Below are 1,153,433 nucleotides of genomic sequence, written 5' to 3'. Positions count from 1 at the left end.
GTTTCAAATGACCTAAAGTTTATCCATTATAATATTATTATAATTACTGTAGCACTTAAGGTCCCTAGTGATAGGCCAGGACCACACTGTGCTGGGTGCTGTACAAACACAGAACAAAAAGATGCTATACAGTGAGGCTGTGTCTGCATTGGCCCCTATTCCGTAATAGGGATGCAAATGTAGCACTTTGGAATAGGCAAATCCGCGGGGGATTTAAATATCCCCCGCGGCATTTGCATTAACATGGCTGCCGCTTTTTTCCGGCTTGTAGATAAGCCGGAGAAAAGCGCCAGTCTGGACGCAATCCTCCGGAAAATAAGCTCTTTTCCGGAGGATCTCTTATTCCTACTTGAAGATCTCTTGAAAATAGGAATAAGAGATCCTCCGGAAAAGAGCTTATTTTCCGGAGGATCGCGTCCAGACTGGCGCTTTTCTCCGGCTTATCTACAAGCCGGAAAAAAGCGGCAGCCATGTTAATGCAAATGCCGCGGGGGATATTTAAATCCCCCGCGGATTTGCCTATTCCAAAGTGCTACGTTTGCATCCCTATTACGGAATAGGGGCCAATACAGACACAGCCTGAAAGCTTTGTTATCCATCACTCTGTTAACCAGAAAACTTTGTTAACTGGCTGTGACGGGGCAAAGGCGCCCCACACTCCAGTCCCGCCGGTGGCCGCTCTTCTGGTGGCTCTCAGAGCAGGGGGCAGAGTAGCGACGCCGGGCGCGCTGCAGTCCGTGGGCCGAGCGGGGCCGGAGCCGGCCTACCGGCAGTGCACCAGTTGTTCACAGGCGGCCGCCCCGGCAGGATGCCCGGGTACGGCTGGGAGTCCGGACACCGGCGCGAGGCGCCAACGCGGCGCCCTATAGACGCATTTACAGTGGCATTGCCTCCAGCCTCAATTCTACCACATCTTCAGGTGCACTTGCCTGGCTCCTGCTTGTCTAGGACGCCGTTCCAGGGTGATGTCATCAGCAAAGCACCTTCTTCGCCTTCAGCCTTTCTTGAGCTGCCTGAAGCCAGATTTGCCAGTAGGGTACAAAGGTAGAGAAATTTAAATTAACCAGCTACTAGTGTTGGGATAATAGTTTAGTATATGAAGAACTGGTGTGGGGTTTTCAAATTTTGTTATTAATATGGGTTTTTTTAAATGTGCTAATCAAATTCTCTAAGCAAATGTGCTTTTTTGTTTAAATTTCATACCAAGAGCTGAGAGAATAATGCAAAACTATTCATGAATATTCACTCAGTATTTAAATGAGTGTCCCTCAGCTATGATTGCATGGTCTTTTGTGTTCATCTTTCATGAATATTTTGAAAGACTGAGTTTTATTGGCACAGATGTCTGCATAAACTTAACAGATTTCAGCGGTTAAAAAATATCAACAATTTAACAATCCCATACCTTCCTCAGTTTAGCTCAGTTGTGTTTTGCATAAGCCGCGTGGCTCTTCAGAAAAGGTGCCTTTTCCAATAAGTTCTCAGTCTATGTCTTTTCCATCAATACTTTGTCTCATATTATGAAGTAGTACAGCCGTGGTCCCCAACCCGGTGCTCGCGGGTGCCATGGCACCCGCCGGGCTCTTTACATGCGCCCGCAAGCAATCTGGGCTGGCAGGTGCCAGCCCCGGGCGCATGGCCGGTCCCGGCGGCGCCGCGCGTACCCTTGCCAGCTCCGGTGCCGGCCTTGGCCCCGCCCCGGGAGCACCGCACGTGTCCTGGCCCTGGCCCTGGCCCTGGCCCCGGCCCTGGCCCCGGCCCCGGCCCCGCGGCGCTTACGGGGGGAGCGCCGGCCCCGGGCGCGCGGCACTTGCCAGGGGGCGCCTTCCCCGGGCGCGCGGCTATGGGGGGGGGGCCCGGCCCCGGCCCCGTGGCTATGGGGGGGCCCTGCCCCCAGGCATGCAGCTGGGGGGGGCCGCCCCCGGGCGGGCAAGTGTCCCCGCCCCCTGGCGCCCAGCGGGCGAACGGCCACGCCCCCTGGCGCCCGCCAACCTGAAAAGGTTGGGGACCACTGTAGTACAGACTGTAAAGATGTGTCAGCAAGGGTAGGTATTCCAACTGTTGTTTGCACAAATATCCACCAAAATGCATAGGAAGGAGCAATCTCCCCTGCAATTAGGGTCAGATTTTTAAAAAATGACATCAATGAGGGTTACAAGTTTAGACACTTTTTGTAAATCCCACTAGGCACCTATCTGCATATAAATACCCTTCAACATCTGTCCCTAAAGTGATTTACAAAAATCTAACTCTTGTTTAAGTCAGTAAGGGCATGTCTATACTTACCAGAAGATCAATGCTCTGAAGGTCAATCTTCTGGCATTTGATTTAACGTGTCTAGTATGGACCTGTATATAGAATGCTGAGGGCAGCTCCTACTGGGTCTGGTATGCCTCCTTTTGTGAGGAGTAAGGGAAGCTGAAGTGAGTGCTTGCTCCTGTCAGCCCCTTGTTATATGGACACTGCCAAGGCTCAGCTTATGGTAAGCCAACTCCAGCTACTCATTTTATGTAGCTGGAGATGCATACTGATCTTCCTGGCCTGTATAGCCCAGGCCTAAGACTTAGAATCCTAATAGTGAACTTACATTTGAACATGGAATTTAAGTATCTTAATCTCTTAGGGTACATCTACACTTCAGAGAAGATTGAAGCTGCTGTTGTCAATCTTCCAGGGTTTGAATTTGCGTGTCTAGTGAAGACACACTAATTAGAACTAAGAAGGGCACTTCAGTCAATGCCGCTAATCCTGCTTCCACGAGGAGTAAGGGAAGTTGAAGGGAGAATGTTCACCCTTCAATTTCCTGCAGTATAGACAGCATCATAAGTTGAGTAGCCAAAGTTGCATATCTTAATTCGACCTTATCCAGTAGTGTAGACATACCCGAAGGTTCAGCTTCTCCTTTAGAATAATCCATCTAAATATCTCTGATGATCTGGACCTGAAGCACTTTTGAAAATTTTAACTTTAGGTCCAAAATTTAGGTTTTGTATTTTTTTTAAAAAAGCAGTTTGTAAAATCTAGAGCAAATAGAAATTTTTATAACATTTTAAATATCAGCTAAAACAGCTGTTTAAATGTAAACATTCACCAAAATGAAAACAAATAGCAGCATCAGTCTAGTATATGAAAACCAGAAAATAAAACTGCCTGGAGACCCTGGTAAAATTAACATTTCTATTTTTATTGCCTAGCTGAATGCAAAAAGTAAACTCCCAGCATAAAAGAAGTGAAAAGCAAAGAAGATTAAAAAAAAACCATTCTGTTAGTAATCTCTGATGTTATTTCTACAAGAGATAAGGGACAGTTTACATTTTTTTCATCATGTCTGTGTTCCTTTCAGACATTGTGGGTATGAAATCTGAGATAAGGGCACTTTTAATATGTTTTTATCATGTTTGTGCTCCTTTCAGACTGTATAGCTATGAAATTAAAGGGTGTTGTGATTTTATTGGTTTCTTTCAATTCTAATGATTAATGCACTCTAATTGTTGTTTTTTTATTTTGTACAATAGTCTATTATTATTGTATACATCATCCAAAATATATTCTAGAGGAAGGATGACCTTGTGCTAATGCACTGGTCGAGCACTGAGGAGATCTGAGTTCATTTCCAAGCTGCCCCACACCTTCTATGAGTTACTGAACAAGTCATTTAATTTCATTGTGTTGCAAAATGGGCATAATAATGCTTCCATAACTGCTGTGAGAACAAATTCGCTAAAATGTTTCTGAGGCATGTAGATTTTATTGTGATGTGAATCTGTATCATTGATATTCTTTTGAAACCCTTTTTATATCACTGATTCACAAACGTTTTCATACCGTAGGCAATTTAAGGACAGACCATTTCACGACGAGCTCCATTTCTGATCCTGAACCTACAACTTCCTTGCTGTAACCTGATTTGCAGCTTGATTACATGAAAGTGACATAAATAAGGAGAAAAAAGAGAAATTGTATAACTTGTATGCAATGGATGCACTGACTTAGCAATGCAACATCCTTTCCCCCATTTTGTACCTGGGCTATTGATCTCTGTTTTCTGGAGTTTTGGGGACATATACACCCTGGCTGCTCTGCTTTTCCACTGCTCTAATTTCTCTAGTTCATTTTGCAGAGTGGGTCTCTGTGTGTGCTACCCTTACAATTGTATTGCCCTCCGCACATGTAATCACAGTTAGATTTACACCAATGAACTACCAGCTGAAAAAAGATGTAAAGCAGTTATACTGGGTGCAAAGAAAGTTTTTTTTTTTAAGTTACTCAACAAAGCACTTAGAAATCCTGGGTTACAACTTCCAAAGTGGATTCCTTGAATGAGGGAGCACTCCTCACCAAAGGGAAACAGGTTTGTGAAACACACAGAAGTACAGTAGACTTCCAATAATCCAGAACCTATGGGACGTAGGTGATGCCGGATTATCAAATATGCCGGACTATCAGGAGGTACTGTAAACTGGTTATATATATATATATACTGTATACATTATATACTGTATATAAAGTGTTCCTAACCCTTTTTATTGTACATACTGTATACAGTATACTGTAATGTTTTAGTTTTTTTAAGGCTTTTTTACCCTTTTTGCTCAGTTCAGCTGCTGCTGCTGTTACCTTGTGACTCATTTTTTGCCGAAGCTCACTCACTAGGCTCTTGCTATTTTGATGCCGGACTATCAGGAGTGCCGGACCATTGGAGTTTTACTGTACTGCACTAATCACCAGGGCTGTGTCTAGACTGGCCAGTTTTTCCAGAAAATCATCCGCTTTTCTGGAAAAACTTGCCAGCTGTCTACATTGGCCGCTTGAATTTCCGCAAAAGCACTGACTTCCTACTGTAAGAAATCAGTGCTTCTTGCGGAAATACTATGCTGCTCCCGTTCGGGCAAAAGCTTTTGCGTAAAAGAGCCAGTGTAGACAGCTCAGATTTGTTTTCCACAAAAAAGCCTCGATCGTGAAAATGGCGATTGGGGCTTTTTTGCGGAAAAGCGCGTCTAGATTGGCACGGACGCTTTTCTGCAAAAAGTGCTTTTGCGGAAAAGCGTTTGTGCCAATCTAGACACTCTGTTCCGAAAATGCTTTTAAGGGAAAACTTTTCCGTTAAAAGCATATCCGGAAAATCATGCCAGTCTAGACGCAGCCCAGGGGACCACAGACAATAGTTCTCAAACCACTGTTTCTGTCCACCCAATTTTAAATAATATAGGAGTCATCTATATAATATGTCCCAGCTTTTAGTATTTACTGGTTAACTCATAGGGTTGCCAGATGGTTTCAACAAAAATACTGGACACACTTGACATTACATCACAATCTAATTACATCTCATTTAGAAAATACTGGACATTTATATTTTCTCATTTATATTTTCTCAATTTGTTTCCTGAACAGAAAGCTCAAATACTAGACTGTCTGGTTCAAAACCGGACACCTGGCAACCCTATTAATTAATTATACCTTAGGTCCCAATGCCACAGTGAGAATTGTGGTTGCAGATTCCTGTGTTCAGCTGAAGACCTCTTCACTTTGGTTAGTGCACAAGAGAAATTTGTGGTTTTAATTCTGTATTCCTATCATATCAATACATTTCACGTGCAAGAAATTCCACAGGTGGTGTAAAACCTTCTCAAATTATTCAGGATGAACATCATAATACTGAAACTATACGACAGGATATTATCAGATAAAAATAAATGGTTTTGTACTTTCAAGTTTATCTACCTTTCTAGTGTAAATGTTACAGCTATTAAAATAGGTTGTTTATAGCTGTGCCTTTTCAAACTGTTACATAATACTGCTTTGGCCTTGTGCCTGTCAATGCAGATTATAGCTCACACTAATGAACCATTCATTGAATGAATGAGTGAATGAAAGTCTCACAAGAAAAGTGATTTCAAAAGACATATATTAACATAGGAATGAGTTTTTTTTCTCCCTTAAATCTACATAATGGAAGCTGATGAAAGCCTAGGAATTCCTTACACATTGACAGTAATTTACATTAAAATAGATTTACGTAAGTGGGCATATGAATTACACATTACAGCTAGTAGCATGTACACATTGGACATTTTTAATAGGCAAATCAGGTCTGGCAATCTTGAGTCTTTCATGTTTAACAGGATCTGGAACTGTTTTGTTCAATCATACTTCCTGACCACCTGTACTGCACAGGATACCATGCAAAATGATAGCTAATTACCCTTCCCTTCTGAATCTACTGAATTCTCCTGACTCCACATATTTTGGCACATCTTTACCTGTTTACCAAGTTCTTGTATGTCCGTCTCAGGAGTGTCAGACTTTAAAACTAATGTGCCTCCATAGATTAGTATTGTGTGTGGCCTAAAATTTCAAGTCTGAAATTATTTCTATGACTTGTTTTTTTAAATTCTAATAAAACATACATACAAAATACTGCATATTGTTCACAAATAATGGACTAAACACTATTGTCTTATTCACATAACTAATTGCACTATTTCCAAATTGCCTGACTAAAAATGGGACTATGAGTGCGAGTAAAGCAAATAGAATTTGGTAAGATATACAATATAGAGCAAAACATACAAAAAAGGCATGGTAGAGTAACGCTGAGTTCAGCTACTCAAGCATATGCTTATTATTAAGCACATGCTTAAGTACTTTGTTGGCTTGGGACCTAAGTCCCGGACAAATTTCAACTACAAAACCCTCATGCTCTAGATGTGGGAGGTGGAAGGGATGAGATTATGGCAAAACTGACTGTTTTCCCTTATACTCCAAAATGACAGCCATTTTTAATCAAGCTTGAAAAATAATTATCCCTCATGAAAGGACTAAGCCTGAAAAACTTCAGCTCAAAAAGTAAAACTCTAACCGAGCTATAATCTACTGAAAGCAGGGAGTTATAATAAAAAGTGTCGGACAAATGGAATATAGTTGGGAGAGCTCAAGTTATACAGGCAGTCCCCGGGTTACGTACAAGATAGGGACTGTAGGTTTGTTCTTAAGTTGAATCTGTATGTAAGTCGGAACTGGCATCCAGATTCAGCCGCTGCTGAAACTGATGCCAGTTCTGACTTACATACAGATTCAACTTAAGAACCCCAGGCATCCCCAAGTCAGCTGCTGCTGAAACTGACCGCCAGTTCTGACTTACATACAGAATCAACATAAGAACCCCAAGCGTCCCCAAGTCAGCTGCTGCTGAAACTGATCAGCAGCTGATTCCAGGAAGCCCGGGGCACAGCAACTCTGCCTCGGGCTTCCTGTAGTCAGCGCTGGTCAGTTTCAGCAGCAGCTGACTTGGGGACACCTGGGGCAGAGCAGCTGGGGTGCTGCTGGGTTGCTCCAGTAGCGCCGCTCCTCAGCGCTACTGGACCAACCCAGCAGCACCCCATCTGCTCTGCCACAGGCGTCCTAATTCAGCCGCTGCTGAAACTGACCAGCAGCGGCTGAATCAGGACGCCTGGGGCAGAGCAGCTGGGGTGCTGCCGGGTTGGTCCAGTAGCGCCCAGAGCGGCGCTACTGGACCAACTGGCAGCGCCCCAGCTGCTGTACCACAGGCATCCAGAGAAAAGCCTAGTCTGCTGGGGGGGGGGGCATACTAGCTGCACCCCCCCCCCCCCAGCAGACCAGGAAGACGCGGGCGGCGGACTGAGACGCACCGTGGTCCCGCCGCCTGGGTCCTCCGCGGCTTTGCTCCCCGTCTCCCTGGTCTGCTGGAGACCAGCAGACCAGGGAGACGGGGAGCAAAGCCTCTGAGGACGCCAGCAGCGGGACAGCCGCGGGGTGTCTGGGCTGTCCCGCTGCCGACTTCCCCGAGGCTTTGCAAAGCTGCGGAGGGGCTCGGGCAGCGAGGCAGCCCAGGTGTGCCTGGGCTGCTCCGCTGCCGGCTTCCCCGAGGCTTTGCAAAGCCGCGGAGGGGCTCGGGCAGCGGGGCAGACCAGGGAAACGCGGAGAAAGCCCCGGAGTACACGGGCGGCAGGACCGCGAGGTCCCGCAGTCCGTGTCCTCCGGGGCGAGCCCCACCCCAGCCAGGGCTTTGTCAAGCCCAGACTTAAAAACCTCTAGGGATGGAGATTCCACCCCCTCCCTAGGTAACCCATCCCAGTGCTTCACCTCCCTTCTAGTGAAATAGTTTTTCCTAATCTCCAACCTAGACCTCTCCCACTGTAACTTGATAACATTGCTCCTTGTTCTGCCATCTGTCACTACTGAGAACAGCCTTTCTCCATCCTCTTTGGAACCTCCCTTCAGGTAGTTGAAGGCTGCTCTCAAATCCCCCCTCACTTGATGATTACCTGTTCCGTTCATTCCCTTTGGGGCACCTGACACTCGTCACGGTCAGAAGACAGGACACTGGGCTAGATGGATCATTGGTGTGACCAGTATGGCCTTTCTTATACACAGACATTACCTGCTACACTGTTGCTCCTTATGTGCTGATTCAGAGAGATACACAACTGGCAAGTTATTTTGCCTTAAGGTTACCCTTATGATTTTGCACTAGAGTATACATTTGATGAAGCTGAGGTACATATTTGCTTTTGGATAACAACAGAAGCAAAAGCTTCCTGGAGTTCTTGCATAGAAGTGTCAAGAGTGTATGCAACATTAAGTTTGAGACTGAAGATCTTTCCCTTTATTTACATGCTTTTAAAGTTTTGGGTGGACATGGGGTGCCCTTTAGTCACGCTTAGCCGCGTGACTAAAGATAGAAATATGAAAAATAATCCTATATGTAATGTTTGGGCAGTAGGAACAGCATAAGGAATCAGGGCTTCTGGGATGCCTTTTTCAGAAAAATGTTTATCTAAATCAGTGTTTCCCAATTTTATTTGGCCATAGAACCCTTTTCAGCTTTTCAAGGAACCCCTAGGTTTGTCAAGCAAATAAAAGGAAAAAAGGGGAGGAGGGGGACCCACCAGTGCATGAAAATCACACCCCTTCCTTGAGGCCCCATCCTCTCTCTTCCCCTCCTCTCCATCACTTGCTGTCCCTAGCCCTTATACATTCTTACTGGGTTGAAACAGGAGGTGCAGGCTCTAGGGTGGGAATGAGGGATTTGGGTGTGGGAATTTGGATGCAGCAGAAGAGGATGCTGGCTTGGGGAGGGGGCTCCAGGCTGGGGAGTGTTGGGCTCAGGTGGAAGGTTGGGGTGCTGAGCAAGCCACAGGTTTGTGGACGAGAGGGTTCTGGAGTTTGGGTTGGATATGTGAGGGGCTCAGGGCAAGGAAGTTTTGAGTATGATGGGCTCAGGACACAGATTTGTGATGTGTGGATGGTGCAGGAGTGTTGTGGCAGAAGACTGAGGATGTGGGGGTGCAGGAGTTTGGGAACAAGGGGTTCCAGTGTATGATAGGCTCAGATTTGGGGTCAGGTGGTGCAGAAGTGTTATGATACTGCAGTAAGATGGGGGTTTGGCCCCAATTGGGGGCTTGTTGGCCAGGCTTCATTTTGAAATGAATTATTATGTCAAACTCAAAAGTTTTTAGCATTGTCTTTATTTATGAGAGGGGCAGGGAACCTGTTTTGAGTCACGGGTCACTGACCCACAGAAAAGTCAGTTGGAGCCACACACGTGAGATGCAAAAAAACCAAAAAAAAACCACCCCACCAAAACCCCAAGCCTCACTAATGTGGGCCCAACTATGCTGGTGGGGGTAGGGGACAGGGTACTCGTGGGGGGGTCTGGACAGGGGTAGGGGACAGAAGCAGCTGGGACCAGTACCTGGCAATCTTGCAACACCTCTGGGTTCTGGAAAGTGTGCGACCGCACTTCCCCTCCCCAAACAGCTCGTGTGCATGCTGCCTCAATAGCAGGGGCTGTTGCACCCCAGCAACTTACTTCTGCGATGCCGTCCTGTGGAGGGAGGGGGAAGAAGGGTGCAAGGAGTCCCAGACAGAGAGTGCTGCCTGCACAGTTGGAGCTGCGCAGCCCCAGGTCTCCTGACCTCCTGCCCGCCACCGTGCGGAAAGGCCACAGAACTAAGTTGCCGGGTGCCACAGCCCCAGCTGTTCAGGCAGCGCACGCCGGCTCCTTTGGGATGGGGAAGTGCTTCCTCCTTGCTGTGGGTCACATGGGGTCACCCCTGTCCGGCACCCCCCTAGCATGCCTGCCGGGAGCAACTGTTCCCTTTGCCCCTGCCTCGCTACGCCTCTGCGTCGCCAGGGTGGAATGGGAAACGAGAGTGTTAGTGTTAGCTACTTGGCTCTCTCTCTTTCAGAGGGGCGGGGGAGTGCCGGCTTCTCGCGGAACCCCTACTTTCACTTCGTGGAACCCTAGAGGTCCGTGGAACACCAATTGGGAAACACTGCTCTAAATTAATACAATAATCTAATGGCTCGTATCTGGGCAGTGATCATTCTTCTTTTTCCAGATTCAAGTGCAAAGGGTTTCCTAAAGGTGATCATGAGTGCCCAAGGACGAATTCTATTAAACTGAAATGTGAATCTACACGGATGTGCAGACTAACATTGTGATAGATATGGTTAAATGTGAATAAATTCCTATGTCATATCTACTGTCCCTAAGTTTGCTGTGCCCATTTGCAAATTCCGGTTATTGGGGAGAGGAATTCTAATATTGGGAAAATATACCAATTGAATGTTTTTGTCTCAGACATTATTTTCAGCTGGAATTTATAGGGAAAATGGCCTGAGAGTATTTTTAAAGTTGAGACACCATGGTGAAAAGTATAGTATAAACAACCAAGACAAATAGAATGCTCATTTATAGTTTGCATGTGTAGTGTAATACTACAAATTATTGCAGACTATATTCTGAAAAGGATTTAGTGAAAGGGCACCAGTGTCAGATGGAAGATGGGGCAGGAGAAATTGAACTGCTTAGATACTGAACTTCAGTATCTAAGAGCAGGTTAGATAGGTACCTGTCAGGGATGATCTAGACCAGTCTATGAGTCTACTCGACTTTGGAAGCCCCAGGGGCCACAGTGATACAGCACACGCCAAGGGCTGCAACTTAAGTGTGGTTGCATGTACATGCAAATATATATGCAAATATATGCAAATAGATTCTTTCACACTGACGGGCAAGACTACATAACACACAGGCCTAATTTAAGTCAGTTCTGCTGATATTAATAAAATGCAGTATTGACCCAATATCCACCCATATGACAGCACTTTCAGGGTGTGTTTACACTGCACCGTTATTCTGGAACAATGGCTGTTATTCCAGAAAAACAATACTAGAGTCCACACAGCAACTGCATTATTTCAAAAGAAAACTGAAATAAAGGAGAGCTTTTTCTGATGTTGGTAAACCTCATTCCACAAGCAATACCTCCTCTTTCAAAAAAGCTCTTTCAGAAAAGGGTGTATATGGATGCTCCACTGCTGCTATGGCGAAATAGCTCCTCACCAGGGCCATTTTAAGTGATTCCTTTCCAGTGCCTTCTGGGGCTCTAAATCGCGATAGGGGAGCTTGAATCAGACTACTTTGGAGGCTTCCCTGAAGTGTGGATGCTCTATTTCGAAATAAGCTATTTCAGAAGCTATTTTCTGGAACAGCTTTTTCTGAAATAAGCTTGCAGTGTAGACATACCCTTAATGCGCAAGGGCCGTCCAGCCATTGGACTACTAAAAGCAGATCAAGGGAAGACCATTACCGTGACTGGCGATTGCGGAGCTGTGTTCCCAGTGGGCGCCATGTTCACAGGATGCCACTTGTGGCGGGGCCGCGTGTTGCGTAGCCCTGATGCTGTGAGGGCAGCGGGCAGGATCGAATGGCTTGAGGTCCCTTCCAGTTCTTGGAGGCTCCGCGCACTGTGGCACAATCCCTAGTGACCTGAATGCCACCAGGAAACCCGGGCTCCTCCTGCTCTCAGAGCACGTCCCTTCGGCTGCTGCCCAGGGCGTCTGGGCACCCAGGTGCGCTCTCCAGGGGCCCGCCCCCAGGCCAGCAGCCTCCCCGGCTGGAGCGGCGCCAGCAGCAGCCCTTGAAAGCGAAACGAAAACCGCGCGCGGCCGCCCGCCCAGCGGGACTTGCTGCGGCTCCGCCCGCGTCCCCGTCCCCTCGACTAGCGGCGCGCGAGTCCCCATCGCTCCTGCAGCCCGCGGGCCGGGGGAATGGCCCCGCTCGCGGCCCGGGCGCTGCTGCTGCTGCTGCTCCTGCCCTGCTCGGCGGCCTCCAAGCTGAACATCCCCAAAGTGCTGCTGCCCTTCGCCCGCGGCGCCCGGATCAACTTCACCCTGGAGGCCAGCGAGGGCTGCTACCGCTGGTGAGTGCGCGCCGCGGGGGGCCGGGCCTCGTCCCTTTGTCTGCGGCCCCTGCAGCAGGGAGCGCGGCCAGGCCGCCGCCGGGAGCCCGGGCACACAGCCGGGGAGCTCGGGGCCCTGCCTCCGGCCGGGGCTAGGACGCGCGGGGGGAGCCCGGGGCGCGTGGGAAACCTCCGGCCCTTGCCGCCTCCTAGAGCCTCTGACACCCGCAAGGCAGCACGTGCGCTGGCGCCGGCCGCGCTGCTGAGAGGCCCCGGCGCAGGTGGGAGGGAGACCAGGGGCTGGCGGAGGCTGTGCTGGGGGTGAACTCCAGCGGTGTGACCGGCACTGGGTGCAGCAGCAAGTGAATGGGCGCCACAGCGGGGGGAGGGACGAATAGCTGAGAAAGGGAGTTGCTTGTCGGTATCCTCGGATGGGCCTCCTGGCATTCTCCCATGGAAAAGCCACAACGGTATACAGGCAAGGGCAAAGCAATCTCTAGCCATTTTCTAGTGTATTTGAAGGTGTTCAGCAGCCTTTGGCTGTGATGCAAAACGTAATTTATATTCATATTTTAATTTGGTACTTTATCACTTAATAATGGGAATTCAGTATATACCTTGTCTAGCTCATCCCAGGAGTGCACTTATGATAGGTATTGTGGGAACACCAGCCATTCTCCCTCCCTATGACACTGGACATTCACCTGTAAAGAAATCTGAGAGGGAAAATCCGTAGGGGCATGATGCTACATTGTCTTTTAAAAAGTGTCCATTTTCAGCCATCTGCATGGAAACAGTCTACTCCCGGTGCTGAATTCTTCCATCTCTGCACCAGAGCCTCATAGGAAGTTAGGAGTTTAAATAGAATTGTAGATCTAGATGCTAAATCCTGGGAAAGAAAAAAAAAACCAAAACACAAGAAAGCATTTTCATGTCTGGCTGGTGAGGATTTTTTTAAGTACAGAAACATATATGCTTACATCCTGCATGTGAGATGGCTTTGTACCTATCACCAATCCACATGTGGACATGGTAGTAAGGGAGGAAGGAGGCAAAATGCTTAATGTCAGCCCAAATACTGAGTCATACTGGTGGCGATTATAAGCAAATGCCAGAAGCAAACCATGAGCTGTAACAGCTAACCTCTTTCTCAATCCCTACATCCAAAAATGTAAAAATTAGTCAATATCCTACTGTCATGGCTGATTTAGACAATATGCTAAGTATGTAGTCTTAGGAGAGGCTGGATCGAAGAGGAACATTGGTTCAGATTGTTCTAAAAGGTAAAAGATGCTCAAGTGTGAATAATTGTACTGTTGTCAGCGTAAGGATGCAGAATATAATCAAACACTGCATCTTCTTGCTGACTCCACCCCAGTCAAATGTGGAGTAGAGCAACACAGAGGTTAGCTGATAGGTTAGGCATGTGGGACTGCTTGCTGGAGTAAAGGTACACATACATTCAAGAGTTTGCAAATTCAGAGCTATAATGCTTAGTAATGGTGCCAACATCTTCATGCTAAACAAACCTTTCCTGCATTTTAAGGAACACATCTGCGATTTGCAGTTGCATTGAATGTGAGGTGTCCAGATGAAGACATGTTGATGTCCATCTGTTCGTGATTATATCTGCACTGGTGCAACTTATATATTTGTAGCAGATTTTTGTTGTTAAGTTTGTGGTTGAAAATCATTAAAACTCATCCCAGCAGAATATATTTTGCTTTTGTATCAATTAACTTAAGTTGTCACTCAGGCTGTTGTCTATTTGCCTTGCTGTTAAATATTTCAGAGGCTGGTTATAAACTTCTAATATGGCGACTTGCAAGTGTGAGTTCCACCCCGCCTCTGGCCAGAACAGTAATCATAGTTGCATCAACATAAAAATCTAAGATTATTTTAATCTTAAACTGTGTGCATTGAAAAGAAACAGGAAGCAAATTATTAGGTACAACAGTTAAAAAAAAATTGTCACAGATGCATCACAGTGGTGTTGAGTTTGCATAAGGAACAAATCTTCATTACTCCTAGTAAATATGTGAAAAATAAAAGTAAACATTCTTTCTCACTCATATATTTGACTAATTTATTGGAAAAAATAATAATAAACTTTCTTTGCGTCATCCATCCACTCAAGAATGTCAGTTTCTCTGTTCTGCATGATTTAAAAGCTTGCTGTGGTAGTTACCATTAATAAGAGATGTGTGAGTCAGATATTGATCCTAGTGGAACCCTTATAAGGTATGGCCTAATGGGCTGGATGCTAGACTGGACTAAGTGAAACTTGGGTCCTGTTCCCAGCTCTGCCACTGGCATTTTGGATATTCTTGAGTAAGTCATGTCACCATTCTGTACTTCTGTTTCTCTAGCTAGAAAAGAGAGTTAATGTGATGCTGACCTCCATTTTATAAAGCACTTTGAGGTCTACTTTGAAGGAGAAAGGCCCAAGATTTGGCATCAGTTTAGACTTACTAAGGTGTGCCCTCATTTTTGTCCTCTGTTTGAGATAGAATTTAACATAGATTTATATTCTTCTTGCAAAGGGACAGGCAGGATGTGGGTGACAGTCTATGTGTATTCATAAAACCTTTTGGAGGAAATAGCAGCTCTCTGGGAGGGGCTTGAATGAATACGTTAAATTAGTTTAGTAAATCTGAAAATGCTTAGTACATTGCATTGATTAATCTTTCTTTCCTGTTTCCCAACCACTTGCCAAAAAGCCACTCTCTAACTAATGAGTTAGGAGATCTAGTGTGGGGGCAGACTGTTGCATAGCTGCTTATTACAGGATTGAGATTGTGTAACATGGAGCAGCGCTACCAGATGGCAGAGGTAACATAGGGCTTTACTAGCATTTTCATCATTTCTACCCTGCAAAGATGAAACAAGCTGATAAGGGTGGCATCTGACTGTCTCTTCTTTCTAGAAGAGAAGAAACTTGCGTCTGCAAGAAGTGCACTCTACATTGTCACTAGGTGATGGGAAATGGATCTCTTCGGGGGTGGTGAGGGGCTGTGAGATGTCTTGTCTAGTTACTATTTTCTCCTGCTTGTAAAGTTCCCTGGGATTTTTCTTTCTGAACTTTCAGATCTCCTGCATCAGGAGGACTTTGCTTCAGACATGTGAGTTCTGCACGTGGATTCCTCCAGAGCTCATTATAGTTTTTGGAAATGGAACATGGGGGAGAGGACATAATGCATTCTGCTTCCCTCCCTTGCTTATAATGATGACAAGCTTTACTTCTATAGCAGCAGTTCCCAACCTCTGGGCCATGGCTGTGGACCTCTGGCTGCCAGACTCTGGGGGCTGGGGCTGGGATACACTGCCCAGCACCTCCCCTCCCACAGCAGCTATTGTGAGAGGCATGTCCTGCCCTGCCTCTTAGCCAACCAGCCCCAGGCACTTCCCAGAAGTGGGAGAGTGCTTTGTTGTGTGGCGGAAGGGCTGCGTGGAGCCTGGCACAGCAGCCTTAGAACAGCCACAAACTGGGTAGCAGCACTCAGCTGCTGGCTAGGAGGCAGCGCAGGGCTAGGTGAGGGAGAGTGAGGCTAATGCTGGGGGGCTCGAAGAGGTGGGGGGTACCTGGGCGTCGGGGGTGGCGAGCTGGCCACTGGGGGGGGTTCTGGGAGCTAGGGCTTTTGATGGATTGATAATACTTTATTTGCATATTCGCTATTTGCATAATGAGCATGCAAATATGCAAATAAAATGTTAATGGTCCTCAAAAGTTTGTGAATGGGTTTGCCGGTCTCTGGTATAAAAAAGGTTGGGAACCACTGTTCTATAGCGCTTCCTGACTAATTGTACCTTCCTGAGTGGCGTACTTTGCATTTGTCCTTATTAAACTTCGTTCTATTTACCTCAGACCATTTCTCTAGTTTGTCAAGATCATTTTGAATTATGACCCTGTCCTCCAAAGCACCTCCAACCCCTCTCAGCTTGGTATCATCTACAAACTTAATAATCATACTCTCTATGCCATCATCTAAATCCTTGGTGAAGATATTGAACAGAACCGGCCCCAAAACAGACCCCTGCAGAACCACACTTGTTATGCCCTTCCGTTAATAACCACTCTCTGAGAACGGTCATCCAGCCAGTTATGTACCTACCTTGTAGCCCCATCTAGGTTGCATTTCCCCAGTTTATTGATAAGAAGGTCATGCAAGACTGTATCAAATGTCTTATAAAAATCTAGGTATATATCACGTCCACCGCTTATCCCTTATCCACAAGGCTTGATATTTTATCAAAGAAAGCTATCAGATTGGTTTGACATGATTTGTTCTTGACAAATCCATGCTGGCTGTTCCCTATCACCTTATTATCTTCCAGATGTTTGCAGATTAATTCCTTAATTTCTTGCTCCATTATCTTTCCTGGCACAGAAGTTAAACTGACTGGTCTGTAGATCCCTGGGTTGTTTTTATTTCCCTTTTTATAGATGGGCACTAGATCTGCCCTTTTCCAGTCTTCTGGAATCTCCCCTGACTTCCATGATTTTTCAAAGTTGATAGTTAAAGGCTCAGATACCTCCTCTTATCAACTCCTTGAGTATTCTAGGATGCATTTTGTCAAGGCCTGGTGACTTGAAGACATTTAAGTTCTCTAAGTAACTAAGAGTGATTTTTCTAGGTAGCTAAGAGTATGAAAACTACAAGTTCAGGTTGAACCCCCTGACCAGTCCTGAATGAGGGAATTTGCCAGACCATGAGAGGTTCCCTGCCACCTGCTCCTCAGCCTGCTGCCTTTCCTTGCTGCTGTTTGCGCTTGGCCTGCTTTCAGTCCTGGCCGGCCCATCCCCAATTCCCCTGGTGTGTGGCCCTCGCTCCGCTACTGGGGCTCCACTGCCAGGGCTTCAGCCCTAGCAGGGTTTATAGCTGCCACCCCTCCTGCCACTGGGGTGTTCCGCTGGGAGTCCCTGTTCCAGGAAGATTTCGTGTTCTCCTGGACTGTTGGGAGGTGGCCCTCCGTGACCCCTTCTTCCTACCCCGGGGCAGGAGAGGGCGGGGGGGCACGCTGGGCTGCACCGCCCTCTTGCTCTAGCCCGTGGGAGGGACGTCCGTGGGACGAGGGAAGCCAGTGCTTCTTGCCCGACATTCTTCTGCCCTGGGCGTACCTAATTCGGTCCTGACCCTTCTGGTCTCACACTCCACGTGCCATCTATAAACCCCAGGGATTACAGTTCGCCCTGAGCGTCCCTTAAGTGCTCCCCTTTCCAGTCTGACATCCTCCTGGGCGGCTGGGTGATCGGTAAGTTTTTTGCTGCTAAGAACTGCGCAGCTCGGTTCAGTTCGGGTTGGTACTCTGCCCAATGCTTGCTTAGGGTGGGGTAGGGGGACCCAGGCCCACCCTCTTCTCCGGGTCCCAGCCCAGGGCCCTGTGGGTCTAGAGGTCGAACCCTTTAAGGGGGAGGGGGAGGGGGAGCATTCCTTGCCGCAACCCACCAACCACTCGGGCTAACGTGTGCCCTGGGCCTCTTCCTACCACGCCTGCACTCACCCTTGTGCACTTGGGTCAAGGGTGTTGTTCTCGGGGACACCGACCACTTCGCCTGCCGAGGAGTCGTCGGACTGTCCGGCCACCGCTTGTTGCTCTTCCCCCTGCTGCGATGACCAGTCTCCTGCCCGGGGGGTGCGGCTCGCTCAGCTCTCTACCCCGTGGGGCGGGGGGAGCTTCCCCAAGCACCCGTGTGCTCCTGGGCTCCGGGTGGACTTCCGCCCCTTTTGCCTGCCACGCCACCGGTGTTGAAAACGCCCAGCGTCTGGCATGACCTTGCGCTGCAAGGGTGTGGGGGTGGAGTTAGACGGCCATGGCTCCCCGCCGCGGTGCCTGACCGGTGGCGAGGCATCTGCACTCTGTAACACGGACCATGGATGTTTCTGGACCAGAGAGTCCTGGTTTTGGGAGGTCCAACCTGGTCTGCAAAATGTAATATGGTGGTAATGTGACTATAATGGATATGGATTAATCAAAAAAGGAAGGGGCTATTTTTCCATTTAGACCCTTGCAACATTTAAGAAAATAAACATTTGGGCCGCAGTGCTGCTGTAAATTCTGTGTGGACCCAGGGGCAAGATCATGCAGAACTCACTACAGGATTGGGGTCTTACTTGTTGAAGAAACACAATTTTGAGCAAAAATGGAATTGGTCCATTGTATAATGGTTCAAACTGCTTCAAAGATTTAAATGGCACCAAATATTACACAGGCTTCTAAACCTGAACTGTATTGCATACACTAACTAGACACACTATCACATTTGAATTTCTTAATTAGAAAAATGTTATATAACACTTTTACTATTAATTGGCCTCGGCCATAGCAAATCTATAGATAGTTGTTACAGTTCTGTAACTGCAAAAAAACCCGAGTCATCATTCATACCTTTGCCATGGAAGATGCCAATTATGATTGCAAGTGATGAAAAGCATTTATTTTGTGACTGTAATTGATAGACTTAATCTTAGGTTGCACATCAATATTCTGTTTGCATTTTATCTTACTGACTCTGCTTCTAGCTAAGTTAATAAAGGTGAGGGCTTTTTTTGGCTTAGTAAATGCATAGGAATTTTTTTAAAGGAAAATGACTAGTGTAAGCTGGCATTCTTGTGTTGCAGTGAGGTGTGTAGGCGTGAATTGATAGAAGCAGTAGGCTTAGGACCTGTTCTCCCCTCTTTCTCCCCTCCCCCCAAATGCAGACAGTCCTCACCTTTGGTTGAAATCCATGGTAGATGAGGGTACTCTGCACTTGTAAAGGTCAATCCTGTAGTTTGTAATATGAAGCAAAGATTTTACTTACAGTAATGTTGGAGGTGGTTTAGAGAAAAAGGTTACTGTTGCTTTCAAATAAGAGTCTATACATTTTCCCTGATAGATGGCTTGCATTCTAGTAATTTAGAATGTTGTTCTTGTAGGTCTTCGACAAGGCCAGAGGTTGCCAGCATAGAACCTGCAGATCAAGATGAACGCCAGTGTTCACAAAAAGCTGTTGTCCAAGCACGTTCAACGCAGCCAACGCGTCTGACAAGTATCATTTTAGCTGAAGATATATGTAAGTTTTCAGCACTTCTTTAAAGTCACATTTCATTGTGTGGGCTACAAATTGTACAACTCTGCAGGATTATGAGCCCTAAGACATCTTTAAGGGACACACCATACACACACAAAATGTGTACAAAATGTGCACTTTATATATAAGCTAATAGCTAGAAAAGACCACACAAATCCTGTTCTGCAGGAGTCTCAAGTCAGTGTGGGCAACGCTTCTGAGTCCTTCACAGGTAGGTATGTTTGAAACCTTCCCAAATGTGGGGATTCCTAAAAGAGAATGTTTCAATTTGAATTTTACATAATTCAGTTTCAGATATTTGGGATTGGAAAATTGGAGTTTACTTCCATGCCTACATGAATGCACTATATTGTCTGCTTTTTAGAAAGAAAGATGCAAAGTAGATGAGTTAATAGATGAATTATTTGTAGTGTAATCATAGCATAATAAATTGGCTATATTGTTTTGCATCCTGGACGAATGTAGGATGTTTTTATGAAGGATACCTGTAAGGGGAGGAAGGTTTCCCACCTCTGTCAATTATGTTCAGGGGGTTGCCATTGTGAACCAGTAACATTATATAAAAATTGTCTTGGGGGAGAGAAAGCAAATTTTTTTCACTGACAGTTTGGTGGGCCCTGTAAATTTTATAAAAATACTTTTATTTTGAGCTTAAAATGAAGACCTACTTCTCATGTCTTCACGACCTTGTATTTTTCAGTAGCATTCAGGATTCCATCCCCTGACTGGCAGAGCTTTTTGCTGCTCCTAGTTTAGATCTGCTAGCTGGTTACAATGTGCTTCATCTTATTTGCTTAGTAGTTTTTATTGTGATCATGCAAAAATGTTTTCCATTGTTTCTTCAAGTGACTGGTCAAGTGCTTCGTTGTGATGCTATAATTGACATAATTCATGGTATCCAAATTGTGTCCACAACAAGAGAACTTTATCTTGAAGATTCACCGCTGAAGCTGAAAATTCAGGCCTTGGATTCGGAAGGTGAGAAACTTACTATTAAGATGGAAAAGTTTTAGTGAAGTCCTTTATTTGTGTAAGGTATTGTGCTCAGACTTTTCATAGGATAGGACAGGACCGGATGTTGTAGTCCAACCAAGATAGTGTGTAGGGGATAGGGATGTGATGTGATAGTGTAAATGGTTAACCAATGAGCTTCCGTTTAACTGTTAAACTTCACGATTACATGCAGACTCCTCCCCTCACCCCTGTGCTGCTGCCTCTGTGTTAGAGGCAGCAGCGTGGGGAGGGAGAGGACACAGGAGGAAGCCGGTGCTTGCAGGGAGCCAGCTTTTAAGCTGGCCCCTCGTGAACACTGGCTCCTGCAGAGCTGTCTGTCTCCTCCTCCTCTGATACAGAGGTAGCAGCACACAGTGGGGAGGGGGAATAGGCAGCTCCATGTGTAAACATGTTTACTAAAACTAATTCCTTTTAACCTTCCTAGTAGAGGTAATGTCTTGTTGGCGTACAGGTACTAATCTATTGTAAGATCTGTGGTTAAGTATAAGAGGAGCAACCAACAAATCCCAGACATCCAAATAGGTCTGTTAGACACTGTTTCTATCTGACAATTCCTGTTAAAGTTTTTCTAGGTTGCCCAGGAGTCACATTTAATTTTGATGGCATTTTCAGGTATCAGAATCCCAAATAAGAGTAAACGCTCCAACTTCAGAGCAAGGGGGTGAGAGAAACTAATATCAGGAAGTAATAATATTTGCACTGTTGAAATATCACATCAATATTAGTCTGGTCAGGGATGTTTGGAAGTTTGAAGCAGTAGTGATACACAGGGCTCGCCTCGCTGACTGGCGATCTGCGCATGCGCAGATCGTTCTGCGCGTGTGCAGATTGCCCGAATCTGGCTCTTCCGGGTTGCATTCTACTCGCCACACGCGAGTAGATGGCATTATATGTTGAGCCCTGGTGATACAAGTCTGTCAACTACACTATACATTCTATAGGATTTTGCTAACCTGAGACAGAGGACGCATTTTTAAGGCAAACCTGTAAAAAGATACTTTATTTAAGGCCAAACAAGTTTAACGGACCTTTTGTTCACACATCTGTCCCTGTTCAAGTCACCAACTGTTGGCTTTCATAGCCCTCAATTTAATATAATTTAAATGCTTATAATTGGTTCCACCCCCATAGAGTCTGACTCACAAGAGACAGTGGGAAACTTGTCAGTGACTTTAGTGGGCGATAGATTGGATCCATCATATCAAAGACGAAACCTCTGCTTACCATAGCATATGTAGTAATCTGACTGCCTTCAGGGACTTCAGAACTTGATTCAGCAGCTAAATTCTATATTCTATAAATTCTATATATTCTGTTTTTTAAACTACTCAGTGAATTAAAGAGGCCTTGTGACTTGTATCCGTAGAAGATTCATGTTTATAGTTTGGATAAACCACATATGTCTGTTTATAAGTAATAAAATTCAGGCTCTGTATTGTAAAATATCAATTGGTAGAACAGTGAAACTGACTGTATTTGTAATTCTGGAACCCTGGTGTGGTGTGTTTTTTTTTTTTTAGACTTTCAAACAATCAGCTGTCAAATTTTTATGGGAGTACTCCAAATTAAAATTTGAACAGAAGCTATGGTTTAAAACCCACAAAAATAGTATAATCTAAATTGCTGGAACAAGATGTTCACTAAGAGCTTAAGCTTAAACTTTTTCAAGCTTAAATTAATGGAAACAATGATTGCTCAGCAGTTTTGGCAATCACTTTTTTGTAAGCTACTGTCTTTAGAAACTCAACTTTAAGAATTTTGCTCTAGACTTTAAAACTGCTATGGTCTTCTCTTACAATACTTTCTAGACATTCATCTCCTTTTGTACACATTGTTCCTCTCCTAACAGGTGGTCAAGTGTTGGAACAAGAGCACAGTTATTTAAGACAGTTTCTTTATATTTCAGAGGTGCTCTTTTATCATTTAAGAAAACTGAATAAATGAGCGGAGACAGTAAATTATTCATTCTTCTGCATATAAGCAAAAATGAAGGAAAAAATAAGCTTGTAATCTGTGAACAGTTGAATACAGCAAAGGGCCTGTAGCTAACTTTTACTTTGGACTTCTACATTTGTACAGGACTATATATGGCAGATTTTGTAATAACTTTATTATTTTACACTCTAGGGGATTAACATATGTTGCAGTGGCATTGGAAAATTGCTTCTTGTAATGACTTATCTCCTACATATACTTTTCATCACTTTATCTGCAGGTGAAGTCCCTGACTTGCTGTGTGTTTATTCTTTATGGCAAACGTAACTACAAAAATTCAGGTCAGGAGTATTTTGAAAAGAGTAGAAGATTTGAAATTAAATTTTATTTAAAACACCTTGTTGTTTATCACCAAGCTGAGGAACATTGAGAAACTTCCTATTGCAGTTTCCTATTTCTGAAGGATCTCAGTACCATCTGACAAGATAATAGATGCATAGTCCATTGAAAAGATAATTCTTTTTTATGTTGAAGTTATATGTTGTTTTGTGGCATAATCTGGGAACAGGGAAAATCCAGCCATATCATAGTTAAGTATACTAAAGAAGTGGTACGAATGTGGGTGTAGAATCACTGTCATAGAACTGTTAGTAAGAGCAGGATGGTGATAATACCAATGTATCTAAAATGACTTTTTAAACTGCTGTGCAAGCTTGTTTGATCAGAATGTTCTTGAAGTAAACTTTGTATAAAGATTAACGGAGGCTAATCAAGTCATAGTAGGACTGATGTGCTTTGTATTCCTAACAGGAAGGATGAAATTTAATATATCATGCCAATTTTTTAAAATTAAAGTAGGTTAAATCCTGCTAACAACTCAAGTCCAAATGGAGTTTTGCCATTGACTCCAGAGAGTCTAGGATAGGACTTTCTTGCGTTTATTTACCTGAGATAACTCATGTGCTTCAGAGGACCTGCCCTTTTTCTTCCAACAGACAAGTCTTGTGCATCTACTTCCTGTTTGCTGTGGCACTGTTCAGACACAACCTCTTTGCACCTCTACAGTGTGCTTTTCTCTCCTTGCCTTGTTGGCATCTTTAGTTTGAGCAAGAATGAGAGGAGACTTGTCTTAGCTTTGCAAAGCTAAAACATCTGTTACAGGAAAAGCTAACTTAACTCTGTGTCTTAAATAATCCTCAAGCACTTTGGAATATGCAGGCCCTGTAACAGACTGAGTTAAAGCAAAGCATTTTAAAATGGGAAAAATAGAAGAGTGCTCTTTTAATTATCACAATCTTGTTCATGCAGGATACAAAGCTACTTGTATCTGTGTAGTATAGACATCTGTGTACTTGTATTACCACTGTTACCACATTCCTGTGGTTTAGATGATGACATACGTTTTTAGCCATAGGAAGCAGGCAGTGAAATTGCAGCAATCATTATAATTTGTCAATGATAGTATAATTAGGAAGGAAAAGAGAGAATATAAATGAAAATAAATGATTATTAATAATAAAAATACTAGCACAATATAAGGCTTCAGCCCTGTACCCATAAATGTTAATGGGCATTTAGTAATTGATTCTAGTGGGAGCAGTAGCTCCCCCAAAGACTGAGATCTTTCTAAAAGACCTTTCAGATTCAGCATGTGACAATTATCTGGCTTCAGTGTTGATTCCATTTATAATGCTGTAATATCTGTCGTTTCCAATGTTGCAGTGACTCAGAGTTAGGCAAGAAAAGGGTGAATAACTTCTTAGTGAAGAATATTGCCTGTATTATAGGTGAATGCATTTCAGGCTTTAAAAAGCCAAACTGAATATATATGGAAAATGTATTTCATTGAAGTACGGATCCCAGAGTCCCAAAAGGGTGCCTCTGAAACATGTGCATCTAAGTGCTGGATTATGCACTTGGATATCTAAGTTATTTGAAAGGTGTGTAAAATTGCATGTGGGCTGGTAATTCCTTATTGATGATATAGACTTTAAGGTCAGAAGGGGCCATTATGATCATCTAGTCTGACCCCCCTGCACAATGCAGGGCACAGAATCTCACCCACCCACTCCTGGAATAGTCCTCTCACCTATATCTCAGATCAAATGATCATTTAAAGACCCCAAGATGCAGAGAATCCTCCAGCAAGTGATCCATGCCCCATGCTACAGAGGAAGGAGAAAAACCTCCAGGGCCTCATAATATGTCTGAAGTGTCTCATGTATGTCGCTTGTTTCCAATAGAATGTGGAATATATGGTGCTTAGGAAATATACCTGTGACATACTCATGCTCTATAAGAGATTTGCCTTTGACTCGAAGGGCAGTAGATTCTAGCCTTCTGCAAATAGCCGAGGTGAAATACTTAACACTCTTCTTTTTTTGCCAAACCACAGGATTGTTCCAAAACTTGTATAACTGTCCTGATGTACCACTAGTGAGTAGGGATGTTAGGAAGTGAGTAAATAGCTAATCTTGAAGTCGATAAAATTTCTATCAACTACATGATTAGTTAATAAGGGGGAGAGCCTCCAGGAGTTACCCCCTGCTGCTGCTCTGTAGCTTAAATGTAGTAAGAGGCAGGCATGTGGGCAGTCCAGCTCCTACTACATTTAAACTGCAGAGCTGCAGCAGGGGTAGCTCCCAGACTTGTTCAAGCTGTGTCTGAGCTGGGCTTGCTCAGTCCTGGGACTGAGCCAGGTCCAGCAGCCACTGTCTGTGGGCGGAGGGTCCCAGTGGGGAGCTGGCACCCCCTGAGGTCAGGGGCTACTCCACGGGATGCAGAGCACCCTCGGCCCACAGTGATCCTGGGTGCACTGTGGGCAGAGGCTGCTTCATGGCAACCTCCCTTGGCGTCCCCGCCTCCCCCCCACCCCGGCTGCTGCCTCTGACAGAGACATTAGTGTGGGGTGAGGGAGGTGGCACCATGCAGACAGTGCTGGGGGGAACCGGCTTTTAACCTGGCTCCCTGCAGCACCAGCTCCTGCTCCCCTCCTCCTGCTGCCTCAGTGTGAGTAGTTGAGTAGTACGACTACTCGCATACATCCTTACTAGGGAGTCAGCAATACTTTGGCTTAGATTCTCTTAGCACCTGCGGTGCAAAGATGCTTATAATTTTAAGTGTCACACATGCACTTGGGGAGTGGAATCCATCCTACATGTGAAAGCGAGTTTGAGATAGACTGCTGAAAATATAACAATATAATTTAACAAAGGTACCTCATATCCACTTGCCCCAAAGATGGTAGGAATTTTGCTGCTTGTTTCAGTGGAATCAGTAATAGACTTGTTGCCACAACTAATTATTGTAATAACCTATACTGAAGATTGCATGTGTCCTATTGGTATCCACATAGTCATGGAATCGAATCGTAGTTTAGGTGGCTCTTGTTTTGAAGGACGAAGGACATGATGTGCTTATTGCAGCAGTATCTTCTTAAAAATTAAGCCAATTTAATTCTCTTTTCTCCAGAGCAGATAGGATGGTATACTTAATGTGACCAGAAAATGCAAATTTGTAGTTGAGCAGTGAGGGTCTGTGATAAATAAAGTGGAACAACTGCATTCATAGCGCAGCTGTTCATGGTCACTACAGTTTAGTGGGGCTGTTGTTTGCACATGGCATCTTACGCTATAGAGCATGTTCTGGCAACTTCCATTCTCCAGGTGGCTTGTAACATCCAGGATAAAATGTCACCAACTAATGAGTGGAAGCAGCCCCCGAATTAGATGGATGCATCAATCTATTCCAGTGTTGAACTTTTGGGTTGTCAAACCTTTGCGGCTGCACGGAAATGGTCCAAATGACAAATGATTGCCACAACCGACCATTTGGCTAAGCACTGAAGAAGATCCAAAGCTGCATATCAAACTATAAACAACTCTATTCTGTTCTGAGTCTCCAAACCTCCCAGTTATCTGGCTTAAAAAATCAACCTCCATTTTAACTTGATTGAAGAATTATCTTATTTGAATGATGTGTGCCCGTGTAAGATGCTCTTGCTTGATATTGTTCCAAACAGCAGAAAGACTTCATTGTCATTTTGAATTTTGTTACCTAATTATTCATTTGATTTGTAGGAAACACTTTTAGCACATTGGCAGGGTTAGCCTTTGACTGGACGATAGTAAAAGATACTGAGTCTGATGGCTTCTTGGATTCCCACAATGCCCTCCGGTAAGCCCTATTTACATTATTGTCATAGGTCCTGGGTTTAATCATTTTCTTAAAATGAGGCATGAACCATGTACTTTGCTGAATCTGGGTCAGTAAACTGAAGTGATAATATCTGAAGTATTGCATAGTCTCCTTGTTTTAGATTTCTAACTACAACAAATTCTGATCCACAGTTTGGAGCACTTCCACATCCATTTAAAATTCTCAGTAATAAAAATACAGTTAATGAAGTTCAGAAGCTGCCCATACAGCTCACAACCACCTATACAACTTAATGATAGCCTCAACTCTTCCAGAGCTGATCTCTCCCCCAAACAAATGGGGGAAAACAATGAGGTATTAGAACTAAGAACATAAGAACAGCCATAATGGGTCAGACCACAGCCCAGTATCCTGTCTGCCAACAGTGGCCAATGCCAGATTCCCCAGACAGAGTGAACACGATGGGTAATCACACACGATTCCTCTCCTGTCATCTGTTTCCAGACAAACAGAGACTAGGGACACACATCTTGGTTAATAGCCATCGATGGACCTAACCTCCATGAATCTGTCTAGCTCTTTTTTGAACCCTGTTAAAGTTCTAGCCTTCCCATCATTCTCTGGCAAGGAGTTCCACAGGTTGACTCTGTGCTGAGTGAAAGAAAAATTTCCTTTTATTTGTTTTAAACCTGCTAGCTATTAATTTTATGTTGTGACCCCTTAATACTTACATTATGGGGACAAGTAAATAATTTTTTTTCCTTTTTCACTTTTTCCACACCAGTCATGGTTTTATAGACCTCTATCATATCCCCTCTTAGTCTCCTCTTTTCTAAGCTGAAAAGTTTTTTCCAATGCCAATAAATCTTTGTGCTGTGATTCTTACGTAACCATGGTGGGGGGGCAGCTGTGGAGTTCAAAGGTTACCCTCTCATTTGGAAGGCAGGGCTACAGTCCATTCAGTACTTGGACTCTTGGCTGAAACTGCTAACAAGGTGACTGAAGTGTGGTTGTGGTGTTGTTGACTCTCGACGCTGTTTGCAAGGAGCTTGACTGAGAAACAAATTTTCGTTTTACAAAGGATTTAATGAGGTTTTTGAAGCTTTCCAAGCAGGACATTTACCATTCTAATGGAAGCTGTAGTAGATTTAGCCTTACGCCACTTAGAAAATCCCAAACTCTTTGTTGCTTGACATTTGCGATCTGTAGGAGCCCTGCACATCACACTGGGACCTATGGCCCCATCAAAGAGTAAGGAGGATCTGGCTCAAGAGTTGCACTCTAAAATAAACTGCCATTCAAAGGTCTTAGTGTTAATAAATTAAGCTTTGTAACACTTCTGGAAGGTAGGGAAATACTATTATCCCTGTTTAATAGACGGGGAAACTCAGACGCAGCTACGGTAAGTTCTTGCCAAACCTCGTACTGAGAATTCTCCTGGCTTAAAAATTCTCCTGGCTTCCTCTGTTTGTCCAGCAACAGTCTTCCCCTCACTTACAGCTTTCACCTCATCCCCATACTGTGCAGCCCAGTACAGCAGTCTGGGATCTGACCTTGTGTGTGAAGACCGATGCAAAAAAGCATTACATACTTTCAAATCCTCTGTCACTGGGCTGCATTCCCTATTCAGTAAAGCGATAGAGATGCAGCCGTGTTAGTCTGGTCTAGCTGACACAAAAGACAGGAGTATTCAGCAGTCCTAAAGACTAACAAGATGGTTTATTAGGTGATGTGTCTGGCCCACGAAAGCTCATCACCTAATAAACCATCTTGTTAGTCTTTAAAGTGCTGCGTAGTCCTGTCTTTTCTATTCAGTAAAGGTCTCATTCCTTCCCTGACCACCTTCTTGATGCTAACATACCAGTAGAGACCCTTCTTCTTATTCTTCACATCTCTAGCTAGTTGCAACTCAAGTTGTGCTTTTGGGCTTGCTGATTAGACCTTTGCATGCAATATTTCGAGCAATATTTTTATACTCCTCCCTAGTTATCTGCTCAAGTTTCCACTTCTTGTAAGCTTTCCTTTTTTGTGTTTAAATTCTAGAAGCAGACAATTCTATAGTTCTGGCTTGGGTTAGCATACATTATTCAGGACTCTTGTCTTATAAAGTTGTTCTATTCATTTTGCAGTATACTCAAATTTTTAGAATCTACTTATATACCACCTTCCTATATATCTGAGATGGAAAAAGTTGCCAAACAAGGGGACACTGTTCTGGTGTCTGGAATGAAAACAGGAAGTTCCAAATTAAAGGCAAGAATACAAGAATCTGTCTATAAGGTAAGACATTGACTTGGTTCATTTATTATTTATTTTTCATGGCAGAACCTCCCTGGAACTGCATTGGTTTTCTCTCCCATGTGACCATATACTACACTCCATCATCTCTTCCTGTATCAGCTATTGTAGCACTGCCCTTCTTTCCCAGTGGGTAGATTATATGGCTTTTCTTGAGGTGGTTGCCAATACTATTCCATTGATTTCTTTTGCCCAGCGCTCAGGGTGAGTAATGCAGTTATCCTCTTTAATGAGCACTCCAGATGATATGGGTCCCAAAGCTAGTTTCTAAATCTGACTCTGTGACATGATGGTGTAAATTTCTAGTTTGTACAGTATGTTGTTTTACAAAGGAGTGCACTTTAAGGTCATGATTTCTTTTCCTTCTCCTAGATTGTTAGCCCTGCAAGGCAGTCAAGACAGAGGCTGCCTTTCACTCTGTTAATATGGAGCCTAGTGGGACTCTACTTCTCATTGGAATCTCTAATCACTGTTATAATACAAATACTTAATAATAATATGAACTTATTGTGGTGATGTGCGAGCCAGAAATAGGACTGCTGACTATTGAAATCCCAGATTGTGCAAGTCTTCCAGTTATAAAAATAGTTTTTCACTTGTAAACTGTGACTTCTGCTGGCAGTTGAAAATGACTATTGAAAAAAATGGCATCTTGGGATTCCAAGTTTATTTGGTTTCAATCAGCACATAATGACTTTTGGATGTTTGCACAGTACTTTATCATCATCCATTTTAAAATAAATGCTGCTGTTATTAATGTTTGTTTATTCATGTTCTTGGACAACATTTGCCCAATTCTGGTCTCCATTTAATGCTGTAACTCAACAGGGCCCTGATCCAGCAAAATACCTTATCATGTGCATCTTTAAGCATTCAAGTTGTCAGCCTGACTTAAGTGGGACCTTGCATGCTTGAAGTGACACACATGCTTAGGTACCTTGCTGAATTGGAGCCTTGATAAATAGAAGCATTCCCATGTTTCAGAGGATAGCTGTGTTTATCTGTTTCAGCAAAACCAATGAGGGACCTGTGACACCTAAGACTAACAAATTTATTTAGGCATAAGCTTTTGTGGGCTGGAGCCCACAGACTTCATGCATCTGATAAAGTGGGCTCCAGCCCACGAAAGCTTGGGCTTCATAGGCCCAAGTAATTTGTTAGTCTTAGGTGCCACAGGGCTCTTCTTTGCCATTGCTCAGTGATTATCAGTAGGATTCTAACAAGTTCACAGCCATGAAAAACGCATCACGGCCCATGAGAGTCCCAGGTTATTGTTGGGGGGGGGGGGGGGGGAGTCACAGTATTGCTGCCCTTACTTCTGTGCTGTCTTCAGAGCTGGCTGGCCGGAGACTCGTGGCTGCTGGACACCCAGCTATGAAGGCAGTGCTGCCATCAGCCGAAGAGAAATTAACAATATTGCAACTGTCCTTGTGACTCTCTCAACTCCTCTTTTGGGCCAGGACCCCCTACAATTACAACACTGTGACATTTCAGATTTAAATAGCTGAAATCATGAACATTTATAGTTTTTAAAATCCCATAACTATGAAATTGATAAAAATGGGCCGTTGTTTGGAAGGGCCCTAATTACCAGCGTTTGTTGTGGGACAAGGTTTTAGCCCTTGTGCTCCTTCTCTCTTCTCCCCCCCCCCCCAAAAAAAACAAAAAAAACCAACCTGAATATTTATATTGATTTTTTTTTTTCCTGTGGTGCCCATTGTGTTGAATTGAGACTGCCTCCTCAACTTCCTCTATCATATGAATCCTTATTTTTTAATGAATTCTGCCTCATTAGATTCCAGTCTTGGAAAGCAGTGAGATCAAATGCCAATATATAAGTGTGTTTAACTATCGCATTGGCCTTTTTCCCAGCTGTCCTATAGATTTATGCTGTTCGTTTCTGTGTCACCTACAGTAACTGTGTTTTTCATTTTAACCCTAGTAATGAAATTGGCCTTTCTGTTAGTACAATCTATTTAACAGACATTTATCTGTTTTTAAATAGGTTATTTCCTACAGGAATGTTTTGCATTTCATTACTATTTTAAACTTTGCAGTATTTTAAGAAATAAATGTTCACTTACTGGATGGATTTAAAAAAAATATTGTATCTGTATGCAATTACATGATACATTTCCACTTTTTCTATTAAACAAAATACATTTACATTTACCAGGTATTGATTAAATAATCTGTGTCCTCTGAAAATATTATCTAGAAGTACAAAAATAATAGTGCATCTGAAGGACCATATTTTGGTTTCAGTGGTGCAATTGCAAAGTAATTCTGCCTCTCTTCTTGCAATTAATCCAGATTCACACTATTGTAGGTGATATCATTGTGGCTCTGTATTACTAATGTTTATTTTTGTGGTGGTTCTTAGACACTTGCAGTTGGTTTTGGGTTTTGTCTTCATATTTGTTTTTGTCTGCACTGGTTCTGGCATCAGTCTGTGAATTTTGATTGAAACAATAGTATCATATTCAAACTTGCTTTGTTACTTTTGTTGTTCTTAAATCTTTCACTGTTGCCAGACTGCACATGTTTTCAGTAGAATATCCCCCAAGAAAATTGTATAGGAAAAAAAATAGTTTTGTATAGCGTATTCCATATTCCTAATTTTTTCAAACAAAAGAGTTAGACACAGAAACCATGGCACAGCTTTGGAAGACAGGTCAAACAAAGGTATGTTGGACCACACTGTAGAAAATGCATTTCTAGACCTCAGCTTATCCACTGTGTGCCAGCCTCCAAAAGTTCTAGGATGGGAAGCATTCTCCACAAGATTAAATTGAACAAATGCTTTGTACGCCATCCATTTTGCAGCATTGCTCAGCAATGTATAATTTAGAATTGCTTCATTGTTCGAACTGCTGCAGGGACAGGCTTTTTGCATTTGCAGCTGTGGCAAAATGTGATAGGCAGTCAGCAAATTCCACAGGATCACAGAATTTGTGGGCTGTGCCAAAATATAAAACATCATTTATGGCTGAATTCTTGCACTGAAATCCTGACTCCACTGAAGTGAATGGCAAAACTTCTATTGATTTTGGTAGGCTGAGGATCAATGTTCCCTCTAATCTTTGCCATCCATCTGCAGAGTAAATTTTTTATACGCACTGAGGCATGTATATATGAACACCACCAAAATATTTAGCTGTAGATGCTCTGCTAATCAGCGGGGCAGCATTTGGCTCTCTCCTGTATGTCCGCACAAGTGTACAGCTTACAGGGAACACTGTCAGGATATCACTCAAGTTCTTGGTGCTTATCCCACTGTCCAGGCCCGTACACCTGAAAAGTTCAAGAAGGACAGAGCACTATTATTTTGCAACTTCATGTGTTCCCTGCTATCTGGCCACTTGGATTTTTATACTTTTTTGCCAAATCTTTAGGGTATAACAGCAAATATAAATGGCTTGTACAAAAAGGAAAGTATATAACAGATATCCATCTATACATAAGTAAATTAAATTCCCTGTTAATAACACTCCCCCCCCATCCTCCAAGAATGTCCTGTTACACAGTTACCTTATTTTTCACTATTGAGAATAAACTAAATAATGAAAAACTTCAATGCACTGAGCCTCCAACTTGTTCTACCTGGATATGTGTTGCCGGCAAGAGTAAGTCTCAGGTTCAACACTGGGTTCTCAAAGTACAGGCACGCTACACGGGTATCTGTCAAACAAAAGCAGTTTATTTTCTGATGGCTATCGGCTGCGCCCCTCAACTAAAAGAACAACATGATTGGAAAAGTGGCTTCTTACATCCCTTCTGCAAGCTGGGGACCCCGTTACAGCTGCGGATGAAGTGGGAGGTCATCTAAGCTTCCGAGGCACCGGTACCAAAGCCCATCAGTGAAGGCCAAATTGCTGTGTTCTGGTGTCTCTACCTTGTTTGGCAGTTTGGAAATTTCTGGGGGTTACTCATCCCTTGTTACAGTATGGCTCAGCTGTAATGCTTGTCCTTTGACTTTGTTTACATGATCAGTACATTTAGGTAAACTAGATAGTTATGTTCCCGCCCTTATCTACAATTTGTTCTTGCTACAATGGCGTATGTTCCTAGAGGCTTGCTTCTGGATCATCAGTAGCAGGGAGGGGAAAGGGGGGGAATGGGGAAGTGTAGGTGGGAATGCAGGCCTCACCACCCCTATACTTCACACGGACAGAGTTCTTCCACAATTAACCCCTACAATATGCAAAAGATCTAAGGAGAGAATATCTGATTCTAAAGAGAATCGTGATCTAGAGGCAGAAAGCATAGTCAATTCAAGAACTATTCATAATACACATTCCTGTTATTTGCTCATTGAGATGTTTATTCACTTCCTGGTATAGGTTGAACCTCTAATCCGGAACTCTCTGATCCGGAAACATCTGTCATCCGAAATGATTTTAGTTAGCTGGATGTCCACTTTTCATGGGTGTGGCCAAGTTTCCTGCAGTCCCATCAAGTTTTTTTTATAGCCACCAGTCCTGGCTTTCAGTGCTCTGTGCTGTTGTTTAGCTCTAATTTACCCCTAAATGTCTTCTAAAAGCCCAGTAAGCAATGGGAGTATTGATAATGCTTCTAGACAATATTGATCTCCCATGGTCCGGAATGTTCTCTGGTTCAAAACTGGTCAGGTTCTGAACTAGAGAGGCTCAATCTGCGTAACCACAATTTAGCAGTCTTTTCTACTTCGTCATGTCTCCAAGTGTATAAAGTCATTCCATGGCCAGTTGGATTGAATTGGAGCTCAGGGAAGGTGTTATTAAGCTAGAAACTTTTCTGCTGGTAATGCTGGCTATGCCAATGCGGGATGCAGCACTATAGGCGCCAGTTTGTGTAAGGGATAGTTGGCAAGTTACAGAACATGTGACAAGCCAGGGTGTGAATCTACATCACACCAGCTCTTCGTGAATCAAGCCCCGTTTGGACCCTGCTGTAGTGCACTGAAAGTTCTGGAATACAATTTAGCATCATATGCTTTCAAGTGTATCACTTTGAAGCCAAGTCACACACCAGAACTGTCAGTACACTGTAGCAGAGTCCACACAGGATGTTACTGCATCACAAGCTGATGTGCTGTAGCAGAGGTGGGCCTCATGCACCCTTTGGGGTTCGATATGTGGCCCACGTGACACATTGTTTACCATTTCCCTCTCATAGGATTGTCAGATTCTGCTGGTTTCTGTCTGCCTACGTTTTTTCCTACTAGTATTACTAAAATGACACACACGTAAAGCAATGGCATGTGAAGTGAGGTGCGTGCTGATTGTGTACAACGGTGACTCTGAAAACTGTGCACTCCCTCTGCAGCCAATCAAAGTGCAGCTAGAGTTCAGCCGGCACACCCCACAATCTTGCGGCCCATAGAGATGGAGAGCCACTCATGCAGGGTAGGTGGCCCATCGCTGTGCTGTACAGCCACACCTTGGCTTGCAGCACAGTAATTCACCATGTATCGTCTCACATGGCCATACGGAACTTTACTAGTAAGCGAAAATTGGCCTCCTTCAAGCTTCCTTGTCTATTTAACATCAGTTTCCTCTCAAAAGCCTCACTTTCTCTTCACCTCCGCACCCTAAGAAAAAGTAATTAGAACGGCAGGCCATATATTGCAATATAGGTGGCAGGTGGAGGGAGAAGAGGGGTTAATGTTCGATGAAGTCGGAAAAATTCGCAGTACTTGGAAAATGGAGAATCTACTCAAGTCTTTCTTCATAAAAGTATTCTACATCTAATACATCGAAATGTTTCCTCTTAAGCATTGGAAAACTGTCATACTGTTAGAGAATTTAAATGTTGGCTGCCCTGTAGTATAAAAAGAGAAACACTTGTGGCAAATACCTACTGAGCTTGTCCTGTTCTGGGAAAGCATATTAAAAAAAATCTGTAACAGTTTGGTATAATCCATTGTATAGACTTTTGGACTGCTGCTCCATTTAATCGGCTTAGAACCTTATATAATGTGCCCTGAAGAGCACAAAGAGCTAAAAATGTTGATAATGGACTGACTTTTTTTTTTCCAGTGCTGCAGATGTGTACATTCTTTCACTGAAAAGTCAGTCTGTGTAGTCATGTGATAGTCTTCACTATCAGTATTTATTAAATGGAACACTTTCTTACAAGCCAAAATCCATAAGTTTGCCAACACTCAGATTTTTCAAGTTGTTATGCAATTTTGAGAGTAATTGTGGAGGTCTTTTTAAAACCCTGGTTGACCTTAAATAAGAGTCACATAACAAGTACTATTGTAATAATTAGAGAGGAATGATTGTGACCAAAATATTTTGATTATCTTGTCTCTAATACCCTGGTTGGATTTATTTTTGTATTTATTTTTGTTTGTTTTGGCTGGTCTTCTTTCCTGGTAAAATACTCCTCATCTTTGTATATCTGAAACCTGAACTTTATAGTCATTTCTTGCTGTTCTACACATTATTCATTAAGTTAACTGTTCTTTGGTTTGATCCTGCTCCGATATATTCAAAAGTCTCATTTTGCTTATCTCCTTTAGCATCCGTTGCTGAGGCTGCAAAGTGAAGCCGTGTGTCTGTGTTTGGCTCTGAGCTCAGTGGGTGTAATGAAAGTGATGGTGTTAGGCCAGAAATAACTTTTTTACATAATTTTAATTAGTCAAGTATGAGGTTTTGTCTTTTTTTTTAAAAATAGGTCAGTTTGTTATGTTAAAATTAACTTGTTTCTTTCTTTTACCAATAGAATGTACATCCTGCAGAAGTCAGGTTACTTATTTTGGAAAATATCCTTCTAAATCCAGCTTACGATATCTACCTGCTGGTAGGAACATCAGTTCAATATAAAGTTCAGAAAATAAGACAAGGCAAGATTACAGGTTTGTCTTCCATTATTCTTAATATTCCATATTCAGTGTGAATTTTTCACCCATGAGTAGAAAATTAAAATATTCTGTGTAATGATAAGGAAATGGTCTTAACTCACCTTAGATTATTTAACTTTCATAATAAAATTATGATGAAACATCCTTTATCTTCCCCCTGCTCCTCATCATGCAAACACTTTTGCATAGAAGTAGTCCTATTAAGGATTGGTCATGTTCATGAATCTGAGCATTTGCGTAACAGTTTTCAAGTTTGGGACCCAGGTCTGTATTATTCAAACATGTACATCTGTGTTTCACAAAGGGAAAAAATTGAATGTTTATTACTTTTGTTTTCCACAGAAAGGCCTCACTCATTTTGTGATATGCCTTATTTAGATGTTACTTCATTTTAATTAAATTAATATGAAAACTGGAAAAAGTTTGAACTTTTTGAACTTGCGTATTAATTTCAGAGAATGAGGAGATTTGTTTATAACATACAGGTACAAGAAAGTTGAAGTATTGTTGATGGGAGTTATTTTAAGAAAACAGATTTAAAATAATGTATTCACTTAGACCTACATCAGCTTTTTAGCTGTCAATATGGGCAGCAGCATGGATTTCAACTGCTCATGTAAAAAGTTTCCCTTTTCCAAGTTCAGAACTTGGTGTGATGTCAGTCTCCTTTAAACAGAAAGGCAATTCTAGTAGAAGACTTTAGCAATAGGAAAAGAATTGTTTTACTCATCTAGCTTAGATGATGCTTCATGCCTTGGTGTAGAAAATGCATTTTCTAAAAAACCTATTAAAAGCACCAATTTAATGTGAGCTAGACATCAAATAAAAATTCATCTGTAATAATTAACAGGGTTCAAACAGTGACATATTAGCTTGTGTTGTTTCATGTGTCTTTTTGCTTCATGTACAGAATTAATGATGCCTTCAGATCAGTATGAACTGCAGCTTCAGAACAACATCCTTGGCCCCGAGGGAGATCCGGCTCGGCCTGTTGCCAAACTGGATCAGGCAACATCAGTGGTGACTGCATTGCAGCAGGGACAAATGAACCTAGTGCTGGGGCACAAAAATATCCTGTCTGCGGGTGCTTTTTAGGTCCATGCTTTATCCAGTGGTCTGAAAATCAGCGCTAGCTGGCGGATGTGTCAAAAGCAACACTGCTGGGAGTTCAGTCACACCACTGTCTCCAGATACCTTGACATGCTCGTAGAAATTAGGGCTGGAAAAGATCCATTAAATCATCTTGTCTATTCTCCTTGTGGGGTTGGAGGGGGAGCATGTGTGTGTGTTGTGTATATACTGGATATACTTACTCTCCTAAGAGAGGCAGCATGGTTTTTTTGGTCTTTATTTCAAGCAACATGGAATCATTTTTAAATAGCCATAAAGTGATTAATTTAGTATCCTTTTCTCAAAGCCTTTTGGTTCCTTGACTGAGATTTGCAGGTATTCGCATGCAAGGTGTTTCCAGATTACCAAATAGCACTATCTATGTTGTGGATCCTGGATATCTAGGTTAGTATTTGCTGGTAGACCTCAGAGTGCTTATTTCTTTCACAAATATTCACATTATGTCCCAATATCTTCCGTGTTGGTGCATATGGTATCTAAGCTCCTGTACATGCTCACAGATATACACTGTACATAGCAGAAATGTCTTTTTAATAAGAAAATGTTTGCTATTAAGCAGTGTTGGCTTTAATGATTGATTTCCTCTCCATTTTCACACCTCTAATCCTCAGCAATTAAAACACATCTTCAAATTCTATGAACCAAAATGTTTATGTGAATACACGGCATATAAATAATTCATCACATAAATAGCCTTTTGGACTGTGCTGTTGAATGTTTTTTCTGTTTACAGGGTTTACTATTCAGCCTGGTGACAGATGGGTCCTAGAAACAGGCAGACTCTATGAAATTACAATTGAAGCATATGACAAATCAAGCAATAAAGTCTATTTATCTGATGTAAGTGCAGTATTGTTGTATGTTTCTCTCTTCTGTGATGCTGGATCTTGTGTGTCTAGCACATCTGTATTTGTGCGTGTTCATTAGCTAAGTTGTCCTTTACTTGCACGGACTTGAAAAGTTGTAAATTTTTGTTGTTAAAAGGCATGCTGGGTAGCTGTGTCTAGGTATACATCTTAGTATATGTGACAGAAAAATTGAGAGAAGTTTGGAGGGTGTGCTGCATCTCAGCAAGTGTGTTGTAGAATGAAACTTTCCAGCCAGTGCAGCTGGAGGGAGGGGGCACAGAGTGCCAGATGTAGATAGCAGACATTTTTAAAGAATTCAATGTTATTGCACCTCTTGTCAAAGACCACAAGGAGACCTGTGGCATCTTAAAGACTAACACATTTAATTGGGCATAAGCTTTTGTGGGCTGGAACCCACTTCATCAGATGCAAGTAAATACATTTCTTAGTCTTTAAGGTGGCACAGGAGTCCTTGTTTTTGCTGGAACAGATTAATATGACTACCCCTCTGACTCTTGTAAAGGATAAGTGTTTCTTACCTTACTCTTTCTTACTCTGGAGCAAGTTTACGTAATTATACAGATATAATCCCACAATGTAGTTGCAAAATATATAGAATAATAGCACTGGAAGGAATATCAATTCCAGTCCCCTGCATTTATGGCAGCACCAAACACTATCTAGACTGTAGGTGGGGAACCTTTTTTGGGCTGCCAACCCACAGAAAAATCAGTTGAGCCACATAAGTAAGAAGCCAAAAACCAAACAAATAAACCCTCACTGACGTGGCCCCTGACTGAGAAGGAGAAAAGACACTCCTCTCATTCCCCATGCACACCAGAGCCTAGAGGGGGCCCAGGCTAATAAATGTTGTGTGCTCCAGCCCTCTGATAGTGCAGCAGTGGGGCCAGAGCACCATCACAGGCTCCCTAATGCTGTGGGGGGAGCCTTGATCTTCAGGGGCTGGATCCAGGCAAGCCTGGGACCGCCTCCAGTCCCCTGGGCCTGAGGTTCCCCACCCCTGATTTAGACCATCCCAGATAGGGTTTGTTTCCTTTGCTCTTAAAAATCTCCTATGATGGAGATTCCATAGCCTCTCTAGGCAATTTATTCTAGTGCTTAGCCAGCTTAAGAACATGGAGATATGCCTATCTCACAGAGCTGGAAGGGACCTTGGTAGGTCATCAAGTCCAGTCCCCTGCCCTCACAGCAGGACCAAGTACCATCCCTGACAGATTTGCCCCATCTTCCTAAAGGATTGAACATACAACCCTGGGTTTAGCAGGCTAATGCTCAAATCACTGAGCTATCCCTCCCCTGAAAGTTAGGAAGTTTTCCTAATGTCCAACCTAAACTTCCCTTGTTGCAATTTAAGCCCTTTGCTTCTTGCCCTGTCATCAGTGGCTAAGGGAAAACAATTTTCTTCCTCTCTTTGTAACACGCTTTTAGATACTTAAAAGCTGTTACCATGTGCCCATCTTCTCTTTTCCAAACTAAACAAACCCTGTTCTTTCAATATTTCCTCATAGGTCATGTTTTCTAGACCTTTAATTATGTTTGTTGCTCTTCTCTGGCCTTTTCCAAATTGTCTACATCTTTCCCAAATTGTGGCACCCAGAACTGGACACAGTACTCCAGTCAAGGCCTAATCAGCGTAGAGTAAAGCAGAAGAATTATTTCTCATGTCTTGCTTATAACACTCCTGTTAAAACATCCCACAGGGATGTTTGATTTTTTTTTTTCAGCAGTGTCACACTGACTCATTTTTAGCTTGTGGTCCATTATGACTCCCGGATCTTTCTGCAGGACTCCTTCCTAGGTAGTTATTTCCCATTTTCTGTGTGTGTCACATGGTTGTTTCTTCCTAAGTGGAGAACTTTCTATCTGTCCTTGTTGAATTTCATCCTATTTACCTCAGACCATTTCTCCAGTTTGTTGAGATCATTTTGAATTCTAACCCTATCCTCCAAAGCACTGGCAACCTCTCCCGTCTTGGTATTATCTGCAAATGTTAAGTGTAGTTTCTGTGCCATTATCTAAATCATTGGTGAAGATACTGAACAGGACCAGATCCAAAATTGATCCCTGCAGAACCCCAGTTGTTATGTCCTTCCAGCATGACTGTGAACCATTGATTACTACTCTCTGGGAATGGTTATCCAATCAGTTATGCATGGACTTTATAGTAGCTACATCTAGGTTGTATTCCCTAGTTTAGTAATAAGAAGGTCGCGCAAGACTGTATCATATACTTTACTTAAGTATCTACCTCTTTTAGTGCTTCTCCCTTATCCACAAAGTGTGATAGCGACAGCAGCTGTTTTTCTGTCAGTGTAGGAGACAGAAACACAAGCACTCTGGGGGCATGTCTACATGAGGAAATTATTTTCAGATCATTTATTTCGAAATAATAATTCCCCAAATAACTCTTTCTAAATGAGCTTATTCCCCAAGGAAAGCAAGAGTTGTTATTCTGAAATAACCAGCCCCTTATTTCGAAATAACGGGCTTGATAGTGTGGATGCTCTGCTTGTCATTTCGAAATAAGAGTGTAGACCGGGGTTGGAGTTTTTGTTGGCATAGCTATGGTGTTCAGGGGTGTGATGTTTTCCTATTCCGTACCACATAGCTTTACCAGTTTAAGTTTTACCCCAAATTATGAAGAAATTTGTTTTTAGGGAAATAAGTCATAAGTGTCTTTGGGTATTAAGGATGATAAAATAGAGAAACTGTACATCTGAGGTTGTAAAATCTGAATTGGTTAGTTTAATGGTAGAAGGAGTGAGAGAGAGCCTTTCCTACCACATTACGAGTTGCTTTTGGTGGAAATAAATTATTCATAAATTGTGATGACAGAAGTGTTTTTGCATGCTAGTACTGTGTTCCACAGGAACCAGTACAATGATCTTGCAGCACTGGATGGTGTATATGATGTATACGGTAAGGGGGAAAAACCTTTTATCCACCTGAGTTCTTGACAAGCTTGTTGGAACTGTGTATAGCTATATAATGTAAGTTTATAACATTTGTTTACATTATTTATTTGTCAGCATTTTCAAACTTTGGAACCTTACGTCAGTGTTTCTCAACCTTTTTTTTTATAAAGTACCCCTTAAAAAAATTATAAGTACCCCCAATACCTACATTTTTCAGACACGCAATTTGTTTCTACCATTGCAACACATTTGTTTAAACAACTTTAATTGTAGTTGGGCGAGTCATGAAATTTTGAGGCATAAAAAGTACTAAAATATTAAAAACACGGTAAAACTTAAAACAAAAATTCAGTTTTGTCCAAATTTCAGTTGTGTTGACGTACGCTCCAGACTTCTCAAGTACCCCTAAGGGTACTTGTGCCACTGGTTGAGAAACACTGCCTTAAGTTAGGCATCTGAATCCATGTTAATTCATCTATATGACAGGTCTGTTTTGGAAGCCGTCTGTGCTCAGCACACCTGAAAAAACTTGTTTAGGTTTTTATTGTCAGGCACATAAACTTGGAAATTTTATCTAAACCTTTTTTATTTATGTGAGAAGAAGGTTGGATATTTGAGGATTTATTTGTTTTTAAATTCATAATATTCATCTAGTATTACCTTTTTGTTCTGGTTGGATTATCTAGGGGTTTTTTAACAAAATATTTTTGGGGGGGCAGGGGAAGGGCTATCCTGAAATGTTTCTCAAAGTTTATTCCTGGCAACACTTAAGCAATATATTTTAATTTCAGAATATCAGAATTAATACAGTGTTATCTGAAGAATATTTTGAGATTCTGAAATCCTCTATGAATGGATCATATCACTATGTGAAAGCAATCAAGAAGGGTCAAACCATTATCGATGCTGCTTTAACATCTGTAGTCGATCAGGTATGTCTTACTGAGAAATGTTCTAGTTTGCTCAAATGCTTAGAAAAATTATCCTGTACAAACACCAGAATGTTTTATATTGGTGCCCTCCGGTGAAAAGGAATCACTAAGGTGACTAAGCCTCCTCCCCTCCACCCACACACAAATGAAATGGATGAGGGCAGAGCCTGAATTCCTTAGGTAAGCAAAATTCTTGGCAAAGTGTTCTGTTTGTACAGTGCCTAACACCTTGGAGTCCTTGGTGCCTGTGTGGGGTTCCTGAACACGACACTCATACAAGTTATGAATACTTGATGTTTTGCCTGTGTAAGGGTTGCAAGATTGATTCCCGGCTCTGTGCCATTTACCTGTAGTTTAGTGTGATTTAAAAGCAGTCCACTGAATTTCTTCTCTGGTACCTATCTGGAATACATGGGCATTGCTTGTATCAGGGTGCTGAGAAAGGGCCTAATCACATAGTTTGAGTAAATTTCAAGGCTTACTCCTGTGTGTAGGGAAATTCTGACTCATTGTGCTTTATCCTGCCCCAGCTCTGCATTACATTAGTGTTTGCGACGCTTTCTGTCATTTGGTAAGTGATCATTAAATGCTAGAAAGAAAATCTGCCGAATGTACCAGCCTACAAGCTTCTTAAAAACTAATATTGATTAACATTGTCTGCTACCTGGCCAATCATGGTCACCGCCAAGTGAGCAGCCACCCAGGCTCTTCAGTTTGGAAGGGTTCCTCTCCATTTGGCAGTTTGGATTTATGTCTGAAACTTGAAACCTTTTTTCTGAAATAGCTTGGTTGCCACTCCTTGAAAGTGATGAGCCAATTCCATTCTCTGCCTCAAGCAGTCGGCCTCTTCCTGATGTCCGCATCCCTGAAAAGGCTTCCCCAAGATCTCGGAGAGGTGCAGGCCTTCAGAGCACATTAGGAGTAACAGCAGGGGAATTATACTTCCATTGGGAATCATAGGGTACGTCTAGACTACCGGGTTTTGTCGACAGAAGTTTTGTCGACAGTATCTGTCGACAAAACTTCTGTCGACAAAGAGCGTCCAGACACATTGAGTTCTGTCGACAAAGCAAGCTGCTTTGTCGACAGAACTCCGTAGTCTGGACGCAATGTTATAGGCAATAACACCTTCTGTCGACAGAACTCTGTTGACAGAAGGTGTTATGCCTCGTAAAATGAGGTATACCAGCGTCGACAAAACTGCTGAGTTCTGTCGACGTTATGTCGACAGAACTCAGCGGTAGCGTAGACGCTGGTATAGTTTTGTCGACAAAAGTCGACTTTTGTCGACAAAACTCAGTAGTCTAGACACACCCATAGTCAGGCTCTTTGCCGCACTGCAACAGCCAGTTTCAGATGAAGGTATTAAGAATCCCTTCCTTAGTCATAGATGCATTATTTCCCACCCACAGTGTGCACCATTTCCCATTGAATAGGCTGTAGCAGGTAGGGGCTGAGCTGGGCGTGAAGAAGGGTTGCAAAAGTACAAGGAGTGGAGAAAGGGGCAAGAGAGCTCCATGTTATTTAACTTGCCTATAAATTGCCATGTGCATTGATGGTTCCACAGTAATGACAGTAGTAATATTTATCCAATACAGAATAGACATTGTTTCAATGAGTTGCTTGCTAATTTGCTCACAGGAAGTGCAGAGCGAATGATAACAAAAATGGTGCTAAATTTCTTTTTTTTCTTTGTATTTCTCAGCAACCTATTTATAAATAAAGATGGAATTTTCTTTTTAAAAAGTGCTATGAATGTCATTTATAATTGTACATACTGTTACTTTTTATAGGATGGAGGTGTTCATACATTGCCTGTTCCAGTACGAAACCAGCAGGAAGTTGAAATTTATGTTCCCATTGTCCTTTCACCGAGCATTTTGACATTTCCATGGCAGCCAAAGACAGGAGCCTATCAGTACACAATAAAGGTATGCTAAAGGTGCCATCTCAACGCAGTGTCAGATTCAGTGAGGCCAGTAGTTGTTTGGGGAATCTCCTGCTACAGATTAACTCTGGATGCTGCAGGCATAGTCTTGTTACAAATGTGTTTGGTGGAATTTCACTGGAGTTCAGTTGCACTGAGTGGTAATTGCTTTAAAAAGAGTTGCAACAATGTTATTTTTGTCTGAGTGTATTTGTAAAGCATAATTACAAAAAAGCCAAACTTAATAATTGAGAGTGACAGATTTCAGGCCATCAGAGAGACACTTAATGTATTGCAAATAGGTTCCCTGAATTAGCTGGCATAGTGACTGCCAAGAAGGCATCTTAAGATGAATGAACAACTCCCTAGAGCATAGATATTGGCATCTTTCCTTCCCTGCCTGTCTCCCTTGCTATAACAATAACATTGCTATTGGAAGGCCAAATGCTACTGCTTTCTTTACAGTAGATTCTTCACAGTGTGTTTTTTTTTAATCATCTTTCCTGTGCTCCTACTGTCCTCTCTTGATGCCACACTTGTCTAAACACAATATCAAACCAAATCATCGTGTAAATGTGTCCACTGACAGCAGAGTTTACAAAGCAAAGCAGTACAGAATGGACCTCCCTTGAGGCATGACCGGTCCCGAGCAAGGGGATTTGCCAAACCAGGGGAGGTCCTTTTCCTCATGACCTCTGCTGAATGACTGCCCCCCGGCTGGGGCTCCAGCCTAGCCACACCGTGGCGCCCTGGGCTGGAGCTCTGTAGTGCTGGAACTCCATGGCCGGGGCTGGAGCTTCCTGGCCACCACTGGGGCTGGGGCTCCCTGGCTACTGCCTGCCCCCAGCTACCACCTGGCCATTGGGGCCAGAACTCGGCTGCGCCACCCCCCGCCCCCGACAGAGCTCCTGACTGAGTTGTCGGCCCTCCCTGCCATGCTCCTGCCCAGCAGCCAGACTTCCCTATACCTGGGCTCTGTGGTCCAGGAAGATCTGTGGTCATGCCAGACTGCGGATGTTGCCAGACCAGAGTGTCCTGGTTAAGGGAGATACAACCTGTATTTGTTTTAAGTCTCTCCCCCCCCCCCAGTTCAGATTGTATTCTTAAATTAAGGACCTTTTTGTATCCTGTTTATAAAATCTAAATTGGAATCTGTGAGTTGGTCACTAAATGAAGATTCCTCAACAAATTTATCCTCAGAAATATTACATGTGCAGTTCCTGCCTATCCACTTGGCAGATGTGTTGCTGAATTATGAGTCCTTTCTCTGATGTAACTGTCTACGAAAAGATAGGAAGCATCCTAGATATGGTAAAACAAGAGATTTGAATGGCTTACTTTTGTGCTTTATACAGGGTCAAATCTGTTCTTCCATTGAATGGAATGACATCATTGGCTTCATCTTGAATTTCACCTTTAAGAGGACAAAATTCAGTTAATTCTCAGTTACCCCATGTATAACCCTGTAGAAACGCTCCGCTCTGTGGCTTATTTTTGTTACTTTGCTATAACTCAAGTTGGTTGTCCCTGATGGAGAGTTGAGCATTTGGAGTGTACACTTTCAAAATGTTCCTTTGTTCTTCCTTAAATGTTTTTGTGTATCATGGGGGTTGTTATCTCTATTAAATATCCAACTGATTACATTGATTTCTCCTAAAAATAAATCTTTATATGTCCTCCTTTGATTTCCTAAAATTACAATGTGGTTTTACTGAAAAGTTTTACTTAACCTACATTTACAGCAGTATTGTATTAATTTGGAGATCAAATAAAGCGGCCCAAAAAGTCAAAAGTGCTAAAATGGTCCTAGCAGTAAACAAAATGTGATCAACAGAGATTTTAGTTGACTTGGTCCCATGGCAAATACACAATTAAAAATCCTTCTTACATTGTGTTAAAGATACAGAAAAGGAAAAGCTGGAAAAGGTGAAAACATTTGAGATATAAAATATTGAGGCTTTAATTTTAAGCATACCGCATGTTCCTTTTCCTTTAGCCTGAGTAAGTATTTGGAACGGAAGGAAACACATGTTTGATAGTCTCTTAGATGGTATTAAGGATTGTGATAACTGCCATTTTGGGGGAAAGATGTTAGTTGAGATGGGCTGGAGATACTGATACTATAGTGCTAGGTAGAACATGCAGCTTCTGTGTCTGATGTTAACTCTCACTTTTGATCTCGCTGCTGGAAAAATACAAATATAGCACATAGTCTTATCAGCCACACCTGGCAAACCTGCACTAGCTTTGGACAGTTTAGGATGTTGCTTTTGAGCTGTCTCTTTCTGGTCACAGGCTTACAGCAGTGTTGCAGAATATACAGTCTTGGCTGGCTAAGCCAGATTCTTATTAGACAGAAGGGAAATGATGAAAGAAAGGTAAGGTAGAGAAGGAATAGGACACCTTTCAGGGGGAGGATACAAAGTCTGGCATGCCAGGTACTCCTCTCTCAGGATGAGTATGGTGAAGGTGCTGGGTCCCAGGAATTTGGGAACATAGTGAAGCTCAATTCAGGAACCTATTTTTCTCCCAAAGTCTCTTTCTTTAAGGACTTCAAAAGGAAGTGCTGGGTAGAATAGGCCAACCCTTCATTAGTCCATCAATTAGACCCAATTTCAGACACACGTATTCTGATTCATTGATTTTTTTTTTCAGTCATCTGCTCCTAATATTTACTAATCATAGTCCTTGTATTATACTAGGAGGCTTTTTGTTTGTTACCAATTCAGTCTTTCTTTCTGACTTTTTTTCAGCTTGTAATAGGCTGTTATGACATTTCATGACCTTTCACTTCTTATGTCTGCCCTCAGAATTAGGGCAAATTTGTAGGCCTAATTATCACAACAGCAGTTAATGAATAGTTATTCATTACGATATGACTGCCATTCTTCTTTGCAAATCAGTCTTCTCTTGCTCGCAGTGTGTTTTGGATCAAGCTCATTTAAGTCAAGGAATAAACTCCTAGAGATTTCACTGGACTTTGGACTAGTCCCAGTATTTTTGTTTAATTTCTGAAAAGTGTTTCTGCCCTCATGGCATTATGGGAAGTCCATGTTAATTTTATGCCACTGACTTATTGATTTTTTTTTTAACTGGCTTTGAATACATCTACAAAGAGAATTTAAGCTTCTTTTTTACTTACTTTAGAAAAGTCAGGTGTCAGCCTTGCAAAGCTAGGAGTCTGAAAATTAAGTAATCAGAAACACAAATCCTGCCGGTATCACTCAGTTAACAAGTCCATGGATGATTTGCAGGTCAGAAGAGAATCCAGTTTTGCTGTGTGCAGTACTAGGTAGAATAAAAAGTAGCAACACTTTTTTGTTTCTGGCTGCCTAGTAAGACGATGTTGACTCCGCATACACATTAAGACGATGCTATTTTTGCAGTCAGTCTTCTGGTTTTGACTGTTTATCCAGAGATAGCTGATATCTTTAAAGCATTTTGAGCAAATAGTTTTGTATTATCATAAGGAATCTGAGCTTTTCACCCTTTTCCTTTGGGCTTATCTTTCCAAATCCCACCCCAGGCTCTCTTTCACAAACTGTTCCCTGTTTCACCGTCTCAGTTTTTTCTTCTGATCATTTTCTATAAATGGGTCACGCAGAAACACATGAAAGAAAAGGAATTACCATATTAAGTCACCTCCCCTTTGATTTCTTTTGGAAGAGCCTACTTGATTGTGTCTCAACTGTTCCTCCTTTCAGACCTACAATCACTGCTGACAAAAGTCTTATTTTTCTTTGTGCTTTGTTTACATCAGGTAAATCATGAAACTGGTTATAGGAAATGTTTTTTATGCTACAGAAATTAATCCCTACATAATTTGAAGCTCCTTGTAGTAGAGCATTATTGTTTTGGAACATAGTCTCATAGGCTGACCATAGTATGTGGAGAATGGCACCTGGAGGATAAGGAAAAAAGTGGGGATTTTTTGTTTTGTTTTTGTTTTAAAGATACAGGCAGTCCCCGACTTACGCGGATCCAACTTATATCGGATCCGCACTTACGAACGGGGCTTTTCTCGCCCCGGAGCTCACGGGCGGCGGATCACCACACGTGTCCTCTGCGGCGAGAAAAGCTTCTCCTGGTCTCCCTGGTCTGCTGGGGGGGTCCAGCAAAGCCGCTGGACCCCCCCCCCCCCCCAGAAGACCAGGGACACCCGAGCAAAGCCGCCCAGGCAGCGGGACTCCCCCCGCCTGGGCGGCTTTGCTCCTGTCCCCCAGGTCTGCTGGGGGGAGGGGGGGTCCAGCAAAGCTGTTGGACCCCCTCCCCCCAGCAGACCAGGCGGCGGCTTTGCTCTGGTGTCCCTGGTCTGCTGGGGGGGTCCAGCGGCTTTGCTGGACCCCCCCAGCAGACCAGGGGGACAGGAGCAAAGCCGTGGAGCGTGCTTGGGCTGTCCCGCTGCGGGCGTGCTCCGCGGCTTTGCTCCTGTCCCCCTGGTCTGCTGGGGGTGGGGTGCAGCTAGTGCCCCCCCCCCCCAGCAGACCAGGCTTTTCTTGCCTACCCTGGGGTAGAGCAGCTGGGGGCTGCTGGGGTGGTCCCGCAGCGCCGCTCCGGACCAACCCAGCAGCACCCCAGCTGCTCTGCCCCAGGCGTCCCCAAGTCAGCCGCTGCTGAAACTGACCAGCGCTGACTACAGGAAGCCCGAGGCAGAGTTGCTCTGCCCCAGGCTTCCTGGAATCAGCCGCTGATCAGTTTCAGCAGCAGCTGACTTGGGGACGCCTGGGTTTCTTAAGTTGAATCTGTATGTAAGAACTGGCGTCCAGATTCAGCCGCGGTTGAAACTGATCAGTTTCAGCAGCGGCTGACGCCAGTTCCGACTTACATACAGATTCAACTTAAGAACAAACCTACAGTCCCTATCTTGTACGTAACCCGGGGACTGCCTGTACAGATTATTCTGAGGACCTTATGCAGTGCAGGCTGATATTGCCCCAGAATCATTGTTTTAACATATCCTAATACCATTTAAATACTATGAATTCTGTAGTAATGATATAGGAATGTTACAGGTTGAGAATGACCTTTTAGAAGTAATATTGTCAAACTCAGTGGTTCTTGACTCAGTATGACTGTGAAACTGCAGCAATTAGGAGCGAATTGCTTTGATATCAGTAAGCCATCGAGTCACCATACTACTCATTGGGCAAAGTAATTCATCTCTCTTTAGACATAGACCATGAGACTGAATAATTAGCTGTCCCCACCTTGCTTCACAAAAATAAAATAGTTAAAATCTTGACAATTTAACTTAAAATATTTAATGAACTGGAAAGTTCTGATTCTTGGGTATGGCCTCATTGGACCTGAACATCACGGTGTGGCAGTGACTGAATCCTTTGAGTGCCTGGCTGAAGATGTCACCTCACCAGTGTATTGCTCAAACGTGGGCAGTCTGTATCACTATCGCTCACTGCTGCCCGATACATTCCTGGAGCAATATGTATGCAGGATGTATACAGAAAGACCTGCTAACATACCCTTCAGGCTAAAAATAAAGATGTGATGACAGCAAAAAAATCAATTTTTCCCTTTTCTCTTCTCTCTTCTTTTGCTTTTTAGACTTCTCAACAATTCCCATTGGTAGAAGCCAGTTGCCATAGGTACAGCAGGTTAGCTGCACTGAGACCTAAAATTGTCCACTTGACTGTCTTTGGCTTTCAACAACAGAAAATTAATCAGAGTTCTGAAAAATACAGCAATCACACACGCCGGGACTGTGTTTGTGCTGACTTGTGAAATGATATGCTGACTGCAAGTGCTATTAATCACTGGGGTCTTCGAACATTAGAATTTTGCAGCAGTGTTAGAGAGAGACGTTTAGTTTAGCAGCACTGATGAACAAAATGTCCATGTGTGAAGGAATCTGAAATTAAAATGAATGGGGCAGTAATCTGCTAATCCTTGGCTTTGCTAATTTCAATTTTGGAGTCTCAGTTTAATTATATTTCCCTGCGGGCACTCTTAACTCTGCTCAGGGTGTCTGTATTTTTTCCTTCATGTTTTAGGCTCACGGTGGAAGTGGAAATTTCAGCTGGTCCTATTCTAACCAAGCTGTTGCTACAGTAACTGTCAAAGGAGTCATGACAACTGGGAGTGATATCGGTGTCAGTGTTATACAGGCAAATGATGTTCAGAACCCACTGCACTATGGAGAAATGAAGGTAAATAGCCTTTCCTCTGGTTGCTTCTGAGAGTTGGCTTTAGCAGCTGTGGAGAAGGCAGGGAGAACGGTCAGTCAAGGAGCAGAGAATCTCTTAAATCACATTGCCTGGTCACACCTCCCACAGGTTTCTGCATCCACGCCCTGCAGCAGGCAAGTAGTCGGAGCTCACGCTATTCGGGGCTCCTCTCAGACTATCTCTTCAATTATTATTTTAATGTCAGTCCCAGGGATGAAACTTAGCCCTTCTCTTTTACCTCCTCTCCATGGAATGGGTTTTCCCAGTTGAATTCTTTATAAAGTAACAATTACTCTTGAGCTACAAACCAAAAAGTCCACCTGATAACTCTGAGTAAAAATACTTTTGCCCTTCTCCCTCTCCCAGAAACAGTTTTCCCCCCTTATGTTAAACTGGAATATGAGTTGCTCGGATCCTTAACTCAATTAATGTTTTCTTCATTTAAATCACTGCTCTGGGGTGGGGCTGGAGATGAGGAGTTCAGTATTCAGGCTGGCAAGCCATGACCCAGAGCACCGGGTGGGGGCAGCAGCCATGCACTCAGGGATGCGGCTTGCTTTTGATTCCGTTCCCTAGATGCTAAGGGAGCGAGGGGAAAGTATTTATATCCTGTGAATGCATCTCACCTGCCAGCCAGTTGTGAGAGGAATGCATGGCATGGAAGCACTTCCCCCCCGCTCCCTTAGTGTCTGGGGAACAGGATCAAAAGGAAGCCACGTCCTGGTGCACACAGCTTTTGCCCCTTACGGGCCGCGGTGGGCCCGATCCTTACTTTTAAAAACTTTCTGCAGACCTCGGACCGCAGGCTGGGACCCATTGGTGTACAATACAGTCATAAATAGAAAACACCTCACCTGGGATATGCTTATATATGCCAAGCAAACAATGCCTAATGAAAGACATAATCTGGCAAGCAACCTCTCACCTTTACATCCAACTGAAATGATCATAAAGAAAATGCTGTTTAGTTCCTAGAGAAGGTGGCAATTGATTTATGAAGAGCATTTGCAGACTTGGAAGAATGTGCCCATTGAACAGATGCATGGATATAACTTAGAAGCTGCCATGGAGCAAACTGATTGGATTAAAATTGAAGACATTGGTGACCCAAAATACCTAATCACATTTAGGACTTCTCTTATCCAGCATAGCTAAAATCCTGCAGGTTCCACATCATGCCCTGGTTTGTGTGAGCTCCTTTTGGCAAGAGTGTATGTTCTTGTCAAATTCTCCACCACTGTCTCTTACTGAAAAGAGAGCTATTTAAGCAGCCAGACCTCTGTTAGTTAATATGAGTGTAATTGGGAAAAATCTTTAGAAACAAATCTTGCTGGGTAAAACTGCATCTGTCTTTACAGGCTGCACCAGCTTGCTTTTAATGTATTTTATGTTAAGTACATCAATTTTCCAAAATGTAGTTTAAATGGACATTAAACACAGTGTTTAAATGTGTAAACAGTGATGTTCTTCTGGCCATTAAACCAGTACTAAAGCAAGATGGAACTGACTTTACAATCTTTCTGTGACTCTGTATCCACATTATCTGTGCCCCAAAAACGTCACTTTTTTTAGCTCTGTGACAGTTGCCTGCAGGAGGTTCAGAAATTATGTTTTTAATTAAAACTTCTATTTCCAAATACAGAAGTTTATAGACAGTAATAACTTGAAACAATGCTTTTACCATGCAAGCTTTTAGAACAGTACATTTAAGCAAACAGAGCATCATCTGGAGGTACCAAATATCTGTGTTAACGCATTCCATGTTATGTGTGCAGTTTGGAGTAAGTTGAAGTGTTTGAGGCGGGAGCTTATCTGCTGACCTTGAGGAGCAAGTCATAAGAATAGTCATTTATGTTCCATAAGGGTTGCAGTTTTAACACCATGCCATATGGTCCAACAATTTACCCTGAAGCTTTTGGCAGATGGTTTGAAAAGTTAAAGATACTGCAAATGGAAAGCTTTGATCACAGCAATGTTACGAAATGCTACAAACCGTCTGTGATGGATTCTTTAACATTAGTGAGAACGTAACAAATCGGAGTAACAAATCCTAGCTGAGGGCCTGTTCATCAACACTTTGCATAACATCTTTAAATACTGTATTATTCACTAGGCTTCTAGGGTCAGGTGCTGCCTCTTACGTGTGTAACCCCTTTGATGTCAAATAAGGGTTACCTGCATATCTAAAGGTTGCAGGATCAAGCTGCAGATTCTTTTATTTTGTGAGATTCCTGCTGTCATACCAAAATAACCCCAAACTATACCAATCATTGAGTACCCTCGACAATCTCTTAGATACCATTAAAAAATACTCCCTTGGATAGATTCTATAAACATAGGTGTAGGAAAAAAATTAATAGAACCTCCCACCAGAATTTCCCTCATATGCTGCTGCTATCTCCTTTCTTGGCCCAAAGCCCATTGAAACCAGTGGAAAGATTTATATTGAGTTCAGTGTAAGGGCTCAAGCCCTTAAACCAGTGGAACTTTAACTCAGAAATGTCCTTTTGTCAGAATCTGTCTCCATGATTAACGGAGAGAAAAGGCACCACATCTTTAAAGTGAGCTGAAAATAAGAGGCAGCAGATTATAAGGTGCATAAAAGTAGGTGCGGGTTTCAGTGCACTCATGGAAAGAGCTATAGTCTGGCAGAGTATTAATATTTTAGGTAACTCTTCTAGTCACTTTTTGGCATCCCTTCCTGGCAGTTATAAGCATCGTCACTGGTGGGGTTATGGGGAGCATCTCTGGTGGGTCTCTGGAGGGTTGTTTCTAGCTCTCTTCTCTCAGAGGGAAGCTGGCTGTGGTGAGGTATCCTTGCGAGAGGATGTTTTTGGAGAAAACATAATTACGGAGTCTTAAATTTTCTCTCTAGTTCCTTATATAGTTATGTCTTACCTCATTGTTTTCTGTGTCTCAGGTGTATGTAACTGAACCTAGTGGCATGGAGTTCACACCGTGTCAAGTCGAAGCACGTGTGGGTCAGATACTGGAGTTGCCCTTGAGAATAAATGGCCTAATGAATATTGAAACCAGTGAGATGGTCACACTAAGTGACTGTTCACATTTCGACTTAGTTGTGGAGGTAGAAAACCGTGGTGTGTTCAAACCACTCCCAGGTGATTTTTTTTAAACTATTTATTCTGTTCAGATTACAAATAGTGGTGTTGCAAATGTAAATGATGTATCTACTTGTAATGACCTGTTTAATGTATTAATGGCAGATTACTAGACAGATGCCCAGCTGCAAATAGAGGCTATAAAATTGAAGATGTCTGTTTTTTATGGAATAGCATTTTATTTCTTTTTCTTTTAGTATTTAAGGATGCCAGAATCTCTGGCAACAAATAAGATTAGTACACTGAGGAATGTTCAGCTTCTCCAGCTGTTTCCTCCATTACAGCACTTGTCTGACCAGAGTAAGGAATGTGCAGTCTCTTCTAAGTTTGCCATTACTGAATCCTCTTGTACTATCAGGCTGAGCAACTTTGTCATCTGGTATCTGCTGGACCAGATTATGTTGCACCCACAATCTTAGTTAGTTCTTCCTTGTGTTGTACTGTTGATCCAGCCAAAGTAGTTATTTGTTAGATTTACAGCATCTGCTTGCTGAAGAGGCAGCTCTTTTAAATGTCATATTTTCCTAGATTGTTTATGTACGTTATTTGCCATTGTTCTGTTAAAAAATCTAGTCAAAGCAAGGAGGAAAAAAAGGAGGAAAAAGGAACTGCACAAAATGCTTGGGTCAGTAAATGGGCTCATGCAATAAAATTTCATTTCTCTTAATCATTAACTTGAATTTAGGTAATGTATCATGCTATAAAGATTGTTTTAGCCATGCATTTTATTTGGGCTTAATTACACGCCAGTTTCAATTTAGAACAGCAAGGAAAAAATACTCTGCTAAAAGAATCAAATTATATTGCTCTGTATCCTAAAGAGATGACTGGTGTCCTTTTAGAGCAGTTTGGAAGGAAAAGAATAATAAAATTTGTGTTTCATAAGGTGGCTGTTTTGAGGGTAAGGACAATACATTATTCAATAGAGTTATGGGTAAGCCCATACCAGGTTCATAGCCATGAAAAATGCATCCCAGACTGTGAAATCTGGTGTATGATGTGCTTTTTACTCTATACTATATAGATTTCACAGGGGAGACCAGCGTTTCTTAAATTGGGGGTCTGACCCAAAAGGGAGTTGGGACGGGGGAGAGGGGGAGGTGTCATGAAGTTTGTTTTAGAGTTGTCATAGTACTGCCACCCTTACATCCATGCTGCCATTAGCTCTGGATGACTTGAGAGCAGTGGCTGTTGGCTGGGATCCTAGCTCTGGAGGCAGTGCCCTACCAGCAGCAGCACAGTGGTCAGGGTGGCAATTCCATACCATTTGATCCTTACTTCTATGCAGCTGCCTTCAGAGCTGGGGGACTAGCGAATGGCAGCTGCTAACTGAGGACCCAGCTCTTCAGGCAGCAGCGTAGAAGGGGGAGTAATACCATACTATGCCATCCATACTTCTGCATTGCTGCTGGCAACAGCTTTGCCTTCAGAACTGGAGAGCTGGAGAGCCACAGCTGTAGGTCAGGAGCCCTACAGTGCTACAATCAGCAGCAGCACAGTAGTAAGGGTAGCAGTACCACAACCTCCCTCACAATAATCTTGCAACCACCCCACAACTTGTTTTCAGGTGAGAGTCCCTACAATACGGATTTAAATAGCTGAAATTATGAAATGTATGATTTTTAAAATCCTATGACTGTTAAAATGATCAAAACGGGGCATGGATTTGGTAGGGCCATGGCTATCGGTATTGCCTTTCCTCCATGGAGTCACAGAAATTATCTTTATGTATTCCCTGCATATTTCTAGCATAAATATAGTATTGCCAATGTTAAAATCTGTGTTAAAATGTCTCATTCTCCCCAATGTTTACTCTGTATTTGTCCGGGTTTCTTTGACAGGGAGACTTAAGCCAGGTTCTGATTTTTGCAGTGGCGTCAGGGTGAAAGCTGAGGCTCAAGGATACACAACACTTGTTGTTAGTTACACTCATGGGCATGTCCACCTACGTGCTAGCATCACCATTGCTGCCTATCTACCGCTAAAAGTAAGCCTGTAGTAAGATATTTTCTTTGATTGCTGCTTTTAAAACAGTCCACTCTTGAAAATTCATTTAATTCTACCTGAGACTTGATATTCTATAGCTAGTAATGAGACTGAGACAGTCCTTCGACTTGATGTCCCAGTTTAGGTAATTATGTTCCTTAAGTATTTGTGTAAGTCCCAGTGACTTAAGTGCTTTTTGGAATTAGGGTCTATACTTAACTGCAAGAAGTTTGTTTTCTGTACCACAGCTTATATCTTTGAAATGATTTTTGTCCAAATCAGTGCCCCCAAGGAATACAAAGGGCTTGCGAGAATTCTGTCGTGGGATAGTGCACTATATTTCTGTTTCTTCCTGAGTTCACAAATAAAAATGAGTTTGGTGCTATCTCAAAACAATCACAGGTAGCAGAAAAGAAAAGACTATGATTACAATAGCACGGAATACTGCCAGTTTGAGTGTGGATTTGGTGGCAGAGTGGTGCATATTTTATGTGAGAATAGAAGACCTGGGTGCACATGCTGTTCAGACTACTCCTGTTTCTAGCTAGTTTAGCTGTTCCTAAGGTTGTGTCTGCACTACAGCATTATTTCGAAATACCAGCAAGGCACCCTGGGAAGGGCTGGAGTCCTCCAATTTCAAAATAAGCATCTACACAGCGCTTATTTCTAAATAGCAGTTTCAAAATTGGCGCTATTTCTCGTGGAATGAGGTTTGCCAATTTTGAAATAAGCCCTCCGCTATTTCGAATTAATTTTGAAATAGCAGTTGGCTTGCATAGACACTAGGAAAGTTATTTTGAAATAACTTTGCTGTGTAGACATACCCTTACTTACATGAATACTAAATTTGCCCACAGTCATCTTACTTCAAACAGAAAGTATAAAAAGCACAGTAATGAAGCAAAAGCGGTGTATTGCATATCTCAGTAAGAATAATATAAAATCCTGGGAGATGAAGATGCAATTTGGTAAATTTAATGGAGAAAGTATGCTGCTAAATGATAACATACAGTACAAGGCTTATAAAAAGGTCTGGACTTGTCAGTCAGTTCACAAAATTGAATCTTTCTGAACTCAAGATATATTTTGCAAAAAAAAACAAAAACAAAAAAACCTCTTGAATTAATTACTCATCAGTAAACTTTGAAGTGGTGAGAGGTTCAAAGCATTCAGTCTATCTTTGCTTGTTTAAAATGATTGACAATCGGCCTAATAAGATAGTAACAAGAGCAGTCACAATTGCATGGCCACAGCAGCAAGTAGAAAGAAGCATAGCCTATGTAAACTGCAGTCAGAGCACACAACATATTATTTGGCAAAAAAAGGCAAAGTCTTGTAGTCTGTGTAATCTGTGAAATGGAGCATTTTTTCCCATATATTTCACCACTGGACAGATTACAAAGTAAAATAAGAACCTGATTTTAAAGGACAGTATTTGCAAGTCCCAGGAATGATTAAGAAGCATAGAACAGCATGTCAACTTCTTAACTAGACACTAACGACTGAATCCACAAAGGCTATTCCTTATACATGTGGGGATAATAGTGGTTCAGAATCTGAAATTAATTTGCATACAGCTAGTGATGATTTCACTTGAAAAAGATGCTATTCTGTCCAAGACTAGTTTCAGCAGCATTGATTAGAGTAAAATAAATCCTGTTATACCAGTTTGGAGTTGAAAAACATAACATTTGTGTTATCCCCAGAGCTCATTGTAGAGATTAATGGACCAGAATAAGTTCTGTCCAACAATCTGAAAGTGGATATCAATTTGGAAATACACAGTAGTCAGTCTTAACCCAGTGTACTTGGCTAACCTCGTTACAACAAAATAAATAAGGGCCCATTTGCTGTTGTCTCCCACTCCCTTCCCTTGATTTCTGCTTCTCCTCTGCCAATGATCATTCCATCTTTTTAAAATTGATGGCTATATTTATTGCAATTTTACTTTTACAATGTATTCTAAATTCTGCTCTTGAGTACAACATAAAAAACCGAATGCACAATACAGTTTTGTAGGTTAAAGAATTAGGCAAGCTGTTGGATGTCTGAAGATTGAACACAGCATAGACAGTACAGTCAAAGAATTAAATTGACATGGAAGAGTTTATACGATTGGATATCTATAATGTATTAAAAAGGAATGGGGATTGATTGTATGGGAAAAAAGTTGCACAAATTACATCAATTGAAAAATGAGTTTCATTTCTCAGTGTTAAAATGCACACAGAATGATTACAAACTGGAATATACCCATTTTTGGGAAGCAATACATGGATTCCATGTCGGATCAAATAAATCGTTTTTTTAAAAAGTCTAGATCCTTGTATGTCTTGTCAGACAGGAAAATATTGAGATTTACAGAACAGAATAAAAAATCCCATTGGTTTAAGATATTATCTATAAATATGCATAAAATAGAAGCCTTTGGGTCATTCATTAGAAGCATTACAGATATGACATCCGTGCTTCCCTTCTAGAGGCAATGAATAAAAGGAACATGAATTTATGGAAAGGGGAAGGATAATGTAATTTAGGGATTACTCAGAGTTAACTTTTCATTGTTGGCTGATGCTTAGGGTGCATCTACACAGCAGGGCTTAACTTAGTTCAATTTGCATAGCTTATTTCGAAACTGGGAGCATCTACACTGCACTTATTTCGAAATAGAGCACTCTTCCTCCGACATCTCCTCATACGATGAGGATTACAGGAGTTGGAGTAAGAAGTCCTCCAGCTTGACGATATTTCAACGTTGTTGTGAAATAACAGCCTGCTGTGTAAATGCGGACTAAGCTATTTCGAAATAATGTTCCTGTGTTCTCCTACCCCTAGATAGCACAGTGAGAGCTCCTTTAAAAATATTTTAGAATTGTGGTTTTCAAACTGTGATCCATAGTACCCTTCCTTATTGTTGTCATCGGAAGAAAGAAATATTTGGATGTGTTTAAAATGGGGTGAAGAGTCAGGCATTGGGAGGAATTGTTTTCCATCAAAACATCTCTTATTAAAGTGGAAGACAGTTTGGAGTCAATTAGGGGCAGGACAAAAAGCACATGAATGAATAAACTTTACAGTTTTGGCAACATGTGAATGTCTGTGAAATGAGAATAACCTATGGGCATACAGTGAAAATTAGCCTGTGCCTAGAATTTATAAACATATTCCTCCAACCAACATGCACAAGTTCTTACAGAAAGAATTGAACCGTCATTATGTGCAGACAGACTATCCGTAAGACTTGGTCTGTGTTACTAACATCAGGTGGTGGAACACTTGAAACAAATGTTTGTGTATTAAAAAATAGTACCAGTTTCTGTGTTGATTTCCATTGCAGGCAATGTTAGTGAAATGGGGTAGGATTTAAATCAGTGCAGAATTTGTCCTTAGTATTCTTGTAGGGTTTTGAAGTGAGACTTCAGCTTCATTTAGTAGGGTAAATAAAGCCAGGGTGTAAAATACAGGTACTAAAGAACAGCTGTACTTGGGCGATTAATCAAGCTGAATGGCTTCAAAGAGGACACAATCTTGGCCCTATTTAAGTCAATAAGAAGACTACCATTTACTTCAGTGGTACCAGTATTTCACCCAGAATCTTTTCCCTCTAGAGTAGTTTAGTTAGTGTAAAGGAGGGAGATCAGAGAATTATGATCAATAGACGAAAAACTCTGAGGCACTGTGGCCATAGCCCTAATGAACAAAGTTTACTTTTAACTGTTGCTGTTTATTTTAGTACTGCTGTGTTCTGAACTAACCATAATTATAAAAGTTTTGGGAGAACAGGTTCATTGCCAAAACGTAAATGTTAATGAAGTGACTCTTCTACTGAGAATGAGTAAAATGCCACAAAGTTTGGTCACTGATAGACATTCAGTGTAATGTCTGTCTCTCTAATCTAGCTATCTTATCTTTCTATCTAATGGCATATATGAATGGGTATAACTTTTGTTCATTTCCAGACTATAGATCCATCTTCAGTTGCCTTGGTAACTTTGGGTTCTTCTAAAGACATGTTGTTTGAAGGTGGACCTAGACCATGGATACAAGAACCTTCAAAATTCTTTAGGAACATCACTGCTGAAGATACAGAAAGTATTGGTTTATCTTTATTTGGGCCTCCTACCTCTCGGAATCATTTCCAGCACTGGGTTAGAGTATCTTGCAAAACCCTAGGAGAACAAGTAAGTGTCAGAAGGTATTTATATTATTCTCTGTCAAATCCTGGGCCAGGCTAATTGAGAATAGAAACCAGGTTGATTGATTTATGATAAAGTATAGCCTCCAAATGATTGATAGTTTCTGTAATAAGCCAGTATGAAACTTGAATAAGTACATAACTGCCAATTGCTTATGTACTTTGTTCAGTCTTAATATCCATGAGATTACGAAGACTTTATTGTAGTATGAAGCCGCTTCATAGTAACCTTATATCATGGAAGGTGTTCAAACAGATAATTCCTTATAACGGCTGTTGAATGTATTTACCGTGAATAGGATGATGGCAGAGGGTTTAAGAAGAGACTGAACTCTCTACTCTAACTTGCAATACTGGACAAAATAAATCTTTGGTGTAACTCCATTAATTTGAATAAATATTGATAAGTTCTGTCTATGGTATACCAATATGGCATGCCATTTGTCCAGTCACTTATGGGAAGGTGCCCAGATCTAATGCTCAGATTGGGTACACACAGCCAAGATCCATTAGCACTTGTTTCTCCAGTATATAGTAGCAGTTACTTCCCCTGCCTACAGACACTGTTCAGTTTGTATATTGTCTTGCTTTGGTCTAAGTTTTAACCAGTTATTTAATCATCTTCCAAGGACTGTTCACTATCCCAATGTACCTGGCACTCCAAAATGCATATTGCACAAACCCAATTGATTTTAGCAAGGTTAATCCAAAAGAAGCAGTTTTTTGCTGTCATCTCCCCAGTGAGAACTCGTGTAACAAAATATAATTTGGAACTTGATGATATAGAAATGGTCAAATTTGAATGATGTTGCAATAATTCAGACCAGTGGTTGATAGAGATTATTTGGAGGCAGCCAACAGGGAGAAAGCCCCAGGTGCCTGCACTTAATTCAGTCTAATAATAATGTGCGTATGAGAGAGAGCACGCTGTAGGGGAAAAGTGAAAGAAAAAAACAAATGCAGTTTTTAAAGCTGCTGAAATGGTTTCAGGACCTCGATCCCTGTATTGGCTTCCTTTCCTTCCCGTGAGAGATCCCCTCGGTGACTGTCTTTACGAGCTCTGAAAGCCTCCGTGTTGTTTTGCTTTACGATGGTGAGATAGTAATAACCATGAAAAGGTCCTGAGGATTTGTGCATTGATATTGGTCTGGAGCAGCTTTTAAAATAAAGATGTCCTCTTCACTTGCCTGTCTGTGGTACAGAATCTGAGTGAAACATGAATTCATGAACCCTTCATATTATTGCTTGTTTATTCCATCTCCACACCAGGAAATTACAAATGCCTCTAGTAGGATGGTTGTACCTGTAAAACATACTGACACTCAGTTGTTCTTTGCTTTTGTCTATCTTGTTGAATTTTCCAAACGTTATACAGGTGATTGACTTAACAGTTGGAAATAAGCCCACAGTTACCAACCCTTTTCCAGCCATCGAACCTGCGGTTGTGAAGTTTATCTGCGCAGCCCCTTCACGACTCACTTTGACTCCTGTCTATGCAAATCCTCAGCTTGACCTCTCCTGCCCTTTGCTGCAACAAAACAAGCAAGTGGTAAGTTTGCCCTGGAAGAAATAACACAGGAGTTTTAGAGGTTCTTTGCACCTCTGAAAGGAAAATTGTGCCTCCCTGTGGCTATCTCCCGAAACAGGCGTGCTCACAGGCTGCAAGAGCAGTGATAATGATCACCTGTGTTCTGGCCAGCACTCATTTCAACTCCACCCGTACTGGGAACAAAAATAACTAGAACACAGGAATATTAAAAGGATTGTTGGTGTGTATGTGTAGGGGTGTGTGGGATCTGTATGCAAAACCACATGGGTCATGTCTTCTGACCCCCAAGTTGCCTCTGTCAGAAGGCCTCTGGAGTGATGTCTCCCAGGAGTTTGTGGGTCATCTGGGATAAGGACGAAGGAACTCCTCCCTCTGTGCTGTGCATGGGTTTCTTGCAAAATTTGATTTCATTCTGTTCTTTTCCTTCTCTTGACCTCGTTGTTGGTGTGTACTTCATCCTCGTTTTGTATTTTTCTTTAAAAACAAAATGCAGGTCAGCTGCTCTGCTGTTCAGCCTTTAAATGCCTTTAACAGCTATTTCTGGGCAACACAGTTGTTCCTTATACCCTCTGATTCAAATCTGGATAGTCCAAGTTTTATTGTAAACATAGATCCAGATTTTAAAATGGTTGTGAATATACATATGTGCCTAAAATGTATGATCACGACTGCTGGTGTACAAATACCTATATATGTACACGAATTAGCATGGGAGTGTTGTGCATTGAATTTGGGCATATGTAAAAGTTCATGCATATTTGAAAATTTGGGCCAGAATATATAGGTAATCCTTGGTGGTTATGACAACATTAAGGACATATGACTCCATCATCCAAATGAGGAACACTTTTTGCTCCCCTGCTAGCATATGACATTCATGGCATCCTAGTATCAGTACTTCATAAGTAAGGCTGAAACAAAATACAGGACTATGTAGCACTTTAAAGACTAACAAGATGGTTCTGTATTTTGTTTCAGCTACCCTAGACTAACACGGCTCCATTTCTATCACATAAGTAAGGCTGTGAGTCTTTCATGGAAGCAGTCTCCCTCTCCCCTCCAAGCACCTAAGATTTAGTTAAGGGTATTGAAGTGTGCAGCAGCGGTTAAAAAAGCAAACAGAATGTTAGCAATAATTAAGAAAGGGGTAGAGAATAAGACCGAGACTATCTTAATGCCTCCTTACAAATCCATGGTATGCCCACACACATGTGGTCGTTTCACCTCAAAAAAGATAATCTTGGCATTTGAAAACTTCAGAAAAAGAGCAACAAAAATTATTAGAGGTATGGAACAGCTGCCATATAATCAAAATTAATAAGACTGGAACTTTTCAGCTTCGAAAAAAGACGATTAAGGGAGGATATGACAGAGGTCTATAAAATTATGGCTAGTGTAGAGCAAGTAGATAGGAAAAATTATTTATTAGCTCTCATAACAAAGGAACTAGAGGGCACCAAATGAAATTAATAGGTAGCAGATTTAAAACAAACAAAGGAAGTATTTCTTGACACAATGCACAGTCAACCTGTGGAACTCCTTGACAAAAGATGTGAAGTACAAGACAATAACAGGGTTCCAAAAAGCACTAGATAAACTTATGGAGCAGAGGTTCCCAAACTTTTTGAACATGGGGACCAGTAAATCCATTCACAAGCTTTTGGAGGACCTGTAACATTCATTTGCATATCCATTAAGCAAATTACGAATATACAAATACGGTGGTTTTGGTCCTCCCAAAGCCCCCAGAGCCAGCTTTAGCAAAGCCCTGAACTTTCCTGCTCACCGCTGGCCGATTCTCCCCCCGCCCCCCCCGGCCAGCCCATCTGTCCCTGCCAGCCGATTCTCTCCCGATCTCTCCTGGCAAGCCCTGCTGCCCCCGTGAGCTGGGCCCCGCACCCGCGATCTCCCCTGGCCCAGCCCCACTGCTCCCACCCCCCCGGCCAGCCCCGCGGTCTCCCCCAGCCAGGCTCACTGCCCCCGTGAGCCGGTTCCCACCCCCGCGATCTCCCCAGTCCAGCCCTGCTTCTGTCAGCCAGTCCCCCCCACCCTGCGATCTCCCCCAGCCAGCTTCACTGCCCCCACCAGCCGGTTCCCACCCCCGCGATCTCCCCTGGCCAGCCCTGCTTCTGCCAGCCGGTTCCTCTCCCTATCTCCCACGGGCACCTCCACGGCCCCAACCCTGCTTCCCTGTGGCCCATAACCAACCCCTCCTCCCCCGCAGCCAGCAATAAGAGCTCACCTGGTAACCCTCACTATGCTTCTGCCGGGAGCCTGAAACATACGGCTGCATCCGCCCAGCCCGGCTGAGGGCCTGGGGATCCCAGCGCTGCACGGACAATCCGGGAGCCCGGAACACCCTGGCAGCCACGCTGAGGCCCGGTATTTTTTTCCCGCAGCCCAGTCCGCGGCCCATATTTTGGGAAACGCTGTTATCGAGGATAGGACCACCAATGGCAGCTAGCCAGGATGGGTCGGAATGGTGTGCACCACTGTACTAGTAGGCCTTAGAAAGATTTATAACCCTGACATGCATCCTCTATGAAATAGCCGTTGAACATCTCCAGACCTAGTAGACTCATTTGGTGTACACCACTCTTTCCCCTTCTCCCCACCTCCCAAAAAAAAGTTGGAGTACAGTCTCATATGGCTTTTCTTCAGTGACTGGTTTAACATTAAGTTTTTATGAAATGTTCTAATGACAAAATTTTGCCTTAATCTCATAAAACTCAAGAAGATGATGTCTTTGTGAAAGTTGCCATTCTGCTCCATAGAACTGTTTTTTAAGGATCCAAAGGATCCTAGCATCTCTTCACTTTCCAGTCTAAATTATAATTGTGGCTTTTTGTTTTTGTTTTTTGTTTTTTAACTTTTCAGGTTCCTGTTTCAAACTATCGCAATCCAGTATTGGACTTGGCTGCTTATGACCAACAGGGACGTAAATTTGATAATTTCAGTTCCCTTGATATTATCTGGGAATCGACAAAAATTTCCTTAGCCAATATTGAGCGCAGTGTGCCGATGGAGCTGTCTCTGAAAGAGGATGGAAGTGGTCAGAAGAAAATGCATGGTACAGACCAGTGAAGTTTACATACTCTTTGTTTGGAGGAAGATTGGGTTAATTACAATTAATGATGTGTGCTCTAGAGCCAAGAAAATGGAGTTCCCTAATCTGACCTGCAAAACATTCTATCAGCTTTAATTTTTTTTAAAGCATGTTTTCTAAGTGGATGTGAAGGTTTTCTAAGAGAAATTTGCATGTAAAAATATCTTCAGCTGTTTAAAAATGTATAAAATGAAAATGGAAAAGCTGTTGAGCATTAATTTTAATGGCCATAAACCCCCCCCCCCCCATGCCCAAAAGCCTGATTAATATGATTTCAGTCGAGGTGCTTTAAGCTAAAAAGTAGTAAACGGCTCTTCTTGTTGTAAATCTGTGTCGCTTTGTTTTTTTTTTCAGGTTTGCAAACTGTTTTAGTTCATCGTGAGTCTGGAACAACTGCTGTCTCTGCTACTGCGACAGGATACCAGCAGTCTCATCTCAGTGCAGCTAAAGTGAATCTACCGGTACTTTGAAATATAATTTACTCTCTGTTTTTCCCAGAGTGCGCTTCCTTGTTGTATTATGCTTAATTAGTTTTAAAATAATAGCATAAGCCTTTATTAGCTTCTTCCCAAGACAGGACCCCATCAATCTATGTGTATTACATCCCCAGTTGTGTTTTTTTTTATTCTTAATTATTTACCTACTTTAAATATAGCTGTTTTTCTCTTCACAATCTGAATAAGAGGATTGTAAAGAATTTTCTTTACTTTATTTCACTTAATTTTCTTAGACACAGGATTTCTTTAATGTATTGGTCATTTGTTTGATACAGCTGCCATTGGGGAAATGAATGTATTTAGGATTTAGTTGCAAAATTAGAGTAGAAGTTTTCAGCATGTGCAACTTTGACACATGGATGATTGTCACACTGCATCTCTGTAGTTTGACTTGATATGTGTGTATTAAAACAGTGTAGTTATGATTTATATAGGACTATCCGTATCCTGGGATGGGATGTACATGCTACTTGATGAACATAGACACATAAAAAACAATAGTACCTGATTTGAAATGCTTAACTCGGTAGACATTTTATAAACACAGGAAAGGGTAGCAGCAAAAAGCATTCTCCATAGTTAGTGAAGTCTGACTTAAATATATGACTTAATTTTTGAAAAGTTGTGTATTTTTAAACTGAAGGAGGACAGGTGGGATGAAGTAAGATTTGTACACAGCAAGTTACTAACATACAAAAACCAAATCCAAACAAATGAAAAGAACCCTGCCTCATATATTGCTTCCCTTGGAGATGTAATTACTCGTGTAAAATAGATTAAATAGTGTTGGGGCTTTTGCTAACATTTTTCTAAGTGGTTCTTTAAAACCCTGCTAAGGGCATAGGTGTATGTATGATTCAAGCGAAGTGCAGAATTTATTGCCTGGGAGTCTGACGTTACCTTAGCTTATAACAGATACATTTGAACAGCAGTCATGTGAATTCCTCCCTGCTTTGTTAGTATGCTCCAGCTTAGCTCTGGAGGTGAGATCTTGGAGCAGTGGGAGGATAATCAGAATTGCCATTCAGTCCTTGGCTCTGCAGTGAGATTGCCAGCAAGGATTGCAATTAGTTCCAGTTTGGAAGTTGGTTTGCATCATGTGGGCATGTGTCCAACTAGAAATTAGACTGTAACCAACTCTTGAAAGCCTTCCGATGGTAATCATTCTTTTGTTCACTATTACAAAGAAAAAGGTGTAAATTTACAGAGGCTTGGTGTGTCTGTGTCCTCTTTTCTCCCTCCCCCTCCCCCCCGATCTATTCAGTCCCTCTTCTATAATTCCTTTAAGGCTGTGGTCACCAACCGGTAGATCGCGATCTACCGGTCGATCTCAGGGGCTCTAAGAGTCGCTCTTGAGCCCTCTCTGAACTGTGCGCCTTCGCAGTACATTTAAATTTGATTTCCTCATTTGAGGAGCAGCTACTCACCGAGCAACAACACAGGTGAGTAGCTGCATGGAATAGTGGGAGCTGGGAGGTCGGAAGGGCTGAAACACCCCGGCCAGCTGGCTGTGGCTTTCAGCTGAAAGAGGCTGCCTCACGCTCCAGCTGATCGGGCAGCTTCTCCTCTGTGCCTGCCCACGTGGAGTGTGGGGCACCCTGGCTAAGCACCATGGCCAGCTGGCCATAGTGCTCAGCCATGGTGTACCACGCTCCGTGGACAGGCACCGAGGAGAAGCCGCCCGGTCAGCTGGAACGCGGTTCAGCCTCCTCCGGGCTGAACGCCACAACCAGCTGGCCAGGCAGCTTCTCCTCTGCACCAGCCCCTGTGGAATATGGTGCACCCTGGCTGAGCTCCATGGCCAGCTGGCCGGGCAGCTGCTTCTCTTCGCTCCAGCCCGGCTGCCCTGCGCTCAGCCCAGGAAGGCTGTGCCTAGCTCCAGCTGTGCTGGAGCAAGCTTCCCGGGCTGCGCGCAGGGCAGCTGGGCTGGAGCGAAGAGAAGCTGCTTCTCTTCACTCCAGCCCAGCTGCCCTGCGGACAGCCCGGAGGGAGTGCGGGTCGGAGGCTTCCCTCCGTGCCTGGTGTAGGGAACTCTCTGCCCCCAACCTTGTTTCCTCTCCCCTGCCCCAAGCCTGTCCCCCGCCCTCCTGCCCTCCTGTTCCCTCTCGCTTGCCCCCCTGCCCTGCTGCAGAAACCTGCCCCCCAGCACCCTGCCCCCCCTGCAGAAACCAGTTCTCTCTGGCACTCTGTCCTCTACTGCAGAAACCTGTCCCCCTGCTCCCCTCTGCAGAAACCTGTCCCCCCTCCCCCAACACCCTGTCCCCTGCTGCAGAAACCTGTCCTGGCACCCTGCCCCCTCTCCCCTGCCCCCACTGGCACCCTGTTCCCTGCCCCAGAACCCACTAGCACCCCTCCCCAGTACTGTGTCCCCTGTTCCCAAATGACTTTTCTTGGGTCAGTGACCCCTGACTCAAGGCAGGTTCCCTGCCATTCTCATCAATAAAGACAACGCAGAAACTTTTTGTGCTTAACATAGTATTCTATTTAAAAATGAAGCCTGGCCAACAAACCCCCAATTGGGGCCAAGCCCCCATCTGGCCACAACCACTCCTGCACTCCCCCTTCCCCAGACCCTGGATCTGAGCCTATCAAACACTAGAACCCCCTGCCCTGAGACCCTCACATACCCCAACCCAAATTCCTGCACCCTCACATCCACAAGCCTGTCACTTGCTTAGTACCCCAACACTGCCCGGCCTGGAGCCCCCTCCCCAAGTCAGTGTCCCCTTCTCCATCTGCTCCTGCATCCAGATATCCTCCCAGAGCTTGCACCTCTCACCCCTTCCCACACCCAAATCCCTCATTCCCACCCCAGAGACTACACATCCTGTCTCAACCCAGTGAGGGTCCGGCTAGACTGCAGGAGTTTTTCAGGATTCTGGAGATATCCCAGAAGAACTCTTCTGCATCCAGGGTTGCGTTTGTTCTTCCGCTCTTTTAGTGGAATAGCAAACAGGCTCTTTCGGTCACCCCTATATTCCTCTTTCCACAAGGAATAAGGGGGCTTCCAAAAGAAGGTTTTTTTCTGACATTTGGTCCAGTCTAGACAGGCCAAAAGTTGGAAAAATCTCTTCCTACAGAAAAATTTAAAAAAAAAAAAAAAAAAAAAGCAGCAGTATAAGGATTGGGGATGGCAAGTGATGGAGAGGAGGAGAATAGAGAGGACGGGGCTTCAAGGAAGGTGTGGGGTGGTAAACCTTGGCTTGGTCTGTCATTTAAAAAGTGATCTTGGGTGTAAAAAGATTGGAGACTACTGCTTTAAGGAAAGTGGAATGTAATAGGAACATTCGGTACCCAGATATTGCTATAGAATCCTTCACATTCCACCTTATTAAGCCAAACAAATAACAATTACCCTATATGTCATCATTTCAATGCCAGACATTAGGTATGCAATCTCAGAGACTGACAGAGGCCTAAAAATAGTGAATTTGTAGAACTTTTCTTTATGAACTTAGAAAATTCTTGGTTTTTTCACTCAAAATGTGAAGGGCTGATTTCTTGGGCTATGTTTCCATAAAGCACCTGCACAAAGTGACTTCGCACAGCTCTGAGGTACCAGGTTTCAACTTTCATTCATTTTGAATTCCAGATCTGGCTGAAACTGTATTTTGCCAAGGCAAAATGGTTGCAAAGCCAGTTTCTGGTATTTACACACACACATATCAGTGATTTAAATGACATAAAATACTGGGGTGTGTGTGTGTGTGTATGTGTGTGTGTGTTTTCTCATTCTGGCAAAGAAAGTTGGCACTTCTTTTTCTTTATTAATAGCAAAAAAACCCAAACTGAATATCTGTTAATTGCTATGCTAATTAAGATGTCTTGACTGACTGTCCTCTCTTTAAGTAAAGCACCCAAGTGTTTCATTGTGTGTGACATCCCTCTCTAAATTGAGCAAAATAATTTAACTAATTAGGTTGAATGAGGATATAATATAACTTCCTCTGAAAAGACAGCTCTGCATTTTTCCTGCTTAACCTAATGTCCTTGGGATCAAATGATTAGTCCAAATTCTGTACTTCAATTTTGTACAGTGATTATGTACTTGCAAGTAATTGTGGGTTGATTTTATTTTATTTGTTGATTTTTGTGGACAATTTATATGTAATTCTGAAAAGGAAATGTCAAAGGACAAAAAATATTCGGAATATAGGCTTCCAGCTTAGCAAAAGTTGCAACCTCAGGCATCCAAAATGTGATCTAATAAGCCCTATGCCTTTATGTCGATCATCATAAATTAATCCTTGCAAGCCCATAATGCACAGGCCTGCGCTCTTTGTCTTGCTCTTTTGCACATAATGCAGAACATTGTAGCATGTATTGTACACCTCTGTACACAGTACAGGCAACTACTGGTTGGACTTCCCTACTCTGTCACTCTTGGGACCTAACCAGTCCTGAATGAGGGATATTGCCAGACCAGGCGAGGTCATTTCTGGCCCTCCTGCCACCAGCATCCCTTCCTGGCTTCCATCCTGGCTCAGTTCCTGTGCTTGCAGGCCTGCCATCATGAAATCCCAAAAGCTCGCTGCGATGGCTCCTGACCCCATCGCTGCGGCTTCTGGGCCCGCCACCTCCTGCCCCACTGCCAGGGCCCCCAGCTCCAATGCAGCAGCCTGCAGCCCCGCTGTATCAGACTACTGCCACACCAGAGTCCACTGGCACTCCAGCTGCAGTACCACTGGCCCAGCTGGACTCCTGAGGCAGGGCTCTTGTCTGCCGGCACCCATACAGCCAGCCTGGCTGGGCTCCTGCCTCTGGCCCTCCACCTGGTCTCTTTGGTCCAGGAACATCTGTGGTCCAGCTAGACCACGGATGTTGCCAAACCAGAGAGGTACTGGTTTAGAGAGGTTTAACCTGTATATCTATATCTTTTCATCCTTGCACTTGTTCTGTCATCTAATCTCCACTTCTGTTGTTCCATTTATGCGTCTGTGTAATCCGTTCTTCCTTATGTAGGGGAGTATTTTACTCTCTTCTGTCTTTTAATAGCATGTTACCACAGTTGATCTGCCTTATTCCTTTCAGTATGAACCTCTTATCCCTGTGTCTGCCACTATTGAGTTGATACTTGTAGAAGATGTGAAAGTGAGTCCTAATCATCTTACAATCTACAATCACCCTGATGTCAAGGTAAAAAAATCTTCTTGCTAATTATTTTACTTTCTATCTTGGAGAAGCTGGAGTATCACAAATACAAGTTTCACGAGGCATAAGGGAGCGGTCGACAAAGGCTTCCCTTGTTGACCGATCCGCGTCGTGACTCGCGCGCTGTGCTGACGATCAGCTGAGCCGGCACAGAGCGGTGGCCATTTTTATTTTAATGAAGCTGGGAATATTTAAGTCCCCGCTTCACTAGCTGTGTCGGGTAGCCTATTTTACATGCCTCTGTCGACAGAGGCATGTAATCTAGACGTACCCATAGTGTTTACAGTTTTGGCAATGTTCTAAGAAGATGTAAGCCTGCATGTTTTTCTTTTTTGCAGGCAGAGCTACACATCAGAGAGGGTTCTGGGTATTTTTTCATCAACACCAGTGTTATCAATGTTGTGAAAGTGGCATATCAAGAAGCTCAAGGCATTGCTTTCGTGAGTAGAATAATACTTTAATGTATTTATTTTAGTGATCTGAGTGTGTTAATTTAATCGTTCAGTGTACCTTTTTGGTAGGATGAGAGAGAACTTTGTGTTCCTAATAAATTGTACTGTTAAATTATAAGGAGGAGGGAAGCACTTACCAAGAGATTGTAAAAATCCTTTGATTTTTCTTCCTTTTTAATGCTCTTCTATTTTCTAGTCTAACACCACATTTGACAGCAATATCTATTGCACTCTTTACTGTCAAGATCTCTGAATGATGACTGTAGATTGCCCATCCTTTTGGTGAGGAAAAAGCAGGGTAGTTTACTTAGCTCTTCTTTGATTGAGTGCTCATGTGCATTTCAATATATGTGTGCTCACACCTCATGCACAATTGTTTGAAGACTTTTTCCTAGCAGTATCCATCAGGTCAGTTGTAGCACCCCCTGTGGTAACACCTCATGGTGGTGTGCGTGCGTGCGTGCGTGCGTGCGTGCGCGCGTGTGTGCGCGCGGGCGCGCTGACCAACCTAACTCCCGCTTTGGTTCCTTCTTTCTGCCAGTGATGGTTGTTGGACTTCTTGCTTAACAAGTCATTCTTTCCTAGTGTGTAGTTAAAGTTCTTTGTTGTGTGGATAGAGTAATCAGTTAGTTAGATAGTATCTTTGCGGGGGTTTCCCATCAAGCCCCCATTATCTGTGGGGCAGGCCACTGCCCCAAGGTTTAAACAATGCGTTAAGTGCAGGAAGAACAGTTTGCAGTGTTTTGGAGATGGCATAGAGCACCAGCCTCAGTGCGGGTCACTTTGGCCCTGAGACAGAGGAGTGCTGGGATTATTGGCACCGCGCTCTCACATGTAAGCCAAGCTCCTGGACACGGCACTGCTCCCATTCACCAGTGCCTAAGACCAGCCGAGGACGCTCTCTCTCCAGGAGGCCTCCCACACAGTGCCAAACCTGCGCAAGTCAGACACCTTGAATTCGGTGCCCAGAGCGGGGACGTCACGGCCAGTGTCAGTTGACTCTCCGGAGCTCATGGAGGGCGACCTCCACACCTGACACCTTTGAGGCTGTGCAGAACCGCACTGAGTTTACGATGTCGATGTTCACAGCACTCCAATGGCATTACCCATGACACCACCGCCAGTAGTGGCACTGGCTCTGGCACCGCCTCAGGGACTGGCGTCGGCACCACAGTTGGCTGCCGCTGCGTCAAGGACAGGAGCCCCTCAGAGCACCTTCCTGCCAGCATCAGTGATGGTTCCTACAGTTCCTTGCGTGGTCCCTGCTGTGGCTCTCTCAGCACCGGGCCCTTTCTCTGCATTGCCGATGCCAAGGCACTGAGGCAAGCTGGCTTCCATGAGCCAGCATGGGAGTTCATCGTGGCACTGCGCCCCAGTGCTGTCAGGCTCCGCCCCTTCCTGATCAGCATCGGATTACACATCGGGCTCGGAAGCTGAGTCCTTTGTAGCCCGCAGCTTTCGGTACCGCTCCAACTCCCGGCACCATTCTCAGCACCGAGATTCCTCATCAGCTCTGGTGCAGGCTTAGCCACCCCAGTGGCAGACGCCGGTGCAGTGGCCCTTGGATTCTGTGGGCATACCACCAAACCCCAGGGCAGGGCCTGTCTTCCATGGCTCCCTCAGTGGCACCATCAGCCTGTATGGCACTGTCAGTAGCAGCTTCTATGCCGGTGCCAGAGGTGCATGCCTGCACCAACCCAGCGTGACCTGCCAGATGAAGGGGAAGAGATGAATGGAGAACCAGGAGAGACCCCCCCCACACACACTTCTGGTAGCATCCTTGTTGTCGCATGAGGCGGTGGTGGGCACCTCATTGTCCTTACTCTCAGTGAATGCTTGTGCCCATCAGGATCTTCTGAGGTGAGTGGCCCAAAACCTTAGCCTTCAGGCGGAGGAGGTAATGGAAGAGGCAGACCCTATCGTAGATGTCCTCTCGTCAGAGCTTCCAACAAGGGTCACACTTTGTATTATTAAGAACACCCAGACAACATATGAATGACCATTCTGGGTCAGACCAAAAGTCTATCTAGCCCAGTATCCTGTCTTTTAACAGCGGCCAATGCCAGATGCCCCAGAGGGAGTGAACAGAACCGGTAACTATCAAGTGATCTCTCTTTTCATCCATTTCCAGCCCCTGACAAACAGAAGCTAGGGATACCATTCCTATACATCCTGGCTAATGGCCACTGATGGACCTATCCTTCATAAATTTATCTAGTTCTTTTTGAGCTCTGTTAAAGTCCTGGTCTTCACAACATCCTCTGGTAAGGAGTTGCACAGATTGACTATGCACTGTGTGAAGGAAAGCTGAGATGTTCAGATGTGCTTGGTACTAACCTAACTCAACTCTCTGGTAAGTCAGTTGCAATTTGACTTAAGTGGAAGCAAAGTCCGGCCAGTTCTGAGTGGTTTGGTGAATCCCAGCATAAATGCTTTCCAGATAAATGAGACCTTCACAGAGAGGTCCAGCACTGAAGTTTGAGAATTTTGTCTTTCTCCTTTCCATGGTACTTCAGTCTGTTTCATGCTACATTTTGCCCCCAGTCTAGAAATTTTTCAAGTATTACGAGAACCAGTATGGGTATGTCTACACTTGTACCCTAGTTCAAACTAGGGATGCAAATGTAGGCATTCAAAATAGTCAATGAAGTGGGGATTTAAATATCCCGCACTTCATTAGCATGATCTCGCCGGCGCATTACTCTGATCAACAGCTCTTTCAGAAGTGAAAGTGCGTGCCGGGATGCGTTCAACCCAAACCCCTTGGTTCAAACTAATGTTACTCAGTCATTTTTTGAGGATTATAAATGCATTTCAGCAACTTGCTTTTATTGTAATAATAAAACTAGCTACATGTCTGGCGTCCTATCTTTATTTCAACACATATTGCCATAACTCTAGCAATCTGCATCGTTTTCCACATGGTCAGTCCAACTTTCCTATCGTATGACTTTCATTGTATATGTCCTAATATGCCTTCAGAAAGAACAGAATTAGAAATGCAAATTAATCAGAGAGTGTGTGTGTGTGTGTGTGTGTGTGTGTGTGTGGTGGTGATAATTTCTCACAATTGCTGGCTGTTGCTTTTTTGAGTTGAACTGGATTTTTACAGCAGATGGTACGTTTGGCACTTTTCAAGGAAGAATTAACTGTCTTTTCTTCCTTAACTTCTTTCCCAGGGATGACGACAATACTCCCAGCAGTTCTATATTCAGGTTTTTTTACATCCTGTCTCAGCAAACAAATATTTAAAATATTTTCTCTGTGTTCAAGTCATCAACGTTTAGCATGTCCCCAAGGTTATTTTTGCACGTGTGTGTCTGTGAGGATTCCACTAGAGGTGTGTGTACACGTGGGATTGGATTTTGTTTTGATGGGGATGACACTGGAGCTATTCTTGTGCCATGTGAGTCTTCAATTCCATATAAGGGAGCATAAAGGGCATAAATTGAGGGAGGGCGCAGCTGCTACCCTCCCTCAATTTCATCTTGCTGCCCTTGGCAGCATGACCGAACCTTGATATGGTGGCTGGCTCTCGTGTTGAGCTCCTTATTTGACTGATGCGGCGGGTAATCCTCATCCCACTGTCCAGAAAGAATAGCTCTTGCTAGGCACGTACAGCAGGGTCCACACCAAAGTAAGGATTTAAAATCCCACTTTAAAAGTTAACAGTTAACCAGTGGACCAGGCCATGGGTAGGGGCTGTTCTGGTCCAGCCAGGCTGCTGGTTAACCAGTTACACCGGTAAGCATGCCAGGAAGGTGAATGCTTGCCAGGGAACTGGTTAACCTTTTACAACCCTATACTGAAGCACCCCCAAAGAAGAAAGAACCATTACTCATCCTGTAGTAAGGGTGGGTCTTCAAGATGTTGTCACCAGAGCATGACTCCCACCACTCTCCTTCCATCCCCATCTCAGCAGTGTGGGCTGCGAGTTGAGGGAACTGTGAGACGGGTCAATGTTGCTCTCCTTTTGTAACCTCGTACAGGATCATGAAAAGGCACAAGGTGGTCCTGAGGGACAGTGGTATTCCCAAGAATCCAGTTTTACACAGGGTGCTTCCCTGCGATGGGATCGACACTGACTGCAGCAACTCGGAGCACTCCAGTTACTGTAGGACAAGGAACTTCCCTCTGCACAGACTGTTGAAAGTCCGTGGTCCTTGGAACTAAATATTACATAAGGTGAAAGGGAATCATGAGGAAAGTCAGCACATGCCTCAGTAGGGGTGAGATTAGATGCTACAAATCATATTTAAGGCTGTGCAAATTTAAATTGTCACCATTGACAGAGCAAATAGGCAAATTGTGATACACTGTATAGGTCTGTTATTTGGGGGATGGATTGGGGGAGCTGGTATACAGATTACAAATACAAGTCTGATCAAGGCTTGTCAGTTTGCAGATAACAGACATTTCATCCCAAATACTTTTAAGTAATGAGTAATTTTGCAGAACTGTAGTTACAGATCCATGGAGACCTTGCAATCTAAAAGCTGCTGCATCCTAGTTAAGAAAGCATACTACAAAATATAAGCATCATTTGCATGCTAATATCCTAAGTGCCCTTACAGCTCAGAAAAACTATCCCTTCGAGAGGTTTGAATGAAAGCGACGGAAACTAGCTGAGTTGTTACCATACACGAAATCTTATTGCATCTAACACATTCGTTCTTGAATAAGCAGCACATAAGAATGGTGAAACAGATAAACAGGAAATAAATCTGATGGGATTAAAGTTTGTATCTTTGTACTAGACTTCAAGAAGTAGTAACAACAAAGGAGTCTTAGGTGCTATTATGAAAGTGTTATGAAAACATAAAATTGTTCAGAAATAACACACAAAACGTAAATTGATTACAGCTGTGACATTACAATATTTGTTTTAAGTCAAAGTCACTTGTAAAATCTTCAAATTCTTCTAATAATGCTAAGGGAGAAAGATGTAATATTTTCTAACTTTTTAAAAGGATAATAGTATTATAGCTCAAGATGTAAAAGGATGTTGTTGTTTTTTTAAGTATCAGTCCTAGCGGTTTGATACACTCCTCCAGAAGAAGATGCATTAAGTATTATTCAGCAGCTATGCTTGATTTCATCCAGCAATGATACATTTGAATTAGGAGTTATCTGCAATGAACAATAATATATATGTATCATTCTTTTATTGGGGTAGAGGAGAAATGTTATTGCCATGATTTAACATACAGAATTCTTTGTAAATGGCAACAAATTCAACAAAACTAATAGAATTGAGTATTAATAATGTCAGAGATGACTGTTCTTTGCTTGTAATGTGTATTGATAAAACACATCTCTGCAGAGCTGTAAAAAGAGGGAGTTTGCAGTATTTTCACAGGGAGACAGTGTCAGCTATAGGGGGAAAATTTGTTATTCTAAGAAGCTGAATTTATTTTTGAAGTTTCTGCAGTTGGTCTCAGTCTTTAAAATCTCTTCAGTCAGATCTCCCATGTGGCTACAGGAATATGCCTGATGTGTTCCTATGAATGTCATTCTGGAATGTTAGACTTTAAGGGTCTGTTCTTGAAGTAGTGGGTGCTCCACTTCATGTGCATGAGTGACTCTTGAGCCCTTGATTGGAGATTTTCCGCTAGCAACGTCCATTTGGCCTGCATCGGTGCTCTGTACAACCGTATGCTCTGTACAACCGTATGCCACATTCTGCAGACATATTGAGTTGTGTGGGCTAACTGCTTTCATTTCCTTCTCTACCACCTCAGCATGAGACCAAGCTCTAGCGTGTCCACCTCATGCATGCCTCCCCTATTTTATAGGTAGTTCAGTGTTTTTAGGTGTTTTTAGGTAACTGTTGTTAGTATAAAATGGGTAGTTGTGAGAGGTTTCAGTTGTTCCTCTCCCCATTTGTTTTCCATCCCCATTTCTTCTTGGAAGCTTACTGGAACTGGCCGGGTATACCTAGCTCACCAGATTTGAACGCTGTGTTTCTTGTTGGGAGGCTCTCTCGATGAGCAGCAGCCAGTGTAAGTGAATCCATTGCCTGGGAGAGTCACGTCTCCCAAAACCTTAAGCGTTGCCTGGCTCTACAGTATAGAGTTCAGAAGAATCAGAAAACCAAACTGAAGATTCTGATGAAGTAACACTCCCTTCAACCTGCTTCTGAGTCAGATCAGGAAACCATCTCTCTGGCCCACCCATCTCCAGGCAGATCCAGTATCCCTTCAACTTTGATAAGGCCTAGCCTAAAAAAGCAAAGGTCTCAGAGGTATCGGGGAAGGTTTCAAAGACGTGCCGCTCAGCCTTCTACCACCAGCTCCCTAGAAGTCCTGGTCTCTGTTGAGTTTATGATGTCAGAAGCCTTGACTTCTCAATTTGGTGCCATGAAGGTAGAAGACTATTCTCCAATACCGGCAGAAGAGAGAGCTCCTGGAGCACTTTGGAGAAACATGGTGCCAGCGGGGCTTTAGTGCCATCTGTCTCCAGATCGGCACCATCTGTTTCAGACTTACCCCCGTGGGGCCTTCCCATTCAGATACATCTGTACTGATAAAATCAAAGCACACGCCTTTGGCCTCAGTACCTGTGGACTCCAGTACAGTAGTACAGCCCAAGTCAATTGCTGAGTTGATACCAACTCACACACTAGTGCAGGAACTCCATTGCTCTAAGGACTTATCAGTTTTAGATGAGCTGGAATCTCGCCAGTTCTCTTGGTGCCATGACCCTGGTCTCCAAATTACCAGTGCTTCCCAGTACTGCAGGATTCTCCTTCTTTTTCTCCCAGGCACCCTAAGGATCTCGAGGAAAATGAAGGAGACATTCGGTCAGCCTCATCTTTATCAGGATGGGGTTCTCCTCCACATTATTACAGGACCTCATACTTTAATAAAGACCTTCGCCTACATCAGTCATGATGAAATCAATCCTGCATGCCAGCTCCTCTTCTGTGTGGGCCTGCCCAATTTGCCAGACTTCCAGCTCTATTGGTCCAGAAAACCGGAGTCACAAAGTCTCCTCAGACAAACCCCCAGCATGAAGAAACCTTTGAGGAATAGGAGACTAGGGTGAACAAAGAGGCTACATCTCAAACCCCTATTTCTTTTTTCATCTCTGGACAATGCCGTCATGCCTTCGCCATCATCGATGGCCCACAGATTTAATAAGTTACAGGACAGTGTGAAGAAGATGTCAGACACCTTTCAGATACTTCTGAAGGAAGTAAAGACTCTCATCATGAGCTCCTGGACATTTTGCAGTCAGCAGCACCCTCTGGAATTGCATTGCCTTTTAATGAAATGATCCTGGATCCATCAAAGACTGCATGGCAAATTCCTGCCATCACACCACCAACTTGTAAATAGGCAGATAAGAACTATTATGTTCCCCTCAAGGGCTCAGGATTTTTGTTTTTTCCTCCCTCCCCCATCTAATTCTCTGGTGGTGGATGCTGTAAATGAGCATAGCAGACAGCATTACTTCAGGTCTACCCCTCTTATGACAAGGACTGGAAAAGAGTAGACCTTGTTGAATGGAAGGCCTTCTCAGTCATGCCTTTCAATTATGGTTCACAATCAGACTGTAGGCCGGTAGGCATCCTGGAAGGGTTCCTCCGCCTCTGGCTCAGTGGGCGGCACGTCCGCCCCACTGCACAGCCTCTTAAAATAGTCCCCCAAATCTGTAGTCCTAAAGTTCAACTCCCGACCTTCTGTCAGGTCGGGGCGAGATGCAATTAGTCCAGGGTCCTGTCCTTTCTTCAGGCCGAGAGGGGAGGCAAATGTTCTGGCGCCCGGCCTTCCTTCCGGACCAAGTCACCGGTGCAGGGTTCACCACAGTCCCAAGGCCCGGGTAGAGCAGGCAGTAAACTCCCACAGTTTAGGATGCCCTAGCCCTCAGTCAGGGCGAGGCAGCAGCATTAGTCCTGCCACTTGAAGAGGTCCAAGCCTGCTTCCAGGCGGGGCAGTCCAAACACAGTATGTGCATTCCGAGGCCCCAGGCCTGTCACAGGCAGGGGCAGCAAACACAGTAACTGAGCTCTGGCCCTGGTGCAAGGTGGGGCAACAACCCAAACAGTAGTAGAGGCCCAGGCCTGGGTACATGCTGGGCTGCAAACAAACACCGTAGCCGCGGCGGGGGAGCAAGCGGCCCATTGTTTGTTTATTTTTTGGTCTGTCTTAAGGCATGAGAATACAGGACCGCAGGCTACCCCAGCATTAGGGTCCATTATTGAACTTGTTATCAAGAAGCGATGTACGCTCCCTGAGTGGTATGAGATCTCACACATAAGCGTTACAGCTTTACTCTTGTATTGGTGGGTAAAATATCTGTCTGCCTGATACTTTGAGATAAAGAAACTTGCTGATGACTAAGACTTCACGGTCCAAATTGATCTGTACTGTAAGGAAAATTTAGACCTCAAGAAAACACAAATTAAAATAAAACCATTAATAATTGCATCAACTAATAGTTTTTTTCTTTTGGCATTTTAGGTATATCCTTTATTTCCAGGAACATTAACGCTAATGGTTCACGACTTGTGTCTGACTTTCCCTGCTCCAGCTCAAGCTGAAATCTATGTATCTGACATACAGGAACTGTACGTCCGAGTTGTTGACAAGGTTCGTAATTTTTCAGTAGCCAGTATTGTTTGCTGTCTCCATGTCATCGGCTTTTGTGCTGATTATTAACTAAGGCAGAGGTACACGAGAGGTAGCATAGTGTGGTAGTTGAGTCACTGGGCTCTGACTGGGGTTCTGTCCCTCTTTCTTTCACTGATCCGGTGTATGACCTTGAACCGGGTCTCTTCATTTCTCTGTACCATTATTTCCCCTTCCAAGTTTACCTATTTTGTTTGTGAGCATTTCAGGGTATCTGCCCAGCCTGTAGCTCAATTGATCCATGATCAGTTCGTGTTTCTAGGCATTACCGTAAATACAAATGTTTATGAATAAAAATATATTAATACTTCTGAAAAAATATTCATTCACATTGTCCTAATTTTCTTCGTTTAGGAGAGCCATTGTTTTACTCATATATTTTTTTCAAGGTCATTTCCTATATGTTGTAAAGAAAACATTTTACTTGCAAGTTTCTTATACATCTTATACAAAATAAAGTTTTGATATTTCTGGATTTTTGAATTATGCCCATGCCAGTTGAAACACCTGAATTCATTCATTTAATTTGATACTAATGATGCCTGGCAGTGAAGGCTGCATAGTACTAGAACCTCAGGGCCCAGTCTTAAATTTTTATTAGAACATTAAAAGTTTATTCCTCATCACAATAAAAAGACATTTATGCCAATAAATAAGAATGATGATTAAAAATACCTTTTCAGGGGAAAAGTCAATGATTATGAATATATATTGCAGGTGGAGATTGGGAAAACCGTTAAAGCTTATGTTAGAGTATTGGATGACTCTAGGAAACCTTTTCTGGCTAAATATTTCAGCGTCATGGATTTAAAATTGAGAGCAGCATCGCAGATTGTGTCACTGGTGTGAGTTGGTTCATGGTATTTTTTCATTAATTTCTAAGCAATTCCCTGTTAAGGGGAAGAAGTAAAAGTTATTTTGTGAAAGTATTTTCTTACGACAGTATTTGAATGGTGATATATTTTTAAAAGGCCTCCCTCCATGTTTTTACTCCCAATGAGAAAAGGCAGAAAAGTAGACTTTTTGTCTAGAAAGAAGTGTTTCTCTTTGGGGCCTGGCTATGCTTAAGGTCCCAATTAAGCTAAGTGCTTGAGCATTTATTTAATTCCCATTCACTTTGCAGATCTGGGGCCTTAATCATGCACTGTAGCACTTCATTCCATTCTGAGCATCCCATGAAAAAAGAATGTGGAAATGATGTAAAGTGAATAAATGCCTGCCTGAAGATCAGTACAAGAGCATCAAACTCAGTGTATTGGGTTTTGTTACCGAGTGTCTAGAAATGGCAGAGCTGTATCGCCCGTATCATCTAGAACCCCTTGTATTTTCTAACTTGAAGATAGATGAAGGTTTCAGAACTGCTATCACTGGAAACAGAAGCCTTCTGTATATTCTGATTAGTTAGGGTTCAGGCATTGTTGATGTAGCCTATGCATGTGCTGTGCTATCAGTACTGCATCCTGGCTGTAAAGGCACCCCAACTTCATGCAGGTTAGAAGTTCATATTCCTGCTGCTCCATGTTGAACAGAGATCCCTTCATATTGCTCTGTTTAGGACTGAGTCGCTTAAAACTCCTTGAGATGATAGATGAACCCCTTGTGTGCTGTCGCTCTCTTACTAATGTGATTCATTCAGTGACCTCCCTAATTGATTGTATTGTCTTTGTTCCAGTCCTCTCAATGAAGCTCTTGATGACCATACCGCTGCTTTTCTAGTTCATGGTGTGGCCATAGGTCAAACCAGCCTCACAGCAACCGTCACTGATAAAAATGGACAAGAAGTCAACTCTGCTCCCCAACAGATTGAAGTAAATAACTTCACTTCTAATTGCATGTTACCTGAAATGCTTGTTGTGGTGGGGTGGGAGTAGTATGATGATAGTAATTTGGCAGCGTGTGCTTTTTTTCCCCCCAGTCAAATGCCTGGAAAAAATTAGTTTCAAAATATGTCAAAACACTGAACTCTAACGGCATTGGAGAGATGTAGTAGTCCTTCTCTGCAAACAGAGCTAAGGGCCTGGAGTTAACTGCACTTTCTAGAGGCTCCGCTTGCCCAGCTTAAGCAAATCTCTACACACAACTCTTTGGAGGCATACTTGGTCAGAATTGGATAATGGCAAGAGTACAAATGTTTGTACTTTCTTTTCCAGGTTTTTCCCCCATTTAGGCTACTGCCCAGAAGAGTGACTCTGATCATAGGAGCAGTGACTCAGGTGAGGCATTTTTAGATTTGGCCTGCTATAATTCCTGTTTGAGAAGCTGTTGTAATATATCCTGTTGGAGAAGTGCTAACTGCTTTGCCTACATGATACCATCTTAATTTGTTTTTTTGGCAGATGTTGATATTTAGCTTGGTAACACAGCTACATTCATACCAGAACTTCTCTTCAGCACAGAGGCCAAATAAATATCTTCACACTTGACCACCTCTCTGTTTTAGCAAGTAACCAGAACAATGCTTTGACATTTATTTCACTCAAACAAAAAGCCAACACTCCTAGGTTGTCAGTAAACCTGTCTCAGTATAAAACGGAGAGCTGTGGGCTGAGTACACAAAGCAAGAATTGCTCCCTAAGTTCCTGGAATGGGGATGCATCATGCCTGTAGGTAGCTGCTTGTCCCCATGTCTTGCTCCTCATGCACTGGTCCTGCTCCCTGTGCACGTGTGTGAGGAAGATAGAGGTCTGGGTGTCACTGTGGGGAGTAGAGATGCCCACCCAATTGATTGTCAATCAACAGTCTGTGCAAAGAAAGGAAGCTGTGAGCAATCTTGCCTGCTACTGTGCACCTGTGCTAATATTAGCTAGAGAAGAGCTATGATGGATGCAACCTACTGATGAGCATTGGTCTCTGTGTAACTACAGATTACTTCAGAAGGAGGCCCTCAACCTCAGTCCAACATAATTTTCTCCATGAGCGATGAGCGGATTGCATCAGTGAACAGCACTGGCCTCGTAAGAGGAGAAGCAGTTGGAAATGGGACAGTAACTGGGGTGGTTCAAGCTGTTGATGCAGAGACTGGGCAAATCGTGGTGGTGTCACAGGTAACACTTCATTCTCTAACATTCCACAGAAACAGTTTATATTAATCTTGGTTCAGTACATGGACTGAGTCCAAATTCAAACACAAAATCTTGGGCTGATAACCCTACTGGTTGTATTGGGATAAGTTATTTCTCTCTTCCCCAGGTCAAGGTCAAGTTTGTACTGGGGGGGAAGTCGAATAATGTACACAACTCCGGCTCTGTGAATAGCGTAGCTGGAGTCAACATACCTTAGGCTATGTCTAGACTGCAGAGCTTTTCCAGGATACCAAAAAAGAGGATATGTTCTTTTGGCATCTCTGTATTCCTTTCGGTGAGAGGAATAAAGGACGTTCCAAAAGAGGTTTTTTCCCAAAATTTGACCCTGTGTAGAGGGGCCAAATTTCAGAAAAGCCTCTTTTGGGGGAAAAAAAAAGCAGAAACAGATACACAAATTGCATATTGCATATCTTTTTCTGACTTTTCCCTGCAGTGTAGACGTGGACTTAGTTTGAATTGCTGCAGCATCCTCACTGTGGGAGATCAATGGGAGGAATTCTCCTGGTGACTTCCCTTACCAAGCCTGGATGCAGGTGCAAGCAGGCAGGTAAAGGCCTGCTCCTAAAGCCCCTCCCCCCCCCCAAAAAAACCTCCCCTTTTCCCCAAAAAAGCAGCACAGTGTTCTCTAGGGCTACATCTATACAGCGGAGCTATTTTGGGATCTCTCTGGTATCCCAAAATAGCTATTCCGCAACTTAAGAGCAAGCCTGTTTTATTGCTGTTCTGGCCTCCCTGTAAATTTCATTGCACGAGGGATGAGGGATGTTTCGGAATAGCCTTTTTTCGAAATAGCTACACAGTTTGCATCGCACAAATTGCGTAGTTTATTTCAAGGTAAGGATGCTGTGTAGACGCACCCTAGGATATTGCACTTGAGGCTTATGGGTCTTTGTCTTCGCCTGAGGGTGGGCTTAGGGCAGCTACTGCACAGTGAAGTGCTTTGGCCTTTGCCGAAGGTGGGGTGGGGGGAATGGGACAGGGAGATTCCCAGGGGAGACCAGCAGAGGAGACAGATCAGAATTTTATTAAAAGGGTTTCCTGTGACTGTAGCTCAGGGACAGCAGTGTCTGGCTGTGGCTTCTGCAAGGATGTAGATTGAACTGGGAAGCCAAATCTTCTGTCGTGTGACCACCAGGTCTGGCCCTGTCTCACAGCTGCACTGCAGAGATAGAACCCAGTAGGAAATGAGAGACGGTGCACGGAAGAGAAATCACCATTTTGCATCTATTTACCTCTCATTCTTACTCTCCTATTCTCTCTTGTTCTCCATTCCACCCTTCTCCCCCTCTTTCTCTCTCTCTTGCACTATTTCTCTCCCCGTCTGGACTCACTCACTTCTCTGCCTCCTGGAGATCCCATGTACAGCTTCGCAGTCATCAGCTTTGCAGTCTGGGGCAAAGACTTGATGATTTAAGTAGTGCTGATGATATGCCTGCCACCATACAGACATGCCTGAAAACGTGGCCTCTTCCCCTGGTAGTTTACAATCTGTGATGGGCTGTGACTCGACCATTGCAGCGCCTCTTGCTGGCTGTCCTGGAGATTAGCTCTGTAGGCCAGTGCGCCCTTTTCTGGTGATGTCTCTTCACCATCACCTCTGCCCTATGACCCACATCGTTCCCAGGACCACAGCTTCCTCTTCATCTGTGTCACACTCTTTTCCTCCTCCCGCTCCCCTTCCAGGGGACAGTATCGCAGTCCTTCTGTCCAGCCACTTCTCCAGTGGCACGTGGTCATAGAGGGGATCCAGGACCACCCACTACTTGGGGTCCCCGCTTAGGGACCCTGTAGATGGGCCACTACTTACTGTGTCCTTTCCAAATCCTCTGTACATCTTCCCAGGCCACTGCCCTGTGGTCGCAGCACCCACTTTTCCCTTGTCTCAGGGCCTCAGCTTGCAGATCCTTACAGCTGGCCAGGAACTGCCTTTAGCTCCCTGGGTCTCTGCCTGATGTATAGCTATGTCTTGGTTCCCCTTGCTGTCCCTCACCTGCAAGGCAGCCAGTCATCATTCCTCAAGCCCCAGGGAGTGTCTTCAGCTGCTCTGCAGCCCTTCTTATACGGGCCAGTCCAGCCCTGATTGGTTGCTCCTTGTAGCCCCTCTTCAATTGGCTGTTTTTTGCACAGCCTCCCAATGGCTTCTTTAACCCCTTATGGGATAGTGTGGGGCAGACACCCCATAACACAATCATCATGAAGTATGCCTGTGTGAGGCTTTTCACTTGGAGAACATAAATCCTCTCATGTTGCTAGAGCTCTACACAGCTGGATTTTGATGTGTCCTTTAATGGACAAGCATTCTGCACTGAGTTGACTTTGATTTGACATTGGATTTATAGCGTATTGATTTATATCAAATCTGTGGTTTCATCTGTTGTGCTAGAGGATTGCAGTTAAATTACAAGGATGTTTTTTCCTTCCAATTGTTTTTCTGCAAATTTGTTTGTTGATTTTTATAGGGGAGAATAAAAGAAAACAGCCAAGTCAGCAGTTCATTACAATATGTGGTGGGGGAGCACTTGGTGTATTTTCACACTTCCACTTTAATCAGGATCATAGAAATAAAAATATTATACAAAATGAATCATTTTGATTTCTTATTGCAAAGAGAGATTTCTGTCACACTTTTAAAAATATATATTCTTTTAAACTTTAGCACTTGGTATGAGAGAGGTTTTGAAAACACACATGACAGTGAGACCCATTTGTTATGGGGAAAAGCATAATGATTGTTTCCCTTGTCTCCCGTTTGTCACCTGTTGCATCATAAAATGAGGTGTTTGACGAGCTTGTGATCTCTGCTTGCAGTCAGTGGTACCAGTCTTTCAGTTCACCAGACAAAAGCTATGCCCATCAGTGCCTACTGCCTCCCATTTATTTATATCTTAAGCTGCTCCAACCCCAACCTTGTAATTTTGAGGCGGCAGTTCGGCGGTTCACCTGATTCTGCACTGAGCTCTGTGCAGACACAAGGATCTGCTGTGTGAACCTCAGAGGAGGGAGGTACGATCACGTTTAATTAGTTAACAGGTTAAACGTAAAGTCTAACTGGTAACAGATTAAAGCGGGGGGGGACGGGCCTGTTACAGCCTGATGAGCTGGAGCATTCCCTCCCAGCTGCCATGGCCAGGCTGGAGCGGGTTCGCAGGCTGCAAGTCAGCAGCAGCCTCCCATAGGCAGAGGTAAGCTGGCAGTGCTTCTCCTCCCCACTGAATACCCATTCTCTCCTCCCCACCCCCCTGGCGAGGCTGCCGACTCCCTACACTAATAAAGGGCCAGCCTGAAGTCCCTGCTTTGATATGTGTAGGATGAGAAGTTGGCATCTAGCTGATGCTAAAAATCTAGTTTACAAAGGTCTTTAAATGAAATGGTCTGTCACTTACAGAGCTTCTTTCCTTTGTAGGATAAAGTGGAAGTTGAAGTGGTACGGCTTGTGGCTGTTAGAATCCGTGCACCCATTACACGAATGAAAACCGGCACCCAGGTTAGCTGAAATACACGTAGCAATCTTTCTCTCCCACTCTTGTTGGTTTTGTTAATTTTGATATTTGATTTTCAAAGGGAATGTGTTAATGAGGACTACAAAGAAAAAGTCAATAGTTTACTTGCAAAGTATTTTCACACCAACCAACCAACCAACCAAAGTTCTAAGCTTGACCTAGTGGAATAAAACATTAATTCATGATTTTTTTTAATATTGATGAAATGGTGACACAAATCTTCAGTCACTTCTCTGTTGTTCTGGACATTTTCCTATTTAACCTCATCAGCCATTAATTGTGCTACAATAAAGTACGTGCTCTTACACCCATGCCTCTTAACTTTTATGGTAGCTGCTCCTTTAAGACAGTGTTTTTCCAGCCACAAGGAGACTCTGACCTCTTTCAAGAGAGGTTCAAGCAAATAATGTGCAAAGAAGAAGAAAAGGAACGTTATTTCTGTTCTTGCTGTTAGAGCCAGAACTCAGTGTAGAGCCAAAATCTGAGCAATCTGCCATATTGGCAGGATCACCAGGAAATCTTTTCAGGGGAGATGAATTGTCTGGACCATTTTCCTTTCAAGAAAACAGGTAGTAGGTCCACTCTATCCAGTGTGACTCTAATATTTCAAACTACGGGATCTCAACCAACTGCTTTGAGCGACTATTTCAGTCTTAGTCACGTCACTATTGGGAAGCTGTGGCGGATACTTAGATGAAGGAGGGGGTTGGCGTAATCAGTACAGAGGGGAGAATGCCTGCTAGGGGTGTGAAGCTTTTACTGGAGAAGTGGTAAACCCCACCCTTATTTCAGGGGGCTGCTCTAGTCAGGCTGGAGGAGCCCCAGCGGGGGAAGGTGCATTCCAGCGCAGCAGAGGGGTGGGAGCATTCCAGCCAGGCTGGCTCACCCTTGCCTCTCTAAGTGGTTAGCCAATTAAACAGGACTTTACATCCCTAATGCCTAGTCAAAACAGTAGAGAATGTGACCCCTCCATATGGCTAGCTGCTGAGGCTTCTGATTAAATGAATCCGCACTTGGTTGCCTCTTACAAAAGGGAATGGTCCAAAACTTTTTGATGCAAAGGAGTATTGTCATTATGAGAGTCCTATACATGGTATCACTTTAAAGGTGCGCTTGGTAACCCTATATTTAAAAAAAAAAAATCTTGAATATTCTTGTACATTTTTTAAGATTACTTTACTGTGTTTCTTCCTTACTTGTGTTGCAACTTTTACAAGCCAAGCTCTGTTTGCCTGCTTTCAGATGCCAGTTTATGTGATGGGCATCACCAGTAATCAGACTCCTTTTTCCTTCGGCAATGCATTGCCAGGATTAACGTTTCATTGGTCTGTCACCAAGAGGGATATTCTGGACATCAAGACCAGACACAACGAGGTGATTTTTTCTATAGGCTCAGAAATTGTTAGAGATCTGAGTGTCCCCCATCCCACCGCCACATCTTTTTTCTAAAGATGCTGAACTTCTCCAGGATGGAAGTTGAGAAAATCTGTTGCATGCATTTGTTCCAGGGGATGTTACCCATGTCAGGCTCAAAGATGATGTTCCTTTCTTGTCCATTCCCAGTATTTCCTTGAACACAGTTAATAGATATTTCCTATTTCAGGCATCTCTTCAACTTCCTGCAAAATATAACTTTGCTATGGATGTTTATGGCAGAGCGAAGGGAAGAACAGGACTGAAGGTTGTTGTGAAAGCCCTTGATCCTACTGCAGAACAGTTTCACAACCTGGCAGGGGAACTGTCAGATGAAATCCAAATTCAGGTAAAATGATCTGGCTCACTTGTCTCACTTTAAACACGAAACTATTAATCGTTATTACAGGTCTGAATTAAATACTTTAGAGCAAGGAATGCAGAGGTTCCAGTTCCAGTCTTAGTCCCCACTAGATATTGGTGCATAGGTGGCATCTCCCACTGTGATGAGAATAGATACCCACCTATTAATTTGGGGGTAAGCCTTGGGCATTCTGACCCGGATGGTGTCTGAGTGTAATTTTGTTGGGCAGTATTGGAAGTGATTTTGATTGGCTGTGGTATTAAGAAAAATTAACCTTTAACATGCTGTGGCAAGTGGCTCTTTCAAACTGCATGTTAGGTGGTCTCATTAAGATTTAGATTAATGTTGTGTGGTGGTGATGCACAATTACTGCAGGCCATATCACTCTGGACTTCAATGCCATTTTACCAGTGTGGTCTGCTCCAGGTAACACAAATATAGAAGGGTTTTCTTGGTAGTAACCCAGATCCATATTATGCCATCTAGATTCACTCAGAGAGAGAGAATTTCTCCTCCGCCACCCTGTGGTCCACAAAAGGTGGTGTTTGGGGGACAAAATATCTCTCTCAATGGGCCAATAGGGGAGAACATCTCCCCGCACTGGACTTTACCACAAATGGGAATGATCTGAGCAATACGTATTAAAAACAATGCACAGAGGTCTCACGTGTCTTTATAAACCAAAGGGACCTTCATTGTTGGCTTTTGAAACCATGAAGTACAGTCACGGTTGCTATGAGCCGAGAACAAATGTGGAGAGAATTCTGTGAAGACATGTTAGAAGAGTATACCGTTTTAGTCTTCTTCACAAGAAAAGTAAGCTGTGCCTGGCTTTTAATGAGAGGTACTGAATCTTCCCTCATTCTCAAAGTGCCCTTTGCACTTTCACCTTTGCTCCCAAGTCACTTTGTTTCAAATGTGCACAGTACAGCGTTACAGACAAGTTATAGACATCAACAATTTGCGAGGTTTTTTTCTTCTCAGTTTATTGGCCAGGAAAGGAACCACATAGAATTTACTGGTGGTCTCCTGAGAGCTGACTGGTGTCTTGGTGCTGGCTCTGTCTCCTTGCTTCAGTGTCTACATCACATGACAAAAACATTAAAAATGCAGCAGGGACTTCATGTTTCTAAGGAAGTTATCCCAGAGATGTTGTGTGATCACTGAGAGAGGAGTGGCCCATGTGATTTTTGGATGCAAGGGACAAGGTGTCCATAAGACCATCTCTATCAAAATGTTGCCCATGCTGTGAAAGAGCTTGTAAATCCCTGCATAATATTTTAGTCTGTAGCGTGAAAAATGCTTCATCTTTTGAAAAACCATCTCTACTTATATTTGCAAAGAAATTGTCATATATGAACTGCTTTGCCCGTGTTTAGAGATTGGAGGCCCGCTCCTATGGAAATTCATCATGTAAAACTCACACTGAAGTCAGTAGTAGTTCCATCCAGCCCTTCCTTACACCCTCCAAAAATAGTGTGGGTGCTTGTATACAATAAACTGATGAATGAATTGCTCCATTTAAGCAGACTACAGCATGATGGCATATCCTGGTAGTGAGAAACAATTAGGGCAATACAACTTCCATGTTTGTAGAAGTGTGACATAAGCCAGAACCTCCATATGTAATATTTAATCTCCTGTTTCTTTGATTTGTTTCCATTACATCATATTAGGGATGTGAAAGGTTAATCGGTAAGCATCATGCTTAATGAGTGATGCCTACTGGTTCCCGTTAACTGGTGGGGGCTGGAGCAGCTCCCCACCTGCTTCGGACAGGAGGCTGTTGGTCCTCTGGGGCCCGCTGTGCACGGGGGCTGCTCCAGCCCGGGTATGGCAGGCAGGAGGGCTGCTCTAACCCAGCTGTCCCCCCTTTAATCGGTTAATGGTTAAACATTGTGTTTAATCAGTTAACCAATTAAATGGGATTTTACATCCCTACTTCATTTAACAAGCCTATTTAAAAGCTGCTTTTAAATTTTTATTTTCAAAAGATTTTTAACACCTGATTGCAAATTCCTTCTAATGAATTAAATCCAAATCTACAAAGCTAACAAAAATCCAAAGGTAAACATGCAGCTTTCAGCTTTTCAGTGCTCTCTCTCTAGAGATCTAGTCCACCCAAAATAAATTGAGAAGCCATACTACCCTGATAACCTAAATCTCTGTATCTGCAAAATAAGCCAATTACTACTTGTCCCAACTATGGTGGACACAGAGAACATTTGATCACTATTCTCTTTGTAACAGCCCCAAATATACTTGACGATTGTTATAAGATCCACTCCTCTGTTGTCTTTTCTCGAGAGCATATACACCCAATTTGCTTTGAACCTTTTCTCAAAGGTCACATTTTCTAAACATTTTGTCATTTTTGTTGCTCTTCTAGGGACTCACATTTGTTCACAACATACCTGAAGTAATGCACAACTTGTTAATCCTATATATTAAAATATAGCTAAGGCATTAGCACTACAAAGGTCAAAACAATTATTCTTATATCCTTTGTGTTGTGTGGGTTTTGTTGTTGTTGTTGTTGTTCCTTTTGTTTTAGAACAGAAAGAATAAATAAATGTAAAAGCTCTGAGCAATAAATAAGGCTATTTTTTATTTTTCAGGTATTTGATAAACTTCTTCTGGTTACTCCACAAGTGAATGCAGAGCAGATCTTAATGTCACCTAACTCATTTATTAAACTTCAAACAAACAGGTAAGTGGTGATTTTTTTCACAGTGGGACCAGGTGTCAGCTTTTTATTGAAGCTAAACTTTATAATATTAGACATTTAAATTAATTTTTATTTTGCTGTTTCATTTTTTTAAAAGTCCTCCTGTGCATCCTTCTTATATTGAGGGATTTGTCTAATTAATAACCCTTTATCTTCATATTTATTTTCAGTCAAATCTTGTACAAGTCTTTCCTTGTTAGAAAGCTCTAGCTAGACAGACATAGAAGTCTTGGTTTTAAGAGGTGCTGGGAATGTGTAGCTGCCATTCACTAAAGTTTTGGGTACTCAGCACTTTTGAAAATGAGCTCCTTGATGTTCTTCTGACTGAGAGTCCGGGACTAGATTGTGAGACCAGAGAGTGTTTTACCTATAGATCACAACTTAAATCCACTGATTGTTGGTGGCACATCTTGTTTCTATTTAAGAAACTTTCAAGCCACCACGGTAAAGTCTGTATTATTTTTAAAAATAATAAATACTGTATTGATTTTTGTTTCTTGCGATTTTTTTTACATGTCCAAGCTACTTTAAGTATTTTGAGAAGTCATAGTGTAAAAATAGCAACTGTATTCTTTCTTAATGTGTTCCAGCTTCAGTTTCTACTATTTACAACTAAGAAAAAGGTTGGTTTTTATTGTCTGGCACAGCTGTGATCCCTGGTAACTCTGGTGGTAGTTACAGAGGTGTAATGGTGGGTATAGGTGCGGCCCCAGGGCAGGATTTTTGCCTTGCATTTGGAACTTAGTTAATAGCTCTCATGATGGCCTGTGAGTCAGAAAATAAACCTGCTGTCATGCCCACTTGCTAACACTACCTATGCAAAGCGCTAGGGACTGAAAAAAAGCAGATACATTTTTCCTACAAAAGTCCAGGAGCAGATCTGCGGCGTAAGGAGGTGCATTTTTTATAGTCTCTTTTCAAAGCATTGTTTTTTAAACTAATTTCAGGCTCGATATGGTTCTTAGTGGGTAAAAGTTTCAAGTGTGGTACTAGTAAGGACAGCTACTTTGCATGAGGAGGTTTACCCAGGAGATGAGGACAGCTGGTGTTTGCATCACTGCTTTCTACAGAGGAGATAAAATTCCAAGTTTTACCATGTCTCCTTGGCTGCATCATCATGACAGTGTATACATTAATAAATCAAACTCCAATCCTGGTCCTGTAAATACCATGAAATTAAGGATCCCCTCTCACTACCCCCCTCCCCAAATTAGCAGAATTAACAAGATGCTTTCATACATGACCATTCCTGTGAGTTTAATTGTAATCTTCCTTCTCCCTCCCCAGTTTCCCTCCTTCTCTTACTATCAGCCATGGTGTTATTTCTAACCCCTCCCATATTGTTTCTAACCCTCATATTATTGTTCATGCAGAATAGTACCTTACTCAATATATAACACTATTGGAGACCTGAAGCTGCTCTTGACATAAACTGAGTGAAAGCATCAGAATCTGCTCTTTAGTCTATAAGTTCTTAGGAGCAAGAACTATGTGCCTAGTTCCATCCATGGCCTAGAACACTTGGCATGGTCAGTAAATTAAGATAATCCGTTTGGCTCCTTGGACTTATCTGCTGAAGGCTTTTTGCAGTTTGCTATGAGCAGCTGAGGGCCCAACCAATGGAGAAGAATTTCTATTGCATATCTTCCACAATGGTCAAATCAGCTCTGCTGTCCGGTACTCTGCATCCTGGGATATGCCTGGCATAGTCCAGGGTAACTGCAAGTGCTGCTCATGCCCCTCGTGGTCCCCCAAGGGCATGGGCAGCATGTCGAATAGGCAGGGGGGAGCTGAGACTATTCAGTCAGCCCGAGTGGCCCCACCCAGGCCCGCTCCTGCTGCTCGTTGGCTGCAGCCCAGGCAAGATGCTTCTGTTTTGGAAAGAAGCTGTCTGGGGCTGGAGCTAGAGCAACTGGCACAGGATGTAGCTGCGGTTGCCCCATGCTGAGCTGTGCCAACCAGCACTCCAGGGTTGAGGAAGGGAAGGGACATGCACCATCCGCCACTCTGGGACTTGGAGAGGAGTCTGCAGGCGGCCCAGTGCTCTGTGGCTGGAGAAGACTGCTGAGTGCGGGGAAGAGGAAGAGGCAGGAGGGCCTCAGTGGAAGGGCAGGGCTAGGCTGGGAGGTAGCCTCCCTGAGCTAGTGGTTCACCCCACTTCTCAGGCCCAATCATTCTCTTGGCTCCCAGTTGCTCAGCTATCATCTCTGTAGGCAGACACCCACCTGTCTTACCCTCCTGTCTGGAAGTTTTCCTCACTCTCCTGTTCCTGCCTTACCCAAGCATACTACCTGCAAGCAAGGCTGCCTAACCAGGCCAGCATCTGTGCTTTGCTTTTTCTCCAAAGGCGATGAGCAGTATAATTGTCCATAATGCCAAGCTGCCATGCAGCTCTTTCTCAGCAAGCTCATTTATTCCTGAGATGCAAACGTTACAGAGAAAACACATAAAAGCCATTAAAAAAACCTACACGTGCTAAACGCTTACCATAGGTCACCTCTCAGTCTAATAGGTCAAGTCCTTCTGACTCTTTACTGGATCAGAAAAGACCCTGAGTCCGCTTAAACTCGGACTATCGATCCAAAAGTCCTTTGTCTGTCGGCCTCAGGAGAATCCAGTTTGAACTAGTGTATGTGGGTCTTTCCATGAGGTGATGTAGGGGGCAAAGGGGAAGGACTTCCGTGCTTCCTAGAGAAGCTATGGTAACCCTTCTGCATGAAGACTAATGTAATCATACATAAACCATTCATTTAAACCAGTGGACCCTAAAGATACTCCACTTCACATCATCCCCCAGAGAGGTTACATACCATCCCAGCCCACAATAACACATGAATGCAGACCTGTTGAGGAGAGAGAGCTGTGGGAAGTTTCGAGATCTGCCACAATGCCAGCAGAAACCGTTCATTCCATGGTATAAGCAAGCCTGGCACTTGTACTATTTGACTTGTCAAAGAAGGGCTATCAGGATACAGTTTTGATTTGGGGTTCTTCAGAAGGAAAGTGCTATATTCTCAGCTGAATGGGAAAACATATGGGGATGGGGAGAGGGAGGAGAGAAGTTGTTTATAAATACTGTAGAACATGTGTAAGTGGTTCTTAAAAACATCCAGTGAGTCAGAGTGTCTGCTAATTAGAGTTTGCATGTTTGCTCACTTTATTTATTAATATGCTAATACCGTGGAGAGTGCTGTTCCAAAAATTAACCTGGGTATACAAACAGTTTCCAGGAAACTCATCAGAACTACTTAGTCATGTTCTTGTCTTATCTCCACTACCACTGTTGACCCTGGCAGACTAATCTGCTGCTGAATACCTGTTGATAGAAAATGTCTGTGAGAGCCGCATGCTGTACCCTTATACATTAGTATTCTGAATCAAGTTCACATCAGTGAGTGCTGACACTGCAAGGTAGCGGACAGCAAGTGGATTTTAATATATGCCCAAGCACAGATAAGACTTTTTCCAGGAAGGCTTGAATCGGGATCTGAACACTTGATTCTTCGATTAGATTGCAGTGCTTTGTGGCTTTATAGCAAAAACATGATACATGCACACATCAGGTAGCACTAGTTTACACTTGGTTTAAATAAATCTTGTTGAAAATGTAGATTCATTTTTTTAAAGCTTTCTGTTTTTGCTTTGTCAAGGGACAGAGTAGCTTCCCTGAGTTACCGTGTCCTGGATGGCCCCAATAAAGTTCCTGTTGTACAGATTGATGAGAGAGGCTTTCTGAACTCGGGGTCCTTGATAGGATCATCAACAATCGAAGTAATTTCCCAAGAGCCGTTTGGAATCAACCAGACCCTTGTAGTTGCTGTTAAGGTAGTATTTTTCTCTTTCTCTTCACTAGAGTCAGAACACCATTAAGGCTAATGCAGTTTTGTCTGTTAAAAACATAGTCTCCTATGTCATCAACTGGATAAAGTCAGTTTCACCTTTAAATTCTGCAAAGCGTAAAACGCATAGATTAACGGTCAGTGCGATGTTGTTTTTAACAAGGTGTAGGAGTACCAATTCGGTGGTGGTCAGGAGTATTAAAATGTGCATCTCCTCACAACAGAGAATCCTAAGCCTCAGCACAGTTCACCAAAAAAAGTGCCTGTGAGTTGCACGCGCACTTCTGTGACAGAAAAATGTCCTAACAAATCCTCTTCAGAAATGTTTTCTTTTGAGAAGTGTTTGATACACTGTAGCTACTGACATCTATCATAGGCAGTTCGTTTCTCAAGGAGGGAAAAGGGATAAAGCCGGCTACAGTGATGAATACAGTGTCAGCTACAAGGTGACTAACAGTGGTGCTTGAATTTTCAGCAAGTGTCTGTGTTGTGCAGAAATCTCATTTTCTTTCTTCAGCTTCTGAGTCCTGAAGCTCTTAACAGACTTTTTCTATAGGGGATCAACACAGGAGAGTTTTAGCTTCAAATTTAGGTGCTATTTGATATACTTAGTAAGCTAGGCAAGAAGCATGTCCATTGTTGGCACAAATTGCTTGTAATGCTAAAGTTCTTCGACGTGAAGGCACAACAATTATAGTTCTAACTGGCAGCTTGATGAGTGTTCTTTCGTTATTAAATTGCATGGATTTCTGCTTGAGTATATTCATGCATCTTTTTATTTCTGTGGGTACAGATGGCTCTTGTATCTATCTTGCACTTTCTACACCAAAGTAATACTAAAGAGTAGATGAGCTTTGTTGTTTCCCACCTCCCGAATACTCTGCTGGGTCCTGATCCAGTGCTCGTTATAGCCACAGAAATAACTCCCTTCGATTTTCTTGGGAGCTGGATCAGATCCCCTGGCTGGCCTGTTGCGGTGGTGGAGCTGCACTCTCTCCATTAATTCTGTCCGTCCATGATGCCAGCAAACTGCAAGGCTGAAGATTTAAGACTATAAGCAATTTGGGGCAGGAGCTGTCTTTTCTTTTCACATCCATACAGCTTCTGCCATGACCTGTCTGCCTATCTTAGGTACTTACCTAGCCTTGTTACCATCTGAACTCCGTATATCTTTAATGGGATTTGTCCTCACAAGCTCCCGATGAGGTAGGAAAGTTCTATTAGGCCCATTTTACAGAAGGGCTATTGAGACACAGGGAAATCAGGTAACTTGGCCAAAGCCGCACAGGGAGGCAGAGCAGAAAATGAACCCAGGTCTCCTGAGTGACAGTAAGCTAGTCCTCTAATCACTGGGCTATTCTTCCTCCAGCTGGCTACACAAATTAGTCAACCTGCATGGGTATTTTGGCAGTCTGCTCAGGAGAGGCTGTATTACTGAAACAGACCGAGGCAATGAATGCAAGGAGCAATATATTGTGCCAGAGCTTTGTGGGGAGGTAAACTCCACACTCACTCACATGCTATCTGGCTCTAGTTGACCCAAACATCAAAACATTAATGCTAGAAATATTCAGAAAGCTGAGATGTTCTTAAAAATAAATAGCTGATTGCTTCAATATTAGATTTAGCAAGTGGTGTCTCTTGCAGACTTGATTTTGAGACTGATACGTAAAGCAGGCCTGAAAGTCTGTCATGGAAAATGGCATGTTTGTTATCTTGTTACATCAGTTAGTTGGGCAGATGGCCGTATGCACTAATATTTTAGCTTATTACATCAGCTAGTGGAGTCGACAGCTGTACATACTGATATTTTAGCCATAGTTTTCGGACTCACCAAAGATTCAGTTTCCTTGAGGCCAAAGCTGTCCTTTCCTTTTCGAGTTCTGACATGTACATTTTGTGATAAAATGTAAAACTCTGTTATCAGAGCCTCTTAGCTCAGAAGAAGAGACTTTCCTAGGAGGCATGCTTAAGGGGGGGTATTTTAAATACTGTTCTTTATACAGTTGAAGCTTGTTTTTTCTTCCTTTATCCTTCCATTATTTATTTTCCAAAAGCTGGATCAGAGCGAACCTACATTGTCTCTTGATTTTTGACAGCTAGCCTAGAAAAGTCAAGTGAGTTTTCCTTTTATTAATTAATAATGAAATATATTTCCACAACAAATCATGTGTGAATTCAGCATAGCAAGAATGATTCCCTGCAGGTAAGTGCTGATGCAGAAAGAGCCTTTGTTTTTGTATAAATGCTTGTTTCTTAAAAGAGCTTGAAGGGAGAAGCAATGGCAAACCCATTTTCTTGGGCAGGGAGACACTGAAGCAGCAAAATGCAGCCTGATGACCAGTCAGGGCTTAGCAGATGCAACATGGTCCATAACTGCCCACCCCAATGAGGCAGGTCATAGGAGAGTTGACTTAAGAGTACCCTGCAGCATCAGACATGGGTACACCCTGGGAACATCCTCGCTAAAATGCCTCTGGGTATGTCTACAGTACCACCCTAGTTCGAACCGGAATTGCAAATGAAGCCCGGGATTTGAATTTCCCGGGCTTCATTTGCATGTTGCCGGGCGCCGCCATTTTTAAATGTCCGCTAGTTCGGACTCCGTGCCCCGCGGCTACACGTGGCACAAACTAGGTAGTTCGGACTAGGCTTCCTATTCTGAACTACCGTTACTCTTCGTAGAACGGGAATAGGAAGCCTAGTCCGAACTACCTAGTTCGTGTCGCGTGTAGCCGCGGGGCACGGAGTCCGAACTAGCGGACATTTAAAAATGGCGGCGCCCGGCAACATGCAAATGAAGCCCGGGAAATTCAAATCCCGGGCTTCATTTGCAACTCCGGTTGACTACATTACCACCCTCGTTCGAGCTAGGGTGGTAGTGTAGACATACCCTCTGAGATGCAGCATAGAACTCCCAGCCAGCTTTGCTCAAGTGTAGCCAAAGCAACTTTGTAGCTAAAGTGGCTTGAAATCCACGTTGTGCCTTTCCAGTCCTGGGCAATTCAGCCCCAATGTAGTAGAGTCCGCTCAGGGGAGCTGCCTGAATTGCAAAGGCTTCTTTCTCCCTGGCTGCCCATAATCTCCACTGTACTGCAGCCACACCCCTCTAGGACAGGTCTTGAGAGGTGGTCATTTGAAAGAAGCCGTATAGCTATCTTGAACTGGAGGAGGTCTTCTTACTGCTAAAGCGGGGCCTTTTAAAGTCCCTTTATGCCACTCCAGCCCTTTTGCCTGGGGTAGAGGGACTGGAGCAGATGTTACAATCGTATCACTTGTTCATGTGTACCTCATGCAGCACTCTCCCAGGGGCTGACATTTTGGGGCTGCATAATCTTTGTATATCCACATTTGCTGGGGAGAAGTCTGCAGGTTACTAGCTGAGTTGTAGATCTGTTTAATGTTCGGTTTTGTTTTACTGGATAACCACATCATCTGTAATTGTGTTCATTTGTTACATGTCATTATTGCTTCTCAGCTCCCGGTGCTATACAAGCAAGAGATACTTTGCAAGGACTTGATGAAATACAAGTCCTATGTGAAATTAAAAGCTCCATCTCTCAATGCTGTTCTAATTTCTAGACTAAAAACAGCATGGTTCATAAAGAACTCTACATGTACATATGTCTGAAAATTATTTAAATGGCTTTATTATTGGTACCACCACAAGCAAGTGAGAAAAGCAACTTACAGAATGTTGTAATTTATAAATGTCTTACAGGTGTCTCCAGTTTCCTACTTAAGACTCTCCATTAGTCCTGTTCTGCACACTCAACACAAAGAGGCTCTGTTGGCTCTCCCACTAGGTGTGACATTGACCTTCACAGTCTATTTCCATGATAACTCTGGAGATACCTTCCATTCACACAATTCTGTGCTCAATCTTGCAACCAACAGGTAAGAGTTTACATCAGAGTGCTAATTATCGGGGCAGCAAATTTAAATGATATGATGTATTATACCAGTTGTGGTACCTGCTCCAGCAAAAGAAAGCTATGTCAACACAAGAGTGACTGTACTTCTGGTGTCAGGATTGGGACTGTTGATTGGTTCCTGAAAAGTGCACAGTCTTCAAAGATGGGACATCTATTGATCTCATAGAGCTGGAAGGGACCTTGAGAGGTCATTGAGTCCAGTCCCCTGCTCTCACAGCAGGACCAAGTACTGTCCCTGACAGATTTGCCACAGATTCCTAAATGGCCGCCGCAAGGCTTGAACTCACAACACTAGGTTTAGCAAGACAATGCTCAAACCACTGAGCTATCCCTCCCGCGAGGGTACCAGTTAGTCACAAGTATTGAACTGACAAAATGAAGTCATGCCTAAGGAAAGGGCTAGTGGGAGCTGTGGATGTTTGTGTTTATGCTTCCAATGATTACGAACCACTAGGTTGTATGCATTGTTGGCCTATGTAACTGGTTGATCTAATTAGTTTTGGCCTTACCCTTCCTCTCCTTCCTTCCTCCTGCCATTTGTCATACTCATTGCAACTTGTCTTAAATTAGGTGGTAGGATATTTGGAGAAAGGGCTGCGTCTTCAGATGTGTTCGTACCATCTTTAGCAGAATGGGGCTGTAATCCCAACGGGGGCTTTTGGGCACCACCAGGATACAGTTAAAAATCATATTTGAACAGTGGGATGTTCGTCAAATTTCCCCTCAATTACTGCCCAAAGTTTGCCATCCACAGGATTCCTCGTGTAAATGCTAGGATGAGAGTTGTGAGGAAAGGAAAGGAAAGCTATGGGTTTTTTTTGTCTTTCCTGCATTCATATAGAGGTCTCTTGACATTAAAATAGTCAGGAATGTGCAGTGGTGGTGCATGTGCATATCTCAGTAGTCGTTTGAAGACACTGACCTAGCAGAGTTAAGAAATTGTGGCTGACCTGCTGTATTCAATGTTAGACTCATTCATAGGGTTTTCATTTTATTGCTTCTTTCCTTTGTGAAAAAACGAAAGAGGCTTGTTGCATCTCTTAAAGAGCTTCTTGACATGCTAGAAAATGGTCTATTAGGTCATAATGACCTCATGAGTCCCTCTTCTGAACCCATATTTATAGACTTTACAATCAGAAGGGGCCACCATGATCACCTTGTCTGACCTCAACACACTGCAGGCTAGGGATGTTACGTTTAGATTAATTTACTAATCAACTAGTCGATGGGATTTCTATCGACTACTTGATTGGTCTATACGGTGCCTGCCGGGCTCTTGCCACAGTTCAGAAGTGGAAGCCACCCAGAGAGTGCAGGACCAGCGGGGAACTCCTGTTGGCCTCAAGCTCCCTGCGGCGCCTCAGCCTTTTAAACGTGCCTTTCAGAAGCCGCGCAAGCGGAGACTGTCTCAGTCCCCACTTGAGCAGTTTCCCGTTGTGCCTCTACCTCTCCTGCCCCCCATGGAGATAGTGCTGGGGGAGAACAGGCTTTTAAGCCAGCTCCCACCAGCTCCTGCCCCTCTGCTTGCTGCCTCTCTCTGTGAGAGGTAGCAAGGGAAGGAAATGACTAGTCATGTCACTGGTCGACTGTTCGATAAGCTTCTGCTTATCCAGTGGTCAGCTAGTCTCTTACATCCCTACTGCAGGCCACAGAACCTCTGCCCACTCCTGAAATAGACCTTTCGCCTCTGGCTGAATTACAGAAGCCCTCCAGTCATGGTTTACAGACTTCAAGCCACAGAGAAGTCACCATTTACCCTGCAGGTTGGACCTCCCTGGTCTGGCACCCTCAGGACGTGACTGGGCCTGAATAAGGGATTTTGGCAGACATGGGGAGGTCATTTCTGGCTCCCCACCGGTTCCTCTCCTGCCACCTACCTGGTGCTGCCCACTGCAATGCCAGGCAGGCTCCCTGCTCTGTCACAGCAGCCTGTGGTCCCACCACCAGGGCTCCCGGCCCCACCAGCTCTCCCACGCCTGACCTGAGGCTCCCAGCCCTGTCATGGCAACCCATGGTCCCACCACCAGGACTGCCTGCCCCCACCACAGCTGACTGCTGGCACTCTGCCGCCAGCTCAGCTGGATTCCTGCAGCAGGGAGCTACCCGTCTCCCTGTGGCCAGCTTAGCTGAGCTCCTGGTCCCCCGCAGGGCTCCTGCCTCTGGCCCTCACTGGGACTGCCTGGTCCAGCAACATCCATGGTCCTACAAAGAGTTTCAATGTGTAGTTGAAACCTGCAAGTGATCTGTGTCTCAGGCTGCAGAGGGCAGTGGTTAGGATTCAGACTCTCTTAAATGACAGCTAAATGCAGCATTTGGGTAGTTTGCTCCTTTTTGTTAATCTCAGTTAGTTACTCCCTTTTTGGAAGGGTTATTAAGGCAAAATGGGATTTAAAAATCAGCCAGGTGGAAAGTAAAAAGGACAGTAGAATTTTCTGGAGACAAAAGCTTTTTTTTTTCTTTTTCTTTTATCTACAGAGATGATTTTGTGCAGATTGGGAAAGGAACCATGAACAATACATTTGTAATTCGAACTGTAAATGTAGGCTTGACCTTGCTTATGGTTTGGGATACAGAGCACAGTGGAATTTCAGATTATGTCCCTGTTCCTGTGCAACACGCCATTTTCCCCGAGCTCAGAGATGTGGTAGTAGGTGATGTCATCTGTTTCAGCACCTCGCTGATAAATCAAGAAGGTAAGAAACACAAGTAGTTTACATGCATTTCAGTGCTGCCTCTGAATTACCATGGAGACTTTGTAGTGCTGTGCATTGTAAGAGTCCAGGGAAACCAAATACATGATTTATGATGACAATCAGAATCCAGTGTCACCCGCTATTCTTGAGAACACCACAAATAAGTTCGATGAACTGTAATTTTTTAATTGTATCTTTCAAAAAAAGTCACTTAGGAATCAAATTCATTTGTTCTTTCAAATATAAAACTTTCTGGAAGAGGCTTAGTTATATTTTTAACAGGGTTAATAAGACAGAGATACAGGCCGGAGCCCTTTACTCAGTTCTCTACTTAGTTCTAGCCTTAACAGGATTTTGCAAGAGTGGAACTTTTGTTGGTGTAGCTGGGAGCAGAAGGTGGCTGTGAGGCAAGGACCTCAGATTCTAGCTCCCCCACGTTAGATAGCACAGCTGATAATATGCACATGCGTGGGGAGAATGGGTGTCTATAAAGGCAGGTATCTGTGCATAAACACTCCAGTTGGAAAGCAGTTAATTTTCAGGCCTTTTCTTACAGGTTTGCCAGGAGTCTGGAGCTCTTCACTGAACAGTGTTCTTCAGGTTGACCCACGGACTGGTGCAGCTGTGGCGAGGGATTCAGGAATTGTCACAATTTATTATGAGATTCCTGGACTATTTAAAACATACAGGGAGGTGAGAGACTTTCAATTTCCACTAGTGCTATAGACGTTTGGTGGCTGTCTGTTAGTGACATATTTCTACCTCCGATCATTTTTTTTTAAGCAGCAAAATCTTAAACTTCTGTTGCTGTCACTTATTTCATTTTTCTCTTGAAAATGTATAAATTTGTTCCTATATCTGCACTGTTCATATTGAGCATAAGATGAATTGATGGAGAAAGTATTGGGCATACTTCCAAAGGCATCATGGCTATAGTTTGTGTTAAAGAAGGCAATTTAAATTTATAGTTTGTATTCTCAGCCTGTACTGTTCTTCTATGGCACATTTCATTTCTTTGCTTGGTTAAGTTGGTTCCAGATGCTAAACAATTTCGGATTAAGGCTGTGCTTTTCTGAATGAAGCTTCAGTGTTTGAACAAGATATCAACCAGAACATTTTTAATGTGGTACCATATGTACTGTGAATTGGCCAGTCAGTAGTACTGAATTTAAAGAGAATTAGCATTTATTTGATCGTCAGTGAAATTGTTCTATCTATACTGAATTCACTGTATCAGCAAACATAAGAGCACTAAATATTTTAATTAAATTAAGTATAACTTTTGTTGTGCCCATTAGGCAAACTGATTTATGAGGGCTTAATAGAAATAGTTAAATGTTTTTCTAACTTAAGTTTCCTAAAAATCAACTTCCATAATTAGAAAAATGCAGCATTTATTAAAAAATAAAAACGCATCTTTTTTTTTTCTGCTGTGTGATGGGGGGGAATCAGTTTTTGACTTACTAAAATCCATTCCTGCCTTAATTTATGTTCATTTAACAGTCTTCTCTAACAGGGTTCTTTGATGTCTTTTTATAGGTATCGATCAGTATTCCTCAAAGGACTATAGCAATGCATGTAAGTGGAGTGAAAACAAACTTACAAGGCGTTGCAGCTTCAAAAGTTATAGTTGCAACGGGGGACAGAAGCAAAAATTTGAAAGGTACTGCACCAAATCGTCTCCTGCTTGCCTGCTCATTGCTTAATGGCTCATACATCAGACATTGTCTCTTCTCTAATGCTGCAAGAAATAATCCTGCACTACTGTTTCACCACTGCCTCCCAAGCTGCCTGAGGGTCATCAGGATCATATTGCTAGTTTGTAGGGACTTGCTGTTTTTCCTTTCCCTGCTAAAATCTCAGAATGAGAGGTCCATGGACATGCTCCAGAGTCACCACACCCAGTGATGGGAAATAGACTGCCAGTGAGAGCTTTCACGAAGCTGGGCTAGTGTTAGGAGGGAGAGGAGAAAAAGCCCAATCTTCCCTTCCCAGTAGTCATGAAGGATGGGGAGGCGAGTGCTGAGGCTCCCTGTCTCTCAGCACCTGTGCAATGTGAGCGAGGTGTTGAGAACGCCGTGTGGTGAGTTCAGCCCAGAGAATGCAGCGCGTGAAGATACTGGATTGCACTGAGGCATCATTCTGTAGTGATACACTGTTGGGAGCCCAGTGTGGCCATGCACTATCAGGATGTCACAATGTGATTCTTCTGTGGCCAAGCAGCTGCCCAGCTGTTACTGTGGGAATGCTGCTGTCCTATGCCGTGAGCTCTTTTGTAATCCTCGTAAGGCCTTCGGGTACAGTTGCGCAGGTTGGACCTCTATGAATCACACTCCACTCGTCTGGCAACATCCCTGGTCTGGTATCCTGGGGTGCTCTGAGGCTGGAGCACCTGTAGGAAAAAGCTGGGGGCCCCATGCTCAGTAACTCTTTCTCCCGCACCCATAGCTCATTTGCAGCTTTCAGTCTCCGAAAGGGAGAGGGAGGATCCGGAGGCTGGCAGGGAAATTGGTGGTGGAAGAGGCAGGGCAGCTGTAGAGCCTCACAGCCAGGGGCTGGTAGCACAGCCTCTTAGCCAGCATGCAGCCCGGGAATGCAGCCTGGCAGTCATAGGGCTTTGTGGCCAGCCACAGGGCTGCACTTCTGGCCCTGCTCTGCCTCTTCCTTCCAAGCACCCTCACTGCCCCTGCTCTATCAATGCCAGCCTCTCGGAAATGGAGCCTCACAGCTAGCAGCAACAGAGGGGCCAGCATCGACACCCCTGCTCCCAGAAATTCCCTGGTTTGGGAGCACTCAAGTCTCAAGACCAAGGAGGTCCAACCTGTACTAAGAAACCCCGACCTGTGTGGCAGTGGGTTGCAGAACATGGGTGTACAGACATGTAGGTTCTTCCTGCTTGGGCTTCTGTTGCTGGGTTTCAGAGCCTGATCAGGAATGTCTACACAGCTGTTTTTACCTTTGTAGTGCAAGCCCCACCCGAAGACTTACTGCTGTGGTTTCTTTCTCAGTGGAGACGTATTCTTAGTGCTTATGAGTCTAAACACAGTGGCTACGTCTAGACTGCAAGCCTCTTCCAAAAAAGAGCATCTAGACAACAACCAGTACTTTTGAAAAAGCAAGCTGCTTTTTCGAAAGAGAGCACCCAGGCAGTCTGGATGCTCTCTTTCGAAAAAGCACAGTTTGTATTACATAGCGCCTTTTTTCGAAAGAGCGCTTTTGAAAAAAGGTGTTATTCCTCGTAAAACAATGTTTTCCACGGTCAAAAAAACTGCCATGTTCTTTCGATTTACTTTTGAAAGAACATGGCAGCAGTCTAGACGCAGGGGAAGTTTTTTTGGAAAAAAGGCCACTTTTTTCGAAAAAAAAACCAACCCTGTAGTCTAGAGGCACCCTAGTGACAGCTACAAGGGACTCAGAACAAGTGTCTGACCTTTTACACTGGAAAAAGAGCTGAACTAATATAAGCATCTCTACAATCTTTCATACAAATGACTGATTTGTAACGTGTACGGGAATCTGTTGTGGGGTTTTTTTTTTTGAGGTGATGGAGGAATTTGAAGCATTGTATAAGTATGGGCTTCAAAATATTTTCAGTTACCTAACTCAAAATAGCTCAGTGATTTTTTTTTTTCATCAACTTTCCCTAGAGACTTAAACTTTGCATTTCCAAAAAGGAAAAAAAGTTGAGAGAGTTAATCAGTAGAGCTGATTTTAAAAATGTTTACATTTTGATGATAAAAAATAGAAAGAATTTCAATGGTTTTAATCAAAAAGAGTAATAAAATAAATAATCCTTACTTTTCAACCAGCTATTAGAGAGCCGTTGAAAAAAATGCAATTTCCAACTTAAAACAAATTTATGGGAGAAGTTTCAGAAATAAAACTAGTGTACTTTTCCTCTTTGCTCCCAACACATGAAGGAAAATAGATGCACCAGGAAAGTGTACTGGGACCTGACTGTGCTCCTGACAGGCACCAGAGTCAGATCCCTGCAGGCTACCTTCCTCTTCCAGCAGGACGCAAGCAGAGTCTATTCAAACCTTCTCTGCGGTATCTCAACATAGCGAGGAGGAACCACTTCCAGAATGAGAGGACAGATTAGTCTCCAGGCCTATGCAGCTCTTGCTATCTCTGCTGAGATTGCCAGCAAAGCATCACTTCGTAACAAGGTTTTTTGTGATCTAGACACTTTTCTGCTAGCACAGGGAGTGATGCTTTCACTTCACTCACACAGGCCATGTCACAGTCCTTTCAGTCAGTGTTGACGGGCTGGATTTGAATGTGAAACATAGTGAAGAAAGGCTCTGTATCTCATTATCAGTTCTCCGAGCCATCCAGTATCTAAGCTTGCTCTTATGAAAACTCAGGCTTCTGCTTAAATACGGAAAAGTGCAGCTTCAGGTCAGATGCAAAGAAGATATTAAGACACTCTAGACAGATTTTTAACTGAGTGCCATTTTGTACAACTGCAAAAAAACAATTTTAATCTTTAATGAGTATGTTCTCATTTGAAAATTTGTCCTGTATGTACAGAGAGAGAACAGAAATACTGTGTCTTGATAACGGTCAAGTCTGATCCCAAACCATCATTTTTCTGCAGATTTTATCTGTAAGCAAAGCAAATATTTGTTTTCAGAAGTTGCAAGCTTCACATTTTTTAATTGGGCTTTTCTTTTTCTTTCAATGGACATGGAGTAATATGGAACCTCTGTTAACAGTTTTGTGTGGAGCTCTTTTGAAACTACTTGGATTCACTATTTTTGTGACTTATGGAAATTTTCATGACTTTTTAAACCAAAGAGATAATGAATGTTTTCTTATTGATGAAAAGGAGCTAGCCAATGGTGTGACTGATTTGCTTTTTAATGTAACTAACTTTTTAAAGTAATATATTTAACATAAAGCATGCTTACTGTGATTGGCAACGATTGCTTTTTAGAACCACTTCACTGGTGAAGTTAATCGTCGTATTTTCTTTTCTGATTAAGGAGCCATACTTAATTTAATCACAGTGCCTTTTTGTTAATCTTGAATAGTCTTAACATTCAGCACTTGTTGAAATGATATTTTTAGTACATTTTGATGTGAACTATTGGCCTGTTCAAATCAAGTTATAAATTACAATACATTTTCTTCCTGACAACTGCTGAAAAATACATTTTAGTGGGGCTTCAAGAGTCTGCCTAATGTAAGAGGTACAAGCTATGGGGGAAAAGGTAAAAAAGAGTTGAAATCTATCCTGCAATATGACTCACTGACTGGCAAAAATTTCTTTTTTATTTATCTGAATTACCATTATAAAACTTTCAGGTATACACTCTTGCATTAATTGCATTAACTTATTGTAAGACATTTTTATAGTATGTCTGAGATTGTAATCACGATGGCAGGTGATCTGAAATTTCTTCTTAGAGATGATGATGAACCATCCTTTTGTGTTATCAAAGTTCACTTTTATCTTATCAGCCTGTGTTTTTTCCTTTTGTTCCCTTTAGGGGACTGTTCACCTCTCCATATGGAAGCCATTGCAGAACTACAGCCAGAGTCCAATATCGGCTGCCACCTTCATTTTAATAACGATGCATTTGATTTCCCAGCACATGATATTTTCAGAGCAGAACCTGGATTTGATGTAGTTTCAGGTGAGATGGGAAAAGGAGCCGAGATGGGAAATGCAGAGCTATAGTGTGACTGCAATTTGTTCTAACATTTCCACAACTCCTGTTGAAACCAGTGGGGGTGTTGAATGCAGAAGGAATTAAGGAGTGGGTCCCGAGGATAAAGTTTTTAATGTCAGTTTGTTGCTGATGTGTCGTTGTCTGATATTTGCAACATCTCTCTTGCAGTTTGATCCATACAGCAGACAAGAGCTTAATATTTTCAAACAAGTCCTGACCCAGTGGGGGTTCATTAATTTCCACTTGGGTTCTCCTATCTCTATAGTGCTGTTTTGAAACATGTTCTATGCTACAACTCTGTGGAATTTAATTTAAAATAATGATGCACCTGGTGGAATTTTGGCCAGCCTCATTATTCCAGACTTTAATGCTAAGAAACCACTACGTAGACCACTTCCGAAAAGGTTGAGGATGCAAATTAAGGACCTGATTCTGCAAACACATGAGTAGCTGCAAACATAGGAGTCTTTCCATGGAACCTTGAAATGGACAGGAAGCAAGTGCCATCTGTGGGACAGAGGCATAATGTGCTCATGATGACCCACTCACAAAGCTAGTGAGGTGCCGTGTTTTGCTCTAGTTGAATTGTATGAAGGTAGCCCAACCTGGCTTGCATTGCAGGGATCCAGTCTGGGTGTGGGAAAGGCACAAATGACCACATCAGGGCCTGCTTCTGTGAGGAGATGCTCCAGTTTCTTGGCTAACTGTGGAGGGCAAAACAAAAACAAATAGTCCAAGCCACCACTGCTACCTGAGCATGCACGAGCACCCAGGTATCAGCAAACACTCGGACGTTGGGAAGCCCTTCAGCAAGGAAGGAACAGGGAGAACAATTACAATTCACACCAGTTCTTCTAGCTTCTTCTCCTGCTGGGCACCAAGGCCTTTGTCTTCTGTCTAGAGTCAGCCTCATATTCACAGAGTTTATGCTCAGATGGGACCATTACATCACCTAGTCTGACCTGTACAGCACATGCCACTAAATTTCACCCAGATATCCTAGATTGAGCCCAATAACTTGTGCTGGGCAAAAGCTGATCTTCTCTGTCCATTCACTGTCCCTGTCCTGTGAGGGTATTGCAGTGTCATCGACCCCAAGGATTCAGAAATTGTACATTTTTTAACCTAATGCGTTTTAAATTCTTTTTTATTTGTGTTGTGAACATTTAGGGGATTCACATTTTTAGGTTTTTCTCTTCAACTGAGAAGGCTAGAAACTTTTATTTAAAAGTCTTAGTTAAGAGTCTTTTCTGATCCCATGACATCAGGAGCAGAGGGCCTTAATGACCCACCGAGACTTGCTATTGAATCATGAGATTTGGAAACAGTGGGAAAGCAGGGGGAAGTATAGATGAGTCACAATATGATTTTAAAAAGCACCCATTACATGGAGAGAGCTTTCTTATAACAGTCCCTTAAACCTGCTGCTCTGAATAATGGAGGTTGCCTTTTTTGCACAGTGCTGCAGAAAGTATGCCAGTGGGGCTAAGATATGTTACCATTTTCTTATACAAAGCAAAGAGGGGGCATTTATTTACCCTGGCTTCAGATCAGTGCTCAGACAAATAGTCAGCCAAACCTTCCAAGATGTGAGCGTGTGGTTACTCTCCCCTCCCTCCCTTCCAATTCTTCTTGAGAACATCCTGTCTTCTGATGCGCAAAATGAGTGGTGGAGAAAGTGGCCAGGGAACTGAGGGGTTTGAGAAAATCAGCTTGTACTGCTCATATCAACTTGACTCACTTTTTTATTATTTATTTTCTTAATCCTTAGTAAACCGAAGGGATGGCTATTAAGGGTTTGGTGGCAACCACTGAATATCTAAGCGGCAATGGATCAGGGTGTAATCAGGCAGTATGCAGGATGGGTTTCTAAAAGAAAACTTATGCCACAGTTAATGATAATAGTTGCAGGCTAGAATTACAACACTGGATGAAGAGAAGACTGTATATTTTTATATTAAGATTGGAGTAAAATATTTGATTCAGTGTTCCCAGAAGTCATATGTTAAAATTTTGTTCCAACCAGCTGGGCATATGAAGAATTTCACATAGATTGAAAACTGGCTGATTGTTCTTCATTGCACTGGCTAGTGAAGGGGGGAGTCTTCTACTTCGGTTCCACAGGGAATTCTTGCCAGGGCTCCATCCATTTGTCCACTGCACCTGCATGACATTTCATCTCTTGGAGAGCCCTGCTCGTTGCAGTTTGTCAGGGCGCGACCTTCTACTTGTTCAGTTCCCCCCTAAAGTCGGGATGTTAAAAGTCGATTAAATAGGTAACCGCTGAAAATCTCAGCCATTACAGCATTCCACGCTGCAGCTCTGCAGTATAAAGCCTAAATAATCTTTATACTGCAGAGCCCTCAGCAAAGCCTCCCCAGGAGCGAGGCTGCCACCTCTGCTCTTGCAGAGGTGGGCCTGCCAGCTCCGGTCCCGCAGAGGAGGCTTCGCTGCTGCAGAGAAGCCATCTCCTTGGGAGTGGAGCAGGCAGCCTTTGCTCACCCAGCTTCCAGGAAGGAGGCTTCAGGAGCTGGCGGAGTGTAACCGACACCATTAACGGATAAGCATCAGCGTATCAGTTAAACGGTTAGTTGGTTAGGCTCTAACATCCCGACTCCAAAGCCTCCCCCCTTCCACAAGACACATTCTTGGGCGTGAAAAGAAGAACCATAAAGAAACACGTAATTTAACCAGGGTTGAATTGCTTTTGTCTTCATAGGACATTATACCTGTTCCATCACAATGCACAGACTTACTGACAAGCAGCTGAAGCACCTGAGCATGAGCAAAACTGTTCTCATAGTTACAGCTTCCCTCCAAGGCAGCCATTTCTCTGGAGAGCAGATCAGCGCTGAAGTACCGTTCAATCCAGGGTTTTATGCCGATCAGACTGAAATTCTCTTAAGTAACCTTTACACGAGTTCTGACGTGAAAATATTTGGAGCCACTGAAATTCTTGACAAACTGGAGGTGAGTGCGTCACAGGGAACGATCGTTATCGATTTAAGGCTGCATTGAGCTGCTGGGTGCAGCTCTAAGCAAGTGGGCAGTTGTGTAAACGTCACCCTCCTGGCAGGAGACAGTGTGCTTCTGACATCCCTCTGAGGCATACGGCCCTCACTGCTTTTCCTTTGCTCCAGGGGAGGAGCCATTTCTGGCTGGCTCGTACCTGGAGCAAATTACACTACATGCATACATCCCCGCTAGCTCAATGCTGGTGGCCAGCTTGTCATGGGACCAGGTGCCAAAGCTTTGCCTGCCGGGTCTGAGGAATCTTTGTCCGTCTGTGTGGCCAGGACCCAGGTGGCACGGAGTGGCTCTTGCTTTCCCATGTGTGGCGGTTGCCATCCAAGTCACTGACAAGCCCAGAGTGTAAGTGGCACTTTACAGACACATACCAGCAGGAGGTCAGGGCACATGGACAGCCGTAGCTCCAACAGGCAGGGTGGGGGATGAATTGATGAAGTGGCTCTGGAGAAATCAAGCAGCAGTAGTTGGCAGCATTTTTCAGCAGGGTTATAACCTATATCTGCATTGATTGGAACAAATAGTTCAGAGCAAAACATAAGAGCAAGATTTCCCGTCCTGGGGTTTAACCACCCGTCTCCCTGCCGCTTGGCAGCTGTGCTAGCATGGAGCCTTCCCAGAGCTATTCTCTCTTTTCAGCAGCTCTACTCATACATCTTCCCCTAGGCACCTGTGCAAGGGAAGGGGAGAGTGTAGCTGGTATTTAACCCACTGTGAACCGGGGGCAGTTAGTTCTCCTACACCTGATCAAAACCCGCTATAACCCATTGCTACCCGTTTGTGGATTTTTAGATCCATTCTTAGTAGCTATTGTGAGAGGCCCAAACAGACTTGGCTTATGGATGAAAATAAAGTGTCATGTTTGCTTGTTTAACATCTGTCCAGGGACCATGTGCTGCACTTTCTGCAGACTGACTCAATTCTTTCCATCTCTAGCTGCTGTGATTCTGTGGGTTTATGTACTGATACATGCATGACCTTTAAAATTCAAATATCTCTGCTGACTCTTCCTGCGATGGTGTGAACTATAGAAGTTTATAATGGCTACAAAAGGGAAAAATAATACACTAGTTTTTGTAATTGTACACATACAGTGGTATGGATTTTTCTCCAGCAAAGTAAACCATATTTAATATATTTAGGATGTCTAAACTGAGAAATGTATTTTCACTCCTGGCTCCCTACCTGTTATGTAACCTCAGTGGGTTAATTGACAGGAAAAACAATCAACTGCATTTCTCGGTTTTCACTTTGTTTCTAAATGGTACAGTTAGTTTAAGTATTTAGTTGATGGTTACTCATGCTTGTTTCATGCTCTGGCAGAATGAGAGTGCTTTCACACGCTGCTGTGTGGGGAGATCACATGGATGCTCTTCTCCTGGCTTGCAAGGGGGAGTTTATCAAAACTGACACCAGATGAATAGGCAACAGATAGTTTGTCTGAGTAAAGAGTGCGAATGAATCTGAGGATGTTTACTGATATAACTCTATGGTTACAATGCAGGGTCCTTTTTGTAGCAAATAAATACATTATTTTCCTTCTAAGAGAGTGGTAATTCTTATGCGTTTCCTTAGCATAGAAGCAGGAAAAGAGGATATGCACGGTGCTTGTTCGAACAGTATGTTTGTCTTACAGGTGAAAAGTGGGTCGTCAATGGTGAAAGCTTTTGAGAAGGAAAAATCCTATGGATTACCCAGTTACGTTACCTACACCGTTACTGTATCTGATCCAAGAGTTCCGAGCCAGGGGTCCTTATCAACTGTTCTTACCATATCGAGCCCAGTGACTGACCAGTCTATCACAGTTCCAGTTTCAGTGATTTACATAGCTGACAAAAGTGAGCCAATGAGACGTAAGTGTATCGTTATATTTCATATGTCAGAATAAATCCTCAGCATCCATTAGTGTTCAAGGTGGTGACGTAGACTTTAGTGCAGCTTTGATTTGAGCCAGCGTAACCGTCAGCTAAAAAGTTGTTGCTGATACGTAAAATAAATACTAATATCCTGACAGCAAGGTATGCATTCAGATGCTTCTTGTGGCTGAAGCTGGACACATTTCCTTTTCTGGGTCAGTCCAATTACTGTTTTTGGAATGTGCTCTCTAATGGCTGCTTGCCCACCCCAGCTGGCATACATAATGCTATAGTATCCAGCAGCTCTTCTTGCTTCATTTTTACATATTCTCAAACATGGCTTGGCATTTCCAAAACTGATTAGTGGGTTGGGGATGTGGGAACAATGTGCGTGACATTTCAATCTATTTTGAGCTATCACCAACAAGCACATTTTGAGCATTATATTGGAAATTGCCATTGTAATCTATGTCAATCGTGCTATTTGTACTAATAAAATGTATCATGCACAAATAAATATTCAAAATGACATAGGACAAAAAAAAGCATAGGAAAAGAGCCCAGTTGTTGTTAGAGGGGATTAGAAAGATACAAAGCTATTTATAACATCATATGGTATCTCTCTTTTTCAATTGGTTCCACAGACGGAGCCAGCTTATTCCAACACTTCCTTGATTCCTATCAAGTAATGTTCTTCACGCTTTTTGCACTGCTGGCAGGGACAGCTGTTGTGATCATAGGTAAGGGAGTAAAATAATAATAATAATAATATTTTCCTAACTTTTAAACACGTTAGTTGTGATTTGAATGAATAATTTCCACACTGAAATGGTTTTGATAATGTCTTTCAGCCTACCATGCAGTTTTCTCCCCAAAAGAACAGAACACTTATCCAGCATTTACCCAGAGGACAACGCCTCAATACAGCTATAACAGTAAGCAGCTGTTGCCATATTATAAATGAAATTAATTGGTCACCCTAGTATTGCATCTGAATTAGTGAGAGGAGGTTTCAATAAGAGAAGCCTATATTCTGAAATGAATTACAAGGCTGGCATCTTTGCCCTATGCAACTGTTGTGCTCTTGGTTGTGCTTCTACGCACACTTGCTCTACACTGGTGGGGAAATATGTGTGGTTTGCATTTTTGTGCTGGAGACTAGAATCAGGATCAAAGGGGGGTATTTTGGAAGAAACATTTGGAAAAAAAATATTTCACTGCAGTAGTGGGAAAACTAAATTCCAGAGCCTGCTTCTATGGAATCTAATGACAAACCCACCATGTCTCAATGTGTACCTTCTATGGATGTTACTTTGCCTTTTTTTGTAACATGCACTATAGAAATTCCAGTGTTATTTTGGGCACGTATTTGGATTTGGTCAGAAACATAAGGAAAAATCTGAGTTCTTTGACCTTCATATTTGTTGGGGTGTTTTAGTGGAACGAAGTTGAGTGCCCTGGGTGAAAGTGTTAATTAATGCTTCGGGCTACCTTATTGAAACACCCATTGTTGATTGTGGAAGATTCAGGCAATGTCAGGTCTCCCAGAACCTTTACCATCATCACCGCCAAGTCTATCAGGAAAGAAAATGCAAACATCCATTGTTGATCGTGGAAGATTCAGGCAATGTCAGGTCTCCCAGAACCTTTACCATCATCACCGCCAAGTCTATCAGGAAAGAAAATGCAATGTGAAAAGCAGTGACATGTTCTCTTCTTTAAAAAGGGAGACAGCGAACACAGAGGCTATTTAACTTTAAGTTGGAAATCGAGCCCAGCAGAATTGGGAAATGCTCAAAATTCTTACATTGTTATAATTAGTAAAATGTGCTTAGGTTTTCTTTCTTCCTCCTTGACATTACATTACCCTTTATTAAAGCCTGAGCAAAGGCCTGCAAGGAATCAAAATTAATTACCTGGGATTTCAGTTGTCTTAGTAATTGTCTCTACAGTACCTTTTACAGTGTTTCATTTATTAAAGGAATTTTGTGAGGTATCCAGCTTACTGCAGAGGAAAATTTCCAGCCTCTGCATAGTCCTATATAGAACCGAGAAGGAAACTTCTTTGCCTTCAATTAATGTTCAGGTTCCACTTGCTGCTAGCTCTCTGAGAACAGGCTGTAGAAGGGCTGGAAGCCTCCCTACAGGCTGAACCTCCCTCATCTGGTACCCTTAGGACCTGACCGGCCCCAAACAAGGGGATTTGCCAGACCAGAGAAGCCCGGTTAAGGAAGTACAACCTGTAGCTACCAAAAAAATTTAAAAATCTGATTGTGATGGATATAATAAAGCTAGGTGCAAAGAAAACCGGAGAAGCCTTTGACTTGCTTCTCCTTGTCTCCTGCTTTCCCATGCTACTAAAAATCTAAAGAAAAAAAGAATTGCTACAAGCCTAACCCTAAATTGCAAGGGTCAAAAACATACTGTAAGATACAGGGAATAAAATTACCAGACTTCCAAGGAAATTCTTACTCTCACCACACAGCACCTGCAAGATCTTGCATCTTGCTACTTTGTTCCTTTTTCCCCTTGGTCAGAGAAAGCAGTTATTTAAACCTGGGTATTAATGAATTCAGACTTGATAGACCAGCTTTGCTGTTGGTTCCCGCTACTGTACATCCAAAAACCCAGGCCTCAGGTCCAATGTGCTATTTATTCTTTTGGTATAAAACAGAAAGTAGCTGAAACAACTGTAGTCGGATGGAATTTTCGTACCAAAATCTTTTTTTCCACATGCGCCTGGTTTGAGGAGTGCAAGAGTTGATAAAATTTTGTTCAATGTTACTACATTTTGATATTAATTGGGGGAAAGAGATCTGTCAAGAGACTTGGCTTCTAATCCTGTCTTGGACACTGACTTGCTTTGTGACCTTAAATATAACTGTGCACCTGAAGTTCCCCTGGGGGTACAGAGATTAGGCCTGTATTGGAAGCAGGTCAAATTTGTTTGTAACTTATTAAGGTGAATTATTGGTTGGGGTGAAACGATAACTCAAATCCCTCATTCCCAATAAGCAGGATTGGTATTGTAAGCCCCACCAGTGACGACTCCTCTTCTTTTACTTCTTGCAATATCGTTCCGATTCTTTTTCCTCCTTGCTATGAATGTTTGTGTGAATTTGAGTTTCCATGTTCCTGCTCATGACAAATGTTCTGTATCTTGAACTGCCAAAGAAAATCAAAACATCAGGTGCTCAATAGCCACATAAAATTAATTGTTAAAAAAAATCACATTAACTTTCACACACCTACCTGATCAATCAATTTCAAAGACTTCTACAAATGAGTCATTGAATACCTGTTACAATGTGGGACCCTGAACCAGCAATGCACATAAGTAAACAAATATTCCAATTTACTTCAGATGGGACTAAATGCTTATAGTCAGGCACATGCTTGAGTCTTTTGCTAGACTAGAGGGAGCTTCGCTTCATAATAATTATGTTTGAGTAATCAGAGAGAGAGGTCAAACAAACCTAGATTTTTATTTATTCTTATTTACTGGAATGAAATATATGTTTGGGCCTCAGGATCTTTATTAATGCATTAATTAATGCTGCTTGCGAGAAGAAATGCAGAATTCTGTTGTTTTCTCATTTGATGAAAGTGTACTTGAAAACATAAAGGTAGAGCTTTATTTTCAGTGAATCCTTTGACTCCTTTTGCAGTGTTAATCCAATCTAAGATAAACTTGTTTTTTACTCCCTGCCTCCTTTCTTTAATATGATTGTTTCCTCTCTTTCTCACAACTTTAGGTTTACCTGTTTCACCAGCAACTTCTCTAAGTCCTTCATTCTCAGATAGAAAAAACAGCCCTCCCTCCAGGCTATGGAGTACTGGGTATGCTTCACATTAAAGAGAGACGACAGGATCATCTGCACAAGGATATATACTTGTGTTAAAACAAAATCATTTCAATCTGGAAAATTCTCAGCTGGGCTTAAAAACTCTCAGATGCTCAATATAATACAAAGCATCTTAAAAATGCAGTGCGGTATACTGTGCAACACCATCTTTAACGCATAACGCTTTTCAGTTTTTTAATGGGATGCTTTCAGTCCTATAAAATCTATTCTCACTTCTTGTATTTTATGGTCAATTGAGAAAGATGACTGGACAATTAGCTATTTTTGAGCTAAGCTAGCTTTCCTGTACGCTTAATGTAATTAGAAGTAGTTTTTTATTGTGTTTTTTTTATTTGCTTCATGTGGAAATTAACTTTCTTTTAACATGTTTTCAAAGAAGGGAAATAGTAAAACAGGTAAAATGTGAGCCAAAAATGTGAAGGAGTCTGTGTTTCAAAGGACTAAAGTTTTCTTTGGGCTCCAAATATTATTATCTTGAAACTCAGGAATGTACTGCGCTGACAAATGTTCTTACATTTTAGCCTTACAATGTGATTTAGCTTCATAATTTGCCAGTTTAAAAATAAGAAATACTGGAATAACTGTGAATAAATTAGTCTGTTTTCTTTATTTTTACACAAGGTTATAAACATGGCTCCCCACAAGTACAAATGCAGTATATTTATAGTTACTATACTCTCGTGCGCTAGTGAACGAAAATGCTAAAAAACGTGCCTTTCTAGAGTAACAGTGATGTATGAATGAAGATTTCTAGGATTGTTACAAAGGAGTATGCACATCTCTTCACTGAAGGCATTTATTTTTTATTTGTGTTTGGCTTTCTGTTTAATACAAATATAAAGGATAGCATATTTGTGTTGATTGTTTTAGAAATATAAGTACCTCTGCAGATACTGAGCCTCTATGCATCATCACTGCTCCAGTGACTGCATTGAGAACTAATGATAAAAAGTGAAGTATGAATTTCAGTGAGTTTAACCTGCTTGTCTCTGGTAATGTATGTGCACCCTAAAAATGTTGATTTTTACTACTAGATATTAATGGTGTGTACAAGCAGGACATTCTATTAGTATAATTAATATCTTATCTAATAGTAAATAAAATAGGTGTATGCAGCATATTGCATAGCTAGTAAACTATTGATTTGATTGGCTAGAGCAGGCCCATGTGACACAAACCGCATTATTGACAGTTACATCAGAAGGTATTTTACTAAACCAAGAGATAGATCACTGCACATGCTCAGACATGTTGAGTTTTGAAAAACTCAAGACTATCAACAAAGTACGTGCGACTGAGATTTTTACACATTTATTTTAAAACCTGAGAGGACCGTGATTTTCAAGCTATAGCTATACAATATTTTTCCTAGGGAGGGAAATTGCCTCAGTTGTGGTATATTAAATCCTCTTTTTGATTAGAATTGAAATCTTGGTCACTTTCTTTCATCATGTGAGGAATATTTTGCAGCTGTCATTCTCCACATCAACTTTTGTTTACATATATATGTAAGATTGTCAGAGTAGCAACTGTGAATAAATTCCTTATTTATGAATTGTCACAAAACAACGATAAAAGGTTCAGTGATGGTGGTCACAAGTGATCTGTTTATAAAGAACATAGCATTATGCCATTACAGTGTGAACAGATATAGCATGCAGTTCTTCTTGGGTCTAACGTAAAATATGCAAGATTATGCAGGCAAATATTTGAAAAATGTGAATGTACACACAAATTCTGTGGCATATAGTGTGTGTTTTTTTTAATTCAGTATTACTGGAAAATGCCACGATTTTTCGATAGTATTCCTTGATGGGGTTTTGTATTATTTATTTACTGGTACTTGAGAATTACAGATGTGCCTTACATACTGATATTCCTTAAAATTGACAGTTTGAATGTAAATATGTGCATTTATATTTGTTTTATTTAATAAAGCTTTATAAGATTCCTTTACATAGTATTGCTGGCCATTTTTATGTCTTGGCTGCTTAATAACTAAAAAAATACAGTACAGACTATGTCTCTTGTCACTAACATACAATTCTACACTGCAAGGTGACTGTAAACACGTCATGTTTATTGACTCTAATGATTAAAGAGCAAATCAGATTTGCTCAGGGTAAAAGTAAAATGTTGGGGTTTTTTTCCCTCATTGTTAGTCCTGAATACTTACCCTAGGATTTGACATACTCTCTTTTGACAGGCTTTTCTCTTCTGACCCAGCACCACAAAGAAAGATCCTGCACCCCAAGTTATTCTCTCTCTGACACCTGTACAGGCAGTCCCCGGGTTACGTACAAGATAGGGACTATAGGTTTGTTCTTAAGTTGAATTTGTATTTAAGTCGGAACTGGCTCCAGATTCAGCTGCTGCCACTGAAACTGACCAGGGGCTGACTACAGAAAGCCGGAGGCAGAGTTGCTCTGCCCCCAGCTTCCTGGAATCAGCCTGATCAGTTTCAACAGCTGCTGAATCTGGAGCCTGGGACAGAACAGCTGGGGCGCTGCCCGGTAGGTTCCCACAGGACCAACCCGGCAGCACCCCAGCTGCTCTACCTGAGGCGTCCCGCAACAAAAGCCTGGTCTGCTGGGGGGGGGGCGAACTAGCTGGGAGGGGGCGCACAAAGCCCAGGCGGCGGCTTTGCTCGGGTGTCCCTGGTCTGCTGGGGGGGTCCAGCGGCTTTGCTGGACCCCCCCCCCCCAGCAGACCAGGGAGACTGGGAGAAGCTTTTCTCGCCCCGGAGGACACGGGTGGCGACCCGCCGCCCGTGAGCTCCGGGGCGAGAAAAGCTCCGTTCGTAAGTGTGGATCCGACATAAGTCGGATCCGCGTAAGTCGGGGATTGCCTGTACAGTTCCATTGTCTCCAGACTATACCCCTCAATTACACTGGTGCAATTAATTTTCCTTTTCTTGTATGTGGTGCAATTCATAGCATAACTTGGAGACACTAGGGTTATGGCGATGCCACTGAAAGTGTAATTTGCCCTACAGGATTTTACAGATGATATTAGAAAAATAATCTATTTTGACTGTCAAAACCAAGAGTGAATTTGTACATTTATCAAGTGAGAGGTTTAAAAAACAAAAACCTTTTACTAGTAAACTGAGCATATTTGATGGAATCACTGAAATACAGGTAACCTGGAACCTCGGGGTACCATTTTTACTAAGGCACTTTGCATAGTTTTGAACTGATTTGTAAAGACGATACCTATAGAATGAAGCACAAGATTTGGGTACGCCCATAAACTGCAGTGTTAAATGCAAGGTAGTGGTTGTCACCTACACTTGCATCTTGCAGATCATTTTTTCATATATACCCAGATGAGATGTCCAGATTATCCTTTAAATCTGTTCTTTATTATGAAATTGACAAGGAGTGGCTGTGTGTGCTCATCTGAGCTTGGTGAGGAGTTCCATAAAACCTGCACATATTGAAAGAGTGGGGAGCATTCCGGATTTCTCAACATTAGAGTCGGTCAGGATTTTCCAAATTTTGAGGGGTTGTTTGTTAAATCTTTCCTCAAAATAGATTTTCCTATTGAAATATTTTTGTCATATTTTAATCTAACAGATGTAGGTCTTTTTTTCAGTCATCTCTGCTGCACATCTCAACTCACTTGTGTTCAGGGATGGTAAAGGGTACCTTAGTTCCATATGTCTAACGTGGGTTTTTTAAAAAAATGATTTTTTTTCCCCAGTTGAAAGAGAGAGCTAAAGAGATCTGAGAGATACCAAGTTGCTATGGTGATAAGTACGTTAGAAATGCTTACCGACAGGTTTATTCTCCCCAACATAAAAAATCCTCCTCTGTTCCAGTATTTACTCCCTTCCTAGTGTATGCCATCAGTCTTGTGTTCCATGTATTTAATGAAGTGAACGGCTCTAAATATTAAGTGACTTGGGTGGAATGATCTGTGAACAGATTGTTGTATATTACACCTTCTGAGACCCTGTTGGCATGCATCCAGCTGTCTGAATCGTGATTTATCTTTAACTGGTAGTGCTGGCTTGTGTGTGTGTGTGTATATATATAAAATGCTTTAAAAGCAAGATGGCTTGGTTCATGAAGTGACGTCACAAGAGGAAGCAAAAATTGCAAGTTACAGAGTGGGTTATTTTGGGAGGTAAGTACTTTTTGGCTATGTCTACACTACCAAGTTATTTCAAAATAACTCCCCAGTGTAGACATGTCCTTCATCTAATCAAATTGCTGCCACTATGAATTCAATCTGCAATTTGAACCTTTCTAGTCCAGCACTCTGGTCTGGAAACCATTATTTTAGTTAGCTGGATGTTTACTTATGGGTATGGCCAAGTTTCCCGCAGTCCCATAAAGTTTTGCAACCATCAGTCCTGGCTCTCAGTGTTCTGTGATGTTATTTAGCTTTAATTCACCCTCTAGATGTCTTCTAAGAGCCAAGTAAGCAGTAGAAGTGTTGGTAATGCTGCTAGACAATATTGACCTCCTGTGGTTCAGCAAATTCTCTGGTTCAGCACCAGTTAGGCCCGAGGTTCAACCTGTACCCGTAAATGAATAATTTGACTAAAGTAAGGTTCAGGCTTTCTGTACCTATTGGCTGAGTTTCTTATATATTTATTGTAAGCTGATGAATTAGCAGCTATTATGAGTAAAGCTATGTTTTAGTCATGGATGTATGACCTGTCACCTGTCCATACTAGAGACCCCTGATTAAAAAAACCCTGGGTTTTCTCGGGTAGGGGGTGGCCCATGGGCGTTTGGAAGGGGGAGGGAGGCCTGGGACACCTGATGGTGTTGGGGGGAGGGAGATATGTGGAGGCATGTGACCCAGGATCCCCGCTGTTGCTGGTAAGAGAGGGCAGGGCTGGCAGGCTTCCGGAATTGGCTGGCATGTCCAGGCGGCTCCTAGGTGGAAGCATGGCCAGCTAGGCTCTATGCACTGCCCCCACCCTGAGTGCCTGTTCCACCACTCCCATTGGCTGGGAAATGAGGCATTGCCCGGAAACCACACTCAGTGGGACCTGCAGGCAGAGGCAGTACGTGGCATCACCTGGATGCACCTGTGCCCAGGAGCTGAAGGAGGAACAGGTTGCCATTTCCAGAGTGTCTCCCTGAGGTAAGTGCCACTCAGAGACCTCAGCCCCTTCCGCACACAATCCTCGGTCTTGGCCCTGAGCTCCCTCCCAAACTCCTGCTGCTGCTGTGGGAAAAGGGCACAGTGGTCTGAGACTGCTGCGGAAGTCACGGTGGGCCAGAAAGCCAGGGAACCCGTAACTTTCATGTCAGAGACTCAGGCTTAATTCTAAGAACTTTCCAGTGGGGTCGTATAAACATCTCACGTGAGTGAAATTGGTTGTTATACTGTGACACTTGGACCAAATGTCAATGGAGCATTTAAAAGCCAAGTTCTGTGATGGTCCATTTCAGTTCTGTAGGAATTTACCAAGAAGTCCTTTGGTGAGAATAGGATTCAGTCTTTGTTGCAATGGCTTTTGGTTAATCAGTGCAATTATTTCGTAGTGTTTGTTCTTACAGTGACTAGAACCTTTTGTTGATTGACATAGAATTGATTGAATACTGAAGGAAAAGATCAAAACCCAAATCTGTGAATATTCAAATTTCTGAACAAATAACTTGGTCTCTTTTTAACCTTGAGTTTACTTCTCTGACTAGTCAAATGAATGAGCTCAGTGGCAGAAATGCTGGCTTGCAACAGTGAGAGTTAAGTGAATACTGCAGGAAATTGATAATTGCAAATATTTGTAATGGAAACCTGATTCCAAGAATTATTCTCATGTAGCAAAGGAACAGAAATGTACCCTGGAAAACTGCGGCCAGTCCCCGCAGTGATTAATTAGGGCTTCTCTGTACTTGAAAGTCAATTCAGATTAAAGTAGGATGAATTTAAATCACAATCCTGAAAAACTGGGGGCATTAAAGTGGTGAGTGGAACCGTTCCAGCTTAGCGTAATCCACTTTCATAACTTGTAGACCAAGCCTTTAGAATATCTAACAATTTTAATGTATTGCTTAGGTGTGAGCTACGGACCAGAAATTATTTAACAAACAAGAAAACTATATTCTGTTCGCAGATGACTTTCAAATAAAAAAATTGCTGTGGCAATGTGACAAACTCAGATTTGTTTTGAGTTTCTTGCAGTACCCAGCATGAGTACATCAGTTAGTTCCTCTTCTCATCCATCCAAAGTGTTTTGGAGACCACACATTTTTATATTACACTTCTGTTATTGGATAGCTCCTGGGCTAATGATTTTAGAAGTTTACAAGATGCTTTTGTTGTTTTGTGTATTTCAGAGCCTACCAAGAAAGGCTTACTATAGCCATTTCCTAATAAAATATGAGCGCCACACTAAGAACATTTGATTCTTTCAAAGGGAGAGGTAATTTTAGTTCATGTGTCAGTAATAGAAGCCAACATATTTTTTAAATGTTTTTTATTAGTTTTCTGAAGTCCTACTCAAGATATGGCTTCAGTTATTGATGGAACTATTTCCTCAAGGTGAAGGAAATGTCATGCTAACAAAGCAGATGTTTATTAATTATGGTTGTGTGATGGGGTATATCAACCCCACACTGGGGCTGAGGGAGTTAACATGCCTCACCTGGCTGAGGAGGCCCTGTCCCCATGACCCTGATGGGCATGCTGCAGCAGGAGACCAGCTATAAAGGCCTGTAGAGCTGCTCAGTCAGGGCTGACTGCTGCTGCGGATGGAGGTGCACCTGAAGAGGAACCTCTGACAGACCAAGCCACGGAGGCCAGTCAGCGAGAAGCTGCAGGCGAGGCCCCTGTTATGGAGGAAGAAGCTGGAGAGAACTACCAGGAAAAGACCAATAGGAAGTAACCCAAGGAGCTTGGCGCATTGCAATGGGATTCCCTGCTGAGCTAGTAATGGTCCACTATGCCACTGACAGGGCCCCGGGCTGACCCAGTGGAGAGGGTGAACCCCAGGCCTGCTACCCCACCCTCACCAGCCTCACAAGGGGACCTACTTCCACTGTTTGTGACTTTGGCTGCCAGGCCATACTATCCTGAGAGGGACATTGGCTAGAGGCCAGAATCCATAACACACTGCCATGGGAGAGGGGCATGGTTATATACTCTGGCTGCTAGGTCATACTGCTGAGAGAGAGAGGGAGGGGCATTGTTATAGACTTACTCTCCTTAACCTATGACAGGACAAGAAGCAATGGGCTTAAATTGCAGCAAGGGAGGTTTAGGATGGCCGTTAGGAAAAACCCTTCCCTCATACTTTCAGCTGCTCTGTTACTGGTTGTAACCATGGCCTCAGACTTGTGACTCCATTAATCAGCTGTCCCATCGCGGCATTGAAATTGCACTGGCGATGTCATTTGCTCAGTGTGCCGTGGACATCATGAGACAATGCGTTGTTTGAAAATCCATTGCTCTACTTTGAATAGGTGTTTTTTTTTTTCCTGGAGAGATATGTGGCTAGTGCATATTTTAATAACAACATAGCTGACATTTATAGTCACATGACCCTGTTAATTGTTTTATAAATCACCTACAAACATTCTTCCTGCTTCAGAGTCATAGATTCTAAGGCCACAAGGAACCACTGTGACTCTCTAGTTTGCCCTCTTGCACAGCCTGCAGCATTTCACCTAATAATCCTGGCATCAGGCCTGTCATGTCAGGCTAAGCAGGACTATATAATTTAGCGAGATTTGGCTGTTTGAATTAAAGATTTCACATGACGTGGAAACTTCCCTAGGGAATTTGCTTTAGTGGTTAATAAGCCTCATTTAAAACTGGGCGTAATTCCTCCCCCAATTTGCCTGTCTTCGATTTCCAGCTACTGACTTCAATGGAACCACGTGTGCTTAAAGTTTGGCCAAGACTTCTATAAGAATTTAGTTTCTCAGATTCTTCTCCTTCTCCTTTTTAGCTCAAAATTAATAGCAAGAGTTTTGAGCTGATTTTTCATTTTTCTTTTTATTCAGCATCATGGGGCATGTCTACACTACCACCCTAGTTCGATTAATGTAGTCATTCGAAGTTGCAAAAGAAGCCCGGGATTTAAATATCCCGGGCTTCATTTGCATCTTGCCGGGCGCCGCCATTTTTAAATCCCCGTTAGTGCGGACTCCGTGCCCGTGGCTACACGTGGCACGGAGTAGGTAGTTCGAATTAGAAAGTCTAATTTGAACTACCTACTCCGTGCCGCATGTAGCCGCAGGCACGGAGTCCGCACTAACGGGGATTTTAAAATGGCGGCGCCCGGCAAGATGCAAATGAAGCCCGGGATATTTAAATCCCGAGATTCATTTGCAACTTCGAATGCCTACATTAACCACCCTAGTTCGAACTAGGCTGGTAGTGTAGACATGCCCATGGTGAGTTGTTGTGAACTCACTTCCACTCCCAATACACTCAGTTATGGTTTCCATGCCTTCCCCAGTCCTGTGAGGCCTTTACATCTGCAAGGCTATTTTTATTGCAGGTGGCGATCAGTGCTGTTTACCACCGCCCCGGAGCTCTTTGTGTGTATCATCTGCTTCCTGCCATTTATAATGTCTCAGAACAATTCAAGGCAGTATCTTTTCTCTCTCCTGTGTGCTTAGCATGGCTGTCAATATTTCAGGGTCTGTGCAATTTGTAATTACTCGATGGTTTGCACAGCGTAGTTGGCTGTTTCCATTTAGCAGCAATTGCATCTGTTTATAATTCCCTCAATCATCCACTCTGCTTGTTTCTCTCTCCCTTTTTTTGATCCCGTTTCATCTTTTAAAGTGGTGTTTCTTCTCTGCTCTATCCAAAATGCCTGTCAGGTCACTCTGGCTCTTACATTTTATTGATGTCTTTAGCACTGATTATTATATTTCCAGGGAGCAGTAGTTGCGGTCATGTAAGTAGTGGAATTGTTAAGACTCTCTTAATTTTTCATGCTTCCTGATATGCTTTTGGCCTCCCATGGAACAGGTTTTTTGCTGAAGGCATTTCATAGGACAATGCGGGGTTGCAATCAACCTCATTGTTATGTGCTCTTTTGTAATGCTGCTTAGAAATAGCATCGTTAAAACACAACACTGCACCAGGGAGGTTCCAAACTCTCAGGATCCCACTGTGTGGTTAGAACGTGTCTAAGCACCAAAGTTGTACATCTTTGGCTGTAGCGAAAGCAGTCCAGCTCCCTTCGTCTGGCTGCAGCTATGTCAGCACAAAGGTGCTGTGACAGACTCAGACCAGTGGTTGATGCACACTAATGGAGGGAAGACATGGTGGGGCTTGGGTCAACAACTATCTCTTCCCTGAGTTTAAAAAAAAGAACAATCCTCAGTGTAGCATAATCAGGCAGGCATCTGGGGTCAATTAGAGCTTGCTAGAAGCTACAGGCTAATTAGACACCTGCAGCCAATTAAGGCCTGTGGAGTTGCTTTAAAAAGTCTCCCCCCAGGTAAGGCAGGAGGAGGGAAGAGAGGGAAGGACAGGAAGGAGGAAGTGAAGTGTAGAAGAGCTGTGTGGGTGTGAGCTGAGGACAGACAAGCAGGTACCAAAGGAAAGGTACTGGGAAGGGTAATTTTGGGAAGTGGCCCTGGGAAAAAGCTGACAGGTTGAGAGTGGCAGTAACCTTGCCTGTTGCTGTTGCCTCAAGGTCCCTGGGTCAGAATCCAGGGTAGTGGGTGGGTCCGGGTTTCCCCCAAATCTCCTCCCGACATCAGAAAAATCTGCCTCTGAGAGGGGACTCCAGTGGGGAGTTCACCCCAAACTTATGAACTAGCTTGTGACGAGTATGGCTCAGTAGGCTGGGGCTCCTGTCTCCAGTGAAGAGAAAGAGGCCGTGTGGAGGGCCACAGTGAGCCTCTGAGGCTAATGCCATCGGCCAGTAGCGTGAGACCCACGGGGAACGGCCAGAGCTTTGCCGCAGTGGGTTTTGTACTAGTACGACTCTACCAACGGAAAAACTTATGCCAGTATATAAGGCCTCTTTCCACAGTTCCAACTGCAACTGTGTGGGATGGGCTATGGGATATGCTGATGTGGGGTCTCTCTCGATCGCTCCTGTGGATAAATAATGCAAGCCTGAGCTCTGGGCTTTGGGTCTTCTGGGTGAGCACCCTTCCTGCCAGATGAGTCTCGCTCTTCGGCCCAGTGACTATTTTAATATTTATCCCAAGTGAAAAGGCTTCCATGCGAGAGACTGAAAGAAAACCTCATTAGAATGTCCCATAGCCTAGTGCCGTGGTCACCAACAGGTCGATCGCGAGCTACTGGTCGATCTCGAGGCCTCGACCAGTAGCTCGCGAGGCGTCCTGTCCGCCCCGCCCCCATTTCCCTCCCACCCCCCAGAAGCCCCACTACTTACCTCAAGAGGTAGTGTCGGCTTCAGAAGTCCCGCGGCTTAGCGCCACTTCCGGCAATGCCAGAAGTGCGCTAGCTGCTCTGCCGGCCCCCTGCACCGCACAGGAGGGTGAGTCAGCCCTGCAGGAGGCGCGCAGAGGGTTTCCAGCGGGCGCGGGGGGTTGGCCCCGGGGCAGGTGTTCGCGCGGGGCTTCCCGGCATGGGGGAGGGGGGTCGGCCCCATGGGCAGGCACGCACGTGGGGCTTTCCTGCACGGGGACGGTGGGGGTAGTTGGCTCTGAGGCAGGCACATGCACGCGGGTCTTCCCTGCATGGGGGGGGGGGCAGTGCTGGCCATGGGGCAGGCGCGTGCAGGGCTTCCCTGCACAGGGGGGGTCGGCCCCGGGGCAGGTGCGCGCGGGGCTTCCCTGTGCGGGGGGGAGGGAGGGGTTGGCCCCGGGGCAGGCACGTGCTGGTTTCCCGGGGGGGGGGGGGAGTATGCTGGGAGAAGGGAGATGCAGGGGACTCTCTGCGTCCACGGCACCCCATTCCCCTCTCCCGAGTCACAGAATGCTGTCCCCACTCCTGTCCCCAGCTACAGAACTCGGTCCCCAATCCGGTCCCCACTCCCCGAACTCTGTCCCCACTGGCACTCTGTCTCCTGCTGCAGAAACCTGGCCCCACTAGCACCCTGTCCTCTGCCCTCCCAGCACCCTGTTCCCTCTCCCCTGCCCCCAGCCACAGTACTCTGTCCCCACAAAATGTATAATTATAAATGCTTCATTTTAGATTTAAATAGCATGAATACAAAACAGACCATTTATTTCATAACTATAAACACGTGATTTTAATTGTATGTATCGCATAATTTAAAAATAAACTGTTGATCAGAGTGTGTAAGTGAGGGCTGGGGATAGCAAGTGATGGACAGCAGGAGAATAGAGAGGGCGGGGCTTCAAGGAAGGGGTGGAGCTTCAAGGAAGGGGCGGGGCGGTAGATCTTCGCCTGTTCTGAGATTTAAAAAGTGATCTTGGGTGTAAAAAGGTTGGAGACCACTGGCCTAGTGGTTAGGGCACTCTCCCAAAAGGGGGAGACTTGTGTTGAATTCTTTTCTCCCCGTCAGGCAGAGAAAGAATTGAATTCAGGTCTCCCACATCTCAGGTAGGTGCTCTAACCACTGTGTAAGAAGTAAGGCTGCTATTTAGTTGCCTGACTCCAGGAGAAGGTTCATGGCTATGGATTCCAAGCAAAAAGAAGCACCCTCCACCCAGCCCAGACTTGGCCATCTAAATTCATGAGAGGAGTGGGGTGTAGGACACATCCCTCTTGTGGTCTACCATTGGCTACGCTAGGCAACACTCGCCCTCCTCCACCTCCACCTTAGCATGCTGGGGTTGTTGATTTCATTCTTAGGTGCCTCCCTCCCCATTCACTGTATAGGGAATCTGTCCTCCTAGCTCAGGCTTTATGGATTCCAGTGGCTTTTCCAAAAGGCAGGTACTGCAATGCTATGCTCCACAAAGCCCCAGTCATGTTGCAGATCCAGGCCTGAGACTCTCTGGTGGATGGAATGTTGTTCCCTCCATCACAGAAACAACCCAAGAGCAAACTGCCTAAGCCATTAGCAAATAACTCACAGCGCACCCTGAGCTGAGGAGTGGTCCATCACCCCTGTTCCGGCAGCTGAGCTCCATCTAGGCAGCCATATTGACATTTGGTGAGTTTGTTCACTGAGGAAGTGGACTAGATTTCACTGTGAACAGATGCTCTAAGGGTTCGATGGTTTGGAAATAACAAAAGAATTTTCATGTTAATTCCAAACTTATAGACTCATAGACTTTAAGGTCAGAAGGGACCATTATGATCATCTAGTCTGACCCTCTGCACAGTGCAGGCCACAGAATCTCACCCACCCCCTCCTAGAATAATCCTCTCACCTATATCTCAGATATTGAAGCCTTCAAATACTTTGAAGACCCCAAGATGCAGAGAATCCTCCAGCTGTGATCTGTACCCCATGCTACAGAGGAAGGCGAAAAACCTCCAGGGCCTCTGCCAATCTACCCTGGAGGAAAATTCCTTCCCGACTCCAAATATGGCGATCAGCTAAACCCTGAGCATGTGGGCAAGACTCATCAGCCAGACACCCAGAAAGTTCTCTATAGTAACTCCTATCATCCCTCCATTGGCCTATTTCCCACTGATAATGAATGGTCAATTAGTTACCAAGATCATGTTATCTCATCAAACCATCCCCTTCATAAACCCATCTAGTTTAAACTTAACAATTATCAAGTTTTTAAAAGTCATCTGAGTTGGGTATATTAAATCCAATGACAGGAAAGAAATTTACTAATCACAAATGGTTAGGTCCTGGATTAGATTAAAATAATTCTTGTGTGCCAAATGTACGACTCTTGGTGGGGAAAGGGGAACCAGACAGAGGCGATACTTTCCATTTTTTTTAACAGAACAAGGGACTGGCAGATAATATTAGTCGAATGCTGAGAATCTGTGAAGTCCCAAGAAACTGCCCCTCAGAACAAACATTGTAAACTGTCTTCTTTTAGCTAAAGGAAGAAAAAAGCTTGTTTACTTTAGGAGAGAGTCACTCATAATTTGATAGCATGAGTCACTCCGAAATTGAGTTGTTCATAAATAGAAGAGGCACTAAAAATGTTATTTTAAAAACTTAATTGGGATAATGGGTAGCTCACAAAATGTCAGTGGGAGGGGAGTTAGCTCAGCCTCTTGGAAATCAATGGGAGCTTTTCCATTAACTTCAGTCACGATGGATCAAGCCCCAGATCTGATCGTGTAGTCTCTCTCAGTTGCTAGCCTTTACAAAACTTTAATAATGCTGGCAATTACTCAGACACAGGATGCTCACTTTTGTGAGTGATTTTACAATCTGAAGGTAATAATTGTAGTATAGCAAAAAAGGAACAAAGTGATCCTGACAGAAGTGGGGAAAGACAAATGGAATGGAAGAAAATAGTGAAAATTAAAGAGAAAAGAGGAAGTGTGGGGGGAAATAAAGAATTAATGTGTGAGAGAACAAAAATGTCAGTGTGACATTTATTTTGCTATGTCCTAAATATAGATCAAATATTGTGTTATAGAAACATTCTGGAATCATTCACTACTAGCGGAGTTAGAATTAGCCTGGCTACATGGTATTTCTACATAGATTTTGGAAAGTCTATTAAAATGGATTGCAATTGCTTTTAATTGTGTAAAGGGATTGTTTCTTGAAAGGTCAAAAAATGGGAAACTCTTGAAAAGATTGGTAAATTGATATGGCAAAATTTGCTCCATATGAACATCTTAAGATTAACCGAAAAACAGAAGACTTTCATGGGATATTAAAGGAATTTGTCTCTTCACTAAAGGAAAAGACATGTGAGAAATCTAAATTCTGCTTGGAAGTGAGTGAAGTGTAATTCAGATCTTTATTGTTTCCATGTTTAAATATTCAATTTTTATCCTGTACATATTTTAAAATCAAAAGACAGTTTAAAAAAAAGAAACACTTTTTTCAATTTTTTTCTACATATTCTAGCAAACGGACCTTGATTCTAATTCCATTATATTACATCAAAAGTCTCTGACTTAATGGAAATTAGACCAGACCCATAATCAAGAAAGTACTAAAATCACCTGGGTTTTCATATTGAAGGCCCTGGTCTTACAAATAGATGCACCAGAGCACATGCTTATATCCATCCGTGGAGTTTGATTAAAGTCAGTATCAGTAGCAGTCCCTATCTTCAAGGATTTGGATCTAACTTTGTAATCATAGGACCTTGAGAAGTCATGTAGCTCTTCCCCTCGTGCTGAGGCAGAATTAAATAGAAGTTGGAATGGAAGTTTGTCTAACCTGTTCTGAAAAACTTCTAATGACAGGAATTCCACTACCTCACTGGCTAGCCTGTTGCAGTACTAACTAGCCTTAAAAAGCTTTTTCTAATATCTAACCAGGCTCTTTTTTGCTGTAGATTCAGCATATTACTGTTTGTTCTACCCTTGGTGAATATGGTGAACAATTCATCACTGTCCTTTTTATAGCGACACTTTGCATATTTGAAGACAGTTATATTCCCATCCATCTTCTTATCTCTAGACGAAACGTGCTGTGTTCATTTTTTGTAGACATGGCAATAGTTTGAATTTGAGAGCAGTGGAAAGTTTCAGAATAGTAGCAAAATGTTTTAATTCCCATAATGAAGGAAGAAGGAAGGCTACAAATAAAATGATGGTATCACTTAATATCTGATTACACCCATAGAAGTTTTCCTAAGCACACTGAGATGTTTTGTACACACCATGAAGAGAATAGAAGAAAAATCTGTAAATCAGAATAAAAACACCAAGTAAGATGACTGTCATGCAACATTATACAGATGCATTTACAGAGAGAAAGCTGTGGATTTAATGAGGCAAACAAAATAGCAAAAAAGGTGCCAGTTAAACTGATCGAGTGGAAAGAAGACAACTAGTATCTACATCTTTTCATAGACTTCATTGTTTGCTTGGGTTGTTTGCACATGTTCTAAATTATAAATTGGTAACAATGTCAAGCACAAAATCAATAGTCCAATGACAAAGATTGAATTTTAACAAGCGTAATGCTATTATGAGAAGGAAAAAAATTGAAAGTAACTTGAGAGTGTGAAGAGCCAGGGCCTATGTTGATAGTCCACAGAAATAAACATTCATAGCATTCTTGCCACATACTACTGAATAATGGTATAGAGGTGCTAACACCTAATCCAGATTTCTGAACTCTTGAGTTCTGAAGCCTGCCTGCAGATTTTTTCTGTATGTCCATTTACTCTAAGCTTTCCTTTCCTTTATTAAGTTTCTGTTGGCATAGTAGTGTCTTCACTAAAGCATTACAGCAGTGTGGCTGGGCTGGTGTAGCACTCAACGTGAAGACAAGCTCTGAGTCTGGAAACCTGTGCACTCCATGGAATGCATGGAGGAAGTAAATCACACATGGGCTGTTTGGGTATGTCTACACTGCACACTTATTTCAAAATAAGATAGTCCAGAATAGTTATTCTAAAATAGCTTATTTCAAAATAGCATGTCTACACTGCAGAGGAGCCCCAAACTTAGTCCAAGGCAGGCTTCCCTAATGTAGACATGCCATCTCAATTTAGAGCTCCAAGAAGCACTGGGGAGGAATAACTTAGAATGGCTTTGGGTGAGGGGCTATTTCAAAACAGCAGCAGTGGAGCGTGTCGACACAGGCGTTATTCCTCGTAGAATGAGGTTTACAGATTTTGGAATAAACCGTCCATCGTTTTGAAGTTATTTTGAAATAACAGAATGGCTGTGTAGATGCTTGCATTATTTCAAAACAATGCTAGTTATCTTGAAATGAGTGCGGTGTAGATGCACCCATTTCCGTAATGGAAATAAATTGTTTTGTAGAGGCTGGTGTGTGGTCTGGTGAACAGGACCCTGGACTGAGTGTCAAGAGTCTGTTCCCAACTCTTCCACCTAACAGTTGTGTGACCTTGGGCGAGTCATTGCTCCATGTCTCCACCCACACTTTGTCTATCTTGGCTGTTTAGTTAGTTCCTGACTTGAAGAGCTTGTAGTTTCTTATTTGTAGGGGGCCTAACATAATCTCCACTGGTGTATGAAGCTACTGCCATTGTGCTACTATTAATCTTGGAACAGGGCCAAATTCTGCCTTTAAATGTGCACAAACACACGCGGCACTAACTTCCCTGGGAATTGTGAGCCTGTATCTGAATTCAGATTGGATGCTGTTTTGCATTTTAACTGTGCTCATATTACTGCTTTGGTAATGTCTTTAATTGCATTTCAAAGAGTTGCACAGCACCCAATGACTTGGCAAGAAAATGTAGTATCAAACATCATTACTTGATTATATAAGTGCAAAGGATCATAGTTCTTTGTTTGTCTCTTGCACGAGGTTTTCTGAAATGGTGAAATTGGATTAGTCTTGGGTTCCTCCCTTGTTAAATGAGCCTACACATTGTCTATTTGCATGATGTAATCCATTTACTGGTTGCTTTATCCAAAGATTTCTGGGAAATGGCACAAATCCGCATGCTTTCTCCGATTGCTAGATATGGTGTAAGGGTTTCTGACTGAGCTGAACACTAGTGTGACAGACCCAGACCAGACCCAGACTTGGCTACAGAAGTCTGATAGAAGATAGATTAATTTACTGGCCAGGGCCACGGCTGCTGCAGCACAATCAGGCAGGTCCCTGGAGCTAATTAAGAGCATGCTGGAAGCAAGAGAGAAACAGGCTACTCACAGCACCTGTGGCCCATTAAAGGTCTGCGTGGGAGGGGGAGATGACCCTAGGTTAGAAGGGTTCCCTTCAGAGAGGGCAGGAGAGCTAAGGACTGGGAGTGAAGAGGTGGGCTGTGGAGAAGCAGGAAGAACATGGTCAGGTACCAGGAAGAAGGTACTGGCAGAGGTCATTTGGGGAAATGGCCAAGGGAAAGGTAGCAAAGATGGTAGTGGGGGGAGGGGGGAGGACATTGCCTGTTGCTACTACCTTAAGATTCCTGGACAAGATCCCAGAGTAATGGGTGGGCCTGGGTTCCCCCCAACCCTTCTCACATCACTGCAGCATCTACCCTCGAGAGGGGAGACTCTGACTATGGAGGGGTTTCACCCTAAACCCATTGTCTGGCCTGTGATGAAGGTGGCTCAGTAGTCTGTGACGCTAGTCTCGAGTAAAGAGCAAGAGGCTACACTAGTGGCCACAGCGAACCTCCGAGGCAAACATTCATTGCCCACAAGCTCAGGACCCCCTGAGGCAAAACTGGAGCTCTACCATGCTAGATAAAAATGTGAACCACAGAGCTGTGTGTTAGCCACATTTCTCAGAGGCCTAGAGGAGTGTGTGCTATCCCAGTTAAGAGCAGCTGTGACATTCCAGAAACCAGCTCCAAGCTAGCCTATTGTAGACGGAAAGGATTGTATACTTTTTGCTAAATCTAGCTCCAAGCCATGCTTTTGGAGGAGAGCCACCGTCATGGATGAGGGAAAGAAATTTGGGGGGAATCTTAGCAATGCATGAGATGGTAGAAAACTTTGAAAATCTTGTCAGCTACTCTAGACATATGCTGTGTGGAAGTGATGGCAAAATTTAGTCTTCAAAATGGTGATATGAAATGCAACAGCACCAGAAAGGATACATTGGGTTTGGCAAATTGAAAGACAACAAAGGAAAGGAAACATAGTTTGGAGTTCACTGTATTTTTTTTTTTTACCCATGGACAAGGTGTAAACTACCCCGCACATTCTCCCAACAGGCCAGAGGACCTGTGTTCTATAATCTACTTATAGAGATATGGACCAAAAATATAATTTAGTGGGTGACTTGGTGCAGTTGTGTCCTCCCAATGCCTATTTCCCGTCCTTTTCCTCAAAAAACTATAACCTGACCCGTTAATGTCACCTTATGACTTGGAAGAATGAGATCCTCTGCTGGTGTGTTCCTGCAGATCAATGCAGATGAGCCCATTTACAGCAGGTTAAAGTTTGGCTCAAAGAGAATAAATAGCATAAAGTTTCAACACAGTGTCTCCTTGGGAAAGAAACAGAATCTCCATTATCTTCAAAGTGTGGCCCCTCCAGGAGCATTCTTACTGCCAGCAGTAGGGAAAAAGTGAGCAAATTCACTAAAAACTAGGGATCGTCTTCAGTGACTATCCAAATGTTCAGGGTTGAATTATCCCTTGGGAGCCACAGAGACTGATTGCAGATGAGCAGCTAAACTGAGGGATTATCTTGGCAGCAATGTGGACGTGTGAAGCCACTGAAAGGGTCCATATGTCTGAGAGGGACTTTCTGCATTTGGCACCACTTCCTTCTGCTTTTTGGATGAGGCATTTGGCCACAATGTACCAAATCCCCGGCTACTGGGATTCCGAACTGTATGTGACACAGATGGTTGCAGTTAGTGATATTTTACATACTCCTCTGCGAGGGAAAAAAAAAAGTGAAAATGCAACTACAGATTTGTGCCTTGGGGTACATCTCCACTGCGTGGCTATTTCGGGATACCGAGCTACCCCATGTCTACACAAGCCGCTTGTTGTTTGGAAATACTTTTCGAAATAACGGGTGCACATTTTGCCATCCTGGTAAACCTCGTTGCACAAGGGTTAAAGGATGGCTTGAAGTAGTGCATTATTTCAAAATTTGGCACTGTGTAGATGTGCCAGACTTCAAAAATAAGCAATTTTGAAATAGAATAGAGATAAGATGTGCAATTGGCGTAGAGCAATTTACATATATTATTTCGTGTTTGTCTCTGGTTCTGTAATAGTAAATTGAATTAAATCGTTTGAATTTACCCAGAGCCATCTTGAAAGTAAAACATCAGACAAAACTTCCTTTTTCTTCCAGCTTCTCTTTCACTTGCATCCCTTAAAGCCAACCAGATTATTTAAAAATGTTTGTGTGGTAACAGTGCTCCCAGCCTCTTAAAACACAAACCTATGAACAAGACTAGGAGCTGGATCTTGCAAGGTGCTGAGCCCACAAATCCTGATCCATCAAAGCACATAAGCACATCCTTCAGTTCAAGCTTATAACCAGAGTGCCCATCAACACCTTGTAAGACCAGTTCCGGCCTCAAAACATTTTTGGTCCATATTCTCCCGCTGAAAATGCTGTCATAACAAATGCCATTCAAGGGGGACATTACACCCCAGCATCCATTGCTTTCTGTAGGGCTCATCTCATAGTTCCACCTATTTTTGATAAGTTATGATAAGGCTCATGTAGTTCTAGATGTTTAAGATGTATTCTGTATTTTTTGCCCTATGTGTGGGCTAAAGGTTAGTGAAAGATGACAGTTTTCTACTGATTTGTATGAATAACTGCTTGGCATTTACATCAGTTTTAATTGTTATTTCCGGGGAAGACTGAGATGAAATTGATCTAACCTCTCTCTCACCCCTTTGGTTATATTTACCTCTTTCCGCTGCAAGTGAGTTTTTGTCATGAGCATTTCCTATATACACATAAGGGTTTTTTCCCTGCTCTGTTAAAATGGGAATTGTATTGTCAACTGTGGAATCATTTAGATCAAATTAAATTCAAGGATATTTTTGTTGGAGAGAAAGGAATGTAACCATATGGATTCTGCCAAGCCCTTAATCATACATAGCCACTTAACTCTCAAAGCAACAATGCAAGGCATATTTTATTTTTAGAGACCATCTAATGGCTTATAAATGTTTGTGTTCTCAACATGTGCACGGAGCCTTGAAGATTTCTAAGTTTGTCTGATGTTTAGTCATCTTGCATAGCCATGCAAAGGATTTCTGTGACAGCAGGTCACTGATCGTGCATTGCAACTTGCAGTATGGGAATGCTCTGAGTATCACAAAGTACGCTGCATCAGAAAAACGGTTTTCTATGCAACCCACTGGGCTAAAACCATTTTTTAAAAATTACATCTCAGAATGATAGCCATTTAACTCTGAATTTAAAAACTAGTAGTCCTGTAGTCTCTAAGATGCTAACATATATATATATATTGTGTGTACAGTATATAAAATTGTGAGTTTTCGTGGGCGAAACCCACTTCTTTGGGACTACTTGTTTTTGTTTTGCCCACAAAACCTCATGATACTATATATATTTAAGATGTGGGGTTTTGCCCAGGAAAGGTCATGATATTTTAATTAATTAATTAATATATATTAATCTCTAAGGATATGTCTGCATTACAGCGTTATTTCGAGATAAGCTATTTTGAAATAGTTAATTTGAAATAGCTTATTTTGAAATAACACATCTACACACAAAATACGTTTCGGAATAGCGCATCCACACTGAGTGGACGCTGAATCACATTTAAGGCCAGACGGAACCAGGTCCGGCAGGGCATCAGGTCAGGATTTACTTTGTGTGGCTGCTGCCTGAGGCTATCTGAGGCCTGTGCTTAAAGGGACCCCCTCCAGAACTGCTGGTTCTCAGGTTTCCCTGCTTGCTTGCCTACCTCGATGAGGGACAGCAAAGCATTTTGTCTCTGCATGCTCTGGTTGCCTCACTCAGGACACCACAGCGCTCTGCAACATGGAGCCAGAGCTGCCCCTGGGCACACTGGTGCTTCTCTTGGATGTGCTGCTGCGAGCCTAGCTGCACTTTCTGCAGGCTGCCATCCGGGAGGTTCATTGGGGGGCTGTTAGTATGCAGGAGGCCCTGCAGGAGAGCTTCCACCCTGAGGAGCACTAAGAGCCTCTCTGGTCTGCCCCACTGGGGGCTTGTGCCTCATTCCTCCCTCACGTCCTTTCGCTTACCTCCCCCCCCCCATCCCCTTTCCTGATGAAAAATAAAATACACATTTTTTCATAAACACAAACAGAAATAAATTGCCCAGGGAGGTTGTGGAATTCCCGTCTCTGGAGATATTGAAGAGTAGGTTAGATAAATGTCCATCAGGGATGGTCTAGACAGTATTTGGTCCTGCCATGGGGGCAGGAGACTGGACTCGATGACCTCGAGAGGTCCCTTCCAGTCCTAATATTCTATGATTCTATGATTCACTTCCAGGCAAATGGTCTATGTTGTGTGAAGTGGCTCAGGCTGAGAGATGGGGAGAATGTCTCTGGGAACTGTAGCCCCTGTTGACCAGAGAAGCGGCTTTATTTTTACATTTTTTCCTAGTTCTTGTTTAACTAATTTGTGGCCTGAGGCAAAGGCGTGAAATAAAAGAGACTATGCCATGGCATCGATCTCTCCTGAGAAGGGAAGTGCACCCACCAGCTTACAGTTATAATACACAAAGCATATGGAAAATGTTCAACTTGACTAAGCAAGGATCAGTCGGAAGATAACTGATTGTAAATACATGAAGGACTTTTTAAACTGCCTGCCATTTTGAAGTGCAATTGATGTACCATATGTGCAGCACACTCTGAAAGAAAAGTAATTTCATTTGGATCTGTGGAAGCCATCCTACTGTTTACTGTGATATTATAGTGATACTGAATGATTACTCACCAGGAAAAGCAAGTACGTGGTTCTCCTACGCAGCAGTTAAACTACATTTCATAGGATCATACTTGGTATTAATCACAGGTTAGACTGAGAAATAAGAAAATTTTCTGTATCAGAAGCTTCTTCTTATGTTGCCAGTTTTGAGCTGGAAGAAAAGAACAGCAACAGCTTCACCTCATCGACCTCTGCTGACTCATTGTGGCTTAGCTGATTGACCACCTGATGATATGCAAAGCTTTATCTTCTGGGCATCCCCAACCAATGATTTTTCCTTCATCTGTATTGAGGAACAGCCATCATCTTTGCCCGGCTCTCCTCTAAGCTCTGTGCGTGCGACTAATTGTTGTGTTTCAAAACAGCCTTGTATTGGTTTTGCATAACCTGTGTTGAGTCCTATGGCTCTTGGATAAAGATTGTGAGTATCTAGGATTCACAGTAAATGAATGGGCATAAGTCAAAGTATAATGGTCTCAGTTTATAATATCCGAAACATGTTACAACTTTTTTTTTTTTAAAGAGTTATCCTAGATTATAAAGTTGGGAGTAGATGGCTTGGTTCTGGGTCATCTAACCTGATGCCCCCATGCAGTATCTAACACCACTCTGCTCTTGCCATAAGCTTATTTTACCTTCTTATAAAATTATCTAACCTTATTGTAACTGTAAAGACATTATTGTGCTACATAATTTGTGATCAGTTCCTCTCCTGGGGGCATATGCCCAGGAGAAATTAATTCTCCTGTAATGCAGTCAGATGCTGCTAAACATGTGTCTTGCTGGTGGTAGAACTGCTAACATTTGTCATCTTAACTCCCTCAAATTTTTACACTTTGCTTTTGGCATTATTTAAAATAGCTGTAGTATCATTCCATCATTAACATCTTGCCTACTTCATTGGCTCAGTTGGATAGAAATTAGCCCAGGCAATCTACTTCTAGCATCTGGTGGCTATTGAGAACTACATGCCTTTCTGTTCCGGTGTAGGCATAGTTAAAATCATAATGAAAGTGAGGCCTGTACAAATCAATCACTGTCTCTGCAGAGCCAGCTAATTAATCCCTGTCAGTCTGAATTCCATCCACTTCACTCATCTAGAGCTGCTCTTGTGGGTACATCGGATCTCATCCACTCAGCTCCTATGGTCATTATTAATCACTATACCGGGTACTCCACAGTCTTTCATCATTTCACTCATGCTTCTGGCATAGTTTTCCCGTCCAACCTAGGATAATAGTATCTGCTCCTTCTGTGTGTCTGTTCTTCCCTTGCTGTTACTCTAAGGGATTTTACTCTGCAGGAAATAATTCTCTCTGAACTTTTTTCTATGTCTGAGTGACATTTCAAGTCTAGTTCTCAATCAGTGTTGTTAGTGGTGTAGTGTAGCCTAGTTGATGGATAGGTGTATGGATTATTGATTAATTTCTGAGACTGTAGTGATCAATAAAGATTCAGCCTCCTGAATGCCTACAGGAGATATTGGATAGAACTGGATCCAAAACAGACCCCTGCAGAACCTCACCTGTTATGTCCTTCCAGCATGACTGTGAACCGTTAATAACTACTCTCTGAGAACAGTTATCCAGCCAGTTATGCACCCACCTTATAGTAACCCTATCCATGTTGTGTTTGCCTAGTTTATTGATAATAATGTCATGTAAAACCATATTGAATGTTTTACTAAAGTCTAGTACTGCTTCTCCCTTATCCACAAGACATGTGTAACCCTTCTGCCGGGCAGGCCTGGCAGTAACCAGGGCTGGGTTCAATATCTTGGGGTCAATCTCACATAGAACCAGCTCGAGCCCCCACCCAGTAATCTGGGAAATTCACGCACCCCTGGGCGCCTCTGAGAGGCAATGCTTCCCTACTCACAAGCACTGAGTCTGAGTGTAGGAAAGAAACAGTTAATGAAACAGAGAGAAGTCATACGGCATTAACTTGGGGAAAACACCACAAACAGAGTTCATAACCCAAACATGAGCCAAGCCCCCACCCCAGCCAAGAATCGCCCGAAGTCCAAAGAGTCCAAAACGCCAAAAGTCTCTGTCTCTGGTCCGTGCCACCCAGAGTCCCAAAGTTCACCCGCAGGGTTTCACCTCCCAACCTGGGTAGAAATGGGGGTGGGAGGATAGATAGGAGGCACCTTATACGAAACTCCGCCACACTCCACCAGCTGTCTCGTTCCACGCCTCTGGACGCTCCACTGGGCACCTGCCGCCGCTCCTCGTCTGCTGCCGCCGCTGGTCGCCGCTCCTCGCCTGCCGCCACTCCATGCCACGCCACTGGTCGCCGCTCCTCCCCTGCCGCCGCTCCACACCACTGAAGGCCGCTCCTCCGCTCCTCACCTGCTGCCGCTCCACACCACTGATGGCCGCTCCTCGCTGCCGCCGCTCCACACCACACCGCTCCACACCACGCCGCTTCACTGGCTGCACTAGGTCTGGCTTTCAGCCAAACCAGTGATTTCAGCTCTCAGTGATTTCAACTCTTTAGCCACCACTGGACTAGCAAAAGAAAAGACTCCTCAGGGAGTCTGCTTTAGATCTGTCTTTAAAACAAAGGGGGGAAAAGGGCAGGCTGGGCCAGTCTTATAGCTCACACCTGGCAGGTGTGAAGCAGGCCTTTCCCCCAGCTCTGTTCACTCAACTCTGGAAGGGGGGAGGCTTGTTCTTCCGAGACCTCTTACCATGATGGTGGTGTCTCTCCTGCAAGCACTGGTGGCATGTTTTACAGTTCCCACAGTTAGGGGTAGCATGATTAGTTACCCCCCACAACAGTCCCGAATTATATACACTTCTCCACATTCCATTCCAACACTGACCCTCCATCAGCCCTGGATGAATGGGATTTCCATAGCCACACCTCAGATTCTCTCCTGAGCAGTATTTACATGTCAACAGTTAAGTACCTTGCAGAGCTAAACAACTGGAGTGGGCACACCCACCCCTCCTTTTAGCTGGCTGAGAGCAAGCAGCAGTTCAGCCCCTGCTTACACATGCTATCCTATCAAAGAAAGCCATCTGATTGTTTTGACATGATTTGTTCTTTACAAATCCATGCTGGCTGTTACCTATCATTTTATTATCTTCTAGTTGTTTACAGATGAATTCCTTAATTACTTACTCCATTATCTTCCTTAGCACAGGGGTTAAACTGCCTGATCTGTAGTATCCTGGGTTGTTCTTATTTCCCCTTTTATAGATGGGCACTATATTTGCCTTTTTCCAGTCTTCTGGAATCTCTCCCAACTTCCATGACTTTTGAAAGATGTTAGCTAAAGTCTCAGATACCTCTTCTATCAGCTCCTTGAGTATTCTAGGATCAGCTCCTTGAGTATTCTAGGATCAGCTCCTTGAGTATTCTAGGATGCATTTCATCAGGCACTGGTGACTTGAAGACATCCAACTTTTTTCTAAGTAATTTTTATCGTGTTCTTTTTTATTTTAACTTCTAAACTTACCCCATTTTCACTAGCATTCACTATGTTAGACATCCCGTCACCATCAAATTTCTTGGCAAAAATTGAAACAAAGAAGTCATTAAGTACCTCTGCCATTTTCAAGTTTCCTGTTATTGTTTCTCCCTCGTCACTGAGCAATGGGCCTACCCTCTCCTTGGTCTTACTCTTGCTTCTAATATATTTGTAGAATGTCTTCTTGTTACCCTTTATGTCTCTAGCTAGATTAAGCTCGTTTTGTGCCTTCACCTTTCTAATCTTGCCCCTGCATACTTGCGTTGTTTGCTTATATCCATCTTTTGTAATTTGACCTAGTTTCTACTTTTTAATGATTCCTTTTTGATTTTTAGTCCCTGATCCAGAACACTTAGGCTCTGTCTATGCTACATTGGCAGATGTAAAGCTCTGGAAGTTACAACACTGCTCACAGAGCACAGCAGTTAAACCACTGTTGTGTGTCCACAACGTCAGCTGCCAGTGCAGCAGTGTGACTACAATGTATACTAGGCAGCTGTGCCTCAAAGCACCTCTTCCTCTTCTGCTGCTGAGGTTTGTGGGAGGGCTTAAAGGGGGAGGGGCGAGTTGCGGGGCATCCTGGTTCCTGTCCCAGGGTCCCATGTTGCATCATTATGCACAACAGCAACCCCAGTACTTCCATCTGCATTCCGCACTGTCTTTCTTTCAATGGCTTTTGTGCTGTACACTCTGCCTCCTCGGTTTGCGGGAATGGATCCCGAGCTATTGAAGAAAATGCTTATAGGTCTCACTGCCACGTCACAAATGGCAGTCAAGTTATTCCTTAAGCTGCAAAGTGACAGTGAGGTTTTAGGCACTGATTTTGCTAAGCGTAGCAGCTATGACATGAGATTGGTTAGCACCTCCATGAATGCCACAGGCACAGGGCAGTGCTGCTTTTTGGTTTGGGAAACAAGCACTGATTGGCAGTATCACATCAGCATGCAAGCCTGGGATGATGAGCAGTAGCGGCAGAACTTTCAGATGAGGAAAAGCCCTTTTGTAGGACTATGATGAGCTCACCCCCACCCTATGGCTCATGGACTCAAGGCGGAGAGCTGCCCTGCTGTTGGCGAAGCGTGTGGTGATTGCACTGTAGAAGCTGGTTAGTCCAGACAGCTACAATCAGTCTCTAATCTGTTTGGAGTGGGAAAGTTGACCATTGGACTCAGGCTGATGGAAGTGTGCAGGGCCACCAATCGCAAGCTGCTCTGAAAGACCATCACTCTGGGCAATGTGCATGAAATTGTGGATAGCTTTGCACAAATGGGAGGGATGATAACTGCAGCACGTATCTTCCAATTCTGGCATCAGAGCTCTTAGCCTCCAAGCATATTAACCACAATGAGTATTTCTCCAGAGTCCTCCAGATGCTTTTGGCTCACGGTTGGTGTTCTATAGCTCCCATGCAGGCTGGTCTGGAAAGGTGCATGACACGCACATCTTTCAGAATACTGGCTGCTTCAGGAAGCTGCAAGCAGAGACTTACTTCCCAGACCAGAAAATCACCACAGAGGAAGTCAAAGTGTCCACTGTGATCATTGGAGACCCTGCCTAACTTTTAATGCTGTAGCTCATGAAGCCATATGCTGGGAGCCTTGGCCACAGCCAAGAGGAGTTCAATAACAGGGGGAGCAGGTGCAGAATGACTGTGGAGTGTGCTTTTGGCTATTTAAAGGCAATATTTATACAGGGAAATTGGATCCAGCCGATCTTAACATCCCTATGGTTGCAGCCATAATAATTGTGAAGAGAGGGGTAAAATGAAACTTTCACTCAGGATTGGACTGCTGGGGCACAGTGTGGCTGTCTCATTTGAGCAACCTGAGACCAGGGCTATTAGAGGAGCACAGACTAGTCCTGTGACAGTACCAGCACTAGACAAACCCAAGCCTGCTTTCTGCGACCCCTCCCACCCCCGATAACTCTCTTAAGCATTCTTCCAAAAATTAAAGCCACTTACCAGGTGCATCCTCTGCTGTTTGTCCTTCCCCCATCTCTGACTGCTGCGACTGGCTCGCTCCCTCCGGGGTGGAAAATAGCTCCTGACTGCATGCATCCATGGACACTAAGTCATCCTCTGGGCCTGAGTTCCCTCCCCTTGGGCATCCTCAGCCAGGATTTCCTCTTCCTAGCTCAGTCCACTCTGTGATGGCTCCTGAGCCCTCAAAGTATCCATGGCGGACTTCTGAGTGAAGGTAGAGTCACCTGCAAGTACTTCACCCAGCTCATTGTAGAACCATGATGTTGTGGGAGCAGTGCTTCGCTTCCTGCACCTTGTGGTAGGTGTGTCACAGCTTCTCTTCACTTTGACACTGTATTGTAGTGGGTCCTGGTGGTGGCTCCTTTCAATCATACTTCTCAATACCTGCCCGTAATTATATTCCTATGGCTGGCGCACAGCTGGGACTGAACAGCATTCTCTCCCCAAATGCTGATGAAGTCCAGCACCTTGGCATGATTACAAGTGGGGGGAATCACCTGGTACAGTCTTGGTCACCTGCAGAGATGTGCTGACAGCACACCATGAATTGTTGAGTAAACGGGAAGGGGACTTTCAAAATTCCAAAGGAATGTAGAGGGGGTGGTCTGAGGGTAGATTACCTGAGAGCAAGGCAGTAGCTTTCAGATGACTAGGGAGGCAAGAACAGGCATTGTGGGATAGGGTTTGGAGGCCAGTTACAATGCAGCAAACAACTGAAATGTCCACACTGGCATTCCATCCCTGTAACCCTTACGCAGCAAGCTCTATGCCTCTTGTCAACGTGGTTTTACCTAGAGTGAAGCTACTGTGCAGCTAGTGAGCACGAAGTGCCTTGCCAGTGTGGACACCTCAGGCGTTACAGTGCTGGGAGCTGATGTACTGCACTGTAACCTGCCCGTGCAGACTTGGCTTGACATTCTGAGAAGCTGTCTTGAAAGCATAAGGGGGACATAATCAAAGTATGTATAAATGTAATAGCTGTTAGTCTTGCATGATATGGTTGCTGTGGCCATATAGTGTAAGAATGGAGGCAGATCATAGGTGTGCGTGGCACATTTCATTAGGGTGTGCACCCAGGGAATTTTTCTTTTAAAGGTGAACATTTATCGAATACTCAATCATAAAGGACATTATTTTTATTCATCAAACAAACTAAAGAAACTAAAACTTAACTAAACTTAATTTTTTTTTAAATTAACTAAACTTTACTTAAAAAATACAAACGTAAGTATGGGACATTGTACTACTTAGTTTGTTTTTTATATGTGCAATTCGGCGCCTATTGCATACTACAGCAATCCATACTTTAAAACTAAAAGAGCGTATCATGCGATTAAATTAAAATTCAAAGCCACTTTTTTTTGGAGACATTATAGGGTAACCAGGTACTCTTCACAAAAAAAAAAAAATACCAGGCACACTTCATCGGGGTGGGGGTGGGGGGGGGGAAGGACTGGCCAGGAGGGGAGCAGGGCTGGCTGGGAGGTAGGGGGCGGAGGGCTGGGAAGCAGAGCTGGCAGGGAGGGGGGTCGGGGGCTAGCCGGGGGAGATGGGTGGGGGCGGCCAATGGGAAGCAGAGCTGGTCAGTGGGGGGAGGGGGTTGGGCTGAGCGGGGCTGGCCAGGGGAAATCGAGGGGGAGGGGAGCAGCCAGCAGGAGCAGAGCTGGCCGGGGGAGCTCAGGAGAAGGGGGGGAGAACTGGCCACCAGAATCAGCACTGGTGGGGGGTGCAGCAGGTCTGGCCAGTGAAGACTGGGAGGAAGAACCAGCCGGCGGGAGGTAGAGCTGGCGGCAGGGGCAGGGGTTGGGTACAGCGAGGCTGGCCTGGGGAGATTGGGAGAGGATGGGAGAACTGGCCGCTGGAAGCAGGGCTCATGGCGGGTGCAGCGGGGCTGGCTGAGGAAGATCAGGAGGAGAAGTGGGGGAGAACCAACCGGCCAGGCAGGAGGGGGTGGAGGACCATATCAGTTGGTGGGGAGTGGGACTGACCTGGATAGTGCAGATCCCAGGGTGCTCCCACCCACCGCACGGTCCAGGCGAAGCGCGAGTCAGTCCGGCTGCGGCTCCACCATGTGCTTGACCAGCGTGCAGGAGCACGGACCGGGCTGCTCCTCCTCCTCACACGCAACCAGGGCTCCCAGCGCCGATCACACCCCACCTCCCAGCCACTCCGCCTGCCAGGCTTCCGGGCACCCAGTCAAAAAACCAGGAAATATTTTCCGGACATCGCACATGACTGGTATTTTATGGATTTTTTTTTTACCAGACAGAGCCCCAAAAAACCGGATTGTCTGGTAGAAAACCAGACACCTGGCAACCCTAAGACATGAGGGTGTTCCTGGGCACACCCGGCACATCCCATACGCACGCCAGTGAGGCAGATGGCTTTTTAAAAATTAATATGTTACATCCAATATCCATTACAGCTGCTCACTCTTCAACCCCACCATTATGAGTTGTAGGCATCACAGAAAATGTGGATCCTGAAGGAAATGAGGGGCTGTACAGGTTGGTCCAGGGTACGGTAGAATGGAAAAAGATAGATGGGGTGGGCAGGTGAACTCAAGCAGTTAAAAACCAAACTAACCTGGTTACATAAAATCCCTTGCAGCCTCTGTGTTGCTGTAGAAAGTCTGTCTTTTCCCAATAATTTCTCAGTGACCATTCTTCGGATACCTCTGTGTCCCGTGGTTTAGGCTGCACCCTTAATATGAAACAAACCAGGGATCTATTTTTTCACAGGAACACTGAAGTATTTAGTTTCTTCTCACTTGGATTATTGTTTAGGTTTTTCTGTTACAGACTAACTCGGCTGCCCCTCTGGAGCGTTTGGATTACTGTAGAATTCCTAAACTGGAACTCCTTGTCTGGTTTGATAATAAAACTAAAAAAGCCATAAATCATGGCATAGCATCTAAAATATATAAACCACTTGATAATTGTGTTTAATCTGATAACAAATTAGTCTCATTTTCCTGTTGTATTCATTGGTAGCTGACAGCTTTTCATACAGTTAAAGCATTTTGGTTTCACTGATATTGAATTTATAATGAACGTAGTAATGACTTCGTTCATGTTCTCCTCCCACACTAAACTGTTTAATTTATTCATGTCAAAACTTATCAGGCAAATGTAAAATTACAGACAATCTTTCAGATTATATTGGTTATCCATAGAGTACCCAGAACATAGTATTGAGTATTAGAAGCGCAATTCATCCCTGGAAATATAATGTACAAACACACATGTTGGGACATGAAGTCTTCAAATCTTAGATGGTAAGCAGGGTTTTTTTCTGGACAGCATGTAGATAGGAGAGCCCAGATTCAGTAGGAATTAATGTTGATGACATAGTAGGACCCCTTGAAGATACACTTAATTACGGAGTCATGTGTTTAAATGTATTAACTAACAGGGTTGTAAAATCTGCTGTAGTCAGCACATGTTGGGGTGTTCACCTTGGATGTAGGAGATCCAGTCTGAACCCTCACTCCAGAGCCAACCCAATGCTGACTTTTTGATTGACCAAAAAGTTTCAGATTTGATTTGGTTTGGATTTTGATTTGGTTTGACTGAAACAATATGCCTTAATGTGTGGGAAGGACATGATTAATGTCACTACAAAATAGTAGAATGATTAATTGAAATGGGGAAAATAGTATATTTGTGTTTCATTGACTTCCGAAAAAAAATCTACAACTACAAATTTCTCACTATATTCAAGTGTGGCTTTCCAAGTCATGCAAATAATTAAAGGGTAAGTGTGGAAAGTGTCCTAACAGATGTATCTATTAGACTTAACTCTGCAGCACAAAGTAGGTGTCATTTAAGACTGCGTCCTGCAATCATATAATACAGCTGCTGAAATGCAGGTAACCGAGGAGTGACGGTTTAATTCCAGCATGTGGATTTTAACTATCCTGACTATGTGATCATTCCATTTGGTGACTAAAGTTCACTCTATGTCCTTTTGCATGTGCAAAGCCAAGGTGTGTCTAGGCATAAGGTTGTAGCTATCTGATTGGTATGTATGCTGGACCTTGAGTGTGCACCCTTGTGAAAATTTGGATGCATTTCTTTAATGTTTGCAAAGTGCTTATTTTATGGAAAGTATGATCCCACTCAACTCATTTAGAAAAAGTGTCCAAAGCAACAATCAAGTGCAACCCTTTGAAACAAAATACTTTATCCTCCTGTGCCATCTAATTGTTTGGATGTTCTTGCTTGGAATCATCTTTTACAATTGGTAGATAATGTGTGTGACATTCTTCCTACGATTTAGCTGTTGGTTTAAGCTTATGACTTCAAGAAAGTTACTAACTAGATTCATTTTGGATTAAGCACTGGAGTGTTGCCTAGTTACCCCTCTCTCAAATATGTTGTGTATTACCCTTCATGCTTCCTAATTTCACCTTGTCTTTCTGGCAATTGTCCTCCCCTAATTGAAGTGTTTTGTCTATTTTTCTAACCCTATCAGTGTGCTGGGTTTCTTTATGAAACAGTTAAACCTATGAAGCTTGTCTTTAATCAAGATCACTTCCTGTTTTTTTTCCTATTTGCTTTTCAAAGCTTACAGAGGAAGCTTGGTCAGTATTTTGCTTTTTTTAAAATGGTTTGGCACAATTGAACCTAGAATCTCAAAAGAAGCCACTTGATTCAGCCCTCAAATCTAGTTTGTGTCAATTTCCCCTGCTGCCCAATTCCTATTCCATGTGGGAAGTGGGGGAGTTAGTCTCATATGAGGGTGTGGGGCATCGACCCGGCCCACCCCGTCCGGGGGTGGCTCTGGTGTGAGCCGGTTTCCCTGCTAGCCCTGGGGCAGGGAGAGGATCGGGACTGCGGGGCCAATGGCCTTTTACCTGTGATCCCCGACTGTGGGCAACTTCCCCTCTTAATAGGTTTCGCTCGGAGGTTACAGGCGGACCCCCGGACCAATTCCCTGGTCCCTCCTTCTGTATATTCTGTAGTCCTAGTCCCCTAGCCACCTTTGGCCACCCTGGGTCCTCAGTTTGGCCTGATACACCCGTCGTGCATAATGACTTGTCCTGTGGATAACTAATCTACCTGTCTGCACAGGTGAGTTTAAACACAAAACGGAAGCTGACAAGAAGTGGAAACTTGGACTGATGACTAGGGAGGAGTATAAATATACCCTGCTCGAGAATGCCGGGGAGTTACCAGGAAGGCAAAAGTGCAATTGGAATTACAACTAGCAAGGGATGTGAAGGATAACAAGAAAGGTTTCTATAGGAATGTTAGCAATAAGAGGGTGATCAGATGTGGAGCCCTTACTGGATGAGGGAGGTAACTTAGTGGCAGATGATGTGAGAAAAGTTGAAGTACTCAATGCTTTCTTTGCCTCTGTCTTCACAGACTAGGACAGCTCCCAGACGAATGCAGTAGGCAATGCAATATGGGAAGGAGGTGGGCAGCCCATGGTGGGGAAAGAACAAGTTAGGAACTATTTAGAAAAGCAAAACATACACAAATCCATAGGTCCAGATTTAATGCATCCGAGGATACTGAGGGAGTTGGCAAATGTCATTGCGGAGCCTTTGGCCATTATCTTTGAAAACTTGTGGAGATCTCGGATGATTGGAAAAAGGCAAATATAGTGCCTATCTCCAAAAAAAAGGGAAGAAGGACAATCCAGGGAACTACAGACTAGTCAGACTTACCTCAGTCCCGGAAAAAGCATGGAGGAGAGCCTCAAGGAATCCATTTTGAAGCACTTGGAAAAGGGGAAAGTGATCAGGAATAGTCAACATGGATTCACGAAGGGCAAGTCATGCCTGACCAATCTGATTAGCTTCTATGATGAGGTAACTGGCTCTGTGGATATGGGAGTCAGTGGATGTGATATTTCTTGACTTTAGCAAACCCTTTGATACGGTCTCTCACAATATTCTTGCCAGCAAGTTAAGGGAGTATGGATTGGATAAATGGACTGTAAGATGAATAGAAAGCTGGCTTGACTGTCAGGCCCAATGGGTAGTGATCTACGGCTCGATGTCAGGTTGGCAGTCGGTTTCTAGCGGAGTGCCCCAAGGATCGGTTCTAGGGCCCGTTTTGTTCAACATCTTTATTAATGACCAGGATGAGGGGATAGATTGCACCTTCAGCAAGTTTGCAGATGACACTAAGCTAGGGGGAGAGGTAGATATGCTGGAGGGCAGGGATAGGCAAGGCCGCATTATGACTTTCATGGGCCCTAGGCACTTTTGCCTTCGTGGGCCCCGTCCTCCATAAAAAAAAAATATTAAAAATTATTTCTGATATAACTTTAAATACTTCAACATTTTATTTTTTTTCTGTTTTAGGCAAAATGTAATAGATTTTCATGGGCCCTAAAAGTTTCATTTTTTTCTGATGTGAGAAAAAAATTTAAACATTTCTTTGACCCTAAGGCTGTGTCTAGACTACATGGCTTCATCGATGGAGCCATGTAGATTAGACAGATAGGCAAAGGCAAATAAAGCCGCGATTTAAATAATCGCGGCTTCATTTAAATTTACATGGCTGCCGCGCTGAGCCGAAAAACAGTTGATCAGCTGTTTGTCCGTTCAGCGCGCTAGTCTGGACGCTCCCCTGCCGACATCAAAGCCCTTTGTCAGCAGCCCTGTTATTCCTCGTGGGATGAGGTTTACCGGGGCTGCCGACAAAGGGCTTTGATGTCGGCAGGGGAGCATCCAGACTAGCGCGCTGAACGGACAAACAGCTGATCAGCTGTTTGTCGGCTCAGCGCGGCAGCCATGTAAATTTAAATGAAGCCACGATCATTTAAATCGCGGCTTCATTTGCCTTTGCCAAAAAAACAAATCTACATGGCTCCGTCGACGGAGCCATGTAGTTTAGACGTACCCTAAAAGTCCTTTTTTTTCCTTCTGATTTTAAAAGAAATTAAAACATTTTTGTGGGCCACTAAAAGTATCGTGGGCCCTAGGCACTGTGCCAACTGTGCCTAATGGATAAGTCAGCCTGGGGATAGGGTCCAGAGTGACCTGGACAGAGTAGAGGATTGGGCCAAAAGAAATCTGATGAGGTTCAACAAGGACAAGTGCAGAGTCCTGCACTTGGGCTGGAGGAATCCCAAGCATTGTTACAGGCTGGGGACCGAATGGCTAAGTAGCAGCTCTGCAGAAAAGGACCTGGGGATTACAGTGGATGAGAAGCTGGATATGAGTCAACAGTGTGTCCTTGTAGCCAAGAAGGCTAATGGCATATTAGGTTGGATTAGGAGGAGCATTGCCAGCAGATCTAGAGAAGTGATTATTCCCCTTTATTCAGCTCTGGTGAGGCTACATCTGGAGTATTGTGTCTAGTTCTGGGCCCCCCACTATAAAAAGGATGTGGACGCATTGGAGAGGATCCAGCAGAGGGCAACCAAAATGATAAATTGGCTGGAGCACATGACCTATGAGGAGAGGCTGAGGAATTTGGGTTTGTTTATCTGCAGAAGAGACGAGTGAAGGGGGATTTGATAGCAGCCTTCAACTTCCTGAAGGGAGGTTCCAAAGAGGATGGAGAGAGGCTGTTCTCAGTAGTGACAGATGACAGAACAAGGAGCAATGGTCTCAAGTTACAGTGGGAGAGGTCTAGGTTGGATATTAGGAAAATCTATTTCACTAGGAGCGTGGTGAAGCACTGGAACGGGGTTACCTAGGGAGGTGGTGGAATCTCCATTTCTTGAGGTTTTTAATCATGGCTTGACAAAGCCTTGGGTGGGTTGATTTAGTTGGGATTGGTCCTGCCTTGGGCAGGGGGCTGGATTTGATGACCTCCTGAGGTCTCCATGATCTATGATTCTATTATTCTAATTTAGCAAGATCCAGAAAGAGACTGGGGAGTTATATGGCCAACCAATACATCTGAGTTACTAAAATTAATGCTAAGGAAAAAAGGAAGGTATATAAAACCTACTGCTTTAGCGTTTAAATCCATCTCTAAGTATTCGGTATCAGGAGGAGACCTTGCTACAGGGAAGATTATCCTACATCTGCCCACTGAGGAGATTTTGATTTTTCTTCTGTAACTTCCAGTGCTGAATACTGATATTGGAATAGATTGATGTCAGATCTGGTGCAGACTGTCTTGCATTACCAATGATTCTGTCTTCTCAGGCCATGAGACCTTCTGTGCCTGGGGACTCTGAACTCTGAGGAAGGAGGGGGTCCTTTCTCCATCTCTTAACTGTTTAATAGCTAAAATACATCAGCATTTTGTAACCTCTTGCTGAGAAGTGCCCAAAATTAAAGGTGATCTTCTTGGCCCTCAACCTCTCTCTGTGTGTCAACTTCCCTGTCTTTTAAAATGGAGACAGTAATACTGAAAATATAGATGTTATGGTGATGGACACTCTGTAGTTGTGAAATCTGGATAAAATGTGGCCCTTCTTCATGGGATTGTTGAGAACTATTAATTATTTGTGCAGAGCTTTGACTCTTCAAAGCACAGTATAACACTAGCTTATATACAGCACTTTTCATGAGCAGATTTCAATGTGCTTGACAAAAGAGGCCAGTATCTTGAGCCACTTTTAAAGTTGGGGAAACCGAGGCACACAACTACATGACTTGCTCAAGGTCACCTAGCAGAACCAGGCCAAAGCAGTGTAGTATAGTGGATGGAGCACTGACGAGAAACCAGAGCATGAATGGAAAGGATTATTACATATACACTTACGTAAACAGCAATATAGTCAAAGTGACATGCAAGTCCTTTTACATTTCTGAGGATAAAACCCGTTAACTATATAGAAAATGATTTGCTTGCTATGCTAAAAGGATAAAGCTGTTAAGTGGAGAAATTGCCAGTGAGCCTATTTCAGCAATAAGCAATGTTTCACCAAGCTCATTTTAAATAATACTGTACTTGATAAAGTAATAAGACTGCCTCTGTTTTTAGTGCATTACTCAAGATGATATTGTGTTTCTCAGAATCAATCAAATTTCTGCTTTCATGATTAGTCATGTGTGAAAAGGGTAACCTAAGGGCTCTGAAAGAGAAGAGATGTGCCATTGGTTGACTACCTGTATTGGCAGGCAGGCAAATATATCTCTGCTAGAAAACCTTGCAGCTGTGGAATTGTTTGGCTGCAGTACAGCTAAATACACTTAATAGCAGTAATGTCTGCAAGTTAAATGCTTTGTGTTCATTGCGATTGCTTGTACACAAAAGATTTGGGTGTTGGAGGCAGAAGTGCAAAACTAGTTCCTTTAATTTGCATCTTTATTTAGAAATCACATTTTTGCTTTTAATAAAATATAGCTGAATTTTATTGCTCATGCCGTTGACAATCTTATAGGGCTGCGTACAGCAGTGTATCACCCTGGCAGTATCTCATAAGTACAAATGCATTTCAGCCTTGCCCAGGAATTTGACAACCATACCCAGATGGGTAAAGGTGCTTTTTGTTGCACGATCAAATATCCACAAGGGACAAAGTTGAGACTATTAAACTAATATTCCTTGCAATCTAAGTGCTGAGTAAAATACGAATGGATTCATCACCTGATATTTGTAACTGCTTGCTCCTTCCTCAGTCTCCTTAGCTCTCTGAATGTGAAATGAATGTATTAGGCCCTGATTCATCACAGTACTTAACTATGAGCTCATAACTGTGCACATATGGCTAGCCCCATTCAAGTTTAGACTACTCACATGCTTAGTTACCCACTTGCTTAAGTAATTTGCGGAATATGAGCCTTTGAAAGAGAAAGGGAACAGAATCTTATGGAAATAAACCTACTAGATAGAATCCTTAGCAAAATAACAAAACAAATGCTGTTAAACATTTGGGCTTAAAGGACCTAACTTATCAAAGCACTAATTCCCATTTACTTCAGTGGAATTTGAACAAGTGCTTAAGTGCTTAGCCGAACTGGGGTAAATCTGGAGATTTTATATATTCTACTATGTCTCTGTTTATAAAAGTGGGCAGCAAAGTATTTTCAGGCATTTGGCATGATGGAATAAGGTAGAGAATCATGAGTGCTTTGTCACTATTGTTTATCATCATTATTTACAATGCTTGAAAATTAAGCAAGTATAAATTAAACGGAAGCATACAATTCCATGATATTTAGGAGGAAGTTACTTTCCCACATAAGAAACAAATTTTTTTAGTATATTGCAATTATAGTGGCATGATATTCTTTTAGAGAGAAAAAGTTACTCGCTTTAGATATTTATCTTAGTTTTTGCAACATTCCCTTTGTTTTCTTATTCTTACTACAGCATAGGAATGAATTACTGAGGTAATACGATTGACTTCTCTAAGATGATTGGCAAGTTCCTATGGATGGTAACTTCAAGCAGACTATGTGCTTTGTATTATAAGGGCACAGATACTGGATCCAGCTCGAAGTGGTTCTATCAGATACAGAGTTTGCAGTTTGGGTCAATGGCTGTCAGCTATACGGATTTGTTTCAGCACCACTGTACACCGTTTGTATGTGTGGGGGAGCTGGCTGTTTGTTTTCAATGGCATTAGCAGAGCATTAATCTAGAGCCTCTGCAGCAAATGTCCCTCAACAATTAAATATTTTTGTTTGTACCATGATGCTGTATATTTGCGTGACCGTGCACGCACTGGCCTCCAGATGGAGATAACTGCAGGCCACTCTGTGGCCCAGAAAATCATGACAAACACTGAAAGTTGCATAATGCTTCTTTGAACTAACATTGTTTTATTGCTGCAGTGATTTTGAAAGGGATGATGTGGGTTTTATTTTTTCCCCATTTGACTTAAGTTAGACAAAAGGACAACAGTAGAGCAGTGAAATTGTTCCAGAAGCCAGGACAATCTAATGGTTTAGAGCAGCTTTTTCAGATGTGCTGAATAAAGTGGCTCCACAGAAAAAGAACGAAAATTAAAATGAACCCGGAACGAGTACTGAGCTTGTTTAATAAACCTAAATCAGTATAATCTGAGAATTGATCACCACTTGTTGGTTATTTAAAAAAGCAAGTACAGGTATATTAGTTACAGCAATTTACATTTTAATAGGCGGGAACATGTTGTGTGCAAGCTTATGCTGTGAGTTTACACAAGCAGCAGAGAACGTGTGGAGGGTACAGTTAGCAGGATGTGTCAGAAGGGGGCTTTAAATGGTCTGGGGTTTTGTCTTTATTGCCCCCAAAACAGTGCATTGATTGGGGAATAACTATACTGCTGTACAATCCTAGTGGCACCTGTACTTTCACCATAGGTTGGCGTGTAGAGCTCACCTGGCCTACCGATCTTGTTGTAAACCCTAAGGGACCATGTGCCCATAAGGAGTCTATAACAGGGTTAGAAAATCCACATGCAAAACACGTATTTGCTCTGGAAATAGGCTGTCACAAGGCTTCTTTCATGTAGTTGCAGAGCTCTACTGAAGGTGGAGTCCTGGGCTCTGCCACTCCTATACTGGGTTGGTAGGCTTCAGCACCGTCTGTTTCTCACTCTGGCTCTGTTAGCAGGCCTGTTGGACTTGGCACCCTGCAGGAGTCCTCCCTTGGGAACTTTGCAGCCAGCTCAACCTTTTCAGAACAAAGTATTATTTATTAGTCACAGAAATGCAGTAAGATGGGAATAAAATCACAGAGGACCTCCGCACAGAAATCGTACCTCACCTTTATTTGTTCCTTGCTAGCTTTGGCTAAGTTCCACTCGGTGCTGGTTCCCTTGCTCAGGGGGTGAGAGAGACAGACGGTCCCTGCAGCATGCTCTGTCTCTCTGTCAGGCTCACTTTGGGTCACCAATCCTCCCTGTTTCACTCGGAGTCTTCCAGAATTGGGAACTGTGGCCAATGGGAGCTGCAGGGGTGGTGCCTGCAGGGATGGACATGCTGGCCATTTCCAGGAGCAGCGCACAGCCAGGGAGTCTGCCTTAGCCCCACTGCACTGCTGACCAGGACTTGGTACCTCTCAAAGCCTGCACCCTGACCTCCCTTCTCCACCAAACCCCTCGGCCCCAGCCCTGAACCCCCTTCCAGAGCCAGCACCCCACACATTCTCCTATACCCCAAACGCCTCCTGCACTGCAACCCCTTGCATCAGTCCTGAGCCGCCTCCTGCACCCAAACTCCCTGCCAGAGCCTGCATCCTCTTCTCACACGCCAAACCCATTGGCCCCCGCCCAGAGCCGGCACCTCCTATCCCACCTTGGTGAACATGGGGAAAAACGCGCAATGGAGGGAAGATGGATGGAGGGAGCAGAGGCGGGACAGGGACCCGGCAGGGGTGGGGCAGAGGCTGGTGCAAATGTGTTTGGGTTTGCGCAGTTAGACAGTAGGCAGCCCTGGGCTCATTTCCAGCTCCTGCTGCCCCAATGACTTATCTCTGTCCTTGTTTCATTTCCTGTTTGTTTCCCCCATCTACTTCCTTTGATTTATCTGCAGTCATACAGCATAGGACTAAGCAGGTAAACGGAGACACAAATAATCGTCACACGAACTTCCCATGTCCTCCTGCGCAGCCGCCAGGATGAACACGCAGCTCCAGCTTCCTGTTTAGCAAAGAATGGTGCCCACTGGGGATTTTGGAAAGGAGCCGGGTCACCACTGAGACAGTGCTATAGGGCAAGACAGGGGTTCCGAAAGACACAAGCCGGGATTAGCAGCTGATTGAGTTGCTGCTCCAACATTCATATGCCACCCACACCTGGAATAGGCAATCGGTGCCATGCTTGAGGAAAGATGGGCTTCTCAACTGGAGCCTGGCCCACTCAGCCTGGGAGAAAATGATTTACTTCCCCAAACATGCAAGTGCAGGAGCACTCATCAGCTGAAACATCTGCAAATCAAAGGGTGAGCTCCTGGCCCTTTTTAAATCAATGGCAACACACCCATTGACTACACTCAGGTCAGGATTTCACCCCCCGCCATTTGTGCTGACACGACAGTAATCGGGAAAATATTCCAAGCCCTGTTTCACTGATAGGCAGTAAATGGAGTAAGTGCTGCAAAGGGATGTTGTGTCATCAGGATGCTGAAATAGCCATGTGGGTTAAATGACCCTGGTTCCAGAGGACATTTGTAATGAGGCTGAAAAAAACGAGATCTGACGTGCATTGGAGTAGGCAGTCACCCTCAGATCTGAGGGGTATGAAACTACACCCAAGAGGGGCAGATTGCTTCATTAATGTATAGCAATGCTGCCTCAGGCCAAGATCAGTGAAGGATCTATTGACCCCTGCTGCTCTGTACGTGGTGCCACTCGTACAGCTCTGATCACAAGGGAAGATGTATTGTGGGTTAATCAGCTGCATTTGCAAGAGATGCAATTCTTGGACAGGGTGTAGGTTTTTGGCAGACTGGGAGAGGATTTGTTTTCCCTCTAGACCTTTAGGCTGGCAGGATAGGGGAGAGCAGGTTGGGACGTTTCTAACTAATACTAACTGCAGTGCTGTTGAATGATAATTTTGCTTTGTGCTTTTTGCTCTGCTGGCAAATATACAGGCCCTCTGGGGATGGTTTGTCTTGAAGCTTTTTGGTAGGTTATTTGTAATGAGGTCATTCCCCTGTATGCCATTTACATAGGCAACGACAATCACTCATGGAAGGAAGCATTCGTTATTGCTATAGTATGTCCTATGCCAATAAAATCTGCTGCCTCTGTTACTCACTCCTATATATCACAAGAAATTCCCCCTTCCTCTTTCTGTTCAGAATTCAAATCAGCCATATAAACATTAAAGGAGCAGGTCATTACATTGCGTTCAAAAGCTGGGGAGATGATTTGGAATTGGCTGTTCTTTGAACCTTAGAATTATTCTGCTGATCAATATAATCTTTGTTGCTTGATGGCCAGGAAAAAGAGCTCAGTCTTTTCAGCTGCATCATGAGTGCACATACTCAGCCACTTGAGTACCCCAACCACCTTTTAAAGTGCACAAGTCTCGCTGTTACAGGGAACACGCCGACGTGACTATGAGAAGTACGCTTATTATGCGAGAGCAGGGTATGACTGTTTATGAACCTGTCTGTCTATCTAGGAAACAACATTACCACTAAACAGCAAACACGACTTCTATAAGAGATGCTCCTTATATTGTGTGGAAAGTTCCGTGTCCTTGACAGAATATTAGAGTCACATTCTTTGCCAGGAAGAAACCCTTCCTCTATGCAGCACAGCCATGCCAAGCTCTTGACCATAGCAACATTCTCCCCTATCCTCTTCTGCTTCTCCAGTCTTCCTCATTATCTATTTATCTTCAGGTGGCAGATCGATAGCTGCATGATGGACTTATGGGAGGGTTGGGCAGCTGGTAAAGAGGCAGCTTTCAACCCCAGGATGGCAATAGAATTCCATTTGTTTATCATCCCTTCCTTACTCTTGCATACTCTGTCAGCCGGTTCACTGCAATCAGTCCCCCCTTCCCCAATCCCTGGGACAATGAGAGATGCAGCTCAATGTTTCAGCTAAAGTAATCAGCAGTGAAAAGACAAATACTGACCTATAACCTAGCCTCATTAGATGTCGGCGCCTACATCCCGTTTGCGATGAAAGGGTCAGGAAGCAGTGCACACTACTTTGAAAGCCGAGATTTCAGATTTGGAAGACTTGAGCAAATGCTGCTATATTGGTTGACAGTCATTTAGCAAGTTAACTTTGCAGCTATACGGATAAGAGGTATTTTCCTAGTATTTTGGAATAGAGTGGATTTTAAAAGGAAGGACACTTATACAGTCACAAAAACCACATGGGATGGGGTCCTAATCTTGAGGCACTGCAAACTAAAACAGATAAAGTCCAGCAGTTATTAATGTAAACCTACAGTTTACATGCTAAAATCTAAACAGTTTCACATCTCTCCTCTTTTTACTCTTTGAAGGCTTGCCTTTATGAATCTATGTTTTTATGCAAGACCATTAACAGTGGCCTTGTTATCACTGGCTAGCAGACATGGGACTTTTGGCTACCTAGAGAAAGCTCAGAATCATGTTCTCATGAGCAGTCAGAGTAAGGCTCCTGTTTCAGACTAGAAATCAGAAGACCGATAAGAGCCAGCTCAAAATTTGTCATTTTCCCAGCTTCTTTATTGCATTGGATTGGGCTGCAGGCCCTCTTGAGGAGACTCCAGTGTAATTTTCAACATAGTTTTTGGGCCAAGTGATGACTGTCTTTTGCGTATACGAACCCAGGAGACAGTCAGCATGGAGAGTCAGCCCTCTAAAAAAAATAAATCACTTTTGCGTCAAAGATTTACATCCAAACAGCATAAACTTTCAAGACATGCTCTTTAATTTCAAGACTGCAAAACCCCTCCAAGTAGATTGGTGTTCATATTTCATTGCACATGAGAGCAGGAAACCAGACAACTCTAGTGCTCATCTGCACATGCAAATTTAATAACTGGATTAAAATATTGTTTTCCTGGAAGGCAATCGCCTGTGCATGCTACAGGTATGCTTTGCAATTGGTTCAGTTAATATGGATTCTGGTTACAAAAGAGATAATAGATATTGAGGTCCCATTCTATTGACTTTTCACATACATGAACAGGATGCACGATCATGGAAAAATTTAAGCTATATTTTGTACAGACTGGAAGTCTCACCTTAAATTGAAAATTCTCATCATCTCCACTTCACTGCAGTTAGGTCAGTCAAACTATGGCTGGAAAACTCTTCATAATCCCATAAATAAATCTGAGCACTACTATCTTGCTTGACTTCCACCACTTTCTCCAGATAAAATCCTGGACCTCAGTTTACAAGAAGATTACAAGGAACAATGATTTAGCAGGCGATCTGAGACCTTAATTTAAACTATCCACACTCTTATTTATTACATATTGTAAAGAACCTAGCATGGTATGCCCTTACCTGGCCCCTAGACACAGCTTCACTGCAAGTCACTAATTTCTTGCTGTGTTCTTTAGAATTTATTAATGCTTGCATGTGGATACAGAATTACACTTAGAACAGATAACATCAGTAAGTCTTTTTGCTGTAAACTTATCCTTGGTTTAGTTTGATTTAAGGTATTTTAATGTTATGTACATTTCACTGTACATATTTTAATATGTGATTTATGCTTGCATGACATATAATTGTCTAAAACCACCTTATCTCTGAATATACACACACACACACACACACACACTCAGAAAAAAAAATCTTTTTGTAAAAAAATAAATCCTAACACTGTACAATAAAACTATTTTTGAGAAAAATGACAAAGATAAGAAATGAAGGATGAAAACACAGAAGATGAAAGTCTGTACGTGAGGAGAATACACTTACCAATTGCATAGCTGGGGGGCTGTTTGGACTTGTTCTGCATTTCAGAGATACTTTACAATGTTGTTTTAACCCACTTTCCCACACTTTGTTCCTTTCCATTGAGTGCCGATAACACCCAAAATGCAGTAGAATTTGTATTTTCTTTGAATGATCCACTTATTTTGCCTTACAACAAGAATATTTATGTCTATAAGGCTTGGCCTGTACATACAAATGCTTGGCTATCTTCTGGGATGTGCTGAGCACCTTGACTCCTATTGGCAGATTATGCTCACACCATCAACATGTACTGGGTTTTGAAATGTATTCTAAGTAGAATCATAGAACACTAGAACTGGAAGGAACCTTGAGAGGTCATCAAGTCCAGTCCCCTGCACTCAGGGCAGGACCAAATACCACCTGGACCATCCCTGACGGGTATTTGTCTAACTTGTTCTTAAAAACTCCATTGGTAGAGATTCCACAACCTCCTTAGACAATTTTGTCCAGTTTTTAACCACCCTGACAGGAATAGTGATAGAAATGTAGCCGTGTTAGTCTGGTGTAGCTGAAACAAAATACAGAACTACGTAGCACTTTAAAGACTAACAAGATGGTTTATTAGATGATGAGCTTTCGTGGGCTAGACCCACTTCCTCAGATCAAATAGTGGAAGAAAATAGTCACAACCATATATACCAAAGGATACAATTAAAAAAAGAACACATATGAAAAGGACAAATCAAATTTCAGAACAGAAGTGGGATGTGGGGGAAGGTAAATGTCTGTGAGCTAATGGTATTAAAGGTGATAATTGGGGAAGCTATCTTTGTAATGGGTAAGATAACTGGGGTCTTTGTTGAAACCCACGCGTAGAGTGTCGAATTTTAGCATGAATGACCGTTCAGAGGATTCCCTTTCAAGTGCAGATTTAAAAGGCTTCTGAAGCAGGATGCAGGTAATTAAGTCGTTGAGACAGTGTCCTTTCTGGTTGAAATGGCAAGAAACTATTTTTTCCTTGTGATCCTGTCTAATATCTGTTTTGTGGGCATTGATCCTTTGGCGAAGTGTCTGAGACGTTTGTCCAATGTACAAAGCAGACGGACACTTTTGGCACATGATAGCATAAATTATATTTCTGGATGCGCAGGAATATGTGTTCTTGATCTTATAACTCACTTGGTTAGGTCCAATAATGGTATCAGCAGAGTGAATATGTGGACAAAGCTGGCAACGGGGTTTGTTGCAAGGGAAGGTACCAGGGTTGGTATTAGTGTGGTATGTCCTGTGGTTGTTGGTAAGAATCATCTTGAGGTTAGGTGGTTGTCTATAGGAGACTATGGGTCTGTCTCCCAGAGCCTCTTGGAGTATGGTATCCTGTTCCAGTATAGGCTGTAATTTATTGATAATGTGTTGGACAGGTTTAAGTTGGAGGCTGTAGGTGCTGACAGGAAGTTTTTCTTAATGTGCAATCTAAACCTCCTTTGCTGCAATTTGAGCCCATTGCTTCTTGTCCTAACATCAGAGGTTATATATTTAAGTATTTACAGAACACACCACAGGGATATTTGGTAATCGACTAACACACAAACTTCTCACTTATACAGAGGTACATGGGAAGATGTCTTGAAACTTTTTAATACGAACATTAGATTTTACATGTGCACTGTTAGATACTTGGGTGCTCAGATAAGTTTAGTTATAACAGGAGTATGAGAAATGCTTGATTCTTGTAGTTCTTCCTTTTGCCTATGATGACAAACGATCTACTCTAGGAGGTTCCTTATTTCTTTGAATGTATTTTCATTGTCATATCATTTGTGGTTGATTTTCTTAATATGTATGAGCTCTATGGCTGATATCAGTCCTGTGTATATTAGGTTGCATTCCCATTTTTCTGCTTTGGACTATGTTTGGCTATTGAAGGAAAGTTTCTGAACCAGAAGGTACCCGCAACCTCCACTAAGTTTTGGGCACCTTCTGGTCATTGCATTGTACTGAATTGCCCAAGCAACCTCCTCTGGTGGGACTACTGCAGAGCTCCAGCCACCACACACAGCTCACCAGAGATCATAGAAATGTAGGGCTGGAAGGGACCTCAAAAGGTCTAGTCTGTCCCTTCATGCTTAGACAGGACCAAGTAGACCTAGGCCAGTGGTCTCCAAACTTTTTACACCCAAGATCACTTTTTAAATGACAGACCAAGCCAAGATCTACTGCCCCGCCCTTTCCTTGAAGCCCCGCCCACTCTATCCTCCTCCTCTCCATCACTTGCTATCCCCAATCCTTATACTGCTACTTTAAAAAACAATTCCCACCATTCCTCGCAGCTACTCACCTGTGCTGTTGCTCGTTGAGTAGCTGCTCCTCAAATGCGGAAGTCTAATGTAAATGTACTGCGCAGGCGCGCAGTTCAGAGAGGGCTCAAGAGCTACTCTTAGAGCCTCCGAGATCTACAGGTAGATCGCGATCTACTGGTTGGTGACCACGGACCTAGGCCATCCTGACAGGTGTTTAACTGTTCTTAACTTCCTCCAATAGTGGGAGAGTTCCACAACCTCTCTATATGCCTATTCCAGTGCTTCACTATCTTTATAGATGGAGAGTTTTTCCTAATATTTAACCTACATCATCGTTGCTGCAGATTAAGGTGATTTCTTGTCCAATTTTCAGTAGATAGGGAGAATAATTTATCACTATTCTATTTATAGGAGCCTTTGGTGTATTTGAAGACTGTTATCAAGTCCTGTTCAGTCTTCTTTAGTCAAGAGAAAACATACCCTTTCTACCCTTTCCGCATAAGTCAGGTTTTAAAGCTTTTTATCATTTTTGTTGCTCTCCTTTGGAATCTCTCCAGTTTCTCCATATCTTTCATAATTTGATGTCCAGAACTGGACTCTGAGACCTCATCAGATCTGAATATTGTGGGACAACTATTCCCCATGGCTTACATGTGACACAGCTATTAATATACCCCAACAGAGCAGTCTTTTTTTGTAACTCCTGCACATCGTTGGATTATATTTATTTTGTGACTATAATGCCCAAATCCTTTTCTACAGCACAACTGCCTACCAAGTTGTTTTCCATATTGCATTTGTGAATTTGATTTTTCCTTCCTAAAAGTAGAGCTTTACATTTATCCTTGTTGATTTCACACCAATTCTCCAACTGATTAGGGTCATTTTGAATTCTAATCCTAGCCACTAAAGTGCTTGAAATCCCTCTCAGTGTAGTGCCATTCACAAATTTTATAAGCATATTTTCCACTCCATTATCCAAGTAATTAATGACAACTGTTGAGTAATAAAACAAGGCTGGAGATTCCGGTCAGCCAGCTGGGCCTGGCAGCCAATCAGGAGGTCCTACCACTTACCGGGTCAACTCATTAATCTGTCTGGAGGCTGGACTGACTAGTCCTCAGGCTCATCTGATGGTGCTCAATCCCTAAAGGACTATCGAAGAAGTCCTAGTGCTCCCAAATGATACATAGATGAACCACCATATTCTGCAGCCTCATTACCTGTTTCCTGAAGTAATCCACCAACAGGCACCTCTCGTATCAGGTGGTTCCTCCTGCCTGTCTTTCTTCAGTGGGAACTTGCAGGCCACATTCCTAGCAAGTGAAGCCCATGACCTGGCTAGAACCTATTGGTGGAGAGGCTTGTCTGGGAAGGGCCCCCATAGATACAGGCAGAGGAAAAGCTAAAAGGTGGTGTGGGAGACACACTGTTTTCTTCCTTTTGTGGGGTTTTTTCTTACAGAGTTCTTATGAGTTGACAGAAAAAATTACCTACCTGCCTTCCTGTGTTGGTGAAGTCAACTCTCTTAGGCTACATCTGCTTTGATCTCACCAGTCCTTAATTCCCTTCCAGAAACCCTACAGTAGGGCAGATGGTGTCTACACAGGCACAGATTATATATATTTTGTGAAAAACAAATCCAAATCCCCATAGCTCTTTTTAGGCTCTCTGGCTCCCTCCCCAGCCTGCCTTAGGAAAAAGCGGCTGAGATCCATTAGAGAATGGCTCAGTCAGAGTACATAGCCTCAGGTAGCCCTAATGAGGCAGGTAAGGAGACTTTCAAAGAGTCTTCTCTCCTAGTGAGTGCGGAGAGAGTGGGGCAGAGGCAGACTGCGGGTGTCAGGATGCAGGTCTGTGCAACTGAGTCTGTGATTGGAATTGCATTATGCTCTCGGGCCTCAGATTGTCTCAGCAGGATGAGATTCAATATGGCTCCGAGGTATGATAAGGCTGGAGATTCCAGAGCGTGAGGATGATTTAAATGACCAGAGTCTGTAACTAGGCCCAGCTGGCAAGCAGCGGCTTGTCTTTGCCTTAGCCAAACTTGGTGTGCTCTTTACTCTCTTCAGTTGGAGGGATTGACTCCTTTTCACAGGCGTATTTTCCTTGCTTTTCACCACCATGGAGCTTTCCAAAATGGTTAATGGGGATCAAGTCGGGGGAAATAATTACTAAGACGTGTACCTACAGCCGGCAAGGTGAAATGGCTGGCAGTTAGCTTACTATGGAAGCTTTTGTCATTCATTAATAGCAGACATAGCAGACTTTATTCTCTTCTCCCTTACAATGCTTAGACACAAGCAGTTTCACTGACTTCAGTAGAGTGTCCCTGAGGGAAGGACCAGGGCAGAGCAGACATTTGGAAGGTACCCCCGTTGCAAAGGTTTGGGGCTATGATCTGTGACAAAGGCATCTTGGCCAAAGTGTTTTCAAATCTCTTCTCTTTATCCAAAGCTTGACATCAAATGAGTACGTGAGGAGCAGCTGCCCATCTAGAGCTTATTGAAGTACCCGTGGCCTCTCAAATGTCCATCTCCCACATACAAACAGAGATGTTTGAGAAGCTAAAAGACCCGAATGTACCAGCTCGTTCAGCCTCTCTCGTTTGGCAAGGAAACCTGCAACCGAGGCAGAGTTATGATGATGTTACTTTAAAGAACACTTGTTGGAATAACCCTGCCCCTGGAGCCAGCCTCAGCCTAGCAAATGAAATGGTGGTTGTGCATTGATGAATATTTCCCGTCGTGAAGTTTTAACTCCTGCAATTGTCAGTTGTTTTGTGGGGCAAGATAAAACCCGTCACCTATTCTGAAACAGAGCCAAACAGACTACGCCATTTGCGGAGGATGGGTCTGCAGAATGAACAAGAACATTGCTCTCTGTAGCTCTTCTGAGGCAAAGTACTGACTGAGCTGCCCAGCTCCAAACCACCTTTTTCCATGGCCACAGAGGCCGCTCTCAATACTCCGGAAATATCCTTTTTTCAGAAAGGAATTTAATGCTGACAAAAGATGCCTGTTTGATGCTGAAACCCTCGAGTCTCAAATCTGGCACAGCACAGAGAGAGGCGATGCAAGCCCAGTAAAGAAGCCTCCGGGTGACAGGCCAGCTTTGAATAGCTAATCAGAGTGGGTCAAATTCCTCCCCGGTGTGACACCAACTGCAGTCAGTGGGATTTCACCAGCGATTAATTCAATCCCTTCTGTTTCTTTTTCTCTGGTCAAAGTTTTACATCATTAAACCTTCAGACCATGCTGTGCTCACAAAATACAAGGAGTTATGAATTCTAAGTAGCAAACACCTCTACATCTAGAGGTGATAGTTTGAAGTTGATCCCTTGGAAGTTTTTGGGGTTTTTTTTGTGCTTTCTTTTTAAAGGCAAAGCTACAGCAAAATGTTAAAATACTATATTGGAAGGGAAATGGCTGCAGGAAGCTGTGTGCTTATTGAGTAGAAAAGTACCATGGTGATTTAACCAGGCATATCTTCCCTTTACTGCATTGAAGCAAAGATAGGGTCGATTTTTTTTTTTTACATTACTACAAATTTCCACCTCTTTACAGCCTTCTAGGGGGGTTCTCTGAGATCCTTCCTATTTCTCCTCAGTATGCCCTGGATGCTCAGAGGCCCATGGTTACTGCCTATCTGATGGAGGGATGGACTATCACTCCTGAGGGTGTGTCTAGACTACCTAGTTTTGTCGACAAAAGTGGACTTTTGTCGACAAAACTATACCAGCGTCTACACTACCGCTGAGTTCTGTCGACATAACGTCAACAGAACTCAGCAGTTTTGTCGACGCTGGTAAACCTCATTTTACGAGGCATAACACCTTCTGTCGACAGAACTCTGTCGACAGAAGGTGTTATTGCCTGTAACGTTGCGTCCAGACTACGGAGTTCTGTCGACAAAGCAGCTTGCTTTGTCGACAGAACTCAATGTGTCTGGACGCTCTTTGTCGACGGAACTTCCGTCAACAAAACACGGTAGTCTAGACGTACCCTGAGAGAGGTGAACTGCTGCCTCTTGGCTCATCCCTGCTTCTCATTGCTACCAGGTGCTAGCTAGCGAGAGCCATGGAGCTGTGTAGCCATGGAGTGAAGGGCTATTAAACTCCCAGGCCCTTGGAAGCTTTTTCAAAAGCTAGTCTCTGTGATTCATTTTGGAAAGCCTGGGGATGTATTGATTTAGCAAAATGTTTGCTCTCTTAGGGTGTGTCTAGACTACATGCCTCCTTCGACGGAGACATGTAGATTAGCCAGATCGGAAGAGGGAAATGAAGCCGCGATTAAAATAATCGTGGCTTCATTTAAATTTAAATGGCTGCCCCGATCTGCCGATCAGCTGTTTGTCGGCAGATCGGGGGAGTCTGGACGCGATGCCCCGACAAAGAAGCCTTTCTTCATCGACACAGGTAAGCCTCGTGAAACCAGGCTTACCTGTGTCGATGAAGAAAGGCTTCTTTGTCGGGGCATCGCGTCCAGACTCCCCCGATCTGCCGACAAACAGCTGATCGGCAGATCGGGGTAGCCATTTAAATTTAAATGAAGCCGCGATTATTTTAATCGCGGCTTCATTTCCCTCTTCCGATCTGGCTAATCTACATGCCTCCGTCGAAGGAGGCATGTAGTCTAGACACACCCATAGTGTCAGTTTGCTCAGTTTTGCCGTAACTATTTAATAAGGCAAGTTGGATGTGAAACTGGATTGATAGGCTAAATGGTGTGAAAGTGGCCTTGCGGTCCATGGGCCTCTTTAGGGAAATCCTCTGAGTGAGCCTAACTCGGCTACACCACCTCTAGCTATCTGTTGCTCTGTATCTCACTTGTCTGTTATCTTGGGTGCTGATCCAAAGCCCAGCAAAGCCAATGGACACCTTTGGATCAGCCCCTTTGAGTCCTTGCGCCTGAAGCTTTGTCGTTTATATCCTGCATGCTCTGCACAGCTCTAGGGTCACCATCAGCACTCATTGAATAAACAATACAAGAGCTGGTAGTGTGCAAGCTACATGCATGTAGAAAATGACTTTGGGCTTTCAGGAGCACTTAGCCAGGGAAAGCAACCCCTGGGGAAAAGGGCAAAGAAGAATGAACTGTGCAGACTTTCATAGGTGTTTCCTGTAAATCAAGGACGTATCAAGACAAAACCAACATTTTTATGTACGTGGGGAAATTCATTGAAAATGTTTACCTGCCCACCCTTTAACATTATTTGTATGCACCTGTAGCATCCATAGGCATCCACATGGAGCATGAACATACCACATACTTTGGTTTATGTTGTGACCCCTCTTACCCACAATTTGCTACTTAAATGGCAATGTGGGTAATAACCCAATAGAAATACCTGCTTTGATTAGAAAACAGAGCTGTGTTTTTGTCTGGGAGAGTGCGGTTCTTGTTACCAATATAACCCATGGAGTGTGGTTCTTGTTACCAATATAACCCATGGAGTGTAGTTCTTGTTACCAATATAACCCTTTCCAGAAGTTACAATTATTCTAGAATGGCTCTTGCCCCTTACAGGAAAAAAATAAAGGAAATGCATTGTTTTGCTTAGAAAGGAAAAGGTTACATGAGTCTGTCTTGCTAATAATCAATTTTCCTTTCCCTTTTCTGCCTCCCTTTGTTTCCTCCCCCCTAGCCATTTAAAGCTGGCTTATGATTGAAACAAATCTAACAAGTAAAAGCTGGAACGACTCCTTTTAGTTATATTCATAGGAGGCGGATTCAGCAGCAGCCCAAATCTCCAATGTGACCTGGAAACATGGGGCAATTTGCTTTCTTTATGGGACTATAACTCTGGAATTACAGCTCTGAGAAATAAGATCTAAACCAAATAGCTGTTTAGTGTTTTTTTGTATTTGGGGATATAGGCGAACCTAAATGAAGGGGAAAGACTTCCTGGCAGAAAGAGAACTCATCATCCAAGTAATCATGCACAGAGGTGGGGAAAGAAGGGACAGGGAACTTATGGGTGCATCTATAATGCAGAATTGGGTCCATCATTGCTTCTTAACCTTCAATTTTTTAGTGTCTAATAAAAGATTTATTTGCTTGAGCTGTCGTTTATGAATCTACATTTGTTTTGGAAAACATCCTATAATGTTTGCCAGCTGTTATCTCTCCTAGTAAGCAACTATGACTCTATTAACCCATATAAGTAGAGACTATGACAGTTTTATAAGGAGTTTTATTGAGGAGACCAAAGTTAAAATTCAAAGGAATTACAAATTCTTTATATAGTCTATTTCCATATACCCTTTTCTTTCTTAAAGAAACAGTTTTCCAGAGAGTTACTCCCATTAGTCAACAAATCAGAGCAATTCAGCAACGCTCGAGACCCTTCAACAATATTTTTTCAATCATGGAACAATTTCCACAAGCTAGTACAAGGTTACAACCAATATTTTTTTTTACTTTTAAAAATAGCTACAGCAGAGTGACCTTGTTTGGCTGTGTTTGAAGTCACCCATTCAAGGCTATTTGGTGACTTACATGGTTCCAATACTTTTGAAAAACAAAGTAAAAAATTCACTTATTTTGTAGAATAAATTAGTATTTTCAAATCTGTAAAATTTTAAACTAAGATCTGCCATCTGATTTTCCTGTTTACCTCTCCCTTTGTATACTTAAGGGAAGAAAGGAATTTGGTGCTTTTGTCAAGGAAAGGATCTGAGGGAAGGATTGGCTTGTGGGTAAAATATGGGGCTGGGAGTTAGCTCCGGGCTCTGCCACAATATTCTAATGTGATGCCAGATAAGATGCTTAATTTCTCTGTGGTGTAGTTTCCCCATCTTTAAAATGGGCTTCAAAACTGTCAGTCACAGATGATGGTTGTAATGGTCATCGACGGCCACATTCCTTTGTCTAGTGCAGAGATCATTGACGTTGGGGACATCCCCCCAAACCTGAGTATGGTCCACCCTGATCTCCGCCCTGGACTAGGAAGGTGCCCACCTTCTCTGGGCCCTGGCAGGCTCCTGGGAGCTGGCAGACTGCTCCCCGGGTGCAGTGGAGGGCTGGCTGCCAGTGGCTTGCTGGCTCATGTTTTGAGGCCACTGGGTCAAGGAAGTGACTGCTGGCTTTGGGCTGGCAGGCTTGGAGCTGGCACAGGCACTGTGGCCAGAGTCTGCCCCTTTAAGGGCTCCAGGGTTGGGGGGAGGGAGAAGAATTTTCCTGGTTTGGCCCAGAGTGGCTACCAGGGGAAACTGGGAAGGCCGGAGGCCCCCTATTTCAGAATAAGAATCTACACAGCACTTTTTCTGAATTAGCCAATTCAAGTTAGGCATTATTCCTTGTAGAATGAAGTTTAACTAACTCAGATGAAGCGCCCCATAGACGCTTGTGCATACGCTATGGAAGTTAATTTGGAATAATGGCTGTTATTCCGCATTAACTTTGATGTGTAGACGTACCCCCAGGCTGTATCTACACAGCACAGTTATTTTGAAATAACTAACGTTATTTCGAAATAACAACATAAGCATCTACACAGAAATTCCGTTATTTCGAAATTATTTCAAAATAAGAGATGGCTTTTTTAGAAATCTGTAAACCTCATTCCACGAGGAATAACGCTTACTCCAAAATAGCTATTTTGGAATAGCAGTAGTGTGGATTCTCCACTGCTGCTAATTTGAAATAGCTCCTCCCCAGAGCCATTCAAAGTAATTACTCCCCAGTGCCTCCTGGGGCTCTAATTTGAAGTAGCATATCCACATTAGGGGAGCCTGCCTTGGACTACTTTTGAGGCTTCACTGTAGTGTAGACGTGTTATTTCAGAAAAAAAATTCCGAAATGGCTCATTTAAAAATAAGCGTGCTGTGTAGACATACCCTCCAATGATGAATGTTCCTGGTTTCTCTGTTTTATTTCAGTAGGAGTTGTGTTGTATTCTTCTCTTGCTTTCATCTTTCAGATAATATATTGAGAAGTCCCTTCACGTTATAATTTTATTATAGTTAATAGCAAGTCATCAGTGATATTTTCTTAACAGTGAAGTCTTGACTTGTCACATGAAAAAGCAGTGACTCAGTTTGATGGAAATGCTGGATGCTCTGTTCTTTCAGGTACAAAAACGTATCCTGAGTAATGCACTGAGGCATCTCAAGTAAATTATTCACATGAGTTGGCTTTTACCTTTCTGTTTTCTGTATATGTTGCTTAAAGACAATACAGAGCAAATCAGTTATAATATGGTTTGGCTAATAACATAGGGTACATCTACACTACAGCATTATTTCAAAATATCTAATTTCGAAATAGTTATTTTGAAATATCTTATTTCAAAATAATGCATCTACACACAAAATGCATTTTGAAATAGCATATCTACACTGATTGGACGCTGAATCGCATTTAAGGCCAGCTGAAACTGGTTCCATCAGAGCATCAGTTCAGGAGTTACTTTGTGTGGCTACTGCCTGAGGCTATCTAAGGTCTGTGCTTAAAGGGACCCTCCTGGACAGCTGGTTCTCAGGTTTCCCTGCTTGCTTGCCTACCTCGCTGTGGGACAGCAAACCTTTTTTTTTTTTTTTTCTGTGTGCTGTGGTTGCCCTCACTCGGGACACCACAGCTCTCTGCACCATGGCGCCAGAGCTTCCCCTGGGCATTCTGGTGCTTCTTTTGGATGTGTTGCTGCAAGCCTGGCAGTACTTGCTGGAGGCTGCCTCGCAGCATCTGCTACAGCCCAACCTCCAGACCCTCCTGGGGTACGCAGAGGAGCAGCTGTGGATATGTGTGTGGGAAGGGAGATGTCCCCTGCCTCTGTGTAGAGGGGACTTGTGGAGGGAGGGTGTCCTGCTGTGTCCCACCCTGTGGCCAGGAGCATGTAATGTGCCTTCATACGTACACATGTGTGGGTAACAGGCCATGGCCCCTGTGTGGCAGCCAGCCGGGGCCACGTGCCCAGGGGTGGCACAGCACATGCACAGGTTGCTGTGTGAGTTGTGGCCAGCAAGGCCCAAGCAAGTGGTCCCTGGTCTCCTTCCCCTCCCACCCCTGCATAAGGGGGCAGTGATGGCACTCACTTGTTGTTACCTCCCCAGCCTCAGACAACACCGGCGACAGGTCCACTGAGATGGCTCAGGGGCCTTAGCTGCGTGGCATGCTCCCTCCAGGCTCCTGCAGCTCCTGGCCCTCCTCCTCTTCCTCCATGCCCTGGTCAGGGCCCTCTGCCCCAGGGTCAATGACCACCTGAGGGACATGGACTGTCCCGCCCCCCAGGATGCGGTCCAGGGCATCAAAATAGGGGCAGGTGTCTGTGTGTGCCCCTGTCTGGGAGCTGCCCCCTGTGGCCCTGGCATACACCTGCTGCAGCTCCTTGGTTTTCATCTGAACCTGCTCCTGGGCTCGGATGTGGCCTTTGGTGTCCAGGCTGGCAGCCATGCAGTGGTAGACGGCTGCGTTCCTCTGTCTAGTGCGGAGATCATGGACGTTGCAGGCCTCCCCCCATACCTCAATGCAGTCCCTGATCTCTGCACTGGACCAGGCAGACGCCTGCCTTTTCCAGCCCCTGGCAGGCTCCTGGGAGCTGGCGGACTGGTCCTGGGGAGTGGTGGAGGGCTGGCTGCCAGTGGCTTGCTGGCTCATGCTGTGGCTTGGCTCAGGGGCAGCAGCAGAGTGGCTCTGGGCTAGCAGACCTGGTGCTAGCCACAACAGACTGTAGCCAAACACTACCCCTTTAAGGGCTCCAGGAGGGGGAGGGAGGAGAGGAGTTTTCCTGTTTGTGCCCAGAGTGGCCACCAAGGCACCCTGGCAAGGGCTGGAGGCCCCCTATTTCAAAATAAGTGTCTACACAGCACTTACTTTGAAATAGAAGTTTTGAAATAGGCGCTATTCCTCATGGAATGAGGTTTACCAATTTTGAAATAAGCCCTCCTCTATTTTGAATTAATTTTGAAATAGTGGTTGGCCTGTGTAGTCGCTAATACAGTTATTTTGAAATAATGGCTGTTATTTTGAAATAACTTTGCTGTGTAGACATACCCGTACATATTTGAATTACACAGTGTGGTTTTGAAGTAGTATAGTAAAATAAGTTTTTATTCTTTAAATGGGGATCTCGATTTCTGATCACTGCATGGAGAAATCTACCTTGGAGGCTATTATTTATTTCTTAACCATGCTTAACTCACACTGCCCCCCTCCCCATATGTATCAGAGAGGCCTTTTTAGAACAGCTGCGTTAACTTGTTTAGCATGACAAATGAGAGGAAACATTTGCTCTGTTTTTTGTCTTTTTTTTCTTTTTCAATCACATTTGGAAATGCACTATATTAGCATTAGAAATACTCTGGTGAAACCAACCCCATTAAACATTAAGAGCTGCTTTCATAAATGAGAGAAATTAAACCTGCTTAACAATTCTGGCTAGAAAAAGGGGGAACAAACGCTCTGAATTCCTCAGCTCTGACTCTGCAATTGTCCTATCTTAGGCTGTGTCTACAGTACAGAAACTGGCATTGCTATAATGGCATAGCATAACCTCACAGTGTCATCACAGCTGCACCCATGTCTACTTTTAGCTGCCTCTCTCAGGAGCATGGATTTTTCAGATGCTTGAGGGTATGTCTAGACTACATGACTCTGCTGACAGAGGCATGTAAAATAGGCTACCTGACATAGTCAATGTAGACACAGCCTAAGATTGTCCCCTCTTACTCTTACCCTCGCTATACTAAACTTCCCCAGAGTTTTTCAACCTTTCCTCACGTCAGGTTTTCTAAAGCTCTGATCATATTTGTTGCATCTCCTGGACTCTCCAATTTGTTCACATCTTCCTGTAACTTCCCATCCCCCTACAGCAAATAATATGCTTCCATTGTCTACCAAAATACTTTACAAATGGAAAACAAGCTACTTCCTTGCAACATTAGTTTGCCTAAATGTTCAGGTTTGATAGTAATCTGTGAATCCTCTCCTCCATACTTCTATAGATGCCTCTCTCAAAGGTGTATGTATGGTTACCTCTGCTTAAAAGAGCACCTCTCTCCTATTCTAGGTACTGTTTGACAGTTCTTAATACCACTGTGAAATGGAGCAATTCAGAAGCTTCCCCTTCAGCCATGAATTAAGAAATTCTCAGCAGTCCACAATAACCCGGCAGCACAACACGTTTTAAATCTTTAGCAGAGCATCTTCAGGACTCTATTGTCCCATGATGCATGAGCATAAATCCGCTTAGTAGCAATGGCCATGTAGGCAATGGAAGATATTTCATAACAATACAGTCACTTTTAGAAAATTCACTATGTAGCTAAACACTGAAAATGAAACATTGAAAGTGAGAAGGGAGCTTTTCAGTTTTTTGAGGTAGAAGAGTAAAGGAGATTTGCCTTCCCACAGAAACACCTGTCACGTGGTCTATGTTGAATTGAACGGTGTCTAATGCGTCTTTTATATAAGGATAAAAAATACTATGTGAAAACTGAGGTTAACTATTTCTTGATGCCTGAGCCATAGAAGTCAAAGGCTAACAGTACAAGAACCAAATAGCTCTGATTTAAAACAAACCCTCTCCCAGCTTATCTCCTTGTTCTTAACGGGGCCACCGTCATCCTCTGGTCACGTGCCATGGTCCCCATCTCATTTTCATATTGCCTGCTGTGGTATTACTATGGCCCCAATCCTGTTCTACTCACACTCCTAATATATGTTGTATAAGCTTCTAACATATAAATAATTCCTGATCTGGTTCTTAGTGTTGGAAACCTCAGGCGGGGGGGTCAAAGACTAGGAAGGTAAGTGGCTGTTTAAGCTAACACTGGCATGAATGATCAATAGTAAAGACAGCATTATTATCAATTGGGGGAGAAGGGTTTGTGGAATTGCTCTTAATGATATACATCTGAAAATACTATTGGCTTTTCATATTTCTTAAAGAACAAATGCATTGCTGTTAGCTGCCCACGTAAGAAGGCATTATAAATGGTCAAAGTAGTAATATAGTTATAGAACTTCATAAATCACTAGCCCTGTAAATCGTTGCAAATGTGGCTTGCTGCTGCTGTTTTATCAAGACTTAATATGCGTTCCTTAGTCCAGTTATGAGTGGGACAAATATATCTCAAATCTTGCCATTTCCGTGCGTGCTGTGTGAACTGCTACGCTGTTGATGAGCCATAAGAACAGTGATCCATGAAATATTGCCCCATTGCAACCCCACTATTTGAACACATTGTTGTCCTTTGACTGTTGCATAATAACGAAGTCCTATTTTAGTCATTTCTTGTGTCCTTTTGTTGCACACTTAATAAATAGTTAATGCTTCCGAAATATCTAATGAAGCACTGCGTGTAGCTTGTTCAGATCATGAGCCATTGTGAATCATACATAATATAACAGTAGAACTGCTAACAGCAGGTTGAGCACACTAGAAAATTCAGTGGGTTTTTTTCTTGTCGTGATGAACAGATTTTGAAGCTGCCCCTGAGGAAGTTCTACTTGATCCTAAAAGAAGCCAGAAAGATTAGCTTAGGTGCAACTAAAGGACTTGTTTGTATTATACATGTGAATTTGCATTTTGCTGTTTTTAAATGAAAACTAGATAACTTAAGTAATCAATAGGAAAATAGACCCTTGTTCATCACCCGGTTTTTTTTCCCTTGTTTTGCAACAATTCATCTTATAAATCTGGAGACTATTCCTGCCTTATGCAGAAAAGATTTCTTGATATTTAGTGGGCGAGACCGTAGGCTACTGTGACAGGGCACCTGCCCTGCACTGGCCCTTTAAGACCAAGATGCAGGCCCTGAGCCGGGGCTGGGGACAGAGAGGCCAGCTGAAGCTGTTAGGCTAGTGAGAGCCCAGCTGGCAGCTATACAGAGAAGCCCAGTTGGCTTGGAGAGCCCAGCTGAAGCCGTTAGGGCGAGTGAGAGCCCAGCTGACAGCTATATATAGAGAAGAACTGTGCTTAGGATGGGAAAAGCCAGTGAGGGGCTGACTGCGGAGGAAGCAGGTGCTCCCAGGAGGGAGACCTGCTGGGGATAGCCAGCAAGTGCTGGGAGAAGGCCAGTTAAGGCTCCCCTGGCTAGGGGCCGGAGGCAAAGCCCAGGGTTTGGCGGCGGATCACAGCGCGGCTTAGGTAAGCAGGACCGTGGAGATAATCCCATTGCCAATGATGAGCAACCCACACAGACTGTAACGTGCCCTGAGAGGGGCTAGATGAGGACAGTCAGGGGGCACTGAGGCACGGTGGGGGGTTTGCACCCCTGACAGCTCCATTTATATCTCAGAGAATTCTTGCTCAGTCTTTGTATTAAAGGGTACATTTACAAATATAACAGATGTTATATAAGCACACATTCCTTTTGTCTGCGATGTATTAGAGATGGTGATAAGCACACCTGTTGAAGGTGTTATAAATGGCCTAGGTTATGAGTAACATTTTCACCTGTTGGACTTAACATGAGACTCATTTATTAAAACATCTATTCAAATGAGTAATTTAACCCTTAAATGTCCATAAATGTACCCTTAAAATAAAAAGTGTGGCCAAATTTTTACCATAATGATTATTGTACAATGTAGGTATTTTATATGGCTTGTAGAAACGGTGAGCCCTACTAAAGGAGGGTGTCTGTCCTGGGAAGGTCTTTCTAAATCAGCTGTGAACATGGACTACAGGCGTGAATGGGAAATGAGGGTGTGATATGGTGTCTCCAGGCTTTCCCATGTAAGAGATGGGCTGCTTCCTGCACTAGGTACCCATTGTACCCCCTGCTTCTTATGCATTGAACATGTAGAGCCAATTGTAGCACAAAGGCAGTAAGTGCTGAGTTGAGACCTTCTCTGAGAAGACTGGAAAGCGTTGCTTCCTTGCTGGAGCTTAATCTAGCAGCACTGCATTCAGCATAACCCCCAGACTCTTAACCAGCTAAGGCCAGCTGTCTTGCAGGGAGGGTGACGTAGTGCTGTCCCCTGCCAATCCCTGCTCTACACAGAATCGCCTCATTCCCCTTGGGTTGTTCTCAATCTACTCTTTGGGAGCAAGGGCCATAGTTTTGTTCAGTGTTTGTACTGCACTTAGCACAATGGGGTAATGGTCCCTGGCAAGGCCTCCTAGGCACTACAATAACACACATAAAAAAGTTAAGTGGGAGACAGGAATGAAAAGGGCACCTGTCATCACCCTGTGGCTAGTATCATAGCCTGTGCTGTCTAGGGCAGCACCTAAAGGCTGTAAATGTAATTCTACAGATTAGGGACAGGAGTTAGCAGTAAGGAGTGCTGCATGCCGGAGCTCTTGGGAAGAAGAACAGCTGACTCTTGAGGGATCTGTTGGGTAGGAATCCGCGTAGCTAGCTTAGCACGAGTTCTCTTTACAGGATATGTCCTCCCTATACTGCAAGAAAGCGCATAATGTGAAAACATGCACCAAAAATCCCTCTCAGGCGGAGCGATGTAAAAAGCACTGGAGCATTCCACCAGCTAACTCCCAGGTGACTTTGTGATGCTAGTCCCTGTCAGCGAATGTGGCTTCGTAAGCAGATAAGGTGCAAACGAGGAAAGGGCAGAACGCACGTCTGTATTGCTGGATCCTAGATAGCCAATACCTAGCAGATTGTACGTAACCCAGTTAGCAATCCCAGTCCTGCTCGGAAAAAGGCAATGCCAGGCAGCAGGGAGTCGCTCACTCAGGCACAAAGGTATAAGTGCATGCCATCAGGAAGGGTGTGTGAAATACTGTGCACGGCTTCTCAGAAAGGCAGGTGCATAGACTAGGATATATTGCAGTGTTGTAGGGGTCATGGATGCCTGGCACAAGTACAGATTGTGGCAGTACTGAAGGTTCAGCCAGTATAAATCAGCTGCTGCTACCACTCTGAACTCCTGCAAGGTGAGAGCACTGTCTGCCTCCCTTCTATTGCTCTGTTATCTCACGCAACGTATCGCTAGGTGCCGAGGGCAGAACAAGTCATACAGAAGCACCTTGGCTCCAGAATGTAAAAGATAGACTTGAACTTGTGTCATACCGCTGCTAACCGATACTAAACAAAGCTAAAGGAAACCTACATCCAGGGGGATGTAATTGGCCCTTTTTGAGGAGAATTGGTCACAATCCGGTGGCCTATTACATGTTAACTCAAAGCTCAACAGTGAACCGAGTGCATCCCAAGCCAAGTTCAGATAGATTCAGCGCCTTTGCTAGCCACTGGGGGCCCTAAGCAGGAATATTCTGGGAGACCCCACACAACACATCCTAATAATTAATAGGGGCCCCCTTGAGCTGCTTGGGCAATTTCACTTACCAGCATGACACTGCTTCGTTTCAAAGAAGTAGTGCTCTCTCGTAAGTGATTCATAGGCTGAACCTTGCCCAGGGCACAGGCTTAATTAACCCAGGGTACACAAGAGCCAAGCAACTGACTTCAATTCTACTTTTCATATAAATGTCTTCAGTGTGCTGTGCAACACAGCCCATATTTTATGTCCATGGAGTTATGTTTCTTCTGCACATTATGGAGAGAAGCAAAGGAGTGACAATTTCAGATGGATGTGGGGAGAAACACTTGGAAAGAGGGGAGCCAGGGTGATTTTGCTTGCACTTCCTCTTTCTGAATCAGAAGTTCCACTCTCCACTCCAATACTAATGTGTGTCTAGGGCTTCATGAGAAAGCAGATGATGTAGGTGGACAAAGAAGGGAAGCCAGCTGAGTTGTTCCACCACACAGCTTGATCCTGCTCCCTTAATTTCCTGTTACAGTTGACACAGAACTTGGTAGTAAATTAACGGTGCATAGTTACGGACTGAAAACAAGCAGCAACATGGCCACAGACCCAGCTCTAATGGAATCATAGGGTATGTCTAGACTACATGTCTCTGCTGACAGAGGCATGTCGATTAGGCTACCCGACATAGTCAATGAAGCAGGAATTTAAATAATCCCCACTTCATTAAAATATACATGGCCGCCGCGCTGTGCTGACAATCAGCTGATCCGGCACAGCGCAACAGTCTAGACGTGGATCTGTCGGCTGGGGAAGCCTTTGTTGACCGATCCCTTATGCCTCGTGAAACAAGGTTTACAGGCTCGGTCAGCAAAGGCTTCCCCAGCTGACAGATCTGCGTCTAGACTGCTGTGCTGTGCCAGCTCAGCTAATCGTCGGCACAGCGCGGTGACCATTTTTATTTTAATGAAGCAGAGATTATTTAAATCCCCACTTCATTGACTATGCTGGGTAGCCTAATCTACATGCCTCTGTCAGCAGAGACATGTAGTCTAGACATACCCATAGAGTGCTAGAACTGGAAGGAACCTCGGGAAGTTATCAAGTCCAGTTCCCTGCCCTGCACCATCTAGATCATCCCAGACAGATGCCTAGCTAATCTGCTCTTAAATATCTCCAGTGATGGAGATTCCACCACCTCCCTAGGTAATTTATTCCAATGTTTAACCACTCTAATAGCTAAGAAGTTTTTCCTAATGTCCAACCTAAATCTCCTGTGCTACAATATAAGCCCATTACTACTTGTCCTATTATGAGAGGTCAAGGAGAATAATTTTTCTCCCTTTTCTTTGTAATACCCTTTTAGATATTTGAAAACCACTATCATGTCCCCTCTCAGTCTTCTCTTTTCCAAAGTAAACAAGCCCAATTCTTTCAGTCTTCTCTCATTAGGTCATGTTTTCTAGACCTTTCATCATTTTTGTTGCTCCTCTTTGGACCTTCTCCAATTTCTCCACAGCTTTCTTGAAATGTGGTGCCCGGATCTGGACACAATACTCCAACTGAGGCCTAATCAGTGCAGAGTAGAGCAGAAGAATGACTTCTCGTTTCTTGCTCACAACACTGAGGCTAATGAGGAGCTCAGAGGGGTGTGCGAATGGGCAGGGCTTCTAGGTGGATGCCCTAAGATCAGCAAGGCTTAGGCCAAGATTCATCACTGATTCTTGTGTGTGGCTGGTAGGCTTTGCTTCTGTCTCTCTTGCACCCACAGGGGTGGGTTGAGCTCTGTGACCTTTCCCACTGAGATACGCTTTGTGACATTTTTTACTGAAACCTGGGGGACTCATTTCTACTTTTTTCCCTTTCTGTAAATCCTGATATTTGGGAAAGGTAGGAGATGTCCCCAGATATGACATCCACTTTATCCTTAGTGTTGCCTGGGTAAGGATAATCAGGGTCATTACTTTTCACAATGGAGTCTCTAGCTTCCATCTTGTTGTCTTTCTTCTTCCTTTACCCTTCATTTCCCGCCAAAACCTTAAGTGCACACTGCCCTATACCAGGTGCACTCCTCCCCATAGCTATGCACTCAGCTCAAAACTGTGCACTAGGCACGCAAATGAGCTGCACACCACCCCAAAACTGTGCACTAGGCACGCAAATTAGCTGCACACCACCCCAAAACTGTGCACTAGGCACGCAAATGAGTTGCACACCACCCTAAAACTGTGCATTCCTCCCTCTTAGAGCGTTTCACACAGCACCATTCTGTGCACTCAGCCCTTACCACCCTTTTCCCGCCTTGAAAGGTTTATAAGCCCTGACCAAAGAGAGGTTCGGGTTCGCCACTGTCCGTCTGTACTATGGTCCATCAGTCACTGTCCGCTGTTTAAAGTCCTGTCAGTGTTTGTCTGTCTCCCGTGGTGCTCCATTTTAGTTTGTGGGTACGGGTATAAGGGTTTTGTTCGAGTTGTGGAACAGAGCCTCGTGAGTGTGGGAGCGCCCCACTTAGGCTATGTCTAGACTGCAAGCCTCTTTCGAAAGAGGCTCTTTCGAAAGCATCTTTCGAAAGAGCCTCTTTCGAAAGAGAGCGTCTAGACTGCATGGAGAAATTTCGAAAAAGCGGCTTGCTTTTTCGAAAGAAAGCATCCAGTGAGTCTGGATGCTCTCTTTCGAAGAAGCCCTATTTACATTGAAGAACGCCTTCTTTCGAAAGAGGAACTTTCGAAAGAAGGCGTTCTTCCTTGTAAATTGAGGTTTACCACCATCGAAAGAAAAGCCGCGTTCTTTCGAATTAATTTCGAAAGAACGCGGCTTGAGTCTGGACGCAGGGGAAGTTTTTTCGGAAAAAGGCTACTTTTCCCGAAAAAACCCCTGAGTCTGGACACAGCCTTAAGGATTATTGGCTTCTGCCACATGGACTTGGACTTATTCACAACTATCCTTACTTGCTGGATTGGACTGGAAGTCGAAGGGCTACCGAGTACCGACCACAGAGGGAATCTACCTTATCCACCGGAGGCGAGGGCCTATCCACAGGAGGACCGTTCAACTGCACCCCTTCTCCTGTCAGTGAGGGATGCCCTGCCGTCCTCCCCTAAGGCTTCACATTAGCCACAGGGTAGAAGGTCGCAGGCCTCAATTGCCGCCTCTGACATTGTAAAGTATACCCCCTTTTGTGTATTCGGGACTTATCTATCTTCTTTCTCTTCTGGGATAGGGTGGGTTTATACTGTTGGTGTTGGTGTATGTTCTACTGTTCAAAATAAATGGTTTGGCCCTAAACATTGGTCTCGCCTGATTTGTGGTTACCCAATCCAACAGTGACTAGATACGTAACACCAGGCCGAATCTGGCTTCTGTGGCGGGGGGGGGAGGGGCACCCTGCCTTAGACCTTAGGCTTTGCCATAGGTTTGGCTTCCACAGTAATTGTTTACCTAAGTCCCCCAGGTAACATTAGAATAGTGCAGCATAATCAGAAACACCAGTGCAAATACCACAACATCACTTCAGCTCTACTTTGCAGTCATCTCGAGGGTTGCTTAGTCTTTTAGAATCTCCTCTGAGAGGGAGCCCAATAGTAGGTTTTAAGATGCAGTGGCCAAATCAGACACACTTCTAACGAGGCACTAAATATCCCGTAACAACTCAACGTTATAGCTCATCTTCACTGCATTTGAACTAGTTATCTAGGAGAGAAAAGTACAATAGACTAACTTGTTACCAACCCTCAGGCATCAAATTAAAATAAACCCTTTAATGTGCCCCCATCATTCCTCAGTTATCAAAGGATATCTGGTCTGCCTGACTATTTTGAGAATGTTATTAATTCCAACACTTTGTGGTATAGTTTGTATAATATTTTTTCATCGCCATGTTTGCACTAATGCCCTCATTTTATTTCTCTACTGACTCCTGAGATATAAAGCATTCTCTGGAAAGCAGAATGTCATTTTTATCTCTAGGCTTAAATTGTTTGCCTGTCTTTGGCCTACTCTAGAGCATTATCATTTTAAACTGACAATGCAAGCCTGTCCCATCCTGAACCTCCCACTGCTTCACACTAGCAACGAAAGTGAAGTTGTTGTTCTTGTCGCAAAAGATCATTACACAGGGCTCCCAACAGTTTACTTTAGGCAATAAGCTGCCAGCAGCCTCCCGACAAGTGCCGTGATTCACAGAGTAATATTGTTCAGCCTTTGATTTATCTAGAGGACCTTTCATGAGGAGTATCTCTCAAATGTCATTCTCTTAGCACAGGAAGCCAAGAACCTTTCACTTGTTTTTCATATTTTCTCGTGTCCCATTGGCTAATGATTGGACATATTTGCATTTAATAATGATATTTGGCACTTACTGAGCATTTGTCATCCAAGAATCTTTACTTTGTGAGTGGCCAAGCGCTTTGAGAACATCACTTGAAGGGCATGAGAGATGTCTCAAAGCACTTTACAAACATTAATTAATTACAAATATGGCACCCCCCTGGTTGGGTAGTTAAACATTTTGCCACACAGGGAACTGAGACATACTCTGCACTCCAGCTGTAGGTGTCATTCCCAGCTCAGGCAGACAAACGGGCCTTTGCTGTCATCGAGCTAACACACTAGAAATAGAAGTGTAGTTGTAGCGACATGAGTGGCAGGAGTGGCTAGTGCAAACCCAGCGGGGACCCTAGGTAAGTAATCAGATGACTAACCCACGCTCATGGCTACACTGCTATTTCTCACACACTAGCTTGATCATAGCTAGCATGAGTACCTCCACCTCAGCTGGCATGTAGATGCATCGTGAGGGATCTAAACGTCTTCATGAAGTTCATACAGAAATCCAACACAGGAGTCCTGACAACAGCTGGGCAGAAAAGGGATTGGTTGGTTTTTCACAGAAAATGTCATTTGGAGGTAGGGGGGGTGGAAAAATCATAAGCAAAATATTTGTATTCTGAAATGCTACTGTGGTGCCTCATGCTCCAGTTAGGCCTGGTTGGGATAAATATTCCAGGCTCTCCCCATCTGGTGAGGAGAGGCACTGCCTCGAGGCAATCTTATGCTCTAATCGCCGAACATGAGGGCTTACCTTAGAGTTTGCTCTTCCTCCTGAGAGCATCCCCTTTGAACCTGATCTTGTTGTGAAGTAAACATTCTGTGGCATTGCCACAGAATCAGGGTGGGTTTTAAACATGGATCTAGCACTTTCACGAGAAAAGCATGCAATTACATCACCAAACAATCTTCCTGATGTAATGTAGCCCCCTTTCCTGCACACAGATTCTGGTTTCTTGAATATATTCAACCATTCTGCTCTTGGCTGGTAGCAATTGTTCTAAATTTGAACTGCGTTGCTTAGTTGTGATTAAGATAAAGTCACATGGCTCCTTGATTGGATAAATGCACTTTTGGCATCAACAATGAACCATGAACAATCTGCTTTCTGGGAATATTTGTGCTACTAAATGAACCTGCTTGTTTAAGTTCTGATACTGCCTTCAGAGATGTCTGTGGGACATGACTACCTAAAAGGCTCCCTTGTCCCTGGGACTGCATCAAGAATATTGCATTCAATAGGTACCAATATCAACCAGAACTCGAAGTTACAGAGGAATAAAACTGCTTTCAAGAAGGCTCCAACTAACAGTATTTCATTAGAATCCAGAAACCTAACACACAAAAAGCAAAACTGGAGAGACATAGGCAAGTGGTTCCCTAAGGCAGAGAAGTGCAACTCCCTCCATCTGGCACTCGGCTGTTTCTTTCCAGAATTTCCCTCCATGCCTAGATCACACAGCTTCCCCCAGAGTTCACAAACCTTCACGTGGGGCCAGGAACCCCCTTACATTTTAAAATGGTAGTGTATAATTTTAAACACAGTTTTCAATTACACAAAGGACAGCATCCTGGACTTACTGAAGTGCATGGCAACACTCCCACTTATCTCAAGGGGACCAGGATTTCACCAGGATTATACTGTGAAGGACACTTGATTTTAAAAGCGACGAGGAGTCCTGTGGCACCTTATAGACTAACTGAAGTGTAGGAGCATAAGCTTTCGTGGGCAAAGACCCACTTCGTCAGATGCATGTACTGACGAAGTGGGTCTTTGCCCACGAAAGCTTATGCTCCTACACTTCAGTTAGTCTATAAGGTGCCACAGGACTCCTCGTCGCTTTTGCAGATTCAGACTAACACGGCTACCCCTCTGATACTTGATTTTAAAACTCTTTACTTTAAGACATCAGGATGAATTTTCCTATCATGTGACTCATTCATTTGAACTGCCACCACTAAGGAAAAACTTGTGGGTCGTGACTCTCTTTCCCGTTCACACAAAGACATGCCCTACCAAATGATGAGGCTACCTAGATCCCATGATGCTTGGTACAAGGAGTCAAAAGGGAGACAGATAGTGCAAGTGTTGTTGGAAAGGCAGGGAGTTAGGAAGAAAAGGAAACAGCAGAAAATAAAAAGAAATGATTGGAAAATAAGAAAATCCATGATCCAGGATGATGGAGACAAACTCGAGACTCACGAGTGATGGTGACAGAGGAGTGGATCATGCGCAGGGAGTGTATAAAGGGGAAGCAGGAGAGATGCAAGTATAAGATTCCCACAAAGAAGGTGAGGGGGGCATCGAAGTTCATTGTTTCTGAATGAAAGCCTGCCTTTGAAATAATAAGGACTGATAGCTTTAGGAAAATACCCATGCAATAGTATACATACTGCTTCAAATGACTAGTTAGATAAGTTATTAACCATTGCATGTGTAATTGTTATAAATGTAGTGCAGATATACATCCGTGCACCCAATTTTTGCTCAAGCTATTGTAGCCACATTTTATTTTAAATGTGGGTCTCGGTGCTCAGGATTATTCCCTGTCTATTACCTTTCTTTGTATTTGAAATAGGCAGTCTTGACAAATGTTAGTCTGTCTCTTGGAGAGAAAATGACAGAAAATAAATGTTTGCATGGTAGGCATGTGTGTGTATTTGCCCCAAACAGTATCTATTAGTTTCTTTTAGCTGGAGCTCATTAAAAAGAGAGAGAGAGCTGACACTAGAAATGTCCTTGTGGCTGAATGCAACCTGTTCTTCATCAGCACGAAAAATACAATTCTCAGAACACCATGCTCACTTGCCTGCCTGCCTCCTTGCACTCAGAAAAGGGACAGAACAAACTAAAACATAACCATTATGACATGCTCCAATGTATGCTGGGAATAACGTATTATATTGTAATTATGATAATATGTCCTTATTATTGTTTCATACCAGGAGCATGCTTTGGAAAATCCATCTATTACTTGTGTGTGCTGACTGAGAGAGGAGCTAATCACATTTTTATTGAAAATAAATGATACCCAGGGATTGAAAATTTTACTGCTATAAGGTTCAGAACTTTCTATGTTCAGTCTTCAAACACAGTCAAAATGGCTTTGCTGAGTTGTGACGGACCAATAAAAGTCTTTCAGTCTACCAGTGCTAGGAATAACTGCCTTAGCAGGAACATGGGGAAATCGGTGTGTCTAAAGGTACTGAGCTTTTGTTTACACCTGCCTTAGTACAAAGAAATAAAACCTTAAAATTGTGTCATTCTGATCGCTATCTTTCTTCCCTACTTACCCTAGCTGAGTTCTGACACAAGTTACTTGAATGTTATCTCTTCCTGCAAGTAGTAGGACCCAGTGCGATATGCTGTCTCAGAATACACTGGCATCCTAGATCTCAAATGTGTTACCAAGATTATCCCATGCCATTCAGAAGGGTTGAACACTACAGTCCAGTGGCAGGTAATGGGAGCTGCCGGTATTTATCACCTCTCCAAATCAAGCGGTTAATTTATAAGATCATCTGGTAAAACTCTGTCCAGGGTGCAGAGAGACAGAAGTGAGATGGCAGTCAGGATGAGAAGGTAGTTTTGAGACCCAATGTATCCTGACTGGCTGGAGATAGAAACTCCTCAAGATAAATACTTTCAGGGAGCAATATGATTTCTAAGCCTTGGGTCAGTGACCATAAAGGGAGCACCTAAGTTGCAGATGGCAAGCACTCACTTTTGTCACCTTGGTGAAGGTTGGCATTTTGGAGCCAAACCCTGGCTGACTGTGCAAAGTGACCAAGGCAGTTAGGGAAGGATAAACATGAAGGGCATGGGGCATCTGGGTAGTAGGTGCCGTTCCATCCGGTGGAAGTCATGAACCACTGCAGAGTTCAAATTCGTTGATAGCAGATCCAGTGAGTTTTCAGAAATACCATTGCCACGAATTTCACTGCAAGCGACTTTCCTTCAGTGAGGCTCTGCTGAGAGAACTACTAACCAGCTCCACAGGAACAGGAATGCAGGGAACTGCCTGAACTCTCCATTTCTGGCAATCTCTGCCTACCCCACACTGCCATCTCTACCACATAATGAAACACTGCAGCCCTATTGCATCTGAGGCCTTCAAGAGAGCAGGAAAAACTAGATGTTCCAGGCCTATCATTTCCAGGTGCCTCCTAATAAGCAGGGAAATATTAGCTCCATTTTGGCAGTCGTGGCCAGCGTCACACAGGAAATCTGTGGTAGAGAGAGGACTTGAACTCAGCTTCTCCAGATTCCTAGAGTGTCTTCATCAGGCACTAAGTTTAAATATTGTACCAAAGATCCAGGGAAGCATCATTTTCTTCATCAACAGATGGGAACAATGGGTTTCACTTAGCTGTTGAATTTTATATCTAGTTTGTGGTGTTACATAAATAAACACAAAAAGGCTAATTTATCTCTGCCTCCTCATTTTCTTAATGTAAAATCTTAGGCTGGCCTAAATACATACAGATCTAAGAGATGAAAAAGTTGGCTTTACTTTTAGCACATAAAGGTACTGTCAATATTTCAAGAGATTCTGATAGCCTGTGAAATGGAAATATGTGCCTTGACAATTTGGATATGATTTATCTTCATTTGGAGTCTGACATGAATTTCCAAAACATTGTAATCTGTGATTACAGGACCTGTTTTTTAACTTCCTCCCATTGTTTCAAAGAAAAGGCCATCTGGCTAGTGGCCACAGAACAACACTTTAAAGCTCTATAAATTAATTGAGTTATGCACAGGTGGAAATGAAAAAAGGAGATTACCGAATGTCCACCCTGTTCGTCAGATTATGCACAGTGGATAAATTATACACCAAATGTAGCCCTTTTTCTGACCAGGAATTGATAATGATGTGATCCTGAGTCCTAGAAATGAATTAATGATGTGCAAGTAATCCCCAAATAATTTGTAAATATATTGCGGCCTGTGCATTGTTCACAATTAGTTCATTATTTAAATTCTTCATGGTGCATAGTTGGTTACTTAAATGGCCAAGTGTGCTTTCTCCTCTTTGATTGGATAACTGGAAATTTTTAAACTTGAGAACAATGAATGCTGAAGAATGAATTCTACTGGTGATTGGATATTTTTGTACTAAAAACAACAACAACTAAAACCCCATATTTGACTCGACACATCAATTTAGTTACCACAGAGATAATTATGGTGTCATAGAATATTGTGCCTGCCAAGATTAAATAAACTATCAGAGCTGGTGTCTTTTTAAGAAGTAAATATCTAGTTTTCAGGTTTCAATAAGATCATTTGAATGAAAGAGAGAGAGAGAAATATTTCTTTTGGAAAACATTCTTGTTTCTATCTGGGAGGGACTACTAGCTTGACAGTGGGTGTCATGGAATTTTCAAATACTTCCTCATACTGAATCCTATGGTATAAAATAAAAAACTGTTTCTCATATTTGTAGCACTCCAACTTTCAAATGTATGTTTTCATTGTTGTTTTAGCCAGTCATTGAAGTGTAGGGACAACAAAAGAAAATAAAGTGGGTGAACAATCTGGAAGCCTGGCTTTCTGTGAGTTAATGTTTTTAGTGTTCAGGCTGAAAGAAGATTACTAATATCAGCACATGTCAATGAGGTAGGAAAGGAAGTTGTTCTTGGCAAAGACTCTTCAGCTGGGTGGAGGATAAAGATGATAGTCTACTGCTGAGTAGGAAAAAACATACAGCGCCAGTGGATCAAATTTCCAGGCTTCTGTTTTGTGGAAGGTTATAGCAAGATGCCTGCTACAGCATTTTCACTGGAAATCACTGTAAGAAGGAAAGAGAACAATGGCAGGGCAAGCATGTGATGAGAATAAATTAAAAATAAATACAAATTCAATCCTTTAGCTCTTTCTCAGGTGACATGCTCTTTGAAACTAGTGACAAGAGTAATGCGTGGTAATAATAATGTCCTGGCCAATAGTGTTTGTTATATTATCGCTCGTATTAAATGGCTGACAAATATTTAATGGGATTAAATCTGTCTTCTGCTCTAGATTTATATGCCACTGATATGGCATAAACCAGTAAAGTTCTAACAGATATTTGAATTTTGATGAGGAAATTTCATTTTAAAACATGTCACATCAGTTTTCTGTTCTCCATTTTCTTCCAATTCAATTTTTGCTTTCCACAACATATTCCCATCAATTGAATGTTCTCATTCTGTTCCTTTACCTTCAGCCACTGCTGAGCTAGACATTTCAATACTGGAATACTCACAGTCTGCGTACATACTTCCCATCTGGGGCTTATATGACATTTGGTCCCAGTCCTGTAACATGCACAATTCGAGAAGGGATCAGTATCTCACAGGATCAACCCAAATAATTCATAAATAAACTAGGACTGTGGGTGGGGGGATGAGGTAGGAGTTACCTCTTAGATGGCAATCAAATAATCAGAAATTCTATGGAACTGATTAATCAAAGCACTTATCCCTATGCTTAAGTTCATCCTTGTTTGACAAATAATGAAAGCTGAGTATACACATCAGTGCTTTGCTGAAACCGGACCTAAGCACTGATCTCTGTTCAGCTATAACTTAAAGGACTGAATGGCTATGTCTACACTTGCGGCTTCTTGCGTGATAAATATGCAAATGAGGCTAAGCGTGGAATATCGCCGAGCCTCATTTGCATACCTAATGAGCCGCCATTTTTGCAGAAGAGGCTCTCGCACCAGAAGGAGCTGTCTACACTGCCCCTTCTTGAGCAAGAAAACCCCCCTTGCGCAATGCTGTTATTCCTGAAAATAATCGACATAACGGCATTGCGCAAGAAGGTTTTTCTTGTGCAAGAAGGGGCAGTGTCGACAGCTCTTTCTGGCGCGAGAGCCTCTTCTGTAAAAATGGTGGCTCATTAGATATACAAATGAGGTTCAGCAATATTCCATACTTAGCCTCATTTGCATATTTCTCGCACCAGAAGCCATGAGTGTAGACATAGCCAATGTGTTTGTGTGTCTCACTTTAAATCAAATAGTAGTAGCAGGGCCATGGGTCATTCAGTGGCTCAGGTACTTGCCTTGAACCTGTACCACTAGGCTACGTCTAGACTAGCATGATTTTCCGCAAATGCTTTTAACGGAAAAGTTTTCCATTAAAAGCATTTGCGGAAAAGAGCATCTAGATTGGCACGGACGCTTTTCTGCAAAAGCACTTTTTGTGGAAAAGCGTCCGTGCCAATCTAGACGCGCTTTTCCACAAAAAAGCCCCGATGGCCATTTTCGCGATCGGGACTTTTTGCGGAAAACAAATCTGAGCTGTCTACACTGGGCCTTTTTCACAAAAGCTTTGCACAAAAGGACTTTTGCCTGAACGGGAGCAGCATAGTATTTCCGCAGGAAGCACTGATTTCAGACAGTAGGAAGTCAGTGTTCTTGCAGAAATTCAAGCGGCCAGTGTAGACAGCTGGCAAGATTTTCCGCAAAAGCAAGTGCTTTTGCAGAAAATCTTGCCAGTCTAGACACAGCCCACATGTTTAAATCTAGCTGGTACTAAGTGAAATGAGCTTGCTTATAACAGGTAGCCTTCTCCTTGGAAGGCCAAGTGTATCCAGTCCCAACTCCCATTTAGGGTGTGTCTAGACTACAGAGTTTTGTCGACAAAAGTGGACTTTTGTTGACAAAACTATACCTGTGTCCACACTACCACTGAGTTCTGTCGACATAACGTCGACAGAACTCAGCAGTTTTGTCGACGCTGGTAAACCTCATTTTACGAGGCATAACACCTTCTGTCAACAGAGTTTCTGTCGACAGAAGGTGTTATTGCATGTAAACTGTCCTTTGCGTCTACACTACCATGTCGACAAAGCAGCTTGCTTTGTCGACAGAACTCAATGTAGTCTAGACGCTCTTTGTCGACAGAAGTTTTGTCGACAGTATCTGTCGACAAAACTTCTGTCGACAGAAGCCTGTAGTCTAGACGTACCCTTAGTTAGCAACATTCTACCACAATGCTGTGCTGGGTGTAGGACTTAAAAGGGATGAAAACCAGCAGTGAGGGGTTAGTTGTGGCGAACAGGTTAGCTGGGTTGGGGCTGGAATGCTGAGTCATGGCAGCAGGGCTAACTCCCACAGAGAGCCCCTGGAATAAGGGACTAGGTTCTGGGGAGACAGTTCTGGGGCAAGTGCTCCCCACACAAACAGGGAAGTGAAGAGAAGCCTGGGACGGCTGGAAGACCATTGTGCAGTGTGTTGTACTTGGATTCCCAGGAGGGGAAAGCTGGTGGAGTCAGTGCTCTGATAAGAGAGAAAAATAGTGAGAGTTGAGCCCTGAAGGAGCGAGAGACCTTTTGTTTATTAACTTGGGACTGTCATCAAAGATGGTGTTTATTTTGGGACTGGAGTGCCCTAAGGGGACTTAACTTTTAATTAATCTGTCTGGGGGCGGGTGGCAGACTATAGAAGACCCAGGCTGAACTGACCAACAGGAGGAGGTAAACAAGGCAAAGGCCTGGCAACCCCATGCTAGTTAGTGAATGACTTCCATGCAGGTATGGCTCACTCTGTGGTCGGAGCCTATACCAATGGTTACAGCGATTGTATTTTATGTATAGATATAACTATATCCAGTGTATGGGAATCCACATTGTACAGTCAAGTCCTATAAACTCTTAACTCTATTTTCATTTGTGACTTAAAAAAACAAGGCGGGGGAAGAGGTTTAATCCACATTTTTAAAGGTATATTAGCTGTGTGTATAAATTCACTTTGTGCTCCTCTAATATCTATAATATCTCTACTCCTTATAGTTAATATGAACAGAGTAGACACTTCAGTGACTAAGCTGAAATATTGATCTTATTAGGAAACTATATCCGCCGTGTGGGAATCCAATATGACAAACTTCAGTGCACACTATGTCTTGCAACATCACTTTATTTATTTATTTTATTTTATTTCTTTTTCAGTTGTATACTATGATACAGATTTTTGGGGGCTTCAGTGCATTTAAAATAACACTACCTAATGCCAGTTTCTAACGAGACACATTTTTAAAGCTTATAACCCTTCAACTCAATTAAATACCCATACAGATCAAACTCTTGATAGGACAACAATATCACTGCCTAGTATAAAGGAACATTAATTAAGCATCCTTCTAAAGGATAGTACCTATATATAGTATGTGGCAGCTTTCCCATAAACAAGAGTTTATATTATATATTTGTAAGTGTATTTAATTAAAACAGGATTCTGTATCTTTAGAAATAAATATTTGCCATATATAGAAGTTTCTATTATAAGAAGTGTGAGACCAAATTACATTAAAACACAGAAAGATGGGCTACTTAGCTTCCCATGAATATTAGCATCTCATCCTTTACATTATTTAGGCTTTGAAAAGACTTAGGTTACAAATATGTAATAAAATGTTTAAAATCTAATACTTAATGTTCAAAGTTCAAAGAACAGCTGCTTCAGTAAAAAAAAACATTTCTGCATTCTTATTATAAGAAACTGCACATTGCGACGGATTCTTCTGCTGTCATTGCATATTCCATTCAGGTGCATTACTGAGATGGATCCAATTACTGTCATAGAAAAAAGATTTTAATGAATTGCAGAATCTTGCATTTTTTCCCCTCCATAAAGCACATTGGCCCCCTCCCCCTAAGATCCTTGCTGTACATAGCAGCTGAGAGAATTGTTCTGTGGTAGACAAAAGTTTACCACAAGACACTTATACATATAATTTTAAAATCAGAATTAAGGACTAATTTAAAATGTAGCTATTGTGGACACAGCAGTGCATCCCGATGGCATGAAATGGGGGAAGAAGGTCAAGATTTGATTTTAAATATTTATATGTGAGCTGGGAAATTATATTCTGAATTGTTTGTTTAGATAGTAATTCAAAGGATATGTCCATTTATAAGATCACCACAACCTCAGCTGGGGGGGGGGGGGGAAGAGGAGGAGAAGATGAGACAGAGGGTTGAAGTATTTATTGGCCTAAAGCTGATTTATATTCAAACCTCCAAACAAGTACCATGTGACAAGAGATGGCACCACTTGCAGTCTTCTTGGTTTCAGCGAGCACAAGATGGTGGGTCTGAAATGCAAAGATGGGTGCTAGAGAAGCTCCCAGTCAGGCTCTCTTCAGCGACACACAACGGGAATAGAATCTGTTTGACAGAAAGTTGTTTGGGTTCTGACAGCTCCAGGATGTTGGAGACCAAGGGTACGTCTAGACTACAGGCTTTTGTCGACAGAAGTTTTGTCGACAGTATCTGTCGACAAAACTTCTGTCGACATAGAGCGTCTAGACACATTCAGTTCTGTCGACAAAGCAAGCTGCTTTGTTGACAAAACCCTGTAGTCTAGACGCAACCCTACAGGCAATAACACCTTCTGTCAACAGGACTCTGTCGACAGAAGGTGTTATGCCTCGTAAAATGAGGTATACCAGCGTCGACAAAACTGCTGAGTTCTGTCGACGTTATGTTGACAGAACTCAGCGGTAGTGTAGACACTGGTATAGTTTTGTCGACAAAAGTCCACTTTTGTTGACAAAACTCGGTAGTCTAGACACACCCAAAGTGAGGCAGCAGAAGAAAGACTGGTCTGGATCCTTATGCAATGGGCTGTAAGGGATGGTTACAATATGGTCAGCTTTATGTGTGCTAATAAGATACCCAAGCAGAGGTGATTATGAAGTACTTTGTATCAGCAAATTTGCTCAACAGTAAAACTACTTCCCAAGGCAGTACAGTGTAGGACTGGGAAAGAAGAAAGAAACAAGACTTGTTTTCAGGGAATGTGAAGGAGCTTCTTTAGTCAGGGTGCTGGAAACATACAGACTAAGGATGTTAAGGACTAGTTGATTAGTCGACTATCTTATGGGATAGTCAAGTTACTAGTCATTCCCCCTCCCCCTTGCTGCTTCTATTAGATAGAGGCAGCAAAGGGGAAGGGGAGAAGACATGGTACTTCAAAGCGGCAGTGCCACATAAGCTCAGCACATGGGCTTCATGTGGCATTTCAAAGGGGCAGCGCCGCACTGAGCCCGGGATCAGCTGTGTGGTGCTGCCCCTTTGAAACACCACCATGGCGTTTTAAAGCAGCAGTGCTGCAGGAGCCCGGGGTCAGCTGTGGAGTCCATTGTACATTTCAAAGGAGGAATGCGGAAGTGCCTGTCGAGTAGTCGATGGAAATTAAATAATCACAGAATGAGGATGGCTCTGACTATTACATATGGAAGACATTTTCCATGTCCTTGGACTGAAATGACAGAGCCTCCCCTCTGCCCCCGAGAACTGTTATGTTGAAATATCTAACAGGTGTGATGTGACCTTCTCTGTCCAGTTGGGGTCATTTAGGAGGGGCCGTGTTTTGTGAGATACCGAGGGCTTAGGAATGCAAGCTGACGCCAGGCTGCTCCTCAGACAAACACTTGCGTGTAACACTTGCTTCTATGCATGCTCAGAGAAGATCTTTCCTACAACTCTTCCCATTTGCAATAGACTCAATCATTCTCCCAGATCCTTGTGAATGGCTCTCCCATGGACAGCATAGATCAACTGCTTCTGCTCACTCCCATAAGCCTACTAAGTCCTTTACCCAATATCCTTACAGGAAGAAGGTGCTGGTGGGGTCTTTCTACATTGTCTCCCATTCATACTATTTTCCCACCTATTGTAGTGTAAGTTTGTGTCTTTTGTGCTGCATTGCATACAAAAGCAGTGAAGACACTGCAATAAACATTGAGTTAGAAGGCAAATAATTTATTGAACACATTTTACTACTACTAAACAGGAATACCAAAATGCTGTTTGGGGAAGGAAGAAATGAATTATATATATATATACACACACACACACTAGAAGACTTATCCAGCATTGCTCAGGTCCTTCAGGGCAGGAGGCTGGCAGTGGGGGAGAGGGTGTGAAGGAGTCAGGACAGAGGCTTGTGGATGTGTGGGAGGTGCAGGAGTTGGTTGGGGATTGAGGAGGGGCTCTGGGCAAGGGGCTGAGGATGTGAGAGGGGCAGGGGCCAGGGTAGAGAGGTGAGGAGGGGCTCAGGGCAGGGGGTGAGGGTGCAGGAGTCAGAGCAGGGGATTGGGATGAGGGAAGGGATGGAAGGCTCAGAGCATGGGGTGAGGGTAAATGCCAGTTCTCCCTGGAGTGAGGGGAGGCTGCTCACCCCACCCTCCGGCTTCTCCCCATGTAGGCCCACAGGAGGGGAGGGGACTGCACCCCTCTCCCCCATTGTCAGCTTCTCCCCAAGTCAGCCTGGGATGGCAGCGGGGGAGCGGGGGGAAGGGAGCTGTGCACGCCAGCGGCCAGCTCCTGAAGCCAGGTCATGCAGCAGCTGGTGGCTGCTCCCTGGGGCAGGCTGGAGTGTGGGTGCTGCCAGCCAGCGGCTGCTTGCTTCAGTGCTTGCTGTTCCCCTGTGGTCATCCCTGTCCCTGTGCTTGTTGACCCCTCTGGTCATGTATGACTATAACTGTCCCTGCCATCACCTCTCCTTTTCCATTGGGGGGAGGGGAGGAGAAAAGGCCCCTGGTGGCCAGCAGTGGGTTGGGGGGGGGGAGAAAAGGCCCCATTGGATGGGACACCCCACGCTGAGTCCCTCCTCACCCCCCAACCCTCACTCTTGTACCCCACACCTCCAGCTTCCTGCACATCCCCAAATCCTGCCCTAACTTCTGCACCTCCCAGCCCCCTCTCAGCTGGTATGAGTATGGTGGGGGGAAGGGTTGGGGCAAGGGGGCTATGTACCCAGTCTGGTGGCAGGCAAGATGGCGGAACTGCAGCCCTGCTGGCCACTCTCTTGAGGGTGCGGCTGCCCCCAGTGGCCACTCTCAATATCGCGTCCCTCCGCTCTGCCCTACCTTTCCATGTTATGAAAAACAGTCCCATGCATGGCATGTCCCATTTTCTTGGCACCACCAAACTCTGACCTTGCATAAAGTTAGGATAAGAGGAAACTGCGTATCAGATTGGGTGGGCCTAGGTTTTACAACTGAAGAGGAGTTTTGAACAGACTCACAGATGGACAGACATCAATTTCTAAAATATGTGTATATATTGGTGGGCTGTGTCCCATGCTTGCTACACACCCCTTACCCTCCCACTCTGGCCACTTTTGCTTTCCAGGCCAGAGGGAGTGAGAGTGTGATGAGTGTCATTCTATTGTCCATCAGGAAAATCTTATAAATATAAATATATATACCTTCTCTCTTCTTTTTTCAGTCCCCATTTTTAACAGCAAAATGTTAGTGATTATATAAGCCAGGCTTCATGAACTGGGCTTGTTTAGTTTGGAAAAAAGAAGATTAAGGGGGGACATGATAGCGGTTTTCAAATATCTAAAAGGGTGTCACAAGGAGGAAGGAGAAAATTTGTTCCTCTTGGTTTCTGAGGACAGGACAAGGAGTAATGGGCTTAAAGTGCAGCAGGGGAGGTTTAGATTGGACATCAGGAAAAAATTCCTAACTGTCAGGGTGGTCAAATATTGGAATAAATTGCCAAGGGAGGTGGTGGAATCTCCCTCTCTGGAGATATTTAAGAACAGGTTAGATAGACATCTGTCAGGGATGGTGTAGACGGAGCTTGGTCCTGCCTTGAGGGCGGGGGGCTGGACTCGATGACCTCTCGAGGTCCCTTCCAGTCCTATAATTCTATGATTCCTAGATTCTATATTCTGACTTTGCTGATGTTCTGTTGAGGAGAGGAGGGCAGGAAGGGACTGATCTTTTCTTTTGATTGACTCAGGGAAACATTTTAACTATGCCTTTGGAAGTTCTCTCTTAGCTTCCTGTTTCTTAAGTCTGGCTTCCCTCTTGCAGCTCAGCAGACATTGTTCTCTTAAAACTATGCATGTAGTAGAAATGTGGCACGTAAATTGCACTGTGAGTTCAAAAAGCTTTCCATCACACTGCCTCGTCCTACTGGATTAATTGGTAAAGCAACAATTCCCCAACTTCTTTAATGCTACCTGTTGTCTCTCCTGCTTCACTCTGGATGGATTTCACTCTGCAGCCCAACAGCAAACGCTCCCTGCACCGAAGGTGGGCCATTGATGGTGCTCTGTGAACCACTGCAGTAGACAGATGCCTGGGGCAATGTTTGGATCTGAGTGTTCACCAGGCTTTTTTCCTGTTAGCCTTCAAACCACTGTGCGTTATTATCCATGGCCAAGAGGATGATTGGTTTGGCTACATCAGGGCATGAGGGTTTAAAGTTATCAAAAAGTGCTTGCCACAAATAAAGCTCTTCGCTGCTCAGATCTCCTCTGTGCTGGCACAAGCATGTGGCCTCTTAGCAGTCTCTTTGCCTGATTCTGCATCCTTTAATAAATGGTTTGGCCCATTTAGCAAAATGAGATGTGCCAAGTGACAGTGGGTTGTGGTGGGCAGCTTGCCTAGTGCAGCCAAGACCAGCTTTTCTATGCCAGTACTCTCATATCACTACCCCATGTCCCGTTTCCTTAGCATGACAAAACCTGTTGACAGTTATTTTCACAAATGATTCAGCTCAGTGCATTCTCCTGCATATGGCTATTACACAGCGTGTGAGCGTTGTTCAATAGGGTGATTCACATAACTGCATAAAAGGGGATTGTTGTTGGCATCTAGTGAAGAAGGAGGCATGACCTCATCCCTCACTGCTGTTTGACTGCACAGCAGCTTTAGTGAGGAGGGCTTTCTGAGACTGAGCGCTTGTTAAATCACTCATTTTTATACTTGTCCGTGATCAATATTCAGTAGGAAAAGGGCAGAAAGCAACCTGGCTCATCATGAGTAACAAGAAGTGTTTCTCTCAGACAAAAGGTCTAGAGGCCTTTGCAATCTCCATATTGTTATTGCTTGGCACCTACTGCTTTGATAGACCCTGTGGCTACGTCTACACTGGCCCCTTTTCCGGAAGGGGCATGTAAATTTCATGAGTCGTAGTAGGGAAATGCGCGGGGGATTTAAATATCCCCCGCGGCATTTAAATAAAAATGTCCGCCGCTTTTTTCCGGCTTTTAAAAAAGCCGGAAAAGAGTGTCTACACTGGCCCCGATCCTCCGGAAAAAGTGCCCTTTTCCGGAGGCTCTTATTCCTACTTTGTAGACTTTGTAGACGCTTTGTAGACTTTGTAGACGCTCTTTTCCGGCTTTTTTAAAAGCCGGAAAAAAGCGGCAGACATTTTTATTTAAATGCCGCGGGGGATATTTAAATCCCCCGCGCATTTCCCTACTACGACTCATGAAATTTACATGCCCCCTTCCGGAAAAGGGGCCAGTGTAGATGTAGCCTACAGGTATTTGCCTCAGATGCTGGCAGTGAGTTTGCCATGTTCCTCTGTTTGATTTCCATACATTGAACAGATCTGAGCATAGAAGCCATGCGGTTGGAAGTTTCTGGTTACCCCCTAGGGAATCAGAAGTCAGTATCACCTGGGGACGAGGTCAGCCACACGGCTGACAGAACCAAGACACAAGCTGTACGGTTGCTTTACGAAGCCAGCAACCAGAGAGAGGCAAATGACATTGACAAATTGATGCTAGGGCATATGATTCTCTCTATTGTGGAGCAATAGCCAAAGGGGGAAATTGCACAATGTTTGCTCAGCAATAGAAACACAGATGGTTGTAGTGGATGCCAGTGAGAACTAGCCAGTTAGTTTTCACCCATATTCAACACAGAGATAGAAATAATGTAGATGCACACAGCTTGGTGTAACCACCAGCAGGCAGTTAAATAGCTTATTTAGAGCCATGTACTTAGTGAGTTGTTCCAATCCAACTTTATTACAGAAATTTAACACATTGATTTACTGCACATGGATTATTAGTAGACTGGATTGTAACAGCACCGTTTGCTAAGGGATCAGGAGTCCTCTGATTAAAAATCTCTCCAACATGTATGTGACACAAATTACAGTTATTTTCTGTCAGGCAATAGCAGATATCTAGGGTGACCAGACATTCTGATATTTATTGGTAATGTCCTAATAATAGGGGCCTTGTTGTATGTGTGGATCTACAATCCCCTCCCCAGAAAAAGTGTCCCTATTTTTCATACCTTTTATCTGGTCACCCCACAGATGGCCAGGACCAGGCTGGCTTCCCAGTGGAGAGGAAATTAGTGATGCCAACTTCGAGTGTATTCTAACAGTAACTTGCTTAACTCCCTGTTTCATGAGGGATAAGGGATCTTTGGAAAAAGGCTTTATTTTTCAAAAGATCAGCGTCTAGACTGGCGCTTTTCTCCGACAAAGCTCCGTGCCGAAAAAAAGCAGCAGCCATTTTTATGCTAATGAAGCGCGGGAAATTTAAATCCCCGCTTCATTAGCAATTGCGATACGTCTAATTTACATCCCTTTTCCGAAAAAGGGATGCAGTCTAGACGTAGCCCAGTTGTGTAAGTGAAGTGCCCACAAGCCACATGCAGGCACATTTTTCTTTCAAGAATTTCAGCCCAGTACTAATGCCTGGTTCCCAGGAAGTCATTCTGCCCAAGAATTGACTCCAATCAGAGATAAATCACAAGACTGGCAAGGACTTCAAGAGGTCAGTAAATCTAGTCCCCTGCATTTGTGACAGAATTTAGGATTATCTGGTCCATCCCTGACAGGTATTTGTCTAACCTGCTCTTAACAATCTCCGATGGTACAGATTCCGCAACCTCCCCAAGCAATTTATTCCAGTGTTTAATGACCCTGACAATTAGGACATTTTTCCCAATGTCCAACCTAAACCTCCCCTGCTGCAGTTGGAGCCCATTGCTTCTTGTCCTGTCCTCAGAGGTTAAGAACAATTTTTCTCTCTCCTCCTTGTAACAACCTTTCATGTACTTGAAAACTGTTATCATGTCCCCCCTCAGTCTTAAAATCATAGAATCACAGAGCTGGAAGAAACCTCAGCCCAGCACCCTGCCCAAAACAGGACCAATCCCTACTAAATCATCCCAGCTAGGACTTGGTCAAGCCGAGACTTAAAAAACCTCTAGAGATGGAGATTCCACCACCTCCCTAGGTAACCCATTCCAGTGCCTCATCACCCACCTAATTAAATAGTTTTTCCTAATATCCAACCTAGACCTCCCCCACTGTAACTTGAGACCATTGCTCCTTGTTCTGCCATCCGTCACTACTGTGAACAGCCTCTCTCCATCCTCTCTGGAACCTCCCTTCAGGAAGTTGAAGGCTGCTCTCAAATCCCCCCTTATTCTTCTCTTCTGCAGACTAAATATGCCCAGTTTTTTTCTCATGTGGGTCATGTTTTCTAGATCCTTTAATCATTTTTGTTGCTTTTCTCTGGACTTTCTCCAACTTGTCCACATCCTTCCTGAGATTTGGCACCCAGAACTGGACATAACACTCCAGGTCAGGCCTAATTAGTGTGGACTGGAGCAGAAGAATGGTTACTTGTGCCTTGGCTACAACGCTCCTGCTAGCACATCCCAGAGTGATGTTTGTTTGGGTTTTTTGTAACAGTGTCACACTGTTAACTCATATTTTCCTTGTGATCCCTTCTGACCCGCAGATCCCTTTCTGTAGTACTCCTTCCTAGACAGCCGTTTCCCAATTTTGTACAGGAACTGGTTGTTCCTTCCGAAATGGGGGAGTTTGCATTTGTCTTTGAATTTCATCCTAGTTACTTTAGACCATTTCTCCAGATCATTTTGAATTTTAATCCTATCCTCCAATGCACTTGCAACCCCTAACAAGAGAGAGCAAACCCTGCTGCTCATGCAGCTCCCTCGGTCCAGAGCCATGCATTATAAGACTAATCTTAGCATACTGTATAAGTTTCTTCAAGAGTGAACTTTGGTTCTCATTCTAAGACAAAGAAGCTGCCAAGCTGAGCCCCTGGTAGCACCTGTTACAACACATATCACTTCATTAAAGAGTCCCCAAGTGGATATTTACCATATGGAAGAAACTGAAATACCTCTCGAGTTGTCATCTCCTCTTTAAGAGGGAGTTCCTAAGTATTCCTTCAGGCTATGTCTATACTGCACCCTTATTTTGAAATAAGCTATTCCGGAATAGTTATTTTGAAATAGCATGTCTACACCACAGGGAAGCCTCAAAATTAGGCCGAGGCAGGCTTCCCTAATGTAGACATGTTATCTCGATTTAGAGCCCCAGGAGGCACTGGGGAGGAATAACTTAGAATGGCCCTAGTGAGGGGCTATTTCAGAATAACAGCAGTGGCGCGTCTACACACACCTTATTTTGAAATGGCTATTTCGGAATAGGCATTACTCCTCGTAGAATGAGGTTTACAGATTTTGGAATCTGCATCTGTTATTTTGAAATTATTTTGAAATAACGAAATGGCTGTGTAGATGCTCACATTATTATTCGAAAATAACGCTAGTTATGTCGAAATAACGGTGCAGTGTAGATGCACCCTCAGACATGTCTCAAACATTTCTCATAAGAGCTTTCACCTGCTGGTAAATAGTATTGTAATGACAGTTCAGGCATTCAGGAATAAAAGCTGTTCAAATTCTGGGGTGAACACCAAAGATAAAATCTGTCCTTATCCTGACTCACTCCAGTATGCCAAAAGAGAGCGTGTGTATGAACAGCGCTTGGCTGTCATGGAGTTAAATGACTTCAAGTTAGGAGGGGAAAAGAGATTTTCCCAACAGAGAGGCAGTCTCCCGGTTCTTATCCGGTGAGATAGATTCTTCCTAGTGAGGTTGATTGAGGTAGACCGATAATAAGACTCATTTAATGAAGTGCTGCTATAGTAGCCAGGTGAGTTTCAGGGTATTAGAGACAAGGTGGGTGAAGTAATATATTTTATTGGACCAGGCACAGAAGCTCTCACTACAGAAGCTGGTCTAATAAAAGATATTACCTTACTCACCTTGTCTCTCTAATCGTTTAATGACACAGATAACGAGTGAAGCAGGTTTCTTCTTATTCCTTGCTAAGTTGTGCTGTTACATAACAAGTTCAACTCCATGTGGAGGAGGAGAACTTGTCCAATACTTTTTTTTATTGATACTCTAAAGCTGGTTATTTGATGGTCGGGCAATGTGACTTTAAATTTGAATTTTCTTGTGCCGATGAGTTACTAGCCACGTGCTGATTTCAGCCAGTCATTGGGTTATCTAGTCTTTGGTATTTACTACACTGAGGCAACATAGTGTTTCAAGAACAGAGCTTGTTTTAATTTCGAATGGTCTTGTTCTGGTGGGTACCAATCACAACTGGAGGCATACATTTTTTCCACATATTGCTGGAAAGATTTAGTTGCACAGCTCTGTTAATGTTAACGGGACTCGTGCTTAAATCACTATGCCAGTAATTTACCCCATAATGTTGCTGAACACACTTTTGGTGATTCTAATTTAGTTCTGCCACCTGGTGGTACTTGCACTGGATAGACGTTCAGATACATTATCTGCTACAGCATCAAAATCAGTGTAAGACAGAACACCATTTACAAATGTGGATTTCACATAAAGAAGAAACTGCTTTTCTTGGCACTTGGCTTTGGTAAGAACTGAGATGCAACCTGCTAATAACTAATGTCTTCCTGTGGAGCAGTATATTTATTTGCCTGATCTATTACATATGTTCTTGGATGTGGACTTCTAATGCTCCTGTCATCTGAAGAAGTGGGTTTTGCCCACGAAAGCTCATGATACCATCTACATGTTTTGTTAGTCTAGTAGCGCTTTAAAGACTATTTGTTGTTTTTTAAAATTTTTCCTATTACATATGTGTATTTTAGTCTGTGGATGGAAGTCTTTGTAATATGTGCTTTTTAAAATGAACAAAGGATATGTGCGTGTGTCTGGCTCCTGGTTTTGCTGACCCAGAGTTTGCAGAGATGATGCTGTAAAGGCTCTAAAAGTGGAATCTGGTCGATGGCTTCAGATAAAGTCATCAGCATCTTTTCCCATGTTAAAAAAAAAGTCCCTTGTCAGATTATAGCTGTGGTTACAGAAAGCAGAACAAGGGCAACGTCTGGCTCATGTAGCTTTAGCAGCAGGGTATTATTTACAGGGATAAATCCCTTTTGTGGCAGATCTTCTCTGAAATGATACTGCATAATAAAGCAAAGGCCTGTGCATCAATACGCTGCACTCTTGCTTTGAATGGGGAAATTCTCTTGTAGCTGGAACTCAACTTCAAAAGTGATCAAGAGAAGAAACAGGGCAAAGTTTAGGTTGTATCCCTGTGCTCAGCCTTCCGGTGCATATGGTTAGAGAGGTGGCAGGGGAAATGGTGAATTTTTCAAAGCTTTTTTTTTTTTTTAAATTAGGTGACCGACAAAGCACCAGTAATAAAACCAAAAGCACCCCAGATGGCACATAAGAGCATTGAAATTAGAGCCATTCACACACTTGTTGTTGCAGGGCCTACTTTTTTTTCTAAACACAAGCTTTATTGCTCTGTGGGTAATGAAATGTTAAGAAAAGTCTGTCGTGCATGAAAACAGATAGAAAAGAGGAAATAATAAGTGAGGAAATCTGCATGAAACTGGGTTATAGGATGCAAGTCTGATTATTGTTTGCTAATAGATAAAGACACATAGAAGGAAAACTCATTTGAGTAGATATAAGGTACAGCTGAAATAAACAGAACATTCTGAGAAGCTAAAACATATGGGTCAAAATTTTCTTTAGTAGTGCAATCCTAACACTAACTGAGGGCAGAATTTACCTCGGTCTATATAAAATTCCTGCAGCTCTATTTTACAGAGCAGTTTCCACCTAACATCAAATAGAGGTGTTATACATCAGGGCTGTGTCTAGACTGCATCCCTTTTTCGGAAAAGGGATGCAAATTAGACATATCGCAATTGCAAATGAAGCGGGGATTTAAATCCCCCCCGCTTCATTAGCATAAAAATGGCTGCCGCTTTTTTCCGGCTCGGAGCTTTGCCGGAAAAAAGCGCCAGTCTAGTCGCGGATCTTTCAGAAAATAAAGCCTTTTAATGAGCCTTAAAATGAGGGATAAGGGATCTTTCAGAAAAGGCTTTATTTTCCGAAAGATCCGCGTCTAGACTGACACTTTTTTCCAGCAAAACTCTGAGCCGGAAAAAAGCAGAAGCTATTTTTATGCTAATGAAGCGGGGGGGATTTAAATCCCCGCTTCATTTGCAATTGCGATATGTCTAATTTGCATCCCTTTTACGAAAAAGGGATGCAGTCTAGACACAGCCCTTGAGTCCAGAAAAGCATCTTCTGGTGATACAGGTGATCATATGAAATCTATCTTTGTTCTATATTACTTCAGCAACTAGGAGGGTAACTGCTATAAATCCTAGAGTCCCTGACAAAAAGCATAAAAGTTAAAAATACAATTCCAAAGTTAACTCACAAGGTTTTTTCAAAAATAATCAAAGGTACCAGTCCCTATTGAGAACAATGAAATAAATCGCATGGGGACTTTGGATTGAAAGTGACTTGTGATATGGCATACCCTCCCCTACAAAGGAAGCTGCTAAATCTGATACAGACCTTACTGGAGAACTCTGAGGTGTTTCAAAACAAAACTGTCTCTGACTGAAAAGCACATGTCATCCATTTTGGGCAACTTTGTTTAGTTTTTGCAGTCAGGTCAAAATCAGAATTATAAAGGGAAACTAGTTCTGATTTCCAACTATTCCAGTCATGAACTTAGTTACTCCATATAGGTTGGACCTCCCTGGTCCAGCACAGTCAGATCTGACTAGTCCCGAATGACAGAATTTGCCGAAACTTGAGGGCTGGACTCGATGACCTCCTGAGGTCTATTCCAGCCCTAGGATTCTATCATTCTAGGGGAGGTGACCCCTGCCACTGGCCCTGACCCAGCCAGCCCCCCTGCCTCTGGCCCCTTCTACTTTCTCTCCACTCTGCTGCCACCGGGCTTGGCCCTGGGCTGTCTTTGGTGGCCGGGATTCCCCAGGCCTGGCCTGCGCTGCTGCCTGCAGCCAGATTTCCCCAGACCTGCACTGCCGTGGGCGGCTGGGCTTCTCCAGTCCCTGACCCCACACAGACGCTGGCTGTCGGGGTTCTCCAGCTCCGCACCGCTGCGAGAAGCCTCAGATGGCCGGGCTTCTCTGGCCCCCGAGCTCACGCTACCACAGGAACCTGAGCTTCTGCAGCTCCCAGCCCTGTGGTGCCGCGGGTGTCTGGGGTTCCCTAACCCCCAACTTTGTGCTGCCACAGGCTGCCAAAGTTCTTCTGTCCCTGGCCCCAGCACTGCTGTGGGGTTCCTCCAGCCCCACTGCCCCCAGGCCTGGCTGGGCTGTTGCTGTTTGGCTCCAGGGCTCTCCAGTCCAGGAGCATCTGTAGTCCTGCCAAACCACGGATGTTGCCAGACCAGAGGGTACAAGTTTTCAGAGGTGCAACCTGTAATATATTTTCCAGAGAGGAAGCAAAATCTTTTTCGTGCATTCCCTTCACATAGACTTCTGAGTAGATGTAGAAAATGCCTGTATGTTGGCACTGGAATCAGCTTCAGAGCCCTTGTTCCTCAAGGGTGATAGTGAGAAGGCCAATTTTTGGAGTTCTGTTCCCCAAGGCAAACATCTATCTCTATCACTGGTCATGGAATATTTTGTGGTTACCAGATATTTTTGCCATCCTACATAACTGACTTTTCTGCCTGTGTGGTATAGCCAGCTCTGGACAAATGACTCAGAACTGGATGCAATCTAGCCATCAAGAGTGGTTGCTTCTCTTCATTGGGAGAGAAACTGGCATGAAGAGTTTTCTTATCTCCAGGGATGAACTTTGATGAACTTTCTCAAATTTCTCAACAGTGGAGGCCAAATCACTTAGTAACAACAATGCTAGAGAAGTTGCCTGTTCTGATGAGCCAGGAATCCTAATGAAAGCAAGTTTTGATTCCCACTGTTTTAGGATTCTTACTTGTGCTGCCCATCAGCAAGGAGATGGAGAATATACTGCATTTCCCTCTTAATGTACAGCATTTTAGCTGTAAAATTCACATTAGTAGAATCTAAGGCCAGATGGGACCATTATGTTAATCTACTCTTCCCTCCTGGATAGAACAGGCCAGGCCAGAGAACTTCCCCAAAATAATTGCTAGAGAATCGCTTGCTAAAAACCATCCAGTTTTGCTTGCTAAAACCATCTAGGCTCCAGGCTCCTGCATTTTCCCTCTGCTGGCAAGCAAGCAGCACATCCCCACCTTATCTTCTGCTCACCCACAGTGGACACTGATCTGCTGCCTCCATGAAAGCAGCTCCCCAGCCTTGCCTCAGATCAAAGCTCTGCAGGGCCAGCTATCTGTTCACGTTTACAGTACAATAAAATATGAGCTTATTGAACACAGCTTGTGATAATGACCCAAAACAGAGGCAGGGAAAAGGGTTGGAAACACCAGATTACAGATAAATGAAAAACATAAAATGCAACCTGGAGCCTTATTGGCCAGCTTATTGGCCAGCCCTTTCCAGTCTAATAAAGTGTTTGTCACCCAAGGGTCAGACCTTGCTGTGCTGGCCTAGCCCAGGTGGCTGGAAGCCATATTTCAGGAAACATTCTCGCTGGCCTGAAATACTCTCACCTTGTGCCCTCTCTTTTACTGGCCCAGACTTTTCACTGAGGCATTTCATTAACATCGGCTCAACCTTGGGGATCCCCTCTTGAAAGACCTTTCTTGAGGTATTTTTGTCTTTTTAAAGGCTCGGGTCTGCATCAGATCTAGATGGTAAACATATGGCTGGGCAAAAATATGCAGATTGTTCTTACTATTGGACTGATAGAGAGAGCTACAACTCCTTCTCCTCCCTCAAGTGACATGCTTCCTCTCCAACTGTTCGGGACCACATTTTTGTACATTGCACGTTTCTTAAAATATTTCCTTACAAACATCCCGTAATAACCATGACAGTCAGCTCGTTCTTAGCTTCCATCAGTGAGCATACACGACCCGCCTCGCACTTTGGTGGAGTATTCAGAAGTTGGTCAGACACAGGTGTAATATGCCTGGGCATACCTGTGTCACAGGACTTATGCATCTAAAGCCACAAGCACAAGGATGATGACATGCCTCTGCAAGTGAGGACAGGTGTTCTTCATGATTTTTCTGTTCCCTAGGCTGGGTTGCCACTGCAAGAGGGAAACGCCCATCTTCCTTTGCCTCTATGTGGCAATTAACAGCTACTGATTTTTTTTCATGTTAGTGTTAACAGATATAACTCCCATATCAGCAAGCCTGCCAGGAGAACTTAACCATGCTGCTGTAGGGCTTTTTGGTGTAGATGCAACAGAAATGCTCATATAACAGGAAGAGGGTGACAAATTACAAATACTCATGTAAAATACTCTACGGTTCCTAGATCCAAATTCAGTAGGTTGCACACTTGCTAAAATTATGATACACTGTATATCTATATCAACACTTCTACTCCTTCCTATACACCTTTCCACAATAAAATGGGAAGGGATGGAAAAAGTCATTGTCTGTTCTCAGCATTTACAGTCAAGTTTTTCGTTTTCTGTTTTTGAGTCTTCACCAAAGACGGCATGCTTCCTTGAGATTTAGCCCCATTTATTTGTACAGAGAGCAAATGAAATTGATTTATTTAGATTTTGATTTGGTTTTGCTTTTTTGTTTTGATGGGGCTATAATACTTCACAGTCTGAACTTCTGAGTTCACTTTTAAATCTCAGTAGTTACTGCAAATTTCATTACTGGGGAAAAAATTTGATTTTTCCTCAACTACCATCAGTTGCTATATTTTTTTTCCATTCCCCATTCATGAAATGTAAATGAAAAGCTGTCTTTCTTTTCCCTGCCATGCTTTGGATAGAGAAGTATGATCTCATCAAAAAATAATAAATGAAACAAAAATCATATCCACAATTGCAAATAAGTCAGCATGCAAACATGGTGATTCAGAAAACAGACCACCCTAACTAGACTAACGAATGGACCTAGACTCATGACACAATAATCATGATGGTGTGAATTTACCAAATGTCTCTCAGCACAATAGCAATCCGTAAGCAAGACAGAGGTTCTAACATTTGTTACAGCTCCTCTCTCTGCTGATCATTCAGGATGTGCCTACACTCGGAAGAAGGTGGCTTCAACCAACAAGATAGCTGTATCGCTGCAAAAACCAAAATCAGTGGTTCATCTCATGGTTCACCTCAGCCAGATGCCTCCAGGTAAAACTAATCCTTATGTTGCCTGCACTGGGTTTTCACAATGAGAGAGCTATCGCATGTGAGCTACATCTTCTGTTGTCTCCTCCAATCCACTAACAATTATCCACTAGACAGTCTGCCTCGCTGCTGTGATAGATTTGTGATCAAGAAGCAGGCCAGCCCACAACATTTTGGCAGCTGAGGCGGGGAGCTTAAATGATGCCCCCATGCCCACTCGCTTTGTAAGGTCTCAATTTGGCCTTCTTCCTGTTCTACTCTAGAGCAGAGAGAAGACATCTGCACCAGCAGCAGACACAATTTCTACACTCTGGATCCTAGTGGCACCCCTCCGCCCCACAGTCTGACACTTGAGGAAGCCACCTCGGTTTGCCTCATGGTAAGGCCAGCCCTATCAAGAAGCCAACCTATGTTGCTGTGTTAAACAGAACCAGGCTTATCATTGTGCCAATGGCACCATTGTGCCATGCCTACATTCGGAAAAGGTCCTGATGGTTGCCAGGGGTCCAGGTTTTTACCAGAAAGTCTGGCAGCATCACTCAGCATGGTTGTTCAGACACTAAAAATCTGCTTACAGGAGAAACAGCCATCAGCCTCCCTGCCAGAAGGGCGGGAGGAGCAGCTGCTGCTGCCTGGTGGAGCTGCAGCTCGTCTGGAGAGAGAAATGGCTCTGCCACACCCTGGGGGAATCCTCTGTGCTTCCTGCCACCCTGCTATGCTCTCGCTCCCTGCCTCCCTCGGGGTCCACTTCCCAGGCTTTTCCCTCTCTTTTTACAGTCTCTCCAACTTAGCTTTCAGCTTTTCTTTTGCAGTCCACTTCATCGCCTTGTCTGAGTCCCCCCCAACCTCTACAAGCTCCTTGTTCTATCACATGCCCCTCCTGGCTCGGCTCTTTACTCCCCTGCATTTCAAATGGGTAGCATCCTCCTCCTCCTTCCTGCCTGGTTGTCAGCAGGAGACCCATTAAGAGCACAGGAGTGACTTACTTCCTGTGCTGAGTGAAGCAGTGGACCTTGGCAGCCAGGTAAAGCAATTGTCAGAGAAGTCCTGCTCATTCCCTGCATTCCTGAGATGGTTCATGCTCAGTCGCTGTGGGGATGGCACATGTGCAGCCCAGATGCATATGAAGCTCTGAGGGGATGTCACATACTCAGTAAAGTAGCTGCCTAACTCTGACAAGTGTCTACTGAGAATGTGTGAACTGTGTTTTTGACAGAGGGCCATAGCTTTGCCAAAATAGGGCAGATTTTGATGGAGACACACAAAGGCATGTCCATGGTCCTAGGGCAGTGGTTCTCAAACTTTCTGGCCCTCCCTACTCAACTCAGACCTTTCCACAGACCACCAGCCAACCACATATGATGACAAAATGGGTGCAGCAGGAGGTGGGGGTGCAGGAGCAGGGTGAGTGTGCATGGTCTGGCCAGGAGGTTGGGTGCTGAAGGTGGAGGTCAGGCCAGGAGGGGCATGTGTGAGGGGGATGAGGTAGGTAATAGGCACCGCCCCCGCTGCTCTCATTGGCTGTGATTCTGGCCAATGGAAGCAGGGGGGGAGCCTCCAGTCAAGTGGTTTCATGTGCTGCTGTTCCCACAGCTTGGGGCAGGGTGAGTAGCAGCATGTAGAGATGCTTCTTTTCCCTGCAAAGTGGATCTGGCCTGTGAGGCTTGGAGCTCCACGCACCCCCCTCCCTCCCCGGCAGCGGAAAGCTGTCACTGTCACTTCAACCTTGCAGGAGGGCACTGCGGGGGGAGAGGGGACCCGGGGGGAAAGAGGGAGAGAGAAGGGCAGACAAGCCCCAAGTCCACTGTCCACCTGCAAGATGATCAGGACCACATGAACTACCGTCCTATGGCAACTCCTCTGCCAAATGTACAGTCTCTGCTCCAAAGCCTGGAGATGCTACTTCATCTTAAAAATTGTAAGAATTTCTGATTACATGGATAAAAATGTGTATTTTTTCCAATGTTGCTCTGAAAAATAGCTTAACAGTTTTTACTGAAATCAAATGTTCTAAAATAATTCCATCTGAGACAGCTATCTGAAAATGTCAGCTCACTTGGTCACAGTTTGCAGTTTTATAAACAACTGAAAATTCGTTCTTCTTATAAAAGAGTTGTATAAACTTAACTATAGGCAGTACAATTTGTGATACCCGTGATGTAAGGTATAAAATAAAATGTTGGCTCATAGTTATATCTTTAATGCAATTTGATATGACTGCGTTACCTCACAAATCATTACTTCTTAGTTTTTTACTGGAAAATAGACTTCCTAGAATGTTCTCTGTTCCCTTTCGCTATTTAAAAATGGAGTTTGCATGTATTTACTCTTTCACTGTAGACTATGTATTAATACTTGTCTAGGAAGGATGTCACAGTGAAATTGTGTCTGATCACTTTAAGGAACAATGGTGGAAAAAAATAGAGAAAATGAATAATTTAGTGCACAGGCTGTTGTTCCTTTCAGGGAATTGTAGCAAAGTTGTAATTTTAGCACGTTTTTATTTATTTGTCTTTTTTCATTAATTAGCTTCCCAATTTCTGTAATTTTGATTCCTACTTTTTCATAGCCTTCTGTTCATCTTTAAGCAATGCAAAGTATTATTTTCTGAGACTTAAACTCTGTTCTTCACATGAAATAATGGCTAGATCTATATTTTTCTGTCTCATTCATAACTTTTTTTTTTTAATTAAACTCTTACATTTAAAAAAGGTAGTCTCATTCAGTCCAACTTTTATTTGGCTTGAGTCAGATTAATCTGAAGAACTAAGAGAAATTATTTTCTGCTCTATTTAAAAATATAACTAGTTTAATTATAAGAGATAAGGTTGTATTCTAAATTTAATGGATCCTCTAACTAAATCTGAGTTACAGATTCTATTCTAATCCCACTTTAGTTGCTCATGACTTTCTCAAGCAAAGTTATTTACAGTTAAAACTGTCCGTGCTTGGTTTCAGTCCGAAAGGCTAATTTTGAGAAAAGCGGGAGGGATACTGTAGAAGAATGTATTTGGTGTGTTTTGCATTATGAAAACATGAGAAAAGAAAATCCCCTCCCCACAAAATATTCAGTCTTTATGCTCAGATAACTTGAAACAAAAAAACCCAAACTACCCAATGCCAGAATCTTCAAACTTGCCTTTTTGTTTCAAAAAACAGGATGAGTTTTAAGAATATTCCATTTAGTGATTTCAAAGTTATAAACATTTCAAATGAACAATTCCACATGCACAGAACACTTTTCCAGTTGCCTTATTTTGGGCATATGTTTTTGGTACTCAGCCTAATTCCTCTTCAGCTCCTTGTGTATAATATCTTCCAATATGAGATTGTTTTGAAACGTCTCCATTCTGCATATACTTGCTTAACAATATCCCAACCTTCATGTAATATGAGACAGTGTCCTCACATGAAAGCATTCAAGATCCAGGGTATCCTAGATTTTCGGCAGCTCTTAAATATGTTTGTAAACTAGGGAATAAACACAAGCTCCCCCCAAAGTAAGAGGGTTCAAAATTTTTCCTAAAACAGCTGTAATGGACAGAAGGAGTGCTGACCAGCACCCGGTGACTAAGGGGTTAAGCTCAGGTAGCTAGAAAGGTGTTGGCCAGGAGGCTGGGAGAACCAATCAGATAGAGGATTGAAATTCGAATTGGATATAGGTTCCTTGCCTGCTTTCTTTGGGTGGGAGAGAAAGACCAGGAGTTGAGAGAACAGAATGATTTAAACCCAAGCAGGACTACCATTCCGCCATGGAATTCAGGGCATAGGAGTGGACTGAACAAAGAGAAAATTAGAAATAAATAAAGGGAAAGGTGAACCCAGTTGCATTCAGGGTATTTTTCTTTATCTTGTAGTTTGGTTTGAACTGCTCTGTGTGACTCTGTGCCTCCCCTCCCCTTTTACCATCTAAGTATTGGTCTCAGATTTTTCTCTGTGTTTTAATTTGTTTTCCTTAGTTGCCCTGTAACATCTAGCAATCAAGTATACTTTATCAAGTTAATTTTTTGTTTTGTAATAAAAATTACTTTTTTTAAGGTGATGATTTGATTCTTGTGCCTTGGATGGTCTATCTGTGCGTGTCTGCATGCCTCTGACTGAGGGATCAGCTACTAGAATCTGAAGCTTGTTTTTCTCATTTCTCTTTTCAAGCTCTTTTGGGGCATCCCTGTGGGTTCACCCCTGGTTTTAGGGAAAAAGCACTTGATGGTAGCAGCAATTCCCCGAAATCTGTGTATTGTGATTCTGGGAGGAAGTTTTGGTAACCATTGTTCGTAGAGGAAAAGGTTCTTTTTTCCCTTTTCTTTTGAGCTCTTTACGGGCCCCCATTTTCTGCACTCCGAGTGCCAAAGTGGGGAACGATTCTGACAGCAGCTCATCCTGAATTTAAGATATTGAAAATGCAATCTTAAACAATCCTGTCCCAAACTGAGGTTATAAGAATGAGTGTTATGTATGTATCATGAGCTTTTGTAGGCAAAACCCACTTCTTCAGATGAGATGATCTAGCCCATCTCAAACCCAATGAGTCCTAACTTCAGGTAACTTGAGATGGCTCAAAGAGATGTATAGTTAATTTCTATTTAGAGCCCTGTATACACTCCAGAAACTTAACACTGTTAAACATAGTGATGTTTGTCCAATGACTACTCAGAAATACATTCATATACAAGCTCTCCTCTTACATCTCTATGGCCACTCAACTATGGCTGCACAAACATACAGTAGCATGCACACGTGCCCTCCCTCTGTATGTTCATGCATTAAACTGAGCACCTGCATATACATTTATTTCTAGCTGTGATCCTATGAATAGTGTTACCTCTGCTTTACAGATTCGTCGTCTTCTACCACAGACAGACAGAAATGTTCGGTCCCATTCTCTGCCATGTCCATTCCTGCACATATAGTCTCTAGGTGATTTTATTATTGATTAAACATTGACTGTGCTCAGTACTGAAAGGACTAAAGGAAGAAGTGGTCCTTGCCTGAGGAGCTTACATGTCAACTGTTCTTGTCCTGGACATGCTATTTCTCCTGTCATAGATAATTTTGAGCTCTGTGCTTCTAAACAGGGGGAGAAGGGGAGAACCCCAAGAGAATTAATAGAAACATCCGAAAATATGGAGGAAGACAGAACTTTATTACATATACCACAGAATTAAAGACTTGATTAAAGATGGTTGGGTTTATCAGATGTCCACACTCATTTGGGGGGAGGGATAGCTCAGTGGTTTGAGCATTGGCCTGCTAAACCCAGGATTGCAAATTCAGTCTTTGAGAGGACCATTTAGGGATCTGGAGCAAATCTGTCAGGGATGGTACTTGGTCTTGCTGTGAGGGCAGGGGACTGGACTCAATGACCTTTCAAGGTCCCTTGCAGTTCTATGAGATGGTATATCTCCATATTAAAAAAAAAATAGCATCAGATCAAATTCTACTGAGGAAGTCTGTAGAAAAGAGCAAATATTTATAATTTTATTTTCTTTTACAAATTAATATAATAGAAATGTCTTGCAAGTAGAAATAATTAATACATAAAATTTATTAAACTAAACACTCCAAGTCAGAATACAGAATTAAAACTGAACACACAACTCTGCCTCTTAGGTATATGCCTCTAAGTATGATCTGTTACATCTCCCTATGTCATGCTTTGCTTGCCATATCTTACCTAGCTTGTAAAGGCCTAAAGGGAAGAATGCTGTTTAATTCTGCTATGTGCAAGGTAGACCTGTAAAATATTATGTGGTAGTGTTGTGTGATGCCGATTGGGGGTCTAACTCTACCCTGTGAAGAAGACAAATCCAAACTGTACTCTTACTGGTCAATTCTCAAGAAAGGATGTGACAGCTCAGGAAATTCTGACATTAATCCTGTAGAATTCCCCTACTTTTCCCTTTGGTAGAAGGGTTAAAGGGCCCCTCCAAAGGAGAACATAAGAACGGCCATACTGGGTCAGACCAAAGGTCCATCTAGCCTGTATCCTGTCTGCCGACAGTGGCCAACACCAGATGCCCCAGAGGGAGGGAACACAACAGGTAACCATCACATGATCCCTCTCCTGTCACCCATTTAAGACAAACAAAGGCTAGGGACATCATTCCTGCCCATCCTGGCTAACAGTCATTGATAGACCTAACCTCAATGAATCTCTCTAGCTTTTTTTTAACCTTGTTAAAGTCCTAGTCTTCACCACAACCTCTGGCAAGGAGGCAGAAGCGAGCCTTCTCTGGAAAAGAACTCCCAGTCCCGCAGAAGGATCCACACAGGTGCACAGTAGCACATGTAGACCAGACCCAAAAAACCCACAGTCCTACTTCAAGTGGCATTCACTCCACATCAAGTTTTCAAGAAAAAATCCTTATGTTCAGGAGGGTATAAAACAGTGACAAATGATGAGATCCATTGCTCCTCACTCTTCCAAAGAGTGTCAAGTGGCAAGAACAGTGCTGTAATGTGAGCCCTTTCCACACACGCCAGCGGGATTTTCTGGCTCCCAATCACCTCTGCTCATAAGTGTGTCTGTGCCATAGTGAAATGGCTCAAGGTCTGGAGAATATGCTGTATGACCAAGAGAAGGCTACAAGTACCTACATAGGAGAAGAGATTTCTGACAGTAATCCAGCAGAAAAAAACCATAATGATCTCCAGTGATTATTTTGTCTTGAGCTTCCTGATAAGAACACAATAGAAATAAGGTGCCAATTTTTAACAGCAAGGGTAAGTAACCAGAGAACAACTTAATTAGAAACATATCAGATTCTCCATCATTTCAAGCAGACTTGGTCTCATTCTTGCATGTGATTTTTTTTTTTTGGGGGGGGGGAGGTATGCTATAGCTCAAACAGAAGTTATGGGCCTAAAGCAGAATTTATTGGATGAGGTTCTTTTCTGTGTGTCAGGAAGGTGATCAGATTAGATTGTCAGACAAGCTTTTCCGACCTTAAAATAAAAAAGCTATGAGTCTCTAAACATGATGAAACACATATAGACACACAATAAAAATGGCTTCCCTTCCACCTTTTTAAAACATAGTGACAGGGGCATGGTTAAGATTAAGAACAACTCTCTGCACTGCCTGACTTTTGGAAATTTGGTTACTCAACCTTAATATTACACTGAGTTAATTTTACATCATGGAAGGTGATATAGAGACTAGAGAAAGCTTTATTGCTTGCATGTAAAGCCTTGCCTTGAATTTCTCTTTCTTTAGTTTGGATAAGTAGCATATGTTCACTACGGGCAGTTTTCACTGGTATTTTCAGTAAAAATATAACAAGAAATGTTATTTTCTTTAAGGACTGAAAATTAATACAAACTGTATACAGTAATGGAACACAGGAGAAGGAGGGAGCCCATAAAACTCATAGCAACCTTATACAATGCTTTCATACAATGAACTAAGAGCAACAACCAATTGAAACTACAGGAGAATTGTAGGTACATAGAATGTAACTACCTGAGGAAGAGCTCTGTGTAAGCTTGAAATAAAAAAGCTTTTAACTCCAGAGTTGGTCAAATAAAAGAGATTGCTTTACTGCCTTGTCTTTCTAATGTCCTAGAGCAACATGGCTACAACTGTGCAGCCTACCTAAACTGACAATTTCAAAAAAGAACACGCAAAATGTTTGTGCACTTTTTATACATGACAGGCATAGATACAAGAATAACTGTGCGTTAACACATCCTGATTTTAAAAAGGCAAAGCTGAGTCTGCACGTGCATATGCAAATAATGGAGCTGTTTGGAAATTTTCTGATGCAACATTTTCTGATGCAACATTGGAAAGTGCCAATACATCAACATCAAAATATTCAACAGGGACCTATTTCAATACAATTCCAATGGAAATTCAGCAGCACTTTCTTCTTGTGGGTGGATGGAGAGCCAGGAAACTTAGGGCATCAGGACTTCCAGGATCCCAGCTCTGAAACAGCTCTTGGGCTGGCTGGGCAGCTTTGGAAATATTTCAAAAAAGTAAAACTGAAATGTTCTGATTTATTTTCTAAATGAAAGTTTGGAATTCCTCTTCTGTGGAAAAGGTCAACTTTTCAATTTTTTTTGTTCTGTATCAAAACAAATATTTTTGAAAATTTGAATTTCATGAAGTTTTCAACTGGCTTTAGTAAATTATTAATATTATAGTAGTATTTAGAGGGCCCCAGCCATGGTCAGAAAAAACATTACGCTAGAGGGCTTTACAAATATAAATAGAGATAATCCTTTCTCCAAAGAACTTATAGTCTAAGTGGACAGGAGAGAAGAAATATTGCTGTTCTACATATGAGGAAACTGAGGCACGTATTCTCCCCTCCCCCCAAGGTCTCATAGGAAGTTTATCTGTAATAGATTCAGTAATGGAACTCATCTCCTGAATCCAATTTGTTGCCGAAGTCATAACATCATCCTTTCCTCATAATCATACACTGAAGTTGCCTCTAGACTACATTCCTCTTTCGAAAGAGGAATGTAAATGAAGGAAATAAAAATGGAAATGAAGTGCAGATTTACAAATCGTGCGCTTCATTTGCATAATTGCATCTGATTGCTTTTTTGAAAAAGGTTATTAAGAAAAGCAGTCTAGACATGGTTCTTTCAGAAGAAAAACCCTTTTTCGAAAGAACCCTTATTCCTGAAAAAATTAGGTTTACAGGTTCTTTCGAAAAAAGAACTGCTTTTTTTTTAAATAACCTTTTTTGAAAAAGCAATCGGACATGATTATGCAAATGAAGCACGAAATTTGTAATTCTGTGCTTCATTTGCATTTTTTATTTCCTTCATTTACATTCCTCTTTCGAAAGAGGAATGTAGTCTAGATGCACCCTGAGAACCAGGTATAGGATAAACACTCAAGGCAAGAAAATGAGGAATTATATTAATAATGATGTTTTCCTGTTCTGGATCATTCCATCACTATTTAGCCAAGGTATGGGATTTAACACCTTTACTATTGCAAACAGTTTCAGAGGGATAGCCAAGTTAGTCTATAACAGGAAAAACTTAAAAAACAACAAATACTCTAGTAGCACCTTAAAGACTAACAAAACATGTAGATGGCATCTATAGCTTTCAGGAGCAAAACCCACTTCAGATGACTGGAGTATTGGAAGTCCAGATCCAAGAATAAATAAGGGACGGGGGTGGAGAGGAGGGAAAAAAGAGAGAAAAGGAGGGGGAAAAGAGACACAGAGAGAGAGACAGTGAGTAGATGGTTCAAGTAGTTACAAGAGGCTGATAAGAACAATTAGCACCTCCATTGTTTGGTTGGTGTTAAGTCATTAGGATGTGGAAGGTAGTGTGCTAGCCAGCAGATGTCCCTGTTCATTCCCTTTGCATAAGAATTAAACTTGTAAATAAAGTTAAGTTCCAATCCTTCCATGTATATTTGGCTTGTGGAATTGGCATGAAACAATACGGTGACTTGGAGATCCATTAATGCGTGTTCAGGCAGATTAAAGTGTTCTCCAGCAGGTTTCTGTGTACTGCCTTTTCGGATATCTGATTTGTGTCCATTAAGTCTTTCCCGTAGAGACTGTCCAGTTTGACCACTATACATGGCAGTGGGGGCATTACGGGCATTTGATGGCATAGATCACATTAGTGGATGTGCAGTTAAATAAGCCTCTGATTTGGTGGCTGATGTGGTTGGGTCTAGTGATGAATCTGCTAGTGTAGATGTGTCTTGCAAATATTGCCATTGGCTTGCTTGAGCGTAACAGGTCAAGCTGTTGGTATTACACAACTCAACTGAAAGCACAGTGACTCCTCACTCTGAGAGAGTATTTTTTCATTACTGGCTAGGAGGGAAAAGTCCACCTCCTAAAATGATCAACAATATTTCCTACAGGATGCAAGTTTTCCCTGCGCTTTCCCATGCAAGAACTGACCAGGCCCTGATTAGTTTATGAGACTGGACAGGGTTTTATCCCAAGATTATAAAGTTACAAATGCTATTTCACAATGCCATGTCTGGAGCTTCCATGTTTAAACAGGCTGGGCTTCACTTCCCTTTATTGTCCTACCAGGGCAAGTCTCAGTACAACAGGATCTTTTGGAACAAACCGCTTGCGCCTGCCTCACATTGGCATGGAACCTGAATGTGTTATCGATTCAATTCCTGTGCTTATTTTCTGAGTATGCAAGTTTCTTAAGGTATCCAACATGATGCAGGTATGCAGGCCCTTGGGAATCAAGGAAAGAATCAATTCCCTATAGAGACACTAAGCTATTCTTAATCAGAAGTGTATCAGGAGGACACTAGTGGGAGACTAGGAAAACAGCTTTTGTTCTTTGGGGGGCTCTGGGGATTGGATGCACTCTCTCCAGGACAGCTGGTGGGTCCCTGGGAGTAGAATTCCTGTTGGGTGGGTGTGAGTTCCTCCCTGCCTAGTGTGGGTGAGAAAAAGCAGCTGGACTTCTGACTGACAGGCAGACCTCATTAGCTTGTTAATGAACTCATGAGGCTAGATAAAGTACTGGTATCCTCTCAGAGAAGGGAGAGGCTCCTGACAGACAGCTGGGACCTTTCTGATTTAGCTTATTATTCCTCTGGCTTATCTTAAAGGGGGACTAGCCATGTAAACATAACCTAGCTCTGTAATTGAAGAAATGAGGGACTTGTGGGGGGGTTTTTTCCTGTGGAAGAAATGAAAATAGTAACTCCAGGAAGAGGAAAATGTTTCTTTCAATCATGTTTTGTGTCACTTATGCCAAAGCTGCCAGGGCCACATGAAACTCTACCTACCAGAAAAATCTTTTAAGCAGATACTAGTTGTACTAATGGCTGGTGTGGTTCCGCATGTGAAATACTTAATAAGCCTTTAATGTATACAGCTACACTAATGAATTTTGGGTGTCCTAGTTTGCATTTTATTATGCATATATGAATTTTCCCACTCCCTTAACTGCTCCATTTAACCCTGTGATAAATAAGCTGGCTGCATCAATTCATAGAATCACAGAGCTGCAAGAGATCTTAGGAGATCATCAAGTCCAGCCTCCTGCACAAGGCAGGACCAATCCCAACTATTAATATTATGTGTTGGGATCTTCTTCGTGTTTGACATCTCCTCAGCATTTTGTCTGAAAATTGTACACTTTTTCTCAATGTGATACAACTTTTTTGAACCCTTTTAAAAGTCCTAGCCTTCACCACATCCTCTGGCGAGGAGTTCCAGAGGTTGACTGTGCGCTGAGTGAAGAAACCTTCCTTTTGTTTGTTTTAAACCTGCTGCCTATTAATTTCATTCGGTGAGAAATCAAATTAAATGGAGACTTGATTATTCACATACCTTTGAAATAAAAGTTTGAATATGCTTATTCTAATTACAGGGAGGAATCTTTTCATTTCAGTATTTCCCCCCTTTATATGTTCAGAAGTCAGTTGTCCTTGGGAGATGGGAAAAGATATCTGAATGAGCCCAACACTGTAGGTGGATGAGGTATGTCCCTGTATTTAATATTTGATACTACCAAAATAAACTGCTAGAAAAAAAAATCAGCTATTGGGTGAGTAGATAAGGGGAGCCCTCCGATATCTCTGCCTAGGATAGTAGCCATAGCTGCCAGTAGCCCTCTGGTTTCCACTTTGCTGAATCAACCATGCTCCAGAGGCAAAGAAGAGGGAAAGCTGCCTCCAGAAGAGTGATAGAAATGTAGCCGTGTTAGTCTGGGGTAGTTGAAGCAAAATGCAGGACAATGTAGCACTTTAAAGACTAACAAGATGGTTTATTAGATGATGAGCTTCTGCAAAGAAGGGGATCAGCCACACGATTTAGAGATACTGAAAACTTAAAGTTGGAGGGGAGGGGAGAGGAAGGAGATGATGGAAGGGAAATAATAGGAGAGGAAGGAGTGCCAAAGGAAACAGTTTCCTCACATTTCAATCGTCTTTCTCCTTGCTCCATCCCACAGGCACTTTTTTAGGAGCCCTTCTTTTTTTCTGAGCACTCTGCATCCATTCTCCTGGCGTTAGCCATGAGACAGGGAGAAACCTGATTCCTAATAACTTTCTGCAGCCTGGTACAACCTTGACAGGCCCCTGTGTTTCCACCCCGAGAGGTTGGAAATGTCAAGCAGGCTGTCTCTTTGGTACACTGCAGAACCCCGAGCAAGTCTGACTTCAGGCAGGCTGGGAAAGAGCTCCCCTCTCTGAGCACGCTGGTGCTATGTGACTAGGAGTCCCTCCCGCGGCCCAGCAGGAAGCCGACTCCTTCGCCAGGTCTCCCATCAACCTGCATCGCGGATGCCTGGGCCGATGGTTCTAAAAATGCCGCGTGGCCTTAGGAAATCTCCGGGCCGCCTTTAAGCCAGGAGTGGCAGAGCAGAGTGATTAAAAGAGCAAGGCTCCCAGCTGCTCCCCGCCTGGGCAGGGTCAGCAGGGGTGAGTGCTGGGCAGGAGCGTGGGAAGGATCCCGCAAATACAAAGAAGACTCCTCCCCCTCCCCCACCCCAGTTTTAAACTCTTTGCTTCCCAGCTCGCTGGGGGTGGGGCGGGAGTGTCTGGTGAAAGGCACCCCCCAAATCGAGGTGTCCACCTGGGCTCCCCTCCCTACGTGCGTGGAGCGGACACTTCTCCTGAGCGCTCTCCCTCGGCCGCGGGGCGCCACCTGCTCCCCTCGCCCCCCTGGGCTGGGCGCAGCCTGTTCCCGAAAGGGGACGGCGCAGAGGAGGTGCCTGGCTGCCGCCCCTCGGGCCAGTAGCATCTTCCTCCCGGCCGTGCGCCCTGCGGCCCGGCTCCCCGCTGGGCCGCCCCTCGCCGGCTGACCCTCCTCCGCGCCCGGGCGCGCCCAGCGGAGGGAGGCGGCGGAGCCCGGCAGGGCAGCGCTGGGATGCGACCGGCCCCGCGGCCCCCGAGCCGCCACTTTGCAAACTCCGCGCGGCCGCCGGCGGAGGCAGCTGCTGCTACTTAAAGCGCATCAGGCGCAGAGCGGCTCGGGCTGCGCGCAGAGCGGCCAGCGGGCGCACCCGGCGCCTGCTCTCGGGAGGCGGCTGCCCGGGGCCCGCCGGCCACAGGCTGAGCCCGCTCCCGGTGGCGGGGGCCGCGGCGCGGCGGCTCCTGCTGCAGCCCCGGCCGGCTCCGTCCCCTCGCTCCGGACCCGGCGGAGGAAGCCGAGCTCCAGCAATGGCGGCCCGGAGCCGGAGCCGCTGCGCGCCGCTTTCGCGCTCTCCTGGGCATCCCTAGCTGCGGGCTGCCGGCGAGGAGTGGCCCTGCCGGGGGGCTGTGCGCCTCCCCCTCCCAGGCTCAAGTTCTCGGCGGAGCCGCCCGGCCAGCGCCTCCCGCCCCTTCCCGAAGCCGCTCGGGGCTGGGCAGGGCGGGTCGGGTCGGCGGCCAGCCAGGCCATGGAGAGCCCGGCGGAGAACCCCAGCAAGGCGGCGGAGTACCTCAAGGAGCTGAACAAGATCATCGAGACGCAGCAGGAGCTGCTGGAGAAGCAGAAGCGGAGGATCGACGAGCTGGAGCAGCAAGTGGCCAAGTTGTACCGCGAAAACGCCTTCCTGCAGGACGAGCATCACCGCCACCTGGCCACATGCCGGCTGCAACAGGGCATCCTCCCGGCGGGGCCGGGCCCGCTGATCCTGGGCGCCATCGAGGAAAACGCAAAGCACGAAAAGTAAGAGCTGCCGGGGGGGTCTCTTTGGGTCTCCTCTCCCACGGTCTGTCAGTGCATTGGCCGTAGGGTGCTCCCGGAAAAGCAGCTGCGCTCTTAGCCTGCGCCCCAGACCTAGTGCCGTGCCGCTGCCTGGCGGGGGCCAGTGGTGTGCGGAGGCACTGTCCTTCCCAGGGCTCTCTAGCGGGACACAGACAGTGCCGGGACGGGGAATGTAGCCGGGACAAGTGCGGGTGGGCACAGGAGCCAGGTCCCGCTCTGGACTCCTTGTGCCTAAAGCTTTGCGCCCAGCCAGAAGCGCTCCGGAGCCCCGGGCAGCCCCCTGTGACTGGGGCTGCTTGGGGCACGCCATGACGCGGGGCAGCGCCTGCACTGGGTTCAGCAAACGGAAGGAGATGCTGCTTTTTCCCCCTGACCCACCCTCCAAAACTGCACCCTCCAACTCTCTGGAGAGCTGAGTGTGTCCGGGGAGTGCACGCCGTGGGTACCGGCCCATCGCGGAGCGCGGCTTGGTACTTCGAGGGGAGCCCATTGGAATCTGTCTCGCCTGCGCTCCGATACTGGCCGGTGTGTGCGGTGTCTAAGGCGTGCAGTGAAGTGGGTACAGCCAGGGAAGCTGGAGCAGCTTTCGGGGGCCCCGGTGTCAGTGTGCAAAGCTCCCTCTCCCTCAGCTAAGCAAAATGGTTCTCAGAGGGTCAGTAAACATTGGCAGGTGGCCACCTTCCCAGCTGTGGTTAGTTGCGGTACAAACGGGCTGATCTAGGAGATTTGTTCTTCCTTTCCGCGGCTTTTGACTGACGATAAACGGTAATTAATCCTGCGCTGCTTACCGCGCAGGGAAAGCGGTTTAATTGCGCGAGATTTTTAGGTAACACAAGCATTGAGGACTAGCAAGAGCTGAGACGATGCGCTGGCGCGACTTTTGGAAATAGTAGTTGAGTGTGTTGCGCGGAGTGGGCAAAGCATGCATCACTTAGGAGCCCACTTGCGCTGCCCGTGCAACACAATGGGCTGCTTGTAGTCGGACACATTTTTGGTTCTTTATATTTATACACTTGAGCCTTGGCATAGTGGGCTTTTCTCTCTCCGCCCACACAACTTAGTCTTTAACTGACATCTCTAATTGCTTACTGATTCATACACCAACCAGGGCACGTTCACGGACACTTTATTGCATGACCAGGACGCCAGCAGCAGGCTATGTCTAAACTACACTCCTCTTTCGAAAGAGGAATATAGTTTAAACGTGCCCTTGGGTGTTTCGTAGTTGCTCTGAAACCGGCTATGTCTAGACTGCAAGCCTGTTTCGAAAGAGGCTTTTTCGAAAGATACTTTTGAAAAAGAGCATCTAGACTGCAAGCGGAACTTTCAAAAATGCAAGCCGCTTTTTCGAAAGGCAGTCTGGATGCTCTCTTTTGAAAAACCCGTTTGCATTCAAGAACGCCTTTTTCTGAAAGAGCACTTTCAAAAGAAGGCGTTCTTCCTCGTAAAATGAGGTTTACCACCGTCGAAAGAAAAGCCGTGTTCTTTCGATTTAATTTCGAAAGAATGCGGCTGCAGTCTAGACACAGGTGAAGTTTTTTTGGAAAAAGGCTACTTTTTTGGAAAAAACCCCTGAGTCTGGACACAGCTGGGGAGACGTGAAATAGCGCTTGGTCCGCTCTCGGTTGCGGGGTGTGAATCTATCCGCTCCCCCGCCCCCTCCCCAGAGAACTAGAGGGGCAGGGGATGCTGTTGGAGATGAGCCAGCCTAGCACTAAATCCTGAGCAGTTCTGACCTCCCGGGCTTCATGGGTTTTCCAGTGAATTAAATATCCCTGGCCTTAATTAGCGCGCTCCCTGCCGGCGGGGCAGGCTCCAGAGAGCGTAGCCTGCTGCCCAGGCAAAGCTGTTTAAATTCCACATTGTACCCTGGCCGGGAAGCGATGGGGAGTCGCTTCCCCTTGGCGCGTGTGATTTCAGAGAGCGCCCCAGGGGGGTGGCTGCTGTAGAAGCAGGGGCACAAAGCCGAGCGTGGCCGCTTGCCGGTGGGAACAAACTCTTGTCCCCGCTGCACGTGGCGGCTGCTCCCCGCGGGAGCCTTTGGCAAGTCGGTGACGGGAGGAGGCGGCGCTGCTGCTTCCCACTCGAGTCAGGGCAAAGCCGGGGTTGGGGGAGCGACGCAAAGGCCCCTGACCTCCCGCTGCCGGGGTGGGCTAGTGCGAGCCCAGCCCCATCGCCCTCGGGCAGGCCACGGGACTCGGGCGCAGCTACCGCCCTGGACTAAGCCCCCAGGCGCGTCCTCCGCTCCTCGAGCTGCTCAGGGCGGCTTGTTGTCCACGGGGGAGGCGGGTTGCGCCAGGCTACGCGCGGCTGCTCTTGAGCCTCCCTCCCCTGCGCTGTCCCAGCTCCGGAACGATCCCTATTCCCAGAGCGGCCTCTCCTTCCTGGCTGAGGCCCCCGCGCTTTGATCCCCTTGCGGAGGGGCGTGCTCGGCCTCGCAGCGCCCCCCCGGGGGCTGGGCTGCAGCTGCCCCGCTCCCCCTGCCAGCCACGCCTGGAGGCCAGCCGAGAAACAGCAGCTCTTGGGGCCGGGCGAGCAATCCACCGGCCGCAGGCTGCAGCTGGGCAGGCCTCGCACCCCTGCCTTGCAGCCCGCGCGGCTCCTCTGCTGCAGCCCGCAGGGCTCCGGGCTCAGTCTGCTAAGTGGATTGAGGCGGGCTCGCCATTAAGCCGGGATATTTCTGGCGCAGGGCTCAGCGGGGCGGGGCTCGGGGAGAAAGTTGCTGCTGAGCCGCGCGCTCCCAAGCCCGGGTCCTGCCTGTCTCGTGGGCAGCCCGCCCTGGGGCCGGGCACGGCTCGCGAGGCTGCCCTGCTATGGCAGCGGCTCCCCCGGGATGGGCTCTTAAAGGAGCCGCCTCATCTTCCACCCGGGCCTGCTGCCGTTGTTCGCGCTGCTGTGTCTGTCCCTAGAGCCCAGAGCGCAAGCGCCAGGCGGGCAGGGCTAAGCTAAGGCTGTAACCCACCACCTCATGCAGATGAAGAGCTGGGCGACCCTTGACCGTGGAGGACTGTGCAGGCTCCTGTGTGCAGAACCTTGCCTCGTTCCAGCCTTACAGCAGCACTTCCCTTCCCTTTTGTTGCCAAGCCCTGCCTGTTACCTGCCATTTGGGGGGGGGGGGAAACTGAGGCACAGCCCAGCCTCAAGTGTAGTGCGTGAACGTTGCCTCCTTTGGGCAGGAAGCAGTGATGGAGAAGCAGGGCAGTAGTGGAGGCTGGTCAGACTGTCTCAGGGACTAGCTGTCTGAGAGGGGTCTGTAGAATGAAATGTCTTTCTCCTCCTCCAGCCACACCGTGCCTGCGGCATGGAGTAGCGAGTATGCTGCACCAGGGGTGCAAGAACAATTTAGAGCAGGGGTGCTGACGATAAAACTGTGTATTTTGTGTTTGCACCCCTGACTTAAAGTAGTGATAACAGCCTTTCCTTGGGTGCACCGTGGGCTCTGCACTAACTTGCTGTCAGACCATGGGCAATTTATATCTCTTCTTGATTCTTCTGTTTCCACTCCCATCCTCCCTGTCACTTGGTTCAGACTATCAGTTGCTGTGCCAGAGACTCTGACTACACCTGGGGCCTAATCTTGGTTGGGACTTGGTAGTTCAGTAGTGCTAAAACTAGTAATTGTCCTATGGCCAAGACAGGAACAGAACTTCTGGTTCTCAATGCTCAGTCCACGGCTTTGTCCACAAGATCTTGCCTCACCGCCCCCCATAATAGTAAAGCAGGGGTAGTGGCCAGGGATACCACTCGTAAGGAAGAGACCTTCCCATTACTCCAGGAGTTAAAAGCCCTCATGCACCCTCCTGCTTCCAGCAAGATGGTGAGCATGGGGAAAATTGGCTTGATATGAGTAGGTTTCACAGAGGTGATGAGTGGGGAATATCAGGGAATGTTTACCTAGGAGGGCTGCGATTACTGCATTCTTCTCTTGCCACTCTTTGAGCTGTCTGCTGGGATGATATCACAGATACACACAGTACTGCATTTTGGAGTTAAGACCACATTTGGATGAATGGGGCAAATTCCATGACTTGGAGCTATTGGTTCAGGCAGATTGAGGAGGCATTACTTAATCACTTTCACTTGTTTCACGTTATGAAGACCAGCTTGAAAACTGTGAGGACTAGAAACTAAAAATAAAAAAAAAGGGGGAAACTGAGATTGTTTGTATTCTAATGACTTTAGGAGCTATGGCTTTACGCGCTGGTCTGTAGTGCCCATGTCTTCTCCTGGAGAGGTTTGTATATACGGCTCTGACAACTTGAAGGAGGGAAGTTTTCATATTGTGATAAGAGATTTTAAAGGTTTGTCTAGGGAAAGATATCGCCGTTGGTGCCAGCCTGTAATGCACACAATTCTGCCCCAGTGCAAAAGGAGGCTTGCTTTAGTTTGACTCACCTTGGTAAATTACTGTGAGAAAATTCATTGGGCTAATACAGTTTTGCCTCCAGCAACTTCATTTTTTTTCTTTGAGCTTCTTGAGTCTGAATACTCTTGCCAGTTCAGCCACTTAATATAGGTGTACATAGTCCCAGATGTAGCAGAGCATTCTCTCTATACAGTAGAAGTGGGGGAGAGGAAGATACTTTTTCATAAGGTAAGCACGTCTGAACCGCTTTAACTTAACATGGAGTCATTCAGATTTGGCCTGCCTGTGTCTCTGTCATGATGGAAAAACTGCTGGGCCAAATTTGGGTGAGTAGTGTTGCATGGGTACTCATCTCAGTGTGCCAGGTCACAACACCCACTTGACTTGGGAGCCCCTTGAATGGGCAAACTGCCCCTGGCCTTGCCTACGGTACACACAGTGTACAACTGGCATGTGACTGTGAGTGCAGAATTTCTGCACAGTAGCAGCCACAGTTTTCTTAACTCAGGGGGGTTCCAAATTAAATTTTTATTTGGACATTGCTGTTTTCAGTAGGGAGTTATGTATGATAAATGCATGCTATTTAAAGTTCTAAGATCTTTCTCTCTTTTTCCTCTGGAAGGGAAATTCTGAATGCTTGTCTTGAGATACATGCCAGGCAGTGGAACAGGGAAAAAGCTGTTTAATTTTTGGAACAAAAGGTAGAAATTTTCCATCAAAAATAATTTTTGTGAAATAATTAGAACACTTCAAACATTTTAAATGAAATTCCATCTGGGAGACCAATGGCAAATGAATTAGAAAAACACTCACTTAGAAATTTCTGTTCGGTTGTTATATCTAGCTATATTAACAGGTTGCTTGTTGCACTTCCTGGGTGGACGCCAATGATTGATATGCATATATAACATTTTAACACCTTAGCCTTTTCTACTCATTACCAAAATGGAGAAGATGGCCTGACCTTCTAAACAGTGAATGGCTTCTAAACAGGCATGGTTGAAGAACCTCTTATTGTTTGATATCTCTGGCAAACACTATTGATAATCCAAATAATTTTAGTGGAAAATAATCTCTCCCAAAAGAGTGAAAGTACTCTAGAGTGGGTCCTTATTAGCACACATGATCTAAATTGAGAGGGTCTAATGGAAAATAGCAGTTCCGTTGTTGGTGTAAGGGGTGTGGTTTTTGTTGGGGAGGTAGTGAGAGTCTCAGTGGAAACACACTATGCCAGACAACTTGCTTTCAGTGCTGCATCACTTGGTCCAGAAGCAGCAAATAACTATAAAATTAACCTTCGTATAAACCAGTGGGACTACTGATAGACTAGCTGATTATAAGACTTAATATTGAGGGGTAATGGACCAGTATATTAACAGTAACCATGAGTACTCATCTCAACAAAGTGCACAAGTCTCATTTTCAGTTGATCCATTTCACTTAACAGAGAGATGGGAAGACAGGAAAGCCTTCCAAAAATTACAGAGCCAACTCACTTTTCCATCTGTAGATGAAAAAAAAATACTATTTGCTTAAGTGATCAGATATAATAGTCCTACCTTGTCTGCTATGTGAATGTTGTAAAGTGCTTTTTTGGATCTCTTCTGATGCCATAGAACGGTGCATACAGGAGTTATTTTAGGATTGCAGAATGGTTTAAAATTTATCATCTCAGGTGCAACATTTAGTCATATTTTTAAAACCCAGGATGGATGATGAAGAGGATGAGGGAAGGAGAACTGATGTTTTCCACATACAGGTTGAACCTTTCTAGTCCGGCAACCTTGGGACCTGACTGGTGCTGAACCAGAGAATATGCTAGACCATGGAAGGTCAATATTATCTAGCAGCATTACCAACACTTCCACTGCCTACAGGGATGTTAGAAGTCATTTGGGGGCAAATTAGAGCTAAATAACAGCGCAGAACACTGAGGCTGGTGACTGTAAACAAACTTTATAAGACTACGGGAAACTTGGCCATACCCATAAATGAAATCATGCTGGACCACAGATGTGGTCAGATTAGAGAGGTTCAACCGGTCTTTGAAAAACAAATGGCAAATAATTTCTCTTCCCCCTCTTCTCTTTCTGCATGCTATGAGGGTGGAGGGACTGTCAGGGCTGTTTATAATGTACTGTAAACAATGGAAAACTAAAGAAAACAAACAGACAAACCCCCCAAACAAGTACTACTTAAATTCTTAGGTTGACATTAAATTCTGATTTGTCTATAAATTCATGGCGGTGAAACACCTCTACTTTATTAGAAAATACTGTCAGTCTAATCAGGTGCCTATATACAGTGAACTAATACCTTGAAATTAGACTGGGAAACATGGTTATCAGATCACAGCAACTTTGTTGCTTATATAAAATAAGTTTGTGGTTTCACATATCACTATTAGCCAGCAAGGATAGCAGGATGTAGTCAGTATTGTCATTTTATATTTTGGTTGTTTCAATGTATTTATTTCTTATCTAAAACTTTTAAATCTTCCCATTATGCATATCATAGAATTTAAACTGGAAACTGATAACTACTGAGTTACCAGATAAGAACATAATGCTCACTCATGGGAATGTGCATATCAAAAAGAACATGCAAATTTCATTAACTTAATGCAACTTATACTTGTGAATCAGAAGACTGTGTATCCCTTAAAATATAGAGGAATTTTGTTCTGGCAGACAGGTGCAGGTAAGTAAGTAGTATGAAGATGTTAAGATGTCTAGTCGTCTTGTACTAGAATATTTGGGGGGGGGGGAATCTTGTTCTTTCACCAAAATTACTTATTAAATCTTCATGTTCGTAACCTATCTCCTAAAATGAAGTGAAGTGACACACAGACCAGTTAATTTTAGAAATGATGGATACCAGAGGGTTTTATTTCATTATGGTGGCAGCCTCTTGGATACAAACAAGACTAGCATAAGCAGCAAATGGCATGCTGGTGTCATTAAGTAGCCCTGAACACCCGAGGGAAAAGCTGAATGTGCTCCGTCAAAGGAAATTGTTAATCAAAAGACTGTGTGGAGGTTTAATAAACAAACCTGGCAAAAAGTGTGAAATACTGTAGCATAAAGTCCTGTCTAAAACCAGTTTCAAAATATTAGATGGTGTTCCACTTTCAGTATGGCATCAGCTGACCTCAGAGGGAGCAGCAGGTATGCAGCAGATCTGAAAATTAGGCTTTTAAGTGAGACTTTTCATTCTACCAATGCTGGGAACATAGTTATCAGCTTGTTCATGTTTGTTTTAATCACAAACAGTGCTGAGCACCACAATTTTAAAAACTGCTTAACAGTGACTCTTTAAAGGGATGGAGGGAGCACAGCACATAAAAGGCATCATGAAAAAGCTATGTTTTTGAAGTAATTCATCTTTTGTGATTCATCTTATGGAAACTATTCAGCTAATTATTGTGGTGTTCTGGGTTGTGACTGTAGCATTTAGACTCTACTACAATAAAATAACAAATATTCATTAACTAACCAAAAGTATTATCTAATATATGGAGGCATGAATGAGGAGAACACTGAATGACAAGGACAAATGGAAACTAAGAGCTTGTCTACGTGCAGTACTCTACTAGTTTATTTTCTGTGATTTTTAAATTTAATTAAGCTGATGCAAAGGTTGTGTAGACACTCATTCTGCTTCAGGCTTATTTCAATTTATCTTAAGTCAGTGAGAAGCAATTTAACCTAAACCGAAACAAGTGTGTCTCCACAGGAATTTGCAGAAGTCTAATTAACCAGAGCACATTTGTATAGCTTTGCCTCCACAAGGCCAAAACAGCTGTTAAAACAGGAGCTCAAAGAGAGCGGTAGAGACAGTTTCTGCCAAAGGAAGAAAAACTGTAAATGTTAGTAAGTTCTGTCTCTTTGGCTCTACCCTCAGCCTTTTGTAAACACTGTTGTACCATGGTGGGCTGTGGACTTGTGAATTTGCCACCATTGGGTTTGTTGGGTACTCTGATGAGGGAGATCGTAAAGAAAACCTGCCTGACATTAGCAATCTTCTTTCTCTGTGTAGTACCAGCACCTCAAGTTGGTGTCTTGTTGACTTTTGGACAAGGCCTAAAACAAAAGGCCTGATCCTGACAACTAAAGATACTACTCCTAAGGTACTAAACCAGCACTCTTGAGTGCCACATGTGATGTGGATACATTTAAATCTGGGCCAGCTGCATTCTATCTTGCAATATCAATAGAATTAAATAAGAGTTGTGCAATATTTCTGTACTTACACTGCTGAGTTCGATTGTAGCTGTTCCCATGTGTCAGCAAAGTACTTTTAGATCCTTTTAGAGGAAAGGTTCTACCTCAATTTAAGACATAAGTCAACAAAAATGTGCAAAAATGGGGAATAAAAAGTGTACTTAGTGATACTACTTTTGCAGAAAACATACATTGTCTCAGATCCTAAAATCTGTAACCCCTGCTCTTTTTTTTTTTAAGAGTCTGCCACATAACTAATTTCTCTGAGACAAGTAAAATGCAAGCATAAAAGCCACAGACACTTATTTGCAGGCTTGATCCTTTTTTAGTAGAAGGATATTCTTGGAGTTTGGAGGCGGCAGCGGGGAGGGAGAGACAGACTTCTATCATCCACTGGGGAAGATATTTTCTAGCTAGAAACAAATAGCAACTTGTTTTTGAAAACTTGAAGTGGATGAAGAAAACACATCAGACTCAAAGGAATCTATCAGGAAAGCCTTGTTTTAATGGCAGATGGTGGAAGAACGTAGTATTTGAGAGATTTCCTATGGCACACTGACAAAGAAGTAAATTATTAAATTTAAACTTGATACATTATTAAAATCTCTTTGCAAACCAGTATCCTGGAAAATTTAGTTTTACTGGCTGTAAAATGAAATTAGGAGGCCTTTATTCACCTAAAGGCCAGAGATTTTTAAATTGGAGCTATTGTGCCAGATTCATTGCTCTAGGTCAGACCACAGGCCCCTAGAGGCAGAAAATCGACTTAGGCTGGTTGCAGCAGTGCAAGCTGCCAGCAGTAGTGAACCTCCCTGCATGAACCTGAAGTTGGTCACAGCACAGGCAGCCTATGTGGGAAATGTGTACCCCTAGAGCCCTGTGCAGCACTTGTTCAATCCTGCTCATTTATTAAGGTAGCAGATCCTGCAGGACTCACGGGATCCTGGTCCCACTGGAGGGCTTTACAGAAGGCCCACATGGGCTGTAGAGCCCAGGAAATATGGGGAGTCAGCATGTTTCTGGAGCATGTGCAACCTGAAACCCTCTTCTGGCAGAAAGTGTTGGCACCATTCCCTGCCCAGCCCCCTGTGGAAGACTCTCTGTACAGATTATTCCATTGACTAATGAAGCTCATAAACAGGAAAAACTTTCCTGCCATCCTGTCCAAATTTTCCCATTTTGATGCTGCTGTTTCCATTCACACTCCCCTCTGTTATAATCATCTCTGTCCATGGTGTCTACACTCTTCAAATATCTATAAGCCATTTATTATTACCGTCACTCAAGTCTCTAGCCCATGGTCAGACTCATTGCTTATCCAAGTTATAAACAAAGGGCTGTCAAATTTCATTCTTCCTAGTTCTCTAGTTCCATTTGATGCTGTTTCCTTTCTCTCTCCCCATTCCCCCAGAAGGACCCATTTCTGGGACCAGGCCTTGGTGGAAGATTGAGGAACACAAGTCAGAGGTGTTAAATGAGTTGTGCACTCAATGACCCTTGCCTTTAGATGTCAGTGGTTGTGGGGGAGGGTTGTGCTTTCCACAAGACCTCACACGGGTGATTCCCACTTCCTAACATTTCGCAGAAATGTAGGCCAAAGTATAGCTCAGTGAAGATAAGAGAGCTATTCTGACTTACACCAGCTGAGGATCTGGCCTAGTATGTCGCTTTGCTGTGACTGAATATTTAATAGCATGGTTTTACAGATGAATGGAGTGCAGAAAAGGAGTTGGAGGAATGGGTTCTGTTCCCAGCTCTGTCAATGAATTGTTTGACCCTGGAAAAACTAAAGCACAAGGGGAAGAGGGGTGATTGGTCAACTCAACGGTCATTCTTAAACATTAGCATTGCCATTTTACTCACATTTTATATTTCCTTGCTCTGACTCATTTTTAAATGACCCTTTTAAAGTGGTTAGTGTGACTAAAATATGTCTCCTTGACGTTCTGAAGTTCGGAGGGTGAATTGGTCTTGTCTTAGGTTATTATATTTGAGACAGTTCTTCAGTACTTCACTTTTTTTTTTCTTTCAAAAAGCACCATATACTTCTGGATGAAGTTCTACAGAAGTAAAATAGTGACTATTGTGACTCATAAAATAATGATTTGTGCTCCCTCTGCTGGTTTTGTAGCAGTAGTTCACTGTTCCCAAGATACTAGATTAGTCTCAAACTGGCATACAAACCAAGCCTCTTTCGATGAGCTCTAATATAAATTAGAATGTTCCTTTGATTTATTACAATGAAAAGACACTATGCCCATTTCAGTAACACTTGAAACACTGGACAAAAAAGAAACATGAGCTCATTAAAGATAGATTAAACTCAGTATGATGGGGCTAGGCTAACTATAAAATTGTAGAGAAATGTAGGGCTGGCAGGGATTTAGAGAGATTATCTAGTAAGTCCCATCATGCTGAGGCAGGACCAAGTAGACCAGGACCATTCCTAATAGTAGTTTTTCTAACCTGTTTTTAACATCCTCCAACGACAGGAACACTGCAGCCTCGGTATGCAACCTGTTTCAGTCTTTTTATGGCTGGAAAGTTTTCACTAATATCTAACCTAAACCTTGATTGCTGGAAATTAGGCTGATTTACTTCTTGTCCTACTTTCATTGGTTATGGAGAGCAATTGGTTAAATCCTCTTTATAACAGCTCTTAACATATGTGAAGACAGTTGCCAATTCTTCCCCCAGCAGCCTTTTTGCAAGACATATTCTTGGATCTGGACTTCCAATGCTCATGTCATCTGAAGAATTGGGTTGTGCCCACGAAAGCTCATGATAACATCTATATGTTTGGTTAGTCTTTAAGGTGCTACTAGACTATTTATTGTTTTTTAAGTTTTTCCTATTACAGACTAACTCTGCTACCCATCTGAAGCTTTTAAACATATCCAGTTTTTTTAACCTTTCTACATAGGTCAGGTTTCTAAATCTTGTACTGCATATTTTTGTTGCTGTCCCCTGGACCCTTGTCAATTTGTCCACATCTTTCCTAAAGTGTGAAGACCAAAACTACACACAGTACTTGAGCTGAGACCTCACCAGTACTGAGTGGAAGAATTACCTCCTGTGTCCTGCGCATGGCACTCCTGTTAATAGACCTCAGAAGGATATTCGCCTTTTTCCCCACCAGTTTGTTGACTCCTATTGAATATGCAATCCACTTGAACCAGCAGATACTTTTCTTCAGTACTGCTGCCTAAACAGTCATTCCCTATTTTGTAGTTGCACATGTGAGCTTTTTCTTTGTGTAGTACTTTACACTTTTCTTTTACTGAATTTCATTTTGATTTCATAAAAGCTCCTTAATTTGTAAAGCTTATTTTGAATTCTAATCCTGTTCTTCAAAGTGCTAGCATGCCATTCTAGCTTGGTGTCATCTGCATATTTTATAAGCATAATCTCTACTTTATTATCCAAGTTATTAATGAAAACGATGAATAGTACCGGACCATTGTATAGCCCCTAATATCAGGATGTCTAATCATCCTACACCTATGGAACCTCATTAAATATGTTTCCTGCTGCTTGAAAGCAAGGGATTGATAACTACTTTATAGTTATAAAAATATAGCTTTTCAACTAGTTTTCACCCATTTTCAAGTAATTTTATCTACACTGTATTTCTCTAGTTTTCTCACGAGAATATCATGTGGGAGTACATCAAAAGTCTTAGTAAATCAAGATCTATCACATTTTCAGTTTGCCCCTATTCATTAGGCCAGTAGCCATGTTAAAGAAAGAAATTAGGTTGGCCTGGAATGATTTGTTCTTGACAAACACAGGTTTGCAATTCCTCATTATCCTCTAGATGGTTACAAATTGTTCAATAATTTGTTCCAGTATTTTCTCAGGTATCGAAGTTGGATTGACAAGTTACTTTGTTAATACAAAAGTTGTTTGACTGTAGTAGTAAAAACTGATCCATTCAAGATGATCTAGAGAAGAGTACCGTATTTTCCGGCGTATAAGGCTACTGGGCGTATAAGATGACCCCCTAATTTTTTAGTTAAAACATAGGGTTTCGTCTTGCGCCCCTCCGCCTCCCCGGCTTTGCTCCCGGTGTCCCTGGTCTGCTGGAGACGATCCCCAGCAGACCAGGGACACCGGGAGCAAAGCCTCTGAGGACGCTCCGGCGGCGGGGCAGCCCAGGCGCGCCTGGGATGCCCTGCCGCTGGCTTCCCCCGAGGCTTTGCAAAGCCACAAAGCTGTATACCCGGCGTATAAGACGACCCCCGATTTTTGGGGGATGTTTTTTAACATCAAAAGTCGTCTTATACGCCGGAAAATACAGTAGTATGACACTTCTGAAACTCAAATCTGTTTGAACATGAGCCTTCCTTTTTTTTTTTTTTTACGATCAGATGTATCATGCCATGGTATCAGTCCTTACGTCCTTACACTGAAGGTCTTCAGTAATTACCATTGACTAGTATGTGCACCCACTCTTTCAGTCAGAATGGGGTTTAAGCTTTTAGTAATCTTTCTTTTAAAACATCCATTGAAACAGGTGATCACACTGTATAAACTGCACTGTTCTTGTCACTGATTTTTGCAAAAATAACCTAGTTGGTAGATCAAAACTGGAATTGGAATGCGGGTGATTTTTGCTGCAAAGTTAGAGTAACTGTTAGAGAGCCCAACTTGAAAAAGGACCTTGGTTATATGAGATTATCAGTCTTTTCTCAAGACTAAATATATACAGTTTTTTTTTAACCTTTCCACATAGGTCAGGTTTCTACATCTTGTTGTGCATCATTTTTTGTTGCTCTTCTCTGTACCCTTTTTAATATGTTCAAATCTTTCCTAATGTATGGAGGCCAAAACTAGACATGATTTCACTCAACTCATTGTCTGTTATTTGGCAACAATGAGTATTATTTCATTCAGGATAATTTTTTTTTTTTTTTTACCTCTTGCTTACCTTTACCTTCCCTTAAACAACCAACCCTTCGTTGCTACAACATTACTCTAATACATATACAAAGGAAAAAAGAGGACTGAAGACATCTGAGTGGATTGAATGGGATATTATTTACAAGTAAGACAGCCATGAGAATTCTTCTATTAGAGTAATTTTCTATAGCAGTTGATCAAAAATTGCTTAGGTTATTTGCATTTCAGTGGGAGAGTTGTAACCAAACTTTCCTGATGAATGAGGTTAGAGACACAAACATTCATATTGCACATTGGTAAAGCTGAAGAGCTATTTTGGTATTAAGATATTCTCTTTGGAAAAATCGGAAAAGCTGTGGGGGGAGGTAAGAGTAATTTTTTTAAAATTACTATATTTTCAGTGAATTTCTAATCACTGGAAATATTTGTAGGTTCTGTGGAAAATTCATGAATGGGTAATTTTAAATGACTCTTCCCTGTGCTCGCTGGTGGTGTAGTCATGGAGACTGGGGACTTGTCCAGCCATGGTGGCATGGTGAGACTGTGCCTGGAGGAATGTTCAGTACTGCACAAATAGCTTAATGAGAGAAGCAGCTTTGGGCCTAATCATTGTGGGGCTGATATGAGCATGACGTGCATTTTATTTCTTCCCCTGCATGTCCAATGCAGTCCTCTTTTACCACACTGATTTCCACATCTGAAGATAGCCCTGACTTTGAGCAGTGGGGGAGGCAGGTGCTATGGTAATGGATAATCTCCTTCTTCCCACACGGGAAGGGTGAGATCCATGTGAAGTGCCCACTCTGCATGTGGATTTAGGACTCTGTGTGGCCCAAAGTAGGTCCTTGAGACTTGTCCTGTTTGTATCTAACCGTTTAAAAATGTCTGTGATCAGTGCTCTGGACCATGTGGTAAAGGTAGGGTTGCCGACTTTCTGATCCCACAAAACCAAACACTCCTCCAGGGCCCTCCCCACTGCTCATTTCATGCACCCCCCCCCCCATTTCTTTCCCCCTACTTCCTTCACTCCCTTTAACCTGCGGAGACAGGGGGGGGTGAGTTTTGGCTGAGGCTAGGGCAGAGGAGTTAGTGTGGGAGGAAGTGAGGGCTCTGGTTGAAGGTGCAGGCTCTGAGGTGGGGCCAAGGCTAAGGAGCTTGAGGTGCAAGAGGGATCAGAGCTGGGGCAGAAGAGGGTTCAAGATGTGAGGTCCTGGCAGCGCTTACAATGACTTCTAAATGAACCAGATATTTAAAGTATGAAAGAAGAGTCTGACAAAAGTTGAATGGGAAAAAATGGGCTAACTATGAAAGTAAGGAATATCTCAAAGTACATGAGTAACTTCTTCTCAGGATGGCAGTGTTTGGCTTCTCAAACATTTTCTGGAGCACTGAGAATTGAAAATGGGGATTCCCTGCTGTAGGCTGAATCTACACAACAGTGCTTTGTAAACGTGCGGAGGAAATGTTTTCCTGTTGCCCTGCGTAATTGTTCAGTTTCTCTGTTTTGTGTGTCTTTCCCAACAGTGTCAAGGACAGAGGCACACAGGAAAATGCCGATTGTATTGCTTTTGGGAGGGAGACTTAGTGACAGGTATAGTGCCTGAAAATGTCTGAACCTTGCTATTTGAAACTGACGGTGTTGCAGATTTGGTGTCCTTTCCGCTAGAAAAGAAACTCATATTTTTTAGAATATATTATTTGTCCGGTGTCCTCCAGCCAAACTCCACACGAATCGTAAAAATTCAAGTAAGAGCCATATCATTGATGCCAGCCGGTAATTTTTTCCTTGAATTGCACCTTTTTAAAAAAGATCAAAATAGTTTTAATACACAGCTTTAATAGTTTTAAAAAAGATGATTTTTTTCCTCCATAAAATTCTAAATTATAACATTTTTCAGTATAGGCAGATAGTTCTGCATTTCATAATAGAGAATTTAAATAGCATACATACTAGAAAAAACACAAGCTTTTCATATTAAATGCCTTTATTTTACTAATTCATAATATTAAGGGTTTTAAGTATTAACTTATTTTAAAAGAGCCAAAAGAGACAACCATACTCAACCCTCCCCTCAAACAAACTCTATAGAGTAAAAAAATATAGACCTCGTTTAGAAGTTGGAAGGAAAATAAGATAAAGCTAGGAAGAAAACCAGTGTTTAAACCCCATAAAGTACTTTTTTAGAAAGGCTTTGCATGTTAGAATAATCTGACATTTAATCTAGAAAGATTAAAGTATATTTTTTAATTTCTCAAGGCTTTCAAATGGCAGCTCTGTATTTACTCTCCTACTCCTGCTTGAAATCTAAGGTGAAATTGTTTTGCTTCTATCTCAAATGTAAATTTGGCAAACAGAGACAAAAAGTAGGTGAGATAATCTTTTACTGGACCAACTTCTGTTGTGGAGAGACAAACTCTCAAGTCATCCAGAGCTCTTCATACAACTCTATTCTTTCTGTGCTTATGCATTTGGACTGTATCCTGTACCCTTAGCTTAATATACTGAGTTCTATATTGTATTGTGTGAAAACAAATAGTTGATGACAAATATAAACAGACACTATAATGGACATTTTTATTAAGATATTTGAAATATAAGGTTGATTGCTTCTGCATCCTCTTACTCCATGCTTTTGTCTCACGAAAAAAGGAGTGAAGAAATGTCAAGGTTTGTAACTTGATGTTACATTTGTTTTATGTCTTCTAGTATGTCAACAAAAGAGTCAAATGTTAAATCTGAAGATATGTTTAATCTGAAACACTCCACTGCCAAATGCCATTATATAAGTATATGGTTCTCACATCCCTGCCCTCAATCCCAAGTAAAATATGATACATTGAAGCTGTATTGGTCAGCTAATGTTTTACCTTCAGCAATCACTTCTAGTGGATAAGTTGTGTGGGTTTAAAAAATATTTTTGTGAAATTGTTACTGATTTTTTTTTTTTTTTTTTTTTTTTAACTGGAGTATTTAGACTGACTTGTCATCTAGGATTTTGTTCTTCACAAGGTTGATCAAATCTAAAAATTTAACTGCCTCATATTATCATACACAATTAAAACCAGACTGAAATTATGTTCAGCTAAATCTCATAATTTGTTCATAATTTTTGTTGTGTAAAACTAACTAAAATATGCCTTTTTAGCAACAGGTCATTTTGAAGCATGTGTTTGAACTTGTGCTGCCTTTTTGAAAGGAAATGTACAGAAATCTCAGAAAGGCAATCTCTAAAGGCACTAAAGGAAGCAGAATTGTTTTTCAACTATACTTTCAGATTTTTATACATACATATGTGGGCTTCTCAGATATGCACCTCTACCAAATGTAGCTATCCCCCCCCATATTGTTGAAACACTGTCATTTTTCTTTGAACAAATATTTGCACCTCTACAAACAATTCTGAACAAATAGTTTCTAAAAAAAACCTGCATAGTTCAGTCCTGAATCTTTTTACCTGAGGTATTTCTAGAAGAAACTTTGTCATGACCAATATTGAACAGTTCTAAACTAGGTATAAACTTTATCTCTCTATCAAGATCCTGTCCAGATGCTTTTAATCCTTTTCATTCATTCCCTTACCTACGTAAGTTTCCTTGTAGAAGGCTCCTTCTGTTTCCCAACCTGTCACATTCCAATTTCAAAATGTTCTGCCAATCAGTGTACTTTCCCTGCTTGGTACTTTTTTATTCCCAGCTGTAGAGCAAGTAACTGCTATGGTTTCCTAATACTGGTGTGTGATTGACTGGCTGCTAATGTGTTACTGTTGTATAGTAGAGCTGAGATACTGATCCTGTTCTTACAGTGTCCTCATGTTAATGTGGGTTTCTTTGTATTTATAGTTAAGTTCCCCCACTGTTTTTGTATTGCTACGCAGCTGAGAATCTTTTTCCTTCGGTTTACACTGTGTTTCGATGCTACACCCTAAAGGAGGCCCTGCAGATGTATTTTGTTTAGTTAATATTTGGAAGCCTGTCACTTTTTTCAGAAACTCCTAGGGTGTGGATTATAGTTCATTCTTAGGATGCTGAGCTTGCAATTAAGTTGCACAATGAAACTACTACTTATGGAAAGCTTTACTTCAGTTACAAAGCCATGCTTACTAGAGATGTAAAAGGTTAATTGGCTAACCTGTAAACTTCACCCTTAATGGATGATGCTTAGTGGTCAACAGGTCCCCGCCATGGCAGGCCTGGACCACCCTCGTCTCCTTCCCTCCCCCCCTCCACTGCTGAAGGTTATGTGCTGTGCCTCTGGGACCATGGTCGACAGGGGCTGTGGCAAAGAACCCTCCTCCCCAGGAGCAGGCAGGCAGGGGCTGGAGGCCCTACTCCCAGGGAAGATTGGCTGTGGGCTCTGCAGAATAAAGCTTAGCCAGACCCAGAGAGTCTCAGACCAGAGAGGTTGAACCTGGATGTGGCATTGGCCAAACTTTGATTCTGTTAATTCAGTGGGGAGAGTTACATCAGGGGAGCTTAAAAAAGTAATTGGTTTGATTCTGTTCAGTGCGCTCATTTGAGCTTTCAATTTTGGTACTTTGAAGTGGAATAATTTGTTTGATTTAACATTTCAGACTGGATTCTCTTTAGATGAACTGGTGATGATGGGAATTCTGAGTGTCTACTTGTGTACTGAATATATGCACCTTCAGAGCAACATGTTAGGAAAAAGTTTTTATTTAAGAGTAGTCTCAAATGACTAGTACACGCTTTCATCTTGTATTAATGTATGTCATTACAGATTAAATGTCGTACTAATAGAGCATAATCCACCATCTCTAATTGAATGGGAGGCTGCAATTCTAACAAGAGGTTCTGAAATAACCCTTTTCCACAAAAGAGCACTAATACAGAGAGGAATTTTATACAATAGTCATGGATAGAATTAGGGAAGTGATTTGCAAATCCTATTGAAAATTTTGTTTCCCTTGTATTTATGGCAATTTATTGGTGTTTACGCCCATATCAATTTTGGGCTTTGATAATTTGACCAAACAAATCACTGATAGATCTAAGACAAACACTGAAGATAATAGGTTAAAATCTAAAATGATTTTTTTCAACATGAAATCGCAAAACTACTAATGGTATGGTGTGCAATATGTCATTAAATCCACCTCTGTACCAGCAGACTGGTGAATAGTTAATGTGATACTGGATTTTGAAAGGCTCCATAAGTGTAGTAATAATAAGAGGCCAGTAAGCCTAACTTATAATGCTAAGGAAATCAGATGAAAGTCTAGCAAAGAACAGAATTATCAGAAACCTAGATTAAGGTTATTTGCTGGGGAAGATTCAACCTAGTTTTTGAAAAGGGAAATTCTGCCTCGCCACTCTATTATAATTCTTAGAGCAGTTTAACACACATGTGGACATGGTGATACAATGATTATAGTGCACCTGAACTATAGGGGTGTGTCTAGACTACAGAGTTTTGTCGACAAAACTATACCTGCGTCCACACTACCGCTAAGTTCTGTCGACATAACGTCGACAGAACTCAGCAGTTTTGTCGACGCTGGTAAACCTCATTTTACGAGGCATAACGCCTTCTGTCGACAGAAGGTGTTATTGCATGTAAACTGTCCTTTGCGTCTACACTACCATGTCGACAAAGCAGCTTGCTTTGTCGACAGAACTGAATGTAGTGTAGACGCTCTTTGTCGACAGAAGTTTTGTCGACAGTATTTGTCGACAAAACTTCTGTCGACAAAAGCCTGTAGTCTAGACGTACCCTATGAGAGGTCCCTCACCAAAACCTCTTAAGCAAAGTAAAGAGTAACATTTACTTTCTCTTGGCTTAGTAACTGGTAACAGACAGGAAGTGAAGGTTAGGAATAAATAGTTAATTTTTAGAATGGAGGGAGAGAAATAGCAGTGTACCACAGTGATCCGTTCTGGGACCAGTGCTGTTAGACATATTAATAAATGATCTGGAAAAAAGGGTAAAAAGTGAGATGGCAGAGTTTTCAGACAATACAAAATTGCTCAGCTTAGATAATCACACTGTAAAACGTTACAATAGTATCTCATGCAACTGGGTAACTAGGTAACAAAATGATAGATGAATTTTTTTGTTGATAAATGCAAAGTAATGAACACCGTAAAACATCCCAAGTATGCATGCACATTAAGGGGGTCTAAATTAGCTGTCGAGCAACAGAAGTAAAAAAAGCGAACATTTTTAAGCACCTTTAGCAAAGGGATGGATAAAAAGGCAGAAAATATAATGCCGCTCAATCTCTGGTACACCCACACCTTGAATACCCAATGCAGTTCTGGATGCTCTATCTAAAAACCAAACAAACAAAAACAGCAACAGCGCCCCCCCCACTAGAATTGGAAAAGCTACAGACCAGGGTAATAAAAACATTTAGGGGTATGGAACTGCTTGCGTATGAGGAGACATTTTAAAAAAAATGGCCTGTTCAGCTTAGAAAGAAAGATGACTGAGGGCAGGATGCGATAGAGATCTACACAGTCATGAACAGTGTGGAGAAAGTGAGTAAGGAAGTGTTACTGTACTTAACCATTCACAAACCAGGGGTCACTCAGTGAAATGAATAGGCAGCAGATTTAAAACAGACATGCTTCCTATAGTCAATTTGTGGAGCTTGTTGCCAGGGGATGTTGCAAAGGCCAAACGTATAACTGGGTTCTAAACAGAATTGGATAAGTATGTGGAGGATCTGTCCATGGGTGTGTCTAGACTACATGCCTCCTTCGACGGAGGCATGTAGATTAGCCAGATCGGAAGAGGGAAATGAAGCCGCGATTAAAATAATCGCGGCTTCATTTAAATTTAAATGGCTGCCCCGATCTGCCGATCAGCTGTTTGTCGGCAGATCGGGAGAGTCTGGACGCGATGCCCCGACAAAGAAGCCTTTCTTCATCGACACAGGTAAGCCTCGTGAAACCAGGCTTACCTGTGTCGATGAAGAAAGGCTTCTTTGTCGGGGCATCGCGTCCAGACTCCCCCGATCTGCCGACAAACAGCTGATCGGCAGATCGGGGCAGCCATTTAAATTTAAATGAAGCCGCGATTATTTTAATCGCGGCTTCATTTCCCTCTTCCGATCTGGCTAATCTACATGCCTCCGTCGAAGGAGGCATGTAGTCTAGACACACCCCATCAGTGCCTGTTAGACAAGATGGTCAGGAATGCAACCCCATGCTTTGGTTGTTCCTAAAGCTCAGAAAACCAGAAGCTATAACTAGATGGATCACTTGAATAATTGCCTTGTTCTCTTCACTCCCTCTGAAGCCTCTGGCCTTGGCCACTTTATGATGCAGTATGGCTATTCATATGTAACATTAAAGACAATAGCTTTTCTTTCACAACTTCATTTGTTCCTGCTTTCTTTACTCAAAGTGGACTGTATTACACCACCCTGTCAAGAAAGTGTTGAGTTATTGAGCTAACTTTACTTGCCTTTCCCCATAACTAATGTTGTGACTTAGATTCTCTCAGCATTCAGCTCACAAAGGCAGTTTCTTACTTTTTCAGCACATTTTGGTGGTTTTTCCTTTGTCCCTTCAGGCAGTGGTCTAGCACCATCTAAAACAATCCTGCTGCTTTCCTGCCCTCTCCCTGAAGTATTTGCTATGAACTTAAATACCAGCTGGCAGGCTGTAGGTGGTGGCTTTCTATTCCCTGGAAAGCAAAAAGGCATCCAGGAAATCCTCAAGAAATGAAAGTTACAACATTTTGTGTCAAAAAGAAGCGTTTCAGTACTGAGCTTCTTTTGTTTAATAACCCAGTCAATCAGGAGAATTAGCTGACTTCAATAAACATCAATCTTTATCTCCAAATGTTCTATTTGGATCATGTTATTTCTTTTTGACCAACTTACTTACATACAGACACAGCCTTACAAGTATGTACATTGGTGATAGCTTCCTAAAAAATATTCTCTTCAAGACAACGAAAAAGGTGTCAGGCTTTCGGAGCAGAATTCCAGCTGTCCTGTCTGTCTTCAGATTTCTGATGGAATTACTTGTAACTTTTGAGATTTGGATGACCTTCATTTAGCTCCCTGGACCCTTTCCTCTTTCCCATTTTACTTCAGCAGTTTTGCTGTCATGAATTTACTCACAGGAAACTGCTTTACCATTCCCTAGTTCTTACAAAGTTCATTCCTCGTCACAAATTGGACATGCTGTACTACTGAAAACTTGTTTAAACTCCTTTTTTGAGTCATATTGGCTGTGAGCTGACCATTGGAAGAAGAGTCACTTTGAGACCATGCTATTTAATTGCAATTATATTTTGATAGGGATAACTTTTCCAATGATCCTTGATGCTCCAATATCAATGTAAAGCTAATTAAATGTGTCAATAATGACAATAGATTTACCAAGGTCTTTGGCACTTTACCTCTGTGCATTTGTATAGTTGACATACATCCTCTTATATTGTGGTTTAATGAATAAAATGATAGGGAATTAAACGAATAAATATTAGTCATCATATATATAGTAGCCCAGTGTCTGTGACTCTGTAACGCTGAAATGCTGGCTGTTCCCTCTGGGCGGCGCAGGTGCCTCCCTGGCTGTTCCCTCTTGGCGGTGCTGTTGCCTGAGTCACGTCCTTCGCCTCCTGCCGTGGCACTCGGCTGACATCTGCGCCACTCAGCCGGGCCGCCGCAAGGGAGCAAGTGGCGCAAGCAGCTGTTTGGGCCCTGCACTCTCCATGCAGCACCCACTGCATGCGTAGCGCGGGGCCCAAACGGCCGCTTGCTCCCCTGCAGCGGCCCAGCTGAGCGGCGCAGAAGTCAGCCAAGTGCCACGGCAGGAGGCGAAGAGGGGCGGGGTGATGATATACATGGCCAGGGGGCATGGCCTGGCCGTGTACGTCACCGCCCCCTCTTCACCTCCCGCCGTGGTGCTCGGCAGACTGCTGTGCTGCTGAGCCGGGCCACCATGGGGGAGCCTAAACGGCCGCTTGTGCCACTTGCTCCCCCGCGGTGGCCCGGCTGAGTGGCGCAGAAGTCAGCCGAGCGCCATGGCAGGAAGCAAAGGGGGGCAGGGTGGTGACACGTGGTGTGACAGCGGCTCCAGGCCCCACCCCCTGGCCTTGAACGTCACTGCCCCGCCCCCCTTCGCCTCCCACCGTGGCGCGTGGCTGACTTCTGTGCCACTCAGCTGGGCCTCCACGTGGGAGCAAGTGGCTCAAGCGGCAATTTGGGCTCCGTGCTCCCCAGGAAACACGGGGAGCGCGGAGCCCAAATGGCCGTTGGGGCTCTGTGGTCCCGTGAGTGAGAGGCAGGAGGGGGAGGGGAGAGAGAGAGAGAGACAGACAGACAGCTCAGGAGAGAAGACCAACGTGGAGGAGAGACCTGAAAATCCCATCTTATGAAGGGCTAATTGGCTAGTTCTAATATATTGTAGTAGTAGTACTACTAAAAGGCAGTGTGTAAACCTGCCCACCTAACATTTGCATTTCTGTAAGGATTGAAATAAAACTAGTACAAAAGAGGCTGAGTAGAGAACAACCAAAATTAAGGTGGGCAGGAAGCTGTTTTGCTGTCCCACCAAAATTTTTGAGACTTCAAAAAAATCTTCCTGTCTTAGATTGGACCAAAGTCTCAGACTTGAAAATGTTTCTGGTTCGTATCAATTGAAACACTTCAATTTTGACCACTTTATTCCTCCCTCCCTTTTTACAATTAGCTGGCCTTTTGACATCATGATTTTGAACCAGAAAACAAGACATTTTTAAATTTTGATGCCAGAATAAAACTTTGCAACAATTTCAATTTGTTTTCTTTGGAAAAAATTGTCAAAACTATCCCCTTCCCACAGACTATTCTGGATTAAATAAATTGGCATTTTCTAATTAAAACTGTTGGGGAAATTACCAACCAGCTTTATCCAGAACTATACAAAAAGACCAACCGCAAAGAGTAGTTTCAATTTAAAACATACAAAATCAGCAACTGATAAGGCCATGTAAAGAGGAAAACCCCATTTTAAGCAGATTTATGTCTCTTGCTAAAATGAAGCACCTGCTACGTATTTCAAATCTGGCATGTCACCTCTTGAGCTAAATGCAGTATTTCTCCCTCCAGTATTCAGCTGAACAGAAGTTTCTACTGGTGGAGAGTATGAATGATATTCTACCAGTAATCCTTATTCATCCAGAACTGATCACAAGTTGATATTTCTTACCCATTATAGATCTTTCCCCTTTTCAGATAAAGGGATTCTTTCAAGAAGTCAGTCTTAATAATTGATGGCCATCGTATCCCATTATCTTCACCAATTAAAATGAATTGTGTTACCTTATTCTGGAAAGGGAAAGTAATAGAAACTAAATTAGAATGTGCTGCTTCAGGCTTTCCATCAATTTATCAGCTAGCAATTTTAGTTGGATTGTGTTTGTCAGGGAGGGACAAAAGATTCATGACGCAAGCTGATCCCTTCCATTTCCAAAAATAATGAAAGTGCAGGGTAAATCGATGCTCTCTGCTTGGGCTGCTTCTCTTGGTACAAAGTATTGGGGGAGGGATGGGGACAGAGGGTATTTGACCTCCAGTGATAGAAAGCCAACTCAAAAACCAGAATAAGTCCTAGCTGGTAGTAATGCTTGCACATGGTTACAGTACCTTCAATAAATGGTAATGTCTTGAGGACTTAGTCTTTGCTTTACTACCAAAGCAGATGGCTTGGCCCTTTCCTTTATTTGCTGATGTATTCCATATTATTTTGATTTTAAAAGTATATGGAGGGAAACTGTCATTTTCCCTTAGTATGGTGACCTCACGTCACAAAAAAGAATGGCTGTCTACATTAGCTCAGATTTTGTGCTTTATAATAACGGGTGCTTTTGCATAGTTCTCACAACTTTTTACAAGTGTGACTAACCTCAACTATCCATACCCATTCTATAGATGGGAAATTGCAGCACAAAGTTGCTAAATGACTTTTTTTCAACAGATGTAGCAAGTCGGAGCTCCTGACTCCTAGTCTGCTAACCGTATCCATTGGAGTACTTGGTTTCCCTCTATAGTAATTGCTTTGTGTATACATTTACATGTATTTCTCCAAGGCACCATAAAAATACCTTGAATTAGAAAATGTCACTGGTGAATTGCATGCTGTTCTTCCAGCCTGACGTTAGTCATAATTAATTCACAAACCATATGTGATAGAAAGGGGAATTCAAAATGTTTAGCTGGAACATTAATGGAATGAAATGAAATAAAGCATTTTTGAAAGAAAGTAATGAAACATTATAGTCAACGTATATCTTGGTTAGACATTAATTCTTGCCTGCCATTCTAGCAGGATAGCCTTGAAAACAAAATGCATTATCTGTAGGATTTATTCCAGGCTAAAGACAGAAATGAATAAATAGCTCTTGTTGACTTGTTTGCACACACAAATTACATGGACCAACATTGGGCTGGTTTTAAATAAACCCTTATTCGGGCTCCTTTATGGTCATTGTTGTGTGCTAGCAAAGTGAAACTAATATATAGCTAAAGAAAGATGACATTATCTAGAAAGCCTTTACATTTCCTCCTGTTTAAACTGAATTAATTTTAGTTGCTTGTAGTAAAGGTTTGCTTACTCTGGCACCAGAAAAACAAGTGCATGAGTAAGAAGAGCTCTCTCCGTCTAAGAAGGCAGTAACTTAGGCCCCCAGACACTTTCTCCCTGCTGTTATTACTTGGTGTCTTTCTCCCCGTCCTGCTGCACATCTCTTCCTGTTCTCTTCTTTTCATGCTCAAGAAGCACATGCATCTCCACTCACACTGAGGCACTTCTGTTGCACACAACACTTCTGCCCACACACAGACAACCTCCCAATGCTTCTAGCACCCCAGAGTTTGAACTCTGTGGTGTGGAGTGCTTCTTGGTTATAGTTAGCCACCAGTAATCTCTGAAGGAAGCTCTGTCCCCCTCTTCCCCTCTATTGATATGTCCATGTGTCATGCCTTGTCAAGTTTGCAGTTTCCTACCCCTTCTTTTAGGAATCTCTATCATAATTTTTACTTTTTTCTTGATTTTTGCACTATTTTATGCCACTTACTCTCCTGCTTGAGCCAGTCTTAACCCTCCACCAAGGTCCATCTGTCATGGCTCCTTCCCCACTTTGGCATGATAAATGCAGAAGTGGGGGCCAGCAAGTGTACCCCAAAGCCTTATCTACCAGGCTTTGGTATAAAACTTCCCCCCAAGATCTTAAAAACCTAGATCTTGGGAATAAAACTTCCGCTGCCACCACCCAAATGTTGATAAAGAAATCAGGGGAAAGATCATTTGGGAAATCTTACCCCTAAAATAAAAATCAAGGCACACAATTAACCACTACCAGGTTAATAAAAAGAAAAGAAAGAACTTTTATTATTACAACAATATTCCTGTTGCAACCATAATGACTAGATAGGGAGGTAACAAAATATACTCATGGAGAAACTCCATGGGCCTAGAACTTAGTTACCAAGAAAAGCCAAAACATCTTTTAAACAGTGCCAGATCTCAGATCCCATACCCAATCCTTAAAACAATAAAACCTAACGAAACTGCCTAAACTTTACCCTACTTACAGAAAATGAAGAATGGTGTCTTGGAGAGAGAGAGACGTGCTTGTCCCTCTCTGTAGTTGCAGAGAACTCTCTCAGCGAGACAAAAGGGAGAAAAAAAAAAACCCAAATTCCTTTGTCCCAGTTTGAAAAGTCCCACCTACATTCCTATTGGTCACTCCACCTGGCTAGGTGTAGTTAACCCCTTAATCCCCAGGCTGCTGGATAACCCTCATAATCATGACACCATCTATTCTCCTCTTCCTCTTCCTACCTCTCCCCCATCCCATGTGCCACCATTTGTGTCTGACAGTAGACGGGATGTAGAAAGGGGTTTGAGCAGCACCCCCCCCCCCATGGAAGGGAAGCAAATAAAGAGCTGGTGAATGTGTGATACATGAAGGCTCTGTGTTTGTTGGTGGGGAGTACAGAGGTTTTAATAGTATAGCTCGTCCATCAGTGGTTTTCAGATGCTTGTCTGAATCCTTTGATTAGATTTTATTTTAGTAACCAATCTTTGTTTTATAACAAATATTTATGAAACTTCTCTTACAGTTTAAACAAAGGTAATATCTTGCATAAATATAAATTGATCTATGTAAGGCCCTCAAGCTGTATGGATAAGGTTTGCTCTCAAGCCACTTTCTTCATCAGCTCCATTTGTATTTTTACCGTTTTTGATGTTGGTTTACTGCATGTATTCTGTGCATTATTCAGAGGCTAGCCTGGTGTGGGCTGTTCTGTGTATTTTTGCTGATACTAAGGGGCTTGTGTGTTCAAGGTTTAGATGCAGTTTGCTTTTATCTTCAGAAAGAGGACAAAAACTTCTATAGTGGATTCACAAGTAAAGAAGGGAAACTTGGTATGTGTTAAATATTCTGTTTTAAAGGCTTTGAACCCCAAACCAAATCGATCACTTGCTCAGTTTTTTATTAGCTGAACAGCTATCTCATTATTGTGTTTCTTTGCCTGGTAAAATCCTCTGAACATGGGCTTTAGAGCATTGACTCCAGGAACCTCTTGGTTCCTCTGACTTTCTTTTATGTATTACTCATTGGGCGCAGAATTTATCTCACTGTTATACATGTCCAGCCCCACTGAAGTCAAGTGAATTGCATGGATGTAACCAAGTCTTACCCATTGCATGTTTCTGAGATGCTGTTTTGTCAAATACTTAAGCTGGTGAAAAGGCCGTTTATCTGCTGCTGCTCCAATTTGATATAATTCTATTAAGATTCCATTTGCTGTTCTTCAGTCTTATGAGTCTATGTGCAGTGCATAGTAATGATATAGCTACACTCTTAGCAGCAAAAAGAGATCTTGGCAAAGGATATGTCTACCCTGGGAAGGTTTCAACATGCAAAAGTCGCCAAAAGTGAAAACCAGTCAAACCACTTTTTCTGCCTCACATTGTTGACATTTCATTCTTTGAAATGCCATATTACTAGCATCCTGTTGACAGAGCAAAACAATGTGAGTAAGTATCCCACAGTGCAGTGTTGTGGGAAGACAGAGTTGATCCTGTACTTCTTGGGGTTCCCTCATAGCTCTGTGAGTTCACCGAACTAAGGAATGTCAAAGCAGCACAGAAAATCTCTCCAGCCTTTCCTCTGCAGTAGCAGTCTGCCTGCTGCTATATTCCTAGCAGGGCAGAACAGGAGCATTCAAGTTATTTATTCTTCGTTTGTGCCCCAAACAGAACTGCTCACTCAGCTGTCAGATACTTTCTGGAGCTTTGAAAGACAAGGGGCGCATGCCTACAGGGCAGCAGAGATCACAAAACACTGAGCATAGCCATCAGGGTAGTCATTATAGAATACTGGCAGAAGCCCGTCATCGCAACAAAAAACAGTCCACACTGGCTCTTTATTGACAAGGAAGAGAGGGGAAATGACAAGTCTCTTGCAGGGCTGCAAGTTTTTTGTCTCCAAACTAGTGTGTTTTTCCTGACAAAAGTTAAATTGCATTGAAACGCTCAGTGTTTTGCTGCCAAAAGGCAGTTCTGGTGACACAAAGGGCCAGTGTAGACAAAGGCCTAAGGAACATCTTAACTTCCTACTGATATTGGTACATGTACCTCCTGGTATGTACACTGGTGGGTCTTCATTACCCTTGGAAGATGAAGCTATGGAGCATGCAAGCCCAGGGCACATTTCTCTGTGGGTACTCTGTAGCTTTGAACTATGGTGCTGTAGTCTAACATGTCACTTACATCCATAACTAACTTTCTTCCCACATTCTGTGCACTTGCCACATAATCACAGGATGAGGGGTAGGAGGAGAACACTGTCTATTTGCAGTCCCCTTTCTATATCTTTTTAGTTCTGACTCTGTGTGTACATGTGTTTGAGAGAGTCAGAAATGTAGTAATTCTATTTATAACAGATCTTCTCCTTCACAGAAGCCTTCTAAAACCCACTAAGCTGCACTCCAAACACTGAACATTAAAACCACCCTCTTAAATATAAGATAAACTTCCATCTCTCCTTGCAAAATGAAGTCAAAAGTGACAGCTATTCTACTACCATTTCTGTTCAGGATTTTGCAGACTTGCTGTTTGTTTGCCATTATTATTGCCCAGTTCCCAACAAAAAGAAAGAACTTGCCTGATAAACTCTGGTGTGTCAGTCCACTTTGTCTCCTTGCCTATTACAGCAGAGAGAACTTCAGATCTTTCCAGCTGAGTTGGAGTCTCATGAAGGCAGCTCTTTTAGGAGACTTGTTACGGGGGTGGGGAGGTGTACTCTGGTCAGACAGGTTATAAGTTCTGCAACAATCTCCTCCTGGATTTAGTTTTTTGTGTTTCTTTCCTATTTTGAGCCATTTAAAAGTGGGGTCCTGCAGTCTTTTTCTGAAAACCAAGATAATTTAATACGGGCTTTCTTCCCTGACATGTAGCCCCCAATACAGATCTGTTTTCCTTTTTGAGTTTCTTTTTTAAAATTAACATAAACATATGCAGCTTTTTGAATCTTGTACTATTCAGAAAACAGTGGAAATTTTCATTTGGATGGGACCATTAATCTAAGACATCAAAGTCAATTGCTAGGAGACAGAGAATGTTAAATACAGGATTATAAGCTTCAAAAGGTGATTACGTAGCAAAAACTGATCAACAATTAATTATGTTGTTTCCATATAGTTGTCTTTGGGCCTGTTTCTTTAGTGGCTCTGTGCAGGAGACTCTCATTGCAGTCGATGGGAGATTCAGTAATGGACTGGCTGCTGAATTTTCTATTTTACATTAAATCGTTTTGATTACAAAAAGGAAAACATAGGATTGCTGTGATTCCTGAATTAGAGCGGATGAATTTGGCTTGCTTGGGCTGCCATACAGAGTCAGTTAGGAGGGGGGAGGAGGGAAATCTCATGGCATAGCTTCAGTCAGTGTTGACAACCTTATTTTAGACTCTGAAATCTGATCACAGTTGTGAGATTAAGGACAGTGAGACTAACTGGAGAATGGCTGGTTAGTGTTGCAGAAAAAGATATGGTGTCTCTGATGGGTCACAAAATGTGAATGAGTCAATAGCATAGTGCTCTCACAAAAAAGGCTAATGTCGTATGGGATCTATTAAGAGGAGTGTTGTATGTTAAGCAACTATTCCGCTCTATTCAGCACTGATGAGGCCTCATCTAGAGTATGGTGTCCAGTTTTGAGCACCACTCTTTAAGAAAGATGTGGATGCGTTGGAGAGAGTTAAAAGGGAAGCACAAGAATGATGGAAGATTTAGAAAACATGACAAGAAAGGCAGATGTGGTCATCTTATTTCAAAAATCGTTATTTTGGCATTGGAAAAAGTTCAGAAAAGAGCAATAGAAAAGATGAGAAGCGTATGGAATAGCTGCCATTTGAGAAAACGTTGGGACTTTTCAGTTTAGAAAAGAGGCGATGAAGGGGGGACATAATAGGGGTTTATAAAATCATGGCTGGTGTGGCAAAAGTACCGTAATTAACTTTTCCTTATTTACTTGATCCCATCACACTAGAACTAGGATGTCAACAAATTAAATGAATAGGCAGCAGGTTTAAAATACAGAAAAGGACATTTTTCTTCACACAAAGCACAGTCAACCTGTGGAAATCCTTGCAGAAGGATATTGTGAAGTCCAAAACTGTAACAGTGTTTTAAAAAAAAAAAGCTAGATAAATTAATGGAGGATAGGTCCATCAATGCTTATTAGCCAGGATTGGCAGTGTAAGCCAACTGGCTTAGTCCTGGGGCTCAGTCTATGTAAGCCCAGTCACTGGGCTGGGCCAGGTACCTAAAACAAATACCTCATGGTCTCCTTTAAGCCCAGGCCCTAGCGCAGGGCAGGGCAAACAAACAAACCTAGTCAAGAGTTGCTAGGTGAGCTCAGGCCTTAGTACAGGGCAGGGCAGGGCAAACAAACAGTTTGTAGTGCAAGGAGGAGACTGCCATCCAGGGACTGTGGTGCCAGGGTGGACACAGGCCCTCCCTACTCCACTATGTCCCGGCCTAAGGCCCTAGCAGTAGCAGGGCTGACTGGCACTGGGGTCAGTGGGGATCCATCTTGTAACATGCTGACTCACTAGAACACACATCAGCCTGCTCTCGCTGGCTACCCTTAGGCCACTCCCAGACTTCTCCTTGGGGTATACCTGGCTCTGTAGCGGGTCCTCTGCATCATCTGTGTCTGAACCCTCAGGTAAGGTCAGCAGGGTTTCCTTGTTAGGTTGAGGGCCCGGCGGTCCAGGGCATCCTCAGTGTCTGCCAGGTTCTCAGCAGCTTCCCAGCTTGGGAGTTCTGCTTCCTCCGGTAGCTGGGGCCTGACTGAGCTCCTGGCCTGGGCTTTTACACAGGCAGTCCCATCCCCTGACTTCCAGTCAACTAAAGGGGCGGGGCTAGGCTTGGCCCACCATGGCTCGGAGAACGGTTCTTCCCCTTTTCAGTCTGTGAGCGGCCACCCCTGCTCACTACAGGCAGGAATGGTGTCCCTAATCTCTGTCAGAAGCTGGGGATGGGCAACAGGATGTTCTGTTTATACCCTGTGGGGCACTTGGAATTGGCCACAGTTGGAAGACGGGATACTGGGCTAGACCTTTGGTCGGATCCTGTATGGCTGCTCTTACATTTAAAAAGCATGTCTGGTATCCTGTAGATATACTTGTTCTTGTCTCAGTATAGGGAGCTAGACTGGGTGTATTCTCAAGGACACTTCTAGCTCTACTTTTCTATTAGTCTATGAAAATCATTTCTAAGAGTCTGGAATCTTCCAGGAAATAAAGCACCTCTTTAATTTTTAAATAAATTTCACATGTATTCATTTTAAGAAATGCATCTCACCTTTCAAGCAGTCAGCCAACCATTCTGAGCAAAGTGGATCCAGATTTTCTTTAAGGAAATCTCCTTTGACTTTATCTTCTATATTTTTGTCATATGCATAAATAATTACTTGTTAGACATGAGAAAATTTGGGGCATTCAGAGACCATGGGTTTTTTTCCCCCTCAAGATATCAATTTATTACAGATATATGGTACACTTATCCTCAACATATTCATTCAATTTCTCAGCAAAAGTGTGTGTTTAATTTTTAATGAAAATCCTGTGTGAGATGGCAAAAGGCCAGGAAAATAAGCATATGTAACGAAACAAAAATATTAATTCTTTGTCTTATGTGTCTTACTGCATTTTGGAATGAATTTAAAATGCATCATATTATTCTAGCTCTTGCTGTTTTTACCCTGCGTGAAAGCTAATAAATCTCATTCCTCTTCTTGTCTCAGTGAATTTTTCAGCAGTGGTTTCTAAATAAAGCTGCTGGAAAAAGAAGAAAGGAACTGATTTGAAATAGCAGTAATATTTTGGCTTATTTTCTAAAATAACTTTCTCTTTTTAAGCTTTCAAATAGAAATTTGACACTAGAGAACAGAGAGAGTACTCAAAGTGCAACACTTAACTGATTAAGCTTTATTTTAACTTTTTCAGATTTTACTATGCTTAAGATCTCTTGGGTTTTTTTTTTTTTTACTAATTCAGTGTCCATATTACAATTAAATAAGTTCTGATTTCTCTTGTAATCATGTTTCTTACTCAGTTTTCCCACCAATTCAAGGATGAAATTTGTCCAAATGAAACTGACCTATAAATATTATTTTAGCCCCCTGACCTGGTGGTATATTTTTAACCTTTTGAATCCATAAAACACTGTAGAGGAACACTCCAAGTAGAATGGGGAGGGGGGGGTCTGACTCTGAAATCTTTATTTCTTGTGTGCGTGGCCCATGGATTTCAAGTAAATCAGATCTATTGCTACGTGTCAGCAGTGTAGGATCAATTATAGTATTTGCACTAATACTTATTTTTGTACCTTTATTTAAATGTGTGGGGTGTTTTTTCGCTACTGACCAAAGACCAAATAGAGGTTACAACAAGGTATTATAAGAACCTAGAGGTTGTGGACACTTTTCCCACCATATAGCTCTTATGTAAAGAGTGAATTATTAGCCAAGTTCTACTGTGAAATCAAATCATTGGGATGACTCGTGAGTAGGTCTGCATTTGGCTCTGCCACATTGTGCTCAGTGTAGCACCCAATTCTGCCCCTTCACCAGAAAAAGAATGGAGCTGAAACCTAGATAATTAAAATCCTTTGCACTTCTGCTGCACTACTCGTTTTGAGACTCATAGCACGTGACAAATAGTTAAGCTTCACAACACATCTGGGAGACAGCGAAGTCTTCTCTCAGTTTTGCAGATGTGGACACTGAGGCCATAGTCACTACAGCAGTACGGTAAGTTGATCTAACTAACATCTGCATGCAGCCACGACTGTGCTTCTTGTGATAGTGGTGTATATCTTCACCAAGGGTGTGTCTAGACTACATGCCTCCGTCGACGGAGGCATGTAGATTAGCCAGATCGGCAGAGGGAAATGAAGCCGCGATTAAAATAATCGCGGCTTCATTTAAATGTAAATGGCTGCCCCGCTCTGCCGATCAGCTGTTTGTCGGCAGATCGGGGCAGTCTGGACGCGACGCGCCGACAAAGAAGCCTTTCTTGATCGGCACAGGTAAACCTGGTTTCACGAGGCATACCTGTGCCGATCAAGAAAGGCTTCTTTGTCGACGCGGCGCGTCCAGACTGCCCCGATCTGCCGACAAACAGCTGATCGGCAGAGCGGGGCAGCCATTTAAATTTAAATGAAGCCGCGATTATTTTAATCGCGGCTTCATTTCCCTCTGCTGATCTGTCTAATCTACATGCCTCCGTCGACGGAGGCATGTAGTTTAGACGTACCCTTAGATGGGGTCAGTATTACTCTGACAGTTGCCTTTAAAAGAAGACTATAGTTGCCATATACTCTTTTAATGTTCATAATACGTCTTTCTCTTTATTGAACCAGATGACACAATGTGCTTACAAAATAGCAAAGCAAATCTGCCATGATTTAAAAGAACGTTATACTTCAACACAGATAAATTGGAATACTACAAAGGTACTATTAGTAGTACTAATAGCCTTCATGAAGTACAGTATAATGAGGGGAGCCTGCCATTATTTAAGTTAGACATGTGAAGAGTTAACTGATGAGGCTAACTGGTTAAGGTTAACCAGTGGGGATGGAGTACCTTGCTTCATTTGTATTGTGACAGCAGTTGCTACTCTATTTGGTTCTTCCTTAAATAAAATTCCCATTCATTTGAAAAGCCACTTTGCTTGAGCCTACAATAAAGTTAGACATAAACTACAATGGAGGAATTAAACTATCTTCATTGGTGGTAGCAGTATCGCTAAATAGAAAAATGACAACATGGAATGCCAGCCAATGAGGATTGCAAAGTTTCTAAAACATTACCCTATTTATTTTCCACTAAGTAAATCTCAAGTCTGGTGTACTGCATAACTAAAGAGGATGGTAATGAATACTTTATGAATGCAATAGAAAAGCATTTTAGTACAAGCCATGAATTTAAACACTGGCTTTGCATAAATAAGATAATGTTGGAAGTACTTTCTAAATGAGTAACAAGTTAATTAAAATACTTTAATACTGGGGAAAAGTGCAGGTCAGAGGGGCTTGCTTATTTCTTTGGAATTGAACAGAGCTATTCTTCAGTCTTCTCCATAGCTGGCTGGCTGATTTCTGGGCTGAAATTACAGGCAATATCAATATAGTTCTACCACGTGCTACACTGACATTAGTCCTTGCAGGGTAAAACAAGCCTGTCCTCTTTCTGTTTTAGGTGCCTTATTACTAGGGTGGGATGAACTCTGTTTAAAATAATCACCCTCTGATCTTTTGTCCTTCACTTCAACCAGAAGAAGCGGGTTGTGCCCACAAAAGCTCAGGATACCATTTACATGTTTTGTTACTCTTTAAGGTGCTACTAGGCTATTCATTGTTTAAGTTTTTCTAGTTACAGACTAACTCTACTACCCCTCTGAAACAGATATATTGTTTGTGTAAAGCCGCTTGGTGAATGTCCATCATCATTACTACTTTCCTGTGGGCATGTCTATGCTAGGAAGTTATTTCAAAATAACGCCTGAAATAACTACTTAAAATTAGTGTGCCCACATTACAGGAAAGTCTCAAAATTAATACGAGGCAAGCTCCCTTAATGTGGATGTGCTACCTTGACTTAAAGTCCCAGAACGCATTGGGGAATAATTATTTTGAATGATTCTGGAGAGTAGTTACTTCAAAAGAGCGGCAGTGGAGTGTCCACACTACCGTTATTTTGAACTAAGCATTATTCCTCATGGAAAGCAGGAGTTATTATTTTGAAATACCCAGCCCATTATTTCGAAATAATAGGCTTGATAGTGTGGATGCTCCACTTGTTATTTCAAAATAACTCCCTAGTGTAGACCAGGGCTATAGAATCATAGAATACTAGGACTGGAAGGGACCTCGAGAGGTCATCAAGTCCAGTCCCCTGCCCTCATGGCAGGACCAAATACTGTCTAGATCATTTCTGAAAGACATTTATCTAACCTACTCTTAAATATCTCCAGAGCTGAAGATTCTGCGACCTTCCCTGGGCAATTTATTCCAGTGTTTGACTACCCTGACAGGAACTTTTTCCTAATGTCCAACCTAAACCTCCCTTGCTGCAGTTTAAGCCCCTTGCTTCTTGCTCTATCCTCAGAGGCCAAGATGAACAAGTTTTCTCTCTCCTCCTTGTGACACCCTTTTAGATATCTGAAAACTGCTATCATGTCCCCCCTCAATCTTCTCTTTTCTAAACTAAACAAACCCAGTTTTTTCAGCCTTCCTTCATAGGTCATGTTCTCTAGACCTTTAATCATTCTTGTTGCTCTTCTCTGGACTCTCTCCAATTTCTCCAGGGTTCTCAAAGGTTGGGAGGGTGAGCTTCCAATCCACCTACCCTAATCAAGTAAGATATTCTATCCAGGGTATGATCTGGTGGCTTAGTGGGGCTCAGTTTTCCTCACCCCTACAGAGTGGGTGATGCAATGGAGTTAAACTCTGTAGGTTTCCTGAGGCTTGCCAGTAACTTACATACCAGAATATATTGCAGGCTCCAGACACTGAGAATATCCTCTTACTGCTGTCTTGTCCAATGATCCAGGCTGTTTACAAGAATGTAATCAGCATTGTTGTTAAGCCTTTCACTAGATAACTCCTCATTGTTTTGACCACTATATAGAGAATGGTTAATTGGCAGGACAAAAGATGGCCCTCCAGTGTTACCATTAGTATTTCTTAATTGGCTCCTCAGATTTACAGACAATTTGAATAGGACATTTTTTATATCAGAGAATACTAAACTAGCAACAGCAGACACCAAGGGCAACAAGTTCTTCTCACTCAGATTTGGCTGGTGAGCTAGAAAAATTTGCAAGAATAATCAAAATAAGAATGTGGGAGTTACTGGGATCAGTTTTCTCATTTTGTTTATTTTGCTTACCTCTGTGTCTCCTTTTTAGCAGACTTCATCATTACAAGACAGCTTCTAAGAGCTGTTGCAATGCTTTATGCAGCCATCCTCAATTCATAAATATAAAGCTGTTCAGGTCACAGTGGAAGCATCTTGAAACCTCCGTATGTACTGTTTAAACACAGTGGCTGTGTCTACACTGGCCGCCTATTACGAAATAGGCATGCTAATGTAGAACTTTGGAAAAGGCAAATGCGCGGGGGATTTAAATATCCCCCGCGGCATTTTCATTTTCATGGCCCCCGCTTTTTTCCGGCTTGGAGATAAGCCGGAGAAAAGCGTCCAGACTGGCGCGATCCTCCGGAATAAAGCCCTATTCCGGAGGATCTCTTATTCCTAATTGCAAGGGAAGATAAAAAAGTAGGAATAAGAGATCCTCCGGAATAGGGCTTTATTCCGGAGGATCGCGCCAGTCTGGACGCTTTTCTCCGGCTTATCTCCAAGCCGGAAAAAAGCGGCAGCCATGAAAATGCAAATGCCGCGGGGGATATTTAAATCCCCTGCGGATTTGCCTCTTCCAAAGTGCTACATTTGCATCCCTATTCCGTAATAGGGGCCAATGTAGATGTAGCCAGTGTGATTTAGTGGATAAATTAGCTAGGCTGCTTATTCTCTTTTAAGACTCCCTTTTTTTTTATCTTCCCTTAAAACAAAACAGTAAATAGACAGAAAGCTAGGATTAAACAAAAGATTTATTTATATACAGTAGTGCTAAAATCTATGGAAGAAGGTTCTTAAAAACAAGGAACAAGCAAAATGTATTCTTGAAGCTATCTATAGGAAATTAAACTGTCTTCCACCAGATAAAGCAGTATAAAGCATGCCTTAAAGTTATTTTGTTCACCCACTTACCATTTTCACAGATCTCTTATTCTGGTCTCCCTGTGGTTCATCAATTTATTCTGTATGATACATGGAGCTCCACTCTTCCACTGAGGAGGAGGCAGTCTCTCTCGGAGTTTGAAATCTCTCAATCCCATTGTGATCCCTCTTCTGCTTGTAGGCCAACAGAAATTCTCTCAGCTTTGACGTCTCTTCACCTAACTGTTAATCCTTTCTACTTTAAATCCCACCAAAAAATGCTGCAGCCTGCTTTATGCTTTTATTGTGGTAGCCCTCTAATGTCTACTAGAATGCCCCAGGGATACAGGTTAACTTTATCTGCTCATGTTTATAAATTCCTGGCAGTCGGATGGGAAAATGACATTTCAACAGAATGCACAAACAAGGCTAAAAGTGCTGATTTGTACAAATGGCATAATCTTTATGTAGTCAGATGAAATTGATTTCCTGATGTGTGTCTACATTACAAAAATTAAAATCACTACAACTTCTGTTCTAGTTGACTTTTAAAAATCGATAGATGAATAACTTTATGGTTAGTTTGGTGCCAACTGGCATTCAGTATACTTAGAGACTGCAGATATTTTTTTTTCTTGTCTTAACTGTTTTGATGTTGACACAATTAAAACCCGAAGAAGATAGCCATGCCCAATCGTAAGACTGGTTGGCTTTTTACAGTAGAAGCCACTTTAAAAAACAAAACCATTAAAGCCAGTGTTGTATCACTACAGATACAGTTAGCTGTCTGTGAGTGTGTCTATACAGCTCTATTATTTTGCGATAACTAGCGTTATTTCTAAATAACAATGCGAGCGTCTACACAGCCATACCGTTATTTTGAAATAATTTCAAAATAACAGATGGCTTATTCTGAAATCTGTGAACCTCATTCTACAAGGAATAACGTTTATTTCAAAATAGCTATTTAGAAATAAGGTGTGTGCAGACGCTCCACTGCTGCTATTTCAGAATAGCCCCTCACCAGGAACATTCTAAATTATTCCTCCCCAGTGCCTAAATCGAGGCTCTAAATTGAGATAGCACCTCTACATTAGGGAAGCCTGCCTCTGACTAATTTTGAGGCTTCCCTGCAGGGTAGATGTGCTATTTCAGAATAACTATTCCAGAATAGCTTTTTTTGAAGTAAGCATGCAGTGTAGACATAGCCTAGCCATCCTTACAAATAGAGTGCTATCATGAAGAGTGCCAGGTTGACAACCCAGAATGCTAAAATCCAATTTGTGGCCCCAGAATGGGTAGAACATATGCAAATTCCTTCATTTCTTTAGTTCCTCCCCTAGTTGCTCCAATTCCTAGCTCTGGTTTGGTTTATCTTAATTATTAACAACTCTAACATGCCTATCTGGCATCTTCAGGCACCTAGTGCTACTTCACCATGTAGAAATTCCAAATGTAAAGATGCTATGCAGCCTTGAATCAACCCCAACGAGCTCCCACTCCATTAAATCAAAATATCAAATTGATACTCCATTCCACTCCCAGCCCATTCCTGCTTCCCCATCCAAATACTAAAGACAAAAACAACAACAAAAGCTTTCTAATTAGTGCCAGTTGTTGCGATATAGAACCTTCCTATTGGAAACTGAACTACTAACATAGACCACTTAATTGCCATTACATAGAAATATTAAGCCAAATTTTGCTTGCCTGACCCCAGTAAGACCACTGTCACCACTGATCTGTGCTGGATTTAAACTGGTAGGCTAGAGCTGAAAATCTCAATATCCTAATACCAATCTTTCGGGCTATCTAATCTCTAATCTTGTGGCTCGTTAGGTTTTTTTCAAACTTTGTTATGATCTTAGAAATCAATTACAGGACACAAGTGGTAAATAGACAATTATCGCCCTGTTTAGTTCTCAAACTGTAGATAATCCCAACTTTAAAATATCTACTAATCTTTTAAATTATCCATTTAGCAAGCTCTGAGCTTTGTACTGTAGACCCCATGATGTATCTGCTAGTGTAGCTTTATTATACTAACATTGTAAAGCCTTTTCATTTTAATAACAATCATGAAATTAAAAACCATATGATAGTCTCTATGTAGCTATTCTTTCAGGCACTCGATATCACTTTTATTTTAGTATAACATCTCACGTCAAATAAAAACTGAACTAACTTTCAGTACGTCACAAATGAGCTTGAAATACTATTATGTGTTACTTTTTGTCAAATGATATTTTTTTTTCTTGCAGGATGTCCTGGTACACAGTTCCAATTCAGGTCTCCACTGAGAATTACTCTGTGTTAAAGTTTTTGTTCAGTTCAATCCATTTCAGTCCGTATAACAGTAGACTGTCTTATGCTGGCCATAATGACTACTCAGACTAATAATGGTAAATGACAGGAAAATGCTAGCAAGCTTCTAGTACCAGCAGTGGCATATGGTTATAAGCACGCATAAGAGTGACACTTTAGATGAGTATGTATATTACAGAGTAACACCATTATTTGATTTCTCTATATAGATAAACATATTGAATGTTATCAACATAAAAATAGTAATTTTAAAAGCTCTTGAGCACAAGAACCACCTCCCAATACTGCAGTAATATGTTTTTATACGATTTATTGCTGGTTTATATTTGCTGGGGGGAAAGTTTAGAGTAATGTCTTGATTTACTATGAGCAATAAAACATTCTTCTTTTGGCAAGAGCTGCAGATGGGGAATTGAAGTGAATTGTTTATTCAAAGCTGAAGGCATGTCTTATTATTAATAATGCAGTACTGATAGTTATACTGGAATATCATTCTCCTGGATACACCTGAATTCATACTTCAGTAATAAAATACTTTCTATATAAGAACCAATGTTTAGCCTTTGGGAAGTGGAAATGCTGTATATATTAACTTTCTATCAAACTAAATTGATTTAAATCCAGATTAAAATATTAAACCTGCACTAAGTCATCCACAGTATCTTCTAGATGATTCTGAGGCCCATTTCCTTGTGTGTAGATGTCTTTATTTAAGAAACAAGACACAAGAGCCTGTTTGAGATATTGTAGATGTCATCCTTTCATAGGTACTGCACAGATCAACTAATTTTAATGGCCTTGGATTACGCATTTTATGAAAAGATTCCTGTTGATTTTCAGTTGGTTTTGGATTAGCCCTCATGTGCTTCTCCAATGGTGTAGGTAACAGTAGCTCTTAAAGGTATTAGTAAAGTAGGTCAGCTTAACCTGTGGTTGCCACTTGCACATTGTTAAAATAAAGTTACCTCTTTTATATCCACAGGACTGAGAACTTTCTTCCAGAGGGGAAAGAGACCCTGACAAATGTGTAGCAAATTGACTTTTATATGCCTTACAAAAAGGCTTAGCACTTCTACATGTAGAGAACCTGTGATTTGCCATTCTTAAACTTTTTTTCCTTCCATTAACTTTAAAACTATGAATGACCTTCTAGCTGCTTGGAAATCAATGGTAAAACTTGTATTGGCTTCCATGAGGCCAAACTTTCACCCTCTGTTTTTAATAGTTTCTTATGTGTCAATAGTTTGTTCATACTCACCTACTACTTAAAGTAATTTAAAGGGCATGATCCTTGCAGGCACTGAGCTCTTTCTAGTCTTATTGATGTTCCCTGGCGTGGAGGCTGCTCAGTATCTTGCAGGACTAGGCCCCCAGTTTAGCAAAGTTTGTGCATGTTAGTTTGTGCATGTTAGTTCTTTTAGAAGACAGCAGGGCTGTGTCTAGACTACATGCCTCTGTCGTCAGAGGCATGTAGATTAGACACATAAGCAAAGGCAAATGAAGCCGCGATTTAAATGATCGCGGCTTCATTTAAATTTACATGGCTGCCGCGCTGAGCCAACAAACAGCTGATCAGCTGTTTGTCCGCTCAGCGCGCTAGTCTGGACGCTCCCCTGCCGACATCAAAGCCCTTTGTCGGCAGCCCCGTTATTCCTCGTGGGATGAGGTTTACCGGGGCTGCCGACAAAGGGCTTTGATGTCGGCAGGGGAGCGTCCAGACTAGCGCGCTGAGCGGACAAACAGCTGATCAGCTGTTTGTCGGCTCAGCGCGGCAGCCATGTAAATTTAAATGAAGCCGCGATCATTTAAATCGTGGCTTTATTTGCCTTTGCCAAAACAACAAATCTACATGGCTCCGTCGACGGAGCCATGTAGTTTAGACATACCCCAGGGGACTACTCACCTACTTAGTTAAGCATGTGCTTAAGTATTCTAGTGAATCAGGGCCTCTGTGAATAGTTTAGGACTTTGGGATAGTAATACTCTGGGTATTCCATAGCTATCATTATCTTCGCATGTGTGGAATTATTTGCAGGCCATGTTACTGCAGCATTGTTTCCTTTCTGGTACAAACTATTCAGTGTGTACAAAACACATGGCTACTAACAGACTTGTGCTCTCCAGGAGTCAAAAATAGTAAAAAAAACCCTTCAAACATCTCCCCTCTGCTTCAAACAATTCTCCTTCCAGCTTCTGGCTGAAACTTTGTCACTGTGGAGAGAAACTAGGAGGGGATCCAGAGCTAGTGCCAGCTGGAGAAGGCAACTAAATAATCATAAACAAAACATTCAGTAAAGTTCCCATTGATCTCGCTCACCAGGAATATACTTTGTGAATATCACATGTTCCAACCAAAAGCCTGTTTGAATATGGTGAAGCCAGAGAATTCAATGTTGTTTAGTAAGGAAACAGAGTGAGGAATGGGGTTATGTATCTGGTTTGTGGACAAGGAAAAAATGTAGGATTTAATTCTCTTTAAACAAGAAAGAGATAGAGAATACAAGGCTTTGGAAGGATAAGGAATACCTGAAAAAGCCTGTGCCATAGTCTGGCGTGTATACTTTCATTAGTGCCACAGTGCGCACACCAAAGCCATGTTGCTAATGTGAAAATTAACTTTAAGAATAAGTTGCCAGGAAGGTGCTCATTATCATGAGTTCTGGGAGAGCCTGCTGAATTCTTTTCTCCAATTTTGCAGCCTACGTGGGTTTTTAAGATTTTTCTAATTTTAGACACAACAGAATTATCCTGCAGAGGCTGTGGTTTGTTGATTGTCTTTTAAATCAGTAAATCCATTGGAGTAGCACATAAGAGCAACAGTGGGATTACATTTGAAATGTGAACAATTCCATAATAAGACGGCTCTGAGCTTTTATGTGGTAGCTGTGATGCAGGAGAGATTTGTTGAACTGTATCATATATTGTATCCTATTTTATGGGACTAGAATAATTTGTGTTCTACAGTGAAATAAGAAACCAAAGTTGGTCTTGATATCAAGCCCATTGTAGTCTATGCCAGTCCCTGCAGTGACTCCAGTGCGCTTTGGATCAAGCCTTTCATTCAAGAATCTCAAAGTATTTTACAAAGCCTTCCCCCCCCCCACCCCTCCCACACACTGAGAACTATCACAGTGGCTTGTATTGCACTCATAGTAATTTCTTGGTGCTTTATGTAACTATTGTGTCATCAAATAATATCAATTCGTTTTAGGTCACAGGAAAATGCAGCACTTGTCTTAACACAGAAGTTGTACCTGTTGAGCTTTAAATGTGTGTGTAACAGGTTCCACCCTTTGTGCGAGTTGCTGAGGGAGGTCTCACAGTATTTACTTGCCTATCTGCGGGTGAGGCAATGTCCAGTCAGTGGTCAGAGATCAGGCCTCTTCTTTTACCATCCGGGTGAGGTTTGCAGGGGTATTGGGGGGAAACCCAGGCCCACCCACTCCTCTGGGTTCCGGCCCAGGGACCCTGTAAGTAGCAGTTACCAGCTGAGCTTCAACTTAGTTGCTGTCACGTCCCTGGGCCACTTACCTGGGATACTGTTCCATGAGCCCTTCTCTAGTGCCTTGTGGCTGACCTCCCCTTGTATGGGGTTCTGTAGTGTTACCTTTGGCTTTTTTTTTTGGCTAGCCTTTAGCCACAAGATCTGGCTCCAAATAGGTATAATGCCCAGCTCCCACTCAGAGCGGTCCAGAGTGCTGGTGTTCCCCAGTCAGCCCCGAAATCTGCCTGGGTTGACCTCCAGGAAGGAACTGACAGTCTTTACCTCGCAGCTCTTTTTATAGCAGCCTGCTGCACCCTGATTGGGTGCAGTGAAGTCTGCCACTCTACTCTGCCCAGAGGACCTCTCTACTGCTCCTGTTGCTGGCCAGGGTGCTGAAAGGCCTCTGGCAGGGATGTCAGGCTTTGTCCACCCCATCACAGTGTGGGTTTAAAAAAAAAAGCACCCTGATTTTAATTAAATCTGTTGACATCTCTGTATGAACACTTATTAGTGGAAAACTGATCATATTGATTTGCTTTCATTTGTGATGTTATCAACACAGGCTAAAATGATGTAAGTCAGGTTTATATTCACTTATGAGTGTTAACACACGGAGTTTCAGTTTAATTAAAATGGTTTAAAGTCAGATCTTTTATTTAAACCCATGCAAATTTATATGTAGACCAGGTCATGCTGGCTTCAGTGGTGCAGGACTCTGCCTAAAATCTGGAGTGCTCTTGAAGGGTTGGTCAGTTTGCTGCAAACTCAGGTGTGACTTCTACCTTGCATTAGCCTGCTGTTCTCTAAGGGGATCCCAATGATGTAAACCAGCCGTTCTCTTGTGTGTTTTCATCTACCTGCTTTAAAGCAAGAATAGATCAAGGAGAACTAAGGAATGATTGGTGTCTGTCAGCAGGATCAACTTGGGCATTTAGCACATGGCAGGCTAGTAGAGAGAGATTTACAACCTTGCTTGTTGCAAAATAACACTTACGTAGACAGTCCCTTGGCCCTTACTCAGGCATAGCTTCCACTGACATTCACATAAGTCTGAACACGCACATGAGTACAAGGCAATGTTTTGGGTAAAGTCAAGTCTTGCATAACGACCGGGTAAAGCACTTAAGCACATGCTTAACTGTCTCTTTGTTTAACCTTAGTCCCTCCTGTGCTTTGCTGCACATTGAGCTATGCACATTTACCATCTTTGCCTGTCAACAGCCTTTCTCTTCAAATCTTCCTATGTCATGTTGAGGTGCTTGATGTCATTCAGAACTGTTGGTTCCATGTTATTCATGGTGCTCCTCTCTTCTTGTGTTTTCTGGCTTCCATTCAAGAGTGGTATTTGGTAAGCACTCTTTTTAAACACCATATTCCATTCTAAGCACGTGCCCCAGCCACTGATGTCATCTTTAATAGATTATTTGTGAGAGGGTGTCTTGTCCGGTAATTTTTTCTAACTTTATTCATTTTCCTATCTCTATATGTTATTCCCAATATTCTTTTAATAACAAATGTATCCTGCTTTTGCACATTTCTTTTGAGAAGTTGTCATGTCTTGCTTTGTACATGCTTAGTTTTGTTTTGAAGGAGATATTTTTGAGTTGCCAGATATTTGAGTCTTAAAGCACGAGATAATTATTGGTCCTTTGGCCAACTGACTCAGAAGAGATGGGGGTATCAATTTAAAACAAAATGGCTCCTGCTTAAAACTGAGTGACAGTCCATCCTAAGCAACTGTCATAATGCACTAGATCTTTTTGCCGAATTCTTGATGATGGATCAATGATTAATCTTCAAGGACAATTTGAAAGCACATGTTTTATTTTTGTTGTTTTTTTCTTTTGAGGGAAAGTAATAAGTCTTAATATAAAGAGAAATATTGATGAAATCTTTAGAAGTGAAAAGCTTTGTTTATTAATATCTGTTACAAATTTATGGATGGATTGAACAACTTTTTAGAGATGTCCTTATGAGAACTGTAGGCTTGGGTATATTTGTAATCTGCCTGAAATCAAGTAATGATATAATAATAATGAGTCTCTTGTAGCAGATGATATTGAAATGCCATGGACTTAATGCCATGGATTATGAATTCTGAACAAATTTGTGCACTCACTGTAAAATATCTTAATGATTGTACTTATTGGAAAAAATACCACATTTGCTACCATTTGAGTATGCATTGGGTTATATTATTTAAATTATATATTTGTAATTCAACATGGATTTATAGGACAATGTTTGCTGAATCACACTGGATTTTTGAAAATGTAGTCAACTTTTTACAAGTTAGCCTTGCCAATATTTAGTTATTAGTGTCTCAGACCTTAGTTCCACTTATATTTTGGAAAAGAGTAAAATTGTGATAACTGGCATGGTATTTGTTAGCATATATGGGGCTAGGGTGTATGACTTATGAGGGGAGAGGCTAAAAACTGGGCTTAGAAGAGAGAAGAGTGGAAGAGGGGGTATTTGATAGCAGCCTTCCCCTACCTGAAGAGGGGTTCCAAAGTGGATGGAGAGCATCTATTCTCAGTGGTGACAGACCAAGATGTAGTGGTTTTAAGTTGCAGTGGGGGAGGTCCAGGTTGGGTATTAGGAAAAACTATTTCACTAGGAGGGCGGTGAAGCACTGGAATGGGTTACCTAGTGAGGTGGCGGAATCGCCATCCTTAGAAGATTTTAAGTCCAGACTTAACCTTTAGTGGGGCTTGGTCCTGCATTGAGTAGCGGACTGGACTAGATGACCTCCTGAGGTCTCTTACAACCCTAATATCTCTGATTCTGTGATCTTCTATGAAATATTAGCTTTTTAATGTTAAAATTTGTATTTATTATTCCAAAATATAGGTGTTAAATCATGAAAAAATGAACATCCTCTTACTTCCCTGTTGATGAGTGACTTTTTATATCCAATGCATAATTTTACTCTAACAAATTGTGCTTCTTAATGTATAAATCAGGCAATGTTTGATTAAATCAAAAGCTTAAACATGCTCTTTAGGGTCAGCATTAATTTTTATCTGTGTTCACCCAAATTGTATTAATTCTTGCAAGGGTTTGTTTCTCAATTTAGAGGAGATAAAGTACAGATACATTTCTGAATTTGGTATTGAAACACCAGAGATTACATTTCTGACTCTACACCTAGGACAGCTTTTAAAAAGAGAGGGTTTGAATCAAGAATACTTTGGGATTTTCTCTTTTGATCTGATTTTTTTTGGTACTCTTCTCATGCACTGCACAGTGGCACAGAAAGACAGATGTTCTAAGTACTTACCTGAGCACTGTCATAATATTCTGGGTATTTAAAAATAGAGATTACAACACTCTGTTTTTCTATCACAGCCTGTGGGGAAATTAGCTTCACTGGCTCATTAGATTCTTATTTCCTTGTTTGTTTTTCAGTCTAGTTGAGTAACAGGGTGTTTGAGGGAAGACTAAGTTGAAGACTTGAGTACCTGTGTGTGGATCTTTAGTTCATTGTTACGTTTTACAGGAGTGAGTTCCACAGTTTAGGTCCAGCCTGTGTGAGGATTCTATTACACTCATGAGCCTCACCTGGTTGACAGTTGAATTGTTCTGTTGAAATGTAGAGGGAGAGATGCAATCTTTCCTAGCAAAGGTTAATTGCCCCATGGAGGGCTTTGACTGCTATGATAGACACCTTGTACATCAATATGTGTTCAGTGGAAGCTAGCAGAGCCTTCAGAGCACTGGGTGGTGTTCATGGCAATCTGTATAGCTAAGTAAATGGGCTGCTACTCTTTGCACCCTAGGGAGTACAAAAGAATGGGGCATAATCTTTTAGTCAATCACAGGAAAAAAGAAATGGTGATTTTTAAAAAAAACCCAGCACCATAGCTGTTTGAGCTTCTGGTAACTCTCAGGAGTCCAAGGAGATCTCTCCTTCCTCTCAGGCTGTGGGCCATCTTAAGTCTGAGGCAAACCTGAAAAATGTTAGGAGTGTAAAGAGCTCCACCCTTCTAGTGAGCACCCCTCAGTGGCTGAGGGGAGGCTTGTAGTCTCTCTGCCTGGCTGTCTGCAGGAGAAAAAGTGTCCGGTATGTGGCCTGGGACCAGGCTTCTTACCACCTGTTTTAGCTGCTGGAGAGTGTGGGAGACCCAGACCTGCCCACTCCTCTGGGTCCCGGCCCAGGGACCTTATAAATAGCAGTTACCTGCTGAGTCTCAAAGAGGTTAGTTTGCTGTCACATTCCCTAAGCCACTTTTCCAGGGAAGCTGCTCTATCTAGCCTTTTCTCTTGGGCCTTATGGTCAAGTCCTCCCTGTCCAGGGTTCTGCAAAGGGTTGCCATTGGCTTACCAGCTAGTCGTTAGCTGCTGGACTTGGGTCTTACCAGGTCTGAAGTCCAACTCCCACTCGGAGCTGTCCAGAGTGCTGCTGTTCTCCCAGTCAGCCCTTAGGTCTGCCTGGGTCAAGCTCTCGCAAGGAACTGACAGATCTTGGCCCAGCAGCTTCTTTTATATCGGCCTGCTGCACCTTCATTGGCTGCAAGAGAGGCTCTGTTCTGGTTGGAGGACCTTTATGCTTGCAGGACTCTGCAGAGGGGATATGATAGCACCCTTCAACTTCCTGAAGGGAGGTTTAAAGAGAACAAAGAGAGGCTGTTCTCAGTAGTGACGGAACAAGGAGCAATGGTCTCAAGTTACAGCGGGGGAGGTCTAGGTTAGATATTAGGAAAAAACTATTTCACGAGGAGGGTGGTGAAGCACTGGAATGGGTTACCTAGGGAGGTGGTGGAATCTCCATCCCTAGAGGTTTTTAAGTCTCGGCTTGACAAAGCCCTGGCTGGGATGATTTAGTTGGGATTGGTCCTGCTTTGGGCAGGGGGCTGGACTCGGTGACCTCCTGAGGTCTCTTCCAGCTCTATGATTCTAGGACCTCTCTTCTGTGGCTGGGCAGGATGCGGAAAGGCCTCCAGCAGGGACGTTGGGGCCTAGTCCACCCCATCACAGGAAGCAAGTTCTTCAAAACACTTTTCCTCTTCCTACCAATATGACTTTAGTCTTCGCTAGGTAAAGCTGAACCCAGCTGCTTTTCATCAAGCATGCCACGCACACAACGCCAGGCGCTTGGCTCATAGGGGGGCAGGAGGCCACAGCCACATATGCTGCACACTGACCTGGCCCGTCCCTTTTTCAGACACTTGGAGAGGTGGGAGGATGGTGCTGTTTGGTGTATATGCATAGAGCTAAGTGTTGGGTGTGCTGCTGGTGGTTAAACCTGTGATGTCTCACCAGCTTGCCCAACAGCTTCAAGAAGACCCTGAATAATCTGGCAGAGAAGATTGAGCCTATCGTGACTCTACAGCAGAGAATGGAAGAAGAGTTGCCCATAAAGAGGAACAAGTAGTTCTTATGTCAGGATGAGACGCAATATTGAGGTAGATTCAGCCTTCTGGCAGTTAACAGGAGTTTGAAGCTGTTTTATTGGCATTTCAGTTAGTTTCCTTAGAAAAAGGTTAGACAACTTTTCCACAGCCCTATAAGATTTACATATTATTTGTTGCCTCTTCTCTGTGGAGAGCAACTCTGAGGTCTCTCTTGAACTTATTTTTCCAGCATGGCGATCAGCATGTTCCTCACAGAGCCACTGGGCTGTCTCCTGTTAATTTAACTTAAATGTTGCACAGCCTTTATTTGTCTACATTCTAGAATATTGGGTGTCTTTCAGTGGCCCTGGCAATGCAACTGGCTCTCTCGACTGGCCACCATGGAAACTAACTGTGACTCATAAATCAGAATAATTTTTCCCCTTAAAGTTGGAATTCCTACCATTCACCATAACACTGGAGGTACAGTATTCCTACCTCCATTATCCACATCAACCAGCATGCTGGAGGCCAGGGCTCAACAGAATAGTGATATTCTTTCAAAGTATTGTTCAACTGACAGACATGGCTGTGGTCAGTTGCTCCTAATAGCAGACAGACAAAGATCTGCTCCAGTCTATTGCTGGATTGGAAATGGGATCAAAGTGACTTATCTGTGCCTTGCACTATCTAGACCTAGGGTAAAAGCTGATGCAGAGTGAGTCACTTCTTCTGCTTGTTATGAAAAATCTTTGTATACCCACTCAGAAAAAGTATGAATTGTCTTCAGCTGTTGCGATTCCCCAGAATTAAAATCTCATCTGATTTCTTGGTACTGGAATTGGGGCCAATCTGCTATTGACTGTGGTACCAGTTCATTCTACAAATCTTTGGATATTGCACAAACCTTCCATTTCCTGTATTATTAACCTAAAAGGATTACATGTTTCCTGTGCAATATACACTATCTTTCTGGCCTCAGTAAGGAACCATGTACCATGGCCACTTCCGATGTCCATTGTCCAATTAGTCTGGTTTAAAGCATAAATATTAATCCATTTCTTTAAGTGGAAAGAGATTTGTGGCTCCAAAAGCGTGGGGTTTTTTCCATTAGGGATAGAAAACTTTCTTCTGGATAGATGGTAACTGTAATATTATGTATGTTGCCAATCCTAGACTGGCATCTATTTCTTAGCTAGACAAAGCAAAATAATTTGTGTAATTCGATACCATGCCATACTAACACACGGATAGGCATGCAACCAGTCCAGCAGTCATATTTGTTGTTAAGGATATTTGTGTGGTTATAAATATCTAGATACAATTTCTGCTACAGCAGTCTGGCTAAAATGTCTGTGCTTAGGTTATTAGGGGATATATCATTGCTACTGCAGCTCAGAGCTGGATTAACTTCAAACGTCTAAAAATAGCTTGCACAGCCCTGAAAAGCAAGAATGTTTTTTTCCTCTAGTGAATCAAGTGTTCTGAGGGAGGGGATATAAAAATTAAATTTTCATACAAAATCTGATATAGAACTGGCTAAACAATAGGACACACTGTTGTATAAATTGAAAAGGCAAAGAACCTTCCACCGATCTGATAGAATAATACATGATATGTGATGGTTTTAAATGGATTGTGTTAAATTTAAATGAATTTAGTCACAGAGACTCTTCATATGTTCCTGAATTGGTTCCTTTCCATCCTTGGAGTTTTCACCTTTCAAATACTGGAATCCATAAACAGTTGTCATGTCCCCCAACTCTGTCCCGGAGCCAAGCTATTCTTAGTTAGCTCTTCCATTATTTCTTCATAATTCAGTCCTCCTGGAACATTAATCATTTATAACAACACTAACACAGATAATTTTGTGTCGCTCTTTCTACTCCTTCCAATTGATTGCTATCCTTCTGGTGCTGTGATACCACAATAGAACTGACTATTTAATATATGATCTCAGAAGAGATGTAGAAAAAGGGACTATTGCTTCTTTTCTGAGAGAGGCCCATGTCCTGCATATAAAGCCAGTGGCATTGACTTCTTTTATACCAATATCACCCTGGAAACACATTTGCTTTTTCACTATTGCTCCAGTTTCTCTCTTAGAATGATTGTTTCCCTGCCTCCAATGATCTGTTTCATTTGTTGTCAAGTTTTTCCCTAGACACATTAACTTGCATTTTGCCAAGTTTCATTGTGTCTTTCACACCAATATTTCCAGTCTTTCCAGTCCTTTTTGTGACTCCCAATTCAAAAGTAGCATTTGCAATTCTTTATTTCGATATATCCTCTATAATTTCTTTGTCAAAGTTACACATTCAATTCCTCTTTGTTAAAAGGCCACATTATAAAGTGAGATGGGCAACTCAACTGAATTAATTATAAAGTAATTCAACCAATGGAAGTTTAGAAGTTCAGCTGAAACTTGAACAATATTAAGTTCAGACTTGCCTTCTGAGGGTCAGGCTTGGGGGCTGAGTGGAAGATTGAGAAGGATGGGAAAGGAAAATCTCTAATGAAGTAGGAAAATACAGGTGCTATCTACAAGCTGCCCTGTTGTGTTGTCCTAGGAGGAATGGATTCTATCTCTTCTGCATTCCACAGGCTTGCAGGATCAAATCCTTAGGCAGCAAAGACTTAAGCACCCCTTAACTTCACCCACCATGAGCAATCACATGCATTCAACATTGTGCAAGTCTTCACAGGATAGAGATCTAAAGCTGGAAGGTCCTCCTGTCGGTAAAGCATCATTCACGCCTATGATGGCATTAAATAATAAATGAGGTGAAGTCATGAAGTTACACACATTCATCTGCAGGTATGATTTAGTGGAGTATTTATGTATTTAAAGTAGATGTTGTCACTTAATCCTTTTTTCTGTTATCCTGACTTGTAGACATATAGTACACAACAGTTCAGACAGAGTAGTTACCAGCACTGGCATTTCAACAGAGTATGACTCCACGCCCCTGTTCAGCAAAGTAAACACCTCTCAGACTTGGCAAGGTGGGCCATTGCTCTAGTTGTATGGCTTCAGAACCTATTCCTCTTGAGTAGAGTAGTTCTTTCAGCAGTTGATAATGAGAGAACAAGAATAATGTAATAAAAAAGGAATTACTTATCCTAAACATATATTTTCAGTTAATGAGATTTGGAATAGCTACTGGCTGTTGGGACAGATGCTGTTAAGTGTCAGCTGTCTACTGGGAAGCCTGGTGACCTCAGGTCACTGGTAATTTCAGCTGTTTTCAGAATCATGTATTCAAAGGATTTCAGCATGTAAATGACAGTTTTAGAAGACTTTTATGACCAGAGGGAGTTTCAAAAGTAAAATTTAACTTCAGGAAGTTAAGAGTTCATCTTGTGGTGATACTTGCTGATTAAAATCAAGACAAAAGCAGTGGAAAACTGAAACTTGGTTTTGAAGAATTTTTGCAGAACCCTTCAAGTTTTAGTTTAAGGCTGAAGCTGTACATTATCCATTCATCTTTGACTGTATTTAGAAATTGATCTAATCTAATCGGATTAATTATAAGAATGGCACCCAAAATGTTAAATGCATGTTATGCAAAGATTAAAAACATCATGATTTTTCCATCAAGAGTTCATCGGGGTTGCACACAAATATCTGTTCCCACTGTAGATAAATTGAAATAACAAAGTTGCCAACAAAATGGTTTTCAATGCATCTGTCGCAAAGGGACAGTGTCCTCAAGAAAGGCCTTCTCATAAACATGAGGACAAAGTCAAAGGACTAAACATTAACTAACAGTAAGGACAATGAAATTTAAAGAGAAATGATCGAGGCAGGAAGTATGAAGGAGAAGGGGGAAATCTGTTGGATCTTCCCACAGATCTCAATATATGGATGCATCAAGCCAGATTTATTCCCTAATTATAATTGGATTGACATGTAAATAATGTTCTGTTGCACAATTGTAAAGTTCTTTTAACATTGTTTGTGTTTTATACATTTGGCTCCCCATTTTCCCCCAGGTTCCCTCTGTATCCTTGAACCTTTTAACTTGGAAGTGACACTGCTACAAAAGAGGCTGCTGTCTTGGTACTTCTAATCTTTCTAAGTCAGAAATTCTCATGAGATTTCCAGCCAGATCAGGTTTAAGGAAGCAACACTTATGCTGCTCCAGCTACTCAGTCCGATGAGGTCCATCCAGTCCTATTTTGAAAGGCAAAACGGAAATTGATTTTTAAAATAAATAAATACAGTCTTAGTGGAAGAGGCACATTTTAATGGTACACTATAGAGGCCAGGAAGAGGAATTATTGTACTGTTTTACCAACCTTTCTTAGAGGATCTTTAAATTACAGAACAAATTGCAGAGTGAGTGAGTGAGTGAGTGTGTGTGTGTGTTTCATATTTACTTCAGGCGCCTGTTATGGACATTAAATAGTATGGAAGATTTAAGTTTTGCTTTTTGGAGTCGGGCTGTTTAAAGCTGCGGCCTCGAACAAAACGGGTTATATTGTAGTACTTGGATATTGAAGTGGTAGTGTAGGGTGGATGATACATATAACTACATAAATAAAACTGGATGTGCAACCAGAACTTAAAACAACAGTGGAACTGAACGTACAGCAATAGGTCTCTTGCCCTCTTCATGAGGGACTATAATTCTATGGGTATTGAATCCTGGATCTGTCTGGACAGGATGTTGAAAGGGATTTTATGAACTAATTTCCATTTTGGCTTTTTATGTTACGTAATCTTCTTTTCTGTGCATTTTCAATGCTTGAATTGTATTCAACATTTAGAGAATGGATTCAGATTTCCCTCTTTTTAGCATAGTTTTTTATATTTAAACAAAATGTTTTATTTTTTAATATAAAATCCTTATTAAATTACTGTTTGGACCTGGAAGAAAATTTGTTTGCAAGCTGACACAGTATTCCATATGCTGACACTGTATTCCATATGTTACTTGCTACTAAAACAGCCACCATGAAGAATTGCTCCATTTGTAGTGACGTGCTTGATTTTATAGTAAACTCCACAGTTTATTCTCGGCAGCTTTTTCTCTATCTGAATAAAAGCAGTACGACTTTTGAAAAACAAACATTCTTTCTTTTTCTAGCCTAAACCGTCCTTGGCCCATCCATGCATGGTGTCTTCCTCGTGAGCCTGTAAACAATCAGGAAGAGGTGCTTGGGAAGGACAAAATCCGCCCATGACCACACAGACACACTCATTACTGCTACTAACAGTGAGCCGAGTTTTAAAGCAAAAAGAACTGTTCAGTAAGTGGCAAAATCAGTATGCAGTTTACTGACCAAATAAAAAAATCATGAGGCGGAATGTTGAAAATGTTTTCATTTGACTAGAAATGTTTCATTTTGGTTGATTTTGTATTTAAATAAAAGTTACTTTGAATAGGAAAATTCCAAATTGTTTTGAAGATGCCAAAATGTTTTGTCCTTTTTTGGAAGTTTTGGGGAAATGTGTGACACTTTTTTAAACCAAATATGCATTTCTGGGACACACCTTTCCCTGTAAAATTCAGTCTAAAAATTTTCACCTAGAAAATGAGTTGACAGGAAGCTAGGAGAACCAATGAAAACAGAGTATGGTTTTTTGAATTAGAAGCAGTGACCTTCCTGTTACAGTCTTTGTGTGATCAGAACAGAACTGGAAGACACAAACTAAGCCAAGGAGCAAGGCATGGAATATCCAGTAATATCCATGGCTAGGGAAGGATTTAAGTTTGGAATAACATAAATGTGAGTAGATGAGGATATTTTATTTATTTTGGGGTTTGTTGCACCTCTCTATACTGAACACATATACTCCCTTCCCTTTAGGATACATCTACATGGCAGGGATAAAGTCAAAGTAAGCTATGCAACTTCAGCAACGCTAATTACATACCTTAAGTCGAATTATCTTATTTTGAATTTGGGTACATCTACACACCACTTATTTCAACATAGAGCATTTTTCCTCTGACTTCCCTTACTCCTCATAAAGTGACATTTACAGAAGTCAGAGTAAAATGTCCCTTATTTCAAATTCATTCCGAAATAATGAGGTTGGTGTATAGATGAGCAATACGTTATTTTTGAATAATATCTGTTATTCTGAAATAACACTGCTGTGTAGACGTACCCATACACTGTAACTTTAAAAACAGATTTGCTTCCCTCGGATTCAGGTAAAATCTTTTTTTCCCCTGTTGCTTTGTAACACATCATAACCAAATAATATTTACCATATATGTTTTCTTTCTTTTGTTAATAAAAATTACCTTTTTAAGACCATAATCTGCCTTCTAGTACATAGGAAATAGGAGGTTCTGTGTGCATGTGCCCAAGACTCCCAGGTCAGCTATTAAGAAAATTACAGATTTTTTTTTTAAGGTCTCTTCAGGGGGAGGGTTAAAAGCTTGAGGGTGTCCTATGGGAGGGAATTTCCAAATGTGTCTTCCTTGGTTGTCAAAGGGGTTTTTACATTTGGGTGGTAGTCAATCCAAGGCCAGGGAATCTGTGACCTTGAAGAGATTTAAACAGATGCTTTTAGTGGCCAGGTATTTTAACATCTCTTGTGGGACCCCACCTTCTGCACTCTAAGGTTATGTCTACACTACAGCGTTAATTCAAGTTAACTTAATTCGAATTAACGCATCTACACACAAAACCAATTTCAAAATAGCGTTTGGCTATCCTGCCATAGACAGACGCATTCCTCCGTCTAGTGCGGAGATCATGGATGTTGGGGGCATTCCCCCCAAACCTGAATAAGGTCCATGATCTTCACCCTGGACCAGGAAGGCACCCACCTTCTCCAGCCCCTGGCAGGCTCCTGGGAGCTGGCAGACTGCTCCCGCGGTGCAGTGGAGGGCTGGCTGCCGGTGGCTTGCTGGCTCATGTTTTGGGGCCACTGGGTCAGGGGTCCCGGTGGCCACTGCTGGCTCTGGGCTGGCAGGCTTGGTGCTGGCACAGGCACTGTGGCCAGAGTCTACCCCATTAATGGCTCCGGGGCTGGAGGAGAGGAGAGTAAGTTTTCCTGGTTGTGCCCAGAGTGACCACCAGGGCTCCCTGGGAAGGGCTGGAGGCCCCCTATTTCGAAGTAAGTGTCTACACAGCACTTAATTCGAAATAGCTATTTAGAATTCGGTGTTACTCCTCCTAGAATGAGGTTTACCAAATTTGAATTAAGCGCTCCGCTATTTCAAATTAATCTCAAAATAGAGGTTTGCATGTATAGACGCTATTCAAGTTAATTTGAAATAACGGCTTTTATTTCGAATTAACTTTGCAGTGTAGACATACCCAAAGTGCCAGAGTGGGGAAGAATCTTGACACCTCGAATGAATTAAGCAGCATTATCCTTAATGTGAAGATGAGTAAACAGAAGTGAGAAGGACAATGAATTGCCCACAGTCCACAGTGTCACTGGCAGAATCCGAAACTGATTGAGGAATCCCAACTCTGTCTTCTGTTCTTACCACTTGGCCCCTCCCTCTTTGACATCACTGATTTAAATGAAAAGGAATTGTTTGAATTCTCAGGGGCCATAATTTACTGCAGCTATTATTGCAACACCTATATTCAGCTGGCTAGGGAGCAGTAGGGAGGCAGATAAAGAAGTGATCAGGTCAGCACAGACATAATGCAGAAAAATTTGTTCTATTCATTTGGCTTAGACCTATGCATACGATCAGTATGACAGAGCTTTGGGGTGGTTTTGTTGAACTATTTTAGAATTAAAGCTAAATGTACTACATAATAAGCCAAAAGGGAAAATGTTTCTTACTAACTAATTGCTCGAAAAGTCTGATATGAAATATTTATTTTACAGTTAAATATACTACAGAAGATTCTCTTGTTCCTCATTAGAAAGCTAGAAAACTACTAAGAATACATTGTCTTCCCATATCATTGGGAAATTAAAAGTTCAGAAAGTCCAATAAATATTGCCTTTTGATTTCTTGTAAGATACATTTTTTTCCCCTAAATTCATTTGATGAAAATCTTGTAAAGCTAATTTGCTGCATACTAAACAGAAAACAGCAGCAACAGTGCTCTCCTGTGTAATTAAATTAACACAAGATAAGGATTCCTAAATGTGGTTGCTGAGCTTGTAGCTGGTTCAGGTCTGTCCATACAAAAAGGCAATGTGGGAGAGGCAGGGCCGGCCTTAGACTGATTCGGTGGAATCGGGCCCCGCGCCTAAGGGGGCCTCATGCCCCTGAACCCGGAAGTGCCAGCGTTACAATTCAGAGCTGGGACCCTGCTCCACCAATATGTGGAGCTGGGTCTCTCCCCTGGCTCTGCCTGGAGTGGGCCCTGAACCCCTCGTGTCTCCTCTCACCCCACCCCCAGAGCATCTCCCTCGGCCTCTGACTGTCCCTGCCATGTGCGGCTCCCCCTCGCCACCTGCTGCTGCCATGCACAGTGTTGCAGGTGGGCGGGGCCCAGGCATGACGTCACGTCACACCCGGGATTTTTAAACTCCTCGGAGGCACGTTGTGTGGCTGCCTCCGAGTTCGGACTCTGGGACCTGAGCGCAGACTCCGGCCCCACAACGTGGAAGGCAGAAGGTAGGGAAGGGGTTTGTGGGGAGGAGAAGGGGAAGGGGCTTGTGGGGAGGGGAAGGGGAAGAAAGGGGAAGTCACCAAGAGACAAATGGCGGGGGGCCAAGTGCAGACAATGAGGGAAAGGGCAGGAGGGGAGGTGTCAGTGGGAGGGGCAGACAGAGTGATGCTGGGAGAGGGGAAGGGCATTGGGGGCTAGAGAGGGAGGGGGAGGTGCTGGGAGAAGGCTTGAAAGAAGGGGTGGGCATGAGAGAGGTGGGGATGGAGCAAGTCGTGTGAGGGCACAGACAGGAGGGGAATGGGGCAGCGAGTGGTGAGAGGGTGGTCATCAGGGAAAAAGAGGGAAAAGGGGGCAGAGGCAATAAGGGAAGGGGGAGGGGGCAGGGCTAAGGGTGCAGGTGTCAGGGGATTCTGGGGTGAAGCAGAAGGGCAGACACCTGCAGGGGAGGGACCAGCACCAGAGGCCCTCAGCATGTTCTGTAAGTATCAGTGTGGTCCCTTGGGGCTTCCAAAGTTGAGTTGCCCTAGCTCATCCCTGACAGGTGTCTGTCTAACCTGCTCTTAAATATCTCCAGTGATGGAGATTCCGCAATCTCCCTAGGCAATTTATTCCAGTGTTTGACCACCCTGACAGGCAGGAAGTTTTTCCTAATGTCCAACCTAAACCTCTCTATCTGCAATTTAAGCCCATTGCTTTTCATCCTAACCTCAGAGGCCAAGGAGAACAATTTTTCTTCCTCCTCATGATATTCTTTTAGGGTATGTCTACACTAGCCACCTCGGTTGAACTAGGGTGGCTAATGTAGGCATTCAAACTTCCAAATAAAGCCTGGGATTTAAATATCCCGGGCTTCATTTGCATGTTCCTGGGCGGGCGCCATTTTTAAATCCCCTTAGTTCGAACTGACTGCCCATGGCTACATGCGGCAGTCAGAAGTTAATCCAAACTAAGTCCTTAGTTTGGATTAACTGTTACAGCTCATTGCAGGTTCGAACTAAGGGGATTTAAAAATGGCGCCCACCAGGGAACATGCAAATGAAGCCCAGGCCATCCCAATAGCACTGAACAGAGCAGAAAAATGCCCTCCTTGGCCTTATTTATAAGACTCCCATTTATACCCCCCCGAATTATTAGTCTTTTTCTCAACTTTCACATTAATTCACATTTGATTTGTGATCCACTATTATACGCAGATCATATTCTGCAGCACTACTGCCAAGCCAGTTATTTCCCGTTTTGCAGTTGAGAATTTAAGTTTTTTTTCCCTTTCTGTGTGAAATACTTTGTACTTAGGTTTATGGAATTTAATTCTGTTGAATTCAGATCTGTTCTGAAATGGACCAAAGCAGTTTTGAATTTCTAATACCATTCTCCCGAATACTATTAACTCTTCCCAGCTTGTTGTCACCCACAAATTTTATAAGCATATTCTTTCCTCCGTTATCCAAGTCATTAATGAAAACATGGAGTAGTTCCAGACCCAGGAGCCCACTACCTGAGCCCACCCAGTGTGCAATCTGTTGTGCACTCACCACATAGTAACTCCATCTAGATTGCATTTCCCTAGTTTGCTTATGAGACTGTCCTGGGGGATTGTATCAAGCCTTGCTAAAATCGACATGCATCAAATCTACTGCTTCCCTACCATTCCTTGACCAGTAGCCCTGTTAAAGGAGGAAATTAGGTTGGTCGGGCATGATATATTCTTGTCAAGTCCATGCTGGCTATTCCTTGTAATCCTATTATCCTCTAGGTGCTTACAAATTGATTAATAATTTGTTCCAGTATCTTTCCAGGAATCAAAATTAGGCTGATAAGCTATAACTCTTTGTCCTCTTTTCTAGAGATTGGTACTGTTTGCCCTTCTCCAGTCCTCTGTGACCTCCCTCATCTTCCATGAGATCTCAAAGATGATTGCTAACTGTTCTGAGAGTGCTTTGGCTGCTTTCTTAAATTCCCTAGGATGAAATTCATTAGGCCTGCCAACTTCAGTGAATTTAGTTTATCTAAATGTTGTTTAACCTGTTCTATCCCTACTTTGTCTTCCCTTCCTTCCCACTGATTTTTAATATCATGGCGATGGTCACCATTCATCTTTTTACTGAAGACTAAAGCCAAATAGCCATTGAACACCTCAGTCTTTTTGATGTCCTCAATTATTAGACCTCCTACCATGCAATGAAGGACCTACGCTTTCCTTCATCTTTCTCTTGTTCCTCGTGCAGGTTGATCTCTCTGGTCTGGGACCTAACTGGCCCTAAACTAGGGAATTTGCTAGATCAAGGGAGGTCAATGATGGCCTGTTTGCTGCGACTTCCTGCAGGGCTCTGCTCCTGTGGCAGCAGAGGGGCCAGCACTGATGTAGCGGGAATGGGGGAGGGAAAGGGGTGCACATGGGGGGAAAAGGGGAGGCTGTACCCCTTGCTGTGGGGCTATGTACCCCTGAGCCACTTCCCCCAAACACGCCTTGTCTCCACCTCGCCTCCCTCCCTCCATAAGCTTGAGTGCCTCAAATTAGCTATTTGCAGTGCTCCGGGAGCTCTGGAAAGGCCGGGGAGGAGATGGTGAGCATGGGGCCCTCAGCTTTTCCCTGTAAGTGCTCCAGCTATAGAGTGTCCAGGGATGCCAGCCCAAGGATGTTGCAAGACAAGAGAAGTCCAGATTACAGAGGTTCAATGGAAACTCTCTTCTTATTGCCTGTTTTGTCCCTTGCAGGTGTAACTCACTTTGTACAATAGCTTTTCTGATTTTTGTCCCCATCTGCTTGAGTTATTCTTTTATATTCCTCCTTAGCAATTGTTTCCACTTTTCAGTAGGCTTCCTTTTTGATTTCCTGGTCATTAAAGAGTTCCTGATGGAACCATATTGGCCTTTTATTCTTTCTGTCTTTCCTTCACCTGGATACAGTTTACAGCCATGCCTGTAATATTGTCTCCTTGGGATGCTGCCAACTCTCCTGAACTCCTTTTAAATTTCCTTCCCATCCAGAGGTGTGTGCAGGGATTTAAACGCGACTACTCTGGGTGAGGGCACTTGAAACACCAGCCTCCCCTCATCAACCCCAGCATCCTATTGCCCCAAGTGCCAAACAGTTTCTGATGGCTGCAGGCAAGGAAGGGATGGGGCTCAGCAGGTTTCCTGAGCTGCCTCTTGAAGTCTGCTGCTAACCCAGCTTCCCTGCTCATGGCGTCATCTAGCGGGGCTCCTCGGGGGTTCCAGGTGCAGGGCCTTTCTGAGACTGTCTCTCTAATGGCACTCAGTCCAGCTCCCACCCTGGAAGAAATGGGTTGGCAGAAGGATGGTCTCAGAAGATGGAATCTGCAAGTGGTGGTAGAGATGATCGAGGGGGCCCTTGTGCGTGCTTCTGTTCCCCTGGGACCTTACTTACCAGTTCTCTGAATTTGTTAGGTGCTCCTTGACAGCAGCACCTGGGCTGGGAAGGGGAGAGACCCCTCCTCTGGCCAGGTCTGCATTGGGGCTGGGGGAGGTCTGCCTCTTCCCCTGGTCAAGGCAGGTCTGGGCTGGGCAGGTTCCCAGAGCACCTGTATGGAATTTAATAGGTTGCTGTGTGGTTGCATGGCCTTGCAGCTTACAGGGAACTTAGCTTTCAGGCCTTTCTTTCCTTAGAATCACGACATCTATCATTGCATAATGACTTTCACCCAAACTGCTTTCAATCTTCAGATTCTTTACCAGTTCTCCTTTGTGGGTCAGAATTAAGCCCAAAATAGCTCTCCCCCTGGTTATTTCCTCCACTTTCTGTAACAAAAATCTGACCCCAATATGTTCAAAGAACTTTCTGAAAAATGTGTGTGTTGCCATATGGGTAGTTAGCCTGCCATTACTACCAGGTCATGTGTCTGTCTATTTCTTTTTATTTTTCTAAAATGCCTCATCCACTGCTTCATTCTGATTTGGGGGTCTATAGATCCCTACCATGATGTCACTTCTATTTTTTTATCCCTTTTCTTTTTAACCAGAGACTTTCAGCTGTTCTGCCTCTCATCTCCTTCTAGATCTCTGAGCAAGAGCATGTATAGTCTTCATACATAATGCAACATTTCCTTTTCTCTCTTTCCTGCTTGACATTCCTGAACAAGCTCTACCCTCTACCAATATTACAATCATGAGACCTACCACTTGTAATGTCAATTGTCAGAATTTAGCCTATGGATTAATTCTTCAAGTTCTTCCTGTTTACTCCCTATCCTCCTCGTGTTCATGTATGGGCATCTGAGATGCTGAGCAAATTCTCCCACTGTTTTTCCTCTTGTTGTTTCTGTGACTCTATTTTAAATGTACGTGGGACATGGCTAGAGGATTACACCCATTTTTGTCAACACTAATACATTCCTTTCAAGGTTGTGTCAATTTATGGCACAGATGCATATGCTACACAGTACAGTATGCAAACAAGTTACGGTCGCCTTTGGATATGGGTCGCTTTTCCTGTTTAACGGAGATAAAGGAAATGTGTCCTTACTTCTCTTCCTCCTTCCCATATCACTTGGGGGCAGGGGAAATAGAGAAAGGGAAAATGGGCCTCCTAGCATTTTCCATTTGTGTGTTTCCTTACGCTGATTTATATTCTATAACCAATTTATAATGTATCTCCCTTTACGAAATGGTGGCTGTCTTTATTTCCCATGTTTCTATCTTTTAAACGTGTGTTCAAAAATTAGGTGCCACTGTGCAATATGATTTCTGCTCCAACAATCCTATTTAGTTGCCATTTGTACATAGCGGCATTAATAAAAAACCAACGAAACTTGAAAATACATGTCACTCCAGGCTGCATTAACTATTGCAGAAGCCTTTGATTCCCAGCTGAGGAGTAGTTAGTTCTATTTTTAGAACCTATCATATTGTCTGTAAACCAGAGCCGCCTTCTATGTAAATGAATAATATATATATATATTTAGAAGGCTTTCTTGTTCAGAGAGGCCTTCGTTGTGCCTGTGTGGTTCCTCAGTACTAAAATAAAGAAAATTACAACCTTTACTTGTAAAAAAAAAAACCCCATTTATAACTGCTATGACTTTGTTGAATAGAGGAGCTGCCAGTTAGATAAGATGCAGACAGAATTTTCAATGCATATATTACTGTAACTGGGATGGAGAATCTGATGTTGTGAATTTAAAGAAAATCAATGAAAATATTATTTCCATTGCCAACCTACCAATCAAAAGGAGGACAACTGAAATTGGAAGGCACAATTTGCTGTAAGGGCTTGTTCTGTTGTTTAAACACAAAAAGGTGCAAAAGGGGAAAAAACTGGCCAAAGAAAGAAATCTAATCCTCCAGTATGCCAAGAAAAATTAATGCAATGCAATTTTAAAAAATCACTGCTTCATTTACATCAAAATGGCTGCCACGCTGTGCCGATCAGCTGTTTGTTGGCACAGCGCAGTAGTCTGGACGCTTGGCGATCAACATCAAAAGCCTTTGTCGACCGCCCCGTTATGCCTCATCCCATGAGGCATAACGGGGCGGTCGACAAAGGCTTTTGATGTCGACGGCCAGTCGTCCAGACTACTGCGCTGTGCCGACAAACAGCTGATTGGCACAGCGTGGCAGCCATTTTGATGTAAATGAAGCGGCAATTATTTAAATCACTGCTTCATTCTGATATGTCTACAAAGCTCATCTACATGGCTCCGTCAACGGAGCCATGTAGTGTAGACATACCCTAAGGGGCATAACGTCGACAGAACTCCGCGGTTTTGTCGACGCTGGTATACCTCATTATACGAGGCATAACACTTTCTGTCGACAGAACTCTGTCGACAGAAGGTGTTATTGCCTGTAACACTGCGTCCAGACTACGGAGTTCTGTCGACAAAGCGGCTTGCTTTGTCGACAGAACTCCATGTGTCTGGACGCAAATTGTCGACGGAAGTTTTGTCGACAGTATCTGTCGACAAAACTTCCGTCGACAAAACGCGGTAGTCTAGACGTACCCTAAGTGTCACCTTTTGGAATGTAGTGGTAGGCAGAAGTAAGCCTTCTGTTGATGCTGTGCATTAGTTACTGTATGCAAAATCAGAAACTCTATTCCATGAATAAAGTGCAGGTTCACAAAGCTTTTCTTCTACTTCTATATTTATTAATAAGTCTCACAGTTCAATGTATTCAAATTGATGTCTCATGCGCAGGACAGAAATGTTGAGTATTCATGTAATTCTCTCATAGGGAAATATTAATATCTACAGTATACTGTTAATTCCATTGTCTCTCTGAAGTTTAGTTAATATCCCATTCAATGCTTTTCAAAGAATATGGATGAAGAGAAATTGCTTAAAACGTAGTACTTTCAGTAATCCTTCTTTTTAAAAGTAGGGATGTATTGGTGTTTTGTTCTACTGACTATGAGGGAGGGATGGGGAAACAGTGTAACCTGCGGTTTGAATTTTATTTTTTAACTTTTGCTAGAACTCACAGTGCTCTGGATAGGTAGAAATTTAAAAATTCCCAAACAAATAGAAATACATGAGGTAGTATTTGGACTAAACCTGTAAGCATCAATAGGTGTGAACCATTAGAGGAGTGACGTTCTGGAACGGTCTTCCAAGGGAAGTAGTAGGGGCAAAAGATCTATCTGGTTTCAAGATTAAACTAGATGGCTGTGTCTGCATTGGCCCCTATTCCGTAATAGGGATGCAAATGTAGCACTTTGGAATAGGCAAATCCACGGGGGATTTAAATATCCCCCGCGGCATTTGCATTAACATGGCTGCCGCTTTTTTCCGGCTTGTAGATAAGCCGGAGAAAAGCGCCAGTCTGGACGCGATCCTCCGGAAAATAAGCTCTTTTCCGGAGGATCTCTTATTCCTACTTTCAGGCAGAGACCCTGGAGGTTTTTCGCCTTCCTCTGTAGCATGGGGTACAGATCACAGCTGGAGGATTCTCTGCATCTTGTGGTCTTCATAGTATTTGAAGGCTTCAATATCTGAGAGATAGGTGAGAGGATTATTCAAGGAGAGGTGGGTGAGATTCTGTGGCCTGCACTGTGCAGATGATCATAATGGTCCCTTCTGACCTTAAAGTCTATGAGTCTATGAGGTGTAACAAACTGCAATAGGTGTAGGGAAGTTTATACTTCGGTTCTCTTGGAATAACTAGGGAAGAGAGGGCAGAATTTTGTAAAGTTACCTAGACAGATGCTATGTAATCTTTAATTTGGTCTAAAACCTGGACCGATTAGGTTAGCAGATGGACCCCAATTACCTCCTGCAGCCTACATATAACTTTCTGAAGAATAATTCAAAACCAGGTGGCTGAGATAAGTACAGACTCTTGCCTAAAAGCATGGAGCGATGTTGGTCCAAAATATCAGAAGACCATCTGTCAAAAGGAAGAAAACACTTCACAGGTGTTGGATTTTGATGACTAATATAATTTTTCTTTTATTAGCAACATTTATTTTTGGTCTTAATTCTTTTCCCACATTGACTCTTACCATAGTGAGATTAAATCACGTCTCTAAATGTATTAGGTCATATTCCATCTATTTCCTTGTGGACACAAGATCATTCCCTATAGTGTTTTGTCCAATTTGTTTTTCAATATTGCACAGGATGGGGCTACTGTAAGGTGGATGCATAATTGGCTGGATAACCATTCCCAGAGAGTAGTTATCAATGGTTCACAGTCATGCTGGAAGGGCTTAAGAAGTGGGGTCCCATAGGGATCACTTTTGGAACCAATTCTATTTAGATTTAATATTTGGTTTGATTTAAATGATGGCATATAGAGAGTATGCTTATAAAGTTTGCAGATGATACCGAGCTGGGAGAGGTTGCAAGTGCTTTGGAGGATATGATTACAATTCAAAATGATCTAGACAAACTGGAGAAATGGTCTGAGGTAAATAGAGTGAAATTCAATGAGGACAAATGCAAACTACTACACTTAGGAAGGAACAATCAATTTCACACTTACAAAATGGGAAGTGATTGTTTAGGAAGAAGTACAGCCGCTCTTCAAGTTACGAACAAGTTACGGACCAATACTTGGTCCAGAACTCGAAGTGTTCGTAACTCGGATCCCATAGAGTTACATGGTGACTGCACTGTTCATAAGCGTGGATCACCGTTCGTAACTCAGATCTGCATTTACGACCACTTTGGTCGTAAGTGCGGATAGGCGTAAGTGGAGGTGGTTGTAACTCGGGGAGCGGCTGTACTGCAGAAAGAGATCTAGAGGTTATAATGGACCACAAGTTAAATAATGAGTCAACAGTGTCACACTGTTGCAAAAAAAAGCAAACACCATTCTTGGATGCATTAACAGGAGGGTTGTGAGAAAGACATGAGAAGTCATACTTCCCCTCTACTCTGCACTGATTAGGCCTCAGTTGGAGTACTGTGTCCAGTTCTGGGTACCACATTTCAGGAAAGATGTTGAGAAATTGGAGATGGTCCGGAAAAGAGCAACAAGAATGATTAAATTCTATAAAACACGACCCATGAGGGAAGACTGAAAGAATTGGGCTTGTTTAGTTTGGAAAAAAAGACTGAGAAGAAACATGATAGCAGCTTTCAGGTAACCAAAAGAATGTTTAAGAGCAGTTTGGATAGAAATATATCAGGGATGATCTAGATGGTGGTTGGTCCTGCTATGGGAGCAGGAGACTGGACTTGATGACTTTTCGAGGTCCCTTACAGTGTTAAGAATAGTGATAGAAATGTAGCCGTGTTAATCTGGTGTAGCTGAAGCAAGATACAGGACTATGTAGCACTTTAAAGACTAACAAATGGTTTATTAGATGATGATGGTTTGGCCCACGAAAGCTTATCATCTAATAAACCATCTTGTTAGTCTTTAAAGTGCTACATAGTCCTGTATTTTCCTTACAGTTTTAGTATTCTACGAATCTATAAGGTGCTACAGGACTCCTTGTTGCTTTCGCAGATCCAGACTAACCCGGCTACCTCTCTGATATGATTCTATGGCGTGTCAACCTCTGGTAACCTACTAGCAAACTTAGTTGGGAGATAATTGATGTACAAACGCATATCTGGAATCTGCTGAAGTCTGAAATACTTTTATTATTACAGCACCCTTCAAAAAGCTCTGAAAACACTTCAGAAACATAAATGAAATAAACCTCCTAACAACCCTGCAGGTTGTTACAGTGTGATACAAGGTACAGTGTGATTTTTATTTGGCTGGATTTTATTATCCTAATTTTATAAAGAGAGTAGCTGTGCCACCCACAGCTCTACAGATGTAAGGCACAGTGCATCTCACTGGTATGGGAAGAGCTCTGGCGAGCAGTGAGATTGGTTCAATTGGGCATACCATTAGAAATTTCTGGGGGCACCCCTCTACCGAGAGGAGGTGAAGTGACTTGACCAAGTCATGCAGCAAGCTAGTGACAGATCTTCTCATTGCTAGTATAGAGCCCTCTCCACTTGACTGAGCTCCCTCCCATGTGGTGCTGTATTGCAGCCATTTAATTAATGGGTTCTATCTGATTTTTGTGAAGAGACTTGCTCCCTTAGGGTGGATTGGTTGTGTGTGCTGGAACTAGCTTGCCAGGCTCTTTTTAAATTAATGTTATTAATCAATAGCTACTTACAACTGTGCTCTATCTTAATTACATTTTTTTTGGTTTGAGAATTAGATCAACCATTAAAAGCCTGATGGGGCTGTGGAATTCTATTCCTGTTATTAAAAGTTATAATTTAGCACCATTCAGTATGCCTGGTGCTTGACAAACATGGATGAAGGCCCCACTGCTGAATAAAATGCAACCTAAAAATGCCTTAAATTTTCAAACCTAGATGGTGGGCATTCTAATTTATGGTAAGCAGTCTAATTTAAAATCCTGCCAAAGCAATGCTTTACAAAGAGCCAAATGGTGCATTGTCATAACTTCGAAATTGGACACTGCTCCTGCTTTTTGTGGCTAACTTATAAGTCATTAGAACAATTATTCTAGTTAAAAATGCAGCAAACCAATTGGCTTTGGAGCTTTTGGAAAGACTTCTTCGTGCATCTGAGGGTGTGTCTAGACTACATCCCTCTTTCGACAGAGGGATGTAAATTAGGCATTTCGAAATTGCAAATGAAGCCGGGATTTGACTTTCCCACACTTCATTTGCATAATCACGTCATGGTGCTCTTTCGAAAAGGCGCTATTTTAAAAATAAAACCGCAGTCTAGATGCAGTTCTTTCGAAAAGGGAAGGCTTTTTCAAAAGATCCTGTAACCCTCAAAAAATGACATTTACAGGAGCTTTCATAAAAGGCTTCTATTTTCGAAAGAACCACGTCTAAACTGCGGTTTGACTTTCAAAATAGCACTTTTTCAAAAGAGCGCCATGATGCGATTATGCAAATGAAGTGAGGGAAATTCAAATTCCGGCTTCATTTGCAATTTCGAGGTGCCTAATTTACATCCCTCTGTCAAAAAAGGGATGTAGTCTAGACATACCGTGAATGCCTAATAAAACAGGGGCTCTGCAGCATAAGGAACGTATGTATTTGTGGAAATAGCATGTGTGTGTTTGTGTTGCTATATACATTGTGTGTGTGTTGGTGTACTAAGTGAGAATAATCAAACATCAGTGCTACACAATATAGTTCAACTGGTTTATGTATGAAAAGAAAACATACTTTTAATATCAGAGGGGTAGCCGTGTTAGTCTGGATCTGCAAAAGCGACAAGGAGTCCTGTTACACCTTATAGACTAACCGAAGTGTTGGAGCATAAGCTTTCGTGGGCAAAGACCCGCTTCGTCAAATGCATGTAGTGGAAATTTCCAGAGGCAGGTATAAATATGCAGGTCAGAATAAGGCTGGAGATAATGAGGTTAATTCAGTCAAGGAGGGTGAGGCCCACTTCTAGCAGCTGATGTGGAGGTGTGAACACCAAGAGAGGAGAAACTGCTTTTGTACTTAGCTAACCGTTCACAGTCTGTTTAATCCTAAACTGATGGTGTCAAATTTGCAGATGAACCGTAGTTCAGCAGTTTCTCTTTGACGTCTGGTCTTGAAGTTTTCTTTGTTTGTTTTTTGGTGCAGGATCTGCTACCGTGTGTCCAGGGAGATTGAAGTGTTCTACAGGTTTTTGTATATTGCCATTCCTAATATCTGATTTGTGTCCGTTTAATACATATTGACATTATTTTAATCTTCTCTTGATCCTTTATTTGCCTGTTTGAGTAGAGAGTGGAGAATTAAAAGGGTTTCTCTTTCTCACTCCCTCACTTTTTCAAACAGATGTGATATTAAGTCTTGTCTTCCTCTCTGGGGAGATACTTATGCAGTAGGTAGTATCGGGGATTTCTAGTGAAGATACTGCCATTTTCTACACAAAAAGCATCCTTGGTAACCAAGCTGAAAATGAAGAAGCGTGGTAATAAGTTTGTGTTCTATTGACTGGTTCTTACACTTTACTGGAGACCCTCACCAAAGCAGACCTGTTCGGAGTGAAGTGGAAAATGTACTTTGTTTCTCCTGTGGTTTTCTTCCTCTCTCAGTTGCGGAAACACTGAGACGATCCATCACCGAGACTGTTGGCTAAGGTGTTACGTTAACAAATATTTTAAATTGTATAACTTATGGAAATGTAGGAGTGTTCATACTGTTCTGTTTAACTTTTACTGACCAGTATTCGTTGCTTGTAATAACTAGAGGGCACAATAAAGCGAGTTGAGGCAGGAGTGTCTGGACATGGAGGGGGATTCAGGTAGGTAGTTGTGCGAAGATTTATGGTTTCTGCAACACAGGCTTTACCATGCTGGATGTTCAGTCCAATGGTCCCTATAGACTGGTATCCTGTCTCCAACAGGAATCTTTACCAGATTGGTGCAGCAATCCACAAGATAATGTTTTTCATAACCCTATGCAGTTAGCAGTTGGCTTAAGCTTTGCAGCATGAGTGCTGTTTATAATTTTTATTCTACCTGGGGTAATTGTTTATTTCCTTTTCCATGTGCATGTTTAATCCTGTGTTGAGTTGTAAGCTCTTGCCCGCTGTGATACCTGGTAGCAATGAGTTACACAGGTTAAAGATTTCTTTTCAGCTACAATGAACGTTTACTTGGTTTTGGAAATATATGTGGGTAAAGGGAATATCTAACTTTCCATCTTCATATTATTCATTATTTACCATTTCTATTGTGTCCTTCATTGCTCATCATTTTTACAAACAAAACAGGACTAGTCTTTGTCCTTTAATATGCCTCTTCTACCCATTTTCATCACTTGTCTCTGAAGACCTTCTGTACCCACTATGTCTTTTTTGGGATAAGGTGACAGAAGCACAAGAAGGGAGATTGTGGAGACTGTCAAAACTTAACACAAGGGAGAAGACCCAGAACTTCACAAATTCAAGAAAAACCAATAATGCCAACCTTGCTAAGCCTACACTGTAGGCACAGCAAAAAGAAACTTCATTCCAATTCACTTAGTCTCCTGTTGACTTGAGTGGGCAGTATTTTAGGCTGATGCTTATTTCAGAATCTGATTCGTGAAAATTTAGTAAGTCAAATTGGAAACGTTACATTTCAGATCTGAAAATATAGGAAGCCTATGTCTGCTGCAACAGAGACTGAAGGACAGAGAATATTCCAAATACTTTGATTCAATTCCTTCCTGATATTTGGCCCATTTGGGACCCTGCTCAATCCATAATAGATGTGCAGATTGTCCCTCTTTTCTCTTGAAGTGTTTGCAATGTCAAAAGAATCCTAATTCTAATTTTTTTTTTTTTTTTTTTTTGGTGCTCTACGATTCTATAATGATGCTGATTGGTATGAGGGGAGGACAGTAGTATTGGGCGAAGCACTTGTTTTATGGCTGCAACTAACCATGTCCATCATGCTCTATAAATAACAATTTCCCTAACTTTTGATGGGCAGATGCTTCAGACGATCAATATGATATATCGTCTAGCCATGGCTTCTGAGCTGCTGCTGACTTTTATTAAATCAGATTTTCCCACTATGCTGTGCATAGGACTACCTATCAAATAGATCTGCCCAGTGGAAAAAAATCATTATTTTCTGATTTAATATTCTGTTCTCTTGGGTTAGCATTGTATTGTACTAGCGGGAATTTGTTGACAGTACTAGTAGACATGCAACTAAATGGCACATCAAACTTGAAGCATGAGATCATTTACTTTTTTGGTGCATGGCATACAGAGAATATAAAGAAACTATCTCCAATGATATTTCTCTTCTGAATCCAGTGGTAGGGACACATTTAGTATTTGTTCAGTAAAACGATCTAAATTCTGTCTTCACAGATGATTCTCTCAGAAATCACTGTCTTCATAACATTAATGTTACAGTATTTGCTTATTGTCTGTAAGATACCTGGATTCTCTAGGAAGTCTAGCTTCAGTGTTGAAGTGATATTGACCTTTCTTTGATAGAAAGATTGAAGACGTTTGAATCCACACAAATAGTGAGAGAGCAAGTATCACTTATGATTTTCCCAGTCATGCTGCTAGTTAGATTATTCCTGATTATTCCAATATTATTAGTTGTTGGGTGAGGTGAGGGTTTGAGACTGAATTCCAATTATTTATTATGTTGAGTGATTTTTTTTTTAAATATATGTATTTAATGAGAATGAGCAACAGATTTGTGAATTTATATCAAATAAAAATGCTTGCTATATTTCTAAATTTGGCAAATGAATAAGATCAGTACTATGATTATTAACTTTCTGGCAGTAGAAAATCTTTAGATCTGTGCATCTCAATCATTTTATGCATATTTCCAAGTAGTAAATGATAAAACATCAAGAATGCTTCAGAACGCTATTTGAAATTCAGAAAGCACTGGCTTGTCTTCCATAAATAGCACTATCTAACAGTGGGCATTATAAAACCGAAACCAAAGTAATTTAAAAATATATTTGCTAGAGAACGCAGAAACCTTCCTAATAAAGAGAGCTCTCACAATTACCTATAAGATAATGCCTGATTTATGTAGTCAGCAATTGTGTTTCAGAGACAATGTGGATATAAAACTGAATGACCTTTGAAACTCACACAATTGGAGAAGAACTAAAGAACAGGGTGTGATAATGAGCATAAAGATGGATACATGGGGGCTTTGCCTGGCAAAATATGGCTGGGACACTCAAAGGAACTAGGCTAGTTTCTATTGTCAATCCTAGCCCAAGCAGAGCTATGAGAGAATAGAAAAGCAAAATATAGGTAATACTTCAGACTTAACAACTTTTAAGAACTACTTCATCTGAATGTCAAGTTGCTGAAGGAGATTGGCTTGTATAATAAAAACATTAATTTTCTGCTGTGGATAGTGTTGCCAACTTTCTAATCGCCCATGCCCCATCCCTTCTGCAAAACCCTGCCCCCCCATTTCATCCCTTGTCCCTCTGTCACTTGCTGTCCCCCACCTTCACTCACTCATTTTCATGGGACTGGGGCAGGGATTGGGGTGCAGGAGCAATGAGTGCTCTGGATGAGGGTGTGGGCTCTAGGTTCGGGCCAGGGATGAGGAGTGTGGGAGAGGCTCTGGACTGAGGCAGAGGGTTGGGGTGGTGGAGGGGATACAGGCTCTGGGCCTGGACTGGGGGTAAGAGGCTCTGGGAGTGGGTTTGATGTCTGGGCTAGGACTGTGGGCTCCAGAGTAGGACCAGAAATGAAGATTTCAGCGTGCAGAAGGGGGCTCTGGGCTGGGTGCTGGTGTGTTGGGGGAAGGGCTCCAGCTGGGGGTGTGGTCTCTGAGGTAGAGCAGTGGAAGAGGAGTTGGGGTGCAGGAGGGAACTCTGGGCAGGGAGCTGGGATTTCGGAGGGACAGTGGACTCCAAGAGGGAAGTTTAGGTGTAGAAAGGGGCATAGGCCTGGCCCTTAAGGTCTGGGATCCAGGATGCCATTTCAAATTTTGTTGGGGGGGAGGATGACCTGAGCATATTGCTATAGTGGGGGGGGGGCAGACTGAGGGTACGGGGGAGAAACTGAGGTCAGCAGCTTCAGCTGTATTATGCTCAGTACAAGCCACGCAGCAAATTGGGGGGAGAAACTGATTCTGTCCACCCTCCCCCACCATTCATACATCACCTCTTTCAAGCAACTACTAAGGTGCTTGAAAACTCTAATTTTTGGCAGAGAACTTAGCTGACAGGAGCACTGTATCTAATTCCTATCTAAAAGAAAGAAAATGAACTAAATTGACCCACTCATCTCTAACATTAACCTATTCTGACATCTCGCTTAAGGGACACTGGTTAGGTTTAAAATTGTACTGCATATTCTCACTTTGTTCCTAACTCTGCCAAGAAAGAGAGAGACAGACCCCATCAGGACTCCTGGGCTCTATCTCAGCTCTGGGAGGGGATTGGGGTCTAGTGGGGTACAGCCAGAGACAGATACATCTGGGTTCTATAAAAGAACATCAGAATGGCCAAACTAGATCAGACCAATAGTCCGTCTAGCCCAGTATCCTGCCTTTCAACAATGGCCAATGCCAAGTGCTTCACAAGGAATAAAGAGAAGAGGCGAACATCAAGTGATCCCTCTCCTGTCACCCATTCCCAGCTTCTGGCAAACAGAGACTAGGGACACCATTCCTGCCCATCCTGACTCATAGCCATTGGTGGACCTATCCTCCTAGAACTTATTTTGTTCTTATTGGAACCCTGTTATAGTTTGAGCCTTTCCACCATCTCCTGGCAAAGAATTCCACAGGTTGACGGTGAAGAAATAATTTTTGTTTTAAATCTGCTGCCTATAAATTAAATTGGGTCAGCTTCTTGTGATATTAATCCCTGAAATATATTAGCATTACATTGTTCACTTAGGTGATCTGTGTAACCACGCCTTCCTATTTTCCTCATTCTCCCTTCCTCTTTCCTTTCTATTGTTACATGATCTTGTCTTTAACCTAGATTGTAAATTCCCGAGGGCAGAGATTGACTTCCCATATGCATGTATAGCATCTACTTCAATAAGACCCTGAATCTGATTTGGAACCTCTGGGTGCTACTGTAATAAAAATAAGGAACAATTTTGTTGTGATTGAAGTGGAAACCTGAAGTGGCATCAATTCTCTTGAGCCAGACTGTGACAGGGCGCTCTCCCTGCACTGGCCCTTTAAGGGCAAACCCCGGCCTGAGCCAGGGCCGGGGAGTTTAGCCCAGCTGAGGCTGTACTAGTCCATTAGGGCCCAGCTGGGAGCTATAATAGGGGATGGGCTGCTGCTGCGAGGGAGAGCAGTGAGAGCCTGGCTGCTGAGAGCCTGGAGCTAGGGCAGGGCTGGGGGAGGCCAGGCAGGGCTAGGGGAGCTCTGGCCAGCAAATCCTCAGACTGCAGGGCTTGAAAGAAGGCCCGATGAAGGAACATCGACCCCTGGAAGGGGGGCTCAGAGACAGACTTGGGCACTGCCGGAAGGCAATGTGGCGCAGAGGATGCCGCAGCCGGGAGTAAAGAGGGGAGACACCACCCCACAGAAGGCACCCTACCCGCCGAGGGAGCCAACTCCTGAGGACAGACGGCAGGGGGGTCACGGTGGTGAGTGCAACCCCCTCACACAGACCCATGGACTGCATAGATTTGCCCTTTCAGAGCATGCAGCTGCATATGAAACCAACTGAGCACTATTCCCCTTTTGCTGGTAGAAGGGCTCTAAAGCTCTAACGTGAGAGCTGTATGGTGTGCAGTGTTTAAAAAATAAGTATATGCAGCACGAGGCTAGTTTTAGAGCCTGGCTTGCTGTTGATGTAGAACAATGTGATTTTTCTATTTGAGAAGACATTTTTGACCTAAGGCCCGCTGCATGCATTTGGCTCTGGAAAGGACTGCAGAAATGATGTGTGCTGTGAAGAGAATGTGCCCACGTTGGGCCCAGTTCAAAATTCCATTGCTGTCAGTGGGATTTTGATCAGGCCTTGTCTTGCCTACCTCTAAAAGTTTCATGTTAGACAATGTAACAGCAGCAAGATAGAAGCTGCTACTGCAGCCCGGTGATTTATTGGTGGGAGGGCAGTGACTAAGGTGTGGGAAGCAGCATATTATTTATAGCTATTTTTGTTTAATCCAGCATTTGCGCAGCACACATGGCGTTGACTCCAGGTTTCCTGCTTGTGTGTCATGATTGATACTCCTTCTCATTAACTCTGCCCTCTCATTCTCTGCTTCCTGAGGAAGCCTGCCAGCTGTGGGTATCCATCTGGATTGGGCACCTGCTTCTCTCTCTCTTTTTCCATTCCAAGCACCTAAAAATGTAGTAGAATGTCAGTGGCTCAGAAACACTTAGGAGTTCTTCATTTCAGCTGTTATCAAACTTGACAGAATATGGGGGAGGAGGGAAGAGACTCCTAAATAAAACTGCTGATTGACTTTGTCTAAATCTTCAGAACAAAGTTGGCATATTGTTTATATTTCAGGCTCTTAATCAGTTGTCTTTTCAGGGATACAAAGTCAGACCTATTGGAAAGAATATACAAGTTATTCTCCTAAACTATGTCTACACAGTAGCGTTATTTCAGCATAATGTGAAAATAACGTTGAGCTGGAGGAATGCTTACTCTGACTCTTGTAACCCTCGTTGTACGAGGAGTAAGGGAAGTCGGGGGAAGAGTGCTCTCTCTCTCAAAATAACTGCTGTGTAGACAGCACCAGAAGTCGAAATAAGCTATTTTGACTTAAGCTACACAATTAGCATAGCTCAAATCGTGTAGTTTATTTAGAGTATCGCCTGTTGTTTAGATGTGCCCGTACTGTGGAAACAGACCATTAGAGGCTTATAAAGGGAACCCTCTGGAGTTAGAATTGCTATGCTCTGGGTTTGTCTAAATCTGGAAGATGGAAAAAGGGAAAAGCTGTTTCCGAGACCTTGGAAATGTCAGTGGAGAGAGCCCATCCAGCTGACCAGGACTTTGCCTATAGGTTCTGAAGCAGAGCTGTAAAGTGGCTTGGAACTTCTTTTGCTCCTGGTGGTAAGTGGCTGGTTCCTGTTAGCTTCCATAGTTGTCGGTTAAGCCAGCTGGGAAATAGAAGACTTGAATAAACAGCAACTTCCTCCCGTATCAGGTAGAGACTTAGGGTATGTCTAGACTGCATCCCTCTGTCAGCAGAGGAATGCAAATTAGGCAGGTCAACATTGCAAATGAGGCAGGGATTTTAAATTTCCCGTGCCTAATTTGCATAAAAATGGCTGCCACGTTTTGCTGACTCAGTACTTTGTCAGCAAAAAGCGGCAGTCTAGAAGGGGAACTGTCGAGATAGAAAGCCTTTTCTGACAGATCCCTTACGCCTCCTGCAAGGAGGTATACAGGATCTGTTGAAAAAAGCTTTCTTTCTCGATAGATCCCCCCACTAGACTGCTGCTTCTTGCCAACAAAGTGCTGAGTCGGCAAAACATGGCAGCCATTTTTATGCAAATTAGGCACAGGATATTTAAATCCCTGCCTCATTTGCAATGTCGACCTGCCTAATCTGCATTCCTCTGCTGACAGAGGGATGCAGTCTAGACATCCCTTAGAGAAAGTGAGCCTGCCTGAGTGGCCTGCTCTTGAAAGAGATGGGTAGGTTCTCTTTTATGCTTAGATGCTACAACCCTTTGTTATGGATTTTCTCTGGGCAGACACCTCCTGAAGAGAGTCTGGAACAATCCCTCCTTTTAAGCAGCTCTTGTTCTGTTTTGGGCAAGCTAAAATGAAGTTACCGAAACAAAGGGGATACTTTTGTTAGCATGTTCCAGTGTAGGCTTTACTTCTTCGGTAAGACAGCCTCTCCTGAAATTTTGCTCAGACATTTTAGTCTTATGTCTGAGGTGCTGAGTGCCTTATCTGGGCTGTGGAGTTGCTTCAGATCACATTCCTGTTGGCTTTAATGGGAATTCAGGCTGCTGAGTAGCTTCTAGGATTAGACCCTAACCGCACACTGGGATTACTGTCCCAGTTTTATTTTAATACATAGAATATTTAACACTGCTGTGTTTGATAGAGCCTGTGAGCCTTTCAGGGTCTCCTTTGCTCTGTGTTCTTGGGGGTAATTCTCCCACAACATGGCAAATTAATTATTCCCTCCTTGCTCCTTCTTACCATGTGTGCTTTGTGGGAGATCTCAGTCAGGCAGTGACGAACATATAGGGGCTTTTGCCCTGACTGTCAGTGTTGGAAACTGTGGCTCCTACAGCCTTACTGCCTTCCTTCCTTCCCAGTGCCACGCCACCTTTTTTCCTGTGCTTTGTTGGCTGAGCTCTAGAATACAGCCGCAGGATGGAGGAGAGCCCAGGGTCCTCAAGTTCTAACCTCTTTCACTTGCCAACACTTCAAGTAACCCTTTTGACTTTTAAAAATGGCCTAGAAAATGGAGTCAAGTATCAGAGGGGTAGCCGTGTTACTCTGAATCCGCAAAAGCGGCGAGGAGTCCTGTGGTACCTTATAGACTAACTGAAGTGTAGGAGCATAAGCTTTTGTGGGCAAAGATCCACTTGCATCTGACAAAGTGGGTCTTTGCCCACTAAAGCTTATGCTCCTACACTTCAGTTAGGGTGTGTCTAGACTACTGTGTTTTGTCGACAAAAATGGACTTTTGTCGACAAAACTATACCAGCGTCTACACTACCGCTGAGTTCTGTCAACATAACGTCGACAGAACTCAGCAGTTTTGTCGACGCTGGTATACCTCATTTTACGAGGCATAATGCCTTCTGTCGACAGAGTTCTGTCGACAAAAGGTGTTATTGCCTGTAGGGTTGCGTCTAGACTACAGGGTTCTGTCGACAAAGCAGCTTGCTTTGTCGACTGAACTCAATGTGTCTGGACGCTCTTTGTCGACAGAAGTTTTGTCGACAGATACTGTCGACAAAACTTCTGTCGACAAAACCCGGTAGTCTAGACGTACCCTTAGTCTATAAGGTGCCTCAGGACTCCTCGCCGCTTTTCTAGAAAATGGAGCCACTCCATTGAACTTCTGTGTCTGAGCAGAAAAAATACTCTTGAATAAAGGCAAGATCATTTCCTCTTAGGTCACATCTGACGTAGCAGAAGCATTGTTGATGCAGAATGAGTAAAGCAATTACGTGACTGAAGAGGAGGCCTGGGGTTGCTCTTTTGCCTCCTCTTGAGTAATTTCTGCTCATTTGGATGCTGTTGTATCATTCTTGCCAGAGGTGACCGTCCCTTCACGGGCGCTCTGTGCACTTCGCCGTTGGATTTATGACATAGTTGGCTCCTGAGAATTGTGCCGTAAGTCAAAATGTTGTAACATGAAACTGCAATCCACTCCGCTGCAGGACCAAGCATTGTAAAGTCCAACTCACTGTCGTAAGTCAAATCATCGTGTCAGTTCAGAAATGTCACAAGTGCCATTCATCTGAAGTTGAACATTGTAAATTGAGGACTGCCTGTACAAATATTTCTGAAGAATTTGTTTTGTAGCCACTTGCACCAACTGTTGGGGACTTGGGCAGGTGCGGGGGGAGAGGGGGGGCGAGAACAACTCCTGAAATACCTTCAGGGATGCCCATACATCCTCCTTTTGCATTGCATGAGCTGAATAGTGTGCTGTATCGTCTCAGTGCTGGGGAGATTTACTGGGAATAAATGATGCAACTTTCCATCTGGAATATATGCATGGAAGTTTATTTGCCAAATACTATTGGGCCTGTCCTTGGCTATATTGACAATAGAGAGCATTTTCATTTAGATGGGAATAAGAGTGGACTTCCCAGTGTCCCATCCTTCCTTTGTGCAAGAACACTGTGCCCCTGATACATGACGAATCATCATAGGCTTGAGGGGGCAGGCTTTATTGCATAATATTGGCAGCACACCAGTGGCTTTCCTCTTGTGCACATGAGCTTTTTGGCTCTTGAATGGCTTTCGGCCTTGAAGCAGATGTGTAATGGTGCCAAGAGAGGAAGAGTAGCTTTTTGTTTAGGGCTTTTGTGACAAGGTGACCTTCCGCCATGCTTAGCCAAACAGTCGGCCATAGTGATTGTTCTCCCTTTATTCCATTTCTCTATGGATTCAATGGGCTGAGAGTCCAACATCAGAAGACTTGAGGCACCCATGGAATAGGGGTCTCTCTCTGGGCCCACTTCTGCTCCCTTGGTTGGTGGAATATTTTCCTTCCAGTTACAAGCCACCCAGAGAATGGCATTTACTGGAGGACCTGATGAGTATGGAACCCAGATAACAAACTAGAGACTGCTTTGACAATTTCAAAGGGTTTGGTGTCACAGCTGGACCTGATCCTAGATTTTTCACCATTGTCTTTGACCCCAGTGCATAGAAGGTAAGTTTAGCAAACTCCACCTCAATTTGCTGGAGTGCCTTGCAAACCCGGCTGGGGGAACAATGTCATTTGGATAGTCAAGATCTGAGAGCAAGGATCACCAATCTTAATGCCCAGGGACCTGACAAAATGCTGCATTAGGAAATCTGTTGCCCAGCAAAAGAGTGCAGAGGCCAACACACGCTCTCCCCAAATTCAGATACTGATTGAAAAGGTGCTGCCATCCAATTTTCAATGTATCCACAAGAAGTGGTTTCCTTATGTGGCTTGCTAATCAAGGCCAGTAGACACTTATGCCTTTAAGGCCTTCCATAGCACGACTCAGTCAACTGAATCAAACACAGCCTTGAGATCTGACACGTGCTCTTTAGAGGGGCCTCTTGATCTCACAAATCTCTGACAAGTGGAGGGCTAAAATGGTATCTAATGTGGACCAGTTCTTCATAAAGCCTAACTGCTGGGTGGGACACTTCTGTTTGGTACCTCTGATGCATCTGGGTAGCAGAACATGCAAACAACTTCCCTGGCCTGGACAACAAGGTGACTGGCTGGTAGCTCTTCCATTCACTGCACAATCGCTTGCCCTGGTAAAATCACAGCACAATTCTGTCCTTCCAGAGGGTTGGGAAGGTTCCAGTTCTCCACAGCAGGCAAAAGATGTCCGGCAGAGATTCTGCTATGAAGTCAATAGTGCATTTTAGTCACTCGGGGAATGAAATCAGCATCAGCTGTGTGTCCATTTAATTTGCAGATGACACACTTCCTCCTATGTTGGTGCCGCCGCACAAGTGTCTGGATCTGAATCCACAATGGCTGTCAAAATCATCCAGCTCTGAGCAAGTGGCAGTGGGAGGGTGGGTCAGGGCACTGTGACGATGTACCCGTCAGCATGAGAGGATAATGTTCTCTGACAAACATGGATGGCCTTGGTGGCTGTTCATGATCTCATTCATAGTGACTACCTCTTGGCCACTGAGATTGCAGATCATGCAGAATGCTGGCTTTAGGTCTCCTCTGGCTAAGCTGAGCTCAGTATCATTGGCCAACAAGTTATGATACGCTTCACGCTCGCAAAGTGCCAGGTTTCTGAACTTTCATGTTGGCTGATTGAGTGCATTTATCACTGCATTGGTGGGCTGTGGCCTTCAATGTGTCTGGAAGGCCTCCTGGGATCCATGGTCAATTGTGCTGGAATCATCTGCTCAGCAGATTGACGGAAGATGGAGATGAATAGAGAGAAGTGACCTCAGCATTGTCTGGCAGGTTGGCTAGGCCCAGGAATTTGTTGCTGATGTTGATACAAAACCTGTTGACTAAACCTGGCATGCAGAGAAGTGCATTGAGCTCAGGGATCATCTTCCCTCTGAATAAGTAGTTCTCTCACAGATCCAGGACCAACAGCCTTCCAGGGACAGATAAGGCTTTGAAATTGCGGATTTTGTCAGTGGAATGTGGCCTTCTGTGTCTTGCAACCAAGCCATTTTAATAGTAAATGGAATGCTTTCCTCATAAAGCAGTGCTGGGCAACCAAGAATAGCGAGTGGGTTGCAGCAGCCTGCACTCCACTTGCACCCCCTTGACTCCATCTGTCCCATTCCCCCAAATGCTTCTCACGCACTGGGACACTGGAGCCCTGCACTTCTTACTTTGTCCCCCACCCCCAGTATGTTCAGAGTGCTATGAATTGCCTGATTTTCACTCCCTCCCTTCTTCCCTCTCTCTTTCTCAGTGCTTGAATGGCCACGAACAGCTGATTCATGGCATTCCAGCTCTGGGAGGGAGGGGGATGAGTCAGTGGATTCATGATGTTCCAAACATACTGGAAGGGAGGGACAGGAGTAGGTAGTGTGGGCTCCAATGTGTGAGAGGCACATCGGGGAGGGGAGCAGACAGGGGGTTAGCAGACCACCGTTGGAACTCCAGTAGGTGCCCCAGCACTATCATAGTTCGAACCAGGGTGGCTAATGTAGGCATTCGAACTTGCAAATGAAGCCCGAAATTTAAATATCCTGGGCTTCATTTGCATGTTCCCGGGCGGGCACCATTTTTAAATGCCTATAGTTCGAACTACCTGCCCACAGCTACCCGCGGCATGGACTAGGTAGTTCGAATTAAAGCTCCTAATTCAAACTACCATTATTCCTCCTGTAAGGAGTTTTTAGGAGCTTTAATTCAAACTACCTAGTCTATGCCGCATGTAGCAGGGTAGTTCAAACAACAGGCATTTAAAAATAGCGCCCGCCCGGGAACATGCAAATGAAGCCCGGGATATTTAAATCCCGGGCTTCATTTGGAAGTTCAAATGCCTACATTAGCCACCCTAGTTCGAACTAGGGTGGCAGTGCAGACAGACCCATAGAGACTTACAGTGAAGTCCACATCTTGTCCTAATGCTGTGAGACATGTTTTGCCATCTGTGCAGGTTAATGTTAATTTGAAGGTTCTGTGTATTTCCTACATCTTTAAGAAAGGCTGGGACTTAGGTTTCCACCCTGGAATGCACTAAACAGATGGACAACTGAAAGCCAAGCACAAGTTGGTGTTTGTTTTTTTTAACAGCTACTATACACTGAGCACACCTATACCAACAGGTGCATATAGGGTATTCTCTGTAGCATTTTACATTAAGCAGCTACTAAAAGAAAGGTTCAGGGATAACCCAATAGGAATGCACAATTACTATGAAATCAGAGTACGATTGTGTAGGACTGAAAGCCGTAATCTTGTAAATAAAGTAGCCTGGTAGCTGTATTTTGCTAATCCTACATGAATGAAAACTAATGTTGTTGTTTGTTTTTTAAAGTGAAGAGACTGTGTGATAAACTGATCACTTTTGATTGTTGGGGCTTGTCCAGTTTTGGCCATGAAAACAAAACAAAACGACTGAGAACCTAATTAATAGGACTCTAAAAGTAACTCTCGTGTGCAATAATCTTTGCCTGCAATAACCAATAATGAACTGTGCTGAAGCAATGACAAACGTTCGCATTGCTGACACTAATGTATGGAGGACTTGCATGTTTAATTGAGTAGAAGTGTTGATTACATTAATACTGTTGGGCAAATCAGACCGATTTTAATTTTATGCATATAATTTTTCACTTAGAGTACTGTACAGGTATTTTTAGAAATGCAAGAACTCTGATTCATGTATTGATGAAGTCCACTTTAGTGTTAAATCGGAATAGACTTATGTATATTATGCACATATAGACGCAATATTAAAAAACACTTCAGAACATCTTGAAGGCAAAAAAAAAAAAAAAAGAATGTTTGGATCTACAATTGGTGCTGGAAAATGAGCAAGGGGGAGAGGCAAAGAGACAAAGGCTCTGGAGTATCTCCCTGTTCCCAGTCCCTGAAAGAAACTAGAGCAATCTGATATCTGCTCTGATTTATACACTGGTACCCGCAACTCCTAGGGGCCTTCTGCCTCACTAGCACAGCTGGAATGCAGCATGCTTTGCCCGCGCACACTCATTCTCTCTCCATAGCTGTACATCAGGGGAGTCCAAACTTTTTTCAAAGAGGGCCAGATTTGATGAAGTGAACATGCGTGAGGGCCGACCATTTTGCCTGACATTCTTTGAACCATTAAAATTAAATGTAAATTAACTATTTTATGCAAAGTTTATTGCAAACGGCACACTTTTCATTTCGTCACATGGATGACAAATCTAAACAGGTGTTAAATCACTCTGCCTTTCATATCTGAAGGCCAGATGAAAAAAAATCCAGGAAGCTGAAATATATGTCAGGAACATTGTAAAGTACATTACATATTATTGGTAATAAAGGTTGTCTGTCAACTTTTAAGTTCAAAAAATATGAACAGGAACATAACACCAAGTATGCATGTTGTGTCCAAATATATTTATAACTGATTTAGACCAACTGACATTAACTGAGATTTTACAATGTATTCGTCTCAATACATATGGATTCGTTGGGGGCCATAAAAGATAGATATTACCAAATTACCTGTGGGGCCGTATTAAACTGGAACACGGGCCGCAATTGGCCCGCGGGCCGGACTTTGGACATGCCTGCTGTACATACTGGGGAAACTCCCTTTTACTGATGTTTCATGCTGAGGGAATCTACTTGATTTACAGCTGCTTCATGACACCAGAGTAGCATGAAAGGCTGATAATGCAACCCAGATTTCAGCCTACAACTATTTTCCCCCATAGGCTTTTAAAATTAAAACCATTTTTAAACTTGAGCATAAATTAACGATGACATTTTAGAAGGGCTGGAGATTGTTAGAAATAACATCTATAAACTAACTATTGTAATCCTATTGCAAACTGTAACCTCATGTTATACACATTTTAAAATATTAAGTTCATAATTATAATACTTTTTAAAAACAAGTAAATAAAACTTCAACCAAATCAGTATGTGGCTTTGATTTTAACATTCCCAGGTGTGTAAAGTTAGGTTAGGAGTGAATCTCATAACCACAACATATGTAGATTTCAGAAGAGTTATGCACAAGCTGCAAAAGCCATAAAAAAGGGCTATGCACCTGGCCAGCTAATTCAATACGAAATTAGTCCTTGGGAGCTGTTCTTAACTTATATCAAGACAGGAAAGGATTAAAAAGCAGACACAGCAGTGCAAGCCTGCTTCTGTGGATTGGCTTGCCCACCTACTGTTTCAGGTTCGGGATTGCTGTTATAGATGCAGGGGTTGGATAACAGAAGTTTGCTTCACTCTTGCAAGTGAAGACCATATCTTTCTAGAATCCCCATTATACTCTCCACTCCAATTCACAGAAAAATGCCATCTTTGAAGTCAGATGATCCGGACATGGGTATCTCCAACACTCCACACTAATAGGAGTTTCCTTTCTGTGGCCTCCATTCTTGCATCTGTCTTAGGATGCATTCTTGCATCTGCTACTCAGTTAAGCTCGGGAAAGAATGCCCACCCTGCATAACTGCTTATCTCAGCATGGAGAAATTACAGGGTTTTCATAGTCTTTTATCCAGTTGTGAGAAATGGTTCCTGGGGTTAGTAGTCAAACATTGCAGTCAATAAGAAAATGTGTGTACATTTGTCTTAACAGCTCGGGAAACTAAATTAACCCTTTATCTTTCATGAAGCATCTGCCAAAGATGTTACTGACTGTAGTTTACAGCAGAAATATTAGCTGATTTACAAGACACTGTCACAAATGCATGCAAATGCTCTAGGGACTGGGTTACAGACTTTGTCCATGAAAAAATGCCAAAGCAACAAAGAGCTTCCTGGAATTGCTGCAAGATGTGTGCTGTCTGAATATCTGGGACTGCCTTCAGCAGGTTTCACAGTTGAGCGTTTCTTTTGCTGGTTTTCATGTGTGGGACCCCTTCATTGCAGTCCTGCTGGTGTTGTGGAAACATGGCTAAAGCAGACGAGTTGCAGTCACTTTGGGAGATGTCAGCCACCTAAGAGATGGGCCAAAGCAACTGTGTGATAGCAGTGGTGAATGCCTGGTGGTCTTTTATTGACTGAAATAGTTGATGCTTCCCTGAAGGGGGGGAAGCCATTAATTACTGTTAAACCTGGTGTGGCCTGGGCCTTGCTCAAAGAAATTCTGTAGGGAAGGAAATATCCTGAAACCGAACAAAATTTAGAGCAGATACTTCTGATGGCTAAATAGTTGAGGTGCCTGACAGCATTTGGAGACCAAGGTACTGGACATCTGAGGTTAAAAACAGATAGATATTCAAGTCTGGATATTCATAGAATGCAGTGATGATGTGAGACAAATTAGATGCCTTAGTTTTGCTGGAGTAGACCTACTTGGTGCACTAGTACCCTGAAAACAAGTTGGTTCTCCTAAGCAGCTTGTACAATCTTTCTAATGTGTGTAGAAGAACTTCTTTTCTTTTCATGCACTCTGATTTAAACCTAGATTTTATTTTTTCCTTCACTGTATCTGACCTTGCCTTTTTGTGGACTCTGAGCTTTAAACAGTCTTTTCAACTAACCTCAGCTGGAAACTGAATGCACAGATAGTCATGCTGTGTTTTTTTTTTTTTTTTTTTTTTTTTTTTTTTTCTTTTTTCTTTCTTTCTTTCTGAGTCTATATCCTCAGCATCAAGAGCTGGAGCATTGTATGTTGCAGGAAAGTTTTCCGAAGATGGTTTTAAACAGCACATTCTCAAAGACAATGTAATTATGCACGATGCTTTAACGTTTGAATAGCTACACCATATCAATATCCAAAATTTCCAACACAACACTTCCATTTAAAAAAGGAAAAAAGTAGGAAAAATTAGGCTTGATGGGATTTATTTTTAAAAAATCCACTCCATTGTAAGGATTGAGTTCCTTGTTGTGAGTTTGTATTCTGGGCAAACATCTCACTGATTTTTTTTTTTTTTTTTAATAAAACATTTTGGAATAATGCTTGAAAAGTACACTAGAGGGTAAGCACTGCAATTGTTTGTACCATTTAAAAACCTTCTTGTGAGCTGAAAAAAATTACTACTTAGGCTTGGCCAACAGTGCGAAGTTATTCTGTGGCCAGACTATGTGGACTCAGAACTATGGCACTAGGCTGAGATAGCGAAGACTTGGATTCTGTTCCATATTCTGCCATGGCCTGCTTGGCCGCCTTGGACAAGACCCTTCACTACTATGTCCCTCTGCGTCCCCATCTGTAAAAGGGAGAGGATACTGATCTCCAGTGTAAAACACTTTGGGGACGTCTACACTTGCTCTCTAGTTTGAACTAGGGATGCAAACGTAGCCGACCGAAATTGCTAATGAAGTGGGGATTTAAATATCCCATGCTTCATTAACATAATCTGGCCCGTACTCTATTCCGCTCACCAGCTGATTCGAACCAAGAAGTGTGCTCCTGGATGCATTAGTTCGAATTAAACCCCTTGGTTCGAACTAACGTTACTCCTCATTTTTAGGGCGTTCCAGTTATCTAAAAATTCTGGTTATCTGAGGGTCCCATCAACCTAGGAAAAACCAACGGACAATAATAGTAAAACTCAAGTTTTTAATATTGGTAGTTTTGGAGTGTGAGGCAGTTGGTCTCACATTTCTATTTTGAGTTAAAGAGGATTAATACTTCTTAAATAAAAAATTGTTAAGCCAATCATGGTAAACCAAGCCAGGCCTAACTGCCTGAAGATGTGACAGTTGTGGCTGGGGGGCAGTGCCAGTTAACAAAGTTTTCTGGTTAACAGAGTGCCGGATAACAGAGGTTTCACTGTAAATGGAAATGTTTTCTGATCCGATGTAGAAAGCACAAAGAATTGGTTAATTCCCCCTTCTGGTAGCTTTTCCCCTAGCTGCTGGAGCACAAAGTATCTGGCTTAGGGAGAAAGTTACACTTTTTCGTCCAACATGTTTCATCAAAGTATGGGAAGCACTAGTCATGGAAAATATCTCCCCTAAAGGTGGAACTAAATAACAGACACACACTTATCTGTGGTTACATTCAGTGTTTCTGGTAAGCTGAATGCTAGGGCAGCCACCCAGGAGAGATTCAGGTGCCGTCCAGCTCATTAGCAGAGCACTCTCAGCCAGCAACATGTGTTTCTCTTGGTGGTGTACATCTGCACATAGAAAAATTTATTCTGCCCATAGATGGAAAACCATTAGAGGGAACATTGGTCACATTCTCCATCAAATCATTGTGTCCTTGTGCTGTATTCTGTGCAACCCACCATGTCTATAGCTACCTTAAAGTCTCTGCTTAAAAACACACACAGTCTTCCATGTGGCTTATAACTCCTAGTCTAAGAATGTTTATAGAAACTTTTTTTTAAAAGAACAATCCAAACACTTAGCCATGTGCCTGCCAACTAGAACAACTGGTTGATTTTCCTTTTGTGTGAGAGGCATAGCCTTAGATTCTCAGCTTGTTTCTTGTCTCATCTGGTAACTGGATCAGAGATAGCTAGGGCCTGAGGCTACGTCTAGACTACGGTATCCCAGAAAAACTCTGCCATGTCCAGAGAATGCAAATGCCCTTCCACTTTTTTTTTGCAGAAGAGCACACACGCTCTTTTGGAAGCCCTGTGTTCCTCCTTCCATGAGGAAGAAAGACTCTTCCGAAAGAGGAGGTTTTTCTGAAATTTGGCCCAGTGTAGATGGGCCACATTTTGGAAAAGCATCTTCCGTCTTAACTATTTGAAACAGGTATGCAAATTACGGAGCGCAATTTAGGTACCTTTTTCCAATAAAACATTTTAGTCTAGACGTAGCCAGAGTAAGCAAAAGATGGGTTTTAAATTTAAGCATGTTAACAGACTTCAATGGGACTAACCTTAAGCGTGTATTGAGATCTGTGTGCCGTATTTGAAGTCATGCCCCCCTTCAGACAAGAGGAATTGACATGTAAGACATTTTTTCCTTAGTGACTTAAATGATGTAAATCAGTGGAAAAGACATGAGTAGATATTACACTGGGGTAATGCATAGACTTTTGTAATTGTTTCATTTTTCTGGCCAGTACATGTCTAACTCCCTCTGTCTTTCACATGTGTGAAAAGCTGTAGTTAAATATCATTCACTTACATTATTTTAAAATGTAGCCATTTATAAGGAAATAGATAATTGTTACATTATTTTATTGAAATGTCATGAACATACTAAAATGTTCCTGATATAATTATTGCATCAAGCTCTAGACATGTTGTCACTTAATCACTGTTTAAACATTCTTCCCTTCAAGTACTGAAGGGTTAAGAGATAAGACTTTCTCTTTACTTATCTGATCTGTTGAATCTTACTCTATAACTTAAGTGGCACAACGTGCATATCAGGGAAGCATATGAATCTGAAACAAGAAATATGCCATTTTGTGAATATAACTTCTGAGAAATTGTTTTATAATAAGTAATTCATTGGAAAGACTCTGCATTGTACTTTCATGAGAGGAATGTCTAGGATATATTGAGTAGGTGGATTTTACCACAATATAATCAGTCTTTTTTTTCTTTTTCTTCTTTGGCAGGCTAATATGTGAATCACTTGATAATCTAAACTGTTGTGTCTTCCCAGTTCACCAGAAATAATTGCACTCATCTTCCTTTATTACTCTAACTTTCCGTGAAGACAATAACTACCTGATTTTATACAATAAAATAAGACCTATGTTAAACCGGCTACAGAAATGTAATAACAGGATTTAGCTTGTGATTTCAGTGTTTGATATGAAGCATTGTGGTGTAGACTAGGTATGGCAACACATAGGTGACTACAAGATTAACCGATAACGTATTGATTAATCCTGTCGACTACAAGAATTTTCTCCCCCTCCCCCGTTTCCTCTGTATCAGAGGCTGCATGGGGGGAAGGTGGGAGCTAGTGCCTGTGGGGAGCTGCCTGCTCCCCCTCACCTATGTGCTGCTGCCTCTGCTAGAGAGGCAGCAACCCTGAGGGTGAATGGGGCAGGCAGAAGTTGATACGCACAAGGAGCTGGCTTTTAATCTGACTCTTATCACAGGCCGGGTATGCAGCCCTGAATCCCCCCGCATACTGCCTCCTTCAGTGGTCAGAAGCTGCTCCATGCCGGGAACATGGATCCCCCAGGGACAGGAGCTGCTGCTGTGAAGCTTCCAGGGAGTAGGGCCAGAAGCACACTGGCTGCAGACCTCAGCCCCGGGGACTATTGAACAATCATGTAACCGCTAAGTGTTTGATGTGGTTACACGACTATTCAATTACACACTATCAACATCCTAATGTAGGTTACATGACGTTTGTCTGGAAGCGGTTGCACTCTTCATAAATGTTGCCACTTGGGGCTCCAATCCTGCAAACACTTTAGCACATGCTTGATGGAACCTCTCAGGCCCACAGATGGGGGGAGGAGGCAAAGGGGACAACTGCCCCAGGGCCCGGTGATTCAAAAGGGTCCAGGGCTCCTAGCTAGGGTTGCCAGGTGTCTGGTATTGAACTGGACAGTTCGGTATTTTTGCCTCCTGGCCGATAAAAAAATTCAGAAAATACCTAAAATGTCTGGTACTTTCTGATTTTTTTTTTTTCCTGGCCAGGAGGCAAAAATCCTGGGCTGTCCAGCTCAGTACGGAGGCAGCCCTGTAACCCTAGTGCTTACTGGGTTCCACAGGGGAGCTGTCTGGCCAAAAAGCCTCACACACCCTTCTTAAAGGGGCCATGCTTTTTTTTTTTTTTGGCTTGTTTTTTTCTTAACAACTCTCAGGGTTAAGAAGTTTTGGGGTCTTTTTTTTTTTTTGCTTAAAAACTCTCGGGGTCCCCCGCCTTTTTTTTGTTTGGTAGTTTTTCAGAAACCAGCTGGCAACCCTACTCCTAGCGGTGGCTGCTGCTGCTGTGGCAGTGGACAGAGCCCTGGGCTCTTTAAAATGCTGCTGGAGCACAGAGCAACAGGATGAGGGTTGGGTTGAGGGTAGCAGCATGCTCTGGTGCTGACAGCTGGCTGCCCCGCCTCTTCTGATCAAGGCCCCACCCCTTCTGGGACCACCGAGCTAGCTCCCCCTCCCACACACACTTCACCCAAAGCCCTGGCAAGTCTGTTGGCTCCCCTGGAGCCACTTAGGGTAATAAAACTGAGCACCAGCATGTGTGTTAGCAGAACTGTGGCTTTGGATGTGTACTAGGCTCCTGAGCCATAAATCGTCCTCTGTCCTACAAGGGATTTCCAGCCCTGTAGAATAAATTCCATCAACGCTTTTTATTTAATAAAACCAAAGCCAAGCACTACCTTCCTGCATGATCTGATAGGCTTTTCAAGGCTCCAGGACAGTACTAGAAACCTAAACAAAATCTCATTCCTACTTGGTTTCCAAAAGCAACTTCCTTCAGGAAATACATCTGAAATATTTCAAAGGAGTTATTAGACTTGTGTTTTGGATTCACAGCTCGGCAGCATCTTCCCTACATCCTCACTTTCTACTAGTCCGCAGCAGAAGTTGTACTTGTGAGAATTTTAGAAGTTCTGTGCCTTTTGAAACCCCTCAATCAAGGGGCTTTGCATACTAGGTGATCACCTTTTTCTGTCCCCTCTAGCACTCCAGGAGTGAGGGGGAAAATAATGGAGAAAACAATTAAGCATTTGCAAACATCTAGAAGAAGATAATGTGATAAGTAGCAGTCAGCCTAGATTTGTCAAGAACAAATAATGTCATATTACCCTGATAATTTTGACCAGGTAACAAGCCTTGTGGATGGAGGTGGGAAGTACTAGACTTGGTACATCTTGACTTTAGTGACGTTTTTTTTATGCTGTATTATATCACTTACTCATTAACCAGGGGAATGGAATTATTTATAAGGTAAGTGCAAAACTCTTTGGAAAACCATTCCCAGAGAATAGTTATTGGTGGTTCACAGTCATGCTGGAAAGTCATAAGTGGGGTCCTACAGGGATCAGTTCTGGCTCCAGCTCTGTTCAATAGCTTTGTCAGTGATTTAGATAATGGCATAGAGAGTAGGCTAATGAATTTTGCGGATGACATCAAGCTGGGAGGGGTTGCAAGTGCTTTGGGGCAGCGCTTCCCAACCTTTTTTGTACCGTGGACTGGCAAACCCATTCACCAACTTTTGGTGGATTGGTAACATTTTATTTGCATATTTATTTACATAATTTGTTATGAAAATAATGAATATGCAAATAAAATGTTGCTGATTTGCCAAAAGCCCTGGCCCCCAGCCGGTTTCAGCTCTGACAGTTGCCATCTGGTATATCCCAGCCTCCTGAGCTCCTCATTGCCAGCCCTAACCCCTAGAGCTCCCATCCCTGCACGACCCCCCCAGTGCCAGCCACTGACCCCAGAGTACCCTGTACCCAACCCCCCCAGTGCTAGCCTCCTGCCCTCAGAGCCCTCCAGTGCTAGCCCCCCCACCAGACGCCTCCAGTCCCAGCCTCCTGTTTCCAGAGCGCCATTGCACCGAACCCCCTAGAAACCCTCCCAGTGCCAGTCCCCAATACTAGCTCCATTCCCGCTGCCCCCAAATGCCAGCCCTGACCCCATAGCCCCCCTACTCCAGAGCCCCCAAGTGCAAGCCCTTGAGGTTCTTCCAGTCCTATGAATCTGGGAAATGGAAAAATTTGCACTGATCCCATCTGAGAAACTGACTTTGCAATCTGTGACCATTAGTAAATATTTGAAATAGTTATTGCCATTGTTCTATAATTTTGTACATTTCATTTGTTTTCAGTGACCTTCGATTTTTGTCTAAAATGCTGCTGAAACCCATATTAATCATGACTGATTCAGGAGACTGGAAGACAGCTTCTTTACACTTAAAAAAATTCCATCACAGCAGTAACCTAGCAACCAATAGAAATCCTGTATTAATAAAACCATTAGAAAGAAGCTACCGATGGCCATTGCAAAAAAGTGAGTCTTCATTCTCTTCCGCCCTCCAACATGCAAACAAATAGCCTGGAACAGCTGCGTGCTAGTGTGTTGTCCTACCTATAGTGGCACATGTGCCATCTTAATAGCTTACTTTCTAGTTCAGTGGGGTTTTTTTAAGCTTTTTTTCATTTGCAGACCCCTAAACAATTTCAAACGAAAATCTTGAACCTTAGTCTGCGGAGCCCAGGTTGAAAACCACTGTCCTAGTTTGTCTGTGACTGGCTGCTCCATGTGTTGCTCCTGGCTGTACAAGAGAAAAGGTGCAAAGACCTGCCCTCTCCCCCACTCCCAGATTCCTACACAGAATGGTCACAATAAGTCCTTGTGCTCTTCAGTATCACTAGCCCTTCCTTAAGGACCAGTTGACGATGGGAGCACGTACTGCGCAACTACCCTTCCTGGTCACTGCTTGGGGGTTTTTCTTAGTGCTTGCCAAAGCTCTCTCGTGGCACACCACCCCCAAGGCTGGCCAATGCCTTCCAGACAGAGTAGAGTTCTCAGCAGCAAGTGCACTCCATTAGATTGGTAATAGCAGTGCCGGTTTTGTATCCGTGTCCAATGGGAGAGACGCAGTGGTGTTTGTTTTGCATTGTGCCAACCACACCGTCTGCACTGAACTAATAATAAAAAACCCAGTGGGATGTTGGAGACAAAGCCTGGGAGGCTTTCCTAATGGTTGCTAGGAAAAGGCCGGTTCTGTCAACAGAACATTGTATCCATGGCAACTTGCAGTTAATCATTTGATTTTTTTTTTTTCCAGCATGTCCAAAGATAATTGCTTTTTATTTTCCTGTTCTTATATGTTCATGGTTTATTACAGCAGAAATTAATGTCAGGTTGGACATTTCCTGGGTGGTAATTACTTGTTGGCTACAGGATACATGGCTGTGGTTCAGGTCCTCAACTTCTCCAGCTATTATTAATAGGCAGAAAAGGCTTATCCAGAGGTCATCATTGCCAATTAGAGTGTTTTCAATTAATTCTGGTAATTGTTCACAGATATTTGCTAAAGCAATATGCTGTTGGAGGAATGGCAGAATGTTTTCTTTAGTAAGACACAAATGTTGTGCCTAAAATATCATCCTGGCTAGAGACCATCATTTGAACATATGTTCCATTTGCTACAGAAAACAATAGCCATGCATAGACCTTCCGGGAAATGTTTATCTTCCTATATGCTAATGCACCCAGTGTTGTAAACTGAGCAGTCCTGTGCAGCAGAACTGTTGGTGCAAAATGGTATCTTGAGTCAGCTGTTTTGCAGCCTTACTTTATGTTTGTCTGTGTTTAGTGTCTCTTACCCAGCCATGGAGGTTTATCACAAAGGATGCAGATGTCCATTAACTCTTCCCCAAACTAGCAGTTATAGTTTGTGGATCTAGTCCCTGCTGTGACAAAAACATTTTTGGCAGCTTGAGTAAAAGGGAAGTTGAAGAGGAAAGCTGTCAAGAGCTGCTGTCTGCACTTTGGGGAAAAACAAAATGACAGGAACAAAAAAGTGGGGAAAGATAAGACTCTGTGACAGGAAGCGTCTGGAGTGTTCTTGATTTCTCTTGTTGGCAGGGGGATTTTAACAGAGTTATTGTCTGACAGGGACAGTGATTGGCTAGTTGGAGAAACCTGTTCACATGGAATGACTTTGCCAGTGAGGCTTTTATTGTGGAATGTTTATTATGACTGACTTTTCGTTTGTGCAATGTGTGAGTTTCAGACGGGCCTTTATATTACATATAAAAAATGAATGGTATCAAAATGTTTTGTGTTATACTTTAGCCTTCTCACATTGCAAAGCACAAATGGGAATTCTCAGATTGTGTTTAGCATTGTGGGCAGTGAACTCTGTCATAACCTACTTGCAGAATACCGTAGTGCTGACTTTCATTATTGCACCTTTGTTACACATTCTAAAATAACTTTTATACAGTGCTGTGTAATCACTTGGTGTATGAGCCTTTGGTATCAAAGTACATACATTAGGCTCTAATCAATACTTCTGCTTACAAAGCTTCAGCAATAAGGCAGTGCAAATGTACAACATTTTGGTTCAACTGAGGATTCAGGGCAATAGATGTAGGTTATTCATGTGATGATATAGATATGGAAGGGCTATCCCTTTTTCTAGATAAGGATATCCGATTCTTCTTTGGGTAGAAGCTGTCTTGATTGGTCAGCTTTAGTAAAATGATTTTGCTTGAAGGAATTCTGTCCATTGGAAGTTTGAAAGGCATACAGCCACATTCTTTTCTCAAACACCTTTTCATAGGCTTTGATACATATTCTTACAGGTAACAAAAAATAGATTGCATAAAATGTTACCATCTTTCAGCTTAGAGTCTTTATATTGCAAGACCATAAGTAAGGCAGCATCAGAATTTTCTGCTTTGCATAGATTTTTGTTTTTGTTCTGAGTCCTATTTTGTTAAAAAAATCCATGGGTGAATTCGAACCAAATTTCATCCACTAATTAGCATGTGTGTGTAATGAACGCCAATGTATATTTTACATTTTTATCTCTTTGGGCTTTTGGAGAAGCTTGGGAAACCTGATCCCCCCTCACTGACTCCACACTGTGCACATTTGCTGCACAGATAATTGGCTCCTCATCACCCATTCATTCCAGTTTATTTGCATAGGGTATGTCAACATTTCAGTGTTAATTTGAAATAGTTATTTCAAAATATCTTATTTGAAATAAGATATTTCAAAATAACGCGTCTACACACAAAATGCATTTCCACACTGAGTGGACTCTGAATCGCATTTAAGGCCCGCCGGAACCAGTTCCGGCAGGGCACCAGGTCAGGACTTACTGTGTGGAGCTGCTGCCTGAGGCTATCTGAGGTCTGTGCTTAGAGGGACCCCTCCCCCCAGGACAGCCGGTTCTCAGGTTTCCCTGCTTGCTTGTCTACTTCGATGAGGGACAGCAAAGAATTTTGTCTCTGTGTGCTCTGGTTGCCTCACTCAGGACACCACAGCACTCGGCAACATGGAGCCAGAGCTGTCCCTGGGCACTCTGGTTCTTCTCTTGGATGCGTTGCTGTGAGCCTGGCTGCACTTTCTGCAGGCTGCCATCCGGGAGGTCCATAGGGGGGCTGTCAGTATCCAGGGGGCCCTGCGGGAGAGCTTCTACTGAGGAGCACTAAGAGCCTCACTGGTCTGCCCCACTGGGGGCTTGTGCCTCATTCCTCCCTCACGTCCTTCCATGTATCCCTCCCTAATCCCCCTTCATGATGTCAAAGAAAATACACGTATTTTCATGAACACAAACTCTCTTTATTTAACAAAACTGTGGGAGGAAAGAAACTCTGGTGAGACTGGGGAAAGGAGGTAGGAGAGGGGAGAAGAGAGGGTGGGAGAGGGGAGGGGGAAACCTGGGAGGAGGGAGCTGGAAGGGGGAACCAAGGAGAAGAAGAAGGGGGGGGAAGCTCAGGGTTGGGGTCTCATTGGACCACCTTGATTTTCATGCAAACCTGCTCCTGGGTTCACATGTAGCCTTTGGTAGCCAGGCTGGCAGCTATCCTGCCATAGACAGCCGCATTCCTTCGTCTAGTGCGGAGATCATGGATGTTCACAACTGTGAAACCTGAATATTTCACATATTATTTGTGCAAGGCATTAAGTATAGAGAGATGTCTTGAGTTCATGTTGACATATTTACATGATATGTTGATTTTCTGTGAATAATACAGCTGCAGTTTATAAACGCTATATAAAACATTGCACTACAGGTAAGAACTCCCTAGTCTGCTGACCTGAGTGGTCTTGAACCACGAAGTTTGCCATGCCAAGGAAGGACAAGTCTCCTCTCCCAGCTGTCAGCCCTTCTCCCCCCACTGGCCCTGCTGCCCCCCAGCCTGCCAGGGCTTCACTCCCCATGGGGCACCAGTCCCCCAGTCTCCAGCCCAGCCAGAGCTGCACCGTGCTACACTCTCCACCAGCAGCCCAGTCCCTGAACCTGGCCAACAGGGGCTCTCTGATCCAGCAATATCCATGGTCCGGCAGGAGCACAGAATGTTGCCTGACCAAAGAGTCCTGGATTTTAGAAATTTTAACCTGAACATAATTTGTACACCGTACATCATAATTTTAAAACACTCAGTTTTTATTTTTATAAGAATATTCACAAATAAAATACTAATATTCATAAACAAAATCTTTCTTTTAATATTAAGGTTTGCTATCCTAAATAAACTAAGCCATGCAAATTAGGGAATTCAAAAATTAAGGATTACAAGGTTGCAAAGTCAAGTACTCAGAAGTTGAGAAATGCCAGAATTAATGTTGCCTATACTGTTCGGCCTCCCTATGTGGATATGTCATGATGCAGTTTTCAGTTCCCAACACCCTGGAGACTGGATTCTATCTCTACTTCTGCCACCAAGTTCCTGTGTGATGCCTTGAAGGTCACTTACACTAAACTTTCCACAGCTAATCACTTCTGAATGTAATTAAAGACTGTATCATATGCACACAAGGAACAAATTCAAGTTGCATGGACAGCATTCATTCTGGCATTTCTTAACTTGAGTGCTTTACTTTACAAACATTTAATCCTTTCTAATCCTTAATTTTGTGTTTCCTAATTTCTGTTGTTTTGTTGATGAGAGGAAGCTTAACTAATGGTAAACAAAGGTTTTTTTTAATAAATAAGCAATAGTGAAAAAAACACAGATTATTGACTTTAAAATTAGAGGGTCTTGTGACATTGGAAATTGAAAAGTGAATTTGCACAGTTTAAAACAAACTACAGTTTTCTGTAGACTTGTGGTTCTGTGCAAACTAATCCAGTTCCACAGTTGTCCTCATCAAAAAGAAATCCATTTGGCACAAGTGGAAAACCTGTTTGGGGTAACAGATCTACTCTATTTTAGAGACCACGTTGCACAAAGTAAAATCTTTTATAAAGGCTTGCCATTCTTGGAAGGCTAATTCTAATTGTCTGTGCTTTAGAAAATGGGCTGCATTTGTCCTGCTTTCCTCTTTGGAGTGCCTAAAGGAGCTCCTCTAAGTCCCAGTCCCAATCCTACAGATAGTTTTCTAAGGTTTAAGTCATTTAGTCTGACCTGTATATGCAGACTGCTGAAGTTCATCCAGATACCCCTATATTAATCCAAAACCCAAAGCATTTTCATCATTGGGGGTATGTCTAGACTGCAGCCCTCTGTTGGCAGAGGGATGCAGATTAGGCAGGTCGACATTGCAAATGAGGCAGGGATTTAAATATCCCGTGCCTAATTTGCATAAAAATAGCCGCCATTTTTGCCGACTCAGCACTTTGTTGGCAAAAAGCAGCCTCTAGAGGGGGATCTGTCGAGAAGGAAAGCCTTTTTCGACAGATCCCTTATGTCTCCTGCAAGGAGGTTTATAGGATCTGTTGAAAAAGGCTTTCTTTCTCAACAGATCCCCCTTTAGACTGCCGCTTCTTGCGGACAAAGCGCTGAGTCGGCAAAACAGCAACCATTTTTATGCAAATGAAGCACGGGATATTTAAATCCCCGCTTCACTTGCAATGTCGACCTGCCTAATCTGCATCCCTCTGCCGACAGAGGGATGCAGTCTAGACATAGCCTGGGAGACTAAACTGTGTGCTACAGGCAGAGAACAGAAAACCAACGCCATGTTATTTCCCCCATGGTAAAGAATCTTTGACACAGGGTCCCTTTTGAAGCCTGACATCTCTCTACCTTCTATTACACTCCCTAATTTTGCATGGTGGTGTTAATTTTAATCTCAGTCCAGGGATTAGAAGCATATACTTGTTTACATCATAGCTTTCCTGTTCTCCTCACTCTTTGCTTCCACCTAGGAATAACTACTACTGTTTTCTCCACTAGCCTATCCTTTCACTATGGCTATGTCTAGACTACATGGCTCCATCGACGGAGCCTCAGCACAGCTGATCCTCAGCACAGCGTGGCGGCCATGTTTATTTTAATGACGTGGGGATTAGTTAAATCCCCGCTTCTTTGCCTATGCAGAATAAACTATTTTAGATGGATCCATGGACGGAGCCATGTAGTGTAGACATAGCCTATGATTGGAATAGCTTTCCTCTACTGCGTTAAATCCCACTTTTTATAAAATTTCTGTCAACCGTGAATCATGGCAGGGATTTGTTTGTTTGGATCACAAGATTCTTCACTCTTTCAGAGTTTCATCTTGTTTCCCACCTCGCTTGTGTCCATAAAGTTTAATGTACAGTAGAACCTCAGTATTATGAACTGACCCAGTCAACCCACACACCTCATTTGGAACTGGAAGTACACAATAAGAGAGGTGCAGAGACACCCCCCCACACACACAAAAGCAAATAAAATATTGTGTTAAACATAAACTAATAAAATAAAAAGAGAGCAGTAAAGCTTCAAGGCTGTATTAAATCAATGTCCAGTTGTAAACTTTTGAACGGACATCCATAACACTTTTTTCAGAGTTACAAAGGACCTCCCTCCTTAAGGTGTTCATAACTCTGAGTTTCTACTGTAGTTAGATCAAACACAAAAATGCCATTTCTGAAAAATCGGAAGCATATATACCATGCAGTTTCCCCTGCGCCAATCTAACATCCTTGAAACATCCAGAGGTTAAAGAATCCTCCCGCCCCCAAATGTGTGAATTTTAAAACTTAAACATACCACTTCAGTACTTTAAATCCATTCTAATTATCTTAGCCACGACAACAATTCTTTATCCTATTTAAACTGCCAGTCTCCCAAGCGTGATCTGGAATATATGCAGTATACATTATTCATTAAAGTGTTATCTTGGGAAGACTTGTTGGGCAGTGATTGAAGCAGTGAGATTGTTGGACGCTTGCACTACTCTCCATTTCTTTTAGGACTCAAATTGCTGTGGTAGATATTTATTTGAATGTTTGGAGGAAATAAGGTAAAGAATGATAATGATGGTGTCCTAGCTGGAACAGGAGGGCTTGTTTCAGTTTTTATTGCAAACTGGCCTTTTCTGAGCTTCTCGGCGGAATAGATTAATTTATTTTCTCATTCATTCAAGTCATGTAGACTGAGGATTTAAATATTTAGAGGGTGGAAACTTTTAACGCACAGAGGCTTTGTCTAGAGTAGACTATATTGGCATTGCAATCCCCCAGCATGTCTGTAACACACTCCCCAGTATACAGTAGTGCCCAGATAGTCATATCCATTGTGTCAGGATTGTGGGTACACTTGCACAAAAGCAAAGCTAAGATCTGTTGTGTTATGCGCTGCATCACACTAACCTTTGGAGTGTTGGTCAGAATACCAAGCAGATGCAGTAGCACAACTGGTCATCCCTAATGCCCCTGACTATTCCCAGTCCTAACTGAGAGCTAATATTCTCTGTACCATCAAAGCTATGTCCTTGTTCAAATCACTCCCCTCCTAGCTATGTGAAGACCTTTGACCAATTGAGAAAACACTTTCCTTTTCCACTTAGATGCTTGGAACTATGTACATAACTTGCAATGCTAATGGACAGACATATGGCTTCTTTCAAAGAATGGAAAAGGGATCTCTTCAACACTTAACTAGCCTTTGATGAATGTGTCTTAGGGCAGGGGAAGGCTGGATCTGGCCCACTGGGACTCCAGGCGGGCTCGCTGCCTGCTGCAGCCCCTGGCTACTCCACGCGGCCAGCTGCTGGGGACATGTGCCTCTAGGTGCCATGTGCCCTTTAAGGTGGCGGGAGCGAAGGGGAGGGGGAGAAGACTTTGCATGCTGCCCTCACTCCAGCACAATCATCACAGCTCTCTCTGGCTGTAAACCACATCATCACCCAAACCCTTTGCATCCCCCCACCCAGGTCACAACTCCCAACCTGACCCTGTACCCCCCTCGTACACTCCTCCAGTAGGCCAGAGTCCTCTCCTGCAACCATACTCCCTCCCAAGCCCTGCACCCCTATCCCCTGCCCCAAGCTCCCTTATGCACCCAACCTCCATCCCAGACCTCCACCCTCTTCTTAAAATGTTGCCACCCTTAATCACTTACCAAAATCTTGGAATGAACCTCCCATCAAAAATTATTGGTCTCTTATGCTTCCTCAAGAGTTGAAGCCCTGGAGAAATCAAGTTTTGATGCAGTTATAGAGATGTAAGCACCCAGAGCAATCGATTTTAGCCAGGCTATTCTAGAAATCCATCAAACCCTAATCTGAGTCACTAAAATCATTCTGACAGTGTACCCAAGAATCCTCTTGGATTTGTCATTCTAGTTAGCATGCCTACAAAACAGAGTGATTCAGGACCCATACATAGGTTTCTTCCTTTCAGGGTAGCTCTCCTTGGATTATAAAAAATTCAGAAAGAAGAAACTAGTCTAATTCTTCCCTTGATTCATCTCCTTGGGAAAAGAATGTTCCTCTTGAGTTCTCAGAGGATTTCTTGGGACTATCATGTAGACAGTGAGCAAATCTTTACAATCTGGTATGACCTAATTCTCCTGATGAGAATGAGAGAGTTCCATTAGATCACTTATAATCTCTAGGGAGTTTGCTGGTGGGGGGCCTTTCCCTTTTACATTTTATTTGGCAGAGGGACCTTTCAGGAATTTTGGGTCATTCTGGCTTTTGAACTTTTCTCAAAGTTCAACACAAAATACTCTCTAGATTATATAAATCAGACTTGAAGAATGGATATGTTTTCCATAAAATGATACCATGGTGTGCAGATATCTAACAAGAAATCTTCCATCTTTGAAAAATCTTCCATCGGATGCCTGGTCCACACGTAGACGCCCCCACACAATGCCACCCACTCCAGCTAAGGCAGCAATTAGATCTCCCTCACTTCAGACCCATGACACTGTGTCAAAGATAGCAGATGAGAAACATCCTTAGGAAGAGGACATAGATCCCACAGTTGTTGAGGATAGGTCACCTTTAAACAACTGCTCCTCTTCACGTGACAAGCTGGTTATTCCTCAGACACCCACATCAATGGATGACATGAAACAATTTCAGGACCTCTTCTAATGAGTGGCCACAGCACAGGAAATTGATCTGTAAGAGGTGCAGGAAAAACAGCACAAACTTTGACTGAATCTGCAGTCCTCAGTCACCAGAAAGATATCCTTTCAATGGATAAGGCCATTCTGAAACCGGTAGTCACAATATGCCAGACACCAATATTGGCTCCCCCCACTAATAAAGAGCTGATAGGAAATATTTTGTTCCTGCCAAAGACGTGGTCTTTTTATTATCTCACCCTTCACCAAATTCTTTGGTGGGTGATGCTATATGTCACTGGACAAAGCTAACACAGTTTTATTCCACCCCACAAGACAAGGACCACAAGCGCCTTGATCTCCTTGGCCGGAAAATCTTCTCATGAGCCAATCTGCAGCTTCGAGTCCCTGATTACTCTGCTCTCTTGGCTAATTATGACCATGCCAATTTCACCAAACAACAGGAGCTTATCGAGCACCCACAGTTCCAGGTCATTATACAGGAGGGCCAAACAATATCACGCTGCAAAGAGTGACTCAGACACGGCAGCCCACACCACGGCAACAGCAGCAGTTATGTGCAGAGCCTCCTGGCTGCAGGCCTCAGGCATTCCAAAACATCTGCAGATGAAAGAGGAGGCCTTCTCTTTTGATAAAGCTCACCTCTTTGCCTCCAAAACCGATGAAGTCCTTCAGGCTCTGAAGGACTCATAAGCTACACTTAGAACACCCCGCCAAATAAGCACAGACCATATGCTCCATTCAAAAGACCAGAAGAATCTCACAACAGACAACAGCCCGGGTCTTTGACTTCCATTTGATGCAACAGCCACAAAGACATAGGCCGCAGCACGCTCAGGGCAGGATGAGCCCACTCTCCACTGTGAAGAAGCAGTTTTGAAACATTGATTGAGGGTCTGAAAAATCTTTTCCCCAGAGCCAAGAATACAGCCATCTTTTCGGCCATCGCTTTTGGCCTTTTTTCCACTCATGGGCCAACATCACATTGGACCATTGGGAATACTCATTCAGTCCATATATTTGATCCTATTTACACCCATCCCACCCACCTTATCCCTCCCTCTTCAGAGACCTCTCCCACGAGTGTCTACTGCATCTAGAGATGAAACACCTACTTCAAATTAGAGCAGTGGAACAAGTACCAGCTGCCTACCAGGGTTTCTTTTGGAAATGCCATCTAACCCTAAGTGTATGGAAAAGTCATGCTCATTAAAAATGGTCAATTTTCATTATTCATCCATATAACAGATTGGACATTATAAAAATATATATACCCAAGCATTTATTTACCTGCAGTAATTGGTGTGTTGTATGGAGTGTGATTACCTTTAAATCCAGAAAGATTTTTTTGTGTGAAGAAACTGTGCAGACTGTGCTATCAGTGTTGATATATAATATTGAAACAGAGTAACAATGGAAACTTCAGTGATGTCCAAAAAAATCTTTTGATAGGACTTGGATGCTAATAAGGCTGACTGTCTCATTGATAATTTGGGAACATCTGTGGTGTTTCCATGCCAGGAATATGGGGTCCATTAGAAAGATGGAGAGGCACTGACTCTTCTAGAAATAAAAGCCATTTACGAGGCTATTTTAGCCCATTGGCATTTCATAGGCCAGTGGTGATTAATTATGGATAGAAAGGTAAAGTGCAGTAATGAATTAGGAGCTGTTTAAGAGACAGAAAACACAGCATAAAATAAATGAATAACTCTTAAAATGGCAAAAATAACATTACAGTGACTAAGCATCTGTATTGGGAATCATGCTATTTCATGTTTTTATTAAGGATCTAGTAGAGACAGTGAGGAGTAAAGTGGAAACACTTTCTGGTGACATAAAAGATTAGTCAGGATTAGAGAAAGGATTGAAGAATTTCAGATCGAGCTAATAAAGCTGGCTGAATGGGCACCAGGGTGGCATTTACTTGTGAACAATTCATTTCAGCATCAAGAAGCGCATTGGAAAGAATACCCTGGAACAATTAATCCTTATTTCTGGGGTTTAAATTAACTAACAAATAACCTAGGCAACATTTTTTATCAGATCAATGTGCTCTGCTGAGGCCACAGTAATGGACAAGCAAACAAACCACTAGGCTGTGTAAAGAATAGGATAAAAAATAATGCTGGCACTGTTTAAAGGTTGTTATAAAAACCCATGATATCCCTCACCTTGAATACAGGAGGCTCCCAACCTGTGATGCGATCAGTTTGGAGGAAGTGTCGCAAGTTGGGGGCGTTGTAACTTGAACCCGCATTTACGGTAGGTGCCGTGCATAAGGACGTGAGTTGTGGGTTTCCGGTTCCTTCTGCACTTACAACCTTTTTTGTAAGTGTGGGGGTCAGAAGTTGGGTGGTCACATCTCGGGGGCTGCCTGTACTGTGTTCCCTCTGATCTTTCCCATCCACATGCAGAATACATTTTTATGCGTGCCGAGGCAAGTGCAAATATACACCACCAGTAGAAACAAAAAAACCTAGCTGCAGGGCATTTGAATCTCTCCTGAGTGACTGCGCATAGTGTACAGGGAACACTGCTGGTCACCTTGGAAAAAAATAGAAAGAAAAGGGATTCAGAGACTAACAAAGAAAATTAGTGGTGTAAAATGTTTCCTGCAGGACAGGACATTAGAAAGAGGAGGAATGCTGAGAGAGATGAAATAACTAAATAATATAGAGAAGGAAATGAAAGCAATCCTATTTACTGCGCATAATGCAAGCATGCTGAATTTGGGGGTTCTGTCTATACTACTTTGGAATTTTGGATGGTTTTTGAAATTGTATCATAGAAAGCCTTGAAGCATGTGACTCTGCCATGAGTTACCAGGCCTGTGTCACGTCCCAGCCACGCCAGACACAATGCTGAATGATCTGCACACAATGATCATCTCTTCAAAGTAAAACACCTTAGAACGAGAGGTTTGCTCTACCTACGAGGACGCTTTCCCCTCTTGTATATAACAGGGATTTACCGGGAGAACTGGGGGAGAGAGCCATTCTGAAATAGATTGTGAGGAAAGTTGTAGGGCCAGGAGTATACAAAAGGGTAGAGGATGCTACCTTGCCTGATGGAACACAGATGATCCCACAAGGATCCCCAAGGGAAAGGTGAGTGAGTGAGGGATTGCGTATTTAGGATATTTTATTGTTTTGTTTGATTTTTTTTTTCTTTCTAGTGCTTCATGTGTTAAGTAAAGAGCATAATGCTAATAGGTTAAATAAAATGTGTTTTCATATTGTGTTTCATAACTACTGTGTGCTCCTGCTGGAGTTAACCTGTAATCTAGAAACTCACACCTTTTGAGGGGGCAGATCTGACAGAGGAGATGTCTAATACGAGGGGGGAGTCTGAAGGGTCAGTGCTGTGCCCATGGGGCTTGGGGCTGGACATCAGTTTTACACACTTGGGTCTGTCAGACAGTCAACCCCAGAGAGTTTGCATAAGGTTAGAGCCCTGCAAATCTATGGACATCCGCTTTATAGCCACAGGGATCTAGGGTTTGTTTTTTGAGGATACGGTTGTGAATGCGGATACAAATTTGTATCTACTGAGGGTCCGTGAAAGTGGGGCAGAAGTGGAACTCTGTTCAGGCTCCAGCAGCTTAATATATTCCTGAATGCAGGCCCTTGGATTCTCCTCAGCGATCCTGGTGAGTGGCTGGGATGGAGCACTCACCAGGACTCAACACGGAGGAGGCCACAGTAATTGAAATGGAAAGGCAACTGATTTCAAGCTGGTGAAAGGAAATTCTCTTCTATAATTATCATTTTACTATGTGAAATTCATATTTCACAAGATAACACTGAGGCAGACAGATTAGTAGGTATCTGAGACATGGTACTGAGCTAGACAAACCACTGTGGTGATCTGGCATAGCAATTACAATGTCAGTACTATTTATGTAGCTCTTCACGTATATCTACGAAACAATTTGCAAATTATCTTGAAAGAATCTCTCAAGCTCTCATATTCACCAACATGCCATCTTTTGGCCCCAGCGAGCTGCCATAAAGCAAGAAAAATAGAGACGGCTGGAATCTGAGCAGTTAACTCATGCTCCCTGCTGACTTCAGGGAACTGGTGTTCAGCCAAAGCTGCCCAAGCTGGGTCTTGCCACTCCAAAACTAATGCCAAAGGCAGCAAGTGTTACAGCCATTACAAAAAGGCAGATATATTTTTGTAAAATGCTTCACAAATTTTACCGTTGTATTGTCTGCTTGCGCTGAGATGTGCTATGCTATTGGAAAATTATCTGCTTTCCCAAGTAGAGTAGATTGGATGGGAACAACAGATATGGCACTTAGGGTGTGTCTAGACTACCTAGTTTTGTCGACAAATCATAGAATCATAGAATAATAGGACTGGAAGGGACCTCGAGAGGTCATCGAGTCCAGCCCCCTGCCCTCAAGGCAGGACCAAGCTCCGTCTACACCATCCCTGACAGATGTCTATCTAACCTGTTCTTAAATATCTCCAGAGAGGGAGATTCCACCACCTCCCTTGGCAATTTATTCCAATATTTGACCACCCTGACAGTTAGGAATTTTTTCCTAATGTCCAATCTAAACCTCCCCTGCTGCACTTTAAGCCCGTTACTCCTTGTCCTGTCCTCAGAAACCAAGAGGAACAAATTTTCTCCTTCCTCCTTGTGACAAGTGGAGTTTTGTCGACAAAACTATACCAGCGTCTACACTACTGCTGAGTTCTGTCGACATAACGTCGACAGAACTCAGCAGTTTTGTCGACGCTGGTATACCTCATTTTACGAGGCATAACACCTTCTGTCGACAGAAGGTGTTATTGCCTGTAACATTGCGTCCAGACTACGGAGTTCTGTCGACAAAGCAGCTTGCTTTGTCGACAGAATTCAATGTGTCTGGACGCTCTTTGTCGACGGAAGTCTTGTCGACAGTATCTGTCGACAAAACTTCCATCGACAAAACGCGGTAGTCTAAACGTAGTTGGAAAGCTTTCTGGCAGTGAATGCCCTGGTACTATTAGATATGTACTTGCATGCCTCCCCAACGAGATCTCTTGAGATGATAGTGTGATTCACCCCAGATCCAGATCTTCAGAAGGTGTAAACTAGCAAAGCTCAGTTGAATTAAATGGAGCTGTGCCATTTTATACTTTCCACCAGCGCAGGATCTGCCCCAACTGTTGGGATTAATGTTCTCATTAGTAAGAAAAGGAAATTTTGTCCTTATCTGTATATTTAGTTTCTGCTAATTAGATATTCCAATCCGGAGCTTCTCCATATGTTGTTTATCTTGATTAGCCCTATTTGTGCATTCTTTGGGCAATGTGCATATTTGACTGTTCTTTGGTGGCAGTAGCAACTGCAAAAGAAGGCAGATTACAGCAAAAAGTTGTGCCAAAATTTCGGTCTAGCAACTGGTCCATCTGCTTTTGAGCAGAGTGTGGAAAATTCTCCTGTCTGGATGGGCATATCAAATTAGCAAAAGTATTTATTGACTACACTGTAGTGGTCCAGCAGTATTCTGCAGCTTCGCTCATGCTTTTTTCCCTAAACTGCAGCTATTAACTGTAAAGTATGTTTTTTAGAATGAATTTATCAAGATGGGTTCAGTTATGGGGATGAGAGTGCAATTGTGAGTCTCTGACTGGCAGTAATCTGTGGAAACACTTCATGTAGCTTCAGGAACTTTTATGGAGTCAGAGTCCTTTACCGTTTTAAGAACATTGATCCTCAAAATGACAAGCTTAACTTTTAAGAGAAATTCATACACAAAGCTGGCATGAAGGTAACTGTTCATGTAGTGACACAAACCGATAAAAGAAATATATTCGACATACCACTCAATTTGAAATCGTGTGCTATCTCAGGCACTGAGAACCCCCTTGGCAATCCGGCTATAGCAGTGATGGGCAACAGAGGATAGTGAGTGGGTCACATGAGTGGCTCTTCATCTCAGTGGGCCGCAGCAGTCTGCAGCCAACTAGGGTTCCACCTGTGGCCTGTGGACTCCCTGCCTGTCCTCCCTCCCCCAAGCACGTCTCATGCACTGGAACACTGGGCCCCACACTTCCTACTTATCCCCCTCCCTCCAGCACTTTTAGAGCGCCACAAATCTCCTGATTCACGTTCTGTCCCCGCTCTTCCTCTTCTAGAGCTTGAAGAGCCAGGAACAGGTTCCCCCAATAACTGTGCATAATGTATAAAATATAAACACCACCTTAATACTTGTTTCTACGTGTGTGTTCCTAGATAGACAAATAGATATTGCTTGTGTTTTGAACTGACTTCCCATACGGCAGTTCTTAAGCTTTGTCCTCACCTTAAGGGGAGTTAAAGGCAGAGAGTGACTACAGCCACATCCAACCACTTTGTCATCACTATAGTAGTGTAAGTACGGTGTGAGTCTCAGGCCAGGATGTTATGGGAAGTGATTCCGACTCTTGAAATTAATAATAATTGATGTCTTCATTCGTGGAACAGTGGTTTCCAACCAGAGGTAAGTGCATCTAGATAATTCATCTAGATATTTGCCTAGTTTTTCAATATACTAGATTAAAAAGCACTAGCGAAGGCACTACAAACTGACATTTCCTACAGTGATTTGTTTATACTGCTCTATATATTGCACAGTGAAATGCAAGTGTAATATTTATGTTCCAATTAATTTACTTTATACCTATACTAGAGGATTCGCTCAGCATTGCTCAGGTGCTTAACTCAATTAATTTTTGTTTTTCTTTATTTAAATCATTGCTCTGGGGTGAGGCTGGGAATTAGGGGTTCAGATGCAGGCTTCTGCCAGGAGAGGAGGACTATCCCAGCCCTCTCTCTGCAGCAGCTTGGGGCCAGGTAAGAAGAGCTTCTCCCTGGCCACTGTGGCTTCAGTGGGCACACTCAGGGGAAGGCTGCATGTCCTCCTGCTGGGGGAAGACCAGGTGTGTCAGCTCCCTGCGCGCTCTAGCCAGAGTGAGGAATGCAGCAAACTGTGCACTTTCCCTTGCTCCCAACAGCCAGCAAGCTGCAGCCCTCTCTCACTCCCTCTCACAAAGGGTGCATGGGGGCTAGGAGGCTTGGGGATAGGGCAGTCCCCAATATGCGTGTGTGCGCACACCCCCTAACAGCCCCTGTCTGGTTTTATGCATCCCCCATATATATGGTGGTGGGGGGAAGCTTCAGCCTTCCACCCTGCTCCCCTCTTCGCCCTCCCCTTATGATAATAAGAGTAAAATACTTGTGTATACAACTTTTTCATATGCCCATTGCCATAACAGGGATGCTTTGTATCATTGCAAAAAAGAATTGTAAAAACAAAACAGTTCAGCGGGTACATTCAAGTAAATGTTCCTGAATAAACTGTTCCTTTCATACTATCCAACAGGCTAGAGATGTGGTTGAACAGATCATTTATTTTGCTGCTCTCTCTTCTGGGGTCTGCAAATTCCCAGAAAAGAGCTCATGGAGAATTGTGTGCTGCCATTCTTATGGACTGGAAAGCAGATACACATCACATACCATTCCATAGTGACCTTTTTGTTGCTGCAATAAACAGTGTAAATTATTTTTTATCTTAAAAGTCATTGATTATAAGATTCAGAGGTCATCATGACCAGTAATATTACACCTGTTACTGATCATTTTGTAGTGATATAGCAAATCATTTATTGTTTACTAACATGAATTAAAGTATTTTTGATTATCAGTAGAAATGAAAACACTGAGAGGAAAGGGAAGGGGACAGAAATATGCATTATAAGATAACTAACTATAAGGGAGGCCAGAAGAGCATAGATTTTTTTTCATTTGGGTCCCATCAGAAATAATATTCCTACTAATAGTTCTGAAAATACAGGGGAGTATATATGTGTACCAGTGTGAGTATTTATTAGTGTGTAAAGATGGAGGGGATATGTTTTATATGCAGACCTATGTGCTAAACTAATCCATCATTCAGATTTATTCTAACTTTACAAATCATTCAGCTTCCTGAAATCACCACCATTCTATAATATATAAATGAACCTGCAACAGAAATGTGTTCTCTTTTTCTGCCAAAAATGGCATTTTCTTTTAAAAATTATATTTCCTTGAAGGTCAGGATGGGGGAGATATTATTCCTGGGTCAGTGACAGCTCTTCTCTACATAAACATGTCCTGATTTTGAAGTCAGTCCCCTTGCATTTCTTGCCAAACTAACAATGTGAGGTTTTGGCCATTTTTGAAAATTTCCTACTTCCCGGTGTGACAGCACCTACTTTCTAGTTTTGTGAAGAAGTGAGATAGCAAGCTTTAAAGTTGTAACATCTTTATGTGTAGAGAAGCTATTTTAACATACTCTGAGAGGTTTTTATGGCTCCCTCTGAACCTGGTACAGCTGGACAATGGCAAATGCAGGGCTATGAAAGTCTCAAATGTATTTCAAATTCTCATATATGACTAAAATACTGTTTCGGAGCATACACAGAACATATAAGGCTGTGGTAAGAAGTGGTTATCTTGTTTGGGATAATCTGCATAATTCCATTCAAAGCTTCACCACTCATTAGTTAATGTGGCCATCCCTAACTCTTGGTCATAAAATTGTGTTTGAAGTCCTAGCTCTACTGAACTCAATTACAAAATGTCATTGATACCAGTCGGACCAGGAGTTCATCCTATGTACCCATACCACTATCACAAGTTTAAATCCTTATAATTCCGTTGTATGGCTCTTTTTGAGGAGTAATTTAAAACAGGGTTTCAGAGGTTCTCCATAATATTGTGGTGAGATATTATGAATAGAATGGTTGTACACACTTACATACAGGTGATACAAGTGTACTTTATACCTATAGGAATGACATGACATATAGGAATGACTTATGACATATAGGAAATACATTATAGTGAGGTATGTGGGTTTTACCGAGATGAGTCAAATGTGTAGCACCTGTTGGCAACTTCTGTGGATCACTTAAAATATCTGTTTTTGAACAAATAGTTTGTAGCTCTTTTTAAAAAAATTGAAAAAAAATTAAGTCTAGCCAGCCAAATACTAGATTTTTTTTGTGTGCTGGTAAATGAGCTAGATAACTACCTAGTTATTTGTGCATATAATTACTATCGGTGCTTATATAAATTATTCTCCAATCTTTTTTGTGCAAATCACTGCTAAACATGTATTTTTAAACTTAGATACAAATGTATAGATATAAGCAATCCACAAAATAAAAGTATAGCATAGTATTTTGCTGTTTAGCAAATCAATGCTTTCATATAGAGCCTATGTAATAAATTGACTAATGTAGACCATTATGCCTTCTTACTGTTCCTCCTTTAAGGTAAATGCAATTAAGGGCTATTAGAAATGTTCGGATTTAACATCACTTTTAGAATTCATTGCAATTCGTTTATTCATATTTAATCAAATGCAGAACGATCAGCAGGCATCAGAATGTAATGAACCCTTGTTATGGTCAACTAATGAAATTATGCCTGTCACTGCTCATAACTCAATAAATATAACACATACAGCTAATCCCATTTGTAAGCCTCTTTTACAGTACCATGCATTCCTCTTTAGGAGCTGTTATTCATCTGTTCAGTGGATGGGCCTCTTTATCTGAGCTAATTTTCTGAAAATAAAAATGAAAAAGTTTTCAGTATTTTAGGAGAAGTTTAAATGTCAAGGGTAAAATCATCAAATTTAATGGCCCGGCAAATGTACAATATCACCGTACTGTTTTATAAAAGAAACAGTCCAGGAGGTAGGCAGATGAAATCATAACCTTCCATTTCATTGGGAGAATGCCAAACATATTTGTTATATTCCTTTCTCTTGCACTGCCTGTCTGTTTACAGATTCTATTGCGTCCTGTGTTCTGCAATAGTCTTCTCTATGCTTGTAGTAAGAATGGAGGCTGCTGAACAAATTATATGATAAACTAGTGCACATGGTGCACTTTGAGTCGCTCTCCAGATTGCTATAGATAAAGTGAAAACATCTACAAATGACCAATACTCAAGGGAAAATAAAGAAAATCCTGATGTTTTAATTGTATTTCTTAACAATTGATTAAAATTAGGGAACACCTGTCAGACCTACATGAAAGGTATTAGCCCACTTTTGTAAACATCTGCTGCAGAATATCCTCATCTAGACTCTAGAAGAATTGTCAAGTACTTCTAGTTAGAGTAACTCTGCTTAATAATCACTCTATAATGGTCCTGTTCATTTATTGTTGACGAGAGACCTAACTTTCAGAAAATACTCTCTAAACACATCTTTCCTGCTGTAGCTTCTAGCTTCCTGAGGTTTGTTCTCCCCCGGGGCAACCTCTTTTTTTTCAGGCCTCAATCTGCAAAAATGACATTCCTAAAGTAGTGTAGAATTGTAGCAAACCCTCCCTATGTCTACTGTTGGGGCTATCAGTTCTACCAATCACCCCTCCTAAAACCTTCTATGATGAGGGGCAAGGAGAAGGATGGAGCATGAATGTGCTGACCCTGTCCTGAGGCATTCCCTTCTCCCATCCGATACTCATCTTTGAAAATCAAGATCAAAACTCCATCCTAGTGTGGTTTGTTTTTACTTTTCTTAGCCGGAGGATGCCATTTATTTAATTTCCACAAATAATTATGTAAGATTGATTTTTGCATCTTGTGGGGCATACGTATGACTATTTTGTTTTGTAATTTGCTCCGATAGGCACATTCGCAGCCCTGACCACTGTGTGTTGCTGCATTGCACTGTAGTCAGCTGTTTTTAGCATGGAATGCATGCTTCGGACTCTGGGTCGGCATTAATAACTCACCTGACAGTTTTCAAATATTTTGTATTGATCCATTGAACAGTCAAGCTTCTTTCAATATTAATCATAAACGTTTCCCATTTCTCTTCCCAGTATATCTAATTTGCTGCTAGGGACAGAATCAGCATAGTAGGATGTAAGGCTTTACTATGCCTGATCCTTCATCTCAGCCCATGTACATTTCTCTGTATATCACCTCTCTTAATGTGCCTTGCTCACAAGCATGCTTAATTGTCTCTTGAACTCACTTAGATTATTGCCCTATATGGTCTCATTTGGCACATTGCTCCATATGGTCGCCCCTTAATGTATATAGTAGATCAAACTAATCAACTATTTACACTGGTCAGACTCTGACTTCCCTTTGTGAGATCACAAACCTGAATGGATTGTAAATCTTATATAAGATGGGGCATATTCATCATAACCTTTCGATCTTTCCCCAGGTCATTCTTGTGCCCAATCATTTGCTCATTATTTTAAAGCCAGATGCACCTTGATCTATCTTCAAAGCTTTGGAGCAAGGATTAAAATGGTCAATTTTATCATCTGCCAGTGATCCATTATCTATGAGTTACTGATATGAGATTGTAATGGTAATACATCTTGTGAGATGTATAAATTTTAAAGTAGCTTACTCTTTCTCTAAATTTGCATACCTGGAATTGTTCATACAATTGGGAATACAAGTAAGAGTATACAAAGTTGTTTTCTCTACAAAGAGTTGGCTAAAACAATACATTCCTAAAAATGTACATGTAAATTTAGAGAACCCTTGTGTACCAGTCTGGGTCAGCAAGAGGCCATGCTCACACACTACAGTGACGAGGCAACACAGGACTTCCCAGTTCCTGGGTCAGGCTGGGGCAACAAACAGGCCAGCAATTATAAAGTCCAATAGCCGCAGCCCTGGCTCAGAGCAGGGCTGCATCCCAATCAGCAGTTCTGAGTCCCAGCCCTTACTCAGGGTGGGGCAGCAAGCAAACCAACAGTTCAAGGCCCAAGCCCTGGTTCAGTGTGGGGCGGCAGGCAACCAAAACAGTCAAAGGCCTGGCTACAGGCTGAGCTGAGGTCTGTGAGGCAGTGCCTGGCTACAGGCTGAGTGGTAGTTGGACCTCCTTGCTCTGGCGGAGAGCCAACAAGCAGAGGGGTTTTTTCTCCCTAAAGGGGGAACCTGCCACCCTGGGTGGTGGGGTGGCAGCGGGGGATGCAGGCCCACCTGCTCCACTGCATCCCGGCCCAGGGCCCTAACAGTGTCAGCATGGACTGCCGCTGGGTCAGCAGGGATCCTGCCCGCAACGTGCTGACCAGGTCAGGGAGGGATCAGTGGGGTCCAGGCTGCAACACCCTGCCCCACCTGACCTCCATTTCATCAGCCAGCACTAGATCCGCTATCTCTGGGCCGTTCCCTAGTTCCTCCTGGGAGTCTACCTGGCATGCCTGCTGGTTCTCGGAGTCTTCTGCAGTTGAAGTGCTAGCAGGGTGTCCATAGGTTCAGGGTCTGGGTCACTCACTGGCCCCAGCGACACAACCCAGTCTCCAGGGCCTGGCATGGCCTCTGGTCGTCTCTGCCCAGTCTTGGATCCTGGTGGTGGTCGGAGTAGCCAGGGTGCATCCCCGGGGGCCGGGCAGCAGTCCCGGGGGCCCAATCCAGTCATCGCTCGAATGGCAGGGCTGCCATGCCTCCCTCTCGGGGAGGCCAGGGAGAGCCTCTGGCCTGCTTGCCCACTGGGCTCTAAGTGAGCTCTCTGCCCCCGCCCTTATAGTCCCAGTCTCACCCTTCCACTTCCTGGGGGTGGGACTGGATGGCTCTGGCCCTGCCCACCAACGGGCCTTATGGAGGGCTTCCCCTTTTAGGTCAGCAAGAGGCCACACTGACCCACTACACATTGTAAAAAATGGTCCTCATAAACATGTGAATGTTATTCTGCACTAAAACTGCATATTAAAATGTATACAGAACATTTTGTTGACCAAAGCCTGGGTGTAAAGGGATTAGACCATAGGATTGATGAGAGCTGTTATTAATACTTGGAAGAAAACTAAAAACCTATGACAGAAGAGGGTTATGCATTTCATTTCAATTTCACAAAAAGGGACAAATATAGTGAAATCATCAGGGGTTTTATTTTCTGAAAAATTAAAAAAGGGGGTTAAATATCAAAGCAGTCCTATTTTCAAGCAAAATATTCACATTCCTAAGACTTTCTTCTGAAAAGATAATTTTTTACTCTTTATTTTAGTTTTCTTATTTAAACACATGAAAAAAATATAAATACATGCCCAAGATGGAAATACTAAAATCAAAATTTAGTGTTTGTTTATTTGTAAGCCTGGGAGGGGGGGAACACCTGAACCCATAGAGATCACTCAGGGCATTAGTTGTTAAAGTGACTAAATAGGTAAATAAATGAGAGCCTAAATACGGACTAATATATAGTAACCAGAAAAGGCGTGCAATAGTTTCACGTGTAACCAGACATCCCCATATTTTTTCCAGGCATTTCTGTTCATCATTTCCTCATTAATGCAGTAGTAGAGAGTTCACTTAGGGCATGTGTACACTAGGAAATTATTTTGAAATAATAACTCCTGAAATAATAACTTTGAAATAGCACGTCCACACTACAAGGCAGCATCAAAATAGCACAGAATTATTTCAAAATAGTGCGTCCACACGGATAGGAGCCTACTTCTGGAAGCACTCCAGGGCGGGCACCAGGAAGATGGACACCACCTGTGGCTGCTTCCTGAGGCAAACTGAGACGTGCTTACAGGGGAGCCTCTCAACAGCCAAGTCTCTCACACCACTCCTCCACTGCGTATCCCCTCGCGGCAAAGGCAGGAGGGCAGCAGCTGTGCACTCCAGGGTGCGGCTTGCTTTTCATCCTGTTCCCCAGACACTGAAGGGGGCAAGGGGAACGTGCTTGTATTCTGTGCATGCTTCTCAAACCTGGCTGGTGAAAGGAGCTCATGCACGGGAGTCCCATAATACGTTTAATATCTTCTTCTGGAAAAATTGCACAGATGAGGAATTTGAAGTATTTTTCACATTAAGTTGGGTACTCTCCCAGGTTCCTGTGGTGATAGTAAGGCTAAGTTCTTTTCTCTTTGAGGTTGGGAGGATAATACAGAGCAGTAAGCCGCCTACAAGGATTTCTTACAAAATAACTTTTGTTTCCATAGGGTATATCTACACTTGCACCCTCTTTCGAGAGAGGGATACAAATGAAGACATTCAAAATTGCAAATGAAGCCGGGATTTAAATATCCTGTGCTTCATTTGCATATTCACATTATGGCGCTATTTCGAAATAACAGATGCTGTTAAGATGCGGTTATTTCAAGAGAAAACCCTTCTCTCAAAATAACTGGCAAACCTCATTGTATGAGGAATAAGGGTTATTTCGAGAGAAGGGTTTTCTCTTGAAATAACCGCATCTTAACAGCGTCTATTTCAAGAGAAAACCCTTCTCTCGAAATAACCCTTATTCCTCATACAATGAGGTTTGCCAGTTATTTTGAGAGAAGGGTTTTCTCTCGAAATAACCGCTTCTTAACAGCGTCTGTTATTTCGAAATAGCACTATTTTGAAATAGTGCCATAACGTGAATATGCAAATGAAGCATGGGATATTTAAATCCCTTCTTCATTTGCAATTTTGAATGTCTTCATTTGCATTCCTCTCTTGAAAGAGGGTGCAATGTAGACATATGCATAGTTCTTAACATATTCTTTTAGTGGTGAGAAAGTTTAAACAGACCATTTTGCCCGATCCTTACCTGAATCCTTGAGCATAACCACTGAAAGAAGGAACTGGGAGACAGTGGTAGCTGATGTTTATTGTATATGCAATCAAAGGAGGCAACTCTAATGATTTAACACTAGACAAGATTTGTTGATCCTTCTTCTATCCAAATTGTCTTGAATGTAGAGTTGGCCTTGATCCTGGCACAAAGGTTATCCCATAGAGGTAGAAAAAGAGGATTAGTGAGACTGGATGCAATAATCCTCAGAATGCATTGCAGGATGCCCCATGTAGATGAAAAGATTGGATTTTTCTGTAAGGATATGGTAGCCTCCTAAGGTATAGAAAAGAAAAGAGGAAACCAAACAGCATAGCTAATGTGTGTGGTTTTTTTTTTTTTTTTTAAACTACCTGGTGTATATGCAGAGCTGCTATACAGGAAACAACTTACAACAGCACACAGCTGGAATTCTAGATAATATAGATACAAATCTAGCATCCCTCAAATTGCCAAGGATTTTTAATGGTCTTGTGTGCCAAACAAGGCTGTGTTTTATCCCATATAAATTGCACAATAAGTCTATTTATTTGAGCAAAGGAGAGACCTTGAAAAGTAAGAGTCATTCATGGGCAGATATTCATTTTTTCTATTTCTGTTCTCGGTAAAAATAGAGAGAGGAGACACCACCTCTCTGCATCCTTTGAAAATTCATTTAATATATAGTCTATATTTATGTAATCTTGGGAAGATTAAGACAAATGTTAATGCCTAAATAAGTTATTTCTTTGCATGTTTCAAACTGAAAATGATGAAACTGAGAAGATTCTGGTCTTTTGGATATATCCATTGCTTGTGATTTTTATTCCAGTTAGTGCATAAACCAGAGTTCTCCTGCGAGAGATGTCCCTGTGGGTGCTCCACTTCTGCTGACTGTGAAGCAATCAATGTCTCTTAGCATTGTTGGGACTTCAGATCAAGTAAAAAGGCTGTTCACAAAGGCCATAAGAATGATGCTGGTTGCTTCCGGGAGTGGCATGGAGTAAGGGCAGGCAGAAAGCCTGCCTTACCCCTGCTGTGCTGCCAGCAGTGTTGTGAACCAAAGTACTTACTTATGATTCAGATCCAGAAAGTGCTGCTATTTTGGTAGCTAATTCAGAAAACTGGCCCACAATTTTATCTCCACCCAGGTCCACCTGGTGTGGCTATTTCCTAATGACTATTGGCTCATTTCTGTAAGACAGTGTTAATTTTGCCATTGTCTTCAATGGGAGCAGAATTGGGTCTTGTATGTTGGCCATCTGGTGGGTGTTGATTTCATATATTTTATACCTCCATAGTTTACATTTTGGATTTCTTGGTATAGTCTCTGCTTTACAGCTTCCATTTACTAATATCAAATCTGCTCATAACACTCTGAGTACAATGATCTCCTTCAACTTTTCTTTTTAAAAAGACTTCACCTTCATACCTAGCAACAGGCCTGATTTTTTTTTCTTCTTCTTTTGCATTGATGTAAAGTGTTTGTTTTCAGAGCAGACCATTGATTTCGGTGGAATCACTGTATGTACTTAATAGAGGATTGCCTTGACTCCCTTTGTAGGTATCCTTCAACCATATGGAAGCAAAACTTGAAATTATTTAAGTGGACATTATATATGAGTAAAGTTTGCAGGATGAAACTCGTATGTTGAGAATAGGTGACCAGCTCCTTTGAGAACAGGGACCTTTATAATAACATGCACAAGATGCCTGGGATTGTGACATTTAAAAAGGTGTGCTGGTGTGTTTGGGTCACACTATCACTCTAGGGTTTATGAAGCCAGCCTGTTTCAGGAACAATGGATATTTGACTTTTTTCCTGAGATAGCTGTAGTTTTATTGTCTTTAGGCTGGGCTTTGGTTGTGTATTATTTAGTTGGAGAATCTCTGAAATAGTGAATCCTGGTTTTGTAAGAATCCCAAAGGTTTTATTTTTCATGTTAGATAGATGCACAAAACTTGCATCCATCATCCTTGATGTTTTAAGAAATAAGAAGTCAGTCATCTGATTCCTTCTGCTCAAGGTTTCCCTCTGAAAGTCTTTTCCTTTCAGTAGTGGTTCAAATGAACCCTTGATCTTTGTGAGGGGGATTCTTAATCCTGTTTATCCGTTGTGTGAAATCTTAGATTAAAAGAATTACAAGACATCAAATATTAACATTTCCTGGTTTAATCTGCACTGCCTTGGATAATTCTCTGTGTGTACCATATGTCTGAAGGTTATTAATATCAAAATCATGGTTAACTGTCAAGTGACTAGATAGTTAGGTAGTTGCAAAATAACTAATCACTGTAATATTATTTTAGCAGAGTACAAGGATCTAACACATGAGCCAGCACTCTGATCACCCTGCCATTCATTAGTTCTCCAGAGAAGGTTAATAAGGGAATGAAATGTAATTAGCTAATCAGATAGCAGGCTGGGTGAGCATACAAGATAATTAGCCTATCAGCTGAAGCCTGCTTAGAAATGCTGAGGAAGGAAAAGGAGAGTGGCTACCAGAGCCCCAAGCCAGATCTCCAGAAAGGAAGACTTCTTCTTTTGGACCCTGGAAGAAGGGCGGAGGATATAAGGGATGCTGTAAATAGTATTGTTGCACAAAACTCCAAAGGTGCTGGAGGAGGGAGCATAAATAAGTTATATGGAGTGGAGCCCTAAACAGTGAAGTCCGAGCAGATTTGTATAAGTGCAAGAAGGAGCAGACCTCATCCTGCTGCAATCACCCTCCATTGAAAATTGCCTTTTATCAGGTCAATACCTTTTTCTAGCATTTCTTTATATTAATTCTCAATGGCAACCAATACAAGTAAATAAGCTTCATTGCAATATAATTCTGTTTTACTCGGCTATGGACTCTTTCAGCATTTTCTTTTGTCTTAATGTTCCAAGGGGTCAGTGACATATTTCCATGAATTGGTGGTTTCCCTTCAAGGACAATTTTTTTGTAACTGCTGGGTCAAAACTGGGTTCCAAAATGCTATCTAGTCTGCATGGGCAGATATTTATGTAGAGAGGAAGTGTAAAGCCCACTCTAACCCTGAGTTTTATTGCTTGTGCACCTGCTTTAAATATTAGGGTACGTCTAGACTACCGCGTTTTGTCGACGGAAGTTTTGTCGACAGTATCTGTCGACAAAACTTCCGTCGACAAAGAGCGTCCAGACACATTGAGTTCTGTCGACAAAGCAAGCTGCTTTGTCGACAGAACCCCGTAGTCTGGATGCAACTCTACAGGCAATAACACCTTCTGTCGACAGAACTCTGTCGACAGAAGGTGTTATGCCTCGTAAAATGAGGTATGCCAGCGTTGAGAAAACTGCTGAGTTCTGTCGACGTTATGTCGACAGAACTCAGCGGTAGTGTAGACACTGGTATAGTTTTGTCGACAAAAGTCCACTTTTGTCGACAAAACTCAGTACTCTAGACACACCCTTACTGTTACCCCAGTTGTCAGTGTGGTGCTTATAGGATGACTTGTAAACAGATTAATAGTCCTTGATCACTGCTCATATTGATAATCATCTAGTTATTTTTCTCTCTCTTTTCTGTCTTACTCATGTTGGTATTCTGACACTAAAGAAATAGTGCACTACACTGACCTCTTAAAAACCTGCTATTATTGCCCAATATACAATGTCAAATTAAACTCTGACTCTTGGGTGCCCTACATTTCTAACCATTTCTATATGGAAAGGCCAAGCCTATGGTAGGTTTATAGGATGTTTTCCTTCCTTTTATGAGAAGAGGGGAATTGCATTTCATTTTTTCAGGCATTTTAGAGCTTATTTTTTATCCACTGCTGTTTCATTAAGTAAGGCCAAATATCGGTGATATTTGCTGAGACTGAAATGCTGACAAGAGCATATGGACTTGTTCGATGAAAATGTGCTTAGCTATCAGAATGAGAGGCACTTCTACAAATTCTTAAGATAAAAGCACCTCACAAAGTATAATGTACTGGTTGGTAATTGCCAGGTGTCGTAAGAGACGATCTGCTGTTGTCATTGAAGGGCCTTGCTGTTTTTCTGTTGCCCCCTGGAGTGTTCCTGTCCTCAGAATCTATTAAAAATATTTGTCAAACATAAATGGAGTGGTAAGAGGATCAGCAAAGCTGACATCGAAACTTGTCCAAAATTCCAGTTTGATTATGGATTTAATCCTGATCAAAGCTGTAAGTGTGTGCAATTAAAAACAAGATGAAGAGCACAGAGGATATGTTAGACAATTTATCTTGAAGAATGTATTGTTGAAGCCCAATGAAAATTGTTCCATCAGATTTAGTTGCTAAACAGTCTGAGAAATACAAGTGTTTATGGGTTGTTGGCTAGGATAGCTGACAACCGAATCATCCATTTTTGTTGAATTCTTGGAAGACCTCCAGAGATCTCTGCACAGTTTTAACACAGCACAGGAGTTCACGTTGTATGTATTGGTAGCGTATAGTCCTTGAAATGTAAAATTCGTCATCTTTATGAAGGAATGTCACTGTTATAGAAATACAGTGTTTAGTCAATGGAATTTCCCTGACAGTAAAAGACTGTCTTTTACAGGGCAGCTGAAAATGTAAGTTCTTATCAGATTGTCCATTTCAGTTGGTATGGCCAATAAAATCCATTCTCAATTCTATTTGCAGGAAAGAGAAAGGAACACTTTTGTGCATATGCTGAGTGTCCAAAAATGCCAGTGTAGGGAAGATTATATGCCAGAAGATTTTCAATTTTCTTGACAGTCTCATTTAAAATATGCAAAAATATTTTCCTTAAAATATGTGTGGGTATTTGAACCAGGAAAGGTTCATAATTTCAGTGTCATCAGTTATTGGTCACTTTAGGATTATTTATTAGTGGAAGAGGAGTAGAAGGGCAAAATAATAAAGAGACACAACAAATAAGTCAAGTAAAATGTAACTTATCTGGTTATTCGTTTTTCACCTGGTAACACCTTGTCTGTGTGTTACACAAAAAAACTGAAAATATGATCATTCTGATTTGGTAGCTTGATCACCCATTTTGCACTCACTTTACACAGTTGAGATGGATAGTAGAGGAGACTTGGACCTGTTACTGTTAATGAAAAGTAGCCAGAATGGAAATAGGAGCCATGATAAAAAAATTATTTGGAGACATCAGTATTCTTGTCTGATCATCAATTTAGAGCCAAATCAGGCTTGATGAATGCATTCTGTGAGAGAATAAGGGGATAGTGGCAAAATTCCTTATGTCCCAAAACCATAGGGGTACCATTGTACAATGTTGCTTGCTTTCTGCTGGAGTTCACCTCACACTGGAGTTTTGACCAGTGTGCCTATGTCAGCTCACTTTACAACTGTCACCGTTTCCAAGTGCTGTGTAATATTGTCAAAGGAGCTGTCATGAAACTAGGTCCAATGTATTATAAGACTTTTGAAGTGGATCTTCTCATGTCTCCGTATTTGCCCTGATATGTGGTGTTAATATAAGAGTTCTTTGTCACGTGGCTGGAACTGCTGCATGACTTTTGAGACCTCCTGTCTGAGGCTCAGCACCCTACACCATCAAGCATTTTGTTTTCTATATAATAATTTAAATGTTCTAGGCTGAGATTTTCAAAGGACCGTAGAATAGCCTGGCAAGAAGATCCCACTGAAAGTTGATGGGACTTGAACTTGATACTGAATCCCTTTGCCACCGCCCCCCTTTTCCTTTACAGTTCTTTGGCAGTATTAGGTACACTGAGCTGATGTAGCATCTGGTCACTGATGTACTAACTATTTCTCCCTGGAGAGGACTTAACTGGGTGTAAGGTGCTAAATAGTTTCACTGGGCAAGAGGTTCTTGGATTAATGAGGACAACGAACTCATGGAAAGTTAGAGGAAAGGAAGGAAATGCAAGGTAAGAAAGCTGGCAGGCACTAGGGGATAAAAGGTCTCAGGACAGTGAGACCTTCTCCTCTCCCTCCCTGGAGAGAGCTGTGCGGCAAGTTTTCTTCCAATTCTATGTTGCAGCACAAGGCTGAACTAGTGTTTATAAACTGAGATGTGTCCAGACCATGTGTGGGGGCTCATAAGTATAGAAGGGAGTCTGCTGCAGGTACTGTGTTGTGGCCTTCAGTCTCTAGGTCAAGGGTGAATTCTTTATTCTAGGACAAAATAATGGGTCTAAAGAAACCTTATTTAAGAGACGGTGAAGACAAGTCTGTTATCCACGTGTGCGTATTTATATATTGATAGGGATTTTCAAAAGCGCTCCGCGTTGGCTCAGTTGTGCTCCCATTGAAATCTATGGTAAAACTCTCATTAGCTGCAAAGGGAAGTGCTGGAGTTAGGCCAACACTGAGCACTGTTTTGAAACACCCGCCACTGGTGCTGGCAACTAGGTGCTACTGTATAATTGTAATTAGGGTGTCGTACAAAATATAATTGTAGCTTTTTATTACTTTCTGAAGCAGTCAATTCACATGACATTTTGTCAGTGAACTCAAGGCATCTGCCTTATTATCCCACCAGTGCTTTGAAATATTTTATGGCTCATTTTAATGTTAATTATTTAACCACAAAACCTGTTGAGATGTTATTTTCAGCAGTATCCTATTGAAAAGCATATGACATGCCTTTATGCAGAAAGTTATTTTCCATATATGCATTATTTGTTTGAATATAAACATTTGGGTTTCAAACCTAAATAGCAGCTGTCTGCTAAATGATGAATTATTTTAATAATTAAAATATGTGCAAAAAAATTCTTTAATGCATTAAAATATTTTATGAGTTTGAATCTGAGTCCACATATGTACACACGTTTTAACAGTTGCTCAGTTACAGCATATTTCTATAACTTTCTTTTTTAATCCAAGAGCATGGAGTCCTACTGTCTTGCCATCTTTGCAACCCTTGGAAATTCTCAGTTTCAAATTCATTCCTGATTTCCCCCCTTTTTTTGTACTTATTCTGAGGTGCTGATCCCACAATGCCACATTTATCTTGAGCTCTGTTAACATTGCATTAAGCAAATGCACAATGGTGCTACAAGATGCTTCATTTTGAACATTTTTGATAGCCTTCGCCATTTGAGGAGGAAAATATAAGAGCAATCTCTGAGTGCTATAGGAGAATCATAGAATCTTAAGGTTGGAAAACAGCTCAAGAGGGTATCGAGTCCCACCCCCTGCCCAAAGCAGGATCAACCTCTTGGAGATAACAGTTTTACAAGCAAGGAAAATTCTTTTTCCCAGTAATCTCTTGAACAAAATTTGTCATGATCATACTTCTATGGGTGCCTGTGCCTTTACAAAAGCAGATCGTGTTTATAGATGGACTTTTTCAGTCCAAAATTTCAGGAAAAACAATATCATATTCCATATTGTTGCTACTGCTAGCAATTCCTGCCTCGGGATCAGGAAATGCCTTGCATTATCTTTCATAAAATGTCTGTCCTATTGTTCTTTTCTAAGGAAGTGGTTTGTGACATTTACCTGCATGCATAAAGTATGAAAAAACAAAACTCACTTAATCCATAATGTTGTGAGATCCAAACCATTTTTGCAAAATAATTTAGGTTCACGTTGGCATTTTCAAAATAAAACTGTTTAGTCAGAAAATTTCTAGCCAGCTGCAGCTGGCAGAAGGTAACATATTGCGCTCTGTCAATATTCTCGACAGAGTGTTAACTCCTAAGTTATAATGTGATTCCTTTTATGGATTTGATCAGGTTTCTATATACAGCACTGTAATGGTAAGTGATTTATAGACATTACCAGAATTCCAGTTCAACAATGAATGCCAATGTGATTTCTCACTCCTTTGCTGCAGCTCTTTTAAGGTGTTTATACTACTAGCAGGCTTTATTCTTGCAGTTGCTCACTGACCTAGACTTTTTTTGGCATGGAGTCTGCAAAATCATCTTTCTCCAGTTAACACAAGTCCAGGAAGGTGAAAACCTTTAAACTAAAGAATTTTATATATTGAACGAATATTGCAAACTGAGCTCTGCTCAGAATAAAAATTCAGGTCAAGATTCATGCTGGGAATTTAATTCCATCCATTCAAATCTTTCTTACATTTTCAAAGTTAAAATTACATCATGATCTAAGTTTGTACTGTGTCTCGGCTTACATCCCCTTGCTGTGAATTTTTGTATACAACGAAGTTTTAAGAAGAGACAGGAGAATCTCACTGGATTTAGCTTCTGTTATCAGGATTATCTGAGTTCTCCAAACCATCTGGGTCTGCAAAATTTAGGCTGGAAATCTCCTGCAAGGAAGTGTGTACTTGTGTGAGTGCTAATACTTGCTAAAAAAGTGAGGAGTCCTGTGGCACCTTAAAGACTAACAGATTTAGTTGGGCATAAGATTATGCACTAATAAATTTGCCTTTAAAGTGCCATTGGACTTCTTTTCAGTCTTGCTGAAACAGACTAACACTGCTACCCCTCTGAAACGAGTACTTATTGTTTCTGGTCAGGATGTAAGTACTAGAAGAATAGCATCTTTTGCAATATTTCAGAATATCTTCTGGATGCATTGTGAGCATAGTGGCATAAACGTAAGTATGAAGGTGCAATACAATGGGTGGGGAAGCTGCATGCACTTTGGAGTACTAAACTAGGTTTATGTACTGGAAGTTGGGCTCAGTTTTAACAATACGAAGATGCTGATTCTCAGAATCCTTGTAATTGTACAGTTCTGTTTAAGGCCTAGGTGTCCAACACACTTGCCACTAGCCATGTGTGGTTATTTGTCCAGTTGAATGAACCTAGTTTACTGTAACAGTAGCCACTGCTTCAAAACTGGTTGGATCCCATGGCTTTAAGGGATTATACAGCTAGCTCCAGTAAGCCCTTGGGGACTAGGTTCTTCTGCCCTCACTCACCTGGAGAAGTATGTTCTGCTGAGTCCTTCTAATAGTATGTCTGAAAGAATGCTGACACACCATATGCTGTACAATTTACACCACCACATCCAAAATCTATGTGCCTCAAATGACACGGGATGTGGTGATCTGATGCTGTAAGCCAGTGAGCTCAGTCTCGCTAGGGTACGTTGGGTCCATTAAATTTACTAGACCTAAATAAAGATCCATGACATGTGATAGCAGAGCTCCTGTACCCCTTCAACAAAAAGCAATATTATTTAATGTAACTTTCCCTATTGAATTTTAAAAAATGAAAAATATTACAGCTGTAATATTTGAAAATAAAATTAATTAATACAAGCTGAACATCTTAAGTCCTGCACCCTGAGGACCTGACCAGTACTGAACTAGAGAATTTGCCGAATCACAGGAGGTCAATATTGTCTAGCCGCATTACCAACACTTCCACTGCTTACTAGGCTCTTAGAAGACATTTAAGGGTAACTTAGAGCTAAATAACAGCACAGAACACTAAGAGACAGGACTGGGGCTGTAAAACAAACTTTATGGGACCACAGGAAGCTTAGTTGGATGTCCACTTATGTGTATGGCCAACAGATGTTGTCAGATCAGAGCATGCCAGACTAGAACGGTTCAGACTAGGGACGTAATAGTGTAGTCAATTAACTGATTAACCGATAAGCAAAAGCTTATAGGTTAATGCTATAGACTACACACATTTCCCTCCCCTTCCCCTACCAGTACATTTTTTAGCAGGCTGGCCAACAGCCCGTCTCATGCTGGGTGCGGGACCTACTCCTGCTGTGACTCTGTATTTAAAGTGTATTAGGAGCTGGGCGGGCTGGCAGGCTGATTCAGTTCTGTTTCGTGCCGGGTCTGGGAGCTCAGACCCCATCCCCCTGCAGAACAGGGGCTGCTGCCACCTCGCACTGCTGCCTCTTCATCAGAGGCAGCAGCACAGGGCAATAAACAGCTGGTCCGCAAGAGGAGCTGGTTTTTAAACTGGCTCCCCTCTCAGACTAGCTCCCACCTGGCACCCCATGCTGCTGCTGGCCCCACCCCTAGGGACAATAGAGTAGTCCACTAGCCGATAAGGTTACTCAATTATTCAGTTAACCAATATTTAACATACCTAGTTCAGACTGTCTTTCCTTTATCCTTACTAATAAAACCTATTGCCTCTGCATCCCAGTGATGAGGCATAACTCCCAAACAAGAAGGAATATTCATCATAATAAATGAATCCTGAATCTTCTAGTTAACTAACATTAATGCAATCCCTATGCAAGCTTGACAGTGCATAGTTGCATTAATGACCTAGCACACCCCTGAGGATACTGGAGCCAATAAGTGCAGGGCACTTTTAAATTTAAAAAGAAAACCAGAGGACGAAAAAAATCAATTTAACTTAATAGTCAAATAAGCATGGAACATAAGTCATTCAACCCTATCCAGAATGTGGTGCCAGTGACTGAAACAAAAATAGCCCAATGACAGACTGTATAGATTTCTTACTTTCCCAGGCAGGATGATTTGATTGTAGTTTCAAAGCAGCTCAGCAGCACGGTTTCCTCTTCAAAGGAAACACCAGATAGTTTTTTTCATTCCAACACCTTTTTATATCTGTTTTTTACCTTCCCAGACATGATGTCTTGACTCTTTCCCAGGGGAAGTTTGCACAAATACAGAGCTAAGTCTCCAATTCAAGGCACATCCACAGACACAGTGGACTGAAACTTTGATGCAGCAGGCGTAACAAAGTCCAAGTCAAAGTTGACAAACATCCACTTCTGGAAAAAGGACTTGCGAGTACAACCTCCCCACCTCAGAATTCTCAGTTTTATAGTAGCTTTAAAAGAAAAAAAGAAAGCCGTTTAATACAACGGCTTTCACTACAGATCTCTGAACAGGAGACAAGTGCATCAGGTGTCATCAAAATATTTTGAAATATACTTTTTTTCTATTCTTGGCTCTGCAGAAGCCAGTCAGCCAACCAAATATCTTCTAATAACCTGCTCAGTTTAAAATAAGCTTTCTGCGACTTTTACCTTTTCAATTTTATTACCAATTTTGGAGGAAAGAAAATACTTTTAAAACACTTAAATATGGATCAGTTTAAAGACATGTTCACTATTTGTACACTCAGCTGGTGCCAACTTGTTTCTCAAGCCAACAGGATATGTAATATTATTCTCAATTGATTCTTTATTTTAGTGTAACCAATGACAAAATATGAAATTTGGATGTTTTACTTGGATGACAGTAACCATTGATTTATTCCCGTGCTTTGTACCAAGTTCATTCAGCATGCTTCCTGTTATGAGAAGATCTTAAGTGAAGTTTCATAGAGATATATACCAAATTTCAAATCAAGATGAATTACAGGCTAAGAGATGAAGAGGATTCTAGATTATGTATAATTCCTGTTACTCCTTTTGACCAAAGAAGTTAGTCAAATTGTGGGTGTTAAGAGTTGTTGCAGGCAGCAGATATTGAAGAATCAGGTATTTTTTCTTTGGTGCAGACTTGTTTATTAACAAAGAATGTAAAAGTTCAGTTTCCTTGGACATAAGAAGATCTAAACTGGAGTTAGTTTCTTTGCTTATAGCACCATCTCTTAGCCAACACCATACCCAAAAGCTCCCTTTCAAAGCTACTCCCAGTGTCAAGGTTACATGTGTGCTTATGTTTTATGTGTGCTTAAATAAGCCCTCCACTGAGGTCATTTGCATTTCTGAGTAGTCTTGTATTTGCCTTTCTTTTGGGTGGAGACATTTGCGTGTCTTTAGAGACTGTTATTTTCAGTCACTTTACATTCATATGGCAACTTACACTGACAAGAACAACAAAGAGGGGGGGAAAGGATACAGAGATGGGAATGTGACATTAGTACTAATTAAATCAGATGTTCCATTCCCATCTTTGTATCCTTTTTTCCCCTCTTTGCTTTTCTCTTCATCATCTAAGGAAGTAAGTGTAGTACAGGAAAGCTTATGCTCTGATACCTTAATCAATCTGTTAGCTTTTAAAGTGCCAACGGACTCCTTGTCGTTTTTTGCTGAAACAGACTAACATGGTTACCTCGCTGAAACCTCTCATATGGAGAAGGTTTAATTCAACCTATCTACAACACTCTCCAGTATGCTTGCCTCTCCTTCATTTCAGGCTGCTTTTCTGCTGTTGCACATGCTAGAGCTCAGTCTTTTTTTCCAGGCTTTTAAAGCCCCAAATTTAGGCTGCCCATGTTACAGATATATTACGTGTTATTCCTTAGCCATCTGTAACATGGGCAGCCTGCATTTGAGGTTTGAAAGCCCGGAAAAGACTGAGCTTTGGAACGCAGCTCTCATGACAGACACATCTCACTCCTGCTTTGTTGAGCTGGGCTCAGACAGTGGAGAGTGGACCCTCCTAAACTGCTTGCCCTTGAATAGAAATCCTCTGGACAACCCCAAAGTTGCCTATGGACTTTCAAAGAGCCCTTGGATGCTTGATTTCTATGCATGAGCAGAAAGACAGAAGAGACAAAGATTCAGGTCCCCTTCTCACTGCTTCTCTCTCCATCTTAGACTTTAAAAAAAAATCAATTGTTGCCATACAAGAATGTAAGTTACAAGAGGTTTAACCTTGAAATATTTGATAATTGCCATTAGTAAAGTAATATCTGGAGAAAGGATTGTGCTGCCAAGTATAATGTTCTTGCGGTATTTAGGGTAAATTTTCTGAGCTGATCTGGGATTTTACCTGCATGGCCAAAATAACCATTTGTGCAGCTATCTCAGCTGAAATGTTTATGTACTGTCTGGCAATCTAGCCATTTAGAGTTGGAAAAGTCATTTTGGTTTAGGCACATTTTCAAAATTAACAAAGACGACACCCGTTCTTCAACAACCTCCTTGCCACTGAAGTCCTGATCTATGTTTAGTCAAGACTGACCGTTCTGATCTTGAATAATGCTTCTGCAATAGTTACAAAGAGAGACTAGTCTGGAGCAAAGGAAATCATTATCTTATTCATCAAAATTCAGGAGCTGAACCCATCTGAAGGGTTAGTGCAGGTATTCACTGTGCTGCCTAGAGCCTTTTCCAGTATCTTCCTTGATACTTTGATTTTAAAAGCACTTTTTTTTTTTAAACAGCAAGGAGTCCTGTGCTACCTAAAAGACTAACAGATTTATTTTGGCCTAATCTATGGTTTTACCCACGAAAGTTTATGCCCAAATAAATCTGTTAGTCTTTAAGGTGCCAAAGGACTCTGTCGTTTTTGCAGACACAGACTAACACAGCTGCCCCTTTTACTTGTTTTTTCTGTAATTTAATAGAAAAATGAAAAGAGAGAAACTTGCATATGAAGAATCCTCTGGAGAATAAAACTATTTTAAATGTGGAATACTGATTAAGTTTGATCAGCTCAGCTGTTTCCATATGAGTGGAATATAATTGCTTCGTAATGTTTGAGTATTCTGAGACTGGTATATCGTTGGACTAATGCTTGAAGAGAAGCCACATCTTCATACCTCCCTATCTACCCCAATACAGCTACTGGACATATACTGCAAGTAATGCATCTGACGGTATTATATATCCTCCAAATATATGCATGTATGACCCTGTAAAGGGCAAAGCTTGGTTAAGCAATCCATATATTGAGTAGCAAACAAATGTTATCATAGCTATTCGCTTGAGGCAGTGCCATTCATGGGCACTATTTAAATCATGATGTTGGCTCAAAGCATTGCTAAAAATAAAATTATCTGTTTCAAAAGGAGTTTTGACAACAGCAAAATTAAAACCGTTTTCTTTGCTGAAGGGAAGGCACAACGCCAAGTAAGTGCAGTAGCTGAGCGTGGTGGCGAATATTTGGCGCAGTTTTGCTGAAGTATGCTCTATTATGTGCTTGGTTTTTTTCTGCTCTTTTTCTTGTTTCTTTCACCATAAGTTTCCTTAGAGCAATAATCTGTTATCTAATTTATAGTAGAGTAGGTAACGTTCAGTGTAACCGTATTAGTATAACTGGATCATCTGTTCTTGTTCATTCCCTCTGGGGAATCTGGCATTGCCCACTGTCGGAAGACAGAATACTGGGCTAGATGTATCTGTGGTCCCAGCATGGCTGTACTTCTGGTCTTCTATATGTGTTCAGAGTAGCCATCGGGAGGCTCCATTTTGGCTAATTTAAGCATGTGTGCTCATTCCAGAAGCAAACACAGCCAGAGCAGGAAATGGGCAGAAAGGAGTTGCTGGAAGGATATTCCAGGGCAGGGCCTAGAAAGGCACATAGCTTAGCACACATTCTGATTCTAAATAGCCTGAAATAAGGCTGTGTACGGCGCCATTATTAGGCAATATGCAGGCACATAGTAGCTTTTGTTGGATTAATTTCTGTGCTTAAGCAGCAGAAATCCTCCAACTGGCAGTAGGTGTTTGGGTTATAATTCAGCTGTTTCCATCGAAAATTCATTGTAAGGATAGCCTTAGCTGTAGTATAAGCAGAGCCTCTAGATTTTTGATGTGCTGGGGGAGAAATGGAAAGTAAAATTAGATCAGAAGCTTGAGGCAGACATAACTCATGCAAAGCGTAGTTTGCTATGTCCATTGCATGAATTCAGCATAAATATATTGTGAAATATTGAGTAAGATTAATTTCCAGCAAGCCTAATGCCACCATAAATGGCCACTTTAAATGGAAGTTTATAGTATGGAATAACTACTGTGTAAAAATGGCATTGTAGGATTCTGTGTTGCTGTGTCAACAGCTTCCAGAGCAAATGTGCTGAGTTCCCATAGAAAATATTTTCCCCAACTTTGACTCTAAAACCCCTACTCTGTGACACCATTATCATGAAGGAATCACTAATAATAAGGATCCTGCTGGAGCCAGCTGTATTATCCCTCTGTCTTTCATTTAGCAGACTTGACCTTTGTAAAAAAAAAAAATTAGTGGTAATGATGCACTTGAAAAAATATGCTTCCTCTCTGGCTCTTAGCTCTGTTGTCTTTGAAGTGGTAAAAGGAGTTAATTATCTGAATGCTGTTCATATAGTTAAGAGCTGTGGAACAGATCCTCAGCTGGTAAAAATTGACATAGATCTATGGTGGTTTATCTCAGCTGCAGATTTGTCTGTGGATGTGTCTAGACTACTGAGTTTTGTCGACAAAAGTGGGCTTTTGTCGACAAAACTATACCAGCGTCTACACTACCGCTGAGTTCTGTCGACATAACGTCGACAGAACTCAGCAGTTTTGTCGATGCTGGTAAACCTCATTTTACGAGGCATAACCCCTTCTGTCGACAGAGTTCTGTCGACAGAAGGTGTTATTGCCTGCAGGGTTGCGTCTAGACTACAGGGTTCTGTCGACAAAGCAGCTTGCTTTGTCGACAGAACTCAATGTGTCTGGATGCTCTTTGTCGACAGAAGTTTTGTCGACAGATACTGTTAGTCCAAATCCTTAACACTGAGTTCTTATTTAAAAAAAAAAAAGAGAGAGAGAGAGAGTACAATCAAATAGGAGAGGTGGAACTTGGTCTCCAGAAATACCCTTCACTCTTTAAAGAAAAACTTGAAAAACAACTAATAGTCTAGTAGCACCTTAAAGACTAAAAAAATATGTAGATGGTACCATGAGCTTTCGTGGGTACAACCCACTTCTTCAGATGACTGGAGTATCAGAAGTCCAGATCCAAGAATAAATAAGGGAAGGGGGGGGAAGGAGGAAGGAAAGAAGGGAAAAGAAGGACAGCAAAGACATTGGCATGTTGTGGGGCTATGTGGGTGCCCATGGCTGTGTTGCTGACTTGAAGATACAAATTGTTTCCAATCCTACAGACAGAGACAAACATCTACAGAATCTATATAGAGCATTCTTAAAACTGAAATACCTATTTGTAGAAGTGAAAAAAACAGGCTGACAGCCCTAGAAGAGTACCCAGACATGAACTACTTCAAGACAGGCCGAAAAGAGAAAACAACAGAATTCCACTTGTCATCACCTACAGCCCACAACTTAAACCCCTCCAATGCATTATCAACAATCTACAACCTAGCCTGGAAAATGACCCTTCACTCTCATAGGCCTTGGGGGAAAGGCCAGTCCTCGCCTACAGACAACCCCCTAACCTCAAACAAATTCTTTCCAGTAACCATGCAACACACCTCCGTCATAATCATCCAGGAACCCACCCCTGCAATCAGTACTGGTGCCAACTCTGCCCACACGTCTACGCAAGTGATTTCATCACTGGACCCAACAACATCAGCCACTACATCAGGGGCTAATTTACCTGCACATCCAGTAATATGATCTATGCCCGTGGTCCCCAACCCGGTGCCCGCGGGCGCCATGGCGCCCGCCGGGCCCTTTACGTGCGCCTGCGGAGCAATCTGGGCTGGGCCCGCCCCCGGACGTGCGGTAGGTGCCAGCGTCGACCCTGACCCCCGCCCCCGGGTGCACTGTGCGTGCCCTTGCCGGCCCTGGCGCTGGCCTTGGTCCCGCCCCCAGGGGCGCCATGTGTGCCCTTGCCTGCCCTGGCGCTGGCCTTGGCCCCGCCCCCGGGGGCGCCGTGTGTGCCCTTGCCGGCCCTGGCCTTGGTCCCGGTCCCGGCCCCTGGGGCGCCACGCGGAACCTGGGCAGCCGGTGCCGACCTCGGGTGTGCGGCGCATGCTTGGCCCCGCCCCCAGTCACGTGGCCTGTGAGCGGCCCCGCCCCCGTACGCGCAGCACATGAGCGGCCCCACCCCCAGGTGCCTGGCAGCCCCAAAACGTTGGGGACCACTGATCTATGCCATCAAATGCCAGCAGTGCCCCACTGACAGGTATATTGGCCAGACTGAACAGTCTCTAGCGGAAAGAACCGATGGACACAAATCAGATATCTGAAAAGGCAACACACAGAAACCTGTTGGAGAACATTTTAACTTGCCCCAGCACTCATTAATGGATCTCCAAATAACTGTGTTACTTCAGGCCAATTCTACAAGCCAAATCCACAGGGAATGGTTGGAACTTAACTTCATTTACAAGTTTGATTTTTATCAGCAGGGCTTGACAAATTATGGAAAACCCTACTTGCCAGACAAAAAAGGGACTCGCCACCCTCCTCCCCCCCCCAAAAAATGTTTTGTTTATGGCATAAATTCCTAATAAGAATAAGAACAGTAATTACTAATACATTCTTAATAAATATCACCCAAGTTGTTGTTAAATATCTTACAAACTCCTACCTTTTCCCTCTGCTGCCATGTCTCCTCCCCTTGCTCCGTCAGCTCTCCTGGTGCCTGCTGCCCCCCAACCCCTCATCTACCCCTGCTGTCCTGACTCCTTCCCTTCTCGCTGCCCTCAGCCCTCCTGAGACCTGCCCCCCTCCACCAGCCCTTCTCTCCCCCCTGTGCCCACTCCTCCAGTAGCCCCACTCTGATCATGTGAGCTACGCCTCCTCATCCCCTCTCCTAACACCTCCCTCTACACACCTGCCTGCCTCTCTCCTCTGGTGCTGGTCCCTCCTCTGCAGGTGTCTGCCCTTCTGCTTCACCCCCAGAATCTCCTGGCACCTGCACCCTCCTGGTTCCTCCCCCTTCCCTCACTGCCCCTGCCCCCTTTGCCCTCTTTTTCCCTGATACCCACCCCCTCAGCACCCTCTGCCCCCATTCCCCTCATGCCCCTGTGTCCTCTCACATGCCTTGTTCCATCCCCACCTTCCTCATGCCCACCCCTTCTTTCAAGCCTTCTCCCAGCACCTCCCCCTCCTCCCTCTAGCCCCCAGTTACCTTACCCTCTCCTCTCCCAGCATCACCCTGTTCCCCCCCTCCCACTGACACCTCCCCTTCTGACCTTTCCTCATTGTCTGCACTTGGCCCCCTGGGATTTGTCTCTCCTGCACCTTTGTCCCTTGGTGCCTTCCCCTTTCTTCTTCTTCTCCTGACCTCCTCCTCTCCCCTCCCCAGCACAAGTCCCTTCCCCATATTTTTCCCCTCCCCACAGCCCAGCCCAGCTGCTTCCCCTCCCCCAGGGCCAAGCAAAACATTCCCCCCGTTTTGTTGTCTTTTACATGTTTGCATTTTGCAATGGTTTTTTTTGTTTGTTTTCATTTTTGTCCCGCATTTTAGCCCTAGAAATAGCAAATGGCATTTTCATTCATTTTTTTCCCTAAAAGGCAAAGGCGCTTCAAGTGAACTCCCCCTTTCACTCGCTGCTGGGTGGCAGCAGCCTTTTCCCTGCCCTGTCCAGTCCCTCCCTGTGGACAAGCACCCTCATTCCCAACCCACAGGGGAAACAGGGTGCAGGGACAGCACAGAGCCAGAGGGGTGCAGGGAACAGTGTGGGGGGAGGCAGGGGTGGCACAGAGAACAGGAGGCACAGAGGCAGAGGGATGCAGGGATCGGGGGGAGCAGTGTGCGGGGTTCGGTGGAGGTACAGGGAATGGGATGTGGGGAACGGGAGGGGCAGAGGGATCGAGGTCTAGGGGCAGTGCAGGGAACGGGCAGCACAGAGCTGGGGGGGGAGCAGGGTGCAAGGGTGGTGCAGAGCCATAGGGAGAGCAGGGGATCCAGGGTGCAGAGGCGGCGTGGGGAATGGGCGGCGGGAGCCAGATGGGGCGTGGGGCGGGTGCAGCGAGCCAGGCGGTCGGCAGGGAGCGGTCTCTCGCTGGCGAAGGGCTGAGGCCGTGGCAGGCCTGGAGCCGGCGGGGCAGGGCCTGGCTCCACCATGTGCCGCAGCCAGCTGCCAGGGACACGCAGCCAGAGCCGAGCTGCCGCGGCCCTTTAAAATTGGCAGAGCCACGCAAGCCAGCATCTTGGCGTCTGCCAGCTCTCCGCCTCCTCGCGCCGCAGCTGCACGCAGGCAGCCCGGCGCTGAGACTCGCCGCAGTTCCCCCTCCCCGGCAGCGTCTGCTCCTTCGCTGGCTGGCGGATTGGATGGGGCCGCGCCGCCCGTAGTGCAGGCTTCGGCCATCCTGTTACAACGGCCTACTGGGCCAGTCCGCCCCTCCACTCGCCAGCTGGCAAAATATATTCGCCATAGTCGAGTGTATTTGTCGAGCCCTGTTTATCAGAATGGAATGAACAGGGATATCAGCTGGCTCACACACTTCCTTCCATATCCTAATGTCTTAACTAATCAACCAAACAATAGAGGTGCTAATTGTTCTTATCAGCCTCTTGTAACTTGAACAATCTTTCACTGTCTTTTCTCTTCTTTTTCTTCTTCTTTTCTTCCTCTTCCCCCCACTTCCCTTGTTAGTCTTTAAGGTGCTACTAGACTATTTGTTGTTTTTTAAGTTTTTCTAGTTACAGACTAACTTGGCTACCCCCTGAAGCTTACTAAAGAAAGTAGATCCTAGTATGAATACAAACTCAACAGATGTTTTTTCTTGTAGGATAGTGCTGTTATCACACAGAAGCAGAGGCCCAAGACTTCCAAGTTCAATCAGCCTTTGAGTTTTCGTCTAGATAACTGGTTAAAGAGCACAACTGTGTATTTTGAAAAGCATCACAGAGATGAAAAGGACATTAACGTAACTGAATTGTTACGATTTTCTGGTAATTGCCCATGAAACAGTCCAGCCTAAATCCACAAAGGTATTTAGGGTTTTTTAAACAGAAGAAAAACAGTATTACTATCCCTAAAGAGACCACAATATAATTCATTGTGGGGGACATGATAGCGGTTTTCAAATATCTAAAAGGGTGTCACAAGGAGGAAGGAGAAAATTTGTTCCTCTTGGTTTCTGAGGACAGGACAAGGAGTAACGGGCTTAAAGTGCAGCAGGGGAGGTTTAGATTGGACATTAGGAAAAAATTCCTAACTGTCAGGGTGGTCAAATATTGGAATAAATTGCCAAGGGAGGTGGTGGAATCTCCCTCTCTGGAGATATTTAATAACAGGTTAGATAGACATCTGTCAGGGATGGTGTAGGTGGAGCTTGGTCCTGCCTTGAGGGCGGGGGGCTGGACTCGATGACCTCTCGAGGTCCCTTCCAGTCCTATTATTCTATGATTCTAGGATTAACATAAAGGCAAGAAAACAGATGGAGAGAGGGGAAGGCTTACAACATACATCTAATGGTCAAGATGTTGGTTAGTCTTGCGGGGGCGGGAAGGCTATGTTCACACAAATATGTGCATGTTAGAGTGAATTCCCATATATTCTCACACATGTCATTGTCAGACAGCTTCCCCATAGGTATCACAGCAAGAGTCTTCCTTTAAGAAGGTATTGGAATGCAATAAAGTCAGTGCCTTCCAGATCACCTCAGAAAGGGTATTTTTATGTCTGGAGGTGGTACTGAACAGAGAACAGCCATTTATATAAGAAGTTGATGAATAGAAGATAGAGAAGGCTGGTATCACTGGAAGACTACGGGCGGGGGCAGGATTAACCAAAATAACACACGTTGAGAAGCAGACAGTAGCAGGGATTGGAAAGCTATGACAAGAAGTTTGTCCTTGATACAGTGATGGAGCAGCTGGTGGAGCGATTCAAAGACTGAGCTGATATGGTAAAAATGATGGCCAAGGAAGATGATCTTGGTGTTAATATTTTATATGGACTTCAGAGGAGATAATGTCGGCATCAGAGAAGCCAAAGAGGAGATGAAATTCTGAACAAGAATTTTTACAGTGGGAATAGAGGAAGGCAAAGACAGGTCTCAAATATTGAAGAGGAAAGAGTGGCCATATTTTGACATGTTTTTGCAGTGAAGAGAAAAGAGGGAAGAGAGAAAACAATGATATGAAGAAAACGGAGAGATTTTTATAAGTCGCACATTAATAGAGTGCAAACTCGGAAAATAGGTGAGAATGAGCATTTAGACCTACAAAAGGGAAAATGTGAGCAGCCATGGTCAGGAATGAGGGAGAGAATGACCAATGAAATGGGAAAATGAGGGATTGAAGTGCTATGATCAAAGGGTTTGGGAGGGTGAGAGAGAGAGAGAGAGATGTTTTGATCCTACACATGGAGGAAAATTGTTACAGTATATTACTTATATTTGTAGTTGTTCTGATTAGCCATTAAACCACTTGCAGAATTCTGTAATACCTATTAAAAAGAGTTTGCAACTTGGAGGACTGAAAAAGGAGGAGCGTGTAAGTCTCAGTTCAAAAGATAAGAATTTAGGTGTGCAACTACAAAAATCATTTTGAGAAACTTTAAGAATAGGACGTAATTGGGAAGGTCACTGGAGTTCAAAAGATGTGTCTCACTCAGTAACCACTGTGATTTTTAGTATCCGGACTAATCGCAAGAAAACTTTTAGCCACAGAAAATAAGGTCTCCAGACATGTAAAAAGAAGCCAAGGAGCCTGACTGCAGGTTGTTTTAAGCTAGGCCAGCACATTTTCTTTTACATGAAACTTTAAAAGCAGACACATTCTTTATAAATAAGATATAGGTTCTATAAACATGACATTAAAGTCTTCAACTCAATTCACTGACTGTACTTTGGCTCTCATTTATTATATTCAAATATGATTTTGTTTGGTCTTTGGATTCAGTTTTCAATTAGGCTAGTGCATCATGACCAAATCAGGGTAGTGCTTTATATTTTGATGACACCAGAATCTTTCAGGCTGTAATCAATAAGGTCTCTGATCTGGAAGCTCGCCCATGCAGAAAAACCTACGTGAGCAGTCACACTCCATTGACTTCAAGGATGCCATGGTTTGCCTGCACTCGGCTGGGATTGGGTTTAAGATTTCAATTAAAAAATTATGGGGCAAGAATGTTCCCATCTCACCAAATCATCTAGGCATGAGATTTGGGGCTGCATCTGATCCAGAAAACTTACCCGTTCTGGGCTTGGATCCAACTGAGAATTAAAACGATAGGGGCAAGTTCTACAGCTATTTGAGGATCTAAATCCAAAAATGCCCTGAAATATTAATGTTTTGGTATTCAAAGTTAATCTGTTGGTAGTTTTAAATCTGAATCCCATTGATACCTCTTTTGGGGGGAAAAAATCTGGTTAAAGCCAAATAGGTAAAATTTTCAAAAGTGCCAAAGCCCCATTTTCAAAAGTTATTTAGACACTTAGAGTGTGTCTAGACTACATCCCTCTTTCGACAGAGGGATGTAAATTAGGCACTTTGAAATTGCAAATGAAGCTGGGATTTGAATTTCCCTCTCTTCATTTGCATAATCATGTCCTGGCGTGCTTTTGAAAAAGTGCTATTTCGAAACTGAAACCGCAGTCTAGAAGTGGTTCTTTCAAAAATAGAAGCCTTTTTTCGAAAGACCCTGTAAAACTCAAAAAATGAGGTTTACAGGATCTTTCGTAAAAGCGCCCCCTTTTCAAAAGAACCACTTCTAGATGGCGGTTTCAATTTTGAAATAGTGCTTTTTCGAAAAAGCGCCATGATGCGATTATGCAAACGAAGCATGGGAAATTCATATCCCAGCTTCATTTGCAATTTCGAAGTGCCTAATTTACATCCCTCTGTTAAAAGAGGGATGTAGTCTAGACACACCCTTAGGGTGCACCTACAGAGCATGGCTTAACTTGGAATAAGCTATGCAAACTGAGCTACATCAATTGCATAGCTTATTTAGAAATGAAGAACGTCTACATAGCATTTATTTCAAAGTAGAGCACTCTTCCTTGGACTTCCCTTACTCCTTGTTCACTGAGGGTTACAGGAGTCACAGTAAGAAGTCCTCCATCTTGACAGTATTTTGACATTATTTCAAAATACCATAATTTAGGGAATATTCCCCATCCCCAAATATAACCCGCACCCGTATATACCCTGCGGTTTTTTCTATTTCAGTAAAAAAAATCTTGTATACTCCGCACACGAGTATAACCTGTGGGGTATACAAGACTTTTCTGTGCGGGGGGTATATTTGCCGGGGTAATATTTGCTAATTTACGGTGCGGGGGTGTTGGAGGGGACGAGGGAATTAGCCAGCCACTTATTGCTCCGGTTCCTGCGCAGCCTCCAGCCTCCGGGAGGGGGCGCACTTATCCCCCTGGTTCCTCCGCAGCCGCAGGAAGGGGCGGGGAAGCAGGAACCACCATCTTCAGGGCAGGGGAGCGCTCACCCCCACACTACCCCCCTGTTCCTGTGCAGCCGCAGGAACCACCAGCCTCCGGTGAGTAAAAAAACCCCTATATACCCTGCACCCGAATATACCCCGCGGGGGGGGATTTGTAAAAACAAATATAACCCGTGAGTTATATTTGCTAAATTACGGTAACTGATTGCTATGTAGACATGGACTAAGTTATTTCAAAATAATATTGCAGTATAGACATGCCCTCAGATTCTTAAGCGCCTAAGCCACTGGAAATGGAACTTCAGTGGTTTTTAAATTTCAACCCATATACTAATGTATGTTATGTAACTTTTGTAGTCGCATAAATTTTACAGAAAAGTTTTCACTGGTGGACTTTGACTTGTAGCTGCTAGATCAATTACATAAAATGAATGAGCTCGCAAGATAAAACGTCAAGTTAGCCATGACTTAGTAGCTTTTATGTTTTCTTCCCACTTTCTGTAGTGTTGTGCTGTAGAAAAGATAAATCTGTATATTCATTGGCATCTTATGCTTGAGGATCAAAGAAATGAAATTCTGTAGAAAAATCACGGATTTGGGGTTATGAAGTCTTTTGGATTGCTCATTTTTACTCTTATTTCCTTTTGAAAAAGACTCTCTCTAGATACTTTATAAGATTTATTAAACACACAAAATAAATTTTTAGGAATTAAAGGTGAAGATTGACTTAATCTCTTTTAAAGGTACAAAAGTGTTGATTACCACATATATTTTAAGTTTACATTGACACAGTGATAGCCTCTTCTGTTTGAAGAGAAAAAGTATGGACTAAGCACTTAGCTGCTATTAGAGGATGAGATCTTGTTGGCGAGAGAACATTTTAATTAATTGGAGGCACCACCTTTAGAAAGACACTCGGCATTTTAGCTTTTCATTCAAGTACGATATTTAAAGAGAAATGGAGTGGGTTAAAATTGAAAAGAGCAAAATGTACATATTTATGTTGGAACTAACACCTTAATCAATGGTTTCTAAAACGTTCTGTACTGTATTACCACAGCAAAGTTTCAGGACCCTACTCCTATCTGCTGTAAAGAAAGCGAAGATGGGTCATAATCTGATGACACCTTTTCAAGAACAAGATGAGAATTCAGGAATTAATTATTAAAACTATGTAAAAGAGTTCTTAAAATCTCATCTGTGATTCAGTATTTATTTTCATTTTTATCAGCTGAGAAAGTAAAAATAATAGTTTTGCTTTTGCCTTTGCAAATAACTTTTGATAGGATTATACTAAAAGTACATAGGAATGTTTCTGTTTAAGATTTCTTTTTTTCCTCTGTGTGCAGGTGAAGTTTCTGGAAGTTCCTAAAAATTAAATTTGTTTACTTGTCCTAGCTTTTCTAAAAGAGTCTTAATTTTACAAAATCTGAATTAAGAACCAAATTTGACATAATAGTCCCTTTAGATACTTCTGTGAAACTTATTTCTATTGCTTAAGAAACATGGTCTTGTCTAAGATTTAATTAGTATAGATTTTCTTTTATAGGGAAGAAATGAGATCATTTCCTTTTAATACTTTGGAATTGTATTGCTGCTTAGTCTTTGTAAGTGATACCACATTTATGGATGTATAACTTCATTATTTTAAGCTGGGCTATAATTTAGGATGTACCATCGGGTCATTTAGGGCATTTTACCAAAGCTAATGGACTGTTGCTGATAATTGTAGTAGTCCTATGTAATTATCTGAGTAATTCTGATCTTCCAGTCCAGTAGGTGTCAGCACTGTACACACGGTAACCAGCATCTGAGCTCTTTGATGCAGGGATGATCTCTTTGTACAGTGGCTAGCACAATGGAATCCCTGACTGGGACTCCCAGGCATTACAGTACTGGAGAATCAGTGACTGCCTGATTTGACCGTGTGATGCCTGCTGCAAGGATGGAGGAGCTGGAAACAGATCCGGATATCTAGCTAGTAGATAAGAAAAAAGTAAGCAATATTTGCAGATTTCTTTGTCCATCATGGTGCCAGAAGTGAATGTTTGACCACTGTGAGCAATAAACGTAATAGTTTAAATAGTTAATTACATGCCAGTTACCACCTTTCAGTTTTGTAAAATCAGATCTGTTCACTACTTTTGAGACACCAGTTGACCAGTCCATCCTTATTCCATGTTCTTAAGTCCCTTTGAAGCTAGTATCATGACAACATGTTCTTTGCTGAATAGAGATTGGCCAAATACATGCTTAAATGCTTTGCTGAACTTTGATATTTGCACGAGGAGAAATTTGAATTACATTAACCATTTACTAGTAAGCCATGGCCCCACACATCAAAATCAAAAGCTAGAAAATGAGGCCATGTTTTTGTTTCCCAGAAGATCGATGCTGTGGAGGCCAATCTTACGGAGTTCAATTTAGCAGATCTAGTAAAGACTTGCTAAATAGAATAACAGAAGAAAATAACAGATCTAGAAGAGACCTCGAGAGGTCATCAAGTCCAGTCCTTTGCCCTCACAGCAGGACTAAACACCATCTAGATCATCGCTGACACACACCGAGAGTGAACCTGTGGATGTCGGAACTCCTACTCCTCCTGAGTAGGCATTTGCTCCCACTGTGGAAGTCGTGCCAAAGTTCAAATTAATGTACATCGACTCCAGCTACGCAATTCACGTAGATGGAGTTGCATATCGTAATTCAAACTTCTGTGTAAGTATAGATGTGGCCTAAGAGACATGGCTTTTGGACGGGGCTTTGAACAGATACAAATTTCAATTTTGCTAATATCAGTGGGTAGCGTAGTAGAAGGGACTTGAGACCTATACACAATTAGGGTATGTCTACACTGCAAAGTTAATTCGAAATAACAGCAGTTATTTCGAATTAACTTTAATAGCAACTACACAGGCAAACCGATATTCAAAATAAATTCAAAATAGTGGAGCCCTTATTTCGAATTTGGTAAATTCTATGAGGAGTAACACTGAATTCGAAATAGCTATTTCAAATTAAGTGCTGTGTAGACACTTAATTCGAAATAGGGGGCCTCCAGCCCTTCCCAGGGAGCCCTGGTGGCCACTCTGGGCACAACCATGAAAACTTACTCTCCTCTCCTCCAGCCCCGGAGCCATTAAAGGGGTAGACCCTGGCCACATTGCCTGTGCCAGCTCCAAGCCTGCCAGCCCAGAGCCAGCAGTGGCAGGAGCAGTCTGCCAGCTCCCAGGAGCCTGCCAGGGGCTGGAGAACGCAGGCACTTTCCTGGTGCAGGGTGGAGATCATGGACCTTATTCAGGTTGGGGGGCGGGGGGATGCCCCCAATGTCCATGATCTCAGCCCTAGATGGAGGAACACAGCCGTCTATGGTAGAATAGCTGTCAGCCTGGCCACCAAAGCCAACATGCAAACCCAGGAGCAGGTTTGCATGAAAGTCAGATTGGTCCAGTGAGACCCCCCAACCCTGAGCCCTGAGATTCCCCTCCCCCTTCTTCCCCTTGCTTCCCCCTTCCAGCTCCTTCCTCCCAAGTTTCCCCCACTCCTCTCCAACCTCACCCCAGAGGTTCATCTCCCTCCCCCAGTTTTGTTCAATAAACCCAGTTTCTATTTTTGAACATACGTGTCTTTTATTTGACATCAGGAAGGAGGGCTAGGGAGGAGTAAGTGGAAGGACGTGAGGGAGGAATGGGGCATGAGCCCCCGGTGGGGAGGACTCGGGAGGCTCTGAGGGCTCCTCAGGGTGGATGCTCTCCCTCAGGGCCTCCTGGATCCTGACAGCCCCCCAATGGACCCCGTGGATGGCAGCCTGCAGCAAGTGCAGCTAGGCTGATGACAATGACCCCACAAGATGCACCGGCATGCCCAGGGGCAGCTCTTGCTCCATGTTGCAGAGTGCTGTGGTGTCCCGAGTGTGGGCACTCAGGGCACTCCAAGACAGGACTGCTTTACTGTCCCTCATCGAGGTAGACAAGCAAGTGGGGAACCCTGGGAACTGTCTTTCTGGGGTGGGGGTAGGATCCCTTTAAGCACAGAGCTCAGTTAGCCTCAGGCAGCACCTCCACACACTAAGTCCTAACCTGATGCCCTGCCGGCACTGGTTCTGGCCAGCCTTAACTTCGGTTCAGGGTCCACTCAGTGTGGATGCGCTATTTCAAAATAGCAAAATGCTATTTCGAAATAGTTTTTGTGTATAGATGCGTTTCGAATGAGCTTAATTCGAATTAACTATTTTGAATTAAGTTAATTCAAAATAGCACTGTAGTGTAGACATACCCTTTGTGATTTAACAAATCAGAAATACATGCAAGACGTTTTAGTGTATTCATATGCAAATACATTCAGATATTGTTAGGTTTTCAAAATAGTTTCATATTAATCTGATATATTGAGATGCAAGGTGCTCCTGAAAAAAGTCAGATATCTATTTTCTCAGTCATTACTCCTATCTTTAGCAGTTCACTCTTTTTCCTTAATTTTACAGCCTTAAGGCTCTGATTGCACAGCTGGTTGTGCACACACCTCTAACTGTTTTCACAGTAGGTCCTGCCTCCAGAAGAGCTATAAAATATCTGATTCCCTGAGGCCTTAAATAGCAGAGCGCTTCCCACAAAGTGGTCAGTGAGAGAACCTTCAAGTCAAGGTTGGCATTTTGGAGGATCAGACTTAGTCATCTTGTTGCAGTGTATTGTTCAAGAGCATGATGCAAAGAAGTATTGTCAATTGAAGGCAGAACCTGACGTTGCAACTGGGAATGACCCCAGCAGTGGAGAAGCAGCAAGAGACTATCCTGCTAAAACCAGCAGCATTGACGGATGCACTCTTTGGGCATTTAGAAAGCCAGTGTAGGGTACGTACTTTGGAGGTTCCGGTGTGTAGGTCACTTATTCTACGCTATTTGCCTAAGCTGTGCCTTACTGTACTACACTGCTATGCCGATGTTAGCTGGGCATGCAGAGTCTGTACTTAGGGCTGCCAACCCCAGGATTGGCCTGACGTTGCCAGGAATTAAAGATTAATTTTTAATCAAAGATTGTATCATGTGTTGAAATCTCCAGGAATACATCCAACCAAAATTGGCAGCCCTGTCTGTACATGACATGCCAATGTAAATGTAGATGTTCCTTCAGAACTAAAGGAAACAAAGTGTTTTTGTTATGTTCCTGGCATACTCAGAGTTAGAAACAAGATATAGGCTTCCTGAAGGGTTGTAAGGTAACCTGTTTCTGGAGTCTAAGAAATGACGTGGTAACACACGACCACCAAATCCGGTGTCGGGACCCATTTGTGGGCAAGCTGACGTAACAGCTGAAACCCAGGGTAGGGATGGGGTTGTAGTCAGCAGTCTTGCCAAGGGTCAAGGCTAGACTCAATACCTGGGGGAGGTCCTGCTGAGGCAGCAGGAAGGAAGAATGGGGACCAGGCAAGGAAACAGGAGTTTTCCTGAGAGGTCTGGTCAGCAGCAAGCCTAGCAACTAGTTGCACAGACCAGGGGCATGGCAGGTTGAGGAAGTGTTATGCTAGGAGGTGATCAAGCACCAGTGGGCTGTGAGCCAGCTCATGTGCCTGAGTAAGCAGATATAGCCTGTCTGTGGGGTATCCTATGCTGCTGGCCTGACCCAGTATTGTTGTTCTTATGCTCAGTTTCCTTGTCTGCCCATGCACCGCGGGGGTACAGCACAGGCTTCTGCTCAGCAACCCTCTGGGTGTGGGTTCAAGACAATCGGTGCCTGATAGCAAGGGACATGAAACAGGCTGCTACTTAACTCACCCCATGCTGCTCTAGACTGGCTCTTACCCAGACTGACTGCTGAGGACTCAGAGAGCGCTTCCTTCATAGTCTGCAAACAGAGCCAGGGAGCCCCATAGAGAGTTTGTAATGTTGACCATTTTCAATATCCCGCAGCTTTTCTTTGGGGAAAGCGGCTTGACTAGGCGGTGCTGGGTCCTTCAAGTCAGCAGCATCAGCAGCAACATTCAGAACTATTCCCCGTGTGCTGCATATGCAAAGTCTGAGCAGTTGGATCCTGTGTGGTTGAGTCGATGGTGTAAGTTATGGAACGTAGAAGCAAGTTGTCTGACTAACTTATTGGCTTTGCTTTCTTTTAGATATATGGCATGTGGCAGAAGTTCCAGAGCTCTGTCATACTAAAAACAAATATAAACAGTGTGTCTTCTTTCCAAAAGTGAGACTAAGGCTAGGATTTTGATACAGTCTCATTAAGAAAAATCTGTGGTGACACTAGTTGCTCAGAACGTGCATGTTCCCTCCTACAAGCAGTGCTCAAAGAAAAATGGTCTTAGCTACCACCAAATAAAGCAAGCAGGAGCTAGTGATCCGGTGAAATCTCACCTTGCATATAGCTGGACAACTCTACGAACAGAGTTCTTCAAATATTTCCCATATGCCTCAAGATAGATATCAATGTGCTCCTGCTTCCTGCAGAGTGGCTCTGTTAACTGATATAATAGCTTTTGTCACATCTTTAGCCATCCAGGTGGTAGGATGAAGTGATCCCTCTTGGTTTTCATGCTGGAGAGAGAACTGCTTTTGTGCTCTTGCAGTAAGCAGGCAGATGGTATCCATAACCTCTTATATAAATATAATATAAGCATGCAGCAGAAACTGCAGAGGAATTTGTGTCTCAGGAAGACACATGGAATTCTGCATCCTGGCTGTTGGTTCACACACAGAAGTGTTTGGTTTCTTTTCTCTCCCCAGGCAAAGAGAAAAAAAGAAAATTGGGTTATTGCGAACATGTCCTGGATAAGCAAAGTGACTGTGCAAATAGAATATCATCATTCCCAGTCCATTTATGTGGAAGCAGAGCAGCAGATGTATCTGGGGAGGAGGAGTGGTAGCAGAAACAAGGGTCGAGCTCTACTCTTGATCTGAATTAGTCTTCAGTGATCAGAAGAATCTCTGGGCACATCTACACAGCAGGGCTAAAGCCAAAATAAGCTACACAACTGGGGCTACGTCAATTGCATAGCTTAAGTCGAAATAGTTTATTTCAGCTTTTGGCACTGTCTACACAGAAGGACGTTCGAGAGAGCACTCTTCCTCCGACTTGTCTTATTCCTCGTGCAATGAGGGTTACAGGAGTCGGAGTAAGAAGTCCTCCAGCTTGACATTATTTCAACATTATGTTGAAATAACTGCTTGTAGCATAGACACGGACTTTGTTATTTTGGAATAACATCAGTTATTCTGAAATAACGCTGCTGTGTAGACATAGTCTCTGAGAGTGAGCTTGAGATATCCATTACTGCTACAGGAATAGTGGTTGTAGTCTCTCCAGAAGCTAAAGTATCTAACTCTTGGGGTGGGGACTATGTTTTAAATTTGGTTTATGTAAATCCAGTAGGTTATATTTGTATAGTCAGAATTGATGACTCGGGACAGTGCATTAAAATAAATTATCTGTTAATATTGTCCTCTGTTCGCAGGACAGTTGCATCTGTATTTACAAACAGCAAACTATTAGAATATTGGAAAAGGAAGTGGTGTCTACTCTTCAACCAAGCAGCTGTTGAATTTTTAAGATGTTCATATTCAGCTATTTGCAACTTCTCTTCAGTAGAACAGGGACTATTGAAATTCCCTCTTCACAAGGATCATTTAGACTATGGTGGTCATAGAGAGGAGGACTTGGGTAGCAACGAGGGTGACTAGATATCCCAGTTTGATGGGAACAGTCCCAATATTCAGGGCTTGGTCTTTATATGGGCACCTGTTACCCCCCCCCATCCTGATTTTTCATCTTTCTCTCTGGCCACCCTGGCAACAGCGTTGAAACGGTTGATAGTAAGAGCCACAGTAAGGATGAGGGGTGAATGGAAGGCATCCTTGTGGCCGCATCTGCAATTATCATAGCTGTATACAAGCAAATGCCCTGATATTGCACCCTTGGGAGTTTGTACACTTTGGGCTCGTCTACACTGGCCCCTTTTCCGGAAGGGGCATGTTAATTTCAGCTATCGTAGTAGGGACTATTTTTATTCTTTCAGATTTCAAGCTGATGAGCCAACCCTAGTGAAATGTAGCCTCTTCATAGGAGTGAGGGGGAATTAACAATATTTCGTATTGTGGTGTCCCATAGGCCTTCCTGTTGGGTTCACCATCTCAGGACAAATATTTTTTTGCAATCATGAAACAAAAATGTACATATTGCCTCATAGCATGTGATAAAGCTGTAAGTGAGATTATTGCATGCAGCAGTTCACAAGCATTCCACAAAGCCTAAACACATTGTTAAAAGTTCAATACCCATCTTCAGCTTAGTAACACTTGCGTGAAACAGCTTTCCAGCCATAAATGTGTCCCTGATCAGCTGAGGCCTAAAGCCTTGACAAGAAGTTGAAGCTGGCCTGCCAGCATCATAGTGATCACATATGAAAGCCTTCTAGTACAGCATGTGTGGTCCCTTAGATTTTGTCTGTCTTGTTCTTCACCAGGGGCTAAACTGCATATGCCTTTTTCTGATAAGGCAGTCCCCGGGTTACGTACAAGATAGGGACTGTAGGTTTGTTCTTAAGTTGAATCTGTATGTAAGTTGGAACTGGCGTCCAGATTCAGCCGCTGCTGAAACTGACCGCCAGTTCTGACTTACATACAGATTCAACTTAAGAACCCCAAGCTCCCCAAGTCAGCTGCTGCTGAAACTGATCAGCGGCTGATTCCAGGAAGCCTGGGGCAGAGCAACTCTGCCTGGGCTTCCTGTAGTCAGCGCTGGTCAGTTTCAGCAGCGGCTGACTTGAGGACGCCTGGGGCAGAGCAGCTGGGGTGCTGCTGGGTTGCTCCAGTAGCACCGCTCCTCGGGAAATTCAAATCCCAGGCTTCATTTGCAACTCCATATGTCTACATTACCCCCCCTAGTTCGAACTAGGAGGGTAGTGTAGACATACCCTTGGTGTGTCGACAGTGAGGGAAAAAAGGGACACGTTGAGCGTTGCTGCAAACAAAAGAAAAAAAGGCCTGCGATCTAGCGGACCAAAAAGTATGCATACCATTGAACAGACTCCGGATAATCCAGATGACACCCTATCTGAAGAAGTACTCTGATACGTTTTGTTTTTGGCAGCGGGTTCACATGAATATTAGGTAACCCCAGTGCTTTTTTTGTGATGGTACTGCAATCAGAGCTTACCTGGAAAGAAGGGAGTGTACCGGCACCTCTGTAAGAAATACGGCTGTCAGCCATTTTCATTAAAGGGGCTGCATCTCTTAAAAGGGCAATGCTGGCCCCACCGCTTTTTTTTTTTTTTTTTTTTTTTTGGCTCAACAACTTTTACCCTAGAGTACCAGCACCTTTTTTTTTATCATATTAATCATGCCTAGAGCTCACCGTGCTAATAGGAATGCAGTACTAAAGATACAACTATACTGCTCCATTTACCTTTCATCTGTACGTACTATACATCTGATTTATGTGGCATCAAACTTTCTGGAGTAATTCGTTTTATTTTGTGGAAATATATTAGTATTTTGAATCTGTCCAATGGGATCCTAAATTAATGGAAATGCCACATAGAGGCCAGTCTTACTGCCACCTTCTAAGTCCCATGTGGCTGGAAAGAACAAAAGAAAAGCAGTTGGATACTTTAATTGCTCTGTTTTCCCATGGCACACTAGAAATGGATGTTTTCATACTGTGTGAGAGATGTAATTTGTGTAAGTGCGGAAATCTAAGGCTGTGTTGCTAGTGATTCATGGCACATTTTTTTTGTTCATTTGTCCTTGATTATTGTTGTTAGTGCCATGATAGTGACTCTCCAAAGCATGTTTTTAACGTGAAGGCTCTGCCGTTGGTTCCATTCAAATGATGACAATAGCGTGTTGTTGAAATTAGGGTTGCCAGGTGTCCAGTTTTGAACCAGGCAGTCCAGTATTTGAGCTTTCTGTTTGGGAAACAAACTGAGAAAATATCAATGTCTGGTATTTTCTAAATAAGATGTCATGTAGATTGTGATGTAATGTCAAATGTGTCCGGTATTTTTGTTGAAACCATCTGGCAACCCTAATTGAAAAGGTTATATTAGCACTAGCTTGAAACATACAGATTTTCAGGTAATTACACATTCTCAGTGATCTTGGAACTTTTTAGGCACATTTTATGTTACATTTACAAAAAAAAAAACAATTTAAATCTGCCCAGAGCTAAAATATTGTAAGTATCTTTAAAAATCAAGATGTTTCATTTTTCAAAAACAACTTGACTGTGTCAATAGTTGTTTTTCTAACTTTGTCTAACATGCATGGCATTATTTCGGACAAAGCTGATTTTCCTCTGGAAATATAGTAGCTGTTTTTGCATAATTCCGGGTACATAAGAATATAAGAACAGCCATACTGGGTCAGACTAAAAGATCCATCTAGCTCATTATCCTGTCTTCTGATGGTGGCCAATGCCAGGTGCTCCAGAGGGAATGAACAGAACAGGTAGTCATCAAGTGATCCATGCTCTGTCACCCATTCCCAGCCTTTGACAAACAGAGGCTAGGTACACCATTCCTTCCTGTCCTGGCTACTTGCCATTGATGGTCCTAACCTTCATGAATTTCTTGCTCTTTTTTGAACCCTGCTAAAATCCTGGCCTTAACAATACCCTCTGGCAAGTAGCTCCACAGGTTGACTGTGTGTTGTATGAAGAAATACTTCCTGCTGTTTGTGTTAAACCTGCTACCTATTAATTTCATTTGGTGACCCCTAATTCTTGTTTTATGGGAAGGAGTGAATAACTTTTCCTTGTTTACTTTCTCTTTACTAGTCATGATCTGTAAGCCTCTATCATCACACCTCCTTATAGTCTCCTCTTTTCTAAATTGAAAAGTCCCCATTTTATTAATCTCTCCTCAAATCTCCTGACAGTGACCAAAGGACTGCATAATAGTTTAAACCAGTAAGTGATGAATAAGAACCTAATCCTGCAAATTCTGAAGCCAAAAATTAATAACCTGCGTGAGTGTCTGTAGGTTTAGATTCCTACTCATCCCTTCCCAGTGTAAGTTATTCTGTAGCATTGTGTGCCCTGTTAAGTAAATTAGGGTATGTCTACACTACCACCCTAGTTCGAACTAGGGTGGTTAATGTAGGCATTCGAAGTTGCAAATGAAGCCCGGGATTTAAATATCCCGGGCTTCATTTGCATCTTGCTGGGCACCGCCATTTTTAAATCGCCGTTAGTGTGGACTCCGTGCCCACAGCTACACGCGGCACGGAGTAGGTAGTTCGAATTAGGCTTACGAGGTGTAATGTGGAATGAGGTGTGATGGTAGTTCGAATTAGCCTAATTCGAACTACCTACTCTGTGCCGTGTGTAGCTGCGGGCACGGAGTCCGCACTAACGGGGATTTAAAAATGGTGGCGCCCAGCAAAATGCAAATGAAGCCCGGAATATTTAAATCCCGGACTTCATTTGCAACTTCGAATGCCTACATTAACCACCCTAGTTCGAACTAGGGTGGTAGTGAAGACATACCTTATATATTTCACCTGAAAAGTGCCCTTTTAATCTGAACATGGCATCTCAGTGGCAAGCACTTTTTTTGCAAGTCACATTGAATACCTTATATGTATTATTTTTAACGAACACCACACAGTAGCCACAATAAAGCATCTGACAAACACAATCTAGTACAATAAAGTGCTAAGTTAGGAGTTGATGCAGTGGCATTTGTGTATGAAAACATCAATATATAATTTGTTTGAACAGTTATAAAATAGTTTTCAAAACGAAATATAGTGCGTTAATGCAGTGGTCCCCAACCTTTAGAGGCTCCCGGGCTCCCGGGAGGTGGGGGCCACTCACGCGCCGGGCGCCCAGGGGCAGAGCCACGGCCACGCGTGCAGGGGCACGCCAGGGGACTGGGATGCCCTTGCACCCGGCACCAGCGTGTGCCCTAGGGCCGGGACTGGGGCCACCCGAGTGCCTTGTGCCGTGGGCCCGGGGCGGGCGCTGCCACCCGAGCCACCTGCCTGGGGCCGGCACCGGCGCCACTCGAGCACCGCGTGCCCAAGCGTCCGCATGTGCCCCAGGGCTGGGGCCGCCCGAGCGCCGCGCACCCAGCGCCGGTGTGTGTCGCGCACCTGGGGCCGGCGCCTCCCGTGCACCGGGGGCGGGGCTGGCCCAGGTTGTCGGCGGGCGCACACAAATGCCCTGGCGGGCGCCATGGCACCCGCGTTCACCGCGTTGGGGACCACTGCTTTAATGTGTCTTCCATTTGAAAACCTGTCCTAAGGACACCTGTAACATTAAAGGATATTTATATCATGGTCGGATTACCAAAAACGTCAGATGATAGGGACTCTACTGTAGCCGGCGCCGCTTGGTCCCCATCCCTGCCTGGCCCTGGCCCCTTCCCTCCCTGCAGCTCCTGGGTGCGGGCCAGGAGAATGGCCCCTCTCGCTGCCCCGTCGCTCTCTTGGAGCCGCTGATGCCGCTCTTGCCGGTGCCGCTTCGTCCCCGGGAGCTGCAGGCATCAGTGGCTCCAGGAGAGCAACAGGGCAGCAAGTGGGGCCATTCTCCTGGCCCGCGCCCTGGAGCCGCTGATGCCACTCCTGCCGGTGCCGCTTTGTCCCCAAGAGCTGCGGGGTCGGATAAAGCAGAATGTCGGATTTCCGAAGGTCAGATAATCCGGACTCTACTGTAGTTGTTCTATACGCCATACTTCTACCGTAACCTCCCTAGCAAACGGGCACTGAGAGTTTCTGCATTAGGTTTTCAGTTCCACATGCCGCTGGAGAGGTCTGAGCTGCCCAGTAGATATGAAGGCGTTCTAATGATGGTTAGATATATGGAAAACAACCAAGTGTCACTGCTGGCTGGCTTTAAAGCATGTGAAGGCAGCAGTTTATCTCAATACACATGGCTGGCTGCCTTTTTATCACAATGTGGATATGTAGGGTTGAAGCTCCCCCGCCCCACCCCAGTGATTTGTACAAGGAGTTTGCTGGCTGTTCCTCTTTGTCAGGGAGTGAGGGGAAAGTGCACATTTGTTGCATTCCTCACTCTGGCTGGTGAGTGCAGGGGGGAAGACAAACCTGGACTTGCACCTGCCAGGAGACATGCACCACTCCCCTGGCTGTGCCTGCTGGAGCTGCAGCGGCCATGGAGAGACGCGTCTCACCTGGCCCCAAGCTGCTGTGGTGAGATATTCCTGCATAGTGAACCCCACCTCTTCCCCACTGCAGAGCAAGGACTTAAAAGAAGCATGTACATTTTAAGTTTTTATTTTGCAAAAAATAAGGACCAGGGCAACACCAGGTAAATCTTCTAAAAAGATAATTTTCCCACTTTGTTTTTAAGGGGTATGAGGATATGTATCCCATAATTCTACAAACAGACAATAATATTGTAGATCACTCCTGTGAGATAAAAAGTGAATTTTTTACAGTGTCAAAAACTGTGAATTCTCTTTGAGTGAGGGGTGGGAGAAATTCAAAGCATGAATAGGATTGCTTGCATCTCTAGTGTAGGCTTTTTTCCTTCCAACTGCTTTCTTCCTGTGAGAGACTTGTGAGCATTGATTTTAGTTTCAAGGCTGGCTGCATCACAGCTGGCCATGATAGCATTTGTTCTTCATGGCCTCTACTTAAAGTGGCCTGAGATTAAATCCTGCTAGGAGAAAAATGATAGTTTTGTCTCTGGCTGTTCTAATCTTAAGGATGTTTTGGTTGCCAATTTAGGCACATTTCCCAAATGGATAACAATGATCTGACATTAAAAAAATAATAACAAAAAAGGAAACCCAACACTTCAGTGGCGTGTTAGTATGAATCCAATACCATTCACCCAGATCAAGAAAAAAATCAAATTTCTGCAATTGAACAATGTTGTAAGCCAGTAATAGCTGTCTAAAATCTACTGTTCCTCATTTCCTTTATTACAGTTCATTAAAATAAAAGGCAGGGGAAGAGATAGCAAACTGAGATTTCTTCACAAGTAAAATTTTGATTGTTTTGTAACTAATAGAAAAGTTGCATATGATGCTCTAGGAAACCTTTTACTATGAGAATCTCCCTTTTAAATTAACTGTTGAAGTTAATTATGCAGAGCTGTGCTCATCTGTAATTTTCTGCAGTGTTCTGCGCTACAAATCTTTGCTCGGAGGCAAAATAGAGAAAACAGGTGATACACAAAGGCATTTTATTTCAGGGATGCAGTGGGCGTTTTCTTTCAGATGCCATAATTTCCTCCCTCCTTTTACACTCTCCTCCTCTATAGTTTATAGCTTCCCCAATTATCACCTCTAATACCATTAACTCACAAACATCCCACTCTCCCCACCTCTAATATCATCAATTCACAGACACTTACCTTCCTTCCTCCCCCCCCACCCCCCCCGCATCTCCCTCCTGTTCTGCAATGTGATTTGTCCTTTTCATATGTGTTCATTTTTTTAATTGTATCTTTTGGTATATATGGTTGTGACTATTTTCTTCCACTATTTGATCTGAGGAAGTGGGTCTGGCCCACGAAAGCTCATCACCTAATAAACCATCTTGTTAGTCTTTAAAGTGCTACATTGTCCTGCATTTTGCTTCAGCTACCCCAGACTAACACGGCTACATTTCTATCACTCCTCTATAGTGATCCTCTTGAGTATTTCAGAGATGCGCTGGATGTGGTTTCTTCTGGAGACTGCTGACTTACTTGAGGATGATGAGAGGATCAGATGATGTATCCTACTTCTTCCCAGCTGTTGCTGTAGTTTGGAGAGTGCAGGACCAAATTCTGATATGATCTCATATGTTCTCAGAGAACACTACTCTGCATTTTAGGCCAGTAACCCTTAAAGTCTAAACTGTGATACAGTGAGCTGAAGTTCAGTGCACTTTATATGCAAGTTCTGCAACAGAGTCCTTGAGTCGCCTATATTTCTTATTTCAGTGCTTTAGATACCCAACTGCCTGATAGATTTCTAGCTGGATATTTAGCATATTGATTTATTCATAGGGGAATTGGTCATAATATTTTCTGTCTGAAACATGTTCCTGTTTGAAAATTGCAGTTTTATGAAAAGCAAAATATTTTACAGGAAAATGGTTTTTTTCTAAATATTTCAAATGTTTTTAACAGTAACTTAAAAAGTTAACAAACATGTTCTTAATATTTAATATTTGTTTTAAATATCTTTTACCACTTCGTAACATTTGCAAGATTGTACAAATCTTGAAAAGTTACAGAAGGAAAAAGGAAATATGAAAGAAGCTGGAAATGTTGAGGGGAGGGTCTAATCTTTCGTTCAATTGTGCAGAATTTGAAAAAACTGGTTTTTGGGAAAAAAATAAAATTTGATTTTGAAACCAATAGAAAAGTTATATTCCAATGAAATTGTCCATATAAAAAAGAAATTTTGAATGAAACATTCTTTGGACAACTCTAATTGGTAGTAGTGAGTCATGAACTGTGATAAATCTCAAAATCTGTTGAGGTTACCTGTTCATTCATCCTCTGACAATCACAGTACATATGCATGGTAAGCACATTTAGATGTGTCAAAGGAATTCCTTCATATATGTTGGTAATTTTAAACCATATATAGACATGGAACATGAAATAGTTTTTCCTCTTTAAACATCTATTTTCTATGTGTTTTGATACAAACTTTGTTGACATTGTAATATCTGGTTTGGGATCAATGAAAAAAAGTCTCTACAACACCTGACTGTAGTTATTTCATAGCCATTTGGACATAGGAACACAAAATTATTTCAGAATGTGCCTTTAAGGGAATGTTTTATTTAACGAGTTTGTAACAAGCTAAGAACATTGCCCCAGCAAATTAGTTTGAAATGTTTCTGTGACATTCTTACTTTGCAGCCTCATTTGTAAGCTTGTGTTCTTCTCACCAAGCAATTTGTTTGTTCATAAGGCTGATTGGACACTTCATGGGGAAAATACAAACCAGCTGTAAATAGCCTAGCTGGAATTCTCTTAAATAAATTGCAGCATTACAGGTCTGAGTGCAAATTGTGACCAACCCCATGTGAATGCTGACGTTTCACTGCCTCTCAGGAAAGTGTGTATGCTGGTAGCCTGTTCCAGAAGAAGGGGGAGTTGTTTATCCTCCTTGGCTGCCTCCAGTTCAGCCCCAGAGAACAGTTCATACAGGACAGTGTGCAGTTGTTTGGCACAGCATGACCAATATTGTATAGAAGCAAGCGTGCCTGTGAAGATGAAGAGGTTTGATTTCATCACATGTGTAATTAGATAAGATAGTGTGGAGCTTAATTGTTTAGGTAACAAATTGTTGTTCCTCTAGTCTAGAGAGTTTCTGAATCTCAAAAGCAAGACAAAGGAGTGGGTTTCTTGTGAGCCAGTAGAAGGATAAATTGAGGATGGCCATTAAGACCTGAGAACACTTTCACAACATTTGTAAGACTCTGAGGTCAAGAAGAGGTGTGTAATGTAGACCTATCCTGTCAGTGATGTTGCTATAGTTACCCTATCCATCTCAGTTGAGTTTGAATACTGTGTGGTACAAATAGATGCATATAATCTATACTTGTTCGGTGTGTGTCTGTATATACAGCCTTCCAAAACTTTATTCACCTCAGATGGCCAGGTGAGTTTTCTCTCTGTGTGTTATTTTAAACAGATAAATAAAATAGCACTGATTTTTCATGGTAAGGTGTCAGTGAGTAGAGTTTTTGGCTTTGCTAGTCAATTTTCAGGCTAATGTATCAATGGAAAGTTAAGGTGGTTAATCTTTTTGCATGTGTGTGTGCACATTCACATATGCACACAATAAAACAAAAAACCCTCTGGCTGCACATAAAAACATTTTGGAAAGATTCTACTGAAATACAAACTGATACCACAAATTACATTTTTCAAAATAGAATGCAATTTTAAAGGTCCATCAATGCTTTTTAGCCAGGATGTGTAGCAGCGGTGTCCCTAGCCTAGAATGGGTGACGGGAGGGATCCCTTGATGATTGGCTAGATGGTACATTTACAGTACAGTTCAGTTACAGATAATATATGCTAAGACAGATACCATCTTCACTATTGTAAAGTGCTCTGAAAGGGTTATTTCAGTATTTATGTAATTGATTGACATTGACTTGTAGACATGAGAGTTGTCCCATCATCCATGTCCCGTCAGTGAAAAAAAATTAATTGATCTTTGTATACAATAGGATTAACATTCTATACCATACATGAGAGTACCTAATATCACTGACACTTTAGAACTTGGGCATTTACAAAAGTCAGGGTTGTTCTTCACTGATGACCTTTTACGGGCGATGAAGTTAGGCTTGTGACTGGTACCGAATTCTACAGGAAGCTGAAACTGCTGAAAGACACCCCTCAACATAACAACTGCTTCTTTGACCATTGGAGAATGAGGATACCTAGTAATATTTTCAGTAATTTATAGAGTAAAAAGAGATGATTCCAATGAAATTTTATCCAGGCTTTTGAAAAGGTAATTATCCCCCTTTACAAGTTTTGTGTGTTTACATCTCTTTGGAATAGTTTAAAGATAGTACATGTTTTGGATTTTACTATGATTTTTTTTTCTGGCAGAAGCATTCCTGACTTTGCTTAAGGCAGCAGTATTCCCCAGCATATTAAGTTCTGTCATTTTGCACTGAAATTATTGTGGTGGTGCCTGTCAATAAACTCAGCCATCTTTGCTCTTTTTACCGCTATTCCATATTAGAAGAAGTCCTTTCTTGGTCTGCATTCAGGGCATTAACCACTGCCCTCTCGGTCACCTATATGCAGTTTCTGGCAAATCCTTTTTGTACGAAGGGACTATGTAAAGACAGCAATAATGTTCTCCTTCTAAGTCCCAGTCCCTGCCTTCCACAAAAAAGCATCTATCTGGTTTAGCTCACATAAAACCGAAGTCACGTTTATTGGAAGTTTATAATAGAGAAAACAGAAAGCAAAAAAGACATCTGAAAAGATCTAAGGAAGAACCTGACAATACGGTGCAAAACTTTAGTTACAGAATTTTGAAAGCTCCTTGTTTCCCAAAAAAAGAAAACGGAACTAGCAATTCTATGATTTTGAACTTGATTGACAACCTGCTCCCCATACCTTCCAATCCCAAATTTGGATCATCAGAGTTTTGATATTTTGACCTATTGCACAGGTCTCTACCACGGGAGCTAATGGTGTAACTAGTAGCAGTACAATGCTGTAGATGGGTATGATATGCACCATTTACAAGCGAGGCTCACAACTCTTTGCTGACAGCAGAAAAATTTAGCCATGCAGGACTCGTGGATTCATTTCCAGATTCTGCAGGGGGGAGTGTGTTATACTTTCTGCAGACTGTTCTGCCCCTGTGCCCTCAGCCTGCCCCCACCCTCTTCCACTTCCTTGTCATTGCACCCCCACACCTTGTCTCCTGCTTTAGTCTTTAGTCCCTAAACATCCCATTTTCTGTACCCTTCCTCTCTGCCTCACCTGCAGCAAGCAGCATGAAGCATGCTGAGGGCAGTTCTACAGAGAATGTAGCTGCCAAAGTCTAGCGTATCTCGACTGACAGTGTGCCGACTGGAAATGTTTTAAAGCCTTGTAACTTGTCCAAATTTGGGCATAATTTCATAGTCCGTCCCACCGACAGGGAGTGGAGGAATTGAAGGGGCAGTTTTCCCCAGGGCACAGGTGATTTAAAAGGGCCCTGAAGTCTCCAGCTTCTGCTGCTGAGGCAGCCGGCACATCCCTGCAGCTTATGTGTGGGGTGAGTGCCTATGGGCAGTGGTGCACAGAAACCACCTGTCTGCCTGCCCCCATCGCTTATTAACCACTGTTAGAGGGGTGTTTTGGTCATTTTTGGAAGCCATCTGAGGTAAGCATTGACCCTCTACCCCCTTCCTGCACTCCATCCCCCTGTTCCAGCCTAGAGCCTGCACCCCACACCCAGGCTCCCTCCTAGACCCCTCACGGCCTCCTGCCACCCAACCCCCTGCTCAGCCTGGTGAAAGTGAGTGAGGGTGGGGGACAGCGAGTGATGGAGGGAGGGGCCATGGAGTGAGTGATGGCAGGGCCTCAGAGAAGAAACAGAAGCAGGCCAGGACAAGGACTGACCTGCCCTGGGACCTGGAATTGTGGTCAATGGGCCCGGGATGGCCCAAAGGATATGCCTGACAGCACAGCAACCTTTAGGACAAATGTAAAGCCCCTGTTCTAACTTCCTGGGGTCACTAGAACTTCTTGACTATAAATGGCTGTATGAATGTTTTTCAGAAACAACTGAACCATAATTGATAAAACTTTCCAAAAGCAATTCAGCAACAGGCAGAAGTCAAACATGGAAACCTTTGGTATGAATAGTTAATGTTGGATAAAATAATAAACACTTAAAAACAGGTGGACTGTGTCATATAAACTGGACTATCTGGCTGTGTCTAGACTGGCAAGTTTTTCCGCAAAAGCAATTGCTTTTGCGGAAAAACTTGCCAGCTGTCTACACTGGCCGCTTGAATTTCCGCATGAACACTGACTTCCTACCGTCTGAAATCAGTGCTTCTTGCGGAAATACTATGCTGCTCCCGTTCGGGCAAAAGTCCTTTTGAAAAGGGCCAGTGTAGACAGCTCAGATTTGTTTTGTGCAAAAAAGCCCTGATCGCAAAAATGGCGATCGGGGCTTTTTTGCGGAAAAGAGCGTCTAAATTGACACGGACGCTTTTGCGGAAAAGCATCCATGCCAATCTAGATGCTCTTTTCCGAAAATGCTTTTAACGGAAAGCTTTTCCATTAAAAGCATTTGCGGAAAATCATGCCAGTCTAGACGCAGCCAATGTGTCTCATAAACTGGACTCCACTACCTCCTCTGCCTATAATCAAGTATTATTTGGGATATATGCTCTTTTGATCTAGAATTCAGTGATGACATTGCTATATTTACTTGCAGTAGCCAAAAATCATTCTGTATTCTCTAGTTAACATCTCCATTTTGTGCAGAATTGCACAATATGCTCATGGGAAGTTGGCACAATGATAGTTAATTTGTGCAATTAACAGCACAGCTCTTACCATATGTAACTGAAAGTGCTAAATGAAGATTCCAAAACAATTGAGCTGTAGAGGTTGGTTATACCTGTCATAGTTTCCTTTCATGAATTTGGGTTCTTACAAAGGATGTGACACATTATTTTTGTTTCTCCCTTATAGAAATAGAAAAAAGAATTGGTTCCAAATTAATTAATCAAAATGTACGTTTGTCATCCTTACCTCACAAGGATACAGAGGCAAATATTGTAGGTCTGCTGTAGAGCTGAGACCAGATGTAGTTTTTTGACAGAATCAGACAAATGATTTTATATATTCTGCTCTGGATTCTCTACTCATTCATGAAATATTAAAACTGTATCAAGTTTCTATTTTTCTTCAGGGAAGGGAAGTGTGTCAGTTTGAATGATATCATATTCAGTGTCCATATATAAAAATAGCAAACATGAGAGGGAAAGTAGGTTTTGCATCATTGTGGATTCATAAATTTATTCTCCATTTGGAAGAGAAAATATGATGGTAGCCCTTAAATAACCGCAGAGGAGTTTATTTTTCTTCGCTTTCTCACAATTTGAGAAACATACACATTTTTCAAAGAATCATATTTTAGGTTGATTATATTTGCAATCCATAACTCTTTGGAAGCTAAGCAATATTTGAGAAGCCTGGGGATTAGATTCCTAAATGTATTTGTCCGTGACCTTTCAATACCGAAGACTAAAGAAAGACTAAAGACTGCTGCTGGTATGGGATGTCACAGGCTGACATTTTTAGTTTACAAATGTGGAACATAGTGCGCAAAAGACTTTTACAGAAGGTCTTAATGAAAGTCCAAGAGTGTGACAGGTTATGTCGAAGTGTAATTTATTGATTTTTAATTATCATCTTTTTAATTTCTCCTAACTAGCTTCTTGTTGCTTTAAGTTGAAAAAGTTTTTGTATTTGCTAATTGGTAATGGAAGTATAAAAATAAACTCAGATCATTAAGAATGAGTGAGTATTTCTGGTGCTGACAAAATGTAGATGGGGCTGTTGATTTTATAAATGCAAAGAGCTAAAGTGGTAGTGTTCTAAATACGACTTCTTGTTGTTTTGCAGGTCTGAAGGTGAAAGCTCAAGAAGCATCAGGTATGTGTTTACATTGTCATTTCTTCCTTCTGTCACCCAGTCTCTACAGAGCTGGTTATTTGAATGAAACTGTGCTCTGATTTCTGTCTGAATAGGGAAGAATCACGGCTTTAAGTAAACTGTATTTTCAATTAAAAAAAGGTTTTATTTAAAAGCACAATATAAGAATGTTTTACGGTCTTTGAAAATTTGTTTTAATTAGTCCTGTTTTACACACACATAAAAAAGTATGCTCAAATCATTGTGTTTCAATTAGGACTAACAAATAGACAAGCACAATGTTTGCTGACCTTGCTGTCTAGCTGCAGCAGACTGCAAGGTTTAATTCGTATTTTGTATGAGGATTTAGAAAAAATCAAGACTGGGACAGCCAGGGAATATAATTTCATTGTTGTTTCTACAATTCCTTCATAATTCTTACCATATTGCATGCTGGCCACTACCTGGCAAAGGCGTGCACCAACTCTTGGTTCTAGGACTTAAGAGCTGTCAAATGCCATATCAATACAAAATGTCCTTCTGCTCTCATGTTCAGTTTTCTTTGTGTAATCCTGTTTCTTTTCTGTAACAGAGGAGAGAAACAGCTTTAAACTGGATTTCTATCATGGAGATCCTGATGCTCTTGGATAATTTGTGGCTAGGGCATCAGACCTGCAATTGTTTAGTTACTGTCTTGGATTTCTCTCACACATTGAAAATATTTCTCCGCTTTGTCATAGCCGTGAACTGTGGCATTCTTAATGGGCATTTTAAATCAGATAGGACTTTAAAATCGCATGCTTATAGTTTGTTTCTGCTTTTCACTTGCATTCATACTCCTTTTAGCTAAAGTGGGTGTCTTGATGCCCAAGGAATGCAGGTTTGCATTCATGGTTGCTAGAAACAGAATGATGGCCATACAGTCTCTGCCAAAGTTCTGCAGTTTGCTATTTTCATGGTTACCATGTTTCCCCCGCTGCGGGCACTGTAAACTATTCCCATCAGAAAACCACCACCACCACCAAAAAATCCACTCCAGGCTGCTTCTGTCCAGAATATCTGCTAAAACTCACTGTTTTGCAGATTAATCACTTTGATATTTGTGTATCAGACATCAAGGGATTTTCCAAAAAATGAGTGAAAGTTCTGCTTTGAATCACGTACCAGCTTTCTTTGCTTTTCAGCTGATTGCTTAATTAGGACACATTTCAATAAATATTAAATCAATGTGGAATAGTGTGGGAGAAGCAGAAAACCTGTTCTGTGCATACAATAGGAGAATTAGAATAATTGGCCAGTAGTTAGGATGGTAGTGAAGGAGAGATAAGCAGGTACACTCCTCCCTTAATTAGTAATTAGCATGGCCCGATATTTCTGGCATTGAAGAAGAAAATATTCTTAGTGCGGTATATTCAGATTATTCACAAAAGAAGGAATATATAGTTACTGTTTGTGAAGCATTTGAAAACACAGCATGGTGTAAATGTGCTAACTACGGTGTTTTGTTCCTTCGGATAAATTCCGAAGGCTATTTTACATTTGCCTGAAATATAAGGACTGAGTGAAACTGAAAAGGGAACACCGAATTTGGTCTATTTATTATGCTGGGAAGCATCAGAATAAAGGCCCCCACAACATTTAATCTTGCCTAGAGTTCCCTTAATTGTTAAAGATATTATAAGTTGTATATATTGGTCAGACACTTTCTTATGGCCAAGCATGTAGTTTGACCACTTTGATAAAAAACAATAATATGCAAGTTTATTAACCCATAATCTCTTCCTCGTCTTTGCAATATTGAGGTATTTAGGGAGCAAGTGTATAAAGAAAATCCCACACCAGCGAAAATCACATTGGTTTATATTCTGATCTCATTTCTCTGTTAAAATTTGAGACTCAATAGAGCTACTCCAGACTTCCAGTGATGTAACTGAGTTTAGATTCTTGGCCCTAAAGGTCTACAGGACTCCTAGTTGTTTTCCTTATTGGGCTTGTTGATTTTCCCTTCTTTGAATTAACTGCTGGCAGCCATGTCATGTAGCTCTTAGTGATCGGAAAAGGATCATTATCTATTTTCATGTGAAATCACTACCAAGACCCTATACTGCCTTCAAGCATGTGTTTTCTAACAGGGCAATTCACCCTTAGGGGGCCTGCTGAGGAGCCTGCAAGCTATGGAAGTCCCACGATGCCCCTCTGCAGCCTAGGAGGTGAAGATAAAGCAGATATTCCTCTGTAGCGGGGAGATCTGTCTCCATGCTCCCTTGAAATACACATGCATAAAAGTATATGTAACCCACACACCTAGTGTGGCTTACTGGCCTATGAGGTGGCACCTAGACCACAGGAACAGCTAAGCTCAAGAGATCTCTCTAGCACAGGCTCTGAGCCAACTGGCCTTTAACTTGAAGGATAGAACCTCCTATACTAAGTTCCAGAGGTCCCAGGTTCAGATCCACCTGGTGGTGGTTACATATTCACCAGCATTTATAATGAGGATAATAGAAAAAACTCCAACTCTCAGCACTTCTTTTCCCCTCATGCTTGGGAAGATAAATGGGATCTATACCACATGTAGAACACTAATAAATCCAGGCTGGGTGGACAGCAGCAAGAGAGAGAGTTTCAAAGTTGGGGAAGGCCCTGTCAACAATATCCTGCTGCATGTGGCAAGGGGTTTTTTAGACTGAGCATCTCCACAGAGTGAAGCAGTGACTGTGAAAAGAGAGGCACCATACCGATCTAAAATAGGCCAGTATTGAAGGGTAGGCCAGCTCTAATGTGAATCTAGTGGCCCAGAATCCCAGCATATGGGGCAGCATTTGCTGTTTTGGCCATTGGTGTTTGTTCTATACTCTACACTGTCCACTTATGCTGAGATTTGCAGAGTTTGAATCCAAAATGGCTTTATATAGCTTTGCCTGTCTGTGTTCATGCTTTGTTCCTTCCTTTGTTCCCTCCTTTTGCTTTGCTTTGTTTTCAACAATGGCCCACTTTTCTAAGTAACTTTTTGATCTTGCGGTCAAGCTACCTGAATTGTTTTGTTTCTTTATTGCTTCTTTCATAATGTATAGCTCATGGTGCAAGTTAATCATCGCTGACGAGGTGATGAAGGCTGTGCAGGGAGCACCGCTAGAGTCCTGTGACTAGAAGAAATAATCATAGTTTCTCAACACACAAATGAATACATCAATGAATGTGAAAATGCTGGAGAGGTCAATGTGCTAACCCCTCCACGTGTCGGTTTACTCTATCAAACTGTTCTCAATAGAATCTATGGAGAAGAAAAGCGACATGCTGCAGTCTGGTGGCAATCCATGAATAAAATGCTATGTGTGTTCATTGGACAGATAAAAGACACTGCTGAGGGATTTTATTCAGGATTCCTTTCGTACACTTAAGGATAATAAGCAACAAAGAGGACGGTGGCTGGAATTCACATACGTCAGGCTATTACACAAGGAAAAGGGCAGTTTGTTCTCATAAATGTACCATTTCATGAGCACTGTTTTTTGCAAAGAAGGCAAAACAAACAAACAAAAAAGATGTTTGTAGGCTTGGATAACGAATGGGATAGATAATAAGACATGGAGTCAGTTATCACAGGTCAACAAAAGGCATTAGCATCCCATGTTGTTTAGTGGCCTAATGCATGCAAAAGGAGTTCTAATTGACTTAATATTGGGATAGTGTTCAAGTTATAGCAATTAGTACCATGATTAGCTCTCATGTTTTCAGTCTTCAGCAGACAGGCATGGGAATGCTGAATGGCAGGGGAGCCGGCCTCCTCTCCCACCTGAAAATGTGTTCAGCATAGGTCAGAGCTGAAGCATAGTGGAGAATGGGTTAGTTAACTTCAGTGACTCTTCTTTATATTAACAGAAGGATGGATAACGTTAGAGGCAGGGTTTTATACATCAGTACCAGCCTTATTAATCTACCTATAAGATTTAATACTAGCGTGTTCTTTCTTGTTTACTAGCATGGAATTTTCCCTCCCCTTCTGTGTAAGTGGGCTAAGAAAGGATCCTGGACAGTTACAACAAAGCTACAAATGGCTGGCATTTTGCAATAGTATCAGGAACTGTTTCCATTATGGTAACAAACAAAATAATAGTAATCATGGAGTAGTAGATTTAAATGTAGTGTTATGAAATTCAAATGCTTGGTATGACATGGTTTAAACAATAGACTCTTTCCTTTTAGGGAAGAAAATGAATGCATAGAATACAGTATTTCTGCTAATTTATAATGTATTCATTATTTGTATTATGCTTCCTGGAGGCCCAACCTAAGATGAGGGCCCATTTTGCGAGTCATCATACGAACAGCTAGTGAGAGCTGGTCCGTGTCCCAAGCTGCTTACAATCAAAATAGGACAGAATAAATAGAGTGTGGAAAGGGAAAAGTCTCATGATATTTGGTGTTTTTTCTTAAAGCCCCAGTTCCTGGAGTCATGGGACTACATCAGAATTTCACCTTTAAAAGTAATGTTACTAGGTGCCATGATTGCAGAGAAAAGCTTGAAAGAGTGAATCCTGTAACCTCAAAAAACAAAATAAAACAAAACAAAATATAAAAACTTGAGGACAAAAAGAAGATTCTAATTTATTTTCTAAAATTCTCCCCACCACCAGTGGAGCTGTACTGGAAGCTCCTGGCATTTAACTATTATTTTCCAACCTAGATGAGGCCCTTAACCACCTTAAAACTATTGGCTGCCAGTGTCTTGTCTATACTAGAGTTCAATGTAAGTCTGACTTAGTTTACATCTAGATCTAGTCATGCTGTCATGTGCTCTCGGAATGCAGATAATGTAAAGTGAGTTTAAGTCACTGTAGGAACTGAGCAAATACACTGGCTCTAAACATGGCTGTAAACACACTTCTATGTTAAATACTACAAAAACAGAACTTAAATAACTAGGTAACCTATTTAATTGCATGATGTTAGCAAGAAATTCCTTGCAGCAATTTCATGACTTCCCACCAAATCAGTGCTGAAAAATGGAGTGCATCAGTGTTATTCTTTGCAAATTGTCCATTTTCCAGAAGAATTTTGATTAACTTTGTGAAATGAGTGCTGCTGCTAACAATACGCTTTGAATGCGCCGACAGCGCTTTTTGTCTTCAAACTACCTCTAGGTGGGAAATTACTATAGGTAACTTCTGATCTTTAATAAGAGTCTGTTTATCTTCCAAGGAAAGTATAACTTGCTGGCTTCTTCCCTGAATATATAACAGTATTTTATAAACAATACTGTGTAGAATGTTAAATATAAAACCTACTGGAAGATTGACCTGGTGTTGCTTGAGTCCTTAACTAAAATAAGTTTTGTTTTTCTTCAGATAAATCAATGTTCTGGGATAGGGCTGGAGATGAGGGGGTCACTATGCAGGCTGCTCTGGGGAGAGTGGGCTACTCTCTCACTGCAGCAGCTTGTGGTAAGGTGAGACACTCCCATCTATGGCTACTGCAAGAGGCACAGTTGGGGGAGGGGTACATGTCCCCTGGCTGGGGGACAGACTGTCAGACAGACATAAAAAGACAAACTCTCTGAAATATATAGTAGATAGCTGGACTGGTCCCTGTCTCTGTTCCCTTGCTACCTCCTGTGGTCATTCTGCTACATAACTTTTTCTCTTGCCAGACCTCTCCCTTTCCATTTTATGAGAAACAGTTGAATTCCAGGTACACCCCCATTGTCCTGGCACAACCAAACCCTGACCTTGCTTTAAGTTATAATAAGAGGAAGCTGCATACCAAATTTGGTGGTCCTAGCTCTTGCTGTTTAGGAGTACTTGAACAAAACGGCTCACAAACAGACCGATGCACATTTCTAAATATAGAGTAAGATTTAACTTGCTATTTAAATGTGCTTTGTTTGCTGTCTTAATAAGATTTAAAGAGCATATTTGGTTTAGAATCCCAGGGCTATAGAAAATAGAATTTCTTCTTTTCCTTATTGTAGGAACTGCTCCTCCCTCCCCTATTCCCTCCAAGAAATTTTTAAATGTAGACAATGTATTTTATATAAGTGACTTTACTTGTAGGCTCCATGTTTCTTCTGATTCTTGTTAGAAAACAAACCCGTTTATAAAAGGCTGATGGATCATCTTAAGACAGACGAACCCCACACAACTAATCTTAGCCCACATTCAGATGACATCAGAGCATTTTTGCCAGTCTTTGTGTATGGGTATATTAAGTTTCAGTGTAACTATTAAAGAGTTTCCCCTTGATAGATGCTCTTCATTAGCTATTTGGTTTTGAAGTGCTGTGTGATGCTCAGATGGAATGGTATGTCGCATAAGATTATTTCACTGGAATAGGGTTCTCTTGTTGCATTACTTGAATGCAATGGAGAACTCCACAGCTAGTTAGGGGAATTCCAGGGCCTCTATGAAGACACTCGAACTTCACGCCCCAACAGGAATTTTGAAATAAAATCAAAATAAATGTTTTTTTCATTGAAAATGTGCCTCGGCTGATCACGTGATGGTGCATAAGAGAGATTGAGTGGAACAAGTCATCAGGCCCACTTCAGGGCTTTGTTTCATTAGTAACATTTACTCTGATTTTATTTCAAAATGACTCAAAAGACAATATAAGTCAGACTGTGCTCTTACAGATCTCATTCATATTACTAGGATGTAATAGTCCCTTCACTTCACTTGTCTGCGTGTCCCCCCATGTAAATAAAGGTTGCTCTGCCCATAACTTGAAAGAACACGCCTGGAACCTGAGCTCTGTTACATTTTAACATCACAAGAATTTATGTTAACTATATTATAATATGTCAGTTTGAGGTTATTGGGTGCCACACAGTTTCCGGCATTTATTGCATGTTATCTAGACTAAATTTACTGTAATTTAATATTTAAATTAACTAGTGCCATTAAACTAGTTTGAAGTAATAGTTGAAGTAATATAGATAGATCTATATATCCATGAAACATGTAGGTCCATTTAATTAGCTATGCCTTTTTCACATAGGTGTGCATAGAAAATACAATTTATTTTATGATCAATTTTAATACATATTAGCTCAATGTGACAGAGCCAAGAATATTTACTGTGGAAAAAAATAGAACCGAATGCTACTTCAAAGCTTAGAGAGACAAGGTGGGAGAAGTAATATATTTTATTGGATCGACTTCTGTTAGGGAGAGAGACAAACTTTTGAGCCAAACAGAGCTCTTCCTCAGGTTTAGGTAGGTGTACTCAGTGTTGTAGCTTAATACAAGTGTATGCTAAAGTATCTCTTTAATCAAATAAGTGTCACACATAACAAGATGTCAAGGTCATGGTCCCTGACAATATGTTCTAACTACTGAGGCTTAATTATCTTATCTTGTATTTAGCTGTGACACTCTGTATACCTGAAAAAGACCTCTAGGCTTGAAAACTTTTCTCTCTCACTTTTCTCATCTGAAGAAGTGGGTTGTACCCACGAAAGCTCATGATACCATCTACATGTTTTGTTAGTCTTTAAGATGCTGCTAGACTAGTCATTGTTTATAAAGTTTTTCCTTTATTGCCTCTGACAGACAGCAAAAAGACGAAGATCTCAAGAATGTTTATGGTGTGGGGATTTCAAAAGAAGAGACTTGTGTACTTATCTTCATGAGTGAGAATATTTCTGTCAAGCAAGGCTATAAAAATGTTCACTAGCAACGATACCAGTATCTGCGCTGTTACCTTCCTTAAAGTTCATTTTGAGTTATATGGACTCCCTTCCCCACCCACCCCAAATATGTGTCTACACTGCAGTGACAGAGTGTGATAACATGATTTGTGTAACCATACCAGAGCTAGCTTTCATCTAGCTAGACTAGGAACTAGTAGCAATGAAGCTATGGCAGCATGGTTTTAGTCTGAGCTAGCCACTTGGGTAGATTTAGGCAGGCTAATGCAGACTGAATTGAAGTTCATGCTAGTGCAGTTTCAGCACTGTAGTATATGAGGTAATTAGTTTAAAGCTGTCTTGGGTATGTCTATGCCATCTGCAATCACACCTCGTCACTGCAGCGTAAAGATATAGTATAAAACGTAAGGCCGAAGCTTCATCCTCTCCACGCATTGCAGCAGCACAGGGGGGCTGTAAAGAGGACATAATACTTTCTCTCACCCATAGGGAACCACCAGGTGTACTCACTCAAAGCCATTCTCTCCACGCAGCCACTGATGTCATAACCAGTGTTCCTCTAACATTTTCTATCCTTGGCCTGCTTGAATTTTCTTATGTGCAACACCAATATTGATGCAGTGTGTGGACATGCACCACCAATACAAAGAAAACACGCCCACATATTTTACGCAGTCCATATATGTGGAATAAAATATATTAAAACAAGACACCTGTGGCTAGTTGCTGTGAGGTACCCTTTGTGACTTCAGAGGTGCTGTACAAAGGTAGGGAATTAGCCTTCTTCCATTCAAGGAAGAGGAGGAGCCCCAGAACAAATTAACGCATGGCTTCAGGGTTTGTAGACAGATGCATGTTTCAAAGAGCTTGCAAATAAGGTTTTATCCTACAAAACTAGCATCCCGCCAACTACTTGCTACTTCTGATCTTTACCACTTATCAAAGATCTAGCCTTAATGCTATACAATATGCCATGTATTAATTAGTAACACATGATTTTTTAAAAAAAATCATGAAGATCAGAGTTTTAGATATCTGCAACACTCCAAAACAGGTCTGTTAAAATAATCTTTCTTTCTTACCATAAGCCATTAATACCTATGTAAACTTTGTTTGTGATGTAATCATGCAAATATCCTGCTATCGCACAAAACCCCCGTGCAGCCTGCTTTCCTTCCCTCCCTCCAACCCAGACAGACGCAGAGCACTGTAGCAAGTGAGTCAGGACACCCCAAACAAACTGCCCCTGCCTCCACCTCATTGCATGGACATCAGCACCCACCCACCCACCCTATCTTTCCCCCACCTACCTCATGCAGTGAGCCCCTCACCTCCCCCTTCCCTGCCCAAGAGGGTTGAAGAGACTGCTGGGTTTCTGTCTTACTCTCCCTCTTCACTCCTCCTGCAGATGGGACTCTCTAAACTCCCCACCCCTCCCCAAACCAATGAATTACTCGCTCCCTCCTTCCTGCCACTTAGTCCCTGCTTGTCTCGGCTGATTATCTGCTTTGAGAGCTTGTGACAGGGTGTATCAACCTCTCACTGAAGCTAATGAAGTTACCTTGGCTCAGCAGGCTGAGAGCCCCTCCCCCGCAGTCCTTCTAGGAATGCTCCATAATCTGGAGCCCGATTATAAAAGCCTCTGGAGCCATTCAGTCAGAGTTGACTGCTGAAGGGGAAGGAGGCACTGAGGAGGCTCCAGGGGAGGAAGCGCAGGCAGACAAAGCACTGGCAGCTGGGCCAAGAGGTGCGATACAAGAAACCGCAGAGACAGAGTGAGACTATGGAGGAAAGATCTGCCGGGTCCCAGTAGGAAGTAGCCCAGGATGGGGAATTGATCCCTGAGTGCTCAGCGTGTTGCGGTAGAGTACCCCGCTGAGCAAGCAGTGGACTTTGCCACTGCCAACTGGACGGTAGGCTGAGACCTGGTGGAATTGGAGGGGCCTGGGTCCTCCAACCCTCTCTGTATATACCCTGTGTGGGGGAGTTCCCCATACCTATGGATTTAGGCTGCTGGGCTGTATTACTCTGAATAGCAGGGACTGGCATATGGACTTGGCCCACTGGGCCGTAATACCCTGAGTAAAGGGACTTGCACATGGGCTTATTGGGCTGTAGTACCCTGAGTATCAGGGACATGTATATGGACTTAAGCCACTGGGCTGTATTACCCTGTGTAGCAGGGACTAACATAGGGACTCAGGCCACGGAGGCAAAATACCCTGAGTCAAGGGTCGGGGGTACAAACTGAGGGTATGGAGCCATCCTGTAAATTGACCTGGTGACATGCGAGTCACTCAGTCGAAGTAGGTTAGGCTCGAGGGGCCTCGAAGGATAGATCGCCCCTTGAGAGAGTTCTTCAATTCAAGCAGCACTGCTCTGTTTAGCTGTTGTTTACAGTTGCGCCGACCTCCCACCAGTCAGTTATGCTCCCTGCCTGCACAGGAGCTTTGAACCTCTGAGCAGGGCTCAGAAAATAGCTGCACAGTTGAGCAGCCATGCAACTTAGAAGGAATTTAGGTTGTGACAGAACCTGTTTTGGTCAAAAATTTTCAGTGAAATATTTTTGAGAACCCAGGTTCATTTCAGCCTCTTTCTCTCTGTCCCAATAAATATTTCATAATGGAACTGCTTCAATAGGAGAGACCAACACGGACTGACTCTGCAGCCCTATTGTTTGGGCACTCGCCTTCCAATTGTTCCCATCTGTATCCTTGAGAGCATCCCCTAGCAGCCTAACAGGGTCCTGACTGTGTTGGTCAGCATGAAGGGGGAAGAGGTTTGTGACCTTACTTCCCAGCCCTTTTGTCCTCTTTCAGGTATCGGACACCATTGGCTTCTAGGAAGGAGTAGGGATTACAGGCTCCATTGAGAGTCAGGCCTGTGCAGGAGGGCAAAGGTAGTGGGAAGAGACAAGTGAGAATTAGGCATTGAAGGAGATACAGATCGGAGACGACAGATACATCTCACAAGAAACAAAGCTGTTTGGTACAGTTACTTTATTTTTATTGATATATTTGTTTAGAAAGTTTATTAAAATTCAGAGTCTGCTTGCAAATCAACCATAGAGAAAATAAAGGTGTGCAGAACTACAACATAAATGTCATAGTTTAGGGGTTTAACTACTATGTTGTTTCTATGATTCACTGACTGCACGTGACGGGGACCTTTGCTGGCTACTTTAATTGTGACATACAGAGTTTTTGCATGGTATTTATGGGAACCCTAAAATTTTAAAAAAAATCATAGTATTAATCAAAGACTCTTAATTTTCTAAGCAGCAGCATTGCAAAGGTCCAGTTGACCTTTCAGCATAACAGTAGACAGTCTTCATCTTAATATATTTGATACTTTTATGATTAATGGAGATAAAATGGGCAGAATAAATACCTAATTGGGTTACCTCGCTTATACCTTTTTTTAAGGCTACAGGTTGAACCTCTCTAGTCCAGAACACTCTGGTCCGGAAACATCCGGAATGATTTTAGTTAGCCAACGGTTCACTTTTAATGGGTGTGGCCAAGTTTCCCATGGTCCCATAATGTTTGTTTACAGCCTCCAGTCCTGGCTCTGTGCTGTTATTTAGCTCTAATTTACCCCTAAATGTTCTCTAACAGCCCCGTAAGCAGTGGAAGTGTTGGTAATGCTGCTAGACAATATTGACCTCCTATGGTCTGGAAAATTCTCTAGTTCAGAATCAGTCAGGTCCTGAGGGTGCTGGACTAGATAGATTCAAGCTGTACTGTACATATTAGGGGTCAGGAACTTACTTATTATACAGGACCTTTTGTAGTGGAAAGTGGTAATTGTGATAGGTTGGTTAGGGTTTATTATAGGAGGAACCCTTCATGGAATGTTTCCTTGTTTCTAAGGGTTGTGTAGGTAAATGTTCCCCTTGATATTTCTCTGTGTTGGTACAGTAGCACTCTGGGGCCACAAATGATGTCAGGCCCCAATTATGCTAGGTACTGTACAGACATTAGTAAGAGACTAGCCAATGACCCAAAGAGCTTAGTTAAAAGAAGCACAACGAATACAGAAAAGAAGGAATAGGGGGAAGAGAGCTGAAAGTCTCTCTCAAAATAACTGAGAAGGTCGATGTCAGACACAAGCATAGAAATCTTATCTACTCTTTACCCCATCCCCAGTGCCCTATTGACTAGAATCACACTGTCCCTTGGTTTTTAATGAAGTTTTTACTCTGTGGGAAAATATATACATGTACGGACAATATATGATACATGTATCTTTAATCACATTATATTCGGAGTTAGATAATTAGATGTAATGGTGTGTGTGTATATATTAGCTTTAAGTATATGTAATTACTTAAAGAAGAGCTGGAGTATGAAGATGCCAACGTATTAGCTAATAAGCATTCATAAAAAGTGAGTGATGTTTTCCCTGTGAATCTCCTAATTAGAAACACACATCTTTTCCCATTAACATTTTAAAATTAGATTAAGCTCCTATTAATACATAACTGTAACTAAATGTTTTCTACAGTTCCTGGAGCCTATCACAACAAATTAGCTATTTATTTATTAGCTCAGTCTTCGGCTGGTGTTGTATTTATATGCAGGGGAGATAAGCTAAAACTGGATTTCTAAAGATGTAGCTGCTATTTTAGCTTAACCTTTGTGAGCTCTAAGTACAGCTATTAACCTTTCATATTTTCTATTGTCCTTGTTCAGTGTGCATCTGCTAAGGACCTTTCAGCAAGGGTGGATCAATACATATAACCACTCATGATTCCCCATTTTTTCATAACACAAATTCACAAGATCAGCCCAAATTCATGCACTGCACAGACATAACCCTGTTTCCTTGACAATACCAGAGCTACTCTAGTCTTACATTAGTGGTATAGAGAGCAGAATTTCATGGATTTTGTGGAATGGAAGTCAGGACTTGAGCTGTATAAATGTGATGGATTTAGAATAATAGAATCAGAGTTGGAAGAGCCTCAGGGAGTCATCAAGTCCAGCCCCCTGCCCAAGGCAGGACCAATCCCAACTAAATCAACCCAGCCAGGGCTTCGTCACGCCGAGACTTAAAAACCTCTAGGCATGGATATTCCACCACCTCCCTAGGTAACCCATTCCAGTACTTCAACACCCTAATAGTGAAATAGTTTTTCCTAATATCCAACCTAGACCTCCCCCACTGTAACTTGAGACCATTGCTCCTTGTTCTGCCATCCGTCACTACTGTGAACAGCCTCTCTCCATGCTCTTTGGAACCTCCCTTCAGGAAGTTGAAGGCTGCTATCAAATCCCCCCTCAATCTTCGCTTCTGCAGACTGAACAAACCCAAATCCCTCAGTCTTTCCTCATAGGCTCCAGCCCCCTAATCATTTTGGTCACCCTCCACTGGACCTTCTCCAATGCGTCCAAATCCTTTCTATAGTGGGGGGGGCCAGAACTGGACACACTACTCCAGGTGTGGACTCACCAGAGCCGAATAAAGGGGAATAATCACTTTGCTAGATATGCTGGCAATGCTCCTCCTAATGCACCCTAATATACTATTAGCCTTCTTGGCTACAAGGGCACACGGTTGACTCATATCCAGCTTCTCATCCACTGTAACCCCAGGTCCTTTTCTGCAGAACTGCTACTTAGTCATTCAGTCCCCAGCCTGTACCAATGCTTCGGATTCTTCCGTCCCAAGTGCAGGACTCTACACTTGTCCTTGTCCTTGTTGAATCTCATCCGATTTCTTTTGGCCCAATCCTCTAATCTGTCTAGGTCACTCTGAACACTATCCCTGCCCTCCAGCATATCTACCTCTCCCCCTAGCTTAGTGTCATCTGCAAACTTGCTGATGGTGCAATCCATCCCCTCATCCAGGTCATTAATAAAAATGTTGAACAAAACTGGTCCTAGAACAGATCCTTGGGGTACTCCACTAGAAACCAACCGCCAACCTGACATCGAGCCATTGATCACTACGAGTTGGGCCCAACAGTCTAGCCAGCTTTCTGTCCATTTTACAGATTATTTATCCAGTCCATACTCCCTTAACTTGCTGGCAAGAATATTGTGGGAGACTGTATCAAAAGCTTTGCTAAAGTCAAGATATATCACATCCACTGACTTTTCAATATCCACAGAGCCAGTTACCTCATCATAGAAGCTAATCAGTTTAGTCAGGCATGATTTGCCCTTTTTGTGAATCCATGTTGACTATTCCTGATCACTTTCCCCTCTTCCAAGTGCCTCAAAATGGATTCTGTGAGGATCCCTTCCATGATTTTTCCAGGGACTGAGGTAAAGCTGACTGGTCTGTAATTCCCTGGATCGTCCTTCTTTCCTTTTTTTAAAGATGGGCACTACATTTGCCTTTTTCCAATCATCCGGGATCTCTCCCGGTCTCCATGAGTTTTCAAAGATAATGGCCAAAGGCTCCTCAATGACATGTGCCAACTCCCTCAGTATCCTCTGATGCTTAAATTCGGATCCATGGATTTGTGTATGTCTAGCTTTTCTAAATAATTCCTAACTTGTTCTTTCCCCACCAAGAGCTGTCCACTTCCTTCTCCTACTGTGTTGTCTAGTGCATTAGTCTGGGATCTGATCTTGTCCGTGAAGACAGAGGCAAAGAAAGCATTGAGTACTTCAGCTTTTCCCACATCATCTGTTACTAGGTTACTTCTCTCATCCAGTAGGGGGCCCACACCGTCTCTGATCACCCTCTTATTGCTAACATGCCTGTAGAAACGTTTCTTGTTACCCTTCACATCCCTTGCTAGCTGCAATTCCAATTGTACTTTCACCTTCCTGATAACTCCCCTGTATTCTCGAGCAATATTTTTATACTCCTCCCTAGCCATCTGTCCAAGTTTCCACTTTTTGTATGCTTCCTTTTTGTGTTTAAGCTCACCAAGGATGTCCCCACTAAGCCAATCTGGTCATCTACCATATTTTCTTTTCTTGCTGCGCATCTGGATGGTTTCTTCCTGTGCCTTCATACTCTGAGCAATCATACTGCTCTCTTACATGCAGTGCAACTCCTCTTCCTTTTCTCCCCCGCTTGTTCTTCCTCAACAGTTTATACCCTTCCATGACAGTGCTCCAGTCATGCAAGTCATCCCACAAAGTCTCCGTTATTCCAATCAAATCAATGCCTGAGATGATGGGATGTCCGGGATTTTAAGGTTTATGGATCTTGGGTAGCCCCTGGTCCAAGTTCTGGGGTGTATTTGTATATATTTAGTCCCAAGTTGTAGCAGAGAGTTTCTTGAGCAGATGGGGTAGTTCTGGATATTGAATTCTTCATAATTGGCATAAAGATCAGATACTATAAATGCTCCTAAAATAATCACAGCCATAGCATACACTATGTTTTGGTGACAAAACATTTATACCTTAGCTAAGCTACCTCTCATTATTTTCCTTGTTCTTATTGCCACATTAGATCCAATTTGTAATGAAATGCAACAATAGGAAATGGTTGATATGTACATCTAGGGAAAATTTATTCCAAATTGGCATGAGAAAATATTTGATATGGCAGTAGCTCTGAAAGAGCTATAAGCACATAATCATTTTAATGAAATTGTAGGATCATGTAATGCACATTATCAAAATGTAATGTACAAAAACATTTATATTTGTTCTGAAAAATAAAACTGCAAATCCTGTTAATATTCAGCATCATCCAGGTGGATAGACTAGCATTTTTAGACTTTCTGCAATTCTCTTTCTACAAGAAAGACAGCTGTAATTTATTAGACCTTATAAGGCCTCAAAAATATTTGTTTAATTTGCACGGAATCAATTGAGGATCTGTGCCCATGTGCTGATCCTGCTCATTGAATTATCTTGACTGCTCAATGGTTGGCCAATATATAGTCTTAAAGAGGGGGGGGGGGGGAAAGCTCATCTCTGTAAGGGTGCATCTACACTGTACCACTATTTCAAGATAAGTAGCGTTATTTCAAAATAGCAATTCGAATGTCTAGACAGCCATTCCGTTATTTCAAAATAATTTTGAAATAATGGACGGCTTATTCCGAAATCTGTAAAAATCATTCTATGAGGAATAACACTTATTACGAAAAAGCTATTTCAAAATAAGGTGTCTGTAAATGCCCCACTGCTGATATTTTTAAGTGGCCCCTCACCAGGGCCAATCTAAGTTATTCCTCCCTACTGCCTCAGGGGTAGTCTAAACAGAGATAACACGTCTACATTAGGGAAGCCTACCTCGGACTAATTTTGAGGCTTCCCTGTAGTGTAGACGTGCTATTTTGAAATAAGCTATTTCAGAATAATTTGGGAATAACTATTCTGGAATAGCTTATTTTGAAATAAATGTGCAGTGTAGATGTATCCATATGTGTTCAATGTAAATATTTTAGTCTTGTAGTCTTTATAGGAGCTGTCCTTATTCCTGAGTAGTTGCGTTGATAATAATGTAGGCAAAAGCCCTTTACTTGTGTGCACAGTTTGCCCAGTAGCTAAGTTCTGTATCTTTAAGTATGCTCAGTTTAGTAATTTTTAAGTGATTATAATTTCCTTCACATGACTTCATTTATTCCAGGGCAGACAGCACTCTGAAATTCATTCATTCATCCTATTCTGAAAGCTATACGAAGCATTTGGCTGAAGCTGAAGTGACAGAATGCAAGTGTAGAAACAGAAGATTTGTAGTCCAAGAGTATTTTTCAAGGAATAAGATCTGGTGCACTTCCTAATGTTCCTTAGTGGTCTCTGCTGAAGAAACCTTTACAGCCTCTGTAGAAGTGGTGATACAATGAGCAAAATCCTGTCCTGGCCCATACAGCTTTGGATGTGCCATACTGCTGAGCAGGAGCACCGTGCTCCCTTGAGTCACCCTTATTGCTGTTTAGAACTTAGGCTGTGTCTAGACTGCAGGCTTCTTTTGGAAGAAGCTTTTCAGGAAGAGATCTTCCAAAAAAACTTCTTCTGAAAGAGAGTGTCCACACTGCCAAAGTGCATCAAAAAGCCATCTGCTTTTTCGAAAGAGAGCGTCCACACTGAATGGATGCTATCTTGCATTTAAGCTGTGATTACTATGGACAGAGTGGCCACCAGAGCACCTGTGCTTTTTCCTCTTTCCTTTTTCGAAAACTCCCTCGTCCCTATCCACACATGCCTTTTCCCAAAAGAGCTCTTTCAGAAAAAGACTTCTTCCTCGTAGCAAGAGGTTTACCAATGTCAGAAAACCCCCTCGGTTCTTTTCATTTTCTTTTGAAAGAACGCAATTGCAGTGTGGACATAAGTGAAGTTTTTTCGGAAAAACAGCTGTTTTTCTGAAAAAACTCTGTAGTGTAAACAAAGCCTTAGCTGTTGGCTGCTGTGGAGCTGGGTATACCGTGTAAACGACTGATTATCTCCTCTTAGGGACATTATGCACTAGTCTTTTGTCTTCCTTGAGTGCTATAGGATATAAAGCGCCTGCCCTGCTACATATACTTACAGAGAATAGGAGCACCTTCCTTATGTTTTTGACTTCCAGAAGAGCACGGGGCATGATGTGCCCTTGGAATATAGTGCTATTTGTGTTAGGCCAGACTCTGTGCTGAAAGGTATATGCAACTCCTTTGATGGGGGGGAGGGGCGAAGGGGGGCGGGAATATGGTCACTGACTGCATAATGGTCTCATTGTATTTAGAAAGCAATTGAGAGAACCTAATACGATGACACACATACGAGAGGAATAAAACTGATTTTATGGACAAGGTTAGGCAGTTGATTTTATTCATACACTGAGCTCATGACTGTCAAAACACATCTTCGCCATCTGCATATATGCAATTGCCATGATTGTGCAGTTAAACAGGGCAGTTGTGTGCTGCACACACAACTAAGTATTTGTACTCGGATTAGTGGCATAAATTGTGTGCACACTATTGTACATATATTTTCTCACGAGCAATTTAGAAAAACAGCTAGAAGCAAGAAATATCTCTGATAGAATTCTATAGAGTGCTTCTTGTTTCCTTACTAATCCAAGGACATACTTTACATTTTACTTTTATCATTGTTAGATGACCTTTTTTATCTGAAGAAGTAAAGGGCAGGAAAAATTACTGACTCTGCAGGACTATTTAGCCTTTTTCTGGGTTTATTAATTTCTTTTTTGCCTTTTTATTATATATGAATTTGTATTCTAGGCACCTCAGTGGCTAACAGTTTAATTCAAGAATGATCCTGGGATTAATGTTTAAACATGACTTAGATATTTTCTTCATCTTCTGAGCTGTTCTAATGACACCATTGGAAGGAGTCCAATAAAAGTGTAATTGAAGGCAAATTGAAATTGAGTGTGGTAAACTACATTTTGTAAGAGCAGCGAACAATGTAACATTTTAATACAAGCATTTTCCCCTGTCTTTCTAGGTCTCCATTGGAAAAAAAAACCCATCTTGCATTCTGGTCATGTCTTACTCCGTACAATTAATGTATAGTTGTGTTTAATTTGCCTTTTATAACCAGGTCCACTGACAGGCGGACCTACAGGGGCAATTACCCGGGGAGTGCCACATAGCATGCTGGACAGCCTCACACCACGTGCTCTGGGCCAGCTCTGAGGACCAGTGGGAGGGGTGCCACGCTGTCCAGGTGGCACTGGGGGCTGGTTGGCCCAGCTGCCTCCTTCCGTCTGCCCCTCCCTTCTGGGAGCACCAAGACCCCCCTCTCCACACTCATACACATTACCCAGAGGCCCAGCAATTCTGTTGGCTCCCATGTTTATAACCAAGTTTCTGTAGCTACTATCCACACGCTAACCCGAAAAAGCAGCGAGGAGTCCTGTGGCACCTTATAGACTAACAGATGTGTTGGAGCATAAGCTTTCGTGGTCAAAGACCCACTTCGTCAGATGCATGTAGTGGAAATTTCCAGAGGCAGGTATAAATATGCAGGCCAGAATCAGGCTAGAGATAATGAGGAGATAACGAGGCTAGTGGTCTTTGCCCACGATAGCTTATGCTCCAACACTTCAGTTAGTCTATAAGGTGCCACAGGACTCCTCGCCGCTTTTGCAGATTCAGACTAACATGGCTACCCCTCTGATACTAACCTGAACAACTCATGCTTTTACTAAAAATGTCAAATATCATGATCATCAGCCTTGTCTAGTAAATTGGGATGGCAGGCAATGAATGGTCTACTCTCTTTTTGCTTCCCATATTCTCTGAGCTGAAGATAGGGGACTTCCGTTCTTGCACATACTCTTTCCTTTCACCCTTAGAAAATGGTTCCTAAGAACTAATTCTCTCTTTCTGCAATGAATTCTCAATGCCTCTTAGCCATGGGAGGTTCTAGTCTGCTTTTAAAGCAGGGAACTGAGGTTCTGAGAACACTTAGTAAGCAACAAACCCCCTTTTCTTCCCCTCAGGTCTTCTTGAACTAGACATTTAGATACTAGTCTCAGAGGGTAGCCATGTTACTCTGTAACTTTAAAAACAAGGAACAGTGCTGTGGCAGCGTGGAGGCTAACATATATATATATGCAGTATCATGAGCTTTTGTGCATAAAACACATTTCTTCAGATGGAGTGGATTGGGGGGGAACGGGAACTCAGAATTTATAACAGAAAAAGAAGGGAGAAAGATTTTAAAAAGTACCTGTCAATTATAGTGCTGGCACTAATGAGGCTAAGTCAGCCCACTCAATTAGCCTCATTAGCATCGCCACAACAATTGACAGGCACTTTTTTAAATCTCTCCCCTTTGTTTTTCTGTTACAAAAAGTAGGAATCCAGGATTTATTTTTGTGGGTTTTTTTTTTCCAATCTAGCTCATCCAAAAAAGTGGATTTTGTCTATGAAGTTCATGATACTATATATTTTTTATTAATCTCTAAGATGCCACAAAACTACTTGTTGTATCAAGATACTAGAGCAGATACATATTAGAAAAAAGTATGGCAGGGATAGATTTGCCCACTCTTGAAAGATTACACTTGAGCGGTTTCCCAGGCTAGGTCATATCTATTTATTTATTTGAAGAATGACTACAATAACAGCACTCCTAGCTATCTTCGAGACACCACCGACTTCCTGAGGAAACTACAAAACATATGTTAACGTTAGTTCATTAATTGTCTTCATCTTGGTAATTACGGTTTAGCAGACTTTGTACCTGGTCTGGTAAATTATGGCAATTGAGCAAAATTGACTAGGGTGATGACAGGCCTGTATGCAGGGGGGAGGGTTGTACATGCTGATTCTCCCCCCCCCCCCCACCAGTCAGCATGAGGGGGCTCCGTGGCCACTTTCCTGGTGGTCCTTGGCTTGAGCTCAGCTCCCCTCCTTTACCCCACAGCAGGGAGCCTGTGCTGGGGCTGCAGCCTCACCTTCCTGCCTCTCCCTCCCTTCCCCCCTGCATTTTTGGAACACCTGTGCTGGCTTCCCAGTAGAGGTGGGGGGCCTCCAGCCTGCACCTGCAGTCTCCCCCCCAGGCCAGACACCGTACCCCACCCTGCTTCTGCACCTTTCCTTGCTCCTGCACCCTCCCCTTTGGCCAAACACCCTACCCCCCAGCTTGCTTCTGCACCCTTCCTCCAATCTAGAGCTTATACCTTCACCCCCTCCTGCCTGGATCCTGCTCCCCCATTCCACCCCCTGACATCCCTGTCCTGCACACTGAATCACCCATTTTTGTCCTAACCCCAGAGCCTATGGGGGTCCGCAAAATCTACTAACCTTGGAGCCCCAGAAGAGTAAATCTGGCCTATTGGAAGCCCTGAATCTCAGTCCTCCCTCCCTCTCCCCTAGTGGGGTTGGAGCGCCAGAGTAGTGAAGTGTCTCAATTGGGGGCCAGATCAGTGAAGGTTGGGGGGCTTTGGAGGTGTTTTGCTTCTCACTTGTGTGGTCCCCAACTGATTTTTTGTGGGTCAGTAGCCCCCTGACCCAAAAAAGATTTCCCACCCCTGCCATTAATAAAGAAAACACTGAAACCTTTTGTGTTGGACAGAAATTAATATTTTACTTTGTTTAAAATGAAGCTTGATAAACTAACATGAGACAGTTAAAACGCTTGGTCTGTTTGAATCATTTAATTTAAATATTTCATTTCTTACGGGGTAAAGGAACCCGTTCTCCTAGCTGCAGCACTAGCAAAATGGCTCAGTCGTAATTATGCAATTAACAGCAAGTTTCCATGAGCAGCTAGTGGTCCATAGAAAGGTTTGCATTCAGCCAGGTGGGCCACAGGCCAAAAAGTCTGAGACCACTATGTTAGGGGGATGGGAGAGCACTGTGTTGTGGGGGGATGGGCAGATAGGGCTGGTATCAGCGTAGCAGGGCCAGGGGAACAGGACCCTCCCCCATCCTCAAGGAGCAACCCAGGCCTAACCCCACTGGTCAGCAGCCTGCCCACACTCACCTGGTGTTGGCCTCACCTAGCAGGTAGAGCAGCAGCAGGCAGAGGTGGTTTGAGGGAGCAGGGGGCCAAGGCAGCCCCGCTGCCCACCATGATCCCTGAAGATAATTTCTATAAATCCTTCATTATTGTAGAATTTTTTAGTATAACAAAATCATTTTACCAATCTCTGTTTCCACTCACCATTTTCATTAACCTCTCTCCTGTACATTCATTGCATGACTAATTTGAACTCCTTTATATTTAAAAAAACTCAGTCCACATTTACCAAAAAAGCGCACCCCTCAGAAAAATCCCTGTGCACAGGCCTGGATTGTATTAAAATCTATACTATAGCCCAATGGGTCTCAAACTTTTTTCCCTTTTGAAATCCCACAATGGGCAGTAGTTGCTGCACCAGCTGGGAGAGGCTAGCCCCTCACTCACCTCATAATTCCCCATTTTAACCCTGCATTCACGGGCGAAAAGTAACAAACAGACACCATATTCCACAGTTGGTATGATTATCCCGGGATATACGGTTGGGGAATATTGAGTGAATTTTCTTTGGAAATAGAGCAACTTCCAAAGAGGAAAAATAAATGTAATTAAAAGTATATAATTTGTTAAAAGAATTCTATTCATATCTAGTATTAATAGGCATTAAGTTTCTTATAGGCAAATTGAGCTGCCTTTTTAAAAAAAAACTTGGTTCACCTTTAAATTGTTCTGGATTATGGTATTTTAACACATTGTGTATTCTACTTTACTTGAAGTCAGACTCATAAGGCTGTATATGCAGGTTAATTGAATTATAACTAGAACAGTGTTAGAACATTGGCATTGAACAAACAAGATGTAAAATTATCTTAACACTTGAGTTCTCATTTTCTCCTTCCCTCTTGAAAAATGTTGGTAGATTTCAGGTTGTTTTAATCATAGGCCTCAGTCCTGAGCAGAAGAAGCAATATACTAAGAAAGGGTCATTCCATTCCTGAATGTTTGCTTTACAAATGACCGTCTAAACAGCTGTAAGTGCACAACACATAATTGATGTTCTGATATCCCAAATGCACCCTTAGCTATAAGTTAACAAAGGAGTCCCGCCCCCCCCCATTTATAATAACTTTTCCCTCCTTGCTATTTGCCTCTGAAAATGTTTTCTAGGGTCATCAAAGACATTTCATCAGATATTCAGACCACATTTTTAACTTTATTCAGTGTTAGCCCTATACCAACAGCAATTTGATTAATTATTGCTATAAAGGAATTATTATTATAAAGGAAATAATACATACCAGTCTTGCTAGGTATACAGATCTTACGGAAGGAAAACAGGTAAATAATGTATTAAAGGTCCTGAAAGAAGTGTTCTGGGACTGTATTTTTTAGAGTCCCATACAATGCAAAAACTGATTCACATGATTGTAATTAATATAGTAAATTAGCTTGCTTGAGCATTTCTCCCACACACATGTTCCTCCTTTTATGGCAATTCATGCTACTTATATTGGAAGAGGAAAAAAAGCATTTAAAAAGGTGAGGTACATTGACCTGACAGTGAGTTACCATGTGTATGCTTAAGATTTACCATGCCAGCGAGGACAGGTTTTACAGTGGAGGTATGAAATCTGGTTGTAGTTCAGGTGTAATTTCACTGGCCAAATATAAGCCCCAATCACCAGTATTGTAAACAGAACTGTAGTATAAGGAACTACCAACAATTTTGGGGATTATCTAATTTCAGAGGGGTACTCATGTCAGTCTGCTTCAGCAAAAACAATGAGGAGTTCTGTGGCACCTTAAAGACTAACACATTTGTTTCTGCATAATCTTTTGTGGTCTGACAAAGAGGGTTCTAATCCATTAAAGCTTAGGCCCAAACAAATGTTTCCAGGGGACCCCTCATTGTATTTGGGATTATCTAAACATTTACAAATAAATTCCAAATATTGAGGTTTGCATTTCATAGTGAAGGGCACAGAGTGTGAACTTATTCCTGCCTAAGGCCAGGTCTATATAACAATCAAAGGTTGGCTTAAGGTATGCAATTCCAGCTATGTAAAAAATGTTGCTGGAGTCAATGTACCTTAAGCCGAGCTTCGGCGCCGTCCTCGCAACGGGAAGTCAATAGGAGAAATGCTCCCGTTGACTTCCCTTACTCCTCGTGAGGAGTAGCAGCTCTGACTTTGATGAGGGTGCCCTCAGCATTCGATTCAGTGGGTCTTCCCTAGACCCGGTAAATTCAAACTCTGGAAGATTGACTGCCACAGCGTTGATCACCCAGGAAGTGAAGATGTGGCCTAAGCTGTAAAAATATAGGTGCAAGCCATTACTTTCATAGAATCACAGGTCTGGAAGGGATCTCAAGAGGTGTGTTCCAGTCCCCTGCACTCATGGCAGGACTAAATATTATCTAGACCATCCCTGACAGGTGTTTGTCTAGTTTTTAAAATATCCAATGATGGGGATTGCACCACCTTCCTAAGCAATTTATTCCAGTGTTTAACCATCCTGACAGTTAAGATATTTTTCCTAATGTCCAACCTAAACTTCCCTAGCTGCAGTTTAGGTAACAAAGATAAAAGACCATAGAGTAATTTAAACAAGTAATACTCTTTTTCCCCATTCAGAACATGCTAAATATATTACACACCAGTGGAATTTAAATAAACAGAATTGCATCAGCTATCCAAGTTACAGACTGCCGATGAAATAATATCCTTGCTTTAATTATCTTGAAATAATGAGCCTTTCCTGGGCAGAAGGACAGGAAAAATAGGGAAGAACAGGGGAAAGCACTGTAATGCATTGGCTCTCTGTTCCTTCTTTATAATTGTTTCTTGATTGAATGTGTGGTGAGCATTGAGAATAGACTTGAAAACTGATCAGCCAAGAGTTAGCTTGCACTTGAGGCACTTGTGAGGATAATACATTGAGGATGGAATATGGACTTGGGAGACCTAGGACCTGATTCCCTCACTGCAGGGTTGAAATCCCATTGAAATTAATGGGCACTGCTGAGATCGTTTGGTTGGTGTGTAGGTCTGTTGCTGAGATCTTGTCGCTGACTGGGAAGAGGGCAGTCTAGCATAGTGGTTGGTGCAGGCATCAGTCTTAGTGGTTGGAGTGAGCATCAGTAAACAGAAGCTGGAGCTGAGGATCAACCTGGACGTTAGGAACTAGATTCCAGAACTGAGGGTCAACTCACTGTCCATAATGAATTCCCCAAACCACAGATCAGGCTGGAGGTGAGGAACTGGAGCAAGCAGAGTAGCAGGCATGAAGGGGTTTACACAGGATTGCCAAGTGTCTGGTTTTCAACCAGAGGGCTCATCTAGACTACGCTAGAGTGTCATTTTTTTAAGGAAGAGCAGCTTTTCCTTAAAAGGGGGGTATCACTGAAAAAAGCCGCATATCCTCTTTCGACACTAGCGTAGTCTAGATGAGCTCAGAATGTCCAGCTGAAAAGCGACATTGATGGCGTTATTCAGCACCACTGACCAGTCAGGATAGCGGGTGCTGGCTGGCTGGCTCCCTGCCTGGCTCCACAAGACTCCTGGAAATGCCAACAGATCCCTCTGGCTCTGATACACAGGGGTGGCCAAGGGGAATCCTCCTGCTGCCTCTGATCCACATGCTGGCTCTGCAGCTCCCATTGTTCAGGAAATGCAGCCAGTGGGAGCTATGGGGGCAATGCCTGCACATGGGGGCAATATGAATCAACAGAGCCCCTTGGCCACCCCATGCCCAGGAGCCAAGGGACATGTTGCTGCTATTGGAGAGCCCCCTCCCTAAGGTAAGTGCCAAACAGGGCTGCATCCTCTCTGACGCCCCAACCCCCTCCCAGAGCCCACAACCTGCATCCCTCCCATACCTCTGCTATAGCCCAGAGCCCCCCTCCCACACTCCATACCCCTCATCTCTGGCTCCACCCCAGAGTCTGTACTTGAACCTCCTGCCCCAGCCCAAAGTCCATGCCCCCACCTGTACCCCAAGTCCCTGCCCTAACCCAGTAAACACAACCAAGTGAGTGAGGGTGTGGTAGAGCGAGTGATGGGAGTGGGGCCTTGGAGAAGAGGCAGGGCCAGGATGGGGCCTCAGAGGGGGAGGGCAGTGGCAAGGGAAAGGGTGTTTGGTTTTGTGCCATTAGAAATTTGGCAACCCTAGTTCAAGGCAGGGCAGGATGGAGGCAGGCCAGGAGCAGCAAGAACAATGGAGTGCTGGAGCTGGCACAGCGGTGGGCATATAAACGATGAGCTGCTGCCGCTGGCTTAAGAGCTGGCCTCTGTGTTACATTGTTCCTGCTGCTCCTGCCTGTCAGGTGGCAGGGTCAATCAGGCAGCTTGCTGCGGGCCAGATGAACTGATGAGGCTGCCTGGAGTTACATCTGCTGCAGGCCCTGATTGCTGACAGATCTGCCTCCAAACCGATACATCTGTCATTGCCGTCCCTGGGCAGTCGCATCTGAACGGGATGTTTCCGGTTACAGATGTCTGCATCCTAGAGCAGTGAATAATTTTATTTCAAGTGAATTCTCATAATGTTCTCATCTTGTGTTTCTCTTGTTATGCAAATGAGGTTGCTGATTTTACTTTCCTCTTCTATGGAATGGACTAATTGGAGGAAATGGAGAGGTCAGAATGCTTTCATGCATGTCGTTGTAATTTGAAAGGAAGACTGTTTAGGTTTTGGTGACTTTTTTCCCCTCTTCATTTAGTAAAGATGATTAATTGTAAGTGATAAGCTTCTGTACCAGCCCACAATGCTTTGCTCTTCTCAGTTATCATTAGTTGTCCTGCGTTGGGGTTAGAAAATAGAATGTTGGTTACTTTTCCCCATAATGAATGTCCTCATATGCTGAAATTCATATCGATCTGCACAATCTTATCTGTAAATAACTGTCAGCTAGTCTTGACTAATTCATGCCGTCAATTTGGCATCATTAACTTCTGGTTAATTAAATAAAATAAATTTCTTATGCTCCTATAATTTATAATAGCCAACAATTTTATCAGTGGAAGAAAATAAAGTCTTCCACTAGATTGACTTCAGTTACAAGAAGCCAATACTCTCTGAATATATACAATGAGGGTCTGGGTCCAAATTTATTTTGATTTCACTAAACACTTGGTATGTTTACCATCACACAAGCGGAAAATACTTTAAATCAGATATAATTAAATTATATTGTTTAGTTTCCTCTCATTTTAGTACAGTCCAGTGCAGCTCTCTGTATGTAGAGTGTATGACTCATCACCTGTGCTTCATGCTGTAGAATTTGGTAATGAAGTGATTTAAACTAAACAGAGAAGGAAGACCATCATCCCCTGGATATATTTAAAAATGAGTAGTCCTGTGGCACCTTAGAGACTAATCAAATATATAGAGAATCATGAGCTTTAGTGGGTAAAACCTACCTCATCAGATGAATTAGAGTGAACATAACAGAAACCAAGATAGATAGATAGATAACAGCAGAAGAAATAACTGTCAATTGTAGGTCCCCTGTTGATTAGGCTAATTACGTGGGCTGGATATGTCCCATAAATAGCTGTTGATGTGGAAATGAGATGTTAAAGGTAGGAGAAATTGTCTTTGTAATGTGCCAATCAGTTAATGTCTTTGTTAAGCCCAGGGAAATGGTGTCATATGTGTATATGAATTACAGTTCTGCACTGAATCCCTCTCTCTGTAATTGGTTCTAGAAGAATGACTCCTTTTAAATCCATGATTGATTGACCAGGCAGATTAAAATATTCCCCTACAGGTTTGTGTGTACTGCCATTTCTGATGTCTGATTTATGTCCTTTTATCCTTTGTTATGGAGACTGTCCGGTTTGGCCAGTATACATGGCAGAGGGGCATTGTTGGCACTTGATGGCATAGATCACATTAGAGAATGTACAGTTGTATGAGATCCTGATGTTGTGGCTAATGTGGTTAGGTCCTGTGATATATTTAATTTTTGAGAAGGTTCTCTTTGGGATTTTTCTTAAAAAGGTAAATTCAGTTTGACTGTGCTTTAGAAACAGTACTGATTAATCATGTCACCCTCATTAAAACAAGCCTTGAACTTGCATTAAAGTGTTTTGCTTCAAATAAATAAATAGTGTGCAAGATAGCTCTCGTAGCAATGAAATATTCGGGTTGAGAAAAATTATCTACCCATGTAGGTTTTGATTTAAAAATTAGCCTCCACAAAACCCTCAAATCTACATACTTCTGACTTTGGGAAATGTGAAGCTTGGAGTGATCTCTGCTTTCAGTATGTGCTCAGATGAGATATTTATTAAGCTAACCTTTGCTAACGATACTTTTTTTTAACTCGGCTTCTCCTCCTTCCCTTTTTAATTGAAATGAACAGGTGACAATCTCCTCATGTCTAGCTTCACTAGTGTTCCCCTCTTTGGACACTGAGTATTTTGGCCAAAGTGACAACAGTGCTTTCAAATATGTAAGCCCTACAGGAGAACTACCTGCATCACAGCTAGCATTGTTTTGACTTTCTGGCTGAGACTTATAAATCAGAAAAGATCAATTGACTGAAAAGATCTGGCCCTATGAGGCTTTTATTTCAAATTATTATTTTATTTGTGTATTTATATTTTGATACCCCAAATCTGCTACCACAGGATTGTGTTGATTGGCATTGTTGCTCAACATGCAGCAAACCCCAATATACTTCCTTGGAAAACCCACCCCAAATGGGCAGGGGGGGGGGGAAGACAGGAGTCAATGGCTGTGGCACTAGTGAATATTAAATGAAATTGATAGGTAGCAGGATTAAAACAAACAAAAGAAAACATTTCTTCAACCAATGCATAGTCACACCGTGAAACTCTTTTCCTGCAAATGCTGTGAAGAGCAAAACTATAATAGGGTTTAAAAAAAAACCTAGAAAAGTTCATGGAGCATAGGTTCATTGGTAGCTATTAGCCAGGATGGGCAGAGTTGCAAAAATTATTTTGTGTGTATTTATATTTTTATACCTTAGCCTCTGTTTGCCAGATGCTGGGAATGGGCAACATGGGGTGGATCTCTTGGGGTATGTCTACACTACCACCCTAGTTCGAACTAGGGTGGTTAATGTAGGCAACCGGAGTTGCAAATGAAGCCTGGGATTTGAATTTCCCGGGCTTCATTTGTATAAACTGGGCGCCGCCATTTTTAAATGTCCGCTAGTTCGGACTCCGTGCCCGCGGCTACGCGCGGCACGAACTAGGTAGTTCAGACTAGGCTTCCTATTCCGAACTACCGGTACACCTCGTTCCACGAGGAGTAACGGTAGTTCGGACTAGGAAGCCTAGTCCGAACTACCTAGTTCGTGCCGCGTATAGCCGCGCGGCACGGGGTTCGAACGAGCAGGGATTTAAAAATGGCGGCGCCCAGTCTATGCAAATGAAGCCCGGGAAATTCAAATCCCGGGCTTCATTTGCAAGTGCGGTATGCCTACATTACCCTCCTAGTTTGAACTAGGAGGGTAGTGTAGACATACCCTTGATGATTACTTGTTCTGTTCATTACCTCCCTTCTCACTGGATCAGATATAGGCACTCTAAACCTCTTCTTCCGAACCTTTTTTAAGCTGCCTTTTATTTGTAAACATTGCACATATGAGAGAGTCCCTGCCTGGTCATAGAAGAATATCATAGACTTATAGGACTGGAGGGAACTTGATTGTGTCATCTAGTCCAGTCCCCTGCACTGAGGTGGGACTAAGTATTATCTAGGCTCTCTTTGACTAGTGTTTGTCTAAGATACTCTTAGAAACCTCCAATGGCAGATTCTAGAACCTCTCTAGGTACTTTGTTCCAGTGTTTAACTGGAAGGGATGTTTTTTCTTATGTCCAACCTAAATATTCCTTGTTGCAATGTAAGCTCTGTCCTCAGTGGTTAAGGAAAATGATCTATAATCGTCCTCTTCATAACAATCGTTTACATGCTTGGAGACTCTTTATCATGTTCCCCTTCAGTCTTGTCTTTACCAGCTTAAACAAGCCCATTTTTTTCAATCTTTCCTCGTTGGCCATAGTTTCTAGACTTTTAATCATCTTTTTTACTCTTCTCTTGACTTTCTCCAGTTTGCCCATATCTTTCACAAAGTGGAGTGCCCATAATTGTATACAATACTGCAGTTGAGGCTTTATCTGTGCAAAATAGAGTAGAAGAATTATTCTGTGCCTTGCTTACAACACTCCTGCTAATGCATCCCATTGTTTTTTTGAGGAATGTATATTTTCAGAACCATGTCATTTAGGCTGTGATCCATTATGACTCCCAGATCCTTTTCTGTGCTAGTCCTTCCTAGCCCATTTTGTATTTGAATATTTTTTCCTTAGTGTAGTAGTTTGCATTTGTCCTCATTGAGTTTAAGCCTATTTATTTCAGACCATTTCTCCAGTTTGTCAAGCTCATTTTTAATTGTGATCCTGTCCTCCATAGCCATTGCAAACCCATCTAGTGGTGAAGGGAAGGAGATGTACCATATAAGGTGTTGGGGCATTAATGTGCATTTGACCAATTCTTATTTATCTTTGTACCCGACAGCAGAGTTTTTCCTGTTCTTGGAGCACGCTTTTATTCCCAGTGTTAAAGTTTATCTGAGGACTTTCCAAGTTCTCTAAAAATCAAAGCAAACAGTTCTATTCCAAAGTCAGGCAATTATGAAATATAGAAGTAGTATTCTTGCTGCTTATTATTTGCAGTAGCACCTACACATTTGAGTCAGGGACTACAGCTCTATTGGACTAAGAATTTGTGTAAGACCGTGCCCACCACAAAGAATTTGCAATTTAAATATAAAACAAACATATTCAATAAAAATGGATACAAAGTGATTAAGTGGTGATCAGAGCACACCAGCTTCCTAACCATTCCTGAAATTCTTGGTAATGAATAAGCATTTACCCTGACATGAACCATGTAAAGAACAGATTTCTCTTATTATACTTACTTACCATCTAAAGAAAACAGGATGTGGCATATTCTATATGTGAGAGACATACTCATATTTCAGAAAGAAGTACAAGGGTATATTCTGCTTTTGGAAGGGGGCAATTGTGAAGTGGGGGGTATGTGTTTAATAGCTCCTAACTAAGTTTCAGGATTGGGTTCTGCCACAGACTTGAGCAAATCATTTGACCTCTGTGTACCTCTCTTCCTCTTTTGTAAACAGACATTATTAACTACATGGGGGTGTTGTGAGGATAAATTAACTGGGGTCCTCTCAGACCCAAGGGAAAATTGTACCATTGCTCCTTTGAGACACTTGACCCTCCCACCAAATTTGCGCTGGCAAATGGATCACCACACAGACCTAGTCCCAGGAGCGGTGAGCCCATGTGGATACCACTGCTCAGATGAGTTCTGAGGTTAGCACTGAGCCATCCAGAGTGATGGCTGCAATTTGCCTTGCCACTGGAACTCTGTTGAAGGAGCTGTCAGATGACAGCTTCACTCGTTCCTCTAGACATGACCCCATGGCTGCCAGTTTATTAGCGAGGACTTTGTCTGTGGAATTGAGCGTTCCCATTCCCACCCCTGCCCACCCAAGATAGTTTCTCCTAACTCTGGTTTATATCGGGAAAACGGGGATTTCCAGTTTTGTAGATTTTTAACAGATTGCGCGCAATTGGGGTAGAATAAGGATGTGTTCAGAGCCTCCGCACCAACCACAGTGGTGAGTGGTATCATGTTGGGAGACGGTGTGACCTGCTCTGGAAATCCAGGATTGACTTGGTGCAGTGGCGGGGAGAATATTAAGGGTGCTTCTGGGGTCTCCTAATGATCCCCTCTGATCCACTTGAGAAAGTGATCCCAAAATGTGCCCCATCCCTGTGCCTGGGGCGGGGGGAGCTAAGGTTCTCCAGTATCTGCAGGAATGGGCAAGTGGTGTTTCCCATTGTTGCCCTTGCATGCGCTTAAGAATGGGGATTCCCCCCCCCCTTTAGTTCATGTGTTCTTTGTTCCATACCACTTGGGTAGTTATCCAGTCCTTCAAAGTATTACTTTTACTAGCTTACACCATTACCATACCAGCCTATTACCATTCACAGGAATCTAAATTTCCTGTGCCTGCTCTTCCTCTTTTACCCTTCCCACTAAGCCGTCTCTCAGAGCTGCCACTTGTTTGGGCCTAATCCTTTTTTTTTTCTTGCAGACCTGTTCCTTTTATACTTACCCACTCCAACTCCTGCTTTCCTTGCAATATCCCTCTTTTTCCAAAAGCGATACGCAATAATGCTACATTGAGACAAACACCACTAGACAAACGTAAAACAGAATCTTTGTTGCGACTGCAGCTGCTCAGCTGGTTGCTCTTCAGCTGGTACCAGTGATTTTCATGTTCTGAAAAACAAAACCTTTTTCTACCCCCTTGCGGGTGGCACATTTTATCTTGTAATACTCTTTTTTTAACAGATATTCTTGCTGATTTCTTTATTTGCCTGTTCTTACCCCAATACTTACCTATACTTGTGTTCTATAAATGGGCAGGTTTCAATAACTTCATCCCTTTATGGGTTTAGGGTGAATTATACCACTGTTGAATTATTAAGGAGGTGGTGTACCTCAGTTTCCTTTTTATACTTCAGACAAGATGTGTTTCCAAATACCACTCCCAGTTTCAGTAATATTTCCAGAACTTCCCCAATTTCTCATTTGGCCTCGGGAGGATAGTAATACTGCTTTTGGGGTAGGACTGGAGGACGCTTGATTTGAATAGGGTCCCCCAGGTAACTGCTGTAGTCATATTTGTTTGCAGCCCAAACCTCAGATATTGGGCTTTTCCATGTCTGTTGGTCCTCCAGTGACACCAAGCCTGCTACAGAAGCCACGCTGCCACAGCTGTCTGTCCCTTATTATCGGGTACTGTTAGAGTTCTAACCCTGTGTTGCCCACATTCTCCACCAATAAGTGGTACCTCTCCTTGGAACCTGCCAAGGAATAAGCCCAGAGAAAGGGAGGACTAGAGAACTTACCCCAACACTTACCTATACTTTTGTTCTATAAATGGGCCAGGTTTCAATAACTTCTTCCCTTTATGGGTTTAGAGTGAATTATGCCACTGTTGAATTATTAAGGAGGAGGACTGAGGTTTGTTTATTGGTAAAAATTTCAGTAGTACGGCAATATTCACATACACATCACATTTATGCTGGCAGTTGGAGGCAGGCTGCAAGTGCAGCGAGAGTTAGTTTTGATTTTGCAGGTGGCTGAGGCTAGCCAGGTACAGCTACGAGAAGATCGGCTACAAGGCAATGAGAGTCCCTGGAGTACCTTCAGATCTGCAGAAGGGCTGTACTGCGTCCAGTCCAGTCCCAAGTTTGGCATGCTGTTATATCTTTTCCAAGGAGAGCCACACATGGCTGCCCATTACATCAATTTATACACTTTGCAGGATTTTTCCTTGTAGCTATAAAAGGTAATCTATGCTGTACTGCCTTATGATTGGCAGTTTTCTCACTCACACTTCTTCATGCGCTTCATACATTGATAGGTCACATATTCATAAGCATGAATACAATTGATTCTACAGAGCAAGCAAGCATCCAATAACATTGAGGATTTTCCGCTACTCGGCATAATAAGAAACTGTTCAGACCACACCTGAAAGAGCAAATGTGTGGACGGGGTGGCATGTGGCTGCAGCCTCTGCTTCCTTACTCTCTGTTTGTTGCTCTTTTGCTTTGTCACTTGGCCTTGTTTGAGGGAGAATAAATCTGGCAAGAAACACCCATGCACGGAATGTAGAAAATTGTAAACTTGCTGCTTTAATGCTATATGTCTCTGGATTGCCAATCTATGACTAGTAGCAACACTATTCGTGACAGGAAGAGGCTTGTGGAATCCCATCCTGTGCCGACATCTAATTATCAGTATTTTCTGAGGGATTCATTAAAGCTGAATCTGACTTCAAAATTGTACTTAGGAGATTGGGGTCTATGAGATTTTTCTTATGGCGTAGTTCAGACTTCAATGTTGCTTTAATCCTTTTCCAGGGGAATTTAACTCCTCCAATAAAAACACACTTTAGGCTAAAAATTGGCAGAGTACAAAGTCTAAGTCCAAGAGCAATTACCGTATTGCATTGGAAATCCATTTATTTCACCATTTTTAAGTAATGAAGTGAGAGAAACATAACTTTCTCTTTTCCAGAATGCTTTTTCTACTATTACAATTCAAACATGGATTTAAATTTTGCTCATTGTCAGTTTTTCAATATGAATCCACTATTTTGGGTTATGAGGAAAACTTACATTCACAATGACCATGTAGGACAGTGGCGGGCAATCAGTCCACAGACTGGATGTGGTTCGCCAGGGTTAGCCCCTGGCAGGCTGTCACCACTGTCTATACTTGCAACTCCACGGATTCAGGTGCTTGCAGCCCCCATTGGAAGTCCTGGGAATCTGTGTCCTTCTCCAGCTCCCATTGGCTGGGAATGGTGATCTGAGCCCATACCTGCAGAGGTGCAATTAAATACAGTGGTGGTGGCTTGTCAGGAGCTAACACTGGTGAACTGGCATAGTCTTATTGTCCATTCCAATGCAGAAACTAGCTCAGCAGTCTTCGAGCAGTATGGCATCATGACATACAAATGGGCGAGAGCCAAAACCCCTACAGCAGGGGGGGTCAAGATTATTTCAGAAGACAACTAAAGAAGAACATAATGGATGTGGGTCTAGAAAGAACCACATTTAGCCTTTCTTTGAAGGAGGCATGCCTAAGTTCAGGAGAATCACAGTAGACTCCCCTCACATTTGTTTTAAACAAATGATTATTTTAGAAAAATTATTTTAATTTTCTGCTCATCTGTACAATTAATTTTCCTCCGAAGACGGATGTAGTGAAAGTGTGTGGTACTTCCTTTGAAATGGCTGATAGTAATGCTGCCAGAGTGGTATGTGCACACAGTCATTCACTTCATCCAGGAATTAAGTCCTTGATCTTGTTAACACTTATGCCTGTGCTTCACTTTAAACGTGTGAGTCTCAGTGAAGTCACTTTGAAAACACTAAGGGTATGTGTAGAGTACAGGGTTTTGTCGACATAAGTTTTGTTGACAGAATCTGTCGACAAAACTTATGTCAACATAGAGCATCTAAACTACATCCAGTTCTGTCGACAAAGCCAAGCCGCTTTGTCGACATAACAGTGTGGACGCAAAGGACAGTGTAGATGCAATAATGCCTTCTATCGACAGAACTCTGTCAACAAAAGGCGTTATTCCTCGTAGAATGAGGTTTACATACGTCGACAAAACTGCTGAGTTTTGTCGGCGTTATGTCGACAACTCAAAGGCAGTGTGGACGCAGGTATAGTTTTGTCGACAAAAGTCCACTTTTGTCGACAAAACCCTGTAGTCTAGACACAGCCTTAATGATGTGTGTTAAATGATTTAGATACAGAAGCATCTTCTCTACAGTGGAATCTTAAATTCACAAAATTGTGTTGTTAAACTCTAGGACCAAAGTTTGATAACATTTAAGCATTACAGTTTTCCTCAGCATTCTTATTGGACTATTTACATGCTAAAATTAAACATATGTGAAAGTGTATACTAGTTCAGGGCTTAACGGCTTAGCTCCTAAACTCTCATAAGAAACTCGTTAATGATACCTTTGTAATTTGCCCATATGAATGCCAAAGCAAACAATGATAATGTAAAGTTTGTTTTTATGTAGAGCAGATGGGCTACCATGTCTACAATATATACAGAAGAGTCCCCAAATGTTTTTAAAAGAACCTAAACTCCTATTGTATTTAATAGCTTAGAAGTACCTAGGTACTTACAGTCCATTATGTAAATCCAGGTATAATAAATTATGTGCTCCAAGTAGTTATGAAAGATTCTGAACTACATGCTTATTTACATAATGAACCAAGAGGGCTTGTGGGAGAACACTATAGTCAATGGCAATATGGACGTACATAATAATGAATCAAATATTTGTGTTTTTAAAGGGCCCTCAAAAATCTTTGTCTAAAAGAGCAATATTTTATGAATATTTCAACTGAGTTATTTTAGTCTAGTGTATAAATGACACTTACCAAAGTATCTGTAAAAATGTTTATTAAAGTCCCTATGTACATACTACCTCTTAAATCTTAATGACTCTGGAAAATATAGTGTATAGATCTTCTGTGTTGATTATATAAATGCCACCATCAGGACATTACTTTACTGTAGCAAAGCAGGCAAGACTTATTAAATAGCTAATATTAAATAGCTATTATCATCTTTGTCTTTTCCTTCATTCTTTCTTTTCTGTCTATTATTGGAATAAAAGAAAGCTATTGCCACAAACGTATCAAAGAATACAGGATTGACTTTCATATATTAAAGCCATGTAGTCATTATCTTTACGTGTTAAGAGGATTTGAATATTGCATTCTCAAAACACACTAAATTAATAAGAGTTGTTTGAATTATATCTTACTGCAAGTGATCTATGTCCCAGTTATAAGTATGATTAGATAATTTAAAGCATAGTACCAAACACTTGACATTATGTAAATATGGAAAGGTACACATTTTATTAGGTCCAAAATGCAGACATTTTTCCATTTTTATCAGCCATTGGCTTTTGGCTTTTGCTTTTCTGTTAGATAGTTAATGCCTCTTTTACTCACTGTTTGTGTCTAACCAAAGCTATTATCAGTCTGAGTTTTTACGAAGGGCCTTTAATAGAAATGCAGTTCGGTAATGAGCAACTTAATTAACATGTCAAGGGCAAAGATCCTGCTGCTGTTTCTGAGTCAAGGCAAAAAGGCATGATTATAAGAAACCAACCCAGGCTGGGTCTTTGGGGGGGAAGAGGGGGAGGCTAAATTGATATGTACTCCACTAAAGGAAGTAGAAAACTAATGGGCTTTGACCAATGAAGAATTCAGAATAGGAGAGAGATAAAAAGTGCAATCAGATTTTCTTATGAACAAGGGAATTGGTAGAATTTATTTAGAATTGAGGATGGTAAACTTACTACTCTAGTGTGTATTTTTCTGCTGCTGTCTCAGGTGAAAGTTACTAATAAAAAAAATCCCAAGTGAAATAACTAACAAACAGCCCCTGGAAGTGTGCTCACTGTGCAATGTAAACCCAGGTTCAAACTCACATTGAAGCCTATTCCAAATCCAATCTACACACAACTCGTGCTAACCCAGAGCTCTGAGGTCCAAAACATCACAGGTGTGGCAGGTCCAAGACTCAGTCAGGGTAGGACTCAGGGTTCTAGCCCAATTGTTTTACAGTGTAGATACAGCCCCACTTGACCACTGCTCAGGGAGTCCTCTAGAAATATCCCATCATGCCATCAGCCAACTTTCTTTGTCCTCTGAACAGCAAAGTTTTGCATACAGTCAAGTTTCCCACACTGCATCATGAACAAAGATGCCACAAATAAACCATGTAGATTATGGAGCCCCATATAGGGACCCAGGGTTCAACTCTTCCTAACATGGGGCTGCAAATAAGTGTAAATGCTCAAGACCTAGGTTAACAAATTAGCAGGGTCTGCTAATTTCAGTTCTACCAAACCTAGGATTGCAATGCAATGTAGATATACCCCGAGAAGACCTCTAGTGAAGATTTACTAACTTCAGTTGTGATATTTACCGTATTTTCTGGCGTATAAGACGACTTTTTATACTAAAAAACATCCCCCAAAAATCGGGGGTCGTCTTATACGCCAGGTATAAACATACTGTAGCTTCGGCTACATACAGAATGTCCCTGTGCTGATACTGTATGTACCGCGCTGAGCCAATCACGGCAAGCAGTGTCATCTATTAATGCATACAAAGCCTGCTCGGATTGGCTGAGTCAGAGAGGCGGGCTATTACAACCTTTGCCAATCCGAGCAGGCTTTGTATGCATTAATAGAATACACGGCTTGCCGGGATTGGCTCAGCGCGGTACATACAGTATCAGCACAGGGATGTTCTGTATGTAGCCAAAGCTACAGTACTGTATTAGGGCACATCCAGCGGGCTGGTGTTTTTAAATGGTGTTGCCTCAGAAGGGGGGGGTAGTCTTATATGGCAAGAATAGGCCAAAACCTATGTTTTAACTGGAAAATTAGGGGGTCATCTTATACGCCCAGTCGCCTTATACGCCGGAAAATACGGTATAGGTAAACCACAGGATTTCATTGTTTCCAAGCCCAGAAGGCACCACCTAATCAAATCTGACCTCCTGTATCCACAGGCTTTTGAACCTCCCGAAAATAATTTCTAGAGCAGATCTATTAGGAAAACATCCAATCCTGATTTAAAATTTATCGTTGATGGAGATTCTACCACAACCCTTGGTAAACTGTTCCAGTGCTTAATTACCCGGATGGTTAAAAAGTTATGCGTTAATTCCACTCTGAACTTCCTTAGTTTTTCCATTTGAGATTATATTATATGGTTCATATTTTAATTTTTTAAGGCTGCCTGCACTTCTCATCTCAACCAGATTGGATTTTTAACCATTATGATCATCTTTCTCAATTTTGGCTTTTTTGGCATTTAGTAAAGTATTTTAAAATAATTCTCAATCTTCACTCGGATTCATCTTATTAAATTGTTCCTCACAGCTGATGTGACTCATAATTGTTTTCAGTTTTGTGAAACAGGCTCTTTTAAAGTGTGTGTGTTCAATTATAATTACTGGCTCGTCCTTTATTCTGGCTTGATATTGCTAATAAAGAGCACAAGTGTTTGAAGAAAAGATACCATATGAATATGAAATACTCCTGCACCATTAGGGATAAACAAATAAGATCCTTGTAATATGGAGTAAGATTTTCAAAGTCAGACAAACATGGTTACATTCATATCTATATGTATGCACAATTACTAGATGAGGTTGCATAGTTCAAGTGTCTCTGTGTGCGTGTGGCCTTTAGGCACTAACTTGGCCAAGATAATTACAGTGTTGCAAGGATTCAGGAACATAAAATTTCCCTTGTTTCATCTTATGACCAGCTTCCCAAACACTGCCTTTCCCAAACGCAATAGATAAGCCTTTCCCAAACACACTACATAACTGGCAGCCTTTCCCAAAGACTGTCCCATCAGTTATTAAGTCTGGAAAAAATCCATCCTGATGGGAGACTAAATTTTCTACCTCTGCCGCTGGGGCTGGGTAAGTGGACTCTACAGTAAGAAAACAGCATGCATGGACACTGAAAGGCATCAATATGTTCCCCAGTGCTTCCCTTCCAACGATCTCTTCTGTGTGTTCAGAGGATCTGTACAAATCTGGAAGCTCAAAGCCACTTGCCCAGAAAGCTTAAATACAGCAGCTAGTCCTTATAGTCCTTACCAACTAATCTGAGTGGGTGAATTGTGGCAGAGACACAATTGCATTATAACTATCACCTGCAATGGTTAAGACTGGACATGGGTGATTTTGTATCTAAAGCCCATCATCCTCTATCCCTGTCGTTCAGGGAATATCCCTCTTCCCCTTTTGGGGAAAGCTTGGACAAATCCTTGAATGATGTGAATGATCTCAAAATATTTCCTTCAAACAAGTTAAAAAAACCACAGATGACGTCAGACACATCCTCTAGGGCTAACTGTCCTTTCAAGGGTCCATAGGCCTTCCAGGTTCCAGCTGTTCAAAGACGCCATAGTCAACTCGTGCACTTAGTGAGTCTACAGACCTGATAATTAACTGGTCAGGGTGCACAGGCTTTTTAGGGATGGCTTCTAAACCAGCTGCTCTCCTCCTCCCAGAAATTAAGCTCATGGTAACCGAGAGTATGAAGAAATCACTTCAGATTGGTATCTTCTATCAATTATTGTTTCCCCACTTTCCTTCAGCTCTTCTGTGGGCCTCTTTTCCACTTCCTCCTTTTCCAGAAAAAGACACCATACCTGAAACTTTGTTGACTGCACATCCATCCATTTGCTCTCTTCTTTAGGAGAAGAAGATTCTGTCTGTTCTTCTACTTATGAAAAGATCAGGAGGAATCTGTCTCATTCCAAACCCTCAAGTAATTGAATGAGTTCATCCAGTTCAATCCACTTTTATCTGTTTCACTGAGCTGAGTGAATTTCTTACAACCATTGAGCTAAAAGATCTAGAGAACTTGTCAGATCTAGAATCCCAGCATAGGCTTTACCCTCAGAAACTTTGACCTCCCCTTCTGTCTGGCTGTAGCAGTAGATGTTTACAAAGATCATAGTAGTGACAAAAAGCCAAATTAATCTCTACGTATGAAAGAAACATTACTACAAAATATTTTTGAAATCTTTCCTCTTTTATGGAGAGTCAGTGGTTGGTTACTCTACTGAGCAAATTCAGACATACAAGGGTAAACCTTGGTCTGCTTGTCAGTTGCTTCACTCTAGAAACCTGACTTACAAGCAGTGGACACCTCCCTTTTCTCTTGGCATTTTTGAAGGGCAGTAATATTTAATGCAGAATTCACTGCTGGTTTGGGATGTTTGTAGAAGTATCAGTGCTAGCCTGGTTAGTTATCCTAACTAATATAAGATGCTTGTGTACAAATATTTATAGTAAAGCCATGTGAAGTTAATGTAGTTGTAAATAAGTCCCATTTGAAAATGTGCCCTTGTCATTTATGTTAATAGAATTTTAATACATTCATTTTCAAACTTGAAAATTGTGACTTGAAGCTATTACCTTTCAATTGATTTGCAACAGATGGACCTTTTCTTGGTACATCTAAAATTCTCATACCATATAAAACTCAAGGTATGTTAATTAATCCTTACATGGACTTTGAGCATTGAGCCAATTTGGAATTGAGGTTTTGATAGACATAAGTTAAGATGAAGATTCACTTTCACCAGTATCAGATAAAAACCACAGGAGTATTTGCAGGGTTAAGCACAGACAGAATTTGAGTTTAAACCTGCTCCCAACTATGGAGTACTTCAAGCTACATCGCAAAAACTTTTATATTCAGTCCCAAGCTCCAATATATGTATGTCAGTCGCTGAGGCATGGCCTTTTGTTTGGCGTAACCTTATTCTGTACAATTCTCTTCTCACCAGCTTCATTGCATACAGACATCGAAGAGTTCTACTGAGCATGTTAATTTTTTATTGAGGCTGGGGTCAAGAAATGAAGTAACTGCTTGCTATTTTAGGATCCAAACCTAAAGTGGCATTCTATGAGAGAGCATATCACAAAAAACATAGCATATTAGTAGATATTTCAGAATATTTGAATGCTTTCAACATCTTGGCAAAGACAGGGCCAGGCTATTGTCCCTTTTTTAACCCAAGGAGCTAGTCATACCCTGGGGATGTTCCAATTGGGGGACAGAAGTTGATGATGGACTCTGGTATTTTCTTTGGTGCGGTTTTGTCTGTTTACAAGGAATGCACAAACTCTTGTGCAAGGAGCTCTTTATTGGGTCACAGCCCTCCCCCCGTTCTTTACCCAAAAACAATACTGCGCAAACTAACCAATACTGCACCCAACCAAACTAAAACTCCAGGGTAGGATCACACAACCTTTTTCTTAGCATAAAAAATTCATTTACAGTTAATGCTGTTTAAAGAGTGTGAGCCAATATATGGACCTCCCTGAGATTTTTAACTCCACCTATATTGAGGTTTTCCCCATTTCAGAACCTATTCCAAGCTGAGCCTCTCTAGTGCAACACTCATTTAAATGCCCACTTTGTTGAATAGGGATGGGTTTAAAAGTGCACATACATGCTGGTTGGGATCTCATTAAGAAGGACTCTTATCACCCTAAGCAGCAATCTTCAGGAACTGTGAGCACAAAAGGTTATTGTTCTTTTTGTGTTGAATGTACACACAATCTGAGTGTACAAATAAGTTATTTTACTGTGCTGATATTTGAAGGGAAGACCAGATTAATCTCAGTAATTAACAGCCAATTAGCTTGACATCTAAAGTAATAGCTAGCTTGTGTTTAAAAGGGGAAAGAAAGAAATAGCATGTGAAATAACAGAAATTGTCCTCAGTGACAAGTTAGAAGAGTACATAGGAGCAATCTAATAGAAAGTGACAAGTGTGACACTGAGAGATTTAGATCTTGGTCAACAAGACTTTTGAGTACATTGTGAACAAGCTTGATGATCACAACAGTGATCACAAAAATGTAATTTATTTGACAGTTCATAAGGCTTTCCAGAAGAGAGAGCTTTCGGGAGTCCATCTTTAAAGATCATCCTTGTGGAATGAAGGGTTGGTCTTTTCTCCCTTGACATAGTGATGACTAATAGTGTCAGATAATTTTCAGTGTCGTTCCTTGCTCTCTCATCCTTTATTCCCAGCATCCATTTCCTAGTCTCTGCTTCAATTCAGTTTTGATAACACTTCCTCTGATTTAGAAATTAGTACATTGTATACACGTAAAGAAGAAAAAGAAACCTGGAAGAGTCCTACTTCTCAATGGCCTTTATAGCTATGTATTACAGGCTTCACTAGAATCTGCTGTTCCATGCAAACTGGATTATAAGGTCATGTTTATTACTGTGTTTATTATTTTACAGTGTCCCAAACGTACTGTGTGCTCTGTGTATAGGAAAGAGCCTCTAGTCTCAGTGAGTAGCAACCGTTTTTCCTATACTTTCAGAGAAGATGAGAAGTATAATTCTTGGTTCTACAGTCTTGCCTGTTTGGTGGATTCCACTATAATTACTGGGGAAAGATGATTCCTTCCTTCATTAACGTAAAAGTGGATCAGACCAAAGGCCCATCTAGCCCAGTATCCTGTCTTCTCACAGTGGCCAATGCCAGGTGCTGCAGAGGGAATGAACACGACAGGGCAATTACTCATCGATCCAATCCCAGCATCTGGCAGGCAATACTCAGGGTGTTCCTGAACCTCTGGTTTGCATCCCTGACCATGTGGGCTAGCAGCAACTGAGGGACCCTATCCTCCACTTCAAGATGAACTCTTCTTTAAAGGCTTTGCTGAATACAAAAAGGTCAGTTTCTCTGGAAACAACCACACAAATATTGAATATTTGCTTTGAAAATACCGCCAGATCCCATGGCATTTGTGAACAAGTACGGGAACAGAGGGACACAGAGATAGGCATTTGTGTTCAGCACATACACTCCATTCCACAGGAGCACAGATTCTCATGAAAAACGTAGGGGGATTCATTGCAATCTGTTCACATCTTGGCACATCTTTCTGCTCTCTGGCCCTGGTTCACATCGGTCTTAAATACTCAAATATAAATCTACAAAGAGCAAAGATTTCTTGAAATTATTTGTGCATCTCAATTTGGATGTGCACAAATATATAGAGTAACTTGTTTTTTCTTCATTCTCTTCTAGACTAAATAGCATAGGGGTGAAATAATCTGGTCCTGAGAGTTAATTCAGGCATGAAATGAATTTTGGTTCAGGTGTGTTCATGACCCTTCTACTACTTAGCATAACTGGGAAAGAATGTTAAGTTTCATTGTTTGGGGAAAGTTAGTTAAATTAAAGTTTCACTCTGTGTACATTAGTTATGAATGTTATCCAATCAGGAAACAGAACCACGGTGATGTGATTTGTGTGAATAACCAATACATTGACAACTAAAGTATTGGTAGGAGGAACCAGAAATGACACATCAAAACATTAAAAATAATCGAGATACAATTTTTAAGATCATTAGGGTTATAAATAGGTATCTAGATGTCTGAGGTGATGGGTCCATATATAAACACTCGGATAAATCTATTTAAAACAACATTATTAAAATGATTGTAGTTATAAAAACCTAAATGTCAAGATTGGGAGATAGTGAACTAAAATTCCAATATCACCCTTACCATGGCCCCTGTACCTCAGCAACAACCTCTCATCTAACTCCCTAATACAGGAGTTAGCCAACCAATGGGTACTTAAGAACAATTTGCACCTTCTCTATCTTCTTGTAACATGAACATCCTATTCACTATTTCCCCCCCTCCCTTCTCTCCTGCCCCCAATCTGCTATTTATTTTGGAACGGAACTTTTAATACTCCATTCATCTGAAGAAGTTGGTTGTACCCACGAAAGCTCATGACACTATCAATATGTTTTCTTAGTCTTTAAGGTGCTGCTAGACTATTTGTTGTTTTTTAAGTTTTTCTGTAATACAGAACCTCATGCTCTTAGAGAAATCCTACACACTAGTCCATAAACTACAAGCAGCCTCATATTAGTTGCTGGAGTATAAACTTGAGTCCCTTAATACAGACCATAACATGATTTGCATTGGAGATAATTGTTTATTTCAGAAGGTTGAGAAAGCTACTAGTGGGGAAGCTGTTCTAGATTTGATTTTAACAAATAGGGAGGAACTGATTGAAAATTTGAATGTGGAAGGCAGCTTGGATGAAAGAGATCATAAAATCATAGAGTTCATGATTCTAAGGAACGGTAGAAGGGAGAACAGCAAAAACGAGACAATCGATTTCAGGAAGGCAGATTTTAGTAAACTCACAGATCTGGTTGGTAAGGGCCCAGGGGAAGCAAGACTAAGAGGAAAAACAACTGAGGACAGTTTGCAGTTTTTTAAAGAGACATTATTAAGGGCCCAAAAGCAAACTATACCACTGTGTAGGAAAGATAGAAAGTATAGCAGAAGACCACCTTGGATCAACCAAGAGATCTTACGTGGTCTAAAAATATAAAAGAAATCATATAAAAAGTGGAAACTAGGTTAAATTACAAAGGATTAATATAAGCAAACAATGCAAGCATTTGGGGCAAGATTAGAAAGGCAAAGGCACAAAATGAGCTCAATCTAGCTAGAGACATAAAGGGTAACAAGAAGACATTCTACAAATATATTAGAAGCAAGAGGAAGACCAAGGACAGGGTAGGTCCATTGCTTAGTGAAGAGGGAGAAACAATAACAGGAAACTTGGAAATGGCAGAGGTGCTTAACAACTTATTTGTTTCGGTTTTTATCAAGAAGATTGATGGTGATGAGATGCCTAACATAGCGAATGCTAGTGGGAAAGGCGTAGATTTAGAAGTTAAAATAAAAAAAAACAGGTTAAAAATTACTTGGAAAAGGTAGATGTCTTCAAGTCACCAGTGCCTGATGTAATTCATCCTAGAATATTTAAGGAGCTGATAGAGGAGGTATCTGAGCCTTTAGCTATCATCTTTGAAAAGTCATGGAAGTTGGGAGAGATGCCAGAAGACTGGAAAAGAGCAAATATAGTTCTCATCTGTAAAAAGGGAAATAAGAACAACCCAGGAAAGTACAGACCAGTCAGTTTAACCTCTGTGCCAAGGAAGATAATGGAGCAAGTAATTAAGGAATTCATCTGCAAACATTTGGAAGAAAATAAGGTGATAGGTAACAGCCAGCATGGATTTGTAAAGAACAAATCATGTCAAACCAATCTGATAGCTTTCCTGATTGTCGTAGCCAAATTAGCCCCCATCATACTGTACGTATAGTTGGGGTTATTTTTTCCAATGTGCATTACTTTACACTATTCCACATTAAATTTCATTTGCCATTTTGTTGCCCAATCACTCAGTTTGGTGAGATCTTTTTGAAGTTCTTCACAGTCTGCTTCTGTCTTGACTATCTTAAACAGTTTGGTATCATCCACAAACTTTACCACCTCACTGCTTACCCCTTTCTCCAGATCATTTATGAATAAGTTGAACAGGATTGGCCCCAAGACTGACCCTTGGGGGACAGCACTAGTTACCCCTCTCCATTCTGAAAATGTACAATTTTCCTACCCTTTGTTTCCTGTCTGTTAACCAGTTATCAATCCATGAAAGGACCTTCCTTCTTATCCCATGACAATGTAATTTACACAAGAGCCTTTGGTGAGGGACCTTGTCAAAGGCTTTTTGAAAATCTAAGTAGATTATATCTACTGGATCCCCCTTGTCCGCATGTCTGTTAACCCCTTCAAAGAACTCTAATCGATTAGTAAGACAGGATTTCCCTTTACAGAAACCATGTTGACTTTTGCCCAATAAATTATGTTCTTCTATGTGCCTGACAATTTTATTCTTTACTATTGTTTTGACTAATTTGTCCGGTACTGAAGTTAGACTTACTGGTCTGTAATTGCCAGGATTGCCTCTAGAGCCCTTTTTAAATATTGGTGTCACGTTGGCTACTTTCCAGTCATTAGGTACGGAAGCCGATTTAACAGATAGGTTACAAACCACAGATAATAGTTCAGCAATTTCCCAGTTGAATTCTTTTATAACCCTTGGATGAATGCCATCCGGTCCCAGTGATTTGTTAACATTAAGTTTTTCTATTATGTTCCAAAACCTCCTCTAATGACACTTCAATCCAGGACAGCTCCTCAGATTCCTCACCCACAAGGGATGGTGCAGATTTGGGAATCTCCCTAACATCCTCAGCCGTGAAAACCGAAGCAAAGAAATCTTTTAGTTTCTCTGCAATGGCTTTATTGTCCTTGATTGCTCCTTTTATATCTCGATCTTCTAGGGGACCCTGCTTCCTACTTCTAATGTACTTAAAAAACATTTTGCTATTTTTTTTTTGAATTTTTGGCTCGCTAGTCCTTGTGCTAATTGTTAGAACACTGCTGGTAAATAGTACACATGTAAGATCTAGGACTTGTATATTTATGGAGGCCATACTGTTGGATTTGATGCTTTTGGTAAGTTTCACAGAAGCACACTGGCCTCAGTTTTCCATTGTTTACCATTACCTTTTCTGTGCTAAGTGACTGAAAAGTGGGATAGTGTTTTATGCTCCCCTTTTGCACAGGTGTCTACAGAAAGGCCAAAGCAGTGGAGTATTAGATCCATTGCACTTAGTTCTGATTATTGCTTAGTGATGTCGCTTTATAAGACTGCGGGAATTTCAGTGTGATTGATCTCGATTCTGAGATTATAAACTGAGAAGTGAATGCCAGTCCATTTAGCTTATAGTGGAAGTGGTAAAGAATGGGTCTCTTTGAAGCAATTACAGAATCTGAAGCATTAGAAAGTATCATGCATTTTTAAAACATCCCATGTTATCTGTTATACTACCATGAACTAATATGTTCAGTCTAGGAAGAAGAATAAAACAAAGGGACAAATGCACATGGTCATGCACAGAATATTAAATATGTGTTGGGGAAACATCCAGGCAAGGTTATTAAATAACACATTGAAATTATACAAAATACTCAATGATGGGGGGGGAGGGAGGAATTACTAAAATGGCTATAAATCTTGATGAATCATAAGGCAAGATTAGAAATCTGCTTTGTTTGTAAAACCAGACTGAATCCTGGATAAGGTTGTGTCTTTAAACCTAAGTATAACATATGCATGCTTCCAATTGTATTATTTTATATGCCTGCATAAATGCAAGGTGTGGAGGGTGCTTACTCCTGCTGTGACGGTGTAGGGCATGTAGTAGTTAATTTCAGTTGTTCCATGTATGTGAGGGCAGAATTTGTTTTTCTGGTCATTGCTCTATTTTTTATTGAACCTTGAGCAATGTTGTAAACATATTGTGGCGGAGCTTGGACTGAGCTCCCTGGGTCCTGCGCTTCCTGGCAGGTTTTTGTGTGCCTCAGAGGTGAGGGTACCGTGCCTCATGAGCCATTTTCCTCATTGGCCAGACACTAGTTTGGAGTACAACCTCTCCAACAGTCCAAAGACCTTTTCCCCCATTGGCAGCCCACCTGCCAGGGAGAGGGCTGGGGGGAACCCAGTCCCACCCATTTTCTCTGGGTTCCAGCCCACGACCATGTGGTAGCCAATAGTGGGTCTCTTGCCCTTGTCCCCACTGTATAGTGGCCCCTCCCTGGGCCATTTCCCCAACCACTCCCTCAGTACCTCCTCCCTGGCATTTTGGACAAAAGCCTTTCCAGCCTGCAGTGTTTGCCTTGGCTCTCATTCCTCTCCTCCAGTCCATCCCTCTTCTCCTTCCCCTGCCTTACCTGAGGGGAAGGCTTTTATGGTGTGCCCACAGGTCTTAACTGACGGCGGGTGTTTTATTAGGCTGCACTCCAGGCTGACTGCTAATGAGTTTCATGTGCCCATCTGACCTGATGGCTGAGCAGCAATCTCTGGCAGCCTTTTCAGGGAACATAAATCTACATAACCAACTTCCTATATTCCTGCCTTCCACCAGGCCCACTGCCTTCAGTCTGCCACAATATGAAATGTATACCTTTTATGTGAATATCTGGACCAATAGTCTCTGCAGCTTTTAGAAGACAACAGCATCAGACACACATGAACAAGCTTTATGGTGCTCATCTAGACTACACGGAACAGTCGAAAGAGGATATGCAAATTCCTGCGGAATTTGCATATCTTCTGATCACACTTTCAAAAGCAGAGTTTTCGAAAGTGAAAGTAGTTTGGGTTCTGAGATAAAGTGGTTTGAAGGAGGGGGGAGACTAGGCTATCAGAAGAGGCAGGTGGGTGGGAAGACTTATGTAAAGGAAACAGTGGGTAGCTAGAGGAGAAAAACTGTTCCAAAGAGCCTTGAAGGAGGGGGGGGAAGGGAACTGAGGATTGGTAGGTAACAGTTGCACCTTTTAATTCCTGTGTACATATTGTGAGAGAGAGAGACCCTGCAGTTGTGAATCAGCTGGATCTGTGCTATAAAGAATTAAGCATGGTTCTGCTACTCAGTGGGTTTCCCTTCAGACAGCACTCCATGCTTATGGAGAAGGGAAACTGGTTTTGTTCCATTGGCCTAAAAATTACAAAACCTTAAAAGAAAAATGGCAAAGCTTGACAGGCCCAGCAGGGCCAAATAGGGCCACATTTTAATTCATTTATTTCCAAAGAGCAAAGCTCAGAAAATCATTACCAAGCTGCAATGCCTTTAGGAATGCAACAAGAAATACAATTCAAACTACAGAAAAAGGGAACCTGATTCTTCTCTCATGCGGATGTACATGAGGAGTAACTCCATTGAGATCAGGGGGTTCGCTCCCGATTTTTCTACCGGATTTGTGGCAGCAGAATTGAGATCAATGGAGTTGCAGCTGTATAAAGGAGAGGCGTCCTGGGCTCAAGGAATCTAAGGAACCCTTGACAAAAAGCAATTTTTTTATAACAAACTCTTCTAAATCAGCTGTTTTCTGTTTAATCCAGTGAGGCATGCTGCAGTTGCCTGAGAGAACCACAGTCTCCCTCTTCCAGTCATCTGGCAGAAGGAAGTGATAAGAACATATTAACATATATGGATAAAAGAGTCATAGCAGGGAACTTCTCCAAAGCGAACAGGACCAACATCCCATGAAATTCACTTTGCAGGAGGAAGCGGAATGGAACTCATGTGCTTCATTAAACACATTTGATGACTTGGAGTAAGCTGTGAGAGATACGATGCGAATTCAACAAATAGATGTATGTGTTCTAGAAACTTCCGCTCTGTATAGCAGCATCTAAGAAATGTGGTTTGTCAGGAATAGTCAAATGTTTGACTCCCATCCGATATTTAGGTTTAGATATAGGGCATCCCAAATGTGAGCAACAGCCAAGCTCCACTCAGGAGTAGAAGGAAAGGTAGCAGATGAGGAAGAGCTCTGTGCCGAGATGGCTTTAAGCCGCCATTTTACTCTCCAAGTTTGAGATCTTAGGTTAAAGGAGAGAAGCCTGATGTATTTCATTTATGCTGGACTGACAACTACCACCAAGGGGAAAATCAGGCAGCTTGGGATTGCTAGTGTGCAGGGGCATAACCCATTAGGGGAACTTTCAACTGGTTTGATCAACCAGGTTTATGGCCGCTGGAACAACACAACGTGGCTGCAGTGCATCCAAGAACTGGGGCCATTATGTATAAAAGGAGCAATCAATTTAAAGCATTTATTACCAAGAGTTGACAGTGATTTTAAATAGCTTTCTAAATTTATTTTCTCTTAGAAAATAATATGTCAATGGCCTTGAGGTAAGGGAGGGTTTAGAGCACTTTAATATCTTTATAATGAATAAGTAATCTTCTTTGTAATGTTAACACAATGCTAATGTGTGAAAGATGAAAATATATTGCTGCAATTTAGTAGCACTGTTCTTAAGAAGATCCCTCTTGAGTTTAGACAAAACACAGGCTGCTCAGGGAATAATAATAGGTTGTGGCATGGATTTATACTGTTGAGTGATTGCAGCATCCAGGAATCTTGCAATGTATTGAAACTAGCCTCTCTCTAATATTTACTAAATCAACTGCCTCTTTAGTCAGTTTCACATATCTGGCACTCTCCTTAACCAGTTTATAGTTCAACAGATGCGGTGGAAAAACCCATGTAATTAGTAATCCTTCCTACTGACGGGACTTCATTGAAATAATGACAAGGAAACCAAATAAGATGTGGTAATGCTTGCAGAATTCTGTCTTTGCTGACATTTTTTTGCCTGAACGAGTGACACTAATTGTGTATTTTGATATGCCAAGTGACATGATAAACATAGCACCTATTGCCAGTGTCTTTTGAAAATAGTTTCATAGTTGACATTCTACATTTTTTTATAATGTCCATTTTGTATAGAAGTCATTAGGTATTTGCATTGTCTTTCAACATCCTGTTCACAATGACTCATTCCTCACATTTAAAACGGCTTACAGATATAAGATAAAATATGGCCAAGGTGGTTCAACCCGTTCATAGTCATCTGATAAATTTTAGATTTAAAACAAATCTAAACTTGTCTGTGTGGAATTTGATCAAATATTTCACACTGTAATATAGACCTAGTTTCTGCATGGCAGCTTTCTTCTTCACACAGGTAGTATGGCTGCAGCCCGCTACTGATGTTGGCCTGACCGAAAAAGAGAGGGTGGGAACGCTGTGCAGTAAGGAAGGGGGAGGAGTGGATTAGTTTAGCCTCCAAACACCTAGAATCAGTATGAAAATATGTGTTAAAAATTGACCATTTACTCACCAAGACCACAATTTTTGTAGTATCTGTATTGAGAGAGGCATGTGCATCATGTACAATACATATACATTTTTGTGTGTGTGGCTAAATATAGCAGATATTTGAAACAGTATTGTTTTTATAAAAATGCAATTATATTTCTTGTCTGATTTAATTTTATCATATGCTAACAGGAAAAACACTATGTGGGATCATATGAAAGAGTGGTTGGTTCTTGTCATTTTTCCCAGCCAGTTTGTTTCTTGCTGATGAATTACAAGATATAATCTGGGCATGTATGTGTAGAAATACTATCGCAATCAAGCTGACCCATTCCCTCCACTTAGCGTTCTTTGGTTATCTTCTAGCGGTAGCACTTTCGGGTTCAGCTAGTAAAATACGTAATTGCTGGGGTGATCAACTTCAGTGAGCTGTTTCCTGTTGCATTGACTTCTATTACAAAGTGTTTTCTGTTATATTTGTTCTTTTTAAGGCTCTTCCAACCCCATTAAACATACTTTCAAACAAAAATTCCTCACTTCACTATTGTTGTCATTGAATATGCATAATCAATGTTTCATTTGGATTTGTATTACAGTATAAAGATATTATATTCTTGAGTTTTAGAGATGAATATTTCCAACGTGTCATAGAATAATTTACAATAAAATATATTGTACGAGAGTATTCTGAATTAAAAAAACAAACCCAAAAAACCATACCTAAACATGTTTCCCTTTGCCATTTGATTTCTTAAATGAAGGTGTTAACCAATTTTAGATAAACTCATTTTTCCCCAACTTGAACATTTTATAAACAGTAATTCAGCTCTGAGAAGTATTAACCAATTGTTAAGCTATAAATCTGCTGCACAACTTCAGGACCATCACTGGATATTATAAAGATGACATGGTCTGAAACAAGAAGCACTTGGTGCAAGTATTTAGTGAATCTAACAGTCTCTATGAAAAAGTGAATGTGTATGATTATAATGAGGTTTAACATGAAGCTAAGTACTCTTTCATAGTTCAAGTACAGTCAGCCAGATATGAACCTGGTATGTACATAAGTACAGGGCAGAGAAATCACGATTGACTTACAGTAGTTGGTTAATTTTCAAAAATAATATACCAGTTTAATCTAACTTTGGCAGAGCAGTTTTTGTAACTACAGTAAAACTCCATTGGTCCGGCATCCAATGCTCCGGCACTCCTGATGGACCGGCACCATCAGGAACCCGGAAGTGCTCCGGGCAGCCGGACAATTGGAGCTGCTCTGCGCCTCACTTCCCCGATTCAGCCGCTGCTGAAACTGACCAGCAGCTAAATCGGGGAAGCCGGGGGCAGAGCAGCTGGGGTGCTGCTGGGTTGGTCCCGTAGCGCTGCCCCTCGGGGCTGCGGGACCATCCCGGCAGCACCCCAGCTGCTCTGCCCCAGGCATCCCCGATTCAGCCGCTGCTGAAACTGACCAGCAGCTGATTCCAGGAAGCCCGGGGCAGAGCAGCTGGGGTGCTGCTGAGTTGGTCCTGCAGTGCCAAGGAGCAGCGCTACGGGAGCAATCCGGCAGAACCCCAGCTGTTCTGCCCCAGGCATTCCGATTCAGCTACTGCTGAAACTGACCAGCGGCTGATTCCGGGAAGCCTGGGGCAGAACAGCTCTTCCCTGGGTTTCCTGGAGTCAACCGCTGATCAGTTTCAGTTTACTTAAGCTAAATATGTATTTAGCTTAAGTACGTCAATCTGGGTTTTCTGCATCCTAGATGAATAAAGGTGAGGTTGCTATATATGTTGTTGACATGTTTATGATGCGGTCTGATTGTATTGTGACTTTCATTACAATTGGTTTATGAAAAGAAATGAAATCAAGATTCCAATAAATGGAATTTGAAATATTTTTAGAACACCTACTACTGAGAGAACACGATCAAATAACTTAAAACATGTTCTGACAACTTTTTTCAACTAATGATGAAACAAAACAGGCTCTCATTATTTTGACAAGAAGGGTTTATTCTGATTCTATATTGATTTCTGCATAAATATTATATTTTGTATAATGGTATGGAAATTTTAATAGCATTCTCTATAAATTACAAAGCTAAAGGATTTCCGGGAGCTGCAGTCAGTGTTAACCCTTTAAAGTTTAGAAATTTCAAAATTTGCATTATGTTTCAATAATCAATTTCCAAAAGCACAGAACTACATTTAAAATGTTTTCTTCTTAATTTAAAGCTTGATAAATAACAGACCCTTATATGGAAGTAAGGGTATGTCTACATTACAGCACTATTTCAAATTAACTTATTTCAAATTAGTTAATTCAAAATAAGCTAGTTCAAAATAACCCCTCTAGACACAAAAACTAATTCAAAATAGCGCGTCCACATTGAGTGGACCCTGAATCGAAGGTAAGGCTGGCCGGAACCAGTGCCAGCAGGGCATCAGTGTCGGACTTAGGGTGTAGGTATGCTGCCTCAGGCTATCCGAAGTCTGTGCTTAAAGGGACCCGACCCCCCATCCTGGACACACAGTTCTCAGGTTTCTCTGCTTACTTGTCTATCTCGCTGAGGGACAGCAAAGCATTTGTGTCCCGGAGTGCTCTGCTTGCCCTCACTCGGGACACCACAGCACTCTGCAACATGGAACAAGACCTGCCCCCGGGGACTCTGCTATGTCTCGTGGACACTTTGCCAGCAGCCAGGCTACACTGTCTGCAGGCTGCCATCTGGTAGCACCATTGAGGGGTTGTCAGGATCCAGGAAGCCCTGCGGGAGAGCTTCCACCCTGAGGAGTGCTAACAGTCTCCCCAGTCTGCCCCACTGGGGGCTTATGCCCCATTCCTCCCTCTTGTCCTTCCACTTACCCTTCCCTAGCCCCTCCTTCCTGATGTCAAATAAAATAACATATTTTCAAAAATAGAAACTGTCTTTATTTAACACAACTGGTGAGGGGGAATGAAACTCTGGGGAGATGGGGGAAAGGAGGCGGGAGAGGGGAGGAGAGAGGATGGGAGAAAGGAGGGGGAAACCTGGGAGGAGGGAGCTGGAAGGGGGAAGCGAGGGGAACAAGGGGGAGGGGAAGCTCAGGAGTGGGGGTCTCGTCGGGTCACGTCTCCCAGCACGGCAGGTGTGGGTGCCTCGGTGTCCCCAGGGGATGGGGAGGAGGGTGCGGAGGTTGAGGTGGGGGGGGCAAGAGTGGGAGGAGGAACAGTAGCTAGGGGAGCAGCAGGCGCAGGACCGGCACAGGCCGGCATGCTCTGCAGCAGGGCCTGCAGGTTTGAGCACATGGCACGGTCCTGAGCAAGCTGCTCCCAGCGGAGCTGCAGGCCCTCCTGCATCCAGGCCTGGATGGTGCGGTGCAGGGCTCGCAGGGCCCCCAGGTGCTGGTCCCAGTACCCCTGCTGCGTGGTGGTGGTCCTGCTGAGGCTGCGGGTATGGGAGCTTGTCCCAGGTGGGGTGGTGCGCCCCGCACGAGCAGCAGGTGCAGCTGTAGAGAAAAAAGAAAAGTGGTGCATGATGCCCAGCCCCCCCGCGACATGAGGGCAACCTTGCCCTGCACCGTCAGAGCCAATGTGCTTCCACAGAGGCCATGGTCAGGATCTCTGGCTCTCCCCGGGACTGCACCCATGCCCCTGTGCCGTGTACAGTGCGGCCAGGGTGGAGGGAGGGAGATGTCCCCTGACTCTGTGTAGAGGGGACGTATGAAGGGAGGGCGTCCTGCTGGGTCCCGCCCCGGGGTCGGGAGTGTGTCAGGTCTCTTCACACACGCATGTGCCTATTGGGCCACGGCCCCTGGGTGTCACGCAGCTGGAGCCACCTGCCCAAGGGTGGCATGGCACGTGCTTGCACGTACACAGGTGGCTGCATGATCCGTGGGAGTCATGGCCCCTGCGCGCCGTCCCTGGTCTCTCTCCCCCCGGGTAGGGGACAGTGCTGGCATTTACCTGGACGCCTCCCCGGACGACCCTGCCAACTCTGGTGCTGGGACAGCTGGTGGTGGCCCCTCTGCTGCACTCGGGTCAGGGCCCTCAGCTCCCAGCTCGCTGCCCCCTGGGCTGGCACGGACCACCCCGCCCCCGAGGATTCAGTTGAGGGCGAGGAAGTAGGGGCAAGTGTCTTCCCCTGCTGCGGCGCCGCCCTTGGTGGCCCTGGCGTACGCCTGCTGCAGCTCCTTCACCTTCAGGCACACCTGCTCCTAGGTGCACCTGTGGCCTTTCCTGGCCATGCTGGCCGCAATGCGGCGTAGACGGCCGCGTTCCTCCATCTAGTGCGGAAATCATGGACGTTGGGGGCCTCCTCCCAAACCTCAATGAGGTCCATGATCTCCGCACTAGTCCACGAGGGCGCGTGCCATCTATGGCCCTGGCTGGGCCCTGGTTGCTGGGGAACTGGGCGGGGAACAGCTGGCTGCCATTGCGTGGCCACTGGCTGAGGGCCTGTGGCTGCTGGCAGACCTGGCTCTTGCACGTGCCCAGTGGCCAGAGTCTACCCCTTTAAGGGCCCTGGAGCTGGGGGAGGGGAGAAGAGTTTTCCTGGTTTGGCCCAGAGTGGCCACCATGGGAAACTGGGAAAGGCTGGAGGCCCCCAATCCAAAATAAGTGTCTACACACCACTTATTTTGAATGAGCTATTTTGAATTTGGTGTTATTCCTGATAGAATGAGGTTTACCAAAATCGAAATAAGGGCTCCACTATTTCAAATTTATTTCGAAATAGCGGTTTGAAAGTGTAGATGCTAGTAAAGTTAATTCGAAATAATGGCTGTTATTTCGAATTAGCTTTGTAGTATAGACATACCCTAAGGATTTCTCATGAATATTTCTGTTGGGAAAGATTATTAATTTACCAAATATGGACTAGATTAGCTCTACCAAATCATTTCTCCACACTGAAGAGTCCTGGATCTATCCGTTTGGGACAAATGCTCAGTCTGAGTCTTTTCATACTGTTGGTTTGGAGAGAGAAAAATCTATTTGTATCCCTTGCTAATTACGCTATAGTGCATCATGAAATGTAGTGTGTGTGCAAGCTGTTGCCAGAGAAAATGCCTAAATGTGCTTAAGCATGGTAAAAAAAAGTGTTTTTATGATCATCAAAACAATTTTTTTCTTGCCATAAAGTGCTGAGTGGGTTGATTTATTTTAACCGTAATCTCTTAGCAAAATGGTGAAAAAGCACTAATATTTGTATAGAAATTTATTACTTCTTAAGGTGTCTTGTTATGTCTATGTGTGATAATGGCAGTTGCCTGTTACATTATATGTGTTCCATTTTCTCAAAACTCAAGTAAATTACCCTGGTAGGAGAGAGAGAAAAGAGCTATATAAAACTACACCGCACAGTAATAAGATGTCAGCACAGATGATACAGCGGTGACAACATTTAGAAATAACCATAGCTTTCCTTTCCTGTTCCAAAAGAATGAGGAAAACCTGGTGGTTACTGAGTGATTGAGACAGGTGTTAAACTACTAATGGATAAACAAGTGGAGCTGTAATATCCAAGTATGAGGGTATTATTTTTAGTTCTCAGTAAAGAAGAGGAGAAAATGTGAGGCAAAACCACAGTGACTTTTAAGTGTTCCTTGAAAATGAATGAAATTTTAATCATCGTGTTGGTGACAATCTAAATTCTATTTATTGCCAGAGTATAAATTGAAGAAATTCTGCTAGTGGTACTGATGTTGAATAATACTTGTGAGGTGCAGCAATCCACTATATTTTTATTCCCAAGAAAAATAAATAATAAATCAACTAGTTTAGAATGAAAATAAGCTAAATGGCACAAACGGAATGGAGATTAGCTCTTGTTAAAACTTTGAAGACAGTTTAAAAAACGAAATCTAATAAAAGCTCTTTTATTTGCAGCTTTCACGTGTTTAAGGATTTTGTGCTTATTTTTGAAAATATAAAAAAGTAGCAGTATTGGTTATGACTTCTCACTAAAGGCTGTATTTTGACATGAACTCAAAATAGGGAATTCATTCTTATTTTCTCTGAGTTTCCTTGTGTGAAATTTCATGGCTTTGGTCGCCAAGCCCTTCCAGTATAGACTTAGTCTAAAAGTGTTTTCAACATGCAAAAGTCGCCAACCGAAAAGTCACCAAATCTATTGTTCTTTCTCTCTTTGTTGGCATCATGGCTACATTATTAGCTCCCCTCTTAACAGAAAGAGCAAAGCAACGTGAGTAAGCATCCTACAGTGCCTGGCATCACCTTCAGTCCTTAAGCACTGTGGGAATGCAGAACATAGCATTAGGCATTTTAGGAACATGAAAAATGTCCCATCAGCCACCTCTTCGCTTCCCAGTCCTCCTGGGGCTTCCTGCTTACCTTTACGTCACTCGAAAGACAGTCCATTTGCTGTGAGAAATTATGGTTCCCAGATTTCTCTTCCGTATTGTGTTCAATGGGTTTAGGACATCACACATTGCAGCAGACCTACTATGCATCTGAGGCTAGGTCTACACCAGGGGTGAGCAAAAGGGTCTCCATAGGCCAGATCCAGCCCACCAAGCGAGCTGATCCGGCCTACAGAGGCCCTGCAACTCCCCTGCCCCCAGACCAATTGGGCCCTGGGGGCAGGGAGAGTGTGTGAAACTTCCTCCCACCCTGCAAGGAACATGCTGCACTTCAAAGTGCTATGTGCTTTTTGCAGGGCGGGAGGAGCATGTGAAGTTTCCTCCGCCCTCCCTCCCCCGCCCTGCGAAGAGCGCACTGCGCTTCAAAGTGCCGTATGCTTGCAGAGAGCGGGGGCAGGGTGAAGAAAGTTTCATGCAGCTCCCCTGCCCTCAGGCCCTGATTGGTCTGGGAGCAGGGGGAGTGCGCAAAGCCTCCTCCCGCCCTGCGAGGAGCGTGTAGCACTTTGAAGTGCCGTGTGCCAATCAGGGCCTGCGGGCGGGGGAGCTGCGTGATACTTCCTTCACCCTATCCCGACCCTGCGAGGAGCGCATGTCACTTCAAAGTTGACAAAGTAAGTCTGCAGGGGAACGTGCATGACTGTTCAAGGTCTGGTTTGGAAAAGTAACTTTTAACGATAGAGTTACTGTACTTTTCCTGATAAAGACTAGCTTTTCACTAACTTGCACATCTCTGAACAAAACTGGCCATTTGTTACCCACAAGGCAAACACAGATCATGGTGAGTTTTAAAGTTTGGGGGAAAGGTGGGAAGAAGGGTTGGACGTGTGTCCCTAAGAAAGTAACTTGCGTAACAGGTATACCTGGGAACAATCTGTAATAATCCTACACTTGTCTACAGGCTGCCATTACTCCGGCTGACATATCCTTGCTGGAGGTTAACAGGCAAACCCGCATCTCCATGCAAGCAGGGGGTGCCCCACTCCTTATGTAGCCAAACTTTGTGCCACCTTGGATCTGGCAGCACAGTATGAGGAATGGTTTGGGAGAATGTCGTACCGCAACAGTGGAGAAATGGCAGCCCTGCCAGGGAATCTCCATGAGAAAATCGATAAGTACGTCAGGCAAAGCTTCAACACCACCTCCCAGCAAGATTCTATTGATATCCATGTGTACGCTGGTGCTATGTTTGGACATAATGCAGACCCAGGCAGAGTTTAGCCAGCTCACAGAAATATAGCCGTTAGTCACCCGGTGCTGCTGCCACCAACCCCCAGCTGCATGAGCAACTTCCTGCACCACCAGTGTTCCCCCTCTTCAGTTGCACTAGAGCGACTTACTGCCCCACAAGGCTGCTGGCCACACCACCACCTCGCAACTTCCACTGCGTCTCTTCCCTTGCTTCATGCTCCATGTCCAGTTGCTGAGAGTCCTCACAAACATCAGGACGTGAGAACAATTCCTCACTGGTGCACTGGCAGTCACCAAATTGAGCCCTGCCTCTTCATCCATTTCCATCGCCATCAATAATTTCTGTCTCTGGGCTAACTCCTGATTCTGTGCTATGGGAAGTATCTGCATTCTGTCTGGGAGTGGAAGTAGGGTCCTCACCCAGGATCGTGCAGTCACAGCTGTGAGAGACCCATAGGAACTGGGACACATACTACAGATGTTAAATTGCATTTAATCAGCTAATCGAATTGTTGATGGAAACTTGATTAGCTGATTAAACGCGATTTAACATCCCTACTTTTTACAGCCTGCGGTATGGACTTCTGCGGATAAAATGCTGCTACTGCAGCACTGTAAAGAAAGTTAAGATCATATATTAGTGAGCTCAGTTATGGTGACCTGTCTGGAAATCCTTTTGAATAAGTGATGAAATAGCAGATGCAAAACATGAATGTAGAATTGTTCATTAAGGAATGGATATGAGAAGGGTTTAAGCTCCCCTTGATAGTCTTTTCTGTAAGGATTGCCTATATTCTCCTCCACGGATACAGTTCTAGATCTGTAATAATTCCTAGTAAATGGCATTATCAGAATGCCAGTGAACAAGAAGCTTTTTTTTATTACAGGCCTCTAAGCAGTGATGATTAAAATTTATACCACTATTATGTCCTTACTATAAAATGTCTACAAAAATAGAAGTTGATCAGTGGTTAGGTTATGCATTTCCTGTATTTCTCTCAACTGTATCTCCACTAGCTTCAGGGAGTAGCCAAGTTAGTCTATACAGAATAAACATATTATTTCACCCTGCATGATGTAATGAAGATTTTTAAAAATTATAGACTCTTTATATCTAATGCTAAACTAGGCTTAATGTGCACTTAATAAGTATTTAGCAATAGCAAATGAAATTTGCATTAAAACCTGAATACTTATTCTGAGCATTTCTCTTACGGCATGTTGTTTTGCTTGGGGAAATGTAATTTTAATATCTTTCAGAGTTCTAATGAGAGAGATATTTTATAACTAAGTATTTGATGGGTTTTTCCCCCTTTTTCATGTTCATCAGTCCCCAGAAAAGAACAGAAGCCAATCTTACAGAACTGTGCATTTGAAATTTAATTTCAGGGAAACTTTGCATCGTAAGCATTAGAAATTTTGAAATTCATTTTTTCCTTAACAGTTTTGTTTCAAGACTCATAAAGACATTAAAATATGATGATTAGTAATTGCTAAGTTTTGTTAAACTTAAGATAATTTAACAAGAATCATCACCTGTAACAAGACTGTACATGAAAGTAAAGTAAAATTAAGTGAAGGTTTAATTTCAGTGAAATTCACTTTTGGGCAGAGGATAATGAAACACCAAAATCCTGCTTATACTTTATTTTGAGGGTTTGTGTGATGTGGTAGGCCTTGTGCTTGGCCTTGTGCGCAGGGAATTTTACATTCAGAGAATTGATAATGGATGGTTTAAATAACTATATGAAATGGATACTGTCAAAAGGACTTCATCACCCAGTGAAGAGGATATCATCTGCTTCCTGCTTTTGACTATTTGTGACCAATTAAGACCTCATATTATTTTTCAAAGACAAAACATGAAAATCCCACTGTTCCAGGCAAATTCCAGTTGAGAGGGACTCTTGAAATTCTCCCTCCAATTTCCACTGACTATGGTACAGTTCTCTTCTTCTTAGCATAAACTGTTCAGTGGTGCTACTGTGTTAAACAGCTGCTGCATCTCACCAGTTGGTGACTTACTGTGTTGAAATTAATGGACCTCATCCCAAAAGGACCTGAGCACTACAAATCCCATGGACTAAAGAAACAATGTTCCAATAAGAGCTGCTGTGCTCGGCACTCTTCAGGATCAAACCCAATGATTGTAAAGTGCTTTGAGAACCTCTGATGCTGTAAGTGCAGACTCTTTGAACTCTTCATAGTTTTTTAGAAAGAAGTATAATTCTCAGGAACATACGTTAATTTTTCTCACTTATTCTTTCTATCGAGTAAAACATAGTTAAAGGTAGAGGTACCCAGGCACAAAGTGCTGCTCGCTTCCTTGGCTTTTAAAGAAACTGATTTTTTAATAGCAATTAATGCTTTTAGATTTGCTTCACTTGTGGCAAAGCCATTTTATTGTTCCTTTTTAACAAAAAAGACCTGCTCTGCTTTTGTTGAAATCCATATAAAAAGAATCATTGGCTGCAAAAAGAACAGGATCAGGCCCTAACTTAGGAACAACACCTCATCTCACAGAGAGCAGACAAAAGCTGTGCATAGATTATCCAGTGGAGCAAAATTTACTATGGTGTATGTCGCTATTATTATTGTTATTGTCTTGATGCATGGCTCTGCCTGCAGAATGTTAGATGGAACTCAAGAGGGGGCTTTGCATACACAAAGATAACTTTAAGCCACTCTCACTTCCTTCTGACCTTAGGGATGAATACCCTCATGCCAATTAAAGTTAAGACGACCATGATGGCAGCGACTACTATGCTAGGGCCCGGGGATGCCCTGGCAGTGTCCCCTTTTCTCCCACCCACTGCCCCATGGTTGTATGTGGTTGTATGTGACATGGTGATTGGTGGCTGTATGTGACATGAAGATTACCCATCTGGTCAACTAAGCTGTCTTTAGTAGTTATGCTTTTTATAGCAAATAACATTAGTAAATACAAAAAATAAGTCAGAACTGAGTTTTGAGGGATCAAAGAGGAAGCTTATTTGGACTATTGGTTTGTAAAATGTTTTGAGATTTTGACTTTTCCTTCCTGCTCAGGATGGGACAATATCTGCTCTCAAAAACTCTCTGTTTGGAAGAATGATTTCCCAGCCAGCTCCACAGTGGATCAATAGGTTATGATTTCACTGAACTGTCCCCTGTGAAACCTACAGCTTGTTATTGAGTAGTAACAGTTAGAGCTTAGCAATGAAATAGCAATGGTCCTCAAACAAATTTTGCTTTGTCTCCATTTCCTTGAGTAAAGATGTCTGTGAATTTTTGTGTTCAAGCTTTGTTAAAATATACATGAGAAATGTTTCTGGGTGTCTTTGTTAGTGACAAGCTTAATGGCAAAGGGGTGTCCTACAGTATCATCTGGAATATAGGTTTGGGCTAAGCAAGATCTTTTGTAGCAAGTAGTTCCTGCTTGTGTTGCTCTTTCTGACAAAGAGTTCCTCATCTTTTACTCTCCTCAAATGCACTCTGAATCATCCTGCCAATAGCCCGGCTCAATTGTGTGTCATGTTAATGACGTTGTTTTGTTTGTGTTTCTCCTGATCACTATGAAGCTAATTTTTAGGAGAAGGCACCACTGTGTTAGTAAATTCTTTCCCCTTCTCTCCTTGTCTGGATTTCTTCAGGGTTGTGAAGATTAAATGTTTTGTTAGAGACCCTGTCTGCTGATGCATTGTTTGTTGATAGGGCTTTTTCTTTTGTTCTTCCCGTGAAAGATTATTGCTTCTGTGTGACTCTGATATCCTAGAATGACTACGTTGGTAAGATGGATGGCATTCGTTTATTCTTTTATGATGTAGTCTGTGAACAACTGTATATTACTTTTATTAAAAATAGAACTTTTTCAAATATATGGTGTGAGGCCAGCTTCTGCCCTGCTTCTCAATCTAATAATTCCATAGCTTTCAGCAGAGTTGTACTGAATATACACCAGTATTACATAGAGGAGAATCCAGCCTGTTTTGTGTAATTAAGTCTATGAAAGCAAGCACTAAAATTCCCTCTCTTTGTCTTGCTAAGAGCAAGTGTGGAATGTTTTAGTACTTATTGTACTGAAAAATAAATATACAAGTAATGCATACTGCTTTGGACTAAGTCCCCGATTTCACAAAGCACATAAGCACAGTTAACTTCAGGCATGTACGTTATCTCCTCTATTCAGCAAAAGCCTATGTTCAAGCAATGTGCTAAACTGGGTTCTAAAATCCCTGCAGACTGTCTGATTCCATATCCTGCCCACCTTTTCCCCACGATAGGGTATCCAGCCCAATAAATAGCCCATCCATAGACTGGTGACCAATAGTATTCTAATGGTATATTATTTTATTGGGGATTTCCTTCATATACGGATACACAGGGTGTAATGGTCTTGGGGTTCATTAAATAATGAACCAAAAAAAATACGAAAGGAATAAAACGAACTGGAGCGTTCTAGTGAACTGCTGCAAACAGTCAGGTGGGGCTCCCATCCCCCTCTTCCGGGCCATCTCTCCAAATTCCTATGTTCACCACCCTATTCCTTATGAGGGAGCATCTCCAAGTTATAATCTACAAACGTATCACTACAAGAACAATCTGACGCGGGATATAATGTGGGAGAAACTGCACAGCACTTTAGCCTCAGGTCTAACATCAAACACTGCAAGCTTGTTGTAAAAACAAAACAAAAATTAGTAAAATTAAAAATGTATGAATTCAACTGCATAATTTTTAACAACTAAAACTTCCTTAGCTACGTCTTATTGCAGGAGTCATTTTATCAACAGCCTGTCTCATAGAGGCATTCTCTTGATGTCTTTGTAAACTCTTGAGAGAATTTTCTAGTATTTACCCTCAATTTATTGTTTTCTCAGGAGGAAGAGCTTTAGAATCAGATTCCACTCTCTAGTCAGGATTTTTTTAGCTTTTCTCTGTTTGCTTTTGTCCAATTCCTAGTCTCAGAGACTCTCAGATAATTTCCTCCTGCAGTAGTATAGGTGCAGTTAAAACCTTTGGGGTTTGTTCGAGTGAGGCAGTGGCTGGAGTTTTAATTTTGTTCCAGATAGGTTTACAAAGTGTCCCTCGATAAAATGAATGAGAGCACATAACATCATTGCTAATTTGCATAAATATATTAATCTTCTGCTTGTCGCCTAGATGAAGGGATATTAAGAAGAAATGACCTAATTATTCTGTAAAAGCAATGAGTCATCCTGTGGCATCTTAAAGACTACCAGATTTATTTGGGCATAAGCTTTTGTGGGTCAAAACCACTTCATCAGATGCATCTGACAAAGTGGTTTTGACCCATAAAAGGTTATGCCCATATCAGTTCGTCTTTAAGGTGCCACAGGACTCCTTGTTTTTACAGATACAGGTTACTCCTCCGAGACTAATTTATTTTCTCATAAAATCAAGTTACACCTCTGTCTAAATATGAGACATGAGGGAGTTTCAAATAGCCACATATTATTCATTTACTTGCTAAAATATAAACCCGCATAACAATAAAATCTGGTCCCATCCTCAACACTAACATAGCATTCAGAGTTATACATTTATCTTCACCCCAGGGCAGCAGTACAAGCAGGCAGTGAGGCAAACAGCCTCACTGGGCCTCTGGATGAGGCAGGGGGAGGCGGGAGGGAGCCTGCTCTGTACCCCTGGAAGAGGCAGGGCCTGAGGCTGAGGGTGCAGGGCTGGGGGCTTGGCAGCCCTCAGTGCCTCCTGGATAGCCCCACACCTCCCGCAGGCAGCCCTTAGTGCTGCCTGGAGCACCACCGTGATTTAAAGAGCGCAGGCTGTGATCGGGATCAGTGGTGGGACTCTGGAGAAAACCGCGCCACCCGCTCCCAGTGAGAAAGAGAAGACTTCCCATGAACAGGGTTTTCCTTCTGGAATCTTTTTAAAGAGCAGTCTTTTACATTTTGCATTACAATTTTAAAAAATGTAATGAGACTGTTTCATTTCATTTTCATAATTTTTCTTTTATAAGAATACATTTAGTTAATTTTAAAGGTGTTCACATTCATGACACAGAGGAATTGTAGGTCTCTTCTGTAAATTGTAAGTAAGAATGAAATAAACTTCAGGAAGCACAACAATAATCACCTATGGAATCCCTCCTGAATGTATTGCCTTGATGTTACTTAGTAATATTTCACCTGTACTGTAAATCTTTGTCGGTGCTTCATTTTTACGTACAGGGCTCGACAAATCCACTCACCCACTCACCTGTGGCGAGTAGATTTTGGCAGCTGGCGAGCTGTGACGGGGCGGCGAGGGCGACCCTCCCCGCACTTCAATGGTGCTGACCCCCATGCTGTACGGGCAGTATGGCGTGCTGATAGCGGTCTGCGCCGCTTACTCCCATGTGGCCGCCCAGCTGAGTGGCGTGCAGGGAGGCTGAGTCCTGGGATGGGAGGCAGAAACGGGAGCGGGGCCGCACACGGGCGTAGGGCGGGGCCAGAGTGTGTGTGCGTCCCTGACGTCAGGAGCAGAGGCACCGGCACAAGAGAGCGCTGCATTCAAAAGGGGAGCAGAGGAGAGCGGAAAAGAGGAGGGAGGAGACGGAGGAGAGTAACAGAGGGAGAAGGGAGAACAGAGGAGTGAGCTAGAAGATGGCGGTGGGCAGAGGAGTGAAGGGTGAGAGCGGAGGAGAGCAGAGGGGGACAGGAGTCGGAGGAGGTCAGAGAAGGCAGGAGAGAGATGGGGAGTAGAGCAGAGAGCAGAGCGTGCGGGCAGAGGTAGGAAGCAGCCCAGAGCAGAGACACTAAGGAGCCCCGTCCTGGGCTGCTTCTCCTTTCACGTCCTCTGCCCCCGTGCTCTGCTCTCTGCTCCACTCCCCGTCTCCCTCCTGCCTTCTCTGACCTCCGTCTCCTGTCCCCCTCTGCTCTCACGCTTCACTCCTCCGCTCACCGCCGCCTTCTAGCTCACTCCTCTGTTCTCCCCTCTCCCTCCGTTACTCTCCTCCGTCTCCTCTCCCCTCTCCTCTGCTCTCCTTTTGAATGCAGCGCTCTCTTGCACTGGCGCCTCTCCCCCTGACATCGGGGACGCACACACACGTTGGCCCTGCCCTACACTCGTGTGTGGCCCCGCCCCCACTTCCAGCTCCTGTCCCAGGACTCAGCCCCCCTGCACGCTGCTCAACTGGGTGGCCGCACACAGAAGCAAACATGCCATCCTAGTCATCCCATTCTCCGGGTGGCATGCACCTGCACGGTGGGGGTCACACGATGGGGCTGGCGAGTCCCTTTTTTGTCTGGCGAGTGGGGTTTTCTATAATTTGTTGAGCCCTGTCTATGTAGATGTTCTAAGATGTGCTTGTCATTGGCATTGGGCTTGTGCACGGCTGTGTCTACAAGATAAATTAAGAGCACTTTGATATTTGTTGCTGGGAATAACATTAAATTCCGGGTTAATTATAAAATGTTGACTCCTCAGTACAGTAGGATTTAGAAAGTAGATCAGATATATAGCGCTGCACTCAGCGTGAGGGGTAGAAAGGATATTGAGAATCAAGTAATTTTACTTCCAAGATTACTGAAATATAGAGGCAGGGGAAATGCGAGGCCAAATATCGATTTCTCTTAATACCGTTTCAGGGATTTGGCACCCATTCTTTCAGTCATACAGGTTTCTTTCCAAGCTCTATGGGAAATCATAATTAAAGATAAGTAAAATAATTACAGATTTTTACTATGAATATTTTAACATTAAAGAAAGAGGGAAAAGAAGAACAGAACACAAACCAATGAACTGCTACATTCTTTCCTGTATATGTCTCCGTGGAGAACGTTTAACAGACTTCACTTTTTGAGGCAGTCTATCTAGGTAAACTGCAATCAAAGTACATTATTTCCCCAGTCAGCAGTGAGTTCTGTCTCAGGCTGCTTCTACACTGCAAAGTTTTGGCAATGAAACTAATGTCAACACTCAGAACCCCCCAAAAAGTCACCAAAACATGTTTACACTGGATCCCTCTGACAGGTCGTGTCCACATTTTTAGCTCCTTCACTGACGGAGTGGGTATGTCTCCCACAGTGCCTGGCAACACCATCTTTCACTAAGCATTGTGAGAATTACAGAATGGAGTGCAGCACATCTTGGGAACATGCAACACATCCTGTCAGGCCTTGCTCTATTTTTCAGTCCTTCAGGGGCATCTAGCTTCCTTTTGCACCATTTTTACAGACACCATATTTTTGTTGTGCACTTCAGCACAGATCCCACACACCTCTCTCCGCTGCGTTCAGTATTCTGAGGACAGATCCCACACCCCTCTCTCGGCTGCGTTCAGTATTCTGAGGACAGATCCCACACCCCTCTCTCGGCTGCGTTCAGTATTCTGAGGACAGATCCCACACCCCTCTCTCCGCTGCGTTCAGTATTCTGAGGATAGATCCCACACACCTCTCTCCGCTGCGTTCAGTATTCTGAGGATAGATCCCACACCCCTCTCTCCGCTGCGTTCAGTATTCTGAGGACAGATCCCACACCCCTCTCTCCGCTGCGTTCAGTATTCTGAGGACAGATCCCACACCCCTCTCTCCGCTGCGTTCAGTATTCTGAGGACAGATCCCACACCCCTCTCTCGGCTGCGTTCAGTATTCTGAGGACAGATCCCACACCCCTCTCTCGGCTGCGTTCAGTATTCTGAGGACAGATCCCACACCCCTCTCTCGGCTGCGTTCAGTATTCTGAGGACAGATCCCACACCCCTCTCTCGGCTGCGTTCAGTATTCTGAGGACAGATCCCACACCCCTCTCTCGGCTGCGTTCAGTATTCTGAGGACAGATCCCACACCCCTCTCTCCGCTGCGTTCAGTATTCTGAGGATAGATCCCACACCCCTCTCTCCGCTGCGTTCAGTATTCTGAGGATAGATCCCACACACCTCTCTCCGCTGCGTTCAGTGTTCTGAGGACAGATCCCACACCCCTCTCTCCGCTGCGTTCAGTATTCTGAGGACAGATCCCACACCCCTCTCTCCGCTGCGTTCAGTATTCTGAGGACATCATACATTCAGCAGAATTTCTCTTGAAGTTACTGACAAGAAAGAAGAGTCTCAGGCAGATGATGCTCTGTGAAATGGGCAGCGGCGGCCTGGCATTGCATTTGGTACTCACAGAGCAGCTGTACCGGTGTAGATTGTCGCTTTGGGGTTAGGGAATCCAGCACTGAGCGCTAGGAGCACATTGTCATGCAGGTTGTGGGATTAAGACCAGTGGCTACAGAACTTCAGGATGTGTACAGCAACTTCCCTGGTGCTGAGCAAGGACACCAGAATGAGAGCTGCCTTCTCAGTAGAGAAGCATGTGGGAATTGCTCGGTGGAAGCTGGCAACTCCCACTTGCTACCAGTCTGTTACAAATCAGTTTGGAGTGGGGAAGTCTACAGTTAGAGCTGTACTACAAGTGTGCAAGCCAATAAATCACATTCTGCTGTGGAAGAGCATGATACTGGCAAATGTGCATGACATAATGGCTAGCTTTGCAGGGATGGACTTTCCTAACTGTGGGAGGGCAATAGATATTCCAGTTTTAGCACCAAACCACCTTCCCATCAAATACATCATCAGGAAGGGATACTTCTTGATGGTTCTGCGGGCACTTGTGGATCACCATGGAAGTTGTACAGACATCAAGGGGGGGTGGTCTGCACACATCTTCAGGAATATTAGCAAGTACAGAAAGCTGCAGGTGGAGACTTTCTTTCCAGGCCATAAGATTACAATAGGGGATGTGGAAATGTCCATTGTGATCCTGGGAGACCTGGCCTATCCCTGACAGCCCTGGCTCATGAAACTGTACATGGGGCACCTGGATAGCATTAAGGGAATGCTATAACAACAGGCTGACGTGATGCTACATGGCAGTAGAATGCGCCTTTGGTGGATTGAAAGGGAGATGAAGGTGTCTCTATGGCAGGCGAGGCTCTTATGGAGGATCATATTCCCATGATTATCACAGCGTGTTGTACTTTGCATAATGTATGTGACTATAAGGGTGAAATGTTTGCTCACGGGTAGAGCACTGAAGCACAATGCTTGACTGCAGAGTTTGAGCATCCAGACAGTAGGGCTGTCAGAGGAGACTATAGGGATGCTGTTAACATCAGGGAGACTTTGAGGAACCATTCAACATCCCATGTAACACATTTCCTCGAAAGAAAGTGCTTGAACAGCCTGTACCTGGGGCTGAATGATTACTATGGGTTGTGCAACAGAAGATAAAGTAATTGTACCATTAAAAATTCCCTCTGTTGGTCAAGACAAATCACAGTGAAACACACTAAGGATCCATGTTTGCTGGGAAGGGAAAGTCTTAGTTTAGGATCAAGTCTCACAACTGTGAGTGGGTTCAGCTGCCCTAGTCAAAGTTGTGAGAAGGAATGTGGTGGAAACTGGGGATTCCCAGAGAGTGAAGAGGACTGTGTGGGCACAGAGAGGGGGCTACTGGACAAAGAATTGCGTATGTGCTGCAGGGAAGGTCCAAAGCGCCTCTGCTCAATCTGCAACTCGATTAAACTCTTGAGTATCTTGGTTTGTGCCTCCATGACTTTGACCATTATCCAGCCATTATCCATTGCACCTCCCTTTTCTTGGGCCTCCATTGAGGAGTGCTTTATAACCTCCTTTGTGAGACCCTCCCGAATCCTAACCCTGGAGTACTTGGGTCTCCTACTTATCTGATGCAGCCTGTCAGTGGAAGTCTTCTGAGTTCTCATTCTATCTGCAACATAGAATGTTAAATTCCAGCTCAGCATCTAACCGTTTCACGTACTGGTGCCTTGTTCAAGATCTGTGCAGGCACTGGAAACATGATGAGTCTGGAGCACAAGAAAATACAGTTGGGGCTTGCGCAGCTGGTTTGCAGGAAATCCTTCTCATTAGGCCATGCGTCTCCACAAGTGGGTATCGCTCTTTTAGACATCTCACTGCTGAAGGTAAGCAGGGAAACTAGGGCTTGCCTTCTGGATGCTCAGTATGCAGCTCCATGTGTGCTTCTCTGGTCCCTGCATCACTGGGCAGTCTTGGAACCTGTGAGAGGAAAATCAATAAATACTCCAGGACAAAGTTTCCAAAGCATCTCTCTGCTGAATTCCATTGACATCATCACACTCTGCTTGGATGTAATGTCTAGCTATGCAGGGCTATGCACAGCCCCTAGCTATACAACCCCCTTCCCACTTTTCTGTGCCCTACACCCACCTCTGCACTCCCCAAACCAGAGCCTCTTTCCTTGTGTCTCATCCCTTGCTTCCTGCTCCCTGTTGAGCTTCTACTCACACTGGCTTTTTGCCTTCAGACTGGAGAGCAGTTTCTGGCTGCCTGCTCCACCAGGTGACCTCCCCCCTGTGAGCTTCACGTTCTTATCCAGGCCTACCTTCGCATCTGTGACTTTTCCAGGCGAAGTGCTCTTTCTGCTGACTCTATGCCCTCCAAGGCATCCATGGAGCTCTTGGAGGTGGAGTTGGGCTCACCTCCCAGGATTGCATCCTGATCCTTATAAAACAGACACATCTGGGGTGCAGCACCAGAGTAATGTTTTGTTTCCCTCACCATATGGTATGACTGCCTAAGCTCCTTCATCTTCACTCTGCATTGCAGTGTGTCCCGTTTGGAGCCCTGAGCACACAAGCGTCGCAAAATATCTCTGTAGTTGTCCTCATTCCTACAGATCACTCACAGCTGGGGCAATACAGACTTCTCCACACATGCAGATAAGATCCAAAAGATGTAGGGCCCAAGCAGGAGAGTGTTAGGAGCAATAACCAGCCATGATCACCTGGGAAGATACCACGAGAACACCCCATGCTGGGCCAGCCAACAAGAAATGGAATTTGAAGTTTCCAGGGCGTGCAAAGAGAAAGGATGGATTGTTGGGTACCTGGCTGCAAGACAGCAGAGTTCAAAGCACTGGCCAGAGTGGCTACTTGGGGTATTGTGGGAAACATCCTGGAGGCAATAAAGGTCAAAGAAAAAAACCTCTTGTTGTTCACCCTGCGTGACTGACGACAGGAAAGGGAAGGGGAAAGAAAAAAGTCCCCCGTGGAAGTGGATGTTTTTTGTCACCAAAACTGGGCATATTTCATGACTTCTGTCATGTGGCAGTTTGTATTCTATCACAGTTTTGTCGCCAAAAAGCAGCTTTTGGTGATAAATCTTGATAGTGTAGACATGCCCTCGGTGTATCAGTGGTAACTGAAACAGTTGATAAATGGGCAAAGGAGTTTCATATACGGGGAGATGAGTCCTGTTTGTTTTCTCATGGGTAATGTAAACCGTTCCTAAACAGGAAAGGTAAGCAATGTGACTGATATTGACTATAAAACCAGAGATGTTATTTAAACTGTTTTTTTAAATGAAGCCACCTATAAGGAGATTGGAAAGGCAATAGGATGACTATTAGCAATCTTAAATTCTAAATTAAATCTCAGTATTTCTCTTCTTTACCAAGATTAATCTAAGTCTCGTGTCTAGGAATCTGTGATCTAACCAGTCTGGGTTATCTTACAGGAGAAGCTGCTATTCTCTGAGATTACAATAGCATTTCAATATCCTATTAAAAATGTTACAAGAACAGCTTAAATCTTCCCCTGGGCAGTGTTTTGGCAAACCTCATTTTATCTGTGGCGCTGCAGAAACAGTGCTGAACTGTCAGGTTGCTGCTCTTTAATGCTGCATTGTAGCTTCTTTCTTCCCCTTAGCTGCCTGTTGCTGCTGCAGCTTTCTTTTATAGTGAGGTGAGTTTAGATGAGGATTTTGTGATTGAGCAGGGGAGCAATGTGGTTCTGGTTTGCTGAATTCACAGAGATTTTATATTCTCAGAATGTTCAGAATGACTGGAGGAAGAAGGCATACCTCTCTGAGGCTTTGGCTGGATTCAAAATATTGCCCGCAGGTACCTTTTCACGGACTCGTCGCTTTCATGGGATTGTCTTGTTAACAGCTTGAGATCATCAGAAGCAGTACTGCACAGCCTTCTAGGTGGGGAATTCTCAGATGTGGGAGAATCTCAGAGCATCTTTAAAGTGCAAAGTTTTGATTTCCCTTTGTTTAGTCCATTTTTCTGAGAGAGCCTTTCAGTTTCATTAGGGTTTAGTTGGAGTTGAAATTCTGTTCAGAATGAATCTAAATATGCATATTTTCTATTTAAAGGTCTTTCGGTTCCCAAGATAATCTTTCAAAACTTGAACAATTACAGAGCGTCATTAAATATAAATAGTCGTGTGAGGGCATGTCTACACTGCCATACAGCCCAGGCTAAAGAAGAGTGAATAGCAGTGTGCACTAACGTGCTGTGTTGCAACACCCCCATGTGGACTCTGCAGGCTCAAACTTCAAGGTCTCACATTTGCACTAATGTAGGCCTCTGCAAAGAGTCCTCAGAAGTTGAACCTTCACATTCACAGGGTCTGCAAAGGGGGGTTATAGTGCATGACTTTGGTGTGCATTGCTGTTCATCCTGCATCCAAACTGATAGCCCTTGTGGACATGCCCTGAGAAGCCATTTATCTCTTGACAAGCTTGGAGAGGTTCTTTGAAATTCTGTGAGTTCCTTAAGAACTACTAGATTATTAATTAATTCCCTAATTGATGTAAATATTCAATACTCAAATCACTTCTTAAATTACTAACCAGCTTTCAAATAGGCATTGGATTACATATTGATGCATAAAATATCTCAGCATTTACATAGCAATGATATTAGAAAGTTATTACATTGGAAGATTTGCATTGTTACAAAATATTTGCAGATACGAGTCTCAAAAGAAACTCAAGCCATTTGTAAGCATTAGGGAATTAAAAGGATTTCACTATTAAGAGGAAACCTGAGTTAGAAATAAATAACCAATATCTTCAGTAAAATATTTTTCAACAGTCGGTGTTCTCCTAAACAATTAAAGAACGAAACCCATAGAGTACTTATCAAAGCAACTAATTTAAACAGTCATTTTCCTAGAATCCTCTGTTGGAGGGTTGAGGTTTGTCTTGCCAATGGAGGGGTACAGAGAAAGCCCACTGTTATGATGCACTTTATGGCTCTGAAAAACACATCCCGAAACATCATTTTTTCTTTGAAGTATCCAGACTCCTTACATATTTACAAAGTCTGTTGCTTGAGATAAAATTCCTCAATAGCAAACTGATCTCTTATGTACCAGAGGAATGGTTATTTTTTAGTCTTTGATAACACAATCTTGCTTGTCTGCTTGCCCTTTGATAAAAAGGTTTTTAGAATTTAAAATCTATCATTTTATAGCATTTACAACTTGCAATCAAAAACTTCTATCAAATGTTCTATACAGATGGATGTCATACTATTTATTCACTGCTCTCAAACCATTGTATAGAAGAAAATAGTACATATTATGATAGTGAAATAGCAGTTATAGGGCATATTTCAGAGCCCATATGAACACATTTGTGTGTTCTATGGCCAAGGTGTTTTTTCTCTTTGACATGAGACCTGTCACATTGATGGAAAATTCAGTTCCTCCTGGAATTACCATAGCTGGCTTAAATCTTTCAGGTAATTAAATAAGCAACCAGACCACAGGCATGCAAGATATAGTATTTGCCAAGTGTTGTGTATGTGGAAAATAATTGCAAGTATTTCTTAAAATTGAGTAAAGGTTCAGACATGTCTACACTAACCTAACAGTACTAGGTACAGATATTATTCATTTTTGCATCAATGTTGCATACATATTCCATCACCTATCTCTGGCCACGTCTTGGGAAAAGAGAACATAAATACTCAGGGATATTTCTATTTGCTGTAAAATAATACAAAATTCTTGGTTTCTGATGCCTTTATTTGGCTGGTAAGGTGTTAAGTTTTAAAGATAAAACTACCATCTCCTTTTTTTCTGTGGCCACTACACAAGAAATTCTGTTAGAGACCAAAATATATAAAGGCAGTGTTGTTAAGGACAGCTCTGAAACTGTCCTAGAAGAATCAGGCTGTTTGTTTCTGTTGTAAGGAACGCCTCGTGTTAATTACATAGAATTATAGGGTTAGTCATCTCACTTTTGAAGCTTTCACATTGTTAAGTGCATTTTAGGGGGCAACCTTTTTGGCAAGAGCAGGAAGAAAAGAGAGTTTGACCCACCCATAGGCTTTATTTAAAAATAATTAAAAGCATAGTGTAGTACATGGGAGGAGGGGAAAGAGCTGAACTGACTTTGGTGGCATCTGAATGCTATCACAGTTAGAATTCAGAACCTTGCAAAAACAGAAGCCCCCCAAGAGTTTCTGAGATTTTAACCCCTGTAAGCAATATTAGCAGCTCGCACAGATTATTCAAGTTCCTGGTAGGTGTTCTCTAGAAGAAGTTAAAAAGAAATCGCATGTTAACTAACACATTTTAAATCCCTGCTGTAGACATAGCTAGTTGTATTTTAATGTAAAAACTTAAAAACCGATGAATAACCTAGCAGCACCTTAAAGGCTAACAAAACATGTAGATGGTATCATGAGCTTTTGTGGCTTAGCTTGTCAAGGTAAACTTGGGTATGTCTACACTACCACCCTAGTTCGAACTAGGGTGGTAATGTAGGCAACCAGAGTTGCAAATGAAGCCCGGGATTTGAATTTCCCGGGCTTCATTTGCATAAAGCTGGGCGCCGCCATTTTTAAATGTCCACTAGTGCGGACTCCGTGCCGCGCGGCTACACGTGGCACGTTTCACGAGGAGTAATGGTAGTTCGGACTAGGAACTAGGTAATGTAGGCAACCGGAGTTGTAGGCTGCTACACGCGGCACGGAGTCCGCACTAGCGGACATTTAAAAATGGCGGTGCCCGGCTTTATGCAAATGAAGCCCGGGAAATTCAAATCCCGGGCTTCATTTGCAACTCCGGTTGCCTACATTACCACCCTAGTTCGAACTAGGGTGGTAGTGTAGACATACCCCTCTAGACTTCCTGCTAGGGTTGATCTGGATCACTAGGGTGGTAAAATGCGTTATCAAGCAAGGTTTTAAATCACTTTTTAAACCTAGTTTAGACCATGGACAACAATTTAAAAAGTAACTGGGAGTATGTCTACACAGCAGAGTTATTTTGGAATAATGTTCGGTATTTGGAAATAATGTTATGCACTGTCTACACAAGAAGCCTGTTATTTCAAAATAACGGGCGTCTTACTCCGACTTCCTGTAAACCTCATTGTATGAAGATTAAGGAAGTCAGTGGAAAAGCAATTTATTTTAAAATAAATGCTGTGTAGACAGCACCAAATTTCAAAATAAGCTATTCAATTTGCGTAGCTCAAATTGTGTATCTTATTTCAAGGCATGAGCTACTGTGTACGTAGACATACCCTAAGTGACTCCGGAACCTGAGTGCTGTTTTCAAAAGGAACTTACATGAATGGGATTTAAGCTCCTAAGTGTCAAAGTATCTTTTGAAAGAAAGATGTAGGATGTATCTTGTTTACAGATAGAAATTAATTTAGAATAACATAGGGTATACATTCAAAGCATATTAAGTATTCTTGATAACTGCATGTGTGGATGCTCTTATTTCTGAATACACACCTCATTCCAAATTAGTTTGCTCAACTGTTCTGGATTAACTCTCCTAGCAGCCTTAGGGCTTGGCTGCACAAACATGTCAGTGCTTCTGAAAATGCTGCCTTTCACATAAATGAATGGGCGAGGTGCTGAATGGTATAACTCTAACCAAAAGGTGCTTCTGTTGTTGGTGAGTAGCCCCCAGCTCAAGATTGTCACTTTCTTCATGGAACTGGAGTGTTTTAAAATGAGTCCTTGTAAATTTTGTAATTATTAGTTGTTTTTATTTATGTGTATTACATCACTGCCCCGTGGCCCCACTCAGTGATCAGGGCCACATTGAATTAAGTGAACAAACACACATAACAAGAAGTCAGTCCCTGCCCCAAGGAGTTCACAGCTTATGAATAAATCAATGTTAATATGGTTTTGCGCTCTACCCTTTTTCCAATTACTGCGCCTCAAAAATAAATAGGCCTGATTGCTGCAGTGAGACTGCTTTCCATAGGCGGGAATGATTTCCTTTCCTTTCCTTTCCTTTCCTTTCCTTTCCTTTCCTTTCCTTTCCTTTCCAAGAGGAGACAAGTTAAATATTAATGAAATGGGAACAAGAACTCATAGTGAAATTCTTAATGGGGGATGGCCAACTTCACCTCCATTTCATACACAGCCTAGCTGCTTTGATGGAGAGAATGTCTACACTACAGAGGGGTTGTTTTTTTTTAATCAGAAAAACGGCTGATTTTTCCGAAAAAACTTCAATGACATCCACATGGCAATCACGTTCTTTCGAAAGAAAATCAAAAGAACAGAAGGGTTTTTCCGACATGGGTAAACCTCTTTCTACGAGGAAAGAAGAGCTCTTTTGGGAAAAGGGGTGTGTGAACGGGGAAAAGGGTTTTCTTTTGAAAGAAGAGGCCTCCAGGAAATAACACAGGTGCCCTGGTGGCCACTCCTTCCAAAGTAATCACAACACTATAGTTCCTGTCTGCTGGCCCCTCTTAAAGCTGCAGGCACCCTGGACAAGTCTTATGGCAGGAAGCTGGCCTGGCAGCAGCACCCTGACTGTGCGGCTCTCCCTGGCACAGGCATTGCCAACATGTCCCAGCCTCAAGCCCCCCAAGATCCCTCTGGCCCTCATAGGGAGCAGCCCCAGGGCTCCCAGGACCCACCCAGGGGGATCAAGAGGCCAGCACTCTCCTGCTCTGGAGCAGAGATCCTGTCCCTCCTCAAGCTGTGGGGCAAGGAGGAGACACTGCAGGATCCCGCTCCAAGCGGCGGAATGCCAACATCTTTTGGCACATGGCCAAGTCCCTGGTGGAGCATGGACACCCACCCCGGACTTTGGAACAGGTCCGGAGTAAGGCCTTACACAGTAGTTTCTAGGTTGTACATAGCAGTAAATTCTTTGTTGGGTAGGGTGAATCATTTGGGCAATAGTTATTGATCAACTTCTTATCTTATGCAGTTTGGCTGCTCTCGCTTGAGCTAACCTGTTTCAAGTGAAAAACCCGAGTGTAAGTAACTTAACTCAATTCTCCGGAGAAGACATTTCATCAGTCTGTTCTCAGCCAGCAGAATTCAGATACCATCGAACATCAGAGTTTTTAACGCCTTAGGAGTGGATGTTGTCCGTAACTCTGAAATATTTGTAACACTAAACAAAACATTATGGTTATTCCTTTCAAAGTGTATAACTGAACACTGAATACAGCTTTGAAACTTTACTCTGCAGAAGTAAAATGCTGCTTTCCTTTTAACTTTTTAGTGGTTTATGTTTAACACAGTACTGTATTTTTTTTCTTTGTTGCTGCCTACTTGTGTACTTCTGGTTCCTGGATGCGGCATCGGTTAGTAACTCTGGTGTTAGTAACTCTGCTGTTCATAACTCTGAGGTTCTTCATTAGTTGCCTTTGTAACAAATAAGTTGTCCACTACTACTGCCTAAACAATGGCCTGAAATAGCTAGTTCCCCATAATATAATACACTGGGCTCAAATTACCCTATCTTTGATAGGTGCAGATGAGGGAAGAACGTCAGAAGATAGCCTTTGGAAAAAAGAGCTTTTCAGATGTCTGTTATATTTCAGTATAATAACAGTGCAGCATGGAGAATAGTCCATAATTAGCTTTTAACCAGTTTTTAAATCCTGGATGCATATTAAATACCTCTCTGCTGAATTTTTTCAAGGACAACCTGTCAATGTGGCTAGTTTCAGGAAACTGGAAAATATCCCTTCAGTGAGTTGCATATGCTGGCAAATAAAGATGTCCGCAGCATACAGATTGAAGTGGCTAACTGAAGCATCAAAATAATCACGGGATCAAAATAAGATACAGTCCTATGGAAAAAATAGACTTTAAAATTTCTTCCCAGTTGCATACTCTGCATGAGAGAGAGAGAGAAGTAATTCATTCTGTTGGTCAAATAAATCTGTATAACATGGATTTTGCATGTTTTCTCATGGTGCATGTCATACTGCTACTTACCTCTCACAGTGTTGCATACTGGAATGCAAGGGTAACAGGTCTGTTAGAATGCTAACTAATTTAGTGCTGGGTGTAAGGGGACAGTTAGCCCCTTACTAAAAACTCAGTGGGAGTTTTTGATTGGCCAGCTCCCAGTACCAAAAAGGGAAGGGTCCATGAGAAATCAGGGCCCTGATACGGAGAGACCCCAGAGACAATGGAAAGCAGCCAACACTCCAGCTCAGCCTGATTGACAGGTTGGACAGGCCAGTGGGGAAATTAAGAGGCCAGGTCCCGTCTTCCCTGTGAGCTGGGATTTTCTGGGTCTCTCTGAGAAAAAGCAGAGAGAGCTAAGAAGAGCAAGCTGTGTGGAGAGACAGACCTGCAGTGCCAGCGCCAAGAAGCCCAGACCCTGTGCTAAGGGGCAGTCCTGCAGCAACAGAGCCAGGCACACACAGCCCAAGGAGCGCAGACCTTGTGTTGAGCAGCAGACTTGCAGTGATCAGAGAGCCAAAGGGAACAGAGAAGCAAGGAGCTGGAGACTGGCAAAGCAGCACAGTCTGCAGCTGGGTATGGTGAGCAGCTGGGACCAGCAAAGTGGGGGGAGAGGCTCTGGGCAGGGAGACACCATCAGTCAAGAGGCCCTTGCAGGCCAAACTGGGAGAGGGGTCCTGCCATCTAGAGCCTGAGGCCGTGTGGTCACTGCCAGAGCAAGCGCTTCCAGCCTGCAGCCCCCCTGCAGAACATCCAGGGCCTGAGAGAGCCCTGGGACCTATAAGGAACAGACTGTGAACTATCCTTACACTCTGCAGACTGCTGTTTGTGATGTCCCTGTGCTACAGAGCGGGGCTGTGTGTTCTCATTTAACCACTCTCATTTTTTCTTATTCTTTTCTCTCTAATCAGTTGATGCTTAATAAATTGTATTTGCTTTGAACTGTATGAAATGATCTCTGGGCCAAGACAGCACGCAGTGTGAAGAGAGCACCCCGGAGTGAGGACACCGTAGCCCCTGCCCCAAGTGACTACAAGATCGGGGATTAAGCCCCGGGAAACCTGGGCTCAGCCTTGTTGGGATTTCGAGGACTCTGCTACTCAGGAGAGTGGAGGGGGAGCCCTCAGGGTCAGGGAAGCCGTGGGGTAAAGGAAGTGGGAGCGGGGACTCAGATCCTTTCGCTGGTCCATTTCACCGGGGTAGTATAGAAGCCAGGAAAGTTTCCCACAATAGCAGGACCATTCCTCCACTTACACTGTGGGAAAAAGAGAGCAAAGTTCAACAATCATATGTGCAGAAAAATGACTAATGTGATCAGTGTTTGTGATTAAAGCTCCTGTAATAATCTGCCTAAACTGCTGTACTTCGGCACTAGCGAGTTGAACCCATTCTCTGGCATGAACTTTAGTGAGTTTGCAATTGCAAACTTTTAGTTTTTATGCCTCTCTAAAGAATATAAGTTCTTCATGAATTCCGTAAATATGGAGAAATTCAGTAAATATGGAGAAATATTGTAACTAGATCACTTTTCTACTTGTCTGATGCATCTTAATCTATAGCGTGTATCCAGAGGTCATTTCTAGTGTGGCTTTTGCTCCTCTCTAAACAAATGAGATCTTTATTGAAAGGGGCATGATCTGATCCAGCTCTGACACTGTGCTCACCACAGTTTTATGTGGCTAATCTTTGTCCAGCTGGCTGGAAGAACAGGGGTTGTTGCCACTTGAAGGGCTGCCCCTGAAGCTGGTAACAGAATGGGAGGAAGGGAGAAAGATTCCATGTATAGAGCACAGACCTTGGGGGCTGGTAAGGAATGTTTTCTTCACTGCCACATTGCAGGTTTGAGACACAGCAGAGTGGGCAAGGAGGGGTAGGTTGCAATGCTGAACTCTACAAACTTGTGGCAGGTGCACATTATGAAAGGGATATGGGGCTCAGACAAAACAGACTGGAAAAGGATGTAAAGCAAAGCATCCCTTGAGGGAGTTGAGGCAAGCAGTTCGGGGCTCCTCCATCTGGTCCAGCAGAGAGACACCCCACTTCCTTTCTATCCCCCAGTCCTCCATTGGAGGGGGTAGGCTGTGGGGGTCCCAGCCACAGGACAATTAGGATCAGGTTGGAGACTCTGTAGAGATAATTAAAAGAATGGTGATGACACCTGCACTCAACAATGTTTTTTCTGGGCACTGTACTTCCAAATATTTTAAATGAATAATGTTGCAGTTTAATTAAACCACATGCATTGCCTTTTGTCTGTCTTCAGGCATGGCCAGACAAAGACTCTGGGGAACGGAGGCAATCGCTGGATAATGCTTACCTACCTCACAGGCTACTGCGAGGATTAATTCCTTAATATTTGTAAAGTGCTTTGAAGATGAAAAGCACTACTTACATGCTCAGCCTTAGTACATTGTCTAACTCAGACATTGACCAATGCATGAAGGCTCAGTATTCTCTGTGCACAGAGTTATCATTAAGAATGTCTGATCTCTAAAGATAAATCCTCCCTTGCCTGTCAAATTAAAAAATCTACCTCTTCCAGTTTCATGTTGCCACAAGGCATGGGTACATGGCTGTTGTTGTTTTTATGACTGGAAGGATTAGAAAAAAAAAAAAAACTTCATCTGATAATAAAATCCCCTTCTGGAACCTCACTTCTTTCATGAGTCTTCCAAATGCCAATCTATATTTGAAGAGAGTGGAAGCTAGTCTTAAAGTTAGCACCATTACCTAGATCTTACACAATGTTCCTCCACTGTCTATTTGGATTTCAGACTTTAACTCTTCTGCTGTGCCCTCATTGACCATACTGTTGGCTTTTAACAAATTACCCCAATTTTTTTACAATAATTATTGTTTCACTCATATGAAGAATAGTTTTACTTCAATGCTTACAGGTGTCTTGTCATAAACTTGTTAGAGGAACAGAGCCAGAGAGGTGCAAAAACTGTGAGAAGCTAGTGATATAGCAACCTGTTCTATATATCATTTTAAAATGTGTTGTTAGAGACTTAGTTTATGTCTAGACAACTCTGATCTATCAGAAAAAGGTACGCAAATTGCCGCTCTGTAGTTTACGTACCTTTTTCTCATTGTTTTTTCAGAAAAGGCTCCTCTTTTGGAAGAGCCCTACTTCCTTGTGGAAGGAGAAAGTCGGCTTCTGAAAGACCACATCTGTTCTTCTGCCAAAAAAAAAAAAGTGGAAGAGCAGACACGTTCCCTGGATGCGGCAGAGTTTTTCCGGAATACCAGAGGTATCCTGGAAAAACCCCATAGTGTAGACATAGCCTTAGTGTGCCTGGAATTCAGTGTTATATGTTGCTGGGAGGGTGGCAGACATAACTAATCTTTAATTTCTGACCATAGTAATGAAGGAAACAAGATCTAGGAAAGTCGCTACTCATGTATCCACAAGATATTTAATGGATTGACTAAGCACAGAAAGAACAGATGTATTCAATATATTGAATGCAAAAAAAGACCTTACTAAAGGTATAACTTTCCTCTGTGGTTTGGTCTTGAGCCACCATTATCTAGCTATTTATGAAAGATTCCCTTCCAATTGTTCCAAAGGTCTCTGTAGTGCTTCATATTTAGACATGGCAAAGTATCTTTCTGCTTTGTTCATACTCATACTTAATTTCAAAGCTTAATGTAAATAGAGATTTTTAAAGACTTTTGCTTAAAAATTCCACTATTGGCAATTCTGTATTGTATGCCATGTAAATTCATCAGTTAATTTCCTAACTCTATTGTGAGAATAAAATGGCATATAAAGATTTATTTGCTTTCAAGTGAATTTAGCAGCCCCTGTGTTATGCCCCTCACTCCTAATACAATATTCTATTATCATCCTCTTTAGACAGCTAGTCATCTAGTTGCTGCCAGTTTGTCATTAGGTTAAGAAGATTGTTTTGCTTTGCATAATATGGATGGTCTTGGCTCCAAAGCACAGGATTGAATTTCAGGAGAAGCGAGTTCCCTTCCTATTTCTGCCATGGGCTTTGGCAAATCATTTAACTTCTTCACACTTCGATTTTCCATTTGTAAAACATCTGACTTCCTTGCTCCAAGCTGTGTTATGAGGCCTAATCCAAAGTAAATAGCAGTAGTACCCTAGAATCTCAGAGTTACAACACCGGAGTTATGAACTGATCAGTCAGCCACACACCTCCTTTGAGAACAGATGTATTCAATCAGGCAGCAGCAGAAATAAACAAAAAAAGGATTAAATGTAAATTGCTAAAAAAAAGGAGGGAGGGGAGAGAGACATCAATTCTCTTCTGCATAGTAAAGTTTCAAAGATGTACTAAGTCAATATTCAGTTGTAAACTTTTGATAGGATAGTCCTGATATTTTGTTTAGAATTACAAACATTTCATTGTTACAAACAACATCTATTCCCGAGTGGTTTGTAACACTGAGTCTCTATTATTATGTTACAACTCTGGGGAGATTCCTATGTGCTCTTTCTCAGTGTGTGTGAGGCATCACACTTATCTAGATCTTGTCCTTTAAAAAAATTGTTCGGAATATGTCCCTACCTCGTCAAGCTATGCTCAGTTAATCAAGGAATCTTTCACTCATCTAATCTGAGGTGAATTAAAGAAGTCATAGCTGAAAGAGAGGTCATGAAAAAACAGGAGTAATATACTTTTTTGAGAAGCTTAATGGTTAGATCTTCACCTAGTGTAAATCAGAGCAAGTCTATACCACAGCACTAGGATGGTGCATCTGCGCCAGTGCAGCTGTGCCAACGTAGCGTGTCTGATGAAGATACTAAGCTGAAGGGAAAGCGCTCTTCCATTGGCATAATTGCTTCACCTGGGTGAGAAACATGAATGATGTAAGTGGAAGAGAGTCTCCTGCCAAAATAGCATCAGTGTGGACAGTATGAAGTTTGCATTGCTTTGGGTATGGGGGAGACTTTTTCACATGCTTTTTCACTCTTCTCCTATGCCCTCATTAACCGTACTGTTGGCTTTTAACAAATTACCCCAATTTTTTTTACAATAATTCTTGTTTCCTCATATGAAGAACAGTTTTACTTCAATGCTTACAGGTGTCTTGTCATAAACTTGTTAGAGGAACAGAGCCAGAGAGGTGCAAAAACTGTGAGAAGCTAGTGATATAGCAACCTGTTCTATATATCATTTTAAAATGTGTTGTTAGAGACTTAGTTTATGTCTAGACGACTCTGATCTATCGGAAAAAGGTACGCAAATTGCCGCTCCGTAGTTTGCGTACCTTTTCTGATTTTTTTTTTCCGGAAAAGCCTCCTCTTTTGGAAGAGCCCTACTTCCTTGTGGAAGGAGAAAGACGGCTTCTGAAAGATCACACCTGTTCTTCTGCAAAAATAAAGTGGAAGAGCCGACACGTTCCCTGGATGAGGCAGAGTTTTAGAGGTATCCTGGAAAAAAACCCATAGTGTAGACACAGCCTTAGTGTGCCTGGAATTCAGTGTTATATGTTGCTGGGAGGGTGGCAGACATAACTAATCTTTAATTTCTGACCATAGTAATGAAGGAAACAAGATCTAGGGAAGTCACTACTCATGTATCCACAAAATATTTAATGGATTGACTAAGCACAGAAAGAACAGATGTATTCAATATATTGAATGCAAACAAAGACCTACATAAAGGTAACTTTCCTCTGGGGGAGACTATTTCACATGCCTGTGGAGCTATAAATTAGATTTATTTAAACAGAGGAGTAGACCTGCATGAGTGTAGCTCTGGTGACTTCAGAGATGTTATGCTGAGGACCCATTTTTTCTCCCCCCCACATAAACTGGCTTGACCTAGAAACTGCAAATGTGTTTAATTAAAAAAGCCTTCGAAGTGATCTAGTGCACAAGATTGCTTTTGTGAACGATCAGCTGGGTTTGTCTGTTTTTAGAGTAACTTGCCTAGGAAAGAAGAATATATTAGTTCTCAGTCTGGGACTGTATTTATTTTGGTGGACTGGGCAGCACTGCACACATTGTTGGGAAAACCAAATGGATAATACTTTGAACTGCCTTAACACTGATACTGAATCAGGACTCTTCCTTCCTGTGCTACCAACATCTCCTCCTTGTACCTAGCTACCGTTCTGTCACTACACTGCCTTTCTTAGCTTGTCATCCTTGACCGCAAACTCTCGGCCCCCAAATGGCGTATCTCTTCCTTCGATATTGCCACTTTGCCAAGCGGTAGCAGGTTTAGGGGTTTATGAGTGGATCAGTTTACAGTTGGAAGAGATTGTTTATGTGAACAATCCCTTGAACAGAGGTGAACAAAAGAGCAGCAAAGCTGCACGTCCAGGCAGGTCAACCAACAGGGTGGCCAAAGGAGGCAATTGTCCTCAGACCTGGCAATTTAAAAAGGCCTGAGGCTCTGGGCTGCTTCTGCAGTAGTGAGTGGAGCCCTGGGCTCTTTAAATCACTGCAGGAGCCCCCGGCACGACGATCCAAGTGGTGCTGAGGACTGGCTTTCCTAGTCCCACCCCTTACACCATAGGCCCCACCTCTTCCTTCGGGGCCCACAGCCTGGCAAATTCTGTTGCCAGCCTGGCATCCAGAGTAATTCAGTTTGAAGAAACTGCATCTTGTGCCTCACTATATGCAGCCCAAACAGCTAGAAGTTCTTTTCTGACCCTACATCTCCCTAGCCTCCTTATATAAGAACATAAGAATGGCCATACTGGGTCAGACCAAAGGTCCATCTAGCCCAGTATCCTGTCTGCCGACAGTGGCCAGCACCAGGTGCCCCAGAGAGGGTGGACCAAAGACAATGATCAAGCGATTTGTCTCCTGCCATCCCTCTCCAGCCTCTGACAAACAGAGGCCAAAGACACCATTTTATCCCCTGGCTAATAGCCTTTTATGGACCTAACCTCCATGAAATTATCTAGCTTCTCTTTAAACTCTATTCTAATCCTAGCCTTCACAGCCTCCTCTGGCAAGGAGTTCCACAGGTTGACTACACGCTGTGTGAAGAAGAACTTCCTTTTATTAGTTTTAAACCTGCTCCCCATTAATTTCATTTGGTGTCCTCTAGTTCTTCTATTTAGGGAACTAATAAATAACTTTTCTTTATCAGCCCTCTCCACACCACTCATGATTTTATAGACCTCTACCATATCCCCCCTTAGTCTCCTCTTTTCTAAACTGAAAAGTCCCAGTCGCTTTAACCTTTCCTCATATGGGACCCGTTCCAAACCCCTAATCATTTTAGTTGCCCTTTTCTGAACCCTTTCCATATCATACCATGATCACTGCTTCCCAGGTTGTTACCCACCTCTACTTCCCCTATTAGTTCCTCCCTGTTTGTGAGCACAAGGTCAAGCTGCCCACTGCCCCTGGTTGGATCCTTCAGCACTTGTCCCAAGAAGATATCCCCAACATTCTCCAAAAATTTACTGGATTGCCTGTGTACTGCCGTATTGGTTTCCCAACAGATTTCAGGGTGATTAAAGTCCCCTACAAGAACCAGAGCCTGTGATCTGGAAGCTTCTCTCAGTTGTCCGAAGAAAGCCTCATTTACCTCATCCACCTGATTTGGTGGCCTGTAGTAGACACCAACCACAACATCACTGCTGTTGTTTGCACCTCTAAACTTAACCCATAGACTCTCAACGGGTTTTTCTCTCTATATATACTGGAGTTCAGAGCAATCATAGTGCTCTCTTATGTATAGTGCAACTCCTCCTCCTTTTCTCCCCTGCCTGTTCTTCCTGAACATTCTACCCCCTTCCATGACAGCGCTCCAGTCAAGCGAGTCATCCCACCAAGTCTCTGTTATCCCAATTAAATCATATTTCTTGGATTGGGCCAGGACCTCCAGTTCTTCCTGTTTGTTGCCCAGGCTTCTCGCATTAGTGTACAAATACCTCAGATAACCAGTTGATCGCCCTATCTTCTCCATTTGAATCAGAGGTCCTCCTTTCTTGCTCGTTCCTCTTTGCATTTCTTCCCGATATCCAATTAATTGTTTCTGGAATATGATTGATCACTTGAGGACACTTGCTGAGAGGTCCATCTCAAAGACTTCTGCTGTTTCACAAATGTGTGAATGTGGACCATTCTGAACTAGTTGTTTGGTGGTGGTCGTGTTTGTTCGTTTCTTGGTTTGTTTACAGAAGAGTTTTTCAGAAGTGTTTTGCCTTTAGTTTAGCGTATATTGTCTTTACACATTAAACTTTGTTTTTCATTGGACTTATGTAAATTGTATTCCTTTTTCTCTGAAGAATATCAAATTCATTAAAAATGTAAAATGAAGTCCTGTTTAATGCTACAAGCAGCTCAACACTTTTAAGAGCGATTATACACCTCTTAATTAAAGCTGCTGTTAAATTACAGATGTTTCAGTTCTGATTGCACTTTGGCTGCCGAAAAATATTCTCTCAATTTCGTATTTTGAAACAGTGTCTACAAGAATTAACATATTTGAATAATATTTCCTTGTGCTGAAACAGTGATACAGCATATGTGCATGGCCATGTCCAACTCTATATGAAAAAAAGTTAGCTAGGAAGTCCTGAGGTAGGATTCAGATGAGATTGCATTCTTACAAAAAATACATTAAAGGGAAAACAATTATCAGGGAAAGCAGATTTATATACGATGGTTTGCCCTGTATGCTTGTTCAGGTTGAATCTCTCTAGTCTAGCACCCTTGGAACCTGAGTGGTGCTGGAAATGGGAGATCAATATTGTCTAGCAGCATTACCAACACCTTTACTACTTGTGGGGCTCTTAGAAGCCACTTAGGCGTAAATTAGAGCTACATAACACCATAGAGCTCTGAGAACCAGAACTGGTGGCAGTAAACAACCTTTATGGGACTGCTGGAAACTTGGCCACATGCATTGCAAGTGGACATCTGGCTAACTAAAATCATGCCGGACCATGGATGTTGCTTGACCATAGTGGATGGCATGGCCAGTGTGTGCAGTGAGGGTGGCTATTGAATCTGCCATGCGGACACACTGTGCCTGGAAGGAGCCCCAGGCCTCCTGGCGCCACTGCAGGTCCATCTCCACATGCCGAGTGATGGCTGCTTCGACGCACTTGATGGCCTGCACGTGGCGCCGAAGGAGCTGGTTCCGGTGGCGGACCCGCCGCCTTGGTGGTTGGGTGGCTCTGGGTGCTGCCGCTGCCACAGGGCTGGAGGGTCCCCTGGCTTGTGCTTGGTCCCGCTGCAGGGAAGAGAAGAAAGGATGGGTCAGTCAGGCAGCCCAGCCACTGTCCCCGCACCTCATGCCTTCCACCCCTGAGCCCAGGTGACACCACAGTAGTGTGGCTTGGGCCTACTCGGTTACCCCCCTCCCCCTCGTGTTGTATGTTTGCATACAGGACCACCTATGGAGTAGGGTCCTCCTCCATGTATTGTAACCACTGGTCTATGTCCTGGCCCATTGGAGGGTGGGAGGGTGCGTGTGTTGTGTTAACCTGTGGAACTCCCTGCCGGTGGAGGTTGTGAGGCTTTGGGCTAATCAATGGTGTTTGACAGGGAGCGAGATGAATCCCCACACAGTGCCTGGGGGCACATCTGGCAGACGTGGTCTGGGCTCTCAGATCCCCATTGTGTGGGATGTCTCCTGGACAGAACCAGGAGAGTGACTGGGGAGTGTCCCATCCTTGCAGCAAAACTCAGGCGGCCCTAGGGCCGGCCCGAGCGTTTCCCCCCTCCCCCTCCCCCTCCCGTTAGCCCTCACACACGTAGCCCAGGGACATGTGTGACCACAGTGGGGACTTCCCTCGGGGGGCCAGCCAAGGCACCGGTAGCCGGCGAGGGGCTCGGTGGGGGCCACGCTCACGGGCTGTGACGCTGCGGTTTTCCCAGGAGCAGCTGGCTGGACCGCACAGCCCAGGCATGGGGCAGTGTTGCCGTTCTGTGTGCTGCACCCTTGCGGAGGTGCGGGCTCTGGGCTGAGCCCCTGGGGCCCTGGCTGGTTCCAGCCGGCATCCACCCTTCCCCCCGGTCCCGCTGGATGTGTGTGAGCAGCACGGTCCCAGGCCTGCCCTGAAGCTGCCTGCCGCGGCCCCGTGCTGCTCGGTCCTGTGGTTGCATGTGCTGCATACTGCCTAATGCTACACAGCCTCGTCCTCTGACCCGCTGCTGGTGTCTCCTTCCCCCTCCTCGGTGGTCCTGGTGACGGGGGGGCGCATGCTGGTGTCTACAGGGACGGCCGGTCCCTGCGGTGCTGGCTGGCCCAGGATGCGGTGGAGCCGTCGGTAGTGGGGGCAGGTGTCGGCTCCTGCCCCCTGGCCCTCGCTGGCCCGCACATAGGCCAGGCGCAGCTCTTTGACTTTTGCCTGGACTTGCTCCAGGGTCCGGGCCGGGTGACCCTGGTGGGCAAGCGCGTGGGCCATGCCAGCAAAAATGTCTGCATTGCAGCGCCGGGAGCGGGTGTCTCCTCCTCCTCCTGCCGCAGGTCCAGCAGTGCCTCCATGTCCCCAGGACCAGGATGGGGCCCTTCTTTTTCAGCCCCTTGGGGGCCTCCTGTGCTGGGGGTGCGGGTGGTTGCTCCCCCCCGGAGCTGCCATCCTGCTCTGGGTGGCGTTGGGGACAGCAGGGGCCGTGTAGCACAGCTCTGGCCAGAGGTCCCAGAAGGGCTTCTGCCTCGTGGCCTTAGCAGGCTGCGTCTGCCTTTAAGGGGTCTCAGGTTACCAGGAAGTCCGGGAGCTGCCTGCAGCTACGGAGCCTCCAAACGGCCACTAGGGCTTTTTTCCGTTTAGCCTGCTTTTGCGCAAAACGACTTCGCTGCCTGTCTACACTGGGCCTCTTGTGCAAAAACATTTCCGCAAGAGGGCTTTTTCCTCCACGGAGCGTCAGAGTATTTGCGCAAGAAGCACTGATTTCGGACAGTAGAACGTCAGTGTTCTTGCGCAAATACTCGCAGCCAGTGTAGACAGGCGGCAAGTTTTTGTGCAAAAGCACTTGCTTTTGCGCAAAATCTTGCCAGTCTAGATGCACCCCAGGAGACACTCGGGAGGAATAACTTTAGAATGGCTCTGGAGAGGAGCTATTCAACATGGGAGCACTGGAGAGTCTATACCATGGGTTCCCAAACTGGGAGGCGTGCTCCCCTGGGGGGGCATGAAGAAATTCCAGGGGGGGCGCGAGGCAACCCAGCCTCCCCCATCAATTCCCCTTCTCCCCCCCCCCCAAGTTGTGCTGCTATTTTTGTTTTTTGGCCCCTGTCAGTTCCTTTTTTTTTTTTTTTTTGCTCAACAAGCTTTGCTGCTATGGGGGGAGGGGGATGAGGGTTTCTCAAAAATCAAAAAGGGGGCGTGATGCCGAAAAGTTTGGGAACCACTGGTCTATACATACCCTCTTCTGAAAAAGCTTTTTCAGAAAAGGGCTTATTCCTCGTGGAATGAAGTTTACCGCTGTCAGAAAAAGCCGTCCATTATTTCAACTTTGTCAAAATAACGCAATTGCAATGTGGACACTAGTATTGATTTTCCAGAATAACGTCCATTATTCCAGGGAAAATGGTGCAGACGCACCCTTAGACAGAATAAAGAAAGACTTTCAGTAATTAGATGATTCTCCATTTCTGAATGCAATGTATTATTCCCTTTCAGCTCCCCCCACTGAACAAAATCACGTGGTTAGCTGGCTAGATAGAAAATGTAAAACTTGAACCTTTTTATGCCATGCTTGCATGCCGTGCTCAGTATCTGTCGACAAAACTTCCGTCGACAAAACGCGGTAGTCTAGACGTACCCTAAATCTCTGACTGCTAGAAGTTGGGACTAAACAGGCGATGGGTCACCCAGTTAATTGCCCTCCTCTTTTCACTGCTTCTGAAGCATCTAGCACTAGCCACTGTCAGAAGATACTGGGCTAGATAGGCCATTGCCACGTACACCCAGTGTGAGTATTATGTTCATTATACTCCGATATTAATTAAAAGGAAGATCTTATAATGGTCCTCTAGCAAAGAGATTATTGTAAGGACCTGATATTTCTCAGTGCTAAAATCGGAGAAGAGTTTAGTAAAGGCCACCTGCTGTTTAATTAGATCTAAGCAAATATTATGAAAAAACAAATGTCTGGATATTTACTCAAAATAGATTCTCTCCAGCCACACATGTGCCCCTTTTGTGTTTGATTTCTGAAGATATGCTGACAACCATCTGAATTGTAATTTAATTTGTAATTTACATGTATTCTATCAGTATTCATTCTAGGAATAATTTGTCCACATCTTAAAACCGGGGGGGGGGGGGAGGGGAGCTACATCATGTGACCTTTATGACCAATCTCAAATAATCAATTAATAGCTACCGTTGAATGCTTTCAGGGAGCTGTTTTTATTAAGTCATTTAATAAAAACATAATTCTTTTGAATAATTATTAAATAGGGGAAAAAAATCTAGCCATGGAGATTCCTTGAGTGGACTGATTCGGATTTTGTGAAATATTTGCTTAGTTCATAAAGTAGCAAAGTCAAAAATGTCCTTTCTTTCCTCTCTTCACTTCTTCTTACTCAGTCTTCTTTGTGGATTGATAAAGGGAAGGAAATACTGTTCTTATTATACAACTTTCATGTTGTTGTTTTCACCATCGTAAGCTGCAGAGGTTTTGTTTACCGGGCTCTGTGGCAGTGCTTCATCACGTTTACGTAAAATGTACTCACAGAGTATATGGGACAGTACCAGAGAGGTAAGATTTCCTGAAAACCTATGAATGTTCTCACATGTGTTACTAAAAATATTTCAACTCACTGCATTCTTAAACAAAAAATTCTGCATCTTCATTTCTTCTGGGTAGGGCTGGTCAAAACATTATGGCTATGTCTAGACTGGCATGATTTTCCGCAAATGCTTTTAACGGAAAAGTTTTCCGTTAAAAGCATTTGCGGAAAAGAGCATCTAGATTGGCACGGACGCTTTTCCGCAAAAGCACTTTTTGCAGAAAAGCGTCCGTGCCAATCTAGACGCGCTTTTGTGCAAAAAAGCCCCGATAGCCAAAAGCTTTGCGCAAAAGGACTTTTGCCCGAACGGGAGCAGCATAGTATTTCCACAAGAAGCACTGATTGCAGACAGTAGGAAGTCAGTGTTCTTGTGGAAATTCAAGCTGCCAATGTAGACAGCTGGCAAGTTTTTCCGCAAAAGCCCTCGCTTTTGCGGAAAAACTTGCCAGTCTAGACGCAGCCTATGAACAAACTATTATCCCCTTGGACAATAGGGTTTAGTCAAAATCAATATTTTCCATATTTGTCAGAAAAATCAAACCAAAACGGCTCCCATGAGGAACAGCTTAACCACAGAGACCTCGATGCATGAGAGTCCTCAATGCATCATGAAAGTTACAGTCAAGCCAAGGAGGTAATGATAGGAGGAGGGGGAGGGACCGGGAACTGTAACGCCTATGAGATACCACAGTGGCTTAGGCAGTGCAGAAGTTACTGTCATCTTGAAACAAATTCAGAGTTTGAAAACTGACATTTCTCAACACTTTTTCATTCTGCAAAATTTCAGTTCTTCAGCATTTTCATCCCAGTTCAGGATAGAAACAAATGTCAAAACATCAGAATTTGCTGTGGAACACACATTCATTCTACGTTTCTATAATTCCTTGCTTTTTAAAAATCATATCCACTTCCAGGAGAGTCTCAAATTGAAAGGTTTCTTGTTTTGTGTTAGCAAATTGACACAAGGACTTACAGGAATACTTCTCCCAAAAGCCTCTGGTTTTGGTGTGGGTGGAATGTTCTGATGTATAGTAATTACATAGAAAAATATCTATTTAGTACATCTCTTTAGATTGGAGCCCCTGTCGTTGCAAAAACAAATTACTATGAAAATGTGGTGGGCAAAAAAATAGGAAAACAAAGAACAGTGGAATGGCTACTCCTGGTTTACATTAATAATGTAACTAGTGGGGAAAAGATGGATGAAACATAGTGAAATATTTGATTAAACACAAATCATTGTTAGGAGAAAGAGAGCTGAGCTGGGTATAACTTTTGTAATAACTCTATGTATACTGATTATAACTGATGACATAGCCTTCCTCAGATCAGCTCTGTTCTCATATCAGATATCTTCCTTCCTGTTATTTAGGTAAAAAAATTGTGTATATATTTTCTTTGGACCAGATTTTCATTTATACTCATGGCCATAGCATGAAAAAGAATCAGGGCCTTTATCTTTAATATCAAAGAATGAATTTTATCCAAGGTGTCTAAAATTCCACTTAAGTGTAAAGATCAGCTAGACAGATCAGATCATTTTCAGAATAGCTATGCTTCAATTAAGAAAGCTGGTCTTGCTTAAAAAAATGTGTTTACTTAAGTACCAAAGAGCTAAGAGCATAGTTTGTTTCACTCTCTGACTCTGGGGGGGAAAAAAAGAGAAAGATGTATAATGCAATTTTTATTTTTTCATAACTGGGCTCTTAATGTGCTCCAAAGATGGAAAATAGGTGTGGTTTGGCCTTGTAGTTGAATTGGCTTCTATCATTTGATTAGGCTGCTGTGAGGTTTACTAGTAAGTCTCTGGATCTTTTTGTGTTCACTTCCATCAGTGAAATAATGTCTACTGTATGTAGACATATGTGGATGCTTATTTTATAAATAGAATGGAGTGGCTGATCGTATACTTACATGTTTTAGCACAGCAATTTTCAAGCCGGGGTACATGTATCCCTGGGAGTATGCAGAGGTTTTCCAGAGGGTGCATTAAGTCATCTAAATATTTGCCAAGTTTTACACCGGCCACATGTAAAGCATTAGCAAAGTCAGTGCAAACTAAAATTTCATACTGTCTTGTTTATACTGCTCTGTGTAGTGTACTGTGAAATGCAAATGCATTATATTCCAATTGTTTTATAATTATATGATAAAAATGAGAAAGTAAGCACATTTTCAGTGGCGCTGTGGCACTTTTGTATATTTATATCTGATTTTGTAATAAAATAGTTTTTAAGTGAGGTAAAACTTGGGGATATGCAAGACTAATTGGACTCCTGAAAGAGGTAGAATCATACAATCACAGAATCCCAGGGCTGGAAGAGACCTCAGGAAGCTGTTGAGTCCAACCCCCTGCCCAAGGCAGGACCAACCCCAACTCAATCATCCCAGCCAGAGCTTTGTCAAGGTGGGACTTAAAAACCTGTAGGTACAATAGTATGAAAAAGTTGGGAGTCATTGCACTAGTAAATGTAGATTTTTAACATATCCAAACTTTAAAATGGTTTACGGAATTGAATTCTGAAGCAAGAAGAAGTAACATTCTGAACTCCATGTTTCAATCATCTTTGGAGGCAATAGGTAATCTGTGGTTGTCTGAAAATAAGGGGGGGAATTAAGATTAATTCAAACGGGAGATGGTCAGGAGCTCCTATATTCAAATTATCTAATAGTTGACATGACAAAAGTGTCTTGCAACTTTTTCACTGAGAAGCTCTTCCACTTCTGTTATTTGCGCAGGAGACCTTTGGTGCTCAGTAGAAGGAACAACCTCAGGCTAGGGAAATACCTTGTCTTCATCCTATGAAATTCCAGTCAGCTTTTGCTGAGGAATAAAAGATGAAAAATCATCTTTTCCCTTCTGTTACTCATGTTCCTCATGGAAATGCTTGTAGCCCTCCCCACCAAAATAATCACAAAATACACAAATGTTCTAAGACCAGACCCTCTCCCCTGGACCTGACTTTTGGCTCCAGTAGCCCCTGTCTAGGGATACCACATGGGGCACAGATCAGGACAGGCTGTCTTCCATTCTAAAAACCATACCTTGCACTCATCACTTGGTCCCAATGGCTTATTTCTTCCTGCCTCCTATAGTAGCACCAGCTGAGGCTGGAGCTCCTTCACTCCCATAGGTAGAAGGGAAAGAGAACACACGCTATGGAGAGAGTTTGGACAAACTGTTGTAGTCTCTGTAAAGTTAAGTGCTTTTGTTACTATGCATCCAACTGTAAATGTTTTGGAAGGAAGGAACTATAACTGAATAGATTTTTAAAAACCCTATTTTTAGAAAATATCACTGCAGGTAATACAACTTTTCTGTGCATTAATATATGCTGATTTTTTTAAAAAGGTTTGTTGTCCAAGGATCATGAAGACTGCATGCAGTTCTAGTCACCCTGTCTCCAAAAAGCTATGTTACAATTGGAAAGGATATACAGAAGAGAAAGAAAAATGATTAAGGGGTATGGAACAGCTTCCATCTGAGGAGAAGTTAGAGTGGGACTTTTCAGCTTGGAAAAGAGGGAAAAAAAGAGACCTATGAGAGGGCTATAAAATTACGACTGGTGTGGAGAAAGTGAATAAGGAAGTGTTATTCACATAACACAAGAACCAGGAGACACCCAATGAAATTAATAGGCAAGAGGTTAAAAACTAACAAGAGGAAGTATTTCTTCACATGATTCACAGTCAACCTATGGAATTCATTGCTCAGGGTGTTATGAAGTCCAAAGCTATTATGGGACTCAAAAAAGTATTAGGTAAGTTCAAGGAGGATGAGGTTCATTAATAGCTACCAATCAAAGATGTAGCTTTGATGAGTAGCTATTAATGGAAAAAGAGGAGACTGAGGGGAGATATTATAGAGGTCTATAAGTTCATGACTAGCATGGGGAAAGTGAATAAGGAAAAATTATTTACTTATTCCCACAATATAAGACCTACGGGTCACCAAAGAAAATTAATAGGCAGCAGGTTTAAAAAAAACAAAAGGACGTTTTTCTTCACTCAATGCACAGTCAACCTGTGGAACTCCTTGCCAGAGGATGTGGTAAAGACTAGGACTTTAATAGAGTTAAAGAAAGAGCTAGATAGATTCATGGAAGTTAGGTCCATCAATGATATTAGGCAGGATGGGTAGGAATGGTGTCCCTAGCCTCCGTTTGTCTGGAAATGGATAAGAGGAGAGGGATCATGTGATGATTACCTGATGTGTTCCTTCCATATGGGGCATCTGGCATTGGCCACTGTCGGCAGACAGGATACTAGGCTAGATGGATTTTTGGTCTGACCCAGTATGGCTGTTCTTACGTTCTTATGTTATTAACTGCATGCTCTGGGTATCTCTACCCTCTGTCTCCAGAAGCTGGGAGTGACCAAAGGGGGTGGAACTTGTGATTGTTTTGCTTATTCCCTCTGTGGCCACTGACATTGGCCACTTCTGGAATACAGAGATCTGTATTTGGATGGATCCCATTGGTCTGACCCCATTATGGCTGATCCTATATTCATGTGTTAAGAAAGAAACATTGCTGTGGCCAGTTGTGTTTTATTTAAAACTAGCCAATTAACCCGTCATAAGATGGGATTTTCAGATCTCTCCTCCACGTCGGTCTTCTCTCCTGAGCCTCCGGTCTCTTATTCCAGCTCCGTCTCTCCCTCCCTCTCTCTCTCTCTCTCTCCTCCTCCTACTGCCTTCCCCCCTCCCCAGCTCTCCTTCCCCCCTCTTGCCTCTCACTCGGGGGACTGCAGAGTCCAAATGGCCTTTTGGGCTCCACACTCCCCGTGCTGCATGGGGAGCGCTTGTGCCACTTGCTCCCACGCGGTGGCCCGGCTGAGCAGTGCAGAAGTCGGCCGAGCGCTATGGCGGGAGGCAAAGGGGGGCGGGGCGGTGACATTCATGGCCAGGGGGCAGGGCCTGGAGCCACTGTCACGCCGCACGTCACTGCCCCGCCCTCCGTCCCCTCCTGCCGTGGCGCTGGGCTGACTTCAGTCAGACCGCCACGTGGGAGAAAGCAGCCGTTTGGGCCCCGCACTCCCCATGCAGCATGGGCCGCTCAGAGGGAACAGCCAGCATTTCAGAAACAGCACCGCCCAGAGGGAACAGCCAGCATTTCAGAAACAGCACCGCCCAGAGGGAACAGCCAACATTTCAGGCAACAGCACCGCCTAGAGGGAACAGCCAACATTTCAGCAACAGCGCCTCCCAGAGGGAACAGCCGGCATTTCAGGCAACAGCTCCTCCCAGAGGGAACAGCCGGCATTTCAGGCAACAGCGCCCCCCCCCCGAGGGAACAGCCAGCATTTCAGGCAACAGCGCCCCCCCAGAGGGAACAGCCGGCATTTCAGGCAACAGCGCCCCCCCAGAGGGAACAGCCAGCATTTCGGAGTTACAGACTCTCAGACACTGGGCTACTATATATAGGATGTGGTGGTTGTGCTTTGGAATGTTTTAAGTAGTTGTGACAGAGTTGGATTAGTGGACAAAATGTAGCTGAGGCTAAGGATGTCAGCAGTTAACATGTTAACCAGCGGCCCACCCAGGCCTGCCTATAAATGTAACATTTAACCAGTTAACCAATTAAACAGGATTTTACATCCCTAGCAATGGCTGTCTAAGGGTGTGTCTAGACTACAGTAAATCGACAGAACGTGGCAGTTTTTTCGATCACGGTAAACCGCATTCTATGAGAAATAATGCCTTTTTTCTAAAGTACTCTTTTGAGAAAAAGGCACTACTGAATGCAAACTGTGCTTTTTTGAAAGCGAGTGTCTAGACTCTCTCGAAAAAACAGCTTGCTTTTTTGAAAAATCTGCGTGTAGTCTAGATGCTCTCTTTCAAAAGAGACTTTTTCAAAAGATTCTTTCAAAAAAGCCTCTTTTGAAAGAGGCTTTAGTCTAGATGTAGCCTAAGATGCATTATAAATACTATTTTCCCACCATCATGCATGTTTCATGTAGCCATCTCTGCTAACTAGTTCTCTGAACAGTTTTCCTCCCGCAAGCACCCGGAGCCAAATGGCAAGTTTAAGGTATGGTCTTTTTCGGAAAAGACTCTCATTTTGTGAGGAAGAGCGTTTTTTTCGAAAAAGGGTTTTTTTTCCTGAAAAAACCACGTCCAGACTACTTTCACTTTCAAAAGATCTGTTTTCAAAAGTGAGATGGGAAGAAGATATGTAAATTCCCACAGAATTTGCATATCTTCTTGCGAAAATAGAACATAGTCTGGACATAGCCCAAGTGCTGCTCTGCTCTGTACTGAGAGAGTCTCATCTCTTCTTTTTCTCAAATAAGTGCTACTAGCTCTACAGCTGAGGCCAGGGCGAGGAATTGATGTTAATGAAAACAGGGCCAATGCAGTTTGCACAGCCTAGGGCTGGATTTGTGTTATGCATGTGCTGTTGTAAAAGATAGCATATGGTTCAATAAATGAAGAACAAGTGACAGTATGACTTACTCCAAGCAGTTATTACTTCTAGTCAGTATTGTTTCTTAGGACAACTACCAACTGCATTTACCTGGAATGGAAAATCCAAAATCACATTATGTTTGGCCATTTAAATGTGCATGCTTGACATATTTTGATGCTTCCTGTGAAGTCCCTGAGAGAGCAAATACTCGTTATGCTTTTATATGCCTGAATTCCTTCTGTCGTGAATTTCAGTTGCTTGTTGATATTTTCTTCCTCTAAGACTCTTGCCTGATTCATTCAATGTACTTTACTGAAACAATTTGTATAAAATGTTCTTGTTGATCTTTTCCTTTTCTTCCTCTATTTGAATACAGCCATTTGTCTCCTGCAGGCTTTCTGCTTTTTTGTAAACAGCAATCTGTTTTGCATTGTATAGTGACCTTGGTGTAATCAGTATGAATATTATGGGATGAAAATTTATAGAACAAGAAAAGTTTGCATAGTCACATGGGCAACATAATCACAGGACATAAAGAAATTATGATTCCCTATTGTTTTTTGTTTATATCATTATTTACCCAGGACTGGAGTATTGACAATACCACTGTTTTCAATGATTGGGTAAGATAGGACTGGAACACAGCTGCATTCTGCTATTGTCCATTCTTTAGATAAGTAGCTTGTGCTATTTTTAGGCAAGTGGAACACTTCAAATTCTGACCCCAGCTTCACAGACTGAAACTAAAACCTCTTGCTGCTAGCAAAGAATCAGTATCAAAATTCATTCCTTTTTCTGCTTGCTTAAGCTAGCTTCTTCAATTGTTTCTGGAAAGTCAGTGGGCAAAACAGAGGTTACTCGTGCAGGCAAATAAACAGGATTAATCTCTGTTCAGGGATTCTACCGAAACAGCAGCCTTGCTCAATAGCCGCCATCTGTAGGGAACCAGCCAGAGAAGCAGGCATGTGGTTGCAGGGGGAAAAAAGATTTAGATGCACAGGATTTCAAGACAGTGTTGTGGCACCAGCAGTTCCCCTTTGCCCTGCCCTGGGCCCTGCAATACAAAAGGGCCCAGAGCTCCCAGCTGTCACTACTGCAGCAGAGGCTTGAGCTCCCGGCCCTTTAAATCACTGCGAGAGCATCCCGGGGTGTGCTCCAGGCTGCCTGGGGAAGGCATGGTGCTCTCTGGGCAGTGCTTAGTAGGGTTGCCGGATGGCTTTGACAAAAATACTGGACACACCTGATCTCATATGGGGTGGGGGGGAGCGGGGCTGGTCGGGAGTGGGTTGGGGGAAACGGGGCTGGCGGGGGAGATCGAGGGAAACTGGCCGGTGGGGAGCAGGTCTGGTTGGGAAGGGATCTGGGAGAGCGGGGCTGGCGAGGGAAATCGGGGGGAACTGGCCAGCAAGGAGCAGGGCTGGCCGGGAGGAGGTCGGGGGGAGCAGGGCTGACCGGAGGGGAAGAGTGGGGGAGAACCGGCTGGCGGGAAGAGGGGCTGGCCCGGGCGCACACAGATCCCGAGGCGCTGCCCATCCCAGCAGAGGGCACGGGTGAGTCGGGCCCCGGGGATTCCATCCCGCCCCGGCCCCCCCCTTCTACTGCATAGTTGTGTATGGCCTGGCTGGTAGACATGCTCACGCAGCATGAGCACGTCTACCAGCCAGGCAGTACGCAACTACGTACTGATACTCATGGTAACAATAACATTAATTTAATTAAAAAACACCAGACATTTATATTTCCAGTATTTTCTCAATTTGTTTCCCGGACAGAAAGCTCAAAAACTGGACTGTCCAGTTCAAAACCGGACACCTGGCAATCCTAGTGCTTAGCGCTGCCTAACGCCAGCCCCACCCCTTCTACCTGAGGGCCTACCCCTCTCCGGAGCATAGAGCAGGTCTCCTGTGTTGCCTAAGGATCTAGAGAGGCTGTTGACCCCACTGATCATGTCAAAATGGCCAGATATCAGCAGTAGCCTTGTCCTTCCTGCATCCAAAGTCCAGCCTATTTATTGCCTACAATGGTAACAGAGGAAAACAACTATTATCACAACAGGATCCAGCTAATAGACCCAGTTTAAATTAACAGAACTTGAAATAATCCTTGAATTAGAAACAGAATTTTAAAACTGTCTGTTGGTACCTTTTAGAAACATATAAATCTTCATTTAGGTCATGTAATGTCTCGGGTCAAGGCATAACCAACAGCAGGCATGAGGCTAGTACAAAAGGCTCTCAGAGATATAATCAATGGCTTTTTTATTGGTAATCATTAGGGTTTGGTCAGAAGGAATAGCAAGAGTTCAGGAAAATGAGAGGTATCTTTAATTTTCAAGGTCTAGCATGGAATGAAGAGTTTCCTGATTTAAGTAGTTTAAATAAAATGTCAACTCATTACTATGAAGACCACTATTCTGTATTAAATTAAAGGCCTCGTTTAATTGCATTCACGTCTCTTTGGAGTATGTTTTTAATCCCTGTAATGCAGAGAAGTATCAGCAACTTTTTGGTGTTCTGCTCTGTCTGTCTTGTAGGACGTTACAAAGCAGAATGAACATTAATTTTTCCACCACTTTTACCACTAAATTAAATAATTAACATGGACATAGTTGAGTACTGAATGGAGGGGAAATCATGAGCACCAAAACAGTACGATTACTTAGAGAGAAATGCCAGGACATAAACTGGATGTATACCTCTTTAGACCATAAAATTAATCCAGCAGTGAAAGCTTCATGTCTAAAACCATTGAAGGTTACCAAGTGAGGACAATCGATTCGCTTGTCATATCATTTGCAAAAGCAAGCACTTCACAAGCATGTAAAGGAATAATTGAGGAATGTTATACTGGCCACATGGTAGTCAGTAGGAACTATGGGTGGTCAGCACTTTAGGAAAAATCAGGCCACTTTTATTTTAGGAGGTGAGAGCCTTATTTTAGGCAGCCAGAGCTGTCTCCCTTTCAGGCCACCTTCTATCCTAGGAATTTGTCTCCTGAATGAGAACAAGTTTGTATCATTCTATATTTGGTCTCCCCTGCAGTTTGTGGTCATCTGTGCTTTACCCCACTTACGGGGCTTTGGTTGTGTGGTCAGCATGATGCACCTTTCTCCTCCTGTTCTGTGAAGACCAGGAGCAGTTCAGAGTTGTGTTCTCCTGAAGAGGAAAATCCCAATCAAAACTCTCTCTCCCTGTTGTAGTCACTGACTGGAGGTTCCTTCCTCTCGCTAGAAAGAGCTTTGACAAGGAGCAGAAAATTTACGTATAGTCTTCATTTTGTGTCCCTAGTTTGAACATTATTCTCAAAAGGAAGTGTCTGTGTACTGTATTCTGTTCCATGAGGTTTTGCCTGTGGAAAAAAAATACATGAATACATAGGGTACATCGACACTTCACACTTATTTCAAAATAAGCTATTCTGGAATAGTTATTCCAAAATAGCTTATTTCAAAATAGTATGTCTACACTGCAGGGAAGCCTCAAAATTAGTCCGAGGCAGGCTTCCCTAATGTAGACATGCCATTTCAGTATAAAGTTCTGAGGGGCACTTGCGAGGAATAACTTAGAATGCTCTTGGTGAGGGGCTATTTTGAAATAGCAGCAGTGGAGCGTCTACACATGCCTTATTTTGAAATAGCTATTTTGGAGTAGGCGTTTTTCCTTGTAGAATGAGGTTTACAGATTCGGAATAAGCCATCCGTTATTTTGAAATTATTTTGAAATAACTGAATGGCTGTGTAGATGCTCTCATTATTTCAAAATAACACTAATTATTTCGGAAAAAGTGGTGCAGTGTAGACGCACCCATAGTGTACCTCGTAGAATCTCTTCGCATACAGTGCCATGAGTATGTTGGAGTGACTTTGAAAAGAGGTACATATTACTTTGCTTTTACCTCATGTACACATTCTGATAGGTTGAACCTCTCTAGTCTGGCACCCTTGGGACCTCACTAATGCTGAACCATGGGCAGTCAATATTGCCTAGCTGCACTGCCAACATCTCTAACATCTCAGTAAATAGTGGAAGAGATTAGGTGTAAATTAGATCTAAATAACAGCACAGAACAGTGAGAGCCTGCGATGGAGACTGCAAACTTTATGGAACCATGGGACATTTGACCATACCTATGATAAGTGGACATCTGACTAACAAAATCATGCCGGGCCACAGATGTTGCCAAATCAGAGTGTGCCAGATTAGAGAGGTTCAACATGTTAGCATCTGAAAACTCAGGGTTTTCCTAAACTCAGTTGATTGGTGAGCTAGCATTTGCAGCTTATTCTGTGGGATATGGGGGAGGGTGAAAAGTCTGAAATCTGTACAAATAATAGAAATCACAATAAGTGCACATTGCCATTTGTACTATCAAGAATCACAATCAAGCCAGTGGAGTGCGGGAGTGAAGTACTGTAGAATCAGGTATCAGTTTTGATCTTTATGTGTTTTCCTCATATCGTTTTCTGTAATTTCTTATTTATTCTGGTTTTATTTTTCCTGCCATTAAAGGGTGCACTGAAAACTAGCACTTGTATGTATAGGTGACTCAGACTCAGGATTTCTGGTTTGCAAGAAATTGCAGCATTTGGAAATGTATTTTTCCAAGTTCTTATGAACTATAAACACCAAAATATCATTTTTCTATATAGAAATTTGCACACAGGCGCTGAGTGAAAGTGCAGTGGTGAAACGGTGACAATGAGCCTGGAAATTTTGAAAGCCCCGGCAAATCAGGGTTCTTAGGACTTCTAGTCATGCCATAGAATCATAGAATACTAGGACTGGAAAGGACTTTGAGAGGTCATCGAGTCCAGTCCCCTGCCCTCATGGCAGGACCAAATACTGTCTAGACCCGTGGTCCCCAACACGGTGCCGCGGGCGCCATGGCGCATGGGCGCTTGCGGGGGGGGAGCGCCGGCCCCGGGCACGTGGCGCTTACGGGGGGAGCGCCGGCCCCGGGCACGTGGCACTTACGGGGGGAGCGCCGGCCCAGGGCGCGCGGCGCTCAGCGGGGGTGGGGGCGCTGGCCCCGGGCGCGCGGCGCTTGAGGGTGGGGGCCCTGCCCCCGGGCGCGTGGCTATGGGGGGGCCCTGCCCCCGGGCATGTAGCTGGGGGGGGGGCTGCCCCCGGGCGCGCATGTGTCCCCGCCCCCTGGTGCCCGGCGGGCAAACGGCCATGCCACCTGGCGCCCGACAACCTGAAAAGGTTGGGGACCACTGGTCTAGACCATCCCTGATAGACATTTATCTAACCTACTCTTAAATATCTCCAGAGATGGGGATTCCACAACCTCCCTGGGCAATTTATTCCAGTGTTTGACCACTCTGACAGTTAGGAACTTTTTCCTAATGTCCAACCTAAACCTCCTTTGCTGCAGTTTAAGAAGCTTGCTGCTTCTTGTTCTATCCTCAGAGGCCAAGATGAACAAGTTTTCTCCCTCCTCCTTATGACACCCTTTTAGATACCTGAAAACTGCTATCACGTCCCCCCTCAATCTTCGCTTTTCTAAACTAAACAAACCCAATTCTTTCAGCCTTCCTTCATAGGTCATGTTCTCCAGACCTTTAATCATTCTTGTTGCTCTTCTCTGGACCCTCTCCAATTTCTCCACATCTCTCTTGAAATGCTGTGCCCAGAATTGGAAACAATACTCCAACTGAGGCCTAACCAGCGCAGAGTAGAGCGGAAGAATGACTTCTCGTGTCTTGCTCACAACACACCTGTTAATGCATCCCAGAAGCATGTTTGCTTTTTTTGCAACAGCATCACACTGCTGACTCATATTCAGCTTGTGGTCCACTATAACCCCTAGATCCCTTTCTGCCGTATTCCTTCCTAGACAGTCGCTTCCCATTCTGTGTGTATGAAACTGATTGTTCCTTCCTAAGTGGAGCACTTTGCATTTGTCTTTAATAAACTTCATCCTGTTTACCTCACACCATTTCTCCAATTTGTCCAGATCATTTTGAATTATGACCCTATCCTCCAGAGCAGTTGCAACCCCTTCCAGCTTGGTATCACCTGGAAACTTAATAAGCGTACTTTCTATACCAATATCTAATCGTTGATGAAGATATTGAACAGAGCCGGTCCCAAAACAGACCCCTGCGCAACTCCACTTGTTATACCTTTCCAGCAGGATTGTGAACCATTAATAACTACTCTCTGAGTACGGTTATCCAACCAGTTATGCACTCACCCTATAGTAGCCCCATCTAAGTTGCATTTGCCTAGTTTATTGATAAGCATATCATGCGAGACCATATCAAACGCTTTACTAAATTCTAGGTATAACACATCCACCGCTTCTCCCTTATCCACAAGACTCATTATCCTATCAAAGAAAGCTATCAGATTGGTTTGACATGATTTGTTCTTTACAAATCCATGCTGGCTGTTACCTATCACCTTGCCACCTTCCAAGTGTTTACAGAAAGTGTTTACATGGCAATCACCTTTTTCTTTTTTTTTTTTTTGGCCTCCATTCTTCACCAGGCTGTTCTTTCTAAGACTGATACCAATGCTGGTACATTAATTAGTTATCCAGGGACACTGTTATTGGCCCCTCCCAGTCTGGCCCTAGACCAAGTGGTGCTCCAGGCAAGAACTATCTTTTGAGTGCACCCCTCCATTTGTTAAATTTTTGAAGACCCATGCATTTATATTCCATTTCCTTACTTTGATTTTTCCCTGTCAGGTAAGATGATTAATATGCAAGCTAGGATCTATAAATCGGTGTTTATTCATGCCACATTTAAGAAATGAAAAATATTCATTTCTTCTACACTGATAGAACCTTTTTAAAAATACCTGAAATGTATTAATATCCAGAAAGTGAACTGTGCCCCAACGTTGAGCAGACCTGTATTATGGTACAGTGGGTTACAGAGTTAGAACTTAACTCTAGGCCATCAGCTCAAAAGATGTTTGCCTTGCATTTGCGAACTGAATCACACCGTCAGATCCAAAGGCTTAAACATTTTATTTCAAACATTCCATTTTCCTTTCCTTGCTAATAACAAAAACAACACTCTGAGATCTGTGTCCCCCAAGCCCAGCACCCAAGGTAATTGCCTGCTCCTAAATCTGGCCTTGGACCCCTCCAGACTGCATTGCAGAGATCCTAAGCTAAGCACTATTGGTACAGCTACACTACAGGACAAAGTCAAATTAAGATACACAATTTGGCTATGTTAATTGCATAGCTGAAGTCAAAGTCGAAGTAGCTTAACTTGGCTTTTGGCGCTCTCTATACTGCAGGAAGTTAAAGGAAGAACACTCTTCCTTCAACTTCTCTTCCTTCTTGTGAAAGCAGGGTTATCAGCATGGACAGGGGTTATCAGCCCCTGTCACTTTGAATTACTTATCTTAACTAGACCGCCAGTTCGAACCCTGGAAGATTGACAGTGGCAGCTTCAATCTTCCTCTGCAGTGTAGATGTACCCTAAGGCTACATCTACACTCAGGGTTCTTGCACAAGAACTTTTTGAGGTAATTTCACAATAGGTTATTTCAAATTTGGCGCCGTCTACATAGCACCAAATTTCAAAATAAGGCACAATTCCAAAACATCCCTTAACCTTCATGGAATGAGGGTTACAAGGACGCCAGAATAGTGCACCCACTATTTCGAAATCTATTTCAAAATAACAAGCTGCTTTAAAGATGGGGTGTGGCGGGGTGCAGGAACCCCGCACGCAAAGGGGGTAAGAGGTTCCCAGGAGAAGGGACTCCCGGGCGGGAGGGTCCACGGTAGGGGGACACCCAAACCCGACTAGACTCCGGCACTGAGAATGCCGGGCGGGCGTGCCGGGTGGCACGCGCGGATGACGTCAGCACCGTGCGATTGATCCTGGGGTGCCGGGTGAGGATGGCCCGACAGCGTTGGGCGATGACGCCACATGTTAGGATGGTGGGGCATTGAAACGTAGGCCCAGGGACACTGGAGAGGGGGAAGGACCTCGCAGTAGCCAGGACAGGAACCCGAGGGAGGAGAGGCCCGATGCCGAGTGAGGTAACTCGGATCCCGGGACCGCTGAGGGGACGAAGGGGCTGAGGTGGCAGAGTAGGAAGTGGCTCAGGGCGGGGCTGTGGAACCTGAGAGCAGGTGAGTTTAGGGGGTTACTACCCCACCAGCTGGACAGGAAGCAGTCTCCCTGCCTTAGGGCCCTGCGTCAGGATTCAGGAGAGTGGGCGGGCCCAAGTCCCCCTACCCCGTACCTCTTAGTGTCCCAGGCATGACCAGCCAGTGCGAGGAAGACAGGAGCTAATTTGAGATGGGCTACACTGTGGTGACTCAATGGAATTCGGGTGAGAAGGGGGGGTACACAATAAAGACATCTCTAGAGAATCCGACGCGGTGTTCTCAACTTTGTACATGGGGAATAGCTATTTTGGGATACCTCTGGTATCCCGAAGTAGCTCTGCAGTGTAGACATAGCCTAAGACACCTTAGTTATTGCTTAAGACTTGTTTTCTTATACCACTCAACGTTATTGTGTAATTTTCAAATAGCAATACTACTAATGAAAGTGATCTTCGAACAGGCCTCTGACCTTAAGAGGAGAGAAGGAATAGCTTGTTTAAAAAGAAAAACAGGTATGCACGGTAGATAGTCCATAAAGGGGAAGGATTTAAGGAGCAGTACTTAGTAATTAAGCAAGCTGCGGTAGTTGAGGACTCCTATGATTGGTACCGCATGGAGCCAACCCCATCATTATAATCCACCTTGCCCCGCCTACAAGGGGAGGTGATTGGTAAGGTCTCAGCAGTGTATTTGCTGGAGGGATCTGGATGGAAGGGGTGGGGGAAGTTGGTTGAAGCCCCCCATCCCAGGGATTGTAAGATCCCAGCAATGGATCTGCTGGAGGGGCATGGGTGGAAAAGGTGAGTGAACTAGTAAAGGCCCTCCCTTCCACCCCCAATTAATTATGGATGAAAACAAGGGAGGGTTACCTGCCCTGTATACATTATCTGCCAAGTAGTCCCAGTCATCTCATAATAAAGTTGTGGCCTGATTAAACCCATATTAAAGTTTTCTTCTCCTTCTTTTGGCGTAGGCAGACAATGAGCCACTCCATGCTCATACTACTGCAGGGTTTTGAAAGTGAATCACTCCTGGAAAAGGCCATTTTAAAAATAACAGTAAGATACAGTGATACATAAATATCAAAGTTTTTTATTTTAACTAGAAAGTTACCTTCTTTATTTAAAGACACATTTTTTTGCCAGGGATTTTTATTGTTTTTTAAGGCCGCTCTAGTCAGTGATTTTGGTATAGCGCGTAGTTTATCTCCAAGAAAAGTGCAATAATATAGATTGACATTTGGAATAATGTCTGAAGTCTTGCAGTGCCTTTGACAGATACTTAGAAATTGAAAAGGCTAGATGAGTCATATAACTTGTTGTTGTAGCATTGTTTCTGTACCCACATGCCCTTCTCTTAAGTTATTTGAATTTTTTCCTCAGTGCTATGATGAGGTTACAATTATCAGAGTGGCTTTGCTGCCTGAAACTGAGCATGAACAATACAAAATGCTGATCACGAGTTGTATTCCTGGTACACAGTACAAAGTTGCATACTGCTCAGGCATTAACCAGGGATTAATTGCACTTAGCCCACCACCCACTTGAAGAGGATATTGACATTAGGGCAAGTGTTTTGATTACTGAAGATTTGTTCTGCACCTGAGCACAGAGCTGCAAATTAAACCCAACTTCCTCAGTGTGAAGCACTAATTCTATACTAGCTAGCATTAGCCTGGACCCCTTGTGGAAGGAAAGTTCCCATATGATTATAAATATCTGAAGGCTCCAATATAGGTTTTTACACCTGGGAAGGAAAAGAGTAGAGGCTCTCCACAAGATAGTGTTAGCTTCCTTATATTAAATAAACTGTTGCCACAGATGCATGGTTTTTATAAACTTTTTCAATGGGTTGAAATTTTCAATACATATTGTCTTAGGTTATGTCTTCATTCCTAAAATAGGTGTGTTCTTACACTGGGATAGCTGTCTTGGTGTAAACTCCTGGTGGAGAAAGGCACAGTTAGTTTTCATCTTGATTCAGCTGAGTTCAACACTATACCCCTGTAGCCGGTTTGGCTTCCCAGGGGGGTTCCTCCTCCTCTGGGTCAGTGGGTGCCCACCCCGCGCCCCACTCCAGAGAGGGAGCTGCAGAGTACAGCTGCTGCCCCTTCTCTTCTGCCTCTCTCCCCTGTTCCTGCTGCCCTGCACCAGCGGGACCTCTCCCTGCCCTACCCAGCCACCACACACCTGCTGAGGCCGCAGCTGCTGGACCTGCTCCCCCTGGACCATGTTGCTGCTGCTGCTGCTCCTGTTCACCACCACCAGCTGCTGCTGCTGCCTGAGGAGAGGGGGGGGGGGGTTTGCCAGCCTGGCCCTTCTCCCTACCCCCCACTCAAGAGAACAAGGACCCCATCAGCACTCACCATCCAGAGGTCTTCCCCAGCTGGCTGCCACCTGCCCGCTGCTGCTGCTCCTGTACCACCTGCACCCCACTGAGGGAGACACAAAGAGGACCACCGTGTGCACTGTGGAGGGGGTTTGTTTCGTGGAACTGAGCTTTTTCACTTGCTCTTGGGGTGGTGGTGGACTGAGTTGCTAAGAGGGAGGCTGGGGGAGAGGCGCAGAGCCCTGGAGAAAAAGAGGGGGGCTAAAAAGCACATCTCCTACCTTTTGGCAGAGGATGGCACCCCCCTCACAGATCCGCAGGAAGGGCCAGGGCCTTCTACACCAGTTTGTTCTTCCCGGATCCGACTGAAGCCGACACCTGCAGGGTACTCTGGACCGAGCTCCCAACGGTCAGCACGAGTGACCGGGACTGGCTAGAGCTGCCTCTCACTCTGGCTGGGTTCTTGGAAGCCCTCCGTCTCGCCGAGCCTCATTTGCATAACTAATGAGCCGCCATTTTTGCGGAAAAGTCTCTTGCGCAAGACGGAGCTGTCTACACTGCCCCTTCTTGCACAAGAAAAACCCTCTTGCGCAAAGCCGTTATGCCTGAAAATAATCATGTCCCCTTTAAGAGTGAGCGCAGGGGTCATTGCTTCCCCTTGGTCTTTTGCCGGCAGCCATTTTGTGCTGGCAGCCTTGCGGAACCAGGTAAGCATGGGGTCTGGGGTCGAGGGGCTGGGGGTGTTGGGAGGCCAGGCCCTGAGTGCTTATAGGGTTGCCAGGTGCCTGGCATTTTTGCCTCCTGGCTGGAGAAAACAATCAGAAAATACCAGACATCTTAGGTGTCTGGTATTTTCTGAATTTTTTTATGAGACAGGAGGCCAAAATACCGAACTGTGTGGATGAATACCGGACACCTGGCAACCCTACTTTATCTCCCCTCTTTGTTTGCTCTCTCTGCACTTATCTTTTTGCAGGTCGCCTCCTTCTTTTTACTGTGTGTCTTCCCTCCCCTCCACCCCCAAGGTGATAAGACCATGCAGTATGGCTCCATTCTCCTCTGTATTATTTTCTATTTCCCTTCACTGTGCTGACCCATGCCCCATGCCATCTCACTGACGTTACTGGGATGGTATAAGATGTTAGATAAAGGATACTTCAGCTCTGTTCAAATCTGGAGGTGGCTGTGGTTATGTGACACGTATGGTTTGACTGAAAACTAACAAATAAGCAAAGCTATGCAAAGTGATTGTTACTGTATGTCCCTCTATCTCACTTCTCAAGAGGGGAGGGAATGTTTGGCAAGTTCTGTTCATTTTTGCACTTCCGAGTGCTATTGAAGGATGAGCTCTTTGAGTTGTTTATGATTTTGTATATGGATAAATGTGGTAGAATTTTGTGTACTTCCCTGTGAGTGACGATCAGGTTTTGCAAAACCTTATCAGTCTGTTTACTTTGCAAAACACAATGGATGGGAACTTGCTAATCTAGCTGATCTAATTGTTTTCTGAATCACCAACATTAACCAGGGAAAAACTAGATAAATAGTGTCTATTTGGGACCATTTCTAATTTTAAATGACATTTTTACATTATTTAGCTATCTCTGTAAATTATGTAAAAAAAATCTGACGTGGCTCGTTTCTATAATAAGGCATACAACCCCCACTGTTAGTTCATGTGAATTACCACCAAAAATGACTTGGGTGGAAACTGCCAATACATTACGGCTACGTCTACACTGGCATGAATTTCCGAAAATGCTTTTAACCGAAAAGTTTTCCGTTAACAGCATTTTCGGAAAAGTGCGTCTAGATTGGCAGGATGCTTTTCCACAAAAAGCACTTTTTGCGGAAAAGCGTCCGTGGCCAATCTAGACGCAGTTTTCCGCAAAAAAGCCCCAATCGCCATTTTCGCGATTGGGGCTTTTTTGCGGAACACAGTACTGTGCTGTCTACACTGGCCCTTTTGCACAAAAGTATTTCGGAAAAAGACTTTTGCCCAAATAGGAGCAGCATAGTTTTTCCGGAAAAGCACTGATGATTTTACATGAGATCGTCAGTGCTTTTCCGGAAATTCAAGCGGCCAGTGTAGACAGCTGGCAATTTTTTCTGGAAAAGCAGATGATTTTCCGGAAAAACTTGCCAATCTAGACACAGCCTATTAGTATATTTTTAACCTGGAGACTTTAAAAATGCGCAATGTTGCAAGGTTTCCTTGTGGTAACTATCACTGAAAAACATTAAGGGCCAAATAGTGTGCTGATACACATACACAATTGCCGTTTAAACCACAAGTATCTGAAAGCAGAGTTTAGCATTAAGATACAGATTTACAAAAATGAGACCTTGCTCTGGTAGGGTTCAGCTCTCATTATTTCGTGCATGATCTTTGTCAGTATCAAAGACAGGGGCGGATATAGGGCAGGGTGAACGGGGCAGCCGCCCCGGGCCCCGCGCTTCAGAAAGCCCCGCGCATGCGCCGCTGCGCATGCGCATGGCGTCGCTGCGCATGCGTAGTGGCAAAGGGGGGCGCCCACGGAATTATGCTGCCCGGGGCCCTGCAAAACGGTCATCTGCCCCTGTTCAAAGATATGTAGACTCATCATTTTATCCAAGGCAGATTAAGAGCCTGATATCTGTTTTCCACCATGGTTTCTTACCTCTAGCTTTCCTGCTGCATATTCTGTAACTCTTGCAGTTTGTAATGCGGAATATATAATATATATCTAAGCTCTTCCATCACGTTCCTCTTATGCATGCATGTGAAGATCATGTACACTATTCTTTCTTTTTCCCCAAAACATTGAAAATCCTGTTAGAAGATCAATTTAGGGAAACAAAAAATGTTGGAAACAAACAAAAAAAATTGGTGAACAGTGGAAGCTATTGATCTCCTTAATTGGAAGCCGATGGTATCATTGAAAGCAGACAGCTTGGGCATTATGGTGGTAGCAAAAATAAATGTAGACTTTCTTCTCAAGTATGAATAGAAAAAGATTTATGTGCAGAAAAAGCATTTTGCTATAATGGTGCTGGGTAGTTCATTAAATTTAACCAGGATGAAATTTCAACTGTTTGAGAGAGTTGGTTGAATAAACTGTATTCTTGATCACAAAATCCTTATTGCATCTAATTTATAAGGCACTGAAGCTGTAACTGAGATGCCATGTGGTAGAAGACACTGACTGATATTTTAGTGTGCCATTGATTCAGAATATTATATACATTTTAAAATCTTCTGTTTATTTGAAATGCGTGCACATGAGTTGTATTAATTCTTTGCTAAAGCTGGGCCACGCTGCAAAATATGGATTTAATTCCAAACTTATCTTTGGTTTAGATGTGGTTGTTAATTAGGAGTTTAGTTTAAGCTCTCATCACGGTCATGTCCATAAATTCTTATTAGGAACCATAAACTTATATGTACAGATAAAAAATGCTATATAAGAGCTATATATATATTTATATATATGACTTCACAATATATTTTATTTTTTGCAAAGGTATATGGAGCTTAGTTCCTGTTTCTAAATAGTTTTCTTCAATTCTCTGTATTTATAGAGCATGTCACTGAAATGCACCTTCTCTGTTAAATGATTACATAAAAGTAATTTGTCGTAAATGTTCACAGTTAAATAAAACAAAATTTTAAATGGCTTAAATAGATTTATACAGAATGGCTGTGTCTAGACTGTGTCTAGACTGACAGCTGGAAAAACTTGCCAGCTGTCTACACTGGCCGCTTGAATTTCTGCAAAAGCACTGACAATCTCATGTAAGATCGTCAGTGCTTTTCCGGAAATACTATGCTGCTCCCGTTCGGGCAAAAGTCTTTTTCCGAAAGACTTTTGCGCAAAAGGGCCAGTGTAAACATCACGGTACTGTTTTCTGCAAAAAAGCCCCGATTGCGAAAATGGCGATCGGGGCTTTTTTGCGGAAAACCGCATCTAGATTGGCCACGGATGCTTTTCCACAAAAAGTGTTTTTGCGGAAAAGCATCCTGCCAATCTAGACGTGCTCTTCTGAAAATGCTTTTAACGGAAAACTTTTCCGTTAAAAGCATTTTTGGAAAATCATGCCAGTCTAGACGTAGCCAATGTGACTTCCATTTCCGATAGACCAATGTGAATATAGTTTTGGGTTAGATAAGAGGGGCATCAGCACATGCTCCCAGATCTGAATACCTTAAAACGGGTTGTTTGTTAGGTGAGTCAGTGATTTGAAGTTACTCCAAGTATCCAGATTAATATCTAAATTTTGTGATGAGCTGTTCATTTTGTGTCCGTTCAGAATAATGTGTATTTTCCATCCTGACCTATAAATATGTTTTGGTTTGGTTCATTCTGGTTTGAGTATTCACATACACTTTGAACAAATCAAAATCTCAAAGAAGAACAAGGTCAGGTCTCATCTATTTTTGTATAAGATTTGCATGGGTATGATGCAAAACCCACAAAATCACCCAAGTTGTTTCGAGAGTTTCAACAAAAAGACACACAATCCTCATGATCAGAGTTTGGAATGAACCTCCAAAGCACTATCAGGCTATGTCTACACAGCAGAGATATTTCAGGATAGCTATTCTGCGTCTTAAGAGCAAGCTGGTTATCATATATATAGTAGCCCAGTGTCTGTGCGTCTGTAATGCTGATGTACACGGCCACGCCCCTGGCTGTGTATGTCAGCGCCCTGCCCCCCTTCCTCTTCTGCTGTGGTGCTCTGTGCTGCTCAGCTGGGCCTTGGTGGGGGAGCATGCGGCAGCATGCGGCCATTTGGAGTCCGCACACTCCCCATGGATGTCCATAACAGCCGCTTGCCTCCGCTTGCTCCCCTGCTGGGGCCCAGCTGAGTGGCGCTCGTGCTGCATGGCTCAGCTGGGCCCCGGCCGGAGGGGAAGGGGGGTGGGGCGCTGACGTACATGGCCAGGGGGTGTGGCCGTGTATGTCACCGCCCCACCCCTTTCCCTTGCAGCAGCCCGCCTGAGCAGGAAGCACTCAGCCAAGCGCCATGGTGGGAGGGAAGGGGAAGGGGGAGAGGGAGAGACAGAGGGGAGAGAGAGGTGGGAGGAGGAGGAGAAAAGAAAGGGAGAGTGGGGGTATGTCTACACTACCCCGCTAGTTCGAAGTAGGGTGGTAATGTAGTCATCCGCAATTGTAAATGAAGCCCGAGATTTGAATTTCCCGGGCTTCATTTGCATGAAGCCGGCCAGCGCCATTTTTAAATGCCGGCTAGTTCGAACCCCGTGCCGCGCGGCTACACGCGGCACAGAGTAGCTAGTTCGGATTAGGCTTCTGGAATGAGGAGTACAGCTAGTTCGGATTAGGAAGCCTAATCCGAACTAGCTACTCCGTGCCGCGTGTAGCCGCGCGGCACGGGGTTCGAACTAGCCGGCATTTAAAAATGGCGCTGGCCGGCTTCATGCAAATGAAGCCCGGGAAATTCAAATCCCGGGCTTCATTTGCAATTGCGGATGACTACATTACCCCCACTAGTTCGAACTAGCGGGGTAGTGTAGACATACCCTGAGAGGCAGGAGGGTGAGAAGAGAAAGAAAGAGACGGAGAGAGTGGCAGGAGGTGGAGGAGAGCTGAGAGAGGGGGGAAGGCAGTAGGAGGAGAGAGAGAGAGAGAGAGAGAGAGAGAGCTAGCTCAGGAGAGAAGGGCTGAAAATCCCATCTTATGATGGGCTAATTGGCTAGTATCGCTATTCCGACGTCCTTGTAAATCTCATTGCATGAGGGATAAGTGATATTTTGAAATAGTGTCTTATTTTGAAATTTGGCACTGTATAGATAGCACCAAATTTTAAAATAAGCTATTTCATAATAACATCAAAATAAACTGCAATTTGCATTATCAATTTTTCTCTTATAAAGGATTGTTAAAAATCTAACTTCAAGCAAGGAGATTTCAGAGAGTGTATATTCTCCCTCTTTCTAAAAGTATTTTCTTCCTGCCATCTCTTTTACAAATCATCCGAGCTCCTTTCTCATCTCTCTGATACAAACATTCAACCCGAACTGATCTATACAGATCTGTCTCCATTCACCCTCTTCCATACTTCAGTACTTAACCTAGCATTTACATTAAAGAACCCTAGATTATTCAGAGTTGTAGGAGATAAAGATGTGAAATTCCATTAAGTCATCTATTCCCTTCCATGGTGGTATTCCTTGTGACTATTTCTGTTTAATGCCTTCAACTCAGAGTCCCTTTATATAACCTCTCTTGTATGCTAAATGTTCAATCTTCCAACTTAAGAGGAGGAGGAGGACCTTCCCTGATGTTTTCCAAAAATATGAATTATCTCATGAATTTGTATATGAAGAATTTATCTGGGTGATGAAGAACACATTTCCCAATCTGTGATTCTTAGAATTCATAGGCAAGGGATCCTGAGCTGCAGTTTGAGAGCCGCTGGGTAAGAGAGAGTGGTGAGGAGGAAAATGTTTAGCACCCTTTTGTATGGATAGGACTGTGATGTCAGGAGGCCAGAGAGAAGGCTGTTACACTAATCAGTGTAGAAAGCAAGGACCTGAACAAGACTGTAGCAGTTTGGAAAGAAAGAGAAGGCTGAGCAAGAAGGAATGGCAGGACATGGACACAGTTCAGTTATGTGTAATAAGGGAGAGAGAGGAATCAAAGACGACCGATGGATTGTGAACCTGAGTTGCACTGATGATGATATTGTCAACAACCTCATTTTGGAAGGGATCTTTCTTCTAAATATCAAGTCCAAGCCTTTTCCAGTGAAGGCACGTCTGTCCCATTCAGCTTTCCAAACATGCGTGAGGTCCCGGCCCTAAAAGACCTGTCCTATTCTGGTGGCTACATAGACCATCTAGACCTGTGATCCAGGAGTGGTTACATATGCACAATGGGCTCAGAAATTAAGGAGATGAAGGATCTATGATTGTAGCAGATGAGCAGCTCTGAATCGTCTTCCGGTTTGCTCACTGTATTTATTTCCACATAAAACATATACAACTAGACCCTTGGATCAGGGATATGTAACTTAGAGGGATATGACAGATCTCTGCCATCTATAGCAACATGCATATGGCTAGAAACAGTGCATGGAAGGAATAAAGCCAGGAGTTCAGTTTGAAACATTAAGATGATGTCAAGATCCCTTGATATCCAGTATAAGGTGCTGCACTTTTTTCCATTATGCTCATGCAGGATTATTCTTTCTCAGTTGAAAGAATTAGGAAGTTCACAGTTAACTAATTAAACTCGGTTTTGATGCTTTAGCAATACTGATTGTAAAAAGCAGAGACGAGCATGTGTGCAGATTATTGTAAATTATAACAACCTCAAAGAGCAGCAGCATTATATTTCTTGACTGTTTCTTGACTATGATATATTTCTTGACTATTTGTGTCTTCTCAAATGAGAGTAGCACAGCTGGAACAGCTGTGCTGGAACATATGTAATCCCCTGGTGACTAAGCAGAATGCATGCTTTTAGATATAGATCAATAAATTATCATCATTCCTAAAACAATGTTAAATGTATTAATGTGTTTCACCATTTATTGCACCACATTTACAGTCTCTGGCAAAAGACCTTACCACTGGGGGATATTATGAGAAGTGAAAATTGATTGCAGCACAATAGTGGCTCTGCCAAATAGCTATGGTCTGATCCTGTGGGACGCTGGATGGCTTCAACTTCCACTTATTTCAGTAAGAGTTGAGGGAGCTCAGTACCACAGAGAAACCACTCAATACCTTGCTAAAGACTAATCCTGGGATGTGCTGGGTACATGTCATCCACCAATCCAATGCAGCACCTTTCGGAATCAGGCTTTCAAATGTAGTCAGATGAGCAACAGCCATGGGAGGGTCTGGACTTTGTAATCAAGGCAGCAGTGTTGGTTTTATTTTATTTCAGCCGTAAAAATTCATATAAAATCTTGAGCATTAACTGAACATATCAGTGATTTTAGGACTTCCTTAATCCAGGAATAATAGCCCCTATACAGGGAACATAAAATAGTTTCAGAAGCTGTCTCTGTTTCAGAAGGGGAAAAAAGTATATTCTATAAAAGTGTAAATACCCATCAAATAGTATATGGAGGAAATTAAGGTAAAAACTAAACATAATATATGTTCGTGTACTTACTGCAAATAGTCTACATTCTTCCTGTGCTGAGTAAACCTGAATGACTTTCTCTTTACACGCCAGCCTATGTTCCTTTTAAATAGGAGTATCCATTTTCTCCTAATAGGGGTATAAAATCCAAGTTTTAAGAGTGAACTAGATCCTTCAGGTGGCCTACTCAACAGGGACGTGTTCTCATGGATATCGGGCTAATTTATCCTTTGTGCCTATAGATGGCATACTCTATCTGCTGCCTATGGAGCATATTAAAAATATGTAATTGTAGTACAAGATTTATAAAAACCCCTGGGTAAGTCATCTAGTCCACTATATATTTGAGAGTTTGTCCATCTGTGGCTCCCCTTGGCTGGAAACAGCAAGCTGCAGCCAATGAGAGCTGTGAGGCTCTTGGCCACCGACATTTAGATAAAATGTCGCAGGCCCACCGGCGGCTTATCTAGGCAGGCCCATGACCCACACTGACTTAAAGCAAGGTAAGGGTTTAGTTATGTAAGGGAAGGGCATACAACCATACAGAAAAGAGACAGAATTATCAGGCAGAAGAAGAGTTGGCTGGGGGCACACCCACACTGCTGGGGAGCACAGGGGGCAGACGAACCTGGACCTACCCCAGCCAGGAACATGCACCCCTCCGCTGACTGTGCCCACTGGAGCTGCAGCGGCTAGGGAGAGCTGCTTCTCGCCTGATCCCAAGCTGCTGCAGTGAGAAAGAGGGCTGGGGTAGTCTCCTCTCCCTGGTCAGACTGCTTCCTGAACCCCTCATCACCAGCCCCAGCTAAGCCTCCCATCCCCCGCACAGCCTTTAGGGATGGAGGGCGGGAGGGGTGAAGCTCCTCCCCTCCCTCTGATTCACACAGGAACATTGCTGATCCAAGCAAGGCCGGGTAAATCTTCTAGTAATAAATAATTTAAAAGTAATTTTTTCCCCTGTATTGCAAGATTCAAACCCAGCAAGTCTTCATGGCCAAGTTCACAATAAACAATGGCTTATTTTTTGTGCCAATTTAACTCTGTTTACAAACAATCTATACTGATAGAGGATACTTTTATATCAATACAGCTATGATTACACCTCATGTTACTCCAATTTATATTGGTTTCTAGATCATTACAGCTAAATCATTGCAAATGCAGTGTCTAGACCAGCCCTAAGTCTCCAGATGGGAGAGTTATCATGAAAATGCTGTCAGAACATTATTTTTAGCATTGCTGCTGGAATTGCATGCCATTACAACTATGTACTTTTGAATAAAAGGTTCATTGTGTTAGTCTCTCATAATCCAGCTATTGTGCGATATTGTTGGATTACTCAGTGCTGCCTCTGACCTTCCATACAAGAGTCTCTAAATGACAGTATCAAATAAATCAGTACTTCATTTATCTTTTTCTATTTAATTAGTGTAAATATTGACTTTTGCTTCAGTTGGCTTTATTGAAAATGTCACTTGCAACAAACTACACAATATGAGGTACAGAAACATAAGGACATGGCTTTGACTAGGGGGATTGGGGTTTTTTTCTATTAATGAGGTGGATTTCTCTTCTGTGTTTGAGTTCCTGTGTACAGAATTATCAATGGTTTCATGTGCATTGTTCCATAGCAACAGTTACTACAAGCTTGACACCTGGAATAAATGTCTGATAGTGTCATTCCAAGATTCCATTGGTTCTTCAGAGTCAAATTAATCCCTCAGTGAATATAAGTGTCAGGAATTGTTTCCTGTGTAGAAGCTGTAGATTTATCACACAATATCCTCATTAAAATGGACAAAGTGTAGTTTCAGAATTTCGTGTTAGTCTGTATCACCAAAAACAAGGAGTCCTATGGCACTTTAAAGAATAACAGATTTATCTGGGCATACGCTTTCATGGGCAAAACCCCCATATCATCAGATGCAAGATATGGTTTGTCTACCAAACCAAAAATAAAAACAGACTACAGCCGGTCCCCGAGTTGCGAACTGTCAACTTACGACCATTCGCAGTTACGACCAAAGCTATCACAAATGGCGGACCCTGAGTTACGAACACGATCCGTGCTTACGAACAGCGCGGTCACATGTAACTGTATGGGGTCCGACTTATGAACGAACTGAGTTACGACCAATTGCTCGGTCTGTAACTGGTTCGTAAGTCGGGAAGAGGCTGTAGTTTTAGATTTCCAGTTAAATTCTAGATAACAAACCTTGCAATTTTAATCAGGAATAGCTTGTGAAGACAAGAAGAATTTTCCCTTACATAAGGTGAAAGATTTGGGCTTAGAGGCTTTTTCCATTGTGATAGAGAAAATAATAATCCTAGTCCTGCCACGTGAACACTTGAAAAATCCAGAACTGTAATTTTTTAAATCTGAATTTTGGATGATTATTAAAAATAGACTACAAATAAAGTTTCCATTTTACAATTTGTGAGGAGAAAAATGCTAGCATTACCCATGAAAGGTATTAAATCAAGTTAGTGATTAGTACTTAGCCAGAAGTTCTTCCAGAATAAAAGTATGTAATGCTTGAAGCACTGACTCATTAATCCTCATCAGTTTTAACTTATTTTTATATTTGCATAATATGAAAAACTACAGGCAGTCCCCGGGTTACATGGATCCGACTTACATCGGATCCCTACTTACAAACGGGGTGAGGCAACCCTGCACTAGCTGCTTCCCCCCAGCCGACCAGGGAGACGCGAAGCTAGCGCGTCCTCCCCTCCCCCCCAGCAGACCAGGGAGATGCGGAGCGGCTTTTCTCAGCAGACACCTCAGCTTGAGAATAAAGGACTGAGGGAAGAGAGGTGTGGGAGAATAAAACTGAGCTCTGGAGAAATGTTTGGCTAGAGTTTCCCCTACAATATGTACCAGTTCCGACTTACATACAAATTCAACTTAAGAACAAACCTACAGTCCCTATCTTGTACATAACCCGGGGACTGTCTGTATAATGGTGGTTAAAACTGTTCAGCAGTGGAATTGTTCCTTTCTGTAGCAGTGGAACTCTTCATACAGTAGAGCTCTTCATAGTGAAGCAGTGGAACTCTTCACTATAGAACCAGGCCGATGCTTCTATAATTTTGTTATTGTGTTAGGCTCCAAGAGAGAAGCGATGTTGATTGCTTCTTCCATATTTCCAAGACTCTGCGCCATCACTTGTCAGAAATCCAGACCTGTAATTGATTTAGGGTTTTGTACTGTTAATTGTTTTTTGTCATTTAAACAATCTCTCTAAATAATCTAAAGAATTTTCCCTTACATGAGGTGAAAGATTTGGGCTTAATTTCATCCCTTAATTCTTGTAGTAACTTCTTGGAAAATCCTTTTAATTCTTGGACTATAGATTGTTGGTAGACATTTCACTGCAAGTATTTGATATTTTGAAGTAGATATTTGAACCATGGTGATTGGTCCCATACATGTATGTCACTGTAAAAGACTAATTTGTGTTCTTCCTCACTTGGTCTCAAACAAAACCATATTTGTAGAGTGAAAAAAACAAGATGAAACAAACACTTTCTTCCCCTCTTGCTGCAGAGACAGATACCTTGTCTTCTGGGCCACTGGAGGAGCCCCATGACCTCCCTGCATTCTGGGCCCCCTCTTACCTGTCCTATATACCAAGGATGCCAAGTCCATCCATTGCCAGGCTTGGGGGGGGGGGGGGAGGAAGAGGAAGAGAGAAAGGGGGCTTGAACCCTTGACCTCTTGCATTGGGGAGGAGCACTGGGCCACTGGAGGATCTCCCAAGCCCTTCATCATTCTGGGCCCCCCTTATCCGTCCTATGTCTCAAGAGTGCCAGGTCCATCCATTGCCAAGCTTGGGTTGGTTGACCCCATGTTGGGTGGGGGGAGGGGGGTGGTGGGTCTTCAACCCTCAGCCTCTTGCTGTGGAGCGGTTAAAAACTGTGTTAGAATTATAGGCTGAAACTTTATTTTTAAGGGGTTTGTGATTCTACTTGCTGTATAAAAGTCTCTGTAGGAAAGCGTACAACTAGAGTCAGTCTAGAAAAAACAAGACTGAAGGTGGTTGAGTTGTGCCTCTCTGTCTTCTTGGAGAGGTGCCTACTTTGTGTATGTCTGTCTTTTTTTGTTTGTTTTGTTTTGTTTTGGGGGTTTGTTGTTGTTACTGTGTGTAGTCATTCTGGATTCTAAATTTAAAACTAATGTTTCTTTCTAAGCTTCCAGCAAAAGTATTTGATGTTTTTATCTAACTTCTCTGTATGATCATAATACTCCCAGGGCTGATCTATTAATAGAAAGGTAGTTCTGAAATAGTTTTACATTAGTCTTGAGTCTAAGCCTTTTCCTCAAGCTTGGCTGCCACTCTGGTTGCTTTATGCAAGGCTCGGTTACTTCTATAGTTCTAGGGTTGATTCCCTTCAAACCCAGGTCTGTGATGGTTAGTTCCATCTCCGTTATATGTGGATTATGAGCCAGCAAAACCCACATAACCATCACCTACCAATGAGATGAAGTGTTTCAGGTACACAGTATCAGCTTGTCACAAAACTGCCTAGGGAAAATTGTCTGTCTCATGTTTAAAAGTCTTAGAGGGGTAGCCATGTTAGTCTGTAACTTTAAAAACAAGTAGTCCTGTAGTACCTTAAAGTATAGGTCTACACTCCACAGCTATTTTGAAATAAGATATTCTGGAATAGTTATTCTGAAATAGCTTATTTCGAAATAGCATATCTACACTGCAGGGAAGCCTCAAAATTAGTCTGAGGCAGGCTTCCCTGATGTAGACGTGATATCTCGATTTAGAACCCCAGGAGACACTGGAGAGGAATAACTTAGAATGGCCCTATTTCAAAATAGTCACAGTGTAGAGTCTACACATGCCTTATTACTGTGCATGATATGAAGGCTGAGAGAAGAAACTTCAAAAATAATTGTAACTATGATGTGCAACTCACATGCTAGTTACAAATATTACCTTTTCTGCAGTGTCTTCAGATTATCTGGCTTCAACTTCTCAGCACAATGAACAAATTGAGACTGGCACGTGTACGTTTCAATAATTTAATCATTTGGACCTGATTCTCCATTGCCTGGGCACCCTGTGTAGTCATTTATACCCGGACAAAGTCTGTAAGCATCTATCATTCTATTCTGATAGACTTTTACATCCACTTTCCATGAGTTTGATTACAGAGAATTGGGCCCATTTAAGTTGTATCCCCATCAGGGAAGCTGCTGCATAACAATATACCATATGCTTAAATTTGCAACAAAACTGTTTTCAATGGTGTTAAACACAAAAAATACAGTGCTTTACAACAATTATAGAACTCGGAATATCAAAGCTCAAAATGTGTGTAAATGAACAGTCAAGGAATCTAGTCACTTTCCTCACTATCAATTTCTTCACCACTCACACTTATCTTAAGTGAACATTAAAAATTTGCAAGAAATATACATGAACACTAAATTATGAACACTGTGTGTCGTTATTTATTAGAGGACTTTCTTCCAGTGATGGCCTAGTAGCATTTCATTTTCTAGATACTTTTCTGTGAACAGTCCTGTGGAATCATAGAAATGTAAAACTGGAAGGGATCTGGATAAGTCATCTAGTCTAGTCCCCTGCACCAAGGCAGGACTCAGTTGTATCTAGACCACTCCTAACAAGTGCTTGTCTAACCTGATCTTAAGATCTCCAATGATAGAGATTCCACAACCTCCCTATATAATTTGTTCCAGTGCTTAGCCACTTGGATGGTTAGGAAGTTTTTCCTAATGTCCAAGCTAATTCTTCTTTGCTGCAATTTGAGCCCCTTACTTTTTTTTGTCTTTTCCACAGTAGATAGAACAGTGGTCCCCAACACGGTGCCGGGGATTTCCTGGTCAGGCTGCCTGGCCATCCCAGTCGTGCTGCTGCTGGGGGGTTCTCCAACTGTCACTGGGGCTCTCCAACCACCTGACCCCAATGACACCCCACCAGCGGAGGGGAGGCTCCTTGCTACTGCCTGGCCTCATTGACACCAGGGCTCCCCTGTCTAGCCGCTGCTGGCCCAGGCGGGACTTCTCAAACCCTGCGTTCTCTCAGCTGGTTCCTGGCGCCCAGGAACATGCAAATAAAGCCCGGGATATTTAAATCCCAGGCTTCATTTGCAAGTTCGAATGCCTACATTAGCCACCCTAGTTCGAACTAGGGTGGCAGAGTAGACATACCCTAAGATATTAGAAGGTCTGTGTATCAACAACAGCCAATCAAGGCTCTAGGCCAAACTAAAAGGTGCTACCTGCTGCTAGCAAGGCAGTTCCTGGCTGACATCTAGTGTGAGGCGGGAGATTCCCTATGCAATAGCCAAAGACACCATGATGGCCTAGGGCCTGTTTCAGGCCTCAAACACTGGCAGGAGCTCTGGAAGAACTCTAATGATTTGTTTTCTGCCGTGGAATTAAGCTCAGGTGGTGACTTTTATTTTTCCCCCAAAAGGTCATCCATCCCTGTTGTGCTACAAGGCTCACCCTTACTACACCACTTCCTCTGAGGCCACGCCTTCACTCTGCTTCTTCCTGCCCCTGCTCTTCCCTGCTCCAAGTTTCTGCCTCTTCCCAACCCCACTTCAATCCCACCCCAATTCTAACCCCTTCCCAAGGCTTCCACCCATTTACTGCTCTCTGCCCACCCCCAGTACTTCCCCACCTGCCAAACAACTTAGCTAGGGCTGCTAAGTACAGAGCACCCACAATTTTCTTCCATGAGTACTTGGAGCATCCAAAGAGTTGATGCCTTGGTAGCTAAGCCCTAGAAGGGTAAGAAACCATTTTATTTATCATTAAACTTAAGCACAAGAAATATTTCTAGTGGAATTTGTTGTGCCCTGGAAGGAATTTGAAATGTGTGACCAGCTGGAGGGCTGAGTCATGCAAAACTTGCAGAAGTAGGCTGCCAGTCTGCTGCACACTCTGGCTATGTCTACACTACAGAGTTTTTGCAGGAAAACGGCTGTTTTCCACAAAAACAAGCAGAGCATCCACACCTCAAGCGTGTTTTCACACAAGTAAATAGAAAGATCGGAGGGGTTTTTGCGCAATTGGTAATCCTCATTCTACAAGGAAGAATGCCTTTTTGCGCAAGAGCTCTTGTGCAAAAAGGAGTGTGTGGACGGGGAAGAGGGTTTTTTGAACAAGAAGAGGGAAGAGGTCAAAGCGCAGGTGCCCTGGTGGCCATTCTGTCCATGACAATCACTGCTTACTTGCAAGAGGCAATCTGGATGCTCCCTTTCGCAAAAGCGCATCACTTTTTCAATGCGCTTTTGTAGTGTGGACGCTTTCTTGCAGACGAAGATTTTGCTGAAGATCTCTTCCGACAAAAGCTTCTTGTGCAAAAAGCCTGCAGTCTAGACGTAGCCTCTGAAAGCTGAAGGGTTTCATGCTGAGGCACCAGAAGATGCTCACAGAGCTAAATGTGACTAGGAATATAATATGTGTACCTTGTATTGAAAGTTAAACTGGGAATGCACTAAAACTTTTCAGCATAATTCAATTTGCTGCACTGAGTTTTAATTCTTTAATTGAATCTTCAGACTGCCATTCCCAATAAATATTGTGCCCCAGAAAAAGTTCTAGGAACCTTGCCATGCAACATAAATCTACACACTGATGAAGAACACTTCTAAAATCTTTTTAAAGCAACGCTTTCTTTTTTCTGCCTTTTTAAAGGGATCTAACTTCTTCTGATAGCAGTCCTGCACACACATTTCTTCTGGTTTTGCTTGTTCAGCTATTTTATTTTTATTTGTAAAGCCAAATGTCCCTGCCTTGTTTTGTGAAATTTTCTTTATGCATCTTTAGACATTGTGCTCTGGCAAACATGGCAGCTGATTGCACATTTTCCTGTGTAATCAACTGTTTATTGTACTTCCACATCAGTAATTTTTATGCAAATTGCCGATATAAAAAGACACCATCTAGACTTTTAGTCATAAAAGTTACAGATTCAAAACACAGTTGATTCCTATAAGGCATGTGATTGCTTTAGCTATTATAGTTTCCACTGGGAAACTATTCTTGAAGTTGCAAAAATAGCACATGTGAAATGATAGTGTAACGCATAATTATAATTTAATGTAAAGTATGATTAGTTCTGTGTTTCTAGTTAGGGTACACTTGTTATGTGCTTTAACCCCAAAAAATAACTACAGTTTGGTTATTCATAAATGTTTATGTTTAATATGGAAGCATTTTTGGGTAGTATATGAAGGACTATGAGTATATCAAGAAATGCAATATATCTGTAAGTACCAGCTATTAGTAATTAACCAGAGAAACTGTGTATGCTTATTACGCATGGAAGCTTATGCTGCAGACAGTGTTAATTATACATATTTTAGTTAAATTAAGACAAAAGTGGTACCTTTGAGGAAACTGGTTCAGAATGTTTCTGGTTGAGGGAATTGGATGGGGCTACTACTGAACAGAAAAAAGTAGATTTATGATCTAGAGGACTATATTAGGGAAAGATGGAATAAAACAACTTTTCTTCTATATTTTCATTCATTAGGGGGCTTTTTAAATGTATGTAAAATAGTTTGGTATAAGCCTAGAGTAGAGAAGAAAAAACAATTTTCCTTCTAGACTTCACTAGAAATTGAGCACTTCAGTTTGCTAAACTCCCTAGAATTCTTATTCATACTGTGAAACTACCCATAGGACTAAATTTATTCCTAGCGTAAGGGAAGCCAATCTGAAGTCACCCAATTACACCAGGGCTGTAAGTGGCCCTAAGGCTCTGAAAAGCCAATTAGAATATTCTGCATATATGGAACATATACTGAAATAAGGTAAAAAGTAAAACTTAATACACTTAATTTCTATGTGTTCTTTCATTTCATCTTACATTTCCCATAGAGAAATAACTTGTAACTGCAACCTTTATCTGCAAAGCAGAATTCAAAAGTAGAGCATTAACCAAAGTAATTTCTTATGATTTAGAAGATGTTCTTCATAAGCAATATTTGAGAACATTTTGGGTAGCACAAGATTTATATCATTAGGGGTATAAATCTCGTTTAGAGGCCCTGATCACCACCAGTATTCTACTGTATGCAGAGTTACCTATACAAGAATGAGACCCCTTTTATCCTTCTTTCAGAATGCGTAGTCTTGGACTTCAGCACAAGCAAGGCAAGTGACTGCTCAAGACCTCATCTATTTTGTGGTAGCCTCAGCAATTCACTGCAAGTGAAACTCATCTATGCGCAGAGAACCAGCCCAAGGCCTATGAACCGGTCAATTCTTGTGTCAGCCATTTGAGAGACTAATGGGCTTTAAGTGGCATACTGGAGCATTGCACGGGGCAGATTTTACATACTCGTTCTGTCCCATGAGAATTATATACAATGGGAAGACATGCAACAGTTGCTTTCTTCCCATCCATCTGCACTTGGCAACATCTTCCAGCTTAGTTCTTCGTGGTTGGGTGCTATGAATCATGAGGCTGCCATTGATACTATAAGATTAAACTTTAGTGCTACATATTCATCTTGCTATACATGACCTTCTTTACTGTTGTCAGGAGTTTAGTAACTAAATCCATGAACACCCTGCTGGAAGTGTAGTCAGGTATTTTTCGTACCATCAAGGTTTGTTGAAAGTATTGTGGTTTTCATTAGAGACAGGCAGAATCTTACAGAAGGTCATAAGCTTTAAATTCTATAGTTCTTAGGCTATGGTATCCTTGATTTTTTTTCAAGCTTTGCTTTGCATATTATTGCGTTGCAATAGAAAATAATGAAGAGCACATGTCTTAGGCAATTGCTTGGCAGATTCAGAATGGAAAATATTTTTATCACACCTCTTCTTTAAAAAAAAAAAAAGCATCATCACCACCATTTCTGTTGTTCTGCTTGCCCCATTAGACAACACTTCAGATTTCAGGTGGACATAGTCCATAGTGAGGAATACATGATTTTCTAGATAAGAGAGAATTTGTGGTTGAGAAATGGAGACATTTTGAATGAGTGAAAATAGCATGCTTCATATATGTAACAGCTTTGTTTTCCTAAACAATGTAAGGGTATGTCTACACTACCACCCTAGTTCGAACTAGGGTGGTAATGTAGGCAACCGGAGTTGCAAATGAAGCCCGGGATTTGAATTTCCCGGGCTTCATTTGCATCTCGCCGGGCACCGCCATTTTTAAATGTCCGCTAGTGCGGACTCCGTGCCGCGCGGCTACACGCGGCACAGACTAGGTAGTTCGGACTAGGCTTCCTATTCCGAACTACCGTTACTTCACGAGGAGTAACGGTAGTTCGGAATAGGAAGCCTAGTCTGAACTAGTTTCAAAGGGATAGTCTGTTTCAGCAAAAACAACAAGGAGTCTTTTGGCACCTTAAAGACTAACAAATTTATTTGGGCATAAGCTATTGTGGGATGGAGCTCACGTCGCTTGACAAAGATGTCCTTAAGAGCCACTGAAATCAACTGAAAAAACTAATATATGGTATTAGAGGACCTAAGATCACAAAATGTTAGGAAACACAAAATTTCATGCAATAGTATATTTTGTACATAACTTCACATATAAGCAGAAAAATAGAACGAAAAAATAACTCTGCCTGTATTGAATATGAGTAGCATAACAGTTGTGATTCTTGATTTTCTGTGATTTTTAGTTGTGATCCTTAATTTCACATTACTGGGGGTTTTCCATTTAATGTCCTAATGGAGTCTATCCCCCCCAAAAAATTAGTAAACATTGTAATAAGGTTGGCATTTAAATAATTGCAATTTGACTCAAATTTTGTGTCTTATTGTGGTGACTAGGACACGAGTTCCAATATCCCAAATTGGATGAACAGTTGTTGGACTGGAATGAGTTTTCTGCAAGTCGAGCCTAAAAGGGCTAGATAAATACACAACAAATACATAAATAAAATTACTACAATATTGCAGAATGCAAGTTATGCCCCTGAAATTGTTGTTTATGATCTATTATTTTGGTCATGTTGTCAATTATCTCTTTTCCAAAGATGTTAATGTGGCCTATCTCAGGGTTCATATATATGTATCATTGCTGTAGCATCTTGTAGAGTAGATCATTAAGTAAAACGATCTGTGATGTGGGGACTTGTGTTACACTTAAAATGCCTGGTGATTATGGCTTTCCGGGGAATTAGCAGCTGCTTTCCTTGGACTTGAATTAAATATCCTGTTAACATTTTCCTTCCCTGTCCTCCATTTCCTCATCCCTTTCCATTTTCTCTTCCCTTTTTAATTGTTCCTGTTTACTTTTTTCTCTTAGGAAACCCTTCTTGTCATGTAATTTTACCATGGTCAACTCCAAGCTATTTAGCGAGACACAGTATGTTAGTCTATCATGGATAAGCTTTCTCAAGCAACTTTTTGGCAGTCAAATTCAGTCTCTGCCTTTCGTTTCCCACCTATTTTTAATTATCTAATTTAACACCCAGCAAAATTCACATCATTTCTAAACTTTGAACTTAAATATTCATTTTACAAGGAAGGAGAAAGTAGCATCTGTTGTTTGAAAAGTCAGCTCTTTTACTTGTAGCAAAGTAGTTAGCAGAATTTCTTGATTAATGCAGGAAAAAAATGCTTTCTGCCATTTTATTTTGATTTTGTATTTGCATTCTTCTCTGTATGGGATTGTTAACAGCCAAAGATAAAATCAGATTTAGCTCTGTTTGAACACGAGCATAATCCATAATACATATTAGATTTGCAGACAACTGGTGGCATTAGCTATGTGTTTGCAGAATATTGTGATCCAGCAACTGGATTAGTGGAGATGGCAGTATTTTTTAGACGTTGTTAAAGCTCAGGGCTGGAAGTTGTAGAGATCTGTGCTCTATTTTTAGCTCTGCCACCAATTTTCTTTGAGCAAGTCATTTAATCTCTTTTTGCTTCTGTTTCCGTCACTAAAAGGAAATGACAATACCTTCCTACCTCTAAAGGGATGATGAGAAGTTTAATTCAGTAGTGTTTGTAAGCACTTTCGGATCTTTGGATGGAAAGGCCTGGAGAAGATAATTCATAAACTAATTTTAAGCATTGAAAGAACTCCGAGTAGGTTCTTTCTGATTCCTCAATATAAAATTATTTATCCTTGGCTGACATTTGCATGATAATTCTTGTTAGAGCAATTGAAGGAAATCATTACTGTAAAGATCAGTTTCTTATTTCAAAAGAACAGCAAGTGTAACGTCAGCTGTCTGAAAAACAAGGAAAATGTGTTTTCTTAATAATTAATCCCTATGTAGCACGATTGTATATTAATTTTTAAAGGTCCTATCTGAGCAGTTACATATAATGCAGTTCTGTAACATTTGTGGTGTGCTCTTATCTATTGTCCCTCTCCCTGATTGTGACTGTTTTAAAGTCATGTTTGTAAAAATGGATAAATGACCTCATCTAACTGTTTCTTTTGCTGCTAGGGACAAGAGCTCCTCGGCTGCATCTAGACTAGCAAGTTTTTCTGCAAAAGCAGTTGCTTTTGTGGAAAAACTTGCCAGCTGTCTACACTGGCTGCTTAAATTTGCACAAGAACACTGACGATCTAATGTAAGATTGTCAGTGTTCTTGCGCAGATACTATGCTGCTCCCGTTTGGGAAAAAGCCCTCTTACGCAAATGTATTTGCGCAAGAGGGCCAGTGTAGACAGCTAAAAACCGTTTTGCACAAAAAAGCCCCGATGGCGAAAATGGCAATCGGGGCTTTCTTGCGCAAAACCGCGTCTAGATTGGCACGGACGCTTTCCCGCAAAAAGTGCTTTTGCGCAAAAGCATCCGTGCCAATCTAGACGCTCTTTTCCGCAAATGCTTTTAACGGAAAAACTTTTCAGTTAAAAGCATTTGCGGAAAATCATGCCAGTCTAGACGCAGCCTCATGTTTAAGATCCTAAATGAAGGAAATAAACAATTGCTAAAAGATAGTTTAGTTGTGAACGGGCAAAGCTAAAAAGGGATGGGCTAGAAAATTGGTAATGAGTCCAGAACCTTTACAATGCTCTACATCACCAGTAAAAACTGATTTAGAATGATAGTAATTGAGCTTAACTTGTTCCTGATCTTTTGTGAAATGAGCCGGGCATCTTGGTCCATTTCCTTACAAATGCCCACATCAAAAATACTACTATCATTTAGCTGAAAATCTCATTGGAAGCAAAGGATTGAATAGGTTTGGAGGATCTGATTTACTTTTAGAGGCCCTCCTGGCTTTTTGAAGTATTGGATACTAACATGATTAGGCTGGGGGATTTTGCATGCATGTATCTACTTTAAAGCTGAACCAGATTCAACTTATGAAAAATTAATATGACATTTATTAGATTCCAGTCTCAAAGGGCTAATATTCTCTCTAACCTGTCTCTCAACCTGTCTTTCAACAAGGGTCCCTCAGCTGTGGCTACTGTTGCTTTCTGGGGTTGTGCCAGAACATCCTACCGTGGACAACTGTTGAGCCAGCTTGTCTCATGTTGCAAAGGTGCGGTCGCAAGTGCATCACTCATCTGGCACAAAAGTGAGGCTTCTGCAGAATCCGCCTTTGTGTTTGGGTGAAGCTCAACTTTTTCTGGCTCTCACCTTGCAACACACCGGGGAAGCTTAGGAATAGGTAATAAGACAGAAAATATGTTGGCTCTGTAAAAATCCATGGTATATCCACACCTTGATTACTGCATGCAGATGTGGTCTCCTGATCGATCAATAGATCGATAGATATGCAAAACTGATTAGGGCTTCAGTGTGAGGAGACATTAATAAAACTGGGACTTCTTGGAAAAGAGATGACTAAAGGGGATTTAATAGAGGACTTTAAAATCATGACTGGTGTGGAGAAAGTAAATAAGTGCTATTTATTCCTTATAATACAAGAATTATGGGTCACCAAATAAAATTCATAGGCAGCAGGTATGGATCAGACGTCACCGGTGGGATGTCCTTATAGAAATATTCTACTGCCGTCAGTGATGTTGATCATTCGACTGCATACCTCTGCTCCCCCCATATGATCTGCTGGCTCTGCACAGGTAGCAAGGACGGCAGACTCCGGGAGAACCCCAAAGACCACAAAATCAGATAAGGATCAAAGGCACCAGGCTGGATTTATTATAAACCAAGCGCAGTCCTAGCTTGCCTGGACCAGATGCCTACAGTTAGGCTAACAGATGTACGCTCATTTCAATGGACTCAGCTCAATCAGTGGGAGGTCCCACTGCCCACTAGACTGGACAAAGGCACCCCCTCTAAGGGTACGTCTAGACTACCGCGTTTTGTCGACGGAAGTTTTGTTGACAGATACTGTCGACAAAACTTCCGTCGACAAAGAGCGTCCAGACACATTGAGTTCTGTCGACAAAGCAAGCTGCTTTGTCGACAGAACTCCGTAGTCTGGACACAACGTTACAGGCAATAACACCTTCTGTCGACAGAGTTCTGTCGACAGAAGGCGTTATGCCTCGTAAAATGAGGTTTACCAGCGTCGACAAAACTGCTGAGTTCTGTCGACGTTATATCGACAGAACTCAGAGGTAGTGTAGACGCTGGTATAGTTTTGTCGACAAAAGTCCACTTTTGTCGACAAAATAGGTAGTCTAGACACACCCTAAGACACATCTTTATACACAGGTACAAGTTACACATCGTTTCTGATAAGGTTGCCATTCTCTAACACTACCTAGGTACCACTCATTGCCTTGCATATGGTGGTTCGTTCAAAACATTTCTGTCCATCATGCTGTTCTGAACCTGGGTTTGTATGTCCCTCTTATCTCTGGGGAGTGTGTTGGTACAAAGATGTTTCTTAATGAGGTGTTCTGTAACCATCCCTCTGGAACATGTTTATGGCCGGTGCTTATTACCTTTAAGTACAAGTGTTTCAGTAATATCAGCCCTGTTCTTGGCCATTGTTGCCTTGGCCTCAGAACATGAGCTTATGTTTCAGACCCTCATCTTGCTACATCAGGCTTAAAACTGACAGTATTCGTCACACAACACACATTCAGCCTGTGGAACTCCCTGCCAGAGGATGTTGTGAAGGCCAAAACTATAACTGTGTTCAAAAAAGAACTTGATACATTCATGGAGGGTAGGTGTCCCTAGCCTCTGTCAGTGTTGGGTCTGGGCAATGGGATAGATCACTTGATGATTACCTGTTCTGTTCTTTCCCTCTGGAGGCAACTGGAATTGGCCACTGCTGGAAGACAGGATATTGGTCTTGGTGGAGCTCTGCTCTGACCCTCTATGGCCATTCTTATGTTATGTTCTTGTATTTAGGTACAGAACGGCAGCCTCCAAGGCTGCCGATAAAATATTTTTAGTTGGACTGAATTTCCCTCCTTAGCAGATGTGTCTAACACATTTTTATTAAGGTAAAAAGAGTAGAAAAGAATGATCACTTACTCGCCAGCAGAAAGCTCATCAGGCCAACACCTCCAGTCACTTCCAGCACCACATAATTCACAGCTTCAGCTTCACTTCGTTTAGGCTGACCGATTTATATCTTGTTATCTTTTCTTATGCATATGTATTAGTCTCTCATTTCCATGTTAACTTTACCCTTTCAATAGAGGTATTGTTAGTTCAAATCAATGTCTTCTAGCTTTGTGGCTACTTTATCTTTTCTTTTCCTCTCAAACACAATTATGTGGCATCTTTTGTACACATATGCAACACCAGATATGATTATTGTGCTATTTCTTACACACACTCAGATCTAATTAAGCTTGGGATATTCAATATTATCAGAAGAGATCCTTAAAAATTATAATAAGCTTCGGTAAGGCAATACACCTTTACTCTCAACATTTTTCATAGGTGTTAAAGTCACACTAGTGACTGCTACTAGACAAAATAAGGAGCAAATCAGATATTTGAAAACATCAGTAAGTTGTATGATTCCAGCACTCTGTAAATCCCCCTGGCTTAATAACTTTTTAATTTTTATAAGTATTGTAAATTCTCCATCCAAGTTATCAGTAATCTTGTTCTCTCCTATTATTGCACCTGCCATTCTCCACATTTTTCCAAATAACTTACATAGTGTTAAACCGATCTTGCTTTTTTCATAAGTTAGCTGTGTTATCGCCCAGCTTTTCTGCATCATATGTTTATCTCCCCACTCTGTGTTTTCAAGTTTTAACAGAGAAACTATGCACACTTCACTGAAGCCAGAATCTCTGAGATATGATCAGATTTCCCCTGGGCTCAAAATCACTGTAGTCAGTGGAGCAATTACAAGTGGATTCTATGGCCGAGAAGCTTCAGCTTCTTAACAAGGTGAGGAAGTTTCAAAGGGGCTAGCAGAGGCTGTAGTGAAGGAAAATCCATCATTTTGGTTTTTTCTCATATATTGGAACACACTGGTCACTGACATATGAAATCTAATTATAAGACCATGTTTCCAGGGAGATAGGCATGTATTATGATATACTTGCTGGAAATTTCCTTATAAATGAATGCCACATTTAAGAACTCTGAATATTGCTATAAGTATCAGTGTGTCATGAGGTCTTAGCATACTCAAGGCTCCCCCAAACTTAGATGAGCAGCAAATTTTAATACGATTTGTAATACATTTTCTTACTCGGTTTAGTTTTTAGTCCTGAATCATTGGAGTTTGTGGATCTCTTAACACAGCTGCATTTTTTAGCACTTCTGGGTTTTAAAAATTAAAAAGTACCTCTCTCAAACAGATTTTGTGTCTCAGCTGAACTAAGCTTCCCTGAGTAAACAAGTTGGCTGTGTCTACACTGGGCCACTTATTCCGGAAAATCAGCCGCTTTTCCGGAATAAGCTGCGAGCTGTCTACACTGGCCTTTGAATTTCCGGAAAAGCAACGATGCTCTACTGTACAAAATCAGCCGCTATGCCGGAAAAACTATTCTGCTCCCGCTCGGGCATAAGTCCTTATTACAGAACATTGTGCCGGAAAAGGGCCAGTGTAGACAGCCCAGTAGTCTTTTCCGGAAAAAAGCCCCGATCACGAAAATGGCGATCGGGGCTCTTTTCCGGAAAAGCGCGTCTACATTGGCCACAGACGCTTTTCTGGAAAAAGGGCTTTTCTGGAAAAGCAGCCTGCCAATGTAGACGCTCCTTTTCCGGAAAAACTGAAAACAGAATAGTATTCCATTGTAAGCATTTCCGGAAATTCATGCCAGTGTAGACACAGCCGTTATGTTTAAGAACAAAAACAAAATACTGCATTAAAAGCAATAGAAATCATGGGGGTTTTAAGATACTTTCCTATGGTCTGAGTTGTACATTTGTACATAGAATAATTTCTGTGCTTTTAGATGCTTGTGCTTCTTTTAGGGCTTCATCCAGCAAAATACTGTTCACTCTCAAGTATTATTGAGTTCAATGGGAGATTAAGGCAGTCAGCACTATGCAGGATGGAACAGCAACGCTTCCCCTATGAACTAAGGTGAAAACATCAGTATGGAAGACACTGTTCATCAAGTGTGACGAAAAGCACCAAGCTTACAGAAAGTTTCTTACACACTAACTTTATCACACTAAGAAACACAAGGATTTTGCATTGTTTCAGGGGCCAAAACAATTATGACCCTGGCTAACATAATAAGGCACTTCCCCAGTGGAAATACTAAATTGAGCATAGAAAAATAGAATGAATAATTGATCTCTCTCTTGCTTAGGTTTTCTTGCTGAATCTGATCTAAAACCACTCCAGTCAACAGAGGTTATTCCACTAGCTTGAGTGGACAAGGAATCAGGCTGATTAAAAAGGTCATTTTCACCCTACCTGGCTTGCCGACAGGGGGCAATTACCCGGGGCCCAGAGATTCACTGATTCACATCTCCCAGCCACAACTGCCATTACTGCATCAGTAGCAGTAGCCAGAACCCAGGCCCATTTGAATTGCCGCAGGAGCAATGGAGCACTGCTCTGTGTGGCTATGAGGGTTGGGGGGAGGCTGTGCTGCTGTCTGGGCAGTGCTTTGGACTGACTGCCCTTGGCCATGCCCCTTCTGCCTCCAGCCCCACGCTTCGTGGGCATGGAGCCAGACACCCCATACACCTTGCCCTGGGGCCCACAGTGGCTGTCAGGCCTGATGAACTCCAGTCTGATATCACCTGGATTGTCCTGGTTGCCCTGGAACAGTGTCTGGGATATGTTTTATGAAGAGCAGCTAATATTTGGATTTGAAGGTCATAATGTCATATGACTAGCTGAACCACTAAATACAGTATCATCTGGATGAGAACATAGGAGCCTTTGCATCCTTATTGTATATATTTTCTAAAATCTTCCCTCCATTTTAGTAGGAAGTTAAAAAGATTTACTGTGGATATCTACAGTACTGATTGAAAACCACAACTGAATAGACAAAGCTGTGTTCTGCTAGCATCTCTTCATTCAGAATACTTGCTGCATAATTTTGACAATAGCAGTAGACTTATGCTTGCCTGCATACAGCTTCTTTTCCCTTGGAGAAGCTGTTGTGTTTTCTACAGCTAAGCATTGCCCTCTGCTGGATAATATATTCACTGCATACCAAAACAACAAAAACATGAAGTAAAGATGTTGTACCTGTTACTGAATACAATAAAGTCAACCCTCTCAGAATCTAATTCTGATTCCATGACCTGAAATGATTTAATCATTTCAGTCTTTACCTTTTATAAAGATTAAGTGGAGCAGATACGGCCATGGAATGATAATTTGGATGACTTCAGCGCTTTATTCCATTCTGACTTATCAAAACCTTTATGCATTCAGTGCACTTGCAGGTTATTGATTCATGAAAAGAGTTCTTTATACTGGAATACATTTGCGCTTCACAGAATGTTACATGTTTTAGCTAAGGCTAGCTTATTGGTTTGCATCCGTTTAATGGATACTGACGTTTGTTGAAAGATACTCAGTTTGTTGAAATTCATCTAGTTCTTAATCTTTTAAATTGGAAATGTACATATTTATAAAATTCGGCCTATTTTTCAACTACCATATTTTCTACCCTTCATCCAAAGAATAGTTTCCATTCAATATCTACTTTTCTTTCAATTACCTTTGTTACTAGAAGAATATGAATGTTTGAAGTTACAGAAATGGTGAAGAAAAGCATGACTTATGAAGAGATTCAGAATCTGTTCTATTTTTTAAAAACAGTTTCAAAGGCAACAGGAATGTTCTTCTAATTATCGAAGAGTCATGTTTTGAGTGATATCCTAGTGATTTAAATTTTGAAGTATGCTGGATTGGCTGTAAATCTGAGTGGCCCTCGATATACAATTCAAGAAGTTACTGCATATCTTATGTAATAATTCCACAGCATCTCTTGTTGTTAAGGAGAGAACCAAAATCGTGAAGAAGAAGGGAAGGCTTCTCTTATTAGCCAGTGCTCTCAGAATTTCTTGACAAAGCAACAATTGTATGCCTTACATTCTCCATTGCCAATTCCACAAGCTACTTATGTTATCCCTTGATTAGTTAATTTGTTCTGTTTTGATAGAAAATAGATATCACTTTTCACTGTCATGGTTTATTGGTTTTATTTCCCAAGTGTACTGATTTTAATAAGAACAAGTGCATCAGTTTTAATAAAAGAAAGTGTTCCCAAACTCTTCACCTCATCTCACATTAAGCTTTTTTTGTGAGCATAGAAGGATGGCAGAATGGAAGAAAGAGAAGTCAAGGTGTAAAATTTATTTCCATCCCATTATTTTAATTTTTTGCTCTGTTTTGAACTTGCTGGTTCTGCTCAGGGCCAAAACTGGATATGCTGAAATGCCACAAAGCAAGTGCTGTGCCGTTATTGCCAACCATATTCTACAGAAAGCAGAGCGCCCTGGAAATATCATGAGGGCCTGTTTCTGCAAGGCTTCTCTGTGCAGTTTTACAAACTGAGATGGTTTGGCTAAGCCTCTGAACTGAGACACTCTGTTGAGATGAACGTATTGATCTTTCGAGGTGGATCTACTAGTGCTCTGTAAGGTGCTTCACTAATAATGATCCATTGTCTGGATGTTGAAGCTAGACAAATTCAGACTGTTTTTTAAAGTGAAAGGAATTAACCATTGGAACAATTTGCCAAGGATTGTGGAGGATTCTCTATCACTAACAATTTTTTAAATCAAGATATGAAGTTTTTCTGAAAAAAGACTCTTTAGGAATTATTTGTTTTTGTGACGTGTTATGCTGGAGATCAAGACTAGCTGATCACAATGGACCCTTCTGGAGTCTGAATTGGTGATTATGCCTGAAAATTATTTTGGTGAGGAAATGTGCAATCACCTCTATAATCGCTGACAAACATAATTGCTGTCATATTAGCATGTAAGTGCTAAAGGTATCCCGCATACCCGGGAACTGGTATCCCGCAAAAATCCCGCCACGTCCAAGGAACACATTTGCTCTTCCGCTTTTTTTCACGGAAGAGTATATGTGCTCTTTTGGGGAGCCCTGTATACCTCGTTTCACGAGGCATAAGGGCTCTGCTGAAAGAGGAGGCTTTTCTGCCATTTGGCCCCGTCTAGATGGGGCCAAATGGTGGAAAAGCCTCTTCCGGGGAAAAAAAAAGCGGAAAAAGCTACAAAAAAGGCAGAGCACATTTTCCATAGCTTTTTCCACAAAAATGTTGCAGTCTAGACCTGGCCTATAAAAGAAAAACTGTATGCCTTCCCTCTCAAATTCCTATTCTCATACAGATTTCCAAAACCGCATTCACTCAGAATAAGAACCAACGAGGCAGAGACCACTTTTGGGAACGACCAACATGTCTGAATTTGCTGTATAAATTGTAGCACTGTATTATGCAAACCCATATAAACCTAATATTATGTTGATCTGCAGTAAGCTCTAAGTTATGCCTTATTGAAATGTTTTCATATTTGTATAAATACCATTGTAGATTTAAACAGGTTTTTATAAAAATGTTAATCATGACTGACATATTATAGACTGGGAGCAGTATTTTCAAACATACCAATAGCCATTGACTTTCCAAACTCACTCTTTCCCCCTCCCCCCCGTTGTTGAAATTCATATGAAATACTAAGCATGTAACTGTAGTCTTCTTGCCCAACATGGTCAATTAGTTGCATCACTCCTCATTTGAGACTCTTTTTTTTTTAAAGTTGCTCCAGGTAACTGAATCTGTGGTTTTGTCAATGTATTCACTAATTCAGCATTGTTCTACTCCAAAAAGTGACTCTGTAAAGTAGTGCCCCAGTTTCCATCTATATTTTCTCTTGATGATACACAACGTAAAGTTGTTCAAATAGAAAAATAAGTTATTTTTAAAGTGTCTCTGCATATTCCTATTTATGGATAATGTATTGACTGGTGGAGTCAATGATGGGACCTTCTTCAAGCAAGGCCTGCTGGCTCCTGCCCCTTCAGTGTTTGCACTCATTCTGAGGAGACTGGTAGAGAACAGGGCACTGTACCCTCCACCTCTCCATTCCTCCCAATTGCAGTTCCAGACAAAAATGGGGGAAAACTGGATGCCCGTGGAAAGAAAGTTTTCTCCTTTCATCACTTGGTATTAGCATAGCTAATTATCCGGTGGCAACATCCAGCTGCCAGTTTCATCTGTGCAGAAAAGATGGTTATATTTATTCTGGATTAATCAGACAGTCAAAGAAAATTTGCAGGTGACAGAGGGTCAGAATGTGGCAAAAATATGCTCTCAGGGCCTCTTTTGATGTATGTTTGTGCACCTAGGGCATTAGCCTTTGCTGTTACATTAAGATCTTCTCTGGCTAAGAAGAACACTTTTAAACCTGCAGATCTCCCTTGTGAGAGTGATGGCCTTTTTAAAGTGTTCGTTGATTTTATACATCTGATGAAGTGGGTCTTTGCTCACGAAAGCTTATGCTCCAATACATTTTGTTAGTCTATAAGGTGCTACAGGACTCCTTGTCGCTTTTGCAGATCCAGACTAACACAGCTACCCCTCTGATACTTGACTACCACTTCTGTTGATACAACTTATGTCGCTCAGGGGTATGAATAAGCTAGGGTGCTGCTGCCACTCGCTAGAAGTGAATTTGTTTAGTCAACAGGCGAGCTCTCTTGACGGGGTTGGAGTGGCTCTACTCGAGATTTTACAGAGTGGTGCAGCTGCACCATTGTAAGCGCCTCTTGCATAGCCAGCCTCAATTAATATCCTTGGCAAGAGAACTCTTTCTAAGCTTGAAAGCTTGGCTTTCTCCTCAACATAAGTTGTTAAAATGAGAGATTATGTCACCCACCTTGTCTGTTCATTTTATTGTCAGCCTTGTAAATTCATTCTTCAAGCTAAACGACGAGCTGCGTACTTTCTAGCTCAAGCATCGTTGCCACTAAAAATGATACTGTAGGTCAGATTCCGTCCTCGTTTACATCCAGGCTGCCTACCTCAGAGTCCTCAAATTCTGCCCCTGGTCACCTCTTAGGCACTTTTCTTGCTTTCAGTCAGGTTGCATAGATAGGAGTGAGGGCAGAATTTGATCCTGGAACTAGGCGTCAGTTAGCAAACTTTTGAAAATATATAAATCAGAATCCAGCCCCATAGCTATTATGGCTTAGCAGTGCTAAGAAGAGTAAAAAACAATCAAAACAGAACTTTTTCCCGTGTCGGCCAATATGATTGTGAATACACAACAGCAGTATATTTATTCAGAAAGGAGGTGCCATATTGACGTAAATGCTTTTCATAAGAGAACTGCCTTATAAAAATGAAGAGAAAAACCTCTGAATGAGTGACTCATTAGGCATTCAAATGTATTTAGCAATGCTCTGCACAGTGTGCCTCGCACAGCAGAAAATACATTTCAGCTCAGAGACTAGAATGATTTGTGTGCTGATTTTCAGCTAAATTTTTCACTTCAGAAATGAAGCATTATGAGTCAGTGACTCAGCCTTCCTATAAATATGCCCTAAGTAAAGGCAGACTATTGCTGTATTACATCAGTGTCTGAATGAAGACACCACGTGAGAATCACTGAGTCACAGGAATGACTCAGCTCATGTTAGAAAAAGTGCCCCACTGTTATCTACAGTACAAAAGCAAACTTGATAGAGAATCTGCCTAGAACTGAATTCCCTCAAACACCTGTGCTAATCTGTCACACAGTTTTAGTTTTCAGTGAAGATCCATTTGAAAGCTTCTTCTTTCCTTAGCAGGTGAATAGCCTACGTTTCACAACCATTTGACTTTTCTCGGGGGAAATAAGTTACTTTCTTCACCTGTTAAGGGGGAAAATTAACTTTAAAATTGATCTTTATTACATGAAAGTCAAACCTATTCACTTTTTCTGGGCTCTGCTGAGTGCATAGAACTGCATGTCTAATAGCTTACTGCCAGGAGCTTACTGTAGTCCCAAATCTCCACCACAGCACTCTGTCAGGACCTGTGTCCCTCCCAGACCACTGGCAGCCCTTTTGTCTGGGTACTGCCCCACTGCAGCACCCTGTGCTGATGTCCTCCCCTCCCGGAAAACCCAGTTACTCCTAAGGGCACCACATGCCTTAGTGACCAACTGCCATCCTTCCTCTAGCCTCTTCCCTCAGGGCAAAATGCAGCCAAACTTGGCCACGCTCATCATTGACAAAGAGGGTAGACCTGTTGCTTGTCCCTACCCCAGCTGCCTCTCTGCAGCTGCAGTACTTCCCACAGGCCTGTACAACAAGGCCTCAGCCTGGGAGTTCACCAGGCAGGCACTTTTCAGCTCCTCCTATCCTTCCTCAGCACTGCTCACTCCAAGGTACCCCATTTATATAGGCAGCAAGTCCTTTCGCCTCCCAGGCTGAAGGAAGACTGACTTCCCACCACTCTGCAGCCCTTTATATTGGGCCCAGCCGGGCCTTGATTGGCTGCCTCATACCTGCTACCGATTGGCTCCTGGAACAGCTCTCTCCCAGGACTGATTTTAATTCTATATGCTCCAGTACAGGGTATCTGCCCTGTCACAAAATGAATTATATGAAATTTTACATAAATGGAGATTCTAGTATGATTTGGCGGGATCTACAATAATAATTTGTCTGTTTTCCTTTTAACTTTTTAAAAAATTCGGAGGTATGCATCCATACAGTGGTTAATGATAAGCATCATAATCTCTCTTAGCTACTAATCTTTGAAGGTTATCTGCGATGTATTGACAGATTATGATGGGTTCCTATTCTGTGACAGCTGATAGATAACATTTCTCGCTATAGTATAATTCTCATTAGTGTTGGGAGCAGAATTAAGAGTGACACTGGTCCTTCAACTGAGGATTTCATAATATTTGAGCATTTCTCTTTCTAACTGTAGTATTTCCTTTAATATTTGTTTGTTTTGAAGAGCAATATGTGCCATGTGTTCTCCATCTTAGGTTTCAATTAACTAAATTCTATCTGGTAGGGGGAGGGGCAATTAAGTCCTATTTATAAGCCCGGTAGTGATATGGACTCTTAGTTAAGCCATCACCACCACTGAAATAATTAAGTGTATTGTTCTATATAATAGTACCAGTATTTCTATCCAGAATAGAAGAAAATCCCAAAAGTTTGGAAGGGATATAACCCCCCCCCCCCAACTTAAGGGCATAAGCCAACTTCTTACTGAGGGGCTATGTCTAGACTGCAAGCCTCTTTCGAAAGAGAGCGTCTAGACTGCACGCGGAACTTTCAAAAGAGCAAGCCGCTTTTTCGAAAGAAAGCACCCAGTGAGTCTGGATGCTCTCTTTCGAAGAAGCCCTATTTACATTCAAGAATGCCTTCTTTCGAAAGAAGCACTTTCGAAAGAAGGCTTTCTTCCTCGTGAAATGAGGTTTACCGCCGTCGAAAGAAAAGCCGCGTTCTTTCGATTTAATTTCGAAAGAACGCGGCTGCAGTCTAGACGTAGGTGAAGTTTTTTCGGAAAAAGGCTACTTTTCCCGAAAAAAACCCTGAGTCTGGACACAGCCAGGGTGTTTGGAAGAACCCTTTGCTGTGTGGAGGGTATTAGTAGCTGAAGGCCTGTGTTGTGACATGAGAGTAATTTGTAAGGTCATGCATAAAAATGCCAAAGAATCATCTAGGCTTTAAACCAGTGTTTGTCAAAGTGGTCTGTGAAACCATTTTGAGGAACCTGTTAACTGACTGTGCTGATTTGTTTATTTACTAGCATAGCAGCCATGGAGCCTTGTGGCTCCTATTGACTCCGTTTCACCATTGCAGCCAAGGGAGCCGTGGAAAGTGGTGGTCCGGCCCACACAACTTCACAGTGGTTTCACAGACCACTTTGAGAAACACTGGTTTTAACTGATGTTTGATGATGATGGTGTATGTATGTGTGTGCCCCTGATGAGATGGCTCTGAGGGTTTGGGTGTGTTACATTGTGCTGGGGGAATTGTGTGGGTTTGTTGAGGTGGTAAATCTGGGGAGGCAAATGAAGGGCTACTTTGTGTGGTTATTTTGTGTGTGTTGGTTGTATTTGTATTGTAGTGATAGAGATGCAGCCATGTTAGTCTGGTCCAGCTGAAACAAAAACAGGACTATGCAGCACTTTAAAGACTTACGAGATGGTTTATTAGGTGATGAGCTTTCGTGGGCCAGACCCACTTCCTCAGATCAATATGTGGAAGAAAATTGGCACAACCATATATACCAAAGTAATGCAATCAAAAAAAGTGAACACATATAAAATTGATTAATCAGATTTAGGAACAGAGGAGACATGAGGGGGGAAGGTTAGTGTCTGTGAGGTAATGACACTAGGGGTGATAATTGGGGAAGCTTTTAGAAGTTTTAGAAGTTGTGCTGAAAATGTTGTGTGGATTTGTACAGGCAGCAAAAAAGAGAAGTGAAGACCTGTGTGATTTTGGGGGGTTATTGTGTGGGTTTGGATGTAAGGAATGTGGCACTTGGTCCAAGTAATCCATCTCTTCAGTCTCCCTCATGTACTCATTAACATTTTTGCATGCAAATTAGCTGTAGTGTAAGACTGGTTGACATACCTCTGACATCACAATTGCTGATAGGTGCTGGAACTAGGGATATGAGGGATGCAGCAACTGTAATTAGTAAAGTCAAAGTGTCTGAGATCTTCAAAATTGGTTGGTAACAGACTTCAAAATCAAGTGATTAAAATCGGTTGGTATTCTGAAGGAAAAAAAAGCTCTCAACCATGTTTGCAGCTTTTTCCATTGCTTCACACTGACTGTCCCATTATAATAGGCTTCAGAGTGATGCATAGAGCGACATTCCTTGAATTTTAACATACAGCTTGTGCATTTTGAGATTTTTTCTGCTTTCCTCAGAGCTAGGAACTGTTATTATTGATTATAGGATACAGGACTCCATGGACCACTGGTCTCATTCAGCATGATCATTTCTATAAGCCTATCTCTTCATCAATGGTTAGCAAAACGTGGTGTCTTTTGAGGATTTTAAAAAAAAGCAGTGCATGCAAACAATAATGTAGTATGTGAACAACTTAATTGTCTGCGAGTTTAACAAGTTTTTTTTCATGACCAATGAAAGGTTCAGTTTGTTCTAAAATTGATCCAAAGATTTCAAGTGCCAACACAAAAATAAAAATATTTTCTGTTCACAAATTGAATTTTCTTTCCCCATAGCTGTCAACGATAAAGAAATGAAAATACTTTCTATGCTTGAGACAGAATAAAATGAGGACAATACAAACAAACAAAACCCCAAATCAAAATCTGATTATTCAATGCAGTGAATCTAAGGAGAAAATAGTACTTTCCAGTTTTATTTCAGTGAAATAAGGGGAGAAGGAAGATGTACACAGGACAAAACACAGTGCACATGTTGGCACCATACATTAAAGATATTTAGCAAACATAGAATGATGTAAGCTCTTCTCTTGACATTATTCATTCAGAGAAACTTGTTACAGTGATTTTTAATGTTACATCAATTCTAGTTAATACATTTAACAGAAATATCAATGGCTCTGTTGTAGTAATCTTATATGTTATCCATAAGATGTCCTTTTTCAAATACTCATGAAAGAGGGGCCAACAGAATTGCCAGGTCACTGGGCCAGGGGATAGAGGAGGGGCAGCTCCGTGCATTGGGTTGGAGCTAGCCTCCCCCCATACACACAGCAACTCTTCAGCACTGCCAGGGCTCTGGAACATGACGTGCAGGGCTCTCGCAGTGATTTGTACATGTGACAAATAAGAGAAAGGAGGGCCTGTGTGGTTTTGTGGTTATTGCGTGGGATGGCTGTGTTGATTTGTGTAAGGGGATATGGCGTTTGGGTCAAGTAATCCATAATCTGTGCAGTCTCCTTCACATACTCAATACAATTGTTGTATGCAAATTAGCTGTAGTGTAAGGATGGTGACTGGCTGAGTTACCTCTGACATCAAAAGGGTCAGGCCCTTTTGAATCGCAGCGCCCCAGGACATTTATCCCGCTTAGCCCCCTGGGGTCCCCACCCACCCTGTCAGCAAGCCTGAAAACAGATAAATTATCTATCACATTTCCAGTCATGAATATCTGCTTTCATGGCTGGTGTATGGCCCAATTCAGTAAAGCATTTAAACTCATGCTGAATTAAGGGACAAGTTTGAATGCCTTCCTGAATCAATGTCTAAGATCCCTTGAAGAATTTCACAGGGATTCCACCCCACCATCAACCTCATCCTGGATCAGTCCACACGAGAAATCTACTTCCTTGACGCTACAGTACTATTAAATGATGAACAAATTTCCACCACCCTATATCAGAAACCTACCGACCACTACACTTACCTTCATGCCTGTAGCTTCCATCCCAGACACATTTCCCAATCTAGTGTATACAGACAGGCCCTAAGATACAGCCATATTTGCTCCAATCCCACAGACAGAGACAAATACCTATAGGATCTATATAGAGGATTCTTAAAACTGAAATACCCACCTGGTGAAGTGAAAAAACTGATCGACAGAGCCAAAAAAGTACCCAGACATGAACTACTTCAAGACAGGCCAAAAAGAGAAAACAACAGAATGCCACTTATCACCTACAGTCCACAACTTGAACCTCTCTGTGACAGGGCAGACAGCTCAGCCATTCTGCCCCGCACTAGGACAGACATCAGGCGGGGGGCAGAGCGGACAGAGGTAGTGCCGGGCGGCAGCGGATCAGCATCGGAGAACCATAATGCTGGCAAAATGGACCATTCACCTAGCTTTCCATAAGAATTCATGACATCCCATTCTGATTTCCTTTTTAATAGTAGAGGTACAGATTGATCCTCTCTAACCTGGCACTCTCTGGTCCAGCAAAATCCGGCATGATTTTAGTCAGCCAGATGTTCACTTATCATGGGTGTGGCCAAATTTCCCACAATCCCATAAAGTTTGTTTATAGCCTCCAGTCTTGGCTCTCAGTGTTCTGTTCTGCTATTTAGCTCCAGTTTACCCCCAAATGTCTTCTAAGAGCCCAGTAAGTAGTGGAAGTGTAACACTTTTAGGTAATATTGATCTCCCGTGGTTTAGCAAATTTTCTGGTTTGGCACTGGTCATAGCACGAGAGTGCTAGACTAGAGAGGTTCAACCTGTAGTAAGTTATATTTAACACCTATATAAGGCAAAGCAAAAGATGCTTAATTTATATGATAAGATTGGAGAGGGAAATCCTCTCAAATTCCTTATTATTTGCTCAGAATGATCTGGCCTTCATTCTGTCCTTTTTAGGATTTAACACGCTAAATGAGATTTTTTTGTAGGCTTTTCCAAGGCTGCCAAGTTGCATCATAAGCCTGACTGCTTTCTTCTACTTTTCATGGAATCCTCTTTTTTAATGGTTTTAGCAAGCATTCATTGTCCTCCCTCTAAGCAGTTCCCTTATGATCTTTGAAATCTCTCCTAAAACCTAATGGTTTAGTGGCTGCGTGTCAGAAGTCTCAGGTTCTTTGAGTCAAGCTCTTGTAGATAAAATTGTAGCATCTTCAGATTTTACCTTCAGGGGTCCAATAGAATAAGTTTCATAAAGAAATAATGTACTGTGTTCAAGCACAGCATTACATTATACTGCAATCAGGACATTGGTTCTAAGAACATCTTATGTCTCGTACTAGTTTTTAAACCGTCCTTCGTCTTGTAGAAGAATGTGCCAGCCAACCAATTCTGTAGGTTTTAGGTCGGGATGGTTTCTGCCCAGCTGCTTAAATTTCTATAGTAAATTGACTCGATATTGCAGCAATGCCCAGAGATAATCCCTTCAGAAAAGTAGAGCACCAAGTTGTAAACTATCTTTCTGAGAATAAAAAGAGATCAAGTGATGTAATGTGTACTTCAAAATGTATTTTGTGCTTCTGTCTGAAATCTTCAGATCTCTAATTGGTGTCATCACAGTCATAGCAAGAGGAAATGTTTCGTGGATAGATTAGCATTATAAAGGTGTTAATTAACTTCAGTTAATTGGGAATCATCTCAGTCTTAAGAGAAAAACTGTATCCTAGTCATATCCTACAGGTCTGAATAGCTCAAAAAAGGACCCAAGTGTTCTTTGCTATTGGTATTTATCCAGTCTGGATTGTACATAGAAACTTTTTGAAGTTAATTTCCTATTGCTTTGGAACATTAATATAGCCTCCATGGGTATGAGAAATTCCAACTCTCCTTACCACTACTTGAATCCATTCCTTCATGACTAGTTAGACAAGATGCAGTCCTTGGTCAGCAGTGTTATTTCTTAGTTTCCCTTGTGAGGAAGGAAGATGTTCAGGTTAAGGAGAAGATGGGTAATACATTTTATCAGTTCTGACCCTTATACCAGTCTAGATGACAAATTGAGAATGTTTTGTATGGCAGCAAGTGACTGCCAACTATTTAACAAATAAATACATTTATAATAATTGTCTAATCTTGGCATTTAAAATATGGAAGTCCTATGTGTGTAGAAACTTTTCCTGCCGGGCCAACTTGAATTGATACAAGTTCATGACAGAGTTCTGTGTTTGAATATTAATATAATGTGATTCTCACATTTAGAGTTTTTCACTTGAGAACTTTGATGTGCTTTACAAAAATGTATCAGTTCATCTGCTGAGAGGAAAATGAGATTTAGGCCATAATCTTACATCACTTAAGTCAATGGAAATTTTACTTTTGATTTCAGTTGCAGCAGGAACAACTTATGAGACCTAGAAAGTTACACAGGAAGTATATGACAGAACTTTGAAAAGAACCCAAGATTCCTAACTCCTTGAGCTGGGTGATGTCTACAAAGTAGATAAATGACAACTATACTGATGAATATTACTATAAACATATAAACAATTTTGAAATGTTTTCACTCTGCCTTCTCCATTCAGTCTCAATACGTATTCCAGCACAAGAGATTAGTGAAAGGAACTTCAATGGAACAATAAACTTTAAGCCAATATGCAAGGAAGGCTAGTTTTGAATTTGAAAAGGTAGGAATTCATGCTGTAAATCCTATACTTACAATTATACTTATCCATTCAGAGAGCAGAAATATGCTATGTGACATTTGTACCTATAGAAACCCCATGTTATGGGAATAGGAATACTATGCCATTCATGTTGGTTTTGCTAATTGTAACTACTGTCATCAGTTTAAACATTTTAAAAACCCAGCCAATCACATGACCCAGAGACATGTTTTAGACTTTACACAAAGTCAATAATATTTGACATGTTGCTAAATTAATTTAATAGAAACTAATTTCTGTACGAGGAAGTCCACATTGATGCCAGAGTCAAAAATAGCAAGGCTTTATTTATCAATGGGACTAGTCACGCTTAAATGTTTGGCTGGATAAGGACCAGGAGTTTTGCATTTTATAGAATCAAACCCATATACTGTGTCTCTGGAACAGATTTTTTAATTTTGTGGTGCAGAATATACAACATCCTGTTTTTCAGATTTTTTTTTAAAGGAAATTAAATGGAGTTGAAAGAACAAATGTTATGTTCAAGGACATTAAAATGAGAGAAAATATTTTTGTGATTTGCACTCATACAATTATTAATTTGTCCACGTCCATGAAAATGTATATTATAAATGAGACTTTATTATGAGGAGTATTCATGTTTGGCACTTTGATAAACAGTTGAATAAACAACTTCATATTAATATAATGTGGTGGTGACAAAATATTTTGAATATCAGCCAATCAAATTTGAATGTAATTAATTAAATACCTACCTTTTATCAAAGTGCTTTTCCTCAGTAGATATCAGATTAATGGGAGTTGAGCACATAAGCACTTTGAAAATACCATTAGGTTTCTATCTGCATCTTAAGGGACCTAAATAACTAAAATGTAGTTAAATCCTCATCTCAAAAAGATATATTGGCATTGGAAAATATTCAGAAGAGGGCAACAAAAATGATTAGGGGTTTGGAACGCGTGCCATATGTAGAGAGATGAAAAAGAATGGGGCTTTTTTACCTTAGAAAAGCAGCGACTAAGGAAGGCTATGATAGACGTCTATAAAATTATGACAGGTATGGAGAAAGTGAATAAGAAAAAGTTATTTACTTGTTCCCATAAAAACTAGGGGGTCAACAAATGAAATTAATAGGTAGCAAGTTTAAAACAAACCAAATAAAGTTTTTCTTCATGTAGCACACAGTCAACTTGTGGAACTCCTTGCTGAAGGATGTTGTGAAGACCAGGATTTAAACAGGGCGCGAAAAAAAACTAGATAAGTTCATGGAGGTTAGGCCCATCAATACTTATTAGCCAGAATGGGTAGGAATGGTGCCCGTAGCCTCTGTCAGGGTCTGGAAATGGATGGCAGAAGAGGGATCGCTTGATGATTACCTGTTTCTGTTCACTCCCTCTGGGGCATCTGGCATTGGCCTCTATCAGAAATCAGGATATTGGGCTAGATAGACCTTTGGTCTGACCTAGCATGCCTGCTCTTACGTTATTATGTACAAATCAAAGACAGCTTTGAAAACGGTGCTCTATATTTTGTATAAATGTGCCATAGAATTTTCCTACCAGACAGGAAGTTAAATCTGATTGTGGAGAAAGAGGGAGCATGCTCACTCGCTCTCTCCCTTGTATTTTACAAATATTGTGTGTCCATGTAATCAGTGTGATGAGATCCTGTCTGCAGCCTTAACAATAAACCAAAGGAAGGGAAACACTCAGGCTTTGAAAACATGGCAAAAAGAAGGCCTCTGAGGTAAACAGTTTCAAAGGAGTTAAGGTACCAGTAGGCCATCATTTGGGAAGAGGGTGCCTTTCTAATTCCATCCAGGCTTGAATGGTTCACTCTTCAGAAGGCTAAGCCTTGGATGAAAGGAGGGTGCTAAACTGTTACAGGACCTGCGGCCTAGAAAAGGTACGTGGCCAGCAGCTGCCCAGTTAGGGTCAGATCTCACAGGCTGACAAGGAGACAGAGTGAGAGACAGAAACTGCAAGCCAGTTGCCTGCTTCTCTCAACTCAGGCACACATTAGACCTAACTCTTGAGACTATTTTATTCAAGAACAGGAATTGCAAAGCAATTACTGTACCAAGTTTCTTACTGTGATTTGTTGAGACCGACACAGCTAGGGAACGCTGCTGCTTTTCCAGATGAATACTGACAAGCTTAGCTTCTCCCTCAGTTAAATATCCAAAATAATTTTTGGAAGCTGCTGAATTGTTTTGAGAGACACTATGAATTTCCCTCATTCACTAATACAGTATATTCTGAGACCTTTTCCTTGGAAAGCAAATTATTTCACTTTTTTCACATATGAAACTACCATTTCTTTCTTTGAGACTACCATTTGCCAGTGAAATTGCACAGTCAGTCTCAGAACAAAATACTTCCAGAATGAAGACTTGATTTTTCCTAACACAATAACTAAAATAAGATTAGAGATAATGCTGTATTCAGTTCCAAAACTATAGGACAGTGGCTAGGTGAAACTTCATTATGTTTATAAACCGCTTGATCCAAACTGACTTTTAGGGGATACATTTAAAAGTGTATGGAGATTCTCCCATTATTGTCAATGGGGATCTCAGGGCTATAACTCCTTGTGTCACCTAAAAGCTTTACTCTTCAGGTGAGAAGCTTTCTGTGCATATAACACTCTCTGCAAGATAACAATGCAAATAAAATTCTTAACTCTTCCAGTTCATCACAAAAATATAATCATGCAGATTTCACATTCAATATGAAAATAACACCTTGACCAGGAAGCTTGAAATCTCCTAGAAATTTAGCATAATTTAATAAGTCTCTTACCAATATTGTATAACTTAAGTGTAAATGAGGAAAATCCTGGACTTACTGAAAAGTTAATGGGAGTTTTGCTATTGACTTCAGTGGGGGCAAGTCGTCACCTATAATGAAAAAGCACAATAAAAGGAGTAAACTATGGGACAGCTATTAAATATTCATGTTCATCCTCATTCTGCCTTTAGCTCACGTCTCATACACTGCACACTCTGAAACCCCTGAGCTAACATCCTTTTTATAGATGTATTCTCCAAATGGCTCAAGACTTTTCCTTCAGGCTTTCAGAAATGTTGAACCCAGCCTGAAATTCCATGTACCAAATTTCAACGTGAAATGTAAAAGGCTGGCAAAGCTATTATCCCATGCACTCATTGGTGCATCTGGAAATGTCGGTATTGCTAGGAGTTCAGACTACAATTCACTAGTGCGCATAGTGTCAGACAATAAATATTTGCTTTTAATATTTATAGCTGTAATGTAAAGAGTGTCATCACTTAGCAGGAAAGAGGGCAATAGACTGAAGACTGAGGAATGTTTTTATGTTATTATCCTATTTGAGCTCCCAAACCTCTGATGTAGATATCCTCAAGCTGGCCAAATTAGATGGTGTGTGACTTCCCTAAGTCTCGCACAAGAGGAGCCAGCCAGCTCCCCCAGCTGCCGCTTGCTCAGGAAAGCAGCTGTCTGAACAGCCTGATGTCTTCCTGCATGATACAGTATTGGCCAATTTCGCAACCTCTCTTTCCAACAAAGGGCACTGGCAAGTGGCTCTCCTCAGAAGTCTCTTTGTATGCACTGAAGTCCTCTTGAGAAAACAACTTGACTGCATCCAAGTTTCTACACTGAAATCTCTATGCTCTGAAGTCTCTGTTTGTTGAAGCATTGAGCTCATTAAGATTTTTGGAAAAGAGGCTTCATGCATTGGAGATTTCAATATATCAATAGATATATTTATACAGACACACACACACACACACACACACACAAATAGTGATTCTTTGAGGTGGGGGCAGTAGAACAAAACAAAAATGGAATGCGTTTGAGATGGCTGGATTACTCACATGTGTTCGACTGGGATTCATAAACCTCCTAAGCTCTAGGTAAGCTCCAAGATTTGTCAGTGAAAATCAGCGGTGACAACTTGGGACTTCTTTATATCAGCTTTATATTAGAGAAAGTGAATGTCAGCACAAATAACAGTCATTCTCAAGCTGAAGTTTCAGAAAAGAGGTCAGTGCCTGGGAAGGGGAGACAGTAGGAGGTTAAGAGCACTAAGGAGGAAGTACACTGCAGAGCCATGTAGGAGACGTCATAAATGGGGAAAATCATATTACTTTAGTATTGCAATAATAATCTTGAGCCTACAGTTTTGCACATGTGGGGCCTACCCATGTGTAAAGAGGAATCAATTTTCGTACTAGGGAGAATGGACAAGTGATACCTTTTGATTTCAGAGGTCATCTATAAAATGCTAAGAAACAGGATAAAGCCACAAGCAATGGAGAAACAAAACCATCCAAAGCGCAGGCACAAAGACTGTGTGTATTGAAAGCTGAATAGAGAAGACAAGCACGCTGGAAAAAGGATCATGTGCTGTGTCGGGGATACTCCAACAGTGGATTGGGACGCTAAAGTGGATCATAACCCCATTTTAATGGTATTGGGCCCTGTGCTCCAGCAAGTCTCAAGCCCGATCCCTACTACCCAGGAGCAAGGTTACATGTGCCCTGCCCAGGTCAGAAGTCTTTGGGTTTCAGCTTTGCTCGCACCCATCTGCAATGTATGGTCTTCGGTGGTGGGGCTTGGATGGGCTTTATGTTCAGGGAGGATGGGCTCCCTCCTGGGGTCATGTAGTCATTTTTGTTGTCAGAAGGGGGTTATGACACAATGAAGTCTGAGTTCCACTGTGCTATGTAATTGCATGATGTGGTGCCAGCTACTTGAGGGAACAGATGTCCCTTGAAAAGAACCCTAGCCCTAATGTATCATACATGATGTATCTTTTGGGGAACCGGAGAACCTCAGAAAAGTTTTTTGGATAAATTAAACAAGGAAGGAGCAGCAGGTTTTGAGTAAATCGTAGATGTTTTATTTGAGAAACTAATATATGGAAATCTAAAGTTGTACAAGACATCAGGAATCTTAAATAGGACATTCTTGGTAACAAAATTGAGTACCTGATGCTGCATGGTTTGAAATATATTAATTGCACCCTGTGTTGGTAACATCGGAGAGCTGAGTCATGATTTAAGCTCCAGAAGGGCTTAATGAGAATGTAAAATTTAAATTTTGCTGGATTTCTTAAAATGTGCTTCCCAAATTGATTTTCGAATTCTTGTTCTAAACACCTCAAAATGGTGGATGTCCTGTAGTTGCCCTGCCTGTGCAGGCACATGTATGATGTCGAGTATGTGCAAGAATTTGCAAGATTGATTTTTTTATTTATTCTTAGGTATGATTATTCAGTAGATCAGTGATGACTAGTCTTCTCAGAGGATATTATGGATGCCTCGTCATTTGTGTTAAGCGGGTGATCCCATATTGCATGCTATTTGTTTGATATACAATGGTTTATTCTGTATATTGATTTTTCATGCTGCAGTATTTGGATAATAATTTGATCTATCAGTCAGTGCCTGACAATTAATTGCAGTTTTTAGTTATCCCATTTGGTTTACATCAAGCCAATACATAAATATTTCCTATTCCTCTTGTTAATCCTTTTGTGGCAAAATTTTTAGGGTTAAGGTCCTTTGAAAGGGACATCTTTTCCGTCAAGTAGTTGGCACCACATCTTCTGGTGTCAGCCCCAGCTCTCCTTTGTCTCCCTTCCTGGGCAGGAGTTGTTATGTCCTGTGTCTGGCCCTCAGGTATCTGGGACCAATACACTTCTGCAGTGAGTCATCCTCCAGGCAGGGTTGCAGCTCCAAGGACAGTAGGAATCACACAGAACACACAAAGCAGCTCAGCATTACAATCCCCACTACATCACATCCCCCCTGCCCGCCACCTTCCAGACTGAACCGAGCAGGGTCACTCAGTGGGCTGGGGAAGTTCAGATCCTCCCATTGAAGTCACTGGCAAAAATTGTATTGTCTTAAATTAGAGCATGCATGGATTGTAAATACATGATAAGCTCTGCATTGATGAACAGCCTTTTTGAAAATTATTTTAATGATTCTGAGCGTATGTCTACACTACCCTCCTAGTTCGAACTAGCGGGGTAATGTAGGCATACTGCACTTGCAAATGAAGCCCGGGATTTGAATTTCCCGGACTTCATTTGCATAAGCGGGGAGCCGCCATTTTTAAATCCCGCTGGTTCGAACCCCGTGCAGCGCGGCTACACGGGGCTCGAACTAGGTAGTTCGAACTAGGATTCCTATTCCGAACGAGGTGGAACGTGGAACGAGGTGTACCAGTAGTTCGGAATAGGAATCCTAGTGTAGCCGCGCTGCACGGGGTTCGAACCAACGGGGATTTAAAAATGGCGGCTCCCCGCTTATGCAAATGAAGCCCAGGAAATTCAAATCCCGGGCTTCATTTGCAAGTGCGGTATGCCTACATTACCCCGCTAGTTCGAACTAGCGGGGTAGTGTAGACATACCCTAAAATCCCCAAACATATGCATGTAATTTCTAGTGCATCATGGTCATCTCATAGGTTGTTGCCAGCTTTCCTTAAAGATGAGCTAAAATGGTTTAAAAATATATAAATGCAAACCCAGGTTAAAATTTTCAAACACTGAGTTTAAGAGTTTTCCTGCCTATGATAGTCCAAGCACTTGCTCTCTGTTGATTGATCCTGGGACCTGGAGAGGTGAAATTGACCTTCCCAGCTTTGGGCCAGGCCTCAGCCCTTTAGCAGTTAATGGGATAGCAGCCGGTTGTATGGGTCACTGGGTCCACATAAATGCACATTCCTGAGCCACGCCCTGAGGACCACATCAAAGTGACCATCTTCAGGAGCCTTAGAAATTTTGTCCTGAAGACCAGTTCAGTGGCAGGCAGGTGATTTTCAGGTACCTCTGAGCTACAGGTCACCTGGCCAGTACCCCTCCATGCTGGTCTTTAGTGGGACTTTGGGCTGGCTCTTCACACTAGGAGTGAGTTTGCCCTAAGAAACCATATGGACAGGCTTAAAATTACAAATAAATATAAGGAACACCACACTCCCCCCTACTCTGCATGCACTAAGTCCCCAAATGCCTACTCTCACAGCTACAAAAGAACCCCCAAATACCCACCACTCACTGATATGCAAAGAACCCATCATAACCGGGCTACCTGTTGTGCAAGAGTGTAGATCTACAGAGCTCTACTTTCCCTCCTCCCCCACCAAATCCTGCTACTGCCATCCCCATACACAACCGAACCTTACCAGGCCAGCTGCAATAAGGCGAGGGCAGTTTTTGCCATGAATTGGAATCTCAAACTATATTTAAAATCACTTAGACACCATTTCAGTTTCCTTTTCTGTCTAGTGATCATAGTCATGTTGTCGATGTCTATTATAACAGGCATTTAAGATTGTTATTTAAATGTCTTGTTTGTACCCTTGACTACAGTATAGCTATTCCTTTACTCTATTTACTTTTCTCTATTTTATGCCCGGGGAGGAGAGAGAGAGTATATGGCATTTGCATGCGTACACACTTATCTGCACAAATGCTGGCAGCTGAAGCTTGAACAATACAGACTGAAAATAAGGAGTACATTTTTGACAGGGAAATTAACCATTGGAACAGTTGATCAAGTATCATGGTGGAGTCTCCACCACTGACAAACAACCAAGATGGAATGTTTTTCTAGAAGATGTGCTCTAGAAATTATTTTGGGGGAGTTCTATAGTTAATGTTGTCCAGTGTGTCTGGATATATGAGCAAAATAAATCTCTTCTGGCCTTGGAATCATTGACTATTAAATTTCCCGACTTAAGTGGTCTTTGATTATATTTATTTATATGAATATAATTCAGTGACTTCCTGGAGCATCTTGATAATCTCCACGGTATGAATGTTCTATCCGGAGCATTCAGTAAAATGAAGTCTAATAAACTATCATTCCAAGATTTATCATTAATCTGGTTGCTGGAATAATTATAGAGAAAATCTGCAATTTTAAATAGCTCAAAAATGTTTATATCTTGCTGAATTTTTACTTAATCAGTTAAGGACAAAATATTGGAAAATACTTTATTAAATTAATAACAATATATCCCAATTATGATTAGTTTATATACATTTTGATAGTGGGAAGAAGATATATAATACTTTATAAGAAGATCCAATGGCTGGAAGTTGAAATCGGTCACATTTAAACAGAAAAGAAGAGGCAAATTGTTAACAATGAGGATAATTAACCAAAGGTGCAGTACATAAGAACATAAGAATGGCCATACTGGGTCAGACCAAAGGTCCATCCAGCCAAGTACCCTGTCTGCTGACAGCGGCCAATGCCAGGTGTCCCAGAGGGAGTGAATCGAACAGGTAATGATCAAGCGATCTCTCTCCTGCCATCCATCTCCACCCTCCGACAAACAGAGGCTGGGGACACCATTCCTTACCCATAGTGGCTAATAGCCATTAATGGACTTAGCCTCCATGAATTTATCTAGTTCTCTTTTAAACCCTGTTATAGGCCTAGACTTCACAACCTCCTCAGGCAAGGAGTTCCACAGATTGACTATGCGCTGTGTGAAGAAGAACTTCCTTTCATTTGTTTTAAACCTGCTGCCCATTAGTTTCATTTGGTGGCCCCTAGCTCTTATATTATGGGAACAAGTAAATAACTTTTCCTTATTCACTTAATTTACACCACTCATGATTTTATAGACCTCTATCATATCTCCCCTTAGTCTCCTCTTTTCTGAGTTGAAAAGTCCCAGTCTCTTTAATCTCTCCTCATATGGGACCCGTTCCAAACTCCTAATCATTTTAGTTGCCCTTCTCTGAATCTTTTCTAATGCCAGTATATCTTTTTTGAGATGAGGAGACCACATCTGTACACAGTATTCCAGATGTGGGCGTACCATGGATTTATATAAGGGCAATAAGATATTCTCCGTCTTATTCTCTATCCCTTTTTTAATGATTCCTAACATCCTGTTTGCTTTTTTGACTGCCGCTGCACACTGCGTGGACGTCTTCAGAAAATTATCCACAATGACTCCAAGATCTTTTTCCTGATTAGTTGTAGCTAAATTAGCCCCTATCATATTATATGTATAGTGGGGTTATTTTTCCCAATGTGCATTACTTTACATTTATCCACATTAAATTTCATTTGCCATTTTGTTGCCCAGTCATTTAGTTTGGTGAGATCTTTTTGAAGTTCTTCACAGTCTGCTTTGGTCTTAACTACCTTGAGCAGTTTAGTATCATCTGCAAACTTTGCCACCTCACTGTTTACCCCTTTCTCTAGATCATTTATTAATATGTTGAATAGGAAATGTGCCATGATTGGACATCTTTAAATCAGGATTGAGTATCCTTTTTAAAAGGAGTGCTCTGGATCATCCACAAGATACAGTCATTCCTGGGTGCATGACCTAAGACCTGCGTCATGTCAGAGGACAAATTAGTTGATTATAGTGTTCACTTTGGCCTATAAAGTCTATGAAAATAGAAAGTGATCATATAGACCATTTCCAAATATTAATGACCACATAGCACTCTAATGCACAGTGCAATATAACAACCTCTGTGGTTATAAAAAGGTGTTGTGTCTTTCGGGATTTTTTTTTGGATCTGTAAAATAGTATGTCATGTTGCCCATTAGTTTGAGTTTGTGTAGTAAAATGCTTTATGGTAACAGTTATGCTGCTTGTCGAGCCCAAGAGATCTGCAGCCTTTGACTATGCATTAGCCACAAATTCTCAACCTCCATCTGTGCTTCATAGCTATTCTACCCCCTTTGCATGCTGCTGATCACTACAGCAGAAACCCTGCGCAGTGGAGTATGCAGATATTAAATTCCTCCCTTCCATTCAGAGGATGAGGGAGTATATCCGCTTCAGGAAGTAACTCGTTTGTGTTTATTCTGCATAATTAACAAGATAATAAATGTATTTCCATTCAAAACAACCAGCAATTAAAACCAAATCCTAATTCGGAAGAAATGTCATCACTTTTCAAAATGCCTGTTACAGTCTAATTCATTAGACATATATTATTGTGTTAGTGAGGACAGCAGCTGTGCCCTGATGTCATGAGGCACAAACCAGCAGCTTAGGCCAAAATACTGAACTGAGTGCTTTTCAATAACTGTTTCCAGGCTGTATTCCAAATATTCCTTCTGCTGCAGCTTATCGTTTGCTTATCTGAAATGTTTCAGTCTCAGCATGTCGCAGCCTGTTTCAATCTCCAGTCCTTTTCAGATCTGTTCTGTTCAGGGCTACCTCATCTCCATGGCGTACTCCTTTTGTAGGCTTCCAACTCTATTGGTTCTCTCATTCAAGCATCGTTTTGGGGCTTCCAAAGTGATATGTGGCTAGAGTGTGTCATTTGCAAGCTGGCGTAAAGAGCTGCACTTTAGAAAGGGGTAATTCAGTCATAGTGCAGCCTCTTGAACAATTAGAATTCTTTTCAGTCTAGGAAATACAAACAGGATGATTAAAATAGGAAACATGCACCATGAGCCACATTGTCAGTACAACACCTTGAGACCTCCACTTCTTCCAAGAACGGCATGAGATGTGTCTGCCTACAGCCTCATCTTCAAAGGCACCGTAAGAGTGAGATCTAAGGCTACAAGGACAGCCCATCATTTCTGGATGTCTAGTACATGTTTTAAAGCAGTTGTTCTCAATCTGGGGATTTATGACTCTCCAGGAAGATCTCATCGGCAATTTGTGGGGGACTCAAGGGTCGGCTCTCATTGTCAGTCTCTGGTCTTTGGAAGCTGGTTTGCTGAACTGCCCCAGGAATAAGAAAATCTGGAAAAACGTGAGTTGCTGTTGTACCGTCTATAAAAAAAATCTTAAGGACTGGCATGGCACGTGCTGAGATGATTCTGAGGGTGAGTCATTGCAGGGTGTTTGTTTGGAGAGTTATTGTGCCAGATTTTCTGTAGACAGGTTTTCAAAGTTCCCTACCCACAACTGGGTCCAGATTTGCAGAAGTGCTCAGCACCCAGCAGTTCCCCTTTGGACATTTATGGTCTGATTTTCACAATAGCTCAGCTCCCAACTTGCTCTTTTGACACTCAAGGCACCTATTGTGCTGCTTTGACAACCTGGCCTAACGCATGTAGCAACCTAGGGCTCCTTTTCTGCAGCATTCAAATAATTTTGAATTATTCTAGGAGGGGGTGGGTGAGATTCTGTGACCTGCATTGTGCAGGGAGTCAGACTAGATGATCATAATGGTCCCTTCTGACCTTAAAGTCTATGAGTCTATAATTTTGCCGAGAATTCCAGTCATCTGGAAATTTAACAGTTTGGTCTTAGCAAAATTCCTGGTAGATGGACTGTTTTAATAAATCTCTGGATCCTGAGAGGTGTGGAACACCTCCAGCTCCCACTAACCTCATGGGGAGATGCAGGTGCTTTCAGGATCATATAGACCATTTCCAAATATTAATGACCACATAGCATAGTATACAGTGCTATAGAAGGTAGCAAATTAATTATGAAAATTAACCTTTTTTAAAATTATATAATCACAGAAGCTAACTTTCTAATTTTTGGACTATTGCTGGGGGATCAAGAGCCTCCTGGACTAACCTATGTAAATGGTGCTTGTTGATACTGCATTTTTCTTTAAAACATATTTGTTACTGGAATCATCAGTTTCTCTGCCACAGAACATGGAAGTTCTGTCAATCGTGTATGAATTGATTTTCAGTTGATGGTCTGGGATAGGGGACATAGAGCATGACAGTGCTGTTTACTGTTTTCAATGTGTATTACTAGAGGATTTACCTGGTGTTGCTTAGATCCTTAACTCCATCAGTTGGTTTGTTTTGGAAAATAAATTTAAAATGTTAAACATGCTTCATTTAAATCATTGCTCTGGAGTGGGGGTGAGGATGGGCCTGAGGTGTTCGGTATGCTACCCCAGGCCTTTCTCACTGCATCAGCTTGGGGCCAGTTGAGTAGCATGTCTCCATGGCTGCTACTGTGGGCACAGTGGATGGAAGGGTGCATGTCCCCCAGCTGAGGCAGGTCCAGGTTTGTCTGGAGAAATACAGCAAACTGTGCACTTTCCTCTCATTCCCTGATGAAGGGAAACAGCTGCCAATGTTTCCATAGGAATGGGGGGGGGGAGAGCTTCAGCTTCCCCCCCCCACACACACACACACTCAAAATGCACCTGAGTAAAAGGTGCCAGTATACATCCCATTTTCCTGGCACAACCAAACCCTTACCTTGCTTTAAGTTATGATAGTGGAAGCTGTATACTGAATTTATCCTAGCTCTTAGCGTTTAGGAGGAGTTCTTGAACAGACAGACAGACAAATATATAGAAGATGATGATGATGATGATGAAATGATGAATAGCTAGACTAGATGATTGCTAACGTTTTCTTCTTTGCAAAGCATTCTTTCATTCTGTTTCATTGTATTTCTGAATATGTAGAATTGAACCTTTATCAATGGAGAACTTTCTGCCATTAATTTAAAATATCAACATTGCCGTAGTAAAAGGACTTTAATAAAAGGTGACTTTAGAACAGCTCATAAGAAATCTGGTGGAGTTTATTCTGAATATAATCATACATAGGGTATAATTAGCTTGCATATGGCTACAAAAATAACAGCAGGCAATGCATTTGAACGCAACATGTGTAACACCATACCCTTCATCAACGTAAATTGCTGCCTCTAAAGCTGCATTTAATTAGAGGGTAGAAGCCAACTTTCTAATTGTTAGACTATAACTGGTAGATTACAATAGTACAGTATTGGAATCTCTACGAATTTCAACTTTTGTAATGGTTCTATTAAATCCCTTTTAGACTATGGGTAAGTACTGGAAACAATAGCTCCTTTTAAAATACACATGTTGCTTTTCAGTTAGGGTCTCATTAAATTATGGGACAAGGAGGCAGCAACAAGATACCGTATTTTCCGGCGCATAAAGCGACTGGGCGTATAAGACGACCCCCTAGTTTTCCAGTTAAAACATAGGTTTTGGCCTATACTCGCCGTATAAGACTACCCCCCCTTCTGAGGCAACACCATTTAATAACATCAGATTTGATTTAAATAATTTTAATTAAAATGGTTTTGACTTACCGGTACTTAAAATCCTTCAAAATCCTCATCATGTTCATACAAAGCCTGCTCGGATTGGCAAAGGTTGTAATAGCCCGCCTCTCTGACTCAGCCAATCCGAGCAGGCTTTGTATGCATTAATAGATGACACCGCTTGCCGCGCTTGGCTCAGCGCGGTACATACAGTATCAGCACAGGGACGTTCTGTATGTAGCCGAAGCTACAGTACTGTATTAGGGCACATCCAGCGGGCTAAAAGGTAATAATAGGGACATTCTGTATGTAGCCGAAGCTACAGTATGTTTATACCCGGCGTATAAGATGACCCCCGATTTTTGGGGGATGTTTTTTAGTATAAAAAGTCGTCTTTTACGCCAGAAAATACGGTAGATTCTGTTAATAGCAGTGAGAGGTTTCCTGCAAACTGATCCTTTACAAATGCCATGCCTCTTCTTAACTTTTATCAGTCTAGATCACAAACAAACAATATTGGACTAGAAATACCTAGCACACTCCATAAACTTGAGCAGGCATGACGTGTAAAACTCCTGCCTTTCCCAAGATGGGGTGGGGTGTGAAAATACTGCCTGTATTGCAGGAATCCTGATAGCCAGGATAGCACACTCTTCTGGGACAAACTCCTGAAGCACATATTCACATAAAGTTGGTGTTTGGGGCAAGGATCTCAGGTCCCAGAGCAGAAAAAAAAAGTCTCCCTCCCATCTTGCAGCCTGTGCAGGGGACAGCAGCTTACAGTACATGCTAGCTGCCAGGGACCAGACCCCCTGAGCATGGAATCTATATTATGCTGGCAGCGTGGTGTGCAGGCTGGCATGTCAGTTGGCTGCTATTCTTGGCATGCTCAAGTGACACAGAGGAATAAATATAAAACAATACAAAAATAGGAAATACAGTACCTCAAGAAATAAAACATTTTAAAGGCAGTGGCTCAACAGTGAGGGTTTCAAGAGGAAAACAATAATTCTGCCAAAAGTCATTATGATGAGAGAAAGCTCATACAGTAGTTTACACATGGAGGCTACGTCTACACTGGCCCCTTTTTCGAAAGGGGCATGCTAATTTTAAACTTCGGAATAGGGAAATCCGCGGGGGATTTAAATATCCCCCACGGGATTTAAATAAAGATGTCCGCCGCTTTTTTCCGGCTTGGGGAAAAGCCGGAAAAAAGCGTCTAGACTGGCCCCATCCTCCGGAATAAAGCCCTATTCCTTTGAAGTAGGAATAAGAGATCCTCCGGAATAGGGCTTTATTCCGGAGGATCGGGCCAGTCTAGACGCTTTTTTCCGGCTTTTCCCCAAGCCGGAAAAAAGCGGCGGACATCTTTATTTAAATCCCGCGGGGGATATTTAAATCCCCCGCGGATTTCCCTATTCCGAAGTTTAAAATTAGCATGCCCCTTTCGAAAAAGGGGCCAGTGTAGACGTAGCCGGAGAGGTACAGAATAACACAGTGACAGAATAGAGATGCCAAACTGGGGGAGGAGGAAGGGTGACTGAGTGTTTGTGTGTGTGTTCAAATAAATAACACAACATAATGAAGGGCTTTGATTGCCAGGCAGGAGGCTTTAAGTTGATTTATTTAAAAAATATTCCATGAAAGCACCTACACAGGGTGCTTGTGAGAAACAAAACTGCAAAGTTCCAGGGGAGCTAGAAGATTGTTAGGAGACGGTGGCTTGGAAAGGCTAGTTCCCAGTAGGCTGCGTCTGTCCAAGCAAGGCTTGGTGCATGGGCTTGTGTTTTGGTTGAACCACTCGGTAAGCAAATGTATAGTTGTTTGACTCCCAGATTCAGAACCATACCTTAGTACATGCTTAAACTTAAGCTTGTGCTTAAGTGATTTACTGGATTAAGGCCTGAGTTATTTGAAAAATAACAACATATATTTTATAGCAGAATTACTATTTATAGCAGAATCACTATATTTATCATATATTTTATAGCAGAATCACTATAGCAGAATCACAACATATATTTTATAGCAGAATCACAGAATGATGAGTCACTGTGAACAATAATGCCCAGATGCTGTACAACAGCAGGTGTGATATGATCATCATACTTCGCCACAGTGCAGGAGTCATAATCCTCTCTCACGGCAGTAGTAACAAATTAATATTTTGCGGAGGAGTTGCATTCATTCGGAGGAAGACATTAAAGTAGTGCTATGTAGTATTTTATCCTTTTCAGGCAAACCAAAGAACCACAATACTCTCCATTGCAAGCATGATTTTTTGTATGGCCACTGGAAGAAGAGAGTAGATGTAGTATTGTTATACATATTGTCATACATTTAGTAATGGTCTGTGAAATGGAACATTTTGTGTCATCAAATTTTAGGCCAAAAAAATAAAAAAAATGACTAGTATTATTGGCTGCCTCAGTTTGTAGATGACCAGTTTGGGATCTCCTTCTAATATTTGATCTTCAGGTCACATTGAGTATCTTCCCTATGAACTTCAGGCCTTTTTAAGATCTCTTGAGTTGGACACCTAAAATCAGTAGCTATTTTTTAAAAAGTAGGCTCTAGTGTGTGGTTAGTGTAAGATTTTTTATACAATTATGAAATCAGTGTTCTGTCCTCTTAGGGTATGTCTAGACTACATGGCTCCGTCGACGGAGCTATGTAAAATAGTTTACTCAACATAGTCAAAGAAGCGGGGATTTAAATAATCCCCACTTCATTAAAATAAAAATGGCAGCCGCGTTGTGCCGACAATCAGCTGATCCGGCACAGTGCGGCAGTCTAGACACGGCGCGGTTGACAAGGGAAGCCTTTGTCAACCGCTCCGGTATGCGTCGTTTAATCTAGCCCACGAAAGCTCATCACCTAATAAACCATCTTGTTTGTCTTTAAAGTGCTACACAGTCCTGTTTTTTGTTTCACCTATTAATTAAAATACTTAGGACAGGGAAATGAATTGCTTACCTTTCTAAGTTCACAGCACTGGACCTGAAATTGTTAACTGTTGTTATTTCTCCTCTGATGTGTTTATAACAGGTGGATTAAACCTGAAGGAATTTCCAGTAGCAATAAAACAAAACAAATAGTGCAGGAAAATTGTTTAATGAAAATAATAATTTATGGGATTTCACCTGCCAATGTAAACAGTCAGAATATAATGCTGTTAATAATTTTCAAATGTGTAATAGGTCCCAGTACTCACTTCATGTGAGTAAAATGGTCAGTTATTTGTTTTATAATATAGTAATGGCATTCTGTGAATCAGGGGGAATAGAGTAATTTATCAAACTGACATGCTGTGGTTATGAACCACTCCTCCGCTGGGGTATTCCACCCTTTATTTTATTATTTATAAGAATGTTGACATTTACAAAATATGTTTAGACAGAACAAGAAGGCAGGACATTGTCTTGAACAAATTGTGCTTGTAGTCCATAATTATTTCTCTGATGTAGCGGAAATATTTATCTCCAGAGCACAGTGCTTGGAGAACATGCTCCATGTCCACAAGTATTAATTTGCACTTGAAATTGTAAACTAATCTTTTCGGCAATGAAAATGATAACAGGTAGTAACTATGTTTTTAGCTTTCAAACGGTAAAATTTTAAAATCATGGAAACAAATGAGCAGATTCTGATCTCTGTCACTATCATAAACCTTTCTTAGAGGTTTGTACAGACACCTATCACTATAGCATCTGTGTAACTTTATTGAAGTCAATAGAATTTCTCCTTTTTTACACCAGCATAAATGAAATCAGAATCTGGTGGCCAATGGGGACAGTTATTCTCTTTCAATCTCTAGCTGACAGATACTGTATTTGGATGTATTTATTGGTAGGTTTCCCAGAAGTGTACCCTTCATTTCAGGTTATATATTTTGTGTTTTCTTACCAAGTCCACTGTTTGCAATTTCTATTAATTTTTGCTAATGGAAGTCACTGAGAATGGATATGTACATAAGCATCTTAATCACATGGGGTATGTCTACACTACCACCCTAGTTCGAACTAGGGTGGTAATGTAGGCAACCGGAGTTGTAGGCGGCTACACGCGGCACGGAGTCTGCACTAGCGGACATTTTAAAATGGCGGTGCCTGGCTTTATGCAAATGAAGCCCGGGAAATTCAAATCCCGGGCTTCATTTGCAACTCCGGTTGCCTACATTACCACCCTAGTTCGAACTAGGGTGGTAGTGTAGACATACCCATGAAGAGTAAGTGTTACTGTGCCTGAATGAATCACCATTGGGGTTGCTAAATTCAGCACATACTGCTGAGAAGTAAGGAAGACCTACCCCAAACTGATGGGTTTTCTGCCATTAGATTATACCACACAAGTAACAAAAGTAAACTTCTGTATCACCACACTCGTTAACAAAAAGTGAAAGATGTAGTCTCTTGAGGCATTCTAGCCCTTGTCTGACCACCCAGACACTGAACTCTGATGAATGGTTAATGAAAACCAATTTAATCCAAAATAGGCTTCCTTTTAGAGATCAGCCACAGAGGCAGGTCAATGTATTACTTAGATCTTACCCAATAATCACACCGATGCCAACCCTTTCGTAACTAAAACTTAAGATGTAATATTAAAAGGAATCCAGAAGGGTATGTCTACACTACCCCGCTAGTTCGAACTAGCGGGGTAATGTATGCATACCGAACTTGCTAATGAAGCCCGGGATTTGAATTTCCCGGGCTTCATTAGCATAAAGCCGGCTCCGCCATTTTTAAAAGCCGGCTAGTGCGAACCCCGTGCCGCGCGGCTACACGCGGCACGGGCTAGCTAGTTCGAACTACGTAGTTATTCCGAACTATCTGTACGCCTCGTGGAACGAGGTGTACAGATAGATCGGAATGGCTACGTAGTTCGAACTAGCTAGCCCGTGCCGCGTGTAGCCGCGCGGCACAGGGTTCGCACTAGCCGGCTTTTAAAAATGGCGGAGCCGGCTTTATGCTAATGAAGCCCGGGAAATTCAAATCCCGGGCTTCATTAGCAAGTTCGGTATGCATACATTACCCCGCTAGTTCGAACTAGCGGGGTAGTGTAGACATACCCGAAGAGAGTTAATAATGATTAAAAGATCATATACATACAAATAATTGCAATGGCCTTATAACAGGTTTGTAACAGTGATGGAATAGATTGCTGACTTGTAAAAGTTCCCTCAGTCTATAGTTCAAAATGCTGCTATTTGTGGTAAATCCACAGTTCACAGGCCAGGAAAGAGGCAATATGGAGATATCTCAGGGGCCTCTTGTATCCTTTACCATGCACCTGGAAATTCACTCATCTTTATATATGGAAAGTTACTGGCCTAAGTTGGATTCAAGGGTCACATGAGTAAATCACATGTCCTTGATGACTTTCATGGTATAGCTATTGCCCATATTCTTCCAGAGGCATCCACAGAGAGAGGTATTTGGGCAAATGAGTTTCTTTATGGCTCATTGTCTAAGTGTTTTTTGAAGGGCCTTCATACCTGTCTGGCCTGGTGGGCATTACCTAGGAATGCAACCCGTAGATATGATGGCAGTACATATCCAGTATTCATGTCAGAAACAGAAATGATACATACATACATATAAACAGGATAATTATATTTAGCAAATCATAACTTTTCTATTGGCACCATAGGTGACATACTTTTTAGGATAGTTGTAATAACCATGGCAGTTTTAATTATGTAAATGGGCGTATTCAACCATTTAGCATCACACCAAGCCATTGTAAATAATAAATGATGCACCACAAACAATAATTTACATTGTAAGAAGACTGTAGAACTAGACCTATTGTGTGAAATGTCCCCATTGAAATCAGTGGGAGCTTTTCCATATGCTTCAGTGGAAGTAGGATTTCACTCATATTGTTACTTTTAGATTGTACACTTATTAGGACAGTGTCTTTGTCATCTTTTATGCCTGTCTAACCCATGCCTGATTGGAGAGGCTCTCTGTCCCCTGCTAGTGGCTGTTAGATCAGCTAGGGATAGATGAGCCTGTGATGGGCCATGGCTAAGTAACATGCATCTTTTAGCTCCTGCAGTAGAGGCTCATGTGTTATGCTCCATGTGTTATGTCGGCTTTAACCTGTATCTTTCTCAGGACATTTTAGTCAATGGTGCCATATAAATAATAATAGTATGGCCTGTGTTATGCATGAAATCAAACAGTTGAAATGCAAAGAGGAAACTACCAAGAAACTTCTCCAAATTCTGTCAGCTTTGTTATATTTTGAATCTGTCCCACTGTGTACAAATAATTAAATGTAGGAGAGTGAGAATGACTTTGTAGCCCACTGGATAGGTAGTGTGCTCATTTGAGAGGTGTGAAACTCAAGGGATCAGGCTCTGCAGACAAGATATGTAGGACAAAACTAGAGGATCCCTCTGAGATTGAGGAGTGAGAGAGCCGCTGGGCCTCTAAACCAATGTTTCTCAACCAGTGGTACAAGTACCCTTAGGGGTACTCAAAAGAAGTCAGGGGGGTACATCAACACACCTGAAATTGGGAGAAAACGGAATTTTTGTTTTAAGTTTTACAGCACTTGATTGTTTTTGTACTTTTTACACCCAAAAATTGCGTCGCCCTCCCAGCTACGATTAAGTTTGTTTAAACAAATGTGTTGCAATGATAGAAAAAAACCGTGTGTGTCTGAAAACTGTAGGCACTGGGGGTACTTATAATTTATTTTTAAAAGGGGGTACTTTATAAAAAAAGGTTGAGAAACAGTGCTCTAGACTGAGGCAGTTGTGCATGTTCTCACTAGGAGAAATGTAGGTACCCGGGGGTATGTCTACACTACAGCACTAATTCGAACTAACTTAATTCAAATTAGTTAATTCAAACTAAGCTAATTCAAACTAGTGCATCTAGACCTAAAAACTAGTTCGAATTAGCATTTTGCTAATTCGAACTAGCATGTCCACATTGAGTGGACCCTGAACTGAGGTTAAGGATGGCCGGAAGCAGTGCCAGCAGGGCATCAGATTAGGACTTAGAGTGTGGAGCTGCAGTCTCAGGCTAGCCAAGGGCTGTGCTTAAAGGGACCTGACCCCCACCCCGGACAGACAGTTCTCAGGGGTTCCCCGCTTGCAAAGCAGTCCTGGCTTGGAGTGCCCTGAATGCCCACACTCTGCACATCACAGCACTTGGCCATCAGACCGGCTGCACTTGCCACAGGCTGCCATCCGGGGGGAGGGTCAATCAGGGGGCTGCAGGAGAGCTTCCACCCCGAGGAGCCCGCAGAGCCACCCGAGTCCTCCCCATCGGGGGCTCGTGCCCCATTCCTCCCTCACCTCCTTCCACTTACCCCTCCCTAGCCCCCCTTCCTGATGTACAAAATAAAGGACACGTGTGTTCAAAAATAGAAACTCTCTTTATTGAACAAAACTGGGGGAGACTGGGAAAAGGAGGTGGGAGAGCGGAAGAGAGAGGGTTCGAGAGGGGAGGGCAACTAAAATGATCAGGGGTTTGGAACAGGTCCCATATGAAGAGAGGCTAAAGAGACTGGGACTTTTCAGCTTAGAAAAGAGGAGACTGAGGGGGGATATGATAGAGGTCTCTAAAAGCATGAGTAGTGTGGAGAGGGTGCATAAAGAAAAGTTCTTCATTAGTTCCCATAATAGAAGGACTAGAGGGCACCAAATGAAATGAATGGGTAGCAGGCTTCAAACTAATAACAGAAAGTTTTTCTTCACAAAGCAAATAGTCAACCTGTGGAACTCCTTGCTGCAGGAAGCTGTGAAGGCTAGAACTATAACAGAGTTTAAAGAGAAGTTAGATCAATTCATGGAGGTTGGGTCCATGGAGTGGTATTAGCCAGGGGGTAGAAATGGTGTCCCTGGCCTCTGTTTGTGGAAGGCTGGAGATGGATGGCACGAGACAAATGGCTTGGTCATTGTCTTCAGTCCATCCCCTCCAGGGTACCTAGAGTGGGCCGCTGTCGGCAGACAGGCTACTGGGCTAGATGGACCTTTGGTCTGACCCAGTATGACCATTCTTATGTTTTTATGTTGTAAGCTCAGGGCTCAGGGTCGAGGGTCTCACTGGACCACCTTGATTTTCATGCAAACCTGCTCCTGGGTGACCAGGCCAGCAGCTATCCTGCCATAGACGGCCACTTTCCTGTGCCTAGTGCGGAGGTCGTGGATGTTGGAGGCTTCCCCCCAAACCTGGATGAGGTCCACGATCTCCGCACTAGACCAGGTGGGCGCCCGCCTCTTGCGGCCCCGGGCAGGCTCCCGGGAGCCGCCAGCCTGGTCGTGGGAAGAGGTGGAGGGCTGGGTGGCAGCAGGTGGCTGGCTCGTGCCGTGCCAGGTGCAGGGTCTGCTGGCTGGGTGCTGGCAGGCTTGCACCTGGCACGGGCACCGTAGCCAGACCGTTCCCCTTTAAGGGCTCCGGGGCCGGGAGGGGGACAGAAGACCAACCCGGACCAACCCGGCAGCACCCCAGCTGCTCTGCCCCAGGCGTCCTGATTCAGCCGCTGCTGGTCAGTTTCAGCAGCAGCTGAATCAGGACGCCTGAGGCAGAGCAGCTGGGGTGCTGCTGGGTTGCTCCAGGAGCGCCGAGGAGCCGCGCTACTGGAGCAACCCAGCAGCACCCCAGCTGCTCTGCCCCAGGCGTACCCAAGTCAGCCGCTGCTGAAACTGACCAGCACTGACTACAGGAAGCCCGAGGCAGAGTTGCTCTGCCCCAGGCTTCCTGGAATCAGCCGCTGATCAGTTTCAGTAGCAGCTGACTTGGGGACGCCTGGGTTTCTTAAGTTGAATCTGTATGTAAGTCAGAACTGGCGTCCAGATTCAGCCGCGGTTGAAACTGATCGGTTTCTGCAGCGGCTGACGCCAGTTCTGACTTACATACAGATTCAACTTAAGAACAAACCTACAGTCCCTATCTTGTACGTAACCCGGGGACTGCCTGTACTTATATGCCACCTTCAATGGAATATGCAAAACTTGTACAACCATTTTCTCTCTATTTTAGTCAGTAGTACAGCATCTGAACATCATGCAACTTGTATGACTTGCAGAACTGAAGTCAATCAGACTGCTTGCAGGCTCCGACTCCTGAATCCTGGCAATCTATAAGCAGGGATCGCAATGCAGGATCAGAGTCTGTGGTTGACCCTATGTTTGATGTGGGAGGTAGTATCACTTCAAAGGCATATCTCTGCACACGTGTCTCCTAAAGTCAGTTTTGTAAAGCACCTATCACTGTAATATCCAAACATAAAAACAAAGTTTTAAAGTAGCAATAAAATGTTTATTGTCTTAATGTTAATACCAAGTAAAAATATGAAGCATGCGCTGTATCTGCACAAGATCTTAACCTCAACTTACTGACACACAGTACCTAGGGGTATGTCTACACTTGCTCCCTAGTCCGAATTAGGGATGTAAATGAAGCATACCAAAGTTGCTAATGATTAGCAACTTGATTAGCATATTCGCTTGATATTTGCATTCGGTCGCCATTTTAAAAATCCACTAGTCCGAATTAACTCACCGCATGTAGACCCGATATTCCGAAAGAAAGCCCTTCCTTCCGATTAACTGTTACTCTGAGGGAAGGGGTTTCTTTCAGAATACCGCGTCTACATGTGGCGAGTTAATTCGGGCTAGTGGATTTTTTAAATGGCGACTGGACACAAATATGCTAATCAAGCGCAGGATATTTAAATCCTGTGCTTCATTAGCAACTTCAGTATGCTACATTTGCATCCCTAGTTCAGACTAGGGAGCAAGTGTAGACATACCCTAGCTGATAGTATTTCCACGTGGACTATCCCACAACTCATAATGCTCTGCTCTGTGTTAATCAGAAACTGATCTAGAACATCCTGGGTTGAGAGAGATTCCCACTTCAACAGTTTTTCATTTCCAAAAATTGTAACATTTAGCAGCAGCTACCTGGCCTCAAGTATCTCTGTTGCCTGAGGAGGCTAACAGGTATTGTTGTAATAAAGAGAATTTTGCAAACGCCCTTCTCACTCTTTTATCCAGGGGGGTTATATTTCCAGTCTGTGGAGCAGCCTTGAACCAATCACTGGATGACAGCTTATAAGCTGCCCTCATCAGACTGTCCTCATATATATTTAATTTAATAATATGAACAGATGGCTATTATAGTGATTCATCAACAGAAGGAGACAGCGTGGCTATTGTCATTATGTGAGCACTGAGCATCTAGCTCTGAAACTGGGGTGAGGGCTGTCATTCGGAGCCAGGGTAGACACTGAACAAATTGTAAGAAGGTTGATTGACTCATCAGGTCTCTAAATTCAGGTCATTGCCCTTGGGAGTAGGCAGTGTAGATCCTGTTTCTACGGAGAAAACACAACGTCAAGTTTGTGCACAATCTGCACTGGTGCAATTGAAAAAAAGAGTTCAGAAGCAGCAGTGTTTCTCATTCTGGGCCACTATTAATTCAAATGAAAGCAAGCCACTGGGAAGAACATCAGAGAGGAAAAGACCATGTTTAATTAATAGCTCAACTGTAATTTTCTATATAAAAGAACTTTATTTGTCATCTTCCATAAAAATATTTTAACAGCACACGTCTGCCTGAAGAGCAAACAAGATGCCTATTTACATAGTGTACCTGTATTAACGTATGCTGTCAGCTGAATGGTGGAGTTCATATATTAACAAACCATGCTGGGTCAAAGGACATGCATTTATTCTTCATTTTGGGATAATAAATACTCAATCTGGAAGTATAGACTTTTGTTGAAGCAAGAGCCTAAAACTAATACTGTTTTGCTGGGCATGTCTCTCCTAGTTGTTGGTTAGCTTTGCTGTCTTACCAGTTGATATCATAGTATGTGACTATAAATTGACTTTTCAGTGAAGAGGGAATACGGTTTGCCTCCACAGATGCTGCTGTTACCATGGAGACAAAAGGACCAATGGCCTTTTTCTGCTTTGGACCGTACTACAGTGTTCATAGAGAGATGGTGTAATCTAAAACTACATCATTTGCTCCTGAAATAGCAAGCTGAATATCACATAAGGAAGCTTTTTTTTAATGTTGTAGACGAATAAAATATGGAGGTTTTCACTGAAAGCAGAAAGCAAAGATTGTGAAAACAGCACTGGTGGTTTATAGATTGGCTAATCCTTTTCCTTGGGAAAAACCTTTTGGCTTTGCAAAATATAACCCCTTACAGCCTGTGGGTTCATCTGATGCAGCGTTTGATGCTAGTTACATCACAGGCTCACTTTGCTGTGTTATTCTTCCGTGGTCAAGCTTGAATGAGCACGCAAAGGCAGTGAATGTAATTTTTTTTTACTTGTTACAAGAGTGACCTATTCTACCTCCAATTGCTTGAAACAAGAGGGGGGAAACAAACCCACAACACATTTAAGGATGGCTTGCAGAAGGTGTTATTTGTGAGTACCGTTTTCTTTTTCATCTGTCCTCTGGTCTCTGACATCTGCATTAAGGATTCCTGACCTCATATTTGAGGCAGAAATATGAGCAGTGATCAATTTCTTGCCATGAACCATTTTTTTGGGTGCTACCTCTTTGGCAATTTACCGATGTGCATTTTAGAATAGTACAGACAAGGGATGTTTTTAAAGCAACAGAAATAAAAGTAAAAAGTATTTTTTTAATGAAACACCTATTCTACAGATAGCAGCATAAGGAAAAATTAAATATATTGAACAGAAAAAAGGAGCGCAGAATTTTCATAATTGTCTGTCACAGGAATCGAAATATATCTTCCATCTTGTTTTAATGCTTTGTTCTATTAAAACATACACTGTCATTTAAATACACTACTTGTTCTAGGAAATGGTAAATCATCTTAGATAATGTGACCTCGATGATATACAAAATTCTCTCATTCTGTATATCATGAGTAATATATTTATATGTATATATGTGTGTGTATGTGTGTGTGTGTGTGTGTGTGTGTGTGTATATATATATATATATATATATAATGTTATTTTTGCATGCCCTAATGATGCAGTAAATGCTTGGGAATCGGTTCATATGATTTATGTAATATTAGAAAGAGCATTGCAGGCAACACAGCAGACATTTAATATTTCATTTGTTTAATGCAGTACAGCAGATCGTTGTGTGAGTTGTCACCTGTGGTTGAAGAGCTGGGTGCTTGTATACTTGTAGCCAAGAGTGAAGGATGTTAAAGTTTCCATAGTGCTTGTGACATCACACAATCTAAGTATGCATGGAAACTGCATCAGGCTATTTTATTCATGTGTGTTTTGAAGGATCGAATGGGCTTTGACTTTGACACTTGCTGTAAAACACATTGTAGTACCAATATATTATCTCACCTCAGCCCAAAATCAAAACAAAAAAATTACCCAGTTTTATTTGGTCTTTTACTTCTAACTCATAACAATTCACAAGGGCTGTGCCCACTACTTGCATTCATCATTTCCATTTAAAGATCTTCTCCTCTCAGGACTACATTTAATTTGATCAAAGCACCCTAATGTGAATTCCAGGACAGCTATTCCTCGCCTCGGTCTCAGCAATTTCAATAACATCCACTTCAAACCATCCACATTCTAGTATCTTTATTCATGATCAGTAAAATAAGCTATTCATGAATAAGGTGCTACTCAACATTTAATAAAGAATCTGACCTTAAATTTTCCTTCTCTGCGTGTGAGTGGCACATATGGTCGGTGAGAGAATCCATCTGAATATTCTAAAATTAAGCTGAGCTTGGATATGATGTGTTTGTTACACACAAGGAGGTTCAGATAAGAAAAATGAATTCACATAACTGGTTTTAGCTATTAATATAGATTTGCTTCTAAATGTTGGTGCGTATAACAAGTTAAAAAGGAAGAAATACTCTGCGCACCAGATTCCATTTGTGTATGGTTTGGGGTTTCTGGTTTTCAGTACTGTCTGTAATGGGATCGTGTTTGTTTTAGTGCATAACTTGTCTCAACTAGAAAGTCAGTGTGTGTGTAGATAATTTGTCCCTCCGTATGTAATGCAGATTTCTGTGGTAATTTATTCTTTACTTTGTCAGTTATTATAATAGTCAATTGCCCCACTATATAAGTAACTTTATATTGGTATATATTAAGAATGCAGATTTTGTAAGTTTTTGATGACTGCTTTGTTACTAATCTCATCGTGATTACTATTGCAACTGAGTTGGAGTTCATTTTTTTCCTCCATAAAAATATTGGAGGTCGTTCAGGATAAGTGAAGAGCATTTGTCTTGAACAATGGCATTGCTGTCTTGTTTTTAGAACCAAACGTCCATTTGTCTCCTTCCATTACTGCTTGTTTTTCTAATATTTCTCCCATGCATATGACAGCATTTACTGTAGGAAGGAAGGCCTGACCTGTCACTTCTTCTGCAACTGCAGTTTTAACTTGGTTAAGAGAAATTAGCCGCATGAAGAAATATCGTAAACCTAGGTATTTCTGAAATATTTTTCTGTGGTGTTATGTATTCATGATCTGTACACTTGTCTTTTTAATGGATAAGCTATTTCTTGTGGTAATATAGCAAATATCCATCACTGGTAAATTCAAACTAGGGGATATAAAAAATGTTAATTGACATGCAGTAGATATTATGGTTTCAAATAACACTCTAAATAAACATGTTCCATTTCCAAGATAGGTAACACAGCCATTCATAAAGTCTGGTTTCCCCTTTCAGAATACTACATTTGTAAATATCAAATGTAGGTGGACCCATTCCTTCTGCTCGGTCTTTTCAGATAAAAATCTATCTGAAATGTATGATTTAGTAAAATCTACTAGATTACTGTAGATAATGGAACATATGTCTTTCCACAGTGGTATTAGGAAGTAAGCTTTGCTGTGCTTGCAACAGTCTCTCCACATTATTGTGTTTTCTTCCTTTTTGAATAGTAGACTAGAATTTATCAGCCTTGTTGCTGGCATGTTTGGTTTCTATGTTGTTAGTATAGACTGAAACAATGTAAAAATACAAATGGAATGTATACAATATTTGCATGCAATAAAATCCCTAGTATTTTAGGAAATTCTGGTAGTATATTAATGAACATACTAAGATGTAGAACATATTAATTCTTGCTCCGTCATTTTCTCCTCTAACAGCATTTATTCTCCTTTTCCTATGCTACATTTATTTCTCTCTTGCTAGGGTCCTATATATAATTTTAGCTTTGAAACCACATCATTTAATTCTGGGATACAGTTTTGTATGAAAAAATCAATAGAAAATAATGTAATTTGTTCTGTAAATTGATTACTATAGAGCGACCTTTAAGAATAGATCTTCTTAATCAAACTTGTGAAGGGAATTAAATGCTCCAAAGTTGTAGGTAGCTACACATTGCTATTCTTAATTAAATTTGGTCTAATTAATTTCTTACAAACTGTGCTGTGGGTTGATATTTAAAGGCAACATCTCTCTCTCTATATATATATATTACAAGGTATTTTTATGTGTTTACTTGAAATAAATATTGTTTAGAAGAGCAGAGCTGCTTTTTATAATCATAATGTATAATTCAAGTGCTATACATCCTAGGGTGCTGTGAAATAGAATTCAAACTTCATGCTTACTGTGCTGGTAGAAATTTAAATGTTTTAATAAAGGCAATGGTCTTAGTCTCCCAGGAAAGCAAAGGATTTATTTTAGGACCATTTTGGTTAGAGTGTAGGAGCACTAAAAGCCTACTTACCGGTCCTTTTAAAAAGGCAATGATTTCTAGCTACTAACATTTGGGGAGGGAAAAAGAGGAGGAAGGGGGGAACTGATGTTAAAAAACCCCAAGCCTGTATTTGTTTTATATACTGTAACACTCTCACACAATATGGGTGTTTGACAATAGGGCAAAAATCATGTAGCCCTTAGCCCTTTCGTAGGCAAAATTACCACTGAATTCAATCGGGGGGTTGACTGCAAAGGACACAGTAAATACCACACGATTTAGCCCATATTCATGGAATTCGGTGGAATTATTTTTCTCTCTTCACTTTTTTTTTGTTATCCTCAAATGCTTTTAATTCTGCTTTAGGTTATAGGGCCACCATGCTCTTTTATACCAAAGAATTGAGCCACAACGTATGGCCGTGCTGCTTTTTTTTCTTTGAAGTCAAAATATCAAATTATAATATTTGTGTATCGTAGCCCTGCATCATTAAAGTGAGATCACAGGGGACGGTTTCTGATTCATTGCTCAAGGTAAACAGAAAGGAAGGCATGGAGTTACTTGCATTGACACTTACTTGCCACCAGATGTCTCATTCTCTTCCCACAAGTATAGGTCTGGACAGCTGTGTACTGAAAAGCTGCTTGTTAAACTAAAGAAATTAGAAGACTAAAACGCTATTGAGATATGACTGAGAAAATTATTGCTGGACAGAAAACAGAGCAACAAAAAGCTAAGTTAATAAAAAGGTTTTTGGGGGTAGATACAACATCCAAAGCTGAGTCAAACTGCAAAATATATTCTGGAAAAAGAGATCACACAGTGAAGGGGAGATCTGACTCCTTGCAGCCAAAACAATTACAGTTTGTCCTAGTAACCTTGAACAGCACACTGGGTGAAATTTGCCTCTGTGCAGAAGGCCAGCACAAAATTCGGAGTTAAATTGTGCTGGCCTTTTGCAGGCCTTTGCATTGAGTTGCAGGGATTTTCTGAGTATAGAGCAGTCCATTAATATATTGCCTACAGAAATATTGACATGTAAAAGATGTCCAAAAGCAGCTGATGGACTCAAATTCGGAAAAGTGGGGCACTCTTCCAGAACGAGTATCTTTGAAAGAATAACTTTCCCAGCCAGCTTTGGACTTTATGCTAAGTGTTAATGCTGTAGTACAGTACCAAGTACCTGAGTCACTCCCAGAGCATGTCTACACCACGCGGAAAATCAATGCTGCCGCGGTCATCCTCTAGGGTTCGATTTAGTAGGCATAGTATAGACCCACTAGCTCGAACTGAAAGAGTGTCCCTGTCAGTGCTTTATTCCTGCTCCTTACAAGGAGTAAGGGAAACCACCGGGAGTTTTTGATCCCGTTGGTCTCTCACGGTGTGGATGGTGCAGAAACATGACGTAAGATACAATGACTCAGCTATGTAATTTATGTAGCTGACGTTGCATATCTTACATCAACCTTCTGATGTAGCATAGACCAGGCCCCATGGTTTACTAGGCTTTTCATGGAATGAGACATTAAGCCAATGGTCTCTTTTACCCATATGTGATGGTTGATAATTTTGCTGGGGAAAAAATTGCATGCTATCATAATGATAATGATATAATTGTATTGGTTTTCTTATAGCACTTACAGCAGTAGTCATAATAATTACAAATAAAACATGCTTTCTAAGTGCAAGAAAAGGTAAAGAAGCAGCTGGATTTCTCACCCTGCTCTGAACATGTGCTTTTTATGTTTATATCCCTTCTGGAATTTGTCTGTCTTGATATTTGAATTAACCACTAAACAATCTCTGGAAAATGTATCCTAAACTTTTTCTCAAGTCCGAGCCATTCCTAGAGTTTTCTTACAGAGAACATGTTCTTTTTCACACTTTAATTAATGCTAACCAAAAAGCCACTCTCACTTGCCTCGTATCTCTGGTGGAGTAAACAGGCCAGACTTGCTGCAGTCTGTCGGCAAGAATCAGTTAGCATCTTCTTGCAGGGAACCAAACATGCTAGTAGAGCTCTTTGGCAAAAAGTACCTGTTACAAGAGGTAAGAAGAGGTTCAGTATTTTGCAGAGGAGGTTTACTATGAAAGTAAAGAGACATAGCTCATCGAAACATAAGCAATTTGTTGTATCCCAACATTTCAGAGACTACTAAACAAAGGAGCTTTCACACCAAACACTTTGGGATCTGAAGAGAGGGCATCGTATCATCTGCCTCTTGTTAAAGTTATGATGTTCTGTGAATCTGTTTCAGTTGTCCGTAGTTTGAAGTGAAGATTCTAGTACCAATATAAAAAGCAATGGTGAGAGTAGGCATCTCTGGTTAATGTCACAGTGAAATATGAAGGTATCCTACATGAGAATTCCTTTACAGTCAACATACTGGGAATTTATAGAGATGGGTTTGAACCAAGCCCCCAGATTTAAACCTTCTGCAAGCTCTGGCTAAGTCTCTAATTGTATCCATGCATTATGACATAGGCTCATCTCTTTTATAATTGATACTATTCTGAGAGGAAATATTTTTGCTACTTGGGAAGTCTGTTTGAAGGAGGGATCTGTAAAAGAATATAAATATTGTAGGTGACAAGCAAAGCTTTCTGTTCAAAGGAACCTTGGAAATGTGTGGAGACATGAAAGAAATTGATTAGAATGAAAAAGAATTGCATAGCACCCATCTTTTGGAATGTTACAGAAACATTTTAGAAAATGAAATTGGCAGGATAAGCATCTGCCAATCTTCAGGAATTATCCTGGGTCAGTGTTCTTCCTTGATGTCATTTTAGGCCTTACTTTTTAGAAACTGTTTCGCAGATTTATTTCTTCAAACATAAATTTATTTCAAAAGTCTATGGAAAGGATTGAATTACTGTAAAGTTTACATTTTTTCTGACTTACTTTTAAGTATTCAGGTGACTGTTACTCAGACTGCCATAAATGGAAATATACGGAGGGAAAAATAAATGCTACAGCAACTGGTCAAAGGCGTACAGGATCTGATTCTGATCTCACTTGTACCAAAGAAAATGGAGTTCCTTTGGATGACACTGAGGTCAGGGGCTCAGACTTATGCTCATGGTATCTGATCTCAGAATGAATTGGAATGGCCTCAGTCCTTCAGAACTAGAGATGGGTTTAAACCAAATGTTGGATCCAACAGGCCAGAACTTTGGGTGTGACTCAGAACTTCATGATAGCCTCTGTGGGTGTAAATGAATTTGAAACAAAAACATGGATCTAAACTGCCTGAGGCTTTGGAAAGTGAACATCTAAATGTGAACCTGAACACGGCAACTTGATTTCATCTGTAATTAAGATCCAGGATGTCTGAATTTAAACTCTTCAATTTGTTACTGTTTCATCTCAGTGCCGCTGATGGGAACTACCATAGTATCCTACGTCCAATTCAGCTGTTAAGTACCTCTTAACTCATATTTTATGTGGTTATTACCTGATGAACAGACAGCACCTATATGTTGTAGAGAATAACTGTATTTTGCCTTTTCAATGAACCTTTCATATGAGACTCTCAAAGCACTTAACAAATGTTATTCTGCCTCCAAAACCCCTTGAAATAGATGATTAATATTAATCCCATGTGCAGATGGGGAAACTGAAGCACAGTGAGAATAAGGAACAAACCTTGTCCATGCAGCATGGAGCAGGGGAAAGCCAAAGCAGAGACAAGTTCTTTTTTTAGGAGGTGAGGGAGTTAGGGTTTGTTTTTCTTTTCTACCAGAGTGTCAGCAAAAGCTGTTTATGGGTGAGCAGTGTGCAAAATCTGCACTAAGCAGAACAAAGTCCATATTCCTGCTCCCTTATTCCCAAGAGTAAGCTATTGGCAGGGTGGAGAATGCATATGTCAGAGATGACATTGTTCTAATGAGCACAAACTTCATGTGACGGGGACACTTGGCACACATGCCCTGCTTTTGTGTCCCTTTTTGGCCATGCCTTTGCTTCTAGATCAGAGGCATTTGATAGCCTTGTAGCAGTGCTCTCATCAATATGGGATCAGGCTCATACCTATATTGGGCATTACCTTTTACCTTTCAATTCTCTCTTCTCTCTGGGTACATCTACACTGCACTCTTATTTCAAAATAAGCTATTCCGGAGTAGTTATTCTGAAATAGCTTATTTCGAAATAGCACGTCTACGCTGCACGGAAGCCTCAAAGTTAGTCCGAGGCAGGCTTCCTTAATGTAGACGTGCTATCTCGATGTAGAGCCCCAGCAAGCACTGGGGAGGGATAATTTAGAATTGCCCTGGTAAGGGGCTATTTTGAAATAGCAGCAGTGGAGTGTCTACACAAGCTTTATTTCAAAATAGCTATTTCGGAATAGGCATTATTCCTCGTAGAATGACATTTTGGAATAGGCCGTCCATTATTTTGAAATTATTTTGAAATAATGGAATGGCTGTGTAGACGCTCACATTGTTATTTCAAAATAATGCTAGTTATCTCGAAGTAACGACGCAGTGTACACGGCACCCTCTCTCTCTCATATGCATCACAAATCAATATGTAGATTGTTCAGCCACTTAACTGCTGTGTCATTTAGGGCTTCAAGGTGTAGCAGTCCACCCTCCGATCTTTTAATTTTGCACTCCACCATGCATATGGCCATCTGTGTTGCTGCCCAACAGTCCAACTATAAAGATTGGACTTGCAAATGATATGTGCAAGACTTCCACTAATAAACCTGTAATTTACTTATAAAAATAGTATTTTGTGGTATGTTATTCCTTCTTTTTTATGTATCCCTTTTAATAACTATTTCCCCTAGGAATGTTACTCCCTGCCCCCATCACCACTTTGAAGCTCTCCACCCTCTTTTTCAATGTAAGTTGTTTGTGGAATACCTGCCAATGAACACCTGTATCATGATTGAAAGACATCCTCCCACAGCACTTGATTATTCTTCAGATACGTTCATGGTGCTTATTTGATGGATGTTTTTATTTCTTTCCCAAGGGTCAAGTTCTTTTAGGAGGGACCATCAATTGCCATCCTTAATCATGAAAAACTCACTCACCTTGGCCTTGCAGTTGCTGACACAACTGTTGGCAGCAGGGTTCAGAACGCTTTGACCTTCATCTTTAAAGGATTAGTGCCTGATTCCTTTCTTTCTGAAGAAAGACTGTGTGGCATTTTTCTGCTTAACTACTCCTTTTGATCTTATAAGAGGATGACCTCATAGGACTCTCTTTAAACACAGGAAGCTTTTTTTTTTTTTTTTTTTTTTTTTAAAGGCAATCATTTTGTGACACTCAGGAGAATGCTGTGAACAAAAGAAACGAAGGCCAGAAATTACTTGTATTAAACAAATCATAAGTAGTCTTTGTTTTCATTTTTTAAATAAATTGGAAGAAGAAAATCTCTTTAGCAGGCACATTTTCTTCACATAGATGCTGCAGGAGATATAAAATACTGGTTTGACTTTTTCATTATTTCTATCCAGTTTCCACAGAATGCTGTTTTCAGGAAATTTGGTTTGTTTGTTTTGTCACGCTATACTTAACTGCACTAAACCTTGTTTAATGCTTCCCTAGACAAATGCTAACTATTGAGGAGCACTGCTGTGCATCACTTGTAATTTGTTCATATTTTTTCGGCTGTGGCATTTGTATTGCCTTGTATCTTTCACTGTACTCATCCATAGTAGTAATAGTGGCAATAATAATTAATAAAAAGTTATGAAATGCAAAATGTTTGTTTTTATTATGAAACAAGGACTTAATTTGAACATGTGTCCATAATTAGTTTATATGTCTGATTTCAGGGACTTTTTCTTTGAACTCAAATGTCAACTCACATGCAGTAAGTTAAGTTATCAGACTTAAAGCAGTTTGGTGCAATTTATTTCTAGCAGCTGGGCCGTGAGCGTTTAAAGATATTATGTTTCTTTATTTACATATACATCTCATTCTCCTCCTCACGTTTGTAAGTATTGCTCTCATACAAATAGCAAGAAAACAGCTTGACTGGTGCAGAGTAATTCAGACATTTGAAATTTTGTATTTCTGCAGGAATTTTAACCCTTAACCTCCATTATCTTTGCTTCTGTCGTGTCACATGACAAGGCGAAGACATAAAGTCATAAATTAGCAGCTTTTTCTTGTTTTGTTCTTTGCAACAAAATTTTACTCGTTGCAATAATTCATTATAATCATTCTTGATGTTTACATAAGTTTGGGAGTATTTCCCTTTATTTTCTGGGAATCCGAGTTGATAGTTGTACTTCAAATTTCATTCAAACTTATGGAAAGTTTCAAGCATCCCTATTAGTACCTACCTTTCCCTTAAAAGCCCCTTTCTAGACACTTGGTGTTTTGACTTTGTGTTTTTCCTTGTGTCGTAGGTCTATAAATACTCTGCACCAGTTTTGCTGTCCAGCTCCATTGTACCATACCCAGCTAACTGTCCCTGCCACACACTCAGAGTACAGGTAAGAGTAGATATGGTCCACCCACCTGCTATTGTTAAAGAGAGATCTGGTTTTATAATCTTATCTGATAAAATGAGTCTCAATCTGATGTAAAGCATCACATAGCATTAGATAAAATCAAAATAGATGTTTTATTGAATACATTTTAAATCCTGTAGAATACTCCTTCATCTGTTGATTTCTCTCAAGCACTGCTGAATGAGAGAGAGAGTAAAGTTATCTTTATAAATTACAGAGGGCAAACCTCCCTAGATTCCCTGTGAGAAAGTAAAATAAATATTTCTAGAAATTGTGCTCACGAGACAAACGTATTAAGCCACTGAATTTTCCCCTTAACATCTAAGTTACAGTAATCAGCATGGTGTAGGAAAATGTGAACCTTTTTACCTCAGAATACTTTATTACTGGGTGTAAAATAAGTCACAGATCCGGCTCTCCTGCAAGATCCTGAGCACTCTCCATTCTTTTTTAATTCAGTTGAACTAGAGGGCATTCAGAACATCATAGGAGGCATGTGCAGGATCAGGCCCTGCATGGACTGAGCAGTGCACTACAGTACAGCTAGCCATTCCAGTTAGAGGTAGCACATGTGGATTTTCAAATTCTTTTAAAATCTAGGCAGCAAATATTATACACTCCCAACAGAAAATGTGTAGCAGCAGTGAGGGTGAGTCTACACTAGCCCCCTAGATCGATCTAGGGAGGTTAATGAGAGTGACTGGAATTGCAATTCAAACCAGGGATTTAAATATCCTGCGCTTGATTTGCATGTTCCCGGCCGGTCGCCATTTTAGAAATTGACTAGCCCAAAGTAACTGCCCGCATCTACACGCGGCAGTGAAACGGGATTCCGGAATAATGCCCTAAATTGAATTAGGTGGTATTCCTTGTGAAATGAGGTTTACCACTTAATTCGATTTAGGGCTTTATCCCATTTCACTGCTGCGTGTAGATGCGGGCAGTTATTTCGGGCAAGTCAATTTCTAAAATGGTGATTGGCCAGGAACATGCAAATCAAGCATGGGATATTTAAATCCCGGGATTGATTTTCAATTCCGGTCGCCCTCATTAGCCTCCCTAGATCGATCTGGGGGCTAGTGTAGACGTACCCTGAGTTACTGAAACACAATGGGACAAGTCATCCAAGGTGTTTAAACATATGGAAATTAAGATATTGTGCATGCTGTGAACAACTTGTCTTTTATTTAACTTCTCTTGTCAAATTAGCTAGTAATAATTGCCAGCTCATGAATAATACTTGTACCAAAATATTGGAAGTATGGTGCCGAAAAACCCTCTACATGGTAATAAGGAAAGTAAAAAACCAGCAATGAATCCTAAATCTGTAAATGCACAACAAGTTTAGTTATTTTTTCTATTTCCCGTGTTAGTTATCCTTGATCATTCATGCGTTGAATGCTTTCCATCTTTTACATTTTCAGTCTTCATCTATCTGTCCTCCTGTTGGCTTCCTTTCATCAGCAGTGTTTTCACTCCACATTTGGTAGTGGTAAATCTGCAATCTAGTTGTAAATGACAACTGTGTATCTCATCCTGTGCTGACAAGTGTCGTAACAATGAGTAGGTTTCCAAGCCTCATTTCTTCATGACTTTTTAATTTTCTTTTGTGTTAAATATAATTGCTCCAGAGAGGGAGCCCTGCCATCAGTCACTAGATAATACGACCACAAATGTTTTAGTTTCTTGACTATGTTTGAATAACTTTCTACATTCTAATATGGAGGCAGGGTTGCCTAGCAGATAGAGCACTGCACTGGGATTCTATTGGGTCATCTTACTTCCTCTCCTATTGATATGATTAGAATAATTTTTATATTGCAATCTTTTTAAATAATGTAAATCTATATCAAAAGAATGGTTAGTTTATTGATATTATATAGGAAGATACAGAATGCAGATTACTTGCTAGTGCTCAAAAATAATAAGAACATAAGAACGGCCGTAATAGGTCAGAACAAAGGTCGATCTAGCCCAGTATGCTGTCTGCCAACAGTGGCCAATGCCAGATGCCCCAGAGGGAGTGAACAGAACAGGTAATAATCAAGTGATCCCTGTCCTGTTACTCATTTCCAGCCTCTGACAAACAAAGGCTAGGAATATCCACCCTTCCCATCCTGCCTAATAGCCACTGATGGACCTAACCTCCATGAATTTATCTAGTTCTTTTTTGAACCCTGTTAAAAAAAACAGAGAGGTCTTCACAACATCCTCTGGCAAGGATGGCAGGTTGATTGTGCACTGCATGAAGAAAAACTTTCTATTGTTTGTTTTAAACCTGCTACCTATTAATTTCATTTGGTGACCCCTAGTTCTTATGCTATGGGAACAAGTAAATAACTTTTCTTTATTTACTTTCTCCATACCACTCAGGATTTTATAGACCGCTATCGTATCCCCCGTTACTCTCTTCTTTTCTAAGGCTACGTCTAGACTGCAGGCCTCTTTTGAAAGAGGCTTTTTCAAAAGATACTTTCAAGAAAGCCTCTTTCAAAAAAGAGTGTCTAGACTACAACCAGTACTTTTGAAAAAGGCAGTCTGGAAGCTCTCTTTCGAAAAAGCACAGTTTGCACTACATAGCGCCTGTTTTGAAAGAGCATTTTTTAATCACTCTTCATATGTCACTCGTTCCAATCCCCTAATCATTTTGTTGTCCTTTTCTGAACTTTTTCCAATACCATTATATCTTTTTTGAGATGAGGTGACCACATCTGTCCGTAGTATTCAAGATGTGGGCGTACCATGGATTTATATAGCGGCAAGAAGATATTCTCCATCTTATTCTCCATCCCTTTTTCTTATAACATGTACATTTTAGAATTGTGGGGGATGGGATATTCAAAACCACTCACTGTTAACATAAGTCTGTTCCCACCGAAAACATGGGGGCTGTGTCTACATTGGCACCCTTTTCCAGAAAAGGGATGCTAATGAGACACTTCGGAATTGCAAATGCCACGGGGATTTAAATTTTCCCTGCAGCATTTGCATGAACATGGCTGCCGCTTTTTTCCGGCTCGGGGCTTTGCCGGAAAAAAGCGCCAGTCTAGACAGGGATCTTACGGAAAATAAAGCCTTTTCCGGAAGATCTCTTATTCCTCTTAAAATCAGGAATAAGGGATCTTCCGGAAAAGGCTTTATTTTCCGAAAGATCCCTGTCTAGACTGGCGCTTTTTCCCGGCAAAGCCCCGAGCCGGAAAAAAGCGGCAGCCATGTTCATGCAAATGCCGCAGGGAAAATTTAAATCCCCGCAGCATTTGCAATTCCGAAGTGTCTCATTAGCATCCCTTTTCCGGAAAAGGGTGCTAATGTAGACACAGCCGGGGTCAGACTCTCAGACTCTATGTAAATTATCATAGTTCAGCGGAAGTCAAGTTTTGACAATTTTTACTAGCTGATGATGTGACTCATAGACTCATAGACTTTAAGGTCAGAAGGGACCATTATGATCATCTAGTCTGACCCCCTGCACAGTGCAGGCCACAAAATCTCACCCACCCCTCTTAGAATAATCCTAATCCTTGTGGCCCAAGGATTTTACAGAATTAGAGTTGTGACAAACTCTGAGTACTTGTTACAGCACTAAAAGCCAGGTTGACTCTTTGTGTGCAGAGGAGTTACTTCGTGGCACAGGAAGAAAGCAATTTCTCCATTCTGTCCTGATCCTGCCATGAAAAATAAATCAATGTGGAGGTTAGAGTGAATGGAGCTTTGCCTACCCTCTCAACATGCTGCCCAGGGTTCTTCCTTGGCATGTGGAACTCTGTACCACCCTCCACACAGGCCTAGTAGCAGCATTTCAATTGATTCCAAGTAGAACTGGACAAAAATGTTCGGTCAAACAGCTTTTTTGCAGAAAAGTGCAGTTTTGGGTTGACCAAAATGCAAATTCAGCTTGAATTCAATGAATACTTTCAAATGAAAAAAGGGAGAAGGCAAAAAGCTGAAAAAAGAATTTCAGCGTGTCAATTCAACATTATTAAAACAAACTGTTGTGTCTTTCCATTTCGAAGGACTTATCATTTTGAAATGTAGATAGATTTTTTTTTAAGTTTTAAAAAACACTCAAACACAAAATGAATGAAAGAGAAAAGAATTGTTTTGGGTCAAATGAAACATTTTGTTTCATCTAAATTTCCTCCCCACCCGCCCATATAATTCAGCAAGAAAAAACATGGGAGTCTCTCTATTGACTTTAAAATGCAGGACAATGTAGCACTTTAAAGACTAACAAGATGGTTTATTAGATGATGAGCTTTCGTGGGCCAGACCCACTTCCTCAGATCAAAAGGAAGTGGGTCTGGCCCACGAAAGCTCATCATCTAATAAACCATCTTGTTAGTCTTTAAAGTGCTACATTGTCCTGCATTTTGCTTCAACTACCCCAGACTAACACGGCTACATTTCTATCACTATTCTATTGACTTTGATTTCTATCTGCTTCAGTTTAACTATCCAATCCTCAGATACTTACTTACTGATGCTCTGTCTCCCACCCACCCCCTTTTTCTTCCCTCCCCTCTCCCCTTCCCCTCTCCTGTTTATTTTGGGTGTACATATCCCAAATTCATAACTCCAGTCATCTGAAGAAGTGGGCTATGCCGACGAAAGCTCATGATACCATCTACATGCTTTGTTAGTCTATAAAGTGCTACCAGACCATTTGATGTTTTTTCTGTAACAGACTAACTCGGCTACCCCCTGAAGCTTCTGAAAATTTTCTGTTTCTGATCAACATGAAACAATTTTTTTTCAGATTTTTCAATTCAAGCCCTGAATTGAAAAATCACCTAGTAGTTTATTGCTAAATCCAAAGTTATCTGAGACTTGAATTAAGGGCTGAATTTGGTATCCTTTCATTGTGAGTAAGGATATCAGAGTCTGGCCCTAAATAATTAGTTGTCGTTGTAGATGTTGCTTCCGGATATATGAAATTATAATTTAATATCCATATAAATACAGTTGATTCAATGAATAACATGCAAACTGCAGCTCTGATCTTGTAAATGCTCTTTGTGTGGTACTCCCATTGATGATAGCGAAAGCTCAGCCTGTAGAACAGTTACAAATTGGGCCCTACATTTGCATATATTTTAATAACATTTAGTGTAAACTTAAATCTTTCCATTTTTGTTAATAATACAAACCATTGGAAAGAAAATAAAATTTAAGAATGGATGCTTCATTCTAATTTTATGTTTTCAGCTTTATTTAGAAAATACTCAAAGGGATTAATTATAGCCCAGAAGTAAAAGTTAATTTTCTTAGTGAAAGCGAAACAAGTAATGAGTGCACTGCAGTGAAATCTGGAGCATCTCTGATTTGCCGTTAGCTAATTGCTGGATATTTTATTCATTCCAGCAGTTTTATTTCTAGCCAAAATTATCCTTGGCAACACTTTTGAATTGTTAATAAGAAAATAATGCATTTTTAATAACTGTAACTAGTACAGTCATTCCTTTCTTGCACATTTTTACATTATTCAATGTATAATTCAATATGTTTCTTAAATTTTTGTAATATGGAGAAAGCACAGTAAGCTAATACATGATGCCAACTTCAACCCATTGCTTGTCCCATTGTGTTCAGATTTGCCTCTATACCTTGCATCTTTGTCCTTTTTTTAATGCATTCTAAGAAACAGATTGTAAGCGGAATACAGTTTTAATAGTTAGCTTAAGCAATCTGGTATTCACTAGTAGCAGCAATCATTTTAGTCAGAGGATGGGGGAGAGGTTTAAACCAGATACCCCCTACAGTTAAGAGAATACACTTTCCATAGAAACCAGCCCCAGGTCCATCAGTGATTATGTAAATTTGAGTGTAAATGGCAAAGTACTACATTCTCCTAGATCCTTATTTAGCTAAGAAGCATTAGAATTTACTCACTATGCCCTGGTCTACACTACACATTTATTTTGATATGACTTCATCACTCCAGGTTCTGGAAAATCTAGACCCTTGAGTGACTGAGTTACACCAACCTAACTCTTGGTATGCTGTGCCAATAAGAAGGCTTCTTTCGTTGATATAGCTACCGCTTCATGGGGAGGCAAAATACCTATGTTGAAAGGAGAACCTCTCCCCTTGGTATAAGTAGCGCTTTCACTAATCAAACAGTGTGAATGGCAGGGAAATCAAATAACAGAGGGTTTTAAATAATGCAGTCTACCCCTTTATTGAAAGAGAACACGCTTTTCCCAACATTACAAGAGATATTTCAAATTCAGCCCTGCAGTAAGCAGGTTTCAATTGGGAACTGAGCACACTACACCCGTGCAAACTGTGGTCTCCAGTTGTAAGTTGCATTCATTTTGTACACCTGCTGGCTGTAAAATTGCTGCATGTTCATTTGCCATTCAACTTATATAACTATTTGCACCATCACTGAATTTGCTCCAAGTCTGTTGATGCAATTACTTACTGCACATGTATTGCTCAGGGTTCTCAGGCTTCTGTACATATGATCAGTACTGAAGTGGTGATGGTTGACTGCAAATAGAAGGCTAAATGGGAGGAAGAGAGAGTGTGTTTGGAAAATATACATGTATACACATATTGTGCACGTGTGTATATAAGCATGTATGTATTAGAACAGCTGGACAGATTTGTTTAACATTTGTGCTTGAAAGACATTAAAATAATTTTGAAAGGCTGAATTCCGTTGGATCAAATCTGTTTCTTCATATGAATATGATTTCTTTGTTTTGTTGTGCATGAAATAACAGCTCCGAACCATACTTCTCCATCTGCTCTTCTCCACTGTCATTACTGACATTTTCAAGCTAGATGTTTTATCATGTCCAAAGATGATTTAAAAAATCTTGAAACTGGAGATTTTTTCTTTTCTTTTTCTTCCCCAGTGGTGCCTGTGAAAACAAAAAGATATTGCAAAGGATGTTATAGTACCAAAGAAATCCCATCATTTTCTTGCACTCTCTGCCTGCTTAATGTTTAATCAGCACCTCTGTGAGGTAAAATTATTCTTCTGACAATTCTGAACTTATTTTGAAATTCAGTACAGAATTTTTCAGTTTTAACCAGCATTGTTGGCTAAGGTAATAAACTGCTGCATCAAAAATAGCAGAAGGATTGATCGTGTCATCCTTTTTGCCTGTGCCAGTGGTAATCAGTGTAGCCAAATATTATAGTAATAGATAGTAAACATGGAAATCCACCTCCCCCCTGCCCCATAATAAACCAAATGCCTAGCTGCTAGACGTTGATGTAGCAGGTTTCTCTTTCATGATCAGTTTTCCCAAGAGTTCTCTGAAATATTTGCATAGACAGCACAGTCAGGGAAATACTCATTTTTGTTAGGTTCCCGCAAGTGAACAATTATTTTTTGCCATTTAAAATGACTTTTTCTACCCTTAGATTCATCTACCCTTAGGGTACGTCTAGACTACAGGCTTTTGTCGACAGAAGTTTTGTCGACAGTATCTGTCGACAAAACTTCTGTCAACATAGAGCGTCTAGACACATTCAGTTCTGTCGACAAAGCAAGCTGCTTTGTCGACAGAACTCCGTAGTCTGGACGCAGTGTTACAGGCAATAACACCTTCTGTCGACAGAACTCTGTCGACAGAAGGTGTTATGCCTCGTAAAATGAGGTATACCAGCGTCGACAAAACTGCTGAGTTCTGTCGACGTTATGTTGACAGAACTCAGCGGTAGTGTAGACGCTGGTATAGTTTTGTCGACAAAAGTCCACTTTTGTCGACAAAACTCAGTAGTCTAGACACACCCTATGATTCAGAAGCACAGTATATCCTGGTCTCAGAGAAAATACCCCAAACTCCTCTGTAAAATCTCACATAGAAATGTCTTTTGTCCCTAAAATGGACTTTCTTTCTGGGAATGCCCCAACTCCATAGTCCACCATTGTCCTAAGATGGTTTTCCAACCAAAAGGCCATCATGAGTACAGATATAATTCAGGAAACTGTATTGCACAAAATGCAGTGAATGACTAAAAATGACAACTTAATGAGGTTTCACAAAACATCAAAAGTTGTTCTGAAGGTATCCCAACAGAACAGCAATTTTTTCTATGACTATTTAAATGTTGTGATTTTTCTTGTTTAAAATTCCATGTAAATGTCAGACCATATTATTTCAAACTGATCGGAATGATAACAATGACATGACTGGAGCAAACTGGAGCAGACATTCATAACTTTGATGGCTCCCAAGAGAAATATAGCAATTCCAGACGGAGAACTGAAGGATCAATCAAACAACATATTCTGTAGTAAGAGATTTTAATGCCAGTAAAGTACAATTTTCATTCTGTTTGAATTCCTAAGTTGCACAGGAAAGCTGGTGTAAAAAAAGAATAATACTTGTAATTTCTCCACCTTCTGACCTACACGATCTAGATATGGAAAAACTCTATCTGCACATTCATAGCTTATATACTATTAAAAGCTAATGATAGGTTGTCATAAGAGCTGCTCTCTGTCTTTAGATTTCCTTGTTTTCCTTCCTTCATTGTATTCCTTTCCATCCTTCTTTAGCCTGCTATATAGTTAAAGAAAATGGTCACTGATGGTGGTGTTACTGATAAAGAAGTGACATCGTGCAAGCTTCCTGATAAACCGGCATCCCTTCCTCTACTTCCTCCCACCATAGAGTACAATATAGCATTACAGATGTAGGTATTCCAAGTTGCTTTTGTAATTTAACACCTATGTAACTTCTGATTTGTAGCACTATTCATGATGCTGGCAACTCTGAAGACAGAGTTCTACCTAGCTTAAAACACACAAAAAGGAGTACAGCCTATCTGTAAGAAATACTTCTACATGTAAATCCCCATGTGAAAAAAATTATGCTTCCTCTCCTATATTTTAAATTAAATGTGTTTGGAAGTTGTCATGGAGTCTTTCTCTTTGATCAGTTAAAAACAAGGATCTTTCTCCCTATAGCAAAGGGGTGAGTCTGATGAGCCCAGTGAATTGTACACTGTGAATATTTGAAATCATTTTTTTCTAGTGGAAATAATAGAAATAACCCAACTTCCAAAAAATAGTGAGGCACTTGGATACTTCAAACAGTATTTGCTACCCTAAACATTAACCTGGGTTTGTATTTTGAGTATTGCATGAAATCTACTATCATTGAGGCCCATAACTTAGCACCATGTATGTTCTCATAAAGAGTCTTATAAGCAGTATACGTAGGCTACTTTTCATTGCTTACAGATGGGCTGTACAGTTGTTAAATATTGTAGCTGAATTCTCCTAATGTTGTTCCCTTGTGATTCTGTTCCCCTCTCTCTCTCTTTCTCTCTCTCTCTCTCCTCCTTTTTGCCCGCCTTGGCAGGGAAGATAATATTCTCCACCAGTTCTGTTGTCCACCTTCTGGTTCTAGTAGTCCATCCTCAAGATAACAGAGAAGCTCTGGGTCACTAAGCGGGCAGTCAGAGTGCCACATCTGTATATTCCATCTCCCTCCTCTTCTTCCTCTTGCTGGTGTGTATGGGACCAATACTAACATGCATGGCGACACTAAAGATTCTGGTTCATATCGAATTTAAATTTACTCAGAATGCCTGATAACTTCCTCTCTGCGCTTTCTTCTCCAAGCTTCCACTGCTCATTTTTCCTGTGTCAAGTGCTTAAAATGCATATGGAGTGTAAACAAAAATGTAAAATGCACAATATATTTTGAACCAAAATAAACAGTGCCATAAATCTCCCAGAGTACTGCGCATTTTGTTTTCGCATGCAATCATAATGATTTCTTATAGGCAGTAGATGTGCTATCTAATGTGATTTATTTTCTTTCAAATAGATATTTGTTTTTGTCTAATGTGTATTGCATTGAGCCTTTTGGAAGAGTTCTCAATGCATATTTCATAGTTCAGATCCAAATCTGAATATGATCACTGTTTAGGGATGTTTGAATCTAGGGTATAGGTTCAACAGCTTTTCTGTTACTATAGGTGTTGTCTGACTATTCCAGTAATTTGGCCAGATGGATACTATAACTGCCGAACCATTCACCTAGGCTTTAACAGCTGAACTTCTCAGTGTTTTGTAACTGTCTGTAAATCTACCAGTTGTGTATTTAAATATGTTTATGAAACAGTCATATTTTCTATTAGGCATTAATAAACACACCTAACTCAATAGCATTCTCTCTAAGCTATATACAGTCAAATCTGCAGATATCCACTTTATATCCCTAGGTATCCGCAACTGCAGATGTCAGTGGAGATATCTGTGGCTCATGGGAAGGCCCGTAGATGGTTATGTAGCTCCCACTAAAGTGAATGTGAACTGCCCATTCAGGAGCCCATAATGCCTGCAGCCTACCAGGTGCTTGGTAAGCAGAAAAGAGGGAAACAACTAGAACATACCATTTGCAGAATGACCATTCGAGGACTGCAGCTGTTTGGCAGTGCTGAATTTAAAGCACCAGACTTAGAAGGGCATTCTGGGAAATTAAGGTCCTGTAATAGAGCAACTCCGCATCTGGGGATTGAGTGCATCTCAATTGCATGTGGTTCCCAGTTATTAGAGAGCAGAAAATCACTGAAGAAATTGATCCTAGGAGAGAGACTACTTCTGGTGCTGGGTCTATCACACCCCAAGATACAATTCTAAAGGATATGAATGATTTGGGGGTTTATTTATTGTATTTTATTTATTTAAATATTTTTATCCTGCCTTTTCTATTTAAAATATTCAATATGGAATTAAAGGTGAGATGGTGGGAAAGGCTTGCAAAAGAATGGATCTCCTTTAGAGATAGCTATAACACAGGATGAAAATGATCAGGGAGAGAAGCAGACTAAGATAAGGCCAGGTAAAAGTAGTCATATTCTTCTCTTGTTCGACACTATGAACAATTCAAGGTGCAGTAATGGCCCAAAACGTGCCTGTGTGGCATGTGAATCTGTGCATTTGGAGGACAGAAAATAAGGAGCTTGCTCTTTGGAGTACTTGTTGACTGTTCCTCAATTTTTCTTCCAGTTACCCCATATAGCACTGCACGTTAGATTATTCTTTTACTTACCTGGGCCATGGTCACAAAGTTAAGTGTATCACATACCTGGGGAAGAATTTGGTCCTTGAAGAATGCAAACCCTGATACTGTTTGTGCATTTATAAGAGGTTCTACGCTACCCTCAATCTCTCTGTGCAGATTGAAAGCACTATATGGTTTGAGCCTACATTCTGAAGATTGACTATATCTGTTCCTTGTAATTCCCAATCATACGGAATTGCAGTGGAATTAATGAGCATTCCTTCTCTATGAGGAATTTGCAGGTCATACGTGGAGAAATTGTTGTTTTAAAGGATTTCATCTTTTTGTCACAGACATCTCGGTGTTCTCATGTTTACCGTGTAGGCAGAGTAGAACATTAAAATGTCTGGATGTGTCTGACATTTTCTTAGCCTTTTATCTCGTCCTTAATTAGGCAGGAATTTCTCACAGCCTTGTTACACTTGGCTAGAAACAGTAGGGATTTGTGTTATTTTGACTTGTTTATCTCCGTCACTAACGTAAACAATAATTACTTCTCTCCATTCAGTGTACTGATCTGAAGCACAGTAATTATACTCTTCCCCAGGAAGGGATTTGTGGGATTTTTCAACTGCGATTTATTTATTTATTTATTTATTTAGAGAATAGAGGAATGATTTATATACATGAGGCCCAAAGCTTTCATTATGGGTTCCAGTCCTTTTGCAATGAAGAGAAAGCATCTTCCTCAATGTAGTTAGAGTTAATACTACCTCTCGCGAGAAAAGGCAGAACAAGACAGATCTATGCTGGAACATGATCCTTTGGTGGTGTTTACATTTTGCCCTTTCCAGTTTCAGGCAACAATTGTGCCCTTGAAAATTGTGTGGCATACAAAATACTCAAGTCGGTTAACTATGCTGTCTTCAAATCATGCATTGTTCTGCACCAGAAAGCTGACTGCCCCTGATGAGGTGAAAGATATGAAGAAGTAGACATTTTGCTTTTTAAATAAATTATGGGTAGCTAAATAAAATATGCTGTATATCTCAGGCTTCAGCACAGGAACTGGGTCGAAATCTTTTCTAGTTAACCCATGCAAGTTTTAAGCAGATGCCCTATGTCATACAACGAAAGGGAAGGGCTGTGCTGAAAACTGTCTTTCCCTTCCGTTTTCTATATACTTTCTGCAAATTTTAATAGTTGGGAGTGTGGAGAATGTCTCTCCATGTGCATGAATGAATTGTTCAACAAATGATCATAACACATACACCTTTGATATGGAAGGCTGGGGGGAAACCGTTTAGCTGCTGTTCTTATACTCTATTCACTCCCTTTGTGTGAATGCATTCCAAAGTGCCCCTGCATTAAGGATTGAAGAGGACTGCTGCTTGGGTGGTTTCACATAGAAAATGTTTGATACCAATTTGCGAGTACAAATTGCAGATCTTTTAATTTAAGATCTGGCTCATTTTTATTTTCCCACTTTGAATACAGGGGCTTCTTTTGTGATCACATTAAGCTTTTAACCATGCTTCTTTTTTGCATGGGCTTGGCTGCAGTGAACATACATCAGAGAGCCTTTCGTATTTTGTATGCATTGCAACTGCTGCTTGCTTTCAGTTTCTCTGATTGTAACTGAAAACAATTTCCATACTTGTATTGCATGTTTGAACAGCATGGACTTTATATGTCACTAGATGGAGCATATAGCAGTACAAGCCATGACAAACTGAAAAACCTATGTACCAAAAATAGACTGTAACTTAAAATAACAGTCATTATTTGGGAAAATCTAAATGTTGTATAACTAAACACTATATGACAATAAGAATTAAGTCACTGCAAATTTTATTAAAATGGAAACATTGTTGGCAGAAGCAGTTCCATATATACCTCGACAGAGATTCAGTTCGTTTTAAAATTTTCCAAGATTTTATCTAATCAAGGTTCACAAAAGATAAGTGGTTCAATTTCATCATGATGAGACAATTCCTTACTTGAAATAGATATGTGGAAATGACCTGTAATTCCAACACATGGCACTTAAAATGTAAGTTATGATCACTATCTGTATTTAAGTATCAGAGGGGTAGCCGTGTCTGCAAAAACAATAACGAGTCCTGTGGCACCTTAAAGGCGAACAGATTTATTTGGGCATAAGGTTCCGTGTGTAAAAGCCAGTTCATCAGATGCATTTTAAGTAGATCATAGAAACCCCAATTAGGGAGTGGGGTCTGATTTGTTCTGAGCACTATCTATGCATGTTACAGACAATGTCCCTGTCCTAAAGAACTTTCAGTCTATGTAAATCAGGTTGATTAAAGCTGTGGAGTGTATTGCTGACATGACATTGTCACTCCAGTGTATACACAGATTAAACAGTTGCACGTCTGATTCAATTGTTCAGTGTTTTGAAAATTGTTATTTAATGCTTCATACCCTCATATTACGTTCAAATGCTCATTTTGGGGAGCGTGCTTTTAATCTTTTTAATGTTAACCTTTGCTTTTAATCTTTTCATTACAAATGCTGAAATTGTTTAGGAAATATGTTTGCAGAGTAGAGAAGCACTTGGGCATGATAAATTACTATAAATCACTGTAATAAAAATACAAAATGCACTTTTTATTTGCTATCAGATTTGTAAATATGCATATTCTAATCAAGAATAATTTTATGACCCTAAAATTTCTGCAAATGGTTGCTAGAGGGAGCTCTGGGACAGTGTATTTCAGAGCTTTCGCAGTATTTACTCATTATGCGCTACTCTCTTTTGAAAGCACGAATCACAGATTCACATAGGAGTGGCATGTTGACAAAATGTGCACTAAGCCCCATAAACTTTTCTTTGCTGAATATTAACACTCTGTGTTAGTTTTTTAATATTACTGACTGTAAACATTTCGCAGTCATGACAGCTGTCATTGTTAGCCAGCTATGTATGGCTCTCTTCCCTATTAAGATAATATCGAATTTATCCTTAGGAAAGTGATAATACAAATACTTAGATGGAATCTGCTTGACAATTGTACTAGGCATATTCTTCTGGGTAGATATAGTGGCAAGATATGAAACAAATATTTTGGACCCCCAGCATAACTCCATTTACACCAATGAAGTTATTTCTCATGCACATAGCCATAAATCAAAGGGGAATCGGGCCCTCCATTTAAAGCCCATATTAACTTTGTCCATATTAACTTTTTCTCCCTTGCAAGCAGCTTTAAGAATGTCTATGAGATTCGGTCACTCTGTGGATACTCAAAATATGCAAAATGCGCATTGCAACCAATACAGTAAATACTGTCGTTTGGGTGGGGAAATCTGTAAACAGACGCAGCTGCAAAGAAAGTCTGAATCATCTAACACAGTAACAACTCTGTTGAGCTGAGTCATATTTGAAGTTTGTTTTTTCTGGTGCCTGAGAAAGATACAGACTCATCCTCTGCTCTGCAATGAAGTTCCTAGCTCTGATGGACAGGATCATCCGAAAGTTCCAGACGGAACTTTAATTTTAATCAGCTGTTGGAGGGTGGCCAGGAATATCCTTCGCAGATATCAGAAGGAGGCAGCATGCTGTAACGAGTACAGCCATGGACTGAGAAGCAGGAGATCTGTGATCAAATGCAGTAGAGACATAAGTAGGCACAACTGCTAATTCAATGGGAGTTGTGGCTGTTTACGCCTGGGCTAAATTTATCCTCCCCATTCCACCGGTGAGTAAGCCTTTGTATGAGTCACTTAATCACTCCACTCTTCAGTTTTCTCATCTGTAACACAGGGAATGATAACATTTTCCAATCCTTGAAATAGCTTTGAGATTCTTAAATGAAAATCTCTGAAGGAGATTATCCTTCATGTTCTTGCCTGGGGCAGGAGGGAAGGTTAACAACAGAAGGAAAACGGGGCATCTAATTATTTTATTTTCCTCCAGCGTGGATATAAAGGTTCATGACAAAAAGTGTGGGGGCTATTCACTGAATGATGTCTCTGTTAAACACCACATGGTAAAAACGATTCTGCAATACAAAACCATTCATGATCACAGGAAACTTCTAGCAGCTTTAGTCAGCTCCCATTGAAGTCTCTCTGGGTACGTCTACACTACCACCCTAGTTCGAACTAGGGTGGTAATGTAGGCAACCGGAGTTGCAAATGAAGCCCGGGATTTGAATTTCCCGGGCTTCATTTGCATAAAGCTGGGCGCCGCAATTTTTAAATGTCCGTTAGTGCGGACTCCGTGCCATGCGGCTACACGCGGCACGGACTAGGTAGTTTGGACTAGGCTTCCTAGTCTGAACTACCGTTACTCCTCGTTTCACTAGGAAGCCTTGTCCGAACTACCTAGTCCGTGCCACGTGTAGCCGCGCGGCACGGAGTCCGCACTAGCGGACATTTAAAAATGGCGGCGCCCGGCTTTATGCAAATGAAGCCCGGGAAATTCAAATCCCGGGCTTCATTTGCAACTCCGGTTGCCTACATTACCACCCTAGTTCGAACTAGGGTGGTAGTGTAGACATACCCTCAGTCGTTGGTATTTATATCAACTGCTGATGGAGTTTAGGCTTCTCAGCTCCTAAATCCCTTTTGAGCTTGAAGTTTTAGGCTGCTAAACCAGTTGGGTGTTATGACACTGAGCATGGCAACTCCTAAATAACTTTGAAAATCTGGACCTAAATGGTCCCATAACTAGAGCCCTGCAAATCTGCAGGTATCCATATACACAGCTCGTTTTTGCATCTACAGATGTGGATCCAGATACAAACATATCCGTGATAGGAAGTCTGTGGCTTAGGAACTGAGTAGTTTAGGTCTCACAAGTCCCGAAGTAGCACTCTGGAACTGGTCCATTCCTCCTCTCCAGGAATCCAGTGGGAATCCTTCCATAAATATAAATGGATATTGAAGCTCCTAAATGATGACACATAGTACATGTCAAAAAAATGATGGCCCCTTGCATGTCTTCCCTATCACTGATGCTTTTATTAATACCTCATGTAAATTTTCTTTGAAAATCTCAAATACATCTGCAACACCAGCAGATGCCATGGTGGGGACAGAGATTAAAAACAGAAAAGACAACATCTGAGTAGAGCAAGACATAAAATACTGGAGCATTTATTTGATTTTATGAGCTCAGCCTTAAGATACAAGGCCAAATGGCCAAAACCACACTGTAAATTGGCCCTTATTCCTGTGCACACAATCATTTGTGTTCACCAACGGCAGAGACTGGCTGTGCAAATGGTATTTACAAGGACAGGTTGGGTAGTTGCCCAACACACATGTGCAAATGCCATTTGCTTAGATAGATTAATGCACAAAATGAATGCTTGTATTGAGACCTTTAAGGGATGAACATGGCTGTATTTTAATTCTATCTTTTCTGATTTCTTTGTGTACTGTATTTTGGGTGGTTTCCAACCAGTTTATGGTTATTCCTTGGCATTTCATTCATTTTTTTGTCCATGTGTATTTTGCACAATGTCTTCAACATTTTTTAGCTGATGCCCTTTATACAGTGAAACAGATAAAATCAGCTCAGCCTATGATCTGGGAGTAGAGAGCCCAGTCTTTTCAAAGAAATTCACTCTTCTCAAGGCCCCTCAACGAAAGTGAGGGGAGAGTAAATGGGGCAACTGCTCAGGGACCCAGCAATTCAAAAGGGCTCAGGATTCCTGGCTGCTGCTGCTCTGAAGGCTAGTTAGGAATGGGGCCATGGTGCATCACGCTTTAGGTTGTGCTGAGGGCTGGCTGTCCACAGCTTCCTACCTTCCACTTGAGACCCCACCCCCTCCAGGAGCACAGAGCCTGCTCCCGCCTGTGCCTTGCCTAGGGGCCCGGGAAGTCTGTTGGTCCCCCAAGCAGTCACTCAATCACCCTTTCCTTGAGCAGCTGTAGACCTGAAAACTGAGCTTATTTTGTGACATTGGATGAAAAAATGTCCCAGAAAAAAGCGTGACAGACACAGTAACTGACCGTTCATCATTAGATCATAGTAAGTGCTGCGGAAACACGGAAAATTATGTGTGGGCCAGAAAGGTCACCTTAAAATAATTTCATCCATTTAAATCGCACAGGCTCTGTTTAATCAGGTGACGTGTCTATAGCATTGGAGAGAATGGGTGACTAGTCCATTGTGTATTCTCTTGCATGCAGCAGATGTTGCTGACAAATAAGTTTGCTTGCTTGCCGGCCACGAAGTGCCTGATTAAAGCAATTTTCCTCTGCTTTGTTCTTTGTTAATCTGTGAGCTGTCAGCTGAGGCCTGTCGATATCATCTGGCCATGAAATTGACAGGACCACTACTGAGGTAAACAAATCTTTTCCTCGTATGTGTTTGGCTGTTCTTAGGTCCACCTATACACATGTTCTATTTTTAATCATATCTTTCACACACACAAAATATTATAACAAGCCATTGGATATCAGTGAAACTGTATTGAATCTGCTGTTGCAAATAAATTGCTGTGTTTCTGATGAAACGTGACAGCTGCAGTGGCCTTTTTCTTCTCTGTAAATTGGTGAATTAAATTAGTATCAGTTTAATGCTTCAAATCAGCCTGTTTTAAAAGCAATACAGTGTCATGTACTGTACGTTATGCAAATCATTTAACTTTTTCATCGGAGGATCCAGAACAACTAAAAAAATCAGAGGTTTAGTTACCCCAGTAAGGCAGTAGGGACCTGTCAGTGTATTTCGAACCAGCCTACCTGCTCTTGTGCTCTCTCATTTCATTAGGAGCTTGTCTTTCACAACTGCTACATGTATTCCATCTTACAGACGTGTTACATTAATTTTGACATTGAGAACCTTGGCTAGGCTGTTGTGGTGGCAAAAGAAATACTTGTATTTTAAATAGAGTCTCCATGTAAACAAGGGGTCTTCTACCAAGTTTTATGTTGGAAAATATCTTGTTCTGTAGAAACAGTTCAGAGTTGTGGCTCGATGTGGCTGTTCCAGCGAAAGATTGTATTGTGAGGTTTGACTGATCATGTGTCTCATCGTTGTTGTGATCATTGTTAGCCTGAGTATCCAACGTGAAACTGAGAGTGACAGCCATGCTGAACCCTTTGGGTATGTCTACGTAGCAAGGCTAAAGTTGAATTTAGCTACGCAATTTCAGCTACGTCAATTGCGTAGCTTAAGTCTAAATAACTTAATTTGACTTTTGGTGCTTTCTACACAGAAGGAAGTCAAAGGAAGAACACTCTTCATTCGACTTCCCTTACTCCTCGTGAAATGAGGGTTACAGAAGTCTGGGTGTGTCTAGACTACATAGCTCTTTCAACAGAGGGGTGTAAATTAGACACTTTGAAATTGCAAATGAAGCTGGGATTTGAATTTCCTGCACTTCATTTGATATTCGCATCATGGTGCTCTTTTGAAAGTGAATCCGCAGTGTGGAAGCAGTTCTTTCGAAAATAGAAGCCTTTTTCGAAAGATCTTGTGAAATGAGGCTTACAGGATCTTTTGAAAAAGGTTTCTATTTTCAAAAGAACCATGTCTAGACTGCGGTCTCACTTTCGAAATAGCGCTTTTTCGAAAGAGCGCCATGACGTGAATATGCAAATTAATCACGGGAAATTCAAATCCCGGCTTCATTTGCAATTTCGAAGTGTCTAATTTATATCCCACTGTCAAAAGAGGGATGTACTCTAGACACATCCTTAGAGTAAGAAGTTCTCCAGCTCAACGATTTTGAAATAAAGGCTTATAGTGCAGACAAGCACTATGTTTTTCAGGAATAACATCAGTTACTCCAAAATAATCCTGCTGTGTAGACATACCCTTTGTGGGATAGGAAGTTTGGAAAATAAAGAACAATTTTTCTATGCAATTTCACAGCTTCACTATAATTATCTGTTTTCCTTGCTTTGAGCTTAAAAATAATGGGAAGAAAATATATTCCTGATGCAGACATGCTCTAAACTCTGTGTGTGGTCTCTGGCTGGTAGCAAGCAAGGAAGCATTGTCCATGTCTGGTGCATAATGCAGTGGTTACCATCTCTGAGTATCTGCACGGGGAACAAATATTTAATAATTGAAGAGTGGGCTCTTCAATCTAATAGAAGAAAGGTGTAATACAATCCAATGTTTGGAAGTTGAAGCTAGACAAATTCAGACTTGAAATAAGGCATCAACTTTTGACAGTACAGATAATTAACCATTGGAACAATGTGCCAAGGGTTGTGGTGTTTTCTCCATCACGGACAATTTTTATATCAAGATTGAATGTTTTTTCAAAAAGATGGACGCTCTAGGAATAATTGTGGAGACGATTTGTGGCCTGTGTTACACAGGAGGTCAGATTAGATGTTCACAATGGTCCCTTCTGGTCTTGGAATCTATTAATCTGTATGAATCTATTTTGCTGCAGACATGCTGCTGTAGCACCCATTGTGTTTGGTTTCATGTTCTATAAAAGTTTGCTGGTTGAACGTTGTTTGATTTACCATTTGTTAATCCTGTTCTTTCAGCAACAAACAAAACAAAAAAAAAAACCTGTTTTCAGAATTCTAACCCCCTTGTCTGTCCAGGGGATTTGTAGTGAAATACAAGGGGAAGCTAAGAAAATGTTTACCGTGCGTGTGCTCATCACAAGTTTCTGTATCCGGAATTTAAGGGAAGTTTCATTTTATGACTGACTGATAAAGCAGCATATAGAGAGGAATTTCATTCAATAAGTCTAACTGTCAGGATATTTTCTTGTCATAGTTTTTTAAATTGACATTATTGTTCAAATATAATAGGCTAAAGCTTGTTTGAATCTTATTAGTGTGCCATAATAAGAAACAGCAAATTAATGGCAATAGTCAAGTACTGTGTATGTAGTTCTTTAAACCCACTTAGCAGTTTATAAGTCTCAGGGTACATCTACACTTGCTCCCTAGTTCGAATTATGGATGCAAATATAGCCGACCAAAATTACTAATGAAGCGGGGATTTAAATATCCTGCACTTCATTAGCATAATCTCGCCTGCGCACTATTCTACTCGCCAGCTGATTCAAACCAGGAAGTGCTCTCTGGGACGCGTTAGTTTGAATCGAACCCCCTTGTTCAAAATAACATTATTTTTGAGGAGGATATTTAAATCCCTGCGTCATTAACAATTTTGGTCGGCTACATTTGCATCCCTAGTTCAAACTAGGGAACAAGTGTAGACGTACCCTCAGAGAGTAGCTGTGTTAGTCTGTAACTTTAAAAAAAGAGTAGTCCTATAGCATCACGGGGTAGGTGGTTCGAATTAGACTTTCTAATTCGAACTACCGTTACTCCTCATGGAGTAACGGTAGTGGAACGAGGCGTAACGGTAGTTCGAATTAGAAAGTCTAATTCGAACTACCTACTGCATGCCACGTGTAGCCAAGGGCACGGAGTCTGCACTAACGGGGATTTAAAAAGGGCGGCGCCCAGCAAGATGCAAATGAAGCCCGGGATATTTAAATCCCGGGCTTCATTTGCAACTTCGAATGCCTACATTAACCACCCTAGTTCGAACATACCCTTAGATAGATAGTATCATGAGCTTTCATGAACAAAACCCACATCTTCAGTCTTCCTTGGGAAATAAAGGGTTTGTTCACATTGGTCTATAGTAAACATTTTTAGTAGCCTGACCCTTCATCTCAAATGATGATCGAGTTAGACTGATTTTGTTGTTTGTTGGGATGCAAATAAACAGTTGACAGGTTTAACAGTAACTACTGAAACTATAGGAACGGCTTGTGAATTTGTGAATTACAGCTGCTCCTACAAATCCAAAACAGTGTTGTGATGGTCTGTGAACAATTAGATTGCAAGGCCCAGACTGTGGCTCCGTGCTGTCTGTTTGCACGCCTGCCTAGGAGTCTAAAGGGGAATAAAATCCCCTCTATGCCCCTGCACAGTCTCTAAAGAGCTTAGGCCCAGGCACGTGGGAGTGAGCAGGTGCAGCGTGCTAATGTCTCTCTACACAGTGCCTTAAAGAGAACGGCAGCGAGTGGATGGAGGAGGATGGTAAATAGGGAGAGCCTTGGTTTCATGCATCCAAATTGCTGACAATAGAGTTCAGCTGGGAGATGAGTCCAGTACCTGATTATTGCCTGCTAGAATGAGGTGAGAAAAGGAAAGAAGTCTTCCTCTGTAGTCCCTCTATGAGTGTGCAATTGTGCAACACCCAAAAGCAGGGTTAATTCTAGCCATAAATGTAATACGTCTGTCCCAGGGAAGATAATGGAGCAGGTAATTAAGGAAATCCTGTGCAAACACTTGGAAGGTAATAAAGTGATAGGGAATAGCCAGCATGGGTTTGTGAAGAACAAGTCATGCCAAACTAATCTGATAGCTTTCTTTGATAGGATAACGAGCCTTGTGGATAAGGGAGAAGCGGTGGATGTCATATACCTAGACTTTAGTAAGGCATTTGATACGGTCTCGCATGATATTCTTATTGATAAACTAGGCAAATATAACTTGGATAGGGCCACGATAAGGTGGGTGCATAATTGGCTTGATAACCGTAGTCAGAGAGTTGTTGTTAACGGTGCTATATCCTGCTGGAAAGGGATAACAAGTGGAGTTCCGCAAGGGTCTGTTTTGGGACCCGTACTGTTCAATATCTTCATCAATGATGTAGATATTGGGATAGAGAGTACGCTTATTAAGTTTGCAGATGATACCAAACTGGGTGGGGTTGCAACTTCTTTGGAGGATAGGGACATAATTCAAAATGACCTTAGCAAGTTAGAGAAATGGTCAGAGGTAAACAGGATGAAGTTTAATAAAGAGAAATGCAAAGTGCTCCACTTAGGAAGGAACAATCAGTTCCATATATACAAGATGGGAAGCAACTGTCTAGGAAGGAGCATGGCAGAAAGGGATCTAGGGGTCATAGTGGACCACAAGTTGAATATGAGTCAACAGTGTGATGCTGTTGCAAAAAAAGCAAATATGATTCTAGGTTGTATCAACAGGTGTGTTGTAAGCAAAACTCGTGAAGTCATTCTGCCGCTCTACTCTGCGCTAGTTAGGCCTCAGCTGGAGTACTGTGTCCAGTTCTGGGCGCCACATTTCAAGAAAGATGTGGAGAAATTGGAAAGGGTACAGAGAAGAGCGACAAGAATGATTAAAGGTTTAGAGAACATGACCTATGAAGCCAGGCTTCATGAACTGGGCTTGTTTAGTTTGGAAAAAAGAAGATTAAGGGGGGACATGATAGCGGTTTTCAAATATCTAAAAGGGTGTCACCAGGAGGAAGGAGAAAATTTGTTCCTCTTGCTTTCTGAGGACAGGACAAGGAGTAATGGGCTTAAAGTGCAGCAAGGGAGGTTTAGATTGGACATTAGGAAAAAATTCCTGTCAGGGTGGTCAAATATTGGAATAAATTGCCAAGGGAGGTGGTGGAATCTCCCTCTCTGGAGATATTTAAGAACAGGTTAGATAGACATCTGTCAGGGATGGTGTAGACGGAGCTTGGTCCTGCCTTGAGGGCGGGGGGCTGGACATGACCTCTTGAGGTCCCTTCCAGTCCTATTATTCTATGATTCTATGATTCTATGATTTGGCATTTGTGCTAACTTTAGTTCCTTCTGCTAGTGGCAGCTATAGTGTTTCTGAATATCAATCTGTGGGAGATACTCCTGCAGAAATCTCCATGCCCTGATGACTTTTTTTAAAACGATTCAGTCAGGAGAAAATGGTGCCATGTTCCACGAGATAATGTAACAAGGCTCTGTAATACAGTCTGAGCTGCTGTCTCAAAGACTTCTCTTCCTCCTCTTATCTACAGTTCAATGAAACTCACATATTTGTCTGTTTGTGGAGCTGCATGTAGGAGGAACATGTAGCTGGAGCTGGGAATACACCGCAAGAAAGTGTTAAATGTTTGTTTGAATAAAACCACAAATCCACTTCACCTTCACTCATTTCTCCTTTTATATCCATTTTCTATGATCATTCGTATAAGTGGCTTTGAGTGTGTACGTTGAGTGTAAGCATATTTGTAAAAAAACATACTTATGCAGAAGTTCGTGCGAGGTTTTTTACTGAAAGTGGTTATTTGGTCCATTCAGAATCTTTCTTGTTGTCCTCTACAGTTCAGCAAAAGTAATGTTATATGACTTACATGATCAGTCACATACAAGGAATAGTGCCTAGTCAAAGACATCTTCTTCTCAAAGTATGTTCTTCACCCAAATATCACATAAAGTATTTAAAGTGCTTTCAAATAATGAACAAATTAAAATATCAAAGTCTGTTCACAGACGATTTATAACAGAAAAAAGGATAAAATGCTCCAATCCAATATTTCTGTAAATAGTTTGTTCTGTAGTAAACCTCCTTATGTATTTGTAATAGAAAAGTGACCATCTTAAACTTAGTACATGCACAATGGGAAAGTCGGGTACAAATTCCTAAACTTCTGCACTTATAAGATCCCGGTCACGCACTTCTTTATTCATCTAAATCATTGTTTTAGCTCATTTCTGTGGGTGCAACAGTAATGCTTTCTATGGTTAAAAATATGGGCTTTGACAAAATCAGACCTTTTTTTGCATTCTGATAAACATCTGTGAATTCCTGTTATTACTCATGTGACCATATAATTATATAGTCAAATAATTGTAAAATTTAGCAAAATCTTTCAATTTAGCAAAATTATATCCAAACTGCACATCTGCCCCTTTTCCTACTTCTAGTAATTATCTAAACCACCACAACATTGAGAAATATCCAGCCATGTTGTTAGACAAGGCATTTTCAAACATTTCAGTTCTTAGATTATATTAGCATCTTTATGAAAGATGAAACAGTAATTCTGGAAACTTTTAATGTCTGCAAATTAAATTATATACCATTGGATGCCATATATCAGCAGTGCATTCTCTCTTCCTTTTTTGGAAATATACATAAATTCCCTTGGTATGCTATGTGGGTAAGTTCTCTTCCATGGTTCCTAAATTGGTAGAGAAATCAGCAGAGCTTGGACTGGTAATAGGAGTTGGCAACAAGCAGCAGATGTGTATGCTGTTTTCCTGGAGTAATGAAAATGCATCAAAGAACAGGCAGTCCCCGACTTACGTGGATCCGACTTATGTCGGATCCCTACATACGAATGGAGCTTTTCTCGACGCAGAGGACACGGGCGGCAAGACTTCCCAGACGCGCCATGGTCCCGCCGTCCGCGTCCTCCGCGGTGAGAAAATCCGCTCCGCGTCTCCCTGGTCTGCTGGTCAGTTTCAGCAGCGGCTGACTTGGGGACGCCTGGGGCAGAGCAGCTGGGGTGCTGCTGGGTTGGTCCAGTAGACCCGAGGAGCGGCGCTGCGGGACCAACCCGGCAGCGCCCCAGCTGCTTTGTCCCAGGTGTCCAGATTCAGCCGCTGGCTCAGACTGTAAATCTGAAATCGAATCACAGTACCATGGTAGTAACTCACAGCCTGGAAGGTGTGACAGAGGATGAATGTTTTGGTGCACTCATATAATCGCATTGCAACGTTTCCAGTACTCGTGAGCTGATGGAATCCTAGAACCTTGTGACATGTAGCGCTCCTCCCTATGGCAAAGGAACAGAAAGGAAAGGAAATATTTAGTTTGCACACAGCCCAGCATAAATTACACAGATTCCTGGCATATCAGATAGAAAACACATTCAAAGACTTCCTAGACCTTTGTTTTTCCTTCATTTGTTCTTTCCTCTGAGGCAAAACCCCTTCAGGGCACTTAGTAATTTCTTACATGGTAGATAGAGAGCCAGCAAAATGTACTAATACATCAACATTTCCCCCTGACAACCAGGTAGCTGTGATAGGCTCATCTAATCCAGCCTTTGAGACATCAGTGAGTTTGAAAAGCAAGCCAGGTTCTAAGAATTGCAAAGCATGACGTGATTTACCACTGGGAACACAACGGTCTTTCGAGGGAGTCTCCTGCTCTTGTACATTCACGTGCCTGGCAGAATTCTATGGAATCCTCCTATCTCTGCTAGGTCAAGTTCAGGAACATTTCCCCATTGTCGACAGCTATTAAGCATGTGCTTATGGCCTTTCCTGGACCACAGCCTGAGTCACTGCAGTATGTAGTGCAGATTAGAAAATAGAAAAATAGAGAATTTTTAAGGGAAGCATTTAAAGTTCAGTAATATCTTCATTTTAAAGCCATTTGATTCTAATTAGTAGACAGCATTAGTGTGACAGAAAAGCAATTTAAAAGTAGATGGGCTGTATCTACAACTGTAAATGTTTTTAATTCTGTTGCCTTCAGCATAAGTGATGCCAGTTCTATGCTAGCTATGAATCCAGCCAATATTTTTAAAAATCTTCCCCAGTTCTCTCCTCCTTACACCTGTGCAGCCCTAATGAAGTCCATGCAGCCAAGTTTTCCAGTTGCTTCAGTTACGACCATCTCTTCCTGGTGATGGATGAAGATTACACATCCATGCTTATTTTTAAATGTATCATCTGCCTTCAGTACCACTGTTAATGAGATTGTGATGACATATCTGTGATTGGATAGAAGAGTTCTGCTCCTTTGTTTCTCAGAGATCCCTGAGGGCAGCATGTAATTTCTGCTTTCCCATGTGGGTATTACCTTCTTCTCTCCTGTTTAATATATATGAGTCCTTCACAGGGTTATTGAGCAACTCTGGGATCTGTACCATCTGTAGAGTAACATCCTGTTCTCTCTAATCTGGACTGGCTGGTTATTTAGATTAAGCATGGACAATAAGTCATTGGCTGAGACTCAACCCTGACAAGACTGAGGTGATTTTGGTAGACTGAGAGACGCAATTAAAAGAAATGACAGGAGATTATATCTGCCCTTAACTAAAGAAGCATGGCTACTGCCTAGTATTCAAGTTTATAATTTAGGGATCATGCTAGTGTCTTAATAGCTTCTGCCTTTAACATACCTTGGTTTAAAACTACTGCATTGCATTCTCCTTGAAATTAGACCACATGCATTATATAAGGGGGTATACACTATAAGCATTTTAGGAAACTTTTACGGATACTGCTCAAATTGGTGCAGGATGCAGCTGCTTACCGGTTAAATGGAGCTTCATCCAGAACAGATATCACACCACCGCACATACCCACATTTGCAGAGATTCCCATTACCGTTTGGGTTTGATTTTAAATTGGTGTGCACTAAATAGTTTGGTGCCTGACTTACTGATAGACTGCCTCTATTCTCATCGGGCACTTGTGCAGTTGTGGCACTCTAATGAACAGCATCCTCATTTAAAATTGGAATTGACTGGTGGCAGAGTAATTTTGGGGAGAAGATCTTGACTCTCAAAGGAAAAATAAGGACCACTGCATTAGTTGAGGGGATGGGTTGTGGTAGTCAAATGTGGAGGGTGATATTTTGGGGCAAGCTCATCCCTGGTTATGTATATTAAGTAATTCTTAAAATGCCTTCAGGACAGAGGTTCCTATAAATAATTGAGAAAATAAATATGGATGTACTGAGGACAGAACATAGCCCATTATGTCTTATGGAAAAGCAAAATTATAAAAACAGACACATCACTGTTAAGGACTGAAGGATTTTATGTATTGCATTTTTCTCTGTGGTTAGGTATGGATTGGAAAACACATAGATATTTCTTATTTTGTGAGTGAGAAATGAGACATGCTGGAACATTATTAATGCTAATGGAAGTTTCTCAGAGAAATTTCATGATCTGTTTCTGCATGTTTAGTATAATGAGCTAAAATGGTCCTTACTATGTCTCCACTGAAGTTGCATGGAGTTATAATAGGCAAGAATTTGGCTATTATGTTTGTAAATAGGAGCCTTATATTGTAGTAATGTTGTAAAATGTTCTTATTATGGCCCGACTCTGTGACTGTCAATAGTACTTGAAAGCATTACCGGTACTCATATAAGGATGATTTTGTGCTCAGACCACAATACTGGGAGTCAGCAGAGCTACACCACTAAGTGGCATTAAGTGTGTGTGAGAGAGACAGAGAGACCAGCATGTGCATGATTTTTCTGTTACTGAAAATTTTGCCATTGAGTTAGAAAATCAAGCCTTCTAATCTTTACCTGTACCATGGGAATAGTAATACCTGGCCCATTTTGAGGCTGAATTCTTTGCTGTGGGCACATGCTTATGCTTAGAGATGACCAGCAAGATGCTGTTGAAGTTGAAATTGTTATCTCTAGCTGTGAGTTGCAAAGGGCAGTAAAATAATCTGAGATTTTTTATCTGTTTAATAAGTCGCTCAATGGAATATCACAATATCAAAGCTCACTGTGAGTTCCATTTCTTCCACAGTACATTATATCCTGACTATTTGATAGGAATTCCTATCTGCACTGAAGAGATTGTGTGACAACAGTTATTCACTGGCAATATCCTGTGCAGTGTTCTAAACATTTAATATCTAAGGCTACTGTTTCTTTCCTTTGCATTAAACTGATGGTATACAGTTCTACTTCAAGATATAAGGGCTGTGTCTAGACTGCATCCCTTTTTCGTAAAAGGGATGCAAATTAGACATATCGCAATTGCAAATGAAGCAGGGATTTAAATCTCCCCCGCTTCATTAGCATTAAAATGGCTGCCGCTTTTTTCCGGCTCGCAGCTTTGCCAAAAAAAAGCGCCAGTCTAGACGTGGATCTTTCAGAAAATAAAGCATTTTCCAAAAGATCCCTTAAGGCTTTATTTTCCAAAAGATCCCTTAAGGCTTTATTTTCCAAAAGATCCACGTCTAGAGTGGCGCTTTTTTCCGGCAAAGCTCCGAGCCGGAAAAAAGTGGCAGCCATTTTTATACTAATGAAGCGGGGGAGATTTAAATCCCCGCTTCATTTGCAATAGTGATATGTCTAATTTGTATCCCTTTTACGAAAAAGGGATGCAGTCTAGACACAGCCAAGGAGTATTGCATATCAAAGATTTTGTGGAGGCTGTCAGCTCTTTTCTCCAAGCTATTACTATTTTGAAGACAACATAACTTTGTATCTTATTTACTGTTTCAAATATGTTTCATTTTCTACATAAGAAGTAACATCTTTAAAGATCTTTATTTTTAAGCAGGATCCAGATGTCAGTTTGTGGCAGCTAAAATGAATTAATCTTGAACCTTATTATGCATTTTAACTGCTAGCTGAAGAATGTTGGTTTTCTTTTGACACCGAAAATCTTTCTATCCTGCCATTGAGTGTCTGGTCATGATATGTAGCTTAATCAAAGGATTATGCAGCCTATCCCAACATCAAGGGCTACATCTAGACTGGCACGATTTTCCACAAATGCTTTTAACGGAAAAGTTTTCCGTTAAAAGGATTTGCAGAAAAGAGCGTCTAGATTGGCACGGACACTTTTCTGCAAAAGCACTTTTTGCGGAAAAGCGTCCGTGCCAATCTAGACGTGCTTTTGTGCAAAAAAGCCCCAATCGCCATTTTCGCAATCGGGACTTTTTCGTGCAAAAAAAATCTGAGCTGTCTACACTGGCCCTTTTGCACAAAAGCTTTGTGCAAAAGGACTTTTGCCCGAATGGGAGCAGCATAGTATTTCCGCAAGAAGCACTGATTTCAGACAGTAGGAATTCAGTGTTCTTGCGGAAATTCAAGCAGCCAGTGTAGACAGCTGGCAAGTTTTTCCACAAAAGCAGCTGCTTTTGCGGAAAAACTTGCCAGTCTAGACACAGCCAAGGTGTATAATGCTGTAGCCATTCACTTAAAGAAATCAAAATTCTGCAGCCATCTGTTCAGAAAGAAAGGGAGTGTTTTCCTCTAGGAATCTGATGTCACTAAGTGGAGTTGATGCTGTAAAATAGGAAATCACCTGTATGACAATGTATTGCAGCTGAGTGTGGCTTGTCTCTCCATTCCAATGCATTGATTCTCATTGAGCAGCTAATGTGGACATGACAACATTTTGGAAATCCAGTGAAAACCCAAGCCTCCCCTCGTGTTCATCATAGATCACCAAAGAAATTCTCTTCACGGTACATCACATAGGGTATGTCTAAACTACATGCCTCTGTCGGCAGAGGCATGTAGATTTGTTTGTTCAGCAAAGGCAAATGAAGCCGCGATTTAAATGATCGCAGCTTCATTTACATTTACATGGCTGCCGCGCTGAGCTGACAAACAGCTGATCAGCTGTTTGTCGGCTCGCGTGCTAGTCTGGACGTTCCCCCTGTTGACATCAAAGCCCTTTGTCGGCAGCCCCAGTAAACCTCATTCCACGAGGAATAACGGGGCTGCCGACAAAGGACTTTGATGTCGACAGGGGGAACGTCCAGACTAGCACGCGAGCCGACAAAGAAGCCTTTCTTGATCAGCACAGGTATGCCTCGTGAAACCAGGTTTACCTGTGCCGATCAAGAAAGGCTTCTTTGTCGGCGCGGCGCGTCCAGACTGCCCCGATCTGCCGACAAACAGCTGATCGGCAGAGTGGGGCAGCCATTTAAATTTAAATGAAGCCGCGATTATTTTAATCGCGGCTTCATTTCCCTCTGCCGATCTGTCTAATCTACATGCCTCCGTCGACGGAGGCATGTAGTCTAGACACACCCCAAGTGAACAGGTGTTAGCAGCAGTGGGGAATTTTTAGGACATTTTACCCTTACAAACCAATCCTTCCCAGTCCCAGAAACAGTTCTTGACTCTTTGAAAACACTATGCCATAGAAATCTTACATAGAGAAGTGGAGTAGGGGAATGGAAACAATTTATCCCACATTAAAACCTTTCTCTTGAGTCTATATTTCTAATTATTTGGGGAGTCTGTCTTTCTCTGTGTCTCAATTTAGAAAGAAAATACGCTATTTGTAATTAATCTGTACTCCCACAACTTGTGACTGGGTGGCAAGTCCCTTAGCTCACAACGCTCTCAATGTCATTCTACACGAGCAAGGTTCTATTGGGGCCGGAGGCTAATCAGTGTGGCTTAGTGTCTCATTACCATCTCTTCACTATGCACAACATATTGTCCCTGCACAAAGGCGCTGAGAGTCTGTTCAATATTTATTTATAGTAACAAGGGCCCAAACCCATTAATACAGATTTTAAAATAGTCAGCTGAAAGTAACATAAAGTCATGGTCACCGAGCAGGCTGACACTTCCATGTGAAGACTGTGTTAAGCAATAAACTAAATTACTAGTAAATTAAGTTCACCCCTTTCAATTGTCACACTAACAAAGAGCCACAAGGCAGACATATGTAAACCACCCTCTCAAAATTCATTACTATTCATAAATCTTGAACTGTGCCGAAAGCAAACAAATTATGGGGCGGAAGAAGCACTTAAAAGGCATTTTAAAGCCATGTGTATTACACAGTTAAAAGCTATTTGGACAACATGGTTTTCTTTTCTCTTGAAGAGCTGCATTTTGCAGACATCGTGCTTATACCCTTCCAGCTATCGCTCCCTAATAAAGCCCAAGTTACTTTTGTAAACATATTAATCTCAGCACTGAAATTGAGAAGGCTCAGCCAAGTTAAAGCACTACCATCTAGGTAACTGATTTTCATTTTTCTTTCATAAGTCTCCTTAGACCACATGCTCATTGCTTGGCTATCAAAAGTTAATTTGGAGCAATTTAGCTGTGTCAATTACTTGCATATAAGCAGGTTAAGAATAAAAAAAACATTTTCAAATTTATGTTTGCTTATGAAGGATCAGCTACTATGGTATTTGGGATAAATATATCTGTAAAAAATTGATGTCCTTTCTGCTTCTGCCCCCTCCCCTCTGCCTCTCCTCATCAAACTGTGCATTAGAATGGATTGCAGGCAGTCCCTGGGTTACATGGATCCAACTTACATCGGATCCCTACTTACAAACGGGGTGAGGCAACCCCACACTAGCTGCGCGCTCCCCCCCCCCCCCCAGCAGACCGCCGAGACCCGCCGCGGTCCTGCCGCTCGCGTCCTCCGCAGCGAGAAAAGCTGCTCCGCGTCTCCCTGGTCTGCAGGACTGAGGGAAGTAAGGTGTGGGAGAATAAAATTGAGCTCTGGAGAAATGTTTGGCTAGAGTTTCCCCTACAATATGTACCAGTTCCGACTTACATACAAATTCAACTTAAGAACAAACCTACAGTCCCTATCTTGTACGTAACCCGGGGACTGCCTGTATATGTGTGTCATGATGTCTATAGCCCAGGTAAATAGTTTATATATACTGGTGTCACCAGGGGTGATGGAACAGTTTTAAAGTGGGGGTACTGAGAACCGTTGAACCCAACTGTATACCCTTATAGAATGGAAACCACTTCAAGCCAGGTAGCGCTACAACACCTCCCACACCGTTAGTTCCAGCACCTCTTGGAAACATACTAATTTAACATAATTAGCTATGGTTACCTTCTTACTTGAAGGAGAATAACCCTAAACTTCCCTGTATCTATTGTGTAGGGAAGACTTAGATAATATTGCAAAGACTGAGGTAAAACAATTTAGTTATCTAAAACAATTGACAAGTGTTTTAAAGAATGACCATTCCAACTATAATTGATGGTAAAAGCGTGACCAAACATGAGAGAAGCCAGCAAATACATAATCAGCAATGCCTTCTGGGAAAAAAATTCTCCCCTCTCATCTGTCCAGGCAAAGCAGAGTATAAGAGTTAAGTTTAATGAGGCTCTCATAGAAGAATTTAGCCTGTCTCCTTATTGTATGCAGACATCTGTTCTCTTGTGCATGGTTGGGTATTTTGGGGATGAAAGGAACTACTCCCCTCTCAGTGCATCTGTAAACCACACAGGTTCAACTCTGCTCTTCTAGTAAAAAGATCAATTAACGACATCATGCTCCATTCTGTAGCTCCTTTCGGCACAGAATTCTCTTTGAAGTCAATGGGCTTTCCACATGGAGCAGCCATAGAACTGTGACAATGAATGATAATGGGGGAGAATTAATGTCAGCATTAATTTCTCAGGTTGAAGGAAGGAAATTAAGGTCAGGAACAAGTAGCACATCCAAGTATATGATTTGACTGGTTAATTCAGATTATTTTATGATGGGAAGAAGTCGAGAAATCGAAAGGGAGCATACAGTATGATTGTCTGTGGTTTATTTGTATATTTTTTAAAGTTGACAAAGGTTTTGCCCGTTTCCAGCATATACATCTATACATATCGATGTCTTCTCTTCCAGTATTCTTAGACTGATTTCAAAGATGCCTAGATGCTAGGCTGAATAACACAGGGCAGTGTTCTGAAATGCTTAGTGAAGCAAAATATATTGACAGCTTTAGTACATAAAATAAAAACTGGAGCTGTAACAATAACTGTATACCGAAGCTTCCTCCTTCTTCACCTATAATGCCAATGGGAATAGAGCTAGTTAGAATGTTTTCATCAAAAAGTACTTTCAGGGAAAATGGCTTTTCGTTGCAATTAAATATATTCACAATTATATTTTGATAATATATTCCACATATTCATCTATTTATTGATATATTTACTTGAGAAAAGCTGGGGAAATGTTTTGGTTAAAATATTTTATTTCTGTTTTTTTTTTAAATAGAATTTTATAAAATCAGTTTTTGAAACCGCTTTGGTTTTCAGAATCCTAATATTTTGTTTTGGTTTCCATGTCAGTTTTTAGCCTAAATATTGATGCATTTCCATAAGAGATTTTGACCAAAAGAAAAAAGGCCACAATAGGGTATTTTTTCATCCAGTTTTAGTCAGAAGAGTTAAGTTTGTGTTAATGTAGGTTTGTATGAATTGCAAGCGAGTTTTGGCCATATATTTCAATGATTTTAAAACATTGAGACCTGATCATAAATATGCCTAGTAAAACACAAATGCAGAACTATGTTTAATGCAGTGTTGCTGTAATCTTGTTGGTCCCAAGATATTAGAAAGACAAGGCAAGTGAGGTAATATCTTTTATTGGACAAACTTCTGTCAGTGAGAGACACAAGCTTTTGAACTCACACAGAACCGTTCCAGTAAAAGATATTATCTCACTTACCTTGTGTCTCTAACCATGTTTAAAACACTTCTTCAGTATATACCACTGTAAACATGAGAATCAATCAATGTATTTGTCCTAAATACATTGATAATTTTTAAAAGCACATGATTATTGATATTATAAAAATATGAATTAAAAATTAGTAATAATACTAGCAAGAAAAACCTAACACTTTTAAACTTTTGATGATGTTTATGTTTTAATACTTTGTCAAATCATAGTTTTAATATTTTGTAACTTTATTCTTTTGCTACTATCTCAGGACTTCGTTGGAAACAAGAAGCAGTATCTCCACTGATCCACTAAGGTACTGTATAATAATATATACATTAGAGAACACAAATAGCCATTTCAACGTCTATTCTATTAAACAACATCAAGCACATAGCATATAATTTTAATTTATAATGCAAAGATGGGAAAGGCATTAACTAATGATTTGATTGTTTACCAAACCTCACATATAGTATCAGACAAAATAAAGGACAGTTTTCCACTCCCTGCAAACATGAGTTACTTGAAAGCTTCTAACATTAAACACCTTACATTCTCACACTGTGGCTGTGTCTACATTGGCATCCCTTTCCAGAAAAGGGATGCTAATGAGACACATCGCAATTGCAAATCCACGGGGGATTTAAATATCCCCCGCGGCATTTACATTTACATGGCTGCCGCTTTTTTCCGGCTTGGGGATAAGCCGGAGAAAAGCGCCAGTCTAGATGCGATTCTCCGGAAAATAAGCCCTTTTCCGGAGGATTTCTTATTCCTACTTGAATGTAGGAATATTTAAATCCCCCGCGGATTTGCAATTGCGACGTGTCTCATTAGCATCCCTTTTCTGGAAAGGGATGCCAATGTAGACACAGCGCGCGCACGTGTGTGTGTGTGTGTGTGTGTGTGTGTGTACATGTGTGCATGCACACATGGCTGTGTGCGCACATGTGGAAAAAAACCATTTATTCCTGTAAAACCCCAACCTATGCTGAAGGGAGGGGATTGGCCTTTTATGCTGGTTATGTACCACTGTTTAATGAGTGTTGCTGATGGTTGCATCTGGATTCCTGTGGCTTTCCCCTTGTTCACTATTCCACAAAGAGCACGTGTGTAAACATCAGTAGGTGCTTTCATGTGAATCTTTTTAGTACCTTCCATTTTACTTTGATCATTGCATTTAATCTGGAAAAATGTTGGCTCCATTAACATTAGATATTAAAGGGGCACTGTGCTCCCTTGTCATACATTGAACATTAAAGAACGCATCAAAGCTGCACATTTCCTTGCGTTAATCTGTAGCAGAATCACTTTCTCTTAAAAGAAAAAGCTGGTGATTGTTGTTTTCAAGAAAGCCTGCCTTTCAGATGGGTCTGTGTTGAGAAGACATGTGTTTTGCAGCTGGTGCGGTGACTAACCTTATTTGAACCAGAAAGTCATTGAAAGCTGCCCTTTCCGTTTGAAATAACTAACGGGCCCCAGGGCTATTTAATCACCTCTTGTTTTCAAAGCACGTGAATTACTGTAAGTAAAGTGAATGAGTAAAGGTTCCAAAAAATACAGTAAAGTCCCTCTAAAACATCCCAATCACTTTCCTCTTCAGTGGCACAACAGCACTGGCTGATCCTAACTGCAGTGCTGTTCAAATAATCCTGAACTGGCTTGGACACAGTTTCCCAGTCCATCTTATCACTCGGCTACAGTTTCTGGTTTTGCCTTTTCCCTACTGCTCTGCAACTTCATTTTAGCACAGGCATCATGTGGCTGGCGTGTGATGGGGCATTCACTGGGAGGAGGTTACCAGCAACAGACATTGTTCCGGATAAAATAAATCTTTGTGCGAGAAGCAGGTTCAATGTAATACTTTGTGTCTTCTGGGGTTACTTCCCCAGGGCAGATGACAATGAGGAGGATTTAGGGAGTTGTAAATGGAGGAAGAAAGGGAGGAAAAAATCTTAACAGCTGAGAAAAGAATTCCCCATTATGATGGGGTGCAATCACAGAAGACCTGTTGTGGGGGCTTCCTGTGGTGCTGGCAAGGCCTCTGCCACTCACCTTCTCCTCTGGGGCTTCTCACTGCTCTGTCCTGCTGGGCCAGCTCCCTGGTCTCCCCCAGCAAAGGACCAGAGCTGAGATCACTGCCCCCCCCCAAGGAGCAATGCAGACACTGAACGTCTTCAGGTCCAAGGAAAATGCAGTTTAGGGCCCAGTTTTCTGGGATACCATTCCCCAAATGGGATCAGAACCCCAAATGAATTATTTAGGTAGCCCCCTTTTAATAATGAAAGGGGGAATGTATACACTGGTTGCTCACCCATGTAACAATTATTTGCACTGGCCTTGATAGTAAATAAAAATTGATTTTAGGATTTAAGTGGTAATAAGTGAGAACAGGCAGTGCAAAGTAGATTACAAACTTAAAATAACAGAAAATGCCTAGCTAATTCTACCACTGAAACCTCAGTACAAACTTATTACAAGCTCTCCCTAAAACTGTTTGTTTTCCAGCTAAACCTTCCAACCACGGACATTCCTTTCCCCCAGGGATCTTCAGTTCATTCCCTTGGGTGTGCCATACCAGCCAGACAAAGACAAAGACCTGCTAGTTTCCCATTGTTTAAAAGATTCACACTTTTGCATGGGAACTTACCTGGCCAGTCCCTACCAGTTAGGGAGGTCATGTGACTTTCTAAGACTAAGCACTGCTAAGACTTAAGGACAAACGGTTATTTATATATGATTGCCCAGACACTAAAGCATCTCAGCATTGGAAACACCCTTGCTGACTTTCCTTTGCACATTTAAAACCATAAAGCATTCTATACTCTACGGCTACATCTAGACTGGCAAGATTTAGCGCAAATACTCTAAATGCAAGAGTTTTTGCGTTAGAGTATTTGAGTAAGAGAGCGTCTATATTGGCATGTGCCTTTGCGCAAAAGATTTGCTTTTGCGCAAAAGCATCTGTGCCAGTGTAGACGCTGTCTTGCGCAAAAAAGCTCCGATGGACATTTTAGCCATCGGGCTTTCTTGCACAAGAAATTGATGTTACCTGTCTACACTGGCCTCTTGCGCAAGAACACTTGTGCAAGAGGACTTATCCCTGAGCGGGAGCATCAGAGTATTTGCGCAATAAGCACTGATTTCATACAGTAGAATGTCAGTGTTCTTGCGCAAATACTCGCAGCCAATGTAGATGTAGCCTACGGGTGTGTCTAGACTACAGAGTTTTGTCGACAAAAGTGGACTATACCTGCATCTACACTACCGCTGAGTTCTGTCGACATAACGTCGACAGAACTCAGCAGTTTTGTCGACGCTGGTAAACCAGAGTTCTGTTAACAGAAGGTGTTATTGCCTGTAGGGTTGTGTCTAGACTACAGGGTTTTGTCGACAAAGCGGCTTGCTTTGTGGACAGAACTGAATGTAGTCTAGACGCTCTTTGTCGACAGAAGCTTTGTCGACACTATCTGTCGACAAAACTTCTGTCAACAAAACCCTGTAGTCTAGACGTACCCTCGATGTCTAATTTTACACACAAGAATAATACATACACCAAAATAAGATAAACAGATCCAGCAGATTATGACATGAAGACTGTTACATGAGGCAATTAGTCCCAAGCATCTTTGAGTTATGCATATTTGTGTTCGTAAATCCATTTCATAAAGCATGGAGTGGGAGGGTCTGTCAAACCCATTCCTCTTAATAAAAATAACGCTCTTAATAAAATGTCTGTCCTCTAGATAATACAGTTTTGGGTTCACTTGGAAATGCACAGGGGAGACAGATACATTTATGTCTTTGTATAATTGGTTTAATAAAAGTGTTTCCCCAAATTTTTAAAAATTAGACCTGGTGATTACTATTCAGTATGTCCATTATCTTTATCTCATGCAAGCATGAAAAATGGTAAATCCATAATACATGAACCAAATAATATACAATGCTAACATACTATTCTTATTACATTGTCTTTTGTGACTTATACCTTCAATTCCCAGTGTTATTTAGCTGAACCTGCCAATAGAGAACATAAGAACTGTCACAATGGGTCAGACTAAAGGTCCATCTAGTCCAGTATCCTGTCTTCCAACAGTGGCCAATGCCAGATGCCCCAGAGGGAGTGAACAGAACAGGTAATCATGATCCCTTCCCTGTCACTCATTTTCTCATTCTGACAAACAGGCTAGGGACATCACTCCTGTCCATCTGGCTAATAACCATTGATGGACCTATCCCCCATGAATTTATCTAGTTATTTTTTGAATCCTGTTAAAGTCCTGATCTTCACAACATCCTCTAGCAAGGAGTTCCACAGGTTGACTGTGTGTTGTGTGAAGAAATACTTCCTTTTCTTTGTTTTAAACCTGCTACATATTAATTTTATTTGGTGACCCCTAGTTTGTGTTATGGAACCAAGTAAATAAACATTTCTTTGTTCACTTTCTCCACACCAATCATGATTTTGTAGACCTCTATCATACCCACCCTTAGTCTCTTCTTTTCTAAGATGAAAAGTCTCAGTCTTTTAATCTCTCCTTACACGGCAGCAGTTCCAAACACTTAATCATATTTGTTGCCCTTTTCTGAACATTTTCCAATGTCAAGATATCTTTTTTGAGATGAGTTGACCACATCTACATGTAGTTTTTAAGATGTGGGTGTACCATGGATTTATACAGAGGCAATACAATATTCTCTGTCTTATTCGTTATCCCTTTTTAATGATTCGTAACATTCTGTTTGCTTTTTTGACTACTGCTGCACACTGAGTGGATGTTTTCTGAGAACTATCCACAATGACTCCAAGATCTCTCTTTGGAGTGGTAATAGTTAATGTAGTCCCATAATTTTGTACATATAGGTGGGATTATGTTTTCCAATATGCATTCCTTTGCATTTATCAAATTAAAATTCATTTGCTATTTTGTGGCCTAGTCACTGAATTTTGTAAGAATCTTTTGAATCTCTTCACAGTCTGGTTGGACTACCTATCTTGAGCAAGTATCAGAGGGGTAGCCATGTTAGTCTGAATCTGCAAAAGTGGCGAGGAGTCCTGTGGCACCTAGGAGTGGCATCTAGGAGTTATAGACTAACTGAAGTGTTGGAGCATAAGCTTTCGTGGGCAAATACCCACTTCGTCAGATGCATGAAGTGGAAATTTCCAGAGGCAGGTATAAATATTGTCATCTCCAGCCTGATTCTGGCCTGCATGTTTATACCTGCCTCTGGAAATTTCCACTACATGCATCTGACAAAGTGGGCCTTTGCCCACGAAAGCTTATGCTCCAATACTTCAGTTAGTCTATTAGGTGCCACAGGACTCTTCACCGCTTCTATCTTGAGCAGTTTAGTTTCATCTGCAAATTTTGCCACCTCCCTGTTTACCTCATTCTCCAGATTATTTATGAATATGTTCAATATAATTGGTCCCAGTACGGACCCTTGCAGGACACCAATAGTTACCTCTCTCTATTCAGAGAACTGACCATTTATTCCTACACTTTGTTTCCTGTCTTTTAACAAGTTATCAGTCCATGGAAGGATGTTCCCTTTCATCCCATGACAGCTTTTACTTCACTTAAGAGCCTTTGGTGGGGGCCTTGTCAAAGGCTTTCTGGAAACCTCAGTACACTATATCCACTGGATCCCCCTTGTGCCCATACTTGTTTACCCCCTCAAAGAATTCAAGATGATTCAGGCATGATGTCTCTGTACAAAAATCATGTTAACTTTCCCCCCAACAAATTATGTTAATCTGTGTGTCTGACAATTTTGTTCTTTACTATAGTTTCAGCCAATTTGCCCGGTACTGATGTTAGACTTAAGGGTCTATTATTACCAGAATCACCTCTATAGCCCTTTGTAAAAATGGGCATTGCATTAGCTATCTTCCACTTATTTGGTAGATGTTATTTGGTGTGAATTCCCTGATGTATGTCCTTCTCTCTGCAGTCAATAGTTTTATTACAGCTGGTACTATTATAGTATCTTTATTGTTGGGCACTTTAAAAAGGAAGTAGTTACTATTGGAGATCCTAGGACTTTTCCCTTTTCTGCCCATCTGTCTTTACCCATACTCTGTGTAAACTCACTCACTGGCCTATTATAGATACATTTTCATAAGAATATTTGTCATTTTGTCCCAAAAGTGTCAGTGGTTCCAGGTATGCTTTGCAAAGGATATCTATGCAGATGGAAAGTTATATAAAACCTTTCAAACTGAGCCAAAGACCAGTTCACTAAGAATTTGCAAACCTCTCTCTCCTCTGCCTCCATAGCATAATCTGGCAGCACATAAGGCATCTTTCCAAAAAATGTACCCCTTCAGTGCATGGTATAATGGATGGAAAACAAATGGGGATAATGCATTGTTTTCTTGTATGCTTTTTTCAAAGCTAAGCCAAGTGTACATAATTTTTTCTAGATGACAATTTTTTTTAAATTGCTGCTTTTGAACTACTGGTAAATGCATTTTGTGCAGTTCCAGAGTTCCAACTGAACAAAGCAATCGGGAAAAGATGTGTTAGTTCTACAGCTCGTCTAGGAGTTCCTCTAAGATAGTTATTTTATATACGGGCTAATTGATATTGGAGAAATAATTTTTGCAAGTGTATATTAATAAGGTCCCTAGGCCTGGTTTGGAAATGCCAATAAAATAAACCACGAGGCTGATTCTTTATATTCTACTGCCACAAAAATGGGAAGAAGCAGAAGAGAGATCTGTGTTACTGAACATGATATAGATATCATCTCATCAGTTTGCCCCCAAAAAATCGACCATTGGTAGACCATAAAAGAAAGTACATTATTTCTTTTAACATGCTGAATTTCCCAACAGACAGATACTATAATTCCAGGGAAGCTGTGCTATCTGCATGTCCATGTGCTATGCCTTTCTGATCTCTTTGGTCCCACTGCAAAACAGATGTGCCATCTAAGATGTGACTAGCTCTGTGTGCCAGGCATAGTGTGCTTTAGAGAACATCTAATACCATTTGTAGTTTGTACGTATCTGATACATAACAGGGGGCAGGTGCTGATCTCAGTTACACAGGAATATCAGAGGTCCAGACTATTCATTTGATTAAATTTAGTCTTATACAAATTCCATGTCAAAGGGCGCCCTGTAACTACATTGGATTAACTCCTTCGACTACATTAGTAGTCGCCTAGATTTACACAACAGTACCTGAGATTAGATTTGGGTCTATAATAATTAAAATATCACTACTACTATTATCATTCTGCTCATGTTCTACATGAAGTAGTCTTCATGCAAGTTGTTAAGCTGTCTCGCAGGTAGTATTATATTTTGCATAAGTTGTTCCTTGCTACATATTGCATCAGAATTACTGACCTATGCATGCAGATATTTTGAAGTTGGGCCTTGCCATTTTTCACAAGTATCGGATGTGATATGGCTTCCTCAGAATTGGGTCTTAGCATTAGACTCTGACCCTGTTGATCAGTTGAAATTCTGAATTCCTGACTTACTCAGAAATTAAACATTCAAATCTTGAGTTTGTCTTTGACCTCAGGGTTTCCTTTTATCAGAAGCAATCTGCAGTGGTTTGTAGGTGATTGAAGAATAGGGATTATGGAGAAGGAGTGAAGATAATCTCAATGAATTTCCTACTATTTCAGCTCAGGCTGTTTTGGTGCCTCCGAGTCCCAATAATTGAAGATGAAGGATAATGTCAAATTACATTACATGTCTGTGGCATCACGTACTCCTATGTCAGAATTGTTTGAAAGTCAAAAAGTCTATTTTGGGGTATTATACCATTTCAAAAGGCAATTTTACTCTTGAAATTCTGAACAGAAAGGAGAACTTGAGGTTTCTTCGTTCATCTATGTTTATTCTACGGCACACATAACTACAGGCAGTCCCCGGGTTACATACAAGTTAGGGACTGTAGGTTTGTTCTTAAGTTGAATTTGTATGCAAGTCGGAACTGGTACATATTGTAGGGGAAACTCTAGCCAAACATTTCTCCAGAGCTCAGTTTTATTCTCCCACACCTCACTTCCCTCACTCCTTTATTCTCAAGCTGAGGTGTCTGCTGAGAAAAGCTGCTCCGCGTCTCCCTGGTCTGCTGGGAGGGGCAGTAGCTTCACGTCTCCCTGGTCTGCTGGGGGGAAGCAGCTAGTGTGGGGTTGCCTCACCCCGTTTGTAAGTAGGGATCCGATGTAAGTCGGATCCGTGTAACCCGGGGACTGCCTGTACATCAATGGCTTTATCCTCTAGACATCCCATGTGATAGGGAAGTATTATTTATGTTCTATATTCCATTATGCCACTAGGGAAGTAAGGCTCTGACTGATTTCAGTGACTTATCCGCCAGTCACACCAGAAGTCTGGTAGCACAGAACCAACAATAGTAACCTGACCTCTATAATCCTTCTCCCGTGCCTTAAACACAAAAACATCCTCCATACGCATTTTGTTCAAGGAGCCTGGGAAATTCTTCCTACAGCTTGTCTGAGGAGACTACATGAATTCTAACACTGAGCCTCTCATTTCCTTTACACAATACATATAAATTCTGTGGGCTCTCTGAGTCTGGAGCTGTGGTGGCTTTAGGCCTATAATAAGTCGAAACAGGCCCTTTGTAAAAACATAGGACCTTGCACATCCAGCAGTCAAAATGCATCCACCCAGCCTTCCACATAGAATGCTGTTCACATTTCCCCAGCCACAGTCTCTTTCAAGGCTGACGCACACAGTCTGTGAAGCAAAGTGAATGGTACAATGGCCCATTCTTATTCCCCAGCCCAGCCACACTTTGGCTCCACTACATTAAACCAGGGCTAATGGCATTTTTAAAGCTGTTCAGGGTAGATATTGCTTCTTGGAATTGTACAGGGTTTAAGCAAATTAATCTTCTATTGCAGGCTTACAAATTGAATTTGCCCACTTGCCTGGGTGAGTAATTACTTCTGCCAGGCCAATAAAATATCATTAAGGTTTAAGACACTCAGATGGCTAAATATGCGTCAGTATTGTAACATATTTTCTTTATATAAAGTGTGGTTCCATGATTGTTTCAGGATCATTTTCAAGGCTGTCCTATCATCAGGTAGCAAGTGCAGCTAGCTATAAGTTTATGCTGTATGTATTTTGGAGTGCAGTCTCTCTCACGAACAGTATGTCTGAGAGCAGCCTCACTACTTCATGGACTGTCAAGACAGCCATCTTTAAAGGATTTTGTACTGTATGTTTTCAACTTTATCAATTCTTTTAATGGCCAGTTTAGAATAATCAGTTTAGAAGCATGCTGGTGTCAGACCTGCCTCTGCACACTGAAATCATAAATGTTGAATATGGAGCTGCTACACAGTGCTTCCTTGGGGTTACAATACTGAAGCTGCACCACATACAAAAACTGGTACATGACTGGGCCTATGCATTCTAAGACAAAGAAGGTGGCAGTAAAACCCCTCTTTCAAAAGAATGAGTTTTATATCTAGGCTGAGCGTGAGATGAAGCTTAATGTTTTTCGTTATTTGTTTTCCAGGGGAAAAAAATGAAGAGCATGTGGAGAACATAGTGGTTTTCCTTACAAAAGTCCTAATTAGCATTTTCTGTGCATGCAGTACAGGATAATCCGTTTTAGTCGCTGTCAGAAAATTCATAGACAAGTAGCTTTTACTCACTGAAAGTTCAAGATTTAAAAATATGTAATTAAGGGGAGAAACACAGTAATTTCTTCTGAAAAGGTTATCACTGGCAGAGAAAGAAATTGCAATACAGCGTGAGCTGGGGGAAAAAAGTGTTTTCTGAAAGCTGTGTCATTTCAGGAGCAAATGTTTTGATGGTATCCTACTGGCGCAATAGTTTCAACAGTCCATTTTTCTTTGCTCCTGGTGAATATTTTTTATTTATGTTGACGAGTGAGTTAACTGCATTTTGTGAGCTTTCCAAGCAAGAGATTAAATGGTACTGTTTTTGGAAAAAGCTAATAGTAAATTTTAATAGTTTCTGTCCAAAACGCAGAGCTATTTCTTCTAGTTTCTGTTAGCAACTTAAGGCCATATGCCCCAATCTTAACAATCCCCAATCCTTGCAGTGATTTAACTCAGCACCAGTTAAACTGAGGGGAGAGTTTAGTTATTACCATCAGGTGTCAAACCAAATGGTGCTGAAATCCAGTCCTTACTCAAGTAAAACTATTATGTAACATAGTGATAGAAATGTAGCCGTGTTAGTCTGATGTAGCTGAAACAAAAAACAGGACTTTAAAGTGCTACATAGTCCTGTTTTTTATTATGTAACATGGGAGCTGTTCTTGTTAATTCACATTCAAAAGCTGGAATGGAAAAATTTAATATAAGTGTTTCCCCCTAACATGTATGCGTAATTTCCTTGCTTGAAAGTATATAGATTAATAAAATCAGTGGGAGCATGGTTTGAGTATGGACCACAAGATTTGACTTTCGCATTATGTGGGATTGTTATGAGGGGTCATCTTTTCCAAGGTAATTGGTATAAATCCAGCTGTACTTTCTCAAAGATCATTTCTACAGCGTCAATCACACTGTCAGTGGGAAACAACTAATAGGTGCTAAACACTGCAGGAAGAGAAAATGATAATAGGCCTTTAAAAGAGGTTCATCCTGTTTGTATTGTTTGGTGCAAGTTACACCAAGGCTTGTGGTCTGTTTTATTAATTTAGATAGAATAAAGGGCCCAAAGACATTAACACAACCCTATAATTATCCAGCTTTAAACTGTTATAAACAAGGTTTGGGCTTGGTATACAGAGACCTTGGGTTTGCTAGCTTCATGGCAAACATGCTAAGGAATGTTTACAAAGTTTATAAATAGATTAGCTAACAGGCATAAAACAGAAAGCGTTATAATGCTGTTCAAAACTGAAAATGAATGACCACGCAAAATGATCTTGAGCAAAACCTGTCAACGTCCCTTTTTAAGAGATGATATTCCTTAGACTGCCCTACTTAGTTGGGCAACCCTCCTTGACTGAAAGGGCAAGGGTTGTTTTGTTTCTCAGTTCTGAGATGTGAACAATGATCACTTTTTCTGCTTTTAACAGATCAACAGACAGCCGTGAGGGGGAGAGAGGATAGTAAAAGCAGAGGAAAGATGACTTTTGTTGTTACTTATGGGATTCCAGAACAGGGGTGAAAGTAACTTCAATTTCTTACAGGTACTATCGTATTGTACCTCAGGGCAAGAGGTGGGGGGGGGGGGGGGGGGTTGTGATATGACAATACCTGAAAGAAATTTTAAATGTGGGGTGCACTGCAAGGGGCTCAAAGCAAAAGGTTGTAGAATGTTGGGGTGTGGAGGGACTCAGGGATGTCGGTGGCAAGGAGGGGCTCTGGGCAGGGCGGTGCAGTTGTTGTGGGGGTTGTGAGGTATATATAGGGGGTGTGTAAGGAGGGCAGTAGGGACTGAAGCCTCCCCCCACCCAAGATTCATACCAGGCCTATTTGCTCTCCCTCCCCCCCATCACTGTCAGGGAACGAAAGGGAAGTGTACAGCTCACCTGCCCCCTGCCCTCCCCAGCCAGAGGGAGAGGCATGCAGCAAACTGTGCACTTTCCCCTCGCTCCCTGAATGTGACGGACGGGGAGGAGAACAACAGCGAGGCAGTATGAGCGCAGTGGGGGCAGCGCCTGCGGATAGGCTAACACAAAGAAGTGCCTGGCCGTGTCTGTTCATAGAAGCTGGAGGAGGGACGCGGTCCTAACTCAAGCCTAGGGTTATATCTGTAAAGCCCTTTTGTTCAGATTCATTCCATCTTGCTGTTTTTCATTTATTAATTTATACAAACGTATGAAACAGGTTGGACTGCTGTTATTTTTTCCAGTACCCTTTGTTATTATGGGTGAGAGAACTAGGGTTGTCAGATGGTTTCAGCAAAAATACCGGAGACAGTTGACATGACATCACAATCTACATTACATCTTATTTAGAAAATACCGGACATTTATATTTTCTTATTTTCTCAATTTGCTTCCCAAACAGAAAGCTCAAATACTGGAATGTCCGGTTCAAAACCGGACACTTGGCACCCCTAGAGAGAACTAACTTATAAAGTCCCATCCTTTTCCCAACAATTAGGCTCACAACTTGAGGCGGTCTTCTTAGGTCCCAGTTTTTACAACATATTTCTTTTTGATTTCTGCAGCTCATTTCTGGAAATGTAGAATGCCATCAATGGCATGAAACTCCTTGAAAGATTCCTGTATCAGACATATTGTTAATGTTTGTGTTTATTATATTGTTAATGAAACAGATGCTTCTTCCTGAAATACACGCAATCACATTTTGAATACATCTATATGAAACAATTTTCTATGAGCTGCAGGGCACAAAAGCAAGCATGCAGAGAGTGTGATTGAGTAATACCAGAAGCCAAAACACAGAATTCCTAAATATAGTGCATTATCCAGGCACTTGGGGAATTAGATATGCTGTAATGCAGGACCCTTCATTTTAGAACTTCAGACCACGTACAGCATTGTCATATTTTAAAATATGATTGATGACCTTTCAAGGTCCCTTCCGGTTCTAGTATTCTTTGATTCAAAAGCTCCACTTTCAAAAGTGACTTAGGATCTTGTCTTGTTGATTTTCAATGTGATGACAGCTCCCAAGTCACTTAGGCATTTTTAAAAAATGTGTCCTAGATCTTCCGTTTTGAAGTATTGTCAAACATTTCTACAAAACGAGAAGTCTGCATATACCTATTTTCACTCCCAAAATCAATACTAGTAAAAGTATAAATGTCACAGTGGTTTGAAATCAAAAAACAAGATAACACTGACTTTCCAACAAGGCATTTGTTTTCATTTGCAATGACTATCATTTGCTACATATATTCTGCAAGCTTAGATCTTCCTTCCCCAGAAAACACAGGGCAAAATTGTGTTATCCTTGCTTCCGGTAGCGTTTGAAATCAGTAGAACTGCTTTCAAAGTAAGCTACTACTCAAAGTGTAAAAGGATGGCAGAGCTGTGTCTCTTAAAAGATAAGATTCTAAATGGCTTGACATCCTTAAAAAAAAGAAAGTTGCTTTTATTATGCCTGTTTTAGCCAAAGAATTTTAATAGAAAATGCCACTCATTTTGAAATTGCTTTTCTTAAAGCAGCTTACTGCTAATTACTTCCGTGCTCCCTTCAGAATAAAAATGGGTTTGGATTTCCACTGTAACTAAACAACTAGCTGTTATTTTGCATTTCAGCTCATTAGTCCAGCTCTAGATTCGCTCTCAGCTGATGAGGTTGCTATGAGTGTCTGAACACTGCTTGTTACAGAGACATTATTTCCCTGCAAGCCAATGAAAAGCTGTCATCAAGGTTCCATTTTAGATTTTATCAATGTGTTTCTGTTGCCCTAGCAACAGGAATCAGCCTATCTCAGGGAGGCTTTATCTTGCTGGCTTTTATAGCTGGGAGCTTGCCCCACTGTGCACCATGTGGTTCAGATGATTAGTTTTTCTTCACACAGACCTAACTGGCTAAGTGTGTTGGGAATAAGATAAGCATAATTTATTTTGTGAGTGGGGAGGGTCCACACTTTTGCTTGTCATTTTTTCCCCTGTCATAAGGAAACCCACATTTTTCATAGGTGCTGGCAGACAATGGAACAGATGTGATTCACACCAGAGGAGCTGACTAAAACAGTTGTGTGCTGCTAGAAAACTGAGGACTTTCCATAGGATGGGATATTAACACTGCTGTGATTATAGGGCAGTTATTCTGAGACCTGATTGAGATAATTGCTTGCATTTTCCTAAGGGCTGTGAGCTGCAAGGATGCTTTCCAGGGGGCCGTCAAGAATCCTAACTGGAATATGTACTAATTGTTTGTCCAAAGAGCTTGCAGAATGGCCTAAAATAGCAAAAAGGAGAAGTGGGATTTCTGTGTAATAACAGCTACATTGGCTGTGTTTGGAGGCACTTGGAAAGATAGGCTGAAATCAGGATCAAAGAACAGTGTAAATGAATTTCTAGCCTTTGTCCTACTGTCTCTTTGTATTAAAGTAGCGTACTGTAACTGTGCAGGTGCTGTGCCATGTGGATGGGTTGCTTCATAGGTTGATAGCAATTAGAAACACTTTGCTGCAGCAATAAGGCAAGGAGGGGATATTGGATTTGAGTCAGTCAAGTCAAAATTTTAAAAAGTACTCTTATTAAAAAAAACTAGCTGCAGACTACAATTGCTGCAGTGGAACTATTTGAAAATGCTGAAATTGAAGGCCTTCTGCTTGGATTACTGGCAGTTTTTGTGTCTCCAGCCTCTACATGGCTTCTATAAAAGGTAAGGAAACATTAACTTTGAAATGCTTTTCAGAACTGGCTGGCTGCAAATCATGCCACTGGTGCATTTACTTGCTCTTCTGTTTGAGTGTTGAAAGGCAAGCATGCATGCAGGAGAAAAAGGGAGTGGTGCACAAATTAATGGGAACTTGTGGCAAATAGTGTAAAGCTGCTTATTATTGCATTAGCAATTGCCACTTTTGTGCCTGCAAATGCCGAAGGTGATAATGTTTGGTGTGGGACTGTTAGTCAAATTAAGTCAAAATTAATACATGAGTTTTACTTCTATCTGATTATTTTATTGTCAGGTGTAGCAGCTGCTGCTGTTTAGATTGAGAAACATAAAGAGCATGCCGAAATTGCCTGGGATGTCATGGAATTTTCTGTCATGGAGAAAAGACTTTTTCTTGCAGGAATATTTGATAATGCTTCATTTCATGTTTCTCTTTCTGATACAGAAGCCATGCATAGCAGTCATTGAAAGCAATGGCACTTCTAGGCAGGTCTGATAGAAAGCTTAAATGATTGATGGTGAATTGTGATCATAAAGAACAGAGTAGTGATATCAAATGAGTTGAGCTTGCCTATTCACGGAAGAGCAAAATAAGCAATTCTATTTAATGTGTACACTGAACATATACCCTAGTGGGGTTTTTAACTGAACTTATTTCTCACTCTTTAGAATGTTATTAAATGGGGGAAATTTTATGCAACTAAACTTTCTTTTAGGAGATCTACAATCAAATCAAAATGGTGTTTGTCTGACTGTTGACAAAATTGGTGTGATTCTTTAAAATATCATTCTGTCTTTCTTCTGTACACTTTGTATTGTCAGCTTCTATTATCAGCCCACAGAAAATGCTTTGTACTAAATGCTAATTGCACCTGAATGTATCCTGCTGTGAAGGGAACTATCTTGATCATTTTCAAGGAATTAGGTCTCCCTTTACCCCATGGTTCTGTCAGACAGGGGCCTCAGCTGTGATCGTTTGCCTGAGGAAGATCTGTTTATGCTCCTGTTTTTTGGTTTGGGGGTTCTGTTTTTTGTTTTGTTTTTTCCATGAGCTTCATTTTAAATAGAAAGATTTCAAAGTTAGCCATATGCTTCAGGGGATGTAATGTCCCTACAAATGAAGTAGAGCGGGTTGTATTCTCCAGAATGTGACAACTTGACCTGATAGTTTTCCCTAGCCTATTGTGATGTCTTCCGTTTATGTTAAGAAACATAATGTGGTAGAGATACTGACAGACTGCTTTGAGGTGGACAATCAAAAACAGCCCAACTATGTAACTTTACAGCGTGGTTGCCTGGTCAAGTCTCAGGTGTGATGCCTACCCTATAGCTGCCTTATTTCTTTCAGTAGAGGGATGAACTGTAGCCAAAGGGCCTATGTTTGTTTCCATCGAGACCATTTATTTATTTGTCACCAAAACCAAAGTGAATTTAGGCCCTTTTGCACAATTGCACTGTGCAGGTGGATACAGAGAGCCATTGAGGCAGACATGGCTGTAGAGATCAAACAGAGGAGTGATGGCAAACAATCAATGAACCTGACCACTTTCTTGCACTTTGTAGAAATAAAAGGTTAAACATAAAGCACAAAAAAACCAACAACCACCCCACCTTAATTTCTCACTAAAAGAGAGGGGACAAAACAACGTGTGAAAAACAAATGATCCAAACTGAATAATGAAGCGAAATGCAAAGTGCTAATTAAGAATATATGCCTCACTTTTATGAGACTTTTAATTATTCTTCATTAGTGATTTTAAATTAGCCTAAAATGTTCTTGGAACAGAGCCAAATGCTGGCTATAAAAAAGCGAATAGATGTGTAATTTAAATTAAAATGGCAACTTGATTAACACTTGCATTACAGAGTGCTCAGCACATGAGCTTTTGGCTGTAGCCTTATTTGTTGTGTGTTGGGCCGGGCCTTGGGGAAGGGAGGAGGGAACAGCAGCAGGAGGGTGATGCTCCTTTGAGCTGTAGGTGTGGGGCCTGGCTTACCTGCCCAGTGACAGTCTGTAGTCTCAGGAAAGTGACATATTGGAGAAGCAGGGTCCAATCCTCAGCCCACCATGCAACCTTAGTGCCATTGGCAGCAAATGCTTTTCAAAGTAACACCAAAAAGCACTGCAGAGCACGTTGTCTCTCTTGTCCATTAGCCATGCTACTGAGCTTAGACGGGATGTCTCTGCTCAGCACTCACATCTCACTTTCGTAAGTGTAGCTGAGCATGTGATTTGTAACAAGTAATATGACTAGTATCTTCTTTGTTTGAGGAGAGTTTAAACACTGAGTGTAAACACAACAAGGAGTCCTGTGACTCTGGTGAGGCCACATCTAGAATATTGTGTCCAGTTCTGGGCCCGCCACTATAGAAAGGATGTGGATGCACTGGAGAGGGTCCAGCGGAGGGCAACCAAAATGATTAGGGGGCTGGAGCACATGACTTATGAGGAGAGGGTGAGGGACTTCGGTCTGTTTAGTCTGCAGAAGCGAAGAATGAAAGGGGATTTGATAACAGCCTTCAACTTCCTGAAGGGAGGTTCCAAAGAGGCTGGAGAGAGGCTGTTCACAGTCGTGACAGAAGGCAGAACAAGGAGCAATGGTCTCAAGTTGTGGTGGGAGAGGTCCAGGTTGGATATTAGGAAAAACTCTTTTACTAGGAGGGTGGTGAAGCACTAGAATAGGTTACCTAGGGAGGTGGTAGAATCTCCATCCCTAGAGGTTTTTAAGTCTCGGCTTGACAAAGCCCTGGCTGGGTTGATTTAGTTGGGATTGGTCCTGCCTTGGGCAGGGGCTGGACTTGATGACCTCCTGAGGTCTCTTCCAGCTCTATGATTCTATGTGATGTCTTAAAGACTAACAAATTTATTTGGGCATAAGCTTTCGTGGGTAAAAAACACTTTGTCAGGTGCAAACACAGGCTAGGTCTACACTACGAGAGAAAGATGACCTACGATATGCAACTCCAGTTATGAGATAGTGTGGCTGGAGTTGATGTACATGAGGTCAAACTTCTGTGGCATCCCTATTGCGGGAGGTCAACGAGAGAAACTCTCCTGACAATTTCCCTGCATCCTTGTCACCCTGTGGAGAACCAGAGTCAACGGGGACACCATCAATGTTCGATTGAGCTGGTCCTTACTAGACCCACTAAATCGAACCCCGGAAGATCAATATGCAGAGCATTGATCTCGGGGTAAGTGAAGACAAGCCCACAGACTAACACAGATACCTTTCTGAAACTTGTGAGCCTAGTGTGAATTTTGTGCTCAGATTTACTCATTATTCAAAAATGATTAAGCAATATTGATGTCAGCTTAATAGCACCCTGGCCGACTCCTCCCAATTCAGTGATGAAACTGTGTTACTTAGTTGTCACTGATCACTAAAGTAAAATGCTATTATCTCTGATTCCTGATTGAATGAGTAAAAGTGGGTCTGGCGCTGCAACAGGATTAATTAGCATTGACTCTTCCACTGATGTGGCAGTCTCATTAACCTCAAAGGAACTCCATGAAGGGCCAGTTACAGGATGGGGATACCATGTATTACTACAAGGCTACCATGGTGATGGGTGAGTGTCTGTGCACAGAACACAGAATAAAATAATCAAGTGTCTGGTGCGAGTGCTCCTGAAAATGTCTTGGCCAGTGTTTCAGCTGCAACCTTCAGATTCACTTGGTCCTCCTGGAATCTTGGCACAATTCTCCCAGTGTTAAGTCAGTCTGGGTACGTCTGTGCTGCATGCTTATTTAGAAATAAGCGATTCCAAAAGAAATACTCTGAAATAGCACGTCTATACTACAGGGAAGCCTCAAAATGAATCTGAGGAAGCTTCCCTAATGTGGATGTGCTACCTCGATGTAGAGCCCCATGAGGCACTGGGGAGTAATTATTTTGAATGGCCCTGCAGAGGAGCTGTTTTGAAATAGCAGCAGTGGAGCATCCACACTACTGCTATTCAGAAATAGCTATTTCAGAAGAAGTGTTATTCCTCATAGAATGAGGTTTACAGAAGTCGGAATAAGCTGTCTACTATTTCAATTTTATTTTGAAATAACGGAATTGCTGTTTAGACACTCACATTGTTATTTTGGAATAATGGCCGTTATTCCGGAATAACGCTGCTGTGTAGACGCACCCTCTGTGCGCAGAGTCTCAGCCCAATTCTCAAGCCCTGTTTGTGGGTTTATGTGGGTTAATGCATAATGTTGGCCTGCTGATGGATATATTTCACCCAAATAACATACGTGGGTCCTTTTTTCTTTGTATCTTTTTTCATATTTGGCATACTATATCCAGAGGGGCACTACACATTAAATCAATATAGGTGGAGGCAAATCCTTTGGCTACGTCTAGACTGGCATGATTTTCCGCAAACGCTTTTAACGGAAAAGTTTTCCGTTAAAAGCATTTGCGGAAAAGAGCGTCTAGATTGGCACGGATGCTTTTCCACAAAAGCACCTTTTGCGGAAACGTGTCCGTGCCAATCTAGACGCACTTTTCCACAAAAAAGCCCCGATCGCCATTTTCGTGATCGGGGCTTTTTTGCACAAAACAAATCTGAGCTGTCTACGCTGGCTCTTTTGCGCAAAAGCTTTGCACAAAAGGACTTTTGCCTGAACGGGAGCAGCATAGTATTTCCGCAAGAAGCACTGATTGCAGACAGTAGGAAGTCAGTGTTCTTGTGGAAATTCAAGCGGCCAGTGTAGACAGCTGGCAAGTTTTTCCACAAAAGCAGCTGCTTTTGCAGAAAAACTTGCCAGTCTAGACGCAGCCTTTTAGTTTACCTCTGCCCAAAGATACAGTGACTTTTGCCATTGACCTCAGTGAGGCCAGGATTTCACCCACAGTCTTTCATGGCATAAAACTTTGTCTTCCATTTAAAAAAAAAAAAAAAAACAGTTAAAATGATTCTGTCAGGTTCTCTTCTGTGTTCCTGCACTAACAATTTGTCTGAGTCGTAGTAAGTGGCTTGCTATTCACAAGTTGCAAGTTTACAGAAAAACTTCCTATATAAATGCTTAATACATATAGGCTACGTCTACACTGGCATGATTTTCTGAAAATGCTTTTAACGGAAAAGTTTTCCGTTAAAAGCATTTTCGGAAAAGCACGTCTAGATTGGCAGGATGCTTTTTCGCAAAAGCACTTTTTGTGGAAAAGTGTCCGTGGCCAATCTAGACGCGGTTTTCCGCAAAAAAGCCCCCATCGCCATTTTCGCGATCGGGGCGTTTTTCCGCAAAACACTACTGTGCTGTTTACACTGGCCCTTTTGTGCAAAAGTCTTTCGGAAAAAGACTTTTGCCCAAACGGGAGCAGCATAGTATTTCCGGAAAATCACTGACGATCTTACATGAGATTGTCGGTGCTTTTCCAGAAATTCGAGCGGCCAGTATAGACAGCTGGCAAGTTTTTCCACAAAATCAGATGATTTTGCGGAAAAACTTGCCAGTCTAGACACAGCCTAACTGATGATTGTTTCTGTAAAACTCCTGTCTTTTATTGATGACAAAGTACTGGCTAATTTAAGATCGATGCCATAGCCCTTAGTTGTATAGTTAATTGGAGAGATTTCAACACTCTCTGAATTTAAAGGGCATCGACATGGTAAATATCCATCCATGATGGATTATAGCCCAAAATGAATAAATCACTTCTGATTTTTTTTATGGGCAGTTGAAGATGAAAGTGTCCTGTTTAATCACAGGATTATGATGATAAATTGCAGACCCACGTGACTTTACTTCAGGTTTACAGTGTGAAAGTGAAGATTCCCTTCAGTCAATTTTCTAGTGCATCATAATGTGCATCTTCCAGGTGGTGTGTAATAGCCCAAGTGAGAAATGTTACCATTAGCACTGTATTAAAGATAAAGCATAAGGTGAGAAAATCTGTCACTGCACTGACAAGAGTGGGGTCTGTAACTTCTTCTGTTCAGGATCAGTTCTCCTCAGTAGCAGATAATTAGATATAAAAAAAATTAAGAAGTCACACTTTCTTTAGTATACTGTGCTTCAATCCAGTTTCTTGATTCTGTACAGGTAGAACCTCTCTACTCTGGCATCCTCAGGGCATGACTGGTGCCGAACCAGGGAATTTGCTAAACCACAGGAGGTCAATATTGTCTACCAGCATTACCACCACTTCCACTGCTTACTGGGTTCTTAAGAAGACATTTAAGGGTAAATTAAGCTACATAAGAACACAGAATACTGAAAGCCAGGACTGGCGGCTATAAACAAACTTTATGGGATAAAGGGAAACTTGGCCAGACCCATAAGTAGACACCCAGTTAACTAAAATCATGCCGGACCATGGATGTTGCCAGACCAGAGAGTGCCAGACTATACAGGTTCAACCCATAGTTTATTTTATAGACAGTGAAATGACTGAACAAGATACTGAAATATACCATTACATGGACTATATCTGAGCCTACTTCTTGAACAAGCATAAATCCCTATTATAGAACAGCCAAGGGCCTTTTTAACAAGCTTCATTTTCCAGACATTCCAGTGGATGAATATGACAAATACAGTAGTATGCTGAGTGAGATGTGAGAGAGACATTTAGTCTTTGCATAGGTTCAGCATAGGGATTAACTAGAATTATAGTTGTCATTAACTAGAATTATATTTGTCTCCAGACAGGAATTATAACAACATTCTTTCAGGCCCTGCATCAAAATAGACATGAGCACGTGCTTAAGTTCATCTATGTTCAGGTCAGCCCTGAAAAGTGTTCACATATAAGTATGTGCGTAAATCCCAGTAAGGTGTTTCAGGTCTTAATTATAGGCCACATAGACAGCATGTAACTAAGTTTAAAAAAGTTAAACAACAAATATAATTCAGGCAAAGAATCTACTAAAAAAAAAACCACTCCCAATATCTTTTATTGCACTTTCAGTTTTGCATTATTTCTCCATCCTACTCTATTGTCTAGTACTTGTAGCAGTTGAGGCCATTAGAGAAATCATTAGCCTTAGGTTAGTTTGGAAGAAAGGTACAGATGCGCTAGATCAGTGTTTCCTCAAAGTGGGCTGTAGGAAACAGCAAGCCAGAGCCAATAGGAGCCACGAGGCTCCACGCCTATGGAGCCTGTAGCTAAAGAGTATTTGAGCTTTCTGTTCGGGAAACAAACTGAGAAAATATAAATGTCCGGTATTTTCTAAATAAGATGCAATGTAGATTGTGATGTAATGTCAACTGTGGCCAATATTTTTGTTGAAACCATCTGGCAACCCTACAGGTGTACAATATTAACTGATTTTTGTTCAACAGAAAGTAAGCAGTTGCTATTATACAGTTACAAAATGAATGATTTTTTAAATGGTAAGGTTAAAGGAAAAAATATCTAGATGAGTTATCTGCAATATCAAAAGAACCATCCAGGAAACAATAATCATAAACTAAGAAGAGAAAGTACAATCACAATTGCTGTGAGGAGAGAGAGAGACTACTCTGGCTACCTATTTTCTACTATATTTGTATACGTGTGTGTGTGTGTGTGTGTGTGCGCGCGCGCGCATGCACACTTAATATTCCACAAAACTAGTGAATTTCTTTTCCTTTGTTTTAGAGATTAGAGAGTTGGGTTATTATCTTTCTGTTCTCTGAAATAATGAGTTTCTTTCTTTAAGATCACTATCTGTCCTGAGCAAAGTGGTGGCAAAGATAGTGGCAAAGTAACTGAAATTTTGTCTTGAACTTGCATCTAGAGCTTGTTTATATATGTAACTAGGAACAGTTTCCTTTCACTTGACAGTGACTTCATCCAGAACAAGGCTGAGTCATAATGCCTGCAGTGCAGCTCTCTAGGGAGATTATTGTTTAGCAAATGTGCTGTAAAGTAGAGAACAGCTGAGAGTATGAAATCTTTCTTCTCCCCCATAAAATCTGCCCTCTCTGAATAGGGTTATTACAGTGCATACTGTACATGTTACAGAACTTACTTCATTTCAGCGTACAAAAGGACAGGATGAAATCCACCAAAAATAAGTGTCATACATAGCAAAGTTCTGTGTATTTTTTAATGATCTTAAGATGTTGCTAGGATCCTCACACTACTAACTGGTTTGTATGTGTTGTCCTTCTTGCACGCTGTGGCTTTATGCTTAAGGCTCTCTGAGTATAAAAATTGTCACAGCACAGTCCTTTGTGCTTAATAAAATGTATCTAGAGTGGTGGTAAAATATGTAGGTAACAGTGCAAACCCTGTAATATATAATTGTCTTATATAATCTTGGAAATATTGTAATAAGTGTTAAAGGAATCTTGTACAACTCTGGTTGAGTATTCCTGATGAGGGAAGGTGATAGGTATATCTAATTTGGTGAGAGCAGGAAACAGGCTTCTCCTTCATTACATAGTTAATTCAAGTGATCTACTATTGAATTACTTCCCACTTCTTAACCTATCACAAAGAGAGCAGCCACACTGCAGAATAACAGCTGTGTGGTTACTAACAGCCTGAATTCATAATTAAAAGTCTCAGGGTATGTCTACACTTGCAGCCTAATTCGAACTAGGGCTGCAAATGTAGGCATTCGGAATTGCAAATCAAGCCCGGGATTTAAATATCCCACGCTTGATTTGCATGTTCCTGGCCAGGCGCCATTTTTGAAATTTACAAGCCCATCCTAACTGCCCGCATCTACACGCGGCAGGGAAACGGGCATTCGAAATAAAGCCCTATTTCGAACTACCTGTTCCTCCTGTAATGAAGTTTAATAGGTAGTTCGAAATAGGGCTTTTTTTTCGAATGCCCGTTTCCTTGCTGTGTGTAGACGTGGGCAGTTAGCCCCAGGGGAGGCGGAGTGCGGGGATTCTCTGTGCTGCGGGGGAGGGGGCAGGATCGACCCTGAAGGAAGCGGCGCATGGGGGGGTTCTCTGTGCCGCGGGGGGGGTCAGCCCTGGGGGAGGCGGCGTGCAGGGTGGGTTCCCTGCACCACGGGAGGGGGGGTTGCCCCTGGAGAGGCATGTGCTGGCTTCCCTCTGGGGAGGGGGAGGGAATCCTGGGAGGAGGTGGGTGCAGGAGGTGGGGTATCTCCCCCCACTGGCACCCTGTTCCCTCTTCCCACTCTCCTCTCCCCAGCCACAGAACTCTATCCCCAGCCTCCCTGTCTCCAGCCACAGAACCCCAGCCCCCTCTCCCCAGCGATGTGGTGGTAATGGCAGTGCAAGCAGGATAGCGTAATGGACTAGTTTGGATTTGTAATAATTATAATTTTTATTAACATTTGTAATGCTTTTTTATTTGAAATCGTAGTGAAATATTGTCTAGCTGTCGTGTACAAATCTATTCTGAAAATTTCCTGTCTCTATTTTAATCTGATCTCAGAAACATTGGTTGGATGGACGGACAAACCGAATAATTATGCCTGTTTAAATAAATTTGCTTAAAAAACATTAAATGAAAAATGGGGGCAAAATGTTTCCCTTTTTGCTAAAAGCCTCAGCCTATATCTGCCCTTGGGGTTGGGGCGACAGTTGCTGGCAGCTAGTCTAGGGCCGCCCCTGATTCTGAGACCCTTGAATGCAACACTCAGTGAAAGTGATTCATTATAGTGCAATTCATCCTCACTTGTGATAAAGAAAAGTGATGGTGTCTCTAATGTGAAATAAACAACCAGAACTCTGAATTCTTATTCACGCATTTCTTCTCCATCCCATCCTCGTTGTTTTATTTTACTGCCTCTGATACCCAACAGGGGAACCAACCGGTCTTCCCGCTGAACTGTCCTTCTTCCCCCTTCCTCTCAGGAATGAAAAGACTGTTTTGTTTCTCTTCCAATAGACACCCCTCCCCCCTTTCAATTTCTCTATAACCTGCTTTAACACAGCTTTGAAGGGTTTATCTCGGGACTTTGTAGAACTCCATTGTCTGTGCTGGGCCCCGTGCAAACGTTTTCAGTTCAAACGATTTGTCTATTAGATATGTTCTCAGAGTTGCTTTCCAAGTTTTTTTTATATCTATCTGGTGTGTACCACAGTAATTGATACAGCTGATAGACAGACCTCAGTTTTAACTGCATTTGGCTGTAGGCCCAACAGAAGGACTTGGGGGGCCTTCTGGATTCCCTCTGATAGTCTTCCAACCATGAAGACTCATGAACAGAAATACTGTCAAAGTTGAAGGAGGAAGAGCGCTGGAGTAGCTACTTGTAAACAGTACAGGTTGACTGATTTATCAACAAGTTTTTTTGGAGGATGAGGTGGGATGCTCCTTACCCAAACCTTTCTGAACCTTAAAAATATTTTTGTTTCATTCCATACTAGAACTGGGGTTAGGACTAGTTCTTAGTGTTTAGCCTTCCCTGTTAGAAAAAAAATGCAGGCTAAATGTCTCACAAAGATTACTTAAAAATAGAATTGTTAAATATTCTGCAAACTCTAATTTTCTATTGTCTAGTATATGCCTAAAAGGGTTAAATCAGGGAAGGAAAGTAATATAGAAAAATACAGAGCACAGATTAAATGAGGGAGAAATATAAGGTAAAAGGGACAGAAGAATGAGTTTATATACCATGTACTAAAAATGGTGACTTATTACAAATGAAAGGTCTGAAGATATTGTAAATTGCCTAAATAGTCAGAGAGCCTTTTGATCTACAATTTTAAGCCATTCCATTTGCAAGGCTTCTGTCCATCCTTAATTGGTAGTAAATTCCCTTTAGGGAGCCACTTACCTTGCTAAAAATAGACCCAGAACGGCCCTGACATCCAGATATGCAATAGTTGCTAGCTTCAACACTTACCCCTCTCAACTGAGGACCCTGCAAATATCATCTGCCAATTTCACTTCCTAGTAAAATTGCTTTGAAAACCCTGTTGCTTGATCACTTCCTACAAGAAGAAAATAGTTTATTCTTAAATAACTTACTTGTCAGATACAGTATATCTGTGGCACCTTTTGAATGTGAGTATGTTGTGCTTTTCCTGAGTTGTCATAAAAGAAAGAACAGCAGCACAATGTAATGAACAAGATTACCTTCGTTTAAAATAACATGAGGCTTATGTGCAGAACACATGATTTCATCAAAAAGCAGGTCAGATAAGATGTCCTGGATGTTTTTCACGAGTGAAGCACTTCAAAGTGACTTCCATGACAAGGATGTGACACTGTCAGGCGAGCCCCTCAGCTTTACTAGGAGAACACGTTACTTATTGAGTTAGCTTTTATGTAAAATGTGAGTGATGCTCAGGAGGTGCAAGAGACTAGAAGTTGATCCTATGACTTACGTGTTCCCTTCCTGCTAATATCGCATAGAAGTAGCAAACCACCGACAATGTCTGTTAGAACAGTGGCTCTAGCATTTAAAAGCACTTATAAATAATGTATGTCCATGTAATGAGTTATGATCTGAAGCAAACTTGCATTCCAATATAAGGAATACTAGATAACGTAAAATGTGATTAACATTCTGTGGCTTTTGTAGCTCTCAAATAATTCCCAAATAACAGGTCCCTTTTAAAATGTAGTACATTGCTCACCCCACTCTTTAGGATACTGTTTCGAGGCACTTACGGTACCAGTCAGGCATTCAGTGAGAGAGACTACGGAAGGATTTAAAAGAGGCAAGCTGAGTTCATGTCCTTCCTCCCAGGAATATATATTAAAGGGAGATCTTTGTGCACTGAACAGATATAATTTTTGATGCAGATATTTATGTGATCTGTGCTTTTGGCGTGAGTCTGAGAATGGGGGGAGAACATTTTATCTTAGTTATTAGGATGCACTCCCTAATTCACACACAAATACTTGAGTGTTTCACCAAGGTGGGCAATAGTATCCTTATTTGACTCGAGGAAGCTGAGCCACAGAGAGATAAAATGACCTGACCACGTGGTACAGGAAGCTAGTGGCAGTCGGGAGGAGGAAGGCGAAATTCTGAAGTGCCCTGTTGGTGTAAAGTATTATTAGCTATATTAACATTTCCTCTCAAAACTCATGATGGGAATTGCTGTAGGGTAATTTGAAATTATGAAGGTGCTTGTACTTGGGGAAGGCAATAGCTTTATAACAGTCAGTTATTTGGCAGAACCTTGGAAGGAGACTGTGGTGTATTATGTACGTGCCATCAAGTTGGCATCGTTATAGGGCTGGTCATTGCTACTGAGAATAATCACTGCATGGTGTCCACTGCAGCACCAAATCCAACTGGTGATGCTGTGCCTGAGAACTGAGGACATCATACAGAGGGACATTCAAACAGTGGGAAGAGAAAGGACTAGCCAGTTGGTGACATTGACACATTGGCTTCGCCCTTCATTCCCCATCACTAATACCCACTGAAGTTTTTCCACAAAAATAAGACTTCCTTACTACTCCATTATAACCAATAGTACTGCCCTTATAGTACTCACCCACGATGCAGGAGTCATTGGAGAACCAGGTTCGAGTCCATGCTCTGCCTGATTCAGAGTAGGAAACTGAATCCAGGTCTCTGACACTCCAGGTTAATGACCTAGTCACTGGATTATGAAGTCAGTTTCTGTGTCCCTTTCTTTTGATCTGCGGAAGTGGGTCTGGCCCATGAAAGCTCATCATCTAATAAACCATCTTGTTAGTCTTTAAAGTGCTACATTGTCCTGCATTTTGCTTAATCTCTCCTGTTGGGGTAGTTCCCCTGTATATGAGTAAATAAATATTTGCTGGGTCGGAGAGCTTGACAAAACTTAGGTCACTTAACTAGTATGTGGAAGGCATGCTACACTTTGTATAAATAATTATTCATTGGAACAGCTCCAACAGGGTCCGCCCTAGAATAGTAAATTGCCTCGTTATTAGGGGCACTCTTTACAAAGTAGCTGAGAGTGTCTCTCAGGGTGCATCTGCACAGCACCCTTAGCTCAAAATAAGCTACACAATTTATGCTGTTGTGAAATAACACACTGTTCCAAAATGTCCCTTAACCCTTGTGAAATAAGGGTTACTGGAACATTGGAATAATCCGCTCATTATTTCGAAATCGATTTAGAAATAACAGGCTGCTCCAATATAGGAAGTATCCCGAAATAGCTATTCTGCCTCTATCCTGAAATAGCTCCACAGTACAGATGTACCCTCACAGAAAACTCTACTTGGGACCCAAGAAACCTTCCCAATAAAAGTTTTATCGAAACCACCTCTATAGCAGGAAAGGGGTTACAGGAGGTGGAGTGGAATCAGCATTGTCTGGCAAAACACAGTTTTGTTTAAAAAATCCTGATCAACTCCATTCCCAAAGGCAGTGTGAGGGACTGATACACATGGGGCCTGGAGTTTCTGGTCCTTAGCACCTCTCTGGATCAGGCTCTTGATCTCTAGGCACAGAGCAGCAACAGAAACACTCTTACTGTCAGACCCACAGAAGAGCAATACACTTTCCCAGATAACAGTTTTCTAAAAACAATCCCCTTACCCTGAGCCTCCCAGCCCCTCCTAGTTGCTGTATTGATTTGCTCAATGTGACAGAGCACAGAAAATTGTTACTTGTTGCAGGTGTAGGTTATGATAGTATGAAATGGAAAATCCATGTCTAATGTTCATAAGATAGACATGGTACTGGGAGGCGCCTGCTGTGCTCTGACACATCGTGACTGGTGGCATGTGGTGAAAAAGAATAAGTCTTCAAAAAATTAGATCATTTGATATGCTCATCTCCATTGTGTTTCAGGCTCATGAACATCAGGAGGAACTAAAGGAAAGGAAACTAAACAACCAAGACAAAAGGCCAAAATCTTTCCTCTCTCTGCCCGACTAAGATTTTATAAATGAGATTGAAGACCAAAGGAAAATGTGTGGGTTAGGTGGGTCAGCTGAGAGAAAGGGTGTGTCTAGACTACCTAGTTTTGTCGACAAAAGTGGACTTTTGTCGACAAAACTATACCAGCGTCTACACTACCGCTGAGTTCTGTCGACATAACGTCGACAGAACTCAGCAGTTTTGTCGACGCTGGTATACCTCATTTTACGAGGCATAACACCTTCTGTTGACAGAACTCTGTCGACAGGTGTTATTGCCTGTAACATTGCGTCCAGACTACGGAGTTCTGTCGACAAAGCAGACTCAATGTGTCTGGACGCTCTTTGTCGACGGAAGTTTTGTCGACAGTATCTGTCGACAAAACTTCCGTCGACAAAACGCGGTAGTCTAGACGTACCCAAAGATTAGACATAAGGGAGGTGGTTTAGTTAGGCCACAACCTTTATTCACTTAACTGATGTGGGAACAACCAGCAATAAATGGTACCATGCAGGTAGGTCTTCATAATTTCCTCGATCATTTATACATATTTATACATGTTACCTACTGAGTTGCAGCATTATCGATCTAACCACTATCCCTGTCTCGGACCAGCTGTGGGGAAACCCACCCTACCTGGTCAGTGTGACAGCGCAGGAAAAATTCCATCCAGCCTAAAAGAAGCAAGGTGTCTAGCACAGAGCACACAGCCAGTCGTAGAAATCTAGTTCTGTCTGATCCTGTGGATGGATGTTGCTGGCTCAAGGTGGAGAGGGAGAGAGCAAAGAACCCAGCCCTACATACTCCTCTGCTCAGGCATGCATTGCTTCCCCAAACATGATCCTCTCTGCCTTTGTTCTGGAAAGTTCCCCTTCTGAAAGTTCCCCTTCCTCCCTCCTCACACTTTATTTGACTGCAACTTCTTAAAAAGCTTCTTTCTTTCTGTAGTGAGCACGTGGTCTCTTTGCTGTCATTTCTGTCTCTTGACCCTTTATTAAGGGTACAATTTACCAAGGAGCAAACTACAAAACAAAGTGAACACATGGTCTTCTTCGAGTCTGGGTCATAGGCCTCCATTGCCAGATAACCAGGATTCATCACCAAATTTGGCCCGCTGGTTGGTTTGTTAAATTTGCTAGGCCAAGTACTTTTGCGAATTATTGGGGGGGAAAGGGGCAGGTATCATTGACGATCAGCCTCAGGTTGTGTTAATTGCCCGTTCACAATAAGAGAATGTGGTAGGTACAGAGACCGGTGTGCAGCTCACTGATTGATTTACATTCGCTTGGGGCAATGGTTGAACGTTCCCCTCAGGGAAGGCTTGCCCAGCAGATGCCAGCAGGTTTTAAGGATCTCTCTCAAATGTCCCTCATTCAGAGGGACATCCCCCACATCCTCCTGAAGTTACCTACATTCCACACACAATTGGTGGCCTCTCAAATCTCTTGTAGAAAATTATTTACATCAGAAAAAAATAAATAATGGAACCATAGCAAGAGTTATTAACCCAGAGGAACAAATCCACCACATTCTAACTTTCCTCCGTGTATGTCTCCTTCATTTGATGTCTTTGTCACAAACCTGTGTCCCAAATTAGGGCATTAGCAGACTGAGGACAATGAGAATTCTGCTCAGTGCAAAATGCATGTACCTGAGCCATTTACTTCATCTGCCTGAGTCAATTAGTGACTGTCAGTTAGTGACATAGCTGGTAACAGAGCCCACTCCAGGGAACTATAGCCTTTCCCTTCTGTGGGATACGCCAAACTCACAAAGTGCAGCAAAGACAGGAGTTAATATCTAAGATGTATCTGTTTATGTGAGATGATGTAGTGATACGTTATGCTTTGTTCTCATATGACATCAGCTGGAACAGAATTATCTGCACAATCAAAAACTGGCAACATTTAAAACAACTAAATGGAAAAAAGCCTCTTTTCTCGTGATGGATCTCTGTCTGGTGTCTTTCTAAATCTGGGTTTGTGGATAGTATTTCTAATGCACTTATCACTGCAGCGTCTAGATCTTCTTCCTTCTCTACTTTCATAGATTCCCCATTGATGTAACCAGGTCAGCTTATGTAAGGATATTACAAATTGCCATTTAAATCCAAGAAAATGTAGCCTAATTTTGTGTCTTCTGAGCATGTAAATTATAGATAAACAGAACAAGTAGATGCGTACAGAGATACCAAGGGACACGGAGAGCTAAGAATTCTCCCCAGCTGTACAATAGCCTGAAGAGAATACAAGAACAAGGCATGGGTATCTTTCTTGTATACTGTATGCCAGTGGTTCTCAAACTTCAGCAACCCAAGGACCTCCATGTTGATTTAAAATTTTTCAGGGACTCCCAAATCCCCTCCTAATTAGCCCTTTCCCTGCCCCCTTCCCTGGAGCCCTTTCCCTGTCCCAGTACTTTCTTCATCCCCTTCCCTCCATCACTCACTTTTTCCTCACTCTCACTCACTTTCACCAGTCTGGGGCAAGGAGTTGGCATGCCGAAGAGGGTGGGGGCTCTAGGGCTGTGTCCAGACTCCATGCCTCCTTCGACGGAGGCATGTAGATTAGCCACATCGGAAGAGGGAAATGAAGCCGCGATTAAAATAATCGCGGCTTCATTTAAATTTAAATGGCTGCCCCGATCTGCCGATCAGCTGTTTGTCGGCAGATCGGGAGAGTCTGGACGCGATGCCCCGACAAAGAAGCCTTTCTTCATCGACACAGGTAAGCCTCGTGAAACCAGGTTTACCTGTGTCGATGAAGAAAGGCTTCTTTGTCGGGGCATCGCGTCCAGACTCTCCCGATCTGCTGACAAACAGCTGATCGGCAGATCGGGGCAGCCATTTAAATTTAAATGAAGCCGCGATTATTTTAATCGCGGCTTCATTTCCCTCTTCCGATGTGGCTAATCTACATGCCTCCGTCGAAGGAGGCATGGAGTCTGGACACAGCCTAGGAGGGAGTTTGGGTGAGGGCTCTGGGCTGGGCAGGGGGTTGGGGTGTGGAGTGTGGGCTTCGGAAGAGTGTCACTTACCTCAGACAGCTCCACACAGTGACTGGCACATCCCTCTGGCAGCAGTCCCTGGGGAGCTCAGGGTAGTGGGTTCAAGTCCCGCCCACCCTTGGAGCAGTGGGACAGCCAACACAGGCTGCCCAGCGATGAATCTGGCTTCTGCATTAGGAAAGCACGATAAGGGACCCGCTGAAGGTAGGGAGGTGGGGTGGTGTTCTGTAGTGGCATAGGAGATACAGCATTTGCCTGGGGAGCACAGGGTTGGGGTGAGGGGGCAGAAAGCCTCTGCATTCTGGCCCTGCACACAATTCCCAGCCAGTGGGAGCTGTGGAGTCACAGCACTTGGGGCAGGGGCAGAGGCAGCACATGCAGACTCCCTGTGGCTATCCCCGGGGCAGAAGGCACTTTCAAGCTGCTTCCAGGAGCTCAGACACTGGACTTTTAGCATGCAGGAGCTGCTGGGAGGGAGAGGGAGCAGTTGTTCATGGGGGGAGCAGCAGACTCCCATGGATCCCCTCGGAGACTCCCAGGGGTCCTTGGACCCCAGCTTGAGGAATGCTGATGTATATCATACATTTATGTCCGATGAGTTATTCCAAATCCAAACACGCAATTCCATTTTGCAGGCATGACATGTTCACTTTGTAAATTAAGCCAGTGGGCTGGACCCCATTGTCTATATGAAGTCGCAGAGTGTCCTTCCAATGCAGAACGATTATTTGAAGTGGTTATGGTACTAGCAGGTCTCCAAGAGTTTTCTGTAGTAAATAAATCCATTCTCTCTTAGGGTACGTCTAGACTACCGCGTTTTGTCGACGGAAGTTTTGTCAATAGATACTGTCGACAAAACTTCTGTCGACAAAGAGCATCCAGACACATTGAGTTCTGTCGACAAAGCAAGCTTCTTTGTCGACAGAACTCCGTAGTCTGGACGCAATGTTACAGGCAATAACACCTTCTGTCGACAGAGTTCTGTCGACAAAGACGTTATGCCTCGTAAAATGAGGTTTACCAGCGTCGACAAAACTGCTGAGTTCTGTCGACGTTATGTCGACAGAACTCAGCGGCTAGTATAGTTTTGTCGACAAAAGTCCACTTTTGTCGACAAAACTAGGTAGTCTAGACACACCCTTAAAGCTGCTGGTTTAAAATGTGTTACATGCCTAGAATTCATTTTAGGGTTTTTTTTTGGGGGGGGGGAGAAATCACTAATTTGGTCCCAGAATAACTGTCAAGGGACAGTGAAACAAGATAGAATTCAAGATATTAGACCTGTTTTGTGCATTGACTGGGTAGCTATAGTGCTTTATGCAGCAAGAAACAAAAACTAGGATTGGAGCATAAAAGCATGTTTGTTCCAAGAAAAAACATCCTGAACTTAGTTCTTTCTCTCTTTTATTATAATACAAATGTTTGTTTAATGTCTTTCATCCAGAAGGATCCAAAGCATTTTATTCTTGACCTCTAAATGGAGGGACAATGTGATCTGATCAGACTAATCATGAGGCTAAGAGACAGGAACTTTTGAGCCCTAATTCCCACGTTGGATAGTCTTAGGAAAATAAAAACAAAGAGCTGCCAGGATTTTCCCACTAGTGAAAGTAAGATAATACTTACATATAGTGTGATTTTTACAGAGATATATCTAGGTTTAATCGAAGTCTGTATAAAGTGCTATATAAATGTTAAAAATAATACCTAGCATTTTTGTCAGTAAAGTACAAAATGCTTTACAAAGGATAGAGGCTTTATCCCCATTTTACAGATGGGAAAACTGAGGCATAGAGCGATGAAGTAACTTACCCAAGGCTGCTCAGGAGGCATACAGCAGAGTCAGAAATAGAAACCCTATCTCCTGAATCATAGTCCAGTAGTCTGTCGACTGAACCATACTGTATCCTTAGAATACTGTGAGCAAAACCCGTGCACTTGCTATTAAAAAGATAACAGTGGAAATGGTTAATTTTGTTGCTATCTCAGGAATTGTAGGTTAACCTTCTGTGGTTGTAGCTTTGGAAGGGGTGTCTGTAGCCACGCAAAATAAATTTAATTGGCCTTTTCCAGTTCAAGAGTTCATAGAGCAATAAGTGAATCCCATGTGCACAAAGGGTGGCTTTTCCCCCTTTTTATTCAATCACTGCCAATCTCCATTTTGAAATTGTAACTTACAAGCGAAGTCTCATAGTTGACACAGTCTCCACTGAAAGTTCATGTTTGCTGTGTGTGTTCATGGACAGTTTTGGAAAATGACTCATTACTTCTTTTGGCACTAAAAATTTTGACAGACAAGTATGATATTTTGCAGACAGTTGGGCGTTTATGCAGTCTCAACGGTATGATTTAGGGTGTATTTGGTAAGCACTTGAAGGTTTATTAAATTGTATTCTAGGGCTTTGCAGTCAAACTACTTTTTAGAGTGGAAGAACTAGGCAATTTTTTCCCTAGAGTGCTACATAGGTTTTCCCTTACTTGACCATTGGGGACAATGGCCTGTTCCTTTCCAAACAGCCTTTAATAATGTTCTCTGGTTTGTGAGTGATATAAACAACAATTCTTGTAAATCATGCAGGCAGTAACTTGAGACCTCAGATGAGAAAGCTGGCTTCGCTCTGCAAGTTAGTTTGTTTAAGTGAGTGGAGGTCTGAGGAATCATTTAGAGATGATGATTCACTGCCTGGCTGCTGCATGAACCTTGGACTAACTTTGTCTTATGCCTGCTGAACTTATTTGTTCCTTGGAATCTCTCTGATTTCACAAACACTTCAAAGCACGTCATGAAGGGAGATGGCAGTGCGATGTGGAATCTGATGTGGAAGTACTGCATTTCTGTCCGGACAATCAGGTACAGTAAAACTTCTTTAAAACTTCAGTCCATGCTTGGGCTCTTAAAGTTGCATGTGTTTACAAACGGATCTCTTCCGATAGGATAAAATAGGACTGCAATCTCGTTATCTCTGCGCTATAGGATATTATCATTTAGGGTTGATTCCTCTCTTTGGTCCTCCCACCTCCTCCCAAAAACCTTTGAACGTATAGTACAGCATTACAGTAACAGATCTGGAAGGAAAAGTGGCTTTGCCCTGCTTTTTGTATCTTGGGAATCTCCCCATGTAGCTGCCCATTCTCAATGTTGTTGAATGTTGGAAAATGAAAGAAAATCTTGGGTGCATACATATTTGCCAGTTTTCTATTTTTATTTTGCTCTCTTTTATCCCGATTCCTGCATGTGCCCTTTGCATGCCACAAACAGTGTTTGCTTCAGAAAAGGGACAAGTTAAGACTCCAGAATGAGAAGCTGGAGTTGTAAATAGGCAGCGCTGTCGTGCGCCGAGCTGTCTTACCTGTCTGTGTTATGTGAAAAGGCAGCTTGTTTTAGTCCAGTAACAGGCTGTGGGTGCTGTGCATCACTGCTCATGTTCTTTGAGCGGCTCATACTTGGCATTCTGCGTGGTCCTGGCCAAACTCAGTTGCTGTTGATTTCCAGCAACTTTTATGCTGGGAATTAAACCATTAAAGTGAGAAGCTCAGTGGCTGTGTGTTCTCGCAGTGACAAAGAATATATATATATTTAAATACAGTGAGTCACTTTACTCCTTCTATGCTACAATTTCTTTATGCAGCAGGGTTGTATGTTTTGAATGGTGTGTTTTGTGGTGCCAACCTCCCGCAAGGAATCGCATAATCTAAATAATTACTACGTTTCACATTGTAATTATTCACAGAGCCATAGAAACAGTCTAGAGCCTAGATTACTACATGAATTTTCACAACAATTGAAAGAGGTCTCTGCAACCTCTTTGCCTTGGGGACCCTGGTCCCCTGATCCACAACAGTTACAGAAATTGGAGTGGATTAGCAAAGACCATCTTAATAGAGGATTCAAAGGAAACAAAATCATTCTTAAAGATTCTCTGAGGTGAGGATTGAAGGCAGTGGGATAGTAGCTGTCTGAAATGAATCCGGCTTGTGCTTACGTACAAGAACTGCACTCTTCATGGCACAAACATTCGCCCTGACCCAATAACATTAGGCATGCTCAAGAAAAGTCCTATGCAAAATTCATAAGAAAAATACCAGTTTATGCTCTTAATAATGCAGAAATTATTATAAATAATAATGCAGAAACTATGAAAAATAATCAGAAGGGCTTAATTGATCTCTGTGGCATTTTGAGTGTAGTGATAACACTATTTAAAATACAGCCTTCAAGTCATGCTTATCAGTAAATAGCCACTTTTATTTCTTGCTTCAGGACATTTAGTGTTGTTTATGTAGAATATGTAGGCTGAATATCAAGTTAATTACTTTTGGAAATGCTTCTATGTACATCAGTTTACATTGGCACAACTAGTGCCGTGCAAAGCAAAGTTCTTTGCGTAGCTCTGTGAGCATTATTTATGAGGTTTCTGGCTGTTTTAATAGTTAACTAGAACCTCTTTTCGTTGGAGGTGCTGCCTGTGATTATCAGAGAGCCCAAAGAAAAAAAGAATATTCTCTTTCAGAAATCAGCTCTCACACCCTCTCTTTAGAAAGCTGACAGGTACCATCCTGTTTTTCTCTTATTTATCCCCACCAAGGAGCAGTCTCTCCTTCTCTTTCTCTCTCTCTCTTTTTTTTCCTCCTTCTGTTCAGAGGACAGCTGTTGCAGGAAATGTGGTAGGCTCAGATTTGGAAAATGTGAGGTCCCATCTCAGTTTAACCCCAGGTTGAATCGTGTTATGTCCCAGCACAGCAGGATTCGCTTGCAGCAGTGTATCATGATGGAATAAGGGTGTGTCTAGTAGTGTCCTGAGTATCTACAATTGGGAGAAAGCCCTAGCTTTCTTGCTACACTGCCAGGTATCTACACACCATGTTTGGACCGATTTCACTGTTTCGGTTAGAATGTGAGGCTTTGTTTGATTGGTGTGTTTTGCTTTTGTTTTTAACTGAGAGAGCTAAATTTGTTCAGCTCCTAGACCAGATGCACTTATACCAATATAAATGTGTATTGTAACATATACCGTATTCCTCTTCTGCTACAGGATTACATTATACTGGCATAAGCATCTACAACTGTGACCATGTTAAGGAGCTTAAGCCATATTAAGTACACGGGGATAAGTAAAGCAGTACAGTGTTTGTGGGTAGGCAAGCCCTAAGTGAGAAATCATAAAAATAAATACTGGTGTTCTACACAATAATTTGGGGTCCTGCCCAGCGCTCATTCAAGTCAATGGAAAGACTCCCATTGGCTTCAGTGAAGGCTAGATTGGGTCCTTGTTGGAACTTCCTTAATCAGAGTGTGAGTATGTCAGGACAGAGATCATGTCTGCCTACCGCCCCTAGCCTGTAAGCGCTAATGCACGTGTGTAACTTTCCTACCACAAGAAGTCCCACTGAAATCAATGGTAGCAAAGTTGAGCACATGCACAAGCATTACAGAATCAGCACCTTTGTGTGGTTATACACACCTCCACTGAGCTTACTGGGGCTCAGTCCTTTCTGGACTCTTTGCACAGTACTTCATACAAAGCAATAATAAACCCAGCAGTATAGCAGTACCTCAAAATATGCTCAGCTGCCTAACTCCTCCTCACCTTTCAGCTACGGCAGAACCCTCTTAGGCTATGTCTACATAGCAGGTAGACTCCTGTGGCTGGCTCCCACCCCCTGATGCTAGCTCTCAGGGCTGTTCAAATGCAATATAGACTGCTGGGCTCTACGATCCTGTGAGGTGGGAGGTTCTGAGAGCTTGGGCTCCAGTCCCAGTCGGATGCCGTGTAGCCTGAGACCAAGGCAGCTGGTGCAGACCAGCCAGGGATATTAAATTGTAGTGTAGGCCTATCCTTGTTGTCCTTTCCGGGTTGCATTTGATTGCCCCACACAAGGGACAGCAGAAGGGGAAAAATTCAGACTAAATGTATAGGTCTGTCCATCTGCAGTTGGCACTTCAGGCAACAGAGAGGGAGGTTGTTGCTGTTCCTCCACATCCCTTCTAGAGGGGTTCCTGGCTATGGGTCCTGTGTCAGTGATGATCTAGATACCCTGGGTCAGCCCAGCCCCAATGCTCCCATCCTGCCAGATGTGACCATGCCAGCGTGGGGCCCACCTCTATGCACAAGGAATGCCGAGGTCTCCAAGTGTGACTGCTCCCCAGCAAAAGGCCATGACAGGAAGTACATGGCAAGTCCATGAGAGGAATTTTCATTGTGAAGTTTCAGGCCATTAAAATCTGGTTCTATTGAAGAAATTCCGACAGGACGCACCAATAGTTATCTGTTAAGTAGGTTTCAAATGCTTCAGCCCAAAAAGATTCTAAATTGCCTCTCCTCTGGTCTGTTGCCACTGCCCATGGGTTCCCAAACTGCGGCACATGTACTATGGGTGGTATGTGACCTTGATGTTCCCTCCGCTCCCTTCAGAATAATTTGCAAGAAGGCGGGATGTGACCCAGTACTTTGGGAACTGCTGCACCCTGCTACTGACTGAGGAGCAAAGAAGGATTTCTCTGCCTGTCTTACTGCAGCAGCTTCCATCAAAGAGTGAGAAAGGGCTGGTCCTGCTACAGATATTTCCCACTCCCCAGTGAACATGTTGACTTCCAGAGTGCCTTGTGGAGAGGGCGGAGGACGCACCTCTTGCCACTCTTGGGTGGAACAGGAAGGAATCTTTTACTAAATAAAGAATCTTTTCCTCTTCTAGCGAATCTCCACTTGCAGAGATGGAAAAAAAACCCTGCTGTAAGAGGGCTCCATTGTATACACTTGCCTTAAGAAACATAAAAGTGGCCTTTGTGGCTAATGCAGAACACAGCACTATTCATTTAACTTAGTGTTACCTTTTAAGAACCTTTACACAGTTTGGCTGCATAATATAAGCAAATATCTAATTAGTATCCAGTTAACCTTTTTATTATGCTCCCAGTTGTTATGACCACTGTATTTTCACACAATCAGACAGGTATGAAAATAGTGACATGTACTGTATCAGGACTGGGTTAAAATCATTTACCTATTAAATTGCTAGAGCTCTTAATAATGTGCCATATGCTAGCTTACTCAGAAGGATGGGGTTAGTGGTTAGAGGAGCAGACTGGAACTATTTGAGTCAGCAAATCCACAAGCCACAGAGAATCAAATGAAGGGTTTATAGTAAAATAACACATAGTTTTCAGATTGCATCTTAAAGTTCCAGTTACAAGTAATGGAGCAAAGTAGTCAATAGTTTGTTTTCGATGTTCCACACATCTGGAAAAAGTAAAAATGTGTTCTTTCAGTCGGTGAGTTGTCATGGTACATCCTCAACCACCCAGACCCACATTTTCCATCTTTCCATCCTGATTTCAGTCATCTTACTTTATTTTCAGTTGTTCCAGATACCTTTGTCAAAGTAGTGACACAAGAACAGTTTGACTTTTTTTTTCATTTCATCACAAAAGAACGCTTCTCAGCAATAGTTACTTAATATTTTTCTCTTGGGCTTAGATACGCCCAAGATGCATGTGGATTGCAGTAAGTCTATCCACAAGAGTAGGGCTAGAATAGAAGGGAGGAGGACTGGGAGTGTGAGGTCTTTGTCCTTACAACTGAATAAAGTGTGAGCCTGTTCCTAGGGGTGCTGAGTCTCCACAACTCACAATAAAGTAGAAAATGCTGAGCACATTTCATGGTGGGACTACCCTAAACAAATATTATTTGGTGTGTGCATAGTCCTCTAGCCAAGCCACGGCATCGTCAGGGTGTGATGCAGTTCTTCTGAACCACTGCTGAACCTAGTCAGAAGGCATTCATTGATAATATGTGTCATCTTCACTGCACCGCATCTGTGACACAAAGGGCTATCACGAAGGCCCAAGTGGTATTGGTTGGCTTCACAGAAACGTTGCCCAGTCTAGAACCTTTTCAACAGGGGCCATTGGCAATGGAGAAGGTCAAAACCAGGCAGGCAGATTATGAGATCAGCAGCAAGGGACTGGTTGTAAATTGTAACAGATATCCATTCCTCTTGCCAGAGAGTCTCTGCCCTAACATCTGGCCATGTTGGATGAGACCTTAATGGGCAATGTGATGGCAAGCATGTGACTGGTATTTTAAAATGGAGATTGTGCGGCGGCAAGCTTGAGTTGACCTTTACTTTCTCCAGTAATTTGCCAGTGGCAACCTCTCGCCTGATATGAGGAGGAGAAATATTGCTCAGAACTGGGAGCCAACAGGAGTCGGATGCAGAGTGCCAGGGATGATGTACATACTGGTGCATGCTACTCTGTCAGCAAATACGAGGTGGTAAGAGCTGAAGTCCACAGGTTTGGAGCATGAGCACTCCATGATGAACCTGCCAGTTTTCTAAAAAGATTGTCGCACCCCTTAACTTTAGCTGCTGTCTTCCTTAGGTGGGCATGGTCTAAGGTCAACCCTAGATAGACCGGTTCTACTTCATGCTTGACCGTCTGACCATTCAGGCCACGTCGCCACTTGCCACACTAGAGATCAGTCTTCTTGCATTCTTCGTGAATCTGGTTAAGACCTGCTAAATTGAATGCTGAGGGTGGCTTGGATCAGCACTGGTACTCTGCAGTCGTGAGAAGCTGATGACAGCTTTTGCTTCCATCCGCCTCCCTCGGTGAACACAGCACCAAGCTCAGCTTAAGGTAAGCAAACTCCAGCTATGTATTTAACATAGCTGGAGTTGCATACCTTAGTCTGACCTTCCAGGTCTAGTGTAGACCTGGCCTCAGATAAACATTCACTTCTCAGGTTGCGCTAGCATGATGCAGATGGAACAAACTGGAGACTGTTTTCATGATGTTCGACAGGAGGTGCCAAATCCGACAGTAGTCCGCTAACTTCACCATGTCCTAGTTTAAGGTAGAGCCCCTACGCCCCCACTTTGCCCAGGGGCCAGCAATGTCAGCCCCCCCACTACTAGTGTCTGTTCCAGTTCTGTTTCAGTGAATGGTTCTGGGTAGCTTCTGATATGACATACACATTTAAACATGCGCCATTCATTCTTCACTTTGTCTTCACACCTCTTTCGCCAAAGGTGCTCTGATGCCTTTAAATAATCATCTGAATACGTGGTCGGGTGTGACTGAAGGTCCCAGTGGCTGCTGCACTGCTCCAAGGCAGCAAAACAATACAATAATAAAAATAATGGAAAATAGAAAGCTTCATGGTGAAGAAAAATACACAGACTTTGTCAAAACGTAATATTAGATCAAAGGTGGAGACCTAGTTGAAGCATGGGACCGAAAGCCAAGAACTCATGAGTTATAATTTAGACTCTGACACCGGTTCTCTCTCTGGCTCTGCACAATTTACACAAAGCGTAATCTTGTGACTCATATTTAACTTTTGCATGCAGTCAGTGTGTATAGGTTACCTGATCAGAATCTTAATTTGTGTGCCTTAATTTCCATTTGACAATAGATATAACAGTATCTATAGTGGTTGTTGAACACGGCTACATTTCTATCACTATTCTATAGTGGTTGTGACCTAGTTCATGTTATATATATGCAGCACTTTCCATCTTCAAAGTGCTATTATTGTCGGTAGCACGAATAGCAATGCCTATAATTAAGATTGCCCGATATTATATTAAAGGTTTGCCACTAGTTATCTCCTGGCTTTAGGCTAAACACCAGTAGGTATTCCTGGAAATGTAAATGTATTAGGATGTACAATATCACTAGATCAAACAAGTATTTCATGTAGGTTACCAGACTTCTAGAATCTATATTACTGTATTTGTACTAGTCCGTTTTTTCACGAACTTGTACCTTTGATGATGTTTTTAAATTAGTGTCGGATTCTGAAAGCAAAGATGGTTGAGCCATTCAGAGCTCTGAACCCTCTCATCTTTGTAACTTCATGCTCAGCACATAGCTCTTCTAAAAGTATTCTTCTTTCAGTGTAGTGAAGCCATAATTATCTTAGCACAAACCATCCTTTGAGCTGGAAAACCTGATTAGCCTGACAATGCCAATAGCTACACAACACGTATGCAATCTTTAAAAAGTCATTGAGGGTGTATAACAAATAAATTATACCGTGAGGTAAGCATAAAGCAAGTTTTTGTCTTTAGAATTCTGTTATATATTAGGCATGTCGGTGGATACAACCCCTGTATTAAGTATGATTCAGAATGCTAATGTAATTGGATAAAATGTACTGGTTTTTGATAATGTCTCTATATATAGGGGTCTAGAGAAGAAATTTTAATGTAGTGACTGATCTTTGCAAACAGCAGCACCCTCTACTGTAGACTTGTTTCAGTATGAATCATCATATTGGCTCTTCTGCTTTAACTACTCTTAGCTCTTAATTTCTTCCACTCCATTAGGGACCCAGGTGTTTTGAGAGCAGGCTGACCCGAATTCTACCTTCACTTGTGGAAAAATAAACTGTGGGCACCTCTGGTGAGCTTTACTATGGAAATAATAATCTGGCTGGCCACAGATTTGTAGAAGCATTTTGGGTACGTCTACACAGCAGTGTGATTTCAGAATAATTAACATTATTCCGAAATAACATAGTGCGCATCTACACGACAAGCTTTTATTTTGAAATAATGTTGAGATGGAGGACTTCTTGCTCCAACTCAGGGTAACCCTCATTTCACAAGGAGTAAGGGAAGTCGAAGGAAGAGTGTTCTTCCTTCGACTTCCTGCTGTGTAGACAGTGCCAAAAGCTGAGTTAAGCTCTTTCAATTTAAGCTATGCAATTGACGTAGCTGAAGTTGCGTAGCTTAATTCAGCTTTAGCCCTGCTGTGTAGGCACCCATAGTGGTTAAAGCAGGAGATAGCAACTGGCACAGCTGGCTACTGTTTTGACCTCTAACTTCAGCAAAACCATTAACACCTTGTAAAAGTTACTTACCTCTTTGTGCCCTGTTTTACCCCTGTGTGGGATGGATATAATTAACACACATACTGAGGATTCCTTAATATTTGTAAAGCACTTCAAGATCTTCTGATTAGAGTGGTGGTGCTAATGATCATTGCACAGTTCCACCTTGATAGACTTCATTTCTCGTTGGAATCCAAAGCTCCATGCATAGGAAGGGGAGCAAGTCAAATAAATTGGATAATACTCACTGGTCTTTAATCCATGTTGCAACAGCATTACCCTTGGCATATTTGTACACAATTAACAGTCTGTTCAAGGCTAAAGATTTGCAGATCAGGGGTGAGTGCCATGTGTATGGAAATAAACACAGAGCTTAGCTCAATCAACGTTAACTACTTTTATTCTCAGTAAAGAATATTTGCACACTTCCACCAAAATAATTGCTCTGATTTTAATAGACACATTTTATTATTTGATACAAGTTTGTGGGTAGACAGCCCAAGGTCCTAGCCTAAATTATGCTGAAATGTTGTCTTTTCATGGAACAGAACACTAATGTTATGCAATGAAACCCTAGACATCAGAAAGCTGATCCAAGCTGCCTGGAGAAGTTAACAGGAACTGTTTTATTATTTATTTACACAGAGCCTTTCAGAAGAGCTTGTTGATGCAGAGACACAGTATACTAGCCTGGTAAAACTGCTTACTTTGGGATAGGGGAATTAAATTATATTTCAGGTACTTAATGGTTTTATGCGCTCATGCAACTGATGCATACATTAAAAAGATTTTATTTCCTTTTTTCCTGAGATAGGATTGGGACACCTGCATGTGGCAGTACTGGGATGTTTAGTGTTTAACACATTGTCTTTGCTGTTTGTTGATTTGCTTCACTGCTCTTCAAGTCACCTAAAATTATCCTTTCGGAGTAATATTGGCATGTCCTTGTAACTCTCTGCCTTTGCTATTAATATTAAATTGCACAATCATTTAGTTCCTGGACTTCTTATTTTTAACATGTTTTAGGAAATCCTGAAGATAAATGTTCCTTTTACTAATCTTGTAATTTGAATCAGCATTTCAGTGCATTGTGTAGGATCCCTTCCCAGCACTAAATGCCAGTAGAGACATTTACATTTAAAACTTTTTTTGTTTAAATGGGATTATTTTCGGAGTGACTAAAGAATAAACTAGGTGAGTGTGGGGAGTGTGCGCTTCCATAGCTGTCTTTCACATTCTCCTGGAGGAATTTGGATTGCTTTTATGTAATTGGTGAGTACAGATCTATGTAATAGTTATTGGTAGTTTTATTGGTATAGAATAGATGTACATTGTAATGACAGGACCTACTTTATTAAATAGGAGGTAAGCAATAAAATGTTCTCTTTATAAGTTTGCAATGTTTAAATTTGTACCTTTTTCAATACATCAGCTAATATCTGGAAAAGGTTTTTTTATTCATCATCTTAGTTTTTTAATAGAGATTTTTGCTTCTCTGTTTAATCTCTTGTTTTTGATGTCTGAGTTTTTGCATACCATAATGAAAGATGCATATAAGGAGCTTTTGGGAGGGGTATGCATATGATATCTACTTACCAATCATTTTCCCTTGTATCTATAATAAAGCAACAAGAATTTGTGTAGTAAGTAGAGTCTTGATCTCAGTTTTCAGTTAGGAATGAATTTATTTTCTCTTGCTATAAACAGGTGTTTGAGAATTAAAGAATAACTGAAATGTTTGAAATGTAGTTCTTTACCACTAGGCAGCTTAAAGGAAAAAAGTAAAGGATGAGATTTATTTTACTGGTTTATTAAATGAGTAGCGGTTCTGGGGCTGTTTATATTCCACAAACGCAGTTTAAAAGCAAAAGCTAGACATTTATTTAGTTACTTTACAACTACAAGTTTGCTTAGTTAAATAATTCTGTGCAGAATTTGAAATAGCGAATACTATTTGCTTTATTAGACTTGCTTGTATGAAACATTTCCATGATGGTGTACTGACATCTGTAAATATGAATGCCAGAAACTGATCAATTAAAATTAAATATGGTCTCGATTTAGGCACACATTTCTTTTAGAGAAATCTTAGCAGCAGACATGGTGTTTTGCCTTTAATAAGTTCTTATTATTGTTACATCATGGTAATGAAAAGTATTCTTTCATATCATTTGGGGGCCACTTTGATGATCTAATGGGGCTTGATTGCATTGGGAGCAATAACATGTTTGTAAATTATATGAGAAGAATTGCTACCCTGACATGAAGCAGTGATATTCAGCTTTCCTGAAACCCATTATTTACATGCAGCTTGTTTTAATAATTCTGATGCGTATCTTGGTGGTGTGTTCTGTTTGTTGTGTCACATTGTGGGGCAGCCTGCATTTTCATGGATTAGAAACAGCCACAGCTAGGTCACTCATTTGCTTCCCTAATTTTCACCAAATGCTACAACCCTCTGTTTGGTAATCGTGCATTTAGATGCACTGTTTCAGAGGAAATCAATGGTTTGTAAAAGAGTGTGAAGATTTATGCCTGTTGTTTGTAATGGAGTGTGCCACCATAGGCCTATGCTCAGTGCTCTGCCTAGACTGCCAGAGGGCTGGTAATATCTGTTAGAAAATGATGTGAGGAGCAGTTACTTGAGAAACTCCCTCTCCTTCCAGGCTCCATCACTGCAGTTAAGATCAGCTGCGAATTCCTATTGCCAGTTGCTTGGACAGAACTCTTGAAGGCATTTGCACTAGAGAAGGGTGAGAAAAGTCTGTCATAATGTGGGAGGTGGCTGTTTGTTTTTAACTTCAACAGAAGAAAATTCCCCTTCTCCTCAAATGTCCTGTGTTTTGACCAGCTTTAACCCTTGGCCTAGCTCTGACAGATGGTGTCTTCAGGATATGTTGTTAGGCATATGGATAGTGTATTATTCCAGTACAGAGGATGCTAAATATAAATGACTTAGTTTGCTAACTGTGGATACCGGTAAACTCTGTCTTCCACTAGCCCTAGATCCCCATCTTTGGCCTTTAATATTAGTCATCCATCTTATATTGAAAGAGCCAATGTTTTCAGGTAAGTCTGGAACAGTGACCCGCACAAAATGCATGCAGGCCCATTTTACCACTAACCCCACGTTTTGCTTGGACAGGCCAAGATAGCGCTATTGTCAAATCCCATTGTTTGAACCTCATTACCAATCAGCTTCATATCAGAGAAGTATGAGTTATTACCCCTAAGAAATGGGCCAGCTTGAGGTTTTTTTGAATGGCCTCTGGTTAAGTGATTTTTTGTTGACTCTGTGGAAAGTACATGCTTTCATTTTTTAAAAATCCGGCATTTTGGTACAACTGACAAGCAATCTCCTGTCAGAATAATTGCTCCACCTCAGTGAAACTTATGTCACTCCGGGGGTGGCTTTTTCACACCGTTGAGTGACATGATATTGACCTAGGCTGTAGTGTAAACCTTCCATAAATGGCAGAGGGTCATTGAGAAGACCTATAGGATTTTTCACTAAGTAATTTCAGTATTTTAAAAAAAATCTTACAGCAGGATATTTCTTCTTTTTTTCAATAACCTTCTTCTCCTTTCAGTCCCTGAAACCAGATCCTCCTATATTTTAGCCCATAGGCTTAACCTGAGTACTTACTAGGACCTGCATTATTCAAAGGCCAGTCGACTGAGCTGCACACTAGAGATCAGATCTGCTCATGCATCCATCCCATCTCTGCACTGAAATTGAGCTGGTGCCAAACTTACAGGGAAGGACAAAGTCTTAATCTCTATAGGGATAAGGAGACACAATGCTGCTGAAGGGAGTCTAAACCCCATGCTGCCAAAGCCTACCAGCTACTCCAATCCTGTGAAAAAAACACCTTTTATAGAAACCTTGCTAGGCCGCACTTTGCCAGCAAAACCATAAAATCTAGACATACCATGTTGCACAACTCTGCAACCTGCTTCAAAGTAAAAATGACCCATGGTCAGATTTGATTGTAACTGCAAAGTCCAAAGCATATACACGTACTGACAAACCCACAAAAAATTGTTACTAAAAGCATTGGCATTGTTAAGAAAGGACATCAGGAGCAGGGGTGGGGCCATTATGACAGCTCTCGTTAGCTCCACCACTCCTGATAATACATGGATCTACCTGAACAAAGGAGAGACAGTCAATTGAAAGCCCCTAAATGTCCACAATTTAATCAATTTTAAAACAAAAATCCCCAGAAACTAAGAATGGTCATTTCTGCACCTACCCTTCATCTTTAGCAGGAGTTTAGCCATGCTATAAATTCTTGCTTCCTTAGTTTTGCGAGAAATCTTGGAGGTTTTAGTATCTGGCTTTGTTCTGCTTTGTTTAAAGTTTGGATTTTAAATGGATGGAATGTTCCTTTACTGCACACAGTAAAAAATATTACTAATGTAAACCCAATATTTCCCCCCTCTTTGGGTCATCTGTAAGGGAAGTAATTATTTAGTGTCTAGCTATATATCCAGGATTGAAAAATTACTGTTTGGTGGGTTTATAATATTAAGAAATTAAGGAATACCAAGTCTTTGTTCTTCTGTTTGCTCAGCCCTGAGAAAAGCCTTCAATACACTTTAAGTAAAGAGCTTCACTCCCGTTTCCCCAGAAATTTGAATTCAGCTGTTGCTGAATGTACCAATGTAAGTACAGTGGGGTTCTACTGGCTTGATATCTGTGATGTCTTAACTCTTGTAGTTCTCCAACTGTCCATAGAATATTACAAATAAACAGTTAAGTAAAGTATGAATTTCATAATGTGAACAAGAAGGAGAGAGAAATTCTGAGACCTCTTTTGTACATAGTAAAAAGATGAAAAAGGTTGAAATTACATGTTTCTATTAGAAGGTGGCTTGACATCTCTCAGTACCGGTTCAAAACATCATCATGCTGGGCAATTTTTTCTTCCATTAACATCTGGTTGTGTCAGTCTGGGGCCTTTACCATTACTATTCAATTGATCATGATGTTATTAATAAGCAGAATTGTTCACCTAAACCTCCATTTGGGCATTGAAAAATACATGCCTTTTTGTCCTCAGGGTGCAAATGAACTGTACATATCCAAGATAGATGAGAGGGTGATGATAAACAAAAAAGACGTAGGACATCAATCTAACTCATTTCCATAGCAGCTCCTAATTTTTCATGTCCCCAAAAGCACAAAAGATGGATTTCAGTGTGTCAAAATCTTCTGGGAGATGGAAAGGGGTAAGGAAGTGTTCTGTTAAGTTGTCCAAATTCAGCTAATGGGATCACAACTTCCACAAAGCTTCAAAACACATGGGAGCTCTGGATGTCAGTCAGGTAATCTATTCATTGTTGCTGGCTTGTGATTTTTTTTTAAAGAGAAGTAAATAATATAAAAGCAGAAAAAGTGCATTTAGGGTTGCTAAAAAAACCCACAACCTTTGGATACCTTGAACTTTATCTTCTGCCTATAGTAATTTTAAGTCTTCTCAGCTCATGTGTCAACAAACTTGTTTACTGTGTTACCATTCCCCTGTGGGCTTTTAAAAATATTAATCTACAGAAAATCTATAGTCCATATGGATACTTTGTCTGAATATTTTTTATTAAATTCAAATGTAACATTTTTAAAGGTAAAGCCTGTTCATCAGCGGAAAGTCATTGTTCTCTGATGAAATGACATGCCAATTTTATGTGACATTGACTAGTGGTTCCTGGATCTCAACTGTAATGACATTTTTCCTAACAGAGTAACAAATTATGTCGAATTTTTCTCTTCACATTAAAATACACAAACATTTAATAAAGTCATTGCTCTTCTATTGAATGAGTTTCAGTGTCAGGGGAATTTGGTAGAGATGAGGATTTTCCGAACCCATGTCTCATACAACATTTGCTGTTAAAGAGTGAAAGAAGCTAAATTTAATCAAGCTATAGCTCCAAATTAATATAAATATTGCAAGTTGCTTATTTAGCACTCAAAAAAAGAAGAAAAGCATATGGCGGATAATGCAGGTCTCAAGCTAGAGTATCTTGTTTTTTGGCACACATTTGCACATGTTTCCTCCTCTTCCAAACATAGATCTTTCTAATTAAACAACTATAACAACAGACACTGTCCGGCTATGGGTCAGGAAGAAAGTTCAAATCCCAGATGGTCGCTATCTATACATGACCCGTTTACCAGATGCGTCCCCATCATGTTCCACTGATTTTTTTTTCCCCCTCCAGTGTTAAGGCAATTTGTTATAGTCCTAATCAAATATTTATGGATTTTTGCTACGATTTCCTAGGAAGAATTAAGCTAGTGCTTGATTTTACTGTAGCACGTAAGTGTTGAATTTGACTGATAGAAAATAATGGAAAAGAAATAGTGGAGGCAAAAGCAACAATGAATATGATCTTTACTAAAATGAAAGAAGTAAAATAAATGCAAGATGACAAAGCAATTTAGTATAGTTCAGTTTTACTCTCACTGTGGGGAAAGAAAATGATCATCTGAAGTCTTTATGTATATTACTGTATTATCCATCTTGACAAAAATATTTGACATTTTTAGTAATTAATACCACCAGTAAGTTGAGGTTGGCTGTAAAAGGCTATTGCCAATGACAGCTAGAGAAATAAAGGACACTTCTTATTATGACTCATTTTAATTGCTATGGAATGATATTATTGAACAGCATACCGTAATGAAGATGTCAGGCTGTTGACTTAAAGTGTGCTTCTTAACTGAATTTAGAATATTTTAGAGACAGTTTTCTTTTGGAAATGAAAATTTGCATCTCAAAGTCCTTGTGTTTCTAGATCTTTTTGTAATATTGTACAGTATTCTTTTAGCGCCAGTCTAAACAACAGATGGATTTGGTAGTTTGACTCTCATAATACGCAACTGTTTAAATAAAGCTGGGTCAAATCTTGCTGTCTAACTCCCACCTTTAGGCCTGTTGAAATCAAATAAATAAGTTGAGGAGGGCCTAACAAGTTATTTTGAATAGTTATAATTGTGTTTGGTTGTTTTAAATTAGATTGATGTTGGTTTCCAGCAAACTGGTGACATTCCCAAGCTATGGTTAACGTTCATAAATGCCTCAAAACTTCAGACTTTCAGCATATACGGGATGAGGAACAGAATGGTGCTATCATTTTGAGTCCTATGTATATGATATACATGATTAGAAAACAGTGTGTGTAATTTCTTGATGTTAAACCCACATTTCCCAGGGGCTTTCTATCAGTATGTAAGCACATATTTTTGCAAGTGCCTAGTTGGCACGTTTGCACAAAAACAGGCTAATCTGTACAATTTACCAGCACATTTTTGGAGATTCCTTGAAGATTGGTCATCGTATCTGTTCTGTGGTGCTGCTGCCATTTTGGAGCTAAGGATTCACTTTCATTCCAAGAGGCCCTCTTGCCATCTTTTCTGATGTTTAATCTGAGCAAAATAGTCTGGTCTAAGTCCCTCTTTGATAGGGACATGAATGTGAGTACAGGTTAGACCTCCCTGGTTTGGCACACTTGGGATCTGGCTGGTACCAAATGAGGGATTTTCCCAGAGCAGGGGAGGTCATTTCTGGACCTCCTGCAACTTCCCCTTCCCCAGCCCTGGCCTGACCTGCCATCCTCCCAGCCAGCTCCCCCCTTGCTGGGCCTGCTGCCCTACCGAACCCACTGGGCAGTCTCATGCCAGGGTTCCCAACCCCACTGCTCTGCCCATCCCAGAGGGCTCCCTGCTGCTGGCCCTCCACCAGGACACTCTAATCCTGAAACATCCATGCTGGACCACGGATGTTGCCGGAACAAAGAGTCCCAGTTTAGAGTTTCCACCTATCCTGAATTATGTAGGGAGAAATTCGGACTCCTCTGGAGCCATGCTGAAACTCCAGGGGCTCAGGATTTCATCTGGACTCTGAGTACCACGAAAATAATTGAAAGTGCACTTAACTAGCACCTTTAGAAGGTCCAGTATGGAAAAACGTGGTGATTTCCCTAATGAAAAACTTGCTAGTTTTTTCATCCATTTATATCCCTTCCATAATGGCCACCAATTTCCCTCATTTTAGAGCACTGCTCTTCAGGCAACCTTGCAGCCCCTAGCCTGTCCTTTCCCTTGTTTGTCGGTGTTAAGTGTAAACATTACTTTTATTTATATTTTTACAGAAGTTTTACATATTTCAAGGGGCACAGGTACAGATTTTTGAGTAATCTGTGCGTTCTGTTTCAAACCCTCCAGTAAAGCAGAATGAAATGAACCAACATCTGAAGTCCAAACAGAGCAACTTAATAATGCAGCCGTAGGGAGGCTGGAGTAACCCAGAGTACCCTTTCTCTGCTGGAGTACACTCTTCATACTCACATCTGGCCAAGTTCCTTATGTGTTTTATTCTCAGTCTGACTGTGGCCTTCTTAAACTGCTCTCTAAAGAAAAAGATGTACATACGTGCCCAGAGATAATGATTCAACTCACGTGCTCTAGTGTTTTGATCATACTGTGACATGACCCAAAAGAGTACCCCCGCCAGAAAACTGGTATTTACAAGGGAAGAAAAAGGGTGGCTGTTTCCCCATCACATCTTCTCCTGAAAAACCACTGTGAACATGTTTTGACTGCCAGCTCGATTGCACAGAAATTGTGTTGCAACAAACAAGTTTGTCAGGCAAAGCCTCTTTTGCCACAACTAAACCCTACCATGACATCCCAAAGCTTAAAAAACATTCAAGTGTGCACACAAGAACTTCATTTCATGTAATATTACTTAGTAACTTCTGAATTAAAACAGGAAATAAAAACAGATCATGTTACTCAAGGTAGTTAGAAGTGGAGCCACCAAAGTCATGCTATTAATACACACACACACCCCAAACTACAGTATAGGTGTGTAGTTTAATATTGCTTCTTTGCAAAGGCCCTAGCATACCTCAAAGTGAGTGAGGTTAAAGGCATTCAAAGTTAAAGTAAAAATACACTATCCAGTCAAGACAGCACAAAAGAGTCTGTCCTAATTAACCCAAACAAATATGAAAGGTAAATCTGCCTATGTGGGTATTTATTCTCTACCATGGGGTCAGAGTGTGGTATGCGTGCAAACAATACTACAGCTGTCCTCTCTATATAGACGGGAACATTCTCCACTGTTCTGTAGAATGTTCCGGTCCAGACAGGGATGATAACTGTAATGTCACTACTATTCTGGTTTGAGTGAGGTGATTTCTTTGACACACAAATGTTGTGCCTATGCAATAAGCACATTAACTCAACCATGTCTAGTCTAATGTAACTTGTGCCATGGCCAAATGCCCTGATAAAGCAACAAACACTGAAGTGATCATCCGCTTTCAATTCAGTTAATGTGTTTCATTTTAAATGCAAGGTGAGAGCTGCACAGGTGCTGCAGAGAAATTCCCAAGTCGGTATCCCAGCTTCTGTCCGAGTATACAACCTTTAGGTCAAAAGCTCTCGACAGTTGACCCATTCGTAGGCTGAGAAGGAAGAATTAGTAACAGCAACAAAAAGCCCTGTGCTTTGCTGAGCCACTGAACCCTGAGAAGAAGCGGAGTGAGGAGGCTGAATTCTCACCAGGGCACTGCTAAGTCACCATTAATTTTTAATAAACTCTCTTGAGCAGGGTAAATTTGACAGAGGTTTTGGTTTTTATATATAAAATTCTCTCACGACTCTATTCATTTTTCATGTTGCTGTGACTTAATTACTTATTTTTACAGGGGACAACCCCTGTTAGCAGGTGAAGAGATCTCAGTGTGTTTGCTCAGTTAATAACATTCCCAAATTACTGTCATTCTAGAATTTGATCAGCTGGCTGTTTTTGCAGATGAGGCCTCCTCTGTTTTTTAGCGTGGCTGTAAAAACAAAGGCAGCCATGCATGTATTTAACTTTCTGATTGCTTGCAGTGGTACCAGAGGGGACTGTCAAGCTGACTGGGCAGCTGGTAGACCCACTTCTTTTAATGCAGGCTAAACCCGACTCCCAGTCAGTGGTCCCCATCCAGCAATCTGTTTTCTAGGACTAAATTAAAAGCAGTTTTATCTTATGATTAGCTGTATAATCAGACTGTACTTGGGGTTTGGAGAACAAAGAGTGTAGGAAGGGAGAGGGATATACATCCTATCATTTTGTGTTCCATGAATCAGAACTGAACAGTACTTTATAAAAATAGCACTAAATACAATAGAAGAATATTTTGAACAGATTGATCATTTCTGAGCCACAAAAGATGCTGCAGATGCATTTAAAAACAATTTTTTGTGTGTGTTCCTGTGACACATTCGATAGCTTAAAGGTTCCACAGTGTGGTTTCTCTGTCCAGTGCTATATATGAACATGCTAAATGTATGCTGTAAATATTATTAGGGTTGTGTACACAGTCTTAGCAAGCATATCTTCTAATTCCTAGTGCTCTGTTTAACCATATGTTTCTTGTGAGTACTTCAATGGTGAAGCAAGCCATGCATGTGTGAATGGAGAATTTAGAATAAGAAGCCATGGAATTTCTTGGTGAACATGAAATAGTCTGCACTTAAACCTCTCTTTTCAATTAAACCCATTGAACAGGGCCGATTAAGTCATAAACAACATTAATCCAAACCAGGATCTCTGCCTTCTGGGGTCATATGATTACATTATGATTTAAAATAGTGATAGAAATGTAGCCGTGTTAGTCTGGGGTAGTTGAAGCAAAATGCAGGACAATGTAGCACTTTAAAGACTAACAAGATGGTTTATTAGATGATGAGCTTTCGTGGGCCAGACCCACTTCCTCAGATCAAATAGTGGAAGAAAATAGTCACAACCATATATACCAAAGGATACAATTAAAAAAAATGAACACATATGAAAAGGACAAATCACATTTCAGAACAGGAGGGGGATGCGGGGGGGGGGGGGAGGAAGGAAGGTAAGTGTCTGTGAATTGATGATATTAGAGGTGGGGAGAGTGGGTCTGGCCCACGAAAGCTCATCATCTAATAAACCATCTTGTTAGTCTTTAAAGTGCTTCATTATGATTTAAGATTCTTTCACTCCCTTCCCCTGTAAACAGTAAGTTTTTAACCTACCTGAAATCAAATAAACCTGAAAATCTGTTCTATGTGTGATCAATAGAGAGATGTCTGAGTTTGGAGAATGCATAAAATGAAGCTCAGAGAAGAGTGAACTCGCCCTGTGCATCTCAATGAGGTGTTAACTGTGAGACCCACTGCTCAGGGGGCTGCTGCCAACACCATCTAGCGGAGGATTCATTATTAACACTAAGATTTTGTCACTGATATTTTTAGTAAAAGTCACAAACGGGCCATGGGCAGTAAAGGAAAACTCATGGAAGAGTGACCTGTCAATGATTTTCACTACAAATATGTGACACAATGGGGATCTGCAGGTCCCCAAACTACCTGCCGCGAGGTGGTTGCTCAGGGCCTAGGTGCTCCAGGGGCTCTCAGAGTTTTCTCCAGCCCATGGTTGGGAGCTGTGGGGGCTGTGGGGGCTGTTGGGTGCTCCTGCTGCTGCAGCTCCAGGGGCCAGGAGCTGTGGGGTGCCCCCGTCACCTGGAGGAAGGGGGAGGTGCGAAGTGTTTCTGCTGCCAACAGCTCCAAGATCGTGGAAGTCATGGATTCCTGCACAGCTGAACAGATACATTCTGGCTGCTGAGGTAAATATCACAGGCCTCCCTTCTTCTGCCAACGGGAGAAGGAAGGCCAGTATCCTGCTTGCGTTCTTTGGGAGAAAATTTCCGCTGAGGGCACAAGGTAAGACTGCTGGACAGAGCCGTGCGGGCAGGGGCCCAGGCTGTGTGTCTTCCCAATCCAATACTATCTATTGACAATTGAATTAAACCAGCTTTGAGAAACTTTAACGGAATGGGAGACACTTCCTGATCCGCACATGAGAGGATCTTCCTCTTCCTCTTCAATGAGGTGCAATGTTCAGGTGAAAGAAACGTGGGCCAATGGTTTGGGTGAAGCCCATGGAAACCAGTTTGACCGAGCTTCTCTGCTGGGGGATGAGGAAATAGTCAATGGCAAATTCAGGGCTGTGCAACTGGGTTGCTAGGTCTCAGCTCTCAGAAGGGAGCACTACAAAGACGAGCTGCACTCCTAAGGGCACCTAGAAACCACAATTTGGGGCAGCACCTGGGCTTTGTTGGTACCACAGTTTCATAACAACTGCACAACATTCGCCAGAATTCTGTGTGTAGGTAGATTCCCCAAAATGTAGCAATATTAATTGCATAGAAGAATGACCTAATTTGTTTGAAAGAGATGCCTGCATTAGGGACAGAGGATATTGCTTTGAGAGTTTCTCGGTTAAATCCCCAGATATGCCTAAGTATCAGCAGCATGGGGGTATGTGACTTTCTGCCACCTTTCCAACCACTGGGAGCACCTGGGAAGGAAGGTTGCTCCATGTTATTCTGGGCTGTAATGGTCTTAAATGAACTATGACACCCGTAGGCATTGCTAAAGAAGCGTACACTCTGGCCATGTCCCTTCCAGTGCTCTCATGCTGCTAGAAGTCCTGAGGGGAATCCTTATTTGTCCCCATAGGGCAGCTGTATGACCCTTTAACCACTGCCTAAGAAGCACAAAAGGCATGTAGCACGGGCCAGGATCCAGTGGGGTGTCTTCCTTCTTTTTCTAAACAAATATTTTTTTTAAAAGGAAAATACCAATTAGAGATGGGCCAGAATCAAACCCAGAGCTGGAACATCCCCTTTTGGGTAGGATGCTGTGGCTTATAGCTGTGTTCAGTCCTGAACAAATCAAAACAAAATTAACAAGGGCTGACATTTTGGGGAGTTAACACAAGTTGCAAACAGCAAGAGAACAAGAATCAGTCCTAGAAGGATGCTTGGAAGAATTCACTTCTTGTGAGGAGCAAAGACAATACACTACAAGAGGCTCTGTCAATCCCATCGCCTGAGATCTCCCCCGCAGCACAGCTGTAGCTTCAAAAATATTGAGAAGAACTTTCTCTGTCCCAGGAACTGACCCTTTCTCTCTGCTGCAATGTGCTGCAACTCAAATGAGCGCAGATGATCTCTGTGCAGTTTGGACACTTTCATACTGGTGACATGAAGTTACAACAGTCTGCTCTGAAATGTGAAGCTCAGAAGTATTAAAATAGTTCAGAGAGGTGGGATGTCAAATGTAATTCTAGGCATTTCATAAAGTGTATAACTGCACAAATGGATTCATTGTGGAGCCACAAACATGTCTAAAGGCCTGAATGATGTTTATAGAATAACATTCCATAAAGGTGAGCAGGGCCATCCCAAGAGGGCACGGGGCCTGGGGAAACCCTCCTACTCCCATCCCAGGCTTGAGGCCCAGGGTAACCCCCATGCTGCAAGCCCCACTCTACCCACATTCTGCTCCTTCCTTAAGCCCTGCCTCTGCTGTACTCCTGCTCCACCTCCTTGCCCCCTCCCCCTGAGGGATGTGCCCCAGGAGATTACAGGAGCCTGCTGCAGCAGTAGCAGAAATATCCCTCCTCACCACACGGGTGGTGGGGAGCCAGAGCAACCAAGCAGTCTGCTTTGTCCCTCTATGATGCCTTTCCCAGCCCACTGCGCCCTGCTTCTCCACAGAGTCGCCAAGCACAACATGCCAGGGGGGTGGCACAGTGGGGCGGAGCAGGATGCCAGGCCACTCCAGCTGCCACAGCCCGTGTGGTGAGTGTGGGAGAGCAACCCCTGCGCCAGGTCCCCTTAATCCACTGGTTCCCCCCATCCTTAGGACTGTTGAAGTGGTCATCATAGGGCTCCAAAAGTGCAGGGCTGGGGACAGCTGCCCCAATTCCTCCTGTTTCTCCTATAGCTCCAAGGGTGATATTACCAGCTATGTAACTCTTCTGATTAAAGGGGGGACACAGAGTTTCAAAAATCAGGCCTCAAATATGAGGCCTCGTCATTTAAAGGGGAGATAAAAGTATGGAGTTTAATTAACTTGATCACTAGCAGGCTAATGAAATGCAGAGCTGGGTGCACACATGGTTAGATATCTAGTTTAACCACGTAGATGACAAAGGCTTGATACATATCTTTTAAAAGGAATTAGAAATGAACCCATGCCAAGAAGTTGGCACGTGCATCTGAACTTTCCATAAGCTTGGGGCTGTGGTTTAAGTCAGAGCCCACCTTTAATATATAATGTAATGTAAGCGGGGCAGCTTAGAAATCCATAAGGAAGAAGGAGAAGGCGGAGCTGAATTAAATTCTTCAGCTGAAATTCTCTTCTGGTGAAAATGGTTGGTGAATTCTTGTTGAATTCACTATATAGTTTCAGTCGAGACCCATATTCCCAAATGAAAATATTGCAAAACAATCAAAATATTTGGCTTGAGCATTTTCAGAATGAAATATTTTGATTTTTTGGGGGGGGAAAGGGGGTTTCAAAATCACTTTTTATTTTGAATTTTCCTCCTGTTTTATTTAAAACATTTTTAAAAATGAAGTGCTTGAAATAAAAATTAAATGTCACACTTCAGATTGACGGAAACATTTTGCTCAATCCAAACAGAATGTTTTAAAATTTCTGATTCTTCAGAAATTAAAAAAAAACCGTTGATATCAGATCAACCTGAAATGATTTTTTTTTAATTGGTAGCAAACTGAAAAATCCCACGTTCTCATTGCTCCTGCCTAAGGTCCAAGACCCAGTTCAGCAAAGCCATCAAGCACATGAGTGCCCACTGATTGCCAAGTAAGACTGCTTCTGTCTTGCCACTAGTGTTTTACTTAGGTGAGGACATCAGGATTTATACCTACAAAACTGGTTTGATCCTAAAATAACATATATTTTCTGAAAATACTGATTTACACTTTTTTTTAATAGAAATTTAAATAGATTATCAGTCTCAAGAGTAACACCAAGGGGTATTACATATGTGTAAAGATAAATGTAAGATTATGTATGTAGCCTGGAATTTGTCTACAAAATTTGGGTTTAAGTTTTTCATCGTATATTTAAAAAAAGCAAAAATGAATATTTTGTTCTACTATTAATGATGTATTAGGGTGCTTTACATACCTGTCTTTTTATTATTTTAAATACATTAAAATGTAATTATTTTTAAAATTAATAATATTTTTAAATTAATGTTTAAAATAGTATTTATTTACAAAAAACTGCCTCTAGTAGCTAAGATGACTTTAGGTCAAAACACTTTACGTGGCATTGAAGAAATAGAACAAAAACAATATACACAATCAGTCTCCATTACACAGTAGTGTAACAATAGTCCCATGGCTCCAGGAAGACTGAAGGTGGTGCCATTTACCCAGGAACCTGCTTGAAATTCTCTGCTTACAAAGCAACATCTGAACAGTCAATCAATTAATTCTTAATAGATGACACTTTAGTGGAACAGTTGTGCAAATGAAGTTTATTTTTCTGCATGCACTGTATTTGCATTGGCAAAGATTATTTTTCCAATTTTTCAAAATTGGGTTCACAAAGTATATACATAAGTTCCTTTTTTATTTAACCTAAATAGGTGGCCTGATTTTTCCCACGTGCTGAGCATTTGCAGCTCTAGCTGAAATCAATAGGAGTTGATGCGTGCACAGCACCACTAAAAATCAAACATATGGCCCCAATTCAGCAAATTACTTGTGAATAATTTTAAGTACATGACTTGTTAAAATCATATGTTTAAAGTTACACTCATGCTTCAGAATTTAAATTGGAAAATGTGAATGATCACTGGGGGTTGTTTCAGAACATTTACTAGATGTGCAGAAAGCCATTCTCTTGCAAACAAGGAGGACAGCTACACTGGTTTAAAAAAAATCTAATTTACGGTGGGGAGTGTGAAAGCAGATATAAACATTAAAACTGTATCTATGACAAAAAAGAGGAAGTTGATAGCAATGAATATAAATCAGAAGCTAGGGATGGTGGAAAATTAATAAGGGAAGTAAAAGGACAAAAATAAAAATCTGTGCTCAGCGAAGTTAAAGAAAAAAAGGAGGAGTTTTAAGTGTATTAGGAATAAAAGGGTTCCTGACAATGGTCTTGGTCTGTTACTGTGTAGAAATGGTAGAACAAGCAATAATAATGCAGAAAAGACAGGTGTGTGCAATGAATATTTCTCTTCTGCATTTCAGCAAACAAAAGATGATTTATTCATAGTACCCAGTGATGTTGAAATACTCTTCATTCCAACAGTTATTGAGGAGGATGTTAAACAGCAGCTCCCGATAGCTTCCAGCTAATAGATTCAAAGGACTGGATGAAGCACTCACTCTGCTATAAACTTCAGAGGTATAGCCGAGTTAGTTGGTAAGAGAAAAAACTTAAAAAACAACAAATAGTCTAGTAGCATCTTAAAGACTAACAAAACATGTTGACGGTATCATGAGCACAACCCACTTCTTCAGATGTCTGTCATTCTCACAAACATACACTGTCCTTCCCTCTCATCTCCTGATCCAACACGTACACTGTCCTGCTGCTGTTGGCTGTCCTGCTGCTCCTAAGGTGGGGATGACACACGAGCCCACAATCCTGTGCTCCCCAGGCAAATGCCCTATCCCCTTGTCCACTCAAAAACCCATCTCACCTCCCTACCTTCAGCAGGTCCCTTATCCTGCCTTCCTAATATGGGAGCCAGCTCCATCTCTCAGGCAGCCTGTGTTGGCTGACCAGCTGCTCCTGGGATGGGTGAGACTTTAACCCACCACCCTGTGCTCCCCCGGCAAATGCCCTATCCCATAAGCCAGTCCAGAACCCACCTCACCTGGCTATCTTCTGGCATCTTCTCCCTCACTCCAAACTCCTTGGCCCAAACCAGAGCCTGCACCCCAACCCTGTACCCCAACCTGGGGGAGGATGAGGGAGGAATGGAGGGAACAAAGGTGGGATCTCAGAGAAGGGGTGGGGCAAGGGTATTTGGGTTTGAGGTAGATCTTGGATTGCACTTAAATTAAAAAAGTGATATCATGCTTAAAAAGGTTAGAGACCACTGATCTAACCCAATATCCTGTTTTGTGAGGGTGGCCAATGTCTGGTACTCCAGAGGGAATAAACAGAACAGGTAGTTATCAAGTGACCCACCCCTGTCGCCCATTCCCAGTTTCTAAAAAACAGAGGGTAGGAACACCATTCCTGCCCATCCTGGCTAATAGCCATTGATGGACCTATTCTCCATGAATTTATCTGGTTCTTCTTTGAACCCTCTTAAAGTTTTGGTCTTCACAACTTCCTCTGGTGAGGAGTTCCACAGGTTGACTGTGCATTATGTGAAGAAATACTTCCTTTTGTTTGTTTTAAACATACTACCTATTCTTTTCATATTGTGATACCCTCGTAACTAGTTTTTGTTTTATGGGAACAAGTAAAAACCTTTTTCTTATTTACTTTCTCCACACCAGTCATGATTCTATCATATGCCCCCCCCCCATTATTTGTCTCTTTTCCAAGCTAAAAAGTCCCAGTCTTATTAATATCTCCTCATATGACAGCTGTTCAAACCCCTATTCATTTTTGTTACCCTTTTTTGAACTTTTTCCAGTGCCAAGAAATCATTGTTTTAGATAAAAGTACGCAGTATTCAGTATGTGGCCATGCCATGAATTTATACGGATGCATTAAGATATCGTTTCTCTTGTTCTCTATTCCTTTTTTAAAAATTCCGAACATTCTGTTTGCTTTTTTTACTGCTGCTGCACATTGAGTCAATGTTTTCAGAGAACTATCCACAATGACTCCAAGATCTCACTCTCTTAAGTGGTAACAAGTAATGTAGTCCCATCATTTTATATGTATAGTTGGGATTATGTTATTACTTTAAATATTAAAATTCATCTGCTATTTTGTTGTCCAGTCTAGTTTTGTGAGATCCTTTTGAAGTCTTCACAGTCTGCTTTGGACTTAACTATCTTGAGCAGTCTTGTATCATCAGTTCATTTATGAATATATTGAATACGACTGATCCCATGATAGGCCACTGAGGCACACCGCTAGTTACCTCTCTCCATTCTGAAAACTGACCATTTATTCCTACACTTTGTTTCTGATGGTTTAACCAGTTATCAGTCCATGAAAGGACTTTCCCTTTTCTCCCATGAAAGTAACTGCCCCGGAGTCCAGTGATTCAAAAAGGCATAGGGCTTCCGGCCACTGTGTCCTGGGCTCTTTCAATCGCTGCTAGCATACCACACAGTGTGCTCCAGGCAGTGCATAGGGCTAGAGAGAATGAACTTTGGTCCCAGGCAGCACTGAACGCTGGCTGCACCCTGTCCCGCGCCTTGTGCCCAAGGCCCCACCCCTTCCAGGAGTGCAGATTTAGGCCTCCCAAATACACCTTGTCCAGGGACCCAGTAGGGCTGTCAGCTCCACTGGTAATTCTGAAATATTTTCAGAGTTATAGTTGTTCTTTCAAAAGCTTACAACTGAACATGACTTAGTACAGCTTTGGAAAAGATCTATCTGGTTTCAAGATTAAACTAGATGGGTTTATGAAGGGGATGGTTTGATGAGATAACAGGATCTTGGTATCTAGTTGACCATTCATTATCAGTGGGAAATAGGTCAATGGAGGGATGATAGGAGTTACTATAGAGAACTTTCTGGGTGTCTGGCTGATGAGTCTTGCCCACATGCTCAGGGTTTAGCTGATCGCCATATTTGGGGTCGGGAAGGAATTTTCCTCCAGGGTAGATTGGCAGAGGCCCTGGAGGTTTTTCGCTTTCCTCTGTAGCATGGGGTACAGATCACAACTGGAGGATTCTCTGCATCTTGGGGTCTTCAAAGTATTTGAAGACTTCAATATCTGAGATATAGGTGAGAGGATTATTCTAGGAAGGGTGGGTGAGATTTTGTGGCCTGCACTGTGCAGGGGGTCAGACTAGATGATCATAATGGTCCCTTCTGATCTTGGAGTCTGAGTCTATGAGTCTAACTTTACTATGCAGGAGAAAAATGCTACTGTAATCATCTTAAATTAAATAAACACAAAGTTTCCTTACCTTTTCAAATCTTTTTTTAAACTTTCCCTTTATCTTTTTAGTAATTTACATTTAACACAGTACAGGTTGGACCTTCCAAGTCTGCGTTCCCCACTGCCAGCCCCAACCAGGGTTTGTAACTCTATGATTCTGCTGTAATCATGAGTCAATTTGCCCTGAGATTCTGGGCAAAATAATGCAACAGCTGATACTGGGTTTGATTAATAAAGAACTAAAGAAAGATGATACAATTAATGCTAATAACCATGAATTTATGGGGAAAAGTCTTATCAAACTAACTTGATATCATTTTTTCTACAAATGTGGCTGACAAAGGTAATGGGGTTGATGTGATATATGTAGACATCTGTAAGATGTTTCACTTGATACTTCAGAACATTTTGATTAAGAAACTGGAATGATACAAGCTTAACATGACACACAAGAAATGGATTAAAAATTGGCTAATTGGTAGGTCTCAAAATGTAATTGTGAACTGAGAAGCATTATTGAGAGTGTTTCTAGTGAGGTTCTGCAGGGCTCTGTTCTTGATTATATGCTATTTAACATTTTTAATCAATGTCCTGGAAGAAAACATTAAAATCATTATTGATAAACAATAAATAGTCCTGTAGCACATTACAGAATCTCTCTCACACACACGCAGAGTATCATGAGCTTTCATGGGCAAAACCCATTTTCTCAGATGAGCCGAGTGGAGAGAGAAAAGATTGATAGTTTGTCGTTAACATGAAGAGTTGACGGTGGCAAATAGTGAAGAGGACTGGTCACTGATACAAAACAATCTGGATCGCAAGGTAAACTGGGCACAAGCAAACAATATGTGTTTCAGTATTACCAAATGTAAGATCATACATCAAGGAACAGGGTGTAAGCCATGACTCTGGTAAGTGTGACTCTGAAAGGGTACGTCTACACTAGCTCGTTAGTTCGAGCTAGGTAGGGTAATGAGGGCAAGCGGAGTTGGATATTTAAATCCCAGGCTTCATTTGCAGCTCTGTTTGTCCTCATTACCCTACCTAGCTCGAACTAACGAGCTAGTGTAGACATACCCAAATAGACTTAATCAGCTGAACGTGGGGTTCCAGTGTGGTACTGAGGCCAAAATAGCTAATGTGATCCTTGGATATAAAAACAGGAGATGCAGCTTCTACTGAAATACTATGTCCACAACTGAAGAAGAATTTTGAAAAACTGGAGACAGTTCAAAGAAGAGCCACAAAAGCGATTTTAAAAGGCTTAGAAAATATGGCTCAGGGACCTCAATATTTAATTTAACAAAGGGAAGGTTAAGGAGTGACTCGACCGTAGAAGTACCTATGTAGGGAGCAGAAATTTAATACTAGAGGGCCCTCTAATCTAGCAGAAGAAAAATATAATAAGATCCGGTGGCTGAGGTTGAAGGTAGACCAATTCAGACTTAAAATCCATGTGTGTGTGTTTTTTCTTTTAACTGCGAGGATAATTAATAATTGGAACAACTAACTAAGGGTATGTCTACACTGCCATCCTAGTTCGAACTAGGGTGGCTAATGTAGGCATTCAAACTTGCAAATGAAGCCCGGGATTTAAATATATCGGGCTTTATTTGCATGTTCCCGGGCGCCGCCATTTTTAAATGCCCCGTAGTTCAAACTCCCTGCCCACGGCTACATGCTGCACAGACTAGGTAGTTCAAATTAAAGCTCCTAATTCAAACTACCGTTACTTCTCCTGCAATGATATTTAAATCCCGGGCTTCATTTGCAAGTTCGAATGCCTACATTAGCCACCCTAGTTCGAACTAGGGTGGCAGTGTAGACATACCCTAAGAGTTGTCATATTTTCTATCAATTTTAAAATCAAAATAGGATGTTTTTCTAATTGGATTTTTTTTCTGGATGATTTTTTACTGGGATTAATTCAAGGAAGTCCTGCATTCTGTTATACTGGATGTCAGATTATATGATCACAAGTGTTCCTTCCGGCTTTGTAATGTATGAATCTATGTTGCTGAGCCAGGGTACCTAAACTTAGTTATGGCCTTTGGAAACTGTTGGCCCCAGTATTTTCAACTTAAAATCTTTACCCCTTTTGTTGAAAAGGGCACATTTTTTTAGCAAGTTCCAAAGATACTGATTTATAAAACATTGTATGCATATTCATAATTTTGTAAGCAGTAAGTATGTGTATGGAGTCAAAGCATTAGTGAATATTGCATTTTTCTTAGTTTGGTGTGTTTAGAGCATATTCTTATTTGATCTTTCATCGAGCGATTAAATATACTTTTAGCAATGCAACTACATTGGAACAATGCTGCACAGATTATTTTTAATGTTTCACTCCAAAATCTCTTGCCTTACAAAGCTCCGTTAGGGAAGATGCTGTTTTCTTTATACAGGTTTTCCATTTGGCTCCATTAGGTGGAATTTGGTGGCAACAGTCTGAACTGATTTGCTGTGGATGTTTTCAGAGCTTTGGAATGACTGGAATAACTGTGGTAATGTCTGACTTGTAACTCCATTAAGCAGAGTGTCTTTTCAGACATCAGGAGAAACTGTCTTTGACCTTCCCTTTTATTTGTCTCTGGACAGTTTTACTAGTAACTTTTTGAGCATATGGAGCAGACATGACATACTGTACATATGGTTTTATAGGACCCTATCATTAGTAACTACTGAATGCAAATGATATCACCACCATGTTGCTCTCTCGGGATTGAAACCTTAGACTCAAAACTCAGCACAGACACTGAGAGTTTGGAAACAAGGTATAGTGTTTCGTATTCCTTCTTCAGATGAGCTTTTACCAGCCTGTAAGTTAAAATAGTTCTGCCTTAATAATAGGACTAAATATAGCACAGAGAACTGCAATGGTGATGTATGAGCATCTCCAGCTAATCATTACAGGCTGCACTAGAGGTTCCCAAACTTTTCTTATTCTTTTCCTCCTTCCAGATCTACCCACTGCCCACTTAACCCCTACCCATCTCTCCTCACTGATACTTGGAAAGTATTTCTTAACACTGCCTGGTTTTAGCCATCTGTCCCTATATCACTGTTACATACAGACATAATTGTAGTGTGGCATGTACAACCAAAGAAAACCCCAAACCCTAATTAAATGTTGATCTTGGTTAGACTGTACAGTTTCTGAGCAACTGAGTCTGCGTTGTTTAGTGATTGGAGGTGAAAACTCCATACATCAGTATCTCTGTGTATCTGTGTTCTCATTGTAAATGTTGAAGTAAATTACCTACTGTATTTTATATAACAAATTCTCACAAAATGCTGAAGCTTCATCAGACTAGCCTAGTATGAAAATGTAATGAATAACATAATTAATAAATAAAACCCACCAATATCACCCAGAGAAGTCTCATATCCCTAGACAACTAATTTACTATAGATCTTTGATGGCTTTGTAAACTTATTTCAGTTTTATTTATTAAAACACCCAAATTTGTGACAACTGTAAAAACTTACTGTGCAATGAATTGGTATTATTATTATTATTATTATTTATTATATAAATAATAATCACTTAAGTAGCACTTTTGTCAGTAGATCACTAAGTATTTTACAAAGGAAGTAAATATCAGAATGCCCATATTGCAGATGGGTAAACTAAGACCTGGAGCAGTGAAGTGACTTGTCCAAGGTTACCCTGCATGCCAGGAATGTAACCCAGGTTGTTATGTATGCCTTTATTACAGTAGATAAATCAAAAAGCATCATCCACCATAGATTATTGAATGGTATAATATCAAAACACTAGCTTAAGAAATCAGCTACATATAAAGATGAGATTCTCTTTTACAAAATAGCGTGTGATAACTTTACATCTTCCTCCAATGTTCATATAACCAATTTGAGGTTGCCTGTCAACAGGAGACAATAGCGCTTCCCACATTGGGCTGTTGAGAGGATTCATTAGCCATTAATCATGAAACATTATAAATTCTAAGCATGATTACTATTAGTTCTGTCAAAACATCCAGATGTCAAAATTACTCCCCCTTGGGCTGTATCCTGTGATGTTACTTTTATCCTCTGCTTCTATAAAGATGATAGGAAGGGAGAATCTAAAAATTGTTTATCATCTGTCAAATGTCTTTATGAAATAGAAAACTATTGAACTATGAAGCTGTTAGCAAAATGTGTTGGTATTCTGGATTCATAAGCCAGCGAAAATGCACTCAGGATTCAGGTATCTGAAGAATATAAAGAGAAAATGAATGCTGCACTCTTTCCCAAGGTTCAGAGAAAGCTGGAGGTTTTTGCAACTTGTCCTGGCACCTTTTACAGGACTTTTTTTCCCTTGGGAAGTTGGTATTTCATTTCTTCTCTAAAAGTTTGTTATTTAGATCCCCTGGTTCGGCTACCCACCCACCTCATGCCTTCTACAGCAGTGCTGCAAAAATGTATAGGTTAGAGATCACATTCAGACAGCCAGAGGACTAACCAAGGATGATGACTAATTGCCTTCTGCTAGATGATGAAGCATAAGGATCACGTTTTATCTTTTAAGTAGGAAAGATGCCCTGCATTATCAGGCACTATTTTCATTATATTCCTGACTCCACTGGGCAGCCTTTTCTCTGTCCTTTAAAGGCATCAAAAGTGTTACCATATGTGACGGTGTGTACTTACCCCACACTGAATCAGGTGGGGTTAAAACCCTTTGTGCGGAGGAAGTCCCACTCCTTCAGCCAGAACCCAACTTATTGACTTTGGCCATGTGGCCATGCTGCCTGGAGTTAAAGGGCCATCCAATATTAACTGTGGTTGCTAGATGGTGCTTATGGTTACTCCTTATGGACTCTGGCTGCCAGGCTGTATCGTTGGGACCTAACAGCTACCTATTAACTTTAGCCATTGGGCTGCACTACCCTACAGTGAGGGTTGATTTTTATGGACTAGGGGAGATCACCGATGATGTAACAGCCGACAGGGCGACGTCCATATCCTGGAATAGCCCCTCCGCACTCAGCTCCGGGGTGTACATACCACACGACACCATATCAAGCCTAAGGATGACTCTTCCTAGCCCTTGTGCGCTTTTATTAAACACAGCTGTGGCTGTGTAGAGTGACATCAATTGAGGATGTAGTAAATGGTCAATCCTTAGCTTTCCTTTAGTGGAAAAAGGAAGAGAATTCTATCTTACAAGCCTATCGGAACTGAAGCTGACACTGTTCTCCCACTGGTCCTTTGGAGTGGAAATTCGATTTAACACTGTCCACAAAGAGTTCATTCCTCTGTGGAAGTTGGGAGTCTATTTTCAGTAGACACTGGATCTGAGTCCCAAACATCCTGATTCAGCAACACTTCCTTATTCTCAAAGCACCAAGTATCATGCTGTCTTTGATGGGACTTAAGCATATGCTTAAAACAGAGCATGTGCTTACGTGCTTTGTTGGACAAGGACAGGCTGTTTTGAATTAAGGCACAAAATCTAGTAAACACAATTCCAGGAGCAGTGCCTAGTAAATTAGAGCACCAGACATATCGTGGCCGACTCTCCCATGTTAACGTTGTGTATTTGTGTGTGTTGTGTGGGAGGGGTTCTAAAACAACACTATCTGGGGAGCATCCAGAGGGAAATAGGAAAACACGATAGCCATTTATCTTGGTTCCTGTCCTTATGGTAGCTGCTGATATTTATTTTCATTAGTCGTAAGCATAAGTCTGAGAGCCATTGATGTCTAAAAATGGTTTTAGGAAGTCTGAAATATGTCAAGTAGCAGCTTTCTCCCTCTCTCCCACCAGAACGCCGTGCTATCTCTTCCAGTTTGCAGATATATTTAATGAGATCCCCTGAGGCAGGCAAAGCGTGACGTTGTGATACCGCATTTGTTGTGTTAATTAAAAACATAATGAGACACTAACAGCAATTGCCTCAAAGTCCAGACACGGTGCTGTTTATAGTCATTCCTCTTTGGATGAATAATTGTTTAGTGTGTGTAGGTGTCTCTCTGGAAGACAAGGTAGCAGTGCCATTATATAAGCAAAATATAGGATTTAGTTAGAGTCAGTATGAAACTCAAGCATGTGTTTGGTAAAACTGTGTTTCTGAAAACAAAAGAAGTGCAAAAATACAGGTGTAGTATTAATACTCTATATTATTTCCTCTTTGCACTGCTACATTTTGGACACCCTGAACTAAATGCTACGTGGCTGCCATAGTGCAAATCCTCTGCCATATGAATTCTGACAGACAGGGCACCAAAGAGTAAGAATGTATTATTAATATTCTGCAGAGAACCTACATAGGCACCTACCAGTCATTGTATGATTACATCAGTGTTAGATCTGCCCGATCTGGCATATTAGTTAGTCCACATCCTAACAAACTTCTAAGTACTTTAGAGAAGTTTGGCTTGTGGGGTACCTTTCACACCTTCTTTCCCCACCTTGCACATCAAACTGTGTTTGGGGTTTGACCAGACATGGAGGGTTTGAAATAATGCTCTCTTTTTAATCACCATCTTAAGTGCTGTTTTAAAATTCATCTGAGGATTTGCAAGAAATGCTTATATGGTGCCAATTAGTCATCAAGGCAGCCAGTAAGTACAGTCATTATTTATAACAAGAAAAGAGAGTTGATTAAGCAACTCCTACACAGAGTTAGCTAAAAGCAAATAATAGTATTTATTGTTAGTAGCTCCAGGAAGTTTTAGATATTGAACATCCACAGATGAGTGATTATTTTTATTACCAGTGACTTGATGGAATTATTTTTAAAGTGCTTCAGGATAGTGAATTTGAGAAGTAAATATTTGTACAGTGTAGTCCAGAAAAAGATAGGGCAGCCCACTCAAACACTGGATACGCAAGAACATAAGAATGGCCATAGTGGGTCACATAGGGGTGAAACTAAACTTAGATTTCTTACAGATACGGTAGCATTACGAACACGTCCCCCCCTGCTCCTGAAGGTTCACGGGCTGGGAGTTGGTGGAGTGTGGGTGTGGGAGAGCTCAGGGCAGAAGGTCGGGATGTGGAGGATGCAGGAGTCAGGTGGAGGAGCGTGGGGATGCTCAGGGCAGGGGCATAGGGGGTGCAGGAGTCAGGGCAGAGGTTTGTGGGGGGGGGTACTCAAGGCAGGGGATTGGGCGTGTCTGGGGAATCTCAGTGCTGGGACTGCGGTGCCCAGCTTCCAGCTCCCCTGGGACTGGCCGGAACCCCACTGCCTGGCCACTGGTTACTCCATGCACTGTGGTCCCTGCTGCCAACTGCCCCACATGCTGGAGTCCTGGCTGCTGGCCCTGCATGCCATGCCGCCTCCTGCAGCAGTGCACCCCAGTGCCATTCTGCTCCTTTTTACCAGAGTGGCACACTGGGGCACACCACCTTTCACCTCTGCCAAATGTCCATCCAGCCCAGTATCCTGTCTTCTGACAGTGGCCAGTGCTCTCTTTTCCGAGCTGAAAAGTTCCAATCTCATTAATCTCTCCTCATATGGAAGCTAATCCAGACCCCTAATCATTTTTGTTGCCCTGAACCTTTTTGTTTCTGAACTTTTGCCCATTCCAATATATCTGTCTTGAGATGGGACAACCACATCTGCATGCAGTATTCAAGATGTGGGCGTACCATGGATTTATACAAAGGCGATATGAGAGCTTATTTCTTCTTGTGTATTCCTTTCTTAATGATTCCCAACATTGAGTGGGCTGCTGCTGCCCACTGAGAACTATCTACAATGATGCCAAGATCTCTCTCAATGGTAACTGCTAACTTAGACCTCATCATTTTATATCGTTGGGATTATGTTTTCCAATGTGCATTACTTTGCATTTATGAACATTGACTTTCATCTGCCATTTTGTTGCTCAGTCACCCAGTTTCATCTGCCTGTGACTTAACAATCTTGAGTAGTTTTGTATCACCTGCAAATTTAGCCACCTTTTTCCAGATACTTCAGCCATATATTGAATAGCAGTGGTCCCAGTACAGACATCTAGGAAACACCACACTTATCTCTCTCCATTCTGAAAACTAACCATTTATATCTAGCCTTTGTTTCCTATCTTTTAACCAGTTACCAATTCATGAGAAGACCTTCCATTATAACCCAAGGCAGCTTACTGCTTATGAGCCTTTGGTGAGGAACTTTGTCAAAGGCTTCCTGGAAATCTAAGTACACTGGATCCATTGGATCCCCCTTGTCCACATGCTTGTTGACCCCCCCCCCCTCGACGAATTCAGGAGATTCGTGAGGCATGGTTTCTCTTTACAAAAACTATATTGACTTTTCCCTAACAAATTTTGTTCATCTCTTTCTGACAATATTGTTCTTCACTATGGTTTCAACCATTTTGCCTGGTACTGGAGTCAGGCTTACCAGCCTGTAATTGCTGGGATCACTTCTGGAACCCTTTTTAAAAATTGGCACCATATTAGCTATTAGTCATTTGATACAGAAGCTGATTTAAATGATAGGTTACAGACTTCAGTTAGTAGTTCTGCAATTTCATATTTGAGTTCCTTCAGAACTCATGGATGAATAGTAGGGATGTTAAAATGTGTTTAATTAGGTAATCATGTAATCACTGAAAATTTCAGAGGTTACCCGGTTACACGTGGGGTGACAGTTGGCTCCCAAGGTGCAAGCAATGTCCAATCCACCCCCAAATACTGACCCAATGGGACTGAAGTGGTACCCAATCATTTTGTAGAGCAGGGAAGAACACACAAGGTCACACAAGTTAATTTTTAAGAAGTAACAAGTAATCAAAGTGCCACTAGTTATTTAATGAAATAACTGAAGAAGCAAGTAGTCAGGGTGGCTCAAAAATTGTTTAACCACAGTATCTGGTGTACAGTAGTATAAACAGCAATATCAAAATAGCACCCAGAATAACTAGCATCCCTCAGTTGGGAGTGTCAGCAAAGAACAAGTCTCTTTCCTCCCCCTTCCCCCCGCCCCCCACACACACCTTTTGCCTCCTTTCAGCTGGTATCTTGCTGGTGACTGACTGAGACTGTCTCTTATCAAGTTGCCTACTGGCAATCCAGAATGAATCTTTAATTTTTTATTATTTGAAAACTATCCTCTTTGTCCCTAGTCTTGGTCTGGAATTCAGGGGACATTACCTGCCTTGTGGGACCTAATTTTTCCTATGATCTGTCCAGTGCAATCAGTACAAAGTACTAAGACTTAAATGCTGAGTGTAACATTATTGTGCTATCCTGCTTTCCCTCCAACATTTTAGAGCTGTGGGGGTATGTCTACACTACCCTCCTATTTCGAAATAGGAGGGTAATGTAGGCATACCGCAATTGCAAATGAAGCCCGGGATTTGAATTTCCCGGGCTTCATTTGCATAAGCGGGGCGCCGCCATTTTTAAATCCCTGCTCGTTCGAACCCTCGTTCTTAGAAGCCTAGTCCGAACTACCTAGTTGGTGCCGCGTGTAGCCACGCGGCACGGGGTTCAAACGAGCGGGGATTTAAAAATGGCGGTGCCCCGCTTATGCAAATGAAGCCCGGGAAATTCAAATCCCGGGCTTCATTTGCAATTGCGGTATGCCTACATTACCCCGCTAGTTCGAACTAGCGGGGTAATGTAGACATACCCTGGGTTATCTGCCAATGGAGCACGGTAAAAATTAGAAACAGGGATCATTATATATACTGAATTTACTGACACATAAGTTTTGCCTTCTGACTTATGGATCCATTTTTGTGATGTACCAAAGAACTGTGAGTTCATAAAAATGAAACTTGAGTCAAGAGAATGGAACAAGGAACCTGCAAAGGGATGAGGAATTTTCCTTGGTTTGCTTTTTGTCTGACAGCAAAAGAAGGCTCAGAAAGGCAAGGTCTGGCCATCTAGTCTCCACTAACTTCTGCCATGAGGTCAGGAGACTGGACTCGATGACTTGTCAAAGTCCCTTCCAGTCCTAGTATTCTATGAACTTGGAGAGATGACAGTAATTCTAGGGACATTGGTACAAAGGGCCTGTGGATATCACCAAAAAGCTAAATGCTATGCTATAGAATGATGAACCATTTTACTTTAGCCATTTAACTGAGGGCATCTCCTACTTTGGATTGGGTGTGCAGGGAGGTGTATTGGCTGATTAGAGCCAGTTAGGATGTACAGTGACTGCATGTCCTTCCGGGAGAGAGATAATAGGAGGAGGTGATAGAGAATGATCTACTGTAGCAATTAGCTGATGAATATATAAATAACTTAAAGCAGCGTGTGACTTCTGGGGAGCACAATGACCTAGCAGCACATTGCCGCTGGAGATGTTGAGTCCACCATGGTTTAAGCCACATGTATATGAATGAGCAATCTCTGCTTAGCTGAAGGTGAATCTCTTCATCAGAAACTTCATTAAAGCAAAGTAGACTTAGATTTGTACTCTAAGAATGGAACAGGACTGGAATATTTATAGATTTATAATGCACTGATCACATTTTCTCAGGCTTTAACAGATCGTAATTGAGCTGAACCTAAAAAAAAAATCCTATTTCCCAGAGTGAAATTGTTAAATTTGCCAAGGAAGCCAGAGTAGGCTTTGTAGTAAAATAAACTACAATTTGCTTGCTTGCTTCTGCAAAGCACAATTTGATTGCATTTTCGGGAGCAATGGCTTTGTCACATTTTTCTGCATCCTCTTGCAATTACAAACTTAGATTGTACTGCAAGAGCTAGACAGCTGAATTTACAAATCATTCCTTGATTTTTTCCATTCACTATTTTAACAGGCTTGGTTGATTTTGTATATATAAAATGTATATATACCATGTGAATATGCTTTTAAGTATATATGTTTATATATGTGTGTATATATGTATAAAACTAGAAGATTTACCCAGCATTGCTCATGTCCTTAAATAAGTTTTGTTTTTCTTCATTTAATTCATTGTTCTGGGGTGAGATGGGGGATGAGGGGTTCAGCATGCAGGCTGTCCCAAGGAGAGAGGACAGTCCCAGCCCTTACTCACTGCAGCAGCTTGTGGTCAGGTGAGAAACACCTGTCCATGGCTGCTGCAGTGGGCACAGCCAGGGAAGGAGTGCATGTCTGTGAGCTGGGGGACAGATAGACACATGGACAAGCAGCCATGCAAACAGACAAATTCTCTGAAATATATAGTATATAGCTATCACTTTCCCCATCCCTGCCCTCTGCTGGCCCAATGGGATGATAGCTGTCCTAGTCCCCAACTTTGGCCCCTTGCTGCCCCTCTGTGGTCATTCTACAGTATAACACCCTTCTACCAGACTCCTTTCTTTCCCTTTTATGAGAAACAATTGAATTCCAGGCACATCCCATTCTCCTGGGTCAACCAAACCCTGACCTTGCTTTAAGTTATGATAGGAGGAAACTGCATACCATATTTGGTGGTCCTAGCTTTCACCATTTAGAAGGAGTTCTTGAACAAATAAGACTCACAGATGGATGGACGGACAGACAGGTGAATGTTTCTAAAATATATAATAATAATAAGATGAAATCAAGCCACTCTATTGTATTTTTAGGGATTAAAAAAACACCAAAAGCCAGAAGTGAAGAGTAATAATGTAGCCCCTGAAGTCATCTGAAGTAAAGTAGCACGACGCATTTTCAAGAATTAATGATAAGCGAAAAGCATCTACCTCATTTCAAATTATGCACTACTTGTAATTCTCAGAAAGCATGAGAAACTATTGGATAAGGTCAGTCCTTGTATAAATGGTTTGTAATAACTTTAGAATTCATTCCCTATATGTACATGGTTCCTCTAATGCTTGTGAAATGTGTGGAAGTAGAAAATGTTGCTTTATTACAGCAAGATCTGGTTCTAAGATTGGTCCATAAAATGCAAGGTGAGAAGATCTAGATGTTTCCCAACATGTTTTATGCTGTCCATATAGTAACTAAAAATTATTCTGTTTTAGGGATTCTAAAATAAGCTATGATTCACAGATCAAAAATGCTTTAATTTTAGATCAAAATATTTATGTTAATGCTGACCCAAAATTAAAGACTTCAGAGGATTAAAATTCTCAGAGGGGTAGCTGTGTTAGTTTGTAAATGAAAAAAATTAAAAAACAACCAATAGTTCTGCAGCACCTAGAGACAAAAATGTAGATGGTATCATGAGCTTTCATGGACCCCTTTTACTCCATTCATCTGAAGAAGTAGTTTGTGCCCACAAAAGCTCATGATACCGTCCACATTTTTTGTTGGTCTCTAAGGCGCTGCAGAACTATTTGTTATTTTTTAAATGACTTCAGAGGAGTGACTATAGAATCTATGAGGAAAAAGTCTCAGAACTGCATACAAAAAGACTGCTTTTCTAGTGTGCTTGCTGGTTATTTCTACTGACAAGACTGCAAAATCATGGTGCATCAGCTTAGTAATCAGTTCACGATGGGATCATGTATTAATGTAGTAGACTTGGATTCTGGGTCATCTAGTGGTTTCAAAACTAGTGAGAGTAAAAATAGTGTTAATTTTGGATACCAAGGCAGAAGAGTACACATAAAAACTGGTTGGTTGGAGTTTAGTTGGGGAACCAGTGAAGACGGGCTTTTCAAACAGTGTGCAGATCAAGTTTAGAAAAGGTATTCTTGTTCTTGTAACTGTGCGCTATAGCAGCCATAGATTTTTGAGTTACCCATTGTGTGTTCTGGCAAAACCACTGAAGATACGATCAGCATTAATCACCTGGTTGTCATTTCTTTTTGGAACAGAAATTCTGTGGTATAGTGAGTCTGGGGATGATATGCCCTGAGATAGGCGTGTCCTTAAGATGATTAAATCAGGCATATTTGTGGGCATATTGTATTTGATGATAGACTTACTCATCATAGTGATTGAAATCTCTCCCCCTTTTTTTGAGATGAGGAAAGCTCTTGTTTGAGGCATTGTGAATGCTAGAAAGTGCTGTGCTGAAACGCTCAGTAATGGAAGCCAATCCTGATCCTTCAGTCTAGCAATTCTTAGAAATGGAAGAATTACATAGGACTAAAAATTTTGGATCTCTTAAGGCAAAGATGCAGAAACTTCAGTTCTGTCTGCTAGAGATTGTCACTGAGTATCAGAAGGGCTGAAACACTTTTTATAGTGGGGCTGCTGATTATGGAAACCATGGGAATGATGTATTTGGTTGCTACTACTGCAGGCTGCGGGGTATGGTAGCACACTAAACAACCCTAGTTCCAGCAGCCCTGCTGAATATATGGATTTACTGAGCTACAGCAGCCACCTGTCACATGATTTCAAGGCTTGAACACTATCCAGTGAGGTAATGGTTAAAGGAATTGGCCCATTATGGTAACCTACAAACTGAGAATCTGTTAAACCACTTTACATGTGAGAAGAAAATGGAGCGCGTCCTACATGAGTGGCTTAATCTCTAATTACACTTGGACATCATAAGAGCCACACAAAACAATGCACTTGCATGTTAAATAAGGCTTTTAACTACCTACCCATTAGGTTATTAGGACCATGGTGGAAATACTGTTCTCATTATATTATTACGATGCACTGAGCGAATGGGGATGTTGCCAAAACGACACACTTACCTTAATTTGATGGTGCCTGTTTTCACCCAAAGGTGAATCTGTCTGGTCTCTCCTCACTCCCAGTAGCTATGCCGGAGGTAGAGAAGTCCTGTCCCTCCACTGCCCAGTCAGAGCTTTGGTGGGGGTGCTCTTAGGGAAAAGAAGACATCAGATTTCATGGGGAAGGGATTATTTCATGGTCTGTGATGCATTTTGCAGAGCTGTGAAATTGGGCCCTAGATATAAATATATAAAAAGGAGGGATTTGTTATTATGGTTTGTTCTAGGTAAAAGGAATTAATCACCTTTTTTTTGGCATTTAGGTCTTATGTATGATAAGTCTAGTTGTGGGCCTCATTCATCATAATATGTTTATCTTGTACAGTCACAGTTGGCTTTTCACATCTTAAATCAACCATGACTTTAATTCACTGGGTATGGGTTCTGCAGATTTTCTTTGCATAGGCTTTCATGCTGGTCTTAGGGAGATAAAAGTGAACAGTGCTGGCTAGAAACCTTTGAAAGCAGCAGTTACACAGGCTGGGATACGTAAAATCGATCTAGTTATAATTGTTATAGTGGTTGAGGTGCAAAAGAAATTAGCAAAGAGTGAGATAAGAGGCAAGTGCAAATAGAGACCAAATCTTGTTTGCTTTGTTCGGATGAGCAGACCCATTGATTTCCAGTAGGATTTGGCCCAGGAATAGCACTGCACTGAAAGACCCAAAGGTAGCAAAGGACAAGAGTGTAAGGCAAATTGCTCCCCTGGTTCTTTACTTAACTAAACAAAGAAAACTACAGAATAACTGATCACTCTGGATCAAACATAGCTGGAGAGACACTCAAAAATAAAAAGAGGAATCAAGGAAAAATGGTTCTAGCAGGAATGGAGACCTTAATTTTTTTTTAGAAAAGCTTAAGGAAAAACCAGAGCTGTTGAAAATTGTAGGCGAGAACCATACCCCTAGAGAAAGATGTGAACAACCTAGAAGTGAATGAAATGTGACAGAGGCATTCTGCAAAGAGAAAGGAGCAGCAAAAATGGGAAAAGCAAGGCTACAAAGTGACAGAAGTTTACTGAGATTTAGTGTAAGGGTTTGTCTACACTGCACGCTTATTTTGAAATAAGATATTCCAGAAGAAATAATCTGAAATAGAGTATTTCAAAATAGCACGTCTACACTACAGGGAAGGTTCAAAATTAGTCCAAATAAGGCTTCCCTAATGTGGACGTGCTACCTCGATATAAAACCCCAGGAAGCACAGGGGAGTAATTACTCTGAATGGCCCTGAGGAGGAGCTATTTCAAAATAGCAGCAGTAGAGTGTCCACACTACTGCTATTCCGAAATAGCCCTTTTAGAATAGGTGTTGTTTCTCGTGGAATGAGGTTTACAAAAGTTGGCATAAGCTGTCTGTTATTTCAAATAACAGAATTGCTCTGTGGACACTCTTGTCGTTATTTTGGAATAACGGCTGTTATTCTGAAATAATGCTGCTGTGTAGATGCACCCTAAAGGAATTCTACGGGTGAAGGATGGATGTGCAGGATCAGCAAATGCTTAGGATAGTATCAGATGATATGATGCTGGAAGCAAATATTAGGGAAAGAAGAGATCTAGCATATAGTATGCTGACCTGACCATGACTGTGATCATGACAAGAAAGAGATTACTAGAACACTAGCTGAACTTCAGATGGAAGCAGCTCTTCATTAAGGAAGATGCAAAATAGGAAAATGTTGGGTATTTGAAAAATTTCTGTTTAAGTCCTGGGAAACCTGGATGGTATTCATAAAGAATGAAATTGATTGCCAAGTTGTGCATTAGAAGGTAGATAAACAAGGAGTAAGGACCAGATCCTGTTAAGAGTTACTCTTGCAGGGCTGGATCCTGCAAGATGGTGAACACCACGTTAGCAAAGCATTTAAGGATGCAAGTAGGTCTTTTGAAGTCAGTGGATCTGGTCGCATATGCTTATGCATTCATTGGATTAGGATCTGAAAATTCAACAACTTGCAGAATCAAGCCCATAATTATGCCTGGGCATCCCATTGAAAAATGGATTAGATCATGCTTGGATATTAAGATCATTTTATATGAGCGAGGTCTACTATAGAATAATGGCCCGTGGCAGTGTAAACAGCATGACTTGAGGCATTTACAAATAGCTCCAGTAATGCACCAAAGCATATATGGTTGAATAAAATACTGTGCTGGCTTGGGACAGACTAGTTTATCTCATTAAATTACTCCATCTCTAAATGTCATCATAACATGATGGTACTTGTATGGTCCATGATATGCTAGAGAAGCAAAACATTCAAAAACTTATGTTTTAATAAATGACAGCAGACTGTTGTTTACATATAACACCGTTGTAGTGTTAACCTCAGATCTAGTGCCAAGTGATGAATTAACAATCGCACCAATGCTTCTTCCCAGGTCCAGTTTTGTTTTTCATTTAAAATTTCTTGGTACAAATTAGTCCTTTTGTGACCACTCTATTGCAGAATCTTTCCAGGAAAGATATTGTTGTAAGTTTGATAAAATAGTTTACACAAAATCATAGTACATTTAATTTTGAATAGGTAAGTCTACTTCTTCATGCCCATGCACATGCAAGTTGATTTCAAATATAGTATATTTATGTATATACATTTGTTTATACCATAAACAATTTCTTCTTAAGTATTCTTCCATAGTAAGGTATAAACAGATTCACAAAATATACATGTTTGGGGTGGGGTGTCTTTTTTTGTACTTCAGTCTGGTTGGACAATGAAAATAGACTAGTTATTTTAATGTTGGTTTATAATCAGTTTATAATCATTTTCACTGTCTGGTTCTTGTGTACTATCATATTGATGCAATGTGAGTGCTTAGATTTTGACACTGGGCAAAATTTTCAGAAGCATCTAAAGGGTGTGTCTACATGGGACATTACTGAATACAAAGTCAGACTCTCAATCTACAGTGCAACCGTTTCTTGTGCAAAAGCTTTCATGTAGACACCACTAGAGCACACTGAATATCCCAGTGTGCACTTTGACTTACTACACTTCACAGGTTGTAGTAGCTAAAGGGCATTCTGGGAATTTCAGTGTGCTTTAGCTGTGTCTACATGGATGTTACTGCACAGCAAGCCATTTTCAAGCCAGTTCACAGATCCTTCCCTTCAACCTACATCCCATCAATAATTAAACATCCAAATGGGGGGAAAGTGGCTTCTCACTCAATACTGATCAGTATGATAGGTTTACATAAATCAAAGGATAACACTTCACACGCATCTGCAGCTATGTCTAGAGCAGGCATGTCCAAAGTCCGGCCCGCGGGCCAATTGCGGCCTGTGTTCCAGTTTAATACGGCCCCACAGGTAATTTGGCAATATCTATCTTTTAAGGCCCCCAACGAATCCATATGTATTGAGATGAATACATTGTAAAATCTCAGTTAATGTCAGTTGGTCTAAATCAGTTATAAATATATTTGGACACAACATGTATACTTGGTGTTATGTTCCTGTTCATATTTTTTTAACTTAAAAGTTGACAGACAACCTTTATTACCAATAATATGTAATGTACTTTACAATGTTCCTGACATATATTTCAGCTTCCTGGAAAGGCAGAGTGATTTAACACCTGTTTAGATTTGTATTCCATGTGACGAAATGAAAAGTATGCCGTTTGCAATAAACTTTGCATAAAATAGTTAATTTGCATTTAATTTTAATGGTTCAAAGAATGTCAGGCAAAATGGTCGGCCCTCACGCATGTTCACTTCATCAAATCTGGCCCTCTTTGAAAAAAGTTTGGACACCCCTGGTCTAGAGTATCTTCCAAAAAAAACTTCTTCTGAAAGAGAGCATCGAAAATGTGATCTCCTTTTTCGAAAGAGAGTGTCCAGACTGAATGGACACTCTCTCGCATATAAGCTGTGATTGCTATAGATGGAATGGCTTTTTCCTCTTTCCTCTTCTTCTGAAAGAACTCCCTCTTCCCCGTCCACACACGCCTCTTTGTGGAAAAGCTCTTTCGCAAAAAGGCTTTTTTCTCATAGAATGAGGATTACCAATGCTGGAATAAATCCCTCTGTTCTTTCAATTTTCTTGCGGAAGAATGCAATTGCAGTGTGGACGTTCCTCAAGTTTTGTCAGAAAATGGCCATTTTTCTGATAAAACTCTGTAGTGTAGACCTACCCTGCTGATGCTGATGTCCGACTACGAGCCATGACTAAATCAGATATAATGCCGTTGTCAGCTGGCAAAGACTTTTGAGAAAGTGTTGTCTGTTGGTTTGGATACACGACTGTGGACTCAGAATTCCTGATTTCTAAGTCTGGTTCAATGCTGACATTGTTTTTTATCACTTTGAGCAAGTCACTGTGTTTCACTTTTCCCTTTTGTGAAATGGAGATGCAGGTATATTCCCATCTCATGTGGCTGTGATAATAAACCGTTAATGTTTGTATATCCTTTGAAGAAGTGAAATGCTATATAATTCAAAGTATTATTATTATAATGCAACAATATTCCCAACATACAGTACAGATTTCTGTTCAAGCAGTAACCTTTTGACCGACCATTGTGATGGAGTGTGCAAAGATGCTTTCAGTAGAGTGGCAGGGTTTATTGGACTCTGTCAGTCTCTTCTCTAAATTGCCCTTAGCTGACTATTATTCTGCCACAGCTTATTTTTAGGTCTTGCCTAGTCATTTTAACATCTCTCCTGTGACTGCTACTAGCCAGGCAGTTCAAAAACTCAGATAGGATCTGGGGACTACTTATGTTTAAGTCTTTTCCTTTTGTCTTTTAGCGTTGAAGAAGATGGTATGCACTTCCATAATGTTGTAATTTATAGATCATTCAATAGCAGTCAATTCTTTGTTTCTTTTTCTGAAAATGTTCGTTTCTTTCTATCCCATGTGTGACAGAGCGGTTGCGCCCCGCACTCTGGCTGCCTCGGTGCCAGCACTGTGCGGGCAGCCGCGGCTGCAGGAGAAGTGGCGGAGGTGTGGCGCCTGTTCAGCACTGGCACAGGTGGATGATGTCACCAGCCGGCCTGGCGGCCGCAGAACAACTACTCCACAAGAACCCTGCCGCCGGGGAAAGCCAGAGGGCGGGGAGTTTAAAAGGTGGAGGGCAGAAGAGCAAAAGGGGGAGGCAAAGCAGGATCCTGAGAGGATATTGCCGGTGCGAGATAGCCAGAGTGGTCCGGAGACAAAGAGGACGGAGGTACAGGGACCGTAGGAGGCAGGTAGGAAGTGGCCTAGGGCGGGGTCGTGGAGCCTGAAGGCTGGCGTGTTTAGGAGTGACACCCCCGTCAGCCAGGTGGGGAGATTTGATCCCCACCTTAGGGCCTGGGCTGGGACCTGGGAGTGAGGGTGGGCCGGGGTCCCTCTACCTGTCCAGGCAGTGTTGGATGGAAACCAGAGCCGCGGCCCATATGACGTGGGAAGCTAACGGTATTCCTGTGGACAAGTAAAAGGGACTAACGGCGGATCCGTTCGGACTGGGGCAGATGCCGGCTTATTCAGGTAGAGGGTATATTGGGCTCATCAGAGGGGAGAAGGGCAATAAACTCAATGAATTGCATACCCTGCTAGTGCGTCATGTAACAGGGAGAAGGGCAATAAACCTGGTGAATCGCATACCCTGCGAGTGCATCATGTAACACCATGGAGACTGGCAAAGAGTTTACAGAATTCTTTGTCACTTTCATATAGGTCAGAGGCGGAATGATCTGTATAGTAGTCTTGTTCATCTTCTCTGCCAAGTGCCACATTGGTCCCTGGAAAATATCTACAAGTGCTTGGTTTGTTTGGTTCTCTGCTAATTCCAGACATTCTACTCCATTAATTACAGGTTTGTGATGTACGTGGCATTATTTTAAAGCTAACTGGAAATATATTGTATATGCCATTGCTCAGGCCTACGTTGCCAGTCAGAATTACAAATGAGGAAGTCCAGTTTAATTATCATAGAGATAATTAAATAATGTGATACAATATTAATATCATGTTGAAATCATCAAAATAAATTACATATGGAACAAGAATTCAAGTTTCTAGACTCGCAAGCCTGCCCAGACATGTAGATAGAGAGGAGAATCCCTCAACATAGCTCTGAGGTAACTGTGAGCTGGAGAAACGTGCTGATTATTAGCTTGTAAAGGAACAAGAATTAACCTCAGAATTCTTGAATTCATCTCTGTCATAATCATAGCTTAGTGCTAGGTCAGATGCTGAAGCCCGTTTTGGTAGATTAGGTTGACTGCTATTGTGTAAACTCAGACACATGCTGGCCTTGAAGAGCCTTTAACACCACTGTTTGTTGGACTTCTCCTGGTGTAAGTGAAACTGGTCATAAGACTTCACACTCAATGGAGGCTTTCGTGGAATTTAAAAATGAGGAAATCTTTCCACATTTAAAAACCACATAGGGATTGACACACTGCACCAGCTTAACTGTGGGTGCTTAAACTAAACTAGAGACATCTTTAACAAAGCTACTAGCATTGGCCGTTGTCTGAATTCACTTGTAGGACACAATGGTTTGTTAGTGCTACTGGGATCTGATGCTAGGAAACCATCAAAAAGGTTTGACCGTGGTTTCAAGTGCATGCTGAGGGACAAATCTTCCTAAGAATCCTAAGTAAATTGAGGTGCACTTTTGGGATCAGAAACCTTCCCCCATTTGCCTGCTCTGGGACACCAGCAGAGCCACTTCAGGGCACACAGGCTATCATAGCCACCATCGTTGCTGACTTAGCAGGGTGTGTTAATTGTGTTTTAATATGTGTTTACTAACGCAGGTATAAAACTTGATTGAAACTGGACATGAATGTTAGTTCCCAGCCATGTTTATCATGAGTCATTATACTGGAATTTGCAACTGCATTAGCTAAAAATCTCAGTGCTGCAAAATCTGTGTGTTTGTGTGCATGTGCATAGGTGTATGGGGGATGCAGTAGGGAGGAATGTTTCTGTGCTGTCCTCATTCGCATCCCAAAAGTGTCTTTCTGGCCCTTTTCGCAGACCATGATGTGAAGCATGCAAAGCAAAAGATAAATAAACTAAAGTGGGCAACCTAAAAGAGGAAGTGAGTCAACTTAAAAACACATCTAAATGCATGTTTTTGTGGCAAACAGCACTGAGTGAAGGCAAAACCTATGCTACCTGGAGGAATTCCACCTTTTACTACTAGAGTTGGAAGAGTTACGGGGTCTGTTCTGGTTCATGTCCATTTTCCCTGGGGAAAACTCTAGAGATAACAGTGGAATTTTTCCTGATTTACACCTATGTAAATGAGAGTAGAATCAGAGACATGTTATCTGTTGGCTTCTCTCATTCACACTTTGGAGATATACCAGAGATGCTCTACATCACAGTTCATATAAAACAGGTTATTGGTTTTAAAAAATTCTCTTATCATTGCTCATGCAAGAGTAATCAAGATTGTATCAGTATTCCCATTAAAAACTCCTTTCCCAAAATCAGTAAGTCCTTTGGCTTCCCTATGCCCAGGCTGATTTTCTTATGTATGTGACTGTGCTTAATCTTCCCTGGTGTGTCTGTGCCACAGTGAGACAAGCGACAGGAAAATTCTTTTACGTGGAGGTTAAAATGCTCTTTGTGACATCACAACTGACTGCTATAGAACTGATTAATATCCCTGTGAGAGGATTAAGAGGCTTCAGGTGGGGAATAAGCAGCAGGAGCCAACGATCTCTTATGAAACAAGGATCTTGTTTTCATATAAATAACCCCAGATAAACAAAGGAGGGAAAAGTCCAGGAAAAGAAGAATACAGAATCAGAGCTGTTGCCAGAATGTCAGACTTGTCACATTAACAGACACCAACAATCTATCTTGTCTGATCTCCTGCTTGCGAAAGTGATTGATGTGGAACATTTCAGAAGAAAGCAAGCTCCCCTACCAATCCACTACCAGTCTCCTAATTGGACAATATTATACCACGGGAAGACATTTCTTCACAACTCCTGCAGGTGATCTGAAGGAAGAGTTACAGCCCTTGTAAATTTCTTGTAGCTAATGTAACTGCTGCAGTTATTTTTCATGCAAATGTATATCATACTAATCCATTGCACTTGCACAACATCTTTCATTTGATAATCTGAAATGTGCTTTATAAAATGGTGAGGATTTTAATCCCCATTTCCACATGAGAAAATTGAGGCACAACGCGCAACATGTCTAGCCTATCCCATCTAGTCAGTGATGGAGCTGGAAAACTAATCCAGTTTTGCTGACTCTGACTCCTGCTATAATTGTTAGGCAATGCTTCCTCCTGAAGTAGTATTTAATCCTTTCTTCTGTATGTGCAGTAAGCATCAGGAACCAGTAGACCTGGTTTCTGTATCCAGCTCTGCCACTGACTTGCTATATGACTTTGGCAGGTAATTTATTCTCTATATGGTTCTGTTTCCTCTCATCCTGCCCCTTCCTGTCTTGTGGCCTTTGTTTAGATTCAGGGCTGTTTGGCTAAGTGTTTGTACAGTGACTAGCACCAAGGGGCCCCATTGCTGTAATACAAATATTAATAATCACTTCTAAAACACTGACCACCCTATTCCGTTCCCCCGCTCCAGTGATAGCCTGTTTTACTGCCTTAGGATAACTGCATATTGCATAAAAAATATGTCTTGGTATCTGTTTTTCAAATGTTTTGCCTATGAGTGACATCTGATTCTTTTTTATTAGAGGAGCAAGGAAATTGGAATACCTATCTCTCTTTCTGTGTAATGTTTTTGCCTGTGTCCTTTCTCTTAGGTGTACGTTCCAAACGAAATGATTCTCACTCTTAAAATAGAATTTAATATAGGAGCTGTCCCTCATAACTATCCATGCCTCCAATCATATTTTTACCTTTCTCTATTCATATGTTGCTGTTATTTCTAAGTATAATGTGTTCCAAAGTTTTTCATTATGTGCCACTGACCCAGGAAGCTAAGCAAGCTGAATGGAGCAGTGTAGTTTTATGATAGTAGAACACTGATAATAACTAAAAGGGAGAGCAAAGGAGAGAAAATGGCTAGAATGCTAGCCTGGGACTTGGGAAACCAAAGGTCTCTTCCTTTCTCTGCTGAAGAGTCCCTGTGTGACATTTGGCAACTCATTTAGGGTCAGATATATAATGGAATTTAGGCACTGAACTCCCTTTGAAATTCATATCTTTAAAAACCTGGCCTTTAGTGTCCCTGTGCCTCAGTTCCCCATCTGTAAAATGGGGATAATATCACTTCCAATGTATAAAACATAGCAAGGCACTCAGCTATAACGCTAATGGCCCATATAAATACCTTGCACAGAGAGAAGGAAGCCTGTATTCCATGACTTATTTATTTGTTATTTCTATTAATTATTTTTATTAATATAAAGTTTGTATTCTAACATTGATTTAAGAGTTCAAGTCTTTAGAAAATTAGATAAGAATTTTGGCTCAGGCAAGCATCCCTTTTCAAAAGCCATCGAAGCCAGATTACACAGTCTGGAACTAAGAAAGAATCACCTTGATTAGTCTTCTTATTGCTGCTCTGCGATGAGCAGCAGTATGAAACTTAGCAACCTGTAACCATTTTGGTGTGGCGAGTGGGGTTGTTTTGGATGTATTTACAGATCTGTTTTGAAGTTCAATTGAGCTCCAAATCCAGAGTGAAAGTGAGCACATCCCAAATTCCATCTGCTTTTAGATAGAGCCAGTGTAAACACTGCAGAGTTGTGCATGGGTTTTCATTTGAAACCCTAAATCAGTGGCGCTCTGTGTTTTCAGACTACTGTACCCCAAGCGGGAATCTGATCTGTTTTACATGCCCATTTAAAAATGACTTTTAAAATTAGACCTCAAAATACAAGAGTGCCACAACACACTAAGGCTATGTCTAGACTGCAGGCTTCTTTCGAAAGAGGCTCTTTCGAAAGCATCTTTTGAAAGAGCCTCTTTCAAAAGATCGCGTCTAGACTGCAGGCAGATCTTTCGAAAGAGAAATCCGCTTTTTCGAAAGAGAGCACCCAGCGAGTCTGGATGCTCTCTTTCGAAGACGGCCTCTTTACATTGAAGAACGCCTTCTTTCGAAAGAGGAACTTTCGAAAGAAGGCGTTCTTCCTCGTGAAATGAGGTTTACCGCCATCGAAAGAAAAGCCGCGTTCTTTCGAAATAATTTCGAAAGAACGCGGCTTGAGTCTGGACGCAGGGGAAGTTTTTTCGGGAAAAGGCTACTTTTCCCGAAAAAACCCCTGAGTCTGGACACGGCCTAAGACTGAAAATTTGTTTTCTTTCTCATTCTTACCATATGATTATCAAATATATTGTACTTACATTTCAATATGTAATATATAAAGGCAGCATAAAGAAGTCACTGGATGCATGAAATTGTAGCGTCTACTGACTTTGCTAGTGCTTTTTCTGTAGGCTATAGTTAAACTAAGCAAATATCTAGATGAGTTGATGTACCCCAAGAAGGCCTTTGTGTCACTCCTGGAGTACAATTACCCTAGGTGGCTACAAAGCCTAGCCACGGAGCATCTGTGAATCAGGCCCAAGCTTGGGGCTTTGTTACAGGACCCATGGGAATGCTGAAGATATAACAAACAAAATACAGTGCAGCTATCGCCCTTATAGGGGGTGCTTGTATAGGAGAAGAGGATGGGACAACGTCTCTTGTTCTTGTAAGAGAGAACATGCTTGAGAGAGCTTAACTGCAAGAGGGGCTGAGCACCTCCAGTTCCCACTGAAGGCAGCAAGTGCTCAGCTCTATCCAAGTACAGGCAGTCCCCGGGTTACATACAAGATAGGGACTGTAGGTTTGTTCTTAAGTTGAATTTGTATGTAAGTCGGAACTGGTACATATTGTAGGGGAAACTCTAGCCAAACATTTCTCCAGAGCTCAGTTTTATTCTCCCACACCTCACTTCCCTCAGTCCTTTATTCTCAAGCTGAGGTGTCTGCTGAGAAAAGCCGCTCCGCGTCTCCCTGGTCTGCTGGGGGGGAGCAGCTAGTGTGGGGTTGCCTCACCCCGTTTGTAAGTAGGGATCCGATGTAAGTCGGATCCATGTAACCCGGGGACTGCCTGTACTTAAGAGAGTTTGATTGACAAGTTGCATGTTGCTGCCCCATTGGATTAGGTGACAGTCAATAAGGGAGTCCGGAAAAACATATTTCAAAACTAAAGTCAAAATTCTATATTAATTATTTGTCCCTGTGCTTGGGCACGGATTTAGCATTATGCCATTTTCATACATTGCAACTAGGATGTTTCTCCAAATTTAAAGTGTCTGCCCATGTCAAGCATTCAGCTGGTGACCATAACAATTAAATATAACCTGAGAAATGTTTTTAAGCCAGGAATTGGCTTAGTTCTGAGGAAGCATGTATAGCCCCATCTTTTTTACATATACAGTTCAACATCTGCCATTTAAGCCCTCTGATAGGTCTTGTAAGGCTGAAAAGGACACTGACCTTGCAATAACATTGCTTAATAGCCAGAATCACCATAAATATTGGGGATTAGTTGGGTTATGCTAGCTATGAAAGCAGCTGAACGGAGAAGCCATCAGGTCCGGCCCATCAGAACGACGTTAGGTAAATTTGCTGATCAGTACAGTATATCTGTCAGCTAAGAGCCCTGCACTCTGCTTCATAACGAGGCATTGACCCAGCTTTATCCTCCGGTAGAACCAGCTAGCTTTAAAAAAAAAAAAAAAAAAAAAAAAAATTACTGCACATCCACTGCAAAGGGAAACTGTGACAGCTCCACCTGGATGTTTGATTTTATTTATTCATGGCCTGTGGAACAATGAAGTCAGAGGTAGGTGAATGATGCAGTGCAGGAAGTTACTGCAGCAATAGCTTTTGCTGGGGAGATGATGAATTAACGTACCAGTCTAGCGGCAAAGGAAAATGTTAATGAAATCTGTTTATGCAGGAGTCGAGTAATACTTACAAGACAGAGCTTTCTTTGTAGCTGCAGTATGTACTGTACATTTTTTGGTATTGTTATTATTGAGTCTCCCGTTTTGCTTAAAATAGTGCTGTAGGGAGTGGGTGTTGCTTTCCTTAAAATCATTCCTAGGAACCATTTTTTCACAGGAAAGTATACATTCTAACTAATTAATGGAATGTTAGTTTGTTTCTATAAACTGTAATGAGTGCCTAGCAAGAAATAAACATGCCTATCATTGGAACTGATGCACGGTTATGCAGATTGTTATAATTGATTCTAGGCTGACAGTTCAGGTTTTTTATTTGCATTTAGTCAATTAAGCGCATGCCCACCCTGAATCACTTCTGATGAGTTTCTATAGATTTATTACATTATTCAAGATTATTTATTCTCCTCAGTTTGTCTGTTTTTAAACAAACCTTCAGCACAAGAGGACATCTCTTTTTGCCTATCAGCAGAAGCAGCAGCAGCAACAGCAAATTGAAAATTGTGAGGAAGCAAAATAATTGTATTTTGTAAAACCACAACACACAATCTGCCCAGTTTTTAAAAAGAGCTTTTTAATCTAAACAGAGAACATGTTGCTAACAAAGGCATTCTCTTTAATTGTACACGTTAGTCAGGTGGGTTCTGGAGACAGAACTGTAAATAGACTTTTAACATAGTTTCTAAACCACATTTCAGATGCTGGTGTACACCAATAGGTACTTTGTTGGTATATAACGGATAACAAGACCATGTAGGTCAAGTGGCTGAAAGTTAGCTCTCTTAGTATACTAATGCATTTTTAAAGTCCTGATTATTGTATTTCATGTTTGGATTTTAATGTGCCTCTAGAAGAAATGTCCTGCTTCTTTCTACCTGTGTCATTGGGTGTGATAGTTTTGAAAACAACAATGTAAGATTTAATTATTAACTTAATTACATACATGCAGCTGTTCCTTTAAATTCTTTTCACTTTGGTTTGACTGCACGTTGTCAGAGTTGAAATATGGTTGGAACAAATAAACTAGAAATCTGACACTCTTGTCAGCCAATGTTGGAAAACATACTGAAGTGGAGGCAGGAACCTGCTATACTCATATGTAAACTAAAAAATAAAAATAAATATATGTGACTTGCCAAGCAGACACTGTCCTTAATCTTTGTATGTTGGTTTGGTGTCTAGCTAGCCTTTTAATTATTATTTTAATGTATACAGCTAGAAGTGCAAAAATGAAAAATCTCTTCAAGTCAAATGTCTGGCAGTTTTAGTTAAAATTCATAGCCAGATGAATATTTTATGAGCAATTGTGTAAACAGAAAGAAAAATGCCCTGAACTGTCATATGTTCACTAACATAAATGTCAGAAATATTCATCTGTTACATAATGAATAGAGATGAGTTCAAGCCACAAAATTTAGGTCCAGATTTTGAACACTCTTAAAGTTCAGGGGTATTCAGATTTGGGATTTTCAATGAGGTCCACATTTTTATATGGCATTTCCTTATGCAGACAAATGCCAGCAGCATAGTATCAGGTGATGAAGAGGTAATTGGAGGGTGAAAGTTCATGTCATTTTGGGAAGGTCATGCCTAAAAACTTGGTCTTTTTCCAGGGTCTGTACAAACTCTATAGTCCTTATACTTTGCCATTTTGTGGCCTTCGGTGCAGTTTTAGCACAAAGACAAATGTTTGCAGTCATTTCTGCTTTCAACATTTAGTTCAGTGTTTTGGACGGTGCCTGTCAATGTGCAAGTTGTACTTGTGAATAGTTTAGCAGTAATCTCTCAAATCAGTGTTCTGGGGCATAGCTGCAAATTAGAAACTGTACTAAAAATTTGCTTTACAAAATACTAGGAACTATCCTTTACCAAATTAGCCATCATATTTAAACTTAAATACTGTAAAAATGTATTAGGGGAATTTATGCCTTCAGCTTGTTTATATGATTAATTTTTATTTAAAAAAAAAATATTATTCTATAGCACTCTCATTATATTATTGTTACATTTTCCTTTTTTCTTGCTTAAGTGCTAATTTAGGCCTCAATCCTGAAAACATGCATATTGACTTCAGAGGTACATCTCATACTTAGTTTTTTTATATATATATATATATGTATGTATGTATATATATTATTTGCTGGGAAAACTGAGACCATTAATAAGCAGGGATAGTCTTTGCTAGAGGACTCCAAGTGAACCTAAGAGTTATAACTTATTCTTCTCCAGTCATTACACTGAGAGGGCACCTGGGAAATCTCAGTTCTACTTGATAAAATCTTTTTTTTAACAGGGTAGAAAAGATTGAGGCACTCTGACCATCAGATCATTTTCTTCATCCAGTAAGTAGCAAGAAATGCTAAGAAAAAAACAAAACAAAAACTTCCAAACTGGAGTATTAGAGCTAGAGTACCTTGTTTTTCAACAGTCATCAGCCACAATAATCTCAATAGTATTCAGCAGCTTTCCATCACACATAGATGTGTTTATATATTATCTCAAAAGAAACATGTAAATGCAAGTCTCTCAGAGATTCTCTAGGGCAGTGGTCCCCAACCTTTTCAGGTTGTCGGGCGCCAGGGGGCGTGGCCATTCGCCCGCCAGGCGCCAGGGGGCGGGGACACTTGCCCGCCCGGGGGCGGCCCCCCCAGCCGCATACCTGGGGCCGGGGGGCCCCCCCATAGCCACGCGCCCGGGGCCGGCGCTCCCCCCGTAAGCGCCGCGCACCCGGGGGCGGGGCCAAGGCCGGCGCCGGAGCCGGCAAGGGCACGCGCAGTGCCCCCGGGGGCGGGGCCAAGGCCGGAGCTGGGGCCAGGGCACGCGCGGTGCACCCGGGTTGGGGACCACGGCTCCGCGGGCGCATGTAAAGAGCCCGGCGGGCGCCATGGCGCCCGCGGGCACCGGGTTGGGGACCACGGCTCTAGGGCATTTCCAAATTTCAAGAGCTGACCTGTTTCTTAGGTGAAACATAATGAAAATACACCTATTGTGCATGCCTCCAGCAGCAGAATTCAAAGAGAAGTTGACGCTCCCATCACTAGAGCTATTTCCAGTCTGCCCAGATCAGAGATTGCTGGGTTGGTTGCAGAGCTGACTCATTTATTTTTTTTAGAGAGGAGGCAACTGCCCTGAGCTTGGGGACACTTTGCAAGCTGGCTGTGGAGAAAGGGTGGTGATGTCAGCTGGAATTACCTAGCATACTGGCTAGGAAACAAGGCGCAGGAAACCACTGAAGCATAAGAAAAGAGATGAGGGACAGTAAAGGTTTGTTTGCTTAAATAGCTGCATCCAAACATGCCTAAGTTATAAATGTGTAATACCCATGCCTCACATTTGTGACACCATTAATGATTGCTTTTTTTCCCACTATTTGATGAAACCAAAAGATGATCAATTGAAAGGTTTATCGAAAGGGCCAAGCACCCAAATCTCATTGAAGTTCAGTTGTTTTCAGGATCCTGCCTCCTTCTAGGCTCTGAATGTCCCAGCCCTATATGCAAAGAATCCATAGCACGGACTGTGTATTAATCAGATATTTTTTGAAAAATCAAAACAAGCGTTAAACCAAGACACAAAAATTATAGTGATGGGAATTGTGTTCTAAAGTGCTAGTTGTAACGAGGCCTATAGGCTGCTTGTATGTCACTTGTAGCTTGAAATAAGCTACACAATGTGAGCTACACAAATTGTGGAGCTTATTTCACGTCAATTTTGAAATAGCTTATTTCGAAATTTGGCACTGTTTACACAGCACTTATTTTGAAATAAATTGGTATTCCAAAACCTCCCTTACTCCCCATGGAATGAGGTTTACAGGGACATCAGAATAGCAAACCTGTTACATTTCAACATAATGGGCGCGCTCAAAAGACGCAGAATAGCTTTCGGGATACCTGCAGTGTAGACGTAGCCTAGTAGCTGAGCTGTCGTAGTTTTCCAGTTACAGATAGTTTTAATCTGGGAATTTATAGAATTAATATAATAGGTCTGATTAAGGCATTGGCTGGAGAAAGAAAAAGGTTAGTTTATTTTATTCTCCTCAGTTTAGCTGGTGGATGTTTACCTATTTGTGAAAGGGAGATGAACCTTTCATGTATATGGCATGGGCAGCTAGAGCCAATCAAAAGGCCACTGAAATTGAGTTGAATGGCTTTGTATTAGGCCCTGTCAGGAATGTTTTAATATATAAATCTAAAACAATAAATGTGCCAAATCATCCGTATAAAGCTTTTCATCTTCAAAACAGATAGACATCTGTCAGGGACGGTGTAGACGGAGCTTGGTCCTGCCTTGAGGGCGGGGGGCTGGACTCGATGACCTCTCGAGGTCCCTTCCAGTCCTAGGATTCTATGATTCTATGAAAACATCTTACAGACATTGCTGATTTATATTTACAACACCCTTCTGAGGTCAGGAAGCAAACGTTTCCCAGTTCTGTTGAGGGAAAGGCAGAGAGATTAATGGTTTTTGAAGCTGCACAACAAAGTTGTTGTCCCAGCCAGGACTAGGACGTAGGAGTTCCTGGCTCCCTGTCCTGCACTCAGACAGGCAGTTCTGAACATTATGGAGGAAATTAATTAAATATTCAAAAATTGGGAGGAAATATAATATTGTATAATGGTGATAGACAGTGAAACTTAGAATGTTCTGTGTATATGGAAAGAACAAACTGAGATGGCTGGCAAACATTAATTTTTCATAGGTTATTACTGCAAAAAGTGAAACCAGTTGAGGTGCCTATGCTAAAATAATAAATCTGTCAGGCTGTGGGGAAATGACTTGCTTGTATCTGTGCATTCAATCTCTAATGCTGCATATTAGGGTACATCTTATATACTGCATTCCAGTTTTAACTAGTGTATTTTGTAAAAAACAAAAACAAAAAAACCCAGAACATTATTGGGTTTCAGGATTTTTCAGGACGTTTGATTTTCAGGAGTGAACATAGAAATCAAGACAGCATGAATCAATGAGAATTACAGTAAATTAGACACGAGAGGCTTTTATGTTTAAACTTTTTGCGGGGGATAGAGGACTTAAAGGCATTTTGTATTTTAAGCTCTTCCCATCTGATTTCTTCTTGGAGTAGCAAAGCTAAAACACGCTGTGCAGTTTGAAAGGCATTAGCTAAACAATGCCTAAGTTGTACAAGCAAAATGCAGGACAATGTAGCACTTTAAAGACTAACAAGATGGTTTATTAGAAGTTGTACAGTGATGGTTGTAAAACAAAACCTAATTTTTCTGGGCAAAAACGGGGTAGATGGTGACCTCTTCAGGCTCTGAGTTGAAAGTTTAATGTTGATGTTCTGCATTCCAACTGTATTTTGCTAAGAGTTAAGCCTTGCATAGAATCAATTGAGACAGTCCTCAGGGCAGCAATCAACAGAAAAGACTACAGAGATCAAAGAAAGCTGTTTGAGAAATGGCCTATCATGCTAGTGAACATTTATTTGGTTACTCAGAGTGTGGAATAGAGGGTGTTGGTTCAGCTGCATGCCCCCTCCATGTTCTGTTTCATCTAGAGACTATTACAGGACTCTGTTACAAAGAGGAAAAAATAACACGGCTTTTTAGACACTGCTCCCTTTCTCCCTGTTTGATAGCTGCTGCCAAAGTGTGCTGGGTGGAGATATGTTCCTTTCCAGCGCAAGGGAGTAGGAAAACATTTCCTGTTAGCAATGGATGGCAGTAACGTGTATTGGAGGCACTAGTGTAACTGGGATGTTTTGCAAGGTCGTTCTTGTAACTTCTGATTAGCATAATGAATGGGCTAATGGGAAAGTGAAATTCCACTTGTTTATCAGTAACAAAACTGATGAGATAGAAAATGAGAGGTGGGGGAAATCCCACCCTGTTTCAATATGTATTCAACATAATGCAATTGTATTCCATGTCACAGCTTAGCTGTGCCTATACACTGTTAAATCAATAGCACACTGTGATTTTCAAAGGCATTGTTTGGGGGTTGGAATGATACAGACACTGGATTTCTGAAAGCGTAAGAGGTTGGGTTGAAGGAAACAGGCCAGGAAAATATACGGCTGAATTTTTACTCAGCCTCCATTTCCCTCCTTCCTTTCCTCCCTATTTGTGTGTTACTTCGAGCTCTGTTGTCATGGCACTCATCTATAGTACCATTTGTTTTGTCACTTCATCTCACCCCAGCCCTTACTCAGCTGAGCTTTATAGCTTTCCAGTATCGCTTGCTCGCTTGCTCCGTTAATCTCTCCACGCTGTGCCACACTTGAGAAATTCCTATTCCTTCCCCTCAGCAAAACATAGAGCTACAATTTGATATGCAAGTCTGCCTCTCCAAATAATGAAATTCCTTGTCTCAGTCCCGTCCCAAGAGTCTGCATCACACAAACCTTATCACCCACAGGCAGCCTTCATGGCAATCTCAGCAGAAGGACCAAGAACTGAATGCATCATGGAGACAGAGCTACTCCCTAAACCCCCCAAGACTGAGCATGAGTTGTAGGGTAGTGGGGAGAATATTCCATTGCCCATGCTACACTCAGCTCCAGCAACCTTCCACTCTTCCATTTCCCCATGCTACACCCTTTTTGAACACCAAATTCACATTTAAGATATTTTTCACGGTAACAGAAAACAAGTTTGAAAACCGGGGTCACTCTGTCTTGCCAAGACGCTGAGTGGAATTAAATTTCAGGTTTGGCCGGATCTTAATGTTTTTCTAAAAGTGTTATTCTGCGTACCTGCTACTAGATACGTGTTCTGAAGCACTCTGTGTTCCACCTGCTTCAGCTCTGCCTCCAATGCCTGGACAATGATAGCTATCACCCCCTAGCAGAGGAGAATGCGATGGATTCCCTTTGGTGCCTGTAAGCACTGCTCATAAATCCCTGCTCTATGGTGGGTCCTTACCCTGAAATAATGCACTCCACATTCGAATTTCTAAGTGGAGGGTCCATACCTCCAAGCCAAAACAACGGGCCATGGAATTCGAATTCTCTATTCCTGCTTTTCACGAGGGGTAATGCTAATTCTGAAATAGTAATTTCGAAAAAACTTTGGTGTGGATGCTCCAGTGCCACTAATTCAAACTTATTGGCCTCTGGGAGGCCTCCTGCAGCTCCCCAGAGGGCGTCCTGAGGTTCTAAGACCAAGGTAGTGCATCTACATTAACGGAGCGTCCCTTGGACTAATTTCGATGCTTCCCTGTAATGAGGACACGCTAGTTTGAATTTGTTAAATCGGGAGTTAAGTCACATTTAGTAAGTTTGTAATAGTTTCCTAATGTAGACAGGGCCTAATTGTATCCAGCAGTCCGTGGAGAGCAAACACAACTCCCTGCTCTTAGTAACGAGTATGCTGCCTTGAGAGCACTCCAGCACTGTAGAGGCTAGGTGTAAGTGAGTAGAACCCCCATCTTTGGGTGGACTATCTCCACTAATTTAGAGTTTAGGATTTCAGCTTGTTCCTCCACATTAGAAGTTGTCAGTGGAGAACTGCATGAAACATTACAGCTTGGTGGAGGTAGGCTTGCCAAATGATTTTGTGTGGTTCTTTCTAGGTAGGGCAGGGGTGGGGAACCTAAGGCCAGGGGCCAGATGTGGCCCCCAGCTTGCCTAGATCTGGCCCCTGAAATTTGGAGCTCCTCCCCAGGATTGAGGAGCTCGTGCTGGTGCTCCAGCCCCCCAGTATCCATGGGTGTGGACACAAAATTTACTAGTGTGGGCCCCCCCCCCCCCCCCCGGGCTCTGGTGTTTGAGGGAAATGTGGGGAGTATTTTTCTCTTCTCAGTTGTGTGTGGCCCCCAATGGATTTTTCTGAGAGTGAGATAGGGTGACAATGTGTCCCATTTTGACTGGGATGGTCCCTTTTTTAAGCCCTGTCCCAGCCGTCCTGACTTTTTGGGCAACACTGGGCATTTGTCCAACAACAGGACCCAGGCCCAGTTTGGTCAAAAAGTGGGGTGTGGAGGAAAGTGAAGGAGGGAGCAGCGATAGCAGCCCCATGTGGGGAGGGAGGTTTAGGCAGGGGACAGGCAGGACTCTACTGAGCAGTGATGCCAGCATGGAAACAGGGTTCAGGAAAGTAGTGATGCCACTGGAGCTTGGACAAGCCCCATGCATAGGGCAGAGGGGTGGCCTCAGGCTGACCCTCACAGGCAAGAAGGAGGGAGGGCTCAGGCCAGCCCCATGCATGGGGGAAGGAGATGAAGGGGGTTGGGCCTGTCGTGTTCAGTGTTTCTCTTTTCCCTGTTCTTCAAGGATAATAATGAACTCCACAGAACAGAGCTGAATGCACCCAATGTACCTTCTGTTTCATTCCCAGAGCTGTGAAGCCGGCAGCGGCTACGGAATAGCTGTCAGCTAGGAACCGGGTCTGGGGATTAGTATGCAGAGACGCATGCGGCAAGCAGCCCACTTTGTTTTGAGGTTCCTACATCCAGTACAAGCTGTTTGCTGTGCCTGTGTCAGAGCTAGGAATTCTAAAGCAAAGTGAGCTGCCTGCTGCGTGTGTTTGCATATCAATACCAGACTGGTTTTCTCTTTGCACAGATGATTCATAGCAAGACTGGCTGGAGCTTGGGAAATAACATCAAGTGTCTGGATATGTGTGAATACAGTGAGAGTTTTGTGTTTGTTTTTCCAAGGCCAGCTGAGAGAGGCTTTCCTCAGTCTGAGCCCCCTTCATTCATTAGTCTGTGTTGTAACCGATTTCTAAACCTGCACTTAATGATGAGGCAGAGCCATCCCATCCACAGGACGAATTGGGGTGGCAGCCCCAAGCCCAGCAATTTTAGGGGCTTCACAACAGCTGCCCAACTGCCTTATGGAGAGGAGGGACCAGGGAATTATGGGGGTCTGGCGTGGCAGTTGCAAAGGTCACCACGCCCTCCCCCTCACCACAAGGGCGGTGAGAGCTGGCTTGGCACGGCAGCCTGCTCCACCCCACCATCCACCTGGTCTGCGGCGCTTCGCTTCTCCGTGGCGATGGGAAGCAGAGTGCATTGGCTCCAGGGTGCTCCGGTTCCTACTGCCCACGTGGTGAGTGGGAGGGAGGGAGAAGGACCCTGCTGCCACCACGCCAGATCTCTGTAATCCCCCAGACTGCATAACCTGCGGAAGGGAAGGAGTGGGGGCAAAGCAGGGATGGGGAGTTGCAGGGCCTGTGGTGGGCTGTTGCCCCATGCCCTACACCCCCTTCGGAACAGCCTTGTGCTGATGGATCCTGACAAGGAATTATATACAGGCAGTCCCCGGGTTACATGGATCCGACTTACATCGGATCCCTACTTACAAACAGGGTGAGGCAACCCCGCACTAGCTGCTTCCCGCCAGCAGACCAGGGAGACACGAAGCTAGTGCCCCCCCCCCCCCCCCAGCAGACCAGGGAGACGCGGAGCGGCTTTTCTCAGCAGACACCTCAGCTTGAGAATAAAGGACTGAGGGAAGTGAGGTGTGGGAGAATAAAACTGAGCTCTGGAGAAATGTTTGGCTAGAGTTTCCCCTACAATATGTACCAGTTCCGACTTACATACAGATTCAACTTAAGAACAAACCTACAGTCCCTATCTTGTATGTAACCCGGGGACTGCCTGTATGTCTACATCTGAATCTCTAGAGTGTATAAACACTGTCCACGTCATAAGCTTACCTGGGGTTTCAGTCAGAATCCTGCAGATTTACTCTGATGCTTACCTATAAGCAGAAGAGAAGCACCCGTGAACTCAAAAAGCAGATAGAAGAAAAGTTAAAATTGGGAACTTCATAACTCAGTGTATGGAGTTTTATTGCTACATTATCAGTTTGAGCCAGATTGGTAGCCACCGATTTCAGCCTCCTTCTTCATGTATTGCATTCATTTTCAGTTATCTATGTGTAAATAGGTGGTGGTCTCAGTCTAGTTATTAGTGGGCTAATTTCAACTGAATGCAAATTCCAAGTTTCAACCAGCTCTACTGATGAATATAGTTGAGGTGTATGGATGGGACAGTGTAAGGAATCCCGACAGTTGATTTAATTCCTTCCTGAAAACAGAGATTATAGGAAGGAAAAAATGACCACTTATTAAGGGTTGTTAGGGTATAAAAGAGGTTAATGGATTTTTGAACTAGGACTGGCAAAAAAACCCTAAATATATGAATATTTAAGGCCCTCAAAAATAGCACACAATGCAAGATCTGAGTTAGATATTTGTTGAAGTATAAACCACATAGAACATGTCTACACTGGGGAGTTATTTCAAAGTAACTCACTTATTTTGAAATAACAACGCGAGTATCTACATTACCAAGCCTGTTATTTTGAAATAATGGGCTTGTTATTTTGAAATAACTCCTGCTTGTGAAGAGGAATAAACTTATTTTGAAATAGTTATTTCGGGAGTTATTTTGAAATACCCTGGAAGTGTAGACATAGCCATGCTAAATAACAGACTGAAACAATGCTGGAAAAAATGCTACCATTTAAATTCTGTAATTTTCCCTCTGTCCTCCTGTTTGTGCTGCTACAGTTCTATTAAAGACTTTTCCACACCTTTGAGGCCTCAGCTGACCCTGTGGCAACATTTACCTAAAGTCTGCAGGTTAGGTGGGTAATGTGAGATAATGCATCTACAGACCTGCAAGGGGCTGAATAGTGTGTTGAATGAATAGTATTGTCGTGAACATAAGAATGGCCATACTAAGTCAGAACAAAGGTCTGTCTAAGTCAATATCCTGTCTTCTGACAGTGAACAGTACCAGATGCCCCAGAGGGAATGAACAGAACAGGTAACCATCAAGTGATCCAGTCCCTGTCACTTATATCCACTTTCTGGCAAACAGAGGCCAGGGATACCATCTCTGCGCATCCTGGCTAATAGCCATTGATGGACCTAGCTTAGACAAATTGGAGGATTGGGCCAAAAGAAATCTGATGAGGTTCAACAAGGACAAGTGCAGAGTCCTGCATTTGGGACAGAAGAATCCCAAGCATTGGTACAGTCTGGGGACAACAGTTTATGTACTAATGCTGTTTTCCTGAAGTTGGCCTGGCAAGTGTTAATTAGAATGGTTTGTTCGCTGATGTAGCGGGAAGAAGGAAATTGTATCCATTCACTTGCATGTAGTTGGGCAGGAGAACTCTGTTATTGCATAGACTTTCCTTTCATGCCGTTCATAAAAAGTCCAGTGTGGATATTTGAAAAATCAGACACGGTGCTCTGGATATCACCAGTAGGCTGCCCTCTTAGAATATATTTATACAGTCTTTCAAAATGTTTCTCTGACATTTTTATTTATCTTGGCACAAAACTACCAGTCAGGCTGCTTCTCCTTTATTAAGCCTATTGTCTGCACATCAGCTTCCTTTAAAAACACTTGCTAGAGATTTAAACCATTGGCTAGGAAAAATGCAGAGAAAAAATAATGACCCTCTCTTACAAGAACTGTCTTCTAGCTCTCTATGGTTCTCATACTGAAACTAAAAACTTTATCTACACTGGACAGTCTTGGGCAAGAACATATGCAAATGAGGCACGGTGATGAATATCGCCCTGCCTCAGTGCATGCTTAATGAGCCACCATTTTTGCGCAAGAAGGAGCAGTCTACACTGCTCCTTCTTGTGCAAAATCCCCCTCTTGCGCAAGAGCCACTCTGCTGCTTATTTTCAGGCAGAACGGCTCTTATGTAAGGGGGGAGGTTTGGTGCAAGAAGGAGCAGTCTAGACTGCTCCTTCTTGCACAAAAGCCCCTTGTGCAAAATGGCGGCTCATGCAAATGAGGTGCAGCAATATTCATCACTGTGCCTCATTTGCATATGTTCTTGCACAAGACTGGCCAGTGTAGACGTAGCCTTAATGTTTTGTAACTCTCATGCTTGAATGACTGTATTACTGTGACAATAGAAGTGGTTTCCAAGTTAGCCTGTGTGCTGTAAATATATAATCCTATTGCTGCATTTTATTTTACTAAACCTGTCCAGACTGGATGAAAGAACCTAACTCTAAGGTCTTCACAAGGCCTGTTATTACACTGGATGCCACTTAGTAGCTTTAAAAATATGTCAGTGCCTCCGAATTAGAATTATTGTAAAATGGTTAAGATGAAATTCCATCTTCCTTTGGCCATTTCCAGACCCTACTCATATTTGTGCACAAGAGAAATTAAAATCAAGAAATGCCCTGTCCTTCAAATTCATAAAGTGTACGTTTATTAATTACCTGGTGAATTTTGCTTCCAAAAAACACCTTGCTGTATGATAGAACCCAGGTGCTTGAGACACCTAGCAAATAGAAGAAAGCAAAATAATAAATCAAACATAGAAAATAAAATTTGCCAACAGCATTATTTTGATCTGGTAGGGAAGGAGTTAATTAAATATGCCCATCTAATTTCACAGTAGCTGTAAGAGAGCTGCCTATTTCCTAATGTAGTAGAAGAGAAGGTGGTGGTTTTTTTCATTAAACAGAGTTCATTATTTGGATGAAAATATATTTGGCATGCAAAACAATTACAGAATGCTTGTCATCACAGAAGATTCCCCAATCCCTTACAAATATGTATAAACCACTGAAATGTGGCCACTTTCAGTGTAGGTGACTGCAGCCAATTGGCACTAAGTGCACACACAGCGCTGTAGGGAGCAGAAATATGGCCAAGGTCAGTGGGCAGATCCCTATTCTTACAAGTGTCATGGGAACATTAGGGTGGGATTTCCAAAAGCAATCAACATTGGCCTTGCTTTGTCCTCATTGACGTCAGTGGGAGTTTTACCGTTGGCTGCAGTGAGAACAGTTATGCAAGAAAAGAGCAATTCTGAAAATCCCACCCTGATGGTTCACACTGAGCACACAAGAACAAGGCTTATAAGATTTCATTCCACAGGTCCCATGTGCCCTCCTCGGAGCTGCAGTACTAAACAGGGTTGTCCGCCTGTCTAGAAGGTTTCTCAGGACCAACCTTTTTTGAGGTCCCAGTCGCGGGAAATCCCTGCAGACGCTGCCAGCTGTCCAGTTTTATGGGCTCAGGATCATCCCCAAGATCCCAGTATTTTGCACTTCAGAGGTGGGAACCCAACAGGCCACCATGCTCACTGAGTTTGATCTCTACCAAGTATTTGTTACCAAAATAGCCTCAGAATGCAGCACTCGGCACCCGCCTCTCAGTGTTACTACTCTGCTGCTGATCCCTTAAAATTGGCTCATACAACACTAGTATCTTTATTCCGAAGATGGCTGCATATCAGCCAGCTCCTCTGTCAGCATGGAGAGATCCCTCTGTTCATAGAGGAGGGGACACACCGTCACTGGTTCATCCCCACTCCAGCCAGGTCTGCTCCTACTATGATTCCCCCCCCCTTTCCTGGTTTATCCCACCAGAGCGGCTCATGCAGCAAGAGAAAGCAATGGTGGCAGAGGGAGGAGACCAAAGGGTCATAAGGAGGAGGTGGTGGGGATTTCCGTTACCGCTTCAGAGAAACAGGAAAGACTCTGCTTAAAAAAAATCGTTTAGAAATAGAAACTTGCTGGAAATGGAGCACCTGTTGATGGCACGTGTGGCTGCACCCAGTGAGTTGCACTGTACCAGTCTTAATTGTTTCTCTCTGCTAAGCTAATGGAAGGGCAGGAACAGAAAGACAAATGAACATATATGCGAGGCACCCTCCTGTTTCTGTTTTTGAGCAGAAGCATCGCCCTGTAATGTGTGTAGAGTGCCTCAGCCAGCACCCACTGAAGTCAGGGAAGTATTTGCACCCACTTCAGTAGGCTTTGGATTAGGCCTATTAAGTCAACCGTAGATTAATTCCATTTGTGTCTCACACTAGATGTGAAACTGAAGCCCCCAAAAGTGAGCCTGATGCATTCACCATGCCCCGTGTGTGTCCAACAAGCACCAGTACTATGTAAAACAAGAAAGATAAGTAAAATGGTAATGTTCAGATGTTTCGGTACCTGGTGCAGGATTTCCTTTCCTGACTTTTTGGTAAATAATCAGTCTAAAACCTGGACTCCACACTTTGGACAAACCTCTGTACAAAACAAACTCCAGTCTAACAGGTTTTCACTATAGTTCACTGTAAGAACATGTATACCAGAAAATTCAAAATGAGGAAAATAAATAGGGGCAATGAATGGAGTGCCTTGTAGCAATCTCCTTCTGAGGCCTTTCTACCATATTTTCAGTGGCAGAAGTGGGTTTACAGCAAAGAAGATAATACATGGTATTTTCAGTTGTAAAGCAGTCGCTGTAATTGAAAGAAAGGTTTCAATAAAAAAGGAAATTCCACCAGTGTGTTTTATGGTATCTATTTTACAACATTCTTGGAAATAATAATATATCATTATTACATTCCGGTTCTGTTCAATATCTTTATCTATGATGGAGATAATGGCATAGAGAGCACACTTATAAAGTTTGCTGATGATACCAAGCTGGGAGAAGCTATAAGTGCTTTGGGGGATAGAATTATAATTCAGAATGATCTGGACAAAAAACTGGAAATATGGGCTGAGGTAAATAGGATGAAATTCAACAAAGACAAATGCAAAGTGCTCCACTTAAGAAGAAACAATCAGTTTCACACATACAAACTAGAAAATGCTTACCTAGGAAGGAGTACTGCAGAAAGGGATGTGGGGGTCATAGCAGACCACAAACTAAATATGAATCAACAGTATAATACAAAAAAAGCAAACCATCATTCTGGGATGCATTAGCAGGAGTGTTATAAATAAGGTACAAGAAGAAATTCTTCCGCTCTATTCCATGCTGTGTAGCCTCAACTAGAGTATTGTATCCAGTTTCATGCACCACATTTCAGGAAAGATGTGGACAAACTGGAGAAAATCCAGAGAAGAGCAACAAACATGATTTGTTGAGAAGAGAGGACATGATAACAGTTTTCAAATATCTCATGTGTTACAAGGAAAAGGGGAAAAAAATTATTCTGCTTAACCTCTGATGATAGGACAAGAAGCAATGGAATAGAATTGCAGCAAGGGAGGTTTAGGTTGGACATTAGGAAAAACTTCCTGTCGGGGTGATTATACACCAGAATAAATTGCCTATGGAGGGTATGGAATCTCCACCACTGGAGATTAAGAGGATGTTAGACAAACATTTGTCAGGGATGGTCTAGATCAGGGGTCTCCAAACTTTTCAGCCCGAGGGCCGCATTAACTATCAAACAGCAGTTCGGGGGCCGACTACACACTTGAGGTCCAAATAAAAAACAATCAAAACATGGATGTTGTTTTTAATTATTTATTTAATATTATTTTATTCAGTTATTATTTAATAACACATTGATACACTACACATGAACACCTGTATTAGTGTGAATGGTGAAATTGTTTCCTGGATGCCAAAATAGCAGACATTTCTGGCTTTAGATTTGTTGTCCCTAACATCAACAGTGACCTGAGATTATCATCGGACAAGTTTGTTCTCAAATTGTTCTTCACATATTTCATTCTTGAAAATGTTTGTTCACACAGGTATGTTGTTCCAAAGATTGAAAGGTACCTTGATGCAAAAGTTTTGACATTAGGAAAGTCTTCCTTGGGCAAAAACTGGTAAAAACCCACCAGTCCTATTTTGAACTTGTCCCTAAGGAGGTCATTTGCTTGCAACTCAGTGACTTCCAGCTGCAGTTCATCTGGGCAACTGGCCACATCTGCTTCAAATGGGTTTTGAAACAATCTCACTTCTTCTGCCTTTGAATCCAAGTCAGAAAACCGCTGCTGAAACTGCAGCTGGAGGTCTTTGATGATCTCACATGCAAATGACATGGGGAACTCAGCTGTTGCTTCAGCCATGAATACCTTGCATTGCTGAAAGTGCGTCAAGTTGTTGGCCTGTACTTGTTCCAAAAACAAGACAAGTTTGGATCTGAAGGCCTTTAGGTGGGTGTATAGATCAGAAACTAGATTTTGCTCTCCTTGTAGTTTTAGGTTCAGAAAATTTAAATGACTAGTTATGTCTGCAGCAAAAGCCAATTTCCATACCCACTCTTCATCAGACAGTAATGGCTGTGGCTTGCCTTTACTTTCCAGGAAGTCACCTATTTCCTTTCTTAACTTAAATACTCTGCTCAGAACTTTCTCACAACTTAGCCATCTTACTGCTGTGTAATATGGTAAATCTTGTGATTCTGTGTCTGTATCTTTCAACATGTCTCTGAACTGTCTATGGTTGAGCCCATGTGACCTTATTAAATTCACCATCTTCACCACAGGATTCAGTACACTGCTAATGTCCACATATTTAGCACACAAAGCTTGCTGGTGAATAATACAGTGCAGGAACATTGGTTGTATAATGTTTTTCTCATTACACATCTGCTTCACTTGTCCAACCAAGCCTTTCTTTATGCCACTCATGTTCTTTCCTCCATCAACAGTCAGGCAACTGAGGTTAGTCCAGTCCAAGTTATAATCAGCAAATGTTTTTTTCAACTCATTGAATATATCCTCTCCGGTAACAGTGCCATACATGCTATGTAGGGAAGCCAGCTCTTGTGTTATGTTCATGTCTTCATCCACACCTCTAATGAACACAAGCAGTTGAGAGGTGGAGCAGCTGTCCAGCGATTCATCCATTGCAATTGAAAAATGGCAAAACTTGCTTGCATTTTTCGCTATTTGAGTCACAATGTTTTCACCCATGTCTGCAACACGGCGGGCAATGGTATTCGCACCCAAAGCTACATTTTCAAATTGTTTTGACTTTTCTGGGCAAAGTTCCTCAGCCACTTCCAACAAACATTCCTTCACTACTTCACCATCTGTAAAGGGTTTGCCACTTTTAGCCAGGACGTAGGCAACTTTATAACTGGCCTTAGTTAAGGATTCATTTTCATTTGAGGATTTACTGAACAATGTCCTCTGAGATGTGAGTTGATTTTGTAATTTAGAAAATTTTTCGGCACGGACTTTACCCTTCAACTGTACATATTTCTCCTGATGTTTGCTTTGATGATGACGGCGCAGGTTGTATTCTTTCATCACAGCCACGGTTTCGTTGCAAATCACACACAATGCTTTCTCGCCGGATTTGATGAAGAAGTATTTCAAACTCCATTCTTCTTGAAATTGCCGACACTCATCGTCTATTTTTCTTTTCCTCTTCTCGGCCATCGCTGGGCACTAAAATAAAGTGAATTCAACATGAATAAATAATGAAACTGAAAGTATCTTGCACACAATATCGCTCAAAAAACCTGATTATGCGAACTAATTTTGTCGCAATAATAGCTGCAAATGACCCGAAACAATTTTTAAAAATTCTTATGATTTCTTAAGTTAAACTTACCTGAATATAGTGTGCAAATATATCCACTTATGGTAGAGAGATTGTTGCTTTTAATGTTTCCTCTTCAGAATATTCGCCTGCGAATCCGTTTCTCCCGGAAGGGGGGGGGGGCTTTTCCCCCTGCTCTCCCCTTCCTCTGCACGCTGTCCTCCCCTTCTGCTTGCCACCGCTCACTCCTTCCCCCCCCCCGGGCGGAAGGGGTCACCTTTTTAAAGTTCCCGCCGGGGTTCACGTTCCCCCGCACGTCGCCGGGCGGGCGTTACCACCACCGCCCAACCTGCCCCCTGATTGGCCGGCTGCCCTGTCAGTCTGGGCGGGGGAACGCCGCCCGTGCTAACCCCCGCCCCCTGCGCCGTTTGCCGCCGCGCGGCCGCTTGTCAGAGGAGCGACCCGCTTCTCCTGCCCCCTGATTGGCCGGCTGCCCTGTCAGTCTGGGCGGGGGAACGCCGCCCGTGCTAACCCCCGCCCCCTGCGCCGTTTGCCGCCGCGCGGCCGCTTGTCAGAGGAGCGGCCCGCTTCTCCTGCCCCCTGATTGGCCGGCTGCCCTGTCAGTCTGGGCGGGGGAACGCCGCCCGTGCTAACCCCCGCCCCCTGCGCCGTTTGCCGCCGCGCGGCCGCTTGTCAGAGGAGCGGCCCGCTTCTCCTGCCCCCTGATTGGCCGGCTGCCCTGTCAGTCTGGGCGGGGGAACGCCGCCCGTGCTAACCCCCGCCCCCTGCGCCGTTTGCCGCCGCGCGGCCGCTTGTCAGAGGAGCGGCCCGCTTCTCCTGCCCCCTGATTGGCCGGCTGCCCTGTCAGTCTGGGCGGGGGAACGCCGCCCGTGCTAACCCCCGCCCCCTGCGCCGTTTGCCGCCGCGTGGCCGCTTGTCAGCGGAGCGGCCCGCTTCTCCTGCCCCGGCGTGGCGTGAGTACACGCCGCACACCCCTGACAGGGCCCCCCCCCGCGGCAAGAAGGGCCCGTTCGGCGGCACCCCAGGGACGGTCTCCACGGGCCGGATGAGAGGGCCTCGCGGGCCGCATCCGGCCCGCGGGCCGTAGTTTGGAGACCCCTGGTCTAGATGGTGCTTAGTCCTGCCATGAGTGTAGCAGACTGGACTTGATGACCTCTCCAGATCCCTTGCAGTCCTTTGATTCTATGATTTTATGATTAAGCTATACAGGCAGTCCCCGGGTTACATGGATCCGACTTACATCTGATCCCTACTTACAAACGGGGTGAGGCAACCCCACACTAGCTGCTTCCCCCCAGCAGACCAGGAAGACGCGGAACGGCTTTTCTCAGTAGACACCTCAGCTTGAGAATAAAGGACTGAGGGAAGTGAGGTGTGGGAGAACAAAACTGAGCTCTGGAGAAATGTTTGGCTAGAGTTTCCCCTACAATATGTACCAGTTCCAACTTACATACAAATTCAACTTAAGAACAAACCTACAGTCCCTATCTTGTACGTAACCCGGGGACTGCCTGTATATATATCTATATGTAAACTAGAAAAAAAACTGAAAATATTCCATGGAAACAATGCTGAGTTAATTTTTATTGTTGGACCCTTAGGGTCTGTCTACACTTACAGCTAAATTGGCACTGCTGCTATGGATTCAGCAGTGAGATTGTTGTAGAATGCCCTCTCTTCTCAAAAAGCCATACTATGAGCTGAGGAATGATGGAGCAGCTCTTCAGGAAGCTTCTGCTGCATATCAAAGATGCCTTTGTACTACTTAATTCCTTACTATGAATGTCTTCTCTTTGCCTACTGATTTCTTACCGCCTTAAACTTGAGTAAGCCACAGCTCTGAAAAAAGCCAAGTGCAGCTAGCTTAGGAATGAGTAAGAAAACATCCAGTATTTATCTGCTGATGGGTGGATGGCCTCTCTGACGCCGGAATACTGGGTAAAGGCCTTCTGTACCCAAATACTAGAGAGGGGTTGGACAGACAACCTTGTGTAGCAGCTAGAGAGGAGAAAACACAACTTTTAAACAGGGATCTATTTCCATAGCTTCATATCCAGAGAAACCTGCAAACTGTTCATGGGCCAGTAACCACAAAATCTGCTTTCTGTTGAATAGGGGCTTTACTTCTGAGAATATGTTTGCATTTCAAATTTAAATACGGGCGTAGTGTTTTTCACTAGTAAGATAATGCAGTACTAGTAACAGTACACTAGTACTTGCATTAAACCACACAAACATTCAAATAATCTGAGGGAAATAGAATGGGAAGTGAGAATTAAACAAACCAGAGAGGAGGCCACAAGGGAGATGGAATTGCTAACAGTGAGACAGTAAAAGGAAGATACGGTGTTTTATATCTGAGCAAATTGCAAATCTGATTTCATTTTAGAGCAGACTTCTATGCTAAGCAATTAATTTTAAATAAAGGCTTCCTGAAAATAGAATGAGGCAGTTTTGCTACCAACCATGGAAGCATAGACTAGTCAGGTTTTTCCTTACATAGAATGTAATGTATATTTCAGCTTCTGGCATTTGCTTTGTTAGGGACAGTTGTGTCCTTCATTTCAATAAAGCCAGTAAGGGATGTTTTAATGGAAGAATCCTTATGGACATGGGATAAGAGGAAAGATCCTCTAATGGATCATTAGCTTCTGGTTAAAAGATAGGAAACAAAGGGTAGGAATAAACGGTCACTTTTTTTCAGAATAGAATAAGGTAAATAGTGGTGTGTTCCCCAGTGCTCTTCAACATATTCATAAACAAGGCCTAAAGTGAGGTGGCAAAAATTTGCAGATGATACAAAACTACTCAATACAGTTATGTCCAAAGCAGATGGTGAAGAACTCTTCAAGGGGATCTCAGAAAACTAGGCAATAAAATGGTAAATCAAATCATAATCCCAATTATACATATAGAATGATGGAATCTAAACCAGCTGTTTCCACTCAAAAAGAGAGCTCTGAGAGTCATTGTGAATAGTTCTCTGAAAACAACTGTTCTCAATGTGCTGAGGCATTAAAAAAACCTAACAAGGATGTTAAGGAATCATTAGGAAAGGCATAGACAACAAGACAGAAAATACCATAATGCCTCTATATAAACCCAAGTTATGCCCACATCTTGAATATTGTGTGTGATCTGGTCTCCCATCTCAAAAAAGATATTTTGGAATAGGGAAAGCTATACAGCAAGGCCACAAGAATGGTTGGGGGTTGTTTTTATGAATTCCTCCAGGAGTATAAGTCTCGGCTTGACAAAGCCCTGGCTGGGTTGATTTAATAGGGATTGGTCCTGTCTTGAGCAGGGGACTGGACTTGATGGCCTTCTAAGGTCTCTTCCAGCTCTATGATTCTATACAAAGATGTCAAAGTTTCAAAGCTCCTTTGCATTGCCAGTATGTTGTAAAGCAGTGACTCTCAAACTTTTCATACTAATGTATCCCTTTCAGGAATCCGATTTGCCTTGAAAATCAAACATAAAAATACAAAAGTTTCACAGCACTCTATTACAGATAAAATGCTTACTTTCTCATCGTTTAATTATAAAATAAATCAATTGGAATATAAATGTTGTACTTACATTTCATCATATAGAATATGAAATTATAGTTTGTATTGACTTTGCCAATGCATTTTATGTAGTCTGTTGTATAATTAGGTGAATATCTACATGAGTTGGTGTACCTACTGAAGGGCCTCTGCATATCCCCAGGGGTACATATACCGCTAATTGAGAACCATTGGTGTAAAGGACAGTCTGGCTTTATAAATGCTCATGGTGCTTTAGTGATTAGAACTGGTCTACATTTTTTAACTGAAAAAATGTGTTCCATGAATGTTTGCTTCTGACCTTTCAGGTGATTAGTAGCCAATATAAATTATAAATTTGATTCCTCAGCTCTCACTTGTTCTTCAGCTGCCTATGATGTAACACTGAATAGAGTAACCGAATTTGGTTTGCCTATGTGGTATTTTAGTGATGGAAGGATTGAATGCTTGTAAACGGAAAGAATTTACACTTTTTGTTCTTACTTACAATGAATGTTGTAATGTGTTGTACCATCCTGCCCTTGAATGCAGGGGACTGAACTAGATGACCTCTCAAGGTCCCTTCCAGTCCTATACTTCTATGATTCTATGATCTGTTTCCATATGAGGAGAGATTTAAAAAGACTGAGAGTTTTCAGGTTTGAAAAGAAATGCCTACGGTGGAATATGATGGAGGTCTATCAAATCTTGATTGGTATGGAGAAAGTGAATAACGAAATGTTATTTATTCTTTCACGTAATCCAAGAACTAGGACGGGTGGGGAACCTATGGCTTGGGGGTTGGTCAGGGCCCCTCGCTTGCCTGGATCTGGCCCCCGATGCTCAGGGCATCCCTAGCATTGGAGAGCCTGCACCGGCTGGGACTCACAAATCTACTAGGCTGGGCACCCTAGGCACAGGGGAATATGGGAAGTGTCTTTCTCCTTTCAGCCTTTTTTTTTTCCTTACTTGTGTGCAGCCGCCAATTGATTTTTTTCTCTGAGTCAGCGGCCCCTCACCCAAAAAAAGTTTCCCCATCCCTGAACTGGGGGGGGGGGGGGGTCACCAAATTCAATTCATAGGCAGCAGGTTTAAAATAAAAGGAAATACTGCTTCACCCAAAGCACAGTCAGCCTGTGGAATTTGTTGCCCAGGGATCTTGTGAAGGCTGTCACAAGGTTTAAAAAAGAACTAGAGACGTTCAAAGAGGATAGGTCCATCAGTGGTTATTAGCCATGCTAGGAAGGGGTGCAACACCATGTTCTGGGTATCCCTAGCCCCTTGTGACAAAAGCTGGGAGTAGATGACTGGATGGCTCAGCCAAAGATTGCTTGTTCTGTTCGTTGCCTCTGAAGCACCTGGCATTGGCTGCTGTCAGAAGACAGGATACTGAGTTTGATGAACCATAGGTCTGACCCAGAAAAGCCATTCTGATGTTCTTAAGTTCCCTGTAGGGGTTCCCCTCCAGCATGTCTTCAGGAAGGCAGGATTAAATCTTCTGTATAAGGCCCCCAAACCTAGCAGCTCCAACTAATCTACAGCCATCCCAGAATATAATATTGTGAAACATGCTGTTCTCATTCTCTAATTTCTGTTTTTAATTTTGTATAAAGGTGTTGGGGTTGGGGGGGAGGGAAGAATCCATCAACAGAGTAAGAAATAAAGATTGTAAATATCTGTGTCTTTAGGCAGAGGAAGTTAGATTCCCTGTAGAAGGATCCAGTCAGATGCTTAGAGCTACACTTTAGAAAACAGGGTGGAGTTGTGAGTTTTAAATGCAGTAGTTTCAATCATTGTCATCCACCCTCCTAATGGTAACCTCTTTACATGCAGTGTTCTCCAGCTGTTACATACTTATGATCTCATGTCCATTTTTTTGAATCTACAAACTGTGGACACAAGTCTCAAGATTATTTTTCCTAGTGCTCCCTACCCATGAGATTTTCCTCATTAACTTGTACAAAGCATCTACACTTCATAAATTCATATTCCCATCAGGTCTTTAATATATTTTGGCTAACTGAATCCTTACACTTCTGAACTTTTTCCAGTACATTGTCATAGTTCTGGCACGGAATACAAATGACTTCATTTAATTTTTTGCTGTGTATCATTTCACAAGAAAGAAACAAACAAGAATGGGCCACTTTTTTAAAGAGGTTCTAAACCATTCTCCATTTGGGGGTTGCAATAATTATAGGTTCAAATATGCAGGCACCGTCAAATACTTAAGTCTTAAATGTCATTATTACCTTCTCAAATAAGTGTGGGAACAAAAATTGGAATCTCAGGCTAAGGAAAATTGCCACTAGCTATATGTGGTGGAACATTCTGTATCCGCCACTCCACAAAATTCTCCAGGGCATAGTTTACACTGGCATTGGAATTTGGCCCCAACTGTCCTTTGTACCACCCTCCAAATGCTGTGAGGGTACCTAAGTACCACCCTGCATATCCTGTTTTCCCATTAATACAGCTGGTCTTTCATGACAACTGAAGGCACAATATTCTGCTGATGCAGTTACCAACTGCAAAGCTGAGCAGCAGATGAGAAAATACCGTGTTCTGAAACTTTACATATTTGGTTCACTTTTGGCAGCGGAGTTTTCCTGTCAGCACATCTGAGGAATGCCTTTACTGCATGCTGCAGCATGGCCTGGATTAAGCACCAAGTGTCCAACTGACCAAGACTAATCCTCAGGACCAAACGGAATGAACTGCTTGTAGGCCTGTTGCATAACAAGTATCAGGAGGACGGGCCTGCTCTGAGGACTCCTTTTAAACCATTTCCCAAAAGCTGCTTTTCCACTAGGCTGCCTGGGATGCTGAGACCTTGAGTCAAGTTAAATAAAGAGATTCAGACACAGTCATGGGGTCAATCTGAACGTGCCCCAGAGGCTTTAGCCTGCACTTACTTCTATCTTAGATGCCATCTCGTTAAAGCTCAGTGGCTTCCAATTCCTATTAACCTAATTATTTAGATCCTTCTTTATTACTTCAAGGCAAAGGGGTCCCACATTTTTGTTCGTGATTTTTAAAATCACCGCAAACTCTATGTAACAGAAAAAAGCATCTGCAGCTGCTCTTGCCACAGAGTATCCACGAGCCTCTTTGGCTGTGTATCCTGTTCTATATAGTCAGAGAGCATTCCCCTCCGCCCCCCCTATTAGCAGCCACATAATGCCAAGTGGAGGATCATGCATATCGGCTCCCGTCTCACAAGTAAATACAGCAGTTCTTGACACAGCGGGGACCTCGTTCTTCCCCTTTGCTTTGAGCTGTGGGTTTGTGCAGGACAGGGAGGAAAGAGATGGTCAAGGAGGAATGTCAGACCCTGGGTTCCACAACCCCTTGGAACACAGTAAATTTCCTTTTTGGTGTGCAGAGGAGAGAGGAATGGGAGGAGGGGTAAAAGATTGCAGCATGTAAAAAGCCACCTTCTTTCTTAAATAGATCAGCATGGTACAGAGCCAGCATCCGAGTGCTTCAGGGCCTTTGGTTGAGTGAGGGCTCCAGCTGCAGTGTGGTGGGGATAAGCCCATTCTGTTCAGAAAGCAATCGAATAAGCAAGGAACGGCTCCCCTCTTGGTTTTCGTTACAAAGTACGTTTCCATTGGGCATAGGTAAGAAAGCTTTTAAGTGTAATTGTATAGTGAGTCATAACTTGGAAGACTTTGAATGTGCATTATAAGAGACTTCTGTAGATATGGATACGGTGCAGTTGCTGCTGATATGCTGATTTCATGATGAGACTAACTTGAAAATAATCTAGCCTGTTAAAAGTGTTGATGCAGTTTAATGGCAGCATGCTGTTGTAATGGGTGTTTAAATTTAGAGGATCAGTAAACTGATTTCAGACCTATACACATGCAGAGCAGAGTACGTTAGGATAGATGCAATCAATAGACCGTTCCAGAATATGACTTGACAGGGAAGATACATAGCACAAAATGAAAGCATCATGGGTTGGTTATTAAAAAAATTGTTGTTTCCCTCTAATATTATCAATAGTACATAACAAGCCATTACCTACACTTGAGTGTTAGGATATCTACCGAAATGAAAATTCAGGGCTACATACATTTCTCCCTTGTATAGGATTCAGACATCTGACAGGAAGGCTCAAAGGAAAAGTTCTTCATTCCTTTGCAGGGAACTGAAATTTGCCAGCCTTTTACACAGTGTTTCTATAGTGTTTGGGCTCAGCAAACATAACTCTAGTTGGAGCAAACGAGAGCTGAGAGTGCAAAGCAACTCTGAAAATCAGACCCATGTTCCCATACAGACTGGATTGTTAAGATCCCAAGTATTTCAGGACTAGCTCCTGTCTCCCATCCCCTTCCATTTCCCCTCAACCCTTTCTCTTCTATTTATTTTGGGTCTGCACATCCTAAACTCAAAATTCTGGTCATCTGAAGAAGTGGGTTTTGCCCACGAATGCTCATGATACCATCTACATGTTTTGTTAGTCTATAAAGTGCTACCAAACCATTTGTTGTTTTTTCTGTATAGACTAACTCGGCTACCCCCTGAAGCTTTCATACAAGTAAATTACTGCTAGTGGAAGGATGGGGGAGGGGATTAGAGGTGGAGAAAAAGAGAGAAAACCCTTGCACAGATGCTGTCTGACCCCAAGGATAATCTAAGTTTCTAATATGATTGCTATATTAAAGGTGAGTTATACAGATCATTCCAAACAAAGGATAAATCCCCTGTAACACATCATCACATATTGTGTGTTTGTCATTTGTTACAGTCAACATAATTTAGTTTTAGAGCATTACAAAAAATAGTCCTAATAATTTTTAATCCTTGCACCTTTAAAGCTAAGTACAGCAGTTGTTATGAGTTTCTGAGGGAGAGAAAAATTAAAGCCATAAATAAACTGTTGTGACTTTACATTTGGCTCTATCTCATGCTCTGTCAGTGGTAGAAGTAGAATTTGGGCATCTCCCCTTTTCTATGAGCGAAGAGCTACCATTTTCTATCTGTTGGGGCCATGAGATACTGGACCATAGAACCTCTCCATTGTTTCATTGCTACTGAACCCCGTCTGAGCCTTTATTGTCCTGAACCTCAAGTAACTCGGAGAGGAGGAGGAGAAAAGATTTCTCTGGATGGCAGGTCCAATTTTTGTGTGGGGAAAAAAAAGAGCTGCTATTTGAAGATTCTTAAGATGGTGGAAAGTGAAGTTAAATCCTGGTAAAACAGATTAATGGGTAGGTGATATGGGCATGGGTATGGGCATGGAGAGATATATGTATCATATGTATGTTATCTCAGCCTATATGGTGTGTATTTGTCGGTGAAATCCCGGCTCTTGCAAAACTCCCATTGGCTTCAATAGGGCCATAAATTCATCCTATATGTGTGTGTATAAAGATACAGATATGCAGATATATTTGTGTGTATCACAAGGTCCTTAACCTGGCAACAAAATTATTAGATTACCCCGTCCTGCTAGGGTTTACTGCTATCCAAAGCTTTAAGCTTAATGCCACAGATAATCCAGGGTCAGCAAGACTGAGCATGACCCTCAAGCATCTGCAGTTTCCCAATGTCTTGCAAAACCCAGGGTCAACATTGTGGCATTTTGTGTTATGACAAAAGTAGCTAATGTAAACTACCAATGGAATAGAGGAGCATGAATAATCTATCATGAATTAAATATCCCCAGAATGCATAGTGTAAAATATCCCTCCGAAGTGATGACGGTATAAACTCTGCATTTTTTTCAGGAAAAGTTCTTCCATTTCAAAAATAAGACCATGCAAATGTGCTCTTTCTAAAATGAAAGAGAACTGCAAGGCCTCATTCACATTATTTTGTAATTTTGGTGGCATGTTACCCCTTAATGAGAAACAGAAGGCACAAACTTTCCTTCGTTGTAATTCTTGCCCTGGAGCGAAGATAAATAGTGAATTTGGTACATTTCAGGTGAGCTTCCATTATTGCTCTAGTTCTGGTTACAGTTGCTGTCAGATTCTAATTTGGAGGAAGAAAAATAGCCAATTAAGTTTTGTTTATGTTTCATTTTGTTTTTTCTCAATCTGGAAAGTAATAAACTCTGAATTGTCCTTAAGAATTTATTAGCAAAATACACACTTCAGCTTTCATTTGCATGTATATGTGTCCTTGAAAATCAGCAATATCCTAAATCATTCTTCATTTCTTAGGTTACCAGGTTAGAAAACCTGTGAACTAATAACAGTCATAAACACAATATGATTTTATAATCATATCTGTTGATTATGCAGCCTTTTGATGCTGATGATGTGCCAAAAAGTCTATCCAATTAAAGAATGAGTTTACATGAAGAGGAAGATTGTTTGTGTGGGGGGAGAATCTTTTCATATCAAATGCTTAATTCTCCTCTGGCTGCTGGTTTGTGTCACAGCAGGTTTTACCTCTTGTGTGGCCTGATGTCAGTGATCTTATCTCTTAGCTTATTTAATACATAGTGGATCCAAGAAAAAGATTATCACATTAACTGAAGGGAAGAAATAAATAACCCCCTTAAAGACACTTCAGATTATTTTGGTTATCTCTATGCCATTGGGAAGCATTTTTTTACATTAATAAGCTGCATATTTTAATACTTTTCATGCAGTATGAGAGAGCTGCTAACTGGCTGCTCTGGTGTGCTTATTTACCAGTGCTGCGGCTCCCATTAGCTCTGGTTTGGCGTTTGCAGCCAAGAGGAGCTGCTGGAAGCAGCGGCCTGGCTCATGCCACTTTCCGCAGCTCCCCTTGGCTGCAAATGGTGAACCGAAGCCAATCGGAGCCGCGAGGCTTCACGGCCGCCACTCTGATAAATAAACACACCAGAGCGGCCATTTAGCAGCTTTCTCAAAGTGGTTTCACAGACCACTTTGAAAAACACCGTTATAGTGGCATATGGGCAGCGTGACCAGCGGGGTCTCGTAGTCAGTATGGCTGTGTCTACATTAGCACCCTTTTCCGGAGATGAGATGAGGGAGACTGGGCCCCTAAATACCAGCCCATTTCTTAGGCTGGTTCCTCCATGATACCAGACAGAAAACTAAAAAAACTCTCTTCCATCCCTGCCCCCCAGCCAGGTGCTGGTCTCCGCCCTCCTTCCTTTGTCTCCCTCCCTGGGAGGCTGAGCCTGGGTGTCTGGGTTAATACACATTTGGGAGAGTTAGTGAGAATCTCCCATCACAGCGCAGGGGACCCCGGGTCACAGACAGCACCCCCACTACGTGTCACACATAGGGTGTGTCTAGACTACATGCCTCCGTCGACGGAGGCATGTAGATTAGACAGATCGGCAGAGGGAAATGAAGCCGCGATTAAAATAATCGCGGCTTCATTTAAATTTAAATGGCTGCCCCGCTCTGCCGATCAGCTGTTTGTCGGCAGATCGGGGCAGTCTGGACGCACCGCGTCGACAAAGAAGCCTTTCTTGATCGGCACAGGTATTAAATTTAAATGAAGCCGCGATCTGTCTAATCGGAGGCATGTAGTTTAGACGTACCCATATAGTGCTACTTCCCCACCCGCACGACCTGTTCTGTCCTTCCAATACATTTTGTACACTGGAATGATTGTGTCCCATTGATTGTCCTCACTCCACCAGGTTTCTGTGATTATATCAGTATCCTCCTTTAACACAAGGCACTCTAGTTCACCCATCTTATTTTTTAGACTTCTAGCATTTGTGTACAAGCACTTTAAAACTTGTCACTGTTTATTTGTATGCCCTTTTCTGATGTGTCAGATTCTTTTTTATGTGAATGTTTTTTGTCTGATCTGGCCCATACTTTATCCTCTTCCATCCTCTCCTCCTGACTAAAACCTATCAATAGAGATCCTGGAAATTCTGTAGAGCATGGGTGTTGCCAGATCAGGGAATCCTGGTTAACAGAGGTTCAATCTGTATTTGGATTTGTAACAGGCCCAAAGGAAAAACATTCATAGTTATTTCTGAAACAGTGAGAGACCTGATCCTCTTTACTGTGGATAGAAAAATAGACATATGCAATTCAAGTAACTAAGTGCAAAAAGGGTCATTTTTTAGCCTAATTACCCAAGGCTCTTGCATGTCCAGTTATCTGAGTTGGGTGCATAATTACAGAAATCATATGCAGAAGACAAGAGCACCCTGTGTTTTTGCTTATGTAGTGTTTAAAATATAAAACCCAGTTCTTATACTGTCTGAGCACCAGTCCTATGCACTGATTGTACAGAGCGATGAAACTACTAAATACCTTTCAAATCCAGACTCCCAGAGCAGATAATGCACAATATAATCTTTCCCATCCAGCTCAGATAAAATCATTCAGTCCTGCTTTGCTACATACCCTGTCCTTCTCACTGCCAGATTTTCACATATCACCTGCTACTGCAGACATGGAAGTCTGCTGACCGGGGAGGTAGCAAGTGTGTGCGAGGCGGTTGTTTGTTTTTAATAAGGAAAGTTCTACTTTGGGATATTTGTTCTAATGGAAGTACAATCAAGTGTATTCCCTGTGGCCACTATTTTAAAAAACAGGAGCCTAAATTTAAGTTTAAGGGGGAGATTTTCAAAGGCGTGAGTGGGAGATTGTCCATTGCCATCCAGTGATACTTGTCACCCCTCTGATTTCTCCGCCGTTTTGAAAATCTCCTCACGTGCACCTGGTTAAGCATCTGTGTGTGGTTTTCATAAATGGTGAGCATTGGTCCATCCAATTGAAGTCACTGAGAGCTATTGGATGCTTATGGGTTTTGCAAATCAGACAGAAACCTAAATAGTCTTTAAAGTGCTACATTGTCCTGCATTTTGCTTCAGCTACCCCAGACTAACACGGCTACATCTCTACCACAAACCTAAATATGGTATTTGAAACCTTAACTTTAAGATTCTGTTTTTGAAAACTGTGATTTATTCTTCACGCAATGGATGGTCCTGACTGGTTACAATGAAGTCCTGCCTTAGGGTTTCAGATCAGGAATGACAGAAAGCAGACTCCAGTGCAAAGATTTTTGGTCTCCCTTTCCACATTCTCACCCTGATTTTTAGGTAGTTTCCTTAGGAACACCGACAGAGTCTACAGAAACCAAACAAAGATTTTTACTTGGAACCTAAATCAGGATTATTAAAAATGTATTTGAAACTAGAATGGAAAACAGCAAAGAATTTCAGCCAGCTTAGCCCTGGTGTGTGTACTTCATCTTCACATTTCATTTGTTTCTATGTTTAAACTAATTTCAGTGACTGTGGACATCCAAATGACTGCCCACTCCCACAAAATCAAGAACTTCTAGCTGGGAAAGATTGCTTTTGTGTTATAAAGTCTCCTCTCTTACCAGTGGTGATGGTCTTTTCGACCGAATTTGCCTGCTTTTGTAAATCAGCAGATGTAGATTTGCAGTGTGGACGCTGTCTTTCTGAAGAAGTTTTTCCGGAAGAAGCCTACAGTCTAGACATAGCCTAACTGGCATGAGTCAGCGTGGCTCTTTTGACTTCAGCTTTGGACCTGACTCAGTATCTTGATTGTAGCCCTCTTTGTGCCAGTATTTCTCCATTTTATTTCTTTGATCAATCTAACATTTTGTTTCCTGTTCACTCAGTCACACAGGGTCTAAATCTGTTTAATTATACAGATGTCAACTGGAAGTGACTCCATGAAAGCAAATGGATTTTGACTAGTGTAAATGCACGTAAAGGAAATCTCCATAATGTTTAGCTCTCTTAAATTTCCGCATATTCATATCAGATGGATGTAATGGTGTAATATTGTAATGTCCACATTTATATGTATCCAGACTCCGGTGTGCTATTTTACACTAGAACAGGGGAGCAATACTTTTTTATGGGGGCCACACCAAGTTATTGGACAGTTATCAAGGGCCATACTTCTCTATGGAGAGGGTGTGGGGTTTGGGACAGAGGTTGGGCGCAGAAGGGAGCTCAGGATAAGGGGGACTGGAGTGCACTAGAGGGTGTGGGACCTGAGGGGGCGTTTAGGTGAAATAGGGGGTTGTGACTTGGGGCAGGGTATTGGGGTGCAGGTTTTGAGAGGGAGTAATGGTTCAGGAGTGAAATTTGACCTGGGGGAGGAGTGTAACAGGGGGTACCAGGTCTGAGAAGGAATTGTGACCTGGAGTAGGATGTGTGTGCAGAGGATTTGGGTGGTGACCTGCAGCACGGAATTAAGAACTGGAGGGGGCTGGAGTGCAAGAAACTTTGCACTCTGTCCTACTCCCAAGCCAGTCATCACAGCAGGGAGCAGGGCCTGAGGGTGGGGAAGCATGCGAAGTCTCCCCTCCTTCCCATCAGGGTCGCACGGCACCTGGAGGGAACTGCTAGCCCTTTTGAACAGCTGGCGTATCCCTCTATGCGTGGTGCGCCCCTTGCTCGGGAGAAGGGGTAGAGGAGACTTTGCACACTCCCCCATCCCAGGCCACTTGGGAGCCACCAGCTGTTCTGAACAGCCTTGGGGTGTAGGCAGAGCGACCTGTGGGTCGGATCAAAAGGCTTGCCAGGCCAGATCTAGCCTGTGGGCCATATCTTGCCCGCCTCTGCACTAGAAGTTACAGTTCAAAAAAAATATTTCGAGCCAAGAGCTACTGCACTAGTTCCCCATATTTTAACAGGCAGATTTTTATATAAATTCTTCCTAAAAAGGAGATTTGGCTTTAACTTGCTCTTTGTTATTCTGATGCTCATGGAATGGCATTAAACTACCATAGCTTTCTCTGTAGCTGGGGACCAAATAGTATAATTACAGGTACCTTATCTTTACTTAAGAGGGTAAAAAAAACCCACCTTTTCCAGAATCACATTTTTGTCTGCTGCAGACTTCCCCCCACTTCTACATTAAATTAAATGCAGAATATTTCACTTCATCTTACATTCTCTCAGATGTGAAAAATTACAGCTTACTCAAATGGAGAAAGTGGTAGACATATGAAGTGCCAATATGCTGACACCTGGAAAGCTCTGAACATTCTTCCTCTGCCTCTATGAAAACTGACCTATGTGCTCCTGAACAGTGTCAGATAAAATAATATTTAGTCTATTTGATTTAGGAATTCTGATCTTTACATAAAATGTCAGATGTATATGAAGGGAGAGAAGCAAAGACAAATGTTTCCTAAAGCCAAATTTGCTTATGCTTTTATCAAACAAAACTTGTTTAACAGCAGCATTATCACTAGTGCAATGATTTGATAAGAACTGAATAGAAACATTGAATTTTTTCAGAAGAGATTTTTATTTTAATGTCATCTCCTGCTCTCCAAGACTGTTCAAGTAATTGCATCAGTTTTATTATACAACCATTCTATGCCCAGAAAGAAAAACAATGCATTCTTTGTTTTTGATCCTACAGAAAAAAACAGTGATAGTACCTGCCACGTATTTCAGAGTAATTTTTATTATCTGCTTACCAATGTTAAGAAAATTGAGCCTGTAGGGACTGAGTATTAGGACAAAGATATTGACTCTTTCAGATTCTAATTTGAGACGTGCTTTATGAATTAACAGCTTTTAAATGGAACTGGTCGAATAGTCCTAACAGACTTCAGCTTTTGTTTCTGAGATAGTTGCCTCTTATTTTTTTAAAAGCTGTAAATCTGAAGCTGTGTGAGAGGTCAATGAGATTCTCTGATGAAACCCAGGATTTTATATGGACTGATCCTGCCACTGTTATACATAAAGGCTTTGTCTACACTGCAGGGTTTTTGTGCAAGAAGTCTTTTGCAGAAGAGATCTTCTGCAAAAACGTCTTGCGCAAAAGCGCATCCACATCTCAAAAGTGCAACGCAAAAGTGATGTGCTTTTGCACAAGAGAGTGTCCACACTGCATAGACGCTCTTGAGCAAGAAAGCTCTGATGGCCATTCACAGAATGGCCATCAGAGCACCTGTGCTTTTTCTGATAGGCTCTTTTTGCACAAGAAACCCCTGCGGAGCGTCCACACATGCCTTTTTGCACAAGAGCTGTAGCGCAAAAAGGAGTTATTCCTTGTGCGGAGAGGAATAACTCTACTGGCAAAAGCCCTCTGCCCTGTCAATTTACTATATATTTTTTGTGAGTACAAAAACATGCTTGAGGTGTGGATACTTTTTACGCAAAAACCTTGTAGTGTAGACCTAGCCAAACACTTTCAAAAGCCTCAGCAGTAACAGTGGCCCAACAAAGGGAGCATTGGACTCTTGTGCTATGTCTACACTGGCGGCTTCTTGTGCAAGAACATCTTGCACAAGGGTTCTTATGCAAGAACTCTTGCGCAAGAAAATGTCCACACTGCCATGTGCGAGCTGTGCCTTTGCGCAAGAGCATCCATGGAGGAGTGGACGCTGTCTTGTGCGAAAGTTCTGATGGCCATTTTAGCCATAGGGCTTTCTTGCGCAAGAGATCCCTGTCGAGCGTCTTGCAAGAGCTCCTGCGCAAGAGGGCTTACACCTGTTAAAAAAGAGCATAGCTCTTGTGCAAGAAGCCTTCTCTTACCATGCTGTACTGTAAATCTTGTGGAAGAGCGGGAGGGCAGTGTGGACGCTTTCCGGAAGAACGGCTGTTCTTACGCAATAACCTGCCAACGCAGACATAGCCTCAGAGTATCATTGTTGTTCTAACATGGTAACTGGAATAACGAGCTCTGTCCTGCTGACTGCTTCCTGGATTCTTTGCCCTACATTTAAATGGCCAAAGTCATATCCTTTAGGATGGATTTGGCCTGGTTTTCTAACATACAAACACTGTTAAGTCACCAAGATAAGGGCTGAGTCTGGGTCAGTTAATTTGCATAGTCACATTGGGGTGAGGCAAGCTGGAGTGGAGAGAGGAGCATGGAAGCCGTTCATCAGTGCAGCACAGACGTGGTCAGATCCGGGCTGTGCAGATGAGGAAGCAAGTGGGATCTGAAGTAAAAATCCCACCTATGAAGGCTTTTGGGGGCACTTAATGTGTAGTCATGCTGGGGAAGAAACAGCAAAAAGCACTTCTGCTCCATCATCAGTCTTTGCGAAGTTCCTTCTGAAGGTAGGAGTTGGCTCATTCCTTACAGAATATAGCCAGAATTAGATGGGACTGTACCTCTGCTGTTCCCATGGGCTAAGGGGGACATTCTGCTGCAGCAGTGAATTTATTGGATGAGGCAGTCTTTGTGCTCCCTGATGCATCCTGCAGCAGAGGCTAAGCTGGTTCAGATATTGATCTTCCTATTGGGATTTATCCCAGTTCCCTCATTCGGCCAGTGCCATTTCAAGTAGCTCTGGCTGCCTCATTCCTAGAACATGCAGCCTGTAGCTTAATTTGCAATGCTAAAGTTAACCCTAATTTGCCACGCTGTGGTCTGAGGGGTTGGCTTTCAGATCATGTACGCTCGCGAGGTTGTTTTGAAGACCCCAAGACACTCGGGGAAAGCAATGTCATACTCTTTCTCCCTATTAGCAATTTAGTGACAAGTCAAGGAAGATCACACACTCTCCAGTGTAACAAAGGTGAAAGAGCAAATACAGAACGTCCAGCATTTCCATTATTTACATCATTCTTTGTGAGGAGTCCTCAAGTGTGCCTGGAGATCCCTAAGGAGTCAATAACTGGTCATAATATTGGTGTAGCCCAATGTATTATGCTGGGAGGCATTTTTGGTACTGAGTAACACTGAAGACTGTTGCATATCGTGCATATTCATGAGGGCTTCAGCACCTTCTCCTAATCTAAACTTCCACACCCCACTTACAGTGTAGTCCTTAGTTCCTATAGGTTAATTAACCATCACATCACTCTGTTTGGGATTCATGTCTTATTTGCCATGGTGCTTCTATCTAATTCCTGCGCATACTATGTGTAAGTTTCAGTCAGACTTATTCCTTAAACTTACCTTTGAATACCAATTGCTTTTATTTGTTGTTTCATACTTCCTACCAGTCAGCTTTTGTTTGGTCTTAATATTGTGACTTGTTGTCAATTGTCTGTTAGCTCCTTATATGAAGCTACTCCTGTCAAGATAAGGCTTAGTTATACGAAGCAACTTATCATGCAGGCTTCACTTTTACTTGTAGTCTTCTATATAAATAGTTATTTTACAATAACAGTATGCTCCAGAAGTGATCTTCTTTAGATCATGCTGTATGTGTGTGAAAGCCCACATCTGCACACATACCAGTATACAATAGTCACTGTGTTTCTAAAAGTACAAATACCAAAAAGTATTCTACAGGGCAGAATTGTGTGTGTGTGTGTGTGTGTGTGTGTGTGTGTGTGTGTGTGTGTGTGTGTGTGTGTGTGTGTGTGTGTGTGTGTGTGTGTGTTCACATACCCCTCCCCACATGCACACATCACATACTAAGTTGTTTATTCTAAGGGGGGGGAAAGGGGGAAACTGTTCAGATTAAAAAATTCTGACATGTTTGAATTGGCCTGAGCAAGGAATGCAACAGTGAGTATTTTAAGCAGTGATTTATAGACTGGTAATAAGAAATTCCTTAAACAACTGGAATGTTATTTTTAATTGGAAACTTTATAGTGTTTCTGGATTTTTTTTATTTTTTTTTTTTACTAATACAGTTAAAGAATTTTTCTTCGTATTTCTAAAAAATAAATTTGTATTCAAAAACGTATAAAACAGTTGTGTGTGCCATGGTAGCTCTGATGAAGGACCCTCCACAGGATTTTTCTAGTGCTGTGTGTAACACAGGATACATGGAGTAATCTTTACTAGATGTTGCATGAATGTATATTTCCCCCGTACATGTAATCAGATGGCAAAGGATTCAATATGTATTCTCTGATTATGTAGAGTGAATGTATGCATGTGTGAGAGACACACCAACAATATGCAAACTAACTCAGGTAAAATGTTCCCCATCCCCTAAATGTTGCCCTTGCACTCCAATATTGAACCAAGTTCTGAAACAAAGTGAAAATGATTTATCTCTCACGAATCCTCATTTTTGTGTACTGCCACTGCTCTCAAGGGCTGCGACCAGGACTGAAAGCCACAGTGCCAAATTACAATTTCAGTGGAGACTATTGTAATATTTCTTACCCAGAGACACTTGCCAATTGTATTAAATCTTGGCTTCTATAGGATTGCAGGCATGTCAATCAAGGCAGAATCTGCCACTGTGTTGTTAAATGGCATGAAGATCTGAGCTAGGCAGTTATTTTAAAGGTATATTCCTATTATGTACTTTTTGGACTTTAATAGAAATGTAGTCATGTTAGTCTGGTCTAGCAGAAACAAAAAACAGGACAATGTAGCACTTTAAAGACTAACAAGATGGTTTATTAGGTGATGAGCTTCCGTGGGCCAGACCCACTTCCTCAGATCAAATAGTGGAAGAAAATTGGCATGACCATGTAGTGGAAGAAAATAGTGGAAAAAAAATAGTGGGAAAAAATTGATATATATGGCCATGCCAATTTTCTTCCACTATTTGATCTGAGGAAGTGGGTCTGGCCCACGAAAGCTCATCACCTAATAAACCATCTTGTTAGTCTTTAAAGTGCTACATAGTCCTGTTTTTTGGTCTTTGTTATTCATTAGGGCAGCCAATTCTGGTAGGACGTATTCCTGGAGGTTTCGTCATGACATAATATTTAATTCAAGATTAATCTTGAATTCTTGAAGACTCCAAGACAATCCTGGAGAGTTTGCAACCGTACTTTTCATGCTAGCGGTGTACATCTGGAGATGAAGCATTGAAGCACAGGGCTGAAAGTCAAGCAGTATTTACTGGCAGTTTTTGCTCTTGGTCTTTGGGTAAGTCCTAGTATGTTATCTTAGCAGTGTGGGACTTCTTGTGCTGTCAGTGTGTTCTGTTACTACACAGAAGACTTTGCTCTTGTATGCTACCTGTTCTGCTCATTTTCATTAGAGCTAAATCCATTAAACTATGAATCATATATACAGATAAGAATATTCACTCTGGCTCCACTCCATTTTGACAGTCTGCAGTCCCTGCATACAGGGTGGCAAAAAACCACCACCTTTTCATAGAACTTCTCATGAAAAGATTAAGTTTAGAGACGAGTGTCCCCAGGGATTACTCACATTTCTGTAAAATTTCCAGCTGAAAGTGCTAAGAATGGAATTTTATCTATTTATTTGTCTGTAGCCCTCCGCTCCTCCTTCTATCTATTTACATCCTTCCATGCTGGAAAGACAGATTATGTACTGGATGCCTCCATCAGAGGAAAAGATCCAGCTGTCAGTGCCTGCATACAAGAGCCCCACAAAGGTGTTTCTGTAGTGTGTTCAGGTTTCTCATCTTTACTTTCAAGGTCCATTTTCCTTTCCTTTCATTCTGTTCCCCACCCAATCTCACACCCCGGCTGTTGCTTTTAGACATCTACCCAGCCTCCTTTTTGCACTTGAAGAAAAAACATCTCTCTGACTGAACATCAGGTGGTTCAGGAGCTTTGCTGATTCCATAATCTAGGTCAGAGCAGGGTGAATTACTTCTTTGGTATTCAACCCAGGTCAATGCATTGTTGTTTATAATACATAGGAGATTAACAATGTGAGCAAAGAAATTACTTTTCAGTGAAAGATCTGCCATATATGGGAGAAGAATTACTATATAAACACTATGTAATCAATAGTGGGGGAAAAAATCCTCTGTATGTAATGGAGAAGACTTACTGAGGGTGTCATTGCAAGAGGGAAAATCCAGAAAGACTAAATAAAGTACAGGCAGTCCCCGGGTTACATGGATCTGACTTACATCAGATCCCTACTTACAAACGGGGTGAGGCAACCCCGCACTAGCTGCTTCCCCACAGCAGACCAGGGAGACGCGAAGCTAGCGCCCCCCCCACACCAGACCAAGGAGACACGGAGCGACTTTTCTCAGCAGAAACCTCAGCTTGAGAATAAAGGACTGAGGGAAGTGAGGTGTGGGAGAATAAAACTGAGCTCTGGAGAAATGTTTGGCTAGAGTTTCCCCTACATTATGTACCAGTTCCGACTTACATACAAATTCAACTTAAGAACAAACCTACAGTCCCTATCTTGTACGTAATCCGGGGACTGCCTGTATTTTGCTAAGAATTATGTGTATGCACTACATGATCATCTGAAAGATCGCTGGCAGTGGGAGGGGAATTGCTGTGAAATCAATAGAGAATCATAGAATCAGGTTATCCTAATTTTATCTCTCTGGCAGAAAGAAAGAGTAAACCGAGTAAGGATGTTTTTTCTACAATGAAATCTGGCCAAATTTGTGATATTAATTTTAAACAAGTTGTCCTTGTTTTATAAATTACTTGTAGTTCACAGTTTAAACAATAGATGGTGGAATATCCATGCTGGTGATAAAATCAAACAATATTCAAGGGTTACTGGGGATAGAAGGTGCTCAAATCTACATTTCAAGTTTGGGAAGCCTTTCCTGCAGAATCTTTTCTATATTCTCTATCCATTAGATGTCCAGCCTATGAAATAGCCAACCTAAATCTGATATTTAGGCAGCCATTACGCTCATTCAGTCACAAAGCCGTTGTCGGCCTCTTTAACTTCCATTTGGACTTTCCCCCAAGTTTGCTTAGGATAGCACTATTTGTAACCTCAGGATTACGCCCACATGATCCATGTCAACAGCAAGTGGTGCCAGATTACACATAATTGGCCACATTCTGTCCACCATTACCACTATGCAATCCCATTGACTAAATAAAAGGTCCTTGCAATGAAGTTAATTAAGTTTTCTGGATTGTAGACAAACAGAGCTTTGGGCAGGTCTAATGAGATAAATTCAACCCTAGAGGGTGGGGAAGCATCTTTACTGTGTCAACATTAAAGGATATAAATGGATAAAATTACAAGGTCTCTTAGGGTTTTTAAAGTAGCAATTGTAGAGGCTCTTTAAATCCACAATGTCTGTCCTCAATATTAATGAGGATAGATCGTGCTGAAACAGCAAGTTCATCTGGTAAGATTATAGTGAGTACCTAATCTATTGCTATTTAAGGATCATCCAATTATAACAAATTCTCCCTCATCTATTTTATTGGTGCTCATTCTTTTTTACTTGCCAGGATGCAACAATTTGTATTGGATTAGGAAAAAAAACCCAAACCACTGCAAGAAGGGGAAAATGTACTTGCTGCCTTGTAGTAACCTACACAGCTTCATTTTATTTTGCTGGTTACTTCATGTTTTATTCCACAAGCTGTTCACAACCAGATCCTTGGAGAGTTGAGGATTCTTTATAATGGAAGGTAACTTTCTGCATTTGAAAGGCCTCTTGGGAGCTCAGCATTAACTATTCCATGTTGTTAATTAGCATAATGGATTTGCATTTTCTTTTTATCTCAGGTTTGCATGGGACATGGTTTAATGAATGAGTTCAGGTATAGGACAAGAAGTTAACCAAATGTTAAGTTTTCTTCCCCACAATAGATAAATTGTCAATGGAATCTCTTGGCTTTATATGTCTGATACAACAATATGGGATTATCTGTATTGCGTTGTCCACTGACTAAAAAAAGTGATTTAAAATGTACAAATGCATGTAATGTAATTCTTTCATCTCCCTCCAAATACTTGTGAACAAAATGGAGCTGTTGCAAGGAACAGTCTCTTTTGAATTAGCAGGAGCGTCATCAACGGGAATATTTATTATAAGCAAACTCTTCTATCCTGTACAGTGCTATGGAAGCAATAACGTTATGTGGTTGAAAGCCATTGGTTTATTTTGTGTACAATGGTGATTTGTTCTTATTGCATGCCCTTTTAGCTACAGAATAAAAGTAAATATAGGGTAATAAAGTCTACAGTTTGATTGCTTAGTAATATTTTAGAATTATGCAATTATTCTGGTTAGTGCGCAGTTTTGGCCAAGCATTACCTAGGTTAAACATTACCAGTTATGCCTGGCAACTATCAAGTAAAGGTTTTAAATGCCTTTTGTTTGTCATAATTATTAGAGGCAGAAATTTTACATGCCTAATGTGCAATATGTGGGTATCAAAACAAGACATTTCATGTCTTAGTATGTACATATGATTCTGTCACATTTGTAAGGTGTTTCTACTACTCAGCATCCTCCTAGGGATGTCTTAGGTCTGTCAGGCAGGTCTGGCATAAACCTGTTTAAACAGAGAGTTACGTTCTGCTAACATGTAGAGAGTGTGCGAGAGCAGGACTGTTTCTGAGACCTTGTCCACACTAGCATGTTTTGTCATCAAAACCTACTTTTTGGAGACAAAATAGTGAGGATGTTTACATTACAATGTAACTTTTTTCAGGAAAAACACCCAGTTTTGGCAACAAAAAACTTCCACCCCCATGAGAGACTTCTTTTGTCTTTTCCCCTCCCTTTATTCTTCACAAAGAGCCATTGTGGACTCTGCTGTTTGTTTTGTCAAATGATCTGTCTTCTGTCAGTATCGCACAATGCCTGCCCTGACAGCTGTGCTCAGTGTTTTGGGATCTCTCTCGTCCTGCAGGCATGCACCCCTCCCCTTTCAAAGCCCCCCAGAAGTATCTAACAGCTGAGTGAGATGCTCTGTTTGGGACACAAACAAAAAACAAACCATGGGAATGCTCCTGTTGTGCCCTGTTAGGAACACAGCAGAAGGTAGACTGCTGCTGCCGGGGGGAGGGGGGGCCGGGCCGGGCGCGCCTGGAGGGACTGCTGTGCTGTTTTGACATTCCTTATCATGGAGAGCTCACAGAGCTTTGAGGGAATCCCAGGAAGTGCAGGGATGAATCTCAAAAAGTGCAGATCATCTGAAGAAGTGGGCTGTGCCCACGAAGGCTCATGATACCATCTACATGTTGTGTTAGTCTATAAATGCTACCAGACCATTTGTTGTTTTTTTCTGTAACAGACTAACTCGGCTATCCCCTGAAGCTCCAAAAAGTGCAGAGATCAGCTCTCCCACGTTACTTTGTCTATCTGTTGACCAGGGACCTAGCAATGTGACCATGAAATGTTGATAATGGGAAGCAGAAAAACTGGTTTCACCGGTTTTCACTTTTGGTGACTTCTGCATGTCAACAGCACTTTTATCACCAAACCTTCCCAGTGTAGACGAGTGTTTCCTGGGGAATGGAGTGGAAAGTAAGCAAACCTTTAGCCTTCTCCTGCACCTACTGGTTGGCAAACCTTGTTGGCTGGCTGTGCACAGATAAGGGGGGGAATATTCTGCCCTCTTTAGAAGGTTTGCCGTTTGCACTCGAACTTCTGACAGACATTCTGCTGGCCATTTCCCCCCTTAAAGTCACAATGCTCAAAATTACAAATAAAGCAAGTAATTTGAAAGTGTTCTCTTTTGGTGGCTTTGTTTTGCCAAATGAGTACACTACTAGCTGAGTGAATGTTTTAAATAATGCCATTGGTGTCCTACCATTTTCCCCCATACACACAGACTGGGATTTTGGGTTTTCACCCTTTCAAAGTTTTTCTTACAGCTACAGTAGAACCTCAGAGTTACAAACACCTTGAGAATGGAGATTGTTTGTAACTCTGAAATGTTCATTACAGTACTCCGAACAAAATGTTATGATTGTTCAAAAGTTTATAATTAAATATAATTAAACAGCTTTAAACTTTACTATACAGAAGAAAAATACTGCTTTTAACCATCATAATTTAAATGAAAAAAATCACCAAGTTTCCTTCCTTTCTTAAATCTTTTTTCCTAAAATTTCCCATTATTTTTCAGCAGTTCACACTTAACACAGTATTGTACTTTATTTGCTTGTATTTTTTCTTTTGTCTCTGCTGCTGCTTGATTGTGTATTTCCAGTTCCAAAGGTGTGTAGTTGGCTGGTCAGTTTGTAACTCTGGTGTTCATAACTCTGAGTTTCTGCTGTACCTGCTCACATATGCATCACTCTATTCGGTCCCAGAATGACAGATAAATGAGAGCAGTATGGAGATACTTGTGAGTCCACATGACATAAAAGGTACAAGATTCTCTTCATGCTCTAATTTTAATTATTTACCTTCTAGTTACAAGTAACCCAATTTCCAATGTATTGTATATAAAATCAGAATAATTTCATTTTGTATCTTCTGATAATTTCCTTGCTCTTTCATGTGTTTATAATCACTAAAATGATGACTGAATGTTTTCCTACTCTTTCACACATTATCGTCTCTCATAAAATGCTAAGCATCCTAGAGTCCCAGCACACCAAATTAAAATAGTGAAAGCTGCTGCCTGAGGGTAAAGCCACTGTATTTCAGTTACTGGAAATATCCAAACAAATATATTTTTTGTCCTTCCTATTTAAAATGGTAATATGGGAAGTGTGTGTCCTGAGAGGTTTGCTTAATTTTGTATTTCTGTTGATCATTTACGTGTGTTTTGAGGACAAAATATCTTTGAAAACTTCAACTAGATACAGTGGTCACCATGGCAAAAACCAGCATGTGCAAATGTAATCAACAGGAGGAGGGAATGGGTTGTTTTCCCCCTTTCTGTGGCAGGTCCCTTTGAGTTATATGAGTCTCAGTGCATCCAGCTAAAGAAATTAGTCCATTAGTATAAGCTCATACTCAGTTATCCCAAAGTGGTATACATGACTGCTGTTTCTCAAATAGAGTATAGGGAATAAATCTGATTCTGATGTGGAGTCGCTGTTGGCAAACATTAATTTTTTCCTGCCCACTATAGGTTGTATTATGTATACTAGCTTAAGCCACCAACCTGCAGTTGTTCTCCACGGACGGACCCTTGAGCCCATATGGAACAGCTTGTGGGATCAGGACCTTTATGTAAGCGGGGGAATGGTCCCGCTATTGTGGGAAACTTTCCTGGCTTCTATACCACCCCGGTGAAATGAACCAGCGAAAGGATCTGAGTCCCCGCTCCCACTTCCTTTACCCCACGGCTCCCTGATCCTGAGGGCTCCCCCTCCACTCTCCTGAGTAGCAGAGTCCTCGAAACCCCAATAAGGCTGGTTCCAGGTTTCCTGGGGCTTAATCCCCGACCTTGTAGTCACTAGGGGCAGGAGTTAGGGTGTCCCCACTCCGAGGTGCTCTCTTTACACTGCAGGCCTTCTTGGCCCAGTGATCACTTCATAAGGTTCAAAGCAAATACAATTTATTAAACATCAACTGATTAGAGAGAAAAGAATAAGAAACAATGAGAATGGTTAAATGAGAACACACAGCCCTGCTCTGTAGCACGGGGACATCAAAACAGCAGCCTGCAGAGTGTAAGGACAGTCCACAGTCTCTTCCTTAGAGGCCCTGAATGTGCTGCAGGGGGGGCTGCAGGCTGGACACGTTAGCTCTGGCAGTGACCACACAGACTCAAGCTCGAAGTGGCCAGACCCCTCTCCCAGTCCAGAGCCTTTCCCCACACTTTGCAGGTCCCAGTTGCTCACCACATCCAGCTGCAGGCTGTGCTGCTTGGCCAGTCTCCAGCTCCTTGCGTTGCTTCTCTGTTCCTTTTGGCTCTCTGAGCACTGTCAGTCTGCTGCTCAACACAGGGTCTGCGCTCCTTGAGCTGTGTATACCTGGCTCTGCAGCTGCAAAACTTCTTCTGCACACAGCTTGCACTGCTCCTAGCTGTCTCTCAGCTCTCTCCTTGCTCAGAGAGACCCAGAACAATCCCAGCTCACAGGGAGGACGGGGCCTGGCCTCTCACTTTCCTCACTGGCCTGTCCAACCTGTCAATCAGGCTGAGCTGGAGTGTTGGCTGCTGTCCATTGTCTCTGGGGTCTGTCAGTCTCATGAACCCTTCCCCTTCTGATACTGGGAGCTGGCAAACCAAAAAACTCCCACAGAGTTTTAGTAAGGGGTAACAGTCCCCTTACATTTACTATGGTAAAAATGTGTGGTTGACAAAAAACCAAGCAGTCTTTCCCAACAGATATATGCACGAAAGCAGGAGTGGGAAACCTACGGCTTGGGGGCAGGATACCGTCCTCGGCTTGCCTCGATCCAGCTCCTGAGGCTCAGGGCTCTCCCGAGCATCAGGGAGCCCACACTTGTGAGGGGCGGGTTTTTTGTTTCTCACTGGTGTGCAGCCTCTGATTGATTTTTTTATGGATCAGTGGCCCCAATGCAAAAACGTTCCCCACCTTTGCACTAAAGTCACTAAGTCTTTCATCTTACTAACACAATTCTTAATATTGATGTATTTGGCCAGCACAACATAAATGGAGATAATTTTTTTACCTACATTAACCACTCTTATTATATTGGCTAAGTATATTGGTATGGTAATGCTGAATCTATTAAAATGTTTTAATCTAATAAGTTGTTACTAAATATAACTTCCTTGTTATAATTCTCTCCATATATGACTGACTTAGTTTAAATAGGACCAAAAAAGTGATGTATGATGTGTTTAAATGAATAGTCTATCTTTTGGGTGGAAGTTTTATTTATGTACAGGCTTTCAGTGGAGCTCAGCATTACAGTAACATGATTGAATGGACAGTAGCTGCAGCAACAGAAAGGTTCCACTGCAATATAGGCTTTAATCACAAGAATTTCTGTATTCAGAATAACTACACGAGTATATATTGTAGGGAAGTGTGCCATGTTTACTCACAGATGGTGCATATGGCACCTTGGTATAGCATGTATTTATCTTTGAGCCAGATCACAAAATGATAGCATAAAGGAAAAGCTTCTTATTGGATGTAAATCTCCATCTTCAGAGTATTTTTCATAGATCCATCAATAATGAATTTTACAATCTGTTAAATGGAGCCTGGATTGCATAGTTATTTTGTGATCAGGGCTAATCTTTTATATAACAAAAAAAATGCCATTCCAAATTGTGAAAAATGCAGTGACGTAGACTCATGTTGCTAGAAGCATTCATGTACTTTTGCACAGACATGGATTGTCCATGCAAAACACACAATGTGCGCACATGCATGCACACTTTCTTGTAAAAAAATATGGACCAAACTAAATGTAGAAAATTAAAAAGAAGTGACAGTTGAGACACAGGGTGGAGAGGGATGATTGAGAGGCACTTAAGAGTAGTTGACGGCATGAAGCACACCCAAGGAGCTTTAATCTCAGTTTGTCATAAATCCCAAGGAAATGCCTTGTGAAGAGGTCATTATTACTACTAGCCGACGAAAATGAAAAAAGTATAGGTGTATTGATTTTTTTATGGGTGATTCAGTTTCAATTGGTATATACAAGGCATTTCAAAAGAATTAATACCCTCTACGTTATCCAGTCAGATTTTATGAATCACCTCAACATTCCACTCCTCGTTCATTCTAATGTAGAGATATTTTACTTAGTGAAAGTACTGCTTACTATTTAACAGACTCTAGTGCATATGATTCCATATCATCCTCTTTCAATAGATGCATTGTAGCTTCAGCAGCTATACCTAGTAATTCTAGACAAAAAGTAATGGATAACTGTTCTGATTACATTCTTGCTATTTGCTGGAGACATTCCTTATGGGAAAAATCTCTGATATATGTTGCCTTGCCTTTTTGTTAACGCCATGCGTTGCTGATTGCCATCAATAGTGGTTGTTCTTAAAAGTGTAGCTAGAGGTAAATATGGCACTTCGATATTGTTGTCATGACCTGATTTAGTCCTGATCTTTGAACAGATAACAGTTTGTTGAGAGTCCTTCTAAGCTCCCTGCTGGGTAGTGATTGGCCCATGTTCCTAACCCTGGTTTCTCAAGCACACTCTCCAGTACCTTCTTGAGTACTAGAACCCTATAGTCCCACTGCCTAGAATCCAGAACCAGTGTCTCAGCTCTCCCAAGTCACTCCAATTGTTTTGACACTTTCTCCCCAGAGTCCACCTGGTTGTGGGAGCTGTGGTTTCTTAGTTACACGCTTCAGGAACATGTTATTGAAGAAAGGAAACAAGTTTAGTAAAGGAATGTCTTATACACACACATTTTTGCTCTTAAAAAACAAAAAAGAGTTACAAGTCTATGAAAAACAAAACATTCCTGAAGGCAATCCCCTTTCATGTCCTCGCCACCCCTCTGTTTTAATCAGTCCCTCCTCCTTCCACTCTTTCCACCTGGATCTTCTGCTTATGGTGATTAATTGGCTTTTTTATTGTTATTGTTTGTATTACCATAGCACCTAGGAGTCCTAGTATATTTGACTTAGAGAGCGTCCCTTTTTAAAAACTAGTCTCTGATACCTATTCTGCATATGTGCTTGTGCTGGGTAATTTCCTGTTGTCAGACCCTATCCCTTTTGTTTCCTTCCTTTGTGGCCCTCTGGATAATCAGTGGTCCTGTAGATAGCAAATCCGATTTTCCACTGGGGTAGAACAATTCAAAATTGATTGCTGTGTCATAGCTTCCCAGACATAGTTTCTCCACTAGGTGTCAACTTTCAGCTATTGTAATGAATGCTAAAAGCCACTTGAAAGTGGCTTTGAAATATAAATTGGTGTTCAAAAAAACCAAGATGGAATTCATAAATTCACACAGACTCAGTCTGCCACAATTGTATCCTAATTAAATATCCTGCCTTATGCTATCTAGTTAGTATTTCAGTGAGAGAGAGGTTTCTTTTCTATTGGCAAACACAAACAGTGAGCTTGGTTTAGGGTGAAACTTGAAAAATGTGTCTTAGATGAAATTCCCACTATGATATGCACTTGAAAAGGTAAATCATGGCGAGCAGGCAAGCCTAAAACCTGAACGGCTTGAAAAGTTTTATCTATCTAGAATTTAGAGAAGCCTTACACTACAGGAACATAATACCTGGAGTGGGAGTTGTGCTGCAAACCCCTATTGACACAACAAATCCTCAATCACAGTAGTGAATCCTGGTACCCATCAACTGGGTGACAGCAAGACATTAGAAGTGCTAGCAAAAGTGAGGGCTTCTAGGACTGGGCATTTATTTTGGAGGGACAAGGTATGATAATTATGTTGCAGTGAACTTTGAATCTAGACTTCTGGGCTTGATTTCTGGCCTTGTTACTGATGGACCTTAAGCAGGTCCTTTATCTTTTCTGTGCCTTGCTTTTCCTATCTGTAAAACTGTTTGATCTCTCTTGTGGTAGTGCTGATTACTCTCTTTCAGCACCACCTTGCCCATTTCACATGGCTACTGTCTAACTTACAAGCTTGCAGGTGGGAGAAAATGAAATCCAAGCCCAAGCAGTAGAGCTGTCTGAATCACAACTGAGCATTTACGAATAAAACAGCCTTGGATAAGACCACTCCTTTCTACAAAATTAGGATGTATTTTCCGCAAATGTCTTCCAGATAGAGAGAAGGTTTTCTTCCAAAAGAAATTACAGCAGGGCTTGCTGTTGAGACCAGTGGTCAATCATCACCTGTCTTCTTTCTCCACAAAAGTTAAATACCCTATGTTATAGGAAGCACTGTAGTTCAATAGAGTGATGGGTTGTATACACGCTATGCTGACTGGACGGTCAAAGAATTAATGCAGGAACTACCAGCCAATGCTGACTGGCAGCCTGACAGAACTGGGAGAATAAGAGCTGTGATGCAGAAGAGGTAGGTGGCTACCAGAGGAGCAAGTAGCCTAAAGAAAGAGGGTCCTGCCAGCAAGCTCGTGAGAAGCTGCCCAAGAGCAACAGCAGCTCAGAGAGGGGATGACCAGAGCCATAGTCTACTGAAGCCTACAAAACCTAGGGAAGTAGGAAGGAAGCCATGGCACAGCAGGAGAATTGCTGAGGGTTGATTCCGCCTGCCTGAGTTAAGACCTTGAGCTGGAGCCTAGTGAAGTGGGTGGATCTGGGTTCCCCTACTTGCCCTTCCACAGAGACTTAACAAACCAAAAAAGGTTCCAGGCCTGTTGAGAACAAGGCCCCGCTGACCTGTGCCAAACATAAGGGAACGTCCACACGTTCTAATGGGACGGAATTTAACATCCTTGCCTCCAGGCAAAGTCTATAAAAGATTCAGACAAAAAAGGCAGACTGATTGCCCTGCCAAACTGACCAAACTCCGCAATGCTCTCTCTGGCCAAAGGAGGTGCTTGTGCATTAGGGGATCAGAAGACCTGGATTCTGTTCCTGGTCCTGCCACTAACTTACAGAGTGATCTTAGGCTTCAGTTTCCCCATCTTTCAAATGGAGATAATGCTACATCTCTTCTTTTGCAAAGTGCTCTGAGATATACGAATAAAAAGCACTTTAAGTCCCTGTTCTACAGCCTACTGAGGTCAGAGAGAAGATTCCCATTGACTTCAGTAGGCTTTGGATCAAGTCCTAGAAGAACATAGTTTTGTTGTTATTGTTCTATGGGGATTCATTGTTATGTCTACTTCACAGCAATACATGTGGTGCTGCCAGTAGGCATTTCACAATTCTATTTGTTAAAAAGCATCACACATTCGTTTTAAAAACAGAAGCAAAGTTGGAACTAGCTGTCATTTAGTTCTATTTATTTTATTTTATTTATTTTTGTATCCAGATTTTTAAAAATAGGCAAGGCAGAAATCTAAAGGAAATGAAGGACCTTAATCAAGATATCTGATTAGAAATCAATTTTGGGGAGACAAAAAGTACAGTATAAACACTCACTGTATCAATGCTTAACCAGTGGCCTGATATATTGTAGAATCCACATGGGACTCCAGCATATGTGAAAATGCATCACCATACATCACATTATCTTGCAACTGAAGAACAAGCCAATATCTGTTACACCAAAAGACGGTCTTAAGGATATAATATTCCATATGCAATACATTCACATTGCTAAAAGCTCAGAGTTAAATAAGGAATGTTTTATTTCTCTTGGCACTAAAAATAGTTGAGAGGGCATAAAAGTCAAGGAGCTCTTCCTCCTTATTTTCTTCCTCTTTTTGAGACTCTGACTCATACGCAAGACTGTGCCATACTTTGTTTTTTCCTTAGAGACTACCAAACCTTATTTCTGACACAAAATGTATTGGAAATGAACAAACATACTCTCAAAAGCTGCTCGGTAGAAGAACAGGTCTTTTATCTGTGTTATGTTTTTCTCCGTAGGGTATAACCAGGTAGTATTTTATCTCATATGGAAAGAACTCCCCTACTACGTTTATATTGTTTTGTAGTTAACCCCCTCGGTCTAGCCAAGAAAAACTAAGATAAATACCCATTTCAAACTTTTAGATGTATGTGAATAACACTGTATTAAATGTGATTACGTTTGGAATTACAAGTAACCAGGGTAACAATTAGTGTATATTTAGATGAAATGTTGTACAAATTGCTCTGTGCTTGTAATTACAAATTGCATTTGTTGCACTTCAGGGGAAGGGTTATAAATCCTTATATCTTAGCTATTAGCACACTGAAATTACAGTGATTTATGCGAATTGTTGGATAATCCAAAATTTCAGTGTTGTGCTTTATGTGAGGTTTAATTATACTTCTACAGCAGGAATAAAATGGGGTCCATTTTACAATTAGTCTTTTCTGCTTTCCTGGCTGATTCTCTATCAAGTTGAATACTAACTTTCAAGTTAGTATCAGACATGCTAATTGTAACACAAATGGAACATTGTTTATATGTTAATTGGTCACACATGGAAAATGTAGAATGATAGAGCACTGAGCATTCTTAGAAAGTGCCACACTAAACCGAATAGTGTGTTTGCATTAAGTTTGTTAGTATTGGACTGATCTGGTGACAGTGGGTACCTGAGGACCAGAGGCTAAAGGCTTGATTCTGTTCTTAAGGCATGGTCATGCAAGTGATTTTCTTGCTGCTACTTTCTTTGATGCTTGAGGATAGCTACATCCTGATTTATTTATGCTACCATACGAGCAGATGATCTTACAATAGATAAAATTGTGTTAAGGCAGCTTTTACAGGAAAACACAGAAGCCTAAACTTGGAAGGTAAGTAAAGGGGAAAGTGATTTTTTTTTTAAATTCAGAGGTCAGCAATGCTCATGAACCTGCCAGAAGGATCTGGTGTATTTAAAAACGTCTATCCATGAAATGCCTAGTCCCTTATTAAGGATTGTGCTTGAAATGCCCCCACAGACATTTCTAACTGAACTACAGAGCACAAATACCACCAATGTGTAAAGTATAGCAGGGAGTTTGGTATATGCTGTAATGTGGTATTATTTATGAGGTATTCCCCCCACCTTCTCTCCAGTTGTATTTCCTCTTTATGTAATGCCATTTATTAGTAAACCTATGGCCTTTTAAAACTTATAATGCATCAGAAGCATAAGGAAAATTAAGCTGGACTTCCATTAGCTGTGTCATTTATTTACTTTTGTTTGGGGCAGTGTCTGGCTAGAGAGTTACCCAGCTTTATGCATGTGAAAAGGAATAATAGTCATGTTAACAGTGTGTATGTAATGATGCTTCTAAAAAGTCTTCTGTGCAACACAGGCAGAATTCCCCCTATGAAAATAAATGAGAGGTATTCTATCTTGAATATATAGGGGATTTTGATGTTCATTCCCTACTTTCTATTTCAGGGAGAAGAATTAGATTTTTAAAACCCAAATTTTACAAGTATTGGTGAATTTACAAGTATTGGTGTCAGAATGGTCAGAAAAGTAGAATTGACATTTGAGAGTCCTTTCGACTGGGTGAGGGAAGGAGCTTGAGGGGCTGATTCAGATAGTTTTGGAAAGAAGGGCATCACTTTCCATTATGGTTCTTTGTATAAGAAAATGGGTTTCTGACCAGGCACGTTCACATCTTCAGAATGAGGAACCAGTTTGAGACTCAAAACCTTGAATCAGGAAAGTGCCTTCATTAGTAATCACTTAACATACATGCTTAAATCCTATCGAAGTCTAGTTAAGCACGTGTTTAAATGTTTCAGTGAATCAGGGCCTCATTGTATTTTGCATGTGCTAAATATTAATCCACATAAAACAACACCAATGTGTAATATTCAGAAAATGAACTAGATGTGAAGTATTTTGCAAATTGATGAATTCACAATTTGGATATAGAACTGGTTGGAAAATGGAATTTCCATGCCATGGGAAGTTGTAATAATACCTAATCATTTGTTGTAATTCCCAATCAGATCAGAACAATCAGATCAAAAGTCAAATGTTCTACATTTTAATTTAGTAAAATATTAATTATTGTATCATTAAAATTAATAAATTTCAGTTGCATTTTTACTTATAAAATAAAACCTAAACATTTTATCGTATCAAAATAAAAGCTTCATAACCTATATGAAGTGAGAAAGTTAAAATGATGTACTTTGCCTTTTTCCTGTCAATTTCATTTAAATGAATGTGTTTCTTCAAAAAGTTGATTGAGGTGAAACTGTATTTTCTAATGGAACACAATTCTGTCAAAAACTTTTTAACTAGTTCTACCCCTGGTACCTAACCCTTTCTAGATTATTTATTTTTCCCCATCAATATGATGCAAAGTTATGTACCAGTTTCCAATATCTAAAGTGAGTGCAGTTAAAATTTCCTTTGATCTTTTACCAGGAGGACAGAGATTATCAGATCTACTTATATTCTCCATTATAAGTATAAGGAATGCTGTACTGGTTCAAATTGGTCTATCCTTACCTACTGGTAAAAATCTTAAAGGAACTCACTATATTGGAGAAAATAAGATATTCATGTAAATTAAGGGAACAGTTATGACCTGGATTTTTTTTACACTTGCTTTATTCAAGCAATGTTTTAAGTTAATTAACAAAGCCATAACTGAATTCACTAAAGCCACAATGATTGACTGTTTCTTTTGATTTTTCATGCATTCATTCTCAAAAGGCATAATTCAGATTGCTCTGTTGCTGTATAAAAGTTGCACAAATGATTTATGAATGAACTTTTGTAGTGAAAAATAAAATATGCCAAGATATTTCCTACATTTATAAAATTAGCTTCTAATTCTCTGGAAAATAATTGTGTACAAAAAGAAAGCTTAGCTAATAGTTTGTCATCTTATGCAGACATGACACTTATTTAGAAAGAAATAAAAGTAATTTGGAGAGGAAAAGTTTTATATTACCATGGAACACCACCCTGGTAGTCCAAAGCACTGATTCATTATTTTCTTGTACAGAACCTTAACTATAGTAACATTAATTTCAGTACACTGTTAAATTCACTGCACTTGCAAGGCTACATTATTTGCCTGTTAGTTTCAAGCTGGAGTTTAAGGTAATCCTGTAATGCCACAAATAGCGTGGGACTTGCCTACCTAAGAAACACACACTCACACTCACACTCTCTCTCCATGCTATATACTGCTTCAGTTTTGATCAGCAGAATTGCTCGTGCACTGGTTTATATGGGAGAGGACAGCTGGTAGGGTGATCTCTAATCGGGGTCATAGACTCTGGAATTGACTTTTGTCCTTCAGAGCTCAGATTTGTTAATGTTCCAGATACATTGGAAGGTTCATCTTCTTCCTGGGAATCTGGGGAGACAGACTTGAAAACCATAGCTGGAGTATGATATTGAGTTGTTATAGTGCATGGTCATTATTATAGTGTAAGGTAAAAATTATACTGGTGAGAGATTAAATTAGTAACTCAGTTTTAGTGGCCTAATTTTTGTAGCTGTGAACATGCACAGCGCAAATAAAATAGGCACCTAAAATAAAAAATATTGAAGAGGGAGAGTTCTGCAAAACTCTGTAAGATGTACTTGCTTCTGTTTATGGGTCACAGGATAATGCCCTGAATTCAAAATTGCTATTTTTAAATATTAGTTTTAATTGTTCTATTATACATTTGTTTCCAGATACCTGATAAGAATCTCATACTTCAGATGCATCTGGTGCAGATAGGTGAAGCTGGTCTAGATAAACTTAGGTTTACATACTGCATGCTCTAGACAGATTGTTGTATGTTCTCTAATGCTTCATTTTATTCAGCTGTTGGGGAAATTACGCCTGATCTTAAACTTATGAGACTAGCTCCTAAGAATGCTGATAGCATGCATGGTCCATTAGCATCACTCACTATATCCACTCATGAAAACATTCAGCTTCATAGCTAACTCCAGTTTAAGGGGCTTCATGTACATTACATATAGAGTCAAACATGTCCAAATCCTCAGCCCACAAGCAGGCTGTTTTGAAAGTTCTTTAAAAAGTGGCCTAATTATTTTCAAGATGGAGGGCAATGACATCTTCATAGAAAAATGGCTATGTGGAGTGGAGTGAGGGGTACAGTGTTGACAAGAGCAAGGGACTGGGAGTCAGGAATCCAGGATGCTAGTCCCAAATCAGCCAGTGACTCCATCACCTTGTGCTAATCCATTAATTTCCCCATGCTTCTGTTAATCTATCTGTAAAAGGGGGATAATGTTTCTTACCTCTATCATCAGCATTAGCTATACCATAAAAAATTCCATTAGTTTGGAGGGAGGGCTGCTTGAGAATATGCTGTTACAGAGTCTGCACTCCTTCCAGACCAGGATTCAGTGGAACAGAAAGGAAAAAAAATGGCTCTAAAACACTATTTTCATTATTCATTCATGCATCAGTAGCCCTTTATATGCCCAGTCCTCTTTTGTATATTTACTGTGCACTGGTTTCTTCACTGGTCCAGAAATGCATTTTCCTCTATCCCTTCATCACTCCATACAATAGTAAAGAATAGTTTTAGATGTTTTTGCAAACAACAAATCACCACATATTAGTGGAATACACATGCTGTATAGAACATAATCAACATTTGAATTAATGTTCCTCTGACTAATATCCAGAGTAAAATTAGACTTTCTTATTTTGAATGACAGGATTCAGAATATTGACAAAATGGTTCATCATTCTAAAGTCACCTGCTTTGAATTAGTATCCGGAAATTAAGTGGAATTTTTGCATCACCAGTATTTTGCAGTGTAGCTCACTGTTTTGAGTTCTAAGAAAGCAGTTGTAATTTTTTCTCTGTTCTTATTCTGGTGTGTTTAAAAATATTTTTAGCTTTGCTATTTTTGGTTACTGTGCACATGGACCATGTCAGGAAAGCTTAAATGTAGTTGGTTAGAAGCTCCAAAAAAGAAATGAACACACACCCTTCCTCTGTGTCAGAGAGAATCTATTCTCTTATAAATGCCTTCTTTTTGCAACAGGACTTTAAAAGAAGGATTCAAAATACTTTGAAAGATAATTGATTTTAAGTAGTTAAAAAGACGAGCAAGGAAAAGTAAGCATGTCAAGGCTGTCAAGCTGTCACTGTGTGAATGAGGCAGATATCAACAAATTATGAGTGAAATTATAAATACCTCAAAATCCAGCTGGCAAAAGCCTTTAAGATCTGCTTTAAAATTAACCCCAAATCCAGAATTCTTGCTCTAAAGGCATCTTTTAATCTAAAGGAGCCTGATGTGTTCCATGTGTAAGCTCTGGGTGAGTCTACACAGCATCCTAAACTAGAAATAAGATATGCCATTTGCGCTACACACATTGCATAGCTTATTTTGTTTGAATTTAGAAATAGGCTCTTTTGAAATTTGGCACGTCCACATAGCATGTTATATTTTCAGACATCCCTTAATCATTAGCGTGCCTGGTATTTAGAAAAATAGTTTGAAATAACAGGTGGCTTGTTGAGACCTGGGGTAGACCTCCAGTCTCCCAGACTAGCCATGCAGTGTAGACCTACCCAAGCTGAACCCCCCTTGCAGGCACAAGGCTGGATGCTGCCCTCCCTTGCTCCCCAGTGGCTAGGGAATACCTGCTAGCAGAAGGGTGGGAGAGGAGACTGAAGCCCAGCCGGGCAGGAGCTGGCCCCTGGCGGGTCAGGAGTTCCCACGCGTGGCGCTCTGCTGGGAGCTGCAAGCCCGGCTGAACGCGCGCCGGGTGCGAGGCGCTGGCGAGCTGAGTTGGCCTTAGCGCGCCGCTTTTCACTCAGGCTGGAAGCTGGCACCAGAGCCAGCCCCTCGCCCGGCGCCACGCGGGGGGGGGGTGGGGGAAAGCCAGGGGCGAGCAGCGCGGCTGGACAAGGGAGCAGCCCCCCGGCTAGTGCCCAGCACTGCAGCCGGCGCCGCTCCCCCCCCAGCGAGGCTCCGTCCCTCCCCTCGTTGCTGCAGCGCCCCGCGCTCGCTCGCTCGCCTGCTGCTCTCCCGGGGCGGGGGCCTCCTTTCCCTCCCCGCTGTGGCAGCCAATCTGCGCCGCAGCGGAGCAATGCAGCCCGGCCTCCCGCCCGCCCCGCGCAGGCATTGGTATGCCCGGCCTCGCCGCTGGCGGAGCAGGGCTGGGGAGGGGGCTTCCCCGGGCTCCCGCCTTCCCGGCCCGGGCGCTGCTAGCGGACTCGCCCCGAGCAAGGGCTGCGGAGTGTCCCGCTCCCGGACCGGCCAGGGGAGGCTATGCGAGCCGCCCGGGCGCCCCAGCCATGTGGTGCCTGCACTGTCACTCGGAGAGGACTCAGTCCCTGCTGGAGCTGGAGCTGGACAGCTGGTGAGCCACTGCGCGCAGCCGGGAAAGCGGGCTCGGCTGGGGGCAGCGAGAAGCAGCCGCCTCTCTCCTGTGGAATAGTGATAGAAATGGAGCCGTGTTAGTCTGGGGCAGCTGAAGCAAAATGCAGGACAATGTAACACTTTAAAGACTAACAAGATGGTTTATTAGATGATGAATAGTGATAGAAATGTAGCCGTGTTAGTCTGGGGTCGCTGAAGCAAAATGCAGGACAATGTAGCACTTTAAAGACTAACAAGATGGTTTATTAGATGATGAGCTTTCATGGGCCAGACAAGACTGCTGGGGTGCGCAGCACTCCGAAATGGGGGGCTGCAAATACTGCCCCGCCCCGGGGCAGCCGCCGCGCGTTTCGTCTTTTCGTGGCGCTTTTGTGTGTGTGTGTGAGAGAGAGAGAGAGAAGTGGCGCTCACGCTGCTGATGTGTCAGGAATGGATTTCAACCACCGCCACACAGTGCGCGCTTCCCAACCCCCAGGATTTCTATCGCGCTTTCCGAAGCCCGCTGTGTGTAATGCTGTGCCTCTGCTCCGAGCCCTGCCGGCACCGGTAAAGACATCGCACCGTGTAACATCATCTGTGTTAAAGTTTTCAATGATTGCAAATGTATGCCGAGCACAGCCAACTGTAGCTTTGTAGTAGACGCCCCTGTGTTTTTCTGATTTGATCTGAGGAAGTGGGTCTGGCCCACGAAAGCTCATCATCTAATAAACCATCTTGTTAGTCTTTAAAGTGTTACATTGTCCTGCATTTTGCTTCAGCTACCCCAGACTAACACGGCTACATTTCTATCACTATTCTGTGTTTTTCTGGAGCTCTTCTAGTTGAATTTCATAGTACACCTACTTAAGTCTGCAGGAAGATGCAATTACAATGTTATTTGCCTTTTCTAGATATAAACCTAGATTAACAGCATAGCCATTTTGATATGGGATCAACATTTGTTAACTTTTAAACGTATTGCTGCATATTAGTGATAGTAGGTACTGCTATTTGTATCCTTCCACTTACAAAGCAGGCTGATATCGTTTGCCCAGGCATATTCTCTCTCTCACACACACACACAGGCACTCACACTCTTTTTCACGCTCACACACACACACAACCGCTGTGCTCTCCCTTTTCTAATCTCTGACATTGCTGATGTTTCTGATACTGTTATTAAGTAACTAAAAGGTTTCATTCTCTTTGCCTAAATAGGTGGTTTAACAAATTCTAGCATTTTATGTGTGGAGTGGGATTCCAATCATTTTAGTCATCTTTGTACTGGTATCATTTTAGCTTTCACCAGAGAGATCCAAAGTTTCAATTTCAGTACAGTAGACACAGCTAACTTGATGAAATATGGATTTGAGACAGGGTGCGAGGATGACTTTTGATTGCGAGGCGGGGCAGGGAGAGGTTGCCTCAGAATTCTGATTTGAGAAGAAATTACACCAGCAAAGGACAACCTAGGCTAATGAGTGGGCCACATGATTGTCCTAACCAAGACCATCTCCCAGGATATGGTAGCTTTTCTTAATTGCTGGCTCTGCCATTTCAACTGTAGCAGTGCTTTGAGTGGATTTAAAGAGAGCACACGGCTCTCACAGGGTTTGGTGCACTCACCATGTACATCACTTCTCATGCCCTTGCTTTACATGCATGTCAATTCAGTAATACCGGTAGAAAAAAACTACATAGACGGAAACTAGTGGAATCTGGCAACCCTGGCATGGGCAAAGGTAAACATAGAAATGTGCAGGCCACATACAGAAACCCAACAGGCCACAGGTTGCCCCCTGCTTAGTTACACATCCCCAGCCCTGTCTGATACACTTAATTGATAACATCAAGAGCAATTGAATTAAATGTACACTGCTCAGATGAGAAAATCAAAAACCTCAAGTACTCCTCCTCATTTGAGAAGTGCAGCTATCCAGCCTAACTGTACCTCTTGATTTGTTTTTCCTATTAGAAAATGTTTCAGTACAGATTTATAACAGCTGGCTAACGATGGTATCCACTGATAAGCCTCTCCATCACGAAGTCAGTCCTCCTTTGCTGAAAAAAAATATCATGTTTAATTTTAACTAGCGTAGTGTTTTTCTGCATTGTGAGTTACATGTGCCTTGGCCATAAGGTAGTTCTGGTCTATTTGAGAGATTTCTCTGGGCCTTAAGATAGATTCATATTTTGTAGAATGAAAACTTTTGAACTGATTTTTTTTGTTCATTTTCTATTCATTGTAGGTACAAAAGAAACTCTTCTGTATGTGAAGTAAGGTGCGATTATCTTAGCCTGAAACAACAACTTAAAATAAATAAATTTTTTAAAAACCAGTTTGCCCCCATTTATCTGGGTGGCTTGTGAAGTTTAAAGATGACACTTCCAAGAGTAGATTTTCATATGGCAAAAGTTACACAGTTGTGTGGCTAACTTAGACAAACAGTTCCTGCAGATGTGCTTGCAAACTGGTTAATTGTCCATGACCAAACCAAAAAATGTAAAAATAGCTGTTATTCTGAAGGTGGACCTGCATCACATAGCTTACTGACTGCTGGAACAGTAATTAAAAGTTCAGACCAACATTTTTAGAGGTGACCTCAGATTTTGAGCGTTGCAGATTTGGAGTGTCCAAGTTGTGAGTTCGGCTTTTCAAAAATATTGAGTCCCTACATTTCCAATTGGCTCCAGTTAAAACTGGGGGGCTGTGTCTAGACTGGCAAGTTTTTCCGCAAAATCATCTGATTTTGTGGAAAAACTTGCCAGCTGTCTACACTGGCCATTTGAATTTCTGCAAGAACACTGACGATCTCATGTAAGATCGTCAGTGTTCTTGTGGAAATACTGTGCTGCTCCCGTTCAGGCAAAAGCCCTCTTGCGCAAATCATTTGCGTAAGAGGGCCAGTGTAAACAGCACAGTAGTGTTTTCCGCAAAAAAGCCCAGATCGCAAAAATGGCAGTCGGGGCTTTTTTGCTGAAAACCGCGTCTAGATTGGCCACGGATGCTTTTCCGCAAAAAGTGCTTTTGCGGAAAAGCATCCTGCCAATCTAGACGTGCTTTTCCGAAAATACTTTTAACAGAAAACTTTTCCGTCAAAAGCATTTTCGGAAAATCATGCCAGTGTAGACGTAGCCGGGATGTACAGCAGCTCTGAAACTGCAGGCTCCATGTGTCTCAAGTTGAGCATTCAGAAACAGAGGCACTAAAAATCAGAAGTCATGATAAATCTTGCCTGATTCTCTACATTAGTATCATATTCTGCCTTGATGCAAAGCTCCAGTTGACATCAGCGGGAGATCTGCTATGAATCAAACGTAATATATGGCCCCATCTGTGTACTCCAGCCCCTGGGCCATAATTAAAAATGTAATTCAGCCCTCATCACAGGACTGGTTTTTGGGAAATGGTGAAATAGTGATGATCATATGACTATATTGCCAAGCATCCAGCAGGGCCAGACAGAGGATCAGGCTCCCTCTGACTTAATTGTCCCATTCTCCTGTGCCTCCAAGTTTCACTCAGAATCTCTTGTCTCTTGACATCCCCTTCTGTCTGCTTCTAAGGTGTGCAGAAATACAGACTCCAGTTTCTTATCAATTCCCCTTCCCCTGCTCCCACTCATTCCTGGCCAACTGCATGCAAACAAGGGGGCACACCCTGAAAAAAACTATAATTAGTTATTCTAAGAACACTACACATGGATCTGCACAAAGCTTGGCAGCTGTGACTGCACATTGCAAGAATTCATTCCCGTTTACGAGAGGACTTTCTCCAGCAATGTACATTTGTTGTACATAAAAACAGACATTGTGGTGACATTTTCAGAATTGTTTGATTTTGGCCCAACTTTGCTCCCATTGAGGTCAGTATGAGTTTTATCATTGACCTCATTGAGAGCAGAGGGCACTTCTGAAAATCCCACTCTAGATTGACAACGATTGTGCTGCCGCTGTTGCTATGTAATATTTTAACTACAGTTGATTCAAGAAACCCTAATTAAGATGGGGCTTTCACTGTACTAGTTATGTATTAAACACACACGAAGATATATCTCACTATCGCATAGAGTTTATAGTCTATTAATAGTTATCGTGGTCAGGGGAATTCTACTGAGAGATGTAATTTTTCAGCTTCATAATTTTAATGGTGCAGCATTCTGTACTTGAGGGTTTTTTTTATACTGGAATTGACTATGGACCAAGGGTCAAATTTTATTCTCGGTTTCACCCATGAATTTCTGTCGTCTAATAGATTGCATAAGTGTGAAAGAGAGATCTGGCCCAGAATTTGAATGTTCATTTTCAGCATTATGAATGTTGTCACCTTATGTCAGAGGTTGACTAAATACATTTTGTATTTAATTTATATGACTTGGCTTTGCAAAGATAATTACTGATCATTAGGTTCTCATGACATGTGTAAACAGAAAACATTTGAATCACATACACATATCACTTCTTATGTCATGCCAGAGTATGTCATGATTTTGTGAAGTGGACACTTGTAATTAGGGTCTAGATGGAGACTGCAGATTTATTTCATTGTGATACAATTATTTGATTCTATTGGTAAGAGACGAGAGACTGGTACTTGAATCTGCTATACCACAAAACACCAAGATAGCTTCATTTTAATGCTAACGGTGACCTGCAGATGACAAAAATAGTTTTTGCCCTCTTTTGATTCCTTAAGATGGACAAAGGAAGCCTGGAATTTTCTAATTTTTAAAGTTTTTTTTTTCCAGATTTGTTTTTTTTACCTCTACCAAGGTCAACTTTTGTCTTCTGTTGGTGCTGGTGAAGGGAATTAGTATGAGAGCTTTCACAGCCCTCAACACAAGAGGGATATTGTAGATCTTACAATCTGTTTTTATTTTGTTTTCGTTAATACCTGTTTAACTCAAATGCCTTCCCAAAGGGTCTGTTTCTCTGTTGTCCTGCAAAGTGTGTAACCATTTGGACAGTGAAAAGCAGATGTAAAATGCTGCTCTTCTGATGTGGTATAACTTTACACTTACCTTGCACTGGTATAAATGATTGTACATTTTGCAGAGCAGAGGAAAATCAGGCTCAAGGATTTTAACCATTCTGACTAAAATATTCTGTCTGGCTCTCTTCTGTCCTCTGAGCTTTCCAAGCTAAACAGGATAGATAACTCCTATTTCTAATGTGCTTAAAAACAAACACACCAAGCCCCAAACATCACCACCATCCTGCCCATAATCTTGCAGAAAAAAAAGGGCACAAAACCAATACTTTTTTTTTCTTGTATGGAACTTTTTGGAGTGGTGAAGTGTTCGTGGCAGACCTCTAGATCTCAGCAGCTCCCTGCTATGGGAAAGTTCAAATTTGGATTCAAATCAGAATTCCGCACCTGATCCCTACCCGGGTAAGCAGCCAAACCACATGTGAACACTTCTGAAGCCTGGAAGTTGAAATGCACATCTGATTCTGAGCATTGTGGCTCAGGCTCATCTGTATATTAAAGCATTCTTGACTTGGGTTAGAGTCCTTTCAGTTTTCACAGGCCAGGACAGTATTTGAATGGGAAAGCTCCAAGGAGAATAGCTCCAGCTAGTAGTTCTCCTTCCTTTAGGTTAGTATTGCACCAGTAACCTGGTGGTGTGTTTTGAGGTTCTGTGTTGCTGTGGTGGGAGGTGCTATCATTTAAACTGAGCTGTACCACAGAATTCCTGATAATCCGCGTTTCAGAGCTCCAAGAGCACTTTCTGTATGAGTGGAACTGTTAAACCTTGGCTTCTTGGTCATATTCCAGCTCTTGTAATTACATTTCTTTTGAACTAAATTCCTTCTGCACTTTCAATTGTATAGATAATGTACATTCACATTCTTTCCTTGTACTCTTACGTATTGTACTATTAAGCAACTGTTGCGTTCCACTCTAGAGATTACTGTGCTGATCTCCCTCCAGATATGCCTTTGCTATCAGTATCTTTCAAGTGTATCATGTGTTTCAGTGAGTAAATGTGCAATGCGCTGCAAAGAAAATGTGACACGGAAATACAAAATATTGTTTTATACTCTGTCTCAAACAATTTTCTGTGTACGCTGGTAAAAAGACAGAGATTGTAAAACACCGAACAACTTCGTTTTTCAAGAAACTGGGTGAGGAGGTTTCTTCAGAGTGCAAGGAAATGATTGTAGGTGTAAAGACTCACTGCAGTCTCAAGTTCTGTTTTTATTTTTACCGGCAGACCGTGGTGAGAGAGAGAGAGATTGGAGTAGGACACACATGCAGAATCAAAAAGAAATAAAACTGTTTATTCCCACCCTACCATCTTAGTGCATGCACATCAGAGTTAGTTTAGATTGATCATGTCTCAAGTGTGATTTAAAAACAAACAGAGCACCCATCTTGGTCTTTTATTTCTTCCAGTCATGGAAAAATGTTTCCTGGGGTGGAAAGATTAGATTGTACTCTGCCATGGCTAATGGCCTATAAAGCCTACCTTTTTTGAGTATTTTATTGAGGAGTTGGTTTGCTTGTCTGGAACCATCTTTTATCCACCAGTTAGATTCTCTAATCTGCTAAATTGTGCTGCATAGGCAGTACAAAGTTAAAGTGAATTTATACAGGCCAGAGCTTCTCCCTGGAGAATTTCCCATCTGTCGAGGAAAACTACACTGGTATGAAACAGGTTAGGTGGCATGACATCCTCCTCTGCCCTCTATCCCTTCTTACCCCCAGCGTACATGGGGTGTAAGGGACAGGCCTTGTAGGAGTTAGTGAAATGGAGTTGAGCTCCAATGTGTCCAGTTCTCCACCACTAAAAGCTCCATTAGTTGACATGAGAATAGGCCACTTGCTGCTAGAATGTCCCCCAAGGCTGAGTTGGTGTCATGGTGCTAGCTGTAGCTGGTGGTCCATGGTCTCCACTGTTCACTATATCTCCGCACAGCTTGAACTCAGTGGAGAATCAGGACCTGAATAATTTGTCTCAGAAATAAGCTATGAAGTGTTCTGGTAAACTTTCTCTGTGTAAGCATGTGAGAGCAAGATGAGTGTTAAGAACTGTTTGCAAGTGGCCAATAGTTTTTGCATATGAAGTAAAGTACAGGCAGTCCCCGAGTTACACGGATCCGACTTATGTCGGATCCGCACTTACGAACGGGGCTTTCTCGCCCCGGAGCTTGCAGGCAGCGGGACCGCCCAGAGCGCAGCGGTCCCGCCACCTCGACCTCCGGGGCGAGAAAAGCTGCTCCGGGTGCCCCTGGTCTACTGGGGACCGTCTCCAGCAGACCAGGGACACCTGGAGCAAAGCTGGGGAGGTGGAGGGGTCCCGCGCCTCTGAGGCTTTGCCAGAGCAAAGCCTCAGAGGTGCGACACTCCGCCGCCGCTGCGGCTTTGCTCCCCATGTCCCTGGTCTGCTGGGGGGAGGGGCCCGCAGCTAGTGCGCCCCACCCCTCCCCAGCAGACCAGGCTTTTGTTGTGGACCCTGGGGTATAGCAGCTGGGGTGCTGCCAGGTTGGTCCTGCAGGGACCTACCTGGCAGCCCAGCTGTTCTGTCCCAGGCTGGAGATTCAGCCGCTGTTGAAACTGATCAGTGGCTGATTCCAGGAAGCTGGGGGCAGAGCAATTCTGCCTCCAGCTTCCTGTAGTCAGCCCCTGGTCAGTTTCAGCAGCAGCGGCTGAATCTGGAGCCAGTTCTGACTTACATACAAATTCAACTTAAGAACAAACCTATAGTCCCTATCTTGTACGTAACCCGGGGACTGCCTGTAAGCCTTACGGTTTCAAGCAAACTGTAGTAGACACTCAAAAACTCTGCATCTTAAGGTTATATTTCACATCCTACAAACAGGAAAAGTTAGATAAATACATAAAATACTCTTACTGAAAAATTGCAGTGTAACACTACTTTGTTACTCAGAATAACAAGAACCCCAAACAAGAGAGATTAAACAGGCTGCTCCCTCTAACAGAAAGAGACACAACTCAATTCATGTTATTCTTGGCTATTTGTCTGTAGGCCAGCTTTGATTACATACTTCCCTACAAAGCCCTTTCACCTGAAAGCAGAACCAGGAAACCCCCTGAGAATTTCAAATGATAAATCAAAATTTTAACACAGTTTTCAACACCTCACTGGAAGGTCCACCAGTAGTGTGATTTTGGTGAGTTGAATCCTGAGTCCCTACCAGTGGTTTTTTACTTTTTTGATATCAGGAACTAATATGTGGCCTCCCTAAACTGTGTCAGGAAGATTTCAGGGACTGGCAGCAGTCCATAGAGTGCTCCTTGATAAATAATGCCCTAGACCTACTCTACCTTTTCACTTTGATTGGTGAGAAGCTGGACTAGAAAAACTTCACCCAGAAACCACTGAGAAGCTGCACTTAGTCTTTCCTAATACAGGTGGGACTATTAAAATGGAAATTGGAGATCTGACAGATAGCAGGCTCAGGTTAGGGAAAGGAGCTCTTGTACTTGTTAGCGAATAGGTGGTCTGTTGGTTTGTCTGTCACCCTGGGAGTGAGGGTTGACATGAAAAGACTATATATTTGTATACGATTTCAAGTGATTTGTGTATGTTGGTTTGTTAAATTCTTTGTCCAGAATGTAAGATGCTCTGATATTTTACCACCACCCTCCATACAGAACCCATCACATTTATTGATGGTTAGGGAAAATCCATCTACTGAAGGAAGACAGACTTTTATATAAGTTGTCAGAAGATGAAGACTCTATTCTATTCAGACCTTTTAAAAAAATTCTAAGTAGAGAATGGGGCATGCAAGCTGAAAGCTAATTTCCATTCTCTGTTCACTCTTGGATTGTGTCAGTGGAACCTGCTTTGGTAGTTAACACAGGCCTTTGAGGAAGCATGAAACTAAACCCATTTGTTATTTAAAACACTTTCTGAATCTTTGATCCTTCTTTAGAATATTCACATGTTACCTAAACGAAAATGTGTGGATTTTTACTAAAGAAACATGTGAGGTGGTATTGTAAAATAAAACAGCATTTGTTTTTGTCATTGTTGCTGTTGCTTGAGGCCCTTGGTATGTTTTTCAGCTCCTGATTAATTCCTTAACTTCCTTCTGCCTGTGAACACTGAGATACTTGAAGGGGAAGGTTGGCCTGCTCAAAAATTGTTCCCAGCTGTGTGTGCTGTACTGTAGTTGTTTCACATAGTGAAGGAGAAAAATCCTGAAATAGGTCGAGTGGTAGAAGTAATCAAATCCGTTTGATTTAGGATCCTTCTGTAATTTTGTTGCCTGCATGACATTTCAACACACAAACATTTTCTGGCTCAATAAATGGCATGTTGTTTGCTATTTTTAAATTAACTTTTGTCTCTTTGAAACAGTAAATATATCAGTTAAGAAACAAATAGGAAAAGAGAGAACACTATTTATCTGGGCCTGAAAAGAAGCAAAGAGCTGGAATCTGATGTTTTGACTTCATACAGAGCCAAAATGCCAACAAACTGGTTTTTAATTATCTGGGCATCAGTATCATTCAGGGTTACCTCGTGCTCGCTCTCTCTTTCTCTCTCTGATTGGCCTGACACAACAGCTGAAGCTATAACAGAGTAGAAAAGCAAGGATGGCTGGTATGAAGACAAGGATTATTGTTGTACTGTAGCAAGTGCTGTCTCAGCTGTGCGCACAGATCAGTTCTTCCCCAGCTGCAGAAACTGAATCTTTCTTTTTAAAATTAGTGTGTTGTGTAGGCTACAGTGTATGTCATGATAGCAAAATATTACTATGTATTCTGTAGGAGTCAAAATAGAAAGGGGCTTCTTCATGCCAGATAATGCATCAGAACAGATCATCTCTTTCTCTAAATAAATATTTCAGAGTGTACTTAATTATAACAATAACCTTGAGCACAGACTTCCATAGAATTATGCAAATTAGGTACTACACAACATGAATAGGGTGAAACAGAACCAGGTCTGGTAATAACTAGAATGTCAGGGGGGTATCAAAAGCATAAATTAAAAAAAAATAACATACAGTCATGTTTGAAAGGACAAAAGGGTGCTTTTTAAAATGGCATATGATTATTTTGGTTTTGCTTTTTCTGTGGAGTGTAAATACCCTTTTTGATGCACATGCAATATCCATTAGCACTGACGCACTTTGCCCAGGTACACAGACTAATAGACCCTATGTGACACCAACTGTCTTTCTCTAGGAAAATATCCAAAACGTTATAAATTCATTAATTCCTTTACCAGCGTAAAAATAGGTTCTCATTTCCTTTTAATAATATATGTTCATTTGTTTTTTAATTCATTATTCGATGAAAATGGAAAACTAAGAGACGTAGTTTATAGTTAAAGTGGGAGGCGGTGCTCCCTGCATGCTATGCTCACCAACCCCCCTCTCTGGGGGTAGGCAGCCTTAGCTCCCCGCCCCCCCCCCCCCCCCCGGCCACCGAGAGGGCCAGCAGCCTGGCCTGCCTTGGCTGTCTTTGCCAGTCCCTCCCTCCCCCCTCCAAGTCCAGGCCAGCTCCGGCTCTCCCTCCCTCTCTGGTGGCTGGGGGATTGGGCTGGGCTGAGGCCTGATACAGAGCCAGCAGTGCAGGGTGACACCCGGCTCCCCAGGAGCAGTGCTGGGAACTAGCAAGTAACCATTACAGTTACTTATGCTTATTGGTTAGCAGTTTGAATGGTTATACTATTACATCCCTAATCAAAGCAGTCATCAACATGAAATGTCCATAAGAAGAGTTCTGCCTTTTAAAGGCTACTTTTTAAAATGACTCACATGAAGCCATTTCAAATAATCCAGCACATACATCAAAACTTTAATGAAAAAGACTTCCTCTTAAGCACCACAGGTATATAAATCTAAGCCAGCTTTGAAGCAGTGGGGTGCACTGTATTGTCAAATAAATAATTATGCTAAAATTAAGTTATTAAAAGTGTGGCATAGCTTTGGTTTCAGCCTCATTTGTGTGTTTGTCCTCATAAATTTGGGATAATTCTGGTCTATAACTTGGTATTCAAACAAGAGAACTTTTAGCTTTCTTAAGCACCATATCATATGTGAGGACTCCTTTTCTTTGATGACAGTGGAATGCCTAGACTTTGACCTGAACATTTTTGCCACTCTAGTGCTTTTCCCAGGCGTCATCTCAGGAGGGTCTAACCATAGCAGCTGCTTCTGCAGCTGCTATTCTGTTTCTCTGGACGACTGACTTCAAGTCAGTTCAGATGATGGCTTCTTGCTGCATAGTGCTTTCCTTGAACCAGGTGTGAGGAGAACATGAATCCATTTCAAGGCTGCATCTATTATTAGTAGGAGCTACAAAAGGCATTGATTTCCTTTTTTCGGAGACACCTAGAGCATGAAGATGCATATGTGATATAAAACTGATAGGCAGTTCTGCTTCCTGCTCTGATATTTGGGCGCACAGTAATATTTATTTTTTTAACCTGGATAAGTATCTTGCAATGAAATACTTTTATAAAGCGGCATTCTCATATAAAAGCATCACACTTTGATTTCAGAGAGGCAGCTGTGTTAGTCTGTTTTAGGAAAAACAAGGAGTGCCACTGGACTCCTTGTTGTTTTTACTGTTTAATTTGCATTTAAACCCTCTTCACAAGTCTTATGACAAATTCCTCAAGTGCCTAGATATTCCAGTTCTGGATGTTTTGGTAATGCTTATTGGTAGAAATACAGCTATGACCGGCAGAAATAAAGTAAGCTTGTAAAATTATTTTCTCTGCTTTTGACTTTAATATAATATGTTTGTATACATTTCTCTCTGGGGAGAGATGGTTTGAACGGATTTGGGAATGGAGTAGACAAAATGAGAACTGGAGAAGAGGCAGATTTGACTCAGAATTTCCCAAAACTGACTCTCTGTGGAAATAGCATGGGCTTTCAAAGTACGTGGGGGACAGAACAAGATGGTGACTTGTCCTCTGTCTTGGTATTTATAGAATCACAGGGAACTTGATGGTTTAGGAGATTTTGGGTTGCATTATCTAATGCCTGAGCCAAGTAAATAAGAGTCAGGACACCTGAGCTCTGTTTTAAACTCTGCCAATAACTTGCTTTATAACCCGGAGCAAGTCGCTGAACAATCCTTGAGAGTTTTCTAGGTTAGCGATCCTTGAAGGAAATGCCCTATATAATAACAAAGTCTTACTGATATGGCAATTGTATATAGAGGCCTGCCTCTCTAGGTGATTAGTCTGAATCCAGCTCATGGGAGCAGTGACTAAAAGTTATAATAATCTGATGGTTGAACAGGGACCTGTGCTAACTCAGACTAGTAGTCTCCTTCCAGTTTTCAGTGGACAGCTATGCAAAATAAATATTAAAAAACCTGAAACCAGCATCAGAAATGGAATGGAGATCCTTGATAGAAAGGCCAAATCGGGGGTGGTGATCTTTTTCTCTCATCTCTAGAAAGGGTTCCAACAGAACAGAATTGAGGCTTATGGAGGCAACTGGCACTGCTCATGATATTTTCGATCAGTGATAATCAAGAATGTATCATGAGCACTAAAATTACACTTTAGAATGGAGAGGTTGCTTTACATTCTCCTTTATAACGAAGACTTAATATATAGAGTAGAGTTGTAAGAGTGTAACTGGGATAAGCTCACGCTTATTGGGTACTGGCACCAGTTACACTCTCCATGAGGTTGCTGGGATTTGCAGCAGCCCTGGTGGACGCAGGAGCCACGGTATCCAGGAGCCATGGCAGCTGAAGGAGCCAGGACGGCCAGGCTGCAGCAGTCCCTGTGGTTCCATGATTAGCTGTGTAACTGACAGAAATGCTATCGGTCACACGATTAATAATTTTTACAATTTTTAATATCCCTAATGTAGAGCCCTGTGGAGATTAAAAAAAAAAAATTGTATCTGCAACGGCATCTGTATCTGCAAAAATAGCCGGCTCCCCACAAGCACTGAATCTGCCGGCCCCCTTGACCCCAACACTGCTGCCTTTGAAGGAGAGACAGCAGCGTGGAGGATGAGGGGGGCAGGCAGAGCCGATATGCAAGAGGAGCCGGCTTTTAAGCCTCTGTCCGTGGGGAGCTCGCCCCCCCCCCCCCATGAACAGGGGCTGTTGTATCTGAGGCAGCAGCATTTGGCAGCAGGTGGGAGCCGGTTTTTAAACCAGATACAGAGACAGTAGCAGGGGGATCCTTGGGAGTAGGGCCAGAGCACACTGGCTGCCAGTCCTGCTCCTGGGGACTACTGAATAGTCACGTAACTGCTAGAATTTGATGCAGTTACATGACTATTCATTTACATGCTATCTAACATCCCTAGCGGATCCCCATCGATATGAAGCAGATATCCATGCATTTGAAGGGCTCTATCGATATATATCAAGAAGGGAGTTTTTACTGATTGCATTTTTCACATTGGGTCCAATTGCGCATTGAATCCTGGGGAAAATAAACTGCCCAGAATGAGTTTTGCTTTATGCAATTTTAGTACAAATCTTACCAGCTTATTCACAGAAAAGCATTCTACTGCTTCAGCTGATGTAAGAGTTTGAATACTGAGGATTCTGGATCAAGTCCCAACTGTGGTAAGGTACAGGATGCACATACCATGTATTCAGAAACTGAAGGGAGAAAGGAGGGTTCTGCTACTGGCTATGTCTTTTCTATCCAGCCACCAGTTGGCAGACTCAACAGGAAGATTGCAGTTTCCAAGGCTAGGGTTTGTTTGCATTTCCTTGCAAAATACTTTTGATCTGGCAATAAGGAGGCAAACAGTCTGGTCACTGCAAACTAATATAAATGCTTTAACTGTCACAGTGGAATACATTTCTGGAAAAAAATGTAGAATCTTAATTTTAAAAAGTGAGAAACTTGGGCATAAATATTTCATTAGATTTTGTTTTAACTCAGATTGTGCAGACTGTCTGGAGTCTGGACTGCCCTTCTTGGCATGTAATATTTAATCCCAGCTATGCTTTAGAACTTGTCTGTTTCCTATAGAACAGAACGTGAGTACTGTCATAGGCAAGCTGAGTGCATGCTTTTTTCCATCTGACGTCAACTGGAAGACAAGAAAATAGCTTTTCTTCACTTGCTATTCATGATCCTCAGACCCATCTTTAATACCTTTAGCAACTGCACAATTTCTTGTGCATGCCTTAGAATTATTGTTCAGAGATCTTAGGAGATCCAGTTGTAGGCTTATGAAGGAAGTAATAAAAACAAGGACTACTGTATGGGGGAGGGAGTAAAATAAGTCTCAGCCAGGGGCACCCTTCCCCTTGGCAGACTTAGGTCTTAGAACTATGTAGGGGAAATCTCTCTCTCCTGAGATTGTGGGAGCACTGGAGCCCAGATGATGTTTCCCCTCTCTAAGTAGGCTTGGGAGAAAACTGCTGTGAACAGCCAGCAGGAGTAGAAGCAACCAAGCAGGGGCCTCTGGGCATTCCAGTCAAAATGGTAAAATATTCTGACCGTTTCTACCTTGCCTGATCAACTGTTTGCTCCTTCTCACCTCAGCTTCACTTCTGCACCTGCCCTTCTACCCTCTCTAATCCTGTCCTGTCTCCTCAGCCCCCTTTCCTTTTCCATCCATTTAGCTGATCTCCTAACTAAACCTCTTCACCCCTTGCCCCCAAAATGCGGAACTATCATCAAATAGCAAAACCATCAGTTAAATCTCACCGTTAAATCACACTGTTCCCTTTGCGTGTGACTTCTACCTTCGCTGTCCTGTGGTGTCTGTTTAGACTGTAAGCCTTTCAGGGCAGGGATCAACAATTCTGTGCTTGTACAGTTCCCAGCGCGTAGGCAGTACCGTAATAAACACAATTGATAATCTAGTAGGAGTGAATAGGCCAGACATACTCAGAAGAGCCAGTGGAGGCTGCTGCCTTCCTTAACAAATCCTTAAGGAATAAACAAACAGTACTGATATCTCAATGCACATAGCACTCCACAGGATATTTGTTAGTGCCTGTTTTTATCCTCACCTCCTTGTACTGCTTAGTCATAAGCCAGTTCTATATAAATTCCTCTGATGAAAAATAACTGGTGAGTTCACATCGTCTATGTAAAATATCCACTGGCAAAAAATTTCTCTCAAACTTTTCTTCCTTTCCAGTATGTTATCTCTTCCAATACTGCACGCAGTCGGGTTCTGCTGTTGCACTGTTCAGAAGCATGCTGGATTTTTCTACTACTTTTAAAATTCAGAATAAAATCTGTAGTGTGCTGGATTTCAACATTTGTGCAGTTACTGTAGCATGCATCCACTTATTCCCTTTGTGAATCCATTATAGCTTTATATATGCATACAAATGCTTCATGACTTGAGTGGTTTCAGGCTTTTATTTTATATTGTCTTGAATATTGAATATTCTTCTTACATCAGAGGTTTTTGGGGGGGGGTTCTCTTTACACACTGATTTAGCTGATAAGGATCACAAAGTAGAGTTGTCTGTATTTTTAAAGATGAAGCAGTGATACTTCTGTAAAATATTAGTATTTACCTTATGATTTGCATGGCTTGATGTTCCTGTAAGAGCATGGTGTGATGTTTCTGAGCATTAAGTGTGTCCACTTGTGGGCAGACTTGCAGCCTCTGCAATCAATGGGAGCAAGATCAAGCCCATAGGCTGTGTCTACATTGGCATCCCTTTCCGGAAAAGGGATGCTAATGAGACACATCGCAATTGCAAATTCCGCGGGGGATTTAAATATCCCCCACGGCATTTGCATTTACATGGCTGCCGCTTTTTTCCGGCTTGGGGATAAGCCGGAGAAAAGCGCCAGTCTAGACGTGATTCTCCGGAAAATAAGCCCTTTTCCGGAGGATCTCTTATTCCTACTTGAAAGTAGGCACATTGAAAGTGAAGGCTGAATGACGGCCTAGATAAGCTGAGTGTACAACCGTGTCTTGGGGTCTTTCATTTTTGTTTGGGTCTAATAAGGAATCCCAGGTGACTTCTGCCATCCTAATCTTAAGAAAAGATTTTGGAGAAACAACCATAGTATACTAGTTTGGCTTAGTGTGTGCCTGGATAGTTCAGCCTATGCATCCTTGACATCCTGATAAATAAATTAGAAAATCAGCTTTTGGCAGTCAGGGTCTCATTTTGGCATCATTCTTCAATAGGAACAGAGCAGTCAGCTTTGATTCTGAAGCTGTTAGAACTCAGTGTGCATCCCAGGCAATGCAGTGTTAGCTGCATTGCAGGCCTGACCCCTGTCTTGTGGCTCTGCTGATGAGATGAACAGATCCTACTTGTGTTCTTTCGCCTATGTCGCTTCTATTGATGTATTTTCATTTTTTAGAATGTGCATATGCCAATGTGTATTAGTTGTTGAGAAGCTATTGCAAGAAATCCAGACATGCCCTTTTGGTGGAAGAAGAAAAACCTCCAAACCCATCTGTGTTTCCACAGCAGTTTTTAGTCTTTGGAGAAAAACAGGTTATTTTGAAAGATTGATTTTTACCTATAATCTTAAATATCTGTGAGAGGTAAAAACAGTTTAAAAACTATATCCAGTCTGTTCCTTCATATTTCCATTCCTTTCTTCTCCCCCATCTTCTTGTCCCTTTTTTTACTGCCTTCTTTGCCTTGGTGCAATTAAAATCTAATACAGTATATGGTCTCTGCAGGCTTCTTTTATAGCAAGCCTTGTTAATGTCAACTGAGCCAGTTCAAACCACTTCTTTTCTCAGACTCAAAAAAAGAAGAAGAAGAAAAAAGCAAGCTTAGAGGTGCAAACAGGCTCTTACAAAGGATTTCCTAGGCCCTGTAGAAAGCTGTGTTCATAATCAATAATGTCAATAGGATGAGTTATTCTAAAGACTGCCTTTCCATTCTTTCAGTCTGTACACTTCATTCACTCCTTCTGTATGGTGCTGGCTACCAGCCTTTTCCTCTTCTTGGCTTGTATCACAACTCAATTACACTCTTATATTGAGACTGGAATGATACAGTATCCTTGGAGTCAGTCGGTCAGTCTGTCCCTATGCTACTTCATTCTCTTTCGTTTTATGATTGCCGTAGTGAATCCATTGAAACTGAAACCCCTAATGTATCATCTGAGTGTCATGGAGAGAAGAACCAGTCCATCAAGTCCAAAGTCTCCCCAAAGAGAGATATGCCCTGAAGAATATCTTCCTATAATTTTGGAATATCAGGAAATATAAACAGTAGAGGCACAACTGAATTGGATAAAGTTAAGATATGTGGGAAGTCCCCCATTAGGATTCACCTATCATAATAAGGCTTTTCCTTGACCCAGTTGTGCCTTGGAGGCATAATGTTCTCACTCGTTACTGTGAACTTCTCTGAGGCACTCACTGTACTTTACTTGTAGTTTAGGGCTGAGCAAAATATGGCCTGGGGGCCGGATCTGGCCCACCAAGCCACAGGATCCAGACCGGGTACGCAGTGGGGAGCCTCACAAAGACTCCCTGCCTCCCTCCCACCCACCCCCTTCCTCCCATGAACACACTACTCACAAAAGTGCCTGCTGCAGCCATTTCTCTTTCTCAGCTGTGAGCCCGGGAGAGTGGGGAGTCAAGATGGAGGACTTCTTACTCCAACTTCTGTAACCCTCATTTCACAGGGAATAAGAGTGTTCTTCCCTCTCCTTGCTGCTGTGTAGACAGCGCCAAAAGCCGAATTAAGCTATTTCGACTTCAGCTGCGCAATTGACGTAGCTGAAGTTATGTATCTTAATTCAGTTTTTGCCTTACAGTGTAGACGTGCCCTAAGTGAGCTGTGACTTGGAGATTAGGAAGGAAAGCAGACTTCTGGAAGTCTAGCAAGGTTGAGAGCCCCTGTTTTAGTATAAGCATTGTCAGGAGTATCATTGTCCTCATCAGCCCGTTTCTGTTGGGAAATTAGGCCTACTCTCCTAAAGGGAAAGGTCTGTTAAATCCATTATATGATGGGGCAGTATGCACCCCAATCAGTTTGAAGAAAATGATTTCTGCTGTCTTTAGTTCCACACACACATCACATTTATTAAAATGTTCATACTTGTGTTGAATGACATTTTTAATAAGGAAAGGGAGGTTTATTTATTTTTATAGTTGGGTTTTTATTTTTTATTCTGTTCTCACTTCTGCGCGTGTACACACACATACACAGCCCCTTGCTCTAGTGGGGAAGGAAGGTGGGGAAGAAGAAATCATTCAAATGTGTAGATCTGACTTGCTTACTTGAAAAGTCAGACATTGTGCAAGAAGGCTGCCTGTTGTACTGCCCTGTTGCTTCAAAGGTCAGGCACGTGGTAGCAGCGAGTGAGTTTATGACCAAAATGAAATTAGCCATGCCAACCATTCAGGGTCTGCATTCAGTACTGGAAAAAAAATAAACTAAAGTATAAAGAGAGAAACCGAAAGCATTTCGGAAAATCAGTGCTTTGGTCCTGGAAAAGAAGTCATTCAAAGCAGTACTGCAACTTTTTATTAATGGCATTAAAGATCATTAAGAAGCCATGCACTGACGGAATCATTATTAAAATGTCAGTGTGGTAATCATCAGAGTAGAAGGATTATTAAACATTTTATAATTTAAGAGGGGAAGAGGACAGAAAATATGCCATCAGAGCTCAGAAAGGAAAAATATTAAAACCTTGTGATATTCTTGCATCGCTTGTCATAATTGGAGAATAAAACAAAGTTAATGTGCTTGTACTGAAACTACTTACATGGGTAGATTTTAATTAAGAACTTACTAGGTACAAACAAATTCAGCCTAAAAATTCAACCCTTACTGGAAAAATACTTCTTAGTGCTGAAAGAGGCAGTATGATGCAGTTTGGTAAGAAAATCCTCAATGGAATTTATTAAGATGGAAAATGTAAGATTTTTTTTTTTTTTTTAATGCATGGCTTCATGTTTTCAATGTCAGTTACTAAAGTTGAAATAATTAAACTTTTTTAAATTGAAAGCAGCTGTATTTTAAGGGAAAGGGATTTAGTTTCCTGTCAGCTTCCTTTTTGGAAAAAGTGATTGGTGTTTAGACAGAAATCTTTCCAGTTTGTTTGCTTAAAAACACCTTATTTGGGAGAGTCACATTTTGATGGGCAAGGAAAGAGAAATTGCTTTCAGTTTTAAATGTTTGTAGAAACATTTTGAGTAATCTAAGAGCCTTTTTTCCCCCACTTACACAAGTACACACTGTTCAACCCAGAAGAGTTTTGACAGTGTTAACCTTGATCTGTTCTGGCAGTGCAATCCACTGGAGAATGTTCTTTCAGAAATCACTCTGTACTTTGAACTGCTGAAAGAGCTGCTGTGGTGTGTGTCCAACAGGGGCCATGGCATTTCATTTCTAAGAAACAACATAAGAGCTTTTTTTATGTTTTTGTGTGTGAGCTGTATGAAAGTCATGGATGAGTGTAAGCCAGGATGAGTGTACATGAAATTTTGTTTCTTGAGAATCCTAATGTGTCTGGTTTTTAAAACAAAAGGTAGGTAGGAAAAGTGTGATTTTGTGTGCACCTGCAGAAGGGAGTGTTGCTGAGGCTTTGGAAAACCAGTGTAAATGAAAATGCATTTCATATTAACATTATATGTAAGCAGGATACATAAATTAGAAATCTGTCAGTGTTTGATTTGAACTGCATGAAAAAGACATATGGCATTCTGTACTGTCAAAGTTTTCTAACACAAATGGAAAGAATCCATCTCTTGGGATTGGATGGATTGGACAAAGTTCAACAAAGTATAGTGTTGGAATAATCCTGTGCTGGCAGAGAAATTAGCTTGCCTTCATAGATCTTTTTTTCTCCATCTTTAAATTCTACGAATGCATTATACTTAATAGGCCACAGAGAATTCAAAATTTATTTTGGGTAAGAGGGAAAATAATTTTTTTAATGCTGCATTGAAACTTAAAGATGTGACCTTATTTCTTACACTTTGGTCTACATGACAAAATATGAAAATACATTTGTGGTTTTGCAGTGAACTGATGTAGAAATAAATGTGAGAAACTCCTTTTGGAAATATTTTTTTGCTTATATATAGTCAAGTGAATTTTTCAGAATGTTACTAAAAATTGGTACATAAAATTAAAACAGGAAATTTCACTTTTGCTGCCTCAAAAGAGCTCTGCAGCAGAAAGAGAAATGTGCTTAAGGAAATTTGTGGTAGCTAAACTGTCACCTACATGACCCTACAAAATCAATAACAAAAGGTGAATTTTAACAAATAGTGAATTAAGTCTGGATAATCTGAAGCTCGGTAAAACTCTATTTATGAGTTATAACTGCTATGATTTTTGATGTTTAATACTTACTAGAGGTTCTCTTCCCCCCCCCCCTTCTTTGTTTATCTAGTGTTGAAGGCGAAGCTCCAAATAGTGAAACTGGCACATCTTTGGATAGTCCATCTACTTACCATCAAGGACCTATAACCCATAGTTCGGCGCTAAGCCCAGACCATTACGACCATTCTGCTTACGGGCTGTATTCTGTCTCCCCTGGGCAGCAAAGATCTCGGAGGCCTAAGCTTCAGCACTCAACATCAATACTGCGAAAACAAGCAGAGGAGGAAGCTATTAAAAGGTCAAGATCACTTTCTGAGAGCTATGAACTCTCCTCAGATCTACAAGATAAGCAGGTATTTGAGCTATCTTTATTTACGAATAAGGCAAAAGAGTCTGTTTGCCAACAAAAACATGCTTTTGTGAAGTTGAAAATGACACATTTTCTTTTTCCAAATCCAAGTTAATTTATAGCTTGCATAGTTGAATATTATTAAAATTGCATCCTTTTCGCTCTGCTTTTTCTTTGGCTCACTGAGGCAACAGCCAAAATTACATTTAAAAACAAATACGGATTTTTTCTTCTAAAGTGAAAACTTCATGCTCCCAGTGGTTATGATTTCATGCAGGTGGCTTATATTTTGTTCACAGCATGAAACCATGAGTTTTTTTCCTGAATAAAATTTGCAGTTTTAAACTTGGAATGGCTTTAATGCTCGTGAAAGAAAGAAAAAGACAGTTTCCTCCATAGACACACTAAATTGGAAGTGCCAAATCTTGAGTTGTTCATTCGTTTTTTTTCTCTGTCAGGCAACACTCCATTTGACTTCACTAAAACCTGAATAGAGGTTGACTTCAGGATATTTCACTAAAAAGACCTTTTTTCTTCTTTTCTAAATGTGTGAAATCTCAGATGTGATATTTAAAATTAATCTTGACAATAAACTTATTTGGAATATGTTACTTTCCATGTTCTATCCAGTGTGTCATTTTTGATCCAATGATTTAACAATTTAAAGTAGGTGAATGCTTTTAGTTTCCTTAACTGAAAGTGTGTAACAACCAATACACCAGTACATGTAGTTTCTGTTTACCGTGGGCCATGTTCTAAGTCATATTTTGGTGTGTTTTAATATTTGCTTTGACAGCTGTGATCAGCTGAAAAAATACAAGAATATTATCTAAAAGGTAAGATATTCTAGATGGGACTATAATTAAGCTCTGTAATAAAAATGGCACAGTATGCACACTCCAAGAGAGGTGCCTTCAAAAGATTATGTGTTTATACAGTACATTTCTGGATTACAACTTTAGATACCAGAGATTAATGTATTAGTACTGGAATAGACAAGATTTTTTAATTTAACAATGGTCACAATCAATTAAATACAATGTTCTAGCTCACTTTAAAGTCATAGAAGGTATTTGTAGCAGTGAAATTCAATGGCAGATTCTGGTGCATGCTTCGTCAACTGAACAATTTTCTAGGTAGTGATTCATAGATCTGTGAAACACATAAAAAACATGTAAAGGTGTACGGAGACGGGAGAGTGAGCTGCTCACAGTATTTAGCCACATATTGATAGCCTTTTTGCATGGCCTGGCATCCCTGGCACTCATCTGCACAAAGGATCTGTATAGTGCAGGGGTGGGCAATAATTTTTGAAGGGGGGCCACTTCATAAATTTGAGAAGTGTCCGGGGGCCGTTCCGGAAGGGACAGTCCATGTGCTGTATAAAGACACCAATATGTTTTTTACATAACAATTTAATTATTTTTAAAAATAATTAACAGCATACAACATTATCCAAAGATTATCATAGAGGGCAACTCTAACATTCTGAGAACACGTGTAGCATTTGTAATAACAACAACACTAACACTAAACTTTTAGTTACATCAGTGGTGGGCAATATCTGACCCGCAGAATGGACACGTTCACCAGGGTTAGCCTCAGCAGGCCACCAATGCTTTATTTACACGCACCTCCTCTGGAACAGCCGCTTGGACCTCCCATTCACCATGGAGCACCATCTCCAGCCAACGGGCACTGCGTGAATTGGGACACCACCTCCTACAGCTCACATGGGTTAGGAATGGTGATCCACAGCCACCAGGAGCTTTAAATGGCCATATCTGCAGAGACACAGGTTGATAAGCACTGGCAGAAGCCACATCCGACTTACTGCCCACCTGAGTTTAATGCGACTTATGTGCATTCAATTTAAGTGTGTGTAAAAAAAAAAAAAAGCAACTCAGTGTGAAGAAGAAAGTCTGTGTTGGGCATTAACAAAGGATGTGAGGTCAGGGGTTATTTCTGATGTTGCAATGCGGAGCACTACTGCAAGGTGGTCATCAGTGATAGAAGAGCTGTTCTTTGGTTTATTGAATTTCATCACAGAAAATGTCTGCTCACAGGTGTAAGTTGGTCCGAACAATACAACCGTCTTTTGGGCATGAGCCGTGACCTTCGGAGAGCTTTGTTCATTGAGAGATGCATAAAATTCCAGAAGTGGCATGGATTTGAATTGCTCCGCAAGCAAGGCATCACTCTGCAAGTCAATAAGCTGCATTTGGAGGTCACTTGGAGTATTGTCCACCACATATGTGAAAGGAGAGAACAAAGCCATGCCTCCCACTTCTAACCTGTTGCCTGGCAGCTGCCCGGCAGGCACAAGCCCTTTGAAGAGAAGCAGTTGAAAGGGCTCATGCCTCCCGGAAGTTCCCAGACAGCAGGCCAGTGGGGCCGAGCTGTGAGCCCTTTCAGTTGCTTCTATTTAAAGGGCTTGCGCCTGCGGGTGCCACCCAGCAGGCGAGCCCTTTAAATAGAAGCAGTTGAAAGGGCTCACATTTCTGGCTTCCTAACAACTCATTAGAGGCTGGGGGAGCTGTGAGCCCTTTAAGTGCTTTTATGTAAAGGGCTGGCACCTTCCCTATGCCTATCAGGCAACCTGTTGCCTAGCAGCTGGGGAACACAAGAGCCCTTTAAATAGACACAGCCGAAAGGGCTCGCAGCTCCCCTCGCCTCTGGTGCATTGCGGGAGACGCAGGATCCCTTTGAGCTGTTTCTATTTAAAGGGCTCTCCTGTTCCCCTGGCTGCTAGGCAATATGCCTGGGGAAGGTACAAGCCCTTTAAATAGAAACAGCTGAATGGGATCACGGTCTGGCAACACGCTAGAGGCGCAGGGAGCTGCGAGCCCTCTCAGCTGTTTCTATTTAAAGGGCTTGTGCCTTCCCCACAACTGCTAGGCAAGGGGCGGGGAATACGTGAGCCCTTGAAATAGAAGCAGTTTGAAGGTCTTGGGCCCCTTTCCTGCTCTGAGGCAATGAGCTAGGGGGTGGGGCCTGAAACTACCTTGTGGGCTGGATCAAAGCCCTAGACGGGCTGAATGCGGCCCGCAGAGAGGCTTTAGCCCACCCCTTGTATAGAGCTCTAGACTGACCTGCGGCTTTGCTCGGGGTGTCCCTGGTCTGCTGGGGACCCCCCCATCATAATCATGTGATTCCCCACCACCAATCCCCTTTGCTTGAAAAGTATTTGGACTCAACAAATGCAAGTTTATCTTGGTATATTTCATGTGTTAGTGTCGCTAAAGGATAACCTTAGGATTTTTAAGGAAAAAAATCCTTGCTAGCTCTTTGGAAATATAGTTTTGGAAATGTCAGCTTTAATTTTACTGTTCCTTTTGAATTGATACTAGTAGTTTTTTAAACAGTAAAATCATGAATTATTCATGTGGTATTTTGAGATTAGTGCAACTGAATAGCCCCCTCCCCCTTTAAATTATATATGTTAATTTGTATGTTTATCTATTAATGGATATAGTAGGAAATATATTTGATAGGAATAGATCATTTATGATAATACCAGGTCATAATAATAAAACATTTTCAAATCATTTTACCAACATCCTCGCAGAAACCCTGTGAAGTAGATAAATCAGTATTATTGCTGCTTTACTAGTGAGAAAATTGAGGTAGAAGTTGAACAGCTTTAAGTCAAATATTAGTAAAAAAAATATTTAGAAGTAAAATTCTGTTTTCAATTTTTTGCATGTTGAATAAAATCTTTTATTTTCGTTTTAGGTGGAAATGCTAGAACGGAAATATGGGGGCCGTCTCATAACTAGACATGCTGCTCGTACCATACAAACAGCTTTTCGTCAGTATCAGATGAACAAAAATTTTGAGCGGCTTAGAAGTTCTATGTCTGAAAATCGTATGTCAAGACGCATTGTGCTGTCCAATATGAGAATGCAGTTTTCCTTTGAAGGGCCTGAGAAAGTCCATAGCTCATACTTTGAAGGGAAGCAAGTTTCTCTTACAAACGATGGGTCAAAAATAGGAGCCCTTGTCCAGTCTGAATGTGGTGACCTTGCGGAATCCACTACAATGAAATCTCCAGCAGCATCCACTGATTTTGCTGATGCTATAACAGAACTGGAGGATGCTTTTTCAAGGCAGGTCAAATCTCTTGCAGAATCAATTGATGATGCACTAAATTGCCGTAGTCTACATTCTGATGAAGTCCAGACTCCGGATCAAATCAGAAGTCGTGAAATGGAGAGGGATAGTTGTAGTCAAATCAAGCCAGCAATCCATAATGTGGATCACAGGAAACTTGATGAGATGACTGCATCATATAGTGATGTTACATTATATATTGATGAGGAAGAGCTATCTCCACCCCTTCCCCTTTCCCAATCAGTGGACAGACCGTCTAGCACGGAATCTGACTTGAGGCTTCGGTCAATGAACTCTTCTCAAGAGTACTGGTCCATGACCCATAAGGATGATAAGATAGACACTGATACAAGTTGCAGGAGCACCCCTTCACTGGAATGCCAGGAACAAAGGATGAGAATGGATCATCTGCCATTGCTAACGATAGAACCACCTAGTGACAGTTCAGTGGACTTAAGTGATCGCTCAGAAAGAGGCTCATTAAAGAGACAAAATGCATATGACCGAGGAATCACTAGTCAGCAAGGAAGCCCAAAACATATCCCACATGGTATTCCCACCAAGATTATATCCCGAGAAGAACAGGAGGCTAGACACAAGCCAAGGCCCATTGATAGTCACTTAGCTATTAATGGCACTGCAAACAGGCAAAGCAAATCAGAGTCTGATTATTCTGATGGTGATAATGACAGCATCAATAGCACTTCCAATTCTAATGATACAATAAATTGCAGCTCAGAGTCCTCTTCTAGAGACAGCCTAAGGGAACAAACCTTAAGCAAACAAACATACCATAAAGAAACTCGTAACAGCTGGGATTCGCCTGCCTTCAGTAATGATGTTATCAGAAAACGCCATTATAGGATTGGACTGAACCTTTTTAATAAGTAAGTACAAAGCTTTTCTGTCCCCCGCCCCCCCCCTTGTTCCCGCCCTCCCGCGCGCGCACACACTATTTGGTAATATTTCAGTCCCTCAAATGAAGATATACATAACTCCAGAACCAGAGGATGAATAAAATTGATATGTGATACTGGTTTATCAGCCAAAACACAACCCCCCAGATCCTCCATTGGAGAAATTAAGTAAGAAGTGAAAAGAAAGCAATATATGAGATCCCTGCATAAGTAAGCTCAGAGAGCTGATAGGTAAGGTCCCATGGGAATCAAGACTGAGGGGTAAAACAGCTGAGGAGAGTTGGCAGTTTTTCAAAGGGACATTATTAAGGGCCCAAAAGCAAGCAATTCTGCGGTGTCAGAAAGATAGAAAATATGGCAAAAGACCGCCTTGGCTTAACTATGCCTTGGCTTATTCTAAAAATAAAAAAGGAATCCTATAAAAAATGGAAAGTAGGACAAATTACAAAGGATGAATATAGGCAAACCACACAGGAATTCAGGGGCAAGATTAGAAAGGCAAAGGCACAAAATGAGCTCAAATTAGTTACGGGAATAAAGGGAAACAAGAAGACTTTTTATAAATATATTAGAAGCAAGAGGAAGACCAAGGACAGGGTAGGCCCACTGGTCAGTGAGGAGGGCGAAACAGTAACAGGAAACTTGGAAATAGCAGAGATGCTTAATGACTTATTTGTTTCGGTCTTCACCGAGAAGTCTGAAGGAATGCCTGACATAGTGGCTGCGTCTAGACTGGCATGATTTTCCGCAAATGCTTTTAACGGAAAAGTTTTTCCGTTAAAAGCATTTGCGGAAAAGAGCGTCTAGATTGGCACGGACGCTTTTGCGCAAAAGCACTTTTTGCGGGAAAGCGTCCGTGCCAATCTAGACGCAGTTTTGTGCAAGAAAGCCCCAATCGCCATTTTCGCCATTGGGGCTTTTTTTGTGCAAAACAGTTTTTAGCTGTCTACAGTGGCCCTCTTGCGCAAATACATTTGCGCAAGAGGGCTTTTTCCTGAACTGGAGCAGCATAGTATTTGCGCAAGAACTCTGACAATGTTACATTAGATTGTCAGTGTTCTTGCGCAAATTCAAGCGGCCAGTGTAGACAGCTGGCAAGTCTAGACGCAGCCAGTGAATGCTAGTGGGAAAGGGGGTAGGTTTAGAAGATAAAATAAAAATCACCTAGAAAAGTTAGATGCCTGCAAGTCACCAGGGCCTGATGAAATGCATCCTAGAATATTCAAGGAGCTGATAGCTTAGAGGCTCAGATATCTCCTCTATCATCTTTGGAAAATCATGGGAGCAGGAGAGATTCCAGAAGACTGGAAAAGGGCAAATCTAGTGCCCATTTATAAAAAGGGAAATAAGAACAACCCAGGAAACTACAGACCAGTTAGTTTAACTTCTGTGCCAGGGAAGATAATGGAGCAAGTAATTAAGGAAATCATCTGTAAACACTTGGAAAGTGGCAAGGTGATAGGGAACAGCCAGCATGGATTTGTAAAGAACAAATCATGTCAAACCAATCTGATAGCTTTCTTTGATAAAATATCAAGCCTTGTGGATAAGGGATAAGCGGTGGACGTGATATTCTTTGATAGGATAATGAGTCTTGTGGATAAGGGAGAAGCGGTGGAGGTGGTATACCTAGACTTTAGTAAGGCGCTTGATACTGTCTCACATGATATTCTTATCAATAAACTAGGCAAATACAACTTAGATGGGGCTACTATAAGGTGGGTGCATAACCGGCTGGATAACCGTACTCAGAGAGTAGTTATTAATGGTCACAATCCTGCTGGAAAGGTATAACAAGTGGGGTTTCGCAGGGGTCTGTTTTGGGACCGGGTCTGTTCAATATCTTCATCAACGAGTTAGATATTGGCATAGAAAGTACGCTTATTAAGTTTGCAGATACCAAGCTGGAAGGGGTTGCGACTGCTCTGGAGGAAGGGTCATAATTCAAAATGATCTGGACAAATTGGAGAAATGGTGTGAGGTAAACAGGATGAAGTTTATTAAAGACAAATGCAAAGTGCTCCACTTAGAAAGGAACAATCAGTTTCACACACACAGAATGGGAAGCGACTGTCTAGGAAGGAGTATGGCAGAAAGGGATCTAGGGGTTATAGTGGACCACAAGCTGAATATGAGTCAGCAGTATGATGCTGTTGCAAAAAAAGCAAACATGCTTCTGGGATGCATTAACAGGTGTGTTGTGAGCAAGACACGAGAAGTCATTCTTCCGCTCTACTCTGCGCTGGTTATGCCTCAGTTGGAGTATTGTATCCAGTTCTGGGCACCGTATTTCAAGAAAGATGTGGAGAAATTTGGAGAGGTCCAGAGAAGAGCAACAAGAATGATTAAAGGTCTAAAGAACATGACCTATGAAGGAAGGCTGAAAAAATTGGGTTTGTTTAGTTTAGAAAAGAGAAGATTAAGGGGGGACATGATAGCAGTTCTCAGGTATCTAAAAGGGTGTCATAAGGAGGAGGGAGAAAACTTGTTCATCTTGGCCTCTGAGGATAACAAGAAGCAAGGGGCTTAAACTGCAGCAAGGGAGGTTTAGGTTGGACATTAGGAAAAATTTCCTTACTGTCAGGGTGGTTAAACACTGGAATAAATTGCCCAGGGAGGTTGTGGAATCCCCATCTCTGGAGATATTTAAGAGAAGGTTAGATAAATGTCTATCAGGGATGGTCTAGACAGTATTTGGTCCTGCCATGAGGGCAGGGGTCTGGACTTGATGACCTCTTGAGGTCCCTTCCAGTCCTAGTATTCTATGATTCTATATCTGTGGATTAGGGATGTTAGCATAGTCATCTAAATGATTAATTAATAAACCTGGGCTTGTCCGTTAATCCTAAAGGCTACACACATTTCCCCCCCCCCCCTTGCCCTTGTTGCCTCTGTATCAGAGGCAGCAAAGGAGGGGAGCACCAGATCCCATATAACTGCCTGCTTGCCCCACACCCATGCTGCTTCCTCTGATAGAGAGGCAGCAGAGGGAAGGGTGAGGGGGGCAGGTGGGAGCCGATACACACACAAATCCAGATTTCAAGTCAGTTCCTTGCACATACACACTTACGCTCAGGGAAGGGTTCTTTAAAGGCTTTTCCTGCCTAGAAAGTGAACTGGTTGATAGAGGCATTTTGATTTTCTGTTTTTAGAATATCTTAAAAGATTCAAGTTGGTTGGAAAAGGAGAGAACAATAAAACAGCTTGGATGACCTGTAAATGACCTGATGTGGTGATGTATTTCTATCTAGACATTAGGCTCTTGTTTTTCATTGAGCTGAGGTCTGATGTGCAGCCTTTCGGTGGGGTATGGAAAACAGACTTAAGAGAAGGAAAAAAAGTACCCAGGCAATGCACACAAATGAATGATGGCATCTGGGTCTGTCAGCTGTTCCCCAGTCACATGCTGCCTTGTCAGTATGGAGCTGACGGTGGGGGGAGAGGGAGAAACCCTAACCCTGAACAACATGTACAGAAGAAAATAGAGGAGTTTGTTCTTCAAAAGACATTTAAGTGTCATTAAAGGCCACTTTTTTTTGAAAAAACTCTGTAGTCTAGATACACCCTCAGTTTCTTTAATTTCCCACCAGGGGATACAGTGTGGTACAACCTTGCCCTTTCCTTAGCCTTTGCCAGAGCTGGTGCAGAATTCCTCCAAGAGTACAAGCTGGACCTTTTGTGATGATGTTGTTTTATTGTATGCGTTCATCATTTTCCCATCTGAGCTCTTATGTTGAGGTTTGACAAGGACATGTGTAGAGTCCTGCACTTGGGATGGAAGAATCCCAAGTATTGTTACATGCTGGGGACCAACTGGCTAAGTAGGAATGCAGCAGAAAACGACCTGGGGGTTACAGTGGATGAGAAGCTGGATATGTGTCAACAGTGTGCCCTTGTAGCCAAGAAAGCTAATGGCATATTAGGGTGCATTAGGAGGAGCATTTCCAGCAGATCTAGAGAAGTTGTTATTCCCCTTTATTCGGCACTGGTGAGGCCAACACTGGAGTATTGCGTCCAGTTCTGGGCCCCCCACTATAAAAAGGATGTGGACGCATTGGAGAGGGTCCAGCAGAGGGCAACCAAAATGATTAAGGGGCTGGAGCATATGACCTACGAGGAGAGGCTGAGGGAGTTGGGCTTATTTAGTCTGCAGAAGAGAAGAGTGAGGGGAGATTTGATAGCAGCCTTCAACTTTCTGAAGGGAGGTTCCAAAGAGGATGGAGAGAGGCTGTTCTCAGTAGTGACAGATGGCAGAACAAGGAGCAGTGGTGTTAAGTTACAGTGGGGAAGGTCTAGGTTGGATATTAGGAAAAACTATTTCACTAGGAGGGTGGTGAAGTACTGGGATGGGTCACCTAGGGAGGTGGTGGAATCTCCATCCCTAGAGGTTTTTAAGTCCCAGCTTGACAAAGCCCTGGATGGGATGATTTAATTGGGATTGGTTCTGCTTTGGACAGTGGGCTGGACTCGATGACCTCCTGAGGTCTCTTCCAGCCTTAGGATTCTATGAGTCTATGACATGGTTGTGAGGTCTTACAAGTTTGCATTAAGTCACCCAGGTTCTATAGATATGATGCTTGCCTCGTCAATGCCAACTTTCATATGGATCTTGCTTGTCACCAGAGATCTTTAAGACCCATGGGATTGTGACTTTTCATGCAAACCTCTTGTTGCTCCTGCATGCAATTCATTGTCAAGAGTAGCTAGGGGTAGAGCATGAGTCTTTAACACTTGTGAATATGTGGTGGGAAAGTAACTTTATGTATACCAAACTTCATTCTTAAAAGTTTTTAGAGGGACCTACAAAAGAGGAAACATATGGGAATAGAATTGCTTTGGGGAGATTGATATGATTGATATTGCTTTAGGGCACCTCTGAATAGCTCACTCAGTGGTGAAATTCCCTTCACTGTTAAAGAACCTTCCCCCTACTTCTGGTACACTGCTTTGGTGCACTGTACAGAGTGTCGGTTTGAATTAACTTTATCTTAAATGTCTAATCTGAAAAATAAGTCACATCATCACTGTATATCTGTTTTTCTAGAAATAAGATGCACTGTTCATCCATGTATATCTGGGGGGAGGGGTGTTAAAAATTCCACTTCCATAAGTAGCTTCATGGCCACTTAACTGGAGAAGTCAAGGATCTCAAAAAGTGCATCTTGCAGAGGACCCAGGTTAGACCTACTTTCATTTCATTTTATCATTGCCACAGTTTTCAGAAATAGAAAACTATATGAAACTAGTAGCAATTCCATTCTTTCTGTATTTTAAATTGAAAGAGGTGCCAGGTTTTTTTTTCTCCAAAAGTGTAACTAAAGGGCTGTACTCTCCTTTCAGAGGAAGTGGTGCTTTGTTACCCAATTGAATATGTGATTTTTAGTTGTAAAATAGCCAGGTTTTAAAGTCATGAAAAATCAGTCTCCACTGCCACAATAGAAATTACATCCTACGGAATTCTATCTAGATCTGTTGGAAGTAGACGCATGATTTTACTTATACATCTAAGGCCATATCTACACTAGGAAACTATTTTTAAATTAGTAAATTCAACTTAAGAAGTCCTGATGTAATAAATTTGGACTAGCACATCCTCATTACAGCGAAGTATCAAAATTAGTCCAAGGCAGGCTCTGTTAATGTGGACATGTTACCTTGGACTTAGAACCCCAGAAAGCACTCTGGGAGCTGTGGAAGGCCTCTCAGAGGTAAATTAGTTCAAATTAGCAGCACCAGAGCATCCACACTAATGTTATTTATAAATTACTATTTCTGAATTAGCATTACTCCTCGTGAAAGCAGGAGTACAGAGTTCAAATTTCAAAATAATGGGCTTGGTAGTATGGATGCACCGCTTATAAATTCAAACTTGGGGAGCAGGGTGTATTTCAGAATAAGATCCTAGTGTAAATCAGGGCTGTGTAATTATTTTCAAAAGCCACAGAGCACAGTTTTCTTTTTCAAGACCTTTTGCCAATTTTTGCATGGTAAGATAGAGTGGAGTAGATAAGACTTAAATGGTTGCCGTTCCATATTGTCCACTTCTTGGCTTTCTTCTGCAAAATGTTAGCAGATCAGAGATCATCAGGGAACAGGACAACAGAGAATAATAAAGAGCACAGCCATGAATACAAGAAAACATCTGTTTCCAGGAGCTCACATTTTGACCATAAATTTGTTTTTAGGCTATAATTTGGCATCAGATTAGAAGCAGTTGTTTTATCTTGCTAAAAATATGTACATTTTTAAAGATGTTTTGAGTATCCACACTTTTGTTATCCCCTGAGTAGACAGAATTTCTCCCTAAAAAGCAGCTACTACGCATACAGAGTGAACAGAGCTTGTGCATGGGTTGGCAGGAAGAGTGTTCTACCATTCAGTCCCGGAGTAGAGGAAAGATCACAGCTGCATGCCCTAACTGCAGGCACTGGTAGAGAAATATGGTAGGGCCAGCTGTGTTGAATTAAGCAATTCCCTCAGTACTCTCTGAGAGGGATGTGGTCTGAATAGCCAGATCAAAATGACATTAGAAGCCATTCCTCCTTTGTAGGCTGAAGGAAAACACTATCTAGAAAAGCCTTCTTTTGATGGGCTCATAGTTGACTCCACAAAGCCATCCTCTGTGCTTGGGCTTATTGAGAAACCAGACTATGGGAAGCCTTTGGATTGTTTCTTCAATAAAACAATTGACTGTAGGCTTATGTCCATGTTTGTTTTCACTTCAGTCTGGAAATGCCTGGTTTACCAGGCAGCTGGACTTGCAGACCTTGGGATATTCTGCTCCTATATCCACCACGACTGCCCTGTTAGTACTAATTGACAAAGTGCAGTATAGTTCAGCGATTATATTGTGCCATATATTTTTAAGAGTGTAAAGTCTGCATTGATATGGTAGGTGACAAATGTTTAGGACCCACAGATGATAGGTGGGGGGATTTTAAACTGTGCTGGATATATGACAATGTTTGTGGTAGTGTAAAATTGGAGATCTGAATTTCATTTCTTATATTGGCGGCATTGCTTAGTCCCTTGAAGTACTTCTCTTCGTTTGTAGCTTGCTTGGGACACAAGGCGTTTCAGAGCCCTGCAGCAGCCTTTTTGTCTGTGCCTAGTTCTATGGGCGTGTCACTCATTTTAGACTATTTCATTCCCCAGTCTTTTTTTTTTTCCCATTCCTGAAAGGTGGCTCACTGCAGAGCTGTTGTAGGGGCACCTACTGAAGCAATGGGGATAGGCAGGCGTATGTCTGACCACATGTAAAAGCCTCTTGCCAGAAACTTAAGGGTGGGGAGGAGGGGAAGCCACTGAACCCAGGCCTCCATAATTTTAGGGGATCACAAATGGGAAAAGAGGCAGGAGTGTGGGTGAAAGGCAGAATAGAGGCTCAAGGCAGTGTTTTACACTACTAAGAAAAAAAATTCTTAAATTTTCCTTTTTTTTAAATTTACTATCATCTTTTGTTCTCTAGAAACAATGAGTCTGGAAAACCAGTGTCCCTGTATAGGATCATCAGTTTTCCCATTTTAAAAATACTCCATAGCCTCCTGAGTTTCAAATTATCGTCATGGACCCACCCCTTCCAAAATTCTCCCAGAGCAATTATTAATGTTGCCAGAAGATGTCAGAAAATTTGTATTAGGGATGTAAAAGCCCATTTAGTTAGTTAACTGGTTAAAGGCCTATAATTATGCTTCCAATACTGCCCCCTTACGTTTGGGGCAACCATTCCTCCTGGTTTATGAAAGGATATTATAACTCTAGGGAGCTTATTGTCCCATTGACACCTAGGCCTCATACCAGGCCTATGATACACGAGCTTATGGGACTTTACTTCTTTGCAAGGATTTATTTTATAAGTCTTTGAAATAAAAACATAATTTTGGGAAGAAGGGACATATCAACCAATTCAGTGTTATAAGCTTGTCCTTTTTTTTCCCCGTCTTTGAGCCTGTTCAAGAAAGATATCATTTGCATTTTTTTCTATATTGGATGTAATTTGCACCATTAGATGCTTTTCTGAATTCATAAAGCACTGATTTTGACGCCTGTAATTTATTCCCACAATTGTTTGAGTTAAGGATGGATTGGAAATCTTTAAGAATTTTTTTTCATTCTGTATCCAGTTACCTCATTCGTGTGTATGTTGCAAATCTGCTAGCTTAATAAAGCTAAAAGAACTTTAGTACTCCAACTTGTCACCCTTCTTACTGTTTACTTTTAAAATTTAATTCTGGTTTGGAGGTTGAAAATAATTTCTTATTTGTTTATAGTCAGTCCACCATTCTCATGCATGAGTTGAATGTTGTAATGTCTGGGCTACAAAATCTAAAGGGAGAATTTTTTACAACTGACTCCATTGGAATTTTAAAATAAAAACTTGAGACATTTTTGCTGGTATTAAGCTTTGTATAAGCTTATTTCTGAGGCAAGAATCTGATCACACAGGGTTCCTTGAATTTTGCACATTTTTTCCTCCTTGGAGACTTTATTTGACCCTTTCATAGCTTGTTAAATTATGTTTCTTTTGTGAAGAATACATTTAATTCTGTAGAAAAAGAAAATGGAAAAAATCTTGCCTAGGACTTCATATCAGAGAGGAATTTGCCAGCCCACACTGACTATATGCAGTATAACAGGGATGTTCCTATTGTTATTGCAACATCTGGGTGGCAGATTAGGCAACAACAGACAGTTCCAAGAGACATTACAATTAAAGCACTCTATGTAGTTTGTCCCCTAACACGCAGAGTCTATAAGGGGAAGAAAATGTCCACAGTCTGACTCTGATTAGTCCTAAAAAAGACTTTGCCATAGATTAGAACTCCCAAAGAAAAACCCTGTGTTTTTTAATCTGTGTTTTTGTTTTACAAATGCTGGTACCCCCCCTGCAGTACCTTCCTCCCCACCCCTGCAAAATAGGTGCTTCAGAGTACATTTCAGATGTTCTTTAGGCAGAATGCAATGTGTAACCACGGGAGATTCGGAGGATAGTGTATTTAAATGCTGGTTTCAGTTATACATGCGGGAATTCCCTTTATTGGCATTAAAATGGAGCATAAACCTTACCAAATGTTGAAAATGAAATCTAATCTTTGAAAAGTGTCCATATCCCCAGCATAAACTGTGTGTGACTGTTCCCTGGAATTCTAAATGAATCATTACCTCACCATCAGCCAATCAGATCCTTTTTGCTCTTAAATATTCCAAGCACATGTTTCCCTCTAACTGCTCCGTGCTAGGAATAGGCAAATATTCTGCTTTCACAAATCCTGGCTGGCCATTTGGGATGTTCTCTCTTACTAGAAATGACCATTATAAAAAGAGGCATTTGGTTGCCTTCTCATGGTTCCAACCAAGTGAGTATCTGAGAGAACTGTGCAGGCCAAAACTTGTCAGCCAGTTAATTTTCCTCTCAGTTCCCCAGAGACCAGATATTCAAAATGGAAAAATGGGAACAGCTGCGTAGGCAGCTATTCAGATGCTGCCTGTTTGGAGGGGGTCAGGGAGTTATGCACACAAGGGTTTTGGAAGCTGGAGCTAGGAGAATGCAAAAAGGGTGCTCACTCTCACTTTCTCCTCCACTCTCACTTTCTCTCTATTCTTCCTTCTCCATCCCCACCATCTTGTGCATTTGACTCCTTTTATGGGAGGCCTGGCCTGAGGATTCACGCAGGTATTATGGTGTCTCTCTGCAGCTCCTTTTGCTCTATCTAGCACTGGGCAGAGTGAACAAAGCGCTGATTGCACAAGATCACCTTTGTGGCCTCAAGATTGAGTCAAGGGCAGGTGAGGGGCTAGGAGGTGACCAAAGAGCCAAAATACTGAACAAGCAAGCCAAAATAAGCAGCTAGAAAAAGATGTTAGGTGGAGAGAGAAAAGGAGAAAACCTCCCTGCAGCCAAGAGAGAAGAAAGTCTTAAGGGCCACAAAATAATCACAGGTTGGCTTTTTCAGCAGTTTTTTTCAACTTCCCTTCTTTTTCTCCTCTGTCAGAATAATATAAAGTTTAGAATCTGTCTGGCTTCTAAAGACAAATCCTGCTGTGCTTACATTGAAGTCAGTAGAACAAATCATCTGAATATGGGTGAGTAGGGTTTGGCTGCCAGTCACTGCTTTCTATTTGCCGTTATGGGGCTAAGTCTGTAATTGCATCAGAAATGTCCCACCCAGTGCTCTGCCAGCTCAGCTGCTGTTCCTAATTCCATGGAACTGGGTGGCTTTGTGGGGAAAAGGGATAGAGGGTTTTGTGATCATTTCTTTTTCAGGTGACAGTTTTCAGACAAGCCAGAACATTGCACAGTACCTGTCATAATGTGCAGTATAGAATTTACCCAGCACTTTGTCACCTGGTAGGTACCATAAAGAAGCTGCTTTTTGATCTCGGAAAATGATGCAAGAAGCATTTGGCTACATTCTCTATCCATTTTTCTAAAGAGATGGCTATAGAGTTTGTTCCTTTTTTCACCACTTTGTCAGCTGAAACAGGGCACTAAGATCTCTACTTTAGGGCTAAATTACGAAGCTCTGTTCTCTGGATAGCACGGGTGTAACTGGGAATGGAACTAGGCCCTTCAGCCCAATCTTCCCATTCAGCACATGGCTTGAGAAGTGGAGCAACGCACTGGGTAGATGTGTGTGGGGCAAGGGTGGAAGAATTCTTCCTCTCAAACTCTGGAGTTACCTCAAACTCCGTAGGCCTCTACACAGCCCTTGTCACAAGCAAGGGAATGGCATTGGAATCTCTGCTCATGCTCTGCTTCACTTGCCCAGTGCTGCCGAGAAGAGGACTGTAGAAGCTCCTCAATAAATAGAGCCTTTCTAATAACAATACCAAACACTTAGCCCTTTCATCTACCACTCTCAAAATGCTTTATAGTGGGGGTCAGTGTCATTATCCCCACAGTGTTTTCATTGTAACGGAAGGTCATCACCCTTTTGTAAATTTAGAGCTTTAAACAGATGGGTTCCTTAATACCAAAAAGATGCAGAGAAATTGGAGAGCATTTTATCAAATCTGCAAAACTGTTGGAAAGCACTGCAGAGAATGATTCATGAGAAAAGATATGTTTATTACTTTTTATTTCTTTGTTAAACTACATCTAAGGACATACCTGTCCTCAAGTATTCTGAAAGGTGCAGACATCAGAGCAAGCTATGAATTAATGAGTTACTGGGGAGAAGGGAAGGAGATAAAATAAGAGTAATAAAATAAAATAAAGCAGGAGTCTTGAGGCTGATTAGCAGTGAAAACGACCTGACATGAGAGCCTATGCCACGAGATCTATCAAGAGGAGTGAATTACCAGAAGACTGAACTAATGTCTTCCATTTTTTAACTTCTGTGACTGTATGTAAGGTCAAGGTTCACTGTTTCATCTCTATATATATTTTAGAGAGCCTCTGTCTGTGCATCTGTGTGTCCGTTTGTTCAAGAACTCTTCCTAAACCATAAGAACGAGGATCACCAAAGTTGGTATGCAACTTAAACGAAGGTCAAGGTTTGGTTGTGCCTAGCAAACGGGAAGTGCCGGGAATGAGACTGGAAAGGGAGGGGGCAGAGAGAGGAGGAATGCAAAAGGGAGGGGCACAGAGATGAGAGGGATGTGATACTGCAAGTGGCAGGCCCCAATGCTGGACGATAATTTTTAATGGGGGGGCCACTCCAAGATTTTGCTAAATGGTCATGGACTGGCTTCTGTGGAGGGGGTGCATGGTCTGGGATGTTGGGTGGGGTGTAGAACGGAGCTTGGGATAGAGGACTGGCGTGCAGGAGGGAGAGTGGTGTCTGAGAGGGAGTTTGGGTGAAGGAGAGGGTTATGATCTGGGGCAGGCACTTGGAAGGCAGGGCCCAGGAGAGGTTATGGATGCAGGAAAGGATTCTGATCTGGGGGAGGGACTTAAGAGGGGGTGCTGCATCTAGGAGGGAGTTGTGACCTGGAGGAGGGGGGGAGAGGGGATACAGAGGGTTTGGGTGGTAGTCCGGGACAGAGAGTTGCAGGGAGAGAGGGAGTGGAGTACCAGAGGCGGGCTCCGGCTGGGAGGTGCAGGAATCTGAGACAGTCTCCCTGCCTGTGTGCTGGATGGCTGCTCCCGGTGGCTCTGCTCTAGCACAGGGAGGAGTGAGGAAGCTTCATTCACTGCCCCTGCCTTCAGCAAAATTTCTCAGCTCCTATTGCCCAGAAACTGGCCAATGGGAGCTGTGGGATTTTGCTAGGAGATGGGGATAGCATGCGAAGCTTTGTCCTCCCTGCCCACACTGCATAGCAGTTTAGCAGCCTGCTGTTCTTTAATAAGGGTGCTGGCAAGGTGGCCACGGGCTGGATCTGTCCAACAAGCCGCCTCTTGCCCATCACTGACCAGGAGAGTGGTCAGCAAGACTGAGGCTCTGCCATCTTGCCTGCCAGCATACTGGTAAAGAGCCTCACTGTGCTAAACATGGCGCCTGCAGGCCATGGCGTGGCTCTGGAGAACAAACAGCTGGAGGGGAAAGCCCTCAGAGCCTCCCTCTGCCCAAAAGTCTGCAGGCCATGGGGAGGGGGTACTGGAGGGGGCAGCAGCCTCCAGAGCTTGGTCCCCCCAGAAAGGCTGCAGGGTAGGACAACTGAGGGAGGAGGTGCTGACAGGGGAGCACTGCCCTGGCCCCCTGGGAGGAGTTGCCACCAGAGCAGCCCCACCCTCGCCACCATGGGCGGCCCCGGTTAGCCCTCTCCCAGACCGGAGTCCTGCACTTCCCAATTGCATTGACTTCAACACCCCCCCCCCCCGTCCTGAACCCCCTCCCACACACACACTTCTTAACCCTCTGTCCTAAGCCCCCCTACTCCCTGCCTCCCTCACCCCCAAATTCTCACTCCAGCCTTCATTTTTGAAAAATACAGTCATTGAAATAACGCATGTATATTATTCATTTAAAAAAAAAAAAAAAAAAAAAAGGAAATTCCTTCAGTGACATACCCAGGCAATGCTGGGTATGTCTGCTAGTTATCTATACAGTGAAACCTCAGAGTTAGGGACTGACTATTCAACCACACCCCTCATTTGGAATAGGAAGTTCACAATCACGTGGGAGCAGCAGAGACCAAAAATAAGTACTATGTGTGTGTGAAGTATAAACTACTAAAAATATAAAGGGAAAGTGGCATTTTTTCTGCGTCATGAAGTTTCAAAGCTGTATTTAAGACATGCATTTGTTAACTTTTGAAAGAACAACCATAATGTTTTGTTCGACATTACCAACAGCCTCCATTCCCGAAGTGCTCATAATGCTGAGGTTCTGCTGAGGTTCTTTAGTTCTGTCTGATTTTTTTTTTAATTTATATTCCACTTGTATAACTAGTGATGTACCAGCCCACTTTCTGATGATTTGGTGACCAGTTTCCTCTAAAGCACTGGTGAAAGGCAACCAAGCTTGGCATCAATGAGATGCAAAGTGAGATGCAGCCCTGACATTGATCGGCTTCCCTGTTTTTTGTGATAATCCTGTGAAAATTCCTCTGCAGTTTGGGCATTTGCACTATGAGCTTGTAACTTGGCACGTCAGGGAATTGCTGTTCTCCGTAACATCATTCCTTCCCCCCTCCAAAGCCGCAGGAATTGTTCCACGCGAGGTAACACACACTCTGTTTGCATCGTATTTACATTGTCTCCTCTTTCACGTGTTGAGGAGATTTAGGGTGTGATGAGTGTGGAAGCAATGGAGCCCATGAAGAAGGCGAAAATAATAACAGAGGTATTGGGCCTTTGCCAAAAGCATCTGTCCTCTGCAAATGTCCCAAGATCTGGGGGTATGTCTCCACATCTGAGGGTATGTCTACCCATCACAGCCGTTATTTCAAATTAACTTTACTAGCGTCTACACAGCCAAACCGCTATTTCGAAATAAATTCGAAATAGTGGAGCACTTATTTCGAATTTGGTAAACCTCATTCTATGAGGAATAACACCAAATTTGAAATAGCTAATTCGAAATAAGTGCTGTAGACGCTTATTTCGAAATAGGGGGCCTCCAGCCCTTTCCAGGGTACCCTGGTGGCCACTCCAGCCTCAAACAAAAACACTCCTCTCCCTCTCCTCCCTCCCTGGAGCCCTTAAAGGGGTAGACTCTGGCCACAGTGCCTGTGCCAGTTCCAAGCCTGCCAGCCCTGAGCCAGCAGTCACTGCCCCTGACCTCGTGGCCCCAAAACATGAGCCAGCAAGCCACTGGCAGCCAGCCCTCCACCGCTCCCCAGGAGCAGTCTGCCAGCTCCCAGGAGCCTGCCAGGGCCTGGAGAAGGCAAGCGCCTTCCTAGTCCAGAGTGGAGATCAGGTTGGACCTTACTTACGTTTGGGGGGATGCCTCCAATGTCCATAATCTCTGCACTAGACAGAGGAACGTGGCCGTCTATGGCAGGATAGCTGCCAGCCTGGCCACCAAAGGCCACATGTGAACGCAGGAGCAGGTTCACATGAAAATCAAGTTGGTCCGGCGAGATCCTGAGCTTCCTCTCCCCCTTCTTCCCCTTGCTTCCCCCTTCCAGCTCCCTCCTCCCAGGTTTCCTCCTCCTCTCTCCCACCCTTTTCCCTCCCCTCTCCCACCTCCTTTCTCCAGTCTCACCAGTTTCCTACCTCTCCCCCCCCCCCCAGTTTTGTCAAGAGAGTTTGTGTTCATGAAAATTCGTGTATTTTGTTTGACATCAGGAAGGGGGGTTAGGGAGGGGTAAGTGGAACTATGTGGGGGGAGGAATGAGCCCCCAGTGGGGCAGACCAGGGAGGCTCTTAGTGCTCCTCAGGGTGGAAGCTCTCCCACAGGGCCTCCTGGATACTGACAACCCCCCAATGGACCTCCTGGATGGCAGCCAGCAGAAAGTGCAGCCAGGCTCGCAGCAACACGTTCACAAGAAGCACCAGAGTGCTCCGGCTCCATGTTGCAGAGTGCTGTGGTGTCCTGGGTGAAGGCAACCAGAGCACACAGACACACATGCTTTGCTGTCCCTCATCGAGGTAGGCAAGCAAGCGGGGAAAGCTGAGAGCCGGCTGCCCGGGGTGGGGGGGCACAAACTCCTGTCCTGATGCCCTGCTGGACCTGGTTCTGGCCGGCCTTCCGTGCAATTCAGTGTCCACTCAATGTGGACACGCTATTTCAAAATAGGAAAACGCTATTTCAAAATACATTTTGTGTGTAGATATGTTATTTCAAAATAAGCTATTTCGAATTAACTATTTTGAAATAAGATATTTTGAAATAACACTGTAGTGTAGACGTACCCTGAGAGACTCCTCTGTGATTCTTAGCACTTCTGTAGGCACGAAGAATCATTCTACAAGCAGTTAACCCCACTCCACCTTAGAGCTTGCACAACCAATGCCATAAGCTGAAGAAAATAGCTGGTTTCAGCTTGCCGAATGTCATTGCCCATAACTAAGTTTTTCCTGATCAGGGGATGATATCTTCCTTTATTACCAGCAGGCGCAGGTTTGTTAAACAGTTTCTCAGCATTAAACAGTTTCTCTGCATTAGGAAGGTGCAGATCAGACACTGCAGTCGATCTGTCTACCCTTCTTCCTCTTTTATCCCTTTCTTCCCTTGCCATGTTGTAGAAAGAAGTCTGACAGTGTTCCTTTGGCTCTGATTTTTATTGCATTTTAAGGTTGTTGTTTTTTCCTTCTTTCCCAGAGGATTTAAAATAAGCTCAGCAGTTACTTTTAAATAGCTGCTATGCTGTAGCCGTAGGAAGCGTAATACAAAGGAAGAAAAGAAGTAAACCTATCAAAGCAAAAATTAGGTTTGCCAAATTTAGTGTGTCCAGCCAGCCTACTATTTTCCATCTTCACTATTTTAAAAAGTATTTGCATTTTAAAATTCAGACTGAGAGATGTCTTAGATTTCTTGCATTAAAGGATTAATCTTTTCTAGAACAAGGTTTTGGTACTGTAGTAGGTGTCTGTGTAAATTTCAATTACAGACTAATGCTTGGTTGTATGAGTGTTTGATTGTATGAGTTCTGTATGGATTTTCAAACTGAAATCAATGTTATCAGTAGACTCCGAGAAGGCCTACTGGCATTAAAGCTGGATTGATTTCCACCTCATGAAAAGTGTTCCTCAGTTTCAGAATGAGGGGCATTACTCTGTAATATAGATGGCCTTTAAACTGAGTTCATGCTTCTTGCTCTCATTTGTTTATTAAATGCTCCTAGCTAGAAGATTCTTTTATGGATGCTTCACGAATGGTTGACTGTTTCTTCATCTCCATCAAACTGCACAGCAGTTCCAAGTTTAAAGAGGCTCTGTGGTTGTATGTGTCTTGTGAATAAATCACTACTCTAGTTCAATAGTGTTACTGAAAACAAAATCTAGCCTAAAGGGAGCAGCGTGATATGCATTTACTATTTCTGTTCCCCCATCCATGCTTGTGTTTGTGTGTTTGTTATTCTCTGAGCTCTGAAGAGAATGGACTGTGGTTTTGGATTCATTGATTCTGCATATTATACAAGTCAATATTATGGCAGAGTTATGCCTATATATAGGGACAATGCTTGATTTGTGTTTTTGGTTTTTATTCCATTCGGAGCAGCTAGGAGGAGGGTGCAACAACTGGATCAATTGTGTAACCAGAAGTGCAGGCGCCAGTGAACACCAGGAGTCACCAACATGTCTATCGGAATCGACTGGTTGACCCTGGAGCCTCAGCCAGTCGATCATGATCTCCAGGCCAGTAATGTCCAGCAGAGTAGCAGGGCTCAGGGCAGCCTGCCAGCTGCAAGCTTGTCTCTGTGCTCCCATTGGGAGAAGGAGACAGCATGTCTCTGCAAGTTGCCCTCTCCAGCATCTCCCATTGGATGGCTCCTGGCCAATGGGAACTGTGAGTATAGTACCAGGGTCAGGGTGCAGCATGCCATCCCCTTCCTGCACTCCTCTCCCCATCTTGATCCCCCGCCCTCCCACAACCACACCCTTCACTGGCTCCCCAAAACTGCCCCTGCCTGGAGCTCCCTAAGAGCCAAAGCCTGGAGTCCTCTCCTGCACCCCAAATCCCCCTCAGAGCCCACACCCTTCTCCCTCTCCTGCACCCCAACACACTGACTCAGCCAGCAGCCTGGTCCTACACCAAACTGCTCCAAAGCTTGTAGCCCGCACCTCTTCTTTCTCCCCAAGACCTTGGCTCTGGCCCAGAGCCCACAGCCTTTGCCTCCGCCCAGTGAAAATGAGTGGGGGGGGGGACAGCAAGTGATAGGAAGAGGGGGAATGGAATAAGCAGGGCTTTGGGGAAATAGCAGGGTAAATCCTGGGTTGCCCTGAAATTTAACAAGTGATCTTAGGCATAGAAAGGTTGGAGACCACTGGTGTACCACCACCTCTTTTGTACTAAAATGTGGGTTTAGTATTTCCCGTTCTCTCCCTTGTTTCTCGTGTGTGTGTGTGTGTGTGTGTGTGTGTGTGTGTGTGTGTGTGTGTGTTAAGGATGTATTTTGCTAATTGTGGAGTCGATACAATTTGTATTGACTACCTGATTAGTCGATAAGGGGAGGCTCACTCTGCGACCACTGGAGCTCTGCATTTTAAATGTAGTAAGAGCTAGAAATGCAGAGGCGCAGCAGTCCCAGACCGGCACGAGCCAAGACTCCTTGGTCCTGGCTCACACTGGTCGGAAGCAGCCTGGACTGCCATAGACAGGGCCTGCTTTGCAGTAGCAGCCCCCTCAGACAGGGGCTGCTGCCAGAGCAGCCTCTGTCTGCTGCGAGGCTTAGCCCACTGTGGGCACAGGCTGCTCCCCTAACCAGCCCCCTCCCACTGCCTCTAATAGAGGCAGCAGCAGAGATGAGCAGAGACAGGGCTGGGGGAACCAGCTTTTAAGTTGGCTCCCCCCAGCACTAGCTCCTCTCCCCCACCTCCTTCCCAGATGGGGAAGCGAGTAGTGGATTGCTCCACTCAACTATCCAATAAGGTTATATTTATTGGGTAGTCAGGTATTCGTGGGGGGCGGGGAGGGGGATGAAAACCAGTTTTTGGTTGGTTGAAACATGGGGGTAAAGGCTACACAAACATTTGAACAAAATCTTTTGTAACTTGTCAAATGGCAGTGGCCAGGGGCTCCAGAAGTCGTGTGTCAGACCCTCTGGCGCACACACCTTTATTACTAGCTCTCTACCAAATTCATGCTCTAGTTTGGTCAAGTTGATGGTCACAGGATTTTAAAATTTGTACATTTCATTACTGACGGAGTCCTGACCCCGAAAGGAATTGTGGGGAGGTTGTGGCAGAACTGCTACCCTTACTTGTGCACAGCTGCTGGCAGTGGCGCTGCCTTCAGATGTGGGCAGCTGGAGAGTGGCCACTGTTGGCAGGGAGCCCAGTTCTGAAGACAGCCACTGCCAGCAGCAGCACAGAAGTAAGGCTGGCGCAGTATGGTATTGCCACCCTTACTTCTGCACTACTGCCTGCTAGGGATGTAAGAGTGTAGCTGGTATGGCTACACATGGTTCCTGGTTCGGCATGTAGGAATCTGCCTGCCACCCTGCGCTGCTGCCTGTGTATCAGAGGCAGCAATGCAAGACAGCAGCTGGCTGCTCAGGAGCAGGGTGGCAGGCAGGAGCCAGTGCGTACTGGGACCTGGCTTAAAAGCTAGCTTCTGGCACGGCACATGTAACCAGCTCTGAAGGCACCACAGAAAGAAGGGGCACAGTGGATCCCACCCCTCTAAAATAACTTTGTGACCCGCCTGCAACTCCCTGTTTGTTCAGGACCCCCAGTGTGAGAAATGCTGGTTCCCTATGAAATCTCTATGGCATTGTGTGAAAGTACACAAAAGACCAGTTTTCACAGCAGGAGATCGTTTCAGGGGGAAGATCAGCTTTCAAGGTCCATGACGTGTTTTTCATGACCGTGAATGTGGTAGAACCCTATTCATTGCATGAGTGTACAGGGAGTGTTTTGAAGACCGTCTTTCATATCTCAAAAATAAAAACAGATGTCGGCCGACACTTCAGGGTAACTGCACTTGTTTCCCCCCCAGTGGTCTGTTCCAGGAGTGCCCAGTCTGGTTTCAGGTCTCCAGCTATCTCCATCTGTCTCTGTGCAGGGACCCTTTACACATCACCATCTGATCTGGGGCTTTTAAGACTCAACAGCCCTCTGCCATTTGCTATGATATCCCCAACAAACCACACTGCTCAGTGACCAGCTCCTATGCTTTGCTTTCTGTTTCGAGGGCTATGGACAGTGTATGACCAGCAGCTATGGAGCACTAGTAAGCTGAAGTTTTTCAAACCATTCCTCAATGGTTAGGGCTGCTCCTTGACAGAAGCACCTGTTCTTTTTCTGAATCAAAAGAGGGCCCCGTGTCAGTTCAAACTCGTCCTCTTATATCCAACGCCCTTTTTTTTGTCGTCTTCTCTCTAGAAAATCCACTTTGAACCAGTTTATGCAAACCACTCCAGATGGTGGTACCTCACTCTAGCGTTGTTTTCTGGGCTCAGTTCTCATCTGGCATAAATCAACATAGCTCCATTCACATTAAAATTATGAATGGTCAATTAGAAGTGAAAAAAATGTAAATGACTCACCAGAAGCATCCTGGTCTGTCTGGTGTTGCATGTATTCAGGGCCACTCCACTTCTCTAGCATTCCTGAACAAAACAATAAAAAGAGTAGAAATGTCTGATTCATAAAGATGCAGCAGAACATTTATGTCGGTGTGTTCTGTTCTGTTCTGTGAAGAAATAATTAAGCCATTTTTTTCCTTTTATGTGTGCATTGTTTAGTCAGGTGGTAAATTCTCTCAGAAATGCCCCAGAGTAAGCAGAACATTTTCATAGGAGAAAAGTATGTTTGCTTCATAGGAAAGGAGTTCATTTTTAGAAGAAGTTGGCCTAAAAGTCCTTCTACCCTTGCCGACTGACCTTTTCTGTAGCTGTTCAAGTTTGTTTGTCCACTTGTTAAAAACAGAACAGTTCTCATAGCCAGCAGTTTTTGCATCACATGCTATAAATTGCTGTTTGTGATTAAACACAACTTTGCAAGAAAACTACACCACTGTGAACCTCTACTGAACGTACACTTTCAGTAGTACTAACAGATCTTGTTCAGTAAACAGATTTTATCATCTGGCATTTTGAAAATGCATTAAAAGACCTTTTGATTTTTTAACTACATCAATTTAAAACTAAACGCTGGCTAGAAGGCATAAGACAACAGTGATAGAGTGCATGGATATGTTTTTCTTTTTCAGCTGAAATGGTGTTTGCAGCAAAATTCCAGCCCATTCATTGTATAACTCTTGGAGTGTTTTAAGAGTCTTTTTAAGAGTCTGTTTTCCATATATTGCTGTGTGGTGCAACACATGTGTGACGGCGCGTCGGTGTTCCCCCACCTCCTGCACTGCCGAAGTGGCACGAATAGACTCCACCAGCCAGTAAAATAGAGGGAGTTTATTGCTTCTCCAGGATACAGCACAGCACAGATGTGATCCGGTTACAGGGCCAGGCCTAGGATGCCTCAGCCCCCCTTGAGATGGGGGAGACTGGGCCCCTAAATCCCAGCCCCTTGCTTAGGCTGCCTCCTGCATGTTTCCAGCAAGAAACTAAAACTCTCTTCCAGCCCTGCCCCCCAGCCAGGTGTTGGTCTCCGCCCCCCTTCCTTTGTCTCCCTCCCTGGGAGGCGGAGCCTGGGGCTACGTCTACATTGGCATCCCTTTCCGGAAAAGGGATGCAAATGTGACGAGTTGAAATTGCAAATCCGCGGGGGATTTAAATTCCCCCGACGGCATTTGCATTTACATGGCTGCCGCTTTTTTCCGGCTTGGGGATAAGCCGGAGAAATGCGCCAGTCTAGACGCGATTCTCCGGAAAATAATCCCTTTGCCGGAGGATTTCTTATTCCTACTTTCAAGGGTGTCTGGGTTAATACACATTTGGGAGAGTCAGTAAGAATCTCCCATCACAGCGCAGGGGGACTCCGGGTCACAGAGCAGACAGCACCCCCACCACGTCACAATATGTTAATCAGTTCTTGTGAAGCTTGAATTATTCCCTCCACTTGTTCATTTGTTTCTCCACACATGTCCCTTTGGACTTCAGGATGTCTTTGTTTTCAGTCAGAGTTCCATGTACAATACAAGGTCTGAAGTAAAATAGTACATTCCTTAGTTAGTTCAGAGTTTTCTTTGTTTATAGCTTTTTTAGAAACTGATTGTTCTGAGCTATTTTACTTTCATTAAGGATCTATCATCTAACTTTTAAGTCATTCCTCTTCCCTCTGCCACTGGTGATAAATGCAGGGTGGGCCGGACACCCACTGCTGGTGCCACACCCTCTGCTAGTCCCCTAGGCAACATCACTCGGGGGAGGGAGTTTAAGGGAAGTGGTGGAGTAGGGGTAGGAAGAGGAAGGGTGTGTCTAGACTACAGTTTTTTTCTAAAAAAGTGGACTTTTTTCAAAAAAACTTCCTCTGTGTCTAGACTGCTGGCGCATTGGTTCGAAATTAAATCGAAAGAATGTGACGGGTTTTTGACCGGGGTAAACCTCATTTCACGAGGAAGAACGCCTTTTTTCGAAAATGTTCTTTCAAAAAAAGGCGTTCTTGAATGCAAACAGGGCTTTTTCAAAAGAGAGCATCCAGACTTCTTTCAGCTCGCTTTTTCGAAAGAAGTGGTTGCAGTCTAGACGCTCTCTTTCGAAAGAGGCTTGTAGTCTAGACCTAGCCCAAGGGTCGAACAGGGGCAGGAGCTTGAAGGAAGGGGTGGATGGGAGTGGGTTAATTCATAAAACGCCCAGTTAACTCTCTTCCTGTCAAATGGGGTTACATTTTCTCTATGTAAGCCATTTACAAAGAAGAAGAAAGAAAAAATCTGAATAACTGATTCTTTCCTCTAGCTCAAAATAGGGATGTTAAATTTAGTCTAATCGACTAGTCGACGGATATTCCATCGACAACTCAATAAGTGGGGAGCTGCAGCGGGGTTAGCTAACCCCGCTGCGACTCTGCCTTTTAAATGCCGGCTCCCCCCAGCACCAGCTTCTGCTCTCCCCCTTGCTGCCTCTGATAGCTGTCTAATAAGCTTTTGCTTATTGGATAGTCAACTAGTCGCTTACATCCCTAGCTCAAAATATGATGAGGAATATGAGTCTTCTTGACCCTCACAAAAAGCTTTCCTGAGAAATCTTAATTCAAATTAAATTAATACCCACTTTAAAATATGGTATGAGTTAGAGGTTGTAGGTCCTCCTAAATAGACCATTATGAAAAAGATTTTTTCCAGACAGCAATAAAGAGAGTCTGGGACTGTTCAGCACTACCTAGACTACAGACAGTGTAAGAAGCTGAAGACATATGTCAGGGGTGGGAAACCTTTTTTGGGTTGGGGCTGCTGACCCACAGAAAAATCAGTCAGGGGCTGCACACAAGTGGGAACCAAAAAAAAAAAAAATTCCCACAACAACCTAACCGTCACTGACATGGCCTCTGGCTGAGAAGGAGAAAGACACTCCTCACATTCCCCTCACACACCAGAGCCGAAGGTGGATCCAAGCGAGTAGATTTTGTTTGTTCCAGCCCCATGGTGGGATGGCAAGGGAGCTGGAGCACCAGCGCAAGTTCCCTGATGCTAGGGGGTAGCCCCAAGTCTTGGGGGCTGGATCTAGGCAAGCTGGGCCACATCTGGCTCCTAGGCCTAAGGTTCCCCACCCCTGACATATGTTATTGGTGAGAAACGTTCTCTTCCTTAGAAATGTAATACATGAATAGCGATGGATACATAGTGTGCATATAGTACAGGCAGTCCCCGACTTACGCGGATCCGACCTATGTCGGATCCGCACTTACGAACGGGGCTTTCTCGCCCCGGAGGTCGGGGCGAGAAAGCCCCGTTCGTAAGCTGCTCCGGTGCCCCTGGTCTGCTGGAGACCGTCTACAGCAGACCAGGGGCACCGGGCGGGTTCCCGCGCTTCTGAGGCTTTGCCAGAGCAAAGCCTCAGAGGCGCGGGGAACCGCCGCTGCTGCCGCTTCAGTCTGGGTGCCTGTGGTCTGCTGGGGACCGTCCCCAGCAGACCACAGGCACCGGGACTGAAGCCGCAGCCGCGCCTCTGAGGCTTTGCCAGAGCAAAGCCTCAGAGGTGCGGCACCCCGCTGCCGCTGCGGCTCTGCTCCCCGTGTCCCTGGTCTGCTGGGGGGGGGGGGGCGCAGCTAGTGTGCTCCCCCCCCCCCCCAGCAGACCAGGCTTTTGTTTTGGACTCTGGGGCAGAGCAGCTGGGGCGCTGCCGATTGGTCCTGCAGCGCCCGCTCTGGGCACTACTGGACCAACCCGGCAGCACCCCAGCTGCTCTGCCCCAGGTCCTGATTCAGCCGCTGCTGGTCAGTTTCAGCAGCGGCTGAATCAGGACGCCTGGGGCAGAGCAGATGGGGTGCTGCTGGGTTGGTCCAGTAACACCGAGCGGCGCTACTGGAGCAACCCAGCAGCACCCCAGCTGCTCTGCCCCAGGCGTCCCAAGTCAGCTTCTGCTGAAACTGACCAGCGCTGACTACAGGAAGCCCCAGGCAGAGTTGCTCTGCCCCGGGCTTCCTGGAATCAGCTGCTGATCAGTTTCAGCAGCAGCTGACTTGGGGACGCCTGGGGTTCTTAAGTTGATTCTGTATGTAAGTCAGAACTGGCGGTCAGTTTCAGCAGTGTCTGAATCTGGACGCCAGTTCCGACTTACATACAGATTCAACTTAAGAACAAACCTACAGTCCCTATCTTGTATGTAACCCGGGGACTGCCTGTACATGTTCAAGGCGCTGTATAAACATCAATCCTCAACATACCTTGCTGTCCAGGAAGTTTAGTACAGGCAGTCCCCGGTTTACGTACAAGATAGGGACTGTAGGTTTGTTCTTAAGTTGAATTTGTATGTAAGTCGGAACTGGCGTCCAAATTCAGCCGCTGCTGAAACTGATCAGTTTCAACAGCGGCTGAATCTGGACACCAGTTCTGACTTACGTACAGATTCAACTTAAGAACCCCAGGCGTCCCCAAGTCAGCTGCTGCTGAAACTGATCAGCGGCTGATTCCAGGAAGCCGGGGGCAAAGCAACTCTGCCTCGGGCTTACTGTAGTCAGCCGCTGGTCAGTTTCAGCAGCGGCTGACTTGGGGACGCCTGGGGCAGAGCAGCTGGGGTGCTGCTGGGTTGCTCCAGTAGCGCCGCTCCTCGGCGCTACTGGACCAACCCGGCAGCACCCAAGCTGCTCTGCCCCAGGCGTCCTGATTCAGCCGCTGCTGAAACTGACCAGCAGCGGCTGAATCAGGACGCCTGGGGCAGAGCAGCTGGGGTGCTGCCGGGTTGGTCCAGTAGCGCCGAGGAGCGGCGCTGCAGGACCAACCCAGCAGCGCCCCAGCTGCTCTACCCCAGGCGTTGTGGGCAGAAAAGCCTGGTCTGCTGGGGGGAGGGGGCACTAGCTGCGCCCCCCCTCCCCCCCAGCAGACCAGGGAGACGCGGAGCAAAGCCGCAGAGGACGCCCACAGCGGGACAGTCCAGGAGCGCCACAGCTGTCCCGCTGCGGGTGTCCTCCGAGGCTTTGCTCCCCGTCTCCCTGGTCTGACCAGCAGACCAAGGAGACGGGGAGTAGCTTTTCTCGCCCCGGAGAACGCAGGCGGCAGGACCGCGGCTCATCTGGGCGTCCCGCCGCTCCCGTCCTCTGGGGCGCGAAAAGCCCCGTTCGTAACTGTGGATCCGACATAAGTCGGATCCGCGTAACTCGGGGACTGCCTGTAGTATATCTGTTTGAGAAAACTGAGAAACAGAGCAGTTAAGTTACTTATCCAAAGCCATATAGCATGTCCGTGACAGAGGAGTACAAATTAAAGAATTGAGGTGCTCCAGGCCACTAGATCTATGTTATATCCTCTAGACAAGACCGTTCAGTTACCAAAGGACCAAGGTAAGCCTTGGATACCAGTCTAAAAGCAATTCTGGCAGTGTTGCTTGCTTCAAGAAGTCCTTTATTCCTATTGAAAAAGTATTACTATGTGACTATTTGAAGAATGATAAAAGTGGTGTAAAAGAAAGAGTCTGAATTCTCCTCCCAAGAGGCTGAAGCAGTTCTCAGTGAACCATTACATTCTGAAGTATGGCACTGATTACTTGAACTCATTGGAGTTTTTCTGGGTTATCACCGGTGTCACCAAAATAGAGTTTATACCCAAATAGCTTGGTACAAGAGAGGTATTTAAATTTTTAATAAAATAACATCCTTGTTTATATCAGTAGTTATGAAATGCCTGGAACTTTTAGCAGACTTTTTTAATCAAACACTAATATGGATATAATCAGAATGTTTTGAAAAACCATGCATCTCGTATTCCCTGAAGAAAGCTATGGCTCTGCTCACTGATAACTGATCTTGATGTGTAATAAAGGTTATTGACTTTTTAAAGAAGGTACTTTTTGGATAACTTGGCTGTTTAGAGAGGATTGATAGCCTAACATCAACTTTGAAAGACTCTTTAAAACTGAAGACTTCTTTTTTTCTTCTGTAATTGAAAGACAAAACACTAATCTTCTGACAGCACTTTTTCAAATGACTCAAAGTCTATATTTTGCCATTAACCAAAGTTCAGGAGCCTGGATTGTTTTTGTTTTAACCTGCAGACATGGGGGGTATTTGGATATTCTTGTGGCTTAGAAACTGGAAAGATGATGTTAGGCTTTGATTTTTTGATATACCGTTCTTAGAACATTCCTTTTAGAGGGCAGGATTTGGCTCCTTTTGTTTTTTATTTAATTTTTACTAAAGGGGGAAGGAAAGTATAACACCTAAACCCTTTCTCCATTAAATTTATACTCAGTAACTTTTAAATTTTCTAACCTCTTGATGGATTCCGTAGCGTTCCCTGAATGGAAAGTTGGGATAGTTTTTACTTAAATCAGCAACCTACTGATAATAGTAGAAATGTAAGATGGGCCTTAATAGGTTATTTAATCCAGTCCCCTGCACTATGCCATGATTAATTATTATCTCTAGTCCATTCTTGACAAGCGTTTATCTAACCTTTTTCTAAACCTATCCAATGATAGAAATTCCACAGTCCCGTCCCCCTAGGTAATTCATTCCAGTGCTTAACTACACTTACAGTTAAGAAGTTTTTCCTAATATATAACCTAAATCTCCATTGTTGCAATTTAAGCCCATTGCTTCTTGCCTTGTCTTCAGTGGTTACGGAAAACAATGTACAGTATCATCCTTTATAACAACCCTTTACGTACATGTCCCCTCTCGGTCTTCTCTTCTCCTGACTAAACCCAATGTTTTTTAGTCTCTGCTCATCAGTCATGTTACATAGGACCTGCAATCATTTTTGTTGTATTACTTTTTGGCTTCGGGGTTTTCGTTGAGAGGAGAAGAGGAAAGGCAGGTAAAGTTATGATTTCATCTAGGAAAAAATATCTAATATTTTCCCTCTCTTTAGAAGATCCAGTCTCTGGTGTATGGGAAAAGTCTTACTTTTTATCGGTCCTTTGTTTTCCTTGCTTAGCAACTGCTGAAATGAAAAGTTCATGAGTTCACTTAACTAAAAATGCTGTGCAGGAACCCATACACTAGCAGGGAAAATTTCCTATTATGGATCTTTTGGGGTGTTTTGAAACTAGAAGTTCAGGGAGCTCCAGAATTCTGAAGTGTGATTCAAAAATGTGAGAATAAGCTCTTTAAATATTTTCTTCTGATGAAATGGTCTGTTTTGGTCTCTGAAAGGATTATTTTACAAGTTTGTCCTGAGTTTGTACAAGTTTATAACTGTTTCCTGCTACTCTAGCTTGAAATGAAAAGAGCCACCAAACTTGGTTTAAAAGATTGTGAGATGGAAATGTTTGAGATTGCTCAGTTTTGATGAAATTTGATGCATTTTTCTGTACTAATGTTAGCTAACAAGTAATTGAATAGTCGAGTAGCCACCTGAATTCTTAGCGGTTATTCAGCTGGTCTATAGTTCCCGGGGGTGGAGGTTGGGGTAGCAGCCAGTGCAGTCCTGCCCCACTCCTGCGGAGCTAGCTCCCTGCCACCCCACGCTGCTGCCTCTGTATCAGGTGCCAGGTGGGAGCTGGTTTGTGAGGGGAGCCAATTTAAAAACCAGCTTCCTTTGTGGACTGGCTTCCTGTTACCTTGCGCTGCTGCCTCTGATACAAAGGCAGCAATGTGGGGTTTTAGGGAGCTCCCTGGGAGTGGGACCAGAACTGATACAGAGGCAGCATTGCAGGGTGGCAGCAGCTCCTGTCCGCGGGGAGTCCAAGCGCACTGCGTACAGATGCTTCTTTGCAGCAGCAGCCCCTGACCGTGGGAGGTCCGAGTGCACCGCAAACAGGCTGCTTTGCCTCCCACAGAGCAGCCTCCAGGCTCACGGCGGACAGAGCCTGCTTTGCAGCAGCCTCCCCTGGCCGCCCTGCACTGTTACCTCTGATAGAGACAGCAGCACAGCGGGGGGCTAGACGGTACCACGGAACCAATGCTGGGGGGATCCAGCTTTTAAGCCAGCTATCCCCAGCACCGGCTTCTGCTCTACCCACCCGTCTTGCTGCCTCTGATAGGCAGCAAGGGTGGGAAAATGAGAGTAGTCTGTTAGATTAACCGATAAGCCTAGGCACAGGGTTAATCGTATACTTGACTACTTATTTACATCCCTGTTTTTCCGATCCAACATTTACTTGGGCATCAAATGTGCAATAGTGTAATGAGAATGGGGGTTGAATGCTGGGTTATTTGGTAATGTTATTTTCAGTTTAAAATATTGAGGAAAGGGTTATGATTGTATGATCATCCTTGTATGAAAATAGCAGGGTCACCTTGTTCTTTGAAATTGATTTCACTAGCATTAAGAAATGCAATTTCCTTCAGCTCATCCGGAAAGCTGCAAACCATTCATTTTTACAGGTGTCCGTTGTGTCATAATTCCTTAGAAAATAGAGGAGGCGATGAAATTGCTGGATCTGTGAAAGCATTGTATTACGAGTTGTGGGTGTCTGCTAGGCAGCAGCCCTGGAAACATAACATATTGTTTGTGCTGCAATCAGGACTTTCTCATTTAAAATACAAGAATAAAATATATGATTGCCTAAGCTACAAATTTATAGCAAATACAAAATCATCACTATTTAATGTTTGTCAGAAAAATATCTGCATACTTTTCATTTTGGGGGGATCCAAAATCATACAGAGCTAAAATTGGAGGTGTTGGATGAAGGAATGTAATTGCACAGAATTAAATGATTTTGAAGGAATCAAAAGCTGCTGTGAAGTATATGTTGAGAAGCTGGAAGAAGTAGTAAATAAAAAGAGAGGAGTTACCCTTCTTTGATTTACACCTTCTCCCATCTTTGTCTGAATTGCATTTTCTGTTGCTTTTTTCTTCTTTTCCTTCAGTTTGTGAATTTTAGATGCCTCTTTTCCCCAGAATTGGTGACTAAGATGTGTTGATTAGATTTAAAAAAAATTGTTTTCAGAGGACATGGCTCTCTTGCAGTCATCGGTAGCACAATGTGTTTGTCTTCAGTTTAGCATTTGATGTTGATGGTCATTTTAGGCCTGAACTTATGATGTAACAACTTCCATGGTACATTTGAAGCTTCTTAAGTGCTCTGATTGGATAGTGTAGCTCCTGGAAAGACCAGGGAGAAGGGTCACCGGGATGAGTACTGCAGAAATGCAGTTAGAAAGACTTTTAGTGCTTCATCATGAAGATCCATTTCAAAATAAAACAGCTCTGTGGGTTTTACAGTATAACTACCCATATCTTAAAACTACAGCAGTCCACCTTCTAACTCATCCCGTTAATGTCACTTAAGAACAGTTTTGGGAATGAAGGAAATGAAATAAGTGGTTTTGCATTTCTGTTTCTCCCTAGAAAACCTGAAAAAGGAGTCCAGTACCTAATCGAGAGAGGTTTCGTGCCGGACACTCCTGTTGGCGTCGCCCATTTTCTCCTACAAAGGAAAGGACTCAGCAGGCAGATGATTGGAGAGTTTTTGGGCAATCGACAGAAGCAGTTCAACCGAGATGTATTGGAGTGAGTAGTGTGTGAGGGGATGGGATGGAGCATTAGATGGTCATGACCGTGCAGAGGAGGGACCCTGAACCAGAGCAAGTGGGGGCAGGGGCAGATGTCCATTTCGCGGGGCCCAGGGCAGCACAATTTCACGGGGCCCCCCTTTGCCACGACGCATGCGCGGGGCTTCTTGAAGCGTGGGGCCCGGGGCGGCCGCCCTGCTTGCCCTGCCCTATATCTGCCCCTGAGTGGGGGGGGGCCCTTCCCACCCTTTCTGCTTGCAGTGCTCTGCAGTCATGCTGGGGTAATAGATTTGAGGTGCAGGGGTTTCCCTCACCCGCATGGTGCTTCTGCTAGGGCATGAGGGTGCCTATTTGGTGAGGGCCCCTAGGCACAGGTCTTGTTGGCTGAGTGGGTAATTTGTTATTGGCCCTGAGGGACACTTAAAAGGGTTGATGCTCGCTGAATGTTTTACGTATGGAATGAAAGTGTTTTCAAATAAAAGCCTTCCAGACTGTAAGGATTAACAAAGAACATGCAGAAATAAACACTCTTCCCTATCTTCCGCCAATGCTAATGTTTCTCAATCAAGCTGATTAAGTAGGATGCTTATAAGAATGTATATACACTATATGGCAATGCATATTTACTCTTAATGTATGTTATAATTTCACTGGGGAGGACTGTGTCTATTTATTTTGAGACCTTTTCCTTCCACAAGTTCTAAAATAATTTAATGTGTGAAATTTAAAAAAAGCAAACCATTATGTGCTACACAACTCTTCATCAGTAAAGGATCGTGAAAATAACCATTACTAGTTCATAGAGATACACAGGCACTTCTTATGCTGGCGCTTGTCTAACAAGGACGTCTAAGACTCATCTCTTGCAAAGGATTAGATAAAAACCCATTTCGAAAGGAAAGCAAAAGTGAAGTATTAAATTACACTTACCAACAGTTTGGTTAAGAGTATTCAAATACTGTCTGTTAAGGATGGAGGTTGGTTACTTTTGTTGGTTTTAAGTGATTTGCTATTTCATTTAGCAGCGATTATTTTCAAGATCTTTATGGATGATGCCTTCACCAACAAAGCTTGTTATATCTTGGCTCAGATTTATTGTTTTGTGCACGTGACTTGCATGAAGAATTACTGTTTACTGCACAAAGAAACAGCTAGTTGTTTAGCTGCATTGGGCACATATGGGAGGGTTATACTTTTCCCAGATTAAAAAGGCAAAACAAAAATTGTAATCACACATTTTTGACCAAGACCACAGCAAAAATTGCTGAGATTGCATAGAAACAAATCTTTATTGAGAACTGGATGCCTTTCTTGGCTTTAGGGCAGATGGGGGCCCTAAAAAAAATGTAAAAGTTATTGGAAAATCACTTTCAGTCTGGTCAGCAAAGGCCTAATTCTGCCCCCGTAGAAAATCTCCTCGGGTATGTCTACACTGCAAAATTATTTCGAAATAACTTTACTCGCGTCTACACAGCCAAACTGCTATTTCGAAATTAAATTGAAATAGCAGAGCGCTTATTTCGAATTTGGTAAATCTCATTCAATGAGGAATAACACCAAATTTGAAATAGCTAATTCAAAATAAGTGCTGTGTAGACACTTATTTCGAAATTGGGGGCCTCCAGCCTTCCCAGGTACCCTGGTGGCCACACTCTCTCCCTCCCCCACTCCCTGGAGCTCTTAAAGGGGTTGACTCTGGCCACAGTGCCTGTGCCAGCTCCAAGCCTGCCAGCCCAGAGCCAACAGTCACTGCCCCTGACCCAGTGGCCCCGAAACATGAGCCAGCAAGCCACTGGCAGCCAGCCCTCCACCGCTCCCCAGGAGCAGTCTGCCAGCTCCCAGGAGCCTGCCAGGGCCCAGAGAAGGCGGGCGCCTTCTTGGTCCAGGGCGGAGATAATGGACCTTATTCTGGTTATCGGGGATTCCCTCAATGTCCATGATCTCCGCACTAGATGGAGGAACGTGGCCGTCTATGGCAGGATAGCTGCCAGCCTGGCCACCAAAGGCCACATGCAAACCCAGGAGCAGGTTCTCATGAAAATCAAGTTGGTCCGGCGAGATCCCCAACCCTGAATCCTGAGCTTCCCCTCCCCCTTCTTTCCCTTGCTTCCCCCTTCCAGCTCCCTCCTCCCAGGTTTCCTTCTCCCCTCTCCCACCCTCTCTCCTCCCCTTTCCCCAGTCTCACCAGAGTTTTATTCATCCCCCCCCCCCCCCCCCAGTTTTGTTAAATAAAGAGAGTTTGTGTTTATGAAAATACATGTATTTTATTTGACATCAGGAAGGGGGGTTAGGGAGGGGTAAGTGGAAGGACATGAGGGAGGAATGAGGCACAAGCCCCCAGTGAGGCAGACCAGGGAGGCTCTTAGTGCTCCTGAGGGTGGAAGCTCTCCCGCCGGGCCTCCTGGATCCTGACAACCCCCCAATGGACCTCCCGGATGGCCGCCTGCAGCAGGTGCAGCCAGGCTCGCAGCAACGTCTCCACGAAAAGCACCAGCGTGCCCATGGGCAGCTCTGGCTCCATGTTGCAGAGCGCTGTGGTGTCCCGAGTGAGGACAACCAGAGCACACACAGACAAAACTGCTTTGCTGTCCTTCATCAAGGTAGGCAAGCAAGCAGGGAAACCTGAGGACCGGCTCTCCAGGGAGTGGGAGTCCCTTTAAGCACAGACCTCAGATATCCTCAGGCAGCAGTCACAGAAAGTAACTCCTGACCTTAAATGCGATTCCGAATCCACTCAGTGTGGACACGCTATTTCAAAATAGCAAAACACTATTTCAAAATGCATTTTGTGTGTAGATGCGTTATTTCAAAATAGCTAATTTCGAAATCAGATATTTTGAAATAACACTGTAGCGTAGACGTACCCCTCTTGATATTACTGGAGGTGGATAACTAATCTTGTGAAGTTATCGCAGACCTCATGATAGTTGGTGTTTCTCTTAAAGCCAAGCCCTAGGAGCCATGTGATTAAATGAGAAACTTGGGTGTTCATTTTTTTTAAAAATAAGTTTCTACACCTAATCACTATAGAGAAAATCCTGAACATCTGACCCCTTAAAGCCACAAAAACTAGAGAGCAAAAGGAAAGAACTCTGAAGTCATTTTTAATCTTTTTATTTTTAAGCTATTTCCTTAATTTTGGAGGGCAGAGTCATGAAACATGGAAATTAAATACATTATGGCAATGCACAATTTCAAGCACCCAAATGAAGGAAATGAAAATAAGGTTCCCACACCAACTTTTCACTAGGCCTTGTTTCAAATATATAATTTAATTTATATTTTTTACTGAATGTGCAGCTTGATCTGTGACTGTGTGTTGTATCTCAACTGTGCAAGCTGAACAGTGTAGCAGAATAGCTTCTTTGCATTTATACCTATCTTTGCTTGGAGGGACCTTCTATCTAGAAACCAGCTGGTTCAAGAGCTGCATCTTTACTGCACAAACAGCAGGAGGAGCTAATTGAATGGGGACTGGGTTCTACACAAAGGTATGCAATGAATTGGAGTGACTAGTCCTGCTGCATGAAGCCTCAGAGAAGTGGCAGATTTCAGCTGAGCAGTTCATCCAGTCAGACTACTCAGCAGGAAGCTTGACTGTCCCATTCTAACCATTTGCAGCCATTCCCTGGATCTGTGCTACTGCTCGACCGAAGTGAAGATTTTTCCAAGGAAGGCGTATAGAGATGCATGGCCCCAGCAGTAGGCCTGGGGCTGCAGCAGGTAGGGAGCCTGCTTGAAGATCCCAGCAGGCTGGATCCAAAGGCCTGACAGGCCAGATCTGGATCATGCCCGCTCCTGGCATATAGTCTAATGCTCCAAGTAAGCTATGGTGAGCAAGGAAGAGGCTGGATTCAAACCTAAAATGAGTCATTGATTCACTGTGTGATGCTGGGCAAATCATTTAACCTCATTGTGCCTCAGGCAATCTAACAGCAAATTGGGTAAGAATCTCCTTGGTAGCCAGATGGTGTATATCTGATGGGCTTTCCTGGCTGAATAAATTGCCAAAAAGGACACCCACCTGCCTGTGATCTCCTAGCTACATTCTTGCTGAAATTAATATGTTCTTAAAATAATCTCCCCCAGCTGTGTTAGGAAAAAAATTGTTCCAAGATAGCCGAATAGACTTTCAGACCGCACTGTGAGCAGTGGCTGCAAAAAGCACAATGGCTTAAACCAGGCTGCCCTGCTGTTCGGTTTGTTCACGTGCATTCTTTGTTGCGCCACAGCACAATGGTGACTCTTTTTTTCCATCCTTGATCAAGACTTGCTTTTAGATTTAAATCATACTTGAAACGTGATTTCATTCCCCCGTGATATCAATAGTAGCTGCAGGTAGTAAAAATGGAAATAATTTTAAACATGTAATTACTTTGCATGAGAAATGTGTATGCTGGTTTGTCACTCTACATCAGTACATTTAATAACAACCCTTTTAACCTGAATCATACTTTCTTGTTGTAGCATCTGCTTTACTGTGCTATTATTTTGAGTGGTTGTAGCTATATTTCATTTATCCTCACAGTGCACTTTCTGGTTCTTATACATGAACATGCAGATACCACATGGGAACATTTCATTGTATTAAAAACATCACCATGCAATTTTGAAAACCTCCAAGAAAATAATCTAAATTTCAAACTCAGGGCGGGGTCATTGGCTATCTGGGGATTCCCCTAATGTCAGGCTATCCCTGGGTTGCATAGAGACAACATTCTCGCTTAGTGCAATACCCCTTGTCAAGAGGGGGTGTGTCATGAGGCATGGTTAATCATCTACCTGCTCAAGACATCTGACGAGCTGTCTGACGAAGAGGGTATTTGCCCACGAAAGCTTATGCTCCAATACATCTGTTAGTCTATAAGGTGCCACAGGACTCCTTGTCGTCTTTTCAGTGAATTCTTTATAAAGCTTTAAGACCATTGTGCTTTCCTTAGCAGTAGAGTAGGGAACTAAATCTCAGAGTCAGTTGTAGTGTTACACTGGTGGGGAAAAGCAGCTAAGTGGGATGTTCCTTTGTACCCTCCTTTCTCTGCTCTGCATGAGGTCTGCAAAGGGAATAAGCATCAAGAGGATGCCATACTAAGCAGCATGTCATCTTCCAAACACACATCCCACACAAACTTAAGACCTGGAGTAGAGATCAGGGAAAGTTAATTCTGAGTGAGCCTAATGCTTGCAATTATGGGCTCTAGCTTTAGCTACCCACAGCATCACTTTTGTCCCTGTGGCTGATGAGAAGATGTTAGTAGGGACAATTGAAGAAATATCCCATTATACAGCTTGCCAAGGATATTTGGAGATCCACAAAACCCTATATCTTCCCTTTCCATGCTTTGAATCCACCCCAGCTGATCCATACCAAACTGGGTGGGGATGCAACTTCTTTGGAGGATAGGGACATAATTCAAAATGACTTTAGCAAGTTAGAGAAATGGTCAGAGGTAAACAGGATGAAGTTTAATAAAGAGAAATGCAAAGTGCTCCACTTAGGAAGGAACAATCAGTTCCATACATACAAGATGGGAAGCGACTGTCTAGGAAGGAGCATGGCGGAAAGGGATCTAGGGGTCATAGTGGACCACAAGTTGAATATGAGTCAACAGTGTGATGCTGTTGCAAAAAAAGCAAATATGATTCTAGGTTGTATCAACAGGTGTGTTGTAAGCAAAACTCGTGAAGTCATTCTTCCGCTCTACTCTGCGCTAGTTAGGCCTTAGCTGGAGTACTGTGTCCAGTTCTGGGTGCCACACTTCAAGAAAGATGTGGAGAAATTGGAAAGGGTACAGAGAAGAGCGACAAGAATGATTAAAGATTTAGAGAACATGACCTATGAAGCCAGGCTTCATGAACTGGGCTTGTTTAGTTTGGAAAAAAGAAGATTAAGGGGGGACATGATAGCGATTTTCAAATATCTAAAAGGGTGTCACAAGGAGGAAGGCGAAAATTTGTTCCTCTTGGTTTCTGAGGACAGGACAAGAAGTAATGGGCTTAAAGTGCAGCAAGGGAGGTTTAGATTGGACATTAGGAAAAAATTCCTAACTGTCAGGGTGGTCAAATATTGGAATAAATTGCCAAGGGAGGTGGTGGAATCTCCCTCTCTGGAGATATTTAAGAACAGGTTAGATAGACATCTGTCAGGGATGGTGTAGACGCAGCTTGGTCCTGCCTTGAGGGCGGGGGGCTGGACTCGATGACCTCTCGAGGTCCCTTCCAGTCCTATGATTCTATGTACCTGCTGTTCCTTTTAAAGAAAAAAAACTGCAGTGTTGGAGAGACAGTGATGTTTCAAACCTCCAGAGTTTACAGTAGCAATTGTGTGCGTATGTGTGTGTGTGTGTGGTTGTCTTTATAGGGATGAAGTGTGTGTGTGTGTGTGTGTGTGTGTGTGTGTGTGTGTGTGTGTGGTCGGTCCTTATAGGGATGAAGAGGTGTGTATTTCTCCTTCGTTTCTCTCCTTGTACTATTGCTCAGAAGGAAAGCATATGGGCTGAAGTTATTACAGCACTTTGGAATTAATCTGTAGTATGACAATAGTTCATCCTGCAAGAGAAATGTGTATGCTAGTTTATTATTGTACATCATTTAATTAAAAGCCTTTTAACCTGGATCATACTTTCTTCTTTTAGCATCTGCATTACTGTGCTATAACTTGCAGTGATACAGGTTTGGTTATTTACTTGTTTTTTAGGTTTTAGTAGAAAAGGAGCCCACAACTATCTGATTTGAAAGTAGCCTTTCGACATAGCTGGATCTGTGATCATCCCGTTTTAGTTCCACAGTCTATACTAACCAAGCATATACTTGACTTGCCAGGAATGTATTAACTGAAAGATGGGGTGAATGATGAGGAGTTGAGAGAGCCTATAAAAATATCATACAAAGCTAGAAAATTTACACCTTTCTTAAGAAAATTCTTGAACCCATAGCCACTTGGTGCAGAGTGTCCTGTTTACTACAGCTGTTTGAGTTAGTATTTGAATCAATATAAAATCTTTTAAATTAGTATTATTAGAGCTTGATAATTCACTGAGTTGGGAACACGAAACTGATTTGCGATACTGTGGCGTGCTTTACATTGATCAGCGTTCATCAGATCAGCAGCTCTGCAATATAGAAAAATCATAGCTTGCTTACATATGCTCTCCGTCCCTCCCCCTGCCCCTCGATAAATTCCTTGCAGTTCCCCTCTTACACTTTCATGGACAATTACTGCAACAATCTGGATATTCTGAAACATATTTGTGGCTTAATATTTTACAAGAGGTGGGAGAATGCTGAAAATGCTGTTTTTTTCCCCCTATTTCACATATTTTGAATAATATATTTTTGAAGGGGCAAAGAACAAACAAGAATGTGTTTTGTCTTAGCTGCGTTGTAGATGAGATGGACTTTTCAGCAATGGAACTGGATGAAGCTCTCAGGAAATTTCAGGCTCATATCCGTGTTCAAGGAGAAGCTCAGAAAGTAGAACGACTCATTGAAGCTTTTAGGTATGGCATCCTGTCAGAGCACCTGACACCATCCAGCTGTCACATGTGAAACATGGAGGTTGGATAGAGTTAGGCTGGATTAAGTTGCCTTTGAGAACAACAGGAGGTTTTATGTAGTTACATGATGTATGTATTTATTTTACTTTATCCATTATATACACGTACATTATACATGTATAAATTATAGAATAAGAAACTTTTATGTGCTATTGTTAGTGTATTAGTATAATTATTCTGTTACAAGCCATCCTCACTAGAAGTCCAATATACGTTCCAAAAAACTTGGACTTTTTTTCCCCCACAACTTAAGAGTGGGGAATGGGAGGACTTATAACACGTCAGTTCGTACAAGCATCAGCGACTTTAGTGCGGAACAGATGTATACTGGGGCGACTTACAGAGCCCTCTCTCCCCCCCCCCCCCCCCCCGGTATGCCTTTATATAATATATTCTAAATTGAAAAATTGTCTCCCAAATCAATTTGATTGGTAAGGTTTTTTTTTTTTAAAACTTCAAATATCTGTGCCTGAAAATTCACTGTTGTAATTTTAGAACCTTAGTTTCTGTATTTGGAGGCATTTGACTTCTACATTTTACAGTATGTCCATGTACTTTTAAAAGCTGCTAAGTACAGTGGGGTGAAGAGCATTATGTTATTATAGCCCAGATAAATGTCCTTTATTGTGGAAGGAAAAACTGTAAAGCATCGAAAATATCAATGTAAAAATCCTGTCCAGATCTTCAGCTGCTGTAAGCAGGAGCAGCTCCACTGAAGACGACAGAAGTTAATCCCATTGAGGATCTGGCCCCGCTAATCAGTTTATTGGTCACAAAATGGAAAACTTAAGCCTTTTACTTCAGCATTCCAGGTTGTTAGTTCTGAAAATGTGATGGGGTAGAGAAGTACTATAGGAAAGAAAATGTGTGAAGCATAAATTATATGAAAATTGGCCTCCTGAAGGCAACAGTTCATTGATTGGATGGATGTTAGGCCACAGTTAAGAAATGCTCTGCGACTATGTCCCCTCTTTGTGTCTTACAGCCAGCGTTACTGTATCTGCAATCCCGGCGTTGTGAGACAGTTCCGAAATCCTGATACGATCTTCATCCTAGCTTTCGCAATCATATTGTTAAACACAGACATGTATAGCCCAAATGTGAAACCAGAACGCAAGATGAAGCTGGAAGATTTTGTTAAGAATCTAAGGGGTGAGAAAGCTTTAATGATTGTTAGCAAAGCTTTTTATTTGTTTAGGGAAATGTATATTATTTATATATAAAACTTGTCTAGCCATCCGAAGAGCAACCCTACTTCAGACATGATCTATGAAAAAGATAAAATATGTAGAGCCCAGTTCTGATTTTACTTATAATGCTTTTACATTGGTGTGAAAATATTGACTTTCGCATTGTTATCCCTAAAATAATGTGAAATCAGAATTAGGCTTGTAATCCTGCATCATCCATATTCCATGCTCATTATAAAGCACTTCTATCCAGTCTTTTATTCCCAATTCCCTTGAGATACATTATAAATATCTTCTGCATTATATTCACATCTCTGTAATGTGCCAATTTTCTGGATGTAATTGAATCTTGGCCGGCTGGTAGCCTTTGTGTAGGTCAGATGGCAGCTCATACAGTTTGCAAATTTTACACATGTGAATGAGGCTGAATAAACTCTATTATATAGTACAGTTGTTCAACAAGTGAAAAAGGGCACAAAAAGATCAGTAGTGTGCATTATAAGCCCACTACAGGCCATCTTCACTATAAGTCCAAGATATGTTCCAAAAAACTTGCACTTATAGCTAAACAACTTTAAGCGGGGAATTTTTTTCCCCATAGCTGACTTCCATTTGTGCAAATGGGGGGGTGGGAAGGGTTGTGCACGACATAAGACTGGGGAATGGGAGGATTTCTAATGCATCAGTTCCTACAAGCGTCAATGACTTTAGTGTGGAATGTCACTAGGGAGTGTATTCATTTCAGACTGAATAATAGGGTGTGTCTACACTAGCCCCCTAGTCCGAACTAGGGAGGCTAATGTAGGCATTCGAAGTTGCAAATGAAGCCCAGGTTTTTAAATATTCCACAAGGTGTAACAGTTAACTTGAACTAAGGACTTGGTTCAAGTTAACGTTTGACGGCCGCGTGTAGCCGTGGGCAGTTAGTTCGGACCAAGGGGATTTAAAAATGGTACCTGGACGGGAAGATGCAAATAAAGCCCGGGATATTTAAATCCTGGGCTTCATTTGCAACTTCGAATGCCTACATTAGCCTCCCTAGTTCGAACTAATACCCATAGTTATTAATTATGGTAGAATATCTAGCAAATGAGTTGGGTGAAAGAGAGAATAATGTGTATGATTAATCTGGTTTGCATAACATATGTGGTTACAACTTACATGAAAAGTTCAATTAAAAAGGGGAGAGAAAGGTATTTTATCTGGGATGTGGGATTCAAAAATTCTGCTTCGCTAGTTCAAATCCAGCTGAGGTCATTAGTGACTGAAAGTCACTTAGAATGTGAAAACTTTTGGGCAGCTTTTATTTTAAATGAACCTGGCTCCCTGGAACACTAGGCGTTGGTGTAAAGGTCAGCTTGCAGAATGGAGTGCCCAGTGGGCTCTTTTCTTTCCTTCTAGACAAGTGTCCACATCACCACCACCACCACCACAATTCACACATTAGTTGCCACCCTTGCTGGCGCTGTCCACAGAGAGCTCAAGGCAGATGAGAATGGTTGCACTGGTTCTGCCCTATGCGTGTACTGTTCTGGGGACACACAGCTGCGTCTAGACTGGCAAGTTTTTCCGCAAAAGCACCTGCTGTCTACACTGGCCGCTTGAATTTCCGCAAGAACACTGACGATCTCATGTAAGATTGTCAGTGTTCTTGCGGAAATACTATGCTGCTCCCGTCCGGGCAAAAGCCCTCTTGCGCAAATGCTTTTGCACAAAAGGGCCAGTGTAGACAACGCGGTATTGTTTTGCGCAAAAAAGCCCCGATGGTGAAAATGGTGATCGGGGCTTTCTTGTGCAAAACCGCGTCTAGATTGGCACGGACGCTTTTCCGCAAAAAGTGCTTTTGCGGAAAAGCGTCCATGCCAATCTAGACTCTCTTTTCTGCAAATGCTTTTAACAGAAAAACTTTTCCGTTAAAAGCATTTGCGGAAAATCATGCCAGTCTAGATGTAGCCGTAGAGTTTAATGTCCAAACACGCTGTCTGGTAACTTTCATCTACATAAAATTCACTTAAAATTTAAGACTGCCTGTGTCTGTATTTTGGCCCAGGTAAGAAGCCCACGTTATCGAGATATAAGTGGGAAGGTGGGAGCTAGTGTTGACTAATCAGGTCATTGTAAGCCAAAGTGGTAACGAAACCAAGTGGTCATTGGTTTCTGCAGGCGTAGATGATGGTGAAGATATCCCACGAGAAATGCTGATTGGAATATATGAGCGAATTCGCAAACGGGAACTGAAGACAAATGAAGATCATGTATCCCAAGTGCAAAAGGTTGAAAAACTCATCGTAGGAAAGAAACCGGTAAGTTAATTTTTCACTGAAATGTCAACTGATTATGCCAGATGACTGAGCTGCTGCGCAAGGGATGCTACCCGAGGCTGCCTGGAAATATAAATTGGGCGGGACAGTAACAGAAGATCAGAAGTATGTCACTGTAATAAAATTGCTACAAATATGATCTTGTTTTTATAACTTTCACTAAGCAAGTGAACATTTCTCTGCATTCTAGCCTAGTTGGTAGTGCACATCTATGTGTAGTGGGGTTTATGAATATTACACATTATTTTTAAAATAAAGATGATTCAATTTGTACTTGGTTTAGCCACACATTCTCCATGTTACCTTCAGTCCTGAAATCTGGCTCTGAAATGTCTGCATTTTAAGCACCTTTCATGATTATATTTCAAAAGGATTGGAGCATGTTGCTGCAAAGTGACGTCTTAGAAAAAGCAATTTCAGTTTTATACCTTTTAATTAAAGACTTTATTGGTATCAGTATTTCCTAATCCTTAAAGCATGCTGTATAAGGGAGTGTTTAGGAGAGAGATGTACATTGGTGTACTCTTGTGGTGTCCGAGACAATCTGGGAACAAAGTCCTCTTGAATTCTAGGGCAGGTTCTTACACTCGCATCCTCCCTCTCTACGCTTTGGCAACTCACTTAACCCCTCTCCCTCTGTTTTTCTGTCTGTAGGAATGGGATAAGTATATTCACACGGGTGGTGAATATGATTCTGACTTTTGTATTTAGCCATTGATTTCTGTCCCAGGATCCTGAAGTGCTCTACAGTCATTAATTAATTTCTCCTCACAGAATCCTTATGTGGAGGAGGAAAGTATTTTTATCCCCTTTCTTAGAAATGAGGCACCTAAGGCACAGAGAAATTCAGGGGAACATTTTCTAAAATGTCCACTAATTTGGGGTGCCTTGGTTTTTGGATCCACCCCTAAAACCTGCAGCTGAAGTCCGTGGCTACTCCAGCTACTCAATGCTTGTGAAAGTCAGGCCTGCGGGGAGCGGTGGGGGCCTCGAGTTGGGCACCTTGTGAATTGATTTGCCCAAGGGCACACAGCTGGAAGTAGAACCCAGAGCTTCGAACTCTCACACCACAATCAGTAGATTCCAGTTTTTGAGGTTCAGCTTATTACTTCCCATTGGGAGTTCTCAGTGAGTAAGGAGAGATTAGAAACTGAGGAAGGATCTCAAGATTTTCCCAGTTTCTTGTAAAGAGCTTTGAAGATGAGTGCTAAATATTGTTTATCTGACCTGAGACTAACTCTGTTGGTTTAAAGCATACCACAGAAAAATGTGAATTAGATCCTGTTTCCTGTTGTCATGTGTGGAGTAATCAAGGCATGAAAGAAGACTGAACACCTCCTAGAAGAACTGGGGAAGGTGTCACCAAATATGAGAAAACTAATAGTGTCTTATACTAGCAAAAGCTATTTCCATATGCTTCGGGGGAGGGTGGAAGAGATAGGAAGAAAAATGTCTTAACTGTTCCGTAGGAAGTATTTGGGGGGAGATCATATTGACTGTCACACGATTTTCATTTGACACTATTTGTATGTATTTCTGGCTCCTGCCTTGTTCAGGCGCATCATATTCCAGAAACACGGGTTGATCCTGCAGTGTACCCATGCAGTCAGTGGAGTTAGGAACACTTAACAGCCTTTCCGAACGCACACTAGTTTTTCATGGAATCACATGCATTTGATGAGATTTTTTTCCTGTGAAAGAAAATTCAAGAAATAAAACATTTCTATGAATAAAAATAGGTGACTAGTCATGGTAAGACCAAGAAGTGTTCACTTGCTATGATACAGTACTGTTTTCTCTGAAGTTTAACAAACTTGTATGTGTCTTTCTACTGTAGATTGGATCTCTGCATCATGGACTTGGCTGTGTAGGTATTCCTTTTCATATTGATTCATGCTTTAGAAACCACATGAATGAGAGGCAGTTTAATATTCAGGGTTATACCTTACTAACATTAATATTTTCCTGATGTATTTTTGGCTTTTTCAAAACGTAGGTGTCTTTCAGTTGATTACTCTTTTAAGCAAACTTTTCTCATTGGTGACTTAGCAAAAACATGCCAACACCTCCTGTAGAAGTCAATTCATGCTCTGTGGTATAAAGATTTCCTAAGAATGAAAGTTTTTCCTTGAGGTAGTTTGCAATTCATTGCCTAGAGTATTTTAGATTTTGTGTTTTCTCATGTTCTGTCTTTTTAATTGTCAGTGCTAATAGAAATTGCCACCACATTATCTAGGTGCCCAATGCAAAAATAAAAATTACATTGATTCTGCCCCATAAGGCACATCTTCCACCCTGTGCTCACTTTGTCTCTTATCAAAAGATAGATGAATACAGCAGGCATTAAATAAAAATTCAATTATATTCCAAAAACCTTATGAAGTGTTCCACTTATTTTAATCTCAGCCTAGTATTGCCAGTAGTAGTACAGTAAACTTCCGATAATCCGGCACCTTTAGGACCCAGGGGGTGCCGGATTATCAGATATGCCGGACTATCGGAAGGGGGGGCTATGAAGGGGGTGGGGAAGGGGGGGATGCATCCATTCCACCCCACCCCAGGCCCCTCATAGCCCCCCCCCCCTTCCGAAAGTCCAGCTCTGCCCCAGGTGTCCCTGATTGAGCCGCTGCTGGTCAGTTTCAGCAGCAGCTGAATCGGGGACGCCTGCAGCAGAGCAGCTGGAGTGCTGCCGGGTTGGTCCGGTAGCGCCGCTCCTCGGCGCTACTGGACCAACCCGGCAGCACTCCAGCTGCTCTATCCCAGGTGTACCCAAGTCAGCTGCTGCTGAAACTGATCAGGGGCTGATTCCAGGAAGCCAGAGCAGAACAGCTCTGCCTCGGGCTTCCTGGAGTCAGTCGCTGGTCAGTTTCAGCAGCGGCTGAATCGGGGACAGCTGGCGTGCTGCCGGGTTGGTCCCGCAGCCCCGAGGAGCAGCGCTACCGGACCTACCCGGCAGCACTCCAGCTGCTCTGCCCCCGGCTTCCCCGATTCAGCCGCTGGTCAGTTTTAACAGCGGCTGAATTGGGGAAGCTGGGGGCAGAGCAGCTCCAATGGTCCAGCTGCCCGGAGCACTTCCGGGTTCCTGATGGTGCCGGACCATCAGGAGTTCCAGACCATCAGATGCCGGACCAACGGAGTTTTACTGTAAAAACCATTTTAAAAAATGTATGTCAAGGCAGTGAAAGAGAAATATAAACGCTAATTCCCTGGCTTAGTTTTGTACTATGTTTATAACGTAGCACCTTCTCTCAAAAGATTAGATGTCATTTTACAAATTTGACTCAATGATTTTTTATTTTACATTATTATTTTACCCTAGGATAACCCAGAGAATGTATTTTCCCATTACTTCTCATTTGCTTTCCTTTAATCTGCCTGCCTTGTGCCATCCTTGCATGAGCAGCCAACTTGGTAGAGTTGTGGAAAGCTTTATTTCATAGGCTAATGGAAGCATCTGTTCATACTTCCTAGGTGCGTGTTTAGCAATGCTGGCGGTTGTGAAAATGCTCTGGAAGATACCTCTGTTGATGGTTAGGGATGAAAATGTTTTTGTAGGTCTCTCTGTAGTTAATTCTAAATTAACTGGGCTCAATTTACCTCTGAGAGCCTTATCATCTTGCAGTGGCAGATCCCGGCCTACCAGCCCTTGGGAGGGAAGTCTGTCTGCCTGGAGATGGGGGAATGCAGCAGCCTAAAACACCTCTAAGACCTTCACTGGTGGGAGCCCATGCTGCCTAGTCCAGAACATAAAGTGGGCAAGGCTAGGATTGCCAGGTGTGCAGTATTGACCCCGACAGTCCAGTATTTTCGCCTCCTGTCCAGTTAAAAAAAAATCAGAAAATACCAGACACCTAAAATGTCCAGTATTTTCTGGGTTTTTTCCCTGCCAGGAGGCGAAAATACCGGACACCTGGCAACTCTATGACACACTCAGCAACTGCTCCCCCCCGCCTTACCTGGTTCCGCAGGGAAGCTGCCTTCTGGCTTGACCAAGAAAACAAGGTAACCGCTGGCAAAAAGCCTAAAGACCCTAATCAAGGGGAAGCAATGCCTTCCCTGGGTCTTAGTGCTCAACCTCTCCCGTCTTCCTATCCCTATTCTGACTCTGCACACACTTAAAGGGGCCATGCTATTTTAATGTTTTTTTTTGTTTGTTTTTTCTCAACTTTGGTCTCTCCTTTTTTTCCCCCCTCAGTATAATTTTTTCCCCAGATGTGTGTGTGTTTTTTTGTTTTTTTGTTTTTGCGGGGGGGGGGGGAGGAGTCGGTATTTTTGGTTAAACCATCTGGCAAACCGAGGCAAGGCTGACCTCAAGGCAAACTGACTCAGCACCTTTTCTCTAGCATTCTCTGCCAGCAGGACTCATGTAGTATTAGTCAGGTTTTAAAACTATCCTCCTCTGGCAAAAACCACAGGAGAATAAGTAATGGCTACTGGGGGTGAAATCCTGTCATGATTAGTGTCAGTGGCAAAAATCTCATTGATTTCAATAAGGCCAGGATTCCACCCAATGAAATGACTAAGGAGGGAAAGTTGTCCATGTCCGTTTCTGTACTGAAATACAGGCCACACCGTGAATAAGTTTTGAGAACTACTGATTTAGAGCAATAGTAAACACTTCCTAACAGTCTCTGCTTGTTCAGCTTGCTTGGCCTAACAAAACATTCTCTACTCATGCAAAATAAGAGGTTGTAATAAAGTAGTTCATTTAAAATAAGAAAAAGAAGTCTAAATGCAAAGGAATAGTCTATGCTTGACCTGGAAAAAAATTAAAAACATCCATTTTTAATATGACTGGCAGAATAATCTTTTTTTCATTTGAAAGACATGAAGTCTCAGTAGATACAGAATAACAATTTTCTGTAGAGGATGTAGGGAGAGATGTTTCAGGAAAGGAGGAAGTTGTTATTGGTTTTCTTATCAGCATGAGAAAAGAAGTCAGACTAAAAATGCATTTACTTTTTCCTGTTCATACCACCTCCCCTTGATATCATGAATGCACAGATTGAATTAACCAATTAAAAGCAAATGATTAAAAACAACAAAAACCTCTGAAGCCTGGTGTATTCACTGTCTCACAAGAAGTGAAATAATTTTGCGTTCTGTTATTTGGTATTAGCTATTTAAAAGTGTGCAACAAAATGGAAACACTTTGCTGTGTGATCACAGTTTCTCCTTAATTTTGTTCATTGTTTTTCAACTATACAAAACGCCCATTGGTTTCAGTGTGCAGAATACAAATCCCTACAGAATATCTGACAAAATGATTTCGTTATGTTGCAGATTTGTTGAAACTTTGCAGTAGATATATCTATGTTGTTATATTGTTCATCCTTTGAAAAAAATGGTCTATGAATGATCTTAAATAACTAAGAATATTAGAAGTACAGTATTAGCATAAGTATAAAGTCTTCAGGCAAGAAAGGCACTCTTTATTAATTGAAATCAGTGTTGTACTTTTTCTTTATATCATAGGTACTCTCTCTACCCCATCGGAGACTTGTTTGCTACTGTAGGTTGTTTGAAGTTCCAGACCCAAATAAACCTCAGAAGCTTGGTCTGCACCAGCGAGAAATATTTTTATTTAATGACCTCCTTGTGGTATGTATTTTCAGACACAATGTATGTTTTTAAGATAAGCTTTTATTAGCACAGAGATTCTGATAAGTAAGGAGACTTCCTAAGTATTCCAAGAAGTGTATAGAAAACTTTATTTCCATTGCTTGATTTTTGCAGCCTTTCACTTACTTATCTTTGCTTAGAGGGAGACAGCTTAACCTTTGCCCAGATAGTGTTATCAGAGTATTTTTGGCACCCTGGCTGAAGGCTTTTTTGCTAGAGAGCTTTACTAGCACTATCAACCATGTTGTCTGCAACATAATGTTGTTTTTCTAACTCATAAGGTCCAGCTTTCTAAAATCCAAATGTTTTGCAGATACTGCTGAAGGCTGGGAGCCAGACTTTTAAAGGTATTCATGTGCCTAAGGCAATGTTTCTCAGAGAGGTCCGTGGACCCACTCTGAGAGAGCTGCTAGTGGGCAGTTCTGGTTTGTTTATTACTAGCTACGGAGCCTCATGGCTCCCATTGGCTGCAGTTCCCCATTTGCAGCCAAGAGAAGCCGCAGGAAGCCATGAGACTCAGGCCGCTGCTTCCCGTGGCTCTCCTTGGCTGCAAACTGTGAACCGCAGCCAGTGGGAGCCATAAGGCTCCATGGCTGCAGAGTCAGTAAGTAAACAAGCCGGAGCAACCTGCTAGCAGCTTTCTCAGAGTGAGTCCATGGCATCCAATGGAACTGGTGTAGATGGCACCCAGTGGAACTTTCAGAAATACCTAGGTTCCTAACTTCTATTGATTTCAGGGGAATTACGCACCTTTATACACCTTAATATCTTTAAAAATGTGACCCTCAGTCTTCTTGGGGCTTAGCACTATTTTGATGGAGCCTGGTGTTTTCCATTCCCATTGTTTTCCATGGGAAACAGGACACTGAAAATCCAACAGGTTGTATGTACTAAGAGGGAAAGTGTTATGGATCTGGATTTTAATAGCTATAAACTAAGGATGTTGTATCCTATAGTTATCTACAACATAGGTTTCCCTTCCCATGTTATATGCATACGCTTGGAGGAAGTAGAAGAGTTTAGTTTACAAGGGGAAGATCTTTCTTATCTAAGCAGTGAGTATATCATTGCAAATATGTTGAATTTTAAAAATTGAGTTCTACTTATTGAGTTTATCCTTATAATAAATTAAGTCAATTCTAGCAAATCTTCAGGAAAAAAAGCATGGTGTTAGGGCTATGGATTACTTGCATGAATATCATTAATACTTCATGACAATAAAGCCTGTCATTTTCCCCAGGCCTTTCGTAAGTAATCCCAGCCCAGATTCTAGGTTAATTTTATTATCTGACTTTAGCTGGTTAATATTTGTTCGAGTCAAGGTGGTCTGAGCATTTCTTTTTTTGTATTATGCACTGTCTGAATTATTTGTAGGATGGACCCCCAGAGCATTGAGCAGGAGCCTGGATTATTATAATTCAAATACATTTAAAAAATAAGTGTCACAATTCACAATACAAATTGTGTTCTAGTGACCCATGATTATGAACTAGATCCTTAAATAGTCTAGGAAGAGTTCATGTCTAACTGTTCATAATCACTGCTAAGCCCCTAAATGTGGGCATAATCAAGACCATAAAAAGTTATTACAAGGAAGAGGGAGAAAAACTTTTCTCCTTAACCTTTGAGAATAGAACATGAAGCTTAAATTACAGCAAGGGCAGTTTAGGATGGACATTAAGAAAAACTTCCTAACTGTCAGGGTTATTAAGCACTGGAATAAATTCCCAAGTATTCTTAGTCCTCTTCACTCACTTACAATTTTGTGATACTATGATTTTCTTTGAAAAGTTCTTTCTAGTTACTACTGTTAGCGATAAGAAAGTAGTTTAATACAATAGTTTATTGTTGCGGAAAATATTTGTGATAGTTCCAGATTATCTGCTTCAAAAAAGGCTCTCTGGCTATTAAAATAACAAAACAGGAAAAAATAATTACACCTGACTATTGATCTATGTTCAATAAATGTGCTACGATCAGATGTGTCTATTCTCTTGAATATAAGGGTACGTCTAGACTACAGGGTTTTGTCGACAGAAGTTTTGTCGACAGATACTGTTGACAAAACTTCTGTCGACATAGAGCATCCAGACACATTGAGTTCTGTCGACAAAGCAAGCTGCTTTGTCGACAGAACCCTGTAGTCTAGACGCAACCCTACAGGCAATAACACCTTCTGTTGACAGAATTCTGTCGACAGAAGGTGTTATGCCTTGTAAAATGAGGTTTACCAGCGTCGACAAAACTGCTGAGTTCTGTCGACGTTATGTCGACAGAACTCAGCGGTGGTGTAGACGCTGGTATAGTTTTGTCGACAAAAGTCCACTTTTGTCGACAAAACTCAGTAGTCTAGACACACCCTAAGTTGAATATGTTAAAATATATTGTACAGATTATTTTCCTTCCAGCATACAGTTAGCTGAGCCCATTGTTTGTAAAAATACAAATAAAAGGAGTAACAGTTTGGAAGCATTTGATTTGAATTACTTTCAAATGCAGGAATACTTTCAGTACTCTGCAGTCTGAGGCTCTGTCTACATTCAAGAACACTGATATTCTAATGTAGGAAATCAGTGCTTCTTGCGCAAAGACTCTGACTCTCCCGCTCAGGGATAAGCCCTCTTGCGCAACTGTTCTTGCGCAAGAGGCCAGTGTAGACGGGCAATGGAATGGCCATCGGAGCTTTCTTGTGTAAGAGAGCGTCTACACTGGCACGGATGTTTTTGCACAAAAGCACATCTCTTGCGCAAAGGCACATGCCAGTGTAGACGCTCTCTTGCGCAAATACTTTAACGCAAAAACTCTTGCATTAAAAGTATTTGCGCAAAACCATGCCAGTGTAGACGTACCCCGAATGTATTTTGATTTTTACCTGGGGAATTAAGTTGGTTGGCATTTTGCTCTGAGTGGTGCCATATAGGTACAGTGCTTGCTCGTTATATACAATTTGTACTATTGCTCGGGGCTTGAACAAAGCAGGCTTTCCTTTAAAAACAGAAAAATAACCTTCATGTCCAAATCGTGAGAGTAAATCCACGGAACATTGTCATTCTCTGCAAAGAGTCTCTATCTTGTCTCCCTTAGTCTGATGATAATAGTTTTGTCAAATGTATCAGTGAAAACTGACCAGAGTCTCATTAGTTATTGGTGCAAATGGGGAACTCTATAGCTAGAAGTTAAAATGAACAAGAACAGAGTCAATCTTATTCTGCTGCTGGATGAGCTAGCTGTGAGCTGCAGCAGAGGCAGGATCTAGTCACTGTGGAGGATGTCTCAAAAACAGACTGAAGAGTGGAGCAGGAGTTATTTGTATTTCTTTAGTGCCTAGAAGTCTGTCAGAATCAGGGTTCCAGTGTATTAAGCACTATACAAACATAGTCTAATCAGACAAGACAGACCAAGGGTAGGAGGGGAATCAGAAGCACCAGGAGGTGAAGAAATGTGGCCACGTCACATAGCAGGTTCCAGAACTGAAACCAGATCTCCTGAGTTCCATTCCAGTACCTTGGTCCATCCCTCTGCAATCTCATTGTAGGACAGAGAGAGGAAGAGCTGCTCTGGCCAGGTAGTAGCCAGAAGGGATACACGCTTCAGATATTAACTAGTGGGAGGAAGCTACAAAAGAATTTGTTCCACAAACCAAGTCCACAGACCACATACTGATAGGAATCCTACCACCATCCCTATAAGTTTGCTTTGTTTCTTATCTGTGGCCTTGGGAAATACGGTAATACATAGATATTTTCACTCCAAGCTCTCTGGGAGGTAGGTGTCATGTAACTTTTTCAAGCCTTATTTATCTTTCTGCACGCAAAGGTTGTAGAATCTTATCCCAAGAGACCAATCCCAGTGCAGGAGGGGGAAAAAGCAAATGTAGCAAATAGTTATTGTACTGCAGACTAGAAACTGTCTTTGGGAGTAGAGGAGGGATATACCAGTGCCAAGAGTGATTGAAGTAGTTTGCATAGAATTGTTCCATTATTATAGTTGAGTGCTTTCCACTGACATTCAGATTAAAGAACACATTCTTATTTTGTCTGTTTTTTAATTGATATTTTCAGGTCACCAAGATCTTTCAAAAGAAGAAGAATTCGGTGACATACAGTTTTCGACAATCCTTTTCCCTTTATGGAATGCAAGTTCTTCTTTTTGAGAATCAGTGTAAGCCTTTTTCTCTATTTTTGGGGTGCCTTGTGGTTTTCTGATATCAGGACAAAGAACTACCCATCAGTTTCTTAGTTCTAGGATTGAAATGAGTGTGTGCTGGAGCTAGTTCTAGAATTAAATACAGAACACTCATTGAAAAGGGCAGGAGTGGTGAGAGATTCCTGGCTTAAAGATGGAAGTCGCATCTGGCTCAAAGGTGTTCCTGAATGTTGTGAGGGCAAATTTAGAGTATCCTTTTCTTATTTTCAGTTGCAGTTAACAAACCTGTGTTTACATATAGTACTAAATAGTAACTGTGAGATAGATTTGTATAAAACAGTTTCTCAGATCACTGTTTGTTTCCTTTTTGTACTGATTTATAACTCCTCAAAGTGCCTGGGGAACTTGCTTAAGTGAAAGATAATATAATTAGATGAACTTTCTTTTTAAAAAAAAAACTCCTGTCCCCAGATGTTTGCAGGGTAATTTAAATGCTTTGTCAGTCAGACATACCACACTTTCGGTACGTCTACACTACAGCGTAATTTCAAAATATCTAATTTTGAATAGTTATTTCGAAATAAGATATTTTGAAATAACATGTCTACACACAAAATGCATTTCGAAATAGTGCGTCCACACTGAGTGGACACTGAATTGTATTTAAGGCTGGCCGGAACCAGTTCCGGCAGGGCATCAGGTTAGGAGTTACTTTGTGTGGCTGCTGCCTGAGGCTATCTGAGGTCTGTGCTCCTCCCTCCCACCCTCCCACCAGGCAGCCAATTCTCAGGTTTTCCTACTTGCCTGCCTACCTCGATGAGAGACAGCAAAGCATTCTGTCTCTGTGTGCTCTGGTTGCCCTCACACGGGACACCACCGCACTCTGCAACATGGAGCCAGAGCTGCCCTGGACACTCTGGTGCTTCTCGTGGATGTGTTGCTGCGAGCCTGGCTGCAGTTTCTGCAGACTGCCATCCAGGAGATCCATCGGGATCAAGGAGGCCCTGCAGGAGAGCTTCCGCCCTGAGGAGCTCTAAGAGCCTCCCTGGTCTGCCCCACTGGGGGCTTGTGCCTCATTCCTCCCTCACGTCCTTCCACTTACCCCCTTACCCCTCCCTAACCCCCCTTCCTGATGTCAAAATACACGTGTTTTCATGAACACAAACTCTCTTTATTTAACAAAATAGGGAGGGAAGTGAATAAAACTCGTGAGACTGGAGAAAGGAGGCAGGAGAGGGGGGGGTGGGAGAGGGGAGAAGGAAACCTGGGAGGAGGGAATCATAGAATCATAGAATCATAGAATAATAGGACTGGAAGGGACCTCGAGAGGTCATCGAGTCCAGCCCCCCGCCCTCAAGGCAGGACCAAGCTCCACCTACACCATCCCTGACAGATGTCTATCTAACCTGTTCTTAAATATCTCCAGAGAGGGAGATTCCACCACCTCCCTTGGCAATTTATTCCAATATTTGACCACCCTGACAGTTAGGAATTTTTTCCTAATGTCCAATCTAAACCTCCCCTGCTGCACTTTAAGCCCATTACTCCTTGTCCTGTCCTCAGAAACCAAGAGGAACAAATTTTCGCCTTCCTCCTTGTGACACCCTTTTAGATATTTGAAAACCGCTATCATGTCCCCCCTTAATCTTCTTTTTTCCAAACTAAACAAGCCCAGTTCATGAAGCCTGGCTTCATAGGTCATGTTCTCTAGACCTTTAATCATTCTTGTCGCTCTTCTCTGTACCCTTTCCAATTTCTCCACATCTTTCTTGAAATGTGGCGCCCAGAACTGGACACAGTACTCCAGCTGAGGCCTAACTAGTGCAGAGTAGAGCGGCAGAATGACTTCACGAGTTTTGCTTACAACACACCTGTTGATACAACCTAGAATCATATTTGCTTTTTTTGCAACAGCATCACACTGTTGACTCATATTCAACTTGTGGTCCACTATGACCCCTAGATCCCTTTCCGCCATGCTCCTTCCTAGACAGTCGCTTCCCATCTTGTATGTATGGAACTGATTGTTCCTTCCTAAGTGGAGCACTTTGCATTTCTCTTTATTAAACCTCATCCTGTTTACCTCTGACCATTTCTCTAACTTGCTAAGGTCATTTTGAATTATGTCCCTATCCTCCAAAGAAGTCGCAACCCCACCCAGTTTGGTATCATCTGCAAACTTAATAAGAGTACTCTCTATCCCAATATCTACATCATTGATGAAGATATTGAATAGTACGGGTCCCAAAACAGACCCTTGAGGAACTCCACTTGTTATCCCTTTCCAGCAGGATTTAGAACCGTTAACAACAACTCTCTGACTACGGTTATCCAGCCAATTATGCACCCACCTTATCGTGGCCCTATCTAAGTTATATTTGCCTAGTTTATCAATAAGAATATCATGCGAGACCGTATCAAATGCCTTACTAAAGTCTAGGTATATGACATCCACCGCTTCTCCCTTATCCACAAGGCTCGTTATCTTATCAAAGAAAGCTATCAGATTAGTTTGGCATGACTTGTTCTTCACAAACCCATGCTGGCTATTCCCTATCACTTTATTACTTTCCAAGTGTTTGCATACGATTTCCTTAATTAACTGCTCCATTATCTTCCCTGGGACAGACGTTAAACTGACCGGTCTATAATTTCCTGGGTTGTTCTTATTCCCCTTTTTATAGATGGGCACAATATTTGCCCTTTTCCAGTCTTCTGGAATCTCCCCTGTCTGCCATGATTTTTCAAAGATCATAGCTAAAGGCTCAGATACCTCCTCTATCAGCTCCTTGAGTATCCTGGGATGCATTTCATCAGGACCTGGTGACTTGCTGACATCTAACTTTCCTAAGTGATTTTTAACTTGTTCTTTGTGTATCCTATCTTCTAAACTTACCCTCTCTCTGCTTGTATTCACTACGTTAGGCACACCTCCAGACTTCTCGGTGAAGACCGAAACAAAGAAGTCATTGAGCATCTCCGCCATTTCCAAGTTCCCTGTTACTGCTTCTCCCTCCTCACTAAGCAGTGGGCCTACCCTGTCCTTAGTCTTCCTCTTCCTTTTAATGTATTTATAAAAGGTCTTCTTGTTTCCCTTTATGCCTGTAGCTAGTTTGATCTCATTTTGTGCCTTTGCCTTTCTAATCTTGCCCCTGCATTCCCGTGTTGCTTGCCTATATTCATCCTTTGTTAGTTGTCCTAGTTTCCATTTTTTATATGACTCCTTTTTTATTTTGAGATCATGCAAGATCTCCTTGTTAAGCCAAGCTGGTCTTTTGCCATATTTTCTATCTTTCCTACACAGCGGAATTGTTTGCTTTTGGGCCCTTAACAACGTCCCTTTGAAATACTTCCAACTCTCCTCAGTTGTTTTTCCCTTCAGTCTTGCTTCCCATGGGACCTTACCTACAAGTTCTCTGAGCTTATCAAAATCTGCCTTCCTGAAATCCATAACCTCAATTGTGCTGGTCTCCCTTCTACCTTTCCTTAAGATCATGAACTCTATTATTTCATGATCACTGTCCCCTATACTGTCTTCCACTTTCAAGTTCTCAACTAGTTCCTCCCTATTTGTTAAAACCAAATCCAGAACAGCTTCTCCTCTGGTAGCTTTTTCAACCTTCTGAAACAGAAAGTTGTCTCCAATGCAGTCCAGAAACTTATTGGATAGCCTGTGCCTCGCTGTGTTAGTTTCCCAACATATGTCTGGATAGTTGCAAGGGGCAGAAGGGGAAAGGGAAGCACAGGGCTCAGGGTTGGGGGCTCACCGGACCAATTGTCTCCCAGCACCATGGGTGCTGGGGCCTTGGTGTCCTTGGGGGGTAGAGGGAAAAGCGGGAATAGGAGAAGGAGTGGGAGGAGGAGCGGTAGCTGGGGAGGCAGCAGGCGCTGGAGCGGTAGAAGGCAGCACGCTCTGCACCAGGGTGTGCAGGTGTTGGCAGATGGTACGGCCCTGGGCAAGCTACTCCCACCGGAGCTGCAGGTCTTCTTGCACCCGGTGCTGTTGGTACCCCTACATTGTGCGGGAGAGATGTCCCCTGCCTCTGTGTAGAGTGGCCTTGTGGAGGGAGGGCGTCCTGCTGTGTCCCACCCTCGAGTCAGGAGACTGTCATGCCTCTTCGTACATACACGCGTGTGGCTAACAGGGTAAGGCCCCTGTGTGGCAGCCAGCTGGGGCCACATGCCCAGGGGTGGCACAGCACATGCTCGCACATGCACAGGTTGCTGCGTGATCCGTGGACAAGCAAGGCCCACATGCGCAGTCCCTGGTTTCCGTCTCCCCCTCCCCGGGATTAGGGGACAGTGACAGCATTCACATATTGATGCCTCCCCAGCCTCGGAGGACACCGGTGACAGGCCTGCTGGGGGTCCTGGGTGCGCGGCACGGTCCCTCCGCTCTCCTGCGGCTCCTGGCCCTCCTCCTCCTCCATGTCCTGGTCAGGGCCCTCTGCCCCAGGGTTAACGACTGCCTGGGGGGCACGGACCATCCCACCCCCCAGGATGTGGTCCAGGGCGTCAAAATAGGGTCAGGTGTCTTCCCCTGTTTGGGAGCTGCCCCCTGTGGCTTTGGCATACTCCTGCCACAGCTCCTTGATTTTCATGCGAACCTGCTCCTGGGTTCACATGTGGCCTTTGGTGGCCAGGCTGGCAGCTATCCTTAGATAGCCCCCATAGATCTCCATCTAGTGCAGAGATCATGAATGTTGGGGGCATTCCCCCAAACCTAAATAAGGCCCATGATCTCCACCCTGGACCAGGAAGGTGCCTGCCTTCTCCAGACACTGGCAGGCTCCTGGGAGCTGGCAGACTGCTCCTGGGGAGCGGTGGAGGGCTGGCTGCCAGTGGCTTGCTGGCTCATGTTTTGGGGCCACTGGGTCAGGTACAGCGACTGCTGGCTCTCGGCTGGCAGGCTTGGAGCTGGCACAGGCACTGTGGCCAGAGTCTACTCCTTTAAGGGCTCCGGGGTGCGGAGGGGGGAGGGAGAGGAGTGTTCTTGTTGAGGCTGGAGTGGCCACTAGGGCACCCTGAAAAGGGCTGGAGGCCCCCTATTTCGAATTAAGTGTCTACGCAGCACTTATTTCAAAATAGCAGTTTCGAAATTGACGTTCTTCCTCGTGGAATGAAGTTTCCCAATTTCAAAATAAGCCCTCTGGTATTTCGATTTAATTTCAAAATAGCGGTTGGCTTGTGTAGACGCTAAGAAAGTTATTTCGAAGTAACGGCCGTTATTTGGAAATCACTTTGCTGTGTAGACATACCCTTTGTCTCTGGGACACAGCCAGAATGCAGCCTTTCATATGAACATCTTGCCCCTACTCCTGGAGAGTTGAGCATCAAGAGCCAATAGCAATCTAGCAGCAAGCATTGCTGTTTCTATGGGACATAAGTGGTCTGTCTGATATTTGGCATCCAGACCATGGATGGCTTTATAGGTAATAGTTAAAATGTTGACCTGCAGAACAAATACAATGTGATTCATGGGTACAATAGTTTCTGGCTTCTCCAAGGTGCCTGCCATTCCTATGACCTCTGAAAATGAAGCCACATGCTCAAATGGCTCATCCAACTACAGTAATAAGTTGGTGTATTTTACATGAGCTGAAGAGTCTGAGTGATTTTAAAGCCGGGGAATCATTGAGCAGAAGGGATGACAGGATGGAACTGTCCAGGTCTCCAGTGCACTCCCAGCCCCACTCCCAGGGAGCCCCCTGCCATCCCGTGCTGCTGCCTCTGTATCAAAAGCAACTGCACAGGGTGGCAGGCGGAGCTTAAAAATTGGCTCTCCCACGCAGATTGGCTCTTGCCTGTCACCGCACACTGCTGCCTCTGATATAGAAGCAGCAGCATGGGGTAACAGCAGCCTCTGTTCATAAGGGGCCCGAGTTCCCTGTGGACAGAGGCTGCTCCGATATCCCATCTGTCCACCTCCACCCCACCCCCGCTCTGCTGCCTCTGATACAGAGGCAGCAGAGCAGGGAGGGAGAAGGCCGTTCTCATGGGGAGCCAACTTAAAAGTTGGCTTCCTGCATGTACCGGCTCCTGCCTACCCCTCTCGCCTTCCACACTGCTGTCTCTCTCTATCAGAAGCAACAGTGCGGGTGTGAGGGAGCAGGTACCCCCACAGGATCTGGTGCTCATGGGGAGCTGGCTTTTAATCCAGCTCCCCACCAGTACCGGCTCCCACCTCCCCCACCCCTTGTTGCCTCTGATACAGAGGCAGCAAGGGTGGTGGGGAGTGTGTGTAGTCGACAGGATTAACCAACAAGTCCAGGTTTATCGGTTAATCATTTAAACAACTATTCACTGACCAATTTTACGTGAGCTGAAGAGTCTGAATGATTTTTGTAAACTATTTAAGGGCAAAGTGCTCAGAATGTGAAAACGATATACATCACAAGGGGAATAGAGAGTCTAGTTTCCTGCAACCTGTGAAATTTATATTCTCTCAGTTTCCTCTTACCCACAGGAGTGTTACTGTAAGTTCTGCAGGAGTGACTAGAGCAGGCAAGTAACCAATATCATTCCATCCAGTAAATCTGCATGTTGCAGCTGTCAGAATTAACTTGTTCTCGGGGAATGGAATTCATGAACGTTCTGAAGCCACTGTCACTAATGCAAAGGGAATGAAAGCTTTCAATTTGGCTGCTGCAGAGTCTACTAAAATTATTGGCATTCCGTGCTTGATAAGGGTAAAATACATTACGGGATTTGTTGGCTACAGACAAGGGACAACGGCAAGTCTCTCCTGTGCATAAATAGGCCAAGAGGAAAACATTTCTATTTACAAACAAAAGTCATTTTAAAAAATGTTAAGGTTGGAAGCATATTTTTAGGGGAGTCCAACACCTGAATTATTTATATGCATGTATCCTGCTGTAAAAATATCAGTTATATTAACAGTTATGCTGGCCATAGGAGTTTGCTGCTGGGGAGGTTTGGATGGTTTGTGTAGTAGAGCTGGTATGTACAATTCACTGGCTTGAGTTTCTCTGTAGTATCAAGTTGCCTTACTTTTCCTTGCTCAGCTCTTATGAATGTCTTTTTTTTTAAGTTCTAGTTTGTAAATGACTAGCTAGTTGGCATCTCTTCTACTCAAGACAGGTGAATGGCTTGATTTTTCCCTTTTGGTTGAAAGTATGTGCTTTGGATGATGCATAAGCAAATGGTGGCTGTATTTGACTCTGCTCTTTTGCACACTGTGTAATACTTTTGGAACACAATGACCTAAGCAGCTGAAGATAGAAATTGTTTCATACCAAATGGTATTGCTTGAGTGAATGACTAAGAGAGGATTGGTTGTTCTGCTTAAATAAAAATCTACAATGCTTGAATTCCATTTTGTTGTGTGCTCAGAAGCACCCTGTGTTGGAGTAATGTATCGTGGACTTTAATACATGGAAGAGATCTGATCCTTCTTGAAAGTTTAGGTCAGCATTCATTTTGGGGATCTTCTGGTAGTCAATAAAATCAGATGGTTCGGGAAAGAAATTATATTAAATTATTTATTGCACATGTTTCAAGAGTATGTGAAGCCTCATTTCCAGGGGGTTGTAATTAAAGCAAAAAGTGAAACTATTTTTTAAGTGGAGAAAATCTTCATTATGTTTGTATCTCTGTGCCTATGCCTTTCTGTTCAACTGGCAGATGTTCATATGGCCAGCTGTTAAGACCTGCTGTGTCAAGTGAGCATCTGGATTACAAGTAGCTAATTCAAGAATTAAAATGGAGACAATCTGATAAGAAAAGGCAGTTTGCCCCATCCTTAGCATTGAGCTTTAATTGGATGCCTTGAAAATGGTCCCATTGTTTTAAATAAAGTTCAGGTTGTCACTGTTTATGCCCTACAGAATACACATATTTTTACTCCCTGAAAGTATGACAGTGATGGGTTATGTTAAACAAAAATTGGGATCGGAGAACTAAGGACTATTCTTGGAGATTTTTCTCAGCAAAACTCCCGCTCAAAATGAGTGAGGTGGCAGGATCGGGATAAGTAAATATATATTGTTATCAGAACTATTGGCAAGAGTTACGCATGGTTTGGGTTTCCCCCCCCCCCCCCCCCATGGATTTTTCTTCCAAGCTTCAAGGTACTGCCAGTGCTTAAGGGAATGATAGTATAAAGTCTAAATACTTCAATATTTATTATGGAGCATTAAGTTAAGCAGTTCCATATATAGAAAGTTCTAATATGCCTCAAGGCATTTTCACTAAACCCCTCTGTCTCTTGAGCTCTTTAGGTTTTCTTTCTGTTATGTCCTCTATAATTACACACAGAAGTGTTATACTTTCAAGGCTGCCTTGACCTACAAACTCAAATTACATCTGTAAATTTTGCATTTACAGTTGTTTGTTTATAAAGACTGGATAGTTGTTCATCTGAGTGATATGCACATGCAAAATAGGACTGTTAGTATGTTAGTAATTGCATGTGCAAAAGTGCCAGGCATCATTTCTGAGAAAGTTTTACTAAGTGTGTCATTGTTTGCAATCTACTGAATCGCATTAGCCTAACACACTAGTACAGGTTGGACCTCCCGGGTCTGGCACCATCGGTCCCAAATGAGAGAATTTGCCAGACCAGGGGAGGACTCCTCCACTAGCCCCCAAATCCTTTGCCTGCTGCTGGCAGGCTTCCCCAGCAGGCACCCTTCCTCAGCCTCCCCCCCAAACTGGCTAGCCTCTTTGCCCAGCTGCTGCTGGCTCCCTGAGTGGCAAAGGCTCCAGCACCTGCCGCAGGGCTCCAGCCCCACCCTCCAGTGAGCTGCTGCTGGTCTCCGGTACCATGCTCCAGGAGGTTGCCCCGGAACTCCAGCTCCAGCTCCCCACTCCTGGAGATTGCCAAGAGACTCCAATCCTGCGCTGCCAGAGGGCTCCAGACTCAGCCTCGCGCTCCCATGGCAACCCAGACTGTCAGGGGACTCCAGTCCCGGCCCTGCACTGCCGTGAACTGCTGGAGGCTGCCACAGGGCTCCAGCCATGGTCCCACACTCCCCTGGGCCAGCTGGCCCTCCTGCCCTTAGGCTCCTGGGCTCTCTGGTCCAAGAGCATCTGTGTTCCAGCAGGATCACAGATGTTGATAGACCAGAGAACGACGGTTTTTGGAGGTACAACTTGAACGTAGAATGTATTAAATGTATAAAACATACTATTTGTAAATACGGTCACTACCTTTTATTTGTTTGCTGCAATATTGCTAGTGTCTGTGTTAATGATAAGTTTAATGTTTTCACGTACATTAACCAAAGCATGTCTAGGGTGTTTTTTTTTTAAATACAGGAATATTGATTGGTGTTCATTTTACTTTGAGCAAGGATAGTTTAGGACTAAACAGGGTTACCCCTTTGAGCAAATCAGTCAACCTTCAGACCTGTATTTTTCCTAACAGTGCTTGCTACTACAAAGGGTACGTCTAGACTACATGCCTCTGTCGCCAGAGGCATGTAGATTAGGCTACCAGACGTAGGAAAATGAAGCGGCGATTTAAATAATCACCGCTTCATTTAAATTTACATGGCTGCCGCGCTGAGCCGACAAACAGCTGATCAGCTGTTTGTCAGCTCAGCGCGATAGTCTGGACGCGCGGGTGTCGACATCAAAGGTATTTGTCGACCACCCAGGTATGCCTCCTGGGATGAGGTTTACCTGGGTGGTTGACAAATACCTTTGATGTCGACACCCGCGCGTCCAGACTATCGTGCTGAGCCGACAAACAGCTGATCAGCTCAGCGCGGCAGCCATGTAAATTTAAATGAAGCGGCGATTATTTAAATCGCCGCTTCATTTTCCTACATCTGGTAGCCTAATCTACATGCCTCTGGTGACATCCTCCGCCGGTGAGCATTAGGGATGTTAAATATCAGTTAAGTGAATAGTAGAGAAACCTCATGAATTCTTATCGGTTAATCAACTATTCTACAGTCCCTGAGGGCGGGGCCGGCAGCTACTCTAACAGAGGCAGCAGCATGGGGTGCCAGGTGGGAGCTGGTCCTCAGCTGTGCGGGGTGGCAGAAGCCCTGTCTACAGGGGGTGTCTGAGCTCCCATACCCAGCAAGAGCCAGAACTGAGCAGGGCTGCCTGCCTGCCTGGCTCCTAATACATTTTAAATGCAGAGCTGCATCAGGGGTAGGTCCCGGACCCAGCATGAGCCAGGACTGAGCCGGGCTGCTGGCCAGCCTGCTAAAAATTTACTGGCAAGAGAGGTGGGGGGAAATGTGTGTAGTCTATAGCATTGACCTATAAGCTTTTGCTTGTTGATTAATCGATTAATCAACTACACTATTACAACCCTGGTAAACATCACCTATTAAGGGTTAACTGTTTAACTTTTCACATACCTACTTCTGAGTTTTTGAAGATAATAATAAAATCTGCTTTTCTCTGATGTCTGTCTAGAGTTGGAAATGTTAACAAAAAGAATTAGTGAAAAAATTAAGTAAAAATGAAAGAATAAAATTGAAGATAATAAAAATAATTTTGCTTTATTATTTCTCCTCCTCTCTTTCCTCACCTACAGATTATCCAAATGGCATACGGCTCACATCAGCTGTTCCAGGAGCAGATATCAAAGTCCTAATAAATTTCAATGCACCCAATCCTCAGGATAGAAAGAAATTTACAGATGATTTAAGAGAGTCTATTGCAGAAGTCCAAGAAATGGAAAAGCACAGAATAGAGTGTAAGTACAAAGGTACATATAATAGAGCATTTTCAAACTAATTGACATTAGTAAACCTGTTCAAGACATACATTGTATAATCCAGCAGAACTTAACACTTAAAATAATGTAGTTCTCCATCTGTGGCTTTCAGATTATTTTAGAAATAAAACATTGATGCCTAAAATTCCTGCCAGGATCTTTGAGTGATAGCTAGCGTACTGTGTAACTGCAACACAAATGTATCTTAAGCACCAGCAAAAACCAACTGATGAGTAACTTCAGTGGGGTACACAAAAGGATAAATAAATTGTAGTGTAAGTTTTAGTGCTATTTTAAGTAAGTTTTAGTGCTATTTTAACCTAAAAAGAGATTTTGTCTTATGGAATCGGATTTTGGAGGAACTCGCTTTTTCTCTTGATATCAAACTTCGTTCTTCTGAATAGCATCGTGTTTGCTGCTACTTCATTAGCCTTTGTGCAGTTAACAAGCTGGAAGCTGCAAATAACTACACGCAGGATTTTTTATATTTGTCCAGAATGTGACATCCTTTCATTGTGTGTGTTATGTTATCAAGCCATTGAGACAGGGATCAAATCTTCTTCCACTCACAGTTCAACTTCAAAATAAACTGACATCTCTAAATACACCGCAACAATATTTGCTTTGTCCTGTCATTGGCTCCATTTCGATACAGTCAGTAACTATGACATGTACAATCATTGTTTGTTTCAGCTGAGCTAGAAAAACAGAAAGGTGTGGTACGTCCAAGCATCTCCCAGTGCTCCAGCCTCAAAAAAGAGTCTGGCAATGGGACGCTGAACAGAGCCTGCCTGGATGACAGCTATGCCACCGGTGAGGGACTGAAAAGGAGTGCCCTCAGCAGTTCCCTTAGAGATCTCTCTGAAGCTGGTAAGTACCACATTATTTCCCTGCCATGAACACCGATACATGCAAAGAACACCGGTACATGTAGCTCAATTGTGAACGGTGACCATGGAAAGGAGCAATACAGAAAGTTTAACTATTTGCTCTTTTTTTTACATTCTTAGTTTTATTGTTGGGTTTGTTTTTATTTATTTTTATTTTATCTTTGCAAACTGACCAAACGCTATTTGAAAATATCAAACTGTTATAGCTTGCTATATATACTTTTAAAGGAGACTGAAGACAGAGGAAAAATTGTAAGTGTATTGTAGGAAAATGGTTGACTAGTACTAGGAGCAACCCACTTAGAATTCCTTTCTTTTATCTCTTTTTTTTTCCCCTCCTTGTTAATGTAGACTTAGAAAGGAAAAGAAAACACTGAGGTCCCTGTGCAATGACTGCTTCCTGTGTATTTTGTGCTTAAGTGTACCCATGTACTACATTGATGAATGAAATTGAGTGAAGCCCTACCAAATTCTATCTAGGGTGATACACTTCAGTTATACTGTGTGACTGGTACTATCTCATCATTGTATTATGCACAACATAGACCCTAATTCTTGTTGAAGCTGTTGTTTGCAAACTACTATTGCCAGAGTAATAGGAAAAAGCCCTGCTGGGCACAGTAGTAATGTCCCCAAGACTCAGAGTTGCTGCTGTGGCTAAATTTGGAACTGATTGATCTTCTTGGGGTTCTAAATATCTGTACATGCATTTTAAAAATGGAAAAAGTGGTAATGTGCCTGGGTTTTGTTTTATTTTTCTTTGTTTGCCACATACCATTAATTATTAGTAATTAACACCGTCATGGCTTCCAGACTTCCAGGAGAAATGTTCAGCTCTGTGTTCAAAATGTTAGGTACATTGCTCCTATTATTGCTAATGGAAGTTGTAACACCAGCCACGCCACACTGACAGTAGCCATCAGAACAGCAGCATTGGGATTTAAAAAAATAAAGTTATATCTGCCTGTATTATTGGTTTTGATCTTTAAATGCTGTATGATTTACAGTGGAGACATAATTTGTAATACTGTGTATATCTTGAATAGTTACCCCGTTAGCCTTTTCATGTATTATCAAAGAGGAGGATTTAGCTGTGCTGCAGAAAATAAAATGCTGGTAAATTGAATATGTAGTGTGTGTGTGTGTTTTTGTGTGTGTGTATTTATGTATGTATACATACACATACACACACACCTCTATTTTATCACTTGTGTTTACTCTGTTTATATCCATCTATACCCATCTGCCTCATTAAAAACACAGCCCCCTATCCAAAGTCCACTTGAAGTTAGTGAGAATCTTTCTACTGACTTCAGTGTAGGTTGGATCAAGCCCAAGTCCTCATAGTTATTAAATCTAAGCTCTACAGATACCTTCATCATCTTTTGTTTTTGTTTTATTTTAAGTTCATTTAGAATGAGGACAGCCTGTGGGAGTTGCACAGCTGTACAAACCAATTGGTGTGTTTCCTGATTAACGCTTTTCATCCCATAGGAATTTTCCATCATAGTCTTCCAAATATTGCCATGTACATAGATCCCTTTAGAGGGTTATGTACAATAAACAAGCTGAATTGCTCTTGATCATGAAAACATTCCATACTTCCAAACCACATGCCCGTCGTTGGCATGCGCTGTACTGAAAGTGGTCTTTTTCCATGATAGAAAGTAGAAATCATTTACAGACTGAAGGGTTTATTGATGAATTTGTTAAACCCAACTAAACTTAATTTTAATATTTATCCACTGACAGTTATGGAAAGCTTCTGTTTGGTCTTGTGCAGTGCAATTAACTTGAAAAATTACACATCCATCACCCGATTTAAGTTAATAAAATACCATTTTCAGTCCCGTAATATATACTACTATTTCTGTGATACATCAAAATCACTATAGTGAATTTACAAATATCTCCTTGAAGTTTTGTTTACTTGGTGAGGATTCACTCGGTGTAAGTATGAAACATAAGATACCTAGAAGAAGCAAAGAAAATTTACCAATCAGCAGAGACACTGTGGCCCCGGTGACTGTGCCAAAGCAGCATACATTCAAATAACTTCAGAGAAAGGAGGACTGAAATTGGTTCATACTAATTCTTGATGTTTGTACTGCCATGGCATGAAATATAGGATGATAAAGAAGGAGGTGTAGGTGTATTTGTTTAGACAATAGAGATAGTGGGCTAGATTTGTAAAGAGTTTCCTTTATTGTTTCTGCAAAAAATCCAATTTCACTTGTGCAAATTTAATAAATGTATATGCACAGAGTTTGGCGCATAATTTTCTAAGCAGTGCTGCAGAGTTGTTTTTGATAGCACTCTGAAAATGCGATTCTATGAAAGGGAAATCTGATTCCATAAAGAAAGTTTTGACTGTGCAGGTTTCTGATGAAACTGCAATTTGGAAAACATTAGCTAATTTCCCCTTTCCAGAAATCATTATACCTATCACAGAAGAATACTAGTAGGGGAAAGTGCCTTTGAAATGTTTTCCATGCTTTAAAAGGAAAAAATTAATTGGTCTCTCACATCTAAAGAAAGAAAAGATTTCTGGGCCCTTTCACCTCCTAAAAGCCTGAAATTGGTTTTTGGAGAGCAATGCTTCAATTCCCCAACAGGCAAATAAATAATATCTGATATTAAGTAGGTATCCTTTGCTGCTGGCTGCTTTTCCATTCATTTTTGCATGAAAACATAAGTTGTATTTGCAAAAATTAAGTGAATGAGGGTTTTTTGGGGTTTACGGTTAATATATAATAATCCTTATTTTGTTCTCTCTGTTCTGACATCTGCTGCCATGTAATAAAAAGTAGAAATGAGAACTGGAACTGTTACAAAACGTAAACGAGTCAAAAGCATTTAATGCTTCATCTTTTTTCAAATATGAAAATTATGAGCATTTTTGTTGCTAATGGCTGAACTGACCAATGATTATCTCTGTTCACTGAAATATAGTCAAGAAAAAAATACTTATTTACCCTAGAATGTAGAATTCCAAATTCTTGTGTAAAGCATTAGAAGAAAACAAAAAACAAGATGCAATTAGAATAGGAATTGATTATGCCAAACCCTGAGAGCATTTTGGACTGTTCCAAAGCTTTCTTCCATTTATGATATTGAAATGGGCCTACGCATAAGTGTGATAGATGAAAATTATCCAATCACAAGTAGTACTGGGGGGGGTGTTAAAATATAGGACTGGGAGGATATGTGGGTTTCTGACTCTCTCCCACAGATTTTCTGGGTGACTTCTAGCAAGTCACAACTTAATTTTCAGAAGTGCTGAGCACCTGTAATTCTCAGTGACTTCCTATGGAGCTGGGAGTGCTCAGCACCTCTGGAAATCAGGCTGTTAGCCTCCTTGTGCTTCACCATAGCAATGTGTAAAATGGGGACAAAAGTTTTCCCTTCCTTCCAGATGTGTGGTGAAGCTTCATGCATTCCTGTTGGTATGTGGTACAGACATGCAAGGCTATTTTTACTACATCTACAAGTGGACCCTGTTCCTGGTAGTCTCAGCAAATATCCCCAAGACTTATCCTGCAGTAATATGAGTGTTGACTGGCATTAAGGGCCAGAAACTTGTAAATATAACCCAAGCGTGAAAATACTCCCTCGGCTTCTCATCTATTGCCCCAAACATTGTTGATTGTTTTTGTTTACATCATTTTGGCCCTTGAAACCAATATATCATGGTTTTTATGAACCCTTTGTAATATTTTCCACTTTTCTTCTTGCTCAGAGTTTACCCTCTGGGGAAAGACTGCAGGGATTTTCCCTCCACCTATGTTCTATACATAGAAGCAGATTTCATATGGTTGCAGAACCCTCTCCCACCAGCAGGAGGAGTCTTCAAGGGATTGGTTAAGGTTCTTAGCTCCTCCCTCATCTATTTGCTGCAAGGAGAAACTAAAAGTTTCTCTTTACTCAGACTTCTCCCTTGAGTTGAGGTGGAAGTGGGCAAAGAGAATGCTATTTGGGGTATGAGACATCAAAGCTCTTCTGCCTTCGCATATGAGATCTCCAGGGCAGTAAATGAAGTAGTGCAGAGGAGATGTGGGACTGGAATGCCACAATTTTCATCTTTCCTTACAATCATTGTCACCTTCCTTCTGTCCCCATTGGATGTCAATGATGCCTGGCATGGTACATGACTCTGGATGTGTATATCACTGCCTACTTCTACTGATTCTAACCATATACCCCATTTTTAACTAAGTGGATTCTTAGAATCCAGTACCTTGTGTTCATGTGTCCAAAGCATGCATATATATAATACGCAAGGATCACCCACACAGTCACCCCTGTTATAGCCACAACCAACATTACTCCACTGGTTTATAATCATTCACTTCCCCCAAAGCAAGAGGAATTTATGTAGGCAAGATGTAATTACCTGCACTGAATTTGACCAGTGTGCCAAGGATAATGCTCCTCATGTGAAGACAGCCAGAAGTTTTTTTTTTTTAATGATCACATGTGTCAAGATCATAATTATGTGCCTCATCCAAAAGTCAGGATTAAAAGCCCCCTAGAAGTGGTCCTTCCATATTACAATTGAGGCAGATTGGTGAGGTAGTATTGGTCATTTTGAACTACCTCAGCTTGTGCCAGGCCTGGCCTCTGGATAACTAGCTGACAACAGTTTCAACTCCCATGAATACCACCTTCACAACATGCTGAAGCTAGTACAGCGACTCATTATTTGTTAGATGGCTGTTAAAATAATTTGCTTTACTAAGAACATACTTTGAATCCTTTTTCAGACTGTTATCCAAGAATCACAGACTAATCACAAGAAATGCCCTTGATCTCAGTATGCCTCTCATTGGCATAGAGTGGGTAGGCCCAAGAAGTAGAATACAGTAATGACGTTTCCTGTAACATTTTTCATATTTATAAGGACAATTTCTGCAAGGACGCAAGCGCTCACAGAATTCATACGTTTCTGCGAGGATATTCTAAATGCCTCACGTGTATTGAGTTTAAAGTGTCCTTGTTTGTACATGTGGAGATGTGTTGCATTAGTGCATATTACAGATGCTTACTCAGAAGCAGCATACCACCTACCACAGTCCATTACCAACCATGGCAGCAGTGAATTGGCCAAGGGAATGAGAATTTAACTTTCCAAGGAGAGGGAAAAAAGCTGGAATTAAACTTTACAAAGAGAGGAATGAGAAACGGTGTTGTATAGTGACCTTTAAAATATTTTAAAACTATTTGCTGGGAACAGTTAGTTGTAAATTTGTTAAACACAACCGGGTTTTATAGCATCTCAGCTAATAATCATTCTAGCGTAGTGTTATGCTGTATGTAACAGCTGAATAAGCTTCTTCTATCCTGGAGTTACCATTTCCTTGCAATGCATTTTGAAGAATGATGCTAAAAAAAAATTCTAAGATGAAATGGGTGTAGCACTGAAAAATAGTATGTAATAAAATGATCCAACATTGGCAAGGGGAATACTTTGTAAGATCTAATAAATCATTTCCATTTCTGATTGCATACAACCCTTAGTGAACCTGTTTCACATTGTTTTATTAAACTAAGTCTCTGGTCTTGGAAAAATTTACCAGAGCGCCCTTTATTGTACAGTACTAATTAGTGATCATCTGAGGATTATTATAGGTGTCACAGATACGATTTCATTTTTTTTCTGCTGATATGCCTTCACCCACAGTCATCTTAGGAGCATAGATAGATGCTCACCCATCTGTCCACATACACTGCATTCATCACTGTGGCATCTGAGCATTTTCACTCTTGCTTTATCTTCCCTCTAGTGGGAAACTTTAGGTTTTCCTATGTTCCTTCATGCCTAGACATTTTAGTCACCTATGCCAGTATAATATCTATCTTTGAATGGGGAGATGGGTATCTTCTTTCAAGATTGTGGACTGGCTAGCAGGAATGATTGATTGTCACAACTAGCACCATTACTACCAATAAACAAAGATCAAAATTCACCCTCTGCCTAGACAATAAGAATTCTAAGATAATCAAAACTACTTCTCTCTCATGATGCACAATAGTCGTGTTTTTGAACAAGCTAAAACTGCAGTAAGGAATGTTCCACAAAGGTTCCTGCAAAGAGTTCTTCCAAAGGAATTGCTCATCTGCAAACACACAATCTCAGTTTAAGGGGTTTATGCTGAGAACTGTGAGTTGTTGCAAAAGGAAGACCCTTAGTCATAGCAAGAGGGAAAGGAATATCTCCTATCCCTCTTCAACAGCAAGGGCAGGCCCTGAAGAGAACTGTATCAAGCCTTCCAAGACAAGAGGCAGATTTGCTGTGATGCTGGGCTTTAAGAAAAGGTGGGGCATGAGGAGAGAGAGAGAAATAAGGAACACATGTGGCTTTTGAAGATGCTTGGGGAAGATGAGTACACCTCACAAAGACACTGATGATCTTAGCTTTGCTTGATCATCCCCCTTACTTTCTTACATTTTGTTAGTTTAATATAGAACAAGCTACATTCAATAAAAATAACTATTCTGGGCTGACTCAGCCATTATCTCCACTGAATTAACTGGACAGCTCAGTTATGAAATCTGGGTACATAATCTTATATTTTGGCATTCTGGATTCCGGATTTCGGCACTTAGGTTCCTAAAACCAATATTTGGTAGCTAACCGAGGGTTCCACACACAAAGTTTGGGCATGCATCTTAGGAAAATCGGATATAACTAATAAAACTCAGACTATGCTATGTCAGTTTTAATACCTAAATGTAAAGCACTGCACAGCTAGACAAACAAAATCTAGCCATAATACAATGCTACATTTACATTTTTTATTAAAAATTAAGTTTAGTTTTCTTTTTAATCGGCATGAAAGAAGATTATATGAAATCCACTGAAGTTCAAAAGAAAACATTCAAAGGATGAGGAGGTAGATGTCCCTTCCCATTCCCCTCCCCACTGAAAACCAAAATGTTCCCTGTAATTAACACAAAAATGTGCCACCCACAACACCGTTTTAGGAGAACAAATTTATGGACATTTTTGAAAATTTGCTTCTAGGAAATTAAGCAATTTAAAACGCTAGTCAACAGTGAACATAATGACTGCACTCCTAAATCTAGAGTCTAAAATGTACATATTTTAAGATTTTTTTTTTAAAGTAACAACAACTTGCTTCAAAACAAAAATCTTCCCTTCCAGGACACATTTAGGTACAGAAACTTAATTTAATTATTGGCCTTAAACTTGAAGTTTCTGCTTTAATAGCTATTGTACCAGTCTAATGTGCCATATTAAATTAGTCCCCCGAAATCCCTGTAGTTGCATTTAGAGGCTCCTGTAGTAATTCGGGAAGCAGATATTTCTCACCCAGGTCTTGTCTCAGTCTCTAATCTATGGTATTGCATGTCCTGGGCAGGCAAGCGTGGGCGTCGCAGCAGTGCAGGATCGCTAGACAGCAATATGGAAGTAAGTAGGAAGTTACTGATGTCTAGCTGGATGTGATGATGTGCATTTCAAACCTTTCTTTTATATACATATTTTTTTGCTCTTTTTCTTCTAACATATAACCTGCCTGCCTCAGATAAAATGCATGCGTAGGCTACTCACTTTGTATTATTCCAGCTTAAAAAAACACTTATGGCTTGTTTTAGACCAAGCACCATTTTTGGTTTCAGCTAACCTTGTTCCCTCTGTTCCTGCAAGCATGGTTAATGAACATGATGTGTCCTTTTGCCACCATTTCAGTCGGATCCCAGCTTGAAGGCCCACTTGCTCTTCGTTACACAGTACACTGTTCTATGCTGTTTGATATTTAGCTACAACTATTGACTTTCACGCTTAGCCATTCCCATTGCTTATTTTCTAGTTAAATTGCTAAATGTATGCAGTCATGACACCATGGAATTGCACAGATAGGGCATGGGAGCAGAAAATGAATAAGACAGTTGAATTCAATGTGGATTTCATGAGATTTCATTCATCTTCAAACCATTTATATATATATACTGTTCACGTTGTTGAATTCAGCTTGCAGATTTTGTGTGTGTGTGTGTGTTTGCGTTAGGTAGATTGCAGTTTAAAACTAGCACACTATGTCTTAAGTACTGTTTTGTCCCCTAATTGTCTTTAATAAAAAAACAACAAAAATCTCCAAAGACTAAATAGATCATTCAAGGCTAAATAGTAGGGAATGTTCGGTCATAGGTCAGAAGAAAACCACCACATAGAAATCTTATTGAAATGAGTTGTAAAAGCATTGTTGCAATCGAACATATAATATAGGGTTAGGTTTATGAAACAGCACAGACCTCCCTTACTGTGGTGTACAATAAGAATAAACTATTTATTTTAAACTGTGTTCATTTCAGTTTAATATAGGGTTTGTTTGGGGGTTTTTTAAAGAAAAATGTGACTGGTATTTTAAAATGTATTTTTTCCTTTTAAAACAAATTCCCAAGTATAATGTCATCTTTCATTGACATTTGTCTTAATGTATCAAATTTACAATAAAGCATTGAAAGAGAAACCATGTAATAGTAATTAATGTTTATAAGCATTCCAAGGACATGAAATGCCTCACCTGTAGCTTGAAGAGAGCAGCTGTCAGAGAGAGAAATTCTCCTATAACGCTTAATATAGTCAGCCCATGGGACCATTTAAGAAAGATTTGATAGATCCGTGTGAACTTTTTCTTTTAAACATATTAAGATTTTTTTTTAATTTTCATTTCTATTAATTTCTTTTAGGGGTCCATCATTAGCAGTCCTCACATGCGCCGAAGAGCTACATCAACCCGAGAGTGTCCATCTCGCCCTCACCAGACTATGCCTAACTCTTCCTCACTCCTAGGTTCCTTATTTGGTAGTAAGAGGGGGAAGCCACCTTCCCAAGGCCATCCACCATCGGGCCCATCTCAGCAGCCTCAGCACCCACCTGTAATCCCACATCAGCAACACTCCCAGCATCCTTCTGCCATGCACCATGCTGGACCAGCTGAGGGGCAGACACAGGCCCAAGTGCACACTCACCATTCACAGTACTGCCACATGCAGCAGAACCCACCCCCATATCATCACCATCACCACTATCATCCTCCACAGCACATCCAGCACACGCACCAGTACCACCCCCATGTGCCACATTCCCAGCACGCAGTGCATTCTTCTTACATGCAGCATCCTCATCCCCACCCTCCATTGCCCCCTCCTCATCCCGGGCACTCTTCTCACTCCCAGCATGCTCAGCATCACCATGGACAGTCAGTTCCTCCTTCCACTTCAACCAGCACTAAGCCCAAACACAGTGGCATCAGCACAATAGTCTAGAAGTATTTGTCCTTCTAATAACTGTAGTTTTAGGCATGGTTATAAAGGCACTTAAAGGAAGCAGCAAATAAAACTGTGGATTTTTACCCAGCCAAACAATTTATTTGACTTCTGCAAGCTTAAGGGCCTGCTGTTACTAAATACAACCATTCGAATGAGTGTGATCAATATTGGTTTTACTTATCTGCTCAGTGGAGCTCTGCCTTCTGGGCCAGTCCTATCTTCAATTGCCTTGAAAATATGCTGCTTGCTGAACACAAGTTAAGCTTCCTTTTTCACCAAATCCCATGATGATTTTACATGCATAATAAAAACTTAACCTATTAAAAAAAAAAGTGATTCAGAACCAAGTGTTGCATTCTTGCTCTTTTATTGTCAATAGGCAAAAAATAAGTAGACCTCATATGGTTGATGAAAGTACGTAAGTAAACTTTATATAATATAAATATATAAATATATATATATACTGTATAGTTAACATTTGTGCTTGGAAAGCAAATTTTTCAGACCACAGAACTAGCAATATAGACTTTACAAGGAATTACACTTACTTGATAGAAGGATAGTAACAATAGATGAATAGCATATGAAAGAGTAGACCAAAAACATTAATGCTAGGAATAAATTTCAGACATTTCAGTATTTTAATTTAAAAGTTCTCTAGACATACTAAAAACAATCATAACTAAAATGTGCCAAGTAACATAGCATTTAGCTGTTATAGTCAAATATTGTTTTGTATAAATCCTTATTTTATTAACATAATATCATATGTAATCAGTATTATAACTGTTCTGCTATTTCAGGTAAGCAAACTAGTTAAGATGCAGTAACTATTCAGTAGTAACATGGGATGACCATTTACCATTGGTTATCTTAAAGCATTTGGTTACACAAATTCTTAGACACTTTAAAGGCTGTGATAACTGTGAATTTACACAATCCACATTTCTTTTATATGCATATGATTTTATGAACACACGTGAAAAGCTATATGGAAGGTGCATGCATACACTGCAAAATCATTCATTTTAAACATGAAAATTACAAACACCCATCCTTCTCAGCCACTGCATTTTCCTGTATACCACGACTTGCTCATTTTTTCCGTTCAAATGAACTATAGACTGACAGTGTTTCCAGATGGAACTGCTCTACAATTTTAAAGTTTATTTTAGTATCTAGTATAGTGGGGTTATTTGGTTTTGGTTTGGGTTTTGTTTGTTGGTTGGTTTTTTGTTTTGTTTTTTTTGTAGTGTAATTCCATATAGTCATATGCTCGCAAAAAAGTGGGTTCCCCATTTTTATGCATCGCATTTCTTAGTTTACAAGTACAAAACACTCAGCAGGCTGAGTTTATGTTCAAACCCTCACTGTCATATTCTAGTTAGTTTCAGGACATCATATAAACCAGGCTGTGCTGTTGTTGCTTATGTGTTGTAAATCAAGCCATTTGCAAATTCATATGAGATTTTATATCCCTGAATGCCATTCAAAGTCATACATGGAGCATACTTTGTAGTTTCAGCATTTTGAGCCACTCCAAGGACTTTGCACCTAAATGGTAGAAACAAAAGTACCACAACTGCAAAACTGCACCAGCTAAAATGCAAAACTTGAAGAAGGAAAAAAAAAAGAAGTTCCAGTGTGAGATGGGTAAAAAGAAGTCAGCAAGGAACCAGATCTATCTGTTTATTTGAACAATACTAATATACAGTAGCATTGGATGAGGAGAAGGTGAACTTTCCATATTGGGTTACTCTTGGTATCTTTAATTTTGGTTTTTCCCCTTCCCCTTTTTCATACCAGTGATATCATAATACCAGCAAAACTGCAAACTGAGCACTTTGTTAATCTCCTTAGAGAGCAAATACAGCAATCTAGAGTTTAGCCTTTTGCTTAAATCCGTCCACATTTGTTTCCCACATGTGCAATGTCTTTTCTCCCTTTTGCTCCCATAAATCTTGCATAAAAGGAAAGTAACACAAGTATATTTTTAGTATCATTCAAGCTATCCTAATTTGTGTCTTACCTTAAGAGGGCTATTCTGGGCCCCCTGAGGCTCTGTTCCTTGCAGTTTAAAATATTGTTCTTATAAAGGAAAGTAGAATTGTCTGCATGTCATCTAACATTATTAGTGTGAGGCTACACTCTACGTATTGTATATTTGCAAAATACATCAGTGTTACTGTTGATATTAGTTGAAGTGAAGTGATACATATTAAAATGTCAGCTTTTTTCATACCTCTGTACCAATAGTAGAATCTAACTGTAATTTATAAGTTGTTCCAGAAAAGATAAGAGATACCATTCGGGTACAAAAGTCTTTCTGAAACTGCATCTTTTAATGAAAACTAGGGTAAAAATGCTCCTCTCCATCGCATACTATGCATTCTGCACTTGTTCTATATGAAGAATTATTGATATCAGTGCTGTGTGCTGAATAAGTGCAAAATATATACTGCAGATCTACATTGTGCCATGGAGAGGAAGATTTAGCCCCAGATATGTTTCTTAGCATGGAATGCCTTAAGTATTTTAGCTCTGAAATACTTCAAATGTGTTTGATTTAGTTTCACATTACCCCTTAGATTCGTTTAAGAATGGTATAACAAAAAAATAGCCTTTGATGTACAAAGATGGGCCAGGTTTTAATTTTGCCAGGTGCAATTGATGATGTACAAAAGTTGTCACAAATTTTGTACGGGCAAGAAACCATTTGTGCATGATTGTGCATACACACACACATACTGGAGAAAATGCAAAATCAGAGACCATCTTGTGGCTGCTAATTATATTGGGTCCTTTAACAGCACAGTATTTGAAAACTTTCTCATAGTTAAAATAATTGAGAAAAAACACAGAATGTTCGTAATTTCTTTCTTTTTGGAACTAATTACCTTTAAAAAACGTTTTGATGTTGGGCATAAGTCTTAAAAACCTCACTATTATGACGTTAGGAGTGTAGCCCAACATGTCAGAATACATTTAAGATTAATAATTGCATAAACACTATAACTCACTAGCAGAATGGGAAGATGACAGTATTCTGTTACTGGGTGCTGTTGGAGAACATGAAATAGCAGACGTTGAAAGGTTTTAGTCCTATTTCCTTATTGATTAAAAATTATCATAGGTCATGGCTGGGGACGCAGTTTCTCTGATCTCATGAATAACGTGGCTAAGTAATGATATCTATTTGAAAGAATGGAAGGAAAACCTAAAGAACATAGATCACTAAAAACAAAAACCACAGATCTTTTCTGGGACAATGGTCAAATATGTATTTGAGTTTAATTTTTTTAAGTTAATGAAATGTACAACGATGTAAAAAAACAAAGTTCATCCTAATATAACGTACGTCTTGTATTGCTAAAAAAGTCTTCAAACATACAGTGTAGAATGATTTTCCCATCATGTACTGCATGCAGCAGAAGCTCTTGTTTCTTGATAAAATGAGCTGAAAGACAGTCAGCAGATATTTAAACAATGAATCTCTAGATGTTGACTTGCTGTTCCATATGAAGCTGTGTGTTTTTTGCAGTTAAGCATGCATTTTGCTGTTTCCGTTGTAAAATATCATTGCACTTGTTGCCTGCAAAATGAGTTATTGTGTATATAATTAAAAGAAAAATGAAACCAATAACATGCTTAAATCTGGGGGAGGGAAAAGGATGTTGGAAATGGGACCAAGTAGAGAGAATACATAGATCTCTAAATTGTATATAGTGTGTAAATTAGTATTACTATAAGTCTGCAGTCACTTTGAGGTTGCATACAATACCTTTCTCCTGCTAGGAACTTTAATCCAGCTTTGAGTTGTATTAAACTGTTAGAATTAGGTCTTGAATGCAGACTGTTAAAGACTTCAGGAAACATCATGCTCACAAGAAGCTTCTGTTCTGGGGAGGCTCAAGACCCATTTTGTAATTGCGGGGAAAAAGGAGTGCTTTCATTTTAACATGCATTCTGTTTGTAAGTAGTAACAGGCCCTATTGATGTAAAACTATAACTGTGATCATGTGGAGAAATCAAATAAATCATTGAAAACTGTTTCTGTTTCTCATTTTTGTACAGTGAAAACATCAGTTCTGCAGGCTGGAAGAAAATAAAATCCTTTCTAGTGAAATGTTGACCCTCTGAAGTCAATGGGAGTTTTGCAACGGATTTCAAAGGGGCCAGGATTTTACCTTCTGTGTTTGTTAGATTTGCAACCCTATTATCAAAGTTCTGGTACAGTCATTTAATGTTTTGCTTTGTTCCATGTTTGCATGGGTACGTGTACTACTCCTTAAGAAAGATAAGAAGCAGTACAACTGGTTTGAGCTGGAGAAAGCAAGAAGTAACACTGGGCAATATAGGGGAGGGAAGAGGAACTATACAAGATCTGTAGTGAAAGTTTAGTTGTATTGGGTACTAGAGGATTTATCCAGTGTTGCTTGGGTCCTCGTGGGGTTCAGGGCAGGAAGTGAGGCATGGTGGTAAAGGAGTACAGGCAGAGATGTGGGGCTATGAGGGGTTCAGGGCAGGGTGTGGGATGCCATGGTCAGGGTACTCTATGGGGAATGCAAGGGGGCTCAGGGCACAGGGTTGGTAGGTGGGAGGGGTAGCCCTGGGGCTTCATGCCCAGCCGGCAGCTGGTGTCTGGAGGTACTGAGCAGCAGGGTCTGTACTGCCTGGCCCCAGCTAGTGGCTGTTCACTAGGGGGGCTGCTGGCCAATATCTGGTGCTGAAGCCAAGGGCCGGGGGAGTGCTTTGGACTCTGGCTTTGGGACAGGAGGGCCACTTACTCACGACTCATAGCCAGCATCATGCAGAGCTCTGCTCCCAGCCAACCTGTTTCAGGTGTGGGTGGCCCCCTGTAGTCATTCTGCAGTATAACTGTCTCCCAGGCTTGCTGCCTCCTTAGGTCATTCTGGAGCATAACCGTCCCTGCTATCACACCCCTCCCTTTCCATGTTCTGGAAAACAGATCCCAAGCACAGCCCATTGTCTTGGCACAATGAAGCCCTCCCAGAGGAAGCTGCCTACTAAATTTGGTGGACCTAGCTCTTATCATTTAGAAGCTCTTGAACAGACAGACACAGAGAGATGTACAAAGTTTCTACAATATACAGTAAAGAGATTGTTGATTACGGTTTGGTTTTGGTTTTTAAGAACCTGACCTCGCTGAGGGCCTGATCCGAAACCCATTGCCGTTAATGGGTGGCTGTCAAAGCTACAAAGATGATAAGGTTATAAAAGAGCATTGCAGGCTGGATTAAGAAAAGGGCTTTAGGGACTGCAGGCCAGGGCCCTTACATGCTGAGTTCCAGCATGGCTTTACCTCGCAGGGGGTGGAGAGGCAGCACCATGTGCTGCCATTCCTCCTCCTACCCCCCACCCAAGGCCATGTTGCTGCAATGAGCACCATCGGGAAGCTCTGTCCCAATGCTACCCTCAAGTGCAGGCTCTGCCCCCAGCAGATCCCATTGGTCATGATTCCCACCAGGAAGCGGTGCCTGCAAGTGAGCATGGGCTACGTGGAGCCACCTGATTCTCCCCCCACACACCAAACAGGATATGTCCCAGGTGAGTGCCACACGCACAATCCTCTGCCCCAGTCCTGAGCCCCTCCTGCAGCCTAACTCCCTCCCAGACCTCACACCACCCCAACTTCCTGTCCTGAGCCACCTCCCACACTCTAAATCCCTTGGCCCCAGCCTGGAGCCCCTCTGCCTTAAATGCCTCAGTCCCACACCAAAGCCTGCACCTGCAGTCAAACCCTCACCTCCTCCCACATTGCACTCACCCTCCTGCCTCAATCCACAGCCCCCTCCTTCACACTGTTACCCTAACCTTTGGCCACATCCCAGAATCTAGGAGCACCCACAAAATCTGGTCCCCCAAGTTCCCCCCCAAAGAGTTAATCCAGCTCTGGACCCCATTGGGATCATTTAGTAGTCTGACGTGCATACCACAAGCTATAGGACTTCCATTAATTAATTCCTACTTCAAATAGCTGTGGTTAAACTAGAGCATATGTTTTAGAAAGACATCTAGTTTTGATTTTAAAAATTCCAGTGAAGGGGAATCCTGCACTATCTTTGTGTGAGTTACTCGAAGATTTACATACCCTCCCTATTAAAATGTATGCCTTAGTCTCAAGTTGTCTAGCTTCAGCTTTCAACCTTGGAATTGTATACCTCTGTCTGCTATATTGAAGAGCCATCTAATAGCAAATTTCTGTTTCTCTAGTACGGGGGTGGACAATAATTTTTTTGTGGGGGGGATAGTCCAAGAATTTAGAAAGTGGAGGGGGTCTGGGATAGAGGTTGGGTGCAGAAGGAAGCTTGCAGCAAGGGATTGGGGTGCAGGAGAGGGTGTAGGGTCAGAGAGAGAGTTTGGGTGGAGTTGTGACCTGGGTTATGGGACTAGGGTGCAGGGGTTTGGGTTGTGACCTGGGGAAGAGGACTAGGGTACAGGAGGGGGTAAAGGGGTTTGAGCTGTGACCTAGGGCAGGAGGGAGTTTTGACTTGGTGCAGGAGGAGGTGCAGGGGTTTGGATTGTGACCCGGGGCAGGAGATTGGGGTGCAGGATCTGGGTGGGCATATGGGAGCAGGAGAGAGGCAGAGGTTTGGCTTATGTGGGGTAAGAAGGGCAAAGGGTTAGGGTGCCAGAGGCGGGCTCTGCTGGGAGATTTAGCTGCTTGATTCCCAGCCAGCAGCCTTCTCAAGTAGACTCTCTGCCTCCTCTATCCCCGCACTGGCTGCCAGGGCCATGTGGTTTTTGAACAGCTACTAGCCTGAGGGGTGGGGGCAAGGGCGCTTTGCAAGCTGCATGTTGACAACAGGCAGCTCCCATTGGACGGAAACCAGCCAATGGGATTGTGCTGGGGCAAGGGCAGTGCATGAAGCTTCTCCTCCTTCCCCTGGGCTCACAACTGTCCAAACGGAACCCCGCAATGGTCACTTTTCTCAGCAGCGTGGAGGGGGGCAGACAGGGAGTCTGCCTGGGGCTCCCCACTGCACCCATGGGCCAGATCCAGATCGCAGAGCGTTTGCCCAGGCTTACTCTAGTAGGAACTTACAGATTGTGATCACACGACCCCTGAGCTTATTCTTGAATAAACTCAATAGACTGAGCTCCTTGAGTCTTTTGCCACAAGGCATGTATCAGAGTGTAGCCGTGTTAGTCTGAATCTGCAAAAGCAACGAGGAGTCCTGTGGCACCTTATAGACTCACAGATTTATTGGAGCATCAGCTTTCGTGGGCAGAGGCCCACTTCGTCAGATGCGTGTGGGTCTTTGCCCACGAAAGCTTATACTCCAATAAATCTGTTAGTCTATGAAGTGCCACAGGACTCCTTGTCGCTTTTGCCACAAGGCATGTTTTCCAATCTTCCTTGTGGCTCTAACCGTCTCCAGTTTTAAGCATCCTTAATGAATTTTGGACACTGAAAATTGACACCGTATTCTTGAAGCACTCACGCCAGTGTCAAAAACAAAGGTAATATAACTCCTCTACTCTTATATTGCCAAGGATCATTTTAGCCCTTTTGGCTTCAGCGACACACTGGAAGTTCATAGTTTGCTGTTTATCCACTATGCCCTCAATTCATTTTCAGAGGCCTTGCTTCTGAGGAGAGTCCTCCATGCTGTAAGCCTGGCCTATGCTCTTTGAACCAGGCTTGAGGATACAGGAAGTCCATCCCAAGCAGCAGTTGGTTAGGCAGGGATTCATCAACTCTTGTAAGTGGTAGATCTGGGAAAAAAAAAAAAGTTCCTCTTATCTATTCCTGCATCTGTTTTGTTGCATAGATTTTCCTCCAAAACAGCAAGATGATCCAATTCATTTTCACATGTGATCTACACAGAATTTGCAGTTAGGTTCCTCCGATTGCTTTCACTAAAGAGCATTGGAGAATTCATTTGTTTCAGTTTTTTTTCCTATTATATTTCCCCGTTTTCAGGGGAAATATTAGACTGGAAAACCTCAATTAAGACTAATTTTGGCATATCCAAGTTCTGCCTAAATGTTGTTTCATGTTTGTTTGTTTATAACAAACAATCCCCTGAGTTGATCTGGGGAGATAGTCAGATGTGACTTAGTTCTGAATTACTGTCATTGCAAGTAGCATCTCCTGAGCAATGATTGGTTGACAGGTGAGTATCCGTTCATCATAAAATGTCACTCACAGCTCCCCGTTATGTTGCATTAGAAGATAATTTCTGCTCCTATTCTGCCATACAAACACCTGATTTCATATCTCATTTGCTGGCTGCAGGGGCATCTGCAATAATGTAATTTATTGGTCATAATATTCTACTCTGAAAAATTGCAATAGTTTAAAAAAACTAGGTCAAGCTGAGTTTGTTCTCCAGGTCAAAGGCCGTCTGTCTCTCAATATGTGTACATAGAGAGCCTGTCACAATAAGGTCAAGATGTCTCAGCTGGAACACTAGGAACTGCAGGTTGGACCTCCCTGGTCCAGCACCCTTGGGACCTAATCAGTCCTGATTGAGGGATTTTTCCAGACCAGTGGAGGTCAACTCTGGCTGCTCTGTTGATGGACTCCGAGCTCTCCCAGGGTCTATCAGCAAACCCCACTCGGCTCTGCTGCCAGCTGATCTGGCTCCCCTCCTATCCCAGGGCTGTTGTGGCATCATGGGGGAGCCAGGGGGCCTCTGGGACAGCTGGGGCTCTACTGCCCTCAGGTCTCTACAGCTCCAGTGCTGCAGCTCCAGGTTGCCAGAGTTCCACAACCCCAAGGCTGCTGGGGCTCTGCTGCCCCGGGCTGTTACTCTGCAGCCAGCCCCAAAACATGGGGCTTCTGGCTCCCTGCCTGCCACTGGGGTCCCCAGGCGCTCTGGTCCAGGGCGTCTCTGGTTCAGCAACATCCATGATCCTGCTGGACCACGAATGTTGCTGGACCAGAGAATGCCAGACTACAGAGGTTCAAGCTCTGCAAAAAATAATAAATACAAACTTTTCCTCATCCACCTTATTTGAATAATACTAAAAGGAGGAAATAAATAGCCACTACTTCCTAATTGCTTGCCACTCCCCAGCTCAGTTAAAGCCCAGTCTTCAATCAGATTTAGGATCTTCCACCACTGAAGCGAAAGGAAGTTATGTTCACAGGAAGTAAAGCTAGCGACGGGGGCCTGGAGTGAGTTGCAGCTGTAGTGGCAACAGTATGAAACTCAAAGGAAAAAAAAACTTAGTGTAGACAAGGCCTGGGCTGATGACCGACATTTGAAATTTATTTTTAGACTGAGTCTAATCTCAGCTGGGTGTTGCACATCTTGCAATATCTCCTGCTGACCTTTCGCGCACATGCCTGCTTAGAGAAAGGTTCCGAATAAGCAGCGATACGCCCTCTGACGTGTGATTATAATCTAGCGCTAACGTAAGAAAACCTGCCAAGTTTCCCAACTGAAAATCAAACATTTTGGAACACAGAGCTCTAGTCTTTGAAATCTTATCTTCAAATTCATTCTCATTTTTGTGCATTTCCTATGCATACGATATAGTACAGGTTGGACCTCCCTGGTCCGACACCTTCGGACGTGACTGGTCCCGGTTAAGAGAGTTTGCTGGACCAGGGAAGGCCGGGGGGGATGCGCAGCTACTCCGCTGGGCTCCTCGCACCTGGCACTGCTGCCCCCAACCGCCTGAGTGCAGAAGCCCTGAGGGAGCTGCAGTCTCACGAGCTCTAGTGGCCCCAGTAGCCCCGTTGGCCCCACAAGTTCCAACTGCCCCCCAACCCCGCAGACGCTGGCAACCCGCCAGCTTCCCAGCTCTGCTGCCTGTGGACTCTGTGGCTCTCCCGCCTCCGAACGCCAGTGGCCCGGCTGGCTGCAGGTTCTGGTGCCCTGTGGGCTCCTCTGGCCCTGCTGGCTGGCTCTGCTCCCAGCGACCGGCTGTCTAGTCCAGCAGCATCTATGGTCCTGCCAGATCCCATATGTTACCAGACCAGAGAGTTCAGGACCACACAGGTTCAATCTGTAATGATATTCCAGGTTACCATCTGTCTACTATAAAACTGTGCAAACATGCTTTCAGACAGCAGTTTTTTAAAAGGTCAGATTTTATAACCATTTTGAGCATTATTTTGTACCAAACAACAGGACATACAGTAAATACAATCGTAAATTAACAAGGAGACCATCTAGATGACTTAATCTTGTCATACTTTACTTCTGTGACCTATGTGGAAGTCTGCATTGTTGGTTTCTTCGACTACTTGGCAATGATGAATTAGTGACATTCCCAGGAATTCTCTAGTCAGGAGCTTTTATCAGTTGCCATTTTAAACTATATGAACATTTACTAACTTATTTTGAATATATACAGCTGTTGCAAGAAGCTACACTTACCGCTTAGAATTCATGAACTGCATTTCAAATAATTCATGATCAACAATTTCTCCCTTTTTCATTCTCTCTTTCACAATATTGCAGACATTGACTTACAGAATTAGACACAACATTTTTTCATTGTTTTTTAACAAACATTATTGCTGACCGTGATCATTATTGATGGAGCTGGAAGTACAATTAGCGAAGACACTGTCTTTTAGTCTTTTGTGCTGTCACTAGATGTCAGAGTTACACTGCTGTTACCATGATGTGCTAAGTTGTACTTTACCAAGTATATTAAGTGACAGGCTTAATTATATAATATTAACAATGTCTTACAAGAACATGCCACAGTAAATCTATTAATGACTGCTATGCTAACTTTTTTATACATGGTCCAAGGAATTATTTTTTCATCAGGAAGCATCCCATGTACCAGGACAACTGAGTGGCCATTCAGAAATAAATTTCCTTATTTAATAAAAGGGAAGCAGGTAAAAGTAATGCAATTAAGGTATGGAAAATCTTATACCTTGTTAAAATAGCATTTTCTTTGTGAGAATTTGGGGAAAATAACTACTAGTTCAAAGCTTTAAACATTAAATTGGATGTTTCATCATATATTGGGCAAAAATAAGGCTTGCTTTTATACTTCAGACAATTACAAACATATTTTTACCTAAAGTAGCTGTGTGGGAAGTTCTGAGCATAAAATACTATAAATAACAAAGTGAGCACAAACTTCTGTACAGCACTGGAAATGTTCCCCTTTGGACATTAGTGTGTGAGTCGAAAAACTGTCTTGGTTAGGAATAATAAGGGCAGGATATATGGCTGAAAGGCTATTAACAATAGAGCAAAATGCTCCCTGCATCATCTTAGCTAAATTTAATTTTATTTGAAAATGGGATAATGGATTTAAAGCTGTGGAGTTATATGAAATACAGATGTATTTGAAATAAAACAAATTCCACATCCAGGAAGAAATGTCATCTCATTTTGTGCAGGGTAAAAAGCTAAGAATCCAGTGCTCACCAGTACTAGACTATCGTAGGATCTTACTGGAGTGACATATAAAGAGACATTCAGTGCAGACACAATATGGGCCAGACTGTGGCTGTATGCCGTAGTGGAGGGGAAGACTAGCAGACCATAGTAAGTGTTGCAGTGTGGGATATGTCCACAATGTCCCTCCATTCTCACAGGGTATGTCTACACTACCCCACTAGTTCGAACTAGGAGGGTAATGTAGGCATACCGCACTTGCAAATGAAGCCGGGGATTTGAATTTCCAGGGCTTCATTTGCATAAGCGGGGAGCCGCCATTTTTAAAACCCCGCTGGTTCGAACCCCGTGCAGCGCGGCTACACGGGGCTCGAACTAGGTAGTTCGAACTAGGATTCCTAGTGTACCGGTAGTTCAGAATAGGAATCCTAGTTCAAACTACCTAGTTCGAGCCCCGTGTAGCCGCGCTGCACGGGGTTCGAACCAGTGGGGTTTTAAAAATGGCGGCTCCCCGCTTATGCAAATGAAGCCCGGGAAATTCAAATCCCGGGCTTCATTTGCAAATGCGGTATGCCTACATTACCCTCCTAGTGCGACCTAGGAGGGTAGTGTAGACATACCCACAAGGAGCAAGTAACTAAAGCCAGCACTGAGGCGTGTGTTGCGATGCTGTGCTCCATTAGGGAGCTGCCATTAAAAACCTCAAACTCATATCAGTAGAGTATACTACAGTAGTAGCCATAATGAAAATATCAGAGCTGTATACTCTGGTTATTTGTGATGAATCTTGATGAATAAACATACATGCGGCCAAATCCCAGTGCCCTTACCCAACCTTTACACTGTCCTTATTCAAGTAGAAGCCCCACTGAAGTCCTGAGGGTGAAATCTTTGCCATATATGAGTCAGTGGCAAAACTCCCATTGATTTCAGTGGGGCCATGATTTCACCCTGGAAGCTTTGAATGAAGAGAGACTGAGTAAGGACTTTAGGATTTGCCCCATTGATTGGAATCTAGCCAGTTTAATGGGCTAGTCTGCTATTAAAATTTATATCTTTCCAAATCTGTACCTCTGGAATTCTTATTTTTAATGCCTGTCAAAGCAGGGACCCTACCCGAGATGCACAACAGAAGCAGCAGAGAAGTTTTTAAACCTTATTTGCATATCTCTGTAGCTTTGAGACCTGCAACCTGTCAGCATGAGCCTGTCAGGTTAACCTGTATGAGATGGTTATGGAGGAACAGTGTGTATTTTCCTGTGCTGCTTCAGTATAGCCAATGACCACATTTCACTGTATGCATTAAGCTAGGCTTGAATTCTACCCAAAGAGGTGGAGGGTCAGTAATTTCTCTCTTACAGGACATGTTTAAAATGAAATTATTCTTAGGATGCAAAATCACATCTACATTTTCACCAAATCGCAAAGAGAACATGTAGTTCTGGCATAATGAAAACCTCTGGGGCATGAAATTGGAATGAAGACGATATCACTGGATATAATAATAATAAATATATTTGTGCAAGAAGAGAATCAGCCTCCTACCCACTAAGTATTAAGGGTATCTCCACTGGACCAAATGGATTGCTACTACCAGCGGGGAGTTGATTTCTCAAAGACACACAATCTAGCACTTGAAAAAACAACAAATGGTCTGGTAGCACTTTATAGACTAACAAAACATGTAGATGGTATCGTGAGCTTATCGTGGCACAGCCCACTTCTTCAGATAACTTCTGCTGCTGATGTATATGTATTCTCTCTGCTCTAGATGCACAGAGATGGTGGCGTGCCATGAGAGGAGTAGAACAGGAAGAAGGCAGAATTGAGACCTTTCAAAGTTTTGGCCCAAGTGAGGGGCCATGGGGGCGTCATTTCAGCTCCCCGCCTCAGGTGCCAAAATGTTGTGGGCTGGCCCTGGATGACCAGTCTATCACTTGGTGATTTAGTGACACAACCTTGAGGATTTAGGATCTTCAGGCAATTAAGAGGTTACTTTGATTTATAAAAATAACATTTTCATCTGCAACTGACATAATGCTGATCTTGTGTTTTTCATGGCACCTACTTTCAGAACACCATGTCTGAGGGAATACATAGAATCATAGACTCGTAGGGCTGGAAGAGACGTCACAAGGTTATCAAATCCAGCCCCTTGCCCAAAGCAGGGCCAATCCCCACTAAAGCAACCCAGCCAGGGCATTGTCAAGCCGAGACTTTAAAACCTCTAGGGATGGAGATTCCACCACTTGCCTATGTAACCCATCCCAGTGCTTCACCACCCGCCTAGGGAAATAGTTTTTCCTAATCTCCAACCTAGACCTCCCCCACTGTAACTTGAGACCATTGCTCCTTGTTCTGCCATCTGTCACTACTGAGGACAGTCTCTCTCCATCCTCTTTGGAACCTCCCTTCAGGAAGTTGAAGGCTGCTATCAAATCCCCCCTCACTCTTCTCTTGTGCAGAATAAATAAGCCCAGATCTCTCAGTCTCTCTCTTCATAGGTCATATGCTCCAGCCCCCTAATCATTGGGACTGGAATGATTGGAATGGGAATGGGAAATTGATTTATAAATGGGATGCAAACTGTTCCAGTGTAGTGTACCTTACACAGGTGGTTGTAACTTGCAAGCTTCTGAACACTGTAAAATTAACTGCTAACTTGCTTATGCATTCCTGGCATTCATCCCAGAATGCTTTACACACTAGACACAGGGATCACTTCATCCCCACAGCAGTAAAACACAACTGTGAGCTCAAGCATGTCAGCTGGTCTCAAGTGACCATTTGAAACGCACCTGGAAATTAATTGAAAGCCACTGCACATCCCAGACCACAGGTGTCAATCACGTATAGAAAAGTGCTAAGAAACCATAGTCTCATTGTCAGATCCAAACCTAGGAAATCCTGGGGAGCTTAGAAATCACTATCAGGCCCCCCAACAGGGGCAGGCAAAGAAGGTACTTTGACTCTCCAGGCCGCAGAGCTCGTAGCCACCTTTGCTGCTATTGTGGCACCAGCAGCAGCCAGGCCCTTTAAATCGCTGCCAGGTCCTGCACAGCTCACAGGGCTAGGGGACAGCCCAGCACCACAATCCAGGCAGGATGAGGGCGGCCAGCCCTGCCCCTTCTACCTGAGGCCCCGCCCCTTCTTGCCTGGGGTCCTGCAGAAACTGTTGGCCCCCCTGATTGCATGGTTGTTTTGCCACCATCTTCTCTATAGTGTTCCCCAAACAATGGAGATTAGAAATGGGACAATAATTCTCAAGTGTGTCATAAACAAGCGATATCTTGAAACAAGCAAGGGTCAACAATTTCTGGGTTTTATGCTAATTGTGCTGGTGTTTTTGCTGTGAAATTGGATTGAAATCTCAGACTCGTTTTACATAGGCCAATTGTTAAATCACTATTGAACTGGCCTGGATTCATTCAAACCAGAGACCTAGAGGAGAGAGGCTGCTTATCCCATTACAAGTCCCTTAAGCAGTACAGTACAGGCAGTCCCTGGGTTACACGGATCCGACTTACATCGGATCCCTACTTACAAACGGGGTGAGGCAACCCCACACTAGCTGCTTCCCCCCAGCAGACCAGGGAGATGCGAAGCTAGTCCCCTCCCAGCAGACCAGGGAGACTCGGAGCGGCTTTTCTCAGCAGACACCTCAGCTTGAGAATAAAGGACTGAGGGAAGTGAGGTGTGGGAGAATAAAACTGAGCTCTGGAGAAATGTTTGGCTAGAGTTTCCCCTACAGTATGTACCAGTTCCGACTTACATACAAATTCAAATTAAGAACAAACCTACAGTCCCTACCTTGTATGTAACCCGGGGACTGCCTGTACCTTACAAGTGTAAAAGAAAACAAAGAACAAAACCATGGTTCCTAAAAGGTTAAGTGTACAATAGAAAATGAGATCTCCATAGTTAGTTCATAGTCTTCTGTGACTTTTGGAGGAGTGAAATTGCTCTACAACTCTCATCTAATATAGATATTTATCTGTTGCTACATTGGTTAAGTAATAAGGGTATTTCCTATTTAATGTCAATTTTTTGCATCTTGTTTCAGTTACCTCTAGTGGTTGCATCCTGCTGTTTAGTAGGGATATGTATTGGTATTTCAAGCATTTGTGTTGGCATTTTTCATTGGCTTTTTAATGCCTCAGAGATTCATTTATAAATCCAAGTAACCAAATGGCCTTATTATTTTGGTTTTTTGAGGGTGGATAATAATGTGAGATCAATACATCTTGTGATTTTCTGGCTCTATACAGCATTTAAACAGCCAGAAGGAAATGGGGGGGATGGGAAGGAAGCAGAAAGGGGGCAAATACACAAAACCCAAATATGGATGAATTTATCTTCAGTACTCCTACTTCTAGTTTCATTTAGAATCCTTTGGCATACACAGCACTATTATGAAGTGTGAGTTAAGATTTTTTTTAAATAACATTTTTGGGTTTGTGCGTAGAGAAAAGGGGAGTTTTCAATCTCATCCAAATATATCATTGAAATAAAATTTCCATCCCAAAATAAAACACAGGAAGCCAAATTCTGTGTTGCTTACTTAGGCAAAGCTCCTGTTGACTTCAGTGGAAAGACTGAGGGATAAGGCCCATCATTAATGTTGCAAAATCTCAGTTCCTGATGAGGTCTCCAATCCAAATAATATTAGAATTAAGGGTACATTTGGTACCTATTGTTATGCCCAAAACGACATCTCAAAAACAGTTGCCCTGTGCAGTGAAGTACTAAGACCTAGTCAACTGGAAGGTTTCATTATTTTTAGCAAGTTTGGGTCCTTTAATTACTCAACTTTTGGGAAGCAAATGCTGTTTTTACTTAGCATTGTCACCATAACTCAAATGTGAAATTCGCTGCATGGTTTGGAAGACATGTCAGCCAAATGAAATAAATCAATTTGCCAGAGTAGGGTAAGAGAGAGAGAAAACTGATTAGCTGTGCAATAGGGTAACTTACACAGCAACTTCAGTTTTCATTTGATTCCTTCCTTATAGAGGTAGTGATTTTAACTGAAGTAGATAATACACAAAGAAAGACTCTGTCTGGTATTCCTCAATGTGAATTAATTTCTTCTAATGCTAATGAAGTTTTTATGCATTTTGAACAGTGGGAAAATATTTCATATCTACAACTACTCATTATTGCTGCAAAATAAGACTTTAATGCATGTTTGGCAAAGAAGTGTAAAACGCTTTTTATCTGAAGCAACAGCACGAGCAATCAATATGCAGCTGCTTCAATCACAACAGACCAGAAGAATCAGGTAATTAATTCATTCCTATTATAAAGTAGCTTTGAATGAAGACGTAATGCACCATTACCCAGCAACACAGACATGCACTATTACCCAGTAACAATCTGGTTACATGCACCATTACCCAGACATGCACTGTTACCCAGTAACACTGGTTTTGCGCACCGTTACCTAGACATGCACTGTTACTCTGAAACACATTGGCTATGGCCTATCAACCCCACTTTCCTATCTCATATGCCAAAAGCAGATAGGAATGATAAAGAAGAAAACATAGCTTATACAATATTTCCCTGTTATTTTCCATCTCATATATATTTGTAAATGACAGAGTATACTCCAGGCCTCAGGAACACTAAGATCCGGATAGCTTTTAGCCTGCATCTTTTAACAAGTGGATTGTTTGAAGTTGCTATGGCTTGAATTGAAATTTTACTTTCTCTAAACTAAATTAAAAAAAAACTGCTTGCAAACTTCACATATGTTCTTAAAACATTCAACTCCACACTAAACAAATAAATAACACTGGCTACTGAATACTGGCCTTAGTTGATGAGTTATGGTGTCATTTCCTTATAATGTTGATATCACTTATTTTTCTGTACTAACAATGATCTTCCATTCTCCTTTCTGTCCTCTCCTTTTCTTTCTTACTTTAGCCTTATCTACCACTACAGACTTAAAAGCAATGGCTTGGTTTTGATCTTGTTTACACAAGTTTTATACCTATGTCATTCCACTGCCTTCAGTGAGGTTACTCCTGACTTACGCCAGTGTGAAATCACTAGCATGGATGAAATCTTGACTCAATGGTAGTGAGTAGAAGTCCAGCTTTCACCCCAAGGTTTTCAAGACACCTGCTTTGCCACAAAGCTCCTTCCTTATGTGCTTCCCTTCCTTATGTGTGGAAATTCTACCATAGTGGTGTCTTGTTGCTTTATTACTGCGAATGTAACAGAATTGTTCAAAACACAAACATTTGAAAACACCAGCTTCTCTTCAAGCAATGACAAATTCAGGGCCAGGTTCAGGAGTGCCTTTAAGTTGCTGAAGTGTTGTCCAGAATAATGATACTTTTCTGATTTGTGGCTGGTGCATATAAGCACAGGTGGGTTGACCTTGGCTGAAATGAGCCATTCCCAGAAAGCTACAGCACTTCAGATTCTTACCGGGACCCTAAATCCTGTATTATCTTCATATTTATGTAAAAAAGAATAGCTATAGAAAGTGAAATCCCTTACCCTGAAAAAACTTAAAAAACAGCCAATAGCCCTGCAGCACCTTGGGATATGTCTACACTACAGAGTTTTTTCAGAAAAATCGCAGATTTTCTGAAAAAACTTCAATTATGTCCATACTGCAATCACATTTTTTCAAAAAAAAATTGAAAGAACTGAGGGTTTTTTCCAACATTGGTAAACCTCTTTCTACGAGGAAGAAACCTTTTTCCGAAAGAGATCATTCAGAAAAAAGCATGTGTGGACGGGGAAGAGGGAGTTCTTTCACCAGAAGATGAAAGAGGAAAAAACACAGGCTTCCTGCTGGCCATTCCTCCCATAGTAATCACAGGTTACACATGAGAGAGCGTCCATTCAGTATGCTTGTTATCTTTCGAAAAGCAGATCACTTTTTCGATGCGCTTTGGCAATGTGGATGCTTTCCTTCGGAAGAATTTTTTTCGGAAGATCTCTTCCAGAAAAGCTTCTTCCAAAAGAAGCCTGCAGTCTAGACATAGCCTTAGAGACTAACAAAAATTGTAGATGGCATCATGAGCTTTTGTGGGTACAACCCACTTCTTCAGATGAATGGAGTAAAGGAGTCCGGGTTGCAAATAAATAGCAAAAAAAGAGGGGATGGGGACGGAAAGAGAAGAGGAAAAAATGGAGAAAAAAAGTTGTCAATTCTCATAGACTCGTAGGGTATGTCTACACTACGGCGCTAATTCGAACTAACTTAGTTCGAATTAGTTAATTCGAACTAAGCTAATTCGAACTAACGGATCCAGACTAAAAACTAGTTCGAATTAGCGTTTTGCTAATTCGAACTAGCATGTCCACATTAAGTGGACCCTGAACCGGGGTTAAGGATGGCCGGAAGCAGTGCCGGCAGGGCATCAGATGAGGACTTAGAGCGTGGAGCTGCTGCCTCAGGCTAGCCAAGGGCTGTGCTTAAAGGGACCCGACCCCCACCCCGGACTTGCAAAGCAGTCCTGGCTTGGATTGCCCGGAGTACCCACACTGGGCACATCACAGCACTCGGCCATCAGCCTGGCTGCACTTGCCGCAGGTAGCCATCTGGGGAGAGGGGGCAATTGGGGGGCTGCAGGAGAGCTTCCACCCCCAGAAGCCCGCAGAGCCAGCCCAGTCCTCCCCATCGGGGGCTCGTACCCCATTCCTCCCTCACCTCCTTCCACTTACCCTTCCTTAGCCCCCCTTCCTGATGTACAAAATAAAGGACACGTGTGGTCAAAAATAGAATCTCTCTTTATTGAACAAAACTCAGGAAGACTGGGAAAAGGAGGTGGGAGAGGGGAAGAGAGAGGGTAGGAGAGGGGAGGGCAACTAAAATGATCAGAGGTTTGGAACAGGTCCCATATGAAGAGAGGCTAAAGAGACTGGGACTTTTCAATTTAGAAAAGAGGAGACTGAGGGGGGATAGGGTAGAGGTCTATAAACGCATGAGTGGGGTGGAGAGGGTGCATCAAGAAAAGTTCTTCATTAGTTCCCATAAAGAAGGACTAGAGGACACCAAAGGAAAGGAATGGGTAGCAGGCTTCAAACTAGTAACAGAAAGTTGTTCTTCACAAAGCAAAGAGTCAACCTGTGGAACTCCTTGCTGCAGGAGGCTGTGAAGGCTAGAACTAGAACAGAGTTTAAAGAGAAGTGAGATAAAGTGATGGAGGTCATAGATTTCAAGTTAAAAGTTTTCTAACATCTATCACATCACTTTTTCTTCTTAATAATTACTTTAAGGTGAGGAGAGACTACTTAAGCAAAAAAAGAGAGAATGTTGTATCTTTTTTCCTGAAAGCCAGTGCAAAATGACATCAAGATTATAGGATAGAGTGACCTTAAATGGGGTGCCAAAACTGAGAGTTGTGGCAAACGCAGGGCTGGAGCATATAAACTTCCATTTTCAGTTTGGGGCTGCACGTCCAGAAAAAGATCAGCATTTCAGGTATGGGACTGAAATGGGGCAGTTGCTCTGTTCTGGTTTATAAGGGATTTTAAAAAAAACTGTGGGAGAGGGCTGTCTTAGAAGCCAACTGGAAGGAGGTTTGATGCAGCCAATCACAGCCCAGCTGGGCTGTATAAAAGGGCTGCTATGCAGTGAGTGTTTATCTTTGCTCTAGTTCTGGAGGAAGAGGGACCAAGCAGCCTAGTAGGGGTACTTTGAACAGGGCATACCTAGGGTTGTCAGGTGTCTAGTTTTGAACTGGACAGTCCAATATTTGAGCTTTCTGTTTGGGAAACAAATTGAGAAAATATAAACGTCTGGTATTTTCTAAATAAGATGTCATGTAGATTGCGATGTCATTAAGTGTGTCCTGTACTTTCATTGAAACCATCGGGCAACCAGCCCTAAGCAGCACTGGGGAAAGGCAGAGCGAGACAAGACAACTGGGCTGTGTCTACACTGGCATGAATTTCCGGAACTGCTTAAAACGGAATACTATTCCGTTTTCAGTTTTTCCGGAAAAGGAGCGTCTACATTGGCAGGCTGCTTTTCTGGAAAAGCCCTTTTTCCGGAAAAGCGTCTGTGGCCAATGTAGACGCGCTTTTCCGGAAAAGAGCCCCGATCGCCATTTTCGCGATCGGGGCTTTTTTCTGGAAAAGACTACTGGGCTGTCTACACTGGCCCTTTTCCGGAACAGTGCTCTGGAATAAGGACTTATGCCCGAGCGGGAGCAGAATAGTTTTTCCGGAATAGCGGCTGATTTTGTACAGTAGAGCGTCGTTGCTTTTCCGGAAATTCAAGCAGCCAGTGCAGACAGCTCGCAGCTTATTCCGGAAAAGCGGCTGATTTTCCGGAATAAGTGGCCCAGTGTCGACACAGCCCTGGGATCTGATCACCCCGGGGCAGAGCCACAGGGGCCAGAGGGGTGGTGGGGCTGCAGAGAGCAGGCCCAGGGCAGCTGTGCCCAGGCTCAGGGCGGGACGGGCACAGAAGGCAGCTAAGGGACAGGCAGGCGGCGGCCAGCAGGGGGCGCGGATGGGCTCAGCAGGGAGCCGTTTGGCGCAGGAGACCCGCTTCAGGCTCCGTCGGCCGCCTGTGGTCAGGTGACCCGCCGGACACGTCATCAGCGTGCGCCCCGGACGACGTTTGTGGGCGCCGGGCCGCGGCGGGGGGGGGGTGTCTCAGCACCGTCCGGACATGAGCGGCCTCAGCCTCCTGCTGCGGGCGGCGCGCGCCGCCTTCCCCGCCGGGGCTCGGCAGCTGCGCACTGGCGGCCCCCGCTGCGCCTACGCCAAGGAGCTTTTCCTCGGGAAGCTCTGGAAGGTGAGGCCGGACTTCCGCCCCTCCCCCCCCCCCGTGTGTGCCCAGCCTCTGGGGAGCCTCCCCCGGGCCTCGCCTCCCTCCCCTCCCCGCACTGCCTGGGCCAGGCCGCTGGGGCGCTCCCCTCCCCTCCCCTCCCCGCACTGCCTGGGCCAGGCCGCTGGGGCGCTCCCCTCCCCTCCCCTCCCCGCACTGCCTGGGCCAGGCCTCTGGGGCGCTCCCCTCCCCTCCCCTCCCCGCACTGCCTGGGCCAGGCCGCTGGGGCGCTCCCCTCCCCTCCCCTCCCCGCACTGCCTGGGCCAGGCCTCTGGGGCGCTCCCCTCCCCTCCCCTCCCCGCACTGCCTGGGCCAGGCCGCTGGGGCGCTCCCCTCCCCTCCCCTCCCCGCACTGCCTGGGCCAGGCCTCTGGGGCGCTCCCCTCCCCTCCCCGCCCCGCTACAGGACGCTCCGGAGCGAAGCTGCTGCTTGGTGGGCGGGCTCTTAAAACGCGTTTATGGGAGGACAAACATGTCACCGCTGAATCTCTTCCGTGTTTACACACACATGGGGGGGGGGGGGGGGATCCACTGAGCTGCCGCCTCCGTCCATCTGCACGTGTCTTTCCCGCCTCTGGGTCGCTGCCAGGGCTGCCAGGTGCCTGGCTTTGAACCCGACACTCCAGTATTTGAGCTTCCTCGTCTGGGAAACAAATTGGGAAAATAGAAACGTATCTTCTAAATCACGTGTCATGCACGTTGCGATTTAATGTCAGGTGCGTCCAGTATTTTTGTTGAAACCGTCTGGCAACCCTAATCCCTGAGGTCGTCCACAGGGACGCCAATTCGTTCCGTCTGAATTCAGAGTCTTTCACAATTTCATCCTGGTTTATATCTGTGCCCTGGTCTTAAATCTGTTACCATATTTTTTTCTTCACCTGTGCTACAGTGTTCATAGTTTCCTTAGATTGGCACCTCTGTGCAATTGACTGGGGCTTCCCCTTTTATATGGAACTTTCTCCCCAGTTTAATTTGCCATCCTACCTGCCTTTCTTCATCTGTGTCCTTCATAAAAAAAAGCAGTTCTGTAATGGGATTTATAAGGAATGAGTTTATATGTAAAAAGAAAAAAAAAAAGCAAAGTGGAGGTCGCCTTTTACCAGTGAAATATTCCATATGCTTTTATTATGTCATGTAAATTGTAATATTATGAAATTTGGGACTCTATTCTTTTGTTTATAGTCTGCAATTTATAGTGTCAAGAATAGTTTAGAGCAGGGCTGGAGGATCTTTTTCCTGTCAGAGGCCAGTGACCCACAGAAAAAATCAACATGGAGGGGTGGGGGGAGACTTGGGTCTTCCCACTGCAGCAGGGTGATCAGGTTCTCATAGCTCCAGCCCCATGGAGGCCTGGGGTCAAAAACAAGGGGCTCAGGGTGTGAGAGTGGGGCTCGGGGCTGGAGCAGAAGGTTGTGTTGTGGGCAGGACATAGCGTATAGAAGGGGGTTCCAATCTGGAGTAGAGGGTTGGGGTCTAGATGCAGAGTCTCAGAGGGAGGTGGTGGGGTGCAGGAGAGGATTCCATTTTGCGACTTGGGTAGACTGGAGGTTCCCTTCTCCTGTTTTAGATGCTTAGCAAATAGTAGAGCAGTATCTTTTTACAGGTTGAAATCATTCTGAAATTTGAGTTTCTTTCCTATAGAAACTTAAACAATGAATGGTCCAGTAGCAGCTTAGAGACAAACCAGAAATATAGATAGTATAGTATGATGAGCTTTTGTGGGCACAACCCACTCCATCTGATGATATGATCTTTTATTTTTTTGGTTAGTGTCTAAGCTTCTACAGGACCATTCATTGTTTTTTTTTTTTAATTACAGACTAACACAACTATCCCTCTGAGACTTTTTTCCTATAGAAGTTATCCTGTATTCTATGGAGATTGTGCAAGGTCCAAAGATCCTGGATTCTGTACTGCTGAGTTATCACATTTGGGTGTACAACCATGCTTTGCACTTCAATTTTTGTTCGTTTCAATTGTTAGGAAACAAGTTGTGTAAGGATTTTTTTAAATTATTATTTATATATAAATAAAAAATAAATTACTCTCCGATGTATGTAAAGGAGGATTTTTGTATGGTCACTTTCAGTTCCACATTTCAGTGAACTGTTGGACAGGCAGCAACAGAGGCACATGTTAAACTTTTGATTGTTTGTTAATAGTTGTGTGCCTTTGGGGATGAAAGCAGTGCACTTGTTCATAGCTCACTTCACCTGTTGGCGCACTTCCTTACATATCAAATTTTTTTTCTTCATTCCAGTTTTTCATTTTCAGATGCTGTTTCTGGTTTGTTTCAGCATGCAATATAATTGAAAAATACTGTTTTCCATACAGAACAAGTATCTTTCACTTACTGAAAGTTGTAAATAAGTTTGCTCACTTGAGACTATCTGAATTCCTGTAAACATTTTCTGCTCTTTTGGGTTTTTTTTTTTTAAGACATCATCATCTAAAAGCCATGTGTTTTTTCTTGAACCTGCTCTTTATTTTAAATAAACTTAATCATATTAAAAAACTGACATTTTAGGAGGAAGTTTTCCCTTATCCAGAGATTTCTAATGAAGAATTAGAAGAAATCAACCAGTTTGTAGGACCAGTAGAAAAGTTCTTCAATGAAGAAGGTATGGTTATTATCTTTTTTTCTACATAAATGGCTTCTTATTACTATAATTAAAATAAAAAAACTTTTGGGCATTTATCGTGACTTGTGTATACAGTGACTGTGTCCCCTTGCATTGTCAATTTCTCTTTTTGTGGTTTGTGCAAAGAGAAAAGTGAAATAGAAGAATAATTTATAAAAGCACACATTGAAAGGAGAGATCTGGGGCAGATGTAAGAAGTGAAACTGCTTCTTTAAATTTTTCCATTTAAAAGTTCCTTTCACTGTCCTGTAATTTATAAGCCTCTGACTTTGCTCATCTTTCCAACCAAATTCAATGGAGGCTAGCACAAAAAGAGAATATTTCAGAATCTAAGAGCATATACAACTATGTTCTGCAATCTTAACTAGAGCAGTAGTTCTGGTTTGAAATATTCAGGTATCACCACTTGGAACTAAAACTTCTGCCAGTGAAACCTTCCAGATCATTCCTCTTGTATGCAGTCAGGGAAAGATCACTGAGGATCTCTGCCTCGTCAGCTGGATGAGTATTTCAGCTTCTGAGAATCTCTCTCCTTACAGAAATCTCTTCAGTTTTATTTGCTTTGAGGAGTGCTCACTACTTACTCTGTAAGAAATGAATGGAAAATTCCAATGGCCGTTCTCCTATGCAATCCAGGAACTACCATGGAGAGAGAAGTTTGCTCATATTCTCTCCAACTATTGATGCCTTAGGGACTAGAACCAGTAGAAGCAGAATTGCAAGGTCAAGTAACTTCTCCTTCCAGATATATTTTTGAGGGGTTAATTTCCCTGCAATCTGAGGAGATGAGATAAGATGCACTGGGTTGCAGTATTCCGCTTTACATCTACTTCAGAATTGCAGTAGTGAGCTGAAATAGGACAGTGTCTGATGATTGCAGGAGCTGTTGAATGCTTTTCCAGATGCAAGTGAGGGGTTGGGAATTCCATTGACTAGTTTATAAGGGGGGTCGCAGCGGCTTTGCTTTTTAAATGTAGTCAGAGCCGTCAGGGCTCAGTCCTGGCTCACGCCGGGTCGCCCCCACTGTGCCTGTGCCTCTGCCTCCCGTCCTCACCCCTGCATGGAGATGGTGCTGGGGGAAGCTGGCTTTTAAGCTGGGGGGAAGTGAGCGACTCAGACCCCCTCTTTCCATTAGCCATATCCCATTTTGCAGGTCTCTGATCTCATGTTGATTATTGGGAATAGAGGTTATGCTGTTGTTGGGTTAGCATGCCACTGTTTTGAGTGCTGCTGCTGCAGCCTGCCTGCTTCATACTGATTTACACACTCTTGTGAAGAGGCATACTTGCTGTAACCATTTATACCTCTATTTTCAGTGGACTCTAAGAAAATTGACCAAGATGCTAAAATTCCTCCAGAAACTCTAAAAGGATTGAAGAGTCTTGGACTCTTTGGTATGCAGATTCCAGAGGAATATGGTAAGTAAAAGAAGATACTGAAAATAGAGCCAAACAGTTTCTTAAGCTTCCTTTCAGTACAGAATGCATCATAAAGCAGCACCTGCCACTTCACCTGTTTTCAGGTTGGCTGCAGTAGAGAGGGTATTGGTGTTGCATGGGCATCTGTCTCGCAGCACTTGCTAAAGATGCGTAAAATTCTATTTGATTAAAAGAACTGGCTTGCTAGACGAACTGGTGTTTTGATGGAATGTCCATATTGATGCCACTATGGGTACGTCTACACTACCATCCTAGTTCGAACTAGGGTGGTTAATGTAGTCATTCGAAGTTGCAAATGAAGCCTGGGATCTTGGGCTTCATTTGCATCTTGCTGGGCGCTGCCATTTTTAAATCCTCGTTAGTGCGGACTCCGTGCCTGCAGAGTAGGTAGTTCGAATTAGGCTTTCTAATTCGAACTACCGGTACACCTCGTTCCGGCACGGAGTAACCGGCGGCGCACAGCAAGATGCAAATGAAGCCCGGGATATTTAAATCCTGGGCTTCATTTGCAACTTCGAATGACTACATTAACCACCCTAGTTTGAACTAGGGTGGTAGTGTAGACATACCGTATCTTACTTAGTCGAATAATCACTGAAGTCTTTGTCAGCTTTAAAAGTTTAGTGTTAGTGTTTCAACATAATTGTATTTTATTAAATCAAAAAAATCTTGTCTTCTACAGTTATAATATCTGTAGTCCAGGACACTAAAACCTAAGATAAGAAACGAGGAGATCGCTTGCCTGCCTGTTTTCAGCTGATACTTTCTGCATAACTATCATGGGGGGCGGGGGGGAATGGATTTTAAAAAGAGATTTGGGTGGAGGACAGAAGAGTAGCTTTAAAAACGAATTTGGGCTGGGTATTTTGTGTAAAGGGCAGCCTGACCTATAGTGCACTTGTTGCAGTGACTATGATAGTGCTGAATAAAGCAGGAGGCAGACATCACGAGTTCTTTAGTTATATCTTTTAACCCTATTCCCATGTTGACACGTGCAGGTTGACCCAGTACTTATTTTTAATTTGTCATGAGTGCTGTGGAGATATGAATCTTTCTTTTGCAAAGATATGAGAACAGCATCCATTTGATCCCATTCCAAGATTCATGTATAATACAGATAACTAAAAAAAAAATGGAAGAGTTTAGAATAAAGACATTTTGGATCATAGTAGCCACAAGAATTTATAACAGGCTTAATTTTGTATTGGAATATATCAAATTATCTCCTACTTTAGTAGTCTTAACATGGTTTTTGTTATGCCAGATGGCTCTTCTATCACTCAGACAAACTTTTGAAAACTTAGTCTGTGTGCCTAACTAATACTGTTGTGAGGCACTAGGTGTGTTTACATGCTGAAAGCTAAGTAAATGCCATTTCTGAGTGAGGATCTTCAGCTTTGTCCAAAAATCTAGCTTTTTCTTTCTCTCTCTTTTGTGTAGTCTGTATTGAAATATTTTAGATCACACAATGCTGAGTGGGTTGATTCACCAAGAGGAAACCCATTGAGATGTATCTCTATCATTACAATACATCAAATAACACTTTACATTAATCCTTATGACAATCCTTTTGTGCAAGAGAATTTGATCTGGCTTAAGAGCTGCAGGTTCATTCATGCTGTATTTACAATTCTGTCAACTAGGCAAAGTTGGTCTAGCATAAGAATTTTTAGCAATCAGTTCCTACAAAATGGGACATGGTTGCATTCTACAGTTAGATTAGGAAATATCAGTCAAGGGCAGGGATGTAATAGTGCAGTTGATTAGCCGAGAAACAAAAGCTTATAGACTACATGCATTTTACCCACCCCACCGTGCCAGTCCTTTTTTAAGCAGGCTAGCCAGCATCCCAGCTCAATCCTGGTTCATGCCAGGTCTGGGACCTACCCCCGCTGCAGCTTTGCATTTAAAATGTATTAGGAGCCAGGCGGGCAGGCAGCCTGGCTCAGTTGCAGCTTGAGCTAGGTCCACGAGCTCAGATCTGACCCCCAGACAGGGGCTGCTACCTCTGTATCAGAAGCAGCAGTATGGGGTGACAGGCAGCTGAGTCTGCAGGGGGAGCTGGTTTTTAAACTGGCTCCCCTCACAGACCAGCTCCTACCTGGCACCCCGTGCTGCTGCCTTTGATACAGAGGTAGTGTGGAGTGGTGTTGGTGGGAGTGCACTGGCTACCAGTCCCACTCTTGCAGACTAGAATGGTCAAGTAACAGATAAGAATTCATGAGGTTAATCAACTATTCAGTTAACTGATATTTAACAACCCTAGTCCAGGGTTATGAGACATTATCTGAGAGGTGCAATAATTCTTCAAAAGTCAGCCCCAGGATTTCAATTTCAGGTCAGTCTCATAACACTATGGCTCATGAACAACAGATCTAATTATGAGCCTGCTTCTTATCCCCTGAGCTTATTCATTATGAGCCATTAATAGAAATGGCTCTGAACCTCATTGGTGTATTTGTCAGACTTGTGATTTGAAAACAGTCAAAGCGTTGGAAACAGCTTCTGTATTTGAATCATTATATCCACAGTATGTGAAGTTGTCATGTACAGTTGTGGTTAGTACATTAATGTTATGTGGATAGGGATTTCAGCTGTACTTTTAATTACAAAAATGTGACTTGCGTATTGGTCTCAAAGATTACACTTGACATAACCTCTTGAATAATATTAGTCCCGGGCAATATGAAGAAAGAATGAATTACAAATAAAATACAACTTGAGCAAAAAAAAATGTTTGTTCAAACACAGATATGAACCTAGAATTTTCAATTAAAAGCTCAGTGTTCGTACTAGCCTGCACCTCAATAAAATAAAAGCATCTAACACTGCCCTTGTGCTGCTGTCACAGTCTTACATCTTCAAATCTAATTTCATATTGAGAGGATATTGTGCTTGTGCAGCTTCCCCATGACGTGTTGAAAATGTGCCTTTCTAAAAGGTGGTTTTGTAACTGGTTTAATAAACGTTGGAGACTAAGTTATGCTTTTTGACTACATGCTCCTTCTATCTAATAGTTATAACTTGGTCATCTGTGTCTTGAATATGTGAAGTCTTTTAACAGTGAGTAATATACTTCTTCATCTGAAATTGTTAGTCTGTCTTTGAGTCTGTAAGTAGGGCCCTACCAATTTCGGTCATGAAACACACGTCACGGACTGTGAAATCCAATATCTCTTTGTTCCTAGGGGCACCTCAGCAAAGGGGGCTCCCAACTGCAGTTGAGATGAAGGAGGATGGGACTTGCCCATTCTCTGCTCAGAGGCTCTGGGAGAGGAGACCAGGCCCACTTCTGGGTTCTCTTCCCCATCCCCCCTCTGCTGCAGGCCACTTTGATACTGGACAGCAACCCCACAGATTCTTGCAGCTGGAAGAGACTTGAGGTGTAGATCCAACCTTCCCTGTGCTTCTGGGAGCGTCCCAGAAGAGGAGGCTCCAAGCTTCAGTTAGGTTGGCAAAAGATTAGACTTGTCCATCACTTGCATAGGTGATCTGGTGGGGGGGAGGGGAAGCTTGGAGATTGGATCCACCTCCATGTCCAGGAACCTCCTTTGGCTGTAGGAAGTTCTTCAGTTGCTGCATTCAATGAGGGTGGTGATCCCATGACACCTAATACAAGTTTGCAACACTCCCCCCCTCCCCCCCCAACCTTTTGGGTTGGGTCTCCACAGTTAAAATCCTTGTGGATATTCACACAACTCCTGGGAGTTGATGTGCAATTACTTAACATTAGTGCATAGCTCAGTATAATTTTGTAAGTCAATTCTTTTATCTAGACAAGATTGACCAATAAAACAATTTGGGTGATTAATTTATGGGAACTATAGATAAAATTTAAATAAAGCTGCTGTTCTGCTAATATTTACCTACTCTGAATAGCAGTTTCATTATTCTCTAGTCTTGCAAATGAGTTGCTTACAATAAGAAATCAGAAAAGTAAAACCTTATTGCATGAGTAAGCTATGTTTTTCTGTACCATAGCTAATGGTATTGAGGCTGAGTAACCTCATTCTGGCATGCAGGTGGTTAATTTGCAGGTGAAATAGGAAGTATAAGGGCCAGGCATACCATCCAGTGAGCCAGTGCCCCCCTAAACCCATAGCCATCTGTGGTGGGTGATGACTTTCCTTAACTGGTCTCAAAGGCAAACCACTGTCCCAGTGATGGAGAAATCCAGATAAGATGTGCAGAGAGTCATGGAGACAGGAAACCTTCTCCACAGCCACTGTGGAACAAGTCAATCGGATGCCAGTAGGAAGTAGCCCAAGGAAATGAGACATGGGGGCCTTAAGTTGTGTTGCTAGGAAACCAGGCAGCAACCTCATGTTTCCCTGCCAGCCCAGCAAGAGGATCATCATTGCTTTGAGTATTTTTGCGAAGAGCGGGAGGGAAGGTGAATGGCCTCCCTATCCCTGGCACTGCACCTGGGGCTGGATAATTCCTAGGCCAGGTAGCCTTGAGCTTTTGCCTGCTTTTCTGCTCAGCCCTTAAGTATGTATTGGGTTAACCCTCCAGCAGGAGTCCCAAGCCACAGACTTGTTACTGGCTCAGGGGGGCTAAGCTGCTATGTACCCAGTGACTCAGTGGTGAAGCAGGACAACTGATTACATCACTCGACCTAAGCACCAGCTCTCCACTACCGCTGAAAGGGGTGCTCTGGAGGAGACAAAGAACCTTTCATTAGTAAACTTAAAATGGAATTATTGCCTGTTCATCATCTACACCCGCTTTTTTCATCTTTGAAAGTGATGCATTCATTTTCATATAGCTCAGTGCATCATCTGCTCCAAGTTGTTTTGTAATATTTTGTAATGGTAGCATGTCTGCTAGCTGCAGCAGTATACACAATTTTCTTGTAGGTGAAAAAGCAACATAAAAAATGAAAACGTACATGTGCACTGAAAAGTAATATTCTAACTGACTGGAATATTTTTAGAGCCCATTTTGTGCCAGTGATACTAGGAATTAATGATAGGCAGCACCATTAACGATCTAGCAGTAACCCTCAGTCACACCTTGTGCATTCTCCATCTGAAGAACATGAGGATGCATTGGGCCAAATCTTCTGCTCTCATAACTCCATTGAAATCTGGAGAGTTACTGCACTGGGGAATTTGGCAACTGAATGTTTAAGGCCATGTGCATTGGGGAGTTTTAAATGAGAATTCCTACCAACAGAATTCCTACTTACCACTACTGGTTTGTGTGCCCTGGTATTAGCTCCAGTCTACACCAGGCTCTTGTGGCCAAACCAGAAGGTTTTGCTAATAGTTAGAACACTGGACCTGGCTTTGCGAGCATAGTGTAAAGTAAGGCTTCGGTTGGTGCAAACACTTGGTTCTTGTGAATCAGTACAGTGTTTGTGAGAATTCTCTTGTAAAAATCTCTAATGCATGTGAGGCCTTGAAGAATCTTGAGGGGTTTTTGTAACTAAAACACACTATCAAAAAGCTAGGTGGACAACATCTCATTGGAATAAAACACTGCTTTTGGGTTTGAGACTTCTCCTAATCTTTAGTGTTAAAGTTGTCTTTATACATTTAGTCTTGTTTTTTGGTGGGTAAAGTTCATGACCTAATCTCTCTTGTGTATTTTTAAAAAAAGTTTTTCCTATGGGGTGACAGAGAGATGTAATTATGTCACTTTGCGTCCCGCAGAAACAAGCCCCACCCTGGCCCTTCCGAGGGCCTACATGGAGGACTTGGGCTGCCCATGGCCTGGCCCTCCCCTTCTCAGCAGCTGGGGGAAAAGCAGGGTTGGCGTGGCTCTGGCCCAGCCCTTCCAGGCGAGGTCTCCCCATAGCGGCAGCTGTGAGCTGCACGGCCCTTCCCCTCCCCAGGGAGAAAGCGCCTGGGCTGGCGTGGCTGGGGGGGGGGGGGGGGGAGAGCAAAAGGGGGGAGGGAAGAGAGAAGAGGCCTGGGTTGGCGCTGCTCAGGGTGGGGGAGGGGACCAGGCTGGCACTGTTGCAGCACAGCCTTCCCCAGTGGCTGGGGGGAGAGCTGGAGTTGCCTACTCCCCCCCAAGGGTGGGGGGGGGAGGGTTAGTGAGTGTAGTGAACAGGGGGCACAGCCCCCTAGTATATTTTTAAGTCTGGAAGGTGCCTCAGGTCTGCTTGTTCTTTTTGAAGAACAAAGTTCATCATAAAATGATAAAGAATAAACTTTTGCTTTCCACATTGCTGCAGTCTTTTCAACAGACTGTTGTTAGCGACAGTTAAAAGAATGCGGTATTAGATTAGTTAGTTCTTCTTAGGCCTTCGGGATATTTGAAACATGAATGTTTACTGAGAGACCAAAGTTGACATCTGAAGAGTGGAAGAAGTTTCAGTGAAAGCATTAAATTGGTTTTGTGGAGTGTGGTATATATCTGGTAATGCAATGAAGACACTTCCAGGTGTTTGAGAGATTTCTGTTTGTTTAACATGTAGTAGGTCTGTGAGCCTGGTAAACCATGGCTTGTCGTGCAAATGACTGTTACATCAGACCAACTGAGCCCAGGAAAGCAATATTGTAAGACACTACTATGCACTTGTAAATATATTGTACATGAACTTCTCATAGTATATGATGGGCTATATTGTAATTTGAAAGGGGGCATAATTAAAGTTGTACACATGAACATAATTTTGGCATTTGACTTTGATAGTCAGTCTTAAGACTTTTGTGTAAGGAATGTACAGAGGGACAATTTAAAAAAGTGCTTCGTTCTCCAGTACTTGGGAAATATATTGGTTTTCAAAAAGATGAATAAATACATAAGTAATGATATGTAAATTCTGTTGTTTGAAATTATTGGCTGGGCACTGCACAAGCGAGAACACTATTCCACCCACCTTGGGCGGTCCACTTGCTGGCTCCCGCATTCCTGTAAACTTTAGAAAAAGGGAATGAAAATGAAAACTGCGTTTTAATAACAATTTTCTGGGTTTGCAATTGAGGAGAAAAATATTAGTTCTATAACCCTGGGTGTCAAAATTATGCATATGTGAATTCGGAATGTAAAATCCTTGTTAATCAGTTTAAATGTTAACTGATTAAACAGGGTGGGGTAGGGAGGGGGCAGGCGGGGGCTACTCTGGCTGGGCTGGAGTGCTCCCTGACTGTGGTGGGCCCCACAGAGCTGGAGCAGTCCTCTGTCCATGGTGGGTTGGGAGCTGCTCCAGCCCACTGGTTAATGGTAAACAATAAGCTTTACCCAAAAAGGATGAGGCTTACCTGTTAACTGGCTAACCATTCACATCCCTAATGTGAATGCTGGAAATACAAAGGAAAGATGCATAATATGAGATGAAATTATGGCTGTGGTTTTTTCCTCCTCGCCCGACTTTTCTGTGCTCCTTGTACATATATTGTTTGTTTATTTACAACAGAGGGTCACAGAATGGGAAAAAAATTCACACCCATGGCAAAATAGTTTCTCAAAGTATTTAATTTTTATGTTATTTAAACATCTTAATAGTGTCTTTTGCCATTATTTAGTACCCATTCAGAAAACTGAACTCTTTTTGATCTTTCTCTTCTCTTGTGATGTGCAGGCTAACATGGTTTTTGCTTTTAGTCTTCATGTTCTTGTCTCCTGTACCAGCTACAATGACATCAGCATTGTTCTGAGAGTAAAGTTTGTTAAATGCTATACTCCCTCTGCTGGCTGCTTCTGCAGCTGTTGAGTCAAAAGATTTTCCGTGAACAATAGCTGGCTTTCTTTTAAAGGACTCTAAACCAAACCGCAGTGTCAGATGAACGATCTTTCAAGTATAAGTTTAATTTGTCCTAATGCCCCTTTGATGTAAACAGGTATTCAGTAGACTTTTTCTAACATTCAGTGGACTGAATCATGTCTGTTCTAGAGCAAGTATTTTTAAACTTTGGGTCACCAGTTGTCAGGATAGAGCTGAGCTGGCAGTGGCCATGCCTGCGGACTCTCACGTAAATAAAACATCACTTATCAGGGTAGAGCTGCAACCCAACATTTGAAAACCCCTATTCGAGAGGGATATGCGCAGTGTCAGCTTGTCATGGTAGAACTAAAATATCTATGCTTCTACCGCTGACAAATAAATATCCACAAGCAATTTTTAAAAGGTGATTTGTCTCTTCTAAAATGATTTCCTCCTGAATTGCTATAGATAGAGAGTTGTTCACTTTTTGGGCAAACAATATGCTTGTTACAAGTAATGTATTATTAAAGGCTTCCTTAGTGTTCTTTGAGCATTTAGGACACTGGTAACTTGTTGTGGTTGGTTTGTTTTTGTTTTTCTATACTGAAGTATTTCTGTCTATAAGGACGTCTTTTAAAACAGTGACATGTATATTGATTGACAAAAGAAAAACATTTTTTTCTCCCCCCCTCAGGTGGACTTGGTCTCTCAAATACAATGTATGCACGTTTAGGAGAAATAATTTCTCTAGATGGGTCTATTGCAGTTACTTTGGCAGCTCATCAAGCAATAGGGCTTAAGGTAACAATGGGTTATTTAAATGTTGTACATGGCTTGGAGAGGCCAGATGGGATGAACTTACATTCAAGTGTAGATTGTGCGTGATGGATCTTAATTTATTTGTAATAATAAATGAAAATTAATTACCAGCTGTGCACAGTAAATTAAGCTATATTTTTATTTCATGCTAGTGTGCTATAATTTTTTTCAAGAGTGATCCTCCCATACACTTATCTTTGTCATTTAAGATCTACTAATGCAAAGTGCCATAAAAGAACAAAGTACTGTTTATTATTCTCCTCTTGTGTCCAGTCTGGGATAATTGCAGGTAACACTTCCCACTGCCAGAGAGCAATCAAAAAGTTTTGTTGAGACTCTGTATCCTAACCTGGTACAAAAAAGCCTCTTCATTGGTCTAAAAACATCTGATTGTAACTTGGACTGCCTTTGATAAGAAGCCCTGCCTATAAAGGTCTAAAGAAAAATATTCGTTTGATATGAAACAGTCTGAAAAATAAGTAAATCATGCCTTGTTCTTTGCTTAATGCCCTTTTTATTATAATACAGTAATGGCACTAAAAGTGCTGCATTTTCTAATAGAGCAGGCTACCTAAAGGACTAAGGGGCTAATTCATGTTTCATGCTCACTTTGTCCATCTCAAAGAGAGTAATTGCTATGAGGATTTCAGCTGATGGTTGATTACTAATACCCTGTCCAAAAAAGTGGTCTAATACCAGCTTATGTCATGTATACAATCGATCAGCTATATGATGATAGCTTTATTAGACATCCATGTCAAACAGTCTGTTAAAATCTTAATACCACCCAATTATGCATTTAATGTTCAATTTTTCTGTATATTATGAATTAAACATTCTCTGAATGGTTTTTTACTTTGTATACATCATGACAAGATGGTAAGTCTTATTCATGTCTTTATTAGGGAATCTTGATTGCTGGCACTGATGAGCAGAAAGAAAAGTATCTACCCAAATTAGCATCTGGGGAGCATGTTGCAGCTTTTTGCCTTACAGAACCTGGAAGGTAACCTCTTTATTTTTACAACAAACAATGTTTTATTTTATGACGTTTAGTTTGCTTTGTTATAATGGCACTGGTTTATCAACATGAGATCTATTCAGTGTGTGTGACTTTAAGGTGGGTCTTGTCAATAACGATAGAGAAGAACTTTGGAAATGGAGGTTGTTCGGATCTCTGAACTATATGGTTGTTCCTTCAGAAGTTTACAACTGAAGATGGCTTTAATACAGCTTTGAAATGTTACTCTGCAGAAGATTCACCTATAGCTCCTGTGCAATTACTTTTAAATTTAGGCTACATTGGCCCAAACCTTGCCATATCAGACACCTTAATTTATCAGTGAAACTGAATCTTGTTTGAAGGAGCAATATTCTGACACCATGAACACCGAACTGGTTACTTTCTGCTTCTGTGATAGTTAGAGAAAAATTATAAAAACTGAGCCAGGTATTGAGGAAGCTAACAGAAACAGTATTGAGAAACCTTTGTGCTTGTCTGTGTGCAATTCGCACAATAGCTTGCTGCGAACTAATTGTTTGTATGAACAAGTCCTTAGTCTTTCATTGAAGGTGTATAAAATTTTAATGGATTTCTGGCAGCATCTTTGTCAAGCTTGTGTTATTTATTTGGTTGGCTGTAGGTAAGTTATAGAAGTGGTATGTAGTTTCTGCCTACAAATCTCAGAGTATCTGGTTTTGCTTTGATTCTTGAAGTGAAACAAAGAAAAGCCTTAGCACATTTGAGCAATGTGTATCGGGTTTTTAATTTTTGCTGTAAACTCTGGTTTTGACTTTGGATCTGTATGGACTTTTAAGAGGAGACTAGCATTTTCTAGAACATATTGCAATAAGTGCTTTATTTATTTGCCTGAAGTGTTATGATGCAATAGCCCCACCATAGTTTAAGACTTTTTTCCATCATAAGCCAGGCTTTGGCCTTCCATCTCCTGTCGTTTGTTCCATTTTGAAGATGTGGACCATTAGCAGGGGTGTGGGGGTGGGTTTTTTTTAATTTTTTTTTTAAACATGGTTCAAACATGATTTTTGAAGTGACACTTGGGAGCAGGAGGAAGAGAAGCAGAATAGGTGCTAATCATGTTTTGAAAATTCTTCCAATGTGTTTTTAGCTGATTAAGTTTTTCTCACATGAAATCTAGAACACCGATGCAATCTGTGAAAAGAAAAGGAATATTTGAGTTATTTGGTGACAAATCGATAACATCAAAGTTCCATTTGCTACCCAGCATTTTAAGGGTGTATGGCTTAGATTGGTGGACACCAGGCTTTCATTTATCAGGGGAAGGGGGCAAAAATACCCCAACTGTCACATTCCAGGTAAAGTTTTAACACCTTGTGGTTAAGATATTAATCTTGGAAACTGAACAAGTTCAGTCTGGAATTGGAGACTGTATTTAGAATCCTAGAACTGGAAGTAACCTTGAGAGATGAAGTCCAGTCCCCTGCACTCATGGTAGGCCCAAGGAACATCTAGAGCAGGGATGGGCGATAATGTTTGATGGGGGGCCACTCCAAGAATTTGCTAAGAGGTCAAGGACTGCACTCTTCCGTGATATTAATGGAGGAGGTGAGGGCCTGGGATGGAGGCTGGGGGCAGAAGGGAGCTCAAGATAAGGAAGGGGGGTGCAGGAGGAAGTTTGGGTGAAGGAAGGGGTTGTGACTTGGGGCAGGCGATCTGGGTCCAAGAGGAGATGCAGGGTCCAAAGCAGGTATGGGTGCAGGAGAGAATTCTGACCTGGAGGAGCTGTCGGGGAGGGGGTTATGACTAGGGATGTTACAAAGCAGATAATTAGGTAACTGTGTCACTGCTGAAAATCTCAGCAGTTACATGCTACGGGCTCTGCAGTATAAGCTTTATACTGCAGAGCCCATAGCACAGCTGGCTCCCCAGGAGCAGAGCCAGCTGGCCCCATTCCTGGGGAGCCGGCTGTGCAGTATAAGCTTTATACAGCAGAGTCTGCAACAGGAGCCAGCGAGTGCTGGGAGGCAGCTTTTAAGTTGTCTCTTGGCCCCACTGCCACCCCACAATGCAGGCACTGATACAGAGCCAGCGCATGGGGTTATGGCTAGTTCCCTGGGAGTCGGGCAGGAGCTTGTGTGAAACAGTTCCTTGTAACTGATCATAGAGCTGGAAGAGACCTCAGGAGGTCATCAAGTCCAGCCCCCCCCGCCCAAGGCAGGACCAACCCCAACCAAATCAACCCAGCCAGGGCTTTGTCAAGCCAACACTTAAAAACCTCTAGGTTTGGAGATTCCACCACCTTCCTAGGTGGTGGAATCCAGTCCAGACTTAACAGTAAACTGTTTGAATGGTTATCCTATTACATCCCTAGTTGTGAGTTGGGGCAGAAATGCAGAAGGGGGTTCAGGAGATTGGATTGTGATGTAGGCCAGGAGGAGTTTGTGATCTGGTACAGGATCTGGGAGGAGGCATGGGTGCAGGAGAGGATTCTGACCTAGAAGAGTCCCATAAAGGCTCTTGTGCATTTCAAAGGGTAAGCACCCTTGTGAAGCCTGGAGTGAGGGGAACTTACCGCTAGCCCTGGGCTGCACGCAGAGCTCCACATTCCTCCTTTGAAATATACAAGAGCCCCTGGACAAGAGCAACAAATACATACCTGTAGTTAACAGTATATAGGGGGTGACTGAGGAAAAGGGGTCTGAATTTATTGAACTAAAACATTCATATTCTCCTCATTGCTCCCCTGGAAGTATATATTATTGACCTTTTACATTTGTCAGCATACAACAATATACAGTGTACACAGTAGGGATGTTAAATATCAGTTAATTGAATAGTTGATTAACTCAGGAGTTCTTATTGGTTACTCGACCAGTCTGTAGTCCCTGTGTGTGGGGGCCGACCGCCAATGCGCTCTGGCCTCACTCCTGAGGAGCCCCCTGCTATCCCATGCTGCTACCTCTGAAAAAAGCAGCTTCCCTTGCGGACCAGCTGCCTGTTGGCTGAGGCTGCCTCTGATACAGAGGCAGCAGTGATGGTTGGCAGCAGCCACTGTCTGAGTGAGGAGGGGACCGAGCACCCAGACCTGGGGTGAGCTGGAAGTGAGCGTGGCTGCTTTTCTGTCTGGCTCCTAATACACTTTAAATGCAGAGCCATAGTGGGGGATTTGATCCCAGTCCCAGCACAAGTCAGTACTAAGCCAGTCTGCTGGCCAATCTGCTAAAAAATGTACTGGTAATGTGGGGTGTGGGTTAGCATTAACCAGTAACCTTTTGCTTATCAGTTAAATCGACTACACTGTTACATCCCTAGTACACCGATATTCATTTTGTGAGGCCTGCCAACTATTCCACTTTTCCTTTCTGTTGTGCATTGCTTTCTTTCAGGATGTGCAACAATATAGCTGTGACTTATGATGAGTTGCTTCTGTGCTTCAAACCAGCTATGTGTTGAGACTGTTGGTTTTTTTCCCCCCCTTCTACATTCAAGTACTTAAAAAATGTAACAAAGCAAAGTTGCTTCTCGGGAGTTTAATTTCTATAACATTCTACCTGTTTCCAATATTGCATGGTACCATGCAATATAAAATAAGAGCAACTCCAGATAAAGCTCTCTTCAGCGGACTACGGTTGAAGATATATTTCTTCAGCAGCCTTTGGATTTAGAAAGTTGCACCTTTATTTAGACACTGAACTTTTTAGGCATCAGTTTGAAATTTTGGGACTATATCTCTATCCCTTATATTGTTGGAAACTAAGCACATTTTTACTGCTATTTTGGCTTCTAGTGGAAGTGATGCAGCATCCATCCAGACCAGAGCTACCATGAGTGAAGATGGGAAAAGCTTTTTACTAAATGGCTCAAAGGTATTTATCCATGGAGTGATGAACTGAAATATTTATTTCTGGTGTGAGTTTTATAGAAAGCATCCTTACTTCGTGAAGCAATGCTGATCGTCTTGCCAAACGAGAACTTAACTTGTCAGTTTCATCTGACGTCTGAGGATCCCAAGTTAGTCGAGGATGATGTCAAAAATACAGTTCATTTAGTTTTGAGGCCAAAAGGAATTATTTCTCAGAAAATAACCCTTGGTAAAAAAGATGAGGAAGCTCTCGCTGTGTGAATGTTCTCTCTCTTCTCTGCATTTCCCCATCCTGTTTCCTGCTTTATTCCATGGGGATAAGAAGCTGTCCCTCACTGTGAGCACTCAGGTGAGGATGAAGCCTGACTCTTTTTTCCAGTTCTCTCCCTTCTCTGCTTAAGGTTTTGTTGAATACTTAATTTTTCCTTTAAACGCAGACTTGGAAGTAAAGCTGCTCAGGACACTTGAATACATTTATGTATATTATTTCATCAAAGTCACAATGCATTTAGTGGAACACATTGGTTTCAATCAAGTTTTTGATGTATGAAAATTTTGCTTGTTAGGGAACTGACCTGACATGCAGAAGACCCAAATGTAAGTCCCTGTTCTGCCTGATTCAGAACAGGCCTTTTTATCCATTGCAGATCATTCTTAAATGGAGACAGAGGCTTGAACCTGGAGTCATGGTTTCAGGATTAATTTGACCCTCTCAGCCCCCTAGAGGGCGTTCACTGAACATTTCAGATTTTATATTAGGGGTGGGGAACCTAAGTCCTGGATCCAGCCCCCAAGGCTTGGGGCTCCCCATAGCATCGGGGAGCCTGATCTGGCACTCCAGCCTTTTCCACTTCCCCCGTGGGGCTGGAGCGCACACAATCTACTAGCCTGGGCCTCCCAGGCTCTGGCGTATGAGGGGAATGTGGGGAGTCTGTCTGCTTCTCAGTTGGGAGCCACATCAGTGAGGGTTTGTTGGGTTGGTTTTTTTGCTTCTCACTTGTGTGTGGCCCCCAACTGATTTTTTTTTTTCTATGGATCAGTGGCCCTTGATCCAAAAAAGGTTCCCCACCTGTGCTTTATATCCATCACCATTGTTGGGTGGAGACCCGCATCTCCCACTCCGGACCTGGGGTTTAAGGTGGCAGTCACTTTGCACCTCCCTGTTGTTGCCCTAGCAATCCAGATGGCGCTCCAGTACCTGTGATTTGCTCTTTCTCCTGAGGACACTACAGTGTACAGGAAGCCCTCACCATTCGTGGGGAATATGTTCTTGAGATCACTGTGTATGGTGAAATCCGTGAATACGGGAAATGTGGGGTGTTTCCAACAGTAAACAGCCACGCTTTTCTACCCACTTCTAGTTTCTTGCAGTGACGATGTACAATAGTGATGAATTGTGATTCTCATGGTATTTATATCTATGGTTATGTTTCACTGTGTCATATTCCTGGTGACGTTTCTTGTTACTGTACAGTTCTGTTAGAATGCACTGAAAGTGTCATCACGCTGTGTCATGTGCTTGGGCTGGTGCAGTGCAGCACGCTGCAGATACCGAAACAGTGAATGGTGAGGACTTCCTGTACACCAGTTGCCAATCGGCTTTCACAAAGCTTGTTCCTAGGGCAAAAGTGTTAGGGAAAACACATGTTTTAAGAAGTTGTTATCCTCTGGTCTGCTCTGTTTGGAAGTATAGTCTTGTCATAGTCTCAAAGCCTGATCGCTCCTGTTGTGAAATAATAAAGCATTGTACCTACCACAGCATGCACACAATTACTTTTTGTTCTTCCCACTTCCTCCCCCAGATTTGGATATCAAATGGTGGCCTTGCAGACATTTTCACTGTGTTTGCAAGGACTGAGGTTGTTAAAGATGGTGTAAAAACAGACAAAATTACTGCCTTCATTGTTGAAAGAGCCTTTGGTGGAGTTACCAGTGGAAAGCCAGAAGATAAACTGGGCATTCGAGGATCTAATAGTAAGAAGAGTTTGCATTCAATTTTTTCATAGACGTGTGTTTCATGCATGTATTGGAATCCCCAAGCAAATCAAATCTGGTTGGATATTGCACTACATTCTAACTTGATGGGGTGGGGTTTGAGTTGGGTTCCTGTTTTTTAGACATTCTTCTCAGTTGCATGCCAGGACAGTTCAAAATGAACTTTTACAAATCATCATTAACTAATTATCCTTCTCATCTGCTGTCATCCATTTCTAAACACCTGACACATTCATCTTGCCATGGAAATTCCCCTTGGTGTGCTAAACTGAGATTATGCAATAATAAGCATCATTACCATGGTACAGCTGCCATGGGAGCTGGTTTCTCTTAGTTGTTCTGTTGATTGGTAGCTCTTATGCTTCCCTATCAATCATTGTTATCTATGTTCTTTCAGTCTCTCATCTGGTTCCAGGCTTGAATGTAGTTCGTCCCACTAGAGCTGTACACATTAGAGATTGATATTTTGACATACCTTTTTAACATTACATAAATAAAATGCCTACTCTGAGCTTTCTCCCCATTAGCTTCTTTGACAAAGTATATTAAATTCTGTTGTGTTGGATTGGGAATAGTCCAACTCCTAGTATAGAAAGGTTGTTAAATTCTGAACGTTGCTTTATCTTTTAATAGTATCTCTCAGTGAAAAGGTTTTTGAAATAATTGAACACTATTTGTATTTCAGCCTGCGAAGTGCATTTTGAAAACACAAAAGTGCCTGTAGAGAACGTTATTGGAGAAGTAGGAGGGGGATTTAAGGTGAGTTGTGAAGAATAATTTAATACTGTATTTAAACATCCCCCAAAGATGTCTTTGGGGAAAAGAATTTGTTGTTTGGCACCACTTTAAAAGGACAAACACATTTGTTACTCTCTTGTTTCTCAAAGTGGTCCGCAGATCCACTCTGAGAAACCTGCTAACTGGCTGCTCCCGTTTGTTTACCATTTCTGCAGCCACGAAGCCGCACGGCTCCCATTGGCTCCAGTTCACTGTTTGTAGCCAAGGGGAACCACAAGAAGCAGCGGCCCGGCTCATGCCACTTCCTGCGGCTCCTCCTGGCTGCAAATGGTGAACCGGAGCCAATTGGAACCACGTGGCTCTGTGGCTGCAGAGCTGGTAAATAAACAAATGGGAGAGGCCAGTTAGCAGGTTTCTCAGAATGGCTCCATGGACCACTTTGAGAAACGCTGTCTTAAATCAGTGATAGTCTTTAAAGTGCTACATTGTCCTGCATTTTGCTTGTCTTAAATCACTGAAAGTGAAAAAGATTAGAGGACAGAATTGCTCTTTTGTATACAGCAGGTTTCTTGTGCCATGTCATGTTCTCTGTTCTCATGGTCACTTCCTTTCTTAAGTGCTATAGTGGATGTAACAAACCAGCTTCCACTATTGCCATTTCATTAGATGATGCTTCACTGTTTCCATCCAAGATGACTAAAACGGTTTGAAAAGAACAAGTGTTGCAAATTTCATTAACTGGGATGGGGGATACAGAACAGATAGCAGCAGCGTTGGAGAAAATTGAACAACTGTGCATGTCTTCCCCAAAGTGAATGTGCACCAGTGAGTGAGGCTGTAGCGGCACTTTGAAATTTGCCCATCCTCCATCCTTGCTCTTGTAGCTACCCCCTCAGTCATCCAACCTGCCTCAGGCAGAGCTTACGTGCCAAGGGATGTAAGTGCAAGGCAGCAGCCTTCAGCTACAAAATTATATTTTGCGCCTTTCTTTGACGCTTAGCATTACTGAAGAAGTGTACTGATCCAGTCCTTCACAGTAGTCAATGGAGACTCCCCTGCTAAACCACATGTAGCTGTCAGCTGAGGAGGGACGAAGGAGAGTGGGGAAGTGCCACAAAAATACCAAGTAGGATGATGTAGGGAGGGGAAAGAAACAAGAAAAGGAAAACAAAGCTGGCAGAAAGAGAGCGGGTTGGAGTGGGGAGAGCAGGAACTGCCAGAGGACATAAGGTGGCTCCTCATCAGCTAATCATCACAAAGGCTTCTACCCATATGAAAGGCAGAGAGCCACTGCTAAGAGACCCAAGCGTGAACTGGGTGAAAACATAAAACTGGGTATTTATATGTGAGCATGAGACAGGCTGCTTCCTTATTTAACATTTACAGAAAGAAGCCTTTCTATAGAAAAGAAAAGATTAGAACCAGAATCAGCTCTTGAATTTTCATAAATGGAATGCAGTGATAAGAGTTATAAGGATTAAGCTACAGTGAAAGTAATCTTAGTGTTTAAATTACCAGAGAAATAAAGATGCTAAATGTCAACAGAAAAATGATTGGGGGTGGAGAAAGGTAGAAATATTGTGTACGATTTCATGGGATAATCAATAGAGAAAATGGAAAAGTGAAGATATGGAGTAGCCTATACCCAAAGGCTGCATTTTATAACAGCCACCCAAAAATATGTCAGGAGTCTGTAAATCATCTGGATTAACAAACTGCAAAGAGTAAGAGAGGTTAAAAATGAAGCCCAGGAAAGAGTAATTTCAGGTACATGAGAGCAGCGAAGACTGAAAATGAAGTTGTTTTGAAAGTGGGGGGAACACAAGGACAGGTAGAGAATGAGAAGATTGGAAAAGAGATTAAAGTAAATAGGATGTTTAAGTACATAAAGAGCATGAAATCAATAAAGGTGGCACAAGGGACTCTTAAGAGATAGTAAGGGCAAATTATTTACAGAAAAGGGCAGGTCAAGTAATTGAATTCTTGTATTTAGTTTATCAGTCAGTTAGTTCAGATGCCAGAAACCAAGGTAGTTTTCAAGGGGAGCAGAGAAAATACTGGAAAATTTTTTTGATTGTGCTGGAACAGGTGATCAAAAAATTAGAACTACCTTGAAGTAAGTTTTTTCATTTGTTCAGGAGATATATTTAAATTACACTTGAAATGAAGGTTGAATATGAAAGTGATCCTTTGTTCAGGATATAACAATTGTCTGTATTTAAAAAGATATTTAGGGTCTGTCTGGTAATATACAAACCTGAGCTTTATTTCAGTGGGGAAATACTGAAAACTTTGATCAGAAACTGAATAGAGACATATGAAAAATAATGACTTGTCTGCGTAATTCACAAAGGACACTGTGATAATACTAAATACATCCTAATATAAGTAAATGCATTGCTTACCTGTCTTGTTAAATTCACTGCCATAGGCATATATTTATCACAGAGAACTTTCAAGCATTACAGATGGTTTTGGTAAACCTTATTTAAAGATTTGGACTTATCCTGATCTTAGCAAAATATTCCTTTCTCTTATGTTTATGAAACAAAGTTCAAACATTCTCAAACTAACTACCCTTTTTTGTGTCAAGTAATGTATCAGCTCATCAGCTTTCTGAACTGAAGTCTGATGCGTAAATGTAATGAATATTCACATAGAATCATAGACTACTAGGACTGGAAGGGACCTCGAGAGGTCATAGAGTCCAGTCCCCTGCCCTCCAGTACTGTCTAGACCATCCCTGATAGACATTTATCTACCTACTCTTAAATATCTCCACAGATGAAGATTCCACAACCTCCCTAGGCAATTTATTCCAGTGTGTAACCACCCTGACAGTTAGGAACTTTTTCCTAATGTCCAACCTAAACCTCCCTTGCTGCAGTTTAAGCCCACGGCTTCTTGCTCTATTCTCAGAGGCCAGAAAGAACAATTTTTCTCCTTCCTCCTTGTGACACCCTTTTAGATACCTGAAAACTGCTATCACGTCCCCCCTCAATCTTCTCTTTTCCAAACTAAACAAGCCCAATTCTTTGTCTTCCTTCATAGGTCATGTTCTCTAGACCTTTAATCATTCTTGTTGCTCTTCTCTGGACCTTCTCCAATAAAACAATATTTACCCTAAATTATCACTAAGAATTGGGTATAAAAACAAATGATGTTCTTTTAATTCTTGCACATGTCTATTCCACTGCAGGTGTATGTGCACCTAGTGCACAGTTGTCAGAAAACGTTATTCCTCAGCATTACTTAACTGGACAGATCAAGCGCCTGTCTCCAATGCCATTGTATGCTGGTGTAAGAGGAAGGAATCACCCCAACTCTCCTCCGTTGCGGTTTTCCACCACCGGTGAGAGTTGGTGGGATCTCAGACTTGCTGTCATAAGCATCCCTTGTATATGCTATTGTCACTAGGAAGTAATTTGTCAAGTTTTAGCTAGTTTCTGTCAGATTTGAATCTTAAGTCTTTTGGGACTAGTTTTCATCTTATTCCTGTACTGAAACAATGCTGTGCTCATCAGATTGTAAGTCCTGCCATACCATATATGCCGAAATCTGTGATGGTCAGTGAGCCACACCCAGCCTGTCGGAAACTTTTGGGAGAATCCTGCATTGGTGACACGTTACATTTTGTCAGATTTAAATCCTGCTTAAAAAATGATAGAGCAGTAAGCTCAGATGCTGCACTGGGAGGCAGCACTTCACAGACACACCCTCTTCCCCATCAGACTCATCTCACACAGCTTGCACCCCATCTATCTCAGCCTTGGCACAGGGCATGTCAGAAATGTCTGCAACTCCTCTGTCCCATTCATTGGTACTGAAGGAAAGACTTAAACCCTCCTCAGGCTCAGGGTCTCCCTGGGGGTTGTTAGTTTCAAAGCCTAGTAGAGGCAGAGACTCTAAGGCCAGGTCTGTACTACACCTGGAAGGTCAGCTTAAGGTATGCAACTCCAGCTATGTAAATAATGTAGCTGGAGTCAACATACCTTAAGCCGAGCTTGGTGCTGTCTCCATGGCCAGAGGTTGATAGGAGCAAATTGAGGAATACCAAGGGTGCCCTCAGCATTAGATTTAGCAGGTCCTTGCTAGATTTGCTAAATCTAGTGCCAGAAGATTGATCTCCAGTGTGGTAACTAGACATGGCCTTAACATGGTAACTTAACATGGATTATCGTTCCATCCATTTTCTACATTTTGTTTACAAATTATTTTACTTCCTAAGTGCCTGGTCCACATAACATTCGTTGAGTGATCTTACACTATAGAACTGGGCCATAGCATCTAGTTCATTTCTGCCCTTCCTTCCTGTCTCTTTTCCATGTCCCTTTTCAGGAATCACTTTCACAAGTACCTTTTTCAGTAGGTGGTCAAGTTGCTTCTTCAAGCAGGGACTGTAGAGGTTCTGTTGGGGCTTCCTTCTATGGACCCTGCCTGAAGCCTTTCCCCTTTCTTTCTGATCCCTAACGCAAAAGGTTGTCTCTTACATCTGAAATAGTCCTGAAAATTGAACAAATTTGTGAAGTAAAAAAAATTCTACATGGCTATCTTAGGCTCAGTTACTACATGGAGCAGGAGGACTGGTACTCTGAGTTAAAGGACACTTACTTCTGTGCATCAATACAACACAGCCATTGCATGTTTTGCAGATGGCTAGCAAATGAGTCTAATTATCAGTTCAATCTCTCACTTGCTACTTTGGTGTTCATAAACTGCATAGCAGTGGTGACTGGACATCTACAAAAATCAGGAGTCCATGTGTTCCCACACTTAGATAACTGGCCATTAACAAGTTGAGGCTTGAAATTGAGAGGACAGTTTCTAACTCTTATAAAGTAAAGTTTTGGAGCAGACTTCCAAAGGCAAATAACTTAATGGGCTTCAAGACTGAACTTGATAAGTTTGTGGGAAGGGTATCAGATATTAGTGAGGAAAGTTTAAAGCAACATGGAACCTCAGCCAGTTATCCCTGTGAATGACAATAGCTTCTGTCAATGGAAGAGCCTCTCCACTGAAATAGTGTTGTCCACGTTGGCACTTCTGTCAGTGTAATTTGTCATTGGGAGAGGAGGGGTTCCCACACCTCTAGGTGACAAGTGTTACACTGGCAAAAGTACTAGTATACACATAAGCTATGACCATGGCAGCCTAGTGCAGGGTCTCACCCCAGCTTGCTGCAAACTTAATGTTTGTATGTAGAAGTCCTTAATCTGAACCGATGCGTTAAAGCATTTAACTGCAGGATTATCATCCCTGTAGGCTAAATGTATCAGTTTTAGTCCAGCAGTGAAATCTGGAGAAATGGAAACATGAAGTTAAAATCTTCTTGTTCATGGACGTGTTTAGTATAGCCTTCAAAACCCTGAAATTGTAATGGTTTCAGCTTGATGAGCTGTGACCTTTACTTACTTTGTTTGGCAAACACCCATATTATCTCTTCAGTGACCCAAAACATTTTAACAAAATGTGTGTGCTAATTTTGAACACAGTGTTCCAAATTTCAGTTCCCTCCCTTTTAATAACAATTAGGTTTTTATGTCCATTTATCAACGTTCAGTACATATAACTGGCTTATTTTTCTAAAAATTAGTATTTTTTTCTGCAGTGAGGATTTTGGCTGTTTGATAGCATCAAAGCTGGTTTTCAAGTTGCTTTGACCTTTCCTCAGTAATATCAGACTTTGTCAGTAGCTAAGGTTTAAGCCAGGCATGTCCAAAGTCCGGCCCGGGGGCCAATTGCGGCCCGTGTTCCGGTTTAATACGGCCCCCCAGGTAATTTGGCAATATCTATCTTTTATGGCCCCCAACGAATCCATATGTATTGAGATGAATACATTGTAAAATCTCAGTTAATGTCAGTTGGTCTAAATCAGTTATAAATATATTTGGACACAACATGTATACTTGGTGTTATGTTCCTGTTCATATTTTTTGAACTTAAAAGTTGACAGACAACCTTTATTACCAATAATATGTAATGTACTTTACAATGTTCCTGACATATATTTCAGCTTCCTGGATTTTTTTTTCATCTGGCCTTCAGATATGAAAGGCAGAGTGATTTAACACCTGTTTAGATTTGTCATCCATGTGACGAAATGAAAAGTATGCCGTTTGCAATAAACTTTGCATAAAATAGTTAATTTGCATTTAATTTTAATGGTTCAAAGAATGTCAGGCAAAATGGTCGGCCCTCACGCATGTTTACTTCATCAAATCTGGCCCTCTTTGAAAAAAGTTTGGACACCCCTGGTTTAAGCAGTTAAATTGTCATGTGAGTGTTAAATAGTGAAAATCTATGGAAAAACAAGATTTTTGCATTTCATGAAACTTCTGCAAATGCTTCTCAAGCCCAGGTTTCAAGGCCTGTCTGTGCTTTGTGCTCCCTTGCTTGTTAACCAGCAATTGTGAGCCATGTATAGATATATCATTCCAATAATTCAGTGTTATCTTACTACTCTTGATAGATTTATTTATTTATTTATTTTTGGTCATTTAGTTTCATGAGAGTTTAGATTACTGTGAAATTGTAATGCACTAAGTTGTAGGTGTTCTACAGAGACACTTTTCTGTTCATTCCTGTTCTGTTGTTAGCCATGACTTTAAAGCACCTTTGCTGGATTCCCAATGAAATTCCCAAGGACTAAAAAATAACATCAAGCTTCTGATAACTAGGTTTCCTGTTTTTTGTTTGGTTGGTTTTTTTTTTATGTTGTCACTGTAGATGTCTTTCATCTGATGTTCTTTCTGAATAGTTCTGTTTTGAAGTATTGCTGCAGGTAACTTGTTCATTTTTGGTACACTTTCTGCAGAGGAACGTAATGAAGTTTGGAGGTGCACTGGTATCTACCAACTTTAAAGTTAAGGCATTTTACAGAAATGGAGCACATTTTACTGAAAGTGTACCTTATTGAATAAAAGCCTGTATTTCTTTATTGTAGGTGGCTATGAATATCTTAAACAGTGGAAGATTTAGCATGGGTAGTGCATCTGCAGGAATGATTAAGAAACTGATAGGTAGGTAAAATGAAGCTTACTGCGTTTCTGGGAGGAATGAAATCATCAATCCTTGCATTACAAAAGAAAATTTAACATCCCGTAAAAAGACACATGACACCTCTTTCAAAGACACATTGTAGTAACTGCATTCATTTCAGATATGACTTTAGAAGTAGAGCATCCTTTGAAAGCTATGTTACGTTACTTTTAAAAGCAGCCAGACGTTGGAAGTGTGTATGTGTGTGTGTGTGTGTGTATCTATATATCTATATCTATATTTATATATATAAAATGAAAGCTGCCTTAATATTTGGACTTAAAAAGAACATTGTGAAGTAATTCCATACTCAAATTTTACATACAATGGTAGCTATTAAAATCACCTTCCATCAACAGTTACCGCTCCCTGGTTTTTGAAAGATCTCAAAATTTCCCTATACTATAACAATTGTCTATGCCAGTGGTGTGTAACCAGTGGGCTGTCTTCTGGGTGGGGGGGCCGCAGGAGAGGAGGAAGGTCGCAGTGCTGTGGTTCAGGCCAGCCAGTGTTTTCTTTTCCTGGCTCGGTGCCCTATGTACATGGGATGAGGTGAGTGGAGTGGTATTTAAAGGGTCCACACTCTTTCCTCCCCCCACTCAACCAGAATTTTCCCCAGGGGTCACAAGTGCAAAAAGGTTGCGCACCACTGGTCTGTACTGGTAAATACGATTCCTGTGCCTGGGGAACAGTATTAAGTACCTCCACCACCATTTGCTTACAAGCCCTTTGATAGTATCTCAAATGACATCTTCAGTCACTTCCTAGTACTTGTATTCAAACTTAGCTACTGCTTCATAAGAAGATACCATCAAACAGGAGATTTTAGCTTGGTATGATATTTGCTTTGAGAATCATGACTTAAGTCGTCATTGGTGCTGGCTGCAGTTCGGAACTTCTGTGTCTCAAAAAATATTGAGTTTTTTTCTCCAGTTGTAATGAAAAGCTCCGAAAACGTGTGGTGTTTTTTTTTTTTTTTTCCCCCCCCACATAATTGAATTCCCACAATACTTTATGTGGGGTAACGCATGTTCCCGTTGCCGGACCCTTTTGTCATTTTCTCATCAAAATATGCTCTCCGGGATATCTGTCTTTCCAGAATCCTAGGTAGTGGTGGGCTTTAGTGGAGCCAAGCAGGCAGGAAACCAGGTAGGCAACCTGGCCTGCCTGCTTCATTTCCATTGAAAGTTTTGATAGAATCAACATGTTCCTGCGGAATATTTCTCTTCTGTCAAATAAGTATATTCTGACACAGCTGTTTCCCTGAGGAATTTTTTTACCAGTTCTACTCTGTTATCTAGTGAACTCAAGGTAGTCGTGTTGCTTAATGAACTACTGAAAGATCCTCAGATATTGCATGGCATAAAAACCTACGTACTAGTTAGATAGAAATTTAAACTTATCATACAGGAGCCTATGCGTAGTCTCAGATCTGAAGGCTTGCATCTGTAGGGATCTGGCTAAAGGTGTTACATAACAAATCCTTAGATGATGTACATCTCTTTAAATTTAAGAAAAGTAAGTATCTTTCAACTGGTAAATTCAAGTAAGAATAATATTACTGAATGAACGTCACTACTTGCTCAGAAGCTATTTCATAAACAGTAAATGGTTCTGGAATTGGAAAAAATACCACAGAGTGTTTTCATTTTTATAATGCCTTAAATGAAAACAGACATATTAATGTAATCCCCCAATAGAGGGGTATAAAAGAACTGCTAATGGGATTTCTCTCCTATAATAAGGCTTTTAAAAATCTCATTGCTCCTACCATTCTTTGCTTCTTAAATTAGGATTTTTATTCTAACTTTTTAGAAGCAGAGTTTTATTTGCAAATTTTTAGTTTTTTCTTTTGTACCATGCATCCTCTGTCCACTCAGGTTTAGAGCACAACAGATTACAGATTATGTTCTCACAACTTCCCCTTTCCTTATGGCATGTTCTGTATGTTACAGGAAACTTTCAGGCAACTGCTTTGCACTAATGAATTCTGAGTTGTAAATCTGGCATTGAGATTTGGTGGTCAACGTATTTATAAATGAAAATAAATATATAATTAAGTCTATGCTCTTTAGACATGATGCATAATTTACATACAGCTGAGATTACATATTCAGGGAACATGTAATTATTGGAAGTTCGTTTTAATAAATTAATACCTTTTTTAAAAAAGATTCCACTCATTGATGTGTTATGTTTTTTGTTTTTTTTTTAAGAAATGACAGCAGAGTATGCATGTACAAGAAAACAGTTCAATAAGAAACTGAGTGATTTTGGATTAATTCAGGTAATCCGAGAACTGGAAACCTATGTTAGAAGATTCTCTCCACCTGTTTTCATGATTTTTGTTGAATCAGGGGTGGGAGAGGGATTTGTGGTGGCTACTGATTTAAAAAAAAACCTGTTGCTGGATTGCTGGTATTCAGTCTGCATAAATTTAGTATAGAAGCTTGTGAGGCTGATGTTTGGAATGTATGGAAGTATTAATGTACCAAACTTAAAACTTGCAAGTTTTTTGTTTTAAAATATTAATATTCAGTATTATAAATAGCATTTAGTACTTAGTGATGTAATAAGTGTGAAAGCTTCATTTAGATACGCACTAAATTATATGACTGCTGAGCTGACTCTGAAACGATCTGTGTGCCTGGTTAATGTATGTTTTCTGTTTGGCAGGAGAAATTTGCCCTTATGGCTCAGAAAGCATATGTAATGGAAAGCATGGCTTACCTCACGGCAGGAATGATGGATAGGCCAGGCGTGCCTGATTGTTCAGTGGAGGCAGCTATGGTTAAGGTAATCAATTTATTGAAAAATACCAGGCTTAAAAGATCTATCGGGCTTCAAGATTAAACTAGATTCAGTGTGCAGCAGCGGTTAAAAAGGCAAATAGGATGCTAGGAATTATTAGGAAAGGGATAGAAAATAAGACCCAGAATATCTTACTGCCCCTGTATAAAACTATGGTACGCCCACATCTTGAATACTGTGTACAGATGTGGTCTCCTCACCTCAAAAAAGATATTTTGGCCTTGGAAAGGGTTCAGAAAAGGGCAACTAAAATGATTAGGGGTTTGGAACGGGTCCCATATGAGGAGAGGCTAAAGAGACTGGGACTTTTCAGTTTAGAAAAGAGGAGACGGGGGGGATATGATAGAGGTCTATAAAATCATGAGTGGTGTGGAGAGGGCTGATAAAGAAAAGTTATTTATTAGTTCCCATAATAGAAGAACTAGAGGACACCAAATGAAATTAATGGGTAGCAGGTTTAAAACTAATAAAAGGAAGTTCTTCTTCACACAGCGTGTTGTCAACCTGTGGAACTCCTTGCCAGAGGAGGCTGTGAAGTCTAGGACTATAATAGAGTTTAAAGAGAAGCTGGATAAATTCATGGAGGTTAGGTCCATAAAAGGCTATTAGCCAGGGGATAAAATGGTGTCCCTGGCCTCTGTTTGTCAGAGGCTGGAGAGGGATGGCAGGAGACAAATCGCTTGATCATTGTCTTCGGTCCACCCCCTCTGGGCACCTGGTGCTGGCCACTGTCGGTAGACAGGCTACTGGGCTAGATGGACCTTTGGTCTGACCCAGTACGGCAGTTCTTACGTTCTTATGTTATGTTCTTATGTAGATGGGTTTATGAAGAGGATAGTTTGATGAGATAACATGATCTTGGTAACTAATTGATCATTCATTATCAGAGGTAAATAGGTCAATGGAGGGATGATAGGAGTTTCTATAGAGAACTTTTCTGGGTGTCTGGCTGGTGAGTGTTGCCCACATGCTCAGGGTTTAGCTGATCGCCATATTTGGGGTCGGGAAGGAATTTTCCTCCAGGGTAGATTGGCAGAGGCCCTGGAGGTTTTTCGCCTTCCTCTGTAGCATGGGGCACAGATCACAGCTGGAGGATTCTCTGCATCTTGGGGTCTTCAAATTATTTGAAGGCTTCAATATCTGAGAGATAGGTGAGAGGATTATTCTAGGAGGGGGTGGGTGAGATTCTGTGGCCTGCACTGTGCAGGGGGTCAGACTAGATGATCAAAATGGTCCCTTCTGACCTCAAAGTCTGAGTCTATTATGACACTTGAACTAAAACCTCTGTGTAATACAGTTCTTGTCTCAGGCATTCGGACACCACTTTCCATTTTGCTCCATTTTGGTAGCCCTGCAGGGCCTGATCTAAGCTGTTGTCTTCATACAAAACGCTCTCATACAAGTAGTACAATTACTTTAATGCCCTCTGAATTTCCAGGAACATCTGTATTTTTACATAGCCAAATAAAAATGTCCTCAGTGCCTCTCAAATTTGACATTACACAGAGTGGGTTAGTACTGTTCCACTGCCAGACTGAATTACAGAACATTGAAATGTTGCCGGTGGGCAAAGGGAATTGTTCTGAGGATCCTGGTTGTTCATGTTCCGTATTTAGGGATGCAAATAGACAGCAGGTGTGGAATTTGGGGGTGTCTAAAGACTCCTCTCCCATTGCGAGAGACCCTCATTGTGACAGTGTCAAAGAGAACAGTATAGAGATGTTTCTCCAGGAAGGGACCTCCCCACGTGGTTAAAATGTGACTGGTAAGAAACCACTGTCCTGGTTTTCCATGTAATTGATTCAGAAGCTGGAAAACTTGCTGAATGCCGCTTCTCCTTAGGCTAGGGGTGAAGGAGGGAATTGGGCCTGTCCGTATGTGAAAGGAGACAATTCACGATTTTGATGAATAATCTATATAGCGTTTCCTAAATTATCTTTCACAAGGCCCCTGAGAACTAGAGGTTTTCCTCTTCCTAGAAGTGAATCTATGTTGTTACGTGCTCAGTCCAAAGTAACTTGCTTCTCGACATTGTGAATTTGGGAAGATTTTAGCTATTAAGTGGCCTGCTCTGTTCTCTCCCAGTTCATGGATCTGAATCCCCAAGGAGCTCAGAAGGGTGACCGAAGGGAAAAGAAGCGTGCCACAAAGCGGATCCTCCTTTTTGAAAAAGATTGAAAGACTACATTTGAGATTTTTAGGCAGTAACCTGCTGTAGTAACTAGAGATTTTGAATGGAAGGTGCTATAGAAATGTATGTTATCTTCCTAATCTTAAGAAAAGTAGCCATTTTCTTAAGGCAGCATCAGTCCTCTAGTATAGATTAATCTCTAAAATAGGCTGAAAGTAATTCTCATGGCTTGTGTTTCTCTATGCTAATAGAGAATTATCAGCTTGCTTTTGTGATGTGGTCTTTCGAGTGGCTGTTCCATTTAAACATTATGTTACACAAGGAAGTGCACTGGCCGATAAAAATTAACCAGAGCAATCTCAGATAAATTTAAAATGCCTGGGATGAAAGGCACGCAAGATATATGTTTTGGAAGTTGTTTATCTTACTAATTCATTCTTAGTCTTATCCTTCTTTTTGATCTAGGCTAGAACAATGACGTGATCTAGTTTCTAGCAACAATTAAAATTACTGTGCTTTTGGCAGGTATTTAGTTCTGAAGGCGCTTGGATTTGTGTAAGTGAAGCTTTACAAATTCTTGGAGGCCTTGGCTATATGAAAGACTACCCCTACGAACGTTATCTCCGGGACAGCAGAATCCTTTTGATTTTTGAGGCAAGTATGATTACACGTCTCTCCTACTATTAATCAGAACTACTTTACCTTCCAAGTATTCTTGGCATAAATTTGAAACTAAATGAAACAAGTTCTGTACAACATTCTTTCAGAATGGACAATGAATCATGTTAACGGCCTTCATTTGGAGCTACAAGTTTTCTGCTGCAATAATTGGAATAATGTTGGAGTTATCTGGTTTTCCACAAAGAGTGTCATGCAGGGGATAGAGAACAGATTGCTTCTTTTTGGGCACACAGTGGAACTAACATTTGTGTGCACCTAAAGCAGAGCTGGGCAAGATGCAGCCTGGGGGCCAGACCTGGCCTGTTTAACAGTTTGATCTGGCCTGCAGACTGCATCTGACCACTTTCTATTTATATCCTGCTGCCCATACCTCTGAATTTCCATGTGGGTCGTGGCTTAGGTAGCAGGATACTATTTAAATGGGTCATGGTGGAGGCACTACCCGGCAGGGACCAAAATCCTGAGACTTTTAAATAGCCAGAGTAACCACGGGCGGCTGCCAAGCAATATGGTAGAAGCGAGGCTGGGAGCCACAAGCCCTTTGTTGTATTTTTAATTCAAAACTTCTGGCCCCAGACCACTCTGACAACTGAAGTTGTCCTATGTTGTCAGGTCACTGGCATTCACCTAGCTCTATCACACCTACATTTGATTTTTTTAAAATTTGGCTGCATTAACTAAATCTGTGAGCTCCACAACTGAGTGAGTGAAACAAAAATACGGAGCAACTGAAAGTTGGTGTTGCAAAGTAAAGGATGGATTTGGAAGATTGAAGGATTATTTTCTGGTTATCCCAAATATGGGAGGACTTTCCAAACAGATTTATAGGAAGTCTTAGTCAGGTCAATTTAATCTAAAAACTTTACATTTATATCTGTTTTAAAAAGTTTGATTTCCGTGTAGTCATCTTTGGTAATCATGATACTTGGTGAAATTCCTCCCTTGTTACCAGATAAAGACAATACACCGACCTTGTTAATGATGTTTTATAAAAGCCTTACTGAGTCATCTGGGTCAGCTGATTCTCTAGTGCCGGGGGGGGGGGGGGGGGGGACACACACTATTTTGCCAGCTGACCACAGAAGTCTGAAGAGAAGGAAAAGCCGCCTCATTCTTTCCCATCTTAGCAAGAGAAATTGGCCTAGAGGTGTTTACCTGCCCTTGCAGAACAGTTGCTCTTACTGAGTAAATCCCCTTTCCTCTGGATTCGTAGCCATTGGGATCAGGCCTATCATTAATTCATCAGGCATTTGGCACCAGCTTAGTATTTATCTCCAGTACATTTTACCATCACCATCAGTCCTTGTTTCTGGTTTTTGTCTACATCTGTTAGAACAATAATTAGCTCTTTGGCATGTAACTCTTCAATATCAGGTTCATTCCTTGTTCTGCTTCTATTTGCCAAGTAGGTATCTGGAGGTAGTTACAATAAATTTTAAAGCTTTCCTTATTAAAGCAAGATAATGTGATAGTCCTGTTGACTGGCAAATGTCTATTCTAATTAATGCACAGCATCCTTGTGCTGTTACATGTTTGTGGACTATCTGAAGAAAGCTCATTTTTCCTCACAAGTCAACAAATAAAAATGGTCAGAATTTCAAAACTGAGATACAGAAAAGTAAGCAGAAATCAATGGTATAAAATGATCTTCTGTGAATTGAGCAGAGTAACTTTGGAAGGTTGAAAAACTTAAACAACCAATAGTCTAGCAGTACCTTAAAGACTAACAAAACATGTAGATGGTATCCTGAGTTTTTGTGGGCACAACCCACTTCGGAAAGCTCATGATACCATCTACATGTTTTGTTAGTCTTTAAGGTGCTGCTAGACTATTTGTTTAAGTTTTTCCAGTTACAGTCTAACTTGGCTGCCCCTCTGAAGCTTTTAGAGAGGTGGAGCAGCAGGGATATTTGATTGTCAGCCAAGAAAAATTAAAAATGTTTAGTCCGTTTTAGTTGGAAAGGATTTCCTTTCTTAATTAGAGAACAAAAGTACCTATTTGGCAAATACCTTTTTATGTAGTCCCATATAATCTAAGAGTAGAAAGGAGTAGATTAGAGGATAAATTTTAAGTAACGCATGTTTTTCCCATTTCTTGTGTCGGGTATTGTGCAACCCAGTTAAGCATAAAGGAACACTGTTCTCAAACCTATATTCTTAATTTGTACCCTTCCAGCTGCATTCCTTCTAAAGCTTGTCCTTCTGATCCTTTATTAGCAAGAGCAGTAGTGATTTTAGGAAGTGTGTAAGTTGGTAATTGCGTAGCCAACAAACGTTGTTAGTTACACAATTAACCGATAAGTGGCTCTGCATTTAAAGGATTTTGAAAGTCAGTGGCTCAGTCCTGTTGCGGGAATAGTAGGAGGGCAGGCGGCTCTCCGGGAACCAGCATGCCTGGGAGCCGGCTGCTCCCACCTCTCTTCCTTGCTGTTTCTGATTCAAAGGCAGCAAGGGGGAGGGAGTGTTGTCATTTGAATTAACTGATAAGATTGGGCTTATCACTTAATTGTTTAAAGGACTATATGCTAACATCCCTAGTTAGAACAATAGCTGCTAATACAGAAGTGGTTTGAAGCCCATCAGCATTTCTGTTACCTTCCTGCTTCAGAAAGGATTGTAGTTAAGCAATTTAAAGCTTCTTATTGGCACACACATTGCATACCATGTTCTTTGTCCTCCCTCTGCTTTCAAAAGTGTTAATAAATACTAACTAGAAGATTTACTCAGCGTTGTTTGGGTCCTTAACTCAATATTTTTTTCATTTAAATCCTTGCTCTGGGGTAGGGCTGGGGATGAGGGGTTCAGAATACAGGCTGCCCCAAGGAGAGAAGACAGGCCCGCTATGGGGCCAGCTGCTGAGAGCCAGTGTGCACCAGCAGGGCAGAAGAGTTTAACCAGAGCTAATGTCTATCGATTAACCAGTTAAACTGTAATATACCTAGTGAAAGGTAACTGGTGTGAATTAATTAACCCAATACTCATTTCCCTATTACTCAACAGTAGTGTGTGTCTGGTGAGGGCTAAATTAAGCGCAATAGGACTTTTATATACTACACAGCATAAGATACAGCCTTATTTTATGCTGCCAACAGCTTTTTGTGTTCTAAAGATGTTCAGAATAGTAGATAGGCTTTTAACTCTCAGAATCATTCCTCCTAAATTATTGTTTTCCTAATTGGAAGGCATGATTACTTGGAATAAAATTAGCTACTTGACCAGCTTAAAATATTTGTTTTCTTCTTTACGTTCTTTTGGTAAACTTTTTCCAATGTATTCTATTGTGGGGGCTAGAACAAGCACTATCAGATAAGAAAGTATGTTTCTACTTTAGGCAAGGACAGAACACTTGTGTTTATTTCAGCATTACTATTCATCTGCAGCTTCCTTCAAGGAAAGCTCCTAATATGTTGTGGCAGTGATAACATACAGCTCCTTCACATCAGCAGTAGCAGCTACAAGCTTTGAGGCATGGCTAGAAGAAATGATTTTCCAATTTGAATGCAATGTGCAAATGCATCTAGTGCAGGATAACTTTGTATGTTCATTTCAGTTCGAAATTAGTTTCTGAAAAAGCAACTGTGGAAGAGGAAATTGGATTTGAATTGAAATGGACTTCCAGAGTATTCAAATGAAACTAAATCTGTGGGAGCAAAGCGAGGTAGATTTTTAGTGCGCTCTCACATTTATATTGTAGAACAGATATTCCTGATGTTTAGTGGTACAGGTTGGACATCCCCCATCTGGCACCCTGACCAGACCAGGGGAAGTCAGGAAGGGGGAGAGGGAAGACGCCAGTTTCCTTGCTGGGCTCCATGGCTTCAGAAGCTCTGTAGGCTACAGGGCCCTGTGAAGGCTGGAGGCCCCTCGGGCTCTCATGCCTTGCGGGCTCTGCAACAGGCTCCAGTCTCCGCTGCCAGCTGCCTTTGCTGCTGGGGCTGTCTGTTCCAGTAACATCTGGATCCTGGATGTTGCTGGATCGGAGTCTTGGACCACAGAGGTTCCACCCATATTGTTTACTTTGGTTGAAATCTGCACTATTTACTTTCCTGAGCAAGGAGGAAGGGCAAAGCAGTCACTGAACACCATAGACATTTGGGATGTATTTGAACAGTTGATTTTGAATCTCAATGGACCAAAAATAGCTAAATGCTTCAAAGAAAGAGAGGCTCCAAAATTCATTAACTTTTGCTGCTGTTCATTAACTATGCTGAGGAAGCATAGCTCAGTGGTTTGAGTATTGGCCTTCTAAACCCAGGGTTATGAGTTCAATCCTTGCGGAGGCCATTTAGAGTCTTGCTGCCATGGTTAAGATGAAGTGAAGTAATCCTCCTTGAAAGCTGAAAAAATCTATCTAACATAACTGGCAGAGTACGGTGAATATTGTGGATTACTTGTGGCTACTATAAACTAGAGTAGCATGAAATGTGTACATTAAAAAAATGCAAGAGATGAGTGAATAAGGTATGTTAGCTAAATGTATGTTAGCTAAAGAACTTCTGTTGAAAACTAAGAATCTAATTCCCATGTTTTAATTCATGCGTTACTGATTCTTTTACACTGCTTTGTTTGTCAGCAATAGTGAGTCAGTTATTTGTCTTGGATAGACCACCAAATAGAGGCTCACCCTAAAATGAATTTGAATTCTTAAAAGTAATGTGGGGGAAAAAAATCATGCCATACATGTAAAAACATTAAAAACTATATATTTAAAAACTACTATTTAAGAGACTATATGCATAGCATATCTGGATTTATGAAATTTCAGGCCATCTGATACTAAGTTATTATTTCTCTTACAGGGAACAAATGAAATTCTGCGAATGTATATTGCTTTGACAGGTATGCAGTATGCAGGCAAAATCTTAACTGGAAAAATTAAGTAAGTTCTTTCTTCTTGCTAGTAACATTCACTTATCTCTAAGTTAATCACAATTGATATTCAATAAATTATCCATTTAATAGTAGGTTAGAGCAGAGATATTGCCTGCAATACTTAGAATATTTCAAGACCTTTCAAAATTTTGTAAAAGGCATTTCAACTCTTACTGCTTCTTTAGGCAACTTTTTATCTGTTTAGGAATTTTAGGCAACTCAGTTTTATTTTACAACTTTAAAACACTGATTTGAATCTGTGTCTTTCTAGTTTGTGGATGAACTAGAGTAAGTCTGTCTTTTTTAGTACTTTTAATCATCAAGTTACTCATGTAACTTTTGTCCAGAAATTAATGGTTATTCTTATATACAAGCCATGCTGGGTAGCTTTATTTCTGGATTTTATTTCTGGATTTTTATAGGAAAAAAGACTCTATCCTACTTAAAGCATATACTAGCCTTTTGTAGTTTAGTGCTGGTATCTTCATTATGCTTCACAGCATGTTGCATATTTTGAACACTTTTGTACTCCTACTGGCCAGACTGCACTGTAAGGTATAAAGACTTACAAAAAGAAAGAGGCAAAGTTTTGGCTAATCATTCAGTACTTTATGGCTATTACAGTGGTTTGAGATCTCCCTCTTTCTATAGCCCAAAAACTTACACCACTGTCGTGCTCCTCACTATTTTTAGTTCACTGTTTTGTCATTTGTGTTGCAGTAGTGCCAGCAATAAGCTTGCATTTCCCAAACACCGCATAATGCGGGGCTTGTTGCCAGTGGAGGGTTTTGTAGCAACATAACTAAGCCACTAACTGCTTCAGTGCAAAACCCCATATATACACCCTGCAGCAGTGTATAACGTGACTTGCACTGATGCAGTTTGGTAGCTTAACTAGTAGAATAAGCTGCAGTGGTACATATTGCTTTTACGTTCGTGAAACCACATCGGTACCAAAACCAACCAGACCCCTTGTGGCTATGCCTACTATGTGCTCCAAAGAGCTTTCATTCTGAGCTCTGCTCCCCATCCCTCCCTTTCTGTTGGCAGTAGATGGAGGAAGGGGAAGACAAGAAGTTGAGCAAGAAAGATAAATTTCTGCTACAGCTGCTGCTTCTGAGAAGGAGGGAGCTTGTGTGGTCCACTTTCTCCCATCTACTTTGACTCCTCTCCTGACACTGGAGTCATTGGAGTGCTTTTGAAAAATTTACCCAGCATCCCCATATTCTGTTGCAAGCATCTTCAGGGGTCTTCTGTTTGCTAGAATTTCTCTAAATGACTTGGTGCATCTTTGACTGTAACTCAAGAGATAAATCAGGGCACAACAGAAAATCCACATTCAAAAAGGTAATGAAGGAATGGCTTGTGTATTAAGATTAAGGGGAAGAACCAGAAACTTGTTTGGTTTGCAAGCGATGAGGCTGATACAAACTAATTAAAGGTTTTGGGTGACTGGTAAAATCCATGCCAGTGTTTAGTTTGTTCAGTGAGCTCTGGTATGTTTTTAAATTGGTTTTCTCTTTGCCCATTGTACTGCTGATTCATTTCTTGAGTATGAGAGAGAGCAGGGTCTACAGCCTTCTGTGTACAGCGTCCTTTAACATTTCAGGGAAATGAAGAAGGGAAATATCAGCGTTGCAATGGAGATATTTATGAACAAATTCCATGACCGCATGGGCAGGAAAGTGGATTTAGGACTGATTGGTAAAGGTGGAGTGGCACATCCCAGCCTAGACGTAAGTACTGAATATTACCTATCAAACAAACCTAATGATGAGCTGCTTGACCGGTTTTGTTGAACTTAAGGGGAGCCAGGGAAGCAATGTCTTTGGATGAGATCTGCATTCTGGATTTCCATCCTACTAACTTGTTTCTCTGTTTTTGTGTCAGCCTTAGGCCCTGATCCTGCAGAAATTCAAGTGTGGACTTTGTTTTTAAGTGTATTCATAGGCCAACTAAATGAAAAGGGCATAGCCAGGTTTTAAACTAAGCAGGAAGTTGCATGTTTTATGCTTATTGGTGTAGAAAGACAGTAAGTTTAAAAAACTTTTTATGTAAGTTCCTAAAACAAGTGGATCAGTGGAAACTTAGCTATCGTTAATTTTGCGTTCTTTGCAATGAATTGTTTGCCAAAGTTGGTTTCCTGTGGCCATTCATAGCGCAAGTTGCCAAACACAATACAGTCTCCCAATTTGTTTGACAAAAATACAATTAGTGATCTTTTTGCCGACCAGCTAACATTCCTACAGAAATATGGGCTTTTAGACTTCATAAATGGCTTTTGGGGAAATGTAAGGAATCCCTCCCCCCCCCCCCTTTTGAAGTGTGTATAGTTGTAATAATTGGGAGTCTATAGAAAAATGACATCCTTTTGAAGGAAGGAAAATCTGGTGGAGGGTAACACCAAATCTTCGTTGCAATTGAAACACTTTCCTTTTCCTTGCTCATCTGGCTCCTTGCTCTTCCCAAGGGTTGCTCATTTTTTCCTGGGCTTATTGGTACCCTCCTTTCCATTCTCTAACTTCTCTCCTTTTATTTAATAATTGTTTGGTCCTAGACAAGTGTTAATGTTATATGCATAATAATAAGCATTGGCTTATACATGGCTGATCTAGTGCAGTGGAACACATATGACTTGATAGCTGTAGGATGGCAAAATATAGGGGTTTGTTTTTTTTCATCTATAATTAAGATTCAAAAATCATAGTAAAATAGTGAAGTGATTTTATTGTGCTTGGGATACTTTGGTGTTCTAGGTAATATTTTTGGACAGATGTTAATGGCACTCAGACACACTGAATCTGCTCATGCTATTCCATTCACACAGGGGATCTTACCAATGCAACATTATCCCCAAGGTCGGTACTCTGTGGAGCCAGAAGTGCAACTAGATGTTCACTTTAAAATGTAATTTTTTTATTTTTTATTTATTTATTTATTTATTTATTGCTATAGCAAGCTCTTGAGTGCTGGCTTCATTCTGGGAGGTATCCGTTATGAGTCTTTTCTCCAAGAGGCTCAAGCCATGAGGTTTTATTTTGTTCTTTGCACTGTAAAAATCATAACATAGTGCTACAAGTTGCACTTCACGTTGCTACACTGAATATGCTGTGTTCAGGATTTTCCTCCCGCTTGGTGCCAGGAGTTGAGAGAATTGATTATTTTTGAGGTAGCACCAGAAAAACCTGATTGTTAAGAATTCAAGTAGCATGCAGCGTTGGTCTAACAATTTCACTACAGATAACTAAATGATGCTCATGACGGACCTCTCCCCTTCTGCCCCCGCATGCTTTATGAAATGGACTTACGGATACACTGAACTCAAAAGTGCTTTGGACAAATTGCTTCATGTGACCTCTCAGTCTTCATGTCACAATCCACGGAATCTGTTGATCTTATTTTGGTGTCTGTGTCATTCTTGTATGTAAAATCAGGCATATGGAGTAGGGAATATTTTATGGGTTTTAAAAGTGTGAATGAAAGTCATCCAGGGAGGCCTCAGTGTCTGGGCAATCCTATGCAAATAGCCTTTTGTCCTCACTTAAGTGGTTGGTCTGGGGAAGTCAAATGTCCACCCCAGCTGACCAGGTGACTTCCCATGCAAACAATAGGAAAGTGGGAGTCTCTTGTCTTTGGCTGGCAGACCCAAGGGAAGGAACCAAAGACCCCAAGGTGAGGAACAGCCCTGGTTTGGAAGGCTTTGCTAGAAAGGAAACCGTTTTGGGGTGAGTTTTGTAACAAGTTTGTGTACTGAGGTTTCAGTGTTGGAGTTAGCTAGGCATTTTCTGTTATTTTAACTTTGTAATCTACTTTGCTCTGCCTGTTTTCACTTATTACTGCTTAAATCCTACTGCATGTACTTAATAAAATCACTTTCACTTACCGGTACTATCAAACCCACTGTGAATAATTATTACCTGGGGGAGCAATCAGTGTGTACACGTCCTCCTTCCCGTTTCATTAGGGTTTGATCCTATTTGGGGAGTGGTATCCTGGGAAGCTGGGCCCAAAACTGCATTTTCCTTGGACCTGAAAAGATTCAGTGTCTGCATTGTTTCTCCGAGAGGCCAGCTCTGTGCCTTGGCTGGGGGAGACCAGGGAGCTGGCCCAGTAGGACAGGGTGGCGAGAATCCCCAGAGAGCAAAAAGGAGGATGGCAGTGGCCTTGTCAGCTCCCCGGGAATCCCCCCCAAGTGGTTCTGTGAGCTCACCCTGTCACAGGGCTACCTCAGTGTATGCAGCATTTTCAGTTCCTGATTGTAACATTGCGAATGTCAAGATGTTCTCAGGTAACACTGGGACATTTTAATGCACAGCAGCTGTGCTACACGTGTCCCCGTGGAAGAAGTAAAATTATTGCCTGTGGAATGGGCTCAAATAACAAACTAGCGCATACTAGCTGAGCAAAGCCTCAGTGTTGCTTGGCCGAGGGAAGCTGCATCCAACTACTATTACGTTCACAACAGTGGCTCATCTCTTTTGGGACAGTGGCAGGGTTTTTTCCACCCTAGCTATTTGAGAAAGTCACTTCAGAAATCAGAAGCAAAAGATCTTTTCAAAACAGGGTTCTATCTCTTTTTAAATGCGCATCTTGGAAAAGACCAAAATGACCCAAATCTCTTGTGACTATAACGTGTCTTCATAAGGGTAATGGTTCTTTTTTCGATAGTGTCCTGCACAGTATTGTTAATTGGATTACAGGTTGCACCTCTCTAAACCGGAACTCTGTAGTCCGGCAACATCCCTGGTCCAGGATCAGTCTCCCAACCTGCTGCAGGGACTAGTGGGCCTAGGAGCCCAGCACAATGTGAGGGGGACAGAGGGTGAGAACTGGAAAGCCTGGCGTGCGACTCACCTGGGCTGGGGGAGCTGGGAAGGCCAGCACACAGCCTAGCCGGGCTGTGGAGGTGGAGTGGGAACCCCAGCGTGTGCGATCCAGCTGGGCTGTGCAGGGGAAGCTGGGAAGCTCAGTGGGGTTGCAGGGCAGAGGCTAGATCCAGCAGCAGGAGGGCCAGAAAGGATTTCCCTTGGTCCAGTAAAATCCCTGATCCTGGACTAGTCAGATTCCCGAGGGTGCTAGACCAGGGAGGTCCAACCTGTAGTAACCTATTTCTTTGCTGTATGAAGACAGCCTGCCAGGTGCTTGTTTTTACTGAAGAAACAGTAGTAGTTCCAAGACTGGTTTTTGCTGAAAGACACTGAGAATTTCAGACATGTTCCATTTGATCTTTAACATCATAACTGAAGTGCAAACGTGTTGTCTTTACCAACATCTTCCTTTATCCAAAACGTTCATCTAATAAGAAAAGTTATCAAAACCAAACCTTGCCATTTGGAAAGGAACTGATTAAATTTGGTGGCATTTGTCATATTTGGGCCTGATGTTGTGCTTGTTGACTTCGGTAGAAGTGGGTGATTCAGGCTGGAACATGTGTTTTCTATATCATCTGTTTGTTGCTTATCGTACACTCTTCCTTCTCCTTTCCCCTTTGATGTACAGCCACACGGAAGTGCTTTAACGTGGAAATTAACCTCACACAATACTTCACTAAAATTCAGCCTTTTAAAATTAAAAGCACAGTTCTGAAATCCCGAAATGACCAGTTGTGCTACATCTTCAGGAATACCTAAATTACTGATTACTCACAGCAGTTTGGCTTTCCCACTCTTGGGGGTCAGGGTTTTACATCACTGGCTGAACAGTGAGGGGAGTAGCAGCTTGTCCTTCCAATTTTCTACAATGTATATTGTTTGACTAAATCTGCAGTGTTGCAGGTTAATCTAATTTCTTATAGAATATCCAGTACGTGTATTTAAAATATCTACTAAACAGTAGGTGACCTTTTATTTTTTTCCATTACAGGAAAGCAGCAAGAAACTTGAAGAAAACGTCTATTATTTTGGAACTACAGTGGAAGGCTTGCTAAGGAGGTTTGGCAAAGTAATCAGTTTTTTTTAATAGGATCTTCATGTTGAAAAGACAGTGGTTTGCCTCTCATTATGAGCTAGTATTCCTCCTATACAATACAGTCCCATCTAATGTATTAGAGAAAATCTATGGAGATTCTGCAGTCACTTCACCTCTGCTGAAGTTGCTGTCATCTCTGCAATTAGCAGCTGCTAACAGGTGGGAGAAATTGACAGAGTCCCTGTTGCCCTTAAGACAGTGTGAAAGTCCATGTCTTGCATGACAGTTACGGGCCATTTACTGCCAAATAGAAAGGGATAATAAATAAATGTGGAAAAGAAAATTCAGGTGTAAAAGTGTGTGTCAGTGGCTTGACTGGTTGTGCCAAAAGAAATAAATCAGTGGCACAAACCTAAATTCTGGTTTGAAATGTACGACATTGTGTCTGGATGGACATTGCATTGTAATTGTGGTTTTAAAATGCTATAATAGAAGCTGCTAAACTTCTTTTATCTTCTCTAGACTATAGTGGATGAGCAGCTGGTTCTGAAGAGAGTGGCAGATGTCTCTATTAATTTGTATGCAATGACAGCAGCTATATCTAGGGCTAGTCGATCCATGAGTATCGGTCTGCGCAACCATGATCATGAAGTGAGTGTGCTTCCATTTCTTATCACTGACACCCTTTCAGTATCCCATCTAAAGGGTCTGTTGAAACTAGAGTTGTCTATGGAGAACTGCATTTGCAGATCCCTGGTCCTGGGATCCTGTACCTTAAGTTCTAGAATAGTCCCAAGAGCAGAGCCCTTTATACCTGTATTCGTACCTGCTGCAGAGGTGATTGCTAGATGCTCTCTCCTCCGCTGAAGCAGTGGTCGAGCGCTCTGTATATATAACAGGATAGACTTCAGAGAGCTAATACCATCCTGCATGTATTTTTTTTACGTGTGGGCCTTCAGGTAAACTAGCAAAAATCCACTTTCACTTCAACAGAAATGTACTCTGGTTGGGTTGCCACTTTTTTTTTGGAGGGGCGGGGGAGGGAGTGGTAATTGACAATGCACAGGAGCATCTCAAGCTTTGGAAAGCCACAGAAGAGAAGACTTTCTTCATTTAACTGTTGTACTGCTCTAACACTGATTTATAAAAACATGTTGATCACAGAACATGGAGCAGAGTTCTTCACAAATAAAACTGACATACAGTGAAAGCATTTTAATTTTTCAATGGATGTTAAGTTAAATCTTAAATATTGGTAGGCGAAGAAAAGAAATAGTAAATTAAGCAGCTTTCCCTATCTATTCGTTTGTACACAATCTTTTATGAATTATTAAAGCAAACACTGTGTTCCAAGTATTTAAATGTTCTCTTTAATCAGCTAATTCCATGCTCTTTAAATTGAAAACTATTAAACAACGTAATTTTCTGATATTCCTGACAGGTCCCCCCCCCCCGACTTAATGGGTGGCAGATATAAAATAATTAAAACTTCAGTCTTTAGGAAAAAAATCTCATTACCAAGTTTATTAGTCACATCTGGATTTGTAACTGAGTATCTGTCTTTTAGTCACTTGTGAATGATGGGGTCATTCGATTTACTGGAAGCTGTAGCTATAGAAAAAATGGAAAACAATTAGAATTCTTCTCACTTGTACTTGTAGTAAACCAGGCTCTAAACCATGAGGAAAAGAAAAATTATCCCCTTCAATATCTGATCTGAAACTTTTCATTAGCTGTTATGTATTTAATTATTTAGCATGAGTTCTTGAAAAGCCTTGTTTGTATTACAATATTTAATTTGTTCAATACCTTTCTTTTGTTTTATCAGGTGCTGCTTACAAATATTTTCTGCACAGAAGCATATTTTAAGAATAATTATGCCATGGCGGAGTTAGAAAAATGTAAGTTCTTTCATAGTGGGAAGAATAAACTTAATGTGATAGGAACAAACGATATCCAAGGGCCTAACGTGACTTATAAAATATGTGGAATGCACATGACATGCTTCTTCACTAAGGATTAGGATGGGTATCACCAGATGGCCCTGTTGTAGTTTCAGAAGTTCTTAATGGGCCAGTACTGCTCAAAGAAATGCTTTACTTTTATGATATAGGGTTTTTAATGGGGGGTTGCCTCCAATAGTGGATGTCCATTCCTCTGGGGGAACAGGGCATTGATGGTGGTCATAAACCACATACCAGCAATTCCCTCAGACTGGGGTTACATAGTGCCCTAATGTACCCACTCTCCACTACAAAGCTGACTGTTTGGGTGCGGACGCCTACCGTTTGGCAGAGGGACAACAATATTTATACAGAAGTAGCTGATGCCACCTCTCATCGTTATTGTTAATACTAATATAAATACCAAGTACTTCTCAGAGACAGGATTTAAAGAAAGCACTCATTTTCCTCCCTTGGGATCAGCTACTTTGTGTAACATTCACAGCAGTCAGTAGGAAGGAAAAAGCTATTGAACCAGCTGGTAATATAGACTAGTGCTTACGTAAGTGGTACAGGAGGGACATTTTGGAACAGACTGTTCTGCTCTACCACATGATAAATACAACTCAGCGACGCGTAAGTCTTAAAATGTTAGTCAAAGCTGCCGTGTTAGACTTTCTCCTATGCTGGTACAACAGATGTTTGGACTCTTCAGACTGGGGTGGGCAAGATATGGCCCATGGGCAGAATCCCACCTGCCAAGCCATTTGATCTTGTCTGCCCTGCTGCTCTCCCGGCCCCCAGGTCAGTTGAGACTCGGGGGCATGGAACCAACAGCTGTTCAAAACAGCAGGCAGTTCCTTTCGATGTCACATGCCCCAGCAGGGTGGGGGGTGAGAGACTTTGTGTGCTCCCCTGCCCCAGGGCCAGTCAGGACCTGGAGGCAGGGAGTGTGCAAGGTCTTCCCTTCTCCCCTCCCCTACCCCCCGCATCCCTCCCGGGGCGATGGTGGTGTCAGTGAGAATTACCAGCTATTCAAATTGCTGTCAGTTCCCTCTGGGTGCCATGTGCCCCAAATGGGGGGGAAGAGATCTCCTCCTGTGCTCCCCTGCCCCACAGGGGATTGCGTGAAGTCCCCCTCCCACTGGCATATGGTGCTTGGAGGGAATCACCACTTCCGCCCAATGCCCTGGACCACCAGGTGCTGGCCTGTGGCCACTACCAACATTGGTGAAGTGTCCCCCCTACAAAAAATGTCCACCCCTTTCTCAGCCTTTTTGCAAATGGATGTACTGCAGTGTTCTGGATTTAACTATTGTGCTTTTAAGAAAGCAGGATGTGACTTGAATTTTGCTTTTTCCCCCACTCTAGATGCTGCTGAAAACCTGGATGACAGTATTAAAAAGGTTGCACAGCAGGTGCTGGAAAAGAGAGCCTATATCTGTTCTCATCCACTTGATAGGACATTCTAATAGCATTTAAAAGCTAGCCCATTACCCGACTTGCAGATTAACTAATGGGTAAATGAATAAAATTTACTTTTTGTACAAATATTTTTCGCCAGCTGAAAATGTAATTGTAATCTTGTAAAATAAAACACAGTTTTATGGGGAGAGACTAAAAGGAAACCACTAAAGTGATTGCTGTTTTCTTCCCCAATAACCGCTTGTGGAAAGTTCGGGTTATAAAAAGTGTTTTCTTTCTTGGATTATTCATGCTCGTTCAGCTAATACAGCCAGGCCTTTCATTGGCCCAACACTTATCGCTGCCACTATTTTCTTATCCTTGGCTCCAGGAAGTATTGACAAGAATGAACATGTCACTTTCCAGCCCACTGTCCTACAAACCAGAGTTGCATAATATTTAATAATAATGAACTTCTCAAACAGTGGTTGGGCTTTCTGGTAATTGGCACATTCTTGTGTTTATAAAAAAGTGTTTTTTCAGTACTGCGTGTGTTTTTCACCTACTGTCCGTCAGTGGATGAGAACACAGATTTCACTGTACTGATCTGTTTAATCTCACATTTCTATTTTGAGTTAAAGATGATTAGTACTTCTTAAATAAATTGTTAAGCCAATGATGGTAAACAAAGCCAGGCCTGTGCATCTGAAGATGTGACAGTATTGTGGCTAGGGGCAGTGCCGGTTAACAGTTTTCTGGTTTACGGAGTGCTGGATAACACAGGTTTCACTGTATTAACCCCTTTAGCCACAAGGCTTGTGTTCAAATGATGGGTGTATAATGCTTAATTCTGTGGGGCATGGAGGGATACTTCAGGGCACAACACCCTTCCCCCTCCCCCAGTCACATCAGCATTCTCCTGAAACCTACCCCATGACTTTATGAATGCGTCTACACTGCACCATTGTTTTGGAATAATTAGTATTATTCTGAAATAACAATGTGAGCGTCTACACAGTAATTCTGTTATTTCAAAATATTGAAATAATAGGAGGCTTATTCCGACTTCTGTAAACCTCATTCCACAAGGAATAACTCCTCTTCTGAAATAGCGATTTCAGAATAGATACACTGTGGATGCTCCATTGCGGCTGTTTCGAAATCACTCCTTACCAGGGCCATTCTAAGTAATTTCTCCCCAGTGATACCTGGGGCTCTAAATCGAGACAGTGCGTCCATATTAGGGGAGCCTGCCTCGGACTACCTTTGAGGCTTCCCTGTAGTGTGGGCGCTCTATTTTGAAAAACTATTTCAGAATATATCAAATGGTAAATGACTTCTCTGCGGTAGAGCCCTGTATACTGCTCAGAACTTTAAACGGGAGGAAAAAATCAGCACCCTTTGCCTTATTGATTTCAGCGACTTCCAGTTTAGCTTTCTCTCTGCCTGAACACCATGTTCTAGCTGTGGCTAAAGGAAAATTGCTGGGGAATCTATTGCCAGGGTCAGCACCTCCTTTTTTTCATCAAGCACTAAGGAAGGATTGATTTACTCTTGCTCCAGCTGGGCATTAATATCTAAAAGGCTCATGTGCACCAAAACCATCAGATGGGCTATGTCTGCATCTGAGGAGGAGACAGTCACCTGGCTACAGATAACTAGCCCTTCGTCCTGTCGTACTACAGCTGTGGCCCATTAGCTCAATCGGAACTAAGGCTTGTGTGTCTTCAAGACAGAATTTGTGGCTCTAATTTAAGCATCAAGAGTAATTTTGCTATCAAATTACCTGACTAGCTCGTGGAGATGTAGCACCATCAGTGAAGGAGCCTTGCTGTAGCAGAAGGCTTATATCTTCCCCTTTGTTCTCTGGTCTCTTTCTCTTGTAACGAAAGGAATGGTTATAACAAAGCAAGCTGGAATGAAAAAAAAAAAAAGCTAATTATAAATCTCTCTTCACAAAGGCTGGATTTTATGTGCCACAGGATGTAATTTTCTGTAAATGTGCATGATTCCATTCCTATGATATGCCCTGGGAACTTGTACATTGCAGTAAATCAGTTAATAGACCCACTCATTTAAGTCCTTCACTACACTACACAGTGAAGTCTTTCCCCTCCAAAGGTTTTATGGGTCCCCAGAGAATAAGTTTTAGGCGCTAATGAATATTTGGCATAAATGTAGATACAGCCAATTAAAAGCATAATAAATGCCATTAATTTTCCAGTCAGATCATACTAATGGACGAATCCTCTAACGCTTATTCAGGACCAAACACCTTTGCAACTACTATTGCTTCCTGGCTGCTTCATGGCTGATCCTGCCCCCAGCATAATCCTGGCCAATGGGAACTGCCTGTTGAAAAAACAGATGGCATCACTCCTCCTTCCCCTCAGGCTCTTATTTATAGAGTACATGGTCCTGCAGCTTGGGGGTGGGGGAACAGGCAGGCTTCTGCCTGCTGCCAAGCTGGGCTGCTAGCTAGGAGTCACTCAGGTGAGTCTCCAGGCCCTCCCAATTCTCTGCTTCCTTTCCCCGTCCCCCCACTCTAAACCGGGGATGGGGAAAAGGGCCTCCAGGGGGCCAGAACCAGCTGGGGGAGACCCTGCTGCTCCCCCAGGCCGATTGGGGGTGGGGGACCACATGAAGCCACCTCTCACCCTCCCCTCCACCCACTTGCCAGGAGCTTGAAGCACCTTGTGGGGTGGGAGGAGACATCACTCACTCCCCCAAGCCCTGATTGGCCTGGGGGTGGGAGGAGCATATGAAGCCTCCTCCTGCCCTGTGAGGAAGTGCCACATGCACCGGTGGGTGGGGGGCGGGACAGGCAAGAGGAGGCTGATTGGCTGGGGGGGGAGCGTGCAAAGCCTCTTCCCACACTGCCAGGGGCATGGGTGCCAAGTGGGAAGGGGCAAAGGTGCTCCACCCCCAGACCAATCATGGTCTGGGGATGGGAAGCCCAGAAGCATCCTAGCCCCACCCCGTCTGGTCTAGGCCCTGTCCCTTTTTGAAGTGGTCCGTGCCCAAAAATTATTGCCCACCCCTGATCTAAACCCTCTGCCCCTCTCCTGCACCCAAGACTCCTGCCCCAGATCACAACCCCCTCTTGCCCTATCTCACAGCCCAAACCCCTGCACTCCAATCCCATGCCCCAGGTCACAACTGCCTCCCTCACCCGAACACCCTCCCAAGCCCTCCTGTCCCTTACCCCAGAGATGGACAAGACAGCCTCTGCCTGCTGGAGCTGTCCCACCAAGATGGATGATCTGGCCTGCAGCCACCCTGCCACAGCCTGGGGACAGGGCAGCATGTGCAGTCTCCTGCCCCCCGCCCCCTGGGGCATGTGGTGCCAGAGGGAAGCACCAGCTGTTCAAAACAGCTAGCAGTTCTAGGCACTTGGGGGGGGGGGGGGGGGGTCTGTGGGTGGGGGAGCATGGTAAGACTCCTGGCCCTGCCCCTTTGCAGGCTATCCCACTAAACGTTCAAAAACGAGTGCCCACTGCTGGACTAGAAGAACAGGCTCTAGTTTGCATACAATTCATCTGCACTGTATTTCTGCTCTGGTCTACATCAATACATTTCAAAGAATCCCGTGACAATCCACCACACCTAGTGACTCAAACAGGGTTTTGCCCAGAATACTTAATATAGTTCTGATTTCCAAAGCAAGAGTGCTGTGAGCGCCAGTATGTTTCTGTTGCTGCCAGTGGTCCGATCCACATTGTTGAAAACACCCCCTTCGCTTTCAGGGGACACATTTGCACTCGTGTAGGTGGAGCTATACAGGTACAGAGCCAAATAAGTATCTGTTGGTGCTTGGCCAACAGGTATTACACACTCATACAGCGGCAGCAGTGCAGCCAGCGCGCTGGATCCGAAATACCAGCGCAAGGTCATCACTCCAGGCGCCGCTGCTGCCCCATGTTGCGGGCAGTGATATGTTCCCCATGAAAGACAAAAGTTTTGCCATGGCACGTGGCAGTGTGAACAGCTTGTTGTTGGCAGGCGCACGCTCCTGTTAACTACAGGAATCCTGCTCGTATGCAATAGTTTGTTGGCAAAAGTGCCAACAAACTACATTCATGCTGCCAGACTTTTAGCAACAAGCCGTGTTGCTAAAAGCTGTGTAGTGTAGAGAACCCCCAGCCTCTTACGCAGCGCTGGGCTAATTGGGCTGGCAGCTGGCTCCCGTTCCACAATTTTGGCAGGATCTTTTCAGTCAACTCTATTGATCTAAATGGGGCTGGTGATGGCAGGGGACTGATTCTGCTCAGCACCCCATCACACTGCACTGTAAAAATGACTGTGTGGCACCCCCACATGCCTGTGCAGTGGTCTGTCCTATGGAGGAACGCATTGTATTATGTCATTGCCTGGCCCCTGTGACCACGCTGCAGGCCTTACTTGAAGTCGGCGCCTCTCAACGTTTCAAACGTTCTGTGGTCCATGTCGTGGCAGGGGATTATGTTCCCGTTCCACTTCAAGCTGTGCTGGCCTTCCACACCTGGAACAAATCCTTTGGTGGTGCTCCGCTCTCTGTCCAGCCCTTGGTAAATGCCATTGTCAGGTAGCTGCTGCAACACTGACAGTGCTGGGATAGGCTAGGAAAGTACAACATCATGAAGCAGAAATCGGTTTCAGCCTATGCAGTACTTTTTATGTATCCATTACTTACGCTACAAATGCGCATTGGCGTTTAATAGCATGGCCGCATGCTAGTAAGTCAGCCTTGATTGCCCTGTCAGCAGGGGCGGACTGGCACGGCAGGACACCGGGAATTTCCCAGTGGGCTGTCCTCCGAAGGGCTGGCTGGAGGCTGCTGGAGCAGGAGGGGATTGTAACAGGGGTGCCACAGCCCCGCACTTTAAATTCCCCGGCGCCACACCTGCCATGCACGGGACGCTGTGGGGGCCAAGGGAGCGCATGCATGGCATGCTCAAACGCCACGCAACAGGTGCGAGGGGAGACACCCAGGCGTGGCGTGATGTCACAGCCCAGGACTTTAAAAGCACTCGGCCCAGAGTTGCACTGCGCGGCCCAGCTCGAGGCCTGGCATATGGCCTGGAGCCCCAGAAGCAGCTGGGGGCCGATCACAGACTCCAGCCCCGCAAACTGGAAGGCAGAAGGTAGGTGGGGAGGAGGGGAAAAATAGGAAGAAGAGGTGGGAGAGGAAGGGGCTTGTGCTGAGGGGAGGGGGCAGGGCAGGAGAAGAAAGGGGAAGGCACAGGGTGGAGGAGAGACAAATGCCAGGGGGGCCAAGTGGAACCAATGAGGAAAAGGGAAGGTGTCAGTGGGAGGGGGGGACAGGGCGATGCTGGGGGGGGGGTGCTGGGAGAAGGCTTGAAAGAAGGGATGGGCATGAGCAAGTCACGTGTGAGGGCACAGGGGAATGAGGGGAACGGGGGAGAGGGTGGTGAGGGGGTGAGCATCAGGGAGAGGGGATGAGGAGGGGTAGCTCACATGATCAGAGTAGGGCTACTGGAGGAGTGGGCACAGGGAGGAGAGAAGGGCTGGTGGGAGGGGTTCAGGTCTCAGGAGGGCTGAGGGCAGTGACAAGGGCAGGAGTCCGAGTCAGGACAGCAGAGGAGGGTGAGGGGTTGGGGGGCAGCAGGAACCAGGGGAGCTGATGGAGCAAGGGGAGGAGATATGGCAGCAGAGGGAAAAGGTAGAGGTTTATGAGATATTTATTAATAACTTGGGTGCCAAACAAGCCACATGAACTCAATACTGGTGCACAACACAAAATTCATTCTGCTCATGGGAGGAAACTCTTAGAGGGACACTTCCCCCAGCCTCTCTGCCCCCGAGTTACTGTCACACTCATTGGATTAATGCAATTGCAGGATAGTTGCATGAGGGGGGGGGGGTTGGTGGGGGCCAAACTAATCCCTATTGGTAGGAGGATGGTGGGAAAAGTCCTTAGGAGGGTCACATGACACCTTTTACTTCTGGTCATGTGTCCATCTTGCCCCGAGAGGGTTACCTCCAGAGGCCTGGCTAAGGAGAATCAGGGGGTGTGGCTAATGGGATAAGGGGCGTGGCTAACAGGGATCAGGAGTGTGGCTAATGGGGGTCAAAGAGTAAATTTAAAAAAAATTCTTTGATGTGAAAAAGTGGGTGGTGCTCAACCCATTTCCTGTGCCTATTTTGATTGCCAGTCCACCCCTGCCTGTCAAACTATCTTTGCTCAACAGGGCAAAATCCTGGAGCCAACATTTGAGCCCAGAAAAGCAAGAGCAGGGGATCTAGGTAAGAATGACGTCAGTAAAAAGCAAAGAAAACACCCCTGTTCTCCTAGGTACTTTTGCAAGTCTAGAGGCACACAAGCACGGTTTGAACTAAGCTGTAAGCAGCTACTGAAGTGTGTGGGGAAAAGCTGTAAGTCATTCCGGCCTGATAGGATGAGCAAAGAGCCCATTGTGCATTCGGGACGGGCAAGCTGCTGTTCATGCAACATGAATGCTGTGCAACAAAACGGAAGGCCATCCCAGAAGGGATTTTGGAGATCTAACTGCTCTCCAAACTTTGCTTTAAGCTTTGCTCTGTAATAAACAACCTTGAAGTTTTCTGTGGTTTGGGGTTTTTTTCTCTAAAGTATTTCTAGCCAAAAGGAAATGCCATTTTGAGTTTTATAGTTTACTCATTGTTTGGGTCAGTCATTTCCATGCATTAGTAACTGATTCATCCAACAAGAGATTAGTTTGGTGCAGGCCACCAATATAGTTTTTCATTTCAATGAGCTCAAATTCCTGAACCTTAGAGGTTTGAGAGTGTCTGTGTGGCTTCTTCCATGTTAGCTCAGACTGCAGGGCTAAGAGAGCCTATACTGCATAATGGATCTCAGGAGACGATACAAAAGAAGAGTTGGTATTTAGTGAATAGAAATGGTTTGGGCCCTGCCTGGCTTTCATTGGAGCATACTACAGAATACTACTGCATCTACACTGCACCTGTAGCTCAAAATAAGTAAGGCAGTTTGAGCTACACAATTAGCTTATTTTGAAATTTGGCGCTATCTACACCAGACTAAATTTCAAAATAGAGCGCTATTCTGAAATGTCCCTTGCTCCTTGTGGAATGAGGTTTACAGGGCCATCAGAATAGCGAGCCTGTTATATTTTGAAAGAACAGGTGCGCTCAAAAGACCCAGACTAGCTATTTTGGGATACTGGAAGTATCCCGAAATAGCTCTGCAGTGTAGACGTAGCCTTACTACTGTTGAGCCAGCTTGCCAAAATCCTCGTCACCACCTCCCCAGGGAGGCTACATTTAACAACATTTTAAATTATCTTCAGCCAAAGTAGCTAAGAATGAGCATGTCTGCGCTGTGTCTTGGGCTGGTAAATTATTTGGTAAGGCTGAGCTAAGCACTCCTCTGTGCCTCAACACTAGCAATGACTATTGAAATGTCTATGTCAAGAAAATATCTTGATAAGCTAAGTATGGAAATTGTTTTAAAATGTCAGCAAGGCACTCAGAAGTGCTGCTCCCAGGAGAACACTAACGCTTACCATCCCAGAGAAATGTACATTACCTGCAGAATCAGGCCTGGTCTCGTAAGTGAGAATTTCTGTGGTTTATCTTTCAAAAGTCCTTGTAGTTTGTCCAGCTGAGCACTGGCTTTTAGGCCACGTGTGGTTAGCTCGGCTGCTGTGGAGCACCTGTGAACTTTCAGCTGGGTGTCAACAAATACAGTTTTCTGAGGCTGATTGGTCTCATCACCCTGCCAAATGGCCACTGAAAAGAAAAATAAAATGACAGGAGCCATGTGTTTTAAGCAAGGCAGGACTGATAGTCTAAAGAAAAAGGTGTGCAAAGGCATTTAAACAATTTTCCTCCCAAAGTTTCAGCTGTACCAAACCATAACTGGACGGAGAGTAATGGCTAATGCACACTCCTGGATTAAAAATTCATGCAGAACACACATAGGGTATGTCTACACTACCCCGCTAGTTTGAACTAGCCTCGAGGCGTACAGCTAGTTCTGATTAGAAGTCTAATCCGAACTAGCTAGTCCGTGCCGCGTGTAGCCGTGCGGCACGGGGTCCGAACTAGCCGGCATTTAAAAATGGCGCCGGCCGGCATCATGCAAATGAAGCCCGGGAAATTCAAATCCCGAGCTTCATTTGCAACTGCGGATGACTACATTACCCCCGCTAGTTTGAACTAGCGGATTAGTGTAGACATACCCATAGTGCGTTAGGTTTAGAATATAAACAATTTGGACCAATCACCCAATAATAAAGCACTCTGTAGGCCCTGGACTTGGCTAATAGGTATAGTGCTAGTCAGTCATGAGCAACAGAACTGACCCTAAGTACAGTCAGTCTCACTGGAACCTCTCTCTATAAGTTCTAGTCAGTCTTAATTGTTTCCATGGTGTAAGTGAAAGCTACAGAAACAGTCATCCGTGTGTAATGCCATATTTCAGAGCAGTCTGTCAAAATCCAATGTTAAGAAATCTTTCTGCTTGATGGGTATTTACATAATTGATGTTCATGACACACCTGGGACAAAACTATGGACTGAATTTGGCCAATTACAAATTTAAGGCTCCAACCTTCTCTGTTTCTAGTTAACTAGTGAAGGAAGCAGCATGTGCAGTGAGGCATGTTGTAGCCTGATGTTGGAGACAAAAGATTTAACTGGATATCTATGGGCACCTCCTCCAGCTTTTCCAGCATTCGTTTTGGTTTGAGAGGCTGTCTGACCTTTGCATGAGTAACAAAAATGATTGTCACCATTCACTTAAAAAAATCAGCCACCCAATAGAACCAGTTGTATAGAAGGAAAAAGTACGCGTTTGTCCAAAGATAGGCCCTCAAGTTCAAGGTCTAAGACCAAGAACTGGGCATGGGAGGGACTAACATAATTCCACAATATGCAATGAAAGTAGCAGCTACAGTCTGGCACCGATTAGCCTAAAGCAACACCTTGGACTAACGACTGCCTCACTACGTGCTTGGAATCTAGACACTCACTGGAGTGCGCCGCTGCATTTTTAACTAATTTTATACAGGAATCCTATACACAAGACCCCTGCAGTACTAGTGGGTAATACCCTTCCAGAGCCCTTCAGCGCTAGCTCCCAGAGCAAGGTGCGCTACTCCAGAATTATCAGTTCAAATGGGCAGTATTTCTAATGCCTGGACATAGATCACAGTCACTGGCTTCTTATGGTCTACAACAGGAGCAGCTACCAGTTTTAAGGACACAACTTAACTGCAAATAAACTTAACACCAATGCACTCACTGTGCTAGGCCAGCTCTTTAGCTAATTAACCAAGCATTTAGCTGGAGCACTGCAACAAAACTAATCCACCTGACTGGCAACAGCTACACTCCACTGCTGTTGCTGCAGCACAGAGCTGGTGGACCTGCACAGTTCTGAGTGCACAAGCCCTGTCTTGGTTTCTCCCTCGAATGCCTTGTGTGTTGGGGTGCAGCAACACCACAAATCACAGGCACAGTGATTGCTGTACCTGGGGCAAGCTCTCAGCACCCTGACCCATTCCTTGGCAGCAGAACTGGACTGGTTTTATGGCCCAGGAACCCTGCAGGAGTGGCCCCATAATTTTACTACAGAATTCCAACTAATTCGTTAGTCTACACCACACTGGAAATTAGTTACACATGCACTTTTACAGACAGGGGCATAATTTCAGGACCACAGCAACTGAAAATGCTTCTCATCAGTGTATGTTAGAACTCAGATGGAAAAAAATGGGGTGTTTATTGAAAATGAGCCAGTTACCTTCCTGATGCGTAGCAGGTGATGTCGGGAGATAAACAGGTGGCTTCTTGTACAGTTCAAAATCTACATGACGCTGGTCCCAACACCATTTGTCGCGACTCAGTACTGGCTCCAAAATGTTAGAAAACAGAATGTTCTCCTGCCATTTCTAAATGAAAGTTACGTCACTTAATGCAGCTATAGTGCCAAGCACAGAAAGAAGTCACAAAAGTCTACTTAAGAAAACTTTCCAGCAAGGACAAAAATCAGGTCACATTATGAAGGTAATAGTTTGTAAAGTACCAGATGTAAATACAAACTGTTTCTGACTCTATTGTCGCTATACGGCAGCGTGACCCCCAAGACAGAGGTCTCTGAATTGGGGAGGAGTGCTGGGATGACAAGCTACTCTATGGTCCTGTATCTGCCCCACTAAACGCTCTGGATGATGCTGGGAGTCCAGGGGACTAGATTGAATGCGCTGACGATGCTGGTGAATGTGGCACTGACTGTACATCCGTCTGAGTTCGTTCAGTCAGAGGGGTGCCTCAGTGCACGTTTGAGCGGTGCCGTGCTGGTATGTGCCACTGGCAGCGCCATCAGTACCAGGGGCATCATCAGTGTCGTCGGCTCGGAGAGGCTTCAGCACCATCTCTGGTGCTGGTTTTGGCGTGGTCTTCGATGCCGTCTCACACATTGGTGCCATTAGTGCCAGTGTTGATTTCGGTGCTGATAACCTGTGCCTCAGTTCGGAATGCGAGTGTTTGTGTAATGCGCACAGTGCCAGAGGTGCCAGGCTTACCAGCATTGCTAGCTCTAGAAAAGTTTGGTGCTGGAGGCAAGGAGCTGACTGGGGAAGTCCTGGCCTTTGCTTTTGCCTTGTCTGCGTAAGAGGAGGGACACTTTTTTGCTGAAGCTGAAGTTTTTTTTTCCCCTTTATTGGGTATTTCCTGAATAGAGAGAGTCCTCTTGAGTTGGTTGAAGAGTCCTTTCATAAAGGAAGATCTTCAGCCAGTTTGCTTGGTCACGTCTTGCCTGCGCTGTAAGATTGGAATAGTGCGGGCACTTCTGGGAGAGAGAGCCTTCTCTCAGACTTTTTACACAGGAGGAGTGACCATCAGAGGCAGGCATGGCGGTCTCTGCAAGAGTCACACCTCTTAAATCCTGGGGAACCAGGCATGTTGAACTGGGGGAGGAATGGCAGGAAATGAACACTTTTTTAAAAAATTTTGAATAAAAAATGGAAGAAGGTTCCAAAAGTTGGAAAAAGGTGAAAACTTAAGAACTTTTTGAATTGTTTTTGTCACTTTAGGCCAAAGGAAGCTGACTGTAAGGTACGGATATAAGCGACTACTTAAGTAGCTTAAGGTTATCGGGTAGTGGAGTCACTACTCAATTACCCACTTCCTCCTCCCCCTTGCTGCCTCTGTATTAGAGGCAGCAAGGGGGAGGAAGCAGGAGTTGGTGCTGGGGGAAGCCAGCGTCTCCCCAGTGCGGGGGGAAGGGCAGGGGAAGCAGAGCCGCTGCGGGCTACTACATTTAGAATGTGGAGCCACAGCGATCCTGGAGCCGGCGCTAGCCGGGACTGCTCAGTCCTGGCTCATGCTGCCACTGTGGCTCTGCAATTTAAATGTAGTAAGAGCTGGGCTGCCTGCTCACCCAGTTCCTACTACATTTAAACTGCAGAGCCACAGGGGGGGAAGCAGGTCCTCCCTCCCCCCATTTCAACTAATTGAGTAGTCAATGGAAATTCCATTGACTACTCAATTAGCTAATTAACCGCTACTTACCATCCCGACTGAGTGAAGTTCCATCTGCTGCTAGAGAAGGAACGGAGGCCCCGTACTGCAAGCATACTCAACGGACAGTAACTGCATGAGGGGACACTACTGTACATGTGCAGAGCAACAGGGCATGGCTAGAAAAAGATCTCCACTCACCAGCACAAGGATGCACCAGGACCTAGAGTGGAGCACACCCAGGGATAGCACTCAAAGAAGAGCTCTTGTACTTGCTGGCCTCTTAACAAGGGCAGGGCATGCTCTGCGTTACTTTTCCTCTTGATAGCAACACATGTTGCAGTGGGATTCAGAATCCTGTCTTGCTTGACTAGCCTGTCAGGGATGTTTAGAGGGTAAAGCATTACCTTCTAGAAAAGACATGGGAACTCTGACATGGTAAACTGATCACCAACCTGCCACTTTACCTCCTATGGACAGTACTGGAACTCGAGGCAGGGAAAGGGAGAGGCATTCACTTGAAAGTACAACTGTAGGCTAAATAGCTGGGGAAACTGTTTTAATATCTAAGGAAGCAGTATATCCTGAATAAGGCACTTCATAGTGTTCCCTACAGGTGTAGCAAGAAGACTGGGATTACACTGCTGAACAGAAAGAGGTGACCGAAAAGGTGGCCTCTCCACAGGTGAAATGTAATGAAGGAAAGGCTCAAGCGTGTGGAGGATGGTATGGTTTCTTCGCCTCAAGCACAATACAGTAGACGCAGAGCACCTTGTTTGTGAAGAGCCTCTTCTCTGACATTAGACGGATGGGTGGATTTTCTAAAAGCCTGGAGGTATTTCACGCAGTCAGCGTTTCAGGGATGAAATTCTGTTGTTTTGGGCTGAAATCTCGCACAAAAAAGGCTCAGCGGAGCAGCAATTATTCCACCTCCCCCACTACACATGAGGAAAATCAATGTGATAGCTATTGGCTTGCAGAGTGCAGCTCTGTACAGAGCTGTAAGTGGATGGGGGTGGGAAAGAGCCTGGATTTCTTTTTCCTTTGATAAAAGCTGATTTCTGGAGACAACACAATTTTGCAAGAAATCTGAACTTACAATGAATGTCAGTATTTCTAGTAACCAGATGAAAATGTTTACAGATGGATCCGCTCTCTTGTCACCTCTGGGTGACGTGCAACGACACTGCATTCTTCCTGAACGTTTGTACACATCTGTAAAGCACTGTGAAGAAGGAAACTATTCTATGGACTGAGCAATATTGTAGCAAAAGAAAGCACTGACCAATGAGAACATAAAAGGATGGATAGTTACATAAGGTACAGGGGAGATTTACACTCCAGTGACATCCCACCTCAACTATACTGTTGTCTGGTTGAAGCAAAGCTACTTTGAACCAAACTTGATGACATCTCAGGCATCATTAACAGTATTTCTAAGAATTCCTTGGTTCTAAACAAGAATTCTTGAGAAAGCTCAAAGACAAGCAGCAACTGGCTGCTTTGGTGCTGTAGTGCTTGACAGTATTCTCCACAGCACGCGGGGAGAAAGAGAGAAGAACTCAGTTGATCCAGAAAACGTCTATATCTAATTTATGTCAAATGCGGGTGGAAAAGGGACAGGTCTCAGATGCGGGGAGTGCTGAGCACTTTTGAAAACAGTAGATTTACATCTTAAAAACGAGAGCTAAACTTTCTTGAAAATCTGCCTCCGATTGCAAGTGCTGAGCATTACTCAAAACCTGGTCCTGACTGCTCAGCTGTGCTGAGGAAACAGGCGAAGAGAAGAAGGTCTAAGGGTTGCAGAGCCTGTTCATTATCTCAGCTCTCTTAAAACTGTAACATCCTCAGGGGTAGCTCCTTCAAATCCAGTCTCACTGCTATGAATAACTGCTGTGCAGATATGGTTTCCTTGGGATTCCCCTGTCTGAAATGTGAGGTGTATTCATTCGTCCAAGAGAGAACAACTCTTTTCTAAGCTGAAAGTTGAGAAAATTCCTAGCCATGCAGTTTCACCTGTGCTCTGGAACAAGATGGTGCCTGAGTACGTGCAGAAAGCAGAATTAAATTCTTTAGGAAACTAGATGGTTTCAGTTCCCCATGGTTACATTCGATGCCCTGGTGAAATTCAGCTTTTGAGAAGAAGAAAACAAAGAGATGAATGCACACTGAGTGGTGGAAGTAGGCTTCAGAGTGGACTCTACTGGTTTTACATCTTCACTCGACTTTTCTGGAGATGTGAATACTAAATTAAGCAAGTTATTACCCACCATCGTGACTCAATGCTGAGAGAGCGTCTGCACCCAGAGCGGCAACTATTTGAGCACGGCGGACCTGCTTCCCCTGTGCTTTCTCTTAGCACTGTCATGCTGGAGTTAGCTTCACTTATGCTGAAGTGGTCAGCCACCTTCTCTTCATGCCATCAAAGTGCCACTGGTCAGTGCCACATCCTAAGCAACTGTTGCTCTCACATTGAGCACTATACTCTTCTCCCCTTTCTTATGGTTAGCTGTTTCTTGTGCCAACCAGCTGCACCTTCCACTACCCACTTTCTTTCAACTTGTAAGGTTCTGACCCATGCTGCTCAGCTGCCTTGCTGTTTATTTAATCTCTTCAGCAAGAGACACTGACAGCTGCATTGTACTTTAGGGATTGCTGTTGCCCCTAAAGCAGTGGCATTTCTTTGTACGGCACCAACAGTGCAGATCAGCAGAACACACACTGCCTACGTTAACTGTTTTATTTCAGAAGCATTGTAATGCAGATGAAAATTTAAAATGGGCATTAGCTTTGTTCCTCACTAGCTGTGTTCAAATAATTTGTTAGGACCCAATGACTCCCCATGAAAACCTCCTATTCCCTTTCTTCCTAAATACAGACAATTCACATGCATTTTAATTGACTGCATACTCATTTTACATATATGCTGAGCTGCAGATTCAGTAAAACTGTCGAGACCACAGGTGAGTGAACTGGTCTAGTTGACAATCCAGTAAAATGTAAACGAATGGGGAAAGTTAAACTATAAAGAGGGAAAGAGAGATCAGAGGAATTGGAAAGAACAGGCATAGAAGGAAAGAAAGGAGGGGGAAAAGAGGAATAAATGGCAGGAAGGGGAACAGGCCAAGAGAAAATTGCAAAATGACAGAGAAAGAGAAAACAGAAGCTGAAAGACACCACAGGAAGTAAAGATATTAAAAGGAAAAAAACAGAATAGTGTCCTAACCCATGACTAGGGCTCTAAAGCATTATGGCAACACTAATAACAATAATAAACTGAAGAGAAAAGAAAGTCACACAGTGCTATTTGGTAAGGGACACACCTGGGACTGTGGACATTTAGCAAATTTAGCACCTAAGCATTTTCTCCAAAATAATTTAGTGGTGGGCAACTACTTGCTTACATTGGATAAAAGGTGTTTTAGTTTATTTCTGTTTGGCTACATTCCTAAAAGGAGAGTGTGGCACACTCTATGGACTACTGATGGCTTAACTTTATTAACAAACAACTTTGCCATCCAGATATGAAACCCAGTCCTTTGAAAAGAAGTATAAGCCACACAGCCACACTTGTACAGATTAGCTAATTGTCTATATTTACATGTATCATATTTCTAATAAAAAAAACTTCCGCAGTTCACAAGCAGGTGAACTAGGCCAAATGAAGAGCAGATATGGGGCCACTCTATAGCAAAGGCTGGTTTTAAATAAGACTCGAGATATAGACTCAGGCATATTAACCAACAGAGCTTCATTATGTTAATAACTGTTCTGTACGTTGGTGTCAGCATGTTTTCGCTACAGCCTCAAGCTGTATTTAGACAGTGTGCCACATCTTCTAGAGGCTGAAAGAACTCCTGAGCAGAACAAGGAACTCAGGCTTGCGAAATCAGAGCCAGAGGAAGAAATAAAAAATTAAGTGGACTCAGCAATGGGAGATACATAGGTGAGAGTACAATTAAACTGAGAGCACTTGTGCGCTAGTACCAGCCTTGTTTACAGTGGGCTGGGACACTATGATGTTCGGGCCCAGGGTTCCATTGGTACATATGTGAATTTACAATCACACTAGTAGTTGCAGGCACAGATGACAAGTTTCATGTCCACACCTAGTTAGACAAATGGGAGAAAAGTGCATGTAAGGGACAAAATCTTAACATATATAAGAGGCTCTGCTGAATCCTCTCCAAAACCATCCCTCAAAACCTGTAAGACCATCTTCCCTTTTCAGAGCCTCCTGTCCTTATTCAGTTTGGATACTAAAAAACAATGTTCTGGGGCTTACTACTTTAAGTTTCTAGGTTACCTCAGTTAACTCCTTCAGACGTGCTTCATCAGGCATCTGAGGGTGCAGATTGGATTCAATGCTGCTCTTAAACCCAGGATATACAAACCCACTTGGTGATAACCACATATTCTTGGATTTTGCAATAGATTCTTTCTGGACAGTGTCCAAATCCACAGGGTCAAATATGGCTGACAGGTATTCATGACAATAAGTGAATCTCCTCTCTGGTTTCTAGGATGACAAATGTTCTATGTTAACATAAGTTCTCCTCTACTGGACATTACCACAGCCCAGGAAAGTATATATTAACATCAACATCTACTGTCTCTGTTCTACTTCCATCTAAAAATAACCAGAGATTAATCCAGTCAGATAGTATGAAGAAATGAGATTAAGTACTTCAAAAATATTTTTGAATGTCATCTTATTTTGCATCCCCCTCCTAGCTCTGGACATAAAGATGATGCACAGAAAACAAATGTGCAATCATTAGAATGATTAAATATTAGGTCATTTATAGATAAAGATATATCTAGATCCTCAGCTGGTGTAAACTGACATGGATCAATTTGTTTCAATATAGTTACTCTGATTTACACCAGTCTAGGATTTGACCCATATCATACTAGAGATGCTGGTTTCTTCATAGTTAAGAGTAAAGTTAGCCTATCTTTGTATACTCTCTCCTAACATACCCCAACAAACTTTTACAAAACACCAACAATCAGCCTGAAATTTCACAGGCAAGATTTCATGTTAAGATATAATTTTTCTGAAAAGACTGAGGCAAAAAAAGACCTGAAATTTGAAAGACATTAATACACAATGGCTGTGTCTAGACTGGCAAGTTTTTCTGCAAAAGCAGCTGCTTTTGCAGAAAAACTTGCCAGCTGTCTACACTGGCCACTTGAATTTCTGCAAGAACACTGACGATCTCATGTAAGATTGTCAGTGTTCTTGCGGAAATACTGTGCTGCTCCCGTTCGGGCAAATGCTTTTGCGCAAGAGGGCCAGTGTAGACAACGTGATATTGTTTTGCACAAAAAAGCCCCAATCGCGAAAACGGCGATCGGGGCTTTCTTGCACAAAACTGTGTCTAGATTGGCACGGCTGCTTTTCCGCAAAAAGTGCTGTTGTGGAAAAGCATCCGTGCCAATCTAGACGATCTTTTCCGCAACTGCTTTTAACGGAAAAATTATTCCGTTAAAAGCATTTGCAGAAAATCATGCCAGTCTAGACGTAGCCATTTATTTTAAGGGATGATCCAATACCCACTGAATTCAGTGATAGTCTCTCTTCACTGACTTCAGTAGAAGTTGGATCAGGCCTTTCATTTGTTGAGCATGAAGAGGCCAGCTGACTTTCGGTAATCTTGAAGGGTCTAGAAGGAATTATTTATGGAGCTATCAGAAGCTGTTTATGGACCTGTTAGAAATCCTCAGTATGTATGTTTGATTTTTATGGAGCTCAGGAAGTCCACACAAGAGGCACTTCAGCTTCCAAAATATCACCTGCTAACATGTACTTTAAGAGCTAACAAAGTGCAGCTGATTTTTTCTGGGACTTTAAAAGCTGCTGGAGTGTGTGAATTTTCAAAGATACTCAGCATTGGCTTTAACTCTGCCCCACAAATTCAGTGGTAAAGCTCCCACTGACTTCAGTGGGAGCAGAGTTACTTTAACATGGATCATTTTAAAATCCCACCTGAACTGTGCAAAGTTTCAGGGGACCCTCGACTACTGCAGAATAATCCAAGAAACTCATATCAGTAGAGGTTCCTCCTCTCAAAACTCATGAAACAGAAGTGTCTACCTGGAGGTAGGTCTGACGCAGTCCTACATCCCCAAATTAAGGCAGTAATTTTGAAATCTTTAAGTCAAGACCTGATCTCTTTCTCACTGATAAAGAGAAAGCTCATATAGAAGTTACGGACTCGTTATTGGGTAAGGTCTTCTGGCCTGTGTTATGCACGTAAGAACAGACAACCACAATGGTCACTTCTAGCCTCAAAATCCATGAAAAACTGAGTTGTTGCAGATGACATTATAGATTTTCATATGTCAGTACCCATGTGGATGATAAAGAGAATTCATTAAATATGATGCATTTATTTAGCTTAAAAGAAGTAGTTTAGACCCAAGGCCTCAGGACAAAAATGTCTCCTTGTCCCACACCCATACAACATCCTATATGTAATATGCGTAATTTGTATGTACAGCATCGCCGCATGAAAAGTACCAGATGCATATAAACCATTGTTACAATACTCTATTTCCTACTGATTCAGGATGTCCGCTTTAATAAACCATCTTCCAGGAATTTTGTTTTTCCTGTGATAATAAATATTAATGACTGCTGCGTAATCAGGACAATACATCCGCACCTCCCTAAACCGGGACTCTTCTGTCTGGCAACATTTATGCTCCTGAATGAGAGAGCCCAGGGGCAGGAGAGCCAGCAGCTGAGAGCCCTGCGAAAGGCGAGGCTGATGGTAGCGGGGTCAGGGCCTCTGCAGACAGGTGGCGGTAGCGGGACTGTGGTAGCAGGGTAGGGGCAGCATGTGCATGCCAGCCCAGCAGCGGGGTCAGAGCCACAGCAGCCTGGGTGGCAGCAAGGCTGAGCTGCGGCAGCCCAGCAGGGGAAATCCGTCTGGAGCTGCATCTGGTCAGCAGTGCCCGACTGAGGCCACGCGCCAGCCAGCAGTGGAACTTTGCTAAAACAGCAGGGCCAGGGGCTGTGTGCTGATGTTCCGGCAGTGGGGCTGGTGCAATGGTTGTTGCAGTGGAGCCAGGGCAGCTGTGGCACCCGGCTGGTAGTGGGGCTGAAGGAGCTAGCGGAGGGGAGAGGTGGCAGGCTGAGGAGGCTGGTGGCAGGGGACCTTCCCTGGTTCGGCACATTCCCTCACCTGGGACCACTCAGATTCCGAGGGTGCCAAACCAGTGAGGTCCAGCCTGTACTAGCATAAATTCTGCTTCATGGGGATATATTCAGCTAGTGCCAAGGAGTTAGGCAGTGGTTAACAATCAGGATTATATATAATATGCTTTATTATTAAACAAAAAATAATACACAAGGAGTTTTAATGGATAAAATAAGCTTTATAGTCTATGTTAACTAATTTACCCTATACAAGATTATATAACTATGCCAGTTGTCACACCTACATAAATACTCGATTATATATACACACACACTGAATGATGTAGAGTTAAGTGTAACATCTTTTCAAACCACTTTATATTACTTATAAAATGCATGAACATATGTGTGGTAGCTCAGTTTCTCTTCTCAGTTTTAAACCTGTGGAATTCCATTGATGTAAGTGGGATTAATTGGTGTGAAAGCAACATTTTTAACAAATTAGTAATATTCTTGTAGAATCTTCATTGTGATTCTATACTCCCATCACACCTTTGAACACAGTGTGGGTCCCAAACCATCAGCTGGTCACAGGAATGGTCCAGGAGGGCTTCCTGTCACTGCCCCCCATAACTCCTCACTCCGCTTCATGCTGTCACTTCCACTGGGCCAGAGCAGCATGGCGAGTAGGATGCAGCAACAGCAGCACAAAGGAAACAACCAGAGCCAGCAAGCAAACAGTCAACGAGCGGCCTGGTAGCAAATGCAGCCCAACGGTGAAGAGAAAGGGGCCAGCTGGGGTTGCTAAAGGAGGCATCACTTTGCCTTGATGTAGGGGAAGACTTGGACTGTTTGGCTTCCTCGGCCAGCAGGAGAATCTGTGGGGTTTGGAGTCTGTTTCAGGGAGGCCTCCTCTCCATTAAAGGATCTAGCAGAGGCTAGTTCTCTCCCAGGGAGAGACAGATTGGAAGGCTGTGTTGTGCTTTGTTTCATTGCAATTTTGTACTTTATTGTCTTCCACTTTCATGAGGAGTAAGCAGGCACCCTACTGGAATTTTCTGTCCACTTACAAGAGCAGGACTGGGAGACAGAGAGCAAGAGAGGTTGAGGAAAGGCCTGGCTAGAAATGAGGATGGGCAGAGCGCCACACCACCCCACTTTAAATGGTGTCTGACAGAAAGGGAGAGAATAGATAATAATGATTCCCCCACAAAAAAGATAAAACGCAGCTGGTGGATCAACTTAATAAAAAGTTTGGGAACCACTATTTTGATAAGAAAGGTGCTTATGTCAATCTATTTAGAGGCCATCTCTCTTTCAGGATTCAAAAGTTTGGTAAGTCATGCCCAATAAAACATTGCACTACATACATATCTCACTCTCACCTTTGCCAGCTCCTTACAAAGTTGCATCTTTGCCCACTCTGCAGAATTGAGATGCTGAGTACTATAGTTGTAGACCGACTTGCCAACACCAGGAGAAATCCTGATGCTTCTGAACTTCGGCTTTTTCACCTTCCTGCTGAGCAGGTACACGGCATCGATGTTAGTCTGAACAAAAATTGCACAGCAGCTTAGTGTAATTGGAAAACATTAAAAAAGGGATAGAGAATAAGAAAAAGAACATCTTATTTCCTCTCTATAAATCCACATTTTTGAATGCTACATGCAGATGTGGTCATCTCAGCTCAAAAAAAGATACCTTGGAATTGAAAAAAGTTCAGAAAAGGGCAATAAAAATGATAAGGGGGTATGGAACAGTTGCCATGTGAGGAGAGATTAATGAGACTGTGATTTTTCAGTTTGGAAAAGAGATGACTAAGGGAGGAAATGATAGAGCTCTATAAAACCATGACTGGTAAGGCGAAAGAAAATAAGGAAAAGTTATTTATTCCTTCCCATAACACATGCTCTAGGGGATACCAAACAAAATTAACAGGTAGCAGGTTTAAAACAAAAGGAAGTACTTCACACATTGCACAGTCAACCTGTGGAAGTCCTTGCCTGAGGAAATTATGAAGGCCACAATTATAACAGGGTTTTAAAAAAGAGCTAGATACATTCATTGTATCATTGAAGTTAGGTCCATCAGTGGGCAAGATGGGAAGGAATGGTGCCCGTAGCCTCTGTTTGTCAGAATCTGGGAATGGGTGACAGGAGAGGGGTTGTCGGTTCTGTTCATTCCCTTTGAGGTGCCTGGCATTGGCCATTGTCAGAAGACAGAATACTTGGCTAGATAGATCTTCAGTCTGACTCAGTATTGTCTTATGTGATCTGACATTTAATCCTTATGATAAAATAACTATAATTCCAGATATTCCACCAGGGCTTCCCCTATTGGTTATCACCCCAAAAGAGGACATCTTAATAGCGCTTGAGATGGCATTGTCTTTTCTAATTATTAAAGCTCGTAAGGGCACCAGCAGTTCCTCAGAGGTGGGTGTCCAGAGTACAGGACCTCATACACATGGATTCTAAGTGCTGGTGCTCTGGAGCAACTTCTGCATGGCCGAGTGTGTGTATTTGATGACCAGGGAAATAAAACCCAACAGCACATTGTTTTATTTCTACAAATCCTCTATGTTAACACCACAAGCAAGAAGTTCTTACCTCATGGCCCTTCACAAAAAGCCCTGCTGGCATTGTATAAATATACCCTCGTATCCTTTTTCTTTATTTGAGATAGCCATACTGGGACCCTTTGTGGCCTCTAAGGAAATATTACACCCCTCAGATGCTAGCACAAATTCACACTGATTGTGCTTACATGATTTGTCATCCTGTGTTGACTTAGAAAGAAATGCTAATATGTTAGCACTTGGCTGCACAATGTTTGTTTTGTCAGAAAAGTAGAAAATTGACATTAGTCTGCTAATTCTTATTAGTAGACATTCTTATTAGACATGTTCCTGTTTTTCTATAGCAAACCTTTCTGTCAGGCCCACGAAAGCTCATCACCTAATAAACCATCTTGTTAGTCTTTAAAGTGCTGCATAGTCCTGTCTTTTGTTTCACAAAAGACTACAGATTGGGATCAGTTTATGTACTTCAACAGGGAAGTACTTCCCATATGTATGTTTTTAACTTTTCCGTTAAAAGCATTTGCGGAAAATCATGCCAGTCTATACGTAGCCACTATGTTTTCCCCCACCCTGATGAGCTTCTGCAATAGATAATACAGTGCTGATTTTGACCATGATGTGTCCAACTCTAAAAGAGTATAGTTTCGGAGGAGGCAGGGGGAAATCAATGTGATGCATTATTATGACTATTAGGATTGCTTCAGGTATGATGGTTCTAATCAAACACAACTCACCTGGATGTGGTCTTTGTAATGCTGCATGTCTTCCTTTTCCTTTTTCTGCTGAATGTACTTTTCATTGTGGTTATCCAATAAAGACTGCATTGCTCCTTGTTTCATGATCACCCTTCTGGGGTTTTGCAAAGCATATGAAGAGAGTGAGGGCAAAGGAAGGCTTTGAATAAACAAATCCTCCTTAGTTAGGGGAATCCCAAATTCCTGACTCAAGACTGTGATCATTTTTGCAGAAGGCAACAGACCTCTCTGAATGACATCTCTTAACTTCTTACTGCGGCACAGATAATCCAGCCTGCAACACAAGCAGACACAACACTTCTATAGATTATCACAAAATGTACCAAGTTTTATTTTGCTCACATAACAAGCATTAAACTATTATTCATGAAAAATACCCAGTTCTACCATAACATTCTCTTGCTAAATGGTTTGGTATATGACCCACATTCATTTGTACACCCACTGAAAGCTAACACTGTGCATCTTTAACAACTCATTTCCTGATTGCCTTATAACACATGCCATCATAACACCACCATTGCTGAATTTGTCCCAGGGAGCTTCATGGAAATTGTACCTGCTTACTGGGTTTGGCCTTTGATTTCTAGAATTACTCTTCAAAATGTACAACTGCAAAATTAATGAGCACTACACACTCACTTTGTATACACACGCACACACATGCTCAAGCATGTGTCAGACAGAGCAGGGTGGATTTGCTTTAAATCAAGTTGATTTAAATCATGATTTAAATCACTAATCAGGAAGACTCAATTTAATCATGGTTTTCTACATAAAAGTGCATTCTTGTTGGTTGTTATAACCTTAATGCGTATTCTTCACAACTCAGAGATAGATGTAGGTTTCATTTTTAGAAGGTACATTTTTTAAACAGTGAATTATTTTGAAAACTTTTCAGATTAGTTTTACAGCTATATCAGAAAATGAATGATTGATTATTTCATTTGCCAAAGGTAATTGAAGCAGATATTTATGAAGTAATTGGGCGGTGAACTGTCTCCAATTCAACAGGTTAATAATTAATATTTGGCAAATTTTATTGCCATGCTGTGTTAAGAGAACATCACCAGACAGACATTTAAATTGTTTTATTTAACTAAAACAACAAAGTTATGTATTCTGGATTTTTTCTTCAATAGCAAATATTTTAACAAAACAGGCATGTGATTTTTTTTTAATTTGATTAAACATGTTTTTTTTTAATTCAAGGTTTTGATAAAATTATTTTTAACTAAAATAGTGAAATGAAATATTTAAAAAACAAAAGTTAAATTGACTATACCAGCCAGGTCAACGTGAGTGTGAAACGTGAGACAGGGCCAAATCTTCAGCCCCCTCTAGTGTGGCACAGTGGACTTTAAAGTTATTTTAAGACAGCAGCTAAGGATTGGCCTAGCAAGCCAGCTCCAAATGAACATCTCCCATTTCCCCCGCCCCCCAAAAAAAGAAAAAGTTCCAGGGCTGGGTATGGACAAGGAAGTGGAGAGCAGGAAGGAAGCGCATAATGCTCTCTAGCAGCTCTGGCTGAAGGAACAGCCTCTTCAGAGTCATTTTCTGCTGTTAGGCCTTGTCTGCAAAAAGTTTCACTGGTTTAATTAAAATGAATTTCAAACCTGCCTCCAATCAACCGCTACGTTGGGGGTCAATTTATCCTAAGAAGATTCCTTAAGTTAAATTGACACAAGACAGGTTCAAATCAATTTTAGGGATGTGCACAAAGGGGTTTCCACCAGCTTAACTAAATCAGTTTAAAAAAACATTGGAGAGCAGAGGAAGCAAAAGCAATATACGTCACATGCATTTTGCACAATATATTGAAGTGTCTTCTTTCCAAATGGACCATAGCTGTCACTTTCTGTGCAAGTGAGACAGCAATTTCCCTTCTGTGTATGTAATAAGAATTATTAAAGGAAAGAAGTAAGCGTATTGTCAAAACTAGAAACAAACGTTTTGTTCATGCTTTTGCTGATATGCTTGATGAGTGTATGTTAATGTTACGATGAACATTTTCATACACAAAACACTCAGAATTGTAAAAACCACTGCAATGAGTCAATTTTCCTTAATGATTTCTGAACAAAATATTTAAAAACTCATTGATAACATTTAATGTCACAAATTACAACTGCTTTGATGACTCAAAGGTATTTATAAACCTTTCTTTTGCATACTGATGATTCAAAACATTTCGTTAAGCAGGGTTAATGAGTACATCCAACTGGTGTACTGAAAAACAGAACTTTCAGTACTGGAGATGAGACACTGAACTATTGGCTGATTTGATCACAATACAGAACCTCAAGTTTTATGAACATCGATCTTATGACGGACCAGTTATAGGCACAATGTTTTTGTTTCAGAACTCGTCATTTTGCTGTCAAACATAACTTCAATCTTTTGGTCAACATTCATGAACGTATACTGGTTTGAAAAGCCTGAGAAATTTGGTGACAAAGTTGAGCGGCAGTTCTCCCAAACAAAAACCAGGCACAATGCACCTTTGTAACTATTTGTTATGTAAATCATCAATGAACACATTAATTTATTCACCAAATCTGTCATTTTGAGATTTTTCAATTTTATAAATGCCTCAATCAGGATATGAAATAGGGGTTGTACTGTATGTGGCACCAAAACCGACTCTCAACTTTATTTGTATCCCTCTGAGATGCTCTCTCCGAGTATATGGCCATGAGTGCGACAAGGCACATTGACTTTCCTGCAGCTCCATTCCTCACTACCACAGAAATGGCAGCTCTATCAAAAACCACTCTGACCACCATGTTTCATGTTCACCAGCCTCTCACACACTGATTTCCACGGGAGGTAGGGATGTAAGTACCCGTTAAAAATGTTAACGAGTTAAATGATTAATTTTAATCATTTAACTAGTTAACTGGGGTCCAAATAGCCTACAATGAGCGGGGGAGGCACCCCCAGCACAGCCCTCTGTAAATGGTAGGGCCCACTGTACCACTCCAAGGGTTGGGAGCTGCTCAAGTCCAGCCAGCCCACCACATCACAGCCCTCTGCCCGTGTCGGTTCACTCATTACCCAGTAAACATCACCTAGTTAACCCTTTACATCCCTAACGGAAGAACCCTCAGCTACACCTGGCAAAGCACTGCAGAGCTGCTGCTCCAGAAACCTGGAATCATTTTCACAGCATTCATGGAGAAAAATGTTTTCTGGAAAAATAATCTAGTGAAGACAAATTTATGGATCCTCCCCACAACTTTGCAAGTTCTTAATTGACAATACATTTATCCAGCCTCCACCACAGAAGACGGTTGAACTTCTCAGCCAGCTGGAGAAACAGCTTGCATCTCCCTCATCCCCTGAAGTGAACATGACAAATTTGGGTGTCAAACCACTTTCAGGGCAAGCCTGATGCCATGGATTTGTCAGCAACTGACGTCAAACTTCATTGAAATTTCCCAGGATTGCTCCTTGAGAGGAACACATGCCCAACTTATGTTCCCAGAGTTTTGTTGTCAAGAATGAATATCTTGTGCTTTCCACACCTGCTTTGAAATTGATGCACCATTTGCGAGCATGTATTTTGGTGAAGCTAGATTCGTCGCATGTGTGTCCATCAAGAGCCATGCTGACATCACACTGGAGATTAAATGAGCATTGTCTCAAAGCTACCAGACTTTAAGAAGCTGTGTCACAACACACTCACCTAGGGTCAACTCAACATCTGGCCCACAGGCCTGTTTATTTGTGGCCCATGGTTTAGGGTTACTGGGGCTCAACACACACCCCGTAGGTGGGAGCCAAAACAAAAAAGTACTCAATATAATGGTCTTCTGTTGATATGCATTTTAGCAGTTAAATTCCTCGACTGTCATTGTTCATTAAAAGTGCTGTCATATGGGTAGAAATTGGGTAAATATTGCATTTACTGACTTAAATGGGGCCTGTGTGTTGTGTAGTCTTGCCTTAATCTTTGTATGCATGTCCGTCAGTGTGAAAGAAGCTATTTGCATGTATTTGCACATATATTTGCATGTATATGCAACCCCACTTAAGTTGCGGCCCTCAGTATGTGCGGTGAGTATCACTGTGGCCCCCCGAGACTTCCAAAGTTGAGTTGCCCTGCACTAACCCATGTGTCACATTAGAGAGCATTAACTAATATACTTAATATGTAAATTTCTTAAAACCTTTGTTTGCTATGTTGCTTTGATTCCATCTCAGGAAACAGTAAATCTTAAAATGGGGTTATGCAGGTAAAAAGTTTGGGAACACTTACAGTAGAAAGAAACAAACACATGCACTAAACAAGTCTGATGCATCCATGTCTGGCATATGCTACTGACAGACACACTGCCATAGTCAAGACTATAGCAGCCACCTTGGAAATGATACCCAGTTAAGCAACTGATCTAAGTCATTCTTTTATGCAAGATACTGAAATGCAAAAAGAAACTCAGAAACCACTAACAATGGTCTCTTCCTCTTCTAGCTGGAAATAACAGCTTTGCCATTTAATCTGAATGCTTATTTGGTGAAGCTTCCCCATAAGCACTGTAAGAGAACGTCCAATAACGCTAGTTATTTCGAAATAACTTTGTCCTCATCTACACAGCAGGCAGTTATTTCGAAGTAATGTTGAAATACTGCCAAGCTGGAAGACTTCTTACTCCGACTCCTGTAACCCTCATTATACGAGGCGTAAGGGAAGTCAGAGGAAGAGCACTCTATTTTGAAATAAGTGCTCTGTAGATGCTCCCTATTTATTTTGAAAAAAGCTACGCAATTGATGTAGCTCAATTTGCGTAGCTTATTTCGAGTTAAGATCTGCTGTACAGACACACCCCAAGTGAGCAATGTAGGAGTTTTATCTTTTGAAACTGAGCCCTCTCAAAGAAGTAATAAAGGCTGTTTCAGTGAAAGCTGGGTGGGTTTTAGTTTAGAAAATAAGCAAAATGAACCATTCTATTGATAGCAGAGAGTAAAGTACCCACTCTCTCTTTTCAGCCTTCTAAACATTTGATTTGCTTATTTCAGAAGATGGATTAAACCTATTTCCTATTTTTCAAAAGCAAGAGGGTTTTGTGGTTTTTGGTTATTTTTTCTTTTGCTTATCTTGCATGATTACTTTCTCTACACATTTTACACAATAGTAACAATTTATATTTACAGTTATGCCTTCACTCTTTCTCTCCAGGTTATTATGCTTTTTAACTAACACACAACTAACATTTTGACTACTTTGAGGCAAGTGGGGGTTGACAGGTAGGTGGGAGCCGTATGCTGCTGAACTGAGCCACTCGAATAGCTATGACTAAAAAACAAAACAAAACAAAACAAAATCCCAACAAGATTATGCAAACATCAAAACTTCAGCCCCTCTGGATGTGGATTTCTGCCTCCTGAAAGCTTCTCTCTTCTGATGACCCTGGAGTTGCGTTTATAGACTTCCTTGGCTTGTTACCCTCCGCCTTGCTCCATTACTTTACCCTATACATCCGTAGGAAAGCTACATAGAGAATGAATGCTTTTCCAGCCTCTGTTCTTTCAGGTGGAACAGGCATCTGTCACAAGATAATTTTATTGCCTTTTTTTCCTATTCCTCCATCTCTTCTGCCCCACTGCATAAGGAATAACTTCATGTCCAGAAAGGGAGGTAGGGGCAGTTAGTTATCATCAAAGTACATGTGATTGCAAAAATTATTCGAGGGGCAGAAGCATGTGGATGGTGATGAAATCAGCATGCTAATCCCCAGAGTTGCAAGCCTCATTTGCATTGTGCTCATCTGTGCTTTCCCAGACCTGATCTCACACCTAAAACTCACTTGCAGGCCCACTGAGCTGCTTTCTTTCTGCAAGCAAATGCCAAGGCATTAATCATTGGCTGCGTCTAGACTAGCAAGATTTTGCGCAAATACTTTTAATGGAAAAGATTTTCCGTTAAAAGTATTTGTGCAAGACATCTTTTGCGCAAAAGCATCCGTGCCAGTGTAGACACTCTCTTGCGCAAGAAAGCTCCGATGGCCATTTTAGCCATCGGGCTTTCTGGCGCAAGAAATTAACTTGGCTGTCTACACTGGCCCTCTTGCGCAAGAATACTTGCACAAGAGGGCTTATGCCTGACTGGAATCATCAGAGTATTTGTGCAAGAAGCACTGATTTTGTACAGTACAAAGTCAGTGTTCTTGCGCAAATACTCGCAGCCTGTAGACAGGCGGCAAGATTTTGCACAAAAGCTGCCAGTCTAGATGCAGACATTGTGTCATGCTACTTTGGTGATACTTCAATTGTCGGCTTCTTGACTATGAATCTAGGAAGGGTCTCACCTGGACAAGGCTTGGAAACATGCTTGAGGAACCATATCCCTGACATAAACCAGTGGTTGTTTTGATATAGCAGAAAGAGGTTTACAGAGGTGGATATGATACAAAATCGCTTCCAGGTCTGCATACAGGCGCTGATGGAAAGACAGCTGAGAGTTATATAATATATCCAACCTTCCATTTTCAGTTCTATGAGTCCTGCAACAGAGCACCACAAGAGTAATGTTACAAAATTATCCTTGATTTCATTAATCCAACAGCGGTACAGCACATTCTCTTATGAATCTTCTCTGTCTAAAAAGAGAAGATCAGGGGTCTCCAACCTTTTTAAGCATGAGATTGCTTTTTGAATCTAAGTGCAATGCAAGATCTACCTCAAACCCAAATACCCTTGTCCTGCCTCCTTTGTGCCCATTCTCCGAGGCCCTGCCGCTGCTCCTTCCATTGTCCATCCCTCCCCCATCTTCCCCCACTTTCATCAGGTTGGGGTAGAGGGTTAGGGGTGCAGCCTCTGCTCTTGGGTCAAGTGGTTCAGAGTGTGGGAAGGGATGCCCTGAAGGTAGGGAGGTGGGGGTGGGTTCTGGAGTGGCTTAGGTGGTGGGGCACTCACCTGGAGAGCACAGGGTGGTGGGGTTATGTCCTGCCCCACTCTCCTCAACCCACACTGGGATTGGCCAGGCAGCCAACACAGGCTGCCCCTGGGATGGAGCTGGCTGCTGTATTAGGAAGGCAGGATAAGGGTTCCTCTGAAGGCAGGGAGGTGGTGTGGGTTTTTGAGGGGGATAAGGCATTTGCCTGGAGGAGCACATGGGTGTGAGCGTGAGCACCCCCACCCCTATCCCTGACCCTGGGAGCAGAGGCCCAGCCAACAAAGGCTGCTCGGGGGCTGGAGCTGGCTCCCGTATTAGGAAGGCAGGATAAAGGACCCACTGAAGGTGGGGTGGATTAGGGGACAGGGCATTTGCTTGGGGAGCACAGGGTGTTGGGCTCAAGTCCCACCCACCCCAGGAAGGGCTAGGTAGCCCACACAGGCTGCCCCAGGGATGGAACTGGCTCCCACTGGGGGAAAGCTGACCAGTGCAGAGACGCTCATGGATCAGACAGAGACATCTATTAGGGAAGGTTCTATTAATAGAGATGCCCTAGTCAGGAGGAGAGAATAGAAGTATAGATCAGAGAAGATGAGACACAATCAAATGAAAAAGCATCTAACACATCAGGAAATGGCAGACAGATAAATAGTGACAAGTTATTGAAGTGCTTTTACATAAATGCTAAAAGTCTAAATAGTGAAATGGGTGAACTAGAGTGCCTAGTTTTAAAGGAGGATATTGATATAACAGGCATCACAGAAACTTGGTAGAATGAGGACAATCAATGGGGCACAGTCATACCAGGGTACAAAATATATTGTAAGGACAGAACAGGTCAAGCTGGTGGGGGAGTGACACTATATGTGAAAGAAAACGTAGAATCAAATGAAGTAATGACCCAAAATGTTCCATAGAATCTCTATGGATAGTAATTCCATGCTCCAATAATAAGAATATAGCAGTAGGGATATATTATCGACCACCTGATCAGAACAGTGATAGTGACTATGAAATGCTAAGGGAGATGAGAGAGGCTATCAAAGTAAAAAACTCGATAATAGTGGGGGGATTTTAACTATCCCCCTATTGACTGGATACATGTCACCTCAGGACAGGATGCAGAGATAAAAATTTTTGAAACTTTTAAATGACTACTTCTTGGAGCAGCTGGTTCTGGAACCTACAAGGGAAGAGGCTATTCTTTATTTAGTCCTAAATGGAGTTCAAGAGGCAAATATAACTGGACCGCTTAGAAATAGTGACCTTAATATAATAAATTTTAACATCCCTGAAGTAGGAAAAACACCTCAGCAACCCAACACTGTAGAATTTATTTTCAGAAAGGGGGACTACACAAAAATGAGGACGTTAGTTAAACAGAAAGTAAAAGGGTCAGTGACAAAAGTAAAATCTCTGCAAGCTTCATGGACATTTTTCAAAGATACCATAATAGAGGCTCAACTAGAATGTATACCCCCAAATTAAAAAACACAGAGAACCAAAAAAGTGCCACTGTAGCTTAACCAGGTAAAAGAAGCAGTGACAGATAAAAAGACATCATTTAAAAAGTGGAAGTCAAATCCTAGTGAGGAAAACAGAAAGGACCATAAGCTTTGTCACATAGAGGCTTTGTCTATACTGCAGGGTTTTTGCACAAGAAGCTTTTTGCGGAAGATCCTTCTTGCGCAAAAGCACGTCCACACCTCAAAAGCACACTGCAAAAGCAAGAGAACACCCACACTGTGTAAGAAACCCCTGCAGAGCGTCCACACATGTCTTTTTGCGCAAGAGCTGTAGCGCAAAAAGGAGTTATTCCTCATGGGGAGAGGAATAACTCTACAGGCAAAAGCCCTTTGTCCTGTGGATTTACTGTATTTTTTTTTTCACAAAAACGCACTTGAGGTGTGGATGCTCTTCCAGTTATTGCGCAATAACAGCTGTTTTGTGCAAAAACCTTGTAGTGTAGACATAGCTTAAGGCTGCTTCTACACTGGCCGCTTGAATTTCCGCAAGCACACTGACTTCCTACTGTCTGAAATCAGTGCTTCTTGCGGAAATACTATGCTGCTCCCATTCGGGCAAAAGTCCTTTTGCGCAAAGCTTTTGTGCAAAAGAGCCAATGTAGACAGCTCAGATTTGTTTTGCGCAAAAAAGCCCCGATCGAAAAAATGGTGATCGGGGCTTTTTTGCACATAAGTGCATCTAGATTGCCACAGATGCTTTTCCGCAAAAAGTGCTTTTGTGGAAAAGCGTCCGTGCCAATCTAGACGCTCTTTTCCGCAAATGCTTTTAACAGGCAGGAGGGGAGGTGTCCATGGGAGGGGGACAGGGTGAAGCTGGGAGGGGAGAGGGTAAGGGCATTGGGGGCTAGAGGGGGGACGGGGAGGTGCTGGGAGAAGGCTTGAAAGAAGGGGTGGGCATGAGAAAGGCAGGGATGGAGCAAGGCATGTGTGAGGGCACAGGGGCATGAGGGGAACGGGGGCAGAGGGTGGTGAGAGGGTGGGCATCAGGGAAAGAGAGGGCAAAGGAGGTAGGGGCAGTGAGGGAAGGGGGAGGCAACAGGAGGGTGCAGGGCTAAGGGAAGGTGCAGGTGCCAGGGGATTCTGGTGGTGAAGCAGAAGGGCAGACACCTGCAGGGGAGGGACCAGCACCAGAGGAGAGAGGCAGGGCAGGTGTGTAGAAGGAGGTGTTAGAGGGGATGAGGAGGGGTAGCTCACCTGATCAGAGTGGGGCTACTGGAGGAGTGGGCACAGGGGGGAGAGAAGGGCTGGTGGAAGGGGGCAGGTCGCAGGAGGGCTGAGGGCAGTGAGAAGGGCAGGAGTCAGGACAGCAGAGGAGAGTGAGGAGTTGGGAGGCAGCAGGCAGGGAAACTGATGGAGCAAGGGGAGGAGACATGGCAGCAGAGAGAAAAGATAAAGGTTTTAAAATATTTATTAATAACTTGAATGCCACAGTGGCACATCCAAACAAGCTACATGAACTCAGTACTGGTGCACAACACAAAATTCATTTTGCTCAAGCGAGGAAACTCTTAGGCTATGTCTACACTGGCGGTTTCTTGTGCAAGAGTTCTTGTGCAAGAACACGTCCACACTGCCATGTGCGAGCTGTGCTTTTGCACAAGAGCATCTATGGCAGTGTGGACACTCTCTTTCCCGAGAAAGTGCTGATGGCCATTTTAGCCATAGGGCTTTCTTGCGCAAGGAATTCATGTTGCCTGTCTACTACACTGGCCTCTTGCGCAAGAACAGTTGTGCAAAATGGCTTATTCCTGAGCAGGACCATCAGAGTTGTGGTGCAAGACACCCTGATTTCATACATTAGAACATCAGTTTATTTGCGCAAGAACACGTGGCCAGTGTAGACAGGCAGCAAGTTTCTGTGCAACAGTGGCTGCTTTGGCGCAAGATCGTGCCAGCGTAGACACAGCCAAGGGGAGGGAGGGAGGCAGGGACAGGGAATCAGCGCTGGCTCAGCAGGTCTGCATGGTTTGGGGGAAGGTGCAGGGAAATTGAGCTCAGCTGGGTTGCAGAGTGGGGAGGTTCGGGGAGCTGGGCTGGGCTGCGGGGTGGGGGTGTGTGTGTGGAGCTCAGGGCTCAGTTTAGCTGCAGGAGGAGGGAGGTACTGAGGCTAGACTCGGGGGGGGGGAGGTGCAGGGAACCAGTGCAGGGCTCAGCTGGGCTGAGGTGGATGGGGGAGGGCATACGGAACAGATGGGCAGCTCAGCTGGGCTGTGAGGGGCTGCAGGGAACCAGCATGGGTGGGCAGATCAGTTGGGTTGCAGGGGATAGAGGTGCAAAGAAGCCGGGGGGGGGGGGGAACAACGGACGACCAGGAGCCCTGAAATGACCTCCCCTGGTCCAAAAAAAGCCCTTATCTGGGACCAGTCAGGTCCAGAGTGTGCCAGTTCAGAGAGGTCCAACTCCTTCTTGCACCCTCCCTTGTAGCCAGACACCCTACCCCCAATCTGCTCCTGCTTCCTCCCGCTGGACAGACACCCTACATCCAGCCTACTTCTGCACCCTACCTACCACCCAGACCGTGCCCCCTTCCGCCTCCCAGATCCTGCACCCCATCCCTATCCCACTCCTTGGCAGCCCTGCCATCCACCCTAGCACCTGGCCTGAGCACCCTGCCTCACACCCCAGGACTCAGCACCATCCTGGCTCCGGCCCCGGTCCCAGCACCCTGCTATCCACGCTAGCACCCAGCAGCACCCTGTTCCTTGTCCCAGAACCCTGCCAGTCACCCTAGTGTCCAGCAGGACCATGTCCCTGACCCCAGCACCCTGTCACTTGCCTGCCCCAGCACCCCGCCACCTAAGCCAGCATCCTTCCACCCAGCAGCACCCTCTCCCCAGCCCCAGCACCCACTTTCACTCTGTCCCCTGCTTCCACCAGCACATTTGGGACCACATTAGTGAGGCTTGGGGTTTTTTGGAGGGTTGTTGGGGTTTTTTTGCATCACACTTTTCTGTGGGTCAGTGACCCTTGACTCAAAACAGGTTCCTCACCCCTCTCAAATAAAGACAATGCTAAAATCTTTTGAGTTTGACATAATATTTTATTTAAAAATGAAGCCTGGCCAACAAGCCCCCAATTGGGACCAAACCCCCATCTCACTGCAGCATCATAACACTCCTGCACCACCTGACCCCAATTCTGAACCTATCATACACTGGAACCCCCTGTCCTGAGCCTCTTACATCCCCAAACTCCTGCATCCCCACATCCTCAGTCTTCTGCCACCACACTCCTGCACCGTCCATACATCACAAATCTGCGTCCTGAGCCAGTCACTCACAACCTTCTTGCCCTGAGTCCCTCACATATCCAGCCCAAACTCCAGAACCCTCACATCCACAAGCCCATGGCTTGCTCAGCACCCCAACCTTCAACCTGAACCCAACACTCCCGAGCCTGGATCCCCCTCCCCGAGCTGTGCTGGTTCTGCACTACTCTGTGCTGGTTCTGCACTACTCTGCCTGAAAGCAGCTGGCATATACAGCAATGGCTCCATGTGCTGCCCCACATCTAGAGGCACTGACCCCAAAACTTCTATTGACCATGGTTCTCTGTTATTGATCAATGGGAGCTGCAGGTGTCCACTAGAAAGACCCCCTGCTCTGCCTTTTTCAGGGGCTGTAGGGACATGTCAGCCACCTCCAGGAGCACAATTCCCACAGGGATAATGACTCCAGATACGACAGGTTCGGCATTTTAGCACTCACTACTCAAAGAATTACATTTAAGCATAGAGAGAAATGAAAGTTATGAAATGCACAGACCAGTCAAAAATGAAAAATAACCAATTTGCAAGCAGTAAAAGTAGTAACAAGCATGTTGGGTCAGGATGTGAGAGGGAAGGACAGCATGTGTTTATGAGAGACACACACACTGTGTGAGAGTGACAGATTTGCATTGCCAAGCTCTCTCCATCCCATTCTCTCTGTGGAGAAAGGGTACAGGAGAGGTGGGAGGAGGGACACTCTAACATCAGCACCCCCCTTCTCTCTCCCACACCCTTCACAACAAGCAGGAGCAGCTCCAAGGCAGAGGACAGGAGCAGCATGACAGTGGATGGAAGACCAACTGAAGTGCCAGCACTTGATAGCTTCCTAGCCAAGCCAGTCAGGATCCCCTGTCAGAGGCTCCAACATCTTCTGATAGATCCCAATATACTGGTTAGTGACCACTGTTGTAGGTTAAACCTGTTGCCATTTTGCAACCTTATGCCATGGGGTTTTAAAAGAACAGTAACAAAAAATGTGCAAAAAACTGCCACTACTTATTACTAAAAAAAAAAAAAATCTATATTTAACTGTGCTATATAAGGAACTTTACCAGAGTTACAAATCTACCTTTATTATAACCACAAAACAGTACAAATATCAAAAAATAAAGACAGAAATTTACTTGATCACAATAAAAAGCAATTGTTACTGAAATAAATAATTTTAACAATTTGAAGGGAACATGTATGCAAAGAAAGAAAAATAAATTAGGAAAGAAGCAATTAACAATGATGTTTCTGTATTGCTTCAATGCTTAAAAAAATCAACTATTTTTAAATCTGGAAATCTGAGACACACAATCACTATAAATCCTGTAGGAGTTACATAAGTGAAAGGGAAGCCTTTTAGAAAAGATTATAAATTGTACATGGAGTATGTCTCTTTCCAATAAGTCAATGACCCCATTCATTCAGTGAAATTTGTGTGGGTTTTAGCTCAGAAAGTAACCTGAACTCTCCCTGCAACCTCCTGAATATCCCCAGGTTTTAAAGTATCAGAAACTCACTATTCCACTACAGGTTGTACCAATACACTAGCCATTAATACAATACAGTGTCTGTCTGATTTGTCCAGGAATTCAAAGCAAAAAATACACCCTTAGCCCTCAGCCCCCAAGAGAAAGAATTCTATGGGCTCCATCCTGGATTAAAGTCAATGGGTCACATGAGCAAAGATAATTCATATGAGTAAGACTGGTTCAGGCCTTTGAAAGATGGAATAGGGAAGCAGAAACAGGCTCCAGAACATTTTTTTTAACTTCTAGAACAGTAGCTCTAATCTAATCCAAACTGAAACTGACCTCAAATTACCACCATTTGTTGACCCACATGAGACCATAAAGCTCTTAATAGTCTACTTCCCAGTGCACAAATTGGAACATTCTTCAGTTTCTTGGCTTATACTAAATACAGTTAATCCCCATTCTCAGCCACAGCAAACAGAAAACAAAAACAAAATGTCTTAGTAGACAGCAGAGGCCACCGCCTGAATAGACACAGGGACTGACCAGCCTGCTATCCTACTTTGAGTTCAGGTAGAAATAATACCAAATTCAAAGGTCACCTCAGAAAATTCCCATTGCAAATTTTGGAACTTTAATAGGAAAAAATATGAAAAACATGAACACAGAAACATTTGTTTAGAATTATGTATTAGGAGATATTCTGGGTAATCTGAGCTTTTGAAATTTAATGTTATAAGAGTAGGAAGACAGAAAATGACTGAAACATTTTAGTATGAGGGCCATTACTTTAACATACAGAAGTAAGCCTCAGATTTCAAGTCAAATGCTTTTGATTGATTTCTAGCATCAGAAAGTCATTATATTGCTTGAGTTTCCCTTTAGATTATAAGGATGAGAAATAAGTGGCCTGTCGGCGGGACATGACTGCAGGTATGACGCTTTCAGCTCTCCTTGGATATGGTTCGAGGTTCCCGGCCAATAGGAGCTGTGGGAAGTAGTGTCTCAGTCTGTAGCATTTCCCGCAGCTCCCATTAACCAGGAATGGTGAACTGCAGCCAGTGGCTCCGAAGCTGTACCTGCGGATGCACAGGTGAATGAAGTAGCTTCCATCTTATGAACTGTGTCCATCCTGCAGGCTGCTTATTGCCACCTGTGCTTTAGAAAGAGCCAAAATTCTATAGTCGACAGGAAAAGAAAAATTTGGCACAAATACTAAATTCCACTGGAAAAGATTTGCAATGCATTAAAATGATGAATTTTAAGAGAGCTGTCAATACCAATGTTTTTACAGGCAGTTTATCTATCTTGAAAAGAATGAAGCACCTGACTGACAGGTGCCAAACCAGATAATTTGTCGGACCATTGGAGGTCAATATTGTCTAGTAGCATTAGCGATGCTACCACTGATTACTGGGGTATTGGAAAACATTTAGGGATAAATTAGAGCTAAATAACAACACAGAACACTGAGAGCCAGGAGTGGTGGCTGTAAACAAACTTTACAGGATCATGGGAAATTTGGCCGTACCCATGATATGTGGACATCTGGCTAACTAAAATCATGCCGGACCATAGAGGTTGCCTGACCAGAGAGTCCTTTCTTTCTGGAGTGAAACAGGGAACATATGTTCACACTGACAAATCCCCTGACTTTATAAATCTTTGAGAGAGAAAATGATACACGGTATTTTCAAACACAAGAATTCCCCCCAAAATACATTTTTAATTACTGTGTAAGATGAATAAATGGTTTAATCAGTTATTTGTATCCCTTGACTCATGGAAACTGTAGAAAAGTGAAGCACATTTAAAAGAAAATGCTGACGTAAGAGCTGCAAGATAATTAAAATGACATATAAATGTTCAGATTTACCATATATTTGCACAGATATTGGATAAAATTTTCAGAAGGGCTTAAGTGACTCAGGAGTCTAAGTACCATTTTCAAAGATGATTAGGCCCTTGACTCAGTATGGATGCAGAATGTAAGAGCTCATTGTGAGAAACAGTAACCAAAACAATTGTTTTTTTCATCTACATTTGAAGTTCATTACAATATTTCACCTGCCTGTGTTATATGTTTATCATGCTGGCCAACTGCCAAGAAGCCTAACCACATTCAAGGGTTCTTGACATAATTTTAAATATTTTTCCTCATACTACTTCACTTACACTAATCGATAGCTGCCATTGTAATAGTTTGATGATGTGATTTGATACATAGGAAATGCAGTTCAGCATCTCAATCAGAGATGGACTCAAACTAAACGAGATCCAAACACTCTCAAAACTTAGGAAAGGTTGGGTCTCAGTCAGAACTTTGAGCTCAGGCCATGTCTAACCTGAATGTGGAAGACAGGCAGGAAAATGGAAAATTGAAGGGTATTGTTTAGAATTTTACTGCCCAACATAGAGTGGTTTATACTGCATACATAGTGGCTTAAAGTGCTGTGTGGTAAATTTATAGTATTCTAATGATAGCCCTCTTGGTATTGAAGCTACATCTAAACTGCAGAGTTTTTGCGCAAAAACTTGCAGAGCATCCACACTACAAGTGCATTTTTGTGCAAGAAAAAGTACAGCAGATCATCAGCAGACAGGGCTTTCTGCGCACACGTTGTTCCTCTTTCTATGAGGAATAAGCCTTTTTGCGCAAGAGCTCTTGCGTAAAAAGGCGTGTGTGGACGGACAAAGTACAGGTGCTCTGAGGGCCATTCTGTGAATGGGAATCAGAGCTTTCTTGCACAAGAGCATCCATGGCAGTGTGGACACTCTCTTGCACAAAAGCGCATCTCTTGCGCAAAAGCACATGGCAGTGTGGACACTCTCTTGCACAAAAGCGCATCTCTTGCGCAAAAGCACATGGCAGTGTGGACATGCTCTTGTGCAAGAACTTTTCGTGGAAGATCTCTGCAAAAAGTTCTTGCGCAAGAAGCTTGCAATGTAGACGTAGCCCGAGAGATTATCAAATTGCTGATAAAGATGTAAAGGTCACTCTTCAAACTTTGATGCAGACATTGGGTCAAATTCATATTTTGTATAACTCTAGTAACAGCACTCAGGATGAAAAATCAAACAAAAAAGAAATCAGCACTATTTGTTTAAACTTGTAAATCTTGAGGGAAATAACTACTGAAAACAAGAAACTCTTACTTATCAAAGTGCTGTTCCCACAGTCTCTTGATTGCTTTGTCCTTTAAGCCTTCCAAGACTAAAAGGTGAATTGTACCATCCAGTATATGAAAGCCAGTAATGATATCCAGTTCAGAAATTTCCTTGGTTGTGGTTTTCAGTTTGAAAGTAGCAAGAGCCTTCTGAATTACTTGTAGCGGATAAGAATCCAATTGGAGTGCTTCAGCATTAATTTCTGTAATCTCTTGCATCAAATCATGTAAGCAAGATGCATTATTGTAATCAAAAATATAAATAATGCAGCCATATGGGCAATCTGAAATTTCAGTATCAGCAGTTTTTGCTTGCAGATCTAGCGGCGTTGCTATTTCAACTCTTAATTTCAGGACTGAGTTGGATTCTAGATAATGTCCCATAGGCAGTGGAGAAGTCTGAGAGCCAGCCATTGATCCCAATATTCCTGTATTTTTTTCAGTCTTATTATCCTTCTGGTAGACAGTGGGATCTGGAACTGAACAGCTATGAATGGGCACAGTGATATTCAAGTACTTTTCACCTAGCAGTAGGTCAGTTAGACTGACTTTAGCAACCCCATAGGGATGCCACAAATTGTCCTTTTCTGTAAATGGATTGTAGGCTGTGTGTTTGCAAGAGAGAAGACCCACATTACTCAACTTCCCATCATCTTGTTCATCACCAAACAAAGAGGCTTTTTTAATGTCCTCTGCCATTTTTCTGTCCCGGTCATGAACCTCAATCTCCAAAGGTGGCCCTCTAAAATACTCACGCAGTTTCTCAGGATTGATTGTCCCTGTTAGAATCACATTGACATCCTTAAAATAGATGTGGGTTCCATGGGTTTGCCCGTGTGTTTGATGAAAAGGGAGGTTGTGAAATCGGTATCTGCAGTATGTGGGAACGCAGGTCGCCTGCAGAAAATTCAAGGAACAAAGTGAAATACCTGTAGGACTAACTTTTCCCTTCCCTTTGACTTCCAGCATACATCTTCTTAATAAGGGGTAAAGTTCCTTTTGCATACAGTCAGCACATCACTCCTTCAGTCACCTGATAGGGAGCTAATAGTGGAAGGGGGACTTTTACATAACACAATCGACACTAAAAGCCATATTCTTAAACAGTAGAAATTTGCTTCTTAAGGGTAAGATCCCTTGAGAGGCAAACTGATATCATGGATCAATGTCCACTATCAGGAAGTGGTTGCATCTACACTTGCAAAGAGAACCATGAGGGAAGAGAAAAAATGGCATGGAAGGGGCAGGAGTAATTTGTGATGATTTCCTGGCTTCATACAGACATGTTGTTTTACTATCTGTAAAATGGGATCATGTGCTTTGTGCTCGAAAGATTTATCGCAGAGGTAGGCTCTATCATCAGTATAATGCTCCTGTGTAAACCTGGCACCGGAAAAAGACTGAAATACCCTCTATCCTCAAAAGCAGTGACTGTCCCCATGCCAATGCAATGGGCTTGATTAGAATACACTAGTGTGTGTCAGGCCTGGTGGACTTTGCTAGGCCCTAGGCAATATGGGGGAGGTTCAGTTCTAGGCTCCCCGAAAGACGTGGGGCCTTGTGCAGAAGGGACAGGACTAAGAGCCAGCCACCCCCAGCCAGCTGTCAGTGCTGCCGGGACCATGCCATGTGGGGCTTCTGCAGTGATTTACAAAGGCTGGGACTCTAGCCACCACTGCTCGCTCCCCTCTTGGTTCACTGGAGCCTTATTAACCTTCAGCTTCACTGAAACATACATTTTTATTCTCAGGCCACTACAGAAGGAACAGGCTGGGCACTGGAGTGGTTTATACTGTTTAGTACTGCTTTGTGTGTTTTACCCGTGGGATACACACCCAGAACACTGGATAGGTTCTCAGATCTACATTAAAAGACAAAATCACATTCATCCACACAGACAGCACAAGCAAGGACTTTGTAGGCTTCCCCTCACCACCCTTTTAATGTATCTTGTTGGCTTGAAGAATTAGAGTAATTTACTCTTGTTGGCACTTTATTTCTTAACATCTCTGCTGAGTCTCTTTTACACAAGTGTCAATTAGCACCATGCTGGTATGTGGAATGAACACTTTGCTGAGGACTGCCATGATATCATTACACCTGGAACTTGAGCTTGTCACCAAATATACCACCATATTTGATAGGGAAGGAGGAAGAAAACGGTCACAATCTGCTGTGCTACCAGGACCCCTTAAAAATCTTCAGGCACACCTTCTTGGTTCACTTCCAGCATCAAATGTGTTGCAGTCAGTACCTGGGTTTTCCCTGTTATTTTCCAAAGATGTAGAGCCAGCTGATAGGAATTCATGCACTGACTGCATTATGAAATTCCACCATGGATTCAATGTGACTTTACTAAGTTTGGTAAGAGTAGGTAAGCTCCAGAATCAGCTTCCAAGGGAGGCTGTGGTATACCCATCACTGGAGGTTTTTAAGAACAGGCTGGACAAATGCAAATCTGAGATTATCTTGCTTTGCTTGGTGTTGCCTCTGCACAGAAGACTAGACTTGAGGATCTCTGAAGATCCTTTCCAGCCCTCCACTTATGACACAAGGTTATTAAACTACTCTTTGGCCAACATTTCCTAAGGTGACTACAGATTTTGGGGACCAAATTAAGACAACCTGTCACTGTTTTTCAAAAGTGCTGAGTTCCTATAATTCCAACAGAAAACAATGGGAATTGTAGATGCTCAGCATTTCTGAAACATTACGCTCACAGTTTCTCAAGATGTGCACACAACAAAGGAAGCACCCAAAATTAGAGCCTGCTTCTAAAATTTAGTATTTAAGATTAACTGAGCAGTAAAATTTTACTCCTCTCTTAAACTGCATTATCAACAGTTTCATTATAGTCAACTAAAGGGCTTTCTCTTTTGAAAAATAATCATTCATAAAGGCAAAAAAAATTAAACGAAAAGTGTTTTATCCCATAGCTTATTTAATAAAATCTATACAAAGCTCTACCTTTCTTCACAGAAGGAAAGGACTAGAACTTATGGGCTATATCCCTTATCAATGGTGAACTGGACTTCTTTTATTTTATTTAGTCCTGCTAAGAAATGAAACATGCTACAATTCCTCTAGTTAAATAAATTCTCAATACAGGAAAATCCTCTCCATTGAGCACTGAGTTATCAAACTATTTGAATCAAACAGTTTCCCCTGACTGTCCAAAAAATCAGAAGGGAAAAGAACTGCTTAGGAACCAACACATGATATTAAGTATAAAGCTACAGTGCATACATTTTGGTTTATGAAACAAGATTATTGTTTTTTGCCAGTATATAATGCAGTGGAAGGAGACAATTGGCCACATGTTCCCTTCAAGAAGTCCGTGTCTTATGCATATTCTGCAAATGTTGCGAGGTACAATCTAGCGAATAGGGAACATTCCTGCTCATAGGCGTATTCCATATTTTAAAGGACATGACCTCAGGTTAAACTGACAAAATAGAATCCTTTAGAAAGAGCAGCGTTCTCCATTACCTGCAGCACTTCAAGTGGGACAGGAGTTGTCGGGAGGCATGTAGCAGAATGAATCCTAATAATCAATGGATTCAATTCACTTATCTGTCTCTCAGACATAAGAGGCTCTTCTGCAGTGAAAGTTACATATGCATCTAAAATCTTAGAAGATTTCTCTTGTAGTCGACTAATCACTAACGTTTCTCCTGTGAAACAATATGAAATTAAATATTAAATCTTTAGAAAACAGTCAAAGAAAGACTAATTAATACCACAGTTTCAGTTAGTAACATATGCTGACACTGGAGCAGCACTGAAGCTGAAATATAGAAGTATTTTCAATTGTTCTAAATATTATAATTATTTATAATTTGTATGGTAGAACCTCAGTGTTAGGAGCACTAGAGATACAAACTGTCCAGCCAACCACACACCTCCTTTGGAACTGAAAGTATGCACTCAGACAAAAAACAAAGCCAAATACAGGACAGCACTGTGTTAAATGTACACTATTAAAAAGAGAAAGGGAAAGTTAAAAAAAAGATTTGACATGTAAATAAACTTTCTGTGCTCATTTCATTTAAATTAAGATGGTTGCAAGTAGCATTGTTCTTCTGAATAAGACAGTTTCAAAGATGCATTAAGTTAATGTTCAGCTGCAAATTTTTGAAAGACCAACCACCCATATTTTGTTTAGTGTAACAGACCTTTATTCCCAAAGTATTTATAACTCTGAGGTTCTACTATGTTACAGTAGAAACTAAAGGCCCCAATGAGGTCAGGGTTTCATTGTGCTAGAAGACTTACAAATTAACTATGTACTATAAATATATCAGTGCTATTTTAATAGTTGTTAAAAGGGTTTTAACAAAAGGTTAGACATTTGGTTACACATAGATAAATGCCTTTAAAAAGAGAGAGCAGCTATTTCATGAGCTTTCTTTATTTCATCGTACTATATTTCAACATATATGTCACAAATCTCTTTTAACTACTTTCACTGTTTCAGAATCAACTCTACGGAGCCAGGAGTAGATATATTTCGCTAGTAACAGTAACTGTCTACATATGGGCAGCTAAAAAGTTGCAAGCATATCATCCCATAAATGTTATTAATGAAACAGTAATGTCAAGTTCATAAATAAGGACTTTCACATGAGTATGACCAGCAGGCAAACTTAAAAGCAATGAACAGTCTGATAGCACTTTAAAGACTAACAAAACATGGAGATGATATCATGAGCTTTCGTGCGCACAGCCCAAGGATTTAGGTTGACTAGCTAAAATTGCTCAGAATCTTTACTAGAGCTACCCTGCCCCCCCAACTTTTCAGGCAAAATTTTCAACAGGCTTTCAGAAAATTCACCTGAAAAATTTCCAAACATATTCATTGGCACTGGCAAGTCATCCATTTGATACTCATATTTGTATATATTTGCTAACTTAAATGAGTTTAACATTTTTGTATGCCCCTTGAAAAACATGCAATCCCACTTCAAAATGTCTTAGTATGCTCTGGATCCTGTTTCTGCTTCCCCATTTCATCTTTCAAAGTCCTGAACCTGCCTTATTCATATGAGTAATCTTTGCTCATGTGCCCCATTGACTTTAATCCAGGATGGATTATAATTCCTGCACCTTGTACCCAAATTCACTCCCAGAGACCACACCCTGCACCTCACACCCAAATTTCCACCCCTCCTCCTCCCCAAGCCTATACCCCTTCCATGGCCAAACTCCCTCCCAGAGCCAGAGCCACACAAATGTCAGGTGGACTATGTCCACATGGCTATAGGCTGCGCATGCATGGGGGCCCATTGACAGTTCTGCCCTGGGATTGCTGTCGGCAGGCCGATTCCTCAATTCCCATCTATACCCCTTTCCTCCCAGTCAGGCATTCCCTTTAGCTCAACAAACTCCCTCAATATTATAAACAAGGAAGATTTATTAACAAAAAATATAAACAAAACTGGACAAAGAGAATGAGCACAGCATACATGAAAACTAGGGGAAAAAATGTTAACCACAAACTTTAAGCCGAACCCCGACCTATAGCATGCAGAGAAACTAACCTCTCCACCTTCGAATAAACACTCCACCCCCAGCCGGTCCTGAACCAAACAGGATCCAATAAAGCGTAAATCTGCATTGCTAGAACCCTGCAGGAGTCTTTCAGAGAACACTGTGCCATAGGCAGAAATGTCAGGCTTCCCTTCAAGTCCAAAGCCCAACTAAACTTCCTAACCATTGGTCTTCTCCCCAGCCAGCTTGCATTCCAGAACCCAATGCTCCCCATGGGCATCTCCCATGGTAACTCCCTAAGGCTACGTCTACACTACAGGCTTCTTGCACAAGAAACTTTTTGCAGAAGAGATCTTCCACAAAAACTTCTTGAGCAATAGAGCATCCACCCTGCAAAAGTGCATTGAAAAAGCCATGTGCTTTTGCACAAGAGTGCCCAGACACATAGGATGCTTTCTCGCAAAAAAGGCTGCCGGGAACCACTTCAGGCAGGGCTTTAGGTCACCAGCTGCTTCAGAGGGCTGGTGGCGGAGCCTTGCAGAGACTCATGCTTAAAGGGACCTCTCTGGACAGCCATTTCTCTGCTGCTGCTGCCTGCTTGCGGACCTCTTTGAGGAACAGCAAAGCTTCAGCAGTGCCTGCTGTAGTTGCCCTGTGCTTTTGGGGGATGCCACGGCTTTGTGTGCCCTGCAGCCAGAGCTGCCTCTGGGCAGGCAACGGCCCCACACGGCCATGCTGCAGATTTTGCAGCATTTGCTGCCAGCTGCCTTCCTCTTCCTGGAGGACCTGAAACCCAAGCTCCTTCTGGGGACCCTCTCAGTGGTTGCAGCTGCTCCACTCTAGCAACCACACCCCACTCTACAGAGAAGGTCCTGGAGGCTGGAGACCAGCTCGGACTGGTGGTACCGGCTGGTCCTAGAGCGGTGGGACGACTAGCAGTGGGTGCGGAACTTTAGAATGCACAAGGCCACCTTCCTAGAGCTCTCTGCCTGGCTGGCACCCGCCATCCAGAGACGCGACACTCACCTTAGGCCCGCCATCCTCCTGCAGAAGCGGGTCGCAATCACCCTGTGGAAGCTCACCACTCCAGACAACTACCAGTCAGTGGGCAACCAGTTTGGGGTGAGGAAGTCCACTGTCGGGGCCCTCCTAATGGAAGTAAGGTGCTCCCGGGCTGCAGTCCCAGCATGGTGGGGAGGGGGAGAGTGTTGGATAAGAGGGACCCTTGGGAAAATGGGGCTGGGGACTGTAGGGGGTGGAGTGGGGGTGGGGAGAAAGCCTGTTTCCGGGGGACTTGTGCCATCTTACCCTCATACAGCCCTGCTGCTGGGGGGTGGGGTGGGAGTGGGCTCATAGGAGGGGGCTCCTGGAGGGTTTTGGGGGGGCCACAGGAGGGAAGGGGCACAGGCACCTCCCATGGGCTCAGTCACCCCGGGCACGTCTAAACTACAAAGTTTTTTCGAAAGAAAATCCCACGGAATTTGCATAACTTCTGATCACATTTTTGAAAGACTTTCGAAAATGAATATAGTTTAGACGAGTTTTTAAAAAAAAAACCAAAACCCTCCTCCTAAAAAAAGGAGATTTATGTGGTTCTTCTCCTTGACCCACAATTCCAGGAGGGTTGCAATCTCTGGGACAGACCATGTTGAGGTGCGCCTTTTCATCCCCCTGGGGGGGTCCTGGGACCCCTATGGCTGCTCCCTGGAAGAGCCAGGGAGATCTCGGGGGCTTGTGGCTCCGTCATGGGTGGCAATGGCAGTGGGAGAGAGAGCCGCGTGATGAAGGAACTGCTCTTAGGCTGGCTTCCTGCCACAAGGCTTGTCCAGGGTGCCTGCAGCTTTAAGAGGGGCCAGCAGACAGGAACTATAGAGTTCTGATTACCTTGGACGGAGTGGCCTCCAGGGCACCTGGTTTTTTTCCTGGAGGCCATTTCTTATGCAAAAACCCCTTTTCCCCATCCACACGCCTTTTTGCACAAGAGCTCTTGCGCAAAAAGGCATTCTTCCTCATAGAAAGAGGAATACCAATTGCACAAAAACCCCTCTGATCTTTCAATTCTCTTGTGCAAAAACGTGCTTGAAAGTGTGGATGCTCTGCGAGTTTTTGCACAGAAACTCTGTATTGCAGACATAGCCTAAGTCACGTCCAGCATGAATTTGGTTGCTTTGGAAGCCTGTATTTGTACATAGTGACCTGTCCCTCCTCCCCATACTGAACCATACCTGAGAGGAGAGGCATAAGGTCCAGTTGCAAAGATGCTATGCCACACTTCTTTGTTAGTGCTGCAATCAGGGCCTCTGCATTGGACACTTTACAGCTGCTCTGCTTTTGTTCTTTAACAGCAGAGCCCCTTCTAGAAAAAGAACTTTTCTTTCTACCTGTTCATAGACGTGAGAAAGAATTCCTTTAAGATTAAACAAGGCAAAAAGTTACAAACATACTGGAATAGGTAATGGGCCGGTGGGGGCCAGAATATAAGATTTCAAGAATGTATTATAAATGAGTTAGGCAATACACTTGAGAAATCACTTCTACAACCTATTTCTTACTAAATACCAACTCCTTCCCCCCAAAAAACTGTGTTAACAGAATGTTAAGATTTTAGAGTTAAGCATTTGAAAGTTTGAACATTAGTGTGGTTGCCTGTCTAACCTTAATTTGGCCTCCTGGTGTATATGCTTAATTATACAAAATGCAGGACAATGTAGCACTTTAAAGACTAACAAGATGGTTTATTAGATGATGAGCTTTCGTGGGCCAGACCCACTTCCTCAGATCAAATAGTGGAAGAAAGTAGTCACAACCATATATACCAAAGGATACAATTTAAAAAAATGAACAAATATGAAAAGGACAAATCACATTGCAGAACAGAAGGGGGATGCGGGGGGGTGGGAAGGGGGAGGAAGGAAGGTAAGTGTCTGTGAATTGCTGATATAATTCACAGACACTTACCTTCCTTCCTCCCCCTTCCCACCCCCCCGCATCCCCCTTCTGTTCTGCAATGTGATTTGTCCTTTTCATATTTGTTCATTTTTTTAAATTGTATCCTTTGGTATATATGGTTGTGACTACTTTCTTCCACTATTTGATCTGAGGAAGTGGGTCTGGCCCACGAAAGCTCATCATCTAATAAACCATCTTGTTAGTCTTTAAAGTGCTACATTGTCCTGCATTTTGCTTCAACTACCCCAGACTAACACGGCTACATTTCTATCACTTAATTATACAGACATTAATCAGATGATCTCATACTATTTTTTTCATAAGACATCTCCCTCATTCAATGCACATAATGGACTTCCCTAGTGGATAGTTAGGGTTGCAGAGAGAGAGAGAGACTGTCTATAGGAACAATTTAAAAACCAACAAATAGACTAGTAGCACCTTAAAGACTAACAAAACAGTTTGGTGTAGGGAAGTCCACAGTCAGAGCCCTCTTGATGGAGGTAAGGAGCTCTAGGGCTGCAGTCCATGCACAGCGGGCGGAGAGAGGGAGGAGGAAGGGAAGAGTGTTGGATAAGGGGGACCTTTGGGAGAGTGGGGCTGTATAATGCTTAACATGAATGGAGGGTGCACAGGATGTACTCGTGGTCTAAGTTCTTCCACCACAGGTTTGGAACCAGATCTGAATTATGTTTCATGCTTGCCCAAATATTTCTTGCACAACCTCTCTTTGTTTTGTGCCTCTTATGGCAGCTTTACTGCCCACTCTTGGCCATACATAGACACTTGGCCAGTGACATCAGCCAAGAATGAGAAGATGGTGCTCTGTGCCTGAGGGGTAGAGGACTGCACCCTGTGGCCTTTGGCAGCCAAAGACAGTGTAACAGACATGGAATGGCAAAAGGTGATTGCCTAATTTCAGAATGAGAATGGTAACTCTAGTGCCAACCTCATTTGTTTTATTTCTATAAGGTAAATCCCCCTTAGTCCGAACTCTGTGCCCGCGGCTACACGCGGCATGGAGTAGGTAGTTCGAATTAAAGATCCTAATTCGAACTACCATTACTCCTCGTGTAGGGAGTACTGGTATAGTGAAACCGTGCCTAGAACATTGGGAGTAACTTGGTACTGGTACAGAACCATTCTAATGACTAAAAATCACTGATGCAGGCATAGAACTGTCAATTAAGTATAGTATAGTTTGACTGGCAGGACGTGTCCAAAAGAGGGGCATATACAATACATAATTAATTGGTAGATTTTACTAGATGAGCAAGTCTCGCTATGGCTATAAAAGTAAATGTAGAAAAGGTAATCGGTGGGAGGGATTGAGTAAAGGGTCCCCACTACCTTACTCGCTGCAACTAGAAGCTGTGCCTGTTCCTACCGACCGATGCATTGTGGACACCTCTGTGCATGGGGAAACAATGAGGCCACAACCTCTCATCTGACAATCATTTGACAATCGTAAGGGTCTTAGTGGTGGAACTGTGTACAATTTATAGAAATAAGTACATGTATATCCCTATCCTTAAAATTAAGTATCTTGGGTATTGCCCTAGGTGTAGGTGCTATATTATTGTCTGTGCTAACTATCCTGTATACTGAAATAGATCTGTGTAACCTTGCCTCGGATTCCTTCCCCATCCCGGCATGAGCATTGCTTTCCTTCACTATTCTGTGTACAATAAAGTTAACAAGAGTTTATCTGAGGTGATTTTACTGGCTCCTCTTGTAACCAAAAGCCGAACCACATGACACTGAGGCACAGATAAGTGACTTGCTACAGGTGACATAAGAAATATGTGGAAGATTTGTGACCAGAATGCTGAGGCCATAATTCCTAGCCCTGTGCTCACACAACAATTACATCTGCATAAACATATCACACAGGCAGAATTTCATATTCCATTTATCTTTTAAAATCAGATCTTAGATATCATTCAAAAACTTACCACCTTGTAGATCTTTCCTGTCGGTTTGGCCTATGGAATTTTCCAAGTTGAACTTTGTTTTCTCTGGCTTTTTTGAAATCATATAATCTGAATAGTCAGCCATTGTACTATACAGAAAAAAAAGATATTTGCAGAAATATTTGTATAAAATAAACTTAAATTTTTTTAAATGGCTCATCTTCCCTTAATAGTGAGAGTGCAACTAATATTCAAAGGAGGTCTCCAAAATGAGACTGCTCAAACTGCATTGGGGTCTGCACTGGCAAGTACATGGCCTTATCATAGTGCATGATGCTAACATGTCCACCTCAAGCTCTAATTTAATTGTCCAAACGCTGGTTTAGACATCTTATTTAGGCACCTGAGCTTGAAAATTGAGCCCTTTCTGAAATGGCTTTATAATGATCTCATGTCAGCTCCAAGTTAGTGACAAATGAGCAAGGTTCTCTGGGAAAGGCGTAACAGCCATTTTCACGCTGTGTTCCACATTAAATCACTTGTAAACAGTCAGCTGTGCCCAGATTCATTGCCATTGATAACCATGATACTTCAAAGGATTGGCATGGCCCTGCGGCACTTCATGTTGGCACACTTAGAATAAGTTCCAAGAGACAGAGCATGAAGATCAAACACAGTAGTTGGAAGCAAGCATAACCACCCTCCCCCACTTATCCCCAACAACTGATGGCAACCTCTATGAGGGGAGATTGCATTGTAGTGCATGGTTGATCTATGGTGGGTGAATAAATATTGTACCAGGGCAGGTAAGTATCCCAAACAAATTTGTAAATCTGCACTTTTGGATAATTGCAATAAATATGGCAGGTAGTTTAGGACTAGCTATACCCCTTTTCCCAACACAGTCACCTCTCCTCAAGCCATGTGGAATGCAAATTCTTACACATTAGTCACATTCCTGTATATATGGTAGATTACCATCATTCTATCAAGTTTGTGTGGTGTCTAATATGTCAATATCCTCATTTAATACCAGACACTCAAGTTCACCATCTTAGCATTTAGATTTTTTATGTTTATGTACTAGCATTTATAGCATTTGTCAATATTTAGCTGTCTGGCCTCAGTCCCTGCCTGTACTGTATCAACTTCTAGCCATTCTTCTTTGCTAGGATATAGAGTATCCTCTTTAATAAATCCTCCCCAGAGGAATGTGTCTATCTGAATCATGTGCTCCTCTATACCCATTGGCTTTTCCTCAGCCTTTAGTTTAAAAACTCCTACATAACCTTTTTTACGTGAGAGCAATCTGGTTCCATTTTGGTTGATCATGGAATCAGAGAATACTAGAATTGGAAGGGACACTGAAAGATCATCAAGTCCTGTCCCCTGCCCTCATGGCAGGGCCAACCACCATCTAGATCATCCCTGACAGATGTTTATCTTAGCTGCTCTTAAATATCTCCAAAGATGGAGTTTCCACAACCTCCCTATTCAATTTATTCCAGTGCTTAACCACCCTGACAATTAGGAAGCTTTTTCTAATATCCATCCTAAACCTTCCTTGGTGCAATTTAAGCTCATTGCTTCTTGTCCTATCATCAGAAGTTACGGAGAATAATTTTTCTCCCTCCTCCTTGTAACACCTTTTTAGGTACTTGAAAACTGTTAGACTACGTCTACACTGGCATGAATTTCCGAAAATGCTTTTAACGGAAAAGTTTTCCGTTAAAAGCATTTTTGGAAAAGCGCGTCTAGATTGGCAGGATGCTTTTCCGCAAAAGCACTTTTTGCGGAAAAGCGTCCGTGGCTAATCTAGACGCGGTTTTCTACAAAAAAGCCCCGATCGCCTTTTTCGCGATCGGGGCTTTTTTGCGGAAAACAGTACTATGCTGTCTACACTGGCCCTTTTGCGCAAAAGTCTTTCAGAAAAAGACTTTTGCCCAGACGGGAGCAGCATACTTTTTCCGGAAAAGCACTGATGATTTTACATGAGATCGTCAGTGCTTTTCCGGAAATTCAAGTGGCCAGTGTAAACAGCTGGCAAGTTTTTCCAGAAAAGCTGCTGATTTTCCAGAAAAACTTGCCAGTCTAGACACAGCCCTACAGTATTTCCTCTCAGTCTTCTCTTTTCCAAATTATACAAACCCAATTCTTTCAGTCTTCCCTCATACGTCATGTTTTCCAGAACTTTAATTTTTGTTGCCATTCTCTGGATCTTTTCCAATTTCTCCACATCTTTCCTGAAAAAATGTGGTGCCCAGAACTGGTCACTATACTACAGTTGAGGTCTAATCAGTGCAGAGTAAATCAGAAAAATTACTTCTCGTGTCTTGCTTACAATACCCCATTTAATGCAACCCAGAATATTTGCTGTTTTTGCAACAGTGTCACTCTGTTGACTCATATTTAGCTTGTGGTCCACTATGTCCTCTGCTGTTTTCCTTCATAGACAGTCACTTCCCATTTTGTATGTGTGAAACTGATTGTTCCTCCCTAAATGGAGTACTTTGCATTTGTTCTTACTGAACTTCTTACTGTTTACCTCAGACCATTTCATTTAGGTGGACTGAAACCATCCTGTAAAGGCTTCTCCTTTCCCAAAAGTTTCCCCAGTCCCTAATAAACCTAAATCCCTCTTCTGCCCGTCATTGTCTCATCAACACATTGAGTCCCTGCAGTTCTGCCTCTCGAACAGGCTATGTATGTGAAACTGGAAGCATTTCTAAGAATGCTGCCATGGAAATGCTGGACTTCAATCTCTTACCTAGCAAACATCACAGTGCTCATTTCAAGATAGAAGACTAAGATTTCAACTACAGGGACTTTATACATGAACAAAGCTAAGCAAAACATTTTGCTGGGAATTTGGATAGTGGGTGGGTACAGAAAAGGAGTTTTTTTAGTACCAGTGGGATAGGGTCAGTTATAGAATCTATTTAACCTTCACGCCAAAGAGGCTAGGTATGATGGAGGAAGATTAAATTTAAATATTGTTAGTTTTTATGCTATTTTGTGAAGTTTTTAGTGAGTTAAGATATGGCCTATAAAAAAGAATTAATTAATTAATTAAAAAGGTGTACTTCATACCCTGTGCATGATTCTCCTGGGGTGCCACAGTATGAAACAGATCATACACGCACACACATTTCTGCTTACTAATGCATATGTCAATGTGTACAATTACATTGTATCAGTTTTGTACCTTTCTCACATAGGCACAGGCAATGGTATGCCACAAAATACAACGATTTTTAAAAGGCTCTCAGAAGTTTGATAGGGAACCATATCATTTATGGGTATGAATTTATCCTGAATGATTAGTCAAATATGAATGGCTTGTGACATTTAAAAGAGTGATAAAATTGATGAGACCAAGTAAAATTGAATTTATATCCATGTGAGTCAATAATCATGTTGTACAAAATCTGTAGCAGCCAAAAAGATTAGAGGAAGCGTGGCTTACTGGGATCATTACCAGTGAACCAATACTGCAACATGGAAATGTCTGTGGAATTATCAGAATTTCCATTTAATTCTTGTGAATGGAGAGCAAATTGCTAGTGTGACTACAGCTTCAACAGGTTGTAAAAGTGTTCACTGAAATAAACTGGTTTCCTGAAGCAAGTCTGGTTATCAGCTCTGCAATGTAAGAAACTTTGAAAATCTGCTAATGACTTCTATCCTTTTAAAAAGGAACTACCATACTCGGGTAGAAAAATCATACTTGCCTCTAATGAATGTGAAATATTACAGGAATAAACTGATTGTGAATCAGAATGGTTATTATGGCCATTCTCCATGTATGGATCGGTCTTCTAAATGCTAAGGATATGCTACAACATGAATATATATAGGTCTAATTGAAATTAAACTAGGATTAAAAAACCTCACAGATTACTGACATATGAACTCAGCTAACTGAAGAAAGGTGTGTGTGTATGAGGGGGGATCAGAATTGTGTCCATATAGTCCTTAAAGGGAAAACTAGCTACTGGAACAATAAAGCTGAGTGTTTTTTATTGGCATGATTAAGAAAAGCATATGATTGTGTGTCTGAAGAAACATTTTCTATTCTGAATTCTGAGACAGACTTTCTACCTAATTTCACCAAGTTGCTTAACCTCACTCTCTGTCTCAGTTTCCCCATCTGTAAAATGGAGATACTACTTATTGCTATCATGGGGGCTCATGAGGTTAAACTCCATGACTGTGAAGTGCTTTGAAATCCTGAATAGAAGGTATTACACAAGTATGAAGTTTGAATAGTCAAATCTCAGTTAATTTTAAATAAATGTAGAGATTTTTGCATTCTTCCACAAACTACTGTTCCTAAGACATTCAGGTCAACTAAAAAAAAACACCTGGTAAAGGAACCATTTGCTTTTTTTTCTTTTAAAAGCATACTGAATCTAATGGAATTCTGCAGGCATAATCCCTCTGATTTATGACCTCTCCAGGGAGAATTCTCTTTCATCATGTAATTTGCCTCAGATTCAGAACCATCAATTACACTTTAATTATGTGATTTAAGCATCCAAAATAATATCAAGTTATCTGATTAATGGGACAAAAACAAAACTGAGAAACAACTTCAGCATCATAAAGCAAGTTTAAATTCCTGTCACTTTCAGAATTTATTACATCAGCAGTAACAGATATGGCTCATTGTTTAATACAGTCTCAGAGGGGTAGCCGTATTAGTCTGTCATTTTAATATGAAGTAGTCCTGTGGCACCTTAGAGACTAACCAAAACATATAATCTTCAGCTTTCATGGGCAAAACCTACTTCATCATGAGTGGAAATAATAGAAAACAAGATATATATATATATATATATATATATATATATATATATGTCAATTGTAGGACTTGTGTTATTGAGGCTAATTAAATGGGCTGGATGTGTCCCATTCATAGCTTTTGATGTGGAAATGTGATGTTAGAGGCAGGAGAAATTGGCTTTGTAATGTGTGCAGTTAATGTATTTATTCAAGCCCAGGCTAACAGTTTCATATTTGAGGATGAATTCCAGTTCTGCAGACTCTATCTGTAACTGTTTTGTGGCTCTGGGGGAGGGGAGAGAGGTTAGGTTAGGGGGAGATGGGAGTGTCTGGCTCTGGGGGAGGGAGGAGGCATTAGTTTGGGGGGGCCCGGGGCTCTGGGGAAGAGAGGAGGCATTAGGTTGGGGGGGCCTGGCTCTGGGGGAGTGGAGCGGGATTGAGTTAGAAGGGGGATAATGGGAGTGCCTGACTCTGGGGGAAAAGAGAGGGTTATTTTTTATTTATTCATTCCCAAATAAAATCACAAAATGTATATTAATTTTATATCAATAAATTTGTCAATTTTTTGCAATTGCATGAATGTTTATGCAAAATCTCAAACTTACAAAGTATCTGAAATTTTCACAGAAGCATGTTCTATTTGATTAACCGTGGTCTATACTTTTTTTTTATTTCAACAAAACAAATTATGTGTCATATAAAAAATTTAAAAGTACCTTAAATTTATATTTAAATTAAAAAATATTTTATATGATCAAATAACAATTTTACACATCAAATTATTGCATTATATTAAAACAAGACCTGAAAAAATATAATAAAATATACCTAAAACATAATCTTTAATAATAAATAATTATGACTTTCTCATAAAGTACATTTTTTGGTGGCCCTGAAAGCTATCAGTTTTCATTTGTGCGGCCCTCAGTAGGCTTTGAGTTTGACATGCCTGTTGTATATTGTAGGTTTAAGTTGGGGGCTGTAGGTGTTGACCAATGGTGTTCTGTTATTAGTCATTAGTTCTGCAGTTTAATATCTAAATTCCTTCAGAACTCTTGGGTGAATACTACCTGGTATTGGTGTTTTATTACTATATATCAATTTGTTCCAAAACCTCCTCTTCTGACAGCTCAATCTGGGACAGTTCCTCAGATCTGACAAGTACAAAGAATGACTCAGGTGTGGGAATCTCCCTTACAAGCGCTGCAGTGAAGAATGATGCACAAAATTAATTCCCTTTTTCTGCAACAGCCTTTTCTTCCTTGAGTGCTCCTTTAGCATCTAAAATAAATAATCCAGTGGCCCCACTGATTGTTTCACAGGCTTCCTGATTCTGATATACTTTAAAAAAGTGCTTGTTAGTTGTTTGTCTTTTATTATTTGCTCTTAAAATTCTTTTTTGACCTGCCTAATTATTCTTTAACACTTGAAACCCAAGAATGAACCACTAAGAATCAGAATCTGTAGGTGTTGGGAATAAAAGAAGGGACTAATGGTGTGGAGTCCATGGAAGCCATTTGGGATTTATTGGTGGATATGTTGAAAATAAAACCTAATCTTTCCGTTTCAGACAGAAAAGGCATATAGGAGATGAGCCCATCTGTAGACATTTACAGCACCAATGAGAGATACATGAAAATACATTGTAAACTGTCAGGAACTGTCTATTTAGTATGTAAAGCAGGAACTCAGAATTTTTACAAAGCTCAGACAGCAAACCAAGAAACATTAGAAAAGTTGCAACAAGAAACTAAAAACAAACTTCTCCAAATATACTATAAAAGCAGCTCTGGATTATGTAACAAATGTTTGCTTTCTTGTAACTTAAAGCAACATACTTTGGAACACTGGAACATTAAAAGCAAGGTATCACTTTTTAAATACCTGGACAATTATTTCCTTGTTAAGGATGCTGTTCTTCTCACGTAAAACAACATTTGAAATAAAATAAGAGCATTTTTCTTGCATGGGCAACTTTCCCCGGTTTTTGACGTTTTTCACATAAATAGAGATCTGTGAACTTTTTCATGCTGTATATACACACAGCTTAAACGCAAGGTAGCATCCATTCAGTGTGGACGCTATCTCTCGAAAAAGCAGATCGCTTTTTTTATGTGCTTTGGCAGTGTGAACACTCTCTTTCACAAGTTTTTTAGAAGCTTTTCCAGAAAAGCTTCTTCCGAAAGAAGCCTACAGTCTAGACATAGCCCCAGGCTGCAGCCTGACCCTGAACATCTACGCTACAATTAAACCAGGGCTGGGCAAGATGTAGCCTGGGGACCAGATACACTTTGATCCAGCCCATGGACTGCATCTGGCCGTTTTCCATTTATATCCTGCTGCCCGTGTCATTGAAGTTACAGGCGGTTTTCTAAAGCAGCAAGATCCTATTTAAATGGCTCAAGGCTCTCAGTTGCAGCACTACCCTGGGGAGGGGCCGGAGCAGTGAGCCCTTTAAACAGCTGCAGCAACCCTGGGCGCCTACCAGGCAATGTAGTAGCAGCAGGGCCAGAAGCCGCGAGCCCTTTGCTTTGTTTTTAATTCAAAGCCTCTGGCCCCAGACAACTCTGGGGGGAAACTAGTCTCCAGCCCCACCCCTTCTGCTGCAAGGCCCGCTCCTTCCAGACATGGAGCTGGCCCGTGACCACGTACCAAAATTCATTAAGTGGCCCCCTATAAAAATTATTGCCCAGCCCAGAATTAAACAGTCCCATAGCCCAGCTGGCATGGGCCAGCCATTGGTTTTCAACTGCAATGTTGGCATACCCTGAAGGCCTGTCTACACTAGGGGTGTAAGGGTATAGTCAATTAACCGATTAACTGATAAGCAAACGCTTATAAGTTAATGCTATAGACTACACGCATTTCCCCCACACCCCTTACTAGTATATTTTTTAATGAAGCCAGCTTGCACTGGGTCCTGGACCTAGCCCTGCTGCGGCTCTGCATTTAAAGTGTATTAGGAGCCAGGCGGGCAGGCAGCCTGGCTCAGTTCCGACTCGTGCCAGGTCCAGGAGCTCAGACCCTTCCCCCCCAGACAACAAAGTCGACTAACCAATAAGAATTCATGAGGTTAATCAACTATTCAATTAACCGATATTTAAAGTACATACACTGTACCCCTCCCACAGCATGGCTATAAATATCATTGTAGTCGGCAAGGCACTGCTTAGGCAACTAAAGCAAAAACAAGGCTGGCCTATGAGTACGAACCTTACATGGCTCTACATGTTCCAGCAGCGCCTCCTCCCTCTACACTGCTTGGTTTCCCACTGCCTTCCTGCCGCCAGAGTCTTTCCCCATAGCACAGAAACGCTCCAGCAGTGGGGAAATGCACAATACCAGTGATAGGCTGTGTAGATGTAGCCTTCCAGTAGTATCCCCATGCTAAGGAGCTCTGTACACATACATGGCTGTGTCTAGACTGGCCAGTTTTTCCGGAAAATCAGCCGCTTTTCCGGAAAAACTTGCCAGCTGTCTACACTGGCCGCTTGAATTTCTGCAAAAGCACTGACTTCCTACTGTAAGAAATCAGTGCTTCTTGCGCAAATATTATTCTGCTCCCATTCAAGCAAAAGTCCCTTTTGCACAAAGCTTTTGCGCAAAAGGGCCAGTGTAGACAGCTCAGATTTGTTTTCTGCAAAAAAGCCCCGATCGCGAAAATGGCCATCGGGGCTTTTTTGCAGAAAAGTGCGTCTAGATTGGCACGGACGCTTTTCTGCAAAAAGTGCTTTTGCAGAAAAGCATCCGTGCCAATCTAGATGCTCTGTTCCGAAAATGCTTTTAACGGAAGAAAAAGAGAGCTTTGCACTGCTTTGTGAAGAAGAAATTCCAACAATGTGTGACAAAGTATAATCGTCTAAGAAACTGATGACACGAGTACATTGTCCAAATCAACACAGGCAAGATTTTTAGAAATAAAGTGAACCCCCTGAGAAGGGCATTACAATTCAACACCAACTGTTTTGTTTTTAAGCACTCTGCCTTCATTTATTTAATTAGTTTTACTTCACCAAAGCACAAAGCTTTCCAGTAAGCATGGATATTATGGGACACTGTCAATCTGATTTCTTTTAACTAATTAAAAAAAATTCCAGTTTCCTGAACCCGATAGGTTTTGTTAACTTTTAGGGTATTGCATGTTTATTGTCAGGAAATACTGATAATTCCATCATATATTAAAAGCTATTCAGCAATTCTAACCATGTGGTGAACAACTACTCTTGTAAATAAAGCAGAATTTAGCCCACAAATTTCGCAGTTACAGCAATATAAATCCCAAGTGACTCCCACTTGTTTCAAGGGAGTTACCAAGCATTTACACCAAAGTATTAGAACAAAATTTGACATTGTAAATATCTGTCTTTACAGAATTCATCTGTACAACTCACAAGTCAATTTATTTATGCAAAACTTTCTGCTATTAAATCTTATTGTTGTTTCCATCCTCACTATTTGAAAAATGTTCTTCCAAATGGCATGTGCTAAACAGATTGGCTACGTCTAGATTGCATCCCTTTTTCGTAAAAGGGATGCAAATTAGACATATCGCAATTGCTAATGAAGCAGGGATTTAAATCTCTCCCGCTTCATTAGCATAAAAATGGCTGCCGCTTTTTTTTCGGCACGGAGCTTTGCCGGGAAAAAGCGCCAGTCTAGACGGGGATCTTTCGGAAAATAAAGCCTTTTCCGAAAGATCCCTTATCCCTCTTACAATCAGGAATAAGGGATCTTTCAGAAAAGGCCTTATTTTCCGAAAGATCCCCGTCTAGACTGGCGCTTTTTTCCGGCAAAGCTCTGTGCCGGAAAAAAGCGGCAGCCATGTTCATGAAAATGAAGCGGGGGAGATTTAAATCACCGCTTCATTTGTAATTGCGCTGTGTCTAATCTGCATCCCTTTTCCACAAAAGGGGTGCAGTCTAGACACAGCCATTATGTAAGAGAGAAGAATACAAATAAAGTAAGAAAAAATAAATAAAGTTCTTTGCATACTAAAGTTAGGCATATAGCTAAGAAGAGACAGGAATTTATAGCACTGCATTCTCATAGGCAACAGGTGTCTAAATGTCTCACGCTTTCACCACAACCTCTCAATAAAAGACCCATCTGACATACTTTAAAAAAAAAAAAGCTTTGTCCTTCTCAGCTTCCTCAGAGATATCACCTATTTCCACATACTCAGCCACTACGCTCCACACTCTAGTCATTTCATCTCTCTTGCCAAGAGCCTAGTTACCACATTTTCTAGTGCAAGTATCTAGTTTTGTTCACACTGCTTAATTCTGGCAATTCTGAATCCACTAGACTTAGCTGAATGGAAAGTAAGTGTCTGAAAATAAAATGTTTATATAAAATGTTAAAAATTAAATATTTTTTAATTTTATACAAGTAACACATTCATATTTTTGTAAAGGGTATTTTTCCCAAAATATGCCATAGTTTGATATTTTGGTCCAAATGGCATTTTAAGCATGTTGTTTCTTTGTAATAGTTTCTATGATTTTAACAGAAGTGAATGCAAAAGGCCAGAGTAATGCTCTAAAATCAGAGCATAACCATGACAAACCTTGCAAAACCAGCTGCTTATAATTTTGTTAAAATTTTGTAAGCATATCCCAAGACAAGTGTGCTAATAACTTCCATAGTGGTACAAAGAAGAGATTCTTACCTTGTGGAAAAAGGAATTAAAGGCTCGAAACCAGAAAGGGGTGCTGGTACCTCATATATTTCAGCTTCTTCTGGTAAAGACTTACTTTCCCCTGAGGTAAAAGCAGGTTTCACGTTTGTTACTAACATCTCCTTTTTTTAGAGCATCCCATAAGAGTAGTCAAAATATAAGTTAAATTTACCTGTGAAAAACCTCATCTATTTCACCTGTGTCTGCTTCTCCTAAACTGAACTTTGATAAGCCCAAAATCCCCAAAACTAGGGATGTGAAAAGTTAACCGACAAGCATCACCTGTAACAGGCAATGCGTACTGGTTAACTGGTGGGGGCTGAAGTAGCTTCCAACCCACTGCAGGCAGAGGGCTGTGTTCCAGCCTGGTCAGAGCACCTCGTGTCCATGAGAGGCCCTGGCACGCTCTGGGCAGGGACTGTTTCGGCAAGTGGAGAGGTGGTGGGGGGCACTTCAGCCTGCCGCCAATTTAATCTGTTAACTGCTTAAACACTATGTTTAATTGGTTAACCAATTAAATGAGATTTTATATCCCTACCCAGACCTAAATAAGGTAAAGGTAAAGCATAGTCACAATATGCAAAATATAAGCATAGGCTTATCGCAGGGCTACTCAACTTTGGAAGTCCCAGGGGCCACAATGATACTCACAGCACATGCTGAGGGCCGCAACTTAAGTGTGGTTGCATATACATGAAAATATATATGTAAATATATGCAAATAGCTTCTTTCACACTGAGGGGCATGAATACAAAAATTAAGGCAAGACTACACAACATGCAGGCTCCATTTATACACTGCTGATATTAATAACATGCACTATTTACCCAATGTCCACCCATATGACAGCACTTTTAATGAGCAATGATAGTCCAAGAATTTAACTACTAAAATGCATCTCAACAGAAGACCATTATGTTGACTACTTTTTGTTTTAGCTCCCACCCACAGGCTGCAAACAAACGGGCTGCAGGCCACATGTGGTCTGTGGGCCGTGTGTTGAGTAGCTCCGGCTTATTGGGTAGTTAACTAGTCAACTATTCCCTTACATCCCTACAACAGACATTTTGCAGACCTGGCTAAAGCCCACTTGGGGTCCGTGTGTGTGGACTGACATGATGGCTGGGTGCAATCCCCTGTGCTCTTGAGCAGTAGGGCTGTTAACGGTCAATAGGGACAAACTAGAGGAGGCTCACCAGGCCCTTTTTCCTCTCTTGCATAGTGCCGGGAAAGATTTAGACCCAAGAGGGGAGAAATACATTTGAGTGTAATATTGATATATGCGTAAGGTATCATGTACCACTCATAGCCAAGCTAACTCATCATGCTGTAGAGGAGATAATTACTCTTAGCAAAGAATTCCCTACAAGGAAATCTAGGTTGTATTGCAACTTGGAGCTAGAGAATCCCTCTGTGTCAAACAAAACTCTAAGCCCTCACCATAGGCACAAATGCTTCTTTATGATATAAAGTTCTCCCGAGATGTTGGTTACATATGAATAATAGCTTGTGTGTGTAAACCAGTTTACAGCAACATTACACACCTAACTCTCTATTTAGCTGAAACTGGAAGAGAACTTATTTCAATAAGAAAAATGCAATTGTTCAAGTAAAAATTTGCCCAAGACACTGTAAAGAAAAGTTACATGTTGCAGGCAACAAGAAGCCAATGTTGTTTGCAGATGATACCAAACTGCTCAAGATAGTTAAGGCCAAAGCAGACTGTGAACTGCTTCAAAAAGATCTCACCAAACTAAGTGACTGGGCAACAAAATAGCAAATGAAATTTAATTTTGATAAATGTAAAGTAATACACATTGGAAAAAAAATCCCAACTATACATACAATATAATGGGGACTAATTTGGCTACAACTACCCAAGAAAGAGATCTTGAAGTCATTGTGGATAGTTCTCTGAAAACAGCCACTCAGTGTGCAGCAGCAGTCAAAAAAGCAAATAAAATGTTAGGAATCATTCAAAAAGGAATAGAGAATAAGACAGAAAATACCTTATTGCCTCGATATAAAACCATGGTACGCCCACATCTTGAATACTATGTACAGATATGTTTGCCTCATCTCAAAAAAGATATATTGGCATTAGAAAAGTTTCAGAGAAGGGCAACAAAAATTAGAGGTTTGGAATGGATCCCATATGAAAAGAGATTAAAAAGACTTGGACTTTTCAGCTTAGAAAAGTGGAGACTAAGGGGGGATATGATAGAGGTCTATAAAATCATGACTGGTGAATAAGGAAAAGTTATTTATTTGTTCCCACAATATAAGAACTAGGGGTCACCCTTTAAAACAAACAAAAGGATGTTTTTCTTCATTCAGCGCACAGTCAACCTCTGGAACTCCTTGCCAGGGGATGTGGCGAAGGCTAGGACTTTAACAAGGTTAAAAAAAGAGCTAGATAGATTCATGGAGGTCAACAGCTATTAGCCAGGATGGGTAGGAATGGTGTCCCTAGCCTCTGTTTGTCTGGATATGGGTGACAGGAGAGGGATTATGTGAGGATTACCTATACTGTTCCTTCCCTTTGGAGCATCTGGTATTGGCCACTGTTGGCAGACAGAATACTGGGCTAGATAGACCTTTGGTCTGACCCAGTATGGCCGTTTTAATGTTCTTATGTGCATACCAATACAGACGAGAAGCCAGAATTATCATTCTGTTCCAAACCTACAGGCTTCTACCACTTACACTGTCTCCCTGGCAGATCACAGCTGCAGGTCCATTATCCCCTATGTGGATCAGCCACTAGATGGCACTATTGCCAATACACAAGTATATACATACAAGAGCCAGTATATTACATTGGGGATAATATCCCCCACTGAAAAATTTTCCACTGGATCTTTAATAATGAACTTTAGAATCGAGAATCTCAGTTTTACTCCTCCATAGCCTAAGAGGAACAAACAAAATTCTAATACTACAATGTTTCATTAATAAAAAACAGGAAAGTACTTCCCTAAGACACATTTCAGGTCAGAATAGGGTTTTGGAGGTCCACAGGAGGTTCCTCTCCAAATAGTGCTATTTGTTACAAACAAAAACTGTGTTAAAAGTCCATGACAAAGTGCATACTCAAGCACAGACAGTTCTGGCATTTCCTAATTTTTGTGTGCTTGACTCTGCACCCTTAACATTCTTTTAACAGTTTTTTGTGTGCAATTCCCTAGGTTTATAAAAAAAGGCAAACTAAAAAGACAGATCCCCTCATGTGGTATCCTACTGAACCCTACACAGGTCATCTGCAGGGTTGGAACCTTTAGATTCACATCAAAGTCCTTTGCCACTTCAGCTAACAAAGTAACTGTTGGCAGGAGTTGGGGGTTCAGAAAAACTTTTCCAGTGGGCTTCGGAGATATTTGCTGGCAGATGAATGGTCAAATTCAGGGGAAAGTGCTCTCTACTGGGTATACAATCCTTCCATCCTTTCCCCCTTACCTAATACCTTCTACCTGCATCCTGTCCAGCCTTAAGTCAGCCACTCATCTCAGGTCAGCCCTCACTTTAGGCTCTGCATCCATGTTTTTTAGTCTCCCTGCCTCATCAGTTGCAATATCTTCCTCAGGGCTCTTAAATGAGTCCCAGCCTTTTCAGTCCCTAACTTCCAGCTCCCACCCCAGTTTCCTACCCTGAGCTTCTTATCCCAGGATCCCCCCCTAGCCCATATTCAGATTACTCTACCTGCTGCAAAACCCACGGCAGGTTTCTCTGGTGCAATGGCTACCTTCACACCTTTCATTTTAATACTGCTGAGTTCTGGCTGATTGTCCTCGAAGAGTTTTCTTTGCAATAACACCGTATATTTTACCCCACCTGGAGAGAAAAAAAGGTAACAAGAAATTGCCATTCAGACTTCATCATTTTCCCTTACTTTTATAGTATTTTTTCCTGTACTTTTGGGCCACTGCAGGGAAAGTGTATCCTCCACATCATGCTCTTCCTTCCCCTATGATCCAAGGGAACCCATTTTATGAGCTCCCTACTCTGTGGGTTTGGAGGTGAAAGTCAAGCAAGGTGAAGAGTCAAGAAGGTTCTCTCCAAAACCTGCAAAGGCTGTGAGCAGAAGTGGTTTTCACTCTCTGTGCTGTATATTATAACACAATCTGAGGGGGTAACTGAGGTTCACAGGAGTTCACAGTAGATTACTCCAGCCAGGGAGGTAAGAAGCCATGGGAACAGATGACAGAAATTGACCTCTACACATAGATTCTTTATGGAATGAGAGCTTAGGAGGTGGAACCTCTGGCCTCTTGCCCTTTTTGCCTTCATCCTGATGCATAAGTGATGGCCCCAAACCCTCATGCCCTCCAGAAGAATCAGCAGGAAACACTGAGTGAAAACATATGAATTTCCACTCCCACCAATGGCTGTTTCCTGGTGCATGAGAATTACATGGTTGGACTGCTTTGACAAATAGGAATCTAAAGCTCCAGTAAAGACTCCTAGTAACAGATCCTTCATTCTGACAGAACTTTTAGTATTTGTTCAAATATTTTATTTGATAATGGTAATTCCTTTTTAAAAATCCACAGTGTAGCCAGTACTTAAAATCCATATACACAAATATCTGGAGGGATAAGGATAATTTTTTATTTTATAGAAATATACAGGCTCAAAAGAGCTTTCCTGAGCAAATACAGCAATTTGAATACTATTAGCATAAGAAAATCAGAAAAGAAGATGAGTGCAACTTTTAAACAAAAGTACTCCCTCACTACACAAAAGGGCCCCAATCATTAACTAAAAGGAAAAAAGAAAAACCCAGATTATAAATCTGATTCTGCAGTTCTACATATGCAAGATTTCAGAGATCTATCTCTAAGTTTGCTGGGGGCAAACATGAAATGTTTGTTAAAATATGAGCAAACAGCAATAATTCTAATGGGGCTCTCATAACACAAATCTGAAATTATCATCTAATGAATGATTAAACAGTGAGCACATTTAAGTTGATGATGAAAAACAGAAGTAATACTATGATGAATTATTGCAATCTGGTATTAAAACTAAAAATATCGTTTTGTTTTCTTGTTTGTGCTAGGCTTCCTTTCTCATAATACATTTTATTAGGAGCGTGGTTATATATTAGTACATAACTTACCAATATCATCAGAATCCTCTACCTGTAAATTCTGAGCCCCAGGTTTACTAAACTTAGCTTTTGCAGAAACTTTGTCCTTGGTATCCCATATTGTAAGAATTACTTTGTGATCTCTCAGTTTTATTAGAAACTCATTGGTAACATTAATATCAATACTGTGGGTCCACGACACCCATATTTTGTCATTTTCAAACCATGGTTTCACAACCTAGTAAGAATACAAAGTTGAAAAACATTAATGAATGTGAGAAGTACTGAAGAAAGAATCACATATTGAGCATTTTGTTACCATTTGTCATTTAGCCAGAGATATTGCAAGAAAAGGACCCATATTTTAATTGAATTGTTAAAGAGCCTTAGAATTATAAAATATCAGACAGGAGGTCTTGAAACTTTAAAATGTTTGATTCAAGGGAGCGTGGATTACACAGCCTCTAGATGAGACAGGATAAAGCATGATATACCACCCCATAAGATTCTTCCCACTCACAGAGCTATTGGCCATCAGCTGGGAAAGGGCTAACAAACAACATTAATAAAAGTGTGTGCTAAAGACGAAATACATTTTTTTAAAATGTAAATTAAAATCAAGTCATGCTGGGGGTTATCAGATCGCTTTAAAGAGATCTTGTGCCTAATTATGAGTCTGTGTGTTAGCTGATTGTCATAGCAGCACATTTTATTGGACTAAGTCAAAATGGCCATATCAAACCAAGTTCAGATTATGCCAAAATGTAGGATCACAACAGAAGTTAAACTGCCATTAAGAGGAAGAATATATATTGAAGACTAAATAATACAAGAGTGTATGTAGACATTTTTAAATATTGACTTGGTATACATGAAATAAAAACACAAGTGCTAAAATCCATCACGTATTCCACAATACACTATGTCATGTGTCTTTGCCTTCTAGGGATATAACTCTGACATCTTTTATCAACATGCACTTAACTTTAAAGCACTGTGTTGTTTGGCCAGCAGATGGAAAAGAAAACCTGAATAGCAAAGAAATGGCTAAATATCAGACAACCAATCAGAAGGACTAGGAACATACAGGAAAACATGACAAAGGCAAGATACAAATTGGCCTTTGTGCATCCAAATGGGGAACCTAAAGCCCAGGCTTGCCTACATACAGCCCTCGATGCTCAGGCTGGTGCTCCTTCCAGTTGCTGGAGTTACTAGCATGGGCTTGGGTGGGTGGTCGGGATTTTTTTTTTCTTCTCACTTGTGTGCAGCCCCCAACTGATTTTTTTCTGTGGGTCAGCAGCCTCTGACCCAAGAAAGTTTCCCCACCCTTGCACTCTATGAATAAGATACTATATAAGCCAAGTGAAAATGTAAAGCCCGCAACTCTTACTCATGGGAAAAGTTAATGAGCGTACCCATGTGATGAAGGTGAGTGAGCAGGATTTGGTCCTAAATCTATTTCCTCCCCTCAAAAACAAAGCAAAATAAACTTTTCAGATTCATATTTAAAAGCACACATTTGATTTTTTACATGCCCATCCACAAACAGTATGTTATAAGAAACTTAAGTGGAAGCTAATTTGCCAAGACAGCTTGAGCCAATAAAATTACTGGGACTGCTTTGATAAATAAGGTCTGCAGGATCATGGAACAACACATTTCATTTGTATGTGTTAACCATGCTCTCTAGAACATCATTCCTGAGCGCCCTCTTTCCTCACCCAACCCCTAATCCTTCCTTTATTTACAGAGGATCTTAAATGGCCTAACATAAAATAGGAGATATTTATTTCTAACCATCATAATATCACCTATTGGACAGAGAAAAAAGTATAACATAAGCTTTGCTTCTTTTTCACTGGCTGATTCTTTGCTGCTCAGCTCCCTCCATCTCACCGATTCTCCTCATCCCATTTCAAAGCACTGCTTAAAAAACATGTCCTCTAGGTTTCTTCCCACAAAAAAGGCTCAGACCTTTTTTACTTTTCTGATTGTTGTTTGCAGTGTTGTTATAGCCATATTGATCCCAGGATATGAGAAAGGCAAGGTGGATGAGGCAATATCTTTTATTGGACCAACTTCTGTTGATCGGAACAAGCTTTTGAGCTTCACAGAACTCTTCTTCAAGAACACCCTCTTCTAGCCGTTAAACAACTCCCCAGCCTCTCCAAGATCATCAGTCAGAAGCTAGCTCCCTGCAGACCAGGGTAAGCCAATTCAAAGAGGCACCAGACCCGTTCATAGAAACAGGTGCAAAACCTGCCCACATGACTCCTGCTCTGATGATCAATACTCTCCACAACACACCTTTCAAGACTGATGAGTCTAACAGCAACATGTGTCTATCACATCAGGCAGTCCATGTCGTCCAGTGCATTGAACATCCCAATAACAGCAATCCCTATGTTCTCAAGTAAACTTACATGGAACAATGATAAAGAGACAAAAACACCTGATCACTCCATATCTGGCCTCTCAGTCTTTGTCCTCAAAGGAAACCTGCACTACATCTTCAAAAGAGGAGCATGGGAACTTAAATTCATAACTCTGCTAGTGGCTAAAAATCATGGACCTCACCCTCTTTGTGTCTTACTTTTCACAATCATTCACACCTCACATTCTTTAGAAGTCTCATTTCTACTGTGGCTTCATAGAAAACATATATATGAAGGACAGTTTAAAACTATTATAGCCTAATATGGATGGACTCCTGCATTAACTGTTATCCAAACATTTCCATTCTAAAGGTGCATTTTCTCTTTTAAATAACTCTCCCAATGCATTACCTTTTTTTGGTTGAAATTTAGTGTACCTGTTTTTAATCAAGGGGCAAATTCATTTTCCCCTGAAAATCTCACTACATAGAGTTCTGTTCTCATACACAAAAAGAAAAAATTCAGTTTTCCAAAGAAATTTTGTTCTCCTTTATTTCATTTGGTAGAGTTCCTCACTAAAAGGTGTAAGAAACCAAATGGCAAGTTCATAGTGCCTGTCCCATCAATGCCTGAGAGTAAAAATACTCCTGCCTCTTTCACTATATGGTTTATATGGAATGCAATGAGTGAGACATCAGGTTACACGTTAAACAAACAATACATTTATTAAGGCATTCAGAGTCTACTATTCTCCACCCCTAAAACCCTTTCACAGTTTTATATTCACTCACTGAAGAAATCACTGTTATCGATCGTTTCAGCCGGGTGCGCTCTGCTTGCATCTGTGCAGTCGATGGCTAACAGACAACAGGATAAAAAGGGAGAAGATGGCAAAAACAGGAAGGAAAAAGGAAGAAAAGGAAAAGTGAAATAAAGTAAAAGTAATTTAACTGCACTCTTTCAGGCTGATTTACATTTCTATCATTCATATAAACTGAGCATTTTAACTACAAATGTGACTTATGTATATTTATTATATACTGCCAGACATACCAATAACAATGATTTAGAAAAAAATCAGCAACCACAAATTCACTAAGTTGCACTTCTTAAGGAATGCACAGATTTATAGACCTCATTTGACAGAACATACTTGAGAATTTCTGCAATGTATTCACAGTTCCCGTTGTGTCTGTGGGAACCAAGGGCAGTATGAAAAAAACAGCTATCAAAAGGAGGAGGAGAACACCAACATTAACACTTCCAGCCCCTGTTCAATGTTAATCACTCATAAATGGGCAGGGCAGAATTCACTGTCATATTAAAGGGCAATGGCTTCTGAGCAGCAAACAGACTTTCATCCACAATTATCAACTACGCCCTTCACATGGAGGCCAATTCATTTAATTTTCCAAGATGGATCTCATTAAGTTGTGCTCTTAAAGTGAAAGGAAGCTCAGTGAACTGTGCCAAAGACTGAAGTTGCTTACTTGTCATTCCTCCCTTTTTTCTGCTCTTCCTGAAGCAGCGCTGTAATTTTTCACTACAGAATTCCTTGCATCATACAGCAACATCTGTGTACTAGTGCGCTAGATAACAGTGGACTGTCGGTACTGAAGATGTATCACTCCAGGAGCAAGTGTTCTGAAGGAGTTGGTGAAAATGTGACAACTAAAAATGGCTTACATTGAAGTGGTTTACATTGGTATTAGGGGATAATTTGGAAATCACCTTTTCTGGATAGGATGAGTCCTTATGGATAGTGATTGTAGGGAGAACTGACTAGGGCTTGTTTATGCTGGGAAATTACAGTGCTGAAACTTTCTTGCTCAGGAGTGTGAAAGATCATGCTCTCTGGGAACAGCAAGTTACTTGCCTGTGTAGACAAGCTCCTTATGTTTGGAGTTACACCTCTCACGGAGGTGGTTTTCCTACACTCTCCCCCTGTGCTGGAGCCACAACCACATCATCACGTTACAGCGCTTTAATGTTCTGAGTGTAGACAAGGCCTAAAAAAGACTTAAAGGATTTGACTTCTACCCACTATAGTAAGTGGCTTATGGTTAGCAGATGACAAAAAATGCATAAGAACATAAAAAGTATTATCAGTGATTAACACTGCAAATGTCTCTAAGGGTGTGTCTAGACTACCTAGTTTTGTCGACAAAAGTGGACTTTTGTCGACAAAACTATACCAGCGTCTACACTACCGCTGAGTTCTGTCGACATAACGTCGACAGAACTCAGCAGTTTTGTCGACGCTGGTAAACCTCATTTTACGAGGCATAACACCTTCTGTCGACAGAGTTCTGTCGACAGAAGGTGTTATTGCATGTAGGGTTGTGTCTAGACTACAGGGTTTTGTCGACAAAGCAGCTTGCTTTGTCGACAGAACTAAATGTGTCTAGACGCTCTTAGTCGACAGAAGTTTTGTCGACAGATACTGTCGACAAAACTTCTGTCGACAAAACCCTATAGTTTAGACGTACCCTAAGTGACAATATAAAAGCACAAGCATAAAAGATAGGGCCAAGTTCTTTATTTTATTGTTAGTTTAGAAAACAATCCACTTTATAAATGAGGGAAAATAAATGGGGGTGGGAATTGAGAACTCTTTATGCAACAACACATAACTTTTTCGCATTTTCATAACAAGTAGGGTTTTCCCTCAATTAACTCTTTAAAAAATGAATCTTTTTTAACACAAAAATCTCTAAAGTGTTCAATCAATTCTGACTACATTCTCTATTTGACTTTGAAAAAAATCTACAAATTAAATCATTCATGTTGAAAGATTAGAAGGGGAAATGATTAATTACATTTTCAAAGGGAATATTCAAAATATTGTATTAATTTCTCCCGTACACCTCAACTCTCACAATTATTGGGAGCTGAGGGTGCTCAACAGCTTGCATAACTGAGCCAAAAGTTTGTGAAATACTCTTTGTACAAAAACATGTTACAAATGCATCCTTATGAAAGCATATTCCAAATTAATTCCTGGAGTACTGTAAATTATGAGTCCCTATATACTCATTTTTGGAGCTTTGATTTAAAGAAGTCTATAATATAAAGCATTTCTACATTAGTATAGGCTGAACCAATAATATCCTATGGGATATTAGTCTCAGAGGGGTAGCTGTGTTTAGTCTGTAACTGAAAAAAACAACTAATAGTTCAGCAGCATCTTAGAGACTAACAACCATCTACATTTTTTGTTAGTCTCTAAGGTGCTGCAGAACTATTTGTTCTTTTTTTTTAAATTTTCTATGGGATACTAGGGATTTATTAGGAAGCTACTAGGAATAAAGTTTAGGCTCTCTAAAAGTGAAGATGCTTTACTGTGTATATGTTTTTTTAAAACTGAAGTCTTCTTATAAAATAATTAATTTTCAATATGTTGTAAAGAGTATAAAGCACAAATCACAGATCTTGTCTACACAGATTCTGTAGTGATGCACTTCTTTAGTTAAAGGTGTGATTTTTTACCTAATCCCTAGCGTAGGAGCATTTATACTACTATAAAGATTATTTAAATTAGCATAGCTAATTCACCTGTCTTGTGTAGAAATAAGCTATAATTGTATAAGCACTTTTATATGGATCTAATTAAGTCTATACTGGTTGAATTAAACACCTTGTACATGTAGATCTATGGGTATGTCTACACTACCACCCTAGTTCGAACTAGGGTGGTTAATGTAGGCAACCGAAGTTGCAAATGAAGCCCGGGATTTAAATATCCCGGGCTTCATTTGCATCTTGCCGGGCGCAGCAATTTTTAAAGCCCAGGTAGTTCGGACTCCGTGCCTGCGGCTACACGCGGCACGGAGTAGGTACAGGCAGTCCCCGAGTTACGCGGATCCAACTAATGTCGGATCCGCAGTTACGAACGGGGATTTTCTCACCCCGGAGGACTGGAGCGGCAGGACGCCTGGTCCCGCCGCCCGCCTCCTCCGGGGCGAGAAAAGCTGCTCCCCGTCTCCCTAGTCTGCTGGGGGAGCCAGCAGACCAGGGAGACGGGGAGCAAAGCGGCAGAGGACCCGGGCCGGACCCGCGGCGCTGATCTGGAAGCGCCGCGGGTCCAGCCCGGGTCTTCCGCTGCTTTGTTCAGCGTCTCCCTGGTCTGCAGAACAGGGAGACGCTGAGCAAAGCCGCGGAGGACCCGGGCCGGACTGCGGCGCTGATCTGGAAGCACCGCGGTCCGGCCCAGGTCCTCCGCCGCATTGCTCCGGGTGTCCCTGGTCTGCTGGGGGGGGACGCAGCTAGTGCCCCCCCCCCAACAGACCAGGGAGACGTGGAACAAAGCCCAAGGCCTGTGGTAGAGCTGGTGGGGCGCTGCCGGTTGGTCCCGCAGCACCGCTCCTTGGCGCTTCTGGACCAACCCGGCAGCACCCCAGCTGCTCTGCCCCAGGAGTCCTGATTCAGCCGCTGCTGATCAGTTTCAGCAGCGGCTGAATCAGGACTCCTGGGGCAGAGCAGCTGGGGTGCTGCTGGGTTGGTCCAGTAGCACCAGGAGCGGCCGCGCTACTGGACCAACCCAGCAGCACCCAAGCTGCTCTGCCCCAGGCGTCCCCAAGTCAACTGCTGCTGAAACTGACCAGAGGCTGACTACAGGAAGCCCGAGGCAGAGTTGCTCTGCCCCGGGCTTCCTGGAATCAGCTGCTGATCAGTTTCAGCAGCAGCTGACTTGGGGATGCCTGGGGTTCTTAAGTTGAATCTGTATGTAAGTCGGAACTGGTGTCCAGATTCAGCCGCTGTTGAAACTGATCAGTTTCAGCAGCAGCTGAATCTGGATGCCAGTTCCGACTTACATACAGATTCAACTTAAGAACAAACCTACATTCCCTATCTTGTACGTAACCCGGGGACTGCCTGTAGTTCGAATTAGGCTTTCTAATTCGAAATACCGTTACTCCTCGTTAGAAAGCCTAATTCGAACTACCTACTCCGTGCTGCGTGTAACCGTGGGCACGGAGTCCGAACTACCAGGGCTTTAAAAATGGTGGCGCCCGGCAAGATGCGAATGAATCCTGGGATATTTAAATCCCGGGCTTCATTTGCAACTTCGGTTGCCTACATTAACCACCCTAGTTCGAACTAGGGTGGTAGTGTAGACATACCCTATGATATTAAGGTGCTCAAGACATACTAACAGAAGTATGAGCATAACTCACCCACATCAAATTTATATATGGAGATATACCTATCTCATAGAACTGGAAGGGATCTTGAGAGGTCATCGAGTCCAGTCCCCTGCCCTCACAGCAGGACCAACTACCATCCCTGCAAGATTTGTGCCAGATCCCTAAATAGCCCCCTCAAGGATTGCGATCACAACCCTGGGTTTAAGCAGGCCAATGATCAAACCACTGAGCTATCCCCCTGGCTCCACGACATAACAAGCTGAACAGTTCAGTTTTAAACGGCTAGGACAGCCACTCTTGCATAACTATTTCAGAAACACCTCTTTATGCCAAACAACGATCATGGTGAATAAAAGCCAATGTATTCCCAAAATTATAAAAATCATATTATTTACCTTGGATTCACATTCCAAAAACAGTTTGGCCACAACACCAAACAATGCCACATCAAGTTTCCTAGGCTCAGTGTCATCTGGTAGAAGGAAGTACTCAATGTGGTAGTAACGCCGCATTTTTGAAATAGCTGCATCTTTGCCAACATTAGACTTTTTCCTCTGCCTTTCACTTAAATTGGACGGCCTACGCTTTGGACCTAGGGAAAAAATACTTATATGGATTGAGAAAGTTTCAGATGTTGTCAAGCTCAGCACAGCAACAGATCCCACAGCAATGCAACTCCCCACCTATGACTTCATGCTACACAGATAGCTTCCATGAGAGAAAGAGCTCCTTGCTACATAAGATTGTGCTACCCATGTATACTCCTGCCACATCCAGATTCCTGCATTCCACATCAGAACCACACCAGCAAAGGTGCCCAAAGTGCCAAGGGGCTAGATTTGACTCTAATAACATTATTCCCAGATTAGTAATTGATTAAAATAAATAATGAAGGAAATAAAAGTTGTCAGTTAAAATTTCAAGACTTTAAAAAAAGAAAAGAATCCGCATAAAAATATGTGCTTGGCAAATAGATACAGTACTGTACAAGCCTTGTTATCTGGCACTCGACTACCCAAAAAACTCTGCTAACTGGCAATTCCCCATAAACGGCAATACAGTTCCCCATTCGGTTAACCAGAAAAATTCCATCTGGCACCATTTTTCAGCGCTTGTGGAAGTTGTATTTGCAAACTTGTGGCAGTAAAGGCTGTACTTGTCCTGCCTATGAGTGCAGTCCTGCCTTTTGTCCTACCTCTGAGTACAGGCAGTCCCCGAGTTACGCGGATCCGACTTATGTCGGATCCGCACTTACGAACGGGGCCCTCTCCCTGGTCTCCAGCAGACCAGGGAGAGGAAGCAAAGCGGCGGAACACGCGGGCAGCGGGCAGCCCAGACGCGTCTGGGCTGCCCGCTGCCCGCGTGTTCCGCCGCTTTGCTCCCCGTCCCCCTGGTCTGCAGACCAGGGGGACGGGGAGCAAAGCAGAGCAAAGCCCCGGAGCACGCGGGCGGCGGACAGCCCTGCCCGGGGCTTCCTGGAATCAGCCACTGATCAGTTTCAGCAGCAGCTGACTTGGGGATGCCTGGGGTTCTTAAGTTGAATCTGTATGTAAGTCAGAACTGGCGTCCAGATTCAGCCACTGTTGAAACTGATCAGTTTCAGCTGCAGCTGAATCTGGACGCCAGTTCCAACTTACATACAGATTCAACTTAAGAACAAACCTATAGTCCCTATCTTGTACGTAACCCCGGGACTGCCTGTACTGCAGATGACAGATTCAGAAGAAGAAGACCATGCTGAAGAAACCAAAGTCTCTTGGGCTTCTGCTTCACAGTGTTTGGAAACTTTGGAGAAATTTGCTAAGCAGCAATCTTTTTATTCTGCTCAGGAAGTCATGCAGCTGCATATTATCCAGAACAATTTCCTGAAGAAAAGACAACTGACTTTCAGGAAGGCAGACATCCTCAAGATGTTTCAAAAAGCATCTGCAGCTTGTGTCACTGATCCAGCACTATCAACATCAACAGCAACAGCATAAGGTATTGATGCTGCTGATGACCTTAAGGCAGTAAAAAAGCAGTAAATTACAGTATTGGATACAGTAATACTGTAGTGTTAAAAGTTGTAGTGTATATACTGTAGTAATAAAGTTAAAAGTTGTAGGGCAAAGTTGTATGGCAAAGTTATTTCATTCATTTTTGCATTCAATTAAAACATTCAGTAGTGTTAAAAATTGTAGGCGAGGTCTACACTGGCATCCTTTTCAGGAAATGCTTAAAACGGAACAGTTTTCCGTTATAAGTATTTCCGGAAAAAGCGTGTCTACATTGGCAGGATACTTTTCCGGAAAAGCACTTTTTCCGGAAAAGCATCCGTGCCAATGTAGACGTGCTTTTCCGCAAAAAAGCCCTGATCGTCATTTTCGCAATCGGGGCTTTTTTGCCGAAAAGAAATCTGTGCTTTCTACGCTGGCCCTTTTCCGGAACAGTTTTCCGGAAAAGGACTTTTGCCAGAATGGGAACAGCATAGTTTTTCTGGAAAAGCACTGATGATTTTACAGTAGATCGTCAGTGCTTTTCCGGAAATTCAAGGGGCCAGTGTAGACAGCTGGCAAGTTATTCCGGAAAAGCGGCTGATTTTCCAGAATAAGTGGCCAGTGTAGACACAGCCATAGTGTATATAATAATAGGGCAGCTATTAGTGTTAAGTATGGTTATTTTATTTCTTAAACATTTTTGCATTAAAAAAAGCTTGATTAAGTGGCACATTTACTTAACCAGCAACACCCATTCCCCATGCACACTGGATAACAAAGCTTGTGTTCTAGTTCCTGGTGAAAGAGTTTTATTAGGTTTAACACTAATCCTGTTTATTCTAAGGAGCAAACACCCCAAATTTCCAATGAACACAATATCACAACTAACAGAACCAAAGACATAATAAACAAATGTTTGCCACAAGCCTTCCACAGGACATTGCTGAGCTGTGTTCTAATTAGGGCTGTTGATTAATTGCAATTAGTTAAAGTAATTAACGCAAACAAATTAAATCAATTTTAAAAACTGATTATGCTTCATGACAGTTTTAATCACACTGTTAAATAATAGAATACCAACTTGAAATAATTTTAAATATTTTGAACCTTTTTCTACATCTTCAAATGTATTGATTTCAATTACACCAAAGTGCTCACTTTATACTATTATTTTTATTACAAACATTTACACTGTAAATAAGATACAAAAATATTTTTCAGTACACCTTACACACATAGTTCAGTGCAATCTCTTTATTGTGAAAGTGCAACTTACAAATGTATGAGTTTCTTGTTACTGTATATATAACTACTCAAAATCAAAACAACATAAAACTTTAGAGGCAACAAGTCTACTCAGTCCTACTACTTCTTAAGCTAATTGCTAACACAAACAAGTTTGTTTATATTTGTGGGCACAAGTTGTGAGTTATATGAGACCATGGTTTTCAGGCCTCAGGAATATTCCTAGCCCTTAGAGTCTGGCTCCAACACAGTTTGAGGATGAGTTGCTTCCTTGATCCCACCTGCTGCCCCTGCATGTTCCCCTGGCATTTTTCCCCAGCCTGCCTGCTTCCCCTGGGCAATTTAAAACAATCCAGGGGCCCCTGTCACCAGCAGTGCAGAGGGACTAGAGAAGCTACCTGCTGTTAACTCCACGCAGCTGCCTGCACATGTGCCCCTAGGGCCCTGGGTGAGGGGTAGTGGTTTCTGTGCGCTTCTCCTGCTACGGAGTCCTGGGATCAGTCCATAGAAACCCCTGTCCCCCTGGGGCCACAGGGACTTCATGGCCAGCATCTGTGTGAAGCTGACAGCAGGAAGCTGCTCTAACCCTGCTGTGCTGCTGCTAGTGGCAGCGGGGGCTTCCGGGACATTTTAAATTGCCCGGGGGTAACAGGCAGGGCTGGGGGAAGCATAGGCGGGTGCATGGGGATGGCAGGTAGGGGAAGCACATGGAGACCTCTGCCCCCCAGGAGCTGCTGGCGTAAGGGTAAGCGTGACATCTGTACATTTATACTATGATAGCATGTGCATTAAATATTTATATCTAAGATAGAGGCAGTATATACCCCACTGCAGTGGAGTGGCTGCTGCACTATGGCAAAGATGGGGTTAAGAGCAGGCTAGAAGGAGCTTATGCAAATTCTCTCCAATCAGAGGGAGACTTATAGGGAGCCAATCAGAAGGCAGCTTGCTGGGGTAGCTCTGTTATATAGAGCTGCTCAGCAGAACAATGGGCAATTGGTTCCTAACCAGTGAATGGGAAGGACTAGTTCCCTGGAAGAAGCATCTTAGGTGAAGCAGTGCTGGGCAGGCTCAGAGAAGCTGGAGAGAAGCTCCAGTCTGATACCTGCCAGGCTGTAGTCCTTGATACAAGGGCCAAGAAGAATGAAGAGTCACTGGAAAGTGGCCCAGGGAACAGGGGGCAATCCAGGGGGAAGGAATGAAGAAGATAGCTACTGCCATAGGGTCCCTGGGCTGCAACCCAGAGTAGTGGGTGGGCGTAGGTCCATCCTGGCCACAATGGAGTATAGCCTATACAGACTGCAGTTTGTCCCTGGAGCAAGGGGCTAGACTTTGGAGCTGCAGTTGGTCATGGTGACAAATGCAGAGACCGAGGACTGCTGATAATTCTGGAAGGGGGCAAGAACGGAATAGTGGCAAGGATGTTGCAGACCCGCGTTGCTGCTTGGACTGCAGAGAGAGAGGCACTGGAGACAGTGGAGCACAGCAACAAAGGATGAGACACTGACTAGAAATTGGCATACTCAATGGTCAGAGATAATTCCCAGAATAAACAGTAGGAGGCACCAAGGCAGTGAGTAGACCCTGTGACGCCCACCTTTCCCCTTAAGTTACGATGAGGTTCAATGGGACAACTCACAGTTCATAAGAAAACCACATGGATAAATTCTTGCAGCACTGGGAATGCTTGAAAAAGTGCATCACAGGAAAATAAATGTATAGACAGAAGAGGTACAGCACAGCAGCTGCCCAAGTTACTATATCAAATGAGCCTTAACCCCAAGGAGACCATATTTAGAACTAAAGGAAAGAAGGGAAGAAATTTAACCTTCATACCCACTCACTTTTTGGCCATGCTAGTCATATATATAGTAGTCCAATGTCTGTGACTCTGTAACGCTGTAGTGTTACGAGTCACCGTCCCGCCCCCCCTTTGCCTCCCGCCATGGCACTCGGCTGAGTTCTGCGCCGCTCAGCCAGGCCGCCGGAGGAGGAGGAGAGAGAGAGAGAGACGGACATGGAGGAGAGACCCAAAAAATCTCGTTCTATGACGGGCTATTGGCTAGTTATATTATAAACATGGACAATCAATTACAATGACTGGTTTTGCCATGACTGACTAACACCATCAACTTGAATGACACTAGCTCCTGAAGAATTATCAAGCGGTAAAGGTTTTCAGCCACTGTGACCTAAGTTGAAACAGAATCTAATGGTAAAAAGCAGGATCCCTCCCCATCCCCATTACCTTGAGCATCTTCTATGTATTCTATATATTTTAGAAATGTGTGTCTGTTGGTCTGTCTGTGAGTCTGTTCAAGAACTCCTCCTAACTGATAAAAGCTAAATTTGGTATGTAGCTTCCTCTTATCCTAACAAAGCAAGGTCAGGGTTTGGTTGTGCCAGGACAATAGGATGTGCCTGGAATTTGATTGTTTCTCATAAAAACCTTGTCAGGGCACTGCCCGCCAGCAGTGCCCACTATTCCGTTATGCTCCACAATGACTATGGGGGGGGGGGGGTACAAATGCCTCAGCAAGAAGCTGCTGGCTGACAGCACCCTTCACCCTGGCCTGCTCCAGGGAGCAGCTGCTGGTCACTGTATGGTCTCCTCCCACTCACCACTGGGTTCGATGCATACCCCTCCCCCACACACTTATCCCCACGCCACATCCAGGGACCACCAGCACTCGGCCTGCATGGTCCCCTCCTTCTCCAAGAGCACTGGTGCTCAGCCTGCATAGGCCCTCCTCCCCCACCCCTGGGCCTGGGGAATGCCAGCGGTAGGCCTGTATGGTCCCACACCTGGGCCGTCCCCGGGATGAAGCCAGTAGCCAGGGTGCACATGCGTGTGCGCGCACGCACACACACACACACTCTTGGGTTGACCCTGGGAGAAGCCAGCAGCCAAGATGTACAGACCCACCCCCTCCCTGGGCCAGGCCTGGACAATGCCGGGTAAGTCTTCTAGTCCTATACAATTAGCAGTGTCAACAGGACGCACAGTAGTATCACAAGGGCAGGGAGACCCATCTACAGCTAAAGGGATAAAAATGAGCCAACATCCTTTCTGCAGTTTGCTTCCCAAGCCCTTTAGATATCTGGATCTTAGGATGAGCCGCAGGGGTTAAAGAGAGAGGTCAAGTCTAGTACCTACCTGCACCCATTGGCACAGCTAGTGAAATTGAGAATGTACAGGTCACTGTGTGTGAGGAGTCAAGATGCTGCAGTCTCTTCTCAAAGGACAAGGACCTGCTACCTTCATCTTCCGGGGTGGGATGGCCACCATCCCCAAGTCCATTTGGTGTTTCAGTTTCAAAGCTGCTGTCTGAGCCACTGGCCTCCAACTCCCCTTCCACCACCATCTTTGTCTTTGAATCCCAGGCAAGAGATGCTGTCAGCTCTTCAGAGCTGTGCTCCTTTTACTTTTGCAATACTGTCTGTAGGTGCAGTCACCAGCGCCTTGGTTCTCTCGCTGCAAAGAAAGGGGCAAATCCTTATTCAGCTGTCCTTATACATGTGGAGTGTGCAGTCCCCTCTGCCAGTGCAAATGTAGATGTCGGAAACAGGAAACTAGGGGAGGCAGAAACCCTTTGACTTCTCTCCCCGGAATGCTTTTAATCCCACACATATAATGTGCAGGGGTGAATTCATGGAGGCCGGGAGAAGCCACACAAAGGTCCCTAAGCAGCAGACCAAGGCAAAGAGCAAGTCAATACATATCTGGCAAATAATAATGCAAAGTGCAGACAAATAGAAATGCTAAACCTGTTCTGCCCGTGGCCACGAAGCTCCTGAATGTTTAAAGGGAATGGAGGATTGTTAACGGGGGAGGGGGAGCAGGGGAGAGGTTAAATCATCCCCCGGGTGCCTAACCCGCATGTAACCCCCAAGGTCCCGCGCGTGCGCTCATGGGTGCAGCGCTGGGAGCCCGGCCCAGACACTCCTCGCACGAGCGGGGCAGCGCCGCCACCTCCCGCGGCCCAGCCACAGCGACCTGCTAAAGCAGCGAGTCCTGCCCCGCCGCATCTCCCCGGGCTCCCTCCCCAGAGCCCCGCGGCGGGACGCACCTTTGCCTGCCCCGCCCCCCCGCAGCCTCTGCAGAGCTCTGGAACGCGAGCCGCGTGCCGCGTCTTCCTCCGCCAAGCCAAGCAGTCCCCGTTGCGCACGGCCGAGCGGCGCGGCTTGGCGCAGGGATCGGCGGCGGGGTGAGGCGACCGCTGGGGTTGCTAGGGGAGCGCGAGGGAGGCTCGCGAGGCGCCAGGCGGGGGGGGCGCGCGGGGCAGAGACGCGCCTGAGCTGCGAGGCGGGAACCCAGGGGAAGCCCCGGGGACGCGGGTTCCGCTTCCCAACAGCCAGGCCTGGATTGATGTTCAATGGACACCCATCGCCCAGGGCCCCGTCGCCCCATCGACACCCAACGACGCCCATCGCCCAGGGCCCCGTCGCCCCATCGACACCCAACGACGCCCATCGCCCAGGGCCCCGTCGCCCCATCGACACCCAACGACGCCCATCGCCCAGGGCCCCGTCGCCCCATCGACACCCAACGACGCCCATCGCCCAGGGCCCCGTCGCCCCATCGACACCCAACGACGCCCATCGCCCAGGGCCCCGTCGCCCCATCGACACCCATCGACGCCCATCGCCCAGGGCCCCGTCGCCCCATCGACACCCAACGACGCCCATCGCCCAGGGCCCCGTCGCCCCATCGACACCCAACGACGCCCATCGCCCAGGGCCCCGTCGCCCCGTCGACACCCAACGACGCCCATCGCCCAGGGCCCCGTCGCCCCGTCGACACCCAACGACGCCCATCGCCCAGGGCCCCGTCGCCCCATCGACACCCAACGACGCCCATCGCCCAGAGCCCCGTCGCCCCATCGACGCCCAACGACGCCCATCGCCCAGGGCCCCGTCGCCCCATCGACACCCAACGACGCCCAACGCCCAGGGCCCCGTCGCCCCATCGACACCCAACGACGCCCATCGCCCAGGGCCCCGTCGCCCCATCGACACCCAACGACGCCCATCACCCAGGGCCCCGTCGCCCCATCGACACCCAACGACGCCCATCGCCCAGGGCCCCGTCGCCCCATCGACACCCAACGACGCCCATCGCCCAGGGCCCCGTCGCCCCATCGACGCCCATCGCCCAGGGCCCCGTCGCCCCATCGACACCCATCGCCCAGGGCCCCATCGACACCCATCGACACCCATCGCCCAGGGCCCCGTCGCCCCATCGACACCCATCGACACCCATCGCCCAGGGCCCCATCGACACCCATCGCCCAGGGCCCCGTCGCCCCATCGACGCCCATCGCCCAGGGCCCCGTCGCCCCATCGACGCCCATCGACACCCATCGCCCAGGGCCCCGTCGCCCCATCGACACCCAACGACGCCCATCGCCCAGGGCCCCATCGACACCCATCGACACCCATCGCCCAGGGCCCCGTCGCCCCATCGACACCCATCGACACCCATCGCCCAGGGCCCCATCGACACCCATCGCCCAGGGCCCCGTCGCCCCATCGACACCCAACGACGCCCATCGCCCAGGGCCCCATCGACACCCATCGACACCCATCGCCCAGGGCCCCGTCGCCCCATCGACACCCATCGACACCCATCGCCCAGGGCCCCATCGACACCCATCGCCCAGGGCCCCGTCGCCCCATCGACACCCATCGCCCAGGGCCCCGTCGCCCCATCGACGCCCATCGACACCCATCGCCCAGGGCCCCGTCGCCCCATCGACACCCAACGACGCCCATCGCCCAGGGCCCCATCGACACCCATCGACACCCATCGCCCAGGGCCCCGTCGCCCCATCGACACCCATCGACACCCATCGCCCAGGGCCCCATCGACACCCATCGCCCAGGGCCCCGTCGCCCCATCGACACCCATCGCCCAGGGCCCCGTCGCCCCATCGACACCCATCGCCCAGGGCCCCGTCGCCCCATCGACACCCATCGACACCCATCGCCCAGGGCCCAGTCGCCCCATCGACACCCATCGCCCAGGGCCCCGTCGCCCCATCGACACCCATCGCCCAGGGCCCCGTCGCCCCATCGACGCCCATCGACACCCATCGCCCAGGGCCCCGTCGCCCCATCGACACCCATCGCCCAGGGCCCCGTCGCCCCATCGACACCCATCGACACCCATCGCCCAGGGCCCCGTCGCCCCATCGACACCCATCGCCCAGGGCCCCGTCGCCCCATCGACACCCATCGACACCCATCGCCCAGGGCCCCGTCGCCCCATCGACACCCATCGCCCAGGGCCCCGTCGCCCCATCGACACCCATCGCCCACGGCCCTGTCGCCCCATCGACACCCAACGCCCCAACCACACCCAACGCCCACGGCCCTATTGGCCCATCGACGCCCAACGCCCCATCGACACCCATCGCCCATTGACACCCATCGCCCAGGGCCCTATCGGCCCAACGCCCCATCGACACCCAACGCCCCATCGACGCCCATTGACACCCATTGCCCCATCAACGTCCATCACCCACGGCGCTATTGGCCCGTCGACACCCATCGCCCACAGCCCTATTGGCCCGTCGACACCCATCGCCCACGGCCCTATCGGCCCATCGACACCCACAGCCCTATCGGCCCATCGATACCCATCACCCATGGCCCTATTGGCCCGTTGACACCCAACGCCTACGGCCCTATTGGCCCATCGACACCCATCGTCCACGGCCCTATTGGCCCATCAACACCCAACGCCTACGGCCCTATTGGCCCATCGACACCCAACGCCTACGGCCCTATTGGCCCATCGACACCCAATGCCTACGGCCCTATTGGCCCATCGACACCCATCGTCCACGGCCCTATTGGCCCATCGACACCCATCATCCACGGCCCTATTGGCCCATCGACACCCAACGCCTACGGCCCTATCGGCCCGACAGCCAACTCCTTAGGCCCAATCAGCCCATCAACACCCAAAGCCTACAGCCCTATCGGCCTGCCTGAGAGTCTCCTGCCCTGTATAGAATTAGCACCCGTCTTAGATTCTGAGGCATAACAAAAAATTACAGATGCTGGGAGTAGGGCTCTAGATTGGAGTGATTGGGAGGTAGCTGGTGAGAAATAGACTCACTTCAGCAGTGGTTAGCTGTGCCTGAAAGAACGACTACCACTGCTTAAGTAAGTCACTGCTCAGACCAGGGAACGAGATGCTGGTTCATGCAAAGCAGACATGTCTAGTTATTAATCTGTAGAGAGGCAAGGCAGATGAAACTTGCTCTCTTCTGAGCTCCTCTTCAGGTCTAGTATTTTGTAGGCTAATTATTTTTAAATGGGCATGCATGTACCATATTTTCCGGCGTATAAGGCGACTGGGCGTATAAGACGACCCCCTAATTTTTTAGTTAAAAGATAGGGTTTCGTCTTATACCCCAGCGCCCCTCCGCCTCCTTTGCTCCCGGTGTCCCTGGTCTGCTGGAGATGGTCCCCAGCAGACCAGAGGCACCGGGAGCAAAGCTTCCACAAAAGCGCATCTAGATTGGCAAGGATGCTTTTGCGCAAAAAGTGCTTTTGCGCAAAGCATCCATGGCCAGTCTAGATGCGATTTTGGGCAAGAAAGCGCCGCTCGCCATTTTAGCCATTGGGGCTTTTTTTGCGCAAAACAATTCTTCCCTGTCTACACTGGCCCTCTTGAGTAAGTATTCTTGTGCAAGAGGGCTTTTTCCCGAGCAGGAGCAGGAAAGTATTTGCGCAAGAAGCACTGATTTCGTACATTACAAATTCAAGCGGCCAGTGTAGACAGCTGGCAAGTTTTTGCGTAAAATCTTGCCAGTCTAGATGCACTCCAGGTGTTGCAGTAAAATGTATGCTGACATGTTTATAATCTGGCAAAGATTTTGTCAGTCTTTAAATCAATTATCTCCACTTTGGAATTTTTTACAAAATAAACTAGCTAGACCAAACCAAGCATAATATTTTCAACATCTATTCCAAGACATTTATGCTTCAGTTTAATTGATGTATCTAAATAGATGTGGAACTATATAATACCTGCCAAAATCTCAAAAGCATTGTATTTGTATTTTATCCCCTAATACTGTAAGGCACGGAATATTTTATTGAACCTAATGAATATAATAGGATTAAAAAGGGTAGGTTTAGACAGAGTTTCATGTTTACATATAGATTGAACCTCTCTAGTCTGGCATCCTCAGGACCTGATGGGTGCCAAACCAGGGTATTTGAACTACGGGAAGTCATTATTGTAGAGAGTGGGTCTGTTTTTATTTTTATTTCACAATAAATGAAATAAATGAATAAATGGAGCAATGATTGTAATGCTGCTTTCTGACTGTACAGATACACCGTATATAAGCCTACATCTAGCCAAAGCTCATCAGCTTTCTTCACAACAAAGTGTTAGTGTTGTTACACAATTTTACTGTACTGGCACAAGGAAATAAGTAGATAAAGCATAAAAAACATGCATATGCTTAACAGCATTACCAACACTTCCACTGCTTACTGGGCTCTTAGAAGACATTTAGGGATAATTTAGAGCTAAATAACAGCACAGAACACTGAGAGCCAGGCCTGGTGGCTGTTAACTTTATGGGACTGTGGGATACTTGGCCACATCCATGATAAGTAGATATCCAGCTAATTAAAATTATGCTGGATCATGCCTGCTGCTGGACCAGAGTGTGCCAGACTAGATAGGTTCAACCTGTATTATGCCATTAATTAAAGTTCCCCCAAAGACCTCTTTCACTGATTCCCCACAAACTGAGTTTGGCTGCAGTCTCATCACCAAGTTCCTTTATTTGGCATACAACAAATGCATGATGGGTGGACATAGAACATATAAAACATCCAGTATTATACTGCATGTTTCTTCCTTTAAACACATTAATATTGCACTTACTATACATTGTATTACACATTTGGAAGCTGCCTTGATTATAGGAACCACTCCCTGTACAGCATGCTCTGTCCACGCTATCGACGTACTACCTAATTTTTACCTTATCTTTAGGATCCCAATTTATCTTGTCCATTGTAAATGGTTCCCGGATTGTTGTCTCTTATCTTAGCTAGCACAAAGATTCTGTTTCCACACTGATGATCCATTTACCTCCCTACTTCTGTCTCCCAAGAAATGAAGCCTCAACCATGTCCAATTGCTTTTGTCAAGCCAGGCCAACACGAAGGAAGCATAGTTATTAAGGAAAGAAAAAAAATATTAAATCATCTAGTCATTTCTCTTGCCCATGAAGAACATGATAGGAAACAAGTTATGTGAGCTAAAAATGTATCATGTCAAGTTTTATAAGCATGGGGGGGGGAACCGTAAGAGAGAATATACTGAGTCTTAACAAACCAGAAATGAATTGATGAAAACTGGGAAGAGGGTTTTACAGTCCCCAACGGTTGCATTATTACAAAACAAATGATAATAAACACACAAGAAGAGAATATTAGTGGGTATAGCTCAGTCCCTTGGAAAATAGGACCTGATCATGTGGGACACTGAGGCTACGTCTACACTGGCCCCTCTTCCGGAAGGGGCATGTAAATTTCACGAGTCGTCGTAGGGAAATCCGCGGGGGATTTAAATATCCATTGCTGCCTCTTATTCAAAGTAGGAATAAGAGCCTCCGGAAAAGGGCGCTTTTTCCGGAGGATCGGGGCCAGTCTAGACGCTCTTTTCCGGCTTTTTTAAAAGCCGGAAAAAAGCGGCGGACATTTTTATTTAAATGCCGCGGGGGATATTTAAATCCCCCGCGGATTTCCCTACGACGACTCGTGAAATTTACAAGCCCCTTCCGGAAAAGGGGCCAGTGTAGACGTAGCCTGAGTGTATGTCTACACTACAATGAAGATTGAAGCTGCCACTATTGATCTTCTAGGACTTGACTTAGCGGGTCTAGTGAGGATACGCTAATTCGTGGACAGTGCCAAAAGTCGAATTAAGGTACTTCAACTTCAGCTACGTAATTAACGTAGCTGAAGTTGTGTGTGTTAATTCAACCTTATCCTGTAGTGTAGACATACCCTGAGTGCCCTGGGAAACTCCAAACCTTAAAGCAGTAGTTTCCAACCAGCAATCCGTGTACCCCTGAGGGTCTGCAGACTATGTCTAAGAGTTCCAAACAAGTCTGCATCTCCATTTGAAATTTTGTAGGGAGTCTGCAAATGAAAAGAGGCTGAAAATGACTTCCTTAAAGCATCAAGGCCAAAGCAATACAGTATTGTATGTTGTCAATGTACAGATTGTTATTGCATGAATAATCATCTGATTTATATTAAAGAGGACAGGACAATAGGCCCCTTTGTTTCAGGAAGACACTTTCTCTTGAAGATTCACAGCCCATGGAATTAAGTCATCATTCCCATTCAGCATAAACTAAGGACAATATCTGTATTCAGTAAATACTCTTGCTTACTCATGTGAGGAATACCAATGAAGTCAATGGGTACTAATATGTAGGAACTACAATAAACAGTTATTTGCCATTTGAATAACAAGAAATAAGTGTTGACAATTTCATGTTTGAGCAAACATTTAATTTTTAAGGTGAACATACCTCTTCTAGAAATTTCAGTTTTTGAAAATATTGTAGTACTTCACAGTTATGAATGCCAGAGTTATGTACTGATCAGACAATCACACACCTCATGTGGAAATGTAAATATGCAAACAGGCCAGCAAAGAAAAGAGGGGTGGGCAAATATTGTACTGTGTTAAACATAAACTGTGAAAAAGGGAAAATTTTAAAAAAGATTGACAAGGTAAGGAAAGTATTTCTGTGCTTGTTTAATTTAAACTAAGATGGTTAAACCAGCACTTACCTTTTGCACAGTAAAGTTTCAACACTGTTTTAACTGACTGTTCAGCTGTAAAATTTTGAAGGAACAACCATAAAGTTTTGTTCAGTGTTACAACTTCCATTCTTCATAGCTGTGTCTACATTGGTGCGACCTTGCGCAAAAGCAAATGCTTTTGCGCAAAAACTTGCTGCCTGTCTACACTGGCCCCGAGTTCTTGTGCAAGTACACTGACATTCTAATGTATGAAATCAGGGCTTCTTGCGCAAGAACTCTGATGCTCCCGCTCAGGAATAAGCCCTCATGCACAACTGTACTTGCCCAAGAGGCCAGTGTAGACAGGCAACATGAATTTCTTGTGCAAGAAAGTCTTATGGTTAAAATGGCCATCAGAGCTTTCTTGCGCAAGAGAGTGTCTACACTGGCATGGATGCTCTTGCGCAAAAGCACATCTCTTGCGCAAAAGCACATGCCAGTGTAGACACTCTCTTCTGAAAGAGTTTTTGCACAAGAACTCTTCCGCAAAAGAGTTCTTGTGCAAGATCATGCCATGTAGACGTAGCTTTAAGATGTCTATAACTCAGAGGTTCTCCTGTCTAGGGATGTTAGATATTGGGTAACTGAGTAGTCATGTAAACACAACTATTTGATAGTCCTTGAGGGCGGGGGCGGCAGCCAGTGCGCTCCGCCCAACTCCTGGGGATCCCCTTGCTACCTCATGCTGCTGCCTCTATATCAGCAACTGGTGCAAGCCTGTCCGTGGGAGGAGCCTGTTTAAAAACCAGCCCCCTGCTCAGACTGGCTGCCTGCTGCCCCGCGCTGTTGCCTCTGATACAGAGAAGGATGGCAGCAGCCCCTATCAGAGGTGAGGTGGGGAGGATGCCTTGACGCAGCCTCTACCTGTGGTGGGCCCAGGCCATGGACAGAGGTTGCTTCGTGGTAGCCTCCCCACCTTCACCCCACCCCATTGCTGCCTCTGATACAGGCAGCAGAGTAGAAGGAGGACAGGCGGCACCACGGAGCCGGTGCTGAGGGCAGCTAGCTTTTAAGCCGGCTCCCCCCAGCACTGTCTCCTGCTTCCTCCCTTGCCACCTACAGAGGCAGCAAGAGGAAAAGGAAATGTGAATAGTCAATAAGATAAGCCTTGGCTTATCAGTTAATCACATAGTTGACTACTTGTTAACATCCCTACTTTACAGTGTCAGTTCTGAGAACTTTTACTTGAAGAAAGCTTTTGACTTGAGAATTTAAGGCTTGGCAACATCTAAATCAAGACTAAAGTGTTCAGTAATTTCCACTACAGCAGTGTTTCTCAATCAGTGGTATGAGTACCGTTAGGGATACTAGAGAGAAGTCTGGGCGGGGAGGTACATCAACACAAGTGACTTTTGGAGAAAACTGAATTTTTGTTTTAAGTTTTTATAGTGTTTTATTATTTTTGTACTTTTTACACCCAAAAATTTAATCGCCCACCCAGTTCTGATTAAGTTGTATAAACTAATGTGTTGCAATGGTAGAAAAAATTCTGTGTGTCTGAAAACTGTAGGTACTGAGGGTACTTGTAATTTTTTGTTTAAAAAAAGGAGTGCTTTGTAAAAAAAAAAAGTTGAAAAACACTGCTCTAGAGTACAATCAATGAAAAAACCCTCCAACAACTTGGTGTGTACTCTCTTCTTAGCTACATTTTTTTTTAATCAGACCCTTTACAATTCTGTAGTTTGTTTCAGTGGTAGTTAATCCTGTTGGGGATTTGCAGGTTATTTCATTTTGGGGATTTTTTAAATCTAGTTGCCAGAGTCTCCAAACAATGGACCATTTTATAAACGAGGGTGCTAGTCCTGCAATCCTTACCGATCCCACAGGAGCTTTACATGAATGAGGTTTGCAGAAAGGAGTTCTAGGGTTCCCTGTAGCATAAATCCAAGTTGCATATATTTTATTTTTTGCTCAGAATTACATGTATTTGAAGTTGAGCTTTTATCTGATTCATTCTGTTAACCACAACACCACTCTCTTGGGAGCTCTTCCCTGTTTGACAGAACAATTTATAACCAGGGAAGTGCCGCGCATTTTTTTGACATTAGCAAAACTGCACTTGCTACAGCGAAAAGAACCAAACAAGAAGCCGCCTGTAAAACTATGGAGAGCAATGAACTCAAATCACAACAGGATCCATCACTCCCAGGCGACAGACTGTAAAGTCCTTAGAACAAACCCCATCACTCTTCGAGGGGCGTACACAAGCCAGCCACGCACACAAACCCGGACAGCCCAGGCAGGGGGAAAGGGCTGGAGGAGCAGGAAGGAGTTCAGTCTAATTCCGATTTTTCCTGCCAGTCCAGTTTACCCAGCCACTCCCCCTCTGCTTCATCTCCCCAAACACCCTCCCGATCCCCCCAGGCACCCCGCACGCTGCTCCGCCCCCACCGCAGCTCTGTGCCTCCACCTCCCCCACCCCTGCCCGTCCCTTTCCTGCAGCGCCTGAGAGCAGAGGGGAGCAGCTGGCCCCGGGTGCCCCGCTCCGCGCACGTGCGTCCCGGGCTGCAGGAGCCGAGCCGGTGCGCGGGGGCGGCATGGCGGGGTGAGCCATGGAGCCCCCGGACGCCTGGGACCCCTACCGCCGGCCCGCCCGCCGGACCCAGTGGCTGGTCAGCGCCCTGGCCTATCACTACGGGCTGGACCGGGGCGTGGAGAACGAGATCGTCGTGCTGGCCACGGGCCTGGACCAGTACTTGCAGGAGATCTTCCACCACCTGGACTGCCAGGGGGCCGGCAGGGTGCCCCGCGAGGACTTCCGCACGCTCTGCCGGGTGCTGGGGCTGGCGGGGCCGGGGGCGGCGGCCGACCCGGAGGAGTGCGCCGGCCTCTGGGAGGACCTGGCCCCGGAGCTGACCTTCCGGCAGTTCCACGCCAGGCTCTGCGGCTACTTCAGCACCAAGGCCGGCAGCGCGGCGCAGCGCCCGGCCCTGGCCAGGCTGCCGCTGGGCACGGAGAGCGAGCACATCGAGACCCAGATCCGGCTCCGCAGCCCGCTGCGCCGGCGCCGGGAGCCCCGCAGCGCAGCGTCCCCGGCCCCCGGGCTGGCCCCGCGGCGGCCGGGCTCCTGCTCCCGGGAGTGCTACGAGGAGGTGGTGGCTTTGGAGCAGGCCGAGGACCGGATCGCGAAGCTGGAGGAGGAGAGCAGCAGCCTGCGGGAGCTGGTGGAGGACATGCGGGCCGCGCTGCAGAGCAGCGACGCCAGGTGCCTGGCGCTGCAGGTGAGCGGGGGCTCTGGCCGGGGCTGAGCCAGTGTCCGCGGGACAGCAGCTCCCAGCCCCTTACCGGCCATGCGCAGCCTGGCCCCCACAACTCCGCCCGCCCCGCGGGCATCGCACCCTGCTCGGATGTCAGCACAGAGCCGCCGGGCTATTTAAATCCCCGATTAAAGGCGCGCAGCCCTGTCAGCTCTGACAAGGAGTAATGGGCTTCAAGTGCAGCAGGGGAGGTTTAGATTGGACATTAGGAAAAAATTCCTAACTGTCAGGGTGGTCAAATATTGGAATAAATTGCCAAGGGAGGTGGTGGAATCTCCCTCTCTGGAGATATTTAAGAACAGGTTAGATAGACATCTGTCAGGGATGGTGTAGACGGAGCTTGATCCTGCCTTGAGGGCGGGGGGCTGGACTCGATGACCTCTCGAGGTCCCTTCCAGTCCTATTATTCTATGACTGGCAAGGGATGTCGGCTCCCATCTGATGTCACTGCGTTCAGTGCATCCGAAAGCACACGAGCACCTTGCTGACTGCAAGTAGAGTTGGCGGCAGCTAGTGTGGTTATACAGGGGCTCGTTACATCTTGCGTTCAGAGGAAACGCTCTGCATTGTGACCTATCTGCATTCACCTCAGTATTTGGTAAAGAGCAGGGCTGACTGCTCCAGTGCTTGTAACCAAAAGCCATAGCCAGGACCTTGCTTTATTCATTCAAACTCTCCATGGTTACACCGTTGAACAAGCAGGATTTTTAAAAGCTAACCATTAAAACCCACTGAACCAGATGTGGGTGAAAGTACAAAGGAGGGTGGGAGACTAACCCCTTGCAGGGCTGGCTGGCTACTTGTTTGTGGGGGGGAGATTTTTGACCTTTGAATTAGTTTATTTCATGGGCAATCAAGGCTTCCATACTTTTCCAGTGTTAATGATAGACATAATTTGAAGATGAAGATGCTCTGATTTTTTAAAAATGAACACCCAAAGTACTAATGCTGACTATTGGAATGATTCAGAGGGTAATGCTCTATCTAGTTCCAGATTATTGAATATAAATAGTTCTGTTTCTAAACAGATGGTAACTTACATATTTGTCATTACAGGCAGTCCCCGCGTTACATACAAGATAGGGACTGTAGGTTTGTTCTTAAGTTGAATCTGTATGTAAATCGGAACTGACGTCCAGATTCAGCCGCTGCTGAAACTGATCAGTTTCAACAGCGGCTGAATCTGGACGCCAGTTCTGACTTACATACAGATTCAACTTAAGAACCCCAGGCTCCGCGGCTTTGCTCTGCTTTGCTCCCCGTCCCCCTGGTCTGCAGACCAGGTGGATGGGGAGCAAAGCGGTGGAACACGCGGGCAGCGGACAGCCCAGACACGTCTGGGCTGTCAGCTTCCCGCGTGCTCCGCGGCTTTGCTCTGCTTTGCTCCCCGTCCTCCTGGTCTGTGAGCATGTAACATGTAAAGCGTTTGAAAATATTTGTATTGCCCGAGGATTGTGCCCAAAAGTGTGTATAGGCCAAAGATAGATTCCTATTGAAGGGTAGGTTTACTACACAAGAAGAAAAAATGTCAAAAAATTGCCCATTTTCATCTTTGATTAAAATGTTATTTTCAAATATATTAATCTGCGTTCCTCTTTATGTCCCTGTTAATTGTAGGTAGGACTGTGGAAAAGCCATGCTAATCATAAGAAAGACGGGACCTGTTTTATAGGTAATAAGAGACTGTTAAAGCCAAAACACTCCGAGCCCACCAAGAGCCTTCAAAGTGTCCTAAAAGAGGTGGAACTAATCCGGAATTCTAGGGATGGACAAATTGAAGAAGCAATTAGGTTCAATCAAGAATTGCAAAAAGAACTGAGGAGTTCTCAAGAAGCTATAGTGACCCTGGAAGACTGCAACCATAATCTGAAGAGGGAACAGGCAGAAATGAGGAAGAAGGTGGAAGAAGCTAGACATGCAGTCCTTAACAGTCTTGGCAAAGTGAAGGAGTTAGAAGCAAAAGCCAATCAAGTGCCACATTTGCAGATATACATTCAGCAGCTAGAATCAGAACTACAATACTATAGGTAAGTCTGATACTATTCAAAATAAATGTATCAAATCATATTGAAGCATAACTGGACTGTAAAATAAATAGTTATATTTATTTACTTTGCTCAGATGTTTTCTTAAGTGTGGTTGGAGATGAATTAGGAGCTACCTATTCATTTTCTTATAGAAGAACTACACTAAATTGGAGATCGGTGCTGAGGCAACCGATCCCTCGGGAGTCAATTTAGTAGATCTGCTGCAGTGGACACTCAGTGCCAACTCAAGTATGTTGTTTCCAGCAACACTATGCACATAGCAAGGAGTAATGCAGAACTCAGCGTGCAGCTGGCCAGCGAGAAGAACCACTGACTCCAGGCTCCACAAGGGCACTTATCCTTTGAAATGCACAAAAGCTCCCGGGGCTCCCGTACATTTCAAAGTGGAAGCACCCATGTGGAGCCTGGAGTCAGCGGAACTTCCCAGTGGCCCTGGGCTGCACATGGTGTGCCAGCTTTGAAATGTACAGGAGTCCCCAACAGGGGCTTTTGTGCATTTCAAAGCAGAGGCGCCCTCCTGGAGCCTGGGGTCAGCATTCTGCGGAACCTGGGATCAGCTGGGGACTCCACAGCTGATATCGGGCTCCAGCACAGCATTTCCACAGAACCCGGGGTCAGCAGGGGACTCCCCAGCTGATCCTGGGCTCTGCTCGGCATTTCAAAGCGGCAGCACCGCACGGAGCCCGGATTTCATGGAAATGCCACAGGGAAACCAGGGTTAGCTAGGGAGTCCCCAGTTGACCCCGGGCTCCACGTGGTGCTGCTGCTTTGAAATGCCATGCCGGCGTTTCAAAGGGGCAGCATCGCACAACTGGTCCTGCGCTTTGTGCAGCACTGCCCCTTTGAAATGCTGCGGCAGTGTTTCAAAGGGGCAGTGCTGCAAGGAGCCCGGGGACAGTTGTGTGGCGCTGTCGCTTTGACGTACCCTCAGTGCCCTCCCCCCTTTTGATGCCTGTATCTAATAGAGGCATCAAGGGGCGGGAATTTACTAGTTGACTAGTCCTTAACGTCCTTAGGTAACACCTCAAGATAAACATAAAAGGCCATTGTTTCCTCAATTCTTTATATATTACATTTTCCACCTTTAAGGTTTTTATTTTAATTAATTGAATCGGGTTAGTTCCTGTTACTTAAATTGGATACACATAAAAATAGTAATTGAGCAGATGATGGTCTATCACTCATTCTAAACCTACACTGGGCAAACAGCTCAGAAGTCCCACATATAAGGCTGGATTCTTGCCTACAATCAATGTTAAACTGTGGTGTAATTTGTATCTATCATTTTTCATTGATAGAAGGTATTTTGCTTAATTAGAAAGAAAGCTAATTCAAAATAAAACAGATGGTGTATGTAAACTGATTGCATATGTATACAGGCAGTCCCCGACTTACGCGGATCCGACGTCGGATCCGCAGTTATGAACATGGACTGCGGGACCACGTGGTCCCGCCGCCCGTGTACTCCCCGGCGAGAAAAGCTGATCTGCGTCTCCCTGGTCTGCAGACCAGGAAGACGCGGAGCAAAGGGGCGCGCCTGGGCTGCCCCCCTGCCGGCTTCCCCCGCGGCTTTGTAAAGCCGCGGGGGGAATGCGGGGGGGCTCGCATAGCGGAGCAGCCCAGGCACGCCTGGGCTGCTTCTCTGCGCGAGCCCCCCCGCAGCTTTACAAAGCCGCGGGGGAAGCCGGCAGGGGGGCAGCCCAGGCGCGCTGCGGCTGTCCCGCTGCCGGCGTCCTCAGAGGCTTTGCTCCCTGTCTCCTGGTCTGCTGGTCTCCAGCAGACTAGGGAGACTGGGAGCAAAGCCGCGGAGGACCCGGGCGGCGGGACCGCGGTGCGTCTTGGTCCGCCGCCCGTGTCTTCCTGGTCTGCTGGGGGGGGGGGGGGGGATGCGCAGCTAGTACGCTTCCCCCGCCCCCCCCCCCCAAGCAGACTAGGCTTTTCTCCATCGCCTGTGGCAGAGCAGCTGGGGCGCTGCCGGTTGGTCCCACAGCGCCGCTCTGGGCGCTACTGGACCAACCCGGCAGCATCCCAGCTGCTCTGCCCCAGGCATCCTGATTCAGCCGCTGCTGGTCAGTTTCAGCAGCGGCTGAATCAGGACGCCTGGGGCAGAGCAGCTGGGATGCTGCCGGGTTGGTCCAGTAGCGCCGGATCGGCGCTACTGGAGCAACCCAGCAGCACCCCAGGTGCTCTGCTCCAGGCGTCCCCAAGTCAGCTGCTGCTGAAACTGACCAGCGCTGACTACAGGAAGCCCGAGGCAGAGTTGCTCTGCCCCGGGCTTCCTGGAATCAGCCGCTGATCAGTTTCAGCAGCAGCTGACTTGGGGACGCTTGGGGTTCTTAAGTTGATTCTGTATGTAAGTCGGAACTGGTGGTCAGTTTCAGCAGCGGCTGAATCTGGACGGCAGTTCCGACTTATATACAGATTCAACTTAAGAACAAACCTACAGTCCCTACCTTGTACGTAACCCAGGGACTGCCTGTAGTTGGAATTTTTTCATGCCCATAGGCAATGAGTTATATGAGCCCATGGAATCCTGGCACCAGGAATATTCCTGTCCTGAGGTTAGACTCCATCAAAACTTCATGCCTGCTTCCCCTACGCCCAGAGCCCACCAGTCCCCATATCACCCGGGTGATTTAAAATGCCCCGGAGTCCCCATCGGCAGGGCAGGGGAATTAAAGTGGCTGACTGCCACTCGCTTACCCTGGCTGCTGGCATATGCATTTCTGCAGCCTTGGGGAAGTGGCTTGGGGTCTTTCTTTCCATTTCCCCCTGATTCTTTACTTTAAAATGGTATTTTAATATTCTGATAATTCAGAACAGCTTTTCCTTTTTTAATCTTAAACTTCCTGTTTCCTTATTGTAAGAATTCATATGGAGCTATTTCTGGTATTACAGCTATTGTACTCTGTTTATAGGGTGGAGGAAGTCTCTAAAAATAATCAATCTATCCGGTGTCTTTCTATAAACATTGTGTATGTTGATATCTTTGGGTCTGCAGAAAATAAATGCATTTCATTAAATAGCGGTGCCATTTTAAATTACCATCAAAGTCATGTAACTTTTAAGACAACTACTCAGAGGGATTTGCTGGCAATGGGTCCAGAACAGAGCTCAAAGAAATTTTATGACCAAAACTTTTTTTGGTGAAAACCACAGATTTGGTGGTGCCCAAACATTTCAAGAATTCATGTCAGTTTTGCTGAATGTTTTTGGTAAAAAAAATCATTTTTTATATTTTTTACAACAAATTTCATTCAAAACATGACTTTTGAATGTTTCTTTAATTTTATTTTTAACATGTTTATAAAGTTAAACAAATGGTTGAAATAAAAATAAAAGATTTAACTGAATATTTTTCAAGTTGCAAAAATTGAAAAAACAACATTTTGGGGTTTTACTTAAATCAACATTTTTTTTTTTTTTGCATTTTTTGGAATTTCCAGCAAACTGAAAAATCTGTTCCTTACCCAGCTCTAGTCCTGTATGAGCCAGGCAGCCTTCTCTCTACTGCCTGAGATTTTATACTCCACCTGCCTAGAACAGCAAGTCTCCACTGGCCAACATAGTGTGGGCTCAGTTCCAAAGTTTGGTGGAGTGTGAAAGCACATTTTTGAGAAGAGGGTAATAAGCTAGTTAAGGATAAATAAGTTACATCAGTCTAGACTTGCTCAGCGAGTACTCTTGCAGGCCATCGCACCGTACAGATGTAGGGTTTATAAATGCACGTTGCAGGTGACTGATACACAATCCTCAGATATAATAGTTTGAAGTGAGTATAATGCTCAGGAACAGTGCCTGACCTGACTGGGAATTGCAGTGTCAGCCACAAAACACATTGCGCATGGGACAAATGCGGCCTTCCCCTACTGATCTATCAACATACCTCAGCCCTACATGAGTGACACCACCCTGAAGAGTAATTCTTTCTCTGTCCTCAGCTGAAATTGCCAACAGTATAAATGTAAATAGTGATACAGACCTGTGGGGATAAGCGCCCCTTTCAGCATCCCACTGATTTCATTGGGCTATACCTGTGTAACTGATAAGGCTGCGTCTAGACTGGCAAGTTTTTCCGCCAGCTGTCTACACTGGCTGCTTGAATTTGCGCAAGAACACTGACAATCTAATATAAGATTGTCAGTGTTCTTCCGCAAATACTATGCTGCTCCCGTTCGGGAAAAAGCCCTCTTACGCAAATGTATTTGCGCAAGAGGGACAGTGTAGACAGCTAAAAACTGTTTTGCGCAAAAAAGCCCCAATGGCGAAAATGGTGATCGGGGCTTTCTTGTGCAAAACTGCGTCTAGACTGGCACAGAGACTTTTCCACAAAAAGTGCTTTTGCGCAAAAGCGTCCGTGCCAATCTAGACGCTCTTTTCTGCAAATGCTTTTAACGGAAAAACGTTTCTGTTAAAAGCATTTGCAGAAAATCATGCCAGTCTAGATGTAGCCATAATGAACAGGGGCCAGATTCTGCTAAGAGCTATATGCTTCACGCTGCCTTCACAGAAGCCCAAGTCCCTTAAAAGAAGGTCAGATGGGGTGCAGAGAGTCCACATGGAAAGGAAAGACAGTTGTGAAGTGTGGTCCCTCCATACAGGTACCTATCTCCCCTCTGTAGTCAAACGATGAGACCTGCAGGGAGACTGGCCAAAGTGTGGAGTCAGGGATAAGGATGTTAAATTTAACCAAAGAATCGACTAGTCAATGGATTTTCCATCGACTAGTCGATAAGAGGGGAGCCACAGCAGGGTTAGCTTCCAGCCCGGAAGCTCTGCCTTTTAAATGTATTAAGAGCGTATCAGCTCTTAATACATTTAATGTATTTTACATTTAAAAGGCTGGTGCGCAGCAGGGGGCAGGGGGGGGGGGGAAGAGACAAAGCAACTAGTTGAGGGACTAGTCGACTTATCAGATAGTCGACTAGTCGCTTACATCCCTAGCTGGGGAACAGCTATTGTATGCTTCTCTGGAAGACAGATGGAAGCTATAATATTGTAATAGGTTACAGCTGCTATGAACTGATTCCATCTCTGTTCATTTCCTGTACCATGGTGGGGCTGTGAGCATATTAGAGGGATGCAGGGAGAGTGTGGGTACGTCTAGACTACAGGGTTTTGTCGACAGAAGTTGTCGACAGATACTGTCGACAAAGCTTCTGTCGACAAAGAGCGTCTAGACTACATTCAGTTGTCGACAAAGCAAGCTGCTTTGTCAACAAAACCCTGTAGTCTAGACACAACCCTACATGCAATAACACCTTCTGTCGACAGAACTCTGTCGACAGAAGGCGTTATGCCTCGTAAAATGAGGTTTACCAGCGTCGACAAAACTGCTGAGTTCTGTCGACATTATGTCGACAGAACTCAGCGGTAGTGTAGACGCAGGTATAGTTTTGTCGACAAAAGTCCACTTTGTAGTCTAGACACCCCCTGTGAGTGAATGCTGCAGGGCAGGGGCAGAGAGACACACAGAGGAAGGATCCATTGTGACAGAGAAGTCTGGTGATCTGTAATTTTGCCTCCTGAGGATCCCAACCTCTCTAGGTTTGACTGGTCATTTCCCCTTTCAGATCCATTGTGGTGAAAGGGCCACCCCTTTCAGAGGGGATGGTACAGAGACCTGCACTGATGCAAGTCACACACAATTCCCATGCTCACCCTGTCATGTTTTTAAAGGGGAGAATTTGGTGTCTCAGTCATCAGATTGCAGTTGATTTTGTTCACTGTCACCCAGGTCTGGATTCAAACCAGTGACCCAAAGTTAGGAACCCTGGTTCAGGAAAGAATGCAAGCAACTACTTACAGCCACTTCTAGTCAGGAAAGTATTTGCTCTTAAATACTTTCCTAAATAAGGATGTTCTCATTATTTGGTGCCTAAGAGCAGTTGCCTCTGGTACCCACCAATCTATCTTCCTGAAAACTGTCATGCAAAATATTGTTACCCGTGTACCTGCTAAATCTTTGCACCATCAAGATGAAGATTTTAATCGATTTCAGCAGCACTTGAGTGCTTGCGCAAATAGGGATGATTTCCTGAATGAGAGTGTGAAAGCTCCATAATCCATTACTATGCCCCCAAGCCTTCCTGCTACAAAACACTCTTACAGTTACTGTATTGATATATTTTGAATAATGTTGTTTCTTGTCTGAGATCTTTACTCTTTCTATAATGGATGGGTTTGTTCAATACTCTCCTTTCTTTGGGATTTATTACTTTCTAGTATAAGAAATGCAGTATGGCTAAATTAATATACTATGAGATTTTTAAAAAATAGTTATAAGTTAAATTTATTATAATGGCACATTTGTAGAAAACTCTTAGGCTGCGTCTAGACTGGCATGATTTTGCGGAAATACTTTTAATGGAAAAGTTTTTCCATTAAAAGTATTTCCGCAAAAGCGTGTCTAGATTGGCAAGGATGCTTTTGCGCAAGAAAGCCCCGATCACCATTTTAGCCATCGGGGCTTTTTTGTGCAAAACAGTTCTTCTCTATCTACACTGGCCTTCTTGTGCAAGAGGGCTTTTTCCGGAGCAGGAGCGTGCAAGTATTTGCGGAAGAAGCACTGATTTTGTACATTACAAAGTCAGTGCTCTTGCGCAAATTCAAGTGGCCAGTGTAGACAGATGGCAAGTTTTTGCGCAAAATCTTGCCAGTCTAGACGCACCCTTACTGAAAAGCATGACTCAAGTTCACTTTAAGGATACGAGTGTATATTTATCTCAGTAGGATTTGTGTGTCTTGTGGCCTTGTATTAAATAGAATGTGCCACTCATACTATTACATTTTGGATATAGTTGATAAGTTATATTAACCCAACAGATTCACTGACCTTTAATTCTGAAAGAACAGCTGGTCAAACAGATTGTTCTGTTAGATTTCACCCTGATGCAATTATGATGAGCTGGTAGTATGGGTTATTTTTAAGACCTCCCAACGCTTTCCATTATAAGTGTTTAGTGGCTTATAATTTTGCAGTCTAGACGTAGCCTTGTAGGCATCCACGTGTCATATGTATATGGGTATATGAAGGGATAAAACAGACCATTGTGCCATCCAGAAAAAAATAATTTAATCCATGTACTGGTGGATAATTAAATAATTGTGAACCAGGCCATGCATACTGGGAGCATAATTGGCATTGTCACCTCCCTTGCATTGACCTACATAACTGGCGTTGTGCTAGCTAGCACTGCTACAGTAAACACTCTTCCAGCATCTCCACTAACTCTGTTTCACAAAGATCAATTAGGCCTTTGTTTTTGTTCCAAATGGGATGAAAAAATAATTTGTTTCCTCCTAGTCCTTCTGGTATTTTAAGAAAAGCCTATCAATTTTCCCCTAATTCAAGTTAGCTAGTGTATAATCCCCACTGAATTGCTTCCTTCAGTGCTGCATTTTGCATTCTGCTGCAGCAGGCACAGCCAGGGAAGGGGTTCTTCTGCCTCCTACCGTCCTCAGCCAGAGTGAGGATTGCAGCAAACTGTGCACTTTCCCCTGGGAGACAGCCAACAGTGTTCTTGAACAAATAGGGGAGGAAGCTTCAGACCCCACCCCTGCCCTTCCACAAGGGTGCTTGACAGAGGGTTGGAGGCTCCAGGCGAGGCCAATCCCTTTCACCTGCCGGTCTCTGTCCTGCATGGTTTTATGTGTCTCCATACAAGTGGTGGGGGGAGCTGTCTCTTTTATGCACAGGAGTGCCTCAGCCCCTCATCCCCACAGTGACATTTAGATACATTTTTACAAAACAATCTGCTTTCAAGGAATAGGCATTTTCTGAGAGAAAACCATTCAGCTGGAAAATTTTCCACCAGCTTTGTTGTGACACCTCTAATACGATCACAGCACAAGACACGCCCCCGTTTTTAGATGTACAAAGATGGGGAGGACATCTAAATGTAGATAGAAAATAGCTGGCTTTTCACAGAAGGAACCTGGCCTCTTAATAGACAGCGAACCTTAACCTGCATCTGGGAGCACCGTGCCATCATGTTCCCGATCCACAGATGGAAAAGTTCCAACTATACTAGCTAGAGATGTGAAGGAGTAGTTAACTAGTGTGGCAAGGGCCCCTCTTCCCCAAGCCACCACTGGGTAGGCCTCTTCCTCCTAGCCCCAAGGGTTGGGGTTTTGTAATGGGTTTCAGTGGTAGGGAGCTGGCCACACACCCTCAGGCTCCCTCCCTAGGTAAGGGCAGCTAGTACTGATCCAGATTGTTCTCTCCAATTTCTTCCTCTCTGTCGCTGCTCCACCACCTTCTCTCCAATTTCTTCCTCTCTGTCGCTGCTCCACCACCTTCCTTTTATCCTCTCACACTCCAGCCTCCGCCTGCTGAGGCTTTCAAATGCCCTCAGTCAGCCAGCAGAGGAGTCAGCTGGCCCCTATCTGCCTGAGCCAGCTGCATCTAATTGGGCTGCAGTTCTCTGCTTTTACTCACAGGGGTTTTTACCACCTTTTCTCCTCTCTGCAGCAGCTCCCTGGCCTGACCCTGTCACACTATCCCATAAGTCACTCCCTCCGTCCTTGCTGCCCCTATCAGTAGAGCAGTGGTCACCAACCAGTAGATTGGGATCTACCAGTAGATCTTGGAGCCTCTGTAGGTGATCCTGACTGGTCTGGCTGGGAAACCTCCACTTCCTGTTATGCTGCTCCTGCCCTCTGCCTTGGAGCTGCCCTTTGGGAACCTCTTGCTTGCTGTGCAGGGTATGGGAGGGAAAAGAGGGGGTCTCTGATGTCAGGGTGCCCCTCCCCCCCACTCCTGTGCCCTATGTCCACACAGAGAGAAGAGGATGGAGGGAGTGTGGCAATGCAAATCTCTGTCACTCTCACACAGTACGGCTACGTCTAGACTGGCAAGATTTTCCGCAAATGCTTTTAACGGAAAAGTTTTTCCGTTAAAAGCATTTGCGGAAAAGAGCATCTAGATTGGCATGGATGCTTTTCCGCAAAAGCACTTTTTGCAGAAAAGCGTCCGTGCCAATCTAGATGCGCTTTTGTGCAAGAAAGCCCCAATCGCCATTTTCGCCATCGGGGCTTTTTTGAGCAAAACAATACCGCGTTGTCTACACTGGCCCTCTTGCGCAAAAGCATTTGCGCAAGAGGACTTTTGCCCGAACGGGAGCAGCATAGCATTTCCGCAAGAACACTGACAATCTTACATTAGAGCGTCAGTGCTCTTGCAGAAACTCAAAAGGCCAGTGTAGACAGCTGGCAAGTTTTACGGCAAAAGCAATTGCTTTTGCGGAAAAACTTGCCAATCTAGATGCAGCCATTATGTGTGTGTCTCACAAGCATACACTGTCCTTCCCTCTCATCTGCTGACCCAACACATACATAGGGGATTGTTACTACTTTTACTGATTGCAAAGTGGGTTAGTTTTCATTTTTTACTTGTCTGTTCATTTCATAACTTTCATTTCCCTCTGATGCTTAAATGTAATTCTTTGAGTTGTAGTTCTAAAATGCCTAACTTGTCCTATGTGGAGTAATTGTCCCTGTGGGAATTGTGCTCCTGGAGGTGGCTGGCATGTCCCTGCAGCCCCTGAGAAAGCCTGAGAAAGTCAGAGCAGGGGGTCTCCATGTGCTGTCCTTGCCAGTGGACACCACTCCTGCAGCTCCCATTGATCAATAATAGAGAACCGTGGCCAGTGGAGGCTGTGGGGTCTGTGTGTTATCCTGTGTTGGCTTCCTGGTAGCTACCAGGGTGGGTGTGGACAGGATTGGAGGTGCCTACAGGGGACAGGTCTTGGGCCCACCACCCTATCCCCTAGTACACTCTGAAACCCACCCTACTCCCTTACATTCAGCAGGTCCTTTATCGTGCTCTGCTAATATGGGAGCCAGCTCCATCCCTGGGTGGCCTGTCCTGCCCACTCCCAGGTTGGGTGGGATTCAAGCCCCCAACACTGCACCCCCCCAGGTGAATGCCATATCCCCTAGTCCACTCCAAAACCCATACCACCTCCCTTCAGAGGGTCTCTTTACCTGTGTTGGCCATCTGGTCACACCCAGGATGGGAGGGAAAGCAACACTAGAGTCCACCATTCTACCATCCCCAGGTCAGTGCTCTTTCCTATAGGCCACTGCACCTCCCTTACCTTCAGAGAGTCCCTTATCCTGCTTTCTTAATGAGGGAGCTGGAGCCATCCCTGGGACAGCCTGTGCTGGTTGTCCATCCACTCTTGGGGTGGGCAAGACTAGAAGCCACCACCACGTACTCCCCAGGTAAGTGCCCTATCCCTTAAGCTGCTTCAGAACCCACCTTACTACCATATCTTCAGAGGGTCCCTTATCCTGCCTTTCTAATACACGAGCCAGCTCCATCCCTGGGGCAGCCTGTGTTATCTGTCCAGCCACTCTCAGGCTATGTCTAGACTGCAGGCTTCTTTCGAAAGAGCCTCTTTCGAAAGATCGCGTCTAGACTGCAGGCGGATCTTTCGAAAGAAAAATCCGCTTTTTCGAAAGAGAGCACCCAGCGAGTCTGGATGCTCTCTTTCGAAGACGGCCTCTTTACATTGAAGAACGCCTTCTTTCGAAAGAGGAACTTTCGAAGGAAGGCGTTCTTCCTCGTGAAATGAGGTTTACCGCCATCGAAAGAAAAGCCGCGTTCTTTCGAAATAATTTCGAAAGAACGCGGCTTGAGTCTGGACGCAGGGGAAGTTTTTTCGGGAAAAGGCTACTTTTCCCGAAAAAACCCCTGAGTCTGGACACGGCCTCAGAGTGGGCAGGTCTTAAGCCCCCAACCCTGTGCTCCCCAGGCGAATAGCTGTATCCTTTAGTCCACTCAAAAAACCACACCACTGCCCTACTTTCAGAGGGCAAAATGCATTGACTATTCGATTAGTCAATTACTCAATACTCAACATCCTGAGTAATAGCAGAGACGATATCTAGAAATAGCTGCATCACAGAAAACATTACTGATTCAGAAGTCCTTACTCAAGCAAACTTTGCATTCAACACAGTGAGAGAGAGTTTTATGTTCAATAAGGGCTTCCTAATCAGGGCTAAGGTGCATTATATTACTCCTTTTGCACTGGGGTTGTGCCACTGAAAGCCCATGATACCATCTACATGTTTTGTTACGTATGCATTGTTAGAGCATAGTGGATTGGCAAGCTAGAACTGATAAACATATCTAGATGTAAGAGAAGTGTAGAACTCTGATCATATCTAATTATTGAGATGTTTTCCTTTCTTTTACAAAAGAAATTAAATACAAAATCAAAACAGAAAAGCCTCGAAAAGCTAATGTTACATTCATACATTAAATAGAGATGGGACAAAACTGAAAGTGCTTGGATCTAACATTCTGAATTTCAGGACAGAGGTAATTTGGTTGCAGACAGGGGCCTTGTGCAATTTTAGCCTCATCTGAACAAGACCAACTGACTTTGTGAGACTTGTTCAGGTGGAAGCCTAACATCCCACAAAAATATTTTGTGAGATTACAGGGAGCCCCAGCTCTCATGTAACCTTTAGCCTGATCATCCAGGGGGTCAAGTTTCAGTTCCTGTGCTATAAATAGCTGCAAATTGCTTGCCTTTCGGGTGTTGAAAAATCTCACCTTCAAAAATATAATAGTACATAGGGTTGCCAGGTGTCCGGTATTTACCCGGACAATCCAGTATTTTCTGCTCCTGTCCGGTAAAAAATTCAGAGAATACTGGACACCTGAAATGTCCGGTATTTTCTGAATTTTTCCCCGGCCAGGAAGCGAAAATGCCAGGCACCTGGCAACCCTACAAACACTCAGCACCCGACCTCCCCGGCCCCCAACGACACCAGCCCCCATGCTTACCTGCTTCCGCAAGGCTGCTGGCACAAAATGGCTGCTGGCCAAAAAACCTACTGGAAGCAATGCTTCCCCTGAGACTTAGTGCTCAACCACTCCCCTGTTCCTATCCCTGCACTTAAAGGGGACATGCTGTTTTAATGCTGGGTTTTTTTTTCAAAAAAAAAAATTTTTTTTTTTTGGCTTAATAAGTCCTTGGAGTCCTTTTTTTCCCCTCAACAACGTTGGTCTCCCCCCTGCTTTTTCCCCCCCCTTCAACAGAATTTTTTCCCGTTTTTTGGGGGGGGAGAGGGAGGCGTTCAGTATTTTTGTTTCAACCATCTGACAATCCTAATCATACAGAAATATCAATTTAAACTGAAAACATTTATAGGTGAACAATGATAACCTGGGACCCAAACTCATGGATAGTGAAGCAGACTGTGACTGAATCAGTTGCCTATTTATTGACTTGATGCTGTAAGATTGTAAGAGCAGTCAACCAGATTGTTCTAGGTGATTGCTTTGACCCTCTCCTTCTTAACCCCCGTCCCCAACGTAGCACATTCCCAGAGTAAAGACCAGGATGTAATTAGTTTTTTGTTAAGAAACAAAAAGGGAATTTGAAAATAAAGTTCTTAAATAGGTTAAAAGTATTAGCAATTGAATGCAATTGCATATGTACCTTGATTGATTGAGATGTCTTCTGGTGTACTGAACATTCCTAATTAGGGCCAGGTTGGGTTAGTCCTGGGAAGAGGGACATATTGGTGCTGGTGGTCTGTAGAAAGAAGCATTTAAACATATTTAGGTCTGAAACTCTGTTCACATAAAAGAAAATGCATAGACTCTGTTTCAGCAGAAGTTGTTTTGTTTTAGAAGTATGAAGTATTTATCCATACATTTCACACTGTATTTGTTTCAAATAGCAGCAACATCGTTGCTTCAAATTCATTAAAATGAACACAAGGATTTCTATCTGAAAGGGAGGCTGCTCTTGCTCTATTTAATCTGAAATATAGCCAAATTCAGTTCCCTTTGAAACTCCTCGGAACTGAACATTTAGTTACACAGCATTTATTCTTGGGGAACTTTGCTGGGCTTCTTATTAAATCCTTCTTTTTTTCCATCTTGCCCTATTTGAAGAGTTTCAATGGGAGCACAATAGCAGTGTTGCATGTAGGGACTCTGCCTATTCATTCCAACAGACCTACATTTGCACAGTCTGAGAACTTCTTTCCATAAGTCTGGGTAGGAACTATTTGTTGCACACACTGTAGCTGTCACTTAGCAACCCCTGCTGTGATGGACATTTTCCAGCTGCCTATTAAAGCCTGTGAGCATTATGATTGTGAGGAATGACAAAAAATTGTCCAAGCTAAAGGACCTAATAAGTTGTCATATAGCATGTACCATACCTACTGTGTGCAGAAATCTTTAAAGGCAGATTCCAGTATTTCATTGGCTAACTAACTAGATCAGGGCTACACAACATGTGGCCCGTGGGTCGCATGCGGCCCACGGCCTGTTTGTTTGTTTGTGGCCTGTGGTGCAGTTTGGGTTTACATGGGGCTCAGCACGTGGTCCATGGGTGGAAGCCAAAACAAAAAAGTAGTCAATATAATGGTCTTCTGTTGATATGCATTTTGGTAGTTAAATTCCTGGACTTTCATTGCTCATTAAAAGTGCTGTCTTAGGTGTGGAAATTGGGTAAATATTGCATTGTATTAATATCAGAACTGACTTAAATGATGCCTTAACCAGTCCATGTACATGTAATGAATTAGTCTCTCTTCTGCAATTTGATGGATGCATGCTTTCTCTTTGACTCTCATGGGCTATCAAACCTGGACTTCCCACTTCTCAGAAAGGGATCGTTTTATTTCATTCATGTGTGAGCTGAGTCTGAAAAGAAATGGCCCTGCTCCACTCATCAGATATAACACCCTTTGATTCATGGGTGCTTGGCCAGCAACTGTCCAGATATATAGTTAACATTTTCTGCCAGGAGGGCTTCCTAGAGAAATGCTGATCAATGGGTCCAGATGCAAGATGACAGCACCTCTGGTGTCCTTTGGGATACTCAACTAGAGTTGCCAGATGGTTTCAACAAAAATATCAGACACATTTAACATTGCATCACAATCTACACTGCATCTTATTTAGAAAATACCAGACATTTATATTTTCTCAATTTGTTTCCCGAACAGAAAGCTCAAATACTGGACTGTCCGGTTCAAAACCAGACACCTGGCAACCCTACAGTCAACTCACAGGCCTGACAACACTAGTTTTTATTATAGTTGCACTGTAGATACAGCTGCATAAGAAGGGCATCTATAGAGGAACTTACTCTGGGTACAGCATGGTTGAATTGATAAAAACAGGACATTTTTACACTTGACTGCTCATTCTTCTGTTTAAAAGCCGACTAATATGAGTGTAATTAAGAGGTGTATAAAAAGGACAATTTATAATGACAAGTAATTCAAGGGGGAGCCATAGGTTTGCAGCCTGTGGACCCACTGAGCATGCAGGAAAATTCCTCATCCTTAAATATTATCTTCACGGTCACACACTTTTATCTCTTATTTTTTTAAAGAAAACTTGACAGGTTCACGCAGTTCAACGTGACAAGTATAGAAGGAGTTTGTAGAGTGACGAATGCATAACAAGCATTCCGATTTTTCTCCATGTCATTGTAGAGTTCATTTATTATTAAGTCCAGCAATGTTGCACCATGTCTTTGTGGATGCAAACCATATAGAAAGTGATAATAAGAACTAAAAGTTAACAGTCACAGCCTTCTCTCTTTATGCATTTGAGTAGCTCTACTGAATTCAATGGGACTACTTCCATGAGTAAGCAAAGTAGGCCTTAGCGCTAAAAACTTAACACGTGAGTGCCTCAGAAACTTTTCCATATGCCTGTCAAAGCATCACATTAATCCTGAACTACTTAGCTCCCACTGTGTCAAACAGAGTTTGAATAAAATTCAGAATGCCAAGCAGCATACAGGTGCTGGATTGTGCACACAGCAGAGCATTTTGGTCCTGATCCAGCAAAATTCTTACATGTAAGCACTTAAGCAATCCAACTGAAGCAATTAATTAATTATCAAATTATATCTCATAATACTCAGTGAATGCATTTTGGGCCCCAGCTCCACCAAGACACTTTGATAATCAGCCAGTATTGATACTTCATATCCTGAAAAGCACACAACTGAAGAATTCTCCACTCTTTTAGCCTTTTCATTCTATAGTACGTGTAAAAGAGAGTTAACTGTTTAAGGGCATCTATTTCCTGGGACGGCTTGGCTCCTGACAGAAGCGTGCCCGGGACACACAGCTGTTAAAGGGGCCACGATTGCATGCGGCTTTTTTTTTTTTTGCTCAACAACCTTGAGCCTGGAGTACCGGCACCCTTTTTCTTACCAAAAAAAGCAAAATAGCACTGTGTATGTGTTTCATTAGCTTTCATAGGTAAAACCCACTTCATCAGATGAGATGGAGTGGAAATAACAGGAACCCAGAATTTGTAACAAAAAAGAAGGGGGAAAAAAAGATACTTGTCAATCATAGGACTGGAGCTAATGAGATCAGCAAGGCCCCTCTGCCGTATATATATTGGCCAAACAAAAAAATAAATGGACACAAGTCAGACATCAGAAATGGTAACACATACAGACCTGTAGGGGAACGTTTTAACCATCAAAACTTAAGTATGGGACACTTCTGGCCCACTGAATTAGCCTCATTAGCACCCGTCCTACAATTGACAAAGTACTTTTTTTTCCCCTTCTTTTTCTGTTATAAATCCTGGGTTCCTGTTCTTTCCACAATGGCTCATTTGATAAAGTGGGTTTTGCCCATGAAAGCTCATGATACTATATATATTTTTTGTTAGTCTCCAAGGGTACGTCTACACTACAACGTTAATTCGAACTAACTTAGTTCGAATTAGTTAATTCGAACTAAGCTAATTCGAACTAACGGATCCAGACTAAAAAACAAGTTCAAATTAGCGTTTTGCTAATTCGAACTAGCATGTCCACATTAAGTGGACCCTGAACCAGGCTTAAGGATGGCCGGAAGCAGTGCCGGCAGGGCATCAGAGGAGGACTTAGAGCGTGGAGATGCTGTCTCAGGCTAGCCGAGGGCTGTGCTTAAAGGGTCCCGACCCCCACCCCAGACAGACAGTTCCCAGGGGTGCCCCGCTTGCAAAGCAGTCCTGGCTTGGATTGCCCGGAGTACCCACACTGGGCACATCACAGCACTCGGCCATCAGACCGGCTGCACTTGCCGCAGGCTGCCATCTGGGGAGAGGGGGCAATTGCGGGGCTGCAGGAGAGCTTCCACCCCCAGAAGCCCGCAGAGCCAGCCCAGTCCTCCCCATCGGGGGCGCGTACCCCATTCCTCCCTCACCTCCTTCCACTTACCCTTCCCTAGCCCCCCTTCTTATTGATGTACAAAATAAAAGGACAATTGTGTTCAAAAATGGAATCTGTCTTTATTGAACAAAACTGGGGGAGACTGGGAAAAGGAGGTGGGAGAGGGGAAGAGAGAGGGTGGGAGAGGGGAGGGCAACTAAAATGATCAGGGGTTGGGAACAGGTCCCATATGAAGAGAGGCTAAAGAGACTGGGACTTTTCAGCTTAGAAAAGAGGAGACGGAGGGGGGACAGGATACAGGTCTCTAAAAGCAGGAGTTGGGTGGAGAGGGTGCATACAGAAAAGTTCTTCATTAGTTCCCATAAAGAAGGACTAGAGGACACCAAAGGAAAGGAATGGGTAGCAGGCTTCAAACTAGTAACAGAAAATTGTTCTTCACAAAGCAGAGAGTCAACCTGTGGAACTCCTTGCTGCAGGAGGCTGTGAAGGCTAGAACTAGAACAGAGTTTAAAGGGAAGTGAGATCAAGTCATGGAGGTTGGGTCCATGGAGTGCTATTAGCCAGGGGGTAGGAGTGGTGTCCCTGACCAAAGTTTGTGGAAGGCTGGAGAGGGATGGCACGAGACAAATGGCTTGGTCACTGTCTTCGGTCCATCCCCTCCAGGGTCCCTAGGGTTGGCCGCTGTCGGCAGACAGGCTACTGGGCTAGATAGACCTTTGGTCTGACCCAGGACGGCCATTGTAAGCTCAGGGCTCAGGGTCGGGGGTCTCAGTGGACCACCTTGATTTTCATGCACACCTGCTCCTGGGTGGCCAGGCTGGCAGCTCTCCTGCCCTAGCCAGCCACTTTCCTGTGCCTAGTGCGGAGGTCATGGACGAGGTCCACGATGTCTGCACTAGCCCAGGCGGGTGCCCGCCTCTTGCGGTCCCGGGCAAGCTCCCGGGAGCCGCCAGCCTGGTCCCGGGAAGAGGGGGAGGGCTGGGAGGCATCGGGTGGGTGGCTCGATCCGTGCCAGGTGCAGGGTCTGCTGGCTGGGTGCTGGCAGGCTTGCACCTGGCACGGGCACCGTAGCCAGCCCGTGCCCCTTTAAGGGGTCCGGGGCCGGGAGGGGGGGCAGACGAGTTTCCCTGGTGTTGGCCAGAGTGGCCACCAGGGAAACCTGGGGAGGGCTAGCCTCCCACTAGTTCGAATTAAGGGGCTACACACCCCTTAATTCGAACCAGCTAGTTCGAACTAGGCTTAATCCTCGTAAAATGAGGTTTTCCTAGTTCGAACTAAGCGCTCCGCTAGTTCGAATTAAATTCGAACTAGCGGAGCGCTAGTGTAGCGCCTTTTAAAGTTAGTTCGAACTAACTTTGTAGTGTAGACATACCCCAAGGCACCACAGGACTACTTATTTTTAAAAGAAAAAATGTTACTTTCCCTCAGTTCCTCAGACTATCCTTTGAAACACAGAAATGCCTGCAGGATACAAAACCAGTAAGTAGTTTGCAGGAAGTTACTAAAAGCCCAGATGTTAGAATTAGTTAAAATAATTTGCTCTGTACAAAGGGAAAAAAAGCCCTGTTCTCATAATGTGGAAGAGAGAGTGTTTTTCAGGGGAAAAGACATTATGTGCAGAAGTGTACCCCGAGGACCATAATAATATGACAAAATGAATGAAGTCATTCTGGAATAGCTCATAGGAGACTTGCAGATGTTACAGTAAAAAAAAATGAAAGTTTTAAATTATTTTATAGTCCTCCCAATTCCACCGAAAAAAGTACGGAAGGATAAAGTCATGTTTTCTGAGTGAATGACCTAGAGACACGTGAACACCTCCCCAAATTGATTTTTGATTTGTAGATAATACCTTTTGCTTCAACTACTTTCTGCACCCAGAATTTGCACTTCCGTATCTAATTTACTATAGTTTAACCATCTAGAGCAGAGGTGGGGAACCTACAGCTTGTAAGCCGGATCTGGCACCTGGCTTATTTTGATCTGGCCCGTGGCAAAGGTCCGGGCTTCCCCACGGGACGGGAGCACGAGCAGAGCCTCAGTACCCCAAGTGGAGTGTGAGTGAGGTGTGTGTCTCTTTTTTAAATTTTGCTTCCCACTTGTGTTTGGCCTCCGACTGATTTTATTGTGGGTCCTGACTGAAAAAAGTTTCCCCACCCCGATCTAGAGAATGAAATCAATTAACCCTTTACTTGGTCACAGGTTCCCCCCCCCCCCTTTTTATCATTCCTAGTATTTTGGTAATGTTCATGCTATCAATTGCCAAGATAAATTATTTTTAATTATCTAAATTGAAAATTGGAGTAGAGCCCACCCCCTCTGTACTGAAAATCTACCACACCATAAACCACTCCCAAAGATATGTTTGGACTCCATCTTTAGGCTACTCTGGGCTGATATTTCTCAGAGGATCCTGAACACACATGAGCTATGTCTATATTGTAGCCTTTTCCCGCAAAAACATATGCAAATGAGGCTAAGCATGGAATAGTGCTGCACCTCATTTGCATAATTAGCGCCCCTTTTTGCGCAAAAAAAACCTCTTGCGCAAGAGCTGTTTTTCCACATTTTTTCCAGAAGAACGGCTCCTGTGCAAAAATGGGTGCTCATTTATTATGCAAATGAGGTGTGGCGATATTCCCTGCTTAGCCTCATTTGCATATGTTTTTACGCAAAAAGGCTATAGTATAGACATAGCCCTAGTAAGGATGATATGGTCTTAGGAGATGTTATCATGGCTACCAACCACGGATATCTGGAGATACAAATAAACAACTGTTCTTGGTAGAACCTATTATGATTCTAAACTAATTAGGACAGGTAAACCAATGTGTGTCACTTACAAAATCAAATATTTTTGTATTTGCAGAGAAGCAGAAATGCTATTTAGCAATACACCTGAGCAGGTCTACAGCAAATATATTCTGGGCTGGCCTTATTTTACTTCCACTCTCCTCTGCACTGACGGACTCCCAGTGCAATAGCAAATAAAAGATTATTGCGCAAATTCAGTACCAGCTTCCTTTCTATTTACTTTCAGTTTTCTTTACTTTCTTGTAATTACTTTTACTTTTTTCAAGCTTGTAATAAACATCTTCTCTATGTTAAAATATCTCCTCTATTACTTACAGGGCAGAAGAGTTGGGCTTTGGCTTTTCAGTGTTTTTTTCGGGCTTTTATTTATGATACTTGGCAGGTTTGTGGATAACTATTAAACAGCCTCACAAATCTGAATCTTTGTCATCTACATCAACAGCTGTTGCCAGTTATTCAAGCAGCCCAAGAAACACTATGCAGTCACAACACAAACAATATTCTGCTCTCAAAAGACTTGAAAATATTCCACACCCTATGGGCAACATTTTTATTAAATGACCTCTGTGTTTTAACTGGAGGTTTTGCACATCATTTGAAGAGATTCTCTCACACTGTAAACATTAGGATACAGGCAGATGTTCCAATCCTCCCAAGTTCAGAGGGGTGTTTGGATCCAGAATTTTGGCTGAGATCTTATACAGCTGAAAGACATTTCCAAAATCCAGATCCACATATGGGTGCAGAAATGAAATAATCCTGGTGTTCTGGTTTGCGTAGTTCTGGGTTTTGGTTTGTGGCTACAAAAAACAGTCTTTACCTATGCAGACAGAATTTCGAATGTTTTACCTTTCTATTATCTCTTCTGAGGATCTCACAACAGTTAACAAAAATGATAAATGTGGCATCCTAATGAGGGAACTAGATGTTTATCCCTATTTCATAGATGGGGAAACTAAGGCACAGAGAGACAAAGGTTTGTCCAATGTCTCTCAGCAAATCTGTGGCACAGATATGTTTGAGGACCTTGATTATTCTGTTTAGCCAATTCACACATGACATTTTCATGTGAATTTTCATGTGCAAAAAAATAGGTGGAAAATAAGTTGCACATGCAAACTTTAAGACTTTTGGAAATTTTTGTGGAAGCAAGAACCTCAATGCACATAGCACAGTTCTTGAAAGCTCTTGAAAAAATTGTGCAAAGCCATCCAATGCTGCCTTTACTACTGAAAAAGTTCTAAAGAGTGCCTGAGTGTCCAGTGGTAATTGGCATCACAACATACACCATTCACTTTAAGCACAGGAGGTGCCAAGTGTAAGGAATCAGATTGGATTGGAAGGGCCCCAAACCATTCAGTCTTGTCCCATGGAAGGATTAGGGCCCCATGCTTTGTTTTATGGTGAATCTCTTTTCATGGCATAACATGTTGGTGAGGGTTTGTGATCTCATATTAGTCATACTGGAAAACAGTGTTCTCTCTAAGGTGTGCGCCTGCGCACAAAAAATTCTGCGCCTGCCCACCTCCTCTGCAGAGCAGTGCAGTGGCACTCACCACTCACTTTTCTGTTGGAGGGTGGGTGGTGTGTTCCAGTTCAGTCACAGCAAGACTGTCACTGCTGGGGCAGCCTCACCACGGACCCGCTTCCTGCTCTATGGCAGCCATGTGGCCCGGCCGGTGGGGCCATATGGTAGAGTGAGGCTGCACGTCCCTGGGGCTGCAGTCTGGGCGTGTAGCGCCTGGGAGCTAAGGGGTTAACATCCCCCTCCCACGCTACAGACTTCCTGCTTCAGGAGGGGGTGGGGCTGGGCCTGCTCCTCAGGGCCAGTGTGCTGCGCTGCTTCCCGCGGACTGGAGCCAGCCCTGGGCTCTGCCTTCCCCAGCCCCAGAGCCACAGCCTGCAGGCAAAGGGTTGGGCTGTGCTGAGCAGGGAAGAGACTCTGTCCCTCCTTCCCCCACCTCTCCTTGCCCCGGTGCTGCTCCCAGGGGGCTGTGAGTCCCAGCACTGCTGCTCTGCTGGGCAGTGCGCTGGGGGCACAGGGATGGGGGGGGTGAAGGAGGATGGGATGGGGCAGGGATTGCACTGAGGGGAATGGGGTGATGATTTATTATTTGAAGGTTGAGCCAGATATCTATATGGGTCAATGTAATACTTTTTAAATGATAGGATATTATCACTCCATATTAAAATAATTTTTGAACGGCTGTTATAGCTATACCTCAGAAGTGAAACACCGAGTAGCTTATTTATGTTATATTTAATCTAGCATCTCTATGTGAACATTTTCTTCAATAAACCTGTTGCTTTAAATGTTTAAAAATCTTAGCGCTGTAGGGCTCGAAGGGATATTGCGAGGTCATCAAGTCTTCCTTGCTGCAGATTGGACACATTACTTGTCCTACCTTCAGTATGTGTGGGGAACAGTTGATCCTCATCCCCTTTATAATAGTTTTAATGTATTGAAAGATAGTTTTCAAGGCCCCTCTAGGTCTTCTAGATCTAGACCCTAGATATTTCCTTAATTTGCTTATAAGAATGTTGTGTGGGACCAGTGTTCCCGCTAAGATTTTCCATCCATGAGCAGAGTCAGTTTTGTCTTGCTCAGAAATGCTAGTCCGAAAGGCCAATTAACATAGTTCCCTGAAAGGCGAGCCAGATTTAATTGGGGCACAAGCCCAGGAGAGGGAGGGTCTGTGAGAGGGATATAAACAGAACATTTTGTAGTATTAATTTTCTTTTTATTTGACTTCATATTTAAAGTCGCACACCTTGTTCACTATCCCTTGTTTTAATATATTCTCTTCCATAACATTGAAAAATATATTTAAGATAATTGTTAATAACTTGGGTGCCATAGTGGCACCCATCCAAACAAGTGCACACGACCTCAGTATTGGGGCACAAGACAAAAATCACTCCGCTCATGGATGGAAAATCTTAGAGGGAACACTGCTAGAAAACCTGGCATATGCAGTACATCTGCTCTGCTTTTATTCTGTACACTTGAGTCGAGCCCATTATATACATTTGGCATTCGTTCATAAGATACTACACTGGAAACATTTGGTAGTGCTTACTGAAAGGTCAGCAAAGTTTAAAGTAGAACTTATTAAGATCTGAGTTGAGCTTTGAGTCAAATATTCCAGGATTCCTGGAGCTAGCAGATGGAAGTAGCACATCGTTGAGAATGACCCTTTGAAATATAAACAAACATAAAATAAATGAAAAGCAATGCTAAGACTTATGTAAAAATGAGGAATCCTTATAGAAAAAAAAACTATTTATCCCACCAGCTTCCTTGCCAGCAAATATTTAGGGTGGGATTTGAAAATGAAAGTGAATTGAATTATTTTCTTCCTTTGAATAAAGGCCCATAACGCTTAAGTAACTTAGGAGCACCAGTCTCATTGGTTGTGCATGGTGCAGAAGGGAGGATATCAGGGAGCTATTTATGTCTCTAGGGGTGTGTCTAGACTACATGCCTCCTTCGACGGAGGCATGTAGATTAGCCAGATCGGAAGAGGGAAATGAAGCCGCGATTAAAATAATCGCGGCTTCATTTAAATTTAAATGGCTGCCCCGATCTGCCGATCAGCTGTTTGTCGGCAGATCGGGGGAGTCTGGACGCGATGCCCCGACAAAGAAGCCTTTCTTCATCGAGACAGGTAAGCCTCGTGAAACCAGGCACAGTGGAGCAGAGCTCTTCTGTCTTCTAACACCCTCCAGGCCTGGGTAACACGAAGAAGTCGGAGTAAATTGAGAATACAGCCTTCAGATTGTGAACAACCTGTTTGTTAATACACTAAGCACTCTTTTATTTCTGCTGTTATCTGTAGCTTCCAATATCAATTCTTTAAGATACAAAAAGCACTGGAAGGGCTAAAAACAACAGAGCATCTTATAGTGACAGAAACTCAGCGTGAGTCTGTGTTATTGGACCAGCACTTGCAACACGAGTGTGCAAAAGGGGAAATCACTCAAATGTGGAATATTAGTCATTGGCACAACTGATGCCTTTCAGAATCCTTAAGTATTATTAATGGGCCTCATTTAGTATGACTACATTAACAACACGGGTTTATCTATCTATCCAGCTAGCTGAGTGTATCTGCGTGTCTGTCTGAGAATCCATTTATTCAAGAACTCCTCCTAAATGGTAAAAACTAGGGCTACCAAATTCGGTATGCAGCTTCCTCTAACCCTAACTTAAAGCAAGGTCAAGGTTTGGTTGTGCCAGGAAAACGGGAAGTGCCAGGAATGGGACTGTTTTCCAGAATCTGAAAAGGCGGTGGGGGGGGGGCAGAGAGAAGAGATGACATACTGCAGAGGCACCACTGAGGGTAGGTGCACCATCAAGAGAGGCCAGACCCCTGCCTGGGACAGCCCAGAAGAGAACACACCGGCTGTCACAATGGCTCGATGTCAGGATGGCGGTCGGTTTCTAGCGGAGTGCCCCAAGGTTCGGTTCTAGGATGAGGGGATGGATTGCACCCTCAGCAAGTTTGCAGATGACACTAAGCCAGGGGGAGAGGTAGATACGCTTGAGGGCAGAGATAGGGTCCAGAGTGACTTAGACAAATCGGAGGGTTGGGCCACAAGAAATCTGATGAGATTCAACAAGAACAAGTGCAGAGTCCTGCACTTGGGACGGAAGAATCCCAAGCATTGTTACAGGCTGGGGACCAACCAGCTAAGTAGTAGTTCTGCAGAAAAGGACCTGGGGGTTACAGTGGATGAGAAGCTGGATATGAGTCAACAGTGTGCCCTTGTAGCCAAGAAGGCTAATGGCATATTAGGTTGCATTAAGAGGAACATTGCCAGCAGATCCAGAGATGTCATTATTCCCCTTTATTCGACTCAGGTGAGGCCACATCTGTAGTATTGTGTCCAGTTCTGGACCCCCTACTACAAAAAGGATGTGGACGCATTGGAGAGGGTCCAGCGGAGGGCAACCAAAATGATTAGGGGGCTGGAGCATATGACCTGTGAGGAGAGACTGAGGGAGTTAGGTCTGTTTAGTCTGCAGGAGCGAAGAGTGAAGGGGGATTTGATAACAGCCTTCAACTTCCTGAAGGGAGGTTCCAAAGAGGATGGAGAGAGGCTGTTCTCAGTAATGACAGATGGCAGAACAAGATGCAATGGTCTCAAGTTGTGGTGCGAGAGGTACAGGTTGGATATTAGGAAAAACTATTTCACTAGGGCTACGTCTACACTGGCATGATTTTGCGCAAATACTTTTAACGCAAGAGTTTTTGCGTTAAAGTATTTGCGCAAGAGAGCGTCTACGCTGGCATGTGCCTTTGCGCAAGAGATGTGCTTTTGCAATAAAGCATCTGTGCCAGTGTAGACGCTCTCTTGCGCAAGAAAGCTCTAATGGCCATTTTAGCCACCGGGCTTTCTTGCGCAAGAAATTAACGTTGCCTGTCTACACTGCCCTCTTGCTCAAGAACACTTGCGCAAGAGGGCTTATCCCTGAGCAGGAGTGTCAGAGTATTTGCGCAAGGAGCACTGATTTCACACATAAGAACGTCAGTGTTCTTGCGCAAGTACTCGCGGCCAGTGTAGACAGGTGGCAAGATTTTGCACAAAAGCGACTGCTTTTGCGCAAAATTTTGACAATGTAGACACAGCCTAGGAGAGTGGTGAAGCACTGGGATGGGTTACCTAGGGAAGTAGTGGAGTCTCCATCCCTAGCGGTGTTTAGGTCTCGGCTTGACAAAGCCCTGGCTGGGTTGATTTAGTTGGGATTGGTCCTGCCTAGAGCAGGGGGCTGGACTTGATGACCTTCTGAGGTCTCTTCCAGTTCTATGGTTCTATGATTCTATGAGCAGCGCCACCCTCACCATCCTGGGTGGTCCTAGTAAGATCCCCCAGCCCCTCTGTCCTGACTCCTGCACCTCCTACCCCTTACCCCCACTCCTGCCCTCCCTGCCCTGCACACTTCCAACTTCCTTCCCCTGCCCTGAGGCCTTCCCCCACCCCAATCCTATCTTGAGCCCCCCACTCCTGCATCCCAACCCCCTACCTTCAGCTGGCTCCCTGCACGCACCAGCTCCCCTGGAGCCACCTGTTCCCCCCTCCTCCCATGCTGCTGCTTCTGATACAGAGGCAGCAGCACAGGGCACAGCAGGTGGGAGCTGGTACATGCAGGGAGCTGGTTTAAAGCTGGCTCCCTGTGCGCACCAGCTCCCATGGAGCTGACTGTCACACAGTTACACACAGGATACCTACCCGCTGAAATTTTCAGCAGTTACATGGTTGTTTAATTACACGCATTTTAACATCTCTCATACAAGTAGTAATAATATTGCTCTCTGGGTAGAAGTTATCAAAACTGTGATAGGAAACTAGAGACTAAGGGCCGAGGACAATTTTTACAGTTAAGTTGTTTACTGAAAGGACATTCTACACACGTGCATAAGGTTGTATTAAAATCTCATGCAAGATTTTATTTTTTAAGATGCTGATTACTAGTATAACAAGCACTGTAGAAGCAAAGCTTTTCAAAGAAATTTTTAAATTGCAATTGGATATCAAGACTTATGAACAGTTACTTGATGGTAGGATGGGGACACCTGAGAATTTAGACAAAGATGCACTTCCAGGCAATGGGAGTTTTGCAACTTCTAACAAAGAGGTGGGCAAAAGGGCCTCTGAGGGCCGAATTCGACCTGACAAGCGGGTTGATCTGGCCCGTGGAGGCCCTGCCACTCCTCCGCCCCCAGGCCAATTAGGGTCTGGGGACCGGGGGAGTGTGTGAAATTTCCTCCACCCTGCTCCCACCCTGCAAGGAGTGAGCAGCACTCAGAAGTACCATACGCTCCTGGCAGGGCGGGAGGAGACTTCGTGCACTCCCCCACCCCCAAGCCCTGATTGTCCTGGGAGCAGAAGAGGGAGTGCGTGAAGTCTCCTCCCACCGCCAGAGGCATGGGCGCCTAGGGGGAACCTCTGGGGGGGTAAAGGCGCTTCCCCCACCCTCCAGACCAGGGGTGGCCAACCCGTTACAGATGAAGAGCCAAAATAGTGGTGGATACAGCAGTAAGAGCCGAGGGATAAAAGTTGTTGAGCAAAACCTGTGTTTGTTTGAACAAAGAAAAAAAGGCAGGGCCATGCACAGTCCTTTTAACATAGAAGGCACTGCCCTTTTAAACCATTTTGAAGTCTGCACGGTCATTCCGTGCAGACAGAAACATGCTGCCCCTTTCATAGCCGTGGATGCAGGAGCCGCAATTTTTTCTTTGAAGATCCACTTGCAGCTCGCGAGTCGCGGGTTGGCCACCCCTGCTTCCGACCAATCATGGTCTGTGGGTAGGGAAGCAAGGAAGTATGATGGCCCCGCCCCTTCCACTTGAGGCTCTGCCCCTTCCCGTGCAGCCCAGGGCCACTTCAAACATTTCAGAAATGTCTGAAGTGGCCCCTGGCAAAAAATGATTGCCCATCCCTGTTCTAGCAGATATATTTCTTGAGATGTGAAAGCACAAGTGGCATATCTGTGAGTTGTATGTTTAAATACATGGTATGTGGGCTCCTGGGCTGGGCTGGAATATCCCAAAACCCACGAGAAAATAACCCCATTTTATTTAGGGATATTGCTCAGGGCTAAGAGCTGTTTCCCAGGTTCACAAAGGTTGTTATCATACCTAGAACGAGGATGGTCACAATAGATTACGTCCTCCTTTGTTCTAATGTAATTTTATAAACAGTGACATGGCATGGAGGGGAAAATTAAAAGTCAGGTTTATTCATATAAATTCTAAAAATGATGAATTGGTATGTATAAAAGCAAGAGATTCAGAAAGGGAAGAAATTATGCAATTTACACAGCATAGTGAAGAAAAACACCCAATAGGAGGAAACCCCGCACTATTAAAGACAAATGCTTTCTGAATAAAGTACAGGCAGTCCCTGACTTACGCGGATCCGACTTATGTCGGATCCGCACTTACGAACAGGGCTTTCTCGCCCCAGAGGTCGAGGTGGCGGATTGCTACCTGCGAGCTCCAGGGCGAGAAAGCCCCGTTCATAAGCTGCTCCGGTGCCCCTGGTCTGCTGGAGACTGTCTCCAGCAGACCAGGGGCACCGGGCGGGTTCCCGCGCTTCTGAGGCTTTGCCAGAGCAAAGCCTCAGAAGCGCAGGAACCGCCGCTGCTGCCGCTTGAAACCCGGTGCCTGTGGTCTGCTGGGGACGGTCCCCAGCAGACCACAGGCACCGGGACTGAAGCCGCAACCGCGGGGGGGGGGATCCCCCGCCTCTGAGACTTTGCCAGAGCAAAGCCTCAGAGGCGCGACACCCCGCTGCCACTGCTGCTCTGCTCCCCATGTCCCTGGTCTGCTGGGGGGGGCGCGGATAGTGTGCCCCCCTCCCCAGCAGACCAGGCTTTTGTTTTGGACCCTGGAGCAGAGCAGCTGGGGCGCTGTGGATTGGTCCTGCAGCACCCGCTCTGGGCACTACTGGACCAACCCGGCAGCACCCCAGCTGCTCTGTCCCAGGTCCTGATTCAGCCGCTGCTGGTCAGTTTCAGCAGTGGCTGAATCAGGACACCTGGGGCAGAGCAGCTGGGGTGCTGCTGGGTTGGTCCAGTAGCGCCGAGGAGCGGTGCTACTGGAGCAACCCAGCAGCACCCCAGCTGCTCTGCCCCAGGCGTCCCCAAGTCAGCCGCTGCTGAAACTGACCAGCGCTGACTACAGGAAGCCCGAGGCAGAGTTGCTCTGGCCCAGGCTTCCTGGAATCAGCGCTGATCAGTTTCAGCAGCAGCTGACTTGGGGAAGCTTGGGGTTCTTAAGTTGAATCTGTATGTAAGTCAGAACTGGCGGTCAGTTTCAGCAGCGGCTGAATCTGGACGCCAGTTCCGACTTACATACAGATTCAACTTAAGAACAAACCTACAGTCCCTATCTTGTACGTAACCCGGGGACTGCCTGTATTCACTGATGCTAGACTAAGGCTCAGGCTACAGAGGTATTCACACAGATTCTTCCCAGATGGACTGAGAAACCTCTTCCCCAACTCCATTTTGTCAGGTAGTGCACAGGCAGGAATAGTGTTAACAGAGCAGTACAAATTTTGTCTAAAAGCTTTTCCAACAAGTTTTATTACACAGGAGATTTAGGGGTTGATCCACAGCCCACTGGAATCTTTCCATTGACTTCAATAGGGTTGGGATCACAGCCTAACAGGACACACATTTCCAGCTCTTGGAATGCCCTTCTGTGCACTGTGGAGTCACTTTCCTGCTTCCAAAAGATGCTCTGAACCAGGTTTTTGGTTTTGCCAGAGGCTCCAGTTCCGCACCACGCAGCTGGACCCCTGGACCTCACAGATGGATCATTCAGTTCACATCAGGCATCTACTGCCAGAGCTAAAAATCCTTCAAGGCTTTATAGAGTCACATAATTTATTTGTCCTTTATGTAAATGTGAGGCAGTGTTGGTGTTTCAGACTTGGAAGAGAGGATTTCTCTGTTGTTTTACTGCAGTTTCTCTGAAATATTAAAAATTACTGATTTTTAAAATCAGTAGTTGCTTGTATCAAACCTTAATTGGTCAATTCCTCATTGCTGAAAAAAAGTGTTTTGTTGTTATTATTGTTATTATTATTATTATTAATAATAATAATAACCACCAACTTTTTTCCCTCTTGGAAAAAAAACCCTCCAATTATCTGCAAGCTAAAATACCATTTTCTCCGTTTCTTGTAACTCAACCGTAAAGGTGTTCTTTTGAAAACTGAAGATTACTAATGCTAGAAGTGTAGCAATTATTTGTCTTATCTCCTAGAACAAAGAAAGTAATTTTCTCTAGAAGCTTTACTATAGGCTAGGGGAGTTTTCTAAGCTAACAACGCTTTGTTTTCGATCAGTCATCACAATGCAGAAGTCACCAAGAAGTGTTTTGCTGCAGCACACATTCACGGAGAAACTTTAATTCCATTATTAAGCATTTACCCCTTCTTATACACAAGAAACAACTCCCCCTCCTCCCCCAAACAAAAAGATAAACAGAAAATAACCTCGAAACAAAGCAGTGCCTCTATAGGCACAACCCACAAAAAGCAGCATAGAATCTTCAAGGTTATCTAGTCATCTCTGGAAGGCGCGGCAGAACAATTTCTTTACAGCAACACCAGTCGCGGGAGGTGTAAGGAAAAGGCCATAGTGGGGAGAGACAAAGCAGTTTGGCTCATTACTGTGAAAAAGAAGCAATCAAAGTGGCTTCTTTCATCCTTCCTCCTTGCCAGCCTTTTCTTGACCTGGAGGCTTAAATCAAACTGGAAGCTTAAATCAAACAGTCAGAATGACTGATGAAACAGCACAGACTTTGTAAAACAAAGAGGGGCTGGTGAGAGAGGTAAAAGAGGGGCACCATCTGGAGGCATCAGAGAACACTCAGCTGTTTGTTTCCTTGTCATAGAGCCTAGTGTTTGAAGAGTCCTGGTGGGAAGAGAGAGACTCCCTTCACTTTATAAGAGTTACCAGAGCCTGTAAAGCTCCAGCAGCTCTAAAGCATGGAGCCTAATTTTGTGGTCAAGGGGAAGGAGATTGGTGAGGTGATCTGAGAAATGAAGAGTCAGCAGTTGTCCATCATCCTTTGAAAAGGAGCTGAACAATAGTCAGAAATAAAGTTTTAATATTGGCAGCTGGGTTGACTAATTTTGATTAGGAACTTGTGTCAGAGCAGTCGCTCTACAGTCGCTCAGACGAATGTGAGCTGGAGGAGCTGCTACACATAAGAAGAAAACTGTGAGCTCCAGGGAGACCTTTATATGCCTTGTAGTTTTTAAGGGGAGGCTTATGTATTTTATCTGCCTGTTCACAGAGCAGTATCCCTAATGCTCTCCGAGTTTTTATTATTCATGGTGATGTTAAACAAACCACACCAGGCTTTTCCAGGTTTGGGATTTTGATTATCCAGTAACATAAGTCTGTTTGCAAAGACGAAAGTCCCAACAGGGTCTTGGGGACACGTATCACTGTATTGTCTGCTAGAATTTTTCCCCACGGCCTTTTAAGTAAAATATAAAAATGTGATCCAGCCTGAAATGTAGTGTACTAGGTGCCAGTTCCAAGGTGAAAGTGCTAAGAAAGAAGAGTATAAAACAAAACAGAAAAAAGAAAGGGTTTTGTTCTTAATTTTAAAAGACATCATTTTTTTCAATTAGACAAATGCAGTGTTGCTAATTACTAATGTACAGTGTAGCTGGTGGTGTGGACTTTAAAAAATAATGTGTTAATCCTCCAGATGTACTCTGGACTAATGGGATTCATGTAACTACTCTCATCTGGTTTCTCAAATTTTCTTTTACTGATGTTTCCAATGTACCATCTGCATTTTAGAATACAAATGCACAACTACTGACTATGGTCTATTGGTCAAATATATTTTTGATGTAACTCCGTTGACTTCAGTAGCGTTACAACAGAGATGTAACTGCCCTAAATCCATGCAGTTGCAGTTCCAAAATAGTGATTATGGTATGCACTATGAATGGGGATTAAGAATTACACATTAAAACAGATTCACTTGTTTGCAGAAGGGAGGAAGTTTCTGTAATATGTTAAATAAAAAATGGATAAAGCGGTTTTGTTGGAATAGAGGGTCCAATTACTTCCCTTTACATACTGCAAAACATACAGTCGTTAAGATGAGAAGCCAAATTAATCTGTGCTGTAAATCCACAGAAGACAATGAAGTTCTACCAGGGATTAATTTGGCTTATGTCTTAACTAAAGAAGGGGATGAAACAAGACGTTTGTATTCAGTTCAGAATTTCCCACAGTTAGAGGAGGATTTGGATCTGGGACTTTGGCTCTGGTCCATCTCTAATCATGATCTGCAGCGTGTATTGATAGGTGCTGGAAAACATTGGTTTTTGTTCTATTTTTCAGCCAGGACAACATACCTGGTAAGGCAGAGCAGTCACAGCAATGTGTTTCTTACTTCATTCTGGAAGAATTCAGAGGGCAAAACATTCTGGCTACGTTTACACTGCAAGGTTTTTGCTCAAAACCAGCTGTTTTTGCGCAAAAACCCGTGGAGCGTCCACATCTCAAATGCACTTTTGCGCTAGGAAATCAAGAGTAAAACAGCAGAACAGAAGGCTTTTTCCGCCATAGGTAAACCTCCTTTTACAAGGCATAACTCCCTTTTGCACAAGAGTTCTTTCACAGAAAGGCAAGTGTGGTCACTCCAGAGGAAAAAGCACAGGTGCTCTGATGGCCCTTCTGTGAATGGCAATCAGAGCTTTCTTGCACAAGCTGAAACAAAATACAGGTCTATGTAGCACTTTAAAGACTAACAAGATGGTTTATTAGATGATGAGCTTTCGTGGGCCAGACCCACTTCCTCAGATCAAATAATGGAAGAAAATAGTCACAACCATATATACCAAAGGATACAATTAAAAAAATGAACACACATGAAAAGGACAAATCACATTACAGAACAGAAAGGGGTGGGGGGGGGGGGGAAGGAGGTGAATGCCAGTGAGTTAATGATATTAGAGGTGGGGAAGGGGAGATGTCTGTGAGTTAATAGAATTAGAGGTGATAATGGGGGAAGCTATCTTTGTAATGGGTAAGATAGCTGGGGTCTTTGTTAAGTCCCATGAGGAGAGTGTCGAAGAAACCATTGAGAAAATACCATTATAGAGAACCTGTTACCCAATTCGGTGCAAGATGTAAGTACATTTTGAACTTGGACATTACTATGTATTGTTTTAGAGATGGCTAGGTGCTTGCATTCCACAAAACATAAAACACAGATCATCTTTGCCCCGGAGGTCTTAGACTACATCACAGCTGGGGATGCGTGATTCATGAAGAGTTACCCACACTATTGTTTATCTAGCTAGCTTATTACTAATAGCAGTGAGGATGTAGCAGTGGAGGCTGCACAAGAAAACACGTATATCGTGCAACCTGCACCAAGCCCATGGTGCTCGGCTATTGTAGGGGGTGGGGGACAGTTTGAATTTTATAATGGCATTTTGCACAAAATCTGAGGTTTTTATTTTGCTTTTCTGGATTTAATCAGAAGTATGGCTCTAAGGGCTGGAGGGGGTTTGCCGCAATCCGAGCAGTGCTAAGGTCTGACTGCCTGATGCCTCTCACGTTCTTGGGCCACGGAGCTGAACCCCCTCCCACACCTTGCCCCAGGGCTCCTCATGGCCATCAGCCCCACTCCACAGAAATGGTGCGGATTTGATTTCAAGAGCACTCACCTAGAGATGTAATTACTCTCAGAAACACTGCGCATGATCTTGAGACATGCTAAGAGACCCTGTATATTTTCAGCTAGAGACTCAGCCACAGGAACATGGATAGTCCTGAAACTTTAAATGTGGATTCTTTCATAAATCTTCTGACATGCATCTGACGAAGTGGGTCTTTGCCCACGAAAGCTTATGCTCCTACACTTCAGTTAGTCTATAAGGTGCCACAGGACTCCTCGTTGCTTTATAAATCTTGTGAAGGCCTTTGGTCTTTTTAACCCCATGTATATGGTCACAGTCTGAATTTATTATACTATAAACAGAGGAAGTTTCTGTCTGATCACCACAAATTGCTAACATCTGTCTACTGCTGCAATGTTCCCTAAAATAATGCACTAAACAAAAATCTTCTGGGATCCCTTTTACCCTCACCCCAAAGTGCAGAGCTTAAAAAACACCAAAATATTGCCAGTCACAGCTCTGTGTGCCATTAAACCACAGTTCTAGGATTCCAGATGGCCAGATACTGCATTGGCAAAATAAACGTTTACTGTCAGAATTCTTTGAAATCTGTTAAAAATTGCCATTCTTAGAATAGTGTTTGAGGCAATAACTCTAGGTGTGGCTGCTAATACCCAATTTTTCTCCTTCCACCGAAAAAAAATACTTACTCATACATTCGGTGATGGGTGACTTATTTGATAGGAGAGCAAAATTTTGCTTTACAGAATCCTGTGTAGAGCTCCCGTCTAAATAGCTTTCTTCCCCCATTGTGGGATTTATGCGCAAGCCAAGTAAGGTAAGGTTTAGCACCTCAGATTATAAGGGGCCTCTCAATACAAAAAATTACTAAATATCATTTTTATTTTTTTGGCAATGTTATGGGGCCTCTTAAACTTGACGTAGTTTAGGGCCTCAGCATGTCTTAATCCATCTCTGTATTATGTTCATTTTCATTTAAAGTGAAACATAGTTGAAACCACCAAATTAACCGTAGTCAGAGAGCTGTTGTTAACGGTGCTAAATCCTGCTGGAAAGGGATAACAAGTGGAGTTCCGCAAGGGTCTGTTTTGGGACCCGTACCGTTCAATATCTTCATCAATGATGTAGATATTGGGATAGAGAGTACGCTTATTAAGTTTGCAGATGATACCAAACTGGGTGGGGTTGCAACTTCTTTGGAGGATAGGGACATAATTCAAAATGACCTTAGCAAGTTAGAGAAATGGTCAGAGGTAAACAGGATGAGGTTTAATAAAGAGAAATGCAAAGTGCTCCACTTAGGAAGGAACAATCAGTTCCATACATACAAGATGGGAAGCGACTGTCTAGGAAGGAGCATGGCGGAAAGGGATCTAGGGGTCATAGTGGACCACAAGTTGAATATGAGTCAACAGTGTGATGCTGTTGCAAAAAAAGCAAATATGATTCTAGGTTGTATCAACAGGTGTGTTGTAAGCAAAACTCGTGAAGTCATTCTGCCGCTCTACTCTGCACTAGTTAGGCCTCAGCTGGAGTACTGTGTCCAGTTCTGGGCGCCACATTTCAAGAAAGATGTGGAGAAATTGGAAAGGGTACAGAGAAGAGCGACAAGAATGATTAAAGGTTTAGAGAACATGACCTATGAAGCCAGGCTTCATGAACTGGGCTTGTTTAGTTTGGAAAAAAGAAGATTAAGGGGGGACATGATAGCGGTTTTCAAATATCTAAAAGGGTGTCACAAGGAGGAAGGAGAAAATTTGTTCCTCTTGGTTTCTGAGGACAGGACAAGGAGTAATGGGCTTAAAGTGCAGCAGGGGAGGTTTAGATTGGACATTAGGAAAAAATTCCTAACTGTCAGGGTGGTCAAATATTGGAATAAATTGCCAAGGGAGGTGGTGGAATCTCCCTCTCTGGAGATATTTAAGAACAGGTTAGATAGACATCTGTCAGGGATGGTGGTGACGGAGCTTGGTCCTGCCTTGAGGGCGGGGGTGCTGGACTCGATGACCTCTCGAGGTCCCTTCCAGTCCTATGATTCTATGATTCTTTTAAAACTGCTAAAGGAAAGCAGATCACCTTACAGACACGCCCACGATCCAGTTCTCTGTCTAGGGTCCTTTGACAGAGCTTGTGCTACGAAGCCATGTGAAACAGACTAGTTGCACATGGAAACCAAATAGAATATCAACAAAAGAGGTTTTGTATAAAATTCAGCTAAAGTGAATACTCATGTGTCTGTGAATAAGCAGAATGCTTTTGATTTGTGCAGTTTTGTTCTGGTTTGTTTGTATAATGTGACACTTGGTCACAATATAGGTCTTTAGGGTGACAAACCCTTGGAAAACCACATGTAGTGCATGAGTGGAACAATATCAGCATTTCATTATGAGTTTTGCCTTCACCATATTGGGATAAAATGACCCAACAACACAAAAGCCTAGACTTTCAAAGTTATTTAGGTCTTACATTTGGTGCCAGTTGATTGTGGTACAGTTTCTTTAATTTTCTTCTGGAAAAGATTAATAGGTGAAGGAAGAACATGGGGAAAATTTGAGTCAAATGATGATACAGCCTCGTGGAAATTAGAAATAGATGAACGGAAGAACTTTTTTTATTCATACTGCAAGGATCAACAAAGATACACAGGACCACCTGTGTGGGGGAGTGAGGGAGGTACAGCAGCAGCATTTCAGACACTGTGGTGAAAATAGTGTCTGCTTTATCCCCACTGTCAGCCCCTACTCCTATAGATTTCAAATGGTTCTGCAGAAGTCAGGTTCAGGCTGAAACCTAGCACTAATGGGAGAGCGAGTACTATGTCAAGTACATGGGGACTGTACATGGGGACTGAATGAAACTAGGGCCCTTCAAATCAAAAATCACAAGAATCTGCTGGTTGAGCTAAAGACCCATGTCCATTAACTTGAGGCAAGTGGTGGACTCAAACTTCTGTGCATGTTCTAGCCACTAAAGGAGGACAAAGTCACACTGTGTTAGCATGGCTCAGAACTGCCTACACTCAGTTTGTGAATGGAAAATGGACAGCTTGCAACATAAATATCAAGTTTTCCCAAATACGCTTGTGCCTCCTTTGTTGAGATTAAGGGTAGGCTTGCCAGATGCTTTCACTCAAAAGCCTGAACGTGGCAGGAAAAAAAACTTGGGTTGAGGAAAAAAAAAAGGGGGAGACCAAACTTGTTGACCCCCCCAAAAAAATAAGAAAACAAAACAAAGGTCCCTGCACCTTTAAGACTCCCCGTGCTCCTCGCTTATCTATGCCAGATGCAGCAGGGGAACAATGAAAACAGAAAATACCAGACATTTTACACGTCCGGTATTTTCTGTTTTTTTGTTGTTTTTTTTTACCAGACAGGGTCCAGAAATAATGGACTGTCCAAGTGAAAACCAGACACCTGGCAACCCTAGTTAAGGGTCACACTTGTAAACAAAAAACATTATATAATTAGCATCCTACCAAATTCCTGGTCATGAAAAGCATGTCACAAACTGTGAAATCTGCTCTTCAGTGGCCTAGCTCTGAAGGCAGTGCCACCAATGCAGCAGTAAGGGTAGCAGTACCGTGACCCACCCCACCCCACACCTTGGGACCCCCACAACTCCTTTTTTGGGTAAGGACCCCTACAATAACACCACCATTACATTTCAGATTTAAATTGCTGCTGTTATGAAAATCACAATTTTTAAAATCCTCTGACCGTGAAATTGTCCAGAGTGGACCATGAATTTGGTAAGGCCCTAGATATTATAATAAGAGACCACATTTTCGTACTGAACTCCTCAGTTTTCTCTGTTGCTTTCCCTTTTAACTGTCCATGCTCTAAAAGACCTAATGCTAACCCTAGTAGCATCAGTGAAATGACTCTCATTGATTTCAGTGGGCTTTAGATCAGATCCTGTGTGCACAGCCATTCTTACTTAAAGCACGAGGGGGTAGAATTTGAGTCTTACTTCCCAGCTGTTGAGACAAGAGAACATGACAGCAGCAGAATATAGTTAAAGTTTCTCAACATGGTGATGTCTGTTCTCATTGATTATCAAATATTTACATTAATGCTAAATCCTCTGCCCGTCAGTGAGAATCCTGGTTTTTTAGGCTCTGACTCGGTTGCACCATGCCTGAGTTTTGTGTTGTGAGTGACAGCTTTCTCTCCCTTGGGATTGAGCTGAAATTAACAACAAGGAGTAGAAATAATAATTAATCCCAGAGTTTGAGATTTCTTTATGAATGCATAGCACATTAAAAGTTTGAAATCACGCACTCCAGCTGCTTAAGACTGTAAACTCAGATGAGGCAATAAATAAGTCACATTTAATTGGCAATTTTAAAATCTAAGTATCATCCTTCCTGAATAGGAAACCATTTTAAATTTGAGCCCATTTAGTTTGACCTCTGGTATCAAATTGTACACGTCAAAAGAAAACTCCAGGTTCTAACAGCTTATACAAACCTAAACGGAGAGTATTCTGACTCTGAGTCAAATGTCAAGCATCTGGATGGACTTAATTTACCAGAACCTGATGAAATAGGTGCATACAATTAACTCTTTTGGACTAAGAGAAATAATTTAAGTTCTTTCAGAAGACCAACAGAGGCTGGATTCTTTTCTTAACAATAATGATACTCTTTGAACTAACCTTTGCTCCAGCATAGCATTTCAAAGGATTGAAGTAAACAGTGATTTTAAAGGGATGTTTGGGCATTTACTTGCAAATCACTGATTTTTATTCGTATGGTTTCTTATGCAACTCTGAAGCCTCACCTCCAGGGCCGCATTATGACTTTCGTGGACCCTAGGCACTTTTACCTTCGTGGGCCCCTCCCACCATAATAATATCAATATTAAAAATTATTTTTGATATAACTTTAAATACTTCAACATTTTATTTTTTTTCTGCTTTAGGCAAAATTTAATAGATTTTCATGGGCCCTAAAAGTTTCATTTTTTTCTGATGTGAGAAAAAAATTTACACATTTTCTTCGACTCTAAAAGTTCTTTTTTTTTCTTCTGATTTTAAAAGAAATTAAAACATTTTTGTGGGCCCCTAAAAGTATTGTGGGTCCTAGGCACTGTGCCTGCTGTGCCTAATGGATATGTTGGCCCTGCTCATCTCATGTCATTCTTATAGCTATATTTAAATGAATTATTTTGAAAATGTATGGCGTTCACAAGAAATCGTGTCCTAAATGAGGATAATTTAAATGCATCTGGAAGTGATCTGCATGGGATGTATTTTTTTAACTTTTGTTATCAATGGACACTTTGGTTTTCGACTGTTTGGGAACGAAGGGCTTGGTATCTCACATCTAAACAAAAACTCCTGCTAGAAAATGAAATTTACATTTTAGTTATTCAAATGTCAGGTCCTTCCTATGTCTTGGTGTGTGTCAGTTCTCAATTGAGAGTTAATAGTGACCAAGGGGGCTGACTGATTTGTTCGGCCCGTGGGCAAGGTAGGAGGAGGCCGGCTCTGCACTCCCAGAAGGGGCAAGACTTCAGGTGGAAAGGTTGGGGTTGGGAGCAACCAGCCCTCAGCGCTACCCACACTGGCCCTTCAACCTCACAGCCACCCGAGGCCTGTCCTGAGTGCACTGCGTGGCCTTCTGGCAATGATTTAAAAGGCCTGGGGTTAAGGCTACTGCTATTGCCACAGTAACAGGAGTGGCAGCTGGAAGCCCTGGGCCTTTTTGAGTCTCTATGCCCTGGGGCAACTGCTCCCTTTGCCCCCCACCTCCCCCACCCTCCTTACCCTCCCGTTGACAGGCCTGATAGTGACTCTTGTCTACTAGATGCTACTGTTAGATCTGAATTAATGTCAGTTGTTTTCCTGGTAGGGTGAGGCCCTGAAAACATCCTACATTTATCCTCTCAGAACAAATGTAACTCAGTGAGCCCATCCTGATGAAAACCAGACTTCCACATGCTCATGGGCGATGCCTTCATTAATGCTTCAGGAGATAAAACGTCTCTCATGTATTTAAATGACCCTCTATGACATATGATGTTTACACTTGGGTGCCTTATTTTAGAGTTTATAGCTGGTGCTTCAGGCAAAACTAATGGCATCCTCTATTATAGGGAAATGTTGAATGCCTAAGTACTGACGGCACACACACTGGAGAATTCTGTATTTGCTGAACAGTATCAAGTGATTCTATGATTAAAAAAAACTCATAAAGACTACATACAAGCAAATGAACTGAGTCAAGATTGTCATGAGAACTTCATTTATTTTTTGAATTTTATTGTTCAAAATGTCAAGCTCAATGCTTCACCAATATAGCTTTGTGGTGAATTGACAATACTTGATATTTTCTATGTAAAAACACATTTACTTAAAGAAAAAAACATTTGCTACAAGGATCTGCTACTACTTTGTTTGGAAGCTATCAAATACAGGCAGTCCCCGGGTTACGTACAAGATAGGGACTGTAGGTTTGTTCTTAAGTTGAATTTGTATGTAAGTCGGAACTGGTACATATTGTAGGGGAAACTCTAGCCAAACATTTCTCCAGAGCTCAGTTTTATTCTCCCACACCTCACTTCCCTAAGTCCTTTATTCTCAAGCTGAGGTGTCTGCTGAGAAAAGCCGCTCCACGTCTCCTTGGTCTGCTGGGGGGGGGGCTAGCTTCGCGTCTCTCTGATCTGCTGGGGGGAAGCAGCTAGTGGGGGGTTGCCTCACCCCGTTTGTAAGTAAGGATCCGATGTAAATCGGATCCATGTAACCCGGGGACTGCCTGTAGTTATATCAGATTTTTAAAAACTACATTCCATTTCCAAGGACCAAGAGACTATGAAAACCCTTCTGTCAGGAAGAGGTGACACAGACAGCAGACTTGTCTGAAGGGCTAAACCTGAAAATAGTTTCACCTCTAGAGGTATGCTGAGACTGTTGGATTCTGCTTTCATGGACCCTATGTATTTCAGTAGAATTACTCTTGGTCTATACAGTCTTTAATCTAGTCTTATAACAACTATTTAAAAGCTTGTTAAGTAACATCTTAAAGATCTTAGCTAGTCAAGCTCTTTATAAAATTCTGCCCATTATTTTACAGAGGTGGAGGTATTTTAATTGTACTCCAAAATTAAATCTATTTTTACTATAATCTCAAGAAATAAAAATTAAAGTACTTTCAGGTTTGCTTGCTGACTGTTGTGATACAGGTTTTCTTCATATTTTAAAGTCCTGAGATTGGTAAGGATTTAATTTTAAAATATTATTTAAGGAACTCTTGTATCTTCAATAAGGGACTCAGCTAAAATGTTTGGAATTAAAATTAATTTTAGTCTCTGCAAGTTATCAGAGCCCATTTAACTTTTCTACAGAAGACTCAATGCTTGCTAACAAGGTGGGACATTTCAAGCAAACATTACTAGCTAGTTACAATGCTCCACATCAAAGCTAAAAAATACCAACTAATTTCCACCTGGTTTCTGGGAACTGAGTAAGGGGTGGTAGGGGAATCAGAAAAGGTTTTTAAATCGGAGGATTCGGAAGGTTTCTGCTACCAGAAAGATCAAATCCTGACCCTATCCCAGGAGTAGGGATTGAGTTCTGCGCAGCTGAGGAGGGGGTTGAATGAAAGATTGGGAGGGAAGAGATCAGCATTTGGTGGGGGGCGGAAGGCAATGAAATGTTTTTACCTCAGTTCTCAGTCAGGTTAGAGTGTATTGAGTATTCTGATGTTCTCAATAACTTCTGGTTAAACCACTTACACTCTGCTTTCAAAACAAAATGATAAAAATATCTTAATACTGCTTTTCTAAAAATGACCTGCCGGTGGGTCGCAAGCAACTTAGAGGGGGGTCACGGTCACACGAAGTTTTTGAGAACCCCTGTCTTAATAAATAATTAGGTTTTTTTCTGTTGTTGTCCTGTGATGTTTGATTTAATCAGTTGTTTCCACAGCAAGACAACACAATTGGTGTCCACCTATGGTCCGTATCTCCATCAACTGTGTTTATTTTAGGTCTTCCTCCTTGTGCCATGCTACAGTTGCTTCTTCCGAGTGTTGTTCTCTGTTTTTCATACAGATTTCCTGCTTTTCCTGAGGAAATATATTGAGGAAACTATGACAACAATAAAAATATCTGTCTGAATACCTGCAAGACCATCCAAAAGGCTCCTCTATACCTGCTTGTAGGTTCCTGTAGGATATAGACTTCGTAGCTGATCCAAGTAATGGCCTGTAGGTAGAATTCCCATTGGGAACAATTGGTGTTCAAGTTGGATGCTGATCTGAAAATGAACTTCCAAACCAGGTCCCATTCCTAGGACAGAGCCCTCAACAAATGTGTGTGTGGCCAACTTGATCGGAGGGAAGAAATCCCAGTATCCTCAGCTTCTTCAGGGTAGGGGGGCTTTGCCCAAACTCCACAACTAGAATCATACGAAAGCAGACGCTGATTTCAAAACTAGTCTCATAGTCATCATAGTTCCTGGTAAGGTGTGCGCCTGCACAGCCGTGCACAAATGATTCTTCTCCCGCCCACCTCCTCTGGAGAGCTACTTGCGTGGCAGGTGGCTGCTCTGGCACACAGGACCAGCTGAGATGGCGTGGTGAGGGAGCTTCTGGGGCAGGAGGCCAGAATCTGCCATGGCTGCTTGGCAGGGGGGGTGTCTGCTCTGGTGACTGGGAACGTGTGTGCTAATAAATTGGGTACCACAGTGGCACACGTCCAAACCAGCGCACATGACCTCGATAATGGTGCACAAGCCAGAACTCACTCTGCTCACGGTTGGGAAATCTTAGAGGGAACACTGCCAGTGATCAGTGGAGCCAATCTAGTAATCTTCCATGCTGAGTGCAACCTGTCTGCCCCTCAGAACTGCGTCCCCGACAAGCTGGGAAGGTTTGATATCTGCTGCAAGAGTAAGGCTACACCGGAGCGGGGAGGCGAAACTTCCCGCTGGAGTTCACATCTCTGCACTGCCTCTGATCATCAGGCTAGCGTACTACAAATTGAAGTTTGCCCACAGCAGGGCGATAGATTAGCCGCCCTGATCACGGTCCCCTCAAGACTCTAAGAACAGCTTAGGCAGCAAGAGACCAGCCTGTCACTTGCACTGCTGAGGCTGCCCTGGTATTTTTAGCATGCTGGCCCAGCCATAGCAACCATGGTTGTGTCCGATCTGGAAATTACATCTCCAGCTCCCGTGTAGACACACTCTAAGACAGCGGTTCTCAGACTGCGGTGTGGGATCCCAAAGTGGGCCGTGATCCTGTTTTAAAGGAGTCAGGGGCAGATGATGATTTTGCGGGGTCCAGAGCAGCACAGTTTCGCGGGGACCCCCTTTGACACGGCGCATGCGCGGGGCTTCTTGAAGCGCGGGGCCCGGGGCGGCCGCCCCGCTCACCCTGCCCTATATCCGCCCCTGAATGGAGTCACCAGGGCTGGTGATAGATTGGATGGGACCAGGGAGCCAAGCCAAAGCCACGCTGCCCAGAGCTGAAGCATGAGCATCTGGAGCTCAAGCTTTGGCTTCGGATTTCAAGTCTCTTGCCTGGAGCTGAAGCCTTGGGGCTTTGGCCCTTCCACCCAGGGCAGTGGGCCTCAGCTTCAGTGCCCCCTCTTGGGGTCATGCAGTAAATGTTGCTGTCCAGAGGGGGCCACAATGCAATGACGTTTGAGAGCCGCTGCCCTAAGAAAAGCACAGTACTGGAATGTACTGCCCACATTTGAATGCAAAATACTATTGTTCTGGAGGTGCAGAAAAGCATCAGATTGCAGTTCCCACTCCATGTGACAAGCTAGCACGCACAACGCTAGTATCCAGCACCTGCCACAGAAGCGCAAAGGTGGGGTTCTGGTGTGAAATCATCAGCTGCACCTGCATTATAAATGGATATAAGTGATCCCCCTTGGGTTCCCAATGCACTGACTGAACAGCAGAGAGAAAACTGGGAGCTTCCTAGACCCTAGGTGGAAATAGCACACACAGGGGAGCACTGGATCCTACTAGCTCCATTTCCATGACAACAAAAGCTTCAGCCCACCTTTGTGGCTTGCACATCTGGGAGAAACCGTGCAAGCTTTAGGGAGCTTTTACCCAAGGCTCTCCAGGTGAGTAATGCACCTTAAAAATAGGGATATTTACAATTTCCTAGCTTCCATTCAAACCTCACTGTGCAAATTCAACTCAGCCTTCTAGTATGAGTATCTGCATTCTAGCTAGCAGGGTGTGGTAATGGAATTTTTTGTTCCTCTCCAACCACAGCTGGAAATTATTTCCTTTGTAATGTCACAAAATAATTTATTCAAGGAACAACAGTATCTAAGGCTGTGTCCAGACTCAGGGGTTTTTTCGAAAAAAGTCGCCTTTTTTCGAAAAAACTTCACCTGCGTCTAGACTGCAGCCGCATTCTTTCGAAATTAAATCAAAAGAACGCGGCTTTTCTTTTGACGCTGGTAAACCTAATTCCACGAGGAAGAACGCCTTCTTTCGAAAGTGCTCTTTCGAAAGAAGGCGTTCTTGAAAGCAAACAGGCTTTTTAGAAAGAGAGCATCCAGACTCACTGGGTGCTTTCTTTCGAAAAAGCGGCTTGCTTTTTCGAAATTCCGCGTGCAGTCTAGACGCTCTCTTTCGAAAGAGCCTCTTTCGAAAGAGGCTTGCAGTCTAGACATAGCCTAAATGACAAAATGTTAGAAATGGTTCATGTTCATCCTGGACAATGCAGTTGCCATTAATCTATAGATTTGTAAGGAACAGTGTGTTTCACAACACACATACCCAAAATTTCACCACTGCTATACTATTCCATACAAATTCTAATGCCATCTCAGTATTGAAACAACCAAAATACTGCTTCAATAGTAGTAGGTTGTTCATTACACAGCATAAATCTTTAAACTAATTATAAATAAGTGAGAGGAGGAGGAGGAGGAGCAGGAAGAGGAGGAGGAGCAGCAAGAGGAAACCTCATTGGCAATCTAAGCAGGCGGGCCAAGAGCTGAATAATTACAAAGACTGAACTATCTTCATTCATCTTTAAAGGTTTTTTCTTCACTTCAATGTGAACTCATGGAAACACAATAGAGCACAGGAAAGTTGGTGCTATGCCTGTGCTATAAACAAAGGAGTGTCATAGATAAGACTTGAGAGGTAATTGTTTCACTCCACAAAGCACTAGGTGAGGCCTCAATAATTTTGGAACTCATATTTTGAGAAAGATGTCAACAAATTCGTAATGCGCTGGAAGATAATGCAACACTTTATCTCAGGAAGTGCTGAAAGGTCTAGCATTGCTAACTGCATCACTACCATAAAGGAGTCGATTGATGAAATAAAACCATCAACCATCAATGCTTGTTGGAGGAAGTTGTGGAAGAAAGCTGTCAGTGATATCTCCTTCCTGTCGATGAAGAGATCAAGAGGATTGTGAGACTGACCCATGACCATGGAGAGGAGTGTTTTGAGGATATGGAAGAATCGGAGGTTGAAAAACTGATCGAGTCACATTCAGAGGACTTGACTGATGAGGGCCTAGTAGAATCATGACAGACTGTGAAGATGAAGAGTAAAGGGAAGGATCACAGAATGCTAGAACTGGAAGGAACCTTGAGAAGTCATCAAGTCCAGTCACCTTTATGTCTCTAGCTAGACTGAGGTCCTTTTGTACCTTCACCTTTCTAATTTTGCCTGATTTAAATTTAAGAACACTGGCTGATCTCTTCAGATGCAGCAAATAACTCATTGATAAAATGTTTAAGTATGATCCCCGTTAGACTGGAACCTGAAAGTTAAAAAGAAAATTGAAGCTGCGGGGATGCAGTACCAGAACCTTTTTAATGAGTTTAAAAAAAAGTCTAATCAGCTTCTCGCCACAATGCTCCTTTGCAAACCCACCCCTGTTAACCACCCCCTTTCCCCATCCTGGAGGAACAGTTAAGATTCCCAGAGAGGGAGTTCAAAGAACTGTTTTGAGTGATTGGTTTTGAAGTTGAAGTTGTTTGTTGACTGTATTATTTTTGTGTTTGAGTTTGGTTGGAAATCTATTGTTTTGAGGTTGAAGTTGTTTGTTGACTGTGAAACAGCAGGTAATAAATGCTAGTTATCATTATGTTTCAGACAATGTGTTGTTTTGTGTCACAAACTCCCCTGCTCCCAGTATTCACAGATTTTGTCATTCATAGTGATTCTGAGAACCTATCCTCCGGAAATCGTGAGGACTTCCTGTAAATTACTCGTTTACACATTGTAATTTCATTATGCTGTGCAAAGTGTTCAGTGTTAGATCCTCTCTTATTGACTCCACATTATGGATACATAATGTCACATTTGCCAGCTGGTGGTTAAAGCTATTAGAGCCCCATTAACAGTATCACCATCTGGTAGCTAGATTTGCTCTGAGGGCATTGAGCACATTACAGCTGACACTAGAATTGAGACCTTTATGAACCTGCTCTAACATTTCAGCCAAAAGGGCCAACCAGTAGAAGCCAGGCTAAGCATGTCCTCATAAAGGCAACTGCTCACTCCTATATGCATGGGAAATGGATATCATTCTCATAGGCTAGCCCATCCCTGCCTTGGGCTTGACAGCCCACGCTCCCAGCAGAGCCATAACTTCAACTGATCGGCTACTTTTAGGGCACTCACATGAGCCTCGCTGACCCAAGTCTGTCAAACCAAGCTGGGAGGCTCATTCCCAAATGCTGTGTAGATATTTTCCATGTGACATGAGCCAGTTGCTTCACCCACAGCGTCCCGTTGACTTTCCAATATGTAGACACAAGAAGGCAAAGCATTATTTTTCAATCTCACACTATTACATGTGGCCTGTTGCATTTGCCCATTCTGAAGGCACATGCAAACATGTAAAATGATTCAGCAGGAAATGTTGCTGTTGGCAAGGTCGTTTTTTCCAGTTTTCTGTAAAGTGGTCCTGTGCCTTATTGACTGCAGGCTATTCAATCCCTGGTCTGAACAGTTTTCTGTTTTCTTCTGTTTAGGTTAATCTGTTATGTTAAGTAACAAGAAAATGAGTACATGCAGAAGGTAACAGAGACATCCCAGAATTATCATCCTTATTGTAGAGAACAAATGTCCCCTCTTGTTACTGTTTTATTCCCAAATCATTACAACTCCAAGACAGCTGGTGTCCCTCATTATAGCTATTGCACTGAAAGGCTGCTGCACCAAAGATTCTACCAAAAAAACCAAAACAAAAACAAAGATAGCCCCAAACTCCCCTATTTCTACAGTTTAAATCTTGGCCCTAAAAACTGACTAAACCTTAGCATGAAAACTTTTAATTTGTTTATTTGGAGTGGGATGAAGTAGAGATTTAAAGAAAACTTTTGGCCACCTTTGGACTATGAAAGTGGGAGGAACTAGAGGCTGGGATTTGGAAGAGTGCAGAGCTGCAGGGTTAGCATGCTGAGGGAGGGGAGGGCATCAGCTTGGAACAATGTGTCACCCTGGATGGGCTGTGGGAAGTACTTTCATGCTATTTTGGACCGAAGGAAGGGCACTGCTTCTTAGGGCTTTTAAGAGCGTGGGAGGGGAAAAGGAATCCTAACAGATCACACACCTTATTAGCTCCAATGTGAAGCTATTCCATGGTATTTTATTTGAACCTATTAAATATGGAACAGAACTAGAATTACTCGTGAAATCCTTGAACATTGAAGGTTTGAATAAAATGATAGCAGGATCAATCCTAGTGTTAGCTTTACAGAATCAAAAATGCCTTCTGTTGTGCTCATCTCTGAAATATATTATGTGAAATTTTTCCATCATCATATACTGCTATGTATACACAGCTTACACACACTTATTACAGAGACATGCATTCTTTTAGGCAAGATGGTTAAGAATCTGCCTTGGAGCATTTAAGAATCTGTGATTGTTTGTCATCACAATTCCCTACAGCTAGCTTTGGATTAAACAAGAAAAATTAAAAGGTTTGGTTGGTTGGAAAAACAGTTGCCTTGTGCTGCAGTTAGAAGTTTCCATAACAATAACAGGAGCACTAATTAAAAACCAATTAGTCACGGACATTATTCTGAGGGCCAACACTTTGCAAACTTTCTTCTCTTGGATTTTCCCTCTCTGAAGCTGCCCATTATCCTTAGTACAAAGGCCTTAAAACGAATGTGGACTGTTTGACTGTCGCTATGGAAACCTTGCCACACAGCACGGTACATAAATACTTCCCAGGAATCTTCAGAGCCACTTTCCCCTATGATCTTTGGCCCACATGAATGTGCTGTTTATTCACTCCTCTCCCTATTGATGAAGCCCTGGTGGACGTTTTATGAATACTAATGAAAAAGAATTGAACCTACAAAGGAAATGTAACTTCTTCCAATGAGACTTTATCATGTCAATGCCAAATGTCATGGTTGGGTTGCTTCATCCCACTTACATAAAGCTCAGACACCTCTGCAGATTCAAAATTAGGCCTGCATTTTGTATTACATTATGCTGCAGCAGAAAGAACTTTTAAAGAGGAAGAACTGTCTCAGGGTTAAAAGCAGACTCTTCAAAATCATAAGACGAATTTTTTTTATTCTGGCCCCGACTACCTTTGGCATGCCCATGTCCCTTTCCACCCAGCTCTATGTGGGTTCCAGTAAAACATGCTGGTATTAGGGCATCGTCTGTCTATCAGGAAGCACAAGTAGGTGCCCATAAAAAGCACCTTCTCCTTGCTTGACCTTGAGGCGAAAATCAAGTCAGAATTTAGCCTGTTCCTTGAATCGTTCTCCTAAGTGAATTCAAGGTCACGGGACAATGGTAAAGAATCACAAAAAGATACTTTCTGCCAATGCTGAGCCAGGAATTTATTATCCCTAACTTAAAAAAAGAAGGCTAAGGGATTATTTGATTACAGCCTGTGTGTACGTATCTGGAGAACCAAAGTTTAATAATTAGGCTCTTAAATCTAGCAGAGAAAGGCATAATGGGATCCAATGGCTGACTGAAGTTAGACAAGTTCGGACTGGAAATAAGGCATAATTCTTTAACAGTGAGGGTAATTAACCACTGGCAAATTTTATGATGGGCATGGTGGATTCTCCATCACTACCAATTTTCAGATCAGGGTTGAATGTCTTTCTAAAAGATATAATGTAGGAATATTTGGGGGAAGTTGTCTGGCCTGCATTATACAGAAGGTTGGACTAATGATCACAATGGTCTTTCCAGCTTTGGAATCGATGAACCTGTGAAATCTGGCTTATTTGAAACATCCATTTGTATGTCCTGTTCCTGCTTCCCTTGACTCATAAATCTAATCTGACACAGAAGAGCCAACCAGAATAGCTTGGGTCTTGCAGCAAAGTAGGTTTTGGTTTTGTGTTTTTTGAGGGGTGAAGAGGCAGGACAGGAAAGAGATGGCAGAGGATAGAACAGATGAGTAAAATAACTTGGGAGAGTTGGGAAAAGTAGTTCTTAAAAATAGAAATGAAGTGGCACAGATGATACTTTGGAGCAGTGGTCACCAATCAGTAGTTGCGGATCTACTGGTAGATTTTGAAGCCTCTGACAGGGGATCCTGACTGGTTTGGCTGGGAAGCTCTCAAGTGCTGGCACTTCAGTTGCTCCTCCACCCACTGTCATGCTGCTCCTGTCCTCTGCCTTGGAGCTGCCCCTTGGGAGCCTCCTGCTTGCTGTGCAGGGTGTGGGAGGGAGAAGGGGGGGTGTTGATTGTCAGGGTGTCCTCCCCCACTCCTTTCCCGTATTTCCCCTATCCACACAGAGAGAAGGGGACGGTGGGAGAGTGACAATGCAAATCTCTGTCACTCTCACACACAGTGTCCTTCACTCTCATCTCCTGACCCAACACGTACATGGGGGGTTGTTACTACTTTTACTGCTGGCAAAGTGGGTTAGTTTTTGGTTTTGACGTGTCTGTGCATTTCATCACTTTCATTTCTCTCAGAGGGTCCCTTATCCTGCCTTCCTAATACAGGAGCCAGCTCCATCCCTGGGACAGCCTGTGCTGGCTTTCTGGCCACTCCCTGTGGGGGGGAGGGAGGCAGAGACTCAAGCCCACCACGCTGCACTTCCCAGGCAAATGCCCTAGTCCAGGGGTTCCCAAACTTTTTGACACGGTGACCAGTAAATCCATTCACGAACTTTTCGAGGGCTGGCAATGTTCATTTGCATATTTGCATATTCATTAATCAAATGATGAATATTCAAATAAGTTGTTTCTGGTCTTCCCAAATCTCCCAGCAAAGCTTTTGATATGGTTGCCTACAATATTCTTGCCAGCAAGTTAAGGAATATGGACTGGATAAATGGGCTGTAAGACAGACAGCAAGCTGGTTAGACCAGGGTTTCCCAAACATTTTACTTTAGTTGGAACCCTTTTTTCCAGTACTGCTTTTTGCAGCCCCAAAATATAAACACATAAAGAAGCCAGTTCTCCCTCGCTTCTCCTCCCAATCTCCCTTGGCCAGCCCCGCTGCCCGCATCCAGCCCTCCTTCCGGCGGCCGCTTCTCTCCCCCACCCCCTTCCCAATCTTCCCTGGCCAGCTCCCTGCCCCCAACCTCGCACCCCCCGGCAGCCCTGCTTCCACCGGCCTCCCAGTCTCCCCAGCCTGCCCCAATTCCCCCATCCAGTGCTGCTTCCAGTGGCCAGCTCTCCCCTCCTCCTCACCCCAGAAACCCCTGGCACCTGCACCTGCACCTTCCCTTAGCCCTGCACCCTCCTGGTGCCTCCCCCTTCCCTCACTGCCCCTGCCCCCTTTTTCCCTAATACCCGCCCCCTCACCATCCTCTGTCCCATTCCCCTCCTGCCCCTCTGTGCCCTCGCACATGACTTGCTCCATCCTGGCCTTCCTCACGCCCATCCCTTCTTTCAAGCCTTCTCCCAGCACCTCCTCCTCCAGCCCCCAATGCCCTTCCCCTCTCCTCTCCCCTCCCAGCATCACCCTGTCCCCCTCCTCTCCCCTCCCAGCATCACCCTGTCCCCCTCCCACTGACACCTCCCCTCCTGCCCTTTCCCTCATTGTCTGCACTTGGCCCCCGGGCATTTGTCTGTCTCTCCTGCACCTTGTCCCTTGGTGCCTTCCCTTCCCCTCCCCTCCGCCGCCCAAGCCCGTTCCCTACCTTCTGCCTTCCACATTGCGGGGCTGGAGGCCACGCTCAGGCCCTGGAGGCTGGCACCTGAGGCAGCGTGGCCCCGCCACGTGCCTCCGAAGAGTTTTAAAACCCCAGGCTGTGACATCACGTCACACCCGGGCGCCCTCCCCGCCCACATGGGCAGCAGCAGGCGGTGAGGAGGAGCCGCGCACGGCAGGACGCTCTGGGGACGGAGGACGCACGCGGGGGGGGAGGGGGGAAGAGGGGGAGGGCTTGGGCCCAGGCCCACTCCAGCTCCACATATTGGTGGAGCAGGGCCCCCGGCTCTGTAACTTGGCAGCACTTCCGGGTTCAGGGGCACAGGGCCCAAATCGGCCTAAGGCCGCCCCTGCCGGCAGCCATGCTGAGGCCCGGTATTTTTTTCCCCCAGGCCCTGTTACCGGGCTGCGGCCCATCGTTTGGGAAATGCTGCCCTAGTCTACTCCAGTTCCCACTCCACCTCCCTTTCTTCAGTGGGTCCCTTATCCTGCCTCCCTAATGCTGGAGCCAGCTCCATCCCTAGGGCAGCTTGTGTTGGCTATGCAGCTACTCCCAGGGTGGGTAGGACCCGAACCCACCACCCTGCGCTCCCCAGCCAGATGCCCTATCCTGTTCAGAGCCGAAGAAAGAGTAATTAGTCTTGCAACATTTCATTTGGGGGAAGCGAGGCAGAGAGGCTAAGAGATTTAATGTGAGTCCCAGAAGTTGATGTCTGTTCTGGGATTCTCAGTCCCTTGCTCAGAACTAATCTTCTAGTTGCACAGCCAATATTAAAAAAAAAAAAAGACAAAACAAAATCTGCCTTCCCCCAGCTCATGGGTTGGGCAGAAAGATCAAATAAAACCCTTGACTGTCCTGGGCTCCACAAGTGCTTCACATTAGGGGATACCTGATCAGACCTAGGTCATTTCAGCCCATCTCAGGAATCCCAATCCACAGGAAGCTGAATTTATCTTTAATTTTTTGCTTCAGAGACTGGTTAGAGCATTCTATCGTGGCAGAGGAAAAGAGTTCACAATATTACTTAGCTTCATCCTGAGTCTTATCTAAGAAGAGACTCTCTGTAGTGCCAAGCCATGACAGAGCAGAGTTTTATGGAAGGAATTATTGTTCACTTGTAAGCTTTTGAATGTGCACAGGGCTGCAAGCTAAATGAAAACCAGATCTCCAGCTGTGAAAAGCCATCATGATCAACATTTCCCTGTTAAATAACCCAACCCTCACCCACATCTGTGAGAAAAGTTTTTCACACTAGTGGAAGATGCTTGATAGTTTGCAGGCCAAATATAAGCAAGTAAGTAAAACAAACAGAAATAGATAGTCCTTTAGCTCATCCTTTGTCCTAGAGTTTCACAGCCTCTCCTCCTGGGAGATGATTCAGCTTCTTGCATTAATTTCTTCCACTCCCAGACAGCTCTGCTCTCTTTCTGGAACAACAGGTCCAGAATAGCCTTCCAGGTCCCCTTCACAGGATTTAACTCCTCTGCCCCCAGCACAGCCTGCCCCAATTATTTCTTCTCTTCCTGCCTTCTGACAGGTCTTTATAGCTCCAGGTGGAGTCTTGCCCCCTTTAATTAGTTCCATTGGGCCACCTGCTCCACACACAGGAACTGGGCTTGGTGGACTTACAGGAAGCAGCTACCCTGTAATACACCTTCGTCCTTGTCAGAGAAAACTACCTTGTTTTTTGCGTTGACCTGTGAGATGCCTCACTGGGCTTCTTTCATCTCCTCCCCAAGGCAAAATACATTTTGCACCAGACAGGCCTCAGAAAATGTTCCCAATAGTACTCCAGGTGGATCCTCACATTTTCCCAAACCAACTGAAACATTCCCTGCATTTGTCTACTGTAAGGGTACGTCTAAACTACATGCCTCCGTCGACGGAGGCATGTAGATTAGACAGATCGGCAGAGGGAAATGAAGCCGCGATTAAAATAATCACGGCTTCATTTAAATTTAAATGGCTGCCCCGCTCTGCCGATCAGCTGTTTGTCGGCAGATCGGGGCAGTCTGGACGCGCCGCGTCGACAAAGAAGCCTTTCTTCATCGGCACAGGTATGCCTCGTGAAACCAGGTTTACCTGTGCCGATCACGAAAGGCTTCTTTGTCGACACGGCGCGTCCAGACTGCCCCGATCTGCCGACAAACAGCTGATCAGCAGAGCGGGGCAGCCATTTACATTTAAATGAAGCCGCGATTATTTTAATCGCGGCTTCATTTCCCTCTGCCGATCTGTCTAATCTACATGCCTCCGTCGACGGAGGCATGTAGTCTAGACACACCCTAAGAAACCACTTCACATTACACATGGAGGGATAGTACTGAGGGCTCCTCAAATCCCATGGCCTCACCCAATCTCACAGGAATGGTCCCAGTGCAGTGGAACCAGGGTCTCATACTCAGTCTCCTATGGCACAGTCAATATTCAGTCTCATCTTCTCTGTCTGGGATTCAGTGTCACTGCACTGAAGTTTTTCAGCCTCTCTACATAGTTCCTAACTCAGTCTCAGTCTCAGACTCACTGACCAAGAGGATTAAGTGCCCCCTTTCCTCCTGAGTGAACCCACAGATCTATCACCAGGTGCTCTCTCTCAGGATGTAACCTGCATCCTGTCACTTCTAATTGTTCTGCAAGGTCCCCAGCTTTCAGGATGAGACCCATGAAGCAGGTATTTCCTGTTTCCTTTCCCCTACTGGAGCCCTGCTTCCATTCTTGGCTCTTTCTCTGATACTTTACCAGTTGTTGCAGCCTGTCCAGGGATTGACTCTGTTTGGGTTCCTGTCAGCCACCATTCCCTGGTACTTTTCTCTACATGGGAACAGGCCACTTCTTGCTCTAGGATTAAGCATTACCGTTTCTTTTTCTCAGCCTCCCCCGAACCAGGCTAACCCTTCCTCCAAACCGCCTAACCGCTTAATCTTTTCTCCTCCAATTGTTTCTGGCACCTTTTAAACTACTCTTTCATGCACTGGGGGGTGGTCCTGTGCTCCCTTTTCAATCCCCCTTTGCCATCCTTACTCCAGCACGCAGCCCCTTATTTCTTTTTCCAATCAACCTCTGGCCTTCTCTGTCCTATGCCTTCCCCATCAGGAATAGTGATATTCGGCCACTCATGTCAATTTCTCCCAGCTCTGTGCCCTCACCACCCTTTCAAGCATTTGGAAGAAGGTCCTCAGGTCATCTTTTGGTCCCAGTTTCAGCACTTCTGGGGCCAGCCACCTCACATTGCCATTTGCCAACCATGTTGCCGGCATCTCTTGGCCCAACTGTTTATGTAATTGCTCTCAAACACTGGGCTTCTTGCCACCTCAGGGGTGCAGCAAATTGTGACTCCTGATGTTTCTGTTGGTTTGCCATCACTTGCGTGAGCAGATGCTTGGATTGCCACAGTATTGCAGCCGTCTTACTGCTACAACCCTGTTATTAACTGGTAAACCTTCCCCTTTGCCCCCAAATTGTGAGATGTCACTCAATATTGCAGGTGTGGTTCTCTCTTCACTGTGCACCTAAGGTCCACTTCACGCTTCCTTTGTGTCAAGGCCCAATGTAAGTACTCGCATTCTCCACCAAATGTCATAACCTGGGGCTTCTCCCCAGCTTCCAAATACATGTTGCCCCCCCATCTCCTTTAAGAATGTTTATTATCCCAAAACAAGCAAATAAAACAAACAGAAACAGTCCTTTAGCTCACGCTAGGGTTCCACAGACTCCCTCCCTAGTGATTCTGGTGATCCAGCTGGTCTGGGCTGCACAAGGCATTTCAAAGTGGCAGTGCTTTCAAGGAGTCCTCCGCTGGCCCCATGATCCCTGCAGCACTTTTGCCTTTCAAGTGTAGCAGCTGCCCTGGAGCTGTTGCTACATTTCAACGGTGAAGGCGCCCTTAGCCAATTTGATTAGCCAATTAATTGAAATTTTACATCGCTAGTTCAGGTTGACTGAGCACCTGATTAGCAGCCCAGTGTTCTAAAATCTATCTCTAGCTCTGCCAATGGCCTTGTGGCTACATGATCTAGGGCAAGACAATTGCTCTGCTCCAGTTTACCCACGTGTAAAATGGGGATAATATCTGCCTTACAGGGGTATTGTGAGGTCTAATGTATCTAGGTTTGTGATTTGAGCTTGTGAAAAGCAATAGTAGTGATAGGTATTACTGTTAGTACGACACTCCATTCAGTTATCTGAATGCAGAGGACCCCTCACAAAGACCTAGAGATATTTAAACCCTCACATAAGCTTTTGAATTCAGCACTGAGCGTGTGTTCAATTCTTTAGGAGCCTTGCACTAATTTTGCTCAACAGGGTTAATTTCAACTTCCACCCAGTGCCTTAGCATGTAAAACTGACATTTGTGAGTCTATTCACCAACGTAAGTGTCCAAATTCAGAATTTGTTGCCCTGAGTAGGGACCTAACTGGAAAATAAGCTTCAGAGGGGTAGCCGAGTTAGTCTGTAACAGGAAAAACTTAAAAAACAGTGAATAGTCTAGTAGCACCTTAAAGACTAACAACGCATGTAGATGGTATCATGTTCTTTTGTGGGCAAAATCCACTTCTTCAGATGACTGGAGTATTAGAAGTCCAGATCCAAGAATAAATAAGGGAAGGGGGCAGAGAGAAAAAAGGATGGGGAAAAAGAGAGAGAGAGAGAGAGAGAGGCAGTGAGTAGATGTAGTACAAGAGGCTGATAAGAACAGTTGGCGTCTCCATGGTTTGGTTGGTTGCTTGAGTCATTAGGATGTGGAAGGTAGTGTGAGAGCCAGCTGATGTCCTTGTTCATTCCATTTGTATAAGAATTAAACTTATAAATGAAGTTCCAATCCTTCCCTGTATATTTGGCTTGTAGAATTGGCCTGAAACAGCACGTGTCCACACGTTTTACAGACGTCTTGAATTTTAAATAAAAGCTGTAAGTAATGTTCGATTAATTATTAATGCCTATATCCAAGAACAGATTCATACGGTCTTCCTCTGATTCTCAGTAATGTCTTTAAAAACTACCTTGAGAACTACATTTACTAGGCATTGAATGCAGATGGGCCCATGCTTCCGACGCATGTCTGCACAATTTTATTTTAGCAGAATGGTTAATGGAGTGCTGCAACTGCTGCTGTGCACATTCATCCAGCTTACTGGAAGTTTACTAAAATTTCACCTTCTTTTGCCTTTTCTTCTCTAGGTCAGAGGTTCTGATGCTTCAGCTTCCTTCAAGAGGCAGCGCAAAGCAGGAAGAAGTTGCAGCACTGCCGGAGAGAAGGCACAGGGTGTCTGGTGTGCAACTAGATCGAAGCTCACCCACTGGGGGAGCAGGAATGTCAGAGAATGGTAGAGTGTCCTTATACCTGCAGAAGCCCCGGTTGTGCTATTTCCTCCCCCAAGTGCCAGATTCTCAGAAAACAAACTAATATTGGCTTTAACATTTTGAGCCATCAAAGCAATTAATTGCAGTTTGAATTTTGAAACCTTAAGCAAAACATCAGTTTCCCTTAAAAAATGTCTTCTGCTCAGAGCCATCTCTTGAATATAGTGAATTGGGAACACTGCCCCATTCCGATGCTTGGATGCTTTGATAAGTGTTAAGTGATAAAAAAAAAAAAAAAAGATGGATGGTGAAGAGACTAGTGGGGAGGCCGATTTGCCCAGGGCTGGAGTAGCCACAGGAAAAAATCAGCAGCCCCTACATCAGAACTTCCTCCTCCCCCCAGAGCCTTCTACTTGCTCATGGGTCCTGCTTATCCCTTTCCCTCCCAGCACCTATCCACCTACCATGGATCAGATGTTTAACAGCATCAGGAAGTGCTGCAGGGAGGTACAAGGAATGAAGGCACAGAGTGCTTAGAGAAGGGGCAGAACTGGGTAGGGAAGAAGTGGGTGAGGCCTTAGGGATGGAGTGAAGTGGGGGCAGGACCTGGGAAGAACACCTTGGCCACAGATTAGAAACTCAGCACCTATGTCCCAGGCCCCACACTCCTGCAGGGATGACCCTATTCACATTTATTTTAAAAGTAATAGCGAACATGTCATTTGTAAATAATGCTTGAAAGAATTGTCCCCTTCCTAGAATTCACTAGACCAGAATGACTTTTTTCTTGCTTATTAGTAAGAGATCTTAGTTTCTGTATAAATAATACCCAAGAACTTCAGCTTACAATCAGTTTCAATGAAATATTTTACAGTTAATATTCCACAAAAATACAACCTTTCCCCCTCTGCAGTTTTGAATGATCTGAACACATAACACTGTTGCTATAAACGTGCTGTTTTGTTGCAATTCCCATAGGATTGTATGTCCCACGGTTTGAATGTAAGTCTCTTAAAGCCATCAGACCTCCCAAGACAGACTCTGGATAATAATTACTAGAATACCACAGGACTTATACAGAGAAAAGAATTATAGAGACTCTAGATGAGAGGACAACTTTGTTGGCTTATTTACATGCTGTAATGATGAGAGCCATTTCTGAAAGCTGTATTATCCTAAGGTCGTTCATCCTGGTAATGGTTTATATGCCAAGTAGACAGCAATTGCAAAGCTACAGCTTGCATTTCTCTTAGTGGTGGTTGGACACATCTACAGCCAAATGAAGACAAATGTCAGGCTGCTTAGGAATTAGCCACGAGCAAGAAACTGCTACAGAAAAAAAATCCATTGCGAAGTTATTTGGAAGTGAACACCTAAATTTGAGGTCTGAAGTGTATGCCTGTAAGCGTGATACAATAATGTCCTCCAGAGACACAGAGAGATGTCATCCTTGATTGCAAAAAATAAGCAAGTATTTTGTTCTGCTAGAGTGAAGCTGTGCATATGGCTGCCCATCAAGTGAGTGGTAATATGCCGTGCTGCCAACATGATTTTCTAAAGGCTTCTCTGTACTTTTAATTTGAGTTGAATACAACAAAGTGGCAGATATAGGCCTGATCAGATTGCTTTGAGGCAGTGGCTCTGTATTGCCACGAGAGAGACATAGGTTATAGCTACACTACAGAACTTACAACAGTGCAGCTGTGCCGCTGTAGCACTGTTAGTTCAGATGCTCTAAGCCGACCAGAGAGACTTCTGCTGTTAACTTAATTACTCCAGCCCCTGTGAGCAACTGTAGCTACATCAGTAGGAAAAACTGTCTCACCAACATAGCACTGTTCACACCGGCACTTAGGTGAGTATAACTTATGTCACTCAGGGTATGTCTACACTACGACCCTAGTTTGAACTAGGGTGGTTAATGTAGTCATTCGAACTTGCAAATGAAGCCCGGGATTTGAATTTCCCGGGCTTCATTTGCATGTTGCCAGGCGCCGCCATTTTTAAATGTCCACTTGTGCAGACTCCGTGCCCGCGGCTACACGCGGCACAAACTAGATAGTTCGGATTAGGCTTCCTATTCCGAACTATCTGTATCTCGTGGAACAGATAGCTTTCCTATCAAGAAGTATACACAAAGAAATTCACATTTTCATACCTTTATCATGTGAAAATAGACATTTTCTCCAGTAAAGAACAAACTGAGTGAGCAAGGAGTGTCAAAAACCACTCCAAACGAAACTGAAAAGTTCCACAAACAAAATGAGTCAGTTTCACACAGCTCTGGGGTTGGCAAGTGAAGTCATTTCATGCATTATGAATGTACTTCTGTAAGTCATTTATAAATTTTAATTTCTTATTTCAGAAGAGTATTTGTAACTATGTCCGAATAACGTGATTAGAGAATTAGATTCAGCAAGCCTCAGAATATTTGTATTATGCAATTTTTATGGCTGTTTAGGATGCCAAGTAAGAGATGTCACATATATTTCGTCTCCTGTCCTAATAACCAGAGGCAGTAAAGGGAATGAAAAAAGGTAGCGTCTGCTATGTCATTCTGTTGTGATGCGTAAGTGGAGAAGTGGATGCGTAGGTGGAGAAGTTCATTTAGAGAAAGTGGCATTTTCCCATGTGGAAGAAATGATAATTTAGGGGTTCAAATCTCCAGGGCATCAGAGCTGCTTGAATGTTTGTGTCCCTTCTTTCCCTCCCCCCCCCCCTTTAGTAAAGAGCTGTATATTCCACGGCATATGCATCACTGCCTCCTAAAACAAGCATGACAGTCTGCAAGTCTTGACATAGGAAAGTGAAGTTGTTTTCTAACGTAAATGCCTCATCAACAATTCTGCCACTCCTACAACCCCTGTAAGAGCCGATTGCTTTTCTGTTGAATTAATTAGCAAGAGAAATTAATTGATTATGCAAAAATATGTATACTAGTAATGTATCTCAGATTGAAAACCTGAAAGGAATTCTTTGTTTTGGTAGTGTGAAGAGTTCTGAAGGAAAAGTAGTTCTAGGAAGTTAACTTGGCTGGTATTTAGTATTGCAATATAAATATACAGACACTGTAATACTGCAGGGAACCAACATTTTTATTCCTTCTCAGCAGATGAATTATTGATTGTGATAGCACATCAACTAGGTGAACTGAACTCCATTTGAAGACAAATTAAATTAGCATGCCTCTGTCCAGTATTTTTTTAAAAAAATAATTAGAAATCAGGTTGCCTTTTTAATTGTAGAAAATATACCTGACGGAGGAGCTGGTATCTCATCATTTAGAATTGCAGCCAGGTGAAAGATGACTGGATTGTCCGGTATGTGCAACAACACTGCCCTCTAATGGGCAGAATACAATACATCAGACCTACCCCGAAGGTTTGTGATTGCCTCAACCCTTCTTGGCAGAAGGGCTGTAAAGGGACTACATACCGAGCCCTACCGCTAGTGCTAGCGAATGGATAATTGTTCTTTCATTTGAGTGGAAGTAGTCTATCTCAAAGGTGGCTGAATTTTATGCCCTGGGCAGCATGAACGTTGTACACTCTATTGTGACAAACCCATAGGGAGCAGCCTACAGCACAGCACCAATTACAAACAAAAACCAAGCCTGCAGACAATTATATAAATCTCCCTTGCACATGTAGGCATAGAAGTCACTAAGATTAGAACACAGGCCTCTACCACTTGAGCTCCAGCTGGTTGCTGGTGCAGGTCTCTTATTTTCTTTTCATGCCTGCCTCTGGAGGGCACCATCACTCAGTCATGCATGCACAAAGCTAGTACCTTATGCCAGGGGCTGTAAATCTTTGGTATGCAGCCCATCAGCTCCTATTGGCTCGGAACGGTGAACCGCAACCACTGGGAGCTGTGGGGGGTTGTGCCTGTGGATACCTAATGTAAATACACTGTCTCATGCTCCTGCCCACAGATTACCCCGGTGAGCCATGAGCCAAAGGTTGTTTGCCCTCCTTCCCCCCCACACTTACATTAAAATGACAAAATTAAAAAATACCTGAATAGATTATAACTAAAGGCAAACTTCACATGCCCAATATTTGAAATATTAAGGATTCATAACTTTATATGTATGAAGGAATTAATTCCAGCCTTTAGAGATTGTTTGACTTGCTAATTTTGTGGGACAAGGTAGGTAAGGCCATAGCTTGTATTGTATTCTGTTAGTGAAAGAGCAAGCTTTTTCAAGCTACATAGCTCAAAAGCTTTTCTGTTGATATCTTTGGAGGTGAAAAATGATACAACCTCACCCACCTTGTCTCTCCAGTATCGTGGGATCACCTTCCCTACATCACTGCAAATAACAATTGCTAACTACGGAAACCATGCATTTGAATGATCTGACACTGTACTTTATGAAAACAAACTATAAAAATAAAATCCCATGTTTAAATCGATTTAAACTGATGCCAATTCAGGGATTAATGCTCAGAACAAAACTTTTCTTGCTGATACCACGCACTAAATATTTGTTTGCAGTGGATCAAATCTTAGAACCACTGATTTGATTTCAGGAGCTGCTAAAAATATATGGAAGCATTTCTGTGCTATTATGTGAATAAGAACATAAGAATGGCCATATTGGGTCAGACCAAAGGTCCATCTAGCCCAGTATCCTGTCTGCCGACAGTGGCCAATGCCAAGTGCCCCAGAGGGGGTGGACCGAAGACAATGATCAAGCGATTTGTCTCCTGCCATCCCTCTCCAGCCTTTGACAGACAGAGGCCAGGAATACCATTCCTTACCCCCTAGCTAGTAGCCTTTTATGAACCTAACCTCCATGAATTTATCTAGCTCTTTTTTAAACTCTGTTATAGTCCTAGCCTTCACAGCCTCCTTGAGCAAGGAGTTCCACAGATTGACTGTGCGCTGTGTAAAGAAGAACTTTCTGGGTATGTCTACACTACCCCCCTAGTTCGAACTAGGGGGGGTAATGTAGTCATATGGAGTTGCAAATGAAGCCCGGGATTTGAATTTCCCGGGCTTCATTTGCATAAAGCCGGCCGGCGCCATTTTTAAATGCCGGCTAGGTCGGACCCCGTGCCGCACGGCTACACGCAGCACGGACTAGCTAGTTCAGATTAGGCTTCCCAATCCAAACTAGCTGTACACCTCGTTCTACGAGGCGTACAGCTAGTTCGGATAGGAAGCCTAATCCGAACTAGCTAGTCCGACCTAGCCGGCATTTAAAAATGGCGCCGGCTGGCTTTATGCAAATGAAGCCCGGGAAATTCAAATCCCGGGCTTCATTTGCAACTCCGTATAACTACATTACCCCCCCCTAGTTCGAACTAGGGGGATAGTGTAGACATACCCTCTTTTATTAGTTTTAAATCTGCTACCCATTAATTTCATTTGGTGTCCTCTAGTTCTTATATTATGGGAACAAGTAAATAACTTTTCTTTATTCACCCTCTCCACGCCACTCATGATTTTATAGACCTCTATCATATGCCATTTCTCTCTTACACATTTTAGATTTTAAAGTGATTCACTTTCACCGAAACAAAAGATGTTGAGAATCAAGTATCCAAAAGGTAATGAGCATGACCAAGCTTTCGCTCAAGCTAAGTGGCTGTTCTTTTCCTCAGTAGAAGATCAGATGTTCCGGTCTGTGGAGGGCCAGGCTGCCTCAGATGAAGAGGAGGAGAAGTGGATAGGGGACCAGCAATCCCAAGTGGCTGATGTGAAGAAACTTCTGGACAGAGTCCCCTGTTGCGGAAGCGGGTATGTTTAACGGAGATTACCGTTTAGCCCTTTGGTTTCCCACTGCAAATTGTATTGCATGATTTAAATGAGGTCTCTTAGTGAGAAGCCATAAAACTATTTCACCGAAGAAGAAAAAAAAAAAAAAAAAAAAAGACAACAATCCCTCTGTGCCTTCTCGTTCCAGGCACCAGAGACAAACTGTGTTTGAAATACCCATCTGATGCTAGCAGGAATAAGAAAGGAAAGTGAGATATTTGTGGGTGGGCGGGAAGGTATGTTTTACTCCAAGTAAAAAGAAACCCCAGTGTCCACATGCTAGAGGAAAATCCTTCTTAACAACATACCCTGCATATCACTTGAATCCTCTTTGCTAAGTCACATCTTCAGCTGCACTTGCAGTAAATATTTTACACACATTGCATAAACCAGTGGTCCCCAACGCGGTGCCCGCGGGCACCATGGCGCCCACCGGGCCATTTCTGTGCGCCCGCTGAGTGATCGGGGCCAGCCCCGCCCGCGGGCACGTGGCACAGGGTCGGTGCCAGCCCCAGGTGCGCAGCACTTGGGTGGCCCTGCCCTCAGGCTCGCGGTGCATGGGCTGTGCTGGCCCTGGGCGCGAGGTGCATGGGTGCTGCCGGCTCCTGGGCATGTGGGTGGCCCCGGCCCTGGGCGCGCAGCACAGGAGTGGTGCCGGCCCCAGGAGTGCTGAGCATGGGCGGTGCCGGCACCGGGTATGTGACATATGGGTGGGCCTGCCCCTGGGCGCGTGTGCAGCCATGGCCCCAGGTGCCCGGTGCATGAGAGGCCCCGCCCCCGGGCGCTCAGCAGCCCTAAAAGGTTGGGGACCACTGGCATAGACCATCTATATGGATTAGAATTCCTTCTGGGAAATGTCCCCCTGCTCTCCAGAAAAGATAATTTCCAGCATAATCCTCCTCCCAGTGAAGCCATGGGCGAGTAGACTTTCCAGCCTGCTTGCCAGTCTCTTTCCAGCTATACAAACATAGAAGCTGTTAGTTCAGGCACCTCAGCTGATTTCAGCTGTCAACTAAGAGGAGATGGGAAACCAGCATAGTTGGGATCCAAACCATAAAGAGCTCTGTAGGTCAAGGTCACAAGTTTGAACTGATGCCCTATGATTGTGAAGCCAGGAGAATAGCAGGAAACCCATTGACCTTTCCTGGAAGTGTCGCTAGTTTCTCTTTATAACGCGCAGATGTGATGACAAAATAGTGAAGAAATTGACGTCTTATTTTAGAAGCACCAATAAGGATGACCATGAGAATGCCACCGTGGAGCTAGCAGAGAGAATTACCAAGTTAACTGAGCAGCTTGAGAGGAAAGGACACGAAGTGAAAAAACTAGAAACGAACATGAAAGAGGTAAGAAGTGCCAGGTTTACCTGATTTTATATTCTTTTAATTACTATTTCAAATAGTCATGTTTTGTAATTACATCTGATTTCAGTTAGCTTGCAACCTTGTTAATGCCGGACCACATCCTAGCTTTCCATGGCAATAGCGCTTCCAATATAACTATTGCATGACCTCCATGGATCTGAAGGACTTTACTCTTGGATATACCCACATGACTATAGGCTGTTTTGACAAAACAGTATTTAAAATTCTGTAAAGTATCCAGGTGGGTTTAATAGCAGGAAAAGGCACTGGACTGATAGCTCTGGAGAACAAAGTGGAGAGAGTAGGTGCAGGAAATACAAGGTTCCCCTGCGGTGTCTCAACACAGGGTAGAAGGCTATGTGGAGGCTATCACCAATCTTCTCACCAGGCCCCAAAATAACCTTTGTAGAGGCACCTTCTCTTGGATCAGTTGCAAGTGCTCAACTTATATTCCATCTTGCAGTTCACTGACAGAAGGAAAATCTGAACTTCAGCCGTAGGAAGTGAAGATACCTCTATTTCTTAGTGTGGACATAACTTCATGGTTTAGAAGATACAATTGATGTCTTGGTATCTTCACCTAATCTTATTTAAATTCCCAAAACCTCAGGGGATAAGGGGAGGAGAAAAAAATGGGGCCATAAACTGACTTCCAGTTTACCTGACTGGATGGCAAGTCATGTGATCATGTGTCAGAAATTGGTTAATATTATAAAAATGTTATTGCCTCACATTTAGTTGGTTCCCAAGTTTCATCTGCTACACAGTCAAAATCAGCTATTTTATGCTCCTTTTCTCCGGAGAACTTTAGTGTTTTTGGAATGCCTAACCACTAAGGTCTGTTTGAATTCATAGTAAACGTTCAACTTTTCTGCATGTTGCCACTGAGTCAAGATTTCAGTATCAAGAACATGCGCGCTCTCTCTCACAGAGGGTACGTCTGAACTACATGGCTCCGTCGATGGAGCCATGTAGATTTGTTTGTTCGGCAAAGGGAAACGAAGCTGGGATTTAAATAATTGCGGCTTCATTTAAATTTAAATGGCTGACCCGCTCTGCCGATCAGCTGTTTGTCAGCAGATTGGGGCAGTCTGGACGCTCCCCTGCCGACGTGAAAGCCCTTTATCGACCTCCCCGGTAAACCTCGTCCTACGAGGCATAACGGGGAGGTCAATAAAGGGCTTTCAGGTCAGCGCAGGAGTGTCCAGACTAGCGCGCTGAGCCGACAAACAGCTGATCAGCTGTTTGTCGGCTCAGCGCAGCAGCCATTTAAATTTAAATGAAGCTGCAATTATTTAAATCGCGGCTTCATTTCCCTTTGCTGATCAGCCTAATCTACATGGCTCCATCGATGGAGCCATGTAGTTTAGACACACCCAGAGAGAGCGAGACAAAGAGAGAAGGAGACACTGAAATGATATGAGGGAGTTTGCTTAAGGGAAAAATTGTGGAAAATGAAAATACTTTCATCTGGTGCAGTTCTCTAGGGACAGTAACTACTGTATTCAATGACAATATATCCCAGTAATATTATCTGTGTTAATGGAAAGCTTTGCTTCCATGTTGCTTAAGTACCAACCACATAAAAAGCTAAAATTACTCCGTTCATTCTGATGGCAACCACACTGACCTCTTTTTTTCCCCTGTCTTACATTCACACTTTTACATGTATTCATCTTCCCTTTGCAGAGCTTGAAATGTCCTGTTGCCTGTTTTCTAACCTCTGTGGATGGATACAAGTTCAGTGTATCTTGCTCAGAAAAGATCCCTTATAAATTATTAGCAGTTATACTAGAATTTCAGAATAAAAACATCAGCTTTTCCTTAAAAAAAAAAAATCAACCTCTCCCCCAAGATAAACATCACATTCATTGTAGAATAACCATACATTTTTAAAAATCAGTATTTGTGAACCAATTTGTCCTTATTACAGACCATTAGATTATTTACAATTCAGTGTACATCAGTGGTAGGAAGGCATAATTTTAGTTGGTGGCTTAGCTTGCTGCTACTGCTGCCACAAAGCTCTTTGGCAATGAGAGATGGTGATCCTGAAAGGTTCAAAGATCAGTTTAAAAAAAGTGAATGCTCACCTTGAACTTTCTAAGTCCATGAAAAGTATGCAGAAAATGCTTAAGAATACTCTCTCTCTCATATATATATATATATATATATAAATAAATTTCCTGGTTTAATAAAGAAACAACTGAGAAGTAGCTGTCACATTCCATAACATTTGGGGAGGCTCGCTCAAATACCAACAGGTTCTGTTATTTAGATTTACAAAAACAATTCTGAAAGTTCACACAAACAGCATCAACAGGCAGGGTAAGTGCAAGAACCACAGGTATTGACCCATCACTGATCCAATCTAAGACTACAAAACACAGGAGATTAAAGAGGAGTTAACTTTGATTCTTTTTATATAGAGCTCCAGTTCTCAATAACTGAAAAGAACATGTACCTAAGACAGGTTAATGAAGAAGTCAGGCCTAGATGATAGATTGAGGAAAACATGAGAAAATGCTAAAGATATATCAACACTTTGCAACGCTTTGTGCTGTGAACAAATGCTGCAGTATTGCAAGGCCAGATTAATCAAAAAGTAGAGAATTAATTTACACCTTTCAAAATGTGCCAGTCATTCAAGAACATTTCCAAGCATGAGTGTGAGTTTCTACATTTAGTTATATCTGCATGTGCCTCTCTCTCTCTCTCTCTTTCTTTCTTTCTATACACAGAGAAATGAGCTTCCACTTTTGAGCCCGGTCCACAATCTTCAGATAAAAACAACACATGGTCTGGTAGCACTTTATAGACTAACAAAACATGTAGATGGTATCATGAGCTTTTGTGGGCACAGCCCACTTCTTCAGATGACCGGGGTATCTTCAGATAGGTCAGTTCACCGGCAGATGTTATGCCAAACAATGATGAACACAGAAAGAAATGAATTCCCGTAAGAAACTAAATTGACAGATAACATATTTATTAATCTCTAGTTCAGTGTTTGGGTTTTCTGTTGCACTTGTCATGTTAGTATGAGCATCACGTAAGCAGTAATGAATTTTGCCTCATGATTCCCTAGGAGATAAGGAAGTTATTCCCATTTCACAGATGAGACATAGATCAAGTGACATGCCCACAGCCAACCAGAAAGTCTGTAGCAGAACTGGGACTGGACTCAAAGTTCCAGTCCAATGCCTTAAAAATCAATCATCCTGCCTCCTCATATCTGTTAGGAAGCAATCTACACTTTATCATCATTTATCCATTTTTCAACAGATGGGATAAGAGAAAATGGTAGATGTAAGCAGCCAAACTAAAGAGAGAAGCTTTTGCCAGAAGTGTTTGTTTAGTGACTGAAAACTAACAGCATGGAGTCTGCTGCCTTGCAGTAGCATGCAGCTGAGGACATACAAGTTCATGTGTGTTTTCCCCCAGTGTGGCTAAAGATAAGATGCTCTAAAAATAAAACACTTCCAAGTGGCAGATTCCTATTGGTTCTCAATGCAGAGTACTGTTAGAACTCAATTCAGAATAACTCAGGACTGATGAGCAGTTACCCAGACATTTATGTAAATCTTTAGACATCTGTGTGTGAAATAAGCACCTGGTGGCTAACACATTAGGGGGGTGGTATAAGAAAAGAAAATTTTAAGAAAGAGGAGTACTTTGATTAAGCAGACAAGGGCTTTTTCCCTTCTTTCATCTATATATTGTCCCTTTCATTGTACTGATACGTGGTGAAAATGTAGCTCTGCTAGCGGCCTGCACACGCACAAAATGTGTATCCACATTCAGTCCTCAAAAATGATCCACAGATATCTGCGGATCTAAAGCAGATCCCTGCAGATTTGCAGGGCTGTCTCTGTATGTCTACACTGCATTCCTTTTTCGAGAGAGGAATGCAAATGCAGGTGAACGAAATTGCAAATGAAGCGCAGATTTGAATTTCCCGTGCTTCATTTGCATAATCGCATCCAGGCGCTATTTCAAAATATCCTATTTCGAAAAAAGAAACGCAATCTAGACGTGGTTATTTCGAAAGAAAACCCTTCTTTCAAAATAACCCTTACTCCTTATAAAATGAGGTTTAATTTTGAAAGAAGGGTTTTCTTTCGAAATAACCGCGTCTAGACTGCATTTCTTTTTTCGAAATAGGGTATTTCGAAATAGCACCCGGACATGATTATGCAAATGAAGCATGGGAAATTCAAATCCGTGCTTCATTTGCAATTTCGCTCAGCTGCATTTGCATTCCTCTCTCGAAAGAGGAATGCAGTGTAGACATACCTTCTGTAGAGATCAGGACCTATGAAATACAGGATGTGTGCAGTGCAGAAGAGGAAGGGAGGGACTGCTAGCTGAAAGAAGCAATAAGGTCAATTCAAATCAGACAATTCCCTCCCCACAGTCTCAGAGAGCATTGATTATGCCTTAGCCCGACAGCTCGCCGTTGATGGCGATGAGGTTGGGTGTATGTACAGACAACTATTCATTTATTTGCTTCTTTCCTGTGAAGTGAGTGTTCACAGAGGAATTCTCAAGGCACTTGGAATATAGACTAAGTCATTCGGATGTAAACTGTTCTGTAGGCTGGAGGAGTTAGAGGTGTTCACAAAGTAAAGGTCATGTCTGGCTAATGGCAGCAATTAATTTTTTCATCTGATGCTACCTCAAGTGCCAATTAAAACATTCTTTTTAGCGGTGTCATGTAATAAAATGTAGACCAAGGATTATCTCACTTCTGCACTGTGACCACATAAGCTCTTGGAAGTGGGGGGAGGAGTGATGCCCCGCCCAACTACGAAATGTTGATTCAGATAATATTTTCTGCCAAATATAATCTAGGAAGAGGCTGTTTCGTTCAAAGCCTACAGTCATTTCAGCACCTCTCTCCCTAAGAAGGGGCCCTGCTGCAGTTAAAACTGTAATAAAGATGAAACAAAAAGGGATTAACAGAACCAGCAAACGTGACATTTATCACATGGGATTGTGTTAATAAATACAGTTAAGAATAAATATATTTGACTTCTCTTTGCAGCAAATAATTGCAAAGAATAATAATATTTAGGAAGGCTGTGTGCTCTGCTTGGGCCTAGTAATGAATGGGATGAGAGATTTATTTTGGTTTAATTAATTACAGCTCATGAAAGTCAGAAATTAATATTTAATATAAGCGCTTTCCAATAGATGTTCTCCAGACTCATTTTAATAGCTCAGCAAATGCATTGCATTCCTGACTGGCATTGCCTCTCCTCCATCAGTCCTAGGCCTCTGATATCTCTAACAGTCCATCTTGTGGGGCAGTTCTGTGATGAGCAGACAAGAGGGGCTTAACACAAGCTCTGAGGGGCAGAATTTGAGAGTGGGATGATCAGGGGACCAAGTGCTAGGAACTCCTAAATTCTAATTCTGCCTCTGACAGATTTGCTGGCTGGATTTTTACATGTCATTTAACCTCCTTCTTTCATTTCATTCATCTGGGAAATGGGGATACCGGTGCTCACCTGTCTCTCTCCCTGCCGCCCTTCTGAGATAATACTTAATGATCAAACTGTTCTGAACTATTATTCCTCCTTACACCCCGAACTGGAGTTTGACATTGATTTACAGAAATGTGTGAGAGAGAGGAGGGAGAGAGATATTCATGGAGCTGGTTACTATTATTTAGGTCACATTAGCATCATGGCATTTTCCAACCAGCAAAGACGACACGGTTTTTGTTCCAAGGAGGGCAGAGCATCCAACAGAGAAGAGGAGACACCATACAACCTGGGTGATCTGAATGGTGACAGGCACAAGTCCTATTTCTTTAGAACAATGAAACTTGTAAGTTAAATGCTAATTTGCCCTCCCTCTACAATCCAGCCGTCTTGTCTTTCTTCCGCACCAAAATGCAAGCTTAGATACCAGCATCCTCATGTCCTATCCTTCCAACTTTTGACATCCTCCCACCAGCAGGTGAGCATTTCACTCATAAGTAAAACACATGAAAGAAATAAGTAGATAATTTAGACAGTCTGTCTTGCAAACCTCTTGGAAGAAGTAGGTGATGAGGAAGGATTTAAGACCCTGATTCAGCAAAGTGCTCGAGCACATACTTCAGTTTAAGCATGTGTTGAAATCCACCCCTATTTACTAGTGCAAAAGCTTGAATGAGGAGAGGTTATTAGAAGTGGTCAAAAATATTTCAACACAGCTTTGTTCCATCCACATATATTGGCTGACACTTTCTTGAGATGGGAGAGACTGACGATAGCTTTTGTATCACTGAGGCCCACACAATATTTAATTACTTTTACAAAGTGAAACAGCTCCAAGAGGCAAGACTGAGAGAGAAACTGATTTGATACCTTGGGGGATAGGGTGCTAATGGGGTATGTGGAAGGTTTTATTGAGGGCTAGACAGCCCTAGAGATTGACTTTGCAGTAACCCAGGAAGGTCCTGGTTCAACAAACCACTTAGTCACATGTTTAACTTTAAGCACATGGGTACTTCCATCTGTCAGCTTGCTTCTGGATGTCCTATTTGAACAGGCTTTTCTTGAGCTGGACTACAAACCACTAATCTCCCTATTTAAGCATTCTGAATCAGGGAGCATCTACAAAGCACCCTAAATTTGAAATAAGATGCACAATTTGCACTATGCAAATTGTGTATCTTATTTTTATTTTATTTCTAAATAACATGCTATTTTGACACATTCCTTAACCCTTGTGGAATGAGAATTACAGGGAAACCGAAATAGCGTACCCATTATTTTGAAAAATATTTTGAAATAACAGGCATGATTAAAAAACATGGGGTAGCGATTTCGGGATACCTCTGGTATCCCAAAATAGCCCCACTCTCTAGATGTACCCTCAGGGTCTTAAATCTTTCCCCAAAACTCACTTTACCCAAGATGCTTACAAGAAAATTGCTGACTATATCACCTTCTTATTACTTAATTTAATAAATCTGTGTTCTATGCCTGTAGGATGGGATAGAGGGGGAAAGGGTGGAGACAGTAGTGAGAGAAACAGAGAAATCTCTCTACATTATCCTCCTTTGAAAAAACAGAGATAAGAAAGGCTGAAGTACTGAACTGAGAATGAGAACAATTACAATTTCTGAATAGTCTAGTTACACCAAATATTGAATGAATTGTCATGAAGAAGAGCAAATGCATTTCCCAGCAGCTATTGATCCAGTGCCTTAAAGAAACGTAGCAATACAACAACGTAAAGAATTTCCCTTCACAATAGTTTTCAGGAGCAAACTGACATTTACTGGTCTGGAGGAAAACTTAGCTTTGCAATTTCTGTGCAAGAGAACACAAGCTCCAGTGCTTTTAACTTCCTATGTCCTTGTCCAGATGAAAGGCCCATTGCTAGGTGAACTGCAACAAAAGGTGGAGGAGACTGAATTATTGAAGATGGAGCTACAGATGTTGGAGACGGAGAGAGTTAGGCTGTCACTGGTGGAAGAAAAGCTCATGGATGTTTTACAGCTTCTTCAACAACTTCAAGACCTGGTACGGCAAGAAAGTAGTCCAGAGAATGAGAGCTGGTTTTGATGATGTCCTTCCCACACTGAAAAGGATTTTTGTTCCTTACATCCAAATCCAAGGGTTCCCTTACATTAAAAAGACACAGCTGCACAGGTACCATCAGCTCCATTGGTTGCCTTGCAGCAAAGAGGAAAAACCCTAGGGGTTCTTACATGTGATTTTCCATCACAGTTCTCCAAATTCTCCCCTTCCCCCAAATTCTCCCCTTCCCCCATCATTAGGATCATAGTAGTTTCAGGTTTTCTAAAAAACCACTAAGTTAGGCCCAAGCCCCTCTAAGAGCAGGATTTAGTCCTCCAGAAGAAAATGCATCAAATATTACATTGATAGTGTAGGGCACACCCAAACACATAGTATACCTAAGATGCTGTACTTTGGGGGCATACCTACTTCACTGCATGGATTGTGCTGCAACATGAATTTGTAAGTATTGGTCAGTTACTTGCAGAGCCACATCATTATATCGAAGGCTGGGTTTTATTTCAGCTATCCTCTGGAAGGATCCTGCTGGCATTCAACACTACCCCAGTGACAATTTTAGAAATAAATGTCTTTATATCCGACTGACCATCTGGAGACTCTGGAGTGCTCAAGTTTGGCCTGCTCACCCCCACATCCACAGAAAATATCTTTTTAGTGGCAGACGTTTTAGTGGCAGTAGAAACAGACCTAAGAAATATTTGTCTGGTTCTATTTCCACTGTTTTAAAGGGCCTTTGCCCGTTATACCCCAGCATGCACCAGGCATAGGTTATGCACCACTCCCATCCACATGTATAGAAAAAAAGAAATGAAAGAACATAATCCTCCCGCACATTTCTCTAACTTTTCATTCCAAAGCACTGACATACCAACCTGATGTATAGTCAGTGCTGGGCTGAAAGGCACCCAGTCACGTTACACAATGATTCCTCCGTCATCCCGCACAACCAGCTTCACTATGTATGAGCTCTAGTTCAGCAAGAAGAGTACAACTTCCTGAAGAAGCAAACCTACTTCTTGTAGTACCAGAGATGCTCCTGTCCAAATACTAACCAGGTTAGGGGCTATTTAGTTAATCAGAATGGAGGGACTCACATGTCAAAGTGGCTCTTATCTAAAATGTGATGGGTCAGTCCTTAAAAAGCTATTTTAAATTCCTGGCTAGAAGACGGGGGTAGGGGTAGCGGTGAGAAGTAGTCAAGAAATGAGGAAGCTGGATAAAGGGCTGAACATGGGACATGTTAGGAGCTGTACAAATCTGCACTGTTAGGAGTTAAAAAAAATTGGATTAGGATTCAGGGTGTCTCCTGAATTTTTTGCAGAGCTGTTCACTGTGCATTTAATTAAAATTATTGTCCTCAGATTCTGACTTCACCATGTCTGAAGTGTGTGGGTGTTCTACTGCTGACTCTAGAGAACACATGCAGTATCTCAAATTACATTTACTTACTTTATTATTTGGCATAGCCTATTTTATTTTCACATCCCATGCCTGACACTACATGGATCAATAACAATCTAATCCTAAGAAGGATGTACCATTAAGCTGGCAAAGAATGATTGACAGCAGGCATAAGAACTTTTCGTATTAATACTCTGACATGCCATTCATTGGCCAGCAGTGTTGTTGAAAATCCTTTCAGCTTTGGAGATGATCCATCATGCAATGTGCTCCACTCTTGTGGAAGTTCTGCTTAATGCTAATAATTGTTGGAGATATGTCTTTATGTGCTGTCATGTTCTCTAACTCCAGTGAGGGAAATAATAAAGTGTAATGAAAAAAAGATGATTTACCGGTTCCCCTAAAGAACCACTTATAAACTCCTATGGGGAAAGTGCTTTAAATGAGAAACTACAGTTACAAATGAATAAGCTTTTAAGGCTATATTGTCTCTGTATATTAACCCCTATAGATATGTCATTTTCAGTATTACATGAGTGCAGGAACCTTCTAGTAAGCAGGGCCAGTCTGGAGCCAAACATCCTCTTCCAACACTGGGGATTGTTCAGAACACGGGTTAATCAAAGGGACATGCAGTCTCAGGCTATGTCTACACTACAGAGTTTTTGCGGAAAAACTCGCGGAATGTCCACACCTCAAGTGCGTTTTTGCTCAAGAGAATCGATAGAACAGAGGGGTTTTTGCGCAATTGGTATTCCACTTTCTATGAGGAAGAAGCCTTTTTGCGAAAGCGTTCTTTTGCAAAAAGGCGTGTGTGGACGGGGAAGAGGGGTTTTGTGCAAAAAGAGGAAAGAGGAAAAAGCACAGGTGCGCTGGTGGCCATTCTGTGCATACCAATCAGTGCTTACTTGTGAGAGAGCATCCATGCAGTCTGGATGCTCTCTTTCACAAAAGCCCATCGCTTTTTCAATGCACTCTTGTGCAAGAAGTTTTGCAGAAGATCTCCTCCGATAAAAGCTTCTTGTGCAAGAAGCCTGCAGTCTAGACGTAGCCTCAGACACCTGAGTTTCTGCTGTCACTAAACCTAAGGGTTACGGACAAGCAGGACTTGGAAGAGGAGGGGAAGGTGGCTGGGTCATGTGAACAAGGAGGTGCAGTAACACTTGAACTGCAGTTCTGGGTTGTGCAATTGTCTTTCTTCAGGAATTTAATCAAAACATCTAATCCTCTTTGGTAAGTGGACTGAGGGTGCTAGTCAAATAGACTGCAGGGCTGCCTCTCCCCTAGACAAAATCTAGGTACCAAATTAAGGGAGTGGTGCTTTCTAAACACCATGTAGCAGCTCCAACCATTTCTAAAATGGAATCCTTACCAAGGCAGGCCAGACTAGCTACCTTAGCCCTAAAACCTGGAGGTACTCTCTCTACCGTTCAATAGGGCTCAATAGATAGTAGCCAAGAGACAGCTTCCCCAGCTGGTTCTCCTGAACACGACATTATACTGCCCATCTTTCAACGCATATGGCTTTGCATGAGTCTAGCCAGGCTTTTGATAGCCTTGCGCATGGCTGTCTCCTGCTTCCATTCCATGATAAATGCAGGCATCTGAATTTTCATGGCCACAAGCTTCCGAAAGCTCAGCTCTGCATTCGCCATTTCCCTTTGAACTATTGCAGATACTTCTAGTAAAGCCAGGAACCAAGGAACAGGGACACCTAAATCTGCTGCCGACTATGCAGCTTCATTGAGTCAAAGACTGAAAATGATTCCAAAATAAGTGGCCGTGTTATGAGGAATTAATTTTGTTTTCATTTTCAAATGCCAAACCCACTGTGTGTATCAAACTGGGGTGGGTATTCATTGTTCAAATGGGTAGCAGGTTTAAAACTAATAAAAGGAAGTTCTTCTTCACACAGCGTGTTGTCAACCTGTGGAACTCCTTGCCAGAGGAGGCTGTGAAGGCTAGGACTATAATAGAGTTTAAAGAGAAGCTGGATAAATTCAGGGAGGTTAGGTCCATAAAAGGCTATTAGCCAGGGGATAAAATGGTGTCCTTGGCCTCTGTTTGTCAGAGGCTGGAGAGGGATGGCAGGAGACAAATCGCTTGATCATTGTCTTCGGTCCACCCTCTCTGGGGCACCTGGTGCTGGCCACTGTCGGCAGACAGGATACTGGGCTAGATGGACCTTTGGTCTGACCCAGTACAGCCGTTCTTATGTTCTTATGTTCTATGACATTGTTTTGTGTTTTAAAGAGCATATCGAAGAGAGCCTTGGGGAAAATCCTGCTGAGCACTTTGGATTCCTGCCGTGCCCCCCAACATGGTAAGAAAGCACGCGTGAGGAACAAGATGTATGCAAAGTACATTTGCAGTTCAGAGTCTCTTGAGAAACAGAGTCACTCATTGTCAAAGGGGAAAATTACTGTGGAAGACCCTTGCTAAAGCTGGTGGCTTCTAATCTTTGAAATTACAGAAACTGGGAATGTGCAGGGCATAATGCCAAATTCTACCCTTAAGGTAAATTCTTCATCCCCCTGAAATCAATAGGAGCCATCTGCACTCATCCAAGGGTAGAGATTGCCCACAGATCCAGATTTTGCCTTCTAAACACATTCAACCCCTCCAACGTCAGTGTGGTAGCACAGGTATCAGAGCAGAATGTGAACCCCCTAGTTCTGCGCTGACTATAATGTCATTGTCTAGACCGCTTCTCTACTTGATTGAAAGAGAAGGTACAAAGGAAAGCTGCAGTAAAGTCAGTGGATCAAACCTGCTCGTCATTAATAAAGCCGCCGCTTCGTGTTCTTGTTATGAAAATTAAACTTGCAAACTCCTCTCCTGGAACAATAGCCCACTGTGCAGGAGCTGCCTTTAGAAGAGCCATGCAGGCTCCACAGCCTGGAGGTTCCTATTTGATTACTTTGTTCCTGTTAGCCAAGCTTTTATATTTACCATCTTCAAGGAGGCTGACCTACTGTACCCAGTCAGTTTGCATAGGAAGACTGCCTGTAGGGGCTTTAAATAGGCAGAGAGGGGTCAAAGAAGAGATAATGAAAGGGTAGATGCAGCCTGAGGGTTTGTTCTGCAGAATATTAACAGCAGTAATTCAGGGAAAGTAACATGTACAAAATGCTCTGATTTCCACTGAGTCTTCTTGCTGTATAAAAGGCTTGTCATACAGGGATTCAGTGTCAAGACAATATTGAACAGAGTCCCTGCTCTAGACTGGACGGGCAGGAATGGCGTGTCTAGCCTCAGTTTGTCAGAAGCTGGGAATGGGCACTGGGGATGGATCACTTGATCATCTGTTCTCCGCACTCCCTCTGGGGGTACTTGAGCTGTGGGCCTGGGGAGCACAAGCAAGATGGTAGCTACTACCATCAAGCACGAGCAGCTCCAATGAGTACAGAGGGAATATTTTGGCAGGGCGGTGCTCCACCTTATAGGACAGCTGTCCAGCATCCCGGAGGCATAACATCTACTCTACAAAACGAGGTGATTGGGCAACAAAATGGCAAACGAATTTTAAAGTTGATACATGCAAAGTAATGTACTTTGGTAAAAATGATCCCTAACTATACATAAAAAATTTTGGGGACTAATTTAGCTATAAACACTCCAGAGAGAGATCATGGAGTCATTATGGATAGTTCTCTGAAAACATCCACTCAATGTGCAGCGGCAATCAAAAAAACAATGTTAGGAATAAAAAAGGGATAGAGAATAAGACAGAGAATATCTTATTGCCTCTATATAAATCCATGGGACACCCACATCTTGCATACTGCGTGCAGATGTGGTCACCTCCTCTAAAATATACATTGGCATTGGAAAAGGTTGAGAAAAAGGCAGCAAAAATTATTAGAGGTTTGGAACGGGTCCCATATGGAGAGAGATTAAAAAGATGGGGACTTTTCACCTTAGAAAAGAGGAGACTAAGGAGGGATATGACAGTGATGTAAAAGAATAGTCCAACAGTCAACTACCTGATCAGTCTAGGCTTATCAGGAGTCGAGTTGACTACTCACATTTCCCACCGTCCCCTTGATGCCTCTATATCAAAGGCAGCGGGGGGGGGGGGGGGGAAGCAGGAACTGATGCTGGGGGAAGCCAGCCGTTTCTGTAGTGCAGAGGGGAGGTAGAGGCACAGCTGTGCTGCGGCTCTGCCTTTTGAATAACTGGACCCAGTGCGAGCTAGGACTGAAGCAGACCCAGCTCCTGCTGGGTCCTGGACCTACTCCAGTTTAAATGTGGCTCTGCAGTTTAAATGTGGTAGGAGCTGGGCTGCCTGCATGCCTGGCTCCTACTACATTTAAACTGCAGAGATGCAGAGGCCCCTTACTGACTAATTATGTACTCGATACAAGTTGTATCGAGTACACGATTAGTCATTTACTAGATATTTAACATCCTTAGGATATGCTAGAGGTCTATAAAATCATGACAGGTACGGAGAAAGTGAATAAGGAAAAGTTATTTACTTTTTCCCATAACGTAAGAACTAGGGGTCACCAAATGAAATCAAAAGGTAACAGGTTAAAACAAACAAAAGGAAGTTTTCACTCAGCGCACAGTCAACCTGTGGAACTCCTTGCCAGAGGATGTTGTTGATGAAGGTTAAGTCCATCATACTAATTAGCCAGGATGGGTAGGAATGGTGTCCCTAGCCTCTGTTTATCAGAGGCTGGAAATGGATGACAGCAGGTGAGTCAAACGATTATCTGTTCTGTTCACTCCCTCTGGGGCATCTGGCATTGGTCACTTTCGGAAGACCTTATGAACCTTTGATCTGACCCAGGATGGTCATTCTTATGTACAGGGAAATAATTGATCCAAGCTGTGCTGCCTGTTCCAGCCCTGTCTGGCTCATTTTCCTGTCACTCCGCCTGCCCCAGCCCTGCTGGGCCCACGTTTCCTTCACTCCACTTGCCCTCTAAGGGTGTGTCTAGAAAATATACTGATGTGTGCTTCATTAAATCCTTTTGTTCTCAATTACACATCTTAGGGTGTGTCTAGACTACATGCCTCCGTCGACGGAGGCATGTAGATTAGACAGATCGGCAGAGGGAAATGAAGCCGCGATTAAAATAATCGCGGCTTCATTTAAATGTAAATGGCTGCCCCGCTCTGCCGATCAGCTGTTTGTCGGCAGATCGGGGCAGTCTGGACGCGCCGCATCGACAAAGAAGCCTTTCTTGATCGGCACAGGTAAACCTGGTTTCACGAGGCATACCTGTGCCGATCAAGAAAGGCTTCTTTGTCGACGCGGCGCGTCCAGACTGCCCCGATCTGCCGACAAACAGCTGATCGGCAGAGCGGGGCAGCCATTTACATTTAAATGAAGCCGCGATTATTTTAATCGCGGCTTCATTTCCCTCTGCCAATCTGTCTAATCTACATGCCTCCGTCGACGGAGGCATGTAGTCTAGACACACCCTAAGATGTATAATTGAGAACAAAAGGATTTAATGAAGCACACATCAGTATATTTTCTATCCAATCTGTATCTCTTCTGTTATGAACTCCCTACGTTTCCTCTGCTTTGGATTTTCTGGCTTGGCACTTGATGTGATGTGTGGCACTTTGCTGCTTTCCAAAATCTTTGTGGTTAAACATGCTCTGACTGTGAGAGAATGCTACATCAGTGGTGAACTGGATTAGCTACATTCAGACTTGAATCCAGTTCCATTTGAATCACAGGTAGGTCTTTAGACCAGCACAGTGTCCCCATCCTTCAGGGCTGGGTTTCAGGAAGTTAATTGCTGGTGCAGTTCAGCACACAGCAGACGGCCAATGTGTTTGAAATGCAGTCTGTTTACACAGCAAGGATGAGGAGATTTAATGAGCACAGAGTTTGCAGTAGGCAGAGCTGCAGAGGACTTAGTCCCGGTGTCCTGTTCCACTCTGTGTTCCTGTGAAATGCAGAACAATTCAGTCTCTGGGCTCCCCATTCAGAATTTTCTGTTTGAATTTGGAAAAGAGAGGTAGCCTGCTAACTGTTAAACTGCAGCTTCCGAGCTTTGTCGGTATGCTAATATATTTTGTAATTTTCTTTTAAAGGAAAAGACCACATCCTTGAGGTCCTAGATACGCTCTACCATGAGCTGGCTGCCTGCGAACTCCTACAGAGCAAGCCTCTAGAGAAAGCTCAGAGTCACCAGTCCTTGTCTAATCCACTGGTTATCTCTTGTTGAGCAACAGTGCCATCTACTGTTTGTCATGATTAGTCTTACAATGTTAGAGGCAGAAGTAAGAGATTGCCACATTTGGGTGAGTTCAATAATAAAAGGACACGTTGGGACAATTACGTCATGAAAAGACAGGTATACTGCCTCTGGGGAAACCTCTTTAAATGTTCACATTTTTGGAGGAATGCTAAATAATGTCCATCTCCAAAGCCTGACAACCATCGTATTGTGGCATTGATAAATGTACCAGTTCATCAAATAACAAGTATTAGAAATGCACTGACCAGCTCAATAGAGGAAAACCCCAAACTGAATAGCTGATGGATTGTTGATAAGCTTGAGGATTTTTTCCTCTTCTGATATCCGAATCAGAACATTTAATAGTGGAAGACCAACTAGCTGGCTGATACATATGTTGTTTTCTTAAAGTACAATAGACAAAATTATTGTATTCTAAAGATATATGCTTATGAGTATATGCCAGTAGGGCAAGTTACAGACCTTTGTATAAATGCATGTGTCTGAGTTTGCAGTTATGATTATACATCTTATTTAACTCTAGAAGTAGATTTATATTTCTGTTCATATGGATTTTATATTTGTAATTACAGACCCATTAGAAGTATGATTATGCTTTGATATTAATCGGTAACTGTCCTTGCAGATTATAATCTTAGATTTTATTTTAAACATTAAACTGTTTGAAAAAGTGCAGTGTGATCTTGTCAGGAACTGGGAAAGCTGCAAACACAGGGAGTGAAAGGAGAGCTTCACATTACTCTTTCGCTAGCCACCTAGCAAATGATACATATATTAACCATTACCATCCCATATAGTCTAAGTAAGACTGTAAAGATACAAAGCAAGGTCTCATTTGATTAAAGTAAAATGATGAACATGCTCGTGAAAATGTATATTCTGGTAAGTAATAGGAGAATCCACAAGGACAAATACAAGAGGACAGGATGCTGCAAAGCTGCTGTTGCTTCTTCACTCAATCATCAACAGAAGAAAATAAAAGGCAAAGCCCTTAAGACATTCTACTAAATCTATAGAATTAAAACAGACGTACCACCGGCTCCTCTGAGAATATGAAGAGAACTGAATTTACCTGAGATAATGCAAGTAACAAAACGAAATCAACGAATTAAACATTAGATAGATTTTAGAAAACACAGACTTCCTAGGGAAAAGGTTTTCCTATGCAGAAGGGCTAAAAGAGAGTCAGAGAAATGGAAAATCTACCTTATTAGAGGAAACTCATGGACCGTGACTTGTGGAAGGTTGAAGGGAGACAGGATTGCTCTCTCTAACCACATTAGAGTGATAAACACCAGGAAGGGAGAGAAGTAAAGCTAAGCAGCAATGTTGACACAAGAACAAATGGATATAAACTGGCAACAAGTTTAGGCTTGAAATTAGACAAAGTTTCTAACCATCAGAGGAGTGACAGTCTGCAATACTAACGGTTCCCTACTGCACTTGAATGTTATAATGCTATTTCAAACTACCCCTGCTCTCAAAAGGAATAGTGGTGGGGAGAGGCAGGGAAAAAAGCTAAGTTGTTTTAAGACCAAGCTTGCTAAGTTTCTGAAGGGAATAGTATGGTGAAGTTGCAGGAAATGGCATATGGCTCATCTGAATCTGCTATTAGCAAATATCTCCACTGACTAAAGATGGGAAGGGCTCTGAGTTACTACTGAGAATTCTTTTCCAGGTGTCTGGCTGGTGGGTCTTGCTCACGTGCTCAAGTTCTAACTGATCACTTTTGGGTAGAGGAAGCAATGTCCCCTAAATTCAGATTAGCAGAGACCTTAAGGCTACGTCTAGACTGGCATGATTTTCCGCAAATGCTTTTAACGGAAAAGTTTTTCCGTTAAAAGCATTTGCGGAAAAGAGCGTCTAGATTGGCACGGACGCTTTTCCGCAAAAGCACTTTTTGCGGAAAAGCATCCATGCCAATCTAGACGCGGTTTTGCGCAAGAAAGCCCCAATCGCCATTTTCGCCATCGGGGCTTTTTTGCGCAAAACAGTTTTCAGCTGTCTACACTGGTCCTTTTGCGCAAAAGCATTTCTGGAAAAGGGCTTTTGCCCGAATGGGAGCAGCATAGTATTTGCACAAGAACACTGACAATCTTACATGAGATCTTCAGTGTTCTTGTGGAAATTCAAAGCGGCCAGTGTAGACAGCTGGCAAGTTTTTCCGCAAAAGCAGCTGCTTTTGTGGAAAAACTTGCCAGTCTAGACACAGCCTAAATGTTTCTTCACCTTCCTCTGCAGCATGATTACTGGTCACTTACAGGTATAAACTATAGCAAATGATGGATTCTTCGGTATTTGTTGCAGTCTATAAATAAAGGTTTTGAGGACTTCAGTAACTCAGCCAGGAGATTATGTGTCTGTTACAGAACTGGCTGAGTGACGTTCTTTGACCTGCGATCTTCAGGAAGTCAGACTAGAGAATCATTATGGTCACTACTGGCCATAACATCCATGAGTCTATAGCAAAATGGTTCATGCTACAATCCCATTTATTTTGTGGGATTCTTTTATTTTGTAGTGCTTTGTCTGCAGACCACATTGTTCTTGTTGTGCAGGTGGATCACATCATTTGTGTACTTTGTTCTAACTTGTATGTGACACTCTGCATCATTAACAATGTGCTAAGAACTAGGGTGGGGACAGAATTGCTGGGCCCCAGGGCAAGATCAGGAGGCAGCCCTATGTTCCTGAAGGGGCGGAGCCTCAAGCAGCAGGGGCAATGCTGGGGCTACGCTCCCCCTACCAGCTCTTCAGCAATGCTTGGGGCTGTGTTGGAAATTTAAAGGGCCCCAGGCTGCAACTACCACTGCTGCCTCAGAAGCAGCAGCAGCAGCTGGCAAACCACAGGCCATTTTGAATTGCTGGGCCACAGGGCAGCCTGCTCATAATAGAAATTAGCAATTTTCCACCTCTTTTGGGGAGAAAAAAAGAGTCTGGAAATAGTGGGATAAACTTTGTCTGGTGTCACACCAGTGTTACTTCAATTGGGTTATGGGGGATTTACCCTCGGATAAGCAGAGAGAAAAATTTGGCTCTATGGAGATACAGTTTTGCGCACACACACATACACACTTTCTACCACATCATAGCATCTTGCATATTAATTGAGCCATGTAGACCCTGCTGGTGCACACTAAAGCTTCTCTAGTGCACTTACGTAATACTATTTCAAACAGCCCTCCATTAAAGTGCACCAGCAGGGTATTCACCCAACCCATTAAAACATAACACATGAGGATGTGTTAGAAATCACACCCCAGAGAGCACATTACCTGATTGCAGAAATGGTATAGAAGTCATCTTGGAGGTAAGGAAATTATGTACAAATATACAACCACAGAAGATCAGACAAAAAGATTTAAAAATAAAAGTGTGCTAAAAATGTGTTTCCCTGTTTGTGTTCATTTCCTCCAATGGCTAGAACAATGAGCAAGATTCTGCCCTCTGCAGAAGCAGAATTTGGTTCAGCATGACTGCTGCAAAATCCTTAAATACTGTATATTTGGTGGAAATGGCATGTAGAGAATCCGGTTATAAAACAAGTACTCCGTCCCAATGTTTCAGTTTCTTGAATGTGTATTACTAATAAGGTTTGGATGCAGGTGGTCATGGGGAGGAATAGTATAATTTTTTGGCCACTGGGCTTCTCCTTCACTTTCATAGCTTAAGTACCTAAAACATTAAATAGCCTGCTATCCCAATGAGAAACTGAAGGAGTAGTGTAACCAAGAAGTCCAGTAGCATGGACAATGAATAATTAAGGTGTAACTAGAGACAGAAAAGGTCTCACTAAAATACAAATCATTGCTGTAGCTAAAAGTAAGATCAAGAGTGGCTGCTAAAGGGAAAAAAATTAAAAAACAACAAATGGTTTGGTAGCACTTTGTAGACTAACAAAACATGTTGTAGATGGTATCATGAGCTGTCATGGGCAAAGCCCACTTCTACAGATGACCAGAACTAAAAGGAAGTTTAAGGATTAGGTCAACATGGGAAGCAAAGGAATCTTGTCATGTGAAGCTGTTTCCCCTACTATTGTATTACTTTCGAATTGTAAAAGAAATGGATCTCTCTGAAGTACAGTATATTTGTGTCTAGTCATCAGGGTGTCCTGACTGTCCTATTGACATTGGAGTCGCATCTTGTCATCATCCTATCTGACATTATGCGTGGCCAAGCCCTCTAAACGGGACAGTCCAAATACATCAGATTATCCTAATGAAAGAGGAATATTTAAAAAGCAAACACGACTCGATACAGAATAAGATCAGACTTACTGTATCTTCATACCCAAACTGCCATCTTTACTATAGACGCAGCGATATTTCCATCATCAGCCCAGTGCATGCTGAGTGCCTGAAGCAAAGCAGAATACTGGTGATGCAGGAGTGCTACTTTGGTGAGCTAAAAAAGAAAATTAAAATGCATTTTAATGCATTCCCATTTTATACTCAGATCAAGTCAGTCGAAAGGGTGGATGTGGTTACCAAACACTTCACACAAAGCTGGGCCAACTTAGGGTTTTGCATCAAATGCATGAGAATTCAATAACTACTAATCAAAACTAGATGGAACTTAGCAGTTTCACTAGTTATCTGGAGTTTATTCAAACCACAACCTCCAAGTGAAACTCAAGTGGGAGGAGAGGCTGTGCACAAAGCCACGCAGATTGTAACCAAAGGAAACAGTCACACTATACCCAGCAACGCTAATAATCATTGCCACATCTCACCATTTTATCACAAGTTTTCTGATATTTGGCTTTCTTCTGAAAGCCCCCTCCCTTATAATCATATGATTATGGGAGAATCTCAGCTTTCATTAAAACAAAAAGGAAGTTTCTAACCCTTAGGGTTGCAGAAGAAAATTGAAAACATGACCAGAGTATATCTGTAGGGCTCAGTAGAGAGAAGAAAAACTCAAATTGATTTTTTTAATCTCATGGGTTTTTTGGAACTTGAATTATGACTTTCAAACACTTGGACTTGACAATGCTGCAAAACCTGCACTTTTCAAGCAGATTTTTAGCAGAATTATTATACTCACCAATGACTGATACGTGACCTTAGTACAACTGCAAAATAAATTGCCTCTGAACTGTTACCACAGTAGCATGCTCTTTACTCAATCTTGTACCATGCAAAAGATGGTGTAACGAGTGCTTTGTGGTTGTATGGAAGACTCACAAGTTTAAAACCTTGCTATAAACTCCCCCCTAGCCCCTCCCACACAGATACCAGCCACCTTTCCCCTCACCTTAAAAACAAAAAACTTAGAAGATATAAATGCAGACCAAAAAAACTTCCTTGTAGCTTTATTTCTTACATGTCCATGACCAAATTCCTGCATGCAATGTAGTACAGGATTGTTTCCCTCTGCTTTGCAGTAGCAGCTGCTCTGACCTTGCAAGTCAGCTTCCCAGTGCAAGAGAAATCAGCGAGGAAAAGGATAGTTGTAAGAAGTGCAAACTCTCCTGCTGTTCACCCAGCTCCCTCTAGCTAGACCTTGTATAACAGAACGACCACTACAGCACAGCATATCTTCTCAACACAGAACGTTTGTGCACCCACTAGGGAAAGGAGTTTGGGAGACTACTGTATGTGTAACATTTCCACTAGGTGACATCTTCTATAACAATATTGCATAACAATAAAGCCACGCTACTGGAGACACCTCACCCTAATGTAGACACCTACTACAGCAGACGATCCACCTGCACATCAAGAGGTTCTAGATTATATACATTTGCATAAGAAAGATATTCTCAGAAACCTCCTTCTGTTCAGCCATGCTGAGCAACACCAAACCTGTGTGGCGTACATAGGCCTTATGTGAATACGAAAGTTGTACAGATTTAACTAAATAGATTTGGAAACTGAAGTCCATCCAAGGAAGTTGCACCAATTTAATTACATCTTTAGAATTTTTCATCCTTCTTATCTGATGTGTTTGAGCTCCCCCCACAGATAAACACATGTTGTCATGCTTGTTTCTGATTCTATGAGTAGATAATAAGGTTTGTTTTCTCCCAGTTGTATCTATTGAGTGAAACATCCTGTCATCTAGCAATGTGGACTCCTTCTCAACCAATTTTTGCCTATAACTACTGATCTTTCCCTCTTCTTTTATAACCAATCCTCAGAAAAATAAATTCACACCCTGCCAGATTGCACACTGACCCAGACGCACCAATCCTTTTTTACACAGCTGCTTAGAGCTACCTCACTTTTTTAAAATCTTCACACCAGCAAATTTCAAGGAATTTGTCCTTTTACCTGCAAATTTGTATCTCCTGGAACTGACAGGTTGGCTCATACAGACTTTCCATATTAGGATCTTGTATACGTTTCCAGCAGTACAAAAGATGGACGCATGCCTCTCTCACACATTCCTCTGGGTAATACTACAAATGAGAAGGGAAGATGCTGAAAGATCAGTATTCTGTTTCACTGTCAGTCATGATTTATATGCCTGTATCCTTCAGGATGCATGCTAAGATACTTGCCATAGAATCAATTAGATTCAAGCTTATCATGCATTTGGCTTTGGCCACTAATGTAAAATGACAGTCTTATTGTCTACCAATTTCTTTACAGCTGCTCCAGATAGTCTGGTATCAAGCAAGTTTACTGCACAGTACATACATATTTATTTTCCCCTGAATTCAGTAACCTATTCCTTTTTTAATCCTACTCTTTTTTCTACAAACCACTATTTTAAACATTTCTCAGCTATCCCAGTTTATTCTCTTCTTCCAAGTAAGTCTTCCCAACATTTCATGCAAGTCTTGCTTCTAATCACATTTTCCTCATAGCTTCACTTAATTTCCTTCCTCTCCACCATTTCTCTCCTTGGGTACCTCTACACTGCACACTTATTTCGAAATAAGCTATTCCGAAATAGTTTATTTTGAAATAGCACGTCTACACTGCAGGAAAGCCTCAAAATTAGTCTGAGGCAGGCTTCTCTAATATAGACGTGCTATCTCGATAGAGACCCAAGAGGCATGGGGAGGAATAAATTTAGAATGGCCTTGGTGGTGCGTCAACATACGCCTTATTTTGAAACAGCTATTTCAAAATAGGTGTTATTCCTCGTAGAATGACGTTTACAGATTTTGGAATAAACCGTCCATTGTTGTGAAATTATTTCGAAATAATGGAAACGCTGTGTACATGCTCGCATTGTTATTTCGAAATAACGCTAGTTATCTCAAAATAATGGTTCAGTGTAGACACACCCCTTCTCTCGTGCACTCTTTTTTTTTTTTTGCAGATTATTCCTGAAAGTTGAAGTCAGCAGCATAGCTGCGAGACTATCACTGTAGGGGAACTGAGTGAAAGTATGATAGTCAGTATAACCAAGGGGATGGAGTGGCTTGGCTATGCAGCTCACATGCTGAGACAGCTGCTTATTACACCAATCACTGCTCCTGTGCACTCTTATGTCTGGTCCTGTGTCAGATTCTGGTCCTGAAGCTGCTTGTTACATCTCATCACATACATCGACCGTAAGCTCTCGGGGACAGAGACCTTCTTTTCACTGTGATGTACATGTATCCATAGCGCCTACTGTAATTGGGCCATAATCCTTGACTGGATGCAACTATATTGCCAAAGCAAATAATAAGGAACATTGCTTCCAAGGCATTGTCTTTTTGACTATTTTTGCCTCAGGAAACAAATTAAAAAAAACACCAAGAAATGTTCTTTTCTAGAATATGGTCAGACTTCCTGGGCTTTATAATTCAAAACAAGTTCCCCATAGTCTCACAGTCAAATGGGTTTCATGAGCAGCTATTATTAAATATCCCATATCATTTACATTAAAAGTGGAAGCTTGTCTCTACACAGAAACCAAAGCATTTCTCCTACCAGGCTCCAAAATGCTCATGTACCCCCCGAGTCCTCCTAATTAACTTTATTCTCCACATACTGTTCTTTCCATTACTTTTCTCATTCCTGGCTAATGAGTGACTCTGAGATGGTCAAAGTACAAATTGCATTTTTTCTTTAAATTTTCTCCTATCAGTATTTCTAATCTATATGAAATATAGATTATTGGCAGATTAAAGTCCACATGACACGCAGGTTACTCCGTAATTGCTGATTGCAGAGTTTCTTGACCCTCCATTAAAACATATATTAGTGGTCACTGACATGGACAGAACACTTGGTCAGATCATCAGGGCAATTTCTATGTTCCTAAATGTTCCAAAATATTGGGGGAGCTTGTACACATTTCGGGAACTAAGAGCTCTTTGTTTATGCAAGCTTTTTTAGCAAAAACAGAAGCCACCAATCTGGTGGTACAGACCATTAATTTATTATATAGCAACTTTGAATTCGGACAGAAAGATTTCAGTCTTTGTTTTAGTTTTTCTGGTAAAATAAAAACTGTGTTTTAAAATAATGGTGCATTAAGCAGAATTCTTCGCAAGTAAATATGACAATAACACTCCCAGCATGTGTTAGACCCATCACATTACCACCCAAAGTGTTTGCTCTAAAGGTAATGATTTCATGGACGCTTAAGCCTTTTAACGTCTACCTCAACCTATTTACTTTATAGTCTACACATAATTCAGCATTATAAAAAACTGATACAGCGCCCTTCTTAGCGTGAAATTTAATGGATCACCATCTTTCTTTTTTGAAGTATCATTTGCCTTTCCAGAGGCCTGGATTTTCAGCATTCTTGTCATGTTCTGTTCTATGTCTTTCAACCCTTTGGCACTGCCCAGCATAATCACCTCTATCCTATATCCAACCTGTGTGGTGCTGCCCGCTGGGGCACCAGGGCAGCCCCTGAGGGCAACTGTAAAGAAAAATTGTAAAGGGCTGGTAAACAATTACAAAATTGATCACAATTAATCGTGACATAAAAATAATTATGAATATCAGATATATTCGCACTGCTAAACAATAATAGAATATTATTTGCATATTCTTGGATGTTTTCTTTATTTTCAAATGTATTGATTTAAATTACAGCACAGAATACAAAATATACAGTGCTCACTTGATATTACTATAAATACTTGCACTGTGTAAAAAGGATAGGCATGCTCTTCTTCGGCATGTCGGCTTTAATTACACCTTCTTTCGCTCACTTGAATGTAGAACACAATTTTGTTGTGAGATTTAAATGCTTAAACTGACATTTGATTTTAAAATGACATTTCTGCCCTAAAATAATTACTTCATTCTTAACTGTGGTCTGTGCAGAATTTCTGCTGAAATTGATGGGTGAACTTGTCTAGGGGAGAATTGCTTGTGCTTGGAAATTGGACAAGACAGTAAAACACTTACTCACATGTAGCTGCTTTACATGCTGTAGGATTAATTCTAATTTACACAGGTGTACTAACTCAGACTAAGGGTATGTCTACACTCCAGAGTTTTGTCGGCTGTTTTTCTGACAAAATCTGAGTTACATCCACACTGCAATCATGTTCTTCTGAAAGTAAATCAAAAGAACAGAAGGGTTTTTCTGGTGTTGGTAATCCTCTTTCTACCAGGAATAAAACTTTTCCCAAAAGAGCTCTTTCTGAAAAAGGCATGTGTAGATGGGGAAAGAGGGAGTTCTTTCAAAAGAAGAGGAAAGAGGAAAAAGCACAGGTACCCTGGTGGCCGCTCCATCCATAGTAATCACAACTTAAATGCGAGATAGCGCCCATTCAGTGTGGACGCTATCTTTCGAAAAAGTAGATCGCTTTTTCAATGTGCTTTTGTGTGTGGACGCTCTCTTTTGAAAGAGGGAGGGATAGCTCAGTGGTTTGACATTACCCTGCTAAACCCCAAGTTATGAGCTCAATTCTTCAGCGGGTCATTTAGAGATCTGGGGCAAATCTGTAAGGGATGGTACTTAGTCCTGCTTTGAGGGCAGGGGACTGGACTCAATGACCTCTCAAGGTTCCTTCCAGCTCTATGAGAGAGGTATAGCTCCATATTTAAAAAAAAAATTCAGAAGAGCTCTTCCAAAAAAGGTTCTGAAAGAAGCATGTAGGCTAGACATAGCCTAAGACTGCAAGGTCACATTTAGTTTGGGAAGGCCTAGTGGATAGAAAACCAGACAGACTCAGAAGACCTGCAGTCTAGTCCCAGTTCTGCCAGGAGCCAAACATGTGCCATAAGACAAATCACTTCATGCCTTCTTGAATCAATTTCCCCATCTGTGTAATGGGAATAATGATACTCACCTTCTTTGTAAAGAATTTTGTGAGATCTACTGATGGAAAACACTATGGCTGTGTCTACATTGGCATGATTTTGCGCAAAAGCACTTGCTTTTGCGCAAAAACATGCTGCCTGTCTACACTGGCAGGGAGTTCTTGTGCAAGAACACTGACGTTCTAATGTGTGAAATCAGGGCTTCTTGTGCAAGAACTATGATGCTCCCACTCAGGAATAAGCCCTCTTGTGCAACTGTTCTTGCGCAAGAGGCCAGTGTAGACAGGCAACATGAATTTCTTGCGCAAGAAAGCCCGGTGGCTAAAATGGCCATCAGAGCTTTCTTGCGCAAGAGAGCATCTACACTGGCACGGATGCTTTTGCGCAAAAGCACATCTCTTGCACAAAAGTACATGCCAGTGGAGACGCTCTCTTGCGCAAATACTTTAACGCAAAAACTCTTTCATTAAAAGTATTTGCGCAAACTCTTGCCAATGTAGACGTAGCCTGTGGGGTAAGTGGCATCTCCAGCTTCCCAAGATATTGACAAGACAAATTCTGGTGGATTTATACACTGAATAAAGAGATACTACATGATGAGAATGCTCTAACCTCCCAAGTATTGTACAGACAATATTGCACAGTAATCATTGTTCAGCCAGCTGATCAGTTAGTGATATAAGATATAAAATCAATGTGCACACTGACAGGTCAGCTCAGATTAAAGCAATAGACTATTTCACATGTAGGTTAATCTACTATATTTGAGAAAGTTTGTCCATCCATCTGTCTGTCTGTTCAAGAATGCTTCCTAAACAGGGAGAGCTAGGACCACCAAATTCAGCATACAGCCTCCTCTTATCATAAATGGGATATGTCTGGAATAGAATTGCTTCTCCTAAAACCATACAGAAAAGAGACAGAATCACCATGCAAGTGAGAGGGTCTGGCTGGGAGCACCCCACCCTCCAGGACTGCCCCAGCCCCAAGTCTCTACCCCCACACCAGGAACCTTTTAGAGAGTGCGGGGGCGGGGCAGAAGCTCACCCCCCTTATTCATCCAGCAACGTTGCTAGCTATTCCCCTTCATCAGGGAGCAAAGGGAAATTGCAGTTTGCTCCATTCCTCACTGGCTGGGAGGTGCTGGACGGCAGCTGAACCTGGACTTGTCACACCCAGGGAACGTGCACACCTCCCCCAGCTGTGCCTGCTGGACCTGCAGCAGCCATGCATAGGCACTTCTGAGCTAGCCTGAAGCTGCTGTGGTGAGAGAGGGCTGGAGTTACCCTCTCTCCCCAGGGCAGCATGCATACTGAACCCCTCGTCCCCAGTCCCACTTCAGAATTTTAAATGAAAAAACAAAAATTGAGTTAGGACCCAACCAACACTGGGTAAGTCTTTTAGTATCAAATAAGTGTTAATGTTGTGGTCTTCACTTACCTATAACCGGGCATTTACAGTTCAATTATATTATGTATACTCAGTAATTAGATAGTCTTTAAAGTACTTTAATCTAGGGTTAACAAGATGGTTTATTAGATGATGAGCTTTCGTGGGCCAGACCCACTTCCTCAGATCAAATAGTGGAAGAAAATAGTCACAGCCATATATACCAAAGGATGGCTGTGACTATTTTCTTCCACTATTTGATCTGAGGAAGTGGGTCTGGCCCACGAAAGCTCATCATCTAATAAACCATCTTGTTAGTCTTTAAAGTGCTACATAGTCCTGTATTTTGTTTCAGCTACACCAGACTAACACGGCTACATTTCTATCACTATCCTAGATTAAAGTGTGTGTTAATGTTAAAATGTGATTTTACTGGATGTGTAAATTTCATGAAAACTAATGAATGACTGTTTCAGGCTATCACATTGTATTTACCTTACATTTACCCAGGTTACGAGACTGAAACCTTGACAACATAAAGAGACTGCTGACTTCGAAGCATGGGTCATTGTGTTCCATAATGGAAGTTCAGACTCTGTTTGCATTATATGAACAAAGGAAGAGCCCTTGCTGCAAATGAAAACACTCGCAAAATTGACTTCCAGGGACAAATATTGGTTCCAGGGATGAATCCTGTATATCTTAACACTTTTGGATTGTAACAGGGTGGAATACTGAAAAAAGACGACAGAGATCCCTAGAATTATTTTGGATAACCCTGAGAAAATTGTGGAAAACTAGCAGATCACAACAACTCTTTCATTTTGACTTACAAACTTTGACTCAGCTGTTCTTTTCTTAGCTAATAACCCTGTTAGTTTACAAGAGAGCCAGTAAACTACACCCTCACACTTAAACTCATAAGGGAAGCAGCTCTAATTGAAAAATCAGATTTAGAATCAGAGGGGTAGCCGTGTTAGTCTGAATCTGCAAAAGCGACGAGGAGTCCTGTGGCACCTTATAGACTAACTGAAGTGTAGGAGCATAAGCTTTCGTGGGCAAAGACCCACTTCGTCAGATGCATGTAGTGGAAATTTCCAGAGGCAGGAATAAATATGCAGGCCAGGATCAGGCTGGAGATGATGAGGTGATCCAATCAAGGAGGATGAGGCCCACTTCTAGCAGCTGATCTGGAGGTGTGAATTCCAAGAGAATAGAAGCTGCTTTTGTAGTTAGCAAGCCATTCACAGTCTTTGTTTAATCCAGAGTTGATTGTGTCAAACTTAAAGATGAACTGTAGCTCAGCAGTTTCTCTTTGAAGTCTGGTCCTGAAGTTTTTTTGCTGCAGGATGGCTACTTTTAGATCTGCAATTGTGTGTCCAGGAAGATTGAAGTGTTCCCCTACAGGTTTTTGTATGTTGCCATTCCTAATATCAGATTTGTGTCCATTGATTCTTTTACGTAGGGACTGTCCTGTTTGGCCGATGTATATAGCAGTGGGGCATTGTTGGCACATGATGGCATATATTACGTTGGTGGATGTGCAGGAGAATGTACCAGTGACAGTATGGCTGATCTGGTTAGGTCCTGTGATGGTGTTGCTGGTGTATATATGTGGGCAGAGTTGGCACCGAGGTTTGTTGCAAGGATTGGTTCCTGAGTTCGAGTTATTATGGTGCGGTGTGTAGTTGCTGGTGAGAATATGCTTCAGGTTGGCGGGTTGTCTGTGGGCAAGGACCGGCCTACCTCCCAAGGCCTGTGAGAGCGAGGGATCATTGTCCAGGATGGGCTGAAGATCGCTAATGATGCGTTGGAGAGGTTTTAGCTGGGGACTATAGGTGATGGCCAGTGGTGTTCTGTTGGTTTCTTTCTTGGGCTTGTCCCGTAGCAGGAGGCTTCTGGGTACACGTCTGGCTCTGTCAATCTGTCTCCTCACTTCCTCGTGTGGGTATCGCAGTTTACAGAATGCTTGTTGAAGGTCTTGTAGGTGTAGGTCTCTGTCTGAGGGGTTGGAGCATATGCGGTTGTACCTCAGTGCTTGGCTGTAAACAATGGATCGTGTGGTGTGTCCGGGATGGAGACTGGAGGCATGCAGGTAAGTATAGCGGTCGGTAGGTTTTCTGTATAGGGTGGTATTGATATGACCGTCACTTATTTGTATCGTGGTGTCCAGGAAATGGACCTCCCGTGTAGATTGGTCCATGCTGAGGTTGATGGTGGGGTGGAAGCTGTTGAAATCATGGTGAAATTCTTCCAGAGTCTCCTTCCCATGGGTCCAGATGATGAAGATGTGGACTCTCTGCTCAGACCCTACGCCACCAGCACTCCCAGTTACCTTCGTGACACTACGGATTTCCTGAGAAAACTACAATGCATAGGTGATCTTCCAGAAAACACCATCCTAGCCACCATGGATGTAGAGGCTCTCTACACTAACATCCCACATGCAGATGGAGTACAAGCTGTCAGGAACAGTATTCCTGATGATGCCACAGCACAACTGGTGGCTGAACTCTGTGAATTTATCCTCACACACAACTATTTCAGATTTGGTGACAACATATACCTCCAGACCAGTGGCACTGCTATGGGCACCCGCATGGCCCCACAATACGCCAACATTTTTATGTCTGACCTGGAACAACGCTTCCTCAGCTCTCGTCCACTTACACCCCTTCTCTACCTACGCTACATCGATGACATCTTCATCATCTGGACCCATGGGAAGGAGACTCTGGAAGAATTTCACCATGATTTCAACAGCTTCCACCCCACCATCAACCTCAGCATGGACCAATCTACACGGGAGGTCCATTTCCTGGACACCACGATACAAATAAGTGACGGTCATATCAATACCACCCTATACAGAAAACCTACCGACCGCTATACTTACCTGCATGCCTCCAGTCTCCATCCCGGACACACCACACGATCCATTGTTTACAGCCAAGCACTGAGGTACAACCGCATATGCTCCAACCCCTCAGACAGAGACCTACACCTACAAGACCTTCAACAAGCATTCTGTAAACTGCGATACCCACACGAGGAAGTGAGGAGACAGATTGACAGAGCCAGACGTGTACCCAGAAGCCTCCTGCTACGGGACAAGCCCAAGAAAGAAACCAACAGAACACCACTGGCCATCACCTATAGTCCCCAGCTAAAACCTCTCCAACGCATCATTAGCGATCTTCAGCCCATCCTGGACAATGATCCCTCGCTCTCACAGGCCTTGGGAGGTAGGCCGGTCCTTGCCCACAGACAACCCGCCAACCTGAAGCATATTCTCACCAGCAACTACACACCGCACCATAATAACTCGAACTCAGGAACCAATCCTTGCAACAAACCTCGGTGCCAACTCTGCCCACATATATACACCAGCAACACCATCACAGGACCTAACCAGATCAGCCATACTGTCACTGGTACATTCTCCTGCACATCCACCAACGTAATATATGCCATCATGTGCCAACAATGCCCCACTGCTATATACATCGGCCAAACAGGACAGTCCCTACGTAAAAGAATCAATGGACACAAATCTGATATTAGGAATGGCAACATACAAAAACCTGTAGGGGAACACTTCAATCTTCCTGGACACACAATTGCAGATCTAAAAGTAGCCATCCTGCAGCAAAAAAACTTCAGGACCAGACTTCAAAGAGAAACTGCTGAGCTACAGTTCATCTTTAAGTTTGACACAATCAACTCTGGATTAAACAAAGACTGTGAATGGCTTGCTAACTACAAAAGCAGCTTCTATTCTCTTGGAATTCACACCTCCAGATCAGCTGCTAGAAGTGGGCCTCATCCTCCTTGATTGGATCACCTCATCATCTCCAGCCTGATCCTGGCCTGCATATTTATTCCTGCCTCTGGAAATTTCCACTACATGCATCTGACGAAGTGGGTCTTTGCCCACGAAAGCTTATGCTCCTACACTTCAGTTAGTCTATAAGGTGCCACAGGACTCCTCGTCGCTTTTGCAGATTTAGAATGTTGTCTTTTATCATCATATATCCATATTAAAGACCAAATCTTGCTATGAACAGGAGTTTTGTCTATGTTAGGAGTGCATCATAAGGACCCCAGTAGCGGAGTACAGATGCTGATGCAGCACAACATACAGTATGAATTGCAAAACAAACCACTGAGTAGAGAATAATTTCAGTTGTGTTCAGGTCAATCGCAAGTATGAGTGCAGGGTAAAATGTGATAAGGGACAACATTTTCAAGAAAGCTCAGCTCCCATTTAGGCCTGTCATGAAAGGGACAGATTTTTCCCTTTGTTTTTATTATTAAACAATTATAACATTTTATTATTTTATTATTAATTATTTGCATTACATAGCACTGCTAACCACAGAATCAGAGGACAGTTCCAATGGGATCTTTTGCATATTTGGTCACTTCATTCAGTTACCTAGGTAACTGAGCTCTTTTGAGAATCTGGTCACACACTTTGGTTGGAGAGGTTTCATCAGCATGTACTCTTATATGTTATGGGCTGAAGGGACCATTGAGATCACCTAATCTGCAGGCCACAGAGCCTGTCCCACCCACTCTTGTAAAAGTCCTAAAAATTCTTGCTGAGTTACTGAAGACCTCAGATCTTGATTTAAAGACTTCAAGTACCAGAGAATCCACTATTCTACTTTAAACCCACTTGAGACCCTGTGGTCTCTGCCAGTCTGACATGAGGGAAAAATTCCTTCCTGTCCCCAAACATGGTGATCAGTTAGACTTGGATCATGTGGTTAAGACCCATCAGCCAGATTCCTGGGAAAGAATTCTCTGTAGTAACTGAGGGCTCAGCTAGAGTACGAGGAACAGTCGAACATATATTCTTCTGATCGCACTTTCGAAAGCGGAGCTTTTGAAAGTGAAAGTAGTTTAGACATGGCTTTTTTCGGTGAAACCTCCCCCCTTTGTCAAAAAGCCATTCTTCCTCAAAAAATGAGGTTTACATGGCTTTTGGACAAGAGGGGAGTTGCCGAGCAGTTCTAAACTACTTTCATGAAAGTGCGATCAGAAGAACATATGCAAATTCCATGGAAATTTGCATATCTTCTTTCGACTGTCCCTCATAGTCTAGATGAGCCCTGAGAGCCTCCCCTACCTATCCCTGGTCTACACTAGGGCTTTATTTAGAAATAACCCCCCTTAGGTTAAATTTATAAGTGGAGCGACCACACCACCAAGCCTGTTATTTCAAAATAAGGGGCTGCTTATTTTGAAATCTGTACTCCTGCTTTTCTCGGGGAATAATGCTAATTTCGAAATAGTTATTTTGAAATAGCATTCGTGTGGCCCACTATTCGAAATAACTACTCCTCAGAGTACTTTGAACTAATTACTCGTCAGTGCTTCTTGCGGCTCTAAGTCGAAGTAGCATGTCTACATTAATGGAACCTGCCTCAGACTAATTTCAAGGCTTCCCCGTAGTGGGGACATGCTATTCGATTTTGTAAAATCAGGAGTTAAGTCGAATTCAGTTATTTTGAAATAGTTTCCTAGTGTAGACATGGCCCTAGTGTCCCATCTCTTGCTGTTAGAAATATTTGCTAATAGCAGTCACAGATGGGCCCTATAGCATTGCGCACAGTCTAATCATACCATCCCCTCCATAAACTTATCAAGCTCAGTTTGAAAACAAATCCGTTTTTTGCTCCACTACTCTCCTTGGAAGACTGTTCCAGAACTTCCTTCCTCTGATGGTTAGAAAATTTTGTGTAATTTGAAGCCCAAGCTTATTCTATGCACTGCCTAGGCAACCAGCTGAGAGAATAACTCAAGCAGCCTCTGTTCTTATCCAGACTAGGATTTAGAGGTTCAATTACAGCATGTGATAGCTACAATATTCTAGTGTTAAAAAGGCAGCGTATGCTTTAAAAACATGCTAAGATGGCATAGTTAGCTTAGACTCCCCCTGCCACTTTAATCCAACCACAGTAGCACACAGGAAGGCAGTCTGCCTTGCCTACACCAGACATAGAACAGAAGTGTGTTACATTAGCCAGCACACACACGTATCACACTTTTAAATCCTAGTGTAGACCAGACTCTAGCGACATCTTTTTCACACAGAGGGTAAAGGGCATATCTGCACTTCTGCATAATATTAGGTTGCCCCAAGCACCAATTACCTTACCTGCAGGCCAGCAGCCATGCTGCAAAGTCGCACCCACGTTACCACATTCACTTGTGTGTGGCGCTAAGGTTTCTGGGGGCATATTCTATGATTCTTAATTCTGAGGTCAGTTCAGATTCTGAGTCTTTCCAAGTGAACTGTGTAAGATCTTGTCTGACCTATGCATGTACAGGGGGCAGGGAAATTTCAGGAAGACCCTGGAGAACAAGGGCCGGATTAAGGTTATGAGGTGCCTCGGCTAATGGGAGGAAAAGGCCTAAGTATGAATTTCATATTGCAACAATTATTATGACGGTATCAAACGTTTATCTATATCCATATTTACATATTATTTATGTAAAATGAACACATGTATTCTACTCTCACTACACTCAGTTCTCCAAACAATTTTTTTTCCTCGTTCTAGCTGTGGCAAAGTCATGAATGATGGATGCTACAATGTCCTCCTCTTAGACCTTCTTCCTGCTAGGTCAGTGGCGGGCAATAAGCAGCCTGCAGGCTGGATGTGGTTTGCCAGGGTTAGCCCCGGTGGACCACCAGGCACTTTATTTACCTGTACGTCCACAGGTACAGCCTCTCGCAACGCCCACTTTACTCCATAGTCCCAGAGAAGCCAACTAGCCCAAACAGAAGCTGGGTTAGGGGCCACACCTCCACAGACACTCCCATACTAATAATGAGGTATCTTTCCTCATACCATTGATGTCCCTGGACATTTGCCTGAGTAACACACTCAGAGTTTGTCCTACTTACCGAACTTAGACATCAAGGCTACGTCTACACTGGCATGATTTTCCGGAAATGCTTTTAACGGAAAAGTTTTCCGTTAAAAGCATTTTCGGAAAAGCGCATCTAGATTGGCAGGACGCTTTTCCGGAAAAGCACTTTTTCCGGAAAAGCGTCCGTTGCCAATCTAGACGTGCTTTTCCACAAAAAAGCCCCAATCGTCATTTTCGCGATCGGGGCTTTTTTGCGGAAAACACTACTGTGCTGTTGTGACATAGTGGGGGTACTTGCTGGGCTGTGGTGACCCCTGCTGTCTGGAGCAAGACCCAGCAGGGAAAACCTCACTAGGCAGAGGTAATGCCAAACTTGTTGAACCAGTGGCCAGACACCCCCCATGGAGAGGAACAAAGGAAGGTGGATGCTGCCCTGGCTGGGGGGCAGGGCTGGAAGTTAGAGAGTTGGTGGCTGGCTGTCTGTGAGGATGGAGGAGACAGCCTAGGGAGAGGAGCTGGAGTTTAGGGGCCCAGTCTCCCCCCAACTCAAGGGGGCCTGAGGCATCCTAGCCCAGCTCTGTGACCAGATTACATCTGTGCTGTATCCTGGAGAGGCAATAAACTTCCTCTATTCCACCGGCTGGTGCGGTCTGTTTGTGCCATTTCGGGGTGCAGGAGACAGGGGACCCCCAACGCGCCGTCACAGCTGTCTACACTGGTCCTTTTCCGGAACAGTTTTCCAGAAAAAGACTTTTGCCCGAACGGGAGCAGCATAGTTTTTCCGGAAAAGCACTGATGATTTTACATTAGATCATCAGTGCTTTTCCGGAAATGCAAGCGGCCAGTGTAGACAGCTGGCAAGTTTTTCCGGAAAAGCGGCTGATTTTCCGGAATAACTTGCCAGTGTAGACACAGCCCAACTGTTTCATAACATCTTCTGCTCTAGCTGTTTAATCCCCACAACCTTTCCTCATGACTATGTCTTCAGGTCTTTCAAAGGAACCTGGAAATTAGAAACAATTTTCACACTTTAACAGTGCATTGAATGTGGCCAAATTTTAAATATAGTCATCTGCTGGATGCTCCTCTCAGCCTGGTAGCCATTTGTAGGTCACCTTCACACAAGAGTGCAGCTACATCAATTCAGCAAGACCACAATTAAAGCACACTCTTCATTAATTAAGGTTCCAGTAATTGACCCTCTGATATTTATTCTAATTTCATGCTGTAAACTGCAGCAAAAAAACCATGTTGCTTCAGTGCAAGGATGCTAACACACACGTTGTGTAGGTGATCTTTTCTCAGACCCTCTTGCACTAATTGATTCCTTGAGAGCAAAGAGATGTGTCAAAGTGAAAACAGCCTCAGGTCTCTAGACCCTATCCCACCACTTTGTAGCTCAAGCTGTATAGCACACTTTGGGTCAAACTGAATGCTTTAGCATGTTTAATTTAACACTAAAGGGAATCTGCAAAAAAACTGAAGGATACCTCATTTTAAGAGCCATATAGCATGCAGTGTTCAGGCTTTAAGTCTAAAAGAAAGAGGGAAGGTAATTGTAAGCACCAGCCACTCATTTGCCAGCTGACTGTCAAGTCACCTTCGGCTGCCACCTGTCTCTTTGCTGTGACCTCTGCACATCAGTCTCTTAGTAATTTTCAGATCATTTCAGAAAGGAGGTCCCGGCAACAATCCCGAAATTGCAGCAGAGAACAGCGTAAGTGACAACAAAGGCTGCAATACAATTCACGAAAACAAAGTAGGTATCAAGATGAAACTTCAGAAAGGCTTATGGGAAGGCTTTACTTCTGAATTGGATGAACTCATCTGCAATACAAGCAGTCCCCGGGTTACGTACAAGATAGGGACTGTAGGTTTGTTCTTAAGTTGAATCTGTATGTAAGTCGGAACTGGTACATATTGTAGGGGAAACTCTAGCCAAACATTTCTCCAGAGCTCAGTTTTATTCTCCCACAACGCACTTGCCTCAGTCCTTTATTCTCAAGCTGAGGTGTCTGCTGAGAAAAGCCGCGCTGCGTCTCCCTGGTCTGCTGGGGGGAAGCAGCTAGTGGGGGGTTGCCTCACCCCATTTGTAAGTAGGGATCCGATGTAAGTCGGATCCATGTAACCCGGGGACTGCCTGTACTACTCTGATACACAAGCACTATGGAAAATTTGCCTCTCTGCTTTGCAGGACAGCACAAAAGGGGATGCCAGACATAAGTACCTGGGCTTTCCAGAAGGACAAACCAACAATATAAGAAACTTGGCTCCCTTCAGTGAAGAAATCACTGGGCTTGGGGAAATGCTTATGAGAGAGATTGGAAAGGGCTGGCGGGAGCTGACAAATAACAAACCTATGCTATAATAGTGAAGAAGCAAGGGCTGCCCTGCACCCCGATGGACCGCAGGTCAAGCACATTGCCGCAGTCTCTCCCACCAAGTCAAACACTAGCTCATCTGAAATGGTAAGCCAGCGCCCATGATGCAAAGTGAAATAATTCAGGCAGGAACTTCACTCACTTCTCAGAGACAGAAGAGTCCACAATGGACTCAACCATGGAGAAGTTGGCAATAGCCACAAACACCCTAGAGCAACTGGACTCCAATGGGAGCCCTAATGAAATATTGTTCCACTTAGGGATCAACACACAGATGTGGCTTCCTGCCCTTAACTCTCGCATGGAAACAATGTAGATGCCCAGGCTGTGGAGGCAGGCCAAAATGGTCGCAGTACTCATAGGGTGCGTCTATACTGCAGGGCTTAGTTCAAAATAAGCTATGCAAATTGAGCTACGGCAATTGCGTATCTTATTTTGAAATAGCTTATTTCAAAATAGGGAGTGTCACCACAGCACTTATTTGGAAATAGAGCACTCTTCCTCTGACTTCCCTTATTCCTCATACAATGACTGTTACAGAAATCGGAGTAAGAAGTCCTCCAGCTTGACAGCAGTTTGACACTATTTTGAAATAACTGCCTGCTGTGTAGACACAGACTAAGTTATTTCGGAATAGCGCTAGTTATTTTGAAATTGTGTTTCAGTGTAGATGTACCCATAGACTCATAGGACTGAAAGGCACCTCAAGAGCTCATATAGTCCAATCTCCTGTACTCATAGCAAAACTAAATATTAGCTAGAGCATCCCCTGACAGGTGTTTGTCTAACTTATTCTTAAAAATCTCCAATGAGGGAGATTTCAACTTTTCTGAACCTGTCTGTGTGGTGGTGGTGCGGGGGGGGGGGGGGGGGGAGAACCTAATTTGTTTATATAAAAATCCTCTAGCTTGAATAATAGGGCAGACAATTCCATCTCTTTTCTCTCTCTCTAGTGTTTTCAGAAAGAAGAGTATCGGACAATAGAATAGAAAATAAATGTAGCCAACTGAATAGATCTGAAGACTATATAAGTTAGTGTGAAACTGAGTGCAGCTGTATCTAGAATATGAAATTAGTCCTGCGCATGGTAATGATTGCTAAGCACATTGCTATGGAAATTGAAAGCTCACAGCAGGCATAGGGAGCCCTTAGAAAGTGGCAAATCAACGTGCTCTGTGCTGTGGCAAAGAACAAATCCAGCAGCGTGTGACCTTTAAACAACTTCACATATTGAAAGCAAATAAGAGAGAGGCTGTATTGAGACGGGTATGGCGAAACAAAAATATACGACGGCCCTTTCGCACCTTGACTAGCAAGAAGGGATCTCAAAGCACTTTGCCAATAATGAAGCCTTCACGTACTTCTGTGAGGTAGGACAGGAATACTAGTAGGGACCACTGTTGGCATTGATTGGGCAGCTGTTCAATAACAATACCACAAAGTGGTTTTGGAAGAGAAGTAGAAAACACTACCCAATGGAAGTTGCAAAGCATACTTAATGAATTGGGCCAATATAGCAGAGGTAACCCGCCTCCCCCCTACACACACTTTAAGAAGGTCATGTGGCCTTTTAGATGAGAAGTGCTCCAGGTAATGGGGGGTAAAGAAGGTGGCATATTATTTTCTCCACACTGTGGGGAGAAAGCTGGGCTTTAAGGGTCTGGTCTAAAATTCAGGAGATGTGGATACACAATTCTGACTTAGAATAAAAGACTGTGAACTTTATCCCACATCTTCTTCTTCTTCTTCTCTGTTTAGAATGAAGTCTCTTCTGGGGAAGGATTGTCTGTTACTCTGTGTTGTTAGGTTTGTATGTGATTGGGGTATTTTTTTTGGTTGGTTGGGGTTTTTTACAGTGTCTAATACAAGTAATAAATTACACTTCCAGTTATTTTCTGCTTGTAGAGGAGGAGGAGGAATAGAAATACTGCATTCTTATGGTTTGGAAGGGAAGCTGGGGCAAATGAGTTGAACATCTGAAAAAGATAGGATGGAAGACAGTAAGATAGGATGGAGTGACATTCATGAAAAAATTGGAAAGTACAGAGAAAAATAGGAAAGTAAGAAGAACAAGTCACAGGGAGTGTGAGAAGAGGAGAAAAGGCAACAGAGGGGATAAGAAGTACAGGAAAAGAGGGCTGCAGAATAATCAATGATCACCCCAAAAGAGATAAGTGCCTGAACTGAGTGTGAGCTTCCTGTCGGAGATGCTGGATTTTTGGCTGTGAGGGGCACACAAATTCCACACTGGAGGGTTAAGGAGCAGCTCTGGGCCTAAGTGCCCCATGCTGCCACCTGCAGAAGTTGGAGCTTTGGGAGAAACAACGCAGCTCAGAGGCTGGAAGACTGTGGAAGGGAGCAGACTGAGCTACTGAGAAGGCATATCCCAAGTCCTCTTGGCACTTGAGGCTTCAAGATACTGACCTGACCAAGCCTGCAAAGGAAAGACTGATAACTTCTGAAGGTCAGGAACTTCAACTTTGTTTAATATTTAACATCAGTCCTGTATATCTTCCTGTAAGAAGAGGGAGCACTGGTAGGAAGTGATCCTACATAGCTCCTCAGGTCTTAGTCTTAGCAACCTCCCATTGGTCCCTGCTTTGGAGAATAGTTTAGAAGGCCAAGGGGGGAATGAAGAGCTTGCTGACGTCTGAAGATTTCCACATCATTGGACACTGTATGTACCCCAAAAGGGGTGAATTTAAACATGGGACACAGCTACAGGGCTGAGTTGCTAAAAAGGACACATGGCAGATCTGTAGTGAGAAAGGGGATTAACTGGGAGGAAGATAACTTGCCACATCTCAGCCTGATGCCAAGGTGACATTATTGATGAGTATTCCCTTTCACAGCAATTTTAAAAAATAAGCACAGCAAGCGAAAGAATAGAATACATAGGCCCTTCTCCCGCCTTGTGGATGACCAGTTTGAGGTCAATTTTACACAACAATTGCATTAAAGACTATATTGCAATCTATACTTGTAGAAAAAGAGTTCTCTTACGGTATTTCTACACAGCAGGGCAAAACTCAAATTGTGTAGCTGAAGTCGAAATAGCTTAATTCTGCTTTTGGCGCTGTCTACACAGCAGGAAATCTAAGAAAGAACACTCCTCCTCCCATTTCCCTTACCCTTTGTAAAATGAGGGTTACAGGAGTCCGAGTAAGAAGTCCTCGGCTGTGTCTACACTGGGCCACTTATTCCGGAAAATCAGCCGCTTTTCCGGAATAAGCTGTGAGCTGTCTACACTGGCCCTTGAATTTCCGGAAAAGCAACGATGCTCTACTGTACAAAATCAGCCGCTATTCCGGAAAAACTATTCTGCTCCTGCTCGGGCATAAGTCCTTATTCTGGAACACTGTTCCGAAAAGGGCCAGTGTAGACAGCCCAGTAGTCTTTTCCGGAAAAAAGCCCCGATCGCGAAAATGGCGATCGGGGATCTTTTCCGGAAAAGCGCGTCTACATTGGCCACAGACGCTTTTCCGGAAAAAGGGCTTTTCCGGAAAAGCAGCCTGCCAATGTAGACATTCCTTTTCCAGAAAAACTGAAAACGGAATAGTATTCCGTTTTAAGCAGTTCCGGAAATTCATGCCAGTGTAGACACAGCCCTCCAGCTCACCATTATTTTGAAATACTAGCTTGCTGTGTGGACACGCACTATGTTATTTCGGAATAATGTCAGTTATTCCGAAATAACACTACCATGTAGACATACCCTTAGCAGTTATTAAATTTGCTTCATGATGTAATTTTATTCAAAATATTTTCACACCCAAATTACTGCCAGATCCAGAAGACAAGTAGTTGAACGGAAAGATTCCTTTGTACAGAGACCTTCCTTGCAGCTTCTTAATGGAACAGTGTCAATTTTTAAAATTACATTTTCAATGACAAATTTTATTCTGTTGTTCCATAGTACCCATAAAGTTAGCAGACTGGTAAGAGAATAGAGAATTAATATTGATTTTTTTCACTCTCTTTACATTGTGCAATTTGTACTTTGTACATAGATTCCTTATTGCATTGATGAAATTAAACTGGGCAGGCAGCAAGCAGGTGAACACACAGAAAGAAAGGGTAGGAAGGAAGAGGGGTGAGGGAAAGCATGCTTGCTCTCATAGATCTTTTCGTTGGGTCTGAGAACATTCTAAGCAGAATGCGCTCTTTCAGAAGTTCCTGTATTCCTCGTTCTATGAGGGAAAAAGGGGGCTTTAGAAAGAGGGTTTTTTCCTGACATTTGGCCCAGTCTAGACAGGCCAAAAGTTGGAAAAGTCTCTTACGACAAAAGAATTGGAAAAAGGTACATAAAATGCGGAGCGCATTTTCCGTAGCTTTTTCCAAACAAACATACTATAAATGTACTCTCAGTGTGAAACTGATCGTTCCTTCCTAAGTGGAGTACTTTGCATTTGTCCTTATTAAACTTCATCCTATTTACCTCAGACCATTTCTCCAAATCATTTTGAATTATGACCCTATCTTTCAAAGCACTTGCAACCCCTCCCAGATTGGTATCATATGCAAACTTAATAAGCGTACTCTCTATGCCAATATCTAAATCGTTGATGAAGATATTGAACAGAACTGGTCCCAAAAGAGACTCCTGCGGAATGCCGCTTGTTATGCCCTGCAAGCAGGATTGTGAACTCTTAAAAACTACACTCTGAGAATGGTTATCCAGCTGTTATGCACCCACCTTACAGTAGTCCCATCTAAGTTGTATTTGCCTAGTTTATTGATAAGATCATGCAAGACCAGATCAAATGCCTTACTAAAGTCTAGGTATACCTCATCCACCGCTTCTCCCTTATCCACGAGACTTGTTATCCTATCAAAGAAAGCTATCAGGTTGGTTTGACATGATTTGTTCTTCACAAATCTATGCTGGCTGTTAACTATCACCTTATTTTCTTCCAGATGTTTGCAGATGAATCCTTTAATTACTTCCTCCATTATCTTCCCTAGCACAGAAGTTAAGCTGACTGGTCTGTAGTTTCCTGGGTTGTTTTTATTTCCCTTTTTATAGATGGGCAAATCTAGGGCAAATCTAGTGCCTTTTTTCAGTCTTCTGGTATCTCTCCCAACTTCCATGACTTTTCAAAGATGATCGCTAAAGGCTCAGATACCTCCTCTATAGCTCCTTGAGTATTCTAGGATGCATTTCATCATGCCCTGGTGACTTGCAGACATCTAACTTTTATAGGTGATTTTAACTCGTTCTTTTTTTTATTTTATCTTCTAAACCTACCCTATTCCCACTAGTATTCACTATGTTAGGCATTCCTTCATCATCTTCTTGGTGAAGACTGAAACAACGAAGTAATTAAGCACCTTTGTCATTTCCAAGTTTCCTGTTATTGTTTCTGCCTCCTCACTGAGCAATGGGCCTACCCTTTCTTTGGTCTTCCTCTTGCCTCTAATATATTTATAGAAAGTCTTCTTGTTACCTTTTATGTCTGTAGCTAGTTTGAACTCCTGGTTAAGCGAAGGTGATCTTTTGTCATACTATTTAACTAAACCTAGTCTCCCAAGTACCAGGCGAGACTATCCTTCTTCACCCATCTCAAACCTGTTAACTATCAATTTAAAATAAACCATAATGATTAGTTTTTAAACTGAAATAAGAGCGTGTACATAGGGGGTTGCATCCATTTAATTGACACTGGTTTTACATTCATGCTTTCAGTTAAAATCCATATAATTTTCTTGTGTAGACAAGAGCCTAGGAGTGGCTTGTCTGTCCCTCATCAGCTGTCCCTCGTCAGGACAATCTGTCCCTCGTCAGCTGAAACAAAACTGAAACACGTTACTCTTTGAGGGTGCGCCTACACTGCATACTTACCTCAAAATAAGCTACGCAATTTGTGTATGCAAATTGCATAGCCTATTTTGAGGTCATTTCAAAATAACTCGCTATTATGAAATGCCCCTTAACCCTCGTGGAACAAGGGTTACCGGGATGTCAGAACAAGCCACCCGTTATTTCAAAATCTATTTCAAAACAACGGGCTGCTTCAATAGATGTGGAATAACTATTTCAGGATACTTCTGGTATCCTGAAATAGCTCTGCAATGTAGACATAGCCACACTGAAATAAGACAATTCACGCAACCTTTAGCACCAGTACAATTTTTATATTGGTTCAAATTACTCCAGTGCAACTTATTAGTTTAGACAAGCCCTAAGTACAAAAGGAATTGTGGCCTCATCTCAGTTCCTCGTGGTGAGGTGCCCACATCACAAAAACCATCACTAATCATCACTGAACTCATGCTGCGCATTTTAGCAGAGAGGCTATGTATTCAGTAAAAATGATTTTAGCTCAAACCTCAAGCATACTTACATTGAAGCATTTATTTCTACCATCATACATAATTCATCTTCTCTTTGCTTGTATTATGGCTCCAGTTTCAAGGTGGCTTTTTAAAACCCTTTTCCTGCCACTTAATTACTGCCAGGCTGGAAAGGCTTAAGTTTTCAGCTTCTCCTCTGAGTTACAGCTCACATATTTTATGAGGCTTAGAGCAAGGCCGAAACTATGACCTCATTAAAATAGCTATTTATATAAAAATACTATTTCATTAGTATTTTGCACAGACTCACATCAGAGACCCATTACACTGCACACACAATAAATGCTAGTAACAATCGATCACTGCTCTCTTAGTCAACTCCCTCTGCAAGGCACAGTCATTGAAATGTAGGCTTTGTACCTTCTGCAGTGAGAGTCACCATCAGCTCATTCAGCATATTTAGAATTTCAGCCCCAAAGTCCAATCAAGTTGCAAACGGTCTGGTCTGCAGCCAGACACATAAAAGTGTATTTATAAACAACTCTAAGGGTACGTCTAGACTACATGCCTTTTTTTGACAGAGGCTTTTTCAAAAGTATCTTTTCGATAGTATCTTTTCTAAAGTATTTTTCAAAAAAGCCTCTTTCAAAAAAGAGTGTCTAGATGGCACAAAGAAGATCAAAAAAGCTATCCGCTTTTTCGAAAGAGAGCATCCAGACTGCCTGGATGCTCTGTCGAATAAAGGGCGCCTGGAAGCACTTCTGCCAGGGCATGGGGGGCAGCCTTTACTTCCGGGTCCTGCAGTATGCTCTTTGCAGAGACACGTGCTTTAAGGGATCCTCCTGAACAGCTGTTGCTCTGCTCCTGCAGCTGGCTTGCCTATCTCCTAGAGGGACAGCAAAGCTTCTGCAGTGCTTGTTTTGAGTGCCCTGCTTTCTGAGACACCACGGCATTTTGTTTCCTGGTTGGTTTTTGTGCTTTCAATTGTTTTTTCGCCATAGAGCCGGAGTTGCCCTTGGGCAGGCGATGGCCCAACACTGTGATGCTGAAAGTTCTGCTGCATCTTCATGAGACCATCATCATGTTCATGGCAGAGCTGGATTCAGAGAACAGAGACAGGTGTGCTTGACAAAATGCTTACAGTTTATTGCACTGTTGTACGTTACAAAACCTATATCACTGTTTTGTAAAGAAAAATAAACTTTTTGTTAACAAAGTAAAGTACTTCCCTTACTGACTCTCACAGGTGGGAAGGGGCTTTGATCTCAGGCACAGACCAGGAGGGTGCCCGGCATTTGGTGCTCCTGGCTTGGTGCAGGGATGTGTCGTCGCTGGGGGCTTGTCCCTGGGACATGGCTCTGAGTGGGCCTTTCAGCAAGAGCCAAGCAGTCAAGGTCCTGGTTGGAGCTGGCTTTCTGCCACAATGCTACTCCTAGGTGCCTGTGCCTTTGAAAGATGGCTACAGGCAGGAACAATAGAGGTGAAAGGTCTGGCAGGAGTGTCCACCAGGGCTTCTTCCTGGAGGCCTTTATTTTGGGAAAAAAAAAACCTTCCCCACGTCCACACGTACCTTTTTTTCAACAGATCTCTGTCGAAAATAGCATTATTTCTCATAAATCGAGGTTTACCACCATCAACAAAACCACCGCGTTCTTTCGATTTACTGTCGGCAGAACACGGCGGCAGTCTAGACGCAGGTAAAGATTTTTCGAAAAAAGGCTACACCCTAAATGACAAATATTTCATCAGACTGGTAAAAGGAATATAATTTCCTTTTAGGTTTTTAAAAAAAAATAAAGGCACAGTTTTCAGCAGTGACTAGAGGTCTGGGCAACACAATCTTGAAGTATTTCATTTTAAAAAGCCTTTTTAAAAATCCTGAATTTTGTAGCGGGAAGAGAGGAGGCTAGTTACAAGTGTGACACCCAAAACTGAAGCAGTGAAATCACAAGTCCCTTTTGAAAATGAAGCCCGAGTTATTGCTCCTGAAAAGTGCTACACTGACAGGAGGCCACTGACCTCTGCTATGACAGCGCAAGTTCCCCCACTTTGCCTCTCCCTCTGATGCCTCAATCTAGAACCTTAGGGGGGACAGGAGTGTTACTAGCTTACATTCCAGCCTTTACTTCTCTGCTGTAAGTGGGCCAGTGGTGTTGTGTGGGTTTTGTGTGTTTTCAAGTGTTGTGGACCCACATTCAGGAGGAAATCAACTCAGGGCACAAAACTCATTTCACATAAGCCACTGAACAGTCCTTCTACGGAGTTTTGGTCTCTACTAATTTGAATGGGAAGTAATTCAGTGACCTACACGAGAAAGGCTTTTGCAATCCTCTGCGCAGTCCAGTTCACCACACAGAAATTCCTGGTACAAATAGAGACATGAGCAAAAAGAATTCTGCATAAGCTGTGGCTAAAGAAATAGAACTCCATTGGTTTAGTAAGGTTAGCATGTTATTTCTTACACACTAATGCAATCTGATCAAAAATCATTCTTCCTTGCATACTAAACCTCCTCGAACATTACAGCTTTTTCTGGTTTTAGCCTCCTTCCTTGAAGACTGGATTGCAAAGATTATTTTCTAGCCTTCCAGATTTCCTGTTTCTACCCAATTATCAGGATATTCCAACCCTTGTTTATCTACCAACTTGAGAATTGCAAAGAGCAATCATCCCCAGGTTGAAAAACAAATTTCCTGTCAGGAATTTAAAAAGAGACAAGACCCTGTCTGAGTTCTGCAAGAAACAATTTGAGCTGGGTATGTCAGAATTTAAAATTTGTCATCTCATCCCTTTGTCACAGGTGCCTAGCTGACCAACAGGCCTACTATTTACACTTACTGTCAGGGATATGGCCAAGACAATGATGTTTCATTGAGCCATTTTGTTCACCTGTTAGACAGATTATATCATTAATTCCCTCTCAAACTGTGTTCTCATTTCCAGAGTCTAAGGGTGTGTCTAGACTACCTAGTTTTGTCGACAAAAGTGGACTTTTGTCGACAAAACTATACCAGCGTCTACACTACCGCTGAGTTCTGTCGACATAACGTCAACAGAACTCAGTTTTGTCGACGCTGGTATACCTCATTTTACGAGGCATAACACCTTCTGTCGACAGAACTCTGTAGACAGAAGGTGTTATTGCCTGTAACGTTGCGTCCAGACTACGGAGTTCTGTCGACAAAGCAGCTTGCTTTGTCGACAGAACTCAATGTGTCTGGACGCTCTTTGTCGACGGAAGTTTTGTCGACAGTATCTGTCGACAAAACTTCTGTTGACAAAACGCGGTAGTCTAGATGTACCCTAAAACAACCTGATGGACAAAACATCAAGAGCTAACAGAATAAAAGCTTTTTTTCCCTGAATCCTTTGGAATACGTCCTAAGGATATGTCTACATAGCACTTACCTTGAAATACGCAAATTGCATATCTTATTTCAAGGTAATTTCAAAATAGCTTATTGTGAAATTTGGTGCTGTCTACACAGCACCAAATTTTGAAATGAAATGCTATTCTGACAAGTCCCTTAACCCTCGTGGAATGAGGGTTACAGGGATGCTGGAATAGTGCACCATTTAGCAAGTCCCTTAACCCTCGTGGAATGAGGGTTACAGGGATGCTGGAATAGTGCACCATTTAGCGTATATTTACTTCGAAATGTATTTCGGAATAACAGGTGCTTTTAGACACAGAATTGCTATTTTGGGATACCAGAAGTATCCCGAAATAGTGCTGCAGTGTAGACGTACCCTAAGTGTCAATGATAACCCAAAGATCCCATTAAACAAGGACAGAAAACATTCAATTAAGATTTTAAAAAATAAATCAGGATTTTCTTATTCTACTCTCTTCCTCCTCCTCCCCCCCCCCCCCCCCACCCTCCCACGTAAATCCAGGCATTCAAATCATTACTAAAAAAGAATAAGCAATTTCAAGGTCAGCTCTTGTAAGTCCAGCTCATTGAGTATTCCACAAACAAGTGTCAATTTTTTACTAACCACATTTAACTTCACAAAGCACATTCTTACAAAGTCAATGACTTGCATGACAGTTATCTATCTTGGTCTTCCAGCCTTAGTGTTTTGCTTCAGGTTTTCAGGCCTGCATGATCCGTTTGGGTTAACTACATTAGTAAATGATGGAAGAAGGTTTCTGAGGTGGCAGCTAATCACCCACCATCATTCAAAAAACCCCAAATTCAAATACAGATTAAACCAGGGGTGAGGAACCTAAGGCCCAGGGGGTCACATTTGGCCTCCAGCTTGCATGGATCTTGCCCCCAAGGCTTTGGGATCTCCTTCCTCCCAGCATCAGGGCTCCCCTTCCCTTTCCCTTCCTCTTCCCCCCACACTGGCATAACAGCCCCTATATCACCCCACCGCACACAAAATCCCCCCTCGGCTCTAGTGAGCGAGGGGGATGTGGGGAGTATCTTTCTCCTTCGCAGTCAGGAGTCACATCAGTGACAGTTTGTCGGGGTGGGCTGGTTGGTTGGTTTGTTTTGCTTCTTGCTACTGTGCGGCCCCCAACTGATTTTTCTGTGGGTCAGCGGCTCCCAACCCAAAAAAGATTTCCCACCCCTGGATTAAACAGTTGACGTTATAGCCAGGAATGAAAATCAAAGGGCATATTTCCAGTACCTGATTGCTTCATTAGTTTAACATGGGTCCCAACAGAAAACAGGCAACCTGGCCTGTCAAAGGCAGTATCTGAATAATAATTAAGCCTTGAAAGGAGTCTATTAGTCAACGTCAGTCATCCTCTCCTCTATGGTCTATCTTCTGTGGGGGTGAAAAATGCATCTTTTCCTCTCCTGTGTCTATATGGAAAACAGGTTTGGAAACGTAGCCTAGCTGCCCTGGCTTCTGAGCAGGGCAGAGAATTCGATAACATTATTTGAAAGAAGATACATCTCTCTCCAGACAGCAGTGCAATGCTGACAGGCAGACCCAGAGCAGAGAGACTGCAGGAGGGACTGCTGTGAGTAGCTTATAGCTCTTAGACCTTCCTTTTCCCCTTGGAACTAAGGGTACGTCTAGACTACATGCCTCTGTCGCCAGAGGCATGTAGATTAGGCTACCCGACATAGTAAAATGAAGCGGCAATTTAAATAATCGCCGCTTCATTTAAATTTCCATGGCTGCCGCGCTGAGCCGACAAACAGCTGATCAGCTGTTTGTCGGCTCAGCGCAATAGTCTGGATGCGCGGGTGGCTACATCAAAGGTATTTGTTGACCACCCAGGTAAACCTCATCCCAGGAGGCCCCATGCGCTGGAGGGAGCCCCACGTGGCAGCGGAACAGGCAAGGGCGGGGTCCAGCTGGGGGTGCAAATTTTGGAACCATTTAATGGTGCTTATGAAACGATATAGATATAGATATAGATATGTCAAATTGTTGATCTTAAATTCAGGGCTAAGAAAGACTAGCAGCATAGGGGGTTAGTAATATAGATTATGTCTGTCATAAGGATTGGATGCAACTGATATTGCTTTAGAAAGCTGGAAACGTGTCTTTTGGCTTATTAGCAGCAAAATGAAAGCACTAAAACTGAGCAAGGACAACAAGCAAATAATGGAAGAAATGCTAACAGCAGCAGCAAAACTGCTGTGATTGCACCAAGATAGTCTAGATCTTAATGAAAAATTCCTCCATCAAAACAATGAAAAGCTGAAAAAGTGTTGTTTGAGGTAACTGGGTATCACTGGCTATCAGCTCTAGATGCTTTCAACAGGTCTAAACAAGTTGAGGCATCAAAGAGAAAGTTTTTACTATCATAAGCATTAAAAATTCCACATATTTTTTTAACAAGTAACCTATCTTTGCACCCCATTCTCTGTTTAAGAGAGTCTTATGGGATGATTCATCATCTTGAAGTTTACAGAAAAACAAGCGGCTAGAGGGCTTTATATATTTTTAGAACCTGCACAATCTCTTTTGAACTTGTGTAAGTGATGCTGCTGTAGCTAGCCATGCAGCCAGCAGCCGGCCAAGGCGTGAGACTAATGTTGATTGATTTCAGATGCACACAAGGAGCATGCTGCTGACCAATGAGGAGAGAGGGTTTTTTCCAGTTTCAAGCTGCTATTTTTCCCCATTAGAGGATGCCTCATCATTTGGTCAGACAGAGGAGGAGCAATGACACAAGTGTCATTTCAGGACAGCTATCAAGCCAGCAGGATTTATCTAAACTGACATGAGAATTAATTATAAATAACCTCCAATTAACTGTTAAATAAGAAAATGTTGATGAACTTCAATGAGCAACATTTAATTTGACCATTAGGGAGCAGATGAAGGCAAAGGCAGAAATGGATTATTCAGGTAGGGAACGTCTAGACTGTGGCATTATTTCAGGATACATCCAGTGTCCCGAAATAGCATTTTCCGCACCCTTACAGTATGCCCATTATTTCGAAATGCAGTTGAAATTACGAGTGTGCTAGTCCAATGTCCTGGTAAACCTTGTTCCACAAGGATTAAGGAGTACAGGCAGTCCCCGGGTTACGTACAAGATAGGGACTGTAGGTTTGTTCTTAAGTTGAATTTGTATGTAAGTCGGAACTGGTACATATTGTAGGGGAAACTCTAGCCAAACATTTCTCCAGAGCTCAGTTTTATTCTCCCACACCTCACTTCCCTCAGTCCTTTATTCTCAAGCTGAGGTGTCTGCTGAGAAAAGCCGCTCCACGTCTCCCTGGTCTGCTGGGGGGGGGGGGGGGCGCGCGCTAGCTTCGCGTCTCCCTAGTCTGCTGGGGGGAAGCAGCTAGTGCGGGGTTGCCTCACGCCGTTTGTAAGTAGGGATCCGATGTAAGTCGGATCCATGTAACCCGGGGACTGCCTGTATGTTGGAATAGCGGTCTATTTCAAAATAAGTTTGAAATAAGCTACGCAATTTGCATAGCTCACACTGCATAGCTTATTTCGAGCTAGCGCCACAGTTTAGATGCACCCAAAGAGAGTCTTGCAGAATCTTTTAATGAGCTGCTAATCCTTTTCAAATCAACACTGCTTTTCAGTGCTTCCTATTTGTAACCTCGCACTAGGATTCTGTGCTTAGTTCTACTAAGGTGGCAGATGAATTGTAAGCATATTAGTATTCAGTTATAAAAACTAATATGACTAGGGTACTTGCGTTGCACTTCTTGGGATTTCATCCCAAATCTTGTGATATGTGATAGTTTTCTCAAAACATCTGAGGTAATGTGATTCTAAGAGACTCTGGGCTTTCATTTAAAAAAAAAAGTTCCAGTACTAATAGTTGTGGAAAGAATCTGGAAAATACGTTAGTGGCTCAAAAATCCCCCCCTCACAAGGTAAATAAGAAAGAACCCACATTTATTGCTTTTGGCTTTAAAAATCACAAGATTTTAAAATTAATCTCATGGTTTGGGAAGCCTGACACTGCTTTGAAACACATGCGTTAGGCAATACAAGCTTCTTCTCCCAGTACGCCTCTCCCAGATTACTCAATAAACGTGATTTGCTGGAGTAAACAAGTAAGTCTTGATAATAGGCCCAACCTAACTAAGAGAAAAGGAATTTCTGGATACGGCTAGAAAGAAAAAAGAAAGGTCGGTGTCTAGAACCAGGACCTCTACAGCTTTAATAGAAAGGCACAAGTGATGGGGCTAATGATGCGGTGCTCCATAAGACTGACTTTTCAATTGTACAGTGAAGGATTTGTGAGAGCTGCATAGAACACTGTAGCACACCAAGATCACAGATCTCCCTGACCCAATTCATAATCCCAACAACACAGAAATGGGCATTTAAAATCTGGACATGCCAACTCTTGTGGTTTGAGCTGCTCTGCTGAAACTCTAAAGACAGACAAAATTACTACAGAGATCTTCTACTTTCAAGTAGGAATAAGAGATCCTCCGGAAAAGGGCTTTATTCCGGAGGATCGCGCCAGTCTAGATGCTTTTTTTCTGGCTTTTCCCCAAGCTGGAAAAAAAGCGGCGGACATGTTTATTTAAATCCGCGGGGGATATTTAAATCCCCCGCGGATTTCCCTATGCTGACTTACCTGCTTTGCATCCCTTTTCCGGAATTTGGGGCCAGTCTAGACGTAGCCCTAATGATTTTTGTTGCCCTCTTTCCAATGTATCCATTATTTCAAGAAGGATAACGGATCTTTTGGAAAAGGCTTTATTTTTCGAAAGATCAGCGTCTAGACTGGTGCTTTTCTCCAGAAAAGCTCCGTGCCGAAAAAAAGCGGCAGACATTTTTATGCTAATGAAGAGTGGGAGATTTAAATCCCCACTTCATTAGCAATTGCGATACGTCTAATTTACATCACTTTTCCGAAAAAGGGATGTAGTCTACACGTAGCCCCAAAGTAATCCAAAAAAGGTACAGATTTGTCACAGTGACTCAAATCAACGTGTAAGACCAGTTTTGATAGAGTCAATAATAACAAAAAAAACATTTACTCGACTGTGCCCTTCTGCATCAGATTGAGATGTTAGGCTGTGATTGGTGGAAAACTCACTTAAAACCTCACAGAGTACAAATGCTGTGCAATTGGTTTAACGTCATCAATGGTGCTGATCATCTCATTGTCGACATGCCATGAAGGGAAACAGGCAGATGCTGCTTGAAAATTTCCCACTTTTGAGGACTGCTACTGAAGAGGTTGTACAATTGCTGGATTGTTCCAAAGTACGTGATTGCTTCCTTGCAGGGGCGGATATACGGCAGGGCGAACGGGGCAGCCGCCCTGGGCCCCGCGCTTCAGAAAGCCCCGCGCATGCGCCGTGGCAAAGGGGGGCCCTGCGGAATTATGCTGCCCGGGGCCCCGCAAAACGGTCATCTGCCCCTGCTTCCTTGCGTGATTCAGCGTAATCAATGCCAACAAGAATTAGTGTGTGGTTGCTACAACTGGAGAATTGTTCCTTGTGGAAAGCAGGAGTTATTTCAAAATAACCAGCCCATTATTTTGAAATAATGGAGTTGGTAGTGTGGCTGTTCTATTTGTTATTTTAGAGTAACTCCCTAGTATAGACCAGGGCTTAGAGAACCAAGGCACAATCTGTAATCCTTCTTTTGCCTCTTCCCCCACTCAGTCTCTTCTGATTATTTAGAAGGTAAGCTCTTTAGGGCAGGGACCATCTCTAATTGCAGATTGGAAAAATGCCAGCACAACAGGGCCTAAATCACAGCTCTGACCTCCAAGTGCTATTGTATACAAATAATAGTCATTTTTAAAAATTGTAAAAACTAAAGAAAGAAGTCAGCAGGCTAAGAAATATTATATGTGTAGGATAAACTATAATGGTGTTTAAAAAATTATTCTACAGGCTTTCGATGTAACAATAATACTACCCCCACCACTACCAATCCCTCTTATCCAGAGACAGCTCCAAATATGTTAGTAAGGAGACCAGGGTCATCATCTCTATTTTAGAAATGAGGAAACTGAGGCATACAGTGGGGAAATGACTTACCCTCTAGATCACACTGGAAAATTAACAAGAGTGACAGCTCTGAAATGACAAAGAAACATTTAGATGCAATTTGCCCTTGAAAACAAATGTATTCTCACAAGAAAGCTTTTTTTGTTGGGGTGATTTATGTGAGGGGGAAAACTTAACCATTGTTGCAAAATAAATGAATGGACATCATAAAGGTAAAAAATATTACAATCAAAGGCCCAGCAATACGGAGCAACATAATAGCAACAATTTAATACCAGATAAGCCAGTCTCTTTAATGTGATTATAAATGAACTTCCAGAACTGCTTGTAAAATGGAAAAACACTATGGTATTCAATGATATGGTAACAATGATAGACAGCAATTTCATTACCCTGGCGAGGTACTAGATTTTACTAATTTCCTTACAGCAACATTTCTTACAAAGCAACAGTTATTGTGATACATTACCTGACATGTTAGCTTAATGAGACAACAGTATAACAGAGGAATATTGCCAGTTCAAGCCCCACTTGCTCATGTTTGCTTTAAATGCCTGTACTTCCTTCTTGGCCCTGACTTTCTTCAAAAAAACTGATGCCACTTTCAATGAACTCCTTACCTGCTCCCCAGGACATCCGCTTTGGATCAGTCCTTTTCACAATGGGTGATGCTTTGATTGAAAAGCAACGGTACAGAAGATGCCTTTAGAACAGAAGAAAAAGACTGGATGGGAAGCTAGAAAACTACTTGTGTTTAATAAGAGCAAGATATTTAATTCAGTAATACAAGCAAGTTGAAAAAAGGGTAGAGATGACTTTTTGTTTTTAAACAAATGGTCATAACTTTCCAGCCGGGCATTGACAATATACCCCACTAACAAGACACACATTAAACTGACTTAAAAATCAACACATGGTCTGGTAGCACTTTATAGACTAAAAAACATGTAGATGGTATCATGAGCTTTCGTGGGCACAGCCCACTTCTTCAGATGACCAGAGTGGGCTGTGCCCATGGAAGTTCATGATCCCATCTACATGTTTTGTTAGTCTATAAAGTGCTACCAGGCCATGTGTTGTTTTTTAAGTTTCTCCTGTACAGACTAATGCGGCTACCCCCTGAAGCTATAAAACTGACTAACTGCCCTCAGGATCCGTGACTATCAGAGGTGTTTAACTCTCCAGGGAGCACAGCAAACAAGATAGGTGCTCTCAGGTCCTGAAAAGCGCTGCATTCGTAGTGCATCCCTTGAAGCTATATCAGGAAGTCCACCAAGTGTATCTCTATCGATGTTGTAATGGGCCATAAATGGCAGTAGGGTTGCCAGGTGTCTGGTATTGACCCAGACAGTCCAGTATTTTCATCTCATGTCTGGTAAAAAAATTCAGAAAATACTGGACACCTAAAATGTCCAGTATTTTCTGTTTTTTCCCCAGCCAGGAGGCAAAAATCCCAGGTGTTTACCTGGTTCTGCAGCGGAGCTGTCTGGCCCAGAGCAGGAAGACAAGATGGCGGATGGCTGCCAGCAGCCTGTTATAGGGCCAAAAAGCCTCAAAGGCATTTCTTAAAGGGGCCATGATGGGGTTTTTTTTATTATTATTTTTATTTTTTATTTTTTTTTGCTTAATAACTCTCGTGGACCTTTTTTTTCCCCAACAGAATTCCCCCTCCTGTGTTTTTTTTGGGGGGGTGGGAGTGTCAAGGCTGATTCCCCACTCTGGCATGATGAATGCAGAAGTGGGGGCCTGCAAAAGTACCCCAATGCCTTCTTTCCAGGCTTTGGTATAAAACTTCCCCCCAAAATCCTAAAAACCTAGATTTTGGGGATAAAAATTCACTGCCACCACCCAAGTAATGGTAAGAAAATCAGGGAAGAGATCACTTGGGAAATCTCAGCCCTAAAGTAAAACCAGGACACAAAAATTAACCAATACCAGGTTAATAAAAGTTCTTTCTTTTTTATCATCACCATAATACTCCTGTTATAAGCATAATGACTAGATGGAAAAGTCATCAATTAATATACTCATGGGGGACTCCCATGGGCCAAAAACTTAGTTACAAAGGAGAGGAAAACCCATTTTTAAATGCACAGACATCAGATTCCCATTCCCAAACCTTAAAACAATGAAACAATAAAACCTAATGGTTTTAGCTAAACTTTACCCTACTTACAGATAGTGAAGAGTATTTTCTTGGAGAGACATTTTGTCTACCCCCCTCAGTATCTGCAGAGTAAACTGCTCAGGGACAAAAGAGGGGAAACCCAAAAATTCCTGTGTCCCATTTTGAAATCCCTATCTGCATTTCTATTGGCTGACTGCTACCTGGCTAGGTACAGTTAACCCCTTAGGCCCCAGGCTGCTGGCCAACTCTCATGACCATGACGGGGTATTTGGTATTTTTGGTTAAACCGTCTGGCAACCCTAAATGGCAGTAATATTTTACAGAGGACAATTTGAATCCAAACCCTGTGTGAACATTCTTTTCACCAAGAAATGCAAGCTGAGGAGGATTTTCATAAAGTGAACAAATGTGATCAGTCATCTGGTTTATAAAACTTCATAAGTTCTAAGGCCCAAAGAGACCACAGTGATCATCAACACTTACTTTCTGCACAACACGGGCCACAGAATTTCCACAAAATAATTCCTAGAACACAGAAAAACAACTAATTGTGATTTAAAAATAGTCACCAATGGAGAATCCACCATAACCCTTGGTGAATTGTACAAATACTTAATTACGCTCTCTGTTAAAAACTTCTGCCTTCTTACCAATCTCAAAATTGTCTAGCTATAACTTCCAACCATTGGATCATTTGTACCTTTTGTCTGATACATTGAAGAGTCCATTATTAAATATGTGTTCCTAACATAGGTATTTATAGGCTGCAATCAAATCTCACCTTAAGATTCTCTTTCTTAAGCTAAATAGATTGAGCTCCCTAAATCCATCATTATAAAATAGGCTTTCTGATCTTTTAATTGCTCTTGTGGCTCTTCTCTGAACCCTCTCCAATTTATCAACATCCTTCTTGAACTGTGGACACCAGAACTGGATTCAGCATTACAGTGGTAGTCACTCCCTGGGCCACACACAGAGGTAAAATAACCTATATCTACTTGAGAGTCCGCTGGCTATGCAGCCAAGGATTGCATTAGCCCTTTTGGCTGCACGGATGACTAAACACACACCTTTGTATCCCTGCTATATTTTTATCTCAGAAGATGTGGACCAAGCAATATTCTAAAAGGATGTTCCAGGTTTGCTGACAAACTATTTTAATTTAAGACATGTATAAAATAGATTGAGCCAGAAGCCACAGACACAGCATCCTTATAGAAAAATGACTTTAGTGACCCCTAGTGGAAAGCAATGAAAATATTAGGTGTTGTGTTTTGTATTGGTTTCCTAAATGATCTCTAATGGATTCTACTTACTTAATTGTCAATATGTAAAACCAGATCTCAGATCTGCATTGACCCAGCATGTAAGGCAAACTAACACTGCTTAAAACTTTAAATGCATAAGAGAGCTAAACATATGAAAAAACACATTTTAAAAAAATCACTTAGGTTTGATTTGTTCTGCGTAGATTCTTTTAGATAAATGTCTAACTAAGGCTGACTTCTCTGGATCAAACTTGTCATTTTTATTCGTTTAGAGAAAATTATGAAAGTTCTGGAGAGAGTGTTCCTATAACAAAAAAAAGACCACATTTTGCTGCCTTCCAATAGCAACATGGGGCTTCTCTTGTGAGTAGGATAAGCCACAGCAGGGCTGTGGTTAGGGAGTTGGCGGCACAGATTTACAAAGATACACCACAAGATTTACAATTTATAGCCTGGATAAGCAATTACTATGGTGAACATTGTAACAACGTACAGGCAGTCCCCGGGTTACATACAAGATAGTGACTGTAGGTTTGTTCTTAAGTTGAATCTGTATGTAAGTCGGAACTGGCGTCAGCCGCTGCTGAAACTGATCAGTTTCAACAGCGGCTGAATCTGGACGCCAGTTCTGACTTACATACAGATTCAACTTAAGAACCCCAGGCTCCGCGGCTTTGCTCTGCTTTGCTCCCCGTCCCCCTGGTCTGCAGACCAGGGGGACGGGGAGCAAAGCGGCGGAACACGCGGGCAGCAGACAGCCCAGACGCGTCTGGGCTGTCTGCTGCCCGCGTGTTCCGCCGCTTTGCTTCCTCTCCCTGGTCTGCTGGAGACCAGGGAGAGGGAGGGCCCTGTTCATAACTGCGGATCCGACATAAGTCGGATCCGCGTAACTCGGGGACTGCCTGTACAAATATATGAAGGATGGAAACACAAAGAAGACAGAGGCTTTATTTTCCATAATGAAAGGGGGTAAAACTAGAACTGCTTTGATAAAGAAAGGGATATTTTAGGCAGAAGATTTTCTGAAGAGCAAGATCTATTCCTCTCTAGAAAAATCTTCCAGGTAAGTGATAGAATGCTTGATGTGTTTAAAGCAAAATTGTGCAAACCCATGATGCACACAAAATAAGAAGAAGCCTATAAGTGACAGGAAGATGAGACTTTCATGTCTGTTCCATTTAATGCTTTAGTCCCGGGGTCAGTGTATTTACATGTTCCGTGTGCGTTAGCCCGGCTAGCTGCACTAGTGCCGAGTTCATGTCCCAGACACCGACTTGCAGGCAAACATCTGCTTTTGACAGCCTCTGCCTGTTTCTCACAGTGTCACTCTTGCTCACTTTGGTTCAGGCCTTAGACCTTATATCAGATCCATGCTTCTGCCTAATTCATTCTCCTACATGTTAGAGCTCCTCTGTGGTCCTGAGAACCACACTGCCTTCTAGAATACGTTGAGGCAGCCTAAACAAGTGCCTGTTGGGATCCACTATCCTTTGTTTTGTTTCTTTAATCTTTTACTTACTCACCAATTTGAAATGGGTGGGTCTCCCAATGAGTACTGTATATTCTGTGTATGTATTTGTTAAATATAGGACTACTTTCATACTTCTCAAGAAGTCAGTGGCAGAAATCCCTTTATAATGAAGGGGTAAAGAACAGGTTTTATCAGATGGTAAAACTCAGAAAAGAAAAGAAATGGATTAACAATGTTGTATTTTGTTGTGACAAGATAATAACGAAGCCATTCAGTAGAAGGAATGGAACAGTCCTGAAAAGACCTCCATCCGCAAGGGTTTAAGAATAGCTGATGGCATTGAACGACAACAGCTCCTTATAAACTTCCTATGGAGAGGATTCATATTTCTGCTGTGCGTGTAATTTAGATCAGGCATAGGCAGGCAGCCCAACTAGCCATACATCTAGCCAAGGCATTCCATTTTAATTTGTGCCGCTATTCCTAAACAGCAGGAGTCCAGCCACCCAAAGCTTTGCATGTTCGTTTCTTCTCTGCAGTTGAATACAAGCTGCACTCAGGCAACTGATGAGAAAATTAGGCCCCAAAAGAAAACTTTTTCAAGTGCTTTGAAGAGACGAGGGTATAAATGAGATTGTTTGGAAAAGTTGATTATGTCCACCAAATCTTCATTGTGCTTTAGGTCTAGGAGACACTAGCTAAGATCTGATGCTGTAAATATAAGGCCCTATCCTGCAAGCTTTACTCATCCCCTAGACACCTTAAGAGCCACTGGGACTAATATGTATGAATAATGACTGTCTGATCTGACCCACAGTCAGGGCTCAGTGTGATCTACAATTGCTTGCACTATGCATAAATAAAGTGATGGGAAGCAAAAAGAAGCTTGGAACCCAGTGCAAAGATAAAGTTGTTTATCAAGGATGAAACCATAGGAAAGAACTTTAAGCAACTGTGTGGAGGAATATAAATATTCCATACTTCCTTTGACGACTACAGAAAGTGAAACATTTCATTGCTCTGTGGATAATATACTTTCATTCTGAACAGGCTCATTCCCTTAATACGTATAGAAATGGATTTGTGGGAGACAGGGAAGAAGAATAGGGGAAACTGGGCATTTTAAGGAGTTTTTCTATTCTAAGAAGCTGTATCACTTCCAACTTGTCTGCTGTTAAAAGAAGAGCTCCATACATTCAGATAAATATATAGTATATTTAGTAGCTAGGTAATGACCCAGACTCTAAATGTATTCTTTTCTGTAAGAAAAGCAAGTCCCATAGCTATAATATAGTCCCATAGCTATATCTTGCCCTTTGTTTTCCATTTAGAATGCACTGTACTTCTTGATCTCTCTTTACTTGGTGACAAGCTGACACACACACTCCCAGTCAAAATCTCCAAAGAAACTATCTTCCCCATCCCCACCACTGACAACATTAGCTGACGGTTCACAAATCAGACTGTTGTGCATTTGACAGGCAGATGGACTATTGGAATTATAAAAAGGTTTGTAGGGTTTTTATTTTCCCCCGATTGTTGCGCTGTTCAAAACAGGTTTTAAAAGCAATCAGAAAAACATGCCCCAAAAATTAATCATTTAAGAAAAAGATCCTAATTTGAGGCTGTTGGTAACAGGTCTGGGCTCCCTGAAGAACAGTCAATTTAAAAGTAAATAAAATATTCCCCGGCAGAATCTGGAACAAGATACAATTTTAAATTCCAGAAGTTTCTCTCCCTCCATATTTCTCCCCAGTGGACAGCCACTCATTGTCAAGCATGAAGTAGAGGACAGGCCTTGCAAAGTAAGGACATGCAGCATGCTTGTAACGCACAAACTTCACCTGGGTTTTTTTACAAATTCAAAATGCAGATCAGAAACAATGTGCTAAAGTTCACAAACTCCTTGAACAGATGTGAGTCTGATCTCTCAGAACACAACATTTCTATGTTTTGGTGAGGTTTTCATCCAAACCTCAAAAATTCCAGGCCCATCTTAACATGGCCCCTTTGGAAAATGGGTTTAGAATCAAAACTCCAAATAAAACTATCTTGCTGGGGGTGAAATGAAGCAAAAACTATTTCAAGCCTATTCCTAAATTTTATAGAAGAAAGCCCAGAAAGATGACAAACAAATTGGAGTAATTTTTATCCTACCTGTCCTGGGGATTAATAAAGTCTAAGCTGATACATTTCTAGATTTCTACTACTGATGAAGAAATTTCCTTACTTGTCAGATGGAAGATGAGTCACTTCAGGATTTTAAGAAACTTGCCACTTTCAAATAGGGAAAAAATATAAATAGCAGAAACATAAAATACAAAATTCTTTTGTGTTTTCTGCTGAAACAACAACAACAATAAAAGCTCAGAGGGCCATTTGATTCTACGCATTTCCCAAGGAACTGCTGCTTATCAGACAAGGCAGAAGGCTTGTCATCTGTTACATTCGTTTCCTTACTAAATCTTTAAAAAGCCGACAAAGTTGTGTTTTAATTCAGCACTGCAAATCCTCAACGTTTTACTAGACACCAGAGGGAAAAGGTATCAAACACCCCCTCAAATAAATACAGGTAAGCAGCAATGCAGCTCACCAATTCCTTTCTCCCTGCTGCTCTTGCCCAGATCTCTTTTCCTTTTGACTTGGCATTTCTTGATGCTTACTCATAAACCATTGTAGAGGATCCCTTAAGATGGGCTTTGCTCACCCTGCTTTTAGTTAGATAGAGAACTTCATCCACAAACTGATACATCAGGTTGTAATTTAAAGATGCAGCCACTCTAAAAAGCTACTAATCTTGACTGGATTCCTGAAGCTGAAGCATGGCACCCCTTGGGACTTAGCACTAAAGGGTTAAAGTGTGATTATGATGAGACTAGAAATTGTCAAAATTAATATTCCAGCTGTTCTGAGGTGAAGTTCATAGTATTGTAGAATAGAAATCCCACTTAAGCTAAAGGCAATGGCATTTCACCAGGCAATTATAATATAAATAAAGAGGTGTCTCACTTAATTTGGAGAAACTCATTACCTGGGCTGTACTATTATTTCTTAAACACAGATCTCCTTAATAGACCTTAAATTAAGTTAGCAAAATGTGAACTCTCCCTTAAGCAGGTGTGTTGTTGAAAAGGGAATTGTGGGGGGTTGGCTTTGAGAGTTGGTTACATTGCCTTACGTTTTATTCTATGGGTTATGATGTCGATGAAACAAAAGCGTTTCTTAAATAGGTCAAGGTTGGTATTGCAATCCTTAATCTAAAGCGCCAAGGTTGTAAGTCTTTTCCCAGTATTCAAATCATCTGGAAATTGAAATAAATGGCTTTTGTTTATTAGTTGCTTTCACTATAACTGAGAAGAAAGGTTTTCATGCCCTTGTTTTTCTGCAATATGATTGTCATGTTAGCTGCATTTAGATCTCTCTCTCTTTCTCTGATTGATGGATTACTTTTGAGAAAACAACCAGCATTTTAGACCACCACATTTCAGAATAGATAAGATGTGCTTTAAGCAGCTCTGTCATCTCAAGCTGATCACTTTTCATTATGCAGGGCTTTTGGATTGTTGTAGCCATTTTAGAAGAAAAGGAAATAGAAGTGTTATGTTGCATCTACATCTGGGCACATGTAGATACTTAAATAATTTCTTGTTCAAAAAGTCAAGACTTGACTAGAATTCATGCCTTCAGTACCCTGGAACTTATTATTAATTTGTATTACAATCAACCTTAAAGGAAACTGATACCTTCTATGGACTTTGAAGCAAAAAGTGATTAAAAGCTAAACCCTCAGCCTTGCTTAAATAAGTTTACTGAAATAAAGCGTTATCAGTTCCATTTTTACTCTGTCAAGTGAGACATTTTCCTACTGGGGCTATTAAAGCTGGTCACGGTAGGATATATCCTGGTCCAAGTTCTATACTTACATATGTATCATTTCCATTCTGTATTATTTGAATGTAAAAGGCACTACCGGAGATGGATAGAAACTATCTAATGGATTTATTCTGTTCGGCTGCCATCTCCAATACTTTGCCTTCTCCAGTTTGAAATTGTTTTTGTGTTGGGCTTCCAGCATTCACTTGTGAAGTCCTACAGTCTAATACAGAGGTTGGCAACCTATGGCTTCTGAGCCAAATATGTCTCTTTTGAAGCTCAATCCCAGCCCCCTCCTTGCTTCCCCCACAGCAGGGGCCCACAACTGGCACTACAGCCTTGCAGCACGTTGCAAGATTATAGCACCAGTGCCAGCTTCCAGCAGGAGAAGGAGGCCCCAAGGTAGCCAGAAACAGAGTGAAGAAATGGCTGCATGCTGCTGCTCCCCTTTCCCTCCCCCTTCCCCGGCCAGGGGAACAGCAATGCGCTCACGCATTTCCTGGAGGCTTTTCCCACCGCTCCAATAGTAGGGAAAGCCTCCAGTGCCTGGGTGTGGTGCACAGCACAAAAACAAGTGCCCCCTTATGCCCAGACCCCACACCCCCAGCTGCCTCCTGCCCCCTACTCCCTGGCCAGACACCCTACCCTCAGCCCATTCCTGCCCCCTCCCCCTTGGCCAGACACTCACCTCAGCCCACTCCTGCCCTGTACTCCCTGGACAGACATCCTGCCCCCAGCCTGCTCCTGCATCCTCTCTCCTGGCCAGACACCCTGCCCTCAGCCTTGCTTCTGCACCCTCCACCTTGACCACACACTCTACCCCAGCCTGCTTCTGCACTCTCCCCCCTGGCCAGACACCCTAACCTCAGCCCACTCCAGCCCTCTACTCCCCCCGCCCCCATATGTAATTCAAAATAAAAACAATACTATACCATAAAATCTCTTTTTTTTGTTTGTTTGTGCCCCTGCTTTGCTGGTGCCCTAAGCATGTGCTTAGTCTGCCTATTGGGTAATCCAGCCCTGACCCTACCCTCAACTCAGCCCACTCCTGCCCCATAGTCCCTGGACAGACATCCTGCCCCCAGCCTGCTCCTGCGTCCTCTCTCCTGGCCAGACACCCTGCCCTCAGCCTTGCTCCTGCACCCTCCACCTTGACCATACACCCTACCCCAGCCTGCTTCTGCCCCCTCCCTTGCTCCTGCCCCTTCTCCCTGGACAGACATCCTACTTCCAGACTGCTCCTACACTCTATCTCCTCCTGCATCCCACCTCCTGCCCAGATTCTGCACCCCCATCCCTATCCCACTCAGTGGCAGCCCTGTGTCACACACTTAACCCCTCATTTTTGGCCCCACTCCTGGGCCTGGGCAAGGCCACAAATTCCAACCCTGTTACCCCAGAAGAGTAAATCTGGACTGAGGCCTTGAATCTCAGTTCCCTCTTGTCCCTCCCCCCACCATGGGGCTGGAGCACCAGGGGAGTGAGGTGTTTCAGTTGGGGGCCACATCGATGAGGGTTGGGGGTTTTTGGAGGGGTTTTTTTTTTGCTTCTCACTTGTGTGGTCCCTTACAGTACAATGGTTATGTTATTATCAACAACATATATGATATATAATCAATAACATAATAATGTATGTTATTATCATGTCAATTATCAATAATATTAAGTTGGATATTTTCAGCCATGCAAAAGGGCATTCTTATGGCTCTTTGCTGACCACTTGCTTTGAATTTTGATGTAGTTTGGCTCCTTGGTTTGAAAAGGTTTCCAATTCCTGGTCTAATACAATAGATCTCACCTTTGAGCAAGGCAAGTCTGAGTGTACCCTAACAAGTAGCATCTATTAACAGCAAACCCTACCCCACAGATAAGTATTCAGGACACTATACAAAACAGAATTATTTTCTTAAAACCTCACATTTAATCAGTGGATTTGTACATATAAGAAGGGGGAAAGGAAAGCTCTAGTTATGGGGAGAATTATATTCATAATTAGAGATGGTTCCAAGCCACAGAGTTTGGCTCTAGATTTCCCCAACAGTGCAAAGGAGTTTGAATCAAATTCCAGTTAGGTGCCTTGATTATCCATACTAAATAATACTGAGGGATGAGCAGGAAAATTTGCAGGTGTGTAAAGAGGTGGTGGGTTGAACTGAGATGGATCTTAGATGGAAGCCAGTTACCAAACACCGGCACAGGAAAAACTACTTGTCAGCCTAAGACATGATCCCTCCCAAAGTGATATCAACACACACATCTATACAATTTGAAGGTTTTTACATCGTAGAACAATTAGCTCTGAGAGCTGGATGCAGGAATTAAAGCACAACAAAAAAGAGCAGTGACAGATCCAAAAAAAACAAACCAAAACCCCTCTATTCCACACCCTTCCAATTCTCACATCAGAACTCAGCCCTAAGGTACCAATTCTGGTCAGATCCGTTAACAGAAAGGATCCATTTTCCAAATGGGATGTAGCTAAAAATCTTTGGAGATAACTCCTTAAAATTAACTTACATCATTCAAGATGGCAAAAAAAGTCTTGTGAGCTCAGCATTTGTAATCTCATATGATTTCAACACCAAATTCAAACCCTGGACGTGAATCTATATCAGTAATCCTAACCTAGCTCTAGCAACCACCTTTTGGGGTCATGTCACTCAAGATCTTTTGTCAGTACTATTTTACATAACAAAACAAGAAATGAGAGTTGTAAGGAATCACCACACTGTTTCAGAAACATGTTAGTATTAACCAGGTTAAGAAAGAATGGCATTATGAAAAAAAGTCTTCTGGAAAAGTCAAGATATCCTGCTGATCCTAAAGCAGGATGATGAGAGGAGCAATTGTATACATGCTAGCTTTACATTTAGAATCATGACAACTTATCAGTTGTTTTTATGTTTTTGTCCTTTATTTAGTTAAGACTATGGCTACCATCAAGATCCTCACTGCTGCAGGATTTGTTACATCAGTGCTGTTCTGTTTAGTCCATGCTGAAATCTGCCCCCTGCCTTGCATCTGTGAGTCACTTGGACAAATGAAGGGCTGGCTAGTAGATTGCAGCTCAAAGGGACTGACAGAAGTGCCCGCCCTGCCCATCAGCACCAGGAAACTTTATCTACAGAATAACAGCTTGACCACAGTTCGGCTTGGCGCATTTGACAGCTTAAGTAACCTAGAGGAAATGAATGTGTCTGACAATCCCTGGAATTGTGACTGTCACATTCTATATCTCAAACTCTGGCTAGAAGACTTCTCTGAATCGTCTCTTGCCAATGTCATCTGTGCAACCCCAGCCTCCTGTGAGAGGAAGCTTCTAAGCCAGCTGAGTGGCAATGAGCTGGAGGGGTGTAGGAAATCCTTCCCAATCAAATGCCTCGATTTCTTTTGGAGAGACCTCGCGTTGATCTCTTTGGCAATACTTATACTTATTTTAACATTGTGTGCACTGAGGTTCTCCAAAAAGCTAGCCTACTAGGTTACCGCAAGAGAATATTCCTCTGCTCTCCTGCTGCTACAGAGGCATAACTAAGGGTGTGTCTAGACTACAGGGTTTTGTCAATAAAAGTGGACTTTTGTCGACAAAACTATACCTGCATCTACACTACCGCCGAGTTCTGTCAACATAACGTCAACAGAACTCGGCAGTTTTGTCAACGGCGGTAAACCTCATTCTACAAGGAATAACACCTTTAATAGCCACTTAATTCAAACTAGTGGGAGGCTAGCCCTTCCCAGGTTGCCCTGGTGGCCACTCTGGGCCAAACCAGGGAAAATTTTCTGCCCCCCTCCCGGCCCTGGAGCCATTAAAGGGGCACGGTCTGGCTACAGTGCTCGTGCCAGTTGCAAGCGTGCCAGCACCCAGCCAGCAGACCCTGCACCTGGCATGGCATGAGCCAGCCACCCGGATGGCAGCCTGCGGCAAGTGCAGCCGAGTGCTGTGATGTGCCGAATGAGGGTACTCTGGGCACTCCAAGACAGGACTGCTTTGCTGTCCCTCATCGAGGTAGACAAGCAAGCGGGGAACCCTGAGAACTGTCTGTCCGGGTTGGGGTTGAGTCCCTTTAAGCACAGCCCTCGGCTAGCCTGAGGCAGCAGCTCCACACTCTAAGTCCTAACCTGATGCCCTGCCGGCGCTGGTTCCGGCCAGCCTTAACCCCGGTTCAGGGTCCACTCAGTGTGGACATGTTATTTCAAATTAGCAAAATGCTAATTCGAATTAGTTTTTAGGTCTAGATGCACTAATTCGAATTAGCTTAGTTCGAATTAACTACTTCGAATTAAGTTAGTTTGAATTAGTGCTGTAGTGTAGACATACCCTTCGAGATGGGTCCCAGACCGCAATTTTTTGGGAGAAATGTGTACAACAATTAGGGTGACCAGATGTCCCATTTTTAAAGGGACAGTCTCATATAGAAGGCCTTCTCCAGATTCTCGACTTTTTCTTGAAACTGGACAAACTCTCCTGTATTTTTTGCTTTCTCTTCCTGTTAGTACTGGCAGGTCCTACTGCTGGCTGGATCCATGCTCGCCAGTCGCCACCACTCCCCCCCCCCCCACACACACACACTCCACCCCAGCAGCGAGTAGGAGTGGGGGATCAGTGGCTGACAATGGGGCTGGGTGTGCAAGGCTTCACTGTGCAGGGCCAGGCCAGTTCGCCTGCCCTCAGTGCATGCCAGCTCTGGAAGTGGGGTTGGGAAAGCGATTTCCAGCCTGTTTCCAGCCTGAACTTGCAGGGCCATAGCACCTTCTTCACCTGCCCTCTCCCCCTCTGGTCTGGGTTATGCCTCCAGTGAGCATAGAGCAGCTGGTCCCCTAGGCACCGTCTCCTGACTGAGCCACCTCTTTGGCGTGGGCTCTGTGGCAGGGCTGGATTAAGACATGCTGAGGCCCTAAACTAAGTCAAGTTTAAGACGCCCCCAAACATCACCAAAAATGTGTATTGCTCTAACAGCAAGGACAATGAAAATAGAAATAATAAAGGTTAACATTTGCATGTATACTGGTACATAGAAGAGGATGCAACTAAAAACTACAGATTGAACCTGTCTAGTCTGACGCTGTCTGGTCCAGCAACATCTGTGGTCTGGCATGATTTTAGTTAGCCAGATGTCAAGATGGGACTTAACAACCTCTAGGGATGAAGATTTCACCACCTCCCTAGATAACCCATTCCTAATAAGGGGTTATTTAGCTGTAATTTACCCCCAAGTGTCATCTAAGGGCCCAGCATGCACTGTAAGGCTACGTCTACACTGGCATGAATTTCCAAAAATGCTTTTAACGGAAAAGTTTTCCGTTAAAAGCATTTTCGGAAAAGTGTGTCTAGATTGGCAGGATGCCAAAAAGCGTCCATGGCCAATCTAGATGCAGTTTTCCGCAAAAAAGCCCCGATCGCCTTTTTCACGGAAAACAGTACTATGCTGTCTACGCTGGCCCTTTTGCGCAGAAGTATTTCGGAAAAAGACTTTTGCCCAAACGGGAGCAGCATAGTTTTTCCAGAAAAGCACTGATAATTTTACATGAGATCGTCAGTGCTTTTCCAGAAATTCAAGCGGCCAGTGTAGACAGCTGGCAAGTTTTTCCAGAAAAGCAGATGATTTTCCGGAAAAACTTGCCAGTCTAGACACAGTCTAAGTGTTGGTAATGCCTCTAGACAATACTGACCTCCCATGGGTCATCAAATTCTCTGGTTTGGCACGGTCAGGTTCCAATGGTGCCAGACTATAGAGGTTCAACCTGTAGCAAGTTTTAATCTGAGGCCCTAAGATGTAACTTACTTTTAGCTTGTGCATAAACCCAGCACTGCTCTGTGGCCACAGAAGCCCCTGTAGTCAGATTCCCTGGGTCCTGGTGCACAATCTGTGCACACACGATAGTCAGGGGACAGGAGAAAACTGGGCTATGGGAGTGGCCAGCAGAAGCCTGGAGGTGTTAGCTGCCTTTCCACACGATGTCGACAGGAAGGAATGAGCTCTGCAAAGATATAGCCAGGTCATCCCTTCCTCCCTTGTGGCAGGAAGCAGCTCCCATTCATTGCCTCACACACAGTGTCGAAAGGCTGCTACTGACCATGTTGTGGGGTGAAAGCTGGGAGAAATCTGGGGGAGCATGCATGCCTCCTCCCCATGTGTTAGGGCCAGTCCTTGAATTTAACCCTTAATAAACATGACCTTACATTTCCTGAAACGTGAAGGAATTATTTTATAGCTGTACCAAATTTCCTAGAAAACAATACAAGTGAGAAAAATGGCATAATGTGTATAATATTGAAATAAACGATGTTGATTGTGCATTCACACTTGTCCACGTCTGCATGATTACCTGCCACAACCACAGATGTTGGTTAAAGCTGCCAGCAACATTTCTGGGATTTTTGCGGAAAACCTGAAAAGCGTTTGCACTTTCTCTCCCTAGCCCTTCCTCTCTCTCTCTAGTTTGGGTCAGTACTTAGCTCAGAGACCTGAATAACTCCTAGAAGAAACCAGGCCTGCTAATGGGGGCAAGGGAGCAGTTGCCCTGGAGCCCAGCAATTCAAAGGGGCCCAGGGCTTGTCTCCGTTGCTACTGTGGCAGCAGCAGTAGCTGAAGCTGCAGGTCCTTCACAGGGGCCGATGACCGTTTTGCGGGGCCCCGGGCAGCATAATTCCGTGGGGCCCCCCCCTTTGCCATGGCGCATGCGTGGGGCTTTTTGAAGCGCGGGGCCCGGGGCGGCCGCCCCGCTCGTCCTGCCCTATATCCGCCCCTGGTCCTTCAAATCTCACCCACATGCCGGTGCCACATGCTCCATGCAGCACTGAGGGCTGGGGCAGGGACGTGGTGCTGAGAGTTGGCTGCCCCAGTCGCACCCCTTCTGCCTGAGGCCCTGCCCTTTCTGGGAGTGCCGAGTCAGGCCATGGCCCACAGAGGCTGGTGTCTCCTCTGAAGAAATGCAGTGTGGGGCAAATCTCACAAACAGTTCCTGCTGACCCTACCATAGAACTGGGAGAGATTCTCTGCTTCCTGAGCTTCTCGTTTTTGGGTGCAACTAGAGGTGACAGTAAGCCAGTGTGCCCTGGTGAGGTGCTCCAGCAAGAAAGTCGGACAGCTCAGGCACTTGGCTGTAGGAGGCGGAGCAGCAACTCCCAGCTCAGCTCCTAGGGCTCTCCTGCAGGCTTCCATGCTAAGCGCTCCCCACGCACCCAGCCACCTGCCTTGAGCCCTTCACTCCCAGCTTGGACTCCTGCACCCCTCCACTCCCTCACCCCCTGCACTTAGCCCCTTCTCACTCAAACCCTGACTCCTGCACCCCCCCCCCAACCAACTCCTGCCCTGAGCCCCCCACGCTCCCTGAGGGCCCGTGTGATACAACAGTACCTGTAAGAAACTTAAGTTACTTTTACCCCGTGGGTGCAACATAACACTGACATCATTATAGATTGCATGGCCCTGTCTGAAAGAGCCAAAAGAAATTTTTTGCAGGTACCTGAGCAAGTTACTTCTGAAAATGCCTCAGGTTCCTGGCTGAAGTTGGTGGCCTTTCAGCTTCCATGTTACAAGTAAACTTGGTATTACAGTTTGTAGTAGCTACTCTAAGAGATGGGCCTCCAGCCTCAAACACACACTGTAGTGCTAGTGGAAGGATAAGGGGCCATGACCAGTCCATGCACTGCTAATGAGCCACGCTGCTCCAGGAGCTTGAAGCTGAGGCGCACCACCTGCATCAGCCTCCCTGTCTTTCCCAACCTCCCTGTCCACTCAGCCCAGAGTTTGCCATCAGCCCCCCACCCAGTCAGTGAATTGGGATCTCTTCCCCACATGACTTTTCTCCCTCTCAGGGCCTCCAGGGGGACACTCCTCAAACAATTACTACTTCGCTCAAGACTCAGGAAACCTACTTTTTATCTGACCCCTGAATACAGGCCTGAGGGGACATAGCATCCCCCATCTGAGAAACACAGAATTTATCACTGCAGGACACAGCGGATCTTCTTTTCACCCAGCTGCCCTCCTTCAGGTCAGAAGGGATTCAAACTCCAACCCCTCAGGTCTAAAGTACCAACTGTCCGTTCACACCCTACCCACAAAAACAAAAAAGTGACCTGCTCCTTCCCTGCCAGAGAGCATCCACTCCCCACTCAATCACCACAGATCCAGAGCTCTCCCCCTTTCGCCACACACACACACACACACACACACACCCCCACCCGTTCTGATTCAAGGAAAAGCACTCTAAGTACAGGAGTTGCTGAGAGGAATGTCCAAGAGCCGCTGGTTGTTTCCTATCGGGGGGAGAGAAGCACAGTGGGTGTGAGGGATTATCTAAGGGCACAGGGCTGAAGGTAGAGAAAGCAATTTAGAGGGGAGCAAAAAAGCCACCACTGCAGAGAGGTTTTAGGAAGCCTCCTCACACTTTTAGCAGCTCATCTCTGAAGTAGATACATGCCTACCCCGGTATCCTGGCCAAATTCCAACAGTGTCAATCAACTTCCACCCAGCTAACTTCCCCTGATTTTTCAATTCTGTACTGTATTCTTCACTGCTTTTCCTCAGTGCAACATACTTGACGGATGTTAAACAACTCTTCCAGCTGCAATGAAAGGATGACATCTATGGTCCCCTTTTCTACTCTGCCAGGATATTGCATGGCTTATAGAGGCTTGAACACTCTCAGGTGAAAAACTAACCCCAAGTTCTGTCCCCAGATACATGTGCATATTATAGCAAAAGATGCACATACAAATCCAAGATTACAGTTTGGCTGTCATTGTTAAATCAAGCACGTATCATTACTTCTACAAGAGAAAACTGCAAGGAACACATGCCAATATTATGCTTATGTAGCTCAAGGACTTTTATCTGCACTTTAAAATTCAGCTACCATTTTGTGGAGGAGTCACAGGGAGGGAAGTATTCTCTCATGGAGACTTCCTTACCATTTTGAATACCTTAGTCTACAATATAAATCATTCACACTGAAGTATGTGGTTGCCTTTTGTGCATGGAAAGGAAAATAGGTATTTTTGTACTAACTGGAAAAAATGGACACATTTTGTTCCGTGAGACCCCGCTATGATGAATAGGTGAAACAGAATGAAGAATGTGGCCCCTTACATACAAATCTACATACAGTTAAGGAAGGGGAGGGGGAGTTTTACTAGATTCAACTATCATGTAGTCCCATGTATAACTGGGAAGCTTACCTATTACTCTCAACTAGTGCACCTCACCTTTGTAGGAGTTTTTTAGAACGGATATAGCAATGACCCAGTGAGAAATAGGGTAGCTTTTACTTTGAGCCTGCAGAAGAGCGCATGCTGAATTAGGAGCCCTGTCAATAAAAATATACCAATATACTATACAATTTTCCAAAGAGTTGCTTCAGGAAGGAGCATTTCCTAGTCTCTGGTATTTTGAGCCCAACAGTAAATGAGGAAAATAAGGAGAGAACCATCACCAATGCAGCGTTTCCCATTCCACCAGGAAAATGGCTGTTTGTCAGTTCTGAACCACTTGGTATTTCTTGGTACAAACTCTGAGGTTGGAGAGCACTGTTCAAATGCTTATCTGCTTTGTATTTAAGTCACGTTCCCTAGCCAGCTTTCCCCATAGCCAATCTAATCTAATTACATGTTTTCATGCTCCTGTTGCCTATAGCCCATCACAACATACAGAAGCAAATAAAAACCAATACATATATAAGTCCTACATTTGCCACCTACAATTGAACACACAACAGAGATCCCAAAGTAGCTTGTAAAAGATGAGACGACTATATCCTATTCCAGCATCCCACACTTTTAAGCATGCAAAGCAATGAATACGGCCACATTCATATTTCTCTAGGAATCACAGTAAGTGATGTACGATTTAAAAAGGAATTTACACTTTTTGTGATGACCACATACTTTTCCCGGTATTTAAATAAAGAGGGACATAATAACTTAATCCAGTGAATGAGCAGAAAAGACACACCCTCCGAGCAGCATGAGTCTGTTTGTTCAAAGATAAGCGTCTAATCCATTTATAAGTATCCAGTCTATTTATAACAAGAAATCCCTGATCCAGCAGCCCTTCTACATGCTTACCGCTTATCAAAAGTCAGCAGCAGTTTTGTATGTGAAAGGACTAGAGATTTTAGATTGGCTAACAATGGCTGAACTAATACAGGAGATTGTACATGTACAAGATGTTATGCCTTTTAGACTGCCAAAGCATTAAGGTTGACGTGAGCATATTGTTTAACTGCTAATCTTGTTGTACAGAAATACTGGAACACAACCACTTCTAGTGTGTATGGCAACAACCAACCAGTAAACTGCATGCTGTGCAAACCTTAGCACTGGTATTCTGTTGCTTACAGGTAAGCAAACTAAACAAGCTTATTCCATCTCACAGATGCATCCCAGGACTTAATATTCGTAGTTACTTGAAATCCTCAGTCAAGCAGTACTATAGAAATGAAATATTGTGTATCACATTCATAAAAAAGTTCATATTCATAAAAGGATCATAAATTAAGCCCTAGTTAAACAGGAGTAGGTGTGGAGGGCCCAGCCCTTCTACCACTGGCGGGGGCTACTCTGGCCTGGCTGAAGCGCTCCCTCCCTCCCGCCTATGGCACAGCAAGCTGCTTTATCCTGGCAGGGCTGCCAGTTAACAATTAACCATAAGCATCATCCAGTAAGGGTGATGCTTACTGTTAACTGATTAATCATTCACATCCCTTCTTCAGAGAAGACAAAGCCTTCAGGGAGGGAAAAGTTTAGTGCAAAGTATAATTGCTAGGATTGTGAGTAATGAAGAAGTTTGAGATTCGGTTTTCAATTTAACAAATTACTTTACACAATATTAAAGCAGAGGGCAGTCAAAAATTATTGATCAGACTAAATATGTTCATGAGCAACAATTGTTTCCTGGGCATGTTTTTGTAACTAACAATTAAAATGTTAGAGTGGAAAAAGAACAGTTACTTACTTTTGTAACTGTTGTTCTGCGAGATGTGTTGCTCGTGTCCATTCCAATATGTGTGTGCGCACCATGTGCATGATTGTCAGAAGACTTTTCCATAGCGGTACCTGTGCTGATGCCTCATGGCGTTGCATATATATCCCTGCTGACCCGACTCCCACTTCAGTTCCTTTTTGCCAGAATAGTCTGACAGAGGAGAGGCAGGTGGGTCTGTAATGGACATGAGCAATACATCTCAAAGAGCAACATTTACAAAGGTAAGTAGCTGCTCTTTCTTCTTCAAATGATTGCTCATGTGCATTCCAATATGTGTCTTATCAGCAGTCAGTACAGAGGAGGGGTCGGACCTCAACTCATTGCTGAGTGCAGTACAGCTCTGCTGGATGCTGCATCATCCCAGGACTGCTGGGTAAAGGTGGAATGAGTCATGAACGTTGTATTGAGGACCATGTAGCTGCCCTACAGATGTCCTCTCAAGCAGGACTTCTGCCAAAAAGGCCGTTGCCGAGTTTTGCACCTAAGAAAGATGTGATAGGCGGGGCCTGTCATTCAGGATTACACGTAGTAATCCAGAACAACAATGTAATTCGGGGGCCCTTCATGTGTTCCATGATAGAAATGAAATTATGCACTAGGGAAGAATGACTTGCAAAGCAAGAAGTTAGAAGCTCCAACAACCAATCACTGGTTGATCTGAGGAAGTGGGTCTGGCCCACGAAAGCTCATCACCTATTAAACCATCTTGTTAGTCTTTAAAGTGCTACACAGTCCTGTTTTTTGTTTCTCGTGGAAAGAAGGCGCTGAGGCATGAGTCATGTCAGCAGGAGTATAACTGCAACGCCATGAGGCATCACTACAGGGAGTGCTACAGCTGACCCAATAGGGCCCACCAAGGAAAAGTTTTCAGACAATCATGCACATGGTGTGTACACGCACACACTGAAATGCACAACAGCAATCACTCAGAGAAACATATATATTTAGGCTTCATTGAATAGAAGTAAATAAAAAAGCAGCCAACAACATCCTCTTCTCATAAATAACTATCATGCTTACAATGCTCATTAATCATATGCACACAGGGTAATTTAACATGAGTAGCTTTAATTTACTTTAATGTTTTTGTTTATTATGTGACATATAATTAGGTCCATGAAACACTCACTTTTAATTTCATGCATCAAAAGGTTTTGTTGCTTATTTTACCCTTTGCCACTGATAAACCTACAGTGCAATCTAGAAAACAGCTACAAACTTTTATGCAGTTAAACAAATGAGTGAAAGTGTAGAAAGTAAAGTGTCATTTATAAAGGACTCTCTCCTGCCCTGGAAGAGGCAGGTACTCCAGCACCAAAGCTGTTCCAAGGGCCTCACCAAAGTCCCTGGGAGACTTTCCCAATCCCATTCTGGTGAGCATGGAAGGTCAATTCTCAGCAATGTATATATCTGAAGAATTTATGCAGGTAGCATTTATCTTTTCAGTAGGTCTTGGGCTTGCTTCCTTTGACCTGCATATTTCACAAGTTCTCCTAAGCTTGCTGCCCTAAATACAAAGAGCATCTGGTCCAGGACAAAGATTTTGATAAGCCCAAGGCTGGATTCCGATGGACATGAATTTCTGTTGCTCTTTCAATAACAGGATGTATCATCAAATGGGAAAAGTCCTAAGAGCGAAGGTGCAAGTTCCAACTGACATAATAGAGGCCTCTAACTCAAAACAGGTGCAACGCAGAATCATAGAAACATCGTGCTGGAAGGGAGAGTAAGAAGTCAGCTATTCTGTCCCCCCTTGGTGAGACAGGATTAAATAAACCTAGACCATATCCCTGACAGTTGTTCGACAAACATATTCTTAAACATATTCTCCAGCAACAGAGATCCCACAACCTTCCTTGGAAGCCAGATCTACTGCTTAGCAATATTCTGAGTTAGACAGTTTTTCCTATTAATTTAAATTTCCCTTGTAGCAGAGTAAGCCCACTGCTTGTTGTCTAAAAGCCCTTAACATATTTGAAGCCTGGAACAATCTAATGTCTTATACGAGCACGTAACATACAGTGGCTACAAACATATAGGCCTTTGTTCAATGACAATAGAACCCAGGAACTCAGCACTAAAAATAAAACAAAAACCCCAAACCACACAAACATCTGCCACCTCTTTTGCTGAATAAGAATTCCTTTATCTGTATGCAGCAGGCTACTAGTTTAATCAAATACGAATCGGTGTTTTATATTGCCCTCTAGTGGATCAAAAGGAAGGGAGACACACATGCCATGCCAGTCTATAGGTGCTACAGAAACAGCATATTGTGAAAATGGAAAGTAAAATCCTACCATTCACTTCACACTGATGTAAATGACCCAAGAGGCAAGGCACTGGAGAATCATGCCCAGGATGAGCGAAAAGGATCTACATACATATTCTCCAGTGCCTTGCCTCTTGTGTCACATCCGTGTAAAGGGAATGGTAGGACTTTGCTCCCTATTTTCACAGCTACAAATAACTACACAAGGTAAAAGAGCACTGGAGAATCAGACCCTTTATTTCTACTAAAAAGGAGGACTCAAACTAGGCATTATCGGTTTCTGGGACAATCCAATATTGGCATTTTTCCAGTTAGCTCTTCACATGGCTCCACAGTCCACGTAACACCTATGTAGGCAGAGCACCCTTGGGACCATCCCAGATGAGGGATTTTGCCTGACCAGAGGAGGTCATTTTGGATCCCTGCCACCAGCACCCTGACCCGGCCAATAGCCTCCCGGCCAGCTCCCTACCTCCTGCTGGCCTCTCTGCCCTCCTGACCCTGGTGGGCATCCATTGCTGCTGTGGCTCTGGGACCCACCAGGCAGCTAAGCGCACCACCCTGGAGCTCCAGGATCCATGGGACAGCTGCACATCTCAGCTCCCTGTCCCACCGAGCTACCACAGCTTCCAGCCTTGCCGGGCAGGCATGCACCGGGTCAGTCAATGCCACTGGGCAGTCCCGCTGCCATGCACTGGGCGGTCCCACCGTCAACTGACTGCAGGCAGCCCACTACCCTGACAATTCTGCATGGATCCTTGCCACTGGCCTTCCACCGGGACTCTCTGGTCCTGCAACATCCATGCTGCACCATGGATGTTGCCAGACCAGAGAATCCCAGTTAAGAGAGTTTCTACCTGTGTCAGGTCACAGAAAGAGATGTCCACACAATACTTGGACTCTGCATTCAAACCCCTTTTTGTTTTAAAGAACAGACATGTATATAGTACTATAACAAAGTGCAAAGTGGCCTAGAAGACAGAGAGTAGGGGTATGAGTGTTTAAGTGTGTTAATCGGTGTGGGCTGGAACAGCTCCCCACCTGCCACAGGCAATAGGCTGCTCCAGCCCTGTGTGGGGCCCGCTGAAGACAGGGGCTACTCGAGCCAGAGCAGTGCCCTGCAGGCAGGGGCTGTTCCAACCAGCACACTGGAGCAACCCCTGCCTTCATGGTGCCCTGACCCGCCATAGACAGGGTCTGCTCCAACCCAGCGGTGGGTGGAGGGGAACTAACACCCACCCTCCTCTTTAATCGATTAACCATTTAAACAATATGTTGACCGGTTAACCCATTAAACAGGATTTTACCTCCCTAGTGGAGAGTTCACAAGGTCCTCTCTCAGGGCCTGCAGACAAGAGTCTGTGCGCATTCCGTGAACATCAGGTTTGAGAGCACAAGCCTTAAGTTGGTTCTTATAGGGGGCAGCAGATTGAAGAGATTCCGAATTCTCTTTACATGGATGGTTGTACGGCTTGAGGGAAATTTCTCCTCCTTCACCGGAAGGTATTTATTCCTGTCTCAGGCCTAGGACTCTTAATATTCTTCCTTGGCTAATTGACTAGTCTGGTCCTGAACAACGTGGGAGTTACACATTCCGCAGCCCTGAATACATTTCTATAAATAATGCACACTTCTGTCTGAGTAACTCAGAGCATTTAAAACAGCAGCTGAGCCTCAGAACCCCTCAAAGACACAGTAACACTAGTGCCATTTTCCAGATGAGGAAGTTGAGGTGTGTAGAGATTAAGAGCCTTCAAATGAGTACATCTCCCATTCAGTAGCCGAAATAGAGATGTTCTCCACCCTTGCAGAAATCAGGCTTAAGGGACTTATCCAATGCCATTCAGAAGTCGATGGAAGAATCTGGTATAGACTCCCAGGCCTTACACAGCCAGTAGAATACATTACTGCAGTAAGAAAGAAACGAGACTACCTCACTTCCGCCTACAAAATACTATGCCCAAAATTGAATGCCCAGTCTTTCAAAGACTACACACACACACACACACACACACACACACACACACTTCCAGAATTCAGAGTGTTCTCTCTCTCTCTCCCCCTCCCCCTCCTCCCAGAATTCAGAGTACAGAATATTTGGATTTGTGTTACTTACAGGAAGTTAACCATCTATTTATATAATTTAGCCATTGAACAGTAATGAAGAGTGATTTTAAATGAGAGGTTTTGAGATTTCCACGTCACGAGCAGCATGTCCACAACATGTGTTAATTTCATACTCCTAGCAGTTGCTGAATTAGTGGCCCAGCACACTGAAGTCCACCATGTATCACAGAACACATAAAATCCCGCTTTCTCTTCTCTGCTCATGTACCTCCACCTGACCTGGAGGGGCTGCTGTGATAAATATTTAGGCCTACAAATGTATCTTAATTATTATCTCAACTGTAAGGAGGGAGCGAACGTTCATAACATAGCACAAAAACCGTTAACCATAAACGCTGATGGGGAAAGGTACAAGACTGAATTAGAACAGACAGAAAGGCTAGCCTGCTGATATAATTTAATGACTGTGTTAAGATGATGAGGGGCTGGAAATCAACCAACCAGAATTGGTGTGAACCAAATAAATAGTTATTCTATTCATCACTCCCTTTTGGTGTCCTTAAAAATGGTATGGGGAGAGGAGAAGTAAGAAACTGATAATGGATAAAAAATGGGTGAACCCAAAGGAGAGCTTTACCATCCTGGTAGACACCCCCACTTCTCCCTAGGGGCCATGCAATCCACAGTGATACATCTGGGTCTCCGCTTTCCTGATCCTGAGAGATGGCCTGATCACATCAAGTCAGAGAGGGATGCAGATGGGACACCACTTCCACTGACTCTGGTTAAATCCTGAACCCTGCCAGGGGTATAAGACTTTGTGTTTTACCCCATCCTGCATATTCCCTACCCTATTTCTACTCTCCTCCTAGCTTTTTTTTTTCTTTTTCTATCTATTAAGTGTCTGGCCTAGATGGTCAACAGTTCATCTTTTGTGATAATGCTGTAATCTTGTGATCAAAGAGGCTGTTTACAAACAATTCCCTAAACAACCCCATGCTGGTACAAGACTGCCAGATCTTGGAGCAGCTAATGAGACAGCGTACCATGTCTGCATTTCTTCAGTAGCGAGTGAACTGTCAACACAAAAGACAAATAGCATTTTCTACTTTTGCTGTTTTTCCCCTCCTCTCCTACGTTTGTCTTGCTTTGTGTTTTTGGAAAGAGGGCTGGACTTCAGCAACAACAGATCCAGCCCAGCTCAACGAACTTGTCCTGGGAACAAAAAGGAAAGTTTTTGCCATACAACTAAGAGGGAGCATCAGAGAAGGGTTATTTTCTAAAGTTTCTCTTTAAAGGTAAAGAGATCAAAGGAAATTGTTAAAATGAAAGCCTTATTCCCCTCTCCCTTCTCTGCTATATCTTTAATAAAAGGTTTACAAGGTTTTAATGGTGTTTGTGCCATGGTACTACACAGGCTGAGGTCTCTATACATCAAACCCTGAACCTTGTTGAATATTGAACAGGAAATGTTAACATCTTTAATGCTTTGGGGACATTTATTCCATCAAAATTCATACAACAAGGCTGCCACTTGAGAATAGGTCTGTACTATAATCAAAGGGTCTGGCTCAACTAGACATATTCTAGATAGATTAAAACTATCTAATTTAGGTCCTGGAATGATGGACCCACAGCAGCCTGGGCTACCCTGGCAAGTCATTACCTAGAGTTCCAGGTGCACTCATACAACCCGTGCTGAACGGGGTGCAGCTGCTATGTCAGTGCTCCGGGATCTGATCTAGCTCAGGTATTTCTACTTGTGCTGCAATCACACCCATGATTATAGTATAACCTACCCTTAGGTAGAGAGGCTAGGCTAGTACACATGTACTTTCAGACACTGGCCTCTCTACTACGACTGTCACAGGTGCCAACTGCTGTTAAACAATGAAACCAAAACAGCCACCACAGAGTAACACCGTTCTAATACCTGTATTTTAAAATAAGGATAAAACACTATTTGTCCAGCCCTCTTAAATTTCTCCAATAACAACACTAAGGACCTGATCTTTTACTGCTTTCCATCTTGAGTGGCTAGTTGTCTGTCAAATGAATGCTGTTACTAGTAATAATGTCATTCCCTTTGCTGAGATGTAAACTGAAGAATCAGTTTCAGCATCTTTTAGCTTATTTCTCCTCTCCCTTCCTTGTGTGTATGCACTAATAATTGACAAAAGGATAACTAATACTGGATTGCTCCCTGCCCATGCTGTGTGCACTTAATCTTTGTCTCCTGATTTCATGGGGAGGTTTTCAGAAACAGTTCTTTATACTGTGTTACCAATTAGTGGCTTTTATCCCTCCAACGGTGATCAAAGAAATGATGTGGATGTTCTATTTGCCAATAGAAAGTGAACTGGGTAAATTACTTTCATTATCTAATGAGCAGCAATGCCCATGTTCTTATCATTTTAGGTGCTGAATCAGGGGGCTGACAAGTGTACTAGGTCTCTTAGCAAGGTGGGGGAGAGTTCTGCTCCGCGCTCTCAGAAGGGGTGGAACCTCGGGCAGAAGGAACCGGGTTGGGGCAGGCAGCCCCTAGTGCCGCCAGGAGCACGCCACCTGGCATTCTGGTGGCAATTTATGTTACCTTCAAGTTTGCAAACCTGTGCCTCCTTGGGACCTTAACCTAGTTTTATCCAAACTTATGGGGCCTCCGCTTGAGCCACTGGCCACGTGTTCCCTTCTCAACCTTTCTTATTAGGTAGCAATAACTTCAGCAAGGAGAGTCTCTGAGTTAAAGGACCTCCACGTTAGAGCCACCTTACACAGCCTTTTACATAGACAAGGTACAGTTACGTCCAAATCCAGCATTTTTACCAAAGGTGGTTTCCAGTTTTAACATGAGTAAGGACACATTTTTACCTGAGTTTTACCCTAAACGGCACTCGAGTGCTAAGAAACAGTCTGCATTCTCCTGCCATGCGTCGGGCACTGGCTTTCTACATTGACAGGACAAAGCCTTTTAGAAATTCACACTATTATTTGTGGCAGTTGCCAGTTTCCTCCCAACTTATCTCTTTGTGGATAGTTTCCTGCACATGAGATAGCTTCTCGCTGGCATACCACTGTTGCTGTTGACAGCACACTCAACCAGCTTTCAAGCATCCTCCACAGTGTCCCTACTCCAGAAATGTGTAGAGCAGCAATGTGATCTTCAATACATACCTTTGCTTCACACTATGCCATCGTGCAATAGTCTAGAGATGGCGCGGCCTTTCACAGGGCTGTGCTCCAATCAGTGCATAAGTCTGACCCCACCTCCTCAACTTGAGCGTGGGAGTCACCTGATTAGATTGCACATAACAAGCACCTGAAGAAAAAACGGTTATGTACCTTCTCGTAACTGTTCTTTGAGCTGTGTTGTTCATGTCCATTCCAATACCCACCCTCCTTCCCCTCTGTCAGAGTAGCCAGCAAGAAGGGACTGAGGAGGAGGAAAGCCAGCAGGGCCCTAAATTAGGTGCCATTTCATTGCTACTCCTCACCTTCAATTTCTAATCAACTTAAGGGAGAACAAGAGGGTGCTAGCACTGCATCATACAGTATAAATCCTAAAATACTGGGTGGGAAAAGACCACAAGAGTACATGGTTCTGTAGGTGATTCCTTAGTAAATAAAGCATTTGACTGACAAGAACACATGAGAATGGCATTTTGTAGGATTAGGAATGAGCACACTAAACAAAAAGCATAGCACACAATCGCTCTTGCAAGCCACAAACGGGTGAAACCTTGACCCACTGAAGTCATTTCACCCCATGTGTAGTACTTAATATTTGATTTGGTACTACTACTCAATGATTTACTCCCACTCATAAGCGTTTACAAATATGGACCCTAATTTCTATTGCACCGTTCACATTAACTGAATCTCAAAACTCTTTACAGAAAATTGAAGCTACTAGATTAAAAATAATTTAAATCACAATTTTTCTTATATATCATAAGATCACTGATAACTCCTTTGACATCTGGATTCATCACCACTATATCTGTTTATATTTTACATTTCTTTCCATATGGACAATAAAAACAGAGCAACCGGTTTCACTTCTGCTTACAGTAAGCATGTCGATTTCACTTTTCGGTTCTGAAATATTAACACAATGCCAAAAGGTTTGAATTTCTGCTTAGAAACAGGTCCAAATCAAGCTGCAAGGATAGTAAATCAAATCAGATCAGCACTCAGAGCTCAAATGTATCTCCATAATGAGCCAAATATTAAGTTCCTGTAATTCTTGAAACTTCACATTAGCGTCTAGTCCTCATCATTAGAAATCAATCTCTGTTAACAGTTATCACGGCAAATGGCTCAATGACTTAGAACAGGAGATAACTTCTATATCCCATTGCAATATTATTGCAATGTAACTGCCAATAAAAAGCTGACATTTTACAAGCATCCATTATAAAATAAATATATATATATTGATGGCCTAATTGTCAGAGTTAAAATCTGAAGTCCGCATACATTTTTCTACACACATTTCTGTGGCCTTCTCAGGCTTACTATTGTACAAATGCCCAGTTTTCAAGCATAAGCATGGTAACTATCATTAAGTGTGCAAATAAAAGAGAATTAAAATGCATAAAATTATTGGGCTTCAGGGTTTATTTTAAAAAATCAGATCATTAATATTTTAGTGTGTATACACTATCAAAATAGGATATCATATTTTGCCATCCTGCCCAGACAATGGTGCTTATAAATTGTTTTCAGAAAGTCATTTTGTCAACAGCCTTCCTCTGCCTTGCTCCAGTCCATTCCAAGAACTTCAGGGATCAGTGATCCATATAGTGATAGTGAACATCCATATTGCTGGTGAGCCATCAGGCCACAATAACCATTTGGCTAGAATAAAAGAAATTGCCCAAGCATTCTAAACTGTTCAACACATATGCACGCATGCACACACAAACAAACACAAACACCCCTTCTCTCTGGCTACTGCTGCACTGCTTCACACAACTTTTATACACTAAACGAGTGTACATGAGAAAGCATTTATTAATTTTCATCCACTAAGCAGGCATAGTAAGTCACAAGATACACAGTTGTAGATGTAAATACCTATAGGAAGTATACTACTTGGCATAAAACAATACAGCAAAAAAAGGTTTAACAAGTGTATGTGAAACCAGCTGGAAAAGGTCAATGAACAAATATACTTGACAGATCTGTTCCAGTGCTTAGTAAATTCAGCTGAGAGCATAACCATTACTTATGCTTCTAGAAAATGTACATTTATGAGTAAAATGTAGGGCAGATAAACAGGGGTGTTTTTTTAGATGTATTTAATTGTTCAGAAATTATTAGTGATGTTAGTACGGAGCACCACAGAGCAAATTCTATTCACATGTATAAAATCCTAATGTAAAGTAGCTTATCTTAATGAGAATCTTAGTCGATTGATCAGAGGGTATCAAATATCTTGTGATAAAAAAATATAGTATAATATATATATATATATAGTTAAGGCAAAAAGTGTACAAGTGGAAGAGGAAGAACTTAATTGAAATTTTAAAATGTTTAATCAGAGCTAACTGAAAAACATGTGCCAAACACACCTGCATGATCATTTTGTTTTTATGTGTATCATATCCCTACCATCCCCTTTCATCTCACATTCTTCAGTTAAATTTTGTCTGTTTACCTTGTCAGCTCTTTAGGGCAGGATCTTTGCCTTTATATTTGGTCTGTAAAATTCAAAACACACTTTTGATGTTCTATAAATAATACCTAGTGCAGAGCAGTGGGAGCTGGGACTAGAATTCTGCATTTGCCGGTCTTTCATAAAGTGCCAAAGAAACCCACAAATTTAAAAAATTTTAAACATTAAAATCTCTCTGTCTTTTTAAAACACATATTAATACTCTCAGGCAGTTCTCCTCATTCACATAAAAAGTCTCAACAGGCAGATCTTGTCCCTAAGCACCTGTGTCCTGTGTGGCACCTTGTGGCCTATGGTGGGCCCCTCCCACCTGGGTCCCCGACACCCTTGTGATACAGTCTCTCCCTGGCCCTTTAAGCCAGGCCGAAGGCCCCCTGGCCTGAGTCCCCAAAACAGTTTATACCTGGCCCTTTAGGCAGGGCTAAGGCCCCCTGGCCTGAGTCCACGAAACAGTTTATACCTGGCCCTTTAATCAGGGCTAAGGCCCACTGGCCTGAGTCTCCAAAACAGTTTATACTTGGCCCTTTAAGCAGGGCGAAGGCCCCCTGGCCTGAGACCACACAGTATACAGCTGGCCCTTTAAGCAGGGCTAAGGCCCCCTGGCCTGAGTCCATACAGTATACAGCTGGCCCTTTAAGCAGGGCTAAGGCCCACTGGCCTGAGTCCACAAAACAGTTTATACCTGGCCCTTTAAGCAAGGCCGAGTCCACAAAGCAGTTTATCATTGTACCGGGGACGCACCCCAGGTAGGGGGACCCGGGCCCACCCTACTCTACCGGGTCCCAGCCCAGGGCCCTGTGAGCGACCAGGTACCGGGTCATTCCCTCGGCAGGGCCATCCAGCCGAAACACGCCAAGGTTCTCAGGCCGGGAGAGGCGGCTCCTGCCCTGGGCCACTTCCTACCTGGATCCCCCGGCTTCCTTCCCCTGGACTTGCCCAGCTGGCTGCGATCTCCAGGCCGGCATCCCCTCGGCAGGCAGTCTCCGGGTTGCACCAACTCGCCTCCGCCTTCCTTCCGGCCTCTCCTGGAGTCCCTAGCACCCGCTGAGGGAGAGCTCCCTTCTCCAGTCCTTCTCCTTCAGCTGCCTCCCCAGACTGAGTGCTGGCCCAGGCTTTTATAGCCCTGCTGCAGCCTGGGCATGCTCGGTAGGGCTGTGGGGGAGGGGCCTCTGCAGCCAGGTAGCCCTGGCTGAGCCCTGTAGGTTCAGTGCAGGGCTGCCTTGCCCCGTCATATGGCCCAATAGTCAAATAAAAGCATATGGGGCTGAGCCTTTGCATCATTCAGGGACAGAACAAGTCCTGCACATAATGGACATGCAGCCAAGGTTTCTGCACATTTGTTAGCAACTTATATCAATTAGCAGAAAAAAATAATACTCATATAAGGCCTTGCTGCAAAACCAAACAAGAACACCCTGCAACATTGCCTTCATGGGAGTTTTGGCCCAACCTACCACCTGCAAAATTTATCTCTGGACTAGTGGTTGCTGAAGAATAGTAAACATCACTAGACACTCCTTGACAAGACCTGATTCACTGCATCCTAAAGAAAAAAATGTAGCAAGTCACCGGAGGAAGATTTCTAGTCAATTCTGAAGACAGTAACACTAGGCCACAATAAAGTTCACCAGTTCTGGCAATTTTTCCATCTTCCCTTTTCCTGGTCAATACTTACGTTGTTTCACAAAGTCTCTTTCAAAAGGATGTATTGTGAACACCTCTGGGAACTTTTTCCCATTCAGTGCCCTCTTTCTACTCCAGAGAGAATGGTGCTAGTCCTGCCATCATGCTGATGGCAATTAGTTTTCTACAGCAAAACCCATAAAGCAAGTCTGCATTGTTGGCATGTTTTAGATCCTCTACTGTGTCACAATTTGGGAAAAACAGGCACCTCACTAGATACAAATGAGTCTCTGCACAAAAAGCTGGTGATTGTATTACATTGTAAGAGCCCTTTACTAATTACATTATTGCAGGGTCAGATCATTCTTTGAACGTTTGTAGGCAGAACCATTTTAATCCTGTTTTGTTGGTTGTCCAAGTTTCATTTCTTTTCTTACATCTTCAGAAAGTTGATTTAATTGTGGACTGCTATAATTATCCATTGACATTTCCTTTCTTCTTTAAATAGCCTTTGCTATTGCAGAGTTACTTTCATGAATTCCATTTTATAATATTAACCTTCTCTGAAAGTAGGTGTTTGTAGGTAAAGGGATGGCTTATGCAGATTGTTAATGGCTAGAGCCATTTACTAAGAGACAATGGCTTTGAATACAACCAGGCTCTCTAGTGACCAAAAGTCTGTATTAGAATCATAGAATCATAGGACTGGAAGGGACCTCAAGAGGTCATCGAGTTCAGCCCCCCGCCCTCAAGGCAGGACCAAGCTCCGTCTACACCATCCCTGACAGATGTCTATCTAACCTGTTCTTAAATATCTCCAGAGAGGGAGATTCCACCACCTCCCTTGGCAATTTATTCCAATATTTGACCACCCTGACAGTTAGGAATTTTTTCCTAATGTCCAATCTAAACCTCCCTTGCTGCACTTTAAGCCCATTACTCCTTGTCTTGTCCTCAGAAACCAAGAGGAACAAATTTTCTCCTTCCTCCTTGTGACACCCTTTTAGATATTTGAAAACCGCTATCATGTCCCCCCTTAATCTTCTTTTTTCCAAACTAAACAAGCCCATTATCTGTATTAGCAGATAAATGAATCAAAACCAATTAATGCTTGTGAAATAACTGCATGGTTCTGCTCTAGCTCTGACCTAGAGGGCCCATAGATCCCCCAAATTACTAGCACCACCACCACATTTGTCAGTTGGTGAATTGGAAATAGCAGCAGAGAGGCCAAAGACGGAATGGGTATCAAATAGAATGAGAGACAAAGGTGGGTCCATCCAGTTCAAGATTGGGATATATTGGCAGGATGAGAGGAGGGAGCAGTAGCTTGTGTTATCGTTGTCAACTGTGGACAGAGGGCTAGAATCTCCAACTCTCTCCAGCTGGGTACTTTTGAAACCTCAACTGTTTTAATGTGTAAATAATCAGTTACCACTATTGCATGGAATAGGAGATTTAGCTTGGTTGTGGATCCAGGCCTGCTGCAAGGCCACTAAAGAAAGTGAAATTACATCAAGGATGACTCTAGTTCTGAGTGTTTATGGTGTCATTTATATTGTCCGTGTGTACCACACAGGTACATCACAGAACATTATTCTCCTTCATGTTCAAGGCCTAGAGGCCATTGATGGAAAGCCATTATTTCTGATTAGTGTATTCCAGCCAGCTCTGGTGCTATATAATGTCAAATAACCAGAGAAAAGCTCATTTTCTAAAAATTACCAGGTCTTATGCCTTTCAGCCCACTCTGATTAAGCTGAGACTGCTTTGGCAACTATAACAGCCTCAGTATATTAATGGAGTCAAACTGTGACATGATTATGCAGTTATTCAGACTTGACAATTTTGCTTTGCATCACTAATGCCCTTGTTCTGAATCCAGCCACTTGGGATCTGCCTTTTGAAGTTAGCGACACTTGGATGATCACACTGCTGTTGTCTTCACTCAGGCAGGCTGGTAATGAAAAAAGAAAGCATCATTCTTCTAGCTTGAAATTTTCCAGGCAAGGGGAAAATTCTCTGAAAGATTTCAGGACATAGAGAACAAGAGAGAGTATGCAATATTCAACAGGAATCCCCATCATGTTATTAGGGACTCTGTCAAGGAGAAGCCCACAAGGGCGCAGAGAATATCCCTCGGTGCACAACACAGAACAGCCCCGCATGTGAAGAGAACTGAAGAAAGCAAACATGTTTTCTAATGAAAATATGAACTAAATGATTCAATAGCTGCTTGAGATAGACATTCTTTAAAAACACTGTGGCTGTGTCTAGACTGCATCCCTTTTCCGTAAAAGGGATGCAAATTAGACACATCACAATTGCAAATGAAGCGGGGATTTAAATCCCCCCGCTTCATTTGCATAAAAATGGCTGCCACTTTTTTCCGGCTCGGAGCTTTGCCAGAAAAAAGCGAGAGTCTAGACGGGGATCTTTCGGAAAATAAAGCCTTTTCCGAAAGATCCCTTATCCCTGCTTTATTTTCCGAAAGATCCCCGTCTAGACTGGCGCTTTTTTCCGGCAAAGCTCCGAGCCGGAAAAAAGCGGCAGCCATGTTTATGCAAATGAAGCAGGGGGGATTTAAATCCCCGCTTCATTTGCAATTGCGATGTGTCTAATTTGCATCCCTTTTACAGAAAAGGGATGCAGTCTAGACACAGCCTGTGTGTGTGTGTGTTCTTTAAAAACTCTGTGTGTGTGAATGAGAGAGAGAGAATTTGTCTGGGCCACATAGGATCTGATTTTATTTATTTTGTTAAGATGTTGTTATTTTGAGGACACAGATAGCTTAGGTATTTGAGGGCCCCAATTTTCAGAGATGCTGACCACCCACAGCACCAGCTGACACAGATGAGAGTGAGGATACTCACCACCTTATGTCCCCCAGAAACTTCCTTCTCCATCACTGCATGTCACGTGCAGTGCTACACAAGTTTTGAAGGGTATTCACATCTTTTCCAGAAGCCTGGATAGCTCAAAGAACAAAGGGATAGACAGCCTTTCACTTCAGTGGTCTCCCTCAAACGCCTGTCTCAATTACTGTAGGCAGCTCAGTATAGCAGTAGTCTAGAGCTCCCTCTTGGTTCAAATCCACCTGAGGATGGTAGTGACTGTAAATCATTACATCCCACTTGGACATTTGCAGCCTATAAAGTGAGCTGTTGGTCCTAGTCCTCATACTGCAAAGCCACCAAGCTTCCACTGCTACAGCCGTATTCGTCATATAGGTGAATACAGGGGTTCAAAGCAGTCACTTGGAGATGTTTCACCTCCACTAAAAGTCACAGGAGAACCAGAACACACATTTGCCCCACTTCAGTTGCTGCTACTCTTCTTTTTCCATAATCTGATCACTCGCTGGCTGGATGCTGCCTGTAGCTAGTGATATGGCAGCAAGAGTGGGTTGTGCTTGGAAAGTATAGTGGCTCATGCAGCCACTTTACACAACTCCTGAGACCAAATACAGCAGTTCTGTAAGGGCACTGTATGTTACGTATTTGAAAGCAGGCCTGGGAATCTACACTGGTGTGATTAATTACACAAATGGCTAGTGGAAGTAGTTTATAGCCCCAATGAATTTTTGAGTGGAAGACTGAGAAGCTTCAAGAGAAATAGGGAGTACTCGAGTCCCAGCAGAAACAGAAAATAGAGTATAAAACAATCTCCATACTTCAGTCTGGTCCTTCTGATAGGTGATAATGTGCTATCCCCTTCAAATTCACAATGGCTTTCTGCCAGCAGACAGTATGCAAATTAAGCACTGATTAGCATTTTGTCATGCTTCATTTGCATAATATATTTGAGCCTTTTTTGCGCAAGGGGTTTTTGCGCAAAAACAAGCAGTGTGGTCATTTCGTTTTTATGCAAAACCCACTTTTTGCGCACAAACCTTATGCCTCTGCCCACCCTCAGAGCCACCAGACTGCCAACACACGATATAAGGGAGCAGCATAAGGATCACGCACAAAAAGGGGGTTTTGCGCAAAAACGAAATGTCCACACTGCTGGTTTTTGTGCAAAAACCCTTTGCACAAAAATAACTTGAATATATTATGCAAATGAAGCATGACAAAATGCTAATCAGCACTTCATTTGCATACTCTCTGCCGGCAAAAGCTGGCAGTGTTGACATAGCCAGTGAGTAACATACTGAACCCTGAGGGGTTTGTCTGGGGATCTGTGTGTATAAACACATGACAAAGTGAGGTAGACAACCCTTGAGGGAGGCTCTTGTTGCCTGCTTTAATGCCCAGAGAGTCTGATGTTGAAATGTGGAGAAGAAAGCTCCCACAGGAAGAGATATTGATATAGGTGCACGAAATGAGCACAGACGTTAACCATGCATTGGAGTTAATGGGACTATTCGTATGTTTAAAGTTAAATACGTGTTTACGTATTTTGATGAATCAAGGCAATATGTCAAGACAAAAAGAGTAGCTTTTCTGGTCTGTTTTTTTTGGGCTCGTGGATCTATAACATGTATCTATCTTCCTCTTATTGATTCCAGATCTGAATTAATCCCATGATCAAATCAATCCTGTAGCATTTCTCTTTCATTAAGGGATAGAGGATAAGGGAATAGAGGAGGAAAGAAAGGTGCAATGCACTTTCTTGAATTGGCCCTTACAGAAAAGCATTACAGATTTCTCTGGTGCTATCTATGGATTGCTTTATACCAATGAATTTTCCACCAATAATGTACTGTATTGACTGATACTTACTTTACAGAAAGTCAACCTTAAAATCATTCTGGATGACAGATTTCTAATGTGCACTGGCTAGTGTTTATACTATATTGAACTTTTACTCCCCTAGCCTCAAGCAAAAAAAAGGGGGAAGGGAGGATCAAATGAAGTTGCAGTTACTTTTAATAAGAGGAAACTGCATTACACGGGGACTTAATATCAGACTCACCTTCAGGTCAGTGGCTCAAATCCAACCCTGCTCTGCAGTATCTAAAGCAATTACCATTTGATAATTGCTAAATTTCACTGATAATTTCCCACCCCTGTAGAGAAGTTTCTGGGTGTCAGAGAGTCTGACAAAGAGATGTGATAGAAATGTAGCCGTGTTAGTCTGGGGTAGCTGAAGCAAAATGCAGGACAATGTAGCACTTTAAAGACTAACAAGATGGTTTATTAGATGATGAGCTTTCGTGGGCCAGACCCACTTCCTCAGATCAAATAGTGGAAGAAAATAGTCACAACCATATATACCAAAGGATACAATTAAAAAAAATGAACACATATGAAAAGGACAAATCGCATTTCAGAACAGGAGGGGGATACGGGGGGGGGGGGGAGGAAGGAAGGTAAGTGTCTGTGAATTGATGATATTAGAGGTGGGGAGAGTGGGATGTTTGTGAGCTAATGGTATTAGAGGTGATAATTGGGGAAGCTATCTTGGTAATGGGTAAGATAGTTTGGGCAATTATCACCTCTAATACCATTAGCTCACAGACGTCCCACTCTCCCCACCTCTAATATCATCAATTCACAGACACTTACCTTCCTTCCTTCCCCCCCCCCCCCCGCACCCCCCTCCTGTTCTAAAATGTGATTTGTCCTTTTCATATGTGTTCATTTTTTTTAATTGTATCCTTTGATATATATGGTTGTGACTATTTTCTTCCACTATTTGATCTGAGGAAGTGGGTCTGGCCCACGAAAGCTCATCATCTAATAAACCATCTTGTTAGTCTTTAAAGTGCTACATTGTCCTGCATTTTGACAAAGAGATGTTACAGATAAATATGCAACATGACCCAGTATTGTAAAGCCAGAGGGGAAGGAGGGAAGGGCTGGGACAGAAAGGGACAAATGCATTTACCACCCACTCACAAGCACACAAAAGAAAACAACTTGTTTTATACTGAAAAGCAGCAGTAAAATTCTGGCATTTAAACCAATGTAAAATAGACAAATTCTTACTGTCTGATGTGCATTATCCCCAAGCAGAACCATCTTCTCTTCCGTCCTGCTCCCCAAAAACCACACAAAGAGGCTATTCTTCAACAGGAATCATGGAGGAGACTTTTAAAACGAGCCCCAGAGTCCAGAAGACATGATGGCTGCATGTTTGTGCCAGTGCATCTAACGCACCAATGGCAACGGCTTTCAGCCATTGCCCTGTTTCAGAAAAGCATCTCTCTTTTAGGAAGGGCACTTCAGCATGTGCTTAATTCCCATTTAAATTAACGTGAGTCAATCATGCATGTACGTTTTTTCCTGAATAGCACATGCCTGTCTGCTTCCTAGAATGGAAGCACTATTAATCCTAGAGAGAATCATTAACATGGAAACGGGGGGGGGGGGTACTACTATAAGAATGATACGGCTGCACACTCAGGCCTGCTGATGTGGAGGGAACAAACGGGGCAGTAGCCCTGCAGCCCAGCAACTCAAAAGGGCCCAGAGCTTCCAGCTGCTGCTGTTACTCTGACAACAGCAGCCCCCGAAGTCCAGGGCCCTTTAAATCATAGCTGGAGCATTCCAGGAGGCAATGAGGGCTGGCTGCCCCACCCCCCACCTCCTGCCCAAGACCCCGCCTCTTCAGGGAGTACGGAGGCAGCCCCTCCCCTACCTCGCCCAGGAGGAGAGGAGACTAAGGGGGGATATGGTAGAGGTCTATAAAATCATGAGTGGTGTGGAGAGGGCTGATAAAGAAAAGTTATTTATTAGTTCCCATAATAGAAGAACTAGAGGACACCAAATGAAATTAATGGGTAGCAGATTTAAAACTAATAAAAGAAAGTTCTTCTTCACACAGCGTGTTGTCAACCTGTGGAACTCCTTGCCAGAGGAGGCTGTGAAGGCTAGGACTATAATAGAGTTTAAAGAGAAGCTGGATAAATTCATGGAGGTTAGGTCCATAACAGGCTATTAGCCAGGGGATAAAATGGTGTCCTTGCCCTCTGTCTGTCAGAGGCTGGAGAGGGATGGCAGGAGACAAATCGCTTGATCATTGTCTTCAGTCCACCCTCTCTGGGGTACCTCGTGCTGGCCACTGTCGGCAGACAGGATACTGGGCTAGATGGACCTTTGGTCTGACCCAGTACGGCCGTTCTTATGTTCTTATGAGGCTGTCAGCTCCCCTGTGCACACTAACATTTCTCTTGCAGTGTACGTGCACCCCCGTTTTGTGAGTATTTACAGTGGGAAACAGACTTTGGCCCACCACATAATCCCAAGAACACGAGAAGTTTTACAACCAAATACTTTTGATCATATCAGGGGGCTATACTTCAAGTTTAGCATTTATTCATGTCATCTTTCTAATAGCTACAAGCATCCAGCTCCATATGGTGAGAGAAAAATACTGTTAATGGAAACAGTGTGCCTCACATTTGTCAAAAATGAAGCTTTTCTGCTGGACAGAACCCTTTAATGGATTTTAGTAAGATGCAAATTAACTGTGTTTGTGATTTTCAGTGGGTGGTAAAAGCTCAGATATTAGCTTCACAGGATGGTCATGATTAACAACAGATTTTGCCCCGAGGCACTGGGAGGAATGGAAATTTTGTGATGCTGGCTGACAGCAAGGGCACATTTGTGGCGCCTTGTATTTGGACATGGGGCTTGATCCCACACCATTAAAATCAATGGAAGTTTGGCCACTGAGTTTAATGGGCCTAGGATCAGGCTCCTGACCTTCAGGCAAACAAATGGTTCATTCTAACCTGCATTCAGCGAATGGAAACCCAAATGAAACTCCCTACTGCTGTCTCAAAGCCCTTTTGCCAAGTCACTAGCTACGTGTGTTCTAATGTGCCGTTAGTTCTCCTGCTTATGGACTGTCTTTCAGCTCTTTTGCCACTGGGGAAAGTGCTGTGAGAGGATCTATCACAGAACAAGTTACCCTTGGAGAAAGAGTTCAATACAAACAACAAACATGTCACTAATTTGTGGTCACGCACTCACTATGGAATGCAATCTACAATTAACTGGAACATATGAGAGGAAAATATTTACATGGTCTGTTAGTGACACTGCCTAAGGCAGGGGTGGGCAAGAACTTTTAATGGGGGGCCACTCCAAGATTTTGGTAAGCGGTCGGGGCTGGAGGGCCTGAGAGCTGATCTGACACACACACTGTTACTGGCAGAGCACAAAGGTAGCAACAGCAGGAGGACACGTGGTTGCAGTTTAGAGGCTGAGATGCAGGAGCTGGCGTTGGGTTGAGAACTGGGGGTTTCTCTTTTTGTTGGAACTGTTAAAAAAAAACTGTGCCTGATCTGTTGGCATAATTTGTTCCTGAAAGCTCTCCAGAAGGAGTCCTTTCATGTATTTAATCCTTTCATGTATTGTAAAAACCTGGCCAGTTTTGTTTTGTTTTAAATGGATTAGCCTGTTACTAGCAAAATAATTTATTTTGCTAGAGTCTTTCTACATGGAGCTGAAGATTTGCACTCTCATCACAGTCCAGTGGGATATATAATGTTAAAAATGTCTTTGTCCAGCTAAACATGCTGCAGCATTCCTCCTTCTGCAGGTTAAGCAATAACTGATCAAACCTGTTGAAATTACCCACATACCCACCAACATGCAAGTGCACCCTGCGTGTGTGAGAGAGGGTATGAGAGGGGAAAGCAAGGAGATACACTTGATAACATTAGCTATCTCTGTGTTCTCTAGCTATGATAGGTGATTACGGAAGCGGGGGTTGTGCAATTGCCTGATGGTTAGGGTTGTAGCCTGCTTGTCTGGCAAGGGATGGAGAGGTCCTGGGGGAGTTGCATTTCAAGGGGGCAGTCATACATATATTCAGAATCTATAAAAGTGGTTTTGGAAACCAAATGAGGACTAGAGAGGACCTGAAAATCTTGGTGCATGGAGTGCCTACGGCGCTCACCAGCGGACGCCCAACATTTTACCAAATCTCCAAGGGCCTGCTGTACCACAGTACACACAACTAGGTGTGAGATGCTGGACCTAAAGAGAAAAATTTCTGAACATCCCACTCCGAGTTAGCAAATTTAATTCATATTCTACCAGACTTGTAGTCAAGAGATATGTACCTGCCCTCTCTGGCACATGTAAGCAATCCCAGGGAAGTGGAGGATGTGCTCACCTCCTTCCTCTCCGCCCTCCCCCCCCAGATGATATTAAGGGGTTGAATTGCTTGGATAAAAAGCAATGGGGGAAAAGTGGTGTCCATGAAGCCAGGACTCAAGGAGTAGGGGATGTAAAGCAGAGTAAAACAAGGCTGGGGAATCATTAGGGTTGTGATAAGTACAAAGTGCAGGTTTTCTATTTCTCTATGTCTCGGTATAAGTCATTGATCTGTTATTATATCTAGTCTCTTTTATAGTAATGGGTTTTGGCCCCTTGTGCGGCCCTTAACTTAATTTCTGGCAATGGCTTATTGTTTTACTTCTGTAAGTGTAAAAGCAACAGTCTGGAGTTCCTTGTGGAGTGGTATGCCTGTTAGTTATACTGTAGCAGTTACAGCAAGAAGCATTTCATAAGAGTGTTGTAACTATCACCTTACAAATGTTTCACTCTTACCAAGAGGTTAGTTATTGTAGTGGCTGATGTTCAATTCCCCTAACATTTTGAAAATGTAACAGCTCTCACGGTCAACCCTCCCAACTGCAAAGCACTAAAATGCTGATTTACTGGAAAGACGGGAACCAAAAATAGCAGCAAGAAAAACTTGAAGAAAAAGGGCAGCTGCAATTCCCAAAAGACAAATCATGGATAATTAAACCTTAGAGACCCTAAAGATTTTCCTTTGACTTTAGTGAAAGCTCTGTTGACAACAAAAAAGCTATTGTGAAACTGGATCAACATTGTCACCTAGTGGCCACTCAGATCCTCCAAAGTGGGAGAAATTCCTTGAAGGCCTTCGCCCTTACCCACAAGGATATCACTGGTGGGATGTGATAGAAAGATCTTCTCAGCAGGCAGCCAGTTACTGCTAGTTCTTTAGAGTATTTTAATACCAGTTTTGTCTCATAAAATGTGTCAGATTTTGAAGTATGCAAGCAGTCATATGTTGACAGGAGCTTAAAATTATTATTATTTTGGAGGGGGTTATTTTCCTTGATAGATCTATACTTTTTAGATATGATCTTTCAAATTCCATGCTAGCAGAATGACTGGGGATGCCTAAATATGATCCATCTCTGCTATGACCCTTTACATAATAGTTCTGTATATTCTCTCCCCAAGTGTGAGCTTCTGACTATGCGAAGAACCTTGCTTCTATCGATCTCATCACTCTCTCTAGCAGTATGTAAGGGTGTGTCTAGACTACTGAGTTTTGTCGACAAAAGTGGACTTTTGTCGACAAAACTATACCAGCGTCTACACTACCGCTGAGTTCTGTCGACATAACGTCGACAGAACTCAGCAGTTTTGTCGACGCTGGTAAACCTCATTTTACGAGGCATAACACCTTCTGTCGACAGAGTTCTGTCGACAGAAGGTGTTATTGCCTGTAGGGTTGTGTCTAGACTACAGGGTTCTGTCGACAAAGCAGCTTGCTTTGTCGACAGAACTCAATGTGTCTGGACGCTCTTTGTCGACAGAAGTTTTGTCGACAGATACTGTCGACAAAACTTCTGTCGACAAAACCCGGTAGTCTAGACGTACCCTAAAAAGGAATGCTTCCAGTGTACCTAGCTGGAATGGGGGAAAAAGCCTTGGGTGTGTCTATGCAAATACAGTCTGCTCCTGCTTTGCTTAGATGTATTAGATGTTCAGCAGATGGAGTGGTATTTTGCTCGATGTAATCAGCTTAATTTGTAACCCAACACCAGCTATGTTTATATTAAATGCAGGGTTAGCTAAAATATGGTTACCAATGCTTGTAATTTGGTGGGAATCCAGAAACATAGGACTGTGCTAAATTGTTGCAAATGAAAGGGCTCACAGTTATTAGAAAGAATCTTGCAAATGCAGGGGCTCAATTTTGAGAGCTATGAGGAGAGAGGGAAGTTTATTCTAATTTGGAGGCTATATGGCTTCTCCTGACTGGACTGGATTCCCCTCCCCCTTTCAAAACAATAGAGTTAAATCGGCTTTATTAGGTGCCTCTTTCTTCCACCAATTGTGTTGGGGCTGAGGTTTTTTTTTTTTTTTTTAATCCTGCTTGCTATGAGATGAAATCACTGCGAGCTGAAATCATTTGAGATTGAGGGGCAGAAGTCACAGCCAAGAAATGGGTGGCTGCAGCTGTTGACTGAGAGCCAGCAGGTCGGCGGCAGAGAGACGAAGCTGGCAGAGAACAGTGAGAAGGCAGATGGTGAATGACCAGCTTCTTTGCCTCCCCCCACCTCAGGATGGGACATGAATTCTATAGATGCACCTCGGAACGTTGGGGTCTGCGCTGACCAAAGGCAGCAACTGTGAGTGGGGTGCAGAGTGGGGTTGGGCATGTGAAGGGGACATTTAAGTTGCTGGACTTAAGAACCTGAGAAGAAAAGGACATTGCCCAACCTACCTGGGGTAAGACTTGCACTCGTGGGCTTTGTTCATGAACCCCGTCTGTGATGTTTTCCCAAATTAATGCCAAGGCTATGTCTAGACTGCAGGCTTCTTTCGAAAGAGCCTCTTTCGAAAGATCGCGTCTAGACTGCAGGCGGATCTTTCGAAAGAGCAATCCGCTTTTTCGAAAGAGAGCACCCAGCGAGTCTGGATGCTCTCTTTCGAGGAAGCCCTATTTACATTGAAGAACGCCTTCTTTCGAAAGAGGAACTTTCGAAAGAAGGCGTTCTTCCTCGTGAAACGAGGTTTACCGCCATCGAAAGAAAAGCCGCGTTCTTTCGAAATTATTTCGAAAGAACGCGGCTTGAGTCTGGACGCAGGGGAAGTTTTTTCGGGAAAAGGCTACTTTTCCTGAAAAACCCCCTGAGTCTGGGGACAGCCCAAGTTACTTCTATCCCTTTTTATTACGTTTTTTTTTTCTACACTCAGACTCTGTGTTTGCAAGTGGGGAAGCATTGCCTCCAAGAGGCACCCAGGGGTAGTGTATGAATTTCCCAGGTTACGAGGTGGGGGCTTGTGCCAGTTCTCTGTTGGATGGATGGACAGGAACCCCTAAACTTTGAACCTGGCCCTAGCTGCTGCTGGCTCTACCTGGCAGAAGGGTTACAAGTAAAACAGAAAATTATTACCAGATTACAACAGGTTTAGGAGAAAAAGTGCTACAGTTAGTCTTTTAATTGAGCAACTAAAATAAAACATAAAGCAAAGCTCCTTGTACAAAGCCTGCTATCAAATCTCCCTGGAGCCATCGCTTATTTATAAAGGACAGCTTCAAACAGCAAATTAAAAGAAAAATAGATTAAGAAAAAGATTCCTGCTGACCCGGTTCACCTCATCAGGAAAGAAAGAGAGGGTTTGTTAGAGGTCTCACAGATATCTTTGACAGGTCATTTACTACCATAAGCAGTCTTTTCATAGAATCATAGAGCTGGAAGAGACCTCAGGAAGTCATCAAGTCCAGCCTCTTGCCCAAGGCAGGACCAATCTCAACCCAAGGCAGGACCACTTCCAAGGAAAAAAAAATGTTGGAAAAGCAGTCGTGTTTTTTCTGAGTCCCTGTAAACCTTGTCCTACGAGGAAGAAGGGATGTTCCAAAAGAGGTTTTTTTCTGACATTTGGCCCAGTGTAGATGGGCCAATTGTCAGAAAAGCCTCTTTCAGAAGAAAAGTTGAAAAAAACCCACAATTTGCGTGTCTTTTTTCTGATAGAACTTTGTAGTGTAGACACAGCCTTTAAAAACAACAACTAGTCCTGTGGCCCCTTAAAGACTAATAAAATACATAGTATCATGAGCTTTTGTGGGCAAAGCCCACTTCATCAGATGATGAGTTGGAGAGGAGTAACAGAAAACAAGTATTTTATAACAGAAAATAAAAAGGTACTTGTCAGTTGTAGGACTGGTGCTAATGAAGCAAATTAAGTGGGCTGGAAGTGTCCCATACTTAACTTTTACATAAAAATGAGGTGTTAAAGGCAGGAGCGACTGGCTTTATAATGCGATGTCCAGTTAATGTCTTTGTTCAAGTCCAGGGAAACAGTGTCAAATTTGCAGATGAATATCAATTCCCACTCTTTCTCTTTTTGTAATTAACTGGTGAAACTCCTTTGTAGAAAAAGGGCTCCTTTAAATCCATGATTGAGTGCCCAGGCAGGTTAAAATGTTCCCTGGCAGGTTTATGTGTGTAACTATTTCTGATGTCTGATTTGTGTCCATATATCCTTTGTCACAGAGGCTATGTCTAAACTACATCCCTCTGCCGACAGTCTAGACGTAGCCAGAGACTGTCCGATTTGGCTAGTATACATGGCAGAGAAGCACTTGATTAGTGGATGTGAAGTTGTATGAGCCTCTGAAGTTGTGGCTTATGTGGTTAGGTCTAGGAATGTAATAGTATAGTCGATTAACCGATAAGCAAAAGCTTATAGGTTAATGCTATGGACTACACGCATTTCCTTCTCCCCCTGTCCCTGCCAGTAAATTATTTAGCATGCTGGCCAGTAGCCTAGCTCAGTTCTGGCTTGCAACAGGTCCAAGACCTACCCCTGCTGCGGCTCTACATTTAAAGCGTATTAGGAGCTGGGCAGGTAGGCAGCCTGGGTCAGTCGTGGCTCACTCTGGGTCCAGGACCTATCCCTGTTTCAGCTCTACATTTCAAGTGTATTAGGAGCCAGGCAGGGAGGCAGCCCAGCTCTGTTCTGGCTTGCGCTGGGTCTGGGACCCCTCCTAGACAAGGACTGCTGCCACCCCGTGCTGCTGTCTCTTTCTCAGAAGCAGCAGCACAGGGTGGCAGGCAGCTGGTCTGCAAGGGAAGCTGGTTTTTAAACTGGCTCCCCTCATGGACCAACTCCAAGCTGGCACCCCACGTTGCTACCGCTGATACAGTGGCTACTGGCCCTGCCCCCGGGGACTATAGAGTAGTCGACTAACCAATAAAATATCATGAGGTTACTTGACTATTCAATTTAACCGATAATTAACAGCTCTAGTTAGGTCCTGTGATGGTTTTGGTCCCTTATGTGGCCATTAACCTAATTTGGAGTAGGTTCCTGGGTGTGTGTCCTTTTTTTTTTCCTGTTATAAAATACTTGGTTTCTGTTATTCATCTTCAGTTCATCATCTGAAGTGGGTTTTGCCCACTAAAGCTCATGATACTACATATTTTTGTTAGTTTCTAAGGTGCCACAGGACTACTCAGTGTGTTTATTGATTTGTGTATATGCAAACTCCCACTGACTTCACTGGGTTTTTATTTATGTACAGATAGTAAAAAGGGTATTGCATTTTGCATAAAATTACAGGGATAGTGTGAACTTCCTCGATGATAATATATCCCAGGACAGAGAGAAGCAGCAAGTTTCAGTGTTTTGGTTTTTTTACATATAATATTATAAATGCATTTATAATTCTGTTTTAAGTATTTTCTAGAACCAAACAGCATGGAAAAACAACGTTGTGAATAGAAGAACAGCATCTACCATACACAGTATTTGAGTTTGTCTATCTGTTCAAGAACTCCTCCTAAATGGTGAGAACTAGGGCCACCAATTTAAATATGCAGCTTTCTCTTACCATAACTTAGAACAAGGTAAGGGCTTGATTGTGCTCGGAAAACGGGATGTGCCTGGAATGGGATTGCTTCTCAGAAAACCATACAGAAAAGAGACAGAATCATCAGGCAGATGACAGGGGCTGGCTGGGGGCGTGCCCTCCCCTGAGCCACCCCCCCTCACCCCCAAGCTGCCCTTTAGGGAGGGGAAGGGTGCTGAAGCTCCCTCCTCCGAGATTTGTACAGGGACATTGCTGGCTGTTCACCTACATCAGGGAGGTAGGAGAAAATGCAGTTTGCTGCATTCCTCACTGTCTTGGAAGCCCAGGGGATGGACGAGCTGTGCACTTTGCTCTTGCTGCCTAACAGGGACAGGAAGGAAAAGAGCAAGCAGCCTCGGCATGAACCTTGGGAAGAGTCTTTGGCCCCCTCACCCTTCCCCGCCCCCACACACACAGTCCCCTGCCCAGATCCCCTCCTCACCTCCAACCCTGTCTCCTGCACCACCCACAACTCCAGTCCCCTGCCTTGAGTCCCTGCTTTTCCAAGCATTTCCAGGTAAATGCGGTTGTCTTAAATAAGTCATTGCAATGAATAGCAACCACCGCTGGCACTTGCCACCACTTAAAGCTGTAGGAGATCCTTGGCCTTATCATCAAGGCTCTGACAGCCTGCATTGTGCTGGACACGATGCACAGCTGAAGTACTTAGGTCAGGATCCTCACAGGTATTCAGGCTCCCTCCTTCCACTGATCTCAATGAAGTCAGTAGTTTAAATACTTTTGAGGATCTGGGCCCTAAACTCCAAGGCCTCATCCTACAATCAGATCCATACAGGTGAATCCTTACAACCAAGCAGCGTCCCGTGGATTTCAGTGGGGCTCCAGACTGGCTCCAAGCACCCCTCTGTGGGCCAAATTGGAGCATAAGAGTGTTAGATTAAACATGGAAACACCAGGAGACTGAAAAGATCCTGATCACTCTGAATGTTGTCTTTTTGGGCACATTAAAATATGGATGTCCTGATATTCTTTCAATGCTTATTGGGCTCTTGAGAGCAGCAGGTTTCAAGAGGGATTGAAATAGAAGCGCTGGAACCTGGCATATTGCAGTGGGCAGGTCTTCTCAGGCATTGGGGAACAGGGCAAACATAAAAGATGGTGAAGGAAGGGAGGGAGGAAGGAGCAGTTAGCCAGACTTATTTTCTAAAATTCTTCAGCTTTTAAGCATTTTGGGCGTTTTCCTCCTTGACATTTCTTATTAGGCCTGCTCTCCCAAAATCTGTTTTTGCCTTCAGTATTTTCTCTGTCCTGAGTCATCCTTACTTCAAACACACTTCATCCTTATTTCCCCTCCTCACAGGGCCAGGTAAGGAGAGAGGCTGAAATTCAGTTCTCTCACTCATGAGCACACCCTCCCTACAAGCCTTCCTTGGTTTTGGCTTCTTCCACCCTTATCCTTTTTATTTCCATTTTCCTCCCCTCCTCCTGCCAGTAGCCAAAGTAAGAAATAAAGTGCCTCTAGAGCTGAGAAGAGAGCAGCATGCACCCATTTACCCACCTGAGTGAAGTGTTGGCTGAAGCAGTCAACGCTCTCTCTCTCTCTCTCCTTGTCAATCCCACCCAGCCTGCAAAGAAGGTACAATGGGAAAATGTCAAAGGATGATGGAACAAAGAGGCAGGTCTCCCCTACACATCATGGAATGATTTGTGCTGTTTGTACAGATTTTAGTAAAATGGGGCCCCATGATTAGGGCTGCCCATTACAGTAACAGAAACACACATGTGCACAAGCGTTGTCAGAGCTGCTGATGGCTCCGCACAGTCAAACAAGGCCTGATTTTCAAATTTGTTTAAATACAGCTTTAGAAGCCTAATTTTTGGCACTTGTTTTTGAAAACCTTGGCCTTAATTTCTGAAACACAGTGATGGAGTAAGAGTGTCATCTTACAGCAAATTCCATAGCAGTGGAACAGGGGCATACGTGGGACCCCTTGCTTTTAGCTGTGGAGATGCTAGTCCTTCTCCCTGACACAATTTAAGCACAAGAACCAGCTTGTTAATTGACACAACCACACCCTGATGGGAATGTAACACTATCCTTTTGCTTACTCTGCATTCAGAGGGTGGTTTTCTGTTAATTACTCATTCATAGAATGCAGATACACCCTATTTTAATATTTCTTCAAGTTGCTAAGCTCAAAATGGAAGCCATTTGTCTGAGGCACTCTTTAGCATAATCAAATAGGCCCCAATTTAATATTTTAGAGATTTTTGAAGAACAGAACATGAGGAGAAAAAAGAAAAATGTTTAGACTAGTTCATTTGAGCCCTTAACAGCTCTCAACAGAGGGCTGCATGCTCTCACACACACACTTTATTTTTCTGTGCTGGCAGCTAACCTGCTTCTAACAGACTATTTTCTTTAACACTGGCATGCTCCTCCTCCAGCTCTGCCAAAGCTGTATTTCCAATGGCTAAGTACCAAACTGTTGGCAAGAAAAAGACTCTACTCTATTTATACAAATCTCCTGCTCTCCTGCTCCATTACCAATCTCTCAGAGCTTTATTCCACAATTCTTTGGTTCTAATGGAATGTTCCACAAATTTCTCATACTTTGATTTCATAAATATTTTAGCCTTTAAACCAAAAATGTTCCAAGAAAGCAAAAGCATTCTGGTTTCAGATGTACATATCAGTTGACCCATTTAGGAAAAATAATCCTGCTCCAATGCACTGTCTTCTGAAATTATAGCAGGCTTGAGTAGGCAATAAATGTTTTCACCTGTGTGATATCCCGGCCATCCACACTCCTCCACCCGGATTTCTCTTTACTTGAAGTCAGCCATGGCTACTTCTCTAGCCAAATACGCCACATACACAACAAGCAACACTCTGAAATACCCGCAACAACTCTGGCTCAGTGGACATTTTAAAAATGTACTAAAATAATTTCAGCAGTGATTAGTTTTCCTATGAAATGTTCTAGTGTTAAAACCAGTCACTTCTTGCACTTTCAGATCTTTGAATCTTTTGCATTCCTCCTTCTTTATATGCCTTACCTGCAGTTTGGCACAGTTGTTAATTTACCAGATAGACATCCAAGCTATTAAACTATGGATGGACTTCAGTAGTTCCTGTAAATATTGCATTATAAAGCAACCAAAAGTGCTAGAAGCACTCTGCTAATATGCTGACATCCCACAGAAAAAAAAAATCAAGCACTGAATGGAATTCTGCAACAGACTAAAACATTTTATTCAATTCTAGGATTTATAATCTAATATGCACCAGTTGAAGATCAGCAACTTGGTTTATAGAATCACGGGTATATATCTGGCTCTAACAGATGCATGAATAAATACATCAGAGCAAATGCTTTCATTAATTTAAGGTTCTGGTCCTAAATTTGCTGACTAAACAGCCTAAACTACCTCCTCTTCTTTTTAATCTTTACTGAAGAAGAGCAAAAACATGAACTACTCAACTCTACAGATGTTTAAAAATGATTTATTAAACTAAACTGAAGTGACTCATCAAATTACATCTCTGAAAACTGTGCAATCAAAATACTGTAGAGGTCATAGGTTTAGTTTCTCTTATGGAAAGAAATTCAATCCTACTGTAATTGAATGCATCATGATAATCTAATATATAAAGGAGAATGTTTGTATGTTTGTGCTCTAATAACTTGGACACTATAAAACCTACCCCAACCAAACTTTGCATGGGATAACCTTTCCTCCAGGAGAAGGGTTTAAGGTACTTTGGGACCCAATTGGGCCCGATCTCAACCTGTAAAAATCAAACATAACCCACCATGTTGCACTGCAGGGGAAGCCCTGCCCAGTCTAGGTCACGTGCCCACTGCCTGCAGCCCCAAAGTGCTGGGGACTCGCCCCACCCCCACATGCACAACGGCTCAGGCATCCACCCTGCCTCCTGCGGCTACTGTTACCAGGTAGTCTAAAATACGGGGGGGGAGGGGCAGCGGGAGATCAGGGGAGGGGTGGGCAGCGGGAAGCAGAGCTGGTTCAGGGACGGGGGCCAGAGGAGGAGAGCTGGCCAGGGGAGATTGGGAGAGAGGCGACTGGTGGGAAGCAGAGCTGGCGGGGGCAGCGGGGCTGGCCAGGGGAGATCGGGAGAGGGGCGGCCGGCAGGAAGCAGAGCTGGGGGGAGGTGGAGGCAGCGGGGCTGGCCGGGGGATATCGGGGGGGCAGCCAGCGGGAACGGGGCTGGACGGGGTAGATTGGGAGGAGGAGAACTGGCTGCCAAGAAGCAGGGCTGGCGGGGGAAGAGGAAGCAAATCGGCCGGCGGGGAGCAGGACCGAGCAACGCTGGGTAGCTCCAGCTAGTCTACTATATATTTGAGATATTGTGAGTCTGTGTCCCCATTTGTTCAAGAATTCCTTCTAAATTGTAAGAGCTAGAACCACCGAATTTTGTATGTAGCTTCCTCTTATCATAACTTAAAGCAACAGGATTTGGTTGTGCCAGGAAAATGGGATGTGCCTGAAATGGGATTGCTTCTCATAAAACCATAGCAAGAAGAGAAAGACTCACCAGGCACGTGAAAGGGGCTGGCTATGGGTGTGTCCCCCTCCAGGAATGCCCCAGCTCTAAGCCTCCCTCCCATCCAGGCACCCTTCATAGAGGGCAGGGGATGCTAAAGCTCAGCCCTCCCCCAATTTGTACAGGAACATTGCTGGCTGCTGCCCTTCATCGGAGAGTGAGGGGAAGTTCACAGTTGCTGTATTCCTCATCTGGCTGGGGATGTGCAGGGGGGAGATGAACAAGGACCTTCCCCAGCTGGGGGATATGCACCTTTACCCCAGTTGTGTCTTCTGAAGCTGCAGCAGCCATGGAGAGGCGCTTCTTACCTGGTCCCAAGCAGCTGCACTGAGAGGGAGCTAGGTTAGTCCTCTTTCCCCACAGCAGCCTCCATATTGAACCCTTCATCCCCAGCCCCACCCCAAAGCAATGATTCAAATGAAGCATGGACATTTTCATTTTAGTTTAAAAAAAAAAAAAAGAAATTGAGTTAAGGACCCGAGCAACACCAAGGAAAGCTTTCAGTAGCAAATAATCAGGGCTCGACAAATACACTCGCCCACCAGCTGGTGAGTGCAGGGGCGGATTGGCGTGGTGGGCCATTGTGACGGGCTGGCCAAAGCCCGCTCTACGGGCGGCGCGGCCCCATCCGATCTGCCATCCGGCGGAGGAGCAGAGCACTGCTGGGAAGGGGGAAGTGCGGTGACTCTTGCCACGGGGCTGCCTGCGTGCAGCTCCAGCACGAGGAGCTGGGGCGGGATGCCAGGACACTGGCGTGACCTGGCCCCGCTGATTTTAAAGGGCCGCGGCAGCTCGGCTCTGGCCACATGTCCCTGGGAGCTGCACGTTCCACATGCCGCCCCTGCTCCCCGGACATCCTGCTCTCCCTCTTCCCTGCGACCCTTTGGCTCTGCGCTGCCCTTGCATCCTGCACGCTGCTCCTCCCGATCCCTGCCCCCCATCTCTGTGCTGCCCGTTCCCTGCACTGCCCCTAGACCCCGATCCCTCTGCCCCTCCCATTCCCCTGCCCCTCCCATTCCCCGTGCCTCCACCGCACCCTGCTTCCCCCGATCCCTGCATCCCTCTGGCTCTGTGCCTCCCGTTCCCCCCGTACCTTCCCACTGTTCCCTGCACCCTTCTGGCCCTGAGCTGTCCCTGCACCCTGCTCCCCCTGTGGGTTGGGAATGAGGGGTGCTTGTCCACAGGGAGGGGCTGGACAGGGCAGGGAAAAGGCTGCTGACACCCAGCAGCGAGTGAAAGGGGGAGTTCCCTTGAAGCGCCTTTGCCTTTATGGAAAAAAAAATGAATGAAAATGCCATTTGCTATTTCTAGGGCTAAAGTGCCGGGACAAAAATGAAAACAAACAAAACCAGGCACCAGCTGCAGTCAGTAAAGACCACACTCCCTGGTGACAAGGGATGAATCGAAGGAGAAAGGGAAGAGACCCAGGACCACCCACTGCTCCGGGTCCCAGCCCATGGACCCTCTGATTGCAGCCTCGTCCTGCCCTCCTGTACTCCCCTTAACTGCCCTTCATGTTTCCTGGGCTACTAGCACCTTCTCAGCCCTTGTTTCAAGGCCACAGCATGGCAGGTGTCAGTCTGGAGCATCTCTCTGCTTCCCTGAGCCTGACCAGCACAGCTCCAGCCTAGCTGCTCCCCCCTGGGAACCAGTCCTTCACACTCCCTTGTCAGGACCCAACTGCCCTCTACTCTCCTTATATCAAGGGTGCCCCCCGCAAGCTGTCCTTTCATTGGCTCCCTATAAGCCTCTCTCTGATTGGAAGGGTTTGTGCACGTTCCCTCTGGCCTGGTTTTTAACTTCTCCCTTGCCAGAGTGAGGCAGTCATCCCTCTACACCCACAAAGTACAGTGTAAATACAAGTGGCATTTTCCTAAAAGGAGAAAATCTCTTATGTATGCAGGAACATATCATAAAGTTAAGTGGAGGGAAGAATGGAGGCATTGAGGAGAGCCCCAAAATTAACATTCACAGTAAATTTTAGATTTGTTGAGGGGGATTTGAATGGGCTCTTGAATTGTGGGGTAGGAGGGACTGTCCTCTTCACGAGCCCTTCTGTACTGCATATTTTAAATAGTTTTCTGGCAGCTGCAACATCTGCAAGTTTAAAAACTCATATTGAACAATATGAATCCTTTTGCAAGTATCAAGGATTATCCTTCTAGTAGAAGCTCACTTATCCACAATTCATTTCCATGTACACTTTATAAAGAATACCAAAATATTATTCCCTTCACCCCACCTTCCCGGGAGTTGTAACAGTACAGACCGTAGTAAGGCTTTCCGAGCTTTAAAAATAGTTTGCAGAATGCATGTAATACAAAAAATGTAAATAAAAAAGTATTAAAATGAATGTGGAGAAATACATTTTTGGGGCCTGTCTCCATGGGTATGTCTACACTATAGCACAGACGTGGGCTCTGACGCTTATTTAAACCCAAGCTAATCCCCCTATCGTCCACACACAAATCTGTCAAACTGAGTCATCTATGTGAATTTGGGGGTGGGAGGGAGTGGAATTTAAATCTAAAGCTGAGTTTTGCAACTTGGGCCCCAGCTCTATTTTCTAGATGTAGCATGTAATTGTTTTCTCATGTTTCACAAAGATAGAACCAAGTCCGAGGAGATGAGTAAAGTGTGATGAATTTTGAAAAGCCCCTAGTTTGCATAGTCTTGATAGCTATGAAATACCCATCAGGGTTTTCCCTCCCTTAGCAGATCTTACAAGAATGTTTCACTTTTGGAAGGTGATGTAAGGGTGTTTCATGTCTCCACCCCCAACATTGTGACTGTAATTCTAGCAGAACTATGAAATTTTCTGCAGAAAACCAGATGGGAAGTCTGCAGTCAATGTATCCTAATTATACAGTTCAAAGGGGAACAGAGGTAAATATCTTTAAAATAGGGACCTGAAAAAGTGCATCAATCAATACACAGAAGAACCTGCATTTTTTTAAATACACACATTTAGAGAATATATTTTATTATTAAATATAAAAAAACAGTAATTACAGAAAGTGAGTGAAAAATTGTAGACTAGGGATAAGGAAATAGCCCATATTGGTTGTTCTGTTTCTGCCTTCACAGGTGAAGATCTGCCAGTGAGGAAAGGGACTGTTGGTATGAATGGGGGTGTGTATGTTATACATAGCACCACACAGAGGAACAATCTATGAATTAAATACCAAGACCATTGGTTTATCGTGGGATCACAGATACGTATAGACTACTACTGATGTGCATGGAACTTTGCAGACAAAGAATTTTCTCTCTGAAACCTGCTCACTTTTATGGTATCTTTCAGCCAAAAGATCTATACCAGAATGGACTTACCAGCACCAGGATATCTACGCAGTTATCCCAGAGCACTTTAACAGCATTATTTTATTATGCTTCCCACACCACCCACTTATACAGAAAGATAGTGGAATTCCAATGCTGAAAAATGCAAACTAATGCACACCACAGAGAAAACAATTTGCATCATACATATGACTTGCTGGGTTCTGAATTACTGAGGGAAAAGATCTGGGCAACATGAAGAGTTCTGCCCAGTTTACAATGCCAGCCAAAAAAAGGACAAAATGTTAGGCTGCACAAAGAATGAAGAATGATGTTATGATCTTACGATGTAGATCAAGGTTTGCACAATACTTGGGCAAGAGGGCTTATCCCTGAGCGGGAGCATCTGTGTATTTGCGTAAGAACCACTGATTTTGTACAGTACAAAGTCAGTGTTTTTGCGCAAATACTTGCGGTCAGTAGACAGGCGGCAAGATTTTGCGCAAAAGCAGCTGCTTTTGCACAAAATCTTGCCAGTAGGCGTAGCCACAGTGAGTAGATAAGTTTCAGAGGAGTAGCCAAGTTAGTTTGCCAGACATGTATAGTCCCACAGTCAGGATTCATGGGACATCAAAGAGATGCTGTATGCTAGATGCTGCAGCGGCCAAGAGTTTTAAAGAGTATGGGTAGACATTGACAATGTCTTTCATAAAAAATTAAGAAATTTTCCAAAAATCAAAATCTTAAGAGACAAAAATGCCATCATTCATGAAAGGTTGATAATACATTCTGTATTAAGACATACTGTATTATACCAGAACCTCTGGATCACTTTAAATGAATTTATTTCAGCTTATACAAAGGCTTTCATCCTGAAGGATTCCAAAAAGCTTCAAACTCAGTACATACATCACCTAAATGAAAGGCCAGCGGCCTGTCAAAGAATGTTATTTACTCCTTCTTGTTATTGTTGCAGAATTGTTGCTTTCATCAGGACACCAGACTAAATTTCTACTCCAAAGAAAAGTGATCTTAAAATATACACTTGCAGCTCGGGTTTCAAGTTCTCTGATTAATTTAGTGTCACACAGTTTAAATCCCTCAGTAGGATAAAGGGTCAAACTGACAGCTGGGGAGCAGTGGATTAAGCGGGCTTCTGGGTTCTTCCTTATGTCCTTTGCTTGTTACAAAACATATGCAATGTGAAGCAAGCATATGGGCACAGTGGGGGTCCAATAATCATGTCATATAATGATATACTGTACAACGGCAAGCCCTAGCTACAGATGTACGCTGTTGTTCTGGCAGCTTTGGGAACATAGCAGATAGGGCCACAAGAGGGCTTAAACTATCTAAAGTAGTGGTTCTCAAACTTCAGTGCATTGTGACTCCTTTCTGACAATAAAAATGACTGCATGAGCCCAGGAGGGGGAACTGAAACCTGCACCCACTTGAGATCTAACGCCCTGTGCCGGGGAGAGAGAAGGGGGGGACATATGACCTGAGTTCCACCATCCAAAGCTGAAGTCTTAGCCTTAGCCCATGATCCAAGAAAAAGCCCTGGGCTTTGGCCCTGGGTGGTGGGCTCTGGTTTTAGCTCTGGGCCACTGCAAGTCTAACATCAGACATGGTGACCCCATTAAAACAGGGCAGTGACCCACATTTTGAGAGCTGCTGATCTAAGGGATATTATCTTTTTCCTATATGCAATATTCCTAAAGATGCATCTCTGCCCTCTAGGGCCACACAATGCACAGTGAGAAAAGCAAATACAGTAGGCGACCAGATTGGCTTACTGGGGAAATCCTTGGTGAGCTTAAACACAAAAAGGAAGCTTATATGAAGTGTAAACTTGGACAGATGACTAGGGAGGAGTATAAATATATTGCTCGAGAATGCAGGAGAATAATCAGGAAGGTGAAATCACAATCAGAATTGCAGCTAGCAAGGGATGTGAAGGATAACAAGAAATGTTTCTACAGGCATGTTAGCAATAAGAGGGTGATCAGAGTGAGGGGCCCTTACTGGATGAGGGATGTAACCTAGTGACAGATGATGTGAGAAAAGGTGAAGTACAGGCAGTCCCCGAGTTACGCGGATCCGACTTATGTCGGATCCGCAGTTACGAACAGGGTTTTTCTCGCCCCAGAGGACGGGAGCGGCGGGACGCCCAGATGCACCGCGGTCCCGCCACCCGCGTCGTACGGGGCGAGAAAAGCTGCTCCGCGTCTCCCTAGTCTGCTGGGGGGGCCCCCCCAGCAGACCAGAGAGACGTGGAGCAAAGCCGCGAAGCACACGGGCAGCGGGACAGCCCAGACGCGCCACGGCTGTCCCGCTGCCGGCGTCCTCCGAGGCTTTGCTCCGCATCTCCTTGGTCTGCTGGGGGGGGGCTCTCCCAGCAGACCAGGGAGACGCGGAGCAAAGCCACGGAGGACCCAGGCGGCGGGACCATAGTGTGTCTCGGTCAACCTCCCGCATCTCCCTGGTCTGCTGGGGGGGGGGGGAGGGCGCAGCTAGTGCGCCCCCCCCCCCAGCAGACCAGGCTTTTCTCCGGACGCCTGTGGTAGAGCAGCTGGGGTGCTGCCAGTTGGTCCCGCAGCGCCGCTCTGGGCGCTACTGGACCAACCCGGCAGCACCCCAGCTGCTCTGCCCCAGGCGTCCTGATTCAGCCGCTGCTGAAACTGACCAGCGCTGACTATAGGAAGCCCGAGGCAGAGTTGCTCTGCCCCGGGCTTCCTGGAATCAGCCGCTGATCAGTTTCAGCAGCAGCTGACTTGGGGACGCCTGGGGTTCTTAAGTTGAATCTGTATGTAAGTCGGAACTGGCGTCCAGATTCAGCCTGTTGAAACTGATCAGCGGCTGATTCCAGGAAGCCCGGGGCAGAGCAACTCTTGTACGTAACCTGGGGACTGCCTGTACTCAATGCTTCTTTTTCCTCTGTCTTCACAGACAAGGTCAGCTCCCAG

General features: G+C 42.7%; 6 protein-coding genes and 3 long non-coding RNA genes across 28 annotated transcripts; 7 read left to right on the top strand and 2 right to left on the bottom strand.

Moving 5' to 3' along the window:
* Positions 1-11,730: 11,730 nt before the first annotated feature.
* On the top strand, positions 11,731-116,121 carry NUP210 (nucleoporin 210). Its single transcript, XM_075939667.1, has 40 exons — positions 11,731-12,233; positions 19,130-19,266; positions 20,131-20,262; positions 26,313-26,409; positions 28,521-28,671; positions 35,401-35,533; positions 36,450-36,608; positions 36,986-37,054; positions 37,404-37,510; positions 41,246-41,386; positions 43,180-43,317; positions 49,322-49,477; positions 52,416-52,614; positions 54,456-54,601; positions 58,560-58,781; positions 60,171-60,344; positions 63,222-63,414; positions 63,805-63,911; positions 68,979-69,083; positions 69,437-69,538; positions 78,016-78,144; positions 78,901-79,028; positions 79,856-79,991; positions 80,334-80,396; positions 81,048-81,227; positions 84,670-84,750; positions 86,009-86,140; positions 86,370-86,528; positions 89,162-89,253; positions 92,922-93,096; positions 96,832-97,007; positions 99,521-99,738; positions 100,295-100,431; positions 101,278-101,401; positions 105,234-105,380; positions 108,136-108,386; positions 110,080-110,296; positions 110,944-111,039; positions 111,151-111,234; positions 114,055-116,121. Exons 1-40 carry the CDS (start codon positions 12,082-12,084, stop codon positions 114,153-114,155), a joined length of 5,646 nt encoding a protein of 1,881 aa, XP_075795782.1. The 5' UTR covers positions 11,731-12,081; the 3' UTR covers positions 114,156-116,121.
* An 11,684-nt stretch (positions 116,122-127,805) lies between these two features.
* Positions 127,806-142,188, bottom strand: LOC142830988 (uncharacterized). The gene is made up of 3 exons (XR_012906571.1): positions 137,630-142,188; positions 135,490-135,631; positions 127,806-128,821 (listed from the first exon to the last, which is right to left on the bottom strand). It is a non-coding gene; the product is annotated as an uncharacterized LOC142830988 (long non-coding RNA).
* A 74,324-nt stretch (positions 142,189-216,512) lies between these two features.
* Positions 216,513-828,181, top strand: IQSEC1 (IQ motif and Sec7 domain ArfGEF 1). 12 transcript variants are annotated; one of them, XM_075939719.1, is made up of 17 exons: positions 216,521-217,695; positions 375,207-375,236; positions 553,514-553,600; positions 586,788-586,832; positions 748,103-748,385; positions 752,117-753,381; positions 782,253-782,414; positions 789,790-789,912; positions 790,955-791,121; positions 793,323-793,462; positions 795,318-795,347; positions 798,956-799,081; positions 803,164-803,263; positions 813,765-813,938; positions 814,641-814,817; positions 822,220-822,269; positions 823,550-828,181. In XM_075939719.1, the coding sequence occupies exons 1-17, from the start codon at positions 217,424-217,426 to the stop codon at positions 824,126-824,128; spliced, it is 3,810 nt and encodes a 1,269-aa protein (XP_075795834.1). In that variant the 5' UTR covers positions 216,521-217,423; the 3' UTR covers positions 824,129-828,181. The 12 variants fall into 12 exon arrangements, with proteins under 12 accessions (XP_075795845.1, XP_075795834.1, XP_075795836.1 ...); XM_075939720.1 differs by having other exon boundaries at positions 216,525-217,695; positions 813,765-813,926; XM_075939730.1 differs by lacking the exon at positions 822,220-822,269 and having other exon boundaries at positions 216,513-217,695; positions 823,550-823,715.
* On the top strand, positions 543,891-552,861 carry LOC142831003 (uncharacterized). The gene is made up of 2 exons (XR_012906587.1): positions 543,891-551,994; positions 552,127-552,861. It is a non-coding gene; the product is annotated as an uncharacterized LOC142831003 (long non-coding RNA).
* A 16,881-nt stretch (positions 828,182-845,062) lies between the features above and the next one.
* Positions 845,063-892,472, top strand: ACAD9 (acyl-CoA dehydrogenase family member 9). 2 transcript variants are annotated; one of them, XM_075939738.1, is made up of 18 exons: positions 845,064-845,248; positions 847,808-847,901; positions 849,239-849,340; positions 857,713-857,819; positions 858,743-858,843; positions 862,607-862,685; positions 864,484-864,655; positions 865,362-865,435; positions 872,358-872,433; positions 874,669-874,739; positions 875,129-875,248; positions 877,920-878,048; positions 882,875-882,954; positions 884,557-884,683; positions 888,810-888,887; positions 889,377-889,505; positions 890,683-890,755; positions 892,169-892,472. In XM_075939738.1, exons 1-18 carry the CDS (start codon positions 845,123-845,125, stop codon positions 892,267-892,269), a joined length of 1,839 nt encoding a protein of 612 aa, XP_075795853.1. In that variant the 5' UTR covers positions 845,064-845,122; the 3' UTR covers positions 892,270-892,472. The 2 variants fall into 2 exon arrangements, with proteins under 2 accessions (XP_075795854.1, XP_075795853.1); XM_075939739.1 differs by lacking the exons at positions 890,683-890,755; positions 892,169-892,472 and having other exon boundaries at positions 845,063-845,248; positions 888,810-888,877.
* Positions 890,326-1,144,601, bottom strand: CFAP92 (cilia and flagella associated protein 92 (putative)). Of its 4 annotated transcripts, XM_075939716.1 has the most exons (27): positions 1,144,564-1,144,601; positions 1,144,174-1,144,240; positions 1,097,325-1,097,407; positions 1,096,735-1,096,773; positions 1,066,437-1,066,564; positions 1,064,439-1,064,565; positions 1,019,529-1,019,645; positions 995,746-995,841; positions 970,280-970,597; positions 964,297-964,493; positions 959,546-959,611; positions 956,407-956,614; positions 954,987-955,118; positions 951,278-951,368; positions 940,867-940,973; positions 938,188-938,343; positions 933,962-934,146; positions 930,462-931,369; positions 920,462-920,656; positions 914,133-914,427; positions 912,203-912,367; positions 907,977-908,189; positions 901,953-902,100; positions 899,733-899,935; positions 896,603-896,799; positions 893,988-894,114; positions 890,326-890,465 (listed from the first exon to the last, which is right to left on the bottom strand). In XM_075939716.1, the coding sequence occupies exons 9-27, from the start codon at positions 970,485-970,487 to the stop codon at positions 890,418-890,420; spliced, it is 3,849 nt and encodes a 1,282-aa protein (XP_075795831.1). In that variant the 5' UTR covers positions 970,488-970,597; positions 995,746-995,841; positions 1,019,529-1,019,645; positions 1,064,439-1,064,565; positions 1,066,437-1,066,564; positions 1,096,735-1,096,773; positions 1,097,325-1,097,407; positions 1,144,174-1,144,240; positions 1,144,564-1,144,601; the 3' UTR covers positions 890,326-890,417. The 4 variants fall into 4 exon arrangements, with proteins under 4 accessions (XP_075795831.1, XP_075795833.1, XP_075795832.1 ...); XM_075939718.1 differs by lacking the exons at positions 995,746-995,841; positions 1,019,529-1,019,645; positions 1,064,439-1,064,565; ... (3 more) ...; positions 1,144,174-1,144,240; positions 1,144,564-1,144,601 and adding an exon at positions 971,193-971,753; XM_075939717.1 differs by lacking the exons at positions 995,746-995,841; positions 1,019,529-1,019,645; positions 1,064,439-1,064,565; ... (3 more) ...; positions 1,144,174-1,144,240; positions 1,144,564-1,144,601 and adding an exon at positions 971,120-971,207.
* On the top strand, positions 980,234-1,060,833 carry EFCC1 (EF-hand and coiled-coil domain containing 1). Of its 5 annotated transcripts, none has more exons than XM_075939732.1 (8): positions 980,244-981,200; positions 982,854-983,263; positions 1,037,737-1,037,882; positions 1,043,472-1,043,607; positions 1,044,848-1,044,971; positions 1,052,354-1,052,512; positions 1,056,185-1,056,254; positions 1,059,992-1,060,833. In XM_075939732.1, the coding sequence occupies exons 1-8, from the start codon at positions 980,532-980,534 to the stop codon at positions 1,060,123-1,060,125; spliced, it is 1,848 nt and encodes a 615-aa protein (XP_075795847.1). In that variant the 5' UTR covers positions 980,244-980,531; the 3' UTR covers positions 1,060,126-1,060,833. The 5 variants fall into 5 exon arrangements, with proteins under 5 accessions (XP_075795851.1, XP_075795852.1, XP_075795850.1 ...); XM_075939733.1 differs by having other exon boundaries at positions 980,247-981,200; positions 1,043,475-1,043,607; XM_075939735.1 differs by lacking the exon at positions 1,052,354-1,052,512 and having other exon boundaries at positions 980,238-981,200.
* Positions 1,103,988-1,112,173, top strand: GP9 (glycoprotein IX platelet). Its single transcript, XM_075939740.1, has 2 exons — positions 1,103,988-1,104,143; positions 1,108,366-1,112,173. The coding sequence occupies exon 2, from the start codon at positions 1,108,374-1,108,376 to the stop codon at positions 1,108,923-1,108,925; it is 552 nt and encodes a 183-aa protein (XP_075795855.1). The 5' UTR covers positions 1,103,988-1,104,143; positions 1,108,366-1,108,373; the 3' UTR covers positions 1,108,926-1,112,173.
* LOC142831002 (uncharacterized) lies at positions 1,138,804-1,149,643 on the top strand. The gene is made up of 3 exons (XR_012906586.1): positions 1,138,804-1,139,427; positions 1,142,483-1,142,592; positions 1,148,497-1,149,643. It is a non-coding gene; the product is annotated as an uncharacterized LOC142831002 (long non-coding RNA).
* The last annotated feature ends 3,790 nt before the right edge of the window (positions 1,149,644-1,153,433 follow it).

Source organism: Pelodiscus sinensis, chromosome 11, assembly GCF_049634645.1.
Source record: "Pelodiscus sinensis isolate JC-2024 chromosome 11, ASM4963464v1, whole genome shotgun sequence".
In the NCBI taxonomy this organism is placed as follows: Eukaryota; Metazoa; Chordata; order Testudines; family Trionychidae; genus Pelodiscus; species Pelodiscus sinensis.
Note: the sequence above shows the minus strand (reverse complement) of the source record. Positions and strands in the feature narration are given on the sequence as shown.

Bases quoted from the DNA above. Each gene is read 5' to 3' on its own strand.
- IQSEC1 (XM_075939719.1), top strand. From the start codon at position 217,424: ATGGAGAGCCCGGCGGAGAACCCCAGCAAGGCGGCGGAGTACCTCAAG. The intron at 586,833-748,102 runs GTACTGTATAAT...TTGTTTATCTAG, and splicing joins ATCTCCACTGATCCACTAAG to TGTTGAAGGCGAAGCTCCAA. The intron at 748,386-752,116 runs GTATTTGAGCTA...TTTTCGTTTTAG, and splicing joins CAGATCTACAAGATAAGCAG to GTGGAAATGCTAGAACGGAA.
- ACAD9 (XM_075939738.1), top strand. From the start codon at position 845,123: ATGAGCGGCCTCAGCCTCCTGCTGCGGGCGGCGCGCGCCGCCTTCCCC. The intron at 845,249-847,807 runs GTGAGGCCGGAC...CTGACATTTTAG, and splicing joins TCCTCGGGAAGCTCTGGAAG to GAGGAAGTTTTCCCTTATCC. The intron at 890,756-892,168 runs GTAAGTTCTTTC...CCCCCACTCTAG, and splicing joins CATGGCGGAGTTAGAAAAAT to ATGCTGCTGAAAACCTGGAT.
- NUP210 (XM_075939667.1), top strand. From the start codon at position 12,082: ATGGCCCCGCTCGCGGCCCGGGCGCTGCTGCTGCTGCTGCTCCTGCCC. The intron at 69,539-78,015 runs GTGAGTAGAATA...TTGGCATTTTAG, and splicing joins AAGCTCAAGGCATTGCTTTC to GTATATCCTTTATTTCCAGG. The intron at 101,402-105,233 runs GTACTGCACCAA...TGTTCCCTTTAG, and splicing joins CAGAAGCAAAAATTTGAAAG to GGGACTGTTCACCTCTCCAT.
- GP9 (XM_075939740.1), top strand. From the start codon at position 1,108,374: ATGGCTACCATCAAGATCCTCACTGCTGCAGGATTTGTTACATCAGTG.
- EFCC1 (XM_075939732.1), top strand. From the start codon at position 980,532: ATGGAGCCCCCGGACGCCTGGGACCCCTACCGCCGGCCCGCCCGCCGG. The intron at 1,044,972-1,052,353 runs GTAAGAAGTGCC...GTCCTTGTCCAG, and splicing joins TAGAAACGAACATGAAAGAG to ATGAAAGGCCCATTGCTAGG. The intron at 1,056,255-1,059,991 runs GTAAGAAAGCAC...TTTCTTTTAAAG, and splicing joins CTGCCGTGCCCCCCAACATG to GAAAAGACCACATCCTTGAG.
- CFAP92 (XM_075939716.1), bottom strand. From the start codon at position 970,487: ATGGTGGTGGAAGGGGAGTTGGAGGCCAGTGGCTCAGACAGCAGCTTT. The intron at 951,369-954,986 runs GTAGAGTAATCT...CTTTTACCTCAG, and splicing joins TGCCGTGGGTTTTGCAGCAG to GGGAAAGTAAGTCTTTACCA. The intron at 908,190-912,202 runs GTGAGAGTGAGA...TTGTCATCCTAG, and splicing joins TTTGTAAGGAGCTGGCAAAG to AAACCAGAGAGGAGATTCAC.